The 1153433-nt window shown below is 37.4% G+C and overlaps 4 protein-coding genes and 1 pseudogene across 10 annotated transcripts; 2 read left to right on the top strand and 3 right to left on the bottom strand.

Moving 5' to 3' along the window:
* Positions 1–92611: 92611 nt before the first annotated feature.
* Positions 92612–608033, bottom strand: STPG2 (sperm tail PG-rich repeat containing 2; the record flags this gene model as incomplete). The annotated part of the gene is given in 13 exon segments (XM_081215966.1): positions 92612–92650; positions 347279–347394; positions 454898–455057; positions 503319–503411; positions 521115–521275; positions 527617–527776; positions 530921–531028; positions 585014–585019; positions 585021–585126; positions 588530–588648; positions 599345–599506; positions 604796–604899; positions 607731–608033. Coding segments are annotated over 13 exon segments (1443 nt in total). The 5' UTR covers positions 607840–608033.
* On the bottom strand, positions 248151–250927 carry LOC308617708 (RNA-binding protein 39-like). The gene is given in 3 exon segments (XM_081235006.1): positions 248151–249719; positions 249723–250511; positions 250515–250927. Coding segments are annotated over 3 exon segments (1569 nt in total). The 5' UTR covers positions 250635–250927; the 3' UTR covers positions 248151–249059.
* Positions 608034–733574: 125541 nt separating the features above from the next.
* On the top strand, positions 733575–883865 carry RAP1GDS1 (Rap1 GTPase-GDP dissociation stimulator 1). 5 transcript variants are annotated; one of them, XM_081219159.1, is made up of 15 exons: positions 733575–733776; positions 769005–769115; positions 788645–788767; positions 791489–791614; positions 830088–830234; positions 843208–843336; positions 850692–850817; positions 860758–860901; positions 861748–861879; positions 863079–863213; positions 864578–864703; positions 865472–865611; positions 869795–869921; positions 873502–873630; positions 883167–883865. In XM_081219159.1, exons 1-15 carry the CDS (start codon positions 733773–733775, stop codon positions 883292–883294), a joined length of 1827 nt encoding a protein of 608 aa, XP_081075285.1. In that variant the 5' UTR covers positions 733575–733772; the 3' UTR covers positions 883295–883865. The 5 variants fall into 5 exon arrangements, with proteins under 5 accessions (XP_081075285.1, XP_081075287.1, XP_081075286.1 ...); XM_081219161.1 differs by having other exon boundaries at positions 865475–865611; XM_081219160.1 differs by having other exon boundaries at positions 769008–769115.
* A 34314-nt stretch (positions 883866–918179) lies between these two features.
* On the bottom strand, positions 918180–1095958 carry TSPAN5 (tetraspanin 5). 2 transcript variants are annotated; one of them, XM_081219618.1, is made up of 8 exons: positions 1095585–1095958; positions 950555–950605; positions 931865–932011; positions 927581–927751; positions 925185–925310; positions 923133–923180; positions 922920–923036; positions 918180–920267 (listed from the first exon to the last, which is right to left on the bottom strand). In XM_081219618.1, the coding sequence occupies exons 1-8, from the start codon at positions 1095663–1095665 to the stop codon at positions 920202–920204; spliced, it is 807 nt and encodes a 268-aa protein (XP_081075744.1). In that variant the 5' UTR covers positions 1095666–1095958; the 3' UTR covers positions 918180–920201. The 2 variants fall into 2 exon arrangements, with proteins under 2 accessions (XP_081075744.1, XP_081075743.1); XM_081219617.1 differs by having other exon boundaries at positions 922920–923180.
* Positions 937140–937863, top strand: LOC308618166 (large ribosomal subunit protein uL22-like; annotated as a pseudogene). The gene has a single exon. The product of its transcript is annotated as a large ribosomal subunit protein uL22-like (transcript).
* Positions 1095959–1153433: the final 57475 nt, after the last annotated feature.

Below are 1153433 nucleotides of genomic sequence, written 5' to 3' on the forward strand. Positions count from 1 at the left end.
TGCTGCATTTGTCTCAGAGATCACTAGATATATTTCTAGCACTTCTTTGTCTCCTAAGAGTCTAGCATTTATAGAATCTATTCGACAAGAACTCAGAAGTGCAGCATTTCTTGGACTCTTGATAAGCTGTCTGAATCAGGTGCCATTGTGCCACGGATTTCCTCAAGCCCCTTCCTTTATTAAGGTGCACAAAGAGACTCTGAATTACAGATTTGCCTTTGTTAAGACTTTTCTGCCCAGTTTCTGCAGTGTCCTACTGGAGACAAGTTTTCTTAGAGCTAATAATGAGCTCTCTAATTTTGACACGTTTTGGGGGTCTCACATTCTTATATATATTTTTTCAGATTATTCAAAAGAGAACCAACACTGATGGAATACTCACTGTGTGCCACATTACCATTTTCTCACTTTAACCTCCCAGCTTTTGTGAGGATGAAGGGATAGTCTTAATGAGTTAGTCCCCTCCTGGTTTCGACTCCTAGTAGCCTAGACTTGATTTACTTAAACCGTTAAATCTCCCAACAACGACTTTAACACCCAGTGCAAATATTCTTCCAGCAAACTCACTAGGTAAAATCTAAACCTTAAAATAATGGAACCATCTGCTTTCTCCAATGCCTCACTCGATAGCTTATTCTAGCTGTGGTTCAAATGATGCCTCTAAAAACTTGCTTAAGACTTGCTTCTCTTCTCAACATGCAAGTGTTCTACAGCTGTGCCACATAAAATTGTTAAAAAAGAAGAAAACAGGCCCAAAACTGAGTCACTTATGCTGAGCCCAAGGTCACCAGAACTGAGACTTAATTACTGTTTTGGCTCTCCCAGAAACGAAATCTTAAACCAGTCAATCAGGAATCACCTGATCAGCACTAGTTAGGTAATCTGTCTGATTACCTGCCATCCCCTAAAGGAAAGTAAACTTGCAGTAACCAATCTGCTTTTTTGACTAGTATAACTTCCTTGTTCCTGCTCCCTTCTGCCTATAAAAGTCTTTCATTTTGTACAGCTTCTCAGAGCTCCTTTCTATCTGCTAGATTGGATGCTGCCATATTCAAATTGATTTTTGCTCAAATAAACTCTTAAAAATTTTAATATGCTTCAGTTTAACATAATAAATCTTCTTTGATTTAACATTCTCCTCCAGCCATCATCTGATCTCTCCTTCACCTAAAAGCCTGTACATCAGAAAGAGAGCTAAACCCACGCTGTCTCCAGTGCTTCACCTGCCATTTAATTTGCCCAGTGAAATCTGATTTCTGTACCTCACTATCACAGTGATTACACCTAACATCATCTATGACCTCCTAGTTGCTAAATCCAGTGGAGAGTTTTAATTTTTTACCTCAGTAAGTCTCTCTGCAACCTATAAATATCCCTTCTCCCTTGGGTTCTGAGATCCACTTTCTCCTTGTTTTACTAGCTTGCTGGAAGTTCCATCTTGGTCTCCTCTTCTAGAATGATGTTCTTCCTATATTAATAACTTGCATTCTGACATTTCCTAAAATCAATCCCTGACTCTTTTGTCTCCTTATTTTGACCTCATTCTGGGATCTTCTAAGTTCCCTAACGGCATCCGTATCTATGATTGAAGCCAGACCTCACCTGGGGTCTCTAGACACAGGTTTTAAACTTGAATTACAGACCCAGGAAATCTCTTCTTGGATTTCTTGTCTTTCCTACCCTCCTCCACCTCCCCCAAATATATTTCATCTTTATTACTCACAAACCTAATTAATGGCACAATCATCCACCCATGAGCTAGTCTGGTAATGGCTGAAAGCTTAGAGATGGTGATGACTTGGCTTGGCTTGCCCTTCTCTATGGTTTATTCATGAGGCCACAATACGAAATGCAAAGGATACAAGTGATAGGCATGGCTCCCAATTCATTCCTTGTTTTCATGAGAAGGAATGCTCAAAATTTGGTATTCTTTTTTTTTGGCCACACCACACAGCATGTGGGATCTTAGTTCCCTGACCAGGGATCTAACCCATGCCCCCTGCAGTGGAAACAAGGAGTCTTAACCACTGGATCGCCAGGGAAGCTCCAAAATTTGGTATTCTTGACCACCCACAGAGAAAGAGAGGCCTGCCAGGTCAGAGGAAATACAGAACTTTGGGCATACTTGCTTTTTATGTGTTGCTACATCAGCACTTTGAAGCAAATTATCATACAAGGCTCGGCCTTCAGGCCTTGGCATTCTTAATGTGCCTGCACTGTGCGCAATCTTCATTGATCTCTGCCTCTGCTCTCAGACCCTAGGAGTTTTCTGTTTATGTCCTTTTAGAAGGTATCTGTGGACAAGGCTGGTCATGGCCCATCACAACCCAGTTACCCAAGTCAGAAAATTTGGAGTTACCCTTGCTGTCTCCCTCTCCCTCACCTCCTGTATTCATTTTATTCATAAATGTCTTTTGTCTGTCTATTTCTCCTTATTTATTGTGCTATTGCCACCATCATCTCTTAAATGAGATACTGCAAAATCTCCAGCCTGGTCTCTACCCTCAATCCTTGCCCTCTCTCCATCCATTTTCCAATCTACTGTCAACATTAGCCTCCTACACTGTAAATATAAAACTGCCTCACTCCTTCTCAAAAAACCTTCAAGGATGCCTTTCCACATTCAGGATAAACTCCAACCTCCAGAACACAGCAGCAGATCCTATATAAGCTAGGTCCCCTTGAGCTTTGAAATCTCCCTTGTCATTTATTTTTCTTCTCCTCTTCCTCCAAGGGCTTTCCAACTCCTCAAGCATGTACTCTTTCCTTAAGCCTCCATGCCTTCTGATAGGTGTGGAGTGCTGTCCCTTCCACTCCCACCTTCACTACTCCCCTCTTCACCGTGATGTTTACTTGTCTGACAAAACTCATTTCAGGTCTACTCACATACCCCATCTGCAAATCTCGGATTCCATTTTCAGAACATAACAACTCCAACCACTTCTCATACTAGTTCAAGTCACCATGACCTTTCAAATAGATTCCTGCAGTCTCCATCTAACTAGTCTGTCAACTTCTACCATTGTTCACCCCATGCTGAATTCCTCTACACAGCCACCAGAGGGACACTTGAAATCCTATGTTAGATCATATTATTCCTTTGCTTACAACTAACCCATAAGCAGACTCACTCAGAGAAGGAAAAATTCTCAAATGGCCTTCATAGCCTACATGATCTGGTCTTCATTTACCTCTCTATCTCCTGTCACATGTTTCTCCCCTTCACAGGCAATAGTGGCTCCTTTGCTATTCCAACAATACTCTTCTACCTTAGGACATGTTTCCTTTGCCCTCTCGCTCTGTGTGTGTGTGTGTGTGTGTGTGTGTGTGTAAATATATATATATACACTATATATATATATACATACACATATCTGATGTGTATATATATATACACATATATATCTATATAGATCCATATACACACATACACATATCTGATGTGTATATATATATATATACACATATATATCTATGTAGATCCATATACACATACACACATATCTGATATATATATATATATACACATATATATCTATGTAGATCCATATACACATACACACATATCTGATATATATATACATACACATATATATCTATATAGATCCATATATGCACATACACATACACATATCTGATGTATATATGCATACACATGTATATCTATATAGATCCATATACACATACACATATCTGATGTATATATATATATACATATATATCTATATAGATCCATATACACACATATACATATCTGTTGTATATATATACACATATATCTATATAGATCCATATACACACATACACGTATCTGATGTGTATATATACACAGATATATCTATATAGATCCATAAACACACATACACACATCTGATGTATATATATACATATATATCTATATAGATCCATATATATGGCTCATTCCACCCGAATGCTATCTGATGAAAAACACTTCGTCTGACAACCCCAACTGAAAAAGTAACCTCCCTTCAATATTCCTCATCTTCTTATCTGACTTTTTTTTTCATAGTATCATCCAATGTATCCTATATTTTGTTTTTTCTGCTCTACCCCAATAAAATATAATCTCCAGGAGAAGCGACCTTCATTTTATTGCCCACTGCTGTATCCCCAAAACAGGGGATAATGAGTAGATGAATCTACTATCTTTCATTTTGTGTCCTCCTCTCATTATAGATTCTAAGTAAAAATTTATTATCACTTTTTTATGATTCTAAAGACAGTTTGCTCCCAATTTTGAGATATTTGGAAACAAAGGGCATCACTTTCCATACATTACTGTTACCCAGTAACTTATAAGTATATGTTCATTCAATTGTTTGTTCACTTCAAAGAGCTCACATTTCAGGCGGATGCCATGTTGGGAGACCATTAACACCTTACAGAGTAGAGGCAATCCTTAAGTATCACATATGCTTTTATTTTCTTGCCTACACCAGTTCCAATTTAAAGATAACCCCAGGTAACATAAATAAGACAGTTTAAACATACTAGGTGTTTTGGTTACCTAGCATTTCCCTAACAAAGCACCACAAACTGGGTGGCTTAAATTAACATAAATTTATTCTGTCTCAGTTCTGGACACTAAAAGTCTGAAATCAAGATGTTGACAGTATCATGCTTCCTCCAAAACCACTAGAGGAGAATCTTCCTTGTCTCTTCCAGCCTCTGGTAACCCCAGGTGTTCCTCAGGTTATAGCAGCATAACTCCAATCTTTAGCCCTGTCTTCATGGCCATCTTCCCTCTGTGTTTGTTTTTCCTCCTCTTATAAGGACACCAGTCATATTGTATTAAGGGCCCACCCTACTCCAGCATGATCTCTCTTTAACTAGTTACATCTGCAACAATCCTATTTCCGAATAAGATCACATTTTGAGGTACTGGGATTCAGGATATCAACATATTATTTGGGGGAATACAATTCCACCCAGGAAATAAAACCTCGTATATTTCCCACCATTGAGGCTGCTCCTTTATTAATTTCACACACATTTATTCAGCAGTTCTTTTTTGATAGACGCAATGCTAGATTCTGAGTGATAAAAATTAATTAGATCTAGTTCTTACCTGAAAGAACATATAGAAACAAACACTTAAAATACTGTATTTCGATGTGATACTTGTGGTATGACCAGAGTGCCCTGGGGGCGTAGATTAGTGTGTGATTAATTCAGCCTGTGAGACCAGGCTAGCCATTACAAAGAAGATTTTCTGGATTTAATATTAATTGAAGTATAAGAGCTAAGCAGGCAGGGCTTCCCTGGTGGCACGGTGGTTGAGAGTCCGCCTGCCAATGCAGGGGACACGGGTTTGTGCCCCGGTCCTGGAAGATCCCACATGCCGCGGAGCAGCTGGGCCCGTGAGCCATGGCCGCTGAGCCTGCGCCTCCGGAACCTGTGCTCCGCAAAGGGAGAGGCCACAACAGTGAGAGGCCAGTGTACCGCAAAAAAAAAAAAAAAAAAAAAAAAGAGCTAAGCAGGCAGAAAGATCAGAGGAGGCATTCCAAATATGAGTTTATTCAACACACATATATTGAGCACCCACTGTGTGCTAAACATAAGAGTTAGGTGCTGGCATACAGATATAATTTGTGTTAGTTTTTGGAGATAGAGACATTAAATGTTCCTGTTTTATGAGATATTAATTTAGTCGGGAATACAGAAAAGTCAACAAATAACCATAATAGAATGTGATAGGTACTATGACGGAGCTATAAAGGAATAGACGAAGACAAATAATTAGGCTTGAATACCATGTTAAATGCCTTGGCAATATCATGCAGACTACTTATACAGGGGAGTGATTAGACATTTTGCTAAAAAGAAAAAAAGACGCCTACAGAGCATTTTATTGCCAAATGAAGAATACTTCAGACAGTGCAGTATCTATCTTTTTTTCAAGCCCAGATTTTTATATATCTATATCCATATTCTCTTTGCTAGATGTTGCTTGGATGTTGTGTTTTTTATCCCTATCCATAAATTAGCCCCCAGGGTCTAAAACAAACAGATGATAAGAAAGGAATAAAAGGGGGGCCAAGTTTCTCTCTTTCTCTTCAGCATCAAGCTATTAAAAAGAAAAAAAAATTGAAAGGGAAAAATAAAAAATTCTTTGGTAATATAAACTTGAATTTAAAGTTTTTCTATGCATTATAAAAATGTAATCTTTTAAATCACTGGATTCTGTAGTAAGAAAGGATTTGGGAAAACTCATTTACCAGAGTTCAGTTTTTTCTAAAGACAACGTTTTCTCATGATTCCTTTTGTTTTAAGGGGATCTCAGAAATAATAGTTTTACATAAATGGCCATATGCGAAAATTATATGGAATAAATTTATGTATACATATGAGTATACATGTTATAACTTTATCTTTTTAAATACATACAAATGAAATTCTATAATACATTGATGTCTGGAAGCCACCCTAAACAAAAGGCAGAGAGAATTTTGCTAAAATTGTTAAGCATAAGCATAAAACCCTGTCTTTGAGGAAAACTTTTCTTCTACCCTCTTACGTTGAGTTTTGGGAGGCCTGCAAATTAAATTGACAGAAGACAGATTAGCAAGAAAAATGACAGATTTTAACCACCTATGTACATAAGAGAGTTCACCAAAAAATGTGACTCAAAGTGGTGGTTAGAATTTAGAACATATAGGTGAAGGGAATGGGGAGAAGAACACATGGGAAAACAAGTAAATTCTTAGAAGGGGAGGTGGGGCATAGAGAAAGGCACTTATGGGAAAACAAATGAGTTTTTGGTAAGATAAATGAGTCCTTTGGAGAACAGACAGGAGTTATGATTGCTTTTTGACAGTGTCTTTTAGGTGTGCTGCTGACTTATTGTCTCAGGTGATAAGAATCAACTGTCCCTTGTGGCTCCCTGGAGGGAATTTATAACAATTGAGTTCTTTTGGGAGGCTCTACTTTTAGGCAAATAAGGGATTTCAGGAACTCTAATGCCTTCAACTCACAATAATTATTATGCCACAGTAGCATATTCTTCAACCAGATAAGGGAAAGGCAGGTACAGGTTCTCAAGGAATAGTAGAGATAATAGGATTCTCTCTGTGCTGAGCACACTAAGGCTAAAAAGAATAATCTTTCTGTGTTCTCACTTTGTAACTGGGTGGCTACCACATCCAGTGGAGTGTTTAAGGATAGGTAGATTTCACCTCCAAGTTTTGTCTTTGCCCCTCTCCCTCTTTATTTCTCTTTGCTTTTTATGGGGAAGAATGATAAACAGCTTAAATTAGCCAAAATCCTCTTTGCTGAGTTATTTTCTAACTACCCTTGCAGTTAAAAAAAAAAATCTACTCCTGCCAGTTAAGGAATTTTAATCAGGACTCTGGAGTCCAAACACAATATAGCACTGTGTGTGATTAAAAACTGAGGAGACCCAGGAGCATCCAGGGTGTCCACAGTGAGCTGGTCTACGAGGTCAGGGAGAGTGACAGAATACCTGGAGAGAGCTGCCAGTGCTTCTGGGCAGGAGGGGGAGGAGGCTTCAGACACGGTGGTCCACAGCTTGGGGGAGTGGGGAGGGTGACGGTGCCAGCGCAATCCAATCATTATCTCTCCTCCTCACAGGCTGATTTTGATACCACTACCATCAAACATTCTTTTCAATTATCTGTGCTAAATATAGGCAATGCAAATCAACCTGAAGGGATTTTTCTATAAAAATATTAAAAATGCATTTCTCTTTCTTAAATGGACCAATGCCATCTTGCTCTCTGTATTCCTATCGTAAATTCTGTAATTGTAGCTTCTTTTCACTTCCCTTCTTTTCTATTTTTACTCACTTTTATGTACGGATGAGAGGTTTTAAAGGCATTCTCATTTGCTGAATATAAAAACTGAAGTGTAACTGAAATTCTTAGAAGAGCAACCTATGTCTCTCACTCAACCATTACCTTCTACATTGTTTGTGATTACTGGGCTTGAACTTAACAAAAGGCTTCGTTAGAAACCAAGGGCAAGATCCCACCTTTTTGAAGGAATCTATTAAACAAAACCAAACCCATGAGATTTGGGAGAAAAAAAAAATAACAAAGAAATATCTGACCCATTTTTAGCATGCTAAAATAAACCACCAGCACCATCTATCAGGAGATTTCAGACAATGACAATAGCACAAAGACTTCATTCATCCAAACGGAAAGGTGATTTGAGTAGAATTGTTGGTATGCCTCACAGTCTTTAATTTGTTCATTAATTTAATTAATTCATTAATTATTGTTCCGTTCAAACTCAAAACTCATTTCTTGTATACAAAACATTCAAAATACATGTGCATGTCTGAACCTATGTATATGAGTGTGTGAGTATACATCTACACACTGTAAAGTGCAGCAAACACAAACACACACATACACAATAAAGTCACGTTAAGGTGAGTCTAAAAACATATATTATAAAGACTTTTTCACATGTTAGATATGGGCTTTTAGATTTCTAATGGCAACAAAGAAGCTATGATCAGTTATAAGATTCACAGTGGCCAAAGATTTATGAACCTATTTCAATTAAAATATTATCTCTATTTTGAACAAATAACTTTATAGAGCCTATGACTAATAAGAGTTATACTCTGATTGTATTATCCAGAATATCCAGCAAGTTTTTGTGTACTGTCATTGAAATAGCAAAGCAGGGATAAAAGTTAACATAAGAATTACTGAGGGTAAACGTGGATATCCTGGCTGTTATCACAAATTCTAAAACTCTGATGATTGCAGTCTTCATATGAATTCTTTCCAGAAAATAAGTTTTTGCAAAGAGAGTGTATAACACACACATATAATTCTTTAATTTGTAATCTGGATTAAAAATAAAAAGAATGGGAGGTTTTTTGTTTCATTTTGTTTTTACAAGTAAAACTTTTTGGCATTATTGGTAATACACTTCTACCTTTCTCAGCAATTTCCTTTAAATGTTCAATTTACATTTATCCAATCAAAGAAGACACAGCATGAGTGACTTTATAAAAATGATCCTTCATCCAGTCCCTTATGTTATCCTGGCCCATGTCTGTTTTGAAGGTATGATTTTAGATAACAAGAAATAAGTGAAAACTCTGAAACGCAAGCAAAAACATTTTATTCACTTTGCATATGAGCTTCCTCTAGTCATAACTACTCCCAGCATTTGGAGAAGAGGTGCAAGTTAGGACTACAGTCCAAAGAGTTATACTCTTAGTATAAATACCCGTAGCTGCTGCAACATCTATTGTAGAGGCTGGTTAGAATCAGCGCTATTAGTTTTAAAGAAAGATCAAAACACCGTCTTTATTGTCTTGTTTTGGTTCTATATTAAAAGTGAGGTATTTTATTCGGCAATTTTCCATCTAGTTGTGACACAACAGGACTCATGATTGGTGATGGTGGATGATTGAGCTGTTTTTGAGATAAGGACTGCTTAGTGGAAGAGTTGTGAAGCAAAGCAGCCAGTAAAACTATCTACAAAGAATAATTGACAGTGATGACAGAGCTATAAGCACAGCAGGAAACGTTTTTAGCTCCCTTTCCTGTCATGGGAGTGCACTTTCCTCTGCATTAGCAAGGGTTGGGTCAACACCTGCAATACAGTGCATTTTAAATCTCAAATGGAAGCTCACCCTGCTCAAGAAAAAAGGTACTATCAGATTTGCCTTCAGCTTAGTGCAGCCCTTGTGATTGTGTGACCACTTAACAAAATATGGGGCTGGGCATCACAAGAAGAAAATAGCCAAATTATGACAAATTCATAGCATCTGGTAATCCCAACCTGTTTACATGTAGATATAAAATGATCTAATCCAAATGACAGAATCTTACTTCTCCCTCAACCACAAACATAGAAAAAGTGCTCAGTGGGCGGGCACATTTTATTCCTAAATCCTAATTTCAGTTTCGTATCCACCATCACATTTCCAAGTTATTATTGAAAAGAAGTGGAGAAGAGAATGGGAGTACAGGAGAAGTCCTGGCTTGAGCCTGGGCTACTGGTATTCTTGGGCAAAATTGGAAACTTGAAGAGAAGCCTAATTTTATGAGACTAAAATTTTCCAGGGAAATAACTCAGGCTGAGAGACACTAACAAATCCCTTTTCTTTGGAGGGCAAGAGGAAAGACAGTCAGTCATTAAGATGGCCCCCATGGATATGTAGCTAAGTGGAGTATCTCATAAATAAAAACCAAAACTTCTGCTTTGCTAAGAACTCAATTAGGCACAGACAGACCAGCATGGGACATAAGAATTCCCTGGAGTGATTTTATGTGTTACTACCTCAAACAGGTTTAAAACAGTTTTGCATTCAGTGTACAGTTAACAGGGGCAGAGAGAAATTGATTTGCTCTTTAATATTGTTTAAAAACCAGTTTCACTTATCATTTCATTTCCATGGTCTGGATCAGACCTGGCATTGTGGAAATAGTTTACAAACCACCTCCTTTTTCTTTTGCACTTGTTCTTCTTTAGCCTCTTGTGATTTTTCAAAGCTTCTTGGGAGGCACATTAACCCATTTATGACTTAGATAATAAAAGCAGGAAATTAGTCTCAGTAAACAGCACCAGGCCATGTATTCGTATTTTTAGGTTTTCAGTTAACTGTGACCACTGGCTTTCAACTAGCCAAGTATGTAACCTTGCAAAATGAATCAACAGAAATAGACCTGTGTTAGCAGGGAGTTGCTGCTGTTGTTGTACTGTGATGCCGTTTGGTATATTTTTGTCAAATTCCAGCCAATGGTCTAGTCCATTTCACAGGGAGTAAACATCATAACATAACAGTGATGTTTCCTCTCGATTACATATAGGTAGCAGAGCTACGCTCTGGCTGGCCTACTCTTTTCTCAGACTCTTCACCAGTACAAAAGTAATACCTTCTCTATACCCTCTATCTTAGAGCAACATTTCAAGATGAGAGACCAGTTAGTCCCCAACTTTGCCTAAGAACACTACACAGTGCTAGGGGATATCCTATTCCGTTTCCCCATGTTTATGTGAGTTTCTCCCTCCAGCTTCTCTCTCCTTCTCTTAGTTTCTCCTCTCCACAGAAAAAGGATTGACTGATTTGATTGGTGAGATGACGAGGCTCTGGTGCCCATTGTTCCACTGGTCCATGTTCCTCCATTGCTTAGTGGCCCAGGCCCAGGCCCTGGGCCTCACTCTCTGTCCCTGCTCTCAGGGGGCAGTGGGTATGAGACTGTGATTTCCCATTGCAGCTTATCTGTGTAAACAGCCTGCATACCCTGTATTCCTAAAAGGAGTCTTCTAAGATCAGAACTCAGGCAATAGCTATTAGGAAGTCTGTGCACAGTCACACACCCAAGCTGTGTTTTCTAACCCACCTCCACTGATGATTAAGCTGACATTTTAGTCTATATTTATCAAGCTCCTGTATCTGTTTTTCAATTGACTCTACACTTGAGGGGGAGGGGGACTGTGTACTACATTGGCCCTAGTTAAACTCCCAACTCACAGGTCTGCCACCTCCAAAGCTCCAGGGCAGTGTCCCTAGAGAAGGCAATGGACCCAGCGGGTTCCCAGGACCTCACACAGGGAGGCCATGGCAGGAGAAAAGGTAAGAAATTGTGGATGGCATTTGGCAGCTCATTGAAAATGTTTATGAGAACGTGAGAGACATTCCTTGGAGGCTCATAGAAAAACTCAGATAAAATTCAGGAGGAGGTGTGGTGAAATTGCAAGATGTGGGATGAAAACATTCAAGCCATCATTATATTTGGGATCTCAGACTAGTGAAACATGGGGAAATTTAGGTTACCTTTGCGTATATCAAATAAGTTGTTATAAGCAACTTATTTGTTCAAATGACTCTTTTGGTTTATGTCATTTAATTATAAGAATATGTCTGTGAGGTAGACAAGATAACCACAATTTCCCTATTTCACATGTACAAAACTGAGGCACAGTAGGTTATGAAATTAACCTATGTTGTATAGCTGGCAAGGAATGGGAAAGAATTTTAAAATATATATTTTCTCTAATTTCTAGACAGATTTAGTAATACATCACTTAGGATTTCTCAAGACTACAAATTCTCCACCACAGAAATATTTGTACAGAACTTTGCAGGAATACAAATTTACTTAGACATAACTGGATTCAAAAATAGAGAAATAGTTTAGGGCTTAGTAATTGGGATGGGAAGATTTTAAGATGGCCCCCAGTGATCCCTGCCTCCTGGTATTCACACCTTTGTATAATCATCTCCCTTATGAATGTGGATAGCACCTGTAACATGCCTTTAGCCAACAGAATATGGCAAAAGTGATAGATGTCACTACCATTATTATATTACATAGGGCTATAGTTTCCATCTTCTAGCAGACTCTCACTATTGGCTCTGTCTCTTGCTGGCTTTGATGAAACAAACTGCCTTGTGAAAAGGCCTACATAGCAAGGAACTGAGGGAAGCCTCCAGCCAACAGCCAGCAAAGAATTGAATCTTGTCAACAACTATGTGAACTTAGAAGTAGACCCTTCCTCAGTCCAGCCTCAGGTGAAACCCCATTCCTATTGGACACCTTGATTGCAGCTTTGAGAGACCCTAAAGCAGAGGCCTCAGCAAATCCATGCCCTGATTCCTGACTACAGAAACCATTAGGAAATAAATATGTGTTATTTTAAGCTGCTAACTTTGTGATAATTTATTATGCAGCACTAGTAACTAAAGTAGTAATTGATCCATTTTATTTTCAATAGAACAAGAATGCTACTGTAGGTAAAATGCTAACAACACACCTAACAATTATGTTTGCTGTCATCACCCTGTTTTATATGCTACCCTAACTTGTACCAGATAATAGAATATATACTTGTACCTGATGATCTTGTGCAGCAGACATAGTCATCTTATTGTGTTATCTCTTACCTCCCTGGCAGAGTTTAATGCTCAGTTGTCCACTACCAGGCACTGCAAGGCCAAAATCATTTATTATAGAATGCTTAAAAATGTTTCTGTATTAACAAGTCCTTGTGACATAAACATTAATGGAAAGCATAACTCAGTCTCAAAGTACCTTATGGAATATTTATCATGAATGGCTTTACCAAGGCCTGGAAACAGTTAATCAGAATTCCCCTCTGATGATGTATGCAGCTCAGAACTACTGTGACAGATGAAGGAAGGGAGGAAAGAAGAAAAAAGATATCAGCCCCCTTCTATTGTTCCCAGGCAGCCTTTCATTTAGGGCATCTATTTTATTAAGTGTCTTTTATTCCTTCTGTTTCCATGCAAGAAGTGGAAATGAGAAAGAATTGGTTTAATCATTTTTCTGAGAAATCAGCTAAATTCTAATGTTGTTTGATCACATCCAGTTGCAAAAATGTCAAGTGCATTTCCATTTAGAGTGCTTGCTTAAACAGCCGTGCAAAATGGGGAACACCCAAAAATCAGCATATATCATGGGAGTTTTGATTTTTTTTTCAGTACACACTTGCATTAATCCACTCTATTACTCTTGAAAATAATGCATTTTTCCAGCACATCATTCCTTAAATGAGAGTGATCCATCACCACTGGAGATTCACCAGTGAGGTACATTAATAAAAGCAGACAGCTTCAGTCGTGTTTTCTTTGGGAAGGTTTGCTTCTCCTGAGTACATTTGGTTGCTTATGCCAAAAATCCAACCCAGATGTTCCTACAACTTCTATTTTCCTTGCTAGGACATTTCCCCAGATAATAGTCTTTCACAACTCTCATTCTACTCTTCATTAAGGACCTGTTCATCTCAAAATATTCTATGTGACATAGTGGGATGGGATTTTTCTCCCCTCTTCTGAAAACTGAAGAATTAAAAGGTGTTATACTAGACATCCATTCTCTGATTAACTCAGAACTCTTATGTGATTAAAACACACACACATTCAGTCACTCATTTGAGTAATAATCAGTGAGGCTCAGATGTGGAGTTCAAACAAATTTCACATTTTTATCACATATTTTTCAAATCTTAAATGTTTCTGGATCATTTGCTTCTTGCAAATGGAAAATAATGTGTTAGATGGGAGCACTGAATCTTGAAATTTTGGTATTTAATTAGATTAAGAATTAGCTAAGTGATGTTCTATTGAATGAAATTATATGGTATTTTTTGTCCTAATCAAAACCCATTTTTTTAAAATTCCAAAATGTCTATAAGTACATTACATGTTTGGGTAGCACTACTGACTACGTGCAGTTTAATCTCTAAACCCCACTACTGTATTTTATAATCTAGACTTTCCATAGGGTAGGGTGAACTCTCCAGCATAGCTATATTTTAACTTTAATGAAAAGATTATTTCATCATCTCATATTCATCCTGACAATTCCATACTTCAGCTATATATAATGATTGAAACAAGTGTCTGTGCTTGTAGTGTTGCATCAAATATTTAATCACCTCAATAACACTGAAAATAAATATGTCGTAATCTATATATCATCAAATAATCAGCGCTCAACTATATGTTTATGACATTTAGAGAAATATAAAAATATAACAATAAGATACATAGAAACTCCCTAGAGCAGATCAGCTTTTCTTGTTATGCTCAGTAATAGATTCAAAGGAGCTCAATCAAGTAAAGCAAATTGATAAAATATGTGTTGATTAATCATAGCAATATAGTTATGTGTTAGATGCATGGGGCCATGCATCATTTGAAACATAATTTACAAAAATTCTCAGTAGAAATAGTGTTGAGTATCTAATTGCATGAAGTTGCCAAAAGATGCAAAGGGATTTATTTTTATTTTTTCTTCCAGTTTTATTGAGATGTAATTGTCATACAGCACTGTATAAGTTTAAGGTGCACAGCATAATGATTTGTTTTATGTACAGCATAAAATGATTGCCATAATAAGTTTAGTGAACATCCATCATCGCATATAGTTAAAAAATAAAAGAAAAAAAAATTTTCTTTGTGAAAATAACTCAGAATCTACTCTCTTAACAACTTTCATATGTAACATACAACTGTGTTAATTATATTTATTATATTGAACGTTACATCCCTAGTACTTATTTATCTTATAACTGGAAGTTTGTGCCTTTTGACTGCCTTCATTCAGTTCCCCCTCCACCTACCCCTTACCTCTGGTAACCACAAATCTGATCTCTTTTTCTATGAGTTTGTATATTTGCTTGTTTGTTTGTTTTTGAAGTATAATTGACCTATAACACCATGGTAGTTCCTGGTACACAACATAGTGATTTGATATTTCTATACATTACAAAATGATCACCACAATTAGTCTAGTTGCTATTTGTTTTATTATTTGTTAATAATATTACATTATTATTAGCTATATTCCCTTCACTGAACATTTCGTCCCTGTGACTCATTTATTTTGCATTTGGAAGTTTATTCCTTTTCATCTCCCTCAGCTATTTCACTCATCCTCTCCAAGAGACGGGAAGTGTTTTCAAAGAGAAGAGAATTACCATAATACTCAGATTTAAGTTCAGGAAGAGTCACATGTCCTTATATTGGGCTGGCCATGAAGTTCAGGTTTTTCTGTATGATGTTACAGAAAAATCCAAACAAACTTTTTGGCCAACCAATATGAAGAAAAACTGACCTAAAGAAAGAAAGAATACATTCAAATCAATTGAGGAAGTCAACACAAAAAAAGAATACTAAAGAAATGAATTGGAATGTTCAAAGGCAAACACCTAGTATGAAAAAAGAACAGGTTTGAAAAAAAGGAGGTGCTTGGGAACAAATAAATTTACTTGCTTGATTTTTTCCTTACAGTTTCCTGAGGTTGGATGTGAATTTCATTGTGCCCCAGGGCACCGGAGTTCAAATTAGTATTACTAATTTTTCATCACCAAGTGGAGTTAGTATCTAGAAAGTCACAACTGAGTGTCACTCCATCCAAACAACTAGAACAAGCTAGGTAAGCTACAAATGAAGGGTGTTAAAAAATCAGAGAATTGACTATGCAAAGAAACCAAAATGAACTAAAATCCTGAAAGTTATTAGCATTTGGACACCTGCTTTCACTGCTAACAAGGGGAGAAATGGAGAAATCTTCCAGAGATAAGGGTAAGACATGTAGAAATCTGAACAACCTTTAATGAACTTTCACAGCAGAATGTAGATCAGTATGATGGGTGAGAATCATAGGGCACCTCAGCCACAGAGTAAGCCTGTACCCACCTGCCCAGTCTTTCCCCAAGTATTCACATAATAAGGTACACTGCAGCCCAGAGACAGAGCAGCAAAGTTGAGAGAGATACCCCTCAAGGTACCTGGGCCTTCCGAAGGAAAAGCAGCTATATACTGAAAGCTGGGTCTAGGGAGGGAGTAATCAGAGAAATTCATAAAAATTTTCTGGGCTTTTGCCACTGTACTGCAGCAGCATGCCAAAGGCTGGGGCAGAGCAGGAGAACAGAGAGAAATCCCTGTGGGAAACTCTGGCGCTTCACCAAGTGTACTGCAGCAGTACAGAAGCCTATGGACTGGGCTGCAGGACAGAGAGAGACCTCCCAAGTAGCAGGACCGGAGAGCAAAGAGAATTCCCAAATGGCCCAGAAAGCTGGAAGCTGGATGTTAATGAAAAAGAGGTTAGCAGACTCTTGCCAGTGCCCAGGTCCCAAGCCTCGCTAAAGGGAAACATTTTAAGTCAGTTCTTCAAAGTATTTTAAATCAGTGATTAACTGAATTTAACTAAAGCTTCAAGAAAACTCAGACGGAGGTCAAATATATATTAGGCTGATTTAGTCCTCATCACTAATGGCTGATATAAGAAGGGCACACCTTTATGGAGATAAATATTATTTTCTTTGGTTGCTTATGTACAAATTCTGTCATAAAAAGCAATAATAATAATAAACAAAAAGAAATAAGGTATATGACCTTTGATGAAGAGAGGAAATAATGGAAACAGAACTAGAATTAGCCACAATGCTGGAATTATCTATCAGACAGTGACTTTTAAATAACTGGGAAAAATATGCCTAGTGAAAAAGGTAGACAACATGCATGTACAGATGATGGATTTTAGCAGAAAGGTAGACACTATAAAAATGAAGAAAATGAAAAATACAATATCAGAAATCTTTTTTCTATGGGATTAACAGAAGACAGGACACAACAGAAGGAAGAATCAATGAGTTTGAAGACCTGTCAACAGAAATTATACAAAGTGTAACCCAAAGAGGAAAAAAAAGGTGCAGAACACCTGAGGTCTGTGGAACAATATCAAATGGTAAGGCAATATATGTGTAATTGAGGTCCCAGAAAATGAGCACATAGAAAGTGGGCCAGAAGAACTATTTGAAGAGATAATTTGCTGGGATTTTTTCCAAATTGATAAACCATATTAACCTATAGACTGAGAAAGCTCAACAAACCTCATGCAGAGTAAATGCAAAGAAAACCATAACTGGTTTCATCATACACAAACTGATGAGAACCAAATATATAGAAACAGCTAAAGAAAAATGAATCATTACATAGAGATATATTGGTAGCTGACTTCCCATCAGAAACAGTGAGAACCAAATACAATTGAACAACATCTTTAAAGTGCTGAAAGAAAAACAAAAAAGAACCATCAAATGAAATTCCATATTGAGTGAAAATATGCTTCAAATATGAGGGCAAAAGAAAGACATTTTCAGACAAGCAGAAGCCAAGTGAATTGATTGCTAGCAGACCTGTACTGGGTGAAATGTTAAGAGATATTCTTCAGGAATTGATACCATAGAGAAGTCAGATATGCAGAAACCATTAAGGGGACCAGATAGGGTAAAAGTATGGGTAATTATAAAACATCTTTTTACTTTATTTACATACAAATTTATTTTTAAATGTTTTAAAAAGAATACTGACTTATTAAAGCAATATGTTTTTAGCATATACAGAAATAAAATATATTACAAAAGTGTGGAATTATACCATTGTACTTTTAAACATTGTAATGAAGTAGTATAGATAGGAACAAATATGAAGATGATAGACAAGCTCAACCACAATATACTAAATTAAAATGAGCTAATCACTCCACATAAAAGGCAGATATTGTTAAACTGGATTTTAAAAAATGGATTCGATTATATGCTGTTCCAAGAAACACAGTTTATATATTAATAAAGATATTGAGAATAAAACCATGAAAAGATACACCATGCAAATGCTAAGCACAAGGAAACTGCCGTGGCTATATTAACACGACGGTGATTTTCACTAGAACTAAAGACATAATGATAAAAGAGGAAATTCATTAAGAAGACCTAGCAAGTTTAACTTTATAACTACATAAAAACAAAACTTTCAAGTATATGAAGTACAACTTAAACACTAAAAGAAGAAATAGACAAAATTCACACACAGTTGGATATTTTAAGAACCTTATCTCAGTGGTTGAAAGGACAAGTAGACAAAAATATAGGTATCATGGTGGAAGACTTGAACAAGAGTATCAACTTAGTTGACCCAGTTGATATTTGTAGAACTCTATACCCAACAGCTATAGACACACACATTTTTGGTAAGCATACATAGAATATTCACCAAGAAAGACAATAAGCTGCGTGCAAAAAACAAGTCTCAATAAACTTCAAAAGATTGATATAACAATACAGAATAGTGTTTCTGACCCCGATAATGTTAACTAGAAATTAGTAACAATAACATAACAAAAACATCACAAAATATTTGGAAATAAAAACACAAATGGCCCATGATCAAGATACAGAACTGGATCAGTCTGGTAAACTTTCAGATGCCATCAGGAAACAAGAGTGTGGGTATATAGCTATAGAACTATAGCTTTAAAAGCACAAGGAAATGATTATTCCTTCTAATGTGAAACAGAAATCTTCTTATATGTTTCATGATCACTGACAGTTAATTCCTACTTTTTGGAGTCTTGATCAACTATGTCATTCATTTCTGTCTGAAATATATGGGATATTCTTTTTTACAATTTCTCCCCACTGCTCCCATTTTATTTTTCATCCCCAGAAAATAGTTTATAGCGATACCGGCAGCAGTAAACTATTTACCAGCAGCAGCTGGTAAATACATTTAGTTCCCCCAGGAGTCCACAGTGCTATAGTTATCATTTTAACAACAGAATGTTTGTAAGGGAAGGTTAGGTGTCAGTAATGAATGTTGTTAATTAATCAACTTATGATCACAGTTGTAATTTAAATAATACAATGTTGGTATAGTTAAAAAATAAGTTCTCTAGTATTAAAAATCTTATAATAAAGCAAGGCAAACAAATGTAAAGAATGAGATATTATGCAAAAATGGAACATAAAACCCATAATGATTGTTCAATAAGTGCAGCTGCATAAAACTAACGTGCATAAAACTATTTTACTTTGATCTTTCATAAGAAGACTTGATGGAAATTGGTAAAGTATACAAAAATCAAAAGATTTTACATCTGATTATAATACCTGCATCTATAGAATAATATCTGATCACAATTCTTTTCTGTTAAATTACTAGTAAGTATTGGGCCAATTTTGCATACGTAACTAAATTTTCTCCTTTATTTGGAAGTCGTTTTTGCTCTTCAGATTATTTCTATAATCAAAGTAACCTTGTTCTATTTTATAAAAGTAATGCATGGATATTATTAAATATATCATATATAGAAATGTCTAAACTGAAGAAATGTATAAAGGAGAAAATGAAGTTGCACCTTAAATCACCCTAGAGATCATCACTGTTCAATAGTCAGTAAATATCCATTCAGACTTGCTTATGTACATAAACAAAATTTGGAGATATGTATACATATATATATGTGTGTGTGTATAAAACATTCATTAAATGTGCATATAATTATAAATACATATATACACCTATTATCCTGTAATCTTATTTATTCACATAATTATGCAAAGCAGTTATATTTCAAAATGTACTATAGGTAATAAAAATCCAACATATATAATAGCTGTATGCCAGGTATTTTTCTCAGCATTTGACATAAATTAACTCATTTTATCTTCATAATAATCAGTGTGTTAGATACAATTATTATCATTTACAGCTGAGAAAAATGAAGTACAAAGAGGTCAGGTAAATTGTCCCTGGTTACATCACTAAGATGTGGAATAACAGAGGACTTCATCCTCTTTTATAGTTGCCTGACAGCCCAACATATAAATGCACCATGGTTTATTTAATTAATCCCATATGGATGAACATGTAAGCTACTTCTACTATTAAAACAGATGTCACAATAAGCAATCCTATACATATATATATGTATATTTGTCCAGTCATTTTCAAAGGATAATTTTGTAGGATAAATAGACTAGCTGGGTTCCAGGAGACTGGGGGTGGGGGTGGGGGGGAGATACACATATGTGTGTACATATATGCATGTACAGTTGCACCTTGATTACATGGTGGGGCTCACGGGCACCAACCCCAAGCAGGTGAATCCATGTATAACATTACAGTCTGACCTCCATATTCAAGGTTCCTCTGTATCCATGGTTCCACATCTGAGGATTCAACCAGCAGTGGATAGTGCAGTACTATAGTATTTATTAAAAAATATCCACGTATAAGTGGACCCATGTAGTTCAAACCTGTGTTGTTCAAAGGTCAACTGTACATAGTAAAACAAATAGAAGAAAAACAGTTTTTGTTTCTTGAAAGATTATTGATAAGGGTACAAATGGAGAAATATAAACTTTGATGATGAATTTTCTATATGCATATAGATATGTTATACATGTGCGTATATATAGTCTTACAAATAGGTTTTATACACACACATATATCATGTAAGTATTGTGTATGTATCATGTGCATATTGCATATATATTTATGTAGGTATATACAAACATGAAATTGTATATCAAAGTGTATTTTTATCCATACATACCTTTACCAATAATCTTTGCAAAAAACCCACAAAATTGTGTTTCTTTTACTATTAGTAATATTATGTATCTTTTCATAAAGTTTATTAGCTATTTATTCTTTCTTTCCCAAGAATATTTGATCCTGTGTTTACTTCTACTCTGGGAGACTATTGTTTCACATTTGTGGCTGCAGTCGGGTAACTGCTTCTAGGCTACACAGTGCTCTCAAAAGGAAAGCACATGTTCCTATAATTTATCTATAGTTAAAATAAAAGTGCCTGAGAGTTGGCCTCTGTGGGAAGAACACTTGCCTGGAATGCAGGAAAATAGATGCACAAGCCCCCATGTGTGATGCGCCTGCCTCTATTTGTAATGCAAAGTTTGTTAATAAGAGCCAGCTGTCTCTTATAGTGCCAGGGAGTTCCTACTCAGAACATGTTTACTAAAAGGCCCTCTCAAGCTGACAACCAACTGGGCAAGTATCCTCAAGCTGTTTTTAAATGAGAGAAAAGAAGGGAAAATGGGGTTAAAGATACATTTTATAGAACCCCTGCTGAACAACTTCAGGAAGCTTTCCAATAGATTTAAGGTGGTACTCAATAAATGAAAACAATTCTACTTAGAAATTGCCTTTAAGTCCCTTAATAGCCTTCATTTTCCCTGCATTTGGACCATTTCATCAAACCAACTTCTAATCTGGTCATGATGCAGATCTCTTTACTTGTTCAAAATATCTATCAATTATTTATTTTTCAGTCATATGCCAAAGTGTTTAAAGATCATTTTTCTTAGATCTGAAAATGAATGCCTTGAAATGAATTTTTCAAAATGAAATATTACTCTTATCTAATGTGTGTGTATGTGTGTGTGTGTGTATGTATGTGTGAAAGCACTTTAAACAAAGAATAACATACAGTTTATGTGGAAAGATTTAGGAAGCCAGTAAGGAACTCTATTATTCACAGAAGGAAAATTGTGGAAGAGAACTTAAGCAAGTTGTTTAATGTATGGATTATGATTTGGAATATCCTGAGAAACAGGACATAGTTGGAAGAAATCCTTTAGAGATTTCATGTGGTAAACCATGTGAGCTCAAGCAGTATATTATTTGAAAGTCACTAATTTTGAATAAACTACTGATTTCCAACCTATGGAAACTTTGCATAATTCTATGGATATACTGAGTTACTGCACAAAGTTAAATAAGATCCAAATGCAAATCAAAATGTAGTATAACAAAGATGTTGCTTTACATTTACAGGCTTCTTAAAAAATCAGTAACAAACAATGGTGGTCCAAAGGAAAATATTGTGAGTAAAAAAATACAAGTCGTGAATAGATTTTATAAAATACCAGTATCCAGGACATGAAATTTTGAAATGTTCCTTTTCAGTAGGAAATGTTAAATGATACATTGTTGACAGCAGTAGCTCATAAGTGAGAAGGACATGGGTTCCAGCTTTGTGACCTATGGTAAGATACTTACATGGTGTTCTGAGTCTCAGTGTATCTCAGTGTCTTTATTTATAAAAGAAAGACAGTTCTTACCTCATGGTCTTCTGTGAGAATTTTTGTTTTTTTAATGAATGCATCGGTAGCTAGTGAGAGATTTTTCATTCATTACTTAGTCAAAGAATTAAACGATGCTATTCTATGTTGGCATGATTTTGAGAAATGAACATAGCACATTATATGCAGAAGTTCAAACTGAATCATATTGCCACACTGGAAGGAGAGTCGGCAATCTGAATCAACACAGGGAGCAATTCCATTTGTAGAATCCATAATAAATAAATCGAAAAATAATAAAAAGTATATGTGCAAGGTTGTTTCCTAAAATTTTCCTTATAGTAGCAAAAAACAATTCTAACACAGTAACAACACCCTTTGCCATGTAAAGCAGGACATGGTACATAATAATACTTATTTACATGGCTGATATAATTCTCTTACATTAGCAGTCAAATTAAACCTATTGAACTGCTATTTCTTAAGTTCTCAAGTTCTATTTGCCTAGCCCTTAGTAGGGTGAGCTAATTACAAAGATGGAGGAAATTTTTTTAAAAAATCTGACTCCTCTCTTAGGTCTACCTATCCCCTTATGAAAAAAAATCTAAGCATTTCTCATATTTTAAAAATGTTGCAAAACACATTGGTCAGGTTGCAAAGAGTAGAAATTTATCTCTATAATTTTACTAAGGTTTCCTAACTCATTCTGTATTCAAAAGCATAGAAATTGATGCTAGGTCACTCTTGCATTTATTGACCCAATAAATGTTTATGGAGGGACTTCCCTGGTGGCCCAGTGGTAAAGAATCCGCCTTCCAATGCAGGGGACACGGGTTCAATCTGTGGTCAGGGAACTAAGATCCTACATGTCACGGGGCAACTAAGCCCGTGCGCCACAACTATGCGTGCTGCAATGCAGAGCCCACGCACTGCAACGAAAGATCCCGCGGGCCACAACTGAGACCAGACACAGACAATAAATAAATAAATAAATAATAAATCTAAAAAAATATATTTATGGAATACCTACTCTGTGCCCGGAGTCAAAGCCTGAGTGTAAACAATGGCTGGATGTATCCATTGATTCTAAAACAAGAGTTATACTAATGATTAAAAGAACCTGGTCATGAAAGAAATAAATAATTGCATTACTTTTTCCCCCACTCACTAATATAGAGGAAGTAACTCAAAAAATAAATAAAATTTGTATCCAATGATTGACATTTCTCTAAGCTTATTTAATGGTAATTTATTTTTCTTTTGCTATGTTGGCCTTTATTTGCAACTTACAAACTTTTGACTACTAGATCTGATTTGAATATTATGAAAAAGATTACAATAATAGCATTTCCATTACTCACATACAGAGTGGAGAGAAAGAAAATAGGAAAAGGATGAAACTATCATAGTATATGGTGAATCCTAGATGAAATACTTTACATATATTGGAATCCCTTTCTAAGGGACGTTATGTATAATTTCAACATACAAGAAAAGCCATCTTACCTAATTGTGACTGAGCTAGAATTTGTAAACGCAGAGACAATGACTTCTTAGTAAATTTGTCACTTTCTTCGTAAAATGCAGATTGTGAAGAGAAATGAACAATTACAGGAGACTCAGTTCAAGTTTGTTGAGTCTATTTAAATTCAGCAAATGTTTATTGAACACCCACTGAGTGTCAAATCTTGGTGCTGGAGTAATCGATTCATAATGGTTTGGATGGTTTTCAGTTAACAGAGTTTGCAGTATTTCTTTGCTGTATGTGTGGTTGGGTGGGGTTCTGAGATAATTAATGTATTAAAATCATATAAATTCCTGGAGGAATGATACAGAAAGATAAACAAATGTTATTCTCTCCACTCATAACTATCATTTCTTTTCAACAACCTATTTGTCAGAAAATTGTGCCTTAAAAACAAATATGGAAAACTCATAGTTGATAACAAATGTAAATGGAAATCAATCTGCAAATTATTTTGAAACTTTACAAAAATCTTGACAAATCAACATCTGCTCCTAGAAAGTTACTCAGACATGCTAATAAATAAAGAAAGATGAGGCTCATAAAACCATGAGGCTAAATGGGACTTCAGGATGTATCTTTATTTTTTGTCTTCCCAGGAGAACTATATCAAATCATTCACAGAAGATTTGGCTATTTTATTCATGCAAACCTCCAAAAAGGAGTTTTTCTTTTTTTTCAAAGCTGTGACAGGAGATTCATTTATTCTCTAAAGTGATATTTATCGAATTCTATGGCAAGCCACTTAATATCTCCTCATATGGTCAAAACTCACTAAGCTTACCATTTAGCTGCCAATTTTTATTTTTTTATAATTGAATTTCTTTAGCACTTCTCACAGATTATTCTAAAATATTTCACAGCCTGTGCCTCTCTTCAGTATCCTCTTAAATCTACTCTTTAAAATTCTCCTGTAGTTTTTTTTTTCTAATATGAACAAAGTCAAAGCATCTAGAATTTAACCAGTGTGTAGTCTTAGGAGATAAACTCTTATAGTAGCAGAAGCATGAAAAACAGAAATCCAGGATTTTTATCTTATGTCGTTTTGTCACACCAATGGTTTATCTGAATTCTAGGCACTGTTGAAGGAAACTACTGACATCAGATACTTGTATAGTTCAGATCTGGGACATAGGGTTGTACTTGTGTTAAAGGAGGTACCCATGGGTGGTGAAAAGCAAGAAAAGTAATTCCAATAGCAGGTTCTCAGAGACAGCCATTGACAGCCTTGCCTGCTCATTTACTTCCCATGAAGCCATTTGATTTAGATAACAGTTCTGCTTTCAGGGCTTGGCATATGGCAAATCCCAAATCCACACCAACAAAAGCTTTATATGGTTGGTTTCCACTAAGAAGTGCCTACGGTAATAGGGCACCCTTCTGCGACCTCCAATACTGAAACCCTGGTACTCAAACACCCCTTACCCTCCCACACCACACCCCTTGTCAAAGTCCTCAAAATAGGATTTTGACGGGCACAAATAGGCTGAGCTTGACGGCACCTCCAGAAGTGACCACATGATGTTACATTTACTCCAGAAGAAAGGGGTTTGTGCTTTTTAGTGGCACAATTAAATGTCAGGCATCTCTTTGCGTACATTTTAAAATATAGATGGGGAAACGCGGTAGGGACTAGATTCATTATCATGGGAATGTTTCTGCCTCCTTATCTAACTTAATCCCTTCCCTTTACCCAAGGGAATGATACAATTTATTGGATACTTTGTAAATGAATAAACAGGATAGTAGGAAACGGTGGAGGCAAGAGTGAAGGACTTGATTTCAGAGGCTAAATCTATCAATGCAATAAAAGCCTGGGAGTAGAGGGAGAAATTAGGTAAAAGAAAACTTGAAATGGAGAGAATGGTGGGTGTGAGGTGTGAGAGATTCCAAATGAGTTCTGAGTGAATGGGCTGTTTGAGATGTGTCACCCTGGGCTGTTCAGGAGACGAGAGTAAAGAATGAAGTTCTTTTTACTTACATGAGTTATTGTCCAGTGCTTCTCTAAGTATGTCTGTGCAGATGTGGAACCCCCTTCCCCCAGGTTTTGTGGGTCTTAATATAATATTCAGTTCATCTCTATTTCTCCCTCTCTAAATTTTAAACTTCTTAAAGGCAATTCTCTTTTATTCATATCTGATTTCTGGCCATGGCTGAACAGTTGTGTGATTACTTCAACATGTCCTGGGGATGCTACATTGACATTTCCAAATGCAAACCTTTTATTATTCAATACAATATTTTAATAACTTTCTCTTGAAAGATTTAATATATTTGTGTTACCTTAAATATGTATATATATATATATATAAATGTATAAATATATAGATAGAGGCATAGATATATTTAGCATATATCTTAAAGGTACATATATTGAAGGTATAGTCAGAATATTAGACTTTATTCTTAAGAAATATTACAAAAGTGTGATGATTTTGTGCTTGAGAAAACATATCTTCTACCTCTGAAGTTATACTGTTTGGCAGCTACTGTTTGAACAAAGATATAATGTACATATTCTAATGTTGAGGTTCTAAAACATTTAAAAATAACTAAGTTTTATTACTTTCTAAGTCTAGAATATCACCTAAGAAAATAATTTTTTTCTTTTTTTCTTCCACAGTCTCTCTCTCTTTTTAAAAAATTTTCATTTTATATTGGAGTATAGTTGACTAACAAGGGTGTATTAGTTTCAGGTGTACAGCAAAGTGATTCAGTTATACACATACATGTATCTATTCTTTTACAAGTTCTTTTCCCATTTAGGTTATTACAGAATATTGAGCAGGGTTCCCTGTGCTATACAGTAGGTCCTTGTTGGTTATCTGTTTTAAATATAGCAGTGTGTATATGTCAATGATTTTTAATTCAGTAAATAAATTTATGTACAAATACATTCATTGAGCATTGTTTTTTGATAATGAAAAATTGGAAATATCCAAAAATATCCTAAAAAGAGATTAACAGTTTAGTTAAATTAGTATAGTTTTAAAACAAAATAGCTAGAAAATATTTTGTTGTGATATTGCTGAGAAAGGTAAGATTAAACTAATATACATATATATGAAACAATCATAACTAACTTTAAAGTATAGATAGAAGATGATTAGAAAGTAATGCAGTTGAATGTTAACAGTGTTTTTTTAGTGTTCTTTAGATTATTTTTTCTTTCTTTTTACATTTCTGTATTAACTATATTTCTATAATTGCATAACTTTTAAAATTAAAAATAACTTTAAAAATCTTATTAAGGAATAATTAGATCACTATTTTTTTCAATTCTATTAATAAAATTTCTTTTTCAAATTTCTCATGTGCCAAATAAATTAGCATGCATAACTACTCATTCAATCAACGTATATTGAGCACATTCTATATATGAGACTGTGTTAGATGCTGGGGACACAAAGTGTCAGGCTTTGAATTAGTCATCTCTCCTATGTTACTTTTTGAAATAATGAAAACTATTATTAACAAGATAATCATATATATTATAGGAATTTTTACTATTGGAATTATTAAAATGTATTGTACTACCTTTTTGTATATGTTGGGTATTAAAAAATATATAAAAATCAATAAAATATATTAGCTACAATTAAGTTCCAAAAGATATTTTAGAAGTAAGCCAGCCTAAAAGTAAGTACAGTAAGTCCCCTACATACAAACCTTCAAGTTGTGAACTTTCAAAGATGCGAACATGCTCCTGTATGCCAGCTGTGGTACTGTACTACTGTACTTTTCAAGGTACTGTACTGTAAGATTAAAAATGTTTTCTTTGTTTTTTGTTTTTTATGTATTATTTGTGTGAAAAGTATTATAAACCTATTACAGTACAGTACTGTATAGCCGATTGTTTAGTTGAGTACTTAGGCTAACTTTGTTGGACTTAGGAACAAATTGGAGTTATGAATGCAGTCTTGGAACAAAACTCATTCATATGTAGGGGAGTTACTGTAATAAAAAGCATGCTTATACTACCCTTTCACCCCAAGAAAAGAATCACACTAAAAGACAAAAAGAATTTAAGAAACAGTAAGATAACAAACTAAAATCAACCTTGGAGTTTAATCCATCTATGAACTTCTTTTACTATCTATACTCACTCCTTAGGTGATTTCATCCAGTTCAGCAGATTAAATAGCATCTTTAGGTTTGTGTCTCCAAATCTTATATATCTGGTCTAGATCACACCCTTGAATTTCAGGCAGCTATCCAACTAGCTCTTCATTCTCTTCACTTGGATATCTAATCAACACCTCAGACCTAATGTTCAAAACTGGCCTCCTGAGAGTTTCCACTGTTCCTCTTACAGCCTTTAGTTCTATTTTCCCAGAGGCTTAGGCCAAAATCTTGATGGTCTCCCTTATCTTCTCTTTTTTTTTTTCTTTCACACTCACATATGATCTGTCAGCACATCCTGTTGGATGTACTTTCAAAATAGTTCCAGAATCTGGCCAATTCTCTCTACCTCCACTGCTGCCATCCATCTCTCACCAGAATCATGATCTCCCCATTTCTGTTCTTACTTTCTCCTCATTTTCTTCTCAAAAAAGACACCAGAGTGATCATGTCAAAATCTAAGTCAAATGCCTCATCACTGTTCACAACTCTCCACGGGGTTTCCCACTTACTCAGCGTACAAGCCAGAGTCCTCAAAAGGCCCTCCAAGGCTCACTGTGATTTGCTTCTCTCCCATGGCCTCTTTGACTTCACTTCCTGTTCACCTCATGCTAGTTGCCTCTGCTCTACCACACTATCATTGTGATTTCTTAAACAACACGTCCTCACTTGAGGGCATTTGTGCTGTGCCTGGGTTCTTTGCTTAACAGCCACAAGGCTCATGCCAACTCTTCCTTTTGATCTGCCTTCAAGTGCCCCCTTCTCAGTGAGACCTCCTCTGGCCAGCATTGCAAGCCCTGCCTCCCACACGGAAATTCCCTAACCCCCCTCCCTACTTTGTTTTTCTAACCAGCAGTTTAATTATTTTAATATCTTACACACTCCCCTCCCAATATAAGCTTCATAAGGGCAGATATTTTTGTCTATTTTGTTCAGTGCCACATCTCCAGTGCCTAATAAAGATGCTTGGCACATAGCTGATACACAACAAATATTTCTTAAATTAATGAATGAACGACCCATGGGATGATTGTGGTAACACAGGTAGAAAGCTGAGTAGAGGCGAAAGAGGGACTAAAGAAAGAAACATGCTTGTTTAAGAACTGGGGAATGTAGCTGAGTTATTTCTCCCATCAAAAAATTAATAGATGGTGAAAATAAATTAATATTGGCCAGTTTGTGTGGTTTCACATTCTCTACCAACCAGCCTCACTGAAAAACTGGCTCCTATCTTTAGAGACGGAATTGCTTTGGATTGGTCAGTTTCTGGCAGTCTTGCCACAGCTGAATTGCTCTCCCAGCTCCTGCTTCCAGCTGATGCATGAATGAGAGAGTGGGCTCTTCAGTATCTGGACATGGGGATACATTTTTCAATGTCTTTGAATTTACATAATAGAGAGTTAAACTGCTGAAGAAGATAAACACGATTATTGGAATCATCTACATTTGCAGGACTTTGAGCTGGAAATGATTTGAGAAAGATGTAGTATATTCAGTGTTGAGGGATCTAACTTTTTCAGTAATTGGCTAAAGATGGAAACAAATAATTAGAAAATTAGATATTAGAAGTTACAGTTTATATTTCAACAAGGACACTTGATAGGATTTTTTTACTGTGTTTTATAAAAATCAATTGTTAGATGCAGCAAGGTCAAGCAAACATAAATATGACCTCCTATTTATATCTCTGAGGCTCAAGTGACAATGATGCAGAAGTGCCATATTCAGAATATAATTCACAGATAATTATGTTCCATATTTGTAAGGAATCTAGTACATAAATCCTTAAATGGAGCAGTTTAACCAACTTTTAAAAGAATGAACAGCTGAATGGAATTGTAATGATATAATGTATAAACATAAAAATCGAAAGAGTATGGTCACCCTATAAATTTTCTCCATTTCATATTTATGCTCTCTCTCCTCGATTTATTGTATCATATATCAAATTATTCAGCTTCCTTGGAAACCCATTTTTATAAGAATAGCCCCAGTGATACAGCCATGGTAAGTCTGGAGTAGGAATTTAAGGATACATGACAACCTATATACTCCAGATGGCCTTGTATGATTTCTTCAATCGTTATAAAATGCAAAGAAGCTCTATGGACATCAGTCAAATGGTGACATTTAAATGTTCACTAACCTAAGATTTTCTTGTGTGAAGAAGGCGTATGGATAAATATGCACATTTGGAAAACAGTGGAGTCCCAGCCTCTGCCACACAGGCCTGTAAAATAGCCAGAATGGACCAGGAATGATCAGATGAACTCCCACACAAAAGCAAATCATGCTGTACCTTGAACCAATTCTTCATCTTGAGTGTCAAATTGGGCTTAGAAATAGCTTCATAGCTGTTGATAACACTGGATTATTTAAATTGCCACTGAATTGCCCCCTTCAATTACTTTGTCTTGATCAGTAAAAGGCTCACTACATTATGTAAGGTGGTGTCTAGACCTATTGTTCATGATGAGCTGTATGAAGCATTTAGTATTACCTTCTTAAAAGACACTTATTTCATACGGTTCTTATATATAATTTTTCAGATATTCTTCTGTCTGTTGCTAATAACTACTTTAAGTGTACTTTGAAGTAACCATTACAGAATATTTATATTCCTCACTCTATTACATGTTTTTGGCCTTCCTTAATCTCATTCAAGCATATTTTTTTATTAGAGAAATAAAAATTATTATTAGCTTATTTCACAGAGAAAGTTTTTTCCTTCTTTATCTACAAAAATAATTCAGATGTGTAAAATGTCTACAATATACAAAGCAGTTGTATTTACAAAGCAGCCATAAGCCAGAAAATTTTTAAAGCCAAAGTATATCTTTACATGGCACTAATTTTACTCAGAGGTGACTACAAAACAAAATTTTATTACAGTTAATGTAATATATTAAGGAATAGAATTTAAAAGTCATATACATTTTTTATTTAAAAAAAAAAAACTAGTAAATCAAAGAAATTTTGTGTTTGTACAGCTGGTTCAGACTTAGCCCCAGAGTCCCAGGGTTATACATCCATACCCCAGAATCTTAAGACTTACATAGATAAAAACGGTGAGACACAGCAAATATATAATTTATATGTTTTAATCATTGTGACAACTATGTGTGGTAGGTAGAGCAGAAGTTTAACAATCCCATGTTACAGAAAGGGAAGCTGAGGCTAAAAAGAATTCCATGATTTGCCAAAATGAATAATTATTGTTTTGAGACATGGTCCCAGGTCTTTAAACTACAAGTCTGCATCTTTTTCCTGAATGTCATGCTCATTTTAATAATAATGGTGAAGGACAAAAAAGTATAAAGAAAAAAGTAGTAAAAACATAGACAAGAGTAGACAAACCCATCAAATCAGAAATTAACTTTCTCCTTCGATTCTAATATATACTTTCTCTGATTTGTAAAAATTCTATTTAATAAATTTCTTAGTACAGCACTTTTACTATGGCTCATTTGCCAAAATAATCTCGTAAGAATCACCCACAAGAAGTACCTATCCATCTATCTATCTATCTATCTATCTATCATCTATCTTCTATCTACTTACCTACTTATCTAGTTATTTTTATGTCTACGATGAGTGAAGTACAAAAATCAAAAGCTAAAAGGAAATATTTCCTGACCACAATAATGATTACATAAAATTGTTCTCTGCAAGACAGCCATGGCCTGGTGTGATCTGTATTGGATGCTGTAATATGAACTAAATGCAGTATATTAGCCAAAGGATCTCAACAGCATATGCAGCTGTTAATTGACAAAAATAAATTCAGCTGGTACATGAACTCATACCATGAACCATGCTTTATATTCCAACAGTTTATGTGAAACTGAATGGGGCCCACATGGCATAACAATAAAACGGTTGTTAGAAAAATGGCCTCCTCTACCTCCACTTGATTTGTATATTTAAGTACTCCCATGGTTTCACACTTCATACAAAGTCATTACTTAAAGGGGGAATCACTGAAGAAACAAAAGAAAAAAATTGTTGAGGAGTTCAATTATTTTGTAATGTCTTCAAATAAATAAATAAGTCAACCAGTTCCATCCAATTTTAGAGAAGGAATTATTTAAAATGTGAGCTTTACGGTTGGTATTTCTTATAATAGAAATTTGTGAAACTGAAATTTCCAAAACTTGTGTTATGGATTACTAAAGAATGACTTAAAATGAAATGTGTATTCAGTAAAATCTCTTTACATGGCATATATTGCATCTGTTTGACAGATTGGTTTATGCTACAAATACCATGTGTAACAGATATTATTTTTGCCCAGATACTAACTTTGACTCTTGCCTGTGGATCAGGAGGATTTTTTTCAGTAAAAATGAAAAGTATATAAAATAAATAATCTGAATTGTCTCACTTTACTAAATATGCATTCTGTCATTTAATTCTCACAGAATAACTATTAGATAAGTAATTTTATCTGCATTTCCTATAAGAGTAAGTCAAGGTTTATAGCAATTAAGCAGCTAGCCCCAAATTGCACATTAAAACTGGTAGTTGATCCCAGGCCTATGTAAATACTCCAAAACCAATGCTTACCATATTTGCCTCTAAATGAGTACAGGAATTAAAAAAAAAATCAACCCAAGTCGGGTTATCTTTTCATTTTCTAAGCTTAGAAAAACAACATAAAATCATGAAATCTTTAACTGGGTGTGACAGACAGACCCTGAGGTGACCCCAGTGATCTCTGCTATCTGGCATTCATGCCCTTCAAGATCCCTACCCCTTGAGTGTGAGTGGGACCTGTGACTTGTTTGTAACTGCTAGAATATGAGAAAGGGATGAAACTTTCTGTGATTATATCCCACTGTATAAGTCTTGCTAGCCAAATTGCTTCACAGCTTCTCCTTGTTAGCTTGATGAAGTAAAAAGCCCACCTGCAAGGAATCTCTGCTGTTTTTTAGGACCTGAGGGGAGCCTCAGATGAGAGCTGACAGCCAGTAAAAAGTCAGGGCCCTCAGGCTTACAGCCACAAGGAAATAAATTCTGCCTGGATGTGCTTAAAAGAAGATACATTCCCAGCTAGGCCAGATGAAAACGCAGTTCAGACAACGCCTTTATTGCAGCCCTGCTTCATCTTGAGCAGAGAAACCAGTCCTGTGCCAGGATGCCTGACCTATAGAGAATAAGAGGTAATAAATATGTGTTGTGTTACCCACTAAGTTTATGGTAATTTTTTATGGAGAATATAAAACTAATACAGGATGAGAAGCAGGATTGGCAGGAATATTTCAGAAACTAAAATATCTCTATTTTAATTCACTTGCATCTGAACCATATCTGTGTGCACTCTCCATCCTTGAGATACCGACGCTAGACTTCTGCAGTTACCTCAGTGATCTCGACCTTGAGGCCTAGAGAAAATCCCAAAATGGATAGTGCTCAGAGTTACCTCATGTCAAGTGGAGAGAGGTTTTGCTTTCTCTCAAGTTAAAGTATTTTTATTCTGCAAGTGAGAAATCATCTCCTGAGTCATTATTATTCAATACCAAATATGTAATATTTGAGTTGAGATTTTGCTAACACACAAGGAAAAAAAATAACATTATTCTTTTATTTTTCTTGCTGCCCCTTGATTTTCTTGGGTGCCCTTTATAAAAAGTCAAAACATACCCAGGGAAAAATAACTGATTTTCAGAAACTTTGGAGTTATGTTGCTTAATTTCAATGACTATTAAATGTCAGGAAATCATCTGAAGGGAAAAATGATGTTGATGCTAAATTCTAAATAGTGTTTGGAAGAAATTTAGATGTATTTACAAAGTGCTTCCTGATTTATTGTTTGTATGGTTTCTATCACTACCATAAAGAATCACCACAGTCTTAGCCATTTAAACAACATAAATGTATTTTCTCATAGTTCTACGGGTCAGAAATCTAGTGGGTTTGGCTGGTTTCCTTACATAGGGTCCCACAAGGCCAAAACCATCAGGGCTCTGCTTTTTTCTGGAGGTTCTTGGGGAGAATCCATTTCCAAATCCTTTTCGAATCTACCCACTAACAGAATTCAATTCCATGGCTTTGTGCTACTGAGGTCCCCATTTCCTTGCTGGCTGTTGGCTCCAAGTGTAATAGGGAAGAAACTTTGTATTCTATTATAAGTTGATCACTAAAGGGATGTTGCCCATAAGCTTAAATTTTACATAATGATCTATCTCTGGGAACCTGGCCTCCCAGGTAATGAAGGTTAAGCTAAAATACCTTTGGTTAACTCAGGAGCATCTCAACCAGGCCCACCTGTGCATGGCTGGGGCAAAGAATCAATTAACATATCCCTTCGGAGTGCAGCCAGATGCAGGACTTTAACCCCTCCCCTTTTAGTATAAAAGAAGGCTGAATTCCGTCTCGGGGGAGACAGTTTTTTGAGCGCGGTAGTCTGCCATCTTCTCGATCTGCTGGCTCTCTGAATAAACTTGCTATTCCTTGCCCCAAAACCTTGCTTCTCGAGTGATTGGCCCGTTTTGTGGCGAGCAGTATAAGCTTGGACTCCGTAACACTGGAGGTGAGTTCATTTCTTGGCTTATGACCACTTTCCTTCCATCTTCAAAGGGGCTCAAGCTCTTCTCACACTTTAAATTTCTCGGCCTCACCTCTCGGCTGCCCTTCTCTTCTGTGGCATCTCTCTGACAACAGCCAGAGAAATTTCTCTGCTTTTAAGGGTTCATATGACTGGATTGAGCACATCCAGATAATCCAGGATGATCTCCCTACCTCAAGGACTGTAATCTTAATCATAGCTGCAAAGTCCCTTATGCTGTGTAACCATAACATATTCACAGGTTTTGGGGATCAGAGAGTGGGCACGTTGGGGGGGCTATTATTCTGCCTACCACAGTATTCTTCAATTAAGTTTAATTATAATTTAATAATAGACAGCTGCATAGGGCCTTAAACATCTTTAAATGGGGGGAAATGGTATCTCAAAAGGGTTTTCTGTTGTGTAATTTTTGTGAGCTTTGTTTGGAATTGATTCCATCACTTTCTTTTCCTGTCTGTATAGAAGCCCATTTGAAAGCCTCTCTGTAGTTATCAACTGTCATAACTTTTTGTTTTTAGTATCTAGCTATCTAATGATACATTCCTCTATTTTTTCTTTACTTCACTGACTTTTTAAAATTGATAAAATTTACATAACATAAAATATTAAATTAACTTTTTTTTTTTTTTTCCCCATACGCGGGCCTCTCACTGTTGTGGCCTCTCCCGTTGCGGAGCACAGGCTCCGGACACGCAGGCTCAGCAGCCATGGCTCACGGGCCCAGCTGCTCCACGGCATGTGGGATCTTCCCAGACAGGGGCATGAACCCGTATCCCCTGCATCGGCAGGCGGACTCTCAACCACTGCACCACCAGGGGAGCCCCTAAATTAACCATTTTTTAGTGTACAGTTCAGTGGTATAAAGTACATACACAATGTTTTGTATCCATCACTACTATCTATTTTCAGAAATTTATCATCATCTCAGATAGAAACTCTCTACCCATTAAGCAACAACTCCCTATTGCCCCCTCCTCCCAGCTCCTGGTAACAATTTCTCTCCCTAAGAATTTGCCTTATTCTATATACCTCATATAAGTGGAATCATACAATAGTTTTTCTTCTGTAACTGGCTTATTTCAGTTAGCATAACGTTTTCAAGGTCCATCCATGTTGTAGCATGCATCAAAACGTCATTCCCTTTGATTGCTGAATAACATTCCATTGTATGTATATATTACATTTTGTTTATCCAGTCATCTGTTGATGGATACTTGGGTTGCTTCTGTCTTTTGGGTTTTGTGAATAATGGTACTATGAACATGAATGTACAAATGTATCTTTGAGTCCCTACTTTTAATTCTTTCAGATATATAACTAGAAGTGTAATTGTCAGATTATTATTAAAACTCTATTTTTAATTTTTTGAGGACCCACCATACTATTTTCCATAGCAGATGCACCATTCTACATTCCTAGCAACAGTGCACAAGGATTCCAATTCTTCCCCATCCTTGCCAATACTTATTTTCTGGGTTTTTGTTGTTGTTGTTTTGTGTGTTTTTTCATACTAGCCATCCTACTGAGTGTGAGGTACTATCTTAATGTGGTTTTAATGTGTGTTTCTCTAATTATTAATGATGAGTATCTTTTCATTTGTTTATTATTGACCATTTGTATATCTTCTTTGGAGAAATGTCTATCCAAGTCCTTTGTCCATTTTATAATTGAGTTGTTTTCTTCTGTTGGTAAGATGTAGGTGTTCTTTAGTCTCAATATTAAATCCATATTAGATACATGATTTGCAGAATTTTTCTCCCATTCTTTGGGTTGTCTTTTCACTCCTTTTATAGTCTCCTTTAATCACGAAAGTTTTTAATTTTAATAAAGTCCAATTTATATATTTTTTCTTTTGTTGCCTGTGATTTTGGTGTCATATTTGAAAAATCATTGCCAAATTCAAGGTCATGAAGATTTTCCTTTTTTTTTTTTTCCAAAGAGTTTTATAGTATGAGCTCTTAAATTTAGGTCTTTGATCCATTTTAAATTCACTTACTTTTAAGCTTACCATTTACTCTTTCATTTTTCAAGATTTCAGTTCAGATAGCAAAAAGTGTTGTTCACGTTTTTTTCATGGCTTGGCAGCAAAAAATACTTCCCCTTCTGTTTCAAATGAAAATCTAGGATATGAACAGTATTTAATTGCTTGATATTGTGTTTTATACATTTTAATAAATGTAATATTGAATCAAGATATAGATACTTTATAAACTATGGCCACTGACCTTTTTCTCATTATGTTTAAAAATGCACGCATGAAGATCTAAGGAGACCAATTTTCTTCTGCTTTGTAAGAAAGTTGTTAAATTTGTGTACTTATTTTGTGTGATAAAGGATTTGGCTGGCTGTTACCCCAGTTCTGAGGAAATAACCTCCTAACCCTTCGAATTTCCCAAGTGATAAGACTGTCTTTGTTATCCAGGGTGGGCCCCTGGACCACATTTGATAGTTTATGCTAACAAGGTGAATCGTGGTGGGCCCCTATATAGTTTATGCTAATGAAATGACTCAAAATGGGGGCTGGCCATGCCAGAAAGACCAATCATGTAATTAGAGGGTTTGGGCTTTGACCCAGGTGATATCTATCCTACCTCTGAGGGTAAGGAGGATGGAGATTGAGTTCAATCACATAGCCAAATCTTTTAATCAGTCATGCCCACAGAATGAAGACTAAATGAAAACTTTGGACACTGCAGCTTAGCTGAAGTACCCTGGTTGGCAATACTTTTTGAGTATTATCACACTTTGGTTCTGAGAAGGTAACCACATCCCTGGAAAGTTTGCATTTGGAACTCTCCCCAACTTTGCCCTGTGTATCTCTCCTTTTGGCTCGTTCTAGTTTGTATACTGTTGTTATAATAAAACTAATGCTAAGACTGGGGCTTTTAGTAAGTTTGTTGAAAAAAAAAAAGACTCGATGATAAATCTGAAGGAAGGTTAATGGAAATAAAGGACAATTAATGGAAGAGAGGAGATGAAGTCAAGGGTTCAGTTTACATCAATTGTAATACATCATGTGCTGAATATGAGAAAGAAAGATTACTCTGGGCTTGAGGTATCTGAGAGAACTTCTTGGAGGTGTCAAGTCTTGTTCAGGACCTTGAAGTTAGAGCAAAGTGAATGAGAGAGAAGATGTGAGTTTTCCAGGCAGGGAAACAATGTGAGCACAGTCACACAAACTGCTCATCAATTTTAAGAGAAACTTCATGGTGTGAAGATCTAGAGGTACAAATTGAAACTGAGAAATGGTTTTACTTTTTTCCTAGAATTTATCTCCTAAATTAAGTGATAAAAGTCTGATAGCCAATAGAATGGCTAGGCATATGCTATATTTTTCTTATTTTAGTATATACAAGACTGAGCATTAAAAAGAGATCATATGCCACAAGTATGCCACTTAAGCTCACCACATGGAACTAGGATACTTAGGGGTTTTTTTTCTTTATTTTAAATTTTAAGCTAATTTTTTACTTATTATAAAAATGTACATGTATGGCATAAAAGCTAATTTTAATAAAGATAATATAAAGAAGCAAAATAAGATCATCTAGAGATAATAGTCATTATAGATAACTTTATATTTTTTACACAGATATCCTTTTGGTCTATGCATTTTTTTACATAATTGGGATATTATAGAGACAAAGAGAATTCTACTTTAATTGTATAAATTCATAAGCAGTTTTCCATGTCTTTATAAAAAAACATTTTGAAGGACTGAAAAGCATTCTAATATAGTTAGCCATTTGCCTTTTAAATATTTCATTTGTGTTCATTTTCACAATTCCAAATATTTATATACGTAAATCATTATATACATTGCAGATTATTACCTTAAATATCTAGGCATTATATTATGGATACAGTGGGTAGGACTGAGATACCTTATTTTGACAACCAACTTCTTTATCAAACTTGCAAAATATTTGTTTTATATAATTTAATGAATAACCAAGAATCAAACCAATACCCTCATATACACAAAGAGAAGACTACTTTCTCCTCTTGGGGTCTCTTTGACACTGTTATGGAAGAATAAGCTTGTGGGAAATTATTTTGTGAAAGCATTTTGTTTGTTCAGCTGAGCTAAAAGAAAAGAAATAGTTATACCACATACCTGGAACAGTGATGTACATCCACTATAACCATGTAACTAAAATAAAATATGATTTATAACGGCATTTAGAACAAGCACATTCTATCAAGGAGCATCCATGGAAGAATGCTTTCCAGGAATCTGAGTCTGCCTGTACCTCCCAAATCCACAGCTGAAACTAAGAAAGAGCTTCCTTTAATTCAATGTAAATCCTATGACAAAAGGTAGTATGCACTCCTAGATAGGTAGGAAATTACGTATACAATTTTCCCCCTTGACTAGACGAAGGTGCCCAGTTTTTTGGCAATATCAGTCTAGATACTGCTGTGAAGGTATTTTTTAGATGTGATTAATATTTAAATCAGTACACTTTGAGTAAAGCAGATTACCCTCCATAATGTGGATGGGTCTCATCCAGTCAGTTGAAGACTTTAAGAGAAAAGATTGGGATCCTTGAAAAGGAAGGCTTTCTCCCTCTAGATGATCTTCAGGCTCAAGTCTGCAACATCCAATCTTGCTGGGATATAGGGATATATCTATATCTCTATATAGTAGTCCTATGTGTTCTTTTCATTTTATATATATGTGTGTGTGTGTGTATGTATAGAGAGAGAGAGAGAGTGAAAGAACATAGGATAGGAGATAAATCTATGTTTATCCATTTGGTTCTTTTTCTCTGGGGAACCCTGACTAATTAGTTAAATAGGTGAATGGATATGGATGGAGAGAGGGAGAGATAGCCAGATAGCCAGGTAGATAGAGGTGTTGCTCCCAGGTGATATGACAGTGTGCATTGAAAGTGCATTGGAATAATAGTCAAAAGACTGGGGTTTGAGTTTTGGTTCTACCGTTTATAAGTTGTGTGACCATAGAAAAGTCATTTAACCCCTCTGAGTTAGTTTCCTTATCTATAAAATAATATCAATAGTCTCTTTGCCCATCTTGCCAGGCTGTTATAATGATTAATGATAAAAATAACATGGATAATGGCTGCTAATATTTACTGAGTCCTAACTATGAGCCATGCAGTGGTAGTCACTTTGCATACATTATCTCATTTAATCCTCAACAAAAAACTTCAACGTAGATACAATTGTTATCTTAACCTCATAGACAAAACCTCATCTCAAATGTTATTTCCTCAGAGACCTTCTTGATTATCCTACCTAAAGTAGCACCCCCTTTATGCAACTTTCATTCATCTCCCTGTTTAATATCTTAAGAGCACTAATCACAATCTAAGATTTTCTCGCTTAAATGACTTGTTTACTATTTTACTATTAACTTGGCAGAGAGTAGGCTTTCATTTAATATTTAAGATGAATGAGTGAATGAATGAAAATTTTGGGGGGAGATGTGAGCATATATTATAATTCAACATATGTAACCATTAAAAATTTAGAAGTAAAAGCTCTAGAGATGAACATTATTGCAGTTTACACTATTGCACAAGTGACAGGGCCTCAAAGACTCATCTCTACTCTTTCTGAAGAGTAGAAGAAGAAGCCTAAAATACAAAGCCTCTTCCTGGTTCTTATTTCCACTATCCTGTAGAAACTGAGGGTGGGGAAGCTCGTCTAAGAAGGGAGATGCACTCCAGAATGTACTTTTTCCTTGCAACACTTACTCTGGAGAAGATATTTAGTGCATGCTGCTGATTTTTGCCCTCCTCCATCATAACTGCCCTTGTACTGTAACCTAGTCCTTCAGTAATACAGTCCTTTAGCCCTGCTGTCTTGGTGTTATGGTCTTGGTTTTATTTGAAGGACCTAGATGACCAAGGAGGACAACCTCCACCTCTCCACTAACTCCCATGCTCAGCAGCCTGTACCCAAGAGAGGAGGAGTGCTAGAAGGTGGTCAGCGTTATTGTGAGTGGGGGATCCCAGAGATGCTGGGACATGTGCAAATCAAAAGGACCAGCATCTACATTTCCCCACCATAGTCTAGGCTGAGCCAACCTACAAACAAGACAAAGCAAGGGCTTGAGGAGGAGTGTGGGAAGAGGTATTTAAACTGCAGTGTTACTGATGAGGAAACTGTGACCAGACACGTCAGGAATTGTCCAGGTTTACATGTTAGTGATAGAGAAAGGTCTAAAACTCTGATTCTTTCCACTAAATGGTGCTTCACTTTTTTTCTTGACAATGAGTATTACAAAGCTTATTTTCAATGAATATATTTGAACAATAATGAGAAGAAATGATATTTCAGAATATGATAGATGAATACCTGTATTTGGCAAGGCAGTTTCTTCCCATAGGCCTAATTAGGTTATAATTTCAAAAGATTCATGTGACTCTCTGATGGTGCCTCTACTATATTTTCATGCTTCATTTCTTACCCCCCCCCACCGAAATGGTGTTGCAAATGGTCCAGCAGCTGTTATAACCAGGCATCGCATTTTCCTTCTATTTATAATTTTGTAGAAATTCTGATAGTCGCTCTTATCTTTAAATGTAAAGTCAAAGTAAAAATATTACTTTCCCATCTTCCACATTTAATGCTTTCAGAGCCAAGCTGTGGGTGAAGGGCACTTTCTGTTTGGCTAGTATTTGGTGTCTTCTGGGTTGAATTTTGAGATCTCATCAGCAAAATTAGCATTACCTGGTAGACTGGTGGTTCTCTTCATTGGGAAATTGTGCCTTAAAGTTGTGTGAAATATTAGTGAAATGGTTCAGACCTTCAGGCCACATGAGACAAACTGGGCTCAGATTGATGTGACACATGCTCACACTTCAGTGTTAGAGGGCAGCTGTGAGCAGTTGGGCTCAGGGAGCTCAGTTACTTATATTTTTTATGACAATTAATGATTGCTTTAGCTCTTCTTCCCTAAACACTTTCATAACCAGAATCCCCGAATCCTTCCTTTTTCTGTTATTTGTATTATATTTGCATTGGGTTTTTTTTTTGCCTTTTTTTTAAATCTCCTGAACCCTTGCTCTAAACTCATTCTTTTCATCATTTTTGAACAGATTATTCACATAAAGTGAACTTCGTTTTTATGCATAGTTGACTTGGCATACTGTATTTTTACAAGAGTGTAACAAATGTGGAAGCTGCCACAAAGTGCATGGTTTCCCATAGGGCTTAATTATATATTTCTTTTTATAAGACAAGGTAAGCCACTGAAGTAAAAAATTTCACAGCATAACAGTGAGAACAGTAGCCATCTAATTAAATCTTTCCCTAGGTGACAGATATCAGGTGAAAACATCAAGGTGGGCTCCAGATAACATCTAGTCCACTCTTCCTCTAATTTTCACTTATCTTACTTTAAACAAAGAAGGAAGAGGGAGCACTTATTTGTGGAAGTTTAAAGAAAGCTGTAAAAGTGGCCACCAGTGACAAGTGAAATATGCTCCGTAGAATGAAATAGAACATACAGAAACAGCAAGTGCCTGCTATTCCAATATTCCCTTCAACTATGTTCATAAATAGACTGAAACAAGGCAAAATAATATATACATACCCTCCTCTGTACTGAAGGAAAATGTTTATAAATCAGGATCATCCTGGGAGAATATGCTTATAAAAATGGACCATACCCACATTGTTTTCAGGAAATCAAGTCAGGATATATCTTCAGTCTCCCTTAAGATATATCCTGCCCGTGACCCATTATTACCCACTTCACTGCTACCACCTTAAATGGAAATGCTTTGAACTCACACCTCAGTTACATCAGTGGCCTAATTTCCTTGCTTCTACCCCTTACCCTTTATAGTGTTTCACCAAACCAGCACTTACAGTGACCCTTTTAAAAGAGAAGTCAAATCTTATCCACCTTCAAATTGGCAGTCCTGTCACTCAGAGTCTAAGCCTTATAATGGCCTAAAAAGCCATTACTAGACTAAAAAGCCTTACTGGACATAGAACTTGGTGTTCTGATGACCTATTGCTGTGTAATAAGTCACCCCACAGTGATCATTTTATGATTCTCTCTCATGGTTCTGGGGTTGATTGAGCTCAGCTAGGTGGTTCTTTCTCAGGTTCTTTCATGGTGGTGGGGACTGGAATCATCTGACAGTCTTTACCAGTTACAAGACTGACAACTAATACTGGCTGTAGGTGGTCGTGCCCTGTTAGCTGGGATCTACACGTAGCCCCTCCACGTGGCCTGCACATCTCGCAGTTCTAAGAGCAAGCAATCCAAGGAACAGTAAGCAGAAGTTACCAGTTTCATAAGGTCTGGACCTAGAAACTGGCACAGCATAACTTCAACCACATTGCCAGTCAGTCACCCACCTCCATTCAAGGGGGAGAGACCTATAAGCCCCACCTGTCAGTGAGGGAAGTGTCAAAGAGTCTGGGAATTAGGTTTCGAAACCACTATAGTTGGCTACCTCTCAGAGCTTATCCATGTACCTCTTCTCTTTGCTCACTCAATTCTAACCATACTCACTCCCTTCTGGTCCTTAAACACACCATCCAGGCCCCTTCCTTGAGGCCTTTGCACTACTGCACCCCCTTCCCCCCACCTCCTGCCATGACCACACACAGATTGTCTACACTCCATAGTGTTCCTGAAAGCTTTCTCTAAAATATCTCCCTTGAAACTATGCTATTTTTTATACTAGGGTATTTGTTTCTTAAAGAAGCTTCATCTTACTCTTCCTTTGGTATGCTTAATGAGCAAAGTCATTACTGAATATAGAATGGGTTGAAGGGTGATTAATAATTGATATTTATAAGAATGACTTAAAGAGAACAAAAATAACCTTGACTCATCAAAAAATTATGTTTGGTATGATGTAGATAGTAAAGCAAAGGATTAACAGTTTAATTTTAATAAGATTTTCAATTATGAATATTGAAATAAGGAGAAAATTCTGGTTAATTTAGGGTTAACCAGAAAATGATTTAAAATACTTCTTTTCTTAGATCTCTTTTAGTTCAAGTTTCCACTGAAATATGTAATGCTGTATCACAATAGATGAAAATTGTATCTTGTGTTTATATCTTATTTATACCTGAGTATTCAAGGTGTTTTTTGCTGGAAAGTGATGTGAGAGTTTGTTCAAAGATACATTTTATCTTTGCTACCTTAGGAACTGACAATAAAAAAACCATTACAAATGGATGAACATTTTCAGGCTTTTAACAAGTGAGAAATACATGCTTGGTGAAGAAGTATCAATATAAAACATAGAGTAAAACAGTGTTACAAAAACATCCTTTGATGAAGGAGGAAGGGCTAAAGCATAATTATCCTATGTCATTCCTCATGTCCAATTAACCACCAAGTGCTATCTGTTCAATCTCTCGAATCTGTCCTTTTCTCTCCACCAGGGCACCAGCACCTTGAATTACGGCATCATCATTTCGCAGTCCACTATGGTAACAATTTCCTAAATGGTTTCCATGACTCCTGTCTTGCCCCCTTAAGTTCACTTTTCACATTATCACCAGGGTAATATTTCTTAAACCTGAATTATGTAGTGACACAGTTTCTTTCTTAAAACCCTTCAATAGCTCTCTGTTGGCCTAAGGGAAAGGAAAGTTTAAACTCTTCAGTGTGACATGTAGGCCCTTTTATGGCTTTGCTTCTCCCACGGTAGCCACTCAAAATCTACTCCTTCTGAAGCACTATCAGTTCCCTGAAAGAGTCATGCTTTGCTTACCTTCAAGCCTTTGCATTTGTTATTCTTTCTGTCAAAACACATCTTCATTCTCCTTTCTTTCCTTTGGGAACATGTAAAAGTGTTAGCACCTGCCCATTATCTAGTCCTCTCTATACGCTTGAATTAGGAGTAGTGGATACAGAAAATTATAATTCAGATGCTTCCAGGCAAAGTAGGACCAAGACCAGGAAGGACTGATCAGCACAAGTGGGCACACACCGTACCCAGTTTAAAAGAAGGTCCAACAGTATATTGCAATGGACATGAGCCTTGGATAGGCTGAGGCTGGATACACACCCCTTGCTCTCAAGTGGGAACAAATGAATGTGTTGTCTCTGGCTTATTGCTAATAAAGAAGGCCAACTGTCCTTGGGGCCAATAGGAAATTCTTCTGGCTACATTGGATTTGGTGCTTGTGACTTGGGACCTTATAGCAAGAACTACTGGATCGCAGTCAAATCTGAGGATTAATATTTGCCTGCTCCTGGAAGACTTTCCTCACTTCCCCTGGCCTTTCCTTCCCAGGCTAGGTTAATGCCCTCCGATGTGCCTGTGACAGCCTGTGCTTATATCTGTAGAAGCACACTGTCATTTGTGCTTTGTAAAAAAACAAGGTTTTTTTTTTTTTTTACTTCCTCCACCTATCTGTATGTTCTTTAAAGAAAAGAAGTATAAATAATTCCCCATCACCTAGTAGACACCTGAGACATAGTAGACTCTGAATTAATAAAGTGAGTGATGTCCTGTGACTTTGAGGGACACCAAAGTCTGAGACTATCACTACTGTATACTTACCTTCAAATTCTAGGGTGGAAGAAAACAGGTAGAGGACACGACTTCCCTGGATAAGATGTCTTAGCTTACTTGGTGAGAACCTGTGGTTCTAAAATAAAACAGCATTATGTTCTAGCATAGTGGTCAGAGTCTACATTCTTGCATTCATCCCAGTCTCAAAGGAAAAATGATGAATATTTCATCACTAAGCATGACGTTGGCTGTAGGTTTTTCAGAGATGCCCTAAATCAGGCTGAGGAAGTTTCCTTTTATTTCTCACTTGCAGCAAGTTCTTATTAAAATGAGTGCTAAATTTTAATCAAATGCCCATACTGATTCTATTGAGGGTAATTTATGATACTTTCTTCATAATATGGTAATTAAATTGGTAAAAATGTTAGTGCTGAACAAACAGCATTTCTGAGAAACTTTCTTGATCATGATGGATTAGCCTTTTTATGTATTATATGATTTGATGCACTATATCCTGTTATGGATTTTTGTGTCTATGTTCATAAGTTTCAGATCTGATAAGTTTTATTGACATTGATTCGAGTTCACTAAATCTTTCTCCATCTGTGCCCGGACCACATTAGCTCATCAGATAAATTCTTTTTTTTTTCAGATAAATTCTTTATGATTCATATCATATATTTTTATCCATAGGAATCCCTTTTGGTTCTTTCTATAGTTTCCATCTCTCTCCCATTGTTCCGTTAAGTTGCTAATCTTTCCTCTGGAACACTTAACATTATATCTCATAGTTATTTTTAAGTCTCTGAAAACTCCAACATCTGGGCCATCTCTGAGTCTGATTTTATTGATGCTTTTCTCTTTTGACTATATATATATTTTTTTTTAACTTTATCTTATAATAAAAACACATGATGTGTTTTATCACATGACAGTAACTGTATAAAAAACAACAAAAAAAGTATGACATTAAATATTTTTTGCCACTTAGAAAAGTTTGTGTGTTGGGAAAGGCAGTCTCATGTTTACAGGCTTTTGACTCCCACTCGGCCTCATAAGAATGGGCCTTGGACCTGGAACATTTCCTTACCAAAAGAAAGGGAACCTCCTATACTGTTGGTGGGAATGTACTATGGAGAACAGTGTGGAGATTCTTCAAACTAAAAAAAGAACTACCATATGATCCAGCAATTCCACTCCTGGGTATATGTCTGAAAAAAAACACAAACACTAATTTGAAAAGATACATGCACCCCAGTTTTCATAGCAGCGTTATTTACAATAGCCAAGATTTGGAAGCAACCTAAGTGTCCATCAACAGACGAATGGATAAAGAAGATGTGGTATATATGCACAATGGTATGCTACTCAACCATAAAAGAACAAAATTTTGGCATTTGCAGCAAACATGGATGGACTTGGAGGGCATTATGCGAAGTGAAATAAGTCAGACAGAGAAAGACAAATACTGTATGTGATGACTTGTATTTTTTAGATTCCACATATAATAAACTAGTGAATAAAACAAAAAAGAAGCAGACTCACAGATATAGAGAACAAACTAGTGGTTACCAGTCGGGAGAGGGAAGGGAGAAGGGGCAATATAGGGGTAGAGGATTTTAAAAAAGGGTTATTATGGGAATTATATGAAATCATGTGTGTGAAACTTTTGAAAACAGTAAAGCACTATAGAACTTAAAGAATCTTCCATTCGATTTTTTTTAAAGTTTTAAAAAAAACTTTAAAAAAGCTCACACAGCCTGTGCCACGCTTATCACCTTGTGTGGAAATACCTTTCCCTGTTTCATGTTCAGTGGGTTCTCTGTGGTTCTCCTTACATGTGTGTGCTATAGAGCACTTGATCAACCCTACCACTATGTCTGTCCTTCACAGGGATGGCACGGGGTGTTCCCACTGCAGCACAGGAGGGCTGCACATAGGAGAACTGCCCTGCATTGGCTGCTGAGAGAGAGACCTGCAGGCCATGGGAACCGACACCCACTACAGAAGCTGATCTCACTCTGTCCCTTCTCTATGTAAGTAAAGCATTGTTTCATCCAGTGCTTGATGCATTGTTTTCCTTGGAAACTCCAGTACCAAGATTCAGTGGGCAGAGGTGTCTGGACTGCTATTTCTGGTGGTTGGCACAGTGATGATGTTTGCTACTCTCCGTGTAGTTGAGGAGTCTTCCCCTGGAAATGGGAACCAGTATACAGTGTTCTGGACGTCATGCCTCTTATTCTCTCAAGCTGTTGGTATAGGGGCCTGAGTTAATGTAATTTGTGTTTTATTTTGGCCTGAGTTTTGTTGTACTTCTAGTTAGATTCAGTTCACCACTGGTTTCAATTATTTGAGGGTGAGATCGTAATCTTCCCTTTAGAAGCTGAGAGGCTAGAAGTACATGGCACTGTTTCTGAAAACAGCATTGTGATTTGGGATCGTAAAATCTTTGGAGGATGCAATACATTTTTAATATCTTTACTGTAGAATAGATTTTTATTCTTTAAGTGGACTTTTTGTATTTTAAAATGAATTAAACATCTTTGAATCGATCTGGTTAAATAAAATTTGTGTGACCAAAGGGTAAAATATTATTATGGGTACAGTAAGATAGTGTGGCCACAAGGGGAAGATGCTGATTTCTTGGGGTGTCTTATGCTCTGTCCCAAAGCAAAGTTCATAGCAGATTTCAAGCAATGACAGTCTCTTTGGACTAGATGTACTACTCAAGGCACTGCTTTCAAAAGGGCAATGTGTCTGAGTCAGTAATTCTAACCTAGTGCTTCTCGGAAGGTAGTGTGCATACAGATCACCTGGAGATCTTATTAAAATATAGGTTCTAATTCACTAGATCTGACATAAAGCCTGAGATTCATCATTTCTACTCAGCTCCCAAGCGATGCCAACCCTTGGATCACACCTTGAGTGGCAAAGGTTGTGTCTCTGGTCCAGAAGTCAAAATGCCTGACTCCCCACTTATGGTAGCTAGCTTCCAACATGGCCTTCAGTGATCTATGCCTCCTGGTATTAAACACTGTTAAGTCCCCTCCTTTGTCTGTATGACCAATTAAATATGACAGAATAGATGTTATCTCACTTCTGAGATTAGGTTACCAAAGGCACTGTGGCTTCTGTCTTGGTTTCTCTTTTTCTATCTCATATCCCTCACTTTGGTGGATGCTGACTGTCATATCACAAACATCCCTCTGGGGAGGCTGACCTGGTGAGGAACTTAGGCCTAAAGCCAACTAACACTGCAGAACTAAGTGAGATTCCAAGTGGATCCTCCAACCCTATTTAAGCCATCAGATGACTATAACCTCAGACACCAGTTTGACTAAAACCTCATAAGAGACCCTGAGCTAGAACACCCCAACTAAACTTCTTCTTGATTCCTGACCCTCAGAAACTGTTAAATAATAAAGGCTTATTATCTTAATTGGAGTAATTTCTTATGGAGCAACAGAAAACCAATATAAGTTGCTTAACTTCTCTATTTTAAACACAGTGATGTCAGTAGATTTTAGAGACACTAGATCAGAACTTTTTACTTTGGGTGCTTTAGTGGATTAAATTGTGTCACCTCCCTGCCTACAACCATATATTTAATTCCTAACCCTGGGTACCTGTGAATGTTACCTTATTTGGAAATAGGATTTTTGCAGATGTAATCAAGTTAAGATGAGATCATTCTGGATAGGTTGGGCCCTAATTCCAGTGATTGGTATCCTTATAAGGAGAGATATAGAGACACAGACACAAAGGGAAGAAGACAACGCGACAACAGAATCAGAGAATGGAGCAATGCAGCTGCAAGCCAAGGGATGATAAAGACTGCCAGCAACCCCCAGAAGCTAGAAAGAGGCAAGGCAGGATTCTTCCTCTTCAGGGCTTTCAGAGAGAGTATGGCTCTGCTGACACCTTGATTTTAGACTTCCAGCCTCCTGAACTGTGATAGAATACATTTAAGTTGCATTAAGCAGCCCAGTTTATGATAATTTTTATGGCAACTCTAGGAAACTAATACAAGCGCCCATCAGAATGATCTGTTACACATCTAAAAATATACATGCCAGGTTCTCGTTCTTACTCATCCAGTGAATAAGCATCTCAAATTCTTATTCGTACATACCTGGAGCTCAAGTATATATGCTTTAGCACCAAAGCTTATTATAATGCATATTCAAGCTTGCAAATCACTGGACTAGATGATTTTAAAGTCCTAACTTAAAAATTCAGTGACTACAAGTCCTAGTGAACTATTTTAAAAGGAAAAAGGTAATGTATTAATGTATAACCTACTTTGATTATTCATGCAAACACATGAAAGCCATTTGCAATTGTTTGCAGGGATACACATATAAACCTAATTAACTCTTTTGTATGAAAGACATTCTAGGTATTGGGTTGTTGACGTTAAATTGTTTGGGAGTTAATACCAGTTTTAAAGATAACTACATTTAAATGTTTACAAATTTATAATTATCCCAAACAAGAACAGCATATGGTTTTGCTCCTGTAAGCACTCCACAAAGAATAACTGCCTGTATGTTGCTGCTTTTTTGAATTGTGTGATAAAGTGGAAAATTATCAGGATCTGGCTCTTCAGTTTTTGCTAAAATAATTAGTGAAAAAATTGAACAGACGCTGGATATAAATAAATTTCATAAACTCAGGTATTTAGAGACCTATGAATTCTGGGCACCACTTGTAGAGATATATTTATGATGGCCTCAATGAAACAGTTATTTTGTACTTTTCCAGGTCAGTGCAGTGAGGTGAATCTCTCTTCCAAAAAACACCACAGCAATGTGGAGCCAGAATGTCATAGTTTTTATCTGACAGTAGGAGGGTAAACAAGCTCTGATTCCTATATAGCCAAAGCCTCAGCGGTCATAAATTACTTCCAGCATAATACTGCTCTTCTTTTTCTGTTCTCCTACTGGCAGTACCAAAGCATAGGAAGCAAAATTTCCCTACTAAAAATAGAGATTCTAAAATTTGTTTCTGTGACTTATAAAAGAAGAGGTGACATAAATAGGACCACACAGATTTCAGTACACTTGGTGAGGGCTTGGTGAGAAAGGCTGCCACTTCCACTGCATCATCAAATTTACCAAGGAGGAGGATTAAACCAATGACAAGTACCATTCTTGGGAAATTGAATTTAGGACTGCTATCACTGCCACACTCAGAGTAATGATGGTACAATAAGATGAGTGCACACAGAAAAGCTGAAATGTATAAGAGTGTTTCTAACAACAGATACTTACCAGAGGGCAACTTTGGATTTATGATGATTTCTGCATATTCAGGCAGAAGGAGCCAGCATGAAGCAGAAGATGTGATTCACATGTGGGCTTCAATTAAGGCTATCAAAGAGCAGCAAGGGAACAAAATACAGAGGTAGGAAGGTAATTAGAACTTACTCTTAACATTCCTTAATTGCCAACCTTTATCAGCAGCAGATGGTGAGTGAGCAGGAATTTGGGGGAATAGCCACCTTTTTGACATTACTTCTAATTAAGAAGGCTTTCTCAGTTATCAGAACAAACTTTGAAATCATTGTATTTTTCCCAGGTCAATATTAACTCAGAAGGTATAATGAATTCTGTTCCCCTTCTGTCTATCATTTTCTCTAGCTGCTTCCATCTGTTCTAAGGTGAAAAGATGAACTTTCCAATGATTCTAGTCCAGGTTGCATGCTCAGGGCCCCCAATGACTCATGAGTGTTACTTCTCATTGGATAACTTTTAGGGGAGAGCCACCTTAATGGCACCATTGATACCTGGAAGAGTGTAAAATGGGCTCTAATAGACCACCATTATGTGACAGCATGGGAATTTGATACAAAACAACAGTGAAACAAAACATTGCTACCTAGCACCAAGCTTGAGTACAATACTGTTTTGGAAGAAGAAATCATCCCAGGCCAATACAAGACCAATGCATATCAGCTGAAGACATTTGTATACCTCTTCAAAAATTCTATTCTTGGCAGACTCCATGTTAAGACAATAATTCTGCCTAAAGGCCCTTTTCTTCAACGTCTCTGATAGGCATATCTGTTAAATGCCTCTGATAAAGGCATCTGATACAACATGACCACTTTGACAGCTTCTCTTTTTATAGAACATTTGTCAGGTACTCTATGGCAGTGATTCTCAAAGTGTGGTCCTCAAAGCAATAGCATCAGCATCACCTGGGAAGTTACTAATAATGCAGATGCTCAGGCCTCGTTCCAGATCCACTGAATTAGAAACTCTGGGGGTAAAGCTCAGATCTGTGTTAAAAAGCCTCCAGTGTGTCTGATGGAAACTAAAGTTTGAAGCTGTGATAGAAATAGACACCAGTTACTGGGTGATACCGGTATACCACACTAGATTCAGTGTTAATCATTTAATTGTAAGCATTTTGTCAGTCATCACGATAACCATGTGAATCAAGTTTTATCATTACTCACGTTGTATAGGTCAAGAAGCCAAGGCTTATCAATGTAAAGTAACTTGACCAAAGTTATGGAACTAACAAGTGGGAGATAGATTTCTAAGCACATTCTGACCAGTCTAAAGCTCATACTCCGAACCACTGAAGAATATCCAAGCAGAAATGGGAAAGACAGGGACTTCTCCAATGCTGTGCAAAGATACACTGTAGGCACAACAGAAAAGTCAACTGTAGGCCCCAAATAGAAAAGGCTACATAAAACTTTTCAGAAAAACAAGGCTCTGGGGATCAGTAATTGACCCAATGGTGAGAAAAAATGACCTCTCTTATGGACATAAAAACTCCTGTATTGTGGAATACAATCACTTTACCCCCATTTAATGCATGATTTAAGGTTATGTTAATACATATTTTCCAAAATTTCAATTGGGAAGCAACTAATCTGAAAGCTAAATAAGTTATAGTTTTGGAACTTATGACAGATACTCCATTTTCATTCCATCTAATAACCATAGGAAGGTTATATGTAGTTTAGCTTCATTCAGGACAATCTTTAACACATTGTAATTCTGTGTTAATCATTTAATTAAAAAAAGTTCATGAAAGTGTGTAAAAACCAATTCAGTATTTGTTTTTTTGGATTTGTGTCAAGGATATGTTGAGTATATTATTCAGTGCCCCTCTAAGGACCCACATTAAACAAGACTTTTATGACTTTTCCATAAAGATGATTCATGGTGAGTCATTAGTTCTGCAAGATTTTAGTGAGTCTTCCAGAAAACATTGTTGCGCTGTTGAGCAGGTCTACAAATGCTAGATTACACCTACTTATACGTAGGTCTTCGTTGTACATCCCAGAGCCTTCAGCATACTGACGTGCTTTGTGAATTTCCAAAGAAGTTATAACATGGGTAAAGTTCCCCAATTCATTAAGCCATGGAATCCTTTTTTGGATGATTATTCTGAGAGACTATAGTTCTCTGGAATAAGTGCAAAGATACCTTTTTATAATTAAATACCAAGAGGAATGTCTTCCCTAAGGTATCATTACGCTCCATTTTTGCCCTACATTCGGGAACTCAATCAAGTCAGATATTCAGTTGTGCAAAGTGATAGCATAATGTAGAGGAAAAAGCATTAACTCCAAAGCCTGTCTACCAGGATTCAAATTCCAGTTCTACCGCTCCTTGGTTATGTGACTCTAACAAGTACATAAACTTCCTGTGTCTCAGTTCCCTCAGCTGGAAAATCTTTTTTTTTTTTTTTAATAAGAGTAACCTCTTTGGCGTTTTTGTAAAGGTTAAAATTTGCAAAGGACTTAGAAGAGTAACTGGCATACGATTAAAACTACCTAAGCATTTGCTAACTAGCAACTAAACTAGCTTTCTCATGGTAATATTGTTGCTTTCTCTTTTGATCCAGGTCCTGCTTGTCAGCATCTATTTCTCTTTTATTAATTTTTTTTTTTTTTTTCTTTTTGCGGTACGCGGGCCTCTCACTGTCGCGGCCTCTCCCGTTGCGGAGCACAGGCTCCGGATGCGCAGGCCCAGCGGCCATGGCTCACGGGCCCAGCCGCTCCGCGGCATATGGGATCCTCCCAGACCGGGGCACGAACCCGTATCCCCTGCATCGGCAGGCGGACTCTCAACCACTGCGCCACCAGGGAGGCCCTCTTTTATTAATTTTAAGGTACCTAAGTCACTTGTGAGTGGCATACTTTTTGGAATTATATAAATCATATAATGGCATATTTCAAAATGAAGCATATGGAATTAAAAAAAAAAACAAGCTTTCAAAATAAACCTGATCAGCCAGTGTTTCTGAGAACAGTTCAGGGAAATTAATGCTGTGTCAGTTTATTGCAAATATAGTTAATGAGGCCTTTCCAGAGGATCTGATTGGTCATTGGTAGGGGCCAGCTTTGTGACACTGCTCCAAACTTAGTATCATCTAATTCCTTTTGCTCTGACCTTAGTGAATTTCCCAAGAAAACTTTCCTACTGGGATAAATAGCTATTGTGGAACTATTCTATTCCTCTTAAAATTATTTTAGTTTATCTTTTGTTCTTTTCTGATTTGGGGTGGTGTACTTTAATTTACCAGGGTTTGGACACCTTGAGCGAACTCATAGAAGTGTGTTTTTACACTGACAAAGGTAAGAAGTAGAAAAAGTTGCAGAGGAAGCTGAAACAGAAGCAGTGCCCGTGACTGAGACACATGGTCTTGCTTAGATTAGCAAGTCAGCTCTGCTTTCATTCCAAGGGCTACAGAGGGCTGTGCTGTCAGAGGGCCGTGCTCCACAAGTAGATCTGGTGATGAAGGCATGTTATTTGAAGAAATGGAGAAAAAGTGTTTGCAATCTGACAAGAGTACAGTTGTGAGACAATAATTAAATCAAGATGGAGACTAGGTTTGGAACCTGCCAGTGTTAATGAAGATTTATTCACTAGTGACATTTGACCAGATCTACTAGGTGGATTCTTAGATTTCATTAGTTAAAGACGTAAAGCGGTCTGTCTGATTAAAAAGGGGAAAAACAGTAGGGAGTACCCATAAATTATTATAGCTCAATTAGGTGCAGACAGTTTAGTGAGTGTTTATTACTAGTACGAAGGAAGATTTTCCAATTAGATTAAAAGGTTTTGAAAACAACAGTTATAGTTACAGTGATTTAGACCCGTTGCTAGAATAATGCATTGTGAGATGCTTTATTAAAAGTAAACTGATAACTTATTTGTAGTGTTCACTGTCTATCAGTAGAACCCCTGCTATGAGGTACAGTTTCACTCACAAGATCAATGAGAGGACTGGGCTAATTTCTTCTTGCTCTGAAAATTGATAAGAATATAAAGGTCACTGCTGAAAAGACCAGCATGATTTATTCAGGTTAATCATCAAGAAAGTGACATTGCATAAATCATTGGGAATTTACCTTGCCAGACTGGGCCCTTCAGGCAGGTTTCACTGTCAAAAGCTGGACCAAAGAAAGACAAAAAGAAGCCGAGGATTTGTTCAGACAAAGCCTTTGGCTCACTGAGCTGCCACCATAAGCTATTGTAAAACCTGGAAATGGCAAGAAATCAAAGGGAAGTTACAGAGACACCTCTGTAATAGTGACCACTAGAATTTATTACAGTACTTTGGTGGGATGAAGCTCTAAGATGCAGGTAGCTCATGTGTCTCTTTGTCTTGAAATATCCATGTGACTTCCAGGAGTGCTGGAAATGCCCTCCACTTTGCCACATGTCTTGGAATAGGCATTTCATTGGCCACAAAGTATCGATTTCTCACTACAGGTGATTAAATATGAAAAGAGGGAAACAAAAGCAAAGAAATGATAGCTGAGTTTCTGGATTCTGTGGATGCAAGCAATACTAATGGATGCTACACATAGATATCATGACATATATTACCAAAATTTTGCTTAAAGAATGAGATATTTTTTCCCTTAAAACTCTTGCTCTTTAAAAAGTAGCTTAGAAATAAACAGTATCCCTTTTTTTATTTCCTTATTGAAAAATATACTGAATTTGTCTTTCTGATAGATTTGTCCCCTTGTGGTTCTATTCTTTCTCATTCAGTTCTTCTAACTTTGACTTTCCTAACTGAAATTTTGAAGCCAGAAGCAGCAGAGGATAGAATAAGACAACAAACTAGAATTCCATCTGTTGTGAGATTTAGTATTAATTTTCCTAAGAAACTGCTTAGTGAATCAATTTCATATTAGCATTAAAAAATTAAAATCTTAGTTCACATGATAGCATACTCTTATATTTCCCTTGATTCTGGAATCCAGCTGCTTTTTTTGCATACCTGAACTGCTTTTCCTTGCTGCATGTATGTGCCATTGGACAAGTTTTATTTTAATTGAAGTACAGTTGGTTTGCTATATTGTGTTTCTGGTGTACAGCAAAGTGGTTGAGTTTATATAGATATATATATAAACTGAATATATATATATATTCTTATTCAGATTCTTTTCCATTATAGGTTATTACAAACACAGTAGGAACTTGTTGTTTATTTTATATATAGTACTTTGTATCTGCTAATCCCAAGCTCCTAATTTATAGCCCCCTTTCCCCTTTAGTAACCATAAGTTTGTTTTCTATGTCTGAGTCTGTTTCTGTTTTATAAATAAGGTCTTTTGTATCATTTTTTAGATTCCACATATAAGTGATAATATATGATATTTGTCTTTCTCTGACTTACTTCACTTAGTATGATAATCTCTAGGTCCATCCATGGTGCTGCAAGTGGCATTATTTTGTTCATTTTTATGGCTGAGTTATATTCCATTGTATGTATGTATGTGTGTGTGTGTGTGTGTGTGTATATATATATACCACATCTTCTTTATTCAGTCGTCTGTTGATGGACACTTAGCTTGCTTCCATGTCTTAGCTATTGTAAATAGTGCTGCTATGAATATTGGGGTGCATGTATCTTTTCAAATTATGGTTTTCTCTAGATATATGCCCAAGAGTGGGATTGCTGGAATCCATGGTAGCTCTCTTTTTACTTTGTAAAGGAACCTCCATACTGTTCTCCCTACTGGCTATACCAATTTACATTCCCACCAACAAGGTAGGAGGGTTCCCTTTTCTCCACACCCTCTCCAGCATTTATTTTTTGTAGACTTTTTGATGATGGCCATTCTGACCAGTGTGAGGTGATACCTCATTGTAATTTTAATTTGAATTTCTCTAATAATTAGTGATGTTGAACATCTTTTCATGTACCTGTGGGCTATCTGTAAGTCTTCTTTGGAGAAATGTCTGTTAAGCCTTTTTGCCCATTTTTTGATTGGATTGTTTCCTTTTGTGTTCAGTTGTACAAACTGTATGTATATTTTGGAAATTAAGCCCTTGTTGGTCACATCATTTGCAAGTATTTTCTCCCATTCTGTAGGTTGTCTTCTTGTTTTGTTTATAGTTTCCTTTGCTGTGCAAAAGCTTATAAGTTTGATTAGGTCCCATCTGTTTGTTTTTCCTTTTATTTCTTTTGCCTTAGGAGACTGACCTAAGAAAACATTGCTATGATTTGTCAGAGAACGTTTTGCCTATGTTTTCTTCTAGGAGTTTTATGGTGTCATGTCTTATATTTAAGTCTTTAAGCTATTTTGAGCATTTTTTTCTGTGTATGTTGTGAGGAAGTATTCTAACTTAACTGACTTACATGCAGCTGTCCAGCTTTCCCAACACCACTTGCTAAAGAGACTTCTCTTTTTTTTTTTTTACTAGAAGAAACATAAAATGTTGTGTATTATTAAGAAATAGCTGTACATTTTTTAACTTGCTTTTCTAACTCTAAACACAGATGGAGTTCAATTTATACACATACATTTCCTTCTAACTACCAGCCAGTTAATTATATGATTGATGTATGTAAGGGAAGAAAAGAAAGTATTGCTCTGTCACTTTTCATATATTAATACTGAATAGAACTTAAGGAAGACTTGTGACATCACTGCTTCTTCTTTCCTACCTCCACTAAGTCCACTTATCAAAATGTAAAAGTTTTGTTATTATTTTCTAAAAGAGAGTGGACATGATTAATGATTCTTATATTCTTTTGAAATCATATTACTCCTGTAATGACCTTATATTTTTCCACGTTACCCATTATTCAATTAAAAACAAAGAGGTTCAAAACGTTAGTATATTGTAAACCTTGGCTTTTTGTTCTTTTTTTTTTTTTTTTTAATGGTGAATGAAGCATTTGGCATGAGTAGCTCTTATAAGTGATGGCTAAATACAGGTCAGCTTTTTTTTCAAATTCAAAAAATGAACAGTGTATTTCACATCTAGATCAAGAAACAAAACATTGCCCGGAACACAAAAGTTCCTCTCATGTTTCTTTTCCAGGCACAACTCCCTCAAAGATACCCACTGTCCCTAATTTCTTTTTTTTTTTTATTCAGACAGGAAGTCACAAAACTTATAATCATCCTCATCAGTTCACTCAGTCCCATGTAATTAATTTCTTTTTCATCTTGATCTTTTGTTAGCACTATTATGAATTCATCAGTTTTCCATTAGAGTTCTGAAAATGCTTATTCATTCAGTTCAGCAGTATAGTCAGTTACCACAAACCTGTACTTGTCAGAGCCTTTTCCATGAATTTGTTGAAGACGAAACCCTTTTATAGGAACATTTTTGCAGATGCATCAGAGTTCACCCAGAACTGTCTGTAAATGACAAAAGACTTAAAAATGACCATGGTTAAAGATTTGATGAAAGTTCATAATAATGCAATTGACAAGGAAATTTAGTTATTTCTGAGATATACAATTTAATGTAATACTAGAATTATGACTTATAACATTACACCAGAACATGTAAGATTTCTAGGAATTTCATGTAATGTCTGAAACATTTATATTAACATATTTCCATACAAATAATCCAAAGAAAGTTTAGTATTAGTTGTTTTTTTGTTTGTTTTTTTATACAGCAGGCTCTTATTAGTCATAATTTTTATACACATCAGTGTATACATGTCAATCCCAATCGCCCAATTCAGCACACCACCATCCCCACCCCACTGTGGTTTCCCCCGCTTGGTGTCCATACGTTTGTTCTCTACATCTGTGTCTCAACTTCTGCCCTGCAAACCGATTCATCTGTACCATTTTTCTAGATTCCACATACATGCATTAACATACGATATTTGTTTTTCTCTTTCTGACTTACTTCACTCTGTATGACAGTCTCTATATCCATCCACGTCTCAACAAATGACTCAATTTCGTTCCTTTTTATGGCTGAGTAATATTCCATTGTATATATGTTCCACATTTTCTTTATCCATTTGTCTGTCGATGGGCATTTAGGTTGCCTCCATGACCTGGCTGCTGTAAATACTGCTGCAATGAACATTGGGGTGCATATGTCTTTTTGAATTATGGTTTTCTCTGGGTATATGCCCAGTAGTGGGCTTGCTGGATCATACGGTAATTGTGTTTTTAGTTTTTTAAGGAACCTCCATACTGTTCTCCATAGTTGTTGTATCAATTTACATTCCCACCAACAGTGCAAGAGGGTTCCCTTTTCTCCACACCCAATCCAGCATTTGTGTTTGTAGATTTTCTGATGAGGTCCATTCTAACTTGTGTGAGGTGATACCTCACTGAAGTTTTGATTTGCATTTCTCTAATAATTAATGATGTTGAGCAGCTTTTCATGTGCTTCTTGGCCATCTGTATGTCTTCTTTGGAGAAATGTCTGTTTAGGTCTTCTGCCCATTTTTGAATTCGGTTGTTTGTTTCTTTCATATTGAGCTGTGTGAGCTGTTTATATATTTTGGAGATTAATCCTTTGGCCGTTGATTCATTTGCAAATATTTTCTCCCATTCTGAGGGTTGTCTTTTCATCTTGTTTATGGTTTCCTTTGCTATGCAAAAGCTTTTAAGTTTCATTAGGTCCCATTTGTTTATTTTTGGTTTTATTTCCATTACTGTAGGAGGTGGATCAAAAAAATCTTGCTGTGATTTGTGTCAAACAGTGTTCTTCCTATGTTTTCCTGTAAGAGTTTTATGGTGTCTGGTCTTACATTTAGGTCTCAAATCCATTTTGAGTTTATTTTTGTGTATGGTGTTAGGCAGTGTTCTCATTTCATTCTTTTATATGTAGCTGTCCTGTTTTCCCAGCAGCACTTATTGAAGAGACTGTCTTTTCACCATTGTATATCTTTGCCTCCTTTGTCTTAGATTAGTTGACCATAGGTGCATGGGTTTATCTCTGGGCTTTCTATATTGTTCCATTGATCTATGTTTCTCTTTTTGTGCCAGTACCATATTGTCTTGATTACTGTAGCTTTGTAGTATAGTCTGAAGTAAAGGAGTCTGATTCCACCAGCTCCGTTTTTTTCCCTCAAGACTGCTTTGGCTATTCGGGGTCCATTGTGTTTCCATACAAATTTTAAGATGATTTGTTCTAGTTCCGTAAAAAATGCCATTGATAATTTCATAGGGATTGCATTGAATCTGTAGATTGCTTTGTGTAGTATAGTCATTTTCACAATAATGATTCTTCCAATCCAAGAACACGGTATATCTCTCCATCTGTGTGTATCATCTTTAATTTCTTTCATCAGTGTCTTAGAGTTTTCTGCATACAGGTCTTTTGTCTCCCTAGGTAGGTTTATTCCTAGTTATTTTATTCTTTTTGTTGCAATGGTAAATGGGAATGGTTCCATAATTTCTCTTTCAAATTTTTTGTCATTAGTGTATAAGAATGCAAGAGATTTCTGTGCATTCATTTTGTATCCTACAACTTTACCAAATTCATTGGTTAGCTCTAGTAGTTTTTCTGTTGGCAGTTTTAGTATTCTCTATGTATAGTATCATGTTATCTGCAAACAGTGACAGTTTTACTTCTTCTTTTCCAATTTGTATTCCTTTTATTTCTTTTTCTTCTCTGATTGCCGTGGTGAGGACTTCCAAAACTATGTTGAATAATAGTGGTGAGAGTGGACATCCTTGTCTCGTTCCTGATCTTAGAGGAAATGCTTTCAGTTTTTCACCATTGACAATGATGTTGGCTGTGGGTTTGTCGTATATGGCCTTTATTATGTTGAGGTAGGTTCCCTCTATGCATACTTTCTGGAGAGTTTTTATCATAAATGGATGTTGAGTTTTGTCAAAAGCTTTTTCTGCATCTATTGAGATGATCATATGGTTTTTATTCTTCAATTTGTTAATATGGTGTCTCACATTGATTGATTTGCATATATTGAAGAATCCTTGCATCCCTGGGATAAATTGCACTTGATCATGGTGTGTGATCCTTTTAATGTGTTGTTGGATTCTGTTTGCTAGTATTTTGTTGAGGATTTTTGCATCTATATTCATCAGTGATGTTGGTCTGTAATTTTCTTCTTTTGTAGTATCTTTGTCTGGTTTTGGTATAACGGTGATGGTGGCCTCATAGAATGAGTTTGGGAGTGTTCCTTCCTCTGCAATTTTTTGGAAGAGTTTGACAAGGATGGGTGTTAGCTCTTCTCAAATGTTCGATAGAATTCACCTGTGAAGCCATCTGGTCCTTGACTTTTGTTAGTTGGAAGATTTTTAATCACAGTTTCAATTTCATTACTTGTGATTGGTCTGTTCATATTTTCTATTTCTTCCTGGTTCAGTCTTGGAAGGTTATACCTTTCTAAGAATTTGTCCATTTCTTCCAGGTTGTCCATTTTATTGGCATAGAGTTGCTTGTAGTAATCTCTTAGGATGCTTTGTATTTCTGAGGTGTCTGTTGTAACTTCTCCTTTTTTCATTTCTAATTTTACTGATTTGAGTCCTCTCCCTCTTTTTCTTGATGAGTCTGGCTAATGGTTTATCAATTTTGTTTATCTTCTCAAAGAACCAGCTTTCAGTTTTATTGATCTTTGCTATTGTTTTCTTTGTTTCTATTTCATTTATTTCTGCTCTGATCTTTATGATTTCTTTCCTTCTGTTAACTTTGGGTTTTGTTTCTTCTTCTTTCTCTAGTTCCTTTAGGTGTAAGGTTAGATTGTTTATGTGAGATTTTTCTTGTCTCTTGAGGTAGGCTTGTATAGCTATAAACTTCCCACTTAGAACTGCTTTTGCTGTATCCCATAGGTTTTGGATCATCGTGTTTTCATTGTCATTTGTCTCTAGGCATTTTTTTATTTCCTCTTTGATTTCTTCAGTGATCTCTTGGTTATTTAGTAACGTATTGTTTAGCCTCCATATATTTGTGTTTATTACAGTTTTTCCCTGTAGTTCATTTATAATCTCACAGTGTTGTGGTCAGAAAAGATGCTTGATATGATTTCAATTTTCTTAAATTTACTGAGGCTTGATTTGTGACCCAAGATATCATCTATCCTGGAGAATGTTCCATGTGCACTTGAGAAGAAAGTGTAATGTGCTGTTTTTGGATGGAATGTCCTATAAATATCAATTAAATCTATCTGGTCTATTGTGTCATTTAAAACTTCTGTTTCCTTATTTATTTTCATTTTGGCTGATCTGTCCATTGGTGTAAGTGAGGTATTAAAGTCCCCCACTATGATTCTGTTACTGTTGGTTTTCTCTTTTATAGCTGTTAGCAGCTGCCTTATGTATTGAGGTGCTTCTATGTTGGGTGCATATATATTTATAATTGTTATATCTTCTCCTTGGATTGATCCCTTGATCATTATGTAGTGTCCTTCCTTGTCTCTTGCAACATTTTGTATTTTTAAGTTTATTTTATCTGATATGAGTATAGCTACTTCAGCTTTCTTTTGATTTCCATTTGCATGGAATATCTTTATCATCCCCTCACTTTCAGTCTGTATGTGTCCCTAGGTCTGAAGTGGGTCTCTTGGAGACAGCATATATATGGATCTTGTTTTTGTATCTATTCAGCAAGCCTTGTGTTTTTACTTGGAGCATTTAATCCACTCACGTTTAAGGTAATTGTCGATATGTATGTTCCTATGACCATTTTCTTAATTCTTTTGGGTTTGTTTTTGTAGGTCTTTTTCTTCTCTTGTGTTTCCCACTTAGAGAAGTTCCTTTAGCATTTGTTGTACAGCTGGTTTGGTGGTGCTGAATTCTTTTAGCTTTTGCCTGTCTGTAAAGCTTTTGATTTCTCCTTCGAATCTGAATGAGATCCTTGCCTGGTAGAGTAATCTTGGTTGTAGGTTCTTCCCTTTCATCACTTTATGTATATCATGCCACTCCCTTCTGGCTTGTAGAGTTTCTGCTGAGAAATCAGCTGTTAACCTTATGGGAATTCCCTTGTATGTTATTTTTCATTTTTCCCTTGTTGCTTTCAATAACTTTTCTTTGTCTTTAATTTTTGCCAATTTGATTACTATGTGTCTTGGCGTGTTTCTCCTTGAGTTTATCCTGTGGGACTCACTGTGTTTCCTGGACTTGGGTGGCTATTTCCTTTCCCATGTTAGGGAAGTTTTCAACTATAATCTCTTCAAATATTTTCTGTGGTCCTTACTCTCTCTCTTCTCCTCTGGGACCCCTATAATGCGAATGTTTTTGTGTTTAATGTTGTCCCAGAGGTCTCTTAGGCTGTCTTCATTTCTTTTCATTCTTTTTTGTTTATTGTCTTCCGCAGCAGTGAATTCCACCATTCTGTCTTCCAGGTCACTTATCCGTTTTTCTGCCTCAGTTATTCTGCTATTGCTTCCTCTTAGTGTAGTTTTCATTTCAGTTACTGTATTGTTCATCTCTGTTTGTTTGTTCTTTAATTCTTCTAGGTATTTGTTAAACATTTCTTGCATCTTCTCAATCTTTGCCTCCATTATTTTTCCGAGGTCCTGGATCATCTTCACTATCATTATTCTGAATTCTTTTTCTGGAAGGTTGCCTATCTCCACTTCATTTAGTTGTTTTTCTGGGGTTTTATCTTGTTCCTTCATCTGGTACATAGCCCTCTGCCTTTTCATCTTGTCTATCTTTCTGTGAATGTGGTTTTTGTTCCACAGGCTACAGGACTGTAGTTCTTCTTGCTTCTGCTGTCTGCCCTCTGGTGGATGTGGCTATCTAAGAGGCTTGATGGGAGAGACTGGTGGTGGGTAGAGTTGACTGTTGCTCTGGTGGGCAGAGCTCCATAAAACATTAATCTGCTTGATTGTTGATAGGTGGGGCTGAGTAACCTCCCTGTTGGTTGTTTGGCCTGAGGCAACCCAACACTGGAGGCTACCTGGGCTCTTTGGTGGGGCTAATGGCAGACTCTGGAAGGGCTCACGCCAAGGAGTACTTCCCAGAACTTCTGCTGCCAGTGTCCTTGTCCCCACGGTGAGCCACAGACCCCCCCACCCCCGCCTGTGCAAGAGACCCTCCAACACTAGCAGGTAGATCTGGTTCAGTCTCCCCTGGGGTCAGTGCTCCGCCCCCTGGGTCCCAATGCACACACTACTTTGTGTGTGCCCTCCAAGAGTGGAGTCTGTGTTTCCCCCAGTCCTGTCGAACTCCTGCAATTAATTCCCACTGAGCTTCAAAGTCTGATTCTCTAGGAATTCCTCCTTCTGTTGCCGGACCCCCAGGTTGGGGAGCCTGACATGGGGCTCAGAACCTTCACTCCAGTGGTGGACTTCTGTAGTATACATGTTCTCCAGTCTGTGAGTCACCCACCCAGCAGTTATGAGATTTTATTTTACTGTGGTTGCGCCCCTCCTACCATCTCATTGTGGCTTCCCCTTTGTCTTTGGATGTGGGGTATCTTTTTTGGTGAGTTCCAGTGTCTTTCTGTCAATGATTGTCCAGCAGCTAGTTGTGATTCTGGTGTTCTCGCAAGAGTGAGAGCATGTCCTTCTACTCCGCCATCTTGTTTCCTCCCCGAGACTTTTCTTCATTGTATGTTCTTGCTTCCTTTGTTGAATATTAATTGACCGTAGGTGTGTGGGTTTATTTCTGGGCTCTTTATTATTTTCCATTGATCCATATGTCTGTTTTTGTGCCAATACCATGCTGTTTTGATTACTGAGGTTTGTAGTATTGTCTGAAGTCTGGGAAGATTATGCCTCCAGGTTTATTCTATTCCTCAGGATTGCTTTGGCAATTCTGGGTCTTTTGTGGTTCCATATGACTGTTATGGTTACTTGTTCTAGTTTTGGGGAAAATGTCATGGGTAATTTGATAGGGATCACATTAAATCTGTAGATTGCTTTGGGTAGTATGGCCATTTTAACAATATTAATTCTTCCAATCCAACAGCATGGGATATCTTTCCATTTCTTGACTCATCTTCTGTTTCCTTTTTCAATGTTTTATAGTTCTTAGCATATAAGTCTTATACCTCCTTGGTTAGGTTTATTCCTAAGTATTTTATTGTTTTTTGATGTGATTTTAAAAGTGATTTTACTTTCTTTTTCTGATATTTCATTGTTAGTGTAAACAAATCCAACAGATTTCTGTATGTGAATCTTGTATCCTGCTACTTTGCTAAATTCATTTATCAGTTCTAGTAGATTTTCTGTGGAGTCTTTCAGGTTTAGTGAATGTTCCTGAGAGAAAAGATGCAACACTCTTCTAATCTGGCCCACATACTCAGAAGTTCAGAGGTTAGAGTAATTTCAAATAAGTCATGAATATACTGCCTGAGGAATCAGCAACCTTCAAGGGATCAATCTGGGTAACCAAATGCAGTAAGTGTCGCTTTGTATTAGCTAAACAGTGGCTTTAGGCAGACAGGAATCAGTGATCAGTAAACCATATCAGTTAAACTAAACAGCCTGCACTGTTTATATATGAATAAAAGAAAGAAGGGGAAGAGCCATGAACAGAAGCCAGCTGAAGATTGGGAGTCAAAGACCCTGACTAGAGATCAGGGGGAAAAGAAAACAAAGCAAACAAAAAAAACCCAGGCATTATTTTTTTTCAGAGTGGTGATTTTTATTTTTTTTTAGAAAATACTTTTTTTTTTTTTTTTGCGGTACACAGGCCTCTCACTGCTGTGGCCTCTCCCATTGCGGAGCATAGGGTCTGGACACGCAGGCTCAGCGGCCATGGCTCACGGGCCTAGCCACTCTGTGGCATGTGGGATCCTCCTGGACTGGGGCACAAACCCGTGTCCCCTGCATTGGCAAGTGGACTCTCAACCACTGCACCACCAGGGAAGCCCGAAAATACTTTTTTTAATTTTTAATTTTTAAATTTTTTTTAACTCTTTTTTTAAAAAATATTGGAGTATAGCCAATTAACAATGTTGTAGTAGTTTCAGGATCACAAGCAAAGAAACTCAGCCACACATATTCATGTACCCGTTCTCCCCCAAACTCTCTTCCTGTCCAGGCTGCCACATAACATTGAGCAGTGTTCCCTGTGCTGTACAGTAGGTCCTTGTTGGTTATCCATTTAAAATATAGCAGTGTGTACATGTCCATCCCAAACTCCTTAACTATTCCTTCCCCCCCATTCTTTCCACTTGATAACCATAAGTTTGTTCTCCAAGTCTGTGAGTCTGTTTCTGTTTTGTAAATAAGTTCACTTTTATCATTTCTTTTTAGATTCTGCATATGAGGGATATCATACGATATTTTTATTTCTCTGTCTGACTTACTTCATTCAGTATGACAATCTCTAGGTCCACGCATGTTGCTGCAAATGGCATTATTTCATTCTTTTTAGTGGCTAATATTCCACTGAATACATGTACCACATCTCCTTCATCCATTTCTCTGTCAATGGAGTTTTAGGTTGCCTCCATGTCTTGCTTATTGTAAACAGTGCTGCAATGAACACTGGGGTGCCTGTATCCTTTCAGACTATGTTTTTCTCCAGATATATGCCCAGGAGTGGGATTGCTGGATCATATGTTAGCTCTATTTATAGTTTTAATCTCCATACTGTTCTCCATAGTGCTTATAGCAATTTACATTCTCACCAACAGTGTAAGAAGTTTCCCTTTTCTCCACACCTTCTCCAGTATTTATTATTTATAGACATTTTGATGATGGCCATTCTGACTGGTGTGAAGTGAAACGTCATTGTAGTTTTGATTTGCATTTCTCTAATGATTAGTGATGTTGAGCATCCTTTCATGTGTTTCTTGGCCATCTGTATATCTTCTTTGGAGGAATGTCTATTTAGGTCTTCTGCCCATTTTTTGATTGGGTTGTTTGTTTTGATGATATTAAGCCTCATGAGCTGGTTGTAAATTTTGGAGACTCATCAGTTTTTGGTCACATCATTTGCAAATATTTTCTCCTAATCTGTGGGTTGTGTTTTTGTTTTGTTTATGGTTTACTTTGCTGTGCAAAAGCTTTTCAGTTTCATTACGTCCCATTTGTTTATTTTTGTTTTTATTTCCATTATTCTGGGAGACAGATTGAAAAAGATATTGCTGAGATTTTTGTCAGAGAGTGTTAAGCCTATATTTTCCTCTAGGACTTTTACAGTGTCCAGTCTCACCTTTAGGTCTTTAATCCATTTTGAACTTATTTTGTGTATGGTATTAAATAATGCTCTATTTTTGTTAACATGTAGCTGTCCAGTTTTCCCAGCACCATTTGTTGAAGTGACTGTCTTTCCACCATTGTGTAGTCTTGCCTCTTTTGTCCCAGATTAATTGACCATAGGTGCATGGGTTTATTTCTGCACTCTATCCTGTTCCATTGATCTATATTTCTATTTTTGTGCCAGTACCATACTGATTTGATAACTACAGCTTTGTAGTATAGACTGAAGCCTGGGAGCCTGATTCCCCCAGCTCCATTTTCCTTTCTCAAGATTGCTTTGGTTATTTGGGATCCATTGTGTCTCCATACATATTTTAAGATTTTTTGTTCTAGTTCTGTGAAAAATGTCATTGGTTATTTGATAGGGATTGCATTGAATCTGTAGATTGCCTTGGGTAGTATAGTCATTTTGACAATATTGATTCTTCCAGTTCAAAAACATGGTATATCTTTCCATCTCTTTATGTCATCTTCGATTTCTTTCATCAGTGTCTTATAGTTTTCTGAGTACAGGTCTTTTGCCTCTTTAGGTAGGTTTATTCCTAGGTATTTTTTTCTTTTTGATGCAGTGGTAAACAGGCTCTTTTCTTGAATTTCTCTTTCCGATCTTTCATTGTTAGTGTATAGAAATGAAACAGATTTCTGTGTATTAATTTTGTATCCTGCAACTTTACCAAATTCATTGAGCTCTAGTAGTTTTCTTTTTTTTTTTTTTTTTAAACTTATTTATTTATTTATTATTTTTATTTTTGGCTGTGTTGGGTCTTCGTTTCTGCCTGAGGGCTTTCTCTAGTTGTGGCAAGTGGGGGCCACTTTTCATCACGGTGTGTGGGCCTCTCACTATCGCGGCCTCTCTTGTTGCGGAGCACAGGCTCCAGACGTGCAGGCTCAGTAGTTGTGGCTCACGGGCCTAGTTGCTCCGCGGCATATGGGATCTTCCCAGACCAGGGCTTGAACCCGTGTCCCCTGCATTAGCAGGCAGACTCTCAACCACTGCACCACCAGGGAAGCCCCTCTAGTAGTTTTCTGATAGCATCTTTTAAGATTTTCTATGTATAGTATCATGCCATCTGCAAACAGTGACAGTTTAACTTCTCCTTTTCCAATTTGGATTCATTTTATTTCTTCTCAGGTGCCATAGCTAGGACTTCCAAAACTATGTTGAATCAAAGTGGCAAGAGTGGACATCCTTGTCTTGTTCCTGAACTTAGAGGAAATGCTTTCAGCTTTTTACCATTGAGTATGATGTTAGCTGTACGTTTGTCATATATGGCCTTTATTATGTTGAGGTATATTCCCTCTATGCCCACTTTCTGAACATTTTTTTTTAAATCATAAATCGATGTTAAATGTTGTCAGAACCTTTTCCTGCATCCATTGAGATGAGCATATGGTTTTTATTCTTCAATTTGTTGATGTGGTGTATCACACTGATTTGCAGATATTGAAAAATCCTTGCATCACTGGGATAAATCCTACTTGATCATGGTGTATGATCCTTTTAATGTATTGTTGGATTCAGATTGCTAGTGTTTTGTTGATGTTTGCATCTATGTTCATCAGTGATATTGGCCTGTAATTTTTTTTTCTTTTTTTTTTTTGTGGTATCTTTGTCTGGTTTTGGTATCAGGGTGATGGTGTCCTCATAGAATGAATTTGGGAGTTTTCCTTCCTCTGCAATTTTTTGGAACAGTTTCAGAAGGATAGGTGTTAGCTCTTCTCTAAATGTTTGATAGAATTCGCCTGAGAAGCCATCTGGTCCTGGACTTTTGTTTATTGGGAGTTTTTTTAAATCACAGTTTCGGGGCTTCCCTGGTGGTGCAGTGGTTGAGAGTCTGCCTGCCGATGCAGGGGACACAGGTTCGTGCCCCGGTCCGGGAAGATCCCACATGTCGCGGAGCAGCTGGGCCCGTGAGCCATGGCTGCTGAGCCTGCGCGTCTGGAGCCTGTGCTCCGCAATGGGAGAGGCCACAGCAGTGAGAGGCCCGCATACCACCAAAAAAAAAAAAAAAAAAAAAAAAAATCACAGTTTCAATTTCAGTACTTGTGATTGGTCTGTTTATATTTTCTATTTCTTCCTGGTTCAGTCTTAGGAGACTGTACCTTTCTAAGAATTTGTCCATTTCTTTCAGGTTGTCCAATTTATTGGCCTGTAGTTGCTTGTAGTAGTCTCTTATAGTCCTTTGTATTTCTGGGGTGTCAGTTGTAACTTCTTTTTCATTTCTAATTTTATTGATTTGAGTCCTCTCGTTTTTTTTCTTGATGAGTCTGGCTAAAGGTTTATCAATTTTGTTTTTCTTTTCAAAGAACCAGCTTTTAATTTCATTGGTATCTGTTGTTTTCTTTGTTTCTATTTCATTTATTTCTGCTCTGATCTTAATGATTTCTTTCCTTCTACTAACTTCAGGTTTTGTTTGTTCCTCTTTCTCTAGTTGCTTTAGGAGTAATGTTAAGTTGTTTATTTGAGATTTTTCTTGTTTCCTGAGGTAAGATTGTATGGCTATAAACTTCCCTCTTAGAACACTTTTTGCTGCATCCTATAGGTTTTCATCATTGTGCTTTCATTTTCATTTGTCTCTAGGTATCTTTTTGATTTCTTCAGTGATCCATTGGTTGTTTAGTAGCATACTGTTCAACCTCCACGTGTTTGTGTTTTTTATATATTTTTTTCTTGTAGTTCTAATCTCATAGCATTGTGATCGGAAAAGATGCTTGATATGATTTCAATTTTCTTAAGTATACTGAGCCTATCCTTGTGGCCCAGCATGTGGTCAGTTCTGGAGAATGTTCTGTGTGCACTTGAGAAGAATGTGTATTCTGGTTTTGGATGGACTACTCTATAAGTAGCAATTAAGTCCATCTGGTCTAATATGTCATTTAAGGCCTGTTTTTCCTTATTCATTTTCTGTCTGGATGATCTGTCCATTGATGAAAGTAGGGTGTTAAAATCTCCCACTATTATTGTGTTACTGTTGATTTCTCCCTTTATGGCTGCTAGTATTTGCCTTATATATTGAGGTGCTCCTATGTTGGGTGCATATGTATTTACAATTGTTATATCTTCTTCTTGGATTGACCCCTTGATCATTATATATTGTCTTTCTTTGTCTCTTATAAATCTTTAAAGTCTGTTTTGTCTGCTATGAATATTGCTACTCCAGCTTTCTTTTGATTTCCATTTGCATGGAATACCTTCTTCCATCCCCAACCCGGCCATTATTGATGTACTAAGTACATGAACAAGGTGCTGAGTCAATGATAATTGTTTCCCCCTTCTAGAACAACTGTGAAAAAACACTGAGAACTCTATTACTGACTTCCTGGAAGAGGGTATAACTAGTTAAGCTGGATGTCCTACTGAGTATTTGGAATCAACACATTCTTTGGTCTTTCTAGTAGTCATTTTTCAGAGAAATAAATGTCTTGCAGAAAATGGCCTAAGTTTCTCTCCATTTAATGACTTCTACCTTTAAATGAAGATATTTTGACTTGTGAAAGAAAAATTAATTTTATTTCTGGCTCCAGGTAAATACCTGTTTAATTTCTGAGACATTGCATAAGAGCCATCCAGAACATATTTATTGAAATTTACTCTTTCAGGGAGAATACTGAGTTGCCACAAACTCTTCAGATATCTACACTCACAATGTTTTGGTCTGAAAACAGAAGAAGGCCAAGCAACCAATTCTCCTATCTGAAACTTATTTGATTCCCTTTCTAATATGCATGTTGAAATTTTAAAAAGTAGCCTTATGCTGATAATCACTAGCAATCTGAACAATAAACTTAGAAACTAACTGTTACATTCTATCATCAAATCCTGTCCATAATGTCTTTGAAATAGCACATATATCCATTCTATTCATCATATTTACAATTTTCATTTTCATTCTGTGCCATTATTTCTTCTATTCTAAACTAAAGCAATTATCTCATAAATGACTCTATTGCTTCTGTTTTTATTCAAATATTTGATCCTAAAATCTTTTGTAAGCTACCATTTGCTGAGCACTTACTAAATGTAAGCCATCATGGTGAAGGCTTCACAAACAAACTCATCTAATCCTCACAGTCACCCTGAGAGTTAGGAGGTGATAATGTGCATTGGCTCCTTCAACATTTAATCTTAACTTTTTCCCAGTGTACCTTCCTGGCCTGGAAAGTGGGAAAGCTAAATGCCACATTCCCCAGACTCATTTCCAACCAAGTGCATCATTCATATGCATTCATGCAAAACTTGAATCAGAACTGAGGGAAGTCTAGAGAGATGCAGAACTGGAGGTGTATGTTTTCTATTACAAATTATAGCAAAGATGTCATGACTCTGGTCTTGAGAGATGTCATGGTGACTTCTTGATACAGCAGTGGCTTCCTGATTATGGCAGGAGCAGCAGTATATCCATGTTGGTCCAGTTCTTCATTGGCTTTGGGCATCATTTTTTAAAACTCAGCAAATGCTTCCAAAGGCCATTTGGTATTCTGTAGTAACTCTCTCCATGCTTAAACCAGGCAGAGTAGATTATAGTAACCACAAATAAGCACTAAACTCTGTAGGTAAATTATATTCCCACTGTCTATTTGAGAGAGAGTAGTTAAAAGTATTTTAAATTTATACAGATAGTAAATAATGATTTAGGATTTAAATCCAGACAACACTGAGACATTGTTTTAAACCACTATGGCATGATGTGTGTGCACTGTTTTAATTCTCTTTTTATAAATTCATCACCGCTGACAAGATGAAGTCCAAATACATTTGATTATCACCAAAAGCCATTTTTAGCTTATCCCAAGTCCCTTTCTTGTTTCTCCTTTTTTTTTCCCCCAAAGCATTCTATGCTCTAGTCATGCTGAAATTACTCCTGGCCTTGCCCTTCCATCTTGTTTTTCACCCTAATTCTTTTATCTGGAATTCTTTCCACTCACTTAACTTAGCCCAATTCTACCCATACTTTGGAGAATTTATTCCAATCTATTGCTCTGAGAAAATTGTCGTGCTTAATTGTCCTTTCTTTTAAATTTCATATCACTTATTATATATCATTGCTTTGATAATTAAACATAATGCCTTATATCTCACCATTATCTTATATAGTGACTCTTTAAATTCTTTATGGCTAAATCAGAAAGTTTTTGGTAAATGTGCATCCTCTTGTAGTTCACTGAATCCTCCTCAGCAGTATAGATATCCTGGTGACTTGCTTCTTTTATTTGTATAATAATTTTAAGATGATGATTTTCAAGCTATAGCTCTCACAAGGATTTCCTAGAGAGTTTCTTAAAACATGGATTCCTGAGCCCCATCCTCAAAAATTCTTATTCAGTAGAGCTGGGATCTGAGAATTTGAATTTTTAACAGGCTCCCAGGTGATGCAAATGCTGCTAGTCTTGGAACTGTATGTCAGCCTTGTGGTAAGAATAATGGTCATTTCTATAAAAATTTTTTAAAATTATTTTTAATTAATTTTTATTGGAGTATAGTTGCTTTACAACATTGTGTTAGTTTCTTCTGTACAGCAAACTGAATCAGCTATATGTATACATATATCCCCTCTTTAAAAAATTCTTTTCACAAGTACTATTTTATTTGATCCCCATAATAGCTCTCTTAGAATTCTAGTATTACACCATTTTAAAAATTAAGAAAGGATATTGTGAAGTTTAAATGACTCTCCCTAGTCACAATGGTAGTAAGTAGCAAAACAAGATTTCTAATTCAGGTCCATTAATTTTAAATTCTTTTCTTTCCCTTGACATCATAATGCCACTCCCTTCTCTTGAAACTTGAAAATAATTTATAGTAAATTATTTGTTACAGTAGTTTTCATTCCTTGCAATCTTGAAGCTCAGAAGTAAAATTTTCTTGTCATAGGGTATATTTATTTTATAATCCTTGGTCATACTAATTTGATGTCAAGTGAACAAATAAAACAGTTTTATACAACTCTGATCAAATGAAAACCTTTACTGAAGAAAAAGGAAAATGTAAGGGAAACAGAAAGAAAGCATATATTCATTTACATTTCAGAAGATTCTAGAAAATTGCATATGAGTCAAGACTATTTTAGTTGCAAATGACAGAAACCCAACTCAAACCACTTTAAGCAAAAAAAGGAAATGTACTGATTCACAAATCCAGGGAGTAAAGCTTCAGTTAAGGTTGTTATCTAGGTGTTTAAACAATACTACTAATATTTTCTTTTTCTCTTCAATTGTCAAATTCTTTTCTCTGGTCTGGATAATTCAGAGAAGCTATACTCTCATGATGGCCAGAGAGTTACCAGTAGTTCCAGGTATGGTTCCAGTTAGTACCTCATAAACCCCATACAAAAGATAGATGGTCTTTCCCCATAGTCTGGCTCACACCTATTGGCTCTGTTTAGCTCAGCCTGATTCATATATCCACTCAAGTGACACTTGTTAACAACCAAAATTCAACTGAGTAAATTTAAAGACCTAAGCTTGCAGAAGCTTTAAATGATTCATGAATCAGGCAGCATCTCATCTGGCAAGCAGAAAGATATTCTGAGGGGTTATACAAAATAGAAGGCTTTTAAAGAAAGTGGGATAAGGAAGTCATCAGCAAGAGAGAAATGAAAGTTCATTGAAGGAAAGTAAGAGCTCAGGTGATGATAGCTTCTCATTGACTGAGCTGTGGCAAATCCATTGACTGGGCTTGTTGCTGGGCAAGAAGATCTTCCTTCCCCCTGCTGGCTAGGAAAGTAGTTACACTTCCTGTTTGAGAGTACAATGTAGTCTCTTTCAATTGGGGTCTGCAGTTGACCAAGATCGGTACCATGTTTGAGTTCCCTCTACAGTCCTTCCTGACTCCAATTTTAGTTGAGGTTTTTCTTTTATTAGTTTTCACACACTTTAAAGCACAGAATATCCAACTGAGACAGGGGTTTGAAAATGGTTAAAGGGTAATTTTTTTAAAAAAATTGGAGTATTATTACCAGAAAAGGCTGGAACGTTATCTAAAGCAGGCAGAAACAAAAGATGTCTAACAGGCCACTAAATATTTGGGTATAAATTTTGGGAAAAGTAATATGAACCTGCATATAAGGAAACCTTATGTTGATTTGGGGAGTTTGAAGAGATTAATCATGCACATGGATAAAAGTAATCTGATTAAGTGTTTTTCAAAAGTCCTTTTATGAGAGTGATCAATATTAGTCATTTCAAGATTAGAATTATGTTCTTCCAGATGAGAAACAATAACAACAACAGAAAGAACAGAGGTGACCATAAAGGGGTACATCCATGAAGAGAAAAATACCAATATTGGTGTTTTATAGGTATCAGAACTATGATTAGTCTTTGTAATAGATTGTATTTTGTTCCAAATTATTTTCTTCCTCCTTCCTTGTTAGAATATTGCATTTCTACCTTTTATTATGTGACTTGCAGTGCCTTTCTATTGAAGAAGTATACTTCTCAACCTTGTGGCACCATGCTGGCCCAAATGATCTGCATTTGAGTAGAAGTGAGAATATGCCAGCTGTGAGCAAAGCTTTAAGAGCCATTGAGTACTTTGGTTTGGACTCCTTTCCTCTGTTACAAGAATAGCATGTTCTAGATAGGTACTTCAGGCTCTATTTTTAGCCTGCATTCTGGAATGAGGGAGAAATGTGGGGCAGGAGCAGAACTAGTGTGACAAGTAGATAAAACAAAACAGAAACAAGAAAAAAAGCAAAAACTAAACTACAAAAAAAGTTTGTTCTTATAAACTACTTGAGATCTGAGGGAGGGTCATTTGTTACAGCAAACTAACCTAGAAGAAAATTGACACAGTCTTGTGTAAATTTTGTTGAGTGACCTGGAGAAAGGCCTGCATTGTTTTCTCTTCAATTTGTAGATAACACTAAGCCATTTTGAATAATAAAATGAAAACAAGTAAATTTCCTGAACATTTGTTAAATCTCAAGCTTTATGCTAACAGCTTTACCAACTTTATTTTCAGTATCCAGTTCAGACTTCTCTGAATCCCTATTACAAATATCATGAATCCCTTTACCAGTAAGGAAACTCACTCATAGGTCATAGACTATGACTCGCCTAAGGTCATAGATCTACTACCAGGCAGACTCAAATTAAAATTCCAGCTTAGGTGCCAGGCTTTGAAGCATTTATGAATTTTGGAATGAACAAGTGATACATAACACATGTTTGCAGTGATAATCCAAACAATGGTAATGGAATTGCAGACCCTAAGAATGTAGAAATTACCCTAGAAAGAGTAAGAAAGAACACTGTAAGACACCTGCATGAAAGCAATTGGAACACCATAGACACTGAAAATAAAAGCTGGAAGAGTAGGTGACAAATCTAAAAGCCATGAAGAGTGTTAAAAATAAAAAAAATGAATATGGCTTCAAATATAAATTTTAGACTATAATGAGTTATTATTTCATGTTGCTTGAATAAATTTAACTTAGATTAAATAAAATTGTGTTATGGGTTGAATTATGTGCCCCTGACTGCCAAATTCGTATATTAAAGTTCTAATCTCTAGTATGTCAGAATGTGACCTTATTTGGAAATAGTTGTTGCAGAAGTAATTAGTTAAATTAAGATGAGGTCATACTGGAGTAAGATGGGCCCCTAATTCACTATGACAGGCATCTTTATGAAAAGGGGAAATTTGGACACAGACATGCACACAGAGACTGCCACATGAAGATGAAGGCAGAGATCAAGGTGATGCAGCAGAGGCTAATGAAGGATAAAGATTGCTACCAAACCACCAGAGGCTAGGAGAGAGGAATAAACAGATTTCTCTCTCCCAGCCCTCAGAAGGAACTGATCTGGCTGACAACTTGATCTCCATTTTCTAGCCTCCAGAACCAAGAGACAAAGCCACCCACTTTGAGGCACTTTATTGTTGTTTAAGCCACCCGGTTTGTGGTACTTTGTTACAGCAGCCCTAGAAAACTATTAGAAATTGATGATTACTAACTTAGAAAATAAGTTGTAAACGTAATACGCACCACTACAAAGTGATAATTAGCTTATCAATAGGATAAAACAAAGTTTGTATAAATTCATAAAGCTAAAAGCAGCTGTGAAGGACAACTGTGATATGTTCATGCTTCTAGTCTGAGGCTGACTTAGAGGGAGAACCTAACAGAAAGCTTGAAAAGTTGTTAGTTTATTCTATCAAAGGGATAAACATTCGAGGTTACTTCAATAATTGTGTATAAGACTGGGATGATTTTCCAGATTTAAGTTTTGGTATTTCCCAAGAGTGTCTAATATCTCCTTGTAAATTTTTAGTTGCTTTAAAAATGTAGGCATAGTGGAAAGGGCAGAAGTACTTTGGCTTCTCGTGGAAATAGTGTATTCTTTAATGCCCTGTAGCACTCAGCTGAAAATGGTGCCTTGATGGATGTGAGAGAGTTAATCCACATCCCAGATACCTAACTTACTCCCTGGGAGTAAATTACTCATGGCAGGGCAAGGTCATTCTTCATTTTAACCATCACCATAACATTTTATATTGTCAAGTGCTACGTGGTTTCTCAATCCTTAAAATCCCCTGGTGAAGTAAAGGGGATGACAAACAAATTATGTCTGATTTACAGACTAGGGAACTGGGACTCAGGCAAGAGACAAAGCCGTCATTGGTAAGGACCATCCCAGAAGGCAGGAACTGTGGCTTGGGTCTCTGTTTATCATGTAGAGTGCAGGAATAAACCTAAGGGATATTAGCTATGCATGCAACTCTTATATTTCCTGGAACTTTAGCTCCCCACCCAAGCTGATTCTTAGCAGCAGCCATCTGTCAAAGAAACAAAAGGTACAAAGAAAGTTAAGTACAAATTATGTACAGTGTGTTAGAATCTAAGCTGCAAAATCAAAATGAAACACACTGTAACTTAAAGTCAACTCTCCAAAACAGCATCCACGAAAATAAGGACACTCTACTATGTGCCACTAGTTTGACAGGTGAATCCAGTTAAAACTATCAGTGGAGGCATGGAAAGGGGGCCAGGAGAGAAAAAGCTTAGAAAAAAGTTCAAAGAACAAACATTCCATTACTTAGTATAATTTCATCTAAAAGTTTACATTAATTTGAACAAAATCACTGTTTCTACTTTGTCATTTTATTATGAGGTCAAGCCACGACTTGGCATTTATTCAAACAAGCATGTTTTACGGACTCTTGCAGCTATACACTTAGCATTTGTCAAATTATCGCCTGTAAAACAGTGCTGGGCTTTGTGTTGTGAGTCTTCTGGGAATGCTCAGATTCTACCAGCCTACCAACCTAGGATCCTAGTTCTTGAAAAGTGATAAAAATTTCAAAATGAGATATCATAAAGAGCCCTTAAGAGTAAGTCCACATTTGAGTCTCAACTGGAATGTTGGGCAATGGGATACAAAGTTGGGGTGGCTGGCTGATTTTCAAATTTCTGAAGTTGAATGTTGGACATTTCATGTCTGCTTCAAGCTGAATCCTAAAATGCAAGCAGCCAGAGCAGATGTGATTTCGTAAAATTTAATGTTTATTTTGCCTTTATTTTATAAAGTTTGAAATGTTCTAACCCATTTTCCTGCTGCCAATCAGAGATCCAGTGTTGCCCTGATGTCCCATTGATTCTAAAATCAATGGCTGTGCTACCAGTGCTTAGAGAGCATGATTGTTCTTTGAAAGCAAGCTGCTGGGTAAAGATGACCCTTCTAAGTTTGATCAGTTTTTACCACAATGAGGCAGAAGAGTTAAGAATCAGTGTGATGATCTATTTATATTGATGTCACTCAGGTCTACAGCTCTTCTGGCACAAAGACTTACAGATGGAAATTACAAATTGGGGGTGACACGCGTGGAAACAGCTGCCACAAATCTATGACACAGAGTATACTAAAACTTATTTCAGTGTTTTTACAATTCAGTAAAATGAACACATAATTAGACTTAATTTTATGATCCAAATCGCACTCTTTAATACAATTATAGAATTTCTTCTTTGGTGGTAAGGTCATAGTATCTACTGAGCTAAATTACTTTCTAACAGACCAAGCAAATTAATTACCATTATATGCTCTCACTCTTAATAAATAAGGGAAAGTTCTCAGATACTCTTTCACCTGGACTTCAAGGTAAAATTCCACCCATTACAAGTATTTGGAAAAAAGTTTATCCTTTAATGAGAAATTAAACTTCAAAAGAATGTACACGATCCATTGGTGGGGCATTTTTTTTATAAATTGTTTTTTTATTGTATTAAAATTCATATAGCATAAAATTCACCATTTTAACTCCTTTAAATTATACAGTTCAATGGCATTTATACTAATGAACATGTGCAACAAATGAATAAGTATACTATTCACAATATTGTGAAACCATCATCACTGTCTTATTCCAGAGCACTTTCATTACCCCAAACGGAAACTCCATATCCATTAATGAGTCACTACCCATTCCTCCCTGCCCACAATCCCTGGCAGACCACTAATCTGTTTTTTGTCTCTACCAATTTGTCTATTCTGAATATTTCATATAAACAGAATTATACTGTATATGGTCTTTTGTGTCTGGCTTAAACTTTCACTTAGCATAATGTTTCTAAGGATATCCATGTTATTGCATATATCAGTGTTTCATTCCTTTTTATGGCTGGGTAATATTCTGTTGTCTAGATATACTGCACTTTGTTTATCCATTCATCAGTTGATCAACTTCTGGGTTGTTTATTTCTTTTTGACTATTCTGAATAATACTGTTATGAATATTCATGTATAAGTTTTTGTTTGAACATTTGTTTTTAATTCTTTGGAGTGTTTACCTAGGAATGGAATAGTTAAGTCACATGTTAATTCTATGTTTAACTTACTGGAGGACTGCCAAACTGTTTTCCACAGTCACAGCACTATTTTACATACCCACCAGCAATATATGGGTATTCCAATTTCTCCATGTCCGTGCAATATTTGTTATTGACTACTTTTATTATTATAGTCATCTTACTGGATATTAAGTGGTATCTTATTGTGTTTCAATTTGCATCTCTCAAATGAACAATGATGTTGAGTATCTTTCATGTGCTTGTTGACCATTTGTGTATCTTCTTTGGACAAATCTCTATTTAAGTACTTCACCCAAATTTTAATTGGGTTGGCTTTTGTTGTTGACTAGTAAGGTTTCTTTATATATTCTGGATACTACACTCTCTCTATATATATGATTTACAAATATTTTCTCCTATTATGTGGGTTGCCTTTTCACTTTCTTCATAGTGCCCTTTGCACAAATGTTTTTAATTTTGATGAAGTCTAATTCATTTGTTTCTTGTGTTTTGGGTATAATATCTAAGAAACCATTGCCAAATCCAAGGTCATGAAGATTTACTTACGTTTTCTTCTAAGAGTTTTTAGTTTTAGCTCTGGCACTTAGTTCTTTGCTCCATTTTGACTTAATTTTTATATACTGTATGAGGTAAGGATCGAATTTTATTCTTTTGCATGTAGATATTCAGTTGTCCTAGCATCATTTATTAAAGACACTATTCTGTCCCACTGAATGGTTTTGGTACCTTCATCAAAATAAATTGGTCATAGATGTATTGGTTTATTTCTAGATTCTCAATTCTATTCCATTAATCTATATGTCTACCCTTATGTTAGCATCACATTTTTTTGATTATTGTAGCTTTGTAGTAAGTTTTGGAATTAAAGAAGTGTGAGTGTTCCAACTTTGTTCTTCTTTTCTAAGATTGATTTGGGTATTTGTGGTCTCTTGCAATTCTGTATGAATTTTAGGATCAGCTCTTCCACTTCTTAAAAATAAATGGTCATTTAGATTTTGATAGAGATTACATTAATCTAATGGGGAATAATTCCATTTTAACAATATTATGTCTTCTAACCCATGAATATGCAATGTCTTTCTATTTATTTAAGTCTTCTTTAATATATTTTAGCAATGTTTTATAGTTTTCAATGTACTAGTCTTGTACCTCCTTGGTGAAATTTACTCCTAAATATTTCATTCTTTTTTATGCTATTATAAATGGAATTGTTTTCTTAATTTCCTTTTGGGATTGTTCATTGCTAGTATATATAAATACAACTGATTTTTGCATATTGCAAAATATTGCAATCCTCCAACTTTGATGAATTCATTTCATAAAACTATGTTCTATGTTATAGTTACTAGTCAAAAACAGACTAGAGAGTGCCTGAATAACTTGGTACAATGAGTTACTTCAGAAAAACCATTACATTAAAAAAAAAAAGGATGGTTTTCTTATCACATTTCTATTTTAATTGATATTATGGCTATTATTACATACCTCTTCCACAAAATAATGGTGAATTTAAAATAAACCTTTCTGCATATGACCAGAACAATTGCAATGTACTCTTGCTTTCAGAAAGACTATTATTTTTGTTAACAAAACATTGTTTGTCTGGTGAGTAAATAATAAACCTGACAGCGCAAGACCTATGAACCACTGAAGAAAGCAAAGAAGAATTAGGAACTAAGCAAAATCGATTTTTAAAGAAATGGTCAGGAGATATAAAAATGTATTTTAACACTTTAGACTCAGATATATTTCTTGTGCAAGTTTATCTTAAATAGCACATAGGACCTGTCTATCTATTGGTAAAAACTTCACAGTATTTGCAGACAAGTTTAAACCAAAGCACCAGAAAGTCTGCCACTACAAAGAAAATGAACACACAAAACTTATGTCATAAAGTGTTATGAATTTAAAGCAGTCAGGATTCATAAAAAATTTAAAAGCTTAACAATGATTAGGGAGAAGAGACTAAGTGCCACCCAAAACATCTAGCTCAGAGATAATTACGTGATTAAAAGGGTGGGAATAAGAACATAATTCTCTAGCAATAAAGAAAAAGAGCTGAAGCAGAAATAGGTTGGCTCAGGAATGAGACTGATCACAAAGGAAAATTGAAGGACCTAGATGATACATGGCCAGGGGACAAAAACCTGGAGAAGAATCAGATTTCACATTAAGAGCTTAATGAACAAAGTAAGCAACGTGCAGAGAGCTTAAGCAGCAGAATTACCAACCCATAACATCCCTATCTGCAGTACTCATAGAACCCGAGCTCTCTAGGCAGAGGTGTGAAGTAACTGGCTGAAAATATTTTAAAACAAGTACAAAGGATAAATTTTATGGCATCAAGGACATGACATTTTAAATAATTTTGTTTTAAAGTCCCAGCTTAAATTCCCTTGAGTGGTAGCGGGAAGAGGTGATCAGTGACAAAAAAGGGAGTTGCTCTTTAGAGTTTGCTCTAAGTCTGCTTTATCATGCTGATCTAATAGTGTTTGAAAGTTCAGGTCAGCATCCATCAGTGTTGGAAATCATTTAGCATTCAAAATTTCACAGGGTGTCCACAGAGGTGAACCCTGCCTCCAGCAAGGTCACCATATGAATATATTGCTTATCTTAAAGCCAAAAATCTAAACTAGTGGATGATTTTTTCCTCTATGAATTAAAGCATCCTTCATTTACAGAAGTTTTAAATATGACATCTCTTGTCTCATAATTAAAATGGTTCCAGTTTTTAAAAAATCAAGCCCTGTATAGTATTAGGAGAGTATCTTTTACAAGGTAAACTTGTGGTGATATTCATTCTCCCATGTAATGGGCACTGTAACGCGGTACCCAGATTCAGTGAAGGACTTGCTGCCTCAGCTATGGGAAGCGCTGGTGACAGACAGCTTTGAACTGTCAGCACCTTCAAGGGATTCACTCAGCTGCAGAGAGCCACCTTGCACAAGGTCACACTCTTTGTGGGGTGGCCCACTCCAATGACTGACTGATCTATGCAGGAGTACAAAGGCCAGTTGTTTTAGCCCAAGTTAGAACAATTCTGAAAGCCCATTCTCCCTCCAGAGCACCCTGCTGGGTTGACTAGGGCTGCTGTTGAGCTAGGATTGCAGCTCAACTTCTCCCTCTGCTCAGTCCTGCTTCCACACCCTCCCTTCCATAAGTGTTGATCCCAAGGATCCTTAAAAGACATTCTGCATATTAAACTGCACACCAGAGACTGTTTTCCAAGGAGCCCCACTTCTAAGTATGTAAAGAAAACAGACCCAGATTGTAAAAAAGTACAGATTACAGAAAATATGTAAAGAAAAATTTATCCAGATTATTGAATTATATACATATTTTCAGAGATAATAGAGTATTGAAAGAAAATGATAAAAAATGGAAGGACTTAGATAATATCAAGTAGAGAATTAAGGTTCGAGCTAATACATACATAGTGGTCAAAGGGAGTGTGTGTGAGTATACTCTCAAGGATATGCCTTTACTTTTTTTTTTTCAAATGAATATTACCAGAATTAAAAAACAGGTGTTGTTCTTCTCCTCCCGTCCATAAGAAAATAGAATTCACCTACTCTTTACTGTTGGTGGACAAAATGAGGATTATTAATAAAATTGAAAAAGGGCAAAAAGAATAGAAAGTTGGAACAGGGAAAGGAAAATTTCTATAATAATTTTACAGTATTAGTTCATCTATGGTTCTATTTTCACTTCCAACACTGGTTTGTACAGACTTTTTTTTTTAATTTCCTTAAATCAAAATCTGATATTGTATATAGATTTCTGTTGACTTTGCATCACAAACATTTGTTTTTGCCTCCAAAAGCACATTTTAACTAGTAACAGAAAGGTTAAACACAAAGTTCATTCTTATATAACCTAAGTATTTAAATCTAAATTTTAAGTTGTTTGTGATTCATGCATATTCCGTTAGTTTGCTAGGGCAGTCAGAACAAAGAACCACAAACTAGGTGGCCTAAACTATAGAAATTTATTGTCTCGCAGTTCTGGCAACTGAAACTTTGAGATCAAGGTGTTGGCAGGGTTGGCTGTTTCTGTGGCTATGAGGGAGATTCTGTTCCATGCCTCTCTCATGGCTTCTGGTAGTTTTCTGGCGATCTTCAGCATTCCTTAGCTTCTGCTGCATCACCCTGATTTCTGTTTCATCTTCACATGGAGTTCTCTCTATGTGCATTCACAAAGAGAGAAAATTCTCCCTGTTATAAGGGCAGAGTCATATTGGATTAGGGTCTACCCTGATCTGTCTTAACATAAAGTTCTGCAAACATCCTATTTCCAAATAAGATCACATTTACAGGTACTGGGAATCAGGATATCAATATCTTTTTTGAGGACACAATTCAACCATATACATATGAAATTTTTTTCATGCGCACAAGTAAGTTACAACAAGTTCTAGTAAGATATGTACGTTGAAGGTGGCCTAATACTTTTGATAACATTTAGCCTGAGCAAAAGAAAAAGAAAAACCTTACTTTGTTTTGCTGTAACTCTTATTTTATCATAAATTCTGCTCATGCCAGATTGATCTCAGTAAATTAACATGTATTGACTGACTATTACATGCAAAACATTTTGCTATGCACTTTGGGTGATACGAAGATATACACAAGTTGAGGACTTTTTAAGAGTTTGTAATATTGTATTTATAAAAATATCAAGGGTACAAAGACATTTAGATCTACTCCCTGCAATTTAAGAAAAATGTTATAGAGTTCTTCAGTTTTGTATACATTTCTTCATTGCAGAATTTGGTTTATACTCTGAGAGCTGAAAGTTGTGAAAAGTCCTTGAATGGTGTAATTCTATAAATTCATACCACCAGTTACATTGAGAATGACTATAGTATAACAAGACCTTTTCAATTGATAAAGGAAATTTAAAGCATTTTTATTGCTGAATAAAACAATGATCTATTGCACAAAAGATCAATTGGTAGTTAACTTCTTGTTATAGGTTCAGCAGTTTACATTTATTTGACATTCATGAAAAATTATCCTTGGGTATTAATTGCATGACTTTAGTTGAGAGTGAACAGCTTTAGGCACAGGATCTGGGACAGTAACCCTTCTTTTGTTTAAAAATTTGCTCTGTGACCCCTTAGCAAACAGCATACAATATATTATTATCTTTACATAAAATTCTGATTAATGCTATATTCAATTTCCCTGTTTCACTATTGTTTAAAAAAGAACAAAAATTTAGGCAAGTAAGAACCACTCTCTAAGAATATGGGTTTAAGTGTCATGTTCCATATAATCCTATAGATTACATAGATCTCTATTCACCCTCAAAGCAGTTTACAAGATTAAATTCAAAATGAGATAATTTGTATTTTTGGAATAATGTCTCTTTTTACAAATCATTTTATAAGATTTAAGACATATTTAGCCATGGGAAGAAAAGATAATCTTCAGTAAAGAATTTATGCCTCCCCTATGATATCATCTGCTAAGAATAGTGTTAAATCCAACTTCAGATCTTTGATTGTAAAGATAATTATATGCATGGGCACCAAGGTAAACTGAAGACAATTCATCAATAAGATCTACCTCACATAAAGATAAAATCATAATGCACAGATGTATATCATTCTGGATATCTGAATTATCTTGATAGGTGAGCTATAACATTTTAAATACTATCAATTAAAAATTTTAATTATTTTTAATGGCTGCATTTCTTCAACCTACTCTGCACTTCACTGTCATGTTAAGTAGATGTGTTATGAAACTTTCTTGACACCTTAGCCATTATTATTTAATATTTGTTACTTAATATAGCAAAATATGATTTTAGACACAGATGTATAACTAAGAGATTTAGTCCTGAGGGGGCTCTGACCAAGACATGGGCCCTGAATTTTCTTTCTTGATGTCAGTTTGCTTTTTAATTATCTGTTGCATCTTTATGAGAAACTGCCTTGTGAAAAATTAATTGGTACCTCATGATTTGATGTTACCTTCTTTTATGTGGATTTCTTGTTGTTCAGAAAATTATATTCTTCATTATGTTAATCCCCATCACTCAAAAGTTTTGTCTCCAGCTGAATATCATTGGCTCAAAAACCGTCCCCAAAATCTTTGTATCCTTTCTTCTATAGTAAGTATCTTACTTTCAAAAGAGCATAAAGAAAACATACACCATATCTTTTTAAGAATTAGGTAAAAAATTTAGAGAGGTAGCTTACTATAAATTCAATAAATACATAGATAATTCTGTAGACAAGACTCTAAGATTTTCTTAGTGCTTGACATTTATTAGAATTCTAGGTATAAGTAATATTAAGAATACCACTTAACCTACATAAATAAATATACAGTATTTATGAGCACAAGATTACAAATCAAAGAACCTTTTTTATCTTGTGTTTTATGGGTAAAACTCAGCTTTTAAAAAATATATATATATATAGTGCTTTGAACGATGCAGGGGTTAGGGCCCTCAATGCGTGTGCACTGGAAAATCTGCATATAACTTTTCCGTAGGCCTTCCAAACCTGTGGTTCTGCATCTGTTGATTTAACCAACTGCAGATCTCCTTTAGTACCATAGTAATTATTGGGAATAATCGTTGGGGAGGTCTGATTTAAAATAATGGAAAACTTAAAATAAGGCACATAAAATACATTTTCAGCAACCTTGGAGGTAAAGAGGTAGATAATAATTTTCCAGAACTGCTAAAACTGAGGTACAATCCTAGTTTTTAAATAGCTACTGATTGGGAGAAATAAGCTATATTAATTAAAATGCCAGAGAGCAAGAAAACAAATGTCTTTAAAATTGGATGTAGAATTAGAAGCCACAAGGGAAGATCATTCAAGTCATAGCATAATTTAGCTGCTTCCCACATGGGGAACTTTAGGCAACATACCCTGGTGTGAGTAAGAGCAGGAATTTGTTTATGTTACCAAGGCTAATGACAACCCTGGGCAACATAGGAAAAAAGTGACAGTGCAAGAGTAACAGTATAAATTTTGAGAGCGTCCACATGATGGATTGTCCTGCTTGTGAAATCCCTTTTGTAATAGCGTTTAATATCTCGAACATTAACATATTAAGCAAAGATTAAATTGGTCAGTAACACTAAAGGACAGAAGATTAAAAAATATTCCTAAAAAAAACTGCCTCCTTGAAATGAGCTCTATAATCATCAAATAAGAATAAGTTTCCTCAAGAAAACCTAATGTTTTAAGTGATAGTGATAGTTCAGTTGAAAGAGATGAAAACTAACTAAAAGCAAATAAGAGACTTACTGGATGAAATTGCTGGAAAGGATTAGTTGGTGGGTAGGGAAGAAGCTTTTCCAACTTATGTTTTTCCAACTAATTCTGGTCTAGAAAATTTTTAAACAATTCAAGATTACAGATGTAAGAACTGTATTGTCTTAAGAGCTGTGACTGGCAACTGTCTCCCACATTCTAAATTTTCATTTTTCTTTCATGAACAGATTTTCATATCATGTAACATATTATAGAAGAATAGAATTAAGACAAAGACAATAAAAATTATTCTATAAAGTTTTATCATAAAAGAATACATGCAAGGGTGTTGCAACATATGTAATAAAATTCAAATGTTCCTGGTCATCTGAATTTTCTGTGACCAGAATTATATTTTACATGGTCACATGACATAAAAAAGTAACTGCTGAAAAAAATACCATATGGCTAATAGAAACCTTGGGGGCTATGTAGCTACAGTTTAACTTCATCACATTAACACCTAGAGGACAATACAGGTTCCAGGACTCCATCCAAGGATACAGACCACAGTAGTTGGGGAGTTGTTAGATGAGGAAGTTGTATTGTTTTATCAACTCATTTGGTAATTGTGAAGCAGTGTCTGTGTTTGAAAACTACTAACCTAGCACACCAACTGTTTATTTTAGAGCCATAGAACAAAGAACGAGGTGATTAAGTAATTCACTTAGTGTTTCCTAGCCAGGACATGAGCTCAAGGTTTCTATCAACCATCAGTTCTGTGCTGTTTTTCCAATTCAATTCAATTTAATTCATGAATCCAATGGAAGAGCAAGTATTCATTGACCATTTATTCTGGGTTTTATTGTTCCAATCTTAGATGAGTAATTCTAGGTACACTAGTGGAGATATTTTAGATAAAGTTTTCTTAAACCAGAATATATTGAAAGAGTTCAGGACTTGAATCCTTTGAAATTATGCTAAATTTTGGGTTCTAAAATTTAGAAAAAAATTAGGTTCTAAAATTTATGCCATTCTAAAAATAGCATAAGTCCATTTTTATTAATTAAATTTCTATAAGTTTTATCAAAATTTCAAAGGGGAAATAATTATGTTCCCCTCCCCCAAATTAAGACCCATTGATCCAAATCCTTATCCCTAACTGATTTCCTTTTCAAGACTATGTTAGAATTAGAACATTAACCCCAAGTCTTGGAATTTCATATTTATCTATCTTCCCCAAATATATTGGCTACTGGAATTAAATTGTGTTACCACAATTCAATCACTTTTTCCTTGCTCTCTTATTTGCACATAAAACTCACAAAAAGTAAAATATACTGAACATTCCTTTTATGATTTTTATTCTCCACTTTTATAATTTCAGAGAAATAAAGAGTAAGAAAATAAGTCAAGTGGATAACACATACACATAATAACATCATTTGCTTTGTTTCAGCATGCCTGGTATTTGGAAAGTAATTGCATTCTCTGGTCACAGAATGAGAGTCTAAAGTGAAAAAGACTTTTCATCAGATGTCTTTATTCAGCATTATATTTTGTATGAAAGCCCTAGTAATATATATTGAGAAAGAATGCAACAAATACACTTACTGTTTTTGTAATAGGAAAATTTTTGAGGAAAAAATAATTAAATGTCTTGCAAGAACAGATTTTTCTATCTCTTGAGGTTAGAAGAGCAATTATGTTTGAGCAGCTGATGGAGGACATCATCAAAATGGAATTACTTCTTTGTGAGAGAACTGTCAGCTTACCTTTATATTAATAGATAATAACTTTGGAATATATCTGTGGGGAAAGAAAGCCTGTTTCAGTAAGTGGTGTCTTTATTGTACTACTCAACCTAAGCCAAAATATTCTCTCAGATTGCTCCTCTAGTTACATTACCTCAAATTAAAAAATATACAAAAATTTCACAAAATACCTTTTTTCCCCTAACCAAATTGACTAAGTATCACTGATATCAAGTAGTTCATATTATGCCCAAATCCTAGCTTTTGGATTGTCCTAATGACTCTTCTAGAGATTCAGGGTACTTGAAAGTATATATTAAAATACATATTATAACTGCAATTGTTTGGATGTTACATCGTAATAATAGTGAATTTAATAAGATGAAATATCAACTGACAGAACAGAAGTCACAACTAAATAAACTGATAAAACTTTCAAAATATAATTTGATATACTGATTTATTCATTGATGAATATTTGGGGAATGAAGATCCTTTATAATATAATTGGTTTTAAAATGTACTTGTAGCACATAAAAGGCTGTACTAGATTTCATCTTAGGAGAAATCAATTTTTTCACGAAGTTTCATGTATGTGAGACTATACATGCCAAAAATATTTTATGTTTATTTCCATTATGACCAGGAACAGTTGAGCAAAATGTGGTTATTTGATCCTGGCTAAACCTGTGAAGTCCAGAGAATTTGTTTTGGTGACATCATCTTTGCTATTTAACATTCAATTGGTGATTCTTTCCCAGTTTTCAATCATCCAACACTCCTCTGTTATCTAGCTTGCTCCCCCTTCACCCAAACATGAGTGGAGCTGATAGCAGCCACTTGAACATGTTAACTCACTCACTTTTCTTTAGAGTTAATGTAGTAGCTCAGCCAAACATTAAACTCCTCTCTAACTGTGAAATAAAATTGTTTTTCCTGAAAATTAATTAAAAGAGGGAGCCTCTAAATTACACTATATTTACTGAAATGCAGAATAATTCTGAGTCCAAATCTGATGTCCTTTTTTTGAGGTTCTCTAGTGGTAATGATAGGAGAGTATATAAACAGAAAAGATGGAATCAGTCTTTTTGTTCATCTGTGATGGAAATGTTGAACAAGGAGCTAGTCTGCTTTGTCTTCTGAAGGTTTATTGCACAGAGGGTTTGGGATGTGGGTGGGCACATCTGGGACATGAAAACATTTTTGAAGGACTTATTTTGTGACACCATGTAAAAATAAATAATTAAACATATAATCTTAACATATTCTTTTTTTTTTTTTTTTTTTTTTTTTTTGCTGTATGTGGGCCTCTCACTGTTGTGGCCTCTCCCGTTGCGGAGCATAGGCTCTGGACACGCAGGCTCAGCGGCCATGGCTCATGGACCCAGCCGCTTTGCGGCATGTGGGATCTTCCCAGACCGGGGCACGAACCCATGTCCCCTTGATCGGCAGGCGGACTCTCAACCACTGCGCCACCGGGGAAGCCCCTTAACATATTCTTTTAGTTTATAATGTGACAATAATAATTCTCAGAGAAATAAATATGCAAGTAAGTTAATAAATATACTTTCTTGGGCCTCCCTGGTGGCGCAGTGGTTGAGAGTCCGCCTGCCGATGCAGGGGATACGGGTTCGTGCCCCGGTCTGGGAGGATCCCATATGCCGCGGAGCGGCTGGGCCCGTGAGCCATGGCCGCTGGGCCTGCGCATCCGGAGCCTGTGCTCCGCAACGGGAGAGGCCACAACAGTGAGAGGCCCGCATACCGCAAAAAGAAAAAAAAAAAAAATAAATAAATAAATATACTTTCTTAAAAATACTGTATACTTTTAGTTGGGTGATGAGCATATAGTTACATGTCTAGAAAATATTATATTTAGTTATAAATGTTCATCAAAGATGATTTGATGATATGATTTCAAGAATTGAGTGGTAAAAGGCAAAGAGCTTGGCAAACTATAGTAAAGGAAGAATTTCAGATATGGCAGAGTAACTTGTTGTAGACCAAGTCTCTGAGAAAAATTAGGGAATTTATTTCTGTTTATATCTAGTCAAGAGAATGGAGAGCTACACAGACAACCATGTCTTGTAAGGGCCAGGAACCTGGTGAGAAGGATGGGGAGGGCACAACTTTGAGTGTAACATTGCTTTGGAGGACTGCTGTAGTTCCTAAGGCTAAGAAGACAGCCACGAAGTAGATAGGAATCTAAGCTGAGATTCTGGCCTTCTTAGGGCCTATAGAAACAAACCTTAGAGTTCAGGTCCAAGATAGCAGGACTTGAGGGGACAAAAGTTCCAAAGAAACGAGAACACTGATGAAAGTCTAGTATTGTGTTGGGGTTTTTTTTGCCCCTCAAGCCATTGCTAAATTTTATTTGATGTTGGGTCAAGAGTCTAAGAAGTAGAGTCAGAAGTGGAAGGTAAAGATCTGGGCATCTGCACAGAGTGTTTGGCAGTTTCACAGGATGGAGGAAAAAATGTTAGGGGAGGAACTCTAGTGATTGCCACTGACTTCCTGTTAGGATCACAGAAATATACCCTAGGAACATGGATGATGAGAATCAGATCAGTTCTCACAAAAATGGGAAGCTCAGTCCTAAAAATGCAAAATCCCACACTGGAAAAATGGGTTTGCTCCATATCTAAGGTGCCTGAGAGAAAGCAGAAGAATATTCTGTCTGGAGGAAGATAGTATGAGACAAAACATCAAATTATCTCTATAATTTTTCATAAGCTAAAACCAACATTTAATCAAATTTATTAGGCATGCCAGAAGATAGAATTAAAAGACAGAAACTAAGAAAATAAACAATATGAGCAGATCCAAAGGTGAATCAGAGTTGGAGTTATGTATTATGGCCTTTAAAATAATGAAGAGTAAGATGCTTAACAAAATTGTTGATGAGATGGAGAATCTCACCATATAACTGGAATTTATAAACAATAAATGGAAATTATAGAATTAAAAATATAATAATTGACATTAAGAATGCAACAGATGTGTTTAACTTCAGATTAGACTACTGAAGAGAGGATTAGTGATCTAGAAGAGAGATTGTTTGCAAATATACAGACTGAAGTACAGAGATAAAAGAGAGTCTGTAATATAGAAAAGAAATCCAGGATATATGACATACAATAAAAAGATTTAATATCTGTAATTATATTTTCAAAATAAGAAGAGAGAGAATGTTATAAAATGTTATAAAAGCAATATTTTAATAGATAATGTGTGAAAATTTTCCACAATTGATAAAAGGACATCAATCCACACAATCCAGAACTTTAGCAAATACCAAGGAGGATTGTGGTGGAGAGAAAGAAAACCTAGGCATATTAGAGTAAAATTAATTTTTTAAATGCATAAAGAACATTTGAAAAAGCAGCCAGATAAGACACATTATATTCAAAGAAAAAACATTTCATAAAAGAAACATGCAGAAGATAATGAAGTGACATCTTTAAAATGCTGAAAGAAAATATGTGTGAACCAGGAATTCTTTATCCAGGAAAAATATTCCTCAGAAATGAAAATGAAATAAAAATGTTTCCAAACAAAAACTGAGAGGACTCCTTAACAGCAAATCTACATGAACCTACACATTAAAAGGAGTTCATTAGATAGAAGAATAATGATCCCAAATAGAAGCATAGAAATGAAAGACAGAATGAAGAGCAATGGAACAGATGAACACATGGGTGAATCTAAATGAATATAACAAGAAATGATAATAACCCCTTTGGGGTAAAAAATAGATATAGAATTGAAAATTATGACAATTATACCATAAATGGTAAGGCAGTGGTTTTAAATTAAATGAAATAGCTTTTAAATCTTTGTATTTTAAAGGAAATACTGCATATTAATAACTAATAATGATTATGAGTAAAGTTAATGGGCTATTGCTCCCTGTCATAACAAAACATATAACAGAAGCAAAAGTATAATGTGTGGGACTTCCCTGGTGGCGCAGTGGTTGAGAGCCCACCTGCCAATGCAGGGGGCGCGGGTTTGTGCCCCCGTCCGGGAAGATCCCATGTGCCGCGGAGCGGCTAGGCCCGTGAGCCATGGCTGCTGAGCCTGCGCGTCCAGAGCCTGTGCTCCACAATGGGAGAGGCCACAGCAGTGAGAGGCCCGCTGACCGCAAAAAGAAAAAAAAAAAGTATAATGTGTGAAATGAAATTGAAAATGAGACATTATTGTAGATATTCTTTTTCAGCATAATTTACTGATGAATTCACTATTCCTAAACATGGATGCTCTAGATCCTCACTGTTCAATAGAAATATAATATGAGTCTATGACCATATTAAACAAGTAAAAATAAACAGATGAAAATAAGCATAATGGTATATTTTAACACAATATATCTTAAATATCATCATTTCAACATATAATATAAAATATTATTAATCAGATATTTTATACTCTTTGTCAAATTAAGTTTGCAAAATCTGGTGTGCATTGCAGATTTACAGCTCATTTCAAACTGAAATAGCCACATTTCAGGTGCTCAATAGTCACATGTGGTTAGTGGCTACCATAATGGACAGCAGAGGTCTAGACTGTAAGCAGGAATAAACTCGGATGACATCTATATGAATTTGATCTACTGACCAGTAAGTAGTCTAATGATATATCAGATATTAAAGTTTATATTTTATTGTAATACTTTAATAAATAATTTTCTGTTTAGAGTCTAGTTCCCTAGCAATTAATATAATCTCAGTTAGTTCCTGAAATATAATGCCACTTGGTGGTATGGATACTGAAGTGAAAAGGAATTTTTGTCTGGAATACAATAACATCAAATTGTTTAAATCCAGCCCCTCCCCACTCCCCAAATCAAAGTCGAAACCACTGTCACAGTCATTATTATATAGTCAGTGTTTAACCCATAATTCAACAGCAGCTATTGATCTATCTTAGTGCAATCTTGCTTGATTGTACAATTTGGTCAAAAAAGCCTAAATATCAATGAAATGTAATCTCACAATAACTGATTTAAGCATTGCCTTAATTTTCAATTACTTTGTATTGAAAAACATGTTAATTAAAAGAAAGTCTGTTGCCTTTACCTCATTAAGGTAACTCTTCTATCTTGGCAACAAAGGTAAATGAAAAGCAGGCTTTATAAAAATGAAAATGTAATAGCTCTTCTTGACCAGATTAGTACTCATTTCTAGAAGCATGCAGATTGTCCTCTACTATAACCCCTTAATTACTCCTTGGGGCCATAAATATAACCAATCTTTAGAAGAGGGATGCAAATATACTGCCTTGAAAACAGAAAAAAATTATGTCACCCAGAGATTCTGAATGACAGTTAAATTATGGATTGTAAAAATGTAGCAGCCATGTGATTCAGTGAGGACAAGCAAGCACACTTACCATTTAGAAGATTCTACTTTGCTTCCCGGGTGTTTTTGTTTGTTCTTTTGTTCTATAATTGAAGCATTTTCTCTTTTAATTGGGAAAAGATTTGATAGAGTGACATTAAATGTTCCTTTCAGAACAGAATACCTTAAAAACGGACTGAGCTATGGATATTCAAACAAAAGAATAACATCTTAATTATATCATTCATAAACTTTGAAAAATTATTTTACATAAATCAATAATGGATTCATTAATGTAAATAACTTCTGTAACATACTAATGCTATTCATTAATATCTTACACATTTAGATTCTTAGGGTTAATATGTATAAATGTACTTTAAACTGTAAAAAAGTTACTAGTCATGAGGTTAACTAAAGTATGTTTAATAGTTTTCCCAAACATATTTGAGAGAGACCAAAATCTTTGGTGAAACCTTAACCATTTTTCAAAAAGAAACACAGTTTTTTGCATATATTAACATCAAATAATTTTATTCTCAAAACAAATTTTGCTTCTAATGAAAGTAGATATTTGATTCCCAAATGTGTCTTCTCTCAACATTTATCCTTTCAACAAATATTGATTAAATGCTTATCATCTGTCCAAAACTATCTTTAGTACTGTGAACATGCAGTAACAAAAGTTCATTTGTATTCCGCATTCACATACCAATGAAAATATTGAGAAGACAAAATTTGAAACTACTCTGAAAACTAGAAAACAAACAAAACCCCAGTGCCTAATTTTCAACTGCTGTGAGGAATGTCCACTGAATCTCTTGCTAAAAGGAGATGACTGATGGACAAAATTATGGAATTTCATTCAACCAATATGTATTGAGTGCCTCCTATATGACTGGTATCAGTCCTAACATAGCCCTATCAACACATATCCTTTTTTTTCATGCCCCCACCAAGAACACTGTGTAACAGGATATACAAAGAAGTTGGGTATTGAGATGCACAGCCGATAAGTACATATTTTTGAGAATACTGCATTCATAGATGTATATTGTTTCATTGTCTACATGTGATAGGATGAGAATTACAGATTTAGAACCAGTTTCATGAAAAAGGATACTTAATCTCAGTGAAATTTTAGACTCGTACACTTATAATATCTGTGATGTTTGGAAGGTTATCTCCTCTTTATGAACCTCAGTTCCCTAATTTTTCAAATAGAGACAATGTTATCCACCTATAAACTTTCTTGGCATTAATTGAATTAAATATAATTGAATTAAATATAGAAAGTAGTCTTTGTTCTTGAGAAGCAATATAGCTTAGTGATTAAAAGCATGGACTTTCTATGACCACACCCTTGCTATGTGCTTTCTTTGTGTCCTTAAGCAACTTACTTACTTACTCTCTGTGCTTTGTTTTTCACATTTGGAAAATGAGGATGATAAAATGATACCTATTTTGTAGTACTGTATTGGGGACCAAAGAAATTAATATGTTTAAAGCATATCAAGCCTGGCATATCAACACCATTATTTAAGTATCAAGTATTGTCACTATTATTATTATTACTTGTATAGTGTCCTCCCAAAAAGTAAATATTTGCATCAAGTTAGTTAAAAATAAATTTCTGATGCAAAGAGACAGAAAGATATCGTGTGTAAGTGGATTGGAAGAATTACTATTGTTAAAATGTCCATACAACCTAAAGCAATCTACATATTTAATGCAATCTCTATCAAAATACCCATGACATTTTTCACAGAACTAGAAAACATATCCAAAAATTGATATAGAACCACAAAAGACACTGAATAGCCAAAGCAATTTTGAGAAAAAAGAACAAAGCTGGAGTTACCACACTCCCTGACTTCAGACTATACTACAAAGCTACAGTAATCAAAACAGTATGGTACTGGCACAAAAAGAGACACATAGATCAATGGAACAGAATAGAGAGCCCCAAAAATAAACCCACACACTATGGTCAATCTATGACAAAGGAGGAAGGAATAGACAATGGGGAAAAGTCAGTCTCTTCAATAAGTGGTGCTGGGAAAACAGGACAGCTACATATAAAAGAATGAAATTAGAACACTCTCTAACAACACCATGTACAAAAATAAACTCAAAATGGATTAAAGGCCTAAATGTAAAATGGGATAGTATAAAACTACTAGAAGAAAACATAGGCAGAACACTGTGACATAAATCATAGCAATATTTTTTTTGGATCTGTCTCTTAAGGCAAAGGAAGCAAAAGAAAAAAGGAACAAATGGGACCTTAATGAACCTTAAAAGAAATGGGACAATCTGAAACTTAAAAGCTTTTTCACAACAAAGGAAACCATCAACAAAATGAAAAGACAACCTATGGAATGGGAGAAAATATTTGCAAATGATGGACCAACAAGGGGTTAATATCCCAAATATAAAAACAGCTCACACAACTCAATATCAAAAACAAAAACAAAAAACTCAATCAAAAAATGGACAGAAGACCTGAGCAAACATTCCTCCAAAGAAGATACACATATGGCTAACAGAAACATGAAAATGTGCTCAGTATTGCTAATTATTAGAGAAATGCAAATCAAAACAACAATGAAATATCACCTCATGCCTGTCAGAATGGTTATCATCAAAAAGTCTACAAATAACAAATGTTGGCCAGGATGTGGAGAAAGGGGAACCCTAGAAAACCATAGGTGGGAATGTAAATTGGAGCAGCCACTAAGGAAAACAGTATGAAGGTTCCTCAAAAAACTAAAATTAGAACTACTGTATGATCCAGCAATTCCACTCCTGGGTATATATCCAAAGAAAATGAAAACACTAATTTGAAAAGATGCATGCACCCCAGTGTTCATAGGAACATTATTTACAATATCCAAGATATGAAAGCGGCCTAAGTGTCCATCAACAGATGAATGGATAAAGAAGATGTGGTATATATATACAATGTAATACTACTCAGCCATAAAAAAAGAATGAAATAATGCCATTTGCAGCAACATGGATGGACCTAGAGATTATAATACTAAGTGGAATAAGTCACACAAAGACAAATATCATATGATATCACTTATATGTGGAATCTAAAAAAAAGACACAAATGAATTTATTTACAAAACAGAACAATGAACCAACGTTCATAGAATTACTCCCAAAAATATACTCATAATCCAAATTTTTCATGGTTTAAAAAAGGAAAACTGGGTAAATTCCATTTATTCCGCCTTCCTCTCATTTATCCCACAAGTGGATATCAAGTGCTTACAATATACCAGGCACTGTACTAGGGTCTAATGATAAAATTGTCAAGAAATAAGATAAAATTTCAGGCCTTGTGAAATCCACTACCAATAATCAGATAATCATAAAATAAATGTAAAATCAAACAGTGATAAGAACACTTAAGAAGAGGTACAAATTGGAAGATTTGACCAAGGAAGTGCAATCATTGGCTTCATTAAGGAAGTGATGTTTGAACTGAAGTCTGAAGGAAGGATAGAGCTTAGCTAGGCAATGGTGATGGGGGGATTGAGGGAGGTACTCCAGCCTCAGAGATCAATATAAGCAAAGACTCTGTAGCATGTTCTAGTAACTGAAAGAAGACCAGTGGGCCTGGAGTGGAATAAAGAAACAGAGGCATCACAAGGGATGATGCTTTGGAGGAAAGTAAGCCAAGTTAAGGAGTCTTTATGATGAACTTGACTAGAGACCATTGAGGTTTATTAAAAATAGGGTGAGAGATGATTTTCTGATTTACTTTTTAGAAAGATCATTCATTACTACATTTTGCATTAATGTTTTTATTATGAAAACATTAAATAGCATGTGTGTATTATCTAATTACTGAAATAATTGTGTATCATCAATTTCAATGGGAATTATTTATTTTTGTTTATTTTCTTAAATGAGAATTACTCAGCAAGAAGTTTTTCAGGTTACAGTTATCTTCTGGAAGCAGGGAAGACTATAGTCTGAAGCTCAGAGGAGAAGAATGGGTTAAAGATGAAAATTTGCAGATTGTCTGCAAATAGACTATGGAGAGATCACAGTACAAGAGAAGGACCCAGGGTCAAATTTATGAAACCAAATTCATGGCCATGTATGGGAAAGGAGGCTATAAAATACAAAAATGGAGCAGGTAGAGAGGCAGAAGGAATAGCAGAGAGTAGTATGTCAGTGAAGCCAAGAGAAGAGAGTGTACCAAGATTTCAGTACTGCTGAGAAGTCTAATAATAAGTGGACTGAAAAACATTCTTCATTTTGAAACAAAAGGAGTATACTAATTAACTTAGTTGAGGTAAGCTAAAGTGAATATAAGCCAGACTGGAGGAAATTGAGAAGAGGAGAAGAAAGTACAGCATTACTGAGAAACTTTTTCAAGAACTTAGGTTCAAAGATAGAAAAGAGGAAGAAATAACCAGAGGTAAATGAAGCATCTGGAAATACTGGTTTATAATTTTAGTTTTATTTTTTTAACAGAGGAGATTTAAACTATTTAAAGATGAGAAATTACCCTGTTGATGAGAATAAGAGGGCATAACTGATAGTAAAATGTCCCAGAAAATATAGAAAGAGGATAAAATCCATAGCATAAGATATTTGGAGTTACTAGTATTAGAGAAAATGAGTGAGTTTCTATTGTAGCAGTTGGAAGGATTATGAGATAAAGCCAGATGTATATAAATTTATGAATTAAATAAAATGTAAATGAGAGACTTTCCATCTGATGTCTTTTTGTTGGTTTGTTTTTCTCTATAGCTGGCATCAAGTGTTCCTCCTCAAATTCCCACAGATATGGCCAAGGAAACATATGATTAGGTAAAACTCTGTTAATGAAAAACAGGGATGGAACATCTATCTGCTGAAATTTTCAAACAATTACAGGTAGATATAATAGTGATGGGAATGGACTGAAGGAGATTTAGAGGGCTGATTCAGGCTTCCTATCCCCCATCCTCAACCTACTTCCAAGTAGAAATATTCACTTAAGGAAGCTGAAATTTTGTCATTCTCAATCTAGAGATAATTAAGTAGTGTAATATCATTGAGATTAAAATACTGGAGTCTACTGACTCCAGTATTCAAATTCAAATTTTTTTGAATTATTTATTTTTAATTTTTATTGAAATATAGTTGATTTACAATGTGTTTCAGATGTACAGCAAAGTGATTCATATATATATTCTTTTTTTATATTCTCTTCCATTATAGGTTATTATAAGATATTCAATATAATTAACTATTAAATATAGTTCCCTGTGCTATACAGTAGGTCCTTGTTGGTTATCTATATTATATAGAGTAGTGTGTATATTTTAATTCCAAACTCCTAATTTATCCCTCCCCCCTCCCCTTTGGTAACCATAAGTTTGTTTTTCACATCTGTGAGTCTATTTCTATTTTGTAAATAAGTTCATTTGTATCACTTTTTTTAGATTCCACATGTAAGTGATAGCATATGATATTTGTCTTTCTCTGTCTGGCTTACTTAGCTTAGTATGATAATCTCTAGGTCTATCCATGTTGCTGTAAATGGCATTATTTCATTTTTTTAAGGCTAATATTCCATTTTATATATAATAGTCATATATATGTGTGTGTGTGTGTGTGTATATATACACACACACATACCACATCTTCTTTATCCATTCATATGTTGATGGACATTTAGGTTGCTTCCATGTCTTGGCTACTGTAAATAGTGCTGCAATGAACACTGGGTGCATGTATCTTTTCAAATTACGGTTTTGTCTAGATCTATACCCAGGAGTGGGATTGCAGGATCATATGGAAGCTCTATTTTTAGTTTTTTAAGGAACCTTCATATTTTTCTTTATAGTGGCTGTACCAGTGTACATCCCCACCAACAGTTTCTTTTTCTCCACACCCTCTCCAGCATTTATTATTTGTAGATTTTTTGATGTTGGTCCTTCTGATCCCTGTGAGGTGATAACTCATTGTAATTTTGATTTGCATTTCTCTAATAAATAACAATGTTGAGCATCTTTTCATGTGCCTCTTGCCCATCTATATGTCTTCTTTGGAGAAATGACTTTTTAGATCTTCTGCCAGTTTTTGATTACGTTGTTTGCTTTTTTAATATTGAGCTATATGAGCTATTTGTATATTTTGGAGATTAATTCCTGGTCAGTTGCATCATTTGCAAATATTTTCTTCCATGATATATGTTGTCTTTTTTTCTGTTTATGGTTTCCTCTGCTGTGCAAAAGCTTTTAAGTTTAATTAGGTCCCATTTGTTTATTTTTGTTTTTATTTTTATTACTCTAGGAGGTAGATCCAAAAAGATATTGCTGCAATGAATGTCAAGGAGTGTTCAGCCTGTGTTTTCCTCTAGGAGTTTTATAGTATCTGGTCTTATACTTAGGTCTTCAATCCATTTTCAGTTTATTTTTGTGTATGGTATTAGAGAATGTTCTAATTCCATTCTTTTACATGTATCTGCCCAGTTGGCCCAGCAACATTTATGGAAGAGACTATCTTTTCTCCATTGTATGTTCTTGCCTCCTTTGTCACAGATTAATTGACCATATGTGCATGGGTTTAATTCTGGGCTTTCTATCCTGTTCCATGGATCAATATTTTTGTTTTTGTGCCAGCACCAAACTGTTTTGATTACTGAAGCTTTGTAGTATAGTCTGCAGTCAGGCAGCCTGATTCCTCCATCTTTATTTTTCTTAAGTTTGCTATTGCCTATTCAGGGTCTTTTGTGTTTCCATACAAATTAAAAAATTTTTTGTTCTAGATCTGTGAACAATGCCATTGGTAATTTGATAGGAATTGCACTGAATCTGTAGATTATCCTGGGTAGTATGGTCACTTTTAACAGTATTGAGTCTTCCAATCCAAGAACATGGTATATCTTTCCATTTGTTTGTGTCATCTTCAATTTCTTTCATCAGCATCTTACAGTTTTTGAAGTACAGGTCTTTTGCCTCCTTAAGTAGATATATTCCTAGGTATTTTATTATTTTCATGCAATGGTAAATGTGATTGTTTCCTTAATTTCTCTTTCTGATCTTCCATTGTTAATGTATAGAAATGCAACAGATTCTGTGTATTAATTTTGTATCCTGCAACTTTACTGAATTCATTGATGAGCTCTAGTAGTTTTCTGGTAGCATCTTTAGGATTTTCTGTGTATAATATCATGCCATCTACAAACAGTGACAGTTTTACTTCTTCTTTTCCAATTTGGATTCCTTTACTTTCTTTTTCTTCTCTGATTGCTGTGGCTAGGACTTGCAAATCTATGCTGAATAAAACTGGAGAGAGCATATAGCCTTGTCTTCTTCTTGATCTCAGAGGAAATGCCTTCAGCTTTTCATTGTTAAGTATGATGTTAGCTGCGTGTCTGTCAAAAATGGGCTTTATTATGTTGAGGTTAAGTTCCCTCTATGCCCACTTTCTGGAGAGTTTTTTATCATAAATTGATGTTGAATTTTATCCAAAGCTTTTTATGCATCCATTGAGATGATCATATGGTTTTTATTCTTCAATTTGTTAAGGTGGTGTATCATAATGATTGATTTGCAGACATTGAAAAATATTTGCAGCCCTAGCATAAATCTCACTTGATCATGGTGTATGATCCTTTGAATGTATTGTTGGATTTGGTTTGCTACTATTTCGTTGAAGATTTTTTCATCTATGTTCATCAGTGATATTGGCCTGTAATTTCCTTTTTTGTGGTATCTTTGGTTTTTGTATCACAGTGATGGTAGCCTCATAGAATGAGTTTGGAAGTGTTCCTTCCCTTGCAATGTTTTGGAATAGTTTCAGAAGTATAGATGTTAGCTCTTCTCTAAATGTTTGATAGAATGATAGAATTCACCTGTGAAGCCATCTGGTCCTGGACTTTTGTTTGTTGGAAGTTTTTTAATCATAGTTTCAATTTCAGTACTTGTGATTGGCCTGTTCATATTTTCCATTTCTTCTTGGTTCCATCTTGGAGATTGTATCTTTCTAAGAAATGGACAAATTCTTCTAGGTTGTCCATTTTATTTGTCATATAGTTGCTTGTAGTAGTCTTTTATGATCCTTTGTATTTCTGTGGTGTCCCTTATAACTTCTTTTTCATTTCTAATTGTATTGATTTGGACCCTCTCCCCTTTTTTCTTGATTAGTCTAGCTAAAGGTTTATCAATTTTGTTTATTTTTCAAAGAACCAGGTTTTAGTTTCATTGATTTTTTCTATTGTTTTTTAAGTCTCTATTTCATTTATTTCTGCTCTGATCTTTATGATTCCTTTCCTTCTAACTTTGGGTTTTGTTTGTTCTTCTTTCTCTAGTTGCTTTAGGTGTAAGGTTAGGTTGTTTATATGAGATGTTCCTTGTTTCTGGATATAAGTTTATATTGCTATAACCTTCCCTCTTAGAACTGCTTTTGTTCCATCCCATAGGTTTTGGATCATTGTGTCTTCATTTTCTTTGGTCTCTGGGTATTTTTTGATTTCCTCTTTGATTTCTTCAGTGATCCATTGGTTGTTTAGCAGCATATTATTTAGCCTCCACGTGTTTGTGCTTTTTGCAGTTTTTTGTTGTAGTTGATTTCTAATCTCATTGTGATCAGAAAAGATGCTCTATATGATTTCAATTTTCTTAGATTTACCGAGGCTTGCTTTGTGGCCCAGCATGTGATCTATCTTGGAGAATGTTCCATGGGCACCTGAAAAGAATGTGTATTCTGCTGCTTTCAGATGGAATGCTCTTTAAAAATCAATTAAATAGCAATTAAGTCTATCTGGTCTAATGTGTCATTTAAGGCCTGTGTTTCCTTCTGATTTTCTGTCTGGATGATCTGTCCATTGATGAAAGTGGGGTGTTAATGTCCCCCACTATTATTGGGTTACTGTCAACTTCTTCTTTTATGTCTCTTAACATTTACCTTGTATATCAAGGTGCTCCTATGTTGGGTGCATATATATTTATGATTGTTATATATTCTTGAGTTGATCCTTTTGTTATTATGTAGTATTCTTCTTTATCTCTTATAACAGTCTTTATTTTAAAGTCTATTTAAAGTCTGATTTTCCCATCCCCTCACTTTATGTCTGTATGTGTCTCTAGATCGGAAGTGGGTCTCTTGTAGAGAGCATATATATGAGTCTTGTTTTTGTATCCATTAAGCCAGTCTATGTCTTTTGGTTGGATCATTTAATCCATTTACATTTAAGGTAATTATCAGTATGTTCTTATTTCCATTTTGTTAATTGTTTTGGATATGTTTTTGTACGTCTTTTTTCCTACTTTCTCTTTTGTTCTCTTCTCTCATGATTTAATGACTTTCTTTAGTGTTGTGTTTGGATTTCATTTTTTTGTGTGTGTATATCTATTGTAGATTTCTGGTTTGTGGTTACCATGAGGTTTTGTTATAGCAGTCTATATATGTATGTGTGTGTGTGTGTGTATATATATATATATATATATATATATACACACACACACACACACATGATTGTTTTAAGTTGCTGATTGCTTTATTTCAAATGCATTTCAAGTATCCTCCATTTATACTCTTCTCCTCTCACAATTATTGGTTTAGATATCATATTTGTGTGTGGATGATTTCCTACCTTTACTGTATGTTTGCCTTTACTGACTGGTGAGCTTTCCCATTCACAATTTTCTTGTTTCTAATTGTGCCCTTTCCTTTTCTGCATAGAGAAGTTCCTTTAGCATTTGTTGTAAAGCTGATTTGGTGGTTCTAAATTCTCTGAGCTTCTGCTTATCTGTAAAGCTTTTGATTTCTCCATCAAATCTGAAGGAGAGCTTGCTGGGTAGAGTATTCTTGGTTGTACATTTTTCCCTTTCATCACTTTAAGTATATCCTGCAACTACCTTCTTACTGGCAGATCTTCTGCTGAAAAATCAGCTGATAACCTTATGGGGGTTCCTTTGTGTATTATTTGTTGCTATTCCCTCATTGCTTTTAATATTTTCTCTTTATCTATAATTTTTGTCAATCTGATTACTGTGTCTTGGTGGGTAATCTCTCTGCTTCCTGGACTTGGGTGACTGCTTCCTTTCCCATGTTAGGGAGGTTTTCAGCTATTATGTCTTCAAACATTTCCTCAGGATCTTTCTCTCTCTCTTGTCCTTCTGAGACCCCTATAATGTGAATGTTGGTACATTTGACATCGTCTGAGAGGTCTCTTAAACTGTCCTTGTTTATTTTCATTCTTTTTTCCTTTTTCTTTTTTTTTTTATTAACACCCTCAGGTCTTTCTTTGCATGAGCTGCTGTCAAATGGATCCCCCAGCTCTGTAACACTTAAATTGATTTTTTAAAAGCCCAAATGGAGATTACAAATGATTTTTTTCTGCTTTATAACAAATTTAATCAGTTATACATATGTTCCCATATCAACTCCCTTTGGCGTCTCCCTCCCACCCTCCCTATCCCACCCCTCCAGGCTGTCACAAAGCACTGAGCTGATCTCTCTGTGCTATGCGGCTGCTTCCCACTAGCTATCTACCTTACGTTTGTTAGTGTATATATGTCCATGCCTCTCTTTTGCTTTGTCACAGCTTACCCTTCCCCCTCCCCATATCCTCAAAGCCTTTCTCTAGTAGGTCTGTGTCTTTATTCCTGTCTTACCCCTATGTTCTTCATGACATTTTTTTTTTCTTAAATTCCATATATATGTGTCAGCATACAGTATTTGACTTTCTCTTTCTGACTTACTTCACTCTGTATGACAGACTGTAGGTCGATACACCTCGTTACAAATAGCTCAATTTCATTTATTTTTATGGCTGAGTAATATTCCATTGTATATGTGTGCCACATCTTCTTTATCCATTCATCCGATGATGGACACTTAGGTTGTTTCCATCTCCGGGCTATTGTAAATAGGGCTGATATGAACATTTTGGTACATGATTCTTTTTGAATTATGGTTTTCTCAGGGTATATGCCCAGAAGTGGGATTGCTGGGTCATATGGTAGTTCTATTTGTAGTTTTTAAAGGAACCTCCATACCGTTCTCCATAGCGGCTGTACCAATTCACATTCCCACCAGCAGTGCAAGAGTGTTCCCTTTTTCCACACCCTCTCCAGCATTTATTGTTTCTAGATTTTTTGATGATGGCCATTCTGACTGGTGTGAGATGATATCTCATTGTAGTTTTGATTTGCATTTCTCTAATGAGTAAAGATGTTGAGCATCCTTTCATGTGTTTGTTGGCAGTCTGTATATCTTTTGTGGAGAAATGTCTATTTAGGTCTTCTGCCCATTTTTGGATTGGGTTGTTTGTTTTTTTTGTTATTGAGCTAAATGAGCTGCTTATAAATTTTGGAGATTAATCCTTTGTCAGTTGCTTCATTTGCAAATATTTTCTCCCATTCTGAGGGTTGTCTTTTGGTCTTGTTTATGGTTTCCTTTGCTGTGCAAAAGCTTTGAAGTTTCATTAGGTCCCATTTGTTTATCTTTGTTTTTATTTCCATTTCTCTAGGAGGTGGGTCCAAAAGGATCTTGCTGTGATTTATGTTATACAGTGTTCTGCCTATGTTTTCCTCTAAGAGTTTGATGGTGTCTGGCCTTACATTTAGGTCTTTAATCCATTTTGAGCTTATTTTTGTGTATGGTATTAGGGAATGATCTAATCTCAAACTTTTACATGTCCCTGTCCAGTTTTCCCAGCACCAGTTATTGAAGAGGCTGTCCTTTCTCCACTGTACATTCCTGCCTCCTTTATCAAAGATAAGGTGACCATATGTGCGTGGGTTTATCTCTGGGCTTTCTATCCTGTTCCATTGATCTATCTTTCTGTTTTTGTGCCAGTACCATACTTTCTTGATTACTGTAGCTTTGTAGTATAGTCTGAAGTTAGGGAGCCTGATTCCTCCAGCTCCATTTTTCGTTCTCAAGATTGCTTTGGCTATTCGGGGTCTTTTGTGTTTCCATACAAATTGTGAAATTTTTTGTTCTAGTTCTGTGAAAAATGCCAGTGGTAGTTTGATAGGGATTGCATTGAATCTGTAGATTGCTTTGGGTAGTAGAGTCATTTTCACAATGTTGATTCTTCCAATCCAAGAACATGGTACATCTCTCCATCTATTTGTATCATCTTTAATTTCTTTCATCAGTGTCTTATAATTTTCTGCATACAGGTCTTTTGTCTCCTTAGGTAGGTTTATTCCTAGATATTTTATTCTTTTTGTTGCAATGGTAAATGGGAGTGTTACCTTGATTTCACTTTCAGATTTTTCATCATTAGTATATAGGAATGCCAGAGATTTCTGTGCATTAATTTTGTATCCTGCTACTTTGCCAAATTCATGGATTAGCTCTTGTAGTTTTCTGGTAGCATCTTTAGGATTCTCTATGTATAGTATCATGTCATCTGCAAAGAGTGACAGCTTTACTTCTTCTTTTCCAATTTGGATTCCTTTTATTTCCTTTTCTTCTCTGATTGCTGTGGCTAAAACTTCCAAAACTATGTTGAATAAGAGTGGTGAGAGTGGGCAGCCTTGTCTTGTTCCTGATCTTAGTGGAAATGGTTTCAGTTTTTCACCATTGAGGACGATGCTGGCTGTGGGTTTGTCATATATGGCCTTTATTATGTTGAGGAAAGTTCCCTCTATGCCTACTTTCTGCAGGGTTTTGATCATAAATGGGTGTTGAATTTTGTAAAAAGCTTTCTCTGCATCTGTTGAGATGATCATATGGTTTTTCTCCTTCAATTTGTTAATATGGTGTATCACGTTGATTGATTTGCGTATATTGAAGAATCCTTGCATTCCTGGAATAAACCCCACTTGATCATGGTGTATGATCCTTTTAATGTGCTGTTGGATTCTGTTTGCTAGTATTTTGTTGAGGATTTTTGCATCTATGTTCATCAGTGATATTGGCCTGTAGTTTTCTTTCTTTGTGACATCCTTGTCTGGTTTTGGTATCAAGGTGATGGTGGCCTTGTAGAATGAGTTTGGGACTGTTCCTCCCTCTGCTATATTTTGGAAGAGTTTGAGAAGGATAGGTGTTAGCTCTTCTCTAAATGCTTGATAGAATTCGCCTGTGAAGCCATCTGGTCCTGGGCTTTTGTTTGTTGGAAGATTTTTAATCACAGTTTCAATTTCAGTGCTTGTGATTGGTCTGTTCATATTTTCTATTTCTTCCTGATTCAGTCTTGGCAGGTTGTGCATTTCTAAGAATTTGTCCATTTCTTCCAGGTTGTCCATTTTATTGGCATAGAGTTGCTTGTAGTAATCTCTCAAGATCTTTTGTATTTCTGCAGTGTCAGTTGTTACTTCTCCTTTTTCATTTCTAATTCTATTGATTTGAGTCTTCTCCCTTTTTTTCTTGATGAGTCTGGCTAATGGTTTTTCAATTTTGTTTATCTTCTCAAAGAACCAGCTTTTAGTTTTATTGATCTTTGCTATCATTTCCTTCATTTCTTTTTCATTTATTTCTGATCTGATTTTTATGATTTCTTTCCTTCTGCTAACTTTGGGGTGTTTTTGTTCTTCTTTCTCTAATTGCTTTAGGTGCAAGGTTAGGTTGTTTATTCGAGATGTTTCCTGTTTCTTAAGGTAGGATTGTATTGCTATAAACTTCCCTCTTAGAACTGCTTTTGCTGCATCCCATAGGTTTTGGGTCGTCGGGTCCATTGTCATTTGTTTCTAGGTATTTTTTAATTTCTTTTTTCAATTTTTCAGTGATCACTTCGTTATTAAGTAGTGTATTCTTTAGCCTCCATGTGTTTGTATTTTTTACAGATCGTTTCCTGTAATTGATATCTAGTCTCATAGCATTGTGGTCAGAAAAGATACTTGATACAGTTTAAATTTTCTTAAATTTACCAAGGCTTGATTTGTGACCCAAGATATGATCTATCCTGGAGAATGTTCCATGAGCACTTGAGAAAAATGTGTATTCTGTAGTTTTTGGATGGAATGTCCTATAAATATCAATTAAGTCCATCTTGTTTAATGTATCTTTTAAAGCTTGTGTTTCCTTATTTATTTTCATTTTGGATGATCTCTCCATTGGTGAAAGTGGGGTGTTAAAGTCCCCTACTATGATTGTGTTACTGTCGATTTCTCCTTTTATGGCTGTTAGTATTTGCCTTATGTATTGAGGTGCTCGTATGTTAGGTGCATAAATATTTACAATTGTTATATCTTCTTCTTGGATCGATCCCTTGATCATTATGTAGTGTCCTTCTTTGTCTCTTCTAGTAGTCTTTATTTTAAAGTCTATTTTGTCTGATATGAGAATTGCTACTCCAGCTTTCTTTTGGTTTCCATTTGCATGGAATATCTTTTTCCATCCCCTTACTTTCAATCTGTATGTGGGTCTCTTGTAGACAGCATATATATGGGTCTTGTTTTTGTATCCATTCAGCCAATCTGTGTCTTTTGGTGGGAGCATTTAGTCCATTTACATTTAAGGTAATTATTGATATGTATGTTCCTATTCCCATTTTCTTAATTGTTTTGGGTTCGTTATTGTAGGTCTTTTCCTTCTGTTGTGTTTCTTGCCTAGAGAAGTTCCTTTAGCATTTGTTGTAAAGCTGGTTTGGTGGTGCTGAACTCTCTCAGCTTCTGCTTGACTGTAAACGTTTTAATTTCTCCATCAAATCTGAATGAGATCCTTGCTAGGTAGAGTAATCTTGGTTGCAGGTTTTACTCCTTCATCACTTTAATTATGTCCTGCCACTCCCTTCTGGCTTGTAGAGTTTTTGCTGAGAGATCAGCTGTTATCCTGATGGGGATTCCCTTGTGTGTTATTTGTTGTTTTTCCCTTGCTGCTTTTAATATGATTTGTGTTTAATTTTTGACAGTTTGATTAATATGTGTCTTGGTGTATTTCTCCTTGGATTTATTCTGTATGGGACTCTCTGTGCCTCCTGGACTTGATTAACTATTTCCTTTCCCATATTAGGGAAGTTTTCAACTATAATCTCTTCAAATATTTTCTCAGTCCCTTTCTTTTTCTCTTTTTCTTCTGGAACCCCTATAATTCGAATGTTGGTGCATTTAATGTTGTCCCAGAGGTCTCTGAGACTGTCCTCTATTCTTTTCATTCTTTTTTCTTTATTTTGCTCTGGATCAGTTATTACCACTATTTTATCTTCCACCTCACTTATCCGTTCTTCTGCCTCAGTTATTCTGCTATTGATCCCATCTAGAGTATTTTTCATTTCATTTATTGTGTTTTTAATCGATGCTTGATTCATCTTTAGTTCTTCTAGGTCCTTGTTAACTGTTTCTTGCATTTTGTCTATTCTATTTCCAAGATTTTGGATCTCGGAAATAGAATCGTGGATCATCTTTACTATCATTATTCTGAATTCTTTTTCAGGTAGACTGCCTATTACCTCTTCATTTGTTAGGTCTGGTGGGTTTTTATCTTGCTCCTTCTCCTGCTGTGTGTTTTTCTCTCTTCTCATTTTGCTTATCTTACTGTGTTTGGGGTCTCCTTTTTGCAGGCTGCAGGTTCGTAGTTCCCGTTGTTTTTGGTGTCTGTCCCCAGTGGCTAAGGTTGGTTTAGTGGGTTGTGTAGGCTTCCTGGTGGAGGGGACTAGTGCCTGTGTTCTGGTGGATGAGGCTGGATCTTATCATTCTGGTGGGCAGATCCACGTCTGGTGGTGTGTTTTCGGGTGTCTGTGGACTTTTTATGATTTTAGGCAGCCTCTCTGCTAATGAGTGGCATTGTGTTCCTGTCTTGCTAGTTGTTTGGCATAGGGTGTCCAGCACTGTAGCTTGCTGGTCGTTGAGTGAAGCTGGGTGCTGGTGTTGAGATGGAGATCTCTGGAAGATTTTCGCCGTTTGATATTATGTGGAGCTGGGAGGTCTCCTGTGGACCAGTGTCCTAAAGTCGGCTCTCCCACCTCAGAGGCACAGCACTGACTCCTGGCTCCTCAATTTGGAATGATTTGTTGTCTATTCATGTATTCCACAGATGCAGGGTACATCAAGTTGATTGTGGAGCTTTAATCCGCTGCTTCTGAGGCTGCTGGGAGAGGTTTCCCTTTCTTTGTTCTCACAGCTCCTGGGTCTCAGCTTTGGATTTGGCCCCGCCTCTGCGTGTATGTCGCCGGAGGGCGTCTGTTCTTTGCTCAGACAGGACAGGGTTAAAGGAGCAGCCGCTTCGGGGACTCTGGCTCACTCAGGCTGGGGGGAGGGAGGGGCACGGAGTGCGGGGCGAGCCTGCAGCGGCAGAGGCCGGCTCGACGTTGCACCAGCCTGAGGCGCGCCGTGCATTCTCCCAGGGAAGCCGTCCCTGGATCCCGGGACCCCTGCAGTGGCGGGCTGCACAGGCTCCCCGGAAAGGGGGCGTGGACAGTGACCTGCGCTCGCACACAGGCCTCTTGGCAGCGGCAGCAGCAGCCCCAGCGTCCCACACCCATCTCTGGGCTCCGCGCTTTCAGCCGCGGCTCGTGCCCTTCTGTGGAGCTCCTTTAAGCAGAGCTGTTAATCCCCTCTCCTCGTGCACCAGGAAACCAAGAGGGAAGAAAAAGTCTCTTGCCTCTTCGGCAGCTCCAGAGTTTTCCTGGACTCCCTCCCGGCTAGCTGTGGCGCACTAGCCCCCTTCAGGCTGAGTTCTCGCTGCTAGCCCCAGTCCTCTCCCTGTGCTCTGACCGAAGCCCGAGCCTCAGCTTCCAGCGCCGCCCACCCCGGCGGGTGAGCAGACAAGCCTCTCGGGCTGGTGAGTGCCGGTCAGCACCGATCCTCTGTGCGGGAATCTCTCCGCTTTGCCCTACCCAGGTACGTGGGGAGTGTCTTGCCTTTTGGGAGGTCTGAGGTCTTCTGCCAGCGTTCAGTAGGTGTTCTGCAGGAGTTGTTCCCATTCTGTTTTCTTTACTGTTCCATAGTGATTTCCACCACTCTGTCTTGCAGCTCACTTATTTGTTCTTCTGCCTCACTTATTCTGCTACTTATTCCTTCTACTGCATTTTTCATTTCAATTATTATGTTCTTCAAGTGTTTGGTTGTTCTTTATTTTTTCTAATTCTTTGTTAAAAACTTCTTGTAACCTCTCACTCTGTGCATCCATTCTTTTCCTGAGTTCTTGGATCATCTTTACAATCATTACTCTGAACTCTTTCTTGGGTAGATAGCCTATCTCTATGCCACTTAGTTATTCTTCTGGGGTTTTATCCTGTCTTTTCATCTGGAACATGTTCCTCTGCCATCTCATTTTGTCTAAACTTCTATTTGTATTTTTATGTATGTGGAAGGTTTAGTTATGTTTCTTTACCTTGGAGAAGTTGCCCTCTATAGGGGATGTCCTATGTGTCCCAGCGGTACACCACCCTCTTTTCATCCAGTGGCCAGGGAGCAGCTGGTCCAAGGGTAGGTTCTGTCCTATGTTTGTGGACTCAGTTCCACAGGATGTGGGACTTTATATTTCTTGCTTCTGGTCCCTGCCACTGATGGGTGGAGTTGAGTCTTGGCCCTAAGCTGGGCAGGGCCATGCAAAGGGGCAGTTCTAGAGGTTGCTGTGGGCTCCAGAAGTCTTTAGGCAGCCTCTCTGTCTGAGTGGGACTGTTTTCCTGCCCTGCTGGTTGTTTGGCCTGAGGCAACCCAGCACTGGAACCTAAGGCTGTTGGTTGGGCCAGGCCTTGGTGCTAATGTCCCAAGCAAGATGTCAGCCTTCAGATGAGTACTCCCCGATATATTTACCACCAGCTTTTATATCCCAAGAGAGGGTCATAGCTGCCCCCCACCTCAGCATGAGACCCTTCAAGACCAGCAGGTAGGTCTGGCCCAGCCTCCTGTAAAGTCACTGCTTTTGCCCTGGGTCCCAGTTCACATGGAGATCTTGTGTGTGTCCTCCAAGAGTGGTGTCTCTTTTCCCCCCCATCCTGTGGAGCTGCTGTGATCAGGACCCACTGGCCTTCAAAGCCAAATGCTCTTGGGGCTATCCTCCTGTTGCCAGACCCCCAGGCTGGAGAGCCTGATGTGGAGCTCAGAATCCTCACTCCTATGGGAGAACTTTTGCAATATAATTATTCTCCAGTTTCTGGGTTGCCCACCCAGTGATTATGGGATTTGATTATATCATGAGTATGCCCCTCCTACCATCTTGTTGTGATTTCTTCTTTGTCTTTGAATGTAGAATATCTTTTTTGGTAGGTTCCAGTCTTTTTTTATTGTTATTCAGCAGTTAGTTGTGATTTTGGTGTTCTCATGGGAGGAGGTGAGCTCAAGGTCTTCTACTCTGCCATCTGGTCTTCTCTCCTCTGGAGTCAGTATAGTTTTGTGAGGACCCTAGTTTCAGTCATGACACAGCACACGAAATGAACTTAGACATTATCACGGTCAACTTTGTTTCTGACAATAGGAGCCAGACAAAGCTGAGACACTAGCATGTATGAATTTGGGCAGTGGAGATATATAAGTGGAGTGGAGGTATGTCAGGCTTTATCTAGAGCAGAGGAAAGAAATGAAACTCTTCTAGTGGCTATTCATTGCACCAGTTCTCTCTCTATACCTTTCCCCAAAGTCTTCTGGAACTGAAAGGGTCTGAAATTGAAGGTCCATCTGAGAAAGATTTGAAGAGACGTGGGAGATAGTACCAGACATTATAAAATAATATAAATCTATAATACTTAAAACAGTATGGCTCAAGCCCCAAGACAGGTGGTAAATTCGGTGGAAAAGTAACCTGCTAGGCTTAAGATAAACATATTCATTTAGCAAATGGTAAAATTGGCATTTCAAGTCAACAGGAAAAGGATGTACTCAAAGGTCATGGGTACTGGAATAATGAGATTTGTAAATGACTATAAATAGTATCTTCACATTGTGGGCTCAGGCAAATATAAATATTTAAATTTTTTTTAAATGGAACATTAGAATAAATAGAAGAAAACACAAATGTATATCAGGTCTAGGATTTTATTTTAGGAAATCATCCTGATTCTTCACAAATTGGTTTATGAGATGATATTTATTGTATTGTTTTATATAATAAGTATGCTGATAGTCTTTTAAATGTTCTAGAAAGAACTTCTGATAATGTTTTATAAATTAGTCCCAATATAGCAAAAATAGAATGGTCATTTTATAAAATTAGTTATATGATTCTAAAAGGCTACTGTTCTTTATTTAAAAAACATCCAAATTCAAGAGTTACTATACCTTACATTTGACAAAGTAATCAAGATATTGTGGTACTGGTGAAAGAACAGACAAAAATAAATGGAACAGAATAAAAAGCCCAGAAAAAGATCCACACAACTATAGTCACTTGATCTTTTTTTTTTTTTTTTTGGGGTGTACGCGGGCCTCTCACTGTTGTGGCCTCTCCCGTTGTGGAGCACAGGTTCCGGACATGCAGACTCAGCAGCCATGGCTCACGGGCCCAGCCACTCCATGGTATGTGGGATCTTCCCGGACTGGGGCATGAACCCATGTCCCCTGCATCGGCAGGCGGACTCTCAACCAGTGCGCCACCAGGGAAACCCTAGTCAACTGATCTTTGACAGAGGAACAAAGCCAATACAACAGAGCAAAGACTGTCTTTTCAACAGTTTTGGAACAACTTGACATCCATATGCACACAAAAAGGATCTAAACACAGACCTTACACCCTTCAGAAAAATTATCCAAATTGACCTAAATGTAAAATGCAAAACTATAAAGCTCCTAGAGGATAACACAGTAGAAAAACGAGATGAACTTGTGTTTGGTGATGACTTTTTAGGTACACCATCAAAGGCATAACCCATAAAAGAAATAATTGATTAATTGGCCTTCATTAAAATTGAAAACTTCTGTTCTGCCAACAATACTGTCAAGAAAATGAAAAGGCAAACCACAGACTGGGAGAAAATATTTGCAAAAGACATATCTTATAAAGAACCATTATCTAAAACATACAAAGAACTCTTAAAACTGAACAATCTGATTTTAAAATGGGCAAAAGATCTAAACAGACATCTCAGCAAAGAAGATATACACATAGCAAATAAGCATATGAAAAGATGCTCAGCACCATATGTCACTAGAGAATTACAAATTAAACCAACAAGATACCACTACACATCTATTAGAATGGCCAAAATCCCAAACAGTGACAACACCAAATACTGGTGAGGATGTAGAACAAGAACTCATTCATTGCTGATCAGAATGTAATATGGTACGTCTACTTTAGAATAGTTTGGTGGCTTCTTACGAAACTAAACTTATTCTTACTATACAGTCCACATGAATTGTATTTACCCAAATGAGTTAAAAACTTCTGTCTACAAAACACCTCCACACAGATGTTTATAGCAGTTTTATTCATAACTGCCAAAACATGGAAGCAACAAATATAAGCTTCAGTAGATGAATGGATAAATACACTGTGGTACACCCAGACAACAAGATTTGATTCAGGTCTAAAAAAAAATGGGTTATCAAGCCATAAAACCTATTGAGGAAACTTAAATGCATATTACTAAGTGAAAGAAGACAAAAGACTTCATACTGTATGGTTCCAACTATGACATTCTGAAAAGGCAAAACTATGGAAACAGTCAAAAGATGAGAGGTTACCCAGTGTTATTGGTGTGGGAAGGATTAATAGTTGGAACACAAAGGATTTTTAGAATAGGAAAACTATTCTGTACGATACTAGAATGCTGGATACATGTTTCTTTTTAATTGAAGTAGAGTTGATATACAATGTTTTGTTAATTTCTGCTGTATAGCAAAGTGATTCACATATATATACATATATATGTATATATATATATACTTTACCATTATGGTTTATCACAGGATGTTGAATATACTTTGCTGTGCTATGCAGTAGGACCTTGTTGTTCATCCATTCTACATATAATAGTTTGCATCTGCTAACCCCAAACTGACTCCATCCCTCCCCTACCCCCACCTTGCAAACCACAAGTCTGTTCTCTATGTCTGTGAGTCTGTTTCTGTTTCATTTGTATCATATTTTAGATTCCACATATAAGTGATATCATATGGTATTTGTCTTTCTCTCTCTGGCTTACTTCACTTAGTATGATGAATTCCATCCATGTTGCTGCAAATGGCATTGTTTCATTCCTTTTTATGGCTGAATAGTATTCCATGTATATATGTAACATGGCTTCTTTATCCATTCCTCTGTCGATGGACTTTTATGTTGCTTCCATGTCTTGGCTATTGTGAATAGTGCTGCTATGAACATAGGGATGCATGTATCTTTTTGAATTATAGTTTTGTTGGGATATATGCTCAGGAGTGGGATTGCTGGACCATATGGTAACTCTGTTTTTAGTTTTGTGTGGAACCTCCATACTGTTTGCCATAGTGGCTGCACCAACTTACATCCCCACCAGCAATGTAGCAGGGTTCCCTTTTCTCCACATCCTGTCTAGCATTTGTTATTTTTAGACTTTTTAATAATGGCCATTCTGACCAGTTTGAGGTGGTAGCTCATTGTAGTTTGGATTTGCATTTCTCTAATAATTAGTGATGTTGAGTATCTTTTCATGTGCCTGTTGGCCATCTGCATGTCTTCTTTGGAGGTCTTCTGCCCAGTTTTTGAATGGGCTTTTTATTTTCTTGATGTTGAGTTGTATAAGCTGTTTATATATTTTGGAAATTAAGCCCTTGTCAGTCGCATCATTTGCAAATATTTTCTCCCATTCCATAGGCTGTCTTTTCACTTTGTTTATGGTTTCTTTTGCTGTACAAAACTTGTAAGTTTGATTAGGTTCCAATCATTTATTTTTGCTTTTATCTCTATTGCCTTGGGAGACTAAGAAAACACTGGTATGATTTATGTCAGAGAATGTTCTATGTTCTCTTCTAGGAGTTTTATGGTATCATATCTAATGTTTAAGTCTTTAAGCCATTTTGAGTTTATTTTTGTGTACAGTGTGAGGCTGTTTTCTAACTTCATTGATTTACATGCAGCTATCCAACTTTCCCAACACCCCTTGCTGAAGAGACTGTCTTTTTCCCACTGTATATTCTTGCCTCCTTTGTCAAAGAGTAATTGACTGTAGGGGTGTGGATTTATTTCTGGGCCCTCTATTCTGTTCCATTGTGTGAATACCATACCCTTTTGATGACTGTAGCTTTGTTGTATTGTCTGAAGTCTGGGAGGGTTATGTCTCCTGCTTTGTTCTTTTTCTTCAGGAGTGCTTTGACACTTCTGGGTCTTTTTATAGTTCCATATAAATTTTAAGATTATTTGTTCTAGTTGTGTGAAAATTGCCCTTGGTTATTTGACAGGGATTGCATTAAATCTGTAGATTGCTTTGGGTAGTATAGCCACTATAACAATATTAATTCTTCCCATCCAAGAGTATGGGATATCTATCCATTTCTTTGAATCACTGTCATTTTCCTTTATTAATGTTTTATAGTTTATAGCTCTCTCCATATAAGTGTTTCACCGCCTTGGTCAGGCTTATTCCTAAGTATTTTATTTTTTTGGCACAATTTTAAAAGTTTTTTTTTTTTAACATTCTCTTTCTGATACTTCATTGTTAGTGTAAAGAAATGCAACCAATTTCTGTATGTTAATCTTGTGTCCTGCTATCCTGCTGAATTCAGTTATCAGTCCTAGCAGGTTTTATGTGGAGTCTTTAGGGTTTTCTAAATATAGTATCATGTCATTTGCATATAGTGACAATTTTACCTCTCCCCTTCCAAACTGGATAACTTTTATTTCTTTTTCTTGCTGTGGCTAGGACTTCCAATACTATGTTGAATTGAAGTGGTGAGAGTGGGCATCCTTATTTTGTTCCATATTTTAGTGGGAAGGCTTTCAGCTTTTCACTGTTATTATATAGGGTGTGGGTTTGTCATAAATAGCTTTTATTATGTTGAGATATGTTCTGTCTATATCCACTTTAAGATTTTTTTTTATCATGAATGAATGTTGAAATTTGTCATATACTTTCTCTGAATCTCTGAATTGAGATGGTCATGTGATTTTTCTCCTTTTTTTTGTTGGTGTGTTGTACCACATTGATTTACGTATGTTGAACCATCCTTATGAATTGGGGATGAATTCAACTTGGTTGTGGTGTTTGACCTTTTTTATGTGCTGTTGGATTCAGTTTACTAATATTTTACTGAGAATTTTTGCATCTATAACCATCAAAGATATTGGCCTGTAATTTTCTTTTTGGTTGTATCTTTGTCTGATTTTGGTATCATACAGTGTCTTTGTGAGTGTTCCCTCCTCTTCAATCTTTTGGAAGAGTTTGAGAAGGATCAGTAGGAGTTTTGCTTTGTATGTTTAGTAGAATTCACCTGTGAAGCCCTCTGGTCCTAGACTTTTGTTTGTAGGGTTTTAGGGAGGCTTTTGTGTTTTTTCTTTATATATATATATATATATATTACAGATTCTATTTCACTTCTAGTGATTGGCCTTTTCAAATTATCTATTTCTTCTTGACTCAGTTTTGGTGGGCTGTATGTTTCTAGAAACTTGTCCTTTTCTTCTAGATTGTTGAATTTGTTGGCATAAAATTGTTCATAATTTTTTTTTGTATTTCTGCATTATTGGTTATTATTTCTCCTTTTCCCTTTCTTATTTTGTTTATTTGAGTTCTCTCTCTTTTCTTCTTGGTGAGCCTGGCCAGAGGCTTGTCAATTTTGTTTACCCTTTCAAAAAACCAGCTCTTGGTTTTATTGATTTTTTCTATTGTTTTTAAATCCCTATTTTATTTGTTTCCTCTTTGATCTTTATTATTTCCTTCTGCTGATTTAGATTTTGTTTGTTCTTCTTTTTCTAATTCTTTTAGGTTGTAGGTTAGGTTGTTTGAGACTTTTCTTGTTTTTTTTGAGGAAGGCCTGTATTGCCATGAACTTCCCTCTAAGAACTACTTTTTGCTATATATAACTCATAGATTTTGCATGGTTGTGTTTTCATTGTCATTTGTCTCAAGGCATTTTAAAATTTCCTCTTGGATTTCATCACTGACCCATTGGTTTTTCAGTAGCATGTTGTTCAGTCTCCATGTAATCATTATTTTTTTCATTTCTTTTTCTGTGGTCAATTTCTAGTTTCATGCCACTGTGGTCAGAAAAGATGCTTGAAATAATTTATATACTCATAAATTTGTTGAGGCTTGTTTTGTGCCCTAGTGTATGGTCAGTCCTAGAGAATGTTCCATGTGCACTTGAAAAGAATGTGTATTCAGTTTTTTGGGATGTAATGTCCTGAAAATATTCTATTGTATAATTTGGGATGTCTGTTTCCTTACTGATTTTCTGTCTAGAAGATCTGTCCATTGATGTGAGTGGGGTGTTAAAGTCTCCTACTATTATTGTATTCCTGTCAATTTCTCCCTTTATGTTTGTTAGTATTTTTTTATATATTTGGGTGCTCCTATATTAGGTGCATGTATGTTGATGAGAGTAATATCCTCTTCTTGTATTGATAGTTTTATCATTATATTGTGTCCTTCTTTATCTTTCTTTATAGACTTTGTTTTAAAGTCTATTTTGTCCAGTATGAGTACTGCAACCCCCCTCTTTCTTGTCATTTCCATTTGCATGAAATATCTTTTTCCATCCCCTTACTTTCTATGTGTGTCCTTTGTCGTAAGTGGTCTCTTAAAGGCAGCATATTGTAGGCTCTTGTTTTGTTTTTATCCAACTTGCCACTCTATATCTTTTGATTGGAGCATTTAGTCCATTGATATTTAATGTAATTATTGATAGATAAGTATTTATTGCCATTTTAAACCTTGTTTTGTAATTGAATTGATTCTTTGTTTCTTCTTTGTACCTTTCTTTTTGTTTTTCTTTTTGTGGTTTGATGATGTTTTATTTTATGCTTGTGTTCTCTTTTTGGTTTCTGTGAATCTACTATATGTTTTTCACTTGTGGTTACTCTGTTTTTCAAGTATGTAACCCTCTCCTATATCTACTTACTTTAGACTGATAGTCATATAGGCTCACACACATTCTAAAAAAAAGAACCTTCTCATTTTCTTACTCTCCTCCCCCTACGTTTTATGATTTTGATGTCCTTTTTTACATCTTCATGGTTATCCTTTTGCTGTTCATTCTGGGTATCATCACTTTCACAAAATTTTTTAATTAAAAAATATTTAATCTGTATACTGGTTTATTTAAGTGATTTACTTTCCAATTGTGATTTTCTCTTTCCTATAAGATTCTCACTTCTTTTCTATTTAGAGAAGACCTTTCAGCGTTTTAGGATAGGTTTAGTATTGCTGTATTCTTTTAGTTCTTGCTTGTCTAAGAAATCCTTTCTCTCTTCTATTCTAAATGATAATTTTGCAGGGTAGAGTATTCTAGGTTACAGATTTTTCTCTTTCATGACTTTGAATATATTTTGCCACTCCCTTCTGGTCTGCAGCATTTCTTTAGAGAAATCAGCTGATAGCCTTAGGGGGGTTCCATTGTAATTAACTCTTTGTTTTTCTCTTACTGCCTTTAAGATCCTCTCTTTAACATTTTCCATTTTAATTATGATATATCTTGGTGTAGGTATGTTTGGGTTCATTTTGTTTGGAACTCTCTGTGCTTCCTGTACCTGGACATCTGTTTCCTTCTTTAGGCTTGGGGAGTTTTTATCCGTAATTTCTTCAAATACATTTTTGATCTTCTTTTCTCTTTATTTTCCTTCTGGAACCCCTGTTATGCATAGATTGGCATGCTTTGTATTATCCCATAGGTCTCTTATAGTGCTTTTTTAAAAAAATTGGACTTTCTGTCTGCTGTTTTAATTGGGTGATTTCCATTATTCTATCTTCCAAATCACTTGTTCATTCTTCTGAATTATTCATTCTGCTATTCATTGCCTTTAGCTCAGCTTTCATCTCAGCAAATGAATTTTCTAATTTTTCTTGGCTCCTCCTTATAGTTTCTAGTTCCTTTTTACAGAAATATGCATTTCTATGGACAGGCTTTCTTAATTCCTTCAGTATTTTCATTTTCTCCTTTTTGAACTTAATATGTTAGACTGAAGAGGTCTGTTTCATTCTTCTTTCAGGGGAATTCTCTTGGTCTTTTAACTAGGAGTGTTTCCTCTGCTTCTTCATTTTACTTATATTTCTCTTAATCTGTGAGTTTAAGAGAAACAATTATCTATTGTGGTCTTGGAGGACTATTTTTATGTGAGAGTGTCCCTGTATAGCTTGTGTGGGTTTAACATTTTTCGTGTGAGAGTTGTTTTTAGTATGGATGCGTGCTGCCTCTTTCCTCAGCATGTGCTGGCTGTTATCCCCTAAATAGGGGGTGTGCAGATGCAGCGACCGGTGCCCACATCTATGGCAGTCCCAGGCTCCCTCCACATATACCCTCGGTTGCGCCTGCAACACACTCCAGCCCTTTCAAACTGTCTCTGCGCTGCCAACCCCAGACCTTTCCCTGGGCCTGATCTCCAAAGCCTGAGCTTTAGCACCCAGCCCCTGCCTGTACCAGTGGACACGTGTCTCAGTCTGGGGATTGCAGGATGGTGGCAGGGATTGTCTGTGCATGTCTCTATCCAGTCTGTAAACTGGCTGCTGCACTACCCTCCGAGGCTCTGAAGCTCCCCCTCCATCCTAGGTGATCTCTCTGCTGGTTGCAGGGCTCCGCAGGGCACAAAGCTCCTCTCCTCTTTCACATTTCCCTTGAAGGTGCACAGGTCCCATCCTGATTCTCTCTCTCTCTCTTTTGTTTTCTTTTATCCTACCCATTTATGTGGGGATTCTTCTTGCCCTTTCAGGTCTTCTGCCAGTGTTCAGTAGGTATTCCGTGAGAATTGTTCCACAGATGTATTTTTAGATATAGATGCATTTTTGATGTATTTGTGGGAGGAGGTGAGCGCTGCATCCTGCTACTCCACTATCTTGATCATTCCCCTCTGGATCCATGTTATTACACATCTGTCCAAACAAACAGAATGTATAACACCAAGAATGAACACTAATGTAAACCATGGACTTCAAGTGATAATGGTGTGTTGCTGTTGTTTCACCAATTGTAATAAATGTACCATTGTGGTGTGGGATGTTGATAGTGAGGGAGGCTGGGTGGGGAAAGGAGTATATGGGAACTTTCTGTATTTGTCACTCAATTTTACCATGAACATAAAATTGCCCTAAAAATAGTCTGTTAAAAACATGGAGTAATTCTGACATTCATCTGAAAGAATAGACAAGAAAGAATAGATTGGTAATTTTTCATAAAAAATACTAAGGAGAAAAAACTTGCCCTGTTATAAATTTTAGTATATGTGCTGCCAAAAGTGAGCATGCCCTGTTATAAATTAAATGATTTAAATAGTCATAATGATTAAAATAGAAATGTACTGGGTTGCTATTGACACATTTTTGTGTGGAAACAACTTTTATCAAACTCAAATGTTACCATGTCCTACATTTTCCATCCTAACCTCTTACTTGCCAGACAACATTAATTCATCCTCTTGGACTATTCTTAATGTAATTTCATATCATATTCTTTAATATAAGTTAAATAAGACATTCATAGTAAATTGTTCAAGAATACATCTATTTATTATCATTGAAAATACAAACTTAGAAGCTGAGGATGGTATGCAACATAAAATAAAGGGTTAAAAGTCATTAATACTGCAAATAAATTGCAGAACAACAGTAAACAAGTATACGGAGAGACAGCTTAGGTTTGGAAAAGACTAAATTACATGATGAGAGGTGACAATATCCAAAAAACTAAACTTTAACACTTATTATACTGTTAGGCAAAAAAATGAAGTTATATGTATGATAGCACATAATTATGAGTTTTTAACTATGCAAAAACATCATCTAATTAACAATTTGCTTTTTCTTCAGGCATATGCAAGTAGGAGAAGTAAAAAGACTGCTATCCTTGCTATATGGAGATAAAAACATTTATTTTGTATTCCAAGCGTTTTCCACCTGGAGTTAGAATGAATATGAGATGGCTTTTAAGTATATTTGATCTGCATTGAAACCATGTTCAGATTGTAGCTTTCAGAATACAAAAATATCTGAAACTATTTGTCTGCAGCAAAGAGTTGTCTAATGTCCACTTAGACTTTTTATATTCTGTGCTCTATGGTTTGCAAAACTGATTTAAGATTAATCTGAACTAAAGAACAATTTATATATGCCATTCCATTGAAATTATGATAAGTGCTTTGAAATTTGAATTACAATTGAAGTAAAATCAATAGTGTTCAAAGCTATATGTTTTCTTTCTCAAACTCATAATGAAATAAAAGCTAAAATGACTATATTCTAATTTGTCATGTTTATAGTTTTCACTGAAATTATAAATGATATGGTATCTATTTGTTATGTGAAATAAAGCACATTGCCTAAGATATTTTAGTCATAATGAATCATTAGGGTATTTTTGTTTGGTAGGATAACAACGATTATATTTTTCCTGGCATGATGAATGTCTTTTGATGTCACTGTGGGATATTAAAAAAAAATGCATTACATTGTTCCCTGTCAGAGAAGGATGAAAGGACAACTACCTGATAACTTTTGTACTACTGATTAGAAGTATGCATTTAGAAGAGACAATAAACAAATATTGAAACTAATTTTACTAAACAGCATCAGAAAGGTCTCATACTGCTACTCAGTCTCATACCATGCAGTTCAAAGGATGCCTCTTTTAAACAGTATCAGTTTTGATGTTAGACAGGCTCAGATTTTTCTGCTAGAAATTTTTAAAATCTGTATTATTGAGCTGGTTGGGTCCTCCTAATCATCAAGTCTATTTGCATGAACACCATCCAACATCCTTACAAGTACTAAAGAGAAGTGTGTTTTTCCTATTGTCTTTCTGTCATTCTTCTTAAATAGCATGATCCTTTGACCTTTTCCTCTTTCAGGTAGTTAGAGAATGATAGTGAAAGCAACATTATACTTCATTTACTAAGTGTATGGGGTAGAAGGGGCACAGAGAGGGAGAGGGAGATGCAAATGATACAGTACGTTAACGATTGACATATAAAATCATTCCACAGGGTCATTAGATAACACTGTGGAATATCCCTCACAATCAGGTAATAGGTAACTGAATTATGATTTCACTACAGAGAATTAGCTACAGTATTTGTAGAAGGATATCTTACTTCACCCTCTTCTATCAACCCCCACAACCACATCTCCCCACCTGCCTATATTTGTACACTTTATATCTCTCTACATTCAGTAAGGCTCTCCCTAGAAGCTCCACTTAAGATTTCCACATTGCTTCCCAAACCCAATATTTCATAGACTCTTTCTCTGCTTTATGTTTTCTACTTACTACTAAGTTACATATTATAGATTTTATTTTGCATCTTGCTTTATTTCTTATCTAGCTTACTAGAAGTAGTTTTTGTCTTTTGTTCTGTAACAGAGACCTGAGAGGTTTTATGTGTGTTTGTTTGTTTTAAAATTCTGAGGACTCAGGTCTTCATTCATTTCTGGAAAATTCTCAACTAAGAGTATGTATGTATCTCTTCTCCATTTTCTGTATTTCCTCTTTCTGGAACTGCTATTAGACACTGTTTAATCTTCTTAAATGTTCTCCATGTATTTATTTAAGTAAGTGTTTACTAAAGCATAACATACATAGAGAAAAATGTAGAAATAAGTATAATATAATGAATCTTCAAAAAGTGAACATGTTGTGTAAAAAGACCCAAGTCAAGAAATAAAATATTACCAGTCCTCCAGAAGGTTCCTATATGCCTCCAGGCAGTCACAACTCCTGAGATCCACTTCAGAGCCTGCAAAAGTCACAAGTATCCTGACTTCTAAGAACATTATTAGATCAGTTTTGCCTGAATTTGAATTTTACATAAATGGAATCACACAGGGAATCTACTTTTGTATCTGGCTTCATTCATTCAACAATATGCTTGTGATATGGATTCAAGTAGTTGTGTATAACATTCTCCATTCTTTTGCATTCTACCATATAAACAATGTATTTAATCCATTCTACTTCTAAAGACCATTTATAGGTTGTTTCCAGATTTTAGCTGCTAGCCATTATTATGCATGTCTTTTGGTGCACATATGTACACACTTCTGTTGGTTATATACCTAAAAGAGTAACTGTTGGGTCATAAAGCATCTGCACTTTCAGTTTTAGTAGTCATGTCTTTGTGTGACTTCATAGCTCATTCCTTTTTTTCACTAAATTTTATTTCACTGTATAGATGTATCACAGTTTGTTTTTCCATTCACCTATTGAATGACATCTTGGTTTCTCTTAGTCTTTGGAATTATGTATAAAGCTTCTATAAACATTTATGTCCAGGTTTTTGTGTGGCATTAGTTTCAAATCAGTTGGGTAAACACCTAGAAACATGATTGCTGGATCATATGGTAAGACTGTATAGCTTTGTAAGAAACTGTCAAATTATCTTCCAAAGTAGCAGTACTATTTTGCATTCCCGCCAAGAATGAATTTTGTTCCTGTCCCTATAGTTCCACATCCTCACCAGCAATTTGTATTGTCCATTGTTTGGATTTTAGTAGTTTTAATAGGTTTGTGGTAGGATCTTTGGCTCTTTTAGCTTGCATTTCCTAATGATAAATAATGTTGAACATATTTTTTATATGCTTATTTGCCCTGTCACTGTGCCTGGTATGTGTCACTATATAATAGTAATTAGTAAGTAACATTACTTACTAATGTTAATTACTTAATTACATATTTTTTATATGCTTATTTGCCCTGTCACTGTGCCTGGTATGTGTCACTATATAATAGTAATGATAAATAGTGGGTGAACTGAATTATTTCACAGAATATTTGCAAGGAATGTAAATGCATTATCATGTAGCCATATATCAATAGCCAAAAAGGTCACATTTATGTCCACTCCAATAATTATAGCCCTCTTAAAATATGCACTCTTTAAAAAAAGAAGTCACCTATTTTTTTTTGTGCCTCAGTTTTCTTCAGCTGGTATAAACTTTCAGAATTACATCAGGAAAAGTCCTTCCCCCTGGAGAGTAGACCTTTTATTTTGGAGAAGGCTCTGGGCTTGTTTCACAGTGGTTATGCTCCTTGCTGGGTTTATAAGGGGACCTTTGTAGTCCTCACCAGAAGAACCTAGTGGTGAAGTAATTGGAGAGGGGACCCCCTTAAGCTTGCAGACCCCATGATTTTCTCATTTTTAGACTAGTCCACACTCAGCCTCTAGCAGTTTGTCGAATTTTTCTTGTAAGTATCCCTACCAGTTTATGGCTCAAGCAGCTTCTGCTCCAGATCAGTAAATCTCAGTCTCTGTATCTCTCAGGATGTGCCTGTCTCTTCAGATTTCAGAGCAGTAGTTGTCCCAGCAACTTCAGTTTTCAGACGGGTCTAAGAAAAGTCATTGATTTTCACTTTTTCCAGCTTTTTCTTGTTGTCAAGACAAGAGTGATGATTTCCATGCTGTACATATGTTAGAGCTGAAATCAAAGTCTATGAGTATTTTAGAAATCTTTAAAATCTTTGTGTTTCTGTTTCCCAGATTTTTCATTCTGGTTTCTATTAAATCTTTTGTTTAATCATATGTATTTTATAGTCTCATCATATGTATTTTTAAAGTCTCATCACATTGTTTTGATATACTGTTTTTGAGTGTGCTAATTCTCCTTTTATATACATGTGCTTATTCTTCCTGATAGTGGTTTGTAATGTTTCATTGTTAGCTCATTTTTAGAAGTTAGGAAAGAAAAATCTGTTCAGTGCTGAAAATAATCCTACAAAGAAATGTTGTATTTGCTTTTACAAGATTCTGGAGTTTTAAAATAATTCTTTATATCTATTTACTATCATACCAACAGGTAATAAAAAGTAGACCCACACCTATGATTAATGGGAGGCCTATGACTTAGATTTCTCCTACTCAATATCCAGCCGCACCCAACATCCAGCACCAAGGTCGGAGAGCCTGTAAACTTTCAGGAGTTTATACGACCATTCTGAAACGTAATTGACAGAAGTTGGGGTTCATCTTCTACATCAGTTTAGTTTTAAAATATCTAGATGTTTCCTAATCATTGTTCTACGTATTCCTTTATGGGATTCATTATTGTTGCCCCTTGCTGCTTGCTTAACTTTGTGTTAAGTAGCAGTGGTTACACTATTTATACAATATCAGGATTTCCCCTAGGCTCTTCAAACTTTTCAAAAACATATTTTAGGGCTGCATAATATGCCACTGTGTTGTTATGTCATATTTTACTTCTACACTTACTTAATATATATAATTTGTACTGTTTTCAGTTTTTCACTTTTAAGATAAATGATTAGACATAGAATTATTAGCCAGAGGAAGTCATATTTTGAATTTCTTAAGAGGCCTGATTCATACTGTCATCTTTTTCATCAGATTTTTATTGTCATTGTGTATATTTTTGAAGAAAAAGTTTTTGATAACTTGAGTGATATGTAATGTCATCTAGTTCTTTTAATGATTTGTCTTTGGTTACTAGTACAGGGGAGTCTAAATTCTACCTTTACCTTTACCTTTAAGAACTAGAGTTCTTTTAAACTGGGCCTTAGAATTAAATTGGCTTAAGACAGATCAACAGGAAAGAATCATACAAATTTATTTAATACAAGTTTTACATGACATGGGAGCCTTCATAAGGAGTGAAAAAAGGAAATGACAACATCTACAGGCTTTTATATTAGGTTGAAAAAACAGAGGCAATTGTGGAAAAGTAACTAACCTATGTGGAGAGGCTAAAGGGAGATAAGAATTATTTTAACAAGGTCTACTTGTACAGAATTATCTTAGTCTCAGCTTCTCATCCTTAATGATAAGAATGTTACTTTTCTTCTGATATAGGGAGGACATCTTTCACATGGAAATTTCACCTCCTGCTTGGAAAGTTGGAGTGTTATTTATATATATTTTTTGTATTTGCCATTTTTCAAGTGCCTTTAACTCAGAATAGTCAGTACACCAGAGTGGCTTATTTTAGGGTGGCATGTTCTGAATTCCTTCACTCATAATGGAAATAATTTTATATATTTTTTAACTTTTAGTGGAGAGGTTGAGGGCATGTTCTCTCAAGCTATACTTTTCTAGATTTAGAACCAACCACTGCCTCTTAATAGTTTTGTGAGTGGGAATAGGTGATTGGTTTCATTTTCCACTGAGAGGAATGAGTCGTTCTTAGAAGTGGGCACATAGTAAATGATCCACATCTGTTAGCTATCTGTAGTATTTGATAATAATAATATTTTTTATTTCTTTCTGAAGATTTTAAATGTGTTTATTTTTCATACAAAAGTTTTTACTTTTTGATGGATAAGTCTATCACATTTGTCTTTTGTGGGGTTCTTCCATTTTATGGTTACATTATTCACACCCTCCTAGAGTTTAACAAAATCATCAAAAAAGTATATGAACAACATAGTAAAAATGTTAAGAGTAAAAAATGAGTTACTTTAAACAAATAAAAATGAATAAAAAAGGAAACCGGAGATGTTTTTCCATGTCCTTTCAGAAGACTAGATCATAGATTATTCAATGCCATAAATCATGCATTCATGCATTGAAGTGTGAAACAGCATTATCTATAAGTTGAGAAATACAGAGTTTGTTAAAGATATTTGCAATAGACTTTCACACCCATGTTCGTATAGTCAAAATCCACAAATGTGTGAAAAAAAAATAGTTAACATTTTAGTGACATTTTTTAAAAGTTCACAATATTCAAAAGAAATATTATAGCTGAGAAATGGAAAATGACTAAGTTATCTCCAGTATCTGAAAAAGGTCATGAGAATTGCATAGCCACTGAATTTAACCCCATCTTATGGGGGAGTTTTAACCAGACAGTGCTTTGACATTATTACAGATGGAAGTTAGAAGCCAGATTCCCTGAATATATTCAGAATCTTCCAAAATAACCATTTTTGGTTTTCATGGCACCCCTAAAAAGAATTTTTTTAATTAAAGTGTTAAAAAGTATAGGATTAAAAGAACACTAAATATTTTAAATTGGATAAAAGCAAATTCTTAATTATATATTACTATAATTAATCTACTTCTTTTATTTATACAGAAAGATTACAAAAGTATCATTGTTAATTTACTAATGACAAAAGTAGAACAGAATCACCAGATGATGATTCGCCAAAAGAAAATTTCAACTTTAAAATAAATTACATGTATAACACATTCAAGAATTCATTTTACAGTCATACAGTATCTAGGCAATATGAATCACAAAGCATCTTAATAATTTTTAAAACCTACTGAAAGGAGACTAGTCTGTTAACAAATTATATTAAAAATGGAGAGAAAAAAAGTGAAACCTGGTAAATAGGTTAAAAAATTTAGACCATTTTGGTGAGTGACTGGGTTCAGGAGATAAATGCAAACTCAGAGAAGACAAATGCAAAATAATTAGATTGTGATCAAGGAACACTGCCAGGAACTGGACACTAAATAAAAGTCATCCTATGATTTAAATAAGAATGTGGCTGATGGAGTTATTAAAACTGCTTTGCCATTTTTTTTTTAAAGATAGAACTCTGTATACTACAGTAAGAATGTATTCTTTACTTGGTAAGGCATCTATCTGGAAAACTATAGACTGTAGAGTATAAGCATTATATTACCTCTAAAAGAAGAAAGTAAGTTGATAGGAAAAAGACACACTAGCATATTTTATTTATTTATTTATTTATTTTTGGCAGTACGTGGGCCTCTCACTGTTGTGGCCTCTCCCGTTGCGGAGCACAGGCTCCGGATGCGTAGGCTCAGTGGCCATGGCTCATGGGCCCAGCCGCTCCACGGCATGTGGGATCTTCCCGGACCGGGGCACGAACCCGTGTCCCCTGCATCAGCAGGCAGACTCTCAACCACGGCACCACCAGGGAAGCCCACACTAGCATATTTAAATGATTTTACTATATATCCTCTTAAAGCTAAATCCTGTGATTAAGTTATACTTTAACAGCCTATCATCAATGTCTTGTATAAACAATGAAAGCTAAAAGAAATAAATGTTTATGATTCTAATAAATTAGTGCATAAAATATTTCTGTTGAACTTTTTTCCTCATTTAATGATTTCTTTAAAAATCTGTGATAGTGACAAACTTGTATATTCAGTTTGATTAATATTTGAAAGCAATAATAAAAAGTGATTTCTGGGCCTCCCTGGTGGCACAGTGGTTGAGAGTCCGCCTGCTGATGCAGGGGACACGGGTTCGTGCCCCGGTCCAGGAGGATCCCACATGCCGCGGAGCAGCTGGGCCCGTGAGCCATGGCCGCTGAGCCTGTGTGTCTGGAGCCTGTGCTCTGCAATGGGAGAGGCCACAGAAGTGAGAGGCCCGCATACCCCCCCCAAAAAAAATGATTTCTTTGGATTTTAAAATTCATATTGATGTCCAACTAAGTTTGTTTTGTTTTGTTTTAATTAATGAAGGGTGAGCACTATCTTTTCTTTTCTGAGGGACCATCAGGAAAAAAGGAAACCTCCAGTGACCTCTGTGCTCTCTGGAAATGAGAACTTAATTGGATAGGTTACTATCATTGATGTCATCTAGAATCAGAGTCCCTCATCAGTCTTCTCTCATTCCATACTTTACACCATTTTCTTTCTCAAATTCCTAAATATATAATGTGCACTTATATATAAAGTTCTGTCTGGAGGCTTTGAGCTTTTTAGAAAAAGAGATACTTAGAAGTGGTAATAAATTTAAAAAAATAGTTCAGTTTCTCTGGAGGTGGTCATTATAAACCTGATCTCTAAACTACTAAATTTCTTCCTCTGCCCTATAAACACTGTAGAGTAGCAAATCAACTCCCTCATGGTTCACTTGAATCCCATTTCCTTCCCCTTAGGCAGAGAAAGTTCTTTCATGTGTCAAATAGCCTTGTGGTAGTTTGGCCTATGCAGTGGAACTGGAAAATGAAGAAAAAGATATTTGAGAAATGTATTTTATTTAGTCAAGCTGCTTTCAGATTTCTCACATAACTAAAAAATTGTAAACTCCCTTCTCTATACCATCTAACTTCTCTTTCCACTCAAAAACAAAATCTACAGCAGAACTCAAACAAAAAAACACATACAACCAGTTTAGTACATTCAAAACTTTGTGGTATTTTGGTCAGACCATTAAACGAGCTGCCACTTTCTAGAAAACATGGGTCAGAAAAACAAAGATTGGAAATACTCCCACATGGCAAGAAGCATTTTTTAAAAATCAGGCAAAAATACCTAATCATGATATTCAGGTAGTACTATTAAAAATCCACCTGTTTATTGGCTTCACAGAGTGCTCAGTTTTCTATAATAACAACCCAATAATGTTTATAATTTTTTAAATGCATGTTAATATGTTATAGTAAAAACTGAGTTCATTCTGAATTTGGATTTGCAATTACTATGGTCATTTTTGTCTTCTTTTTGAATAAAAATGAAATAAAGTCTGAAATGATGTATTATTGAATCAAGCTATTCTATAATAACATCTAGAAGAGAAAGTTGGGGATTCATTGGAAACAGCGGATGGGTTGTCCAATTAGATACAGCAGTGATATAGAGGAAAATAACTGGTAGGATGTTGCTATAACTCACCATTAGAGACGGTACAGTGGGAGAGCAGAATCAGGCAGAAAGATATTAGGTTTAGTTCTGGACATCTGGAGTCTGATATGTCTGAGGGAGAGCTGAGACAATGAAGGTAGTAGGCAGCTGCACATTTGAGTCTAGCACTCACAGTGTGGGAGGGATAAAATTAGTTGTTTCTGACCCATGACCACGAGACAAAAAAAAAAAAAAAAAAAAAGAGAGACACAGGCAAAACCAAATAGAAAGACCAAGCTTAAAGAGTCAAAAAGGAAGGCTGAGGAAATGCCACATAAAGACACAGATACAGAAGTACACAAGCTAAAATACTGAATCAGAAATCTCTTTGTCAGGAAGTCAGGAAGGCAAAAAGGAGTGCAAGTGCCCAGAAAAGGTTTTGTTATTCCTTGCTTACTTTTTATGTGCTGGTCGGGGCATTGTGAGGGAATGATCAGAAAGAATTTAAAGGACCAGTAATCAAACCAACAGACAATTAATGAGGCATGCTCAAAATATTCTCCTTTCTATAAGCTATGAGTATATAAAGAAACAGAAATTAACATGTAGTAAAACCTACCCTACTATAATACTGGATTCTATTAGAACCACTATATTTAATAAGCTATGATTATGGGAGCTTTCAGCTTATAAAATATGTTTTCATTTTATAAAATGAAAGTAATTGAGACAATTATTTTGTGATTTGGATTCAAGTCTTCTCTCTCAGAAATAGATAATTAACAATAAAATAAAATATGAAGGCAATGAGATTAGGGAAATATTGTGGATGAACTCTCTTAATGGGAGCTATGTGATTCTAAAACAGCTGATTGAGATCTGAGGCACATTTGCTTTGCTGATATGTGCTTCTAGTTTTTCACTAAATATTCTGTGATCTATAATGTGGAAAAATTTCATTATTTTGCAAAGGAGAATTTGATATGTTTTATATATATATATGATAGTATTTTTCAGTGTAATTATGAAATGTAATTCTTAAAAGACATGATTTATGATACAAAATGCATCTTTATAGAATTTTAACACTATTGTATCATGCAGAATATATTGATTATCACATAGTTTAATCTTTAGTCTCCTTTATCTGAGTGTTTCCTGACCACAAGTGTCTCCTGACCACAGTCTCCAGTTGGAACAATAAAAGAAAACAGTAATATTCATATTATTAAAATAATATGCTATTCCTACTATTTCAATGTTTCTCAAATATTCTTCAGAATTATAGAAGTCATTTAAGTGATTCCTTCATATGGCATACATTTCATCCATAGTAAAATACTAAAATACTGCCCAGGAGACCCATAGAGATTTTGAGAAAGTGCCTCAGGGACTCTCTTGGATGTGGGCTTTAGGGAGAAAAGGAGTAGCAGGTCAGGGTAGCCACCCAACCATTCCCCATAACAACTGCAATTGTATCTGTTTATCCTATTTGGCTTCTTATTTAAAAAGCCATTTTAAGAGAGTGTTTCACTGTTGGGGAAAAAATGAAAACTAGTATTCCAAGAAGAGGTTCATAACAGTTAAGGTTTAATATTGTAAAGAGGATACCACTCAAATTTGAAGAAAACATTTTCTGAGTGTTTATTGATTTATCTAAGCACTATTAGTTCTTCAGTTTCACATATAATGCAAAACCAACGTTTATAAGGCAAGCATATCTAAATGGTAAATAAAAAGATTTCTTTCTTCCTTTGAGCTCTCAAATTAGATATGCATAAATATACATCATACAAAATTTCAAAATGGCATATTTGAGAATATTTATGTTTATATTGAGTGCATATAGTACTTTATAAAACTCAAGCTATTTGGAATACATATGAAGTCAAGTTACTAATTTGATAAATAGCACAACACAGGATAATGCATATTTAAGAACATTTAGAAAACCATGTAACTGAATTTTGAAGTGGTTAAATTTATGTTTAGTCTAAAAAGATCAGAAGGAAGAAATATCTGCTTATGGAATGATACACCCCAAGAGGTTGACATTGGTTCTCCTTTTGAGATAGAATTGAAGATTCTATTAACCCTCTTGAGGATATTTCCTTTTTTGTGAATATATATTTCTATTGTGATGAAAGTAGATTTAACTAAAGAAAAATGTTGTTCATAATCGTTACTAAATGCCACCCCCAGAATATGTATATACACACAAAAATACATATATATATATACATACACACACACACATATACACAAAAACCATTCAATATGTACATGCAAAAACACACACAGGCACACACACACACACACATTCTTTGTTAATAGCAAAGGATTAAGTAGAGAAAAGTTTTCTAAAATTGAGATATGATAGAAGCTACAGATTAGTAAATTAGTTACCCAGACTAACATTTCTTTTTCTATTGAGATATAACTGCCATGTAATATTATATTAATTTAGTTTCTTAACTAAAGGTGGAACATGGAAAGTGGTTGTTGGTGGTGGGGGTGATAGTGGACCCTCTGGCAGGGAGAGGCAATATCACTGATATTATTTAGAATTGCCAGCTCATAATGATAATAAAAATCGAACTGACTTTTAGTGGGTTTGCTTACTGTTTTAAAATTTTCTTCAATATACTTTCATATTGATTGCATGTAGGACAAACTTTTCCTACTACCCCACCCTTTGGTACACCAGAAACATGGAAGATGTTTAAAGAAGAGGAGAAAGCCTCACCAGTGGACCAGAAGACTTTCTGACTTTCAAAGAAAAGCCTCAATTAATATCATTATGTTCCTTTTTATTTTACTGAATTCTTTGAATAAGTTGTATTTTTTAAAGGTAATAAACAACTAACCCTCAACCAACAGGTAACAACCTTTTCATATGGATCCATCCATACTTTTCTCTTTGCTGAAACAAATTATGCATACATAGATTTATCTCATATAAATATATGGCATTATATAACAATTCTTTAATTGCTTATTTACTTAATAATGTATATGGATATCTCTACAAGTCAATTAATACAGCATTAATTCACTCTCAATCTATTTATTCATTTTCTCTTTTAGCATACTCGTAGTATAGATACACTACTATCATTTATTCAAATATTGCTGTAGATAGGCATGAGGATTGTTTTGAGTGTGCTGCCTACAAAAATATTGAATAACCATCTTTAGAAATAAATCCTTATATACAATATTTTTTTAGGATATTTTCTAAAACTAGATTTTGGTGGGGCAAATAAATACTGTTTTTCCAAAAATGTTGTAACACTAAATGTTTTTATTGTTTCTTATGCCAAATATTTTGTGAAAATACTAGCCCATTGTTTTGATTCATGTTTCTCTGTTAAAGAATTTGAATATCTTATTACGCTTATTGGTCATTTGCCCTTCCTCCACAGTGAATTTCATACTTATATATTTTTTCCTTTTATATTATGGTTTTTTATTGAAGTGTTGTTGATTTATAATGTTGCGTTAGTTTCACATATACAGCAAAGTGATTCAGATATTTAAATATATTCTTTTTCAGATTCTTTTCCATTATAGGTTATAACAAGATATTGAATATAGTTCCCTGTGCCATACAGGAGGCCCTTGTTTACCTCTTTTATATATAGAAGTGTGTATCTGTTAATCCCAACTCCTAATTTACCCCTCTTCTCCCTTCCCCCATTGGTAACCATAAGTTGATTTTCTATATTAGTGAGTCTATTTCTCTTTTTTTGTGTGGTACACGGGCCTCTCACTCTTGTGGCCTCTCCCGTTGCGGAGCACAGGCTCCGGACTTGCAGGCTCAGCGGCCATGGCTCATGGGCCCAGCCGCTCCACGGCATGTGGGATCCTCCCGGACTGGGGCATGAACCCGTGTCCCCTGCATCAGCAGGCAGACTCTCAACCACTGCGCCACCAGGGAAGCCCTATTTCTCTTTTTTAAGTAAGTTATTTTGTATCTTTTTTTTAGATTTCACATAGAAGCGATCTCATATGGTTTTGTCTTTCTCTGTCTGACTTACTTCACTTAGTATAATAATCTCTAGGTCCATCCATGTAGGTGCAAATGGCATTATTTCATTCTTTTTTATGGCTGAGTAACATTCCATTGTATATGTACCACTTATTCTTTATCCATTCATCTGTCAGTGGACACTTAGGTTGCTTCCATGTCTTGGCTATTGTAAATAGTGCTGCTATGAATACTGGGGTGCATGTATCTTTTCGAATTTGAGTTTTCATCTTTTCTGGATATGTGCCCAGGAGTGGGATTGCTGGATCACATGGTAACTCTATTTTTAGTTTTAAATTAACTTCCATACTGTTCTACATAATGGCTTCACCAATTTCTATTCCCACCAACACTGTAGAAGATTTCCCTTTTCTCTAAATCCTCTGCAGCATTTAGTATTTGTAGACTTTTTGATGATGGCCATTCGACCGGTGTGAGGTGCTACCTCATTGCAGTTTTAATTTACCATTCTCTAATAATTAGCAATGTGGAGCATCTTTTCATATGCCTTTTGGTCGTCTGTATGTCTTCTTTGGAGAAATGTCTATTTAGGTTTTCTGCCCATGTTTTGATTGGGTTGTTTTTTTGGTATTGAGCTATATGAGATGTTTGCATATTTTGGAAATTAAGCCCTTGTCAGTTGCATTGTTGGCAAATGTTTTCTACCATTCTGTACGTCGTCTTTTAATTTTGTTGATCATTTCCTTTGCTGTGCAAAAGGTTTTCAGTTTAATTAGGTCCTATTTGTTTATTTTTGCTTTTATTTCCATTACTTTAGGAGATGGATCCCCGCAAAATATTGCTGTGATTTATGTCAGACTGCAGAGTGTTCTGCCTACATTTTCGTTTAGGAGTTTTATAGTATCTGGTCTTACATTTAGGTCTTTAATCCATTTTGAATTTATTTTTGTATATGCTGTTAGAGAATGTTCTAATTTCATTCTTTTACATGTGGCTGTCCAGTTTTCCGAGCACTGTCCAGTCTTTTCCCCATTGTATATTCTTGCCTCTTTTGACAGATTAATTGACCATAAGTGTGTGGGTTTATTGCTGGGCTTTCTATCCTGTTCCATTGATCTATGTGTCTGTTTTTATGCCAGTACCATACCATTTGTATTAGTGTAGCTTTGTAGTGTAGTATAGAGTCAGGGAGCCTGACTCCTTCAGCTCTGTTCTTCTTTCACAAAATTGTTTTGGCTATTCAGAGTCTTTTGTGTTTTCACACAAATTAAAATTTTTTTTTGTTCTAGTTCTGTGAACAATGCCATTGGTAAGTTCATAGGAATTGTATTGAATCTATAGATTGCCTTGGGTAGTATGGTAATTTTGACAATATTGATTCTTCCAATCCAAGAACACAGTATATCTTTCCATCTGTTTGTGTCATCTTCACTTTCTTTCATCAGCATCTTACAGTTTTCAGAGTGAAGGACTTTTGCTTCCTTAGGTAGGTTTATTCCTAGGTATTTTATTCTTTTTGATTCAATGGTAAATGGGATTGTTTCCTTAATTTCTCTTTCTCATCATTTGTAGTTAGTGTATAGAAATGCAAGATATTTCTGTATATTAATTTAGTATCCTGCAACTTTACCAAATTTATTGATGAGCTTTAGTAGTTTTCTGGTAGCGTCTTTAGGATTTTCTATGTATAATACCATGTCACCTGAAAAATTGACAGTTTTACTACTTCTTTTCCAATTTGGATTCCTTTTATTTCTCTTTCCTCTCTTATTGCTGTGACTTGGACTTCCAAAAATATGTTGAATAAAAGTGGCAAGAGTAGGCAACCTTGTCTTGGTTCTTGATCTTAGAGGGAATGCTTTCAGCTTTTCACTGTTGAGTGTGATGTTAGCTGTGGGTTTGTCATATATATCCTTTATTTTATGTTGAGGTATGGTCCTTCTATGCCCACTTTCTGGAGAGTTTTTATCTGGAATGGATGTTGAATTTTATTTATCAAAAGGTTTTTCTGAATCTATTGAGATGAACATATATTTTTTATTCTTCAATTTGTTAATGTGGTGTATCACACTGATTTATTTGCAGATCTTAAAAAATCCTAGCATCCCTGAGATACATCCCACTTGATCATGATGTATGATACTTTTAATGTATTGTTGGATTTGGTTTGCTAGTATTTTGTTGAGGATTTTTATATCTATGTTCATCAGTGATACTGACCTGTAATATTCTTTGTTTTCGGTATCTTTGTCTGCTTTTGGTATCAGGGTGATGGTGGCCTCATAGAATGAGTTGGGAAGTGCTCCTTCCTGTGCAAATTTTTGGAATATTTTCAGGAATATAGGTGTTAACTCTTCACTAAAGGTTTGATAGTATTCACCTGTGAAGCCATCTGGTCCTGGACTTTTGTTTGTTGGGAGTTTTTTTAAATCACAGATTCAATTTCAGTACTTGTAATTTTTTTTTCATATTTTCTATATTTTCCTGGTTCAGTCTTGGGAGAATTTACCTTTCTAAGAATTTGTCCATTTCTTCCAGGTTGTCCATTTTATTGGCATATAGTTGCTTTTAGTAGTCTCTTATGATCCTTTGTATTTCTGTGGTGTCAGTTGTAAGTTCTTTTTCATTTCTGATTTTATTTGGACCCTCTCCTTTTTTTCTTGATCAGTCTGGCTAAAGGTTTATCAGTTTTATGGTTTCAAAGAACCAGCTTTTAGTTTCATTGATCATCTCTATTTTTTTAGTTTCTATTTTATTTATTTCTGCTCTGATCTTTTTAATTTCTTTTCTTCTACTAACTGTGGGTTTTGTTGGTTCTTTCTATCAATGTGTTAGGTGAAAGGTTAGGTTGTTTATTTGAGATTTTTCTTGTTTCCCGAGGTAAGCTTGTATTGCTATAAACTTCCCTCTTAGACCTGTTTTTTTTCTGTGTCCCATAGGTTTTGGATCATAATGTTTTCATTTTCATTTGTCTCTAGATATTTTTTGAATTCCTATTTGATTTCTTCAGTGGTCCATTGTTTGTTTAATAGAATATTACTTAGCCTACATGTATTTGTGTTTTTGCAGTTTTTTTTCCTTGTAGTTAACTTCTAGTCTCATAGCGTCATGGTCAGAAAAGGTGCTTGATATGATTTCAGTCTTCTACAGCAGGCTGAGGCTTGTTTTGTGGCCTAGCATGTAATCTATCCTGGAGAATGCTCCATGTGCACTTGAAAAGAAAGTGTTTTCTGTGTCTTTCAGATGGAATGCTTTATATATATCAATTAAGTCCATTTGGTCTAATGTGTTATTTAAGGCCTGTGTTTCCTCATTGATTTTCTGTCTGGATGATCTGTCCATTGATGTAAGTGGGGTGTTAAAATCCCCTACTATTACTGTGTTACTGTTGATTTCTCCTCTTATGTCTGCTAATATTTGCCTTATATATTGAGGTACTCCTTTGTTGGTTGAATATATATTTACAATTGTTATATCTTCTTCTTGGATTGATCCTTGACTATTATGTAGTGTCCTTCTTTGTTCCTTGCAACAGTTTTTATTTTAAAGTCTATTTTATCTGATACGAGTTTTGCTACTCTGGCTTTCTTTTGATTTCCATTTGCATGGAACACCTTGTTTTCTGTTCCCTCACTTTATGTCTGTATATGTCTCTAGATCTGAAGTGAGTTGCTTGTAGGCAGCATATATATGGGTCTTGTTTTTTTATCCATTCAGCCTCTGTTTCTTTTGCTTGGAGCATTTAGTCCATATACACTTAAGGTAATTATTGATATGTAGTTTCTTACTGCCATTTTGTTTATTGTTTTGGATAGTTTTGTAGGTCTTTTTTCCCCTTTGTTCTTTTGTTCTACTCTCTTGTGATTTGATGGCTGTTTTTAGTGTTGTTTGGATTTCTTTTTCTTTTTTGTGTGTATATCTATTACAGACTTTTGGTTTGTGGATACCATGACATTTTTGTATAGCATTCTCTATGTATATGTGATTGTTCTAAGTTGCTGATCTTTAATTTCAAATGTGTTTTAACTACCCTGCATTTGTGCTCTCCTCCCCTCAGGATTACTGTTTTTGATGTCATATTTTACATCTAACTGTTTTGTTTATCCCTTAACTCCTTGTGGATACAGATGACTTTTAATAATTTTGTCTTTTAACCTCCCTACAAGCTTTCTGTGTAGATGATTTCCTACCTTTACTATATGTTTGCCTTGACTGGTGAGCTTTTTCATTTCATAATTTTCTTATTTCTTATTGTGACCTTTTCTTGTTTACCTAGAGAAGTTCCTTTAACATTTGTTGTAAAGCTGGTTTGGTGGTGCTGAATTCTTTTAGCTTTTGCTTGTCTGTAAATCTTTTGATTTCTCCATCTAATCTGAATGAGAGCCTTGTTGGGTAGAGTATTCTTGGTTGTAGGTTTTTCCCTTTCATCAGTATAAATATATCATGCTACTCTATTCTTGCCTGCAGAGTTTCTGCTGACAAATACCAGTGGATAGCCTTATGGATGTTCCCTCGTATGTTATTTGTTGCTTTTCCCTTGCTGCTTTTAATATTCTCTCTTTATCTTTAATTTTTGTCATTTTGATCATGATGTATCTTGGTGTATTCCTATTTGGGTTAATCCTATTGGGATTCTCTGCACTTCCTGGACTTGGGTGACTGTTTCCTTTACCAAGTTAGGGAGTTTTTCAGCTATTATCTCTTCAAATATTTTCTGAGGCCCTTTCTTTCTCTCTTCTCTTTCTGGGACCTCTATAAGCAAATATTACTGTGCTTGTGGTTGTCCCAGAAGTCCCTTAAACTGTCCTCGTTTCTTTTCTTTTCTTTTTTTTCTTTTCAGGAACAGTGGTTTCCACTACTCTGCCTTCCAGCTCACTGATAGGTTCTAAAGTATCACTTAGTCTAATATTGATTCCTTCAATATTGATTTTTCACTTTCGTTATTGTATTCTTCATCTGTTAACTTGTTCTTTATGTTTTCTAACTCTTTGTTAAAAAAAATTCTAACTTCTTCCTCTGTGCATCCATTCTCCTCCCAAGTTCTTTGATCATCTTTATGATCACTACTCTGAATTCTTTATCAGATAGATTGCCTATCTCCACTTAATTTAGTTCTTCTTAAGGGGTTTTATGTTGTTCCTTCATCTGAAACATATTCCTCTGCCACCTCATTTTGTCTAAGTTGCTGTTGGTCTTTTTATGTATGTGATAGGTTATTTACATTTCTCAACCTTGGAGAAGTGGCCTTCTGTAGGAGATGTCCTATGCATCCCAGCAGTACACTCCCCTCTCATCATCCAAGCTATATGCTCTAGGGGTTCCCTCTAAGAAGGCTGTATGGGTCCTTCTGTTGTGGTGGGCTGACTACATAGGGTGGTCTGGTAGGCTTATTTGGCCCCTAGTCTGGTTGGTTTCCAGGACCTGCCTTGTGTGTATGTTCCTGACTACTGTTTAGCCTGGTCACCAGGTGGCTGGTTGCAGAACCCTAGGGAGACCCATGACTAGAGCTGGCTCACTGGTGGGTACAGTCAGGGTTCCAGAGGCTCTAGAGCTGTTGCCCACCCACTGGCAGATGAAACCAGATCCTGGGGTTATTGCCAGACCACTGGCAGGCAGAGCTGTTTCCTGGAGTTTGGCTGCAGGACCCAGGGATCCCAGAGCTAGTTTCAGATCCTTGGGAGGAGGCAGTTCCTGACAGTTGGGTATGGGGTCTGGGGTGTCCCAAAGGTTCTGTTGACCTGCTAGTGGGCATAGCCAGGGCCCAGCTCTTCCCTGAATAGGGTCTGGCCAGCTGTTGGCAGACTCTGTCTGCAGGCCATGGGATTGTAGTTTTCTTACTTCTGGTGTCTACCCCATCATAGGTGAGGCTGGTCTAGAGGCTAGTGCAGGCTTCCTGGCAGAAAGGGCCAGTGCCTGCCCACTGATTGGTAAAGCTGGATTTTCACCCTCTGGTGGGCAGGGCTGTGTCTAGAGACATGTATAGAGGTCACTGTGGGCTCAGGAAGTCTTTAGGCAGCCTGTCTGCTGATAGGTTGGGCTGTGTCCCTGCCCAGTTAGTTTTGGGGCCTGAGGCATTCCAGCACTGCTGTCTAGAGTCTGTAGGGTGGGGCCAGGTCTTGGCACTAATGGGCCAAGATGGCAGCCTTCAGCAGCAGAGCTCACATGGTTGCATGTTTGCAAATATGTCTGACACTATTGTCTGTGTCCCCAGGGTGAGCCACAGCCACCCCTCCCACCTCCCTAGGAGATACTCCAAGACCTGCAGGTAGGTCTGGCCCAGGCTGCTATTACATTACTGCTTTTTCCCTGGGTGCCAGTGTGCATGAGATTCTGTGTGCTCCCTTTAAGAGTGAAGTCTCTATTTCCTACAGTCCTGTGAGTCCCCTGCACTCAAGCCCTGCTGGCCTTCAAAGACAAATGCTCTGGATGTTTGTCTTCCTGGTGCCTGACTGCTGGGCTGGGGAGCCTGATGTGGGGCTCAGAACTCTCACTCATGTAATTATATTACATGCAATATAATTATTCTCCAGTTTGTGGGTCACCCACCTGAGGTATATGGGATTTGATTATATTGGGAGTATATCCCTCCTACCCATGTTGTTGTGGTTCATTCTTTATGTGTTTAGTTGTAGAAAATCTTTTCTGGTAGGTTCCAGTCTTTTTCATCAATGGTTGTTCTGCAGATAGTTGTGATTTTGGTCTGCTCATGAGAGGAGGTGAGTACAGGGTCTTTCTATTCCACCACCTTTGCTGCTCTGGTACATTATGTTTCTTAAGAACTTTTTTTTTTTGCCTACTAAGAGTATTCACCTTTTAAATACAATGTATTAAAAATACATTGAAATGCTTAAATATAATACAATGCAGATATAATATACATGGGTATGTGTGTATGGGTCCTACAGTAGTCTTTTCTTTTTTTAACTACTCATCCATATTCATCTTCTACCACATTACCCTTCTGCTCCAGACACTGTTAATTGTTTTGCTCTTCCCAAATATACCAAAATCACTCTGGCCTCAGGGCTTTTGCGCTTGTTGATGCCTCTAAGTAGAAGATGTTTCTCTCATATTGTTCCTGTAATGACCCCTCACTGTTCAGATGTCTCTCCTGAAATGTCCCCTTCACAGAGACTGTCCCTGATTGACCACCTATCTTTTAAAGACCAATGCCACCACCACCATCAGGCTCATGTCTATGCCCTTACTTTATTTTTGTTTGTACCATTTATAATTACCTTAAAAAATATTTATTTGTTTATATGTCTATTTGTCTGTACCATTTGAATGTAAGCTGTAGGAGGCTGAATCATAGCCATCTTGCTCATCCCTGTATTCCTAGTGTCAGGGTCATAGTGGGTATTAAATTCAATAAACATTTGTTGAATCAATGAATATATAAATAAATATATTGCATTAACTATATAATCTTTTAAATGTTTTCATTATGTTCAGTTTTCCTATACAGGTCTGTAGCATTTTTTCTCATATATGTGCAGGTTTTGGTTTGTATCATGCAGCAAAATTTTAGAGTTTTATTCCCTGATATACTTCTTTTTATTTCAGATATTATACTGTCTTTCTGTGTGTGTGTAATAAAAATTTCCCTATTTGTTATTTTAACCTTAAAGAATTTTTTCAATATATGCTTGTTCTAGCCACTTTGCAATAGTCTCCAAATAATTTTAATACTGTTTCTTGTTTTCATTTTGCCATACATTCATGTCATCTGCATCTCTTTTTAATATTTTATTTTATTTTTTTTATATTGCATTATTTAGAGCCTCTGGAACAAAGTTGAATGACGGTTGGTATCACTGTCTTCATCCCAGTCTTAATGGGAATAAGACTAATATTTTAATATATAATATTATGCTTACTATCAGGATTTTCTACATAGTTTTAAAATTATTTTAATGTAGTATCAAATCCTATTTTAATTCAGCTTTTTTATTGGAAAAGCTTCCTGAATTTTGAAAAAAAATTTGCAGCGTATTTTAAAATAGTTACATTGCTTTTATTCTTTAATTTGTTGATGCATTTAATTACATTAAAATATTTTCTAATGTTGAGCCATTCTTTCATTCCAGGAGTAAACTCTACTTGGTTGTAAGTATCATTCTTTTAATTTCTTGATTTGGTAAATATTTATTGGTCACCTAGTAGTCACCTGGCACTATTTCAAGTGACATCTCCAAATGGAGATATCAAATAGGCAGTTGGGTAAATATTGTGGAGTTTTGGGAAGAGAACTAGAGCCAGGTTAGAGATATAATTTGGGAAATATCAGCAGATAGGTGGTATAGATTTGTAGTGTAGTTTAGTGAGAAAAGGGAAAAGGTCCAGCAAATGTATCACTGGCACTCCAATATATGAAATCAGGTTGATGAGAGGAATTAGTATAAGAGATCTAAAAGAAGCAGCCAGTAAGACAGGAATAAACCAAAGAAAGTATGATATCCCAGTAGTCATGATCTAGTCTGTTAAATTTGACTAAAAAGTTAGGTAAAATGAAGGCTCAATACCACTATGACAGTTAACCAGTTTATTTTGTTTTATTTTCAGTATATGTCATAGTGATGTCTATGATTGACTGCTTTCTTAAATCAAAGCAGCACATAAGCCTATATCATCAGGAAACAATTTATAACAATTAAGATCCCTGTTCCTGGGCTATGAAGAGTAACTAGAGTCTTCCATAGTTGTTCATTGGCTGTATCTCTGAATGTGACAGTGAGTCTACATGTGTGTGTTCGCCCTCAATAATTATTAACTGTTGTTGTTTTTTTGTTATTATTTAATTTTTATATAAATTGTCTATTTTCCATTTACTTATATGAGTCATATTTGTTCTCTGACACATGGGTCATTTATACTGACAACTTATTTTGTATAACAGTTTCCCACATACAGCTCTGAATTACTAATTTCTTGGGTAGATACCATCAGTTCTAGGGATTTACCTACCATTATCTTCCTAGAAAAATCTGTAACAAAATTTTTGTAGTATTTTAATCTATTTTAATCTATCCTCAAACATCAAACGCTCTTTACAATTGTTTGTCTTCTCTTTTTTGTGTTCACACCTCCTCCTTAACTTATTGTCATTATTTATTATTCTTTCTCTGTATCCTTTTAACAAATCTGTAGTTTACATTAATCCAACAGAATGTAAATCATGTACTATATGATAGGTAAATAAAGGTGAGTAAATAAAGGTGAAGCAGACACAGGTATGGCTTATAAGAATAGACAGTCTATTAAAAGACATGGAGCTATCACATAACTAATAATATGAGATATAATTTGTTTATGTTATAGGGGGTAAAGATAAACACATTCAAAGGAAGAGGTCACTGTGCTTTGGAGTGACAGGTAAGTCAACATTTAATCTGGGCACTGAGACATAAATTAATTCTATAAATGTAGAGATGAATAAGTTATACTCAAAGAAGAGTAAACATAATAAGTAAATAAACACAGTGGGATATTGGATCAAGTAGTGTGGTGAATGTAGCAAGAGGTTTCCTTAAGCTAAAATTTATGAATATGAAATAAGATTTGAAAAGAAAGTGTATTAGGATCATGAAATGGAACTTTGGAGGTGAAAATTTTACTTTTTACAGTGATCTAGTTGAGTTTTGCTGCAGGTAGATTATACTAGAAGATTACTATAATTATCTCATGATAATCTCACTGACCGTCAATTAGCAACAGAGGATTTGTTTTTATCTTGCATCCCACTTTGGCCTGAGTCCTACTAAAGTATTTTAACATAGCCTCCAAATTAACAAACTAATGTTTGTAAAAAATGTCACTTTTCATTATTTTTGTACTTATTTTGTATAGTTTAATTTTAGTAAAATTTAATAACTTTAAGATTAGGTTTACTCTTCTAATAAGATATTCAATTTAAGTATGCTATTATTATTACCTAATAACTCAGATATGATAACAACCAAGATAACTGCAACAAAATGAGTAAGGTATAATTTGCCATACTAGATCTCTATACTAATTAAATTCACTAATTTATTGGATTGACTGACAAGGATACTAATGGTGAGAACAAAATGGAGCCCAGAAACCAAGTCAGAAATGTATGGAAACTTGGTATATGAAAGACAAGGCACTATAAACAAGTGGAGGATGAATAATAAAAAATTATTTATCTACATTAAAAGTATTTAAATTCCTACAACATAAAAATATGCTCACCAAATATTAGATTTCTTAAATAACTAAATATAAAAGCAAATACTTTGAAACTATTAATATGATATATATAGAAGAATGTGTTGTGTGGGGGTTAGAAAATGATTATTTAAACAAGAATCAAAAAGGAAGGGGAGCTTAAAGATGGCAGAAGAGTAAGACACGGAGATCACCTTCCTCCCCACAAATACATCAGAAATACATCTATATGTGGAACATCTCCTACAGAACACCTGCTGAATGCTGGCAGAAGACCTCAAACCTCCCAAAAGGCAAGAAACTCCCCACGTACCTGGGTAAGGTAAAAAGAAAAAAGAAAAAACAGAGACAAAAGAATAGGGATGGGAGCTGCACCTCTGGGAGGGAGCTGTGAAGGAGGAAAGGTTTCCACACACTAGGAAGCCCCTTCGCGGGCGAAGACCACTGGTGGCGGAGGGGGGAAGCTTTGAAGCCATGGAGGAGAGCTAAGCAACAGGGGTGCGGAGGGCAAAGCGGAGAGATTCCCCACAGAGGATCGGTGCCGACCAGCACTCACCAGCCCAAGAGGCTTCTCTGCTCACCTGCTGGGGCAGGTGGGGGCTTGGAGCTGAGGCTTGGGCTTCCCAGGTCAGATCCCAGGGAGAGGACTGGGGTTGGCTGTGTGAACACAGCCTGAAGGGGGCTAGTGTGCCACAGCTAGCTGGGAGGGAGTCCAGGAAAAGGTCTGGACATGCCTAAGAGACAAGAGACTTTTTCTTGCCTCTTTGTTTCCTGGTGTGCGAGGAGAGGGCATTAAGAGTGCCACTTAAAGGAGCTCCAGAGATGGGCATGAGCCACGGCTATCAGCACAGACCCCAGAGAGAGACGGGCATGAGACACTAAGGCTGCTGCTGCACCACCAAGAAGCTTGTGTACAATCACAGGCCACTATCCACACCTGCCTCCTGAGAGCCTGTGCAGCCCCCCACTGCCAGGGTCCCGTGATTCAGGGACAACTTCCCAGGGAGAACACACGGCGCACCTCAGGCTGGTGCAACATCATGTCAGCCTCTGCCGCCGCAGGCTCACCCTGCATCTGTAACCCTCCCACCCCCGGCCTGAGTGAGCCAGAGCCACCTACTCAGCTGCTCCTTTAACCCCGTCCTGTCTGAGCGAAGAACAGATGCCCTCGGGCAACCTACATGCAGAGGCGGCTCCAAATCCAAAGCTGAACCCCAGGAGCTGTGGGAAAAAGAAGACAAAGAGAAATTTCTCCGAGCAGCCTCAGGAGCAGCAGATTAAATCTCCACAATCAACTTGATGTACCCTGCATCTGGGGAATACCTGAATAGACAACAAATCATCCCAAATTGAGGAGGTGGATTTTGAGAACAATGATATATATATGTTTTTTTCCCTTTTTCTCTTTTTGTTAGTGTGTATGTGTATGCTTCTGTGTGTGATTTTTGTCTGTATAGCTTTGCTTTTACCATTTGTCCTAGGGTTCTGTCTGTCCGGTTTTTTTGTTTGTTTGTTTTTAATTACTTAAAATTTTTTTCTTAATCTTTATTTTTTATTTTAATAACTTTATTTTATTTTATCTTCTTCTTTCTTTCTTTCATTTTTCTCTCCATTTTATTCTGAACCATGTGGAGGACAGGCTCTTTGTGCTCCAGCCAGGTGTCAGGGCTGTACCACTGAGGTGGGAGAGCCAAGTTCAAGACACTGGTCCACAAGAGATCTCCCAGCTCCACGTAATATCAAATGGTGAAAATCTCCCAGAGATCTCCATCTCAACACCAAGACCCAGCTCCACTCAATGAGCAGCAAGCTACAGTGCTGGACACCCTATGCCAAACAACTAGCAAGACAGGAACACAACCCCATGCATTAGCACAGAGGCTGCCTAAAACCATAAGGTCACAGAAACCCCAAAATACACCACCAGACATGGACCTGCCCACCAGAAAGACAAGATGCAGCCTCATCCACCAGAACGCAGGCACTAATCCCCTCCACCAGGAAGCCTACACAACCCACGGAACCAACCTTAGCCACTGGGGACAGACACCAAAACAACGGGAACTACAAACCTGCAGCCTGCGAAAAGGAGACCCCAAACACAGTAAGTTAAGCAAATGAGAAGACAGAGAAGCACACAGCAGATGAAAGAGCAAGGCAAAAACCCAGCAGAACTAACAAATGAAGAAGAAATAGGCAGACTACCCAAAAAAGAATTCAGAATAATGATAGTAAAGATGATCCAAAATCTTGGAAATAGAATGGAGAATATATAAGAAACGTTTAACAAGGACCTAGAAGAACTAAAGAGCAAACAGAGATGAACAAAACAATAAATGAAATTAAAAATTCTTTAGAAGGGATCAGTAGCAGAATAACTGAGGCAGAAGAACGGATAAGTGACCTGGAAGATAGAATAGTGGATATAACTACTGCAGAGCAGAATAAAAGAATGAAAAGAATTGAAGACAGTCTCAGAGACATCTGGGACAACATTAAACGCACCAACATTTGAATGATAAGGGTCCCAGAAGAAGAAGAGAAAAAGAAAGGGACTGAGAAAATATTTGAAGAGATGATAGTTGAAAACTTCCCTAATATGGGAAAGGAAATAGTTAATCAAGTCCAGGAAGAACAGAGAGTCCGTACAGGATAAATCCAAGGAGAAACACACCAAGGCACATATTAATCAAACTATCAAAAATTAAATACAAAGAAAAAAATATTAAAAGCAGCAAGGGAAAAACAACAAATAACACACAAGGGAATCCCCATAAGGTTAAGAGCTGATCTTTCAGCAGAAACTCTGCAAGCCAGAAGGGAGTTGCAGGACATATTTAAAGTGATGAAGGAGAAAAACCTGCAACCAAGATTACTCTACCCAGCAAGGATCTCATTCAGATCTGATGGAGAAATTAAAACGTTTACAGACAAGCAAAAGCTGAGAGAGTTCAGCACCACCAAACCAGCTTTACAACAAATGCTAAATGAACTTCTCTAGACAGGAGACACAAGAGAAGGAAAAGACCTACAACAACAAACCCAAAACAGTTAAGAAAATGGTAATAGGAAGATACATATAGATAATTACCTTAAATGTAAATGGATTAAATGCTCCCACCAAAAGACACAGACTAGCTAAATGGATACAAAAACAAGACACATATATATGCTGTCTACAAGAGACCCACTTCAGAACTAGGGACACATACAGACTGAAAGTGAGGGGATGGAAAAAGATATTCCATGCAAATGGAAATCAAAAGAAAACTGGAGTAGCAATTCTCATATCAGAAAAAATACTTTAAAACAAAGACTATAACAGGACACAAAGAAGGACACTACATAATGATAAATGGATCAATCCAAGAAGAAGATATAACAATTGTAAATATTTATGCACCCAATATAGGAGGACCTCAGTACATAAGGCAAACACTAACAGCCATAAAAGGAGAAACTGAGAGTAACACAATCAGAGTATGGGACTTTAACACCCTATTTTCACCAATGTAGAGATCATCCAAAATGAAAATAAATAAGGAAATACAAGCTTTAAATGATACATTAAACAAGATGGACTTAATTGATATTTATAGGACATCCCATCCAAAAACAACAGAATACACATTCTTCTCAAGTGCTCATGGAACATTCTCTAGGATAGATCATATCTTGGGTCACAAATCAAGTCTTGGTAAATTTAAGAAAATGGAAATCATATCAAGTATCTTTTCTGACTACAACACTATGAGACTAGATATCAATTACAGGAAAAAATCTGTAAGCAATACAAACACATGGATGCTAAACAACAAACTACTTAATAACCAAGACATCACTGAAGAAATCAAAGAGGAAATCAAGAAATACCTAGAGGGCTTCCCTGGTGGCGCAGTGGTTGAGAGTCTGCCTGCCAATGCAGGGGACACAGGTTCGTGCCCCAGTCCGGGAAGATCCCACATGTCGAGGAGCGGCTGGGCCCGTGAGCCATGGCCACTGAGCCTGTGCGTTCGGAGCCTGTGCTCTGCAACAGGAGAGGCCACAACAGTGAGGTTCCAAAACAAACAAACAAACAAACAAAACAAAACAAAACCTAGAGACAATGACATTGAAAACACAACGACACAAAACCTATGGGATGCAGCAAAAGCAGTTCAAAGAGAAAGTTTATAGCTATACAAGCCTACCTTAAGAAACAAGAAACCTCTCAAACAAACTAACCTTACACCTAAAACAATTAGAGAAAGAACAAAAAGACTCCAAAGTTAGCAGAAGGAAAGAAATCATAAAGATCAGATCAGAAATAAATGAAAAGGAAATGAAGGAAACAATAGCAAAGATCAATAAAATTAAAAGCTAGTTCTTTGAGAAGATAAACAAAATTAATAATCCATTAGCCAGACTTATCAAGAAAAAAAGGGAGAAGACTCAAATCAATAGAATTAGAAATGAAAAAGGAGAAGTAACAACTGACACTGCAGAAATACAAAAGATCATGAGAGATTACTACAAGCAACTTATGCCAATAAAATGGACAACTTGGAAGAAATGGACAAATTCTTAGAAATGCACAACCTTCTGAGACTGAACCAGGAAGAAACAGAAAATACGAAGAGACCAATCAAAAGCACTGAAATTGAAACTGTGATTAAAAATCTTCCAACAAACAAAAGCCCAGGACCAGATTGCTTCACAGGCGAAGTCTATCAAACATTTAGAGAAGAGCTAACACCTATCCTTCTCAAACTCTTCCAAAATATAGCAGAGCTAGGAACATTCCCAAACTCATTCTACAAGGCCACCATCACTCTCATACTAAAACCAGACAAAGATGTCACAAAGAAAGAAAACTACAGGCCAATATCACTGATGAACATAGATGCAAAAATCCTCAACAAAATACTAGCAAACAGAATCCAACAGCACATTAAAAGGATCATACACCATGATCAAGTGGGGTTTATTCCAGGAATTCAAGGATTCTTCAGTATACACAAATCACTCAATGTGATACACCATATTAACAAATTGAAGGAGAAAAACCACATGATCATCTCAATAGATCCAGAGAAAGCTTTCAACAAAATTAAACACCCATTTATGATAAAAACCCTCCAGAAAGTGGGCCTAGAGGGAACTTTCCTCAACATAATAAAGGCCATACATGACAAACCCTCAGCCAACATCGTCCTCAATGGTGAAAAACCATTTCCAGGAAGATCAGGAACAATACAAGGTTGCCCACTCTCACCACTATTATTCAACATAGTTTTGGAAGTTTTAGCCCCAGAAATCAGAGAAGAAAAAGAAATAAAAGGAATCCAAATTGGAAAAGAAGTAAAGTTGTCACTGTTTGCAGATGACATGACACTATAGAAAGAGAATCCTAAAGATATTGCCAGAAAAGTACTAGAGCTAATCAGTGAATTTGGTAAAGTAGCAGTATACAAAGTTAATGCACAGAAATCTCTAGCATTCCTATACACTAATGATGAAAAATCTGAAAGTGAAATTAAGGAACCTCTCCCATTTACAATTGCAACAAAAAGAATAAAATATGTAGGAATAAACCTACCTAAGGAGACAAAACACCTGTATGCAGAAAATTATAAGACACTGATGAAAGAGAGATGATACAAATAGATGGAGAGATATACCATGTTCTTGGATTGGAAGAATCAACATTTTGAAAATGACTCTACTACCCAAAGCAATCTACAGATTCAATGCAATCCCTATCAAACTACCACTGGCATTTTTCACAGAACTAGAACAAAAAATTTCACAATTTGTATGGAAACACAAAAGACCTTGAATAGCCAAAGCAATCTTGAGAAAGAAAAATGGAGCTGGAGGAATCAGGCTCCCCAACTTCAGACTATACTACAAAGCTACAGTAATCGGGCTTCCCTGGTGGCGCAGTGGTTGAGAGTCTGCCTGCCGATGCAGGGGACGCAGGTTCGTGCTCCAGTCTGGGAGGATCCGGCATGCCGCAGAGCGGCTGGGCCCATGAGCCATGAGCCTGCGCGTCTGGAGCCTGTGCTCTGCAACAGGAGAGGCCACAATAGTGAGAGGCCTGCGTGCCACAAAAAAAACAAAGCCACAAAAATCAAGACAGTATGGTACTGGCACAAAAACAGAAATATAGATCAATGCAACAGGATAGAAAACCCAGAGATAAACCCACGCACATATGGTCACCTCATCTTTGACAAAGGAGACAAGAATATACAGTGGAGAAAAGACAGCCTCTTCAATAAGTGGTGCTAGGAAAACTGGACAGCTACATGTAAATGTAAGAAATTAGAACACTCCCTAACACCATACAAAAAAATAAACTCAAAATGGATTAAAGACCTAAATGTAAGGCCAGACACCATCAAACTCTTAGAGGAAAACATAGGCAGAACACTCTGTGACATAAATCACAGCCAGATCCTTTTGGACCCACCTCTTAGAGAAATATAAATAAAAACAAAAATAAACAAATTGGACCTTATGAATCTTAAAAGCTTTTGCACAGCAAAGGAAACCACAAACAAGATGAACAGACAGCCCTCAGAATGGGAGAAAATATTTGCAAATGAAGCAACTGATAAAGGATTAATCTCCAAAACATACAAGCAACTCATGCAGCTCAATATCAAAAAAACAAACAACCCAATCCAAAAATGGGCAGAAGACCTAAACAGACATTTCTCCAAATAAGATATCCCGATTGCCAACAAACACATGAAAGAATGCTCAACATCATTAATATTAGAGAAATGCAAATCAAAACTACAATGAGATATCATCTCACACTGCTCAGAATGGCCATCATCAAAAAATCTACAAACAGTAAATGCTGGAGAGGGTGTGGAGAAAAGGGAACCTCTTGCTCTGTTGGTGGGAATGTAAATTGGATACAGCCACTATGGAGAACAGTATGGAGGTTCCTTAAAAAACTAAAAGTAGAACTATCATGTGACTCAGCAATCCCACTACTGGGCATATACCCTGAGAAAACCATACTTCAAAAAGAGTCATGTACCAAAATGTTCATTGCAGGTCTATTTACAATATCCAGGATATGGAAGCAACCTAAGTGTCCATCAACAGATGAATGGATAAAGAAGATGTGGTACATATATACAATGGAATATTACTCAGCCATAAAAAGGAACGAAACTGATTTATTTGTAGTGAGGTGGATGGACCTAGAGACTGTCATACAGAGTGAAGTAAGTCAGAAAGAGAAAAACAAATACTGTATGCTATCACATATATATGGAATCTAAAAAAATAAAAAATTTTGTCAGAAGAACTTAGGGGCAAGATGGGAATAAAGATGTAGCTAGACCTACTAGAGAATGGACTAGAGGATATGGGGAGGGGGAAGGGTAAGCTGGGACAAAGTGAGAGTGGCATGGACATATATACACTACCAAACATAGAATAGATAGCTAGTGGGAAGCAGCTGCATAGCACAGAGAGATCAGCTCATCAGACAAATGAAAATGGAAACACAATGATCCAAATTTCATGGGTTGCAGAAAACTGAGTACTAAGAGGGAAGTTTATAGCAATATAGGCATACCTCAGGAAACAAGAAAAATCTCAAACAGTCTAACCTTGCACCTGAAGGAACTAGAAGACAAAGAACAAACAAAACCAAGTTAGTAGAAGGAAAGAAAGCATAAGGATCACAGCAGAAATAAATGAAATAGAGACTAAACAATCAATAGAAAATATCAGTGAAACTAAGAGCTGCTTCTTTGAAAAGATAAAAGTGATAAACTTCAATCCAATCTGATCAAAAATAAAATTAAGAAAAAATAATGTGAAAAATAAAAGAACAGCAATAGAAATCCTATAGCTAGTAAGTGAGTAATAAGGGAATGTTACAAATAGCTAATATATTTGACAATTTATATAATACAGATGAATTCCATGGAAGATACAAACCATTAAAACTTACACAAGATGACACAGACAATGCTAAGAACCTTATATCTATGAAAGAAATTAAATATCTGTTTATTCTTTCCCATAAAACTGTAGGTACAGATGGCTTCAGTGATGAACTATATCAGTCATGATATGAGAAATTAATGTAAATCCTACTCAATTTCTTCCAGAAAAATGAAAGAGATGGAACTCTTCTCAACTCATTTTTTAAAGCCAGCAGTACCTCAATACAAAAATCAGATAAAAATATTACAATAAGTGGAAACTACAGACCAATAACTTTTATTAACATAGATGCAAAACCCCATTCAAGAATTGTTTAATCAAGGGCCGTCTGAGCTGATTATCTGTGGGTGCAGCTCACGTGAGTTTATGCACCAGCAGTTCTGTGAGTGTGTACACATGCCTAAGGGACCTCCAAGCTGATTACTAGAGCCCACAAGGAGAGGCAACCACCAAGTGCAGTGCCAGCAACAGTGATCTTTGTGGGCACACACACCAGGTGGCAAGTGGAGTCACAGAATCGTATGTCCTAGAGGACAGCTCCTGGGAAGAACATGCAGCAGCTCCTTTCCCAGAGTGAGTGTTCCAGTCCCGCCTACTTCCCACTGCAGATTAGAACCTCTGGGGGCTTCAACTCCAACAACTGGGGAACAGACCCTGCTTGCAACAGGGCAACCACAGAGCAAACAGGAGGCCTTGTTCAACATCCAGTGTAGGCTCTGGTCACCACAATACCAAACACAACCCACTATGAAGTGATCAAGTGCCAGAACACCCTAAGGAAAGATGTGGTAAGCATTCAGAACAAAAACAGCCCTTGCACCAAAAATATTGGACTCAAGCAGGCTATACAGGTATACTCCCACATAAAAACAACCCTTCAAAATCAGTACATAACTGTTTCTCCTAACTTCATAGTCATAAATATAAGAAAAATGAAGAAGCAGAGGAATTACTCCAAACTGAAAGAACAAGAGAAATCTCCTGACAGAACAAACAAGGAAATAGACCTCTTCAGACTACTAGACCCTGAGTTAAAAAAGGAGGTAATAAAAACACTGAAAGAATTAAGAAAGGCTATCAATAGAAATGCAGATCACTGTAACAAGGAACTAGAAATTATAAAGAATAGCCAATCAAAATTAGACAACTCAATTGCTGAGATGAAAACCAAGCTAAAGGCAATAAATAGCAAACTAAATAATGTAGAAGAATGAATAAGTGATCTGGAAGATAGAATAATGGAAACCACCCAATCAGAACAACAGACAGAAGTACGAGTGAAAAAGAAAACCCGAAAGCAACATACTAGATCTATGGGATAATATAAAGTGTGCCAATCTACTCATAATAGAAACCCCAGGAAGAGAAAAGGGAATCAAAAATGTTTTTGAAGAAATTATAGCTAAAAAATTCCCAAACCTAAGGAAGGAAAAAGATATCCAGGTACAGGAATCACAAGGATCCCAAATGAGATGAACCCAAACAGACCTACTCCAAGACATATCATAATTAAAATGGCAAAAAAAAAAAAGAAGATAGAGGATTCTAAAGGCAGCAAGAGAAAAAAAGTCAGTTCCAAGGGAGTCCCCATGAAGCTATCAGCTGATTTCTCTACAGAAAATTGCAGGCCAGAAGGGAGTGGCAAAGTATATTCAAAGTCCTGAAAGGGAAAAACCTGTAACCTAGGATACTCTACCCAGCAATATTATCATTTAGAATAGAAGGAGAGTAAGAGAATTTGTCAGACAAGAAAAAAGAATACAGCAATACTAAACCTAACCTAAAAGATATATTCAAAGGTCTTCTCTAAATAGAAAAGAAGCAAAAATCTATAGGAAAGGTGAAATCAATAGGAAAAAAAATAAATACATAAAAGGGCTGAAGTTCATGTAAATAAGCCACCTCCTAGATTAAAAAATAATCCAAAAATTTCTGTGAAAGCAATTATAACTACAATGAACAGCAAAAGGATAAACATGAAGATGTAAAGTAGGCCATAAAAATCACAAAATGTGGGCGAGGAGAGTAAGAAAATGTAGATCTTTTAGAATGTGTTTGAGCTTATATGACTACCAGTCTAAAGCAAGAAGCTATAGTTACAGGTTAAAATACTTGAAAACCAGGGTAACCACAAATCAAAAACATATAACAGATTCACAAAAATCCAAAAGAAAGTAACTCAAGTATAATGTACAGGAAAACCATCAAACCACAAAAGGAAAAACAAAAAGAAGCAGAAAGGAACAAAGAATAAATACAAAGTCAACTGGAAAATAAGGTTTAAAATGGCAATAAATACATACTTAACAATAATTACTCTAAATGGCAATGGATTAAATGCTCCAGTTGAAAGACACTGAGTGGCAGATTGGATAATAAAACAAGCACCTACAGTATGCTGCCTATAGGAGACATACTGTAGGGGGACAGATAATTATAGATTGAAAGTGAGGGTATGAAAAAGATATTTCTTGAAACAGGAAATGACAAGAAAGCAGGGATAGCAATACTCATATCAGACAAAATACACTTTAAAACAAAGGCCATAAAGAAAGACAAAGAAGGACATTATAATCATTATGAAAGGGGGATCAGTACAAGAAGAGGATATCACACTTGTTAACATATCTGCACCTAAAATAAGAGCACCTAAATATATAAAGCAAATATTAATAGACATAAAGAGAAAAATTGATGGGAATACAATAACAGTAGGAGACATCAATGGATGGATATTGCAAACAGAAAATTAATAAGGCAAAAGAGATCATGAATCACACAATAGAATAATTAGAATAGTAAGTCATATCTACAGGACACAACATCCAAAAACGCCAGAATACATATTCTTTTCAAGTGCACATGGAACATTCTCCAGGCTAGGCCACATACTAGGACACAAAGCAAGCCTCAACAAATTTAATAGGATAGAAAATTATTTCAAGTATCTTTTCTGACCACCATGGCATGAAACTAGAAATCAATCACAGAAAGAGAAATGAGAAAAAATGATTACGTGAAAACTAAACAACATGCTATTAAAAAAAACCAGTGGGTCAATGATGAATTCAAAGAGGAAATAAAAACATACCTCAAGACAAATGACAATGAAAACAACCATATGAAATCTATGGGATGCAGCAAGGGCAGTTCTAAGAAGGAAGTTCATAGCGATACAGGCCTTCCTCAAAAAAAAAAAACCATGAAAAATCCCCAAAAGACAACCAAACCTACCACCCAAAAGAATTAGAAAACGAGCAAACAAAACTTAAATCAACAGAAGGAAGGAAATAATAAAGATCAGAGAGGATATAAATAAAATTGAAATGAAAAAACAACAGAAAACAATCATTAAGACTAAGAGCTGGTTTTTTGAAAGGATAAACAAAATCCACAAACCTCTGGCCAGGCACACCAAGAAGAAAAGAGAGGACCCAAATAAACAAAAAAAGAAAATGAAAGAGGAAAAATAACAACCGATACCACAGAAATTTAAAAGAAAACCCATAAGACAATTCTATGAACAGTTATATGCCAACAAATTAGACAACCTAGAAGAAATGGGCACGTCTCTAGAAACATACAGCGCACCAAATCTGGATCAAGAAGAAATAGATAATTTGAACAGACTGATTACTAGAAGTGAAATAGAATCTGTAATTCAAAACAAAAATCCAGGACCAGATGCCTTCACTAGGGACTCCTACCAAACATACAAAGAACGTATAACTGTCCTTCTCAAACTCTTCCACAAGACTGAAGAGGAGGGAACACTCCCAAAGTCATTCTATGAAGCCACCATCACCCTGATACCAAAACCAGACAAAGACACTACCTAAAACGAAAATTACAGACCAATATCTTTGAGAATATAGATGCAAAAATCCCCAACAAAATTTTACCAAATCCAAAACATATGAAAAGGATCATACATCATGATCAAATTATATTCATTCCAGGGTTACAGGCTGGTTCAACATACACAAATCAATCAATGTGATATACATCAGCAAAAGAAAAGACAAAAACCACATGGTCATCTCAATAGATATAGAAGAAGCTTTTGATAAAATTCAACATCGACTCATGATAAAAACTCTTGGGGCTTCCCTGGTGGCGCAGTGGTTGAGAGTCCGCCTGCCGATGCAGAGGACACGGGTTCGTGCCCCGGTCCGGGAAGATCCCACATGCCGCGGAGCGGCTGGGCCCGTGAGCCATGGCCGCTGAGCCTGCGCGTCCGGAGCCTGTGCTCCGCAACGGGAGAGGCCACAACGGTGAGAGGCCCGCGTACCGCAAAAAAAAAAAAAAAAAAAAAAAACTCTTGACAAAGTGGGTATAGAGGGAACATATCTCAAAATAATAAAAGCCATTTATGGCAAACCCACAGCCAACATAATACTAAATGATGAAAAGCTGAAGCCTTCCCGTGAAAACTTGGAACAAGGATGCCCACTCTCAGCACTTGTATTCAAAGTACTATGGGAAGTCCTCACCACAGCAATCAGACAAGAAAAAGACATAAAAGGTATCCAAATCAGAAGGGAAGAGGTAAAATTGTCACTATATGCAGAGGACATGCTACTATATATAGAAAATCCAAAAGACTCCACACAAAAACTACTAGAACTGATAAACAAATTCAGCAAGGTAGCAGAATACAAGATTAACATACAGAAATCTGTTGTATTTCTTTACACTAAGGAAATATCAGAAAGGGGAAGTAAAAAAAAATTCCATTTAAAATTGCATCAAAAAAATAAAATACTTAGGAATAAACCTAACCAAGGAGGTGAAAGAATTATATGCTGAGAACTAAAAACATTGATAAATGAAATGGATGATGATTCAAGGGAATGGAAAAATATCCCATGGTCTTGGAGACCAAGAATTAATATAGCTAAAATGGCCATACTACCCAAAGCAATCTACAGATTTAATGCAATTTCTATCAAATTACCAATGACAATTTTCACAGAACTAGAACAAATAATCCTAAAATTTGCATGGAATCACAAAAGATCCAGAATTGCTAAAGCAATCCTGAGGACAAGAAGCTAGAAGCATAACCCTTCTATATTTCAGGCAATACTACAAATCTACAGTAATAAAAACATTATGGTATTGGCAGAAAAACAGACATATAGATCAATAGAACAGAATAGAGTGCTCAGAAATAAGCCCACACACCTATGGTTAATTAATCCTTGACAAAGGAAGAAGAACACACAATGGAGAAACAACAGTCTCTTCAGCAGGTGGTGTGGGAAACCTGGAAAGCCACATGTAAATCAATGATGTTAGAACACACCCTTACACCATACACAAAAATAAACTCAAAATGGCTTAAAGACTTAAACATTAGACATGACACTATAAAACTTCTGGAAGAGAGCATAGGCAAAACATTCTATGACATAAATTGTACCAGTGTTTCTTAGGTCAGTGTCCCAATGCAATAGAAATAAAAACAAAATAAAGAAATGGGACATAATCAAAGTTACAAGCTTTTACACAGCAAAGGAAATAATTAAAAAAAAAAAGAAAAGACAACCTACAGAATGGGAGAAAATATTTGCAAATGGTGCTACCGACAAGGGCTTAATCTCCAAAATATACAAATAGCTCATACAACTCTACAACAAAAAACAAACCCAACTGAAAAATGGGCAGAAGACCTTAATAGACATTTCTCCAAAGAAGACATACAGATGGCCAGTAGGCATGTGAAAAGATGCTCAACATCACTAATTATTAGAGAAATGCAAATCAAAACTATAATGAGTTACCACCACACACCTGTCCGAATGGCCATCATTAAAAAGTCTACAAATAACAAATGCTGGCAAGAGTGTGGAGAAAAGGGAACCCTCCTTCACTGTTGGTCGGAATGTAAATTGGTGAAGCCATTATGGAAAACAGTATGGAACTTCTTCAGAAAACTAAAAATAGAATTACCATAGGATCCAGCAATTCCACTCCTGGGTATATACCTGGACAAAACTACAATTCAAAAGGATACATGCATCCCTATGTTCATAGCAGCACTATTCACAATAGCCAAAACATGGAAACAACCTAAATGCCCATCAACAGATGAATGGATAAAAATGATGTGGTACATATATATAGTGGAATACTACTCAGCCATAAAACAGAATAAAATAATGTCATTTGGGGCTTCCCTGGTGGCGCAGTGGTTGAGAGTCCGCCTGGCGATGCGGGGGATGCAGGTTCGTGCCCTGGTCCGGGAAGATTCCACATGCCGCAGAGCGGCTGGGCCCGTGAGCCATGGCCACTGAGCCTGCGTGTCCGGAGCCTGTGCTCCACAATGGGAGAGGCCACAACAGTGAGAGGCCTGTGTACTGCAAAATAAAAAATAAATAAATAAATAAAATAATGTAATTTGCAGCAACATAGATGCAACTAGAGATTATCATACTAAGTAGAGTAAGTCAGAAACAGAAAGACAAATGCCATATGATATCACTCATATGTGGAATCTAAAATATGGCATAAATGAATGTATCTACAAAACAAACAGACTCAGAGACACAGAGATCAGACTTGTGGTTGCCAATGGGGATGGGAGGAGGGAGAGGGATGGACTGGGACTTGGGGGTTGGTAGATGAAAACGATTACATTTAGAATGGATAAACAACAAGGACCCAGGGAACTATACCCAATCTCCTGGGATAAACCATAATGGAAAAGAATATTAAAAAAAGAATGTCTCTATGTGTATAACTGAGTCACTTTACAGCAGAGATTGGCACAACACTGTAAATCAACTAAACTTCAATAAAAAATAAAATAAAAATAAAGAATTACAATGATAAATAATGAAAGATTAAAAAAATGGGACCTAATCAAACTTATAAGCTTTTGCATAGCAAAGGAAACCATAAACAGAATGAAAAGACAACTTATGGAATGAGAGAAGATATTTGCAAATGATGCGACTGACAAGGGCTTAATCTCCAAAATATACAAACAGCTCATACCACTCACTAACAAAAAAACATAGAACCCAATCAAAAAACGGGCAGAACACCTAACTAGACATTTCTCCAAAGAAGACATCCAGATGGCCAAGAGGTACATGAAAAGATGCTCAACATCACTAATTATTAGAGAAATGCAAATCAAAACTACAGTGAGGTATCAGCTCACGCCAGTCAAATGGCCATCATCAAAATGTCTACAAGTAATGAATGCTGGAGAGGGTATGGAGAAAAGGGACCCTCCTACCCTGTTGGTGGGAATGTAAATTTGTGCAGCCCCTGTGGAGAACAGTATGGAGGTTCCTTAAAAAAACAAATAGAGTTACCATAGGATCCAGCAATCCTACTCCTGGGCATATATCCAGAAAAGATGAAAGTTCTAATTCGAAAAGATACATGCACCCCAATGTTCACTGTGGCACTATTTACAATAACCAAGTCATGGAAGCAACCTAAGTGTCCATCAACAGATAAATGGCTAAAGAAAATGTTGTGTATATCTACAATGGAATATTACTCAGCCATAAAAAAGAATGAAATAATGCCATTTGCAGCAATATGGATGGACCTAGAGATGATCATACTAAGTGAAGTAAGTCAGACAGAGAAAGACAGCTATTATATGATACTACTTATATGTGGAGTCTAAAAAATAGTATAAATTAACTTATTTACAAAACAGAAACAGACTTACAGACATAGAAAACAAACTTAAGGTCACCAAAGGGGCATGTGGGGGGAAGGATAATTTGGGAGTATGGAACTGACAGATGCATGCTACCATATATAAAATAGATAAACAACAAGATTTTACTGTGTAGCAGAGTGAACTATATTCAATAACTTGTAATAAACTATAATGGAAAAGAATTGAAGAAAAAGGTGTGTGTGTGTCTGTGTGTATATATATATATATATATATATATATACATATATATGTGTATTACTGAATCACTTTGCTGTACACCTGAAACTAACACAATATTGTAAATCAACTGTTGATTTACCACAACAGTCAATTGCCACAACTATTTTACATTCAATGCCAAAAAAATCTTTTTTCTCTTTGTCATGACATATCCAAAAATTAAACTCAAAATGGCTCTTACATATAAATGTAATTAATAAAGCTACAACAAATATTGGAATAAAAAACCTAGTAGAAAATAGTTGTATCCTTAAGTGAAGCAAAAATTTCTTAGCATGCAAAATTATGTACCATAAAATGAAAAGCTGATAATTTGGAATCCATCAATTTTTAAAAAATACGCTTTTCAAAATAAGTTACAAAGAAAATTAAGTCAAGTCACAGCCTGAGAAAAAATACTTGAAAAACATATATCTCATTAAGAGTTGTAAGCAGAATATGAAAAAATACCTACAGCTAAATAATGAGAAGACAAAAACCAATTAAAGTAGTGACAAAGTTTCTCTCCTTGACCAAACTCTATCCAGGCTGTTTGAACCCTTTCTCCACTAGGCCTCAACCTTGGCCTATAAAGAATTGAACAGGGACTTCCCTGGCAGTCCAGCAGTTAAGACTCCAGGCTTCTGCTGCATGGAGCGTGGTTTGATCCCTGATCAGGGAACTGAGATCCTACATGCCAGGTGGCGTGGCCAAAAAAAAAAAAAAAAAAAAAGACTTGAACAAAACACTAACATGGTTTCTAACAGCTCAAGGCCACATCCTTAACATGACCATAGACCCCCTTAAAGTGCCTGTTGAGAAAACTGATAAAAGTTTGCTGGTTTGAGGGCTAGGCTGCCAAAAGAATTTTCTGTTTGTTCCAGTCAACACCTGCATGGAGAGTCCCTGTCTCCCAGCCTCTGTGGGAGGGTAGAAGTCTAACTTCCATAAGTACCAGTTAACAAACCAATGTGGGTTTCACATGGACCAACCCCCTTCTGATTTTTGTAATTTTCACTTCCCTGGCTCTACTGAGCCCCTGCTCACTTCCTTCCCTATTCCCTCATGGTCCCTTCAGAACACCTAATTACCCCTGTACAAATAGAAGTTGAGTTCAGCTCAGACTGGACTCTTTCCTCTATTGTAATAGTATATTACTGATTAAAATCTGTCCTTACCACTTTGACTAGTGTCTGGCTTTGTTTATCTTTGACAGGAGCCAAAATATTTGAATAAGCATTTCACAGAAGATTATAAACAAATAAGCATATGGAAAGTTGCTCAATATTATTAGTCACAAGGGAAATGCGATTTAAATTACAAACCAAATACAATGTCTAAAATTAAACAATATCAAATGCTGATGATAACAAGTAGCAGTTGAGGTTGGAGACAAGACAGCAGAGTAGAAGGACTTGAGCTCACTTCCTCTCACGACAACATGAAAAACACAACTAACTGCTGAACAACCATGGACAAAAAAGACTGGAACCTACCAAAACAGATTCTTCTTCCAAAGACAAAGAAGCCAGAACGAGACAGTGGGAGGGGAGCATCTGTGATACAATCAAATTCCATACCCACTGGGTGAGTGACTCAGAAACTGGAAAATAATTATATCATAGAGGTTCTCCCATAAGGAGGGAGAGTTCTGAGCCCCATGTCAGGCTTCCCAGACTGGGAGACTGGTATGAGGAGGAGGATCCCCCAGAACATTTGACTTCGGAAGCCAGCAGGCTTGATTGCAGGAACTCTACTCTTGGAGGGTACACACAAAGTCTCATGTGCACCAGGACCCAGGGAAAAAGCAGTGACTTCATAGAGGCCTGTGCCAGACCTACCTACTGGTCTTGGAGGGTCTCCTGGGGAGGCAGGGTTGGGTATGGTTCACTGTGGGGATAGGGACACTGGTGGTGGAGGTACCAGGGAATAGTCATTGGTGTGAGCTCTCCCAGAGGCTGCCATTTTGACACAAAGACCTGCCCCCACCAAAGAGCCTGTAGGCTCCAGTACTGGGATGCCTCAGGCCAAACAACTAACAGGGCAGGAACACAGCTCCACCCATCAGCAGACAGGCTGCCAAAAGTCTTCCTGAGCCCATAACAGCCTCTAAATGCACCCATTGGTATGGTCCTTCTCACTAGAGGGCCAAAACCCACTCTACCCACAAGTAGGCAAAAACCAGCCCTTCCCACCAGGAAGCCTGCAGAAGGCTCTTAGACCAGCCTCACCCACCAGGGGGCAGAAACCAGAAGCAAGAGGAAGTACAATCCTGTAGCCTGCAAAAAAGAGATCGCAAACACAGAAAGTTAGACAAAATGAGACAGCTCCAACCAAAAGACACAGACTGGCTGAATGGATACAAAAACAAGACCCATATATATGCTGTCTATAAGAGACACGCTTCAGATATAGGGACACATACAGACTGAAAGTGAGGGGATGGAAAAAGATATTCCATGCAAATGGAAATCAAAAGAAAGCTGGAGTAGCAATACTCACATCAGACAAAATAGATTTTAAAATAAAGACTGCTTAAAGAGACAAAGAAGGACACTACATAATGATCAAGCGATCTATCCAAGAAGATATAACAATTGAAATATATATGCAACCAACATAGGAACACCTCAGTATATAATGCAAATGTTAACAGACATAGAAGGAGAAATTAACAGTAACACAATAATAGTGGGGGACTTTATTTAACACCCCACTTACATCAATGGAAAGATCACCCAGATAGAAAATCAAGGAGGAAACACAGGCCTTAAATGATGCATTAGACCAGATAGACTTAATTGGTATTTGTAGAGCATTCCATCCCAAAGCAGCAGAATACACATTCTTTTCAAGTGCACATGGAACATTCTCCAGGGTAGATCACATGCTAGGCCATAAACCAAGCCTTGGTAAGTTTAAGAAAATTGAAATAATATTGAGCATCTTTTCTGACCAAAAGGCTATGAGATTAGAAATTAACTACAAAAAAAAAGTAAAAAACACAAACATGTGGAGGCTAAACAATATGCTACTAAACAACAAATGGATCACTGAAGCAATCAAAGAGGAAATCAAAAAATACCTAGAGACAAATGAAAATGAAAACACGATGATACAAAACCTATGGGATGCAGCAAAAGCAGTTCTAAGATGGATGTTTATAGAAATACAATCTTACCACAGGAAACAAGAAAAATCTCAAACAAACTAAGCTTACACCTAAAGCAATGAGAGAAAGAACAAACAAAACCCATAGTTAGTAAAAGAAAAGAAATCATAAAGTTCAGAGCAGAAATAAATGAAATAGAGATGAAGAGAACAGTAGAAAAGATCAATGAAACTAAAAGCTTGTTCTTTGAAAAGATAAACAAAATTGATAAGCCTTTAGCCAGACTCATCAAGAAAAAAGAGGAGAGGGTGCAAATCAATAAAATTAGAAATAAAAAAGGTGAAGTTACAACAGACACCACAGAAATACAAGGGATCATGAGACTACTACAGACAACTATATGCCAATAAAATGGGTTACCTAGAAGAATTTGTCCATTTTGTAGAAAGGTACAATCTACAAGATGGAACCAGGAAGAAATAGAAAATATGAACAGGCCAGTCACAAGTACTGAAATTGAAACTGTGATTTAAAAACTTCCAACAAACAAAAGTCCAGGACCAGACGGCTTCACAGGCAAATTCTATCAAATATTTAGAGAAGAGTTAACACCTATCCTTCTGAAACTATTGCAAAAATTTGCAGAGGAAAGAACATTCCCCAACTCATTCTATGAGGCCACCACCACCCTGATACCAAAATCATACAAAGAGACCACAAACAAAGAAAATTATAGGTCAATATCATTGATGAACACAGATGCAAAAATCCTCAACAAAATACTAGGAAACAGAATCCAACAGCACATTAAGAGGATCATACACCATGATCACGTGAGATTTATCCCAGGAATGCAAGTATTGTTCACTATACGCAAATCAATCAGTGTGATACACCACATTAACAAACTTAAGAATGAAAACCATATGATCATCTCAATAGATGCAGAAAAAGATTTTGACAAAATTCAACACCCATTTATGATAAAAACTCTCCAGAAAGTGGGCATGGAGGGAACATACCTCAACATAATTAAGGCCAAATAAGAAAAACCCACGGCTAACATCATACTCAACAGTGAAAAGCTGAAAACATTTCCTTTAAGATCAGGAACAAGGCAAGGGTGTCCACTCTCACCACTTTTATTCAACAGTTTTGGAAGTCCTAGCCACAAGCAATAAGAGAAGAAGAAGAAATAAAAAGAATCCAAATTGGAAAAGAAGTAGTAAAACGGTCACTGTTTGCAGATGACATGATACTATACATAGAAAATCCTAAAGACACTACCAGAGAACTACTGGAGCTCATCAATGAATTCAGTAAAGCTGCAGGATACAAAATTAATACATAGAAATCTATTGCTTTTCTATACACTAAAAAGGAATGACCAGAAAGAGAAATTAAGGAAACAATCCAACTTACCATCACATCAAAAAGAATAAAATACCTACCTAGGAATAAATCTACATAAGGAGGCAAAAAGCCTGTACTCAGAAAATTATAAGACCCTGATGAAAGAAACTGAAGATGACACAAACTAATGGAAAGATATACCATGTTCTTGGAATGAAAGAATCAATATTGTCAAAATAACTATACTACCCAAGGCAATCTACAGATTCAGTGTAAACTCCACCAAATTACCAATGGCATTTTTTTGCAGATCTAGAACAAAAATCTTAAAATTTATATGGAAACAGAGAAGACAGCAAATAGACAAAGCAATCTTGAGAAAGAAAATTGGAGCTCGAGGAATCAGGCTCCCTGACTTCAGACTATAGTATATAGCTACAGTAATCAAAATAGTATGGTACTGGCACAAAGATAGACATATAGATGAATGGAACAGGATACAAAACCCAGAACTAAATCCACTCACATATGGTCAACTAATCTATGACAAAGGAGGCAAGAATATACAATGGAGAAAAGACAGTCTCTTCAATAAGTGGTGCTTGGAAAACTGGAGAGCCACATGTAAAAGAATGAAAGTAGTATATTCTCTAACACCGTACACAAAAATACACTCAAAATGGAATAAAGACCTAAATGTAAGACTGGATACTATAAAACTCTTTGAGGAAAACATATGCAGAACACTCTTTGACATAAATCACAGCGAGATCTTTTTCAATCCACCTCCTCGAGTAATGAAAATAAATACAAAAATAAACAAATGGGACCTAATTAAACATAAAGCTTTTGCACAGCAAAGGAAGACATAAACAAAATGAAAAGACAACCCACAGAATGGGAGAAAATGTTTGTAAACGATGCAACCAGCAAGGGATTAATCTCCAAAATATACAAACAGCTCACATGGCTCAATATCATAAAACTAAAATAATCCAATCAAAAAATGGGCAGAAGACCTAAATAGACATTTCTCTAAAGTAGACACACAGATGGCCAAAAAGCACATGAAAAGATGTTCAATACCGCTAATTATTAGAGAAATGCAAATCAAAATTACAATAAGGTATTACCTCACACCAGTTAGAATGGCCATCATCAAAAAGTCTACAAACAAAAAATGCTGCAGTGGGTGTGGAGAAAAGGGAACCCTCCTATACTATTGGTGGGAATGTAAATTGATACAGCTACTAAGGAGAACAGTATAGAGGTTCTTTAAACACTAAACACAGAGTTCCCATATGATCCAGCGATCACACTACTAGGCATATAACCAGAGAAAAACATGGTTGAAAAGGATACATGCACCCCAATGTTCACTGCCCCACTATTTACAATAGCCAAGACGGGGAAGCAAGCTAAATGTCCATCCTCAGATGAACAGATAAAGAAGATGTGGTATACACACACACACACACACACACACACACACACACACACACATACATATACAGCTGGAATATTACTCAGCCATAAAAGAATGAAATAATGCCATTTCGAGCAACATGGATGGACATAGTGATTATCATATAAGTGAAGTAAGTCAGAGAAAGACAAATATCTAAAAATATCTCTCATTTGTGGAATCTAAAAAAAAGTGATACCGATGAACTTATTTAAAAAACAGAAACAGACTCACAGACTTAGTAAACAAACTTATGGTTACCAAAGGGGAAAGGTGGTGGGAGGGATAAATTAGGAGTTTTAGATTAACATATACACACTACTATATATAAAATAGATAATCAACATGGACCTACTGTATAGCACAGAGAAATCTACTCAATTAAGTAATAACCTATATTGGAAAAGAATCTGAAAAAGAATAGATATACATGTATGTATAATTGAATCACTTTGTTGTATACCTGAAACTAACATAATTTTAAATCAACCATACTCCCATATAAAATTAAAAAAAATAGTGATGGAAACTCTTTAGCATTTTTTTACTATAGCATTTTTAAGAAGAATAATGCAAGTTATTTGAATAATCTTTCAATGCTGGGAATTTGGTACTACCAAATATTGGGTTGGCCAAAAATTTCATTTGGGTTTTCCATAACATTGTATGGAAAAAGACGAACGAAATTTTTTGCCAATCCAATAAATTAATTATAAAAAAAAAACCAAGTAGCAGTTGATACCCACATAAGTCTTAGTGGGATGTATGATTTTATTCAACTACTGTGGAAAATTCTTGGGCAGTCTTTTGTGAAATTAGATATACACTAACCAATCTCACTCCTACTTATTTACTCAAGAGAAATGAAAACATATGTTCATGTAATGAATTGTACAAATTTTCATAACTGCTTCAGTCACAATAGTCAAAAACTGAAAGCAACTATAATTCCTCATCAACTGTTAAACAGATAAACAAAATATTGTATAGGTTTATAATGAAACAACTGAACAGATAGAGAACAAACTGTTAATTCATTGAACAATGTAGATGGGTCCAAAAACTATTATAATAAGTGGAAGAAATCAGATACAAAAGACTACATATGGTATGATTCCAGTTATATGAATTTCTAAAAAAAAAAAATATAATCATAGAAAGCAGAAGAGTGAACAGGGTTACTACGTGTTTCAGGGCAATTGCATACCCTGAGGTATATTCAAAACTGCACTATTCCATTAATGGTACATAAAAATACCAATCTTATGTTTTTAACTCTTTAGACAAAAAGCTATATATAAGCAAAGTGCACTGATTAATAGGAAAGTTGATTATTTATCAGAGTATGTAACTATATATAGATATAAAATATCAGAAAACCTAATTTGTGTTTTAATTATATATTTCAAAATTAGAGAAAATAGAGTATAGTGTGTAATATAATAGAAACCTATATTTACCATCCATAACAGTCAAAATTGCATTTTAAAGAAAAAGCATATAATTCCATCCCTACTTTCTTTCCTTCTATTTCTAGAGAAATAACTATAATCCTGAAGTTGTTACATGTTCTTCACACCTATATTCTTACACTTTGTATTCATAGTAAGAAATAACCAAGTCATAGGTCTTAACACAAGAGACTACTATTAAACAGTCAAAATAAATTAACTAAATCTACATTTTGCAAGAGATCATCTTTAGAACTTAAATTAGAAGAAAAATCAAATAATGAATGTATAATAACAATTCCAATGTATTTTAGGCTTTTTCCTATCTACTAGGCACTGTTCTAAGCACTTTACGTATATTAACTCATTTAATCCCAAGAACAGCCTGGTTTACATATGAGGAAAGTGAGGCATAGAGAGATGAAGTGTTTTACTGAAGATCAAAGAGCTAGTGATTTAGTTATACACACTCTGTCTGTCCCCAAATTCTGAGCTCTTACCCACTCTATTATGTATAAATATAGTTTTGACCTAAACTGCTGTAACAAATAGGCAAATGGATACAATAGAAATTGTATCTTATTTGGATAAGAGTGAAGAACTAATGTTTCAGGTTAGCCTGGTGAATGAGGTGAGGGGAGTAGGTAGATATTCAGTGTTTCAGGAACTTAGACTTATGGCAAATCAGCCATCTTCAAAAACTGGCTTCCGAGATGGCTCTGACAATCACAGTTTAACAGAAAGAGAAAGAGCACAGAGGACAACACAGTGTATAAGAGCCAGGCCTAGGAATGACAGGCATCATTTCCACCCACATCCCAACGACTAGAGTTCAGTCATTTGGCCAAAGTACCTATATGAAAACTCCTTTGAAGAGCTCTGATTTTTAACTTCTCAGTTTTCTCTTTTCTGATGTTAACTATCCCATTTCCTGAACACTAGTCACTGGCAAAAAGCACACAAATAAATGCACTAAAAGGCAAGTAATATATTTAACTAAATCCCACTTAGAGAACAGAGAAATTAGCTTGGTAAATGCATTTTGGATTCTCTTTCTGATTCACTAACTTAAATTTTTTTGTATTTTCTTTTTCCTAATTGTGACAGTTGAAATTGTTGTCTTTGTTAACTCATTCTAAATCTATGGTGGGATGTTAACCTCATCTTGGCTGAGCCCTAAATCCACTATCTCAAGTTTTGGCAGAAAATGATCTTTCACAAATCACTCTAAATTTACTTCCTTCATATATCCTTCCTACAGAAAATCCTTCATATAAGCATTCTTGGGTTTTTGTCCCCACTCCACCCATTCCCATGAGAAAAAAAAAAATGTTCTCAGTCTTTTCATTTCTCTCTGTAAAAACTGAATGCTCTTAAATAAGTCCTTAAATAAATTTCCAGCTTCTTCTTACCTCAGTCTCTAACAGCATCAGAGAACCTAGCTCCAATAACTCATTTCTTAAATTATCAAACATTTATTTGGTAAAATCTGTGCACCAAAGGCTTTGTGCTTGGTGTCAGAGTTACAGAGGTGTTGAAGACATAGTAAAGAGCATAGAAGAGGGTCTCTGAATGGCAACTAGAGATGTAAAAGAGAATTCACTCTCTCTGTTTAACTGTCTTTTGAGCTGGAACATCAGTCTTCTGCTGCCTTCTATTCAGACTGGAACCTACAGCAGGCCTTTTTGGTTCTTAGGCCTTTGGACTTGGATTGGAACTATACCATTCACTCTCCTGGGGCTCCAGCTTGCCAACTGCCGATCGTGGGACTTGCCAGCCTGTGTATAACATGAGCCAACTCCTTATAATAACTCTCTTCATTATTGTGTGTATGTGTGTGTGTACATATGTATAGAATCCTATTGGTTCTCTGGAGAACCTTGACCAGTACAGTACAGTATCCAATAATGGTACAATTTACAATGCCATAGCAATCTTTTCTTTATTTATATTCATTGCATGCCTAGATGGTCATCTGGTAAGAATAATGTAGAATGTAGAGGTAAATAAAAAATTTTTTTAATTACAATAAAAAATTTCCCTGTTGCCAAAGGGAAATTTTTGAATGCTTTCTTTGTCTCCTTGTATCTGCCTAGCTCTATAAAAAGGTTACATTCTTTTTTCTTTGTATTTTCTTTAGGGATTGCCTGTGATGTGTGTCATACATTAAAGTTTATTCAATGATAAAACTGTCTTCTTCGTTTCCTATATTTTGTGGCGAGGAATCTTTGGTTTGGTAGATTTTATTATTTATTATATTCTCCCCAAAAGAAAAGAATCCTTCTTGTATAGAACAATATATTGGATAGCTTATGAGACACCATTCAGTTATAATATCTGATACCTCAAAGTTCAAAAGATCTATGCTAATGCATAATATTATACAACATATTTTTAAAGGTGTATTTCCAAGATGGCCATAATAAAATTTCCTATTCCTAATTTTTTCCTGCTAAGAAGATTTTCATACAAAATGTCAATTGTCTTATTTTAGCTGCCCATAACAAACTGCATGAAAAGCAAGATGCACTAAAGGAGGAACTGTTCCATTTTCAAGTAGAATTTAGTGAAAAACATAAAAGAGCCAGTGTTTTCTGGAAATAAACATGAAATTGTTCTCATCTGCAGTCTCCTCCAACAAGCAGCTATCAAAGTGAAAAAAGTTTCCAGTGCAAAGATTAAATCCATAGTGCTCCAAGGGTAATGATCAAACCAAAGGTCTGCAAAATCCTTTGTTAAAATGCCAAAAAGATTTAAGGAGGTGCCTTCTAGAACCCTTTTGCTAGGCAAATGGACTTCTAAGAGTCCTAGTGGAATATCTCAATTGCTCACCTAGGCAAAAACCTTTTAAGAACATTGTCCCACAACACCCTGAATCAAAGCAGAGAGATTATCTCAAAGAGGTTTGTAGGTATGGGTTTGCCAAATGGAGTGAATTTGTAATTTTATACATATGAAATCCATAAAGTTTTAAAAGAACTTATATATTTATGGGCTGAAAGATACAGGCATTTTGAAACACGTGAAAGCCTTTCTTACATAAACGGAAGTGGACAGAGTTAAAAGTAATAAAGAAGGATTCCTGGGGAATAGAACCCCCCTAATCAAGAAACCCACAATATTTGCCAAGCTGGATTTTAGAATTGCCATGGACCAATGATTTCTATGTGACTCTGTCTTTCTCTCTTCCCCTCATATGTGTTTTTTGAGGTCATCCTGTCTTGTTCTCCCCCATTATATGTTGGATGAAGGAAGGGCAAATTGTTTTTGTAGTCTGTAAGTTTTTGGATTAAGAGAAGCTACATCCAGGGAGCTACACCTTAGGTCCCAGCCCTGAGAAGCATCATCCACAAATTGACATGATGAGATGATAGAATTCAAGCCAATGCTGTGATGGGATGAGACTTTTGGGGGAAAAGTGAGAATTTTTCGCATGGGAAGGATTTAAATATTATGGCCAAGAGAGCAGGGAGTGCTAAACTACGATTTCAAAGATAGCTACAACAATATCTCTCATTCCACAAGGTTTTCTGCAATGTGATATTAACATTTTTCCATCATAATAATTAAATGTATAGATTGATGCAAAATTAAGAAAATATATATGCCACGTACTTACACTGGTATCCTAAATCCTAAATTAAACTATATCCATTGTTGATAATATAAATGAGAAAAAAAAGAAGATATCAAAACAAATGTTTTTGATACAGTTAATGATTGACAGTATTTCAGTTAATCTCTACAACATAAATATTTAGCACTCGTATTTTTCGTGTTTCTTTCTGAGAATAGTTGGATACCCATAGATATATAATAATGGATATATGATAAACATTTTAAAAGGCAAAGAAATTGTGACAAACTACATACCATTTCTAGTTGAGTACTTTTTATTTTGTACATAAGAATATTTCTTATTCTGGTTTTTTTTTTTTTTTTGCGGTATGTGGATCTCTCACTGTTGTGGCCTCTCTCACTGCGGAGCACAGGCTCCAGACGCGCAGGCCCAGCGGCCATGGCTCACGGGCCCAGCTGCTCCGTGGCATGTGGGATCTTCCCGGACCGGGTCACGAACCCGTGTCCCCTGCATCGGCAGGCGGACTCCCAACCACTGCGCCACCAGGGAAGCCCTCTTATTCTGTTTTAATTTCTCCTTTTTATTTCTTATTATTTCTAGTTGTTTATTCCTATTTCCTTCTAAAAATCACCAAATTTTATTTATGCATTTCTATTTTTCCTAGCTTCTTATCTCCATGTTTTCCACTATGCTTACTATGCTAAAATATGGCATAAAATCTGATACACAAACACAAAACATGAGTTTCTAATACTAACATTTCAAATTACATTTAAAAATCAGGAATGAAATATTATCCTTAAAACAATCCATAAATTTTTTTTTGTTAATTATTCTCTGATATCGGACAAGCTATGCTTTCTGGGGCTTCTTTCTAGTGTTGTAGCTCATGTTTAAATTCCATGAGGCAAAATCCTATCTCATCCTTTGGGAGTGACAGAAATGCAGTCAGTTTCAAGAAAATAATTTAGATTTTAAAAACTATAAATGCAGGAAAAACTATATTAATTTTTTATATTTACAATATTCAAAAGGAACTCAGCCTCTCAGTAGTAAAGCAACTTACTTTGCCAAATATTATACATTTAATGTTTGAGAAAAAGGTGTTTTGGACAAAAAAATAACCAAGGGAACCATATGGTAAGTAAAATTTCAAATTTCCATTGAATTCTACCTAAGGAGTTTGGTTGAAAAAACAGATGAAGTAATTTACTTTCTTTAGCTTATTAACATCTGTATATATCAACAAGTAGCTATTGTCCACATGAACCTAAATAGTTGCAGGCTCTCTTTTACTTAAGTTTCACCCTTATAAGAGGAGAGAAGTATTTTGTATGCTCTCTGTAGATTGCATGGACACGTTAAATAAATACTCGAAAATGATTTACATATACACATACACACATATATATGTTGAAAAATCAGAGAGAGACCAAATGTGTTTTATAAATTATACATGACTAATATTAGTAAAGGCAAATTTCTTCAGTACGGTCATTTTCTACTTTTATTACCCTAAACATGAAAACATCTTCAAAGAACCAATTTATACACCCAAAAAGGAAGAAAGTGTTTCAACCAGAATATATTGTAAAGGGAAAGCAAAAAATAATTTGCAATTTTTCACTTGATTTTAACAATTGTAAGTTCTTGCCTACACAAATATAGAGTTTTAACAGTTGAACAGAATGTCTTTTGTACCTCCAGGCAGACAAAATAAAACAGTCTCAGGAAAAAAAAAAAAATTAAACATGCCCCCCAAGACACATGCTGAACTCAGAATTACACAGCGTGCATCTAGTCTCAAAAGATTGTGATTTGCTTTTCAGTCAACTGTTTCCTGCTGCTAGAAAAAAAAAAATGTAAGCTTTGTTTCATAACGAAGCTTTAACTGGAGAATTACTGCACTGCCATGGTTACCCAGTAAAATATATTGCATAATCTAGAAGGGACCAAGAAAACATTAGGTTTGGAAAATAAAATGATCTTTCTGCTGAAAAGTCATACACATGCCCTCTATGCCTGTATAGATATCTATACAGTTTAACGCATTTCCTTAGAAACATCCTAACTCTGAAGAAAGTTCCCACAGAGCAGTATGTGTATCCCAGCAGTATGCAAATCATTTCTTTTATCTAATAATCTTTTACAAATGTACCTGGGTTGTTCTTTGACTTTCCTCAAAGGTGAGACTCACCATGGGGCATTCATTTTGTCTGCCAAATATTTTCTTAGAAGTTGTTTGTTTTTCTGCTGCTATACTTTAGCTAGGAGTTCATGACTCCATGAGAGCAAAGAAAGCAACATTTATATTAAAATACTAAGAAAACTAAATTTATCATGTTTAAGTCCATCTTTTTAAAAAAAGCTTGTGAGTGTTTTACATAGGATAAAGGAAGCATTATTTAGGATGAGTTATACAGGAAAAATAAGTATTATTTTTAAAAAAATGATTAAATAGTTTTGAAGTATTACTTATTTCAGGGGTCCCCAGCTCCCAGGCTGCGGACTAGTACCAGTCTGCAGCCTGTTAGAAACGGGGACGCACAGCAGGAGGTGAGCGGGGGCAAGCGAGCGAAGCTTCATCTGCCGCTCCCCACCGCTCGCACTACCCCCTGAACCATCACTCACATCACCGCCTGAACCATCCCCCACCTCCATCCGTGGAAAAACTGTCTTCCATGAAACTGGTCCCTGGTGCCAAAGAGGTTCAGGACCGCTGACTTATTTCCATTACTTCCCAAGACTTATGGGTAATACAAACAGAAAACAGCACATGCAGGCAGCGTATACGATTCTGACTACTTGCCAATTTGACCTAAATATAGAAACTAATTATACAGAATTGTGGATAAACACAGCCTTTAACTACACGTCCAATTACAATCATTTCACTGCAGTAACTAACTAGTAATTTAATAAATGTGAATTATTTAGCATTATTGATCAGGTTACATAAACAAAATATGTAACATTGATATAAATGCTCCAGTTAAGTACTAATATAACAGGAAAAAGCAATACTTTCCTACCCTACCGCATGTTTTCCAAATCATTTTTCAAATTTTGAGTAATCATTTAGCAAAAAAGTTATCTAATTAATAAAGGTATACTTCTATCTAGAGTCTTCAATTTAAACAAACATACATTTCTGCTAATCTCTTTGTTAGATAATTAAATTAATTTGAATTATGTTACACTCATTACTTAGAAACTATAATTAAAAATTGTCATGCTGAGTTAAAACTTTAAAAAATTTTAGCAGTATAAACAGTAATACTCCAAGAATCCATGGCACATTACTTTGTCTTCTTTTTGCAACACTCTTAGAGAGCTAATGTACAGTATGTCTGACAGGGAAGTGCATATGATTTCAAAATATTGATAAGGAAAACACAAATAAGCAAGCTATAACTATAAATTTTTCCATTCTTATCATATTCATGTACATATTTTTCTGATTCCTATATTTTTCATTATCCCTATGTTTTCTGTTATTTATTCCATTTCTCTTGTTGCCTCAGTGTAATTTATCGATGCTGAGGTTTAATAAATTTTAATGGTGAGCAGCCTGGGAACCAGTTCTCCTGACCATGTGCAGGAAGGGGAACAGGAAGAAGCAATTACAGACAGCGCTTACTAAATGGACCCTGGAGAAAAATCAGAATCCCACAGACCTTTTCTCTTTCCTGAAAACGTGGGTATAGAATTAGGGCATGTGTTTATTAAATAAAAGAATTTTAACAAAGAAACACTCAGTTTAGTCTTTGTGGGTCCTTCGTGGGTTAGGCACTCTCAAACGATGACTTCGTTTTCATTTCTGAAGCAAACCATGCTGTCCACCTTAACTGGTGGACTTTTTAATTTGCAGAGAATGTGTTCATGAGGAGTAATGTTGCTTAAGTGGGTGAAGTATTTTTGTAGGTATGCGTAATTTCCATGTAAGGTATTAAAAGGTTTTTAACAAAAAGTCCATTTGCAGGACTTCCCTGGTGGTCCAGTGGTTAAGACTCTGTGCTTCCACTGCAAGGGGCATGGATTCAATCCCTGGTTGGGGAACTAAGATCCCGCATGCCATGTGGCGTGGCCAAAAAAAAAAAAAAAAAAAAGTCCATTTGCTTCAATTTTTATGTTATGCAGCTTAAGATTAAGAAAAATCTCATAGAGATCTGATTTAGCATTTGAGAAGACTTTTTTGTTCCTGATTATAAGTAATACTGCTGAATGTTGCCGTTATTTAATTATAAAGACTTCTTATAAATCACAAACCAAGTGCTTTCATGTATAAAGAAAAATGCATAACCATATAGTTTAGGAAAATGTTACTTAGAAATTCTCACAGTAAAATCTACAGCTGGAAAAATAAAAAAGCAGGCTGAACAAAAATATAATGGTCTTGGAACTTACAACCAATAACTGCACATTTTAACTAAAATAAGAAACAATGAAACAAAAACATGCAAATAGCACAGATTGCTGATTTATTTTAAAATATTGCTTCATTTTTAAAGCTAAAACAAAATACACAGACTTCCTGTAAAGACAGACGATTGAAACAGTACTGAAAATAATCTCACTCCTTCGGTATTTAACAACATCAAGAAAAGTAGTAAAAAATTACAACAAAATTCACCAGCAAGACCTAAACTATGAAAGGGAAGAATGAGATGCCCAACCTAAAAAAGTAGTAGCCAACAAAAGAATACAGATGGTCTCAGTTAAAAAAAAAAAAAAAGTATCATTACTTGCCCCATCTCTCTCCAAGAAAGTAATACTTAGGAAACGAGGAATCAAGAAAATCCTGTGAATTTTCATTTATACTTTCTAATTTTGAGCAAAGCTGATTGGAGTGATTCATCAGTCCTGGGAAAATGAGAATAAACCCAAGAAAGTACAAATAACTGCTATGATGCAGGAAAACAGTAGCAGAGTAAGAAAGTATCAACAGGAATTTCCATATTCCAGGATATTATACTGAGTTAAGTAAAAGATCTAAAAACTATGGGAGTTCCACACCTTTAGCTGGGGTGAGTGGGCCCTGACATGGCAATTAATAAACAATAAGAAAAAGAACCCAGGTTACACAACATGAATTACTGTGAGCTGCAGCTAAGACCTAGCCCTTCCACAGTTCATTTGTTCATTCTTTTTTTTTTTTTTTTGCGGTATGTGTGCCTCTTACTGTTGTGGCCTCTCCCATTGCTGCGGAGCACAGGGTCCGGACGCTCAGGCTCAGTGGCCATGGCTCACGGGCCCAGCCGCTCCGCGGCATGTGGGATCTTCCTGGACCGGGGCACGAACCCGTGTTCCCCGCATCAGCAGGCAGACTCTCAACCACTGCGCCACCAGGGAATCCCTGTTCATTCTTTTATTCATTCATTTAACCACTCTTTATTGAGAATCTATTATGCATATGGCACTGTTCCAAGTACTGAAGAAATGGCAGTAAACGAATCAGGCAAAAATATCTAGTTTTATGAAGTTTACATTATAATATTTAGAAACAGTTATTAAAAACAAAACAAATACATCGATAACTTATTAAAATGTGATTAAACATTAAAGAAGAGAAGAGAGAGAAGTCCTTGGGGGAGAATGGTGCCAATTGTTAATAGAGTGGTCAGGGAAGTCCTCTGTGAGAAGGTGACAAGTGAGCAAAGACTGGAAGGAAGTGAGAGAGTGAACCATGTGGACAGGTGAAGGTGAGATCCTAGGCATCAGAAACAGCAGGTACAAAGGTAGGTGTGAGGGACAGCCAGCTAAACAGTGCCACTTACATGGAGTGAGCTGGGTGGAGGTTAGTAAGGGATGAAATAAAAGAGTAACTGGGTTGGAGCTTGAGGCAGGTGTATTGCATAGGGCCTTATACCATTCTAAACATTTTTGCTTTTACGTATAATGAGAAGTAAAGCCATGGAGTGTTTTGAACAGAGGAGAGATTTAATCTAATTTATATTTTAATTAGCACATTCTGCCTATGGTCTTGGTCTTGAGAATAGATGCTAAGAGGAGCAAGCATAAAAGGAAGGAGACCCATTAGGAAGTTACATCTATAATTCAGAGAAAAGTTGATGACAGTGGTAGCAGTAGAGGTTATAGAAACAGGTGGAAATTTGTATATATTTTGAAAGTAGGGCCAGTAGGATTTTCTGACCAATTGGATGAGGGTGTGAAAGAGATGAAGAGATGAATCAAGCCAGAAGTTTGGCTTTGGATATGTAAATTTTGAAATGCCCACTAGACATCCAAGTGGAGGTTTGACATTTGAAGTTTAGAGAAGAGATCCTGACTGGAGGTAAAACATGGGACCTCCACGGACAATGGACCTTTACCTCCATGAACCATGAAGATAGCATTTAAAGCTGTCACCAAGGTTGTGAGATAAAAAGGAAATTGAAAAGCATAGCCTAAGAGCAATCCAACTTAAAAAAAATTAGGGAGATCAAAAGGAACTGGAGAAGAAAATTGAAAATGGGTAGTCAGTGAGATAGGATGTTGTCCTGGATGTCAAGCATACAAGTTTCAAGGAGGAAGGAGTATTAAGTGCCATGTCATATGCTGCTAATAGGTAAGATGAAGACTGAGAATCCACACTGGATTTAACCACATGGCAGTTACTGCTGGACATAAGAGTGGTTTCTGTGCAATGTAGAGGGTGAAAACCTACTAGGTGCAAAGAAGAATAAAAGGAAAAGAGTTGGGGAAAGTGAGCCCAGAAAATATTTTAAGGAAGTTTACAGTAAATGGAAACAGAAACATGCAGCAATGACTGGAGGGGAAGAGGGATCAACCAAGCACTTAAAAAATGTGATATACAAGAATCTCTTTGTCTGATGTTGAGATGATCTAGAAGAGGAAAAACCTGATGATGAAGAGGGAGAGGAGAATTGCTGAAGAGATGTCTTTGAGTGAAGGAGAACCTGATCTAGTACCTGGTGGAGAGAGGAGGATTAAGGTGCAGGAAAGGTTCATAAATATCACCAAATATTCAAATAGAGACAGTGTGTAGATGAGAGTATTTAGCCTTTAGATAGTAAAATAGAGAAAATACCCTTTAAAATGTAGAAAAGTGTCAAGGATAATTCAATCACATGAAGACAAAGCAAATACAAGATCTGAACAATGCTGCCCATTTTAAGATTTCTAAAAAATGAAAGGAAGAGCATATGTAAACTGTACAAACATACTATAATAGGAAAAAAAGAAAAGAAAGAAAAGGTTAGAGATGGGAGAGAAACAAAATTTAAAAAAATGAAACATCACATGCAAAATAAAAACAAGTAATTTGAAACATAATCCAAGGACTAAAAGCATATTCTTAAGAACCATTTGAGATATAGAAGAATTTAATAGAAGAAATTAGGAGTCAATGAGGTGGATCACAGAGATAAGATGAAAGACAACAAAATGAGTTGAAACATAAGATTTTACAGCTAAGGGAATTAATTGAGAGCCAAAATAGTCAACTTGAATGTACAGATTAGAAACAGTAAGAATCAGAATAAATACAATAAAAGTCAAATCAATGACATAAGAGAATATTTGAGGCAGTTATAGAAAATCAAGAGAAAATAGAAACATATTAAAGATTCTCATTGAGAGATGTTGATAAGCAGACACACTAAGATGATCAAATATATGGGTAATTACTTATTAGAAATCTTGTAACTGGAATAAAAAAATTGAAGGCATGTGATGCAATAACATTTCTATGAAGAAATGAAGGAAGAACTGAATCTAAAGATGTTACAATATATACCAGAAAGAACTTTAACAGAACATTCAGAAATGTCACAAACTCTGGTTAAACTACTTTGTGCCCATGATAAAGAGTTCCTTAGGCAAACAGGCAGAAAGCACAAGTCAACTTCAAGGAAATAAATTCAAGCTGGCCTCAAATTTCATCACCACAACACTTAATTCCAGAATTCAGTCAAACATTATCTTCAAATTTCTGATGATGAAAAAAATGTATGAGTGAATATTATTATTCCCCAACGAGTTGCTTTTTGGACATAAAGGCAAATGGCAAACAGTCACATATGTGAGACAACACATAAAAGTATCCATGAGTTCATGGATATTTAAAAATTAACTATTCAGCATTGAAGTCCAGATAGCCAAAAGATGATTCAAAAATCAAGAATTTAAAAAAAAATTAAATGATATATCTATGGTTATTTAAGGATGAGAGTAAATGTTGAATTCACTTAGGGTACTCAGACATACCTTCTAGAAAAATTAAGGTTGTAGGGGAGTCTATAATATAAACCCTGACGAAGAAAAATAGTATCAGCAACATAATTAGAAAGTGGGAGGAATGGTAAAAAGTAGAACTTTAATTTGTACATCAGGGAGTCAGTACATGCAGATTAAGTTGAAACATGTAGTTAAAAACATTTCTTTAACTGTTGTTTTTCTCCTTCATTATACAGTCAGTAGCAGGGACCACACCTATTTCACTTTCCGTGTAGACTGTCTCTCTCTCACTCTCTCTCTCTCTCTCCCATTGATGCTGAAAGTCTACCATGAGTTCATTGAAGACAGAAAAATTGTGATAGTTAATTCTACTATTTTGTATTCATTTATAACTGAAATAATTATTTATGAAGAGATCCTACTTTATATTATTTGGTTACCAAGGGGATAATTCAATCATAAAGAATTGTAAATATTTGATTCTTTCCTTTTATGTACCTAGTTTTCAGGATGATTAACTAGATCCCTGAAATGCTAGGATGACTCATACCAGATCACAGAACAATTTCCAAATTTTCAGAATTTTTACACAGTAGTTTAAAATAGGTCATGGCGGAAAGAGTCAAATAGTATCAGGACTTACAGGTAATATATTTATTGATAATTTAGATTTGTTTCCAATGATAAGACACCATATTTTTCAATACCTTAAAAAATACTCATTTGGAAACAATTAGAACGGCAAGGAAAAAATATATTTCAAAATGTATCATTTATTCATAACTGCCACCAATAAACTTGTGCATTTCCTTATGTTTTCAGTATGTATGTTTTTAAAATTAAAATGCAGCTTATAATTTTGTTTTTCATACTTTTAAGTATCCAATAAGCAACATTTGAATAAACTAATATGCTAAATGGAAATAACATTGTGTGCAATTGTTCTGAATTTGTTGGGTATTTAAATATTTTAAAAATGTTTACAATTATACAAAATTATCTGAAGAATATTTTTGTGTACTTTTTTCCTCCTATTTTCTGGTTATTTCCATAAAATGTATCCTAGAATTGAATTATATAGGAAAAGGATATTATCTTCTTTAAGATTATTACATATAGCTAAAACTGGTCTATAGCTTATACTCAACAGATTCTGGTTTTGATATCAAAATTACACTTCCACGTTTAAATAAGCTTTATAGATCTTGTGGCGGGGCGAGTGGGGAAACAAAGAACATCATTGAAAAATGAGAAAAATTGAAAAAGTACCATGTGAAATAATGTGAGAAAATAATTATCTCTGAAAGTTTTAAAATTTTAAGCTATGTTCCACATAACCAATTATTATATTCAATAGAAAAAAATGAATTTTTTATTAAACTGTCTATTCTCTAGGATCTTAAAGTCTGAATGTTCTCTTTTATCAATCTATATTGTCGTTTGAAAAATAAGAAAACAACAGTCAAAATCAGATATAATGCAGCAGATTAGTAATGAAAGTTCTTATATGGAATTTCCTATGGGATTGTTAAAATGTATACAAAATAAAACAAACAAACAAAAATGTGCTTTTGGTTTTAGTTAAAGAGAAATCATTTTGCTTTCAACTAATAGCTGAATGCCAAAAGAAAAACCTGTTATGTCCCAGGAACTATTCAATAGTAATTGTAATGTAATATGTTTTTGCTTTTTACAATCCTGTAAGGAAGTTATTGTTGTTACCATGTTAAAGATAAAGCAAGGCCAACATTCATACGAATTAGGCTTGCTCAAATTAGCAAAGCCATAAAATGGAAGTCTGAAGCCCATACACAAAAGGACAGTCACAAATGGTGATATATTCCAGAGGTGTTTCTTCACTTAGATAATCTGAGTTGGATCTTTAGCCAACAAGCTGCTAATAAAAGTCTGCCCTCAAGTACTTATCCAACCAGAGGTCAAAGCATTTTCTCAGAATGAACCCAAAAGTATGCAAATGGCCCCCTCTCCCCAAGCAACATTCCTCCCATTTTCACAATGATTACCTTCCAGTGTTCTTTGCTCACTATTACCCCTACAATGAACAGCATCAGCAAATATGTAATGTTCAAGACACTTAACTTATCTAACCCAGAAGATGAAAATAGAAGTTGACAGTCCTTGACATACGAGTTCGGGGCATAATGGTTACTGAAAGGATAATAGTTGAAAAGAAAGGAAAACTACAACAAAAAAGCAAAGAGTGACTCAGGTGCAGAGGGGTTAGGGTGAGAAAGGCAGATTTAATTGGTTACATGCTGACAAATGCAAAAGTCCTGAGTTCTTGATGGCATTGTTTCAACCAGTGTGCACTGAAATTGTGCACTTATTTTGTTCTAATGATGAATTATCTATTGTGAATATGTAATTTCAGCACCTTGTCTATAATAGTTGCACATATTTTGAAGAATCCATTTTGCATTTCTTGTTCCACATCTCAAAATGCAAAAATCAGCTAACCATAGGTCAGTACTACTGTGTTGTGTACCTCCAGGTAGCACATTGCATTCTAACTAAAGGCGACCCTGGAGTTGTGCAATAAGCAAATCCTACCTTAGATATTCACGTTCATTTTGAGGAGGTTTTTATATAAAATTGACTAGCTACTATTTTTACAGATATTTTCTCCTTGTTATCATTGTTAGCAATTATGTATTTTTTAAAGGCAATGTGTTCAGTGCAGCAAATAAAATATTTCCTAGCATCTGGAATATATATGTTCTTCTGTATAGAGTGTTCATTCATTCAGCAGACTTTAAAAAAAAATCTCTAACATGTTCCACACAATGATACAAAAAATGAATAAGACACTCTCATGGTCCTCGAGAAGCATCTTAACTTGAGCATCAAACTTCAAATCACATAACTAATTTGCCTTTTTCTGATTAGGTACTCACCAAACTACCTTTCAATTAAAATAGTTGCTCACATGGCACCTAGGGAGAAAATGTGCTTGCTAGAAGACTGAAGTGTCTGGTTCCCTGGATAGTTGTATTTCTTGCCGTGAATTTATAGACTGGCACCTTGATTATAATTAGGCTTTTCAGGTAGCTTTCCTTATTTGGTACCTTTAGAAATTGCAGTTCTCATTGTAAGTTGATATTTGGGTTTTATGTGTCATTTTCCTAAGCATGGTTAACACAAGTTTGCCTATGAATTTAACGTGTTTTTGGTGTACTAGAAAATAAAATTTCTTAAAGAGAATAGCTGAGACTCAGGCCCTGGGTGATGGTAAATTTACTAGGGTAGTGCCACATTTAAAAACTTCATGGAAATTACCCACCTAAGCTTCCCTAATTAACCCACCTCTTCTTTTAGATTAGTTGAACCAATTACATATTTGATAGTAAACAAGTTAAAATATTACCTTAAATATTAAGGTTTCTGAACCAATTAACAAGTTATGCATATAAAATTATAGCTCTAAACAACTTGACTTTTTTCTCTTAAATATTTACATATTTCCTTTGAATAACTATCTACTAAGAGCATATTTAGCTGACTGTTTCTCCTTACCCTACTACCTGTAATCCAGAGAAGTAGAAACTATAAAAATAAGCAATGTATTTTCAAATAATTCATGGGTCAAAAAAAATCAGAAAGCAAATTAGATAACATTTTGAATTGGATGATAATGAAAATGCAATATATCAACAAAAAATCAACTCAGTATTATTGTGCTACTCAGAATAGTTTGCTGTTTTCCATTTCATTAACTAGGTTTTTCATCTGACGAGCATTTATATTCTATATATTTAGAAATTTAAAACCATATTTTATAGGCTATTAACAAATCATTTACTTCAAAGGAAGATAATATTGGAATAAAAAGAAAGTAGGAAACTTTATAGAAAGTCCTTCAAACCTGACTTCTGATATATTTGTATTATCACATTATCACTCACTCACTAATCCCTTATGATTTGTTTTCTTTCCTAAATAACTAGTGAGAAATGTTGCTATTTAAATTAACACAAGGGTTTTAGTAGAAAAAAGTTTAGTAAGTATAATTTGACTACATGAGGGATATGAAGCTAAAAAAGCATTCACCAAATAATTCAATTCATGAGAAAATTTTAAGAAGCCTCAGATGCAGAGTTACATAATACAGAAAAAGTTTCCATTTAAGTTTTTAAGATGAAACTTTATTCCTCCTTATGAGCTTAGACATCCAATTTATAAAATTAGAATTGATGCACTAAATTTTAATTAGGTTCAGAAAAGTCTTACAAGAAATTGTAATAGTGTTTTGTCTTAAAATAAACCATAAAGAACAGTGAAGTTTCATTAGCACATTGTTCAGGGAATCATAGAGAATTTCCAAATGAGAAAGAAAGTGTGAAAAAGAAAACTTAGTTAGGATTTACAATATGAAGTGTCATTACAATATGAAAAAAAGCTGAAAACAAAGCCTTATTTAGGTGTTAACATTAGAAAGTTACTCAGAGTATTTGATTTTAAATCAAGAAAAATCTGCACTTTTAGCATTATGTAATATAAAGGCAAAAAAATATATAAAACACTGCTGTCATTTTCTCCACTTTTGCCACATGGTAAAGAGATGAAAAAAGGCATCACTCTGAAGAGGGAAAACAGGAATTTGTGCTACAGAATTACAAATGACATCATAATAGTGTACTCCACTATAACATAATAATGTTATACAATTGGTCATTAGAATTAAGCCTTGAGAATTTAAGAACATTGAAACCTTAGCAATAGCTTTATATGTAAACATTAAGTGTCTACTAAGAGCAGAGAACTCTGCTGAACCCTGTGAAAGACATAAAGAAGAGGAAATGCTATAGTTAACCAGGGTAAACTGATAAACTCTTGTCAGGGTCAAAATTACATCTTTGGCACTAGATTATACATCAGTATGGAGATAGTGTGGACACTGGAAACATTTACAACAAGCTATTTTAAATATTTCAGGCAACAATAGATTCCAAACTTCTAATAATCTGTGTCCTAGGATGAGGATAACTGCCTATCATTGATTTGTTCCATGTGTATTCTTTACCTTCCATCCATCACAGACACAATGCTGGGGACAATGACTCTAGAAACCCTACAGTCTAGAGGCAGAGACAGATAAACACAACCAGCAAACACAACCAATATTCCCTATCCTCTGCATACACACATACATACAGACACAGAGAGGATCATTATTATCAAATGAGAAAAGTATTATGACAAAGATAAGCACAGAGCATTACAGTGTTATAAGAACCCTAGGAAAGAACAAACAGCTTCAGATAAGGGTAGGGAACCTCCATTTCTGCACAGGGTCTAATAAGTTGCAGTTACCAATGCTCATGCTACAACAACTAGTAAAATGAGTAAAACAGATAATTTGAAAAAGTCACATATTTTTTACAATATTAGAGTGCTGAGGAACCAATAAAGAGTAGATAAACTAAAATACCTAAGTGATGAGTCTTTTCTCAACAGATAATCACCATCTGTTTTCCTCTCTAGGGGCATCTGATTCTGGGTGTGGTCAGGGGATCCAAGTAGGATCACACAAAGTGACTTTACTGGAGTAAGGAGAAACCAGTAGATGATTCGATGGTCATGTGGAGTCAGTGTGATTGTTTAGAAACCAGAGAAGTCACAGGTAAGTGTCCAGTTTTCCACATCAGGGGTAAGTGGACAAGAATGGGGCTGGGCCTGAAGGGAAGAGTGAAATCTTTTCCATCTGGCTGTGTTTGTGAGGCAAATACTAAGAAGTGACAGTCCCATCACACATGCACATCTGACACATTTTGAAGCTTTTTGGGGCAAAATATGAAAGCTAACTCTCCCACAGTCTTTCACAGTTAAGGAAACAAAAACCTACCAGGCTTTCAGTCAAAAGTTCATCAGGGCCATGTTCAAGGAGCAGGGATGAACCAATGGTGAACTGAGTGTTAACTCAAATTACAACCCAAGCCAGATCCTGCTGTGTCCTGGATGGGATTGAGTGATTAATCTCATGGGTAAACCCTCCCTGTTGGCAAATAAATTATAGAGCTAAAGATTTTACAGTTGTTTTATATACAAGACCTGACATACAATAAAAAAATTACTTGTTGTGCAAAGACGCAGGAGATCGTGACCATCAGTCAGGACAAAAAGTAAACAATAGAAGTATATGAATACTTGATTCAGATACTGGAGTGATCAAAGAAGAATATTAAAATATCAGTATGTTATAAATCATTAAGGAAAAGATTGATGAAAAATTTCTCTAGGGAATTGCAATCTATAAAATAAGCATCGAGTAGGCATTTAAAAATTGTACAACCACAATATCTGAAATTTAAAGTTCACTGAATGAGGTTAATAGTAGATTGGAAGGAGAAGAAGACAGAATTAGTGAACTAAAAAACAGGTCAATAAAAAAAATTGTAAACTGTAACATAGAAGGAGAAAAGCACGGAAAGAACAAAATAGAGTGCAAGAGACATAAGAGACAACATACAAAGGTCTAACACACTTGTAATTAGGCTACCCACAGGAAATGACAGGGAAGTTGTGGCAAAAGCAATCTTTGAACAGATAATGACTAAGAATTTTCTAAAACTGATCAACGGTACCAACCCACATATTTAAGAAGATCATGGAACCATAAGCAGGGTAAATAGCATGAAGACCATAAGTAACCACATCAAGGTCAAGCTGATGAAATCCAAGGATTAGAATAAATTCTAAGAGGAGTAACAATAAGACCGACAGCCAACTTATCAATCAAAATATGGAAGTCAGTAGACAATGTGCTGAATTCTGAAAGACTGAAAAAAATTTCCAACCCAGATTTTAACCCAGTGAAAATACCCTTTAAAGATAAGGGTGCAATCAAAATATTTTCAGACAAAGAAAGGATAAGAGAATTAGTCACCAGCTGAGATAATCGGTTGCAATATAAAAATACACAGGAAGTTTCTCAGGCTGAAAGAAAAATGACCCCAGATGGAAAGATGAAACTGAAGGAAGGAATGAAGAGCCCTAGAAAAGGTGATTTTGCTGATGTATAGAAAAAAACTGACTTCTTAGAAGAACAATATTATTTGTGTCTTGTGGATGTACATCATAGAAAGAAAAATGTCTGACAACAATAGTACAAAAGGTAAGAAGCGACTAAATGAAGCTAAAATAAGGTGTGGTTTCAGCATTTTTAGGAAGTGCTAAATAGCACTAGCTTAGGGAGACTAATAAATCATGGATGTATATTAAAATCTAGAGCATAAGCACTAAAAATGAACACAAAAAGAACCAGAAGAAACAATCATAATTAGGTAATATAATTAAATACAATGGATATAAATATAATTAAAGTTTTTTATAAGAAAGAGGGAAGAGAAATAACAGCAAAAGTACATGAAAGAAATAGAAAATATATAGCAAGATGTTAGGTTTAAATGCAAATATATTAGTAACTGCATAAAATCTAAAAGTACTGAAACTACAATTAAAAGACAGAGATGTTCAGAACAGGTTTAAAAACTAAGATAAAACACATGCGGTTTACAACAAATATGTTTAAAATATGAGAACACAGAAAAATGCACCATAAAAGAATGGAAAAAATATGCCACAAAATACTTATTAAAAGAAATAGGTGTGGGCTTCCCTGGTGGCACAGTGGTTGAGAGTCTGCCTGCCGATGCAGGGGACACAGGTTCATGCCCCGGTCCGGGAAGATCCCACATGCCGTGGAGCGGCTGGGCCCGTGAGCCGTGGCCGCTGAGCCTGCGCATCCAAAGCCTGTGCTCCGCAGCAGGAGAGGCCACAGCAGTGAGAGGCCCACCTACTGCAAAAAAAAAAAGAAAAAAAAAAGAAATAGGTGTGGCTATATTAATATCTGACTAAGAAGACTTGAAGGTAAAAATAATCACTAGAGATTTAAAAAGGCATAATTCATAATGATAAAATAACTTCAACAAGAAAATAATACACTCCTTGGTTTCTGTTTAATGATAACGAGATACAAAGTATATGAAGAAAAATTTGAACAGAGGAATAAGAAGAAATACATATATCTACAATCATAGTAGGAGATTTTAACGCACCTCTCTCAATAACTAGTAGAATAAACAGACAAAAAAACCACAAATAAACCCAGTAAGACAACTGAAAATTTGAACTACAAGATTAATCAGTTTGACCTAATTGGCATATATAGAACATTATGCACAGTATCTGCAGAAGAGAAATTATTTTCAACTGCACATAGAACATTGACAAAAATGTGTCATTAAAGGATCATTTGCCATAAATAGAGTAATCGTCAAATTAGAAATACAAAGAAAACAAAGCAGTTATGCCATTAATGTCCATACCTTGTTAAGAAGTTTTTTAACCTGAGATTGTATAAGGAACAACTTCAAAATTAACAAGTCATATAAGAAAATCAGATTTGCACTTTGCAAGTTTTAAACTGGCAATGGTTTGAATATTGGATGAGAAATATGCAAGACCAAAGATAGTGAACCCATATAGCAGACCATTGTAGTAATCTAGATGGATAATAAGAAGATTATGAACTGGGAAAGGAAGAGCAGGCATGGAAAAGATGATACAGATATAGGAGATAGTGAAATTAAAGAACTTCCAGGACTAAGTGACTGGCATCAATAACTAAGACAGGAATGAAGCAGATGTAAGGTTAGTGGTGAGATAGGTTCACTTGAGCTTGGAACATGCTGTCTTTGAGGTGCCAAGGAAATCTCCAGCTGGAAATGTTTAGTGTGAAATTCAATATGAAGCTGAAGCACTTGAGAAAAATGTGAAATGGATAAGCAGACTGGGATTTATTGGTAGCAATAGCCATGGCAGTGATTGGAGCATCTGAGAGGACTAAAGAAAGAGACTCAGAGGAAGGGAGGAGGAAGGGAGGAGGATGGGAGGACAGAGGAAGAAAAAAGAGGAAAAGGAAGAGAGGGAAAGAAAAAGAGGAAGGATAGAGGAGTGGATATACAGGGGGAAGAGTAAGGGAGAGGGAGGAGTGTCCTCATGGTTTAAAAATATTGTTAATAGCTGTCACTTATTGAGGACTCAGCATGCACCAGACATCATGATAGGCTCTTTAATAATTTTAAAAATAAGTGATCCTTACAACCCTATGAGGTAGATATGATTACTATCTTTACTTCAAAGAAAACAAAATTGAGTTTAAAGAGATTAAGTAATGTGCCCAAAGTAATCCAGACATTAAATAGCAAAATAGGGACAATAGATCCAGATATTTCTGACAAGTTTCATGAAATCAAACACTATGCTACAGTGCCTACCCAGTCTATGTCACAAAGCTAAGTCAAAATAGAAAAAGTACCAACACAGAAGAAGTGGTCACAGTAGCCAATACTGCAAAAACAAAATCAATCAAACAAACAAATCTAAAGTGAGAAACTATACTTCAAAACATGTTCTTTGGATTCTGCATTCAACAGTTCACTGCTGCTCTTGACAAAAACATTTGCCACTGGGTGGTAGAAGATAGACTACAATAAGTGGAGCATCATAAAAGGTAAGCAGATGAAGGCAATACATTTGGACCCTTCTTTAGAGCCTGGCAAAGGGAGACTGAGAGTAGTTAATGTGTCATGGAAGGAGGTCTTGTTTTTGGTCCAAATATCCTAGAGTCATGAATATACTGGATGTTGAAGGGAGTGTAAGCAGCTGGAAAGGTTAAAGAAATAGGAGGAAGAAGACGACTGTATGAGGGACTGTTCTGAAGAAACAGGACAGAGGAGATTGATGTAAGTGCGAGAGCCATGGGAGACATGAAAGCTGTCCTCAAATTCAAGGAAAGATTTTCTTTTCACTGTGAAAGTGGATTCCCAAAGTGTCTATAAAAACGGGCATTGAAGAAATTCTTCCCGAGACTTCTATTTTCTTATGGAGGAGAAAAAAGTGAGTTGCATTTTATTGGCAATAAAAATATTTTTCATACAGTATGTGACTTATTATTACTTAAACTAATAGTAAACCAAACTGAATCACTTATATTTATCCTTATAATTTCTTAGCTTCAAGAATACAGGCTTTTATATACTTGAAGATACTATCTGTAGATATTTAAATAAAGGTTAAAGCTCCAGTTCTTCATTCCAGTTGGCTCAATTTTTTTCCCCAGCCCTCAATTACCTTGTACTTTTTAATCATCCTTATTGCTACCCAAAATTATATACACAGTCAAGTCTGCATTTCTTTGCAGAGAAGTTGTAGCTTCGCTCTCCCAAACATATTATCTTGCAAAGTCTTGTTTAAGAGATATTATGTACGTGTATACATATGTGTGTGTGTGTGTGTATGTATATTACACATATTCATCTTAATCAATGTGTTCTCTTTTATTAGGATGATTGAGGATGGAGCAAGGCTGGGGAAAACAGTCACTAACTGGAACGTCTTATCTGAAAGTTTATAAAATGTTATGAATAGGAACACTAAAACATTGTTTTTTAAAACATTCATGGATCTTTAAGTCCAAGGTCTCAGTGAAATCAACCTAAGTGCAAAATAATCAGACCTTTGGACAGAACCAAAAATGTATGTGGAACGTGATCTGCTTAAGGCGAGTGTGAGGCATGACTAATAAATGCTATGAAGATATACAGTCATAATTAAGTGAACTACAAATCTGTTTTCTTGTGCTATGGAACGCTTTCGGAGATGAAAACCTTACTTATGGGAATTTACATGACTGTAAATCATTACCTTAGTAAATCTATAAGTTTGCATTATTATAAGTAGTTATGGATATTACAAGCAAGCCATTTTCCCTTCTGGCTTTTCAGATTTAGGGTCTTGTATTCAGAAATGTATACCCATTTGGGACACAGCATTCTGGAACTTTTAACAAGATATAAAATTTCATTTTCACAGAAAGATGGCCTCATTGTAAAGGCCACATATCAAGTAAATGAGAAAAGACATGAACATGTGTTTGTGGGTGCTTAGAGGGGAAAAGCAGAAAAGGGAATTGAAAGAAGAAACAACTGGAAAATAATCACCCCATAAAAAGTCAACCACTGTCTCCAGAGTAGTAAATTATAAGTTGAGGGAGCAATTTGAAACAGGAAGTTAGGAAAGAATGCACAGTTTGTAAAGTTAAAATATTGTAAAGTTGGAGTAAGGAGTTTTAAAGTAATTTTAATATATGGAAAAGTTTGGGAATATGCGATATTGTTTTTCTTCACTTCTAAAAAAAGTACTGTAATACTGAATATAAAATTCCCTATGAATTCAGCCTGTAATTATATGTTAGAAAAATATTCTTATTTCCTTTATAAATGAAAACTTTATATATATATATACACATAATTTTTATTGAAATCTAACTTTAAAATTTTATGTTGAATATTTCTTATATTTTGTTCTGATATTGCGATACTGTATTTCCAGTCTGATTAAAGAAATTGTATCAAAAAGTCACTATATTTTCAACTACTTAATGCAAACCGGGAAAAAGCATGAAGTTGGAATGAAGAGTGGAGGAAAGAAATAAAAAATAAGTGAAGTCATCTCTTTTTCCCAAAACTGTTCTCAAACGCACCCTGGGAAATTTCAAAGCTTTTTAGAGTCTTCCTGAAATTCCTCCTTCCATGTCACTTGCAATGGAATAAAACCCATGAGCTTTGATGCTGCCTGTTACTTAGCTCAGCTCATTCTCCACTGAAAAAGTACTTCTAGATTCGTTCAAAATATCAATTTATTTGCAGTCACTTTTATACGGTTTAGCCATGAATCTCAATCAGAGTTACAAATTTTAGGGTTAAACAGAAACTTTCAAATATTCTAACGGAACTCATTTGTTTTATGTGCAAATCTGAATGTCAATTCCAGTGAAATGTACTATAGTACACTGGTTTTCCTTTCAACAGCTATCCATACGGAGCAAGTTTTGAGAAATCAGAGACATATGTTCATCTTACTTGAAGTAGCCTTTGTGCCATTCTTGTGACACTTATAAAAAAAACTGCCTTATATTAAAATGATATGGTTTGGCCCTTGAGGGAGCACACATTCTTTTATATAAAATTCTAACTGGGCTCCCAGTTTGTGCTATATATTGGGCGTAGTCCTGGAAGCCAGAATGATAAGCGTGATGGGGATGGGCCCTGTTCTAAGGGAGCCCCCTAAAAGAGAGACAGACTCAGCCCAAACAATATAGTGTTAAAAGGATCTCTGACTTATGTATAGAAAAACAATACAAGTACATTTTAATCTAAAATGCAACATAAAGTGTATTAAGTCATAAAGTACATTAGGCTTGGAACTCTGTATACTCTTAGTTTTAAAATATACTTTTTCAGTTTTAAAAACCAACATGTAACTATATTTATACTGATTACATTATTCCTCATAAATTTATATTTATGAAGTTTGTTTCACATTTCAAATACTTTTCTCTTCAATCTCTTCTAGGTGTCAAAAAGCTATTAGTTTGACAAACCACTTTACCACATCCATTTCTATTAACCACAAAACAATAACTTATGAGATTTGACCTGTGATTAAATTGCAGTTTAAATGTTAACAACTGAATTAATTTTAACACGCTGCTACCTTGTTAGTTTTGCTCTTTTAAGTTTTCTATTGCTACTTTAACATAAAGCACATCAACTATATTGTCTTTATAGATTGTTCTCTTATTCAAAGAGCTATTACTCATTTACTAAAAATAAGGTGAATAATAGAACAAGGCTTTCTGAACTATATATCAAGGAGAAAGTTTTATAGCCTTAGTATTGCTTACAAATCAATTCCTTAGAGTTGGCCTGCCATTAGCAGCTTTTAAGGCTGCCTAGAGCTGTGTCATTCACTGCTATTTTGACACATTAATGCACTAATGGTATGTGCAGGCTGACATAACTTCTCTCAAGTTCTATTACAATAATTATCAAGACCCTTCTATGAGACATGCAAAGTTAAGCAAGGTGACAAAGAGTATGTAAATACTCAAGTATTCCTGGAGCATTCATTTTAAAATGACAGTGAATAATTAAGAAACTATAAAAACACAGAGATAAGAACTGTCTGCTGAGAACCTTGTCAGAGACAGTCACTTAGAAATGATGGCAGGTACACTTAAGTATTCATTTTCATTTTATAAAATAAGGTTAAAAGTTATGACATGATAACACAAATCACATATTAAAACCCTATGAGTTATTGGTAGTTTAATTAAATGAATATACAATAAGGAGCACATAATATAGTAAAAATGGAGTTGTCAAAAATTATTTCACATTTCATGGGAAGGTGGACACCATTCTTCCATGAAAAAGCAAAAGCATTAATATAAACTAGTAAATATAACACACTCAGGAGGAAAAACATTGACTATAAAGTACTTAATAATCTGCCTCCTCTTGTCTCCCTCTTTCATTTTATCATATCACAGGCTAAAAGAACAAAATTCCTCCATATAACCTCCCTGTTAGTTACTTATGTCAAAAATATTAAACGCCTTCCTATTATTTATCTTATCACGTTAAAACAAAATTTTCATCATCCAGGCTCCCTACAAGCTCATTCTCATCAACCTTATTTTTTACCTCTGATGCCAATGTGAGGGAATGACATCAAAATCTTTTAATAGAATTGCTTTTCATCCTCCCCTTTTTCTTGTCCTGAATGGCCCAGCTATTTGTAGAAACTTGGTGCCCTAAGGGACAGTGGAACTAAAAATAGAGACATCAAATCCCTGATTTTCAAAACATTAAAAGCAGCAAACAAATAAAAATGGTGGGTTAGCCTTAAGACAGGAGAATTAAAAATAGTAAGAAATGGGGCTTCCCTGGTGGCGCAGTGGTTGAGAGTCCGCCTGCCGATGCAGGGGACGCGGGTTCGTGCCCCGGTCTGGGAGGATCCCACATGCCGCGGAGCGGCTGGGCCCGTGAGCCATGGCTGCTGAGCCTGCGCGTCCGGAGCCTGTGCTCCGCAAGGGGAGAGGCCACAACAGTGAGAGGCCCACCTACCGCAAAAAAAAAAAAAAAAAAATAGTAAGAACTGCAGAGTTATTGGTACAGAGATAAGAAATTAAAAGGTAAAAGAGATGGAGAAGTGAGAGGCTTAGAACCAGGACTAGAACAAAGGATGTAGTTGCTCTCTTCCCTTGCTTGCCCTGGGAGGTATCAAGGTCTGGAAAGTTCCCCAGAATTCCATGCCAAAAGAAAACAGAATTGAGGTAACTATGAAAGGAGATTGGTGTAGAAAAGCCCACTGACACTCTCAAAATGCCACCGAGGTATAGAAGGGTAGCCAAATTTCCCGTGTTGTGAAAGGATTAAAAAAAAAAAGAAAGAAAGAAACATAGAGCCAGCAGACACTGAGGAGCATTAGTTGTCATAACGCAGGATGTTGCAGAGAAAAGTGGGATCAAATGTAGATGCAGGCACCTCTGCAAATGCCAGCACAGAGGGAAGATCCCAGGCAGGAATGTACTAACTCAGGAAGGAGATTATCACTCAGAAAAGAAGATGACATTAAAGCAAATATCGCCTTGCATCTCTAGCCAGGACACTACACAGCTAGGAATTTATATTATTCCTGAAAGAATGAGAGAAGAGAAAAAGGGAGAAGGTGAGAGAAGGAAAGAGAAAAAGAAGTGGAGAAAGGATGAAAGATAAGAAAGGAGGAGGGATGGGTAGATCTCAAAATAAACTAGTTGAGAGACCAGATTTTTGAGTCAGAATGTCAGAGTTTAATTCCCACTTCTACCTTATTTGCTGTGTAACCTTGAGCAAGTCACCTCATCTTTCTGTGCCTCAGTGTCCTTATCTTCAAAACTCGGATATCAGTAGTACCTAACTCACAGAGATGCTATAAAATGAAATGAATCAATACATATGCAGAGCTTAAAAAGAATAAAAGTAAAGCTTTTAAACAAGTGGAGAGGATATTCTGATAAAAAGCAATAGAATAATTATGGCATGTCCAGGGAACAAGTAAAAGACAGTTGGCTAAAGTGGAATAACTGTACAGACAAAAAAGGAGCTGAGTATGGAGCGCTAGATATGAACTAAGTATAAAAAGGCAGGACAAGGACTTGGGCCTAGCTCTTGTGTTCTACACGCACAGGGTCTAGTATAAGTAGGTATGTGATTGATGCATGAAAAAATGGACAGTGGGGAGTCAATGAAGGCCTTTAAATTGGGGGATATATGTATAAAGGACTAGATTTTAGAAGAGCAATCTTGCAAAGTTAGAGAATAAGAGGTGAACTAGAAAGAAGTAAATATGACAGAAGATAAACATATTTTCATAATAATACGCTAAGAACATTGACATGGATAGTGACAGTGAAAATCAAGTGGAATTTATTATTAGAAATCTAAATAAAAAAATATATATAACAAAATGATAATGTTATGAAAATCATAATCCCCAAATACTGTGACTTCCATAGATTAAAAAGAAAAGAAAGGGGGGCTTCCCTGGTGGCGCAGTGGTTGAGAGTCCGCCTGCCGATGCAGGGGACACGGGTTCGTGCCCCGGTCTGGGAGGATCCCACATGCCGCGGAGCGGCTGGGCCCGTGAGCCATGGCTGCTGAGCCTGTGCGTCCGGAGCCTGTGCTTCGCAACGGGAGAGGCCACAACAATGAGAGGCCCACATACCGCAAAAAAAAAAAAAAAAAGAAAAGAAAGACATTAAAAATGCAAGCTGTCTTTTACTTGTTTCCTGGACATGCCATAATGCCAATGCTCCTCTGCTACACCACTCAGGATCATTATCCAGACTGACAAATCTGTAAGTCAGCATTCAGAAGTACATTTTGGACACCATGAAATAAACACGACAGTGAAACTGGAATTAACCACAAAATCAAAAACCCATTATTTTACATTATTTAGTTATCTTTGGAAGGGTTTTTGAAAAATTAAACTAGAAGTTCATCTTCAACACACATATGCTCTAATTTGTTCAGAAAAAAATTACAACAAAGATTATATTTAAAAATTGAACTAATATTAGCATGCATGCATAAGTGGGCTAGAATAGGATCCTGAAGTTAAACAGGATGAATTGAAATTAACTTTAAAGAAAAGTATTTTACATAGTCAAATTTAATTTGTCATTAAAAATGTCAAAAACAAACTATCTAGTCCAAGTATATTTTATTAAAAATATTTGTTGTAATGGAATATCCACCAGTACTAGTAAACACCAGAGTTAGTTACCTTTTCAATCTAAAGCCTGAACTTTGCTGTCTCCTATAGTCAGAGGATATAATTTTTTTTAAACCTACATCCATGAGAGGAAAAATAGTAAAACCTAATAATCACAGATATCTAATTAATTGAATAATGTTCACACAAATGTTTAGTTTGATACATTAGACTGCTTTTTAATAATCTGATGCTACAACTAAAATAGGAAAACAGTATTAGTATTAAAACACATACTTACAGAATTGCTAGTACTATATATTTTTCAAGTTTTTTCTATTGAGGAATAAAAATAAAAGCTGCTACTTTTGCATAAACTTTACTAGGCTTCTTATAGTATATAATTTAGGAAATTTTTAATAGGTTTTCAAGCTTTTATAATTTCAAGTAGTTAAACATTTCCCAACTTCCAGTTTTACAATGGAATCTGGTGGAAAATCAAACAATTGTATAGTAAAATTTGTTGGACTTAATTTTTCCACTCTGCAATTAATATTTAGTTATTTAAATTCAATATGTTACCATAAAAGCTATTAATATATACTTAATTTAGGGGTCACTAATGAGACTTAAATCATTTATAATGACACAAATTTTATTAGAGACACTTGACAAACATCCTGTAGGTGATGTTCAGGCTTTGTATAATCTTAAGTAATATTCTTAGAGAAAAGAGACGATTTAAACACACACACACACACACACACACACACACACAGATTCTAGTGAGTTGTCCTACAGATGGACAATGGAAAGCTTTAAATTAGACTGCCAGAACTTTTGGTTGGACAGTTGAAGAATAAATAAAATATAGGTGTGGCCTGAAGGGGTTTTAAGTTTCAAAACAATTGTTGACCATCTATACTGAATAATTTAAACAATCTTATGACTCAAGACAGATGTGTGGAATAATCATTTATAAGTCCTTTCAGCTATATATTACAATTTTAATTTCTTGAAATACCATATACTATTGTACCACCTAGATGTTTGTCACATGTGAATGGAAGAGTTTCCTCCACTACAGTGAAGTAGCTCCTTAAAGAAGCCAGCTAGTCAAACAATTTAAAATGTCACACTGCTTTAAAGTTACAAGTTTAATGTAATGCAAAGCATTTTTATCCACTGTATAAATAGCACATGGTATTTGACATTTTCCTACTATTTTATGGCTTCAGATATGTAACATGAAATTTTCAGAAAAAAATTTGGTTCACTATTCTTAGAACAGTGGAAAGAGTACACAGAAGTTTTGGTAAAAGGTAGATTTGGATTGTAATATAACCTCTGTTACATACCGGCTGGATACGGGCTTTAAACACTTAGTCTCATTTTCAACACCTATGAAAAGAGAGGCCATAACTACACTTCCTAGGGTAGTTATAAAGATTAAGTAAAATAATTAATATATAAAGGCCTAGAAAGCACATGATAGATGGTCAATAAATACGAGTTATGAGTTCTCTTAATACATACCTCCCAAATCACTTCAAGGTGGGGATATATAAGTTGTAATTTGTGTTTATAAGGAAATTCATAATAGTAAAGGGTGAATGGACAGTCAAAAATTGTTTGTTAGGATAGTTTCAAGATGGTGGAGGAGTTAGACATGGAGATCACCTTCCTCCCTTAAAACACATCAAAAAAACATCTACATGTGAAACAGCTCCTAGCGAACGCCTACTGAATGCTGGCAGAAGACCCCAGACCTCCCAAAAGGCAAGAAACACCCCACGTACCTGGGTAGGGCAAAAGAAAAAACACAGACAAAAGAATAGGGACAAACCTGCACCAGTGGAAGGGAGCCATGAAGGAGTAAAGTTTTCACACACTAGGAAGCCCCTTCTCTGGTGGAGATGGGGGCTGGGGGGGGAGCTTCGGAGCCATGGAGGAGAGCGCAGCAACAGGGGTGAAGAGGGCAAAGCAGAGAGATTCCCGCACAGAGGATCACTGCCGATCAGCACTCACCAGCCTGAGAGGCTTGTCTGCTCACCTGCCAGGGCAGGTGGGTGCTGGGAGCTGAGGCTCAGGCTTTGGAGGTCAGACCCCAGGGAGAGGACTGGGGTTGGCTGCGTGATCACAGCCTGAAGGGGGCTAGTGCGCCACAGGTAGCTGGTAGGGAGTCCAGGAAAAAATCTGGAACTGCCTAAGAGGCAAGAGACCATTGTTTCAGGGTGCACGAAGAGAGGGGATTCAGAGCACCACCTAAAGGAACTTCAGAGACAGGCACGAGCCGCAACTATCAGTGCGGACACCAGAGACAGGCATGAGACGATAAGGTTGCTACTGCAGCCACCAAGAAGCCTGTGTGAAAGCACAGGTCACTATCCACACCTCCCCTACCGGGAACCTGTGCAGCCCACCACTGTCAGGGTCCCGTGATCCAGGGACAACTTCCCCGGGAGAACACACGTCATGCCTCAGGCTGTTGCAACGTTACGCCAGCCTCTGCCACCGCAGGTTCACCCCGCATTCCGTACCCCTCCCTCCACCTGGCCTGAGTGAGCCAGAGCTCCCTAATCAGCTGCTACTTTACCCAGTCCTATCTGGGCAGAGAACAGATGCTCTCAGGCAATGTACACGCAGAGGTGGGGCCAGAACCAAAGCTGGACCCCAGGAACTGTGCGAACAAAGAAGAGAAAGGGAAATCTCTCCCAGCAGCCTCAGGAGCAGCACATTAAATCTCCACAATCAACTTGATGTACCCTGCATCTCTGGAATATTTGAATAGACAACGAATCACCCAAAACTGAGGTGGTGGACTTTGGGAGCAACTGTAGACTTAGGGTTTGCTGTATGCAACTGACTGGTTTCTGGTTTTAAGTTTATCTTAGTTTAGTATTTAGAGTTTATTATCATTGGTAGATTTGTTTACTGATTTGGTTGCTCTCTTCCTTTTTTTAATATATATATATTTTTTCCCTTTTTGTCTTTTTGTAAGTGTGTATGCGTATGTTTCTTTGTGAGATTTTGTCTGTATAGCTTGGCTTTTACCATCTGTCATAGGTTTCTGTCTGTCCGTTTTTTTCTTTTGTGTTGTTTTCTTTTCTTTTGTGTTTCTCTGTATACTTTTTAGTGCCTATTTTCACTGGTGGATTTGTTTTTTGGTCTGGTTACTCTCTTCTTTCTTTTTCTAAAATTTTTTATTACTTTTTAATTTTTTTATTTTTAATAATTAAAATTTTTTTCAATAACTTTATTTCTTTTTATTATATATTTTTTCTTCCTTCCTTTCTTATTTCTCCCTTTTCTTCTGAGCTGTGTGGCTGACAGGGTCTTGGTGCTCTGGCCAGGTATCAGGCCTCTGCCTCTGAGGTGGGAAAGCCAAGTCCAGGACACTGGTCCACCAGATACCTCCCAGATCCATGTAATATAAAATGGTGAAAGCTCTCCCAGAGATCTCCATCTCAATGTTAAGACCCAGCTCCACTCAACGAACAGCAAGCTACAGTGCTGGACACCCTATGCCAAACAACTAGCAAGACAGGAACACAAACCCACCCATTAGAATAAGGGCTACCTAAATCATAATAAGTTCACAGACATCCCAAAACACACCACCGAACGTGGTCCTGCCCACCAGAAAGACAAGATCCAGCCTCATCCACCAGAACACAGGCACAAATCCCCTCCACCAGGAAGCCTACACAACCCACTGAACCAACCTTAGCCACTGGAGGCAGACAGCAAAAACAATGGGAACTACAAACTTGCAGTCTGCCAAAAGGAGACCACAAACACAGTAAGTTAAGCAAAATGAGAAGTCAGAAAAACACACAGCAGATGAAGGAGCAAGGCAAAACCCCACCAGACCAAACAAATGAAGAGGAAATAGGGAGTCTAACTGAAAAAGAATTCAGAGTAATGATAGTAAAGATGATCCCAAATCTTGGAAATAGAATGGAGAAAATACACGAAACGTTTAACAAGGATTTAGAAGAACTAAAGTGCAAACAAACCATGATGAGAAACACAATAAATGTAATTAAAAAATCTCTAGAAGGAATCAATAGCAGAATAACTGAAGCAGAAGAACGGATAAGTGACCTGGAAGATAGAATGGTGGAAATAACTGTCACTGAGCAGAATAAAGAAAAAGGAATGAAAAGAACTGAGGACAGTCTCAGAGACCTCTGGGACAACATTAAATGCACCAACATTCGAATTATAGGGGTCCCAGAAGAAGAGAAAGAGAAAGGGTCTGAGAAAATATTTGAAGAGATTATAGTTGAAAACTTCCCCAATATGGGAAAGGAAATAGTCAATCAAGTCCAGGGGGGACAGAGAGTCCCATACAAGATAAATCCAAGGAGAAACACACCAAGACACACAGTAATCAAATTATCCAAAATTAAATACAAAGAAAAAATATCAAAAGCAGCAAGGGAAGAGCAACAAATAATATACAAGGGAATCCCCTTAAGGTTAACAACTGATCTTTCAGCAGACACTCTGCAAGCCAGAAGGGAGTGGCAGGGCATATATAAAGTGATGAAAGTGAAAAACTTACAACCAAGATTACTCTACCCAGCAAGGAGCTCATTCAGATATGATGGAGAAATTAAAATGTTTACAGACAAGCAAAAGTTAAGGAATTCAACACCACCATACCAGCTTTACAACAAATGCTAAAGGAACTTCTCTAGGCAGGAAACACAAGAGAAGAAAAAGACCTACAATAACAAACACAAAACAATTAAGAAAATGGTAATAGAAACATACATATCAATAATTACCTTAAATGTAAATGGATTAAATCCTCCCATCAAAAGACTTAGATTGGCTGAATTGATACAAAAACAAGACGAGTATATATGCTGTCTACAAGAGACCCACTTCAGACCTAGGGACACATACAATGAAAGTGAGGGGATGGAAAAAGATATTCCATGCAAATGGAAATCAAAGGAAACCTGGAGTAGTCATACTCATATCAGACAAAATAGACTTTAAAATGAAGACTATTACAAGAGACAAAGAAGGGCAGTATTTAATGACCAAGGGACCAATCCAAGAAGATATAAAAATTGTAAATATTTATGCACCCAACATAGGAGCACCTCAATACATAAGGCAACTGGCAACTGCCATAAAAGGGAAAATCGACAGTAACATAATCATAGTAAGGTATTTTCACAGCCCACTTTCATCAATGGACAGATCATCCAAAATGAAAATAAATAAGGGAACATAAGTTTTAAATGACACAATAGACCAGATAGATTTAATGGATATTGATAGGAAACAGAAACAGCAGATTACACTTTCTTCTCAAGTGCTCATGGAACATTCTCCAGGATAGATCATATCTTGGGTCACAAATCAGGCCTTGGTAAATGTAAGAAAATTGAAATCATATCAAGTAACTTTTCCAACAACAATGCTATGAACCTAGATATCAATTACAGAAAAAAAATCTGTAAAAAATACAAACACATGGAGGCTAAACAATACACTACTAACTAACCAAGGGATCACTTAGGAAAACAAACAGGAAATCAAAAAATACCTAGAAACAAATGGGAATGAAAACACATGGCCAAAAACCTATGGGGTGCAGCAAAAGCAGTTCTCAGAGGGAAATATATAGCAATACAAACCTACCTCAAGAAACAAGAAAAATCTCAAATAAACAACCTAAACTTACATCTAAAGCAATTACAGAAAGAAGAACAAAAACACCCCAAAGTTAGCAGAAGGAAAGAAATCATAAATATCAGAACAGAAATAAATGAAAAAGAAATGAAGGAAACAATAGCAAAGATCAATAAACCTAAAAGCTGGTTCTTTGAGAAGATAAACAAAATTGATAAACCACTAGCCAGACTCATCAGGAAGAAAAGGGAGAAGGCTCAAATCAATAGAATTAGAAATGAAAAAGAGGAAGTAACAACTGACACTGCAGAAATACAAAGGATCAAGAGAGACTACTACAAGCAAGTATATGCCAATAAAATGGACAACCTGGAAGAAATGGACAAATTCTTAGAGAAGCAAAACCTTCCGAGACTGAACCAGGAAGAAACAGAAAATATAAACAGACCAATGACAAGCACTGAAATTGAGACTGTGATTAAAAGTCTTCCAACAGGGCTTCCCTGGTGGCGCAGTGGTTGAGAGTCCGCCTGCCGATGCAGGGGACACGGGTTCATGCCCCGGTCTGGGAAGATCCCACATGCTGCGGAGCGGCTGGGCCTGTGAGCCATGGCTGCTGAGCCTGCGCGTCCGGAGCCTGTGCTCCGCAACGGGAGAGGCCACAACAGTGAGAGGCCCACATACCGCAAAAAAAAAAAAAAAAAAAAAAAAGTCTTCCAACAAACAAAATCCAGGACCAGACGGATTCACAGGCAAATTCTACCAAACATTTAGAGAAGAGCTAACACCTATGCTTCTCAAATTCTTCCATAATATAGCAGAGGGAGGAACACTCCGAAACTCATTCTACGAGGCCATCACCACCCTGATACCAAAGCCAGATAAAGATGTCACAAAAAAAGAAAACTACAGAGCAATATTACTGATGAACATAGATGCAAATATCCTCAATAAAATACTAGCAAACAGAATCCAACTGCACATTAAACGGATCATACACCACGATCAAGTGGGGTTTATCCCAGGGATGCAAGAATTCTTCAAAATACATAAATCAATCAATGTGATACACCATAGTAACAAACTGAAGGATAAAAATGATATGATCACCTCAGGAGTTGCAGAAAAAGCTTTTGACAAAATTCAACACCCATTTATGATAAAAACTCTCCAGAAAGTAGGCATAGAGGGAACTTACCTCAACATAATAAAGGCCATATATGACAAACCCACAGCCAACATTGTTCTCAATGGTAAAAAACTGAAACCCTTTCTACTAAGATCAAGAACAAGACAAGGTTGCCCACTCTCACCACTATTATTCAACATAGTTTTGGAAGTTTTTAGCCACAGCAATCAGAGAAGAAAAAGAAATGATAGGAATCCAAATTGGAAAAGAAGAAATAAAACTGTCACTGTTTGCAGATGACATGATAGTATACATAGAGAATCCCAAAGATGCTACCTGGAAAGTACTGGAGCTAATCAATGAATGTGGTAAAGTAGCAGGATATAAAATTAATGCACAGAAATCTCTTGCATTCCTAGACACTAATGATGAAAAACCTGAATGAAAGATTAAGGAAACACTCCCATTTACCACTGCAACAAAACGAATAAAATACCTAGGAATAAACCTACCTAAGGAGACAAACGACCTTTATGCATAAAACTATAAGACACTGATGAAAGAAATTAAGGATTATACAAACAGATGGAGAGATATACCATTTTCTTGGACTGGAAGATTCAACATTGTGAAAATGACTATACTACACAAAGCAATCTACAGATTGAATGTAATTCCTATAAAACTACCAATGGCATTTTCCACAGAACTAGAATAAAAAATTTCACAATTTGTATGGAAACACAAAAGACCCCAAATAGCCAAAGCAAACTTGAGAAGGAAAAACGGAGCTGGAGGAATCAGGCTCCTGGACTTCAGACTATACTACAAAGTTACAGTAATCAAGACAGTATGGTGCTGTCACAAAAACAGAAATATAGATCAATGGAACAGGATAGAAAGCCCAGAGGTAAACCCACACACATATGGTCACCTTGTCTTTATCTTTGATAAAGGAGGCAAGAATATACAATGGAGAAGAGACAGCCTCTCCAATAAGCCATAATTCAAAAAGAGTCATGGACCACAATGTTCATTGCACCTCTATTTACAATAGCCAGGACATGGAAGCACCTTAAGTGTCTACCGACAGATGAATGGATAAAGAAGATGTGGCACATGTATACAATGGAATATTACTCGTTATAAAAAGAAACGAAATTGAGTTATTTGTAGTGAGTTGGATGGACCTGGAGTCTGTCATACAGAGCGAACTAAGTCAGAAAGAGAAAAACAAATACTGTATGCTAACACATATATATGAAATCTAAAAAAAAAAAAAAAAAAAAAAAAAAGGTTCTGAAGAACCTAGGGGCAGGACAGGAATAAAGACACAGACATTGAGAATGGACTTGAGGACACGGGGAGGGGGAAGGATAAGCTGGGACAAAGTGAGAGAGTGGTATGCACATATATACACTACCAAATGTAAAACAGCTAGTGGGAAGGAGCCACATAGCACAGGGAGATCAGCTCGGTGCTTTGTGTCTATCTAGAAGGGTGGGATAGAGAGGATGGGAGGGAGATGCAAGAGGGAGGAGATGTGGGGATGTATGTTTATGTATAGCTGATACACTTTGTTATACAGCAGAAACTAACACACCATTGTAAAGCAATTATACTCCAATAAAGATGTTAAAAAATTTTTTATGAGTCTTGACAATCTTCAAAGGTATGATTATTTATCAGAAAAAATGTGTATTATTAGGTAACAATATAGTTACTATGTAATTATCTGACTTTCTACCAGATTCCATTGTAAAATTGGAGAGGTTGGGAAAATATTATCTAACATCACAGAAAAAAAATTATTGGTCAGTAAGTAAATCTTCTCTAGGCTGAGGTAATTCTCCTATATCACCCAACAGCAAGTTATGGTCATTCATTCAGCATCTAGTCACTGAACTAGATATTGGCAATTCAATTATAAACAGAGATACAGATCCAGAGAGCATAAGACTTACAGTAAAGTGAGGGAGACATATAAGATTAAGATAATCACAATACTGAGTACATAATTAAAACTTACATAAGACATCTTGGTCTCTAAAGGAGGAATCATACTTGGGTTTAGGGGACTGGGAAGACTTCCTGAAAGAAGAGGCCTTTGCTGATTAGGTACAGCAGTAATAATACAATAATACAGTAATACAGTTTTGGTGACAGGAGTAGACAATGCAGACTCCAGGTAAACAGCACAGCATGGTTCAACTATGATTTAATATGCCAATTACACCATTTAATATGCCAATTATACCATTATCTTTTCTCTAGTAAAAATCACTTCAACAAATCCCTAAATTTGCCACTACAATTGTGCCAGACAATTGTTTCTTTTTGGTTGGTGCTCTCAGCTTTATAGCACAGAGTAAACAAATTTACAGATATTGGTAGTGCTATTCTGATTTTCTTGAGTCAAAATTTCAAAGTTTCTTTGATGAGCAAGACCCATTTGGTGTTATATTCATATGATTCTTCTTCTCGACTTACAGGAAGCTCCCTGTTTTATCTTCTTTAATTTATTATTGCCTTCTGTTCATATTAATGATGCCTTGAGTCTCACTGTTTTGTTGAAACTCAAAAGATCAGCAATACTCTTTTCCTAAGCATCTTATTCTAATGGGATTCAAAGAAGCTAGTCCATTATTATTATTTTTTTTAATGGAAGGACTAACATGACTTTCATCCTACAGCAACTCTGTCTTTTGGAGCATTATCTTCTGAGATCTTTCTAGTAAGGATCATCTTGTTTCCATCTCTGAGTTTCAATCTGGACAAATTTTGTACAACTAATCACTGGATTTCTAAGCTGAAGCAGCTTTTTTTGGTCTTCTTCAATAAAGGCCTGTATTCACATTTTTCCTTTCCAAGAATTCAACTTCAGTAGGTCAAAAACTGAGCGAAGCAGCAAGTTGACTTTCAAATTAAAGACTTGTCTTTATATAGAATATATACATTATATAAAAATTATTTAACAATTAAGAACAAGCTATATTTCATCAGAGATCTTTCTATATTTAAACATATAGAATATCTTATATGTAAAATCCAAACTGATAGATGGAGAAAGTGAGCTCATTGAACTATATATTATAAATAATAATAATACATAATACATATATATGTTTAATATATAATACATATATATATATTATACACCTGTTCTCATAAATCTTAAGTACTAGTGGAGGGAAAAAGAAAAATTAAAAAATTAAAAAAAAAATTAATTATTACAGAGAGTAATCAATACCATGAATAAAGTATTATAGGGTGACACAATAGAAGCTACCTTAAATTGAATTCAAAGGAAAAGTTTCTCTGAGGAATTCATAGTTGAGCAGAGACACTAAAGACATGAAAGCAGGCCGTCTTTAAAGATGGTATGACAGGAGGCTCCTGAACTCCCCTCGTCCCATGGACACGCCAAATTAATAGCTACACATGGAGCAATTCCCTCTTAAAGAAATCCAGAAATTCGCTGAGCAACTCCTACACATTGGGAGAATTAGAAAATACCCAGAATGAAACGGGTAGGAAAGGCTGAGATGCTCTCTCATTATAAACCTTATCCCCAGCATAGCACCGTAAAATAAGGAGAAAAACTCCCAAGTCCCAGCTTCTTCCTGAAAAGTGAAGTTTGTACCCTATATATAGCAGCCCAACTTTAAAGACTCCCAACTGAGGGACAGGCCCCCAAAACATTTACCTGGGAAAGCCTATGGGGCTTGATCCCATGAGACCCACAAGACCATAGCAAATAAAGAAGTAATTAACAGGAGCAAGCATTCTCTGCAGCTATCACCCCAAGGCTCAGTGCAGAGAGAGTAGCAAAAATTGCCCATCTCCCAGTCTTTACCTGAATGGAGTCTATTTGTATACATTCAGGCTTCTAATTTAGCACATATTACTAGGCTGGCTGTGATCCTCACCTGAGAACAGGGAAGCCAGTGGACACCTCCCTCACCCTCTCTCTCCTGCATGCTCCAATTCACCAGCACCTCCCTTGGAAAGAGCTTGTACACAGTTCTGTACCCCAGCTTTAGCACCTGCTACCCAAGGGACAGGTTGCCAGATCATCTGACTCTAAATGGATTCCCACAGGACTGTAGCAAACAAAGAAGTCCTTAATGGGCTCAGGAGTACCCCCCCATCCCCGCCACACAATCATACACCTGGTCCCAGTACAGTGCGAGATGGCAAAAATACTCATCTTTTAGTTTACCCCAGGAGTGCTTTAACTATATACTTTCCTAGCTGTTGCCAGGGATCCAGCTTCTAATCAACCTGCATATAGGTGCAGACTGTGATCCACCCTTTCAGGACATTGATGGAGCTTGGCATACCCTCAAACTACTGGAAGCCACTAAGAACAAAGAAGGAGGTCTGGACAATCATAGAGGTTTGAGAGACAATCAGGAGCATGGGCTGGGCTAGTTGATGAGGTTCATCTTCTACATGAGATCACTCTGTCAGGACCGGGAGAGGTGGCTGTTTTACCTAACACACATAAACCAACACAGAGAGTCAAGGAAAATGAAGAAACAGAGGAATATGTTCCAAACAAAAGAACAAGATAAAACTACAGAAATAGAGTGAAATGAAATGGAGACTCATAGAAGAGTCAAAATAATGGTCATAAAGATGCTCACTGAGGTCAGAAGAACATGCATGAACGAAGGGAGAATTTTAACAAAGAGAAAATATTAAAAAGTACTAAACAGAAATCACAGTGCTGAAGAGTATAAAAACTGAATTTACAAATTCCATAGAGAGACTGAACAGCCGACTAGATGAAGCAGAAGAAAAGATCAGCAAACTCAAGGACAGAGAAGTGGAATTAATTCAATCAAAGGAATGAAAAAAAAGAATGAAAAATTTGATGATAGCTTAACAGGATTTATGGTTTTTTCCCAATCATAACATAATTTGATTTATCTAAAAGGAAACTCTGCAAAGAGGTCATGGAAAGTTTAACTTAAAATTAAATGTATTTATTAAATAGCTTCCTAACAAATTTAACTAAGCAAATATACTTTATCAAAAAATAAGTTAAAAAACAGAGCTCTATGCATACAAAATTATAAAGATACGATTCCAGTTAATTACATTATAAATCAGTATTTCAGAATGTGTGATCTCATAGTTCATGGAATCTACAGAGATATCCATAAAAGCATACAGTTCAGCTTTGAATAACAGTACCACTCAGTAGTAGAGCTTTTCAGATGAAATCTATAAACTACTGTGCTTTACTGTAAGGATTCACATGTTGAAAGTCAGCATAAATGGATTAAGTATTTTTAAAAAGAACAATGGGAATAGTAGAGCTGTCTTCAAATATTCAAATGACATTCAAAAAGGAAACATAGCAGCCACATAGCTGTTGTAGAGAACTAGAAAAAGTGAAGAAAGTTGTGAGAAGGGAATTGTGTAATAAATATAAACAGCCTGCAGCGGTTAGAGATGTTCAATGATATATCAGAAATTAAATGAAGGGTGGAGTACAAGCTGTCTGGAGAGGGGCTCCTGACCTTGGCAAGATGTTATACTTGATGACCCTCATTTTCCCTTTCAAATCTCTGATTTCACGATGATCTTCAGTGAACAAAATAAATGAATAGATATAGCAAAAATAGAGAAGTATACTTTGCAAAGTAGCAATACAAAAATAATAGGCACACCCTGAAAAGGAGAATTGAATTTTATAGCCATATTTTAAAAACCTGATATGAGCACAAACTCACATAAGCTTATGGAAGGAAGACTATCTAAGGAAGGCCTATATCCACACAAATACATTTCTTGAAACTGAACTCAATACTTCCTTATATCTCCAGAATACAAATCTCTACAAAGCATCAAGAGGCAGCAATTTAGTTTTCAATGACTATTTTGGTAAAGTTACAAGAGAAGGTATATCACCTAGTACAGAGCAAACAATTTAATGATAACTAATGATACTTCTATTTTATCAAAAAAAAAATTCCCTCTTTACTCCCAGCTTCCATGCCTCCTTCTTTCCACCCTTCCCAATAGCTTCTAAAAATTTCTCAGGCTTGAGTCTCTCCCTCCACCTACTTATACCTCTCTAAATTTTTTGCTTTCAGTGCTAAACTATTTAGGTAAATTCCAATTCCCTTGATGTTGCATCCTCCACATTATTGCTTAGAACCATTCTGATGTGTATGAAAGGCCATTGAATGCCTCTGTACTCTCAGAAATCCTCAGGGTGACTTGTAAATAACAAATACCTTCTTCTGCTTCACTTTATCCTTTTTATTTTATTTACAAGCATAATTATGGTATGTATTAAATGTAAGTTCACTTTTTAAAAATATTTAAGTGTTTTACAAATAACTCAATTTTCATATCAGTATAACTCTATTAAATGTATAGGCTTCCACTTAACCTTTTGGTTTTAAGTCAAGATCCAATATTCATTTGGATTGGTACTTTTGAGATAGACAATAAACTTTAAAATATAAGTGGGAACAGTTTACTACCTAAAATTTACTACCTAAAATGCTTAGTATATGATTAAAAACACATGCTTGCTTTACACAGGGGCAAAGTGTTACATATTGTGGAATCACAATCTCAACTTAAGAATTGTTAATTATAAAGATAATACTTTTTTATCTGAGTTGTTTTTTCTTTTATAATACAGGGTAAAACTCAGCTGTTCTAAAAAATATTTGTAAAAAAATAAAGACCAGGCAATTTCCAAGAAGCCAGAATATTATGAAAGTGGAAAATTAACATAGTTTTTTAAATTCCCCAACATACGGAAGACAATAAAACACATATGTAACACCTGAAAAGACTCTTTCCTTGACCAAACTTGAGTCAGCTCATCTGAATCCTCTTTTTGACAAGGTCCCAAACTTGGGCTCTGCTTTGGCCCACTTAGTTCAGTTTTAGCAAAAAGCCTACTGAATCAGTTTTCGTTAGATCTCTCACTCTAGATATATTTTCACATTGGATACCTCATCAAATTCCTCATCCACCACTCTCAATATCTCATCCCCCTAGCCTGCCTTCTGCAGGAATCCTGTTGAGTTGGTTTAGGAAAAATCCCCCTAGCCTTGATGTTTCCTTCTAGTAATTTTCCATCCACTGACCCCTATCCAGTTCCTTGGCTATAAATCTCCACATATCCTTGTTGTATTTGGAACTGAGCCCAATCTCTCTCCCCTACTGTAAAAACCCCACTGTATTCATCCCTCTTGAATAAGGTCTTCTTTCATCTCTAACAAGAGTAATGATCATTTTTTTCTTTAACACACCAGGATAAAGGAGACATAATGCCTAATCTATACTTACATCTTTCTAAAGATTATAATGGGAAGTTAAACATAATGTTCTAGACAGCAGGTTCTATCAGGCAAGAGTCATTTACGTACAGCATATAGTTTAGTACCCAGTAAAAACAGACAGACAAACCATAGTTATAGCAAGGCCTAGATCTAGGTAAACAGGTAAAAGCTAGTGGAGAGAAGGGGGTTAAGGAGGAAATGAAATCTAGAGCTGGTACTAAAAATGACATGTGATTGTTTTCTTACACTGCTTACGTGTTTCTCAAAGTATGGTCTACAGAGTGCTTCTCAAATTTTAATGGGCAAACAACATCTAAGAATACTGTTAAGAATTTAAATTCTGATTCAGTGCCTGGGAAGAGGTCTGAGATTCTGTATTTCTAATAATCTAATGATGCTGATTCTTCTAATCCTTGGACAAGACTTTGGGAAGAAAAGCATAGGCAACTTGTATTCATCTAGGTTGTTTCTTAAAAGGGTAAAATGAATCAACCAATCCATGCCAGATTCTGATTCAAAAGATCCAAGAGGAGACAAAGGAATCCACAATTTTAACATCCTTTCCCAGGTTATCCTCTATGAAATCTAAACTTTGACAAGCACTGACTCATAAAGAAAGCTGGAAGAGGATTTGCAAATGGGTTTGCTAACCTAAAAACAACAGTCTTTATACACAGCTCCCAGGGGCTTCACACTTTTAAGAATGTCCTTGATGTTAAGTTTCACAGGATTTCATATGAATAAAAATGTTAAGCAGTGAGACTGCAAAATGATCTGCTCAGGGCCCTCTACCCCACCCTGGGGATGGCCTTAAACCATTAAAAACAAGTTAAGCGGTAGAAATTGAGTGGAAATAAGTTCCAAATCCTCAGGAAGCAAAGAGGTTAATTAGCAGGGTTAGTCTAGGATCCATAATTGTGTCTCCTATTCAATACTTTTGCTAATGATCTGGAAAAGAAGGTGAAGTTTTAAAATTTGCAGAAAAAACTAATTTTAATTTTCTTGAGATTAGGGAAATTGGTTGAATTCCAAAAGACCTAACAATATAAGGTAATTAAGAAGCACAAAGGTTGATAAAATCCACTTAAAATATGTAAAGGCAAAGCACAGTTGAAAAATAAATTCAAATTACTCATACACATCGATGAGCTCTGAACTAAATGCAATTTTCTCAGGAATAAGATTTATGTATCTCTTTGTGCAATTCAACGAAGACATTTGTTCACTACCCAGAGGCAATAAAAATGGAATGAGGTATTAAACCATATTAAAAGAGTCCAGAAATAGGACACACATATTATAATACCTCAATTTACAAATCAATAATATCTCTTTATCTTAACTATAGTACCCTAGTAGTCATCTTAGTCATATCATCTTTAGGAGGTTATGTGAAAAAAACAGAGAACCAGAAAGCAATGAGGACTACTGCACTTACAAGGAAAATGAGGTACTCTTTATGATAAAAGACTAAAGGATACATTTAGTTGAGAGAGGGAAAATTAAAAGGATATGTAATAGTATACAAAATAATGAATACTAATGGCAAAACCAATTGGGCACTCTAGTTTACTTATATATCTAAAGACCACTTGCTAGTAATAGAAAAAATATAATCCAATTATATTAGGAGGTAGATGAATATTACAAATAAAGGGTATATTGGTTCTTAACAATGTCTTTCTATGAAAAATTCACTGTAAAGTGCATTGTATTATCTAGGTAAATAAAATGACAACAATATTAGCAGGCGTGGTTTAAAAATAATGGCTTGTAGTTTATCTGAAGATGATATGCAGTATATTAAATAATAAGATCAGTTAGAATTAGGAAATTTTTTCTTTGTTCCTATACTGTGCAGTATAGAGAAAGAAAAGAAAATGGAAAGAAAAAAAGGTTGCTATTTCACCCTGGCAAGCAAGGTAGGTCTAATCATTTCCATCTACTGTTTCTGAAAAACACAACTTTAAAAATTCATGTATCAATTCTTATAAAGAAATAGAAATAAAATTAAGTACATGCCATTAAAAAGCCTCAATCAGGAGATTATAATCACTCATTCATTAAATACCTAGTACGTGCCATTCATTGTGCTAGATGCTGGAAACAGACTGATGAACAGGAAAGACATTGTCCCTGACTTCATCAAGTCAACCCCACAGACAATGATACTCTAGTGTGAGAAATGCCAAGACACAGGAAGTACATGCGTATATGATAATATAGGAACATATAAAAGAGACATATAATCCAAATTTAGGATATCAGGTAAAGTTTTCTGGAATACCTGATTCCTAATATGGGGAACTAAAAAATATTCAAGTGAAAAGCATGGGCCTCCCTGGTGGCGCAGTGGTTGAGAGTCCCCCTGCCGATGCAGGGGATACGGGTTCGTGCCCCGGTCTGGGAGGATCCCATATGCCGCGGAGCGGCTGGGCCCGTGAGCCGTGGCCGCTGGGCCTGCGCGTCCGGAGCCTGTGCTCCGCAACGGGAGAGGCCACAACAGTGAGAGGCCCGCATACCACAAAAAGAAAAAAAAAAAAAAAAAAAAAAAAAAAAAAGAAAAGCAGCAGGGCCAGCTTGTTCAACAGAATCAATTACCTGGTATATTCTTGCAAATGAAAGTTCAGTATATTCAAACAAAAAATGAGAATCGAAAAGAGGCTAGGGAGGTAAACTAAGATTTGGTCATGCATGCCACGATAAGGGTTTGAATTTATCCTGAAAGATATGAGAAACTCTTGAGTGACAGAAATATATAATTAAATTTTCACTTTAGAAAGTGATCTGTCTGCACTGTGAAGCACAGACTGGGAGTGGAGGATGAGGAGAAAGACTGGGAGTTTTTGCAGTTTCTACGGAATAGATGATTATGGGGAAGGTACTGATACCGAGAATGAGTAGAAGCAGACAAATGAGAGAAATGTTTAATATGTAAAAATAACAACTTTCTAATGGACTAAATGGGGGTCCACAGTGGGGAAAACCAACAAACAACTCCCAGGTTCAAGTCTGGTACTATTTGCTCAAATAGGAAAGCCAACACAGAGGACAAATTTGGGGTAGGAGAAGGTACAGATATATATTAAGTTGGAGTCACCTACAAGTACTTCAAGTGGGATGTCAGTAGGCAGTTCAATACGTTGTATTAGGAGTCAAGGCAGAGAGCTCCTTGAATATGAATATTCAGCTGTCTAATGAAGGGTGGCAGCATACGCCACCTCAAATGTACCACTTTGGGGTTTCCCTGGTGGCGCAGTGGTTGGGAGTCCGCCTGCCGATGCAGGGGACACGGGTTCGTGCCCGGGTCCGGGAAGATCCCACATGCCACAGAGCGGCTGGGCCCATAAGCCATGGCCGCTGAGCCTGCGCGTCCGGAGCCTGTGCTCTGCAATGGGAGAGGCCACAACAGTGACAGGCCCGTGTACTGCAAAAAAAAGAAAAGAAAAGAAAAAAAAGTACCACTTTGGTATAAGGATTATTTTGAGCTGAAGGCAACTGAGAAGAAGCAGATACAAAAAAAGCTACCTGTCTTTTCCCTATTTACCTAAAAGCAGGACAAAAATTTCCAAAGGTGTCTCTCCTCCCCCTCTGTACCAGGAAGGACAAAATCAATCACCAGAGACAATTTTAGATCCCACCAACCTGAAGATAGCACCAGAGGAATTTACATGACAAATTTACTAACTAGCCTTTATCTACTACAGTAGATATTCGTTTCCTCCCATATATTTATTTTCCCACATCTCAGGCCTTTGGAAGCTTAAAACTGCTTTCCTTTGTTCTGCCATCTCTCCACAAATTTATCATTACTTGTTGAGGAAGCTACATCTCAGTTATTAAGCCACTGCTTTGAGTTACTCATTCTTCCCTGGTTATCTCCCATGTATACGTGAGGTACACATGTTAATAAACTTCTATTTGTTTTTCTCTTGTTAACTGGTCTTCTGTTATAGAAATTCCAGCTGAAAACTTAGAAGGGTAGAGAGAAAAATGCTTTTTCCTCCCCTATTAGTGAGTCTGAATAGACTACCCATGGGAAAATGTGTGGAAGGAGAAAAGAATGTAAAAAAAGAGCTCTGAGAAATATGTGGAGAAAAAGAAGACTGATAAAAAATAGGCAGATAGATAGAAGGAAAATCAGCAAAGCATAATGTTGATGTCATTCAGGCAGAGAAGAAAAAAGAGGGAGGAGGGAGCATCAACACTGCCAGAGTTACAGACAGATAATTTAAGTCTTTCGACTAGAATGCCAGCTCCATTGGGCAGTTATCTATTCTGTTTTGTCCATCATTATATCCCCAATGCCTAGAACTGAGACAAAGAGAATAAGCATTTACTTGTGATTAAAGAATAAACTCTTCATCATTGTTTAATGGTCTTTAACTCATTTGGAGTCCATAATTTATTTTACATTATTGATTTATGCCTTGAATCCTTACTATGATAGTAGTGAAATTTTTACAAAGAAAAATGGTGTATACGTTTGTATAGAATTTGAAGACACTTTTTGTTTCTAAAGAGAAAAATAAATCTTCAAAAATCTGATGATATTAAAAGAAAGATATGTTGGATATAATTTCATAAATGTTTAAAATTTATAATAGTTAAGATTGTCTTGTACTTCAGTGTTGACAATTTTATTGAGAAATAATCATATATTAAAAATTCCCTATAAGCAACTCTATTCCAATAAAATGGACAACCTGGAAGAAATGGACACATTCTTAGAACTGCACAACCTGCCAAGACTGACTCAGGAAGAAATAGAAAATATGAATAGACCAATCACAAGCACTGAAATTGAAACTGTGATTAAAAATCTTCCATCAAACAAAAGCCCAGGACCAGATGGCTTCACAGGTGAATTCTATCAAACATTTAGAGAAGAGCTAACACCTATCCTTCTCAAACTCTTCCAAAATATAGCAGAGGGAGGAACACTCCCAAACTCATTCTACGAGGCCGACATCACCTTGATACCAAAACCAGGCAAGGATGTCACAAAGAAAGAAAACTACAGGCCAATATCACTGATGAACATAGATGCAAAAATCCTCAACAAAATACTAGCAAACAGAATCCAACAGCACATTAAAAGGATCATACACCATGATCAAGTGGGGTTTATCCCAGGAATGCAAGGATTCTTCAATATACGCAAATCAATCAATGTAATACACCATATTAACAAGTTGAAGGAGAAAAACCATATGATCATCTCAATAGATGCAGAGAAAGCTTTCGACAAAATTCAACACCCATTTATGATAAAAACCCTGCAGAAAGTAGGTATAGAGGGATCTTTCCTCAACATAATAAAGGCCATATATGACAAACCCACAGCCAACATTGTCCTCAATGGTGAAAAACTGAAACCATTTCCACTAAGATCAGGAACAAGACAAGGCTGCCCACTCTCACCACTCTTATTCAACATAGTTTTGGAAGTTTTAGCCACAGCAATCAGAGAAGAAAAGGAAATAAAAGGAATCCAAATTGGAAAAGAAGAAGTAAAGCTCTCACTGTTTGCAGATGACATGATACTATACATAGAGAATCCTAAAGATGCTACCGAAAAACTACTAGAGCTAATCAATGAATTTGGTAAAGTAGCAGGATATAAAATTAATGTACAGAAATCTCTGGCATTCCTGTACACTAATGATGAAAAATCTGAAAATGAAATCAAGAAAACACTCCCATTTACCATCGCAACAAAAAGAATAAAATATCTAGGAATAAACCTACCTAAGGAGACAAAAGACCTGTATGCAGAAAACTATAAGACACTGATGAAAGAAATTAAAGATGATACAAATAGATGGAGAGATATACCATGCTCCTGGATTGGAAGAATCAATATTGTGAAAATGACTCTACTACCCAAAGCAATCTACAGATTCAATGCAATCCCTATCAAACTACCAATGGCATTTTTCACAGAACTAGAACAAAAAATTTCAAAATTTGTTTGGAAAAACAAAAGGCCCCGAATAGCTAAAGCAATCTTGAGAACGAAAAACGGAGCTGGAGGAATCAGGCTCCCTGACTTCAGACTATACTACAAAGCTACAGTAATTAAGACAGTCTGGTACTGGCATAAAAACAGAAAGATAGATCAGTGGATCAGGATAGAAAGCCCAGAGATAAACCCACGCACATATGGCCAACTTATCTTTGATAAAGGAGCCAGGAATGTACAGTGGAGAAAGGACAGCCTCTTCAATAAGTGGTGCTGGGAAAACTGGACGGGGACATGTAAAAGTTTGAGATTAGATCATTCCCTAGCACCATACACAAAAATAAGCTCAAAATGGATTAAAGACTTAAATGTAAGGCCAGAAACTATCAAACTCTTAGAGGAAAACATAGGTAGAACACTCTATGACATAAATCACAGCAAGATCCTTTTGGACCCACCTCCTAGAGAAATGGAAATAAAAACAAAGATAAACAAATGGGACCTAATGAAACTTCAAAGCTTTTGCACAGCAAAGGAAACCATAAAGAAGACCAAAAGACAACCCTCAGAATGGGAGAAAATATTTGCAAATGAAGCAACTGACAAAGGATTAATCTCCAAAATTTATAAACAGCTCATGCAGCTCAATAGCAAAAAAACAGACAACCCAATCCAAAAATGGGCAGAAGACTTAAATAGGCATTTCTCCAAAGAAGATATACAGACTGCCAACAAACACATGAAAGAATGCTCCACATCATTAATCATTAGAGAAATGCAAATCAAAACTACAATGAGATATCATCTCACACCAGTCAGAATGGCCATCATCAAGAAATCTAGAAACAATAAATGCTGGAGAGGGTGTGGAGAAAAGGGAACACTCTTGCACTGCTGGTGGGAATGTGAATTGGTACAGCCACTATGGAGAACGGTATGGAGGTTCCTTAAAAAACTACAAATAGAACTACCATATGACCCAGCAATCCCACTACTGGGCATATACCCTGAGAAAACCATAATTCAAAAAGAGACATGTACCAAAATGTTCATTGCAGCTCTATTCACAATAGCCCGGAGCTGGAAACAACCTAAGTGTCCATCATCGGATGAATGGATAAAGAAGATGTGGCACATATATACAATGGAATATTACTCAGCCATAAAAAGAAACGAAACTGAGCTATTTGTAATGAGGTGGATAGACCTAGAGTCTGTCATACAGAGTGAAGTTAGTCAGAAAGAGAAAGACAAATACCGTATGCTAACACATATATACGGAATTTAAAAAAAAAAAAAAAAAGTCATGAAGGACCTAGGGGCAAAACGGGAATAAAGACACAGACCTACTTGAGAATGGACTTGAGGATATGGGGAGGGGGAAGGGTAAGCTGTGACAAAGCGAAAGAGAGGCATGGACATATATACACTACCAAACGTAAGGTAGATAGATAGTGGGAAGCAGCCGCAGAGCACAGGGAGATCAGCTCGGTGCTTTGTGACCGCCTGGAGGGGTGGGATGGGGAGGGTGGGAGGGAGGGAGATGCATGAGGGAAGGGATGTGGGAACAGATATATATGTATGACTGATTCACTTTGTTATAAAGCAGAAACTAATTTAAAAAATAAATAAATAAACTTAAAAAAAAAAAAATTCCCTACTACTACTATACTCTGGAAGAGTATAAAAAGTATTTCAATTTAAAACTTGTTTCTTTGATTTTGAGATTTTATTATAGTTGTACTGTAACAACCGTTGCAATGTTGAATGAGGTACAAGTATGATACCCCACTTCTCTTATGCTTCTGAAAACTGCTTTTATTAGAAATAGCACACAAAAGAGAGTCAGTTTGATAAATAAGGATGTGAAAATGAAATAATTACAAAAATAATTAAAAGGGGGAAATGGTTATAGAGAAGAGAGGGGAGTGGCTTATACTATGGAGCAGCCTAGCTTAGGAGAAATTAGGCTAGTTCTATATTTATTTACCACCATGTATGGAATATTATAACACTAATAGTTATAATTACCCATGTTGCTAATGTTATCCATTACAACAAATATATAGAAGAATAATGTATCCCTTATGATTTCTAAAAGGTAAGTCAGTTCACTTTAGATTAATAAAACTGCAAATGTTCTATGATTACAGAATCAAAGTAGTAAATGAAGCTATTTTTAAACAGAATCACTTGTGCTAAGTTCTATCTTTGTGTAATAGAGCTTTTAATTTGCTTAGAATGTCCACACAACTAAATACAACACTACCATTTCTGAGAGTTTTTCACTTATAATTTTGTCTTAGAATGTGACTTTAAATCACTTTTGATCAACATCTGCTGTTGATTTTTTCAGTTTGCATTAGAACAAAACAAATTTTAATCTCTACTGAACAACTCCACAGGAGACCCGAGTTCTAGTCTCTGCTCTCTCATTAATAGCTGTGTGACTACAGTTATTGTTATGTAAATTATCATTTTAAAATAAGGAGCTCCTACTCGTGTTCCTGGACAAAATAACACTTATTATTACTACAAAAATTCTTTTTCGAGCTGTCTTTGACAGTTGCCAAGTATGCAGATAATAGATTCAGGGAAGTATTCTAGGCTTGGTGGGTTCCTTATATCATAGTTACTTGCTTATGGGCACTTTCACTACTAGGTAGAGACTGAGGTACCTCTTATTATGACTATTAAAGAGTAACTAAAATCTTAAAATCTAATCAATGTTGCATGATATTATCTAGATTCTTAATACTTAAGTAAACTAGAATACAAACAATGTGAAATTCAATGCAGATAACTAAAAAGATGTATTTTTAAAGAATACAAATAGAACATAATAAATATCTAGATTAGTTTGTGTCAAAAAGATTTGGGGATTGTCTACGAGCCCTACTAGTGCCAAGAATGTAACGGGGCTGGCAAGAAACGGAATCTAACCTTAGTCCACATAAATAGGAGAAATGTATTATATAGCCAGTATTCAAATCAAGACTGATATGTATTCCATTCTATTTGTATCACTCAGAACATATCAGGGTGAATTTGGGCAAGTACTTCACCTCTTTTGTTCTTAGTTAAATATGTAAAATAGGTATAATAAAAGCAGTTACCAATATAGTTGTTATGATAAGTAGACAAATATATGAGAGACACATAGAATAGTTCTTGTATAGAATAAGCACTAAAAAAGTATTTATAAGATAAAGAAATATAATAGCAATTAAAGTCATGATGGGTCTAGAAATTGATGGGATAGTGAGTAATTTTCCTAGCCAATCAGTACTCACTTCTGCCTCTGCCTTGTTACATTTTGGACAGCTCTGATTCTGATTTCCAAGTAATCCTGCCTTTCTGTGACTGGATACTATATTAAAGGAAAGATCAGTTTTAAAGTTTCAAAATATGATTTTTCTGCTACTGAGTTTTTTTTAGAAGGAATCCTATACAATGAACTTAATATATAGACTAGAAGAAACAAAATATGTCTGTAATATTTGGAATATTTTTAGAATTTAGATTTTTAAAATCCATGAAAAGAATACTATACTTTTGGAGACAAACTCTAACATAAAGAAGAAAAATGAAATATATTGAGTTTTCAGATACTAATACTAATACTGGAGCAAATATGAGAACATACTTTTTCAAGTTTTCAAAAGTATGCTAGCAGTTGCTTTTCATGATTTTATTCACTGCTACTAGTAGCTAGACCCTGAGTCTTGAGAAAGGTCAAGCTATCTATGAGTTATGTTTTAAAGCAAATCAAACCAGACTGATACTCTTAACTCTTAATCACTTCCATTACAATAATAACTTGCAATCATAAGGCTCTTTTCCATGGATCCTTTTTCTGAATAATCTACCTCCATTATAGAAGTAGATGGCAATGCTCCTTTTCACAGTTCTCAAGTACATCTCTAATCTTCTCCATTGTGGAAGCAGTTAATGGCTTATCTTCTCTTTCTTTATGACATGAATGTTAATAGCAAGGGTCTGCGAGATAAGTGACTAAATCCTAGATGAAAGGATTTGTTGGAAACATTTCAAATCATGGCAGAAAATAAAATTGTTTTTGTTTTTTCCTAATTTCTATCATATTGGTGTGCCATGGCCATTTCATTTTTGTTACAGAATAACATGCTGCCGCACATGCTTAGGAAAACATCCACTGGACTAAGGCAGATGTAGTGAGGACAAGCCATCTCTTTTTCATTATTTTCAAATATTGCTAAATTTCTTCATGTGACATTGAGATATAGGCTATATGGCTTTATGAATATAGGCACTAAACTATTCAAACTGTCAATATTCTAGGACCTCTTTAAGAATCATTACTAAGTGTCCTTTTCCATTAAAAATCTTCAGTATTTACTTACGTTTTTTGGAATAAAGGATTCTGAGTATATTTGAAAGAATGTTGGACTGGGTGTCAGATAATTGGTTTCAAATTTACTCTGCTACACAAGATTTATATGTCTGGAAAATCCCTCCATCTCTCTTAAATCTCTCAGTTCTATAGGACCATTTTGTCTCAGCCCCAAGTCTTCCTGCTCAGTAGTAGGCAGCTCTGATCAACTATGGGTATAGCCTCCTTCTCTTGGGTCTGGCCTATTTTATCTTTGGGATAGTCAATTCAACAGCATTTGTAAACCATACTTCATGAGAATGACAATAATACGCCGTTGTTATCAGTGCTGGCTCAATCTCATTATACCAACTTTAAGGCTTAGGTTATTGAAAACCTTGTAATAGAAGACAGTTCACACATACAAGTTCAGCCTCAACTCCCCACTTCCTAAAATTTCTAAGGTCTGTACTTAATTTCTTATCATTATTTTTTCTGTCTCCTAAAATGTCATTATAAATAACTTCTATGTTTCCAACTGCTTTAGTTTCATTTTTCTATCCCTAAATATAAACTTTTTCTGTCTTAATTTCTAATTATGTCTCGACAAAATGGAATGAGGACAGAAATTTTTGAGCTGAGGACAATATTCAGATGTAAACCTATGTGCCCTAGAATTTCAGGAATGGAAAACAGGAAGAGTTTTAGACTCCTGTGAAAACACTATCATAAGATATGCTTATATGATTATGCTAGATATGCTATCCCAACTTGAGCACTCAAAGGGCATCTATTTTTAAAGATGTATCAGTTTTCTTTAAACTGGCTTGGTTGCAAACTGTTTTTCATCTCATTTTGTCTCAATAGAAGACATTGGCTAGGTAATATGATGCAAAAGATAGAATCTCCCTGAACCTCAGTTTGCTTTATGGGGCTGAAATTCCTATAAGATTGATTACGCTGTTAGGTTTTCTTCCCTGAAAAAGTACTGTGGAAAAGAATGATGGTGAAAGGGAAATAGATAACATAGTATCTGCCATTAATACATTAGTGCTATTTTTTTAAACCTAAAAAGTAACTCAGAACAATTATTTATGGTTATGCATGCTATCGTAAGAGTAAGGAGAAATGAGAGCTCCAGAGATCAATTAATCTGTAAAATCAACATTTATTAATCTAATGTTCACTATATGCCAAGCACTTGATACATACCAGATTCTGAACAAGTAGAAGCCCCAAAGCAGGTGGTATAGGACAGATTGGGAGCAGCATGAAAAAACAGTCTGCTAGAAATAGGGGGTTATGATAAAAACCTAACATTAAAGATGGGAGACAACAAACTCTCGCTCTGGGTAAATCATTCTTACCTGCCTGTATCACTTCATCAGTTACGTCTATTTATCATTCCATAAAGGTCATTATCATTCCGTATATATTTCTTAACATAACACACATCCTTTTCCTGAGCATTATAAGGCATGAGAGAGTCTTATGTTGCTTCAGATTCCAGCATGATTTTTTAAACCTCTAAAATGAAAAGTCATTATTAGGTGTCTCAAAAATAGCTACTTTGAGTGATAAAAATATCTTTATGGAAACTGGTAACATCTTCTACGTGCATTTGCAGAAATAAAGAGATTTTATTGCAGAACTCTGGGACAAAGCACTCTTCATCTACTAAAGAAAGTGGTCATTAGAGTAAATGGTGAAGTTACTTAGGTTTACATCAGTAATGCATGGAATTAACCATATTTAATGTTATTAGAGAGGAATAAGCCATCTCCCTAATCATAATCATCTTGATCCAATTCCACCCTTCAGAAATTTTAATTTATCTAACTTATAAGAAAATACATTAAACAAAGGCACTTCACAATATTAGTGCAATTTGCATCAAATGCACTAGAGAAAATTACCTAATACAATTTTCTAAGCCATTTAGTATCATGAAATTGGCACTAAAAGGAGAAAATTGCATTTTATGATTTGTAGGCTGTTGAAAACATCACACACCTGAATTCACACAATCTACATATTTTTATGCAGTTTCCTCAACAAAAAAGCCAAATCTTTAATAAGCCAGAACACTAACCTGAAGATTTTACTGTATTAAACTAAAACAGAAAGATAAGACATCTAGCTCTATTTGAGAAACCAACAGTAACTATAAAAGCACTATAATCATTTCTCTCCCTCTTTTGGAATAAAATTACAAGTCTCTTCTTATCTCTATAGTTATTTTTTTGTAAGACAGAAGGAATAAAAAAATTAAAAGGGGTACTAAAAAATATGTGTATATACTTTATTAATGTTTATACTCTATTGAATAAAAGGTTACTGAATAAAAGGACCAAAGAGATAAGACATATATATTAATAGAGTACACTAATTTCCCTTTAAAAAATACTTATACTTTATTAGAAGCTTTGTGTCCATATAAAATTAATTATATAAACTAGATTGAGTTATTCATTTAGAATAACTTGTAAGGAAGGCCTTCTGATTTGAAATTCCCTAGTCAGCTATCAGAGAGAGAGGGAGTCAAAATAAATGAAGCACTTTATATTTGGAATTATGATAAACAATACAAGTTTTTCAGAATTTGTCAAATGAGTTCAACAGAGTAGCTATCATTTCTATCTTATCATCATAGTCATGTGGCACATAAAATAGTGACAATAAAATGCTGTAAAGAGAATTATTCCTGAGATTCTTCTGTAGTCCTGGTCCTGCAAACATGGCAGGGTCACATTTCAACTTAGACACCCAAAAACTGATTCATCTTGCCAAAAGCAATAGAATATAAAACATCACCTTAACCTCAGCATCAGAAAGAGAAATGAGATGGCAGAAAAGACACAAGAGCAGACACAGATTTCTCAGGCAAGAGAAGGAGCTGCAGGGCCAAGCAAATAGACAAAGTCATTCCTGAGGTTAACATCTAATACAGGCGACAGGCATTTTGCAGGACCTATTCAAGCAAAGGAAGCAAAGACTCTGTAGAAATCAATTTATAAAGACTGTACTTAAAGTGACCTTTGAGCAACTGCATTAGCAGGAACTGAGAATTTCTTGCAAATAGAATAAGGGTCCTAAAATAAGAGGTATCAACACCGGGGAAGAAAGGCACAGAAACAAGAGCAAAGTGACATACACAAAAGAGGAATCTAGATTAAAGGGGAATACAGACTACTTCCTAAGCTAAACTAAGCCTCTCTTACATTTCCTTAGCAATAAGTAATTGTCACTGTACATTAGAACGCTATAGCCTACTTTTGGAGTGGCTGCATGTATCTGTGCCAGAGGTAGCTATATGATAAAATCCATACAGTGTCATATATACTGTCATTCCCTGGTGTGGGTTCTATTTTTATATACACATTATATATATATATATATATATATATATATATATATATATATATATATATATATATGGTTTATTAATTAATGAAGTTGAGAACTAACATGCCAATCTGGAAAATGTAACTTACAGATTTGTAAGGTCATGTAAATCCTACCTAATAATTAGTCAAAATCCCAGAATGTGGTGACAGAACAGTAGGTGGCCTTCTAAAATGGCCCTAATGATCCCCACTTACCTGTATTCACAGTCTTTTGTGGTTCCCTTTACCTGAGTGTTGGCTGGACGTGGAAAAGGAATATCACTATTAAAGGTATGTTACAAGATTCTGTGACTTCCAGCTTGCTCATACTGTATTTCCGGCTCTTCATGCTCACTTCCCCTGAGGGAAGCCAGCTGCCTTTGTGTCTACTGCTCTATAGATAGACCCACTTGGCAAGGAACTGTGGCCATCCTCCAGCCAACAGCCAAGGAGAAACTGAGGCCTCAGTCCAACAGCCTCTGAGAAAGTGAATTGTACCAGCAGGATCTTTTCCCAGTCAAGATACCTGGATGAAGCCTTGCCAAAGACCCTGGGCCAGGGGACCCAGTCAAGCCTCACTCAGATGCCTGAACCAAAGAAACTGTGAGATGATAAATATTGCTCTAAGCCATTAAATGTTGGAGTAATCTGTTAAGAAACAATAGATAACAAATACAATATCACTCTTTAAAGAAATTTTTCTTAACAAGATTTATATCTTTGTGGTTTTGTCACATAGTTACTAAAGTTTACAGAAATGCCTGAACAAATAAAAAAATCTTTATTACATCTAAATTTGAAATAAACTATATTCAAGTTACTGAGCAATGAGCAACTAACCTCCATTAAAGGCTTTTTTTTTTGCTATAAATTTGTGTCACATTATCTGTAGTCATTTTACCAAATCTTTATTTTTTTCTCTCAAGATATCTACTTAATAAAAATGAGAAGAGAAAAAATTATCTACTTTAAAGAAAAAGTAATCTAGAAATAGAGATTAATACCTGACTATTATTTAAGCATTACCAAAGAATAACAATTCTTATAAAGTTAGAAGTTAAATATATAAAATGAAATAATATGTTTAAAACAATAAAGCCTGTTTCTTCAAAATTAAATGTTTGAGAATATAATAAATAATCAAAAATATATTTTACATCTAAATCCAGTACTTTAATTTTTACTTCAGGAGGAGTCTTGTACACTTATTTACTTGTAATAACTTATTGCATAGGCCCACACATGTAGCAGAAAGCATAAAATTCATGGAGGTCAGGCATTCCTACCCTAGTAGAATAAGGTTTATTTGGTGTTTCTATTCAGTGATGAAACTGTTTCAAGACCCCCTGCCCTTCTATCCTTGTTCTTTATTTGGCCTCTGAAATCTGCAAGAGCTATTCAGCTTCAAGGGACTTCTCTACTGGCTTTAGAGTTTGCCTACTCTCAAATGTGACCTCAATGACCTCTGTCCTAACTTTTGACTTCCAGAACTTTAGTCTTCCTGTGCTGATTACTGTAGAGTATTTAACCTGCAATGCTCTGTTTCTAGTCTGGAGTTTTGACTGATTCAGTTTAAGCTCCAGTCTGAGTTACCTTACTTGTTCATATCCTATGCCACCTGCAGTACCTATTGCTCTTTTGATAAAAAGAGCAAATATTTTAATTAGCATTTCATTGCTCAACAACAAACATTTAATAAGTATATAGTAAGGGCCTACCTTATGCAAAGGATTTTCAATTCCTATTCTAATTTCCTTGCCTCTTCCTTCTGCAATAACCTTTGATTGATCCAAGTGACCTGGATTTCTCAGTCCTTCCTACTCACCAGACAAATGTGAATGATAGGACGATAATATTTAAACAGTGTCAGCATCCATTGACTAGGCTTTAACGTCTGACATCCTCCCAGACTATAGAGTACAGTGCTGACCCTTAGGTAACATATTCTGCAAAGCAGTATAATACAGTGGAAATTGTTTGGTCTTAGAGGCAAAGGAGCCTAAGTTAAAACTCTAACTCCAACACTTGGAAATGTAAGATCTTGGGCAAGTTACTCAGTTTCCTAAATTATGACAGAAAACCTCTCTCTGCTGAGATATTACTAAGAAAAATGGGTCTAAATACAAAGTCTAATGTGCTGACTTATCAACCACACTGTAAAACTTTGTGTATAGTCAGAAAGACATCTCTCCTTTCCTTCCTGGAGTACAAAAGTGTTTAGACAAGAAAAGTAAATCTTTTGTGACAAAGGATATGATTTGTTGAGGAGTGAGACTCCATGCCCTTTGAGAGAGAGGGAAAGAATTAAGTACACTTTAGAGATGTAAGGGAATATTTAAGAGAAGAAGGTCTCAAAGACACTAGAGTCATGGAAAGTATGTCCCCCTTTAATGTAGCACTGGCTGAGTGTATATTGCTGGAGCCATAGCTCTAAATTCCCCTTCTGTCCATCTATAAGAGAAGAGGCCAACTGCCATAGGGCAAAAACAAAGTAAAACTAAACAAAATGAGAAATCATGAATCCAAAGAAATAACATCTGGTAGCCTGGAACATCCGTTTTAAACCAACCCCCATCAGAAAGGAAAGAAGATCAGAGACACTTATCCAAGACTGGGACTCATAGAAGATGACAATCTGAGTGAGTAAAATCAGTGAAATTATTTGCCTACAAAGGGTGGATGCTGCTAAATGGTGTGAAAAAGATTAGAGAGCAGTGGTAATTCTCTGGATATATATTGTTGCATAGTTTTAACTTTTAGAAGCATATTAATGTTCTTCATATCAAAAAATATTGTTTGCAAACAGAAACAAATGAACCTAACTCTAAAATGAATAACACAGCCACACTAAAAGAGGAAAACATAGCTAATCCACAGTGTTTAAACACAGTACAAAGAAAATTTAGTACAAAGAAGAAGAAAACTACAAACAAATCTTGAACCCTTTTTAGTCAGTTTGTTTAGTAGGTATGAGTATTGCAATTCTGAAACTCTTTATATGCATGGTACAATTGAGCAAGTGAGTAAACGTGCAGATGTTGCCTCTCAGAATGGAAGAAGTAAGTGATGAATGTGGAATGAAGAAAAGCAAGGAAAAATTCCGTGGCAGGTAATTGAAATTAGAGGCAAGTATGAACTTATACAACTAAATACCTCTCTGTCTCCATGTCTCTCTCTCTCTCTCTGTCTCTCTCTTGAAAGAGCAAGAAACAACCACACCCTAGTAGCAATGAGAACACCTAGTACCCAGATCTTGTTTTCTAAATACCATTCATTACCTAGTAAAGGAAACTGGCTCCTTGGAAAAATGGTTGAGTCCAGGACTTGATCTGGGAAGGTACTAGATGGTTCTGTAATATTTTCTTATTCCTGAAATGAAGTGCCCCCAAAGTGCTAAAATAAATGAAGGTGAGAGACACGTCAAAATGTCCTAGGAAGAGTTTGAAGGGGCTAGCACTGGCAAAATCTGTATAAGCATCAGAAATACTTTTTGCAGTAATGTGTTAGAATCAACTGAATATAACAGAGATCTATTAGTAATACTGATCATAAATATAGAGGTAGATATATTAACAAATAAAGGTGAATGGGGGGTTCTTCTTTACAATAAATAGCTAACTGATAAATCTAGACTGAGAGGCAGAGTTAGAAAAATCCCTGTACGGTCACCATTATATTTAGTAAAAATTGGTTTGGGCAAGAATCATCAAATAATGCTAAATAGAGGTAGAGAAAGGATGATGAGAAACAGTATTCACATAATCTCAAAGTATTTCCCTATAAATTACCTATTACTTACAAAAAAGAAATATAATATTTATATGGTAGGTAAAATAGACAAAATCTTAACCAAATGACCTTACTAATAAAGGACAAATAGTCACTCTGTGCCTCTAATGTGATACCCTGAAAAATAAACATATGACATATGTAGCATTTCAGCCATAAATACATATTCTGATCCTAATCATGAGGAAACACCAGAAAAGCCAAAATTGAGGAAAACTCCTCAATTTCTTAAAAAATCACCATCATGAAAGACAAAGCCTATGCCAGTTTAAAGAAGACTAAAGACACATGACAGCTAAATGCCAAACATGATCCTGGATTGGATTCTGTATCTCCCAAAAATGATATAAAGGACATTAGTGAGATAACTGACAAATATAAGATGTGCATTATTAAAGTTATTATATCAATGTTAAATTTTCTAAACTTGATAGCTGTACTGGGTTCTATAAATAATACCCTTATTCTTTGGAAATGCACATTAAAATTTTAAGGCCTAAATGGTGGCACAGTGTATGCACCTATTCTCAAATGGTTCAGAAAACTTTTACTATTGTTGCAATTTTAGTCTAAGAATAAACATATTTCAAAACAAGAGGTTAAAAAAATTCAATAAAACATTGAAGTTGAAGTTAAAGCTGAGGCCAGAATCACATATAAACAACATAAAATGAAGTTCTGGGATGACAGAATATGTTTGAAATGTAATTAAAATACTTTAATTTCTATAATTTTGTTACCAAAAATATTAGTACAATATATTGAAAGTTTGACATAATAGTGCAGGGGCCATAATTTCTTACTAATACTAGCTGTGAGTTAGTTTTGTTTCTGTACATATGTGAAATTTAATAAATGTTAGCTCTGAACTGAAGCTGCTGGAAGAGAAAGTATATTTTGGCTCCTTCTGCAAGTGTATGTATGATGCTGTCCCCAAGTTACTACTTGATTTTAACTGACCAATGTATACACCTATGTTCTTTTCCATTCCTGGACTTGACGATTTGCTCCACAATAGTGAAACAAATTAAGAGAAATAATGCCTCAAACTGAAGTCTGTGCATTGCTTGAATAAAATGCTTCCTAAACAATTTCAAGGCTATCGTCAGACTGTTGCCCTTAATTATATATTTTATTTCTAATCCTTTTTCATGTGCTTTATTTTTTACACAATCACTTGTCATCATTTTACTTTTCATTGAATACACATTTTCAGTACGGCCCTGGAGTCTAATGGCAGGAGGGTTTCTAGAGGGTTTATCATGTAACAAATACCTGCATTTCCAGGGCACAGCCATTTTGTTACTTCTTCCGTGGTTTCCATCAAACTATTTTCTCTGCTAGTAACCACTGCTTGTTACTCATTACTGTTATCCTGGATTTTATAAGATTTTTTTTTTCAAGCAATAGCTTGAAAATGTTATTTTTTTCTTACATGAAATAGCTGTTACTATATCTTGGTTGAACACCTCACATAAAAACAGTTTCCAAATCTTTTAAGTCATAACAGAATTTCAAAATATGAAGAATATTATAAATTAAATTTTATATGTTACCTGTATTTCAAAATGTATCTTGTATATTAACATAAAGGCAAATGTCATGCCTCGTTTGTGCTAGTAACAGTATGCCTTATAAAACTGCATGATCCTATGACTACTAGTCACTGGTAAGTTCAAGGATGTCAGAAATGATTTTGAAGTGAGCATTTATTAGCTCATTCTGTCTTCCAAAGTTTGAGACCTGAAGTTAAAGCTGAATTGCATATTTTGGCTAAATAATAAAACAGAATCCAAGCTTCCATTCATTTCTAGTTTATATGAATGTTTATACGAAAGCTTTGAGAAACACACTTTGAATAAATGTAGGAAATGAGAATACATGGTTAGTGTTAAAGATAGTAATTGTTTATAAATTTTAACTACTATTAATCAAATTCATATGTAAATAAATTTTAAATAAATTCAATGGGATTTTAACAAGTTTTATCCTTATTAGAGTTAGGTATTTGATCTTTAACATTATAAAAATCCTTAGGGTAATTTGTAGCTGTTAAGACAGAAGCCTAGTTTGTTATTTCCCCTCTGCAGTGATTTAATAAAAATGCCTCAGACACTTGCTAAGCCTAAATACAATGTGAAATAAATACAATGTGAAATCTGTCATGAATGTGGATAATTTAAAAAATTTTCTTCTTTGAGTTTCTGAATTCTTTATATTTCTATAATTCTTCCTAATTTCTATAGCAAATTGCTTTTATAATTGGAACAAATCTACACATATTATATAAAAATATTTTGATGAAATACAAAGTATTCTAAATATTTTGAAATAAAAACAGTAGCTAATATAATTTTTTAAAGATGCTCTAGAACTCAATAGTATATTCACTCACACAAATTCACCCAAGTAATCATCAGACCAATATCGGTAATTGCATCAGATACCTGACGCCAAATAAAACATGAAGTAGCTTTACATAAGGATACGGAGAATCTGAAGAGGAAAGGAGGAAAAGGTCAGAGTGCTGGTTGTGAAAACTACATGGAAGAAACCAGGCTTTACTATGTATTTATTAATACAATCATAATTATTTTTATATTATAATTTCAAGAAAAAGATTTAAAGATAAAACTAAAAGTTCTGAACTTTCAATTAATTGAAAATTTTCTATATTCTAATACAAGGAGAAAAAGGCAATTGAAACATTAATTCTCAGAACTTAGATAAATATATAAATACTTTCTTAAAAAGTGTCCTCAATATCTCCTGTGTCCATTCATATTCATTGTTTTCTTCATCTACCAGAAACACGGCTTAAGTAGAAATTGTATGGCATTATAAGCCAAGTCAACTATGTTTTAGTTTTAACACTAACAAGTGAAGGACTGCAGAATATACCACCCCAAAATATGCCACTTTGGCATAAGGATTAGTTTGGGCAAAAGTGACTTGGAAAACAACAGACGCAAGAAGGACACCCTGATCGCCTCTTTTCTTCCTAAAAGCAGAGATAAAACTCCCATGGTAAAGATGCCCTCCCTAAACCAGGAGGAAAAGAACAATCTTATCACCTTAGATGGGGAGTTAAGACCAAGAGGAAGATGTACAAACAAGTTTTGTTAAAATAACCCTTCTTTAGTCTTCCCTATATATTATAGTTACTTTTCCACAATTACGACTCTTTGTTCAACATAGTATATAAGCACTTAGGCCTAACTGTTCTGGAGTCTTCATTTTCCTGTGAGGATTACCATGTACATGTAAAAATATTAAGTAAAATTTGTATGCTTTCCACCTGTTAATCTGTCATATGTCAACTTAATTCTCAGGCATAGCCAGAGAAGTTAAGAGGATAAAGGGAAAGTTTTGCCTCCCTTACAAAAGTAAATTTTTTGAGCTTGTCAAACATCTTTAACATCACTAGGCCTCATTTTTCTTATCAATAAAAGAAGTTAGAATTAAACCAGCATTTCCCAAATTACTACAAATTTAGAGGCTGACAACACAATTTATCTCACAGTTCTATAGGTCCAAAGTTCAACATAGATCTCACTGGGCAAAATTCAAGGTGTCAGCAGACAGTGTCTTCTAGCTTCTGGAAGCTGCCTGTATCCCTTGGCTTATGGCCCCCTTCCTTCACCTTCAAAGCCATCAGTGGGAAAGGCTTTCTGCTTTTTTCAGTCATATGATCATTCTGTGTCCACCCAGATAATACAGAATAATCACTCCACCTCAAGCCCTTTAACCTTAATTATGTTGCCATATAAAGTAAAATACTTACAATTTCTGGGTATTAGGAAATGGACATTTATGAGGGGGCAACTGTTCAGCCCACCACATAGTATTTCATGTGACTGCAGTTTAGGACCATGATTATTGATTTCTGAGAACAAAAAATTATGTGGTCAAATAAGACTGTGAAATCCTCTATCAAAGTTGTTACTTTTGGAGAGTCAAAGTATATATTACTACTTTACGGACTCTAAAAGTCTAAAAAGTATTTAAAAACTTTTATTTAATAATTATTTTATATATTTTCACACCTATTACCTGGGAAGATTTTCTCTTAACACTAATTGTAAAGTACATAAATAAAATATCTTGTTTATTTTAGCAAAAATAGTCTATATATATTAACTTAATAATAATCATGAATATTCAAAATCACGATCTGAAGGATGTTAAAAGTCCTCAAAAACAAAATAAAGGGCATAACGTGTACAATGACAGGTATGTGTCCATTATGCAATAATTCATTAGAATTACAGATTGGCAAGAAAGACCATGGATTAACTAGATTAACCCCTCAAGTAGTTTGTCAAAAAAAGGGAATTTAAAGCAAGCAATGTAATCTGACTATATAGGGGAAGTAGATCCCATGTACCTTGGTAAAGCATTTCCTTAGTTTCTATTCTCTTAATAAGCTCAAAGTTGCTTAGTAAGTTTGTCCACCAAGATAGGAACCTGAAAGGCAAGAGACTAGACTAAATCCTACTCCCTCAAAAACCTTTTCTACAAGCAAAACCTCAAACTCGTCTGGGATGTGAATCAAATGCATCATCAGAAAAGCCATATCCTCCTCATCTGTGCACCCATATCTCAATCTTCAGTTTTCCTATAATCAAAGAAAGCCAATTTCTCTGCAATTTTCAACAAAGGTTAAAGCAAAAAACAGTTTCTGGTAAATATTTACTTAATCAGAAATTCTAATAATGAAAATAGCCCTTCTTCCTACAGCAATACAAAATTGAACATATCTATATTAAGCAGTAACTACTTAGGTACTTCTGTTCCTAACTATGGCATAGCCATAACCTTCACTGGCTAGAAACTAAAAACTAAACACCTGGGGAGACAGAAGTTGTTAAGATTTAGAATTTAGAAGTTTTCCTATTCATTTATCATCAAATAAACAGTATCTGTGTAATCAAAGAAATAAAACACCCATCTGTTTTAGCCAAGAGCTCAGGAGTAAGTGAGAAAGAGAATATTTACAATAAATAATCACTAAGTAATCATTAAACCACATCTGTCTTCTAGGGAAAAAAAAATAATTATCTACTTCTGCAAAGAACTTTCATGCATTTTTAATAAACTGATAGTAAAGATCATTACTTATGGCTATTAAATGATATTTGAACATGTCCAACATTGATTTCTTATTAATAGAGAAGAACATATCATATATACTCAAGAGTTTCATATTAACATAAACACACACATACATACATACACACTCGGAAAATACAAAACATTGCCTATGGGAGTTAAAATATTAATTATTTTTGCTAACTATCCTAATCAGGAAAACAGAATTAAAAAATCAACTAAATCAATTAATACATTTTTCCTTTTAGGTACTAATATATGGCTCTTGAAATTTCAAAGTAAAATGTTATAATAGGGGTAAAAAAAAGTTTAAGTCCTCACCCCTTAGAAAAGATTTTTTTCATTTATAACATCTTTATTGGTATAATTACTTTACAATGGTTTCTGAGTTTCTGCTGGGAAACTAAATTAAAAAGAGAATCAGCTATATGTATACACATATCCGCATATCCCCTCCCTCTTGCGTCTCCCTACCACCCTCCTTATCCAACCCCTCTAGGTGGTCACAAAGCACTGAACTGATCTCCCTGTGCAGTGCAGTTGCTTCCCACTAGCTATCTATTTTACATTTGGTAGTGTATATACGTCAGTGCTATGCTCTCACTTTGCCCAAGCTTATCCTTCGCCCTCCCAGTGTCCTCAAGGCCATTCACTATGTCTGCATCTTTATTCCTGTCCTGCCGCAAAGTTGGTCAGAATCATTTTTCTTTTCTTTTTTAGATTCCATATATATATGTGTTAGCATACGGCATTTGTTTTTCTCTTTCTGACGTACTTCACTCTGTATGACAGACTCTAGGTCCATCCACCTCACTACAAATAACTCAATTTTATTCCTTTTTACAGCTGAGTAATGTTCCATTGCATATATGTGCCACATCTTCTTTATCCATTTATCTGTCGATGGACACTTAGGTTGCTTCCATGTCCTGGCTATTGTAAATAGAGCTGCAATGAACATTTTCATACATGGCTGTTTTTGAATTATGGTTTTCTCTGGGTATATGCCCAGTAGTGGGATTGCTGGGTCATATGGTAATTCTATTTTTAGTTTTTTAAGGAACCTCCATACTGTTCTTCATAGTGGCTGTATCAATTTACATTCCCACCAACAGTGCAAGACGGTTCCCTTTTCTCCATACCTTCTCTAGCACTTGTTGTTTGTAGATATTTGATGATGGCTATTCTGACTGGTGTGAGTTGATACCTCATTGTAGATGTGATTTGCATTTCTCTAATTAGTGATGTTGAGCATCCTTTCATGTGTTTGTTGGCAATCTGTATATCTTTTTTGGAGAAATGTCTATTTAGGTCTTCTGTCCATTTTTGGATTGGGTTGTTTTTTTGAAATTGAGCTGCATGAGCTGCTTGTACGTTTTGGAGATTAATCCTTTGTCAGTTGCTTCCTTTGCAATCAGGCACTTTTTATATAAAGTCCATTATTATCAAGATCATAGTCATTAGAGATCAGCTGAAGCATTATGTCATCATCCAAGGATTGGTGACAAACTGCCAACAGGACAGGTCCAGATATCTTGGGAAATCTGTCTCATTAGATGTCATCTGCTTCAGTTCTGGGAAATCTTTACTTTCACATCACCAGATGATGGCCAGTTCCAGTCAGAGTTTGGTGCTTTCTATAGGTGGGTCATATAAATCCAAGAGTCTATTTCTTGAAGTTTGGCAGCCACAGGGATGGTTAGTGGTACCTGATAAGGACCTTTCCAATGAGGTTGAAAACAGTTCTGGAGGTGTCTTTTCCAATAGACAAAAATCTCCAGATTGTAATGTGTGATGCTTTGTCTCTCAAGGGTGCACTATGAAAAGATTGCTTTACCAAAGCATGGTTATTTTTAATAGAAGTCATTAGGCCTTTGCAATATTGGAATATCTCTCCTTTTTTTCAGTTGTAGGTCAGAAGAAGCAGAAGCTAAGTACATTGAACATCCTGTGACTATTTCAAAGAGTGAGAGTTTATGGATTCCAAAAAGGATTGGTCTGAGATTTCCTTTTCTGAGGTCAACTGTTGGGCTTCTCTAGTCAGCTTTTCTAAATTATCATTTGGGAGAAATATCCCTTCGTATCATGACAGAGGTTTGGTTGCTGTTGGTCCCTTTACAGCATTCTTTATTGAAATATCAGCAATATGATTTCCCCTAGCTTCCAGAGAGTCAAATTTAGAATGCCCCAGAATCTTAATAATAGCAAAAGATCAGGCAAAAAAGTACTGCATCCAATAATTCTTGCACATAGGGGTCATTTAAAATTTTTATTTCCACCGGATGTGAGGAAGCCATGTTGCTCCCACAACATTCCAAAATCATGAACCACTCTGAAATCATATCTACTGTCAGTATAAATAATGGCAGTTTTGTCCTTGGCTAAAGTACAGACCCACGTTAGAGAGTAAAATTCAGCCTGTTGGGCCGAAGTAGCCATAAGTAAAGATGCTGCCTCAGTGACATCAAAAGGAGTTATAATAGCATACCCAGCACAGTATTTGCCATTTTCCCCTTTTAAATAAGAACCATCAATGAACTATGAAAAGTTAATGTTAACCAGTGGAATCTCCTGTAAGTCATCATGAGGAGTCAGGAGGTGGTCTGTCAGTGTTAAGCAGTAGTGAGGGACTTCATTGATGATGGATGGGAGAAGAGTAGCTGGGTTAAGGCTATTATAATGTAAGAGTTATGTGAGGAGCAGTTAACAAAAGGACTTATAAGAGGTAAGGCAGCTGTCTGAGAAATGTTGATGTGATGAGAATTCAGGAGAGGTTCTACTCTATGAGGTACAAAAATTGTTAAAGGGCATCCCACAATGATTATTTTGGTGGCTTTAACTATAAGGGCAGTGGCCGTAATGGCTCTAAGGAAAGAGGTGTAGCCACCTACTGGACCCATGCCACAGTGTCCAGTTGCTGGTTACAATAGTCTATGGGTCGATGGTGGTCTCTTGTTTTTGAGTTAGTAGCCCAAGGGCATTCCCTTCCTTTTCATAAACAAAAAAGGAAAAGGGAATCTGATAATTGGGATGCCCAAGGGCAGGTGGGTTCATCAAACATTCCTTTAAGGCTTCAAAGGCTATGCTGTCTGGTTTTTCCCATACAATTAGGTTGGAGTTCTTATTTTTGAGTAAAACATATAGAGGTATGGTATAAGAGAGAAATTTGGAATCCACTTTTGGCAATAATCAACTAGCCTGAGAAAACCTTGCAAGTTGGTACTTAGCTTTGGGAAACTTGGGACACCATGAAGTCTATCTGAATCTAGGTGTAGCCTTTGTTCTGATATCAGATGCCCTAAATATCAAATCTGGGTTTGGGAAAACTGCAATTTTTCTTTGGCAACCTTATTCCTTTTGAAGCTAAAATCTTTAGCAAGTGGATGCTATCTTCCTGTGAGACTTGAGAAGGAAAGTAAAGAAGCAGCTCATCTACATATTGCAACAAAGTAGAACCTCTAGGGAACTTTATATCATCCAGATCAGCCTTCAGGATTTGTGAGAAATTAGAAAGACTCTCAGTAAAACCCTGAGGCATTACTGTCCAGGCGAATTGTTTTTCTTCCCAAGTGAAGGCAAAAAGGTATTGGCTGGTTTCATCAATTAGAATAATGAATTCACTGCATAAATTAATTACAGTAAAGAATTTACTTCCAGTGGTGAAACCAAGCAGGACCCTGTGGACCTTCTGGGCACAAAAGCCTTTCTGTCTCCTGTTTCTTGACTCCATGACCTTCCCTGAGTTTCAAAGGGCAGATTCCAACTGTTGCTATCAAGGAAGGGAAAGGATGCAAAGACAAGGGAGGGGCAGCCAGGGTCCTGGTTCCACCTGAAGGGACACCTTTAAGCTCTTTAAGATATAGGCATTCTTCATACCAGAGAAAGATCACCTGAGGCTACATTAAAGGACCCAGAGAAGCTCATCAAGACATTACCTGAGACTAGATTAGAGGAATGAAGGCCCTGCATACACCTTAATCTTATCAGCAACCCCACCGTTGAACCATTGTTATAAAACTCCTCATCAAATCCTTCTGGGTTGGGACACATAGTTTTCAAGGGTAGGATTCTTCTGTGTCCCCCTTTGCCTGGCAAGGCAATGAAGCTATTCTTTTCTACTTCACCCAAAACCCTGTCTCCGAGATTCGATTCGGCACCGGTGTACAGAGGCTGAGCTTTCGGCATCGGTGGGAGTGGATGTTAGTAACGTATGAGGGTTAGAAACAACACCAACACGGTGTTGAGGGATAACAATGTTGTTTATTGCTCAGAGGTCTTGCTCAAATCTCTATCCTTGGCCCTTGGGTTTTATCGCTGATAAAATAGGACTGTTACAGAGGCTAGTACAAGGGATGATGAGAGCTTGAGCCTTGTAATCTTCTATGATGGGCCTTATGTCTTGAAATAACTTCATTACTTATAGAGTATTGATTAACTGGGGGAGGAGGTTTTGAGGGATCTATTTGAATGCTGATGGTAGGTGTGCTGTGAATTTTGCTAACATCATTTGGAGATTTTGCCCATAAGGAAATGGTAGCTAATTCAATAGGAACAAATGATCAGTGTTTCCAGAATCTGCTCTAGTACCATCAGAGACCGAACAAATAACGGGTCATTTAATTCACCTAGTGTGTTACTTTGATGACTACTGTCAAATTCTAGAATTATTTCCCCCTTTTGGGAGAAAGAAATTCTAGCATACTTGTCTAAGAAGTCTCAGCATAATAAATGGGTAGGGATGGATGAACCAAAGAGAACAGAGTATCTCCCAAAAGGCCTAACAAAAGGGGACAGGTTCAGAGACAGGAACCTCTTGAGGTTCATTAGAGATCCCGCCCCCCCCCATTCTAGCTGTTTTAGTACTAAAAGGCAGTGGCTGTTTTATAGTAGTAAGGTTGTGCACTGAAAGTTTGGCTCAAGTGTCAACTAGAACTGGAAGAGATTCACCCCTAATCCGGAGAAAAGTTTTACCAAGCCGATTAAGAGGGAGGGTTGGGAAGAGTGCCTGTAGCTCCTCACAGACCCATCACTGAGAATTGGGAGGAAGGTGGAAAGGCTGGTTAGAGGTCTAAAGGCACCCAAAGTGCTTAAATTTGTAACAATCTCCTTTCCAACAAGCTCTTTTCAATAATAGCAGAAACTAGAAAGGTTTTGTTTTCGTTTTGGAACCTTCATTCATTGGAGGTGAAGATTAAGAATTTTGGTGCTCTTGCTTTTACAGTGCAAGAGAGCTGGTTTGCCAGATTAACAAAATCTGGAGTGGACATAGTTTCCCATTCCACCCTGGTTCTTTTCACTAGAAGGGAAAGGTCCTGATTCAGCCCATTAATAAACATAGGGTTAAAAGCTACCTGAGTGAAACAAATATCTGAAGGAAGACTAAAATTTTCTTTAAAAATAATCTGAGTTGATTATAATAATCAGGAACAGGTTCATCAGATTTTTGTGTGCAAGCCTGAATTTTGTTCTAATCAACGGCTTTGAAAGGCCTTAGGAATTGCTCAATGAAGTCTGCCTAATGATTGATCTAGCCTGATCATATAAGTTAGTGGGCTAGTCTCCTGGTTGTAATTCTAGAGACCTTTCAGGATTTTCCCAATTAGCAGTTTTCACCCACTGCTTGGCCTGATCTTTGCCAAAATGCATATGAATTAGCTGATATAAGTCTGTGAGATGAGGTTGGTAAGTTTAAATGACTATACTAAATTCCTTAGTAAATCTGTGAGGATCTTCAGTTACTTTGGGAAAATCTTTGACTATGGCTTGCAATTCAGCTTTAGTTCAGAGAGTATGAGAAATTAAGGGTTTAGCTCCTGGATCCTCAGAAAGCTTAATTTTAAAGGGATGGGTTCTGACTGACAAGTTGAGAGGAAAAGGAAGAGGGGAGAGTTTCAGAGAAAAGGGAAAGATTGGTGAGAGATTATTGTGGGGAAATTGAGGATATAGAGGAGGCATAAAGTGGCTTAGAAGAAAAGGAGGAAGATGGTGCTGGAGGTGGAGTCTGACCAAGGAAGAGAAGAAGGAGCCTGAGGCCTTCCATCTTATCTTTCTTTAATCCTTTGTTTGTCTCAGTTAATCTTAAAATCTTATTTTGCAGAGAGTCAATTTTAGACTCCTGATAACATTGGGTAACCTCAAAATACCTATCAAAATAAGCACTCCACTCAGTTCTGAAATTTCTGAGCTATTGTAGTCCAATTCTGTTTTAAGGAAATTAAGTTTGGGGAATTCAAAAGTTCCCCATAATGGCCACTGATGTTCTAAATTGCCTTTGGTCAGGTTAGTACATTTAGTTAGAAATGCACATGAGGAAGGACCATGTTTTTTAAACATAAAATCAGCTGAAATCCCTGTAAGGGGGAGGGAGGTAGCTTCAAAATACTTCAAAAACCAGGATCCCATTAGTCAGAGGTTTTTCCTCTAATGTAAACAATTCACAAATAGCTCAAACATTTTACAGCACAAAAGGCTCAATTCAAGCAACTTGCAAACTAACCCCAACAGTACTAAGGAGACAGCTTGGTCCCAGAGGAGCCAGGCTGAAGGCTTTTTTAGCCAGTCTCCAGAAGATGGGTCCTTCCAAAACAACAGGCCAAAATTAAACTGACCTCTAACAAAATTTAAATTTCTTATGATTTCTCAGAAAAGAATGTTTTTGATATATTACAGGGGAAAAAAGCCCAAATCAAAACATAGTATTTGTAGCTGAGTAAAAGATACAGTCTAGAATGATAAATTGATTGGTGGTACAATAATTCCTTTAATTGTTGTATTACTAAATGTATACAAATGCCAGTAATAATCCTAAAAGTTATATGACTATAAATTTTAGGTTACCTAGATCACTAGCAAGCTCTGTATTATTTAGACTGCAGCATATGGAGATAAATGAGGTCAGTGCTATGTGAACTGCTGTCATAAACTTAGAGAAAAGAAGATCCACGAAGTGACAAATATTATCAAGAATGTGGCAGTCTCCTGATGTTTTTGAGACACTATAGTATGCTTATCAATGAAACAGCCCTGGGCATATATTTTTGGCATAAATTTACAATTCTTGACAGTACTGATGAAAATTCCCTTACATTATTACTGTAATATTACTTTTTAAGTCTTCACCATTTGCCAACTTATAAACAAATATAGATTTGATGATCTAGGCTGTCATGGTTTCTTGCCAAGTCTACAAACAGACACATGGAATTTCTCCCACTAGAAGAAGAGATTCAACGTCCTGAATGCCAGTTTCACAGTGGCCAGCTACCAGCCCTATTACCCTATTATTAGCTACAAAAACTTTTAAAACAGCAATAGAAAGAGGTCTATCTAGGGTCACTCAGAGCAAGCTGAAGGAATAGTAACTGTGTACTACTGGTCACTTGGCAGGTCCTTTACAATGCTGAGTAAAGTGCAGAACTACTTTAGTCATAATGCAGGTATTAACAGAGATTAAGTTGCCAGAACCTCTTTTTAAAAACAACAACATTGAGAGACTTCCCCGGTGGTCCAGTGGCTAAGACTCCATGCTCCCAATGCAAGGGTCTTGGGTTTGATCCCTGGTCAGGGAACTAGATCCCACATGCATGCTGCAACTAAGAGTTCTCATGCCACAACTAAGAGTTCGCATGGGGCCTCCCTGGTGGCGCAGTGGTTGAGAGTCCGCCTGCCGATGCAGGGGATACGGGTTCGTGCCCCGGTCTGGGAGGATCCCATATGCCGCGGAGCGGCTGGGCCCGTGAGCCATGGCCGCTGGGCCTGCGCATCCGGAGCCTGTGCTCCGCAACGGGAGAGGCCACAACAGTGAGAGGCCCGCATACCGCAAAAAGAAAAAAAAAAAAAAAAAAAAGAGTTCGCATGCCGCAACTAAAGATACTGCATGCTGCCATGAAGATCTCACATGCCACAACTAAGACCCGGTGCAGCCAAAATAAATAAATAAATAAATATTAAAAAAATAAAAAAAATAACAACATTGAGCCTTCATTTTACAAATTTGTGGAATGTTTTACTTAAGCAAAACAAGCCAATTCAAAAAAATGGGCAAAATTTTTGCTTAAATATTTTTGCTTAACTAAGAGTTCCTGCTGTTTTCATGTGAACTAACTGATAGGGAACCATTCTAGGAGAATCACTGGCTCTTATAACCAACTTTAGAATGTGGGAAGAATTATCCCCAGTTAAAAAAACATTGTTATAAAGCATAAACTAACAACAACAACAAAAAAGAATTATCCCCAGTGCCATAAGCCATTTAGGACTATTTGGTTGGGGGAGAAGAAACAAAATGATGTATTCTAGCCAGAGGGATTAGAGAAAACCCAAAACACAGTCTCTTAATATCACGAAAAAAAAATCTGCTCTTGGGACTTCCCTGGTGGTCCAGTGGTTAAGAATCCGCCTTCCAATGCAGGGGACATGGGTTCGATCCCTGGTCAGGGAACTAAGATCCCACATGCCACAGGACAACTAAGCCAGTGCGCCGCAACTAGAGAGAAGCCTGCACACCACAATGAAAGACCCCACATGCCACAACAAAGATCCTGCATGCTGCAACTAAGATCTAATGCAGCCAAATAAATAAATATTTAAAAAGAAAAAAAAAAGGAGATCATGCTGAAAACCCTCCACTGGCTCCCCCCAACCCTCAGAATCAAACCCAAACTCCTTACCCAAGGTTTAAAAAAGAAAAATCTACTCTCACCTCTTCTACTTAACATTTTACTGGAAGTTCTACTTAGTGCAATAGGTCAGAGAAAGGAATAAACAGTCTCCATAATGGAAAGGAAGAAGTAAAACTTTCTTAATGCACAGAAGGAATTATCATGTATATAGAAAATCTGGTGATATTTATAAGAAAAGCTACTGGAACTAATAAGTGAGTTTTGTAGAATTGCGGGATACAAGATCAATATACGAAAAATCAATTGCCTTTCTAATTATGAGCAATAAACAATCAAAAATTAAAGTTTTAAAAACACCATTTACAATTGCATCAAAAATTTGAAATATAGGGAGACCTATGACAGAAGATGTGAAATACCTGTAGACATAAATGTGTTGTAAAACATTATTGAGAGAAATGAACAAAAACCTAAATAGTATGGAGGCATATCCTGTTCACTGATTGAAAGAGTCAATATTGTTAAGGTGGCAATTCTTCTCAAATAGAACTACAGATTCTACACAATCGCAATTTTTTAAAAAAGCAGGTTTTTCAAAATCAATTGAGAAACTGATTTTAAAATTTACATGGGATGCAAAGGATTTGATATAGCTAAAACAACTTTGTGAAAGAAAAAATTTGGAGGATGCCTAATTTCACAACTTACTATAAAGCTACGTTAATTAGAACAGTGTAGCACTGGTAACACGTAGTCAAATAGATCAAAAGAATGGAATGGAAAGAATAGCTACAGTGAGTGCAGAAATAGATTCACAACTGATTTTATCAAAGGTGAAAAGGCAGTTCAGTAGAGAAAGGACAGTCTTTCAACACATGATGCTGGAACAACTGGATATTCATATGCAATAAAATAAACTTCAGTACAAAGTGTCCAACAATAATAGCAAAGACAAAAACAAGAGCTAACACTTTCTACCCACTCTTCTTAGCACTTAATATGTATAATTTTACCTAAATCACACAAAATATTGGGATATTATGCCTATTTTAAAGATGGAAGACACAAGCACGAGGAGTTCTTGCCCAAGGTTCCATAGAAAGCAGCAGAAGTGGGATATAAATCTGTGCTGATTACAGACTTGCTGATCTTAAGGAATATCATACAGTTAAGAATAGAAGGTAGTTATAAATGTGTTAATATGAAAGAATCTCCAAGAGAAAAAATGTGTAAAATAGATGAAAGTGTGCTCTCATGTGTGTTAGTGTATGTGTGTGTAATCACTATGGATTTTATTTTCTGGAAAGAATCACAAAATAATTTAATAATTACCTCGTTAACTTTGGATATGTATGTGTATTGTTTTTATTTAAAAACATCAATAGCCATTATATAGGCAAGAAAATTATGACCTATTTTTATTAACCTCTGTAGTTTTTTATATTAAAAACACACAATGTCATATTTTAAAGTAATAAAAGCAATGTTAGTAATAATAATCCATGAATCAGTAACTTAACCTAACAATCATTAAATTCATCCATTCATATATTAATTTAATAATTCATTCATTCATTAAACAAATATTTATTAAGCACTTAACAACCATATAAACAATTTTCTAGGTCAGGAGTTGGCAAACATTTTCTGAAAAGGCTAGATAGAAAATGTGTTAGGCTTTGTGGATCATAAAGTCTTGGTCACAACTACTCCACTCTGCCTTTGTATTGCAAATGTACACTAGACAATATATATACAAAATGACAATGGTTGTATTTCAATAAAAGTTTATTTACAAAAATAGGAATCAGACCAGTTTGGCCCATAGACTATAGTTTGCCAACTTCTGTTCTAGGTGATTATTTTTAATCCATCTAGGTGTTTTTAGCCTACATATACATAAACATGTATAGTTATAATAAATACATATCCATATAATTTATATATGCCTATTGATACTGCATGTGCACGCAGACATACACAGTAAAAGAACCAACTAAGAGGTTACACCTGACAAGTATAAGATGCAGAGGTAATACCATGAAATTATGTAAAAATAATATACTTGATTATATACTCAACTGATAACAAGTAAGTTACTCAAAGTAAAGAATTTAGAGGAGAAAACATGATGCAGCATTATTCTCAGATTTTGCATGAAGAAAGCAGGGGATGAACTGAAGAGAAAATTAACTGTCAACTGGATGTGGATGTACATTAAAATGTGTCAAGAAAATAGGCCATTCCTATTTTGGGATAAGTAAAAGACATCACATATTTAAACTAGAAGGTGAAATCTTTCACTACACAATTATATTGAGTCTGCATCTGGAATACTCATTTTAGTTGCATATCTCAGTACCAGAAACATACAGAATAACCTGCAAGCTGTTCAAGAAACAGCATTAAAAATAGTTCAAAGACAGAAGAAAGTGATTTTAGTTGATGAAATGATAAATACGCAACTAAGGAATAATTATATGACAATAAAGAAACTTAAAAGTAGAGAGACAGCAGGTCCATTTATCAAAATATTTAAAAAGAATTTAAATGAAATTGTAACATTTATATGTTATAAATTAACTTCCACTAACAAACCCTGGAATTTGGAATTAGACCAGAAAAAAATAGTTGAATACATAAGAGAAGGGGTATAACTGTGGGCGCAAAAGATGAATTTTTGCTGCTCCATGTTCTCTAACATTAATCAGTTTATATAATAATGAAGACCTAGGTTACATAACACCATCCCTATGGGAGTCAGCCCATAACTTGACTTGCTCAATTTTTGAAACATAAGGTTACAAAGTTTTAGCAGCTGGGAAAATACTGTAGTTCTAAATAAATGGTACACTTCTGGATAACCCGATTCTTTCACAGATCATCACACTTGAAGATGAAAAATGATGTGAAATAGAGATAAGGGAGATAAAATTCTGAACAATGTACCTTTTATTTCTTTCAAGCACATGTTGTACCCTAGTCTGCCATGGTTCACTGCAACCAAATTGGTTTTCTCTTCTTGTATCAATATACAAATCATGGTTCTCTCAGAAGGCATAAACTAACTTTCCCATTATTCCTGTGAATGTCATCAGTCAGGATGTTGGTAGCTAATCCATGTTGCTTTCTTGTAGGATGTACCTTGAGATTTCCAAAATATTATTTGTTGCAAGTAATAAGAAAAGCTTTAAAACATGCTTTTAGCTAGGTGATATATACCTGTACTTTTTAATAATTCCCTAAGCATACTATTTTTTTGATGAAAAATATAGAGAAATACCTGAGTGTCTTTAAAACATTTTTTGTGATTAAATAAAATGTTTAAATTCAAATGTGAATTGTATAAAAAAGAAATATATTAAAATATATTCCTCTAATGAGTAAATTACATTGAATAAAACTTCAGAAGAAATAGTAATTAGAAAGAGCAGTAGAAAAGCAATAATCATTCTGATAAGTATAATTAACCTTTAAATGATAACATAAAAAATAATAAAATTTTTAAGTTACATATTGAGACTTGAGAACCCAAATTAGTGTCAGCAGTTCTTTTTATATTTATTAACTTAGAGAATATATTTATCTACTTTAAAAGTCTAAAAAATAAAAAACAAAATGTTAGAATGTTTATTTAGAGGGTTTGCTTCATTAGAGCTAATTACTTAGTAGGATTAAGAAATTATTATACACATATCTTTTTTATAGATAGGTCCATGCCAATATATTTTGAGGTTTTAATTCACCAAGCTCAAATAATTAATTCACACATAAAAAGTTTACTTTTACTGTGGACATAATTTGGAATTTTTAATCAAACCTTTTTCTCCTTTTAATATTAAAAGTATATGCTAACTGAACAAAGTTAAGAATTTAATTTAATACAGCAAATGTTTATCAAATGCACCCTATGTGCAAGGAACAGGCTAGCTGCTAGAATATAAACATGTGTAAAATAAAGCCCTTACTTCAAAGGGCTTAAAATCAAATACTGTAAGACCAGCAAACAAATAGTTATAAAGTAAAAAAAAAGGGCAAATATTTTTAAAGTGTTCAAGTAAATATGGGTCTCCAACGAGATAAATGCCTATTTCACATTTGTGGAGAGCTCAAAAAAGGACTCATAAAGGAGGAAACTTTGATTGGGTTATGAAGGCTAGATGGGATTTCTATGGAAGAAGGTGCACAGAGAGACACTCTATACGGATGGCACAGCATCCATAGAAACCTAGAAGTGATAATGAGGCAGTGACTAGAAGATAGAGTCACATGTACACCTCCCCCATAAAACAGTTAAAGCACAGGTATGCATATGCATTGTGGGAAAAATGCAAAAATTAGGCTTGGAGTATTTGTACACAAACCCTTAAAACCCAAGATAAGAAATTTGGACTTAATTTAAGAAGCAACAGAAAACAGCAAGTAATTTTGGGCACAGTTAGCATATAACTGATAGACTAGAATGCAGAGAGATTTTAGGCAAAGACTAATTTGGAGGTTATTGAAATAATCTAGAAAAGTGCAGGTAACGACCTAAACCACGTGGCAAAGAAAGGAATGGAAGGGAAGGAATAATGTGAGAAATATGGCACAAATAGAATCTAGAGCACTTAGCAGTTGAATTGATTAGGGATGGACATGGAATGGATGAGAGGAAGCCAAAATTGACCTTAAGATTCTTGTTAGTATAAATATTCCAGTTGTTCTGGGAACTTCAAAATAAGATGCCTCTATTTCTTTGTGCATTTGTTTTTACTTGCTTTTCCTTTCATTGTATCAGGACATTGGTAGCCCTTTTCCATCTTAAGATCATGTCTTTAAATACAAGGAGAAATTTTCATATTAATTTCTTGACAAATTTCTTACCTTAATTTGTTCTGTTTTCTCTTTCTGGAACTCCTGTTAGTTATTTTCTCCCAGATTTCCTTAGGTGCTTCTTGTGAATTATTTAAAAAGTTAAAACTCTTATATAAATAGTTTCTATATATTCCTCTAAAAGATTTAAATTATGCTTTTCAAAATAAATATTTAATCTACACAGAATTGAATTTTGCATATGGCATGTTGCAATGATCCAATTCCTTTTTTCCAATATGGATTATTAATTTTTTTATGCAACAGGTCTCAAAAAGTCCATCTTTCCCCCAGAGATCTTCAAGGCCACCTCTCACATATATCAAATTTTCTTATATACATAAGTTTATTTTGAGGTAATCTGTTCTGCTCTATTGCTGTTGATCCCTATACCAATATCACACTGATTTAATTACTATTGCAGCATGCAATCTTATATGGTATAGGAATTTCCCTGCAATGTTCTTCCTTAGGAGTGTTTTATATACTCTTTACTATTTCAAATGAACTTTAAATAATCTTGTCAAATTCCTTGAGAAATCTTTTTTATAAAGCCACTAAATTTACAGATCAAGCTGGGAAAATTCGAACTTTAGAAACTTTCTGTTCATGAATATGGTACATTTCTCCATTTATTTAGGTGATTTTAATGTCTTTCCATATAGTTTTATTTATACTTCTTTTGTTGGACTTTATTTCTCTTACCTCACATTTTATTGCTATTTACATATGAACTTTTATATAATTTTACATTTTCTAATCACTGCTGGTATATAGAAATGCAATCACTTTTTGTACAATCAGAGATTCTCAAAATCTCTTATGAATCTTATTATTTGTCTATAGATTCTTTTATTATTTCTGTTAATATAATCTTAAAGTAATGCCAGTTTTTGACACCTTCTCATTTTATTATCTATGTATCTATCACTAATGCTTCCCACATGCTCCATCAAATCCAAAGCCTACTGATTTAATTTTTCAAATTCTAAGATGCATCTGATAACCTTATCTGTCAAAGTTCTTGCTCTTTAAAACTCCATCCATTCTCCTCCTCCAATCTTTATGAATCCATTCCATGCCAATCTTTATCCACATTTTTTCCCTTTTCTTATTATTTAAGATACTTCCTCAAACTTAAAGAAAAAAAAAAGATAGTGCCTCCATTATTCTCTCAAATAGGAGTGGAAATCATAAGACATCCTTGTCCTTTTCTTGAATGTGAAAAAAATGTTTTTAGGTAAGTTGGGACGAAGTGAGAGAGTGGCATGGACATATATACACTACCAAATGTAAAACAGATAGCTAGTGGGAAGCAGCCGAATAGCACAGGGAGATCAGCTTGGTGTTTTGTGTCCACCTAGAGGGGTGGGATAGGGAGGGTGGGAGGGAGACGCAAGAGGGAGGAGATATGGGGATATATGTATATGTGTACTGATTCACTTTGTTATAAAGCAGAAACTAACTGCTTTAGTATAATTGTAAAGCAATTATACTCCAATAAATATGTTAAAAAAAGGAAAAAAATTATAACATTGAATACAATCTTTGTCCTATGTTTTGGGTAAATATTCAATTAGAATAAAGAAGTTTCCATCTATTATTAGTTTCCTAAGAGGATTTTTTTTTGAATAGGGGTAAGACTCTACACCCAGTTCTAACGTGTGGGTATTTTCTCCACATATTCAAGCAGTTTTCTGGCACCAGCTATGTATCCTACAATTCTACTCAATTCTGACACTGTCTACCTAGAAATAGCATCAGACCAAACAGGTTAAGTGTTCAGTCCTACAAGACTGCCTCCCCCACATACTTCAGATGCCAATTACAAGTCTAGGTTGTCACCTATGCTTCTGACTGACTGGCTACAGACTAGAAGTTCCAATGAACCCCACCTTGGGTTGAATAAGAATAGTGACTTATTTCATCCTAACCAACGATTAATGATGACTGATATGTTATTATATCACCACTAGATAGAATGGAATTACAATTTCACACTGGGTTATTTATAACCTATCAAACTTACCATCTTTTCAAAATGAGTCAACTTTTGACTCTGAAACGGCAAATATTTCTTCTGTTACATATAGTAACTAGAAGGAACTGGCTTCCGGGAATGCTTAACAAACTGCAAATATCTTAGCAATGACTTTGAAATTCCATAAATTATATGAACATAAGAATGAAATTAGTGTAAAATAACAGAAAATGATATTTGGTACATTTTCAATTATATGTTGGTCGATTACATTTTGGTCAGTGTCAAAAGAAAAAACAGAAAAAAAATTACAGATCACTTTCCTAAAAGTATTATGGCCAAAGAAAATCTGAAAACAAAGACAAAGTCAATTGTAGCACAGGCAATCGTTCCTGAGAGAAAAGCTTATGTTTGGGGTTGATAAAATAATCATGTTCAATCAATTCTTAAGAAAGGAGTTTTACTATGTTTCATTGATCAAAGCAAGACCACAGTTCCTCTACACCTGAAAAATATGAAACCAACTATTAAGTTTGCTCTAATCTTTAAAAAGACCTAAAGAGAAGGGATACCTCTTGACTATTTAAGACCAGATAAGTTCTAACTTAAGGACATTTGAGTGACTTGAATATCAAAACTTGAATACCAAAACAATCTTCTGTCTTCGATATGTGAAATATTAGAGCAGCTTCCCTATTATTAAAATGTGACCACAGTATTCATAAATCTCTTTATAGGAGTCCTAGTTATATGTACTACATAAAAATTTCTTGTGTAGAAGATAAATTGGATATCAAGACTTGATATTTTTGCTTTATAACAGACAATACTACGCATGAGGGACAAAGGAAAAAAACTGACGCATAAATTGACAAGCAAAGGGCAAATGGGAAAAAAAGCAAGAGGGCTTCAAGATAGTCATATCATTGTTTGTTTGTTTGTTTTTTGAATTTCCAAAAAAACTCTTGCTTCATGTTCACTGAGGTATATCAAAATAGAATTACATGTATTTATGTTTTTTACAGTTATTTTCCTATAATTGATTTCCAATCTCATAGCATTGTGGTCAGAAAAGATGCTCGATACAGTTTCAATTTTCTTAAATTTTCCAAGGCTTGATTTGTGACCCAAGATGTGATCTATCCTGGAGAATGTTCCATCTGCACTTGAGAAGAAAGGGTATTCTGCCACTTTTGGTGGAATGTTCTATAAACAGCAATTAAATCTAACTGGTCTATTGTGTCATTTAAAGCTTTTGTTTCCTTATTTATTTTCTGTTTGGATGATCTGTCCATTGCTGTAAGTGGGGTGTTAAAGTCCCCTACTATTATTGTGTTACTGTCGATTTCCCCTTTCATGGTTGTTAGCATTTGCCTTATGTATCGAGGTGTTCCTATGTTGGGTGCACAAACATTTATAATTGTTACATCTTCTTCTTGGATTGATCCCTTGATCATTATGTAGTGTCCTTCCTTATCTCTTGTAACAGTCTTTATTTTAAAGACTGTTTTATCTGACATGAGTATTGAGTATTGCTACTCCAGCTTTCTTTTAATTTCCATTTGCATGGAATATCTTTTTCCATCCCTTCACTTTCAGTCTGTATGTGTCCCTAGGTCTGAAGTGGGTCTCTTGTAGACAGCATATATATGGGTTTTGGTGTTTTTTTTTGTTTTTTTGTTTTTTTTCCTTTTTAAGAGAATTTTATTTGAGTGGTTCTTACAAAGATTGTTGCAATATGAAAGTCATTTGTTTGATAGAAATATCAAGCTGTCTTGTCAAACACACTGAAGTAACCCAAAAATATATTTCAGAGCTCACAGAGCTTAAAAAGAGCAAAGATTATATGCAACCAGACAAAACCTATTTCTGCATTTCCTATTTCTTGCTCAGACTGCTTTGCTTATCAGACTGTCACTAAACATCTTGAGGAAATGCAGGGATCATTTTGTTTGGAATCTTAGACACACCCGAACACATAATATTTACAAAGAAACTTTTACAGATACATTAATTGAAAAGATACCATCCAGAAATTTAATTTTGAAATCTCCTTTTCTTGCCAGTTGATCAGAAGGCAAGATGAGATGTTAATCAAACAGCCCTTTTAGCTGTCTTAAATTTCCATAAACTATGTATTCCAGAAACCTCTGCTAAACCATTAACCAAATATCAACATTAGTGAAATGTAACTGCTGTGTAAAAAGTTAGGCTTCTGAAACATTAAAAACATCATTACATTCCTGTCTGCCTTTTTATGTTAAGCACATTTGTTCCCCTAGAGCTATTCCTATAGATCCTTAATGTAATTTTCTACATGTACATTTAAAAGGAAGAACAAGAGAACAGCTTTGTATACAGTGGGATTTGCTAGTTAGGGAGAATGAGCACACTGCATTCCTGTTAACATTTTTATTTTTTCAAGGTAACAGGAACTGTATACAAATGACAGTAGACCCTTGCCTCTTTATTTTTATCTAAATAAAAGAAAACTCAAGATGAATTCTCAAGAAAGAAAAAAAGCTATGTACATAAGGGACTATGTTTTCCTTCATCGTCTACTTGGAACCAGTAGTTGTGTTGCTGTCATGGAATCAGGAAAGAGGTTGTGGTAAGTTGGAAGAGGTACATACGCTGCTGTTATCATTTTACCAGCAAACCACCTGCCATGCAATGCATTGACAGCAGCAATGGCTGCAGCAATTGATGGGCACTTCACATACACATTGCCCTGAGCTGAATTTTTGTCAACATAAATATGAATAACTCCTCCATGTTTATTACATTCTTCAATCACATCATCTTTAATCTCTGTATCCCATCCAACTTCTTCTTCTGTTTGAGGGTTAAACATGTTAGAGAGTTGGAAACACTGTGTTGCAAGAGGTTGAACAGGGGCAGCTGCAGCTAATGCTGAAGCTTCAGTCTGTTGGGAAAGTCTTGTTTGCAAATCTGCCACAGCACCAAATGCCAGAGAGCCACTCATTTGCAAAGCCTGCTGTGCTGCTGGTGGGATCTGCAAGCCCGTACCCTCTGCGAGTCTAGCCATTAACTGGAGACGACCAGCTGTTCCCAAGTCAATTCTAGTCCTTTCTAGTTCATCACTGTCCAAAAATGAGCTAGCACTGGAAGCATCAGTACGTTCAGTAACATGACCAACTTTCATTGGCCTTCCTGCTAGCTCAAATCCATTAAGTTGTTCCAAAGCTTTCTAGGCACATTCTGAATCAGAAAACGTAATAAATCCGCACCCCTTGGATCGACCTGTTTCACTATCCATCATAAGCTGGATGCTTTCAATCCTTCCAAAAGGCTCAAAGATCCCCCGAAGCATATCTTCAGTTATGTTAAAGTGTAACAAGCCCACATAGAGCCTCATAGGTCCAGCACTTCCCTTTTGTAGACTGTTTGCCATTGCTGCAGCTCTGTTTTTTTCTGCCTGTGATGCCTGTACTATGATTGGCACTCCTAAAACCCGCTGGCCAGTTAATCCTATTGCTAGAGGCACTGAGCTAACATCGACAAATTCCACATAAGCAATTCCTTTGGAACGTCTTGAATTTCTATCAGAAATCATCCTCACATCTCGAACCTTTCCTACTGTGGAGAAAAACTCTTCCAAATCCCTTGGCCGAATTCTTGCTGCCAGCTGCATGCAGAAAACGGTCCTTGCGTCTCTTTCCTCAGGAGTCAGATTATCAATAGGCTCCCTCACTGGGCTCTTGTCTTTTCTGAATGGACTTTTGCTTCGGGAGCGTCGTCTGCTTAATTTGATGCTATGAGGCAACCGAATCTTTCCTCGGATGGCACTGTTAAATTTTGGTCCAGAGTAAGGACTTCTGTAGCGGACTCTGAATCTGTGATCTCGACTTCTTGAAGGGCTCCGTCTCCTTTCTTTGCTTCTACTTCGCTTCCTTTCACGGCTTTTGCTCTTTTTCCTTTCTCTATCTCTACTTCGCTTCCGTTCCTTACTTTTGCTTCTTTTTCGTTCATGACTATAACTTCAGCTCTTGCTTTTTTCCCTCTTTTTGCTACGTTCTTCATGGCCGTTGGCACTGCTCAACTTGTTCTCATCCTTCTTGTAAGGAGCCTCAAGCATTGCTTCAATATCAATATCGTCTGCCATTTTCTCTGAACGCCTGTGCGGGCTTTTGGGGCCCCTGCGGTGCTCGTATTCGGGAAGAGGGGGGTTGCTACTGCCGCCGCTGTTGCTACTGTTAAGCCACTAGGCCCAGGCCGCAGTACCACCCAGCCCAAATTTCGGGCTCCTAGGGCGGATAGGCCCAAGAGAATCTAAAAGAAACAATGGGATTAGAGGAGCCCGCGCGGGAGTTCAGGACGGCGGCTTCGGCAGCGGAGGATCCACCCCTGCGACAGCGTCGGCAAGCTCTCTGAAATGGCCGGGTTTTGTTTTTATATCCATTCAGCCAGTCTGTGTCTTTTGGTTGGGGCATTTAATCCATTTACATTCAAGGTTATTATCACTCTGTATGTTCCTATTATCATTTTCTTAATTGTTTTAAGTTTGTTTTTGTGGGTCTTTTTCTTCCCTTGCATTTCCCACTTAGAGAAGTTTCTTTAGCATTGTTGTAAAGCTGGTTTGGTGATGCTGAATTCTCTTGGCTTTTGCTTATCTGAAAATCTTTTGATTTTTCTGTCGAATCTGAATGAGACCCTTGCTGGGTAGAGTAATCCTGGTTGTAGGTTTTTCCCTTTCATCACTTTAAGTATATCCTGCCACTCCCTTCCAGGCCTGCAGAGTTTCTACTGAAAAGTCAGCTGATAACCTTATGAGGTTTCACTTGTATGTCATGGAGGTTAAACAGTGTTCTACTAAATAACCAAGATCACTGAAGAAATCAAAGAAGAAATAAAAAAAATACATCGGAAAAAATGACAATGAAAACATGATGACCCAAAACCTATGGGACGCAGCAAAAGCAGTTTGAACAGGGAAGTTCATAGCAATTCAATCTCACCTCAAGTAACAAGAAAAATCTCAAATAAACAACCTAACCGTACACCTAAAGCAACTAGAGAAAGAAAAACAAAGAAAACCCAGTCAGTAGAAGGAAAGAAATCATAAAGATCAGAGCAGAAATAAATGAAATGGAAATGAAGAAAACAATAGTGAAGATCAGTAAAACTAAAAGCTGGTTCCTTGAGAAGATAAACAAAATTAATAAACCCTTAGCCAGACTCATCAAGAAAAAAAGGGAAAGGATGCAAATCAGTAAAATTAGAAATGAAAAAGGGAGAAATCACAACTGACACTGCAGAAATACAAACGATTATAAGAGACTACTACAAAAAACTATATGCCAATAAAGTGGACAACCACAAAGAAATGGACAAATTCTTGGAAAGGTACAATATTCCAAGATTAAACCAGGAAGAATTAGAAAATATAAACAGACCTATCACAAGTAAGGAAATTGAAACCATAATTAAAAATATTCCAACAAACAGAAGTCCAGGACCAGATGGCTTCAAAGGTGAATTCTATCAAACATTTAGAGAAGAGCTAACACTGATCCTTCTCAAACTCTTCCAAAAAACTGCAGAGGGAGAAACATTCCCAAATTCATTCTACAAAACCACCATCACCCTGATACCAAAACCAGAAAAAGATATCACAAAAAAAGAAAATTATAGACCAATATCACTGATGAACAAAGATGCAAAAATCCTGAACAAAATACTAGCAAACAGAATCCAACAACATATTAAAAGGATCAAACACCATGATCAAGTGGGATTTATACCAGGGATGCAATGATTCTTTAATATAGTGAAATCAATCAATGTGATACACCATTTTAACAAACTGAAGGAGAAAAACCATATGATCATCTCAATAAATGTAGAAAAAGCTTTCGACAAAATTCAACACCCATTTATGATAAAAACTCTCCAGAAAATGGGCATAGAGGGAAGCTACCTCAACAGAATAAAGGCCAAATCTGAAAAACCCACAGCAAACATCATACTCAATGGTGAAAAACTGAAAGCATTTCCATGCACCACAACAAAGAGTAGCCCCCGCTACCCACAACTAGAGAAAGCCCGTGTGCAGCAACGAAGACCCAACACAGCCAAAACAAAAACAAAAAACAAAGAACATTTGGATGTTCTTTGAACATCAGAACATCCGAAGTTTTTGTTATCTTTATTAATATCAAACATATGGAGACAATCTGAAAGATCCAAAATAAGGAAATGACTGAATGAATCTGTAATGTCTATTCTATGAATACATATATGTTACTAGTATACAATTATTTAAAAATAAGTTATTAATGTTATGGGAAAATGTTTATGATATATTGTTAAGTGAAAAAATGCAAGTGGTTTTGATATTTTAGAAAATGTAAACCATAGAAAAAGGAAAAAAAGAAAATAGAAATACATAGCCTCATCCAGACATAACCAATATTATATTTTGTTATATTTCTAGTCTTTCTGTCAAGTCCAAAAGTTTGCCTAAATCAATCTTAAAGGATGCATCAAAGTACACAATCAACAGAGTGAAAAAGCAACCTATGTGTAACAGAATAGACAGCCCAGAATTGGACCTCTGTATATATAGTCAATGGAACTTTGGCAAGCAAAGACAATATTATGGAGTAAAGACAGTCTCTTCAACAAATGGTGCTGTAACAACTGGATATCCACATGCAAAAAAAAATTAATTTAGACACAGACATTATATCCTTCACAAAAATTAATTTAAAATGGATCACAGATCTAAAGTAAAACTCAAAACTATAAAACTCCTAGAAGATAACATAGGAGAAAACCTTGATGACTTTTGATATGGTGAAGCCTTTTTAGATACGCCACCAAAGACAAATCCATGAAAGAAAGAATTGATTAGCTGGACTTCATTAAGATTAAAAACAACTGCTCTGTGAAAAACAACATCAAGAGAATTAGAAGACAAGCCATAGACTGGGAGGAAATAAAAGACTCCTATGATAAAGGACTCTTTTCCAAAATACTCAAGGAACTTATAATACTCGACAATAAGAAAATAAACAACTCAGTTAAAAAATGGGCCCAATATTTAACAGAGACATCACTGAAGAAGATATACAGATAGCAAATAATGATATGGAAAAGATGTTCCACATCACATATCATCAGGGAAGTTCAAATTAAAACAACAATGAGTTGCCACTACACAACCATTAGAATGGCCCAAAACTGACAACACCAAATACTGGCAAGGATGTAGAGCCACAAGAACATTTATTCATTCCTGGTGGGAATGTAAAATGGTACAGTTACATTGAAAGACAGTTTGGAAGTGTTCAATAATACACGTTCTTATCATATGATCTAGCAATCACACTCCTTGTTATTTACCCAAAGGAGTTGAAAACTTGTCCACACAAAAACCTGTTTTTTTTTTTTAAACCACACAGATGTTTATAGCAGTTTTCTTCATAATTGCCCAAATTGGAAGCAACCAAAATATCTGTGAGTAAATGAATGGATAAAAAAACAGTGGTAGGAAACTCCCTGGTGGCGCAGTGGATAAGAATCCGCCTGCCAGTGCAGGGGATATGGGCTCGATCCCTGGTCCAGGAAGGTCCCACATGCCATGGAGCAACTAAGCCTGTGCACCACAACTACTAAAGCCTGCGCACCTAGAGCCCATGCTCCGCAACAAGAGAAGCCACCCCAGTGAGAAGCCCCTGCACCGCAACAAAGAGTAGCCCCCGCTACCCACAACTAGAGAAAGCCCGTGTGCAGCAACGAAGACCCAACGCAGCCAAAACAAAAACAAAAAACAAAAAAAACCACACACAAATCAGTGGTACACAGACAATGGAAATTACACAGTATTAAAAAGAAATGAGCTATAAAGTCATGAAAATGCATGAGGAATCAGAAATTCATATTACTAAGTGAAAGAAGCCAATCTGAAAAGGCTATATACTGTGTGAAATTTTGGAAAATGCAAAACAATGAGACAATCAGTAATCACAACGGGTGATGGAAGAGGGAAGGATGAATAGGCAGAGCAGAGAGAATTCTTAGGGCACTGAAAATACTCTCTGTATGATATTAAAATGATAGATATATGCCAGTATTCATTTGTCCAAACCCATAGAATGTACAACACCAAGGGGGAACCCTAAGGTTAAGTATGGGCTTTGAGTGACTATGATCTTGATATGTCAAGGCTCATCCTTGGTAATAAACATACTGCTCTGGTCGGGATGCTGATAACGGGAGAGGCTATGCAAGGGTGGGGGCAGGGGATGTGTGGGAAATCTTTGTATCTTCTGCTCAATATTGCTGTGAACCTAAAAGTGATCTAAAAAATAAATTTTTCAAAATATAAGCCACTTATGGAATGGGAGAAAATATCTGCAAATCATATATCTGATAAGAGATGAGCATTCAGAATATATAAAGAACTCCTATAAGTCAACAACAAACAATCCTATTAAAACATAGGCAAAGAACTTGAATAGACATTTCTCCAAAGAAGATATTCAAATGACCATCAAGCGCATGAAATGATGTTCAACATCACTTATCACTGGGGAAATGCACATCAAAACCACAGTGAGATACTGTCTCACACCCAAGAGGATGGTTATTATCAAAAATCAAAAAATAACAAGTGTTGACAAAGATGTGGAGAAACTGGAATACCACTGTTGGTAGGAATATAGAATGGTATAATCACTATGGAAAACAGTATAGAGGTTCCTGAAAAAATTAACAATAGAATTACTACATGATCCAGCAATTCTACTACTGGGTATACACCCCAAAGCAGAGTCTTGAAGAAACTCATAGTCACAGCATTATTCACAACAGCCAAAAGGTGGAAGCAACCTAAGGGTCACTGATAGATAAATGGATAAACAAAATGTGTTCTACGTATACAATGGAATATTATTCAGCCTTAAAAAGGAAGGAAATTGTGACACATGCTACAATACGGATGAACCTTGAGAATACTATGTTAAGTGAATATGCCAGTCACAAAAAGACAGGTACTGTGCGATTCCACTTATACGAGGTACCATGAGTGGTCAAATTCATTGAGACAGAAAGTACAGTGGTGACTGACAGGCATTGCAGAGAGGTGAAATAGTGAGTTGTTGTTAAATGGGTATAGAATTTCAGTTTTGAAAGATGAAAAGAGTTTTGAATATTGCACAATGTGAATGTACTTAACACTATAAAGTTGTACACAAAAATAGTTAAGATGATAAATTTTATGTTATGTATATATCCACAATTTAAAAAATTTTTAAATTAATCTTAAAAGATACTAGCCATTTCTGAATACTTTACATGAGAAAATCTTTGTCATAGTGGAGAAAATTCAGTCCTAAAGTCGAGAATCCAAGTATGTTCTTATATTGATCTTTGGTCTCCATTTTACTTGAGGGTAGTTCCATTCTAAATGGTAATGTAATAATCCATATTCTGAAAGGATAGCCCCATATCCTGCAAGTCCTCTGAGTCTGTGGGAGAAATTTGGCCAGAAGAAAATGACATAAAAATCTTTTATAACATAGCCACAGTGGACTGAATTGAGGACTTAACACTTAAAACAGAACATATGTCTAAATAGACATTTAAATATGATATGAAAGGCAAAGAAGAAAGAAAGATATGGCAGCACTGAAAATTTAGTTTCCTAGTTTCCAACCCCTAGATCTAAGGCATAGCCTGAGCATCCTCTCTGAGGACGAGTGTATTGAATGATGTCCCTCTTGAAGCATGACTCAACTGAGAGCCAAAATATCACCTGAATGAGACTCCTCCTTCCCTTCTGCTATCCCAAGAAAAAAGCCCAATCTTCACCGGTTCTTTCCAAAGGTAGATGCTCATGCGTAGTTGGCCTAAGACCCATTCAAAAGAATAAGCCTTTAGCATTCTAAAGGAGACAAATTTATTAATACTTGAGAACTAAAATATTTTAACAGCCAGTTCTGGCTGCCAAGTAAAGATTACTTCTGATTTATATTATATTCTATACCCAAACATACTAAATATCTGAGCATAACCATATTTAATATGCCTTTCCCTTTTCCATTTCAAAGGCAAGATAATCAGTATAATATTCTTTAAGAACTACCCCAGGCAGCAAATATCCTGTCCTTTTCCCTTCTCTTCTTAAAGAAAGATAAACAAAATAGAACTTTAGAATATGTTGCCACTTTTCAAAAAATAAACCAAAGCTGCTCCAGTTGACCTAAGACCCTATATTAACATTTTAACTGCCTAGAGTTTTAACTGAAAATAACCTACTCTAGAGCTATATCTTCAGTATTCTCAACACTATGATGTATTCATTTGCAGTTTACTTAGTTCAACAATTACACCCATTTGCTTCCTCTCTTTCTTGATACACAAAGATATAAATTATCCAGCTCTGAACTGTAGTATTTCATTACCTTTTTAGGTTTTACTACTAATAGAGGCACAGGGATATGAACTTCTATATCAGATGAATTTTTTTCAAAATAAAGAATTTCCAAAAGCATAAAAAATTTCTAACCCAGTGAAAAATCTACATATGATACTTCGATACGCAAATATCTGGTAGTGCTAAAAGTGTTTAGATTGGAACTTAGAATATGCTTGCATGCATTTAATATATACACTACCTCATTCAATTTAAATGCCTCCATGAAATATTTTAAGAAGTATATATCTTAAAGAAGTACATGTCAGAGATCTAAAGAGCTTATGTTATGCTAGTTTGTTCAAGGTTGCAAAAATATTAATAGGTAGACCTAGACTAAGACTCAGTTCATGATTCCAAGACCTGCACCTTTTTGTTTGAATGAAATATGTTGCCACTTATTGTTAACACTTAAATTAATATTTTGGAAATGAGCAACGATTCAGACATGTTGTGTAGAAATATTTTTTCACAGTAAATTACTGATATTATGAAAATTAAATAAACACAATATGTGTAAATTTAATAGAATCATCATGATCCCTACACTGTAATCAGGTATTGTATTTATAAACTTAGAGAGCTTCAGTACCTATCAGCTATTTCAGACATTTATCAGAGGCAAATCAGGGACTTCAATTTTATTTGTATTATTACCAAAAAAGAAAAAAAAACTGAATTCTACATAAAAAGATAAGAAAGAAAGAAAGAAAGAAAGAAAGAAAGAAAGAAAGAAAGAAAGAAAGAAAGAAAGAAACCAGCACAAGTTCCTCAACCTCATCTTAAGACATTCCACAAAGAATCATTTGAAAAACTAATTCAAAACCATGGAAATTTCACTGTGGGAGTTTTACATGTGTCATAAAGCCTCCTGCTATGGAAGTTTTAGATTTAATTTTCATTCCTAGATAAGAACTGAAAGGCAAATTACTTTCAAGCAGCAGCTCAGCTCTGTTCACCTTGTTCAGAATTATTTGAAATGGTCTGGGACCTTCCAGAATACAGGATGTCTATTTTTAAATGTTTGTTCTTCTCATCATATGAGGCCTTATAGTATTCTGAGTTTGTGATTTTAGTGCATGACTTGTGACTGCACCATGGTATGTGTTCTTAAGAGTAGCAATGCTTTCAAGATGGACACTAGTCTCTAAAAGAAGACTGTTAAATCTCCTTCTTTCTGAGCAAGTTTTGTTTTTTTATTTTACTTCTTAACTGATATGCTTACTGAATATGAATATAACCACTGAGCACTTAGGAGCCTGGCTCTATAGGGCTTCACATTTTCTATAAATCTCATAAGTGGAACTCTCTGTCAGGGAGCTTTACTGTGCCCAAAATAGAGAGAGTATAAAAATATTTTACGTGGAGAAGGCAACAAAACATAACATATAGGTCAAGTTCAGAGATACATACAAACTCTATGGTTATTTTCTTTTATAGATGCACTTCAACAAGAAGACTGATTAAATATACTACATGTTTGACTCATCCACTGACTGATTTTATTTCTAGCATTGCAATTTTTGAAAAATTATTTTTTTAAATTACAATTTACTATTGTATTATTTATAATACAATACTGCATCCAAATGAATGATTAAATAAATATTGTGACAATTTATCTTTAAAAGTCTTTATATTTTATTATCTTTCACCTTTGAAAATGTTTCAAGTACTTGCATTCTAATAGATGTTTCGTCCTTTCTGTTATGCCTATAATTCCAGAAGCACAGTTTACAAAGATAGTTCTAAGAAAAATAAGAAACTGCTGTGCAACTTCTAAAACTAAATTTCAAGAATACTGTCATTTATGGGCTAAAATTAATATCACAAATAATGATACAGAACTACATTATCTCCCTTCTATAAGACAACAATAATAATAACAAAATAAAGCAGTTTTTAATAGCAAAAAAAAAAAGGTGATGGATATTTCTGGCTTTGTTTCCAACAGAAAGGAATCTCCACTGAATAACTTCATGGAGATTTTCAAGGTATTGATTTTGCCCACAATTTGATACACATATTGTGAAAATGTATATCAGTTACTGCAATAGTAGCAGCAGCAGTAACAGCAGCAAAGGTAAGATCTGCTGCTGCTACAGAATCCAGTACCTCAAAACATTTTATCATAGCATGTTCTCTCTCTCTCTCTCTCTCTCTCACTCTCTCTCAATATATATATATTATATTAAGAGACAGAGAGAGAGAGAGAGCAGCCCACAGGGGGCTCTTCCTGGCACTGTATTGTCGATATGAAGAATTTGCAAAAGCAATGATGAAGAACTTTTCCCATGACTTGGATTCAGCACAAGAATCTAAATCTTGTGCTGAATCTAAATCAAGGATACTAGAAGGCATCACAGAGGGGAGAAAGAAAATTAGTGGAAAGAGCTGTCACTATGCTGTGAATCCCCACCTGACTCATCTGTGGAGGATGAGGAGGGTGCACCCTTTTAACAGGTCTAGAAAGGGGGCATTAAAAAAAACCACTGAGAGATTTTTGAAATGCATTCACTGCATTAATTAGACTCCTGCCTAGGATAATGGGATTGACTTATACTGCCAGACTTTGAAGGGCCTAGAAATGCTGGAGCTCTTATCAAAATTGGGTGTGTGTTAGAAGAGAGAGAGAACTAGATTGCAGTTGTGTTGAGTCCTGTGTAACAGAGCCACCTAGAATGGCAAGAGGACATCGGGAAGAAAGTTTAGAGGTTACCCAGTGATGTCAGAAGGAGAATCAGTGGGCCACCCAAAATAGATAAGTGTCTGTCTGCCTGGATGAAGAAAATAGAGAGGTCCCAGAGAGAATTCCTGGATCCCACAAAAGTATACATGAGGTTCAGCTTTATACATCTGTCATCCCAGAGGGCTTGAAGTCAGCTTATTATCCAGTTCAGATAAGAACTGTTCAATTCAATGTGTTCTCCTTCTCCATATTCCCCATCCCTATGAAGTCCAAAACCACAGCTAAAACGTGGGGGCAGGAGAAGGAAAAAGAAGGCTTAAATCAAAGGAAAAAAGATGTTAACCAAGCTAGACCCTCATTTACACTGCAGGTTCAAGCTGGAGAAAGGAGGGAAAAACAATTGCAGCTGACTGAATTTCACAGCTTGGGGAAAATAAATGAGACTGGGATATTTTAATTCCTTATTTGAGACTTCTTTCAGGATAAAGTGTCTATAGTAGAGCATTGTGTCTATTTTTTAAAGGTAGGCAGAAAAATCATGAGCCTGCTTGAGTTTTTAAACCAGAGCCAAGGAAATGTTACCCCTGCTTAAAGTTTAAAGGAAGATCCTAAAAGATAAAAATCCATATAATGTGCTCAGTAAGCATATTAAGTTACATGTATATTATAAAGTTTACCTACTAGCCAGTGAAAATAGGCAATATTCCTTAATATCTTAGGAAATTCCCAGGGTAGTGTCTGATAGGCCCTTCTGAGTCATTTGGTCATCTTTGAATCAACAGCTCTGTGCAAGGGACAGTAGTTCTCTGACTAGGCATGCATCAGTTTCCCATTTATTCAGGAAAAGGGGCTCTGTTACCATGAGAAAGGTCAAAGAAGACAGACAAAAACAGCAAATACCCACTAGGATAAGTATCAATATCCTAAGTGTATTGGTAAGTAACTAAGTGAGCATGTGAAAGAAAGAACATTATTATACCCTGTTCCTATGGTCTTTCTTCTACATGGCAGCTATCTAGTGAAATGTTTGTGATGACTTAGACAAAGTGAATTTGATAGAATTACTTATAATTTCATTATTTTCCTAAATTAAAATTAAATTTTCTCTTCTATCAAGGGACCTCTACAAATTTAGGAGATCAGAAGTATATTTCAGATTATATCATGTTCAAATTTACATTTGAATTAACTTTATGTATATTTTGAATTCATTTCATAATCAATGTTTGTCCTGTGTGTCTAAGTGGATTTATACTAAAGATCATAAATAATTTTTCCCACTTGATTTATTATCACTAAAAATGTACATGTAAAACATATATGTTTATTATTGATGTCAAATAAGTATATACATATATAATAGGACTACTTACAGATCACCAAGAAAATCTACTGCAATTGAAACAAAATAATTTCCTGATGAGAGTTAGTTAAAATATTGGCAAACTAGGAAGTCCTAATTTTTCTTCTTCAATTTTTCCACAGAAAGATATTAAAAACTAAGAAAGAAAACAAAGCCACCAAAGCAATGAAAATCAGGATAAATGGTCAGGCATCTGCTTGACTCCAGAGGGGATTTCTAATAACTAAAGGTTAGATGAAGCCATTAAGCAGAATCATTTAGGAGAAGGTAATAAATTACGTCCATTAAAAGTTAATGCATATTCTTACCTTAGAGACATGGTACCATCACTGGAGGAAGCAAAATAAGTCATCGTTTTAAGGAGTAGGAACAGTTTTCTAAGTAACTCAAAGCCATTCTCTGTTGCCCTCCATTACTAGAGCTGGGACTACAAATCCAATAATCAACAAATTCCATGACAGAATTGGACTGAAATTAACAAATTACTCCCCAGAAAGAAGTTAGTAGCAAAGGGAGATGAAGGCAAGAATAACCATGAGAAAGTGTATACTCTCTGGGCTACAGTTTTCACAACTGTTTCAAATTATCCTAAGATTAATTCTTATCTACACACTGACATAGCTGAGTAGGCAGTGAAAGCAAAAGTGCCAGTCCATTAGATTAATGACTAAATAGCAAAGAACCTTTTAATTTCAGAGCTGGCAGAAAGACTCTAAGAGCACCCAGGTATTACTGAAGTAGAACAAGAAGAATCAATCAATGTATTTGTTGAGTGACAAGTATGACCTTTTCATTAAATTATGAACACAAAAACAATAACATGTCAATTATGGTACAAAAGAAGAGGACAATGAATCTGGGTGGTACAAACAAATATATTCTTCTTGAATAATATGAACTATAGTAAAAAAAAAAAAGTAAATTTTAGAAATCAAATAGGTGAAATATTTCTACATTTATAAGATAATACTATTTACAAATCTATACTAATACATTTAAAAACCTGAATTAAATAGAATATTTTCTGGGGAAAATAATCAAATTATTAGATAAAAATTAGAAACCCAGGAAGGAATTTTTAAAAATTGTCATAGAATTTCCACCTTTAAAGGACTCTGAGCTGAAGAATTTTAACCATGAATTTTAAAATCTTTTAAGTAACAGATAAACTACAAGCTCAGTAAATGTAAGCATCCAGTGATACCTATTCATGTGTTGATAGGCTGCTAAGCACGAGGAAAAAAATGGTGGGCAAGAAAATCATGGTCCTTGTCCCCATTGGAGCTTACAATCTAGTGTGCAGAGAGACCACAGATCCAGAGCACAGGAAAAAAAAAAATAGGGTATTTCAAATTTCTTCATTTGTATAACCATGATATACAAACCTGATGATACTAACGCGCACACACACACACATTAAAATAGATAAAACTCATCCATAAACAAAAGTGCTAAATTAAGAAAGAAATATTAATAAATAAATAGGCTTTCATAATAAAAAGACTATACTATGAGCAAGTTTGGTTTATCTCAATATAAAGTTTTGACATAATATTAGAAAATATATTAAATAATTAGGTAAAAATGGAAAACCATGTTCTCAGTTAAATAAATTGCAAAATGTAACACTTCAAAAAATTAAATACACAAAGACAATGACTAGAATGAAGTAGAATTTTCAGAAAATAAGATGTCAAAAAGTAATAATGTAAAAACTGAGATTTCAAAAAATAGAATAAATAGATTAACATAATATACACTAAAGTTGACATTTTAAATCAGAGGCAAGAATTAGTCAATAATTGGTTATGAGACTGTTATTTATTATCAAAAAGAAAGTTAAATCTTTACAATAGAAAACAGAGCAAATTTCAGATGGATTAAATGTAAAAAATGAATAATATTAAAAACAAAAGAATATGTATTGAATTTCAGGTTATATTCTTTGTAAGAAAGAACGCAGAGGAAGCACTTACAAAATAAGAGTGAATCTCTGAAATTATGTACATCACATACTACAAATCAATGTACTATGCAAATAACAAGTTATGATCAAACATTTTCAAAATATACGACAGGAAATGGTGTAGCATGCTTAATATATCTGAAGGTCTTTAAAATCAAGAAAAGAATAACCATAAGATACCAAATGAAAAATGGCATTAATGCATGACTAGACACTTCACACACAAAAAAGTAAACTGGTTAAGAACAGCATCATTATTTATCAAATTAGATAGACTAAAACAAGACACATTTTCTTTGCCTCTCAAAATGACAAAGAAAAACCAAAAAGGAAAACAGAATTTTCAGCAACAATGAAGATTTTGTGAAACAGAACAATTCATTTACTGCTGACCAGAGTTTAACTGACATAACCATTCTAGAAAATAATTTGTCAATAGGCACAAATTCCTTCATAAATACTCAGGCCACTGGCACTATAATTCTCAAATTAAGCTGTACTAAGGAAGCAAACAGTTCTGAATCTTTGGCGACCTCTCTCTTCAGACAGTTTACAGGGAGTGATGACCATGTGGGGAAGATTTTATGGTCTTGGTCCGAAAGTAGCATTCCATCACCTCCTACCACACTGCACTGGTCAGAAATCAGGAATGTGGCCACCACTAATTACAAGGGAGGCTGGGGAATATGACCCGGGTGTGCACAGAACAAAAATATTACAAATTTTAATTAATGCAAATGAAAATCTGCCACACCATCTTTCCCAAATAGGACTAGTCAAGAAGAGAGGCACATAGGTTTAAGGGAGTACATGGGCGAAACAGGTGAAAGGGATTAAGAGGTACAACACCCCCAGTTATATAAAAAAGTCATGGGGGACTCAATATACAGCATAAGGAATATGGTCAATAATACTTAATAACTTTGTATGGGGACAGAGGGTTACTAGACTTATTGTGGTGATCATTTCATAATGTATGCAAATGTCAAATCATTATGTAGTACACCTGAAACTAACAATATTGTACATCAACATATTTAAATTTAAAAAAGAATAGATGCATATAGATCCAAATAGACAAGGAAACAAAAAATAATGGGAGGAGGGAATAAAAACTCTGAATGTTCTTCTTATCACACCATATCAGAAAGCACATGATATTAATATGATATACCACTGGGGACACTAACTTGATCACTTGGTTAAGGTAGTATTTGCCAGATTTCTGCACTGTAAAGTTACTATTTCTTCCCTTTCTATACTTTATTCTATGGAAGTGAGTCTAAGTCCAGCCAACACAAATAAGTATTGGGGGTGGGGGAGAAAAGGATTAGATTACACTTCACCTCTTGGAGTGGGAAGTACCTACATAAATTATTTAAAATTTTTCTCTAAGGAAGATTTGTCCCTTCTTCCTCATTTATTTAATCACTAATTTGTGTCAGTCTGGACTCATGCATATTAATTTTATACTTTGGGTTATAATCCAATACTTATTTTATTTTATTGATCAAACTGCTCCAGCTTTGGCAATTAGGATACCTCTACCCTTTTGATTTCTTTTAGCGCTTTCTTACTTTTTACTTTCTGGCATTATAGGATGTTCTAGACTTATGTTGTATTTTCTTTGCCCCAGTATTAGAATCAATCATTTTTCCAAGGAGCTCTGGCTATTTTATTGAAAAATGGTATTTAGAAAACAAGATCTGGGTCCTGGCCTGGCTGCATTTACAGCTGCAATTAATAAATGCTTGTTGCTGATGATTATGGTGACATAAAATGAAACATCAAGGATAGTGAATCAGTGTGAAATGAATGTGTTGTGTGTATTTATATATAAATAACTGATCCTTATTTGACAGTATATTAGTAAATTATTTGGGTGTAAAAAATTGTCTCATTTACTACTCTTTCTTGTTCACTATTTTAATCATAATATCTTTAAAATCCCTAACCTTACCATGTACACCATGTGGTAAATAAAATATATTTTTTATAGATACCTCAATTGTTTATGGCTAGGTATTAAGGAAATGGAATAGCTAGTGAGTTATACAATAACATTCTGTGTATTATTAAGCTGGCAAGAAATAAGATATTTAACATCCTTCAATAGTAAGATAAAATCAACCTGTCTTATGTTCAGGTTTAACAGAGGAAAAAATAAAGATGAGAGCTTTTGGAAAATCCTAGAGAAATATGAAGGTGCCTTAAAGAGTCATGATGATTAAAATACCCATTCAATGGTTTGTTTCTGGTAGAACTGAATACTATTTCCTATATTCTTTTAGTGAGGTCAGAAAGAAAAAGAAATATTAAGTAATGTAACTTACTTATAGCAAGGAAAGGAATGAGGTTAATACTTCCCTAACTTTTTATTTTCTCTTTTACTAAGGTTCTGATTTTTGTAGCCCTATTTTCACAGGTAAAGTAGCACTAGAATACTAACTATCCCTAACAAATTTTGAGAAACTACATGATTTTCCACATATCTAGCCAAAAAAACGGCTTTAGAGCCATACTTTGAGGTTTCCTTTCCATTACTTGTAACATTCTATGGGAGACTAGGAAATCATTTTTATTTTATTATTGCTATTGTCTTTTTCTATTTGGCATTATTGATTTGTTTCTACTCCATTTATTCCTGAGCACAGACTGCACAAGGACTGATTAATTTGTTGTTTGTCAAAAACATCACTAGTCATGATACAAGCACAGCTTGGGGAATAGAATTTGCTAACCTAGGCTTAACTATGTGTTACAACTAAATTCTCTCTCTCTCTCTCTCTCTCTCAAAAAAAAAAAAAAAAGACTTTAAGTTTGTATAATAACAGAAGTTACTTTTTAGAGAATTATTTCTTAGCAAAAGCTTGACCTGCTTACGCCAATTCAAATGTGCATCCTCTGAAGACTTATTAAATTATAAAAAGAGCAAAAGGTAAGAGTGACCTTGCTTGCAGGAGAAGAAGGGGCATGCTACTTTAAATGTCTGAAGCTTGAAAACATTATAAATATAATTAATAAATTCTATCAAATTTCCTCAGATTAAAAAAATTTTAATACTATATTGCCTTAACATATTGGTTTATAGAGCTTACTAGACAAATTATCTCATGTTCACACTGCAACAGAAAGCGAAGGGAAGGACTATTTAGATAAAATGTACACACTATCAACTTAAATATTTATATTTAACTTAAATATGTATATAAACTTAAATATATATATTAACTTAAGTTTAATCCTTCTTTTAGAATGTAAGGCTCATGAAGGCAAGAATTTTTGTCTATTTTGTTCAAAGCTGTATCGTCAATACCTGGCATTAATTAGGTGCACAAATGAATAAGTAACATGCAGGAAAAAGTATCATTATCCCCATTTCAGGGATAAGAAAAACAAAGTACATATTTATTAATTGATTTATAATTCTGATTTAATTTTCTGACTTCTGATTTCATATGAAAAACCCTAGATCTCTGTCTGGCAATGATTTGTTCTTGTGGCCAATTTAAGTTTAGGAATTAGAATCAGTGATATTTCTATAATACATAACAGGGACTAGTATTTCTCAGGAATTGCAAGGGTACTTTTCTGGAAGATTCATTTGCATTGCAAACTTCTTGTTTTACTTAAATTATATGGCTTTAGTAGGCTTGATGGAGATTATTTAGGGGTAAAGCAGAGATAACTCCCCCCGCCCAAATCTCTTTTTCACTCATTCTCTTTTTCTGTCACTAACTGGAGAACTAGAGTAAGGATATGCCATATCAGTAGTAATAACAAGATACACATACTATTCCCTTCCATTATCTCAGCCATGTAAGTCCATTTAAGTGTTACAGAAAGTGATATACTAGCAAGTCAGCCTAGGAAAGGAGAAATGTGAGTTTGATACCAGCAGTGGCTATAGTCAAGGTAGTATTAAGAAAGAGTACCAGGGTGGTGCAGTGGTTAAGAATCCGCCTGCCAATGCAGGGGACACAGGTTCAAGCCCTGGTCTGGGAAGATCCCACATGCCGCGGAGCAACTAAGCCCGTGCACCAAAACTGCTCAGCCTGAGCTCTAGAGCCTGCGAGCCACAACTACTGAAGCCTGTGCGCCTAGAGCCCGTGCTCCTCAACAAGAGAAGCCACCGCAATGAGAAGCCCGTGCACTGCAAAGAAGAGTAGCCCCCGCTCACCGCAACTACAGAAAGCCCGCGTGCAGCAACAAAGACCCAACGCAGCCAAAAAAAAAAAAAGAGTACCAGGGTAATAGAGGGAGACGTGCAAGCTAGAAATTGTGGAAATCTACATTAAATTACGCTGATACTACAGCATAGTTTATAAGAATGGTGGTTAGGTAAGTCTCCATTATCATTCAGTTTTGTCTAATTAGTATTGCTAGCAAGTAATCTTTAGTATAAAAATCCAGACTTGCTTACTAAGGTAAGTAAGTAGCCCAAAGGAACTGTAGCAGAATATATTTTCCAAAGAACATCGAACTTGCTCTTCTGCAACGTGACCTTGCTGTGCCTCCATCAAGAGTTGGAGTCTATTTCCCCTGCTCTTGAACCTCGCTGCCTTTTGTGACTTGCCTTATAGATAGAATGTGGCAGAGGGATAATTTAGGACTTCCAAAGCTAGGTCATAAGTAGGCTGCAGCCCTCTGCCTGGGTCTCTTATAATGTTTCTTTTTGGGAAACTCCCTCTGGGAATTCAATTGCTATGCTGTGAGAAGCCAGCATCAGCTTCCAGTCATGAGAGTGATCCTTCCTGGACATCCAGCTCAGTCAAGCCTTTAGATGATGCCAGCTCCAGCTCACATCTTACTGCAGCAAATGGGAGACTCCAATGGAGAACTGCCCAGCTGAACCCAGTCAACCCACAGAATCATGAGAGACAAAAGAATTTTCTTTTAAGCCATTAAACATTTGGGTATTTTGCTACATAGTAAAGGGTAATACAAATAGGAACAAAGCTTTTTTAACTCATTAAGAATGTAAAATATTTCAGGGTAGGAGAAACCTTGGTTAAATGAGTTCTTTCAGGGTACCAGTTCATTCAGAGAACAGCTCAAGCATAAAATCCTAATATCATCCAAATGGGTGACCTGAGTACAAGCACATGATTACAGGATGCACTGTTTTTCAACAAAATGCTGCTTTCTTGTTAATCAAGTGGTTTGCATTCAAAATAAGGCCATTTCTTGCTAGAATCAATTTGAAGAGTCATGCTGTAGTGGCTGTTTTACTTATATTTTATATTCTCGTTGTTAGGTAAGTAGAATAGCGGCAGTGGTACTCATTACTAGTAAGCCTTTTATCATTATGAGTTGTTACTTCACATCCATCAGCAGAGTGGTGTTAGATATAAGTGGTGTCTAAATTCCTATCTTCATGCATACAAGAGGTATAGAACATAGCTTAACAATCCATTCCTAAGTTATTTACAATAATTAGTTCAAAAGTGACATTTACTTGACACAGGACCTAACTAAGGAGCCATCTGTTTTCATTTCCTTATTTCTTCCCCTGGTCACAGATGCTCCTTCTCACCTGCCCTAAAAGTGCACATATCTCTTCTATGAGGGATGAAAAAGTAAGTACTGAAGACTGGCTAAAAATCCATTTTTGCATAAAGAACAGCAACACCTCACTGCTGTATCTGTTCAAATAGTGGTCAGTGGATGGGAGAAGGAAAAAACTGAAAGTGTGTGTGTGTGTGTGTGTGTGTGTGTTTACAGGTGTGTTTGATATTTATAGCATCTGGGTATCTCAGAACTCAGATACAAAACCCTCTCATTTTGTTCATGAGGAAAATACAGAGAAGCAGACCCTGGACACCATGTTAAAATTCTATCTAGAGGCTTTAACATTATGATAACCTGCCAAACTTCATAAAGCTATCCAACCTTAAACACAAGAAGGCTTACTCATTTGCACATTCCAGTATACATAAAAGGATAACACAGGAAGATATTAGGTAATTAGGAACAGAAAAGTATGAAGGGGAAATTTGTTAGTTACTGTAGAGCACAGATCAAGACACTTTTGCTCCAGGCTTTAAAAAAGCTTCTTCTAAATAGCTTCAGATAAATATTTTCCCAAAGAATTTATTCTTTGTTTACCATTATCCCTAAAAATGTAATAGCTAAAAGCTATTAATCCCAAAGGCACTAATTACCTGAAAAGTTTTTGTTAAGTAGCATCTATGTATGACATTATAAAATATACTGTGAAATATTAAAAAAAAAAAGAAAGAAAGAAAAAGTAGGACATGTTCTCTGGCCTCACTAAGATTACAGAGCAAATCAAAAAGACAAAATTAGGTTGAACTAAACAATACTAAAGATACAAAAGTTACAGTGTCATATCCAAGTACAGTCTTTCAGATGGGAATTAAGGCTGGTTTAAGTTATAGGATTCAGAATGCTGAAGACAATCTGCCACTGGCCCTGAGGATCCCTGAACATTCTTTCTGTGTGGCAAAGAATGCAAGGTCCTCATCACTCTTTACCTGATCCATTCCATTTTCCAGGCTTGTTTTGTTGTTGTTGTTTTTTCTCCTGTGAGCAACATGGAGGGATGAAGTAACACTTCTTCCCAAAGAACAGCTTTATTTCCACTCACTACAAAAGCAGTGAATCTCCCAAGTGGTGGTTCTCTCTCCTCTAACCTGAAACAGCCCACAGGATGTGCAGGCACCCATCATGGGTCCTCTATAGCCCCCATGTATAGCTGTCAGGCAAATTACAGGATGTCTAGTTAACTCTGAATTTTGGATAAACATTGGACCTTTTTTGTTTGTGTCTCAAATATTGATGGTACATATGTAAAATGATAAAATACTTAATTAAAATTCAAATTTAACTACGTATTTTTTTGTCTGATAAATTCAACAAGCCTATCTCCATGGTACATGGTAAGCATGGGAACCAACAAAAGTAAACATGAAGCTCTGCCTACTGCTTTTGCTTTTGCTGTGAGTAATGAAGTCCTTTGTCGCTGACCCATGAGTCTCATGTCTTCCCAGCAGTCATGATACAATAACAGGCTAACATGTTACCCTGCAAGTATGGAAAAATCTCAGATTCTGCATAGCTCCTGATACAGAGAAGGGGAGTTTGTTTGGACCTGTCCCATTTTAGTAGTTTATAGCTAAGCAGAGGAAAGGCTGGGGGTTTTCTAGACGGGGAAACTGAGCCAAAACGGAACACTCTTTGGAGAATAAAAAGAAAGTAAAACTGCATGTTCAGAAAAAACAAAGTTACAGAGGGCCTTAAAATTGTTGAGAAACAATTGTCTATCGGTCCCTTGCATTTCTTATAAGCAGAAGCACTGATTGTTTTTGTTTTAACTAAATTTTCAAATATGTTTATACAGTGAACAGCCTTGAAAGACAGTATATCCTTCCAGAGCTAAGGGTAATTTTGTCTACTGTTCAGTGTAATAAAGATAATGTCTCCTTGTGCAAAGTTCAGGCAGGCTTACGACACCTTTTAAATATTCAAATGTCCTAACTTTGATATTCCTCTCATGTAACGCAGCACACTGTATGTTTAGGCATCACCTGGCCTTCATACTACCCTAAACAAATTGGGTCTTAGGGAAATGAGGCAAATGCTGATACTTTTGCTGCTGCTATTGCGTCAAGTAATTAAAGGTCTATGTCTCTGTTCCAGGTGTCTCATACCTTCTGCCAGCATCTATGAACTGTGGCAAGCTAACTTGTTAGCTTGCAGATAGAATAAAATACCAAACTTTACACAGTTCTTAAGACTATACAGGGTTTTGTAATTTTGAAGAATTTATACATGTGATAGTCACTAGAGGACTACTACATGTTTTGACTTGAAGGCTGACAGGAAGAAGATGAGATTTTGACATGATTCTCAGGCTCTTTCTCACCTCCAGGACCTTCCTATATACTGATTCACCAGCTGGAAGAATGTTATCCTGTCCTCTTCTTCTTAGTACACAAAATGCACCCCCCCACACATGCATACATAATTTCCAGGCTAAGTATTTCTGTATGAGCTGTCAACCATTCCAAGAAGATTCCCCTGGCCCCTTCCAGTTCCGCTCTTTTGTTTTTTCTAAGTACTCCTAAAATGTCTTGTACTTTTAAGAGTCTGCATCACATTATTGTAATTTCTGTTCATACACCATTTCACCCACTAGACTTTGAGATATGTAAAGACAAGTTTAAAGTCGTATTCTCAATGCTTAGGATGATAGTTGGCATATTAAAAAAGTCTTGATAAATAGTTGTTGAAAGAAGAGTTGTAGAAGTTGCAGGAAATTCCCTTCCTTGTGATATGTTTGGCTGAATTTTCTAAGAAATTATTTTTAAGCACTAATCTATGATTATGGAGTGCCATGAAAACTTAATGAGTGATGGGCTTCCCTGGTGGCGCAGTGGTTGAGAGTCCACCTGCCAATGCAGGGGACGCGGGTTCGTGCCCCGGTCTGGGAAGATCCCACATGCCGCGGAGCGGCTGGGCCCGTGAGCCATGGCTGCTGAGCCTGCGTGTCCAGAGCCTGTGCTCTGCAACGGGAGAGGCCGCAACAGTGAGAGGCCCACGTACCACAAAAAAAAAAAAAAAAAAACATAATGAGTGAGAAAAGACAAGGGCCCAATATTTTACTTTCTCATTCTATTTCCAGAAAGCTTTTCCCTATTTAGTTGGCTCCCTGCAAGGTTTGAAAGATGTCCTTTCTAGTCTCAAGAATCTCTTATACTGGCCATTTTTTTTTATAGTGGCTTATTTAAGGGCAGATTGTTTTCCCACTAAAGATGGAATTTAGGGACTTCCCTGGTGGTCCGGTGGTTAAGACTCTGAGCTTCCACAGCAGGGGGTGTGGGTTCGATCCCTGGTCGGGGAACTAGGATCCTGCACACCAGCATGGTGTGGTCAAGAAAAAAAAAAGATGTAACTTAAAATGTCGTTATTAGAGTAATTATGGGGAAAGAAGGGAAGAAGTCCATTCCAGATGGATAAAGACAATAAAATATAGGTTCTATGGACTGAATTGTGTCCTCCTCCAATTCATAATTTAAAACCCTAATCCCTAATATGATTATATTTCGAGATAGAGTCATTAGGAGTTAGTTAAGATTAAATGAAGTCATAAGGGTAGGCCCATAGATACCATAGGACTGGTATCTTTATAAGAAAAGGAAGAGAGAGAGAGAGGGAGAGAGGGAGGGAGAGAGAGAGAGAGAGAGAGAGGGAGGGAGGGAGGGAGAGAGAGAGAGAGAGAGAGAGAGAGGGAGGGAGGGAGGGAGGGAGAGAGAGAGAGAGAGAGATCACTCCCTTTATCTCCACATGCACACAGTATGTCAATATTGTAGGGGTTAAAGTTTTATCCCCTAGAGATTCATTGCACAGGCCTGTTCAATATGGAATTCTAAAAACATGGAAAGTATTTATTTTACTAAGGCATCTAGTGTACCAAAATTGTTATAAAAAATGAAATTAGAAGGTAATTTTTCTATGCTAACACATTTATTTAAACTAGGACGTTAACCTACTTTAGCTAAATTAGAAAGAAAAGTATTGACCTGAGGAGAGTTGTGCATTTTTGAAACTCTTATGTAGGACAGAGAATAGAACATAATATAAAGTATCTTGAAGGTTTTTCTTGCACATATATACTGACAGACATTCTCTAATTAGCCAAATATTTTAAAATATGGGTTTCCTCTCTTTTTTATGTTTCATAGTAAAATCTTTAAAGGACAGAATTATTTACACATACATCAATTTCGTTTTCTACACCATCTATAGTATATCCAGAGAAACACTATTCTTTGACTACTTGGTATTAAGAGATATTGCCCCTGACTTTAGCAGGATTATCAGTAAGATACTGAACCTGGTGAGGTTTAATAAGACATTTTAAAATCTACTTTTTAAGCTGGATGACAAATCGCATGCATGGGTTTATTTTCCACCAACCATTTTAGCTACTCAAAAATAAAGCTGTGCCAGAGTGAATAACTTAAACTACATAGTTCTTGTTGACAAGCCTAGATTTTCACACACATTCTTAGCAAATATTACCCAACTAAATTTGAAGTTTACAGTGAGGGAAATCAAATATACATCCAACTCATGTTTTTTATTTGTCAATAATAATACTCTAGTATTTTATTAAATGTTTGTGTCAGGCACTGTGCTTAGTACTTCATATGCATTATTATATTTTATCACTTCTAAGAAACTTATTTTTCACATTTTAATACCTCTGAAATATGGATTTATCTTAAAATAACTGTTAGATATCAGAATTCAGTTGTTACTGTGTGTACATATATGAACTTGGCTGTTATCCCTAGGATCATGACTAGATAACTGAAGTCCCTCAGTCAAAAAATCATTTATGGACCATAGTTAAGCTGGTAGTATATTTTTTTGTTAAATAACGGTGCATTTTACAATATTTTTACTCATGGTCAAATTGCCTCTAGATTAATTTTTTTTTTTTGCTGAAAAATAGACATTGTATAGCATTTTGATGGGCAACAACCCCAATTGTTCATCATTTCTTTTTTTCTTTTTTTTTTTTTTTTGCGGTACACGGGCCTCTCACTGTTGTTGCCTCTCCCTTGCGGAGCACAGGCTCCGGACGCGCAGGCTCAGCGGCCATGGCTCACGGACCCAGCTGCTCCGTGGCATGTGGGATCTTCCCAGACCGGGGCACGAACCCGTGTCCCCTGCATCGGCAGGTGGACTCTCAACCACTGCGCCACCAGGGAAGCCCTGTTCATCATTTCTTAAGGGAAAAGTCTCATACCAAGCTTTCCAAAGCAAAGACTAGAAATATTTTGTCTCTGACTAGACATTTATATCTTTAAATGTCCAATGTTATCTGACTTTGATCTCCCACATTTACATGTAAACTTTAATTCAGTACACTAACCATCTTAATATGTATAGGATAGGATGCAAAGGGATTAGAAAAATAAATTTAGAGTCAGAGGTCATAATGGTAATAATAATAATAATAATAATAATAATAATAATAATAATAAACTTGAAAAGCCATCAAAAACAGTGCTATTGAAAGAGCAAAATAATTATTTTAAACTGTAAATTTTATATAAGAAAGCAAACTACTTTATAAAGGTAGTGTTAGTAATAAGTCTGAGCAAATGGCCCATACAATCCATGACCCTCATTAATAATGCAAAAAAGAAATTTTTTTGTTTCTACCATTTTTGCTACTTGAACATATCACTGGTAAATGTTGAGATAAAAAACTAGATTAAAAAATGCTATAGAAAATTCAACAGAGCAGTGTGGAGTCCTTGGGAAGCAAAATAAGATAAAGATAACAGGAACCAATAGGCTTGGTTCCAATACTTATTTAGTTGTGCATACTGAACATACATTTCAAGAATGTCAATGAAAAAATTCAAAATTAAAAAGTGATTTAAACCAATACAGTGAATTCAAAAGCAGATTAATTTGCATGAAGTAGGTGTTCGGTGAATATAGGTTGAATGAATATCTGTAACAGTGGAAGGGTTACAAGGAACAGTAGTCTTGAAAAGAATATAAATACATTTGGCTACAAAATAATTTCACCTGTAAGATCTGAGAGTAGCAACAACATTTGAAATATGACAGGAGTAATGGAATTAAAGAAATTACGATAGCCAAATAAACAAGATGGGAATAATCATTAACATGACCAAAACAAAAGGATATTTTGTAAGTGAAATATAATTTGTGAAAGCACACAAACTTTGGAAAGCTCTATGTGAAGCTGATGTGCCTATTAATCTGTAGACAATATCAAATGGTTAATCAGACAATGAATCAATCTTCCCTGACATTAATTGAGTTGGTGAAATAAATTAATAATTATCTACATATTAAGCACCAGCTGTTGGTCTATAATCTACATAAATATGTGAACAGTTTGCAGACAAAACTAATTCAACTTATCAATGCAAAGTAATAACAGAAATCATTGGTTAATTCCAAAAGCACAACATGATGATGCAGTAGATATGCAAATTTTGCTGCAAAACTACAAAATAATGCCTAGATTCACCAAAAGTAGAAAAAGCCAAGGAGTCTATTTGAATTGACTTACTTATCTCTTAGTGTTACTATAAATCTTGAAATAAAATAATTGTGGTTGTTTTACTATACAGCAATCAAACTCAAGAGACTATCTGAAGCAAATTTAGCTACTGTCATACAATGTCCATTATACGCAAGTACTATTAGCTACAATTCAGTTAAGACAAAAGCAGTTCAATTTTTTTAACAACATAAATTACCACAAAATATGTTGAAAACTGACTATCTCTTGGTGTTATATTCTTCTGATTCTTCCTTGTTAGTTATAGGAAATAACTTATCTAGTATCTCTTATTTATGTATACATTTAAGTTACAACTACATCTTGCTCATGCATTTCATCAGAAATTAATCTGAAATTCAGATTAGATATAAATAAAACATTTGTTCTTCAGCAAAAATAAATATTAACTTTCTGTATAAAACTATTAGATTGAAAGCATAAATATCAAAATAAATAAGTATATTGTAAAATATTACAGTTATGAAAGAGTGCTCTATTAGAGGATGTCTTATTCAAACTCAAAGGTGGCTAATCATTTTTGTTTTATTAATCCTAAAAAATCTAACAAAATACAAGAAAAAGTAACATTATAAAATTGATTTAAAAAATTCAGTGTCTCCAGAGTTAACACACTACATGGCCAGTATGAAAAATTAAATATGAAATGTTCATAAAATTGACTATATAAAAATAAAGAATGCATAATATAGAATGTTTATGGTTTTATGATTACCAGGCAAGAGGCAAAGACTTTTTGGACTACATCCTTAATTGATTTTAAAAAATATAAGAACTACTCTGAAAAAATGACAGCAATACACACACACACATATTTATGTATATATTTTTCCTAAAACCAAAACATTGCTTGCCTTTTTTTAATTGATTTTCTACTACAGTGAGAAAATATATCTTATTAAATCTGAGCAATCAACAAATAGAGAAGGAAAGTATTACAGTCACTCTTTTAATATGATTATTTCCTAGACAGAGAAGGCAAGATATTATTCAATATCAAATTCAGAACAAAGAAATGGCTTTAGAAATATTCAGGTGTCATAACTTGTTTAAATTTCCATCAACACAGTGAGAAATATTCCTCAAAGATACTCAGACTCATTTACCAAGTGACCTGGGCAATGCTTCCGAGACCTCATATCAATCTTGATGTTAAATTTAGTTTTTCAGCATTAAAAAATAACTAAGTTTATGCAATCAAAAACTTAGGAAATTAAAAATATATTCTGTAAATTTTTACAGCTTTTGAATGATAAAAATGTTAAAGATCTCTATGGTTTTTAGATAACCTTCAGGTTAGTTGAAAGTAAAAGAGTACTCTGTATATTTATATTTGATAATAATTTTTTAATTCTGAAAAACTCTTGTCCTTGATTGAACACTGAAGAAACTTAAAGCACAAAGTTTCTGTACAAAGTTATTGCACACTAAATGCTCTCATAGCCACCATATTAAAGGAACAAAGGCCGAAAATGTCACCCGGTCTAGGAAGAATGTTTTTGCTAGATTGTGCTAGGTTGGTTGAGTTGTCAGAATAAGATAAATGGAGCTGAGAGGTACCATTAACCTGTGACATTTCTGACAGTGCAAGGCTATGGCTATGAGAAAAGTAGACTATTTTTTTTTCTTTGCTATTCCTCAATTTATAATAGGAATAAGAAAAGATAGATGAAATGTTTTAATGAAAGACAGAAACAGATCAGAAGTCTATCTTGAATAATAGATGCTTTCCATTATATGTAAAAGCATATTCCCAAATCAGAATATATTAATAAATATATCACATAATTTTTTCTATATTTAAAGGAGATAAATATTAAAATAGTCCTTACTTTTATCTAGCCATTTAAGAACAACAAAAGCTGCTTTTCCTTATTGACACCTTGCTTGTACTTCCATCAAAAAAAGATTAATTAAAACTAAATCACTTTTATGACAATAAATCTCATACCATTCTTAAAATCACTATTAAGTTTAAAATGCAGAAGCAGTAGTAGCACTTACTGTTTTTAGGTTTACTAAAATTACATAGAAACTTTAATATGCTTATAGTTTTTTAATTACTGAGTTTCCCACTGACATGAAAAAAGTAAAAGAGATAGATGATGGCAGTATTTTTGGAAAGATGAACTAATAAGATAACACGAAGACTAAATACCAGTTAATGTTCATAATAAGAGTAAAAAATCTCATAAAATCATGAATTAGTACTGATATTTACTTATGATTTGATGATAAAATCTAATTGCCTAATATGACTCTATGCCTTACTTATATGTGTCAACAAAATGACTTTTTATGATCCTGCGTCCTTGCAATGCATATACCAAAAATTCAGTTTTAAAGGACAAGAATGTTACACATTTACTGACTCGTAGGAACCAATATCTTTTATAAAATCATGTAACTAATACGGGCCAACAAAAAATCTGTACTGGTCACTGTGCTGAAGAAGGACAACAGGAAGATGCAGAGAGATATAGAGCTTGTACTCAATGTGCCCAAGACTAGAAAGGAATGCAGAAATAGATCAATGCCTATATCGATAATACAGTGCTAAAATGCAACAGTGCTCAGAACGAGTTATCAATTAATCATTCTACAACAATTTATTGGGTTATTACTATATGCCAGATACTATTCTAATTATATTTAAAAGGGAACGGAGAGACTTCTGGGGAAGATGGCGGAAGAGTAAGATGCGGAGATCACCTTCCTCCCCACAGATACACCAGAAATATAGATACACGTGGAACAACTCCTACAGAACACCTACTGAATGCTGGCAGAAGACTTCAGACCTCCCAAAAGGCAAGAAACTCCCCACGTACCTGGGAAGGGCAAAGCGGAGAGATTCCCGCACAGAGAATCGGTGCCGACTGGCACTCACCAGCCCAAGAGGCTTGTCTGCTCGCCCGCCAGGGCGGGCGGCGCTGGAAGCTGAGGCTTGGGCTTCGGTCAGAGCGCAGGGAGAGGACTGGGGCTGGTGGCGAGAACTCAGCCTGAAGGAGGCTAATGCGCCACAGCTAGCCGGGAGGTAGTCCGGGAAAACTCTGGAGCTGCCGAAGAGGCAAGAGACTATTCCTTCCCTCTTGGTTTCCTGGTGCGCGAGGAGAGGGGATTAAGAGCGCTGCTTAAAGGAGCCCCACAGACGGGCACAAGCCGCGGCTAAAACCGCGGAGCCCACAGACGGGCGTGGGACGCTGGGGCTGCCGCTGCCGCCGCCAAGAGGCCTGTGTGTGAGCGCAGGTCACTGTCCACACCGCCCTTCCGGGAGCCTGTACAGCCCGTCACTGCCGGGGTCCCGGGATCCAGGGGCGGCTTCCCCGGGAGAGCGCACGGCGCGCCTCAGGCTGGTGCAACGTCACGCCGGCCTCTGCCGCTGCAGGCTCGCCCCGCACTCCGTGCCCCTCCCTCCCCCCCGGCCTGAGTGAGCCAGAGTCCCCTAAGCGGCTGCTCCTTTAACCCTGTCCTGTCTGAGCGAAGAACAGACGCCCTCCGGAGACCTACACGCAGAGGCGGGGCCAAATCCAAAGCTGAGACCCGGGAGCTGTGAGAACAAAGAAGAGAAAGGGAAATCTCTTCCAGCAGCCTCAGAAGCAGCGGATTAAAGCTCCACAATCAACTTGATGTACCCTGCATCTGTGGAATACATGAATAGACAACAAATCATCCCAAATTGAGGAGCCAGGAGTCAGTGCTGTGCCTCTGAGGTGGGAGAGCCAACTTCAGGACACTGGTCCACAAGAGACCTCCCAGCTCCACATAATATCAAACGGCGAAAATCTTCTAGAGATCTCCATCTCAACAGCAGCACCCAGCTTCACTCAACGACCAGCAAGCTACAGTGCTGGACACCCTATGCCAAACAACTAGCAAGACAGGAACACAACGCCACCCACTAGCAGAGAGGCTGCCTAAAATCATAAAAAGTCCGCAGACACCCCAAAACACACCACCAGACGTGGACCTGCCCACCAGAAAGACAAGATCGAGCCTCATCCACCAGAACACAGGCACTAGTCCCCTCCAACAGGAAGCCTACACAACCCACTAAACCAACCTTAGCCACTGGGGACAGACACCAAAAACAACGGGAACTACGAACCTGCAGCCTGCAAAAAGGAGACCGCAAACACAGTAACATAAGCAAAATGAGAAGACAGAAAAACACACAGCAGGAGAAGGAGCAAGATAAAAACCCACCAGACCTAACAAATGAAGAGGTAATAGGCAGTCTACCTGAAAAAGAATTCAGAATAATGATAGTAAAGATGATCCAAGATTCTATTTCCAAGATCCAAAATCTTGGAAATAGAATAGACAAAATGCAAGAAACAGTTAACAAGGACCTAGAAGAACTAAAGATGAATCAAGCATCGATTAAAAACACAATAAATGAAATGAAAAATACTCTAGATGGGATCAATAGCAGAATAACTGAGGCAGAAGAACGGATAAGTGAGGTGGAAGATAAAATAGTGGAAATAACTGCTGCAGAGCAAAATAAAGAAAAAAGAATGAAAAGAACAGAGGACAGTCTCAGAGACCTCTGCGACAACATTAAACTATACACCAACATTCGAACTATAGGGGTTCCAGAAGAAGAAGAGAAAAAGAAAGGGACTGAGAAAATATTTGAATAGATTATAGTTGAAAACTTCCCTAATATGGGTAAGGAAATAGTTAATCAAGTCCAGTAGGCACAGAGAGTCCCATACAGAATAAATCCAAGGAGAAATACGCCAAGACACATATTAATCAAACTGTCAAAATTTAAACACAAAGAAATCATATTAAAAGCAGCAAGGGAAAAACAACAAATAACACACAAGGGAATCCCCATCAGGATAACAGCTGATCTCTCAGCAGAAACCCTACAAGCCAGAAGGGAGTGGCAGGACATAATTAAAGTGATGAAGGAGAAAAACCTGCAACCAAGACTACTCTACCCAGCAAGGATCTCATTCAGATTTGATGGAGAAATTAAAACCTTTACAGACAAGCAAAAGCTGAGAGAGTTCAGCACCACCAAACCAGCTTTACAACAAATGCTAAAGGAACTTCTCTAGGCAAGAAACACAATGAAGGAAAAGACCTACAATAACGAACCCAAAACAATTAACAAAATGGTAATAGGAACATACATATCGATAATTACCTTAAATATAAATGGACTAAATGCTCCCACCAAAAGACACAGATTGGCTGAATGGATACAAAAACAAGACCCATATATATGCTGTCTACAAGAGACCCACTTCAGACCTAGAGACACATACAGACTGAAAGTAAGGGGATGTAAAAAGATATTCCATGCAAATGGAAACCAAAAGAAAGCTGGAGTAGCAATTCTCATATCAGACAAAATAGACTTTAAAATAAAGACTATTAGAAGAGACAAAGAAGGACACTACATAATGATCAAGGGATCGATCCAAGAAGAAGATATAACAATTGTAAATATTTATGCACCTAACATAGGAGCACCTCAATACATAAGGCAAATACTAACAGCCATAAAAGGAGAAATCGAGAGTAACACGATCATAGTAGGGGACTTTAATACCCCACTTTCACCAATGGACAGATCATCCAAAATGAAAATAAATAAGGAAACACAAGCTTTAAATGATACATTAAACAAGATGGACTTAATTGATATTTATAGGACATTCCATCCAAAAACTACAGATTACACATTTTTCTCAAGTCTCATGGAACATTCTCCAGGATAGATCATATCTTGGGTCACAAATCAAGCCTTGGTAAATTTAAGAAAATTGAAATTGTATCAAGTATCTTTTCTGACCACAATGCTATGAGACTACATATCAATTACAGGAAAAGAGCTGTAAAAAATACAAATACATGGAGGCTAAACAATACACTACTTAATAATGAAGTGATCACTGAAGAAATCAGAAAGGAAATTAAAAAATACCTAGAAACAAATGACAATGGAGAAACGATGACCCAAAACCTATGGGATGCAGCAAATCAGTTCAAAGAGGGAAGTTTATAGCAATACAATCCTACCTTAAGAAACAGGAAACATCTCGAATAAACAACCTAACCTTGCACCTAAAGCAATTAGAGAAAGAAGAACAAAAACATCCCAAAGTTAGCAGAAGGAAAGAAATCATAAAAATCAGATCAGAAATAAATGAAAAAGAAATGAAGGAAACGATAGCAAAGATCAATAAAACTAAAAGCTGGTTCTTTGAGAAGATAAACAAAATTGATAAACCATTAGCCAGACTCATCAAGAAAAAAAGGGAGAAGACTCAAATCAATAGAATTAGAAATGAAAAAGGAGAAGAAACAACTGACACTGCAGAAATACAAAAGATCATGAGAGATTATTACAAGCAACTCTATGCCAATAAAATGGACAACCTGGAAGAAATGGACAAATTCTTAGAAATGCACAACCTGCCAAGACTGAATCAGGAAGAAATACAAAATATGAACAGACCAATCACAAGCACTGAAATTGAAACTGTGATAAAAAATCTTCCAACAAACAAAAGCCCAGGACCAGATGGCTTCACAGGCGAATTCTATCAAGCATTTAGAGAAGAGCTAACACCTATCCTTCTCAAACTCTTCCAAAATATAGCAGAGGGAGGAACACTCCCAAACTCATGCTACGAGGCCACCATCACCCTGATACCAAAACCAAAGATGTCACAAAAAAAGAAAACTACAGGCCAATATCACTGATGAACATAGATGCAAAAATCCTCAACAAAATACTAGCAAACAGAATCCAACAGCACATTAAAAGGATCATACACCATGATCAAGTGGGGTTTATCCCAGGAATGCAAGGATTCTTCAATATATGCAAATCAATCAACGTGATACACCATATTAACAAATTGAAGGAGAAAAACCATATGATAATCTCAGTAGATGCAGAGAAAGCTTTCGATAAAATTCAACACCCATTTATGATAAAAACCCTCCAGAAAGTAGGCATACAGGGAACTTTCCTCAACATAATAAAGGCCATATATGACAAACCCACAGCCAGCATCGTCCTCAATGGCGAAAAACTGAAACCATTTCCACTAAGATCAGGAACAAGACAAGGTTGCCCACTCTCACCACTCTTATTCAACACAGTTTTAGAAGTTTTAGCCACAGCAATCAGAGAAGAAAAGGAAATAAAAGGAATCCAAATTGGAAAAGAAGAAGTAAAGCTGTCACTGTTTGCAGATGACATGATACTATACATAGAGAATCCTAAAGATGCTACCAGAAAACTACTAGAGCTAATCAATGAATTTGGTAAAGTAGCAGGATACAAAATTAATGCACAGAAATCTCTGGCATTCCTATATACTAATGATGAAAAATCTGAAAGTGAAATCAAGGAAACACTCCCATTTACCATTGCAACAAAAAGAATAAAATATCTAGGAATAAACCTACCTAAGGAGACAAAAGACCTGTATGCAGAAAATTATAAGACACTGATGAAAGAAATTAAAGATGATACAAATAGATGGAGAGATGTACCATGTTCTTGGATTGGAAGAATCAACATTGTGAAAATGACTCTACTACCCAAAGCAAGCTACAGATTTAATGCAATCCCTATCAAACTACCACTGGCATTTTTCACAGAACTAGAACAAAAAATTTCAAAATTTGTTTGGAAAAACAAAAGACCCCGAATAGCCAAAGCAATCTTGAGAACGAAAAACGGAGCTGGAGGAATCAGGCTCCCTGACTTCAGACTATACTACAAAGCTACAGTAATCAAGACAGTGTGGTACTGGCACAAAAACAGAAAGATAGATCAATGGAACAGGATAGAAAGCCCAGAGATAAACCCACGCACATATGGTCACCTTATCTTTGATAAATGAGGCAGGGATGTACAGTGGAGAAAGGACAGTCTCTTCAATAAGTGGTGCTGGGAAAACTGGACAGGGACATGTAAAAGTATGAGATTAGATCACTCCCTAACACCATACATAAAAATAAGCTCAAAATGGATTAAAGACCTAAATGTAAGGCCAGACACTATCAAACTCTTAGAGGAAAACATAGGCAGAACACTCTATGACATGAATCACAGCAAGATCCTTTTTGACCCACCTCCTAGAGTAATGGAAATAAAGACAAAAATAAACACATGGGACCTAATGAAACTTCAAAGCTTTTGCACAGCAAAGGAAACCATAAACAAGACCAAAAGACAACCCTCAGAATGGGAGTAAATATTTGCAAATGAAGCAACTGACAAAGGATTAATCTCCAAAATTTATGAGCAGCTCATGCAGCTCAATAACAAAAAAACAAACAACCCAATCCAAAAATGGGCAGAAGACCTAAATAGACATTTCTCCACAGAAGATATACAGACTGCCAACAAACACATGAAAGGATGCTCAACATCTTTACTCATTAGAGAAATGCAAATCAAAACTACAATGAGATATCATCTCACACCAGTCAAAATGGCCATCATCAAAAAATCTACCAACAATAAATGCTGGAGAGGGTGTGGAAAAAAGGGAACACTCTTGCACTGCTGGTGGGAATGTGAATTGGTACAGCCGCTATGGAGAACGGTATGGAGGTTCCTTAAAAAACTACAAATAGAACTACCGTATGACCCAGCAATCCCACTACTGGGCATATACCCTGAGAAAATCATAATTCAAAAAGAGTCATGTACCAAAATGTTCATAGCAGCCCTATTTACAATAGCCCGGAGATGGAAACAACCTAAGTGTCCATCATCGGATGAATGGATAAAGAAGATGTGGCACATATATACAATGGAATATTACTCAGCCATAAAAAGAAATGAAATTGAGCTATTTGTAATGAGGTGGATGGATCTAGAGTCTGTCATACAGAGTGAAGTAAGTCAGAAAGAGAAAGACAAATACCGTATGCTGACACATATATATGGAATTTAAGAAAAAAAAATGTCATGAAGAACATAGGGGTAAGACAGGAATAAAGACACAGATCTACTAGAGAATGGACTTCGAGGATATGGGGAGGGGGAAGGGTAAGCTATGACAAAGCGAAAGTGTGGCATGGACATATATACACTACGAAACGTAAGGTAGATAGCTAGTGGGAAGCAACCGCATAGCACAGGGATATCAGCTCAGTGCTTTGTGACCGCCTGGAGGGGTGGGATAGGGAGGGCGGGAGGGAGACGCAAAAGGGAGGGGATATGGGAACATATGTATATGTATAACTGATTAAATTTGTTAAATAAAAAAATACAAAAATAAATAAATAAAAGGGTATGGAGAGATAGATAATTAAACAGGTAGGTAGGTAGATAGGCACACAGGTATATAGATATGGATATTTCTCCCAAATATTTAAGAAAATATTATTAATAATGTATTATATATATGTAATATATATACATATATATCACAACCTTCAAATCATGTTGTACACATATGGATTTGTCATGTGAAGTGATGATTTTTTTTAAATTAGTACAGATTTAATAGTACTCCTATCCAGCATTAAGTAATATCTGTGATCTCTCAATTCTTGATCAAATGTTACATTTTTTAACTGCAACTTTGAAATTTCATTTAGAATATGAAGTGGCAAATTCACCTCCTTAGTCTTCCTATCTTATGAACTATTCAATTATCTCAACCTTTTATACTTCAAGGTTGGTGCAACTATCACTTTTCAAGATTTACCTGGTCATCACATTGAGAATTTTAATTATGGAAAATCAATGCATAATTTTAAGAACAATCATCAGTATTAAAATATAGAGACTGCTTACACTCCAACACAGCTATCTATCTTTCTGTTTTATATCTCAGGAAAACAATGCTGCTTATTCCCTATAGGTCCCTAACAACACATAATGATGTTTATCTCTTAAAACTTTCTTTTCCATCCCCCAGCCCCAGCCCCATCCTCACACAGCTTTACTGAGGTATAGCTGACAAATAAAAACTGTACATATTTAAAGTGTGCAGGGAGTTCCCTGGTGGCCTAGTGGTTAGGATTCCAGGCGTTCACTGCTATGGCCCGGGTTCAGCTCCTGGTCAGAGAACTGACATCCCACAAGCCGAACAGTGCAGTCAAAAAAAAAAAAAAAAAAAAAAAAGAAGGGTGCAATGTGATGATTCGATACACCTGTACACTGTGAAATGATGACCAGATGACCACAATGTGTTAACACATCCATTACCTCACGTAGTTCAACTCTGTGTGTGTGGTGAGAACACAAAATCTACTCTCAGTAAATCTCAAGTACTCAAAACAGTATTATTAACTGTAGTCACCATGCTGTACATTAGATCCTCAGAACTTACTCATCTTACAAATGAAAGTTAGTACCCTGTGACCAACCTCTCCCTTTTTTCCCCACTTCCCACCCCTGGCAACCACCATTCTGCTCTCTTTTTCTGTGAACTTGACTTTTTTATATTCCACACATAAGTGAGATCATACAGTGTGTGTCATTTTGTGTCTGACTTATTTTGCGTAATGTCTTCCAGCCTCACCCATGTTGTCGCAAATAGCAGGATTTATTTTAAAGGCTGAAAATATTCTATTTTGTGTGTTTTTACATTTTCATATTTTCTTTATCCATTCTTTTGTTGACAGTTATTTAGATTGTTGTCATATATTGGATACTGTAAATGATGCTGCAGTGAACATGGGTGTGCAGATATCTTTTCAAGATCCTGATTTCATTTCCTTTGAATATACCCCCAAAGGTGGGATTGCTGGATCATATGGTAGTTCTATTTTATTATTACACAATGGCTATACCAATCTACATTCCCACCAACAGTGTACAAGAGTTTCCTTTTCTCCACATTCTCACCAGCACTTGTTATCTCTTGCCTTTCGATAAATGCCATTCTAACAGGGTGTGAGATGATATCTCATTATGGCTTTGATTTGCACTTCCCTGATGATTAGTGATGCTGAGCATCTTTTCATATATCTGCTGGCTATTTGTATGTCTTCTTTGGAAAAATGTCTAATCAGATCTTTTGCCCATTTTTAAATTGGGTGTTTGGTTTTTTGCTGTTTAATTGTAGGAGTTTCTTATATATTTTGCATATTAACCCCTTATTAGATATATGGTTTGCAAATATTTCTTCCATTCCATAAGTTGCATTTTCTTTTTGTTGATTATTTCCTTTGCTGTGCAGATACTTTTTAGTTTGATGTAGTCCCACTCATTTATTTTTTACTATTGTTGCCTGTGCTTTGGGTGTCACATCCAAAAATTCATTGCTAAGACCAATGTCAAGGAGATTTTCCCCTATGTTTTCTTCTAGGAGTTTTACAGTTTCAGGTCTTACATTTAAATCTTTAATCCATTTTGAGTTAATTATTATTTGTAGTGTAACGAGTCCAATTTCATTTTTTTGCATGTGAATTTTGAATTTTCCCAACATCATTTATTCAAGAGACTATCCTTTCCCTATTATGTATTCTTGGCCATCTAGTCAAAGATTAGCTGACCTATGCAGGGGTTTATTTCTGGGCTATAAATTCTGTTCCATTGGTTTATGTATCTGTTTTTATGCCAGTACCACATTGTTTTGATTACTATAGACTTATAGTATATTTTGAATTCAGGTAGTGTGATATCTGCAGATATTTTCCTCTTTCTCGAGATGGCTTTGGCTATTTGGGGTCTTTTGTGGCTCCAGAAGAATTCTAGGATTGTTTTCTCTATTTACATAAAAAAATGCCATTGGAATTTTGATAGGGGTTGCATTGAAACTGTAGATCACTTTGGGTACATTCTAACAAATATTAATTTTTCTGATACATAAACACAGGATATCTTTCCATTATTTGTGTCTTCTTCAGTTTCTTTCATCAATGTCTTATATTTTTATCCAAACAGATCTTTCACCTCCTTGGTTAAATTTATTCCAAAGTGTTTTATTTATTTATATATTTTTGCTGCTATTGTAAATGGCATCAGAGAGTTCATTGGTAGTGTATAGAAACACAACTGATTTTTGTATGTTGATTTTGTATCCTGAAACTTTACTGAATTCATTTATTAGTTCTAAGTTTTTTGTGTAGTCTTTCAGGTTATCTATCTATCTATCTATCTAAAAGCATGTTCTCTTCAAACAGAGACATAAAGAAAAAATATTTAATTTTTCATGATTGAGCAAGATGTTAGCTGTGGGCTTGTCATATGTGGCCTTTATTATGTCAAGGTATATTCCTTTTATATCTAATTTGTTGAGTTTTTATGATGAAAGTTTGTTGAATTTTGTCAAATGCTTTTTCTGCATCCTTTGAGATAATCATATGTAAATCAAATAACAGGGAGACTAAATAGTAGCAGTTGGGCAAAAATATAGTCAAAAAATAGTTTAAAAACAAAGTTAAGGGTAAATGTCAGACTAAGTAGCATGCAATCCAATAAGCATTATGAGGGATGAAGGAGCTCAGTTTTGTAAAAGAGGGAATCTTATAATGAATATGTGACATATATGTGGAACCTATATCTATGAAAACCAACATCATAAATAAAGTGAAATCCTGGCATCTTTCCCTCTAAAATTAGGGAAAAGTCAAGGATGTTAGCTCTCACCATTTCTGTTTAATATTGTACTGGAGGTGATAGCCAGTGCAATGAAGGAAGTAAAAGGAAACTAAATAATGTATTCAAAGCAAGAAGTAATCCTTCTTTTTAGCAAACAACATTACTACCAATGTATAAAAATCTAAGGATTATACAAGGCAATTGCTAGAACTAATAAGTTAACTTAATAAGATTTTAAGATTCAAAATAAACATATATTATCAGTACAGAATGAAAAATAAAATTATTCCACTTATGATTGATATTAATTATATGCATCAATCTTTCAGAAATCATGATGCATCACAGTACACAAGTGTTTGTATACACACACACATACACAGATATATATGCATATTCATGTGTGTTGATTATCTGTCAGTTCTATTTTAGTATTTCTGTTTTACATCTAGAACAGAACATTTTGGAAATAATGTAAAGGAAAGACATGGGGAAATAATTTCAGCTAATTTTCTAGTTCATTATAACTTTTACTATTATTCATTTCACCTTATCATAGACCATGACAGCAGAGTAATTATATGAAGATACTTTTTTAAAAAATCTAAAATTCACTCTTTTTACCTTTATATTCAAATGAGCAAAATGAAAAAATCTTTGAACACCATACAAATATTATAGAGTACTACAATAACAAAGAAAATTCATTCAAGTCTTCTATAATGCTTTATTTCTTATTTTTCTCTTAACTAAGCAATGTTTGTTAAAAGATGAAATGATTCCTGCTAAACATCTTTCCCTAAATTATAATTATAATTATAAATCTTTATTTATAATTCACTTTCATCAGTATGTAGGAGTTAATATAACATAGGAAAGTTATAGGCATAGTCATTTTGAACAAAGTGTGATTATGTTCATAAAATAACACCTATTCTTCTTTCTCCTTGATTTTATTTGGTGTTTAACTTACTTGTGCTCTAAACAATAAACCAAAACCCTATTTTCTCTCCAAATTATTTTATTGTCAACAATGACAAAGTGACTTGCCTATGACTTTTACTGCTCAACATAAATAGATCCACAGATATTTAATTGGTACCTACTTGTAGAGTATTTTTAGGGCAATATAAACTGCACTTCAGTATAAAATTAAGAATAGGATGCTGTAATGTAATAATAATTAATTCCTGATATTCATATATTTAATATCTGAGATATACCATTAAAAATGCTTATAAAAATGGAGTATATTAATATCTTTAATTTCACATGTGATACATATGTCTAATATTTAGGAAAATCATTAATAGCATTTATAAAAAATAGCATTTGGCAAAAATATAAAAATATACTTTTGATATTATTTTGATATTTTGATATACTTATGATACTTTGTATCTATAGATAGTACATATAACAAAATGCATAGAAATGTTAAATTATTATATCAATTTCTCAGAATCAAAGAAGTGAAAATATTTTATGCCCATTTTAATGCTAAAACTTTTTTTTAGAAAAATCAAAGCAATATATGACTGATTTTCATGGAAATCATTGTAAAAGTTAAAGTGGTCGGGCTTCCCTGGTGGCGCAGTGGTTGAGAGTCCGCCTGCCGATGCAGGGGACACGGGTTCGTGCCCCGGTTCGGGAAGGTCCCACATGCTGTGGAGCGGCTGGGCCCGTGAGCCATGGCCGCTGAGCCTGGCGTCCGGAGCCTGTGCTCCACAAGGGGAGAGGCCACAACAGTGAGAGGCCCACATACAGCCAAAAAAAAAAAAAAAAAAAAGTTAAAGTGGTCTACTCAATGTAACAAAATCATTTTACTTGGGGTCAGTTATTAACAAGGAGTTAGATATAATCTTAATTCTTTATTTCTCTACTGTCGACCTTGAAAATATCACACAATAATTAAAGTGTAAGAAAATTCATGTAATGTATGTATCTTTCTTCTTATGGTATATATTTATATCTTAGGTCACATTGGAATATACCAATTGATATTTTAGAAAATAACAAAATAATCAAAACAAGAGAAAATTAAACCTTAGAGAATAATTGTCGAATAAATTCAAAAGGGCTAAACAAAAGCAGAACTTTCCAGAATAAGGGCAATATTTATAATCACTTTGAAAAGTGCTTGGACCAGTTTAGTAATGATTATTTGATGAATGAATCAATCAAATGATGCAATCGCATCTTTTTCATTAGAACTGATAAAAACCACTCTTCATTCATTGTTCAACAGACACTTACTGAATGCCTGTTATGTACCAGAGATACTAGAATGCAATCTCATGGAACTTAGAGTCTAGTAAAAATTTTAATGACATAATTTTAAAAGAGGAAGTTGTTTGAGTTGAATACATAAGCTTTTAAAGACATTGCCAAAATTATTTCAATTCTCTACTTAGGCTATTTAAATTATTAATGGAGAATTTCTTTGGTTCTGCTCTCATGTCTCATGAAACAGTTTTGTTAAAACTCTTTACATGTATTTTAGACATTAAGAGCCTTCTCTATGTATAGCCACATATTTAGTCCCCTAAGAGTTTCCTGGTGCATATTATTCTCACTTCCATCTACATAATTTAAAATACAACAATTTTTGAGGCAAATTTTGATACTATCAAGCAAATTACATTCTAGGCCACATGTGCTTTATGTATATATCACAGTACCACAGTACTGCTTTTTCATTAATTCTGCACTTATATGTAAGTATGTAATCTCAACATCTAACCATTTAACTGTTTAGTTCTTTAAGTTACTTTAAATGGCTTCTTTGCAACAACATTAAACATACAGTTGTGAGGCCATACACACAGATAGATATATTTATTAAGTTAATGTGAAATTTCTTTGCCTCTTTCTTTATGGACTCACTTAGTTGACTTCTATAAGCATATCTATCTAGCAGTGATTAAAGTTGTATTAGATTAATGTGTCTTTTCCAAACGGGACATTGTTTCAAGAGGGTCTGATATAAGAGAATTTGAGATGACTCCCTCTATTCCAAAGATAATTTTGGTAAAATTCACATTATTTTCACCCGTATTAACTATTCTAACAAAACTTGTAGGCTGAAAACTGGTCCACACAAAATGGCATCACCAGAAAGTGAGATATATTGAAATTACCTCAAATGTTGTAGATGAATATCTTTTAAAAGTCTTTCAGTATTTCCAATCTCAAGGATTTTAAAATCTGAAAACCTAGACTTGAACTGATATACCAAAATTCATGTCCTTCTATACTGTGATTTAAGAGAATGAAATTTAAAGAGAATGTGATGTTTACTTGATGTGACCTTTGATCTAATTTTTCAGAAACCTCTGAAATACAACTTTAGTAAAATCTTTCATCTTAATATGGCATGCATATACATTATTTGAGAGAAGTACCTGCCTCACATATTTGTTTTGACAATAAAATTAGAAAAAATGTTTAAAGCATCTAGAACAAATAAGGCATCAGAATACATTAGTTCCTTTCCCTTTCAAAGAAAATAAAACACAGATTGTCACAAGAACTCATGAAGAAAAAAAGCATTCTGTCTTGTGTCACTGTTTTAGACAAAAGAATTATTTTTCACTAGTCCCCAGCCAATCAAATAAGCACCTTAAAAGGAACAAATAAACATTCCACAAATGAATTATCTTCTCTGACAAACTAGATGTTGTGTCGGAGAAATGTGTGTTATTTGACCCACAAATTGTTGCTATGTCCTATCTTTTAATACCAAATTGAAAGATTCAGAGGGAAGCAAACATCACATGGCTCTAATCACTCGTGAGACTGAGTTAAATTTGACACTTAAGAGGCTGGAAACCCTGCACATAATATAACCTATTTTTCAATTAAGCAGATCTCACTTGGGAGGAGGGCAATATTCAATACTCTCACGTGAAAGGCACAATGAACAAATCAGTAATTTATTTTTTTGTATTCTAGTCTTCTGAAGACCCTTTATTATGAAACTCTGGTCAAGATAGGTAAATTTACTTTGCTTCCCTCCCTTCAAGAGCAGGTTTAGATGTCTTAAAGCTTTTTGTCAGTGACAACACTAGATTTGGGATGAAATGCTGTCATCTTTTGTTCCCCACAATGTCATGTTCAAAACTGGGTAAAGTGTACAAGCAAATTGCATGGCATAGCAGGGTCAAGAAAGTTACAGGCAACTGCAGTGTACTTTCCTCATAGCCTATATATATAATTATGTAATTTCTCTGATAACCTTAAAAACTAGCCTTCATCAAATATTATTCAGAGTATAATGTGAGGGTTATAAATAAACTGTTGCCTCTTTAAGCAATCCAGAGGGACATAAAAGACAGATGGAGAACTGAATGTGGCGACTGTTTTATATAGCTATCATTTTTTTAAAAATCCCCATTCACAAGAAAAGCCTTTGCTACTTGGCAGCTGTTGAATAGAGTGGGCTGAAAGCATCTTGCTAGAAAAACAATGCAACCAGCAGCACAAGAACGTAGGCTCAGTACTACAGTTCTTTTTTTTTTAATAGATCTTTATTGGAGTAAAATTGCTCCACAATACTGTGTTAGTTTCTGTTGCACAACAAAGTGAATCAGCCATGTGCATACACATGTCCCCATATCCCCTCCTTCTTGAGCCTCCCTCCCACTCTCCCTATCCCACCCCCTAGGTCATTGCAAAGCAGCGAGCTGATCTCCCTGTGCTATGCTGCTGCTTCCCACCAGCCAACTATTTTACATTTGGTAGTGTATATATGTCGATGCTACTCTCCCTTCGCCCCAGCTTCGCCCTCCCACACCATGTCCTCAAGTCCATTCTCTATGTCTACCTCTTTATTCCTGCCCTGCAACTAGGTTCATCAGTACCTTTTTTTTTTTTTTTTTTTTAGATTCCATGTATATATGTTAGCATACGGGATTTGTTTTTCTCTTTCTGACTTACTTCACTGTGTATGACAGACTCTAGGTTCATCCACCTCACTACAAATAACTCAATTTTGTTTCCTTTATGGCTGAATAATATTCCATTGTATATATGTGCCACATCTTCTTTATTCTTCTTTATTGTAAATAGTGCTGCAATGAACATTGCAGTACATGTCTCTTTTGATTTATGGTTTTCTCAGGGTATATGCCCAGTAGTGGGATTTCTGGGTCATATGATAGTTCTATTTTTAGTTTTTTAGGGAACCTCCATACTGTTTTCCATACTGGTTGTATCAGTTTACATTCCCACCAACAGTGCAGAAGGGTTCCCTTTTCACCACACCCTTTCCAGTGCTTATTGTTTCTAGATTTTTGATAATGGCTATTCTGACCGGTGTGAGGTGATACCTCATTGATACTTTTGATTTGCATTTCTCTAATAATTAGTGATGCTGAGCATCTTTTCATGTGCCTCTTGGCCATCTGTATGTCTTCCTTGGTGAAATGTCTATTTAGATCGTCCATTCCATTTTTAAATGGATTGTTTGTTTTTTTGATATTCAGCTGCATAAGCTGCTTGTATATTTTGGAGATTAATCCTTTGTCTATTGTTACAGTGGCAAATATTTTCTCCCATTCTGAGGGTGTCTTTTTGTCTTGTTTATGGTTTCACTTGCTGTGCAAAACCGTTTAATTAACTCCCATTTGTTTATTTTTGTTTTACTTTCTGTCACTCTAGGAGGTGGGTCAAAAAAGATCTTTCAGTGGTTTATGTCAAAGAGTGGTGTTTTTCCTATGTTTCCCTTTAAGAGTTTTATAGTGTCTGGTCTTACATTTCAGTCTTTAATCCATTGGGTGTTTATTTTTGTGTATGGTGTTAGGAAGTGTTCTAATCTCATTCTTTTACATGTAGCTGTCCAGTTTTCCCAGCACCACGCATTGAAGAGGCTGTCTTTTCTCCATTGCATGTTCTTGCATCCTTTGTCATAAATAACGTGGCCATATGTTTGTGGGTTTATCTCTGGGCATTCTATCCTGTACCATTGATATATATTTCTGTTTTTGTGCCAGTACCACACTGCCTTGATTACTGTAGCTTTGTGGTATAGTCTGAAGTCAAGGAATCTCATTCCTCCAACTCTGTTTTTCTCTCTCAAGATTGATTTGTCTATTCAGGGTCTTTTGTGTTTCCATATGAAATGTAAAATTTTTTATTCTAATTCTGTGAAGAATGCCATTGGGAGTTTGATAGGGATTGCATTGAATATGTAGATTGCTTTGGGTAGTATAGTCATTTTCACAATATTGATTCTTCCAATCCAAGAACATGGTATTTTTCTCCATCTATTTATGTCATCTTTGATTTATTTCATCAGCGTTTTATAGTTTTCTGAGTACAAGTCTTTCACCTCCTTAGGCAAGTTTATTCATAGGTATTTTATTCTTTTGGTTACAATGGTAAATAAGAGTGTTTCCTTAATTTCACTTTCTGATTTTTCATTGTTGGTGTATAGGAATGCCAGAGATTTCTGTGCATTAATTTTGTATCCTGAAACCTTACCAAATTCATTGATAAGTTGTAGTATTTTTCTCTGGCATCTTTAGGATTTCCTGTGTATAGTGTCATGTTATCAGCAGTGACAGTTTTACTTCTTCTTTTCCAATTTGTATTCCTTTTATTTCTTTTTCTTCTCTGATTGCTGTGACCAGGACTTCCAAAAGTATGTTGGATAAGAGTGGCAAGAGTGGACATCCTTATTTTGTTCATGATCCTTGTGGAATTCTTTTAGTTTTTCACCATTGAGTACGATGCTTGCTGTGGGTTTGTCATATATGGTCTGTATTATGTTGAGGTAGGTTCCCTCTATGCCCATTTTCTGGAGAGTTTTTAACATAAGTGGGTGGTGAATTTTGTCAAAAGCCTTTTCTGTATCTATTGAGACAATCATACGGTCTTTACTCCTTAATTTGTTAATATGGTGTTATCACATTGATTGATTTGCATATATTGAAGAATCTTTGCATCCCTGGGATAAATCCCACTTGATCATGGTGTATGATCCTTTTAATGTGATGTGGGATTCTGCTTGCTAGTATTTTGTTCAGGATTTTTGCATCTATGTTCATCAGTGATATTGGTCTATAATTTTCTTTTTTTGTGATAGCATTTTCCGGTTTTGGTATCAGGGTGATGGTGCCTTCATAGAATGAATTTGGGAGTGTCTCTCCCTCTGCAATTTTTTGGAGGAGTTTGAGAAGGATAGGTGTTAGCTCTTCTCTAAATGTTTGATAGAATTCACCTGTGGAGCCATCTGGTTCTGGATTTTTGTTTGTTGGAAGATTTTTAATTAAGGTTTCAATTTCATTACTTGTGATAGGTCTGTTTATATTTTCTAATTCTTCCTGGTTCAGTCTTGGAAAATTGTACCTTTCTAAGAATTTGTCCATTTCTTCATGGTTGTCCATTTTATTGGCATATAGTTGTTTGTAGTAGTCTCTTATAATTGCTTGTATTTCTGCAGTGTCAGTTGTGATTTCTCCTTTTTTCATTTCTAATTTTACTGATTTGCGTCCTCTCCCTTTTTCCCTTGATGAGTCTGGCTAAGGGTTTATTAATTTTGTTTATCTCCTCAGAGAACCAGCTTTTAGTTTTATTGAACTTTGCTATTGTTTTCCTCATTCCTATTTCATTTATTTCTGCTCTGATCTTTATGATTTCTTTCCTTCTACTGACTTTGGGTTTTATTTGTTCTTCTTTCTCTAGTTGTTTTAATAGTAGGGTTAGATTGTGTATTTGAGATTTTTCTTGTTTCTTGAGGTGAGACTGAATTGCTATAACTTCCCTCTTAGAACTGCTTTTGCTGCATCCCATAGGTTTTGGGCTGTTGTGTTTTCATTGTCATTTGTTTCTATGTATTCTTTTATTTCTTCTTTGATTTCTTCAGTGATCTCTTGGTTATTTAGTAGCACAAGGTTTAGCCTCCATGTATTTGTGATTTTTACACTTTTTTTTCCTGTAATTGATTTCCAATCTCATAGTGTTGTGGTCAGAAAAGATGCTTGATATGATTTCAATTTTCTTAAATTTTCCAAGGCTTGATTTGTGACCCAAGATGTGATCTATCCTGGAGAATGTTCCATGCACACTTGAGAAAAAAGCATATTCTGCCACTTCTGGGTGGAATATTTTATAAATATCAATTAGATCTATCTGGTCTATTGTGTCATTTAAAGCTTGTGATTCCTTATTTATTTTCTGTTTCGATGATCTGTCCATTGCTGTAAGTGGGGTGTTAAAGTCCCGTACTATTATTGTGTTACTGTCAATTTCCCCTTTCATGGTTGTTAGCATGTGCCTTATGTATTGAGGTGCTCCTATGTTGGGTGCATAAACATTTATAACTTTTATATCTTCTTGGATTGATCCTTTGATCATTATGTAGTATCCCTCCTTATCTCTTGTAACAGTCTTTATTTTAAAGCCTATTTTATCTGATATGAGTGTTGCTACTCCAGCTTTATTTTGATTTCCATTTGCATGGAATATCTTTTTCCATCCCTTCATTTTCAGTCTGTATGTGTCCCTAGGTCTGAAGTGGATCTCTTGTAGACAACATATATATGGGTCTTTTTTCTGTTTCCATTCAGCCAGTCTGTGTCTTTTGGTTGGGCCATTTAATCCATTTACATTCAAGATAATTATCAATATGTATGCTGCTATTACCATTTTGTTAATTGTTTTCGGTTTGTTTTTGTAGGTCTTTTTCTTCTCTTGAGTTTCTGGCTTAGAGAAGTTTCTTTAGCATTTGTTGTAAAGCTGGTTTGGTGGTGCTGAATTCTCTTAGCTTTTGCTTGTCTGAAAAGCTTTTGACTTTTCCATCGAATCTGAATGAGATCCTTGCTGGGTAGAGTAATCTTGGTTGTAGGTTTTTCTCTTTCATCACTTTAAGTATACACTGCCTCTCCCTTCTGGCCTGCAGAGTTTCTGCTGAAAAATCAGCTGATAACCTTCCAGGGATTACTTTTTATTTTATTTTTTGTTTTTCCCTTGCTGCTTTTAATATTTTTTCTTTGAATTGAAGTTTAGTTAGTTTGATTAATATGTGCCTTGGTGTGTTTTTCCTAGGGTTCATCCTCTATCGGACTCTCTGTGCTTCCTGGACTTGGGTGACTATTTCCTTTCCCATGTTAGGGAAGTTTTCGACTATAATCTCTTCAAATACTTTCTCAGACCCTTTCTTTTTTTCTTCTTCTGGGACCCCTATAATTTGAATGTTGGTGCTTTACTGTTTCCCAGAGGTCTCTGAGATTGTCTTCAATTCTTTTCATTCTTTTTCCTTTATTCTGCTCCTCAGTGGTTATTTCCACCACTTTGTCTTCCAGCTCACTTATTCGTTCTTCTGCCTCAGTTATTCTGTTATTCATTCCTTCTAGTGTATTTTTCATTTTGGTTATTGTGTTGTTCATCTCTGTTTGTTTCTTCTTTATACTTTTTCTAGATCTTTGTTAAACATTTCTTGTATTTTCTCAATCTGTGCCTCCATTCTAATTTTGAGATTCTGGATCATCTTTACTATCATTACTCTGAATTCTTTTTCAGGTAGATTGCCTATTTCCTCTTCATTTATTTGGTCTTGTAGGTTTTTGCCTTGCTCCTTCATCTGTGACATATTTTTTTTCCATCTCTTTTTTTTTTTTTATGAGTGTTTTTGTGTTCCTGTCTTACTGGTTGCTTGGCCTGAGGTTTCCAATGCTGGAGTGTGTATGCTATTGGGTAAAGCTGGGTGTTGATGCTGAGATGAGGAACTCTGTTTGACCTCACTCTGATGAATATTCCCTGGAGTCTAAGGTTCTCTTTTCATCCAGTGGTTTAGACTTGGAGCTCCCACCTCAGGAGTTTCAGTCCAACCCAGGCTCATGAACCAAGATCCCACAAGCTGCATGGGGCAGCAAAAAAAAAAAAAAAAAAAAAAAAAAAGAGAGAGAGAGAATAACAAAGTAAAAAATAAAATTAGACTAGAAACTAACAGATATGTTAGAAAGAATATAAAAATAAAATTATAGATGAATCAACAACTGGAAGGTACATCAGTACCACAATAGTAAAAAAGAGGAGGAGGGAAAAGAAAAAAAAGAGGTGGGGAAGGCCTTGGCTGTGGAGGGTGGGTCCTTAGCAAGGGCGAGGTTTGGGTGGTGGGCAGGGCCTATGCTTAGGACCCACAGGGCTGGAAAAGGTCCTGGGGGATGTGGTGGGGTGGGGCTTAGGCTCAAGGAACAGAAGGGGCCCAGGTGTGCCCCCCACCCCTGGTCTCAGAGGGCAGGGGACCTCACCTGGGAGCCCAGCAGGCTTCCTGGGCTCGAGTGGGTGGGGCAAACCCTCTGGTTTCTCTTCAGATGTATAGTCTTCTTAAGATGAAGGACTTGAAACTTCGGTTTTAAAGATATAGTTCATAAAATAATATCAAGAAGCCTTTTTATTTTGCTATTCATTTCCAAGTAGGCTGCAGCTATCAGAGTTTCAAATACTCTAGCATCCTTAGGCTTCACTAGCTGCATTTTAACCTCTGCCATGTGGCTCGTTTAGTTTGTTTTATGACATAATTAATAGACATTGTCAGAGACTCATTTTTGATCAAGAGGGAGTTGGCAGCCCTTTGTTGCTTTCATTCTAGGCTTTGAGAAAGGTGCCAAATGGTATGTACTACTACAAACTGCAATGTGGAAGACATCCTTTTTAGGACACTTTCGAATCCTTTTTGGCCAACTTCATTGACTCCTGCAGAAGTTCAGTTAGTTACAGTTTTACTAAACTTGCTATAGGTACATAGATTGTTTCTGGACTCCGTCTAAAACTTTATTGATGTAAAAATAATTTGATATTTTTCTCATCTATTTGGCTTAGAGAGGAGGCAATGTGAGATACTGGAAAAAAGTGTTTCCACTATACATAAATTCCAGTCCAAGCCCTGCCAGAAACAGACTCTTTCCAGGTCTCAGTTGCTTCATCTTTGTAATGAGGCACTGGGCTAAATGATCTGATCTCTTCTCATTGGAAAAATCCATGGTCCTGTGGGTCTTCCTAAGTGTAATCAATCACAAACTTTATGCTGCTTGAAGTAGACCCTTGCTTGGCTTTCACAAATTAAAATGTGTGGTTTTGAAGACTTGTGAGAATCCTTGAAGTTCCATAACAGGTAGCAATTTCTAATTTTGCTGAGGAACAAATTTTATTTGCACACAGTGCAAGACTATATGCAGGAGTCATATTTATTATAACAAATTCCAGACCTCCACCCATTTGTATCTCAATGTTGAAGTCTTATGTTGTCTTCTTGTTATCAGTAGATTCCAAAGGGATTGCTTTTTCTTCTTTTTCTTTTCTTTCTTTCTTTTTTTTTTTTTTTGGTATGTCTTGTTTCATTTTATGGTGGAAGCTTATAATGTAATATATTCTATTACTTTAAAAATTAGTCTTTTATATAAAACTTGAATTATACATCAAAATTAACTAAACATAGCTGTAGAATGGAAACCAGAAGCATAAGGACCCATGGAAAACTCTCATATGCCTCCATACTTTCAGTTCATATCAGAATCATCTAACTTCTCCATCTTAAGCATTCAGATTCCAAAAGCTTTGATGCTTTATGTAAATCAATATATGTATATACTGTTTAAAAGACATTCATGTTTATTCTCTAAATTAGCAGAATTATATATGTATATATGATAAAACCTTAATAAGTGATATAAATTATGGTGCATATTACCCTAATAATTTCAAAATCAATTCTTGACTTTTAGAAATGCTTGGTGTAATCTTTTGTTCAGTATGCATATTACTAAGTATTGCCTCAGTTCAATCCGTGATTTGACACAGAAAACTACATCAAAGTTTTCTAAAAATTTCTCCCATTTAACTGATAGTAATTAAACGTCTCAATAAGCAGGGAATTTCTCTTTAGATCAAGATTGTTTATAGTCCTAACTTCTCCTTCAGCTTCTGTTAAATTAATAGCAAATGCATTTAAGTATTTTCTAGCCCATGTCTGAGATCCTTATAGATTCAAATTTTTTTTATAACTAACACATGACAATAAATCTGAATCTCATATTTAATAGAATTAAAGTAATCCTTCAGGTCATGTGAGAGGTGGCACAAAGTCATGGTTAAGAGCATGGGCATGTTGCCAGGCTGTCTGATTTAGAATCCTGGTTCTGCTGTTTAAGTTTGAAATAATCTATAAGTGCCTCAGTTTCCTTGTCTATTTAATGAGGAAGACTCAGATGTGTTGGAATGGTGTCTGGACCTTGATTTATTGTTAATATTGATGTCATTAATGCCTGTGACTAGCTGTCATGCAGTGAATTAAACAGAGGTAATATTTAACTGAGAAGCTTGAAAACAGGGATTTGCACTCCGGGCATCTCCTAGCCCCATATTATTTTCACAGGCTCCTTCCATCTTCTTCCCCCTTTGCAAAAATTCCCACTCTGCTAGAAGAATCAGCAATCCCTGGTCTTTGCCTGAGGTGTCCCAATTACCCTCTATCTACTAGCTGTCGCCATCTCTGTCTGCTTTCGTAAAGTCCTATGGAGGCTACAGTCTACCCGTGGACTATTTGACAGTAGCTGAGGTAGGACCATTGGTGGTGCTACAACCTTATGGAGGGAGATGAATAATAAGCATTTGTCTTCCAAGATGCTAACACTGCCTCTAGAGATGCCACGTTCCCATCTTTCCTTCTGGTACGTAGGCCTGGCTTTGGGCAGAGGGAAACAGGTGTGGATGGAGCAGTTCAAGAGCTGCAGTGAGTGCAGTGAGCCATCTGGCAGTTGAGCAGACTGGCTAGGGCCAGTGTGGCTCTAAATCATGACTACTCTGATGTCTCTGTAACATGAGACATAGGATGGACATGAGATAAGGGAAGACCCCCAGGCATTACCAGGTGAGGAGCCCATGTTGTTGCCTAGGCTGATCTGTTAGTTTGGTCAGTGATGGCACTACACAAGATAATAGCTGCCAACTTCAGAGAAGAAGCAGAATTCTAAAAGCCCTCATTAAAACAGACATTAATCCTTTAGGTGCTAGGGAGGTATAAAGTGGTCCCTGGAGAGGGTTGGGGCTATTTATCAACAGATATAGACATAGTTCAACAACAGGTAAAGCCATCCCAATGTGTGTTGACTAAATATCAGTTCTATCCATACTAACACTGGAATCTACATATTCTCCCATCCCTCAGGCATGGACTAGTATTCTGATGCAATATGGGAACATCAAAGGTATCTATCTGTCTTCAGGTAGGTGCACAGAAGGTACACAATAGGTATTTACTGAATGAGTGACTGGATGAATGAATGTACCAAAAGAAAGAATTTTTTCCTGTCTTATCTTGTCAAAAAGTTTGGACCACTTACTAGCACTGATTATTTGAACAGATCTTATGCTTGAGGTGTGCTGAAAACTCTCTTATCACCAGTGAAATAGAGGACTACTGAAATGAGCAGAGGCTTTGGAATCAGATACATCATAATTCAAGTCCCAGTTTTGTTCCTACCATCTTTAGTGATCACAAACAAATCATTTCTGCTCTCTGAGACTATGATACAATAATACTCATTTTCTCATTATTAAATATAAAAATGTTTTCTTTACAAACATGTTAGGAAAGTAAGGAAACATATATAAAGTGTATGTATGTAGTGCCTGGAAAAAATTAATAATAAGTAGTACCTGTTATTGTTGTATATTGGTATTGTTATCAACACACTGCATTAGACTATCAGCCTTCCCTTGACTGGGAAGGAAAGTCTTAATATTCAGGTCAATCTCCCACGACTTCAATTAGCTAAATTCTATCTTTTTTTCCATCTAACATACCCAGGTTATAAGTTTGCTGCATACTTAAAACCCAGGCCTCTTTGTCTAACAATAATTCAGAACACAGTCCTTGACATCCTTTTTCACTAAAATCTATATGTAATTAACAAATTCTTCACTAATCGTCAGAAAACGCTTTGAGGAGAGAATAGAAACACAGGAAAAATACACTTCCTGATGTATACCCTAACAATCTGCCAAGCATCCTGATTCTTATTACTACTGAGTATTAACACTTATTATCTTAATTACGTGTAACACTTCTCTAGAAGTCAGATAATTATTTCACTCTGTGGACTTGTGAACCCAGAACCCAAGTTAAAAGCTTCAGGTAAAGGTTATTTGGTTCCCATAATTGTATTAACACTTACTGGGAAAAACAGGTATTATAACCCTCTGCTTTGTAGAGCATTTCTCTATCTCTAGATTTTGAACTGGTTTTAATTTGAAACGGTCTTAACTATCACAGGCTACTTAATGTAAAATGTATGTAAAAAGGACAAATTATCAAAGTTGGAAGATTAGTCTCTAGCCAGTAGGAGCTGAAAGTAGCAGAGGGGGTCACAGCACTTTGCCTGCAGATGGATGGGCCACCAATGTGGGGTGAAAAATCTTAATGCGACTTTTCAGTACATAATTTGGAGCAGACATTCAGATCTTTATTATGAGATAGTAACTTAACCAAGATAACCATTTGAAATAAAAATGGTTTTAACATCTCAGGTCAGTTGTATTTCAGTGTCATTTGTTCCTACTAGAGAACCATGGTTTATAAAATAAACCCTGTGTGGTGTATATATGTAGAAGACACAAGAAAAGCACAAGATGCTCCCTCCCATCATTTCTTCCTAAAAATAAAAGTAATGTCACAGAACCCTTAAAACCATCCCAATTTTTAAATCCTGCATATGTCAATAACTTTCTTGTATACATGATTCCTGTTGGGTAAGTATAGTTTCCTAACACAGAGCAGAACTTATTGTTTATATCTCCTTATTTATAAAAGATTCCTAAATCTAAAAATATGAAGAGAACTCATCAATGAAAGAGAATGCGTTTTCATAAATGCTCAGCATCAGAGTATTAACAGGTTAAATCACTAGTATGAAAATCAATCTAAGGTACAAAATAGGTCCAAACAGTATCATGAGGAAAACCTTTCATAAATTATGTTGCTATAATTTATGCTTTTAGGCTAACTGGGACATTTAAAATTAAAATCATCAAGGTAGAATCTGAACTGAATATACATTCCTAAATGATGTAGATAAACATTTGAAAAAGAAAATTTAAATATCAGAATGATAATACACTTTGGTCAGATAAACTTATATTTTAGACTTTGTTGTAAGTTCTTTATTTTCTAACTAGCAAAATAAGCACCTTATTCTCTCTTTTATTATTTTATAGGTAATGCTTGAAAGCAAAGAAGATAGGTGATAGAACACTGAAAGATGATTGATAATTAGAGGAAAACTGATGAAGTCTGTATTAACTAGAAAACATAGTTTGAACCTGAAAAGTAAATAAAGAAGAAATGAAAAATGGGTCCACATGATTTAAAAGTATTTTCCACATTTTAAAAAAAACACTGAATATTACATAATGTGAAATACATTTGACATTTCTTTACTGACTCTTAGTAAATCGATAAGAAATTACTTTTGCTATATGAGAGGACTCACACTTTCTTATTATAGTTATGCTAAAAATATCTCAAGTGAAATTTTTGGAAATGCTTATTAATATGAATTGCATTGCCTGACATATAATAAAAACAAGTATACAATCTTGAACAGATAAATGGATACTCTGATGGTAATATTACTATCTCAAATTTGCACAAGCTCAAATGAGTTTTTATCTAAAGGCCTTGAGATATCATTTATTGTAAAAGTTTTATGGGGTTTATGACAAATATTTCCATTTACACATTGTAATGAAGAAAGTGAAGCATATAAAGAACTGTTAAATTGCTAGCATGTCTACTGTGTCCTACAAACACACTGATTTATCTGTCTTTTACTCATAGAATTACAATTAAATGGGAGAAAAAAAAGCACACCATGAAGTAGAGTTTTCTTATCATTCCATTTTATAACTATTCTCTAACTTGTAAGGAGAAAAATCAAAATTTGATGAAACTATAAACAAAACCAAGCACATCTTTTCCTGTATAGAGGGAACCTTTGGCATCAACCTTGTCTCTGACCCAGGATTAAAAAAATAAAGAGAAAAGTACTGTAAATTAATAGTCCATGTTCTTATAGGAAAAAAAATGCTACAATTTCACAGTTATCCATAAGTTAAATATATTAGAATGCATGTTATTTTGTTAGATGAAACATATGCTTTTAAATCTTTAAATTTATGTATTTTATCCAAAAATTATAATTTCCCTACCACATTCTCAGCTCTGTACGTTGGGGAGATAATCAGAAATAAAGTTAAACCTATGCCATAAAGGATATGCATGAAGAGATAATGCATATATGTATAAAACAATAAAATATAACAGTAGAAATTATCCAATCATTAAAACTTTAATGAATGATCTAGACAATAAATGAAGTTTCATAAGAGCATGCAAACCTTAAAAGCCAAGAAAATTATTAAAGATGAGATAAACTAAGTAGACTATTCAACAATTCATTTTACTGATGTTACTAAGGTTCTCTTTAAACCAAGATGTACTAAAATGATCATCATTTGCTATGATTTATTGGTGCTAAGAGAGGACTTTTTGTCCAAATGTAATGTTTTGTCCCTGGACTTTTTGTTCAATGATGCCTCACATGCCTTTAGTAGACAACCAAAACTTTTTCACAGTAGAGTTAAATTTAAATATGTAAAACAAAGGTGGTGACCTTGATAATATGGTAACTTAAATCCACAATGTGGTATATATATGTTTAGTACCAGATTCACTCCTCAATGCCCATTTTGACTCAGGTATTAGGGAATCACATAGCAGCACAGAATGGGGAAAGAAAGGAAAGTGATTTGTTGGTCTAATTTTGTTACTTAACAACAGGGCCAAAGGTAAGTTTTGATTTTAGATAACGATGTCTCAATGAACAGTACTGGGAAAAATATTTACTGATATGAAAAAAAAGGAATGTTGAATCTCCACCTTTCTCATCTTCCACCAAAATTTCAAATGAAAAGTAAAAAAGAAAAAAAAAAAAACCTGAGTACTAACAAAACATTGAGAGTTTTTTCTTTTTGTTTGTTTGTTTTTTAACATTTTACAGTGGGGTTAAAAAAAATGTAAATATGACTCTAAAGCCAGAAATTATAAAGGAAACAATTGGATACATTTCACCTAACAGAAATGCAAAATTTCTCTCTGAGAAAATACTATAAAAAACACAAATTAGAAAAATATATCTGTGAACTATGTAACTGACAAATGTTTCTGTTATTGATAATGTAAAAGCTTGTAGCAGTTAAGAAGTAGAACAACTCTTGTTGTGTGAAGTGTCCCCAAGCTGATCCCAAGAATTCACATGTGAATAATTTATGTGGGAGGTGCTAGAAGCAATGTCAGTAGAGGGGGAAAGCAAGACAAGAGAAGCAAAGACACCTAATAAAGGGAGCATTATTACAGCAGCTATCACTGTGGGTGACAATAGCTTAATCCTACAGGGAAACTTGAGGAAATGGTGTAGAACACAGGCCTCAAGACACATAAACACAGGGGTGAGGGAGGGGGTATTTATCACCAACTCCTGCTGGCCTTTGGTGCAAAGCTGCCCTAAAGAGTGTTAATTCTCTAGCACTGTGGTCTGCTCTGTTAGAGAACTCTCTTAAAGAAAACAGATGCAGATACTGGCAGCTGGAAGTTGGCTGGCACTCACTGGAATGGTTAATCTCAAGAGAAATGGCAGAGTTTCTATACACTGCTATAAGGAGCAAATGATAATAATTCTACTGGTAAAATGAACTGGTAGTTTACATTAAAAATACACAAATGTTCCACAGTCATGAAAAATAAACTTCATTAATAACCATGTGATGCAAAATTCAAATATTCAAATTTTGCATATTAAAATTGTTTATGTAAGTCAATTCATTATGCCATACATCTAAAACTTATACAGTGCTCTATGTCAATTATATCTTAATAAAACTAGAAAAGTATAATAAAATAATAAAATAATATTTTTTTAAATTTGATTTTTTTATAATGTGAGAAAAATATTCTCATACATTGGTAGGAATATACTGATAAAAGGTTTATGGAAAATAATAAGCCCAAATGTTTACAGTGTTTGATATACATTGACCCAACAGTTTTACTTTCAGACCATCCTATTTACAACTGCAACTCCATTTTTGACACTTCGATCACCCTTCCACACTTTATTTTTCTCCATAGTATATATCACCACCATAGTATATATCACCATTTATTTATTAAATATCATTATTTATTTCTATAGTTTGTTACCTTCACTAAACTATATGCCACAAGAGGTTAAGGATTTTTGTCTGCCTTATTCCTTGGCACCTAGACTTGAGAAGACTAGCTCACACATAATAGATAGTCAATAAAATTTGTTAAATGGATGATTTTTCCACGAATACATCATTAGACAACAATAGAAAAACTGATCACAAATATATTTAAAGTTTATCTTGATGTTGTTTATAATAGTAAAAATCAGAAAAAACATGACCAAAAAATGTGCTGTTTGCATAATATACACATATATTACACAGATTAAAAATGATAATCTGCATAATATGCTTTTGACATGGAAAACTGGGCATGATATATCATTAAGTCAACAATGCAGTTTACCAAACGGCACATCCAGTATGACTCAGTTTTGGATAAATATATATTTTTAGCATAAATCTAAATCTAGGACAGTATAAAGAGCAATATTAACTCTGGTTAATTCACTATTCACAGGTAATTTTAAATTTTTTCTACTCTAAATTTTATATAGTATGTGCCTTATAATGAATTATAAGTCTATTTTTATTGTGAAAACATGTTGAATCTAATATAGAAAGCCTATTATGGCTAAAAGGCTACATCTTTAATTTTTACAGTGTAGGGAAGTGACCAAACATCAAACAGATAAACAGTTGAAAATGACCAAAATATTTGTATTTATTATGATACTAACTTGTAAATTGTTTATGTAACCTAGACTTTACATTAGAGTTGAATTACTGATGGCATGAGGACTAAACTAGTTTTACTAAACAAAGCTCATTAATGGTATATATTTATGTGTATTTTGTAGGAAAAATACCACTAAAAGTTGTTCTTTTACCATTTCTGGGATCTGATAGTACTATTAAACCAAAGCATAACTTTTCACTTAGGTTAGTTCTTATTCAGACCAATATCAATTTCTTAGATTAATGCTGGAGGCAATAAAATCCCAAGAGAAGAAGACATTTCCATTTTTTTGCTTATCATGATCAAAAGTGTATAAAACTCACTATAACTATACTTTAATAATGCCTAGAGCACCAAATAAGAGACTTTAGGTATTCACTTGAAACAACTGGCAGAATTATTTGTTTTATTTCTTACTTCAGTTTTAACAGCATATCTATCACTGATGTTGCTACAATTTCGCATACTAGTTTTTATAAGAACAGAAATTATGCTATTCTTCATGTCAATATAGTCTCATAATCCCTTGTCATATTTTAATAGAATAAACCAAAAGAAATACACTTTAAGATCAAGTAGTTGATGCAAAGCTAGAATTATTTAGGGTACACATTTTTCTCTAGTTATTAAGTAACATTTGTCATTATTTCATATTTTTAAGATGACTCACTTAGAGGCAATTGCAAGAGCTATGTAGATGTATATCTTAAAATATAAGATCAGTTGTCTGTCAGTGGTAATTGCAGTAACCACATACTACAATCCTCAGGACTGCTCACAGAACCAGGAAGATGGGTCTCTGCCTGATGCCCTGTGCTTAGAGACCCTGCACATAAGAAACTCACAAAGATAAATGTGTTAAAGGATGCATGAAGGCCCTGGTCATTGGGATGCAGTGTACAGTACTGGCACAGCATAACCCATAACATTATAAATCCACTTCTATGACTAACACTGTTTACACCATGGGAACATTTCACATTTTTTCCCTATGTCCTCAAACATAAAAGGTGGTTCCATCCAGACGCCATGAACGTTTCTGGTATGTTTTCCTGTCAACACTGGACACAGACATATTTCAAAGAAAGGAGATGATTTGAGTAGTGGAAGTACTTAAGTAAGAGAGGAGACAAAGTAACTGTCAGATCCTTCCTCTCAGGACAAATGCAATAGCCTTTTTTTTTTTTCAGTTTTATTGAGGTATAATTGACAAATGCAATTTTTATATTTAGGATATAAAAGTGATGTTTATATATATATATATATATATATATATATATATATATATATACACACATTGTGAAATGAACACAACAAACTAATTAACATATCCATTATCTCACATGGTTAACACTTTCTGTGTGTGTGTGTGTGTGGTCAGAATGCTTAGGATTTACCCTCCTAGCAAATTTCAATTACAAAATACAGTATTCTTACTAACAGCCATGAAGCTGCGCATTAGATCTACAGAACATATACATCTTGCGTAACTGAAACTGTGTACACTTTACCAAGATTTCCCCATTTCCCCTACCTCCCAACCCATGACAGCTATTATTCTATTCTCTTCTTCTCTGAGTTTGACTATTTTAGATTCTACCCGTAAGTGAGATCATGCAGTATTTGTTTTTTTGTGCCAGGCTTATTTCACTTAGTATAATGTCCTTCAGGTTGATCCACGTTGTCATAAATGGCAGAATTTTTTTCTTCTTTAAGGCTGAATAATATTCCATTGTGTGTGTGTATCACATTTTCTTTATCCATTCATCTTTTTATGACCGTTTAGGTTGTTTCCATATCTTAGCTATTGTGAATATTGCTGCAGCGAACATGGGGGTCCAATATCTTTGAGATACTGACTTCATTTTTTTGGATATATATACCCAGAAGTTGGATTGCTGGATATTGTAATTCTATTTTTAATTTTTTGAGGAATTTCCATACTGCTTTCCACAATGGCTGTACCAATTTATATTCCCATAAACTATGTACAAGGGCTCCCTTTTCTCCACATCTTCGCCAGCATTTGTTATCTCTTGTCTTTTAAATAAGAGCCATTCTAACAGTTGTGAGGTGATAGCTCATTGCAGTTTTGATTTGCGTTCCCTTATGATTAGTGACATTGAGCACCTTTTCATGTACCTGTTGCCCATTTGTATGTCTTCTTTTGAGAATTGTCTATTCAGGTCTTTGTTCATTTTTTATTTAGGTTTTTTCATTTTTTGCTATTGAGTTGTAGGAATTGTTTACATATTTTGGATATTAACCTCATATATATATGGTTTGCAAATATTTTTTTTCCCATTCTGTAGGTTGTCTGTTCACTCTGTTAACTGTCCCTTTGTTGTGCAGAAGCTTTTAGTTTGATGTAGTCCCACTTGTTTATTTTTGTTGCCTATGCTTTTGGTGTCATATCCAAAAACTTATTGCCAAGACCAATATCAAGAAGCATTTCCTACATATTTTCTTTTATTAGTTTTATGTTTACATCTTTAATCCATTTTTAGTTGATTTTTGTATATGGTGAGAGATAAGAGTCCAATTTCATTCTTCAGCATGTGGCTGTCCAGTTTTCCCAACACTGTTTACTAAAGAGACTATCATTTCCTCATTGTCAAAGACACCGTAAGAAACTAAAACTACTGGCCAATATTCCTGATGAAAATAGATGCAAAAATAGTCAACAAAATACAAGTAAATTGAATTCAACAGCACATTAAAAGGATTATAGACCATGAGCAGGTGGGATTATTTACCCCTGGGATGCAAGGATGATTCAATATATCACATTAACAGAATGAAAGATAAAAACCACATGATCATCTCAATAACGTAGACAAAGACTTGGATAATTCAACATCCATTTACGATAAAAACTCTCAACAGTGTAGGTATAAAAGAAACTTCCTCAAAACAATAAAGGCCACATAAGAAAATTCCACAGTTAATATCATACTCAGTGAGGAAAAACTGAAAGCTTTTCATGAAGATTTGCTACAAGGCAAGGACACTCACTCTTAGCACTCTTTTCAACACAGTACTGGAAGTCCTAACTAGAGCATTTAGCCAAGAAAGAGAAATAAAAGCATCCAAATCAGAAAGAAAGAAGAAAAATTATCTGTTTGCAGATGACATGATCATATATATAGAAAAGCCTAAAGAAATAACAAAAAGCTGTTAGAACTAATAAAAGAACTCAGTAAAGTTGCAGGATACAAATCAACATACAAACATCAGTGGCATTTCTATATGCTAACAACAAACTATCTGGAAAGGAAACTGAGAAAACAATCCCATTCACAATAATGAATACAAATACTTAGGAATAAACTTAACCAAAGAGGTGAAATACTTATACACTGAAAAGTACAAAACATGGATGAAGGAAATTAAGAAAAACAGATAAATGGAAAGACATCCTATGTTCATGGGTTAGAAGAATTAATTGTTAAGATGTCCATACTACCCAGAGTGATCTACAGATGCAATGCAATCTCTATCAAAATCCCAAAGAAATTCCTCACAGAAATATAAAAAAAATCCTAAAATTCATATAAAACCACAACAGACTCTGAATAGCCAAAGCAATCTTGAGCAAGAGAAACGAAGCTGGAGGCATCACACTTCCTGGTTTCAAAACTATATTACAAAGCTACAGTAATCAAAACCATATGGTATTAGCATAAAAACAGACACATAGACCCATGGAACAGATTAGAGCTCAGAAATAAATCCACACATTTGTGGTCAACTGACCTTTCACAAGGGTGCCAAGAACAGGAATGTAATAGAGTTTTACAAAACAAGGCATCATTTTCAGTAGCACAGAGCATCCCTTTTTCTTTTTTCCCTTTATGTACCATAACTTGGCATTGTTTTTACAACAGTTTAAAGTTGCATGGTGGCACAGAACATTTTAGAGTATTAATAACTCATATTACTCTTAAGTATGTACATATGTATTACAACATGTATGCAGCATGAAACTATTTTTTTATACTGGCAACAAGATAAACACTGAATCCTACAATTGTGTACAGTTTCCTTTTTATAAAAATATTTAATAAGATTTAATTGAATTTTTATATTATTAAATAAAAATTACAGTTCTATATGTTAAATTTAAATTTTGATATTCACTAGTCATGATGTACTTGACATTTAATTTTAATAATTTAAAATTTTAGAAGAAATACAACTAATTAATTACTTATTAATTTTAATAATTTAAAATTTTTAGAAGAAAACATTTGAAAATACACAAGAAAAACAATCTTAATCATTTTACACTTATTTTAAAATTCTGAATATATAGCCATATTTCATATGCTTTTTAATGTAATTACCATGTACTTTATAATCCTAATTTAAATCATTACTGTCAAGAGAACAAAATTATTTGAAAGATCTTGATTATGACAACACAATTAGTGATTTTACTGAAATGAAAACAAGAAAAATAAATTTAATGGAATAAAGGTGTGATTATTTTGAATTATGTATGTTTTTATTTTATTACTCATGAAAACTCTGCTGGCCAATCATCAGTTCACTAAGGTAAGCACAGTAATTAAATTCAATCATCTTTGATATTGCCAATTCCAAAATATGAAAACTATAGCTTTATACCTACTTTTCTTAATTTTGAGTTATAAAGGTATATCTTTTAAGACAGGATGATAGAACATATTGAATTTAAAAGTTTATTAGCTTGATGTATAACTTTAAGATATTTGGACATAAGGAGTCTAGGCTTACATTTATAGTGTTACCCTAGACCAACCTTGAGGTGGGCCGGCAGATTCTGGTCCCAGGTGGTAAACTCCTTTCTGCTTCATCTTATTTTGTGGTTGCTCAAGAGTCAACCTACCCCTAATCCCTGACTAATAGATCACTACAGTGGTTTACCTGCAGATTTCAGCTTCACCATATTTTTTACGTGAACTTCAGCTAACCCAGTTTACAGTCACTTATTTTCATGGTATTCCATGAAAGCTGAATTGTACCTAAAATTTGTCAACTAGGTCACCTGTAAGGGTATTCTTATTTAAAGGAACAAATTCAAAAGCAAACTAACTAAAATAAAAACCCAACTATGAACATGCCTATGAACATCTATTACTTTTTGGTTTGTGTTTGCGTAGCAGAGCAAGGAGGCACCATGTAAACTGCTCCATATTGTGGGAGAAATGTGGTCAAAACTGCTTCTTCGAAAGATGTGACTTGCACAAAATGAGATTCTACAGGAAGAACATACATGGTCTGTTTATTATTTTTTCTTTCCAAGATGGATAGTTTCATGATGATGGATTATTCTAAAAATGTCCAGATTGTATCACATTTTATAGATAAGGTTTCCAATAATTAGAATGTCAATATTTTGAAATAATAACAGAAGATATCTGCTATAATGTGTTTTGATGGTTGGGTTAACACTAAATATGTTATATGACTGCAATATTTAATTTTGGAATTTTGTTTTTAAGGTACAATAAATTTCACCCATTGTCTTCAAGGATATGACTCATTAATAACTTTACAACACTATCTCCAAATATATTAAGTTGAATTGAAAACTACTGAGAGAAGCAAGATCAAGCAGAATCATCCATGCTTGTGCCAATATACAGAAAATATTATGTCATATGCTAGTGAAAAACAGCATGGCCTGGTAAACTGCAGGGAAATGAGGCATAGGTGGAAGTACAAGTACCAGGGAATAGACCCCTGAACCTTCTTCATGGCAGAGTAAGTTGTAGAGTAATTGTATCAGCTGTTTTACTGGAGAAAGTCTAGCCTTTTCATAGAATATGAAATAGTAAAGGGCATCTCAGCAGTACTTGTATTTCCTGGATGAGGAGGAAGATGCTACTGGGGACAGAGTACCAGGCTTAACTAAGAAAATATGGACATTAATGGGACACTTTGTATTGCAAGGAGTACTTGACCAGTAGACTGTGTAGAGAATTGCTTTTTCTAAGAAATTAAATTTTCTTTAAAAAAATCACTAGACCATTATTATTGCATACACATACATATGTATGTAAATATGTACTTACTAGATTTAAACTTTAAAATAGCAGAGACTGTTGTAGCCAGTGGGTGTATTAAGGAAATATACACAAACATTCTCAAATAAATACATATGCTTCAGAAATAATATTTAAAAAATATAAAGCCTAGAGTTTTTTCTCCCTATTATCCACACACTCTTCCCCTACTCATTTGACTAGGCATTCTATGAACCTTTGGGGAGGAATAACCCAGCAGAAAACAATGAATTAATAAATACTGAAAGAAATTATGTTTTAATTTCTGCATTAAATATTGACATAACCCATATAAAGAAAAGCTCTCTGAAATCCTCAATATTTTTTAAGACTGTAAAGTGTTTGGTGACCAAAATGTTTGGGAATCACAGCTAGGAACCAAGGTGGTTCCACATCCCTACTTATATGGAACTGAAGGGGACCTGTTAGAGAACTCTCATCAAAAAATACATTCATTCACCATTTATATACGTATAACAAACAACAAAATAACTTCAGTATTTGAGTGACATTTTAATTGTTACTTAGTTTAGATAGAACATATGCACGCTCTGGACTATACTACAAACCATTTGAAGACAGAATTATATAGTTTAATCCAAGGGTCTTCTTACTTCATTTACAAAAGTTGACTTTAGATCTCTACAGAACTGGAGAGGGATCTACTTCATAAAAAGAAGTAAACTTATCTTTTTAGGATGTCTCTCACATGGCACTGTGTTCTTATATACTCTCAGATTTCATGTCAGCTCATGAAGCTTGTTGGAAAGCCTCAGAATGCATTACCTTTTTACTTTTGAGGTAGCTAGTTCAGCTAAAGCTGTATTTACACAATAAGGAGAGAAAAGAAAAGTGTTTTGGCCCACTGCAAATATCCTATAAGTATCAAAGCCAGTTCAGTGATATAATAATGATTATTTTTGGCTTCTGAGCAGTTTACCTGCAGTATTGGACATGACCCCCTTTGTATTACATGATAAATAGTAAACAGGGGGGAAATGTTGCCCAGGCTTAACTGACCTAGTGGACACACATTTAAAAGAATTGGAAGAGTAAAGCTATGGCACACTAGTGCATGTTCTGTTAACTTGAGATAGAACACATCATATCCCAACAACAATTCATTGTAATATGGTTTCTTTCAGCATTTGACCAGTCATTTGGACATAGTCCTCCTAACGGAGCAGAGCAGTTATAGATGAGGCTTCACATTGTATTGATGGATCTGTTAAATTCGATTTTTCCTAGTAGCTATTGAGCAATTAACCTACTAAAATTCCACCTCCTCACCCCCCTTGACAAGAGCTTTTATGTACTTCATCACATATAATCACCAGAACTAGAATACTGCCTGCAACAATCCTATTGGAACTAAAGAGGAATGTGACACACATTAGGGACTTCTTAAACACCTCCCAGCATGGATGAAAAAGGGTGTCCTTTATTCATATTCTTTCATGAAATACAACTAATAAAAAATGGCAACATTCCCAGGTCAGGGCATATCACTATAATTGTTCAATCCACAGACAGGATAAGTAAGATCTGCTTAAAAGATTTATTGAGCACTTTCTGGGTCAGGCATGGTGCCAAGTATTTTATATCCATTTTCTCACGTGATCCCCAGAAAACCCTTATAAGGGGTTTCCTGCCATCATCCCAACTTTATAGGTGAGGAAATGGAGGTTCAAAAAGGTTAAATAAATTGCCCTAAATCACGAAGTTAGTAAATGGAAGAGGCTAGGATGATAATTTTTTGAATTACAACTATTTCATAGATTAACCAATGTACTTATTAATTCATTAGCTATATTCCGACAAGTGAGATTTGTTGTGAATTTGGGATTCACATTCCAGGTAAAAACCACAAAGCACACTTGGCCAAGCTACTTGAGATAACAAAATACACATTTGAATGGAAAGATTATTTTCTGAAACTGATTTCATGAATTTCTCTATGAAGCCAAAAATGACTTAAACCCCAATCTATTGTTAAAAAAATCCTAGATGTAATCTATTCATAACTAGCATAAATACAGCAATGATTCCTTGGTTAAACTGTCATTCTTGACAGTTTAGGGAAAAAATTAATAATAATATAGGGAGTTTAGTGTAGTGAAAGCAAAACAAAACAAACACAAATGTAGGCTTTAAACTAGATATACCTGGCTTTGCTGCTTATGAGCAGTAAATTTGGGCAAGTTATTTAACCCTTCTGAGCCAGTTTCCTCATCAATAAAATGAGGATCCCAGTTCCTGAATGGCATGTCTGTTGTTAGGATTAGTGGATTAGTGGTACTAAGGCCATTGTGACATGGTGTGTCTTCCACAATCCTTATCCATCATATCATTCTGTAAAGTGAATTATATCGAAATAATACCTTCTACTGTCTGAGGCTGAGATTTTGTATGCCAGGAAAAGAAAAAGGCAGAATTTCAATAAATTTGGGAAGGCTGGATTAGAAGACACAGGGTATCTGCTATCAAATGTTCTTTAAAATAAAGATGAAAAAGGTAAAGTCTAAGTTCTTTGTACTTCTTGCAATTTTAATACCTAAAAGAGGAATGCTATTCACAATATGTACTTTTAGTGAAAAGAAGTTATATTAATGGGGAAAAAAAGACCGTGAATAAGAAAGGAAAAAACCGAAGCTCTCAATTCTAGGCTACGCTGCAGACATTACTTTTCCCAATCCGCCGCTACTTTTTCTAGGTCTGATATACCAAGAAAGAGTTGTGGAAGCAGTGGCTCAGAGTACTGAACTAAGAAAGCTTGAATTCAAGGAGGTTTCGGCTCTGAGTAGCTCTGTAACCCTAGACAAGTCATGGATTCTGAGATGATTCCTCTGTAAACTGAATGTTTGGACTATTTGCACTCATCTCTACCAGCTATGAGATCCAATAACTATATACTTCTAATTTTAGTAACCGTCAGCAAACAGATTTCAGCAGGAGATAAGTGAAAGGTGGCTATTAAAACATTTGAAGGAGATTCCAAAATATGCCCCATAAACACGTACATTATTTGACATAGAAAAATCAAATTTGTACATAACAATTTTTAGGTAGTTTCAAAATAAAATACAATAAACTATACTAGATTAAAAATATAAGACAAAATGATGTATTGTTGGAGCACCTATGCAAGTATAAACCAATGAAATCGGAATTTGAATTTATGTTATAGTTTGTGGAATCAGCTTTGTCAGTTCATGTTCATATGCTTAATGTATTTTGGTACAGGAAAACTAGGTTTCATTAATTTATTTCAAAAATTCTATAAATATTTGCTGAGTACCTAAATATGCTGGGCCCTATGCTAGCTACAAGAATGATACCAGTGATGAAATATTGCACATTTTAATGGGGATAGATACTAATCACCTAAGCTATGATAAGTACTGCAAAGGAAGAATTAAAACTGCAATGTGAAAAATTAACATAGAGTATGATATAGATTGTGGATTTAGGAAGACGTTTTTGAGGAAAGGACTTCATATTTAGGTTGAGAACTATGAATGAGAAGTTGCAAAAAATAAAAGTAGAGGGAATCTGAAAAGGCTACATACTGTAGGATTCCAACTATTTGACATTCTGGAAAAGGCAAAATTCTAGAGACAGTAAGAAGATCAGTGTTGGACAGGAGTTAGGAGGGGAAGGATGAATAGGCAGAGAACAGAGGATTTTTAGGACAGTGAACCTACTCTGTATAAAACTATAATGATGGGTATATGTGATTATAAATTTGTCAAAACCCATATAGGTGTACAACACCAAGAGTAAACTCTATTATAGATTATGGACTCTGGGTGATAGTGATGTCAATGTAAGCACATCATTTACAAAAAATGTACCACTCTGCTGGGCGGATATTGATAATACGGGAGGCTGTGCATGTGTTGGGGCAAGAACTCTATGGAAAATACCTAAACTTTCTGCTCAAATTTTGCTGTGACCCTAAAAGTGCTGCAAAAAATAAAGTCTATTAAAAAGTACAGAGAAGAAGATTCAAGATGTGCAGGACTTGAAGCAGGAAAATTTTAAGGGTTTGAAAGAGAAGGTATGGGTTTCTTGTCATTCTAAGACAGTCTTATCCATCTAAGATATTTCTCAAGATAAATATGAGCTGTGAATGAATCTTAAATTAAAAATACATAAATAAAACCAAACTCTAAGGCCTTAAGTGCTCACGTAAAAGAATTATACTAAAATGCTCTCTAAACAACCATACAAATTTATTCCATAGTACCCATTACCTGATAGTTTTAAATTATATATATATATATATATGTTTTATATACACACACACGTGCATATATATATATATATATATATATATATATATATATATATAAAACAAGTAGTGTCTCTAAAACTTCCTATAACTTTAGCTCAAAAATTAGACACAATGTAAATTAACATCTTTTCCAGTTTCTAATACTAAATAACAAATTAACCCAAAACTTAGTGACTTAAAAACATTTATTAAAGCCCTGGGTTCTATGGATCTAAAGCATAGGCAGGAGGTGATATGTCCCTCTTATATCTCAAGTAGGAAAATTTGAAACTGGGGTTCATTTGTCAGCTGGGGGCTGGAATCATCCAAAGCCTACTTCACTCACATATCTGGTGTCTGGGAGGAAATAACTCAAAGACTAGGACTGCTGACCGGAGCTCCTGTATGTGACCCCTCCATGTGGCTTTGCTTCCTCCCAGAATGTTGACTTCAAGGTAGTCAGATTTCTTATATGGAATCTTTGGACTCCAAACACAAATATTCCAGAGAATAAAGTAAAAGCTACATCACCTTTGAGGACTTGACCTCTGAACTCATGCACTGATGTTTCTGCTATATTCTGTTGGCCGTAAAATTTGGAAGCCCACTTAAATTTGAAAGAGTATATAGATGCCACCTACAAACTGAAGGAAGTATGAAAGAATGTGTAGCAATTCTTCTTCATTTCTATAACATCTAAAGCACTACTATAATCATGAAAATAGTAGCCTCTACTTCCAGATGTGCTGGTTAAGTCTACTCCTTCTCAGGAAATGATTATTTCTCCTGAAGCATTCTCAACCCCATTTTTCTGTCATCTTTGTATATTCTCTATCTTGATTGGCCATAGTGCCTCTTGTAATTTCTACTACATTCTCACCTAGGGATCTAAATTGATTACTTTGATCACTATCCCATCATGTTAGAAATTACTTCTCAGCATTCCATTAATACATATTAATGTAATGATATTTAATTAATACCTTAGTTATAATTAATAAATAATATTTAAATAATGCTTTAATAATTCTATTAAATTCCTAAGTTTCCCAGCTGAACTTCTAATTTCCCCCATCTATATTCTAATGGACTTGATAAGACTTGCATGCTAAGGCTGAACTCTCAGCTCTCCTTTCCTTCTCTCATGTTCCCATTCATTCTCAGAGCACCAACTACTTCTTCCATGTCACAAGTCTCTCTACTTCTCATAAAATGCTTCATAGAAGTTAATGCTTTTATATATATATATATATATATATATATATATATATATATGTATGTATGTAATAAGAAAAGAGAATAAATCTTTTCCCCATCAAAATACTTGTATTTTAGCAGTATCCTAAATTTGCCCAGCAAAGCACTGCACTAATTCAAAATACCTCTTATATGTGGGAAAATATAAAACATCATTCCCAGTTTCATAAAGTTGAAAACTTGATTTCTCTTCTAGTATTCTGTTAATTACTGTAACAAGACAATGAAGCTGTGAGCTTGAGCCAAGAAGTCTATACCACTGTTTCTCAAATTTTCTGGGGTTGAAGAGCCACGTTTTAAAATTTACAGTTCATGCTGCAGACCAGAATTCTTATAAAATAACAGTAAAGTGAATTAACAGAAAAATAATCATGCCCTTGGATTTCAAAGTAATGTCAAATTGCTATTAAAGTTTCTAAATAATTGCTCTCAATTTCGTCCCCATCTAGTCATGGACTTGTAGTAAAGAGTTCACCTACCAGTGTGGATCCTCACATCACGCTCTGAAGAGCAGTGTTCTCCACAGTCCTGCTCTAAGGACTTCTCTAACTGTTGAGCATTCCTTAGCAAGTAGGTCTTAACACCTGGTTTCCAGACTTCCACAGCCTAGTTTTATTAGAAAGTAACCATTTTAAAAATGATGGATTTGCAGTCAATTAAGCCGACTGTGCTCTTTTCCCCATGGGGGCCCGGTACCCAATGGCTGCAAACAGAAGCCTCCTCAGTAGTGTATGCAGCCTGTTGCCTGTAATGGGTTGCCCTAAGGGACCTTGGAGACAGCCCTTTCCAGTGGACATTAATGACTGGCATGCTGTCCCCAATCTAGGCTCCAGACAAGTATGTGCGGTGCCTTTAGAAAGCCCCAGAGCAAAGTGGCCAGGGTCCACATTGGCCAAGTCATAATGTCCATCCGCACCAAGCTGCAGAACAAGGAGCATGTGACTGAGGCCCTCTGCAGGGCCAAGTTCAAGTTCCCTGGTCACCAGAAGATCCACATCTCCAAGAAGTGGGGATTTATTAAGTTTAATGCCCATGAATTTGAAAACATGGTGGCAGGAAAGCGGCTCATCCCAGATGTCTGTGGGATCAGACACATCCCTAGTCATGGCCCCTGGAAACATGGCAGGCCTTCACTCGTGAGAGCCTTGGTGCTGTCCCCTCCTTACTCATGCCCACCGATAAATCCTACTTTCTTGTCAAAAAAAAAAAATGAAGGAAATAATTCACCAAGAATAAAGAAATAGCTATCCCACATTCCAAGTTTTAAATATAAACTGAGAAGTCAATATATCAGAGGAGAAAGTAAATTAGATAATGAAGAATAATAGAAAAAACAGATTTTAAATTATCACAACATTGAAAGTGAATGAAAATTGACTTATAGGACAAGCAATAATAAGAACAAACTGACAAAATAATAATATTGAACATGATGGATTTTCTTCATTTTAATTTTATAAAATATCTACTCTGGGGAATATACTTTTACTGATTAATGTCATTTATCAATTTTGAGCTCATAGGTTTGTGTTTTAAAGCCTGATGAAAGCTAAATACAAATTCAAACATATAATATTTCACATTTAATTTCATGGACTTTTAAAAATTCAGAGATCACTGACTAAGAATCCCTGATGAAGTTACAAGTAAAATATTTTTATAAGTTCAAAAATGTTGTAACTTTCAAATTGTGAATTGTTATTTTGTTTTTAGTGGAATGGAATTGAGATTTTAAAATACTAGAAGAACTAATGTGCAAATCTTCGGGAAAGTGAACATATAATAGTTTACTAACTCTTCACATGGTCATTTTTTATATAAAGCTATTATATAATATATTCCCTGTGTTGTACAAGTATAAGATCCTTGTATCTTACCTATTTTATACATAGTGGTTGTACCACTTAATCCCCCTCAGCCATTTTGCCCCTTTTCCTCTTCCCTCTGACAACCAACCGTCTGTTCTCTGAATCTGTGAGTCTGTTTATGTTTTATTACATTTTTTCATTTGTTTTATTTTTTAGACTCCACACATAAGTGAAAACATACGGTATTCCCTCTGTGAGGTACTCTGGAGTTCTCAAGAGTATGCATGCGTTTCTGATGAGAAGCTTCCTAGTTTTTTACTTTAGTATCTCCTTTGAGAGAATGAGATATTCATAGAGTGGCAAAAAAAAAAAAAAAAGTGAAATTTAGTCTCCAGAGCATGCACTGTTAACATGAAACTCTTTTATTGATTCCCATTCAGGACAAAAATAGATACTTAGATAATACTTCCTTCAGAAGTGCCTTTTAAGTTTTCTGATGTTAAAGTATCATTAAGTAATATTTACAGAAATGAGGAAAACGGGATACCTGAATACTCTTTGGCTTTGATTTATGAAACTCAAGGATCTAGAGTTTTAAATATATTTCTGTTCTTCCATAGAAAATCCACCCACAAAATGTTGTTTACAAAATCAGAAAAGAAACAAAGCCACTTAAGGCATATATAATAGTTGGCATTTATTATGTATTTACTACAGGCAAGGTATTGTGCTAAACCTTATGAATTAGGGAAATCATTATCATTGTTTTATACATGAGGAACCTGAGGATTAGACAGGTTAACTAATCTGACCAAGATATTAAAGATAGTAAGTATTAGAGCTGGGATTCAAATTCAAGACAACGTGATTCCAAAGACCTGAATTATGCCAGCTCCATCTTATCACCACCACCACAACCACCACCTCTGACATCACTGCCACCATCACCACAGCCATCACCATGACCACCAGCACCCCAACTTTTGCCTCAACCGATGTTTCTGAAGAAGTCAGGTTCCAGAGAAAAATGAGGTGGTGGTAGTTGTGTGTGGTAAGGACATGAAGTTAATATTCAAAATATACACCTGACACAGAATCTTCCATAGTAGAAACCAAAAGTACATACTTTACCACACTCCCCAGGCAATTCTTACACAAAGTAAAATGAAAGGACCACTGTAATATTCAATAGTGCTTCAATTTATATGGAAGTATTTCAATTATTAAAATACTTCAAGAAACATTTTTAAGGCTACAAAAGTATAAATAGAAAGGTAAACGGGACAATATTTTAAAGTATAGATGCAGTTGCTTACTCTTGTGTTTTGTGGCATTTGAAACAATATGACCTAATGCAATTAGCAAGCAAGTATACAGTAAGAATTCAGTATAAAACACAATAGGTTTATTAGGAATAAATGACTCCTCAAGTACTAATCTGTTTCCAAAATTTAAGACAAAGAAAGCAATGCAATATAGATTAACTTTCAAAATTTTGTATTTGCACTTGCATTTAAGGCATGCTAATGAGAGAGCCTTACTAGGTAAAATGGTCTCACACTTTGCAACGGCACAGAAAACCTTAGATTAATAGATTTTTTTCAAACTTTCCATTCCTCACGTTTATTTGCATCGTATAACTACATGCCAAACCAAGCATAACATGGGAATTTTGACGCTATCATACTTTATACAAGGACATTTCAAGTAAAGAAAATTTGGAAAATGATGACAGGTGTCCACGTTTTACCATCCTCTCATTACTCTCCACAGGTCCCCAGATTAGCCATTTGAAACTAATTCATTAATTACTTAATGAATTGTGCACATATGTTCAAAGAGACCATGGCAAGATTGTTCTCTGTAGCATTTTTATGCAAAGCGGAAAAAAATGAACACAACCTATTTGTCCTCACTAAAAGAATGAAAAACAGTGAATTATTCATATAACAGAATATTATCAACTATAAATAATAAACAAAATCTACATGTTTTGACATGGATATATCTCAAAATATTAAGTCAAAAGATGCAGCTTCAAAAGTTTACATGTAATATGAGTCAATTTATGTAAAAAATTAAGAATAAGGAAAAGGGTATCAGGAGGAAAAAGTGGGTAAGGCATTCAAGGCAGCAGTCCTAATCAAAGTAAAGGAAGAAATACACAGAGGTATATGCCATATTCTGGGAATAGGCAGCAGTCCTCCATATGAAATTGTCAGGAAAAGATGCTAGAAAGATAGACAGTGGCCAGACTGTGAAACATTCTGATGGCTGTGCTAAGGAATTTGGACTTTACTATATTGGAAATGGAGAGCCAGAAAAATGATTTAATAGGAGGGTGAAATGAGCAGATCTATGCCTTAGGAAGATAACTGTGACTATCAGACGGAGAGGTCGGTAACAGAATTAGAAGCCTGTTAAAATAATCCAGGTAAAAGACAATAACTGACTCTGAGAACAGTTTGCATTATCAGCAGGTATTTCAGGAGCAGATCTCAGTAGAAGACTAGGAACGTATACCCAATCCGTATAAGAAAAGGGGGATTATAAAAAGTTAGATTAAGTGGTATAAAAATGAGAATAAAGTTATGATACCTGAGAAGAAAACAGGATAAGATAGAACTCTGGCAAACATCTGTAGACTGACATTAAGGCAGCAGGCAAAGAAGGAAACATCATGGAAGACAGAAAGCATGATGAAAGAGGTGAAAGAAAACAAGGAGGAAGTCTTGTTTCAGAAACAAAAGGAAGAAAATGTGTATTTAGCAAATAAAGAAGAGAGTAGATAAATGTATTTTAAGGATCTTTCCAGGCATTTTGATGGCTATCTAATGGATTTTTAGTTAAGAAAATACTTCACAAACTCTGACCTAACTAGTCAACAAAATTATATATATTCTTACGTACACTGGTTCATGAACACTTAAAAGTCACCAGGATGCATACTTTATGGTCTCATGTATACTGCATTCAAAGTTAGGTATCGGTCTGAAGGAGGTGACTAATAATGCTTCAATTAAAGACATAATCTTGTAAAATCAGATATGGAACTATAGTTTGAAGAACAGCAAGGAAATCAGAAATATACTGATAGAATGTAGTTTTGACTTGTATCATCACGGATGCTCTATTTAATTGTCATTGTAATTTTTCCTTTGGAAGCTTGTCATTATAATGCTAATGAGGTTATACATATTAAAAGTTACAGTAAAGCAACTCTACATGTGAGTAGCCAAATTTAATATACAAAAATTCAATTTAGGGCCTCCCTGGTGGCGCAGTGGTTGAGAGTCCGCCTGCCGATGCAGGGGATACGGGTTCGTGCCCCGGTCTGGGAGGATCCCATATGCCGCGGAGCGGCTGGGCCTGTGAGCCGTGGCCGCTGGGCCTGCGCGTCCGGAGCCTGTGCTCCGCAACGGGAGAGGCCACAACAGTGAGAGGCCCGCATACCACAAAAAGAAAAAAAAAAAAAAAAAAAATTCAATTTATTCCCAACTTGTGGAAGGCTTCTCATTATAGATAACTGCTATAAAAAAGTATACTTTTTATTACCACTATATTACTAAAAACTTAAAGGGAAAAAGATACCCTTTATAACATTAAAAAAAACAAACCCTATCCAAGAAAACAAACTTCATTAAATTGTTGATAACATTTTTGATGAGTAATAAAGTTCTGATCTTAAGAATTCATTTAAAAAAATTTAACATGTTTTTATTATAATGTTACATACGTTTCACCCCTGTGGTTTCTTACAGTAATCTTCTCAAAAAATTCCCATATGGACAATATTAATTAATGGATAAGTAGTTATAAAATAAGCCTAAATATAGAATTAAAGTAAAACAAATTTTCCAGCAGTTCCTGAAAGATTCAATAATTTTCAAACAATTATTAAAAAGGAATCAAAGTGTTTAGTCATGATTTGCTCATTCAGTTATTCTGCTCAAGTATTTAAATAATTGTTCAGATGACGCGGTCTAAAGGCGGGTTGGAAAAGAATTTCCAGACACAAGGCAGAATGTAAAGAAGATAGAATTTATTAGAGGGAAGGGTCGCTGCCAGAACAGCGCGCTGACTTCCTAGTAGTCTGGGAGAGTCGAGCAGGAACATGTGTTATTGATCAGTTTTTATAGCCAGAAAACAAAGGAATGGTCCGAGGTAAAAATTTCATTTACTGATTGGTTGAGGCACATGTACCTTCCTTCTTTAGGGTGGGAATGGGACAGGGCAGATGCCTTTCCTTATTTGGGACAGGTCTCCTCGCCCAGGTGGGCTCAGGAATTTTGTAACCATGGTAACATGGTGGTGAGTGCGATTAAGAGTCCAGGAGGGGGTGTAACGCTGAAAGTTTTTCAGGCAGGGTTGTCTTTTGTCCTTGAAGCACCATTGTCCTCCGAGCACCACACTGCTCTATATAATGTAGTATTTCTTGGAACAGAACTTTGAAACTCAATCTAAATAGTGCAACTAGAGAAAGCATATAAGTAAAACAATGAGCTGTAGACTACAAAGCATTCTTCTGCAGCAGATTGAGAGCTCACATTATGCTCTTTTCTCTTATTCTGATAAATTTATTCTTGAGCTTGCCTATTATTACATAAGAAACCACTGCTGAGAATTGCAGTCAATACAGCAATGAAACTTTAATATCATCTTCCCTTGTTACAAGTGGTGTGATTTTCTGTCATTACCAAGATAGCTTTGACTGAGATATGAAGGCAGATGCACTGACACATTAAATAACCATATACTGTTTAAGGGACACAGGAGTAGTTTCAAAGGAGGGGACAGAAGCCTCACAACAGGTCCCATATTATGTCATCAATTACAGACCTGTCACACTAATGACTAATGAAATGCAGGCTGCAGTGACAATGAGAACATTCATCTTGCTCTTCTCTGGAAAAGGTGCACCTGTATCCCACTGCACTCTGTCTTCTGCTACCTCCCACCTCCCTGATTTCTGTTCTCCATGACAGCGAATGCGATCCTGAGAATGCGATCTATCTATCATCCTTTCTTCCTGAAAGGCACCTTGACTGTGTTTAATGACGGTAATAAGACCAAACAATAGATAACATAGCCCGAGTTCTTATATTCAGCCTCTCTGAAAATGGGCTCAATGGAGACAAAGAAAGGATCGAAGGATTGCACTAGAAAGGCAAGTATTTTATAACATCTCACTTAATTTGCTCCTCTAGTTCGTATCACATTCAGATAGGAAGTGTAACCAAAAAGTAATGGGACTGAATTTCTTGTGTGGATCATATAAACAACAGCAATAGATGGTAAGTATACATTCTACATACTTATAAACTTAAGATACACAAGCCTTGTAGATATTTATCAATAACAATTTTATTCTGAACTGCATGTTACCAGCACACCCCAACATGAAAGCAAGAATGTTTTTAAACAAACAAAAAAAATGTGAGAGATATTTTTATAACGTTAAAAAAGATAAACTATCCAGCAGCTATTGCCCCTGCTGGTACTGCTACTGAAAGCAGCTCTTTGCAAAATACTACCCTCAGCAGGAGACCCCTTTTGTCTTGTCACTTTCCTAAAGCTATATTGTAACTAACTATTAAACCCGCCGCCCATATGCTCTACTCATCTCTGGCCCAAGAACATCTTTCAAATCTTTTGATCACACAGTGCCTTGCCTAACCTGTTGATTCTTTGCATAGATCAAAGAAGTAGAAATGAAGGATAAGTATTTAACGGAGACTAGATCTTTTCCCCAGCTTCCCTTTCAGTAATCTCGTGAACAGACTGTGTGAACAAGATAGCATCTAAAGAAGGATCACAGGGAGTCCACAAATCTGCACGCAATGGGACATCACGAGGAATCGGATTCCCTACCTCAGGGATTAATTGAGATTATTTCCCCTTTAGCCCTTGAAAAACTTTCATGGCCGAGAAAAATCTTTAGAGCTGGTTTTGGGACAAGAAGCCACCTGGTCCCCAGATTGCTGGCCTTCTGATTAAAGCAATTTCTCCATTCCTACTAGCACTTGCCTCTCAAGTATTGATTTTTGGGCAGTGAGCACCCAGACCTGAGTTGGGTAATGCCACTACTACTACTACTACTACTACTACTACTACCATCATTGTTACTCCTTCTGTTGCTGCTGTTGCTGCTGCTGTTGCTGCTATAGCTACATACCGGGCACTGTAAGGCACTTTCAAGATATACAGAGTCAAAGGAAAGGAATTTTAGGGGTGGATCTCAGGAGAACATAGCTGGGTTTATCTGAAAGAGGTCAGTATGCATTTGAACTGCCTGGAGCAAGAAGAGTTACCTTTTCTAGTTATAGGAAGGTATGTGATAATGGTGTGTGTAAGACACTAGAAGACTGTAAAATTCATGTTAAAATCCATTGGTGGGGGTGAGAGACGCATCTTGTTACTGGGTTCTCTATAACGGTGTTTAAATCCAGGAAATCAACATCTTTTTTAACTTTCCCAGTTACGTCTATATTTGCAGCAGTTTCTGAACCTGAAGCCAAGCAAAAATCTGTACTGGGTACAATACATCTTAATGTCTGAAAAAAACTTGTACATGTGATGCTTTTCAGAAATGAGTGAATTAGAGTCACTAGGTTTATTGTAAGCAAGCCTGTAGGGGAAAAAAACCCCTGATGCATTCTATCTAACAAGCAAACTGAAGCCACTTATATAGGAAAGTTATAGGAAACTATATCAGCTCTTTCATAGTTGATATTACAAGTATGGTAGGTAAAATCAGCTTCCAGTGAACAACTGAATTTACAATTTTAAATGAAACGGCAGGTATTTCACACAAACATTTTAACATGTAGCCTTCTATAATGAATATTTAATAATTTCACAGTCACAAGTCAACAGCCCTTGGGACTTTAAAAATAAATGATTCAATATTACAGGAAAGATCTTTGGCCTTTGTAGCCAATAGATTTAAAGAAAAATTCAAATTTATGATAATTAGATAAAAATAAACATATATTTAACTTAAATACTTTGGTAACTGATACATAAATATTCACTAATCTTTTTTTTTTTTTTTTCTGTCTAAACAGATGTAAAGACTTGCTCAGGGCTTGTCTTAAAGCACCTAGACTCTCCCATTCTTTCAAGAGTCTTCATTAAACTGTCAGCTGATGCTTGTAGGCTCTGGCTTCAGCTATATTTTCTACCAGGATTAAATTAAAGAATATGAAGCTTTATATTGTTTTTCTTTCCACGTTGGCAGGGTCCCATAACTAAGTATGAAAAGAATTAAAGTGCAGAAACAGACGTGATTTTTCTATCACATTCTATCTCTTTATTATAGTGTATAAAACATTTCTGGTATTTTGTAATATATATAAACACATATTTTAAGTGTATATTTTTGTAATCAGTTTATATCATCTGAATGAACTTTCTCATTTTGTGTTTTAAATTTAAATTTGCTTGAAAGGGTGATTTAGTTCATCATAAGTTAAGAATGTCAAGTAGTTGATCACAGATGTACTCAAAATGTCCTTCAGGATATCTAACACTGACCCAAAGGGTTTCCCACAATTTGTGCATATTATAATATACTCTGATTAAATCCTTCAAGTCTAGTGTCTAATAGATATTTATCTCTGAAGTTTCTATCAATAGACTTAAACACTCACTAGTGATCTCGCCCTTCTCTGATCTCCTCTAATGCTTATCATTCATACCAGTTTTTCAATGTTAACCAGTCTTTGCTAGGACAGGTTCTGTCCCTCTAACCAGACTGGAAGTTCTCTGAGGGCAAGAGTGCCTTACTTTTTCATATCCCCATTTGTAGATCGTAATAGGTCATTCGTGTAACAAAGGTTCATGATTTTTTTTTTTACAAATTGATGATAATGAAAAAAGAGAAGAGGAGAAACAGAAGAAAGGAAAGGGCAGAAGCATACATTTAGGAACTGTATAATTACAAGGACATTGAAAAGTACAAGTGCAATTCGTAGAATTCAGAACATAGCAAAATAAGACTCTAGTTGATTCTTTGGGGAAGCTGATAAAATATAGCAGCAAATTGGTCAAAATAGCTCAAACTGCTAAAGCAATAGTCATAGTTTACTTGCCTGTGTTTATTTCACATATAATTTTCTGGACCCCAGACTGAGTTTTTCACAATCAAAACAGAATAGCATAATGAAAGGGATGGTACTGAAGACTCTGCAATCAATCCTTTAAACAGGTCCTGAGCTGTAGAATGAGCGAACACTCAACTTTCCCTAACTTCAAACGGTCAATTCTGTCCTTTTAACACAGCCTGCCTTAAACAGCAAAGCACTGGATTACTATTGATGTCATTATTGTCAGTTTTAAAGAGATTAACCAAAGTAGTTATTTATTCATTCTCACATGTGAAACATTTGTTAACAATACATTTCCAATAATTTTTATCCAAACCCTGAAATTCAAATGTTGCATAAAACAAAATTCTCGATATAATAGTGATGATAATACATTCAGTTGAAACAGGGTACATTAGAGCAAAGAAATCTTTAGTTTTACCCTCAGTACTGCCACTAACTAACCACTATGACCTGATTTCCTTTTCACATATGAACCTGGTATGATACACAAATATTTTAATTCTAATATAATATAGGAAGCAGAGGAAGGAAGGAGGATAAAGGGAGGGAATGGGAGATAGAATGCACTAGATTAAAAGGCAGTAAAACCTTGGTCCTGGTTTCAGCATTGCCACTAACTCATTAATGTGACCTTGCCAAGTCACTTAAACTTTCCAGACCATAGTGCCTCAACATAAAATGATGGCATTGGAGGATGTATTCTCAAAGGTTTCCACAAATTTTAAAATTCTATGCTTTGCTAAATTAATCAAAGTTAAATCATTAGCTGTACTGCCACAAGATTCTTACAACCTAAAGCAAATGACTTGTTTCCCTTATAACCAGAACAGACAAAAACCTGCATTTTAAAATTTTCTCATATCTAAGTAGTTTCAGCAGAAGACAAGAATAAGCAGTGCTACTCTGAATAAAGAGAATTACTCATATGAACAACTTTCTGAATTAGATAGCTATTTTGATTTCAATCTTTAACAAATTTAGATTGGTAGTTTTCCATGATTTTTTTTTTTCAAAATTAAAAGTATGAGGTAAAAACTTTTTTTCTTGAAAGTCAATTACTGAAGCATTTTAATAAATACGAATATTGCCCTAAAGCAATACTCCTAATGGATAGTTACTATCAGTTCATAAACTATCAAAGGCTCTTTGCAACTGAAGATTGTTACCTACCTAGTAAAAATGCTTTAAAGGAACTCTAAAATAGTTTGATGTATTGAAAAGTTGAGTAGTAGGACATGGCATTTACCGTTTTTTAATAACTCTACCAGTTTCTTAGCGGATGATGCAGAACCAATCATAGCTATTATAACAATTTAATCATGAAAAAAAATGATGACTAAGTTGTAATATAGCCTGACCAATTGTCTACAGTTTACAAAGCCAGATTTAATAGTTTTTTTTTTTTAACACTTTTGAGGGCATACCTATATTCTTCTAAAGATAGTGTGGCGGAGACTGCTAATTGGCTTTTGGATTCTAATTTTTAGCTGAGCCCCTTATAGCTGAATATAGCCATGTATCTATAAGCACTGGCTTAATAAAGAGAATTGTTATCTGATTACAAAAGCAACTTTCTATAGCAAATTTGGGGGGTATATCCTTCAGAAGAAGAGGGGATACCCTTTCCTTTCCACCCTCACCCCTGCGATCTGGTACATGGAAATGTATGTGATGTCTGGAATAGCCCTCTTGAACTGGGGGGGGGGGTAAGGACCATGTGAAAAGGATTGCTAAATGCTAAGCTGCTTGAAGCCCATGTTCCTGGTGACTCCATGGGTCCTCTGTAAGAGCCCTAGACTGCCTATCTCTTTTACATGAGAGAGGAAGAAATTTCTGTATCTATTTTGAGTTTTCTTTTATAGGCAGCTGAGCCTACTCTCAATCAACAGAGGCATTTTTAAGATTAGGAGGTTGTTTTAGTTCTCATTAAAATTGTACATAAAAAATAATATCTTAAAGAATCATGAAAAATCAATATATACACCATTAGATAATGTTCTTAGGGAAAAAACTCACTTAAAAATTTTTTTGTAGATGTTATGATTTATGTGTGAATATACTGGGAGAAAAAATCTTAAGTGGAAGTGCTAGATATTGTAGGAAGTGTATGCCTCAATAAAAATATCCAAAGTTCATTTTAATCTTACATATTTAGCACATAATTTAGAAATAATACTTAGAGTGAATTTTTTTTTCAGTTTTCTAATTGGAACCACTATGAAAATACACCAGCAATGAACATATAGAATTAATAACTGTACACTAAATTAAAGATTATGTAATAGGACCCCCAAAACTAAAACTGTTTGATGAATGATTTTGTTTTTCCATCTTCTCCCTCCATTGCTGGGGACTGAAACTTAAATTCTTTGTTACTGTGCATTCTTTGTTACTGATTAATGTGTGCAGGCATTCTCACTGTTTCTGCTTGTTCCTCTTGTCTTAACCACAGAAACCCAAGGCCATGAAGTCAACAAAGCAAGAATTATCAAAAGAAGGAACACTGTGACTGGGACCAGAGGGCTGAAAAAACCAGAGGACCGAAACAGTCAGAGATAATGTCATGGAGAGAACTAGCCTCAACAAAACAATCGACTATATGTGACAATGGTCACACTGAAACCCCAAATCTTTTCTTTAAATACCCCTGCTTTCTCTTAGAAGGCAGGACGGTAGTGCTTAAGACGTTAGTCTGCTACCCTCCTCATTTTCTAACAAATCAATAATATTTCTCTTTCCTTTATTCTCAAACCCTTGCCCTTGTTATTCTCATTCAGCATCGAGGACACGGACCAAATTTTCAGTAACAATTTCTCTGCTAACATATAGAAAAGAAACTAAAGAAAGATCCACTTAAGAGGAGTAAAATCAACACACAAACATTTTGAAATAATTTATATGCAAATACAATAGAATTCAAATTAAGTATTTACTAATAGATTAGATTATACATATAAAAATTTCTTATTTTTAAAATGGTGTCTACTAATGATAAAAAATTAAAACCCAAGTACAATATAAATAATGTAATCAGCACTTACTATGGACCAGCCAGCATACCTACTTTTTTGGTAACACTTAAAATGTCCTATCAAATAGATCCTATTAACAGCCCCATTTTAAAATATGAGGAATCTGGGGCTCACTTCTCAAATTCTCTGGATACGAGTGAAGTGGGAGAGAGTGGAAAAGCTAGTGGAGTGCCTATGTCTGTCTTATCAAAAAAGGTTAACTCTTAATGATTAGACTATGCTACCTATAAGGGCCTCAATAATAACAAAACTCAATATATATAGTTTTCCCCACCTCCAAGATCATCTTGCACTTGGCTAATACATAGATAGTAACTATAATCACAACTATATAGAATTTAAATTGAATTGAATTTAAATTGAATTGAAACCACAAAAAGTTTCAGTTATTTTAAGAATTTCTAAAAATCTATGATTTCTGATTTTCCTCAAGCATATATTGCATTACCCATTGTTAAGACGTTGGTATCTGCATTTCAATTCAAACTGGTTATTTTCTATTTGCCTCTCATATGCAGTAACACAGTAACTATTACAACTCTATTTCCTGAACAAATATAAACCCAAAGAGAAACCCATTAGTGTAGATGGAAGTAAAAAGTGAAAGGTCTAAGAAAATGATCATTTTAACTAGAAAATATAAGTTTTAGATAATGTGTAGAATGTTGAATTGAGCAGAGGTTCTGACCTCTGATGTGAATAGGCTCATTTTATGTTCTACATAGAAACAAGAAAAGGAAATTTATTAAAATGTTTCAGGACATGTTCTAGCCAGTGCAAAAAAAAGAACATATATGGGAGAAATTAGATGTTATGGTAGGGATCAGTGAAGCTTGATTTTATACCATTTTAGGTGCCCAGAATATAGTAACTTCTGTTTTCTTAAACTTTAAGTGTGACTGATATTACTAGGTTCTTAAGATATTCATTAACTGGTATTCTAAGTTTAGGATTTAATTTTTAAAGTCACTATTTTTATGGAATATGATAGCACACATCTCTTAACTAAGTTTCTAGTGAATTGGAACTGACTGAGCAATTCAGCACTTTACAAAAGGCATGACTTAAAAAAAAAAATCAAACCAGAAGCCAGATCTTTACTAGTTATCATCTTCATATTAAAAACTCAATCTATGTGTTGAAACAGCCTTATATGAAAATTATTTAAAAGAGATTTCTAGGGCTTCCCTGGTGGCGCAGTGGCTGAGAGTCTGCCTGCCGATGCAGGGGACGCGGGTTCGTGCCCCGGTCCGGAGGATCCCACGTGCCGCGGAGCGGCTAGGAGCCATGGCCGCTGAGCCTGCGCGTCTGGACCCTGTGCTCCATAATGGGAAAGGCCACAACAGTGAGAGGCCCGCGTACCGCAAAAAAAAAAAAAAAAAAGAGATTTCTAGGTGTGACAAAGTTACTCTAATATTGTTTAATGTATTTGTTCTGTTTACACCCCTGTTTAATATCTTCTGTGATACAACAATAGAATCACATAGTGACCTGCAGCACCATTACCAATTTAGTATTTGTAGACAGTGTTGGTTGTACTGATAACATCAATGTTCTCACTTAAATTTAGCAAAAACTGAATTAAGAACCATTTAAGTAAAATGCTATTTTTCTAAATGACCACTAATAATAAAACACTTGTTTATAACAATATTACAGAAAACCTTCAGGATCAAATTCCCAATATCTTTATAATGTAGATATTTGTCTATTTTACCGATTTTCTCCTACTGGTTATTGTTAAATACAGAAAGTTCATTTTACCACATTTCACAAATTATATAGGTCATAGTAAGCTCTCTACCAGGCATTCAAAAGAGCTGTAACTTCAAAAACATCATTTTATAAAAGAATGTGGCCAAGAGAGTCAAGATTACAACCTCAAAAACTGGATGATTAATCTATATTTATCATCATCATAAACTGACAGATGGAAAATATCTTGAGCATCTTTTATTCATGAAGAAACATCAAATCATATTCAGCTTTTCTGTTTTTAAAATCTGAGTTGAATAAATTGAGCATTGGTACTATTCCTACTATCATTTAACTATTGATGTTCTGATAATATTGTAGGTACTCTTTTATACTGTGAAAGCTTAGAATGTTCTATAAGATGCTCCTCTATCATTGTTGAGATTATACCTAACTTTCTATTACTTTAAGTTTCTGCCGAAATTTAAATTTCTAATGCAAACTTGTATAAAACCTAAAAATAATTACAAAAATTATATCATAAAGATAACCATGTAATATTATGTTTCCAGCTTGCTCTAATTACTAAATATTACTAAATCAATACTCCAATACAAATACACTTTGCATAACCACACAGAAAAATTCACAAATAATATTCTCAATTTTTGACCTAAATTTTCCTCCTTTACTGTCTCACTTTTAATAGGACATCGTTTTTAATAGTTATAACTAACATTTACTAGCTGGTCAGCACAATTCTAAGTACTTTAAGCATATTACCTCAGTGAACTAAGTTAGCAGAGTTTAGTTAGTAACTAAGTCAGTGAATCTTCACAATAAACACAAAGAAAGTATTATTATTTCCTACATCAGCATTATCAGATGGGGAAACAGACACACAGAAAACTTAAATAGCTTGCCTAAAGGCATACAGGTTTACTTAGTGACATTTAAATTTGAATACGGGGATCACAGTTTGAGTCTTCTGTGCTAATCACTATTCTACAATGCCTCTGAATTTTACAATAAGAAACTAAAAACTCAGTTATAAAAAGAGGCAACTGACAGTGAGCCAGAGTAGTGGGGACCATGAAAACTGGAGAAAATATGATTCACTGAAAGCAGCAGCTGCTAAGTAGCTCCAGCCAACTGTAGCCAGTAGAAATGTATTGGGTTGGGATTTTATTTTACTCACTTACAAACTAATTAGTTAGCCAGTTACTATTTCATGATGCTGGCAAGAACAGTGAGATTCCTGGGTCAGAGACAAAGAACTTTGTAACTCAAGGCATGGCAAACAGCCCTATCATCAGCATATTTCTGTCAGTTCCTTTTCCCTGTCATGTGATGGGTCCTGGCCCAGACAAACACGTGCGGTTTCAAAATGATGCATGCATACAAAAGGAAGCTATTATATCATTAAAGAGCCCTATTCTATACTCCGATAATTACACAGATTGACATTTTCCAGAGTTGTGACTTATAAATCAATAAATTTCAGACTTATTTAGAATTAGCAGCCTTGACAGACCAGGTACATACTGCTATAAAAGCATTTCACAGGTAAGGACCCTGTCTGGTAAATACCACTAATGTGATTGCAAGGATGTCTGCTTTTAACATGTTTATAAGGAGATTTGACCAGAAGAAAAATCATATGATCACATTAACAGATGCAGAAAAAGCATCTGACAAAATGCAACACCTATTCATGATAAAAACTCACAGCAGACTAGGAATAAACAAGAAATTGCCGAACTTCATAAACATTTACAAAATCCCCTATAGCTAACATTGTACTTAATGGTGGGAAACTACATGCTTCTTTCTTGTGATCAGAAACAAGAGATGGATGTTCCTGCTCATCATTCATATTCAATAGTGTATTGGAAGTGCTAGTTAATGCAATAAAAGAGAAGAAAACTAAGTAGAGGTATACTGATTGAAAAAGAAGAAACAAAATGGCCTTTTTTGGAACATAACTGTCTATGTAGAAAATCCCAAAGAATCAACTAATAACAAGGCTACAAGATACAAAATTTATATACAAAAGTCAGTTGCTTACCTATATCCAAGGAATGAACTATTGGAATTAGAAATTAAAAACACAATGCTATTTGCATTAGCACTCAAAAATATGAAATACTTAGGTATAATTCTAACAAATATATGCAAGAGCTATACAAGGGCAACTACAAAATTCTGATGAAAGAAATTAAAGCTGATATAAATAAATGGAGAAATATTCCAAGTTAATTGATAATAAGACAATACTATTAAGATGTCAATTCTTCCAAAAAGGGCTATAGATTCAACGCATTCCCAATCAAAATCCTGGAAATCTATTTTGTGGATATAGAAAAACTGATCCTAAGGTTTATATGGAAAAAGCAAAAAGACCTATAATAACCTAGACAATACTGAAGAAGGACAAAGTTGGAGTACTAACACTACCAGACTTTAAGACTAACTATAATGCTAGTTATCAAGACAATGTGATATTGGCAAAAGAATAAATAGATCAATGGAACACAATAAATAGCCCAAAAATGCTCTGACGCAAATATAACCTAATGATCTTTGGCAAAGTAGCAAAGGTAATTCAGTGGAGAGAGGATGCTCCTTTCAACAAATGACTCTGGAACAAATAGACATCCATATTCAAAACAATGTAATCTAGACAGAGACTTTATACCTTTTACAAAAACTAATTAAAAATGGAACATAGACGTCAATGTAAAACATGAAACTATATAACCTCTAGAAGATAACATAGGAGAAAAATCTAGGCAAACTTGCATTTGGCAATGATTTTAGGTATAATACCAACAGCACAATCCATGAGAAAAAAATTGATAAGTTGGACTTCATTAGAAACTAAAAATGTCCACTCTGTGAAAGATACGGTTAGGAGGATGAAAAGAAGTGACAGACTCAGAGAAAATATTTGCAAAACACATATCTAATAAAGAAAGGACTTGTATCCAAAACATACAAAGAAACTCAACAATTTTAAAAACCTACAAAATGGGCAAAAGATCCGAATAGATACCTCACCAGAGAAGAGATACAGATGGAAAATAAGCATATCAAAAGATGCCCAAAATTATGTCATTAGGGAATTGCAAATTAAAACAACAATGGGATACCACTGCATACCTATTAGTATGGCTAAAATACAGAACACTGACAACACCAAATGCTGGTAAGAATGTGGAACAACAGACATTTATTCATTGCTGGTGGGAATAAAAAATGGTAAAGTCACTTTATAAGTCATCTTGACTTCTAAATATATTTACTACAAAGTAAATATATTCTTGTCTTATGATCCAGCAATCTCATGTCTATTTATCCAAATGAGCTGAAAACTTTCGTCCACACAAAGACCTATACACAAGTGTTTATAGCAACTTGATTCATATTTACCAAAAGAAGTCAAAACATGTAACTAAGATGTGTTTCAGTGAGTGAATGGATAAATTATGGAACATCCATACAATGGAGATGGAATATTATTCAGCAATAAAAAGAAATGTGCTATCAAGCTATGAAAAGAAATGGAGGAATCTCACATGAATCTTATACGGTGAAAGAAGTCAGTCTGAAAAGCTACACACTGTGTGACTCAAACTACATGTCATTCTTGAAAAGACAGAACTATAAAGACAGTAAAATGATCAATGATTGCCAGGGGCTCAAAGAGAGAAAGATGAATATGTGGAGCAGAGGGCTTTTTTAAGGCAGTGAAATTATTCTGTATGATACTGAATTTGTAAAAACCCACAGAACTGTACAACACAGAAAAATGAATACTGATGTAAACTGTGGACTTTAGTTAATGTATTAACATTGGTTCATCAGTTATAACAAATTCACACATATGTAAGATGTTAAGAATGGTTGAAGCTGTGTATGTGCAGGGGGAGAGTATATGGGAACTCTCTGTACTTTCAGCACAATTTTTCTGTAAACCTAAACCTGCTCTAAAAAATATAATCTGATTTTTTTAAAAAAAAAAAGGCAAGGAAAATAGTCTGGCTGATAGAGTGTATAACACACACAAGGAAGAATAGTACTAGGTCAAGCCATATGAAATTGCCAATATTTAACCTTTGTTAACCTATAAAATTTGTAATTTTATATGGTTCAGCCTGAATTGGAGATGAGGTCAGAGAGTGATGATTGTCTGGAAGAAAGAACAGAAGAAAAAGCATGTTATTTATTTTAGATGAGAGCACTCAGTCCTTATAAGCACTCCTTACAAAATAAAAGTCCACTAAGTGCTCTCATGTTTCAGATAGAGTGTGTTGTCTGAAAACCATTAATACTGGGGTATTTAAAGTTTTCTTCTCCTTGTAAGATTCTCTTTTCCGTTTTTTTTTCCTTCCCACCCCCCTTTATCTTATCAAAGACTTTGGACTCAAATATCATTGATTTTTGTTGTCCATTTATTTTGTTGCCCCACTCCTTAGGTCAATAAAGCTTGTTTAGAAGTTCTCTGGGCATAGTTCGGCCTTGCCAACCTAATCTTGTGTCCAGGATGATGTGGCTTAGCCATTTCACTAGCAAAACTTTGAAGTCAGTATCTTTAAGTTGCTTTTGTATTTGCTTTTTTGTTAGGATTGTTCTGTTCCTCAGAGAATACTCCTTTATTTTCCTGACTGGAAGTTAGTATCCTGGATGCCAACCTTCTAGAAATAAGCTGGGAGAAGAAGGCTGGTAGTCTCAAGGTTCAGTGAATATTTATTCACTTACTCCCCTCACCCTCTTTTCATGGTGCATGACTCCTCCCCTTTTAATTTTGATGTTAAATTCATTGGTTGGCAAATAATAGTTTTATTTCCTTGATGATTTTTACATAATAATTTTAAATTATTTTTTAGTTAGCTGAGGATTTTTTTTACCCAATTAGATGAAATAAACCAGAGTGGTAAATGCATTGCACTTAGGTTTATAAACTGATATTTACTTTTTCTCTAAAATTATTTTATATGCCTAATTTCCCAAGTGGAAATTTGCATTTTCTCTCAAATTACATATATAACATTTTAATATGGTTTCTGATTTAAGTCCAGAATAAAGGGAACAAGTGAAAATATATGCATGAAATCTTAAGATTCCTGGTCTTTCCTTCCACCAGACTGTGCAGAATGGGAGAGGGATGAGTCTACTTCTTAAAAAATTAGAAGTGACAAGGTGAGAGTTAAAAAGGGATCTTCTGATTATATTATAACATGTATATAACATGCAAAGAAAAAAATTGATGTATTTTCTGAAATTACTTTGTACTAAATCACTATCTTTTTAATAATACACTTGTCTTTTTGATCTCTCAATTAAATTGTGAACACCTTAGAGGCTAATCTACTCATGTATCCTTCACAATATGTAGCTTAATTCTTGGCATGCTATAGATGCTCAATGAAAGAATAAAATTAGAGAGCATATTAAAGAATTAAATTAGGTAATTTTCTAGTATCCTTCAAGTTCTAAATTTATAATCCAAAAGCAATCTTCATATGATATATACATAAACATTCAGTTGTTCAAGTTAGCAATCTAATACTTTTGGGTTTAATTTGTAACTTTTATGCAAATATTAGAGAATAATATGAGCAAATATTCATTTAAAATTCAAATGAAGAAAATATTAAATATTTTTCCAAAACTTAGTTTAGCCAAATCATGATCATTAAAAATTTTGAAAATCTGCTACTTGTACCAAGTTGTTAAGTAGATTATTATACAAAATATAATTGGAATTATAAATATGCATCAAAAATCTTAAATATAATTAAGTTCAATTAAGGCAAGTGGACTGAGAAAATAAATGTATAAATAGAAAAATGTTAGATTTCTAATAAAATAGACCAATTCACAGAGTTTTTGAAATGACAATGGTGCTCAGGTTTTTAATAAGATAATATAAGAACTTATTTATGTCTAATAGGTGTCAGATTATTTTAAAATACAGGAGATATATATGTGTATACACGCACACGCACACACAATGGAACACTACTAGCCATAAAAAAAGAAGGAAATTTTGCCACTTGCAACAACATGGATGGACGGGGAGGATATTATGCTAAGTGAAATAAGTCATACAGAAAAAGACAAATACTGTATGATACCACTTATATGTGAAATCTAAAAAAAATACAAAAACTATAGAACATAACAAAAAAGAAACAGATTCACAGATAAAAGAAACAAACTAGTGGTTGCCAGTGGGGAGAGGGAAGGAGGGAGGGGCAAAATAGGGGTCAGGGATTAGACGTACAAACTATTATGTATAAAATAAGCTACAAGGAGAGGAACCAAGATGGCGGAGTAGAAGGACGTGCTCTCACTCCCTCTTGCGAGAACACCAGAATCACAACTAGCTGCTGGACAATCATCGACAGGAAGACACTGGAACTCACCAAAAAAGATACCCCACATCCAAAGACAAAGAAGAAGCCACAATGAAATGGTACGAGGGGCGCAATCACAGTAAAATCAAATCCCATAAATGCTGAGTGGGTGACTCACAGACTGGAGAACACTTAGACCACAGAAGTCAACCCACTGGAGTGAAGGTTCTGAGCCCCATATCAGGCTTCCCAAGCTGGAGGTCCGGCAACGGGAGGAGGAATTCCTAGAGAATCAGACTTTGAAGCCTAGTGGGAATTGACTGCAGGACTTCAAAAGGACTGGGGGAAACAGAGACTCCACTCTTGGAGGGCACCCACAAAGCAGTGTGCACATCAGGACCCAGGGGAAGTAGCAGTGACCCCAGGGGAGACTGAACCAGACCTACATGCTAGTGTTGGAGGGTCTCCTGAAGAGGCGTGGGGGGGGGGGTTTGGCTCACCTGGGGACAAGGACACTGGCAGCAGAAGTTCTAGGAAGTACTCCTTGGCGTGAGCCCTCCCAGAGTATGTCATTAGCCCAACCAAAGAGCCCAGGTAGGCTCCAGTGTTGGGTTGCCTCAGGCCAAACAAACAACAGGGAGGGAACCCAGCCCCTCCCATCAACAGTCAAGTGGATTAAACTTTTACTGAGTTCTGTCCAAAAGAGAAACAGTCAGCTCTACCCACAACCAGTCCCTCCCATTAAGCCTCTTAGACAGCCTCATCCACCAGAGGGCAGACAGCAGAAGAAGAAATACAGTCCTGCAGCTTGTGGAACAAAAACCACATTCACAGAAAGACAGACAAGGTGAAAAGCCAGAGGGCTATGTACCAGATGAAGGAACAAGATAAAACCCCAGAGAAACAACTAAATGAAGTGGAGATAGGGAAACTTGCAGAAAAAGAATTCAGAATAATGGTAGTGAAAATGATCCAGGACCTCGGAAAAATAATGGGGGCAAAGATTGAGAAGATGTAAGAAATGTTTAACAAAGACCTAGAAGAATTAAAGAACAAACAGAGATGAACAAAACAATAACTGAAATAAAAACTACACTAGGAGGAATCAATAGCAGAATAACTGGGGCAGAAGAACGGATAAGTGACCTGGAAGACAATATGTGGGAATTCACTGCTGTGGAACAGAATAAAGAAAAAAGAATGAAAAGAAATGAAAACAGCCTAAGAGACCTCTGGGACAATATTAAACACAACAACATTCTCATTATAGGGGTCCCACAAGGAGAAGAGAGAGAGAAAGGACCCGAGAAAATATTTGAAGAGAATATAGTCAAAAACTTCTCTAACATGGGAAAGGAAATAGCCACCCAAGTACAGGAAGCACAGCGAGTCCCATACAGGATAAACACAAGGAGAAACACGCCAAGACACATAGTAATCAAATTCGCAAAAACTAAAGACAAAGAAAAATTATCCAAACCAGCAAGAGAAATATGAAAAATAACATACAAGGAACTCCTATAGGGTTAACAGCTGATTTCTCAGCAGAAACACTACAAGCCAGAAGGGAGTGCCATGATATACTTAAAGTGATGAAAGGGAAGAACCTACAACCAAGATTACTCTACCCGGCAAGGATCTCATTCAGATTTGAAGGAGAAATCAAAAGCTTTACAGACAAGCAAAACCTAAGAGAATTCAGCACCACCAAACCAGCTCTACAACAAATGCTAAAGGAACTTCTCTAAGTGGGAAATGCAAGAGAAGAAAAGGATCTACAAAAACAAACCGAAAACAATTAAGAATATGGTCATAGGAACATACATATCAATAATTACCTTAAACATGAATGGGTTAAGTGCTCCAACCAAAAGACACAGGCTTGTTGAAAGGATACAAAAACAAGATCCATATATATTCTGTCTACAAGAGACTCCCTTCAGACCTAGGGACACATAGAGACTGAAAGTGAGGGGATGGAAAAAGATATTCCATGCAAATGGAAATCAAAAGAAAGCTGGAGTAGCAATACTCATATCAGATAAAATAGATTTTAAAATAAAGAATGTTACAAGAGACAAGGAAGGACACTACATAATGATCAAGGGATCAACCCAAGAAGAAGATATAACAATTATAAATAGATGTGCACCCAACATAGGAGCACCTCAATACATAAGGCAACTGCTAACAGCTATAAAAGAGGAAATCGACAGTAACACAATAATACTTGGGGATTTTAACCCCTCACTTACACCAATGACAGATCATCCAAAATGAAAATAAATAAGGAAACAGAAGCTTTAAATGACACAATGGACCAGATAGACTTAATTGATATTTATAGGACATTCCATCCAAAAACAGCAGATTACACTTTCTTCTCAAGTGCACACGGAATATTCTCCAGGATAGATCACATCCTGAGTCACAAATCAAGCCTCAGTAAAGTTAAGAAAATTGAAATCATATCAAGCATCTTTTCTGACCACAATGCTATGAGATTAGAAATGAATTACAGAGAAAAAAACCTTAAAAATGCAAAGACATGGAGGCTAAACAATACATTACTAAATGACCAAGAGATCACCGAAGAAATCAAAGAGGAAATCAAAAAATACCTAGAGACAAATGACAATGAAAACATTACGATCCAAAACCTATGGGATGCAGCAAGAGCAGTTCTAAGAGGGAAGTTTATAGCTATACAAGCTTACCTCAAGAAGCAAGAAAAATCTCAAGTAAACAATCTAACTTTACACCTAAAGGAACTGGAGAAAGAAGAACAAAGAAAACCCAAAGTTAGCAGAGGAAACAGATCATAAAGATCAGAGCAGAAATAAATGCAATAGAAACAAAAAAAAACAATAGCAAAGATCAATAAAACTAAAAGCTGGTTCCTTGAGAAGATAAACAAAATTGATAAACCATTAGCCAGACTCATGAGGAAAAAGAGTGAGTGGATTCAAATCAATAAAATTAGAAATGAAAAAGGAGAAGTTACAACAGACACTGCAGAAATACAAAACATCCTAAGAGACTATTACAAGCAACTTTATGCTAATAAAATGGATAACCTGGAAGAAATGGACAAATTCTTAGAAAGGTATAACCTTCCAAGGCTGAACCAGGAAGAAACAGAAGATATGAACAGACAAATCACAAGTGATGAAATTGAAACTGTGATTAAAATCTTCCAACAGGGCTTCACTGGTGGTGCAGTGGTTGGGAGTCCGCCTGCTGATGCAGTGGACATGGGTTCGTGCCCCGGTCCAGGAGGATACCACGGGCCACGGAGCAGCTGGGTCCGTGAGCAATGGCTGCTGAGCCTGCACATCCGGAGCCTGTGCTCCACAGCGGGAGAGGCCACAACAGTGAGAGGCCTGGGTACCGAAAAAAAAAAAAGAAAAAAGAAAAATCATCCAACAAACAAAAGTCCAGAACCAGATGGCTTCACAGGTGAATTCTATCAAATATTTAGAGAAGAGCTAACATCCATCCTTCTCAAACTCTTCCAAAAAACTGCGGAGGAAGTAACAATCCCAAACTCATTCTATGAGGCCACCATCACCCTGATTCCAAAGCCAGACAAAGATACTACAAAAAAAGAAAATTAGAGACCAGTATTACTGATGAATATAGACGCAAAACTCCTCAACAAAACAGTAGCAAACAGAATCCAACTGGACATTAAAACGATCATACACCATGATCAAGTGGGATTTATCCCAGGAATGCAAGGATTCTTCAATATATGCAAATCAATTAATGTGATACACCATATTAACAAATTGAAGAAGAAAAACCGTATGATCATCTCAATAGATGCAGAAAAAGCTTTTGACAAAATTCAACACCCATTTATGATAAAAACTCTCCAGAAAGTGGGCATAGAGGGAACCTACCTCAACATAATAAAGGCCATATATGACAAACCCAGAGCAAACATCATTGTCAATGGTGAAAACCTGAAAGCATTTCCTCTAAGATCAGGAATGAGACAAGGATGTCCACTCTCACCACTATTATTCAACATAGTCTTGGAAGTCCTAGCCACAGCAATCAGAGAATAAAAAGAAATAAAAGGAATATAAATTGGAAAAGAAGAAGTAAAACTGTCACTGCTTGCAGATGACATGATACTATACATAGAGAATCTTAAAAATGCCACCAGAAAACTACTAGAGCTAATGAATGAATCTGGTAAAGTTGCAGGATACAAAATTAATGCACAGAAATCTCTTGCATTCCTATACACTAATGATGATAAATCTGAAAGAGAAATTAAGGAAACACTCCCATTTACCACTGCAACAAAAAGAATTAAATACCTAGGAATAAACCTAACTAGGGAAACAAAAGACCTGTATGCAGAAACTATAAGACACTGATGAAAGAAATTAAAGATGATACCAACAGATGGAGAGATATACCATGTTTTTGGATTGGAAGAATCAATACTGTGATAATGACTATACTACCCAAAGCAATCTACAGATTCAGTGCAATCCCTATCAAATTACCAATGGCATTTTTTACGGAACTAGAACAAATCATCTAAAAATTTGTATGGAGACACAAAAGACCCTGAATAGCCAAAGAAGACTTGAGGGAAAAAAACGGAGCTGGAGGAATCAGACTCCCTGACTTCAGACTATACTACAAAGCTACAGTAATGAAGACAATATGGTACTGGCACAAAAACAGAAGCATAGATCAATGGAACAAGATAGAAAGCCCAGAGATAAACCTACACCCTTGTGGTCTAGTAATCTATGACAAAGGAGGCAAGGATATACAATGGAGGAAAGACAGTCTCTTCAATAACTGGTGCTGGGAAAACTGGACAGCTTCATGTAAAAGAATGAAATTAGAACACTGCCTAACACCATACACAAAAATAAACTCAAAATGGATTAGAGACCTAAATGGAAGACTGGACACTATAAAACTCTTACAGGAAAACATAGGAAGAACACTCTTTGACATAAATCACAGCAAGATCTTTTTTGATCCACCTTCTAGAGTAATGGAAATAAAAACAAAAATAAACAAATGGGACCTAATGAAACTTTAAAGCTTTTGCACAGTAAAGAAAACCATAAACAAGATGAAAAGACAACCCTCACAATGGGAGAAAATATTTGCAAATGAATCAACGTACAAAGGATTAATCTCTAAAATATATAAATAGCTCATGCAACTCAATATTAAAGAAACAAACAACCCAATCCAAAAATGGGCAGGAGACCTAAATAGACATTTCTCCAAAGAAGATATATAGGTGGCCAAGAAGCACATGAAAAGCTGGTCAACATCACTAGAGAAATGCAAACTGAAACTATCGATACAATGAGGTACCACCTCACACCAGTCAGAATGGCCATCATCAAAAAATCTACAAACAATAAATGCTGGAGAGGGTGTAGAGAAAATTGAACCCTCTTGCACTGTCAGTGGGAATGTAAATTGGTACAGCCACTATGGAGAACAGTATAGAGGTTCCTTTAAAAACTAAAAATAGAACTACCATATAAGCCAGCAATCCCACTACTGGGCATATATCCTGAGAAAACCGTAATTTAAAACAGTCATGTACCACACTCTTCATGGTAGCTGTATTTACAATAGCCAGGACATGGAAGCAACCTAAGTGTCCATTGATAGATGAATGGATAAAGAAGATGTGGCACATATACACAATTGAGTATTACTCAGCCATAAAAAGAAATGGAATTGAATTATTTGTAGTGAGGTGGAAGGATCTGGAGACTGTCATACAGACTGAAGTAAGTCAGAAAGAGAAAAACAAATACCGTACGCTAACACATATATATGGAATCTAAAAACAAAAACCAAAAAACGGTTCTTAAGAACCAAGGGCAGGACAGGAATAAAGACACAGATGTAGAGAATGGACTTGAGGACACAGGGAGGGGCAAGGGTAAGCTGGGATGAAGTGAGAGAGTGGCATGGACACATATACACTACCAAATGTAAAATAGATAGCTAGTGGGAAGCAGCTGCATAGCACAGGGAGATCAGCTCGGTGCTCTGTGACCACCTAGAGGGGTGGGATAGGAAGGGTGGTAGGGTGACGGAAGAGGGAGGAGATATGGGGATATATGTATATGTATAGCTAAATCACTTTGTTGTAAAGCAGAAACAAACACACCATTGTAAAGCTATTATCCTCCAATAAAGATGTTAAAAAAAAGAAGTAACTTTTCCTTTCAAGAAGAAAAATTATGAAACAAAATTATTTGTTCAAAAAAATTAACAGAAACAAGTGGTTTGGAAAGACAAAAAATTACAGACAGTCCTCAACAGAAAATTAACCTTCTACTGCAGTATTATATCTAGTATATAATATATGGATATAATAGTTTGACATTTTAGGCATTACCTTAATTAAACCTCATTATTAAATCCACAAATGTTTTTTTCTGACACAGAAAATAATATTCCACAATAAATGACTGAGGAAGTATAAATATAAATCATAAAATCTTACTGAAAGAAAAAGCAATAGCATCTTTAAATACTAGGAATATTAGTGGGTACATCTTCTATGACAAATGTAGCACAAAATAAAAAAGTATAACATCAGATTTACTGGCATTTATCATTTGTGGACACCATTAAAACCAGTTTTAAAAAGGAGTGCGGGGGCTTCCCTAGTGGCGCACTGGTTGAGAATCTGCCTGCCAATGCAGGGGACACGGGTTCGAGCCCTGGTCTGGGAAGATCCCACATGCCGCGGAGCAACTAGGCCCATGAGCCACAACTACTGAGCCTGTGTGTCTGGAGCTTGTGCTCCACAACAAGAGAGGCCGCGATAGTGAGAGGCCCGTGCACTGCGATGAAGAGTGGCCCCCGCTCGCCGTAACTAGAGAAAGCCCTCGCACAGAAACGAAGACCCAACACAGCCAAAAATAAATCAATAAATAAATTTAAAAAAAAAAAGGAGTGCGGAAGCAATCAGTTAAAGATTTTCTATGATTTTAATATGATCAAATGAACATCTATAATATCTAACTTATTAAGACTAATAGTTTACTGATCAATACTTGCTTAAAGACCTTTCCTCACTGTACCCAACAATCAAGAGTAAATATGTCATAAACTTTGCCAAATCTCTATCAGTTCCCAATTTGCAAGACTTGCCTTACATTACAGAGCCAAGGCCCTAAAACACTGTATATATATATAATGTATCCTCCCTTGACTTTCACCTTCTGAACTACTATTAAGACTCTGTCTAGCAGATTTTTCCTTTGTGAAGTAAGTCTTATAAAATTAGATTTGCTTATCAGTAGAAAGTAACAGTGATATTTTGGGGGAATCAACAGCCAACAAGTAAAATAACAAGTCTTTCATTATTCATTTGATTTTTTTTTTCTTTTCTGATATTATATTATAAATGTGCTTCTGACAGAATGCCGAAAAATTCTTTGGATTATGACATTTTGAATAAGTAGAAAAACATACATTCAATAAAAATAAATTTGTCATTAACTAACCCAAATAAGAACGTTCATTATGGTTTGCACTCTTAATTGCTATCAGCCAATGGGAAAACCTTTTCACATCAAATGGGGAATAAAAGCCTAGAGTGAACACAAATTCTAAAAACCTGCAGTTTATTTAAAACTCCTCCTTACAATCAGAAGACCCACAGCATAATGAGACATTTATTTATTATGAATCTAAACCACCTCATTTATTAAAAGAAAATAAAAGATCAATACCTGGTTTTATTGGATCCACAGGGCTTTCTTCTTCTGAGCTCTATAATAAATTCTTGATTTCAATAAACACTTGGAAATTTCTATTTCAATTTTTGTATGTAAACAAGTAAATATTTAGAGTTGCAGGAATATAAAAATTATATATATTTGTGCTGTAGAGGCTATTTATAGATAAATTGTTAAATTATTCTTAAATTCTTAAATAATTCTTTCAGAAATGTCAGAATTTATCTTTAAAAAAGCCTTTCTTAGCCAAAAGATTTTGGTTAGTAATAAGAATAGAACATATGGAAAGGACTTTAATGAAGACATTTCCAGTACTTTCTGGAAATTTTTCCATTCTTGTATTATTATTAAAAGAGAAATATCATTGACAAACCTCATATGTCGCTGGACCAGGAGTAATCTCTTTGGAATCTTTAAAACGCTTTGATGCTTTAACAAATAAGGGTATGGAGGAAGATTTCTTTAAAACAGGATTGTATGTTGCAGGCCCTAAGAGAAAACAAATGTAAAAATAATAAAGCATGTTTTAAATTATTGATTTTGGTCACATGTATATTATTCTTAGATTTGTTATCTTAACATTTATATTTAGCATCACTCTTGAACCCATCCTTTTGAATGCTTAAAGTCATTCAGTTCAGGGATTTGAAATATGATAAGCATAAAACACAAGCATACCTCATTTTATTGCACTTCACTTTATTGCACTTTTCAGATACTGTGCTTTTTACAAATTCAAGGTTTGTAGCAACCCTGCTTCTAGCAAGCCTATCAGCACCAATTTTCTAATAGCATTTGTTCACGTAATTCTCACAATATTTCAAACTTTTTCATTATTAAAATTATATCTGTTATGGTAATATATAATCAGTGATCTTTGATATTACTATTGTAATTGTTTTGGGGTAGCACAAACCGTGCCCATGTAAGATAGCAAACTTAATTCATAAGTGTTGTGTGTGTTCTGATTGTTTCCCCATCCCTCTCTCTGTCCTTGGGTCTCTCTATTCCCTGAGACACAACAATATTGAAATTAGGCCAAGTAGTACCCCTACCATGGGGCACTAGAAATCAAATGCTAGAAATGATTAAACTTAGTGAGGAAGGCATGTCAAAACCTGAGATAGGTCAAAAGCTAGGCCTCTTGCACTAAATATTAGTCAGCCAAGTTGTAAATGCAAAGGAAAAGTTCTTGAAGGAAATTAAAAGTGCTCTTCCAGTGAACACATGAATAATAAGAAAGCAAAACAGCTTTAATTCTGATATGGAGAAAGTTTTAGTGGTCTGGGTAGAGATCAAACCAGGCACAACATTCCCTTAAGCCAAAGGCTAATACAGAGCAAGGCCCTAACTCTCTTCAATTTTGTGAAGGCTGAGAGAGGTGAGGAAGCTATAGATGAAAAGTTTGAAGCTAGCAGATGCTGGTTTAAGTAAAGACGCCATCTCCATAACATAAAAGTGCAAGGTGAAGGAACAAGTGCTGACATAGAAGCTGCAGCAAGTTATCCAGAAGATCTAGCTGTGATAATTAATGAAGGTGGCTACACTAAACAACAGATTTTCACTGTAGACAAAATAGCCCTCTTTTGGAAGAAGATACCATCGAGGACTTTCATGTTGGGATGGCCAAAAGTTTCGTTTGGTTTTTTTCCATAAGATGGCTCTAGTAGCACTTAGTTGTCTTTAACTTCATTCAAAACAATCTTGTTAGATTGTATGTGACAGCTGTCATATCAGCGTGCATTTAAAAAAGACATCCAGGGGCTTCCCTGGTGGCGCAGTGGTTGAGAGTCCGCCTGCCGATGCAGGGGACATGGGTTCGTGCCCCGGTCGGGGAAGATCCCATATGCCGCGGAGCGGCTGGACCTGTGAGCCATGGCCGCTGAGCCTGTGCGTCCGGAGCCTGTGCTCCGCAAAGGGAGAGGCCACAACAGTGAGAGGCCCGCGTACCGCAAAAAAAAAAAAAAAAAAAAAAAAAAAGACATCCAAATTGGTGAATTTTTCTGTAGCCATTTTAATATTGAAGATGGAAGGGAAAAAGCAACATTTTTGGCATATTATGCTTTATTATTTCAAGAAAGGTAAAAATGCAACTGAAACGCAAAAAAAATGATTTGTGCAGTGTATGAAAAAGGTGCTGTGACTGACTGAACTTGTCAAAAGTGGTTTGTGAAGCTTCAGGCTGGAGATTTCTCGCTGGATGATGCTCCAGTCGGGTAGACCAGTTGAAGCTGATAGCAATGAAATTGAGACATTAATTGAGAACAATCAATGTTATACCATGTGGAAGAGAGCCGACATACTCAAAATATCCAAATCAAGTGTTGAAAACCATTTGCACCAGCTTGGTTATATTAATCACTTATGATGTTTGGTTTCCACATAAGTTAAGTGAAAAAACCCTTCTTGACCATATTTCCACATGCGATTCTCTACTTAAACGTAATGAAAATGTTCCATTCTTAAAACAAATTGTGACAGGTGATGAAAAGTGGATGCTGTACATTAATGTGGAATGGAAGAGATTGTGGGGCAAGTGAAATGAACACCACCAACCACACCAAAGGCTGGTCTTCATCCAAAGAAGGTGATATTGTGTATATGGTGGGATTGGAAGGGAGTCCTCTATTAGGAGTGCCTTCCAGAAAATCCAATGATTAATTCCAACAAGTATGGCTCCCAGTTAGACCAACGGAAAGCAGCACTTGACAAAAAGTGTCCAGAATTAGTCAACAGAAAATGCATAATCTTCCATCAGGATCACACAAGACCACATGTTTCTTTGATGACCAGGCAAAAACTGTTACATCTTGGCTGGGAAGTTCTGATTCATCCACCATATTCACCAGACATTTCACCTTTGGATTTCCACTTATTTCGGTCTTTACAAACTTCTCTTAATGGAAAAAATTTCAATTCCCTGGAGGACTGTAAAAGGCACCTGGAACAGTTCTTTGCTCAAAAAGATAAAAAGTTTTGGAAAGATGGAATTATGAAGTTGCCTGAAAAATGGCAGAAGGTAGTGGAACAAAAGGGCAGATATGTTGGTCAATAAAGTTCTTGGTGAAAATGAAAAATGTGTCCTTTATTTTTACTTAAAAACTGAAGGCACTTTTTGGCCAACTCAATAGCTAGTGAGGAGAAGTCAATGCCTGGCTTCAAAGCTTCAAGGACAGGCTGACTCTCTTTGTAGGGGCTAATTACCTGGTGACTTTAAGTTGAACCCAATACTCATTTACCATTCCAAAAATCCTAGGGCCTTTAAGAATTATGCTATATCTATTCTGCCTGTGCTCTATAAATGGAATAACAAAGCCTGGATGATGGCCCATCTGTTAACAACATGGTTTGCTGAATATTTTAAGCCCACTGCTGAGACCCACTGTTCAGAAAAAAAGATTCCTTTCAAAATATTACTGCACATTGACAATGTACCTAGTCACCCAAGAGCTCTGATGGAGATGTGCAATGAGATTAATGATGTTTTTATGGCTGCTAACACAACATCCATTCTGCAGCCCACAGATCAAGGAGTCAGTTTGACTTTCAAGTCTTTCAAGTCTTATTTAATAAATATATTTTGGGAGTTTTCTGGCAGTCCAGTGGTTAGGACTCTATGCTTCCACTGCAGAGGGGCCCAAGTCTGACCCCTGGTCTCCTGGTTAGGGAACTAAGATCCTGCAAGACACATGGTGCAGTCAAAATATAAATATATACTTCAAAAGGATCTAGCTGCCACAGAGAGTGATTCATCTGACAGATGTGGGCAAGCTCAATTAAAAGCCTTCTGGAAAGTGTTCATCATTCTAGATGCCATTAAGAATATTTGTAAAAAAAAAAAAAAAAAGAATATTTGTAATTCATGGGAAGAGGTGAAAATATCAACCTTAACAGGAGTTTGGAAGAAGTTGAATGACTGAGGGATTCAAGACTCAGTGAAGGAAGAAACCACAGATGTGGAAATAGTAAGAGGACTAAAATTAGAAATGGAGTCTGAAGATGACTGAATTATTGCAGTCTCATGGTAAACCTTTAATGGATGAGGAGTTGCTTCTAATGGTTGAGCAAAGAAAGTGGTTTCTTGAGATGGAATCTACTCCTGGTGAAGATGTTATGAAGACTGTTGAAATTTTGATAAGAAAGGATTTAGAATATTACATAAAGTTAGTTGACAAAGCAGCAGCAGGGTTTGAGAGGAATGACTCCAATTTTGAAAGTTCTATGGTGGGTAAAATGCTACCAAACAGCACGCATGCTATAGGAAGAGTCAATTGATGCAACAAATTTCATTGTTGCCTTATTTGAAGAAATTGCCACGGCCACCTAGCTCTTCAGCAACCACCACCCTGATCAGTCAGTAGGCAACATCAAGGGAAGACACTATACCAACTACCAATGAAAAGAGTATGACTTGCTGAAGGCTCAAAAGATGTTTAGCATCTTTTAGCAATAAAGTATTTTTAAATTAAGGTATGTGCATTTTTTAGACATAACGTTATTGTACATTTAATAGACTACAGTACAGTGTAAACATAACTTTTATATGCACTGGGAAACCAAAAAATTTCTGTGACTCCCGTTATTGGGATATGTTCTTTATTGTGGTGGTCTGGAATCAAACCTGAAATATCCCCAAGATACACCTGCACGGACCTCTGTGTATGTAATAATTAAATTCAAATCAGAAGTAATTTCCAAAAAAAGAAAACAGTACCCCCTCAAAATATATCTACACAGTGAAAAAAGATACCCAACTCTTTTATTCCTACATATTCATTCACATGTTCAGTGACGAGGTGATGACTGAACTGCATTGGGGATATGAATAAGATTTAAAGAAGCAGAAAGGTGGTCTAACAGCATTCTGGGCACTAAACATGACAGATGTCAAGGCACAAATTTACATGGAAAAAGTTTTATGTAGCAAACAGATTGGTTAAATGGAACAGGGCTTAAATCCTAAATGAAGATTTTGTACTAGAGGCCATAGGTTTCAAATTGTATTCTAAAATGAACCAGAAATTCTAAAGAACTGCCCAGGGGACAATGTGTAGGTAAAGCCTAAATACAAGAGGCCTTAAATATTTTCAGCCAAAACAACTACAGATTTACTGTTTTATTTGTTTGGGTCCCATACAAGATTTTATTTAACTGAAGTTGTTTAGTAATTTTTTTTAAAGGCTTTTGAAAACCACTTCCATAGTCTAGCTCTTGAAGGTTTCTGACTAAAGGAAATTTATGAAGAAAGAGATAGTTTAAGAAATAAACTCTGGCAGTAGTTCACAAGATGAAATGACTGGAAGATGGGCTGTTTCAGGGTCCCTAACAAGGAGTTCACTAACATTGATAATGGAAAGGAAGAACAACTCAGAATATTTTCTAAGAAATGTAATAAATATTTAGTATGTACAGTGATTAGAAGAAGATAAAAATGAAAAGTGGCTACGAAAAAGGTAATACTATGATGGAAATAAAGAAACATAGAAAAAAAGGAGGAGAGGAATAGCTTGTGCTTGATTTTGAACCAATTATGTTTGAAAAGATGCAGAATATCCAAATAGAAGTGTCTAGAGGACAATCGTAGATATATAACTGAAGCTCATGAGGAAGCTTGCCTGGAGAAAAAGAATGGAGTTATTCATTCAGAGGCAATAGTTGAGGTTTCTCTAAAGGAAAGATCACAGAGAGAGAAAAACTAAATAACTAAGGACTGGACCTTGGGGGACTGCACATAGAGAGGGAGGAGAAGAGTCAAAGAACGAAACAGTCTAGTTAATAAATCTAGTTACTACAACATATAGACAGTAAATAGGGAGAGGTTATTTCTTTCCCCATTTGCATGTTAACCAATACTTATTTTGAGTGTCTATCACATGCCATGCCTCACATATGAACAGTGTTAGAGGTCTACTATATCAAATATTTCAAGTGGAGACTTATAGGGAGGTCACTGTAGAGTATATTGGATGTAACTTTAGAAGAGTGGTGATGAATGAAACTAAATTAGAGGGCATTTAAAAGACACTGTGGGAGAGGAAATAAAAACTAGGAGCATAGAATATTGACAATGAATATAAACAGTGAAATAGCAGAGTAGATATAAAGATATTAATAGGGAGGAGACCTTCAAGATGGTGGAAGAGTAAGACGCAGAGACCACTTTCCTCCCCACAAATACATCAGAAATACATCTATATGTGGAGCAACTCCTACAGAAAACCTACTGAATGCTGTCAGAAGACCTCAGACCTCCCAAAAGGTGAGGAACTCCCCACATAACTGGGTAGGGGAAAAGTAAGAAAACAGAGACAAAAGAATACGGATAGGGCCTGCACCTCTGGGAGGGAGCTTTGAAGATGGAAAGGTTTCCACACACTAGGAGCCCCTTCACTGATGAGGATGGGGGGTGGGGGGGGAAGCTTCAGAGCCATGGAGGAGAGCACAGCAACAGGGGTGTGGAGGGCAAAGTGGAGAGATTCCCGCACAGAGGGTCGGTGCAGACCGGCAATCACCAGCCCGAGAGGCTTGTCTGCTCACCCACCAGGGCAGACGGGGGCTGGGAGCTGAGGCTCGGGCTTCAGAGGTCGGATCCCAGGGAGAGGACTGGGGTTGGCTGCGTGAATACAGCCTGAAGGGGGCTAGTGCGCCACAGCTAGCCGGGAGAGAGTCTGGGGAAAAGTTTGGACTTGCCTAAGAATCAAGAGACCATTGTTTCGGGGTGCATGAAGAGAGGGGATTCAGAGCACCACCTAAACGAGCTCCAGAGATGGGCACGAGCCGCAGCTATCAGCACGGACCCCAGACACAGGCGTGAAACATTAAGGCTGCTGCTGCCACCACCAAGAAGCCTGTGTCCAAGCACAGGTCACTATCCACACATCCCCTGCCGGGAGCCTGTGTAGCCTGCCACTGCCAGGAACCCATGACCCAGGGACACTTCCCCAGGAGAACACAGTGCACCTCAGGCTGGTGCACTAGCCTCTGCTGCTGCAGGCTCGCCCTGCATTCCGTACCCCTCCCTCCCCCCAGCCTGAGTGAGCCAGAGCCCCCTGATCAGCTGCTACTTTAACCCTGTCCTGTTTGGGCAGGAACAGACGCTCTCAGGTGACCTACATGCAGAGGCGGGGCCAATCCAAAGCTGAACACCAGGAACTGTGCAAATAAAGAAAAGAAAGGGAAATTTCTCCCAGAAGCCTCAGGAGCAGCAGATTAAATCTCCACAATCAACTTGATGTACCATGCATCTCTGGAATACTTGAATAGACAACAAATCATCCCAAATTGAGAAGGTGGACTTTGGGAGCAATTTTATATATATATATATATATATATTTTTTTTTTCCCCCTTTCCCTTTTGATGAGTGTGCATGTGTATCTTTCTGTTTGTGATTTTGTCTGTATAGCTTTGCTTTTACCATTTGTCCTATGGTTCTGTCTGTCCGTTTTTTTGTTTGTTTGTTTGTTTTTTGTTCTTTTTTTAAATATAGTTTTTAGCACTTATTATCATTGGTGGATTTGTTTTTTCGTACCGTTGCTCTCTTCTTCATTTCTTACTTTCCTTGCTTTTATTACTTTTTAATTTTTTTCCATGTTAAATAATTATTTTTAAATTTTTATTTTCATAACATTATTTTATTTTATTTTTTTACTTTCTCTCTTTCTTTTTTTCTCCCTTTTATTCTTAGCCGTGTGGATAACAGGGTCTTGGTACTCCAGCCAGGTGTCAGGCTTGTTCCTTTAAGGTGGGAGAGCCGATTTCAGGACATTGGTCCACCAGAGACCTCCCAGCCGCACGTATTACCAAATGGCAAAAATCTCCCAGAGATCTCCATCTCAACACCAACACACAGCTCCACTCAACGACCAGCAAGCTACAGTGCTGGAGAGCCTCTGCCAAACAACTAGCAAGACAGGAACACAACCCACCCACTAGCACAAAGGCTGACTAAAATCATAATCAGATCACAGACACCGCAAAACACACCACCAGATGTGGTCCTGCCCACCAGAAAGACAGGATCCAGTGTGATCCACCAGAACACAGGCACCAGTACCCTCCATCAGGAAGACTAAACAACCCACTGAATCAACCTTAGCCACTGGGGCCAGACACCGAAAACAACGGGAAATACAAACATGCAGTCTGTGAAAAGGAGACCCCAAACACAGTAAATTAAGCAAAATGAGAAGACAGACAAACACACAGCAGACAAAGGAGCAAGGTAAAAACCTACCAGACCAAACAAATGAAGAGAAAATAGGCAGTCTACCTGGAAAAGGATTCAGAGCAATGATAGTAAAGATGATATAAAATCTTGGAAATAGAATGGAGAAAATACAAGAAACGTTTAAAAAGGACCTACAAAAACTAAAGAGCAAACAAACAATGATGAAAAACACAATAAATGAAATTAAAAACTCTCTAGAAGGAATCAATAGCAGAATAACTGAGGTAGAAAAACGGTTAACTAACCAGGAAAATAAAATAGTGGAAATAAATACTGCACAGCAGAAAAAAGAAAAAAGAATAAAAGAATTGAGGACAGTCTCAGAGACCTCAGGGATAACATTAGACGTACCAACATTCGAATTATAGGGGTCCCAGAGAAGACAAGAAAAAGAAAGGGACTGAGAAAATATATGAAGAGATTATATTGAAAGCTTCCTTAAAGTGGGAAAGGAAATAGTCAATCAAGTCCAGGAAGTGCAGAGAGTCCCATACAGGATAAATCCAAGGAGAAACATGCCAAGACACATATTAATCAAACTATCAAAAATTAAATACAAAGAAAAAATATTATAAGCAGCAAGCAAGGGAAAAACAACAAATAATGCACAAGGGAATCCCCATAAGGTTAACAGCTGATCTTTCAGCAGAAACTCAGCAAGCCAGAAGGGAGTGGCAGACACATTTAAAGTGATAAAAGGGAAAAACTTACAACCAAGATTACTCTACCCAGTAAGGATCTCATTCAAATTCTATGGAGAAATTAAAACCTTTACAGACAATCAAAAGTTAAGACATTTCAGCACCACCAAACAAGCTTGACAACAAACGCTAAAGGAACTTCTGTAAGCAGGAAACACAAGAGAAGGAAAAGACCTAAAATAAAAAAAACCCAAAACAATTAAGAAAATGGTAATAGGAACCTACATATCGATAATTACCTTAAATGTAAATGGATTAAATGATCCAAGCAAAAGACATAGACTGGCTGAATGGATACAAAATGGATACAAAAACAAGACCCACATATATTCTCTCTACAAAAGACCCATTTCAGACCTAGAGACACATACAGACTGAAAGTGAGGGGATGGAAAAAGATATACCACACAAATGGAAATCAAAAGAAAGCTGGAGTAGCAATTCTCATACCAGACAAAATAGACCTTAAAACAAAGACTATTACAAGAGAGAAAGAAGGACACCGCAAAATGATCAAGAGATAAATCCAAGAAAAAGATATGACAATTGTAAATATTAATGCACCAAACATAGGAACACCTCAATACATAAGGCAAATGCTAACAGCCATAAAAAGGGAAACTGACAGCAACACAATCATAGTAGGGGACTTTAACACCCGAATTTCACCAATGGACAGATCATCCAAAATGAAAATAAATAAGGAAACACAAGCTTTAAATGACGCATTAAACAAGATGGACTTAATTGATATTTATAGGACATTCCATCCAAAAACAAGTGAATACACTTTCTTCTCAAGTGCTCATGGAAGATTCTCCAGGATAGATCATATCTTGGGTCACAAATCAAGACTTGGTTAATTTAACAAAATAGAAATAATATCAAGTATCATTTCTGATCACAATGCTATGAGACTACATATAAATTACAGGAAAAAAACATGTAAAAAATAGAAAGACATGGTGGCTAAACAATATCTACTTAATAACCCAGAGATCACTGAAGAAATCAAAGAGGAAATCAAAAAATACCTAGAAACAAATGACAATGAAAACGCAATGACCCAAAATGTATGTGATGCAGCAAAAGCAGTTCTAAGAGGGAAGTTTATAGCAATACAATCTTACCTCAAGAAACAAGAGACATCTCAAATAAACAACCTAACCTTACATCTAAAGCAATTAGGGAAAGAAGAACAAAAAAAACCCCAAGTTAGCAGAAGGAAAGAAATCATAAAGACCAGACATTAATAAATGAAAAAGAAATGAAGGAAAAGATAGAAAAGATAAACAAAACTAAAAGCTGGTTCCTTGAAAAGATAAACAAAATTGATAAACCATTAGCCAGCCTCATCAAGAAAAAAAGGGAGAAGACTCAAATCAATAGAATTACAAATGAAAAAGGAGAAGTAAAAACTGACAATGCAGAAATACAAAGGATCATGAGAGATTACTACAAGCAACTGTATGCCAATAAAATCGACAAACTGGAAGAAATGGATAAATTCTTAAAAAGCACAACCTTCCAAGACTGAACCAGGAAAAAATAGAAAATATAAACAGACCAATCACAAGCACTGAAAATGAAACTGTGATTAAAAATCTTGCCTAGCACCAGATGGCTTCACAGGCGAATTCTGTCAAACATTTAGAGAAGAGCTAACACCTATCCTTCTCAAACTCTTCCAAAATATAGCAGAGGGAGGAACACTCCCAAACTCATTCTACGAGGCCACCATCACTCTGATACCAAAAGCAGACAAAGATGTCACACAAAAAAGAAAACTACAGGCCAATATCACTGAGAAAATGGATGCAAAAATCCTAAACAAAATACTAGCAAAAAGAATCCAACAGCACATTAAAAGGATCATACACAATGATCAAGTGGTGTTTATCCCAGGAATTAAAAGGATTCTTCAGTATACACAAATCAATCAATGTAATACACCATATTAACAAAATGAAGGAGAAAAACCATATGATCATCTCAATAGATGCAGAAAAAACTTTTGACAAAATTCAACACCGGTTTATGATAAAAACCCTCCAGAAAGTAGGCATAGAGGGAACTTACCTCAATATAATAAAGGCCGTATATGACAAACCCAAGCCAACATCCTTCTCAATGGTGAAAAACTGAAAGCATTTCCACTAAGATCAGGAACAAGACAAGGTTGCCCAATCTCTCCACTATTATTCAACATTGTTTTCAAAGTTTTAGACAGCAATCAGAGAAGAAAAAGAATAAAAAGAATCCAAATTGGAAGAGAAGTAAAGCTGTCACTGTTTGCAGATGATATGATACTATACATAGAGAATCCTTACATGCCAGTAGAAAACAACTAGATCTAATCAATGAATTTGTTAAAGTAGCAGGACACAAAATTAAGGCACAGAAATCTCTTGCATTCCTATACACTAATGATGAAAAATCTGAAAGAGAAATTAAGGAAACACTCCCATTTACCATTGCAACAAAGAGAATAAAACACCTAGGAATAAACCTACCTAAAGAGAAAAAGACCTGTATGCAGAAAACTATAAGACACTGATGAAAGAAATTAAAGATGATACAAACAGATGGAGAGATATACCATGTTCCTGGATTGGAAGAATCAACATTGTGAAAATGACTCTACTACCCAAAGCAATCTACAGATTCAATGTAATCCCTGTCAAATTACCAATGGCATTTTTCACAGAACTAGAACAAAAAATTTCACGATTTGTATGGAAACACAAAAGACCCTGAATAGCCAAAGCAATCTTGAGACAGAAAAACAGGAATACAATGGAGAAAGCAGGCTCCCTAACTTCAGACTATACTACAAAGCTACAGTAATCAAGACAGTATGGTACTGCCACAAAAACAGCAATAGAGATCAATGGAACAGGATAGAAACCCCAGAGATAAACTCACGCACATATGATCACCTTATCTTTGATAAAGGAGCCAAGAATATACAATGGAGAAAAGACAGCCACTTCAATAAGTGGTGCTGAGAAAACTGGACAGCTACATGTAAAAGAATGACATTAGAACACTCCCTAACACCATACACAAAAATAAACTCAAAATAGAGTAAAGACCTCAATGTAAAGCCAGACACTATAAAACTCATAGAGGAAAAACATAGGCAGAACACTCCATGACATAAATCACAGCAAGATCCTTTTTGACTCACCTCCTAGAGAAATGGAAATAAAAACAAAAATAAACAAATGGGACCTTATGAAACTTCAAAGCCTTTGCATAGCAAAGGAAACCATAAACAAGATGAAAAGACAACCCTCAGAATGGGAGAAAATACTTGCAAATGAAGCAACTCACAAAGGATTAATGTCCAAAATTTACAAGCAGCTCATGTAGCACAATATCAGAAAAACAAAAAACCCAGTCCAAAAAAGGGCAGAAGATCTAAATAGACATTTCTCCAAAAAAGATATACAGATGGTCAACAAACACATGAAAGGATGCTCAACATAACTAATCATTAGAGAAATGCAAATCAAAACTACAATGAGGTATCACCTCACACCAGTCAGAATGGCCATCATTTAAAAAATCTACTAACAATACATGCTGGGGAGGGTTTGGAGAAAAGGGAACACTCTTGCACTGTTGATGGGAATGTAAATTGATACAGCCACTATGGAGAACAATATGGAGGTTCCTTATAAAGCTAAAAATAGAACTATCATATGACGCAGCAATCCCACAACTGGGTATATACCCTGAGAAAACCATAATTCAAAAAGAGTCATGGACCACAATGTTCATTGCACCTCTATTTACAATAGCCAGGACATGGAAGCAACCTAAGTGTCCATCGACAGATGAATGGATAAAGAAGTTGTGGCACATATATGCAATGGAATATTACTCAGCCATATAAAGAAACGAAATTGCATTATTTCTAGTGAGGTGGATGGACCTAGAGTCTGTCCTACAGAGTGCAGTAAGTCAGAAAGAGAAAAACAAATTCCATGTGCTAACACATATATATGGAAGCTAAGAAAAAAATGGTCATGAGGAACCTAGGGGTAGGAAGGGAATAAAGACACAGACCTACTAGAGAATGGAATTGAGGACATGGGGAGGGGGAAGGGTAAGATGGGACAAAGTGAGGAAGTGGCATGGACATATATACACTACCAAGTGTAAAATCAATAGCTAGTGGGAATCAGCTGCATAGCACAGGGAGATCAACTCTGTGCTTTGTGACCACCTGAAGGGGTGGGATAGGGAGTGTGGGAGGGAGAGAGACACAAGAGGGAGGAGATATAGGGATATATGTATATGTATAGCTGATTCACTTTGTTATAAAGCAGAAACTAACACACCACTGAAAAGCAATTATACTGCAATAAAGGTGTTTTAAAAAGATATTAATAGGATACAAAATTAAAAGCCTTTGTCTCACTAGTAGACAGGCAATTCAAAACCACTTACTTTGAAGAATAGATTCTTGTTGATATTTTAAAATATCAACAAGATATTTTGAATTCTATCAATTCTAAAATATTTTAGAATGGATGGGTTCATATGAAACACTGTTAATGCTTTAGCTTTATCTACATAGGACATTTCAAAATTTAAAATAAAACGTAACTTTTGGCTCTAGGTCAATCATTCTAATATCAAGTCAATTAATAGGATAGATGTCCAAATTTATAAAACCTTTTTGGAACGCTGCTATGGACTGAATGTTTGTGTCCCTCCACAATTCATATGCTGAAACCCTAATCCCCAGTGTGATGGTATGTGGAGATGGGGCCTTTGAGAGGCAGTTGGGTCATAAGGGTGGAGCCCTCACGATGGGTTTAGTGTCCTTAGGAGGAGTGTATTCTCTCTCTCTCCCTCTCTCCCTCCTGTGTGAAAACACAGCAAGATGTCTATCTGCAAACCAGGAACAGGGCCTTCACTAGGAATAGAATTGGCCAGCACCTTGGGCACCTTGATCTTGAAATTCTCAGATTCCAAAACCATGAGAGATAAATTTCTATTGTTTAACCACACAGTTTATTGTACTTTTGTTATAGTAGCCCACATTGACTAAGACAGAGCGAATGTGTTTTGCTTTACCAAGTGACAAGTGAAGTGTTGTAGCAAATGCCATCTTACTATAAAAACAGCATGCATGACTTTGAAATAATAATAATTTATATTTATAGTACAGAGAAATAATGTACATATATAAACATAGTATCTTAACAGAGAGTCTTATATACACAAAGTGTACCATGCATGGGAGAATGTACCAGTTGCTGTAGCTTCCAGAAAAAACCTCACAAAATACCATCAGGAAATGGGTATGTAATTCCACAGTCAATTAATTGAAAATTGCAACTTTAGCCAAAAAGATTTATAAAGGTTAATGCAATAGGTAAGGTTATTATCCAAACACTACTGTAACTGTTTCATTTTCAGTTATAAAGTATAGTCTATCCCTTACTTTTACCAAAATGCTAAAGCATCTGATAAATATTTGCATTCATGTTTATAACTCATTAAAAGAAAAGAAAATATTGAAAAGTAGTTGTAGTAGATTTCCTTTTATTGGAATTCCTTTGAGGAGTATTAAGTGAAGTGAAACTTTTCTTAATACACATCTTGCTGCATTTTAGCACTTAGTCTGCTTTAAGCTACAGAGCATTAAAAAAATAAGTTTACTGTACTTAATCTTAAAATATATTTACAATTACATATGCTACTGCTTATATGATACAGGTCAAAGATTTACATTGCTTCACCAGCTCTGATTCACAACTGGATTATGCAGAAACTATATTCTATTTGTTTACCAAAATGCCACATTTTAATCACAGGTCATGGAAGAAGAAAACTTCTCATTCCAAATCAAACACCTATGAAAAGTCTGTCTGAATCATGACTACTATATAATGGGAAATTCAAGAGCAGATGATTCTTATAATTACATATTTTCCAGCCCTATGCCAACTCATTCTCTCTGAAATGTCAACCAATGCTACAGGGCAAAAATGGGGTAGAAGAGGAAAAATGAGTAATTTAAAATAAAAATCATTTTGGTGCATTAGAGCCAACTCAGAAATAACTACTTCTATGAATAAAGCTGCAAAACCTCATATTAAAAAAATGGCTGTCTTCGTAATGAACCAAAATTTATAAATCATGTAGTCAATTTTGTTTATGAATACTGAGTCCTTTTTTCATCTGAAGGTGACAGAAAGCTACTGGAAAATAAATATCCCATATGTGAGCATATCTTTAGAAATTAAAAAAGAATCTAGAAAATTGTTCATTAAAATAGACTGCCTGGCTTTAAAATGTCATTTAGAGAGTTTAGATTTTTATGGAACACATTGTCTCACGGATTTTATTCTTCAGCTTTACAAATGAAATAATAGGAAAGACAAAAGATTAGTACACAAGGAAGTATTATTATCAATGTCAAAACCACATTTAGGTTTAATGCTCCTCTCCTGCTTCTAACACTCAATTTGATTAAATGGCACTTCAGATTATGACCACAGAACTGCAAAGTCTATTAAATTCAGCTTATAGGTGATGAGAAAAAACGATAGAGTCCCGATAATGCGTAAACTTTTAACCAAAATTCCCATGTATGTTTTACCATATCGTTGACTTCTCTTACTAAGAACAAAATAGGTATTACATATTTTAAGAAATAAAATCTTAAATACTTAAAGATGATACCTTAAAGTTACTATAGAGTATCTAGGAATTATTGCCAACACAGTCCCTACGGAATGGACTATTACAATGCACTTCAACCTAAGTAGACTGAGAACTGCATTTACTGGAGTCTACCTAAATTATCCACCTGTTAAAATGTGTGTTCCTAGCATTCATTAAGCAGTAGGACTGCACTCTTATGACATATAAACACAAAATCACATAGATTTGACTTGAACAAAATATATCTTCAAACGGCAGTGTTCTGTTTATCTGTGTACCACCAAGTACATACTTATCAAAATGTGTATCCAAAACCCTATCAGATGAAGTCTTTGAACTGCTGACAATTTTGCTCTCTGATAAGTACATTGTACAAATTTGAATGACTTTCACCAGTCTTGCAAATGTAGGTATAACATACTTTCTGTATGAATTATAGGAACCAACTGGAAGGAAGGATGATCACTTCCACATAACACCATTTTGAGTAGGTAGTGTATATATATATATATATGTAACACATGATTTTTAGTGATGAATGAACAAACTTATCAAGTAATCAATAAAATATGATATTATCTTTAAGGTAAATAAAATACCTCACGACTGGCCTGACATATTAGTAGCAATTTTCCTTTTATAACTGAATTTGGGCTTTATATTCTACTGTTCTTTTTTTTTTTTTGTGTGGTTTGCGGGCCTCTCACTGCTGTGGCCTCTCCCATTGCGGAGCACAGGCTCCGGACGCACAGGCTCAGCGGCCATGGCTCACGGGCCCAGCCGCTCCGCGGCATGTGGGATCTTCCCGGACCGGGGCACGAACCCATGTCCCCTGCATCGGCAGGCGGACTATCAACCACTGCGCCACCAGGGAAGCCCTCTACTGTTCACTTTTAAAGGTTTGGATTCAGAATGTCAAGAACATTATCTAAGCAAAAAATTGAAAAGTCTCAGCATATATTCTAAGTCCTCTTACTAAGTCCTCTTAGATCATCATCATTATGTTAACACTCAGGGCTGAAATCGTAAGGTATTCCCTCTTAAAACTGGAACTTATCTCTGTGAATACTGTATGTAAAGATCAGGATAATGCTATGTGTCTTTGTAAAACATGTCATGTCATAGATCAAGTTATAAAGTGTTCTTTAAATATAAATACCAACCTTATTTTTAAAATAATTAAAACATTTGATTAGTACTAACCAAACTGAATTATCTAAGAAAGCTATAGTAAATGAACTATGATTTAAAGCAAAACTTTTAAGTGGCTAGTTTTTACCATTTTAATTGTGACTATTGCCATTTTTTTTAACTTGCTAAAAATTGTTAAGCCCCTAGGTGCATTTGGATTTGAATTTTTCTTTGAATATGTCTGCTACAATTTATTCAATACTACAATAAAGCTAGACTGAGTTCAGAATTTTCTGAAAGAGCCTACATCATTTATTTAATGACAGGTCAATTAAAAATGAGTAACATTTTTATTTGCAACTTAATTGAACACATTCTGCATCTTAAAAAATATATTTTCTAGATTAAATGAATGAAAGAATGGGGTTTTCATGCTTTCATACACAAATGTTTTGTTTATATTCATTAGAGATCAAACAAAAACTGTTAGGTTAACCACTGAATATCTCAGAAAGCTTCTTGCTCATTTTCAGTAAATTTAAATCTATACATAGATATAAATCTAAATAAGGTTTTTTTCTTCACCTTAACAGTGTTCTCTGTTCATTCTGTTCTTGTGGTCATATAATGTAAGTATTTTCCAACCTTGTTGCCATATCTTCATGAAATAAGAGCAGGATTCTTCCCTTGCAAGCCTTCTCATCAACTACCACTAATTAATTTAACCATGACAAATAACAGTGGGATTTGTTCATATTAATAATGTTTATTTCCAAATAGTTGATGGTTTCCTCATCTGTCTTCAATACCCATGACCCACAGGGCCTATTCACAAGCCCTCCCATAGCTTTGGACATGTTTCTCCACTGGCCTCTGGCTGAATCTGTTCTATGGCTTGAAATATCAAGACTAAAAAACAAACAGGATCATATTTAGCACCACACATTTTAAACTAATCTTTCTCAAAGTGTAGTTCATGGACCACAGGCATCAGAATCACCCAGATTAGTGTTAGAATGCAGATTCCTTGGATTCATGAAAAAATAATAAATCATATTCTCTGAAAGTGGAATGAAGAAAACAAATTTAACAAAACCCACTGTTTAGAACTCTAAACTACAACTTAATATGTAGCTGTTCTCAAATATATTTAAACACTGAATCGCTTTTCCCAAAATCTCAAGAACTATTGATCAAAGAATAAATCTTAAGAAATTATGGATGAGACTATCATTGCTTCTAGAATATACTTGAATGTCTTATGTCCCTTTGCCTGCCTATGGTAGAGCCACAATCAGTACTTGTTGAGCTGAATTGAGCCAAACCAAGGAAGGAAGAGCCGATTTATGAGTCCACTAGAGTCTACTCCCATGACTTTTAAGCATTTTAACCATTCTTTTTTCATTTTACTTTCTCAGTAATTGTCTATGGAAAAATGGATACCTTGAATTCATATTTCTACTTATAATGTGAAAATGTTATTTAGATGATATATCACATAAATATTTGCAAACAAGTTTAACAATTGCTGCCTGAGAGGATAGAGATTTATAGGAGGCTGGCATCATTAAGAAGGTAAAGAGACGTACTTTTCAGTGTATATCCTTCAGCACTTTATGAATTCTGTCATAGGCATATCACGTTATTTCAATATGGAGCCAAATGTGTAAAACTTATTTCATGATCATGGAAGATACAGTTCTTTGAAATGTAAGTATATTTTCATCTCGATTTTATTTTAGTCTATCATTTTCCACAATAAATCTTAAACCTAAAAAATTCAACCTTTCTGTATACTAGCCATATACACTTCATAAATCCTGTAGATCTTATAAAGTTTTAGTTTCTTTATAAAAGGGGGATAAAATGGTGTAGAAAAGTTAAGCAGCTTCTACAAAGTCACAAAAGGAGTAAGAACCAAATCATTCAACCACTTTTAATCCTTAGAACATCCCTGAGAGGAAAGAAAGGAAAATAAAATTATTTAAATTTTATAGGAAATTCAGTTAATAGCTGAGTTGTGACTTGCTCTATGTTTTTAACAACTCTTTTCAATATTTCACACTGCCTTCTTAATCTTCTTTTGCTGTCTCTAGCACCTTCCAAAACATCAAATTTGCCAAAAAAGATAATGTTAATTAAATGAGAATATTATGCTTTTATCTCAATATTACATTTCCCTAACAGGTGAATTGGGTCTAAGAGATGGAATAAATTAAGGTCTATATGATAAATTCAGGAAACTTGTTCCTGGATTATTAATCCATACCATTCCAAAGTAGATATAATTTTGGTTTTATGTCTATACTTTTCAATTTATAATAAATGCATACACATTTAAGGAAAACAAAAATGTCACAATTCTGAAAACCAAGTTGTCTTCCAGTCTCCATATTGTCACACTCCCAGTTGTCTAGGCTGCCACACACTGCTACTTTCTAAACCTGTTATAAACATTTTTTTTAAATCTAGAGTTAAATATTATTTTCCCCAAACCAAATAACCCTAAGTCCCATCTTTTGGTGAAGGCTGCCTCTCTGTGGCAGAATGCAATGTGTCATGTTTTTGGAGGGACAGTTTTCTTTCTCACTTTTTTTTAACTGGTAGAAAAGATCCATATGACGTTTTAAAACACATAGATTTAAACACAGTGTTTTCATCACTCTTTCAGGATATTTTTGGCCCCATGTTTGGAAAGGGCTTTGGACCCCTACAAGAGATGAAAACAGTATTTATGCAAGTAACAAAAATCAAGTAAAATAGAATTGCTCAAATAGAATGGTCACGTTTCCTGTCTTTTTTGAAAGCTGAAGTCATTTTTCACTCTCCTCTGAGTGACTCTGCTGGTCAGAGAGAGTCATTATTAGACAATTATTAGTCAATTAATAGACATTGTACCTACCAAAAAGCAGCTGTTGTCTTTATTTCCTGAAGAAATTACTTTAAAATAAATACTAAGTGTGCCACAAGATAATGCCTCCTATTCACTTAAAGAGAGATGATAGAGGAATATATCCTATTCAAATACTGAAAGCAAACATCAAATGGATATGTTTAAAAAAATATATTGAGTTAATCTTTCTTTCTCTACTAGTGACCTTTGTTAGTGGAAATGAAGTAGGCTCAGAAGACCTTATTATAAAACATATTTAGGAAGGCAGACATATTTAGGAAGGACATATGTTCTAATAATAACATTTTTTAGGATTTGATACTTTTGACCACATGATAACTGAAAGATTAACATTTGCACATTTTAACTAAAAAGAACAAAATCTCTATCATAAGCATGTGACTTGTTATATCTCAAAAGTAAATGATTTATTTAATTAAGCAATATAGTCACAAAAATGACATTTACCTTCTCTAAAACAGAACATGCTAACTAATCAGTTAAAACGGTAAAAACTAATTAGGAGAAGATACCCAGAGGATCATAGTAAACATTTCAGTAACAATATCAAGCTGCTTTGTTGTTTTTGTTTGAAGCATAAGTATATCAAAAAACATCACTCAGAAAACTGTGCAGATTCTTTTTTAAAAAATGATTTTAATACAGGTCAAAACCTTTGACATGAAGTAAATGAATAAAAACACCAAAGAAAGTTACCTGCAAAAATTTCTGATCAAGAAAATTATTACAAATACTGATTGCTAATGCTAATTATTGCAATATTGCATTCCCCTCTTTTTTTTGTTTAACAATGTCTGGGGGCTAGGGGAGAAACATGTTTTGTCTCTGCTTCAGCAAATACTGAAATCTATTTATATGCAAATAAGCTATCCATTATTAGTATGAGAAGAGACTTGTGCATAAAGGGAGAAATAAATTATCACTAGAAGCCATTAATGAAATCTATTTCAAAACATAACATTTTACAAGAGCTCTCACTCATGTAATATTTGTTTAAGGCTTGAGGGGAAATGGTGAGTTCTACACTTAGATGAAACCCAATACTACATTATTTCTCATGCCAATTTGTTTTGTAAAATGCATTTATCCTCTCCTTAGAAATGACTTGATAATTGTAACTCCAATGAGTTTCTTTAGAGAACGTTATCATTGAAGTCAGGGTCCTATGTGTTTGTCACATAATTGTCAGACTTTTTAGGGTAGTCTATTTTTGTTGTTACAATAACTGTTATTCCCTGAGATTTAAAAACATTAACATTCATTTTTATACTCTAATAGTAGTAACGTAAAAATAAATGAGCTTTAAGAAGAAGGAATATGAGTCTTTCTGGAATCAGTTGAACTTCTATGGAGAAGACTAAAATAAAAAATAATCAATAGAGACTATAAAACAATTTCATATGCTTTGCCGGTTTTCTCTTTGGGTTTCTTGTTTTGTTCTTCTTGAGCTCATAAATTCCTTGTTTAGTCCATATTTGAATCTGTCAGTTTTAAACATTGCAGATACATTCTTCCAGCTGTCATCTACTTAACTTTGCCAAGGGTGCCCAATGTTGAACTGAAATACTTAGTTTTTGATATATTCATGCTTATACCATTCTTTGCCTTATGGTTCTACTTTTGAAGTTTTTAAGAAGTCTTTCTCCACTTTTTAGGTTGCAATGGTATTCCCAGTATTTTCTTCTACTAACTTTGTAGTTTTACCTTTATTTGTCTTTAATTCATCTGGATTCCATCACTGTATGTGATATTTTGTAAAGATCTAATCTTATTTTTCTTTAGTTATTGTGTCCGTTTCCCCAGGGGGCCCTACTAAATTTTTCCTTTATCCATTGATTTGTGGTGCCAACTTTATAAGAAATTGTCTTCATATATGCATAGATCTATCTCTGAGCTTTTTTCTTTGTTTCCTTATTCATTTATCTTATTTTTTGCCAAAACCACATTTTTATTAATATAGTTTCTGCAATGCATCTTAATAAATAATATGGAAATTTCTCCCCTTGCTTTACTCTTCTTTTTTAAAATTATTCATGTACCTTTATTTTTTACATACATTTTAGTGTGTTTATCAATTTCTTCAAAAAGTTCAACTGGACTTTACATTTATAAATTAAAGTGGGGTTACATTTACAAATTAAAACAGGGGAAATTAATATATCCATTATATAAAGTCATCCTATTCAAGAGCCTAGAATTAGCTCTTCATTTATTCAGACCATTATCTCTGTCCATTATTAGAATTTTCAAATTCTATTTATGGAAAACTTTGGCCTTAGTTAATTCCTAGGAAATTTATTCCTTTTAGGAGTTATATTTACCCTTTCATACATGATCACTGCTGGTATAGAGAAATGTTATTCATTGTTAGGTCACTCTAATATCTAGCAAGTGTGCTTAATTTTATAAGTTCTAGCAGTTTTGGGATTTTTAGAAATTGTTTTGCAATGATGCTATAATCTGAAAATAAAGATAGTTTTATCTCTTTTCTTTCAATCCTTCCATTTCTTCTCTGTTCTTAGGTATTCTCTCCTTAGGTAATAGTGTGAACTACCTACTTTGTTAAGAAGGTATGGTAATAGTGGATATCCCTGTCTTCCTGCCTTTATGAATAATATTTAGTGTAAGTTTTAGATTTATAACCTTTATCATGTTAAGGAACTTACTTGTATTGACAGTTTTCTGAGATTTTGTTTTTTTAAACACAAATAGGTAAATTTAATTAAGATCTTGTTTCTGCAGCTCTTTATTAAAGTACTTTTTAAACAGTATGGTAAAGAAAACTGAAAACACCTTGGAATGCACTGCTACCAAAACTCCTCTTATCTCTGTTCCTGTTGATTTAGCTTTGCTCTTAGATACTAAGAAGTTTAACATGCAATATTCTTCTGCCCATCACCCTCTACAATCCTTCATGCTGGTATTTCATAGAAAAGAGCATATGAAAGTGGGATGAGGTAGTAGAGTAGAAAGGAAGTTGGCTGGTCCACTTGTTTAATCTAAAGCAAAGCTCGCTACTCAACATATCCCCTGCCTCTGCCAAACAAGACAGAGTTGTGAATCAGAACTGTAAAAAGAGAGAAAAAGAGAATAATACCTCTTATACTGGTGTACCCAAAGAGCACCGAAATAGAGAGATAATCTGTTTTTAAGTATATGAACAGACACCAAAGATCACTTGGCATATGTGAAGAGCTAGCAGCATGAAAGACAAAGACCAAAATAAATAAAAATCTGATCCTAGAGGAAAACTAGATTGTTTAGGAAAAATAGAACTTTAAAAAGTTAAATAAATAATATGCTAAAATACATTTACAATAATATTGCATCTATAAAACAAAGAACAATCAGAGAGTAAGAATGTACTCTAAGAGCACAGAACTGTTGGTATAGAAAATTCAATGAGACAAAAATAGCTAAAGAAAAAAATTCTTGCTTAATATAGAGCAAAAGGACAAAAAAAGAGAAAGAGAATATGATAGATAAAGACATATTTTTTGAAAAACCATCCTGTAGGTCTAAAATCCAGAGTTTCCAGAAGGAGAAAATTTTTAAAATGCTGAGAGGAAATTATGGAATAAATTCTTTTTAACTGTATTTTTTTTAATTGGAGTACAGTTGATTTACAATGTTGTGTTAGTTTCAGGTGTACAGCAAAGTGAATCAGTTATACATATATATATATATATCCACTCTTTTTTTTTTTTTTTTGGTTATTTTCCCATAGAGGTCATTAGAGAGTGTTGAGTAGAGTTCCCTGTGCTATACAACAGGTTATTATTAGTTATCTATTTTATACATAGTAGTGTGTATATGTCAATCCCAATCTCCCAATTTATCCCTCCCCCCCTTATCCCCTGGTAACCATAAGTGTATTTTCTACATCCATGACTCCACTTCTGTTTTGTAAATAAGTTCATTTGTACCCCCCTTTTTTTAGATTCCACATATAAGTGACATCATATATTTGTCTTTCTGCACCTGACTTACTTCACTCAGTGTGACAATCTCTAGATCCATCCATGTTGCTGCAAATGACATTATTTTGTTCTTTTTTATGGCTGAGTAATATTCCACTGTATACATGTAACACATCTTCTTTATCCATTCCTTTGTTGATGGACATTTAGGTTGCTTCCATGTCCTGGCTATCGTAAATAGTGCTTCAATGAACATTGGGGTGCACGTATATTTTCAAATTATAGTTTTCTTTGGATATATGCCCAAGAGTAGGACTGCTGGATCATATGGTAGCTCTATTTTTATTTTTTTAAGGAACCTCCATACTGTTCTCCGTAGTGGCTGTACCAATTTACATTCTCACCAACAGTATAGGAGGGTTCCCTTTTTTCCACACCCTCTCAAGCATTTATTGTTTGTAGATTTTTCGATGTATGGAATAAATTCTAAATTTCTGGAAAAGGACAGAATTCTTCAAATGTAAAAGGATTCTAAAAAACATAAAGGGCCTGAGTAAAAATTGATAAAGATACTCAACCATAGATACATCATTGTGAAATTGTAGAATATTGAGGATAAAAAGAAAATCCTAAATGTTTCCACAGCAAGGAAGATAAGTCACCTACAAAGGAAAAAACATTCAGAATGCCACATGACTGTATTTGCATCAGTAAAACTGGATATTAGAAGATGATGGAGCAAAAAAAGATAATGTAAGAGAAAAATAAAGACACTTCGAAATATAAAGTCCTGCCACCACTTCCATAAAATAATAGCCCAGGGCTAATATACATCAGTCCTAGAGGAAAACCAATGCAAAAAAAAAAAAAAAGAGGTTATCAACAGAGCTCCCAGAAAGAGGTCTCCAGGTTAAAAAAAGAAAAAAAGTGTGATGGACACTTTGGATAAAATAATAGCCAACTCAAGAAAAAAGAGAGATAATTTGTTTGATTTCACTTATATAAGGTACCTAGAGTAGACAAATTAATAGAGACAGAAAGTAGAACTGTGGTTGCCAGGGGCTAGGGGAGATAGTATTTAATGGGTAGAGTTTCAAGTTTTGCAAGATGAAAGGAATTCTATGGATGGATGGTGGTGATGATAGCACAATAATGTAAATGTACTTAATACCACTGAACTGCACACTTAAAATGCTTAAAATGGTAAATTTTTGGTTATATGTATTTTACCACAATTTTTTAAAAAGATAACTTAAAGTTCCAGATATCTATAAAGACAGTTATGGTCTAAATATGAAACTAATCAAAATGTGGCAAAATTTAAGCAACTAATGGAATGTAGAAGAGAAAATCTTATGTCATTTTTATAACAAGAATATTCTACTTTGAGAAGCCTAAAGATCATGGCATTGGACCCACAGAAAGAAGCCATCTTTACATTCTACTTGCTTCAACACTGAGTAATTTTAAAAAGTTTGCCCCTGGTAACATGAAAGAATGAGGAGGCAAAATTCTATTGCTTTTCTCTAGGCTCTTCTATACAATTTGGTTTGTTATCATGTACATGTATTACACACATATACACACACCTCTGTGGCTTCTGTTTCTAAAATTATATGTTCTGCAGAGATAGAAACAGAATTTTGAAAAGAAAGGAATTGTGCTTCAGGTTGAAATATCTGAGTCTTTAAATGTATGTGAAATTGACAAAGTCATCAGAAGAAATAGGTAAAAATTATCTACATCTACCTTTGGTTTCTACAGTAAAATATCATTAAAAAGGTAAAATTTTGTAAATAAATCTATTAGGCATTTACTGTGTAGTATATATATATTTATATATTAATGATATATTCATCTCATGGTTCCAAATTAGTTTTACATTTACCTTTATAAATATTCATGTTCTTTAACAAATCATTTTGAAATTTAAACAAAATGTCTTTTATATGAGTGTGACTGTCTATAATAAATTTTCCAGCATGGGTTTTGTTGTGTTTTGGTGAAAAGGTGATGTTTCTAAATGAATAGCCTAAAGTTGGGCAAAGATGACAATGTCTACTTTGTCTTTTATCAGACATTCCAAAAACTGAAACTTGCTGTTCTAAAGCATTGAAGCAATATTCCCTCAGGTTTCTTTTTTCTGCAGAATTCAAATTTTCACAGAATGTTAGTTGATGTGACACATATAAAGTGTTCTCCAGTCAAATAAATTTGAGGAAAGTTGGATTAAACAAGGTTCAAACAGGTTTCTTTACTGCAGATCATGGCAGGGTCTGTGATATTCTAATCCACACGTAACAAAGGACCAATACAATGTGTGCATTTCCCATCACATGTTTCATCACAGACTCCCTATTGTCCCATAGTCTTCTCATAGAGTTAATGTTTATGGAACATATTTTGGAAAATTTTAATTTCCAGGATAGGCAACTTAGTTTCCGGATTTCTAGTGTCGTTTTCAATGTACTAATTCTGAAGTTATAATTTAAATCTTAGCTACGGTGCTGGTTAAAAAGCATAAATGATAGCAGAGACAAAATTACAATAAATACATTTTTCCACTGACTTTAAAAATTTCAAAGTAAATTACAGTCAAATAGTTCACTTTAAAAAGCCCTTTACATCATCTTTGGTTTGGGATGTTATGGAACTGTCCTAATTTTGCATAATCAGTCATCTTTAGCAATGCATGTTATTATCTAATAGACAATAGCTTTGTCAGCTTCAGCATGTAGTATCTTGAGATAACCATAAAGCATGAACCAAAGAATTACATCAACAGTGAATGGTATTCTCTATAATTGGCCACAGCTGCAAGAAACTTATTCATTTATATTCTGTTCAACCTCTCTATCCTCCAATTAAAAAAAAAAATCTTAGAAGCATAGTGGTTATAGTCTGTCTGAAACTTGTACAACAGAATTATTACACAGCACAGTAAAAGCAAACATGGGTAATCAGAGAAATGAGATACTTTAAGGCCAAGAAGTTTATTTATTTATATAAAAATATTGGTTTAAAAAGAGCCTTCCATTCCATTGATGACATTTTTACTTTTATTAGTATTTGTAAAAGTTCATAGGAGGTAAAATAAGTCACCCAACTAGGTGGAAATTGTTTGGTTTTAGGCTAAAGAAATTTATACATAGAAGTATTTTCCAAGTTGTTATTATCCTGACAAAGTATTTACTTCCTCTCCTATATGGCCAGTAATTTATTCATGATACAGAGCAAATTTCTGGATCTAATCTTGGTGAAAGGCTTAACTCACCCAGGAAACAGAGTCACTTTAAAATCTGAGCACACCTGTTAAAACAGCTGCCCAGAGCTGAGAAAAAAAGTTGATGAAGTAAAAGCTCAGTTGAAATCATGCAAACTGTTTGACCAAACTGAACAAACCACTCAGCAGACCCTCTGGAAAGGCTCAGCAGTGTTAGACTTCAGAAAATATCATTCAAAATACAAACAAGCAAAGAAAAAATACTTCATCCCTAGAAATATCTTCTGGAGAACTTTTTATCAAGAAATCTGTATGTGTGTGTCTGTGCTTGTGTGTGTGTGTGTGTGTGACAGTGAAAGAGAGACAGAGACAGAGACAGAGAAAGAATTTGGGGAGTAATGAAAAAAAGAGAAAATAGTGCATAACTTTAGATCCTAAAATCCTCATCTCATTTCTGGGACTTGTGACATTAACTAATTTCTGGAAAGAAAGCACCTGTTATCAAGACTCAGAGGAAACTTTGATGGACACTGGTAGACTATGGGGAAGAATATATGGCTTTCGCTATCTTTCAGAATTGGAGAATAGAATGTAACTTGTGTCACCATAGTTCCTTTTATTTTGACGAAGCTACCTGGATGGGTGATCTAGTTGGAACTTGAGAATTAGATTAATTTTGTCAGTCATTATTGAAATAGAAATGTGAATTATTTAAATTATAAATCAATTATTGATTGAATTCATTACTGAATTAGAAACATATTAGATATTTTCTGTGTGAGAATGCTGTGCCTCTGCAGACTGGCTTTTTGGGGAGGAGTTCTTTCTTCTCCTATACAATCAGGGGTCTGAAACACTGAACAAGGTGGATGAGGTGGACTAGAACTAGCCCACAGATGGAAGACTCAAAACCAGGATGCCTCCAACATCTTAAACCCTTCTAAGAAGCAGCAGAGAGAAGGAATTTAGGTAAAAGGTCACAAGAAAAATAACTAAAGAAACCAGACAACACTGATAAAATTTATCACAAGCATCTAGAAACGCAGTTCATAAAGCCAAGTCATTTTAAAGTAGCTTTTGTTTCAGGCATGGATTGAAAGAGAGGTAGTAAGGAAAGCTACCCTATTTAAAAAAAAGAAATTGTTGTGCTGTGTTTCTTTTTAAGGTATGCATTCCAGAGTAGCAAGAGCTAAGAACTACATTTTGGCTGCACTAGAACAATAGTCATTTTTTTAGATTGATGTTGCCCAAAAAGTTGGTTTATTATCCTCCACAACAAGTATCATGCATTTGTACAGAGTGGTTGCTTTTAAATACTATCAGAGCAAACAAAGGGATGAGATCAGATTAAGTACACTCAGTTCCAAGCTTTGGAGAAGTGTTTACATCTTGACCATTGTCTCACTTGCATTGACTTCCTCTTATTTACACAACCAAAGAAATCTAAATTTTAAATCATTATTCTGGAAGACTATGATAAACCAAAGGTGATCATTCGTTTCCAAATTACTCAGAGCTTAAATAACCTATTAATAGTTGACCTCTCATTTTAAATTCCGGAGGGCTAATCTGTAGAAACTCAAGTTAAGGAAGATTCTCAGATCTTATATCTTCTGCTCAATAAGGTGTCAATTCATTTAGCATTTTGGTGCACAGGGGATATAGAGAAGAAAAATAATCAAGTTCTACCTCAAGGAAATTCCAGTACAGTGCAAAGGGAAATAGGACAAATGCACAAATGTCTATATTGCAAGGAAGAATGAGATTCGTATCATTAATTCTATGAGGCTCTAAAAGAGTGAGATTTCATCTGGTTGGCAGGGTCAGAAAAGGCTTCACAAAAGGAAACACTTGAGATAGGTCTAGAAAATGAGCAGGATTTTGTTAAACAGGTATGAACTATTCCTAGGTGAAAGAAACAGCATAAACAAAATCTTTACACAGCAAAGCATAAGGCATGATTTGGGAATTGAATAGTGTAATTTTATTAGATGATACAGTAGAGAACAGAATAAAGGGAGGGATGAAGGATAGAGAAGATATGATTAGAATTGAAAGTTTGGGTCATGATACATAAGTTGAAACTTTTGCACTTATATAATAGTCAATAGTAAGGCATGAAATGTTGGTGAGCTTGGGAATGATATGACCAGAACTGTGTTCTAGGAGACCCTTGAATTTCTCATCTTTCCACATATATTGAAAGAATAAAAATGGCTTCTGAGATGATGGTATTTTTTTCCCTCGTTCTGTCACATTACTTCCTATAGAGTAAATCTGACAATTTACCCATACTACTAAGAATATGTAATACATACTATTCCGAGAAATGCAGAATACATGGTGACAAGAATAAGTCCCTAGATAAATTATTGTATGACCTTATCTTAACATCAAATGACTCTTTAATTTTTGGAGGTGAGGGATAGAAAAGAGAAGAGGAATAATAGTATCCCCTTATTTGTGTATATTAAATTTCAAAAATATTGTTCTAATTTTATTTAAGTTTACCAAAGTCATTCATTTTTTGTATTAACAGTGGTTTTGTGGGTTTGAGATGATTATTACTATATTCAGAAAATTAAATTAAATTGAATAAGGCTCAAATAGAAGACTCCAGTAAATTACTTTTTCTTTTTTACCATCTGTTCTTCACATAAAAGAGCAATTCAATGCTTTTAAAAGTGTGACTCCAATTACCAGTGAGATTTCTATTCTTTTTAGTTATGCTGAGTTGGTACTTCCAGAAATAGTTCCTTATAAAATTGCCTATTCAGTCAATCTAAAAACAAGCTACCAATGGTTTAAGAAGACATTAAAGAAACGTGCCTGCAATATGGTATAATTTATGAACTAGTATTGGCACTTTGAAACTGGGGCCTAAGCCAGAACTGCTTTCGGTCAAATTTAAGTCATCCATACCTTCTCTGTGAGAGCTCACTGCACACACAAAAAAATAAAATTGTACAGAAAAGTGTCCTTAATTGGTCCAATAAATCAAATTCACATCAGTAAAAAGCAATTATGGCATATTTAATTTTATTCCTTTTTAAATCAAGGGATAAAATTATGTGTTAATCTCTGTACAAAAGATATTTTTTTTTAAGTAAAGGTATTTTGGGCTTCCCTGGTGGCTCAATGGTTGAGAGTCCGCCTGCCGATGCAGGGGACACGGGTTCGTGCCTCGGTCCGGGAATATCCCACATGCCACGGAGCGGCTAGGCCCTTGAGCCATGGCCTCTGAGCCTGCGCGTCCAGAGCCTTTGCTCCGCAACGGGAGAGGCCACAACAGTGAGAGACCCACGTACCGCAAAAAAAAAAAAAAAAAAAAAAGACTAAAGTAAAGGTATTTTTTTCTTCTTCATTCTTCCCCTTAGTCTATTGATTTCATGAAATCATCTCAAATATTCACAAGGTCATTAAAGTATGCTACAATTATAAAATATCATAGCTTGATAGATCTCATTAAACATTTTTACCATGAAAGATCTTTAGTAAAATTAATACTGTCATAAATAAAATGTAAAAAAAAAAGCTGTTATCTTAATATCTATGGGAAAACACAATGTGTTCTATTAGAATTCAGGAAAACCTTGAATGAGTAAAAGAGCCTTATATTGATTTATATGGGACTACAAATTGTTCAATGAACCTAGATTAAAATCAGTTAAGAAAATTCGAGGAAAGCTCATATCATATGTGCATATGATTTTATCTTTACAAAATACTTCTTGGAGTCAATTAAACAGCAGTTAAGAGTAACAAAATGAAGCTTCTCAAAATTACGCTGCAATTCAATACTTGTTTGAAAAATAAAGAGTTAATCTTAACATCTGGATTTCTAATCTTCTATATAAGACGTAGTATGAGAAGATGAGAGTCATTTGAACTAATTTATCTTTTGGGCTTAAGTACCTCATCTTTTTTCTCTAAAAGTTCTTGGGTGTTCCAATTGCCCGTTTCTATGTAATGTTATAACCTTTACATCAGGTTTACTTTTCTTTATACAGATGGTCATTTGATACTGATGGATAAAATGTGGCTGAATGAAAGTTATGAAACGGACATACACATGAGAATTACGGACAGTATCATTACTTTATAGTTAAACCTTCAACATATTTTGGTACAGTGTACACACATAAAACCATAACAATTTGTATCTCTAGCTTACTAAATTAAAGGAATCCATTTTAAAAAGTTTAAAAATAAAGCAATATACAATAACTTGGCTGAAATGATATTCATACTTAAGTCCACAGATTTAAAAGTTAAAAGTACTAAAAAATTATTTGTTCAGGCTTTACCCAATGGGATTCCCTCTCAATATACTTGCAATGATTATCTAATTTAACAGTTGAACTTCTCCAATAAGTTCTATTATTGGCAGAAAAGGAAGGAACAAAACTTCATCCACAAAGAAAAATACTGAGAAGTAGCTGTATTTCAGCCACATCACACATACAAAAGACCAAAGTCCTGGGTCATGGTTATGCCAGGATTTAATAGATAGTGGATGATATTGTGAGATAAGATCATATCCAAAATCTAGTCAGCTAAATCATAAAGCCATCAATTACTAGTAGTAGGATTTTTTAAAAGGGGTTGTAAAGGGCTTAAACAAATTATACTGACATCATTGTTGCCATTTTTTAAACTTTTTTTTACCTAGTATGGCAAAGGGCATAGCAGGTTCAACTCTCTGTGTATCTCTTAACATATCACAAATTATCACAGTAATGGAAAACTCATAAGCCCCTAAAATACCCTATTTCTATTTCTACACTATTTCCTAAATCTTCTGATTACTGTCTATTGTAACTCTTACTGTTGTTATGTTTAAAGGCCTGTTACCCTCAACTATACTGGACTGCCTGATCTTGAAACGCACATATAACTATTTACCAACATGCTTTGAGCAACTGCATATACCAGCCACCAAACTAAGCACTTTAGTCAGGCATAATTTTGTCAACAATAACAGAAAACCCACCTACTGGCTTAAACAAATGGGTAATTATTTCTCTCACACAGCAAGAAGTCTTGAGTTTGGTGGCTTCTAGGTATGGGTCAGCTGCCTAACAATGCCAGAGTAGGTGTGTATGTGATTCCATCCACTGTTCCCTTATGTTGGCAAGATAGCTGCCACAGCTTAGTCCTCACATCTGTCTCTGATTTCATCCCTCTCTTCTCTTCCCCTCACTCATTTCAGTCCTACTGACCTCTGTTCCATTGCCAAAACAGAACTACATAATCAACCCTAGATGGAAGAAAGGATGTAAAAGAGAGCATTTAGCTTTTCCAGACTCTATTAGTGGACAGAGAAAGGGATAAGGGGATGGTGCGGGGAATAGGTGGGATGTTAGCTAACTAAGAGAAATCTCCCATGCATTGTAATATACCATTTCGGCTAAGCTTTAAAACCTCATAGTAGTTACTTTTATTATATTCTTTGATTGAATGAGTAAACCAAAAGTTAAGATTATCAAGCAACTTGCTCAAGGCCCAACAACTGTTAAGAGTGGCAATGCTAGAGTTTTAATCTGTGCTGTCATATTATTTCCTGACCATATAGATCAAGGGTCAAAAGGGCTAGATAATAAATATGTGGTCTCTGCTGCAACTATTCAACTCAGCCATTGTAGCACGAAAGCAGCGTAGACAATCTGTAAACAAATGAGCATGACTGTATTCCAATAAGATTTTATTTACAGACACTGAGACCGAGTTTCATATCTTTGGCACAAAACAGTGTTCTTATTTTGATTTGTTTTTCAAACATCTAAAAATGCAAAATGATTTTAAGCTCATGGCCCATACAAAACGAGATAGATTTAAGTTTGTAGGCCATAGTTTGCCAAACCCTGGAGTAAGAAAAAGAATTCTAGTAGTCCAATTTGTTTCTAACTACTTACTTACTACCACAGAAAGAAGTTTAATTCCATATATCCCCAAGGCTTTAGGAAAGTCTGTTTTGGGTATCTACTCTCTTCTCAGGGAAGGCTCTTATATAAAGAAGCAGTTCGCAATCAGCTGCCAGACAATTCATTACAAGGGACTTCAAATCAATGTGTGCATCAAACAATGTCTATGAACAGCATAAGTAAAATGATTCACAAAATCATTGAATGATAAATGAAACAAAAAGTCAAGGGTCTTCCATACTTCTTACTACTAATAATTTTTATTTATTTATTTATTTATCTATCTATCTATCTATTTATTTTTTTATACGCGGGCCTCTCACTGTTGTGGCCTCTCCCACTGTGGAACACAGGCTCCAGACGCACAGGCCCAGCGGCCATGGCTCACAGGCCCAGCCGCTCCGTGGCATGTGGGATCTTCCCGGACCTGGGCACGAACCCGTGTCCTCTGCATCGGCAGGCGGACTCTCAACCACTGCGCCACCAGGGAAGCCCAACCATACAACTACTTTATATGTCATTTTCCCAGGTTGAAGTCTTCCAAAATCATGAAAATCATAATGCAAACATGAAACTTGAGTGAATACAGACTTATGACTATGAATTCTCAGAGAATTTTTTTTATTCAGGCCAAAACAAAATGCTTTCTTATAGCTTTTCTTTGATGGTATATTAGATATTTTTTCCCAGCCCATCCTTTAACTGACAATGTAGTCCTTAGAAAATCCTAGTTTTGTGTATAAGTATCAGTTTCTGCTTACTTTATGTGGTTATCAAGATGCCAACCCCCCTACGTTCCACAAGGCAGTCAAAGCATTAAGAAGTGCTTATTACTAAGAGATGGTACCGCTTGAAAGCTAAGCTCTGAATTTCAAAGGATGTTGTCTTATTTTATCCAGTGTTTCTTCATAGTGTAAGGATTTTCAAAATAGCTAATCTTCCATATTTCCAAAAGACCAAGTGGAATGGAGAGTGGAGAAAGAAAGAGTAAAACTAACAAACGATAGGTTGAAGAGGTAGGAAGAAAACCTGAAGAGTGGACAAAATTGATGTTAAGTGGAGAAAGATTTTCAAGAAAGACCTGGTCAAAAAATTGATACAGCAACAACCAGAAAGATGAAATGTGAGAAGAACTTTATTTAGCTTTATATAAAAGACTGCTAGGAACTTAAGAAAGTCACTTCAGAACTATATTTCAGGTGGTAACACCTAAAAAATATAAACTCCATTTATCTGAAGAAACTAGCTGAAAATAGACACAGAGTAGTCTCTTAAGATAGAGGACACTTTATTAATAACATTATTATTGCACAGGGCTTCCCTGGTGGCGCAGTGGTTGAGAATCTGCCTACCGATGCAGGGGACACGGGTTCGAGCCCTGGTCTGGGAAGATCCCATATGTCACGGAGCACCTGGGCCTGTGAGTCACAACTACTGAGCCTGTGTGTCTGGAGCCTGTGCTCCGCAACGAGAGGCTGCGGCACCGCGATGAAGAGTGGCCCCCGCTTGCCGCAACTGGAGAAAGCCCTCACACAGAAACGAAGACCCAACACAGCCAAAAATAAATAAATAAATAAGATTATTGCACAGACTACATAAAATAATTCATGTAAATCTTAAGCACAGTGCTCTGTAGACACAATATTCATAGTTACTTTGTCTAGACCCTTCCTTTCTTCCGTGAAATAATAATACATATATTGTACGATGCTGTAAGGCAAGAACTTCAGAAAATAGAATTCTCAGATATAAACTACTATGCAGGCAAGGGTCAGCAGGCCTGGGTTGCTTAAACCCTACACATTTCAAAGAAGGTCTGTCTTATGTGACTGACCCCAAATAAAAACTCTCGACACCAGGCTCAAGTAAGCCTCCTTTTTGACAATATTTTTCACATGTTGTCACACATGATTGCTAGAAAATTAGGTGCATCCTTATGTGACACCACTGGGTTAGGACACCTGGGACTTTGTGCCTAGTTTCTCCTGGACTCCATCTCATGTACCTTTTCCCTTCGTTGATTTTAGTCTGTATCACTTCATTGTAATAAATAGTAATTGTGAGTATAACAGTTTTTCTGATTCCTGGGAGTTGTTCTAGTGAGTCCTCAACTCTGGGAGTGGTCTTGGGGACCCCCAACACAACTACAAAATAGTTTCACATGTTTCCTAAAGTTATGATGACCATGCAACTTATTTTCCAAATGGATATGCTTTTTAGAGGAAAATAAGACACTATGAATAGTTACCCACAACACGAGATGAAGGATAAGGGTCAAATTGAGGGCATTTCTATTAAGAAATTTCTATCATAAGTGAAAGCAAAAAAAAAAAAGAAGAATTCGATAGGGAATTAGATATTTTAAGGGAAGAGCCAAAAATTAGGAACAGATAACGTGAGAAGTATTCACTGAGTCAAACAGATAAATATAACTGAATTGCCAAATAGCAGTTAAGGTTTAATTGTATTTATGAGCATTGATTTGGAGTGGGTCAGGGTATGTCTAATAAACGGAAATTTATTTGTGGTCCTCTCCAGTAAAGAAACTGAAAGAAAATAAAGTAGATCATGAGAATGACTTCAGATTCTCGCCCAATTACTAAACCCTGCCAATTGTCTTCAGATTTTCTCTCAGATCTGTTTCTATGCATACATATTGGCTATCTTTCCATTTTAGGCCCCTAACACCTTACCAACACTACAGTATTCTAGAACCCTAAGTTCTAATCTAGAACCAAAAACTCTTATTTGTTTTTAATTGAAGTAGTACATGCTCATTATATTTACAAAGTATAAAAATATTAAAAATATGAATAAATCACTTCTAATACAAAACCCCTTATGATTTTGCTGCATTTACTTCCATTTCTTTTAAAGTGAATAATATTCATTATTAACACACATAATTTTGTTTTAATTTTTTAATGGAATCATATTCTATAGAAATTTTTATATACTTTATCTTCAAATAATATTTTACTAAAGCATCTTTTTTTTTTTTGCTTTATAACAAATTTAATCAGTTATACATATACATATGTTCCCATATCCCCTCCCTTTTGCGTCTCCCTCCCACCCTCCCTATCCCACCCCTCCAGGCGGTCACAAAGCACCGAGCTGATCTCCCTGTGCTATGCGGCTGCTTCCCACTAGCTATCTACCTTACGTTTGTTAGTGTATATATGTCCATGCCACTCTTTCACTTTGTCACAGCTTACCCTTCCCCCTCCCCATATCCTCAAGTCCATTCTCTAGTAGGTCTGTGTCTTTATTCCTGTCTTACCCCTATGTTCTTCATGACATTTTTTTTCTTATTAGCAGATCATAGGTGTGCTTTAGAACTATGTCCTTTATATGACTTTCTTATATTCCATCATAATGAAAAATTCAATCCCTTCATTTTACAGATAAGAAATCTGAAGCTTAGAGAAGCTAAGTGAGTTCCCCAAAGTCACAGAGCTGGTCACATTACATTTAGGAAGACAAAAATAATTTTTCTAGATTTCTTGTTTAATATTTTCGAATGTCACTTTAATCCACCCAACATAGTGTTGCTCATTTAATATTCCTAAAATGTTGATTTTATCATATCACCTCTCTGCTGTACAACACTGGCTCCCAGTTCCATAGGAAAAAAAATCCAAATTCTTCACCCTAGGTTTAAAGACCATTTAAAGTTTAGTTTTACACTACTTTCCATGTCTTTATCCCATACATGTCCCAAGTGTCTATTCCACATCTTTACATTAATCATCTGCTCAAACTTAGCCTGTATCATTACCCTAGAATATACCATGCTAATTATAGAATCCAAGACTAATGTACCTTTTTTTCCTTACCAAGATTTAATTTCCTCTTCTTTCATAAGTCCAAATACTAAAGTCCTTCAGGGCTCTATTCAAATCCTGTATCCTTCACAAAGCCTTTTTCAACCAGTCTAATTTATTCTAATTTCTTAGTTCTCTGAATTCCTAAAGCTTCTTTTTATATGAATAGTAGAATGTCTTCCTATAAGATGTAAATTTTCTCAATTATTCATTGGCATGTCAATCACTCCTGCAATGCTAAAGAAAAATACTCAACCATACTGACCAGACTCACTCTAAACCCATGAATGCAAACTTCAGATGGGTTCCTTCTTAAAAAAAATTTATTACGGTAAAATATACACAGCACAATATTAATAACTTTAGCAATTTAAAAGAGCACAATTTGATATCATTAAATACATTCACAATGTTGTGTAACCATCACCACTATCTATCCCCAAAATGTTTTCATCATCCTCAACAAAATTCTGTACCCATTAAATAATAATTGCCCCTTCCGCCCTCTCCTCAATACCTGGTAATCTCTATTCTACTTTCTGACTATGTATTTGCCTATTCTAGGTACCTCATATAAGTGGAATTATACAATATTTGTCCTTCTGTGTCTGGCTTATTTCACAAAGCATGATCATCTCCAAGTCCATATATCAAAATTTCATTCCCTTTTATGGCTGAATAATATTCCATTGTATGTGTATAACGCATTTTGTTTATCTATTCATTGTTATAGACACTTGGGTTGTTTCCACCTTTTTGGCTATGAACATGGCTGTACAAATATCTGTCAAGTCTCTGCATTCAATTCTTTTGGATATATACCTAAGCAGTGGAATTGCTGGGTCATATGGTCGTCCTGTGTTTAACCACTGCAAAACCACTAAATTGTTTTTCACAGCAGATGTGCCATTTTATATTCCCATCATCAATGCACATGGTTCCAATTTCTCCACGTCCTTGCCAACACTTGTTATTTGCTAGGTTTTTGTGATCCTAGCCATCCTAGTAGTTATGAAGTGGTATTTTATTTTGCTTTTGCTTTTCATTTTCCTAATGAATACTGATATTGAACACCTTTTCATGTGCTTTTCGGCTATTTGTATATTCTACACTGGACAAATGTCATTTTAAGAACTTTGCCTATTTTTTAAATTGGCTTGTTTGTTTTGTTGTTATTGAGTTGTAGGATAGATAGATATAGATATAGACATAGATATAGATATACATATAACTTCATTCTTTTGCATGTGGATATCCAGTTTTCCCAGCACTATGTGTTGAAAAAACTATCTTTGCCCCATTGGATGGTCTTGGCACTCCTGTGGAAAATTAATTGATCATATATGTAAGGGTTTATTTCTAGGCTCTCTATTTCACTGGTCTAAATGTCCACATGCAAGTACCATACTATTTTAATTACTATAGCTTTGTTTTAAGTTTTGAAGTCAAGAAATGTGAGTCCTCCAACTTTATTCTTCTTTTTCAAGGTTGTTTTGGCTGTCTAAGTTCCCTTGAAATTCCTTATGAATTTGAGGATTGGCTTTTTGCTTTTCAGAGAAAATGGCTGTTAGAATTTTGATACAGATTGTGTTGAGTCTGTAGATCACTTTGAATGGTGCTGAAATCTTAACAAGGTTAAGCCTTCCTATTCATGAACAAGGCCTCAGGTCTTTTCTAAGCCTCAGTCTTTCCCTGGCTTGCCCAGTTGCCTTACAAATTCCCTGTGTGCATGGCTGTTTTTGAATATCAAAAAAAAATACCCAGGTTCTGTCTTTTTAAGTCTCCTGGAAGCTGCTTTAGCCCGTAGGGATTAAAACAATGGTGACTTGCCTTTATGCACTAAATCAGAACACATAGGCCCAATAATTGAAATACAAGTTCCTTATTGCCCATCCTGGCTCCAGCAACCCAATCTAGAAAAACGGGCTGCCATCTCCACAGCTGCCTGCCATGGGGCAGAGTGAGGGCTGGTTAGTCTCTGCTGCACTGAAAGCTGAAATGGACAGATATTAACAGCAATTTACCAGCCAAGCTCTCCTCTGGATGTTGCAGTGTTCAAAGAGACTCCAGAGTTCCAAAATAGACCCTTCAGTTTCTGCCAGTACAATTGTTTTCTAGTGAAGAGACAGATTCCTGGTGCTTCCTGCTCCATCACCTTCCCTGACTTCACACCTCAGCAGATGGGTTCTTAATTCCCAAATATATACATCTAGCCCAGACTTCTCTTCCCATCCCCAAACTCAGATATCTAACTCCCACCTCTAAGGACTCTTAACAACGCCATTCAGTCATACTATTTCTGTCTGGTCTATGTAGTCTCCCACTCCTAAATGACTATTTCACACCTTCTCTCTTCTCAATCACCCAATAAATTTTCACTCTCAACCAATAACAGTACTTTCTACCTCACTGAGAAAATTAATCAGAGGAGACTTCCACAGACTCCCGTTACCACCTGCCTGACTATCAGCATCTGCACCTGCATCCTTTTCTCCCTTGTCTGTTGTCATAGATCCAAACTCAAGGCCACAAATGCCAGGAAGTGAGAATCACTGAGGCCACCCTAGAAATCCGCTCACCACATTCATGACACAGGAATATCCTGTGGCTGGTTTTGCTTACCATATTTTTGGAAACACTACTCTGGGTGACTGAGGTTAGTGAGGTCAAATTAAACAAACGACCAAAAGGGTTAACTCAAGGTTTCTGCTTACCTTCAAACTTCAAAAAAAATTTTTTTTTGTGGCAAGTTTTTGGAGAAATGGGTATACTTTTTCACTCATTATTTTCATTTATCTAATAAATACCTAATAAAAATGAGTCTTTACCTATAGCTTCTCAAGCATAAAATATTTTTTAAATCTTGCACAGAATGGTACACCATGTCTATTAGTGATTAAAGCATGTCCTCTAACAATATACTTATAACTGCAATCAGAGTGTAATGTATAAAACCCTGGAAAACATTCTACTTAATTACTGGTTCATGGAAAGCAACATAATAGTTCAAAGGGCTCACACTGCATGCTCTAGTATTTTTTTCTATTGTAAGGATTTATCAATATCTGTTCTACAACTGTTATCTTTATTTACTCTGACATAAGCCTACTTTCCACAGACATACTGCATTTTCTTTCCCCTAGTAGTATGAATTGTCCATTTCCTTAAGAAAAAAATAAACTTTATATTCCCTTTATTTCTCTTCATCTTTGTATGATATGTTTATAAAGCATTTGGCTCTCAAGAATAGACTGGCACTGTATGTATATCTAAATTTGACCAATACTTTCTTAAACAAAGAAATAGTCTAAACCTTTATATTAATCTATATTTACTGGGCTCCCTGAATATGCTGCAGACTAGTGAAAAGCTCTAAGTTTGAATTCTTACAAAATGATCCTCTGTGAAAGATGTATTAAATCCATCCTATTTTTATGTATTCCTATCTTTATTCCATGCTATGTTCTTTGGTTTTAAATGTAAAAAGTCCTTGGATGAGAGTCTTAGGAAGCACAGTCTGGTGAGAGATGCTCTAAAGACGTAAAGTAAATACTCATGACTCCTGGCAGAAGATTCGCATCAACAGTGAAAAACTTTGACCATGACATGGATTAGCCCTTCAACTTCATGACTTCTATTGGGCCAACCAACATTGCCTGAGTACGTTTCTGATTTGTTTCTTATCAGAATTTTTTCTCTCTCCTCTGCATTCTCTTTTCTCTGTCTCCATTTATAAATTTTTTTCTTTCTCTCCTTCCTCTCTCCCCACAAGAGTTACTACAAATCCTCCCACCTTTTGAAAAATCATAGATATTTTCTCTGTTTACACTGACTACATATTACATGCAGCATCCACGAAGACGAAAACTTGGTACAGGACTGTTAATTGATAATTCATGCCCATCTCTTCATTATCTTGTCCTTTCGTCTTTTCTTCATGACAAAACCCTTTGAAAACTTCTCCCTGACCACCCCCCCAATAAAGTTAATTATGTCACAAGCAGATCTTCTCCTAATTAAGCTCGTTCCAACCACAGATGCCTTTTCTTATTTTATTATCACTCACACTAGGCGGCAATTAGGTGCATGCTCTGCTCTGTGAGACTGACCCTCAAGCGCCGTATGGGATTAACTCAGGTTTGTGGTTATAAGAAAGTAGACATTTTGCAAAGTAAGTCCTTCTTGAGATATTCTTTATGACACTCAACACCTTCCAGAATTCAATGAGTTTTAACGTTTTCTATTTTTACTTCTAAACAAACACACATATATATATGCATATATGCATATATATATCCCTAACACAAAACAATAGATCTCCTTCTGATTAATATATACAACATTTTATGTACAATGGGACCAAAACCTCCGCTCACTCAAACACATCAAGCTTCCAAACACATGTATCCATGCATGATTAGTGGTCAGGGACTTCAGAGTGTTTCTGTGTAATGTGTGTTTTCCTTGTCATTTTTTTATACATATTTAATAGAGGTGCAGATAGGTTGACTAGGTTGAGAGTTTAGCACCTGTGACTATATCATTGGTCTTATATTAGCCCCAATTTACTATATAAAATTAAGAGCAAGACACTGAACTTCTCTGACACTAAGTCACCTTCAATGAAGAAAAGAAAATCTGCATTACAAAGTTGTTAGTAAACACTGCTAAATGAAATATATTGTAAAAAATTAATTCTAATTAAAACTATTATAGTTATTATTTTTATACATTATTTGAAGTTGTCAGTCTAGGCTTTAGGGGTTCTGAATTATTGGGCTTTAGTCTTTTAAATGAGATATAAAATGGTAATATTAAGAAGTGGTTTTCAGGAAAGAATGACCTTAGTTTTTCAAAGCATTTTAGAAGGCTATTTGTGTGAGAATAGAGAGGCCCTACAGGGTGAACTGCAAAGAAAGTGTAAAAAAATAAAATTAAATTAAAAAAATAATAAAAGATGGTTACAAAGTGAAAGATAGTTGATTTTATTTTGCTCTGGCATTCTAGACAGGACAGGGATGAAGAACCCAATAAATTAAAGAGACAAGAAATTTTAGATGGAAAAACAGAAAAAGGCTTTAACAGCATGGCAGAAAGCTGGGGATAACATACCTGCTAGGGAGGGGCAGTGCAAAAGACTTAGGAAAAATGGATACATAATACTTACATTTAAATTGTTAGCTCATGAGAAAGACACAATACATTGAACAATTAAGGACACAGTTATTCAGGCTATTGCAAAGAAGATGTCATTAATGAGAAACTTCTCAAAGAAAGGGAAGGGGTCTTCAAGTTTTAGACAGAAAGGTAAATGGGAGCCACCTATGAGTCTTTTGGGTGTCATGAGAAAGAATGGCTGTTGGTCATATATCAGAGGATGTCAGGGCAGGATGGTCCTTTGCCATTAGGCTTTACACAGAACACAAAAAGGTAGGGGATTTCTTAATCTTCACTGCTTTCCCAGAGTACAGGGCTCAGAAAAAAGGTCAGCATTGTCACTATTCTCTGAAATAATCCCTCTTTCTTACTACCTACCTTTAGCAAAGTCTGCAGTGTATGGTACTTTGGGGGAAGGAACAAAGAGTTGAATTCTGTGTTTCAGATTCATGGAGTGGAGGGAGGAAAAAAGAATACAGGTAGTGAGACATAAAGTAGCGATCAAGGACTGAGTGGAAAGAGGAAATTAAAAGGTAGTCAGAAGAAATGTAAATCATCAAGAATCTTCAGCAATATTACATGGTCAGGGAGTAAAGAGCTGAATTTTTCAATGTATGTGGAAAGGAAGGTTGGAGGATTTAGTGATTCCCAGGTAGTTAACATTTGTGCAATTCAGATAAAACAAGAAGAATCAGGTGTCCATATGGAAATATAAAAATATTTAAGGGACCAGCAAAATATTTGCTTGCTGAAGTTTCAGGAACTTGTTTCCTGGAGTTTCAGATGGAGTTTAAAGATGAACCACAAGAAAGGATACTATATATATTTATCTAGGTAATAAATCAGAGAGTTTTGGAGATGCCAGAGATTCTAAGAAATATAGAGACCTGAACTATTGCAAGAGCCTCCTAACTAGTCAATCTGCTCCTCTTCCCAGTCCATTCTCAACATTAGCACAAGTTTTCTCAAGTATGAATCTGATGTGTCACTCCTTTACTTAATAGCTTCTGATGGCACACCAAGGTTGTTTATGATTTATCTCATCATGCTTCTGCCACTGTCACCACCACATTCACATTATATAAACTGCTGTCCCTCAAACATGCCAATTATTTCATACTTTCATGTTCATCTATTGGTCTTCATACATCTAAACAGAATTGATTATTCCTATGTCTTTGTTCCCAGTGTATGGTATTAGAGAACTCATTGCAATAAGGTCCTTGCTACTGAAGTTCAAATTCCCCCACCAAATTAAGAGATCAAGGACAGGAACTAAGGTTTCGGTTTTATGTACCCATCTCATACAATATACCCTGCCAAGAACCTAGCTCTAGATGTGTGGTCAGTATATGAATTTAAATGAATGAACCAAGATGCTATAAGTATCTCTTCCCTAGTAAGTAATTGAGCCAAAGCAAGACCCTATCTGAATACGTGTATTCCTCAGGAGGTGGTAAACCTCATTTTACATGGTACACATGTCAAAATATGATAACGTCTCAAGAATGATGTAGAGAGGCCATAAGCTTGAAACAGTGGGTTGAACCATAGGGTCTTCAAAGTTTCTTCCAAACTTATGAGTCAACAATTCTATGGTTAATATGTTAAGAATGGAAACAAAAGAGGATCTGAAAGAAAATATAATGCTAAGCATCTAAAGATAGTCATATTGAAAGAGAAGTTACTCAAACCCAAGTCTTTACTGTCTCTGTATATACCTCATTAGCTAGGGTCAGTGTTTTTGTTTCCTATTGATGCTATAACAAACTACTATAAACATAGTGGCTTAAAATAATGCAAATTTACCACCTTATAGTTCTGGAGGTAAGAAATTTTAAAATTGGTCTCACTGCAGGGCTGCATTCCTTTCTGAAAGCTCTAGGAGAAAGTCCATTTTCTTACTTTTTTCTAGCTTCCAAAGGTTACCCACATTCCTTGGCTTATGATTCCTTCAATCTTCAAAGCCAGAATGGCAGGTTCAGTCTCTCTCACAGTGTTTCCTGTTTCCCTCTTTCACTTGTAAGGACCCTTGTGATTACACTGGACCCCCTTGAAAAATCCAGGATAATCTCCCCATCTCAAAATCAGCTGATTAGCAACCTGTAGCCTTAATTATTCCTGCCATGTATTATGGGTTGAATTGTGTCACCCAAAACATATGTTGAAGTTCTAACTCTCAGTACCTCAGAATGTGAACTTATTTGGAAATAGGATTGTTGTAGATTGGTTAAAATGAGCTCATATTGGAGTAGTGTGGGCTCTTAATCCAAAATGACTTGTGCTCTTATAATAAGAGGAGACAGACACAACACACAGGGAAAGATGGCCATGTGACCATGTAGGCAGAGACTGGAGAGGTGCATCTACCAGCCAAGGAACATCAAGGACTTCCAGCAAACACCAAAGCGGGAAGAGGCAATAATGGATTCCCCTCTACAGGTTTCAAAGGGAGCATGCACCCTGCTGACACCTTTATGGGAACTTCTTGCCTCCAGAGCAATGAGACAAGAAATTTCTGTTGTTTTAACAGTTTGTGGTATTTTGCTATGGCAGCTTTAGCAAAAGAATACACCACGTAACAAAATATATTCACAGGTTCTTAAGATTACAATACAGACATCTTTGGAGAGGCCGTTATTCTGCTACCACATTCAGTGGGGAAATGACAAAAATAGAAGACATTTGCCCTCTAATTAAGAAGAACAAGATAAATCTTTTTGAAGAAATGGAAATGATGCTCTTTTTTTCCTTCTAATTTACATAGCATCCTGAGGCTTTTATCTTCCTGGAACGTCTAGTAAGCATTCTGGATCACTTAGCAACAATTTTTAACCACTGCTTTTTTTGCTGATTTTACCATTAAGTGAATTAAATGCTTAACTAATATATGTGGCTACAATTTAGGAAAACATAAGTGAAATTTTAAAAATGCATAGCTGAAGTATAGATTAGTAGACTGGGGAAAAAAATCCGCTCCAGCTTAGTGTCCTTGAGTTTTAAAAAATGGGGAAAAAAAGTTACCACTTTCAATTTTTCAAGGTTATTTCAAAAATTTTATCTTACTGTGGTAAGAACACAACATAAGATCTACTCTCTTAATTATTTTTTGAGTGTACATTATTGTCTACTATAGGTACAATGTTGTATAGCAGATCTCTAGAGCTTATTCATCTTGCTTAACTGAAACTTTATGCCATTGATTAGTAACTCCCCATTTCCCCTCCTCCTAGTCCCTGGGAACCATGATTGCACTCTGATTTTATGAATTTGACTATTTTAGATACCTCATATAAGTGAGAACATACGGTATTTGTCATTCTGTGACTGACTTATTTCACTTTGTATAATGCCCTCAGGGTTCATCCACATTGTCCCGCATTGCAGAATTTCCTTCTTCTTTAAGGCTAAATAGTACTCCAGTGTATGTATACACCACATTTTTTTTTATCCATCCATCCGTCAATAGACATTTAGGTTGTTTCCACACTTTGGTTATTGTTAATAGTTCTGTGTGCCCATGGGAGTACTAAAATCTATTCAGGATTCTTATTTTAATTTGCGGGGATTAGAAAAAGTGAAGTAGGATTGCTGGGTCATATGGTAGTTCTATTTTTAATTTTTTGAGGAACCTCCATATTGTTTTCCAGGGCAGCTGCACCGTTTTGCATTCCTACCAACAGTTTGCAAGTGTTCTCCACATCAATGCCAACGTTTGTTGTCTTTTGCTTTTTTTGATAAAAGCCATCCTGATGGGTGTGAGATGATATCTCATTGTGGTTTTGATTTGCATTTCCTTGATGATTAGTAACAGAGAGCATTTTTTCATATACCTATTGGTCATTTGTATTTCTACTTTGGAGCAACATTGTCTATTCAAGTCCGCAGCCCATTTTTAATAGGGTTATTACTTTTTTGTGCTATTGAGTTGTAAGAGTTCCTTACATATTTTGGAGATTAATCACTTATCAGATACATGGTTTGCAAATATTTTCTCCCATTCCTTAGGTTATCTTTTCACTTTGATTCCTTTGCTATAAAGAAGCTCTAGGGTTTTTAAGGACATATTTAAATCTGTATTCAGTGCAGCTAGTGTCTAACAACACTTCTAGATGTGGCAGGATTTCTTTCCTTTTTCTTATTTTGAAAGAAAAATATAATTCTGAAGATCTTTTAACCCTACATAAACAAAATGGCTCATTTAGCATTTTTTCATTCTGTCAGATTTATCTTTCTCTTTCTTAATAGAGTAGGATTAACACATTTGTCTTCTGAGATAAAGCACATTCTGTGCTGTCCCCTGGTGACCAATCTTTATAGGAACATTAGGAACATTAGGTTCAGACCTGTTTTGCCCATACAACTAGTAGCTGATAACAGAAGGGACAGGAGAATGTGAATAGGGACAGCTAAAAAAAAAATGAGAGCTTTTGGCCTAATAGGAAGCTTTCTCCCTATGAAAAGGATCTCATTTGCCATATAGATGTGCACATCATTAACAAATATGCACACTTACTTCAGTTATGAAGGGCATGTAGCTAAAATGCCTCAGGAAAAAAGAAGTATAGAAAGAAAATCATATTTTACAACAGCAATGGAAAAGAAAATCAAAGCTATTGTCTTGCTCCTATTTGAAAAATATTTTACATTAAATCCAAACTAAATATGGACTTAAAGTATCCCAAACTGAAAACAAAAAAAATTTCTCAAGACGAAAAGAAAACAGAATAAGCCATTCAAAACCCCTCAATTTTTTGTTAAATATTTTCATTTCCTTAGCTATCATTATCAGATTATGAAAAGATATTATTCTTAAAATCATATGGCTAAAAAAGAACAATGCATTATAGTTCTGCATAAATGTTAATATATCTCCTTTCTCTCATATTCAAAGCATCTTGATGAAATCTTGCTAATATTTTCTCGATCTTGACTCTCAGAAGACCTAACTGTAAATATAATAATCTATGCTATATTTTCAAAAAGAAAAATTGGACACAAATATTAATACTAGAAAATGATCAGAGCCTTCTACCTCAAGAATGAAATAAAGACCAACATATAGTTTCCTATATAGTGTTAGTTACTTGTATAGCATATAGGTGATAAGTGTTAAATTTAAACATGCTGCCCTAACTCCTGGTCCTTGGATTTTAGAAAACAAGAGAGTAATCATTTCACAAACAAAGACAGGCTAAAATTCTAGAAAAGCAAGAGATAATTTAAATCAATGGCAAGGATTTTAAAATAAAGCTTTTGTATATATTTAAACGGCAATTAATGCTACACATTTCTATTACATAGTTTACTGAATTTCAGGCCAAAGTTTCATGAGATGAATGTAACTACGGACAAATATAGGACCTATAAGTAGGGTACCCAAATGTCCCAGTTTGACTAGGACAGTCTTATTTTATGCCTTTTGTCTGAACATTATTATAGAGCCCCTTTCACTCTCAAAGGCCTCTTAGACAACAAATATTATATGGTCACCCTATACAAAAGAACTAAATCAGGAAGGCTAACCCCCCCAAATGAGTTGTACCTTCTAAAAATGTTTCAAGTTATGTCTGTAATTTAAGAAATAAAAAATATATAGGCATAAGACAGACATTATTTACATCTAGTGATTTATTCAGAGGCCTCTGCTCTAAGTTGGTTCCAACTCTAAGTTGATTTTCTTATCTCAACTCAGTATATTTTAGGTAATTAAAATGGGCAGGAAAAGGTTGATAATGAGGGGAATAGAAATCCAAATGGGGAATGAACCTATCTGCTCAGAAATCCAAATTTAAGAAATTCAAGTCTACCACTTTGGTTGTATTATAGCCCAGGAAAGTGAAGCAAAATGAAATTTAGATTATGGGAGCATTACAGTTATCTAGGAAGAAGTATAAAGAATGCAAGAGGTGTGCGGAAGCAGAAATGGATTAAAGTAATTCCAACAGTTTTTTTTCTAATTGGGACAGAGTAGATTCTACAAATAGATCAATGCTCCTCAGTTTGCTAGTCTGTGGAATACAGTCTATCCAGATTTTATTAAGGCATTTAATAATGTCTTTCACTATATCAATGCACAAAAGGTATATAATTTTTATCTGCATATGTACTTCACATTTGGCTACTCCATATAACATATTGTAATTCTCATAAGATCAACCCAGACAAACGAACATCTATTTTAGACAATTACTTAGGCAAAGCTGAGTTACACTCAACATTCAGCTTTCACTCTTTGACCTCAGTTGTTATTTTTTTAATACCTATAAGAATTAATATTTCTTTAGCCTCATTTGATCTTTGCTTTTACAGTTTATTAAACTCAGCTTCAAAATTCATTTCAGGGTCTTGTTCCCCTAGCAGTCATCTGTGGCATTCTAGAGAGAGGCACTAACCTCTTCTAACTCCAGTCCTATGGAGTGAACCTGATAGGGCCAGGAAAGGGAATTCAGTCTGTACGGTATTATGGAAATTGCTGGTTAATTATCAGCATTAGTCAGTATGGATATTTCTTTTGATTTTCTTGACATCATTGTGTTCAATGTTTTTTATCTTTAACTTAAATGATGATTCTGAAGTCACATTTTTCAATGCATAAAGATTAAGGTTAAACATGCTCTTGCACAACAAAGGAAACCATAGAGAAAACCAAAAGACAACCCTCAGAATGGGAGAAAATATTTGCAAACTAAGCAACTGACAAGGGATTAATCTCCAAAATACACAAATGGCTCATGCAGCTCAATATCAAAATAATAACACAATCAAAAAATGGGCGGAAGACCTAAATAGACATTTCACTAAAGACAAACAGATGGCCAACAAACGCATGAAAAGACGCTCAACATCACTAATTATTAGAGGAATGCAAATCAAAACTACAGTGAGGTATCACTTAACACCAGTCAGAATGGCCATCAACAAAAAATCTACAAACAATAAATGCTGGAGAGGGTGTGGAGAAAAGGGAACCCTCCTACATTATTGGTGAGAATGTAAATTGGTACAGCCACTATGGATAACAGTATGGAGCGTCCTTAAAAACTAAAAATAGACCTACCATATGACACAGCAATCCCACTCCTGGGCATATACCTGGAGAAAACCATAATTTGAAAGGATGTATGCACCCGCTGTTCATTGCAGCACTATTTACAATAGCCAGGACATGGAAGCAACCTAAATGTCCATTGACAGAGGAACGGATAAAAAAAGATGTGGTATACATATAAACAATGGAATATTACTCAGGCATAAAGAGGAATGAAATAGTGCCATTTGCAGAGATGTGGATAGACCTAGAGACTGTCATATGCAGTGAAGTAAGTCAGAAAGAGAAAAACAAATATCATATAATATCACATATATGGAATCTAGAAAACTGGTACAGATGAACTTAATGGCAAAGCAGAAATAGAGTCACAGATGTAGAGAACAAACTTATGGTTACCAAGTGGGGAAGGAAGTGGTGGGATGAATTGGGAGATTGGGATTGACACATACACACCACTATGTATAAAATAGATAACTAATGAGAACCTACTGTTTAGCACAGGGAACTCTACTCAGTGATCTGTGATGACCTATATGGGAAGGAAATCTAAAAAAGAGTGGGTATATGTATACATATAACTGATTCACTTTACTATACAGCAGAAACTAACACAACATTGTAAAGCAACTCTACTCCAATAAAAAATGTTTCTAAAATTCCAAAAAGAAACCCCCTAAATCAAAACAAAACGAAAGTAAGGTTAAACATTTTTAACATGGCCTGCAAGGCCTACATGATTTGGCCCGAGCCCACTTCTTCACCCTTGTCTTGTACCACCCTTCCCTACTCTCCATTTTAGTCACACTTCCTTTTCACTACTTCAAATGTACTGTGCTCAGAGTTATAAGACATAGTGGTGCTTCTGCCGGGATCACTCTTCAGACCCAACCTCCACAGCACACATACACACAGAGTGAACTTTTATGGACCTCAGATCAGCTGAATATTAGAGAGAATCTTCTAACTTGCAGAGGTGGTAAAAAATGAAATTGGCAGTTTTAGTATGCGTGCAAAGTTTCTAAATATTGGGAGGGTCACATAGCTCAATACATTTAGTTGGGGATATTTTAAAAGGATTTAAATATTGGTTGGGCTGAAGGATTACATGGCCTCTTTTTAAAAACAAAATGCAAAATGCAAAAAAATTTTGGCTAACTCCCAGCCAAAATCCAGATGACTCAAATCCACCTTTCACAAAGACTCGCTGCCCATTGTATGTTGGTTTTCTTCTCATTCTGTTCTTATTCAGTTATTATGAGCAGTTATTGGTAAAGAGAGGAAAGATTTATTTTAAATAAATCATATGCTTCCAAAACTAACAATCTAAGACTGGGTGTAGAAGTCAAATACAAGAAAATAACACCATTCACAAAGATTTAGATTAAAATATTTAAAACAAAGTAATTGAATTTTAAATTAAAACAGGGAATTAAAAATACAAAATTGCTTCTATTCCTAAATATTCAAAAATAAAACACTCTTACTAATGAGTACACAGATTTATAAAATGAACCTTTATTGTATGCAGAGTATGATTTCTACTTCATTTATGAGTGTATAGTGTATGTATAGGTGTTAACATGACAACTAATAGGATATTCAATGATTTTAATTTTCTAACCAATATAGAATTTGTTAAGGAATTTTAATATCAAAATGAACCAACTTTTCAATTAAAAATTAATGAGTTATGTCTTCAGAAGAATGTTAATTCTTACTTTTATAAGAAAAATAACTATCAAATAAGTTTTCTTTTGGTACTTGTTTTTGTCAAACAGAAATTCAATGTATATATAAAATGTTAAATAATTAACATGTTAATTGTGGCTGCCACTATCTGTTTCTTCTATCTCTTCTAATTAATTTTTTATATTTAATTTTAACCATAATATGTTCAATTTTATCATACACTGTATCTTTTTTTCAAGTCGGTAGTTCACCTAATAAGTAAATATTTATTAAATTTCAATAATAAGCACAAAATAAATATAAGTATTTTTAAAGTGTGAGAAATACCTCACTATCATATCTGAAATCTCAAAATATTCAGCACGAGGAACTATAATACATTTTTGGACACTCATAAGAAAATTTTCTTTCAGCCTCCAATTTAGAAGCTCAGTGATTTTATGACCTAAAAAGCAAATGAAACGCAACTGTTGATAATTTGAGAAAGAGGCTTTGTAGTGTTTATTCCATTACTAATTATGTTTCTCTTTTTCCTCTATTAAAATGTTGACTAAATACCAAGTACAATGCATTCTTTTAATCAGTTTTTCCATTTTATACCTATAACAAACCCACAAAGGAGTGCAGTAAATGAACCAGGGAAAGTTTTATTTTCCTTTATTCTAGTTTAAATTTTTTTAAGGTTTTATCATTTATCCTCAATAACTCCCATTTCATTTGGAAATGGAAAAAAATTTAGAAGATCCTGAGTATCTCTGACAATTAAACATGGCAGCATGGTTTAATAATAAACTATAGTTGATACTAGAATTTAAATTTTATACTATTTGCTATGCTTAATTACAAAAGGAAGTAAGGAAATAAATCCTCCATAATTTATGTTTCCATGTAGTTTGTTATTCATGTTTAACATTTATAAAATTGCAATTTTGTGAGCAAATTTTCCTAAATTTAGTTATCTTTTTGTCTTCAAAATTAGGAGATAGCTTTACATAATGAGCATCTGGATAATGTGTTAATCAGTTTTTCCATGTTATAACAGGTCCACAAAAGAGTTAATTTGATTTGGTCTTCACCTAGAAATTTGGCATTTTAGAGGGAAAAAAAAAGTGATTGAAACTCAAAGGTTAAGAAAGTATCAAGTGATGGAAAGAGAAAATCAGAAATACTGTAATGAAGGTAAAACATAGAGGAAACCCTTTGATTCCAGGCTCATACAAATGACTTGCTATGCCAATGAAAATTTTAAAAGACAATGCAAACAGAAGCTTGAAATGGGTGGGTGTGCACAGTGAGGCTTGCTCTTTTTCAACCTTGCCAATAACAGAATATGCCTGGATTAATCTGTTGGTGAATGAGAGCCACATGGAGCACATCTAAACTGCTCCAGTTGCCCCAACAATGGTTAGTTTAGATCAGCCAATAGTCAGCTAACTCCCAGCCAAGATCAGTTGAGCCTCCTTCACAACCTCTAGCTGTTGCTAGAGTGATAAACAGTGCTATCCAATTTTAGGATAGTTTATACATGGTAAAAGTAAAAAAAAATAATACCAGATGGTTTGTAATTATTAGGTGCAAATTTTGGATATTCTAAGTACAACTGGTACTCTAACTAGAATAAAATACACCTAATATAACACTTAAACATGAAAGGGACCTACCCTTACAAAATAAGTGGCAAAGAAAATATTCTTAGTTTCAAATATACTTTAAAATATATATATTCTTATATTGTCATACATTTGATTATATTTATTTATATATGTGTTAGAAATTCTGAGACTTCTCAGAATTTATCATATTCATTATATGATAAATACAAACTTAAATATAAGAGAATACAACAAGTTATCTGAACCTGAATGCAGAGAATAAATACTTTATTAACTGATTACAGTTGAAAGTCACAAGCAAAATAGGGATATATTAAGGCAAGGCCATACAGATATAGATACACACACACACACACACACACACACATATATGTAGATATATATATATAGAGAGAGAGACAAATCCAAAGACTGTTACCTCATTACATTTTAACAGCCTCTGATTTTTCTTTTACACATTTAGGCAGTGTGCTTTCTTTTCTTCTCATTTAAAGAAACAAATCTTGACCAATATTTCTAAATCATATTTTGATGACAACTTACAGGATCATGGATTGAGACAATGACTAGTGTATCAAATGCAATCTGATAGTTTTCTCAGCATATTCCATGTGTGGTGGTATATTTACATTGGTGTGGAAAATCTGACAACTGATCATCTTCTCTTTTCCAGCAAAACTAACACGTAATTTTTTTAATGATTTTTTTAATAGTCAGCTAAAATAAGCTTCGACTTCCAAGTCAGTCGAATGCCCAAAGCATATTATTTTCTGCCCTTCTCAAACCCTCCTATATGTTTTAAGTAGTCTTTAGAATATGATTGCATGGCTGTATTTCAGATCTATAAATTTGAGTTTTTCAAAATCCAAAATTACTTCCTTATGCAAAGTGGCAATGCAAATAGCAATCCTACATAGTGTAGAATAATTTTTCTTCTGTATAGTGCCCTTTTATAAAAATGGGTAACCAGGGCTTCCCTGGTGGCGCAGTGGTTGAGAGTCCACCTGCCGATGCAGGGGACACGGGTTCGTGCCCCGGTCCGGGAAGATCCCACATGCCGTGGAGCGGCTGGGCCCGTGAGCCATGGCCACTGAGCCTTCGCGTCTGGAGCCTGTGCTCCGCAACGGGAGAGGCCACAACAGTGAGAGGCCCGCGTACCGCAAAAAAAAAAAAAAAAGGGTAACCAATTACACAAAAAAGACATGAATTTAGTCCATCTGAAAAAGCACTCCAGCTCCCTAATTCCACTTTTGAAGGAGAAGGCAGAGGCAAGTTTACATTATCTCAGAAAACTGAGATTTAGTTGAAGGTCATGCACAGGCTTTGGTTACAGATAGGCTTGAATTCAAATCCTGTCTCTGCCATTTATTACTATTGTTTATTATTAATAGCTGTTTATTTATTATTGCCATGGAAAAATAATGAAAACTTTCTGTGCTCCAGTTTCCTCTCTGTAAATTGGCATTTGATATTATTCCATAAGATCAATACTTGAATAAAATATTATAGGCAACCAATTTATTCATTAATTAATTCATTCAACAAATATTTATTGAGCATTTACCACATGCCAGGCACCATTTTAGATGCTGAGGATATGGCAGTGAACTAACTAGACAAGGTGTTGCCCTTATGAGGTTGACATTCCAGGAATAGCAGACAGATCGTAAAAAAAAATGAACATGTAAATATTAAATAAGCAACATGAAAAAATACCACATATAAAATAAAATGGGGTAAAGGGGACTATGAATCTTGAAGCAGGTGAAGAAGTGGGCCATGTGGATGTTTGGAGGAAGAAGCTCACAGGAAGGAGCTCACTTGGCAAGTTCAAGGAACTGTCTGCCTAGAGCACAGTAAGCAAGGGAGAGAGAAGGAGGTAAGTTCAGAGAGGCAGAGGAGGGCCAGATCTACCAGGTCCTTGTAGGTCATGAAAAGGTCTTTGCTTTTTACTCTAACACTGGAAGCTATTAGAGGTTTTAAACAGAGGAGTAACGTGAGAGTCGACTATAGGCAAGAGAAGAAGCAAGAAGATTGGTTAGGAAATGCTTTCAAATATGCAGCTAAGACAGTAGCTTGGACCAAAGTGTTCGCATTAGAGATGAAAAGTTGTTGAAAACTGGATATATTCTGAAGATAGAGCCTACAGGGTTAGCTCATGCACTGGATCTGGGATTGAGAGTACCAGAAGAATCAAGGATGAAGGTTCTAGTCTAAGAAACATGAAAAATGAAACTGCTATTATTGAGATGGAGAGGACAGTTAAAGGCCAAGTTGTAGGACAGGATAGGGTAGGATAGATTAGGAATTTGGTTTGGGTCAAGTTTTTTTTTTTTTTTTTTCGTTTTGCTTGTTTTGTTTTTGAGGGGGTCTGACAACCATCCAAGCACTTGGATATACAAGTTGGAGTTCAGGAGAGAAATGGAGGCTGATGTGTACTTTTGAAAGTTGCACACCAATAGTAGGAGTAGCCTAAAGTTCAGCTTTAGGTTTGGTTTTGAGGTAAATACTGTTGTTCACTTTTGGAAAAGTGAACATACTGAATGTTGACATTATTTCTGGTATGTGTGATCATGGATGTTACCATCAGATCCTGTCAGCACCACAACTATTGTAAAAATAAAGCATGCTGTATGAAGGTCAGGCCCATCAGGAGTGGTTGAAAGCACACAGTGGTTTAAACAGGGAAAGTTTAATATAAATAATTATTAACTATGATAAAAGAGTGACTCTAGGATATAAGAAAACTCTGTATCTTGCCTAGGGCTAAGAGAGAGTACCCAAGGAAGGACAAACATGGAAAGGTGGCCCTCCTTCCAAAGGTTGGGTTTCAAACCTTTTGGGGGAAGGTGTAATCCATTTTACTGGATGACAAGGCAGTTTGGTGATTTTCCCAGTCCAGAGCTGGTCTGGAGTTGGTGGGCAAGAAGGAAGCATCCCACTGGAGTGCAGTAAGGGGCCAGGGGAGGTACAGGTGGGACACAGGTGAGCATAGTCAGGTATGTGAGCATGTAGAGGGAATGGGGGTTCCGATGCAGCAGAGGGCTTGGAGCACAGTGTCTGTGAGGTGAACCACTGCCAACAGCCAGCATGCAGGTTTGCGGAGGGAGTGGAGGCAGGGGTGCAGACTCACCGCAGCCAGGGGACTGGGCACATAGATATGCAGAGGGAACAGGAGCCCTGGTGTGGTCAGGAGGGCCATGGCATAAGGACCATAGGAGACAAACCTGGTGTAGCTTACACGCAAAGAGGAACAGGGGTGCCAATATGGACAGGAGGGCTTGGGAGTGTGGTATCCATGTTGAGAGGGTCATGGAAAGTGATCACCAGGACAGACAAGGGCTGCAAGGTTGCATTCTGGGTGGATGGCCACTGCAGCGTACCACCAGATGGCTTTCCACCCACACTGCTGACCCACCACAGCCAGAAACAGCAGGAAGCCCCTTCCTCCTGCAATGTCCCTTTAGTGCCCTCTACTGAGAAAGCTCAACATCACACTCATTGTAAAGGAGAGAGGCTTAGAGGAATGCCATTCCATCCATTTGCCCAGAACGTGTTAAAGGGTAAATCTGGAGCTGAGAGATAATAAACTGATAACTGGCATACACGTCATTAAGATTTATTATTAATATCTGAATAGTCATTCTCAAATATAGGTAAGCATTCTAGGAATAACTTTAAGTAAAACTCCCTGTGTGAATTATATGCTGAAATACTATCTTTCAAAGTGTAATTGCATCTTTATTGTTGCAAGAGGAAATAGGGATGATTGTGGAATTTGTAATGTTATACACAGAACAACTATTAAAACTCTCAATTATTTAAATAGTGAAGAGACTGACAGTCAGTATCCCTCTTACCAGAGAGTTTGCCAGCTAGATAACTTTAGGGAATATATGTCCCCTTTTAAGAGTAAAGGCCTATAGAAATTTAAATAACAAATCAAAAAGAAGTATTTGAATATTAGCTTACACCATAATTACATTTTTTGTAAAATGTTTGGTATATTAGCTCCAAACATTAAATACAATTACCCTTTCAGCATATATTTATTTTGTAGTCATTCAATTTTTTTAGGCCATCAGTCTATTTTAAGAATTCTTCTCAAAATTGTAAGCATGAAATAAAAACAGAATATCAACTTTGCTATTTCACAATTTAACCAACAAGAAAACCTCCAAAAATAAATAGAGCATCCATTTTGAACTGTCTTCTACTATACATAAAAAGGAACATAAAAATATCATGACAATTTAAAAATGTTAGAGATACAAGTGAAAATTCAGGGATAATTTGTTTTGAAAATCTATTACTCTGCTCCACTGCTGCATTTTTAGGTCCAAGAGTTAATAGATTAAAGACAATGTTTCCCTGAGTTATTATGTGAAGTATCAGATATATGCACTAAGAGGAACAATTTTAAGTTGGCTCTGAGAAATGTTCAGAAAGATCTGTTTTGTACGTTAATGAAGCTGTATCATCATCACTGCTTTTATAAAGTCAACAAACATATTCCTTTCATATGCCTTTTTTTATTATTTCTTAGTTTCAATCTCACTTTTAATTTCTTTTCAGAAGCAACCCTTTTCACTTTCCTTTTTACAAAACAGTACAAAAATCCATGATTGAAGGAAGTAAGACTATACTTTTGATCATACATTTATATGATTCAACAGTAAGATTGTAGTTGATGTTATTTCTAACACTGACATTGAAATAACTATCATTTTTAAGCATACATTGTAGCATTTAAAGTCAATTTCATAAAGAAAAATGTTCACATACTTTAGGAATGTAGAACTTGAAAGATATATCATTCAGTGATAAGCATAGTTTTTAGTATTCATGCCATTCCATTCACATTGATCAAAAAGCAGCAAAGTGAATTTCATTACTTTACCACTTAACATTGTTTAATTCAGAAAGTAAAATATCCTTTATAGGTATGTCATTCCAATTGCAACACTCAAAAAAGTTTTTAAGGTATATACTTTAATAGCAGAATTGTTAAATTTATGACTTTTGTAACATCTATAAATGTTAAATGTGAAAAATTCATATTTCATGGGATAATTACTTTTAAAGTATTATCTTCCTTTAAGGAAATTAAAAGTATGTTAGCAAAAACAGTCACATTGAACTATAAAATTAATATATTCATACTGTTCTTTGAAAAGTTCAATGAAAGAACAAAAAAATAATTAAATTTTATAAACATGTGTTAAATACTAACCACTGCAAGTTGATGCAGGAAATGCAAGAAAGAATAATACAGCACAATAACCCACCCTCAAATTTCTCACAACCAGTCAGGGAAAGAAAGGCACAAACAATACTAAAAATAATGCCAGAAAGACTACAATAAATGCCACAATGGAACTTCAGTGATCATATCCCTCCTCTTTTAAGCAATTTAGTCTTTTATTTATACAATTTTCTATCAAAATGTGCTTTTACTTTTGCAGCACTTTTCGGCAGTCCTCAAAGATTTTTTGCTTCATTACAAATGAAACAGTAATTGTGACCTACTCTTGGAGTAATTTCTGTTATCTTTATATCATCTTGTGGTCTTCCTACCCTTTTGAATTTTAAAGTAAATTTACGATAAAACCACACTTTACAACCTTTGGGGTATATAGGACCTTCTACCATCTCTGTAAATTCTAAGACTTATTTCCTTACGACTCTCTCTTTCTGTTTTTATGGTCCAGTGAACCACTTAATTTTCCTCACACTCACCATTCCTCTTCAAACCAAACCAACAAATACACATTTTCAATACAACTCAATTCTACCATTTGCTTGCTGTCTTCCAAAAGAAACTCACTCACACCACTCACATCATGGTTGTATTTTTGCTGAAAATGATTAGGTTCACAGTGAGAGGAGAATCTAAATCAGGGTTTCTACTGTTGTCCATTATCTTACTGGTCCCCTCAACTTACTCTTGGGGTTACTTTGCTCACTCTAACAGTTAGAATTAAATTCAAATGCACATAACCGAAAACCCAAAAGAGAAGTGATTTTTACCTCTTTTTCACATACAAAAAATAGAAATCAGCAGTCTCTAATGAGAGTGTTGGCTTAGTGCTAGTGAGGAAATGAGTTCCCTTCCAAATTCCTCTCCTAGCATACATGGAACATACCTTTTAACCTCAAAGTCACATGGAGCTCCAAGGAGAAAAATGGCTGCTAGGGCTCCAGAGAGCTGGAGGGTGGGGCGGGGGGTAGGAGGAAGGAGATGAAGTGGAAGGACAAAGAGCATCTTTTGCCTGTCTCCCCTTTAAGCAGTCTTCTCACATGTCCCACACACTGATGTCCAAACTTAGACAATGGTTACACATCAGCTGGAAAGGACTACTAGGCTTGCAGTCTTTTATCTGGAGAAAAGATACTGCTCTAAATAAAATTAGATTCTAAGGAATATTGAAATGTAACTAGTCCATTCTATCTATCATCTTCTTATAATAGAAAGGGTTAGTAAATAGAAAAGGATAGAAAGCATAAGACAGAGATAGAATTGAAGATTTTTTGTGACCAACAGAAAAAGATGAAGTAAAGTAAATATGATCCTTGGAGAAGAGCACTTCGGTGTAAAAAGAACTGAACAAGGGACAAAGACAAAGAGAGCAGGATAAAAACAAAAGGCAATCATTTATTTGCCTACTATACATCAAAAACCACGCTAGGTTACAGAGTATATAATGGTCAACAAGAGAGATACAACTCCTGCCTTCATGGAATTCATATTCTAGTGGATACTCTGAGAACACTACAATCACAATGACTCTAAATAGTTGACTGGAGGACCAAACATAGAATAAAATGGCCCTTGATACATGTATTATCTAAAACAAAGCAAAATGAATTCTCAGTCTCACTAAAACTTTAGGGAAGGAAAAGTCACTCTTTTTTTTTTTGAATTTTTGAATTTTATTTTATTTATTTTTTACACAGCAGGTTCTTATTAGCTATCTATTTTATACACATCAGTGAATACATGTCAATCCCAATCACCCAATTCATCACACCACCATCCCCATTGCCCTGTGGCTCTCCCCTCTTGGTGTCCATATGTTTGTTCTCTACATCTGTGTCTCAACTTCTGCCCTGCAAACCGGTTCATCTGTACCATTTTTCTAGGTTCCACATACATGCATTAATTTATGATATTTGTTTTCCTCTTTCTGACTTACTTTACTCTGTATGACAGTCTCTAGATCCATCCACGTCTCAACAAATGACCAAATTTCTTTCCTTTTTATGGCTGAGTAATATTGCATTGTATATATGTACCATATCTTCTTTATCCATTTGTCTCTCAATGGGCATTTAGGTTGCTTCCATGACCTGACTATTGTAAATAGTGCTGCGATGAACATTGGGGTGCATGTGTCTTTTTGAATTATGGTTTTTCATAGGGTATATGCCCAGTAGTGGGATTGCTGGGTCACATGGTAATTCTATTTTTAGTTTTTTAAGGAACCTCCATACTGTTCTCCATAGTGGCTGTATCAACTTACATTCCCACCAACAGTGCAAGAGGTTTCCCTTTTCTCCACACCCTCTCCAGCATTTGTTGTTTGAAGATTTTCTGATGAGGGCCATTCTAACTGCTGTGAGGTGATACCTCACTGTAGTTTTGATTTGCATTTCTCTAATAATTAGTGATGCTGAACAGCTTTTCATGTGCTTTCTGGCGATCTGTATGTCTTCTTTGGAGAAATACCTATTTAGGTCTTCTGCCCATTTTTGGATTTTGCTTGTTTCTTTAATATTGAGCTGCATGAGCTGCTTTTATATTTTAGAGATTAATCCTTTGTCTGTTGATTTGCTGGCAAATATTTTCTCCCATTGTGAGGGTTGTCTTTTCATCTTCTTTATGGTTTCCTTTGCTGTGCAAAAGCTTTGAAGTTCCATTAGGTCCCATTTGTTTATTTTTCTTTTTATTTCCATTACTCTAGGAGGTGGATCAAAAAAGACCTTGTTGTGACTTATGTCAAAGAGTGTTCTTCCTATGTTTTCCTCTAAGAGTTTTATGGTGTCTGGTCATACATTTAGGTCTCAAATCCATTTTGAGTTTATTTTTGTGTATGGTGTTAGGCAGTGTTCTAATGTCATTCTTTTACATGTAGTTGTCCAGTTGTCCCAGCACCACGTATTGAAGGGACTGCTTTTTCTCCATTGTATATCTTTGCCTCTTTTGTCATAGATTAGTTGACCATAGGTGAGTGGGCTCATCTCTGGGCTTTCTATCTTGTTCCACTGATCTATGTTTCTGTTTTTGTGCCAGTACTAAGTTATTGTCTTGATTACTGTAGCTTTGTAGTATAGTCTGAAGTCAGGGAGCCTGATTCCTCCAGCTCTGTTTTTTTCCCTCAAGACTGCTTTGGCTATTCGGGGTCTTTTGTGTCTCCATACAAATTTTAAGATTTTTTGCTCTAGTTCCATAAAAAATGACATTGGTAATTTGATAGGGATTGCATTGAATCTGTAGATTGCTTTGGGTAGTATAGTCATTTTCACAATATCGATTCTTCCAATCCAAGAACATGGTATATCTCTCCATCTGTTTGTATCATCTTTAATTTCTTTCGTCAGTGTCTTATAGTTTTCTGCATACAGGTTTTTGGTCTCCCTAGGTAGGTTTCTTCCTAGATATTTTATTATTTTTGTTGCAATGGTAAATGGGAGTGTTTCCTTAATTTCTCTTTCAGATTTTTCATCATTATTGTACAGAAATGCAAGAGATTTCTCTGCATTAATTTTGTATCCTGCAACTTTAACAAATTCATTCATTAGCTCTAGTAGTTTTCTGGTGGCATTTTTAGGATTCTCTATGTATTGTATCATGTCATCTTCAAACAGTGACAGTTTTACTTCTTCTTTTCCAATTTATATTCCTTTTATTATTTTTTCTTCTCTGATTGTCAGGGCTAGGACTTCCAAAACTATGTTGAATAATAGTGGTGGAGTGGACATCCTTGTCTTGTTCCAGATCTTAGAGGAAATGCTTTCAGTTTTTCACCATTGAGAATGATGTTTGCTGTGAGTTTGTCGTATATGGCCTTTACTATGTTGAGGTAGGCTCCCTCCCTGCCCACTTTCTGGAGAGTTTTTATCATAAATAGGTGTTGAATATTGTCAAAAGCTTTTTCAGCATCTATTGAGATGATCATATGTTTTTTCTTCTTCAATTTGTTAATATGGTGTATCACATTGATTGATTTGCATACACTGAAAAATCCTTGCATCCCTGGGATAAATCCGACTTGATCATGGTGTATGATCCTCTTAATGTTTGCTGGATTCTCTTTGCTAGTATTTTGTTGAGGATTTTTGCATCTATATTCATCAGTGATATTGGTCTCTAATTTTCTTTTTTTGTAGTATCTTTGTCTGGTTTTGGTATCAGGGTGATGGTGGCCTCATAGAATGAGTTTGGGATTGTTCCTTCCTCTGCAATTTTTTGGAAGAGTTTGAGAAGGATGGGTGTTAGCTGTTCTCTAAACGTTTGCTAGAATTCACCTGGGAAGCCATCTGGTCCTGGGCTTTTGTTGGTTGGAAGATTTTAAATCACAGTTTCAATTTGATTACTTGTGATTGGTCTGTTCATATTTTCTGTTTCTTCCTGGTTCAGTCTTGAAAGGTTATACCTTTCTAAGAGTTTGTCCATTTCTTCCAGGTTGTCCATTTTACTGGCATAGAGTTGCTTGTAGTAGTCTCTTAGAATGCTTTGTATTTCTGCGGTGTCTGTTGTAACTTCTCCATTTTCATTTCTAATTTTATTGATTTGAGTCTTCTCCCTCTTTTTCTTGATGAGTCTGGCTAATGGTTTATCAACTTTGTCTTCTCAAAGTACCAGCTTTTAGTTCCATTGATCTTTGCTATTGTTTTCTTTGTTCCTATTTATTTCTGCTCTGATTTTCATGATTTCCTTCCTTCTGCTAACTTTGGATTTTGTTTGTTCTTCTTTCTCTACTTTCTTTAGGTGTAAGGTTGGATTGTTTGAGCTTTTTCTTATTTCTTGAGGTAGGCTTGTATAGCTATAAACGTCCCTCTTAGAACAGCTTTTGCTGCATCCCATAGGTTTTGGATTGTCGTGTTTTCATTTTCATTTGTCTCTAGGTATTTTTTGATTTCCTCTTTGATTTCTTCAGTGATCTCTTGGTTATTTAGTAATGTATTGTTTAGCCTCCATGTGTTTTTTTTTTTTTACGGTTTTTTCCCTGTAAATCATTTCTCATAGCATTGTGGTCAGAAAGGATGCTTGATACGATTTCAATTTTCTTAAATTTACTGAGGTTTGATTTGTGACCCAAGATGTGATATATCCTGGCGAATGCTCCTTGCGCACTTGAGAAGAGAGTGTAATCTGCTGTTTTTGGATGGAATGTCCTATAAATATCAATTAAATCTATCTGGTCTATTGTTTCATTTAAAGCTTCTGTTTTCTTATTTATTTTCATTTTGGATGATCTGTCCATTGGTGTAAGTGAGGGGTTAAAGTCCCCAACTGTTACTGTGTTACTGTTGATTTCCTCTTTTATAGCTGTTAGCAATTGCCTTATGTACTGAGGTGCTCCTATGTTGGGCGCATATATATTTATAATAGTTATATCTTCTTCTTGGGTTGATCCCTTGATCATTATGTAGTGTCCTTCCTTGTCTCTTGTAACATTCTTTATTTTAAAGTCTATTTTATCTGATATGACTATTGCTACTTCAGCTTTCTTTTGATTTACATTTGCATGGAATATCTTTTTCCATCCCCTCACTTTCAGTCTTTATGTGTCCCTAGGTTTGAAGTGGGTCTCTTGTAGATAGCATATATATGAGTCTTGTTTTGGTATCCATTCAGGAAGCCTGTGTCTTTTGGTTAGAGAACTTAATGCATTCACATTTAAGGTAATTATCGATATGTATGTTCCTATGACCATTTTCTTAATTGTTTTGAGTTTGTTTTTGTACGTCCTTTCCTTCTCCTGTGTTTCCCACTTAGAGAAGTTCCTTTAGCATTTGTTGTAGAGCTGGTTTGGTGGTGCTGAATTCTCTTAGCCTTTGCTTGTCTGTAAAGCTTTTGATTTCTCCATTGAATCTGAATGAGATCCTTGCTGGGTACATTAATCTTGGGTGTAGGCTCTTCTCTTTCATCACTTTAAGTATATCATGCCACTCCTTCTGGCTTGTAGAGTTTCTGCTGAGAAATCAGCTGTTAACCTTATTGTAGTTCCCTTGTATATTATTTGTCGTTTTTCCCTTGTTGCTTTCAATAATTTTTCTTTGTCTTTAATTTTTGCCAATTTGATTACTATGTGTCTCAGCGTGTTTCTCCTTGGGTTTATCCTGTATGGGACTCGCTGTGCTTCCTGGAGTTGGGTGGCTATTTCCTTTCTCATGTTAGGGAAGTTTTTGACTATAATCTCTTCAAATATTTTCTCTGGTCCTTTCTCTCTTCTCCTGCTGGGACCCCTATAATGCGAATGTTGTTGCGTTTAATGTTGTCCCAGAGGTCTCTTAGGCTGTCTTCATTTCTTTTCATTCTTTTTTCTTTATTCTGTTCTGCAGCAGTGAATTCCACCATTCTGTCTTCCAGGTCACTTATCTGTTCTTCTGCCTCAGTTATTCTGCTATTGATTCCTCCTAGTGTAGTTTTCGTTTCAGTTACTGTATTGTTCATCCCTGCTTGTTTCTTCTTTAATTCTTCTAGGTCTTTGTTAAACATTTCTTGCATCAACTCGATCTTTGCCTCCATTCTTTTTCTGAGTTCCTGGATCATCTTCACTATCATTGTTCTGAATTCTTTTTCTGGAAGGTTGCCTATCTCCACTTCTTGTAGTTGTTTTTTGGGGGTTTTATCTTGTTCCTTCATCTGGTACATAGCCCTCTGCCTTTTCATCTTGTCTATCTTTCTGTGAATGTGGTTTTTTTTCACAGGCTGCAGCACTGTCAAGTAGAAGTCTTTAAAACTGTTAGCACAGTTTAGTAATCAGTATTAATCATCAGTATTGTAAGATATGCAAAATTTCACTTCTTTCTACTCCTACTTAATTTTGTTACCATTAAATTTTCTTTAACCCCAGAAATTATAAAGGGGCTGATGACTAAACAAAATATTATAGGGAGATGAATGGATTAGAGAGAGGAGTAAGGAGAAAAAAGTTGATATCTGCCAAGGGTGTGGAGGAAGTGGTACTTAATACATTACTGGAATGATGGGTGGAATTTCAATAGAAATGTGGACAGAAGAACATTCCTTATAGGGAAGAAGGGCATTTTTTTTTTTTTTTTTTTTTTTTGCGTTACGCAGGCTTCTCACTGCTGTGGCCTCTCCCGTTGCGGAGCACAGGCTCCGGATGCGCAGGCTCAGCGGCCATGGTGCACGGACCCAGCCGCTCCGCGGCATGTGGGATCTTCCCAGACGGGGGCACGAACCCACGCCCCCTGCATCGGCAGGCGGACTCTCAACCACTGCACCACCAGGGAAGCCCTGGGCATTTTTAAGAGCATTAAAGCCATTAATATCTACTGTTCTAATAAAATTTAAGTAGATCCAACAAACATAGAAAGATTATCTCTTAAATATCTCCAAAAGCAAAAGAGAAGTTCTTCATTATTTTTGTGATTTTTCAGTGTAGAGGGTTTAGAGAAGCAACACTGTGAGACTAAAAGAGCACTCATGTACATGCAAAAATGCCTAGAACTTTGTGCTGGTTTTTCCACTGATTAAGTTTAGGAATAGTAGAATAATAATGACAATCTATACTGCCTACATCACAAGTTTATATTAAAAAGGTTTTTTTTCAGCACTTTGAAAACTATTAAATACTACAGAAAAATAAGGTTAAGTCATTATGCTTAATCACCATCACTATACATGAGCTCAGGAAATGAAGGTTAGAGGATGATCACAATGCACTTTACACTGGAAAAATGATCCAGGAATAACTCCACAAAAATGCAGAAATAGATATTCCCATTTAGTCACAGGGGAAATACTGTTGACCCTGTTGATTTTATAGTTTATAGTTAAGTTGTAACAACAGCTACCTTTATAGGTTTGTCAGTTTTTGTCAATTTTTAGCCAAAATTATACCACAACATAGTCCCTACTTTTAGATCAAACTGAAAGGTCCTATTCAGATATTACTTAAAAACAGGGCCAAGGGGCAATTTAATCATGTCTCCCGGGCAGGAAAAACTGAGTCAAAAAAAACTCCAGTTCCTATCAGGGATCTCCGTTATGGACTCTATTCTGTGAATAAAAGTAGTTTCCTGGTCCCACACAAGAGTTTTCCAGCTACATTGCTAAACCAGGTGCTATTAGCTCTAGGGAACCAGAAAGAAGTTGCAAAATCAGTGATAAGTTTTCAGTTTCTTACTTTCTTTCTGCCGTAGAGCTAGTCATTGGTTGGTTTTAGAGTCAAATGTAAAAAGTATTGTAAACCCCTATCTTTCTGTTGATTAAAAAAATGTAATCAGTTAACTTCTCTACCTTTCATTGTTTTAGATTAAATACTATTTGCCCTAATACCTGCTTTAACTAGGATAGAAATTATTTTTCTTCAGTCGTTATTCACAGTGAATTAACCATTCTCCTTTATTTCTCACATTATATCTCTGGTAAATTATCATCCTAAGATATCAAATTACTATATACTAATTTTCTGCTTTTAGAATCTATCAAGCAAAGATGAGGATTATATGCTCTATCTATGGCTTATTCCTTTTTTTTTTTTTTTTTTTCTTTTTGCGGTATGCGGGCCTCTCACTCTTGTGGCCTCTCCCGTTGCGGAGCACAGGCTCCGGATGCGCAGGCCCAGCGGCCATGGCTCACGGGCCCAGCCGCTCCGCGGCATATGGGATCCTCCCAGACCGGGGCACGAACCCGTATCCCCTGCATCGGCAGGCGGACTCTCAACCACTGCGCCACCAGGGAGGCCCGGCTTATTCCTTTTTTGTAAAATTAAAATTTAACTGTATAAAATTAGAAGTAACATGATACAATAGCCCCATAATTTGGGTAATTTTCTATGTGTCAGAAATTCTATTTCTGCTAAAGGACTGTCTGCTACTTTTTTTGAACCAAATTTTCTTGATTCACTTTTAAATTGCCTCTGTCAATTATGTATGATAGTAACATTTCATTTTTAATGATTTAAGCATGATATTCATTTTGCTATCGTTATATTGTGATATTGAATATAGGGGGGAATCACTAGAGAAATTAAGACACTGAGCTACATTGCCAATATAATTTTCATTTATCATCTCTGAGTATCAATCATCTCTGAAACAAAAAAAACAACTATAGATGGTTTAAGTGTAGTTCTATATTGAATCAGTAGAAACAGCAGAATCTTGACTCTGGAATTTCTTCTTGCTTTATTATTCAATGATTCATGTTGTTTAATATTATTATATTATAAAGAAAAACACTAAAAAATAACATATGAAGTATTTTTTCTAGTTCAAGTAATTTGGACTTATATAATCAATTAGCAATGATCAAAGAGAACTATACAATGAGTTAACAAAAAAATCTATGAATGAATCCTTGTTATTTGCTTTATGGATATACTTAACTATATTTCCTTAAAGTAAAAAATCAAATGATTATATATCTTGTTATACTGTTTATATCTATATTTATATCTGTATCTATAATGTAGCTGCTGAGAAAGAGGAGGGAATCCATCTACACATCTATCTATCTATCTAGATAAAAAATTTTCACCTGTAAAGTCTATAGCCAGGGATAAAGGCCATGAGACTAAACATAGGAAAATGGAGATTTTAGTCGTGACTCTTTTTTCTCACATACTGTGTATGATCTGAACATCCCTTAACACTTGGACTCTCACATTCCTGATTTGTAAGCAGAGATTGGATCAAATGATATATACAATCCTGCCTATCTTTGGGATTCTACAGTTCCATGACATATAATTTCAAGATGTGCTCAAAGCCTTTATCGTGCACAGATAAAATTCACCAGAGTCATCTCTCTTTTTCTTTCACTTTGATCAAAGATGACTAAAACTGATAAAAGCAACTTGTTAAATTCTTCATGATGACAAGGCATTCCATAAGTTCTGACCTAAGTGTCTATCAAATACAACTTCTGATTTAACAGTTTGCCAGTTACATTCTTAACTACCATAAAGTGCTCATGAATGAATGAAAATTTTCTAATAGTTCACTCCACCCCATCCCTGTTTGTAACTTTAATCCCAATAATATATATGGGCCTTAGCAAGACTGTCCCATAACATGAACTAATTTTACAAATATTTTGAATAATGCATTTTAAGGAATGCACACAGTCAACTTTTCATTAGTTCAGTAGAAGACTATTTTCCAAATATGAATGAATAACTTTCTTCCCCTAGATACTTATAGTTGAACTTTACTCTGAATCACAGAAAACAGTTGAGAGCTCAATGATTATATTTACTATATTAATCTTAATAGATAGCAGAGAGAGATACACAAGATAGGAAAATTGCACTGTTTATTATGTCATTTCATGCAATCAGAAAAACTACTAAAACGTAAGATAACATTATGAGAGAGAATATGTTATTTTTCAAAACCATAAATAGCATTGCTAAACAACAAAGGAGAAATGGATGAAGTCTTATGTGAATTACATCTATAAATCCTGACAAAGTTTATTCTAATTTAATCTGTCTGTAATGCTTCAAAAGGACAATCATCTATAAAAATGTTTTTTAATGAACTCTGTCTGAAATGCCTTTCTGACTAAAGATAAAAGAAAGTATTTTGCATGTGAAAAACTAGAGACACAACAAAGTTCTTATTTGCGAAAACCTGCCAAGAGAACAAAAATATATTTTTAAAAGTACAGGCAGCATAATTTTACTAATATTTAAAGATTATAATTATTGTGCTAAATCATGTAATATTTTTCTGATGTTTTTTAATTAATGGAAATTAGTTGAAAACAAAGCTTGGCATACATTTAAAATTATTCATCTAGAAATACATAGTACCCTAAACATAAAGTATTGTGAAAGGAAACTCGAAGCCACTTGCTTGTTATAATATAAAAATACATCAGAGCATCATGTGATAAACAGTCTATTTCTATGAGAGAGTTTCTCCTTAAAATGTACTACCACAGATTGCTCTTACTACTATGAAAAGAATGATTCTAAGTCACTGTTTAAGTTTTTCCAAGCATTTTCCATTTCAAGTTATACTGTAATTTGTGATAAATATAATTTTATATAGATTTGTGTTCATACAAATGAAGAAGTTGATAACTAGAGAGAATGGATCTCTTTTCTAAAAGTGTGTTCAGATATTATGGTGGTTATTACAGAAAGATAAATGTGAAGGAGAAAATGGTAGAAAAATTAAAGCAAAATAAGTGTATCAGGGTTAAAAACACACACATGCACACAAAAACAAAAACAACAAAAAATCTTTTCCCCATCTGGCACCAGAATTCTCTTAGGAAGACAACTGCTATTGATTAGAAAAATACCTTATTAGTGGCTTAGAGTTGGGAAGAGAAAATTCAACGGGCATAATCATTATAAACACAGTAAAACAAACACACAGCAAAATTCAATTTGATAATATTTTGTTAAGGAATTTTGTGTCTTTGTTCTTGAGGGAACCAATTTGTAGTTTTCTTATAATGGGATATAACTGCATGGCTTTGTTATCCAGGATATGCTGGATATCATTAAAAATAAATAATATTCCCATCTTCTCCATTTTCTAGAAAAGTTTCTATAGGATCACTATTTTTTATTCCTTAAATGTTTATGACTGATATTTTTTCTCAGAAGATGTTTTCTTTTTCAATTTCTTTAGTAAATATACAACTGAACTAATCAGATTATCTGTTTCTTCTCAAGACAGTTTTGTTAGTGTATGTTTTTCAAAAATTTGTCCATTTTATCTAAGCTGTCAACTTCTTTCACATAAAGTTTTTCCCAATAATTATATTACTATCCTTTTAATGTGTGGAGAATATGGAAGGTGTGAACTTTTAAATTTCTGATATTACATAGTATTTTTGTTAATTCAGATTAAAAAATTTTTATTGCCACTATATAAATATATGGTTAGGTTTTGTTATGCACATCCTTTGTATCATTTCAATGTGTGTTGTCTCTTTATCTTGATGACTCAACCTAAAGGTTTATCAGTCTGATTAATTTTTTAAAATAATTAGTTTTTAGTTTCATTATTCACTGTATGTGTTTTGCTCCATTGAGTTTAAACCTTTTTTCCTTTCAAATGTAAACATTAAAAACGGCTGACTAAGTCTCCTGGACTTCAGACTATACTACAAAGCTACACTAATAAAGACAGTACAAGACTGGCACAAAAACAGAAATATACATCAATGGAACAGGATAGAAAGCCCAGAGATAAACCCACGCACATATGGTCTCCTTATTTTTGATAAAGGAGGCAAGAATATACAATGGGTAAAAGACAGCCTCTTCAATAAGTGGTGCTGGGAAAACTGGACAGCTACATGTAAAAGAATGAAATTAGAACACTCCCTAACACCATACACAAAAATAAACTCCAAATGGATTAAAGACCTAATGTAAGGCCAGACACTATAAAAGTCTTAGAGGAAAACATAGGCAGAACACCCCATGACATAAATCACAGCAAGATCCTTTTTGACCCACCTCCGAGAGAAATGAAAATAAAAATAAACAAATGGGACCTAATGAACTTAAAACCTTTTGCACAGCAAAGGAAACCATAAACAAGATGAAAAGACGGCCCTCAGAATGGGAGGAAATATTTTCAAATGAAGCAACAGACAAAGGATTAATCTGCAAAATTTATAAGCAGCTCATGCAGCTCAATATCAAAAAAAACAAAAAACCCAATCCAAAAATGGGCAGAAGACCTAAATAAACATCTTTCCAAAGAAGATATACAGATTGCCAACAAACACATGAAAGGATGCTCAACATCATTAATCATTAGAGAAATGCAAATCAAAACTACAATGAGATATCACCTCACACCAGTCAGAATGGCCATGATCAAAAAATGTACAAACAATAAATGCTGGAGAGGGTGTGGAGAAAAGGGAATCCTCTTGCACTGTTGGTGGGAGTGTAAATTGATAAAGCCATTATGGAGAACAGTATGGAGGTTTCTTAAAAAACTAAAAATAGAAATATCATATGACCCAGCAATCCCACTACTGGGCATGTACCCTGAGAAAACCATAATTCAAAAACAGCCATGTACCACAATGGTCACTGCAGCTCTATTTACAATAGCCAGGACATGGAAGCAACCTAAGTGTCCATCGACAGATAAATGGATAAAGAAGATGTGGTACATATACACAATGGAATATTACTCAGCCAAAAAAAAGAAATGAAATTGAGTTATTTGTAGTGAGGTGGATGGACCTCGAGTCTGTCATATAGAGTAAAGTAAGTCAGAAAGAGAAAAGCAAATACCGTATGCTAACACATATATATGGAATCAAAAAAAAAAAAAAAAAGGTTCTGAAGAACCTAGGGGCAGGCCAGGAATAAAGTCGCAGACGTTGAGAATGGACCTGAAGACACGAGGAGGGGGAAGGGTAAACTGGGACGAGTGAGAGAGTGGCATTGACTTATATACGCTACTAAATGTAAAATAGATAGCTAGTGGGAAGCAGCTGCATAGCACAGGGAGATCAGCTCGGTGCTCTGTGACCACCTAGAGGGCTGGGAGGGAGAGGCAAGAGGGAGAAGATATGGGGATATATGTATATGTATAGCTGATTCACTTTGTTATAAAGCAGATACTAACACACCATTGTAAAGCAATTATACTCTAATAAAGATGTTTAAAAAAACAGCTGATTAAAGTATGGTATATAGGGAAAAAAAATCACTGATTTTGTAATCAAGATAGATCTTAGGTAACCATAAACAAAACAAAAAGACAACCCACAGAATTTGAGAAAATATTTGCAAATGATGCTACTGACAAGGGCTTAATTTCCAAAATATACAAACAGCTCATACAACTCAATGTTAAAAAAACAAACAACCCAATCAAAACATGGGCAGAAGACCTAAATAGACATTTCTCCAAAGAAGACATACAGATGGCCAACAGGTACATGAAAACATGCTCAACATTGCTAATTATTAGAGAAATGCAAATCAAAACTACAATGAGGTAACACGTCACACCAGTCAGAATGGCCATCATCAAAAAGTCTACAAGTAATAAATGCTGTAGAGGGTATAGAGAAAAAGGAACCCCCCAACAGTGCTGGTGGGAATGTAATCTGGTGCAGCCACTATGGAGAACACTATGGAGCTTCCTTCAAAAACTAAAAATAGAGCCACCATATGAGCCAGCAATCCCACTCCTGGGCATATATCTGGAGAAAACCATAATTGGAAAAGATACATGCACCTCAATGTTCATAGCAGCGATATTTACAATAGCCAAAACATGGAAGCAACCTAACTGTCCACTGACAGAGGAATGGATAAAGAAGATGTGGTACATAAAAACAATGGAATATTACTCAGCCATAAAAAGAACGAAATCTTGCCATTTACAGCAACATGGATGGACCTAGTGATTATAAGTTAAGTAAGTCAGACAGAGAAAGACAAAAATCATATGATATTGTTTATACATGGAATCTAAAAAAATTCTACAAATGAAATATTATAAAACAGAAATACACTCACAGACAAAGGAAACAAATTTTTGGTTACCAAAGGGGAAAGGGGGTAGGAGGCATAAGTTAGGTGTCTGGAATTAACATATACACACTATAATATATAGAATAGATAACCAACAAGAACCTACTGTATAGCACAGGGAAGTATAATCAATATCTTATAATAACCTTTAATGAAAAATAATCTGAAAAAGAATAGATATATATACTTCTCTGACTGAAACACTTTGTTGTATACCTGAAACTAACACAACATGGTAAACCAATTATACTTCAGTAAAAAAATAAATAAAATAAAAACCTGAAAAAATAAAATGTGTCACATCTAGAAGTAAAACATTCATATATCAATTATCTTAATTCCTATGCTAATTAAAATATAATGAAAAAGATATAACTCACTCATCATTCACAATATACAGTTGTTTCATCAACTAAAACATACAAATTTCTAAAGCCGAACAACAAAAAATTATCTCAAGACTATTTGGTTTCCATTAACTAGGGAAAATCAGTTTATAATTGTTATACTCTTTTATTTAATCCACATTCTGCACCATCACTACATCTGTCAGTGATCAACTGTTAGCACCATATATTCACTATATTCAAATTTTATTAATTTTCAAATTCTCAAAATATGGATGATTATATAAAACCAAAATGAAGTCTCACTATTTTCTGGTAAATGGATGGAAATTTTTACAGTTTTTTAAAGGATTTTTAACTGTCATAATTCTTTAACGGGGTTTTCTTTTAAACCCCTATGAATAAAGATTAATGTGTAAAATGTTAGCCAATCCATGACTCCCTGTACAAAACAAGCTAGGTTTCTGCCCATTACACTAAGATATTAGATTGCAAGGACAGCAGCTTATTTTTTTTTCTAACTCCTTTCAAAATTTCCCTTCTTGTTAGTCTTCTCTTACGTCTAAATATGTAAAAACTTAACGTCACTAGAGAAATGATTGCCCATTTGGTTTCTATAACTCACACTAGAGTGTCAACCCCATGTACACAGGGGTCTTGTCTACTTTTGCTCATCATTATCGTCCAGCGTCTAACAGGGCACATCAGGAATAAACTGTTCAATGCATTTGTGGGATAAATAAATGAATTAATTGATTAACTAACTAAAATTAATGAGTCAGTCTCTCTCTCTCTCCCCCCCCCTTTCTCTCTTTCTGTCTTTCTCCCACATAAAAGCAGTTACTGAGGAAAAAAGTAAAATTCCCCTTTAAATTCCCTTTTCTCTTGGAAAACTGAAAATTCTCTCCAAAAAAATACCAAAAATAAAACAAAACAAAATAAAAATTTATCATCCAGGTGGTTTGGTTAAATAAGCTATTCTGCAGACTTTGAGAAAATATCTAGTTTATACAATATTCTTAAGATGCAAGCCAAAGAATGAAGAAATCCATTTTTGTTTTCTCATCTCTAACTCCTACAGTTTTCTGACTAAGTGTGTAAAATGTTCCACAGAAATGGGTTTGGGACAGATAATTACAGAAATACACAAAGAGGAGTGATTACTGGAGGTCCTCAGAGATGCAGCTCTCACTTGGACGCAGGCTGATTTTAAATAGCTTTTAGATTAAATAAACTTCTTCCTCTGAAATTCCTGACAGATAGTAGGAAGTGACTGGGATTACAGAGGATGTTTTCAACCTAAACTTTGGAGAATATGACTGCAATTTTTATCTCTACAGCATGGAAATTAAAGTGACAATGTAAACCAAGACATTAGGAACTGAGATTCTTCTAAGTTTGCTTTTTGTTTTAACATATACTTCTAAATACATTCTATACTGCTATGTGTTGCTCTACATTGCTTGACCCTATTATGTTTCACTTGGATACAAATATCACTAACTCATCCACAGTATGATTTATTTTTTGCTGGATTTCAAAAAGTGATGATTTATATGGTATTCCCCAGACTCCAGCCCTGTCTCCCTTGTGACTCAATTGTTTGCACCTGGAGAAAGCTTAGTGAAAGCAAAAAGTAAGATCTATTGTGTTCAAGGACCTGAATTTTCATCTGCATAAAGGAGCTGAACTTCAAAGGAATTTAGCTGGTGATTTGGGGCTTATTAACACCAGACTTTTAAAATGCGCTAGATTTCCTAAGCAGCTAGATTTCCCTAGGCCCACTGCTGCAGAAATTGTATTATCTAATTTTTTTTGCTTCACTGAAATATAATTAACAAATTAAAATTATATATATATTTAAGGTGTACATGATAGTTTGATATATGTATACATTGTGAAATGATTACCACAATCAAGCTTATTAGTACATTCACAGTTACTTTTTTTGTGAGAACATTTAAGATTTACTCTCAGCAAATTTCAAGTATATAATACAGATTATTAAATATAGTCACCATGCTGTCAACACATTAGATCCTCTGAACTTATTCACCTTATAACAGAATGTTTCTATCCTTTGACCATCCTCTCCCCTTTTTGCTCAACCCCATCCTCTGACAACCAACGTTCTGCAGTTTGGTTCTATGAGTTCAACTTTTTTAGATTCCACATATAAGTGACATCATACAGTACTTGCCCGTCACTGTCTGGTTTATTTGACTTAGCATAACTCCTCAAGTTCCATCCATGTTGCGCAAATGTCAGAATTTCCTTCTTTTTTATAGCTGAATAATATTCTATTGTGTATATGTATACAACAGTTTCTTTATCCATTCATCTGTCAATGGACACAGGTTGTTTCAACATCTGGCTACTGAGAACAATGCTGCAATGAACATGGAAGTATAGATATCTCTTTGAGACACTGATTTCATTTCCTTTGGATATGTACCCTGTAGTGGGATTACTGGATAGTATTTTAGTTCTATTTTTAGGTTTTTGAGAAACCTTCATAATGCCTATACCAATTTACATTCCCACCAACAGTGCACAAAGGTTCCCATTTTTCCACACCATACCCAACATTTGTTATCACTTGTCCTTTTGACAATGGCCATTCTAATAGGCATGAGGTGATATCTCACTGTGGCTTTGATTTGCATTTCCCTGATGATTAGTGATATTCAACATCTTTTCATGTACGCTTTGGCCATTTCTGTATCTTCTTTTGAGAAATGTCTATCCAGGTCCTTCTCCCATTTTTTTTTTTTTTTTTGTGGTACATGGGCCTCTCACTGTTGTGGCCTCTCCCTTTGCAGAGCACAGGCTCCAGACGTGCAGGCCCAGTGGCCATGGCTCATGGGCCCAGCCGCTCCACGGCATGTGGGATCTTCCTGGACCAGGGCACGAACCCGTGTCCCCTGTATCGGCAGGTGGACTCTCAACCACTGCGCCACCAGGGAAGCCCCCTTCTCCCACTTTTAAATTGGGTTGTTAGGGTTTTTTTTTTTTTTGCTATTGAGCTATAGGAACTCCTTACACATTTTGGATACTAACCCCTTAACAGATATATGGTTTGCAAATATTTTCTCCCATTCCATAGGTTGTCTTTTCATTTTGTTGACTGTTTCTTCTGCTGTGCAGGGCATTTTAGTTTTATATAATCCCACTTATTTATTTTTCCTTTTATTGCCTGTGCTTTTGGTGTCATATTCAAAATGTCATTGCCAAGACCAATGTAATAAAACTTTTTCTCCATGTTTTCCTCTAGGATTTTAGGGTTTCAGGTATTTTTTTGAAGTCTTTAATCCATTTTTAATTTTGTGTGTGGTGTGAGATATTGGTCCAGTTTCATTCTTTTGCATGTGAATATCCAGTTTGCTAATACCATTTATTGAAAAGAAGATCCTTTCCCCATTGTTTATTGTTGGCACCCTTATCACAGATTATTTATCAAGATATGTGTGGGTTTATTTCTGGGCTCTCTATTCTGTTCCATTGGTCTATGCATCTGTTTTTATTCCAGTACCATACTATTTTTTTTATTACTATAGCTTTGTAATGTAGTTTAAAACCAGGAAGTATGATGCCTACAGTTTTGTTCTTCTTTCTCAAGATTGCTTTGGCTGTTCAGGGTTGCCAGGGGCTGCATACAAACCTTAGAATTGTTTTCTCTATTTCCCTAAAAATGACATTGAAATGTTGATAGGGATTGCACTGATAGAATGTTTTAGGTAGTATGGACATTTTCATAATATTAACTCTTCTGATCCAAAAACACATGATATCTTTGCACATATCTGTGTCTTCTTCAACTTCTGTCATCAATGTCTTATAGTCTTCAGTGTACAGTTTTTTCACCTCAATGGTTAAATTAATTCTTAAGTATTCTATTATTTTTAATGTTATTGTAAATGAGATTTTTCTCTTAATTTCTTTTTAAAATAGTTATTTGTTTAATTTTTTAAGTAATTTTTCAGGGCTTACAGGTTCACCACACATCCTAGACTGTGTACTTTCTTCCACCATACTCACTGTTTTAAGAAAGAAAGGAAAAGTTACAAATATAATGAATGTAAAGAGATAGAAATGGATGCAGGGATAAAATTCAGAAAGAACAAGTAAGGTATTTCTCCCTGTCTTTTTGGTTTATTTTATATGATGAGATTTCTGCCCTTTTCAGAGGTCTCATTTCAGAATAAAAAAATACTGCCAATTGTATTAGTTTTCTGTTGCTGAAGTAACAAATTACCACAAATTTGGTGGCTTAAAATAACACAAACTTATTATCCCAAAGTTCTTTAGGTTAGAAGTCTGGTGGGGTTGGCTTCTTTCTCTGCCTCTGTCTCACAAGGCCAAAATAAAAGTGTCTGCAGGGCTGTGGCCCTTTCTGAAGGCTCTAGGGGAGAATATGTTTTAAGAAACATTCAGATTTCTGCCAAAATTCAGTTGTATACAGATGTAGGAGTCTCCATTTCTTTGCTGGCTCATGCCTAGGGGTCATTCTCAACTCCTTGAGGCTGCCTGATTTGTTCAAGGCCCCTCTCCTCCATCTTCAGTGTCAGAAAGGGACAGTGGGATTCATCTCAGATTTTAACTCTCTCCTCTTCCTATTATACCTCTCACTGATTCTTCTGCCTTCCTCTTCTAATTTTAAGGGCCCATGTAATTACTGAACTCACTTGAATAATATAAGATAATCTCACTAATTTAAAGTCACCTGATTAGCAACCTTTAATTACCTCTGTAAAATTTCTTTCCCATGTAAAATTAACATATAGTCACAGGCACTAACCAAATAATACCCTGAGACAAATGAAAACAAAAATACAACAATCCAGAATCTATGGGATGCAACAAAAGCAGTTCTAACAGGGAAGGTTATAATGATACAAACTTACCTCAGGAAACCAAAAACAATCTCGAATAAACAACCTAACCCTACACCTAAAGGAGCAAGAAAAAGAAGAACAAACAAAACCCAAAGTTAGTAGAAGGAAAAAAATCATAAAGGTCAGAACAGAAATAAACAAAATAGAACCTAAAAATCAATAGAAAAGATCAATAAAACTAAAACCTGGTTCTTTGAAAAAACAATATTAATAAAACTTTAGCCAGACTCATCAAGAAAAAAACGATAGGCCCAAATCAATAAAATCAGAAATGAAAAAGGAGAATTTACAACAGCACCGTGGGAAAACAAGGGATCATAAGATACTACTACAATCAACTATGTGCCAATAAAATGGACAACCTAGAAGAAATGGACAAACTCCCAGAAATGTACAATCTTCCAAGACTAAACCAGGAAGAAATAGAAAATATGAACAGACCAATTACCAGCAGTGAAACTGAATCAGTAATAAAAATAAATTCCCAGAAAACAAAAGTCCAGGACCAGATGGCCTCATGGGTAAATTCTACCATTTAGAGAAGAGTTCTTCTCAAACTATTCCAAAAAAAATTGCAGAGGAAGGAAGACTTCCAAATTTATTCCATGAGGCCAGCACCACCCTGACACCAACACCAAAGAAATCACAAAAGAAAATTATAGGACAATATCACTGATGAATGTAGAGGTAAAAATCCTCAACAAAATACTAGCAAACTGAATCCAACAATACATTAAAAAGATCAAACACCATGATCAAGTGGGATTTATCAGAGGGATGCAAGGATTTCTCACTTTCTGCAAATCAATCAATCTACATTAGGATAAATCTACACCACAATCTACACCACATTAGGATAAAAACTCTCCAGAAAGTGGGCACAGAAAGTGGGCACAGGGGGAACATACCTCAACCTAATAAAGGCCATATATGACAAGCCACAGTTAACATCATACTCAACAGTGAAAAGCTGAAAGCATTTCCTCTAGGATCAGGAACAAGATAAGCATGCCCACCTTTGACACTTATTCAACATGGTATTAGAAGTCCTAGTCACAGTAATCAGACAAGAAAAAGAAATAAAAAGAATCCAAATTGAAAAGGAAGAAATAAAGCTATTACTGTCTGTAGATGACATGATACTCTACAAAGAAAATCCTAAAGACGCCACCAAACAACTACTAGAGCTCATCAATAAATTCAGTAAAGTTACAGGATGCAAGATTAATATACAGAAATCTGTTGCATTTCTATACAGAAAAACCAAACTGTCAGGAAGAGAAATTAAGGAAACGATCCCATTTACAATCACATGAAAAAGAATAAGGTAACTAGGAATAACCTTACCTAAGGAGGTAAAAGACCTGTACACAGAAAACAATTAAACACTGATGAAAGAAATTGAAGATGATACAGATGGAAAGATATATCGTGTTCATGGATTGAAAGAATTAATACTATTAAAGTGACCATACTACCCAATGCAATCTACAGATTCAGTGCAATCCCTATCAAAATACCAATAGCATTTTTCACAGAACTAGAAAAAATAATTTTAAAATTTGAATGGAGGGGACTTCCCTGGTGTTCCAGTGGTTAAGACTCTGTGCTTCCACTTCAGGAAGCAGAGGTTCCATCCCTGATCAGGGAACTAGGATCCCGCATGCCACACAGTGCAGCCAAAAAATTTAAAAAATTTGTATAGACACACAAAAGATCCTGAATGCTCAAAACATTCTTGAGAAAGAAGAACAAAGCTGGAGGAATCATGCTCCCTGATGTCAGACTACACTACAAAGCTATCATAATCAAAGCAGTATGGCACCGGCACCAAAGAAGACACATACGTCAATGGAAGAGAATAGAGAGCCTAGAAATAAACCCATGCACTTACGATCAATTAATCTACAACAAAGGAGGCAAGAATATACAATGGAGAAAAGACAGTCTCTTCAACAAGTGGTGCTGGGAAACCTGGACAGCTACATGTAAAATGAAACTAGAACACTTTCTAACACCATACACAAAATAAACTCAAAATAGATTAAAGACCTAAATGTAAGACCTGAAATCATAAAACTCCTAGAAGAAAACATAGGCAGAACACTCTTTGACATAAATCACAGCAATATTTCTTTGGATCTGTCTCCTAAAACAAAGGGAACAAAAGCAAAAATAAACAAATGGGACCTAATTACACTTAAAAGCTTTTGCACAGCAAAGGAAACCATCAACAAAACAAAAAGACAACCTACTGAATAGGGGAAAATATCTGTAAATGATATGATTGATAAGGGGTTAATATCCAAAATATATAAACAGCACATATAACTCAACATCAAAAAATAAAACAAGCTGATTAAAAAATGTGCAAAAGAACTGAATAGACATTTCTCCAAAGAAGACATACAGATGGCCAATAGGCACATGAAAAGATACTAAACATCATTAATCATCAGAGAAATGCAAATGAAAACAACGAGATATTACCTCACACCTGTCAGAACAACTATCCTCAAAAGTCCACAAATAAGTGTTGGCGAGGATGTAGCAAAAAGGAAACCCTTGTGCACTGTTGGTGGGGATGACAGTTCATGCAGTCACTATGGAGAACAGTATGGAGGGTCCTCACAAAACTAAAAATAGAACTTCTATATGATCCAGCAAACCCATTCCTGGGGATACTTCCAAAGAAAACAAAACATTAGAAAAGATACATGCACCTCAATGTTCACAGCAGCATTATTTATAATAGCCAAGATATAGAAGCAACCTAAATGTCCATTAACAGAGGAATGGATAAGATGTGGTATACAAACACACATGTGCACAATGGAATACTACTCAGCCATAAGAAAGAAAGAAATTTTGCCATTTGCAACAACATAGATGGATTTGGAGGGTATTATGCTAAGTGAAATAAGTCATGGAATCTAAAAAATAAAACAAACTAGTGAACATAACAAAAAAGAAACAGACTCACAGATACAGAGAACAAACTAGTGGTTACCAGTGGGGAGGAAAAACGGGGGAGGGGTGAGACAGGGGGAGGGGATTAAGACATACAAACTGCTATGTATAAAATAAATAATCTACATGGGTATATAGTACAGCACAGGAAATATAGCCAATATTTTGTAATAACTATAAATGGAGAATAACCTTTAAAAATTGTGAATCACTATGTTGTACACCTGAAACTTATATAATAAAGTAAATCGAATATAGCACAATAAAAAAAAAGAAAAGTAAAAGACGATTTGATAAAAAAAAATTCACAGGCTCTTAGGTTAAGGGATAGGTATCTTGGAGGGGTGAGGCTGAGAGATAGGAAGGCATTATTCTATCTACAAAACCTAAGATTTATATTATTAGTTATTCAGCATTCATAATATTCAAAACATAGCAGCTACTCAAAATATACCAAACTTTGCACACTCTCTAAGTAATTTTGAATTACAGTTTATGCTCCTACTATAAAAAAAAAAAAAGCAGTTCTCTGAAGGTTTGTTTTCATTATTTCTTACTGACATAAGTTAACTTCAATTTGTATTTAATAAAACCTTGTGGTTGAGGTATGAGAACTGTTCTGAAAAGGTGCACTGAGGTGGAAAAATGCCTTTCTGAACTTTTTCCTACACTAAAAGAAATTCACGGTATAGTTCCAACAGATAGGAATTGTTACAATCTCTGGAAGCATGTACCCTGCAACGAATTTAATGTAATCTTTACAAAATAACTTGACTGGAAAACACAGTTCAGTAGGCCATGCTGAACAATGAATTTCATTTATAGAGAAATAAAATGGTTAACAGTAAAACTATGATCTCTACTTCATACACTACACTGATGTTATGATTTTACAAAACACCATTTTTCTGCCTAGTACTGAATGCAATTTTAAAGTTGTCAAAGTCAAAAATACTTTAGAATACAAATAATTTCTATGAAATATAGTTTACATCACACTGAAGCCTCAAGGAGATAGTTTTCCTTTCAATTTTTTTACTAATATAGTTATCTTTTTTAGCTTATTATATTCAAATAAAAAAGATCAGGCACACAATACCTTTATTATTATCACATAAATAGAACAATTGTGAAATTATCAAGATAGTAATCATATAAAAAACTATTCTTGCAAGGTGACCTCAATATACAGGAGCCTGTTTTTTCCTGCAAATATACATATTATGATGTACTTTATAAATAATTGTGTGAATTGCATTTTTTGAAAATAAATAGACCATTATATCAAATCTACAACTCTGTTTACCAATACTAACCTTTAAAAGTAAAACTATATTCATATTGCACATCACATTTCTAGAAAGATTACTTCGCTAACTGTGTGAAATGTACATATCATAAAATTTGACTAGTCTAGATACATTATAGTAGTAATTAATAGCTTGCAATACTACTATAATGATATCAACTCTAAAACTGAAAGTTACTAAACAGCTGGAAATATCTCCTAAACAACAGTACCAATGAATTTACTACCTGTCAGGTTTAAGATGCAAACTCTAGAAATGAAAAGCATATATATATCATATTTTTTTAATGGATATGAAAAATTCCTGAGAGACTGAAAGTAGATAAGGTTGAAGAAAACCTCAGTCTAGAGTATGCACTGGAGGAGCAAGAAACATGCAGGACAGAACTTAGGGAGAACTAGCAAGGTTGTTATCTGAGCAAGAACAATTAGACGCTACCACTTCTCTCTCCCAAGAAGCCACAAGTCTCTGCCCTGTGTTGGGCCAGAGGTGGTGGTAGGGAGGTGACAAGAACAGAGAGAACGAGTGGAAAACCTTGGACAAAGACACAGGGGAGTGTTTCAGACGGCTAGTGAAACACAGTATATGAAGACCAAATGTCAAAGTATCCCATTTATTGGCACATATTAACTATCTTTCCTTCTTAGTGGAAACAGTTCAGAGAGCAAGGCCTAACAGCAGCAGCTCCTTCCCCTGGCCCAGGTGGGCTATACCAGCACATACACTCCAAAATCTAACAACTATGTGACCATGTGTCCTGGTTTTGCCAGCATTTCGATCTGTATCTGTAGTTCTGGTGTCCCATCCAATTTAGCATTTATTTTGAAAATAGCAGCCAAGTTTGAAAGATATATCATATAAATGTTCTATCTAGCAAGAAATCCCAATTACAAAAATGAGCACAAAATCAAGTACTGACAAACATTTGAAGACAATTCAATTAAAAGGATACTTTAAAAAAAATGCATAACCAAAGAAATAAAGTAAAAACATCATTCAGAATCATAGTTTAAAATGAGGATATTTAATGTCCTAAGAGAGATAAGCTAACACCTATAAAATACTAGAAAATGTAGGATAAATAAAAACAGACATTTATGAAAAATATGAATAGAGGTAGAAATAACTTCTCAGACTGTAGAACAAAAATATAAATACATGGTTTGAATAGCAGAATGAACGTTTTTGCATGACTAGGCTGGAAAAGGGCCAAATTATGGTCAAAGAACTTACAACAAAGACATAAAGAGTTAGAAGATACTAAAAGAAAAAGTGATCTAGAGGATTGACATTCCAACATTAGCTAGCAAAAAATAAAATAAAATAAAATAAGAAGGCTGGGGAGGCAATATGAGAAGAAATAACTGCTGGGAATTTCTGAGAATGAGAGAAAAGCATATGAACTCAAACTGAGAGGGCTCAGCTAGATCCAAACAGAATAAAACAAAACCTTCATATCTATTCAAATTAATGGAAATTGAGGACAGAGAAAAATTCCTGAATGATTACCACAAAAGGAAAAAATTACATTAACAGAGAAATTCTGAATACTGGCATGAGAAGACCACCAAGCAAAGTGAAAGATAAAAGAGATCTCAAAAATAGGTAGAGAAGACAGATTACCTATAAAATGATGACAATTAATTTGAAGACTGAATTGTAAGCAGTGGCAATGGAAGTTTGAAGTTAGTAGAAGGACAGCTTAAAGTGCTAAGAGAAATTAAATATCAAATGAAGTGATACAGCCAGCAAAACTGTATTGCCACTATAAGGATGGAATTAAGATTTTTTTATATGTTTTTTAAAGTTAATTTGTTCAAAATTAAGCTCCTAATAATCTTTCCGAAATCATCATCTCTTACATTTGTTTTCATCTCAGTTAACAGTAAATCTCCCCTGACAGTTGTTTGGACCTAAAATCTCTGTCATCCTTAGCTTCTCCCTTGTCTCCCATCCTACATCGGAACCAATGGCATATCCTATCAGCTAGCTTTACCTTCAAAAAACGCCTAGACTGTGACACTTCTCAGCACCCTCTCTGCCAATACTCTGCTCCAAGCTACCATCATCTTTCACTGATATGGCAATAACCTATTAATTTTTTCTACTTTTGCTCCTCTCCAGTCTATAATGTACAAAGTGAACCTGCTAAAACAGATCATATCAATTGTCATTTCAAAACCCTCTAATAGCCTTCCATCTCACTGTGAAGCATGACCTACTGAGCCATGTGTCACCAAGATGTACATTAATCTCTGGGCACATGTACTAATCTCCAAATCATTCTTTCTGCTATAGCCTTACTGGTTTCCTTGTTGTATCTTGAACTTGCCAGGCCCTCTTGTAGAATCCATTCCTTTTGTCTGCAATGTTTTTTCATTACATACCTTCATATTCCCTCAGTTCTTTTGGTCTTGATACAAAAGTCACCTTCCCAGTAAGGCGTTCCTTGACCCCCTCCCTAAATAAAATTCCATATCTCATTTTTCTGCTTTATTTTTTCTACTACACAGTGTAAAATACTACATACAGGTGTATTTTATGTTTTATCTTGCTTATTGCCTGTCTCCCTTCCTAGAGTTTTAGCTCCATGAGAGCAGAGACTTTTGCATATATTATTTTATGCCCAGCACATAATATGTACCCGTTTGAATGAACAAATGAGTGTTTATCACTAAGAGTCTATAACTAAAGGGATTTCTAAAAGATATACTTCAAGAAAAAGGAAAAGGACCCTAGAAGTAATGTCTGAGATGGAAAAAAAACTAAAGAAAATAATAAATATTGGTGAATCTAAACAGCAACTTATTGCATAAGATGATGTGTAAGGTTAAAGCAAAGTAAACAAAGCTGAAGCATTGTTTGGGAGAGCAAAGATCTTGATGAAATATAAACTTTATTAAGTAAATGTGCATGTAGCAACACTGAGGGTATTTTCTAAAAACGCAAGAATAGAGTACATAGGATCCAAACCAGTATAGCAAACAGATGAACTAGGGGTGGGGGTAGAAGAGAGTATGAAGACCCTGAATCAAGCAAGAAAGAAAACAAAGGGATACAGAAAAGTGGAAAACAACATAAAATAGCAATTTTACAACCTGGTTATCAAAATAAAATCCACCTAGTTCCTGAATATGTTAGTAACAAAAGGGAACCACTAAAAACACATGGTCAGAGAATAGCTGAAGGTAAAAGAATTAAGAATGATATACCAGACAAATCCTAATAACAACAACAAGAAAATAAAACAGTTTGGTATAGCTAAAATGCATGAGTAGAGATCAAGAGGTTCATTATAACATGATAAAAGGTTCAGTTTAACAGAAAGCTATAATTTGTAGTCACCTAATAGTACTGATTCAAAAATTATTATGTAAAATTTAAACAGACCATGAGTAGTAATTGTAAAATATATCCCTACAGTGGGAATTTTTGGCACACCACTCAAAGTAATTAATAGATTAATCAAGATATAAAAGATATGAAAAATTTCATTAATAAGCTTGATCTAGCTGATATTGGTAGAGCATTATATCCAACTACTGGCAAATGCATATTATTTTTAAATGCATATGGAATTTTTACAAAAATAGTAAGTATTCAGCTATAAATCAAGCCTTAAGAGATTTCAAAAAATGAGCAGCAGATAGATCAAATTTCTTTTTTTTTAAATCTTTATTGGAGTATAATTGCTTTACAATGGTGTGTTAGTTTCTGCTATCTAGCAAAGTGAATCAGCTATACATATACATATATCCCCATATCTCCTTGCTCTTGTGTCTCCCAGATCGAATTTCTTGACTACAAAATTTAAAATTCAGTTAATAATCAATTACCAAAAAACTGTATGATTAATTAATAAGGCTACAAACATTTGGAAAATTTAAACACAATCTTAAAAAACTTATAGGGCAAAGAAGATATCACAATGTAAATTAGGATATATTTAGAACTGAATGATACTGAAAACACTATAAACAAAGAAGCATAAATAAGTAAATAAATAAATACTATGTTTAAGCCACTGAGATTTTGAAACTGTTTGTTTAACATACAGCAATAACTGGTTACAAACTTCCCAAATCTTTTTTCTTGAAGCTAGAAAGGAACAAACAAATGTTAACAAAGACTGATATGAAAAATTCAAGACAATTACAGGGTAACCTCACTCATAAATATATGTGCAACATCCACTAAGATAAGATCATAGATCTAATTGTGAAAAGCCAAACAATAGAACTTCTATAAAAATTATTTAAGAACTATGATAAGGAAAGAATTCTTAAACAGGATGCTAAAAGCAATAACTGTAAGGAAAGGATGAATAAATTTGATGTTAAAATTAAGAAGTTATGTTCATCAATAGAAATCAGTAAGAAAGCAGAAGTCCAATCACAGAGGAGACATTTTACAGTATGTATAACTATAAAACATATCGATAATATATCAAGAACTACTAAAAATCAATAATAAAATAATCTAAAAGATAAATAGGCAAGAGACATTAAAAGGCAGTTTACAACAGGCTATCCAGATAGCCAAAAAATATATGCAAAAGTATTAAACTTCATTAGCCATCAGGAAAATGCATATTAAAGACTCAGTGAAATACTCCTAAAGCAGAATGTCTAAAATGAAAAAAAAAAATGACAATACCATGTGTTGATGAGATTGTAGAGCAATTGCAACCCTAGGTATATAATTTAGAGAAATGTATATTTATGTGCACTAAAAAGTATCTACAAGAATGTCTACTGTAACAGTATTCTTAAAGCACTAAGCTGGAAACAACCCAAATTTCCATCAGTAGTAAAATGGATAAAGAAATTGTGATATGTTTTATACTGCGAATGAACTAATTATTGCTACCTGCAGCAACATGCATCACAGCCTACAAATTACAAGGTTGAATGAAAGAAGCCAGACACAAAACAGTACCCACCGTATTCAATTTATACATAAATTGAAACACAGTGAAAATAAACCAATGGTGTCAAAAGCCAGAATAGTGGTTACTTTGGGGCAGTGGTAGTGATTAAGAGAGAGTAAGTGGAGGAGTTAAGGATGCCTGTAATGTTCTATTTCTTCATTTGATAATGGTTACATGGGTATTTCACTTTATAAAGACACAGTGAGATGGGAATTAATAATTTTGTACTTTTATATAATATTTTTAATGTAATAAATGTTTTTATTATAAACAGTGCATGGTGTGGAGGTTATTGATTATAATTAGTAGGTAAAGGCTTCATTGCCTCCTGAAATTACAAATTTAGTATTTCTGTTATTGCTCTGTAATATATTTATAATAAAAATTACATCCACGATTCCCAAAATGCTAAGAGACAGATACATTGAACCTATGTTAGCATAATTTAGCTTTACATGTAAAAAGAAGGCTTTTAAAATATGTTTTCAATATCCTAACATTTCTTAGAATTCCACATTTCATTACATTTCCTCAAAATGCAAATAACTCTGTAGTGAAGAATAACATGCACATATAATCTCAAGTTCAGACAATGAAACCTTCCAACAACATCAAATAATATTTTAAGAGAACTGTAATGTATTCAGGTAACTAATGCTGACTCTACAAAGTACACTACAAAAAATCAATTTTCATCACTTGAAATCCATTGCAATTAGAGAGCAATGCCAAGTCACGGACACACTAATGGGTTTCAAAATATTTCAGAAAGAACAAGGAAATTGCTAAGTGTCTTAATTGAAATGCAGTTCCAATAATTATAACAAATTGGATAATATGAGCTTTCTGTAAAGCTACCGTATAAAACTATCATACCATACAGTATTGAGTTTTAATAAATTTGCAGAATCATCTAGATGCACTTTATATAACAATTACCCTACATTGAACTATTTAAGATCTTTTATTATATCTTCTAATATAAAATGAGTTTATTTCTGTGTTTCAACTGTTTGAATTTTAATTTAACTTTAGAACAATAGTGCGGCATTTCCAAAGAGGATCTGCTCCACAAAATTCAACATGGCTTGCTTGAAAAGAGTATTATATCTGACTAAAACATATTTTTCATGTATCCAACTGCAACACTATCCTACATGGAAATGTTTAAACTCAAATTAGTAAGAGTTTTCTAATTCCTGGAGTGTTAAATTAACATTTGTAAAATCATAATTTCTGACCAAAAAGTTGTAATAATTAGACATAAAAAGTAGAACCACTTCAAGAATATTGTAATCTTCAGTTTTCATATCTCCCCTTATTCCCTTAACTTTGTTTTCTCGTTAGTCAATGGTCTTTCATCCTTTGATCCTTCTAATTTCTATGATTATATCACCTGGTCTTAGAAGGAACATTCCATCCCACTCCCCCACAAACACATACATTTCTACACTTTGCTATCACTCAACCAGGTCAAGAAAATCTATCTCCCTCCTTCCCTTCCCACCTTTCCTTCCTTCCTTCCTTCCTACACCTCTCCCCCAACCCTAATGCTTATATCACATTATTCTCAACAAATCCCTTTCAGTTTGGAATGGTCTTTCAAGGACTAGTACAACTTGTGCCTGGTGCATTCAGATTTCTTGCAACCAGCAAGACAGAAGCTATGATGAATATGTAAGCCAGACAGGAATCTAGGATAGTAGTTTGGGCAGTGATACAGCTGGGTACTATTCAGAATTAAAATTACAACAGATGGAGCTCATATTAATCTCCCCCCAAGTTTATTTTTTCTTTCTCCTTTAAGATTCACTTCATAGTATATGCTAGGGAAGGCATCCACTTCCCCTCCATCCACTCTCAGGTTTGTACAGGCTGAGGGATGGGGCAATGGGAGTAATTTAATGAGTACAGAGCTTCAGTTTTACAAGATGAACAGAGTTCTGAAGATGGATGGTGGTAATGGTTGAGGAACATTATGAATGCATTTAATACCACTAAACTATACACTTAAAAATGGTTAAGATGATCAATTTTACATCATATGTATATTACCACAATGAAAAAAAAGAAAACCAAACCAAAGAACTTAGTAACCAGTGCACTAATGGATACTGTTCCAACCCATTAAAAACAGTACAGTTAAATTTCCACTTGGCATCAGTATCATCCCATCCTCTGCAGCCTTTAACTCTAGAGATTATGCTTCTTTCTTTCTCAAAGACCAAGTCCTTGAGGACATTTACTCCTAATAAAAACCAGTTCCATCAGTAATTTAAAAAGTGGTAAAGACTTCATGAATCAAGGTTTGCTTGTTTACGGGGGTGGTTTGGCTTTTTAGTACAAAGAGAAATGTCTTTGCAACATCTTTATCTGTTCCCTTAGCTTCCTTAAAATCTTACCATGGTGAAAAGTGTAACAGGGTAATGACCACAAGCACCAAGAAGGCACAACTGTGCAATCTTCATATTGCTAAGTCTTCATCATTAGTCATAAGAAAGGTTGTTAATGGTTGCCTCAAAACATATATGCATATGAACCAAGGCAACTTCTGAGTTTTACTGACTTCTTTGCCCTATTCTTTAATAGCATATGAGTTAATTCACTTTAAAGAAACATGCACTGCAGCAGAATAAACTGTATGATCTTTCATCCTCAAATAATGTTCCACTGACTTGATTCTCTGTATTACGTCAAATATTCTATTATCTTCGAATAGTTCCCAATGTCTTTCTATGATATAGATAATACTGTACTTAACTTTTATTTTCTTCTATTGATTTAATTTAAGAAAAATAATGTAATTTGGATTTTCATCTTCTATTGATTTAATTTAAGAAAAATAATGTAATTTGGATTTTCATCTGACACTGGATTTCATTCTCAAATAACATTGATTTGTTTAATACACCAATATTTATCAGCTCATTTAAAAATAAAATGTAAATTTGTTTACACATTTTTAATATTTCTTTCTGCCTAACTATTTTCCATTTCTGCCTTTAAACTCCTGGGAGCAAAAAATATGTACGTTTGTTTTACTTCCTTTATATACCACAACTCTATCTGAAAAATAATTCTTAAATCCTTCAGCCATGATAATCATTATGAGTAGTCATAGACTCCCAATTAAATGGACTGCCTCAAAATGTTATCATTTAGAGATATACTGCAAATTGCAGAAATAAAAATACAATAATGAAAATTAATAATTTATTAAATTGTCCAAACAGCAAATTATACACAAAAGAAAGAATTAGTGAACTGGAAGAGAAGGTTAAGTAAAATACCTGCTTGATACATGGGGAAACAAAAGGATAAAAAAATGAAGAGATTGTAGAAGAAAACAAAAAAGGATACATTTAATTGGAGTTGAAAAAGAAGGAGTAGGAGAAGGAGGAGTACAAGTAAAAGGAGAAGAAGGAAAGAAAGAAGAGTGAAAAAGATGCAGTATTTGAAGATATAATGACAGAACTTCCCAAAACTGGAAGAAAAAAAGACATCAAGGCATAAACACAAGAAATAGTATATAAACATATCAGGATATACAGAAAAGCATACCTAGGTGCATCATACTAAAATTGTTGAAAATCAAAGACAAAGAAAACATATTAAAAGTATCTTTTTTTGCAGACAAATACTGTTTGATTCCACTTATACGAGGTACCTAGAATAATCAAATTCATAGAGTCAGGAAGTACATTGGTAGATGCCATGGGCTGGGGGTTTTTGGCAGGTGGGAAGGGGGAACGGGGAGTTGGGGGAATGGGGAGTTAGTGTTTAATGGGGACAGAATTTCAGTTTAGGAAGGTGAAAAATTCTGGAGATAGATGATGGTGAGGGTTGCACAACAATGTGAATGTACTTAGTGCCACTAAACTGTACAGTTAAATATGGTTAAAATAATATGTTTTATATTATGTGACTTTTGCCACAATAAAAAACATTTTTAAAAAGCATCATTTTTTAACTTTTTATTTTATATTGAAGTATAGCTGATTAACAATGCTGTGACAGTTTCAGGTGCACAGCAAAGTGACTCAGCCATACATATATATGTATCCATTCTCCCCCAAACTCCCCTCCCATCTAGGCTGCCACATAGCATTGAGCAGAGTTCCCTGTGCTGTACAGTAGGTCCTTGTTGGTTGTCCATTTTAAATATGGCAGTGTGTCATGTCAATCTCAAACTCCCTAACTATCCCTTCCCCCCACCCTTCCCCCCTGGTAACCATAAGTTCTTTCTCTAAGTCTGTGAATCTGTTTCTGTTTTGTAGATAGGTTCATCTGTATCATTTCTTGTTAGATTTTGCATATAAGTGATTTCATACTATATTTCTCTTTCTCTGTCTCACTTTCTTCACTCGGTATGACAATCTCTAGGTCCATCCATGTTGCTGCAAATGGCATTATTTCATCCTTTTTAATGGATGAGTAATATTCCATTGTATATATGTACCACATCTTCTTTATCCGTTTGTCTGTTGATGGACATTTAGGTTGCTTCCATGTCTTGGCTATTGTAAACAGTGCTGCAATGAAAATTGGAGTGCATGTATCCTTTCAGACCATGTTTTTCTCTGGATATATGCCCAGGAGTGGGTTTGCTGGGTCATATGGTAGCTCTATATTTAGTTTTTTAAGGAACCTCCATACTGTTCTTCATGGTTGCTGCACCAATTTACATACCCACCAACAGTGCAGGAGGGTTCCCTTCTCTCCACACCCTCTCCAGCATTTACTGTTTGTGGATTTTCTCATGATAGCCATTTTGACTGGTTTCAGGTGATATCTCATTGTAGTTTTGATTTGCATTTCTCTAATAATTAGCAGTGTGGAACATCTTTGCATGTGTTTATTGGCCATCTGTATGTCTTCTTTGGAGAAATGTCTATTTAGGTCTTCTGCCCATTTTTTGATTGGGTTGTTTTGATGATATTAAGTCACATGAGCTGCTTGTAAATTCTGGAGGCTAATCCCTGTCAGACACATCATTTGCAAATATTACCTCCCAAGACTGTGGGTTGCCTTTTCATTTTTTTAATGGTTTCCTTTGTTGTGCAAAAGCTTTTGAGTTTAATTAGGTCCTATTTGTTTATTTTTATTTCCCTTACTCTGGGAGACAGATTGAAAAAGATATTGCTGCAATTTATGTCAGAGAGTGTTCTACCTGTTTTCCTCTAGTTTTATAGTGTCCGGTCTCATGGTTAGGTCTTTAATCCATTTTGAGTTTATTTTTGTGTATGATGTTAAAGAATGATCTAATTTCATTTTGTTACATGTAGCTGTCCAGTTTTCCCAGCACCATGTGTTGAAGAGACTGTCTTTCCACCACTGAATAGTCTTGCCTCCTTTGTGGTAGATTAATTGACCATAGGTGCATGGGTTCATTTCTGGGCTTTCTATCGTGTTCCATTGATCTATATTTCTATTTTTGTGCCAGTACCATACTGCTTTGATGACTGTAGCTTTGTTTTATAGTCTGAAGCCAGGAAGCCTGATTCCTCCAGCTCCATTTTTCTTTCTCAAGATTGCTTTGCTATTTGGAGTACTTTTTGTCTCCATACAAATTTTAAGACTTTTTGTTCTAGTTCTATGGAAGATGTCATTGGTAATTTGATAGGGATTTAATTGAATCTGTAGATTGCCTTGGATAGTATAGTCATTTTGACAATATTTATTCTTCCAATTCAAGAACATGGTATATCTTTCCATCTGTTTGTGTCATCTTCGATTTCTTTCATCAGGGTCTAATAGTTTTCAGAGTATGTTCAGAGTATGTTCAGAGTATGTCCAGAGTGTTTTCAGAGTATGTTTTCAGAGTATGTTGTCTCCTTAGATAGGTTTATTCCTAGGTATTTTATTCTTTTTGATGTGATGGTAAATGGGACTATTTCTTGAATTCCTCTTTCTGATCTTTTGTTGTTAGTGTATAGAAATGCAACAGATTCCTGTGCATTAATTTTGTATCCTTCAACTTTACCAGGTCCATTGATGAACTGTAGTAGTTTTCTGGTAACATCTTTAGGATTTTCAATGTATAGTATCATGTAATCTGCAAAGAGTGACAGTTTAACTTCTTCTTTTCCAATTTGGATTCCTTTATTTCTTTGTCTTCTCTGATTGCCATAGCCAGGGCTTCCAAAACTATGTTGAATAAAAGTGGTGAGAGTGGACATCTCTGTCTTGTTCCTGATCTTAGAGGAAATGCGTTCAGGTTTTCACTGTTGAGTATGATGTTAGCTGTAGGTTTGTTGTATATGGCCTTTATTAGGTTGAGGTATGTTCTCTCTATGCCCACTTTCTGGAGAGTTTTATCATAAATGGGTGTTGAATTTTGTTGAAATCTTTTTCTGCATCTATTGAGAAGATCATATGGTTTTTATTCTTCAATTTGTTGATGTAGTGTATCATGCTGATTGATTTGAAGATACTGAAAAATCCTTGCATCCCTGGGATAAATCCCACTTGATCATGGTGTATGATCTTGAGAACAAATATATATTATCTTCAAAGAATCAATATTTAGATAGACAATATTTAGATGTTTCTGAATTCTACACTGAAATAATGGAAGCCAAAATATAATTAAATGATAATTATAAAGTGTTGAACAGTGACTGTCAGCATAAAAAAAAATTTTTTAAACATCTTTGTTGGAGTACAATTGCATTACAATGGTATGTTAGTTTCTTCTTTATAACAAAGTGGATCAGCTATACATATACATATATCCCCATATCTCCTCCCTCCTCAACATAAAATTTTAATCCAAATATATATTTTAAAATATTTTCAACATATAAAAAAAGAACATAGATAATTATCCACTAGTGGATCCACTCTAAAAGAATTACTTCAGACAGAAGGGTACATTTCAGACAGAAGGTAACTGATCATAGATGGCAGAGTGAATGAAAGGAAAATGGAGTAGTGAAATCACAGATGTGTAAATGGATAAATCTGTAAGACAACTGACCACCTGTATAAAACAATAATGATCTCTTTGAGTTTAAGATATTAATGAATCAAAATACATGAAAATAATAGCAGAAAATGAGGAAAAGGGTAACTGGAATTGAAATGGTCTAGTGTTCTTTCATTGTCTAGGAATAAGGTAAAAATATCAATTGTACTTAACTTTGATAAATCAAGGATGATTTATCAAGAATTTTACTCAATTATATCAGTAAAATTCTTAAATGTAAATTTAATTAAAAGTTCTAATAATAGATAAAATTTTTAAATTGGATTTAAGAAGACAAAAATTATTTACACAGAAAAAACAAAAACATAAGGATGCATAAAGGTTGAAATTAAAAGGATAAAAAGATGATATATCTTAAAAGCACTAAACCAAAGAAAGTTTATATAGTTTCATTAATATCAAAATGTACACATGCACATACACATACTGTCAAGCAAAAAAAAAAAAAAAAAAAAAAGCAAACACTACATATAGAGATACTTAAAACTTCCTTTCCCAGGAAGTTAAAACATTTAAAAACATAGCCTCAAAATATATAAAGCAAAAACTGACTGAACTACTAGAAAATCCAATCTCCTAATGGCAGATTTTAAAATACTTTCTCAGTAACAGAGAAAACAACAGAACAAATGCTTTTAAATGGTAGATTAGACAGCATAATTGGAAAATTAAAAGTATCTAAAACTGACCATTTAAAATTTAAAACCCAAGTGAAATATGGAAGAAAAGAAACACAAAAATTAATGTCTTAACCAGCAATGAGATGGAGATATCTCAAGTCCTATATACATAGAAACTAAAGATATAATGAGATTGAAAGAAGGAAAAATTATAGGTATGTGTTCACTGTAATTGAGTAAACTAATTGTGATAAGCAGAATTTTAAAGACACCATTCCAAGATTCCCATCCCCTGGTTACCCAAACAACCACTAATCTATCTACTACTATGAAGGGACTTTTGTCAATGTTATTGAAGTACCAGTCAGCTGATCTTAAAATATGGAGATTATCTGGATGAAGCTGACCCAATCAGGTGAATCCTTTAAAAGCAGAGTTTTCTCTGGCTAGTGGCAGATGAGGAAGTCAGAGACTTGAAGCATAAGATTTTGATGTGCCTCTACTAGTTTGAGGATAGAGAAAACCATGAGCCAAGGAATGCAGACAGCCTTTCAGAGCTCCATGTCCCACTGGCTGACTGCCAGCAAAGAAACAGGTACCCCAATCCTAAAACCACAAAGAACTTAATTCCGCCAATGACCTGAATGAATATGGGAACAGATTTTTCCCTGGAACCCCCAGATAAGAGTTCAGTTTCACCAACACTTTGATTTCAACCTTTTGAGAAGCTAAACATATAACCTCACAAAGCTGTCCAGACTTCTGACCTACAGAACTGTGAGCTAATAAATGAGTGTTGGTTTAAGCCACTGAGTTTGTGGCTTAAAAAAACCTATGAATCACCAGCAAATTTTTAAAACTTTATTAAAGGCTGGTGTAAAACCCTTATTTTTTCCTAAGAACAAGAATTATGATGGCAAATATCAGTTTATATATTCATTTGTTCTCTTCTTAAAATAACATAACTTTTTTAGGGATAAGAAGTATAAATATAAATTAATAAACTGGAAAATTAATCAAAGGTTGAAAAATTACAATGCCAAGAAATATCACATTCCTAAATAGTTAAATGCAGGGTCAAATATAAATACTAATTAACCTTTCTAACCATAAGAAGTGGCAATTATTAAGAATGCAAAGATGAATCAAATTTTATATATATTTATATCTTACTTCCTCATGTTTTACCAGCTCTTTACTTATAATGGCCTAAAATTCAAAGAAGCACTTGTAGCCTGTTATATTCTGATATCTGATTTTCAAGTCTTTTATTCCTACTTGAATATTTTATACTAGTTTATAGATAGACTTCAAACTATTCTCTAAATATTTCCTTCAAATTTATAGAAATGTTTTTGATAAGTTAAATCATATTTATAGTCTGTTCTACATTTATTTCTAAAATTGGAAATTATAAAAGTAATTTTAATCCAGTGTGTATAAATGGTTGCTCATAATTATTTTGTACAATGGTTTGGAATAAATAATTTGAACATTGGATTAGGTTATATGGGTTTTCCAGTTCACTAAAATATTCATTGATCTGATTCTAATAGTTTTAAAAACTATTTTAAAACTTTAAAAAAACTGTACAACAAAATATACATCTAGTTTTTATTTGTTCTTCCTCCTCATATTAACCTCTGAAAGTTGTAATGCTGAGAGCTCAGATCTATGCCCTCTTTTCCTCCTGATTTCCCTAGAAGATCTCATGGACTTAATGTCATCTATACTTGATGATTCCCTATTTTTTCATTGTCAGTCCCGATCTTATCCCTGAAGTTTATAATTCATATACCCAAATTGCAATTTAAAATTCAAGTAGACTCTTAAATGTAACATGTCCAAAACAGAGCATATTTCCCACTCCACATTACCCCTAAAAAATCCTCCCTACCAGTTATCCCAGCAAAACCAGTTGATCAAGTCAAAAACTGTGTAGTCATCTTTCCTTCATCTCCATATATAATGTTAACAAATTCTGTTTTACATATATACATATATATGTGTATATATATATGTATATATATACATATGTGTGTATATATATACATATATATATATATATATATATCTTAACCCTGTCACCACTACCATCTTTTTCCAAGCTACTGTACTATCTTTGTTGCACTACCCTGCTCTTTGTCTTCCTGCTTCTTCTTAAGCCCCCTGAATCTTATTACCAGCATCTTTTCTTAAATAACATTCTATAATGATGCAGGATCAAACTAAAAACAGTACAGAAGGGTTGAAGAGAAATAAATTGACATTACTGAGCACTTACTATGTTATAAGTACTATGTTAGGAGCTTTAACTCCATTTTTTTTCTTTACTGAAGTATATTTGATTTACAGTGTTATTTAAGTTTCAGGTGTACAACATAGTGATCCACAATTTTTAAAGATTATACTCAATTTACAGTTATTATAAAATATTGGGTATATTACCTATGCTGTACATTACACCCTTGTATCTTATTTATTTTATACCAAGTAGTTCTTACCTTTTAATCTTCTTCCCCTATCTTGCCCATCCCCCTTTCCCTCTCCACACTAGTTTGTTCTCTATATCCATGAGTCTGTTTCTTTTTTTTATATTCACTAGTTTATTTTTTAGATTGCACATATAAGCGAATTTAAGCTTTACAACAACTTTATGAAATAGATATCAATTGTTTCCTTTTATGGGTTGAGAAACTATGGCTCTGAAAAGTGAATTACTTGCTTAGAGTCATTCAGCTCATAAATAAGCCCCAATTAGAATGCATTATGTTAGAATCTAGAGTCCATTTTTATCCCAGTACATCAAGTTGTTTTCAATAGAATGCGCTTAAGAAAGAACAATATATACTCACACCATTAAATTATTACAACATACAAATACTAGCTCACAAAGAATAAAAATAGTAACAGGATATAGTAGCCTCTCTGGACACACAAAACATTGATATTTAGAACCAATATATTTTGTTTTTTATGGTGAGTACAACTGTGTGTTTATATTAAACATTAAAATACTGTCAGAAAATATTTTTACTTGTGTTCTAATGAATAGAAAAAAAAGTATGCCAAGTATTGAAAAACTGATGATAAACAGAATTTAAAATTATAAAACTATAAAATATAGACAAATTATAATTGCATGTTACCCTTAAAAGGCTTGTATTTTAAACTCCATTAATGCAGGAAATATCTTATTTTCTAATTACTTTCAGAAATTTAGGTACTGCCTGGTACAAATTAGCTGCTCATTACAGTTACTGAAAGAATGAATACACTAATTAAAGAATGAAAGAATCACATCAAATAACTGACACCATAAAAGGCAAGTCTGTCCGGTTATAATTCCTCACTTTTGTTGAGATATAATTTATTTGTTTTACCCTACTAACTTACATTATTATGATAAAATGAAATAACAAAAAATACTTTGAGTATATTTATCTTAAATGTCAAACAATGGATTATTCTAGCAGTCATCATGCTTAGATTATTAATTTTGGACTTTCCAAGGTACATTTTGTTAAATTCCTTTCAAGGCCCAGTCCTTGGGGAAAAAAACCCTTAAAAAGAGAAATTGTTGATTAACTCATCTTACAAATATTTGATTAAACTGAATTTCCTTTTGCATTTCCAAAAACATTGTATCCAACACAGTGAAAGGCCAGAGTACGACCTTACAATATTTGTTGACTATTAAATTTCAGGTAAGTTGATAATGTCAGTGCTCCATCCAGATTTCTCAGATTCCTTTCAGTACATTTTACACACCTCCAGCTATTGTATGCTTTTCCTTCCAGCAGCCAGCACCTATGGCTCTTTTTCAGAGGAATGCTGTCAGGAGCCCAGTTTGTCCATAAGCATAGAGATCCAGACCTGCATGGGAATTTATGTGCCCCCAGGGCAGCCCTTTATCAATGATTGATTGATATAGGAGTATGAAAGCTTCAGCGCTTTTGTTTCTGGGTAGGACAACTTTCAGGTATAGCTTACACTGCAAGTATCCCCTTTGAGATCAAGCTAAAGCCAGATTACCCTCTGCAGAACTTTGCCTCAGACTGCATGCTTGCTGGGCTTCCAACCCTTCCAATTTTTGTTTCTCCCAATCCTTTACCAGTTGCCAAGGGAGGCAGGGATTGGGGGAGGAAAGGACTGGGAGTTTGGGATTAGCAGATGCAAACTATTACATACAGGATGGATAAAGAACAAGGTACTTTATATACTTAAAGTACCGTGTATATCACAGGGAACTATATTCAATATCCTGTGATAAACCATAATGGAAAAGAATATGAGAAAGAATATATAACTGAATCACTTTGCTGTACAGTAGAAATTAACATTGTAAATCAACTGTACTTCAAGAAAGTTTTTTTAAAAAGAACCTATACTGCAGTCTTCTTTTGCCCGCCAGTCCAATTATTCCATATTTTTACTTTCAACTATGTCTGCTTTCACTTGTCTTTTTTCTCTGTTTAGAATTTGTTCTGGTTATCTATTGCTGCATAAAGAACTAGTCTCCAAAACTAATGGCTTAAAATGACAATAGTCATTTATTTTGTTCATAAATTTGCACTTTGGACATGCCTCAGAGAGAAAGCCTCATCTTGGCCATACAGGTTGTCATCTGGGGCACTTGACTGTAGGCTGGAGGCTCCACTCCCATTGCTGCTCACTTCCATGGCTGGCAAGTCTGTGCTGGGTGCTGGCTGCTGGCTGCTGGCTGGGGGTCTCCGAGGAAGAGGACTGGGGCTCTCTCTTCCTCTTCATGGGCCTCTCCCTGGCTGATTGGCTTTTGCACAGCATGGTGGCTACATTCAAGAGGGGACATTCCAAGAGGACCATCAAGAAGTGCAAGAGATTTTTATGATTTAGCCCCAGAAGTCACATAGCAACTGTTCTGCCATACTCTATTGGTTAAGGTAGTAGCAAAAGTCCACTAGGAAACCAGAAATAAACTCCAATACCCAATGAGAGCAGTGTCAACACCGCGCTCTGTGAAGAACACATAGGATGGAATATCCAGTGGCAAATATCTTTGGAAAACACATTCTGCTACAGTCCACTCTCCAGCCACAAGATTTCACGTCTCCCACATGCAAAACTCAAGCAACCCTGCTCTGAAGACTCCCAGATTTCATCCCATTATGGCATTAACTCAAAGTCCAGGGTCTTGTCATCTAATTCTGGTTCAGAGGTGAATGAGACTCCCCTGTTGTAGTTCTTCTGGTGCAGCCTTTTGAATACTGTTTCTTTCAATCTAAAGACTTTCAACTAAAGAGACAAATTATCAGGCTAATGGTATAACAGTCGAAAAATGAATGCTAAAACACATCTGTCCAAAGGGGGAAAAACAGGAGAGAAGCATAGCACTTACAGTTGCATAGCATTTCAAATCCAGCTGGGCACAAGTTGCCAGTTCATAGATGAGGGTTCAGTCCTACTTCCAAGGAGTTGTTCAGTATAGTATGTTCAACAACTCCATTCTGTGTGTTCTTGGTTCTGTCCTCTAAGTTATCCTTCCTTTTCCATAAAAAGTAACCTATGTTTGCAACTAGGTAGTTTTTTCAGCCAACTTCCTACCTATAGAAACTCAAGAGTCCAAGTCTTTTTATTTTATATATTGTGTCCATTCCTCTTAGTTCAAGTTGACATAATAATGTTTAAAACCATGTGGACTTTTTGTTTTATCAATTTATAATTCATTCCATTATACAATGCCAAACTTACAAGATGTTTGAGATAAGCTCTCCTCTATATACAAGCATACCTCAGAGATATTGTGGGTTTAGCTCCAGACCACTGCAATAAAGAGAATATCTTGATAAAGTGAGTCACACAAATTTTTTGGTTTCCCAGTGCATATAAAGTTATGCTTACGTTACACTACAGTCTGTTAAGTGTGCAGCAGCATTATGTCTAAAAGAATGCATATATCTTAACTAAAAAATTCTTTATCACTAAAAACCTTTAAACCATCATCTGAGCCTTCAGCAAGTTGTAATCTTTCTGCTGGTAGAGGGTCTTGCCTCAATGTTGATGCTGCTGACTGAACAGGGTGGTGGGTGCTAAAGACTGGGGTGGCTGCAGCAATTTCTTAACATAAGACAACAATGAAGTCTGGCATATAGGTTGATTCTACCTTTCATGAATGATTTCTCTACACCATGCAAGGCTGTTTGATAGCATTTTACCCACAGGAGAACCTCTTTCAAAATTGGAGTCAGTCCTCTCAAACCTTGCTGCTACTTTATCACATAAGTTTATGTAATATTCAAAATCCTTTCAATAATTTTCACAGCATCTTCACCAGGAGTAGATTCCATCTTTTTAAAAAAACACGTTCTGTGTTCATCCATATGAAGCAACTCCTCATCTGTTAAGATTTATCATGAGATTGCAGCAATTCAGTCACATCTTCAGGCTCCATTTCTAATTCTAGTTCTTTTACTATTGCTACCATGACTGCAGTTCCTTCCTCCACTGAAGTCTTGAAGCCCTCAAGGTCATCCTGAGGGTTGAAATCAAGGTCTTACAAACTCCTGTTAAGGTTGATGTTTTCACCTCTTCCCATGAATCACAAATGTTCTTACTGGTATTTAGGATGATGAATCCTTTCCAGAAGGTTTTTAATTGACTTTGTTCAGATCCATCAGAAGAGCCACTACCTATGGCAGCTAGGTCCTTATGAAATGTATTTCTTAAATAATAAGACTTGAAACTCAAAATTACTCCTTGATCCATGGGCTGTAGAATTAATGTTGCATTAGCAAGCTTAAAAACATCATTAATCTCATTGAACATCTCCATCAGAGCTCTTGGGTGACCAGGTACATTGTCAATGAGCAGAAATATTTTGAAAGGAATCTTTTCTTTCTGAGCAACAGGTCTCAGCAGTGGGCTTCAAATATTCAGCAAGCCACGTTGTTAACAGATGTATAGTCATCTAGGCTTTGTTATTCCATTTACAGAGCACAGGCAGAATAGATACAGCATAATTCCTAAGGGCCCTAGGGTTTTTGGAAAGGTAAATGAGTATTGGGTACAACTTACTCACCAGCTGCATTAGCCCCTAACAAGAGAGTCAGCCTGCTCTTTGAAGTTTTGGAGCCAGGCACTGACTTCTCCTCTCTAACTATGAAAGTCCTAGATGGCATCTTCTTTCAACAGAGCGCTGTTTTGTCTACATTGAAAACCTGTTGTTCTGTGTAGGCACCTTCACTAATTACCTTAGCTAGATTTTCTGGATAACTTGCTGAAACTTCTACTTGTTGCTTCACCTTGAACTTTTACGTTATAGAGATGTCTTCTTTCCTTAAACCACATCGACAAACCTCTGCTAGCTTCAAACTTTTCTTCTGCAGCTTCCTTACCTCTCTCAGCCTTCAGAGGATTAAAGAGAGTAAGGGCCTTGTACTGGATTAGGTTTAGGCTTAATGCAATTTCGTAGCTGATTTGATTTTCTATCTAGACCACCAAAACTTTCTCCATATCAGCAGTAAGGATGTTTAGCCTTCTTAACATTGGTGTGTTCACTGGAGTAGCACTTTTAATCTCTTTCAAGAACCTTTTCTTTGCATTCACAACTTGGCTAACTTGTAGAAGAGGCCTAGCTTTCAGCCTATCTCAGCTTTCAAACATGCCTTTCTCACTAAACTTGATCATTTCTAGCTTTTGATTTAAAGTGAGAGATGCAGTATTTCCTTTTACTTGAACACTTATAGGCCACTGTAGGATTATTGATTGGCCTCGTTTCAATATTGTTGTGTATCAGGGAATAGGGAGGAAAGAGGGAGAGAGACAGGGAACCGCAAGTCAGTGGAGCAGTCAGAACACATAATTTACTAGTTAAGTTTGCCATCTTATATGGGCGCAGTTGATGGTGCCCCCGAACAATTACAATAATAACATCAAAGATCACTGACTACAAATCACCATAACAAATATAATAATAATGAAAAATCTTGAAATATTGCAAGAATTACCAAAATGTGACACAGAGACAGGAAGTGAGCAAATGCTGTTGGAAAAAATGGTATGGATAGTCTTCCTCGACGCAGGGTTACCACAAAACTTCAATTTGTGAAAAACGCAGTTTCTGCCAAGTGCAATAATGCAAAGTACAGAAAAAAGAAGTATACCTGTATTATCTCTCTATATAAAATCTATATATTTTCAGTTATTCTTTACAACTTACCTCCCCCCTCAATTAACAAAGTCCATTTTCTGTTTTAAGGCTACCACTCTACTTCAGACTTTGATTCTGTTATCCTTTATATTCTAAAATATTTTGCGTCAGCTCTTTCCTGCCCCCCACCCCACCCAACATAGTCGATCTCTCCTCAGATTAAGATTTTCCCACAGTCTTCAAAGATTCTTTACTACACAAAGTGAATAACTCAGATAACTAGTATTCTGTATATTACATTTAGGGTAATTTTACCTATGACATACTTATTAATAAATTGATCTTTCTCAAATTATGTATAAATAAGAAGAATTTACTTTAAATATATATGAAGTGCCCAAAGAAACAAAAATAACTTGAGATTGAAAACTAATAGCTCATTTTCAATAATAAAATTTCCACCATTTTTAATAATGATATAAAATCAACCAGTCTCCAAAACTGACCTGATCAATTTTTGCCTATACTCAGAATTATCTTGCATTTTAACAGCCTAAAAGCATTTCTGGAAGCTAAAGAAAAACAACCAAAAAATTACATATTTATTGCAATAGGTTAACAGCACTCGACAAGTGGGATGAACTGCATTTTCATAAATTCCATAGTATTTCTGAATCGATAATATTACAAGCCACTGAGAAAATAGAATAAATAATTAGTTCTCACACTCCACTGATTTTTATGTCAAAGGTATTGCTTATGTTTATTGAAAAAGTGAACAGAAATATCTTCATGGGATATGTTCAATTAACTTCTAAGATGAATTATATTTGTTTCCTAAAATAATTTCCTGTGGGAATGTGATGCAGAAATCACAATGTTATTTTCATTAGAAATGATCTATACTTTCTACATAAAATAAGTCTCAGTACCTGTTATGTTCAGCCTACAAATGTTGTATTATATGCTATGGATTGCTTAATCATTCACTTAAATATTTGATTTTAATTAAAATTATGCTTTAAACTTCAACTCCTTTCTATTTAAAAATATTAAAATCATTTTTACTTACTATAAAGCATTGTATGTTCATATAGAGAAAACAATTAAAAATTAAAAAGCAAAACACAATCTTTTACCACCCTAAGGCTGTTCAATCACAGATCATTTTCTAAGTGAGGTCTTCACCAATAACATTTTTGAAATTGATGCAGAACCCACAATGAACTCCCAATCCTCCTTTTCTTTTTCTCCATAGCATTTATAGCCACCTAGTATTCATTCTTTTTCTTTCTCTTCCTTCCCTCATCTATCAATCTATTGATCTATTTCTTCATTCATTTATTAAATGTCTCCATCCTAAAACTTTGCTCTATGAAAAAACAGTTATATTTTGTTCACTGCTCTATCACAAGTCCCTAGAACACTGCTAATACATAAAAAGCTCTCAGTGCATATTTGTTAAATGATTGGTTAAATGATTGGTCAAATGAATCCTATCTTGTTATCAGGTTTAAGCAATATATACCATTTTAAAATTTTTCACGGGACTCTTCAGTTTTTACCTCAGAGTTAACTTAACCCTGTTTTTCTTTCATTTAGGACATTAAAACCTTCATTATTAGTATTTTTGGATGAATATACTTGATGCTTAAAACTTTGGACATACTATTAATTATTTTTTAGGGTAATCCCAGAAGGAGAATTTTAGGTTAAATGGCATGATTATTTGAAACATTCTGCCAGCCTGCCCTTGACAATCACTGATATCAACTTATACTTCCACCACGATGTGGGAAAGTGCCCAATTTTCCACACTCTCAAAGTTTTCTTCATTTTCTTTTTAAATTTGCTGAGTATTTTTCACCTCTAAATGTCCAAAAACAGATCACTATGAGAGATAATGTTTAATTCTTTTCCACTTAACAATTTTACTTTACCTGAGCTAGATCAATCACAAAGTCATTTACATGTCCATGAATTAAAACTTGGTACATACAATGTTCACTGCAGCTCTATTACAATAGCCAGGACATGGAAGCAACCTAAGTGTCCATCAACAGATGAATGGATAAAGAAGATGTGGCACATATATACAATGGGATATTACTCAGCCATAAAAAGAAATGAAATCGAGTTATTCGTAGTGAGGTGGATGGACCTAGAGTCTGTCAAACAGAGTGAAGTAAGTCAGAAAGAGAAAAACAAATACCGTATGCTAACACATATATATGGAATCTAAAACAAAATTAAAAATGGTTATGAAGAACCTAGGGGTAAGATGGGAATAAAGATGCAGACCTACTAGAGAACGGACTTGAGGACATGGGGAGGGGGAAGGGTAAGCTGGGAAAAAGTGAGAGAGTGGCATGGACATATATACACTACCAAATGTAAAATAGATAGCTAGTGGGAAGCAGCCGCATAGCACAGGGAGATCAGCTCCGTGCTTTGTGACCACCTAGAGGGGTGGGCTAGGGAGGGTGGGAGGGAGGGAGACACAAGTGGGAAGAGATATGGGGATATACATATATGTATAACTGATACACTTTGTTATAAAGCAGAAACTAACACACCATTGTAAAGCAATTATACTCCAATAAAGATGTTAAAAAAAAAAACTTGGTGCATAAGAGTAGATTGCTTAAAATGTGACAGACCTCATTTAATAATTCCTTCATTAAATGATTCAAATGTGTTTTTATTGGTTACACAACATTTAATGGTATATGGTATACTGATTGCAAATATACTACTTCCCTCTTTAATTTAGACTAATGAGATGAGTTTTATACTTCTTAAATGTCTGCAAAGACTTCATTTGAATAAAATAAAATCACCTCAATACTGTTAATAAAAGTTCTCAGACAATTTGAAATAAATACACAGCTATAAAATGTTGAGTGATTGAATGTCCTATTAAGTATATGAGTCTCATGAGAAGAGTACTATTCGTATATCAACCAAACTCATAACTTAGGTCATTTATCAACCTCAGTTCTTGACACTGTTACCTACAAATATATGACAGTCAGTAATCAATTTTAACTTGCCTATTATTCTATTCTAGGTAGAAAGATAACAATATACATGTTCTTTAAGTTCTGTAAGGCAAAGCACTCAATTCTTAGTTATGTCATGACTCAAGGAACAAATAAGCATATCAAGCTCTACAAATTAATTCAAACAATCTTATAGCTTCGTATATATACATGCACACACACATAATAACAGAAAATAATTTTATCTGGCTTGTAAATAATTTGATATAACACCCAAAAAGGCTCTTCTCACTGGAATTAAGGTATAACAAAATTACCAATATTTAAATGACAAATAATAGAGTTAAAAAAATACTTTTTTCTTATTTTATTTCTAAGAAGATATGATAATAAAGGAGATCATTCATAGGATAAACATTGACACAAAGCGTATAACCAATAGAACTATTATCACTGTACCTTTTGATTCTATAACAATGATTTTTAAAAAAATCCAAAGACTTAACATACTAGTTGTACCCAGCAAAAGTTAAATGGTATTAAGAACTGTAAATATAAATGGGCTATTCTCATTTTAATTAATTAATTTATTTATTTATCTATCTGTCTTTCTATTTATTTATTTATTTATTTATTTATTTATGGCTGCATTGGGTCTTCATTGCTGCGCACAGGCTTCCTCTAGTTGTAGTGAGTGGGGGCTACTCTTCGTTGCGGTGCACGGCTTCTCATTGTGGTGGCTTGTCTTGTTGTGGAGCATGGGCTCTAGATGCGTGGGCTTCAGTAGTTATGCCACGTGGGCTCAGTAGTTGTGGCTCACGGGCTCTAGAGCACAAGCTCAGTAGTTGTAGCACACCGGCTTAGTTGCTCAGCGGCAAGTGGGATCTTCCCAGACCAGGGCTCAAGCCCATGTTCCCTGGATTGGCAGGTGGATTCTTAACCACTGTGCCACCAGGGAAGCCCTATTCTCATTTTAGAATCAAGAATTGTTTGTCATATTGATCAATAAAAAACCTAACCTAAATGAAAATTAACAAAAAAAGAGGAATCTATTTAGAGAGTTGATAATATCACACCTGACTTCTTTGCCTTGATTGGATCAATGTAACAGGACAAATAGAACTTAATCTTCAATTACCAAAACAAAGCATGGATATTAAATTGGCCCTGGTCACCTATTAAATCTATGTTAGACATATTTTGGACTGTATACCTTAAGATAGCAGATTAAGTTCAAAATAATGAATCCCATAATTATCACAGTATCCACATATGTCAGAGGAAATCAGATTTCATAATCATTGCATCAGGTAATAGCTTCAGAAATCCATATGTTTTTCTCTAATGTGTTGATTATAGAGGCATGTGGGATTTCTGCTATGATTTATCTGAATTATAGGCTACATTAAGATGCAGGATGGCAAACTTAATGAAGTATTGGCTCATTGTGATAAACTCTTTTCATTTAGCAAGCTGGCTAATTTACAGTTGTATAGTGACTTTGACAGTCCATATGTCTTTGACTTCCAAATAATAACTGTCTTCATAATGAAGATATTTCCCTGTCCCAAATTCTTTCAGAAGCTAGTGTTGGCTTGGCATTAAGAAGAAACATGTTTCATATTATAATAAGATTTTATACTTCTAAGGAGCTTCAGCGGTTCTGAAAATGACTTTGAAATATAGTCTTATTAATCTTTAGTATTCTCATGAGAGCCAAGTAGGTGGCAAATATTATCTCACTTTTGTAAAATAGAAACTAATGAAACAATTAGTGAATTTACTTGCCCTAGGCTAAATACTGAAGCAATGAAAAGTCAGAGTGCCAATCCTGGAACTTAACTGAAGCTCTTACTACGCATTGCATCTATAATAATTTTTATGGAGACAAGAGTAAAGGCAAAGAGAAAAAAAAATCTTCAGAAAATATGAAGATCAATCTAATCTACTTTAAGAGACTCTGGAATAGATATTTGTTACTTGATTGATTGTGCTTGGTCACGGTGACAGTGATAGTACCTAAACTTCAAAGAACTAATTTCCCTGCACCATTTCTGGGTGACCACATAACGAGTGTGGTCAGAGACATAGTAAAGGAATTTGAATTCTACTTCAAAACAAAGCTAAAACCTGACAAAATCAACAATGGTACAATAACTCAAGAGAAGAAAAAGAAAATAAGAAAGGCTAAATTTGGACTTAAAATGGACCTTTAAGTTGGTAATATACTTGATTCCTGAAAGACAGTGAAAAATAAAGCAAGTCTCTATGGATCTCAAGGTCTCCCAAGCATTCTTATTTGCTTGACCCATCGTATTCTCCCGCTTTGATTTTTCATTAAAAACTCCATTCTGTTTCATTTTTTCTCTTCATAGTCTCATAAAGATTCATTACAACAGTTTGGTTACTTAATGGCAATACATTTGTAAATTGCTGTTGAAAACTCTTGTTCTCATTATCTAATTCTCTTGTGTGAAATAATCTACTTACCGGTTCATTTTCATTATCAGGGAAAGTTATTTCATTCTATTTAATATAAAAATGCCATTACTAGTAGATGAACTAATCCCAATTTTAAAAATCATTTTTGGAATTTCAACCCCTCAAATAAATTTTTACCTTTTATATAGCTGCTTTCTTAATACTTGAGGAAAATTAAAATAATTCCATGAGACTGGCATGATATATATCCTGTATACAACTGATCTTCCATATCAGTAGTTATTTCTCCTCTAATAACTATAGCATATTTTCTCTAACAGGATATGACTTATTAGCTTTAGTAAAATTAGTAAAATTGTCTTTGGTAAAATTAAAAGACATAAAACTCCAAACAAATCTTCTTACAGTTGAAAAAACATCTAAAATCTAGCGGTTATTTTTTTGTCCTGCACACTTAAAAGAGACATGATAAATGTAAATGTATGTTTACAATTGTCTATTTTAATAAGGAAACTTTAGATTTTGTTTCCATTTCTTTAAAAAGACAGTCTATACTTACCTGGCCCATCATTCATTTTGTCCAGGAACCGAGGAGTTGTGCTAAGAAACGAGGCATGTTTTATTCTAGTCACCACACTATGAGGTGGCATGTATTTATGCTGAACTTGAGACATCTCATATGGTTTTTGAACATCATAGGTGCCTGGTGCTGGAACATCCTGAAACAAATTTCAATGGACTAGCATAAACATATAGAAAATTTCCAAAAAGATATAGCATATGTCACATTAAGCAATGATAATAGAAAATATGAAAATTTTCTTTAATTAACCATTAAAAGTGGAAATTTAAAAGAGTATCCCTAAATCTATGCCCTCCTTAAATTCACTTGTAAAAATTTAAGATAAAATTAACAGAATTATGAAGTATAGGTTCACATTCTTAAAAAAAAGCCTTCATAATATAGATCAAACTCTAATTTTCAAATTTCATAATGAAAATCAAATTTCATACAGAAGTGAGAGCAGTGATTATTTGTTTTCTTAAGCAGCAAAACTATTCCTGCTTAACTGTCCTATGTGAGCACACCTTACTTATTCTACAAATGAGACTGTTTATTTCATTTTAATAGATTTCAATTAAGTTAAAAGGCTTCCCCTTTCATCACTTATGGCTCTTTACGTGCTCCACAGTTATATTAACATTTTTAATCAACATAAACCACACGGATATTAATAAACACAATAATAATTCTAAACTAAATTAAATCAAAAATATCATGTATTTGTTGCACAATTAATGCCTGGAAACCATTAGCTAATTACCTCAATGGAAACTTATAAAACTCATTTTCTTCAAATTATTTTAACACATAACATATTATATATATAACAAATCTGTTCATCTGTATTATGTATAAACACCAAACTTTTAAAGTTTTAATGATTTTCTGGCAGGCAGGAGACTTGTATTGTGGATAAGGGTAGAGACTCTAGCACTAGACTTCTTTGGTTCCACATATCTGCTCCTTACTTGCTGTGGGACCCTAAGAGAGCTACTTAACCTCTGTGATCCTCAGTGTCCTCATCTGTAAGTGGGGAAACTATAAAATTTATATCATATGTCACTGGGTTGCTGTGAGGATTAAATGAGTTAAAACAAGTAAAATACTTAGATTAGTTCCCGATTCAACGTAAAAATTTCAACGTAAAAAAACAAGACTGAACAAACAGGGTCTAGACCAACAGAGAAGAATTTTAATGTTTCAAATAATTCAAACAAATTTGGATACTGAGAAAGCAAACTTTTGAAGTCCATCTAGGAGCCATACTTTATAAAACATACTTTCTCTTGTTCCTTATATCCCTATTATCACCCTCAAGCACAAGCGAACAACATTATCTCCCACTTCCAAAGAATCACTAAATATGGTAAAAGTACTGATCATGACTAGTGGAGGAGATTCTTACATGAAGCCCCATATTTCTGGTTTAAGTACTGTGTCAAACACAAATGCCACAATCTATAAGTCAACTAAGAAATGTCAACAGCTGTTTGCTTCTTGTCTGCATTAGGAGTACATTTATTAAAGGTAGGCGGAGGATAAGCAATAGAAGCAATAGCTCCAAAGATGACTTTTGGATCTTTCGGGGCTGCTTCTGTGGTATGTGAAAGGAAAGTAGAAGAGAGCACAAAAGCACAAAGAAATCATGAGTACAATGTACTCAGAGTATTTAGGAAAGCTTTACAAAGATCTTGATTATCACTACTATGCATTTTCATTTTCTTATCAGAAGCTGTTACTGTTCTTGCTTCCCTTAGCACCCTGCCTGGAGTCACCATCTAGCCCCTCTTCCAGGGCCTAGCCTAGATATGACTTATGGATTTGGCTGCTGACACATAGGAACCTTTTTTGTTTTTTTTCTTTTTTAATGCCTCGAAGAAAAAGTAAGTAACTGCACAAGTGATCAGTTTTCTTCAACAATAGTGTGTTCCCCTCTAGAAAACTTTGTCAAACTAGCTACCCTAAATTTCATTAGATTCACTGGCTCCTCTACCAAGTGAAAATGTACTACCCTCATCATGACCACATCTTTTTATAGCATTTTTATGCTTCTCTGAAAACTTATTCCCTACCTGTGTCCTTTACTGATGTGTCTAGGCTCATCTTACTCATCCTCAACTCTCATTTTATCTAACCAAGAGATTAATATGTCAAATAAATTTTCTAGGCATTAATTAATTCCTAGGATTAGTAAGACAAATCTGAAACCCTGTTTAAAAGCAATAACTTAAACAATACCTATACATAGTACTTTACACACCATTTCAGGGAAAAATAGTATGTATAGATAAGATCATCCAATTTCTGTTGGTGATCCTTTGTACATCACAGAAAACAGAGAAGGCACATGATGAGTGGATATAATAGACATTTCTCATACCTTTTTTTTTTTTTAACCCAGTACTTGAATCCTATTCCTGTGTTTGGGAAATTCCACATGCTTTGCAGCAGACTCTGAGTCCCAGCATAAAAGCCAAAATTACCTGAGTCTCATCTTCCTGGTCTAATTTTAAAAACCTAGGACATGAATCTAGGTCACAGGCTCAAACGCCAGCCTTTCAACTGGCAGCCAGTTATTCAAAAAGACACAGAACATTAAAAATTCCATTTTAGATTTATTTTATTTATTTTTTAGTTTAAAGAAGCTGAATTAAAAAAAAAAATTCTATTCTAGTGATGGCACTGATAGAGCTAGCAGTTATGTTCCCAGAGGCAACAGTGGGAGGACAAACTGAAAGAGCAATTAGAGGCTGAGGGAAAATGCCATAAAATGATGAAATAAAAGCTATGTCTCAATGCAAATTAAAGCTAAGTCTAAGGTGTCTTGACCTCTTCATCTGGAAAACCAAGGCCCTACCTAAAAAATGACATAAATAATCATAGAATTAAAATAATTGATGTATGTGAAATTCTTAGAATGGTATCTATAAAAAAATTAATAGACAAAAACCTCAATTAAATATAGTCAGAAGATCAGGAGGGAGAGCTCTCAAACCATGGGACAACAGCAGAGCCCAACAGGAAGAAGAAAGACCCTCTTCTTTCCTGGCAAGGACTCAGCTAATGAAACGCCACGGACTCTGTTTTCTATAGCCCTCCTAACTTCCCTTTTCCTTTCTGTAAAAGTGTTCTCCTTCCCTTGCCCTGCAGGGAGATGCACATGGCTCACCATGGTTGCAGACACCAAACTGCAATTCTCTGCTGATCTCAGATAAACTCATCTTAGCTGGAGAAGTATCTGGCAGTCTATTTGTTTAGATCAACATACCTGATACATGCACTAGTATTTGCTTTCATTGCCATTATCATCATTATTAGAATTATTATTTCTATTAGTTGTGGGACTACATGAAACCCTCAGTGATATCTCCCTTTCCTGCAGAAAGATACCAACAGGATATGTGAAAGGAAAGCTCCTAGTATTTTAAGCCCCAAACAAACAAACAAACAACAACAAAATCCAAAGTAGTTTAAGTTGCTGGGAATCACATGAAGACAGTGAATCAGGCAGTAAAAAAAAAAAAAGTCACTGGTGGCAACCAACTTCAAAGGAAGGCAGGTCACCCTGTTTGTATTTTGGAAAAACCTTTTCCCATACTTTGTGGTTTTATTTAACCATGTTAAGTTGAGTTGAAGCCCATTCACAATTCCCCATGCAGAACCCTTATATTAACCACTTAAAATCCAAGCTTAACTGACCTGGAGCTCCAAAGACCAGCTCCTCATTTCAAAAATTTCAGTATTTTTCCCATCCCTGTTCCCTGCCATTTTGACATGTGAAATTTCATATACTCTCTAACCTTGGACATATTAAACTGCATGCATGCTCTTATCTTCCAAAACTCTAATTACCAAACATCAACAATTAAACCTCCCAGGTCCAGCAAGAAATGGAGCATTTGATCACGGAGTTGTCTCCCAAGATGTATGCACAATGCAAATAAAGACTGAACTCAAGTTTTAGCCTCAAAATAAATTTTCCTTTTACCATGCTATGGTAAAGGACTTGGGGATGTCTTTATTTTACATTTCATTTTTTAATGATGCTTCCACTGGCTACAGAATTCTTGGTTGACTTGTTTTTCTCTCAGCATTATGAATATGTCATTTCATTGATTTTTGGCCTCCATTACCTTCTTTCTTTTTTTTTTAAGAGTGTTTTTTTTTTTTTTTTGGTTGCGTCAGGTCTTAGCTGCGGCACGCGGGATCTTCATTGAGGCAAGCGGGCTCTTTGCTGCAGTGTGCGGGCTTCTCTCTAGTTGTGGCGTGCAGGTTTTCTCTCTTCTCTAGTTGTGGCATGCGGGCTGCAGGGTGCCTGGGCTCTGTAGTTGTGGTGCGCAGGTTCCAGAGTGCGCAGGCTCTATAGTTTGTGGCACACAGGCTCTGAAGTTGAGGCACGTGAGCTCAGTAGTTGTGGCATGCAGGCTTAGTTGCCCTGTGGCATGTGGGATCTTAGTTCCCCAGCCGGGGTTCAAACTCATGTCCCCCACATTGTAAGAAAGATTCTTTATTACTGGACCACCGGGGAAGTCCCAGCCTCCATTTTTCTGATGACAAGTTCATGATCATATTATTTCCACTGTATGTAATAAACTGTTTTTCACTTTCAAGATGTTCTCTTTGTTTTGGTTTTCAACAGTTCGACTATGATATGTCTAAGAGTGTTAGACATCTTTATGTTATTACTTAGCAGTTCACTGAACTTCCTGGATTTGTATATTCATGTTTTTCATTAATTTTGGAAAGTTTTCAGCTATCTTTTCTTCAAATGTTTTTTCTGCCCCTTTCTTTCTCACCTCCCTTTCTGAGACTATCATTACATATATATTGGAATATGTGACATTCACCCAAAGGTCTCTGAAACTATTCATTTTGTCAATCTTTTTTTCTTTTTTCTTCAGATTTAATGGCTTCTATCAAGCTATTATTTAGTTCACTGATTCTGTCTTCTGTCATCTCATATCTGCTATTGAGTCCAGCTGGTGAATTTTTCATTTGCATTATTGTACTTTATAATTTTAGAATTCTTTTTTTGGTGCTTTTGCTTGCTTGCCTGCTTGTTTCTATTTCTTTATTGAGATTCCCTATTGTCTAACTCAGTATATTTTACTTCAGTTATTTAAACATAAGTTCCCTTGATTCTTTGAATATATTTATGATGACTGCTTTGAAATCTTCATCTGTTTGATACAATGTCTAATCTTACCAGAGTAGGTTTCTCATACTCCCCCTAAGTATGAAATATACTTACCTGATATTTGCATATCTAATAAGTTTTGGTTGAAAAATAGACATTTTAGATAATATATTAACTCTGGATTATATTTTTCTTTAGTAAGGACTGTTGTCCATGTTGTCTTGAGTTTTCAAATTTATTAAGAAAAAATATTGTCTGTTTATTGCTTCAAGAATCTGCAGAAATGGCCTTCTTTACATTTTTGATATTTGTTATTTTTGCCATTTCTCATTTTTTTCTTGATCAGTAACATCACAAGGTGGTCAACTCTATTCTGTCTTTTAAAGATAGATCTATACAGATAAATAAAATAGGATAGATTTTTATTTTTGGATTTGTCTGTTTCTCCCTGTAGTTTTGTCAATATTTGCTGTATATATTTGTGGAGCTGTGCATAAAAATTTTTAATTATCATATTATTATGGTAAATTTAATTTTTAAAAATATTAAGTGAGAGTGACTGTTTATTTCTAAATCGCATTTTGTCTTAACATGTTTTATTTGTAATTAAAGTAGCTATTCCAGCGTTTCCACCAATGAGTAGGTTTTGATAAATCATTTTTACTTTTCAAAAATGGTAAAATATTAAAATCATAATTTTAAATATATAAGAGATCTGTGAAAGCAAAGAGGATTTTATGTACTAAATTCAAAAATGGGGAAAGCCCTTCTAATATGAGTTTACACTGCAAGCTGATTTCTTCTATATGTGCATTTAGCAAGTCAGGGCAAGAGCAAAAGATTAGGTTTTTCATAGGCAGACAGATTATTCTAAGGAAAAGAAGAACTAGTGGAGCTTTCAAAGGTCACACAGTCTATCATAAAGGACTGAAGACTAGGGGAGACCAAATTCATTACTGGTTCTTTATGATGGACTATTTGCTGTGTGCTAGAACAGGCAAAAGAACAGAAGTCTGGGTTGAAGAGACAATAAAATTTTCAGTCTTCTGATGATTAGGAGCCAAAGTCGCACTAGAACAAGGGCTGGCAACAGAGTACAAGCCTCTTTCTCAGGATATTTGCCAAGTTTTGAACCCGAATGGCATAGGAAGCTAAAGAGTAAGCTGAAAATTTGTAAAGGGTAGGACTTCCAGGGAGAAAAAAAGAGACCCTCAGGCACTCAATCAAAAACTCAGAAGGGCAACATGAAGAAGTTGCAGAGCCACAAAGGCAGAGTGGAATCTCAGTCTTCCTGTGCTTAGGAGACAAACTCTCACCAGTAGGACGAGTCCACAGAGATACACAGCAGGTTTAACAATAATAGCTATGTGAGAGAAATTCATATACTTTACGAGAGTTAATATCCTAGGCAATTAAACCAGAACTACTTCTTACAAGAAATAACTGTTCTTCCATTTCTGTTTCCAGTAAGGTACATATGTATACACACATAACACACACACACACACACACACACACACACACACTGCTAGGTAGCATGATTTAGTAAATCATTAACTATGATTTGGGCTAAAATTTATTTATTCAGGGGTACACTTGTTCTAGCTGTTATTTCATAGCTAAGTATATTCTGGTCTAAAATTTTAGTTTAAAATCCCAAATACATAATTATTAAAAAGTCACTTAGAGCTTCTTTTATGATGAAGTTTGTCACATTAGTGAAGTGACTTAAGAAGACTTGAAGGATATTTTCAATCAAAGCTTCAAATCAAAATCTTTAATCAAATATATATGGTGAAAAAAATTATAGGCCATAAATGTAGTAAAGTTTGCCTAAATATGCAGAAAACTTTGATTAAAGCAATTTACCAATATGTTTATCCAAGTTGTTTAATTTTGGGTTTATAGAAAAGAAAGGCATTTCAGATGATAATCAAATTATCTTTGTTCTGCATATTGCAAATTATAATTACAAACATGTTACCCTTGCCATTTTTCAGCATTCTTAATATTCATCATTCTAAACATACACCTCTTTAAATATATGACTTAGAAAAGAATGTTACTTTAGAAAGAAAAATATTTTAATATAGATGTGACATAATGTTAATTGTAAGTGAGAGTCAAAAACAGGAAGTGTTGATTTCATTTTCTGTATTCTCCCAGCACAGTGAAAAAGACCCTTTATCCTAATGCTGATTTACGAAAGAAACTACAATTGTCAGCTATACCATGATACTTCAAGGCCCAGTAAAGAATAACAAAACCAGCTGATGGACAAAATCATGTAGTCAATAAAACCATTAATTTCACCTAATTTCTCCAACATAACATTATACAATTCACATTTAAGTCACAAATTTCTAGTTGTTTGCTGTACATTTCCACATCATTATTCTCACGTAGTCTTAAGATAAAACTCATTAACTTCCCTTCCCCAACTACCTAACCATCTATCATTTCCCACCTGCCTACAATAATTCCTTGTCTAGCCAGGCCTGAAAATAGAAAGCTGGCTATCACATTTCTTCACCCTTCTCCCCCATATCTAAAAATCAATGCTCTCTTTCCTTTACTACCAAAAAGATCCTGGTAAGTCCTCTAAAACACTACTTGACAACTGTATTAACTGCCTCTTTAACCTTTAGGTCTTTCAGTCTCACATCATTGGCATCCCAGTAGCAAATAAGTTATTGTACTGAAACATGACAGACATCTGCTGGAAGCATTCATTGGCTCCTGAGTGTCTATGGGAAAAAATTCAGGAGATTCTCCTTTGTATGCAAAGCCTTTTTAAATTGTGAAGGCAGTTTTACAATTTTAAAGCTCAGTTAAAATGGAACATCGTCCATGAAGCATTCTTGATCACTCTAACTAGAATTGATATCCTCTATTTTTTAATTCTTCTATTACTTATAGTTTATATAGACACATAAACATATAAAAAGCACATTAAACAAATATACCATATCTACTTGAATATTTCTTTCTTTGTCAGTATAAGAGCAGAAGAGAATAAAGCCATCTGATGAGAAGGCAAGGTTCCCACAGATAGGATTCTATGTACCCTACGTATTTGCAGATTAATTTTTCTTTTATTCTCTCAAATTAAAGAAAACTGACAGTAGGAATACAGGAGCCTAGAGGATCCCCAATAACACTGGGGGTCTAGACCATTTCATGCTTTCTGTTTTACCATACTTAGATTGTGACCCTCATCCTAATGTTCTCAAGATTTTAGCCATAGCATTCTCATTTCAGAAATGAAGAGGAAGGACAAAGGCAAAAACTGTGTTTAACAGCTGAAACACTTTCCAAGAGGAACTTTCCTAGAAGCCAAACCAGTAACTTTTGCTTTCTTCCCATTGGTTAAAACTGTGTCAAATAACCATTCTATAGCTATAAGGAAACTTTAAAAAAGTAGTTGTTTTAACCTGGGAATGTTGTTCTTCTAAATAAAATTGGGTCCTGTTAGAAAGGAAGAAAAAGAATAAAGACGGGGTAGGTAGCTAGTGATCTCAGGCATAATAGCTGCCTTTGAGGGCACTAGAACCATAAAAAATTAATTCATTTCTAGAATACTATCAGGATATTAGACTATATAAAAAGCTATTCTGACCCATGGCTTATTAACTTTGTTGTCTAATTCTTGCTCATCCTCTGGGTCTCAAATCTTCCCTGAATCCATTTGCTCTTGCAATAGGTTTTCAGAACACACAGCTCTTAACTTTGTAGCCATTGTTACATTTGCAGTTAAACAAGTCTTTAATTATTTTTTTAATATCATTCATTCCCATAGAAAGGTAAGTTTCTTGAAGGTTCAGGAAGCATCTGTTTTGTTCATCACATCATTGTATCCTTGATGATGGCAAGTGCCTGGCACACAGTAAGTGATCAATGAACATTTTTTAATCAATGAGTAGATATATGGGCTAATGAATGAGTGAATGAATCTATGAGTATCTGTCTACCTCGAAGCTTTCCCTCTCAGGTGTGGCCTTGTTACTAAGTTCCCCCATAAAAGTAGGGCTGACACTATGCCACGAAAGTATTTTCAACCCCTACAGTGCTTAAATTTGCCTCACATATAAGCAGTTCTTTATAAAATGTTTGTTGTGTAAAACTGTTCAAGTATACTGCTTTCCCTAAAGATGCTCCAGTTTCTGGCAAAGACAAATGTAATTTATAATCTCAGCAATGATGTAGAAGTATGGATATTTCCATTCAAACTGATCAAGGACTAACTTTCACAAAATCATTACAGTGTGTCTCCAGGTAGTTAAATTTGATTAATATTTTATGTGAGATGTATTTCTTTCTCTTTGCTATCAAAAAAGTAGACTTTTACTTTTGATGCTTGAGCTTTTCATGATTACCTTTGACACTGGTTTTATAGAAAAAATGTATATCTCATCAGATTAAAGTAAAACGTGAATAGAAATGGCCTTTCTCTTCCTGTAAATGCTAATGTTACTGAGTTATGGAAAAAGCATAGATTATTACTAGTTATACTAGCTCTGATTGACAAGATACCATTTCTTCAATTTTATCAATTCAACAAAAATCCAGAAGTAAATTATTTTATAAGTCGAATGTGAAAGGGAAGAAAGTTAATGTAAATGATTCTTTAAAAAGAACATAACTGCTCCCAGAGCCAGTTGAACACATTTGGATGAGACACTAAAAATCATCTTGCTAAACTTAGAAAACTTACAGGAGGTAAAATCTGAATGTGACTTGTGAAGGAAGTGTAATTTGAATAATAGAGTTGTGAAAATTATTCATTAATCCTAGAGAAGTATCTAAATGAAAGAGTCCAGAGACTTCCCTGGCGGTCCCGTGGTTAAGACTCCACGCTCCCAATGCAGGGGGCATGGGTTTGATCCCTGGTGGGGGAACTAAGATCCCACATGCCGCAGGGCATGGCCAAAAAAAGAAAGAAAGAATCCAATCGATTTGTTATGTTTAAACTTTGTGAAATCATATAACCCTTATTATCATCTACTTATGCTCAGTATGGCAAGAATTACTCATTGTATAAAAAGAGGAATCATTTCAAGGTAGTGCTACTGAAATACCTTAGAACTTGAAGTCAGAATTGCTAGGTTGTATTCATAACCTTATTATTAGCTTCAAGAAGGCCCTCAAAGATCTCACCTACTCATCCAAACCCCTCCCACCATAATGCATGCTGAAGGTCATGTTCAGAAATATTTAGCGGGTCACTGTGCAGGAAACATGTCTTTTTCTCTTCTCTTCTTATGAGATTGATAGTAGATGAGTGATAGAACTATTCATGTTTGGAAGTTGCCTCTACCATCCATAGTAAGCTAAGAGTGGGCAGAATGATCCAGGCTGGCTTCCAGTAAGCTATAAATATCTTAGCAGCCCATTACCTACTCCAAAAATAACTATGGTCATATCTAGACACAGAGGAGTAAAGATGATGAGAGAGGGGAATAAACTATGAAAAAGATGAAAAGAGAGAAGAGAAAGCAAGGTGACTAAGAAAAAGAAGGTACAGAACAGGAAATAAACATTGTCTAGACAGAGAGAGAGAGAGGGTGAGATAAGGAGCTCTGGTAATGTTAACCATACACAAAAATAACATTTTATGACACACCAGCTGTAGATCTCAATGTCAAAAGACAAACTATACATCTGAAATTCTGGAAACCCAATTATTCTCCCCTAATGTTCCAATAAATACCTTTCCTGGTTAATGAAATAGATTTGAAATATCCTGTCTTCTTCCAGATCTATGGTGCTTATATGACACTAAACAGTTGTTCAGGTTATCTTATATTTGGTGACAAATTTAGTAGCACATTTCTTAGTAACACTAAATGTTTGTTGATTGAGTAGATAAAGAAACAAAACAAGCAAAATTAAAATTAGATGAAAGGCCTATTAAAGATCAAGGGTGCTATTGCTATTTTCCAGAGTCGTGCATATAAAGATTAAAGCCATATAAATACATCCAAAATATTATTTAATTTCATGAGGAGTCAAGAAAATGATCATCTAAAATAAAAATGTTAATATCCTTACTTCTTCCTTTCCCTTCTTTTAAAGAATGTGATACACTGTTTCCTCTATAGAAAATGCTACTTAAGTGATACTGTTTTTAAATGCTACCCTAACACACAATTGTAAAGTAATTATACTCCAATAAAGATGTTAAATCAATCAATCAATAAATGCTACCCTATCTTACAGCCTACAAACAAAAATTTACTGAGTCTTTACTAAGCACTGGCCTTAGTGTACACCAGTAGTAAAGATTATGGACTCTGAAGCTGTGTTGTCTGAGGTCAAGCCCTGGCTTGTATTTTTGCTAACCATATGACTATGGGTAAATCTTGTGTCAAAATTTCCTCATCCATAAAATAGGTATAAGAACGACTGTTCCCACCTGTTAGTGTTCTTATAAGGATAAATGAGTTAATATACGTGCAATACAGAGTGCCAGGCACATAGGTGAGCACTACTTGAACAACTTTTAGTAATTATTATATTTCATTATAAATTTTAAGTTCCTAATATCTCACGTATTTAGGTAGCATTTGATTTTTCCCCAAATAACTACTACAAATACTACTTGAAAGTAATATATTTTTCAATGTCATAAATAAATTTAATTTTAGAACATGCAGTTTAAAAAAATCAGTGTATCTATTTCACATGACAAAATGTACAAACACTGACATGGAATTGTAACTTGCTTATGGGTCAAATTTAACAAGTATCTACATTAGACATAAAAAAATAAAACTCAGCGCAAAAGCCTCTATTATTTATTAACATTATTGGGAAATGTCATGCTAAAATAATATTGTTTTAAGCTTTTCCCATGCATTTTAGGGTGTCACTTATTGAACAATTTTAAGTGCCTTTGTACTAGTTATTGGGAATCTACATTTTAATATATTAAAGGAAATGTAAATTTTCTAGTCCCAGGTTCTAGTTTTGTGAAACACAAATATTTTCAATACCTTAAAGATATGACTACCTTGAGAAGACTAAATTTCTCATTTATAAAATCCATAGTCCAAGTTAATACCTGTACAATAAAAGAGTAGGTCAACTAAGCACATACAAAAGCATGTGAAAAAGAAGACAAGTGTAAGAGAAATAAAAGTTTGTGATTTCAGTTTGGAAAAGCATCTGATTATCATCTCTCATAAAGTCACTCCAAATTTTCCAGGGAACTTATGGCATATATAGAAAAGAAAGAAAAATATAATAAAATAAAAGCAAAATGAAATGAATAAAAAAGTCAATAAACCAGAAGATGAATATCTGATAACTTAAATCATATGGTCCTGAATAGCAAACAAAAATTGGTAGACAATACTTACTTTGTTTACTTGAAATAAATAATACCAATTCTCAGAAACAGAGAAGAGATACTGTATCCTGCCTCCACTGTCTGTTCCTGGCTCAGATACCTAAAACCTATATAACACAAACTGTTTGATAATGTATGGCTCATCCTTGATGCAATCTTTGATACAATCAGGTATTGTTTTATTTTCCCTTCCCAATCACTACATTCCTGCATTTTAAATAACGTTCTCACTGTAAAAGTTTGAAATATAAAGTAAAAAAGAAAGCCCCTCACCCACTAACCTGCACAGTCCCACTTGCCAAAGATTATTCCCATATTATTCAACTGTAGTATGTTAGCCAGCATTTACTGATGACCACTTAACTCATGTCCACTTTTGCACTGTTACAGACAGTGACATAATAAATGAAAACACGTATATTTTATGTACTTCTATGCAAATGGCTGTAAGATAAATTCCTGAAAAACTGAACTGTTAAGCCAAGGGATATGTGTAATTTAACTTTTGGTTGAAATTATCAAGTAACTTCAGAAAGGTTTTATCAATTTAAGCTCTACCAATAGTGTATGTGTTTCCCCTACCCTTGACAACACTATTATCTTTTGAAAAATCTCCCAAATGAGAAAATATATGTCCTTTTTAAAAAATTATATTTCATAATTTCAAGTGAATTTGAGCATCTTTTCAAGGATCTATTAGATATTTATACCTCATTTTGTAATTGAGTTCTTTATCCTTTTGCTTTCTTGTTTTATAAACTCTTGCATATTAAAAAAAAAGACCCTTTGTCTTCCGTAAGTGTTTAAAATATTATTTCTAGCTTATAATCTGTCCTTTGTATTTATTTATAGCATCTGTTTTATGGTTTGGAAATTTTCAGAGCTTTCTTTATTTTCAATAAGTTATTTTGGAGTACTTTTTATTTAGTTTTGCTATAATAAAGTGTTCAACTTCTTGAAGTTGCATTTACCTGATGTTTCTATTTTATAGTTCCTATTTCATGCTTTGTTCAAAAAGCCCTTCGGAATCAAGGATTATTTTTTAATCTAAATTTTTCTTCAATTTAACATTTAAATCTTTAACAAAAATTTTGCTTTATAGGAAAAGTAACCAACTTATGTTCCTATAACTATTTGAAACTTGTCCCTCTCAAGTTATACAAGTAACCAATAGACAATAGGGAAACCAGCCACTCAACATGGCATTTGTAGGAACAACCATCATAAGAGCAAAACATTATAGTCGGGGATAGAGAGAAAATATTGTTAGTAGTGCTTAGCACTGTAGTTTTCCAGGAACTGCAGACGTTCAAAGTACTTTAAAAAAAAATAGGCTGGGGAGGTGAAGGGATGGTAGGAATTTAATTTGATAGAGTTGCTCTAGATAAATGCCTACTAGTCATTGAAAATTGATAAATAAATATATAAATCAACTTGAATGACAGCGGTAGCTTAGACGATCAACCATAACTCAATTCCATAGTAATAAGCAGGGTTAAAAGAAAGTCACAAACCCTAAATGTTGATGTATAGTGGGTTTAGATTGTTTTTTCCTTGTTTGAGATGTTTAAAATGTATGGCAGCATGTGAGATTGATAGGACAGGATGGTAAGTGTGAAAGTCTTATTCTGTTATTCTCTGTTCTTTTCCATAGGTTAGAAATATTTCCTAAACCAAAGATTTAAAATGGTGTGTGGAGAGAGACCTTCAAGATGGCGGAGGATTAAGACGTGGAGATCACCTTCTTCCCCACAAATACATCAAAACTACATCTACATGTGGAACAACTCCTACAGAACGCCTACTGAACTCTGGCAGAAGACCTCAGAATTCCCAAAAGGCAAGAAACTCCCCAGGTACCTGGGTAGGGCAAAAGAAAAAAGGAAAAATACAGACAAAAGAATAGGGATGGGACCTGCACCTCGGGGAGGGAGCAGTGAACGAGGAAAAGTTTCCACACACTAGGAAACTCCTTCACTGGCGGAGACGGGGGTGGTGGTGGGGAAGCTTCGGAGACACAGAGGAGAGCGCAGCAACAGGGGTGCAGAGGGCAAAGCGGAGAGATTCCTGCACAGAGGAGCAGTGCTGACCAGCACTCACCAGCCTGAGAGGTTTGTCTGCTCACCCACTGGGGAGGGCGGGGTCTGGGAGGTGAGGCTCGTGGCTTCAGAGTTCAGATCCCAGGGAGAGGACTGGGGTTGGCTGCGTGAACACAGCCTGAAGGGGGCTAGTGTGCCACAGCTAGCCAGGAGGGAGCCTGGGAAAAAGTCTGGACCTGCCTAAGAGGCAAGAGACCATTGTTTCAGGGTGTGCGAGGAGAAGGGATTCAGAGAACTGCCTAAATGAGCTCCAGAAATGGGTGCGAGTCACAGATATCCGCACAGACCCCAGATACGTGCATGAAATGCTAACGCTGCTGCTGCAGCCACCAAGAAGCCTGTGTGCAAGCACAGGTCACTATCCACACCTCCCCTCCCAGAAGCCTGTGCAGCCTGCCACTGCCAGGATCTGGTGATGCAGGGACAACTTCCCTGGGAGAACACACAGCATGCCTCAGGCTGGTGCAACATCACGCCAGCCTCTGCCACCACAGGCTCGCCCTGCATTCCATACCCCTCCCTCGCCCCGGCCTGAGTGAGCCAGAGCCCCCTAATCAGCTGCTCCTTTAACCCCGTCCTGTCGGACTGGGGAACAGATGCCCTCAGGCAACCTACACCCAGAGGTGGGGCCGAATCCAAAGCTGAACACCAGGAGCTGTGCGAATAAAAAAGAGAAAGGGAAATCTCTCCCAGCAGCCTCAGGAGCAGCAGATTAAATCTCCACAATCAACTTGATGTAGCCTGTATCTCTGGAATACCTGAATAGACAATGAATCACCCCAAAATGGAGGTGGTGGACATTGGGAGCAACTGTAGACACGGGGGTTACTTTCTGCATCTAATTTGTTTCTGGTTTTATGTTTATCTTAGTTTTTAGAGTTTATTAGTATTTAGTATTTATCTTAGTATTTAGAGTTTATTATTATTGGCAGATATGGTTATTGATTTGGTTACTCTCTTCCTTTTTTTAATATATAGATATATATTTTTTCCTTTTTCTCTTTTTGTGAGTGTGTATGTGTATGCTTCTTTGTGTGATTTAGTCTGTATAGCTTTGCTTTTACCATTGGTCCTAGGGTGCTGTCTGTATTTTTAATTTTTTTTTTAGTAGAGTTTTTAGCGCCTGTTACCATTGGTGGATGTGTTTTTTGGTTTGGGTGCTCACTTCTTTCATTCTTTCTTCTTTTTTTATTATTTTTAAAATTTTTATATTTTTAATAATTTCTTTAAATTTTTTATTTTAATAACTTTTAATTTTTCTTTCTTTCTTTCTTTCTTTTTTTCCCCCTTTTCTTATGAACCATGTGGCTGACATGGCCTTGGTGCTATAGCCGGGTCTCAGGCCTGAGCATCTGAGGTAGGAGAGCAAAGTTCAGGACACTGGTCCACCAGAGACCTCCAGGCTCCACATAATATCAAATGGCGAAAGCTCTCCCAGAGCTCTCCATCTCAACACTAATACCCAGCTCCACTCAATGACCAGCAAGCTACAATGCTGGACACCCTATGCCAAACAAATAGCAAAACAGTAACACAACCCCACCCATTAGCACAGAGGGTGCCTAAAATCATACTAAGTTCACAGACACCCCAAAACACACCACCAGACATGGTCCTGCCCACCAGAAGACAAGATCCAGCCTCATCCACCAGAACACAGGCACCAGTCCCCTCCACAACCCACTGAATCAACCTTACCCACGGGTCGCAGACACCAAAAACAACTGGAACTACGAACCTGCAGCCTGCGAAAAGGAGGCCCAAACACAGTAAGTGAAGCAAAATGAGAAGCACGCAGTAGATGAAGGAGCAAGGTAAAAACCCACCAAACCAAACAAATGAAGAGGAAATAGGCAGTCTACCTGAAAAAGAATTCAGAGTAATTATAGTAAAAATAATCCAAAATCTTGGAAATAGAGTGGAGAAAATAAAAGAAACGTTTAACAAGGACCTAGAAGAACTAAAGAGCAAACAATGATGAACAACACAATAAATGAAATTTAAAATTCTCTAGAAGGAATCAATAGCAGAATACCTGTGGCAGAAGAATGGATAAATGACCTGGAAGATAAAATAGTTCAAATAACTACCACAGAGCAGAATAAAGAAAAAAGAATGTAAAGAATTGAAGACAGTCTCAGAGAACACTAGGAGAATATTAAATGCACGAACATTCGAAGTATACGGGTCCCAGAAAAAGAAGAGAAAAAGAAAGGGGCTGAGATAACATTTGAAGAGATTATACTTGAAAACTTCCCTAATATGTGAAAGGAGTCAATCAACTCCAGGAAGTGCAGAGAGTCCCATACAGGATAAATCCAAGGAGAAACACAGCAAGACACATATTAATCAAACTGCCAAAAATTAAGTACAAACAAAAAATATTAAAAGCAGCAAGGGAAAAGCAAAAAATAATATACAAGGGAATCCCCAAAAGGTAAACAGCTGATCTTTCAACAGACACTCTGCAAGCCAGAAGGTAGTGGCAGGACATATTTAGAATGATGAAAGGGAAAAACCTACAACCAAGATTACTCTAACCAGCAAGGATCTCATTCAGATTCGACAGAGAAATTAAAACCTTTACAGACCAGCAAAAGCTAAGACATTTCAGCACCACCAAACCAGTTTTACAACAAATGCTAAAGGACCTTCTCTAGGCAGGAAACACAAGAGAAGGAAGAGACTTACAACAACAAACCCAAAATAATTGAGAAAATGGTAATATGAACATACATATCCATAACTACCATAAATGTAAATGGATTAAATGCTCCAACCAAAAGACACAGACTGGCTGAATGGATATAAAAAAAAAATCTGTATATATGCTGCCTACAAGAGACCAGGGGATGGAAAAAGATATTCTATGCAAATGGAAATCAAAAGAAATCTGGAGTAGAAATTCTCATATCAGACAAAATAGACTTAAAAATAAACACTATTACAAGAGACAAAGAAGAACACTACAGAGTGATCAAGGGATCAATCCAAAAAGAAGATATAACAGTTGTAAATATTTATGCACACAATATAGGAGCGCCTCAATACATAAGACAAATGCTAAAAGCCATAAAAGGGGAAATCGACAGTACCACAATCATAGTAGAGACTTTAACACCCCACTTTCAATTATGGACAGATCATCCAAAATGAAAACAAATAAGGAAACACAAGCTTTAAATGATACATTAAACAGGTTGGACTTAATTGATATTTATAGGACATTCCATCCCAAAAAAGCAGAATATACTTTCATCTCAAGTGCTCATGGAAGGTTCTCCAGGACAGATCATATCGTGGGTCCAAATCAAGCCTTGGTAAATTAAAAAAAAAATGAAATAATATCACATATCTTTTCCTACCACCACACTATGAGACTAGATATCAATTACAGGAAAAAACCTGGAAAAAATACAAACACATGGAGGCTAAGCAATACACTACTTACTAACCAAGAGATCACTGAAGAAATCAAAGAGGAAAGCAAAAAATACCTAGAAACAAATGACAATGAAAACACGATGACCCAAAACCTATGGGATGCAGCAAAAGCAGTTCTAAGAGGGAAGTTAATAGCAATAAATCTTACCTCAAGAAACAAGAAACATCTCAAATACACAACCTAACCTTACACTTAAAGCAACTGGAGAAAGAAGACCAAAAATAACTGCAAGTTAGCGGAAGGAAAGAAATCATAAAGATCAGATCAGAAATAAATGAAAAAGAAATGAAGGAAACAGTAACAGAGATCAATAAAACTAAAAGCTGGTTCTTTGAGAAGATAAACAAAATTGATAAACCATTAGCCAGACTCATCAAGAAAAAAAGGGAGAAGACTCAAATCAATAGAATTACAAATGAAAAAGTAGAAGTAACAACTGACAATGCAAAAATACAAAGGATCATGAGAGACTATGACAAGCAACTATATGCCAGTAAAACGGGCAACCAAGAAAAATGGACAAATTCTTACAAAAGCACAACCTTCCAAGACTGAACCAGGAAGAAATAGAAAAAAAAACAGACCAATCACAAGCACTGAAATTGAAACTGTGATTAAAAATCTTACAACAAACAAAAGCCCAGGACCAGATGGCTTCACAGGTGAATTCTATCAAACATCTACAGAAGAGCTAACACCTATCCTTCTCAAACTCTTCCAAAATACAAGAGGAAGGAACACTCCCAAACTCAGTCTACGAGGCCACCTTCACCCTGATACTAAAACCAAACAAAGATGTCACAAAGAAATAAAACTACAGGCCAATATCACTGATGAACATAGATGCAAAAATCCTCAACAAAATACTAGTAAATAGAATCCAACAGCACATTAAAATGATCATACACCAAGAACAAATGGGGCTTATCCCACTTGATAAGGTGCAAGGATTCTTCAATGTACACAAATAAATCAATGTGATAAACCATATTAACAACTTGCAGAAGAAAAACGATGTGATCATCTCATTAGATGCAGAAAAAGCTTTTGACAAAATTCAACACCCATGTATGATAAAAACCCTCCAGAAGGTAGGCATAGAGGGAACTTACCTCAACATAATTAAGGCCATATATGACAATTCCACAGACAACATTGTTCTCAACGGTGAAAAACTGAAACCATTTCCCTTAAAATCAGAAACAATACAAGGTTGTCCATTCTCACCGTTATTATTTAACATAGTTTTGAAAGCTTTAGCCACAGCAATCAGAGAGGAAAAAGAAATAAAAGGAATAAAAGGAATCCAAATCAGAAAAGAAGAAGTATAGCTGTCACTGTTTGCAGATGACATGATACTATGCATAGAGAATCCTAAAGATGCTAACAGAAAACTACTAGAGCTAATCAATGAATTGGTAAAGTAGCAGATTACAAAATTAATCCACAGAAATCTCTTGCATTTCTATATATTACTGATGAAAAATCTGAAAGAGAAATTAAGGAAACACTCCCATTTACCATTGCAACAAAAAGAATAAAATTACTAGGAATAAACCTACCTAAGGAGATAAAAAACCTGTATGCAGAAAACTATAAGACACTGCTGAAAGAAATTAAAGATGATATAAACAGATGGAGAGGTGTACCATGCTCTTGGATTGGAAGAAACAACATTGTGAAAATGGCTATACTACCCAAAAGCAATCTACAGATTCAATGCAATCCCTATCAAACTACCAATGGCATTTTTCACAGAACTAGAACAAAAATTTCACAATTTGTATGAAAACACAAAAGATCCCGAATAGCCAAAGCAATCTGGAGAAAGAAAAACGGAGCTGGAGGAATCAGGCTCCCTGACTTCAAACTATACTACAAAGCTACAGTAATCAAGACAGTATGGTACTGGCACAAAAACAGAAAGATAGATCAATGGAACAGGATAGAAAGCCCAGAGATAAACCCACGGACATATAGCCACTTTATACATGATAAAGGAGGCAAGGATATACAATGGACAAAAGACAGCCTCTTCAATAAGTGGTGCTGGGAAAACTGGACAGCTACATGTAAAAGAATGAAATTAGAACCTAACACCATACACAAAAAGAAACTCAAACTGGATTAAAGACCTAAATGTAAGACCAGACAATATAAAACTCTTAGAGGAAAACAGAGGCAGAATGTTCTGTGACATAAATCATAGCAAGATCCTTTTTGCCCCACCTCCAAGTGAAATGGAAATAAAAACAAAAATTAAAAAATGGACCTAATGAAACTTAAAACCTTTTGCACAGCAAAGGAAAACATAAACAAGATGAAAGGGCATTCTCAGAATGGGAGAAAATATTTGCAAATGAAGCAACTGATAAAGGATTAGTCTCCAAAATTTACAAGCAGCTCATGCAGCTCAATAAGAAATAAACAAACAACCCAATCCAAAAATGAGCAGAAGGCCTAAATAGACATTTCTCCACAGAAGATATACAGACTGCCAACAAACACATGAAAGGATGCTCAACATCACTAATCATTAGAGAAATGCAAATCAAAACTACATTGAGGTATCACCTCACACCAATCAGAATGGCCATCATAAAAAATCTACAAACAATAAATCTTGGAGAGGGTCTGGAGAAAAGGGAACCCTCTTTGCACTGTTGGTGGGAATGTAAATTGATACAGCCACTATGGAGAACAGTATGGAGGTTCCTTAAAAAACTAAAAATAGAACTACCATACGACACAGCATTTCCACTATTGGACATATACCCTGGAAAAACCATAATTCAAATAGAGTCATGTACCACATTGCTCACTGCAGCTCTATTTACAATAGCCAGGAGATAGAAGCAACCTAAGTGTCCACTGACAGATGAATGGATAAAAAAAGATGTGGCACATGTATACAATGGAATATTACTCAATCATAAAAAGAAACGAAATTGAGTTATTTGTAGTGAGGTGGATGGACCTAGAGTCTGTCATACAGAGTGAAGTAAGTCAGAAAGAGAAAAAGAAGTACCATATGCTAACACATATTTATGGAATCTAAAAAAAAAAAAAAAGGTTCTGAAGAACCTAGGGGCAGGAGAGGAATAAAGATGCAAACGTAGAGAATGGACTTGAGGACACGGGGAGGGGGAAGGGTAATCTGGGACGAAGTGACAGAGAGGCATGGACTTATATATACTACCAAATGTAAAATAGCTAGCTAGTGGGAAGCAGCCGCATAGCACAGGGAGATCAGCTCAGTGCTTTTTGACCACCTATAGTGGTGGGATAGGGAGGGTGGAAGGGAGACGTAAGAGGGTGGAGATATGGGGATATATGTATATGTATAGTGGATTCTCTTTGTTATAAAGCAGAAACTAACACACCATTGTAAAACAATTATAGTCCAATTAACATGTTAAAATTAATTAATTAGTTAATTCAATAAATAAAATGTGTGGAAAAAAATATAACAGGAACTAATATAAATGTTTTTCAAGAACAGCATCCTATAATTGAAAAAAAAACCTAACAGTATAAACTCAAATTAAAAGATGTATAAATGATAAATCATAAATATATAAATAAAAATGTAAGACTTTTACTTGCAAAGATTATTGCAAAAATATTTAAAGATAAACAACAAATTCCAACTAGCAATTAACTACTAGCAGTGGTATAGTTGTTGTTGTTTATGGGTTCTTATCTGGTATACATAAATACCTCTTAGAAAGTAGTAAGAAAATACATTCTACAATAGAAAATGGGAAAGAATATGATTGGCTGACTTTCATACAAACAAATAACATTAGCCATAAACAAAAATCAATGATTAATTAATAATTAAAATGATGAAAATTGAATATCTACTTGGAATCAATCCTGAGCTCCCCTTCTCCCAAGGACATACCGAATGTACAGCTCCACATTGAACAATTCCCTCTGATCCCTCAGCTAGATTTAGAAACTAGCCAAGTGACCCTTACAGATCAGACAAATGAGAAAATACTCATATTGAAATGGTTAAGAAAGACTGAGACAGACTCTCACCATAAACCCCACTCCCACCACAGCACCAAACAATCTGGAAAGAACCCCCAATGCCTAGCTTCTCCCCAAAAGTGAAGCGTTTAGACTCCACACCCAGCACACCAAATTTTAAGACTCTCACCAAAGGGAAGGGCTCCAAACACCTAGCTCTGAAAGCCAACGGGCTTATGTCCACAAGACCCACAAGACTAAAACAAAGAAGCAATTCTTCACCCACACATGAGAACTTGCCACAGCTACCACTCCAGGGCTCAGCCTGGAAGAAGTAGGCAAATTCTCTCATCTCCCAGTTTTTCCATGAAACAGGGTCATCTGCATACTTTTTAAGCTGTTGCCTTGAGGGCCAGGCTTCTAATTCAGCAGACACTAGGGGCTGGCTGTGATTTTCCCAGAAACTGAGGAAGACAAAGAATACTACTCCCACCTTCCCCCTCCAGCTTCCTCCAAGTCACCAGTATAAATTTATTCCTATTGACATGAAGATACAAAGCATTACACTGCATTCTTTACTTCATTACATAACACTAAAAATTGAGGTGAATTCCTTTTATAAATTATTGTTAATATCACTCCAAAATGCAAATTACATATTCTAAAACTCTTGATCATTCTATTACCAGATTTCATTACTTAAAAAATATATATAAACTTTAAAAATATTTAAGTATAAGTCTAATTCCAACCAGAGTGTGATTAAAACTAATATATTTATAAACAATACATTGGATTTTGAGATTAGGTTTTCAAAACATTTCTAAAGTCTTCATTTTGGCAAACCAATGTGATTTTTTTTTTCAAAATGAAAGGAAGGTGCTCAATTTTGGTATGTCCATCATATCTTCATTCCTCCCTACTTCCTTCCAAAGGTTAGTAAAAACAAGCGGCTTTGCCTTTGCCTTTCTCTTTTTCCAAGGAAAACATTCCATCTAATACTATAAAATATATTGCACTCTGAAAGGCTTTTAGGCCAAACAGTGTAATATTATCTAAGATCTATGGAATTTTGATTATTTGAAGGCAAATTAAGTAATGTTTTCATACTATTAATTTTTAATAAATACCATTAAAGCTTAGCAATACAAATTAAAGTTGATGTATGGTGCCACTTGAAAATGCAGGAAATCACTAATCCAACAATAGCACAATATGACTTTCTTAAATATTACAAATATTTTCTACAATGTTGCTGAAAACACTATTAATATGCTATATTTTCTACTCTTAATTTTATGAAGATGCTTTATTCTCCATTTTATTAAGCATAAAAATTTGTCCCTGCTTTGATTTGTTTAACCAATAAAGTTAATAAAGACATTTACTTCTCAGTATCTGTATTTCATCATCATTTCTGCATTTTCAGAGCTTATCTAATCCACATGGTGTTGTCACATTAATCAGTGATTACATCATCATGTAATGATGTTCCTAAGTATCAAAAAATACTCAAAATATAATTATACAGTGTCTTTTTACATATACAAAATACAGAAGAAAATCAAATTACATTTTAGATGAGCAGGAAAATGTAAATATGAATCAAAATATTTGTTCCTTATTCTATCTTTGAAATTTATTTCACTTATTCATTTAAATAGATTAAGTCAAATTATTTCTTAGGGATGTTAAACAAATTTAGTAAGAAAAAAATTAGGGTGTCACTTTATAGACTAATGTATTAGTTTTCTAATGCTGAGTAACAAATTGTCACAAACCTAGTGGTTTAAAACAATGCCTGTTTAATAGCTCACAGTTCTATAGATTAGAAGTCATGGCTGGGTTCTATTCTCAGGCTATCACAAGCCCCAAATGAAGGTGTCAGCCTGGCTGAGTTCTTAAACTGAAATCTCAGGGGAAGAATCCAACACCAAACTATGCAGGTTGTTCACAAACTCCAGTTTCTTGCAGCTGGAGGTCTGAAGTCCCTATTTCCCTGCTGGCTAGCAGCTGGGGGTCTTTCTTTACTCCTACAGACTCTGCATATTCTTTTTCAGATGACTGTCTCCATTTTCAAATTAGAAATGATCTATTCTGTCCTTCTCATGATTCTAATTTCCCTGATTTCTCCTTCTGTCCCCAGGTAGAGAAAGTTCCTGGGTATTGATGCTATTATAAAGCTGTTGCATCAGTCCTGGGCCGCCAACTTTCAGATATCATGTTATGTGATAAAAATATATATATATATTTTTTTTTAGGCTGTACCACATGGCTTGTGGGATCTCAGTTCCCTGACCAGGAATTGAACCCAGGCCACGACAGTGGAAATGCTGAATCACAACCACTAGACGACCAGAGAACTCCCCAATAATTTTTATTTAGTCAACACTGTAGTAGGGTTTCTGTTACATGTAGCAGAATAATAAGTAGAAATAATAAAATAAATAGCTTAGAAGAGATTTAGCTACTGTAAGTGATATCTGAAGAAATTGACCAAAATGCTTAAAAGATAATTAGTTGAAAATATGATAGGGAGATTAGGAAAGAAAGAATGAGAATTCCCAGAATGGATCTAATAGGAATTCCACAAAGAGTTAATTGAGATAATCTGGAAGAGAAAATATCTGAAGAGGTCATGGCTGATATTTTTCCAATACAAATGAAATGTGAATTCTCAGATTCAGGGAGCTGAATCAAGTTCTAATGAAGAAAAGTAAAAAATAAATACACACCTATACACATCAGTGAAACAGTAGAATACCAAAAAAGAGATTATCTAATAGCTGTTGATGCTTCCCTATAATAAGAGAGTTTCAAGTTATCTATTTAGATTAGGGTTTAAACACAGTACATGAGATGAATGGAAGAGGTAACCCTCAATTAACAAGATTCAACCTTTCTTTTCCACCCAGAATGTCTTCTCTGTGGCCCTAAACTTTCAAAACTTCACTCAAATTCCCATAGTTAACCAGTTCCTGACACTTTAGAAAGCAATTTTGTCATCATCTGTTATTAGAAGTATAACCCTTAGAAGTACTGACTTGTCTTCCAACACCAAAAAGCTAATCAATCAGCACTCAGTAATTTTCTGAGGATTTCAGATAAATATAATTTTTAAATTCTTTACACATCTAGTAATAGTTTAAGACCCTCCAATATTTATCTCCAAGTTGTAGCACATCTTGCCCATAACTAATATGACTTTGTTTCATATTACTGCTTATCAGTGTCAGAGTCAGGACAAGAACCTAGATCTTCCACTTACAGTTCAGTTCTCTATAAACTACTATCTTCCTCAATAATTTAAAAGTCTGCTCAGGCATTTCTTTCTATGGGCATACAATAATTTCTCCTCATTGTGCTAACTTGCATCATCACAGTAATCTGATTTATTAACATCAAATATAAGATCTTCAGCCACATGATCTCTTAAGGTCATATCCTAGAGGAAAACTGGCAACTATGTATGTTCTTGATTAAATGTTAACAGCTGAATAGTAACAGAACACTAGCTAATGAATGCCCTTCACACACACACACACACACACACACACACACACACACACACACACACCAGAAGAAAACTCTAACACAAAACTCCAAACTGAATTAAGTTTCCTCAATGACGCTTTTTGTGATTACCAAAACATGATTAAATACAATTTAAAAATTAAGAACAGAAATGAACAAAAGAAAAAAAAGAAAGAACTAAAAGTTGATGTGACTTAAGAAAAACAGTGGAGAAAAAAAAAACGTAACCATTTAAGAAATATAGAGTAATTTACTAGGTAAACATGGAAGAAAAAGTTCACATAAAAAATTTCAAAAGAACTGTTGACTAAAATCAGGAAATGAACCAAGAGTTAGAATATTAGATAAAGGAAGAAGTGAAGAGTCAGAGAAAAAGTGATTTGAAATGGAAGACAGGTAAAGAAGATCTAATGTATGTATAAGTGGAGTGCCTGAAGATTATTTTTTTAAAAATGGAACTGCCAAAAACCCAGAAATAGCAAAATTAAAACCACCAAATCAATAAATAGTATTTAGTAAGAGTTTATTGTGCATAATTAGAACAGTTTGCAAACTGGGTGCCTCCAAAACTAAAAACTGTTACAAAGCTCAGGGGTTTGATATGATGGCTTATAAAGTGAAAATGAGGAAGCTGTTAACCTTTAGAGTCACTGGTTATTAGAATGGGGGTTTCCAGATGGCACAGTATTGGTTAAAAGTGATTATCTCATAATATTTTTAGGAATATGACATAATTTTTTAATGACTGTCAGAGGATTTATAATAACCTAGGTTGGTTATATACATGAAATAAGATAGATTTAGTTTTCCTTATGTGACAAATGGTTTTTTCTGCTCAGGAAATTCTCAAGTTTTCTGGTCAAGAGACCAGAAGAAACCATCTGGTCTCCATTTTATATGTAATTTTAACAGAGTAAATTAATATGCAAAGTAATAATGAAGAAAAAATATGGAAGTTAAAAATATATTTAAATATATATATTGAAAGGGACTATTTTATACGTAGGAAAACTGAAACTGAAATGTTCAGTCCTAGAAATATGCCAGTAAGTCTACTGGACTTTAAATATTAAACAAAAACAAAAATTCTCAGGACCTCCAAGCAAAAACCAAGAAAAAAAAAGGCAATAAAATTAGGTGGGCTACAGACTTCTCAAGATAGCATACCAAGCTAAGTAACAATAACTATTATTTTTAATAAACAGAAAAAAATATATCAACCTAGAACAATATATCCAGCCAAGCTGCCCTTAAAGTATCAATACCAAGACTATAGGAAAACAATCCTGAACACACAAGAACTCAGGTAATACAGGCTTTATGAAAAATGTACAGAAAGATGAGTTTCACTCAACCAAGATATAACAGATAAAACTTTAGCAAAATTACTTACAAACAGAATTACTATATGCAATAGTAGATCTAAGACTAAAACAAAGTACAAATAATGCAATTGAATAATGGCAGGAGGAGGGAAAGGGACAAGAAAAAATAGAAAAGCCCATTGATTGCTACATAGGTCCCAGATGGTAGTCAGTGAAAACCCTTAAAAAGTGACAAACCAGATAGTAAAAAGATAGATAAGAGAATGGGACTAAGAAAATTTTCAAAAATCTAAGTACAAAAGTAACACATGCAACAAAAATACAAATATTCCTAAATAAATAAATTGACATTATGAAAGACCAAAGGGAAAAACAATGTTGAGAAAGAAATGCAGTAAACTTAACATACTATACAGTAATTATTACAAAATATTATAATAGAGACTACAGGCATACCTCATTTTATTGCATTTTGTCTTATTGTGCTTCACATTTTTCACAAATTTAAGGTTTGTGTCATCCTGAGTCAAGCAAGTTTATCAATTCCATTTTTCCAACAGAATTAGCTCACTTCATGTATCTCTGTCCTCACAATATTTCAAACTTTTTCATTATTATTATATTCGTTATAATGATCTGTGAGGAGTGATGTTTGATGTAATTGTTTAGAGGCACCACAAATTGCACCCATTTAAGACAGCAAACTAAATCGATAAATGTTGTGTGTGTTCTGACTGCTCCACAGACTAGCTGTTCCCCCATCTCTCACTCTCCTTGGGCCTCCTTACTCCGAGACCAACAATATTGAAATTAGATCAATTAATAACTCTACACTGACCTTTAAGTGTTCAAGTAAAAGGAAGAGTCAACTAATGCAGCAAATTTTATTGTTGTCCTATTTTAAGAAGTTGTCACAGCCAGCTAGCCCTTCAGCAAACAACACCCGGATCAGTCAGCAGCCATCAACATGGAGACAAGATCCTCTACCAGCAAAAAGTTGACAACTTGCGGATGGCTCAGATGATAGTTAGCAGTTTTTACCATGAAGCATTTTTATTTATGTACATTGTTTTTACAATAGTTTTACATGCTATTATACTCTTAATAGACTACAATATAGTTAAAACATAATTTTATATGCTCTGGGAAACCAAAAAATTTGTATGACTCATTTTATCGCAATATGTGCCTTACTGTGGTGGTCTGGAACCAAACCCACAATATATACAAGGTTTGCATGTACTCATAGTAATAAATGTGAACAGACAATTCACTTACTGAAGTAAAATGATTTTCAAACTGGGTAACAAAAGAGCAACCAACAAACAACTATATGCTTTGCACAAGAGACAAACATAAAAGTAATTTTGAAAGTCTAAAAAAAAAATAATGAGATGGGTAAAGATAAAGGTGTTTCAGGCAAATGCAAATAAGAAAAAGGTTTATGATCATAATATCAGATAAGTTAGAATTCAAGCCAAAAGTATTACTTGTAATGAAGAAGAACACTTTCAATGCTAAAAGACACATTCAATTTGAAGACAGAAAAATTCATGACTGTCCATGCACCAAATAAAACAGCAACAACAATTATAAAATAAAATTACAAAAAATACAACTTTAAAACAATTATAAAACTACAGGAGATGTGAGAATAGATGGGAGCACATTAATAACAAGAAACATTAAAATACCATGGTCAGCTCAAAACAGTTCAGACATGCTGACTAATGGATTCCTGTTTTATTCTACAGATTATAATTCATTATCATCATTATTTTGATGTTCAAATTATCCCTGATTTGGCCTGTGGGAGCACCTTCAAGCTGGCTCCTATGTCCTTCTAACATGTTCCAATCATTTATTTATTTTAGTGTGCACTGATTTTTAACAAAGCAAGATATTCTTGCTCCTGCCCTGAAATCAGCCATTTCTCTAAGGATCTCTGGAAGCTTTAAGTGAGGAATGATTTTTTACAAACCAAGATCTGAGAATAAAGTGTGTTCCTTGCTACAATGGCCCTTTTAGCAGACAGAGCAAGGGGGGAAAAAAGATAAAAAGAATGTACACATACATACACATATACCTCTATGTTTATATCTATATCCATATGTCTCTTATCTATATACTCTAGGCTTTCTCCTTTCCATATTTATAACTCCTTTCTCTAACAGTGAAAAACACAATTCTCCTTATTCTCAATATATTTACCCGTTCGCTTACCCTTAGGTCACAAGGAAAGTTGTTTTAAAATTGCTAACCTACACCACTGTGAAAATCAGACCTCCTAAATACAGTTCATAATTTGTTTACAGTTCTTTTTGCCCTTAGTCTGAAAGTATTGTGTTCAAAATTTACTTGCATTACTAATAATAATATTTTTTAAATAGCACAGAAACTACAACAATAAAATGCACTAGTGAACATGAAAAAATTCTCTCATACGCCTTCTCTTTTTAAGGTGTAATGTTATACAATACTACAAAAATATCATACCATGTAGAGGAACAGTATGTTATGCCTTTCTTTTTCATTTCAAACTGCAGAAAATACCCTACTACCAAAATTCTTATAACCTTATGTCCAATTTATTTTCCCAGAGACAACATTCCACTCAAACACTCTTACATGTTTGAATTAGAAATGTTTTCATCTCTTGCAAAATTAAAATTCCAGTTAGTAACTAACAGATTAATTCTATTACAAGCATTGAACCTTTGAATCTAGAAATAGCCCTGGACTCTATTAAGTTCCCAGTGTCTTTGAAAGTTTCTATTACTGGAGCATGCCAAGAAAAGAGTATAAAAAAAAAAAGTAAAAGTATTTTTCCTACATTATATTTCTCTAACTATAAAATTGAAGTAAAACAATGGATAATCAGAATTGTAGATAATAAGAGAAGCTTAAACATTAAAATAGTCAACCTTTGTACATTACTTTGGGTACTAGGGTCATTTTCACAATGTTGATTCTTCCAATCCAAGAACATGGCATATCTCTCCATCTATTTCTATCATCTTTAATTTGTTTCATCAGTGTCTTATAATTTTCTGCATACAGGTCTTTTGTCTCCTTAGGTAGGATTATTTCTAGATATTTTATTCTTTTTGTTGCAATGGTAAATGGGAGTGTTTCCTTAATTTCACTTTCAGATTTTCAATCATTAGTGTATAGGAATGCTACAGATTTCTGTGCATTTTGTACCCTGCTACTTAACCAAATTCATTGATTAGCTCTAGTAGTTTTCTGGTAGCATCTTTAGGATTCTCTATATATAGTATCATGTCATCTGCAAACAGTGACAGCTTTACTTCTTCTTTTCCAATTTGGATTCCTTTTATTTCTTTTTTCTTCTCTGATTGCTGTGGCTAAAACTTCCAAAACTATGTTGGATAACAGTGGTGAGAGTGGGCAACCTTGTCTTGTTCCTGATCTTAGTGGAAATGGTTTTAGTTTTTCACCATTGAGGAGAATGTTGGCTGTGGGTTTGTCATATACGGCCTTTATTATGTTGAGAAAAGTTCTCTCTATGCCTACTTTGTGGAGGGTTTTTATCATAAATTGGTGTTGAATTTTGTCGAACGCTTTTTCTGCATCTATTGAGATGATCATATGGTTTTTCCCCGACAGATTCAATGCAATCCCTATCAAACTACCACTGGCATTTTTCACAGAACTAGAACAAAAAATTTTACAATTTGTATGGAAACACAAAAGACCCCGAATAGCCAAAGCAATCTGGAGAAAGAAAAACGGAGCTGGAGGAAACAGGCTCCCTGATTTCAGACTATACTACAAAGCTACAGTAATCAAGACAGTATGGTACTGGCACAAAAACACAAATATAGATCAATGGAACAGGATAGAAAGCCCAGAGATAAACCCACGCACATATGGTCACCTTATCTTTGATAAAGGAGGCAAGAATATACAATGGACAAAAGACAGCCTCTTCAATAAGTGGTGCTGGGAAAATTGGACAGCTACATGTAAAAGAATGAAATTAGAACACTCCCTAACACCATACACAAAAATAAACTCAAAATGGATTAAAGACCTAAATGTAAGGCCAGACGCTATAAAACTCTTAGAGGAAAACATAGGCAGAACACTCTATAACATAAATCACAGCAAGATCCTTTTTCACCCACCTCCTAGAGGAATGGAAATAAAAACAAAAATAAACAAATGGGACCTAATGAAACTTAAAAGCTTTTGCACAGCAAAAGAAGCCATAAACAAGATGAAAAGACAACCCTCAGAAGGGGAGAAAATATTTGCAAATGAAGCAACTGACAAAGGATTAATCTCCAAAATTTACAAGCAACTCAATATCAAAAAAAGAAACAATCCAATCCAAAAATGGGCAGAAGGCCTAAGTAGACATTTCTCCAAAGAAGATATACAGATTGCCAACAAACACATGAATGGATGCTCAACATCATTAATCCTTAGAGAAATGCAAATGAAAACTACAATGAGGTATCATCTCACACTGGTCAGAATGGCCATCAAAAGATCTACAAACGATAAATGCTGGAGAGGGTGTGGAGAAAAGGGAACCCTCTTGCACTGTTGGTGGGAATGTAAATTGATACAGCCACTATGGAGAACAGTATGGAGGTTCCTTAAAAAACTAAAAATAGAGCTACCATACGACCCAGCAATCCCACTACTGGGTATATACCCTGAGAAAACCATAATTCAAAAAGAGGCATGTACCAAAATGTTCATTGCAGCTCTATTTACAATGGCCAGGACACGGAGGCAGCCTAAGTGTCCATCAATGGATGGATGGATAAAGAAGATGTGGCACATATATACAATGGAATATTACTCAGCCATAAAAAGAAACAAAATTGAGTTATTTGTAGTGAGGTGGATGGACCTAGAGTCTGTCATACAGAGTGAAGTAAGTCAGAAAGAGAAAGACAAATACCGTATGCTAACACATATATATGGAATCTAAGAAAAAAAAAGGTCACGAAGAACCTAGCGGCAAGATGGGATTAAGACACAGACCTACTAGAGAATGGACTTGAGGATATGGGAGGGGGAAGGGTAAGCTGTGACAAAGTGAGAGAGTGGCATGGACATATATACACTACCAAACATAAAATAGATAGTTAGTGGGAAGCAGCCGCATAGCACAGGGAGATCAGCTCGGTGCTTTGTGACCACCTAGAGCGGTGGGATAGGGAGGGTGGGAGAGAGGGAGACGCAAGAGGGAAGAGATATGGGAACATAGGTATATGTATAACTGATTCACTTTGTTATAAAGCAGAAACTGACACACCATTGTAAAGCAATTATACTCCAATAAAGATGTTTAAAAAAAATAGTCAACCTCTTTTGCAATGAAGAAATTTATTTCATAAAGTAAAAGCAAATATCAAAAGTAAACTCTATCTTCTCATCAGTCAAAATAAAGGAGTCATTTTAAAACTGTGAACATATGAAATGAAAATTAGTTATTTAAAACTCCACTGGAAACACTTTATGAAACCCGTTAGTCTCTGGGGTTACCAATTCATGCAATGATCATCTTAATGACTTATTTTTGTTTGTCATTAATGTGTTTTTCTCTTTATTTTTTATTTATTTATTTATTTTTTCTTTTTGCGGTATGCGGGCCTCTCACTCTTGTGGCCTCTCCCGTTGCGGAGCACAGGCTCCGGATGCGCAGGCCCAGCGGCCATGGCTCACGGGCCCAGCCGCTCCGTGGCATATGGGATCCTCCCAGACCGGGGCACGAACCCGTATCCCCTGCATCGGCAGGCGGACTCTCAACCACTGCGCCACCAGGGAGGCCCTCTCTTTATTTTTATAACATAGATCAATTTGTCTTATTTCCTTAAGTAATTTTTTGTAACTTTGTTCCTGTATACTTGACATACAGTAAACTTCACATATTTAAACTGTACAATTTGACAAGTTTTGGCATGTCATCTGCATGAAATAATCACAACAATCATGATAATAAACATTTTTTCCATCCCCCCAAATTTTCTTGTGTTTCTTTGTTACCCTACCTTCTATCCACCCTACCTTCTACCCACATTCACATGTAAACACTGATATACTCTCTGTGACTATATGTTACTTTCCACTTCTAGAATTTTATATAAATAGAATCATATATTGTATAATGTTTTGTTTCTAGCTTCCTTCACACAGTATGAGTTTAAGAATCATCATGCTCTTGTGTATATCTGTATTTCATTCATTTAAATTTCTGAGTAGTATTACATTTTATGGCTATCTAAGTCTGCTTATTATTCACTCGCTGATGAACATTTGGGCTGTTTCCAGTTTGGGGTTAATAATACTGGTTTTGGTTAATAACACTGCCATAAACATTCACATACATACCTCCCATTTCTCTTGAATAAATACCTAGGAGAAGAATGTCTGGGTCAATGGAAAGTGAATTTTAAACTTTTGGACTTTTGAAGGAAATGCCAAACTGCTTTCCAAAGTGGCTGTACATGATTATCTCCTTACAAACTTACTTATATTGCAACTGCATCAATCTTGGTATATATTTTTCTCTGAAGGTCAGAAACTTCTAAAATGCTTAGCTAAGAAAAAAAGATCAAAACCTAATGACTTTTAAGGAAAAAATGAAAAAAAATTGGGAATTCATCATGACATTAAAGTATAGGTAGAATATACATATAAATGGAAAAAGGTATTGTCCCAGATAATATAAAAAATACAAATTATATTCCTCAGAATTTCTTTTTAATGGCATTAATTCTACTTTTGGATGAAGTTCTTCCAGAGGAAAGATCATAGTTATCTTTATATCCCAAATACTATCACAGTGCTTGGAACACATCAAGGTCATAATAGTGTTAATCATGAACTTAGATGAGCTAATAAAGGAGTCAAATGGACAGAAATTATAATATGTGTAAAATACTAAGAACTTATAAGATAAAATGTTTTATACCACAATTGAGCTCTAATATATCATTTGTCTTACTTCTGTTTCCTAGCATTAAGTGTTCAGATCAAAACTGCTTTGTCTTTCTTTAATTTCAGTCTTGTAAGTATACAAAAAAATTTTATTAAAGTATTTGAGATGTGACATATTAGAAAGAGAATGACAACTGAAAAAAAAAATAAAAGACACTTTGAGAAACAACCTTATATAGAAGATAAAGAAATTACATAAGAATGAAAGTAAAAAAGTTAACTTCATTAAAAATTTAGCTGATACACAGTTCATCTATTTCACTGTGGTAAGCCATCAAAATAATTATGATTCCGTGAATGCAATCTAATCTCAGGCAAATGGGAAAAAGTCTGTCTTCCAATTAGCACGTTAGTGGGACTTACCTAATTAAATCAGTTGAATACAAGTAGAAGAAAAGCCCCCTAAGTGTGCACTATGAGACTCATATGAAGAAACAGATTGTAATCATGAATTTACAATGCACATTAGGAAATTGTTGGCAAGTGTTTAATATGTGATCTTTTTTTCTTTGTATAGAGCAAATCAAAGGTATAGGAAAGGTCTTAAACCCTAGGGAAATGCTAAAATATGCAAATTCAGATCTTAAAAATCTACTCTGTTAAAGCTTCTTTTATAATTAAGCAATGATGTCTTAAAAGCCTACTTCTAGAATTGGATGTGGGACCATAAAAAATGGGTAAATTAATTTTCTAAATATAAACACCATATTAGAAGGTAATTAGAAAGTCCTCAGAGATATTTATCATTAAGTTACATGCTGCTTCCTTTGTTTTCCACAGTGTAGGGAACTGCTTTACTTTTCTTTGACTATCTTTTCCACACTAGTCATTACATACATTTAAAAGTTAAGGATATCTTACTGTATGGAAGTTTTAAAGTATTTCTTTAAAAAAAGTCTTGTAAGTTTTTTAAGAGAAGATAAAGCAATTAGTAGAATGCATAAAATCTCATTTTTCTTTCAATTATTATATTTAATATTTTTTAAAAGTTTGCATTTTATATAGATGAGAATTAGGGATGTACTTACTTTCTTCAGAGACTCCTGTATTCTCTTAATATGGTAAAAACTAAGAAAACAGAAAAATTTTGGACTGGGACACAGCGACATTTGAATAAAACGATTTCATAAAAGATCTTTTGCATTTTATATCAATGGCATCAGATTCATCAAGAGCTTCTATTTCTACAGGTACACTTAAAAAGAGAAGAGAAAAAAAAAAAGCAGAGATGGCAAAAGAACTGGTAAAGATACTGAAAGTATGTCCAAACAAATAGGAAATAGCACAGATGTAAGAAGATTATCATCATACATCAGCAAAAATAACAAGATCTATTTCACTAGGAAGCAGCAATAAAAACCTGAGAAGAGAATCAGGATTCCTATTTCTAGTTCAGGGTCTGTTACAATGTAACTGGAACACTAGGGGAGCCCCAGAGTCAAATACTCCTACAGCAAAAATGACCTTGGTGGCTAAGAAGGTATGTCTCTTAAGAACTGATCATATATGAGGGAGGTAAGAAGTTGACATTACTAGCTATAGAGTTTAAAAGAAATGCAAATTAGCCACTTGAGCTAAAGTACAATACTGTTCTTTTCTCGATGTTCTGGCACTTTTTGCACGCTGGGAAGAGGAAGTCTTAAGGGAGAAGGGAATATGCTCAAGTTAAGAAGCAGGGATGAATCTACAACACACTTAAGAACAAATGTGGAATAAGTCCACTAACACTTCTGTTACCGGTTCAGAAGGACGCCAGTGATTTTTGTTAACATAATTTTAATATTTAACAGCTTAAAATGTCCTTTTTTATTGCTGTCTTCAATCTGTCATCCTATAAGGGTTATACTTAAAAGGAAATGGTCTATTTACTAATTTGGAAGAAAAAAAGAAAAGCAAAACAGAAGAGTACACCTAGACTCAGCCACAAAGAAGACCCAGGAAATAAGGAAAGGGTATAAATAAGTTAAAAAATAATCTGAGGTCCAGTGCTCTGAGTCTGCTAAAAACCAGAAAAGAGAGGAAAACAGGTAGAGCAAGTTTAAGAAGAGGCCTTTAGTCTTCAAAATTAAAAGACAAACACAAAGCTTTTCCTCTGATAGATGTCATCTAAGACAAGTCTCTACTTTTTTCAAGAAAACTCTTTGCAATATTTTCTGTCACTTAACATTTTGCTTTTTAATTTTCTCATCTCTTAAATGTAAAAATGTTACTTTAAAAGTTTCCTGAAGTCCCTTCCATCTCTAAAATGCTATTATTTAAGTAGTGATTCTTCCGTCAAATTCTCATTAAAAGGACTTTGTGAATGCATTTTCTATACTTTTGTATAATATTCTTGAAATATGTAACCATACTCATAAATGAACAAGCAAGAAAATACCCTAGAGCTTCAAATATTCCAATAGTTATAAATAAAGTGATTTAACAGAGTCTTTGAAAAATGACATAAAGGGAAAAAATATTCTGGCTCATTTAGTATGAGAAAATGACATTCAAAAATAAATGTTATGGTTTAAAAGAGTGACTTTACCAGAGAGGCTTCAGACAAAAATATTTCCTCAAGTACACCTCATAATTCTACATCCTGAAAACCTTTGACTTTTATACTTCTCCCAGTACTGGCTTCAGATATCACTATCTAACACACAGATTACCAAAATAGTATCCTAGTAGTACTCCATCATAGTCTCCAAATCTATTCTCCTTTAGTTAGTCAGACAATGTTTTTAATGTCAAAACTGACTTTCAGCATCTATTTAGGATGTAGAAAGCTGGAATGAGTGTCATTTCCACCCTAACAATAACAAAAAGCCAATTTATATGACTATAACGTTTCTTAAACCCATTAAAGAGACAAAGTTACATGGTATAAAAAAGTTAACCAAAAATTTAAGAAAGACAGCTGTCCCCAAGAAAAAAACATGTTACAGCACTGATTTATCTGGGGTGAATCATGGAGGGAAGATGGGAAATACAAGATGGTATGAAAAAAATTTTAATGAATTGCTTAAGGCTAAGTGTAGGCTGGCATGAGAGTATCGAATACAGGGACTTACAGACACAAGGGGAGTTAGCACGCACTTGTGGGCTCTACACTATGGACCATGGGCTCACAAGAAATACTGGGGACAGGGAGGGAAACTAAAGAAAGCATCTCTCATGGTACAGACCTGGGGGAAGAAAGTATCAATAGTAGTAGTTGTCATTGTAGAACAGGCCAAAGCTCTACCCAAAACGTTCTTTCATATGAGACAAAAGCCTTAAGCTGCTAGAAGAAGGGCAGGTAAACCCTGCTCCTCTAGGGCACAGGTGAAGAACTATTATGGCTGGAGGAATGGAACAGGAAAAAAAAATTCCTCTCCTCTGGGATAGGCAGGGGCAGAAAACCATAGGATTGCTGCAGAAACTCAAAATGACAGAGATCCACCCAGATACTGGTACATGGGTCTGTCTAAGGCTGAGGCTGATTCAGGACACTACAAAACACCCATCCCATGCCCCCCAACACCACTAGCAAGACCTCAGTAACAGCAACATGAGGCATAGACTACAAGGAGGGTAGAACAGAAATAATGAAGAAAAATCTTCTGGAAGCCAATATTCACCCTAAACAAAGGTAACAATGGAGTAACATGAAGCTAGCAATGCATTAAGGTAAATCCTAGCAACACAAAACCTCAAACCAACACAATTCCTGACAAGACTAGCACAACCCTCTGCACTAAGGCCTATAAGAAGAAAAGGTATGGCAATCTACGGAAAGTTTACTTTATTCTCTCCTCTTCTACATCATGTCCAGCCTTGAACCAAAATTTATGAAACACAAATGGAAAAAAAACCCCACAACACTGTCAAAACACATAGACACACACACACAAAACTGTCAAGAGAGAAAGCGAGAAAGCAATCAACAGAACCAGACACCGATATGATTCAGATGTTAGAACTTTCAGAAAGGGAATATAAAATAACTATGATTAATGATAAAGGCTTTAGTGGAAAAGGGGATAACAGAATAACATGCACAGACTCATGGGCAATATCAGCAGAGAGATGAAAGTTATAAGAAAAAATCAAATAGAAGTGTTAGAAATGAAAAACACAGAAACAGATGAAGAATGCTTTCTATTAATTCATCAGTAGATTTGACACAGGCATGGAAAGAATTAATGCATTGAAAATAGGCCAATAGAAATTATTCCAAGTGAATTACAAGAAGAAAACAAAAAGTTGAAAAAGAAAACAGAATCCAAGAGCTGTACAATATCAAATGGTCTAATATATATGTAACTGAAATCTTAGAAGGAGGAGAGAGAGAAGAACAAGGGGCAGAAGAAATATTGAAGAGACAATGACAAAGAATCTTTAAAAAGATAATGATCAAAGAACCTCAGAGAACACCAGGCAGGATAAATAAGGAGAGAGAAGGATGGAGGTGGGGAGGGGGGGAGAAAGGGGAAAGGGAGGTTCTTTGCCTACTCACATGTATTTCAAGGAGTCCACAATAAGTGCTTGAAGAGACTGAACCAGTTTGGGACCAATAAACTCTACTAACCAGGCTATCATGGTCAGAATTGTGTTCCCCCAAAATTCATATGTTGAAGCCCTAATTGTAGTACCCTAGAATGTGGCTTTATTTAGAAATAGGGCCTTTAAGGAGGTAATTAAGTTATAAATGGGATCAATAGGGTAGGCCCTAATCTAAAATGACTGATGTCCTTGTAAGAGAAAATTAGGACACAGACTACAACATAACAGGTATCATGCGAAGAAACCACAAGATCATCTACAAGTCAAAGAGAGAGGTCTTAGAAGAAACCAACCATGTCAACACCTTGATCTCAGACTTCTAGCCTCCAGAATTGTGAGAAAATTAATTTCTGTTGCTAAGGCACCCAGTCTGTAGTATTTGTTACAATAGCCCTAGGAAACTAATACACATTCAAAGCTTCCTTTTGGGACTCAGTTCTACACTGAGTAGGGAAAGAACAATAGAAGGAAAGAAAAGAGAAGGTACCAAAAAAAAAAAAAAAAGAGGAGGGGGTTCAGAAAAAGAAAAAGGAGGGTTAAGAGAGCCAAGAGATCATAGAAAAGACAAAGCCATAGTTCTGAATGTTTCACAAAAACAACTAAAGAGGAAGCTTTAGTTATAAATTAGCTCTCCTGACCCTCCTCTCCCTTTTATAAGTTCAAGAAAATAACCTGATTGTGATAGAAACTAACACAAAGATATTATAAAAGAAAACAAGATGCAGAAAATCATCCCTACAGACAGACAGCACACTCAGAAAGACGTGTACAAAACAATTTAAAAACCTAACCAAGTATATCTTTCTGGGTTTGGTCAAGAAAATAAGAGCTACAAAAATTACTACAGAAATGCAAAGTTTAATAAGGGAATTAGGGCTTACATCAACGTGGGGGAGTGTAGAGACTTCCCCACAAGACCTCAAGTCTCTAGTCAGAGAACTGAAAAAACAGTCACCAACAATTTTAGCCTGGAACACTAGAGTTGGTGAAGCCAGAACCCACAGAAAAATCTGAGAAATTTTGAACTTTGTGATCCTGCTTAACTTATTTAGCCTTCTGTCTTATGATCTTTTCATGTTCTAATCATGACCAGCAAAATAGGTGTGTTTTTGCTAGTTGAGTTTTGTCACTAAAGCAAAATTATAAGCATGCCACAAAAGGAACACACTATATACAATCTGAATTTTTTGAAATGAGAAATTTGGAGACTGAATTTTTTTTCACTTTTATCTGATGTTCTGCCATGTTATTTAAATAGGATACTATACCAATAATAGTAATCACAATAATAATAATAATATTGTGAAATTCAGAAAATTCATGCTAAGATATGTGAAAAGTAATGAAGCATTTAAAAAAAGTGCTGTGCTGTTACTGTTGTTATTTCTGTTATTATTACTATTATTACCAGCAACTTGTATTGAATGAACCTTCTTGAGTTAATGTATTGTTTTCAATAGCACATGATCACGGCTGCTACCACTCCTTTCATTGGCTGCCTCCAGGGGCCTTAGGTCTTTTGAAGTGTGTTGATTACATCAGTTAGATGTATGCAGTATTAAACAGGTGGAAGACTGTTGGTTTTAAATATTGTCTCCAAAAGTGACCACCACTATCCTCACCTGGCATTACAGTTTGATTTGCCTTTGTTTAAACTAAGCTTCCGAGTCTGTTTCATGTACTACAGCATTCTGAGTAGATGCCAACCTCTCTCAAGGTAATGCCACAAAGGTTGCAAGGAATCCTCAGTGTAGTTCTGATTCCCAAGAGGAACACCTGACCTCCTCCCGGCTGTAGTTCTAGAAATAGGATATCTTTAGAGGTCAAAAAAACTGACTTTGTACGGGAAAGGGTATCTTTCCTCATAATGCTAGGGACTGGTTTGACAATATAGGGCAAGTCTATGTTGAAACCAAAACCAATTGAGATAACTTTGAATGTCACTGATGTACCTGGGAGACCACTCATATATAAACCATAAACATCTATTATCTCCTCTTCAGAGAAAATACAGCCTAAGAATTCCAAACAGAATCTCAAAATACCTTTACCATCTTTGACTTGGACCCTGGGGCAGCATATTATGAATTTACCCATGAAACCTCTTAGGCTAGAAGGCCAGGAAAGATGCTGTCATATGTACTTGATGTGAATTAAAATGTTTTCCAGGCCAAGTGGCATCATCATATACTTAAATTGGCCAAGACTTTATTTACATGACTGTCTTCTATTCATTACCTTCCTGGTAGAGGCTAACATTGCAAGTACTACAGGTATAATTTTTTCAAGTGTCAACTAAATAATTTAGATTATAAAATACAGTTTTCTCCTTTTGAGCTTGTGTTATCCACGTTATGTGTCAATTTTTTCTTTTATCAGACCCACTGTGGATATCAGGGGACTTATCTCCACATTCATTCAGAAAACCTGTTAGGGTTATTCATAAAAAACTGAAGTATCTCACAGTTTGAAAGATGGATAATAGTTTTAACAGATGTCAACTCGTATCTGCATTAAGTTTAAAAGCATTAATACAGTATTTGGGGCTTCCCTGGTGGCGCAGTGGTTGAGAGTCCGCCTGCCAATGCAAGGGACACGGGTTCGTGCCCCGGTCCAGGAAGATCCCACATGCCATGGAGCAGCGGGCCCATGAGCCATGGCCGTTGAGCCTGCACGTACGGAGTCTGTGCTCCGCAACAGGAGAGGCCACAACAGTGAGAGGCCTGCGTATTGCAAAAAAAAAAAAAAAATATATATATATATATATATATATGTATATATTTGTTCAAGTAGTTTTTAAGTTTTACTGTCTTACTTTAGTCTCCTGAGTCCTCTCAACCAATTCAACATCTGTAAACTTAACACAGTGCTCTTTATAAATTAAAAAGTGATGGGAATTTGGAAAGATTTGGGGATCTATTGTATAATACAGATTAAGAAATTTGACTTCTATACACTATTATTATTTTTGAGTTGTCAAATAATATGCTCTTTTGTTTATGTGATTAATGTACTTTAAAATTGTGTATATTTATGAAACTATAATTTTCTATTTTATGTAATACATTAATCAAAAGTTCAAGGTTTTTTATTAAAGGGTCTTTCTCCCAAGGCATGAACATTTGAAAAGAAGTATTTTGTAGGTGACCAATTATCTAGACTCCAGCAAGTGCCAGTATTAAAAAATTAAAATAAAACATAATGGCTATAAATAGAAGAAGCTTTTTAGCCATATGGTCTGAAAGTAGTTTAATATTTCCATGCTGGGCACCCTTTTGCCAAATTTAATGAAAATCAGCATGATGTTGTAGCAGTTAGTGTTTGAATTCTGCTGTTATCTTCATGAGTACCGAAATGAGAGAGATTCAATTAGCAACTAATAAGCTAGTATTATTTTTATCACATTCCCCTATGAATCAGAAACTGGCATGGGCCTTCAGTAAGTTCTTTCTCTTTTGATGGTACCCTTGTTTTCTCTGAGAGTGCACTGCATCAGAATTGCTAACTAACAGTTTAGAAGCTTTATTCCCAATTCAGTGAATATTCAATTCAATGAATATTAGTGTCTAGTTGCTCTGAGAGATTAAAAGCAGAACTCAGTGATTTGACTTGCAGCCTTCTGTGATGAATCCATGAAAAAGACATCCTTATGTCAATGTTTTTATTCCTTTGTCTCCATTACTGCAATGAAGACAGAGTAATATTATTTTTTTAAGGATAGATTTTTTAATGTTGGACAACAGTCGTTTTCATTGAGAATAATTGAACTCACAAAAGATCCAAAATTCCTGGATGAGGTTTCTAATTGACCTACCTTTCAGTACTTTCACCCTTGGGGCTGTCAACTGTGACCAGAGGTGGAGTGAGGTTGTATTAACAAAATAGCTTCTACTGGATGAACAGGGGAATATGGATAACTCTTGGAGCCAGGATGCTGATAGACAGTTCCTTAAGCATCCACTATAGATGCTCCTGCCATCCTTGGTTGGCATCAAATTCAGAGATTGCTCCTGTTGACCTTGGAACCTTTATGGAGTCATGACTCTGCATCGACCACACACTGGTTAAACACAGAAGTGGGTGCCTTCTGAATGTTTATGAGACACCACTCTTACCAGGGAAGGATAGATGCAGGGTCATACACAGCCAGGAGTCCACACATCACCTCCTAACTGACCCAACCCTGGCATACCCACACTCTTCCAGGAGTCAGTGGAATACCATACAGGAACACTTGGACACATTGTCCTCTGTGTAGGTATAGAATTCCTTTAGCTGAGGAGAAATGTTCCCCCCCAGTCCTCAAAACACACACACACACACACACACACACACAGTACCATTACCACACATGTGAAGGGCCTGCCTTCCTGAGACTGTAGCTTATGGTTGGCTAATGGCTCAACTGCTCAGCCCTCAGCCAGCAGGCCCTGTCAGCCTACCAAACCTGGAGCTGCCTAGCTAGGTCCAACTAACATTGCATATTCTACCATCCAGGCAGTTAGGTAATATATCATCTCCATATAAAAGGCTCTTATGTCAACAGAGTGTTATTAAATTAAAATTCCCTTCATTCTCAACTCTAAGTATTATAAAACTATATATCAAGTGATAAAATTTGTAGTGCAACTGTTCAGCAAATAATTCTAATATATTTCAAGTCATTTGTTAATTTTTTTTGTTTGTTTTGTTTTGTTTTTTGTGGTACGCGGGCCTCTCACTGTTGTGGCCTCTCCCATTGCAGAGCACAGGCTCTGGATGCGCAGGCTCGGCGGCCATGGCTCACGGGCTCAGCCGCTCCACGGCATGTGGGATCTTCCCAGACCAGGGCACGAACCCATGTCCCCTGCATCGGCAGGTGGACTCTCAACCACTGCGCCACCAGGGAAGCCCTCATTTGTTAATTTTTATAAAATATTAGTATAATTTTTTGTTATATTTTTTGAGACCAATTGTCACTAATCAAATGAGGCCCCTTTCTGAACCATGCCTCAATATAAGAAAGTACATCAAATTCTTCCAGTGATTTTTCCACTAAATAGTCATTAGTTAATTTTTTGGTCTGAATAACTAGAGGAAAGTTATTAACTTCACCACTGTTTCATGATGCTGAATCCTCATCAGTTTCTGCTAAACAGAAACTGCATTTCAAAAAAAAAGTTCTATCCCTTATAATAATGTCTGAGATCTTTACAGTCATATCTCTTTTGTTTTAAATCACAAAACTCATTTACTATATTGTCATATTTATTTTATTGTCATATTTATTTTAGTTGAGCCTAATTCTTCAACCCAAGGGGAGTAACACAGAAAGACCCTTAAAAGAGTGGATTCTATTGATGGACTGCCTCGGTGTGATTTCTGACTGCCATTTAAAGACTTTAAACTCAGTTTCCGCATTTGTAAAGATGGCCATTATTATAGTACTCAGATGAGTTAATATACATGTGAAATGGTCCCTGGCATAGAACAAGCAAATTATAAGCATTAGCTCTTATTTTTATTAATAAAATTAATTTCTTTAATATCTGTAACCATTAAATGAAGGTGAAATGTAACAGGATCTCAGGGGTGATTCCCCTAACACACATTCAACACCAAAAAGTTCAACACTAACAATCTTCCTTAAAGTCCTTTGGTGTGTAAGAAGGGGAGATTTATTTGCATTTCACTCCTAACCTGCCTAGGTTGCCCTCTGGAGTCTTAACTGTATTAAGAATCTTTTTTGAGACTAATCACTGGGAGAGAGTCTTAGGCTCTCTTTCATTCTCTGGAGGTCTCTGAGGCTATACAAATTAAAACTCAAGGTCACCTAGTTTGGCAAATGTCCTCAGGGTGAGAGTTGGCTTCAGTGCTCTATTTGCCACTGTGGGCCCCTCCTTAACTTAGCCTGTGTACTCCTCTCTTTCTAAATCTTGGAAGCATTTGTGAATATGTTTTGTTTCTATTTTATCAAGAATTTTGGTTGTTTGCAGAGAATGAGTCAGTACAGACACCAGTATGTCATAATGCCATTCCAAATGTGTGCTCCTCATAAACTCAGGAGTATTATTTTTACTTTTATTTTAAAACAATATCTTCACATCATGAATAAAAATCAAATCATATACAAGTGTCTAAAATAAATGGTAAAATTGTCCTCCTTGACCTCTCCCTGGTTCCAGTCCCAGAAATAATTCATTTTAATAGTAATTGGGGTTTTTTCAGTTTGAGGTGCATGGGGTTTTTTTTTGTATTTACCATTACAAATTTAATATAAGGACTTATACTGTAATTTGTCAATTTTTGACAATATCTGTTAACTCCACACTATGAAATAAGAGATCTGCCATATTTCACTGCCTCCTACCTTTCACCTCTTGATTTTATTAATGATATTAAGATATCTAATATTTATATTGTTGTACGATAATTAAATCTTCTGCAATGTGTATAGATTGATTTCAAATCAACAATATTAAAACAGCATTTAGAATATCATGATTATTCCCCACTGAACCAACTAGTGCAGCCAAAGACACAGAGAAGTAAATAAAATTCTGTAGTCACAAAACCCCTGACTCTTGAAGAATGTCCCAAGCATGAACTAAAAATGCCTTCTTTATTAATTTGTTCCCACTTTTCTCTACTTCATCCAGAAATGCTGAGTTTCTATTCTTCTCTATGTTTATATGTTTATGTCACCTTTTTCTTATTTCCTTTTTTTTTTCTTTTTTTTTTTTTTGCTAGAGCGTCTTTACATATGGGGTTGTGAAGGTACTAAACTTTCCAAGCTCTTGCATGTCAGAAAATTATTTTCTTGATTCATTTAATTGAAATTTTGGGTAGAGGCAGAATTCTTTATCCGAAATTATTTCCTCTTAGAAATTTTAGGAAAAATTATCCTACTATTTCCTAGTTCTGAAATGTCTCTAATGCTGCTGAGAAAGTGTTGATATCAGTATGTTTCTCATCCCATTGTAGGTGACCCAGTTACTTTTCACTATGGAAGCTTCAAGGGTATTTCCTTTATTTCTAGTCTTCTGAAAACACAAAAGAATGTGAGAAGAATACATGTATTTGAAAATTTGTCCTCTATGGTATTTTGTTGAGCTCTTCTAATTGAAGACATGTGTTTTTTCCGTTCAAGATAACTTACTGTTTTTTACATCAAATACTCCCAACTACCATCCTAGCATTCTGCTCCTGGAATGCCTACTAATCAGATGTTTGGCTTGTATCTAGACTCCATTAATATTTTCAATCTTTTTATCTTTTTATATTCAACTAATGCTTATATCATAGTTTTAAAAAAAGTTATTTCATCGGGACCTTGTAAAAAGAAGGGAGATGTATATATATGCTCTGTCTTTCACATGAAACCAGAAGTCTGGATTTTTAAATATTTTTATGTAAAACTTTTATGTAACATGTTGAAAATTAAACTGTATGCCCCCCTTCAAGACTGCAGCATATCCACATATATAAAATGTAAATATATAGGAGGTAAATTTTCTAATATTTTTATTTGATGTGAAAATTATAAAATTAATTCCATTATTTTAAAAGTTTGAGATCAATAATTTGAATTTTTCACTAGATACATATCATACTCCCACATGTTTGAAGGGTATTCTCATTTATGGAAGGGATTCAAAAACCAAAGAATTCTATGTGACTAAACTATTTCGCTTCTTGGGTAAGCTGAGTCCCAACTAATCCTTTTAAATGCAAGTGTTTCTTGAGGGGAAAAAAAGACAATGCTATCAAAAAATCTACAAACAATAAATGCTGGAGAAGGTGTGGAGAAAAGGGAACGCTCCTACACTTTTGGTGGGAATGTAAACTGGTACAGCCACTATGGAGAACAGTATGGAGGTTCCTTAAACAACATAGAGCTACCATATGATCCAGGTATCCCACTACTGGGCATACATCCAGAGAAAACCATAATCCAAAAAGATACATGCATCCCAATGTTTACTGCAGCTCTATTCACAATAGCCAAGACATGGAAGCAACCTAAATGTCCATCGACAGAGGAATGGGTAAAGAAGATGTGGTACATATATACAACGGAATATTACTCAGCCAATAAAAGAGTGAAATAATGCCATTTGCAGAAACATGGATGGACCTAGAGATTATCATACTAAGTGAAGTCAGACAGAGAAAGGCAAATATCATATGACATTGCTTATATGTGGAATCTAAAAAAAGGCTACAAATGAACTTATCTACAAAGTAGAAATAGAGTTACAGATGTAAAAAATAAACTTATGGTTACCAGAGCGTATGCGGGGATGGGGAGGGACAAATTGGACGACTGGGATTGACACATATACACTACTATATACAAAATAGATAACTAATAAGAATCTACTGTATAGCACAGGGAACTCTACTCAATACTCTGTAATGGCCTATATGGAAAAATAATCTAAAAAAGAGTGGATATACCTATATGTATAACAGACTCACTTTGCTGTACACCTGAAACTAACACAACATTGTAAATCAACTACCCCAATAAATACCCCAATAAAAATACCCCAATCAAATACCCCAATAAAAATTATAATAAATAAATAAGTAAATAAATAATAAAAAAGAATTTCCAGATGCAGTGAGAGACAAAGATAAAAGAGGAAAATGTAAGTTAGGTAAAAACAACTGGTAGGCAACTCATCTTCCTTTAGAACAGATCTCTATCATCTTTTTTCACTACAAGCATAAAGTGTAACTTATACATGTGCATTCCTATGGGTACCTTCAGAAATTTGCATTGTTCCTAGTAGCTACTATATTACAAGAGAAATAACTACAAATCCATTCTAAATATTCCTAAGCTAAAAAGCGTTATATTAGTAATAAATTACTTATGACATACTTCACCATGGATCCAAAGGTGTGTATAACAATGATTCACTTGAGAAACACAACACAACCTTAAAATTCCTAAAGATTAATAAATAATCTACTAAAACAACACATTTATTTAACAATTATGAGAATCTCTTAAATGTCAAGACACTGCTAGATGATTCTAAACTGTCTTTTGAACTTATAGCTACAAAAAGTCTCACAGAACCTGATGCTAATTTTGACTCCATCTCTCAGATTCAATTAATGCCTCAGAAAAAAAATAAGTCCCTTCCTTAATGACTCTCATCAAATTAATCTAATTTCTGATTTCCTAGACATTCACAGCTGTATTAACTTAACTAGCACTGTATTTGTACTTCATTTACATGAGTTCTTCCTAATCTTGTACCATTTACTTCACCATTGAAAACACTGTAAATGAACTCTTGGCCTTGTGTACCTAGTAAAATTTTAGTTCAGCAATTCTGCTTCTTGGTTGACTGGCTACATTTTATGACCTGCTTAATGATCCTGTTTTGGTCATTTGTTACTAATAATATCTTATAATAACAGGCCAATTTCTATAAAAATTTATTTTAACAATACCTGTACACATAAGTCTAACCTTTTATCTTTAAATTTCACTTTCATCTTTTAATAAGTTTAAACTGAATGAAATAGTTAAGCATACAGTTTTAAATTTCACGTGATTTATTTATTTCAATTTATTCAATATTAGTTATTTAGAAAAAATGGAAATTGAGGTAGCAAAATTCTTATCAACACAATTTAAAATACAGATTAACAGGGATAAAAGTCTGAAGTCTCAAGATAGATTCAAACTGAAAAGGGAAAATATTTGCACTTATGAGGAAACTGAGTTGAACCTAAAGTAAACAAACCTTCCACTTCATATACAACACAAGTTGAGTTTGTCTATATGGCCTAATGAATGCTCTCTGACCCTTAAGGAGATGTTCCACATAATATTTTTCTCACAGAGAAATGCTAGACTACTGCTTAGCTTCAAGAATTTCATTGAACTTTAAAAATATGGAAGTAGCATACTAGCTGAAGATATTACAGCAGGCTACCAGGTACCTCTCTCAGGTCCTAATATAATGTTTATGTTATTCAGTCTCCTCCATGATTCCTAGATTACAAATACATTTGGTCATAGAAAAGCCTTCTTACCATATCTGATACTTTAGTAGTTCTTTCTGTTCTTGACGAGAAAGCAGCATGTCGGTTAGTCAAGTTAGGTAGTTTATCAGAAATTCCACGGACCTGTGAATTCAAAAAAAAAATTTTGAAAGAAGTATATCACTTATTTTATTTTTATCAATACAAAGGTCATGATTAATAAATTTGCAATAAGCTCACTAATATGGCTCTGTCACTAAATAGAGATATACATATATTTATTTTAAAAAATTTTTAAATGGAATATAGTAAAAGACGTTAAATCAATGAGATATTAAAATGGGAAAAGGGTTGATTACATGAACCTCTATGAAAGTATGATGGATCTGCATACATTATTTAAACATATTGGGGCAAGTTATTAGCTATACTCTAATGTCAAATTCAGAACCAATTCTTGTCCTGATTCATAACTAGCAGGTTGTAATATCAAAAATATATAAGATATTTGGTCAATTATACAGTATTATTTGTTAATAACTAATTATTAATATGTGAAATAGAAATATATTAACAATAACTACTTAAATTGATTATGTGGCAATCCTGGATTAATAAATTTTCTAAGCAAAATGATCCACACTCTCTTAAACATCATAATTCCTTATATGCAGTGAAGATGCAAATTAATAGGCTAGAGGAAGCTGATAATCTAAAAATTTAATTAGCAATTAGTTAATCCTTGTGATATTATACTCCTGATTTATTATACAATTTAGCCATTTGTATTCATTTAATAATTTAAACCATATAACCAGCAGTAACATTCTTTGTATATACAAGAAGGATGAGGATTTATTTTCCCATTTTTATACACTTCACTGTTTTTATTTCAGAATTTGATATTCATATTTAATACTTCAGGATTTAACACCTAGAAAAATAGCTAGGTATTTCTTTCTTTGTTCTTTTTTTTCAGGAACATTGATCTACTAAAAAATTCATCTCTCACATACTGTATCTTTGAAACTACATGCTTCACTACCCTAAATGCTGAAGTTGGTGCTTCTCCTCTTTTCTTCATGTTTTATTGCTACATAGCCACTCAAAAGAAAATAGGTAGATTCTATCACTTTCACAAACAGAAAAATCACGGTTTCACATCATGTAGAAATGTGAAATCCTTCAAATATAGAGCATCTGAGCCATCATTATTATTTCATGTGATTTTTAAATTTATTGAAGCTGAAAAATAATTTACTTTCATAATAATTTTATTATTATCATGTATGTGGTATTAGAAATTATGAAATAAGTTCAAAAGCATTTTGCAATTTTTACTGTTTAGGAGTAGAAATTAACAAGCTCAAGAAATGACTTTGGCTTTAGAGGGAATGAGCAGTTTGCATAAGACCACATTTTAACCAAATAAATCCATAAAAAATATAACAAAATAAAATCCAGATTTTTTCTTTGTTATAAGTATGACTTATTTGTTATAAATCCAGATAAAATACAACAAAATTCCTTTTTTTTTTTTCGGTACACAGGCCTCTCACCGTTGTGGCCTCTCCCGTTGTAGAGCACAGGCTCCGGACGCACAGGCTCAGCAGCCATGGCTCACGGGCCCAGCCGCTCCATGGCATGTGGGATTTTCTTGGACCGGGGCATGAACCCGTGTCCCCTGCATCGGCAGGCGGACTCCCAACCACTGCGCCACCAAAATTCTATTTTTAAAGTCTCCATAGGGCTATGAATGCTTCCAACTCTATGAACTGCCAGTACAGACAAGGGGGGGCTAAGATTCTGAAGAGGATAGAACCTCTGAAAGTTTAGCAATCAATCTGCAGATGCTTTTTTCCTGGGACATTCGCTGATAAACAGGCAACAGAGAAAGAATCTGGGTTTAGACCTGGCAGAAGGTTGTCATTAAGGAGCTGGAAAATAAGCTTGTTGTGGTCTTGTTGGGCCACATAACAAAATTGCAGATTTGAGGAGCTTCAAAATACATGGTCTGTTTCCCTATCAAGATGTTTGCAAAGGGGTGAGGATCAAGGTGACGCTAAAACTCTAAGTTAAAACTCTGAAACACAGAGTCATTAAAGATTACAGTTCAGAACACGGGGGTGGGGATGGTTAAACATGTCAGGCTCACAGAGAACAATACTTTATAAAAATGAACAAAAAGGAGGTAAACTAAGCCCTAGAAAACTGTAATAGCCACAGCCATGATTAAATTAAGGTGATCTCCTTTGACTTCTACCTGCTTTGCAGAAAAAAGTATGAAATCTCTCTAGCAGAAGATAATGCCATTAAAGTCTCTGTATTATATACAATATCTAGTACTCTATTAAAAATTATGGGACATGCCAAAAGACAGACATGCATGATCAAATATCAAGAGAAAAAAAATCACAGAAAATAACAACAGACCCATAGGTGATCCAGATATTGGAGTTAGCAGACAGAACTTTAAAATAACTATGATTAATTTTTTCAAGAAAACATAGGGTGAGCAGGCTGCTCAGATCTACAATGCTGTGAAAGAAACTAGGTTTATTCTATCTTGTTTCTTTCCTACTCCCTCTCCCTACCCTTGGTATTGTCCTCATCAACATGGTCAGCTTTGACACTATGGCCATATCAATCATTGCTCTAGCCTGTAAGAAGGGCAAAAGAAAAAGTGAAGGGAAATAAACTTTATTTTTAAAATATTGTGAGCAGAATGTTGCACACATCACTTCTACTCATCTTTGAATAGACAAAAGTTAGTCAAATTGCCACATGCAGCTTCAAAGACTTTTGGGAAAGGTAACCTCTGGCTGGGAGTTTATGCCCACTAAAACTGTGAGTGGATTGTTGGTTTTATATTACTCAAAAAATATAAATGAGAAGAAAAATTAACATTTTTTCCTATATTTGTTGCAACTGAAATAGTTTTCAAGAAAGAATTGATCAGGACAGTTATATGACTCTGAGATTTTTAACAAGATAAGCAAAAGTATTTTGACTGTGAAATTCATAACAAAATATGGGAATGTAAATTTACGACAACTATTTTAAAAGGCAGGATGAATAAGCATGTCCCAACATTGGGAGGAAGAACCAAATATTAATATAATAAATTTTTTTGTCATATGTGTTCTTGCAATAAATACAAACTGATAGTGATTGTTCCCTTTCTACATACCACTGATTAATGTTGGCAATATTTTATTTAGGATTTTGTATCTATGTTTGTAAAAGAGACAGAACAGGATTTTTTTCCATTTATTCAAATATATTTGTCAGATTTGGGAATTCGAATTTTGCTAGCATCAACAACTGAGTTGGGAAATATTCCTGCTCAAATATTCAAAGGAAATATTCAAACAATTCCTTTAAGATTCAAAAATTCTTCCTTAATTGGTTGGTAGAATTCTTAAAGCAAGTCATCTAATCCTAGATTTTCTATGTGAGAAGGCTAATTATAGATATTGTACAATTAGTTTCTTCTATTTTTCTGTTCTATTACATCAAATGTTCAAAATAAATGTCATACATTTATATTATTTTGTGTTGATAATATCTGTATGACATGTAATGTCGATCCTTTTTTTATTCTTGATATTAGAAGTCTGTGCCTTCTTTCATTGTTTCTTGATCAGTTATGCCAAGGAGTTATAAAATGTAGTAGAAATTTCCAAGAACCACCTTTTAGCTTTGTTGATTTTCTATATTTTATATTGTTTTCTCTTACTAATTTTTGCTCATGTATAACTTATGTCCTACTGTCTCTGCAGAGAAATATATAGACAATCAATTTTTAACTTTAAAAAAAAGAGAAAACATAGGGGGAAAATTTTTGAAAAAAAATGCTTTAAATCATGGAGACTTCCTCCTGAGAAGTGAAATCATAAGAAATAATGAAATAGCCACTCTAGAACTGAAAAACAGAATATCTCAAATTAAGAACTCAACAGAATGATTTAATAGCATTTGAAACAGTTGAAAAAAAATTTTGTGAATTGCAAGATAGCTCTGTAGAAAATACCTAACTGAAGCACAAAGAGAAAAAGAAGGCATAATACAGAGGGCTTATAAGACATGCTGGGGGTATGGGGCATAGGTGTAACATACTTATTTATTAGCATCCCAGAAAGACAAGCAGGAAAGAATGTAACAGAAGAAATATATGAACATATAATAGTCAAGAATTGTTTAAAATTGATGAAAGACATCAATCCAGAGACTCAAAGACTCTGCAAACCTCAAGCAAGTAAACATACCATATCACCCAGCAATCCTACTCCTGGGCATATACCCAGAGAAAACCATAATTTGAAAATATACATGCACCCCAATGCCCATTGCAGCACTATTTACAATAGCCAGGACATGGAAGCAACCTAAATGTCCATCAACAGAGGAATGGATAAAGAAGGTGTGGTACATAGATACAATGGAATATTACTCAGCCATAAAGAGGAATAAAATTGTGCCATTTGCAGGGACATGGATGCACCTAGAGACTGTCATACGAAGTGAAGTAAGTCAGAAAGACAAAAATAAATATTGTATAATATCACTTACATGTGGAATCTAGAAAAATGGTACACATGAACTTATTTGCAAAGCAGAAATAGAGACATAGACGTAGAGAACAAACATATGGACACCAAGTGGGGAAAGGGGGGTGGGGTGAATTAGAAGATTGGGATTGACATATATACACTACTATGTATAAAATAGATAACTGAGAACATACTGTATAGCACAGGGAACTCTACTCAATGCTCTATGATGACCTAAATGGGAAGGAAATCGAAAAAAGAGGGTATATATGTATACGTATAGCTGATTCACTTTGCTGTAAAGCAGAAACTAATACAATATTGTAAAGCAATGTTGAATGAATAAAAATTAATAAAAAAAAGAAAACCACACTCTTGACACATAAAATACAAAGACCAAATAATAATAATAATAATTGCTTTCAAAAGAGAAACAATAAGTATGACAACTTACTTCTCAATAGAAATCACATAATGCTTAAAACAATGGAATAACATGTTTAAAGTGCTGAAAGAAAATAACTACCAACACAGAATCTTTATCCCCAAAATAAAAAATGACATAAAATTAACGAAATGAAAAAAATTAACGTCCAAAAATATAAAAATTAATCCCATAAATACAAAGTTGACATATAATAAAACATAAAAGAGTAATGTGTCAGTAATTCAGGAAATCAAATGTCAAATTAGTTACATAACAATTCCTACCTTAAAATTGTTAATCATACTTTTTTCTAGTTTCTTTTGTTTTCATTGTTGTTGCCATTTGTTCTCATCTTAAAATTGTACTGTGTACCTTAAAACAATACTAAACCAAAATATAGTAATTAATTCCACTAAACTGAAATCTGAGGATATGCAAAATACAGTGACATCAAAGAGGCAGGGACAGTGGGGTGGAAGCAGGAAGAAAATGTGATCAATGAAAGATTTCCAAGGAGGGTGACATATGAACAATATATGGAGAATGAATAGGGCCTCTAATCTAACAAAAAAGATACCCTACATCCAAAGACAAAGAAGAAGCCACAACGAGATGGTAGGAGGGATGCAATCATGATAAAATCAAATCCCATACTCGCTGGGTTGACAACTCACAAAACGGAAAACAATTATACCACAGAAGTTCTCCCACGGGAGTGAAAGTCCTGAGCCCCATGTCAGGCTTCCCAGCCTGGGGGTCCAGCAATGGGAAGAGCAGTCCCCAGAGAATCTGGCTTGGAAGGCAAACGGGATTTCACTGTGGGACTTCCACAGGACTGGGGGAAACAGAAACTCCACACTTGGAGAGTGCACAAAAAGTCCTGTGTTCACCAGGACCCAGGGAAAAAAAGCAGTGACGCCATGAGACTGGGCCAGACCTACCTACTAGTATTGGAGGGTCTCCTGCAGAGGTGGGCGGGGGGGTGCTGTGGCTCACTGTGGGGACAAAGACACTGGCAGCAGCAGTTCTGGGAAGTACTCTGGTGTGAGCATTCCCAGAGGACACAATCAGCCCCACCAAACAGTCTTTAGGCTCAAGTGCTGAGTTGCCTTGGGCCAAACAACCAAAAGAGAGGGAACACAGCCCCACCCATCAGACAAGAAGATTAACTTTTTATTGAGCATGGCCCTGCCCACCAGAGGGACAAGATCCAGATCTACCCACCACCAGTCCCTCCCATCAGGAAGCTTGCACAAGTCTCTTAGATAGTCTCATCCACCAGAGGGCAGACAGCAGAAGCAAGAAGACTACAATCATGCAGCCTACGGAATGGAAACCACAATGACAGAAAGTTAGACAAAATGAAATGGCAGAGGACTATGTCCCAGATGAAATAACAAGACAAAACCCAAGAAAAACAAGTAAGTTAATTAAAGATAGGCAATCTTCCAGAAAAAAGAATTCAGACTAATGATAGTGAAGATGATCCAGGATCTTGGAAAAAGAATGGAGGCAAGGATCATGAAGATGCAAGAAATGTTTAACAAAGACCTAGAAGAACTAAAGAACAAACAAATAGAGATGAATAATACAATAACTGAAATGAAAAATACATTACAAGGAATAAATAGCAGAATAACTGAGGCAGAAGAGTGGACAACTGACCTGGAAGATAAAGTGGTGGAAATCACCGTCACAGAACAGAATAAAGAAAAAAGTACGAAAAGATATGAAAACAGTCTAAGAGACCTCTGGGACAACATTAAATGCACCAACATTAGCATTATAAGGGTCCCAGAAGGAGAAGAGAGAAAGGACCTGAGAAAATATTTGAAGAGATAATAGCTGAAAAACTTCCCTAACATGGGAAAGGAAACAGTCACCCAAGTACAGGAAATGCAGAGAGTCCCAGGCAGGATAAACCCAAGGAGGAACATGCTGAGACACATAGTAATCAAATTAACAAAAGTTAAAGACAAAGAGAAAATATTAAAAGCAACAAGGGAAAAATGACAAATAACATACAAGGGAACTCCCATAAGATTTCAGCTAATTTCTCATCAGAAACTCTGCAGGTCAGAAGGGAGTGGCATGATATATTTAAAGTGATGAAAGGGAAAAACCTACAACAAAGAATACTCTACCAAGCAAAGCTCTCATTCAGCTTTGATGGCGAAATCAAGAGCTTTACAGACAAGCAAAAGTTAAGAGAATTCAGAACCACCAGACCAGCTTTGCACCAAATACTAAAGGAACTCCTCTAGGTGGGAAAGAGACAAACAACTTAAAACAAACTTGTACATATACAGACTGCTATACCAAAACCACATGGGAACAGCAAACCCAAAAACTATAATAGACACACACACACGAAAAGAAAAAGGAACCCTAACACAGCACTAAAGATGGCCATCAAACCACAAGAAAAGAGAACAAAAGAAGAAGGGAAGAAAAAAGACCTATAAAAACAAACCCAAAATAATTAAGGAAATTGCAATAGGAACATACATATCAATAATTACCTTAAATGTAAATGGATTAAATGCCTCAACTAAAAGACAAAGATGGGTTGAATGGATACAAAAACAAAAAGAAGACCAATATATATGCTGTCTACAAGAGACCCAGGTCAGACCTAGGGACACATACATACTGAAAGTGAGGGGATGGAAGAAGATATTCTGGTATTCTATACAAATGGAAATCAAAAGAAAGCTGAAGTAGCAATACTCATATCAGACAAAATAGACTTTAAAATAAAGACTGTTATAAGAGACAAAGAAGGATATTACATAATGATCAAGGGATCAATCCAAGAAGATATAAAAACTGTAAATATATATGCACCCAAAATAGGAGCATCTCAATATACAAGGCAAATACTAACAGCCATAAAAGGAGAAATCAACAGTAACACAATAACAGTGAGGGATCTTAACACCCCACTTTCATCAATGGACAGATCATACAGACAGAAAATCAATAAGGAAACATATGCCTTAAATAACACATTAGACCAGATGGACTTAATTGATATTTATAGAGCACTGCTTCCAAAAACAGCAGAATACACATGCTTCTCATGTGAACATGGAACATTCTCCAGGACTGACCACATGCTGGGCCACAAAGGCAGCCTCAGTAAATTTAAGAAAATTGAAATCATATCAAGCATCTTTTCTGTCCACAACACTATGAGATTAGAATTAAGTACGAGAAAAAAACTGTAAGTAAAATGAACATGTGGAGGTTAAACAGTATGATACTAAATAACAAAAGGATCACTGAAGAAATCAGAGAAAATTAAAACTACCTAGAGACAAATGAAAATGAAAACACAATGATCCAAAACCTATGGGATGCAACAAAAGCAGTTTTAAGAGGGGAGTTTATAGCAATACAATCTTACCTCAGGAAATAAGAAAAATCTCAAATAACCTAACCTTATACCTAAAGCAGCTAGAGAAATAAGAAGAAACAAAACCTAAAGTTAGGAGAACAAAAGAAATCATAAAGATGAGAGAAGAAATGAATGAAATAGAGACAAAGAAAGCAATAACAAATATCAATGAAACTAAAACCTGGTTCTTTGAAAAGACAAAAACAAATGATAAACCATTAGCCAGACTCAACAAGAAAAAAGGGAGAAGACTCAAATCAACAAAATTAGAAAAGAAAAGGGAGAAGTAACAATGACACCAAAGAAATACAAAGGCTCATAAGAGACTAGGACAAGTAACCATATGCCAATAAAATGGACAACCTGGAAGAAATGGACAAATTCTTAGGAAGGTACAATCCCCCAAGGCTGAACCAGGAGGAAACAGAAAATATGAACAGACCAACCACAGGCACTGGAATTGAAACTGTGATTTAAAAACTCCAAACCAACAGAAGTCTAGGACCAGATGGCTTCACAGGTGAATTCTATCAAACATTTAGAGAAGAGCTAACACGTATCTTTCTCAAACTCTTCCAAAATATAGCAGAGGGAGGAACATTCCCAAACTCATTCTATGAGGCCGCCATCACTGTGATATGAAAACCAAAGATACCACAGAAAAAGAAAATTATAGGCCAATATCACTGATGAACATAGATGCAAAAATTCTCAACACAATACTAGCAATCCAAATCCAACAATACATTAAAAGGGTCATACACTATGATCAAGTGGCATTTATTCCACGGGTGCAAGGATTTTTCAATATCCTCAAATCAATCAGTGTGATACAGCACATCAACAAATTGAAGAATAAAAGCCATGGCAATCAGAGAAGAAAAAGAAATAAAAGTTAGAAAAGAAGAAGTCACTGTTAGTGTCCTAAAGTGTCCTAAAGACACTATCAGAAAACTAACAGAGCTCATCAGTGAATTTGGTAAAGTTGTGGGTTACAAAAGTAATACACAGAAATCTGTTGTAGTTCTATACACTAACAACAAAAGATCAGAAAGTGAAATTCAAAAAACAATCCCATTTGCCACCGCATCAAAAGGAATAAAATACCTAGGAAAAAACCTACCTAAGGAGGCGAAAGACCTGTCCTCCAAAACCTATAAGGTGCTGATGACAGAAATTGAAAACGACACAAACTGATACAATGATATACCATGTTCTTGGACTGGAAGAATCAATATTGTCAAAATGACTATACAACCCAAGGCAATCTACACATTCAATGCAATCCCTATCAAATTACCAATGTCATTCTTCACAGAACTAGAACAAAAAAATCTTAAAGTTTGTATGGAGACACAAAAGACCCCAAATAGCCAAAGCAATCTTGAGAAAGAAAAATGGAGCTGGAAGAATCAGGCTCCCTGATTTTATCTTTTTACTACAAAGATATAGTCATCAAAACAGTACGATACTGACAGAAAAATAGAAATATAGATCAATGGAACAGGATAGAAAGCCCAGAAATAAACCCACGCACCTATGGTCAATTAATCTATGACAAAGGAGGCAAGACTATACAATGGTGGACAGTCTCTTCAATAAATGGTGCTGGGAAAACTGGACAGCTACATGTAAAAAAATGAAATTAGAACATTCTTTAACACCATACACAAAAATAAGCTCAAAATGGAGTAAAGACCTAAATGTGAGACCGGACACTATAAAACTCTTAGAGGAAAACACAGGCAAAACTCTCTCTGACATAAATTGCAGCAATATCTTTTTCAATCCATCTCCCAGAGTAATGGAAATAAAAACAAAAATTAAAAAATGGGACCTAATAAAATTCAAAAGCTTTTGCACAGCAAAGGAAACCATAAACAAAATGAAAAGACAACCCACAGAATGGGAGAAAATATTTGCCAGTGATGTGACTGACAAGGGATTAGTCTCCAAAATTTACAAACAGCTCATGAGGCTTAACATCCTGAGAACAAATGACCCAATCAAAAAATGGGCAGAAGACCTAAATAGACATTTTTCCAAAGAAGATGGCCAAGAGGCACATGAAATGATGTTCAACATCATTAATTATTAGAGAAATGCAAATCAAAACTACAATGAGATATCACCTCACACCAGTCAGAAGGGCTATCATCGAAAAATCCACAAACAATAAATGCTGGAGAGGGTGTGGAGAGAAGGGAACCCCCCTACACTGTTGATGGGAATGTAAATTGGTACAGCCACTATGGAGAACAGTATGGAGGTTCCTTAAACAACTAAACATAGAACTACCATATGATCCTGCAATCCCACTCCTGGGGAAGCAATGTACACACTGCTTTATTTTAAATGGATAACCAGCCAGGTCCTACTGTACAGCACAGGGAACTCTACTCAATACTGTGTAACAACCAAAGTGGAAAAAGAATTTGAAAAAGAATAGATATATGTATATGTATAACTGAATCACTTTGATGTACACCTGAAACTAACACAATATTGTTAAGCAACTATATTCCAATATAAAATTTAAAAAAAATTTTTAAAGAATGAATAGGAAATTTCTAGGAGAACTAGACATATATTCTGCCCCATATCATGAGAGAGATTTTAGCAAATCTTTGAGGGTGACAATTTGTTAATGGAGGCTGAAAGGGCAGTGAAGAAATTTTTGGAGACTGAAAAAGGGGGCTCCATATTAATTAATAATGTAATGTTTTAAAAAATGTTACACACAGTGCTTAATTTGACTCAGCACAGGAGACCTGATTTGGCCCTGGCATGGACAAGATTGACAGACTGATAGTCGTTCCTCAATTCTATGGGGGGTGGTCATAGCCATTCTTAGTTGGTAAAGCAATTTGTCTGGTTAATTCTAATAACACACAAGACTGTGGCATGCTACTTAGTTATGCAACCCCCAAGAAGTGGGCATCTTCCAACTTCTTAGAGGGACAGGTGGTGTTCAGCCACCCAAGATTTAAGCAAATAACAGGTCTCTGATGCCCTTAAATATCCTGGTTTGCATGCATACTACACTAACTGCCTCAGCATAGGCCTACCCTGAAACTGCATGTACAGGTAACCCTTTGAACCTCATTCATGACGGGAATCTGAGGGACTGAAATTATTCCTGAAGAACAAGGAATTCCCAGTAAGGGCCAAAAGCTTGCATTGATTGGTTTAATGAGGCCCTCAAATCAGACCCTGGGTTAGTCTATACCTTGGCGAGAGCTGAGAAGGGAGTCCAACTAGGCTCTTTAGAGGAAGTAAAAGCTGTAACAAGGTTTCTATAGATGAACCTGCAGAAGCATCATTAATGAACCTTATCACCTAAAGGGACAAAGGAATGCTGAGTCTTCTGTCCTCCCAATGCATGAAAATACTTGTACAATGATATGATGTATCATGTTGTATTTAAGGAACTTTAAGTGAAGGTAAAGGTAAGGGAGTGAGAAGCAAAAACTAAGGGAAATTATGGCAGCAGTGAGAAATGAGGCTAGAGAGCTAGACAGACACCATAAAGGGTATTGTATTTATTTTAAAAATAATTGTTGTCAGTCAAGTTTTTATTAACAAAGCAGTTAGCATGTGTTCATTAATTTTGTGTTATCTTAAAGGCATTTTTGAGCTTGGAGTGAAGGGAAATTATGGCAATAGTAAGATAGGAGTTTAGAAAACTAGGTAGACAACAGATTATGAAAAGGACATTGTTCTTAGACTTAAATTTCTTCCTATACCTGATAGAAGGCACAGAATTTTAGGCAAAAGGAGCTTATTAAAAGGCAGTACCATGACATGACGTGTTTTAGAGAGATATTACTTCCAATCATATAGCTAAATTTGCATTATTTTTCTCAGCTTGATGATAGTTTTAACTCATGTGTGTAATGAAAACATTTAAGATATACTCTCTTAGCAAATTTCAAGTATACAATGCAGTATTATTAACTATAGTCACCACGCTATACATTAGATCTCCAGAACTTACTCATCCTGCATTGAAATTTTGTATCCTTTGTCCAACATCTCCCCTTTTCCATCACCCCTCAGCCCTTGACAAACATCTTTCTACTCTGCTTCTATGAGTTCTATTTTTTTAGATTCCATATATAAATGAAATCATGCAGTATTTGTTTTTCTGCATTCAGCTTATTTCATTATTTGATTTAGCATAATGTTCTTCAGGAGTTCTTCATCCCTGTTGTTGCAAATGGCAGGATTTCCTTCTTTGTTAAGGCTGAATAGTATTCCCCTGTATGTGGCATTTGTGTGTGTGTACACACAGACACACACACACACACATCTTCTTTATCCATTCATCTTTCTATAGACACATACATTGATTCACATCTCAGCCACTGTGAATAATGCTGCAATGAACATGGAACAGCAGATATCTCTTCAATCTGACTTCATTTCCTTTAGATATATAATCACAAGTCAGATTGCTGGATCATACGGTAGTTCATTTTTAATTTTTTGAGGAATCTCCATACTGTTTTCCACAATGGCTGTACCAATTTACATTCCCACCAACAGTGCACAAGGGTTTCCTTTTCTCCATATCCTCACCAACACTTCTCTTGCCTGAGAATGCCCATTCTAACAGATGTGAGATGATATGGCATTGTGATTTTTATTTGCATTTCCCTGTTGATTAGTGATGTTGAGCATTTTCTCATATACCTGTTGGCCATTTGTATGTCTTCTTGTAAGAAATGTCCATTCACATCCTTTGTCCATTTTTAAATCAAACTATTAGTTTTCTTGCTATTGAGTTGTTTGAGTTTCTTATATATTTTGGATAGTAACGCCTTATCAGATGCATGGTTTGTAAATATTCTTTTCCCATTCACTCTGTTGATTGTTTCCTTTACTGTACAGAAGCTTTTTATTATAGTTTGATGCAATCCAATTTGTTTATTTTTGCTTTCATTGGTTGTGCTTTTGGGGTCATATGTAAAGAAATTATTGTCTAGATAAGTGTCAAAAAGCTTTTTCCCTGTGTTTTCTTCTAATCGTTTTACAGTTTCAGGTCTTACATTTAAGTCTCTAATTAATCTTGGTTTGATTTTTTTATATGGTGTGTGATAAAAGTCCAGTTTCATTCTTCTGCATGTGGATATCCAGTTTTCCCAGCACAGTTTATTGAAGAGACTGCCTTTTCTTCATCAAGTGTTCGTGGAAGAAAATATATGGATGTATTTCTGAGGCTCTCTATTCTGTTCCAATGGTCTATATGTCTGTTTTTATGCCAGTACAAAACTGTTTTTATTACTATAGCTTTGTAGTGTATTTTAAAATGAGGTAGTGTGAGGCCTCCTGTTCTTTTTGCTCAAGATTGCTTTGGCTATTTGAGATCTTTTATGGTTCCATATAAATTTTAGAATTTTTTTCTATTTCTGTGAAAAATGCCATTGGAATTTTGATAGAGATTGCACTGAATCTGTATATCATTTGGGTTGTATGGACATTTTCACAATATTAATTTTTCCAATCCATGAACATGGGCTATCTTGCCATTTATTTGTGTCTTCTTCAATTTTTTTTTTAATCAATGTTTTATAGTTGTCAAGTGTACCTTTCTCTTCCTTGGTTAAATTTATTGCTAAGTATTTTTCATTCTATTGTAAATGGGATTGTTTCCTTAATTTCTTTTTTGGACAGTTGTTGTTAGTGTGTAAAAATGCCACTGACTTTTGAATGTTAATTATATCCTGTAACTTTACTAACAACAATTTAAAATTTTGCAAGAATTTATGAAAATCTCACTTTGTGAAATTTTAATAATTTTTGTTTAAATAAGAAAAACTTTTATTCGTTTCCATTTTTCTGATATGCCTATAAATCTGCAGTATTACTAAAAGATTACTAATAATGATTTCACAGCTGTTCTTTCATTACAATGAGATGTATTTCAGCTACAGCTAAAGTTTTTAACTAATTTAAAGCACTAGGGTGCTTACTTTAATAGCAAATATACTAAAGTTGGAACAATACAGATATTATCATCCTGTGCAAGGATGACATGCAAATTTGTGTAGCTTTTTTTTTTTTTTTTCAATACGCGGGCCTCTCACCGTTGTGGCCTCTCCCGTTGCGGAGCTCAGGCTCCGGACGCGCAGGCTCAGCGGCCATGGCTCACAGGCTCAGCCGCTCCACGGCATGTGGGATCTTCCCGGACCGGGGCACGAACCCGTGTCCCCTGCATCGGCAGGCGGACTCTCAACCACTGTGCCACCAGGGAAGCCCTGTGTAGCTTTTCATTAAAAAAATTTTTTTAAGTACTAGGGTACTCTTAACCTATACCACCATAGGTATATTAGTGTTCAATTTCCTATAAAGCATGTGTGTTCCACACTTTCTGGGTTGAAAATCATTTTCTCTGATAGGAGAGTCCAATCCAATTTAGTACTTAAGTGGCTCTGCTATCCCTATATCATCTTCCCCACCCCTACAGGATTCTTGTATCTTCTTAGCAATTCTTTTGCCAAACCAAACTTATAAAAAGTCATTTTAATTTTCTTTAGCATTTTTTACAATAAATTGTTCTTCTCTTTAAACTTCCTAGATTATACTTCTATGCCTCTCTCTTCTATTCATTCATTCATTATTTCCCAAGTGTGTACTATAGTATGGACACATTTCCAATGTTTTGTACATGCCCTTTAATGATCTGACAGCTATGTTCAAACTTCCCCAGTGTTTAACATCTGTTTATATTCTCTCTACAGATTATCTACTTATCTATTCTTTCTATATTTTCCACCCGAATTGTTAGCTACTTAAACTTTTCTATATACGCATTCTCTTAAGCTTTCTCAAATTCCTCAGAAATGAGAAAGAATAATTATATACACAAACATTAAGATGTCCTTTTAAAATCTGAACTCTAAAAGGTTTCATGTGCAGCCAACTGCACTGTCAGAATTTTACTCATGAGAGTGGCTTCCTGTCAACCTATTAGGCTATAATAATTATATGAGTAAACTTCTTACTCATATAATCTCTGATCTCAGGACTATTTCTTGTTTTCTGCTGATCATTGTAAAATAGGGATTTTCTACATTTCTTGTATGTGTCCAGAATCTCTTCTTTGACAATTCTAAACTTTAAAATAACAGAATAGGAATTCCTCTCTTGGCTTCCACTACTTTCTGTAAAGGTAAATTGTCAGCAAATCAAACACATGTAAAATGTTTGGCTTTCCATGAAATGAGAAATCAAACAAACCCTTTTATATTTACCCACATGGTCATCTTTGATACTCTGCATTACTTTATACAGATCCAGATTCCATCTGGTAACATTTTTCTCTGCCTGGAGGACTTCCCTTAACTTTACTTACACTGTAGGTCTTTTGCAGATAAATATTTCAGCTTTTATATATATGAAAAGTTCTTCTTTTTTATGGAGGTAGAATTGACATACAACATTATATTAGTTTCAGGTATACAACATAATGATTTGATACTTAAACATATCACAAAATGATTACCACAATGTCAGGTTAACACCCATCACCACAAAGATTTTTTTCTTGAGATGAGAACTTTTTAGATTTACTATCTTAGCACCTTTCAAATATTCAATACAGTATTATTAACTATAGTCACCATGCTGTACATTACATCCCCATGACTTATTCACTTTATAAATGGAAGTTTTTAGAAAAGCTTTTCAGTTTGTTTTCATTTTTGAATGATTTTTGAGCCTGCAGTAGAATTACAGGTTGACAATTGTTTTCTTTCAATACTTTAAAGATGTTGCACTGCTGTCTTCTGACTTGCATCACTTCCAACATGAAATGTACTGTCATTTTTAACTTCATCCCTCTTAATGTCATGTATACTTTTCCTCTGGCTGCTTTTACGAGTTTTTTTCTTTTTTACCAATTTATTCAATTTGATTATAATTTGCCTTGGCATAGTTTCCTTGATGGCTTTTGTGCTATGGGTTTGTTGAGCTTCATGGATATGTGGTTCTAGTTCTCATCGAAGTTTGGAAATTTTCAGCCTTATTTCTTAAAATTATTTTTTGTGTCCCCTCACTCTATCTTTCCTTTCAAGGATTCCAGTTACACATTTAAGCCACCTCAAACTGTCCCATAGTTCACTTATACTTTATTCTTCTTTTGTGTTTTTTTCTCACTGTACTTCATTTGAGATATTAACATTTCCTATTACCGTCTTGAGGTTATCTAATTTTTTAGTCTGAACTAATCTGCTGCTAACTAGTGTACATTTTTTCATACATTATATCAATACTTGCCATCTCTAGAACTTTAATTTGTGCCTCTCTATTTGTGTTATTGCTCTACTTAATATGCTCAATGTTTCTTCTATCTTCTTGAACATATAGAATATAGTTATAATAACTGTTTAATGTACTTTCCACTAATTTTGTCATCTGTATAACTTCTGGGCCTCTTTCTATTGATACTTTCCTGCTCCTTTGCATACCTAGTAATTTTTTTTTTTATTCAGTGCTACACTCTGTGAATTTTACCTTGTTGGGTTCTGGATATTTTTAATTCATATGAACATTCTTGAGCCTTGTTCTGGGAGGCACAAATTCAGTCAGCCAAAAAATATATATATAAAAGATGAAACTAACTGAGAAAAAAAGAAACTGCCGGGCTTCCCTGGTGGTGCAGTGGTTGAGAGTCCACCTGCCGATGCAGGGGACAGAGGTTCGTGCCCCGGTCCGGGAAGATCCCACATGCCGCGGAGCAGCTGGGCCTGTGAGCCATGGCCGCTGAGCCTGCGCGTCCGGAGCCTGTGCTCTGCCACGGGAGAGGCCACAACAGTGAGAGGCCCACATACCGCAAAAAAAAAAAAAGAAAGAAACTGCCATCCACAGATGGCATAAAAGCACTTGAGGAAATTTTTTTTAAACTAATAATAAATTAGTAGGATTAATGATTTAATTTAGCAAGAAGTATGAATCATTGGTAAAGCAAATCTTTAATAAAGACTATTATATTTCTTTACACCAATAAAAGAAAGCTAAACAATGAAAATATTTAAAAGATAACATTTTGATAGCATTAAAAAACATCAAATACTGAGGAATAAATCTAATAAAGATGTGTAAGATGTCAGCATAAAAATTATAAAACTGCAGAGAGCATTTAAAGAAGCCCTAATTTAAAGGAAGCCTAAATTTACTTTCAGAATATAGTGGCCCAATCATAAAATGAAGATAAATATTTAAAGAACTACATATAAGATCTCCAAAGAGATAAAGAATAAGATCTACTTTTTCAAAAGAAATTACAAACATAGCAGTGAACCATATTAATTTTTGTTCTTATGCCATAAATGACCATATGTAAATAATTTCAATAATAATAGTATGGCTTATAATAATGAGGTATATATATCACATGTAACCCTGTAAACCCTAAATTCTTGGTAATAGATATAAATAATATAATTTTGGTATCCACATATTACCTTATAGCCAGCAGGCCCAGGAGTAGGAAAAACTTCTTTCTGAACCAGGAAGAGAGTCCGAGGAACAGAAGAACCAAATGCACTTTTCTTTTGTTTCTTCAAGCAGGTATTGCTAAAGTTGTCAATTAAAGTATTGTTTTGGATATTATAAAACCCAGGACCTAGAATTATGAAGAATATCATATGTAAGAATAAGCACACTTTTAATTCTTTTAAACTGAGTAACTTTATTATTTACTTTATTTATTGAATGAAAGATTCTTTAACTTCTATAGTGCTTTACAATTTTCAAAAGTTTCACACACATCATTTCATATAATCCCAAAATAACCCTTTTACTTTTACCCCGCCCTTGTATTGCTCCTCCCCCTTTCCCTCTCCTCATTGGTAACCACTAGTTTGTTCTCTATATCTGTGAGTCTGCTTCTTTTTTGTTTTTCACTAGTTTGTTGTATTTTGTAGATTCCATATATAAGTGATATCATACAATTTGTCTTTCTCTCTTTGACTTATTTCACTTAGCAAAATACCTTCAAAGTCCATCCATATTGCTGCAAATGGCAAAATTTCATTGTTTTTTATGGTTGAGTAGTATTCCATTGTATATATACACCATATCTTATTTATAAACTGAGTAACCATAAATGAAGTAATTTTTTAGAAAGAATTCTCATATATTGCTGGCAGGAATGCAAAGTGCTTTGCCATTCTGAAAAACAATTTGTCAAATTCTTATAAAGTTAAACATATACTTACCATATGACCCAGAAATCCTACTCCTAGTTATTTCTGCAAGAGAAATAAAAACCCAAATGTCCATTAGCTGGTGAACAGATAAACAAAATGTGCTACACCCAAACAGTGGAATAATACTCAATAATAAAAAGAAAAAATAAATGCAACAACATGAGAATGAACCTCAAAAACATCATGCTAAGTGAAAGATGACAAATACAAAATATAATGTGTAATTCCATTTATATAAAATTCCAGAAAATGCAAAATCATAGAAACACTGACAGTTACTTAGGGCCAAGAGTGGGGGTAGAGATTAACTGCAAAAGGACATGAGGAACTTTTTTTTTTTTGAAACCTAGATGACCTTGGGTATGGTGATGACATTTCATTTTATTTTATTTTTTAATAAATTTATTATTTTTTTTAATTTTTATTTTTGGCTGTGTTGAGTCTTCGCTGCCGCTTGTGGGCTTTCTCTAGTTGTGGCGAGCGGGAGCTAGTCTTCATTGCGGTGCACGGGCTTCTCATTGCGGTGGCTTCTCTTGCTGCAGAGCACAGGCTCTAGGCACAGGGGCTTCAGTAGTTGCGGCATGCAGGCTCAGTAGTTGTGGCTCATGGGCTCTAGAGCGCAGGCTCAGTAGTTGTGGCGCAACGGCTTAGCTGCTCCGCGGCATGTGGGATCTTCCCGGACCAGGGCTTGAACCCGTGTCCCCTGCGCTGGCAGGTGGATTCTTTACCACTGCACCACCAGAGAAGTCCTGAGAGAACGTTTTAAGAATGATGGAAGTGTTCTAAAACTTGATTAAATAGTGGTGATTATCTGACTATGTACATTTACCAAAACTTGATTAAATAGTGGTGATTATCTATGTACATTTACCAACACTCATCAAAATGTACACTTAAAATGAACTATTTTTATTGTGTAAATTATACTCAGTAAAGAAGGAAGGAAGGAAGGGAAGGAGGAGGGCAGGAGGGAAATTCTTGATGCCAAAAAGTATTGAAATCTTGATGTAACAACATTAAAAACCAGTTTGGAACAGAAAAGAATCACCTATCACCCAATCTTCCTATCATAGTATTTAGTTATTTTAATTTTTGCCTTTTACCCTTTGGTGTACATTTATAACCAGGAATATTTTCTACAGTGACAATCTGAGTGAATAACATTTCTTTTTTTTCATTCAAAATAATACAAACAACTTTCTTTGCCATTGATAAAAGGTTTTATCAAGACATTCAAATATTTGAAACAAATATTTGTATATGTTTTATAATTCAGTCTTTTCAAAAAATCAGTACCAGTGAGCAGCAATATTCATAAAATCAATATCAAATACTTGAAAGAACACCTGATTTGGTTGTACTCATGTTATCTGGAATCTACTAAATTAGATCTGCAACTAAATAGGTATGAACCATCACTTAAATCTCATTTGTTTTTCTGGGCTTCAAGTTCCTGTCTGAAGATAATAGGAATTGACTAGATCAGTGCTACTCAAAATGTGATCTGTGAACTGCTGCCCATCCAAGAACAATCTACAATAAAAGGAGCTTACAACTAAATGTAAACTGACTCACTAAACGTTTTATAACTAGTCTTTCTACATGAAGGAAGCATTGTGTGGATTTACATTCTGGTGAAATCTCCTTTCTCATTGTAGGCAGGAAACAAACAAATGGGCATGAGGCTAGATGATACTTTAGGTTCCTTCTGGTTTAAAAGTGATCAAGTCATTCTATGCAGTCAAATCCTCTGTACTCCTGATACATGTAAGGTTTTTCTCAAAGAAGCTGCCCATAAATTCTTCCCAGTTTTTCAAATATTCTAGTTCTAAAGTCTATTCCCCAAAAGTCTGTCATGCCAACTCTCAGAAAACCTAAATGCCAATACATCTTATTTCTGACGTCTTCCAACATTCCTCCACTGATAATGCTTGGGAAAAATATAAATAGAGAGCATAATGAAAACTATTTGGGCCACCATTTAAAGGACTTAAAATACAAATATCTTAGATTTGCCTCTCTTCTGGCATGAGAGGACAACATAACATTGTGACAAGTGAACTTAAGTACTTAAATATAGGGACCTCAAGGTGTGTGCATTTCAGGTACTACCTTGTTAAGGTTCTGATTTGAAAAGCCACCCTGATCATTATAATTCACTTACATTAGAGGATTTTTATGTTCATTTTCCAGTTATTAAGTGAAGAAATGCCCAAGAACCCCAGAGTTAGACAGTTTAGGATGCCTTCGAACAGTAACCTGCCACAGCTCTGAGCTATATATTAGGTGGTTGAATCTGTTCTGATTTGTGAGTCTAAGTCATTACTGTACACTAATATCTCCATGGGAAGAAGAAAACACATGAAGGCCATTCTCACTAATTCTTAAAATATGTAAGATCAGGATTAGATTTTAGAGGTCATCATAATTAAACTTTATCCTTTAAAAAATAAAATAACCTTTGGGGAATTTATAAAACTTTATTTGTAATACCATCAAATTGAAAACAAGGCCCAAACTTAAGGCAGTTGGGTCGCTCAATAAATTGATATTTTGAAATAATTTGTATTTCAGATACATGATAAACTCTACTGAGCTAGGTTCATCTGGGGTAGTGCCTAGCACCTATATAAGACCTCTCCAGAATGGCAGTCTTAGACTAGTCAGATTTCTATCTAGAAGCTCAGGTCTCCAAAATCAATTGTTTCTATAGGCCCAGGTATATGCTGTTAAGCTTATGACTTTGCCTGAGAAGTGCTAGAATATCACTTCCACTGCATGCTACTGGAGAAGAAAGCCACCAGACTAGCCAAGATTGAAGATGTAGAAGAATAATACTCAACCTCTCAATGGCATAAATAGTAAATAATTTTATACCATGAGTACAGCATTACTATAAGGAAAAATTACCGTGTCAAAACTTGGAGCAATGGTTTGGGATCAGGCAATGGGCCAGAAGCTGAAACAACTCAAGACTTAGAGAAATGGCCTTGAGGAGACAGCTGGTAATGGCTTAAAGAGAGTGGTAAAAATGTTATGGAGGTTGGAGAAAAGATAATTTGAATTCTATAATGGCAGAAATTTTGGCAAAACTAATACTTGGGATAGTGAAGAAAACATCTAATAAAATAGTGGATTCTAGCTAAGGAAATTTCTAGGCTAAATATCAGAAGTGCCAACTAGTTGCTTTTAGCTGTGTGTGAGAAGGTATAGTTAGAAAGAGATAAGCTAAAGCTGCTCAGTTTTCAAGCAGAATTTATATATAAATAAATAAAATGGAACCAAACGAACAGAAACCAAACCAAACGGAAATAAAACGAAACCAATATTTTCTGAGTTTGAAAGACAAATTGTTTTTCATCCCCAGTCTCTCCACACAGCAAAAAGCTCTCAAAGCAAGAAACACCCTGAGACCAAATCCAGGGTTTAGCTGTAAGACCTTTGTTAAGACCTCAAAAAGATTTAAGATGGTATCTCATATAATCTCTCAGTTAAAGAAAAGAACATCTAGGAATTTTAAGGCCATATGTCATAGACCCTCTAAGCTAAAACAATAGTGCTCCTAAGAATCTAAGAGTACGGAAACACAGCAACACTAAAGGTGACCCAAAGTAGACAAAGGTTTTTCTAAGAAGTACATGTGAGCTTGGCTTTTGTCCAGTGTATATGATTATAAATACAATAATGAACCTACAAAGTTTTAATAAGGAATGAACCAACCTGGAATGAAACAAACAACAACAGTACAAAATGAAAAGTGGCTCATAGACCCTGGATCTCCCTGGGCAGGAAGCAGGCTGAGAAAGCTGAAAACACAGCCTATTTCTTATAGAAGACGAAGGATGTTTCAAAGGATGAAACCAAGAGCCTAAAAGGTAAAACAAAGCACCACAGGAAATCTTACTCCCAGGGAGCCCAGCTGAGCCCTAAGAAAATGGCAACATGTGCCTGCTTGGACTTCAGAATTGCTATAGGCCTGTGACTTCTATTATCACTGAGCAGAACCCCATGGGGCCTTCTCAGGACAGATACCCTCACCCAATGCCCTCTGCCTGTCTCTTATCTGTAGAAAACTAGCCTCCTAGGCCTTCCCCAAGTTCCAAAGAATAAATTTCATCAGAGAAGGGAGAAAATGCAGAAAGAAAGGAAAACAGTCAAGCTAGACAAAATAATAATACTTTAGCCATTAAACAAAGTCAAGCACTTTTAGTTCCTCCTCAAAGGCTATAGATAACATTCTGAGCCATGTCCTTTGAGCTGTTTTGCAGATACTGAAACCTCCACCAGGTGGCAGAAGTTAACTGTATGCTGCCCACAAACAGGTAGACCCCAGATTGGTTGGAAACAGAAGGTTGATGATGTTGACTCCCGATTACCTCCCAACTAACCCATCAGAAGATTGTCCACGAGCTGCTCATGCACCCCACAATTCCCCTCCCTCACCCTGTCTTTAAAATCCTTTTCCTGAAAGCCATTGGGGAGTTTGGGCCTTTTGAGCACTAACTACCTGGACTCCTTGCTTGGTGCCCTGCAGTAAATGCTGCACTTTTCTTCACCACAACCCCGTGTCAGTAGATTGGCTTTACTGCACATGAGCAAATGGACCCAAGTTTAATTTGGTAATACTGTGGGCCTCCAGTTTTCTCTCTTTTTTTGAATAGGAGTTTCTAGTATTATTATCCTATCTCTCTCCCACCACTATGTGTTGAATATATGGGGGAGATAACTTGTATCTGTAGTTCACAGCTCTTCTGATAGAGAAGAGAGATATACAAGATGATCTGAAGGACCACACCCAAGAATCCCCACCTGCACCTACACCTCACTTAGATAACAAGATCCTGGTCTTTAAGATTACACCACACTTGCCTGAGACTTTGGAGGCCTTGAGAAGGCATGTAGGAAAAATGAAAATATTTTGTAGCCAGAGGGTAATCTATAGCAGATTAAAGATGGCCACAAATTCCTTGCTACCCCTGTCATTGAAAGATGAAGTTTCATATCCTTCTTTTCAATATAGGCTATGCTGTGCCACTTGATTGACTAACAGAAAGTGATGTCCTGGAATTTCTGAGGGTAGGTCATAAGAAGCCTTGCAGCTTCCTGCCAGGTCTCATGGAGCCCTGAGCTACCAAGTGAAAAGACCAACTACCCTGGGGGCAGCAATGCTTGAGCTATGCATGCACTCTGAATAACAGTCCCATCTGAACTCTGCCTTTTAGCAGTCCCACAGATTAATGGGATATGATGGAAAAAGTCTGTTTTTTTAAGCCACTGAGTTTGTTATACATCAGCAAACAACCTATGTGTTAGTCATTATATGTTATTTTTGTGTTATAGCTTTAGATTACCCACTGTATACTAGAATACCCACTGAGAATACTAGAACATGTGGTTGGACATCCCCAAAACAAAATTTTAACAAAACCAAATATCGTAAATTATATTACTGGCAGTGACCACATAATTAACATATATGTTCACCCACCAAGGGAAAATTAGGAAATTTATTGAAAAAAGGAAAACAATAGAAAATTACAACTAAGAGATGTGACAAGTTAAATTAAAATCTTATGAAAACTGTACATTATTTTTATCTATCTGTGTTTAGTGTAGAGTCAATGCTTTAAAAAATGTTGACTTAAAATGACAACACCACCCATAGAACAGAAAATTGTACTTTCTGGTGCATGCATTTTAAGAATATTAAGTTGCATAAAGCTAAAGAGTAGATACACATGAATTCATTGCTAACCTGGCATTTTCTCTGTCCTAGAGTCTTGTGTGAATCGAGCAGCACTTTGACCAAATGAGGTATTTTTCAGTCCTGGTGTTTTCTTCAAGAGCTTGAAAGCAGTTCGAGATTCATTATATGCACCAGGAGCTGGGGTGATTGATTTCATAGGGACAAACCTCTAGTGAAGAAGAAGAAAATATGCCAGTGAGAAACTATGGTACGTTTTGATATTTTGTGAGTTAAAAGCTGCTTTCTTAGTAATATAACATCTGGAGTTTATTTCTTAATGGAGTGAAGAAAATGTAGATGAGTTAAGATCTTATATCTATCAAAACATAAAATATATACTTTTAGAAAAATCATCTATATATTAATACAGTAATGCATTATGTACTTCACTAAGCCAGAAAGACTTTTCAAAGGAAATCATCTCAATATGAGATTCAGATGATAGTGTGTGGACAATTTTCACATTTAAAATATTCTGCAAGTTAAGATAATAAAGAAAAACTACATGATCTAACATGGTTTCTTCTACGTAATAAAATTACACAAATTGACAAAGTTCCTCAACATATATATTCAATTAACTCAACAATACCATTAGCTACCTTAAGAAAAAAATCTTAGATTCAAGTGGTATATAAATCCACTTTAACTTATAATATTAAAGTTATGATTTTATAAACTTATAATAAGCTTACTTATTATAAATGTATAATATTTAACTGATATTAAATATACATGTATCTATATGTAAATTATGAAATCTTATTAAATATAGCATTGAATAATCTATAATTATTTAGAATTAATTTAAAATTTGGAACATTCAAATTTATGAATAAAAATAATGCAGAAAATACCTGTGCAATGATTACCCAGATGCACCTGTTAACATGTTATACCATTCACTTTTTTCATTTGCCCACTCTATTTCTTTCTGTTTGTATGTCCATTCCTCCTTCTGTCTCTCTACAAACATACACACACACACACACACACAGAGGGACGCATATATATAGAACCATTTAATGGAAAGTTACATGTGTTGTGGCCCTTTACCCCTAAATACTTTAGTGTGTATTTATTAAAAATAGGGAGATTTTCTTACATGTATTTTCTTAAATGTATCAATGATATGACTTTTATCTAATGTACCATTCATATTCCAAATCTGTCAGTTGATCTAATTATACCTCTACTGCATTTTTCCCCTCTAATACAAAACCTAGTCTAGGCTCAGATATAGCTTTTAGCCTCCTTTCATGTAGGAACATTTCCAAAGCCTTCTTAAATACTATCTTATTATTTAAATGCTGAGTCAATGTTTTTAAATGGTAATACTCAACCCTGGCTGCATATAGACTTGAGGAGTTAAAAAAAAGTATTGGTGCCTGGGTCCTATTCTGGACCAGTTGAATCAATCTCTGGGAGAGAGGAAAGAAAGCAACTGGGTATCAGAATGTATTAAAATTTCCCAAAATATTCTAATATGCAGCAAGAGTTGAGAACCATTATTATAAAGTAAATCTTATGTTTTAAAAATTAGTAGTTGAAGACATAAGAAAATTTCATGCATTTAAATAAAATACCAGACAACTCCTTAAGTCAAGACTAAAATAGGGCTCCCCTGGTGGTGCAGTGGTTGAGAGTCCGCCTGCCGATGCAGGGGACACGGGTTCGTGCCCCTGTCTGGATCCCACATGCCGCGGAGCGGCTGGGCCCGTGAGCCATGGCTGCTGGGCCTGCGCGTCCGGAGTATCCTAATAACATAAGTATCCTAATAACATATAAGTATCCTAATAACATAACATGTCTTTAATCCTATAAACCAAAAATTGTGTTCTAAGTCCACCTTGTTAATTTCATTATTGCTTTTTCAATCATAATCATTAATAAATCTATTCATATTCAGCTAAACACTAACACTACCCCTAGCAGGCAGTCCTGTTGGTTTTTTGGGGGGCGGGGTTTGGTTTTTTTTTTTTTTTTTTTTTTTTGCGGTGCACGGGCCTCTCACTGTTGAGGCCTCTCCAGTTGTGGAGCACAGGCTCCGGGCGCGCAGGCTCAGCGGCCATGGCTCACGGGCCCAGCCGCTCCGCGGCATGTGGGATCTTCCCGGACCGAGGCACGAACCCGTGTCCCCTGCATCAGCAGGCGGACTCTCAACCACTGCGCCACCAGGGAAGCCCCCTGTTGGTTTTAACTCCTCCATATCTTTCACCCCAGAACCATGATTCTTTTCCTCATGGTCTTCTTAAGCAAAACTGGTATCATATTCTTTTTCATTTCTGAAAATATATTTAAAATATTATAATTGGCACCAAGTAATGTCACATAAGGACTATATAACAGATGAACAGGAATAGCATAAAAACTGAGAGTTCTAGTTGTAAAAATGGTATTTTTAAAAATCAAGGGCACACACACAATATCCCATTCCCTCACATCCATTCTGTGTAGTACCTTAAGTACTATCAAGTTGCTCAAGGCAGAAACCTACTGTTCATTCTTGATTCTTCCTAGTCCCTCACCACCACATCTAACCCCTTAAAAAGTCATGTTAACTGTGTCTACAAAACATACCTGCAATCTATGTATCTGTCTCCAAGGAGTTGCCTCTTAAGTACAATGAAACTAAAGTAGCAGGCTGTAGTCATCTGAAGGTTAATAACCTTCCCAAGTTAAATAAGATAATCAGAGTTTTACATAGTACAATTGGTTAAATATCACAACGACTTGATCTGGCCACTGCGACATTATAAAGGTTTGCCAGTATTATAATGTTCTTGCCTTAGGAATATCTTAGATACCTTCAAGTCCCCTCAATATAGACTTTGGAGAACAGGATTACTGTGAAATAGACTCTCACATCACTAATAAAGGCTCCAGTGGCAGTTTTAGATATAATTTACAGCTAGGCTCCAGAGAGCCTTCAGAACCTTCTCCAAAAGATATGCATGTCCTCATAGATTACATGTCAACACTTCATGTGTTCATTAGTATATTTTAAAACCCAGACTAAAATCTCTTATAAGCTAAACTGAACTTCCACATAAGCAAATTTGCTTAATAGACAATGTTCAATAAATACTTTCTATTTGAATATTCATCTCTGCATATTATTGTTAATATTGTAATCTTAAGTCATTTCCTTTTACCCACATTTCTGGCAAAATGATTTGCCCAGGCTGCAACTGTTCCTAATTTGCTTAAATACCACTTTTCTTTTTATAATCTCCCTAACACCACTGGATTTGTTGCTGGCATTGCATTATACCTACTATACACTAAATATGAAATAACTGTAGAACACTACCCAGGATTGAAAAAGAAAAGCAGGTGATGCATCATTTACATTTGATGACATACTTTCAATCTTCTGAAATTGACTTTTAATGTCATATTTTCCTGGCCCTGGTACTCCCTAAATTACAGAAAGAAAAAAATACATACTCTCATTAAGAAAGCATCTATAGCGCCTAAGGGAACAGTTGGCTAAATATCTGAACAAAAGCTACAGGGCTTTTAAGTGATATTACCAAAGCACTTCATTAAAAAGCAAGCCAGAACAAACTTCTTAAGAGCAACAGCAACAACAACAACAAAAAGGAAATTTTCCTTAGCAAAGCTTCCCAGGAACCTGAAAACACACTACTTGAAACTTTGCTGCCCCCTACTGATAGAGCTCAGAAAAAAATTGTCTAGTTCTTCACGTGATTTAGACACTACAATGAATAAAAGTAGTTTCTATATTTCTTCCATTTAACTTTATACAACCAGCTCATCTCTAAAAAATATTTTACTGTCTTTTCAAATTACTGTTAATCAGTAGACTGCTTTGTTTCCAACAAATAAGCTTTAGGATATATTTTATTTTAACTACAAATGTTAGATGTACAACATTAAGCTTTTAACTAGATATTTTACAATAGATAAAAATTAATTCAGTAAACATTGGGATTGAGTTTTAATTATCTTGCTAATAAAATGTAAATATATATATAGAAGTACTATTTAGTCATCATCAAATATTTTAACTACCTTGATAAAGTACCTTTCATAGTATAAAAAAGATAGATTTAAATCTTCTGCTTCATATAATATCTCCCCTACTTTTCTATAGTTGAAAGAATTATTCCTTAATTTATGAATTAAATACTTGGCTTATAACTTGGATGTATAATGAAATTCTATCAGCAAATCCTATTATCTATATCATAACAATATAGGCAAATCCAACCATGTCACTCCACCTCCACAAATAGTCTGATCCAAGCCACAATCTCTTACCCGGATTATTGTGAAATCTTCCTAACTGCCTCCCTTGCTTCCACCATTGACCATCTTCAGTCTGTTTCCAACACAGAAACTAGTGGTGGATCCAGTTAAAACCCTTGGTCAGATTGCACCACTCCCCTTCTCGAACCCATCCAATGGCTTCCAATCTCACTTCTGGCAAAAAACCAAGGTCCTTAATATGAAATGAATTTCACCCCCAGACACACTATTACCACTCTAACCACCTATCCTACTACTCTCTCCACTCATTCACTGTTTCCCAAAAAGATCAGTCATATATCCACCTCAAAACCTTTGCACTTACCATTCTCTTTGCTTGGAATGTTCTCCTAGATAGCTTCAGGGCTCACTCTTTCAATTCAGTCAGTTCACTACTCGGGTTACCTTCTCAATGAGTCATTTCCAGGCCACCCAACATAAAATTTCATTGCCTCCCCCAAACAATTCCTGTCCCCTCTCCTACCTATTTTTCAACTTTATTGGTTTTTTACTATCCAAAATATGATTTCCTGCAATGTTATAAGCTCCAAGAGGGCAGTTGTGTTTTTGTTTTGTTTTGTTTTGATGGCTACTGTATCTTTAGAGTATAGAAGAGTAGCTGGGGCATAGTAGGCAATCAGTAAATACTTGTCAGAAGAATGGATGAATGCATGCATTGCATTTTCACTGACCATATAACGATTTTAGAGATACGTTCCTCTGGAAACTAATGTGCCCCCAAATAAGAGCATTATCCATTTCTAATTAAAGTAAAATACCTATAATTATAATAAAAAATAATAATAATTTGAACAATTCTTTAGGAGAAATTCTTATACAGAAATACCTCTTCTTATAAATAAATTATATTCTAAAAATTTATGCAAAGTCCATGCTATGTTGTCTCAAATGAACAAATTTACACAATTATTTGATAGCTGATAGAAAAGATTCACTTTGGTCATGCATGTAAGATTGTTTTTTACCTATGAACTTGTAGATAGTTACATTTAGAAGAAAAGAAACTTCTGCATAATTCTGTGTTTATATAAACCTATGAAATATGTATCAAATACAGAAATATGGATATTCAAATACATGATGGTAATCTGTTTTCTTGAACTTTTCAGATATGCTATATCTATCTTCTCTCTGTATAGGAAGGCATGATAAAGTTTATTAGCTACTGACAAACAGGGACTACTTTCCTACTGTTTTCAACAGTTGTCTAAGTGGTCATTACTATGGAGCATAGGGAAAAGACTAAGTGTGAATAATGAAATAAGTGAATATACTTAGTGTTGAGAACTATTTTGCATAAAAGACGAAATGAAATCTTGACCCCTTCAGTGAACACTTCCTATTCCTTTTCTTCTGTTTTTCCATAAAGTTCCTAATATTATTGAACTTTGCTTCACTAAATAAGATAGAGCAGTAAAATCAGGTCCTTACTTCTAAAAAGTTAAGACTTAGGATTTAATAAGCCAATTAAAAATAAGCTCCAAAATAGGATTGTGAGACACTGACCACTGAAAGGCAGGTCTCTGTTTATGACAATATAAAGAAGATAAAAAGACTTTACAAAGACCAAACCCTAGGCACAGGCTGAAAATACTGTAATATTTATTCTGCTTTTCCACATTGTGATCAACAAAACACCTGCATTGACACCAACCTATTAAGTACCTGGCCTCCCAGTGTCTCATCTGAGATCTGGTGAATTAGAATCTTGTTGGGCCCAGGAATCTGCACATTGACCAAGCCTCATAGAAGATTCTCATGCACAATAAAGAAACACAGCTCAGCCAAAAAGGGGTCACTACTACAGCTTTTTTTGCTAAGCACATCCATCTTAAGGCAGAAGGCCCAGATCTTGAAAGTATCCTACCTTGGGAACAGAAGTTGAAGATTATTGAGGCATGTTGTTTATGGCAGTTTTTAATGTGCAAGCTAATAAAAATGGGCCTGTCTTTAAAAACTAGGGTATAATCATTCATTTGATCAGATGGTGTGCAGGATTAAAAGCTTCCTGGCTAATGCTAATGTGCAGTCAGGACTGAGGCCCTAAAACAGTTTAAAACTCACACTGCTGGGACTCATCCAGGTACAGTCACTTTCCACTGGTTCCGTAACTGCCATTTTTCCCTAGAGTTTCAGAGTCCCCTTCAAGTCAGTAAGGACAATAGTGACACCAGACTGCCAGGTATTTCTTTCAGCTCACATTCTATCATTTAAATTCTGTAATCACATTTTTAATTTTCAAATTATCTTTCTTATTCTCTAAATCTTCTTTATTCACACGTGCATTATCCTCCATGTTTCTGTGGATATTAATTATAATTTTAATTATTTATAATTTTGTTCTATTATCTGTTTCCTTCGAGTTTCATTGATGTTGGCTTTTTGTTTGTTTTTGTGTTTCACATTGGAGGGTTTCCTCAAATGTCTGTCTGGTGATCCCTTGCTCTTCATTCAGATGTTAGAGTGAGTCCCTAAAAAAATCTGATTGAAAATTTCACGTAAGAATAGATGTGACCTGAGGGACTTCCCTGGTGGTCCAGTGGTTAAGACTTTGCCTTCCACTGCAGGGGGTCCATGTTCGATCTCTGATCAGGGAGCTAAGATCCCATATGCCTTGCAGACAAAACACCAAAACATAAAAACAGAAGCAATATTGTAAGAAATTCAGTAAAGACTTTTAAAATGGTCCATATCAGGGGGCTTCCCTGGTGGCGCAGTGGTTGAGAGTCCCCTGCCAATGTAGGGGACACAGGTTCGTACCCCAGTCCGGGAAGATCCCACATGCCACAGAGTGGCTGGGCCCATGAGCCATGGCCGCTGAGCCTGCGCATCAGGAGCCTGTGCTCCACAACGGGAGAGGCCACAACAGTGAGAGGCCTGGAAATAAATAAATAAATAAATAAAATAATTAAAATGGTGGGCAAAAATAGATTAAAGGTCTGTTGTTGGTAAAATTTAGTGGCCTTCTGGGGAAAAAGACTGAAAATTTCCTGAAAATGAATCAAAATATATTTTTAATAAAGTCATAAAAGTACTAGAGGAAACCATGTGAAAAGTATTTTAGAACTAGAGAGTAAGAAAGACATTTTAAATTATGATGTAAAACTCAAAAACCATAAACGAGAACAGTGAAATCTGACCAGGAAAATATCAAAAAACATCTGTACTACAAAAATTAACATAAGCCAATTGAAATGACAAACTGGGAGGTAATATTTGCAACTCAATCACTAAAAGGTAAACTCCAGTATGTACAAACTTCTTATAAAACTATAAAAAAAAGAAAACCTAATTTTAAATAGACAAAAACCAAAAGATGTATACAAATGGTAGTTAGCCACATGAAAAGCTACATAATTTCTCATAATAAGAGAAATGAACTGAGACCCCATTTTCACCTATAAAATTAACAAAGATCCAAAATTTGGATACATACCACTTTGCTGACCATGGGGGAAATAGGAGTACTCATATATTTCTGGTGAGAGGGTAAATTAATACAATCTCTGTGAAAGGCAATTTGGAAATATCTACCATAATTACAAAGGCATATATCCATTCAAAAACCAATTCTAAATTTTGGAATTATCCTACAGATAGAATTATACATCTATGAAGAAGCAAATACAGGGTTATTAATTTCAGCATTGTTTGAAGTAGCAAAAGACTGAAAACAACATGATTTTGCATCAGTATGGAACCGGCAAAGTTAATCATAAAATATAAGTATGATGCAATGCTACATAGCTCTTTTTTTAAAAGGATACTCCTTGTGAACTGATATGAAAATATCTACATTTATTGTTAAACTTTCTAGAAAAGTTTCATAAGAGCATCTAGAATCTGTTACCATTTTCGGTAAAAACAAACACAAAAAAGTAAAAAGTGTGTATTTTTATTATGTATGTGCATAACATTTTTCAAGAAGTGAATGCTAGAAACTAATGTAAGTGGTTTACTTATTGGGGTGGGTTTTGAGATATGCGCAGATAGGGAAAAGTGGTAGGAAGTAGACCTTTCACTAGGTGCATTTTAAAATATGTATTGATTTTGAACCATATGAAATGTATTGTCTATTCAACTTCCTTTTAATTTAAACTATTTTTACAAAGAAGTTAGAAGGAAAATTAACAACATAATGAACCCCAATTTTTTTAAAAAAAGGAAATTGATGTAAGAGAAAATATTTGAGATAATCGAAGATCCAAAAGCTGGTGCTTTGGAAAGATTAATGAAACACATTTTTAATAACTTTTTAAGAAATTCTGAGATTTAAAATGTTAATGAAGCACAGATTAACCCTGAGCTTAAAGGTGAATGGATATGTGATACATATATATGGCTGAAAGTTTTCCCTGATGAGGAGAAAACTCTCACAGAGACTAGAGTCCCTGCAACACTGCTACTCAATTAAATGTAATATCAGAATCATTAGAATGACTCTCCAAGAATATACAAGTGAGGCCCCTACCAACCCTACTGACTCAGAAGCTAAGTATAAAGATTTCTTTTTTTTTTCTTTTAATGCATGATTCTACTGAACTTCCTACGTTAAGACCCACTTCCCTGGGTCCCTGGGGAATATACAGAGCAAGAGGGCGGAAGGAGTAATCCTCAAGGTTGGAAAGGATGAAGCAATATATTATAGTCTGGCCTGGTTTCTCATGGCTTTCTCTTTTAACTCACAGATAAAAGAAGATAAAATAAGTACAAGAATGTACAGAGGAACTCTAGATTCTTGAGAATAATGAGACTCTGTCCTGGATAAAAGTTCATATATTTGAGATAGCAGTGAAGCAATTAATCCTAGCTGAAGAACAAAGTTTCTCTTAAACTTGAAATGGAAAGACCAAGTAAAGTTATATGTAGGCTTTTTGATATATTAAAGCAAGAGAAAGCACACATAAGTTTTGAGTTCTTTTTTCCCTTAAAGCAGAATTTGTGGAAACTTAAACAAATGCTAAATAAGAATTGAGTTCATGGAGTACTCTCCATGTCTTCAATGGCTACTGGACTTGGAAGTTTTAGAATAAAATGGATCTGGGGGGCTTCCCTGGTGGCGCAGTGGTTGGGAGTCCGCCTGCCTATGCGGGGGACGTGGGTTCGTGCCCCGGTCCGGGAGGATCCCACATGCCACGGAGCAGCTGGGCCCGTGAGCCGTGGCCCCTGGGCCTGTGCGTCCGGAGCCTGTGCTCCACAGTGGGAGAGGCCACAGCAGTGAGAGGCCTGCGTACCGCAAAAAAAAAAAAAAAAGGATCTGGGTCAGAATATCAGGCCCCTCACTTTCCTCCACTTTAAAATAAGGACAATACTAAAAGGAACCAAGACTCTGTCAAGAAATGGCAGATTACATGTCTTATAGGGATGAGCTTGGAACATTTTATTATACCAGAAAGAAAGAAAGGGATCAAAGCTAGCTTTAAATAAAAAGTCAAATTAGGCTCCCAACTGCCACGGATGGAAGATGTTGGCAGCAATAAGAATACTGATTAAACACATGTAATACATTTAACTCCATGAATTCATAATGATATTTTTTAAAAAATAAAAATTGGTCACCATTGGAGGATGCTAAGCAACAACACATTATTTGGAAAATGGTAAATAAAAGGAATAAATTAAGCATTTATCTTGACTTTTCTATATGAACTGTAACAAAGCATAACCAAACAGTTGTGTGTATTTCAACTAATAAACAAGGTGGAAAATTATAGACCATCACAATTTTGCAACCCCCAATAACTAGATCTAGATTATGATCATCAATGGCCACCAATATCACAAAAGAGAGAGAGTAGATACTATGTACCCCCTGATGGAAGTATACAACACCACCTATGAAGTAGACTTGCTGAAAGGATTGAACATTAATCTGATCAAGCCTCTAGGTCTACTTTGTAGAAAGTAGGAGACAAAGGAACATTAAAGGACATCATCAGGAAATACTCAGCAAAGCCAGACTATGGGAATTTAAGAGAAAAATAACCCTTTTCTCCAATAAATATATATAAAGAGAAGAGAAAGATTATACATTAAAAGAAAGTTAAGAGCTATATCAACCAATTACAGTGTATGAATCTTATTCAGATTCTCACTGAAACAATTTTTTTAAATGTGAGAGAGTTGAGAAAATTTGAACATCAAATGGCCAGTTGAGGCTATTAAATTATTTTCATTTTGTAGGTATAATAATGGGGTTGTAATTATTTTTAAGTATACATATTGAAATTTACATATTAGAATATATAATATTTGGGGTTTGCATCAAAATATTTCAGGAGGGGAAATAAAGAGATAAATGTGATTGATCATGAGCTGAAAATTATTGAAGCAGGGTGATGGTAACTCATTTTAACAGTCTCGCCACTTCTGTATATGTTTTAAACTGTTCATATTAACTTTTTTTAATAAAAACAATTTATACCCCTCTCCCTCCCTGGCAAGCCTTGCTCAACCTGGCCAGACTGCTTGCCAGTCTGGAACACCCCTCACCAGAGCTCCCTGCAGCCTCTGGCACCCACAGAGAAGTCAAATGAGATCTGGGTTCCTGCAGAAGCTCATCTGTAAGGTTTCAATCATGGGGCAGATCTGCTAAAAAAAACAATCATCAAAAAAAGTGATGCTAATGAAACAGAAAAATCCATACCAACATTTGAAAAAAGGGGGTGGGTAGATACTTTAAGCCTTGAGGACTAGTATTATACTATGCAAAAACTACAAGGCAATCATTTTTGATAAGGTAGATCTGACAGATGCTAACGTGGTTGAGTCCAAAACCAAGTTTTGTGGTCAACACTCCACGTATACAGCTCATCTTACGTACTGATAACAAAAAAGACATGGAAGATTGGATTGAAAGACTGAAAAATGTTCAGAATGGGGAACATTTTGAGTGTGCTCAGTACCACGTGTACCATTTCTCAGGGACGTATAATTGGTATTCCCATTCACATGCTAGGCCAATGTACTGTAATTTTTAATTAAGAGGTTTAATCCAGGATCATATCACATAGATCAGGAGTTGGCAAAATTTTTCAGTAAAGGGCCGAATAGTTATTATTTTAGGCTTTTTAGATCATATATGGTCTCTGTTGCATATTCTTTTTTATTTTATTTTATATAAAATATAAAAAATGTAAAATCCATTTTTAGTTTAAGGGTCTATACAAACGAAGCACAGGTCTATAGGCTATGGTTTGGTCCATGAACCACAGTTTGCCAAACCCTAAGGATTGTCTTGTGAAGTGTGCAAGTTTAAAGTCCACAAATGTGCTATGCAGGCAACCAATAACTGTAAATGGACCACATAGTCATTGATTGGGAAGCACTGCATCAAGGATGAAGATGGGATAGCCATGCTGGAAGGAAACTTCCTTATGAGTGCCAAGTGTACAGTGAGCTACACTGTAACATCATGTAAACAGTCATTACTGACCAAGTGTCTCCTTGACCTGTATAAAGTGTTGGCCTCACACCCTTCACCCCATCACAGGTCTTTGTTAATTCAAAGAGAGGAACAATAAAGGTATGAAGTTCTTAGAAGATTCAAATAACTGATGAATCCTGTGTGGGTCTTTGCCCTAATTAACAGAGGACCATACCTTAGACAGCTCAGGCATGGCTAGACGTGTGGAGGAAGTTCCCTCTAGCCTGCCAAAGTTAAAGTTGATTCTATCAAAACTGGAGCACCTAACTGATTTATGTTGATGCTGCTTTATCATTCTTTGGAAAAAAATTTTTCTGGCACAGAAGAAAAAGAACCGCTAGATAAAGGTTTTGGAGGTTATGCAGATTCTCAAGGAGAGGAAGAAAGATGGGACAAGAGGCTTGATATCAGCATAGAGGTACAGAAGCTCAGGCTGTTATGTATAAATGGGAAACAAATTCACATTTAACAAGTAAAATGATCTATAAAATGCATTCTCTTCCAAAAATTCCTGAAGTGAAAGAGGAGGATCTGATAGAGATCAAGCTCCTTCATCCCCCAGCACCTCTTCTTTTTGGACAGGTGTGTAATTTACTGTTTGATGCATTTTTTGGAGAGTACTTCCTTATTGCCCCTATTTCTTTATCTCTCGATGAGAAAGAAATTTAAATGTCCTTGAACTTGTCAAGTCAAAGATAGGGTTCACTGGCCTTAGTCTTTTGTACTAAAATTAAAATAGCTTGTTTTTTTTATTTTAAAAATACTCGTGAATTCTCACACCTCCTTCCTCCTAGCCCCAAGAGATTACTAACCACCGTTAACATTTTGATAAACATCCTTTAAGACCTTTAAGCATATACATATGTATAATGTAGTTTTAAATCAGTTTTGCTGTCTTGTTAATGGCTTTTTAAAACTCAGTAATATGCTCTTGACATCTAGAATTCCACTTTAATAAATATAGATCTATATAAATAGTGAAAAAAATAAGAAAGGCCAACAATATAGACCTAATACAGGAGAATTAATAGAGACAAATATGTGGTAACTAGAAAGGATTAAATAAGATCATATATTTAAAATACCTAACACAGTGGCTATCACTTAGCAGACACTGAACTGATGGATCAATTCTGGAGAAGAATCTTTATTCATTGATATGTACATAAATAGGCATCACCTATTAAGAGACAGCTAGTAAATTCAGTGACCAAGTCCATTCTTTCCTCCCTAACCTCACTGAGGGAGGGTAACATTGTCTTATTCTCAGAAAGAGTACTCTAAGTATGTTTTACTTTTCAAGGTTTAGGCAGTACACAAGGACTGATGAAACATCAGCAAATAGTAGATCTCAAAGGCTGGTTGGTTGGTGAGTTTCTCTGACAGTCTCTTAAGCTAGACAAAAGACCTGAGGCCCACTTACACCAAACATTACCCATTTCTTATAACAAAATGATAACAAGGAATTGGGAAAAAATAAAGTGGTATAAATATTCAGGTACATTAGTAAAATTTTAAAAACTTACTCTCTTTTAACCTGCAAAATATCATCAGAATAGCTGCCAAAAACGTCATTGATTTTGGCAAATGAGAACATGCTATTGGAGATCAGCTGTAAACACTTTATGAGAACCCACCTGCTGGTAATCACACTTTGAGAATCCTTTGCTTAGAATATAGGTACACAGCATCCCATATCCTTTAATATTCTGGTTTCTATATATATATCTAGCAGGGACTTGACTCTACAAAAGCCATTAACCATACCTACATAACAACTTTAAGAATCAATCCCTAAGATACTTACAAAAGCGAGTAATACAAAATCTAAATTGGAGTAAAATTAACACAGGTTCCTTTTACTTTGGGCTTTTATTAGCTACCTGTGTCATAATGTATTTCCTCATCCCACTTCCTTCTATACAGAAGGAAAGTTTAGACAACCAATAATTTTATCTTTGTCCATCACACGAGTTTTATGAATTGTCTTGAGACATAATCATGGAAGCATTGATTGATTTCCTTTGGCAATATTTTGTGATAAATACACTGTTCATTCCCCTGAAAGCTAAGGATATATAAATCTCTTGCATATATCTTATTTTTAAAAGTAAGCAAAGATAGTTATATATCTGATTTTTCAGGTTCTTTCATCTGAAATTTCGTTTGTTTAATGATATGGATGTACTACGGAAGACTTTAATCAAACTTGAATTTTGTAGCAGTTCCGTTTTTAAGCTCTGATCATGATTGTGCACATTCCTTTTTGTGAATTATAATTTCTCTAAATTATTTAGATAGCTAATTTCAGATAAAATGTATTATACACTCCTTTAGTTTATCCTGAAGCCTCTAACTTGTAGCTAAATCCTTTCTCTGATCTCTCTGAGATATCCCTTATAAAAAAATAAATTTTTATGATAAAGAGGGACAATATCTCAGTTCCAGAATCTGAATTTTTAAGATAAAAATAGCTTAGGTTATGCTCCTATTTTTATTTTTCACCATTCCTCATGATCATCATGTTTCCGTAAATTTCACGTATAACAGCAGATATTTAGCAGGAAATCAAATCAAAATGCATAACCTCATTCAACAGGATACCAAAAGCACAGGTGTTACTCACATAGTTTAACTTAGCACTTTACATTTTTATACAATTTACTCCAAAGAACCAAAATATAAATGAGGAAAGTTGTTCTTCAAAAGGGACAACACCCCTAAGCAATTATGAATATAAATAAAAATTACCGTTGCATTACTGTAAATTTGAACTATAATTGTAAGCAAAATTAATCTGTATAAGGGTTTATTTTGTTAAATATTTAGTAAATGTGATTTCTCTAGATATTTAGAGCTCAGAATTCTTTGGTAAGTTATCTTTACTCTATCTACTAAAAGAAAAGTTTTGAGTCAATAGTTTTAGTAAAAATTTTCACTAATCTTAATAAATTTTACATTTACCATAGAATGAAATTCTTGTAACTGAGATCCATTTTGGAGCCTATCCAGAAGTTGTTAATTATTGAAAATATTACCAAATCATTAACTCCAAAAATAATGAAGAGAGTGATATTTTGGTGCATGCTATTCTGTGATTTTATTGCAATTTTCTTTTGGTGGAGTTCTTTTCACAATGTTTTAGTGAGTTATAAATTTATTCATAAAATAAGGAATTAGCAATTCTAGTAACTAGCACATAGTGTTTAATAAATGTTTTAATAATTATGCACAAAATGTCTTATAGTAAAAAATTTCTTGAGCCTAGGGCTAGGACAAGGCTAACTGCAGTGCTGTTCCTGGGACCTATGTTGGGTAGAGAAAGTTGGGACTAAGCTGGATCATAAACGGCCTGGGAGAAGACTGGATCATGGAAACCTGAAACAGCCAATGGGAGAATCCTGAAGCCAAGATGGCAGCCTGAAAACAGTGCCAAATAAGGGGCACAAATGAGACTACTTATATAATTTTGAGGCACGGTGCAAAAGGAAAATGTCATATTGCTTGTTCAAATATTATTAAGAATTTCAAGATAACAATAGTCAAGCATTAAATCAAGCATGGAGTCCTTCTGAATGTGATGCCCTGTGCAACTGTATTGGTTGCATACCCATGAAACTTGCCTTAAGTGCAAATACATATGGTAAGTGTATAAACAGGAGAACAAACAGGGAGGTCAGAAATTAGAAAGACCAAGATCAGCCCAGAGTTCATCATGTACAACAGGTCAGATTAAGTACTTCAGCACTAAGTCTGTGAAGGACAAGAGAGTACTGGGGAGGACAAGTGACAGCTTAAGGCCTGCTTTTATACGATACTAGTTATGCAGCAAAGGATCTTCTGCTGTGGCTTTACTTCATAGAATATCTGATACAATCAAAGCATGTTTGCTCTGGGGGGTAAATTTACATGAATGCCCTTACTAACCATACTCCTCTCACCAGATTACCCAGTAAAATTGGTTTCTGTGGCATAAGGAGTCCAGGGCATCTTGTGTTATACCTCAACTCTCTATCCTTGATTATTATTTGATTCTTTTAACAAATATTTACTTAGCACATTTTCCTAAGTGCTGCAGATAAAGTTAATAAAATAAAATGTCTGCCCTCATGTAGCTTACATTTTAAACAAATATATAAATATACAATACATAATATTATACATAATGTTGACAAATGAAAAATGCTACATGGGGGTAGGTGATTAGATTGGCTAGTCAGAGAAGACCTCTCTGAAGAGGTAATATTAGAGCAGAAATTTGAATGAAATGAGGGTAAAGCCTTTCAACAGTAAAGGTATTCCAAGCAGAAGTAATAATAAATGCAAAATAGTTGAAAACAGCTTGGGTTTTTCAAAGAAACCAAAAAAGGACACCAGAATACTTAAGAGTAAGTCGGGAAAAAAGTGACAGAAAATAAAATTAAAGAGGTAGTCTGGGTCTATATCACTAAAGACCTTGTAGATTATGATTAAATGTATGAATTTCATTCTTAAGATGGTGGAAATCAGTAGAGGGTTTTGAACAAGAGAAGTATATATGATCTGATTTTATTTTAGAAAGACATCTCTGAATGATAGTATAGAATAGATTATATAGAGAGATCAATAAAAACTCCTAAGTTTTTTAGAAAAAGAAACTGGTACTATTTAATGACTGGCTTGTTGGATTGAATGGGAAAGACAAGTAGGAGAAATCAAAAGTTCTGTTTTGGACATGGGTGATTTGAGAAGCCTATCAGATATTTGAGTAGAGATGTTAAATACACAGTTTTTAAAAACATCTAAACTGTGAAGTCTGGTTGGGGAGCTAAGGTGGGCACGCAAGCCTCAGAACCCATATTTGTAACTACTCTTATGAAGAAGGGGTGGAATCATACTTACTCAAGAAATGCCTCTGTGTGTGTGTCAGCTAGCAAAGCCAGGGAGGAGAACAGGATGGCCTTACTTGATCTATATCTTCTGCTGCCTTGCTAAGATTACCAACAAAAATAAAGAAACTTCATAAAGTAACTTCTACAATGACTGCGTGTTTTTAAAAGCTCAAGCCAAAAGGATAAAGTAAAATCTTGACTATAATTTCAGACTGCCTAGATCCCCTGGTTTACTGATGGTGTATTTTTGAAATAGAAAAAGAATATAAAAAAATCACTGTACCATGTTTGGCTTACTAAACACTGTCATGTATTTTTCCCTGTTATAAATTTACCTGAGATCTACAGAATTAAGCTATGGTGGGCCCTAGAAAACTAACTGGCCAAAAGACTATTCCAGTTAATTATAGTAGAGAGTGAACATTAATGACCCATTGAATAATGCAAATACTGGTGGTCAAAAATGTGCTGATTGTCCTTGTCTATGTGAATGTGTTAGCCAAAGCACAGGGAGCAGACCATAGGCAAAGGATTAATAAAACCCTTTCTACTTTGCTAGCTCTGTTCCCCTCATAACCTGAAAAGAGAGTATGTCCACTGGGTTGCTAGACAACATTATTTAAAGTAAAATGCTCCCTGATTGGTAAAATGTAACTGTACTCGGAGAACTATAAATCCCTAATGGGGCACCATGGCTTTATCATTTGTACCTGGCATGTCCCTTGTGGGGATCCTGGAAGCTATTCCTATGAAGTAGTTAAGAGAGACAGTAGTTCGTGTGGGGCATGAGACTTTTTAACCAGGGAGAATAGCACACCCTCCTGATACGTATCAAATCTCCTTGCACCTGAGCTATAATTCTGTGTGATTGCTAGAAGGACTCCTAGAGAAGAATTCCTGACACTTTCAGCAGACAAGCTGTAGTTCCTATCCTTTATCCTTCTGAACAGATTGTGCCAAGTACGGCCTAGGATAGTTTTGCGAGTCTGAATGTTTAGGTGAACCTAAGAAGAGGGTATTCAAAGTCCAAGATACTACCCTGACTGGCCATCAATCTTTAAGAGCTATATAAAGCACGGTTAGATTTCTACACGAGAGAATGCTCCAAGACTAGGATACAACATAAGGCCCTTGATCTGATACAATATGTTTGGAGAGGCTGCGGAAGGAAATGATAGGGTAGTAACAGCTAAGGCTAGAGTTGGTTGAGAGAGAGAAGCAAATAAATAATCTTTGTTAGGCCACAGACTAAAGAACAAGATCATAACCCTGATGGGGAAGTCCAAGAAAATCCTAAGGTCATAACTTCTAAGTCTGCTTTATTCCTAACACATCCCATATATTTCTGTATGTTTCAAGGCATGGCCTAGATAAGAGTTACCAAATGTCTCAGTTGTCACAATAAGTATTTAAAGGGAAACAGATGGTCCATTATGGCAATGCCGTGGTATCGGTGAACAGACACTGGCTCTGATTTCAACTGCTGAGGATTACAAGTGGCTATGTTAAACAGTAAATACCACCATCACCAGTCTCACCTTACCTGCACCCCTTTGCTTGCTAAAAAAATATGGTGAACTGTGGGGCCACAAAGTCCTCCATAAACAAAACCCAAATGGAAATGGCTTTGGAGGACATACAATAAAGATCCTTAGCCTACTAGATGTGGATAACTGATGTGTATACAAAATTCAAATGATGGAGAAACCAAGTCATTTCATATAATACAGGCTTGCTTTCTGTCACAACTGCTCCAAAGTATATTCTTCACAGTTGCCTCCAGACTTCAAGCAATGCTTATTCACAACACATAACCTGAATCTCATATGGGATATTTCATTTAGTAGGGAACAGTACATGTGAAAATTATATATATGAGAAGCTATCAGTCAGGAATCTTCCTATGAAGAACTCTCTCCCAATAAAAAAAAGTTAAATGTACTTGTTTCTCTTCTGAATGAATTCTAAAAAAAAAACTAAAGAGCAGAGGTGACAGTATCTGTTTCCATACTGAGTAACCAGAATTAAAGTAAAACTTTGCTCCTTCCATTAAATACTGAGTTAGTCATTATAAAAGTATACACAACCATTTAATTTTGACAATCTAAGCAGACAATTCATAGGGAAAGAAATTGCACATACCTACTAGTCCTAATAAAGTTACCAACAATTTCCCAATAATAGACTACTCAAGGCAGATTTTTTTAAAGGAAAAATAAGATCATCATTGAGAAGTAGGATTCAGAGAAAATATATAATCAGAATCTAATAGGAATTTCCACGTTTCATGGCACAGACATAGAGCAAACCTGAAATAAATAAAAGGGTGACTTCAATACTTCCCTATTATGCTCCCCTGCTAAAACTCATGAACTAAAAATGTGGGTAACAATCCTTCTACTGGGTCTATGCTATTTTTTGAGGCACCCAGAGCACTACTCCACCCCACCTGTCTCCACTCAACTACACATCTCTTTCCCTGTCCACTGAGTGACACATCTCAAAAAATGTAAGTAACAGAGATAGGGAATGTTATATCCTAGGATGTAATGGTCCCTAAAGTAAAGATGTTTTAAAAGCCCTATTAAACAAAGGGGCTGGAAATTGCCATTTTACATGTACTCCAACCATTTAAACTGTCAATAAAATTCTCTTAAATTTTCTGCACTCATGGGTAGAATAAAAAGATATCATTTTGTACATAAAGTTGATAATATGAGAAATAATGACTTAAAAATTTGCAAAACCCTGAAATAAATTATGAATAGGATTAAAACCAACAAATGTATATATTTGTCTAAAGAAAATGCTGATTCTTTCTCTTCACCTATAGTATGTGCCTAACTGAATCCTTTAAAATTTCCAGCAAATTAACTGATTATGAGCCAAATACTAAAGGGAGATGTGCTTCAATGTGGAAAAAAAAATCCTGCTATTCATAAAGAGGTAGTTCTACTTCCCCTGCAAATATAATCTCAAATCTTTGTTGCAGGTGACACTTCCTACTGCTGATTCAGCCACCAAGAGAAAGCTGTCTTTGCTTCAAGATCACCTTGAATGTTTTTGCCTTGAATTTTATTTTTTAGGAAATGAATTGGGTCACTCACGTTTTATTTTCTGTTTCTATTTGCCTGATATATCCTTGTCCATCTTTTCATTTATAACCATTGTACATCTTTGTGTGTGTGTGCCTGTTATAAGCAGGATTTTAATTTTTTAAAAGACTTTTAAAAAAGTCTTTGCCTTTCATATAAGAGTTTAAACCATTTACATTTATTGCCATAATAGAATGAATTAATTCTGATTTCCATTTCCCATTTGCAATCAATTCAAGTTTGCACCATAGCAAATAATGGCCATATCTTCACCTTGAATGTGGTTGAAGTTTCCAACCAATCATGGGCTTCGAATTTTCATTCTCCCCAGAAATTTTAAAAATTAAATTCCCCATATGTTGGAAACATTCTATCAGGAACAAAGATCCATAATCCATCTAGCATGTAGAAATGTAGCTACTCTCAATTCCTGCTCCCGCTATGTTCCAGATCAGTCACATCATAAAGAGCCACAAGGTGACTATGGCTTCTGTAGGGAACCAACCAAAATCAACTGCTTCACTCCTCAATTGTAAAACTGTTACAAACTAATATTCTATCATTTATTATTATATTCCTTTGTGTAAACTCCACTAAGAATTTGACTCTATTTTTTGATGTTTGACTGCTGACAGCTTTTAAAGCCTCACCTCTTCTTCTTCCCCTTCTGCCTACATCTGGGCAAGCTGATAAGAAAGCCTGGATGATCCCTCCTTCAGTCTTAGGATGAGTTTCAAACCCTACCAGCATGTCAGAAGCCCCAGCCTGGCCCCACCTGCTAACCAGAACAAAAACCCTAAGCCAACTGATTCAAATTTAGTAGAAAAATCTTATTAAACAAAAAAATAATTTATAAAAGTTGAATTATAAAATTTAACTAATAACTCAGAAATGATCCAGGCAAGGAAAATTTGCCACCAAGTTCTTTAAAATGTAAAGATTAAATTATGAAATGTCAAGATTAAATTTATTTTATGAAAGAAATAATTCTGATATCATAATCTGATATATTTGTTATCACTACTATAGACTGATCTCGCAGGTACAAAAATCCAAATTAAACACAGGTATCGGATGTATATGTATGACTGATTCACTTTGTTATAAAGCAGAAACTAATAAAAAAAATTATTAAAAAAAAAAATTAAAAAAAAAAAAAACCACAGGTATCAACTGCATAACATCATTCCTTCCTAAAAATTAGATGTTCTGTGCTAAAACAACAATTATAATGCATTATACATCAACCTAAAACCTCTAACATTTTTTCTGTAGTAACTAAAACCCTATAAAATGCCTATATATTTACCAAACTATCTTTAAGATATAAAATGTTAAAACATAGCTTCCTGACAAACAATTCACATAGTTATTAACAAACAGTGGCTTTGCATGTTTTAATATTCTCTTATCCTCTTATCCTGGCAACACTGAAACCTTTGCTAATAACTTTTGTAGATTCACAAAACATCTACAGGTAAATTTTATATTCTACCAAAGTTGTATTTAGGATATGCCTAGAGACTTTCCTTGCACATCATTTGTTAAAATTTTTGTATTGGGTATACAGGATGCACATTCTATGACATTTCTGTATTCATAAATAAGAGACAGTCCCTACTGGGAAAACATTAACCCAGGAGATGTTCTGTGAGACAGCTGCATACTTGTAAAATTGATTCAACGGTATTTTACGAGAATTAACTAATATCACTCAAAAATTAAAGATGGCTTAATGTAAGAAAATCTCTCAGTAGGTTTAGTAAGATCCTCCACATGGTGACCTCATTAGATAATCAAAAATAGGCACTTAACACACTTTCCAAATTGAACAATATTGGAAAGCAGGAATAAAGGATGCTTTAAATGATAAAGAATATTCATTTTGACCTAGAAGCCAATGTCATGCTGAAAGGGGAAAACTAAAGTTGTTCCCATTAAAAACAGAATAGTCACATAAATATGGAATCTGAAAAAAAAACCAATTGTTCTGATGAACCTAGGGGCAGGACAGGAATAAAGACACAGACATAGAGAATGGACTTGAGGACATGGGGAGGGGGAAGGGTAAGCTGGGACAAAGTGAGAGAGTGGCATGGACATATATACACTACCAAATATAAAACAGATAGCTAGTGGGAAGCAGCTGCATAGCACAGGGAGATCAACTCCGTGCTTTGTGACCACCTAGAGGGCTGGGATAGGGAGGGTGGGAGGGAAACACAAGAGGGAGGGGATATGGGGATATATGTATACATGTAGCTGATTCACTTTGTTGTACAGTGGTAACTAGCACAACACTGTAAAGCAATTATACTCCAATAAAGATGTTAAAAAAAATAAAAACAGAATAGTACAGGGAGATCAACTCGATGCTTTGTGACAACTTAGAGGGGTGGGGTAGGGAGAGTGGGACGGAAACACAAGAGCGAGGGGATATGGGGATATATGTATACATATAGCTGATACACTTTGTGGTACAGCAGAAACTAACACATTGTAAAGCAATTATACTCCAATAAAGATGTTAAAAAAAAAAAACAGGGGCCTCCCTGGTGGCGCAGTGGTTGAGAGTCCGCCTGCCGATGCAGGGGATACGGGTTCGTGCCCCGGTCTGGGAGGATCCCATATGCCGCGCTGCGGCTGGGCCCGTGAGCCATGGCCTCTGGGCCTGCGCGTCCGGAGCCTGTGCTCCGCAACGGGAGAGGCCACAACAGTGAGAGGCCCGCATACCGCAAAAAGAAAAAAAAAAAAAAAAAAAAAAAAACAGAATAGGATGCCAGATACCACCATTATCATTTAATACTGCCCTGTAATTTCTGTTCAAGGCAGTAAAATAGCAAACCAAAGATAATGCTAAAAAAGCCAGGAGCCAAATTACCATTTTGATGATAAGATTATACATATAGAAGAGCTATGAAAATTATTTGAAAATCTCTTAAAATTAAGAAAAAGAGTTCTGTAAGGAAACCAGTTATTAGACAACTATTTTAAATAAAATCTTTTTTCTATGCCACTTATAGTTAGTTAGAAGTGTTCTTTTCACTTAAAAACGTTTCATTTGGGGCTTCCCTGGTGGCGCAGTGGTTGGGAGTCCGCCTGCCGATGCAGGGGACACGGGTTCGTGCCCCGGTCTGGGAGGATCCCACATGCCGCGGAGCGGCTGGGCCCGTGGGCCATGGCTGCTGGGCCTGCGCGTCCGGAGCCTGTGCTCTGCAGGGGGAGAGGCCACGGCAGTGAGAGGCCCGCCTACCGCAAAAAAAAAAAAAAAAAAAAAAAACGTTTCATTTGTGCCAAGAAGTTACAACTCTTGTAAACAGCAGTGTTACAAGTGTTTATAAACAATTCTCTGATAATATTACAAAAGAGCTATCACATCCATTCTCCAAAATAACACTCATTTCAAAGTTACAAGCTCTAATAAGATAATAAAAAAAAAGATTTCTTCCACAACATCCCTGTCCTATATTAGCTGTGAGAACAATCTAAGCAGCCCAGAAACTGATCTTACTGAATATAAGAATTTAATACATGATAAATAAACATCACAAACCAAAAGATTATTCCAAATGGACTTTTGTTTGATTTATCCAGGAGCAGAGAGACTCTTTTTTCACTATATTTGAACAAGGGACTGTGAGGCTCTTCAGTGCAATAGCCTCCTTGCCATTATTAGGAAAAATCCCATCTATGAAAAAAACAAGTACAGAAGAAGAGGTTCTCAGAAGTAAATGAGACAAAACAGGTCCTGGTGACATCACTGGAGCCTTAAACAGTGCCTGAGTCAGACCTACTCTAAAATGTACTGATAAATTCCTGTTCTATTTAAAACAGATTGAGTTCTCTTTACTGTCACCTGATATACCTACCAAGAAAAGTATATACCTTTAAGGAGTATGCAAAGTAAACAAACGCATACTTCAATAACTCCAACAATACAGATAAGTCAGAGACTCGCTCACAACCAATCTTTCATTTAAACAACACAGAGCTACTTTGCGTAAATAACTGCCCCAATATCTAGGCTACTTCTGCTACTTAATCACAAGGCAATAGAGTTTAAATACAGATGCACTAAGAAGACCACTATATTAGTTATGACACTGACATATCCTATTACACTGTATATTTAAGCTTTACGTTTTTATAACTGCAACTTTATCAGAATGAGTAAATTTGCAAATATATGTACCCATGTTTTAGTTTGGATATCTATCTGCAGTTCAGTAAAGTACTGTATTATAGTGTGTTTCATAAGTAAAGAGAGGTTGGTATATCTTTCATTTTATTTAATGTTTTCTACTGGATTATGCTATGACTTAAATGTAACTCAATGATTTGATGCCTCAGAGTCTTTAGCTACTGGGAAGCAAAACCATATGTATTTGAGTGTGTGTGTGTATATATATATATATATATATATATATATATATATATATATATATATATATAGTATTTCATACATATATCAAAGCTGAAGGAAGTTTGTTTCATATACCAAAAATATATCATTAATAATATAATCAAATATATTACCTATCTTTATATTTAAATGAATTTAGTGACTAACAATTTTTTTAATTACACATTTAGTGAAAAATGTGATCCAACCTGATTATCACAAAAAGCAAATTGTGTATGGATATACAGTATGCTTTAATACAGAAGTTATTTGTCAAAATTTAAAGAAAAAGCCACACTTTAATATTTGTTCCATTTGGAAAAGTGCTTTTGTCACATTCATTTACCCAAATCTAACAAGAAAATATATCTTCATCTGTAGGAATATTGATAAAAGACATCAGAAATGGCAGCAAATATATCCCCTTTCTACTAGACCAATTATTAATGTTACCATTCATGGGTCAGGAAGATGTTAACCATAAATCACCTTCACTACTAAGTGAGTAACACGTACTCAAATTGCCTAATTCAGTCTCTCCACCTGTAACTGTATAAGTGACTGCTTTATTTATTTACAAGCTTATTTTTTCTGACAATGTCAGTTATGGCCCTTTTTATTAAATGTATAATATGTATTCAGAAACATGAAGAAATTTCATTCTTTTTTTGAGTTTAGCATTTATGGATGTCAAAAGGCTCAAAATTCAAACATGGACCCATAAATTACACCAAAACATTGAGGAAATGTTTCCTTCTCTCCTCTCTCCTTTTTAGGAATCTCAACAATCAATCTAGTTCACTGAGCCAAACATTCTCCTCATATAAAAACACTTATAAAATAGAAAATTAAAATTGCTTATTTGGTTATCACATAGAGAAAGGTGAGCTTTCTCAGAAGGCAATCTCGAACTGTGTCTCAGACAAGTGCTTTCTGATTCCATAATAAAAACACTAAAAAAAGAAATCACTGTGACCTGAAATAAACTTTCCAATTTATAGTACTGACATAACTCTCATAATATTCAGTTACAAAGAAAATTTCAATCCAATGAGCCAACATAGTAATTTAGCTGTTAAAAAATAATTAAATGATTTAACCTTTTGAATTGTACTGCTTATTATACACCTGGAAACCAGAGAGCCTGTAAGTCAATATTTTCATTGTCTTTCAGCCAAAAATATCAAAAAGATTCTGCTGCTTCAGGAAGTTTTTAGAGCAGGAAAGGAGAGCAACAGAAAGTTATAAAATACATTCAACATATTATTTTATCACTTCAAAGTACCCATATCCATATAATCTCTATCTGTACTATATTACTTAGGTATAAAGTTAAAAGAAATGAGGGATAGGGCTGATATATTTTTGAAAGCTTTTCAACAACAGGCTCTGAAACAAAAGGGGTTTCCTGATAAACCTATACCTTTCAACTTAGTTTTTGGGGTTGAAGCCTTGCTAAATATTATGCTTTATTGGGTATTATGAAAAAGAATCTTTCTGTTCCTAAGCCTATATTTTTTCTATCAACATCCAAAATTCTATGTGCCATTTATTATTCAAGTTAGAAGAAAACAAAAACAGTTTTTAAATTTTTCACTTCTCTGATAAAGATTTTCCTGATGTATTCTGTAAAAAACCTAGGTCATCTCAACTTAATCTTAATTCCACAATAAGGTGCTCATTTTACAAAGTATCAATAATTCGTAATCTTTTGTATATTTCCTTATGCGTATGTTTAAGGAATATCCAGGCTGTGCTCCTTTAACATCCTCTGCCCCTTGCCACCACAGGGCCTTTGATATTCTCTCTGCCTAGAACGTATGTCCCTTACCTCTTCCTCTAACTTATGTCCTCCTTCAGATTTCACCTCAAACCTCACTTCTAAAGGTAAGCCTTCCTTTCCCGATCTCCATGACTAGGTCACATTCCTCTATTTAAACTCTCCAAATCCTGATTGTCTCTCCTCCCTATGATGCTTTTTTTTTTTTTGGCTAAGCTGACTATAAAATCCCTGAGGAGAGACACTGTACATACTTTTGTTCACCGTGGTATCTCCAGAGGTTAGTAGAGTACCTAGCATATACCTAGCATACAGCAGAAGCTTATTAAATATATGTTGAATAAATTATTAAATGAAGCCCAAGTATTTGAAAATGGTCATCAATCTGAATGGCTCTTGATTTCATGGTAACATTGAAGTGATCTAAAGTCAAGAGAAGAATGTTATACATTTCTTCCCTTAAACATGTGTAAGGGTTTTTCTGGATCCAGACTCAAATAATGAGTTCCCAAAGTTGTGTGTGGGAGTATAAGAACAGTGACATACTCAAAACCACACACCTCTGCCCATTGTGCAGATTGCTGGATCACTCCTTCAACATTTAGCTGACCTGCATTGAGTTCAGGGCTCAGCCCATGGTCAAAGCTTAGAGACTCCTCTGGTGTTTTCAGAACATGCATCTTATCTTGAGTATGCATGTGGCTTTCTTAATTTCTCTGGACACATGTGTACTTCTTGTAGGTTCTAATTTCCCAAAGAATCTCCCCCAACTTTGGCTCCTGCATCTTCTGTGGTCTATTGTATTTCAATGCACAATCTTCTGCCCCAGCCATCTGTGCTTTGTTAGTTCACCTTGCACTTTTTTTGAGCAATGACCGCTGCTTTTCCAGACTGTGTTCCAAGTTAGCTAAGACAGAGATAAGCATCTTGTGTCAGTCCTTCAGGTAGCTCCCAGACAGGTTAGAACAGATACACATGATAATCTGACAGTACGGTCTCTTCTGCTCCCTCCTGAAGCAGGATTGAGGGTCCCATACTAGGAATGGTCTGCTGCTACTTTAAGACTATCACTGCATTAAGACTCCACCACTTTAAGACCATCACTACACTAACAGTGGATGGGGCAAGGGCAAGTAAAAATGCCACAAAGCTTTCCTGCCATTTTCAAATTGCCTCTTCCCTGGTTCAGTATGTGTTTGGTTGTTATAAATCTTTGGCTGATTTCAGGACTAAGAGAAACTCAAAGAACCCCACAGCAAAAAACAGTATAATCAAACTCTCAGAAGCCAAAGGACACAGAAAGAATCTTTTCTCCTGAAGGAGAAAGAAAAAAGAAATTTGTTACAAAGCAGGGATCCTCAAAAAGATTAGAGCTAATTTCCTATATGAAACCACGGAAGCAAGAGGCCAGACATATTTAAAGTGCTGAAAGAAAAAAAATTGTCCACCAAGAATTCTATATTTGGCCAAACTGGTTTCAAAACTTAGGGAGAAATTAACGCATTCCCAGATGAACAAAGGCTGAGGGCGTTTATTTTACAACTTCCTACCACTGCCCTATGAGAAATGCTAAATTGAACCTTCAGGTTGAAATGAAAGGACACTAGACAGCAACTCGAAGCTGTAGAAAGAAATAGAAATCTCCAGTAAAGATAAATACATGGGCAAATACTAAAGCCAGTATTGTGTTATTGGCTTGTAACTCTACTTTTTATTTCTTACATGATTGAAAAAATAAATGCATAAAATAATCATAAATCCATGTTATTGGGCTCACAAAGTATAAAGGTGTAACTTGTGACAACAATAATGTAAAGAGGAGGAATGGAACTGTAGAGGAACAGAGTTTCTGTGTGCTACTGAAGTTGGTTTCAATTGAAATTATATTGTTTTAACTTTAAAAAAAAAAAAAAAAAGAACAGTGACAACCTCTACATGCTATTGCATTTCTGAATGAGTAGAAACCAATCATTTTTAAAATATTAAAAATATATGTGCAAAGATATGAATGTTTGTTCATTCTACTGCAATTGGTCATCTATGTAAGTATATCAATCACCATTATTTTTGAAACACTTGCACTGAAATACTTTATTTGTCATCCAAGGAGAATTTAGTGCTCTACATAGATAAATTTGCAGATAATTGAAAAGTATTTTTAAATAACTGAACGCTTAAAATTTGAGTATTTTTAGCTATTGAGTAGTAAGTGTCTCAGAAGTAACTGATATGTAACTCTTCTGACACAGTAAATAGCTCTAGGGAGGTATTACAATTTTTCTGTATGTTGTTTATAAAGTTTTGCCTTCTTCCTATATGTCATGATGACTTGCTGTAGTCACTGTGCTCCTAATCAGTTCTTTTGATTTGCTGTGGGATAGGATATCAAAGCAAAAAGGTCATAGACAAACGCCAAAAGTAAGAGCAATAAGTTCTAAGGGTCTCTCATAATGAGAAACAAAAAAACATGAAATTTAGTAGCTAAAAATTATTTGCTGCTTATCAGAAAAGAGATGAAGTTCTAGCTGTTGGGAGACAATTCTCCATGAATCTATCTCATTTCCACACAACTAGACAATTAACAGTCAATTTGTTCCAGGACTATCTTTTCAAGAAGACTGGTGTAAGCAGATGGCCCTGGAAAGATGAAAACAGTGACTTCTTGAGCAAATTTATTTATTTTCCCAGACAGCAAACATAGAGATCTCTCCCTCCCCTACAAGCATTCAAGAGTAATAAAGAAAAAAAATTCCCATTTCCTCCTTTCTGCAGTAAAATTGCTACACTCCATGTTAATGAAGATAATCTCTCCTTCTCTGAAGGTAAAGATGGGAAGGTTTGCCAACAGGCCTCATATAAGATCAGAGTCTACATGTCAGGGTTTCTGTCCTGACATCTGGGGGATAATGCACCCCCACTGTGTGTACAGGCAAGATCTGGCCTCATTCAAGTTGCTCTCTGAGGATAGGTGATCAGGGATGAGAGCTAAGATGTTAATATTGCTGTAAGTATTAACTGCCTAAATCCATTTATTTACTGTCTCCTTTAGAGTCTGAATCTATGGAAGAGTAGCAAGTCAACCTAACAACTGTCACCACACTACTACTTAGAAACTTCTTGATCAACTTGACACTAGTTCCGCCACTTACTAGTCCTATGATGTTGGACAAGCTATTTAATCTCTTTATCTCAAGTGATCTCATTTGCAAAATTTCTATAACAATAATTCCCTCAAAAGACTGTTGTAGGAACTTAGCTAAATGGCAGAGTAGAAAGACCCTGAGCACACGTACTCTCAGGGGCACACCAAAATTACAACTATTTATAGAACAATTATCAATGAAAAAGACCAGACCAGTAGGAGGGGTGGAGTCTTGATATAGTCAAGTCTCATGCCTCTGGTCGTGGACCCATAAACTGGAGAATAATTACAATGAAAGAGGTTCTCCCCAAGAAGTTAAGGATCTGAGCCCCACATTAGGCTCCACAGCCTGGAATTCCTGCACTGGGAAGATGAGCCTCCAGAACATTTGGCTTTGAAGGCCAGTGGATGGCTGGGGGAAACAGAGACTCCACTCTTAAAGGGCACACACAAAATCTCACATGCTCCAGGACCCATGGAAAAAGCACTAATTTTTTTTTTTTTTTTTTTTTTTGCAGTATGTGGGCCTCTCACTGTTGTGGCCTCCCCCGTCGCGGAGCACAGGCTCCGGACGCGCAGGCCCAGCGGCCATGGCCCACGGGCCCAGCAGCTCCGCGGCACGTGGGATCCTCCCAGACCGGGGCACGAACCCACGTCCCCTGCATCGGCAGGCGGACTCCCAACCACTGCGCCACCAGGGAAGCCCAAAAGCACTAATTTGAAAGGAGCCTGGGTTAGACCTACCAGCTAATCTTGGAGAGTCTCATAGAGAGGCTGGAGGCAACTGCAGCTCACCTTGGGGACACAGACACTGGTGGTAGCCATTGTGGGTAGCTCATTCTACCATGTGGACACTGGTATTGGCAAACACCACTGTATAATCCTCCCTCTAGCTTATTAGCCTCAGGACACAACCCCATTCCCGCCCAACAGTCTGTAAGCACCAGTACTGGGATGCCTCAGGCCAAGCAACTAACTGGGCAGGGACAGCCCCACCAACCAGCAGACACGCAGCCAGCCTTAAGACTCACTGAGCCCACAGCCACCCCTGGTCACAGCCCTGCCCACGAGAAGGCCCAGGACCTGGCACCACTCATCAGCGTACAAGCACTAGACCAAGGACCCCCAGGACCCCACAGGTAGAGACCCCAGGAACAAGTAACACCAATCAGTGGGCAAGCACCAGCCCCAGAATCCCTGGAACCACCCACCACTAAGCCTGCGCTAGCCTCAGGACCAGCCTTACCCACGAGTTGGAGGACACCAGCCCCAGGACAACCACAGCCCTGCTGCCTGCAGACCCAGCCCACCCACCAGCAGGCCAGATCCTGACCTGGGACTAGTTGGACCCAGCCCCACCCACCAGTGAGCCTGCTCTAGCTCTGAGGCCACCTGGGGCCCCACAGCCAGCTGCCTCATGACCCAGCTCTGCCAACCAGCAGTTGGTAGGCTCTGCACAAGCACAGCCTGGCAACCAACTGGACCAAGGGCCAGCCATGCATATCAAATCACCCACAGCAGTCAGCTCACTACAACAGAAGGACCCACACAGGCCAAATAGGGGGCACCCATAGAGCACATAGCTCTGGTGACCAGAGGGGAGTATGTTGCTGGGACACACAGGACATCCCCTACAAAAGGTCACTTTTCCAAAGTCAGGAAATATAACCAACCTACCAGATATGCAGAAGTAAAAAACAGCATGTTAGGCAAAACGAGGTGCAGAGGAACATGTTCCAAACAAAGAGAGGAGATAAAACCCCAGAAGAAGAACTAAGTGAAGTGAAAATAGCAAACCTAACCAAGAAAGAGCTCAGGGTAGCCATCATAAAGATGGTCAAAGAACCTGGAAGAAGAATGGATGCACAGTGCAAGAAGTTAGAAGTTTTTAACAAAAAGTCAGAAAATATAAAGAACAACCAAACAGAGATGAAGAATACAGTAACTGAAATGAAAAATACAAGAAGGCATCAACAGTAGACTAAATGATACAGAGGGACATACCAGCGAGCTAGAAGACAGAGTGGTGGAAATCACTGATGTTAAAGCAGAAAAAAGAAAAAAGAATGAAAAGAAATGAGGGCAGTTTAAGAGACCTCTGGGACAACATCAAGTATACTAATATTCTCATATAGGGGTCCCAGAGGGAGAAGAGGGAGAAAAGGGGGCAGAGAACATATTGGAAGACATAATAGCTGAAACCTTCCCTAATGTGGGAAAGGAAATGGGCATCTAAGTCCAGGAAGCACAGAGTCTCAAACAGGATCAACGTGAAGAAGACCACACCAAGACGCACTGTAATTAAAATGGCAAACATTAAAGATAAAGAGAGAATATTAAAAGTAGCCATGGTGGGATAGGGAGGGTGGGAGGGAGATGCAAGAGGGAGGGGATATGGGAACATATGTATAACTGATTAATTTTGTTATAAAGCAGAAACTAACACACCATTGTTAAGCAATTATACTCCAATAAAGATGTAAAAAAAAAAAAAAAGTAGCCATGGAAAAGCAACAAGTTACATACAAGGGAACTCCCATAAGGCTATAAGCTGACTTTTCAGCAGAAATTCTGCAGGCCAGAAGGGAGTGGCATCATATATTTAAAGTGATAAACGGGAAAATTCTACAAACAAAAATACTCTACCCAGTAAGGCTCTCATTCACATTTATTGGAGAGATCAAAAGTTTCACAGACAAGCAAAAGCTAAAAGAGTTCAGCACCACCAAACCAGCTTTACAAGAAATGCTAAAAAAGGGCACAACTAGAAGCATGAAAACTACAAAATGAAAAAGCTCATCAGTAAAGGCAAATATACAGTAAAGGTACTAAATCAACCACGTTCAAAGCAAGTTGGAAGTTTAAAAGACAAAAGTAGTAAAACCATCTATATCCACAACAAGCAGATATAGGATACACAAAAAATATATATGTATAATATGATTCAGAAACAGTGATCATGAGGGGAGGAGAGTACAAATAATGGAGTGTTACAGTGTGTTTGAAGTTAATAGATCAGCAACTTAAAACAATCAGATAGATAGATAGATAGATAGATAGGTAGATAGATAGATTCCTATATATAAACCTCTTGGTAGCCACAAACCAAAAATCTATAATAGATACACACACAAAAAAGAGAAAAGAATCCAAATATAACACTAAAGATGGTCATCATATCACAAGAGAGCAAAAGAAAGGAACAAAAAAAACTATAAAAACAATCCAAAAACAACGAACAAAATGATAATAATAACATACACATCAATAATTTTTAAATGTAAACGGACTAAATGCTCCAACCAAAAGACATAGAGTAGCTGGATGAATACAAAAACAAGACCCGTATATATCCTGCTCACAAGAGACACACTTCAGATCTAAAGATACATGCAGACTGAAAGGCAGCAAATAGAAAAAGGTATTCCATGCAAATGGAAATCAAAAGAAAGCCAGGAGAGCAATACTTTTATTACACAAAATAGACTTTAAAACAAAGACTGTTACAAGAGACAAAGAAGAACACTACATAATGATCAAGGGATCAATCCAAGAAGAATATATAACAATTGTAAATATATATGCACCAAATATAGGAGTAGCTAAATACATAAAGCAAATATCAACAGACATAAAGGGAGAAATTGACAGTAACACAGTAATAGCAGGGGACTTTAACACCCCACTTACATCAACAGACAGATCATTCAGACAGAAAATCAATAAGGAAACATTGGCCTTAAATGGCACATTAGACCAAATGGATTTAATTGACATTTATAGAGTGTTCCATTCGAAAGCTGCAGAATACACATTTTTTCAAGTGCACATGTAACATTTTCCAGGATAGATCACATGCTAGGCTAGTAAAACAAGTCTCTGTAAATTTAAGAAAATTGAAATCATATCAAGCATCTTTTCCAACCACAACCCTATAAGACTAGAAATCAACTACAAGAAAAAACTGCAAAAAACACAAACACGTGGAGGCTAAACAATATGCTACTAAACAATAACTGGATCATTGAAGAAATCAAAGAGGAAATAAAAAATACCTGGAGACAAATGAAAACAAAAACCCAATAATCCAAAATCCATGGGATGCAGCAAAAGCAGTTCTAAGAAGGAAGTTTATAGTGACACAAGCTTACCTAGGAAACAAGAAAAATCACAAATAAATAACTTAAACTTACACCTAAAATAACTAGAAAAAGAACAGAAAACAAAACCCAAAGTTAGTAGAAAGAAAAAAATCATAAAGATCAGAGCAGAAATAAATGAAACAGAGACTTAAAAATACAATAGAAAAGATCAACGAAACTAAGAGCCGGCTCTTTGAAAAGTTAAAATTGACAAAACTTTGGCCAGACTCATCAAGAAAAAAAGAGAACCCAAATCAATAAAACCAGAAATGAAAAAGGAGAAGTTACAACTGACATCACAGAAATACAAAGGATCATAAGAGGTTACTAAGAGCAACTATATGCCAATAAAATGGACAACAATTTATCTTTAATTTTTGCCATTTTAATTACAGTGTGTCTTGGTTTGGTCTTCTTCGGGTTAATTCTGTATGGGACCTTATGTGGACTGTGTGGATCCTTCTGTTGTGGCAGACTGACTACTGGGTGATCTGGTACGCATGGCTGACCCCCAGAACAGTTGGGTTGTCAGGCCATGCCTTGTGCAGAGGCTGCCAGCCACTGGTTGGCAGGGCCAGGTTATGAGGCAGCTGGCTGTGGAACCCCAGGTGGCCCCGGGGCTAGTGCTGGCTCATTGGTGGGCAGGGTCCAGGAGATCCCAAGACTGGTGCCCACCCACTGGTGGGAGAAACTCAGTCCTGGGCTAGTTCCAGCCCAATGGCAGATAGAGCTGGGCCATGGGATCTGGCTGCAGGGTCCAGGGGTCTCAGAGCTGGTGTCAGAACTGCTGGTGGGTGGGGTTGATTCCTGACACAGCTGGCTACAGGGTCTGGGGATGTCCTAAAGGTTGTGTTGGCCTTCTGGTGGGTGGGGCCAGGAACCAGCTATTCCCAGTACTGGTATCGGCCTACTGGGGCATGGGCTGGGCACTGCCACAGCAAACTGTGTGACTGTGGTTGTCCTGGGGCCAGTGCCCACCCACTTATGGTAAGGCTGGTACCAAGGCTAGAGCAGGTCACTGATGAGTGAGGTCTGATCCTGGGCCATCTCGTGGGCAGGGCTGTGTCCAGGGGTGGCTGTAGGCTTAATGCATCTCAAGGCAGCCTGTCTGCTGGTTGGTGGGGCTGTGTTCCTGTCCAGTTAGGTGCTTGGCCTGAAGCATCCCAGCACGGTGCCTACAGGCTGTTAGGCAGGAGTGGGGCTGGGTCCTGAGGCTAATAAGCTAGAGGGAGGATTATACAACGGTGATTGCCAGCACCAGTGTCGACGCAGTAGAATGAGCTCCCCAAAATGGCTGCTGCCAGTGTCTATGTCTCCAAGGTGAGCTGCAGTTGCCTCCGACCAAATGCCATCACATTGGGGATTAGGTTTCAACATACGAATTTTGGGGAGACATGTTCAGTCTCTAGAAAATACTAAGATTTTATTTGCCTATTTGTCTACTTGACTCTTGATTTCTCATAAGCACATATATTCTTGTATTTTAAATGTTTCTCAGTTTCAATTTCTAATACAAGTGTCAGTAGATACAACCCACATAAATAAAAGTTCTTTAGGGTCCTCTATCATTTTAAGAGTGTAAAGAGGTCCTGAGGCCAAAAAGTTTGAGAACCAGTGACCTACAACCTAAATGATAAATTAAGAGAGAAAATGATCAAACAAAAAGTGTTGCTACATCTATAGAACTACTTTTTAAAATATCACGTAAGTGAAAATACAGTTGACCCTTGAACACCACAGGTTTGAACTGCAAGGGTCCACTTATACACAGATTTTTTTCAATAGTAAATACTACAGTATTAAATGATCCGAGGTTGGCTGAATCCACAAATTCCAACTGTGGATACAGAGGAACTATGTATACAGAGACCCAAGTAGAAGTTATACACAGATTTTCAACTGTAGGGACCGCTGGGTTGTTGAAGGGTCAAGTGTAGTAAAAAATTAATTTTACAAGTTGTATTGATAAATCCTAAATGTCTAAGTGTACCAATAAAATACAATAAAAATAAAACACAAAGCAAAATTCACTAATATTAAATATTCCCACTCTCCCAGGATGATACGGACTGAATTGTGCACCCCCCAAATTCATACGTTGAAGCCCTAACCCCCTCCCCTAGTGTGATTATATTTACATAGGGCCTTTAAAGAGGCAACTAAGGTTAAATGAGGTCATTAAGGGTAAGGGTGGGGCCCTGATCCAATAGGAATTGTGTCCTTATAAGAAGAAGAGATACCAGGGATGCAGATGCATAAAGAAAGGCCGTATAAAGAAAGAGCAAGAAGGTAAGCCAGGAATAGAGTTCTCAGAAGAAACTATACATGCCAACACGTTAATCTTGGACTTCAGCCTCCAGAATTGTGAGAAAACAAGTTTCTGCTGTTTAAGCCACCAAGCCTATAGTATTTTGTTATAGCAGCCCTAGCAAACTAATACACAGGACTAAATTTTTTCATCTTATTCTAATGACCTTCTGTAACTTTTAGCTATTTTAGTGAGAATCACAATGGCAGAAAAAAGACATTGTGCAAGTCCCCACAACATAGTCCTAATTCTTTTATTCTCTTTGCTCCTTTGAAAATTTAAAACTTAATATAAGGGTAGTTTTCCTGAAATAAAATAAACTTTATCTCAGACACAGAGCTTGAATGTCATCTCAAATGTGATCCTGAAAAATCTATGCTTTTCCTCTCCCTAACTGTAAAGCAAGTTGATCACTGCAAAAATGAACAAACTATCAAACATGAAGAAAACATTTACTTTTTAACAAAAAGTGGAGCATTGTGTTTGTAGTATACCCTTATTTGGCTTCTTAGGCAAAGAATATCTTCTAAGAATATTATAAAGGGAAAGCTAGCCCACAATTACTACTATTATTATCATCATAATTATCATCATTTAGGAGCCCTCATAATATTTTTCTCTTAAAAACTTATATGAAGGAAACCAAATTCATCACTAGCCAGCCTATCAGATTTAAGGAAAAAAATAATTCCTAGAATTGCTAAGCCTTCTAATTCCCCAGGACCCCAGCCTCCAGATTCCTCAATTCAGAGCACTAGATTTAAACTATTACTTTACAGTGTTATGGGAAAAGTAACCATTTCATAAAATAGTTTTCCTAATTCAGTGTTTTAAGTTTATACTCATAGCCTGCATTTGTGGTGACCCTGAACATTAATGAACAAAGGCATCTCAGTAAATTTAAAAAAGCAGAAGTGCAAAGATAAATGTGCACAGTCAATATCTTCCCTTCATTTACACCCAGGATATTACAACTAATGTAATTAATCTACACTTACAAAAGTTTTTGCTGCCACTGAAAAAAATAGACAGTCTCAGATATAATTCAATACTAAATTTGCATACTTCAAGACTACAGACATGATTTTCCTTTTATTTAAACCAGTTAGATGGATCAAATATATGTCTCTAAGATTTTACTATCTTAAATTTGGAATTTAGTATCATGTTATAAGGTATAATATTATTTGAACTCTACTATATAAATGGAAGGAAATCTTGAAATACATTGTATTTATGATGTAAAAGCATAATCAATAATAACCATGTCTATTACATACTATGTTTCTACTAAAGTCTTTCAGTATACTATTAAATTCAAATAATCTGAATAAAAATTTATCATCAACTTATGTCTAAGTTACAATTCAATTGTATCCTAGCTTTCACAGAGGTTCAGAATAGTTGTATTTTAAATATACATTTAAGGAATTTCCCTCTCCTCCAAAATAATATTTTTGCATAAACTGTTCACAAATATGAATCCACATGGTCAGGCTTTTGGCTAAAAGTATCTTAATATATCATCATTACTCAAAATATTTTGCTCACATCCTAGTAGGTAAATACAGATGTGTCCTATATAGGATGACTTTGCATGTCCTCCAGGTAGGCCCAGAGGGCAATGTTGGCAATAATGACCCATCTGTTCACTACTGGCAACCAGAAAACTTCTAATGAAGACAGATGTGGGTCACCCTGTACAAGCAGGCTGCAGGGTGTTAATGAATCCACCTAATGGTCACTACCTGCCACTCTTAACTGATTGATGACCTAAAATGTTTATTTTGAAAAGCAGAGATGAGTATTTCACGTACTCATCAGTCTTACCGGGACACTGCTCTCACTTTCTCTTACAAACTCATTCTTTACTACTTGTCTTTATCAATTCTTAGAAAATATTACAATTATTTATTAGACTCAGTCTTTTAAAATAACCTTGCTGCTAGCACTTTTGAGAAATTAATTCCTCCTAAATTTCTCTACTGACTCACAGGTATCAGCTCTATATGGTGATACAGCAACACTATATATATGAAACACAAAAGGTGATATTTTCTTTTATCATAAAATTCTTTAGGTACATTTATATATGTTATCATTGATATCAATCTGTCTAAAATGTTACTTTTTAAGATATATTTTCAATACCTGCTTTGAAATAAAATTATGATTTCACTCCAGATTCCAAAAAGAATGTTCACTTATAGAGACAAATTCACGGAATATTTATATGCTCATAAAAAATGTATACAGATGGTCATTTTACTTTCTGAAAGATGCTATGGGTAAGACTCAAGAAACATAATTTATGTAGTTGTTTTTCAGAATAAATCTGTATTACATTGTACCTAAAATCTTAAAGAAAATCTAATGCAGCCATAAATTGGTTCTTAGAAAAACTGGTACATATAAAAAAAGGTGGATATATACAATCAAAAAGTGAAAACACACAACTTTTAAAAATACACACTTTATGTATAAATAGAACTATAAGAAATATTATTTAATGTAAAGTAATTGTTTAAATTAAGTTTGAAGGAGTATCTATAGTTTACAAACTATATTGCTATAAATTTCATTTTCTGTATAGAGATTTAAAACAACCTGCTGTTGCTTCAGTCACAAATGGACAACTTATTCTTATAGCAAATCTGTTTACTTGATTGGGAACTATGATTGACCTTCACTGAGATTACCTGTTACTCCTTAACAGTTAAAATTCATATGTGAACACATGCATACAACATATATAAACACACACACCACCTCAGTAAGTTACTAGAGAGAAAAGGTGTTCGTTTTAGGCTAATAAATCTAAAATATCCAATCAAAAAATCAATGTAAATTTTTAAAAAACAGGATAGGACCAGTGAAATAATTTAAAGTGAGGCAAATTCAAAGTACAATTCTAAACACAGCAACAGCATAATCACATTATGAAATACAGCAAAGATTAGTTTTACTCATATGAAGGCAGTGATGTAGTTATCACAATTTCTTTCTTCAAAAACAGTATACAAAGATGAATTACACATGGCTGCTTCTGTCCCTCAATTTTAGGGTATTACGTTAGAAATTAGGGACTTTTTTTCAAACAGCAGCAATCAATATATGTAATAGCTTAAATGCAATAAGTGCTTTCACACACATGGTCTCATTTCTTATACAATCCTGTGAAGTAGGAATTATCATAACTAATTTTATAAATTAAAAAAACCTGAGAAATTAAGTTACTTTTCAACATCCACACTTAATAATAAGAGATGGATCAAAATTTCACATCCATATTTTCTAACTGCTAATCTCCAGTCTTTTTTCTTCTATACTTCAAAGTTGAAAACGCGATCTACTTGATTTACACCATAACCACACCTTGTTTTATAGCAACATTTCACTTACCTAGGGGCCATTTATTCAGCTAGCATGGATATATGAAACAGAGTCTAAACACCAGACAAAAGCAAAAGATTACCTATGAGTAAGTATAAAAAAGTTCCCATAGCAAAAAGTTAAGATTATTGGGTATTTTTCATAGTCGAGTAGCTGGAATCTTCATTCAACTCCTGTTTGCTTATACTGTATTTCCTAACCTAACAATGTTTTAGTGGTCTAAGCTGCATATAATCCTTCAAAAAAATAACAAAAAAACAAAAACCAAGGAGACTACAGGGTCTCTACTAAAACTCACAAATTTAATGGCAGGTTCAGTGTGTGATTTAATTGACGGGGTTGAGAGTGGGGTAGGTACAGAAAGTGTAGAGAGGGTATGGTATCCAGAAACAGACAGTCAAGGCAATGGAAGATCAGAACAAAAGAAGAGATCCGAAAAACAAAAAAAGAAGAAGAAGAGATCTGAGAGCAATCTAATCCTGCCAAAGTCTCTTCAAAGTCGCTCTGAATGGCCCACTTAAGCTTGCCGCCGCACTTGCTCTGCAATATCTTCAAGATGTCTCCTGATATCTGATACCACAGCCCCCTGTACCATGCTCATGAAGACATGAGCTTCAGGGGCTGTAGTGACAGAATATTCCCACAACATCAAGAGTTCACCAGGAATGAAGATCCATTCTGATGTATGTGGAATGCCAGTTTAATTATAATCAGATATTCTGGTTTATTTATGCTATAATTGACTTAGGGTAATAGATTACTTGATGGATTTACAGACCAGAAGAGTATACTCTCTTGGAGCTGACAGTAGAAAGCCATTAATGACAGAGAAGAGTTGCAGAAATTTTCATGTAGCTTCTATAGCGTGAGGACAGAATTGAAACCTTTTGCTTTCCTAGGACAATGCTCTAATGATGCACAGAAATCCCAAGTCATTGCAAACTACATTTTTTCCAAGACAAATTCCTGAATCTGTAAATTTAGAACTATCCCAAGAGACCCAGGAAATCTTAAATATCTTTTAATTTCTCACTGAAGGGGGTGGAATGTATCAAGGCTCAGAGATTTTGCACACAGAGGTGTGTACAGATATAAGTGCATGTGTAGCAGTCTATCAACAAAGGAGGCCCACTACAAATGAAATGATAAACAGAGTTGGAAACATTGGAAAAACAGATTGGTGAGTTTGTCCTTTTGAAAAAAGAAGGTGAAGTGCAAGTTCAGTGGAGTGATATGTAATCTAGTCTTTAAGACATTATATTCATCTTTCAAACATACAGCCCACAGTGCATAAAAATGGGCCTCAACATGTTCACACTATTTGTGTCCTCTGTTCTCTTTGCCTAAACCACCTCTTATTTTTACCTACCTAATATTGATCTTCCCAGATTCTGAACTGTTTCCTCACTTTCCTACCTATAATCTAACCCCATTCTTCAGACCTTATAATCAGCTACCTTTGAATTTTCCCTGCCTTTCTTATCTACATTTTAGATGCTGCCTTGGCCACTTTTATGTCTTTGTCCTGGCTCTCAATGCTGTTGCCCTCTACCAGTCCCCTCAGCAGGACTAAATACATGGTTGCAAAGTTCTCCTATCCGAGAATGTAAATCTTCTGTGGATTTTAATCCTGGTGAAAAGAATTTACTTTTAGATGAGTATTTAGGAATACCATAATTATTGTTTTCCAAATCATTGATATAAATATCATATTGCTATAAATTTCTCTTTACTGTGAACAGGTCAAACAGATCTTTAGTGGAGTTTAATCCTTTTATTCATAGAAATTCTTGGAAAATATGAACTAATACACTATTATAATATGAAAAATATCCAAGACTAACAAGTGGAAACAGATTGTAGGAAAAAATACAGAAAAGGAAATGTTCATAGCTTATTGAATTCAAATGTCAATCAGATTTATCAATTCGTTCACCAAATACACAATGTGGTAAGTACCGAAGAACTGTTCTAGGAAGTGGGAATACCTCTGTGAACCCAAAAAAAAAAAAAAATCTATGCCTTCTTACAGCTTACAGTCTAGGAAGTTATATAAATCATACAATTTACATACACTGTAATGTAATTTACAAATATAATACACCCATTTTAAAGGTACGCTCCAGTGAGTTCCAAAACTTCTGTAACCATTGCCATAATCAAGATATAGAATATTTCTATCATCCCAAAAAGTTTCCTTATACCACTTCCCAGACAATCCTTCTACTCCAGGCCACAGGCAACAGCTAATTTGTTTTCTGTTACAGATTGAATCTGCCTTTTCTAGAGTTTATATAAATGGAATCATATAGCACTTTTTATGTAAGCTTTCCTTTGCTCAGGGGAGTATTTCTGAGATTCACCATGAAGTTTTGTGAATGAGTCATTCTATGGGTAGTTCTTTCTATTGCTGAATAGTATTACATTGTATAAATATTCACTATTTATTTTTCCATTCACCTACTGATCAACAATGGGTTGTTTCCAGTTTGGAGAACATTCATAATAATGAATAAAGCTGCTACGAAAATATGTATATAAATATTTGGTGAACAGATGTTTTCATTTCTCTTATGTAAATAACCTAGGAGTTGAGCTGTATCATGAGTATGTATATTTGAACTTTAAAGAAATTGTCAAAAATTTTCTAAAGTGGGTTATTATTTTACATTCCCACAATGTATGAAGAGTTCCAGTCGCTGTACACTGTCACCAGCACTTGATATTATCAGTCTTTTCAATTCTAGCCACTCAAATGAGGTTACATTGTGGTTTTAATTTGAATTTCCCTCATGTCCAATGATTTTAAGCAAATTTCTTGTGCTTATTTGCCATTCTTATACCCTCTTTTGCAAAGTGCCAGTTTAAATCTTTTGCTCATTTTTTGTGAGTATTTAGTCATATTATTATTCAGTTATAAGAGTTCTTCATATATTCTAGACACAATTATTTTGTCAGACAGGTGTATTGCAAATATTTTCTCCCAGTCTGGGCTTCCCTTTTCATTTTCTTGACAGTGACTCAATGAACAGAAGTATTTAATTTTGATGAAATACAACTTATCATTTTTTTTTCTTTTGTGGTTTATGCTTTTGGTGTCCTGTCTAAAAAATATTTTCTTATCCCAAAGCTGTAGAGATTTTCTCCCATATTTTTTCTTCCATAAGTTTTATAGTTTAGCTTTTACATTTAAGTCTATGATCCACTTTGAGTTAATTTTTATGTATGGCATAGGTATGACACAAAGTTCATTTTTTTTTTAACATGGACATCTTGTTGTTCTGGCACCATTCACTGAAAAGACTCTCTAATCCCCTTGAATTATTTTGGCACCTGTGTCAAAAATCACTTGACCATGTATGTATGGATCTGTTTCTGGCTCTCTAATCTGTTGATCTGTATGTCTATCCTAATGCTAATACCGTATTATTTTTTTTTAAGATTTTTTTTGTTTTTATTTTTTGGCTGCACTGTGCAGCATGTGGAATCTTAGTTCCCCGACCAGGGATCGAACCCAAGCCCCCTGCATTGGAAGCGCATAGTCTTAACCACTGGACTACCAGGGAAGTCCCCAATACTATCTTGATCACTACAACTTCATTCTGTCTTGAAATCAGGTAGTGTAAATCTACCAACTTTGCATTTTTTTAATACTGCTTTGGCTATTCTAGGTCCTTTCCATTTCCATAGAAATTTTAGAATCAGCTTATTTGTTTTTCCAAAAATACCTGCTAGGATTTTGATCAGGTTGATAGTAATACATTCAATGTGTAGATCAATCTGAGGAGAACTGACATTATGAATAATATTTAAACTTTCAATCTATAAACATAGTACACTTAACATTTTTTAAGGTCTTTTTAAAATCCTCTCAGCAATGTTTCATAGTTTTAATGTATAGGTCATGCTCATATTTTGATAAATTTATTTCTAAGTACTTTATATTTGGGGTTGCTACTTTAAATAATGTTTTTATTTCAATTTTTAATTTTTCATTGCTAGAATATTGAAATGCAATTAATTTTTGTATACTAAACTTCTATTATGTGACATCTACACTCACTTATTAGTTCTATTAACTTTTTCTAATTACTCATAATACTTTATTTCATCAGGTTAAAGAAAAAAGGAATATAAGGAAATGATTCTGTACTTAGGTTCTTCAAGAGTATTAAAATTATCAAATCAACACAAATTCATCAATCATAATCAATGGTTATCACAGTCCTCATGTTCCTTTTATAAATACTTTGTTCTAGTATAAAAACAAAATAATTTGGGGGCCGGGATAGGCAATGGCTCAGATGAACACAGAAAAAATCGTTAAAACTGTAAAAATCCAATATATCACTTTGACTCAGTTAAGTTAAATGAAGGTATATCTGTAGGGTACAATCCAAAAGAAAAGTTTTACATACTTTGACTTTAAATGTGCTATATTTTTAGTATTATAAAAAATAATAAATATTATAAAAATAATAAATAAATATATAATAAATAAAATAAATAAATAATAAGTACTCTAGCAAGCACATCTCCTTCATTGTTTAAACTAATTCTCACAACAAACTATGAGATACCCCTCACTTTATAGGAGAGCCTGATAACAGTTGAATAATTTGCCCAATGGCCCATTGCTAGCAAACATTAAAGTAGAACTCAAACAAGTCTGACTTCCATAAAGTCCATGCTGTAGTTTGTTAGTGTTTGTGACTTCACCCCAAGAAGCATCAGAAATGGCGTTTTTTAAAAAATATACAATGCAAGAAAAAACTCTCTGCCTTTTTGTATATTAAGAATAACAAGGGCTTCCCTGGTGGCGCAGTGGTTGAGAGTCCGCCTGCCGATGCAGGGGACACAGATTTGTGCCCTGGTCCAGGAAGATCCCACATGCCGCGGAGCGGCTGGGCCCATGAGCCATAGCCACTGAGCCTGCGCGTCCGGAGCCTGTGCTCCGCAACGGGAGAGGCCACAACAGTGAGAGGCCCACATACCACAAAAAAAAAAAAAAAAGAAAAAAAGAATAACAAGATTTAGCAAATAAAAAAACCTCTAAGTTCACAACAAAAATAATGTATTTCACTTCATTTTTAAAAGAACCTAATTAAATATAGGTCTATATCACTATCCAAACTATCACTACCTGAATGCAAATATTTAAACAATGACTTGCCAAGCATCTTACCCAAAATTCAATACTTAAATAGAAACTTGTTATAATGAATCTGAAGATGCAAGCTGGCAAAAAATGTGCCCTGCACAAATCCGGGCAGAAGGTACAGAGTGGTCTGCAGTCTTGTCTCAGCTGTTATCCTGATGAGATCACTACTGTTTGTTTTTTTTTTTAGAGTACTGTGTATTACTGCACTCATCATCTTCCCAATCCCCTCCACCCTTCCCCTGCTCCCCAGGCTTAGCACTTCACTGGTCCCAGATTTTGCTTCTGCCAGGTGGCTAAGGATACAATCAAACCAGACAATTTAGAGACTTTTAGTATCTATAACAACTATTTCACTGTTTATTTACATTACAGAATATGGTTTTTGCAAATTAAAAAGTTATATCTGACACAGAACAGTATTATTGTCTATTACATAAGAACATACTAATGAGCTCAATAAATGTTTTTTTCTTCATTAGGTAACTGACGTTTTAAATACCCTGCTGAAATCCTTGTGTGATTGTTATACAGCTGTTTAAGAGTGTTTTGGGAAATTGATGTAGGATTTTGCATGGGCTGGTTGTATTATTTTTTGTCACTTGAAATAACAGAACACAGCTTTCTGCTACCCAAATATTTGCTATCCAACATGTTTTCAGGAATGGATTAGACTTGAACAAGGGAGTTCTGTAAAATAAACAACTATTAGAATAAACAACCTGAAAAACTTTTCCACATCATCATGTTTAAGAATGACTATTACAGTTTATGTGGAATCTGGATATTTCCAGCTTGCATTAAAAGTCCTCCATTATTTCCATCTTCAGCATCTCTCAGTACTCACTAAAACAACCTCACTTAGCGTAGTCACAGTAGTCTGCCAGCTACATACACGTTATGTCTTCTACTCAAAATGTCCTCATTCACTACTCTCCATCAATCTGTTCTCCAATATTTCCTTTAAAAGCTAGCTTAATATAATTTTATTCCTTCATTCAATAATTCTTTTAATCTACCATGTGTTAGGGATTTAAATTCAGTAACACATAATCCCTCAAGAACGGCATGGTTTGGCACACAATTATAGTATGATAAATGCCATGATTGAGGCATGCATAAATAACTAAGAGTTGAATACAACTAAAGTCCAGGATGCATATAGAAAAATTATGATGTGTGCAGTTGGGGAAGTTAAGGGTCAGATTATAACAGCTTTGTACGTCATGATAAGAAATATTAAGACCCATATCACTCAGTATATCCCTGTATTTCACATACACTCTATTTTTAACCTTCACAGATTTATATCATTCATTCATTCAGCAAATGTTAGAGTGAATACCATGTATTTTCTCTAATTGTTTCCTCTATGTGATTTGTGTCTCCAATTAGAGAGCAAATAAAACCCAGGCTCTTTTTTTTTTCAACTTCTGAAGTCCTAAGGCAACTAGTGTAATGCTAAGCACACAATACTCACTTCAATAAATGCTTCTTGAATTAAAATATTAATAACCTAATTATCATCAGGTTATTTAAAATCGTTAACCTAGCTTTTATCTTGGCAATAATCCTAAATTAACAAAAGGTAAATAACACATGCAGATAATTACAATGTCTCTCCTTTAAGAAAAATAAATTCAGTAAAAGCTCAGCTCTCTGCCTTTCATTTTAGGCACACTCCCTGAAAGAGCAAACAGTCTATATTCACAGGATCCTGTTCTTTACCATCCATCCATTCTTCAATCCACCACCACCTTGCTATTTTCAACCAGTCCAGTCCACCAGAAGCGCTTTGCAAAAGTAACCACTGATCTCAAAATTCTGCAAAGTTCAGTGGACCATTTTCAGTTCTTATCATTATTAACCTACCCAAAATATATAACACAGGTGGCAACTATTTTCTTAAAATACAATCAACCTCTGGCTCCTGTGAGATCACTCTTCCCTATTCTGTTCCTACCATTTTTAATCCTCCTTGTTCCTTTCTTAGATTCCCCCTTCCTCCATTTATCCATTAAATGCTGTCAATCTCCCTGGTTCAATCCTCACCCTGTGTGGGTTATATAACTAACCCAATGACTAATTCCTAAATCTCCAGTCCAGATTTTTCTCAACTTTCTGACTACCTTCAAAACATTTCTACCTATATAACAAATAAATGTGTAAAATAATGTGATTCTCACACTCGTGTGTGCACACGTGCACACACACACACATATACACAACAAACACACACAGAGTGTGGTATGCTTTCTGTATTTTCTCTAACTCTCTACAACACTATTCACACAGTATTCTAAGTAAGAAATCTAGAAGTCATCCTCAACTTCCTTGCCACTCATCCTCCCATATCAAATTAATCACTAGATAAAATCAATGCTAACATCCAGGTATATATTACCCCCTCATTTCACTATCTTAATACAGCCATTCACTATATGAATCACTATGTATCACCTCATGACTTCTCCCTCCCTCCCCTTCCCCATATCCCATCCATTTGACTCACAGCTTACTGTCCTATTTTTCTGAAATTACAAAACTGTTCATGAATCATCTGTTTAAAATATTTACTATCTCATCATCACCTATAGATAAAAATAAAAACTGCTTTTCTCAAAACTTCAAGGCTTTGCACATCCTCTTTGCCTATAATTTCTACTCCATTTGACAAATACCTATTCATCCCTCAAAACACAACTCAAACATATTTTGGGATTCTTTTCTGACTTGTGTCATCCCCCAAGCAGAATCAATGGCTTTCTCTTCTGAAGTCTCACTGTACCTTATTTGGATATCACTGTATAATTCTTTACATATTTGTATCTTCCATCAATGTATGAATTCCTTGATTCAGAAAAGTTTGTACTATTCCTCATCTTTCTATCTACAGCATGGAGTAGGTGTTCAATCAATATTCATTAAATAAGTAATAGGGGACTTCCCTGGTGGCACAGTGGTTAAGAATCCACCTGCCAATGCAGGGGACACGGGATCGAACCCTGGTCCAGGAAGATCCCACATGCCACAGAGCAGCTAAGCCTGTGCGCCACAACTACTAAAGCCTGCCTGCCCTAGAGCCCGCACATTGCAACTACAGAAGCCTGCACACTCTAGGGCCCACGTGCTGCAACTACTGAAGCCCACACACCTAGAGCCCATGCTCCACAACAAGAGAAGCCACCGCAAATGAGAAGCCTGTGCACTGCAACGAAGAGTAGCCCCTGCTCGCCACAACTACAGAAAGCTCGTGCAGAGCAACGAAGACCCAACGCAGCCAAAAAAATAAAATTTTTTTAAAAACTAATAGTAATAACTATAACTTACTGAGAGTTAACAAATGTCAAACACTGTGTTAAGCAGTGTCTGTGTGTGTGTGTATAATCACATTTCATTGAATTCTACAATGACATTTTGTTATATTTTTATACATATTATTATTCATATTTTAGAGATTTAGAAGGAAAAATACATAGGCTTAGAATGGCAAAGTAACTTGCCCAAGGTCACACAACTAGTATGTAATGGAGCAAAAAAATTGCAGTGTGGTTCCAAAGCGTGAACTCTTTACCACTGAACTATGAATAAATCTAAGAATGCTTTGTTTATTTTATAAAGTTCTTAAAATTTTACCATGAATGAGTGTGACTTCAGTATATATAAAACTCATTAATAATAGTACAAACTATTATACAATTAGACTTGAAGATATCAGATGCTCTTCCAAAGGACACTGAATCACTGTTTAAGCAATAAATAAATGTTTCCAACTTCAACCTCACAGCTTTTTTCACACAGTTTTGTCCATTTATATTTTAATGATTCAATCTTTTCCTCCAATCTTTCTTGACATCTATTTTTTTATTTTTGAAACCCATAATTTAAAAATTGGAAAAGTTAGGCTTCCCTGGTGGCGCAGTGGTTGAGAGTCCACCTGCCGATGCAGGGGACACGGGTTCGTGCCCCGGTCCAGGAAGATCCCACATGCCGCAGAGCGGCTAGGCCCGTGAACCATGGCCGCTGAGCCTGCGTGTCCGGAGCCTGTGCTCCGCAACAGAAGAGGCCACAACAGTGAGAGGCCTGCATACCGCAAAAAAAAAAAAAAAAAAAAAAAAAAATTTGGAAAAGTTTTTCTAGAAAATAAGAAAAGCGATCACTCAGATTTCAGGATACAGTAACTATAATTCAAACAATTAATTTGTGTTTGGGGGAGAAAAACACACTTAATTGTGCACAAGTCTTCCTAAATCTTTGTTTATCCTCAAAATTCAGCTCTTTCAAGGTCACCACTACATATTTCTAGCTGCAATAAATTCCAAGTGTCTGTTATAATGCCCGCAAATCAGGTAGTTTAATAAATGTTAAAGACTACCAATGAAAAGAGAAAAGGTGAAATTTTCACATCAGAAATACTGGAACAATCCACCCATAAGAAAAAATCATTAATAATAACGTAATGGCAGGCTTCAAAAAATAATCACAAAAGGCTATATATTAGTTCTGCCTCTTATGTCCTTCTTATTAATCTTTGTAGCATGTTTTTGAAACTACAACTTTCTACTAGAGATCTACTTAATATCTACTTAAGAAGAGTACATTATTTTTTGGTATATTCTAATCTAGAGAAAAACCAAGTTTATAAATTACAACTTTAAAATATAACTTCTGAAATTCTAAAAATTTTCATAAATTTATATAGACAAATGAAGAGAAATGACAGCTCTATAACTTAGTTTGCAACCAGAATTTAAATAACATTTTGAAATATATAGTTCCAAGTTATTTCAAGGTGGCAGACCTATCAAAGAACTAAAACTTCCAATTTAGGTTTGCTCAGGATAACTACAAGGCAAATTTTCATACCACATGATTTTTAACCATTTGTTTTAATGAATATGGGAAATGAATGAATAAAGATTTTCTGTCAATAAAGAACCAAAGTACTGGCGCCACCTAGTGAAATTTTACTCAGTTTTTCTGACTGATCAGAAGCTACTACAGCAACTTCCTCAGTTTTTTATTACCAAATCAAAGAACTTCAATAGAAATAAGTTAAATGTTTTTGTATATTAAAGACATCATTAATGTTAAGGAGGATACTAACAAGAATTTTCATTGCCAAAGGCAAGACATATTCCTGTGGAAAATATTCACTTTGAATAAAAGTTAATAGTTGTGTTTCTTAACAGAAGTTATCAGTAGAGTAAAATGCCAAAATGCATTCAAAAGATATACTGAAACAATACTGTGTGTAAAACAGAATTAAATAGATTTCAAGGATACGATAAGTAAAAAACAAAATCATTCATATTATATTCATACTATTATATATCATATTTTGTTGTACCAGCAGAAAATGCTTACATCCAAAGACAGTAGAGCACTTACTTGCCTAATTATTTTCTTGCTTTAAAACTTATCCTTCGAAGGCAGTATTGTGAAAGGGAAAACCTAAGCATTCTTTCTCTAAATTAAAATTTTAAAATAAAACTGCTCATTTTTCAGATCTGTAATCATTCATTCAAAAAAGATTATTAAACATTATGTATCTCACTCAACTAACTACAGGAATACAAAAGTAAAAAGAAAAGTAGAATTAAACATTCTTGTCCTCTAAGAATAATGGTTTAATTGGGGACATAAGATTAAAATATTTTTTTTAAAAAAAAGATTCCATATACAAGAAATAATGTTATTCAGCCCTGAACCAAGATGGCGGAGTAGAAGGACGTGTTCTCACTCCCTCTTGTGAGAACACCAGAATCACAACTAGCTCTTGGACAGTCATCAACAGGAAGACACTGGAACTCACCAAAAACATACCCCACGTCCAAAGACAAAGGAGAAGCCACAATGAGACGGTAGGAGAGATGCAATCACAGTAAAATCAAATCCCATAAATGCTGGGTGGGTGACTCACAGACTGGAGAACACTTAGACCACAGAAGTCCACCCATTGGAGTGAAGGGCCCAACATCAGGCTTCCCAACCTGGGGGTCCGGCAACAGGAGGAGGAATTCCTAGAGAATCAGACTTTGAAGTCTAGTAGGATTTGATTGCAGGACTTCGAGAGGAATGGAGGAAACAGAGACTCCACACTTGGAGGGCACAGACAAAGTAGTGTGCTCATCGGGACACAGGGGAAAGAGCAGTGACCCTAGAGGAGACTGAACCAGACCTACCTGCTAGTGTTGGAGGGTCTCCTGCAGAGGCAGGGGGGTGGGGTGGGGGGGCTGTGGCTCACTGTGGGGACAAGGACACTGGCAGCAGAAGTTCTGGGAAGTACTCCTTGCTGTGAGCCCAGAGTCTGCCATTAGCCCCACCAAAGAGCCCAGGTAGGCTCCAGTGTTGGGTGGCCTCAGGCCAAACAACCAACATGGAGGGTACCCAGCCCCACCCATCAGCAGTCAAATGGATTAAAGTTTTACTGAGCTCTGCCCAGCAGAGAAACAGTCAGCTCTACCCACCACCAGTCCCTCCCATCAAGAAACTTGCACAAGCCTCTTAGATAGCCTCATCCACCAGAGGGCAGACAGCAGAAGCAAGAAGAACAGTCCTGCAGCCCGTGGAACAAAAACCACATTCACAGAAAGACAGACAAGATGAAAAGGCAGAGGGCTATGTACCAGATGAAGGAACAAGATAAAACCCAAGAAAAACAACTAAATATAGTGGAGATAGGCAACCTTCCAGAAAAAGGATTCAGAATAATGAGAGTGAAGATGATCCAGGACTTCGGAAAAAGAATGGAGGCAAAGATCGGGAAGATGCAAGAAATGTTTAACAAAGACCTAGAAGAATTAAAGAACAAACAGAGATGAACAATACAATAACTGAAATGAAAAATACACTAGAAGCAATCAATAGCAGAATAACTAAGACAGAAGAAGACCTGGAAGACAGAATGGTGGAATTCACTGCTGCCGAACAGAATAAAGAAAAAAGAATGAAAAGAAATGAAGACAGCCTAAGAGACCTCTGGGACAACATTAAACGCAACAACATTTGCATTAAAGGGGTCCCAGAAGGAGGAGAGAAAGAGAAAGGACCCAAGAAAATATTTGAAGAGATTATAGTCAAACAATTCTCTAACATGGGAAAGGAAATAGCCACCCAAGTCCAGGAAGCTCAGAGAGTCCCATACAAGATATACCCAATGAGAAACACGCTGAGACACATAGTAATCAAACTGACAAAAATTAAAGACAAAGAAAAAATATTGAAAGCAAAAAGGGAAAAATGACAAATAACATACAAGGTTATCAGGTTAACAGCTGATTTCTCAGCAGAAACTCTACAAGCCAGAAGGGAGTGGCAGGACATATTTAAAGTGATGAAAGGGAAGAACCTACACCCAAGATTACTCTACCCAGCAAGGATCTCATTCAGATTTGATGGAGAAGTCAAAAGCTTTACGCACAAGCAAAAGCTAAGAGAATTCAGCACCACCAAACCAGCTCTACAACAAATGCTAAAGGAACTTCTCTAAGTGGGAAACACAAGAGAAGAAAAGGACCTACAAACACAAACTCAAAACAATTAAGAAAATGGTAATAGGAACATACATATCGATAACTACCTTAAACATGAATGGATTAAATGCTCCAACCAAAAAACACAGGCTCACTGAATGGATACAAAAACAAGACCCATATATATGCTGTCTACAAGAGACCCACTTCAGACCTAAGGACACATACAGACTGAAAGTGAGGGGATGGAAAAAGATATTCCATGCAAATGGAACTCAAAAGAAAGCTGGAGTAGCAAGACTCATATCAGATAAAATAGACTTTAAAATAAAGAATGTTACAAGACACAAGGAACGACACTATATAACGATCAAGGGATCAATCCAAGAAGATATAACAATTAGAAATATATATGCAACCAACATATGAGCACCTCAGTATATAAGGCAACTGCTAACAGTTATAAAAAAGGAAATTGACAGTAATTCTATAATAGTGGGGGACATTAAAACCTCACTTACAACAATGGACAGATCATCCGAACAGAAAATTAATAAGGAAACACATGCTTTAAATGAAACAATAGACCAGATAGATTTAATTGATATTTATAGGACATTCCATCCAAAAACAGCAAATTCCACTTTCTTCTCAAGTGTGCATGAAACATTCTCCAAGATAGATCACATCTTGGGTCACAAATCAAGCCTCAGGAAATTTAAGAAAATTGAAATCATATCAAGTATCTTTTCTGACCACAACGCTATGAGATTAGAAATCAATCACAGGGGAAAAAACATAAAAAACACAAACACATGGAAGCTAAACAATACGTTACTAAATAACCAAGAGATCACTGAAGAAATCAAAGAGGAGAGCAAAAAAATACCTAGAGACAAATGACAATGAAAACATGACAATCCAAAACCTATGGGATGCAGCAAAAGCAGTTTCTAAGAGGGAAGTTTAGAGCAATACAAGCCTACTTCAAGAAAGAAGAAAAATCTCAAATAAACAATCTAATCTTACACCTAAAGGAACTAGAGAACGAAGAACAAACAAAACACAAAGTTAGCAGAAGGGAAGAAATCATAAAGATCAGAGCAGAAATATATGAAATAGAAACAAAGAAAATAGCAAAGATAAATAAAACTAAAAGCTGGTTCTTTGAGAAGATAAACAAAATTGATAAACCATTTGCCAGACTCATCAAGAAAACGAGGGAGAGGACTCAAATCAATAAAATCAGAAATGGGGCTTCCCTGGTGGCGCAGTGGTTGAGAGTCCGCCTGCCAATGCAGGGGACATGGGTTCGTGCCCCAGTCCGGGAAGATCCCACATGCCGCAGAGCGGCTGGGCCCGTGAGCCATGGCCACTGAGTCTGCACGTCCGGAGCCTTTGCTCCACAACGGAAGAGGCCACAACAGTGAGAGGCCCACGTACCGCAAAAAAAAATAAATAAATAAAATAATAAAATCAGAAATGAAAAAGGAGAAGTTACAACAGACACCACAGAAATACAAAGCATGCTAAGAGACTACTACAAGCAACTCTATGCCAATAAAATGGACAACCTGGAAGAAATGGACAAATTCTTAGAAAGGTATAACCTTCCAAGACTGAACAAGAAACAGAAAATATGAACAGACCAATCACAAGTAATCAAATTGAAACTGTGATTAAAAATCTTCCAACAAACAAAAGTCCAGGACCAGATGCTTTCACAGGTGAATTCTATCAAACATTTAGAGAAGAGCTAACACCCATCCTTCTCAAATTCTTCCAAAAAACTTCAGAGGAAGGAACACTCTCAAACTCATTCTATGAGGCCACTGTCACTCTGATACCAAAACCAGACAAAGATACTACAGAAAAAGAAAATTACAGACCAATATCACTGATGAATATAGATGAAAAAACCCTCAACAAAATACTACCCAATACAATCCAGCAACACATTAAAAGGATCATACACCATGATCAAGTGGGATTATCCCAGGGATGCAAGGACTCTTCAATATACGCAAATTAATCAATGTGATACACCACGTTAACAAATTGAAGAATAAAAACCATATGATCATCTCAATAGATGCAGAAAAAGCTTTTGACAAAATTCAACACCCATTTATGATAAAATCTCTACAGAAAGTGGGCACAGAGGGAACCTACCCCAACATAATAAAGGCCATATATGACAAACCCACAGCAACCATCACTCAAAATGGTGAAAAACTGAAAGCATTTCCTCTAAGATCTCGAACAAGACAAGGATGTCCACTCTCACCACTATTATTCAACATAGTTTTGGAAGTAGCCAGAGCAATCAGAGAAGAAAAAGATAAAAAGAATACAAATTGGAAAAGAAGATGTAAAACTGTCACTGTCTGCAGAAGACATGATACCATACATAGAGAATCCTAAAGATGCCACCAGAAAACTACTAGAGCTAATAAATGGATTTTGTAAAGTTGCAGGATACCAAATTAATGCACAGAAATCTCTTGCATTCCTATACACTAATGATGATAAATCCGAATGAGAAATTAAGGAAACACTCCCATTTGCCATTGCAACAAAAAGAATAAAATACCTAGGGATAAACCTACCTAAGGAGACAAAAGACCTGTATGCAGAAAACTATAAGACACTGATAAAAGAAATTAAAGATGATACCAACAGATGGAGAGATATACCATGTTCTTGGATTGGAAGAATCAATATTGTGAAAATGACTATACTACCCAAAGCAATCTACAGATTCAATGCAATCCCTATCAAATTACCAATGGCATTTTTTACGGAACTAGAACAAAAAATCTTAAAATTTGTATGGAGACACAAAAGACCCCGAATAGCCAAAGCAGTCTTGAGGGAAAAAAATGGAGTGGGAGGAATCAGACTCCCTGACTTCAGACTATACTACAAAGCTACAGTAATCAAGACAATGTGGTACTGGCACAAAAACAGAAATACAGATCAATGGAACAGGATAGAAAGCTCGGAGATAAACCCACACACCTATGGTCAACTAATCTATGACAAAGGAGGCAAGGATATACAATGGAGAAAAGACATCTCTCCAATAAGTGGTGCTGGGAAAACTAGACAGGTACATGTAAAAGAATGAAATTAGAACACTCCCTAACACCATAAACAAAAATAAACTCAAAATGGATTAGAGATCTAAATGTAAGACCAGACATTATAAAATTCTTAGAGGAAAACATAGGCAAAACACACTTTGACATAAATCACAGCAAGATATTTTTTGATCCACCTCCTAGAGTAATGGAAATAAAAACAAAACTAAACAAATGGGACCTAATGAAACTCAAAAGCATTTGCAAAGCAATGGAAACTACAAATAAGACGAAAAGACAACCCTCAGAATGGGAGAAAATATTTGCAAGCAAATCAACAAAGGATTAATCTCCAAAATATATATGCAGCTCAAAGTTAAAAACATAAACAACCCAGTGCAAAAATGGGCAGAAGACTTAAATAGACATTTCTCCATAGAAGACATAGAGATGGCCAAGAAGCATATGAAAAGCTTCTCAACATCATTAATTATTATAGAAATGAAAATCAAAATTACAATGAGGTATAACCTCACACCACTTAAAATGGGCATCATCAAAAAGTCTACAAACAACAAGTGCTGGAGAGAGTGTGTAGAAAAGGGAACCCTCTTGCACTGTTGATGGGAATGTAAATTGATACAGCCACTATGGAGAACAGTATGGAAGTTACTTAAGAAACTGAAAATAGAATTACCATATGACCCAGCAATCCCACTACTGGACATATACCCAGAGAAAACAGTAATTCAAGAGGACACATGCACCCCAATGTTCATTGCAGCATTGTTTACAATAGCCAGATCATGGATGCAACCTAAATGCCCATCAACAGACGAATGGATAAAGAAGATGTGGCACCTATTTACAATGGAATATTACTCAGCCATAAAAAGGAACAAAACTGGTTCATTTGTAGAAATGTGGGTGAATCTAGAGACTGTCATACAGAGTGAAGTAAGTCAGAAAGAGAAAAACAAATATCGTATATTAATGCATATATGTGGAACCTAGAAAAATGGTACAGATGAACTGGTTTGCAGGGCAGAAATTGAGACACATATGTAGACAACAAACATATGGACACCAAGGGGGGAAAGCGGCGGGGGGTGGGGGGGGATTAACTGGGAGATTGGGATTGACATGTATACACAAATATGTGTAAAATGGATAACTTATAAGAACATGCTGTATAAAAATATAAATAAAATTCAAAAATTCAAAAAAAAATTATAAACCTCTAGCCAGGCAAACTAAGAAAGGAGAGGATACAAATTACTGGTATCAGAAATGAAGGAGGGGGGCGCAGTGGTTGAGAGTCCGCCTGCCAATGCAGGGGACACGGGTCTGTGCCCCAGTCCGGGAAGATCCCACACGCCGCGGAGTGGCTAGGCCCGTGAGCCGTGGCCACTGAGCTTGCATGTCTGGAGCCTGTGCTCTGCAATGGGAGAGGCCACAACAGTGAGAGGCCCACGTACCGCAAAAAAAATAATTTAAAAAATGAAGGAGGGGACATCACTACAGTTCCCATATGCATTAAAAGAATAAAGGAATACTATGAACAATTCTATGCCCCTAAATTTGATAACCTAGATGAAAAGGACCAATTCCTTAAAAGACTCAATCTCCCAAATTCTCATGAGAAGAAATAGATGATCTGAATAGGCCTATGCCTATTAAAGATATCAAGTCAATAATTCATAACCTTCCAAAACAAAAAGCACCAGACCCAGATGGATTCACTGGTGAATTCTACCACACATTTAAGGGAAAAAATTATACCAATCTCTACAATCTCTTTCAGAAGATATAAGCAGAGGGAATACTTCCTAACTCATTTTATGAGGCCAGCATTACCTTAATACTAAAACCAGACAAACACATTACAAGAAAACCATAAACCACTATCTCTCATGATTCTAAATTAACACTTTTTATCTTGTTTGAGATATATAATTGTTATTCTAGGAAAACAATGCATTATATTACTCTGTTATGGTATATTTTTCTAATAGTTCTATAAGCACTATTTTTCCTTGCTGATTAATATTCAGGGAAAGACTGAGAAAATTCTTATTGAAATACTCACTGATTTCTCAACTGAGAGTCATTTATCCTTACTCTAAATGATCCATTTTGAAATGTTTATCCTATAATCTTTAAGTTTTTAAGTTTAAATATACTAGAGGAAAAAAGTCCAAGGTTTTTGTGCCTACAAGTTCCAAATAATTAAACTGAAACATAGCTACAAAAAATATTTAATGGCATTTCGATTTTTATATTAATAAATATACACTACCTAGAACAATAAAGATAAAAATCTTACCATGTACTAACCAGACTTCACCAAGAATATTATTCTTAGTTCTCAAAATCATATTTTAAGGAGAGACAGATTCAAAAACTAATGAAGATCCCTAGATAACATCAAAGGAAAATAAGTTATCCTGAAGCTAAATACTGAGAATAGTCAAAGATATTTAGAACATTTATCCTTACTAGAAAAGATTTAAAGGGAGATTTAAAAGAAGTCATAGGAAAAGGGAGAATAAATAGACAACAAGCAGCTAAATTTAGGTCAGTTTAAGAAGGAAATTGTAAGAAACATCTACTGAAACAAGAAACCTCAGGGGTATTGAGTTCTTTATCACAAGAGGTGTTCAAGCAGAGATAGCGATCAACTTGAAGGAAATTTTAAACACAGTTCCTTAGTTCCTTCCACAAAATTCAGTGACAACTACCTACGAGGAACAGTAGAAGAGTACTCTGTGTGATAATAAGATTCAATGACCTTAAAATCTAGGAAGTCGATGAAATAGTTACTTTTCAACTTACTTTTTTTTTCCTCCTGCAATATTATTACTTCATAAAGTCGTGGGAGATTTGAGCAATGATTTTGCTGTTGATCTTTCTTGATGTTAATATTTTCATAATGTAGTGCCTTTTTCCTTTAGAAAATTCAGGAAAAATTATTCTCAATTTCAAATATATAAATGTCTATATAAGTTAAGAGAATATTTTTACACCATTTCCTGCTTAAAAGGTATTCAATAAGATATCTGGGTGTGTTAGGCCAATATATCCTAAACTCTGTCAGATCTACTCATTTATGTTGGTTAGATCCGCATTTTCCAATTTAGAGCATTAAAATATACCTATTCTAATAATGATTCCAAAAAGAAAACAAAATGTGGGATTTCTGTCATGAATTTAAATAAAAAGCTACCAAAATAAGTTTCCCGTGTAGTTTATTCACCATAAAAGGTCTTTAAAATTTCAAATCACTTGGTATTTCAACTATTAACTAAAATAAGGGGAAAATAGTCAATGCTATTTATATCATAAAACAATCAGGAAAAGGGCATAAAGAACGATCTTTGAAAATGAAAGGGAAGCTTATTTTCATTGAAATTTACACACGTAAGAATAATAAACCAAGTAAGCAGTGAATAACAGCCCAAGCTCTGGAGTCAAACAGCCTGATATGAATCCTAACATTGCTACCTACTAGCTATGTGACCTTACACAAATCACTCACCCTCTCTAAACTTCAGATGTGATTCTTCATCTGTGATTGGAAATTGGAAATTCTCAAGGTTGTAATGATTAAAGTGGATGATATATGTGAAGTATTTACTGCCATACAAAACCCATAGTAAGTATACAATAACTGTTAGCTATTATTAGGAATTATATTTAAATAGGTTATTTTTTTCTAATTCTTAAAAAGAATTAGGAAAAAAAGTCATATTAAACACTTCCAGTGAACTATACTGAACATAAGATTTAAAAAAAGATAATATAGGGCTTCCCTGGTGGCGCAGTGGTTGGGAGTCTGCCTGCCGATGCGGGGGACACGGGTTCAAGCCCTGGTCTGGGAGGATCCCACATGCTGCAGAGCGACTGGACCCATGAGTCACAGTTGCTGAGCCTGCGCATCTGGAGCCTGTGCTCCGCAACAAGAAAGGCCGCGATGGTGAGAGGTCCGCGCACCGCGGTGAAGAGTGGCCCCCGCTTGCCGCAACTGGAGAAAGCCCGCGCGCAGAGATGAAGACCCAACACAGCCATAAATAAATAAATAAATAATTTTTTAAAAAAAAAGATAATATAAAAACAAATGTTTAAGTTACATAATTGCCATTTTTTTTGTTTGTTTAGACATTACTATGATTTAAACATGCATATAACATCTTAGTTCACTGTCAAATGCTGACTTCATTGATTTTTTTGCACAAAATTCAACAAATCAACTTATTTTCAAAACCTCAAATAGTATTATGGATAAAAAATTTATATTTGGGATATCAAAAGGGTCACATATCGTTTAGGTCTGTGTTTTCCCAAAAAGAAACCTATGAGCTCAACTTTCCATTTGAAATACCCAAGTATTTCCATTTTTATACCATATCAAATCCACAATAATTATGACTCAATCAATAAACAAAAAGTAGAAAAAAAAAAGGTAGAAAATATCAACTACCAGAAGGAACCAAGACAAGTCCAAATAAAAGATAGTGAAGGCAGCAAAAACAAAGAGCAAATTACGGAAATGATGAAATATCTGATGCAGTTAGGAATGCAATCTATATGCATACATTCCTACCAGCAAAAGTGAAAATACAAACAGAAGAAAAGAAGAAACAATGGAAATAGCAAAGATCAAAGAGAAAGTAACATTTTAAAAACGGGAGGAGAGGGAATTCCCTGGCGGGTCCAGTGGTTAGGATTCCATGCTTTCACTGGCGTGGGTCTGGGTTCAATCCCTGGTGGGGGAACTAAGATCCTGCAAGCTGTGCGATGTGACCAAAAAAATAAAAAATAAAAAATAAAGTCAGGCAGACACTTATTAAAAAAAAAAATAGGAGGAGAATGGGAGTGGGACAGGGCTGGAGAAGTAAAAAGGACTGTGAGGAAAAAACTATCAAGCAAAATCAGAGCAATAGAATTAGACAGAGTGCTGGTCATGCCTGAGGTACTTAGTTAGATGTGTAGTGGAATGGATGGAAAACAATCATACCCTACTTACTTCTCCACATACCCTAAAAAGGGTTAATTTTGCTTAATGTTAATTAAACCTCAATAATACTGACAGGCAAGCAGGCAGACAGATAGGAAAGCAAACCAGCCAAACTGGAAGAAAAAGATAAGAGTAAAATACTAACAAAAGCATTATGTCAAGGGGATGAGTAGAGTTAGAGCATTTGACAGACTTTGTTTTATTTGGAATGAAAAAGATTAAATTTTGATCCCATTAAGCTGTATATACATGTTAAACTTCTAGTGTAACTACTAAAAAAATTAAAATACATGGCATATCACCCAAATTTGGAGAGTGAAAAAATGAAAAGGACAATAGAATAGGGTATAAATTCCCCAAAACAAGGGCCATGTTTTATTCTTTTTATTCTTAGTTACTAAGTTTAGTACTAAGACATAGCAAGAATTCAAACAATGTTTGTTCAATGAGTGAATAGCAGTAGGGGAGTTTAAGTAAGAGCCTAAGCTACGTCCACTGCTGGTATACAGATGTGTCTGAATCTGTCCAGCAAATTAATTGGATAGGTAATCACTGTGAGACTTCCTGCTAGAAAACTCATCCTATAAGAAAGGATCAGGCAGATAAACTGGAACCTGTTAAAAATTAAATCATGAAAAGCGGCAATAGATTCTGAGAACAACATGATATCTGTTACTCAGTTTTGCCTTCCATGGACTCATGTCTAAGACCTTACTGTAAGAGTAGGAGAAAATAAAGACAGAAAGAATTATTTTACAAGAAATGTATTTCCTAGTTAGACTTCATAAATATTACCTTCAACCTAATGTTATGGCTCTGACTTATACTGAGAATGCCTTCTTAATCCATCATGTAGTCAAAAGAATGGACACCAGAGCCAGGAACGAGAGGCAGAGTCCTGGGTCACCTTCTTTTATATTTTCTCTGATCTTTTCTCTATCTTGTAATTAAAGACAGTATATTTTAGTACTTAGACACATGGGCTGTATAACCGAAAAGGCCTCGGTCAATGTCAAGCTCTGCCACTTAATAGCTGCATAATATTAAACACATTATTTATTCTCTGACCCTTTCATTTTTCACTGATAAAACAGGCATAACACTAGTAACTACACAGAGACTTGTGAAGATAAATGAATTAATACATGTAAAACAGGTAGCACAGGATCTGGCAGATAGACAAGCAATGGTTTTCATATAGGTTACTCTAAAATATCATATTTCTTGAAATTTTTCATACTGATTTTTCCTTTCATAACAGCATAACCTAGTCTAAATTATTAGAATATTTATAGTCCAAAACTACAGGAAAGATATACTACTTTTTTACTTACTGGGTTATATCATACTGTCCAGGACCAGGACCAGGCCCTGACTTTATAGGTAACTCTAGTCTTCCCAAAGAGTTGCCAAAATGTATCCCCTGGTATTTCAAAGTTACATTGGAAAAATCCTCACACACACACACACAAAAAAGTGAAGATGAGAGACAATTTAAATAAATCATGAAACAATGTTTAACTTTACTTAAGTCTAAAGGGAGGGTAGCCTTAGTCAAGGAGTTTCCACTGGTAAATGCTAGACTCTTCCTTGATACATCTCAAGAGTATCACTGTGTGCCCCATCCCACTCCTGAGTCAACCAGGATTCCCACAGAAGGGCCTCTAGTTTAGCATATCCTCAACCAATATGAACAACTTGCTCTAGGCAGTACACTCAACAATCTAAAATCTTAAGGGCAATGACAATTAGCTCCTCATCATTTAAAAAGGGGAGGAAGGGCAGACTTGCTTGATTTAGGGAATAGGAAAGCCTAACAAAAATGACTTAATTAAATAGAAATTAATTTTAAGAAATTAAAATTCAAACACTACCAACAGATACTAGATAACTTCTAATTACCTGGTAAGTGCAGAAGACATTCTTGTAAAGTTTTCATAGAGTAACAAATATATAACAAAAATTAAACACTACCCCCAAATCATTTCATAGTTAATGTTTGAGGTCAGGATCAGTACTTTAATGCCAAAGAAGTCATCTGTGACAAGAGAAATCATCAATCATCTTCCTTCACAGTCATACAATAAGCATGACTCACTAAAGAGTTCACTTTAGCGAAGTTAAAACACCTGCTTTCATTAGAAACTAATAAAAGAATAAAGTATGGGTCTTCCCTGGTGGCGCAGTGGTTGAGAATCTGCCTGCTAATGCAGGGGACACGGGTTCGAGCCCTGGTCTGGGAGGATCCCACATGCCGCGGAGCAACTAGGCCCGTGAGCCACAACTACTGAGCCTGCGCGTCTGGAGCCTGTGCTCTGCAACAAGAGAGGCCGCGATAGTGAGAGGCCCATGCACCGCGATAAAGAGTGGCCCCCGCTTGCCACAACTAGAGAAAGCCTTCGCACATTAACGAAGACCCAACACAGACCCCCAACATCTTCTTTAAAAAAAGAAGAAAAAAAAAAGAATAAAGTATGAAACACGAACAGTAGCATCTCATAGGAATTCTTGTGTTGACCTAATACATTCTAAATTGAGCAATCATTTAAGAAATTTATAAAATCTTACTTTTTTAACTGATAGTAAAAGGTAACTAGTCTATTTCACTTACTTTTAATTCATATTTGTAAAAATATAGCTTTCAAATAGGCATGGATTATTAAACCAATTAATATATATATATTGAATAAAATCCCAGTAACATAAACTGATAGTTTAACTGCATAAAACAGTATGTCAGTTGTTCTAGGTGACCATTACTATTCTTGAATAGTGGAAGCAATCTCTCTCAATTACCATTATAAACAATATGAATGAAATAAATAGCAATTGAATGATTAGAAAGCGTAATTCCAGTTCAGATTGGTGAATCAAACCCACATCTGCCCCCCTCCCATCAGAATCTCAGAAGAAGCGTATAAAATAGATGTAAATTATTAGTACTAGATACTAAGAGAAGGTATCATTCACATTCCACTTCAAGGAATTTCTGGAAAATATAGCACAGCAGAGAATAGCACTGGAAAAAGATCTCACTGCACGTGAAAAGAACCTCAGCTACTCTATTAACATCCCCAGAAAGACAGAAACTAGAGGTAAGGATGGACTCATGGGTAAGTGAGTAGGGAGCAATTCTCAAAACTACTAATAACCTTACAGATTTATTACACGAAGTGATGAAAGAATGCTAAAGCTCACTCCATTCTTGCCATGGATGGTTGGAAATAAGTTGGAAGCACTGCCACTGTCTCCTAACAAGGACAGACTTCTTAGTTAGAGAGGCACCACTCTAGAAAGCTTTGGGATGGCACAACAAAATCCAAAAATAAGCTGGTACAGCACTAAAATTCCCTACTATGTGGAAACATCTTTTACTTCCTAGAACTTAACACTAACAACTAGCCCTCAAATATTATAAAATACAAACACAATAAAACTAAACTTTCCCTTTTACACCACCTGACCTTAAAGAATTAAACAGGGGCCAACACAATCTCTGACAAAACTTTGACATTTGCGTGAAGTGAAATGGGACTTTTGTTGATTCTTTTATCATAGATGGCAATCTCAAAGAGAAACTGAATTACAGTTTTTCTAAAGGTTTCTCCTGCTTCAATTTTAGTAAATCTCCTTGTTTGTTCATTGCTTGGGTGATGGAGGATGTTGGAGCTGAGGGTACAGAAACAGGGAGTTACTAGCTATGTCCAAATAAGATTCAGACATATTTTGGAACGTCTAGTGAATAGAGCAAATTAACCAGAAGGTGAACGCAAAAACTATTCCTATGGGAAGCAGCTAATCATGGTAACCCACACCCAGTTAGAAAATCTTACTGTCAAAAGAGTGGCAATGCTAACTACTGAGTATTTTCTGTTGACTGAATTTGCCTTCTAACAGATAATCCCCCACTGGATTTATATCTGTATTCTGTAGAGTGCAAAAGGGCTATGATAAAAATCTAAAAGACATTTCATTAAAACACTGGTAAAAATCAATGCTACTTTTAGAGCATTCTATCTAATAGAGTATAAAACAAAGAGAGAATAGCATTATCCACCCCCCAGCTTCACCTCAGCTTATCATGCAGCTTTCGCTCTGATGGAGTATATGGGTGGAAATGCCCAGCAGAGAGCACCATCTGGCAAGAGACTGAACTGCCTGGGGGAACAGAAGCTGTCTCAGTGGAAACAGACTTATTCAGAAGCATAGTTGAGACAGCCCTTCTAGAAGCCCCTATGAAGGGGAACTTTGCAGAAGGCTGTAGGTCTACCACATCAACAGGAGGAGACAACATACATATATTTGAGTTACTAACATAATTGTGACTCTCTGTAGTACCCACAATCCAATAAAGCCTGGGAAAACTTGTTACATAAATAAAAAGCATTAATCCTTATTCCCACCAGGAATATTTCCAGCACTGTAAGTGGTCTTAATGTGCTTAGCTTATTGATATGCAGATTCCTTCTAATGAACTACAACACAAAGAGCAGAGAGGTATTTCCCCTCTTCACTAATCAGCTTTAACACACTATGAAGCTGTAACACTATAAAGCACCAAATCAAAGTAAGACACTGATATTATTATTATTGTTGTTACTGTTATAAATAGGCTGTCTAGCTGATATATGATCCCCAAGCCCAGACCCCTGTCAGTCCTAGGAGGAACAGAGCTATGAATAAAAATTGAAAGGGCTATCCTACCAATCTCTCTAATGCATAGGGTATACACTGCTTTAGCACTTCCGAGTGTAACACAAAAGGAAATAAGGCAGTCAGATCATCCAAAGGCTTTGGGTCTGGGGGTGCAGAGACAAACACCATAACAACTAGCAGAACAGCACAGAAAAATAGCACAGACTGACATGTCCAGCAGAGCAGCAGATGGTAGTAGAGGAGTCCTGGAAGAAACCATGGCATCCACTAGAGTAGTTGAAAAGCAGCCCATTCCTTTGGGTCAATGGCAACTCTGAAGACTGCTGCACCCCACAGAGCTTCAGAAAAGGAAAGAATGATCAGCCATGCAACACTGTTTTGCTAAGAGAAGTGTTCTAGACCATCTTTCAAATGAAATTACTTAATAGAGGCATGGATTTTAAAAGTACATACACAGTTTTGATGGCAGAAAGAGAAAACTTTTTCACTCGTACTTTATTTTTACTTAGAAATGAAACAAAGTTTCATAATCGTGAAGATTTTAGGCTTAGTAAGTAGTGAAATAAATGTAGAACTCTCTTCTTATATAATAAATATAGCCACGTTAGATATGCCAGATATTTTCTATATTTCAGGCAGGAGCATATCTAATATATTGATTAACTATAGCCTATAGATTTGCAAAAGTAAAATCAGTATTTTAAGACAGAGCATTCTGACAAATCATCTTTAACATTATATTTTTATACCCTACAAAGTATAAGTTACAATTTTATAGTAATTCTTCTACACAGCATTTCAGGAGAAATTATGTCCAAGTAGACTTATGTCTAAGAAGCTTTCCTCAGGTTAATTATTGTGATTTTGAAGGTCAACTGTTTAACAGTTCTTAAGGTAATCCAGCAGAAGGAAAGACTATGCACACACACCTACATAAACACACACCATTCAAGACACCAGCAAAATCCTTTTCCTGTGTATACGCTGAAATTCATTTCATTTAAACCATGTGAACTACTTAACTCACTAACCTATACAGTTCTCAGGTAAATGTTCAACTGGAAATTTAATTTAAAAGCCTTTTAAAAATACAGATAGAAAATAAGGAACAAATTGATGTACTCAACTCTAAATCACACTCTCCTTATGTCAAGAAGTATTGACAACAGATGTGGAGAACAAATGTATAGACACCAAGGGGGGAAAGCGGGGGCAGCCGGGGTGGTGGTGGTGGGATGAATTGGGAGATTGGGATTGACATATATACACCAATACGTATAAAACAGATAACTAATAAGAACCTGCTGTGTAAAATTCAAAAAATAAAAATAAATTAAAAGGATGTGATATTAAAAACAAACAAACAAGAAGTGTTGACAATACCATCTTCAAGGTCATCGTCAAGCTTGGAAAATCTTTAGCAAATAAAATATGACTTAATTGAAGCAAACTTAACAAGGAGGTGCATTATTTTAAGTGAATAATGTAATATAACTTGAAGAATTGCTAACTGCTACTTTCACTGACAGTGAAATCAATGAAGAAGGGGCTATGCAACTTTCTTCTCATGTCTTTTCCATAATTAAGTGTGGAAACAGAATTTGTGAAGAATTAAAAGTCCCAAAGTGTGGCAGTTCAAAGCACTAATGGACTGCATTCCAGTGTGGCAGTACACAGGTAGTTCCCAGCATGTTATCATTAGCAAATATGTCAGTGTCATAATTCCAACCACAAACTGTGCTTGTGAAATCCACCTCTGAAAAGCAGACTTCTAATGGTTACCTGAGCTCTTCTTTTGAAAAAGATAGAGAAGCTAAATTTTCTAATTCAAAATGTTATACAAAATAATTTATACAGGGGCTTCCCTGGTGGCGCAGTGGTTGAGAATCCGCCTGCCGATGCAGGGGACACGGGTTTGTGCCCCAGTCTGGGAAGTTCCCACATGCCGCAGAGCGGTTGGACCCGTGAGCCATGGCCGCTGAGCCTGCACGTCCGGAGCCCGTGCTCCACAACGGGAGAGGCCACAACAGTGAGAAGCCCATGTACCAAAAAAATAAAAAAATAAAAAAATAAAAAAAAAAATAATTTATACAGAGGATTGCTCTTTACAGATTAAATATAGCTAAAAATTACCATTTGTTGGCTAGAGTCTTATACAACTTGTAATTTCAGACTTGCTTCTATATTTAAGCTACATAAGATACCTTCAGCAGATGTTATTTCAACAGTTCAGGGAATAATCACAATAATTACCTATCTGTTGGATTATTTTCTCAATTTTCTATTAATGTTCACATCTGGAAACTGAGCCCACATATAGTATTATCTCAAAAAGCAGCTAAAGAGATACATAGAATTACCAGAAATTTGGATAATACTTGAATTAACATTACTACAGTATCAATTTCATAATAGTCTGTGAGGCACCTGTGGTGTTTTTTTTTCCCCTGCAGGAAAAAACAAGAAAATTAAGCCTTCAGCTACTGACCTTTGCTACCCTACCACTAGTTTTTCTCTCAAATTCAAGATGGAGATTTCAGAAAATATCACAATTCAATTCAAATTAAGCTTTGTTGAATCTTCTTGAATATTAACCATTATGTCTTTAAGTTATACGTAAATCTATGTTTTTACAAACATGTTTTCTTAAATTTGATCTAGATTTTAATTCTAATAAATACAAGTTGGATCAAATCAGTAATTACTAAATTACGTCATCAAATTGGACCTATTAAAATTGTAGAATAAATTTTCTTATTGTTATTTTTCTCTTCTATAAATAATAATGTAGCCAGAAATAAATCAAATTTTATATGTTAAAGTAATGTTTATTCATACATGAGAAAAGTTTTGCACATCTAGGGAAGCTTGGAGGCATTATTCTGGCCTTTTAATGGATGATACATTATTCTGAAACAAAGAAATAGCATATACAAAAAATATAATTTTAAAGCAAGAATAACATTTTGGGATTTAAGTTAAGAGTAACAGAGAACTGTTTAAGCTGAGACCAAGGATCAGTGACTACTGTGAAAAAGAAATACTAGTTCCAATATATTAAACCAAAGTTTTTCCCAGGATATTTTAGATAAGAAAACTTAGCACAAAGAGCTTAAGTAACTTGGCCAAAGACAACTATTAAGTAGTGAAGCCAAGAAATAAACACAAGCAGTCCAGTTCCATTACACTACCTTTCATAATTGTCCTTTACCTTGGACAGAATATACTGATATTAAACCATAGGACTTCCATTAATTTCAATGTAATTTTTACAGAGTTATCTCCATTGTTCTTCTGAGCATATCTTACTCAAACACCTAAGATACTGGCACTGTCTGTGGATGAAAACTAATTATTTTTATATTATTAACAGGATGATAGGATAGTCAAGGCCTGGAAAACCAGGCATGGCATCGACAGGGAGAGCAAAATACTCCTGGGATAAAAGACCCTATAGCCAGAAAGAAGTGGGAATTCTAAGGGTGTGAACAGGAGACATATCTATAACTTACAATATCTTTACTCTCCATTTTATCAGAGGTAAGTTGGTTATTCATAAGTTTTATAGTATGGAACAGTCTATCAGGTCTTAAAATACCTGTATTTGAAGATAAAATGTATTATCTCTAGTGTGTTCTATAATCAATAGAAATTTAAAAAGAGGAGTTACAAACTAAAAGTAAAATACCAGCCTGTCTATTTACCTTTACCTTTGTACTTTAATTCTTTAAACAGAATGTGAGTTATTGTCTAATGAACTTTCATTTCATCCTGAGGAACTCTAGTATTTCTTTTAGAGGGTGTACTACAGACAAAATCTATCAGTTTCTGTTTATCTGGGAATGTCTTAATTTTGTCTTCATTTTCAAAGAATAGTTTTGCTGATTATAGAATTCTCGATTAGCAATCTTTTTTATTTCAGTACTTTGAATATATCACCTTACTGCCTTCCAGCCTCCATGGTTTCTGATAAGTCAGCTGTTAATCTTCTTGGGGATTTCTTGTCACTTTTCTTGCCACTTTCAAGATTTCTCAATGTCTTTGGCTTCAACAGTTTGATTGTGATATATGTAGGTGTGCATTTTTTTGAATTTATGCTATTTGCAATTCAATGAGCTTCTTGTATGTGTAGATTGTTTTTCATCAAATTTGGGATGTTTTCAAGTTATTATTTCTTCAACTATTCTCTCTGCCCCCTTTTTCTTCTCTCCTTCTTTGACCCTCATTATGCATACGTTGGTACGCTTGATGGTGTCCCCCAAGTCTCGGATGTTATGTTTATTTTTCTTCATACTTTTTTCTTCCTGTTCATCAGGTTGCATATCAATTGACTCCTCTTCAAGTTTGCTAATTCTTTCTTTTGCCAGTTCAAATCCACTAGTGAATCCCTGTAGCGAATTTTTCATTTCCATGATTGTACTTCTCAACTCCAGAATTTCTACGTGGCTGTTTTTTATAATTTCTATCTTTATTGATACTGTCTGTTTGGTGAGACATTGTTTTTATATTTCCCTTTAATTATTTAGACATACCTTCCTTTCTTTACTTGAATATATTTAAAATAGTTGATCTAAAGACTTTGTCTAATAAGTCCAACATCCTGGCTTCCTCAAGAACAGTTTCTAATGATTGCTTCTTTTCCTATGTATGGGCCATATTTCTGTTGTTGTTGTTGCTTTTGCATGTCTCATAATTTTTTGTTGAAAACCAGACATCTTAGATAATATAATATGGCTACTCTGAAAATCAGAATCTCCCTCCTGACCCAAAGGTTGTGGGGTTTTTTTGTTTAGTGACTTCTGGACTAATTCTCTAAATTCTGTATTCTCTGTCATGTGTGTCCACTAAAGTCTTGGTCTGGCTAGCTGACTGGTCAGATAATCGTTGGACAGAGGTTTTCTTAATGCTTTGAACGAGTAGGTCTCCAACCTTTGCAGCGGTGCACTGTGCATGTGTTGAGACACACCTTCAACACTCAAGTAGGCAGTTTACAAGTCTGTCTTAGCTTTCACTTCCCGAAGGTCACATAGAGGTAAGAGCTTTGTACCTTCTCAAGTCTGGTTTTTGAAGTGATGGGATAGCAATTCTGAAACTACATTCAGTGTTTTACAAGATTAAGCAAATAAGTAAATATACTGAGGATAGTGGGAACCAGGTTTCTCACTGTGGGAGAAGGGAGATCAAACACAGAAAACAAAATACAAGAATAAACATGTGGCACTGAACTGGAATTAGAGATATCAATATAAGCTTAAAGATTTTAATAGACAGATAAGAAAAAGTATAGATTTCTAACTTTGTCCATTGAGATGGCCTAGAAGGAATGATACCCCAAATGTACCTAGTGTACTGATCTTGTTTTGAAATATCATTCTCCACTAAATGAAAGTAGAGCTCCTGAGGAAATGACTGATTCCAACGGCTGTGGCAACGGAAAAAATAAGATGAACCTGCAACATTTTATTGTGCCATAAAATAAAGAAATGCTCAAAGAATGATGGAGATATGTCAAAAAGACACAACAAGCAGACTGAAAGGGCTCCCAAGGGTCAAATATTAGATCATTTTAACCTCAAAATAGTGAGAGTAGTGAATTACAACCTTTTCAGTAAAACAGGAATTCATGAACCCATACTGATATAAATACATAAATGGAAAAGAATATAAAGCTGTTCTTTATAGTAAGTAAAGTGCCAACAAAAAAAAATGTTAAAGAAAATATGACATTAGAAAACCACCATGTGATAAAATCACAGTAAAATTGATTCAGGCATCATCAATGGATGTTAAACTAATAGGTGAGAGTTTGATAAGGAATAGGATATCTACTCATTCTTAAAGTAACCTCTCCAAAATATTTATAAATTTTTAAAAATAGTAACTTTACAGTAGATAAAACCAAAAGACACTCCCTCAAGTTAACATCACCAACTACAGGATAAGTAAACATCCTGCGCCTTTTTATGTGATACATTGAGAAGGATGCTTCACTTATGTAGCATTCCTGTTAAAATATAAAAACTCACCCTAATCATGATAAAATATACACGAATCCAAAACTGAGACATATTCTACCAAATAAACAGCCTGTACTCTTCAAAAAGTCAAGGTTACAAAAGACAAAGAAAGACTGAAGAACTGCTCCCAATGAAAGGACTCTAAAGAGACACGACAACTAAATGCAGCTTGTAATACCAGATGGGACTCTTGACCAAAACTCATTTTTTAAAGAATATCACTGAGATAATTAGTAATATTTTTTAAATATCTACAGATTAGATAATGGGATTATATGAATGAATTTTTTCTGATTTTGATAATTACATTGTGGTTATAAAAAAGAATTCTTGTTCTTAGAAAGTTTACATTAAAAGTATTTAGGAGTAAAGGGGCATCATGTCTTAAATGTACTCTGAAATTGCTTAATTAAAATAAGAATATAAATATAGAGGGGAAATGATAAAGCAAATGTGATAAAGTGTTAACTGCAGGATCTAAGTGAACGGTATATGGGAATTATTTGTATTATTCTTGTAACTTTTCTATCAATCTGAAATTATTTCAAAATTTAAAATTATTTTTTAAAAAAGAAACTCACTAATTGGAAACTGAATGCATTAGATCTAGTATATTGATATAGCTAAATCTAGAAAATATAACATTAAGTGAAACAGCAAGCAACCTGCATGCCAGATGATAACATTTACTTAAATGTTTTAAATCATACAACAATACATATTGTTATTTATATGTAGTAAAGATTTACTGTTTACTTTGGCAAAGGGAAAAGAATGGAGGGAGGGAAATTGGGTAGGGTAATAATTGTAATAATATATTTATTTTAAAATATAGCTAATTCGAGTGTAAAAAAATTTTAATATGTGTTATGAGATGGTGGGTACATGGTTATCTGTTTTTATGTTTGTTCAAGTCTATGTGCAATTATATAAATTATAATAAAAATATTTTAGGAATAAAAACTTAACAATTCAAAGTATCTAAGACACCAAAATACCCCAGTATACCTACTGCCGAAAACCAAATGGTTTCATAAGGTGCTTAAGCCTAAGCTTAAACTATTAAACTATTTCCTCTTTTTCCTGGATACAGTTAGGCTGTATTTCCCAGGCTCCTTGGCAGTTAAGTGTGTGCATGTGCCTGAAATTTAACTCCCAGGCCTAGCCTACAAAAAACCCCCACTACCAGTTCTCTGTCCTCTTTCCCCTTCTGCCAGCTGGATACAGATGACACCAAGGCCTTTGGAGATGACAGTAACATGAATGGAATAAGCCTGTGTCCCTGAATCTCTACATGGAGGAACATCTCTTATCAACAAGAAATGTCCATATGAATGAGGAAAAAAAGAATTTCCGTTGCATTAAGCCACTGAGATTTGGGGGTCTATCTGTTACTGCAGTTAGTATTACATTAACTAGAACATGCATAATCATAAACAGTCTTCCAACTGTCAATGTGAAATGTATCATACTTACAAATTGAGGTTTATAGTATGCTGGACCTAGTGTACTGTCAATAGCAGGTGGAAAATGTTTTGTGATACTGCCATCCTCATTAATATAACCATATGACCGTCCACAAGAAGGAATTGAAGGAACATCAACACTTCTGGAAACTGTAAGTGCACTGGACATTTTCTGTAAAAAAAAAAAAAAAAAAATTATATTATTTACTCAAAGGCAAGAAAAGGAATGAATAAACAAATATTAAAATTTACTAAAAGACAACTATTCAATATTGACTTTATGAGTTTTATAATATAAACCAAAAATGTTTGTCTGTAAAAGTAATTTAAAAGAGTGAATTCAAGTCTTACCTCATAATATAAACCAAAATTTAACCAAACTACTATTAAATAGTAACATAAACCATAATATAAACTAAACTACTGTTAAAGCCACTTTTAGAGATAAGGAATCTCTCACCTGGCTCAGTTATTTATCTTGCTTAGTATAGCAAGCATTAGTGATTCCAAAAACAGGCATTCATTCCTACAGTCACATCAACAATCAGCAGTTCAAAGTGGTTACTTGTGCTATGCTATCATAGTATCTGTCAGGTAAAAACAAACCTTATATTTTCTGTAACATTTTCTGGCTTCATTCCTTTCCAGCTCCTGACTTACCTTCATCTTACCCGTGCCCTGTATAAATATCCTAATTTTGCAGACCATGTAGCAAGGAAAATGTCTGATAAGATGCTAAATGGAAATTTAAAATGTAAAATATAAAATTGAATTTATTACTATAGCTATGTAAGTTATGTAAAAGTATATGTAAGTGTATAAAATCATATACATATATGATTTGATACTGAAAAGAGCTATGCAAAAATCAACAGAATTATCAATGTTAGAGTCAGAAGTTTTAAGGTGCTTATCTTTTTTCAAAATTTCCTTTAATGGAAAACATTTTATAATTTAAGTAAAAACAGAAAGGAGTAACATACATTAGAAATACCAGTATAAAATACATCAAATAAAATACTGGCATTTAAATAATTTAGTAATATGAAAAATTACTTATTAAGAATATATTTATAATAGATATATTTAAAATAGATAACCAACAAGGAAAAAATGAAGGGAAGCTCATATATTCATGAAAAAATAAAAATAAATAGAGTCTGCAACTTCTATCAAAAAAAAAGAATATATTGATCCTCTGTAGGTTTTAAATAAATAAATGCTAGAGTTGACTGCACACATGCCCAATACATAATTGTGTCATACACATACTATCACTGGCAGAATTTCACTTTTTTTATCATTACAGACAACTATTAAGTAGTTTCAGTGATACTTATGAGACTGGTTACCAAATTAAAACAGGAAAGTATTGAATGGCCTCCCCTCCATTCACTACTTTCAAAAATTATTTACATGATGTCAAGACTTTCCAAAATGTAGCCCCAACCTTAGTGAATGCTTCTCCAACATCCAGTTTGTGATATCCCTAATTCCCTGCAAAAACTATCTACACCAGAAAAAAATATCTAAAGAAAATAAAACAAGTCTTTTTTCTTCTAAGCATATTTGGTTGAGATGAAAATGGAAGTTCTATTTAACTGATAAAATATTTTCATCCTCAGAAGATCACAGTTTTATATATTGGAAAAACATATTAATTATAGAGAATAGCATATATGAATTTGTAGGTAGAGCCTAGATAGAAATAATTTAAAGTGAGCTTATGGCAAGTAATTAATATGTTTCCTCACTTTGGTACCTAGCTGGCACTCGGTAAATATTTCTTGATTGCCTGACCCCAAACAAAGGTTTATAAATCCAAGATACAAGCAGAGACATAATCAGTAAGTAAACTTAGTAGACAGATTTAGTCTGCTGAAAGACTGATAAAAATTTTCAAGAAATATAGCAAGAAAATGAGCATAGTTTAATCAACATAAATACTAAAGAAAAAATGAGAGAAAATAGAGCAGCTATATTCTATAGGTAATAAAAGAATGAAACTGAGGACTCAAAACTTGTGAGAATCTTGTACAACTAAGGACAATGTACACTATGAAGATTTATGGTGATAATTAGTACAGTTTAAAAGCTTGCTAATCTGGACTAATATTTTTAAAACCAGAAATAATGTTTCTTTTGAGGCCTTCATGTATTAAAATGCAACTGAAATCAAAAGTTATTTATTTGTGTTGGGTATTAAAGCACAAAAGAGGTGAGTCAAATGCAGACCTTACCCTTAAAAAGCAACAACCTACTGAAGCATTAAGCAAAGTACTGAAATAATTTTAAACATGGAAAAATATCTGAAGTGCTAAAAAATGCCCAGAGGGTCAAAAAGAGGAGAAGTTCTCAACGACACTGAGGTGACTAGAAAAAGCTTCATGAATGATGTTAAAACTCTGGGTGTTAATTTAGTGACCGATGGTTTGAATTTGCTATCCCAAAGCAAAACCAAACAAACAAAACAACACAAGGACCATAACAGAAGTCCTTAAAAGGAAGCCAAGTTTCAAGAAACCCAGGACAGCAGTTGAAATGTTCCAAATCGGGGTAAACAACCAAAGAACAAGATACAGATTTCAATCAAAACACACATATAAGTACACAGAAACCAAGCTACAGATTATATAAAGTGAATAGTGAAAACAACCAGAGAGTGTTCTACCAAGCAGCAGGAAAATGTCCTATAAACTGGAGAAAAGTCAATGAAAAGAAACACATTTAGGAATGAGAAGATGGAATTAGCCCAAAAAACATTAAAGTATCTATTATAAATATTCTTCATATGTTCAATAAGGTAGAAGAAAGATGAACATGATGAGGAGATAAAGATATAAAAAAGACCCAAATCAAACTTCTGAAATGAAAAGTATACTGAATGGGATTAACAACTAATTTTATGTGGGTTAATAAAAGACATTTTTTCTCAATTCTTAATCACTTTAAAAAAATTGACTGTTTTAAGCAAAAATAATTTCAATTTATTGTGGCATTACAGCATATGTAGAAATAAAATATATGGCCACAATAGCACAAAGAATGAGATGGGGAAAACAGAAGCACACTGTTGTATGGCTCATATACTATACATGAAGTGGTACAATATTATTTGAAGGTAGATTGTGATAAGTTAGAGATGTATATTGTAAACCCTAGAGCAACCACTAAGTAATAAAAGAAAGAGGTACAGCTAGTAAACCAATAGTGGAGATAAAAACAGAACCATTTTTTTAAAAACTCAAATCTTTCAACTGTGTTAGCAAAAAAAGAAGAGAAACAAAGAACAGATGAGATAAATACATAACAAATAGCAAGAGAGTAAATTTAAACACAACAATATTGATAGTGAAATTAAATGGAAAAGTTCTAAATACCCCAACTAAAAGAGATTGTCAGATTAGATAAAAAAGCAAGACCCAACTTTATGGTGTCTATAGGAAACCCTCTTAAAACATAAAGACACAGAGGTTAAAAATAAAGGGATGAAAGAAGATATACCACGCATCCATGTATCAAAAAAAAAGCTGGAGTGACTGAATTAAAATCAGACAAAGCAGATTTTGGAACAAAGAATACCAGGAATAAGAGAGACATTTCATTATGTTAAAGGGGTCATTTCATCAATATGATTTAATAATCCATAAAGAAAAGCAAGGAATTAATTGCCATAAAAATTAGAATAGTGCTTACCTGTAGGGGAGAGGGAAAGGGTTATGATTGGAAAATAAAATTTTGCAATGTTATATTTCTTTACTTGAGTATTCACTTTTTAAGTTATTTAAATTTTATGCAATTTTCTGCGTATTTCATCTCACAATTAAAGGTATATTTTTTAAAATTTATGTTCATTTAGGTAATGTGGGATAGATATGAAAACTAAGAAAGCTAAGCTCAGGCTAGTTCTGAGGCAGCTGTCATCAGAACATGGCAGAGATTCTAACTGAATCTATTTAAAGAAACAAAATGAATTGCAAAATACTGAAATTCATATAAAAATGGGGGGAAAAAACCCTACACAATAGCCCCATGTTTTCAAGAAAGCCAGTACTCATAAAATCTTCATTGAAGTTTCCCAATATTAATCACAAAAGAATCTTTCATCAATAGATTAAAAGTTTGTATGAAATATTGAGCTCAAGTAAAACCGCAAGGAAATTTAAATGTTTATACTAATAAGCTCCATAAGAGAAGGGACTTTTCTGTTGTATTCATAACTATATGCCTACTGTGTACAGTTAGGGTGACAAACTGTCTTAGTTTGCCCAGGACACAGGACTTGTAGTGCTAAAATCAGGACATTCCCAGATAAACCAGGATGGTTGGTCTCCCTGTCATGCTGTCGTGCATATTAAACAATAAATATAGAATTAATAGGTGATATTCTAAACTACACCTTTAGTCATTCATTCAGCAATACTGAATGCTTTATTACGTGTCAGAGAGAGGCAGTTAGGGTACAATAATGAATAAGCTAAAACCCTCACCTCAAATAGTGGGGAAGCCAAACAAATAAACAAACAATTACATTACAAACAGTGCTGCTAATAATTAAGATACAAAATATAGGAGAAGACGATTCTGGCACATTAGGGTTGGTGGAGTGAAAAATTAAAAGTTTGATTTGGGACATATGACTATACTGACATGTTAAGTTCCAACAATAAATGATAAATCAAACTGTCAGGTAGAAAGAAGAAATGAAGAATATAGGAGAAGATAAGATTCGAGAAGAACGAAGTAAGTTCAATTTGAGATATATTAAGTTTGTGGCACCAACAGCAGAAGATAAATCAGACTGGCATGGAGCAATAAAAGTCAGTCTATTTTTTGAGAAAGAAGGTGGGCGGCATGGGATAAAGGACAAGTTCTGCAGCCACAACTACAGTACAAAGCAAGAAGGGCGCTCTTCACATAAAAGCAATAGCTAGATCTTTGAAACCTATACTCATCTTCAGGGACATCAACATTTATATAGCAATCACATACATATTTGTATTTAAACTTAAATAAAGATAGAATTCCCTGAAATGGTCTCCCTAAATTCTGAATGGCTAATAAGATAAAACCATTATTGCCGGCATAAGCACATAGGCAGGAGTACAAGACCATGGACAGCTCATGCTTCTGTGGCAGATAAAACTGCTTTCCCATCAAAGAAGAAATTTAGCAAAGAATATATTAAGAACCACTGTCACCCAGCCTAGATAACTAATATAGAACCAGTACAGATAACTAATATATGCTAATATGGGGTACCATTTGTTATGTAAATCAAGCTCAAAAAGCAATGGAATACTCCTTAGCACAATAATGCCAGGAGCAGTCACATTATTAAAAGGACTATGTTTTTATCTTATTTTACTAGGCTGGTCGTTTATGGGAAAGATTTGCTTTAATGAGATAAGATTTGCTTGCTTCTCAGATAATTTGCAAGAAAATCAGGAGCAGCTCTCACTAATCTGGAACCAGAATATCCATTATCTCTCCCACTCATGAAATCAGAGCAGCTGAGTCCTATTCCTTCCGGGCTGCAAATCCTGGGTAGAAATCCCTGATCAACTGGACAAAAGTCAAGGAATGAAGTTTGAAAATTAATGTGGAAAGAATTTTCTGAGGAAAATATGAAGACAATACACTGGAGGACTGACCAAGCAGCCTATAGTAAGAGGAAAATGATAATTAGAAGAGAAAGGTTGAGAATAAAGATATCTGCACCTTTCTTTTGAAGTTCTAAGACTAAGATCTTCTCCTCTTGTGTAATTCAAGGTAACAAGTAAATTACATAAAGTCCCAACATCGCTTTTCCTACATCATACTCCACAAAATTTCCCTGACCCTTAAATAGGTGTGTATACTTCTGTATAGTCCAGTGTTACTGATCTCAAAGAGGTGTAGAGCATAATGTACCTAGGAAAGAGGTAACAGCTACTTTTAAATTATCTTGCCAGGGAATCCTGTAGACAAATGACTAAAGAAACACCTGTAACCTCTATTGATTATTATTATTAGCAGGTCAGTGCTGAGTATTACTAAAACAGGGTTCTATAGGATGCAGCTGCTCAAAGTTCCCAACTATGGAATTTCCTAGTTTCCTTCATAGGTCAACAAGGCACAATTCTATAAAACAGTAAAAGAAGGTCCTTGCAAACCCCAGTTACTGATCTCTAAGCAAACTTCACACAAGTCAGATTATGAGTTTTTAATTCTGCTATGTGTAACTCATTAGATTTTTTTAAACTTTCTTTCAAGAATTACTGTTTATTTATTTTACATACGTGTTAAGGTATTGAGCTAAAAACTGAGACTAACACAGTCGAGATCTTGGTTACTGCCCTCAATAATCTCACATTTTAATGTGGCAGCCAGATAAGTTAACAGATAATTACAATATAGTATCAAAGTGCTTTGAGTCATTAGGAGTCAAAGAAGAAAAACCTGAGACAGAGTGGAGTCAAAGAACAACTTCACTTTACCCGAGGCTCAAAGGAGTTCAGATTTTAACCTTAGTGTTAAAAGGAATTTTTTAAACAAATAACATAATTATATCTTAGGAAGATTACATTAGCCGTAAGACAGAAGTTGTTAGAGACTGAAACAGAGAAACCAGTAATATTTTATTGGTTTATTTCAGAATAAAAATAACAAATCCCAAGCTAAGTCAAGGGCAGTTAAATGAAGAAAGGAAACCAGTCTGAGAGAGAATGAGAAGAGAAAATCAATAGGTTCTAATGATCAATGGGAGTGATCAGTCAGAGGAAAAAAAGAGTTTAAAATAATTCCAAAGCTAAAAGTTTAAAAGCAATTGACAGGGCATTTTTTTTCAAATGGGTCTGTGATGGTTGGGAACATGATAGGTTCAGACACCTGGAATTTCAGATGCCAGAGACCACCCAGGTAGAGATGTTTGTCCAAAAAAAGTAATTGGCAATGCAAAGGCCTGATGATCAGGAGAAAGCTCATTTAGAGATATGAATCACCTGTATCTCTAAAGACTGTTAAGGAGTCATCAGAATCAGAATATAGATAGCAGTTGAAGCTATGGATTTGAATGAAAAAGTAAACATGAGAAAAGCAACAAGCAAAGCATGGGAAGTACAGTATATAAACGTTTAAAAGGTATTTAGAAAAATAAAAACCTTTAAAGAAGACTATGGAGGGTTGGTTGAAGAGGGGAAAAATGATACCTGATTCAGCAGTTAACAAATGTTTACTAGGTCCCAACCATGTATCAGGCACTGTTCCAAGACAATAGTTGGAAAAAGAACCAGGAAAAAATGATGTTACAGACACCAAGGGAAGAAATATCTCTAAAAAGACAATGGTCAGTTGTGTCAAAATAAAATAAGGATTGAAAAGTATCCTAAATGTAAGCATTTTCAGTGGTCGGTGGTGGCTAATAAATTGGTAGGGAGTTAATGCTTATAAGGCCTCAGCTGCATTAAATAAAGACACATAATAAGCTCCAAGAACACTGATATCAATAGCAGAAGCTGAAAAGCAGTAAAATTCAAGATTAAAACAATGACAAATGACAAATTTGTACTCCAAAGAAACTTAAATCAACCTAATACCCTAATCTCATCAAACATGTTAACAGAATAGTGGCTCTTGGCATTTGTTTAAAAATACAGGAGTAGTGTGACAATAGGGGAAATGCAGGCTAACAAGGGAAAAGGTGTAATTTGGATGGTATTAAGCCCCACAAAAATCAGATTAGAAAAAGCAGAAAGCAAATTAGAAGTATTTATTAAAAGTCACCCCCTAGCCACTAATTGCTAACAAATGAGAGCAAATAATTATTTAAATTATCCATTCCCACCCCACCTCTCAAAGAGTACAGCTTTTCTTTACAGAATGTGGGATAAACAGGCTCTCTCGTTAAGTATATTGAAAAAGATCGGTATGGTAAGATAGGAAGCATCTACCTGAAAAAATACATGGGACTATCTTTAAAAGGTATTCCAAAACAGAAATATAAAAGTTATATCTCAGTAAATTAATGTTTCTCTGGTTAGTTAGGAAAGGTGTGTGAGGCAGGAAGGATTACAAAGAAAAGAGACAGAAAGCGGTAAGAAGTACACAGGAGATTTGGAGACTCACATAGTCAACGGGGCCAGAAAATAAAAATCCTAGATCTAATCTGCACCATTTAAAATATGATGTGGACAACTACTATAAAATCAAAAGTCTTCGCCATACGCTTACTGGCCTCGTGAAATGCGACAAATTATTTTACCAATTATCTGTAAAATAAGGATAGTATTTTCCCTGCCTACTTCATGTTTATACTTATGAAGTGGTACTATAGTGTTTAACTCAGTCACACAGAAGCGGAGCAGGCTGAAAGTGAGGAGCCTGTTACAGAAGGCTTGCCTTTCTCTACACCTTACCTGTTGCCTGCTGCTTCAGGAAAGGTACCTGGTAGGATCCAGGACCCACAGGATCCTCAGTGTTGCCACCTTCAGCCAATCTAAGCACACGGGGAGCCCGAGCATACATAATGGCGTGGGGGGAAGGGTGGGCGGCTGCAAAGGGATTAAAAACAGGGAGGCTAGAAGAGATGTGGAGCAAAAAGAAGCCGTCAACAATTTCAGGAGGCCAGGGAAGAACTTCTGTAAATGAAGGTGCTAGCGCAGGGGCTATCGCCCCACCTGCTCACTGGGGGTCACAATACTCCCAGGTCGATTTCTAGCCGCGTGGAAAACTGAAAAGGAGTATGAGCACAGAAAAGACATCCCACAAGTTCATCCGTTCACCAGCCGAGAGCGGAAGTGCTCCTCCAAGGAAGGAGATTAAATAGTAGGCGCCCGCCCCTCTGCTTCCGGAGCTGGCTCCGCCCTTTTCTTTCCACCTGTAAGTCTCTGGGCGAGAGGTGCAAGCGCTTTTCCCTGGCCGAGCCCTGGGAGCATGCGCACCGAGCCGCAAGCCTTCCCCACTCGCTCCGCCCGGCGCTCTTGGCGTCCTCCCGCAGAGGGCGGGGCCGAGGCCCGCTGCTCGCTTTATTGCATTGCATCGCGATTCAGAAAAGCTCTAGAAAACGCATTGCAAGGCGTTAGGGGTAATTTGACCGTGGTCCATTTCCCCTTTAAGTCAGTTAGGGCGGCTGGGAAGAGACTAGCAACTACTGTGAAAGAAAAGCCTTAGTGCAAAGGGAAACGCTTCCGCGACCTCATCCCCAACTCCTACCACAACTATACTCGCACCTCAGGGGGAAAGCACTCTGCCTTTATCCCATAGATAGTCCAAAGGGTGCTAAGAGAAATCCAGAAGGTGGTGGTGACAAGAAACAGAGAACCGGGGGAAGGAGACGAAAAACTCACCAACCGAAGCAATGCAAATTCAGGTAACTGAAAGCTGCTCCTGTTGTCAGATACCAGGCAGCGGCAGCATTGATTTATTACATTGTGTATAAGTAGAGCAAAGACCTTGAGAAAGCCCAGTCCACCCCACTAAACCAAGGAGTCTCTTAACCTTAGGCGAAAGAAACCAGGCTTCTGCAAAGGCCTTAAGGAGTCTATGTCAGAATCCACTTAAAAGTTGTCTCAGGATTTTTTTGTTTTTTCCCAGCAAGGATTCCATCCAGATTCTAACCATTCTAAAGGCTTCAACAAATCCTATCCTATCTTGACCATGCCTTACCCCCAAATGAGCTACAGTACTTTAATGTGTTCCTACTATAAATTTGTACTTATTTATACTCTGGAGGACATGGTTCAGTACTCAATTCTGTGGGTCATTTATTGTGCCTTAATTGTTCCATATATGTTAGAATGCTCTCCATACAAGCCTTATCTGCCTCTCAAGAATGTATCTGTAGTACCTTTTTTTCCTACTCAGTAGCTTCCTGAATACTCATTTAGTCACTTAAAAAACGCTTACTGGCATATGCCGTAGGTTCAGTATCCTGCTGAGTTATGGGGATACAAAGATATAAGAAAGTCTTCATCCTCAAGGGTTCTATATCTAATGGAAAAAGAGACGTGTGTAATCCATAACAAGAGATGACAAGAGAGATGAATAAAATGATAAGAAAAATATTACAGTACTTTGGATACCTCCTCTTCCTACTAAGAAACTAGATACTCAACTATATGGGGACCCCAAAAAGCAAATTCAGAGGCCAGCCATTTTGCTGTAGGCACTGGTGAAGACTCTCACATCCTCCTTCTGGCTTTTCACATCTGCAACAGTCTAGATTACTCTTTCCTGGGGTAGAGTTGGCTTTGAGCCTGGAAATGGAAGTGGTAAAGCAGGCTTTATATGCTTTCTGTCTGATCTGATTTTTGTCCACTGGACCTAACCTAACTTAGACAAAAGGAGCTCTTCATGGGTGTATCCTAGTTTGTTTACAGATCTCTAAAGGGGAGTTTGTAGCCTTAAGACCTAGGTACCACCTAGAAATGTAGAATTTCTTTATGTTGCCTGCCTCCTCAGTCCGTGTTCTTTCCTCAACGAGCTCACAGAGAGGGGTAGCTGATCAATGGCAGGACTCTAGCATTTCTGGGCCTTGTGGCCAGATCCCATCTAAATATCACACCACTGAGGTACAACCTCTACATTCTTTGATTTTGTAACACTTCGTCTCTAAGAATTCTGTGTTCCTTGCAAAAGACTTTTCTTTGAAAAGTTTTTGGTGTGAAAATCCTTCCTCTATTTCCTTGAATTACTGTGGCTGTTCTTCTGTCTACCTTTCCCAGCTATTATTTCCCTCCTACGGTTCAGTAACCAGAATGGTACACAGTATTTAAGAATGGGAAAATACTTTTAAATGAGAACAGCAACCTTTTTAATTATCTCTCAGTGTGGTAAATATTTCTTAAATAGTTTAGAATGAGTGTACTGCTAAAAAAATTAAAATGTTAACACAGAATTATAATTATTTATGAATACAAAATAAAGAATTTGGTTCAGCATTTCTCAGTTCCTGCAAAATAGTTTTAATGCTAATCAACCACACTATACAACCATTTCTATAGTATTAGTAAGAGATGGAAACTGTTTGAACTCAGGTTTATTTGACTGCAAAATTTGGGTTCTTTCCATTTCTCTATGCTGGCTCCCACAAGAATAAACTTTAAAAATAAAGCTTGGGGGTGCGAATTTGCTTTAAGTAGCATTAAATACCTTATAAATATTATAAAACTGAATTGTTTTTGAAACTAATTTCTTCAACCCATTATGACTTATTGGTTTTCCATTGTTTTGCTTTTTGTAAAAAAAAAATCAAGCAATGGTAATAAATCATTTGGCATGTATCAAAATCAAATGAATATACTTTGTCAGTGTTATTAGAGGTCACGTTGTAAAGTGATATGCACTCAAGTTAAAATGGTAAAAATTTTCATTTGTATGATTTGAAGCTTACAAAGTATATTTTATGTTCAGTACTTTGTTTAATATAAATTTATGTTTCTTTAAACTGCAGATTTGATATTCTGAAATCATGAAATTTCATGAAATGTGTTTTTTAATTTATTTTTTATTGAAGTATACTTGATTTACAATGTTGTGTTAATTTCTGCTCTACAGCAAAGTGACTCAGTTTTACACATATATACATTCTTTTTTATATTTTTTTCCATTATGATTCATCTCAGGATATACAATAGAACCTTGTTGTTTATCCATTCTATATGTAATAGTTTGCATCTACTAGCCCCAAACTCCCAGTCCATCCCTCCCCTAATCCCCTGCTCTTGGCAACCACAGGTCTGTTCTCTATGTCTCTGAGTCTGCTCCTGTTTCAGAGATAGGTTCCTTTGTGCTGTATTTTAGATTCCACATATAAGTGACATCATATGTCTTTCTCTTTCTGACTTACTTCACTTAGTATGGTAAGCTCTAGTTGCATCCATGTTGCTGCAAATGGCATTATTTTGTTATTTTTATGGCTGAGTAGTAGTCCATTGTATATATGTACCACATCTTCTTTATCCATTCATCTCAATGGACATTTAGGTTGTTTCCATGTCTTGGCTACTGTGAATAGTGCTGCTGTGAACATTGGGGTGCATGTGTCTTTTTGAATTATAGTTTTGTCTATATATATGCTCAGGAGTGAGATTGCTGCATCATATGATAATTCTATTTTTAGTTTTCTGAGGAACCTCCATACTGTTTTCCATAGTGGCTGCACCAACTTACATTCCCACCAACAGTGTAGGAAGGTTCCTTTTTCTCCATACCTTCTCCAGCATTTGTTATTTGTAGACATTTTAATGATAGCCATTCTGACTGGTGTGAGGTGGTACCTCATTGTAGTTTTGATTTTCATTTCATGAAATGTATTTTAAAATTATACCATATTACCCAATGACCACCTGAGGTTTTTTCACTGACATTCGTTGAGCACGTACTATGTGCTAGCACTGTGTGAAGCACTTTCCATCGATAATCTAAATCATTTCTCACGTAACCCATGAAGTAGGCTCTATTAATATGTCTACTCTATTAATATGATGAGGCTTAGAGCCGTTAAATTTCTTACTCAATGTCACATAGTTAATGAATGATGGAGCTGAATTTAATGCTAGTCAGTTTGACCCTAGAACCTGTTTTCATAGCCATTGTTTGGAAAATGCCCCCAACTGGACTCTACTCCCACACCAAATAATCAATTATTTTTTTTATCAATTCTTATTTGAGTGTGGCTGTATGTTTATTTATTTCTAAAAAGGAAAATCTAGAAGTAATCTTTCAGAGGTGACGTGGTGGCTCCTTGATGGCCGGAAACTAGGATGCTGTATTGTGCTGCTCCATATCTTGATGTGCAGTTCCCATTCTTGAGATCTCTTCATGATCCAAAAATTATCTGCTGGAGCTCCAGCCATTATTAGGAGCAGGAAGGGAAAATAAAATTATGCCCCCCCTCCTTTTCAAGGAGACTTCCTGGATGTAACACAGAAAATGTATGATTGCATTTCATTGGCCCAAACTATGTAAATAGGCACTTCTAGCTATAAAGGAGACTAGGCAATATAGCCCCTTTCTAGGTACCAGTTTCTGTTACTGAAGAGAAGGGAATCATTGTAAAGAAAAACACCTCTCAGTTTCATCCACAATCATCCCGTTGAAAAACTTTCCCCTCCCTTGGTGTCCAAGGTACCCTACCCTCCAGATTCTCATTATACTTTCTTTTGACAGTATCTACTGTCTTCTCTATTTTTGTCTCACATTTTTCTTTTTTCTCCCATCCTCTTCTCCGTTTCTCCCTTGGTAATTTTTTTCATTCTCATAAATCCTATATCCTCTTTGAGCTTCATGCATTTCCAAGTGTCTGCTTCACACTTAAATATAAGTGAACCACCAACATTTCAAATTAAATATTCCCAAACCTTAATTCATTTTCTCTGGAAAGCCTGATCATCCTCCTAATCTCCTGTTTCTGTTCAGAAGAGCAACATCCTCTCGTACATTAGGCTTGAAACATCTTAGACTACTACTTCTTGTGCTCCCACATCCAAGTTCTGTTGTTTCCACCTCTGTGATCTTTCTGCAATCCACCCTCTCACCCCATCTCACCCCTGTAATTTTGTTGATTTGGTCTATTGTAATATCTCAACTGGAATTCCTTTTCCAGTCTCTCTATTAACAGTTTATCCCACATAGTGCAGTTGGGTTAATCTTCTAAGTATGATTTTGAGAATGCCACTCTCCTGCTCAGGAGTCTCCTATTGCCTACTGAATAAGTTTGGCATTGGGTGTTTCAAACAACCCAATATACCTTTCAATTCTTATATCTTCCACTACTACCCATTCACACAAGTTACATATTGGTCACCTTGCCCTTTCCATCTCTGTGCTTTTGTTCAAGAATTTATCTCTGCCTGGAAATGCCCTCTTTTCAGTTGTTATCTATGAATGCTAAGCTCTTGAGAGCTTAATTCGTCACAGCATTTAGCATAGCACACTTTAAAGAGTACATTTTAAATGTTTGCTGAATTAATGTTTAAAAGGATAGTAAGATATAAAATGAAACACCAGCCAAACACTATTGCTTCTGATATCAGCTGAGTACTTTAAATTTGATGAAAAGTAACCAATTCTTGAAAATGTTATAGAACAACAAAGAGTAGTAGCTACTCTTTCAGAAAAAGAATGAACCATGCTTACAGTAATTAATTCATCTTCCAAATGTTTTCATAATTGTCCACATTTGCTGATAGTTTTCTGTTAGCTTTTTTTAAAAAGTATTGTTCTGTCAGATAGACAAAGACAAAGAGATCAAAAGGAAAAGTTTCGGGATTAAGGGAGCCAGCTTTTTAGCGGTAATAACAAGCATCACGGAATTTCCTACTTGTTGGAAACTGTTAAGTATGTCTATGCTAATAAGCACATCTATACTAGTTAAGTACATTATTAATGTGAAGATATATATGAAGTCATATGTCTAGGTAAAAACATATTGGATCAAGAGAATTAGAAGATAAGCCACAAACTAGGAGAAAATATTTGCAAATGACATATCTGATAAAGAACTGTTATCCAAAATATACAAAGAACTCTTAAAATGCAACAATAAAAAAACAAACAACCCAATTTAAAAATGGGCAAAAGACCTGAACACCTCACCAAGGAAGATATACAGATGTTAAATAAGCATATGAAAAGGTGTTCCACGTCATATGTCATCTGGGAAATGCAAATTAAAACAACAAGATACCACTTGTATTAGTCAGGGTTCTTTACAGAAATTGAACCAGTAGGACAAATAGAGATATATACGAGGAGATTTATTACGGGAATTGGCTCACATGGTAATCGAGGCTGAGAAGTTCCACAATCTACTGTCCGTAAGCTGGAGAACCAGGAAATCTGGTGATATAGTTCAGTCTCAGTCCAAAAGCCTGAGAACCAGGGGTGTCAGTGGTATAACTCCCAGTCCAAGGTCAAAAGCCTGAGAATCTGAGGGCACTGGTAAAAGTCCTAGAGTTCGAAGGCCCAAGAACCAGGAGCTCTGATGTCCAAAGGAAGGAAAAGATGGACATCCCAGCTCAAGAAAAGAGAGATAATTTACCCTCCCTTTGCTTTTGTGTTCCATTTCGGCCCCCAGGGGATTGGATTGGTGAGGGCAGATCTTGTTTACTGAGTCAAATGCTAATCTCTTCTAGAAACACATCCACAGACACACCCAGAAATACTGTTTTACCAGCTATCTGGGCATCCCTTAGGCCAGTCAAGTTGACACATAAAATTTATCATCACACACTACACACCAATTAGAATGGATATGGGAAAAACAAACATGCAAAAAATATTGGATAAAGAAACAGTTAATCATATCCATTTACCCTATCATACTATCATGATTCTTACAAGTGTAAGAGGATACAATAAATGTTTATTAAATTAAATATCCAGGAAGTCCAGTGAAATAATGTTGTTTTAAAAAATTAATTGAAAGAATGAGTCCAACACCGGGAATCTGGGGATATAGTAATATAAATGTGGCTTCTCTCTCCTCCACTAACAACTTTAATATATTTATGCCCTCCTAGTAAAACAGTTCCTGAGGCTTCTGGACAGCCAGGTACATGTGAAGGTTTTGGCTCTATGAATACTGCAGTAGGGAAAATGGGAGGAGAGATTTTTTTTCTTTCTTTACTTTTTTAAAAAATTTATTGAGATATATATAGTTACATATGTACAATATTATAACAGTTACAGGTTTACAATATAGTGATTCACAATTTTTAAAAATTATACTCCATTTATAGTTATTATAAAATATTGACTATATTCCCTGTGTTATATAGTATATCTTTGAAGCATATTTATTTTATACATAATACCTCTTAATCCTCTTAATCCCCTACCCCTATCTTGTCCCTTCCCGCTTCCCTTTCTCCACTGGTAACCACTAATTTGTTCTCTATGTTGGTAAGTCTGTTTGTTTTTTCTTAGATACACTAGTTGTATTTTTTAGATTCCACATATAAGTGATATCACACAGTATTTGTCTTTCTCTTCTCTGTCTGACTTATTTCACTTAGCAAAATAACCTCCAGGTCCATCCATGTGGCTGCAAATGGCAAATTTTCATTATATATACATACAAAATAAATAAATATATATATATGTATATGCCACCTCTTCTTTATCTATTCATCTGTTGAAGGACACTTAGGTTGCTTCCATATCTTGACAATTTTAAATAATGCTGCTATGAACATTGGGGTACATATATCTTTTCAAATTAGCATTTTCCTTTCTTTCAGATGTACACCCAGGAGTGGGATTGCTGGGTCATATGGTACTTCTATTTTTAGTTGTTTGAGAAATTTCCATACTGTTCTCCATAGTGGCTGTATCAATTCACATTCCCACCAACAGTGTACGAGGGTTCCCTTTTCTCCACATCCTCACCAGTGTTTTGTTATTTGTAGACTTTTTGATGATGGCCATTCAGACAGGTGTGAGGTGATATCTTACTGTGGTTTTCATTTGCATTTTTCTAATGATTAATGATGTTGAGCATCTTTTATGTGCCTGTTGGCCATCTGCATGTTCTCGTTGGAAAAATGTCTGTTCAGGTCTTCTGTCCATTTTTTAATAAGGTTGTTTGTTTTTTCTGACGTTGAGTTGTATGAGCTATTTATATATTTTGGATGTTAGCCCCTTATCGGTCATATAATTTGCAAATATTTTCTCCCATTTAGTACATTGTTTTTTCGTTTTGTTGATGGTTTCCTTTGCTGTACAAAAGCTTTTAAGCCTAATTAGGACCCATTTGTTTATTTTTGCATTTATTTCCTTTGCTTTAGGAGACAGATCTAAAAAAAATATTGCTATGATTTATGTCAAAAAGTGTTCTGGGGCTTCCCTGGTGGCGCAGTGGTTGAGAGTCCGCCTGCCGATGCAGGGGACGCAGGTTCGTGCCCCGGTCCTAGAAGATCCCACATGCCGCGGAGCGGCTAGGCCCGTGAGCCATGGCCGCTGAGCCTGCGTGTCCGGAGCCTGTGCTCCGCAACGGGAGAGGCCACAACGGTGAGAGGCCCGCGTACTGCAAAAAAAAAAAAAAAAAAAGTGTTCTGCCTATGTTTTCCTCTAGGAGTTTTATGGTTTCCAGTCTAACATTTAGGTCTTTCATCCATTTTGAGTTTATTTTTGTATATGGTATTAGAAAATGTTCTAATTTCACTCTTTAACATGTAGCTGTCCAGTTTTCCCAGCACCATTGAAGAGAATATCTTTTCTCCATTATATATTCTTGCTTCCTTTGTTGTAGACTAATTGACCATAAGTGTGTGGATTTATTTCTGAGCTCTCTATTCTGTTCCACTGATCTATGTGTCTGTTTTTGTGCCAGTACCATGTTGTTTTGATGACCGTAGCTTTGTAGTACAGTCTGAAATCAGGGAATGTGGATTCCTCCAGCTCTTTTCTTCTTTCTCAAGATTGCTTTGGCTATTCAAGGTCTTTTGTGTTTACATGCAAATTTTAAAATTATTTGTTCTAGTTGTGTGAAAAATGCCATTGGTATTTTGATAGGGATTACATTGAATCTGTAGATTGCTTTAGGTAGTATGGTCATTTTAACAATATTAATACTTCCAATTCATGAAGATAATATTTTTCCATCTGTTTGTATCATCTGCAATTTCTTTCATCACTGTGTTATATTTTTCAGAGTACAGATCTTTTGCCTCCTTAGGTAGGTTTATTCCTAGGTATTTTATTCTTTTTGCTGCAATGGTAAATGGGATTGTTTCCATAATTTCTCTTTCTGATAGTTTGTTGTTAGTGTATAGAAATGCAACAGATTTCTTTGTATTAGTTTTGTTATCCATGAATTTTACCAACTTCACTGATGAGCTCTAGCAGTTTCCTGGTGTCATCTTTAGGATATTCTATGTATAGTATCATGTCATCTGCAAACAGTGACAGTTTTACTTCTTCTTTTGCAATTTGGATTCCTTTCATTTCTCTTTCTTCTCTGATTGCTGTGGCTAAGACTTCCAGTACTGTGTTGAATGAAAGTGGCAAGATTGGGCATCCTTGTCTCTTTTTTTTTTTTTCTTTTGGTTTTCAGCACAATTTTATATCTTGTCAGAACAAAGAACATACATCAAATATGACAGGGGTACATTCCTTTAAGGTTTCAACAGAGATGTAGTTACAGTTTAGCAGGTACACAGTGATCCAGCATGACCCTGTCATCTGGGAAGGGAACTTTATCTTTGAAAAAATACTAGCATTGGCATGATAGAAAAGGAGGCATTACTCCTCTTCAAAGTGGACATTCCTTAATGGTTAAAGCTGACAAATATTGTCTGTTTGGCAGCCCATAAAGTTCAGGACAAAGAATGTATAAGCCAGAATGGCTTCCCCATACCTGAATATGAAAAAATGTTTTTTCCATTAATGTTAAAAAAGTTCCTTTTCAATTCCTATTTTATTGAGTCATCATCAAAACGTACTGGATTTTGTCAAGAGGTTATTCTGTATTAATTGAGATGATCATGTGGTTGTTCACTTTCACTCTGTTTATGTGTATATTATACTGATTAATTTCCTTATGTTGACCCACCATTGCATTCCTGGAATTAATCTGACTTGTTCCTGCTAATATGCTTTCAGGTTAGGTTTCCCAGTATTTTATTGAGAAGTTTTATGGTTATAGTCAAATAAGATTTTTTTTTTAATTTATTTTGTGTGCCCTGGGTCTTAGTTGTGGCACCCAGGATCCTCATTGCAACATGCAGGATCTTTAGTTGTGGCATGTGGGATCTTTTAGTTGTGGCATGCAGGCTCATAGTTGCAGCATGCAGGATTCTTAGTTGGGGCATGTGGACTTCTTAGTTGCGGCATGCAGACTCTTAGTTGCAGCATGCGAACTCTTATTTGCAGCATGCATTTGGGATCTAGTTCCCTGACCAGGGATCACACCTGGGCCCCCTGCATTGGGAGCATGGAGTCTTATCCACTGGACCACCAGGAAAGTCCCTCAGATGAGATACTGATTTGCAGTTTCCATGTGGTATTTTTACCTGGCTTTGGTATCAGGATAATGCAGGTCACAAAGAATGACAAAGGATGCTGTTAATTTTATATGTCAACATGGCTAAGCCATAGCACCTAGACATTTGGGCAAACACTAATCTAAATATGAAGTGAAGGTATATTTTAGATTAGCATTTAATTAATTAAAGTACAGATTACTATCCATAATGTAAGTGGGTTTCATCCAGTCAGTTGACACCTTAACAAAAAACAGACAGAGGACTCCCCAAGGAAGAGAAGCTCTACCTCCACACTGCCTTACAACTCTAGTTGCAACATGAACTTTTTCATGGATTTCCATCATGGGCATCCTTGTCTTCTTACTGACCTTAGAGGAAATACTTTCACCTTTTCACCATTGAGTATGTTGTTAGCTGTGGGTTTGTCATATAATATCTTTACCATGTTGGGGTATGTTCCCCCTATGCCCACTTTCTGGAAAGTTTTTATTATAAACAGATGTTGGATCTTGTTGAAAGCTTTTCTGCATCTATTGAGACGATCATATATTTTATTCTTCAATTTCTTAATGTGGTATATCACATTGATTGATTGACTTGTGAATTTTGAAAAATCCGAGCATCCCTGGGATAAATCCCACTTGATCATGGTGTGTGATCCTTATAATGTTTTGTTGGATTCAGTTCGCTAATATTTTGTTGAGGATTTTTGCATCTATGTTCATCAGTGATATTGGCCTGTAATTTTTTTTTGTGATTGTCTGGTTTTGGTACCTAGGTGTTGCTGGCCTCATAGAATGAGTTTGGAAGTGTTCCTTCCTCTGCAATTTTTTGGAATAGTTTCAGAAGGATAGGTGTTAACTCTTCTCTAAATGTTTGATAAAATTCACTTGTGAGGTCATCTGGTTCTGGAGTTTTGTTTGTTATGAGTTTTTACATCACAGATTCAATTTCAGTACTTGTAATTGGTCTATTCATATTTTCTATTTCTTCCTAGTTCAACCTTGGGAGATGGCACATTTCTAAGAATTTTTCCATTTCTTCTAGTTTGTCCATTTTATTGGTATATAGTTGTTCATGGTAGTCTCTTATGATCCTTTGTATTTCTGTAATTTCTTTTTCATTTCTGATTTTATTGATTTGGGCCCTATCTCTTTTGTTCTTGATAAGTCTGGCTAAAGGTTTATCAATTTTGTTTATCTTTTCAAAGAACCAACTCTTAGTTTCATTGATCTTTTCTATTGCTTTTCTGTTTCTATTTTATTTGTTTCTGCTCTGATCTTTATTTTTTTATTTCCTTGTACTAACTTTGGGTTTTGTTTGTTCTTCTTTCTCTAGTTACTTTAAGATTAAGGTTAGGTTATTTATTTGTGATTTTTCTTGTTTCCTAGGGAAGCTTGTGTCACTATAAACTTCCCTCTTATAAATGCTTTTGCTGCATCCCATAGATTTTGGGTTGTTGTGTTTTCATTTTCATTTGTTTCTAGGTCTTTTTTTATTTCCTCTTTAATTTCTTCAGTGATCCATTGGTTGTTTTTTTAGCAGCATATCATTTAGCCACCACGGGTTTGTGGTTTTTTGCAGTTTTTTCTTGTAGTTGATTTCTAGTCTCATAGTGTTGTGGTCAGAAAAGATGCTTGATATGATTTCAGTTTTCTTAAATTCAGAGACTTATTTTATGGCCTAACGTGATCTATCCTGGAAAAGGTTACATGTGCACTTGAAAAAAGGTGTATTCTGCTGCTTTCGGATGGAATGATCTGTAAATATCAATTAAGTCCATTTGGTCTAATATGTCATTTAAGACCAGTGTTTCCTTATTGGTTTTCTGTCTGGATGATCTGTCTGTTGATATAAGTGGGGTGTTAAAGTCCCCTGCTATTATTGTGTTACTGTCAATTTCTCCCTTTATGTCTGTTAATATTTGCTTTATGTATTAGGTGCTCCTATATTGGGTACATATATATTTACAATTGTAATATTTTCTTCCTGGATTGATCCCTTGATTCTTAGGTAATGTTCTTCTTTATCTCTTGTAACAGTCTTTGTTTCAAAGTCTATTTTGTCTGATAAAAGTATTGCTACCCTGGCTTTATTTTCATTTCCATTTGTGTGGAATACCTTTTTCTATTCCCTGCTTTTCAGTCTGTGTGTGTCTTTAGACCTGAAGTGAGTCTCTTGAAGGCAGCATATATAAGGGTCTTGTTTTTGCATCCATTCACCCACTCTCTATCTTTTGACTGAAGCATTTAGTCAATTTACATTTATGATTATTATTGATATGTATGTTCTTATTGGTATTTTGTTCTTTGGGGGTTGTTTTGTTAGTTTTTCGTTGTTGTTGTTCCTTTCTTCTTTTGTCCTCTTGTGATTTGATGACTGTCATTAGTGTTACGTTTGGATTCCTTTTTCTTTTTTGTGTGTGTTTCTACTTTAGATTTTTGGTTTGTAGTTACCATCAGATTTTTATATAGCAATCTGTATGTATACGTGATTGTTTTAAGTTGCTGATCTCTTATTTTCAAACGCATTTTAACAACACTGCATTTGTACTTTCCTCCCCTCATGATTACTGTTTTTGATATCACATTTTACATCTCATTGTTTTTTGTATCCCTTAACTGATCATTCTGAATATACATGATTTTACTGCTTTGGTCTGTTAACCTTCCTACTCGCTTTGTGTATTGATAATTTCCTACCTTCACTGTATGTTTGTCTTTATTGAGGAGCTTTTTTCATTTCATAATTTTCATGTTTCTAGTTGTGGCCTTTTCTTTTTCACCTAGAGAATTTCCTTTAACATTTCTTCTAAAGCTGATTTGATGGTGCTGAACTCTTTTAGCTTTTGCTTGTCTGTAAAGCTTTTGGTCTCTCCATCAAATCTGAATGAGAACCTTACTGGGTAGAGTATTCTTGGTTGTAGGTTTTTCCCTTTCATCACTTGAAATATGTCATGCCGCTCCCTTCTGGTCTGCAGAGTTTCTGCAGAAAAGTCAGCTAATAACCTTATGGGAGTTCCCTTTTATGTTATTTGTTGCTTTTCCCTTGCTGCTTTTACTACTTTCTCTTTCTCTTTAATTTTTCCATTTTAATTACAGTGTGTCTTGCTGTGCTCCTCTTTGGATTAATACCATATGGGACTCTCTATGCTTCCTGGACTTGGATGTTTGTTTCCTTTCCCAGGTTAGGGAAGTTTTCAGCTGTTGTGTCTTCAAATATATTCTCAGGCCCTTTCTCTCTCACTTCTCCTTCTGAGAACCCTATGTTGTGAACATTAGTACACTTGATATCATCCCAAAAGTCTCTTAAACTGTCCTCATTTCTTTTCATTCTTTTTTGTTTGTTTGTTTTTTCTGTTCAGTGGAAGTGATTTCCACTACTCTCTCTTCCAACTCGCTGATTTGTTCCTCTGTATCATTTAGCCTACTGTGATTCCTTCTAGTGTAGTTTTCATTTCAGTTATTGTATGCTTCATCTCTGTTTGGCTGTTCTTTATATTTTCTAACTCTTTGTTTAAAACCTATAACTTCTCGCTCTGTGTATCCATTCTTCTCCCAAGTTCTTTGGTCATCTTTATGATCAGTACCCTGAACTCCTACTTGGGTAGATTGCCTATCTGTACTTCACTTAGTTCTTCTTCTGGGGTTTTATCTTGTTCCTTTGTCTGGAATATATTCCTCTGTCACCTCATTTTGCCTAAGTTACTATTTTTATTTTTATATATCTCGTAGGCTGCTTATATTTCCCAACCTTGGAGAAGTGGCCTTTTGTAGGAGATGAGCTATGTATCCAGCAGCACACTGCCTTCCCATCACCCAAATTATATGTTCTAGGGGTTCCACTTATGAGGGCTGCCTGGGTCCTTATTTTATGGCAAGTTGACTGTGTAGATGATCTGGTAGGCTTGGTTGGCCCCCATGTCTGGTTCATCAGGCCATGCCTTGTGTGGAGGCTGCCAGCTGCTGGTTGGTAGAACCAGGTCATGAGGCAGCTGACTGTGCCACCCCAGGGGTCCTGGGATTTATGCTGGTTCACTGATGGGTGGAGTTAGAGTCCAGAAGACTCCAGGGCCATTTCCTGCCCACTGGTGGATAGAGCTAGTTCCTGTGGTTAGTACCAGCCTACTGGCAGGCAGAGCTGGGTACTAGAGTCTACTTGCAGGAGCCAGGGGTCCCAGAGCTGGTGTTGGATTGCTGGTGAGGTGGCGGGCCTGGTTCCTGACACAGTTAGGTACAGGGTCCAGGGTATCCCAAGGCTTTTGTTGGCCTGCTAAAAGACAGGGCCAAGGTCCAGCTGGTCCCAGGACAGGGTCTGGGCTGCTTTTGGCAGACTGGATTCACAGGCTGTGGTATTGTGATTTTCTTGCATTTGGTGTCTGCCTGCTATCTGGTGAGGCTGGTCCAGAGACTAGTGGTTGCTTCGTGGAGTTCAAGGATTCAGGGACTCATGCCTGCCCACTGGTGGGTGGCACTGGGTCCTAGGCTCTCTGGTGGGCAGGGCCATGGCCAGAGGTAGCTGTGGGCTCAGGGATCTTAAGGCACCCTGTCTCCTTTTTTTTTTTTTTCAAACATCTTTATTGGAGTATAATTGCTTTACAATGTTGTGTTAGTTTCTTCTGTATAACAAAGTGAATCAGCTATATGCATACATATATCCCCATATCCCCTCCCTCTTGCGTCTCTCTCCCACCATCCCTATCCCACCCCTCTAGGTGGTCACAAAGCACTGAGCTGATCTCCCCATGCATTGCAGCTGCTTCCCACTAGCTATCTGTTTTACATTTAGTAGTGTATATATGTCCATGCCACTCTCTTACTTCTTCCCAGCTCACCCTTCCCCCCTCCCCATGTCCTCAAGTCCATTCTCTACATCTGCATCTCTATTGCTGTCCTGCCCCTAGGTTCATCAGAACCATTTTTTCTTTTTTTTTTTAGATTCCATATATATGTGTTAGCATACGATATTTGTTTTTCTCTGTCTGACTTACTTCACTCTGTATGAGAGACTCTAGGTCCATTCACCTCACTACAAATAACTCAATTTTGTTTCTTTATATGGCTGAGTAGTATTCCATTGTATGTATGTGCCACATCTTCTTTATCGATTCATCTGTCAGTGGACACTTAGGTTGCTTCCATGTCCTGGCTATTGCAAATAGTGCTGCAATGAACATTGTGGTACATGATTCTTTTTGAATTATGGTTTTCTCAGGGTATATGCCCAGCAGTGGAATTGCTGGGTCACATGGTAGTTCTATTTTTAGTTTTTTAAGGAACCTCCATACTGTTCTCCATAGTGCTGTATCAATTTACATTTCCACCAACAGTACAAGAGGGTTCCCTTTTCTCCATACACTCTCCAGCATTTATTGTTTGTAGATTTTTTGGTGATGGCCATTCTGACCAGTGTGAGGTAATACCTCATTGTAGTTTTGATTTGCATTTCTCTAATGATTAGTGATGTTGAGCATCCTTTCATGTGTTTGTTGGCAGTCTGTATATCTTCTTTGGAGAAATGTCTATTTAGGTCTTCCACCCATTTTTGGATTGGGTTGGGTTTTTTTTTTGATATTCAGCTTCATGAGCTGCTTGTATATTTTGGAGATTAATCCTTTGTCAGTTGCTTCATTTGCAAATATTTTCTCCCATTCTGAGGGTTGTCTTTCCGTCTTGTTTATGGTTTCCTTTGTTGTGCAAAAGCTTTTAAGTTTCATTAGGTCCCATTTGTTTAGTTTTGTTTTTATTTCCATTTCTCTAGGAGATGGGTCAAAAAAGGATCTTGCTACGATTTATGTCATAGAGTGTTCTTCCTGTGTTTTCTCTAAGAGTTTTATAGTATCTGGACTTACATTTAGGTCTTTAATACATTTTAAGTTTATTTTTGTGTATGGTATTAGGAAGTGTTCTTATTTCATTCTTTTACATGGAGCTGTCCAGTTTTCCCTGCACCACTTATTGAAGAGGCTGTCTTTTTGCCATTGTATATTCTTGCCTCCTTTATCAAAGATAAGGTGACTGTATGTGCGTGGGTTTATCTCTGGGCTTTCTATCCTGTTCCATTGATCTATACTTCTGTTTTTGTTAAGGCACCCTGTCTTCTGATGGGTGGGGCTTTATCCCTGCCCAGTTAGTTGCTTGGCCTGAGGTGTCCCAATGCTGTTGCCTACAGGCTGTTTGTTGGGGCCAGGTCTTGGCACTAGTGAGCTAGAGGGAGGATTCCACAATGGCACTGGCAAACACCAGTGTCCAAGTAGAGACAGAAAAGTTACATATACAGAGAAAGAATCAAAATTAAATCAGCGTGTTCATCTTTAACACTGTAAGGTAGCAGGCAAAGGAAAAACACATGCAGATTACCTTTTTAGAAAAAGTGCAAGGACACCAAAGAAGCCTATATCCAGTAATAATTTTCTCATCTGTCAGAGGACATAAGGAAGACATGTATGGCTATATGAGAATTTAGAAAGTACTATTTTATTATTCACATATACCAACTGAAGAGACTCATGAAATAGCTCTAACCAAAAAAGAAATGATATATGTGCATAGCCTCAAGGTAGAACACAATAAAAAAGAGAGGAAATAGGGTTGGTCAATGAATGTTTTTTGTAAATATACCACTGATTGTGTTTGAATGTTAATATACAGTAACAGACTGAGCATATTTGTATAAAATATGTTCTAAGGAAGGACTCTAACAACTAAGAAGACATAGTAGATAAGAAACTAATAATAATCTGACAAATTATATAGAAGAAACTAGGAATTGGGGAAGGTAAAGTCTCAAAAATCATGGCTGATGGGGAAGAGAAGAAAAGATGAGAATAGAGAAAATGAAAATATTCTAAAGACTTCATCTTACCTTGGAGAGTGACTAAGAGGGAAATAGGATGTCTTAATAAGAAAAAATTATCTTATGTTCAAGAAATAGTAAAGAAATATGTGTCTGATTTGGAGCACAGGAAAGGAAATGTAGCCAATAGTAAAATGAAACTCTTATAGTAAGTCTTCCACATTAACACAAGGAAACAAAATGGAATCATTAATTACTAGATCAAACATAAATGAGGAAAAGAAAAATAAAGAACAGTGTAATATAAATAATAAATATTAAGTTAAATTTAAAAGATAAAATCAAGCATATGAATCACTGCACTAAGTGTAAAGCATTAAATTCTCCCATTAAAGACGGAGATTGTCAGATGAGTTATTTTTAAATCTCAAATAGATGGTGTTTACAAAAATCACTAAAACGTGTTGAGAATAAAGGAATAGGACAAATGTTACCAGGCAAATTCAAACAGTATTGAAGAAAGGTGACAGATTATGGAGAATTTAAGGTTAAAATCCCACACAAGACTAAGAGATATCAGGTAGTTATAAAAACCAAGTTTATTTATGCTGTACACCTTAAACTTATACAGTGCTGTATGTCAATTATTTCTCAAACTGGAAAAGAAACCAAGTTTATGAAGATTATACATGTATGTATCAGACATAACAGCTGTTACACAAAGCAAAAGTTATTAGAAATGCAAGGAGAACTTGATCAAAATGCAATTATAGTGGATAATTTAATGCAGCTCTTTCAGAATTGGATAGATCATACAGGTGAAAAATAAGCCATAAATTATAAAGTCATTAGACTTGATATACAGAATCTTCCATTTGACTACAAAGAAACCTTAACAAATTTTAAAATATAAAATTATCACAAAATACCAAGTATTTTATGTAGAAACTCCCTCCCTAAAGGAGGAGCATAATTCCTTAAATACTGAGCTGCAGGAAGTGGCTTCCTCTCAAAGAGGAAGAAGTGTTGAAACAAGGAACAAAGAGTAATGGTAGGAAAACCTGACAAGTACTACCATAGCCAGGTGATCAAAATTAACACCAAAAGTCATAAGCTGTGTTGATAGTGTGTACCTTTGATGTGATGTGATGAAAATCGTGCTTTATCCCTATTTTCTTCCTCTGGAAAACTCATAGCCACAGTCTAATCATGAGAAAATCATTAGATAAATGCCAGTGGAAGGGAATTCTACAAGATACCTAACGATTACTCCTCAAAACTGTCATTGTTATCAAGATCAAGGAGTCTGAGAAACTGTCACAGCCAAAAGGAGCCTAAGGAGACTTAACAACTAAATGCAATGTATTCAGTAGTATCCTAGATGGGATCCTGGAATAGAAAAGGGATACTAAGTAAAAACTAAAGAAAATCAGGTAACGTATGGATTAACATATGGTAATGTATCAATATTGACTCATTAATTATATCAAATATGTCACGCTAATGTAAGATGTTAATAAGGGAAACGGTTGCAGGGTATAGATGGGGTATTTCTGTACTTTGCAGTTTTTCTGGAAATCTAAAACTGTTCTAAGATAAAGAGGTTATTTAAAAAACAGGAATGAATACTGGATAAAAATCACAGATGTCTTATGTAACCTAAAAAAAGTTAATCCCAATATTATTTAAAATATTCTAAATCATAAAAATAGAATCCTCTCATCTTACTTCATGAAACCAGTATGACTTTAATACCAAAAGATGATCAAGATTCTCCCAAAAAAGAATAATACAGTTGATCTCTATAATAAATATATATGTAAAAATTCTAAAATTCTAATGAAGTAATAGCAAAAAAAATTTTTTGGGCCACACCAGGCAGCATGCAGGATCTTAGTTCCCCAACCAGGGATTGAACCCGTGCCTGCTGCATTGGGAGAGGAGTCTTAACCACTGGACCACCAAGGAAGTCCCTAACAATGCTTTTAAAGGATAATATATTAAGACAAAAAAATGTAAATTCTATGACTGCAAGGGTGATTTCATTTCAAAAACATAATGCTTTACATTGACAAATTATCACAGAAAGTAATATATATTCATATCAACAGATGCAGAACAAACATTTGATAAAATTAAAGAGCAATTTCTAACAAAAATTCTATATTTAATGGAAATTGAAGGATACTATTTGAATATAATCAAAAATACTTACAAAATTTAGAGACAGAAAAAATACCACCCTAAACAGCAGAAGACTAGAACTACTTCAACTGAAATAAAAAATGGATGCTACTATAATAATTATTAATAATTATCATTTAATAATAATAAATTATATTAATTATATTGGATGCAGTATATATTGTATATATTGGGTACAGTAAAACAAATAGTATCAAATTGAAAAACAAGTCATAAAAATATCTTTTTGCCTATAATGTAATGGGATATTAAAATATCACAGGGACATGACACTATACATAGAGAATCCTAAAGATGCTACCAGAAAACTACTAGAGCTAATCAATGAATTTGGTAAAGTTGCCGGATACAAAATTAATGCACAGAAATCTCTGGCATTCCTATATACTAATGATGAAAAATCTGAAAGTGAAATCAAGGAAACACTCCCATTTACCATTGCAACAAAAAGAATAAAATATCTAGGAATAAACCTACCTAAGGAGACAAAAGACCTGTATGCAGAAAATTATAAAACACTGATGAAAGAAATTAAAGATGATACAAATAGGTGGAGAGACGTACCATGTTCTTGGATTGGAAGAATCAACATTGTGAAAATGACTCTACTACCCAAAGCAATCTACAGATTCAATGCAATCCCTATCAAACTACCACTGGCATTTTTCACAGAACTAGAACAAAAAATTTCACAATTTGTATGGAAACACAAAAGACCCCGAATAGCCAAAGCAATCTTGAGAACGAAAAATGGAGCTGGAGGAATCAGGCTCCCTGACTTCAGACTATAATACAAAGCTACAGTAATCAAGACAGTGTGGTACTGGCACAAAAACAGAAAGATAGATCAATGGAACAGGATAGAAAGCCCAGAGATAAACCCATGCACATATGGTCACCTTATCTTTGATAAAGGAGGCAGGACTGTACAGTGGAGAAAGGACAGTCTCTTCAATAAGTGGTGCTGGGAAAACTGGGCAGGGACATGTAAAAGTATGAGATTAGATCACTCCCTAACACCATACACAAAAATAAGCTCAAAATGGATTAAAGACCTAAATGTAAGGCCAGACACTATCAAACTCTTAGAGGAAAACATAGGCAGAACACTCTATGACATAAATCACAGCAAGATCCTTTTGGACCCACCTCCTAGAGAAATGGAAATAAAGACAAAAATAAACACATGGGACCTAATGAAACTTCAAAGCTTTTGCACAGCAAAGGAAACCATAAACAAGACCAAAAGACAACCCTCAGAATGGGAGTAAATATTTGCAAATGAAGCAACTGACAAAGGATTAATCTCCAAAATTTATAAGCAGCTCATGCAGCTCAAATAACAAAAAAACAAACAACCCAATCCAAAAATGGGCAGAAGACCTAAATAGACATTTCTCCACAGAAGATATACAGACTGCCAACAAAGGATGAAAAGATGCTCAACATCTTTACTCATTAGAGAAATGCAAATCAAAACTACAATGAGATATCATCTCACACCAGTCAGAATGGCCATCATCAAAAAATCTAGAAACAATAAATGCTGGAGAGGGTGTGGAAAAAAGGGAACACTCTTGCACTGCTGGTGGGAATGTGAATTGGTATAGCCACTATGGAGAACAGTATGGAGGTTCCTTAAAAAACTACAAATAGAACTACCATATGACCCAGCAATCCCACTACTAGGCATATACCCTGAGAAAACCATAATTCAAAAAGACTCATGTACCAAAATGTTCATTGCAGCCCTATTTACAATAGCCCGGAGATGGAAACAACCTAAGTGTCCATCATCAGATGAATGGGTAAAGAAGATGTGGTACATATATGCAATGGAATATTACTCAGCCATAAAAAGAAACGAAATTGAGCTATTTGTAGTGAGGTGGATGGACCTAGAGTCTGTCATACAGAGTGAAGTAAGTCAGAAAGAGAAAGACAAATACTGTATGCTGACACATATATATGGAATTTAAGAAAAAAAAATGTCATGAAGAACCTAGGGGTAAGACAGGAGTAAAGACACAGATCTACTAGAGAATGGACTTGAGGATATGGGGAGGGGGAAGGGTAAGCTGTGACAAAGCAAAAGAGCGGCATGGATATATATACACTACCAAACGTAAGGTAGATAGCTAGTGGGAAGCAGCCACATAGCACAGGGAGATCAGCTCGGTGCTTTGTGACCGCCTGGAGAGGTGGGATAGGGAGGGCGGGAGGGAGACGCAAATGGGAGGGGGTATGGGAACATATGTATATGTATAACTGATTAAATTTGTTAAATAAAAAAAAATATCACAGGAAAATGTGTTAAATTACCCTATGATTAATAAGAGGAATAAGTGAAGTGACCAGGTTCAAGTTAAATACATAAAAACTAATAGTTTTTATCTATCCTAACAAGTTTCTATCTACCCTAAAAAGTAAATTGGTGAAAAATTCCATTAACAATAATGGAATATATACATAAGAATATTTAAAAATTCTATTTGTCATAGAATATGACAAAAATCATGGAATATATACATAGAATTATGCAATAGGAAAGACTTAAAACCTAAATAAAGAAGATATGAGTAAATGAAAAGACACCAAAGTTACATGGGAAGCCAATATCATAAAATATAAATTCTCTTAAAATTAGTATATCTTATACAGTTCCAGTTAGAATTTCAGTTGATATTTTTATATAATAAATGTGGTTGAATAGACAATTAGGAAAAAGAAGAATGGTGAGGAATAACTCCCATTATCATTATCTGAAGATATAGGGGCTATAAGCAACTACAATCAAATCGATGTGGTGTTGGCCTAGAAGCAGATAGATCAGGAGAACTAAATAAAGAATCCAGAAATGTTTCCAGTGTGTGTAAACATTTAATCTAAGACAAATATACCTTAAGTGAGAAAAGCTTTAACTGTTTAATAAATCCTGCTGACACAACTGACTACCCAATATATAAGAAAATAGAATTTCCTCCTATATCGCACATTTAGAAATATAATTTCCAGATGTTTCAAGATATAAATGTAAAAAAAATGAAACAATAAAGTTCATGTGTAAAAATGTAGACAATTATGTGTATGGGCAAGGAGAGTTTTAACTCCTTTCTTGACTCTGGAGACAGAATCTTTAACAGAAAAGATAGTCACTACATGACAATATCAAAATTTTAAACTTTTATGTAACATAAGATGTCATAAATAAATTCAGTAGATAAGCAACAACTCTTGGAAAGTTGTTTGCAATAAAGAACACAGAAAGAGTCTTAACATCTCTGCTATTCAATATATCATAAAGTCTTAAAAAGTGATCGGGAAGGGAAAGAAAACCCAGTAGAAAAATGGAAAAAAAACGTAAAAAGCAAATTCACAGAGGAACCGATTCAAATAACCAAAATAAATATTCAAGCCCACTAGTAGGGAGGAAATGTATATCACGGACACACTGAAATATCACTTTTTTACCCACCAGGATGGCAAAGATTTAAAAGACCATTTTCTGGGAGGATATGAGAAAATGTAATTTCATAATAGATGGTGGAAATGTAAATTATCAATTACCTGTGAATACCCCATAGATATCTTGTAAAAATAAATACCCCATCATAAAATGATATACAGTCATCCCTTGGTATCACAGGAGATTGGTTCCAGGACTCCCACTGATATCAAAATCCAAGATGGTCAAGTCCCTTATGTAAAATGACATAGTATTTACATATAACCTATGCACATCCTCCTGTATACTTTAAATCATCTCTAGATCACTTATAATACCTAATACAATGTAAGTGCTGTGTAAATAGTTGTAAATGCAGTGTAAAAGCTGTGTAAATATAAATAGTTGCCAGGGAGCAGCAAATTCAAACTTTTTTGGAACTTTCTGGAATTTTTTCCAACTATTTTTGGTCTGAAGTTAGTTGAGTTCAAGTTTGTGAAACCCACAGATACGGAGGACCGGCAGTACATGGATATTTACTTACATCCATATATTTAAACACAAATTTGTTTCTTCATTGTGCAAAATGTCAAAAAATAGAAAAAAATTAAGTACCTAATAATAAGGGGAATGACTGAGTAAATCATGTCACCGTGGAATACTATGAAGATATTTTAAACACTGAAGTAAAGTCATTTCATTTACTTGGCATGATTTCCATGAGGTATTACTGAGAAGAGCAAGATTCAGAAAATATATATCATACATTTTTCTAAAACCAAGGAATTACCCCCCAAATTTTATTAATGTTAAGTGTACATGTGAGTATATACTATGTATATGATTACATAAACATGAAGAATATATAGAAGGTGTGCTAGACCACCTAAAGCTAGGCGTGCTAGATTACCTAAAATGGGGAGAAAATATGATGGGAGAGGAGAAGAGTGAAGAAGGAATAAAGAATGATCACATTTATTAATTGTTTATAAAATGGGGAAGATGTTTCAGGATTATTTAATAAAATTTAATATGTAAAACGTTGGTTAAAAGAGACGAAACAAGGAAAGGAAGCAAGCAGAGCTGTGAAATGTTTGTATTGTTTTAATGCCATGAATAAGGTAAAACAAAAACATGGTGAGGGCCTCCCTGGTGGCGCAGTGGTTGAGAGTCCGCCTGCCGATGCAGGGGATACGGGTTCGTGCCCCGGTCTGGGAGGATCCCATATGCCGCGGAGCGGCTGGGCCCGTGAGCCATGGCCGCTGGGCCTGCGCATCCGGAGCCTGTGCTCCGCAACGGGAGAGGCCACAACAGTGAGAGGCCCGCATACCGCAAAAAGAAAAAAAAAAAAAAAAAAAAAAAACATGGTGAGATGTAGATCAGAGTTTGCAGTAAAGGTTGCAACATGCATCCATACACCACTTGGGCTCCTTTGGAAAATATGCCTCACCCCACCTGCTTCAAAGAATACCGTGATGAGAGAAATCCAATGCCAAACGAGGTAAACAGTAATTAGAGGCAGAGACACATGTGCTCTAGTGAGGTCAATTATGGGGGAAGATAGGGAGATGTGGTTGAGAGAGGTTTTCCCACAAAATGTAGAGTCATGAAGGGAATAAGTTACATAAAGATGGATTAAATGAAGTTTGCACTTAAGAGTTTTTCAGGAAGGGTCAGATAAAATGTTTCTATTCTTAACTTTGACCAAAATCAGTGCACATAATAAATCATCTGCCTAGAAGCAGTAGCAACTGCTCATTCTTCTGATGCCCTGTGGAAATGGGGTTTGAGATCAAGGCACACACAGAAACCTGATCCTTAGATTGCTCTCCCGGTCTTTATCCTGGGCTACTCTGGGTAGGGTCCTCCTAGAGTGGATAGTTCCAGGTAACAGTTTACTGTTAATATGCTGTTAATGGTGTGAAAGTAAGGAAAACAATACCAAATGCAGTACTTTTGTTTTAAAAAGTATGAATGAAATGCTAAGGCATTTTACTTTTTCTTTTTAGAGGGTAAAATGAAGACCAAATAAGTCTTTTTTAATGTGGTGTGTGCTTTTAAAAGATTGGAAATCAGTAAATTTGACACTTCTCATCATTTAAATTCAGTATTTTAAAAATGGAAAGTATAGTACTGAGATACAGATCTCATGTGGCTCAACTTATAAATTGTTGATAAAAAATTTAAGAACATATTTACATGGCATTTTTAAAAACCTATTATCTTGCATAATGGTCTCAAAGGAGCTTATTAAAGTTTTAGAAGATTCTCAATCATTAGAATTCTGTCTCAGCATTGTACAGTGTTTTACTAAATATATGTAACTATATTCTGTTATATATGCAGACCATGTTAAATTGATTAGCAATTCTCATTAAGTTTTCTGACTACACTCTAAGTACTTTAAAAACAATTACCTTGGGGCTTCCCTGGTGGCGCAGTGGTTGAGAGTCCACCTGCCGATGCAGGGGACACGGGTTCGTGCCCCAGTCCGGGAAGATCCCACATGCCACGGAGCGGCTAGGCCCGTGAGCCATGGCCGCTGAGCCTGCACGTCCGGAGCCTGTGCTCTGCAACGGGAGAGGCCACAACAGTGAGAGGCCCGCGTACCGCAAAAAAAAAAAAAAAAAACAATTACCTTGAATTAATAATTCAATAATAATATTCAGCCTTAAAAAGGAAGGAAATACTGTCAAATGCTACAACATGGATGAACCTTGAGGGCATTATGCTAAGTGAAATAAGTCAGTCACAAAAAGACAAATACTGTATGATAACTACTTAACTGAGGTATCCAAAGTAGTCAGATTCATAGAAACAGAAAGAAGGATGGTGGTTGCCAGGGGCTGGGGGAGGGGGGAATGGGGAGTTGCTTAATGGCTATAGAGTTTCAGCTCAGCAAGATAAAAAGTTCTGGAAATCCATTGCACAACAGCATGAATATACTTAACACTACTGAACTGCACACTTAAAAGTGGTTAAGATGGTGTATTTTGTGTTATATGTTTTTTTACCACAATTTAAATTAAACATAAAATAATTACCTTAAGTTACATAAGTGCTTATGAAATCTCAAATGTGTTTAATGAAATATACTTTCTTTTCATGGTTGCCAAATAAAGGCTTTGTTGACAACGTGTCTCTACCTGGGTAAAGGAAAATTCTACTGAAGCCCAGTGTATAATGTAACAAGGATTTATTAATTGCCCACTATGAACAAAACATTGAGAGGTATGTAAATGTTTTTGTAGATATATAGATATCTATAGATATAGGTATAGTTGCTGACACAAGTCTGAAAAACATGATAGCAATTCAAGATAGAAAAAATGTCAAGAAAATAACCGAAGTCATGAGATGGTACATGATTGATAGATAAGAGAAGGTCACTAGATAAAAAAACGAATCCTTAGCTTCATTGAACAGGCATAATAACTAACACAAGCGATGTCTATGTGTCTCACATATATAAGTAAGTAAAGAAGTTTTTGTTAACACATTTGTGGTTGAAAGGGATTGATATTCATTACGTGATTATTTCTGCACAACCGTTATATAAGGTACCTGAATTTACTTTTCTTTCCATCTACCCCCACCTTTTTTTTCAGCCATATGAAAATTAAGTCTCCAAAAGTAATCAGATAATTCCAAATTCACACAAACCCAAACCTGGATAACTGTGACTCTGGAGCTTTCTGTCAATTAATTTCAGCTCCCAGTACCCTAAAATAGAATTTTAAAACTTATCTCTTCCTTCTCCATCACATTTCCCCATGTATTCTAATACGACTCATGACTCCTCTTTTCCCCTCTTGTCAAAACATGTACACACGCACAACTCTGCTTCCTCCAGTTCTGAGTACAGGGCAATGTAGCCATGTAGCAGGGGAAAGGCAAGGAAGGAGAGAAGAATCTTCAAGCCCCAGTCTTCCAGATCTTTCACCACCAACTGCCAAGAATCTTATTATGTAGTGGTCTGCAGTCTCCCCACTACTACACATACTGCACAGAGAATGTTATACTAGATGTAGTAAACAAGTGTTAGGAACTGCTTGGAATGACCACACCAATTCCTAAGGATTGGCTAGAATATTTTCCTGTATGTGGAACACTCTCTTCCAGAAACATATGTCCTAACTGTATTTTCATTTGTACTCATATTTCTTATCTGTAATATTTAAGGTTGAAAAAATAGATTTCTAGACTTATTTTTAATCTGTAATGTGTAAGATTCTGGGGACTGAAAAATAAATTTTAAAAAATACTTTTTTCAGTGAAGGGCACTAGATGGCACAATTTCATCAATTTATGCTAATAAATTCATTTGTCTTATTAATTCACAAATAAAATAATTTAGCTTTATGAAGACTTATACGTAAATAATTTAACAGGAAATCTATATAATTATAAAGAGGAAAGTTCTTGAGAATATAATGTTTCCAATATACCATGTTTTATGTCCTTGTTTATAAACACGGTAACCAGAATTCCGGCGCTGGATAAATAATTTAAGTTACCTAAAGAAAATAGCAGTCTGTCTATAGTAAAATACATCAAGACCTTATAGATGTTAAACATTTATTTCTGGCAAACGTACATTTTTATAATAATACTAACATATAACAAAGCTATGCAAAACAATAAAGTGGACTGGTGATTCCATTGACCATGAATGCTTAAAATCAGGTACTATACAGACTGAGTTTAAAGGTCTGAATTTTTCTTACTTCAATGTTTGCCTTAAGCTAATTATACCCAATTAGGACTTTCATTTCTTCATGCTTAAAAATGAAAAAATTGATCTAAAAACAATAGAAAATGATTAAGGTCCACCAGATTTAGTATCCAGTTGACCTTTTTATTTGCTAAAAGTACCATATTTATAGCAAAACCCCCAAACCTATCCAGTGTTTTCACACTTTATTTCCTGGAACTATTTATCATTCAGAAACTTTATCAGATCTTGAGCTACATCCTGACATACAAGACAGCACATCAGCCAAACAAGCAGAATGTACAGCTCACCTGGAACATCTCTGAACCCTGGCTCAGGCTCTTGGAGAAGTCTTGCCTAATTGTACAGTGAATACTCCTGCCAGGTGGTGGAGTTAACTGTGGTAAATCTTCACTTAAGAGATTCTAATATGGAAATAACCCTACTTAGATACTCTTGCCTAATCAAGAGTTCTCCTCTTTAGAGGAAAGTCATAGTCTTGAGCAAAGGGAACAGCTTCTGGAGGGTCACATGTGAAGAGGGGAGTAGAAAAAATGACATCTACCTTGTTAGCTAGACTGTCCCAAGGTACACTAGATATTAACAGAGTGACATGCTGTACAGCCAAATTGCCCTTACATTCCAACAAACTAGGCAGAGCAGGGTGGCAGATGGGCTGAGTGAGGGAACAAGAAATTAGACAATTTCTAGAAAGGTACTCAAAGTAATACTGGAGGTCCTGGAAAGTTGATGCTGAGTAGACAGTGGCTTCTTATAGAAAGTTGTTCCCAGCCACCTAAAGTGACTTACCTATAACAGCTGAATCAATATCAGTCTACATCTGCCGAATTCTACATATTTCACATAAAGACCTGTAAGAATCTCCAAAGCTGTAACCATAATGCTGCTGCCATCCATGAGTTTAACAAGTAATCAGCTATCTCTTTTTACAGATAGTTTACTGTGATAGAATAGGAAAAACGGACTTCTGTTGCTCAAATGCTAGGCTTCACTTCTAAAAGTCTCTTTTTTCCCCTCCCCTAAAATGTTTAACTGATATGCTAACCAACATGTATCATACCATTATGATCAATAAGGAAGAAAATAGAGTATGAACAAGATAATAGTATTCTTTGTAAGAAAATATATATATTATAAACAGAATATATGAACCCATTTGGCACCTGTCAAGGGAAGCATTATTATGTGAGTACATAATGTACATTGTAGTTTATCTCCCAACACATCCGCTCCATCCAGAAAACTATCTGAGCAAATTATGGTAATTCATTGCCTGGACAATGATTAGTTCAGGAAAGAGCATGCGACCCAACTGTGACTGTTGTAGGCATGATTCTAAAATGGCCCCTCAAAGATGTCCCACCCTAATCCCTAAAACCTATGAATATGCTGAGATATCAGTCTCCTGATTATGTTCTGTAATTTGACACAGCTGGTCTCAGGAAAGGGAAATTATCTGTGTGGCCTAATCTAATCACACCAGCCCTAAAAAAAAGCAGAGAGGTTTCTTCAGCTGATGGTGGAAAGAGATTCAAAGCAGAAGGATTCAAGGGAACCGCTTGGTAAGGAATGCGGGCAGCCCCAAGGAGCTGAGATCAACCCCCAGCTGTTAGCCAACAAGGAAACAGGGACCTCAGACTTACAGCCACAGAGAATTGGAGTTTGTGAATAATCTGAGTGAACTTGGAAGTGGATTCTTTCTCAGACCCTTCGACTAGAAGCCCAGTCCAGCCTACACCTTGACGTTCACCTGTGAAGCCCTAATCAGAGAACCCAGTAGAGCCTTCCCGGACTTGTCCTACAGAACTGTGAGATAATACATGAGTGTTGTAGTAAGCTACTAAGTTTGTAATGGTTTGTTATGACAGCAATAGAAAACCAATACAGTGGACAAAGAGTTGTAAAATATAGTCTGCTAATGTCTCTGAGGAAATTTTACTTCTCCGAAAGAGCCACTGGACAAAATCCTGTCTCCTCTTTCTTTTAATGTTGCTGTGTCTGGACCTAATGCTTAGAGCTGACATGTGGGTGTAAAGGATTATGTTGATGGACTTCTTGAAACTAAATCACCCTTAAAATTACAGAATAAGTTTACTTGATAATAATGTATAGGACATAAGCATATTGAAAAATGGAGCAAAATTAGGTCCTCTTGCTACTGAAGAAACTAGCCCTGGAGCCCACTCTACCTCCAGAATGACTGATATGTGAGATAACAAATGTATTTATTGTTTAAACCAGTTTGAAAGGATTCTTTTACAAACAAAATACTTTTTTTTCTACATCTTTATTGGAGTATAATTGCTTTACAGTGGTGTGTTAGTTTCTGCTGTATAACAAAGTGAATCAGCTATACATATACATATATCCCCATATCCCCTCCCTCTTGCGTCTCCTCCCTCCCTCCCTATCCCACCCCTCTAGGTGGTCACAAAGCACCGAACTGATCTCCCTGTGCTATGCGGCTGCTTCCCACTAGCTATCTGCTTTATGAGCAAACAAAATACTTTGATTTATTGGTATAAAACTAGTAGAGTTACAGCTAGAAGCATAGCGTTAGATAAAGAACACTAGACACTGCAACGAGAGATATCATATATCCAGCTGCAGTATAATTTTTTCTTTCACATTTAAGAATTTTCTCCCCTTTTTCATCCACAAATCTAGTGAAATATAAAAATTTCAGAAAATAATATGGAATATACCTCTGTGATGACATGAAAGATTTCTACCTAATACCAGTATCTATGGTTGAGGAATTTAAAGTTTGGTCAACAAAAGTGGTGCTTTATTTTCATAGTATGAAATACCAAAGCATGACCAATACTCAGGAATTTGTAACTTGTTAGTTATATAAGTTTAAATAACAAGAGATCAGGGTTGAGAGATTCAAAAGTCAGCATATAAGAGGTAATTAAAGCCATGTTAATTGTCACTCAACATGAGAAGGCAAAGAGAGAAGAGCAGTGCCTGAAGACAGAAAGAACCCTCAGAAACAACCAAGGTTAAAGATCTGTGGGCAAAAGAGGAGGAGCCTGTGAAGGAAAGTAATAAAATTGGTTAGGCATATTTGATTAGAGTCAGAATAAATGATGTCAGGGAAGCCAAGAGCATAGAAGATAGTTTAGAGAAGTGCTTGCCCAGCAATCAGAAGTAGAGAAGAGATTCAATAAGATAAATATTGAAAGGAATCCACTGAATTTGGCAATTTTAATGCATTATTTTCTTTCAGTAAAGATAATTTTCGTTGCGAGGGAAGGAGGTGGGGGGTAAGCAGAAGCCAGATTGTTGTGGGTAGAGCAGTAGGAGGGACACTTCATCTTCTGAGACAGGAAGGAAGGAAATAAGCATGAGTGCAGATGTTTACCACAATGGAAATATGCAAATGTGGGCACATGGAAATAATACAACAGCAGGGTACCTAAGCTCAAGTGAAATAATTGCAAGGAGGAACAATACTTAAGAGATTTCTTAAAACACCATCTCACACCATCAGAATAGCTATTGATGTCCAGGATATAGCACCAACCTCAAATGCGGCTATAAGTAAAACATTAATTTACTTTCTACAGTTGTCAGTACAGAGTGCTACTCTGTGCTACAGCTATAGTGCTACAGTTGGGTGGTCACACAAGAATGTGGATATTGAATAAAAAAGATTGCCCTCAAAGAGTTAAACTATATACTTAACATATGATCGATTTATAGGCAAAGTCACCTGAAAGACAATTCCTGCCAAGTCAAGTCTGCAAGATTTGAAGTACTTTATTGAATATATTAACATAGCTAGTGAAAGAATGTATTAACAAAAAAGGGAAAGGGGTGTTGATTGGCTATGGAAGTGGAGTAACTGGGCAAACCCAGACAAACCCACCCAAAATACAGGGATGAGTGTGTTTGTCTTGCTGACAGGGCTATTCCTGATGGGAAAACCAACAGAGAAAATATATGCAGAGAAATTATTATAATTCGACTTGTAGATAGAGTACCATGGGAATTAAGAGGAAAAAGAGATGACTTCTAATTGATCAATGACATATGAGCCTTGACACAGGGAGAAAAAAAAAAAACTTGTCAGGTTTATGGAAGAATTTGCTGCTGTTCTATAAATGTTTCATTTCTGTCTATGTTTTGTTTTCCCAACCAGCTTACCAAACTTTTGTCAGAGACTCACAGCAAGATTGTGATGAAAAAGAAACTCTCAACATCACTTGCTGTAGGGCAGGATTACAACTAAACTCCAACAAATTCACCAGCTTATAAGCAGAATATGCTCTTTCCCATGACCTCATAGGAATTTCTGTCAACTTGGTCCTTCACATGGAGTAATATCAAATCTCTTACTTATGATTTTCACAGCAGGCTTACAAGTAGGAATAACTGATGTCATTGTTACTATTGAAGGGTAAGATCTGGAGGCAATGGAAAGAAGTAGCAAGTGATTTGATCAAGGTTATACTACGTATGAGAATCAAAGAACCAGGACCAAAGTAGAGAAGGGGCACATCCATGGTTTGTGCTCAGAGAGAAAAGGAAGATGTTGTAGGAAAATCTCTTCCTCTACCCATCTTAGTGTTACCAGTAGGGGTCCTGCAAATTAGACTGGCCAAAGACAGATTAACAAGAGAAAAACAAGCAGGTTATTAACATGTGCATTGCACATAAACACATGGGAGCACTCAGTGATAAGTAACACAGATGGATGGTTAGAACGTGAGTTTAAAGCCCAACAAAGGAAAAGGGGTTTGGGGGCTTTTGGGCAGGGCAGTTATATAAAAGTGACCAGGATTGCCATCGACAGAAGAATGGATAAAGAAGATGTGGCACATATATACAATGGAATATCACTCAGCCATAAAAAGAAATGAAACTGAGTTCTTTGTAGTGAGGTGGATGGACCTAGAGTCTGTCATACAGAGTGAAGTCAGAAAGAGAAAAACAAATACCGTATGCTAACACATATATATGGAATCTAAAAAAAAAAAAAAGGTTCTGATGAACCTAGGGGCTGGACAGGAATAAAGACGCAGACGTAGAGAAAGGACTTAAGGACACAGGGAGGGGTTATGGGTAAGCTGGGACGAATTGAGAGAGCATTGACATATATACACTACCAAATGTAAAATAAGTAGCTAGTGGGAAGCAGCAACATAGCACAGGGAGACCAGCTTGGTGCTTTGTGACCACCTGGAGGGGTGGGATAGGGAGGGCGGAGGGAGACGCAAGAGGGAGGGGATTTGTGGATATATGTGTACATGTAGCTGATTCACTTTGTTATACAGCAGAAACTAACACACCATTGTAAAGCAGTTATACTCCAATAAAGATGTTAAAAAAAAAGTGACCAGGGAAAAGTGTGGTAAACAGGGTTGTTTGATAAGGTTATGCAAATTTGAGTTGGTGCTTTTTTCATTGCTAAGAGTGTTAAGAGTCCTCCTCTTCTGGTAGGAGAGAGGGAGACATTTCTACAAATGAAAATTTCCTTTATAAATGTAATTTCCTTTACAAAAAGAAAACTTGTGTCTTGTTTGTAGGGCTTTTCCTGCATCTTTTGGTTCTCAGTGGCCTTTAGCTCAAAATAATCCATATGCCAAACAGGTATATTTTGGGGTGGTATATTCTGATACCCCTCAATATCTACAAGGGGCTAGAAATTCTACTGTTTTTTGCAGTAGTGGGAACCAGAATCCATCTCAAGTTGCCAGAATCTAGTTTTGCAAATAGTGTTGGATGGTCTTTACTCTTTCCCTCCATGAGATGAGCAACAAAGAGCATATGCCTACAGGGCTTCTTCAGGTCGTACCCAGCATGTTAGGCAAGGCATGGTGTGAGAAAACAACAAAGAATTGACACAAACGAGAAGACTTCAAGAAATTTTAGGGATAATTATTACTCATATTTTTTTTCATTCTTATTATGGTAAAATACCATTGTAACCATTTTTAAGTGTATAGTTAAGTGGTATGAAGTATCTTGATAACATTGTACAACTATCACCACCATCTCCATACTCTTATCATCTTGTAAAATGAAACTGTGTATCCATTAAACAATAACGCCTCATTCACTGCTTCCCCCCAGCCCCTGGTAACCACAATGCTACTTTCTGTCTCTGTGATTTTGACTATTCTAAGTACCTCATATAAATGGAATCATAAGTATTGTCTTTTGTGACTGGCTTATTTTACTTAGAATAATGTCTTGAAGGTTCATCCATGTTGTAGCATATATCAGAATTTTCTTTTTAAGTCTGAATAATACTTTATTGTATGTGTATACATTTTGCTTATCCCTTTATCAGTTTGTGAACACTTGGGCTGCTGCCACGTTTTAGCTATTGTGAGTACTGCTGCTCCGAACATGGGAATACAAATATCTCTTCAAAATTCTGCTTTAAATTCTTTTGGTTATATACCTAGAAGTGGAATTGCTAGGTCACATGGTAATTCTATTTTTAATTATTTGAGGAACCATCATACTGTTTCCATAGTGGCTACAGGATTTTACCTTCCCACCAATAGTGCAGAAGGATTCTAGTATCTCCACATCTTAATAGCTATCATAATATGAGATGGCCTCTCATTGTACTTTTTTTTTTTTTTTTTTGCGGTAGGCGGGCCTCTCACTGTTGTGGCCTCTCCCCTTGCAGAGCACAGGCTCCGGACGCGCAGGCTCAGCAGCCATGGCTCACGGGCCCAGCCGCTCCGCGGCATGTGGGATCTTCCCAGACCGGGGCACGAACCCGTGTCCCCTGCATCGGCAGGCGGACTCTCAACCACTGCGCCACCAGGGAAGCCCTCATTGTACTTTTTATTTGCATTTTCCTAATGATTGGTGATACTGAGCATCTTTTCATATGCTTGTTGGCCATTTGTATATCTTCCTTGGAGAAATGTCTATTCAAATCCTTTGCTCATATTTTAATTGCATTTCTTATTTTTCTATTATTGAGTTTTAGGAGTCCTCTGTATGTTCTAGATATTAGTCCCTTATCAGATATATGATTTCCAAATATTTTCTCCCATTCTCTGGGTTGCCTTTTTTACTCTGTTTTTTTTGTTGTTGTTTTGTTTTGTTTTTGTTTTTGTTTTTTTTGCGGTACGCGGGCCTCTCACTGTTGTGGCCTCTCCCGCCGCAGAGCACAGGCTCCAGACGCGCAGGCTCAGCAGCCATGGCTCACGGGCCCAGCCACTCCGCGGCATGTGGGATCCTCCCGGACCGGGGCATGAACCCGTGTCCTGTGCATCAGCAGGCGGACTCTCAACCACTGCGCCACCAGGGAAGCCCTTTCTCTGTTGATATTGTCTTTTCATGCACACAGTTTTTTAATTTTCATGAAGTTCAGTTTGTCTATTTTTGTTTTGTTTGTTTTCTGTGCATTTGGTGTCATAGCCAAGAAATCATTGCTGAATCCAATGTTATGAAGCTTTTGCCCTATGTTTTCTTCCAAGAGTTTTTTAGTTTTAGGCCTTACATTTAGATCTTTGATCCATTTTCGGTTAACTTTTGTGTATGATGTTAGGTAGGGGTTCAACTTCATTCTTTTGTATTTGGATATCCAGTTTTACCAGCACGTTTTTTGGAAAGACTGTCCTTCCCCACTGAATGGTCTCGGCACCCTGGTCAAAAATCAGCTGGCCATATATGAGAGAATTTATTTCTGGGCTCTCTATTATGTTCTGCTGATCATAGGTCTGTCTTTATGCCAGTACCACACTGTTTTGATTACTGTTTCTTTATAGTAAGTTTTGAAATTAGGAAATGTAGGTCCTCCAGCTTTGCTCTCCTTTTTCAAAATTCTTTTGGTTATTTAGGATCCTTTGAGATTCTATATGAATTTTAGCATAGATTTTTCTATTTCTGCAAAAAACATTGCTGGGATTTTGATAGGGATGCATTGAATCTGTAGATTGCTTTTGGTAGTACTGACATCTTAACGGTATAAGTCTTCCAATCCATGAACATGGAATATGTTTCCATTTATTTTCATTTTTTTTAATTTCTTTCAATATTTTATAGTTTTCATTATACAAATCTTTCACCCTCTTGGTTAATTCCTAAGTATTTTATTCTTTTTAATGCTATTGTAAATGGAATTGTTTACGTAGTTTTCAGATTGCTCAGTGTAAGTGTATAGAAATGCAGCTTATTTTTGTGTGTTAACATTGTACCCTGCTACTTTGCTGAATTCATTTATTAGTTCTAACAGGGTTTTTTTTGTGTGGAATCTTTAGAGTTTCTGTATATAAGATTATATCATCTGAGAACAGAAATAGTTTTACTTCTTCCTTTCCAACTTGGATGCCTTTTGTTTCTTTTTCTTACCTAAGTGCTCTGGCTAGAATTTTAAGTACAGTTATTCATAGCTTTAAAGAAATTTTGTAACTTCATAAATTCTCCATTGCTTGTTGTCGATGAAAAATTAATCAGTAGATCTAAGAAAGAAATGGAAATTTTTATTCAAGCCAAATTTGAGGATTATAACCCTGGAAGAGCACCTCAGAAATCTCTGAGAACTGTTCTACCCATTAGAAGTCAAGGCACAGTTATATAAGTTTTTTGAGACAGAGGGCTGTGCATTATATGATGTATTATTGACAGTTTATGCAACACAGGTGTAAGCGTCATCTTGGCCCCTTACAGGATCAAGAAGGAATATTATCTTTTAAGGAGTTGTCTTGTTGATGCTAGGAGAATGTTGCTCTTTTCAGCTGAGACACATTTCTGCCGATGGGAGAGGTTTGGTTGATGCATAATATAGATACACAATGCACAATAATGGGGAGAGGAGGCCAAAGAGCAGAGAAAGTTTTTCACGTTTAAATTTTTCTTGTCATAAAATATGAATTTTATTTTACATTGTTATTGCTTACACTTTTGTTTTTCAGTCTTTGAAGTTAATCAAGCAGTCTTCAGAGTTGGAGGCAGTGCTGGATGAAAAAAAGGCAAATGTACTTCAGGTATTGATTATAGCCATCCATCAAAAAACCCTCACATATTCTCAGGAAAGCTCAAGTAAGCATAGATTTTTCTGTGTTGATATTTTGACCACACCCATTAGGTCACTTCATAATTCAGTATAAAGGAGCATTTTTTTTTTGGAGTATAGTTGATTAGCAATGTTGTGTTAGTTTCAGGTGTACAGCAAAGTGATCCAGTTATACATATACATGTATCTATACTTTTTCAAATTCTTTTCCCATTTAGGTTATTGCAGAATATTGAGCAGAGTTCCCTGTGCTACGCAATAGGTCTTTGTTGGTTATCTATTTTAAATATAGTAGTGTGTATATGTCAATCCAAAACTCCTAATTTATTCCCGCCCCCCACCTTCCCCCTTTGATAACCATAACCTTGTTCACTGAGTGCACAGTCTATGATTTGGCACTATCCAATCCTTAGAAGAATCATGTACAGTTTTTATTTACAGAAGAGAAAACTAATGTTCAAAAAGATTTGTGATAAATGTGTGACTTATAAGTTACAGGGCTAAGATAAAAGCCCAGTTCTGATTCCAGGATCCTTTTCACAATACTACAGTGCTTTCATATTACTTTCATACTAGCAAGTGTTTGTTTGAGAACAACGGAAAAAAAAAGAAATGACTAAAGTCAAAATGATTGGTAAAGTGATTTTAAGATGCTATTTGCACATCTTACAAATTTGAGTTTGAGTTGTAAGAATTTTTGGCCCACGGAAGGAAATTGTTCAGCAGTCACTGCAATAGTATCTAATACTGTTAGATACTGCTAATAGTTATGTCTAGCTATTATTGCTGTAGAAAACCCAGTAGCTTTGCCATTTAAAAGGGAAGATATTCTTTTGAGTGAATTCCCAAACAAGATAGAGGTATCAAAGTCACACTACTACATAGATACAAAAACTAAAGAATAAAAAAATTAGGGCTTCCCTGGTGGCGCAGTGGTTGAGAGTCCACCTGCCGGTGCAGGGGACACAGGTTCGTGCCCCGGTCTGGGAAGATCCCACATGCCGCGGAGCGGCTAGGCCCGTGAGCCATGGCCGCTGAGCCTGCGCGTCCGGAGGCTGTGCTCCACAACGGGAGAGGCCACAACAGTGAGAGGCCCGCGCACCACGACAACAACAACAAGAAATTAAAATAAGACGTGTTTTGGTGATGGGATTGTGGATGATTTCACTTTCTTTTAACAACAACAACAAAAAGTCCTTTGTTGCTATCATCTTTGCTTATTCTAAAATAAATAAACATCAGGAAGAAAAATATTATAAATGAGTTTGCTTGTGAATTGCTCTTCTAACGTTACTTAAAAAATTATTTTCCTGAGCCTTGGGACTGCTTGAATTCTGGATAAACTTACTCAGTTCCTTAGAATTAATTTTTTGGACTCCTTTTCCAGTACAAATCCTTTGGTCTATGCTAAGACAGTAAATTCTGTCTCCCAGGCAACTTTGTGTAAATCAAAGCTGAAGATCAGACCAAAGTTAATGCATTACATTAAAGTAAAATAGGATTGCTTTGCATTTCAATTGGTGTTACTCGATTTTGTGTGATTAAATGTCCCTATTACCATCGTTGGTTAATTCTAGGTAATTTGAATCTCTTGTACATTTAAGGTCTGAAGCATTTTATAAAAGAAAAATGAAATTTTAAAAATTAAACAGTAGTCAAACAAAAGAATTAATCAAGTGATAAATTTTTATCTTCATTATTAATAAAAGACATTGAAATCCACGCATCAATGAGGTAACATTAATCACCTATAAAATAAGCAGATTTAGAAAATAATAACCAGCACTATTAAGGGTGCAGAGAACTGTTTCCTGTATTGGCTCCATATTCAGGTCCTCATTATCTCCTACCTGGACAATCTCAAAAACTCCCTTCTAACTAGTCAGCCTGATCCCAGTCTTATAGTTCTTAAATCTAGTCTTCACACTGCAGCCTGAAAAGTCTATCTAAAATATAATTCGAACCATAATACTGCTTGTGTTTCTCAGCCTCTTAGTTTCCAAGGAAGAATAGTCCGTTAATGATGTATCTGTAAAGAAATAGCTAAATGTATGGTTACAGTTCAATTCTGCCACGGTTAATACTAAATCCAAGAGTTGTTCCTCTGACAGCCACAGGAAGCCAAATTGAATTACAGTGTTGTTTAGGAAGCATGGGATTAGAATAGGGACATCAATTATATTGGTTAAGGGAATCAGGTTAAAGAAGCTTGGAGCTGTCTGTCACCTCCTCAGCCATTTTCATCAGTCTGAACATTCTCTGCCTGGACAGTGCTTGGATGGACGTTAGCAACTTTGTATTTGGGGGTTTCATATTCTCTACCCCAAACAGAATTTACCTTTTTGTTTATGTAAGGGAGGCAAAACGTTTCCTCTGTCCTCTTAGGGTCTCTGACTGAACCTGAGAATTAAATTGATATAGACAGATTAACAGGAGAAAAGCATACAAATTTTATTTCCACATGTACATGGATGTCTTCACAAGAAAATGAAGACCCAAAAAGTGGTTAGACCTGTGTGCTTATATACTAGATTGAACAAACTATAGTAATTACGGAAAAGTACCTAAAATACATGGGGAGACTAAAGGAAGATAAGGGTTATTTTAACAAGGTTTGTTTGTGCAGTTTCTTCACAACCTTGACTCCCTGTCTGTGGTGATAAGAATGTTCTCTTTCTCCAGGTGCAGGAGGACATCTTTTGCAAGGGAGTTTTCTCTCCTGTTTTCAGGAAGAAAAAGGGAGGTAAGCGTGCCTTTCTTGCATTTGTTGTTTTTCTAGTGTCTGTAGCTCAAAACAGTTAATATGCCAAATTAGTATTTTTTGGGGTGGTGTGTTTTGAACCCCTACAGTTATATCATTTTTCTAAATGAGATATACCACTACTTAGGGTTTTACTTATTTAGCTTTAATCACATTCCAGACTTGCCTCTCAAGATTGCACCTAGGTTGTTTTGATTAGAGTTTGAGGCATTCCCAAAATCTTTAATCCTGTAGTTCTACACAGTCTCCAAGTTTACTCCTACAAAGTCACTAATTTAAGCAAATATTTGAGACCTACTCTATGCAAAGCACTATTTGATGTTCTGGGGATAACCTATGACCTAGACAGACCTGTTCTTATTTTTTATAAAAGCCATAAGAGTAGCTTTCCCAGAGAGCAATCTTATTTTTCTTATTATTATGTTCTTGGGTGGCCTTTCACTGCTGATACTATTTCCAAAAATAAATCATTGGGAAGTTTGTTAAAAACTTTAAGCCATCATTTTGTGTCATAGGTAACCACCTTCCAGTTGTCTATCACATGTTGGCTTTTCTTAAGATGTAGCACCGAGGATGATCCTGTTTTCCATTCTCCTTAAATTTAACAGTAGATAATTTTAGATAACATGTAGAATAACAGGCCTTGCATTTAATTAAGGTTAAAGGGTTTGAATTAGGGGTGTAGAGTTTGAAAATTATCATTAAATTGTTTGATACATTCAGATACTTCTCTCATTCTTCATTCACCTGAGTGTTGAACTTTTGTTTGAACCCTGTGTTTCGAGCAGCAGTGGTTGAGAAATCCATGTACCCTTTCCTGTTCTGGGAAATAGCTAACTACAAAGCACGACTCTAGCCTCACATGTTCCGAGATGTCTCTGTCATTCCCCGTCACCCCACATGGCAGGTGACACCCTTGTTTATCTGCCCCTATGAAACCCCAGGCCTCTTCCTTTTCTTTGAGACATTCCTCATTAAATAGTCTCTTTACTGCAGTCAGACAAATAAAATAATTTCCTTAACTGTCTAGTGCATTTTGTCTTTCACACACCAAATCATAATGCTCAGTGCTGCCTTAACACAAAGTTGGTTGGGTTTTTATGAGAATTAAATGGGTTAATATTTGTATAGCCCTTTGAATGGTATCAGACATCTAGTATGTGTTCAACAGTATATTGTCTGCAATACCTATATTATCTACAAGAATAACCATTATTATTTCATTGTTGTTAACTCCTAATCAACATTAGAGAAAAAATATTATTCAAATTGTTAAAGAAAATATTATCCATGACCCTTGTTGAAGGTGGTAAGTAAGGCAGATGTTATTCAAGGGGGACCGTCGCAATGGATCTAGGGACAAACTGCAGTGAGATCTTGAAGTGGGAGAGAGAGATTGGACCCAACTCCCAATACAGCAGATGCAAGTGGGAAGTTTTAGCCACGGAGCAGAGCTGGGAGTCGGGGGTGGTCATTGCTAAGAGGAAATATCAAGGGTAAGGGGGGAGTCTGGCGAAACTGACCTAACAGGATTCTTGCTGAAGGCAGGCCAGGGTCATCAGACACCACCTGGGGGATGGTGGCAGGTAAGCAAGCAAATTACATATTGAGGGTTAAAGTGGCTTATCAGGATTCTTGATAAAATTGGAAAATGCTGAAAGGAACACCTAGTCAGGCCTAGTTGAAAAAGAGTTCTACGGAAACTGAGTAGGGTTCGGTCAAGGAGAGAATCTTTGTCATCAGGCAAGGAAGTTTGGAAAAATATACTCATCTATATATTTCATTTTCAGTGCTGCAGTCTGACCTAAGTTGGCCAGAAGAGAAGGAGCAGGAAAAGGTCAAAGGGGAGGTGTGGGAATGGCAAGGTTGAGAGAAGGAGAAATACATGGTCCTTTCCTCAGAATTGATATTCTCCGAGATTCCCAGTGCTACTTCAAGACAATAGAGTGAGCACCTTCCCTTCCAATCTCATCATGTGAAATGGAAATCCGCAGTCAAACTCCCCTTCCCCAGTTCACAGCATCACAGTTCTCCTCTAGCAGAGACCTCTTCCTTCTCCTTGGATACCTTCAGGCTACAACAGTACCTTCTTCCAGTATCCTCTATACCCTAAGGTAATTTAACAGCTCCAGTTCCCTGAGTCTTTTCTTTCCTCCCTTGATTCTGTAGACCTCCATCTCCATTCCATCAGCGAGGCAGAGCCTTTACTTTGATCTCATCACAATGAGCAACCCTCTGATTCTTTAAATCAGAAATCCCTCCTTTTCAACAGAATTTCTTTTTTACGTGCCACACTTTCCCTTTTACCTTACAGAGGCTAACTTGCTTTTTACCTTCATTATGAATTTCACTTAGCTAAGTCATTCACTTTTCCTCAGGTTAAAAGTTACTTTCTTACCTCCCAAGATTCTCTTCAGAATCCAGTGCATCGAAGGTATGTTCAGCTTCAGAGAAAAGAAACCCTGCCTACAAGTGGCTTATATCAGAATTCTCTGAGAGCTGCAAATGGTTAAAAGTAAGCTGAGACAGTGATCATTTCGTCTTTAGAGTGGCCATGTAAGGTATGAGAGGTTGTCTACAGTCCTAAGCAGTTTTGTCTATCTACCTACATGTGGAACATGAATATTATCATTTCCCTGTGTGCTAAGATATGGAAAAGGATGCGAAGCACTAGCTTAAAGGAATAGAAGTTCACTGTCTCACTGACACAAGTCCTGGGATAGGCAGTTCCAGGCTAATGTTATGGCTCAACAATGCCATGGGACACCCAGACTTTCTAACTTTTTAGTCTGTCATCCTTATCATGCTCTCATTTGTCCTCTTTCTTGTTGCCTCATGGCACCAAATGGCATCAGTGCCTCCAGTCCTCCAAAACCAAAAACCTAGCAAAAAGAAGAGAGAGAAAATAGTGGTGCTAAATCACATCTGCTTATACCTCATGGACCAGAACCACGTCACATAGCACTTCAGTTTCAAGAAAGGCTGGGAAATTGGGTTTTTAGGTTACAGCTGCTGTAATAGAGTCAGATAAGAAAAAGTCAGGGAAGTGGGTGGTGTGCGTATTATGTAAGCCAATCTATCATATCTGAAACACCAGGATTCCAAGATGTTAATATTTAATACAACCATTTCTAGCAGAAGTTCAGTACCCTAGACTTTCCTAACCTGCAGTGGACCTGTGTTATCTCACCAAACCCTGAATCCTCCTCAGTGTCTGCTTCTAGTCTCTTACTAAACAGCAGGATGGTGATGGAGGAAAATGAGGCCAATCTAGGTATTAGTTCTCATTCTCCAGTTGAAATCTCATCCTTGTTGCAGCTCAGCTTTTCTACCATAGTCTACTTGTAATTATGGGTCTTTCTTTAAAATACCCATCCCTTTTCTTCATAGGGACAAAAATAATACCCAGACTGTCTTGTGTCATATCTCATGTCTCACAGAAGGTCAAAATCCCCTTTATGTTGTTAATACGAGTAACAAAAGCAGAAAGGGGAGTGGGACCAGGTCAGGAACCCAGTCAAGGAGCAAAAGCATCAAGACTGAAGAGAGAGCTATTGTGAATACTTAGAATGAGAGAGACTGATCAGGATTGCTGCTGTTATCACATTGGCAATGATGTCTTCCGAAAAGGCAGGGCAAGAAATTAGGAGGGCTTGCACTACACCCAGATAGAGCTATGAGGGCTGCATTGTGTTCTAACCTGCTTTTTTTTTTTTTTTTTTTTTTTTTTTTGCACCTCTTGGCGTGTGGGAACTGGCGTATGGGGTTTTAGTTCCCCGACTGGGGATCGAACCTGTGCCCCCTGCAGTAGAAGCTCAGAGTCTTAAACACTGGACTTTCAGGGAAGTCCAAAACCTGGTCTCTTTTGAAGGCTTCTAGTCCTGCCCCGAAGAATGTGCCACAGGTGTCCTTAAAGTCACAGTGCTCTGAACCCATCACATGACAGATTACTCCAACTAATTACCTCCACAGTAGTTTCTCCTAAGTTTCTTTTTCTTTCCTTGGCATTTCACTTTGTTTTAGTCCTACATTTCTAACTACTCACAGAACAACCCCACTCAGATGCTTATGATCTGCACTGGAATTTGAGTGACATCTGGAACAAAATGGAAAAGTCACCTGCCCTACCATCCAAAGGACTGAATCTTGACATCTTGTTTCGGAAGAGTAAGGGAGCTGAAAAAAATTTCCATTTCAAAGCTGCCAATAGTTTTTTTTGTTTGTTTCACAAAAACATGGAACCACATTTGGGACAAACAGCCCCTTTGTTCTGATTAAACCTCTTGAATTTTTTGTTATGTAAATATACAGCAAAGAGTACAATTTTTAAAAGAAGGGTTTGTTTAATTATATAAAAGATTGTTCACTGGGTAGACAAGAGTTGAATTTCAACAGATTTGGTTCCCTTGAGTGAATGTCTCCCTTGAGACTGACTCCTTTATACGTGAAAAAAGTTGCTTCTCTTGGGACATGTGAGTTGAGGACATTGCTGGTAGAAGATAAGGACCTGGAGGTCAGAGGTTGAAGGAACTGTGTATATAAGACATATTCTAAGCCGTGGGCATGAACAGTGCTGCTTTCAGCTCCAGATGGTGAAGTGTGATACAGAGCTGAGGACACAGCCTCCTCTGCCCAGAAATTTTCCTTGACTAACAAACACCCTGAGGAATGTCAGCTTTCAGAGCCTCAGACCTGGAAACACCGCTCAGTGTCTCCTAGTCTCTCTCTGTCTGCCTCTCTCTCGTATCTCACTACATCTGTAACTCTCCTGTCTGTCTCTCTGTGGTTTCATTATCTGCACAGGATGAGCAATAAGACCACTGGCATCTATTTTCACAAACTTCTAACTCTAGTATTCAAAAGTAAGGCCTTCCTTGCTATCTCCATCTAGAACAATCCTGGTGAAATACTGTGGCTTGGATCAGATGACTTACCTCACCAGAGGAAGAAGTATTCTGACTGACCTGGTCTGAGTCACATGCCCAGGAAAATGAGCTTTGCCACTAGAAGGTATGATTGGAGTTGGCCTGTAATCTGACTAGTGTACTTGGCAGCTAAAAACAATAGCTAGCACTTGCATTATGTGGAAAGGTGAGTAAGATTTATTTCCCAACTTTGAGCATCTATCCATTGCTTGAGAGCCCCATCTGTGCTGCCTTATACTCTCAGGGAAGCCCTTAAGGAAAGAGAACAGACATGTTGCTCAGATGCTTTAAGACGGGCATCCAGATATTTGTGAAAGAAGGAATGAATGAAAACCCTGAAACCATTATTTCCTGGGCCTTGCCCATCATTCACTTAATTCAACCTGCTCCTTTTCATCATGTAATGAAGTTGTCTATGGCAGGGGGTACAGGTAAGAGGAATGGTCTTGTCTGCCCTGAGCCTTGACTGGATAATAGGGGAAGAGGTTTGAGGAATACAGTTCATCTTCAACAACATAAACTTGAACAACATTTAATCCCCATAAGTCTGTGAAGTAGGAATTCAAACTCTAAGATTTTTAAATGTGTAAATCAATCAGCATGAGTGTGATCGAGTTAAACTGCCTATAGAATCAGAATAGACTTTTAATATTTACCATTTTTATTGAAAAAAATCAAGAAAATTAATTTCTTAAAAGAGGGGGGGGCTTCCCTGGTGGCGCAGTGGTTAAGAATCCGCCTGCCAATGCAGGGGACATGGGTTCGAGCCCTGGTCCGGGAAGATCTCACATGCAGCGGAGCAGCTAAGCCCGCGAGCCACAACTACTGAGCCCGCGTGCCTAGAGCCCGTGCTCCGCAACAAGAGAAGCCACCACAATGAGAAGCCCGCACACCGCAATGAAGAGTAGCCCCTGCTCACTGCAGCTAGAGAAAAGCCTGCTCATAGCAACAAAGACCCAACTCAGCCAAAAATAAATAAAAATAAAATAATAAAATAAATTAAAAATAATAATAATAAAAAAAGAGGAGAAAAAGAGTTTGACTCTACTGTAACAGTAATATAATTGCAACCATTAAAAGAATTGTTCACCACAGATTCCTAATTATCACTCAGGACAATAACAAGTATGCATTATTATTAAGTAAGTGTCAAATTTACTTTGCAAATTCTTTTTTTTTTCCATTTTTAGTGAGGTCTAACTGCCATATAACATTGTATTAATTTAAGATGTACAACATAATCATTTGATATATGTATATATAGTGAAATGATTACCACAATAGTTAACATCCATCACCTCACATAGTTACAGTTTTTTTTTCTTGTGATAAGAACTTTTAAGATCCACTCTCTCAGCAACTTTCAAATAAACAACACAGTAGTGTTAACTGTAGTCACCATGCCGTACATTACTTCCCCAGAATTTATTTATCTTAAAACTGGAAGTCTGTATGTTTTGGCTACCTTCACCCACTTCCCCCAACCATCATGGGTGTCCTCATCTGGTTTTGGTATCAGGGTAATGTTGGCCTTGGAAAATGAGTTTGGAATTGTTCTCTCCTCTTTTATTTGTTGAAGGAGTTTGACAAGGATTGGTACTAATTCTTTAAATGTTTGGTAGAATTCACCAGTGCAGCCATCTGGTCCTGGACTCTTCTTTGCTTGGAAATTTTTGATTACTGAGTCAATCTCCTTACCAGTAATTGGTCCATTCTGATTTTCTGTTTCTTCATTATTCAGTCTTTTTTTCTTTCTTTTTTTTAACATCTTTATTGGAGTATAATTGCTTTACAATAACAAAGTGAATCAGCTATACATGTACATATATCCCTATATCCCCTCCCTCTTAAGTCTCCCTCCCACCCTCCCTATCCCACCCCTCTAGGTTATCACAAAGCACCAAGCTGATCTCTCCCTGTGCTATGCGGCTGCTTCCCACTAGCTATCTATTTTACATTTGGTAGTGTATATATGACCATGCCACCCTCTCACTTCATCCCAGCTTACCCTTCCTCCTCCCCATGTCCTCAAGTCCCTTCTCCACATCTGCATCTTTATTCCTGTCCTGCCCGTAGGTTCTTCAAAACGTTTTCTTTTTTTTTTTTAGATTCCATATATATGTGTTCCATATATATTCCATATATACGGTATTTGTTTTTCTCTTTCTGACTTACTTTACTCTGTATGACAGACTCTAGGTCCATCCACCTCACTACAAATAACTCAATTTCATTTTTTTATGCCTGAGTAATATTCCATTGTATATATGTGCCACATCTTGTTTATCCATTCATCTGTCACTGGACACTTAGGTTGCTTCCATGTCCTGGCTATTGTAAATAGAGCTGCATTGAACATTGTGGTGCATGACTTTTTCTATTATGGTTTTCTCAGGGTATATGCCCAGTAGTGGGATTGCTGGGTCATATGGTAGTTCTGTTTTTAGTTTTTTAAGGAACCTCCATACTGTTCTCCATAGTGGCTGTATCAATTTACATTCCCACCAACAGTGCAAGAGGGTTCCCTTTTCACCACACCCTCTCCAGCATTTATTGTTTGTAGATTTTTTGATGATGGCCATTGACTGGTGTGAGGTGATACCTCATTGTAGTTTTGATTTGCATTTCTCTAATGATTAGTGATGTTGAGCTTTCTTTCATGTGTTTGTTGGCTATCTGTATATCTTCTTGGGAGGAATGTCTGTTTAGGTCTTCTGCGCATTTTTGGATTGGGTTTGTTTTTTTGATATTGAGCTGCATGAGCTGCTTGTAAGTTTTGGAGATTAATCCTTTGTCAGTTGCTTCATTTGCAAATATTTTATCCCATTCTGAGGGTTGTCTTTTCATCTTGTTTATGGTTTCCTTTGTTGTGCAAAACATTTTAAGTTTTGTTAGGTCCCATTTTTTAATTTTTGTTTTTCTTTCCATTTCTCTAGGAGGTGGGTCAAAAAGGATCCTACTGTGATTTATGTCATAGAGCGTTCTGCCTATGTTTTCCTCTAAGAGCTTTATAGTGTCTGGCCTTATATTTAGGTCTTTAATCCATTTTGAGTTTATATTTGTGCATGGTGTTAGGGAGTGCTCTAATTTCATTCTTTTACATGTAGCTCTCCAGTTTTCCCAGCACCACTCATTGAAGAGAATGTCTTTTCTCCATTGTATGTTCTTGCCTCCTTTATCAAAAATAAGTTGACCATATGTGCGTGGGTTTATCTGTGGGCTTTCTATCCTGTTCCATTGATCTATATTTCTGTTTCTGTGCCAGTACCATACTGTCCTGATTACTGTAGCTTTGTAGTATAGTCTGAAGTCAGGGAGCCTGATTCCTCCAGCTCCGTTTTTCTTTCTCAAGATTGCTTAGACTATTCAGCGTCTTTTGTGTTTCCATACAAATTGTGGAATTTTTGTTCTAGTTCTGTGAAAAATGCCATTGGTAGTTTGATAGGGATTGCACTGAATCTGTAGATTGCTTTGAGTAGTATAGTCATTTTCAGAATGTTGATTCTTCTCACCCAAGAACATGGTATATCTCTCCATTTGTTTGTATCATCTTTAGTTTCTTTCATCAGTGTCTTATAGTTTTCTGCATACTGGTCTTTTGTCTCCTTAGGTAGGTTTATTCCTAGGTATTTTATTCATTTCATTGTAGTGGTAAATGGGAGTGTTTCCTTGATTTCTCTTTCAGATTTTTCATTATTAGTGTATAAGAATGGAAGATATTTCTGTGTATTAATTTTGTATCCTGCTACTTTACCAGATTCATTGATTAGCTCTAGAAGTTTTCTGGTAGCGTCTCTAGGATTCTCTATGCATAATATCATGTCATCTGCAAACAGTGACAGCTTTACTTCTTCTTTTCAGACTTGGATTCGTTTTATTTCTTTTTCTTCTCTCATTGCTGTTGCTAAAACTTCCAAAACAATGTTGAATAAAATAGTGGTGAGAGATGGCAGCCTTGTCTTGTTCCTGATCTTAGTGATAATGGTTTCAGTTTTTCACCACTGAGAATGATATTGGCTGTGGGTTTGTCATATATGGCCTTTATTATGGTGAGGTAAGTTCCCTCTATGCCTACTTTCTGGAGGTTTTTTATCATAAATGGGTGTTGAATTTTCTTGAAAGCTTTTTCTGCATCTATTGAGATGATCATATGTTTTTTCTCCTTCTATTTGTTAATATGGTATATCACACTGATTGATTTGCATATATTGAAGAATCCTTGCATTCCTGGGATGTTTATCCCCACTTGATCATGCTGTATGATCCTTTTAATGTCCTGTTGGATTCTGTTTGCTAGTATTTTGTTGAGGATTTTTGCATCTATGTTCATCAGTGATATTGGCCTGTAGTTTTCTTTCATTGGGACATCGTTGTCTGGTTTTGGTATCAGGGTGATGCTGGCCTCATAGAATAAGTTTGGGAGTGTTCCTCCCTCTTCTATATTTTGAAAGAGTTTGAGAAGCATAGGTGTTAACTCTTCTCTAAATGTTTGATAGAATTCACCTGTGAAGCCATCTGGTCCTGGACTTTTCTTTTGTTGGAAGACTTTTAATCATGGTCTCAATTTCACTGCTTATCTTTGGTCTGTTTATATTTTCTATTTCTTCCTGGTTCAGTCTTGGAACGTTGTGCTTTTCTAAGAGTTTGTCTATTTCTTCTAGGTTATCCATTTTATTGGCATAGAGTTGCTTGTAGTACTCTCTCATGATCCTTTGTATTTCTGCAGTGTCAGTTGTTACTTCTCCTTATTCATTTCTAATTCTACTAATCTGGGTCTTCTCCCTTTTTTTCTGGATGTGTCTGGCTAATGGTTTATCAATTTTGTTTATCTTCTCAAAGAACCAGCTTTTAGTTTTATTGATCTTTGCTATTGTTTCCTTCATCTCTTTTTCATTTATTTCTGATCTGATTTTTTTTTTTTTTTTTGCGGTACATGGGCCTCTCACTGTTGTGGCCTCTCCTGTTGCGAAGCACAGGCTCCGGACGCACAGGCTCAGCGGCCATGGCTCACGGGCCCAGCCACTCCACAGCATGTGGGATCTTCCCAGACCAGGGCACAAACCCGTGTCCCCTGCATCGGCAGGCAGACTCTCAACCACTGCACCACCAGGGAAGCCCTGATCTAATCTTTATGATTTCTTTCCTTCTGCTAATTTTGGAGTTTTTTTGTTCTTCTTTCTCTAATTGCTTTAGGTGTAAGGTTAGGTTGTTTATTTGATATGTTTCTTGTTTCTTGATATAGGATTGTATTTATAAACTTCCCTCTTAGAATTGCTTTTGCTGCATCCCATAGGTTTTGGGTCATCGTGTTTACATTGGCATTTGTTTCGAGGTATTTTTTTATTTCCTCTTTGATTTCTTCAGTGATCTCTTCGTTATTAAGTGGTGTATTGTTTAGCCACCATGTGTTTGTATTTCATGCAGATTTTTTTCTTGTGACTGATATCTAGTCTCATAGCATTGTGGTCAGAAAAGATACATGATACGATTTCAATTTTCTTAAATTTACCAAGGTTTGATTTGTGACCCAAGATATGATCTATCCTGGAGAATGTTCCATGAGCACTTGAGAAGAAAGTGTATTCTGTTGTTTTTGGATGGAATGTCCAATAAGTATCAATTAAGTCCATCTTGTTTAATGTATCATTTAAAACTGTTTCCTTATTTATTTTCATTTAGGATGATCTGTCCATTGGTGAAAGTGGGGTGTTAAAGTCCCCTACTATGATTGTGTTACTGTCGATTTGCCCTTTTATGGCTGTTAGCATTTGCCTTATGTATTGAAGTCCTCCTATGTTGGGTGCATAAATATTTACAATTGTTATAACTTCTTCTTGGATGGATCCCTTGATCATTATGTAGTGTCCTTCTTTGTCTCTTGTAATAGTCTTTATTTTAAAGTCTATTTTGTCTGATATGAGAATTGCTACTCCACCTTTTTTTTTTTTTTTTTTTTTTGTGGTACGCGGGCCTCCCACTGCCGTGGCTGCTCCCATTGTGGAGCACAGGTCCGGATGCACAGGCTCAGCGGCCATGGCCCACGGGCCCAACTGCTCCGTGGCATGTGGGATCCTCCCAGACCGGGGTACGAACCCGTGTCCCCTACATCAGCAGGCAGACTCTCAACCACTGCGCCACCAGGGAAGCCCTCCACCTTTCTTTTGATTTCCATTTGCATGAAATATCTTTTTCCATCCCCTCACTTTCAGTCTGTATGTGTCCCTAGGTCTGAAGTTGGTCTCTTGTAGACAGCATATATACTGGTCTTATTTTCATAGCCATTCAGCCAGTCCATGTGTTTTGGTGTGAGCATTTAATCCATTTCCATTTAAGGTAATTTTCGATATGTATGTTCCTATTACCATTTTCTTAATTGTTTTGGGTTTGTTTTTGTAGGTCTTTCCTTCTGTTGTGTTTCCTGCCTAGAGAAGTTCCTTTAGCATTTGTTGTAAAGGTGGTTTGGTGGTGCTGAATTCTCTTAGCTCTTGCTTGCCTGTAAACGTTTTAATTTCTCCATCAAATCTAAATGAGGTCCTTGCTGGGTAGAGTAATCTTGATTGTACGTTTTTCCCTTTAATCACTTTAAATATGTCCTGCCACTCCCTTCTGGCTTGCAGAGTTTCTGCTGAAAGATCAGCTGTTAACCTTATGGGGGTTCCCTTGTATGTTATTTTTTGTTTTTCTCTTGCTGCTTTTAATATTTTTTCTTTGTATTTAATTTTTGATAGTTTGATTAGTATGTGTCTTGGCACGTTTCTCATTGGATTTATCCTGTAATGGACTCCCTGTGCTTCCTGGACTCGATTGACTATTTCCTTTCCTATATTAGGGAAGTTTTCAACTATAAGCTCTTCAAATATTTTCTCAGTCCCTTTCTTTTTCTCTTCCTCTTCTGGGACCCTATAATTCAAATGTTGGTGCATTTAATGTTGTCCCAGCGCCTCTGAGACTGTCTTCAGTTCTTTTCATTCTTTTTTCTTTATTCTGCTCTGCAGTAGTTATTTCCACTATTTTATCTTCCTCGTCACTTATCCATTCTTCTGCCTCAGTTATTCTGCTGTTGATTCCTTCTAGAGAATTTTTCATTTCGTTTATCATTTTGTTCATCATTGTTTGTTTGCTCTTTAGTTCTTCTAGTTCCTTGTTAAACGTTTCTTGTATTTTCTCCATTCTATTTCCAAGATTTTGGATCATCTTTACTATCATTACTCTGAATTCTTTTTCAGGTAGACTGCCTATTTCCTCTTCATTTGTTTGGTCTGGTGGGTTTTTACATTACTCCTTCACCTGCTGTGTGTTCATCTGTCTTCTCATTTTGCTTAACTTACTGTGTTTGGGGTCTTCTTTTCACAGCCTGCAGGTTCATATTTCCTGTTGTTTTTGGTGTCTGCTCCCAGTGGCTAAGGTTGGTTCAGTGGGTTGTGTAGGCTTCCTGGTGGAGGGGACTAGTGCCTGTGTTCTGGTGGATGAGGCTTGATCTTTTCTTTCTGGTGGGCAGGATCACGTCTGGTGGTGTGTTTTGGGTTTTCTGTGACCTTATTATGATTTTAGACAACCTCTCTGCTAATGGGTGGGGTTGTGTTCCTGTCTTGCTAGTTGTTTGGCATAGGGTGTCCAGCACTGTAGCTTGCTGGTCATTGAGTGGAGCTGGGTCTTAGCCTTGAGATGGAGATCTCTGGGAGAGCTTTTGCCGTTTGATATTACGTGGAACCAGGAGGTCTCTGGTGGGCCAGTGTCCTAAACCTGGCTCTCTCACCTCAGAGATACAGGTTTGACTCCCGGCCAGAGCACCAAGACCCTGTCAGCCACACGGAAAAAAGAGAAAAAGGAAAAAAATACATATATCGTTGTTCCCAAAGTCCACCGCCTCAATTTTGGGATGATTCGTTGTCTATTCAGGTATTCCACAGATACAGGGTACCTCAAATTGATTTTGGAGATGTAATCCACTCCTCCTGAGGCTGCTGGGAGAGATTTCCCTTTCTCTTCTTTGTTTGCACAGCTCCCGGGGTTCAGCTTTGGATTTGGCCCCGCCTCTGCATGTAGGTCCCCTGAGGGCGTCTGTTCTTTGCTCAGACACGGTGGGGTTAAAGGAGCAGCTGATTAGGGGGCTCTGGCTCACTCAGACCAGGGGGAGGGAGGGGCACGGAGTGCAGGGCGAGCCTGCAGAGGCCGGTGTGACGTTGCACCAGCCTGAGGCACACCCGTGTGTTCTCCCGGGGAAGTTGGCCCTGGATCACGGGACCCTGGCAGTGGCGGGCTGCACAGTCTCCCGGGAGGGGAGGTGTGGATAGTGACATGTGACACCCAGTGACACCCAGGCTTCTTGGTGGCTGCAGCAGCAGTCTTACTGTCCCATGACCGTCTCTGGTGTCTGCGCTGATAGCCGAGGCTCGCGCCTTTCTCTGGAGCTAGTTTAGGCGGTGCTCTGAATCCCCTCTCCTCGCAGACCCTGAAACAATGGTCTCTTGCCTCTTAGGCAGGTCCAGACTTTTTCCCAGACTCCCTCCCGGCTAGCTGTGGCGCACTAGCCCACTTCAGGCTGTGTTCACACAGCCAACCCCAGTCCTCTCCCTGGGATCCAACAGAAGCCCGAGCCTCAGCTCCCATCCCCCGCCCGCCCCGGCGGGAGAGCAGACAAGCTTCTCTGGCTTGTGAGTGCTGGTCTGCACTGATGCTCTGTGTGGGAATCTCTCTGCTTTGCCCTCCGCACCCCTGTTGCTGCGCTCTCCTCCGTGGCTCCGAAGCTTCCCCTCCGCTACCCCCCGTCTCCGCCAGTGAAGGGGCTTCCTTATGTTTGGAAACTTTTCCTCCTTCATAGCTCCCTGCCAGTGGTGCAGGTTCCATCCCTATTCCTTTGTCTCTGTTTTTTCTTGTTTCTTTTGCCCTACCCAGGTACGAGGGGAGTTTCTTGCCTTTTGGAAAGTCTGAGGTCTTCTGCCAGCGTTCAGTAGGTGTTCTGTAGGAGCTGTTCCACATGTAGATATATTTCTGATGTATTTGTGGGGAGGAAGGTGATCTCCACGTCTCACTGTGCCATCTTGAATCATGACCCTCCATGATTCAGTCTTGATTGGTTGTGTTTCTAGAAATTTATCCATTTCTTCTAGGTTATCCAATTTGGGGACATTTTGTTTATAGTAGTCTCTCATGTCCATTTTATTAAGGGCTATTTCCAGAGTTTTATCTTCTTTAAAATTTGGAGCACACTCCTCTGTTTCTTTATTCTCCTTGACTCTCTGTGTTGGTTTCTGTACATCACATAAAATAGCCCCCTCTCCCAGTCTTGACAGAGTGCTCTCATGTAGGAGATGGACTTATTCATTCGGCCTGGCCTGAGCTCTTGGTTGTCTCTCAACTGGAAGTTTTAAGAGTTGGGGCACCTCAGGTATCCAAACCCTTCACTTCTTAGGGGGAAGCTGGAAGCTGTGAGTTTCCTCCCAATTTTCTGTTGCTGTGCCAGGGTAGGGTTTATGGCAAGAGTGTGTTTCAGCATCTCCTATACATTTTAATATGGGTGGTTTCTTGTTTGCACAATGTGTAGGAGTCACTCAGCCAATTTCTGGATTTCTTTCTGAGAGAACTGCTGTGTGTGTAGCTGTATATTTTGTGTGTCCATGGGAGGAGGTGAGTTCAGAAGTCTTCTTTGAAGTTTTCTTCTGGCACCAGAAAACTTTTATAAATTCTATGTGCTTGTGATGCTTAGTTCTGAAATCTTGGTTGTCAACATTTGTTGTTCATGTTACATGGTCATCTGCCCAGAACACTGTATTCCATATTTGTTAGTTGCTAAGAGAATAGATCTTAAAAGTTCTCATCATAAGAAAAAAATTTTTGTAACTATGTATTGCAATGGATGTTAACAATTGTGGTGATCATTTCATAATATATACGAATATCAAATCACTACGTTGTACACCTGATACTAATATGTCATATGTCAATTATACCACAATAAAAATAAATAAATAAAAAGTTTTCTTTAAAAAATAACAAACAAAAACAGAGAACACATTGGTTAGTATCTTATCATGAGCACTTGGGTGTTCTCTAATGTTTCATATATTTGTTTTGCAATCTTCCCAAATAGATTACAGATTTCTTAAGCTGTCTTACACTTATATAAGGCAATCCTAGGTTGAGAATAGATACTAAGACCTTTTAGAACTCTCGGAGACAAGAAAAACAGTCCTTGAAACCAGTGGTTCTTGCCTGTCAGATTCAGTACCCTCTCTAGAACAAATATTTTGAAATGACCACTTTACCATGTAAAATGTAATTCATTGGTGGCATAACCAACCAACAAAGAATTTTCCCCAAAAAAAGGCAAGATGGTGCCCTAACTATAATAAAGAGGAGAAAAAAATTAATTTAAAATAAAACACTTATTTTATTGTTATATATGTATAAGCACAGTGAAATAAAAAGACATATGAAGTTTTCCATAACCTTTATCACTTTCTAATATAAAATATAACTTACTTTCCCTATAGTTTATTTACTTAATATGACTCTCCCTTTAAAAGTAAAGTCAATGAGGGCAAAAGAATTTGTTCTGTTTACTGTCATATTCCCAACATAAAAATAGTGCCTGGGGCTTCCCTGGTGGTGCAGTGGTTGAGAGTCCACCTGACAATGCAGGGGGCACGGGTTCGTGCCCCGGTCTGGGAAGATCCCACATGCCATGGAGCGGCTGGGCCCGTGAGCCATGGCCGCTGAGCCTGCGCGTCCAGAGCCTGTGCTCCACAACGGGAGAGACCACAACAGTGAGAGGGCCGTGTACCACAAAAAAAAATAATAAATAAATAGTGCCTGATACATGGAAGGTGCACAATAAATGTGTGTTGAATAAATGTGACATTAGGAATGCTTTTGCCTGCAAATTAAAAAACAACTAACTGTAGCTTAAAGCATAAACACATTTTTTTATGTTATAAGAAAACCTGGTTAGTGTCACAGATTCTCTGCACTCTGTCATCATGAGTGTCAGTGGCATCTCCTCTTATTTTTACAAGATGGCTGCTGTAGCTGCAGACATTATATCTTCATACAGTAGAATCTCAAGGAGAAGAAACTGGCAGAAGAAAACAATTCCTTCTTATATTCTCTTTTCAGGATGGTAAATCTTTCCCAAATCTACAGTAGATTTCCCCTGAGGTGTCATTGGCCAGAATGGCTTCACACTGTCATTTTTACACAAATTACTGACAAAAGGAAATGAATAGCTATAATGAACATATATACCAAGTGAAGTTCATGCCAGAGGCTGAACTTAATGCCGTCTAAACAAAATTGGAATTGTTTTAACAAAGAATTAGGAAAAATGGTTATTGGGTAAGGAGCCAATGGTGTCTCCGTGAATGACATACAGTTAAATAAATATTAAATAAATACAGTTAAATAAATATTGTTTATGAAAAATTTATAATTAATATTGTTACCTTTTATAATTATAATAAAAGTACCTTTCTATAATAAACACTATAGTAAAGTTATAATAAGTATGAGGTTACCTTTTAAAATTTAATATGATTGAATAGGAAAAAAATTTCAGAGTGGCAGTGTATTAGTGAAGGTTGCATTTAGCTGCGTATAACAGAAACAAGATTCAATGGATTAATCAAAAAGTGGTTTCTTTTTTTTTTACCTATAACAAGAATTCCCAAAATAGGCAGTCCAAGACTGGTAAAATGGCTCCATGATGCCGTCAGGGATTCAAGCTTTATTATGCCTGACTGCATGAGATTTTCTTCCTTTAGGCCACAAAATGGTGGCTGCTCTTCTAACATGTTTGAACTCTATGCAGGTAAAGGAAAAGAAAGGGGAAAAGAAAAGGTGATTTTCTTTTCCAAATCAAAAACCTTTCTAACAGTGCCTACCCAGTGATTTCTGCCTGCATCTCCTTGGCGGGAACTGGTTCACAGGTCCACTGCTTATCTGGGTGGTGAATATTTTAGCTTGACCAAACAAAAATTTGTATTTGTTATTAAGAAATAAGGGAAGAATGGATATTTGATGGGCAACTAGTAGTGTCTGCTGTTTTTGTTCACCAAATATATTGAGTGGCCACCTTTGAATGAAGAAGTAATAGGTGAGTCTTTTTATTTTTTAATCAAATTCATATTTTATTCAACTAAAAGTTCACATTTAAAGAATGACCATATTTTTGCTGTGAGCATATACTTATATAGCCAGTTTCTGCTTTCCATACAAAGTCATTTAATGCCTTAAGGATTTAATCATATCAGGAAAACTATAATCCTTTGAGAAAGAGTCTTATACCTTTTTGTATTGCCCAAATTGTTTTCAATAGGTGGTGTTATTTTAATTGGAAAAGAGCACAGTAAAGCTATTTTCATTTTGTAGTGGAAAATAGAAAGTTTAAAGATTTGTTTTTATAGGCTGCACCAAAATATCCCTGACATTAGAATGTCTGCTTCAAATGATCATGTCAGAATATTCTTACTGAATATATAACTTTGAGCTTATACTCTCTGAGCCTCAGTTAACATATCAGTAAAATAAGGACATTACAGTCAACTCTCAAAGTTATTGTAAAATTTAAATGAGATAATGTGTATACAATACGTAGCACAGTGATCGCTAAATGATAGCTTTTGTTAGTAGTACTTAGATACATGGTAGATGATGTAAAATAGCTCTTTTGATTAACTATATGATTTGTTGATTTTACTTAGCTATATCTTTTGTGTTAGCTCATTTCTTTCTGTTGGATATTTACTGTATAAGGGGAACCATACTAAATGTCTTATCTATACTAAGTCATTTAAACCTCAAAATAATCTGTGAAGTAGGTAGTATTTTTATCTGTGTTTTACAGACGAAAAACTGCAGCTTAGGGAAATTAAGGCATTGACCAAGATTATATAGCTAGGATGTGACAAAGCTTGAATTTAGATCCTGGAAGTTTGACCCAAAGTTTTCATCCTTAATTAGTCTACTACAACACAAATCTGAAATTCCTCCATTTTAAAATTATGAAAACATTATTACTCTGGTTATAAATCAATTCATCTAAGAAATTACTTTGGCTATTTTAATTTCTGAGTCTAGGAAAAAGAACTGTAGAATCAGCTGAAAACATTTTGAATAACATGCAAATGTTAAAACCCTTGTTGTTGCAATGTTTCCTAATGATATAACCCTGTTTGATAGTGCTGCATTGAATAATTTCTGAAAATTCTACTATAAATTCTCAGCAAAGTATGGATTCATACTTTTTATAAATACATAAAATGCAAGTTTTTCAAGTTAATTCATGTACTGATTACAGTTTGACTAGGTCAGTCTAGAAAACTATTGAAAAAGAATCAAGCTATGAAAAAGAATCAAGCAATCTGTAAAAGAACAGTGACATAAATAGATGCTCTTTCTCAGATACTGTACTAGCACAATTAATTGTATTAACTTCTCACATGACTCCCTTTATAAGTATAAAATTAATAAAATGAGAAGAGAATAATGAGATTTTAGTTTAAAAGATACTAATTAAAATCATTTTATAAACAATTTACAAGTTTATATTTGAGCTGAATCTAAAAGGACTGTAATAATTGGAAAAATACCTTGGTAAAAATTTTAGACAATTTTATAGTAAGTATCTCTCCAAGGCTATTGCACTTACCAACACAAATAAATCAAGTTCAGTAAAAATTAATGAGTGTCTGACATGGAATTAGACTCCAAAAGCCTGAGTTATTAAAAAGGCTATATCTCAGGTTTAAACATCAGAATTAAAAAGTCAAATAGGTACCTTAAAAAGGCATCTTGACTCACATAGTCACTAAATTTTTGCTTTAGTAAATAAACTTCTGTAACTTCTAAAAAAAAAATTACTGAGTGCCTAATATCTTCCTGCTGGCTACCAGAAACAGCAGAATTGTACAAGAAATTATTTTTTAAGTGTCCATGAGGTACAGAGGTACACAGAAGAGGGAAGAATTATATGTGGAGGTCAGTCAGAAAAGATTTAGCTAGGATATAACAGAATACAGCTTTGAAAGATAAATAGAACTTTTCCAGATGATTTCCATGAAGAAAAGCATTACAGGGAGTGGGACTAATACGAGCAAAAACACAGAGAGCATAAAATGATAGGATAATTTTGAGTAACTGCATGCTCTTCAACACTGCTGAACACAAATTTTGTGGGAAGAAATGTCATGAGATGTTAGTGGTAAAGCAGGTGATTAATGGAGGATCTTATCTACTATAATTGTAGTTTGAGCTTTATTCAAGGTCAATGGGGAGACATTGAAAGATTTATATCAGTGAAGTAATGTGGTCATCTGGAATTTTAAATCAGTCACTTCCATCACTTTGATGGAAGACCTTTGTATCATTATGAAATATCTTTCTTTGCTTCTAGTAATACGTCTTGCATTAAAGCCTATTTTGATCCTAGCATAGCTATACCAGTTTTATTTTGGTTGGAGTTTACAAGGTATAGCCTTTGTAACCATTTTACCTTCAGCTTTTATGCACACTAATATGTAAAAAAAAATTTGCAACATATAGGTAGGGACTTTTCTCCCCATCCAACAATCTTAATCTTTAATTAGAATATTAATCCATGTATTTATTTAGCATAAATTAACTAATATAACTACTTGTTTTCTATTTGTCCCATCTGTTCTATATTCCTTTTTTCTCTCCATTCTTTTACTCTCTTGAATTAGTCAAGTAATTTTTACTGTTCATTCTCCTCCTTCCCACCATTAGGTTATTAGTTATATAATTTTTAACTTTTATTTTACCGGTTACTCTAGAGCAGGGTTTCTCAACCATGTTATGATTGATATCTTGGACTGAAGAATTCTTTATGGGCTGGGAGGAGGCTGTTCTGTGTATATTATAGGATGTTTAGCAGCATCCATGGTTTCCACCCACTAGATACCAATAGTACCACCCATGCTGCTACAATCATGACAATCAAAAATGTCTTCGGACATTGTCACATATCCGCTGTGGGTCACAATCCCTCTTCTTGAGAATCACTGCTCTAGAGCTGGGCTGTCCAATATGTTAGCTAGTAGCCACATGTGAGGACTTGAAATGTGGGTAGTCCACATTGAGATGTGCTATAAAAGTAAGACAACAGATTTTGAAGACTTATTATTTTAAAGACCCTCATTAATAATTTTATATTGATTTATATCTTAGATATATTAGGTTAGAAAAATATTATTAAAATTAATTTCACCTGGTTTTTTTCCTACTAGTTTTAAATATAACTGCTAGAAATTGAAGATCTACTTATGTGATTCTCATTTGTGGATTGCATTACTTCCCTAGAGATTATGACATACATCCTTCACTTACTCAAGTCTATTATAAACTAGTACTTTTACAAGTACCAGACAATGCAAGGATTTTGGAACACTTCCACTCTGTTAACTGCTCCTTGCCTCCTTTTGTGCTATTGCTGTCAGGTGTTTTAGTTCTAGATATTACAAATGTCATTTGGCATTACTATTATTGTTTTATACAGTTAATGTTAACCCACATTTGACCCTTTCTATTGCTATTTACTGCTGCCTGCATTTCCATGCTTTCATCAAGGATCATTTCTTTCTAATTGAAGCACTGCCTTTTTTATTTCTTTTAATGCACACCTACTGTTAAGTCTCTCAATTTTTTTCTTCTTCTGAAAATGTCTTTCATTACAGGTAAATGAATTTTTACATATGTAAACACTTATGTTACCATGACCTCGCTCAAGCACTCTAGAAGAATTTCCAGCAGGCTAGAAAGCTCTGTTATATCCTCCGAATCAAGATTTTCCCAGAGCTAACACTATCCCAACCTTTATAACCACAAATTAGTTTTGCCTGCTTTTAACCTTCATATAAATGGACTTATACAGTATATACTGTTTTGTGCCTGCTTTCTTTTGCACAACATTGTATCTATGAGATTCATTCATTCTGTGGCATGTAGCAGTTTTCTGAATAATATTCCATTGTATGAATTACCACAGTTGGTTTATCCCATATCATATTGATACATATTCAGGTTGTTTTTAGATGACTGAGATTATGAATAAAGCTCTATGATCATTCTTGTACATTTACATGGTGAACATAAGCACTCATTATACTAGGAATGAAATTGCTGATCATTTTAGACCATTTAATAGATACCACCAAACAAATTTCCAAACTGGCTGTACCAATTAACACTCCCATTAGCAAACTATGTTCATTTCTCCACATCCTCACTAACCCTGTGGTATAGTCAGCCTTTCTGTTGGATAACAGTCTTTGGGTGGATATGCCTTATGATTGTAGTCTTCTGATCTTTGGCTTCCCTTTTCACTTCTTAACGTTGTCTTTTCATGTATGTAAGTTCTTAATTTCAGTGAAGTCCAATTTTCCAGTGTTCTTTATTGTGGTTAGTATGTTTTTTTTAGGAAATAATTGCTTACTCCAATGCCAGGAAGATAGTTTCTTATTATTTAGTCCGGAAGTTTTATCATTTACCTTTTACACTTAGTTCTATGATCCATCTTAAATTATTTTAATTTTTAAAGGATATTTTTGCCTGTTTGGAACTCTAAGGTATTTGTTTTCACTTGATTACAGAAACATCTTTTTTTTTGTTTGTTATTTTCATCATTTCTGTTGAGGCGTCTTACTGTTTTTCTTCTGGCTACTTCCAAGATTTTCTTTTTATATTTCACTTTCAGCAGTTTGACTAATGTGTTTATTATTAGTCTAGATGGTGTTTACTTTTAATTATCCTGCTTGAAGTTCATAAACCTTCTAGATTCTATTATTTTGTCTTTCATAAGTTTTTAAAAATTTATGTCATTATGTTTCAAATATTGCTTCTGCTCATTCTCTGTCCTCTCCTTTCTAGGACTCAGATTACGTGTACATCAGAAAATGTCATCATGCCCCAGAATTCTTAAGCTCTTTTCTGCATTTCCTGTCTCTTTTTCTCACCATAACTCGGTCTGGATAATGTTTTCTGATCTTTCTTATATTTCATCAACCCTCTCTTCAGCCATGTCTAATATCTATTGCGCTCATTAGCTAAGTTCTCGAGTTACTATAATTTTTAGTTCTAGAATTTTCAAAGATAATTTGATAATTCCAGTTTTCTGTTGAAATCCCTTATCTTTTCATCTTTTACTTAAATGTATTAATTAATGGTTATTTTAAAGTTCATACGTAATAAGTACAATATATGGATCTCTTTGTGTTTGTTTCTTTTATCTTTTTTTTTCTCTCTCTCTTGGGTTGTGGTCATGTCCAGGCATACCTATAATTTTCCACAAAGTACTGGGTGTTGTGTGTGAAAATTTGTAGTAATAACTTGAAGCTCTGGATCATGCTTTCTTTCTCCAAAAAAGGATTTAGTTTTTTTTTTTTTCCCCTGTAGGTAGTTAGAATAGGGATATATCACCTTGAATATACTCTTGGGTTGTACCAATTCACAGTTGAATTTCAGTTTTGTGATAGCTCCATATTTTCAGTTTGTACTCTTTCTAGGATGTTTCCCTTCATGGGTCTCAACTGAAAGTCTGGAGGGTTTACCATAGCCTCTTTTCTTTAGGTCCTTAAACTCCAAATTTGGTCTCCCCACCATTGTAAGACTGATGAAATTCCTGCTCAACCTCTTGGCCAATGATTTCTGTTTGATTTGTAATCCCCTCATTCTACACTATGCACAATAAGCACATGCCTGGAGAGGATAAGCAGCACAGCGTGTTGGGATCATCAGGTACCAATTTATGTACCTTCTCTCCAAGATCTTGGTTCATGGGTTACTAGTTCCTAGACATCTAACTCTTTGATACTTCAAAACCAAGAAAGGAATCAATGATGCTCAGATGATGGATAGTGGTGCCACTAACTGAACAGGGCATACAAGATAAAAAATGATTAAGGGGGTCATAACGGAAAGGGATGTGGTCAAGAGGAAGAGACAATAAACCCTGCTTTGATAATGTTTAAGGTGTTTGTGGCTCTTCTAAACAAAGATAACCACTAAGCAACTGGATTTAGGGAAAGAGGTTTGGGCTATCAATACAAATGTGTAAGTTATCTGAATATAAGTGATGCTTAAAATTATGAGATCAGATGCAATCATAAAGGTAGAGTTCTATATATAGAGTAAGTGAACCAGGCTTAAGATATAACTCTGGAAAACTCAGATATTTAAGATGAGATAATAAATATCTGTTTAGAATCAGTCTCAATTAATTAACTACAAAAGTAGTTCAGTAGTCCAAGAAAAGAACTGTCAATCTGTCTTTTTAATTATTCCATGAAAAATTATTTCTTCCAAATGTTAGTTTATAATCTTTCCTCGTATAGTTTTAAATTAACAAAACTAGCATGTTAGTAGATCCATAGGGAAGCTGTTAGTCATGTATTTCCATAAAGATTTATGTTTCTAGAACATAGCATAAACACCAGAAGAATATAATGAAACAAAGGTAGCATATATAAGTTCAAGCTGGAATTGATCTGTTATTATTGGTTTAGAAAGTAGGCTCTGAAGTATCTGAATCTAACTGTCAAATGTGTATCCTGTCTTTTCCACTTATTAGTTTTAATATCAGGAAAGATGCTTAATCTCTCTAACCCTCAGTTTTCTTATTGATAAAATGAAAATAAAAGCAGTACCTATTCCATTGGGTTGCTATGACAATGAAATGAAATGATGTGGGTAAAGTGTTTAGCACAATGTCAGGCATATAATAAACTATACATAAATGTGAAAAGGTGTATAACTTCAGACCAATTACATGAAGGTAAAATTGGTAGATCATTCAAACCACTGTTGGATTCAAGCTTAGAACACCTTTTACCTATGTCTAAACGCCAGCAGAAATCCAGTTGTAATATTTTTCGCCCCTTTAATTACCAAAATTGATTTAACTTTGAATGTTTCCTTTTTCCATATGTCTCTCCCAAAATAAAAATAAAGATGCATTTCCCACATAGATTGACCATCTTTTTGTCAAAGTATATGAGTGACTATGATCCTTGTTTGAACTGCCTTTGCATATGTAACCAATGTGTGCCTTCCAAACTAGAGGAAAGTTATATTATCTAAAATGACTAATGGAAAAGTGTACACTAGATTTATCAGGTGTTGAGCTACAGTTAATCATACTCCCAAAAGATCTAGGTACTGCTTCTTTTTAAATTCTGCATGACCAGACTATTTCAGGGGAATTAACTCTCCTAAGCCAAGAACAAAATTTGTATGACAACTTCACTCTTGAAACCAGTGAACTTTAATGATTCAGAAGCTAAATGCTTGCTATTTTAACCCAAAATAATAAGTAAGGTGTTTTTCTAAATTTTATTTTATTTATTTTTTTATACAGCCGGTTCTTATTAGTCATCCACTTTATACACATCAGTGTATACATGTCAATCCCAATCTCCCAATTCATCACACCACCACCCAATAAATAAGTTTATATTCAACAGTGAGTAATGGAAGCATTGACTTTCTTTTGTCTTCAGAGATTTTTTGAACATTTTTTACCTGTAATACTGTCTCCATCTGAGTGTGCTTGGTTAATGTGCACAGAATTCAGAAAGCATTCTTCTTTCTTTAAGAAATACACTTTACCTGTGTGCATGGCAAAGAAGAAACTTGCTTGTTCTATACTTTCATTTTCCTTACACTTTACAAGTTGGAAATTTTGAAAATGAGATTGCTACCTTGTAATTTTAAGACTTTCAGTTGTAGGTGGTAGAAATACATACAAATTATTTGGTGTTCAAAACAAATGTGTCTGCCCAGTAACTGCAGTTTTCAGGGATGGTACTGGCTTAGACACAAATAAATGAAGGGTTTCAAACTGCATCATTGCAATCATCATCATCATCTTCACTGATCTCTCTGTGTCTCTCCCTATTTCTCTCTTCTCTCTTATCTCTCTGGTAAAAAGGGTGTATTGAGTTTTCTGTCCCTGCTTTAATAAATTACCACAATCTTAATAGCTGAAAACAACACAGATTTATTCTCATAAAGCTCTGGAAGTCAGAAGTCCAAAATAAGTCTTGCAGGGCTAAAATCAAGGTGTGGGCACTATGCTGCTTCTTTCGATGGTAGCAGCACCAGTGTATGCAGTTTCTCTGTGGTTTCAGGGTCCAGTTCCCTGCACAGAGTGGCCTAGAGGGGAGTTGAGAGGTGGCAGCACCTTCCCTAATGCTCTGTAGGACAACAACAGAAGCAGCAGTTTCCTCTTTGGGCCAACTGAGCTGTGTGATGTTCAGAATCGTTCCCAGGCAGTTAACTTCAAGTTTAGCTCTCTGGGCCTCCCAGCAGTTCCCTGAGCCAGCCAGTATCCTTCTAATAAACTCCATTTTCTGCTTAATCAGCTAAAGAGAGTAAACTTCAGGTGCTTGAAATTAAGGGTGATGATTGATTTATCTACCTCAGAGAGTTGATGTTGTAATTAAACAGAATAAAATCGATAGATTGTCACACAAGTTGCCTTCCTCAGTTTGCCTGCAGATTATTCCCCAAACACACCCTCTGCACCCAAGCTCTTGTTTCAGGGTTGGCTTTTAAGGGAACACAATGAAGACAGATTCATACCAATGGAAGGAAAATATTATGTTTGACTTTGAACATACCAGATAAAAAGAGGCATTCAAAACTAAAATTCCACCGTGATGCCTCCACTTTCATTTTCTTCAAATCAAACTGCGAAAGTACTGAATTTCATTTTTTTAAATTTGGTATCATTCCCATGACTTTCTATGCTTTTAACGATTCTGGCATACATTATTTATTTTGCTAAAAATGCTGGCAAAATTCCCTAAAAGGAATAGTCTTTTTAATGCATCATCCTTTTGTTTATCCCAGAGGTAAAAGTTTAACATGTGTTTACACTGAAAATAGTGCTGAAATTTGAGAATTCATTTAAAAGAAGATTAATAGTTTATAATATTCTACTGGTTGAAATGTAGTTTACAAGAAAAACTAATTACTTTTACAGAGTAGTTGAAAACCTTAGACCTAGAATATGTGAATGATCTTCATTTGAACAAATTAAGGGAATTGATTCATCTTTGTTGCAAAGCAATCCAGTTACATTTAGTCAGGGAACACTCACAGTGTTTGGGTTCAATGTTTATGGAAACCTAAGAAAACAAAACAAAACTAGAGCACATTTTCCCTGCAGGCTCTAACTTGAAAATTCAATTAAGATTTATTGATAAAAGACTGCACCAGCTAAAATATATTATCCTAATTTAGGAATCAATAAGCATTTCTGTGATTTTTATGCACTATAAATTATATACTTTATGCCTATCTGATGTCCAAATGTGTTGGTAAGTGAGATGCCTAAAGCAACATGTAGGGATAGAATATAATTCTGTTAATGTTGAAAAGAGGTGGCATTTGTATGCTAATCATAACAGAGCTTTTGTGGACTGTTTTAACAACTTCCATACTAGACTCATTATATTTATATAGCGTCCCTTCTGTCTCCAGTCTTTTACACCTGGCGAATTCACCCACACATCCTAAAGACAAACTGAAAGCACCAAGGAAAGTTTTAGGCAATTGCCTCCCCCATTTCTCTTTCCCAAAACTCATACCTCCTCCAGACCTGCTTTGTTTTTTTTTGATAGCCCACATGTGTAACAGAGTTTCAGGTGAGCTGAATTTAGAACCTTGAATGACAAGCTGGCAGCATTTCTTGGTTTAGGTACCTGTAGCCAGTCCCTTTGGAGATCTTTGTTTTGCTTTTAGTTATGTAAGATGTTCAGGCACCTGTTCTCTTAGGGGTAAGTCTCATAACCTGATGTTTTTCCTCAAGACTTCATGGTGTACAGAGCCTGCCTCCAGGGTAAGGCATGGGAAATTTTGCATACTGGTGAAGGAGCCACTTGGGGAAAAAATATGAACTAGAATTTGAACAACTTCCTTTTTGAGGTTTAACATTGTTAGAAGTTTTCTGACAGATTGAGGTGGTTCAGTCCAAGATTTTTCATTGGAAAAAAGCACCAAGGGCTTTGAAGTAGAACTCTCCTTCAGTGATTTGTGCTTAAGACCCAGCCAACCCAAGAACCTCAATATCCAAAGTAAGCAGTTTTGGTCGAGGCACACATGAGAAATACGAAATTACATCAGGAGCTTCCAGTGACGCCCTAGCATGTTATCACCTTTGGGGATCAATGGCTGGATATGTGTAAGTATAAACCTGAAGTCTAACTATGGTATGACTGTACAGGGCTGAAGAGGTCTGGGCAAGAAAAGATATCACTGTGGCAATAGATAGGTACTCCTCAGATTGTGCAGAACAGATACTCAGTAGAGACAGCATGTGCGATAGCAAAACACTTCTGGTGCTAAAGGCATCAACAGACTTTTTGGTTCTCTCTCCTCACATCTTTTTGGAAGCTGAACTGACCATTGTGGGCAGTTGCTTGTGGGGAGGCCACAGGAGGTAGACATCAGTGTTTCTGCAAATATAAGAATGAGGTATGCCAAACTGATGAATTAAGTCGTGGTTTCCAGCTCTGTTGACTCCTAGAGTTTTGGCAGCCTCCCTCTACTCCTGTCTCTGAGTATAAGCTACTTTTATTGTGAAACTTACTTTTTCTTTTTCCCTATGGAAAAAAACAATTGAGCAAAAAAATATATAATTGATAAATTTATTTTTTAAATATCCACATAACTCAAAATGTTAGGAATAATTTTAAAACAAAGAAAACAATATATAGATGTATAATAGCATGTATTACAACTCTGAACATGCTTGGATGAACAATAGGGAGTTGGCTAACTGAGAAAGATGCTGAGATACAAGACATTGAATAATAAAAGGGCCATTCTCAGTTTTAGAATGGATAGGGGGCAAGTAGGAGAAGACCTACATAAAAACAAGACCAAATATAGCACAGAACTTGAAGTTGTTTGTCTTAACTCTGCTCAAACCAGATTCACACATCCACTCCTGATGTGGCTGGCACCCAATGAGAAAACAAACCTTTGGACAAAAATAGGTTAGAAAACAAAATGAAAGAAAGCATCCCATTTTACAAAATCAGATTTTTAAAACAAAATACTTAGTGGTAAAATTAAAAAGAAAAATACAAGATCTACTTGGGAAAAATTATGGAATATAAAAAATTAAATATATAGAGATATATAGTTGACTCTCGAACAACAAGGGTTCAAACTGCACAAGTCCACTTACATGCTGATTTTTTTTCAGTAATCCTACAGTACTACACACTCTGCAGTTGTTTGAATCTGAGTATGTGGAACCACGAATGCAGAGGACGGACTCTAATTTAGAGATGGATTTTCCAGTGCTCAGAGAGTCAGCACCCCAACCCCTACATTGTTCAAAGGCCAAGTGTACTTTGATCCAGTGTAGAAAGACTCAATAATACAAACATCAAGGTCATACAATATAGCACAGGGAACTCTACTCAGTATTCTATAATAACCTATATGGGAAGAAAATCTGAACAAGAATGGATATATATGTATGTTAACTGCACCACTTTGCTGTACACCTGAAACTAACACAACATTGTAAATCAACTATACCCCAATATTACATAAAAATTAAATTAAAAAAATAATTATACAAACATGAAAATCTCCCAAAGTTTAATAGGTTAATTCATTATCATCCCAAATAGAATTCCAGAGGTTTCTTCTTCTCTTTTTAACTTGCAAAAATAATAGTAGAGTTCACCTATAAAAATAAACGTCTGGGGACTTCTGGGGAAGATGGCAGAAGAGTAAGATGCGGAGATCACCTTCCTCCCCACAGATACACCAGAAATACAGCTACATGTGGAACAACTCCTACAGAACACCTACTGAACGCTGGCAGAAGACCCCAGACCTCCCAAAAGGCAAGAAACTCCCCACGTACCTGGGTAGGGCAAAGCGGAGAGATTCCCGCACAGAGAATCGGTGCCGAGCGGCACTCACCAGCCCGAGAGGCTTGTCTGCTCGCCCGCCAGGGCGGGCGGCACTGGAAGCTGAGGCTCGGGCTTTGGTCAGAGCGCAGGGAGAGGACTGGGGCTGTCGGCGAGAACTCAGCCTGAAGGGGGCTAATGTGCCACAGCTAGCCGGGAAGGAGTCCGGGAAAACTCCGGAGCTGCCGAAGAGGCAAGAGACTTTTTCTTGCCTCTTGGTTTCCTGGTGCGCAAGGAGAGGGGATTAAGAGCACTGTTTAAAGGAGCTCCACAGACGGGCACGAGTCGTGGCTGAAAACGCAGAGCCCAGAGACGGGCGTGGGACGCTGGGGCTGCTGCTGCCGCCGCCAAGAAGCCTGTGTGCGAGCACAGGTCACTGTCCACACCGCCCTTCCGGGAGCCTGTGCAGCCCGCCACTGCCGGGGTCCCGGGATCCAGGGGCGGCTTCCCTGGGAGAACGCACGGCACGCTTCGGGCTGGTGCAACGTCACACCGGCCTCTGCCACTGCAGGCTCGCCCCGCACTCCGTGCCCCTCCCTCCCGCCCGGCCTGAGTGAGCCAGAGTCCCCGAAGAGGCTGCTCCTTTAACCCTGTCCTGTCTGAGCGAAGAACAGACGCCCTCCGGAGACCTACACGCAGAGGCGGGGCCAAATACAAAGCTGAGACCCAGGAGCTGTGAGAACAAAGAAGAGAAAGGGAAACCTCTCCCAGCAGCCTCAGAAGCAGCGGATTAAAGCTCCACAATCAACTTGATGTACCCTGCATCTGTGGAATACATGAATAGACAACAAATCATCCCAAATTGAGGAGCCAGGAGTCAGTGCTGTGCCTCTGAGGTGGGAGAGCCAACTTCAGGACACTGGTCCACAAGAGACCTCCCAGCTCCACATAATATCAAACGGCGAAAATCTTCCAGAGATCTCCATCTCAACACCAGCACCCAACTTCACTCAACGACCAGCAAGCTACAGTGCTAGACACCCTATACCAAACAACTAGCAAGACAGGAACACAACCCCACCCATTAGCAGAGAGGCTGCCTAAAATCATAAAAAGTCCGTAGACACCCCAAAACACACCACCAGACGTGGACCTGCCCACCAGAAAGACAAGATCCAGCCTCATCCACCAGAACACAGGCACTAGTCCCCTCCACCAGGAAGCCTACACAACCCACTAAACCAACCTTAGCCACTGGGGACAGACACCAAAAACAACGGGAACTACGAACCTGCAGCCTGCAAAAAGGAGACCCCAAACACAGTAACATAAGCAAAATGAGAAGACAGAAAAACACACAGCAGGAGAAGGAGCAAGATAAAAACCCACCAGACCTAACAAATGAAGAGATAATAGGCAGTCTACCTGAAAAAGAATTCAGAATAATGATTGTAAAGATGATCGAAGATTCTATTTCCAAGATCCAAAATCTTGGAAATAGAATAGACAAAATGCAAGAAACAGTTAACAAGGACCTAGAAGAACTAAAGATGAATCAAGCATCGATTAAAAACACAATACATGAAATAAAAAATACTCTAGATGGGATCAATAGCAGAATAACTGAGGCAGAAGAACGGATAAGTGAGGTGGAAGATAAAATAGTGGAAATAACTGCTGCAGAGCAAAATAAAGAAAAAAGAATGAAAAGAACAGAGGACAGTCTCAGAGACCTCTGGGACAACATTAAATGCACCAACATTTGAATTATAGGGGTTCCAGAAGAAGAAAAAGAAAGGGACTGAGAAAATATTTGAATAGATTATAGTTGAAAACTTCCCTAATATGGGAAAGGAAATAGTTAATCAAGTCCAGGAGGCACAGAGAGTCCCATACAGAATAAATCCAAGGAGAAATACACCAAGACACATATTAATCAAACTGTCAAAAATTAAACACAAAGATATCATATTAAAAGCAGCAAGGCAAAAACAACAAATAACACACAAGGGAATCCCCATCAGGATAATAGCTGATCTCTCAGCAGAAACCCTACAAGCCAGAAGGGAGTGGCAGGACATAATTAAAGTGATGAAGGAGAAAAACCTGCAACCAAGATGACTCTACCCAGCAAGGATCTCATTCAGATTTGATGGAGAAATTAAAACGTTTACAGACAAGCAAAAGCTGAGAGAGTTCAGCACCACCAAACCAGCTTTACAACAAATGCTAAAGGAACTTCTCTAGGCAAGAAACACAACAGAAGGAAAAGACCTACAATAACGAACCCAAAACAATTAAGAAAATGGGAATAGGAACATGCATATCGATAATTACCTTAAATGTAAATGGACTAAATGCTCCCACCAAAAGACACAGATTGGCTGAATGGATACAAAAACAAGACCCATATATATGCTGTCTACAAGAGACCCACTTCAGACCTAGAGACACATACAGACTGAAAGTAAGGGGATGGAAAAAGATATTCCATGCAAATGGAAACCAAAAGAAAGCTGGAGTAGCAATTCTCATATCAGACAAAATAGACTTTAAAATAAAGACTACTTGAAGAGACAAAGAAGGACACTACATAATGATCAAGGGATCAATCCAAGAAGAAGATATAGCAATTTTAAATATTTATACACCAAACATAGGAGCACCTCAATACATAAGGCAAATACTAACAGCCATAAAAGGAGAAATCAACAGTAACACAATCATAGTAGGGGACTTTAACACCCCACTTTCACCAATGGACAGATCATCCAAAATGAAAATAAATAAGGAAACACAAGCTTTAAATGATACATTAAACAAGATGGACTTAATTGATATTTATAGGACATTCCATCCAAAAACAACATAATACACATTTTTCTCAAGTGCTCATGGAACATTCTCCAGGATAGATCATATCTTGGGTCACAAATCAAGCCTTGGTAAATTTAAGAAAATTGAAATTGTATCAAGTATCTTTTCTGACCACAATGCTATGAGACTAGATATCAATTACAGGGAAAAAAAACTTTAAAAAATACGAACACATGGAGACTAAACAGTACGCTACTAAATAACCAAGAGATCACTGAAGAAATCAAAGAGGAAATAAAAAATATCTAGAAACAAATGACAATGAAGACACGATGATCCAAAACCTATGGGATGCAACAAAAGCAGTTCTAAGAGGTAAGTTTATAACAATACAATCCTACTTCAAGATACAAGAAAAATCTCAAATAAACAACCTAACCTTACACCTAAAGCAATTAGAGAAGGAAGAACAAAAGAAACCCAAAGTTAGCAGAAGGAAAGAAACCATAAAGATCAGATCAGAAATAAATGAAAAAGAAATGAAGGACACGATAGCAAAGATCAATGAAACTAAAAGCTGGTTCTTTGAGAAGATAAACAAAATTGATAAACCATTAACAAGACTCAAGAAAAAAAGGGAGAAGACTCAAATCAACAGAATTGGAAATGAAAGAGAAGAAGTAACAACTGACACTGCAAAAGTACAAAGGATCATGGAAGATTATGACAAACAACTGTATGCCAATAAAATGGACAACCTGGAAGAAATGGACAAATTCTTTGAAAAGCACAACCTTCCAAGACTGAACCAGGAAGAGATAGAAAATATAAATAGACCAATCACAAGCACTGAAATTGAAACTGTGATTAAAAATCTTCCAAAAAACAAAAGCCTAGCACCAGATGGCTTCACAGGCGAATTCTGTCAAACATTTAGGGAGGAGCTACCACCTACCCTTCTCAAACTTTTCCAAAATATAGCAGAGGGAGGAACACTCCCAAACTCATTCTACGAGGCCACCATCACTCTGATACCAAAAGCAGACAAAGATGTCACAAAGAAAGAAAACTACAGGCTAATATCACTGTTTAACAGATGCAAAACTCCTCAACAAAATACTAGCAAACAGAATCCAACAGCACATTAAAAGGATTATACACCATGATCAAGTGGGGATAAACATCCCAGGCATGCAAGGATTCTTCAATATATGCAAATCAATCGGTGTGACATACCATATTAATAAATTGAAGGACAAAAACCATATGATCATCTCAATAGATGCAGAAAAAGCTTTCAACAAAATTCAACACCCATTTATGATAAAAAGCCTCCCGAAAGTAGGCATAAGAGGGAATTTACCTCAACATAATAAAGGCCATATATGACAAGCCCACAACCAACATCGTTCTCAATGGGGAAAAGCTAAAACCATTTCCTCTAAGATCCAGAACAAGACAAGGTTGCCCACTCTCACCACTATTATTCAACATTGGTTTGGAAGTTTTAGCTACAGCAGTCAGAGAAGAAAAAGAAAGAAAAGGAATCCAAATTGGAAAAGAAGGAGTAAAACTTTCACTGTTTGCAGATAACATGATACTATACATAGAGAATCCTAAAGATGTTACCAGAAAACTACTAGAACTAAATGAATTTGGCAAAGTAGCAAGATACAAAATTAATACACAGAAATCTCTTGCATTCCTATACACTAACGACAAAAAATCTAAAAGAGAAATTAAGGAAACACATTTACCATTGCAACAAAAAGAATAAAATACCTAGGAATAAACTTACCTAAGGACACGAAAGACCTGTATGCAGAAAACTATAAGACATTGATGAAAGAAATTAAAGACGATACAAACAGATGAAGAGATATGCCATGTTCTTGGAATGGAAGAATCAACATTGTGAAAATGACTCTACTACCCAAAGCAATCTACAGATTCAGTGCAATCCCTGTCAAAGTACCAACAGCATTTTTCACAGAACTAGAAAAAAAAAGATTTCAGTTTTTATGGAAACACAAAAGATCCCGAATAGCCAAAGCAATCTTGAGAAAGAAAAATGGAGCTGGAGGAATCAGGCTCCCTGACTTCGGACTATACTACAAAGCAACAGTAATTAAGACAGTATGGTACTGGCACACAAACAGAAATATAGGTCAATGGAACAGGATAGAAAGCCCAGAGATAAACCCACACACATATGGTCACCTTATCTTTGATAAAGGAGGCAAGAATATACAATGGATAAAAGACAGCCTCTTCAGTAAGTGCTGGGAAAACTGGATAGCTAGAGGTAAAAGAATGAAATTAGGACACTCCCTAACACCATACACAAGTATAAACTCAAAATGGATTAAAGACCTAAATGTAAGGCCAGACACTATCAAACTCTTAGAGGAAAACATAGGCAGAACACATTTATGACATAAATCACAGCAAGATCCTTTTTGACCCAGCTCCTAGAGAAATGGAAATAAAAAGAAAAATAAACAAATGTGACCTAATGAAAATTAAAAGCTTTTGCACAGCAAGGGAAACCATAAACAAGACAGAAAGGCAACCCTTAAAATGGGGGAAAATATTTGCAAATGAAGCAACTGACAATGATTACCTCCAAAATATACAAGCAGCTCATGCAGCTCAATATCAAAAAAACAAACAACGCAATCCAAAAATGGGCACAAGACCTAAACAGACATTTCTCCCAAGAAGATATACATATTGCCAACAAACTCATGAAAGGATGCTCAACATCACTAATCATTAGAGAAATGTAAATCAAAACTACAATGATGTATCACCTCACACCCGTCAGAATGGCCATCATCAAAAAATCTACAAACAATAAATGCTGGAGAGGATGTGGAGAAAAGGGAACCCTCCTGCACTGTTGGTTGGAATGTAAATTGATACAGCCACTATGGAGAACAGTATAGAGGTTCTTTAACAAACTAAAAACAGAACTACCATATGACCCATTAATCCCACTACTAGGCATAAGCCCTTAGAAAATCATAATTCAAAAAGAATCATGGGGCTTCCTTGGTGGCGCAGTGGTTGAGAGTCCGCCTGCCAATGCAGGGGACACGGGTTCGTGCCCTGGTCCGGGAATATCCCACATGCCGCAGAGCGGCTAGGCCCGTGAGCCATGGCTGCTACGCCTGCGTGTCCGGAGCCTGTGCTCCGTAACGGGAGAGGCCACAACAGTGAAAGGCCCATGTACCGCAAAAAATAAAAATAAAAACAAAAAGAATCACACAGTGATTCTGTATGAATACTGTACCACAGTGTTCATTGCAGCACTATTTACCCTAACCACGACATGGAAGCAATCTAAGTGTTCATCAACAGATGAATGGATAAAGAAGATGTGGCACGTGTGTACAATGGACTATTACTCCACCATGAAAAGAAACAAAATTGAGTTCTTTTTAGTGAGGTGAATGGACCTAGAGTTTGTCAAACAGAGTGAAGTAAGTCAGAAAGAGAAATGCAAATACTATATGCTAACATATATATATGGAATATTAAAAAAAATGGTTCTGAAGAACCTAGGGGCAGAACAGGAATAAAGACACAGACGTACGAATGAACTTGAGGACACGGGGAGGGGGATGGGTAAGCTGGGACGAAATGAGAGAGTGGCATGGACATAGATACACTACCAAATGTAAAATAGATAGCTAGTGGGAAGCAGCCACATAGCACAGGTAGATCAGCTCGGTGCTTTGTGACCACCTAGAGAGGTGGGTTAGGGAGGGTGGGAGGGAGACACAAGAGGGAGGGGATATGGGGATATATTTTTACATATAGCTGATTCACTTTGTTGTACAGCAGAAACTAGCACAACATTGTAAAGCAATTATACTCCAATAAAGATGCTAAAAAATAATAATACTTTTAGAGTAGGAGGCTTTTTATGGGAAGATTGAAAATCTAGAAGTCATTAAGGAATAGATTAATATGTTTGACTACATAAAAACTAAGGGCTCATGCAAGACAAAACAAATACTACAAATAAAGATAAAATACAACCAACTCGAGAAAAAATTATTTGTAATACATATCAGTAAAATTCTAATTTCTTTCATATACAAAAGCACTTACTATTCAATAAGAAGGAAAGCAACCACAAAGACAAAAATTGATGTATAGACTTACAAATCTATTTAAAATATTTTATTTAACAAAGAAATGATACAGGCACAAAACAAAGTCTCCTTAATGAGTCTTAATTCTAGCAGGCAGGCCTGATTCTCAGCTGGTAAACCCTTGTAGGGCTATGTTAGTTGCTTACAACTTGTGCCCAATCTGATTGGTGAGAACTCATTCCCTTTCCAGTTAAAGTTAAAAACAAAAGCACCTAATAGTATAATTCCTTGTTATTTAAAAGAATTAAAAAGGCATATGTGTGTTTGCTTTTAAGGATATTCATTTTCTATGTATCTGGTTCCAATTAATAGCTTTGTTCCCTATACTTTTCACTGAACATAATACAAGATGATTACTAATGAATGATTCCTTTTACTTGCATGCTTGATTTTTAGAACTTTATTTTGTAGATATACATTGGGAGAGCTCTGCTTTTTTAAGGTATTACATTCCTTGCATTCATATTTTAATATAATTTAATAATAATGTACTAGTATATGGATAGAAAATTCTGGAGGGATACATAAGAAACTGTTAACAACGGTTATCTCTGGACAGTGGAAGTGGAAGTGAGTGGGGTAGGAGATTTTATATTTCATTTCATACTTCTGCGTATTCATTTAAGTTTTTTTTATCATGTGCCTATTTTCTATAATGTTCATAATAATTTAAAATAAAACAAAGAATACAATCTTCTAGAATACCAGCTTTGAACTCCTATCTTCCAGGCCTGTCTCCCTACATTCCTAGTGCAGGAAATAACAAATTTGGTTTTCCTGGTTTTATTCTCAGTTCTCTGACTCCATTCGCATTTGGTCTGGCTCCTGTTTCTCCTAGCTCTCCAGGTAACCACCTCACGTGGTTTAACATGTGGTTCATCTACTTGCTTAACTGGCACCCAAACCTGAAAGAAGGTCAGACCGAAGTTTCATAAAGTTCAATAACAAGTAACATTATCACTTAGGAAAAGCTATTGTAAAAACAAAAAGGAACATTTAATAAAATTGACTTCATTAAGATGCTCAATATCTAATTTAGGGTTGAAGATAAAAACTGGTTGCTGTTGTTTTCATGCTTTTATTATGAAATTGTAAGATTACTCTGGATCTTATGTGGTTTAGGGCTGCATGAACAGATGCATACCTTGCTCAGATACACTAGCACCACGTGGAACAACCATACCAGTTACAAAATAGCAGAGGAAATTGGTAATTGTTTCCATTCTGGCCTTCAGTGGGCCCACTTTTGTTGCCACACAGTCTAGAGAATATATGGGAATATTGTTTCAGATTGACTCGGGCCATGGGTATTGATAGTTGGCAAGGGAGAATTTTTTATCGGTCTATTCCCGACCCCTCAACCCCATGGTTGGTTTCCTCTCGCCATTTTTAAACAGCACTTTCTTGGCCAGTTACTCCCACCTGCCAGGTCTGGGCTGAATACTTTTCATCTGTTACTGTGATCGTTTACCCTGAGTTGTTAACACATAGCCAATAATAAATGATGGCATTCCTGACATTTTCACAAGGAATAAAACAGTGTATGTAGGTGTACATGTCAATTTTTTGATGTCCAAACTCATTTCCTGCTTTTTCTAACCTTTATATTTTGCCTTTATAGCTCACCTCTATTTCTGAGCAGATTTTGCTAGGTAAAAACTTCTTCTGGCTGAATAACTGTCAGATTCCCATTTGGCCTTTATACTTTCTTCAGCTCCAAGTGGATAAACACTAAAGGGGAAAAAAAACCCGATATTCAGAACTAGCCTAAATAGCAATTTTTTCCTGCTCTGCCAAAGTCAGTAGTGGTATTGCAGTTCCAATTAATAAAAGTGGTTTGGTGCAGCCAAAACACACTTATTATTTTTTTCAGTAATTATATTAAGACAGTATTAAAATGATTATTCAGGTACCCTACTCCTTAAGGACAAATGAGATTCTATAAAACTGTCTGGAAAGCTACTTGAAATCCTACTTGATATTTTAATTACAGAACTGGAGATATTACCATGGAAAGCAAATTCTTCAGTGACCTGAGTCAAAAGCTTTCTGGAAAGAAGAGATTGCTATGGTGATCATTACCGTGGTTTGCTGGGCCCTGTCAGATAATGACATTCCAGCTCATCACTGCACCTAGTGATCGACTCTTTGCCTTCAGGTTTTGACAATTTGGATAGATTTTAGCAGTGCCTTCTCTACTTCATGATCTACCCTTTCATTATTTCCTTCCACACAATGTTAAGAATTTCTCTTTTGCCAGAGTATGTCCAGGTTCTACGTAGAACTCTCCTACATCCTATGCTTTTAAAATGTGCTTATGGACCTGCCCAGATATGTGACTAACACATGACATATTCCTCAGGATTTTTATTTCTATTCCTTCAAATAATGTGTTAGTTCCCTATTTTACCAATTTTTTAAGTTTGAAGTTTCATATATTGAATAATAATGATGTCTACTATCTACTATAAATAATAATATTTCATACATAATAAACCTCACTATTAATGTATAAAGTATGAGATATTAGCAACAGAACTTTATTAATATTCAACCAGCCTTAGAAGGACTGCTCCCATTTTTATGTGAAAATCTACATTATCTACGATGTAAAAGGAAAAGACTGAATTTTACTTGCTAGCATAATAATTGTTGGAAAGTGATAATAATGCTATGTAAGTTTTGCAAAAATATTATTACATAAGAAATTTAAATGTTTTTAACATTTAAAAAAATAGGTTCTTAAATTTAAGGTACACGCATTTGCAATATGGATGGAAAGTTTCTTGAGATCTAATTTTAACTACCTGCCTTGTAACCTGTATATTTTGTGATGAAATGTAATTATTGATGATTACTAATAAATAGGTGACTCACCAATTTTTTGCTTATTTATTAGTTATATCATTAGCTCCATCAAAGAATAATTATTTATAATTATTACATTACATTTAGTTTTTTACTTCCAAATACCTTTATAATACAGGGTCTCTAAAGCTAAAAATAAAAGCAAAAACATAATTGTGAGCACATCTTTTTCCTTTATATGCCTTTATATGTTCTCCTTCTGAAACTTCCTTTGAAGCTGTGACAGTCCAAAAGATGGAAGAGGAAAGCAATAGAAAGAAATCAAAATTCCACTGCAGCTGTTTAATATTATTGTAAAGTCAATTCACCAACTTTAAAAAAATATTGATAGGAAGTAGTGAGAAAAGAGATCAGATACAATAAGTTAACAGCGGTTTGAATGAAAGGCTAAGAAACTTGGATTTAATTCTACAAGTGAAAGGAAGTCAGTGAAATTTCCTGATCAGGGAATTGACATAGTAAAAAATTATCCTTTCAAAGATTAATGTGCAATTCTGTCACAAATTAATAGGAGTGAAAAGAGATGGAAAACAAAAGGATATAAGAATCTGGTTACAGTCGTCCTAGCCAGGGGACCTGACTGCCTGAAGTAAAGTAGTTATTATGTAGAGGCAGATAGCATTTAACAAATATTATAAAGAAGAAATGGGCAGAGCTTTAGGAATGATTGTTATGGGTGACAAATAAGAAGGAAAGATAAAAGAGACTCTCAGGCAATGGGCTTATGTATTAGGGCAGCAAAGCTAACAAATATATATGTATATTTTTATGTAAGGACATCTTATTAAGAAAGTCATAGCCACCTACAGGACAGTAGTTGTAACTTAAAAATCCAATGATGGGGAAAAATACATAGTAACAAACAACTGCCATTAACTCAATAATGCTTTAGATGAAATTGTATTTTATGAATCACAACAGCCATTATGTCTGTTTACATTGTACACAATTTGACCCTTCTGCATATTGACATTGATATGAATGCTACCCTCGGAGTTGTGCAGTGCACAGTCTACCCTACTGTACGCAGTGTCCATGATGACAGCATCTACACATCTTTGGAAACAGTTGAGCAAAACTGGAGGAAACCCATTTATTCAGTTCTCAGTTACTATCTAATTCAAAATGGCTTCAGGGATGCTTTGCAAGGACTCACTTCCCCAGGGGACAGTCTTCCATAGATTGGCTACCATTAGGAGAAAGAGAAACAGGAGGATTATATTGTTGCAAACAGTGATGGGAAAGTTCATAGAAGGAAGGACTCCTGTCCCCACCAAATCCCTAGACTCTCTGCTTTCTAAGATAAAGTATGAGCTAAGAATTACCTCCTATATATTAGTTTCCTAGGGCTGCTGTGAAATAATTATCACAAACTTGATGTCTTAAAACAGACATTTTTTCTCCCACAGTTTTAGAGGCCAGAAGCCCCAAAATCAACGTGTCCCTAGGGTCCTGCTCCCTCTGAAGGCTCTAGGGAAAAATCCTTTCTTGCCTCTTCCAGCTTCTGGTAATTCCCAGCAATCCTTGGCACTCCTTGGCTTTTATCCACATAGTTCTAATCTCTGCCTCTGTCTTCACACAGCCTTCTCTGTGTATCTCTGTGCCTGTTCACTTCTTCTAAGGACACCTAACATTGGGTTTAGGGCCCACTCTAACCCAATATGACCTTATCTCAAGATCCTTAACTGATTACATCTGCAATGACCCTATTTCCAAATAAAGTTACATTATGAGGCTCTGGGTGGACTTGAATTTGAGGAGTACACTATTGAACCCATCACATATCTATAACTAAAAACCTAAATATTTCACAGGCACGCTTTCAACTCTTTTAAAGAAAATGTTACCTTTTTACAGTTGCTGAGTTTTGCAAAGGTAAAGAAGCAATATGTTCCGATTCTGAAGCTCAAATAGGAAAATAATAGCCGCAAGGCTACACTGGGAGTGGGTTAAAGCAAACATGTTTTGATCGAACAAAACCACTCAGAGCACTAAAGAAAAGGCAAGGAGTCCAGGCTCCTGCTTTAGCCTCTTGAGAACAAAGCCTTCCCCTGCATGGTGACTTTTACTTTCATACCTTTCCCTACTTGTGATAGACAAGTCCTGCTTTTAATTCACCATGAAAGAAGGATATAAAGGAAAGAAGATAGGACATAATTCCACAAGCTTGTTATCTGACTTTCTTTTCATAAAACAAAAACCTTTTATTTTGTTGTTAATTGATGTTTAAATTGTACAGTTAGTTGCTATCTTGATCTTTCTTTCTCTCGTTCAGCATATTCATTCACTGAAGTCTGATTGGAATATTTTATCTAAAACACTCTGATTCTTTATTAATGTAGAATAGAATGTGTGGGATTTTAAAAATATTAGTTTATAATTCTTTTTGAAATTTGTATAAAGTTTTGGACTTTAAAAAATCCACCACAGTTTTTTTCCTAATATGAATTATTTGTCCTGTGCATAAAAAAGTAGAAAAGGGTTTAAGTAAGAAAGAATTTTAGATTTATAAAACTATCTTTGTTCTTACTCTTTGTTGCTTTCACATTTTCATGTAGCAAATTAAAGGAAAAACTACATTAGTGTAGGAATTCAATATACTTTTCTTATGTAATACTAAATTTGTTCTCCTGTCTAAAGTAAATAAGAACGGAAGAAATATGTTTATCCAGAATAATAGGGTCTGTTGGTAAAGAGATGTGTAAAACTCTGCCCCTGCCATTGAAGTGCTGAAAAAACTAGTGGTAAAAATAGTAATTATAATGTAATGTGATGCATGCTACAGTAGTGATGTTTACATATTGCTACGACATTATGAAAGACAAGTTGGTTGAAGATTTGAGCTAAATCTGGAAGGATAAAAAAGACTTTGCCAGGCAGAGTACATTGGAGAAGAATGTTCTAGGCAAAGTAAACAGCTGTGCCAATTCATGGAGTAGGTTGTGTTCAGAAAATGTTAAGAAATTTATGGTGTCTAAAGAATCGGGTTTGTGTAGCAGATGGAAAATAGCAGGAAATGAGGTTAAGGTGATAAAGCAGATTTGGATCATGTTCTGTGTAGTAGGGATAATATTTTAGAAATACTAAATCAGTGCATTGTAATATCCCCATGAACGCATGTTCCTTTGCATTCTTGCACTTCCAGTGTCAAGCCATGAAGTATATCATGCCATGGTAGGGGAAATACTGTAAAATAAAAGAGTCTTTGGTTTGCTTTAGGTATCAAAGCAGACTTTCTTGACTTTTTTAGGAAGATAGTAATTGAGAGAGCCAGGTTTTATAAGAGAGAGAAAAGGACTTACTAAATTCCTCAATCTCTCCCTTAATATTTCAAAAGCCAGCCTATACAGTTTGTGTAAGGAGAGCCAATACAGGCAGGAAGGTTAAATTGGAAGCATCTGCCCCTTTCAGTCTTGCACATTATACAGAAAGACAAGAAATAGGAAGAGTGACACCTGAAGGATGTCTCTGTCCTCTTTCCTCCTGGTTTCTGCTTTGAGACAGCAGAGGGACTGCAGGTAAAAGGTGGGGCATGAGACAGAAGGGCATTTATTTGTTTGTTTATAACTATTTTCTTTTTTTAATTTTTATCTTATAGTGAAGTATAGTTGATTGACAATGTTGTATTAGTTTCAGGTGTACAGCAAAGTGATTCAGTTATACATATACATATATCCATTCTTTTTTTTTTTTTTTTTTTTTTTTTTTTTTTGCGGTACGTGGGCCTCTCACTGCTGTGGCCTCTCCCGTTGCGGAGCACAGGCTCCGGACACGCAGGCTCAGCAGCCATGGCTCACAGGCCCAGCCGCTCTGCGGCATGTGGGATCTTTCCAGACCGGGGCACGAACCCGTGTCCCCTGCATCGGCAGGCGGACTCCCAACCACTGCGCCACCAGGGAAGCCCAATATATCCATTCTTTTTCAGATTCTTTTCCCATATAGATTATTACAGAATACTGAGTAGAGTTCCCTGTGCTATACAGTAGGTCCTTGTTGATTATCTATTTTATATATAGTAGTGTATATATGTTAATCCCACACTCCTAATTTACACCACCTTTCCCCTTTGGTAACCATAAATTTGTCGAAGTCTGTGAGTCTGTTTCTGTTTTGTAAATAAGTTTATTTGTATCGTTTTTATAGATTCCACATATAAGTAATAGCATATGATATTTGTCTTTCTCTGTCTGACTTACTTCACTTAGTATGATAATCTCCAGATCCATCCATGTTGCTGCAGATAGCATTATTTCATGCTTTTTAATGGCTGAGTAATATTCCATTGTATATCTGTACCACATCTTCTTTATTCATTCATCTTTGGATGGACATTTAGGTTGCTTCCATGTCTTGGCTATTGTAAATAGTGCTGCAATGCACATTGGGATGCATGTATCCTTTCAAACCATGTTTTTCTCCAGATATATGCCCAGGAGTAGGAGCTGGATCATATGGTAGCTCTATCTTTAGTTTTTTAAGGAATCTTCATACTGTTCTCCAATTTACATTCCCACCAACAGTGTAGGAGGGTTCCCTTTTCTCCACATCCTGTCCAGCATTTATTATTTATAGACATTTTGTTGATAGCCATTCTGACTTGTGCGAGGCAATACCTCACTGTGGTTTTGATTTGCATTTCTCTAATAATTAGCGATGTTGAGCATCTTTTCATGGCCTTCTGTATGTGAGGGAAGGGCATTTAGAAACATCGAAACAGCAATTATAAAGACCAAGGACATTGGACCTAGGGACTCTTTAGTAGCAGCGTTGGGAGGCTACTGGCCTGGGAGAACCCCACCCTACACAATGTCCAACATGGCATGGGAACCGTGGTGTGGAGGTAGGGATATATCATGGCCACATAAATAAATCTGAGGCACATCTCCTGGCTGCTCATGGCCTATACGTGTCCTCCAGTGACCCCAGAAATTCCTGAATGCTTTAGAGAGGGAACCTGAAAGTGCTGAGAGAGCCAGTAGACCAGCATAGCCTGGAATCACAGAAAGAACACTGTGAGAAAACTTAAAGGCCCAGGGCAAATGACCAGTCTTCAGTAGTTCATGCCACCATATCACCCCCCAAAGTTGCACCTCAATGCTCACTAGTCCAAGGAGAATACTCATCTAGATTTTCACAACAAAAATTCACCAATTATCCAACTAACAAGTATTTTTTGAGTAGCTAGATGTTTTAATGTGAGGATACAGAGATGAACAAGACAGGCAGAACTTTCTGATGAAATGATTTTTGACTTGAGCCTTGAATGGTGAGAAGGAGGCAGTGCATGCAGATCTTGGGGAAGGTCTGAAGTGGGCTAGAGCACTGTGAATGAGAAAGACAATGGTAAGAGATGAAGTCAGAGAGGGAGGCAGAAAGGGAAGACATAGGCAGGGCCTTGTAGGCCTTGGTAGAGAGCTTGGATTTTATCCTGAAGGCATTCATGAAGGGGAGTGACATGATCTGATTCACCCATTGGAAAGACAATTCTGGGGCTTCCCTGGTGGCGCAGTGGTTGAGGGTCCACCTGCCGATGCAGGGGACATGGGTTCGTGCCCCAGTCCAGGAAGATCCCACGTGCCGTGGAGCGGCTGGGCCCGTGAGCCATGGCCACTGAGCCTGCGCGTCCGGAGCCTGTGCTCCGCAACGGGAGAGGCCACAACAGTAAGAGGCCCGCGCACCTCAAAAAAAAAAAAAAGAAAGAAAGACAATTCTGGATGCTGTGTGAAGGGTTGACTGTAAGAGACAAAAGTGAAAACAGGGAGGCTAGTCAGGAAGCAACTTTAGTGGTTGAAATGAGAGATGACAGAAGCTTAGTTATAACAGCAGCAATAGTGAATTTCTGCTGTCTGATTTGTCACATATTTGGAAGTACAGCCAATAGGTCTTGCTCATGGATCGGATTGAGATGTGAGGCAAAGAGAGGAATGGGGACTGTTGGTTTGAGTAACTGGTGTACAGCGGCCATTACTGACACGGGGAAGGTTTGGTAGGAGATGAGTGGATTGGGGGAGAGGTGGAATCAAGAGTCTTGTCTTGGCAATGTTAAGTTTGAGATGCCAATTAGACATCCAAATGGAGATATCAAGTTGGGAGATGGATATATGAGTCCACAGCAGGACAATTCAGGATTGGAGATGAAAGATCAGTCTACAGTTTATCTACAGCATATAGATGGTATTTAAGCCAAGGGGCAGGATGAGGTCATCTAGATAGAGAGAAAAGACTCCTCTCCTCACCACCACAAGATCCTGTACCACCCTCTCTTCCCAGCCCAGAGAGTCTTAGTAATAGTGGAGGGAGAAGAAATCTGAGACACTGAGCATCCTGTAAAAAAACTACACATTTATCCAAGTGGATGTTTAAAGTTATTTTACTGGATTACATTTACAGGTTTAGGTTAAAATTTCGATTTTCTTTTACCTACAACACAGTAAGTGAGGGCTTAACAGATCAGCCCTAGAGAAAAATAAATTTCATTTTCTTTGATCACCTGAGTATAGTATGAATAAACCTGAGATATATAATCTTCATATATAATTTTAAGCACAGCAGTTCTTATGATAAACAAATACTTGTTCTTATTACTCTTCTAAAATGAAATTCATGGATGATAAAACTGACCTACACATGGTTTCAAAAAATCAAGATAATATTTAATGTCATATATAAGAGAAATGAAAGTAACTTATAATAACATGTATTTCAATATATCAATGCTTGGGCACAACTACACTAGAAAACATGAAGTAGTCAGATGCTTACATCTATACAGAGACTCACCATAAATGTGATAGCCACAAATGAAGATGTGTTTTTGGCAACTCAGATACCCCAAGCAGCATCCACCATCAGTGTTAGGATTCTCAAAAATGGCAAACAACTTTTGTAAAGTTCTGAACAAAACTAAGTACATACTTCCCTGAATTTACACAATGCTTCCATTCCTGTAAAATGTCTGCTTAAATGCTTATACAAGTTTCCCACTTACATGAATTTCTTGGGGGACATTTAAAAGATGTGCCAAAGGCTTCCCTGGTGGCGCAGTGGTTGAGAGTCCACCTGCCGATGCAGGGGACGCGGGTTCGTGCCCCGGTCCGGGAAGATCCCGCATGCCGTGGAGCGGCTGGGCCCATGAGCCATGGCCGCTGAGCCTGCGCGTCCGGAGCCTGTGCTCCGCAACGGGAGAGGCCACAACAGTGAGAGGCCCGCATACCGCAAAAAAAAAAAAAATGATGTGCCAACCATGAAACAAACTTTTATTAAGCAAGACTGTCCATGCGTTGTAGAACGTCTAGCCTCCCTGGCCCTGCCCAGTGATGTCCAGTAGTACTCCTAATCCTTGTGACAATCAAAAATATACTCACAAATTTGCAAATATCCCTAGGGAGCAGTATTACTCCCCTTGAGGACCACTTTTTAAGTGATATAAGACTATTTTTTAGTTAATGGAGAGCCAATGAAAAATTGTAAATAGCAAGGTGTTCACACACCAGTGTTTTGGAAGACAGCCGCCGATGGCATTGTACAGATTGAAATAGGTAGAAGTTAGTGGTTAAGAGTTCCTTTAGGTAGCTGTTGCAATATTTTGGATAATAGATGATAAAAGCCTAGATTAAGATCGTAGCATTATGAAGGTAGAAGAAGAATCATAATCTGGAGACAGTCCAAAGCAAAATGAAAAAATTTGAAGGTCAATTATACATAGATTGGGGAAGAGAGAGAAATACAGAATGGCTCTGAGCTTTCTAATTTGGGAGATCAGGTAAGTGATAATGCCATTAGCCATGTTAATGAATACAGGAAGAGAAGCAGATTGGAAGCACAAAGGGTAGAAGCTAAATTAAATCTCATTTCATGAATATACAGCTTGAAGAAGCTGCAAGACATTTTTTGCTTTCACCCAATTTACTACCATTAGTTCATTCAACAAATATGTATTGACTACCAACTATGTGCCTGTCGCTGGATTTGTAGCAGTAAGAGAGTCATGCTCTCTGCCCTCAAGAAATTTACTATCTAATGAGAGAAAAAGACATTTCAACTAATAATTACACACATAATCATCTAATGATAATTATAGTTAGTGCAGTTGTGATAAATATACCAAAGAGTTTGGCATCCAGTGAAAAGTTGACCTAATTAGTCTGGGCAATAAGGAGATGCTCGCCATCCCTGCCAGAGAGGCTCTAGCAATCTTTATGCCCTCCAGCTTCTTAACCATGCTTCTTTACATCACTCTGCATTGCCAGAATGTGACACTGGTTGAGAATTATTGAGATGACCTATTGTACAATTTCCTTAGCTGCTGTCTTGTGGTCTCTGAGCCAGCCTTTCAACCTTTATTACCCATCATGGCTTTCATGTGAGAATACCCACAACTAAACTCATTGGAGAAAAATAAAATAAATCATTTTTCCTGATCCAAATCTGACTTTTTCTTACCAAACACCTCTTGTCTTTGGGTTGGAGCTGTGAGAGCAACTTTTTGAAGTCTCATAGTCATATATGGAGCTGGCTTCTCACACCTTTGTCCCTCTGGCAGATAACTGTCAGGTACACTTGGGGATGTCTACCTGCCTCTCAAAATCACCTCTCCCACCATCCCCAGAAAACTCCACCTCCATTTTCCCGGTTCATATGGTCAGCCCACAAGGAAGCTGGTTCAGGAAAATCAAACAGGTCCTCAGCCAGAATCCTTGTGAGTGTTTGTGGCAGCACACAGGAACAGTGAGAAGATCACCTGACACTCCCTAGACCCCCAAAGGGAATCAATCCCAAGGGAATCCTCACACCTGTGAAGAAAGGCTGTTGCAGCAGTCTCTCAAGTGAGACAAAGTTTCTGTTATAATCAGAATAAAAAGGGGAGGTGTAACATAAACTTTGATGAGTTATAAGACTCTGTGGATGAAATAAGTTTCTACTTAAAATCTGGCCATCTGATGTTCATAACATTTATCTTCAGTCAGTATTGACTTGGCCAGAAGTCATGGCATCAACACAGGGAAAATGAAAGATTTTCCATGTTTTACAATTTTCTCTGCAAAACTATGTTTTAAATGTAATTTTATTGTAAGTCACTACTACTTTCTAACTCACAATTTGAAAAATCGCACATCCTACTTTCTTTTTTTTTTTTTTTTGCGGTACGCGGGCCTCTCACTGTTGTGGCCTCTCCCGTTGCGGAGCACAGGCTCCGGACGTACAGGCTCAGCGACCATGGCTCACGGGTCCAGCCGCTCCCCAGCATGCGGGATCCTCCCAGACCGGGGCACGAACCCATGTCCCCTGCATTGGCAGGCGGACTCTCAACCACTGCACCACCAGGGAAGCCCCCTACTTTCTTTTACTAGAACAAATCTAGAATATTATAATAAAGTGCAACTAAAAATTTTAACATCTATCTATCTTTTAAAGACATCTTCTCAGTTCTAAAAGATCATAATTCATAAAGCCCCAATCATTCTCCAAACACATGGTAGCTCTGTTAAGAAAACCTAGGTAATTAGAAAGTATATGAAATCTTAATTAATTAAACAGAGGTGCTTCCAGAGATGAAGAGGGCAGTTTTGCCTCTGTAATATACCATGTTACTGTCATCATTGACAATTTGAACACTGTAGACACAGGCATCTCTACATAGAAGATAATGTCTATGGGGGCTTCCCTGGTGGTCCAGTGGTTAAGACTCCATGCTTCTACTGCAGGGGGCAGGGTTTGATCCCTGGTCAAGGAACTAAGATCCCACATGCTGCGTGGCACAAACTAAGACAGAAAAAAACAGAAGATAGTGTCTACGGAATATCTATAGGAGAGTAATTCATTTGTGCTGATGTCTAACTACAACATTGTAAAAAATTAAGTACCAAAATACACCAACTATTTTAAACAAATAGAAATAATATAATGTATATGCACACATTATTATTATGTTTTAATTACAGTTCCAATGAAGATTAAATCAGTTGCATTTCTGATGTTAGGTGTGCCTTTTAAAAAAATATTATTTCTCTTTCAGTTACAATGATGACTGTGGAAATATTGAACTATCTTAATAATTGGGGTCAGAAAAGAGCTGATGATAGATTTAAATCCTTGAGTATATATTCAAACAAAATATATATAAGTAATGTCTCACTTAGCTATAGTCTCTTTGGGAGCCTCTTTTGAAATTCAGAAATGAGAACCTGGAAAACACAAGCTGATGCAATATTCTGAAAAATCCTCCAGGGAAAAGAACATCTACAAAACAAGCATAGCAAATGAACTGTGTTCAAGACTTTAAACCAAAATGTTAATGTTAAAAGAGCAATATAGGATCATGAAAGTAAAATTATTTCACATTATCACTTTAAACCATTCTCTCTAGGGACTTCAGTAATTACTTTCAAGAATATATTCATTACAGGAAAATTGAAAGCTATAGTTATTTTGTCTTGGTTTTTAATAAAAGTATTGCTTTTATAATAGCATTGGACTTAATAAAAGAAATGAAACTAACTCCCCCCCCAAAACCAAAAGCATAGTATTATTTTAAAAGCTCCCTCTTTGGTTACACTGACCTGGAAAATAATAAGGCAAGCTTAATGTTCATGATAAATCCCATGGGATTGAGAATATTTTTATGAATATGAATATGAAAGTTCCTATGAGAAACATTTGCATTTTGCCACTGCATAAAAAACAAAGCAAGTTGCAAATAAGGTAGAGAGAACTTAATTAAAATCATTTTACCAAATTTTAATTCTTGAGTACCTACCAAACCATTGTGATAATATTCTTATTGACTAGTTAACATGGAAAAAAACTTTTTAATTTTAAGTAGATTTTTGAAAGTATAAATGATCCTCACCCTAATCTCAGTTTATAGTTTAAAATGATAATATATGATAATTAGAAGATATTCTGAATTACTTGTAGAAAGTAATCACTGTGATTTTTTTTTTATATTTTTATGTATCCAATGGAAAAAATAGTTCTGTGAATTTAGCAAGACATAAAAACTTGTTCCATAGGTAAAATTCTTATGCATGGACTTCCCTGGTGGTACAGTGGTTAAGAATCTGCCTGCCAATGCAGGACACGGGTTTGATCCCTGGTCTGGGAAGATCCCACATGTTGCGGAGCAACTTAACCCTTATGCCACAACTACTGAGCCTGCACTCTAGAGCTCATGAGCCACAACTGCTGAGCCCACATGTCACAACCACTGAAGCCTGCGCACCTAGAGTCTGTGCTTTGCAACAAGAGAAGCCACCGCAGTGAGAAGCCTGCGCACAGCAACGAAGAGTAGCCCCCGCTCGCCGCAACTAGAGAAAGCCTGCATGCAGCAACAAAGACCCAATGCAGCCAAAAAAAAAAAAAAAGAAGAATAAAAAAAATATTCTTATGCATTATTCAGTACTTATATACTATTTTTTGCACTAATATGTCTCACAGAGTATTTACAAAATTTAGAATCCTTGATAGAACAGGAAGGACTCTTATATGTTACCTAATATTAAGATAGACAAAATAACGATCCCCCAAAGCTGTCTATGTCCTAATTCCCAAAACCTGTGAATAAAGTAGGTTACATGGCAAAAGGGAATTAAGGAATAAGCTTGCAGATAGAATTAAGGTTGCTAATCAGATGGATTTGTAGTGTGGAGGTTATCCTGCATTATCTAGGTGGGCCCAGTGTAATCACAAGGTACTTAGGAGTAGAAGAGGGAAGCAGAACAGTTAGAATCAGAGAGAGATTTGAAGATGCTATGCTGCTGGCTTTGAAGATGAAGGAAAAGGCCACAAACAGTGCAGGCAGCTTCCAGAAGAAGGAAAAGGCAAGGAAATGGATTCTCCCCTAGAGCCTCCAGAAGGAATGCAGTCTTGCTAGCAGCTTGACTTTAGCCCAGTGAGACCCATTTTGGACTTCAGACCTCCAGTACTGTAAGAAAATAACTTTGGGGTCTTCACTGGTGGCGCAGTGGTTGAGACTCCGCCTGCTGATTCAGGGGATGCGGGTTCATGCCCCGGTCCGGGAGGATCCCACGTGCTGCGGAGCAGCTGGGCCCGTGAGCCATGGCCGCTGAGCCTGCATGTCCGGAGCCTGTGCTCTGCAGTGGGAGAGGCCACAACAGTGAGAGGCCCACATACCGCAAAAAAAAAAAAGAAAAAAGAAAATAACTTTGTGTTGTTGTAAACCAATATGTTTGTGGTAATTTGTTATAGCAGCAATAAAAAAATAATTAATATGTCTGATTTTACAAACAAGGAAATAAAGAGTTAAAGTGACACTGATTTTCTAATTAATGGAAAATCTTGGTTAATATAAAGTGTTTCTTATTTTTAGGCCTAAGGGCTAAGCCACTTATATTTACAAATAATGAAAATTAATACAGGACTAAGGAAAAATTAAAACAAAAATATAGCACAAACAATTGAAGGGTTGTACTACTATAAATAAAATGAATAAAAGATAGTAGGTAACTATCACGCAGTCCAACAGTACTGTGGAGAGCTATGGCAGATTACCCTAAGAACTGGATAATCAGTTCTTTTAACTTCAGAGTATAATTTTTTATGTATGTCCCTGACATTTTTGGAATTTCTAGAGCCGCACAAATGAGTGACCACAATAATGATACCATAAAATAAAGCTTTGACTTACGAGAAGCTATGAAACTTATGAGAAGATTATGCAACCCAGTGTATAATTTCCTTTCCACACAAAGGTTGGACAGAACAACTTCTCATATCAGTGAAAAGCAGGGTTTAATCAGAGAATCTAATGTGTTGTTTTTCTCATCATATCTTTTTCTGGTATAGAGCGGGTATGAAGTATTAAGCTTTAAAAGAGTGTTGAGAGATTTACAGTCAAGATGACACTGTAAGTTCAGGTTTTCATGTGCCCACCCAGCACACACAAAAAAATCAGTAACATATATTGTATAACATTAAGATAGAAAGCCAAAAAAGACCTGTCAGACTCAAACATAAGATCAATCTCCATGGATAAGACACAGAAGAGAAACGTCACAAGCTCTGCTGGGCTCTAAATCCAAAAATAAAAATTGGTGGCTGGAATTTGCTTTCTGAAGGCTAACAGGGACAAAAAATATGCCATGCAAGGTGGAGGACTGCAACCACATCCACTGATCCAAGCTAGACTTGGGATGGAGCTCACCTCCAAAAAGGCAAATGGAAAACCACTGTTGTATCCGCTGCTTTTATACGGAGGTTCAGGCCTAGGCAAAGAAAACAGTAGGCACAGCTCCTCGAATGTGAAGAAAAGCAAGTCATTAGCTGGCCTGATGAACAAATCCACAATATTGCCAAATCAACAGGTAGCGAGGACTCCAAACTAATATTATAAAACCTGATTTTGGCCTAAGGATCTGGGCAGAGGCAACAATACAACCACCAGAGAAGCAGGGGTGAGCACAGAGGTAGAGAAAGTAAGAGAGAAATTCAGAGTAAAAGTTCAAAATATATATATTTCCAAGAACAACAGCAATAAAATCAACAGAGGAATCCATCCCAGATGAAATTAGAGAATAGTCTAACAAAGATATTAAAATAAATATTTAGCAAGTTCATTGATATAAATGAAGACATAATTTGCTTTTAAAAACTAAAAAGAAATTTGAAATAAGAGAGAAAAATAAAAGAAGAAAAAAGATAAATATGAGAATTGTGGAATTTATAGAAATTAAAAATAAAGCTATTGAGATTTTAAAAACTCAATAAATGGGGGCTTCCCTGGTGGCGCAGTGGTTGAGAGTCCACCTGCCGATGCAGGGGACATGGGTTCGTGCCCCGGTCTGGGAAGATCCCACATGCCGCGGAGCCACTAGGCCCATGAGCCATAACCACTGAGCCTGCACGTCCGGAGCCTGTGCTCGGCAACGGGAGAGGTCACAACAGTGAGAGGCCTGCGTACCGCAAAAAAAACAAAACAAAACAAAACAAAAAAACCACTCAATAAATGGAATAAAACTCTAGATAGTATTAATGGATACAAAGAGAGAATTAGCAAACTTAAAGATAATATTGAGATATTCACCCCCAAAATAGAACTTTGGGACAAAGAGATTTATTTAAAAGAAAGAGATACAAATTAAAATAATTTTTTTAAAAAAAGGGGACTTCCCTGGTGGTCCAGTGCTTAAGACTCTATGCTTCTACTGCAGGGGTGTGGGTTTGATCCCTGGTCTGGGAACTAAGATCCCACATGCTGCACGGAGTGGCCAATAAACAAATAAAGATAAATAAAAATAAAAATATAATTAGGTGCAAAAAGCAACTGAAAAAAAGAAGCAAATAGAACTCTCCTACATTGTTAGTAGGAATGTAAAATTGGACAACCACTTTGGAAAATACCTTTGCAATTTTTTATAAAGTAAAACAAACACTTCTTGTATGAACCAGCAATCACATTCCTAAATATTGACCTAAGAGAAATAAAAGCATATGTTGATACAAATTTTTTACAGGAGAATGTTTATAGAAGATCTATTTATAATAGCCCCCAAACTGGAAACAACTCAAATATTCACCAACTGGTGAATGGTGAATGAATAAACAAATTGCAAAACATCCATACAGTGGAATACAACTCAGCAATAAAAAGACACAAAGTACTAATACATGAAATAATATAAATGAACTTCCAAAACCCATCATACTAAGTGATAGAAATCAAATAAAAATTCTGTAGAATTCCATTTATGTAACATTCTGAAAGGCAGATTCATAGAGACAGTAATCAGATCATTGTCAGAGACTGGAGATGGGAGAGGGGTTGCATAACAAGGGGCATGAAAGAACTTTTGGGTTTAATGAAGATGTTCTATATTACTGAGCTGTACACATAAAAAGATTGAATTTCATTGTGTGTAAAATATACCTCAATGAACCTGAATTTTTAAAAAAGAATAAAGAAAAAATATTAAAAGCTACCAGAGAGAGAAGAGGAACACATTTTAACCTATAGCAGGCCTCTCATCAATAATAATAGGCAACAGAGGCAATGAAATGACAGCTTGAAAGCACTGAGGAAAAGAATAATTGTTAACCTAAAATTTTTTTATTTTTATTTTTATTTTTTTTTTTTGGTGGTATGCGGGCCTCTCACTGTTGTGGCCTCTCCCGTTGCGGAGCACAGGCTCCGGACGCGCAGGCCCAGCGGCCACGGCTCACGGGCCCAGCCACTCCGCGGCATGTGGGATCCTCCCAGAATGGGGCACGAACCCGTGTCCCCTGCATCGGCAGGTGGACTCTCAACCACTGCGCCACCAGGGAAGCCCAACCTAAAATTTTATATACAGTCAAACTATCATTCAGGAATAAAACAAAATAATTACATTTTCAGATACACAAAGACTGAGAGAGAATACTACTTATGGACTGTCAGTGAAAGAAATAGTGAAGGATGTCTTTCAGCAATAAGTAAAATAAACCAGAAGATGCATGAGACTTTTTAAAATGGTGTATTAGAAATTAACAAACTGATGGTTGCCAAAGGGGAAAGGGGGATAGGAAGGGATAAGTTAGGAATATGGAATGAACAGATACACACTACTATAAATAAAATAGGTAAGCAACAAGGATTTAATATATAACACAGGGAACAATATTCAATATCTTGTAATAACCCATAATGAAAAATAATCTGAAATAGATATATATATAAAAGTGAATCACTTTGCTGTGTACCTGAAACTAATACAATATTGTAAATCAACTACAATTAAAAATATTAATGAAGTGCTCACTTCAGCAACACATATACTAAAATTGGAACAATACAGAGAAGATTAGCATGGCTCCTGAACAAGGATGACACACAAATTCCTGAAGCATTCCAAATTTTTTTTTAAATTAGTGAAACTAAAGTTAGTACTGACTATTAAAAAAAAACTACTTTTGTATTAAAAAAAGTCAAACAATCATGAGATTGGAGAGTACAATAATGGATAACTGCAGCATACTAAGATCATTTTGTGTTTGAAAAATAAAAACACCAAATAACTTAAAACCTGTAAGAAATATTTATAGCTAAATATTATGCTGAAAAAATAAGGATTATAACTAATAGACAAAATATATAATCAGTAATAAATGACTCAGCAGACAAAAAGTGGAGAATAGAAAACTTTTGGACCAAGAAAAGGCAGAAAAAAGAAATTAAGCAATAGAAAAAGAATGGTAGGCATAAAATATAAAATAAGACTGTTAAAGTCATTGAAGATATACCAGAAATAGTAATAGTAATAGTGAGATTATTAGGTTGGATAAAGCAACAAATCTTGCTCTATGTTGCTAGCAATGCACTAAACTAAAAGACCTCACACAAAAGCTGAAAATAAAAGATAAAGATATCTTATGTAAATACTAGCCAAAGAAAGTTACTTTAGTGATATAAGATTTGGAAAAAGTCACATTTCAAAACACACAAAAAAATAACAATTCAAGAGAATGAGAAGAAAAAAACACAGGCTTGGAGAAAATATTTGCAAAAGACACATCTGATAACAAACTATTATCCAAAATACACAAAGGACTCTTAAAACTTAGTAATAACCTGATTAAAACATGGGCCAAAGATCTGAACAGACACTAATCAAAGAAGATATATAGATGACAACTTCCTATGAAAGGATGCTCCACATCATATGCCACTAGAGAATTGCAAGTTAAAACAATAATGAGATACCATTATACACCTATTAGAATGGCCAAAACCCGAAACACTGATGATACCAAATGCTGGAAGTGATGTGGAGCAACAGGAACTCTCATATATCACTGCTGGGAATGCAAAATGTGACAGCCATTTTGGAAGACTTTTGGAATTTTGGCAATTTCTTACAAAGCTACACATATTCTTACCAATAATCCAGTCATTGTGATCCTTGGTTTTCATCCAAAGGAGTTGAAAACTTATATACACACAAAAACCTACACATAGGTATTTATAGCAGCTTTATTCATAGTTACCAAATCTTGGAAGCAACAAAGATGTATTTCATTAGGCAAATGAACAAACTATGGTACATCCAGACAATGGAATATTATTCAACACTAAAAAGAAATGAGCTATTAAGCTATGAAAAGACACATAGGGACATTAAATGCATATTACTCAGTGAAAGAAAACAATCTGAAAAAGATACATACTGTATAGTTCCAATTATATGACTTTTTTGAAAAGGCAGAAATATGGAGACAATAAAAAGTTCAGGGATTGCCAGAAGTCAGAGAGGGCAGAGATGAATATGCAAAGCACAGAGGATTTTTAGAGTAATGAAAATACTGTGTATGATTTTATAATGATGACTATTTGTCATTATACATTATACATACATTGTACATTTGTCCAAACCCATAGAATGTACAACCCCAAGCATGAACCTTAAGTTGCACTGTGGAGTTCCGGGTAAGATGGCGGAAGAGTAAGACGCGGAGATCACCTTCCTCCCCACGGATACACCAGAAATACAGCTACACGTGGAACAACTCCTACAGAACACCTACTGAACGCTGGCAGAAGACCTCAGACCTCCCAAAAGGCAAGAAACTCCCCACATACCTGGGTAGGGCAAAGCGGAGAGATTCCCGCACAGAGGATCGGTGCCGAGCGGCACTCACCAGCCCGAGAGGCTTGTCTGCTCGCCCGCCGGGGCAGGCGGCGCTGGAAGCTGAGGCTCGGGCTTCGGTCAGAGCGCAGGGAGAGGACTGGGGCTGGCGGTGAGAACTCAGCCTGAAGGGGGCTAATGTGCCACAGCTAGCCAGGAGGGAGTCCAGGAAAACTCTGGAGCTGCCGAAGAGGCAAGAGACTTTTTCTTCCCTCTTGGATTCCTGGTGCGCGAGGAGAGGGGATTAAGAGCGCTGCTTAAAGGGGCTCCACAGACGGGCGCGAGTCGCGACTGAAAGCGCGGAGCCCAGTGACGGGCGTGGGACGCTGGGGCTGCTGCTGCCGCCGCCAAGAAGCCTGTGTGCGAGCGCAGGTCACTGCCCACACCGCCCTTCCGGGAGCCTGTGCAGCCCGCCACTGCCAGGGTCCCGGGATCCAGGGGCGGCTTCCCTGGGAGAACGCACGGCGCGCCTCGGGCTGGTGCAACGTCACGCCGACCTCTGCCGCTGCAGGCTCGCCCCGCACTCCGTGCCCCTCCCTCCCGCCCGGCCTGAGTGAGCCAGAGTCCCCGAAGAGGCTGCTCCTTTAACGCTGTCCTGTCTGAGCGAAGAACAGACGCCCTCCGGCGACCTAAACGCAGAGGCGGGGCCAAATCCAAAGCTGAGACCCAGGAGCTGTGAGAACAAAGAAGAGAAAGGGAAACCTCTCCCAGCAGCCTCAGAAGCAGTGGATTAAAGCTCCACAATCAACTTGATGTACCCTGCATCTGTGGAATACATGAATAAACAACACATCATCCCAAATTGAGGAGCCCGGAGTCAGTGCTGTGCCTCTGAGGTGGGAGAGCCAACTTCAGGACACTGATCCACAAGAGACCTCCCAGCTCCACATAATATCAAACGGCAAAAATCTTCCAGAGATCTCCATCTCAACACCAGCACCCAGCTTCACTCAACGACCAGCAAGCTACAGTGCTGGACACCCTATGCCAAACAACTAGCAAGACAGGAACACAACGCCACCCATTAGCAGAGAGGTGGCCTAAAATCATAAAAAGTCTGCAGACACCCCAAAACACACCACCAGACGTGGACCTGCCCACCAGAAAGACAAGATCCAGCCTCATCCACCAGAACACAGGCACTAGTCCCCTCCACCAGGAAGCCTACACAACCCTCTAAACCAACCTTAGCCACTGGGGACAGACACCAAAAACAACGGGAACTACGAACCTGCAGCCTGCAAAAAGGAGACCCCAAACACAGTAACATAAGCAAAATGAGAAGACAGAAAAACACACAGCAGGAGAAGGAGCAAGATAAAAACCCACCAGACCTAACAAATGAAGAGGTAATAGGCAGTCTACCTGAAAAAGAATTCAGAATAATGATGGTAAAGATGATCCAAGATTCTATTTCCCAGATCCAAAATCTTGGAAATAGAATAGACAAAATGCAAGAAACAGTTAACAAGGACCTAGAAGAACTAAAGATGAATCAAGCATCGATTAAAAACACAATACATGAAATAAAAAATACTCTAGATGGGATCAATAGCAGAATAACTGAGGCAGAAGAACGGATAAGTGAGGTGGAAGATAAAATAGTGGAAATAACTGCTGCAGAGCAAAATAAAGAAAAAAGAATGAACAGAACAGAGGTCAGTCTCAGAGACCTCTGGGACAACATTAAACGCACCAACATTCGAATTATAGGGGTTCCAGAAGAAGAAGAGAAAAAGAAAGGGACTGAGAAAATATTTGAATAGATTATAGTTGAAAACTTCCCTAATATGGGAAAGGAAATAGTTAATCAAGTCCAGGAGGCACAGAGAGTCCCATACAGAATAAATCCAAGGAGAAATACACCAAGACACATATTAATCAAACTGTCAAAAATTAAACACAAAGATATCATATTAAAAGCAGCAAGGCAAAAACAACAAATAACACACAAGGGAATCCCCATCAGGATAATAGCTGATCTCTCAGCAGAAACTCTACAAGCCAGAAGGGAGTGGCAGGACATAATTAAAGTGATGAAGGAGAAAAACCTGCAACCAAGATGACTCTACCCAGCAAGGATCTCATTCAGATTTGATGGAGAAATTAAAACGTTTACAGACAAGCAAAAGCTGAGAGAGTTCAGCACCACCAAACCAGCTTTACAACAAATGCTAAAGGAACTTCTCTAAGCAAGAAACACAACAGAAGGAAAAGACCTACAATAACGAACCCAAAACAATTAAGAAAATGGGAATAGGAACATACATATCGATAATTACCTTAAATGTAAATGGACTAAATGCTCCCACCAAAAGATACAGATTGGCTGAATGGACACAAAAACAAGACCCATATATATGCTGTCTACAAGAGACCCACTTCAGACCTAGAGACACATACAGACTGAAAGTAAGGGGATGGAAAAAGATATTCCATGCAAATGGAAACCAAAAGAAAGCTGGAGTAGCAATTCTTATATCAGTCAAAATAGACTTTAAAATAAAGACTACTAGAAGAGACAAAGAAGGACACTACATAATAATCAAGGGATCGATCCAAGGAGAAGATATAACAATTTTAAATATTTATGCACCAAACATAGGAGCACCTCAATACATAAGGCAAATACTAACAGCCATAAAAGGAGAAATCGACAGTAACACACTCATAGTAGGGGACTTTAACACCCCACTTTCACCAATGGACAGATCATCCAAAATGAAAATAAATAAGGAAACACAAGCTTTAAATGATACATTAAACAAGATGGACTTAATTGATATTTATAGGACATTCCATCCAAAAACAACAGAATACACATTTTTCTCAAGTGCTCATGGAACATTCTCCAGGATAGATCATATCTTGGGCCACAAATCAAGCCTTGGTAAATTTAAGAAAATTGAAATTGTATCAAGTATCTTTTCCGACCACAATGCTATGAGACTAGATATCAATTACAGGAAAAAAGCTGTAAAAAATACAAACACATGGAGGCTAAACAATACACTACTTAATAGCGAAGTGATCACTGAAGAAATCAAAGAGGAAATTAAAAAATACCTAGAAACAAATGACAATGGAGACACGACGACCCAAAACCTATGGGATGCAGCAAAAGCAGTTCTAAGAGGGAAGTTTATAGCAATACAATCCCACCTTAAGAAACAGGAAACATCTCGAATAAACAACCTAACCTTGCACCTAAAGCAATTAGAGAAAGAAGAACAAAAACATCCCAAAGTTAGCAGAAGGAAAGAAATCATAAAAATCGGATCAGATAAATGAAAAAGAAATGAAGGAAACAATAGCAAAGATCAATAAAACTAAAAGTTGGTTCTTTGAGAAGATAAACAAAATTGATAAACCATTAGCCAGACTCATCAAGAAAAAAAGGGAGAAGACTGAAATCAATAGAATTAGAAATGAAAAAGGAGAAGTAACAACTGACACTGCAGAAATACAAAAGATCATGAGAGATTACTATAAGCAACTCTATGCCAATAAAATGGACAACCTGGAAGAAATGGACAAATTCTTAGAAATGCACAACCTGCCAAGACTGAATCAGGAAGAAATAGAAAATATGAACAGACCAATCACAAGCACTGAAATTGAAACTGTGATAAAAAATCTTCCAACAAACAAAAGCCCAGGACCAGATGGCTTCACAGGCGAATTCTATCAAGTATTTAGAGAAGAGCTAACACCTATCCTTCTCAAACTCTTCCAAAATATAGCAGAGGGAGGATCACTCCCAAACTCATTCTACGAGGCCACCATCACCTTGATACCAAAACCAGACAAGGATGTCACAAAGAAAGAAAACTACAGGCCAATATCACTGATGAACATAGATGCAAAAATCCTCAACAAAATACTAGCAAACAGAATCCAACAGCACATTAAAAGGATCATACACCATGATCAAGTGGGCTTTATTCCAGGAATGCAAGGATTCTTCAATATACGCAAATCAATCAACGTGATACACCATATTAACAAACTGAAGGAGAAAAACCATATGATCATCTCAACAGATGCAGAGAAAGCTTTCGACAAAATTCAACACCCATTTATGATAAAAACCCTGCAGAAAGTAGGCATAGAGGGAACTTTCCTCAACATAATAAAGGCCATATATGACAAACCTACAGCCAGCATCGTCCTCAATGGTGAAAAACTGAAACCATTTCCACTAAGATCAGGAACAAGACAAGGTTGCCCACTCTCACCACTCTTATTCAACCTAGTTTTGGAAGTTTTAGCCACAGCAATCAGAGAAGAAAAGGAAATAAAAGGAATCCAAATTGGAAAAGAAGAAGTAAAGCTCTCACTGTTTGCAGATGACATGATACTATACATAGAGAATCCTAAAGATGCTACCAGAAAACTACTAGAGTTAATCAATGAATTTGGTAAAGTAGCAGGATACAAAATTAATGCACAGAAATCTCTGGCATTCCTATATACTAATGATGAAAAATCTGAAAGTGAAATCAAGGAAACACTCCCATTTACCATTGCAACAAAAAGAATAAAATATCTAGGAATAAACCTACCTAAGGAGACAAAAGACCTGTATGCAGAAAATTATAAGACACTGATGAAAGAAATTAAAGATGATACAAATAGATGGAGAGATGTACCATGTTCTTGGATTGGAAGAATCAACATTGTGAAAATGACTCTACTACCCAAAGCAATCTACAGATTCAATGCAATCCCTATCAAACTACCAATGGCATTTTTCACAGAACTAGAACAAAAAATTTCACAATTTGTATGGAAACCCAAAAGACCCTGAATAGCCAAAGCAATCTTCAGAACGAAAAATGGAGCTGGAGGAATCAGGCTCCCTAACTTCAGACTATACTACAAAGCTACAGTAATCAAGACAGTATGGTACTGGCACAAAAACAGAAAGATAGATCAATGGAACAGGATAGAAAGCCCAGAGTTAAACCCACGGACATATGGTCACCTTATCTTTGATAAAGGAGGCAGGAATGTACAGTGGAGAAAGGACAGTCTCTTCAATAAGTGGTGCTGGGAAAACTGGATAGGGACATGTAAAAGTATGAGATTAGATCACTCCCTAACACCATACACAAAAATAAGCTCAAAATGGATTAAAGACCTAAATGTAAGGCCAGACACTATCAAACTCTTAGAGGAAAACATAGGCAGAACACTCTATGACATAAATCACAGCAAGATCCTTTTGGACCCACCTCCTAGAGAAATGGAAATAAAGACAAAAATAAACACATGGGACCTAATGAAACTTCAAAGCTTTTGCACAGCAAAGGAAACCATAAACAAGACCAAAAGACAACCCTCAGAATGGGAGAAAATATTTGCAAATGAAGCAACTGACAAAGGATTAATCTCCAAAATTTATAAGCAGCTCATGCAGCTCAATAACAAAAAAACAAACAACCCAATCCAAAAATGGGCAGAAGACCTAAATAGACATTTCTCCACAGAAGATATACAGACTGCCAACAAACACATGAAAGGATGCTCAACATCTTTACTCATTAGAGAAATGCAAATCAAAACTACAATGAGATATCATCTCACACCAGTCAGAATGGCCATCATCAAAAAATCTAGAAACAATAAATGCTGGAGAGGGTGTGGAAAAAAGGGAACACTCTTGCACTGCTGGTGAGAATGTGAATTGGTACAGCCGCTATGGAGAACGGTATGGAGGTTCCTTAAAAAACTACAAATAGAACTACCATATGACCCAGCAATCCCACTACTGGGCATATACCCTGAGAAAACCATAATTCAAAAAGAGACATGTACCAAAATGTTCATAGCAGCCCTATTTACAATAGCCCGGAGATGGAAACAACCTAAGTGTCCATCATCGGATGAATGGATAAAGAAGATGTGGCACATATATACAATGGAATATTACTCAGCCATAAAAAGAAATGAAATTGAGCTATTTGTAATGAGGTGGATAGACCTAGAGTCTGTCATACAGAGTGAAGTAAGTCAGAAAGAGAAAGACAAATACTGTATGCTAACACATATATATGGAATTTAAGGAAAAAAAATGTCATGAAGAACATAGGGGTAAGACAGGAATAAAGACACAGACCTACTAGAGAATGGACTTCAGGATATGGGGAGGGGCAAGGGTAAGCTGTGACAAATTGAAAGAGCGGCATGGACATATATACACTACCAAACGTAAGGTAGATAGCTAGTGGGAAGCAGCCGCATAGCACAGGGAGATAAGCTCCGTGCTTTGTGACCGCCTGGAGGGGTGGGATAGGGAGGGTGGGAGGGAGACGCAAAAGGGAGGGGATATGGAAACATATGTATATGTATAACTGATTAAATTTGTTATAAAGCAAAAGAAAAAAAAGTTACACTGTGGACTTTGGGTGATTATGATGGGACAATGTAGATTCATCCTTGGTAAAAAAAAATAAAATAAAAATGATCCATTCTGGTGAGTGATGTTGATAATGGGGGAGGCTATGCATGTGTGGGGGAAAAGGTATGTAAGAAATCTCTGTATCTTCTCTCAATTTTGTTGTAAGCCTAAAACTCCTCTAAAAAATAGTCTTAAAAAATGCAGTGTCTAGGCAATGTGTCTTTACAAGACTCCCCGACTTAGTTCCTATTTGTGTAGCTTCCATGATTGATTCTCCTTTCTTTCCAGAAATTTTGAGAGGTATCCAATATCCTTTACTAAAATCCTTTTCTGCTAATGCCTAGCAGAGCTGGTATCCTAACTAATATAGCTCTGAGGTACAATCCACCTGGAAATCAGAGTTTATCATATAGCCTCTGTGAAGGAACAAAGACTGTGCCCTTGGGCTGTATTGTTAGGAATCTGAGCATTGTAGCATAGGAAGAGTTTAAAGGATCCAAGGGTATGTGCACTTAAACTGACACTATAGAAATGGCTCTCTCTGTGTTTTTTTACTGCTAAATACAGTGGCCTCTGTTCTCTTCTCATGATTGACCTTTGTGCCATATTTGGTACTGTTGACCACTCCCTCCCACTGGAAGCTCTATTATGCCTTGACAGAGAGCATTTCAAGGGCAAAGATTAAACAGGATTATCTTTGTATTTACAGCACATTGCATTGTGCTTCACACATGGCACTCAATGAGATTTCAATGAATGAATGAATGAACACATATTGTATTTTAACTATGACTAAAGGAGAGCGCCTAATTGAATAAAGCACACAGGAAAATGTTGATTAAATAGCGAAAAAGTAATAGTAACTCATCTTGAGTGTTTTCAGCCCATTTTAATTGTAGTGATTAATAATGGCATGTAAGCAAATTGTGGATTAATACAAACAAATAAGACAGGTAATTTTCTTCTAACTAAAACATATCATGGTATTGGTCTATTTGTTAACATATATTGATCAATTAAATTGGAGAGTAAAAAGATAATGAAGGAGGTGCAAAAACTGCATGCAGTTGTCAAGATTCCAAGGAACATCAAAAGTCCTGTGGGTATTCAGTTAATCATTCAGGTCTCTACCTCAGCAAAACCAAAAGTGCCCTTGCTGGTTTCACAATACCCCCTCATTTTTTGGATCTTCAGAGATCACCAGATTGATGTTTACCACACCTAGATCAAGATATGAAGATAAATGTGATTTTCACCTGGACAAAACTGGACTAGCTCTGTGGGAGATTTATAGTTCATACTTACACCAAGATCAAACATGCCCACCCTAACCAGGTATCAATCTCACTTGAATGACTGATCAGAAACTGGGGTAAAAGAACTTTAGCCTATGGACCAAATCCAACCCCTCAGTTTCATAAATAAAATTTTATTGGATCACACTCATGCCCATTTTTTTCATGTATTGTCTATGGCTGCTTTTATTCTACAATGGCAAAGTTGAGCAGTTGGGACAGAAATAGTGTGGCCCACAGAGAGCTTAAAATATTTACAATCTGGCCCTTTACAGAGAAAGTTTGCTAACCCCTGATCAGGAATATAAGCTTTTTAACCAAATTACCATTGTCAACTTCCCCCTCCATAATTAAATAAATAAATTTTAATTTTCAGTTCCAAAAAAAGGGAACATACCTAATCATAATAAAGGCCACATATGACAAACCCACAGCTAACATCATACTCAATGGTGAAAAACTGAAAGCATTTCCTCTAAGATCAGGAACAAGACAAGGATGTCCACTCTCACCAGTTTTATTCAACATAGTCTTGGAAGTCCTAGCCATGGCAATCAGAGAAGAAAAAGAAATAAAAGGGATCCAAATTGGAAAAGAAGTAAACCTGTCATGGTTTACAGATGATGTGATGCTATACATAGAAAATCCTAAAGATGCTATCAGAAAAAACTACTAGAAAACTACTCGAGCTCATCAATGAATTTGGTAAAGTTACAGGATACAAAAGTAATACACAGAAATCGTTGCATTTCTATACACTAACAATGAAAGATCAGAAAGGGAAATTAAGAAAATAATCCCATTTACCACTGCATCAAAGAGAATAAAATACCTAGGAATAAACCTACCTAAGGAGATAAAAGATTCTGTACTACAAAAACTATAAGATGCTGATGAAAGAAATCGAAGAAGACACAAACAGATGGAAATATAGATCATGTCCTTGGATTGGAAGAATCAATATTGTCAAAATGATGATACTACCCAAGGCAGTCTAAAAATTCAATGCAATCCCTATCAAATTACCAATGACATTTTTCACAGAACTAGAACAAAAAAATATTTTAATTTGCATGGAAACACAAAAGACCCTGAATAGCCAAAACAATCTTGTAAAAGAAAAATGGAGCTGGAGGAATCAGACTCCCTGACTTCAGACTATACTACAAAGCTACAGTAATCAAGACAATCTGGTACTGGCACAAAAACAGAAATGTAGATCAGTGGAACAGGATAGAAAGCCCAGAGATAAACCCAGGCACCTATGGTCAACTAATCTATGACAAAGGAGGCAAGGATATACAATGGAGAAAAGACAGTCTCTTTAATAAGTGGTGCTGAGAAAACCGGACAGCTACATGTAAAACAATGAAATTAGAACACTCCCTAACACCATACACAAAAATAAACTCAAAATGGATTAAAAACCTAAATGTAAGACTGGAAACCATAAAACTCCTAAAGGAAAACATAGGCAGAAGCCTTTTTGAAATAAATCATAGCAATATTTCTTTGGGTCTGTCTCCTAAAGCAAAAGAAATAAATGCAAAAATAAACAAATGGACCCAATTAGGCTTAAAAGCTTTTGCACAGCAAAGGAAGCCATCAACAAAATGAAAAGACAACCTACAGAATGGGAGAAAATGTTGGCAAATGATGCTACCGGCAAGGGATTAATTTCCAAAATATACAAACAGCTCATATAGCTCAAAATATCAAAAAACCAAACACAACCCAATCAAAAAATGGGCAAAAGACCTAAATAGACATTTCTTCAAAGAAGACATACAGATGGCCAACAGGCACATGAAAAGATGCTCTACATCACTCATTATTAGGGAAATGCAAATCAAAACTACAATGAGGTATCACCTTACACTGGTCAGAATGGCCATCATCAAAAAGTCTACAAATAATAAATGCTGCAGAGGGTGTAGAGAAAAGGGAACCCTCCTACACTGTTGATGGGAATGTAAATTGGTGCAGCCACTAGGGAGAACAGTATGGATGTTCCTTAAAAAACTAAAAATAGAGCTACCATATGATCCTGCAATCTCACTTCTAGGCATATATCTGAAGAAAACCATAATTCAAAAATATACATGTAGGAACTTACCTGGTGGCACAGTGGTTAAGAATCCGCTTGCCAATGTAGGGGACATGGGTTCGAGCCCTGGTCTGGGATCCCATGTGCCCTGTAGCAATTAAGCCCATGCACCACAACTACTGAGACTGCACTCTAGAGCCCGCAAGCCACATCTGCTGAGCCCGCGCACCACAACTACTGAAGCCTGCGCCCCTAGAGCCCGTGCTCTGCAACAAGAGAAGCCACCGCAATGAGAAGCCCGTGCGCCGCAACGAAGAGTAGCCCCCACTTGCCACAACTAGAGAAAGCCTGCACACAGCAACAAAGACCCAACACAGCCATAAATAAATAAGTAAATAAATTTGTTTTAAAAACATGCACCCCAGTGTTCATTGTAGCACTATTTACAATAGCCAAAACATAGAAGCAACCTAAATAATGTCCATTGACAGATGAATGGATAAGGAAGATGTTTTATACACACACACACACACACACACACACACACACACACATATATGTATAAATAACCAATAGGGGAAAGGAATCTGAAAAAGAATATGTATGTGTACTGTATACCTGAAACTTACACAATATTGTAAATCAACTATACTTTAATACAAATTAAAAATATATATATATGGAGAGAGCAGAGAGGTCTAATTTAGTTTTCTAGACTTGTACAAGAAGGCCCTGAAAATGGGAATTCTTTCTATTTCAACATCATGGCTGAAGCTTCTCCCTCATCCCCCTTTATCACCCCTGCCCCTACTTCTTGATAATCAGGCTTATAACTGTGAACAGTTTATCATGTTTTAACAGTTTAAAAACTTTGTGATTCAAAACCTATGGTAGGACTTCCCTGGTGGCACAGTGGTTAAGAATCCGCCTGCCAATTGAGGGAACACGGGTTCGAGCCCTGGTCTGGGAAGATTCCACATGGCGCGGAGCAACTAAGCCCGTGCACCACAACTACTGAGCCTGCGCTCTAGAGCCCGTGCACCACAACTGCTGAGCCCGCGTGCCACAACTACTGAAGTCCGCATGCCTAGAGCCTGTGCTCCACAACAAGAGAAGCCACCGCAATGAGAAGCCCGCACACCACAACAAAAAGTAGCCCCCACTTGCCACAACTAGAGAAAGCCTGCACGCAGCAACGAAGGCCCAACGCAGCCAAAAATAAATAAATACATTTACTTTTTTAAAATAAAGGTATGAAAAAGTATTTTTTTAAACCTATGCTATATCAGAATTCCACAACTACTTGTACATCATATATCCTAATCCTTTATCCTAAGTTCTCACTTTTTAAAAAATAATGGTCTTCTTTTTATCAACAGTCCTTCTCCTTCTGACAACTCGTGGTCAATCTGTTTATCTGTTCCTATTTTCCCACAAATATCTTAAATGTAATACTTCCTTATGTACATGTTCTTAGCACTATTTTCTCCCAGCTTCACACTTGCTCATGCATCATTTAATCTGCTTCCGTAGCTTTCATCATCATTCTGTACAGCTAATTTCCTCTCACTTTGACCTTTCCTTTAAACCTCACACATGCATTTCTAAATGCTGTACATCTTCATGTGGGTGTGTTGCTTTCCTACTCATACTTGTCTGGTTTGACATCTAAATCATTATCTCTGCCCACAAAAACAAATCATAAAATACACACAAAGACAGAGCAGCTATTCATTGTCTATACTCCCTAACTCAGTTAATTGCATCATTCGCCTACTGGTTGCCAAAGCTAGAAACAAGAGAAACCTCTCCACCTTCTACATCTAATCAAACTTAAAATTCTGGAGATTCTTGAATTTTAAATGTATTTAGAAATCATCTTCTCCATGTCATTTCCATTACTCTGTTTTATAACTTCGTCACTGAATAACTTAAAAATAGTTGCAAATTATTCCTGTCTTTGGTGGACTATTTTTCTAATTCATCCCTCATATTATTCCCAGGCTTATCTTATTATAATACAAATCTGATGATGAAACATCTCTGTTCAGAAATCTTCAAAATTCCCTATTGACCTCCAAAATAAAAATGTTTGGGGTGACATTCAAGGCTAATCATGCCCTGAGCTACCTTTTCAAATTTATTTCCAACTAAACCCCATTGTGAAACTTAAACTCTAATAATATTGAATTATTTTCCATTTTCCAGATATATCTGTGGCATAAGAGTTGAGTCATTTTCCCCACCCACACCCCTATGCCGACCATCCTAAATTCGTTTGAGAAACAATAGGTGGTCATAGTTTGGCTGACAATTAGATTTTGGTTTGCTGAGGATACGATGCAAGCTGGCTAGAGAAGGGGGAAGGGGAAAAAGAGGACTAAGTGATTAGAAAGGCTGCTGAGGAGATTCTGAGGAAGGAATAAGGCAGTTATAAGAAAGAGAAAGAGCAGAGTTTTATGCTATTTTGCTATATGACTCCTTCTGTTTTCTCATTAAATCTTTAGTAAGGCTATATTTCTACACAATTCTCTCACAGTTGGATTTATTTAAAAGCTAAAACTGAGTGGCCTGGTTTGAAGGTGTGCCTGAGGCTAGTCCAAGCTGAATTTTGGATTCCATTTAACTATGTATATATTCACTTCCACTTTTATATTGTAAATTTCCTTGAAGGCCTGAATCATGTTTTATAGTAACTGATCTCTGTTTGTGCAATTGATTTGGATTCTATCCATCTGTAACTTGTATTTCTCCTGTGATTTCTATTTTAATATTATCTCTGTGTTCTATTCTCCCAACCGCTCATAGTACAATCAGCTGGACAAATGAGTTGGCTCTTTTCCACAGTCTTATCTCCTGTATAATCCTATCACTGTCATCAGCGTAGCACATGCTCAGAAGAGCTCCTTGAGTCTATTCATTCATCTCCCTGAATCAGAAGTCTAAAGCTATTAAGATTCTTTTGAAAACAGCTGTTCCATTAGACATCCTTCCCGCTACCAAACAACTGTTGCTGGATATGACCCATCTCCCATTAAACAGCATTAGATATGAGACACTTTTAATCAGGCTTGTGATATTCTATCTTTAAAGCTCTCTTCCAGGGCACTAAATTAGAGCATGCAATTGATGTTTAAAAGAAAATCATTCTAGACATTGTTCTAACAGTGCCAGTTTACAAGAAAGATAAAAATCCTTATTATTACTATTGTTATATTCTAATACAGGAAGAAAACAAACAAATAAAACAAGAAAATATCAGATAACAATAAGGCTATAAAGAAAATAAAACAGAGTGATGTGATGGAGTAACTGATTACTTTAGATCTGTCGGTTTGCGTACATTATAGAGGTGAGGCAACTGAGTTCCTCTATAATAATTGAGCTGTGACCTGAATGACAAGAAGGAAGCAGTTACGGAGAGAGCATTCCTGGCTGGGGGAATATCTGGTTCAATGGCTCTGAGGCAGGAATGAACTTGGCATTTTTAGGAAACAGAAAGAAAGGCAGTGTAAGGGGGAAAAGAGTTTAAAATGATGACAAAGATGCAAGCAGGATAGATTACATGAGACCTTGTAAGCCAGGGTAAGGAGTTTGGGCTTTCTTCTAAGCGAGGTAGGAAGTTTGGGGGGGTGTTTAGCAGGGGAGTGATGGATCTGATTTACATTTTATATAATGACGACTCCAGCTGCTGTGTAGAAATTAGATTGTAAGCGGGCAAGAGAAAAAGTCAGAGACCCTGAGAGAAATCTAGGCATGAGAAGATGGTGGTTTGGACCAGGGTTGTGTAACAGAGATAGAAGTGGACAGATGTGAAATATATGTTTTGAAAGAAGGAGAATCAGATGGATTGGGGTGTGGAGGTAGGGGTAGGTCGTAAGGAACACAGAGTGAAAGGGAAAAGTAAATGATGAGTTCTAGGTTTTTGGTTTAAACAAAATGAGATGGTAAAGATTAGGAAAGAAGCAGATTGGAGATGAAAGGATGATTGAAATTTCTTTTTTGGCTATATCAAATTTGAAATGTTTATAAGACAAGCAAGAAGAAGTACAGTAGGTAGCTGGATATACAGATCTGGAACTCAGTGTCAAGCAGGGATAGTGTGTAAAGGAGAGAAGGGAAGATAAAGAAGGGAAGAGAAGAGGCCCCACCTCACGCTGAGAGGTGGGCAGAGGAGAAGGAGGTCCGAGCTAAGAGGAAGAGCAGAGCATGACCTCTTCTTCTCCACTGTGTTCCAGACTCCTACATCCAATGTCTGCTTTATAATCATTCCCAAACAACCAATAAGATATCCTTTTCCTATGTTGCTATTTGAAGAAATTCTAGGATTTGCCTGTGAGCCACTAACCCAGTATGCTTATTTGTTCTAAGAAGACAAGTGTTTCCAATGACTTCCTTCCTTTGACTGATTCCTCTGCTGCTGCAAACCACCTGCCCCCCCCCCCGACCCCAAGTCATTTCTGAACTCAGCATACTATGCTACCCAACTCTAGCATCTGAATGTTCGTGCTTTTCCCTGAGAGTACAAGTCCTGTTGTGCTTTTTGTTTTGGGGGGACTTTTGTATTTTGTTTTTGTTTTTAGCATTTTATGCCTGATTAAATTCCATCTTAGTAACTGAAGAGCTTCTTAAAGGAAGTATTTTAGATAGAAAATACCTTAAGCATATAGCTTAATCTTCACCACCCACAGTAAGTGTAATCTTTGGTAAATCCTTGAAACTCATATCAATATTACCTCACTTCTAAAATATGTGCCAAAAGTTATGGAAAATATATTAAGTGAATGAGTGAATTTATAAATGTATATAATACGTACCTGAAGACGAAAAGTTGGATCACCTGTCTTCCAATGTAAAAGTCATTGTTATAACCCTTGTCTGCATATAGTTGGTGCTTAATAATTGTACTGCAATGGGATGTTTTAGCATGAAGTCTCTACTATACTGAGTGTTGTCAGAAGGAGCAGTCACCCCAATGTCACGGTTTTACTGTTTTGCTTAGGACCATGCTGCCAAACCAAATGTCCCTTCTCTTCATCCTACTCAAAGAGTATGGTTTCCAAAATGGAATGTGCAAAACAAAACAATGGGGAGCAAGAGTAAAATATGAGACTTGACACATTTATTTTGTATCTAAAAAATATGAAGGGACTTATGCTTTTCTAATACTCAATGTACTGACTGACACTCCTGTCCTCACTTGCTCCACAAGTCAAATACATAGCATCAAGATGCTATGAATCGATTTCCTTTCTATGTATGATACTGTACCATGGTTTGTGTGCTACACAGAATGTTGTCAATGTGATTAACTTTTTAATAAAATAAGATCTTTAAAATAATAGTGGAGCCTTGTAATAAGCAAGGGCTGACCATGAAAATCTTTTTACCACACAGTAACCAGTATACTGGTTTTCTTAGAGAAAGGACTGTCCAACTAAAAGCTGAATAACATCTTGTCAAGTAAACTTGACAAAGTGTGCCCAATTTGCTAACTTTTTCTATGAACGCAAGTGACAGATATTTTTGAAAAAATAATACTCTTAATCAGTTTCTTCAAGGTAAAGGTGACATTTTTAATAATGAAGGAGAAAGTAACTGCTGCTCAAAAGACATTTGGGCTAAGGAGAGAGCATTTTTAAAATAGATACTTGGAAATGTTCCATTGTTATGTAATTTTGTTGTTGAAAACAATTTAAATGTAAAACTCTTAATATCTGCACACAAAAACTTGGAAATTGAGTTTTTAAGACTTTTTAACAAATCTTCCTTAAAGATCTTCCTTTAATCTCACTTTAAAAAATGAGTAGTTTCAGTGGGTTTTGAACCCATTTCTTAAAAATATAAAAATGCAATAACTTCTGATTAGTTTGTAAGAATGACTGACTGATACTGGGGATGATATATGTTGGCTGGCTGAATTTCAACAAAACCCTTTGCATAATTGGGGATGGGTTTGAAAAATGAGTATCATGGTTTAGCAGGCACAGCTAACGGTGCACTTCTTCCATCTGGCTGTATTTATTTTTGTGAGAAAGCTCTTTCAGCTAAAATAGCCATTAAAACCAACATGGGAATAAACTGAACTTAGAACCAGACTACTGAGCCACTATATCACAAGGTATTAAAACAAAATTGTTTTAATTGATGAGGAATTGTCAACCAAATTGCTCTCACCAGAAAGGGCAAGGAGGCTGTTGAACCATTGATAAATAGAATAAAATAATATGAAAAATATTATTTAATCTTTTTTATCGAATCATTCTTAATTTCTATTTTAAGTTGTTCTACAAAGTACACATTACAGTAGAACATTATTAAATATATATAGTTAATAATTATGTAATTATAATGTATTAAGTTGTTCAAAAATTTTTACTTAGGGGTGTATAATCAAAAAGAAATTTGGAGATCACTGCTTTAGTAGAACTAGTCGCATCATGCCTCAAATTCCTCTTTATTTCAGTCATCTTGGGAAGTACAAGTCCCTTCATCACCCATTATAACCTGCTCTTCCATTCCCGTACTGCTCTGTCATCTCCTAATCTGACTGAATCTCATTGCAGCCTTTCCTCTCTGCCTTCTAAAAAGTTTGAGTCTGAATCAACAAATTTCTTATGGTAAGCTAATCACCACAGATGGCTACCAATGGATCACAATTCCTGGTATTGACATTATTGTGAGACCCCTCCCTTGAATCTGGACTGGTCCCATGACTCACTTTAATTAATAGAATGTGATGATGATGTGCCAGCTCTGGGTATAAGCCTCAAGGTCTGGCAGATTCCACTTTTGTGCTTTTGGGAAGCCTAAGCTGCCATGTTAGAAGTCGTGTGGAGAAGGAAAAACCCTGAGATGAGAGAGACAGAGAGAGAGAGAGAGAGGGAGAGAGATGCACTGGTATCCCAAGTGAGCCCAGCTTTCCAGTCATCTCCACTAAGACACCAGATATGTGAATGAGCTAATTGGATTTTCCAGCCCAATCAAAGCTCCCAATGGCTTCAGCCCCATATGACATCATGTGAATCAGAAGAATCACCCAGCTGAGCACAGTCAATCTGAAGTATTTTGAGAGATAATAAAATTGCTATTTTAAGCCACTGAGTTTGGTGTGGTTTAGTAAGCAGCAACCGATAACAAAACCATCTGTTACATTCTCAATCTTCTGGAAATTTTCCCTTCCATCTTTTGACTTTCCAGTTGAGGACACTTTACCCTACCGGCCTCTCGAGTGACATCTGCTTTTCCCCCTCACACTCCACCTACTACAGAGCCAATAGATAGAGTAGGTGTTGTCCTCTCTCCCCACTGTCCTCCTGCAGAGACCTCTGCTCTCTTGAAGCTCATGCCATCTGGCTATATCCCTCTCTAAATCACGTTGCTGCCATCTGCTGATCTCTTGGCCATTCCTCTTTACTCATAGATAACCTAGCCCCTGGCTCACACTCCACTCCTATTTTTGTCAGCATGCTCTGTGATTTCACTGTGCATGTGGATGACCTAGCCTATAACTTTCCTCTTAGTTCCTTGACTTCTTAACTTTTCCTCTTCTCCTCTTCAGCCACCTGTTCCCATGGTCATGCCTAGAATAAACTGAACTACCCCTGAAATACAAATTTCAAGTATCTTTTTAGCTCACATGCACTATTAACTGCACTACAACCATTCTTTGACCATATTAGAATCTAATAAACAATGAAACTTTGAAGAAAATAACCAAACTGATATATTATACTTTTCATTGATAATTACAAACCTCACATGGGCATTAAACACTGCCCAGTAGTAGTACTTAATTTCTGCATTAGCTTTGAATTCATAATTTTGGACACAACTGCTTCGTGTTGTCTCTTCTCTCCTCAAATCACTTATCTCCTGTTACCCTCCATTAATGATGTCCCCTCACGCTTCATAAATAAAATAGAAGTTATTCAGTGGGGGCTCTCCATCTTCCTGCCATCAAATCTACCAGGCCACCTGTATCTGTATCTTCACTCCTGTTACAGAGATTCAATTCAGGTGTCCGTCTCTTGGGCCCATTACCCAGTTAGAGCTCTGGGTCCCATTCCCCCTTGCCTTTCTAAAGGTTTTGTACCTCCAATTATTCTACTTTGCATCACTCCATTCACTTCAGTGTAAAAACAAAAAAATCTTCAAACATCCCTTATCTCCCTTATTATGCCATTTCTCTGCTCACCTCCATAGTAAAATTTCTTTTAAAAATGTACACAGGCAAAAAAAAAAAAAAGTACACAGGCAATCACCTATCTATCAGTCCTTCAAATTCTAAATCTGGTTTCACTTCCTGGTGTGCACAAAAATTACTCTTGCAGAATCACCAACAATCTTTTCTTTGCCAAATCCAAGGAATATAATTCTGTTGCCGTCTTATTTCTTTCTCAGTTTTCCCAATTGAATACATGGCTCCACCATCCACCCAGTCATTTAAACCAGAAATGTCAGCCTTAATTAGCCTTAATTACTTAGCCTTAATTCCTCCTTGACTGTCTGCCCTAAATCTAACTCATCAGCAAGTACAGCCTTTCTACCTCTAGACCTCTAATCCTCTTACTTTCCTCCTCCACTGCCCTGATGTAAGCCATACCATCTCTCAAATCATCTAGGAGGCAGTAACTCTTCCTGCTAGATGCTCTTCTTATTTCGACTTGTCTCCACAGCAGCCAAGGTGATCTTTCCAAATTGTATATCAGTCTATGTAACTCCACTACTGAAAACCCTTCACTGCTTGTTGTTTGTACTTAGAGTGAAATTCAAACTCTGTATCATGGCCTGTAAGACCCATCTAATGGAACTGTAAGGGTAATATTTATTTTTCCCCTACCCTCCACACATTCCATAGAAAGGAGAGAACTTTCTCTCAGCAGGGAAAAAATCATGGAAATAGTCCCATTCTCTCTCAGCAACTGCCCCCTCCACTCTCATCCCTTAGTACTCCTTCCCCGGAGTAGGAAGAGGGAATTATCTCACTGGTGAGATGGCAACGGGAATTGAGAATGCGTGGCTCAGAGACTTCTTGGGTTCTTTTTTTCAGAATGGCTTATTTCTCCTCTGCCCTTCCTTCAGTAACTAGCTTGCCCCTAGAGGGAAAGCCTGCAGTTCAGCTCTGCTGGGGAACACGGGAGGTGATAGCAGTGGGAGGAGTATTAGGAAGCCCATTTGGCTGAATTCTCCAATCAGCAGAATCAGTAACACAGATGCTATTTTGACCTCTATTTAATCTGACTCCTGAGTCCTATATCCCACTTGTTTTAAAATTCTGGAATACCACAGAGGGCTTTTTTTTTTTTCTTGCATCCATTAAAGCCCCAAATTCAGCATTAATGGACTTTTCACTACCTCTGCAACTTCATTTTTTGCCACTCTCCTCTACCTACTAGGCTTCAATACTCTGGCCTTCTTTCATTTCCTAAAACGTAGCCACAATTTTCCTGCCTCTGGTTCTTTGCACTTGCAGCTCCCTCTGTCTGAAGAGTTCTCCCAGTGGCTTTTTGTGTGATCAGCTTCTTATCTTCAGGTCTCAGATTAGTTATCATGTTCTAAGAGTGGCCTTCCCACACAATGTAATGTTGTAAATTACTTCCCCACTGTCATTTTTGTCTGTCCCAGCTCCTTATCTGCTTCCCTTAGAGTACTTATCCCATCTTTATGTTTTGTTTATTTGCTTGTTTGTCCTCCTCATTCAAATCTCCTCAATAAAGGAATAAGTCTTGGGCTTCCCTGGTGGCGCAGTGGTTGAGAGTCCGCCTGCCAATGCAGGGGACACGGGTTCGTGCCCCGGTCCGGGAAGTTCCCACATGTCGCGGAGTGGCTGGGCCCATGAGCTGTGGCCGCTGAGCCTGCGCGTCTGGAGCCTGTGCTCCGCAAAGGGAGAGGCCACAACAGTGAGAGGCCCGCGTAACGCCAAAAAAAATAATAATAAAAAAAATAAAAGAACAAGTCTTTATTGTTCACTGTTGTATCCTCACGTCTTAGCTCACAGTAGGCTAGTATTAAATATTTGTTGAATAAATGAATGATTACATGGAAATAGCAATGCAGAATTAACAGCCTGACTTGCTGACTTGATAATTACAAAGTGTAAATTCTAACTAATTTCCATATGAATTTTTCATATTCCTTTCATTGTTTTGCTCCCAGAAAACCATGAATTGGTTTATTTACCATAAAAACCTGGTTCAAGTCTGATTACTTCAGGAATGTGAGTCAACTTAATCAATGATGTTTGTTGAAAATGTACATTTTGTGTTAGCCAAAAAGTTCATTCGGTTTTTTTCCATAAGATGGCTCTAGTAGTTGTCTTTAACTTCATTAGAAACAATTTTGTTAGATTGTATGTGACAGCTGTCATAGAGTGCATTTAAAAAAACCTTATCAAAATTGGTGAAATTTTGTGTAGCCATTTTAAGATTGAAGATGGAAGGAAAAAAGCAACATTTTCGGCATATCATGCTTTATTATTTTGAGAAAGGTAAAAACGCAACTGAAACGCGAAAAAAGATTTGTGCAGTGTATGGAGAAGGTTCTGTGACTGATCGAACATGTCAAAAGTGGTTTGAGAAGTTTCATGCTGGAGATTTCTTGCTGGACGATGCTCCACAGTCGGGTAGACCAGTTGAAGTTGATAGCGATCAAATCGAGATATTAATTGAGAACAATCAACGTTATACCACGCAGGAGATAGCCGACATACTCAAAATATCCAAATCAAGAGTTGAAAACCATTTGCACCAGCTTGGTTATGTACATCTCTTAGATGTTTGGGTTCCACATAAGTGACAAAAACCTTCTTGACCGTATTTCCGCGTGTGATTCTTAAACATTAACGAAAACATTCTGTTTTTAAAACAAATAGTGATGGGCGATGAAAAGTGGATTCTGTACAATAATGTGGAATGGGAGAGGTCATGGGGCAAGTGAAGTGAACCACCACCAGCCACACCAAAGGTCGGTCTTCATCCAAAGAAGGGGATGTGTGTATATGGTGGGGTTGGAAGGGAAGTCATCTATTATGAGCTCCTTCTGGAAAACCAAACGATTAATTCCAAGTGCTGCTCCCAGTTAGACCAAATGAAAGCAGCACTTGACGAAAAGTGTCCGGAGCTAGTCAACAGAAAACGCATGATCTTCCATCAGGCTAACGCAAGACCGCATGTTTCTTTGATGACCAGGCAAAAACTGTTACAGCGTGGCCGGGAAGTTCTGATTCATCCGCCATATTCACCAGGCATTGCACCTATGGATTTCCATTTATTTCCATCTTTACAAAATTCTCCTAATGGAAAAAATTTCAATTCCCTGGAAGACTGTAAAAGGCACCTGGAACAGTTCTTTGCTCAAAAAGATAAAAAGGTTTTGGGAAGATGGAATTATGAAGTTGCCTGAAAAATGGCAGAAGGTAGTGGATCAAAACGGTGAATACGTTGTTCAATAAAGTTCTTGGTGAAAATGAAAAATGTGTCTTTTATTTTTTGTTAAAAACTGAAGAAATTTTTTGGCCAAGCCAATAGAACTATTACTAGATTCTAGGAAGGAAAAAAGGACATAAAAAAGTGGATCTGGATAGTGGATCTAGAAAGACAAATATATGTATATCCATGAAATGATTAAAACACATATATAAAATAAAAATTAAAAGTCTATTTTCCAGCATGATTAAGGAACTAGTTAACAAATTTATCATGTACACTCACATATACATATCACATATGTATCATCTATGCATATAGGTTTTTGCTAATTGTCATACATTTAATGGAACAAAATAAATTTAATATTAACTACCAAGGTAGGTAGAATAATGCTTCTCCACCCGCAAGATATCCACGTTCAAGTTCCTGGAACCTGTCAATATGTTACCTTTGTATGTAGAGATTATCATACTAAGTGACGTAAGTCAGACAGAGAAAGACAAATAACATGATATCACTTCTATGTGGAATATTAAAAAAAAATGATACAAGTGAACTTAGTTACAAAACAGAAACAGATTCAAAGACAGAAAATACACTTATTGTTACCAAAGGGGAAAGGAGATGAGGGATAAATTAGGAGTTTGGGATGAACAGATATACACTACTATATGTAAAAGAGACAAACAACAAGGACATACTGTATAGCACAGGGAACTATATTCAATATCTTGTAATAACTTATAATGGAAAAGAACCTGAAAAAGAATAGATATACATATAGAAAGAATTGAATCACTTTGCTATACACCTGAAACTAACAACATTGTAAATCCACTGTACTTCAATAAAAAGAAAAAGAAAAAAATAAAAAATATATTACCTTACATGGCAGAAGGGACTTTGCTGGTGTGATTAAATTGAGGATCATGAGATGGGAAGATGATCCTGGATTATTTTACTGGGCCCAATATAATCATGAGGGCCCTTAAAAGGGAAAGAAACGGGCAGGAGAGTGAGAGGAAGGGATGTGATTGCAGGCTGGAAGGAGCACACAAGCTAAGGAATGTGGGCAGCCTCGAGAAGCTAGAAAAGGCAAGGAAACAGATGCTCCTTGAGAGCCTCCAAAGAGGGATAAAGCCCTTCTAACACCCTGATTTTAGCGCAGTGAACTCCATTTTGGACTTCTGACCTCCAGAACTGTAAGCTAATAAATCTATGATGTTTTAAGCCAATAATTTTGTGGTAATTTGTTACAGCAGCCATGGGAAACAAATACAAGTACATTAAGCAAACTTTATTCAGTCTTTAATACTTTAGAATCTTCAGGATCATCATTATGAGAATCAATTATCCATGAACTGTAGGTAAAGTGACATGCTGGTTAATGAGGCTTTTCTGTTCAGAAGTCTGAATAAGCCAGTTTTTGTTATAGGAGCTTTATAAGCACTAAGAACTTCTTAATCAGGGTTGGATGAGATTAAGTTAGAATATGTCTCCTTAAGGAAGTCTTTCGGTGAATTTTAAAGTAGATAAAAGAGGACCCCTGAAAAGGAAATGGTGGAGACTTCAAAAGTATCTGGAAAAATCCTAAGTAGGGAAAATGGGCAATTGCTGGTGATTTGCGCTACACAAAAGTATATGAAGAAAATAAAAAAGTATATGAAGGAAGCAAGATAATCTAATCAGAACTCCTCTTTTGAATTATTTTATTTTTATCTAAAACACCACTCTTAAAATGCTTACATATGTTTCACAAGAGGAATGGATGGTTATAAGCCTATTGGCATGGATTACTAGATTAGCTCCTGTTAACTCTGAAAAGAAAATAATTCATGAACCAGATAGTTAACCTTGCCAGAGTGGAGAAGTAGGTAAGATAAAATATAGGTGTTTCTTTTCCATGAAGTGTTACAGTGGAGGTGAGGTTAGGGGTGAGGATACAAGTTTACATGAGGCAATGTGATGAAATGGAAGGAGCGTGGACTTTGAAATCAAACAGACTTGGTTCAAATTCCAGCTCTACCTTTTATTGGTCATGTGACACTAGGCAAATTAATTAAAATATCTTGTTTCTCCATTTCGTTACCTGTGAAATATCTAACTCATGTGGTTAGTATTAGATGTTAGTGTTATTGATACATGAGAGTTTTTGACACATAAATAACCCCAAGAGCATCTCACTAATTTCAGTTACTTCCCAGTTTTGCCTTAGGCCAGTCCAGGGTAGGAGGAATGAAATGTTTTAAGACTTGGAGGATTTCTCTAGCAAGTTTGTGAGGATATGTACACGTGGGTGGGTGGGCTGGAACGTGGAGATAATTTTAGGTAGTAGAACTGAATGCCTCTATCAGAACCGTGCACCATGAGGAAAATATCCCTTAAATGTGCAAGACAGTTCATGTTTTCTCCCCTTGACAGACGTATTATAATTTACAGTATTTACAAAGACGAAATGTGAGACTCAGAGACACAGTGAACTATCCCAAAAGACAAAATTAACTGCCACAGAGGTGGTTAGAGGTAGAATAGGACTCAACATTCTTGTGTCTTGAACTCCCTTTGCCTCCATGGTAATGTACTCAGCCATCAGGTCTCAGTGTTCTCAGGCCACCTATTCATTTTACTTTGGCACGATTTTCTCATTATTATGAAACATGAAAGGAAAAATGAGGTGACAAAACTCAGTAAGGAGTCTGTAGACTGAGATGCCACTTTCTGAGCTGATATCTCACTAACAACCTTTTAAAGACTGAGTTAAATTTGAAGTTTACAGGAAGAAAAGGAAACAAAGTTGATCCGTGCTTATCAAATGGTCTAAAAACATACAAATGTAATGAATCCCTGCATGTCATGATTTAGAATCCTAGATGCATAGCAAACTTCTAACCCCCGTTTTAATGCAACAGAATGGCAAAGCCAACTGAAATTAAAATAGGCCAAATATTATTTCAAGAATAACTGAGCCTATCTTAATCAAAAGTAGTTTTATTCAATATTCACAAATAGTATAGTAACACAGAGATTCTGTCTTTTAAACTTGTAAAGTTCAGAGAAGAAGGAGCACACAAAAAGTATTTTAAAGACAATGAAACTCACTTCAAATAAAAATATTTTACAACATAGTATTTTTAATCTGTTGAGGTCACACAAAATATAAGGTATTTTCCCTCAACACATTTATCTAACACATTATTGCAGTGAGGATTTGAGTCAGAGAGGCTTAGATTTGACTTCTGCTTCCTTTATGTATTAGTTGTAGATCCTAAGTTAAATTATTTAACCTCTCAACATGTTTCATCATTTGTAAAGCTGAGATAATAATACCTAACCCTTAGTGCCGCTATATATTTAAAATAAACAATCCTAAACAACATCTGAGCAATCACCAAGCCGGTACCACTCCCTTAGTATTTCTCAGGACTGTCCATTACTCTCTATCCCTACTGCTTCTATTTCAGTTCAGCTCACATTTGGAATATTGCAACAGTCTCCCAGGTTCTAGTCTAGACCTCATTCTTAGGCACTTTCCACTTTGCAACTACTCAAATATAAATTGAACTGTGTCATTTTCAAACTTTAAACCCTCCAGTAGCTTCTTTCTGCCCTCAGGATACTGTCCAATATCTTACCTGAGCCATCAAGGCCCTACAAGATTTGATCCCTCTTACTTGTCCACTTTGTTCCATGACCTTGTCCCTTTCCCCACATCTGTGCACATCTCACTGTAGCCACCAACTGCTTGCAGGTTCCTCAGAGATTCAAACTCTTGTCTCCAGGCCCATGTACATAAAGCCTTTTGATTGGTTGACTTCTATTCCTCCTTCAGGCCTCTGCTGGATGGCATCTTCTCCAGGAGGCTCTCCATGACAGGGTTAAATGTCCTACCTATATTCTTCCGCACTACTCCGTCCTATTACTTACAGCATGTACTCTGTTCACGTGTCTGTCTCTACCACTGTACTCCTCGAGGGCCAAAACCCTCTTATTCACCCTTGTGTACCTAACTCCTAGACAGAATGTCACATGCTCTCAGTAAGTAGTGCTTTTTAAAATCTACTACTCCTTCTCCTGCCCCCTATATTGTTTTCACCACATTCCATTTCTCAGAAACTTTCAATGGTTCCCTATTTCCTACCTTATCACGTTCAAATTCCTTTGCTTGGCTATTTTAGGCCATCACAGTCTGTCCCTCTTACTACAGTTTTCAATCTTATTTCCCAATATGCCTCAACGTGTACCTTTCTATGGTCTTATGAATATGACATCTCTGTGCCTTAGCTCATACTCTTTCTCGGAATAGATTCCTTTCTTCTCATAATATCTTCAAAAAAATTCTATCCATACACATCTTATGAAGCCATCTTTGACTTTTTTGACTAGTGTTCTTTATATGTTAGTATTCACAGATGTAGGCGATTTTCTAATAGGAAGAAACTTTAAAAATAGACTGTTCCTACTCTCGTTTTGCATGATGCATACCTATACCTATCTCTTAGAGCACCTAGCACAGTGCTGAGCTCAGAAGAGATGCTCAGCAACTACTTGACTGATTGCAAAGTGCTTCGTCCCATCTGAAAAATGTATATAGGACTTCCCTGGTGGTCCAGTGGTTAAGACTCTGCGCTTCCAATGCAGGGGGCACAGGATCCATCCCTGGTCGGGGAACTGCGATCCCACATGCCCTGTGTTGTGGACAAAACAAAGCAAACAAATAAAAAATGTATATAATCTAGGCCTATAATTGTTTGCAATATGTAGACATTGGTAATTTGAGGTGACAAACTATGAAAAAAGAAAATTTAGATTTCATAAGATGTAGAAAATGGTTAATATAGGAAGTAAATGAGAGGAGGGGGTGGGATAGGATTACAGTGAGCTAGGGTTTAAGACATTTCAGTTGTTCAACCTGGACTGGCCTAACCTCATTGAGGCCTTCTCATTGAGGCCTTTTAAAACTATAGAGTTTAGGCAGAAGACTGTTCACTGACAAATCATTTTTTATCACTGCAAAGTCTAGTTAACTACTCCAGTGAGATTCCCTTAAATGCTATTCAGAACATCATGGGGAAGAAGAGGCAGTCATTTCCCTATTTTTCTTTTAAAGAACATTCTTTCTCTTTTCTTTCTACTTCCTCTTGCTCTGCCCCTCCCAGTGCATTTCCTTTACAGAATTTAAAGCACCTTCTAACCTTTTGAAGTTTACATGCAAAAATGAGGTAAGTTTTGTTATAAACCTTGTCAAAATATAGTGCTTATGACCCTTTCTACTAAACATTTTCCTTGATACTTCTCTTCACCTGCCCCCTACCACAATAATTTGTTACACAAATAAGTTACACCTGGTGGTGCAGTGGTTGGGAGTCTGCCTGACGATGCAGGGGACACGGGTTCGTGCCCTGGTCCGGGAGGATCCCACATGCCGCGGAGCGTCTGGGCCCGTGAGCCATGGCCGCTGAGCCTGCGCGTCCGGAGCCTGTGCTCCGCAACGGGAGAGGCCACAGCAGTGAGGGGCCCGTGTAACGCAAAAAAAAAAAAAAAAAAAAAAAAGTCTGTGATACTTCATGAATATATAGGCATTTCTGGATAGAATTTCCTCCTTCACTTTGTAGCAGGCCTAATCAAATCCTGAGCATTGCTTAACCTGGAGCATAAGTACTAGTATATTTATTGTGGAAAACTCTTTTGACATCAGGAGTATATTTTCTAGCTATTTATGTGATCAATGACTGGAAGTTTCATCAAAGCAATTTTTCTAATATATAAGTTTTTTGAGAGCAGGGACCATAGTTTATTCTTTATCCCTAATGCCTACTATAGTGCCTGATACATAGTAGGCCCTCAATAAATCTCTATTAACTGAATGAGTGAATAGATTAGTACAAAAACTAGTCCCTACCCTTTAGAAGATTCATAGTTTAAGACAGGAACAACACAGATAGCAGCTGTCATCATCATCATCATCAGTATTTATTGCATAACTAATTTTACTTGGTACGGTGCCTGAGTTTATAAAAAGAATATTAACACCATTCTTGCTTTTTAAAGACAAAAACTCTGAAGGAAAGAATGAAAAGACTTTCATTCATACAACAGATTTTTACTGAGTATTTGCTCTGTGAGCATTTGTTCTGGCACTGAAGACATAATGGCAAATAAGGCGGGCAAAACTTCCTGCCGTTGGAGAGCTTAAATTTAAGTGGGGTGATAGCCAATAAGCAAAATATATATTATTTTAGTGATAAGTGGTAAGGAAAAAATAAAGTATGGAAGTGGGGCTAGTGTTGAAATTTTAGATAAAATGGCTAGGGAAGGCCTCACATAGATAAGATTTGAATAAAAAGATATTCCTGTGACATTCCTATGACAGGAGAAGACAAGGAAGGGGAGGGGAACTAGTGTGAAAGGGGTGGGCATTACACCGGCCCACATTTGCATGTTGCAGTCAGTATTGGGTCTCACTATGGTTACACAGCAGTGCATTGGGATTCGCTATGCAGTTTGCTTGGACAGCCCTGTGGTTTTAACTGGTAGGGGTGCTGAGGGGATGGCTTGTGGATGCGAGCAGAACAAAGAAGGCACCTAAACTAGTGTCAGGTGGGAGGTCAGAAAACCTCTTCAGCTGCTTTTGCTAGTTTCAGTTTATGCATCCAAACAAAAGATAAAAGATGCTCTTAGAAATTATTGTAATATATAACTACAAAAGGACGGTAGCAGGAAAGACGAAGCAAATGAACTTGAGAATCTGGAAGAGATTAATGGAAGGTTAAAGAAAGAGAGAGGGACAAAAAATGAGGAGCAGCAATACAAAGGCCCAAGGCTGGTCTAGTCTTCTGGCGAGGTCCAAAATGAAAGTGGAGCATGGTAGGGGTGTGTGCGGGGGTGTGTGCACGTGTGTAGCTTGCATCGGTATGTGTTATGGATTGACTCACGTTCCCTATAAAATTTATATGTTGAAGTCCTAACCTCCAGTACCTCAGAATGTGACCTTATTTGGAAATAGGGTCACTGCGGATATAATTAAAGATGAGGTCATACTAGAGTAGTTGGGCCCCTACTCGAAAATGACTGGTGTGCTCATAAAAAAGAAAAATTTCAACAGACATGCCATGTGAAGTCTGCCGTTATGCTACCACAGGCCAAGGACCTACCAGAAGCTAGGGGAGGCCCGGAAGAAATCTTTCCTTAGTGCCTTCAGGGTGAGCATGGGCCTGCCCACGCTTCGATTTCAGACTTCTGGCCTCTAGAACTGTAAGAAAATACATTTCTGTTGTCCTAAGCCACCCAGTTTGTGGTACTTAGCAGCCCTAGGAAACTAATTCTGTTCTGTAAGACTATTTTGAGGCAAAAAGCAAGAGCATTCTTATATCACAGAAAGGAAAGCAGCGTAGTAGGAGTGAAGAGCCTGATTGTCTTGGGCATCACAAAAGTCTAATAGTTTTCACTTCTGTAGTTCTATTGTATTTTCTTATTTTATCAAACCTTTTTATTATCATGTTTCCTTTTTGTTTTAGAAATCGGCTGTCCGCTTAACGCATTACAAGGCCTATTCTGACTTGTGTGCTTGTGATATGACTGTTAAAAGGGGCCACGGATGAAGGGCGGGGGGCACCTTTTTCTCAACACTTGAGTCGAAAGAGCAAAAGTTGAAAAGGGAAAGGAATTTCCGTTGAGCTATTCAGCATCTCCCTCTCACAGGTTGTGCTGCTGACGGCCCCCCTTCCCCTGCAGGACTGCAGTTGCTGCTGCCTCGGGAGAGCGACCTGATCCCTCACCCCAGCCACCAGAGAGGGTTCAGGCCACGACCAGGCTGCGGAGAAATGGGAAGTCTTCCCTAGCCTCCTCCCCCAGGGTAGAGGACCCAAGACCAGCCTTCGCCCCGCGCGCATGCCCAGTTGGGAGGGCGCCCTCAAAAGGGAGCGCGCGGCTCAGGTTTTCCCCGCAGTTAGTGGGGTGTCGGGAGCGGGCGGCGGCCCCGCGGACCGAGGAAACTCCGGCCGGCAGACCCTGCGGGGCCGCAGCCGACTCAGCGGACTTTTATTTTCCCACCGTGGCAACCTTGTTCCGGCCGCGTTCCAAGGGAGCCAGGCACAGCTGGGCACATTCCGGGAGGGTGGAGCCCGACGGCCAGGGCACCCTCGTTACATGGCTTTTCAGGTGTCCTCCGGGGAAAGGAAGGCCGCACTCCTCTAGGAAGGAGAACGACACACTCTCCGAGGACGTCCCGGGGCGATCACTCCTCTCGCTGCCCGGACTTCTCTTTTTAAACTGGTCTTAACCGTCCCGCTAATATTGAGCGCCTTCCCAGCGGCCGCCCAACGAGCCCACAGGCTGCTCTGAAAACGGGCGTCCCCAGGTATCTTATCTCCAGAGGCGCTGGCCTCATCGCCAGTAGGTCTATTCCAGCTTCGTTTCAGGACGTCCGCTTTGCTTTCCGACCACCCTCCCAGGTCTGAGGAGGCCCAGCGTTTCCTCCTTCGGGAAATTCCCGCCTGTGCACCCGGGCTGCCCCCTAATTACCACCGGCCCGTTCTCCGGGTGTGGGTTGGTGGGGTCGGGGTAGCGAGCCGGAGGGTAATAGTTCGGGCTCAGCGTCCCGGCGCCCAGCCTTCCCGAGGCTCACCCTCTGCCTCTCAAGCTGCCGCCATCAAGCTCCTCCGCGGCGGCGGCAGCCGGCCCGCAAACACACGCCCACCAGCACGTTCAGATTCTCTTGCCCCGGTTGGGGGGGAATGGGAAGCACTGAGCATGCTCGGTGGGGAGGGCGGGGCGCTCCCGGACCGCGCGTCGAGGCGGACGCCGCTCCAGCAGGCTCGGCGCCTCCGCCTCCAGCCCGCGGAGCCGCGCCCGCCGCAGGCTGCGCCCGCCCGCCCCGCCCTACCCCGCCCCGCCCCCCGCCGTTCGTCCCCGCCGCGGCCGCGCCGCCTGCAGCAGCAGCAGCGGCAGCAGTAGCTGCTCCTCCCCGGCGGCCACCCCCCGCGGGTCCCTCCCTGGCTGCAGGAGAGGCGGAGGTAGAGTGAGGACACAGCGCCGCGCCGCCCGCACCGGAGACCTTCGCCTCGCCCTGCCGGCTCCTCACCCTCTGGGAGGACCATGGGTAAGTCATCCTTCCTCCCCCGTCATCGCCTGACATATTTCTCTTTCTCGGCGTGTTGCAGGGTGGGAAGCATTTCTCGCGCAAAGTTGCCGGATTTCTCAAATCCACTGGTGTGAGGCTGTGGCTCTTCCTCCGGGGAGAGTCGGCGCACGCGGAACGCACGCCGAGTCCGCGGGCTGGGAGGGTCCCGAGGGCGGGGTGGGGTCGGGCCGCGGGGCCGGACCGCCCGCCAGGCTCTCGGGCACCTCGCTGCCTCGCCTCCCCTCCTCCATTCTTCCTGCCCGAGCCGGTGCTCGGGCACCACAGAGCCTGCCTCGCGGGCTCGCATCCGCTGCCCCATCCCGGTTTCTTCGGAGGCCGCCCGCTTCCTTTCTCCCGCGGCTGCTGGGCTGGAGGCTCGGGGCGGACCGCGAGAAAGACCACTTCACGTAACTTCCCTGCCAGGGCGACCTTTCCCCATCTTGGGGACTGCCCATCCCAAGGCGAGGAGGTGTGAGCAAGTAGTTTGTGCGGGAGATTTTACAACCTGCACGGAAATTATTTTCGGTGGGGGAGAGCGGACAGTCTCATAGGTTGAAAGGATGACTTGTCAGAGGCCACGAGGAACGTGAGGAAGGATGGATAGAGCCCGCTAGCTGTTGAATTAGTGTTGGGTGACTACGGTGTGCAATATTCCTGTGCTCAACCCATTTTCTTGGTTCCTTCGCCTGTCTACTGTAGCAGGGAAACTGCAACCTGCCTGTAACATGTTACCGAACTTACATGTTAGTTATTCTTTCCCAGCTTCACTTGTCGAAATCTCCATAATCCGATTTTAGTTCTTTCGCGTTAATATCAAGAGTTTTGGATGAGATATTTAAAAGCAAATATGTTTTATAAAACTGCATGTAATTTAAACCTACAAATTTTTTTCATAATATGTTGCTTAATTGTTAAGTTCAGTAATTGCAGAAACGTCTCTTGGATGCTGTAATGTAATTAAAAGACGAAAGTTAAAAAAAAATAGCAATTTGGAATGCCATACTTCTGCAAGTTCCCCAGTTTGCTTCCATTCCTGTCTATCATAGTTTCCTCTTTTTAAAATTTGCTACATTGGCATCTGTCAACTCGGACTTTTCCCACCCCTTCCCTGCAAGTTATTTTAAGCTTGAGATGAGTGTGGTCCTTTCACCTGTCAATACATTGCCCAACACGTACAGAGTTAGGTCATGGCAACTCTGAATCTTCAAAGAAGTATCTGGTGTCGATGGAGCCTACTCGAAAAGCAAATGCTCCAAGCTCTGATTCAGACCTTTGGCCGTATATGAGGAAGAGGTCATTGTTACAAGACGAGGTGGTATGAATGAAAAATGAATCTAGGTCCCAGAATTTTATTTTCATTTGTTCAGATTTTTCCTTTTTAATGTACTATTGGTATGGTGACAGATTTCTGACGGCCCATTTATATGTGTCTAGTCTTTCTCTGGGAGTAGAATTTTAAATAAATATTAGTTCGGATTATTGGACACATTGCGTCTTTCCCTTGAACATAACAAAAATTTTCCTCTTAATTATAGGCACAAGTTTGGCCTATAAAATATATTTCCCCATGTTTCAAGGTGAGCTAAAAAAAAGTCTGTTTAACTAAAATTTTAACTTACATGTTAAATCAGTACCTTTTCAGTAGAAAAAATTCCATTCTGTCGCAATATCAGTGAAAAAATACTTAAATAATTTACTTAAAAATAATTAATCTTGAAAATCTTGAATTCTTTACTTGATTTCAAAGAAAGTCCAAATAGAAATCCATCTCTCATTTGAAGCTTGTCGTATATACTTTGATTAAGCACTCTCTCTCCTTTTACCATTCTGTTTGTACCTTGCTGGAAGCTTTATAGCCCTTACGTAATCTGCTTTATAATGGAGTTGTTAAGGTGTGTGTGTTGTGCATTTAATCATGTGTTCCAGAAGATGAAATTTGTGTCTTATGAATTTTTGGGTCCTCTACAGTGCTTACCACATAGTATGTATTCAGTAAATCTTTGGTGAATTTAATTGTTGAACTGGAAACCTGTCTATTATTTTCAACTTGTGAACCTGAAAGTATGGGCTCTGAACAAACATTTGGGTTGGTAGGTATTATGGAGGTGACGGAGATGTGAAGGAAGTGGGAACAGAGAAGTATAATTACACTATGACTGCTCTTCTCTCTCAAAAAAAAAAAATAAGTTGGGTTGTCTAAGAGGTACGGGTTTTGGAGCAGCCATCAGGCAAGCTATTTCCTTCTACACTGCTGTTTTCAGTGGTTTAGTCTGTGATCAGTAGGTACATACCATAATGTAAAATTGAAACCTTGGGAAGCAATGTTATATTCGAAGCCAAGGAAGTTATTATAACAGTTCATATATACATAAGGGGTATACTGATTAATGGTAGGGGGAAAAATCACTTTTTAATGTCTTTTCAAGAAATAAATAAGGTGATTTTTTAAAAAGATATTCTCGTGGCAGTGATTTTTCTCCATAAGAGAGTGAAGGAAACTTCCTGTGTAGTCTTATGGACCATGGCTATTATTATTATTATGTATAAGTTTTATTATAAATTCAGCGTAATTTGTTGAATATCAACCATATGTAATGTACTGTGGGAGGATAAAAATTAATAAAACATTTTTCAAGTTTCTTATAATCTTAACAGGAATAATGTTCTACATACACAGGTAACTAAATAAAGTATGAGTGATACAAAAGACCTTAACATATTTTATAGTTTCAGAGGATGGAGAGGAGTTTTCAGAAAAATGATGTTATTTGATCTAATGGTTGGTTAAGCTTCTGAAAGGTAGAAATGAACGGAGACTGTTAATCAGGATGGGAGTAGAGGGAGAGAAATGACATAAAGGAAGATACAGAGATAGAAACATTCAAACAGTTTCAGGATATGATTAAATAACCATGTTTGGCTGGAGCAAAAGGTAAGGAAATAGTGGGTGACAGTGATGGAAAGTTGTAATAGGTAAAGAACAGATAATGGAGGACCTTGAATGCCAAGCTGAAGAAGTTTTTAGACTTGACTTGTCTATTGAGGGACTGTTGAACTTTTTTATATAGGTAAGTGATGGGGCACATCTGTGGTTCAGGAAAATTAATCTGTCAGTTGAGTGCAGGATCGATTGGATGAGAAACTGGAGAATAATTCAGAAGGTGGTTGTTGCAGTTTGGGTGAAAATATATACTGTCCTGAACCAGCCTGTGGCAATGGGAATAGAAAATTGCAATAAGGAATATGGAATTAAGAAAGGAGTCATACATTGTTGCCTGGGCAATAATGAGATTGTGGGATCTTTTAAATATCTCTTTAATCCCCTGGAAGAGGAAACGTGAATGAATAGTCAGTTTTGGACCTGATGTGTTGGACTGTTTAGTTTGCCTTTTAGCTTCTCTGCTTCTTCATGACAGGGACTCTCATATTAGGTTTTGAATACATTTCCTAACACTAGTGTCTTGCATGTAGGAGCTATGCAGTAAAAATCAGTTGACTAACCAAAACTAGGTAAAAAATATTTAACAGTTATTTTAACTCTCAAGAGAGGATTTGAGCTAGAGATCTGGATGTTATCCACAATTTTCCTGAGATAATATTTGAAGTTAGGTAGGAGGATGAGAGTCAACAAAGAAAAAGAAGAAAATTTGTCCAAGGTAAGAATCTTGAAGAATGCCCCATTGTTAAGGAAAAAGAATGAAACGATTTGATACCAAAAAAGACAGTAGTAGGTAGGAGTGGAAGACTAGAATAGGCATATGGTTGATTTCAAGAGTGAATGGTCAATAATGGCTGTTGCTTCAGAACAGTAAGAGTAATAGGACTGAGAAAAGGCTCCAAGCTGATGTGGTTTGGTTAGGATATTGCCTAGGGTATTTTCTAAAAAGCAGCTTTACGAGGTATGATAGCTATGGAGGTCAGTTGTAAAGGCTAAGTGGCTAATGAGTAAGTGGAGACAGAGTTCCCTATGTATAGTAGTACAATATTCCTTGCCCCGTTTAAAGATCTGTACGTAAGCATAGTTTTCTTTAAACATTTTTTAAATGTCTCACTTTACGTGGAATGACATGTGCTATTTTTTTGCCGAACAATTTGTAATCTCACCATAGCGCCTCACATTTCTTTGACATTCCATTTTTTATGTCTTTGTGACTTAGTATAGTATACTTTCTGTTTTTGCAGTATCTGTCATGCAGAGTGAGTTTAGAAATGGTTTTACAATTTTACATGACAGTCTGCATAAAGGATACTCTACTAATGAATGGTTTTATCACTTTTTATTTATTATTCATCTTTGTGAATTTGGGATTTCTCTAGTTATATATTCACCTCTAATTATACTCTTAATTCATGGAGTTTTCTTTTTCTCTGTAAGTATGTATAAGCCTTATGCATAAGTCCTTTTTTTTTTTTTTTTGGCTTGCATTTCTAAGTCCTGGAATAGTTTCGTAGATAAATAGTTAAAATTGGTACTTTTACTTATTCTTTATAAGTCAAGGTAGAGCAATACAATATTTTTATAAGTTGGTAATCACTAAAATTTATTATTTTAAAAGAGCATAGATTATGTATTGACTAGTTCAATAATTTTTCTTATTGGCTTTATACCTATTTTGTATATGCCCACTTTTTTTTTTTTTTCACTATCCTTGGCAGAGTCATATTTTCTGAAGTCTCTAGTACTACTATTTGGAAAGTTATAATAGCCTTAATTCATTTTGAGAACCATAGAGTTTTAATTTTCACAGTGGAATGTTGGAGCTTCTAGGTGCCTTTAGGGAAATAGTGTGATTGCTCTCTCCAGAGATTCCAGATCAGCTGAACTGAACTTGGCGATTCTGGAGTATCAGAGGCACCAGCAACAGCCATAAAGAATTATGTAAATTTTTAATATCCCCTCATGAACATCAAGAGGGATGGAGAAGGAAGATCATCTCATTTGGGAACTCCATGTTAATTTTAGATAATCAGATGTTCAGATAACTGATAAGGAAAAAATTTAATTTAAAATGCTTTCCTAGACATTTAACTTGACAAACAGCTCTTTCTTATGGAGAGAAGAGCCAAAAAAAATTAAGGTATCAGAATAGGTTATAAAGTCTATTTTGGTTCTAAAATTCTGTAATTCTTTGAAACTAAAGTTTGAAATATACTCAATATCATTGATGTCTTAAGTGTGTTATAATCATCCCTATATAACTTGTTTTTCTTTATTGTTCGAAGGGCAATGTCTCCTTGAGGTAGAAACTTCTGAGTATGAACCAATTTGTTAGACTTGTCTGAATAGATGGCCTAAAATACCATTACCCATGCTGGCTAAGATATGGATGCTGAATTCAAATTGCAGAGTAATGTAATTCTCTCGGTACATCTATTTATACAACTTTTGTTGGTAGAAGCATTCCAGGAGTTAAAACCAGGAATTAGGATGGTGATAAATGGAAGTAATTAAATTGAGCTGCTAGCCATAATTGGCTGTACTTATAAACTCTAAAGTCCTTCTGACTTTTGGTTCACAAAAATAACTTTTTCCATATGGGTTCTATATCTGACCCCTTCTCTAAAGGCTGTTTTGCTCAATTTTGTCCATGTTTATGGCTTCAACTACTGTCTATATGCTACTGATGCCTAAAAATATATATCTGGGCTCTATCTTTTTATCTAGTAGATGGTTAGACATCCCTACATGCATAGTCAGTTCAAACTCATTGAGTTCAAAACTGAATTCATTGTGTAATTTTTAATAATGATAACCAGAGGTATGTTGATTAACGTTTTGCCAGAAGCCTTTCTCCAAAAAAGCTCTGATTTGTGGTGGTTGATTTCCTGTGAATGCATAGTTGGGAAGAAATGAGATGCAGCACACCAGTATATAATATATCCACCATACAGACATAATAGCCTCATGAGCACAGATAATAATAAAATGTAGTAAAGTAAGTAGTGATGAGTTTTGACTATTAATAACTTTGTTTTAATATAACTTATTTAATTTTAAGTTTATAAAATTTTTGATAATGGCTATTTTAATAACTGCTTCACAAAATTCTGAAAAATTTAATTATCATTATCTCATGGGCTGGTGCAAGGAGGCCCCAGTACACCTTCGAAGTAATAATTATCATTTATTACCATTTATTAAGAATTATTGATGTCAGTAATCATGTTAAACTACATTTTTAAAATATTTTTTTAAATAGTTTTAATCTCTTCAACAGTTCTGTGAAGTGGGGGACACTATCCCCATTTTATTTACTCAAAGAATTAAATAATTTATCCAAGGGGACAGAACTAAGTCTCTAAAATCCTGTTTGAGAGCATTGATTCTCACACTTCAGCTTGCATAAGAATCACCTATAAGCTTGTTAAAAAAAATAAATTACTGGGCTCACCCTCAGAAATTCTGATTCAGTGGGTGTGAGATGGGCCAAGAATTTGCCTTGTCAAGACATTTCCCAGACGATGCCGCACTTTGAATAGCATCACCATAAAGCAGAGGTCTGCAAACTTTTTACATAAGGGGCCAGATGGTAAGTATTTTAGGCCCTGTAGGCCGAGAGGCAAAATCAAGGATATTACATAGATGTGAAACTATATATGAGAAAAAGCAAATATCCACAAAATTTTTATTGACTAAATTCAAAATGTAACATGAATTGAACATGATTTATTGTAAAATTCAGGTCTCCGAATGAAAAGATTGTAATTCCTTTTTTGAGAGAGCAGTTTCCTTTAATTGGGATTTCCAGTTACCCTATCATCAAAATTGATTGCAGTTGTTCATTTGTTAATGCAGATCTGTAAAGGCATTTAATTGATTTTGTCTTTGAAACATGTTTTCACACAGACAGGTACTACCAAATGCTGCTATCAATCATGGGCATGTGATCTTAATAATCACATTAATTGTATGGAAGGTATTTATAGAATTCTTTTAGATTCTCTTGGTAGTTTCCATTTAGTATGCTGTTTACATTGCAGATTAACCAATTGAAAGTTAGGTGGAAGCTCCTCAATTGCATAGCGAAATGGATTTTGATATATGGAAGTTTCTTTTGCACTTGCAGTGAGGTCTGAAAAACACTGCTGGAACTGTAGTTTGAGCTTGCATAATATATCTGTTGCACATTTGTATATGCACAGAGATCTTCCTGTTTTTAACTTTTGACAGCGCAAGAAATGTATAAAGCAGATTGATGGTTACTTGTGATTTGCACAATGTTGTCAAAATGACTTAACACAGTATGTTTCACATATAAGCACTGTTTTGCCTTGACTTTCAGGTCAGATTCAAGGAGACATTATCAAATCTGCAGCAAAATATCATTTCCAAAGGTATTCATTGTTTGATAATAATGGTTGAAGGCACTTCTTTTTGTTCAGAATTTCAGTCTCACCATTGAGCTAAAAAAAAAAAATCACCGTAAAACCGTACAACTGCTAAGCCCTTAAGCTGTTGTGTGGTAAGGCAAGTTAGGATATGCAGCTTCTATTTCTTATCAAAGTACAAACAACCGACAGTGGTTAAATCTGTGAGTGTGAATGAAGTTGATACTATTGGTTCAATCATACATGTTAGTTTAAAATATTTTTCCTATAAAATACCTGCTGATTAATAATATAATGAAGAAACGTAGACTTTAAACACCTTATTTTCACAGACTTTATAAATTTATTCAACTAAGCCTTTTTCTGTTCCTCACATGTTTTTACCACCATCAGGTGTAACACATCTTAATAGATTCCACTTCAGGTTGTACTGAATTAATGTTTTCTCAACTTTAAAAATATTTTTGTCTCTTCTATGCAGTCTTTATAGAGGCTCTTCTTCAGTCACTTCACGTTCAGCCTTGACTTCTTGAAAATAAGAACACTATGCAGTGTCACAAATATCTATCTGTTAATTTATCAAGAACCAAGGAAAACCTTTTTTAAATTATTTGCCTTGTCTTTTAATTGAATATTGATATTGCTCCCCGTGCCCTTACCTCTTCAGGTAGCTATTCTCACTGAAAGACTTTTCTTAAACAAGTTTTTTCCCCCTCTGGAAATGTTTCTTTGGTTGCTATAGTCAAAATAGAGTTTAATTAACTCACCATGAGTAAACAGCTTTCCTTGCTTGACTAATAAGTGAGCCCCTCAGGAACTTAGTTTGTTTGCAACTTCATTTTCACTTTTTCTTTTTGTGAAGAAATTCTGCTATGATGAGGTACTTTGTTTTATTTATTTTTAAAAATTTTTATTGGAGTATAGTTGCTTTACAATGTTGTGTTAGTGTATACTGTACAGCAAAGTGAATCAGCTATACGCATACATATATCCCCTCTTTTTTTGGATTTCCTTCCCATTTAGGTCACAGAGCATTGAGTAGAGTTCCCTGTGCTATACAATAGGTTCTCATTAGTTATCCATTTTATACATAGTATCAGTAGTGTATATATGTCAGTCCCAGCCTCCCAGAGGTACTTTGTTTTGTATTTTCTAATTCCTCTGACAATTACTTTCCTATTGTGAATATGTTGAATACTTAGTTTGGTAATATAGATATATGTTGAATTTTTCTAGCGTAGCTATAGTGTCATTGTGTGATACAGTGGTTTGCCATTTCATTCAGTAACAAAATAATCCATATGCCACTTTAAATATTAGAAGTGTGATATTTGAAGTATACTTTTCTCTCTTTGTTTTGATGTGATGGTCAAAGTGAAATGTTGTGGTGTGGCAATACACATGGTACTCGAAACACTGAACAATCATAACTGTGTCACTGCAATTTGTAGTACATCAAGCAGCAGTTTAAAGTGATGAGAGTACCACATATGGTTGCTGTCTCAACGACTCACCTGTCATAGTGAAGTGAACACAGGTGTAGACAATCAATAAAGGAATGAATTATGTCCCAATAAAACTCTATTTGTGGACACTGAAATTTGAATTTCATATAATTTACACATTATGAAATATATTCTTCTTTTGACTTTTTTCAACCATGTACAAATGTGAAACCATTTGACTTGTGGGTTGTATAAAAACAGGCGGTGGGCTGTAGTTAGGCAACTCCTGCTTTAGAGTAATGCTATACTACCTCACCTTTCCCCAAGACTTTTTCTCCCTTATGCATTCTGTAACTCCCTGGGTGGTATCACCATTTATCCAGTCAACCATTCCTAAAATCTAGAATCATTCTACTTCCAACACCCTTTGGGTTCCCTAAATTCTAATAGTTTTACCTGCTTGAATCAGTCCTCTCCTCCTCTCTCCACTGTAAACATGTCAGGTCACCTCTTGAAACCACTTTACTAGTCTAACAGATGTTCTTTCTCTCAGCATTCCCTCTCTTAAGTTCTTGCATGCTTCTAGAGTACTCTTTCTAAAATGTGAATCTAATCATTTCACTCCTTAGATATTTTTTTCAATAGGTTTCCAACATGTATAACAGGGTTTCCAAACTCAAATGAAACTATATGATTAAAGAGGGTTAAATGGTGATCTTTTCACACATATGCACTTTTTCTTTTGCATATTAAATCTAAAGGAATATTTTATTTCCATAAAAATGTATGCTTTCTTTCATTTTTCTTGACAAAATGTCTTTTTGTCTTTCATTTTCTCACCTTTGATAAAAGACAAAGTTTAGAAAAATGTTTCTCTACCATAATAAAAAACAGCAATGAAAGCATGATGAATTGTAACTAACTCTGGGCCTCACTGAAGGGCTACAACAGGAAATGGTGGGACTATGGCCAACTAAGAGAGTATGTGCCCAACCTAAAAGAGGAATGCCCTACTCAGCTCCAGCCAGTTTTGCCATGTACAGATGAGGGCCCAAGGAAGCCAGATTTTCAGACTTTTCACAAGAAACCAGAGATTACATTTTTATCTGAATACTTCAGATTGTTAGTTTTCGGAATTGTAAGACCCAGGGCCTCAAACAATGACATCTATCTGGCGCTGTCTCTTTCTGTCCAGATTATGGAGCTGAGGCTCAGTGAGATTAAGAGACATGCCCAATTTCACACATTTAGTTAGGGTCAGTGTCAGATCTGGAATCTTTATTTCCTAACTCCTTAACTAGTGTTCTGTTCATTATACTAGACCAGCTCCAATCTGTTAATGAAAAAAAGTGCACACACACACACAGGGGCGCGTGCACACACACACACACACACACAAACAAGCTAATAACAAGGATTCATTCAGGTAAATAGGATAGTGGAAAACTCTTTACCCATTTCTATTGCTAGAGTCCAGGCCTTTACCTCAGCTACTACTGAGACCATTTCTTAGTTGGCCTCTTGATACTAGACTGAGCTCTCCAGTCTTTTCTACGTGCTATGACCATCTTTTTTTAAGACACCACATTGATCATGTCACTTCCCTACTCAAGATCTAATATTGCTTCAACTGTCGACCGCATCAAGTCTAAACTCTGCTTAGCTTTCAAGGTCCATAGAAATCTGCTACGTCTCGTATTTCTCACTGCTCTCTGAAATACATCTTCCTTTGTCCTAAATATTCTTCGTCAGTGATACCACCAAGACACCACTGTTCATGTTACCCCTTCTTCTAGAATAACTTTTCATATTCATTCTCCTTAGTCCAGCTCATAAAAACTACTTCTGACCTCTCATACTGACCTCTTGTTGTTCTCTGGACACCTCTTACTTCTTGGACTTCTATAACACATTCAATAATTCAATAATTATAGTTGCTCAGTGTTTCATATTTCTTATTGGCATTCAGTAAATACTTGTTTGTTCAGTCATAGAGTCACTACAGATTCAGGTCAGTCTTCTCCTAATTTAACAGCATTACCCTATAGTGATGATAGACAAGTCTGTAACAGAGCTTGCAAACCAGCAGTCCATGGGCCACATATACTCTGCAGAAGGATTTTTTTAGCGAAGTTTTAGAAATTGGAATTAGTTGTCAACATTTAAATAATCAGGAAATTTCTGATAAAAATCTGCTTCACCAACTTTTCTTGAAAAATTAAACATTTAGGATCTCTGAACCTGTATTTCTATTGGTGACAATCAACGATAGTTGTCCTTTAGGCAGGGTATAAGGTCCCCAGTTCATTACTTCTTATTATTATCTTTTATTTTAAAGACACTTCTTTTACCACTTTATTTTTATTGTTTGTTTGTTTGTTTGTTTTGGCCTCACCGCCCGGCATGTTGGATCTTAGTTCCCCTACCAGGGATCAAACCCGTGCTCCCTGCATTGCAAGCTCAGATTCTTAACCACTGGACCACCAGGGAAGTCCCTCTTACTATTATTTTAAATCCTACAAATCTCATTCGGTACTCTCTCACTCTTGAAAGTATTTAAATTTGCAATGTCTGAAATTTCTGTTATAGCTTTTGAACTACTGAAGAGTTAATTGTATTCAAACTTCTGATAAAATTGAACTTATATTACTTTGAAAATTAATACATTTATTTTAAAATAAAGAAATTGTTGTGAAAATTAAATCGTACAACTAGTCAAGAGCAAAGTTAACTATCTGTGATATATATGGTAATCAGTGATGATTAAACTGAATTTTCAATTGACCAAATGATACAAGAAATCAAAGAGATAGAGGATGGAATCTCTGCTTTTCCGTAAATTAATTAATTGTTTAGTATAGCCCTTTGGCAAGTTAGTTAAGGTCTTTAAATCCCCATTTCATATATATCCTTAAAATATTACATTATTATTGAATAGGAACCAAATAATAGATTTCAATTAAAAATGGAAGGGGGATGCCCATTTCATACTAATATAAATTATCATATGGAAAACTTCAAGCTCAGTTACTAGCCCCCAAACCAAGATCTGTTGTATTTTTCCTTTCTTTTTTGGCTCTCAAGCATAAAATACATTTTCTAGGGCAAATGATGGCATGGCATTTAAAAAAGCAATCAAAGTGCAATAAGACTGCTAAACTGTTTCTAGAGAATATTATTTTCTTATGTATTAGAAAGTATTTTCTAAAATATAAGAATTATATAAACTTAAAATAATTATATAAAAAGAATTACATAAAATCATAATTTAAAATTTTTTAATTTTAAATTATTTTTTAAAACTATATAAAAATAGTTGTATAAAATAATTTCAAATAACTAGTAAGTTCCCTGAATTTATGGGTGGAGTTTTGTTTTTTATAGTCAGGAAAAAAATATAACCAGCAATCAGCATACTTCAACAAAAAATTTGTTTTCAAAACTGTGAGAAGCTCACATCATCTAAGATTCTTTTTAACAACAGATTTGTTAGGTTGTAAAAATTACTTCCTTTAACTCTTCTGAAAAATATTCCCCTTCTAAGATTCCTCAAGTAACTCCATTATGAAAGATGAAACTGATCATTATAAGAACGTAAAACTTACATTGATGTATTTATGCTTCACAGAAATATAAATGTTGGTTTATCTTTAAGATTATAAGATATAGTTGGCCTCAGAAACAAAATCAATTAGAACAAAGACAAAATTTATATGAGCTGATTAACTTAATTTCCTTTTAGTTGCAAGAACACATTTTTGGGGAGGGTGGTGGTAAGCTCCCAGAAAAAATAACTGTCAACTGTGTCACATTTCTGGCTTTTATATAGTTTGTATAAAGTACCATAGTCAGATCAGAAACACAAGATTACCATATTAGGCATTACAGAAAGTGACAAAATAAGTAGTGCAAGTAGTCACATTTTTTTGCTTTTGAAAAGCTTAACCTCTAACTGGTAGATAAAGAACAATATAAAAGAATGAGTAATAGAAACAGATACAGCCATAATTTGGATTCTTTTTTTACATTAATTAATTAATTGTGTTTAAATTTTATTATTTGAGTCAGGTCTTCGTTGCAGCATGCAGGATCTTTAGTCACAGAGCCCATTCTCTTTGTTGTGGCGCGCAGGCTTCTCTAGTTGCGGTGCACAGGTTCCAGAGCACATGGGCTCAGTAGTTGTGGCACGTGGACTGAGTTGCCCCACGCCATGTGGAATCTTAGTTCCCCGACCAGGGATCGAACTCACGTCCCCAGCCCTGGGGTGTGGATTCTTAACCACTGGACCACCAGAGAAGTCCCCATAATTTGGATTCTAGAAAAAGAGAAAACACCTCCCCCCTCTAAGAATTTAAATGAGAGGATAGATCAAATTTATCTTTTCAGCACCTAGTACAGATTCTTTGGAATATACAAGTGCTCATTACTTACAGTGATCTGGAAAATTTTTCCTAGAATTTACTTATTCAATTAAACACTTACTTGTACTAAACAGCATGGTACTACCCTTGAGATGCTATGGCAGAGACTGCTCCCTGATACATTTCATCGTGATTTTCTTTCTTGTTTTTTGTTTTGTTTTGTGACATGTTAAGATACATGGACAGTCATTAGCTAGTACAACTATCTAACATGGTTGGGTTATAAATTCATTATTGAAGAGCTTTCATCTATACAAAGAAAGATACAGGTAGTCCTGCTTCGTACAGCTCTGGTATGCATGTGATCTGCATGAGGTTCACTTAATTGCAGTACGGTGCAGATTGCTTGGTCAGTGAGAAGTGCTTGGACTGTGAAGACACACATGTCTGGATTTATCCCAACCTTGACACTTAAGTTTCTGGGCAAGTTCTTCAGCTGCCGAATTCAACTTTCTCAGCTGTTAAAATATAGGTAATAATAACACCTATTTCACAAGGTAGTTGTAAATATTATGTAAAATAACAATCATATAAATTTTAATTTCTATTTCCAAAGCTGAAAATACAGTCATTTTTGGGAAACTTTATCTTATATTCAGAGTTAAAACCAATCAAAGGGTATAATGCTCTTTGTTGTATTATTTTAACCAAATTATGTAGTGAATATTATTAAGTTACTGTAGCAGATTATATTTTCCAAAGGTGGCCACAACAATCTCTCTTGGCCCCAGGTATTCTTCTAAATCTTGCCACTCTCCATTGAGAGGTGGGGAATTCTCTTCCTGTTGAATCTGAGCATGCATGTGACTCACTTGTAACCAATAGAAGACAGTGGAAGTGATGCTGTGATTTCCTAGTCTCAGTAGTGAAAGGCATTGTTGCTTCTACCTTATTTGTCGAGACACTGTCCTTCTTGGAGCCCTGAGAAGTCTGAGACCCTGCAGATGCCATGCTATAAGGAAGCCAGGCCACATAAGGAGGCCTCAGGTGTCAGGTGTCAGGTCAGCAATCCTAACATTCACATCCTTCCAGGACAATCACCAGACATATGTGTGAATGAACTATCAGATGATTCAGATGATACCAGCCTCAGCCACTGAGTCACTCCCAGAGACGTTCCTGGCCTTTGAGACAGCATTGAGGCCCCAGACCTTGTGGAGAAAACACAAGCCATTCTCAGTGTGTCCTTTGTGAATTCCTGGTTCATGGAATCTGTGAGCGCAATAAATTGGCCTTTGTTTTATGCCAGTAAGTTCGGGGTGGTTTGTTATGTAACAGTAATTATTGGAACAGTTATAAAATGTGAAAGATACATTGTTTCAGTAAGAAACAGATTGCTGTTAAAACTCATTAAAGTGGGAACCACCTGCTGAATAAATGTTTACTGATTTTTTTCTTTCATTTCAAATGAAGATAGCCTAACAGAATTTTTTCTAAGTAGCATTTCCTTATGGGTTATTTAATTGTTCTTTATGTGACATTAATTCCCTTGAAAAAATGTTTGTTGACTGTCTTGGCTACCAGAAAAGAGATATGCATGTTTAAACAGTATTATAGGTTTCACTGTAACTTTTTCGTAAATGTTACCTGTTTGGCTAATGAAAAATGTCAATCAGTACTTTTAAGTTAATAAGGATAGTTACCTCTAAAAATTACATATTTTTTTCAAAACCTAATAGCCTAATAAAATCTCATAGGAACAAAGGAATATCTGTACTCCTCTCTCCAAATGAAAATTTAATTATTATACCTGATATTAATTTTTTTTTTTTTTTTTTTTTTTTGCTGTACGTGGGCCTCTCACTGTTGTGGCCTCTCCCGTTGCGGAGCACAGGCTCCGGACGCACAGGCTCAACGGCCATGGCTCACGGGCCCAACCGCTCCGCGGCATGTGGGATCTTCCCAGACCGGGGCACGAACCCGTGTCCCCTGCATCGGCAGGCGGACTCTCAACCACTGCGCCACCAGGGAAGCCCCCGATATTAATTTTAATGTTAATCTTATATTCGTATATTTGTTAAGCTCATATTATATATTTGACAAAATTATTTTGAATCTGTTTCTTTCCTGTCACTTTTGGAAGACAGTGGGTTTTCTAGGTTTATTACCATTAAATGAAATAATACTTTCTCATATAATTACCAAAGAGTTTCAGATACATAGTAGTTATTAGATTTTCTAAAATAATACTATAATGATTCTAATAATAATGGGTACTTTATTAAGATCATTACCATGAGAAAGGTAGTTAGTACTATGGTAACATTTGGGTTGATTATGCTTTAAAGTTTGTGTGTGTGTGTATGTGTTTTTTAAATATAAATAATTGCATAAATAGAGTGCTTCTGGAAGGATGCACAAGAAAATGTTAACATTGATTGCTTGTGGGAGTAAATTGAGACATGTGAAGGTAATTCCCACCAAAATAAAATTAAAACTAAAAAAAAAAGTTTTCTACACTATGCGAACTGTGTTGTATACATCTTTGTATCTTTAGCACTTAGGGCAGTGTTTGATGCTTGGTAGATGCTTAGTTCATATTGTTGGATGAATAGAAGTTTGAGGTTATCTTCTTAACCTTTATTCACCTGGTACATAGCATTCATGATCTGATAGACTATGATATTGTTCACTGAAAGAGCTAATATTCTTACTTGTTTGCCACATAACTCCTCATTTTTCTTAGCCGACTATGTATATATCTGTATCAGTCTAGGTCCAATCAGAAGGCAAACCATATAATGTTACATTTATATGTATGTATAGATATTCTGACAGGAAACATGAGGTCTGTAGATCTTAGAACAGGGTTTATTACTCATAGAACATTTTAGTACTGGTGATTGGTGCACAAGTAGCAGAGAGGAATTTTAAGAGAGGAATCCTAAAATTACGACACTGAGAGCTTATATTGGGTTACTGGCACATCTGCCATTCAAGGAACACATGCACACATACCCCTTATCTTTGCTCTTGAATTAAACAAAGTCTCTCTTGGGAGGGGGATGGCATCTCTAGGTTTGTTACCCTAAAAGCTAAAAGCAAATATCTGGGAAGAAGAGGGCAATTTTTTACAATCCTAGAATGTGTCCATTCTAAGGGTGGGAGACTTATCTTTATTATAGGTTATCAACTTCCTTTGCTCAGAATGCCCCAACAGTGCAGGAACACCATGAAATCCAGGGAGAATTGTCTTTCAATACACAGTAATTTAAACAGGGGACATTTGACGTAAAAACTATTAAACAGGGCTTCCCTGGTGGCGCAGTGGTTGAGAGTCCGCCTGCCGATGTAGGGGACACGGGTTCGTGCCCCGGTCCAGGAAGATCCCACATGCTGAGGAGCAGCTGGGCCCGTGAGCCATGGCCGCTGAGCCTGCGCGTCCGGAGCCTGTGCTCCGCAACGGGAGAGGCCACAACAGTGAGAGGCCTGCGTACCACAAAAACAACAACAACAACAACAACAACAACAACAAACCTATTAAACAGTAATTGGAGAGTAACTTTAAAGGTAGATAGCAAACTGTATAAAGTGTTTGGTGCAAGAGTGTATCCAAGGAAGCACACACTTCTTTGGAAGGGTGAATTCTCATTAAACGATATAGTTTCAGGCCTCCTGATTGCATAGAAGTTCACTGGGTTGCCCAGGCCAGAGCTGGTCCATACCCATCAGACCTGCAGGAGACTCCTGGGAGAACAAGGAAGCTGGGGTTGATGGGTGGCACACGGATAGTTGGGCATGCAGAGGAAGTTGAAGCACCACTGCAGGTACTACTGGAACCTGGAGCTGGGGAAGCCCTCTTCTGCAGGAACCCTTCTGTGTACAATTTGGGCTGGAGTAGCTCTGGATAGCCAGCTCCACAGGGCTTCTGGCACACACACTTCCAGGGCTGAGAGATGGTGTGGGAAGCAGTAACCGGGGCTGGGATGCAGCCTTGAGTTGTGTGGGGCTGTTGTACACAGCGCTGCTGCCTGAGCTGAGAGCTGGAGAAAATGTATGGTGAATGCTGTGACTCGCAGACACTTGACACTGGAGAAAATTATGCAGGCTGAGCAGGAAGGAGAGCACCTTCCTCTTCAGTGCTATCCATTGTCATCTACAGACAAGGCTTGTATCATGCCATCTGACAAAGGAAAAATATGTAAAGGGCCCAGATTCTTTTCTTTTTTTGCGGTACGCGGGCCTCTCTCTGTCGTGGCCTCTCCCATTGCGGAGCACAGGCTCCGGACGCGCAGGCTCAGCGGCCATGGCTCACGGGCCCAGCCGCTCCGCGGCATGTGGGATCTTCCCAGACCGGGGCACGAACCCGTGTCCCCTGCATCGGCAGGCGGACTCTCAACCACTGCGCCACCAAGGAAGCCCCCAGATTCATTTTTATAGATCAGGCAATAAGAGTGAATTTGGAGCTGAGAGACAAATAGGTTGATAACTGACTTAAATGTCTCTTCATCCTATTGCTTGAATTTTATTCCTTTTAAATTCATGGTACATCATAGCTTTAAGTACATCATGTTTTCTGTCTTATATATTTAATTTTTATCTAAATTCTCTTTTGTTTTACCTTGACCCTCACATTTCTTTTTGCTTTCTGTAGCAGTATCCTGGGAAAATATTCCTTTGTGGGCTCATCAGTTACCGTTCAGACATTATCATTTTTATTAGATTTTTAAAATTCTTAATATATTCCTTAATATATGCCTATGTTAAATTCATCTGTCACATTTATGACTACTTGTTTATATATCCTTTTTCTCTGGTTGGCATTTTATTACCCAGAAAAGTTGGTGTTGCCTAAAAGTTTATGAATTTCAGTGTATATTATCTCTTTCTTGTATTTATCTGGTTATGAAGTGAGACTATTTGCTTTTCACCAGTCTTAATGAAGTACTTCTTTATATATTTCTCTAGCTAAAGAAAGTTCCATTTACGTAGGTCTTTTATGTCAATATTTAATCTAGTTCTCTATTACAAAGCATTATAAAGCAGGGTCTTTACTTCTTTGTCCATCTTTATAATTGATTAGTCACAGTTCTAAGAATACTCTAGTGAAGAATTTGCTCGGGACTGTTTGCAAGTGTAAGTAGATAGCCCCCAAACACTTCTGTTTATCTACCTTATATAGCTTTTAAAAATTCCCATATATTTAGGCAGGATTTCCTCTTATTGAAATTATATTATCTGTCTCTTGTCTGGTCTTCCTCACCTTCCCCGGTCAGGCATATCCTAGAGTCCAGGGCAGAGCTTGGAGGCAGGATATCTTTTACTCTTGAATCTAAATGCCAGGAGCTGAAGCATTATAGGCAGACACTTTAGTATCCTGGAGGAGTAAAAGGTCACAGCTAAGATATTAAGTCCAAGCTCAATGTACTATTCTGAGGGACTAAATAAAATATGAAAGCCTGAAGATAAATGGGGCCTGAGAAACTGGGAAATGCAGGATAATAAAGTAAACTGATAAAACGTTGTTCCGAAGAATCTGGTGGTAGAATGCTGATACTGAGGACTCAGTTGATCTGCAGGCACGTACCAGGTACAGGGAGCTGGAACAGGGTAAATACGTTTCAAGTAGCTGTTTTTATGTTTAGAGAGTTTCTCTTTTGTTACAGACTCAGTTAGCTTACTTGTACAGAAGTGAAGTTTGAAAGTATATAGTTTCCACTTTGCAGCATTTTCTGGAACTCTTGTGTACAGAGATCATTCCGACAGTTCTTCTACACGGAAGCTGTTTGTAATATGACAGATTACACGGTTTCACCGACATTGTTCTAGTATAATTCTTGGGTGTCTTTAAAATTCTTTGACAAATGCCGTTGTGCTTTGTAGATTTATCTACATTGATTTTCTAAGTTGGCTTACAATATCCTGGGTGTTGACAACTATTTGGTATGGTTGTATTTTAAATCTTTCTGTTAGGGGATTGTTGAGGAGAAGAAATCACCCTGGTATTTTTCTTGGTCAGTTCTGGGTCAAAGAATTAATTAAGCTTGAATCTCAGCATAAATCATTCTCTTAAAAAAAAACTGATGTATTAACTTATTAGCAGTTTGTGTCATACTATCTGCTAAAGCTATATTTGACAGCTATAAAACAGTGAGATCATTCTTGAACTCTAAGTGAAAAGGTCTTTGGCATTGTGTGAAAGAAAATTTTACAAACTGTATCTTATCCAAATGCTGTTATCCATTATGGTTTAATATTGTAGTTGTGAAGATCATCAATCATACTCTTGACCCTCTAGTCAAAACATGACATCTTACTAAGACGATAGTGTTATTGGTTCAAACTAAAATAGACTTTAACTCCATTTAAGAATGCATGAAAAGTGATTGCTCAAAAAGTTTTTATCCAATTTCTGAAATAATTAGAGAAGAAAACTTAAAGTGAAGCATAGTCATTGTTTTTAGTGTAACATCTTTTAGTGTAACATAAAAACATTTCTTAATCATGGCAATTTATGCCATAATCTGTAATAAGAAATGCAAGTACAAATAACTCAGTAAAGTAGGTTTTCAGGATTTTTCCAGTTTCTACTATAGGAGAGCAATGTGAGTATCCTAGAAGAATCTCCTGTTGTACAGTAATGTCCCATCAAATAGTAGAAATAAACTAAAAGTTCTATGAATGTAGGACTATAAAACTAGCAAAATGAAAAATACAGAAGAAATAGAACTGTACAATAGTATACAAAAATGATTTCTTAGTTAAATAGATTTGTGAACTTGATTATGAAGTTAAATTTTGGAATTCATCTACTTATCATATAGTTCAAACTGTTGACATATAGAAGAGATTGATTAAATTCATCTAAGGCCTTATATTTTTATGAACTCTTAAGTTAGTAATCTTGTCTCAAGTGAGGGAGGAAGTAATGTGAGATGTGCAATTAGAATCATCTTGTGGAGTGAAAGAAGCATATTCAGTAGATAGATGTGTGGATAACTGGCAAATGGGCACAGAGTTATGATGTCATTGCAACCTGGAGAAGTGTATTGGGAGAGAACCCACATGTACGAAGAGGTATGACTACATGTTAAAGTAATGAATGAGTTAAGGTAGAAATTAGGAGTTTAATATTTATGAAATTTATTTTGGAGTCCTTTCATTAAGTAAAACAGTTTCTATGTCTTCATTGTTTCTCTCTAAATATTACAAATATTTCTAATTCTCCAAGTATTGCCTGAATTGCTGTTGAAAATAAATATTGCACACATGCATTTTGAACTGTTACATTTTTGCTCTGGTATCTATTTTCCAAGTCAAGTTTAGTGTTCTCTAAACATTTAGTATTTAGGTAGATTCCTCTTAGAATGCTTCTGTGGAACTTAATCTTGGAAACGAATTTAAAGAAAATGCCTATTTACATTAGCTTTATATTCACTTTAAGTTTCAAATTCTTTATTCTGTGACTGAACAATAATTATGAAGATAATAGTAAATGATTAAATTTAAATCTTTTCCTAAGTTCTCAGGTGTTCCCCCACCCCCTGCTGCCTCAGTTGATATTTTGACCCCAGAAATCTATAGTAGCAGCAGTAGTGACTGAATCATGAACTTTTCTACTTCACCTCTTTTTGCTTGCCAAGAAATAAGTCCCTGTTTTGTTAGGTGTGTATGTGTGTTTATATGAGTATATCTACCCACCTTCAGAGAGTCATGGAGGATGCAACGGTATTAAGAGCAGAAGAGAAGGTTTTCTATGTTGAATTTTAACCTAAAATGATTAACTTACGTGGCCATGAATTAATCGAGTTTAGAACTATTTTCTCGTTTGATCCTGTCTTTCTTGGAAATGGGTAAAAACATTAGAAAAGAAGGGATAACACGATCTGTTTTTTACTAATCATATAATTTTCTATACAGAAAACTCAGGAAACTAAAAAGTCCCACTTTTTAATAACCTCCTATTAATAAGAGAATTTGGCTGATTATGAAATAATTATACAAAGTAGCTCTTTTCTACTCTAGGCATAAACACCTACACATGATAATGGGAAAAATTATTCAGTTCTCACTAATGACAGAAATTTTAAATATGTTGAAACAAATTTAATAATAAATTACAGGATCTATATAAAAATAGAACATTTTACTGAGAGACCCAAAACAAGATCAGAATGAAATGAAATACATACATTTAGTGGAAGGGAAGACTTCATAGTGTAAGAATGCAAATTATCCCACAATTAAAATATAAATTTAATATAATTCCAGTTATAATCTCAGGAGGGTTTTTATTCGTTCATTCATTCATTCGCTGTGGCATGATTAGATGAAATGATGTTAAAGCTCTTATGGAAGAAGAAAATCTGAGTAGTCAAGATAGCTGAGGTCTTCCCTGGTGGCGCAGTGGTTGAGAGTCCGCCTGCCGATGCAGGGGACACGGGTTCGTGCCCCGGTCCGGGAAGATCCCACATGCCGCGGAGTGGCTGGGCCCGTGAGCCACGGCTGCTGAGCCTGGGCGTCCGGAGCCTGAGCTCCGCAATGGGAGAGGCCACAGCAGTGAGAGGCCCATGTACTGCAAAAAAAAAAAAAAAAAGTAGACACAGCTGGTGAGTGCCATTAAATTCTGTTCAGCAGTTGTTCACTGAATGCTTACTGTGTTCGAGACAGTATGGTGGGTGTAATGAGCAGTACAACTATGACAGTTATTAATAATTATTATATCAGCAGTCACCAACAGTGCTTGATTGCTTAATGAGTGCTGTATAGTCTGTTCTAAGAGCATTATGTATAACCTCATTTGATCCTTACAGCAACCTGATGAGGTCCTTATTATTGTTATCCACATTTTATATATGAGAAGACAAAGAAAATAAGCTTGTGTAGTTTATGCAGTGTAAGTGGTGGAACCAAGATTTGAACCCAGATGGACTGACTCCAGAGGCTATTAATCATTAAAATATGGTGCCTTTTTTGTCCATGAGTTGCTTATTATGGTGAAACAGTGGCAATATAGAAAACAGTGAAATCCGTGCCATCATTGAGGTTAAGAACAAGATATGGGAGCCTAGAAAAGAAAGGAGTTGGTCTGACTGCAAGAATACAGAAGATTTCACATCAGAATCGAATATTCGTTGACTTTGCAGAGTAAGTAGTTATTCTGTAGATAGAGAATGCACAGAAAGGCATTTTAGACAGGAAGAATTTAATAAGCACAGTTGTAAAAATGGGCATATGCCTGGAAAAAAGCCAGTAATCTAGTGGGACTGACACATATGTTGTGTGAGAAAGTAATGAGATGGGGGCATCATATTAGTTGGTTTTGACGTAAGGTATTCTGGACTTTAGGCAATTATTCATCGCTGAATACTTTTGAAAGAACAGTGATATGCTCTGGGAAGAACATGTTTCTGAGGTTTCTAGCCTGGGTGAATAGAAGTTGCTAAGTTGGACCCAGGTTCCATAAGACTCAGAAACAATCTTCATTTACTCATTTTAGTGTTAATAAGAAAACTGGAGAATCTAAGATTTATTTGTAAAGAGGGAGGGATAATAATCAGAGGGGACTTAAATCCTGTGTTGGTCTTTGAGTTCTCAACTAGCAGAAATGGATTAAAAGAAAGAATGAAACAAATATATTTTTAAAGTTTTTTCCCCTCACATGTAGCATGATTTAATGGAAGACTCAATAGACTATGTTTTTAAATAAATCTATTTATTTTATTTTATTATTTTTTTTGGCTGCTTTGGGTCTTTGTTGCTGCACGCGGGCTTTCTCTAGCTGCGGTGAGCGGGGGCTACTCTTTGTTGCAGTGCACAGGCTTCTCATTGCGGTGCCTTCTCTTGTTGCGGAGCACAGGCTCTATCTAGGCACACAGGCTTCAGTAGTTGTGGCACGTGGGCTCAGTAGTCATGGCTCGCGGGCTCTAGAGTGCAGGCTAAGTAGTTGTGGCTTACGGGCTTAGCTGCTCTGTGGCATGTGGGATCTTCCGGGACCAGGGCTTGAACCCGTGTCCCCTGCATTGGCAGGTGTATTCTTAACCACTGAACCACCAGGGAAGTCTGCAATAGACTAATTTTTTAAAGTGTTCTGGGTTTTAGGCCTGGCTCTGGACTAACTCTGTAAAGTTATATTAAGCAAAAAAATTAGATAGAAACTGGGTTACAATATACCAAAGCTGAAAATACTATAATTTTTAAATACAGTACTTTCCATCGTCATACTAGTAAAAAACAATCATTTCTTCTTTCTTTAGCAGGCAAACTTTTAAAATAGTTTCATTTTGTCAAATCCTAAACCCTTCTGATAAGTGAAATATAATATTCAGGAGAGACTGTTATTATTTCCAGCTCCCTAAGCCAGGTGCCCCAAACTGACTTAATGCCATTCATTTGGAGATGAATTTGAAATTCTTCCAGTCATGCATTGACTACATTCTAGGTGCTTGACAAGCATGTTAGTATAAAAATAATTTTTATTTTCATTTGGTGTGTGTAATAATGATGATAGTAAAGCTTTGCTACTATATATGTACATGAAGATTAATTCTCTTCAATTGCAAGAAATCCTTAATCTCTTTTTTAAGAGTGTTGCTATTACTAAGACGCTGTATATTTAGAAAATATTGAGTGGCATTTGAAGGGGGATAACTTTGTCTCCTAATGGGTATTATCAATAGTGATGTAGTTGTCCAGAGAGATAAACACCTCTCTATCTGTCAGTCGGTCAGTCTGTCCATCCATCCATCCATCCACTTACTATATAGTAAGATGATAGAATGAACATTTGAAAGTATACACTATATTTTTAGATCCAGTAACCTTGAAACTAAAGGTACTATTTCTAGATAATATCTGTGAAGAAGATAAACTCTTAAAATTATGCTACCATGAATAGCATAAAGAACTTCAGATTTATATGTGGAATCTAAAAAATGATACAAAGGAACTTATTTACAAACAGAAATAGACTCACAGACGTAGAAAATCTTACAGTTACTAAGGGGAAAAAGGGGAGAGGGATAAATTAGGGATTTGGGATTAACAGATACATACTACTATATAGAAAATAAACAATTAGACCTACTTATAGCACAGGGAACTATATTCAATATCTTGTAATAACCTATAATGGAAAAGAATCTGAAAAACAATACTATCTATATATATCTGAATCACTTTACTGTACACCTGAAACATTGTAAATCAACTATACTTCAATTAAAAAAAAACACTTCAAGTTTCAGCTAATGAGATTCAGAAGGAAAAAGGATGAAGAAAAATAAGACTAAAAACTGAATAATTCTGGGACCTGAAGTAATTTCCTTTTTGATCTACTTTGTGACTGAATATCGATATCCTTACATATAAAATAATGCTATCAGCATTCAGGTATCTAATTAGGGAATACTATTTGGAAAATACAAATTTGTTAAAAATGAATGGTATGTCTTCCCTACCATTAACCATTCTGACCATCAACCCCACCCCTTAGGCTAACTATAAAGCAAAAGTTGCACAATACACACTGTGCTTGACTTTATATAATCATATTAAAAATAAACAGTGGTTGTTTTTCTCTTTTAAAAAAAGAAAAGAATGTCAGGACTTACTAGCTTAATATGATACTCTCTCATTTTGAGACTGGCTCTTTGGGACAGTATATTCTTTGATGATGGTGATTATCTTAGGCACTTCTATAGTTAAGTTATTTAAATGTAAAAATAACCCCACTTTTCTTGTCAGTTTTTCTTAGATTGATATTAAGAAAAGAGAGGAACTGATAGCTGTAAAATTTTAGGTCTTATTGAAACTCTTCTATTGCAGTACACACTTAAAGACCAGCAAATTGAGTTTCTGGCTAATAGAATAGAGAAATTGGAGCATAAAGAGCCTCTGGTGCCTAACGGTATACAGGATTGGAAGAGAAAAGTCTGGACAAGGTTGTTTCAAAGTTCTAGCAGGGGCTTCCCTGGTGGCGCAGTGGTTGGGAGTCCGCCTGCTGATGCGGGGGGGCGCGGGTTCGTGCCCTGGTCCGGGGGGGTCCCATGTGCCGTGGAGCGGCTGGGCCCGTGGGCCGTGGCCGCTGGGCCTGTGCGTCCAGAGCCTGTGCTCCGCGGCAGGAGAGGCCACGGTGGTGAGAGACCCACATACAGCAAACAAACAAACAAACAACAAAAAAAACAAAGTTCTAGCAGGAAAGTATAGCTGTCTTCATATCTTTATGTCTTAATGTCTTTAACAAGGGCTTCTAAGAGGAGACACTTGGAATGAGAGCTAGCTTGCTGATCAGGGTTATCAGAAGTTGCAGTCATATTTTATCCAAATGTAACAAGGCCTAGAAAGTGGCAGTTCTTTACATTGATAGGTAGATAGCTGGATAAAGGAAGTTATCTGTCCAGCTGGATAAAGGAAGGAAGGACAGAAGGAGAGGCAGCATAACATTCTACGTATTTATTTTATTTTTTAAATTAATTAATATTTTTTATTGAGGTATAGTTGACTTACAATACTGTGTTAGTTTCAGGTGTGCAACAAAATGATTAAGCTATACATATATATATCTATATTCTCTTTATTCCTTCCCATTATATTTTATTACAAGATATTGAATATAGTTTCCTGTGCTGTACAGTAAATCCTTATTGTTTATCTATTTTATATATGGTAGTGTGCATCTGTTAATTAATTCCATACTCCCAATGTATCCCTGTCCCCCGCTTGCCCTTTGGTATCCATGTTTGTTTTCTCTGTCTGTGAGTTTGTTACTGTTTTATAAATAAGTTCATTTGTACTGTTGTTTTAGATTCCACATATAAGTGGTATCATATAATATTAGTCTTTCTCTGTCTGACTTTACTTAGTATGATAATCTCTAGGTTCATCCATGTTGCTGCAAATGGCATTAGTTAATTCTTTTTTATGGCTGAGTAATATTAAATTGTATATATATATGCCTCATCTTCTTTATCTATTCATCTGTTGATGAATATTGAGGTTGCTTCCATGTCTTGGCTATTGTAAATAGTGCTGCTATGAACATTGAGGTGCATGTATCTTTTTTTTTTTTTTTTTTTTTTTGCTGTACACGGGCCTCTCACTGTTGTGGCCTCTCCCGTTGCGGAGCACAGGCTCTGGATGCGCAGGCTCAGCGGCCATGGCTCACGGGCCCAGCTGCTCCGCGGCATGTGGGATCTTCCAGGACCGGGGCACAAACCCGTGTCCCCTGCATCGGCAGGCGGACTCTCAACCACTGTGCCACCAGGGAAGCCCCATGTATCTTTTTTTAAATTAATTTTTATTGGAGTATAGTTGATTTACAATGTTGTGTTAGTTTCTGCTGTACGGCAAAGTGAATCAGTTATATATAAAAATATATCCACTCTTTTTTAGGTTCCATTCCCATATAGGTCATTACCGCATGATCCAGCAATCCCACTCCTGGGCATATATCTGGAAAAGATGAAAGCTCTAATTCAAAAAGATACATGCGCTGGATCATGTGGTAACTCTTAGATTTTTAAGGAACCTCCATACTGTTCTCCATAGTGCCTACACTAATTTACATTCCCACCAACAGTGTAGGAGGGTTCCCTTTCCTCCACACCCTTTCCAGCATTTATTATTTGTAGACTTTTTTTTTCACATTTTCATTTTAATTAGCTCTTTAAAATGCTAGGGTTTTTTGGCCACGTGGGACTTACGTACATTTTCAGTCACATAGGACTCAATATTTTAAATCATTAAATTCTCATTACACATTCTGCAGTTCATAAGCTACCCTATCTATACGTACTATCATGTGTTTAAGTATTAACTTGCCTCTGATCATTTAAGTAGTAAAAGAGTGAAAATGAGACCTGCGACAGCAATTCTGCATACTTGCTGAGTGACCTTAGAATATAAATCTCTGTAGGTCCCTATAAAAGGAGAAAGTTGATCCAGAAGATCACAGATATCTTCTATTCCTAATAGTCAATGAATACCCTATTCTTTTTTTTAAATCGAAATATAGTTGATTTACAATGTTGTGTTCGTGTCTGCTGTACAGCGGAGTGATTCAGTTATACATATATATACATTCTCTTTTATATTCTTTTCCATTATGGTTTATCACAGGATATTGAATATAGTTCCCTGTACTGTACAGTAGGACCTTGTTGTTTATTTGTAGGCTTTTTGATGATGGCCATTCTGACCAGTGTGAGGTGATACCTTATTGTATTTTGATTTCCATTTCTCTAATAATTAGCATCGTTAAGCATCTTTTCATGTGCCTGTTGGCTATCTGTATGTCTTCTTTGGAGAAATGTCCATTTAGGTCTTCTGCCTGTTTTTTGATTGGGTTATTTGGTTTTTTTGTTGATGATTAGCATACCATTCTAATTCTCTGGTGAACATATATATATTATCCAGAGAGAGAAGAGGACTCTGGGCAAAACCACGGTCATGCTAACATTAAAGGGACAGATAGAGAAGAAGACCAAGAACAAATATTTAGAGACACTGGTGTTTTGAAGTAAGATGTCAAATAATAGAATTGAGAAAAGTCCATTGTGTTTGTCGAGATATTTAAGACTTTTGCCAGACTAATTTTGATAGAGTTTTAGACAATTTGGTTAGATTGTGGTTTTAAGAGTGATTAAGTGGTTAAGAAGTAGGAGACAGAGAATTAAGGACCGAAGTCAAATTTGCTTTAACTCCTTCTTTTAAATTAATTAATTAATTATAATTTATTTATTTTATTTTTGGCTGTGTTGGGTCTTTGTTGGTGCGCGCGGGCTTTCTCTAGTTGCGGCGAACGGGGGCTACTCTTTGTTGTGGTGCGCGGGCTGCTCATTGCAGTGGCTTCTCTTTTGCGGAGCACAGGCTCTAGGCAAGTGGGCTCATTAGTTGTGGCATGCAGGCTCAGTAGTTGTGGCTCCTGGGCTCTAGAGGTACAGGCCCAGTAGTTGTGGCACCATGAGCTTAGTTGCTCCACGGCATGTGGGATCTTCTTGGACCAGGGATCGAACCTGTGTCCCCTGCATTGCCAGGCAGGTCCTCAACCACTGCACCACCAGGGAAGTCCCTGCTTTAACTCTTTGAAGATGTCATATTTTCTTTCACAAGACAAGCTAGACCATATGCTGTAATATAAGGAAGAGATTATTATTTTAAGGAAAAAATTTTTATTTTAGTTGTTAATACTTCTTAGTACTAGAACTTCCCATGAAAATTATCATTCTCTACTTACTGCCCCTACCCTGCCCACCAGCCAGAAGCTGAGAAATTTTCTATTAGAATAATTACAGTGTCTTAAATCATAAGTAAATATAAAGTATGGAAATCTGGATTTACACACACAAAAAATTTGGATGGTAAGGATTTGCTACTGAGATGTACTGTCATGCTTTGAAGGAGTCCAAAAATAATACCCCCGTTCCCTACCCAAGTTCAGAATCACTGGCGATATAAGCAGATGAGTTCTCTGTTGGAATTCAGAATAACTGCTTTAAAATAGATAAAGTCTAGAATGAAGGACAGAGCTTATTTGTATAGTCACAAAGGAATGGCTAATACTTCAGGGCTGAATTAAATATATTTACTAATAATCTTGTCAGCTGGACAGCCAAAGATGGGGAGGAACAGAGAATTCTTGCCCCTTCTACTAAAAAATCAGGAGCCCAGAAGGGGCTGAGCCATGCATATCCAGTTCTTCTCTCTCAACTTGTTAATCAGATAAATCATTCCTCTCCTGGAGAATGGAGGTGGCAGTTGCCAAGTGAGGAGCCAGAAGAAGTGTCACTGTAGTAAAAATTCCCTGTAAGGAAGCTTGAGACCAGTGGGAAAGGGGTTACTGCCCCAGTTATTTTATTTTCCAGTATGCTCTTTTAAGGAGGTATAATTCACACAGACTAAAATACACAGATTTTAAATGTACAGTTTGATGAGCTTTGACAAATGTACATACTTATGTAATCACTATTCCAATCAAGATATCAACATTCTGACACTATAAACAGATTCACAGCAAGAGTTTTTTACGTACTAACTTGTTCGTTCATTTTAAATGCTTAAAAATACATTAAATTTGTAATAATTCTGTTGACAGCGTTGGTTGTCTCTGGATGAAGAATTTAATGAACTTTTTCTAAAAAGATCCCACATCATTAGTAGGCATATAATTATTTCTATGGAGAGACTGATTTTTTTTTACTGAGTAGAAGTCTTTTAAAAATGGAATGGTCTGTGTATTTTTTAGTTATATATTTTATATTCTTAAGTACTTAAATTGTCTTCACTGATATCTTCCTATATTAAAATGTAAGATCCTGTATTTCTGTTTCTGATAACACGGAGTGCATAGTGTAGGTGCATAGCAGGTAACATTTACCTTCCCTTCCCTATTGGTATACTTTGGCTCATAAGTGTGTGATAAAAGGATGGTAACTAGAGAACTTTCTGCAAGTAAGGAATTCATTCCCTTATTCACTTAGTTAATTTAACAAATATTTGCTGGCTACCTTTTTGTGCCAAGTAATAGGTATAGTGACTATAGTTAACAATGTGCCCCGTACAATATAGAGGGGGAGTATATATTACCAATTAAACAAAAGAATATATAACTGCACACTGTGAATAGGGCTGTGAAGGATGGATGCAGTGATAGAGAATAACCCTGGAGGGTTGGGGAAGAGAAGACTTAGAAGAACAACGATGGTCTCTGGGGTTGTGACAGTTAGGCTGAAACTTGATAAGAAAGGGATGTCAAACAAGGAGCACTGGGGATAGAATGAAGGAAAGGAAACAAGTAAAACAGATCCAGATGCCAATATAGGTAGTACTAAGTACGTCTTAACTACTTTTATTACTTGTTGACTCATAGTTTTGATGTATTATTATCATTTGACTAACATTATGTCTTTTTTCCTCAGTGTTGTGGTAATTACTTTTTATTACTTTCAGTAGTATGAACTTAGATATGATATATTATTCATACTTTATTTCAGAAATATCAACCTAATAACCATGTAATAAGATTGAACAAGTATATCTGAGATATGATGCCCTACAACTTCTTTTTAGTTAATAGAAGACATGCATATGAATATAGTTTTCTTTTCCTTTAGGGAAATAAAATCAATTTCTCAAAACTATTTAAGCCCTCTTAAGAAAATAAATATTAACCTTCGTTGTGAATGATAACCTGGGATTTTTTTATAAAGTAGGTTTAGGATTACTCGGTTAATCACAGTTGTACGAGACATCACTAGAGCATATTAGTATTATTTAATGTAAATTTTTAAGTCTAGTTTTTCCTGGGTTGACCTGGAAAATAAATTATCACTCATTTTATAATAGGGAATTCCACTTTATTTTTAGAATTGTCATGAGCTGGCAATGTACAAAAGTCTATTAAAAGTAAGAAAATGCCTGAAATTCTAATACTAGAACAGCAATCCCAGGAGTCCTTGGTATCCTATTAGGGTGCCCGTGAGGTCAAAACTATTTGTGTGGTAACATCAAAAGACATTTTTTGTCTTTTTTCTCTGTATTGACATTTGCATTGACAGTGGTGCAAAAGCAACTGTGGGTAAAAAATTGCTGGTGCTTCAGTATGTGTGAATCAGGCTAGCAGTAGCACCAAACTACAATAACTAGTAATTATTGTATTCTTTACCATCGTATACTTGAGGTTAAAAAAAAAATAACCAGTTTCACTTAAGAATGTCCATGGGGGCTTCCCTGCTGGTGCAGTGGTTGAGAATCTGCCTGCTAATGCAGGGGACACAGGTTCGAGCCCTGGTCTGGGAGGATCCCACATGCCGCGTAGCGACTGGGCCCGTGAGCCACAACTACTGAGCCTGCGCGTCTGGAGCCTGTGCTCCGCAACGAGAGAGGCCGCGATGGTGAGAGGCCCGTGCACCGCGATGAAGAGTGGCCCCCGCTTGCCACAACTAGAGAAAGCCCTTGCACAGAAATGAAGACCCAACACAGCAAAAATAAATAAGTAAATTAAAATAGGTTTAATTAAAAAAAAAAGAATGTCCATGATGAAGCAGGAAAAACAATGTTTTTAAAACTCTCAACTTTTTTATACACATTTTAAAAATATACTATTTGATAAAATAGGAAGTACACAGAAAACACTTGCATTGCATTGTAACGTCTGATGGTTGTTTTTAAGAAAAGCAATTGTGCAATCTTTTGAGTAGTGAGCTGACTGAGATACTTTTTTTCATGGAATAACATTTTTTTTTTTAATTTGAAAGAACAGAGAGACGAACTGGCTTTTCATATTTGGCAGATATTTTCTCACGAATGAGAATAATTTGTCATTTAAGGAAAACAGCTCACAGTATCTGTTGCTGGTGATAAAATTAGAGGTTTTAAGAGAAAATTAGAATTTTGGAAAACTTGTATCACCTTAAGCTTGACAGCTTCCCAGTACTTAGTCTTTAAAAAAGATTAGTGAAGATATTAACAAATGTGATATTTTGAAATAGTACAGTGAAACGTGTCAGTGTTTGGAAGATACACATAACTCCATGACCTAATTTTTTAAATGACCAATGCATTGATGATAAACATGTTGCATGCAAGAAAGATTCAAAATGCAAAAGAACAATGGATTTTCATGTAACAGTTGGTAGAGCTCAGTGATATTGTTTCAGATTTCACATGGTAACTAACCTTTAAAAAACTACCACTACTCAAGTTTTGGTGTAGTATCAAAGAATATCCACTGTTATCTGAAAGGGCTGTTAAAATACTCTCTTGTTTTCCAACTATGTATATGTGTGAGGCTGAATTTTTTTCATCTACTTAACCAAAACAATGAATTATAAAGATTGAGTACAGAAGCAGATATGAGAATCCAGTTTTCTTCTGTTAAGGCAGACATTACAGAGATTTGTGAAAATGTAGAAAAATGCCACTCTTCTCAGTAAGTTGGTTTTGAAATATAATTATTTTTCATTAAAAGTATAATTATGTTAACAGATAATAGTTTTATATTTGTTAGGTCTAAATGAATTACTAAAATAAGTCTTTAAAAGTCTCATTTTTAATTTTTAGTATGTTAAATATCAATATAAATAATTGAAAAAAGAGCTCTTTTGTACATGATACTATACGTAGAAAATCCTAAACACATCATCAGAAAACTACTAGAGCTCATCAATGAATTCGGTAAAGTTGAAGGATACAAAATTAACATACAGAAATTTGTTTGCATTTCTATACACTAACAATCAGAAAGAGAAATTATGGAAACAATCCCATTTACCATCGCATCAAAAAGAATAAAATACTGAGGAATAAACCTACCTAAGGTGGTAAAAAAAACCTGTACTCGGAAAACTATGAGACGCTGATGAAAGACATTGAGGATTACACAAACAGGTGGAAGATATACTGTGTTCTTGGATTGAAAGAATTATTATTGTTAAAATGACCATACTACTCAAGGCAGTCTGCTGATTCAATTCAATCCCTGTCAAAATACCAGTGACATTTTTCACAGAACTAGACCAAATAATTAAAATTTTGGATGGAAACACAGAAGACCCTGAATAGCCAAAACAATCCTGAGAAAGAAGAACAAAGCTGAAGGAATCACGCTCCCTGACTTCAGACTATATTACAAAGCTACAGTCATCAAAACAGTATGGTACTGGCACAAAAACAGACACATAGACTAATGGAACAGAATAAAAAGCCCAGAAATAAACCCACACACTTATGGTCAGTTAATCTACAGCAAAGGAGGCAAGACCATGCAATGGAGAAAAGACAGTCTCTTCAATAAGTGGTGCTGGGAAAACTGGATAGCTACATGGAAAAGAATGAAATTAGAACATTCTCTAACACCATATAAAAAACTAGACTCAAAATGGATTAGAGACCTAAATGTAAGACCAGAAATTATAAATTTCCTAGAGGAAAACATAGGCAGAAAACTCTTTGACATAAATTGCAGCGTTACTTTTTTGGATCCATCTCCTAAAGTAAAGAAAATAAAAGTAAAATAAACAAATGGGACCTAATTAAACTTAAAAGCTTTTACGCAGAAAAGGAAACCATCAACAAAATGAAAACACACCCTACTAAGTAGGAAAAAATATTTGCAAATTATATGACCAATAAGGGACTAATATCCATAACATATAAACAGCTTATACAACTCAACATCAAAAAGCAAACAACTTGATTAAAAAATAGGCAGAAGACCTGAACAGACATTTTTCCAAAGAGGACATGCAGGTGGCCAACAGGCAGGCACATGAAAAGATGCTCAATGTCACTAATCATTAGGGAAAATGCAAATTATAGCCACAGTGAGATATTATCTCACAAGTGACAGAATGGCTGTCATCAAAAAGAACACAAATAACAAATGTTGGTGAGGATGTGGAGAAAAGGGAACCCTTGTATACTTTTGGTGGGAATGTAAATTGTTGCTACACTGTGGAAAACAGTATGGAGGTTTCTCAAAAAAATAAAACTAGAACTACCACTCCTGGGTATATATACCAAAACACTAATTTGAAAAGATACATGCACCCCAATGTTCATAGCAGCATTATTTGCAGTAGCTAAGATATGGAAGCAACCTAAGTGTCCATCAACAGATGAATGGATAAAGAAAATGTTGGGGGGAGGTGTCTGTGCATATATATACACACACACAATGGAATACTACTCAGCTATAAAATAAGAATGAAATTCTGCCATTTGCAACAATGTGGACAGACTTAAAGAGTACTATGCTAAGTGAAATGAGTCAGAGAAAGACAAATACTGTATGATATCATTTATATATGAAATCTAGAAACAACAAACTATTAAATATAGCAAAAAAGAAACAGACTCACAGATATAGAGAACAAACTAGTGGTTATCAGTGGGGAGAGGGAAGTGGGGAGGGGAAGTAAAGGGGTAGGGGATTAAGAAGTACAAACTATTATGTATAAAATAAGCTACAGGATACATTGTACAACACCGAGAATATAGCCAGTATTTTATAACTATAAATGGAGCATAACCTTTAAAGACTGTGAATCACTATATTGTACATCTGTAATTTATATAACATTATACATCAACTAAACTTGAATAAAAAATTTTAAAAAGACCTCTTTGGGGTCCTAAATAATTTTTAATAGTGTAAAAAGATTTTTAACCATCTATGGTCTAGAGGAATCTGTGTATAATTTAGGAGGAGAGCATTGCTTTAAAATCCAAAATGTACATGTTTTGGCTTAAAGAAGTACTTTGAAGCGTTTTTTAAGTGGCATTGTTAAAACAGGTTTTATAGTCATCAGACTTTATTATTATTATTATTATTTTTTTTTTTAAATTTATTAATTTACTTATTTATTTTGGCTGTGTTGGGTCTTCATTTCTGTGAGAGGGTTTTCTCTAGTTGTGGTGAGCAGGGGCCACTCTTCATCGCGGTGCGCGGGCCTCTCACTATCGCGGCCTCTCTTGTTGCGGAGCACAGGCTCCAGACACGCAGGCTCAGTAGATGTGGCTCACGGTTCCAGTTGCTCCGTGGCTTGTGGGATCTTCCCAGACCAGGGCTCGAACCCGTGTCCCCTGCATTAGCAGGCAGATTCTCAACCACTGCGCCACCAGGGAAGCCCCAGACTTTATTATTTTAAGTCATATCATTTTGAAACTTTTCTAAACCTTCATATTCATTTTATGTATTTAAAATACAACAGAGGAAGCCAAAAATGTAATTAAGTATTATTTGCAAAGCTATGTAATTTTTTGTAGACTTTTTTTTTTTTCAGTTAACCATGGCTTGTTCCTGAACAAGCTAAATAAGGTACAAGAATGCTGAAAAGGTGTTCTCTGACTATCTGTGGAATATTCTTGGTATCTTACAGATACAGAATGAATATTTTATGAGTTAAATGGATCAAATTTTATTTAAAAAATATGTAATCGTATAGTCCATTGCCATTTTGGAATGTATGTGGAAATTAATTCACCATAATGGGAGCCTTATGCCTGTTAGTGGTACTGTTTATCATGTAACATGATGGTTAGAGAGATTTCTGATTGCTCTTTTTTCTCTAAGCAGATAATCTCAGTGATACCTTGAAGAAGCTGAAGATAACAGCTGTTGACAGAACTGATGATAGTTTAGAAGGATGCTTGGATTGTCTACTTCAAGCCTTGGCTCAAAATAGTAAGTTTTAAGGAACCTCCATACTGTGAGGATATAGGGAGGGGGAAGGGTAAGCTGTGACAAAGTGAGAGAGTGGCATAGACATATATACACTACCAAACGTAAAATAGATAGCTAGTGGGAAGCAGCTGCATAGCACAGGAAGATCAGCTCGGTGCTTTGTGACCACCTAGAGGGGTGGGATAGGGAGGGTGGGAGGGAGGGAGATGCAAGAGGGAAGAGATATGGGGACATATGTATATGTATAACTGATTCACTTTGTTATAAAGCAGAAACTAACACACCATTGTAAAGCAATTATACTCCAATAAAAGATGTAAAAAAAAATAGTAAGTTTTATTATGTTTACTCAAATGCCAAACAAAAAATCAAATCAGCAGTCATTCAGAAATTGGTATGTAGTTTAGCACATAACTTACATTCACATAACTTGAATTCTTTTGAATCCTATCCCTGAATACTGAGATTGTTTTACTTGTTCACCCTCCTACTTACCTCGCCTCCCCCAGGATACTGAAAGCCAAGTTGATAGGCAGAAGAAAGGTGGAATTGATTGGTGGTGATGACATTAATACTAGTCCCAGAGAGAGGCAGTTCTTAACAGATAAGCACCAAAGTTGTTTTTCTTCTTAACACCTACATTTATGCTTTAAAAAAAGACTGTGTTTACATGTGGGGAGGAGAAACAGAGAGGAAGCTTTGAAAAAAAGAAAGAAAGAAAGAAAGAAAGAAAGAAAGAGAGAGGAAGCTTAAAACATTTGAAATTTTTTTTCTGAGATCTTTTAAATCATTTTACTTTAAAATAATGTGTATGCTTAGGTTTAATTGGAAAGAGCCATCAGCAGTCATCCAAAAATCCTGTAAAACTGAGGTAACACTTGATCTTTGGTGGAGTGGTAAATAATACTAGAGATAAAAATTATACAACTCTTCATTGACTAATACATTGTATTGTTACATTTGATCCATCATATTTCTATTCACTAATTTCTCTATTATCACAATGAATAGACAGATACAGAATAATTTTCATTTGTTTCCTTAATTCTCCTTGGTTGTGCTGTGGTTTATGCTGTACTTGTTTTGAATTATGCCATTATTTTATCCTGGGACTAATTATGTAGCTGACAAATAATTCAGGAGGAAGTATAGACTGTATTGTTAGAGTTCAGTTTCAAGCACTCTGATATGTATGCATTGTTTTTTCTTTTTTAGTAAACTGTGATTAGAAAATTTAAAATAATTGATTGCAGTACTCTTCATCAAAAAGCACATTTAAGGTAGCTTTTAAAATTCTGTTTTAGTAATTTTTTGCTTTTGAGATTATAATTATGTCAAGCTATTTAATCTTAGAGATATCAGAGAAGGGATTTAAAATAAGGAGTTCAGTAAAAACATCTGGATAAGGGTCACAGTGGTAAAGAAAAAGAATAAGAGAGAACGTGTAAGGCTGTACTCTCCATTATAATAGATGCAGGTGGCTATTTAAATTTTAACAATTAAATTTAATTAAAAATTAAGTTCTTGGGCTTCCCTGGTGGCGCAGTGGTTGAGAGTCCGCCTGCCGATGCAGGGGACACGGGTTTGTGCCCCGGACCGGGAAGATCCCACATGCCGCGGAGCGGCTGGGCCCGTGAGCCATGGCCGCTGAGCCTGCGCGTCCGGAGCCTGTGCTCTGCAACGGGAGAAGCCACAACAGTGAGAGGCCCGCGTACCACCAAAAAAAAAAAAAAAATTAAGTTCTTTAGTCTAACTTTTCAATAGGCATGTTTGATTGGTGACTGCCTTATTGGGGATCACAGGTATAAACTATTTCCATGATCACAGAATATTCTTTTGGATAGAACCACATAATGACCTGATTTTTACACATGCCTGTATAGGCAGATTTACGTAATCTTGTAATTAGTCTGTATAAATTGAGTATCTCAAGTTCATTTTTTTTCAAGCATTGTTTTATTATAACTTATTTTGTTTTAAATGGCCCAGTTTTTTCTCTGTGTGAAAAACAAGTAGTATTTTCTAAATAGACCATTTGTTCAGGACCTGAGGGACATGGAGGTGATCTCCTTGGTTATACGTGGAGTCTTGCTCAGCCCTCTCCTGGAAAGACTGGTACACAGATAGATGAAATTGTTGAAGAGAAATAAAAAAAGGAAGCAATATTTTATAGCTTTTTAAAGAACAGATTCAGGAAATATTGACAAGTGTATATAGTGGCAATTCCTATTTCATACAAGTGTCACGTAATTGTTCATTATCTATAGAAAACCCTATGAAAGAACATCAGTTTACTTGTTTTTAAAGAAGAAAGTATTTAGTATCTAGTTCTATATTCCTAACTTTGTAATACTCATCTACCTCTTGAATCCTTAGGTTATTTCTTAACGCTTGTTCTTTATTCAGTATGTTGATTTTTGGCTCCCTACTAGGCTATAATCCTAAACATATCAAATTATGTACAGAAGCTACTAATGTAGATTATAAATCTTCTCTAACAGTAAGAATTGTCTGTTGTTGTTTGCTTTTAGTCTGCTTTATGCCTTTAATATTTCTGAACAGACTTGCTGTCATGTATCAAAATTATTTCCTAAGTAAGGGACTTTGAAATTTATTACCAACTGTTTTTCAATAACCTTGTTAAATCTTCATTTACTGAGCATGAAAGATTGCTGCTGTTTTAGTAGAAATGAAAATTTATTTCACTTAATTATTTCACAGTAATATCTAGATTTGTTTTTTACCCTAAGTTATCAAATGTATCACAGAGTGATACATTTGCAGTTTTCTTTGCAAGCTAAATTCATTATGGTGTTCACCTCCTTTATATACTTTTGTATTATGTGGCTCTTTTAGTTATTGTGTCCATCATTAATGAGGGCTTATGACTGGTGTTAATCATAAATTACCAAAGATTCAGTTTTTACTAAATATAGTATTTTAAGAATAGAGGAGACTAGACTAAACTAGAGAACATGGTCAACTAAAAAGACACTGACAATTCTTGATGAATTAAGACCCCTGAATTGCCATAGAGTAGTGGTGGCCACCTAAGTTTGAATTTTTCTACACAGTCTAAAAAGCCATACAAATCAACAAAAAATCAGATAAAATCAAATATCTATAACCTATGCCCTGGAGACACACTAAGAACTTCAGATTATTAGGAGAGAGAAATTAATATCCAAATCTAGCCTACTCAGCTTCAGAGCCCATTTTTAGAGGGAGTTCATGAAGACTGCAGAGACTACATGGAAAAGACGAGAGGGGTTGAATCAGGAGCCTAGGGGTGATAGTTTACAGTTAAAATTGCCTTTAGAGAGAAAAAGTCTTAACTTGGTGGGAAAATTCTAAGACCTGGCCTTAGATTCAATTTGGAGCATTGGCTATTGGGAATCAAAAGGAGGAGACTTAAAAGTACACAGGACCCTAGGCAACAGATCAGGAGAGTGCCGCTTTGGGGGATGAAATTGTTCTCCCTTGTAGGCTTGGTGTTGAAGGGAAAGAAGGATGCAAGATGGAGAAAGTAAGTGCTCTGTAGAAATAAGAAAATCATACTGTTAGAAGACACACTAATAACCCCCTTTGGTTTAAGTTCAGAAGAGGGAGCTTTTGAACTAAAAAACCTGAGAATTCATCCTTACTCTTACTGCATACAACTTTTACTGCTAGTTAAAGAAAAGAAAAACTATACACTGAATAGGAAATTGCAGGCTATATACATACATAGGTGCTATAAGGAACAAAGCAGAAAATAAGAATCAAAACATTTTAGTTATTGAATATTTTTCTCCTAAACCACCCACGAAGTGGTTATCAGTAACAGAACACCATGACCTCTATTAAACATCCTTAAGCCTTTGCAGATATGAAAAGGAAAAAGAATACCTGGGTAAGAAATTCAGGAACTTGGAACCAAAGTGGATAATAACTAGGAAGATGTAAAGTAAGAGTTGACTAGAAGATAATGAAGAAAAAGAATCATTTTAAAAAGTAAGACTAAATTACAAGGTACCAAGGAAGAATAGAGGTGACTGAAAATTTAATAAGGAGCATTGAGGAAAGCGGGCAAAATGAAGACAGAATAAAGGATCAAAGAGAAAATGATTAATATAGAAGATAGGCAAAAAGATCCAGCATACATGCAACTGGAATCCTCAAGGAGAAAAACAAAACATTGAAACAGAGCTAATATTTAAAAGTATGAACTTTTCTGAAGTATAAAAAGACCAGAATCTATACGTTGAAAGGGCCTAGAATGTACTTGTGAAAATTGACCTCGAAGAAGTCTAGCAAAACTTTTAGACTTTAAAGGTAAAAATAAATACAAAGGAGAAATCCTCCAGGCTTCCATGTTAAAAGATCAAGTTATTTAAAAAGAAAAGAAAATTAGATTGGCATCAGACTTTTCAACAACAGTATGCAAAACAATTCAATATTAGAGCAGTATTTTCAGAAAACTAAAGGAATAAGAATTTTATATTGAGCCAAGGTGCTCAGTAAGTATCAAGGCTATAGAAAAATTCTGTTAAACATGGAAAAACGTAGGGAATACTATGCTCACTAGCCTTCCAGAGGAATCTTCTAAACTTGTGCTGTCCAATACAGTATCCATTCTTTGACATGGCTATTGAGCATTTGAAATGAGGCTAGTCTGAATTGAGGTATGCCATAAGTGTAAAACACATACTATACTTTAAAGACTTAGTACTTCCCTGAAAGTAAAATATCTCATTAAACCTTTTAAAATTATTGATTACATATTGAATCTTATTTTTAAAATTTTATAAAATATTTATAAATATTTCTATTGGAGTTTTATAGGCTATCATTTCTTGAATTATGGGTGGTTTAAGAATTGGACCAGCCAGTATGCTATGATGGAAATGCAGCTTAGAAACAAAATCATCATTATTGTCATCAATAAAATATAGTTGGGTTATTCAGTGGAGGAGTGGACATTTTTAAAAGAGCCCATTTAAAATAATGAACCTTAAGTTCATTATCCTAGGGTTAGATTCTAAGGAAGTAGTAGCATATAGGTCCAAGATATATGTTAGTCAGAAGCAGAAAGAAGAGACAGTATATATTCAAATATATTTATATCCAGGAATTCGTAGAAGAGGGGTCACAGAAAGGCTTGAATCTGATTGAAATAATGAGAAAGACCATCTTGAAATCTTTCACAGGTCACAAGATTAGTAACAGAAGATAATAACATGGTACTGGGTGCTGTTTGCCTTCTAATATGCTTTTAAGCACTGTACTTCATAAAGGGCAAAGAAAGCTCTCATTATGTACAGTCTCCAGAAGGAGATAAGCCTCCATTGGTATTTGTAGTTTGTGATTGAAGCATTGACAGAGAATCTGGATTTTCATACACTAGCTAATTAATAAATGATACCATTTTTGCTTCTTAAGTTTGCTAAATTTGAAAAACTTCTTATGTTCCTGACAGTAAAATATGTAAGAGAAATGTGATTTGAAATGATACTATATGCCAAATATATACTGAAAAAGATCTACCATCCTCAGTAAAACACTAATACTGACTTACTGTCACTAAGTTGTTGGGGGAGAAGCTGATGGGTTTGTGCTGCTGTGTCTTCCTAACATTTGTTTCTGACAGGGTCCCATTTAACTGTGTAACTGCAGCTACCTGTAGGTCTTCTGTGGCCATATGCTTAATAGATGTTAACTGGCTTCTCAAATTAAACACTAACCCAATATGTCCTGAACATGTCAAAAAATATGAGGCATGCAGATTGGACTTTTAATTACTATAATGAATTGGAAATGAATTAATAAGAATTATATATTCTCTCATGGAGCTGATTTTCAGATAGCTGGGGGCTTTGAATGACACTCCAGGAGGCATGCCATCAACCACCACACAGCCAGGGTTGTGATTTTCCTGTAGGGAACTTTCACAGGGAAACCCATACCAGTGGCTTCACCAGATTTTCGACTAAAGAGGTCATTAACTTGTTCTCTTAGCTGTCTAGCTTTTTCAACTTTTGACAGTCTTTCATTATCATAGTCTGGAATTGTCACCTGAATGATGTTAAGATCTTCAGCATCTGATGCAGTAGTATTAACATTGGGCGATGAATTTATTTTTCTTGGAGGGCTCTTAGAGGAGGAGGTGCTCTCCTTAATTGCTGTCTCAAACATTTCAGGCTTTTTAATGATGAACTTAATTTTGGCTTTGTTTCTGAGTATCTTCTCCAGCCTTGGAATGCCAAAAGTAGATGGTCATCAGAATGGCACACCCTCGGGCGAGCCTTCCACGTGCTGAGTTCATTAAATTCACAGTCATTAGACCATTTCCAGGACTTGTGATTAATAACCAGTTGGTTGATCAGAGTGAGTCAGAAGGCCCGTAATCCAAAAATCAGCTGAGCCAAGCCAGTTGGAGGTTCCTGCAACAGAAGAAATAGAGACTGATAGAAGCTCTCAAATCAAGCAAGAACCAGACCCTACGTGATAGACCTCTTCCCTCCTAGGCTTAAAGTATCAGTGGGTGAGAAGAGCTTTTCGGACCTGTTACTGCCCCAAGCTGTGTAATATACTTGTATAACAGAAATACCTTCTATACAAACCTTTTTTTCTACTTTTAAATAGAAATGTCTACTTTTTCAGCAGTTCTGTGAATTGAGTTAAAGAGCAGAGTGACTGTAAAAAAAAAAAAGAATTATATATTCTCAACAGAAAAATGTAGTTTGATGTTTAAAGGAAAATGCTTTAAAGTAAGAAATAGATTGATTAAATTAACCTATTTTCAGTGTCTTTGCTGTGATTATGGATGTTTGAACCTGATATTAAAGGTATGGGCAGTAGCATACTGCTTTTTAGCTCCTGTAGTACTTGGTAGTCATGATGGTTGTTTCCTCTAGAAAGCTTTCTTACATAGTCTAAATGCTTTCACTTTTACCTCTTGTAATTCAGATTTCCTGAGTACCCACTTGGCGTTGTAAAACAAAGGTTAAAGTTTCACCATTAGGTAGACTTTGGGATTTATAAATGTGACATTTTGAGAAATTAATGAATCATTATTTTTACTAAAGGAAGCCTCTATATAAAATAGATGTATTCTTGCTATTTTAATTATTTAATTTTATTATATTCAATTATTTATTTTTATATATGGTATAGGTGAGGATTTAATTTTATTGTTTTCTAAACAATCAATTTTCCCAACACCATGTGTCATTTAATCTATTCCTTATTGGTTGAGGACGTTCCTTTTATCATATAACAACTACTTAATTTAATATAATTGGGCCAGTCTTGGGTTTTATTTTATTCCATTAATTTGTTTGTCCATTATTGTGTTGTAACCGTGCTATTTTAATTATAGTAGCTTTATTGAGAAAGTTCCTCTTTATAAATCTGTTTCAAAGTTTTTTATTTTCATGGGTTTGTTATATCAGAGAAGTTGTGTAAATACTTTGTTGCATTCCTGGAGAATGCTGTTGAAATTGGGATAAGCTATAAATTAATTTGGAAAGAATTGAAAACTTCTTAATAGTTTGTTATTCTGAAAACATAAATTATATCTTTTTTTATTCAAGTTTTCTTTATGTCTCATTAAGATTATGTAATTGGTTTCACATGCTTTCCATATATATCTTATTTAAAGCATTTTTCCTATGTATTCTACATTATTTTGGTTGTTTTTGCAAATGGACTTTTTCCTATTATAACTTCCAGGCCGTTTTGTTAGAGATCAGTTTGAAAGCTGTATTGATTTTTATATCTTTTATTTGTATTCAGCTACCTTTGGAGCTCACTTATTAGTTAAAATAATTTTTTAGCGAGTTCTCTTGGGTTTTGCAGTCAGAACATACAGAAGGTGTTATTTTTGTTTCCTCTTTCCCTTGTAACTATAGCTGACTTATTGAGTTGGCTTGAACTGCCAGCAAAATAGTAAATAACAATGGTATGAGTAGTATCTTATTTTAGTTTCTGATATTAGTGGCAGCCCTTCTGATGCTTCACCATTCAATATAGTACCTCTGGACTTAATATAAAAGTCCTTTTTCATGTTAAGAAGATAGTCTTAATTAAAGAATGATTTTCTTAAAAAAATCAAGAGCAGGTACCTCTAAACCATAAGTCTTTAGCCTACTCAATATAAGAATAGTAAACATTGTTCTTTTTTATTATTTTAAAGTTTATTTATAATGAAATTATTTGCTGAGAGCATTAATTCTAGAGGAAGATTTTCTTAAGAATGGAAAGTACAGTGTAGTTTTACAATCTCAGATTCAATGTCATTTAGTAGGATAGTGAGGTTCAGTATAATTTATATCTTCCTTCGTGTATTCAGGGACAAATGTTTACCTATTGAGAATTAGTACCTAAAGAATAATTAAAATTAATAATGTTAATTATTTATTTTAGAATGAATGATTATTAAATGGTCTGATAAACATTTTAGGAAATTTCTTAATTTCATAATTTACAGCCCCCAGAGGTTCAAAACTACAGTCACTGGAGCATTAATTTTGCCACCAGATAATTGGTTACAATTACAAGGTCATATTATATCAGCCTTTGAATTATGTTTATAGCTATAAATTGAGATATTCATTTTTTTGTTAGTTTGTATTACTCAACCCTGACAGTGTGAACTTGATTGCTTATTATTTTTCTTACTTCATTTTAATATAGTTTTACATAGATATAAATTTAGTTCTACATGTAGTTTTATACAGTGTAGTTTTATATAGATTTCTCTTAGGCATTTGTAATGTTATATGAATTTTGGTATGTCAAGATTTAATGAAATATGAATATAAATTATTTTATAAATTTAAAAAATATTTTAATTACTTGGCATTAATAATCATTTTTAAAATTTCTAACATTTGGCTTAGAGGAAGAAAAAGAAACACTAGCCAGAAAAATAGGTAATTGAAATAAATTTTTCTCCTTTTGGAGGTTTGATTTTATATGAATCTTAATCAATGTAAACCTATAGTTTATCTATTATGTTAAAACTGGAAGAGATGCCATACCATGGGAATATGTTTTATACCAAGTAAATAAACAAAAGCAAAGTTATTTCACTTTTCACTGTTACTCATTTATTATCTACTGCAATTTCCAGTTTTTGAGTTATGAATGTATGTGAATATTAATGACCAACTGCAAATATTGTTGAAATAGGAAAAATAGTAGTAACATTAAAGGCAAAATAGAGAGTAAAAGGTTAACTCTTTGCTTGAAATATTCAGAGTAAGGGAAGAATAGCCAGAAAGTGGAAAAGGTCCCAAATTAAGAAACACTTTTTAGAAGCACATTAAAAAAGAGTTGAAGAAATAAATGTATGCTAAGTCAGCTATACATCTCTTTAACTGGATATAAGATACTATATTATTTTTATTTGCTGTACAATAAGATCTTGATGAAGAATACTAAGGCCAAAATATTATATACCATATTCTTAACTGTGTGTGGTTCATGGTCATTTTACTGTCTTATAACAAATCACAACATAAATCTTAGCAGTATTTTTTTGGATCTGTATCCTAAGGCAAAAGAAATAAAAATCAACAAATGGGACCTAATTTACCTTAAAAGCTTTTACACAGCAAAGGAAGCCATCAACAAAACGAAAAGACAATCTACTGAATGGGAGAAAATATTTGCAAAGATACGACTGATAAGGGGTTAATATCCAAAATATATAAACAACCCATACAACTCAATACCAAAAAAACCAAGAACCCAATGTAAAAACGAGCAGAAGACCTGAATAGACATTTTTCCAAAGAAGATATACAGATAGCCAAAACGTATGTGAAAAAATGCTTAGCATCACTAATCAGATAACTAAAATCAAAACCACAATGAGATATCACCTCACACCTGTCACAATGGCTATCATCAAAAAGTCTACAAATAGCAAATGTTAGCTAGGATGTGGAGAAAAGGAAAACCTAGTGCACTGTTGGTGGAATTGTAAATTCGTGTAGCTACTATGGAAAACAGTATGGAGGTTCCTCAAAGAGCTAAAAATAGAACTACCATATTATCCAGCAATTCCACTGCTGGGTATATATCTGAAGAAAACACTGGATCATTGGGATACATGCACCCCAATGTTCATAGCAGCATTATCTACAGTAGCCAAGATATGGAAGCAGTCTAAGTACCCATCATCAGATGAATGGATAAAGAAGATGTGGTGTATGTGTACACACACTAGAGTATTCTCAGCTATAAAAAAGAATGAAATCCTGCCATTGCACCGACGTGGATGGACCTGGAGAGCATTATGCTTAGTGAAATAAGTCAGACACAGAAAGACAAATACTCTGTTATCACTTATATGTGGAATCTAAGAAATAAAACGAATGAATATAACAAAACAGAAACAGACTCACAGATACAGAGAACAAACTAGTGATTACTTGTGGGGAGAGGGAAACGCGGGGGATGACAGGAGTACGGGATTAAGAGACACAAATTACTATTTATAAAATAAGCGACAAGAATACATTGTATAGCATAGGGAAATATAGCCATTGTTTTGTACTAACTTTAAATGGAGTATAATCTATAAAAATATTGAATAATTATGTTGTCACCTAAAACCAATATAATATTGTAAATCAACTATTTCAAAAATAAAAAAATTAACAAATAAGTGAAAATAAACACAACCTCTTTCCTCAGAAATCATCAGTAACTGAGAAAATGTGAACGTTTCATGTGCTTAGTAAGATAGAATTTAGGTATAATATTCTAGGTAGTATTCATACAATGGACTGTATAATGTAGAGAATCTATACTCTCATTTTTTTTACTAGAATTTAGTAGCATTCAGTGCCTTCTGTTGTCAGATACCTTCACTTGGAAATTTTGGCTGTTTTATCACCAGTTAAAAAACAAACAGTGCATTGTGTAATTTCTTGAGATTTCAGAAAGCCAACACATTTAGATAGAGTCAAAGTCATTTTTCTTTTCTGACTCTAGTTATTCAGAGTTGGAGCAGTAGTACAGAATACTATGTGAAATTTCATGACCCTGCACGTGAATTACTCTGCTGGCAGCACTCCTCTTGCTCCAGGGCATGTAGGGGAAAGAGGTCAGGGTGGTCAGTCTTTTGTTCTATTCAGACATTCAGCTGATAGAATGAGGTCTACCCACATTGTAGGAGGCAATCTGCTTTGCTTAAAGTGTACAGATTTAAATGTTAATCTTAGCCAAAAACTCCCTTACAAAAACATCCAGAATAATGTTTGGCCAAATTCCTGGGTACCATGGCTCAATCAAGTTGTCATGTAAAAGTAACCATCACAAGTGGACTCTATATCCTACTGACATATCAAAATGAATTGTGTGGCATAATAGTTATGTGTTGGGATAACTGCTAGTGAGGAATGATGCCCTTAACAGAACTTTCCACAAGCAAATCTATAGTTGATTTTACTAAGGTTGATTTTATGACCTGCTTTTTAGTATTTGTTGTGATAAACCCCAAAATGAGACTCCAAAAGGCGGAGTAGTGGGTTTTTTTTTTAAGAGACATCTGGATGTAAATTCTGGGTTTTAGCGCACAGTGTTCTCTGAGGTGAGTTCACTTAGATGCTGGTAATTTTCTCTGCCCATATTGAAGTGTTACACATCTTTTCTCCTCCTTGTACTAAAGGAGCAAACAGAATGTTTTCATTTTGCTCATAATAACTTACTTATGGATTGATCACCTTTTCTTTCTGATGTGTGCATGTGGGAGGGATAAGATAAAAACAAAGTAGTTTCTAAAATGATGTCTGAAGTTTAAAGAACATTTTTGCATATGTTTGCTTTTGAAAAAATGTAATCTGAGACCTGATTAGCTTAATGCAAAGTGAAAAGTTTAGTCTCTGCATGAGCTAGTGATTGGTAATGCTACCAAAAAAACTTCCATTCTTGATGAGAAAATTCTGAAAATATAAGACCGTCTCCTTATAAGCTCAATCCTCTTTTCTGTTAAAAGTAATTACAACTTCTATAACATTAATAAATGTAACTCAGTTGCTCCATCTTTAGCATTCTGTAGGACAGCTTATGCATCCCTCTAGTTGAACTTATTTCGGTGTATATTAATTATGTGTGTATGCCTTTTTTTATTCAGTTATAAACTCCTTAAGCACAGGGCAGTTCTATTCAACTAGCATTAATTGGGTACCACCATGCATTAGTTGGTACCTTGCCCTGGAGCGATTGGATAGACAAGTAACAGATAAGTTTTAATACAGTATAACACATTATAGAGCTGATTACAAAGTGTTCAGAGAACTGGGTTCAATTCATAGTTGTAAGAGTCTTTCAAAGTGTCACAGAGGGACTGACATTTCGCCTAGATTCTGATGGATAAATGGGTGTTTCATAGGTGTATTCTCTTATCCTTCTCCTTTTACCTACCTTTTCTTCAAACCTTAGATAATATCAGCCATCTACCTTTTCCACTTCTCAATTCTGGCAGCCTCCAGCTGCTGGAAAAAAAAATCACCCAGTGGTACAGAATGTTGCTATTACAAATTTAGGGTCTCTAGCTTCAGATAGTAGTGCTTTTTATGTGTTCCTTCTTTGTGGAATAAATTTTTCTCCTTTTTCTGCTTAGAACATGCTTTATTGGGCTTCAAAACTCAGTTTAAATGTTACCTTGTTTATGCGATCTTCATGGAACTGTGATTGCTTCCCATTATACATTGTATGTAAGCTCCATGGTGTTATCAGTCACACTGGATTGTGGTAATTTATTTATCTCTCTCTTTCTCTTACTAAGCAGCTCACTGAGGATATGGTTTGTATCCTTTAGCTTATATTCCCGATATAGTAGGGACTCAGTAAAAAGACATCTTCTGTGGATAATCTCATCTACTCCAAGTCTTCAGCTACCAAATGGGTTCTAACAGCTTGGAAACAATTACAACATTGTGTGTGAATATTGGGGAAGAGGGGTGAATTTGATAAGCAGGATCAGGGAATGCTGGATTTTGAAAACACAGTGTACTTTACCCAGGTAATGTGAGGGCACAAGGATTATGGGAAGAACATCCCAAGCAATGGAAGCAACATATACAATGTCACAGTGGTGGGGAAGAAACCTAGTTCAGTCAGAAACTGAAACTGGAAAGGGAGTAGGGGTCAAGTTATGAAGGGACTTTTATGCCATACGTCTTAGTCCACTTGAGCTGCTGTAACAAAATAGCCTGGACTAGGTGGTATTCCTCACACTTCTGGTGGCTGGGAAGTCCAAGACCAAGGCACCAGCAGATTCTGGTGAGGGCCTGCTCCCTGATTCATAGACCACTGTCTTTTCAGTGGAACCTCACATGGTGGAAGAAGCATGGCATCTCTCTGGGGTCTATTTTTGTAAGGTCATTAATCCCAACATGAAGACTCTGCCCTGTGACCTACAGATGCCCATCTCTTTAGCTTTGTTTACTTCATATTTTTCCCCAAGGTGTTTCACAGGAGGATGGAGATGGATCTTTTACTAAAAATATTCCTTCACTGTGTTTTACTATGTCCTCATTCTCTTAGTAGGAAGTGAGGAAATCCACGTTTACCGTAGGGACCATGTTTTCAGTAATTACTGTGAACTTAGAGTTGAACGATTCTAGTTATATACTCTGCTTTTACCACAGTCATTAGCACAGTTCCTCTGGGTATTTCTGAGCAAATATCTTTCTTTTATTGTTTAACCAACTCAATTTTTAGCAACTGCTTTTGACCTAGTTAGTGGTAAGTTTAAGGAAAATAGCCAGACTAGCAGATCTCCCCGCTTATTCTAGTGATGATTTCCAAATACATAACTTCCCCAGCTCCCACAGCTTACGTTATCCCTGGAATTGAAATGACTGCACAACTGTCAAAATCATTTATTATAATTTTATAAATGACTCTCACAACTTAATCTTTTAGTGAGACCTCTTTCTGGTGGTGAGTCATTGTGCAAATGGGTCTTTGTTCTGCCCTGTTTCTTTTCATGACTATATCCATCCTTTTCTTTCCTGTGCTTCATGTTCCTTTTATTTGCTTAAAATCTTTATTGCGGGAAAAAGATTCTCATCAGTGAAAGAAAAAGCATTTTCTAGCAACCCCCCATATACTTCCATTTTCTTTTAGAAACATTAATTTCTCATTTAGCAGGCCCTTTATACCCAGTATAGTCCTCTTATGTGTTTTATATATATTTATATCTATATATAAGTCCTCTTATGTGTTTATATAATCTTATACCCAGTATAGTCCTCTTATGTGTTTTAAATATACTTTAAACCTGTTTCACTTTCTCTATACACAGTTCCCTTTCTCTCCTTCAATCACTGAGTCAATTTATCTATCTCGAAATACTGTGCATCCCTTTCTTACCCAGTTGTCTTAGTTCTTACTTCTGAAAAATATGTTAAGTAAAAATATTTGTCACGTAATAACTTGGTGAATCTGGTCAAGGTATTGTTAGCACTATATATCTTCTAAATTAACAGTTGTGTTAGGAAGAGCACTGGACTAGGAATCAGAAAAATTGGTTTCTTATTGCTTTTCCAATATAATCATATAGCTTTATTTGTAGTATGAAGAAAACATAACCTATCATGCCTGTGTCACATGTCTGTTTTAAAAAATGAGTTTTTATGGTAGTCAAGTATTTTTAAAAGATTGAATGGCTCTCAGTCAGGTGCCTTTAAATGAGGACACTATGCCTCTGTGTAGGAATTAGCTATAGTGGTGGGGTGGGTGTGGCATTTCAGAGAGGGAAAAAGTGCAGTAAGAAGGTATGAGATAAAATGATTAATTTAGCTTTCTATAAGCACTTTAGTGTGGCTAGAATGTAAGATATCAATGGAGGAGTATCAGGAGATATGGTTGGGAAATATAAATATCATGGATGTGCTTGAATGTTTAATTAAAACTTATAGAGGATCATTTAAAGATTTAAAGTAGGGGAGTGACATAAAATTTGTATTTCCAGAAGCTTATTCTGCTGTCAGTGTAGATGACAGTTGCAGGGGGGGCTGGAGTTAGGGAGACTCTTGAGGAGGCTGTTGCATTTAATAAAGGTCAGAATTGAGAACTGGAAGTAGCATGAATGTAACAAGGAAAGGATAGATGCACAAGATGCTAGTCAGATGGAATCTACAGAACTTACAGTACTTTCTGATTAACATGGGTGGTAGCAAGGCATTTACTAAAAGAAAAATTTATAATCATTCTAGGGCTTCTGGCTTAGATGGGTTCCCTGCCATTAACTGCAATAGAGACTAAAATGAAAGGAAAGGAAGAGAGTAAATTTAATTTTGGAAATGATAAATTTGAGGTATTTATTGTATATCTAAGCGCACATGGCTTTGTTTTCCTTTGGATAAAGGGAGAGAGGATTTGGGTCTCATCTGTGTGGTAGGAAATGAAACCTTGGATCTGGATCAGATCTCCCAGGCACAGGGCCAGATCTCTTGTTACACCCTATTCTAAAAATCTACCCCTTGAGAAATATATATTTCCCCAGAGACAACGATACACATGGCCCTTGAGTCATATTCCTTGTCCTTGCAGTCAGTCCCAAATCTGAGTCTTCTCTTCACAATCAGTCACGAGGATCCTTGGACATAGAATATAAATAAAAATAGCACTTCTTTATTGTTCTCATAACTAGAAGTAAATAATCCAAGTACATTTTTAATCTAATAGAGTCATAGTAATAGCAGTCATTATTTTTGTTTTTCTCATTTGGAGTTTACTGTAAACTGGCTATCACATGCTTTTCATTAATTTCTCCTGATAAAGCCTATATGCTAACATAACATCATAAATTGAGCTTATAGTAGCATACCTGAAAACCTGCTCTTGATATTTAACTGTAAAGCCAAGTATTTTAGTGTATTTACTTGGCAGCTTTGTTGGGAACTTTAGCATTTTTCAAGCCATATCTTAAATTCCCATTCCCATTCCACCCATTCTCTGTCTTCTACTGGGTTATTGGTCTTGAGAAATTCTGTGAGTTGTGCTTTAACTTCTCCTCTCCCTATAGCATTGTAGCACAGCTTCTTGATTTACTCTTCTTTCAAGTTTCTCTGACCCGATTGCCCAGTTTTCTTTTTCTTTCTGTCACTGGCAGTTTCATAACGCAGCTGCTCCTTGCCACCAGGAGGTCAGGTGGGGTGTGGACATAGGACTGTAGAGAAAGAATGAGTGCTTGCAGAACTGCAAGGGCTACTCTAATGGATATGACGACTCCTGCCGTAGCTCCACAGATATTATTTTAGAGTAGCAACTGCCCGTCATGTATGGGTCCTTCAAAATTCAAGGACTGCCAGCTGCCTATAATTTATAGGCATACTCAAACGCTTTTATGACTGCACCTAAATGTGAAGGGGGAGAAAGAAGTGGAATTGATTCCTGCAAATATTTAAAATGGGTATAGTTCCAATGTCAGTAGTAGTGTGGCTAAAGATAATGAAAAGTCTGCCTTTTTTTTTTTTTTAGGACTCCTAATCACAACACATGATTTCTTTTTACAAGCAGTCATTCATTTAGACCCGCAAACACCACCACTGACGCCTTCTTAATGCTCTCTTAAAATCATTTCAACGGTGCTCACCGATATCTGAGAACATGTTTAGTTCACAGGTACACATTGTGAGTCGCAGTAGAATGCCAGTGTAGAAAGCATATAAGAAGTGAGGCTGAAACTTTGTAATTGTTTATTGGGTAGTGGCATTTTAATGATAAGCAGTATTTGGCTCGTTATATTTTTATGACAAACGAAAGAAGATAATTCCCAGCTGTTTTTAATTTAAGTTCTAAACCTATATATAAATCCACATGCTAGCAAGTAAATAGAATTCCTTTTCTATTTTTCTAAGTTGTATGTCAGATTTATATGAAAAACCAGATTATATTTTCCCTTTTATTTCTCTGACAATACTATTTAAAAATACTATTCCCAAATCTTGATTCATCTTATTATAACTGTTTTCCCAGTTCCTTGGATTATAATCCATGGAAACTCATCAGAGTGCAAGAGTTTTGTATTGTTTTGTTTTCTTTTCTTCCCTGTGCCCCTGACATTCAGCTCTGATGTTAAGCCATTTTTTTAGTTATAGTTAAAATGAGACGTGCATGGGTGATTTGCAGTTAACTGCTCGCCTCCACACACACAAATGCCTCAGCTTCACATCTAATCATGATTCATGCCTTATGCCAGATTCTTGCTGTCATCCTAGCACCAGCAGGTGGTGGGACAAGACCCCTGGGGCAGTCAACCCCAGTGTTCTACCGTTGTAGCAGTGGTCAGAAAAGGAAGAATTTTAACATGGCAAACTGAGTTCAGTTCTTTTGGCTTCTTGCTAGAAAGAATAATAATAATAATTAATAGAAACTTGGTGTCAGATTTTCAGGTGGTACCTTAAAAACTTATTTTTTAATCCAAGAAACAAAATAAAAGTGAAAAGCCACGTTGTATTTTATAAATGCGCTTGCTGAAAGGACAGCTCCTGTGTTTATGTTCTATCATGTGTACTTTACATTTGTAATAATCTGAATTGTGAGAAACCAGTGAGTAGCAGCGTACAAAAAGACAAATTTCATCTACTTATGCTTAAGTAAGTTTTCTGTTCTAAAAAATAACACCAGTGGTTGCCAGGTGATACACATGTTGAATTGTTAGTGTAGTAGAATCTGAATTTGCTGTTCATGCTCTATGATTATTGGTGACTTTAGACAAGTTTACTTTATCTTTCTGGGCTTCTGTTTCTTCACCTAATAAAAAGCACTGTTTTAAAGTATCTCCAAAGTATCCTTTTTTATTACAGTACATAAAATGTACCAAAATAGTATTAGCTGTATTAAAGTGTACTAGGCTTATGGAAAAGGAAATGCATGGATGGAGTTTCAACACTGACTAATTTTGATTACTTGATCTTTTGTACTAGTATCATATATAAACATGCACATACACCCAAGTAACTACAGTAATTGCAAAGAAATGTTTTTTAAGATAACAAATCCATGGAACTTTTACAATTTTCCATTTTTACAAATTTATAAATAATTTTCCATATAATTTTCTATTGCTTCAGCCATTCAGCAATTCTAGCTTCTCCTGATGATGTTAAGAGTGTTATACCTCTTTAACCCAGAATCCTGGCTAGTCTTGGGTTACACAGAACATTGCTTTTTAACTTTTTGACCAGAATCTATGATTAGTGGTACATTTTACATTCAGTAAGCATACACATACAGTTACATGTGCATGTGTTTCACTCAGTGTTTTACCTTACTGTCCGCAAAAAAATTTTTTTCTATTCTTTTGTTGTTGTTGTGGATATTGTTGATTCTATTTCTCTTTTTAAGAAATTACTGGTCCTTGTTCACCAGATTGATTTCAGGGTTCTTAATGGATTGGGACCCACAGTTTGAAAAACACTGAGCTAAACAATCAGCACTTACTATAAAGAAATAGATAATTTTTTGTAGACTTTCTCAAATTATTAAAAATGATTTCCTACTCTCTGTTGATCAGAGCAGCTGCTATTTACTTAACAAGAAATCTTTAGAGTTCTCTTGTTTGTTTGTATAACCAAAGGATGTAAAGGATATAGAGGAGCTACACATAGAAATAAATTTAAATAAAATGTTTTAATGAGCCTTATAGCTCCCTGTTTTTAAACAATGCCATTCCTCTTCATTGTTAAGAGCCAAATAGTAATTTTAAATTTTGTTTCCTTGAGCTTGTCTTTATTTCCATCATCATTCCAGGTGTTCCTGTTTTTTATTTTAATAGGTCATGCTTTTTACATGAAGCGGCTTGATTTCATACAAAGGCTCTTTATTTGTATTTTAACAAAGATGGACAGAAAAGGAAATAAGTAGGTCTTCTTGAATTTCTATATCACCAGATAGAGTTCTGAATACCATGGCCTTATTGCTGTTTACTATTTCCCTTTTTCATTAGCGGTGGTTTGAATAAGTTGTGTGAGAAACATAGTAATCATATGGAACTGAATAGTCTCTTCTGTCACTCCATATAAAATGATATGAGGTGAGTTTTTTGCACATTTAGTTGCCACTTATTTTTTTAAATTGCTGTAGCATTATAGGTAATCATAGAATTCACATGTATTAATAACACACTGTTAGAGAATTCAGAAGGGAAGTAGAAAGTAAAGCATTCCTACTCTGAGTAGACAGTGTTGGAAATAACATTGAGAAGTAAGTTTGGTATGCAAATGGTATATTCAGAAAGGATTCCTTTATAATCTGTAGATTTAGAAAAGATTGTATTAGAAAGTTTTGCATAGATAAAAACTGAACATAAAAGCAGCTTGTGGAACTGAAGGTAATTTTATATAAATATACACATTTTAATATATAATGAACTGTTTCTATTATGGATGGTGAAAATTCTTTTTTTTTATTAGTTTCTGCTTTATAACGAAAATTCTTAAAGAAAGAATTTATTGTAGATGAAGTTGTCAGTGCTAGTGTTGAAGATGTTCACTGAAGCTCTTTGTATGTATTTCTTTCAGATATGGAAACAAGTGAAAAAATCCAAGGAAGTGGAATACTTCAACTGTTTGCAAGTCTGTTGGTTCCACAGTCTTCCTGCACAGCCAAAGTAGCTAACATCATAGCAGAAATAGCCAAAAATGGTGAGGTTTTCCTCAAGAACTTTTCTGCTGGGAACATCTTCAGTTTTACACCCTACCTGTCAGTATGTTTTATTAATTTATGTTTTAATTTTGTAGATTAGACCTTTTTACTTTCTATTTTTCTTTTCTTTGACTTTTTTCATGTAATGAGATGTTGTTTAAAATGACTATCATTATAGTCATTCTATTTGTACATTTCCCATTTGCTATTCCATTCCTTCAGAGTAGAATTAAAGAATAGCACTGCTGGTCCCTCCTGTACCTGTATCATTTATAGCTTTGGTTACAGGATTCTTGAGCTGCCACTGAGTCATTCGTCTTCATTGTCACAGGAGAGCTTACACTTTTTCAATGTATACGTTGGTTTGTGTTATATCCAGATAAACTCACTGTTTTGTTGTTTTTTTTAGTCTGACCTACTGACGTTGGCACTTGACTGCAACAGTGTAGTCGGAATACATATTCTGTTTTCTGAATTCATCTTCATGAGAAACATTTATTCCTTAGGTTTCCATGTAATGACAGCAAAGCATAGATTATAAAATAGCCATCCCATTATATATGGCTTATATCCAGTGAGAGGGGATTCTTTGGAAGAATAATTTTGTAGCAGAAATATTTGTGTATGATTTCAGTTTAGTCAGTTTGAGAAAAACACTGACTTCTTAAAGCAGTTTTTCAGCAAAAGGGGAGGCCATGCGAAATGTAATATACCATTAGTATGCCTCAGTTTGTCAAAGTTTGATATTATTTTAGTTCTTTTATTTTAGTAAGTTGCATATATTATACTTTAAAAAAAGAAACTTTAAAATTCTGGCTTCAGTTTTACACAATTAATTTTATACATTGTGTAATCACTGTGGCAGGTGACATTGTAAAGTATGTTTTTAGCCCAGTAAAACAACTTGTTCATATGTGTGTTACCGAAAAGAATTGCCATGAAATTTTTTCATTTGTTTAGAGGTGCTCAAAATACCTTTCAAGTTCCAATGAGGTTCTATATTGGTAAATCATTTTTTGGTTGTTAATGAAAACTGACCATCTATTGTTTGTATGTACATCTAAGCTATTGTAATTATAATCATTATGCTGTGCTTTGGAGTTGAGCTGGTCATAAATGTTCAGAGATTCTTAGTGGTCTGGAGTATTTAGTGTACTTGAAGCAGATTTGAACTGCTCTGAATAGATAGGGATCACCTTGGGACAACAAAGAACTCCTGAAGCAGATCTAGTTTGAAAATGAAACCCCTTCAGATATTGTTTGTTAACTTAGAGCAACCACTATCTAAATCTTCTTAGATGCAAAGCAGCTTGATTTTTAAGATCAAGTAATTTATTTTTAACTTCATTAGAAATACAGTATAGTTTCCAGAAATCAATTTTTATCTTAAAACTTTTTTTCTTAAGAATGAGCACACACACACACATAACATGGATTGAGAAATTTTGAGTAGATTTTTTTTGAAATGGATTGCCATTCCTATATGATCTTATTACTTAATAGTATCAGTCCTCATAATACTTGGTCACAGTTGCATGATAACTCTGCTGCTAGAGGTTGCTTCTAGTTACACTCTAGTAGATGACAACTATGTTTTAAAGACATAATTTATAGCATTTATACTTTTAATCAGAGGCTTGTTAAGGGCATGCCACTAATCCCTACTGGTTAAAATAAATGGGATCCATTTAAATGGTTGTTTACTGCTTAATCGCCACATTGTTTTTTTTTAAGTGACTGGCTGAGAAAGTGGATTAGAGTCTTTCTTTTTAAATAAATATCTTCAGAAATGCAACATGACCCAACAGAGATATTAACTGGCCTTATATTTCTTCTGGTTAGAAACTTGACAATGAAAGAAGATTGTGTGAACCAGAGAAAAAAAGAAATTGGAAGTTGATCTGTTCATCGTCACTCTGCTGTGCACATTATATAGTAATAGAAGAGAACTATTAGCATATACTTGTTAGATTTGGATTAATTATAAAATATAATTATGGTTAAATTTGTATATACAAAAGGAACTCTCTAAAAATTAGCGTACCTGACTATGGGTTGATGTTCAAAATCCAGAGTATTAGTATGAAGTTCCAGGGGCAAGTTTAACGTGGGAGCCTAGCTATGACCATAAATAGCAGTAAAAGATCTTGATATCTTTTAAAAAAGTATTCCCCTATATAACAGATTTAAGATGGATTTGAGGCAAAGGAAAAATAAGGAAAAGAGGAAGTATCTGTGAATATTTCTTCCTTTTTAGAATTGTACTCTCAGTGTCTAATAATAATAACAACAACAACAACAAATTTCTGAAACTAGGTACTATTATGTGTCTACAGTGCTGATAACTGAAGTTGAAAATGTGTAAAAGCAAACAAACCTTTACATCTTATTCCCCTCCTCCAACTCCTCCCCCCCTCCTCCTCTTATAACATCCAGGTATAAGAAGATAGTGATAAATTAGGTATAATGAAAGTTAATGAAAAATTCTTTTGGTTTATGGTAGAGACTATCAGCAAAGAAAAATATGACCCCACTCATTTTTGTGTACTTATTTCATGAAGTATTTAGTAAGGTTGTAATGATACTTTTAGACAGAAATGTACTCCTCAGATAGTAAGCCATCTTAAACATTTTAATATTAGATATTTATTTTATTAGGGGAGGTTTTTTATGTAATTGAGAATCTTTATATTTTTAATTAAATATGTTCTTCTTTTCAGAATTTATGCGAATTCCATGTGTGGATGCAGGATTGATTTCACCACTGGTGCAGCTGCTAAATAGCAAAGACCAGGAAGTGCTGCTTCAAACTGGCAGGGCTCTAGGAAACATATGTTACGATAGCCGTAAGTGTTGAAATAGCAATGGTACACTTATAAACTTTCGTTTAAGAATTATGATTTTCATAATAATTCTGCTTTTAGTGTTAGCACTGTCTTTTCTAGGCTAAGACATTAATGTGAGCCAGTATGACTTAGCTCTGCTTATGTAGCTGAATCGATGGAAATTCGGGCCATAGTATTCTTTTAACTAAGACTTATCTGAAATGAATTCTTTTTCTCTGATATCACAAATGATATTTTCAGGGGAAAATAAGTTATTTTCTAAGAATTGGAGCTTTTAATTTTAGGAAAAAATATATCTTTTCAATTGGGTTTTATTGAAGTACCATCTCTGCATGAGAATACTTCTGAACACATTTTTTAGTTTCTAAGTCTGTCCAAATACATTTTTAATTATGTGCAATTCAGTAAAGCCATTCATAAAAACCATTATCTTCTCAAGAGCTAGATTGGCCTATTGCATCTTGCATTGATTCCATTCCTATTTGTCATAATGTCATTGTCATCCTCACCACTTTATATAATATACTGTTCTACTAGGCAAAGAGAAAGCAAGAACTTGAGTATGGGTATAGATATTGCAAAATTTTTACATTTTCTACTTTTCCTTCCCACATATATGCAAACAAAATACAGAAAAAAATCTTGAGTATATTCAGTTTAATTAGGCTTATCCTGATTTTCCTTAGATTTCTGAGACAAAAACACATTTTTTAACACTCACCTTTAAAGTCTCCTAGGAATTGAGTTCTATTTATACAACTAGGATAACTTTTATTGTTTATTTTCCCCATTGAGTTTATGTACCAAAATCATAGATAGCTCTTTTATAATACACAGTGTTTCAAAAAGTGATTTGTGCATATAAGCCAGACAGAAAATAGAGGACACGGGATGTCTTTTAATGTGAATTTTAATTGGAGAATTTCAGTCCCTAATGCTGCTTATAAATTTACCTATCTGTGCCTTCATTCCAATTCTTACTATCCTAGGGTATTAGCTTTGTTTATAAAATCCTGGTGCTCTATGTTTATAACTTGCATTTTCATATTTAGGATTTTTATTAAACACTATAGCTTCTAACGTTAGCTTTCAAGAATGAATGTGTATTTTATATGATTAATTTTAACAATATATATTTAATAGACCTTTGCAGAGTAATAGGCAAAGATTGATGGCAAGTATTTGGAGAGTATAATCATTACTCTTTTAATTTTTATCTTCTGTGTTTATTACTAGAATTTAAGGCTATCAAAAGTATTCTTTAATCTTTGTTCAGTTTAGATATTCTTGAATTATGCATTGTTTGAACATCATAGGAATTATCTGTTTTGAGTACTTTTGTCCTAGAGTTTCACTTAATATTGACACAATGGAAGAAATACCCGTAGTGATCTATTGTCTCATCTTGCTATGATTTTTATGGGCACAGAGTCATTTTATTTCCTGTATATGCTAAAGAACCTTGAAGTTAGGGTAATAAATGTCTAGTTAATAAGATTACCGTTTTGAAGAAACTGAAGTCCATTATTATGCTGTTTATCATATCCATTTACTCTGTTCTTATGAGGTATACAGTATAAAGTCTGTGGATATGCTTTAGGCTATGAAGTTAATTTTTTGTTTCATTTATTTGTGAATATTTATAACCACTTTATTCTCATTCAATTCAATGAAAATTATAGTTAAATAGAAAATTAAGCATAGTGAATACAGACTTTTTATACTTTTAAACCTTGTTTAAGGAAAATGAAGTTAGTAATCTTAAAAATGAATAAATATAAGCAGTGATTTATTACTGTAAATCGTGGTAAAAATGTTTTCATTGTGCCATGCTGTCTTAAGCATATAATTTCCATAATACTGTATGCTTTCTTATCCTTTTATTTGAAATTAAATTTATGTCAATTTATCAGTGATTTCTCCAGAATAGTTGTAGGAAGAGTACAGCACCTTTATTTTAATTGCAAGAATGATATCAAAGTCTATAAATGTGATGCTGTGTGGTTGATTTTTTAATTTACTTGAAATGCAGTGACATTTTATGACAAGCAGGAGTTTGAAAGAACCCAGAAATTAGATTTCTCTCTTTAAAAAGTATTGAATAACTTCAATTTTAATTAATTACTTAACCTTCTTCCCTCTTAAGAATGTAATGCTTCATTCCTAAACGGAAAATAGAAAACTATAAATTACAGCCTTGTAAATACAAGCAATCTTCTTCTTACAGATAACATGTGTTTTAAAATTCACGTTTGTATTTTATCAAACTTACCCATAGGACTAATCAGTTTATTCTTGTTTTATGAATGTATTCCAAATGAATAATTTTTTAGTGTGGGTTTATTCAGAATTTTATTGGGCTTACAACAGATAGTAAAGTCAATGTATACATAAAGTAGCATGGGAATTCAGTATTACAGATAAAAATGTGAGAAATTTGTGCATATTTTATAGATTTTTATTTTGATACTTAAAATGTAAGGCAATTTGCCAGCATATTTCAGTTAACAGTTCTTTTTGAAAGGAGAGCTCTAACTGTAAAAAGAATTACACTTACCACAAAATTCATGGACATCTTTTGAAAAAAGTAGGTCAGATTTCAGATTTCCCAGCTTTGACAGTGCCCATTTTAGGGAACTCTTCCTAGTGGAAGGAAACTGTCTTATATATCCTAACATCAGGTAATAGACTGATATAACTGCTAAATGGGACAGGATGAGGCTTTGTTGCTGATGAACTTTTTGAATCCCACCCAGTCTCTCTCTTGCATATAGAGATGAAAGCATCAGCGAGTGGGAACAGTTTCATTTAAAATGCCTGGTCTTTTTTCTGTGCTTCCAGAGAGCTGCCAAGGCATTTATGGATTTCTCTTTCGAAGTATCCAGACTTCTGATATAAGCAACGTTTTAACTCTTTGCCCTTTAACTTCTCCAAAATAATTCATTTTATAAGGAGTTTGACTTCTTTTAGATCAAAGAAGAGAGAAAAACTATATTTCAATTTGGAAAGAAGTCAGCAAAGCTGTGATGGAATGTGCTAGGGGATATGATTTTAGATAAAGTGGTATTACATCTCAGCAGTGCATACATTTGGCCTGTTTAATTACACATTTCTCTCAAAGGTGATATGGAAAAAAATGAGCCCCTTTTTCTCCTTACCTGGCCATTTTTGTGGTATTCTCTTCTTTTAATGATTAGTTTTGTTTATATAACTGTGCACATTTAAAATTACTTATATAATTAAATGGTCTTATAGTATTGAAGAGCTTCATGTTAAATTCCCACCCCATGTTTATTATTAGTAGGGCTAAATTGGTGACTGGAGAGTGAGCTTTCTCTGTTTGTAGATGGTACTGCTTGAGGTCAGGAAATAATTGATATCGGAAATACTGGTTAAAAGTCATTTAGTAGAGGCTAAAAGAAAATGATTGCATGAAATTAAATATTTGTGCCTTTTTGTATACCAGAGAAAGAATAATATAGAATTCAAATTAATACATATTAAAATTAAACAAATATACCTCTTTACAGAAATGAAATTAGTGCTTTTGATTATATAATTAGTCCTATTATTAGAAAGATGCGCACTTAAGAAGCTTGTATGACATGCTGTCTTACATGATATAAAGAAAATTGAATTCTTGCTCACTGATGAAGAAATAAATCTACCAAAATGAGGTGATAATCAGGCTGGCCAAAGCCATTGTTTATGAGATAAACTAAATATTGTTTATTTCAATGACTTCAAGAAGTGTAAAAATGAAAGGATGCCCAAGTACATGCATGGACCTATTTATATATTAGTGATTCTAACTGTGCTACACTATTTTTAATGTAAAGGATGAAGAAAAAATTTATTATTCTGACTGCAAATGCTGAAAAAGAATTAGCAATAATTCTATAATATTTCATAATGTAAGTTTGTTAGATAAGAATAATACAGACATGCTTTGAAATTGCCTGAGTAGTCAGAATATGTTTGCAGCAGTTATATTAAACACAGAACTATTTATATCTTACATTTAAAATATTTGTTTCAGTGATATAAATTAGGTTAAGTGTTTGATTATGTTATTAAAGAGTTTGCAGGTCTATAGATTTGTCCTACTTTTTTTAGTATTCAGTTTTAGAGTAGAATAGAATTATCAACCAATAAGTACAAAAAAAAGATTCTTCAGCTTTTACTAATCAATCTGTTGTATTTTTTTATAAATTTATTATCAGAGTACATCATGTATATAAGAATAAACAACTGTATGCAACTGCTTTAAGAGACAGTAAATATGGCTATTATCACATGAAAATCCTCTCTTGTAAAGATTTCCTACATATATAGTAGCTGGAAATAGATGTTGTTTTGTAACACTATCATAAGCTCTATAAAAGGTTCATGCCATTAAAGAGCTTTTAATATAGTGGAGAAAATAAAATGCACAAAGGAACACAACTTAGGGACAATTACAGAGTACACACTAAATATGTGGTTTTTGATCAGAATGAAAATAAATGGGTGATGGGAGTAGTATTTGGAGCCATTTTTTTAGAAATTAAGCAAATGATGCCTTGCTTATAAAATATAGTTTATTTTTAAATTAATAAATTATAAATAAGTGAAATTTTGGTATGCTCTCTGGAAGGCAAATATTACAGATTGATAAGATTTCCAGACCTACCATTTACTAAGTTATCATTTAATCTTTCTGAATTTTATTTTCCTCATTGGAAAAGTGGACTGTTGTATGGATTAAATAAGGTTTATATATAGATGTACAATATAAATTATGAACTGCTAGGCAAAGGAAATACGTAGCATTTATGTATGATCATTTGTCTTAGTTTGGGCTGCTATATTAAAATACCATAGACTGAGTGGCTTAAACAACCAACATTTATTTCTCACAGTTTTGGAGGCTGGGAAATCCACCCCAGATCAAAGCAGTAGTAGATTCAGTATCTGGTGAGGACACTCCTTGTTTGCCCACAGCCTTCTTATTGTATCTTCACAGAGAGAGGAGAGCTAGAGGAAGCAAGCTCTCCTGTCTCTTCATTGAGGGTTCTACCTGCATGACCTAATTACCGTCTAATGTCATAACATCAGGGGTTAGAATATCAACATATGAATTTTAGGGAGACACAAACATTCATTCTATAACATTATTGTTTCTAAAAAGTATGCTGTGACATAATGCAATGCATACACTAATGTACTCAGGATATATATTTTTTAAGTATAAAGGACAGAATCCATATAAGGAGAGGCAAAGATAAATCTCGTAAGAGTCAGGGATAATATACTTACCATAATGAGCACTAATTTAATTTGAGCATCTCAGTTGCCAAGGTGAAAAACTTGATATGCTATGTAATTTTTATTTTATGCTAAGGAGAAATTTTCTAGCTCTTCAGTTAAACAAAAAACTTGAGACAAATTCTAGAAGAGATTTATCATCAGGATATCATTAGCTTCTTAGATGATTCTGTATACATTCCTCTTAAAATATGCAAAAGATATTGGTTTGCATTAGACAGTATCTTCAATAATGGTTCTAAAAAATTGCTCAAATAGTCTCCATATGATTGTTTCTTATACCACATCTTTAACAGAATCCAAGAAATAATACAGAGTACTTTAGCAAACATATTTCTATTTGGACAATATAGCCCAAATGTGTTGTTTTTTGGTAGTTGAACTTAATTCAAGCATACAACTTAAAATTTTCAAGAAGTTTTGACTTGAATATATTTCCTAGTTTATTTTAAATCAAAATACAGTTCTACTTTGCATTCATTATACCTGCTCAATTTCTGTGTTGTGTAATGTATCCAAGTTCTATTTTCTGAGGCCAAAAAATATAATTATCTTTGATTTTTAAGCCTGCTATCGATTTGATAAAATTTGATTTACACGATAGTGAATATTTAAAACTACCACAGTTACATGAATCTATACACATGATAAAATTGCTTTGAACTATACATGCCCACACACATACACAAATGCATATAAAAACTGATGAAATCTAAACAAGGTCCGAAGATTGTCACTTTCCTGGTTGGTATATTGTATTAGAGTTATGTAAATGTTACCCTTGGAGCAAGCTGGTTGGAGGGTACATAGGACCTGTCTGTACTAATTTTTTTTTTTTTTGCAACTTTCTGTGAGTCTCTAATTATTTCAAAATTAAAACTTTAAAAAACTCCACATTTCTAAGAGGCATACATATAATCTCTGGCAAATGACCTTGTTTCTATCAGCCCTACTTGAGGGAGTGGGAAGAAAAAATGTATATAACATAATTACAAACTTATATACATATACACGTACATATATACATTTAAAGTATGACCTACAACAATAATTTTCTTTTTATTGGATTTGTATAATTAAAGTGGAGGACAAAATTGCCTCTAATTTTTTCTCCCTCCAAATTTGACTTTAAGGGAAAAAAAACAGCAAAAAAATTGACAGCCCTAAAATAAAATTTAGGGAGAGACAATTCATACTTTTGGGACCTTGATCAGAACAGGTAATCAGTAGGTTCTGCCTTCTCTGCATCCTGTAGGGATAGATTAGGCATTAGCACTCCTAGTCTCGGGAGGATTTCTGTGTTGGGCCACAAGCCTCTACTTCAGGTGAGATTTCTGGTGAGTCAGGATCAGCCTGTAAGTATTTTATAATTTACCTTTGTTCTGGAAAAACCAACGAAAATAATGTGAGGGGGGAAATGGTTTTGCTGGTCATCACTTCTGTTTAATTGTTCAAGTGTGTCTCCTATGCTTAAAGGGTTTATAGTGCATTCAAGGTAATGAAGCATGTATATCAATGAGTAAAATAGGACACAGTGATGGTGCTGTAAGAGGATCCACAGTAGAGATCTAGGAGGGAGCTCATTTGTGTTTGAGCCCTTCCAGTGGTGTTAATAGGGGAGGAAGCAGTCAATCTGCATAGTATCTGGACATGTGGAGAAAGGATTAGGAGATTATTCAGGAGCACAGAAAAGCATTTTAAAAGGTATACAATATAGTAGGGAGATATGTCTGGAACCCATATTGGAGAAGGGCTAGTACAATGGGGAGTCATTGGAGGTATCTGAGCAAGAGTTAAATGTGCAAATCGATCCCATAGAAAAAGTGGATTTGAAAGAGATGTACATTATGATAGGCAGTTGCCCTTAACAAGAAGTATGTATCTGAAACACGTAGCAGACTTTTTCAAAATACATTTTCTTGGCCACACCCTAGAACCAGTAAATCAGAATCTCTGAGACTGGAATCTAACGTATCATCTATATTCTGCAAACCTCCCTAGGTGATTCTAATGCACATTCATACTTAAAAACCATTGGACAGTGGACTAGATGAAAAATAACCAGTTAGAAGGTTATTGTTTCTTTTCAAGCTTGAAGAATAAAAGAGAGAATAGAAAGGAAGAGAGGGTGTGTGTGTGTGTGTGTGTGTGTGTGTGTGTGTGTGTGTGTGTGTGTAAGAATCCAAGAAAGTATCAGGTAAGAGAAAGGAGTCCATGAGTCCAAAATTCAAATCTGGATAATATCAACAATAGAAATAGATCTCAACCAGGTGGATATGTTTGGAGGCATGTTGAATTTGAGGTGCTGTTGTCACATTCAGGTGACAGAGCTTTGAGATTCATGCACTTAAAAGTGATGGTTCACCCATGGGAATAGAAGAAATGTTTAAAGGAAAGCGTGAGGAAAACAGCCACATTTTGAGTGTAGAAGAAAGGAAGGAGCTTATGAAGAAGCACTGAAAGATTCGAGGAAAACAATTTTCTTGTCATGGATTCCAAAGAGTTGGGTGATAAACACTGTCAAGTACTGTCAAGTCCTGCCAAGAAAAATACTGAATTTTGTCATTTGATTAACAGACATTCATGTTTTAAAAAAGTCTCTTAAGTCGAGTCTTGTGGAGAAAGAAATAGAATTTCCAGGGCTATGGTGAGTAATGAAGAAATGAAAAGAGGGTATTAACTTTCTAGAAATTGAATGAGAAAAGAAGAGACAGAAGCGGTTTGTGGGAAGGGCAACATTGTGAGAGTAATTAGAGTAGTGGAGACAGGAACTTGTTTGTTGGGCTAGGACCCTATGGACAAGGACAGAGTAAATTTCCTGGAGTAAATGATTGACGGACAAAGATCATAGATGAAAACAAGAAGAAATGAAATCTTTGGTGTTAGAATGGGAAGGGACATTCTTAGAGAAAAATAACAAGCTAGGTGAAACTATAAAAAAACAATTTACAGTAGTACAGAGAGCAGTCAGAAGGGTGCTTCTGGCGTGGCCTCCATCTTCCCAGTAAAGTAGAAGTCAGGCTCATTATTAAATAGAAGTCAGGTGCAAAGTGACGGTAAGAAGCTTTGGTGTGGGGAAGGGATCAGAGTTGGGGCTGTGAGGCATATTATAAGCAGTCATAAGGATATGATTTTCAGGTAACCAAATGGTAGTGAAGGTTTACTGTAGGTAGAGATCTTGATCTTGCATTCATTTATCGATTTGTGTTGTGCACTTACAATGTATGTAGGCTAAGGAGTTGTTTTTGTGCTGGAATGTGTGGACAGGAAAGAGCCACTGGAAGAAAACTTGAAATTGGTATTTGCAGTTCCATAGAAGGATTCAATTTGTATTGGAAGGAGAGGAGAAGTGAGGCAGAGATATCAAAAAGCCATTATTAGACCCAGGTATGATATGGTAAATACTGACTGGGGCGGAGAGAATGAAATTGAATTTTGAAGTGAGATTGGATTGATTGTCATTAATTTGGTTGGTTCTTGCAAAGTACTGTACCAGGTTTAAGCAATGTTAAATATTTAGTAACGCTTCAGATAGTTTATACTTTGAGGAACTATGATTTTTCCATTTTTGTGCTTCATATTACATTCAAATACCTTTTGTTTATTAAAATGGTATTTAAAAATCTAACAGTCTATAAATTTTTACTTTCATAAAACTTGTACGGCAAAGAACACATTATATATTTAGCTGCTTTTTTCCACTGCTTGATTAGTTCCCATGTACCATGTTATAAAAAAGCTAATACCTTGTTAAAGAGATGGACTAATAGTTTACAGGTAGTTGTGATCAATTTTAATAGATAGCAAAGTAGAGGCAACATGTGAGGGAGCATTGTACATGGCAAAAGTATTAGATGATTTTGTTTTTGAACTCAATAAGAAGTCATATAATGTTGCCAAATTAAATTTTGTGTGTGTGTCCCTTGGATACCAGATTCTCTCCTCTCCTCTGAGTCAAAGCCTAAATGGCATTTGGAATTTCCCTTTCCTGATTAACAAGTCTTAAAAAGGGTAGGGAAAGTCTAATTATGAAGCTCTGCAAAAGTAAGATTTTTTTGTTTGCTTTTGCTGTTGAAATCTGTTGTTTTCCCAGACCTTTACTATCCTAATTTCACCTGTTAAAGATAAAGTCTATGTATAGACACATTAAACATAAAATTTCTAGTCTGCTTATTGAAACCCTGTCAATACATAGTATCCTCTGCTCTTAATTGTGTTCTGTTTTAATTTTTCTTCTTTGTAACCAAGCTAAAGTACTGAAAACTTTCTCTATTTTTAATCAAAGTTATCCCTACTGCGTGTCGGAGTCTTTCCCTTGGTTGGGAAGGAATATAAAAGATAAATACTATTTAAAGGTGAATAATTCACCTTCTTGCTGAGTGGAATAATGAAACTTTTGAGAAACTGTGCTGTTATCAGTTTAAGTTAAATTCTAAATCATTACTACATATACATGTGAGCACACATGCAAATACGTATACATCGTCTAGGGTAGTTTTTTTAAAGTATGAAATAGTTTGATACAAAAGCATCTCATTTAAAATAGTTGGAATAAAATTTAATTTTGATCTTGAGCAATTAGGCTAATAAATTGGAGCAGTAAATTATTCACATTGTTACCTGAATGCTGTTTGGAAGTCATTTAAGGTAATTTTATGAAATAACTGAGTTTAATTAATAATTTGTTTATAAAATACAGATATTCAGTCTTTTGCTGATACAGTAAGTCCCCTACATATGAACCTTCAAGCTGTAAGCTTTCAAAGATGCAAACTTGCATTTCATCAACATCAGGTGTGAGTGAAACTGCAGCTTGCTTTCCGTCTCCTATTGCTGACGATCCTTCAGCTCTACCATCTCCCACCTCCCTCCCTCCTCCAGTCAGCAACTCTTCCTGCCTGTTCACTTGATGCCAGCCCCTCTATGCCAGCTGTTATACTGTATTACTGTACTTTTCAAGGTACTGTACTGTAAGATTAAAAATGTTTTCTTTATTTTTTGTGTGTTTGTTTTCTGTGTATTATTTGTGTGAAAAGTATTATAAACCTATTACAGTACAGTACTGTATATTCTATTGTGTTAGTTGGGTACCTAGACTAACTTTCTTGGACTTACAAACAAATTGGACCTATGAACGCACTCTCAGAACAGAACTCGTTCATATATAGGGGACTTACTGTAATGTAGAAATATAAAAACCTGGTAAATAGAGTAACTTCAGTGATTTCTTTAGCAAATGCAGTGTGACTTACGGATGCTCTATTATTATATAAAGGCTTTTTAAAAAAATTAGCGTTGTCAACAATTTTGACTGATGTGAGAAATCTATTGGTCTATATAAATTAATACTGATATCAGTAGGCACGCCAAAGCTGTCCATCAGATGCCGTGCTGTGATCTAATTTTAAACTGCATCTGTGGAACTAATGCTTTCCTCTCCTGATCCTGCATTATAAGTGTAAATCTATAAATATTTGAAATTATCCTACATTAAATAAAAGCAAATTTTAAACCTGAATATAATACTGTGCCACCAAATTGCAAGCTTTATGTTTCCTTTTGATATATGGGTATTTAACAGTCATGATTTTTTTTTCTTCATGACTCATTTTTGTAATTTCACTGGTATAATATTTATAGCTTTTGCTTTTATATCTAGTCTTTCATGCATTTTACCTGCACCTGGATCATGAATAAGTTGTTTTTTTTTGAATTTCAGAAAAGATGTTGATGGGTTTAAATTTTTCATTTGAATGCTTAAAACATATTTGAATATGTCTAAGGTACATAGTAGAAATTATCTATTTTGACAAAATTATAGGGGAAAATGTAAGCATTAGGAGTTAATTTTCTTCCCTAGTAGATTTCATAAGTATGTTTTGACTTTATCTTGAAAAGCAAGGCAGGTATGTCTATTTACCAGTAACCTGCTCCTAAAAAATAAAGTAGCGCTAGGCAAAATTAAGAGACAATATATTTAAGAAGAGTACAAAAATCCTTTATAATCTTATATATCAGAATAGACAGTATGTCTGACTTACAAAAATATGATACTACTCCTAATGATTTACATCATGTACCAACTTATTTTTTCTTTTTCATGCACCCATAACAAATAAAATTATAGTTTTTGTAGGCTACCAACTTTTTTGGGTATGAAGACCTTCTTTTCAGCACCAAAAATAATTGTCCTCCCCCCACCTTTGAGGATATTGCTCACATACAGTAATGATTTATTTATTATGAAAGTTCATTTATACCATGTAGATTCAAAGGCTAGAAGTTTTACATTGGGGGATAATTCTTTGTCATTTACAAAATGTTTATTTTGAATCTAGTCGTATGATGCTGAAGATTGCAAATCAAAAGAGACATGCCATCATAGTAAAATAACTAACAGAGATTTAACCTGTAAACTCTTCTTTTTTAATCAGCCTTCTATATGACATAGGGGAAAAAAACTCTCTCCTAAGTGAGATTAGAAGTAGAAACATGACTTTATTTCATTGAAGGTATGTATTTATGTTCCTCCTAATAGAAAGTCTCAGTACATACACCATGGGTCATATGATTTGAGTGTTTTTTTCCAGTAATGATGATGAGTAAATCCCAGGAAATTCTCATTCTGTGCCTTTGTATTATTTCATGTATATATATGCACCAAATACTTTAATCAACAAATATTGACTGAGCCCGCTGTGTTCAGGGCATTGTGCCAGGTGTTGGGAATCATAGAAAATAAGAGCGAGAAGCCCCTTTGTGGGTATTGTACAGGAGGAGATAGATAATAAACAAGTAAACACTACAAAAAAGATATTTACAGATTGTGATCATTGGTATCAAGGAAATAAACCAGATGATATAATGGAGAGTATCTGAAGGTGAAGAAAGTTCTGTTTTTATCTGAGCTGAAGTCTGAAAAAATGAGAATAAAGTAGCTATTTAAAGAGAAGGGGAAGAATATTCCTTAGAGAAGTATAGCAATTGCAAAGCGCCAATTGAGGACAGAACTTAGTTTCGTCAAAGCACAGGAAAGAGACCAAGGTATATGAGATGCAGTAGACAGGGAGAGTGTTGGATAATAAAGTGGAAGAAATAAATAAGACCTAGATCATAGCCTTGTGGGCCATCCCAGAGTAATGAGAAGCTGTCAAAGGGGATCTGGCATAGATTTTTAAAACATCGCTCTTGGAGCTGCATGAAAAGTGGGTTGAGAAGAATGGAAGGGTATGGAAAGGAAGTGTGGAGACCAATTATAAGATTTGTAGTAGTCCAGGCAAGAGATAATGGTGACTTGGCTTAGGTTTGTGGTAGTGAAAATGAGGGCCATCAGAAGAATTTGCGAAATACTTAGAGTGGTGGATGAATCAGGAATAAGGGTAAAGGAGAAGTCAAGAGTGATTCTTAGATCTGGGGCTTGAGCAGCTGACCAGAGGATGGGGTAGTTTACTGATAAAGGAAAGAACAGAGGTTATTTTGTTATGTTTTTCTGAGTTTTGTTGTTATTGCTGCTTGTTTTTGTTTTGTTTTATTTCGTTGGTGGCAGTAATAAATCTGAGATTCTTAATAGAGAGATACAAGAGGAAATAGCAAGTGGGCAATTTCTATATCTTTATATTTGTATACACTTTGGGGATAAACATTCAAAAAGTTTAAATCTCTCTTGTTTAGCAAAATATTCAGATGTTACTTGGATAGAATATGTGGATTCAAGGAACAAGCTTAAGGGAATAAAGCCACATAGAATTCATGAAATTTTTTAAAAGAAGGGACTTTCAGAAGTCATCTAATCCAACCCTGCCATATTTTACAGATAAGGAAACTGAGGCCTGAGAGTTCACATGACTTTTCAGGATGAACAGCTAAACTGGTCATAGTGTTGAACTAAAATTCATGTCTCTTGTTCATTTTTCTCAAAGTACTATAATTGAAGAAATTATCACTTTCATAAATACTTAAATATGTCATCAAATACCTTTATGTTTCAGTACTAATAGTTCAGCTCTTAGAATTGCAGATATAGGAATATGTTGTAAGAATTTTGCTAGAAGCTAATCTTAAACCAATATTTTGTTTAATCTGTTTTAAGTCAAAAAAGTAAACTTAACCTAATTTGAAAGAAGATAGAGCAGAACCAAGTGTTGAAGGAGAAGCGTTTCACATTTCTCCAAATTTTAAAAGTTTATGTAAAAAAGTATATAAACATGCACATGTTTGATCCTTTATTCTTCTCATTTTCTCTAAATGTAGAAGAATGTATGAAATACTGACTTTCCTTTTTATTCATTGGGAAATGATGGACATTTAGATTTGATCAGGATTCTTAGTAAAAACTAAGCAAAAGTAAAAACTAAGGAAATCCAGTTAATAATCTGAGGGTTTTACGATTCTCAATAAACCAACTAGACAAACATTGGTAAACCCTTCAGGTTTTCAGACAAATACTGATTGCTTTGTACTGTTTCCTCTGTACACAAGGTATATAGATAATAAAAATTAAAATTATACTGTCCTTACTAAATATCCTGAATAATTCTTCCTTTCCTGGGATGAAAAATGATAGAAAGGAATTTATACACATCTTACTTTTTTTCTTCTTTTTTGCGATACGCGGGCCTCTCACCATTGTGGCCTCTCCCGTTGCGGAGCACAGGGTCCGGATGCGCAGGCCCAGCGGCCATGGCTCACGGGCCCAGCCGCTCCGTGGCATGTGGGATCTTCCAGGACCGGGGCACGAACCCGTGTCCCCTGCATCGGCAGGCGGACTCTCAACCACTGCGCCACCAGGGAAGCCCCACATCTTACATATTTTTAATAAATATTTAAAATTCAGTTTTATTCTGTTTTACTGATTGATACACCCTTTTAAGTTTCTCTAATTTATTGGCTTAGCAAAGTGAGCTTTTCTATTTAGTAGTTCTCTAACCTAAAATTTCTCCTCATACTGTGCTCTAAATGAAATAAATTGGGATTTAAAGTAGAAAAACCATAATAATAACAAATAAGCAGCAAAAAAATTTCCTGAGTGACCTGAAAATCCTTAAAATAAGCAGTGATAAGACACAAGAACAGAAACAGGGGACTTCCCTCGTGGCACAGTGGTTAAGAATCCGCCTGCCTATGCAGAGGACACGGGTTCGAGCCCTGGTCTGGATAGATCCCACATGCCACAGAGCAACTAAGCCCGTGCACCACAACTACTGAGCCTGCGCGCCTAGAGCCCGTGCTCCGCAACAAGAGAAGACACCACAATGAGAAGCCTGCACACCGCAACGAAGAGTAGCCCCCGCTCACTGCAACTAGAGAAAGCTGGCGTGCAACGACGAAGACCTAACACAGCCAAAAATAAATAAATAAATTTATCTTAAAAAGAACAGAAACAGGTTCTTTCCTTTGGACAGCTTGTCATTTGAGTGAACACCAGGTGATGCTAGTTGTTTTCCTCTCTCTTCCACATAATGTAGTATGGGTGAGTTAAGTATTTAATATATGTTGCTTGTATTAGCTAATCTTTATTAGACCAGATCAATATTATGTAGTGTCCCATGATAAAGAAAAGAACGAAAAGAAGATATACCAAATTATTTTTCAGATTGATGTATATTTCATGATGCCGTAAGTGAATGAAAATCAGGCAAAATTAAAAAAAATAATTAGATGTTAAAATTGACTAACAACAAAGCCAGCAGGTGAAATATTTAATGATTTCTGAGCATGGAATCAATTGCATCATTCTTAAGTGAAGGTCTAGTTGCCTTTTTCCTCTTCACAATTCTGAATCGTTATGACAGTTTCTTAGCACTCATTTCTAGAATTTTATTTTTTAATCAACCTTTCTTTTAGCCCTGAATTTTGTTCTCATTTTGTAACTTAGATGATTATTTATTGTAAAATTAATTAGAAAAGTTACACATTAAAGTTAAAATCAGTTTCGTAGAATGAGTCTGATGCTTTTCTCTAGTGGCCAAATTGATTTTGGAGCAGAAGCCCTATGCTTGCCTAGATATGAAGCTAAGGTTTCACTTCAATTTGATATGCATTTATTTAAGTACCTCTTATGCTCAAGAATACATGCATTGTCCTTTATTTTAAGAATTTTCCATTTTTACTGTATTTGAGAACTTTTTAAATACAATTTTTCAGTGGCACACCACATTCTTTTAACTGTAATAGTGCTCAATAACCATATACTCATAAATGTACTCCTACCATAAGATCCAGCTATTTCATTTCTAGGTATTTAACCAAAAACTTGTACATCAGCATTCACTGCAGCTGTATTCACAATAGCCCCAAACTAGAAACATCCCAAATGTCTTATACATTTAGGTGAACAGATTAAAAAAAAAACTTTGTGACATACAATGGAATACTACTCAGCAATAAAGAAGAATAAACCACTTACATACCTGACACTATGTATAAATCTCAAAATCATTAGGCTGAGTTAAAGAAGCTAGACATAAAAGAATACATATTATATGAATGTATTTATTCAAACTAATCTAGAATGACAGAAAACAGCGGTTGTCTGGGGACAGAAGTGGGGGGAAAGATGGCCTGCAAGGGGACATGAGGAATCTTTTGATTGTGATAAAATGTTGTGTATTTTGATTGTGTTGGTAGTTTCTAGGATGTGCAAAACTGTCAGAACTCATCAATTATATGTTTTAAATCTATGTGTTCAATAGTTAATTTTACATAAACTTTTCCTTGATAGAGTTAATAAAGTAGCGAATCCAATCAGAATCTAAGCAAAAAAGTACACAGTTGGTTTTTTTTTTCTTTTTATGCACCTAATAAATGCCATTAAGGACTTGAAAAACATTCTGAGAAACATGACAATGAATCTTTTTCTAACCCTTCTAGGTAAAACTTCTTTATTTGTGCTTGCACTGTACTCTGAAAACTTAACTGTTTACTGCATAATTATTTCCCTTCATACTTTTCTCTCCTTAACTATGAATTAGTTATCTTTGTATTCCCCAAACCTAGCTCAGTATGTGAAACACCATAGGTACGCCCAAAACATTTTGATAAGTAAATTCAGGGAATTAATACTAATTTGGCCCCAGGTCTTAAAATACCTTGATTAAACTGAGTATGTAATTTATGCCATTAATCAGTAGTTTAAGGAACTATTACTCCTTTTAAATAGTGATTAACTTAGATTACAGGTGAGCTAGAAAAAACTGTAATTTTACTGTATAAATATACCTCTTATTATGGATTCATAATTTATAGGTCTTAGGTGACTACACTTATGTTTATCATGAACATTTAATTTCTGTGAAGTTTTATATAAACCTCCTCCTTTTTCCTCCATCTGTTCCTCCCGAAGATGTATATATTCTCTTACCTGTGCTTCCATAACATGCTGTAAAAAACTGTATTGAAGCTTTTATTGTTTGCTATTCTTTCTCACTGAAATAGAAACTCTATAAAGGAAGAGGCTTCTTATATTGCTGTTTATATCCACACTGTCTGACATAAAGGCTAAGTTAATATTAATAAGTACCTATTCTATAATTGAATGTCAGTTTCCTTGGATAAATTGGGCAATACTAATTTCTGTCATTTGTCTTCATGACTGACTTCTTATACCTCTTTTTAATTCTTTAGTGGTTGCCCATACATACATCTTTAACTTATCACAATTTACCATCAAATACTATATTATGTCACATGTAGTTTAATAACCTTACAACTATATAATTCCAATTCCTTCCTCCCATTCTTTGTGCTATTGTCATATATATATATATATATATATTTTTTTTTCGATATGTGGGCCTCTCACTGTTGTGGCCTCTCCCGTTGTGGAGCACAGGCTCCGGACGCGCAGGCTCAGCGGCCATGGCTCACGGGCCCAGCCACTCTGCAGCACGTGGGATCTTCCCGAACCGGGGCACGAACCTGTGTCCCCTGCATCGGCAGGCGGACTCTCAACCACTGCGCCACCAGGGAAGCCCATATGTTGTTTTTACATGTGTTAGAAATCCCACAATATATTGTTGTTAATTATATTGATACTTTACACAGTTTTCTTTTTCCTTTTGTGAAAGAATTTATTACATTGAACAAAAAATTCATGTTAAAAGCAGAAGGAACCATATGACATACTGAGTCTGGATCCTTTGCGTTTTTTTTTTTTTAGCAGTTCATTGTAGATTTATTTATTTATATTTTTATACAGCAGGTTCGTGTTATCTGTTTTATACATATTAGTGTATATATGTTAATCCCAGTCTCCCAATTCATCACCTCCCCCTCAGCTTTCCCCCTTGGTGTCCATACGTTTGTTCTCTACATCTGTATCTCTATTTCTGCCTTGCAGACTGATTCATCTGTATCATTTTTATAGATTCCACATATATGCGTTAATATACAATATTTGTTTTTCTCTTTCTGACTTGCTTCACTCTGTATGACAGTCTCTAGATCCATCCACGTCTCTGTAAATGACCCAATTTCGTTCCTTTTTATGGCTGAGTAATATTCCATTGTATATATGTACCACATCTTCTTTATCCATTCGTCTGTCGATGGGCATTTAGGTTGCTTCCATAACCTAGATATTGTAAACAGTGCTGCAGTGAACATTGCAGTGCATGTGTCTTTTTGAATTATGGTTTTCTCTGGGTATATGCCCAGTAGTGGGATTACTGGGACATATGATAATATTATATTTAGTTTTTTAAGGAACCTCCACACTGTTCTCCATAGTGACTGTATCAATTTACATTCCCCCCAACAGTGCAACAGGGTTCCCTTTTCTCCACTCCCTCTCCAGCATTTGTTGTTTGTACATTTTCTGATGATGCCCATTTTAAATGGTTTGAGGTGATACCTCATTGTAGTTTTGATTTGCATTTCTCTAATAATTAGTGATGTTGAGCAGCTTTTTATGTGCCTCTTGGCCATCTTTATGTCTTCTTTGGAGAAATGTCTATTTAGGTCTTCTTCCCATTTGTTGATTGGGTTGTTTGTTATTTCAATATTAAGCTGCATGATCTGTTTGTATATTTCGGAGATTAATCCTTTGTCCGTTGATTTGTTTGCAAATATTTTCTCTCATTCTGATGGTTGTCTTTTCATCTTGTTTATGGTTTCCTTTGCTGTGCAAAAGCTTTTAAGTTTCATTAGGTCCCATTTGTTTATTTTTGGTTTTATTTCCATTACTCTCAGAGGTGGGTCAAAAAGATCTTGCTGTGATTTATGTCAAAGAGTGTTCTTCCTATGTTCTTCTCTAAGAGGTTTATACTGTCCAGTCTTACATTTAGGTCTTTAATCCATTTTAAGTTTATTTTTGTGTATAGTGTTAGGCAATGTTCTAATTTCATTGTTTTACATGTAACTGTCCAGTTTTCTCAGCACCACTTATTGAAGAGACTGTCTTTTCTCCATTGTATATCCTTGCCTCCTTTGTTGTAGATGGTTTGACCATAGGTGCGTGGATTTATCTCTGGACTTTCTATCCTGTTCCATTGATCTATATTTCTGTTTTTGTGGCAGTACTAGATTTTCTTGATTACTGTAGCTTTGTAGTATAGTCTGAAGTCAGAGAGTCTGATTCCTCCAGATCCATTTTTTCCACTCAAGATTGCTTTGGCTATCTGGGGTCTTTTGTGTGTCCATACAAAGTTTAGGATTTTTTTATTCTACTTCAGTAAGAAATGTCATTGGTAATTTGATAGGGATTGCATTGAATCTGTAGATTGCTTTGGGTAGTATAGTCATTTGCACAGTATTGATTCTTCCAATCCAAGAGCATGGTATATCTGTTTGTGTCATCTTTGATTTCTTTCATCAGTGTCTTATAGTTTTCTGAGTACAGGTCTTTTACCACCTTAGGTAGGTTTATTTCCAGGTATTTTATTCTTTTTGTTACAGTGGTGAATGGCATTGTTTCCTTAACTTCTCTTTCTGATCTCTTGTTGTTAGTGTATAGGAATGCAAGAGATCTCTGTGCCTTAATTTTGTATCCTGCAACTTTACGAGATTCATTGATTAGCTCTAGTAGTTTTCTGGTGGCATCTTTAGGATTCTCTCTATATAGTATTATGTTACCTGCAAACAGTGACAGTTTTACTTCTTCTTTTCCAATTTGTATTCCTTTTATATATTTATTTTCTCTGGCATGCCTAGAACTTCCAAACTATGTTGAATAATAGTGGCAAAAGTGGACATCCTTGTCTTCTTCCTGATCTTAAAGGAAATGCTTTCAGTTTTCACCATTGAGAATGATGTTTGCTGTGGGCCTTTGGCCTTTATTATGTTGAGGTAGGTTCCCTCTATGCCCACTCTCTGGAGAGTTTTTATGATAAATGGGTAATGAATCTTGTCAACAGGTTTTTCTGCATCTATTGAGATGATCATATGGTTTTTATTCTTCAGTTGGTTAATATGGTGTATCACATTCATTCATTTGCGTATATTGAAGAATCCTTGCATCCCTGGGATAAATTCCACTTGATCATGGTGTATGATCCTTTTAATGTGTTGTTGGATTCTGTTTGCTAATAATTTGTTGAGGATTTTTGCATCTATGTTCATCAGTGATATTGGCCTGTGATTTTCTTTCTTTGTGACATCTTTGTCTGGTTTTGGTACCAGGGTGATGTTAGCCTCATAGAAGGAGTTTGGGAGTGTTCCTTCCTCTGCAGTTTTTTGGAAGAGTTTGAAAAGGATGGGTGTTAGCTTTTCTCTAAATGTTTGATAGAATTCACCTGTGAAGCTATCTGGTCCTGGACTTTTGTTTGTTGGAAGATTTTGTTGTTGTTGTTTTGCGGTATGCAGGCCTCTCACTGTTGTGGCCTCTCCTGTTGTGGAGCACAGGCTCCAGATGCGCAGGCTCAGCGTCCATGGCCATGGGCCCAACCACTCCGTGGTATATGGGATCTTCCCGGACCAGGGCACGAACCCATGTCCCCTGCATCGGCTGGCAGACTCTCAACCACTGCGCCACCAGGGAAGCCCTGTTGGAAGATTTCTAATCACAGTTTCAGTTTCATTACTTGTGATTGGCCTGTTCATATTTTCTATCTCTTCCTGGTTCAGTCTTGGAAGGCTATACCTTTCTAACAATTTGTCCCGTTCTTGCAGGTTGTTCATTTTATTGGCATAAAGTTGCTTGTAGTAGTCTCTTATGATGCTTTATACTTCTGCGGTGTCTGTTGTAACTTCTCATTTTACATTTGTAATTTTATTGATTTGAACCCTCTCCCTCTCTTTTCTTGATGAGTCTGGCTAAAGGTTTATCAATTTTGTTTATCTTCTCAAAGAACCAGCTTTTAGTTTTATTGATCTTTGCTATTGTTTTCTTTGTTTCTATTTCATTTATTTCTGCTCTGATCTTTATGATTTCTTTCCTTCTACCGACTTTGGGTTCTGTTTGTCCTTCTTTCTAGAGTTCCTTTGGGTGTAAGGTTAGATTGTTTATTTGAGATTGTTCTTATTTCCTGAGGTAGGATTGTATTGCTATAAATTTCCCTCTTAGAACTGATTTTGCTGCATCCCATAGGTTTTGGATCATTGTGTTTCTGTTGTCATTTATCTTGTTATTTTTTGATTTCCTGTTTGATTTTTTCAGTGCTCTCTTGGTTATTAAGTAACATATTGGGTAGCCTCCATATGTTTGGGTTTTTTCCCTGTTATTGATTTCTAATCTCATAGCGTTGTGGTTAGAAAAGATGCTTGATATGATTTCAGTTGTCTTAAATTTACCAAGGCTTGATTTGTGAACCAAGATATGATCTATGCTGGGGAGTGTTCCATGTGCACTTGAGAAGAATGTGTAATCTGCTGTTTTCGGATGGAATGTCCTATAAATATCAATTAAATCTAGTCTGTTGTGTCATTTAAAGCTTCTGTTTCCTTATTTATTTTCATTTTGGATGTTCTGTCCATTGGTGTAAGTGAGGTGTTAAAGTTCCTGACTATTATTGTGTTACAGTCAATTTCCTCTTTTATAGCTGTTAGCATTTGCATTATGTATTGAGGTGCTCCTGTGTTGGGTGCATATAGATTTGTAATTGTTATCTTTTCTTCTTTGATTGATCCCTTGATCATTATTTAGTGTCCTTCCATGTCTCTTGTAACATTCTCTATTTTAAAGTCTATTTTATCCGATATGAGTATTGCTACTCCAGCTTTCTTTTGATTTCCATTTGCATGGAATATCTTTTTCCATCCCCTCACTTTCAGTCTCTGTGTGTCCCTCGGTCCGAAGTGGGTCTCTTGTAGGCAGGATATATGTGGGTCTTGTTTTTGTATCCATTCAGCAAGCCTGTGTCTTTTGGTTGGAACATTTCATCTATTCACATTTAAGGTAATTATCGATATATATGTTCCTCTTACCATTTTCTTAATTGTTTAGGGTTTGTTTTTGTAGGTCCATTTCTTGTGTTTCCTACTTAGAGAAGTTCCTTTAGCATTTGTTTTAGAGCTGGTTAGGTGGTTCTGAATTCTCTTAGCTTTTGCTTGTCTGTAAAGCTTTTGATTTCTCAATCAAATGTGAATCAGATCCTTGCTGGGTACCGTAATCTTGGTTGCAGGTTCTTCCCTTTCATCACTTTAAATATATCATGCCAGAAGAGTAAGACATGGAGATCACCTTGCTCCCTACAAATACATCAGAAATACATCTACATGTGGAACATGTACAGAACACCTACTGAAAGCTGGCAGAAGAACTCAGACCTCCCAAAACACAAGAATTTGCCCACATACCTGGGTAGGGCAAAAGAAAAAACGGACACAAAAGCATAGGGACGGGACCTGCACCAGTGGGAGGGAACTGTGAAGGAGGAAAGGTTTCCACACACTAGGAAGCCCCTTTGCAGGCAGAGACTGTGGGTGGCAAAGGGGATAAGCTTCAGAGCCATGGAGGAGAGCGCAGCAACAGGGATGCAGAAGGCAAAGCAGAGAGATTCCCCCATGGAGGATCGGTGCCGGCCAGCACTCAGCAGCCTGAGAGGCTTGTCTGCTCACCCGCTGGGGCAGGTGGGAGCTAGGAGCTGAGGATTGGGCTTTGGAGGTCAGATCCCAGGGAGAGGACTGGGGTTGACTGCATGAACACAGGCTGAAGTGGGCTAGCGCACCACAGCTAGCCAGGAGGGAGTCCAGGAAAAAGTCTGGAGCTGCCGAAGAGGCAACTTCTTGCCTCTTTGTTTCATGGTGTGCGAGGAGAGGGGATTAAGAGCGCCGCCTAAACGAGCTCCAGAGATGGGCGCGGCCTGCGGCTATCAGTGCAGATCTGAAAGACAGGCATGAAACACTAAGGCTGCTGCTGCAGCCATCAAGAAGCCTGTGTGCAAGTTCAGGTCACTGTCCACACCTCCCCTCCCGGAAGCCTGTGCAGCCCGCCACTGCCAGGGTCTCGTGACCCAGGAACAACTTCTCCGGGAGAACACACGGTGTGCTTCACGTTGGTGCAATGTCACGCTGGCCTATGCAGCCACAGGCACCCCACATTCCTTACCCCTCCCTCCTCCCAGCCTGAGTGAGCCAGAGTCACTTAATCAGTTGCTACTTTAGCCCCGTCGTGTCTGAGCGAAGAACAGACACACTCAGGTGACTTACACATAGAGGCAGGGCCAAATCCAAAGTTGAACCCCACGAGCTGTGGAAACAAATAAGAGAAAGGGAAATCTCTCCCAGCAGCCTCAGAAGCAGCGGATTAAATCTCCACAATCAACTGAATGTACCTTGCATCGGTGGAATACCTGAATAGACAACGAATCGTCCCAAATTGAGGCAGTGGACTTTGGGAGCAATGATATATATATTTTTTCCTTTTTCTCTTTTTCTGAGTGTGTTTGTGTATGCTTCTGTGTGTGATTTTTTCTGTATAGCTTTGTTTTTACCATTTGGCCTAGGGTTCTGTCTGTCCACTTTATTTTTTTAGTATGGTTTTTAGCACTTGTTATCATTGGTGCATTGTTTTTTGGTTTAGTTGCTTTCTTCTTTCTTTTTTTTATTACTTTAAAATTTTTTTAATTTTTAGTAATTTTTATTTTAATAACTTTATTTTATTTTATTTTTTCTTTCTTTCTTTTTTTCTCCCTTTTATTCTGAGCTGTGTGGATGACAGGGTCTTGGTGCTCCGGCCGGGCTTCAGGCCTGTGCCTCTGAGGTGGGAGAGCTGACATGGCTCCACCACAGGACATTGGTCCACATCACTGCATTGGTGCACCAGAGACTTCCGAGGTCCACGTAATATCAAACGGTGAAAATCTTGCAGAGATCTCCATCTTAACGCCAGGACCCAGCTCCACTCAACAACCAGCAAGCTACAGTGCTGGACACCCTATGTCAAACAACTAGCAAGGCAGGAACTCAACCGCACCCATTAGCACATAGGCTGCCTAAAATCATGGTAAGGTCACAGACACACCAGAACACACCACCAAATGTGGACCTGCCCACCAGAAAGACAAGTGCAGCCTCATCCACCAGAACACAGGCACTAGTCCCCTCCACCGGGAAGCCTACACAACCCACTGAACCAACCTTAGCCCTGGGGGCAGATAGCAAAAACAACGGGAACTACAAACCTGCAGCCTGCCAAAAGGAGACCTCAAACACCGTAAGTTAAGCAAAATGAAAAGACAAAGAAACACACAGCAGATAGGTAAAAACCTGCCTGACCAAACAAATGAGGAGGAAATAGGTAGTCTACCTGAAAAACATTTCAGAATAATGATAGTAAACATAATCCAACATCTTGGAAATAGAATGGAGAAAATACAAGAAACATTTAACGAGGACCTAGAAGAACTAAAGAGCAAACAGTGATGAATAACAAAATAAATGAAATTAAAAACTGCCTAGAAGGAATGAATGGCAGAACAGGTAAGTGATGAGGAAGATAAAATAGTGGAAATAACTAATGCAGAGCAGAATAATGAAAAAAGAATGAAAAGAAATGAGGACACTGTCAGAGACTTCTGGGATAACATTAACTGTACCAACATTCGAATTATAGGGGTCTCAGAAGAAGAAGAGAAAAAGAAAGGGACTGAGAAAATATTTGAGGAGATTACAGTTGAAAACTTCCCTAGTATGGGAAAGGAAAAGGTTCAAGTCCAGGAAGCGCAAAGAGATCCATACAGGATAAATCCAAGGAGAAACACACCAAGACACATATTAAACTGTCAAACATTAAATATAAAGAAAAAATATTAAAAGCAGCAAGGGAAAAACAACATATAACACACAAGGGAATCCCCACAAGGTTAACAGCTGATCTTTCAGCAGAAACTCTGCAAGCCAGAAACTCTGTAAGTGATGTAAGGGAAAAACCTAGAATGAAGATTACTCTACCCAGCAAGGATCTCATTCAGATTCGACAGAGAAATTAAAATCTTTACAGAAAAGCAAAAGCTAAGACAATTCAGCACCACCAAACCAGCTTTACAACAAATGCTAAAGGAACTTCTCTAGGCAGGAAACACAAGAGAAGGAAAAGACCTGCAATAACAAATCCAAAACAAGAGAATGGTAATAGAAGCATACATATCGAAAATTACCTTAAATGTAAATGGATTAAATGCTCCAAGCAAAAGACATAGACTGGCTGAATGGATGCACAATCAAGACCCATATATATGCTATCTGTAAGAGACCCACTTCAGACTTAGGGACCAATACAGACTCAAAGTGAGGGGATGGAAAAGATATTCCATGCAAATGGAAATGAAAAGAAAGCTGGAGTAGCAATTCACGTATCAGACAAAAGAGACTTTTAAATAAAGAGTATTACAAGAGACAAAGAAGGACACCACATAATGATCAAGGGATCAATCCAAGAAGAAAATACAAAAGTTGTAAATCAGAGAAGAAAAAGAAATAAAAGGAATACAAATTGGAAAAGCAGTAAAGCTGTCACTGTTTGCAGGTGACATGATACTATATGTAGAGAATCCTAAAGATGCTACCAGAAAACTACTAGAGCTAATCAATGAATTTGTTAAAGTAGCAGGATACAAAATTAATGCACAGAAATGTCTTGCATTCCTATACACTAGTGATAAAAATCTGAAAGTGAAATTAAGTCAACACTCCCGTTTACCATTGCAACAAAAAGAATAAAATACCTAGGAATAAACCTACCTAAGGAGACAAAAGACCTACATGCAGAAAACTATAAGACACTAATGAAGAAAATTAAAGATGATACAAATAGATGGAGAGACATATCACGTTCTTGGATCGGAAGAATCAACATTGTGAAAATGACTATGCTACCCAAAGCAATCTACAGATTCATTTCAATCCCTCTCAAACTACCACTGGCATTTTTCACAGAACTAGAACAAAAAATTTCACAATTTGTATGGAAACACAAAAGATCCCGAGTAGCCAATGCAATCTGTGAAAGAAAAATGAAGCTGGAGGAATCAGGCTCCCAGACTTCAGACTGTACTACAAAGCTGCATTAATCAAGACAGTGTGGTACTGGCACAAAAGTAGAAATGTAGATCAATGGAACAGGATAGAAAGCCCAGAGATAAACCTATACACATATGGTCAACTTATTTTTGATAAAGGAGGCAAGACTGTACAATGGAGAAAAGACAGTCTCTTCAATAAGTGTTGCTGGGAAAACTGGACAGCTACATGTAAAAGAATGAAATTAGCATACCCCCTAATGCCATACACAAAAATAAACTCAAAATGGATTAAAGACTTAAACGTAAGGTCAGACACTATAAAACTCTTAGAGGAAGACATAGGCAGAGCCCTCTATGACATAAATCACAGCAATATCCTTTTTGACCCACCTCCTAGAGAAATGGAAATAAAAACAAAGATAAACAAATGGGACCTCATGAAACTTAAAAGCTTGCCCAGCAAAGGAAACCATAAACAAGAGGAAAAGACAACCCTCAGAATGGGAGAAAATATTTGCAAATGAAGCAACTGACAAAGGATTAATCTCGAAAATTCACAAGCAGCTCATGCAGCTCAATATGAAAAAAACAACCTCATTCAAAAATGGGCAGAAGACCTGAATAGACATTTCTCCAAAGAAGATATACAGATGGCCAACAAACACATGAAAAAATGCTCAACATCATTAATCATTAGAGAAATGCAAATCAAAACTACAATGAGATATTATCTCACCAGTCAAAATGGGCATCATCAAAAAAAATCTACAAACAATAAATGCTGGAGGAGGTGTGGAGAAAAGGGAACCCTCTTGCACTGTTGTTGGGAATGTAAATTGATACAGCCATTATGGAGAACAGTATGGAGGTTCTTTAAAAAACTAAAAATAGAACTACCATATGACCCAGTAATGCCACTACTGGCCATATACCCTGAGAAAACCATACGTCATGTACCACAATGTTCATTGCAGCTCTATTTACAATAGCCAGGACATGGAAGCAACTGAAGCGTCCATTGACAGATGAATGGATAAAGAAGATGTGGCACATATATACAGTGGAATATTAGTCATAAAAAGAAATGAAATTGAGTTATTTGTAGTGAGGTGGATGGACCTGTGTTCTGTCATACAGAGTGAACTAAGTCAGAAGGAGAAAAACAGTACCATATGCTAACACTTTTATATGAAATCTGAAAAAAAATATGGTTATGAAGAACCTTGGGGCAGGGCGGGGATAAAGTTGCAGACGTAGAGTGTGGCCTTGAGGAGACTGGGAGGGGGGAGTGTAAGCTGGGACAAAGTGAGAGATTGGCATGGACATATATGCACTACGAAATGTAAAACCAATAGCTAGTAGGAAGCAGCCGCATAGCACGGGGAGATCACCTCGGTGCTTTGTGGACCATGTAGAGCAGTGGGATATGGAGGGTGGGAGGGAGGGAGATTCAAGGGTAAGAGACATGGGGATATATGTATAGCTGATGTGCAGAAACTAACACCATTGTAAAGCAATTATATTCCAAAAAAGATGTTACCAATAAATAAATATATTGTGCCCCTCCCTTCTGGCTTGTAGAGTTTCTGCTGAGAAATCAGCTGTTAACCTTATTGTAGTTCCCTTGTATGTTATGTGTCCTTTCTCTCTTGTGGCTTTTAATAATTTTTCTTTGACTTTAATTTTTGTCAGTTTGATTACTCTATGTCTTAGCGTGTTTCTCCTAGGGTTTATCCTGCCTGGGACTCTCTGTGCTTCCTGGACTTGGGTGGCTATTTCCTTTCCCATGTTAGGAAGTTTTTGACTATAATCTCTTCAGATATTTTCTCGGGTCCTTTCTCTCTCTCTTTTGGGAACCCTATTATGCGACTGTTGTTGCATTTAATGTTGTCCTAGAGGTCTCTTAGGCTGTCTTCATTTCTTTTCATTCTTTTTTCTTTATTCTGTTCTACTGCAGTGAATTCCACCATTCTGTCTTCCAGGTCACTTATCCGTTCTTCTGCCTCAGTTATTCTGCTATTGATTCCTTCTAGTGTATTTTTCATTTCAGTTATTGTATTGTTCATCTCTGTTTGTTTGTTCTTTAATTCTTCTAGGTCTTTGTTAAACATTTCTTGCATCTTCTCGATCTTTGCCTCCTTTCTTTTTCCAAGATCCTGGATCATCTTCACTATCATTATTCTGAATTCTTTTTCTGAAATGTTGCCTATCTCCACTTTATTTACTTGTTTTCGGGGGTTTTATCTTGTTCCCTCATCTGGTACATAGTCCTCTGCCTTTTCATTTTGTCTGTCTCTCTGTGAATCTGGTTTTTGTTCCACAGAGTGCAGGATTATAGTTCTATGTGCATCTGCTGTCTGCCCTCTGGTGGATGATGCTATCTAAGAGTCTTTTGAAAGCTTCCTGATTGGGGGGACTGCTGGTGGGTAGAATTGTGTGTTGTTCTGGTGGGCAGAGCTCAGTTAAACATTAATCTGCTTGTCTCCTAATGGGTGGGGTTGAGTTTCCTTCCTGTTATTTGTTTGGCCTGAAGCGACCCAGCACTGGAGCCTACAGGCTCTTTGGTGGGGTAATGGCAGACCCCTGGAGGGTTGACACCAAGGAGTACTTCCCAGAACTTCTGCTGCCAGTGTCCTTGTCCCTGCAGTGAGCCACAGCCACCCGTCACGTATGCAGGAGAGCCTCCAACACAGGTACGTCTGGTTCAATCTCCTGTGGGGTCACTGCTCCTTCCCCCTGGGCCCTGATGCGCACACTACTTTGTGTGTGCCCCCCAAGAGTAGAGTCTCTGTTTCCCCTAGTCCTGTTGAAGTCCTGCAATCAAATCCTGCTAGCCTTCAAAGTCTGATTCTCTGGGAATTTCTCCTCCCATTCCCAGACCCCCTGGTTGGTAAGCCTGATGTGGGGTTCAGAACTATCACTGCTGTGGGTGGACTTCTGTTGTGTAGTTGTTCTCCAGTTTGAGAGTCACTCACCCGGTGGTTATTGGATTTGATTTTATTGTGATTGAGCCCTTCTCACTGTGTTGTTGCAGCTTCTCCTTTGTCTTTGGGTGTGGGGTATCTTTTTTGGTGAGTTCCAGTGTCTTCCTGTCGATGATTGTTCAGCAGTTAGTTGTGATTCCAGTGCTCTCGCAAGAGGGAGTGCGCGCACATCCTTCTAGTCCACCATCTTGAACCAATCTCTCTTGACTTCTATTTTTAAAAACAGGAGAAATTTTTATATTTACTTTGATTTTTGTGATTGTTAGCGTTTCTTGTTTCTTTGGATATATTCAAATTTTTGTCTAGTGTTTTACACCTTCTGCCTGAAAATCTGTTTTGTTAACAGGGTTTTTTTTCTTTCAGTATGTCAAAGATGTTATTCCATTGTTTTTTAGCTTGCATAGTTTTGGATAAGAAGTCTGCTGTATTCTTATTTTTGCTATTCCAAATATAAATATTTCTATTTTTTCCCTCTTGCTGCCTTCAGAGATTCTCTTTTTCTTTGATTTTTCAGCAGCTTAGCTATTTGGTGTGTATTTTTGTTTTGTTTTCTTTGCTGGGGAGGGGGAGAGTCCCTAAAGTTCACAGATTTGTGGCGTGATGTCTTTCATTATTTTTGGAAATTTTTCAGCTGTTAACTGTTTAAATGTTTCTTCTACCATGTTCTCAATCTTTTCTCCTTCTGGGATTCCAGTTATACTTATGTTAGACCCTTTGCTATTTTCTTTCAGCTTGTACGTGCTTTGGAGGTTCCTCCACTCTTTTTTGTCTCTTTGTTTTTTAATTTTTATTTTTGTTGATCTACAAGTTCACTGAGTCTTTCCTTCATTTTGTTGAGTCTACTGCTCAACCTTTTGAAATAGTTCTTTATCTTTGATAATATTTTTCATTCTAACATCTGCATTTAACTCTTATAATTTCTGTTTCTCTACAAAATTCCACATGAGTTCATGGATATTCACCTTTTCTACTAAATTCTTTAATATATTAATCATGATTATTTTAAAGTCCCTATCTGATAGTTCTAACATCTTGGTCACCTATGAGTCTCATTCTGATGATTGATTTATCTCTTGACAGTGAATTATTTTTTCCTTCCTTTTTAAAATGTATCTCTTAATTTTGTATTGAATGATGGACATTGTGTGTAGAAAACCACTAGACACTGAAATTAACAATAGTCAGAAGTTGAGCTGGGTTCATGTTTTGCTGTTGCTAACTTTACTTCAGTGCAGTAGTCTTCAGAACTTTAGTAGCTGGCTGTTCCTACCTTGTGCTTAGAGTAGGCATACTAGAGGACTTTTTTTAGTGTTCCTGCTCTCTCTTCAGACTTTAGCCATTCATGCCTGCCTGTTCCACAGAGAGATTCTCTCCGTACACTTGTTCTTCTCCCAACAGTAGGCTATTATTGATAAGCACCATGCTGAGCATCCATCAGTGTTACCATTTATCTATGAAGCAAAACCCATTTCTAAACATTTTGGTTCTAAGTAGAAAGAAACTCAAAGTAAATTAAGCAGTGAGGAAAGAAGCTGTAATTTTCCATTGGTTGTACCCATATCACTGTTGCTACAAGTGATTAAGTAATTAAATAGGTAAGTAAATAATTCAAGCCCTATATTAATTGAATAATATAATGTCCTGTATTATTGATTAAATAAAGTCTTGTATTAATTATACTTGAGAAACATTATTGTTAGTAATCTGAAAACTAGTTTCTGTGAGATGTATAAAATCTGAATACAGTAAAGGCTTACTTAATGTCAAATATTCTTTTTTTAATATGAAGCTTGAATATTTCACATTGTTTATGTAGAGAAGTGTATTAGTTTCCTGGGGATGCTGTAATGAAGTTCCACAAACTGGTGGCTTAAAACAACAGAAATTTATTATTTTACAGTTGTGGAGGCTGTAACTTCAAAATTAGCGTGTCAAGCAGGACCATGCTCCCTTTAAACCTGTAGGCAAGGAGGACTTTTTTTTTTTTTTTTTGCTTCTTCTTAGCTTCTGTTGGCATCTGGAGTTCCTTGGCTTGTGGCAGCAAACTCCAGTCTCTGCTGTTGTCTTCACATGGCTGTCTTCTCCATTTGTGTTTTCATGTCTTCACATGGCATTCTCCTCTCTGCATCTCTCTCTTCTTATAAGAATACCAGTCATATTGGATTGGAGACTCACCCTACTACAGTATGACCTCATCTTAACTAATCTTTCTTCAATGATCCTGTTTCCAAATAAAGTCTGAGGTACTGGGAGTTAGGACTTGAACATATATTTTTGGGAGATACAGTTCAACCCATAATAAGCAGGAATAATGTCAGTGTCTCAAAAGCAGACTCCTTTATCAGTAGCGTTATCTCAGATAAAGATATTAAACTACTGAACCTAAATGGCAGGCTAAGCATATGCTCATGAGTAAATCTGTGTGTCATAAATTTGTGTTTTAAGTTTATAAGAAGAAATTTGATATTTGATTCCTTTTCAGTTCAGGTAAATTTAAAGATAGCAACTAACATTTTTTAAATCACATTTTAATGAAAATATTTACAAACTTTATCCTATTTACCCCTTATTTGGATCATTATTCATACAGAATTCTTGCAAACTTTAGAAATTCAATCATTTTCTTAACTGAGTAATGTGATAGTTTGGGGATTTTCGGTAATATTTTTCATTTAGTTATCTAAGGCATCTGAGTTTCATAACACATGTGGCTGGCATTCACTGAAAATGAAAGGGCTCTTAATGGGCTGTTTGAAGTTTAAAATCTAGGATTCTAATCTCACTTATAGTTTAGTATTGACTAAAAAGTCTCAGAATAGTATTTGTGTCCCTGCATTTAATATGAGTCTAATTTGTGTTGCCTGTTGTATTAAGATCCTTGTTTAGTATATATTATACATTTTCAAATTCTGTTATAACAAAGTACTTGTTCTTAGAGGTTTAAAAGTGGCATAGTAGTAGAGTCTGAAGGAAAGACGTGAGGAATGTGATTAAAATAAATGTTATTAAAATAAATGGCATCTTTATAATGTTATCACTTTTTCCAAACCAATACTAGTAAGGTCTTACGTTACAATTGTTTTGACTTTAAGCACCTATTCTGAATCACTTTTTTGTTCACTAAGAAAAAGCACATCAAAAATTATTATTGTTCTTTCTAGACAGTATAATTTTTCAGAGCTCAACTTTCTAGCTTAGCTTGTAAAAAGAATTTCTGATTTATTTGCCATGGTCTTTATAGTGTCTAGTAATATTTACTTGGGAAAAATTTAAATAAGTACATGAATTATAATGATTAATGATTGGAAAGCTAAAATAGCAAAATTTAACACATTAAAAAACCTTACACAGCTTATGTTAAGTATTTCCTGTGTGCACACAGGAAGAAATAGAAGAAATAGCATAGCAGAAATAGAAGTAGAAATTGAAATGAATAAGTGGATGTCAAAGCTAAAAAGAAGTCTGACCATCTTCTACTCTTGCTTTCCCCCCTTTTCCAGATTAGGAAACTGATATCAACAGAGGTTTAGAGGCTTTCTTATGGTCAATCTTAATAAAACCCCAAATTTAAAGACCTTATTATAGTTATTTTATGTCATTACCTCAGTGATAATCACTCAGTGAGTGATTACCTCAGTTTTTTTAAATATTAAAAACTTCTACTTTGCCTTATTGAAATTCTTCATTTTAACATTCCAAATTTTAGGTAACAAAAAAATTCTAATTTCTACTCCAACAACCAGGACTAGTCCAAGGACTTCATCATTAAATGTTCTTTCCATTCAGGTCCTCAGTTTATGACATGTCTACAACTTTATTTACTTAAAAAGGGAAGTCTTACTTCCTGTTGAAAATAAATCTTCTTTACCCTTAAATAGCTATAACTGAACTTTAATTACAGTATGAGATACTGAAAGTGATTGGGAAAAGTTGCATATCATCCTAGATCTAATAGTGGAGAGGGTGAAAAACTGGGAAAGATTGTATCTGATGTCTTCTCTTTTCTGTCTGTGAAAGTAGGAAACATGGTTTCTGTTAAGAATGCAGAAGTTGGGAAAGGGAGGGACTTGTAAAAGTTGTGACTATTTGGATGGCTCATCATGGGTAATGTGACAGGGATGTGTGAAAAGATGTGCAGCATAGTTTAAGGGTTTGTCCTTGTTTATAAGGCATATAAGTTTTACAGAGTTAAAGAAAAGATTGTAATTTGTTCATTCTTTGCGTGATTCTAATATCATTAGTTAAAGCACATTTTCTCAGAGATATGGAAATTTCTCACTCTCAACGTGGATCTCAATGAATGGATGTGTGACTCTCCATGAGTTTTGATACAGATATGAAAATTGTGTTATTGTACTATGCCTCTTTAATCTCTTAACCAATTATATGTGAAATAGATTTTGCCTATCATCTTCTCTCTGTTTTAGCCTGCATTTTGGACAGCTGTTGTTTAATGTAGATTGGTCTTAATATTTGTTAAGTTCATGGATACCCTAAAAAGATTTTGGGGGTAAAGATACCCAAGAACTTGTCAGAAATGAATCTTTAAAAAAGATTCACAATTGACACCAAGACAATGCTACTGTCTTGCTGAACTAAATGGTAAAAGTATTTCAATATACCTTTTTTAGTGTTTAATGAGGGAACGTTGAATTGGAATTCAGATTTCCCAAGTTTTAGTTCAGAAGGCTGATATTTAATCATCACAATTTCTTTAAGCAAAGTCTGAGTTGAAATATAAGACAAATGAAATATGGTTTATAATTTATCTTCTTAATTCACTTATAATAGTATTATCTCTAAAGTACATGTACAAGAAAAGTCATTTTTATCTCTGTGTTCAGAGCCTTAGCTTTTATTTTGGCCATCAGTAACCCTAGAGAGCCTTTGTTAGCTTTATGCTCCATATCATCTTTAATTATGCCAAATCTCTAGCACTTACTATAATGTGTGTGTGCAGCCGGTGCACAGCCAGCATTGTTAATTAACACAGAGCACTTGTGCAGGATGCTTTTCTAGAAAACAGAGTGAGTGAGGCAGTGCACACATCCATGACAGTGTAACATGTTAAAAGTGAACTCTTTAATTGCTAAAACTTCTTTGAAAACACAAAAGATAATTTATTCAGTAGTATCTCCACAACACATACTTTTCTCGTGTTTTTCAATATTAATTTTTGACAAAATTTAGATGAAAGCTTATTAGTATGATCAGCTCCTGTAGTTTATTTCTCTCGTGTAGTCATAATTTTCTGAGGTGCTGCATCATAATCATCACCACAGCAACGACTCCTGTTGTCACAGAGGATTATTACTTCTGGTGGGAAATAAGTAGTTTGAGCAGATGGATGCATAAGGAATGAAGATCTTGTTATTATACAAATACGTAGAGGGTGGGAGGAAAACATAACATATGTATATAGGCATAATTCTTTTAAAATAGAATTATGATACTGAGAATTTCTGAGAAGAAATATGAAAAAAGGTGATGTTTAAACCACAAAAGTAGAAGGTAGCATGGAAAACATAGACTTTTAGATTATAAAAATAAATTATTTTTAAAAATTAATTTTAGATAAAATTTGCTATTGCAAATTATGGGCCACTTTGACATTCAACACCGTGCTGCTTCCCCAGTCTTCCTCCTTAGTCTTTTCAAAGGTTTAAGCCTTCTAAATTCTCCTTTCAGAAAGCTGGTGATTATTGAAATGATAAAAAAAAAACAGTGTATTTGCTGATATTATTATAAGGCTTTTCTATAAGCAAGAGTATAAAAAATTTCCAGAATTGTGCTTATCCAGTCATATTTTTACACAGGCTTGATAGTCAGCTTCTAGTAGCTACTTGGCTCTCTTTCCATTTTTTTCTTTAAAATTCTAACATGTATGCATCCATTTATCTCTCTTTCTCCCTCCCTCAACATGAGCTGTTTTGTTCCCCATGTACATGCTACATACTCTTGAACTAAATTAACTGTCTTATTGAATGTACAGAAAAGGAAACTGTCAGCAAAGACCTGCTCCTGTATATTCTGCAGTAGGTTCAACCTCACCCATCAGATTTAAAAATCAAATAGAATGCCAGTGGTAGTGAGGGAGTGAAGCAGCAGGAGCTCACACATTGCTGGAGGGAACGTACACTGGCTTTGGAAGCCTGCTGGTCATTATCTAAAAAAGTGGAAGATGTGCAGATTATATGAACCAACAATACCACCTGGGTGTTATAAATAATAGCCCAAATCTAAAAACAACCCAGGTAATAATCAGCAAAAGAATAGACAAATAATTACTATGTGTTCCTACAATGAATATTGTACAGCAAAGAAGCATATAGCAGAGTGGATGAATTTCATAAACATACTGTTGAGTGTAAGAAGGCACAAAAAGAATGAATATAGCATGGGTTCATTCAAATAAAGTTCAAAAAAAGCAAAGCCAAACCATATTGTGGTGGTTTAAACATTAAAAAAGAAGTAAATGATTTTCATTCTCACCTCTCTCTCTCTCTCTCTCTCTCTCTGGTGAATCATACTTTACCAAAATCTACCCTAAGTCCCCATCCATTCCATAAATATTGAGTGCCTGCTGTGTACTAAGCATTTGGGGAAAGATACAAGCAAATCTGAACGTAGGATATACTATAACCCATCAGATAGTTGTATTCGGAGGTTGTTTTTAGGTCCTTTCCTCAGCCTTAGCGTATAACTTGCACTTGGTAATGGAATACCAACTTGTTCACATTTTTTTCTCATTTGTGAGGCATACTAAACATGACATACAAATGTTATTGCTTCATGCTTTTGGCTACTGAATATCTTTTTGACTACTGAAGAGTAATACTACCTGTTAGATTTAAAGTGCAGTATCTCATTAGATTTAAAGCCCTGCTCTTACCTAGTGTGAAGAAAGATCATATTTGTGCTGGAAGCTACTTTGTGTGACAGGTCATCATTAAAGAATGTAGCAGGGCTTAAAGAATTGGTGGGCTGCACTTTCTCCAGTGGTTGGATACCTCATAATTATGGAAAATAAAAATGTAAATTATATTTCTAGAAGTGAGAGCTCAGGATGCTTCACAAATTAGAAGTCACTTATTATCAGAAGAGTTAAAAGTGAGCCTACATTCGGGGACATGAACGTTTAGGATAAGGAACCTTTTGGAAATTATTTTTAAGTGAACAATAATAATACTCATTTTAATATCATAACATAAAGCTATAGGGCTACCTTTACTGCGGAAACACAATTTATATGAACTTGTGTAATGACAGATGTTCTAATATGTATTTTAAATAATTTGTAAGATGCCTTTAAAAACTTACTCACTGGAACACAGCATTATAGCACAGCATTATAGCACAGGGAACTCTACTCAGTGCTCTGTGGTGACCTAAATGAGAAGGAATCCAAAAAAGATGGGATATATGTATACATATAGCTGATTCACTTTGCTGTACAGTATAAAGTAACACAACACTGTAAAGCAACTATACTCCAGTAAAAAAAAAAAGCATTATTATTTCTTTGCATCTTCAGATTCTTTAAAATATTTTAATAAAATTCTCTTTGACTCAGATATCTTGTATTATATGTGCTTTGCTTTTCTTCTCAAATTTGGTAATAATGTATCAATAATTTCTGAGGTAGAAATTGGGCTTATGCTCTCAGCCAGCTCTTGATAACACATAGCTATCTTGTAGTCCAAACAGGGCAGGGAGGGAGGAAGGGAATGAAGAAGGAAGCAAAGGAAGGGAAGCGAAATACTGTGGTTGTGAAACACAAGTAGGTAATTTGTCTTTTAATTTGTAGCTTCGTTCTAATTTATTGCATTATTAAATTTGATGAACAAATTTGTTGAATAAATTTGTATTAAAATGTATTGAATTATTTAATGTTTTGAATATTGAATACCTGAGTGTTGATAGGAAGCCAGCTTAGCTTTCTAAGCATACACGATTTATATTTTGAAAGCCCATATTTACTCAACAGTTAGAATCAAAAACGATTTGAGCTTTGCAGTTTAGGGATGGGATATATATTGTATATGCATAGTATTGAAGGTCTGAACCTTTAGATTTGTCATCCTAATATTTAGTTTTTTCTGACATGATCCACCTACAAATTGCCCAACAATTTAGATAATTTACATTTATGTTATTGGAAAAGAAAACTTTAGAAATTAGATTTCTAAATGAGATATGACCAGTGTACTTGGCTGGCTTATGTGACTAGCTACCTTGGCATTTAAGAATTTTCTGTGATCTTATTAGCTAATTAGCATAGGGTCCTTTTCTGCATCTGTATAATCATAAAATAAAGCCAAGTGGATGTGACACAAAACTTAAGTGAACAAAACTGTTTTGTTTCATTTTAGTATGGATTTCCTTAAATTTTGCAAAATTATGAAGCCCTGCTATATAAGTTGTGTGTGTGTATTTCTACCACAGGAAATGATATGTATTGTCTCATTTTCTAATATGGTTCAGCAACAGTTATAAAGATATGACCTTAGTTTCAGTTCTTTTATTAGGAAAATGAAAATCTTTCATTTACTCACTAATTTCATAGCTCACATAAGTCCTTTGTGAGGCATTTCTTTTACTGATCCTTTTGTTGTGCTTCTATAGCTGCAAGATCCAGTATAGCAGCCACTAGGCATTTTGACTCTTGAGCAATTGAAATGTGGCTAGTCTGAATTGACATGGAGCTGTAAGTGTAAAATATAAAATACACTTGGATTTCAAAGATTTATTACAAAGCAGAGATGTAAAATATTTCATTAATAATTTGTATATTGATTGTGTATTGGAGTGATCAGTATTTTAGATTATTGGATTGAGTAAAATATATTACTAAAACTAATTTTTCACTTTTTATGTTTTTAATGTGGCTACTAGTAAATTTAAGTTATGTAGGTATCTCACATTTGTGGCTCTCATATTTTTATTGGATAGCACTGTTCTACAGTCTATCATATTTTATATAAGGAAGTCAGATTTAGAAAGACATAGTCTTTCTTTCATCTCTTTCCAATTCTATGTTCAAGGGTTAGAAAGTATTTTAAAGCAGTTTATATGTTCCAACAATTAAATGACATCTGTTCTATGTAATGTAGGTGTACACATAATAGAAGGTATGTCTGACCATTTGACCACTGGTTGTAATGTTGAAGTGTATTGGTGTGCTCTTGAATGGAGAGAATAAGGAAAAATGAAACACAAACTACTAAGAACTGAAAAAAGGGAACATGCTTATGTGCTATTGAAAATGCCAGTAAAAGACCCTAGTACTAATCTTTAGGAATTACATATTGTAATCTAAAATTATACTGTGTTGCAGATGGTTATCTTTGGTAATAACTGACTTTGAAACCACTGATAGAAAGATACGTTCAGTGGTTTCCAAGCTGAGAAAAAAGAATATTCCAATGGAATATTAGTTCCTATTTTTTTCTCTTACACAGAGTTTTCATCTGTGAAAGAGGAGGCAGAATATTTCACATGTCATAGTCATAAAATCTTAGGACCCACAGAAGTTCTTTAAGTTCCTATATGATACCAATGAGAATAATCATTTTTCTCCTAAAAAGTGATTGTCTCTTTTCCCCCCATCCCACCCCCATTTCCATGTTTATTTGTTTTGTTTTCCAAAAAGTCATATTTAATGCCCGACTTAGGTTTATTTTCCACTTACTCACTAAATAAGGAATAACTGTTATGTTTTGTATTTGAAATTGTAAGGTACATTTCTTTTTTCTTTTCTTTTTAATTTGACTCTTTGTTTTACAGATGAGGGCAGAAGTGCAGTTGACCAAGCAGGTGGTGCACAGATTGTAGTTGACCATTTAAGGTCACTGTGCAGTAAAACAGATCCCGCCAATGAGAAGCTCTTGACTGTCTTTTGTGGCATGCTGATGAACTATAGCAATGAGAATGGTAAACAAAATTGAAAACTTGCTTTATCTGTGGGGGAAAAATTAAAAATCATTACTGTAGTATAAACCAAAACTATTTAGAAAAATTATGAACAAAGCATTGATAAGTAGCATATAAAATTAGTAATTAGTCAACATTAAATAACAGTGTTTAAAAATGGTCAAATTTACTAAATGGGACTAATTGTTGAAGGGTTGTCCATGTTAATACCAAAAATAAGAAACAACATAATGGTATGGTTTAAGATTTTTTGCTATAAACATTTAAAAAATATACAATGTTAAAATACCTTCATGTTTATTACTTTATATTAATACCAGGAGCAGCTTTAAAACATAAACACTGTCTATATAAATAGAATTATTTTCTCTAGATACTGGATTTACTTATAACAATAAAAAAATCTTTTAATGAAATCTGGCCTTAGAAAAATAAAGTTCAGATATTTGATTTTAGGAATTTAATAAATACTTGTAAACAAAAGTTTCTTTTCACTGTAAAACATTCTTAGAACCCAGCAACAAATAACATGTCAATTTGCAGATAGCCTATATGGTTGTTAATTAAATGAGCATAAGAACAGTGAAACAAAGGCTTCATTGTACTTTTAAATGTCACAAAAAATTCATCTATCTATTCTATGAATTACTGTATGGTAAAACACTCAAATTCTGGTAGGTTCCTAGAATTAATACAAATAAGGTCTTTCTGTGGCTTATTTCATCATGGCATTTTAAGTTGTAGTCTCTGGCAGAGACCAATTTTACTTGTATATTGAAAATGTAATAGTATTCTTTCATGTGTCCTAGAAACACATGGCCCTTTAGGTATATTTTTTATTTCTTCATGAGTCCAAAGAAATATTCTCAGTAATTAAAAAAAAATTAAAAAGGGTAAACATCGATGACAAATGGCTACTGACATTTGACCTTGGTGTTAGTGACAGCAGCAAATGGTGGGGACTGAGCCCTGTCCCACTGAAAGGGGGGAGCTACTACTCTCCCCTAGCCAGTTGTTGCTGTGTGGCAGTTTGGCCACATACTGCCAAATCTTTTCATCTGGTGGGAAGAGGAAGCTAGAAATTTAACTTTTCATGTGACATCTGTTTTTTAAATGGTGGATTACATTTGCTTCTTTAGCACTGTACAAGCTAAACAGAATGTGTCCTCAGGTCACATCCTTTCCAAGGAACACCAGTTTTAAACTTATAAATTAAAGTTATCCATTATAATAATAAAAAATAGTTCTTATTCATCAAATGGCTTGCCTGTTAAACTTGAGCTAGTAACAAATGTAGTCTTTATAGGTTCAGTTACCTCTATTTTTCTTACCCTCTGTTGGAATCATTTTTGAAGAGAAAATGTCCTGAATATGAACAGGAGAATTCATCTATCTGGGTAATCTACAAAATGAATAGTCAGTTCCTAAATAATTGAAATTTGACCATAGGACACAGGTATCTGAATTGCATTAAGAAATCATTGGCCAGTTGTTCATGTCACTTCCTTTTTCTTCAGCTTCATTTAGGCTTGGACACCTGAGAAAGTGGGACAAAGCTAAGTGAGAGAATGGTTTATAAAGACAAGTGAAAGAAACTAGTTGTGAAGTTATTATGGCAGCTTTGGATATAAAAGAATTAGGCTTGTTATGCATCTAAACTAGTTGTTTCTCCTTTGAGGAAGTTCTTCAAAACTCTGTACAAAAGCTTATCAAATGGCAAAATGATCTTCAAAAACATCACTAATTCTAATCCAAAGGAGACTGTGACTGAGTCTCTATAATAGGGTGTCACACTGTGTAGGGAGGTGTACTGAGAAGGTAATGTTAACAGTACGCAGAGTGCACGGTCTAAATGTGTGATATATTTCTTTGTAAGGGTAGGTTTTTTCCCCCTGGTGTGCAAGTATTCCCAAGAAATAGCTTAGATACTTTAGAAAGCGTTATTAACTTTTCTCAGAAAATTATTCGAGCAGTGGTGTTTTTGTTCCATTATACTAAAAGCTGCAATTTGAATGCAGCTTTCAAAACTTATTAGATAAAATAGAAGTAAACTTATCTTTAGTATCTTTAGTATTTAAAGGGACAAATGCCAGACTTGTGACGATCTTCTTTCCTCTGCTTCCTTTACTTTTGTCTGTCATGGGGATCACAGTTTGTGAAGTGGTTCTTTTTCTCCATAATGCTCTTTAACTTAAATTATATCCTTTTTTGTTTTGCATAATTATTAAGCATCTTTGTTGTTGTATCAATTATTTACTTACTCTTTTCTTTAAAATATGTGTTGAAAGACTTTCCAACTTAATGTTAGGTCTTCTTGGTTAACTTAAGATCATTTGGTATTGATCCTGTCCACCTGTATGAGTCACCGAGCCAAAAAGCAGTAGAGCTTTTTGAAACTCAGGAGGCACTTTTTATTAACGCTGATAAATGAAATTCCTCTTTATGTGTATTTACTATTGAATTCCAGTACACAAGCCTGTGCTACTTTCTGAGTAGAATAGTTGAGTGATAAATACCTCCTTATTACTCTAACGGAAAAATTAACTCTACCCTTGGGCCCAATAACTTAAGCCTCATTTGTAGTTAGGGAGTTATTCTTTAGCTTCATAGATAAAATTTTTTTAAACAGAGAGAGATAAAAAACTACTGAAATGGGGCTTCCCTGGTGGCGCAGTGGTTGGGAGTCCGCCTGCCGATGCAGGGGACACGGGTTCGTGCCGCGGTCCGGGAAGATCCCACTTGCCACGCGGAGCAGCTGGGCCCATGAGCAATGGTCGCTGAGCCTGCGTGTCCGGAGCCTGTGCTCCGCAGCACGAGAGGCCACAACAGTGAGAGGCCCGCGTACTGCAAAAAAAAAAAAAAAAAAAAGTACTGAAATGGTAACAAAGACCCACCAACATAGTTTCTCTCATAAGAACATTTTCAAATTGTTTTATTAGTCCTAAAAGTGGCTTGACACCAGGCTGAGACTTAGGATATCTTGATTCCTGTCCATATAGTGGACAACTCTGGGCATATCAAATCTTTGAATACATTAAATAGGAAATCAAGTTTCTTAAACACATGCAAGAAAGATATCTATAATGAAAACACTCAGTAAAGGCATTTTTATACCCTTTGATAAAACTGTATAAAAGGTTCACGAGTTTTAAAACTTTTGAACCAGCTCAAGACTTAAAGCTATGAGCTAGATATATTCTTTTGTTTCCCCACTGGTGAAGCAATTAAAACTTTCTATATTCAGACAAGTAATTTTGGAATATCTGAATAGAAAAAGTTATAATTGCTTAGCTAGAAAAGTTGTGTCATTAATATTGCTAAATAAAATCATGTTTAACTAGAATAACAAACAAAACTTTGTTTAGTAAAAATCATTTCAAATTTTTCCTTTGGGGAAAAATCATACCTGTTTTTCACATGGCGAAAAAACATTCTTCAGTTCTGTGGCCCTCCAAAATATTCTGAGTATTTGACAGTGGTGGTTAGAGACAAGCGTATTGACAGTTTGACGTTCAATGTGAGGAAATATGAACTTCCTGTATTTTCTTTATGTAGTTACAGCAGGGTCCCCAACCCCGGTACCGGTCTGCGACGGCCTGTTAGGAACCGGGCCTCACAGCAGGAGGTGAGCAGTGGGCAAGCGAGCCCTTCTAAAGTGACTAACATAATATACACAGTCTATGATGGGCTTCTTCATGTGACCTGTATCATATATATGATATATGTATGTGTATGTGTATATATAGATATATGTATATACCTATGATTTTTACAAATAGAGCTGATTTTTCTGTGGTATCTTAATAACTCCTTATTATCAAAAGAGTAATTTCTCTTTTTTCATGGTTCCTGAAATCTCTCTGCGATACTCTCATGATAATTCTCACATTTATTTGCCGCATGGACTTAAGGTAACTGAACTATGGTTGAAGGGAGGCCATCTGTGTGATTTAAGAAATGCAGCTCATGGAGTATCAGAGCATTTTAATGATTGAATTTAAGTATTCAGCCCAGTACTTAAATTCAGTTGTTTAGAATAGGCCTGTAAAGTATCTTCTCTCCTCTAATTTAAAGATCACTTAATATGTAATTAGTTTTAGGTCCTTTCATTTCAGCCAGCAGTTTCCCAATTCTAATAATACTCTTCCTAGTGAACTCAGCCAATAACTTGGCTTACTTGATTTTTCTTCATATTTAAAATAGGAAGAATAGAAATTAATAAGTAATAATCCTGATTAAAAATGCACTTTGGACTGAGCTACTTGTTTATGTTTTGGTATTACTTTATTATAGGTAAGAAAGAATACTTCCTAGATGTTAGATGTTTAGAAAATGTTTTGCTTTACATGAGTGAGGAACTTGTTCCAAAGTTTACTTACTGTGGGTATAAGCTAGTTAATAATTCATAAATTTCCTAAACACTGAAGACTTTTTGCCTAGCTTTAAGGGGGAAAGACAAAACAAAGTGTGTTTTTGCAATTTATTGTCTTTTTTTCTTAATTAGAATTTTCCTATACACTATTTTCATGTATTTTCTGTTCATAAAGGCATGGGAGATGTACCTTTAAGTTACATCTTTTGAAGCCCAGTTTGTCAAATTAAAGTACTCTAGTATGTTAAGGTGTGTTAAAGACTTATTGTACCCCTGAAAAGTTTTTAGGTTTTAAAAAATAATAATATTAGAATTCTTTATTTACTAACTGCTGTTCTCTCTAAAAAATTTCTGAATTTTTACTGTTTGTCCAACAGAGCTTTCTAATCAATCTGAAGTAGGTTGCATTCATGAAGTTCTGCTACAAATGTCATTTTAAACAAATTGTTTTATTGACATACAGAGCAGTTAGTTGTTCTTGTGCCTCCTGCTAATTCTGCCTATTAAATTTGACCAATTAGACTAGATTAGCTCTTCATCATAATCCTCCTAAACAATTACTATAATAATGCTGTTACTTAATGGACAGGCTAAGAACTTGGTTTTTAGTAGAGGTGTACCAAATGCATATTTTGGTTTAATTCCACATAGACAAGTATTAGCGTTAGTATTCAGCTTTGGCCATTATAGAATGAACTTCTGAATGCAAGAATTAGAAATTTTATCACAAAAAAAATGAAATGATTGTTATAGTTTTGTTGTTAATGATTTAAAGTTTGGCATTATATTATAGAAATAATACTTTTTGCAGCATTTTCAGCTTCTGGATTATTTTTTTAATCATGACAGTGCATTTAGCATTGTGATACTAAATAATCAATTTTAACTGGGGACAGTGGAGTAACAAAATATGTTTGGGGTTCTTTATTCTCTAACATGTTTTTCTTCATTTGCTTTATGTCTTGATTGAAGATGACTAATCATGGATGTTATTGAATATTACTTTCAAGAATTTTCTCATAGTGAAAATTTAAAGAGGCAGAGTTGGCTTTCTGATTTTAACTCATCCTCATAAGATGTAAAGACTTCTCAAATTGGACTTTTTCCTGAAAGATTCATGGCCTGAATGGAATTAAGTAACTAAAAATCAAAAACAACTCCTAACATTTATTTTATTTTTTGTTGTAAATTATAAAGAGAGTAGATAATATAATCTCTATTATTCTGCCTTGACTTAATTTTTACATTTGTATAGCTTTCACCCTCATTAGTTATTGCCACATTTTAATATTGCAGTATAAATACACATTTACATTTCAACTAATAGAATTTCAACACGTGAAACACATTGGGAGATTTTTCTCTGTACATGAAATGCTTACCTACATTTAAAAATGAATATTTAGATAGTAAAGATAAAACTGAAAGAACAGGCCTTTTTTTAATTTTTGATGTTACACTGGTTGAAATATGATGGTATCAAGCACATGATCATTGACTATGCACAAATTTGTCGGTGCTAGAAATGACATTGAAGTAAGCGTTCAGGTGTTTGACCTTCAAGAGCTGAGGCAAAAGCCAGAGATGAATAATGGATTTTGGCCATATATCAGTGCATCTTTAATTCAGACCATTTAAAATATTCATTCAGTGAGAAGCTCAGGGCAGAAAAGTATCATATGTAAACTAACTTGTGTAAAAATTAGTAACCCTGTTTTCTGACTACAAATAAGTCCAGTTAACAGCAAACTGCCTATATTTTATTTACTGAAAAATATTTTTTTTTTTTTTTTTTTTTTTTTTTGCGGTAGGCGGGCCTCTCACTGTTGTGGCCTCTCCCCTTGCAGAGCACAGGCTCCGGATGCGCAGGCTCAGCAGCCATGGCTCACGGGCCTAGCCGCTCTGCGGCATGTGGGATCTTCCCAGACCGGGGCACGAACCCGTGTCCCCTGCATCGGCAGGCGGACTCTCAACCACTGCGCCACCAGGGAAGCCCTGAAAAATATTTTTAATTAAATATTTGAAAAATGTTTCTTGGAAAGAAATTAGAAATCTTTGGGTTATATAGATATTTCTTGTTAAATTAGAAATCTTTGGGTTATATAGATATTTCTTGTTACTGAAAAAAAAAATTTTAATTAAATATTTGAAAAATGTTTCTTGGAAAGAAATTAGAAATCTTTAGGTTATATAGATATTTCTTGTTAACACAGTTTGTGTGTTGCAAATAACTTCTATGAATTTTTAAAGTGTAAAAAATTTAATCATAGTAATGCTCCAGGGTAACTAGTATTATTTGGTTTTTGTTAAAACCAGTAAATCCTTTTGTAAAACAGAATTTTCATGTTTTTTAAACGCATATGATTATAAGATATACATGTTGTCTGTAAATTAACCTGGCAATTAGCTCAATTTGCTATACAAAAATTTAGGCTTAAATTTATACTTACTATAGATGTGGCCTTTCAGCAATGCCCTATGAGAGCTGAGACTGGATTTATTTCTCCCAATAAGAGCTATGTAAGCAACAGCTGGCAGTAGTCCTCTTCTAAAAAAACAAATAACAATTTTAAGTTTTAAAAGACCAGTTTGTTTCTGAGATGAAAGCACAACATTTTCTTAAATCAGAGTAGATGTATATGTAGAAATCTTTGTAGCAGTATTCATTATAACACGAGTTGATCTGTAGTAAATAATTTAACCTGAAGTGAGTCTAGGGAAAAAGTTATCTGCTGGACTAAGACATAATCATTCTAGATGTCATTGGATTGAGAACAGCAATGGGTAGGCCTCTTAAGAATAATAAAACATTTTTCCTTTCTCTTGTGATTTGCTTTGAGGTTTTTCATTGTTGCTGTGTTTTACATCATACTCACTCATGTACTTTGTCAGTTATCTCTAGAACTTTTACGAAAGGGAAATTTTGCTCTGTAGAGACTTTTATTTTCAGAACCCAGAAAAAAACTTTCTCATTTTTTATTGTTAACTTTTAGAAAGCAAGAAATGTGTAAATGTATTGTTTTTAAACCTCTCATATTCTGAATACTAATGAATCTAGATTCTCTTTTTTTTTTTTTTCTTTGAAATGGCTGTTTGTCATGGAAATGTTTAACCTGGGGCTTAAATTGTAGAGGTAATCTGTAATTATCTGCAAAACATATAATGCAGGTTTTGTGTAAAGAGGCCTTTCAAAATCATTGATTTGAAGTTAATTTTAAACAGTTTAAATATTTTTGGTTTTATATCTCAGCACTAGGTTTAGAATAAAAATTCTTCACTTTCCTGATCAATCAACAAAAAGTAAGTCATAAGTAACTGAAAAGGAAGTCTTTACTTGTACCTGCACATGTGTATGTATAAAGTTTTTAACCACAAACCATCCTCTTGGTTGCTGTATTTAAGTCAGTTTACTTTTCAACATTATAATAGATAGAGCTGCAACTTGCTTCAACTTGCAAGTTCTACTTCACTGTTACCTCATTTCTAATTTTTGCTTTTTTTTTTTTTTTTTTTGCGGTAGGCGGGCCTCTCACTGTTGTGGCCTCTCCCCTTGCAGAGCACAGGCTCCGGATGCGCAGGCTCAGCAGCCATGGCTCACGGGCCTAGCCACTCTGCGGCATGTGGGATCTTCCCAGACCGGGGCACGAACCCGTGTCCCCTGCATCGGCAGGCGGACTCTCAACCACTGCGCCACCAGGGAAGCCCTAATTTTTGCTTTTTATATATATTTTTGGAAATATACATGTGCCATTAGTAAAGGGCAATTTTCTTCCATCTGTATTATGCCCAAATGATTTTTATCCAAATTGTGTTAGAACTTCTCATCAGGATTTACATTTGCTTGTTTTTGTTGTTTCAACTGTATATAATTAATTTGACTGTAGATGAGGTTTTTATGCAATCCTGTAAATAGGAAATGTTGTACTCTTTATACTATAAATAATATACATACCAAATATACATACTAATGTAGAGACTGTATATTTTGAATTGTGTGTGTGTTATTTTGACACAGTTTCATCATTAAGTCCTATTTATCAATAAGCTTATTGTCTATAAGGGCCATTTCTTAGGAATAAGATAAATGTGTTATAATCTTCTTAAGAAACCTATTCTTTTTAGTAATTGATCAACATAACTTCAGTTGAATTACTGCAATTCTTGGCATACATTTCTGGACCTATAATCTATACCAACGTTTTAAACATTAAACTTAAAACTCAGGGGGAAAAAGGTTCTTCAACTTGAGATCTTCTCTCCAGATCTCCATTCTTTGGAGTTTCCATGTGTGTGTGACCTGAAGAACTTGGAACCATTGAAATTCAAATGTAGGTAGGTAAGTGTTCACACCAGCGCATGCGTTGATTGCCTTATATTTCTTTGTATATGCATCTGTATTGCACCCCCTCAGTGCCTTTCTTCCTCTTCCCCCCCATAGATCATGCAGGGCCTGTGTCATCTTGATATTATGTAACTTTGTAATTCTGTTTTGGTCAGTATTTGTCTGTGTTGTGTGTCAGGAGCAATTTTTAAAAGTCTTCAGACATTTATGACATTGTGCTGTCTAAAGACTGTCTTTCACACATAAGTGTTTGCTGTGTATGGGCCTTGGTTGCATTTTTGTGAACTGTGTTTGTTGAGCTCTGACAACATTCCCTTGGAGTTGCTGGTACTCTTTGAAAGATGCAAAAAGTCTCAGTCTTGAATTATGTTACTTATTTTCTCAAATCTAGAGAATGTGAACTATTTCTGGTTCTAAGGATTTCTTCCAGTTAGTCTTTAATTTAAAAGTCATATTCCTGATACCATTTACAATAGCATGAGTGTCAGCTACTATCCTTTGAAGTCTATTCAAAGCTTTCTTTGGGCAATAAGAAAAAGTGATTCAACTTAATCATTTGCTTCTAGCAATAAATACTAATACTAATTTATTCCACACAAACAGGACCTCTACTTAACCCTCAAAAAAACTATTTATTGATAACATAGTAAGTTGTAACTGAAATAGGCAAACAGATCTAATCATGAAATATTTTCTTGGCTTAAGTAGGAAAAGCTCACATAAGCAAAATGAGATGTTCAGGTGCTTAATTAATGTTATTTCGCTCAAAATATCTGAGCATCACAATCTAGGATTCCTACCGTGCTTTTAATTTTACATTTTTTCTATTGTCACATCTGCCAAGCATATCATTGAATTTCAGAATCTCTTTTTCCATATTGTTTTTTCCAATTCCTATAAAAATCAGGTAATCTGTTGGCAGTGGTTCTTAAACTTTTGATCTCAGAACTCTTTTAGACACTTAAAAATTACTGAAGATCTCAAAGAATTTTTGTTTATACATATGGGTTATATCTATCAATATTTACTATATTGGAAATAAAAGTGAAGACAGTTTTTTAAATTATTTAGTATTGCATTTTACCATCTTAACCTACCATTATACGTTAAGATAAATAGCATGTTTTAATGAAAAATAATTTAAAAAAATTTTTTTTAATTGCTGAGAACATTTATTTTACTGTGAATGTGTGATGGTAAAGAATACAATGACTACTAATACAATTTGGTGCCACTGACTGCGTTCATTCTAATGCCCCAGCAGTTTTGCCCACTAATGTTTTTGTACCATCAGTGCAAATGTCAATACAGTGAAATAGGCAAATCAAATCTTGGTATTTTTATGAAAGTAGTTTTGACCTGGTGATCTTCTGAAAGGGTTTTGGGGACTCCACTTTGAGAACCATGTTCTAGGATGCTTGCTTATCTCGAAATGAAAATTTGTACCAACCTGTTTGAGTAAAGTCTTTTCCCTCTTTTGGGCCTCCGTTATCAAAGGAGAATGACTTGCCTGTAATTGGCATGAACAGATTTTAGAGTTACTTGAGCATAATTTTTATTTTAGTTACCATCATAGAAATGGATATAAAAGAAAGCACCCAAGTGGTCCAAAATGAGGTCTGTCCATTGGATGACTATATATTTTTCTCTTTACTCGTGTGTGGTATGTGTGTTGTATGTGAGTATACAATCAGTTTGACTCCTGGGTAGCTTGAAAACACATTTTCATGTAGCAGTGTGATTTTCATGAATTATGGCAATTCACACCATATGCCATTGAGCTATGCTACTTTTTCTGCTGATCTACCCCAATTTCAAATATTACTGCTTTAATTTGTATGCCACAGATTGTATGAAACTCTGTAATATTTCTTAACCTTTTGTCCCTCTTATCCCTGGAACCAAAATTCATAATATTGTAAAATCAGAGAGCATTAGAGATGCTAAGTTAAGAGAACATGAAGAACATCTAAGTGGCATTCTCCTGTTATCTCCTTCACAAATTTTGTTATTCCTCTAATGTCCCTGGACTGTTGGATTTTTATAGTTTGGACCAATAGTACTGAGGGGGTGTGTGATGCTTACATATATGCAAACATATAGTGGAGTTTGACTCACTCAATGCATGCGCTAGTGCTCACGCTTACGTACCTAAAAATTAATGATTCAGTAGCTCTGCAGTATTTGAAGAGGTAGTCAAAATGAATAAATAAATAAAGTTAAAAATACTGCTAAAGAACAAGAATCTGCAGAGGTGGTCCAATAGTAAGGAACTCTATCTACTGGTAAGTAACCAAAATAATTTCTAATTTGGAAAGCTTCTTGGTACATGATCTTTAAAAATACTATAACCACAATACAATATTCTGCCACTATAACACATAGGTATAATACTATAATAGATATAATACTATAGGTATAACAAGTAATTTGCCTGTAAGATAATATAAGTATTGTGAGTCATTCATTAATTACTAAATTGTAAAGTTAGAAAAAAATATTTAGCATCAAAAGCAAAAAAACAAATCATTTAGTTGAATGTTCTTTTATATCTATCTCCTTTTAGAACAGACTTCATAATTCCATTGCAAATTTTGAAATTGTTTTAGACTATTTGAACTCTAAATGTAAACTTAACTTTGTCTCAGGCCTTGTTTCCTATTTTTGTTTTGGTAATAGGCCCCTTTCTAGTATAGATGGTCCCCACAGCCAAATCAGATAATATCCATAATTACTGTCAGTTTTCAGGGCTGATAAGCCTCTGTTGGCTGTCCCTTCATACTTCACTCTAAAAGCAGTAAAAATTACGTACAGAGGGCTTCTCTGGTGGCGCAGTGGTTGAGAGTCCGCCTGCCGATGCAGGGGACACGGGTTCGTGCCCCGGTTCGGGAAGATCCCACATGCCACGGAGCGGCTGGGCCCATGAGCCATGGCCGCTGAGCCTGCGTGTCCGGAGCCTGTGCTCCACAATGGGAGAGGCCACAGCAGTGAGAGGCCCGTGTACCACAAAAAAAAAAAAAAAAAGTACAGAAACCTCCGGGCAAGTAATCAATTGGCATGTGAGACAGCTCAACCTTGCCTTTATGTTCTTTCCTGACGGTTAAGAACTATGAAGAGTGACAAAGAGATTAGTACGCAAACTCCGTCAAGGGATGCATGCTGTGAGGAAAGTGTGTTCTGTAAGAAACAGATTTTTAATCTTTAGGTTCCAAGTAGGTAACTTAAAAGAATTTAGAGAAAATTATTAACTTGAAAATGGCATATAATTTTTAAAAGGAAAAGAAAAAAATTTTGAAGGCATACCTTTATCTTTAGATGAACCAGTTATTAACAGTAATAGTGTTTTGCATAGGCATGTGAGTGTTTATGTCTTTCTTCTTAGCTTATTCTAAGAGGCACTACTTCTGGTTTTCATTTTGATTTATTTACCTTCAACTCTACTGCTATAGGTATTCTGTTATCATTGTTCATGAAGAGCCATTGTGGAAATCCAAGGCATATTAAGTCCTTTAAAACCGATTAGTTCCTTAGAAAATGAAGGCAAGCAATGATGACAAAGCCATATTGACCTCATTCTCTTTACCTCTCAAGCCAAATTTTTTCTTTACTAAGATGATTGTCACCGTTATTAAATAAAACTTTGAAAAGACAAATATTTTAAGTAACCAGATTTTTTTTCCTTGTTAAAACTACTTTCCTTCCTAACAGTCATCAAAGAACACTCTGCTGCAAATAAGCAATAACCTGTGTGTGTTATATACTTTTCATTCTTTATTATGAAGCAACTATTTTTAAGGGATTCTAAGATTTTTATTGTCTTAGTCTTTATTAAAATTGCTTTTTTTCTTACACTTTTCATATACTCTGTGACTTGCTGTAATGCAAATGTTACTTTGTCTAACCTTTTAACTTAAAAACCAGTGGTGGTGTTTAATTACTTATACATTTTAAAACCTGCTCTGTAAAGATATAGGACCATGTTCTTTTTAAAAATTAGTGATTTGACATCTTATTTGAATTATTTTCATTTCTAAATTTCTTTTAATCTTTGAAAAGTTTTAAAATTCAACTCTTCTGAACTAATGTCTTAAACATTTTCAAGGCAGTTATATGAGTGGACTTAATCTTGCTTTACTCTAATTGAAGTAGTGTTGAGTTTGCAATAGGGAGAATAAGAGGTGTTTTCTTCTTACTAATGTCCATTTAATACATAAACATTTTTTGTGTGTTTTGTTTTGTTGTTTTTTTTTTTTTTACAGATTCCCTTCAAGCTCAGCTTATCAACATGGGTGTTATTCCTACCTTAGTTAAATTACTGGGCATCCACTGCCAAAATGCAGCTCTTACAGAAATGTGTCTTGTTGCATTTGGCAATTTAGCAGAACTTGGTAAGTCCTAGCCATGAGTCAAAAATGTAATTAAGTTATTAATGTACTTATAATAAATTTTCCTTTAGAGGTTAACCTGGGAATCTGTTTAGATTATATTAGTTTATTTTTTTTTTGAAGCATTGTAGATACGTTATTTCAATGTTAAAAAGTGTAGATCCATCTTAGGGTTGTATTGTTTATAATTGGAGCTAGTTTGCTTTCCTAATTGTTTTATGTATTAAGGCTTAAAGTTTATACTTGTATACTATTTAATGGAATTGAATATTTAAAATGATCTCCACTTGACTTTAGTATTCTTAACGTGAGGGATGGTCTTAAAATCAAGTATTGTATTTCCAGGGCAAAAATAAGGACCTCATAATTTATTACATTTTGTATAAACTATTTGCTTATCAGGTGAAAAAAAATCTAGCAGACTAAGGTTCTTCCCTCTCTTTTTACAAAAGCCAAAAAAATAATAGAGAACTTTTTCATAAGAGTATGTTTGTAACAGGATTTGAAAAAAATATGAGAAATCCTTGAAAATCAGAAGGCAGGCAGAAACAGACCAGTGCTAGCAACACAGCCCAACCCTAACAGAGGGAGGACTGATGACCCCAGCACGCCCATCTCTTTTCCCTGTTTTATTTTTCTCTATATCATGTATATTATTACCCTTTCTTCTTTTCTCTCCTCCCTCCCCATAATTCTTGATAGAAAGTTACAACTCCTGGTCTAAATCTACCCCACAACCATGTTCATAATAAATTGTTCATCATGGGGACAGTGAAACCAAATGATGTCTCATCATAGCTAAAGTAATGGCTACATCAAACGAGTAAATCTGTTCTATTAATATCCCCATTTTATAAATAAATAAAAAGAAGCACCAGGACTCTAACCTTGGTTTTTCTAACTGAAAGCTCATCTCCTTGCACACTCACATTAAGATCTTGATTTCAGTACTTTACTTTTGCTTTGACTTCAAGTTAAGGGAATAGGGATTATTTATCAGAGTTAATTTTTAGAAGTCATTTTTATTCAGTGGGTCATCTCCTGGCATTTGTGAATGTTTCTTGTCTTCTCTTCTGCTTTTTTCTTTTTCATACTGTCTCATTATTTCCATCATTCAAGTAAGCCCAAGAATGAGAGAACATTCATTTACTGTTTTACAAGTTAGTTTCCATTATTAAAATAGAATGTAGGAGTTTGTGTTTAGTATAGTTTGTAGAATTAAAACAGAAATTATGTTACAATCCCTGATAATGTCATAACCTGTGTAACAGAGACAGACACCACTTAATATGAGTTAACTGTGTTAAGGTGTCAGGATTTGTTTGGGAAATTGTATAGACCACCTCGATTCAGCATACAGGGAGACCTGGGTCTGTATTAAAAGATGGATATGCACCTAATTTAGTTTGGCCCAATTCCATACTCTGGTCCCAGCTGTTACTGCCCTTACCCCGTATGGAGAAAGAAAGTATAAAAGAGAAATACTTCTTCATTTACTAAGACTTCTAGAGTATATATCATGAGTCTGTTATGCCCATGTAATAGCTAAGTTGTACATCAACACTGAAATAAAACATGTATGCCCCAGGATACATGTTTTCTCTTTTCAGTGTGGGCTTTATTGCCCATGAGTTAGCGAATCACCTAGTATTATTTTATTGACACAGGTAAAGATCAAGATCATATCACATTTATATCACACACTTCTGAATATGGCATATCATTAAATGCTAGAGTTACTTTTTGTCAAAATTTCTTAATAAAAATGTTAAATAGCAGAAATTTGTATGGTTTTGCTCACTAAAGATATAATATAAAGACAAAATATAAAATAATTAAACAACTGCAAACTATTTCATAATTGGGGGCCGAAAAGGAATGTGCATCTCTATCTTTTTATTCTCTTTCAGTCCTAGTTTATGTGCACACATAATTTTTCTATATTCACAATTATAGCATGAATCCAATTTTAAAGTTTGCAGATTTATTTAACATTATAGATTAAGCAGAATGGGATTTTTTCCCCTTTTTATTTGGCTCCACAATCTTTTATAAATAAAATTGTCTGCTTAAAATATTAGTATTTTGGGGGTTAGAGATGTTAGAATGAAAATCTGCACTTACTTTCACTCCCTTCTGGAAACCAACTAAAACTACAATAGATTCTTTTTTAAATGGAAAACCATCAAGGAAAAGGAAGCGGGGTTGTCGGGGTGGGGGGGCAAGTAAAGAGGATAACACAGAAACTTTTTAGAGCCTGGAAAGAAAAGCAAGCAGTAACTCACTTAGCAAAACTTTGAAATCTAAATCCTGAATTGGAAAACCAAGAACTAACCAGTTTGCTCTTTGGAATCTTCAAAAAGTTTAGGATTTGGTGGCATCAAGATTTCTAAACCTTCTTTCCCTTCCCACACTGTGGTAACTAGCCCTTCCCATCTAAGCAGAAGACTGTGTTTACTCTCTGGAGAGACTAAAAATAGAGGGTTTGTACACTGGGGACATCAGACTAAATGAAGTAAGAGTTACCAGAGTACCATTCTGAACACAGATTAAGTGAAGGTAGGTATGCTTAATGGTCCCATTTGTTCTCTAGAACATGGACTTAAAGATACTTATGTTGGACTTTCTCTACAAAAGAGCCATCTGACCTACAGGGAATCTTCAGACAACAAGGCCACTCATAGATTGGCATTGACATATATACACTAATATGTATAAAATAGGTAACTAATAAGAACCTGCTGTGTAATAAATTAAATAAATAAATAAATAAAACAAGGCCACTCCTTCTCATAGATCCTAATCAGTTTTTAGATCCCAGTTAATCAGTGGCAGACAAGTAGAGAGGTGAGGACAGCCTCTAAATGGAAGATAAATAAACAAAAAAAGGTAACTCAGAGGAGATAGAAACTATGCAGGATGGGGGTGGGGGAAACTCAAACATGCTCAGATAAATGAGAAAAATGCTGTAATCAAGAAACAGGATGCCATTTTTAAAGAAAAGGAACAAATGAAAAAGCTAGAACATTAAAAACACAATAGCTAAAATGAAAGACAATAAAATGTATGGAGGAATATTTATAGATATAAAGCAAAAAACAAGGATATGGAAAGTAGAAGCGAAAATATAGAGGATCAGACGAAGAGTTCTAGAAAGAGGTAAATAGGAGGAAATGGCCAAATAACTCAAGTACCACAAAACTAAAGTATATATTTCTCCAGATTGGAAGAATCTGTCAAATGCCTAGCCTAGCAGATGAAAATTAGGCCCCCAGACCATGGCACATCAATGTGAAGTTTTAGAATAATAGGGACAAAGAGAATATTTTACAGACTTCCAGAGAGAGGGGAAAAAGTTACATTAAAAAAATGGTGAATCAGTAGGCATCAGATGTATCAAAACAACACTGGTAACCAGAAGAAAATGGAATATTGTCTTCAAAAATTTGAGGAAAAATTATTTCCAATATAGAATTCTATATGCAAACCATCAGTCAAGTCTGAGGTTACAATAAGGACATTGTCAAACATGAATGTCTCAAAATTGGTGTCCTACATCTTTCCTGGAAGCCACTGGAAGATGTGTCCCACCAAAACAAGGGATATAAATAATAAGACTACATAGGAATCAGGAAACGAGATCCAACAGGAAAATAGGAGTTCCTAGTATTATGGTGACATGAGAGCCCCAAATGGCCTATTTTCAAAGAGCAACCAGTCCAGATTGGGGAAATTCTTTACAAGATGAAATTGATTGAGCACCTAAAGTGAACGAGCTTATTAAGAGAAAACTGGACAACTGACGGAGAGTGTGGAGTTGAACTAATGTAAGTACATTGAAAGCTAAATAAGTGAGAAAAAAAAATTTCCTGGAAATAAAAGGAATTCCAGGACAAATGAAATAGTGCATCATTGAAACACTAATTATTGAAATAACCAAAATTACAGGAAAATTACATTGAGAAGATGGAGGGTATTGTGGAGACAAGAAGAAAAGAAAGCTAGTGCTTCATCTTTCATAGTGGGAAGTCGATCAAAACTTAATATAAATACATTATTTAAAGATTTGGAGGTAAATACCAGTGAATTAGCTAAAAGAGCTTTATGTGCTTATTTTTGAAGAAGAAATGGGCAAGGGGGACTCGATTCTGCCAGTAGTGTAAGTATTAGGACTAACTCTTTAAACTCATATATAATTTTGATTAAAAAAAAAACCCTTAGGAAATAAGCCTTCTTGCTAAAAGTCTGTTAAGGATCCATGGCATTTAATTCAAATATAATGTCCAAATCATAATTCACGCTATCTTTTCTTTTCAGGTGTCCACCTGCAGGATAAGTACAGGTTTTTGTTAATTCCTATGTTAATCATAGTGCCTTGTTTCCTTGTGCTGGCAAATGACCTGAATTACTTAGCAGCAGTGATTTGGTTTCAGTTTAATAAGTAGAAGAATAAAATATGGATTGGAAGAAAGTGCTAGAACTATTATTTTTTGAACAGAATAATAGCACATAACTAGATAAATGATGTCTATCTACTTCACCTGTAATTTTATGTTTCATTTTATTTGAAGAATTGTCTGAAACAGAGGAGTAACCACCAGCGTTAAGGAGTTAAATCATTCCTATTTAAATCAAACTAACCTCCTTTTAGGGTAAGATGGGCTGACGTTTGTAAACTATGATTTCTGAGGGTTTAAGTAGCTTATTAGAAAAGACGCTTCACCCATACTCCTTTTTTTGTGGCACTAAGGAATCCTCCTTACAAGTCTTGGAGTGGATTCTCATCATTTTGGCATAAATCTGGTACATGTGCCAAAAGCAGTGTAACAGTAGAGTGAATCAAAACTGTATTAAGCCATATAAAAATTTATGTTTCTCCATTTTCTTTTAAAGTTGAATTTGTAATTTTTTTTTTTTTTTTTTTTTTTTTTTGCGGTACGCGGGCCTCTCACTGTTGTGGCCTCTCCCGTTGCGGAGCACAGGCTCCGGACGCGCAGGCTCAGCAGCCATGGCTCACGGGCCCAGCCGCTCCGTGGCATGTGGGATCTTCCCGGACCGGGGCACGAACCCGTGTCCCCTGCATCGGCAGGCGGACTCTTAATCACTGCGCCACCAGGGAAGCCCTGTAATATTTTTTATTTGATATTGGCAGAGATTTACCAGAGACCAGAGAGCAGAATATCGCTCTTACATTCATTTACTTGTTCTTTCAGTCACACATTCATGCAATCAATAAATTTCTTTTGAACACCTGCTCTTTACTGGGCACTATACTGTACACTGTATTTACGGTAGTTAAAATACTATACACTGTCCGTGCCCTCGAGGAGCTTATAGTTTAGTGGGTGCGTTGGAAATTTATTTTTTAAATGAATTTACAAATAAATAAGCATATAATTTTAAATTATGATAATTGCTAGTATGAGAAAGTAATTGAACGGGGTAAGGAACTAATTTAAATGACAGGCATAGACTCTAGGTGGGAAAGAACATTTTCAGACAGTCAAAATTTCAAAATATTTATCTCCTATACACAGTACATAGTAGCTTTCTCAGGAAGCTGCTGGAGGATGCCTCCACCAAAACTAAAAATGTGAAGGTGAAAGGACATAGATAATAGAGTATCTGATACAGGAGGGAGAAGAAAGCATCCATCAAGGTAATGAAAAAGAAATTCCAGGATGTCAGCTGTGCCCCACAAACATGGAGAGCAACCAATCTAGGTTGGATTTGGTCAGAATTCTCTGAAAGAAACTTCTAGATAAATTGATAGGATATCTGATGCAGCAAAAGAAACTGAGAAGAGACTTGGAGAGGAATGGATTCTGGTTGTATTTTGGAGGTAGACTGATAGACCTTGGTTATTCTTTGGATATACAGTTGAGTGAGAACAAGTGAGCAGTGACCCCCAGGTTTCTGCCTGCATGGCAGATGGGTAGGTGACATGTTCCTTCACTAAATTATGGAAGTCTGGAGGAAGAACAGATTTCAGGGGAGCATCAGAAGTCCACTTTAGACATGGAGTTTGGATGCTAGAGAAATATTCAAATGGAGACGTCAAATGGCCAGTTAACTAAATAGCCTGGAGTCCAGAAGAGGGCTAGAGATATGATTGTATAAGCATCAACATATAGGTGCTATTTTATGCTATGTAAGAGGTTAGATTGCTTAGGGTGAGAGTAAGGCTCAAAAAGGTGAGAAGGCAAAAGATCAAGATCCAAGGAACCATAATAGAATGTATAGAGGTCTGGTGCAGGAGGAGGAGCAAGCAAGGGAGATCGCAGAATGGAGAGGTGGGCCAAACTAGTTTGAGCTGGGTTTAGGAATGCATGTGAGTTGAGAAAGTAAAGACAGTGTATGTAGACAATGCTGTCAAGAAACTTGTTTGTGAAAGGGAACAGATTGGATGGTAGTGAATAAAAGTGGTGTAAAGGGAAGGTGTTTGTTTTTAATATTGCTATTTTTCTGTGAGAAATATTAAAGCACATTTAAATGGTGAGGATGAGGCTCTAGAATGAGAGGCTGGAGACGGTGAAGAGGCAAGAGGGAATGAGGAGTTGGCCTTTGATAGAAAGACTTGTCAGGGGCTTCCCTGGTGGTGTAGTGGTTAAGAATCCAACTGCCAATGCAGGGGACACGGGTTCAAGCCCTGGTCCGGGAAGATCCCACATGCCACAGAGCAACTAAGCCTGGGCGCCACAACTACTGAGCCTGTGCTCTGGAGCCCACAAGCCACAACTGTTGAGCCCACATGCCACAGCTACTGAAGCCTGCACGCCTAGAGCCCCTGCTCTGCAACAAGAGAAGACACTGCAGTGAGAAGCCCGCGCACCGTAACAAAGAGTAGCCCCCGCTCGCCGCAACTAGAGAAAGCCGCACGCAGCAAGGAAGAACCACCAACGCAGCCAAAAATAAAATAAATTTTAAAAATAAATAAATTAGAAAGGCATGTCGAGAAGAATGCAAAAGTATACCACTGTATTGGTGTAAAGACAAGTCACCTTTAATTCAGCCATGTAAAATGCAGTCTGTTATGAGTAATTTTTCTTCTTTGAAAGCCTTGAAACTATGAATTTATAACAGTAATTTTACTGTTGCTATGATTACCTATATGTTATGCTAGTGAACATTTATTTTATAGCCTTGAATAAAATTGGGCGAGAACATTTTATTTAAAGACTTAGATGTTTTTCCTCTTCAGGGGCATTTTAAAAAATGGTTTTGATTGTTCCTGTATTTGAAGAGTGTTTGTACTTATCAGTAATGGTAAAAAATGACCAAATATTGAAGGTAATAGAAAACAATTTCTGGGCTTAATTTTGTTTGCTTACTCTAAATTTTCCTCTTTTTTTTTGCAGAGTCAAGTAAAGAACAGTTTGCCAGTACAAACATTGCTGAAGAGCTGGTAAAACTCTTCAAGAAACAAATAGACCATGATAAGAGGGAAATGGTGTTTGAGGTTCTTGCTCCACTGGCAGAAAACGGTGAGAAAATAAATGTATCTCTTGATTTTTGATCATGTAGGCTTTTTCCATTTTTTTCTAATATTATTTAATTGCCAGCTATTTAACTCAAAATTATTTTTTTAACTAATGATTTATTAATGATAAGTTTTATTTTGGGTATCTCTAACTTCAGCTACATTATCTACTGCATAACTATATCTACATTGGCCAAAGCTACTTTCCAGGTTTCTTTGATTTTATAATCTTGGCAAAGATGGTTCTGTAGCTTATACATGCTTATGCCAATCTGGAAAAGGCAGCCAATAGGCTGAACTCCACTTATGTACCCTTGCAGGGCAAAAAGGTCATAAAACTTGGAGTACCAGGCCCACCAACAGTGTGAACACTGGTAAACTATTCCTGTCTTTGAGCAAAAAATCTTAAAGGATACACTCTAGGAATAAGAGGGAACCAGAGTAAGCAAACCATCCCATATAAATAATTCTTCAAATACAGTGTCTAGCACACAATCAAAGAGGACCAGACACATGAGGAGACAAGACATTGTAAGCAAGAATCAGCACAAAGAACAGGCAACAGCAGCAAATCTCCAGATACTGGAATTATTAGACATTGACTCAAAACAGGTATGCTTATTATGTTCAGAGTTAAAAACAAGCTTAAAATTTTTAGGAGGAAACTAGAAACTATAAAAAGTGGAATGAATAGCAGATTTGAAAAAGAAACAATTGGAAATTCCTGAATTGAAAAATACAACCAAAATTAAGAACCTAATAGGGCTTCCGTGGTGGTGCAGTGGTTGAGAGTCCGCCTGCCGATGCAGGGGACACGGGTTCGTGCCCCAGTCCAGGAAGATCCCACATGCCGCGGAGCGGCTAGGCCCGTGAGCCATGGCCGCTAAGCCTGCGCGTCCGGAGCCTGTGCTCCGCAATGGGAGAGGCCACAACAGTGAGAGGCCCGTGTACCGCAAAAAAAAAAAAAAAAAAAAAAATTAAGAACCTAATAGATGAGTTTAACAGCAGATTAAATATAGTTGAATTAGAGAACCAGTGAACTGGAAGATAGATTGGAAGAAAATCCAGAATGAAATATAGAGAAATAAAAGAACCAGTATACATAAGAGAGAATAAGAGGTACAGAGTATAAAGTGAGAGGGTCTCATATACATTTTTTGGAGTCCCAGAAGGAGGGCAGATGGGAGGGCAGAAGTTTGAAGAAATTTTGTCAGAACCCTTACCAGAAATTATGAAAGATATCAAAGATTCAAGAAGCCCAGTGAATTTAAAACATGATAAAAAGAAATACACATTTCGATACATCATATTGAAATTGCAAAAAAAAAAAATGACAGACGTTTTAAAAGTAGCCAGGAAAAAAAATAGATTACCTTAAAAGAGGCAAAAGTTTGACAGCTAACTTCTCGACAGTAGCAATGAAAGCCAGATAACAAACATCTTCTGTGTGCCAAAAGAAAATAAATTCAATCTAAAATTCTAAACCCAATGAAAATACCCATCAAAACTGAAAGCAAAATGAAGATATTTTCAGGTTAGAAACTGTGAAAGTTCACCACCAATATACCCTTACTAAAGGAAATTATAAAGGATGTTTGTTAGAAAAAAGGAAAATGATTCCAAAAACAAAAGGAAACAGACTCCAGAAGGAAGGTTATAGGTACAAGGGAGGAGAAGGAAGCAAAAAAAAATCCAGTAAATATGTGTGTAAACTCATGAACATTGAATATATAAAATAATAAAAATAATTCACTGTGAAGTTTAAAATGTATATATGTATAATCTAAAATACACCACAGAATGAGTGTATATAATCTGGAGGGAGGTAAAAGTAGTTAAAGAGTCCCAGGACCCTTGTACTACGTGGAGGAAAGTACTATTAGATTCTGGTGAATAAATGATTTCAAATTTTAAGGTGAACTAAAATAATTTTTAAAACCAATGTGTAACTACCAAACTAATGGAAGGATTTATGGAAAGATTTTTTTTGTTTTAATACCCCATCAATCCTAATTAACAGAAGAGCAGAGAGAAAAGGGAACATGGAACAGGGGGTAAAAATAGGGCAGAAAAAATATGCTAGATTTATGACACAGTATTTCATTAATTACATTAAATGTATGTGGCCTGGGCCTCCCTGGTGGCGCAGTGGTTGAGAGTCCGCCTGCCGATGCAGGGGATACGGGTTCGTGCCCCGGTCTGGGAGGATCCCATATGCCGCGGAGCGGCTGGGCCCGTGAGCCATGGCCGCTGGGCCTGCGCATCCGGAGCCTGTGCTCCGCAACGGGAGAGGCCACAACAGTGAGAGGCCCGCATACCACACACCAAAAATAAAAAATAAAAAAAAATAAAAAAAAAAAAAAAAAAATGTATGTGGCCTGAATGCTTTAGTTAAAAGACTAATCGTTAACTGAATTTTAAAAAACCAGCTTTTTTTTTAAACAAGCAGTGCTTCTTAAGTTTGAGGAGATTTAAAGGTTGAGATTTAAAAAATTGGAAAAAATTTACCATTCAAACCTAAAAAAGGCTGAGGTAGTCATATTAATATCAGATAAAATAGACTTTAATATTAAAAGACTTGGTAGAGATAAAGAAGGTGACTTTATCATGATAAAAGGTCCAATTCTTGGAAGCTATAAAAATGTACATTATGTCAAAAGATATGAAGCAAAAATATTCAGAACTATGAGGCACCCTAAATATCCACAAAAATCATTATAGAACAAACAGATTAAAAAATAGGAATATAGAAAACGTGGGCAACATGATTAAGAAAATTGAATTAATGGACATATTTTGGAACACTGCACCCTGCTTCAGAGCCCTTTCTTTTCAAGTACATATGAAACATTTAAAACATGTATACTTATGGAAAAAATATCAAAGGATTGCAATCTTAGAGTATGTTCTCTGATCTAAGTGAATTACAATAGTAACTAATAATAAAAAGATAACTAGGAAATCCCCATTTATTTAGATATTAAGAAATACACTTCAGATACCTCGGAGGTCAAAGAAGAATCAGGAAGAAAATTAGAACATTTTTCTAATAATGAAAATGAGAACACTATCTCAAATCTTGTGTGTTGCAGGTAAAGCCATACTTAGGGGTTTTTTTTTTTTTCACTTTAAATGAATATAATAGAAAAGGAAAAAGCTAACATCAGTGAGCTCAGTATTAATCTCAGGAATTGAGAGAGGGAAAACATAAATGAAACCCAAAGAAATTACAGTAGAAGGAAGGAAATACAGGAACTTGCCTATGTTGAGTCTGAAAAGACATCATAAAACTGGTAAATCCCTAGTAGGATTAATCAGGAAAAAAAGAGAGAGAAAGCACAAATAACCAAAATCAAGAAAACAGAGATCTCACTACAGATCTTACAGATATTCAGAGAATGTTATGAAAATTTGATGCCAATACATTTTCAAGTATGGGTGATATAGAACAGAAAAGCTGAGTAATCTTATCTTAAATTTTTTCCAGAATAGGAAAAGCAGATATACTCACCAATATATTTTGTGATGCTAATAAAAGCTAATAAAATACCAACAAAGACAAAACAAGAATAAAAATTAAAGGCCAGTCTCACCATGAACATAGATCCAAAATTCCCATAAACTTTTAGCAAACAAAATCCAATAATATATTTAAAAATTAATCATCATACCAAATTGGATTTATTCTGGAAATATAAAGTAGTTTAGTATTCCAAATGCAATCAATATAATTCATCACATTAAAACTTAATAAAGGGGAAAAATCATATGATCTTGTCATTCAGAAAAAACATTTTATAAGATTAACCATCCTTCCATGATTTTTAAAAACTCTTTGCAAACCATCACTAGAAGAGAATGAAAAGAATATATAACCAGAAGCCTATAGAAAGCATCATACTGAGTGGTATAACAAAAATCATTTCCTTCTAAGATTGGGAATAAGAAAGGTCATCTCCATTTTTATTTCTTATTGTATTGTAGGAACTATCCAGTGCTGTAGGGTAAAAAAGAAAGAAAGAAAAGATACAGGAAAGAAATAAATAAAACTATCATTATTCATAGATATGATTATGTATATCAAAAATACAAAAGAATAATAGATTTTTAAAATTAGAATTTGGTTGGGTTGCCAGGCAAGACAAAGAAAAATATCTAAAAACCCAAAGCATTGTATTTTTACATACCAGCAAAAACAGAAAATACATTTTAAAAAATACACTGTTTACTATAGTATAAAAAATGAAATATTTAAGGGAATTGCCTGGTGGTCCAGTGGTTAGAACTCCGTGCTTCCACTGCCAGAGACCTGGGTTTGACCCTTAGTCACGGAACTAAGATCCTGCAAGCAGTGTGGCGTGGCAAAAAAAAAAAAAAAGAAATACTTAAGAATGGACTAATAAAAGATGTGTAATCTAAACAAGGTCTCTCTCCTTGTAGCCTTCTTCCTTAGACCTTCCCCACCACTGTCTTCCTCAGGCACACCATTTACCAGAGGATTCGACTTTAATGCATGCAATAGATGTGTTTGTGTATGCTTATATGAAATTGTATGATATCGTTTCATGAATGTATCTGTTTATAATTTACACAAGTGACATTTTTCTATGTTTCCTTGTATTCTTAACTTTTGTTGCTCAACAATGTGTTTTAAGAGTTATGCATAACATTCTGTTATATAAGCCTACTTCACTTTAATTATTTATTCTACTTATTCTTAGTTGTCAACGACCCTCGTATCCAGCAAATACTGGATTTCATTGTTCATTTCTTCTTTGCTAGTTGTTCGAAAAGCAAGTGTTTCATTTGATTGAACTTACAAATGGAGAGATGACCCATAGTCATTATCCCAGACAGCATTCCAATTCTGCAGAAACCAATACTGACCCAGACAAAGAAACTATTGAAGCCATTGGGTAAAACACATAGATCTGTGTGCCATTTCTTTATGAAGATACCACATTTTGGATTTCTCTTTTTGTGAAATCTAGAGGTGGTGTTGCAATTTCAAGAAGAGGGTGGGACTGTATGAGACAATGACAGTCTTTTAACGGACACAATTTTGGTGTTATTCTTTTTAAAAACCTTTTCCTGTTTAAGCAATAAATAGTTAGAATTGTTACTTTTTAATGTCATCTTGGAAATACCATCAAATGAAATTTGAAAAAAAAATAAAAGATGTGTAAGAAAACTGTAGAAAGTCATCAAGAGAAATTAAAATCTAAATAAGTGCAAAGCTATATCACTTTCATAGATTGGAAACCTCGATTTTGTAATGATCTTATATCTCACCATACTGATCTGAAGACTTATGGCAGTTCTCATCAAAATCCCAAAGACTAAGAATAGCCAAGATACTGTGAAAGAGACTAAGGTAGAAGAACTGATTTTATTGCATAACAATAATAAGACTTCATTCTGATAAAACTGTAGTATTTAAAAGACGATGTGGTATTGGTTCAAAGAGGGACAAGAAGACCAGTGGAACAGGATAGCCCAGAAACAAATGGATGCATTAGTAGATGTTTATTTTACTAAGAAAAAAAGGTGTCACTGCAAAACTATATGGAAAGGACAATCTTTTTAATAAACAGTGCTGGGAATGGAAAAAAATACCGTTGGAGACACTCATACAATCCCACTTAATACTATTATTATTTTTTAAATTTTTTAAAATTTTTATTTATTTTTGGCTGTGTTGGGTCTTCATTGCTGTGCGTGGGTTTTCTCTAGTTGTAACTAGTGGGGGCTACTCTTCATTGTGGTGTGCGGGCTTCTCATTGCGGTGGCTTCTCTTGTTGTGGAGCATGGACTCTAGGTGCACAGGCTCAGTAGTTTTGGCTCATGGGCTCTAGAGCGCAGGCTCAGTAGTTGTGGCGCACGGGCTTAGTTGCTCAGTGGCATGTGGGATCCTCCTGGACCAGGGATTGAACCCGTGTCCCCTGCATTGGCATGTGGCTTCTGAACCACTGCACCACCAGGGAAGTCCCAATACTATTTTTTAAATTTCATTTCAGATAGATTATTGACCTGAATGTAAAAGTTGAAACAAGAAACTTTATCTTAAAATATGAGATAGGATAATACCATCACAGCCTTGGAGTACAGAAAGTTTTCTTAAGTCACAAAAAGCTGTAACTATAAAGGAAACTTTGATAAATTTTGTTATTTTAAAAGTAAAAACTTTTATTCCTCAAAGGACACCATTAAGAGTGAAAAGCATGACAGTAGATGAGAATTTATTTACAACATATGTAACCAACAGAGGGCTGATGTGTACAATATATAGAAAAACTCCCTCAAATCATTAAGAAAAATGTAGAAAACCTAGTGGGAAAGTGTGCAAACAATTTAAGAAGGCAAAAGATAAAATCCAAGTGGCTGATAAACACATGAAAATATGCTCAACTCATTAAAAATCAGGGACTGCAAAATAAAACCACAATAAAATACCACTGTGTACTCACCGGAAAGTGATAATACCAAGTGTCGATGAAGGTGTGGAACAGTGGAAACTCATTAAGTGCTGATGGGAGTGTAAATTGGTACAATTTGGAGAACAGTATCTACTGAGTTGGAGATATGCCTTCCCTGTGAGCCAACAATTCTGCTGTTAGGTGTATACCCAGAAATGGGTACATGTGCACCAGGAGCCATTACAAGAATGTTCATAACAGCATTATTTATAATAATGAATAAATGGAAACAACTCATATCCATTAACAGTAGAATAAATAAATTATGGTATATCCATATTATGGAAAAATACACAGTTATGAAAGAATGAAGACAGCTATAACCAATAGTGTAGATGAATCTTACAAACATATTAAAAGGAAAAATCCAACACTGAAAAATACGTATTTTACGATTCCATTTATATGAAGTTACAAAAAAGCTAAAATGAACTATAGTTTTTAGGAATGATTATTTGGTGAAACTATAAAAGTATGGATGTGATTACCTTAAAAAGGGTGGTGATTTGAAAGGGAGGGATATGTGATAGAAAAAAGTAAAGCACAGAGGGGCTTCCAGGGTTGTTGGCAATGAATTTCTTTTTTGTTTGTTTGGTTTTTTTGCGGTATGCGGGCCTCTCACTGTTGTGGCCTCTCCCATTGCGGAGCACAGGCTCCGGACGTGCAGGCTCGGCGGCCATGGCTCACGGGCCCAGCCGCTCCACGGCATGTGGGATCCTCCCGGACCGGGGCACGAACCCGTGTCCCCCGCACTGGCAGGCAGACCCTCAACCACTGCGCCACCAGGGAAGCCCAGCAATGAATTTCTTGATCTAGTTACACAGTTATATACTTAGTAATAATAATAATTGATTAAGAGTAACATATATTTTATGCACTCTGCAGCATTTGTGGGCTTTTTTTCACCACTTAGAAAAGATTTTCAAATATTCATTTATACAGATATACCTGTACATATATATGATATGTACGTATATATGCAAACAGTGGTGCTAAAGATAGATGTCCTTGGGCAGAATGGTATTTGATCAGTGTGTGCTGGGCTGTTTGCTTTGGCAGAATGCCTCATTAATCCTTTTTAATAAGGCAATTTAAGCCTTCCACATATACATTTGGTGGTTTGGCCAAATAGGAAGTTTTCATTGTGACCTTCAGTCAACTTTATGCCAGAGAATGACCTGTACCCTTCCTTGCAATATTTCAAAATAACAGTGTTTTTATCTCTTATTTGTTTTGTCCTCCACTGTCTTCACTTGTGTTTTATAACTGTGCTGTGGGTTGAATGCTACTTTTGAAAACTTGTTTCTGGACTAGCCTTAGCATATCATCCTTGGTTTTCCTTGTATGCAAAGGAGAGTGATTCCAACATTTAAACTGGGATTTGTATAATTCAAGGTTTTTTGTATTTTTAAGGCTTTTTCATTGTGGCTTTCAATTCTAGTCGCCACACATTTCTACTTCTGTCATTCTGTAACCAAGGAAACGCCCTACTTTCAGCATGGCACAGTGCAAGTATACCTTTTAAAAAACTATTACAGGTTGAATATTCTGTGTATTCTGAAATAATATGCTAAAGAATATCAGCGATCCTAGTGATAGAAAAAAGCCAATTTTTTACACATTAAAATTGTCTGAAAGAACAAGTCTTAAGTATGAAAACAGTCTTTCCAAATAAAAAACAGTTTCTTCCAAATAAAAAACTTGAACTGCCATTGCTGTAGATATGTGCATATACAGCTTAGGGAAACTGAAGACTAAAATAAAATCCAACTAGAAAATAAAATTTAAATTAAAAAATTTATGTGTAGCAAATGTATTTCTGAGGTCAGTTGATCAGCATTTATCTTAAGCAGTATCAAATATACCCAAAATATTTAAGAAGGCCAATTTAGGTTAAAACACAAAGATGAATGAGGTATATTGGGGGAGACAGATATGGATGCAAATATAAAATCTTCAACGAAGTAAGTTCTATAATGAAAGAATATTTAAGATATTAGTGGTGTAAACAATATCGATTTGATAGGCTCACAGAGTTTGCTATGAAGATAATTTTTAAAAATATAATTAGTGGTGCAAACAATATCGATTTGATAGGCTCACAGAGTTTGCTATGAAGATAATTTTTAAAAATATAATTGGTACGTAAATTCTGTCTCTAAAATTCCTTAGTTTGTTAGTTATCTATCAGAAAACTTGAAAGTTATTTGTTTCTTTCAACTTTTATTGTGAAAACTTAAAAATCTATTCAGGGGCTTCCCTGGTGGTGCAGTGGTTAGGGATCCGCCTGCCAATGCAAGGGACACGGGTTCGACCCCTGGTCCGGGAAGATCCCACATGCTGCGGAGCAACTAAGCCCGTGTGCCACAACTACTGAGCCGGCGCTCTAGAGCCCACGACCCACAACTACTGAGCCTACGTGCCACAACTACTGAAGCCCGCATGCCTAGAACCCGTGCTCCGCAGCAAGAGAAGCTACCGCAATGAGAAGCCCGCGCACCACAACGAAGAGTGGGTCCTGCTCACCACAACTAGAGAAAGCCTGCTCACAGCAAGGAAGACCCAACGCAGCCAAAAATAAATAAATAAATAAATTTATTTAAAAAAAAAAAAAACGGGCTTCCCTGGTGGCGCAGTGGTTGAGAGTCCGCCTGCTGATGCAGGGGACACGGGTTCGTGCCCCAGTCTGGGAAGATCCCACATGCCGCGGAGCGGCTGGGCCCATGAGCCATGGCCACTGAGCTTGCGCATCCGGAGCCTGCACTCCACAAGGGGAGAGGCCACAACAGTGAGAGGCCCGTGTACTGCAAAAAAAAAAAAAAAAAAAAAAAAAAACAACCTATTCAGATGTAGAGAGATTGTAGTACAATGAACCACCATGTACCCATCACCCAAGAAAGCTTCAAATTAATGAAAACCTGAAACGCTTTTTAAAAACATGACTTTCAAGTTCAGAAAGTTACAGATTAATTAACTGCCCTAGAAAAATAACATCTATACAAATATGAATCCAAATGTACATACTTGTGATATACTTTAAAATTTACTAATACCTGTTTTTAATATCTTTGTATTCAAACTCCATTAGTGAATGTGTTTTAACTTTTAACAGTTATGTGTGTTTTATTTTAAACAGTGTGCAATATTTTATAGTATTGCCTTTTAAATGTGAGCATAATATCTAGAATAACAGTAGAATGATATTACTTACCTTCAGAGCTGAGAATCAATGTTTAGTTGCTGCCAGACATTGTGAAAAGTGATATCATATCAAATAGAAATTAAATAAAGCTTTTGTGTATTTAAGCTGCACTGTCAGATACTCCCTTTTGAAACTCAAATCTTCAGAGGTGTGTTATCTAAATCATGCACTTTTTTGGTTTTTTATAATTCTTTACATTAAATTGCTTATACCAGAATTCCTATTTCATCTCAAATTTTGCTTATTTTGTTCACATTATTCTTTAGATGCTATTAAGCTACAGCTGGTTGAAGCAGGCCTGGTAGAATGTCTACTAGAGATTGTTCAGCAGAAAGTGGATAGTGACAAAGAGGAGGATATTGCTGAGCTCAAAACCGCTTCAGATCTAATGGTTTTATTACTTCTTGGAGGTGAGTTGTAATTTATACCAACGAAAGAACATGACTGTCAGATATTTAAAAATTTATCATCTCTTTTATAAATACTATATTAGGCATTTTCTCATTTTCCTGTCACATTTAATCCTGTTGATGTGATGATTTTGAAACCTTAAATATATCATGAAGAGAACTAGAGATAATGAACCTGGAAAAGAGGAGCCTTTACTATCTTCCAGTATTTAAAGAGCTGCCATATAGAAGAGACAGCTGTGGCACCAAAGGACTAAAAGCGAGATGGCTACTTGGGACTTAGACTAGAAAAATTCTAAGCCCTTTTGTCCAGTCTCTGCTAAAGGGTTATTAGAAAAAGAGTCATTACTGGGACTTCCCTGGTGGTGCACTGGTTAAGAATCTGCCTGCCAATGCAGGAGACACGGGTTCGAGCCCTGGTCCGGGAAGATCCCACATGCCGCGGAGCAACTAAGCCCGTGAGCCACAACTACTGAGCCTGCACTCTGCAGCCTGTGAGCCACAACTACCGAGCCCACATGCCACAACTACTGAAGCCTGTGCGCCTAGAGCCCGTGCTCCGCAACAAGAAGGCACCGCAATGAGAAGCCTGCGCACTGCAACAAAGAGTAGTCCCCACTCACCACAACTAGAGAAAGCCCGCGCAGCAACGAAGACCCAACGCAGCCAAAAATAAATAAATAAATAAATTTATAAATTTATTTAAGAAATAGAGTCATTACTTTTCCCTTTGTGAATTATAGATTGTGAAGTATCAATACGTGATTTCCCAATTGGGTATTCAGTCAAGAATAGGGATCTGTTACTTCTAAGTATTTTCCTCTTACCTGTTGCATTTACCTCTAGATGAATCCATGCAGAAATTATTTGAAGGAGGAAAAGGTAATGTGTTTCAAAGGGTACTGTCTTGGATTCCATCAAATAACCACCAACTACAGCTTGCTGGAGCATTGGCAATTGCAAATTTTGCCAGAAATGGTAAGCATATGAGTTCATCCTTATTAAATCAGACCTTCTGTATTTTTAAATTTTGCTTTGCCATAACGTATACTAAACCTAAAACAGTTCAGAAGCATGTGCAGTATCTGTGTGTAATACTACCTTAGTTTTTCAGAAATCTGAAATACTAATATTGACTTTCCCAACAAATTACATATTTTATGCCATTTAACTAAGTTCTAATAGTTTAAAGGTCATGAACAGTGATTATGCCGTCTTTCTTTTGAGTACTGTGTACTTCAGAGATGAATAAACTTGAGTCCCATTCTAATAAACTTCTGATCTGGGAGGATATACTCTTTTGCCTGGTGATTTTATTTTGGATTTAATAATCTGAGTATTCATTATTGTGCCTCATTTATAGTGTTATGCCTATAAAATCTAAGCATGGGTAATCCTCTGGTTTAGGATAGAATATTTACTTAAATAATATTTCAGAGGCACCAGACCTCCATGTATATTTCTGAAGCCTGACACTTCTGCTATTCCCTCTAGAAACTTATACTGTGTCTAGGAAATATGAGTTATTTTTGTTTTTAATTTGATTTTAATTGAGTATTAACTGTTGTTATAGCATGTTATAATAGATGACTTATTCCACTTTTCCTTCCTTCTTTTTTGGGGACCATCATTAACTCCTTAATGATGAAATTAAGACTGGCAAAATATTGATAATTATTGAAGCTAAATGGGGGGTAAATAGTAGTTCACTATAATATTCTCTCTGCTTTATAAATGTTTCAGAAATTCTGTCTTTAAAGTATAATTTAAATATCAGCCATGATGACAAAATGTAGAGTACTGTCACTGTAATGTTCGCAGAACGCTGGCATACTTCACTATAAATGGAAACTGTTGGAGGACATTTTAAGCATGTGGTTTCTACTTACTCATCTTCTGATATATTATCAGGAATTCAGCTAGAGACTTTTTTGGCCAGTTTTTTTAAATTTTGGCCAGTTTTTAAATTTTTATCTATTTTAAGAATCTTATAATCAGACTTCTCAGTCATTAAACAAACAAAAAAATCTGTAAATCTGATGTAAGAAGGAGATGGAATTCATTTTATTTTCCTATAGATCCATTTTCCCTAATGTAGATAATGGGCAGGCATCAGTTTTACAAAACATTTATAGATATTTGTAAAGAGGGAAAAAAATGTTTTTGTTGTTATTTAGATGGAAATTGTATCCATATGGTGGACAATGGAATTGTAGAAAAACTTATGGATTTACTGGACAGACATGTAGAAGATGGAAACGTAACTGTGCAGCACGCGGCACTAAGTGCCCTCAGAAACCTAGCCATTCCAGGTAAGACTTAAGAATGGGAGCCAATGAGATTTATTCTAAAAGTCATCTTTGAGATGGGGTGCTTTGAGACAGTTGTATCAGTAGCCTTTTTATTAGCTCAAATGCTTTTATCTCGTTCTCAGTGCAGTCCAATATTTTAATCTATTATTTAAATGAAATTCGTGGTTTGTCATAGAAACTGCTCTGAAACAACATCAAAGCCAAGGTCAATAGCTCAAAAAGCAATAGTGCCTACTGTACAGCACAGGGAACTCTACTCAATATTCTGTACTGACCTATATGGGAAAAGAATCTAAAAGAGAGTAGATATATGTATATGTACAACTGATTCACTTTTCTGTAAGCAGAAACTAACACAACATTGTAAATCAACTATACTCCAATCAAAATTAATTAAAAAAAAAAAGAATGGGAGCCAACTGTGTAAGAGATAAAGATCTGTCGTTTGGGGAAGATATTTATGATTTGTGGACCTGCCCTGACCAAGAAAAGAAAAATAGTCTTCAGATTGCTTACATTTTTCTTACTAATAAATGGAGATAATATGTTAAAGAAGTTTTCTGAGACTATACAAGCATAATCTTCCTTTTTCAGATTATTCAAATATTCTATTACTTTTTGTGAACTCCTAGATTTTCATCATATTGTATAGTTAAGAATTTTTAAGCATCTTCAGCTGAGGTAAGATAATGGTATCAATTAACAGAATCCCTTAAAGAATGACTTTTAAGAATTTTTTTTCCCTACGAGCAGACGCACAATTTTTTAAAATAGCCTTAATGGGCCTTTTTGGATTACAAGGCTTTTGAAATCACATTATCATGGGAACTAATACAGGATATAGTTGAAACTATCCTTTTATTTTACTTTCTAAAGGTAAATTTCTGATTAGCTAAAATAGTATAACTATATGAAAATGCAATCTATATAAAATCAATTTGGCTCATGTAGCAGATTAATATTGTTTATTAATGTCTATAATATCTATATTAACAGTTGGGTCAAGGACAGAGGTAAAAAGAAACATTTATTAAAGTTGAGCAATTGTGCTTTTCATAAATAAGAAGTCAACATTGTCAGATTTCCTTTACAAATTATTAGTTTATGATTAGATTTTAAAAGCAAGTAAGTGTGATTTTGTATGTTGTGTTCCTATAGACAAATAGGATACTTATCCCCTAGCCCTCCCATTCCCAGTCCCATTCTTAAAATTAACATAAAAGTAACAATGTTGTTTTTAAGTAGAAAAATATAACATGGGACCTTAAGATAATAAGACACTCAAAAAATATATATTGAATTGAATGATTATCATCAAAAATGCTAACATCATTTTAACCAGTCTTTTTTTTTCCTCTCTCTAGTTATAAATAAAGCAAAGATGTTATCAGCTGGCGTCACAGAGGCAGTTTTGAAATTTCTTAAATCTGAAATGCCCCCAGTTCAGTTCAAACTCCTGGGAACATTAAGAATGTTAATAGATGCACAAGGTAAGAGAAATGCTTTCTCAAGGTGCATTTTTGGTATAATAGTCTTAATGTGCCCCTAGTGGAAAAAGGACCTGTTTTTAGCTTTCAGAATTATGTAATCATAAAGATAAATAGCAAATAAAAGGCAAAAAGCGATTGGTTTTGGAACCCCATTCATTTATTTCCATCCTTTTATAATTGACTTTAAATGGAAATTATATTGCATTTCTCTTTAGTAGTACATATAATCTGATTTTAGGTTGATTTATTAGTGGTTCTTGAGGGGTTTTTATGTTTTGGCATTTTCTATACCCTTTCTTACCTTGTAAAATTATCAAGTTTCAATACAGTGACAATCAAAATTTTTTTAAATTTGTTTTGCAAACAGGGAGATCATTTTTCTGTTTACAGAAACAATAATGAAAACCAATCCTTGGAATGAGTTATATTTATTTACTTATTTCTAAATTCTAAACCTTCTCTATATTGATTCCTTAGAGTACTGCTAAAAATTCTTCGGCGCAGTTTTCCAGAGTACTAACAGACTGCCAGACTGAACCAAAAGAGTATAAAGTTGTTTATTTTGTTTTTCTATAAAAGTCCACAACTGAATAGAAAATCTCAATAGTCCATCAGATACGGAATATTTGCAGTTCTTGCTTTAATAAAATTGTTGTGTTCTGTTTTTAGACCTGTAATTTTCCTTCACACTCTTACATCTTTACCAATTATTTCAGTTGATTGCCTATCAGGGATTCATTCCTTTGTGGTTTGCCTTCTTTCCTATAGCAGAAGCTGCTGAACAACTGGGAAAGAATGTTAAATTAGTGGAGCGTTTGGTGGAATGGTGTGAAGCCAAAGATCACGCTGGTGTGATGGGGGAGTCAAACAGACTGCTCTCTGCCCTTATACGACACAGTAAATCAAAAGTAAGTCCCGGAGGAAACCGTTCGTTTATTTATGAAACAGATTAAAAGAAGATGGCAAGGGCCTCCCTGGTGGCGCAGTGGTTGAGAGTCCGCCTGCCGATGCAGGGGATACGGGTTCGTGCCCCGGTCTGGGAGGATCCCATATGCCGCGGAGCGGCTGGGCCCGTGAGCCATGGCCGCTGAGCCTGCGCATCCGGAGCCTGTGCCCCGCAACGGGAGAGGCCACAACAGTGAGAGGCCCGCGTACCGCAAAAAAAAAAAAAAAAAAAAAGAAGATGGCAAGAGAAAAAGCTTAAAAGTAAAGGTATTCCTTGACTTGTGTAAATCTCCTTCATATAAATAACTGACTTCACCGTAGTAACTATTCCAGCTGGTTGGCCACAGGAATGTTCCTCCCCATCAGATGCTACCTCTTGGCATCTTTCCCTGCAGCAAAAGCAGCTGTTAACTTGGACCTTCCTACTACCTGTCTCACCTGTAGCAGCCTAAAATCCCATCCATTTTCACTGACACCAGTACAGGTCTTTTTTGCAAGAGGCATCTATTAACATTCCACTGGACATACTTTGGATAATGCTGCTCTGGAGTAAGTTTTTAAAATAATTAAACACTAGGTACCAATTTGTTACATTCCTGTATATCCTTAACCAACTGTTGTGAATCACAGCTGTGTCCTTACGTTATTCTTAAACTTTGAATATTCAACTCCTTTTAAAGTACTTTGAATATTCTACTCCTTTTAAAGTCACCCTGAATTCTGCCTTAGAGTCCAGTCCTCCAAAAGTTGGCACTGATTCATGGGGTTTCATGCTGGCTTAGGCCTTTCAGCCATATATGGTGTATCCTTGTGCTTATGCCAATAGGTAAAATTACATCTTCCCTCTAAAGAGTGCCCTAGGCTAGGACTGCTAACCAACTAGCTGGACCTTCTGACTGCAAAAATCAAAAACAGAGAAAGAAAAATAGTTTGCCTCTACAATAGGAATATAAAAATTCCCTCTTATCAAAGTAGGCACTTTTCTTTAACCTGTAAAACATTCTTCATCAGTATCAAGCTAAAAACTTGTTTAAACAAATGTACTTAGTCATTTGCTTATTCATTCAACATTTACTTAAACCTATACTGAGAGCTTTGATGATACAATATTAAAAACGAAAATTTTTGGTAGGTGATTCAGTAGCTACACCAGCCTACAATCTTATAAATTGATTATCTCAAATTCAAGCCTATCTCAAACCATTCCATTGTAACAACATTGTTATACAATTTTCAACAGAGTCTTTAACTGGATTTATCTCAACAGTTAAGAGCAAACTGACCATAAATGCTAAATATGTGAGACTGTTAACATAGATAATTTGCCTTAGTTATATATGTACCAAAACTTAGCACTCCATAAGAAAACTCCTTGAAAAATAGGATTATGAAATAAAATATTGTTTCAAACTTCGTAAAGCATTACAAAATATTTCCAAAATTCTTAAAGACTCTCCAGAGACATCTAAGTTTTAGAAGGATTACCCAGAGAAAACGTCTCATTATGTATATCTGCAGTTTACTTATAAATGAAATGGTTTCAGAGAAGTTAAAATAATCTCTGGATTAATTTTAGAAGTGTATTGGTTAAAATTATTTTTAATTCTCCAGATGAACCTTCTTGCTCTATGGAGTGGTGCTAATATTCTTTTTTTTTTTTAATCTTGAAGTTAAAAATATAACTTTAAAATACATTCATAGAGCCCCTTCAAATCACATTAAATGATTGCCTCTGCTTGGCATTATGATGAATTCAGTGTGTATGCTTTTCCATAGACCACAAATGGTTAAAAACAAGACCTAGTAGTCAAACTGCCTGGATTGAACCTTGCCTTTTTACCATTTAATCACTGTCTGATTTGGGGCAAATTCCATAACTTAATCTAAGCTTCAATTTCTTCATCTATAAACTGGAGATAGTATCTAGCTAGTGGGATTTTCTGGGAGGATAAAAATGAGCTACTATCTGTAAGTTACCCAGTGTATAAGTGTTGTCCAGTGTATAGGTGTTTCTCCATACAGGGTAGCTGTCAATAGTAATAATCCTTTTGTCATATGACACAAGTACAATGCTTCATTTATCTTTTATCCCCCATTCTATCGGGCAAAGTGATTCTGTAGAGTAGCTACTCAGTAAGCATTTATTGAAGTAGGAGGAGAGAGGGCAGGCACTTTAAAGGACAGTACTCAGATATTTGTTCCAGAAAAGTGAGATGGAAAAGAAGCTACGCTTTGATTTAAGGGGTCAGGGTGGGGGGTGGTAAATTTTGGTATTTCTGATGTGCAAATTTTCTTCATTCATTCATTCCTTTCCCTTCTTTCTACTACAGTGGGCTTTTGAGGGTGAATCACAAAAGAGAGGATGAAATGACAGTCCAGAACCTTCCTAGGTGACTGCATATGTATCTTGTGAATCTCTTTTGATCTTTTTTACTCAACAAGCTCCTTTGTGATATTTATAAAATTCTTTACTAATTTTAAGAGTTCTATATCAGTTTCAAATAAACTGCCTCTGAGTAAGCAGTATAAAGCAGTATATAGTCATCCTCATCCCTTGATATCTGAGGGAAATTGGGCACCCTCTCAGATATCAAAATCTGTGAATGCTCAAGTCCCTTATATAAAAATGGCATAGTATTTCCATCTAACCTACACACATCCCCCTTATACTTTAAATCATCTCTAAATAACTTATAATACCTAATACAGTGTAAATGCTAGTAGATAGTTGTAAATACAGTGTAAATACTAAATAGTTGCCAGCGCACAGCAAATTCAAGTTCTGCTTTTTGAAACTTTATGAAATTTTTTTCCCCAAATATTTTCAATACATGGTTGGTTGAATCCATGGATGCAGAACCTGAAGATACGGAGGGCTGACTGTATTGGGAGGCTTTCTTTTCATTAGAAAAGGCTTTAAAAGATAGTTTCTCACTTTCTAAAAAAGTTGATGTGAAAAGATATTAAATGCTAGAACACAACTGCTGTAAAAACTCAGAACTTAGACTCTATTGATTTAGAATGTTTGCTCACTAAACAAGTTTGGACTCAAATCAAAGATACTGTCTATAAATAGTTTTCTTAAAAATTTACATAAGGTAGAAGCATAAAGGAAACCCTTTTTCCAATATTTTAGCAAATTAACTTGAAAATATTTCTAATTACAGTTTTGTACCATTGAAGCAAACTTGGACAGGCTACTTAAAATATTCAGTGCTTACTTCAACTTACTAAAAATAGTGAAAAGTAGTAAAATTACTTTTTAAATACTTTATAATTGAGGCTTTCTACTAAATCATATTTAATCCAACAAAACCCTAAGTGAGATGAAGACAAAAATGAGTACTAGAAATAAATGTACCCATTTCTTTCTATCTAGCCTTTGCTGTATACTTTTATGTGTGCTCTTCATGTAATAACTTTATAACAAAAACCTATGAGATATACACTTACATTGTCTCAGTGTTATAGGTGAAGTCTCTGAGATGCAGAGAGAGTCAGTAGTTTGCTCCAAGTCAGTGGGATTTATTGGGTCTGGAGCCCACTGCCCCTCTGCCGCTGGAAAAGACAGAGCTGTAGGCACCATGAGAAATGAGGGAGACAGAGTTTTGATTTAAGTTCTGCTCAAGTCCTTTTGTATGTGATCTAGTTTTGTTAGATCCAACAAAGGTTTTAAAAGGCTGCATACATACATGTATACATGCACACATACATATGTAAAAAGCTTCACCTGATGCATCTGAGAAAACTACCTGGTGTTATAATAAAAATTGGAAAGGAAGAACTTTTTACATTATTATTATTCCAAGATTTATTCTCTTTTGTTGATCTCATGGTAAGTCTTCATTTGGGGCAATGGCACTTTTATTTCTTTGACTTTGTTAGCTTCTGGGACTCTCTGTTCCTTGATATGAACTGTAGTGGTCTTTTTCGCTTAGGTAATTTAAGTTGTCATCTTTTGATGAATTTATTTAAAGCTAAAAGCTTTTTCCTTCTCTTCTGTGAAGAAAAAGAAATTATGGTTAAATGTAATGATTCATAGGGACACTGTCAGAAAACCACTCAACAGTGAATTGACTGATGGTAACGCAGTTTTTTTATGTTTAAAAGTAAAGTTTATAATTCTGTGATATTAATTTATTGTAGGATGTAATTAAAACCATTGTACAAAGTGGTGGCATCAAACATCTAGTTACCATGGCAACTAGTGAACATGTAATAATGCAGAATGAAGCCCTTGTTGCTTTGGCACTAATAGCAGCTTTAGAATTGGGTAAGTACCCCAGTGACAAACTTATTTTCTCCTATTTTTATCTTGGATGAAAGGAAGCACAGGAGTGGAATAGAAGTCAGACAGAACCTTGACTAGCATTTTGCCAGTGTGTTTCTGTACCCGTCCAGATCTGAGTATAGGGAAAATCATATTCTATAGATTGTCACCATAGCTGTCCTTTTTGGTTGTTCTTTTGGTAACATTTTTAGGGTAATGCTTTAAGGTTAGTTTGACTCTTAAATGATACCTCAAAGTCTAGGCACTTAGGGAATACAGAAAACATTTTCAGCAGACCTCATGGAGAAGTGAAACAATACTTAAAATACAACAACAAGCTTAGGGTTTGCTACTCTTCCAGACATCCAGACCTTCTCTTCCATCTCTACTACTGATTCTCTCTTACTAACCTCCTCCTTTCTATCACCGTGGTTTCTGTTGCTTTACAGCATTGTATTCATTCTAAATTCTCACCTTTTATGTCACTCTTCTGTGTATTTACATTCAGAATTCCCCCAAAGCAGAGTCTAAATGATTCAGGTAGTTTCTCTCTAGCAGTAGCATTCCAGTTACTCAGAATTCTTCAGGAGAAGCTAGCTCATAGGCATCTAGTTTATGGGTAGCAACTTTGTCTACGGAACCAAACTTTGATACATAGCTGGGGACAATCAAAGTCACATGGCCTGTGGTAAGGCCTGAGGTTGCCTTACATAAAGGAGGACTATAGACTTAGTAGGCATGTCCTGTTTGGTTCAAAGCCAGTCGGGTAAATACTGTTAACTGATCACCTCAGTTCCCAGTGATGATTTTTGCCCATAATTCTCACATTGGGGCAAGTGGACCCACCAACCCTTAACCCAGGAAGGAGAAGCCAAAAGGTAAACATGGTATATCTCCTTCAGTGTCAGATTTACTCAGATTTCAGGTATGAGAGATTTGAATTTTTGTCCTCTTAAGGGGACAATTAAAACAATTTATAATTTTTTAAAAAATCAGGTTTAAGTAGGACGTAAAATTTTCTTGAATTCTAAAGATAGAAAACATCCAGAAAATATATGTGGCTTTGGTCACTAACTTAGGTTAAAGATGCTGTGATTTCCTCCATGGTTTGGGTAGATTATGTGAGTCTGTCCAGAGGTCCAGACACCTTTAAGAGGGGAAGCTATGAAGAAGAGGTAAGAGTTGGTGAGGACATTGAATACCAAACGGGGTTCATGGCTTGATTTTTAAAAATGGCTTAAAGTGATAGAGCAATTTCAGAATATCCTTGACTTCCTATTCTGGGGTGAATCTGGTCTTGTGCCCTTCATAACTAGTATCTTCTAAATAGGCTTTAATTTTGTCTGCTTCCTGATAGCTGAGCATTTGCCTGAGTCTTTTTACCTTACCACAGAACTATATAAAATGACAAAACATAATCATATTTGTTGTTGGTTGTTGTCACCTAGTGTTTCCTAGGCTCCTTGAGCCTAAGATTTAAAAATGAGGTCATACTACCTTTTTAATATAAAATACACTTTGAAAACCGTATGTTTCCAAACTTGTATCCTTACAGGCTTTTAGATATTATTAAGGAATTACTATAAACTTTTTGTATGATAATAGTATTAAAGCAACATTGTAAGAGTCCTTATCCTTTTTTTTTTTTTTTTGATAATTGTAGATTCACAAGCAGGCGTAGGAAATAATACAGAAAGATCCCTCGTACACTTTGCCCAGTTTTGCCCAGTGGTGACATTTTGCAAAACGAGTGTAACATCTCAACCACTGATACAATGTACCTATCTTATTCATACTTCCCCAGTTTTACTTGTACTTACTTGTGTGTATGTTATATTCCGTTTATCACCTGTGTAGGTGTATCTGAGCAGTTCTAATACCACAAGGATTCTCCATGTATAACCACATTCACCTACTTCCTACACTGCTCCTAATCCCTGGAAACCACTAATCTTCCCTTCATTTCTAAATTTTTTTTCATTTCAAAAATATATAAATGGAATCATATAGTATGTGACCTTATGGAATCGGCTTCTTTTGCTCAGCAGAAATTCCTAAAGAGTCATTGATTTGTGTGTCAATAGTTCATTCCTTCTCATTCCTGAATAGTATTTTGTGATGTGTATGTACCACAGCTTGTTTAACCATTCACGTATTGAAGGACATCTGGGCTCATTCCACTTTGGGATTTTTAAAAATAAAGCTACAATGAACATTCATGTATAGGATTTTATGTAAACATAAATTTTCACTTTTCTAGATAAATGCCTACGAGTTACTAGATAACTCCTGGGTTGTATGGTAACTTCATGATTGATATTTAGAGAAACTGACAGGCTGTTTTTCAGAGTGGCTATACCATTTTACATTCCCGCCAGCACTGCATAAGTGATCTAATTCGCTTTGTACCCTCACCAATGTTTAGTAGTGTCCCTGTTTTTTTCTTTTATTTTAGTTAATCTGATAGATATATAGTGATATCTCATGTAGTTTTAATTTCCATTTTTCTAATAACTACTGATGATGAACATCTTTATGTGCTTATTTGCCATCTGTATTTATTCCTTGGTGAAATGCCTATTTAGATCTTTGCCCATTTTCTAAATTGTTTTTAACTATTGAGTTTTGAGGATTATTTATATTCTGAAAGTCCTGTAGTTTTACATTTAACTCTGTGATTCTTTTTGTATTAATATCTGTATAAGATGTGAGGTTTAGGTCAGGGTTTCTTTTTTTTTTTTTTTTTTGCCTATGGATGTAATTGCTCCAGCACCATTTATTGAAAAGGCTGTCTTTCCTCAACTGAATTGATTTTGTACCTTTGTCAAAAATCAGTTGCGCTTATGTGTGTGGGTCTACTTCTAGGGTCTTCTTTCAGTTCCTCTGACCTATGTGTCTGTCTCTCCACCAACACCACAGTGTCTTGATAACTGTAGCTATACAGTGACCTTCATATCAGGTAGAGGAATTCCTCCCACTTTATTCTTCTTTATCAAGATTGTTTACCTCTTCTAGGGCCTGTGGCTTTCCATATAAATTTTAGTATAAGCTTATCTATTTCCTATGGAGAATCCTCTTGGGATTTTGATAGGAATTGCAGAGTCCGATTCTCTTAAAGATACGTGCTGAAATACCTGTGGAGGAAATTATGTGATTATAGGATTTGCTCCAAAATAATTTGGGATGGGTTAGAATAAGTGGATAAGACTAGAGAGAGAGGATACACAGTTGGCCATGATCATTTTTGAAGATGGTGATAGTACATAGTGTATCATACTATCTTTTCTGCTTTTGTATATGTTTAACAGTTTTCATAATAAAGGATTTTAATTGCCTCATATTTAAAGGAATGTTTTAATATTGAATTTTAAGCCTAAACTCCTGAAATATCTACTGAAGTTTAGATCTAAATACCCTTTTAACAAGGTCTAAATTTAATATTGTATATCTATGTCATTATTATTTATGAGTCCCTTTTGAAAGGTTTTGCATTATCAGTTTCTAGAAAGGGAAGTAGTATTTAGCCAGATTGTACCAGGTTCATACCCAGTGAATATAACTGATACTTCGTTTCATGTTCCAGGCCCTGCTGAGAAAGATCTAGAAAGTGCTAAACTTGTACAGATTTTACACACACTGCTAGCAGATGAGAGAAGTGCTCCTGAAATCAAATATAATTCCATGGTCCTGATCTGTGCTCTCATGGGATCTGGTATGTATTTCCTCTGTCATTTGATATTCATCAACATATGGTTGATATTAAATATAAAATAATAGTAAATGGTGGCTTTGGGTTTTAAAAGCATTAGAAATTAGTTTATGGAAGATACAGGATTACTTTTACACTGCAAATACTCCCAAAAGATTCTTAATAATGAAAAGTGTTATATAGCAAATATAGGCAAAAGTCAATGTTAAAAAATTAATACCTTTAAGTTTCATTAACCCTAAAGTATTTTATATAAAGAACAAATTCTGATTTTGTATACCATGATATTAGCTAAGGAGTTTGTTCAAGAAATCATTGGCATATCTTGTTATACATTTCATGGACCACTTGAAAAGAACATGTATCCTGCTGTTATCGAGTGGTGAGTTTTATAAATGTCAATTAGATCCTTTTGTTTGGTAATGGTGTTTCTGTATTCTTGCTGATTTTCTACTCGGTCTGTCAATTATTGAGAGAGGGGTGTTGAAGTCTCCAGCTATTATTGTTGATTTGTCTGTATCTCCCTTCAGTTCTATCAGGTTTTGCTTCATATATTTTGCAGCTCAGTTGGCAGGTGCATACACCCTTCCTAGTGGATTTACCTTTCTATCGTTATGTAATGTTCCTCTCTGTCTCTGGTAGTTTTCTTTGCTCTGAAGTCTACTTTATCTGATATTAATATAGCTACTCCTACTTCCTTTTGAATAACATTCACGTGATCTTTTTCTACCCTTTCAGATTCAATCTGCGGGATCTTGTATTTGAAGTGTAGGCAGCATATTGTTGGGTCATGTTTTTTAATCCACTCTGTCATCCCCCCACCTTTTTTTAATGCTTAAAGATTACATAATTTCATCCGCAAAGTTGGTTATCATTATTATTACTACCATTTGTTAGACGAGGAAGCCAAGACTGTGAAGGAAGTAAGCAGGGACATTGCAGTGGTGCTGGGTGAGGAGTGGTGAACATAAATTGTCCTGTCTGGTTAGTGACAGGCACTTTGAGGGTGATGGTAACAACCAAAATGATGGGCAGTAGAGGGGGTGGGTGTCGGGAAAGCACCTCTGATAGTGAGCCTTGATGGGCAGAGTTGGGTTTCTAGGTGGACTTTTTTGTGCACACACCAAGGGTGGATATGTCTCCTGAGGCAGGCTCACCTTATCCAAGTACAAAACCAGAATGGTAGTTTACTTATATATAATGAGAAGTATGCCTGCCACTGATCTCAGAACACCCCAAGTGCACATGTCTGGCTCATTGACTCCTTCAGGGCAGGCAGGCATCAAGAGTTGCTTGATGAGCTTTGATCAGAACAAGGAGAATTAAATGAATGGACTGTGTAATGGCATCAGGTCAAAGTGGTTTGATGCATCTGTCTCTGCAGTTGCATCAGCTTTGCTAAAGGAACTGGAAGCATGGAATCCCTTGGCTTGAGGCTCCATCTTTTTGGATGTTGCTGGTATGGCTCTGTCTGCATTACCCACAGTAGTGTTTTCTGTTCTATGCTGCTGTACTGACGAATGCCCCAGTAACCTCTGCTTTGCTTGCATTCTTTGAGGTAATTGTTGATACTTTCCACAAGTCCTGCTTGGGCAACCCCTCAAATGTTAAAATTCTCCTTTATAAAGAGTGCATCCATTCTCAGTTTGACCAATAAATAAATGGTCAAAACACTCTTGTGTTAAGTCTTTAGTTAAGGAAGTATTTCCTTTGGTTATTTTCTGAATTTTTTCAAGGCCAGTATTTTTAGTGATGCACTGTTAGAGAAAAATAGAAATATTTGGGTAACTGGTAAGATTTTTTTTTTTTTTTTTTTACTGTAATATGATACCCAAGTTGGAGAGCAGTGGGAAACAAAAAAAGTTTGTGTGTTGTTTAATCAGTAAGCAAAAATCATTTACTATTTCTTTGGGTTTTTTATTATTATTGCAGTTTTTAATATTTATTCCATTTACTTAAATTAATTTTAAAAAGTTCACCCATTTCTCCCAACCCCAATCCCTGCCCCCTGCAACCACCAATCTATTCTCTGTATCTATGAACTTGGTTTTTAGATTCCACACATAAGAGAGATCATATGGTATTTGTCTTTCTCTGTGTTATTTCACTTAGAATAATGCCCTCAAGGTCCAGTCGTATTGTCACAAATGACAAGGTTTCATTCTTTTTATGGCTGAATAATATTCCATTATATACACACACCATAATTTCTTTACTCATTCACGTATCCATAGACATGTAAGTTGCTGCCGTATCTTGGCTTTTCTAAGTAATGCTGCAATGAACATGGGGTGCATATGTCTTTTCAAATTAGTGGTATTTCCTCTGTATACATTTAGAAACACATTAGTGTTATAATTTTTGTTTTCAACCATCAAACATAATCCAGAAAACTCTTGAGAAAAGGAAAGCCTATTGTACTTATCTGTATGTATTTGCTATATCTGTTCTTCCTGATGTTCCAAAATTCCTTTTTTTCCCTTTCTGTTTAGAGAACTTCCTTTAGCCATTCTTTTAGGTTAGGTCTGTTTGTGACAAATTCTCATTTCCTTTATTATTCCTTATTTATTCATTTTCATTGAGAATATCTTGATTTCTTCTTCATTTCTGAAAAATATTTTCTCTGTGCATAGAATTCTGGGTTGACAGTTCTTTTCTTTCAAAACATGAAAAATGTTGTGCCACTTTCTTCTGGCCTCCATAGTTTCTTATGAGAAATCCACTACCGCACTGTTTGTTTTTTCCCTTGTAGGTAAGGTGTCATTTCTGTCTCAAGACTTTTTTCTCTTAGTTTTCAGAAGTTTGAATATGATGTGTCTTGGCAAAGATTTCTTTAGGATTATCTTGTTTAGGGCTTGCTCAGCTTCTTGAATCTGTAGGCTTATAGTCTTTTGCTAAATTTGGGAAGTTTTTAACCATGTTCCTTCAGGTACTTTTTCAGTCCCACCTTATTTCTCTTCTCCTTCAAGGCTTCTAATGACATAAATGTGAGCTCTTTAGTTATATCCCCACAGGTCCCTGAGGTTTTGTTCTTTTTTTTTTCCAGTTTATTATCTCTCTGTTGTTCAGATGGGGTAATTTGTATTGCTTTAAGTTCACTGATTATTTCTTCTGTCTTCTCCATTCTATTGTTGAGCCTATCAAGCTTTTTGTTGCAGGCACTATAGTTTTGAGTTCTAAAATTCCTATTCTCTTCTTTATATCTTTCTGTTTCCTTGCTGTGATCTCATTTGTTTCAAGCATGTTCATAATTGTTCAGGCATTTTCTTAATGTAAAATGTACATATAATTTGCCATTTGAACCATTTTTAAGTGTACAGTTCAGTGGATTAAGTACATTCATATCACTGTGCAACCATCCCCACCATTCATCTCCAGACCTTTTTCTTCTTTCCAAACTGAAACTCTATACTCTTTAAACAGTAACTCCCTAATCACCCATCTCCCCAGCTTTTGGCAACCATCTTTTTATTTTCTCTCTTTATGAAATTGACTACTCTTGGTACCCCATGTAAGTGGAATCATACAATATTTTTCCTTTTGTGTCTGGCTTATTTCCCTTAACATAATGTCTTCAAGGCTCATCTATGTTGTAGCATGTGTCAGAATTCCATTCCTTCTTAAGGCTGAATAATGTTCCATTGTTTGTATATATTACATTTTGTTTATCCATTCATCCATCATCAGTGGACATTTGGGTTATTTTCACCTTTTGGCTATTGTGAATGATGCCACTATGACCATGAATGCACAAATATCTGTTTGAGTTCCTGCTTTCAGTTATTTTGCTTATATACACAGAAGTGGAATTGCTAGATAATACAGTAATTCTATGTTTAATTTTTTGAGGAACCACTGTACTGTTTTCCACAGTGTCTGCACCATTTTACATTTCCACCAGAGGTGAACATGGGTTCCAGTTTCTACATCCTCGCTAATATTTGTTATTTGTTTTGATAATAGCCATCCTAATGGTTGTCAGGTGGTATCTTATGGTAGTTTTGATTTGCATTCCCCTGATGATTAGTGATGTTGGGGATCTTTTCATTTGCTTATTGGCCATTTGTATATCTTATCTTCTTTGGTGATATGTTTATTCAAGTCCTTTGCCCATTTTTTATTTGGGTTGTTTTTTGTTGTTGACTAGGAAAAGTTCTCTATATGTTCTGTGTATTAAATGCTTATTGGATATATGATTTGCATGTATTTTCTCCTATCCCAAGAGTTGCCTTTTCACTGTTGTGTCCTTAGATACACAGAAGTTTTTAATTTTGATAAAGTCCAGTTTATCTGTTTCTCCTTTTGTTGCCTGTGCTTTTCATGCATATCCAAAAGATCATTACTAAACTCAATGTCATGAAGTCTTCCCCCTATGTTTTCTTTCAGAATCTTACAGTTTTAGCTCTTATGTTCAGGTCTTTTGATCTATTTTGAGTTAACTTTTGTATGTGATGTAAGGTAAGGGCCCAAACTTATTTTACTCCTGTGGATATTACCAGCACCATTTGTTGAAAAGACTGTCCTTTTGTCGTTGAATGGGCTTGACACCCATGTCGAAAATTATTTGACCATATATGTGAGGGCTTATTTCTATTCTATTCTGTTAATCTCTCTGTCTTTATATCAGCACCAGACTGTTTTGATTATTGTAGCTTTGTAGTAAGTTTTGAAATTAGGAAGTGTAAGACCTCCAACTTTATTCTTTTTCAAGATTGTTTTAGATATCTGGAGTCCCTTGAGATTCCATCTGAATTTTAAAATGGATTTTTCTATTTCTGCTAAAAACGTTGGTTCTGGTTTCAATTTTTTATTTTTTTAGCCTTTCCACTATGTTTATTTTTATTTTATTACATTGTAATGAAACTGATTATTTTTATTATTAGTTTTACCATTATATTCTATTACTGAATGTTTTATTTATTTAAAAAAAATTTATGGGGCTTCCCTGGTGGCGCAGTGGTTGAGAGTCCGCCTGCTGATGCAGGGGACACGGGTTCGTGCCCCGGTCCGGGAGGATCCCACATGCCGTGGAGTGGCTAGGCCCGTGAGCCATGGCCGCTGAGCCTGTGCGTCCGGAGCCTGTGCTCCGCAACGGAAGAGGCCACGACAGTGAGAGGCTCACATACTAAAAAAAAAAAAAAAAAAAAAAAATTATTTTATATGGGAGTATAGTTGATTAACAATGTTGTGTTAGTTTCAGGTGTACAGCAGTGTGATTCAGTTATACATGTACATGTATCTATTCTTTTTCAAATTTTTTTCCCATTTAGGTTATTACAGGGTATTGAGCAGAGTTCCCTGTGCTGCACACTAGGTCCTTGTTGGTTATCTATTTTATATATAGTTGTGTGTATATGTCGATCCCAAACTCCCAATCTGTCCCACCCCCCCTCCACCCCTGGTAACCAAAAGTTAATTCTCTAAGTCTGTGAGTCTGTTTCCGTTTTATAAATAAGTTCATTTGTATCTTTTCTTTAGATTCTGCATATAAGCGATATCATATGATATTTGTCTTTCTCTGTCTTATTTCACTTAGTATGATCATCTCCAGTCCATCCATATTGCTGCAAATGACATTATTTCATTCTTCTTATAAGAATGGCTGACTAATATTCCACCATATATATGTACCACATCTTCTTTATCCATTCATCTGTCAGTGGACATTTAGGTTGTGCTACGTCTTGGCTATTGTAAACAGCACTGTGGTGGACATCGGGGTGTGTGTATCCTTTTGGACCATGTTTTTCTCCAGATATATGCCCAGGACTGGGATTACTGGATCATATGGTAGCTCTATGTTTAGTTTAAGGAACCTCCATACTGTTCTCCATGCTGGCTATACAAATTTACATTCCCACCAACAGTGTAGGAGGGTTCCCTTGTTCCACACCCTCTCCAGCATTTATTGTTTGTAGACTTTTTGATGATGGCCATTCTGACTGGTGTGACGTGCAATCTCATTGCAGTTTTGATTTGCATTTCTCTAATAATTAGCAATGTTGAGCATCTTTTCATGTGCCACTTGGTCATCTGTATATCTTCTTTGGAGAAGTGTCTATTTAGGTCTTCTGCCCATTTTTTGATTGGGTTGGTTTTTTTTTTTGATATTGAACCACATGAGCTCTTCGTAAATTTTGGAGACCAATCCTTTGTCAGTCACATCGTTTGCAAATATTTTCTCCCATTCTGTGGGTTGTCTTTTTGCTTTGTTTATGGCTTCCTTTGCTGTGCAAAAGCTTTTGAGTTTAATTAGGTCCAATTTGTTTATTTTTGTTTTTATTTCCATTACTCTAGGATATGGGTTGAAAAAGATATTGCTGTGATTTATGTCAAAGAGTGTTCTGCCTATGTTTTCCTCTAAGAGTTTTATAGTATCCAGGCTTACATTTAGGTCTTTAATCCATTTTGAATTTATTTTTGTGTATGGTGTTAAAGGATGTTCTAATTTCATTTTTTTACATGTAGCTGTCCAGTTTTCTCAGCACCATTTATTGAAGAGACTGTCTTTTCTCCATTGTATAGTGTTGCCTCCTTTGTCATAGATTAATTGACCATACATGTGTGGGTTTATTTCTGGGCTTTCTATCCTGTTCCATTGATCTATATTTCTGTTTTTGTGCCAGTACCATACTGTTTTTATGACTGTAGCTTTGTGGTATAGTCTGAAGTCAGGGAGCCTGATTCCTCCAGCTCCATTTTTACTTCTCAAGATTGCTTTGGCTATTTGGGGTTTTTTTTGTGTCTCCATACAGATTTTTAGATTTTTTGTTCTAGTTCTGTGAAAAATGCCATTGGTAATTTGATAGGGATTGCACTGAATTTGTAGACCGCCTTGGGTAGTATCAGCATTTTGACAATATTGATTCTTCCAATCCAAGAACACTGTACAGTATATCTGTCCATCTGTTTGTGTCATCTTCGATTTATTTCATCAGCATCTTATAGTTTTCAGAGTACAGGTCTTTTGCCTTCTTAGGTAAGTTTATTCCTATTATTTTATTTTTGATGAGATGGTAAATGGGACTGTTTCTTCCATTTCTCTTTCTGATCTTTTGTTGTTAATGTATAGAAATGCAACAGATTTCTGTGTATTAATTTTGTATCCTGCAGCTTTACTGAATTCACTGATGAGCTCCTTGTCTTGTTCCTGATCTTAGAGGAAATGCTTTCAGCTTTTCACCATTAAGTATGATATTAGCTGTAGGTTTGTCATATATGGCCTTTATTATGCCCACTTTGTAGAGAGTTTTTATCATAAAAGGGTGTTGAATTTTGTCAGAAGCTTTTTCTGCATCTATTGAGATGATCATATGGTTTTTATTCTTCTACTTTTTGATATGGTGTATCACAGTGAGTGATTTGCATATATTGAAGAATCCTTGCATCCCTGGGATAAATCCCACTTGATCATGGTGTGTGATCCTTTTCATGTATCGTTGGATTTGGTTTGCTAGTGTTTTGTTGACGATTTTTGCATCTCTGTTCATCAATGATGTTGCCCTATAACTTTCTTTTTTTGTGGTATCTTTGTTTGGTTTTGGTATCAGGGTGATAGTGGCCTCTAGAATGAGTTTGGGATTGTTCCTTCCTCTGTGATTTTATTGGAATAGTTTCAGAAGGATAAGTGTTAAATCTTCTCTAAACGTTTGATAGAATTTGCCTGTGAAGCCATGTGGTCCGGGACTTTTGTTTTTTGGGAGTTTTTTAATCATAGCTTCCATTTCAGTACTTGTAATTGGTCTGTTCATATTTTCTGTTTATTCCTGGTTCAGTCTTGGGAGATTGCACCTTTCTAAGAATTTGTCCATTTCTTTTGGGTTGTCCATTTTATTGGCATACAGTTGCTTGTAGTAGTCTCTTATGACCCTTTGATTTTCTGTGGTGTACATTGTAACTTCTCCTTTTTCATTTCTACTTTTATTGATTTCAGCCCACTCCCCTGTTTTTTCTTGATGAGTCTGGTTAAAGGTTTATCAATTTTATCTTTTCAAAGAACCAGCTTTTCGTTTCCTTGATCTTTTTTTATCATTTTCTTTGTCTCTATTACATTTGTTTCTGCTCTGTTCTTTATGATTTCTTTACTTCTACTAACTTTGGGTTTTGTCACTTCTTCTTTCTCTAGTTGCTTTAAGTGTAAGGTTAGGTTGTTTGTTTGAGATTTTTCTTATTTCCTGAGGTAAGATTGTATTGCTGTAAACTTCCTTCTTAGGACTGCTTTTGCTGTGTCCCATAGGTTTTGGACTGTTGTCCAAAACTGTTTGGACTGTTGGACTGTTGTGTTTTCGTTGTCATTTGCGTCTAGGTATTTTATGATTTCCTCTTTGATTTCTTCAGTGATTCATTGGTTGTTTAGTGGCATATTGTTTAGCCTACACATGTTGTGTTTTTTACAGTTTTTTTCTTGTAGTTAATTTCAAATATCATAGCGTTTTGGTTAGAAAATTTGCTTGATAAGATTTCAATTTTCTTAAATTTACCGAGGCTTGCTTTGTGGCCCAACATGTGATAAGTCCTGGAGAATGTTCCATGTGCACTTGAGAAGACTGTGTATTCTGCTGCTTTTGGACGGAATGCTCTATAAATATCAGTTAAGTCCATCTGGTCTGATGTGTCATTTAAGGCACAGGCCTTAAATGATTTCCTTATTGATTTTTCTGTCTGGATGCTCTGTCCGTTGATGAAAGTGGGGTGTTACGGTCCCCCACTATTATTGTGTTACTGTCAGTTTCTCCTTTTATGGCTGTTAGTATTTGCCTTTAAGGTGCTTCTGTGTTGGGTGCATATATATTTACAATTGTTATATCTCCTTCTTGGATTGATCCCTTGATCATTAATTACATAGTGTCCTTCTTTGTCTCTTGTAACAGTCTTTATTTTAAAGTCTATTTTGTCTGATATGAGTATTGCTACTCCAGCTGGTTCTGGTTTTATACCTCAGTTTTATCAAAATAAACACATCAGTTTGAGGGATGCTAATTACATTAAACTTACTGGACTTAAGAGGAATCCTGTATTTTACTGTAACTGAAGTTAAATAGAGCAAGAAAACCAGAAAGAGGAAGATAGTAGCCTCCTTTTTAGATTTCCTATCACAGAAATTTGTTGAAAGGATGTGAGGTAATAACCTTTTTATTTGCCACAAAATTAATTTGAAACAGATCTAAGATTTTTCTGTAAGTATTGGACTTCATATTTGAACCAATGATAGGGTTAAGTTAGGAGTGTATAACTGAACCTTGAGATCATACAATGAGCTGTGTTTTAATTATAACTCATTACTTTAATCAACCTTTGACTGTAGAACTTGACATCTGATTTATTTTTAGAAAGGGTCTCTGATTTTTTTATCCTAACATCCCTAAAAAAGACATTTCTAGGCTACTGCTGTGTCTTTTTCCAGAATTGTTCCTAGTTTTATAACTAACTCGGTATCATTTAAATAAGCATTTGGGTATGTGTTTTAGGTCGAGTGTGTAGTAAGAAAGATTAGAACAACCTAATAGAAGCATATCTGTTGCCTTGTTTTTGTCTTCCAGAATCTCTACACAAGGAAGTACAGGATTTGGCCTTTCTAGATGTTGTATCCAAACTTCGCAGTCATGAGAACAAAAGTGTTGCTCAACAGGCCTCTCTCACAGAGCAGAGACTTGCTGTGGAAAGCTGAGAACTACCCCTCCCTGATACACCTCTCATTTCCCCTTTGTCCTCCATCCAGCTGCCTCTTCTGCTTCATTCTCTTCCATATCACTTGTGCATGCGTGTAATGTTCCAATGCCAATTGAAGAACTGCTGTAGGTACCTGCCCAATAAGATTTCTAAACCCATAGTTAGTTAGTTAGTTAGTTAGTTAGTGTGAACATGGATTTGTCAAAAACAAGTCTCCACCCCATACCTGTTTCCTTGTATTCCTGTTGCTTGAGCTACATTAAGTAGAATGTGCATGTTGTAGTCCTATGATGATGACGTAAACTTGGTACTACACAATGACTTGCTCCTCATCCTTGGTAGACTACATAATAATGTACTGGTAAATTAATTAGAAACAAATGAGAATGCAGCAGGATCTGACTAGCTTATGAAAGATGGAATTGAATAGTAAAAATAGCTCCATTTATTGGTGCTTGGAAAGCACAGTGACCAAAAAACCTGTATGGCTGCTTATTCATTAGTCTTACCTACTAATGTCAAACCCATGGTACCTAGAGTTAAATAAAGTCCAATGCTCTCGCTCTTTACCCTCTGGTTTCTTCTTCTTCCTTTGTAGACTCTTGAAACTGCCGCAAACTTGGCAAGACTTCCTAAGGTTTTTTATGTCATATTTAATTGGCCATCATCAGTAGCCTGATGTTGAAAACGTTTGTAGTTTTCAGCATGAAACTAAGGGGTTGAAGAATATTACACTAGTACATCTTGTTTTTTGCCTGTATTTTAGATTCTGATATATGTACAGTTTCACCTCAGAATTTCTTCCGTCAGTTAATCAACATTGTTCAACACAAGTCTTTAAAAGTCACTTGTCATTTGTCTTCAACTGAGAAAGTTGAGTACGGCTCTTTAGAAAATGGATTTTTTTGTTTGTTTTTCACCATTCAGCTTGAAAGCAAGAAGTTTCCTTGGTCTTTTAACCCTTTTAAATTTTATATGAGAACTAGCAGGGCATATGAAAAAGATTAAGAAATGTTTGTCTAGACTAAAGAAAGGAAGCAGGTCATAAAAGCCATAGTAGCCAGTCCAGTTCATTCTGCACATGGCCTCATCCCAGTAGCTGTTAGAGTTTCCCACCTCCACTTTCCACAGAGAACTGCAGTGGACCTTAAAGCCTATCGGAAAGTGACAGTGCCAAGTGCCAAGACTCAAGAGGTCAGAAGCCCCCTTGGCAGAATGTAGTACACTCTTCACTGCTACCACCACACCAAACGGGTCTTAGAGCTTTGAAACACATGAACATCCCTGTGACATACCTGCCTTCTCCGAATGCCCGTGTGTGACAAATACTGGCTGAAAGGTAAGGTGGGCTCCTTGCTCTCCAAAATTGATGCTGCGCATCTCTATGGGTTGATTGAAGTTGGACTTTTGACCCTGAAATAGGTGTAATTCGAGAAAGTTAAAACCCCAGTAGAGGTAAAGAACTTTTTGAGTGACTGTTCCCTTTGATGTCCAAGCAAAGAACGATTATTGTGAGTGCTTATGCCACATGTACTGTAAGAATGATCTTGTTCATTGTCTTCTCCTGGGCTGGATAGTGGACTATATTTTATTTTAGATTTTGAAAGACATCTGTAATGTTGCATAATAGGCTGTCCATATTAATAACTAAATAAACAGTATATAAACTGTAATGACATCATTTGGTTTATTTGTATATTTTACTTCTATTTCCAGCTCCTAGAACAGTGCCTGCTCATTGTTGGTGCTCAGTAAGTATTTGTTGAATGAATCCCTACTTTCATGAAATTTCCAGAGTGCCTGAACTATTTCTAGATAGATTGATAGAGAAATTGAGATGTAGGTATTTATCTGACTTCAAAGAATTTTTCTTTTTTGATAGTAGGATCTGTCTGTATTGAAAAGCATTATATAGAAAAGCTTGGAACAGAAGCATCCAAAAAGCACAGACTTGAGAAGAAATACTGTCTGGGCCCGCTGCCTGCAACCAATTTGCTGATATGCTAGGAACTCTCATCTTCAGCAAAACAAAATGCAATTCAAATCACCAGTTGTTCTGCGGCGTGACCAGACCAGAGGCTGTGCCCTTATGATGACAGGGCTCCACCAAACTCGGTGATGTGCTGCTGTGCCATGGCAGTGGGTGGGAGGCCACAGACAATACCATCCCTCTCCTACTACTTGGTCCTAGTTTTAGAGACCACCTTTACGTTAGTTTGCTACTCACTAAGAGTGCATTCTAAGGGAAAGATGGGAGGAGCCGCACAACAAAGCTTTCATTACCACTTTGTGCCAGGACTAGAGCATAGATGAAAAGCAAAAAGGCCAGAACTTAGAGGGAATAAGATGTCTGAGTGAAATGCACTGGCATGTCCTCCTTCCCTCCCTCTCAGTCCCATTAGCTCCTTGGAGTCTCGCTAACCACCCACCCACAGTGTAACTTCACTGTGCTCAAAGCAAAATTGATTAAATACTGGCCCATAGTCCTGTGTCTTCCTTGATAAAACATGCTTTGAGCATACTATCTGATAACAGTGGAGATGTGGAACAAAATTTTTCAGTTCTAATACAGTTTCCTCTTGGGTGGAACAGAATGCTGTCAGATATAAGCATTAGTGTGAAGTGTTCTGAGAAACCCCTGCATGTGAAGATTTCAAAAAGAAATACTCCTTGGTATCATTAGAAGGCTTATTATCTAATTCTGTTGAACATAAGGGGTGAAGATGTCTATTACTCAGGTGAGCATTATCCTTTGTATCCAGCTGTTACTAGAATCAGTAAGCTTAAAAGACACTTCTTAACTCTAGGAAGCCATACATTTGAATCATACAAGTGTCTATTAAAAAGCACTTAATGAGGGGCTTCCCTGGTGGCGCAGTGGTTGAGAGTCCGCCTGCCGATGCAGGGCACGCGGGTTTGTGCCCCGGTCCGGGAAGATCCCACATGCCGCGGAGCGGCTGGACCTGTGAGCCGTGGCCGCTGAGCTTGCGCGTCCGGAGCCTGTGCTCCGCAACAGGAGAGGCCACAACAGTGAGGCCCGCGTACCGCAAAAAGAAAGCACTTAATGATATCTGGGGTGAATCTTCATGGCTGTAACCAGGAAAATTGAGGGGTTTTTTCCACAGATGTGATCTCTTAGTTTACATACAAAGATACATCATTATATGCCATGTGGCGTCACAGATATGTTTTAGAGGTCTGTCTTACTAAAATGTTGTGGAAACTATTTGAAAAGTGTGATAAGTGGAAAGAGTAAGGTCTCCAGATACTGCCTCTTCCGTAGTCACATCCTGGTTCTATTACTTACTACCTATGTGACCATTGCCAATTACTTCAACTCTCTGGGCCTGTTTTCTCAATGAGTTTAATAATTCCTCCTTCCCAGGGTTTTTGTGACAATTCAAACTTTCAGGGGTTGACGGTAAAGCTGGAGGGAACTGCAACATCTTATGGCCTAAACTATATTCCTCACCTTCCCCCTACAGGATTCCTGGCTAAAGGAATTCAAAGAACAAAAGCCAAATAGGAGAATTAGTTTTAGAGACTAATAGAGAAATTGAGATTTAGATATTTGTCTGACTTCAGAGAATTTCTTTTGATAGTAGGCTCTGTCTCTATTAATAGTGTATTAATAATGTATTAATAGTGTCTATTAATAGTTTGAGGAGCACCCAGTTATCCTCCATACAGAGTGCATAACCTCTTACCTCCTTCCCCCTGAAACTATGATGGCCAGGTGGGCAGAGAAGGCCTTTCAGTGTAGCTCCCACTGTAGTACTTTCTCTTCCTGTCTCAGACCTCTTCATCTGTAAAGTGGGAATAACAGTACTAGCTCAGTGATATTAGCTTTTATTAGTATTATTACTAAGTCAATACAGATATAGCTGTAGTACTGAGTTTTTCCTCAGTATAGAAACAAAACAATCCCCCCTTCCCGTTTTCAGTGCTACCAACTTTTTATCAGTATATATAAATTACAGCTTTTTAATATACATACTTCTCATTATATGTCTTTTGTCTTTTTCTTATATATAAATGCTGTGTGTTTTGCATAAAGATTTATGGTAACTGTGCTCTGAATCCTGTAATAGAATCCACCCATTTATCATTATGCTTCTTGACTAGACAGGCAGAGTCCCTTGTTGGAGGTTTCCAGGGGTAAGCTGTTACTAGTTCCTTGTATGCCGTGAATGGTAAGCTACAGTATTTGAAGGAAAAGGTGAGCTTTGCATGGAATTTATGCTCCTAAGTTCAATTTATGTATTCTTTCCTTCTCAGTTGACTTTTTGAAGTTCATTATTTCCTTATCCTTACTTTTGTTTCTTCCCAGAAAAACAAACAAACCCTTTTACCAAATTGAGCTTTTCAGTCATGGCCACAGAGATTGTAATCTGTCATCATTTCAGAAGTGGACAATATGCATCTGTCTGCTATTTATTAATAACACTAGATAGACATTTAATATGGCAACAATTCATTTATATACTGGAACCAATTATAATTAGATCAAACTTAAGCCAGGTAGGAACTGATGCCTGAGTTCTCCTGACATTCATTTCCTCAGTCCCTGGCTTTTCTACTGCCTGATGTCACATTTGTCCAAAGAGAAATGTAGAGCTTCCCACTTCCTAAGCAAACTGGAGGATCAGGGTGATGTCTTCTCCCAAGTGGTTTTAATGTTTCTCTGATCCCCAACATTATGAATGCAGCTTTTAAGGAGTCAAAATGGAGCCAGGAGAAGCAGAAAGACTACTTAGGAGGTGGCTGCAATAGTCCAGGTAAGAAATGAAAGTGCTTTGGATAAGGAACCTAGGAGAGAAGGTAGAATCAATAGACTTAATGGAGTAGAGTAATGGGACAAGGGTAAGGGAGAAACCAAGAATAACTCTCAGGTTTTGGGGGGAAATCAAGAGTTTTATTGTTAAATTGCAGATGCCTGGTAGATAATCAAATGGAAATGTTCGATGCTAAATTGAGAGTCAACAAGATTTTGGTGATTTAAAGCCGTGGGACTAGACTAGATCACTTAGGGGAAAAGAAGAGGATGCAGGACTAAGCACTGAATAGAGGATTGGAGTCAGCAAGGGAGACTGAAGAAGAGACAGAAAGATAGGAGGAAAACCAGAAAAACTTGGTGTCATAAATATCAAGGAGTGAGTGGTTACCTGAGACCAGTCTTCGGAGACATAAAAAAGGTGAGGACAGGGCTTCCCTGGTGGCGCAGTGGTTGAGAGTCCGCCTGCCGATGCAGGGGACACGGGTTCGTGCCCCGGTCTGGGAGGATCCCACATGCCGCGGAGCGGCTGGGCCCGTGAGCCATGGCTGTTGAGCCTGTGCGTCCGGAGCCTGTGCTCCGCAACGGGAGAGGCCACAACAGTGAGAGGCCCATGTAACGCAAAAAAAAAAAAAAAAGGTGAGGACAGTGAAAAATCCATCAGACTATTCCCCAGGTTCAATGAGTTTGGAAGCCAAATTAGAGAGGGTTACAAGAGATAAGACAAAATGGATATAACAAACAGTGTGTAACATTTTTTAAGAAGTTTTGCTTGAAAGGGTCAGAGAATGGGATTGTAGCTAGAAGAGATTGTAAGCTTGGGGGAATGAGAGATTCTAGAGCATACTTATAACCTGATGAGAATTATCCTAAAGAAGGAGAAATAGGTAATGCAGAAGAGAAAGGGCAAGAGTTGCAGAAGTGAAGTCTTTAGGAGATCTAGAACACAAGCAGAGAAGATTGTGATAGGAGCAGAGGTACTTCTTTCACTGTAACAGCTTTTTTGTTAATTTATTTATTTTTGGCTGCATTGGGTCTTCACTACTGCACGTGGGCTTTCTCTAGTTGCGGCGAGCAGGGGCTACTCTTTGTTGCGGTGCACGGGCTTCTCAATTGCGGTGGCTTCTCGTTGCTGAGCACAGGCTCTAGGCGCACGGGCTTCAGTAGTTGTGGCATATGGGCTCAGTAGTTGTAACTGATGGGCTCTAGAGCATAGGCTCGGTAGTTGTGGCGCACAGGCTTAGTTGTTCCGCAGCATGTGGGATCTTCCTGGACCAGGGTTCAAACCCACGTCCCCTGCATTGGCAGGCGGATGCTTAACCACTGGGCCACCAGGGAAGTCCCCACTGTAACAGCTTTGATGTTGAGAACATGGGAGCCATCTTGTTTGATTACTTCTGTTTTCTCAGTAAAATATGATGTCAAGTTATCAGGTAAAGTACAGGATAAAAAGAGAAAACATTGTGAAATTGTTATCTTGTAGGCTTGTAATCAGATTTACTAGGGAAGTGTAGTAGGACTTCTAGGCATGACTGAGTGCCCACTGGAGTTCTGTGGTCATTAATTTAAAATACAGCCCATGAACCTAGTTGTGTGGTTTTCTCTAGCAACTTTTAGCTGCACTAGATTAAATGAGGAGAAGGCTGATAGCTGGGTCCAACCAGGATTTTAGGAAACAAAAAAAGAAGGAGGGTATTGGATAGTGAAAAAAATATTGTTGAATGAATTGGAGGTATTGATGAGGTCAAAGAAATATTACAGTAGAGGCATTAGCATAAGTGAATTAAAAGTTGAGGGGGTGGTTATTAGAGAAAGAGGTCTTCAAGATTTCATATTGTGGATACTTGTAATGCAAAAGTTTATGTTATAATCATGGATGTTGGTGGCTGTGAGGGATGAAAGAACGAATCAGTGTGGGTGAGGAGACCAGGATGTGAGATGAGTAATCCACATTGGTGTTAAAGTCACTGAAAATCTTGAAAGGAGCAGGAATGAAAAGGAGGACAGTAAAACAAAGCTGAAGTCTTCAGGGAATAAGAAAGTGACCAGGAAAGGAGGTCAGGAGAAAACAGTACAACTATATCATAAGCTTCTAAGATAGTGGAAATTTTGAAGAAGGCAGAGAAATGGTTATGAAACCATAGTAGGGGGCACAGAGGATACCTATGCCACCTCCTGGCCCTGTTTAACAGAAAGAAGACCACAGAGGACTTGAAAAGACCTACTAAACAATTCACTTCTTAGTTTGCCATGTAGATATACGGGCACAAGTACACAAAGACATGTACACAAGGATATTTACCAAAACATTATTTGTAATGGTAAAAAAACAGAAAAAAAATGGAGCCAGTAGGATGGTTAAGTCATGGACACAGGGGCTCAGGGGAGAAGTGACTTGATTCAAATACCATCTACAATCTAAAAAAAAAAAACTTCATTTTCACATTCACCCCCAACCTCAGAGTACATTCTTAGAACTTTTCCATGACTCAGAGATCTGTGGTTTTGCTGGTAGGCATGTGTGCAATCTTATATTCATCTGCTTAACCATACAAAGGTAAAACCACATTCAGTGGTGTGTGGAACTTTATAGTGTTTAGTTGGTGTTGGTCACATATATAGAGAATTTTCTGTTTCAGGATTAGGTTTTAAGAAAATTAACTAGCGAGGTTTTTTAGGCTTCATCAAGGAAGTTTAAAGCCTAATCCTGTCATACTTTGAAGCCTCTTAGTCTCAAGTTTGGGATTTTTTTAAATTAAATAATTCAAAAGATCTTTATTAGATTTCTGTTATCTCAGGATAAAAAAGTTTAAAGCTTTAACCCAGATTTCCAGCATATAAACTTTATATATATTTTTTGAAGATCTATGGTTGGATTTAGTGTTCCTTGAAAAATTAAAAATAAAACTACAGTACGATCCAGCAACTTCCCTTCTGTGTATTTACCCAAAGAAAACAAAAACACTAGTTTGAAAAGATATATGCTCCCCTATGTTCAAGATATGGAAGCAACCTAAGTGTCCATCAATAGATGAATGTATAAAGAATATACAGTGGTGTATGCAGTCATACCTTGATATCCACTGGGGATTGGTTCCAGGACCTGCCTCAGATACCAAAACTCCATGGATGCTCAAGTACCATAGTTGGCCCTCTGTATCCATGGTCCTGCATCTGTGAAATCAATCAACCACAGATTGTGTAGTACTGTAGTTTTCATTGAAAAAAATCCACGTATAAGTGGACCCGTGCAGTTGAAACCTGTGTTGTTTAAGGGTTAACTGTATTTACAATGAAATATTACTCAGTCATAAAAAAAAAGAGTGAACTCTAAGCATGTGCAACACCGTGGCTGGATCTAGAGGATATTATGCCGAGTGAAGTAAGACAGAAAGACAAACACCATATGATTCACTTATACTTGGAATCTAAAAACAACAAAAACAAAACCGAAGCAGACTCACAGATACAGAGAACAAACTGGTGGTTGCCAGAGGGGAGAGGGGTGTATAGCTGGATGAAACAGATGCAGGGGATTAAGAGGTACAAATTTCTAATTATAAAGTCACGGGGATGTGATACACAGCATAGGGAATATAGTCAATAATACTGTAATAAGTTGTATGGTTACTAGACATGGTGATTATTTCATAATGTATTTAAATGTCAAATCACTATGTTGTACACTTGAAACATTATATTGTACATCAACTGTACTTAAGTTTTTTAAAAATCTGATTTTCAAGTATACTTGACAGATATTACTATTGCAGTAGTTATTTTGTCATTTATTGATTCCCAGGAATTCTGAAGGAAAGAAACTCAAACTATACTGTCAGATTACTGTCAAAAATAAATTCCTATATGAATTCTCACTTTGAATTTTATAACCATATCTACTTTAAAATAGGCCTCCCTTCTAGCCAAATGGTGTTTTTGTGGTTTCTTTGGCTCATTTTTAATGAACTGTCATACAAAGAACAGAGCTAAGCCTGCTGGGAGGCTGGCTACACCCCTGCCCTTAGGGTGTCCGTGCCCTCAGATGAAAAACCCCTGCTCCTTTGAGGACATTTCACAGTGCTCTCCTGCGGTCACCATCACCCCACCACCAGGACCAGAGAAGGTCAGCTGCCTTTGATCTTGAGCACTCTTCAGGGATATCTGCTCTGTTTCTTGGTGCTCCCTTCTTCCCCATGTCTAACATAAGCACATGAGATGAATACCTGTGATTACCTAGAACTTATGAAGGAGGTAAAGGTAAAGTATGTCTCTTTGGACATACTCTTAAGATTGCAACCCAACAGTAGAAGATAAAGTGCTGCCCTAATCAGAGTGACCCATGGGGAGGAAATATTAACCAGAGCGGCTTTGATTTTAGGCCCATCTCTGCAGGACCCAAAATAGTCCCTAACTTCAATTGGTGCCAACTATCCGTACACAGTTCCTTCACCCTCACCCTCCGTTTTTTTGTGGTTCTAGAATGTATCCCACTCTCCACCATGCCCCTCCTATAATGAGTTCCCTTTTCGTGCAGGTAAGTATGGAAGGAGTTATTAATGACTCATATTCCACTCTTTTCACCCACACCCCTCACCCCCTGGTGCCCAGTAGAAGTTAGGGGAAGTGACACAGCAAAGTGACCATTGAGCTTCATAATAGCACAATCTACACAATCTGTTAAATCCTCTGCTTCCCCCTCTCCTACCCCTTGCCCTCTTGTTCCCCTTGCCAGGATCACTGTGAGACGCAGGGCCTTCCCCCGCACTGACCAAAGAAAAGCAAGAGATGGAAAGCAGAGATTACCTGTACATCTGGATGTTTATAACCTGATTTGGTAGTCCCTTACTCTGTGACATGCAGGCTTCATCTGATGCAGTTTCGGAAGGATGTTCTGGCGTGCTCTCCACAGCAGTTGCCCTGTGTGTGTGCATATTTTACATAGTTGAAGTGTTATGCCACATGTAGCTACATCCTTTTTTTCCACTTACACAATAAGCACTTTTCCACATTACTAAGAACTCTGTTTCATAACCTCATTTTTAATGGCTGCATATTCTCCAATTATATGGATGCACCATAATTTACTTAGCCATTTCCCCACATCTGGACATTAAAGACATATTCCAGGTTTTGAAAAACAAACCTCAAATGCTAAGTCGTGAGCATTTGCAGATGCTCAACTAAAAACATCTGACCCGTAAGTCCCCTCTGCTTTCTGCCTCTAATCCTAAATTAAAACCTCCACTCCTTTCTTCTTCAAGAGCCCTTAGCAATTTCTCAATTCGGCCTCTTTGCACCCTTCCTGATCCACTTGTACGTTTGTCACCTCCTGGACGCTCTGCTCCTGCAAAGTTCTTGCTAGTCTTCTAAGGGGACCCACCACAAGGAGTAGTGGCGTCGCAAGGGTGGGGTGGCCGCACCTCCCTCCTGGCATCCGGGCCTTAGATCAGCTACACCCACACACCCTTCACCAGCGCCGCTTACCAGATGTATCAGAGAGGGCCTCTAAAAAGAGGTGGCACAGAGCACACCACCAAGTACCCACTGGAGCTGGTGTTCAGCTAATTGGAGTCTAGTGCCTCTTAGCACTGTCATCCACCGCTCCCAACACTTTTGCACCTGTCGCCAAGCCTTTGTGGTTCCAAGTGATAAACACACTCCAGGCACCACTCACATGGAGAGAGGAGAGGGGTGGAGGGCCTCTTCTTCCACAAGAACCCTCATTTCACACTCCTGAGGCCTCTGTGACCTGGCTAATCCATTTCTTCCTCTAGAGACCAGGGCAGACTGGGGGCCTTCATATATCTTTGTTTGTTCCACATGGTATTTTGGGGGAGAAAAAAAAAAAACGAACAGCTGTAAACACTGAAATTTTGGATGATTTTGCATAAAAATCTAGTTATTTGACTTTTCTTTTAAAAGGGGGAGAGCTGGCAACCAGGCATTCTGCATCCCAGGAGGGCAGTGTGTGGCTCTGACCCTGTGCCTTTGGACAGGGCATGCGTCTCCAGCCTGTTAGAGGCCCCACCTTCCCCCCACCGACTCCGTTCCCCTCAACTCCACAGCCCCCGGGAGCCTGCGTGGCTTGACCCTGTGGAGACCTCATGTGTAGTCTGTCTGCTTCCAGAGCAGAAGGGGTGGGGATTTTTAGGGGAAGAGAAGCAGCGCCATGGGAAGGGCCTTGTCAAACAGAGGTCCAAGTACTTGACCCCAGGGCATTTTTATGACCTGTGCAAACTTGGATTGTTTTTATCCCCTCAGAGAAAAGACTCGACATTCTGAAGGCCAGTGACAGCTGCAGTCTGACTGTCAAGTGTCAGGAATATTGGAAACCCAAACAGCTGTAAGCCGTGCCCACGCCCGTACCCACGCCATCCTGCTGATAGAAGTGGGCTGGTACTGACCTTCCTGTCCCCTCACACGGCTGGCAGCAGCCTGAAGGGACTGTAGGAATTTAGGACATCCTTTCTTGGCTGGATAGGAATGCAGCCCTTCTCCTGAGGCCAAAAGTATCCTCCCCACCCCCTTTATCCCATGATTCAGGAGCTCTTATGGAATACGGGGCCCTGCTAACCCAAGCAATTACACTCTGGTCTTCGAGAAGCAGAGAATTCTAACACCTGCCAAACTCCCGGGATAACGTGATCAACCACGATTTCCTCTCTGTAGCCAACCCTTCAGATATGAGTCTCCTCACTTAGGAAGGCTCATACAATTAAAAGTTTCAACGCACTCTCAGCCGAAACACCCCTGAAGAGAAAGAGCCTACTCCTAAATGTTTCATTGACATAACGCACCAAAGGAGAGTATGTTCCTCATATCCCCCAGTGTGAGGAGGACCAGGTAAGTCTCCATGCCTCAGACCGCCAGGGAACGCACAGACCAGGAGCTAAAGTGTGGCTATAGCACAGGAGTGGTTGTCAGACCTTGTTTTCTCTAGAGGTGACTAACCCAGGACCAAAAAATGCCGGAACTCCCCACCTCCCTGCCATGGTTGAAGAGGAATATAATATCAATTAGAGACCCAAACAAACAAACAAAAATGCCTTCAGTTTCTGAGAAGACAAGGCAGAGCATGAAAGAGAAAGAGGAAGGAAAAATCATTCAGGGCTCAGGACATGAATGTCCACAAAGTCATCGGACACAGGAACAGTGGGCCTGGGCAAAAGCTCACGTTGGTAGGACCAATAAATAAAGAAGCTACAGATTAGCAGATGCAAAGTATTATGTATATGTATAACTGAATCACTTTGCTGTACACCTGAAACTAACACAACATTGTAAATCAATCTGTACTTCAATGAAATAAAATTTTTAAAAAAGAACAATACAAAGACAAAAAAGAAAAGGGACATCTGTCTTTGGGGCAGATATTGCAAGTTATTTACCCAATATCCAGCTACCCCTTCTGCCCTATTTACAGAACCCCAATTTTGTTCAGGAGGACAATGTACCAAGCTTAAAATACTCCAATTCCCCGGCTTTCCAAGTTGGTGTTACCACTCTATAGAAGTTCATGGGAGGGGCATCCCTCAGTAAACAAAAAGGCAGAGACCTGCTAGAAGGCCTTTGGCCCTTCACCTTTTCATGTTCTTCCTTTCCCTACCTCAAATGTTGACATGGGCCCCAGAAGTGCAGGAGCCCTCTTGCAACCAGGAAGTATGAACCTGAGAATGAAAGCCTCCACATTAAGCACAGTGGAGCAGAAAGGTGGAAAGAACCTGGATCCCGCAATGAACCAAAGGATCAGCCCTGTACTGAGGAACCTTAGATAATGCAGGAGACACACACCTACCTGTTTAAACCCCTAGAGCAAGGTATTCTGTTATTTGGATCGGAATGAAATCTTGATTCACGTGGCTAGTCACTAAAGCATCAAGACCTCCCTAGAACAACTTTTTGTGCTTACAGGTTATGGCCACAGAACTCAGGAAAACAAAGCCCAGAGGACTGAAACAACTGGGGCTACAAGCTTTAACCCTCAAAGTTCAGAAGAACCCCAAACAGCCTGACTTGCTGACCTAGCAGCCTTCCTCACTACACAAAGATCTACTGAGCACGTACTGTGTACATCAGGCACCATGTTGGACTATGGATAGAACAACGGAGCCCCTCAGCCCACAGCGCTCCCTTCAGTGCTTCCTAACTCACATGGCACTGTGTCACATCAGAGTTCCCAAGAAACACCAACAGACCCCTCTAAGAAAAGAAAAAGGGGTGATTTACCCAAAACTTACAGAATGAAATCTTTGGAGCTGGAGCCTGGGCATCTGAATTTCTTAAAGCTCCAAAGGTGATTTCCGATCTGCAGCCAGAATGGAAAAGCATTGTTCTATTAGAATGAAGGGCAAGCAAACTTTCCTTAAAGTCCTCAGAGAAAGGCTGACCTAGCCAACAAAAGGGTCATCATCCTATTTGGGCAAGCAGGTGGCCATTTACTGCATCAGTAACCCAGGATTACTATTCAACTTCCATCCTTTTTGAGGCCCCTCACTTCTGACCCAGGGACCCGTTATCACTTGCCAAGTAAACTGCTGCACTTAGAGCAAGCCAACTTCCTGAGCTGTTCAACTCCAGATGTGGTCTATGGTAGACATCTCCCAGAATGGTACCCTGAACTACCTGGAATCTATGCTGCCTGACACATCCTCTGGAGAAATCATCTGGATACCCTCACACTTGCTTAGTCTTACTGGGCACAGCCCAGAAACAACCATCCACCATGGCAGCCTGTCCTCCATCACCCTGATAGAAGGCCCAGGCATCAGGAGCCTCTTGCTGATAGTCTGGGGCCCTGAGCATCCAGAGAAGACAAAGGGAGTTGCTGCATTCCTGAGGGGCACAGAGCCTTCCTCATAAGCTTTCCATGTGTCCAAGTGAGCCTGACAGCCTTACAGTCATGGCTGACTCATGACTTCCACTTGTCTTGGAAAGCTTGGTCTCCCTTTCCCCTGCAGGACATGAAGGGTAGCCATCTGCTCCAGCACATACACCCCTTTTTAAAAAAATTTATTTATTCTTGGCTGCGTTGGGTCTTCATTGCTGTGCACGGGCTTTCTCTAGTTGCAGCGAGTGGGGGGCTACTCTTCGTTGTGGTGCGTGGGCTTCAGTAGTTGTGGCTTACAGGCTCTAGAGTGCAGGCTCGGTAGTTGTGGCTCATGGGCTTAGTTGCTCCATGGCATGTGGGATCTTCCTGGACCAGGGACTGAACCTGTGTCCCGTGCACTGGCAGGCGGATTCTTAACCCCTGCACCACCAGGGAAGTTCTCCAGCACATGCACTGTTACTACTGTTTGAACCTAAAAGCATGAGATTCAAGAGGGTCTCAATTCAATCTGGCAATCCTGCACGAGTTTTTCTCAGCTTAACTGTGATCCCACCTCCTGGCAACATAGCCCTTTCAAAAAATGTTGAGTTCAGAAATCCTGAAAGCCTGGAAAAAACTCGAGAGTTCATTAGCAAAATAATTTCTTCCAAGGCTTAATCCTCACCCACCTTTGCCTTTCTTGTTTGATGCTTAAACAGGATTGGTGGGCGGGGGAGATGGAGGTGCCCTGGAAGGATTAGGCACTTACTGTACTCAGTGCACAGGCCTGAGCCCATCCAGGGTCAGTTCCTCTTTGAAAAAGCCATATTACAGGAAAATAGAAATAGTTTTCTTTTTCAGAATAAAAGTCCATCCGTTAGGTGAGGACATACTCTCTATGCAGAAACAAAGGTATGCTCATCCCCTTTGACTTGCTCAAAGCAGTAGCCTGGTCTGGGTGCTAGAGACATAGCGGTTTCTGATTCCACGGAAAAGAGATGCCAATCAAGTAAGTTCTTCCAGAGAGGATGCTGCAGGAGCACATCTTGGTGTGGAGAGGAGGGGGCTAACGGAGCTCCCTGAGAAAGCTGATTTAGGTGAGACCTGAAGCATGAATGGGGTTTGGGAAAGAAGAGCAGTTCGACACTTTTCATCTTTGCAACATCCCTGTGGTATAGGCATGACTATCTCCATCTCATGAGGGAGGCTCTGAGGATAGGAGAAAGTCACGTGTCTAAGGTCACACCCACACTATAACCAGCGGCCAAGCTCTGAGTCCAACCAGCACACACACTGTCTGTGACTTTCTTACTTTGCCACGCATGGGTTTCCTTCGCTAAAGCAACCTGAGGAGCTTTTTCACTGAGTACAGATTGTACGATATTCTTCAGGCTTAGTGACTGACAAGCCTCCTAGGGTCTCCCCAGAGACCGAATCATTAAGGCATGTGTTCCAATGGCCAGCTTGACTCCAGGTCTTTCCATGACAGAGTCAATAAAGGAATTAAATCTCCTCCAGCCTTTGCTCTGCACTGCAGTGAAAGGAGTAAGCCCTGCCTTACTCTTTGTTCTGGTTTTAGTACCTCCCACTCTTCCCTCTCTCGCTCTAGAACTTAGTAGAATATTTGATATATGTTAGGCTCAAAAAATGTGCACTAAGCTTGAGAAACAGCAGACACAGGAAGGGCTCTGTGACTCCCCCTTTCTACCTAAAAGCAGGACATGAAATTTCCCCTGAGAAAGGTGCCCTCCCTGTACCAGGAAGAACATTCATATCACCAGAGACTGGGAGTCAATGCCGAAATGGACCTGTACAAACACACCTACTAAAGTGACCCTCCGTTAGTTTCCCACATTTAGTTGCTAGTCACTGTCCCACAATATACTGCTCGTAGCACCAGCCCCTCTGTCTTCTCACATCCCCACAATTTATTGTTCTCTGTGTAACAAGGTATTTAAGCTTTTGGTCCTAATGACTTCTGGTCTTCATTTTCCTTTTGAAGACTCCCATGTACAGGCAAAAAAAAATTAAATTTGTATGCTTTTTTTCTTGTTAAAAAAATTGTGCTAAGAGTCCTCATTACCAATTAACATCAGTAGAAATTAAATTAGAACATGAAGCCAGAGTCCTGAGATGATCTTTCCTAAAATGGCCTGACAGAACCTTGAGAGCCATTTTCTCATTTAAGTTCTCACACTCCAAGCAAAAGACAGGGGTAGGGCATGCAGCTCTGCACTCCAGACACCACAATGGTAATTAAATACCTCCACTGCAACAGGTCTGGGTTTGTGGTGTAACTGGAATTCTATTTTTGTTAGGTAAACAAAAATGCTAATCTGGAGACATTAATCTTTCCTCTTTTGATTTGGGTGCAAATCCTGACTTAAACCATTTTCACTTTAAAGTTTAAATGTCTATGGTAAGGTATTCATTTGGTGCCACAAATGAGATGTTTTTAATCCTTTGATCCAGTCATTCCACTATGAGGGCTCTATCAATGTGCAAAGTATAAAAAATATATAAGAATGTTCACTGCGGAGATTGATTCAAGATGGTGGAGTAAAAGGAAGTGCACTCACTCCCTCTTGAGAGAGCACCGGAATCACAACTAACTGCTGAACAATCATCAAAAGGAAGACACTGGAACTCACCAAAAAAATACCCCACATCCAAAGACAAAGGAGAAACCATAATGAGATGGTAGGAGGGGCGCAATCACAATAAAATCAAATCCCATAACTGCTGGGTGGGTGTCTCACAAACTGGAGAACAATTATACCACAGAAGCCACCAACAGGAGAGAAGGTTCTGAGCCCTGCATCAGGCTTACCCACCTGGGGGTCTAGCAATGGGAGGGGGAATTCCCAGAGAATGAGACTTTGAAGGCTAGCAGGATTTGATTGCAGGACTTTGACAGGTCTGGGGAAAACAGAGACTCCACTCTTGGAGGGCACACACAAAGTAGTGTGCACATCAGGACCCGGGGGAAGGAGCAGTGACCCCATAGGAGACTGAACCAGACCTACCTGTTACTGTTGGAGGGTCTCCTGCAGAAACAGGGGATGGCTGTGGCTCACCACGGGGACAAGGACACTGGCAGCAGAAGTTCTGGGAAGTACTCCTTGGTGTGACCCCATTAGCCCCACCACAGTGTCTGTGAGCTCCAGTGCTGGGTCACCCAGGCCAAACAACCAACAGGGAAGGAACTCAGCCCCACCCATCAGCAGATAAGCGGATTAGAGTTTTACTGAACTCTGCCTACCAGAACAACAAACAGCTCTACCCACCACCAGTCCCTCCTATCAGTAAGCCTGCACAAGCCTCTTAGATAGCCTCATCCACCAGAGGGCAGACAGCAGAAGCAAGAAGAACTACAATCCTGCAGCCTATGGAACAAAAACCACATTCACAGAAAGATAGACAAAATGAAAAGGCAGAGGACTATGTACCAGATGAAGGAACAAGATAAAACCCCAGAAAAACAAATAAATGAAGTAACCTTCCAGAAAAAGAATTCAGAATAATGACAGTGAAGATGATCCAGGACCTCAGAAAAAGAATGGAGGCAAAGATCGAGAAGATGCAAGAAATGTTTTTAAAAGACCTAGAAGAATTAAAGAAAAAACAGAGATGAACAATACAATAACTGAAATGAAAACTACACTAGAAGGAATCAATAGCAGAAGAACTGAGGCAGAAGAACAGATAAATGCTCTGTAAAACAAAAGGGTGGAACTCACTGCCACAGAAGAGAATGAAGAAAAAAGAATGAAAACAAATGAAGACAGCCTAACAGACCTCTGGGACTACTTTAAATGCACCAAAATTTGCATTATAGGGGTCCCACAAGAAGAAGAGAGAGAGAAAGGAGCCGAGAAAATATTTGAAGAGATTATAGTTGAAAACTTCCCTAACGTGGGAAAGGAAACAGCCACCCAGGTCCAGGAAGCACAGAGTCCCAGGCAGGATACCCAAGGAGAAACACACTAAGACACATAGTAATCAAACTGAAAAAAATTAAACAAAAAGAAAAATTATTAAAAGCAACAAGGGAAAAATGACAAATAACATACAAGGGAACTCCCATAAGGTTAACAGCTGAATTCTCAGCAGAAACTCTACAAGCCAGAAGGGAGTGGCGTGATATATTTAAAGTGATGAAAGGGAAGAACCTACAACCAAGATTACTCTACCCAGCAAGGATCTTATTCAGATTCGACAGAGAAATCAAAAGCTTTTCAGAAAGCAAAAGTGAACAGAATTCAGCACCACCAAACCAGCTCTACAACAAATGCTTAAGGAACTTCTCTATGATGGAAACACAAGAGAAGAAAAGGACCTACAAAAACAAACCCCAAACAATTAAGAAAATGGTAATAGGAATATACATATTGATAATTCAAAAATTACTTAAATGTGAATGGATTAAATACTCTAACCAAAAGACACAGGCTCACCGAATGGATACAAAAACAAGACCCATATATATGCTGTCTACAGGAGACCCACTTCAGACCTAAGGACACATACAGACTGAAAGTGAGGGGATGGAAAAAGATATTCCATGCAAATGGAAATCAAAACAAAGCTAGAGTAGCAATGCTTATATCAGACAAAATGGACTTTAAAATAAAGAATGTTACCAGAAACAAGGAAGGACACTACATAATGATCAATGGATCAATCCAAGAAGAACATATAACAATTATAAATATATATGCACCCAACATAGGAGCACCTCAATACATAAGGCAACTGCTAACAGCTATAAAAGAGGAAATCGACAGTAACACAACAATAGTGGGGGACTTAACACCTCCTTACACCAATGGACAGATCATCCAGACAGAAAATTAATAAGGAAACACAAGCTTTAAATGACACAATAGACCAGATTTAATTGATATTTATAGGACAGTCCATCCGAAAACAGCAGATTACACTTTCTGCTCAAGTGCACATGGAACATTCTCCAGGATAGATCACATCTTGGGTCACAAATCAAGCCTTGGTAAATTTAAGAAAACTGAAATTATATCAAGCATTTTTTATGACCACAACACTATGAGATTAGAAATAAATTAGAGGGAAAAAAACATAAAAAAAAAACAAACACGTGGAGGCTAAACAATACGTTACTCAGTAACCAAGAGATGACTGAAAAATCAAAGAGGAAATCAAAAAATACATAGAGACAAATGACAATGAAAATACAATGATCCAAAACCTATGGGATGCAGCAAAATCTGTTCAAAGAGGGAAGTTTATAGCAATACAATCCTACCTCAAGAAACAAGAAAAATCTGAAATACAAAATCTAAGCTTACACCTAAAGGAACTAAAGAAATAAGAACAAACAAAGCCCAAAGTTAGTAGAAGGAAAGACATCGTGAAGATCAGAGCAGAAATAAATGAAACAGAAACAAAGAAAACAATAGCAAAAATCAATAAAACTAAAAGCTGGTTCTTTGAGAAGATAAACAAAATTGATAAACCTTTAGCCAGACTCATCAAGAAAAAGAGGGAGAGGACTCAAATCAATAAAATTAGAAATGAAAAAGGAGAAGTTACAACAGACACCGCAGAAATACAAAGCATCATAAAAGACTACTACAAGCAACTCTATGTCAATAAAATGGACAACCTGGAAGGAATGGACAAATTGTTAGAAAGGTATAGCCTTTTAAGACTGAACCAGGAAGAAACAGAAAATATGAGCAGACCAATCACAAGTAATAAAATTGAAACTGCGATTCAAAATCTTCCAACAGGGCTTCCCTAGTGGTGCAGTGGTTAAGAATCCACCTGCCAATGCAGGGGACACGGGTTTGAGCCCTGGTCCGGGAAGATCCCACATGCTGCGGAGCAACTTAGCCCATGCGTGACAACTACTGAGCCTCATGCCTACAGCCCGTGCTCTACAACAAGAGAAGTCACGACAATCAGAAGACTGCACACCACAATGAAGAGTAGCCCCCACTCACCAGAACTAGAGAAAGCCCACGCACAGCAATGAGAAACCAATACAGACAAAAATAATAGATAAATAAATTTATTTTTTTAAAATCTTCCAACAAACAAAAGTCCAGGAACACATGGCTTCACAGGTGAATTCTATCAAATATTTAGAGAAGAGCTAACACCCATCCTTCTCAAACTCTTCCAAAAAATTGCAGAGGAAGAAACACACCCACACTCATTCTACAAGGCCACCATTACCCTGATACCACAACCACAGAAACTACAAAAAAAAGGAAATTACTGACCAATATCACTGATGAATATAGATGCAAAAATTCTCAAAAAAATGCTAGCCAACAGAATCCAACAACATATTAAAAGGATCATACACCATGATAAAGTGGGATGCAGGGATCCCTCAATATACACAAATCAATCAATGTGATACACCATATTAACAAATTGAAAAATAAAAACCATATGATAATCTCAATAGATGCAGAAAAACATTTGATGAAATTCAAAACCCATTTATGATAAAAACTCTCCAGAAAGTGGGCATAGCAGAACCTACGTCAACATAATAAAGGCCATATATGACAAAGCCACAGCAAACATCATTCTCAATCCTGAAACACTGAAAGCATTTCCTCTACAATCAGGAATACGACAAGGATGCCCACTCTTGCCACTATTATTCAACATAGTTTTGGAAGTCCTAGCCATGCCAATCAGAGAAGAAAAAGAAATAAAAGGAATACAAATTGGAAAAGAAGAAGTAAAACTGTCACTGTTTGCAGATGACATGATACTATACATAGAGAATCCTAAAGATGCTACCAGAAAACTATTAGAGCTAATCAATGAATTTGGTAAATTTGTAGGATACAAAATTAATGCAAAGAAATCTGTTGCATTCCTGTACACTAAAAACCAAAGATCAGAAAGAGAAATTAAGGAAACAATCCCATTCACCGTTGCAACAAAAAGAATAAAATACCTAGGAATAACCCTATCTGAGGAGTTAAAAGACCTGTATGCAGAAAACTATAAGACGCTGATCAAAGAAATCAAAGATGACACAGATGGAGAGATATACCATGTTCTTGGATTGGAAGAATCAATATTGTGAAAATGATTATACTTACTGACCAAAGCAATCTACAGATTCAATGCAATCCCTATCAAATTACCAATGACATTTTTTACAGAACTAGAACAAAAATTCTTAAAATTTGTATGGAGACACAAAAGACCCCGAATAGCCAAAGCCATCTTGAGGGAAAAAACTGAGCTGGAGGAATGAGACTCCCTGGTTCAGACAATACAAAGCTACAGTAATCAAGACAGTATAGTACTGGCACAAAAACAGAAATATAGATCAATGGAACAGGATAGAAAGCCCAGAGATAAACCCACACACCTATGGTCAACTGATCTATGACAAAGGAGGCAAGAATATACAATGGAGAAAAGACAGTGTCTTCAATAAGTAGTTGTCGGAAAACTGGACAGCTACATGTAAAAATATGAAATTAGAATACTTCTTAACACCATACACAAAAAGAAAATGGATTAAAGACCTAAATGTAAGACCACACGCTATAAAACTCTTAGAGGAAAACATAGGAAGAACACTCTTTGACATAAATCACAGCAAGATCTTTTTTGACCCACTTCCTAAAGTAATGGAAATAAAAACAAAAATAAACAAATGGGACCTAATGAAACTTAACAGCTTTTGCACAGCAAAGGAAACTATACACAAGATGAAAAGACAACCCTCAGAATGGGAGAAAATATTTGGAAGCAAATCAACGGACCAATGATTAATCTCCAAAAAATATATGCAGCTCAATGTTAAAGAAACAAACAAGCCAGTCCAAAAATGGGCAGAAGACCTAAATAGACATTTCTCCAAAGAAGACATACAGATGGCCAAGGAGCAGATGAAAGCTGCTCAACATCACTAATTATTAGAGAAATGCAAATCAAAACTACAATGAGGTATCACCTCACACCAGTTAGAATGGTCATCATCAGAAAATCTACAAACAACAAATGCTGGAGACGGTGTGGCAAAAAGGGAACCCTCTTGCACTGTTGGTGGGAATGTAAATTGATACAGCCAGTATGGAGAACAGTATGGAGGTTCCTTAAAAAATAAAAATAGAATTACCATATGATCCAGCAATCCCACTACTGGGCATATACCCAGAGTAAACCATAATTCAAAAGGACACATGCACCCCAATGTTCATTGCAGCACTATTTACAATAGCCAGGTCCCCAAAGCAACCTAAATGCCCATCGACAGACGAATGGATAAAGAAGATGTGGTACATATATACAATGGAATATTACTCAGCTATAAAAAGGAACAAAATTGGATCATTTATAGAGACGTGGATGGACCTAGAGACTGTCATACAGAGTGAAATAAGTCAGAAAGAGAAAAACAGATATTGTATATTAACGCATATATATGGAATCTAGAAAAATGGTACAAATGAACTGGTTTGCAAGGCAGAAATAGAGACATAGATGTAGAGAACAAACGTATGGACACCAAGGGGGGAAAGCAGGTGGGTGGCTGGTGGTGGGATGAATTGGGAGATTGAGATTGACATATTATACACTAATATTTATAAAATAGATAACTAATAAGAACCTGCTGTATAAAAAATAACAAAATTCAAAAAAAAGTTATTTAATGGGGAAGAGTCTAAATTTCTAATAGTGATGGGTTGGTTAATTAAATTATAGTTTATCTACACCAGGAGTTCCCAAACTTTTAGGCCTCAGGACCCCTTTACCCTTTGAACAATGACTGAAGCCCCTAAACAACTTTGGTGTATGTGGGTTATTTGTATGAGTATTTCCTATATCAGAAATTAAAAGGGAGAAATACTTAAACACAGAAATGTTCAATACATACACATTCCATTAGCTGTCAGAGTGATGATATCACATGATCATGTAGTCTCTGAAAAACACCACTGTACACTCAGAAAGAATGGTATCAAAATAGGGAAATAATATAACATTATGAAATAATTTTGAGCTTATGGACTATCTGAGAGGGTCTTGGAAAGCCCCAAAATTCCCTTGTCCACATTTCCACATTTTGAGGACCCCTGATCTATACAATAGAATACTATGTGACCACAAATTTTTATTATGTAGAATATTCACTGACATTGAACACGTTCTGTTTTGAAAAAGAAACAAAAAAGAGCAGACTACATAACATTATAAACAGTATTATACAATTTAAAACAAACAAAAAAGTAATGGAAAGACACACACTAACATACCTCTAGATGACGTATACCAGCATTAGGCCTCTAGATGGTGAAAATACATGTTATTTCTTTTTCTGTTTTCCTGTGTTTTCTGCATTAAGCACATTTTTCTTTTGTAAGCAAAATAAAATGTATTTAACAAACATATACACATTGCCTATTTATAATCACCCTGTATTTTCTTACCCAGACCTGAAAATTTCAGCTTAGTAGTTTTAGGAAAGATATCACCCAGAAATGTCAATAAGGTATTAATTTTGCACGGTTCTAAATAAGGCCTACTTGTAGATTGTCCTTGCCTCTCAAACTGTGTTCTGCAGATGACATCAGTGTCACCTGGGAGCCTGCTGGAGCCTCAGACTCTCTAGCTCCGCTTAACACTGGCTAAATCAGACCCAGAAAATTTAAAGTGAAATATGACCCAGGTGAATTAAGACCCAGGTGATATATGTATATTGAAGTTTGAGAAACCGTGGTGGCACATTAGAATTACCTGGAAGCTTTAAAAGGGGGTGGGGGGTGGGGAAGGGCTGCACAGTGGTTTGTTTGTGTAACGCTCCCGGGTGATGCTCATGGGCATCTAGAGCTGAGAACCACTGTCAAACGCAAGGACCTGGTCACCTCCAACCTCCACCTGCTTCAGGGGAATGTCCCCTGCTGCAACATGGTGAGCTCCGTGCCAGCCCCCAGATCATAGAAATTTCAGAGGCACACAGGAACTGGATGGAGGAAAAAAGTGGATTCCAGAACAAGGATAAAACACGGCATTTCCTGTGGCCTGTAAAGTTACAGTGACTTCTTTAGAAGGCCTGGGGCGTTGCAACTGGCACTTCGCCTTCCACAGAATGCTTTGATAGACAATTCTGGCAGACTTTTTGGAATGATTTTTTAAATATTCCCAGATGGTAGGGGGTTTGCACCTGCAGACACTGACCAGCTTTACCCTAAATTCTACTTTGCGTAAGTCACCTCTTCATTCATACCCATCACCTCAATTATCTCAACTCGTCATTCAGCAAGTTATTGAGTGCTTGGCATGGGCCAGAAACTGGCCACAACTCCAGCACTCTCTACGTGAACTTCTCATGGCTTACCTGCACTTCTCCACACTCCTGCAGTGTGGAAGTTCTGGGGCCTCCCCATCTCCCCAGTGGCACTCACCTCCTCATTCCTGCCCTGGAGTGTCTTCCTCCACTCTCCCTGAGGGCCCAGGTCAGGCCTCTCTTCTTCCATTACCCATGATCCTCCCATCTCAGCCAGCACCACCTTGGAGGACATATGCTCTTGGCAAAGTTTATAGTTTCCACGAGTGTGGGTTTTTTCTCTCCTGCAGTTTACATTTCCTCAAAAATGTATGCAGAGTGCTTATAGCACAGTGCCTGGAACACAGTAAACTTTCAGTGAATGTTACCTGTTATTTCAAGAGATGGATGATGCATTCACCTATGGTAGCTGGCTCGCAGCAGGGGTTGGTGAAGTAGTGGGCTGATTCGGTCACAAAGTAACAAGACTAAAGAAAGCAGAGTCACGGAAATTAGCTGTTTTATTTATAAGACTTTAATCACTCACACAAGTTGCATTTAAGATGGTTTACTTCAAAGAAATACATACTGCAGTGTGACCATTTTTTTTAAAGTTTTTTATATTTTATTTGTTCAGTGCCAAGTGGTTTCTTTTAAGCACCTTTATTGCAGTATAATTGATTTACAGTGTTGTGTTAGTTTCTGCTGTATAACAAAGTGAATCCGCTATATGCATACATATATCCCCATAACCCCTTCTTCTTGTGTCTCCCTCCCACCCTCCCTATCCCACCCCTCTAGGTGGACACAAAGCACCGAGCTGATCTCCCTGTGCTATGCGGCTGCTTCCCACTAGCTATCTACCTTACGTTTGGTAGTGTATATATGTCAGTGCTACTCTCTCACTTCATCTCAGTTTACCCTTCCACCCCCGGGTCCTCAAGTCCATTCTCTACGTCTGTGTCTTTATTCCTGTCCTGCCCCTAGGTTCATCAGAACCTTTTATTTTTTAGATTCCATATATATGTGTTAGCATACGGTATTTGTTTTTCTTTCTGACTTCCTTCACTCTGTATGACACCTCACTACACCATCCACCTCACTACAAATAACTCAGTTCCGTTTCTTTTTATCGCTGAGTAATATTCCACTGTATATACATGCCATATCTTCTTTATCCATTCATCTGTTGATGGACATTTAGGTTGCTTCCATGTCCTAGCTAGTGTAAATAGTGCTGCAATGAACACTGTGGTACATGACTCTCTTTGAATTATGGTTTTCTCAGGGTATATGCCCAGTAGTGGGATTGCTGGGTCATATCGTAGTTCTATTTTTAGTTTTCTAAGGAAACTCCACACTGTTCTCCAGAGTGGGTGTATCAATTTACAATCACACTGACGGTGCAAGAGGGTTCCCTTTTCTCTACACCGTCTCCAGCATTTATTGTTGGTAGATTTTTTGATGATGGCCATTCTGACTGGTGTGAGTTGGTATTTCATTGTAGTTTTCATTTGAATTTCTCTAATGATTAGTGATGTTGAGCATCTTTTCATGTGTTTGTTGGCAATCTGTATATCTCCTTTGGAGAAATGTCTATTTAGGTCTTCTGCCCATTTTTGGATTGGGTTGTTTGTTTGATATTGAGCTACATGAGCTGCTTGTAAATTTTGGAGATTAATCCTTTGTCAGTTGCTTCATTTGCAAATATTTCTTCCAATTCTGAGGGTTGTCTTTTCGTCTTGTTTATGGTTTCCTTTGCTGTACAAAAGCTTTTAAGTTTCATTAGGTCCCATTTGTTTAGTTTTGTTTTTATTTCCATTACTCCAGGAGGAGGGATCTTGCTGTGAGTTATGTCATAGAGTGTTCTGCCTATGTTTTCCTCTAAGAGTTTTATAGTGTCTGGCCTTACATTTAGGTCTTTAATCCATTTTGAGTTTGTTTTTGTGTGTGGTATTAGGAAGTGTTCTAATTTCATTCTTTTACGTGTAGCTGTCCAGTTTTCCCAGCACCACTTATTGAAGAGACTGTCTTTTCCCCGTTGTACACTCTTACCTCCTTTATCAAAGATAAGGTGACCATATGTGTGTGGGTTTCTCTCTGGGCTTTCTATCCTGTTCCATTAATCTATATTTCTGTTTTTCTGCCAGTACTATACTGTCTTGATTACTGTAGCTTTGTCGTACAGTCTGAAGTCCAGGAGCCTGATTCCTCCATCTCCATTTTCCTTTCCCAAGATTGCTTTGGCTATTTGAGGTCTTTTGTGTTTCCATACAAATTGTAAAATTTTTTGCTCTAGTCCTGTGAAAAATGCCACTGGTAGTTTGATAGGGCTTGCACTGAATCTGTAGATTGCTTTGCATTGTACAGTCATTTTCACAATGTTGATTCTTCCAATGCAAGAACATAATATATCTATCTGTTTGTATCATCTTTAATTTCTTTCATCAGTGTCTTATAATTTTCTGCATACAGGTCTTTTGTCTCCTTAGGTAGGTTTATTCCTAGGTATTTTATTCTTTTTGTTGCAGTGGTAAATGGGAGTGTTTCCTTAATTTCTCTTTCAGATTTTTCATCATTAGTGTATAGGAATGCAAGAGATTTCTGTGCATTAATTTTGTGTCTTGCTACTCTACCAAATTCATTGGTTAGCTCTAGTAGTTTTCTGGTGGTATCTTTAGGATTCTCTATGTATAGTATCATGTCATCTGCAAACATTGACAGTTTTACTTCTTCTTTTCTGATTTGGATTCCTTTTATTTCTTTTTCCTCTCTGATTGGCGTGGCTAAAAGTTCCAAAGCTATATTGAATAGTAGTGGTAAGAGTGGGCAACCTTTTCTTGTTCCTGATCTTAGAGGAAATGCTTTCAGTTTTTCAACATTGAGAATGATGTTGTCTGTGGGTTTGTCATATATGGCCTTTATTTTGTTGAGGTAGGTTCCCTCTATGCCTATTATCTTAAATTGGTGTTGAATTTTGTCAAAAGCTTTTTCTGCATCTATTGAGATGATCATACGGCTTTTATTCCTCAATTTGTTAATATGGTGTATCACATTGATTGATTTGCGTATATTGAAGAATGCTTGCATTCCTGGGATAACCCCACCTGATCATGGTGTATGATCCTTTTAATGTGCTATTGGATTCTGTTTGCTAGTATTTTGTTGAGGAATTTTGCATCTATGTTCATCAGTGATATTGGCCTGTAGTTTTCTTTTTTTGTGACATCTTTGTCTGGTTTTGGTATCAGGGTGATGGTGGCCTCGCAGCATGAGTTTGGGAGTGTTCCTCCCTCTGCTATATTTTGGAAGAATTTGAGAAGTATGGGTGTTAGCTCTTCTCTAAATGTTTGATAGAATTCACCTGTGAAGCCATCTGGTCCTGGGCTTTTGTTCTTTGGAGGATTTTTAATCACAGTTTCAATTTCAGTGCTTGTGATTGGTCTGTTCATATTTTCTATTTCTTCCTGGTTCAGTCTCGGAAGGTTGTGCATTGCTAAGAATTTGTGCATTTCTTCCAGGTTGTCCATTTTATTGGCATAGAGTTGCTTGTACTCTCTCATGGTCCTTTGTATTTCTGCAGTGTCAGTTGTTACTTCTACTTTTTCATTTCTAATTCTGTTGATTTGAGTCTTCTTTTTTTGCTTAATGAGTCTGGCTAATGGTTTATCAATATTGCTCATCTTCTCAAAGAACCAGCTTTTAGTACTATTGATCTTTGCTACTGTTTCCCTCATTTCTTTTTCATTTATTTCTGATCTGATCTTTATGATTTCTTTCCTTCTGCTAACTTTGGGGTTTTTATTTTTTGTTGTTCTTGTTTCTCTAGTTGCTTTAGGTGGAAGGTTAGGTTGCTTATTTGAGATGTTTCTTGTTTCTTGAGGTAGGATTGTATTGCTATAAACTTCCCTCTTAGAACTCCTTTTGCTGCATCCCACAGGTTGTGGGTCATCATGTTTTCATTGTCATTTGTTTCTAGGTATTTTTTAATTTCCTCTTTGAGTTCTTCAGTGATCTCTTGGTTATTTAAAACCATATTGTTTATCCTCCATCTGTTTGTATATTTTTACAGATTTTTTTTCCTGTAATTGATATCTAGTCTCATAGCATTGTGGTCAGAAAAGATACTTGATACAATTTCAATTTTCTTAAATCTATGAAGGCTTGATCTGTGACCCAAATATGATCTATCCTGGAGACTGTTCCATGAGCACTTGAGAAGAAAGTGTATTCTGTTGTTTTTGGATGGAATGTCCTAGAAATATCAATTAAGTCTATCTTGTTTAATGTATCATTTAAAGCTTCTGTTTCCTTATTTATTTTCATTTTGGATGATCTGTCCATTGGTGAAAGTGGGGTGTAAATTCCCCTATTATGATTGTGTCACTGTCTATTTCCCCTTTTACAGCTGTTAGCATATGCCTTATGTATTGAGGAGCTCCTATGTTGGGGGCATAAATATTTACAATTGTTGTATCTTCTTCTTGGATTGATCCCTTGATCATTATGTAGTGTCCTTCTTTGTCTCTTATAATGGTCTTTAAAGTCTATTTTGTCTGATATGAGAATTGCTACTCCAGCTTACTTCTGAATTCCATTTTCATGGAATATCTTTTTCCATCCACTCACTTTCAGTCTGTGTGTGTCCTTAGGTCTGAAGTGGGTCTCTTGTAGACAGCATATATATGGGTCTGGATTTTGTATCCATTCAGCCAGTCTATGCCTTTTGGTTGGAGCATTTAATCCATTTACATTTAAGGTAATTTTCGATAGGTATGTTCCTATTACCATTTTCTCAATTGTTTTTGGTTTGTTTTTGTAAGTCTTTTCCTTTTCTTGTGTTTCCTACCTAGAGAAGTTCTTTTAGCATTTCTTGTAAAGCTGGTTGAGTGGTGCTGAATTCTCTTAGCTTTTGCTTATCTGTAAAGGTTTTAATTTCTCCATCAAATCTGAATGAGATCCTTGCTGGGTAGAGTAATCTTTGTTGTAGTTTTTTTCCCTTTCATCACTTTAAATATGTCCTGCCACTCCCTTCTGGCTTGCAGAGTTTCTACTGAAAAATCAGCTGTTATCCTTATTGGGATTCCCTTGTATGTTATTTGTTGTTTTTCCCTTGCTTTTCATATTTTTTCTTTGTATTTAAATTTTTGATAGTTTAATATGTGTCTTGGCATGTTTCTCTTTGGGTTTATCCTGTACGGGACACTCTGTGCTTCCTGGACTTGACTATTTCCTTTCCCATCCATGTTAGGGAAGTTTTCGACTATAATCTTTTCAAATATTTTCTCAGTCCCTTTTTCTCTTCTTCTTCTGGGACCCCTATAATTCGAATGTTGGTGTGTTTAATGTTGTGCCAGAGTTCTCTGAGACTGTCCTCAATTCTTTTCCTTCTTTTTTCTTTATTCTGCTCCCTCTCAGTTATTTCCAGCATTTTATCTTCCAGCTCACTTACCCGTCTTTTGCCTCAGTTATTCTGTTATTGGTTCCTTCTAGACTATTTTTATTTTCAGTAATTGTGTTGTTCATCACTGTTTTCTCTTTTGTTCTTCTAGTTTTTTGTTAAATGTTTCTTGTATTTTCTCCATTCTGTTTCCGAGATTTTGGATCTTTACTATCATTACTCTGAATTCTTTTTCAGGTAGGCTGCCTATTTCCTCTTCATTTATTTGGTCTTGTAGGTTTTTGCCTTGCTCCTTCATCTGTAACATATTTTTTTTGTTGTTTCAATTTTTTTTTTTTTTTGATGAGTGGTGCTGTATTCCTGTCTTACTGGTTGTTTGGCCTGAGACATCCAGCACTGGAGTTTGCAGGCAGTTGGATAGAGCCAGGTCTTGGTGCTGAGACGAGGACCTCCGGGAGGCCTCACTCGATTGATATTCCCTGGGGTCTGAGGTTCTCTGTTAGTCCAGCAGTTTGGACTTGGACGTCTCCCCACAGGAGCTTGGGCCCGACATCAGGCCTGGGAACCAAGATCCCGCAAGCTTTGTGGTGCAGTAAATTTCAAAAAAAAAAAAAAAAAAAGGAAGAAAGAAAGAGAAAAGGGAGCAGTACAATATCAAAGAATAAAAATCAAAATACAAGTAGAAAATTTTTAAATATATTAGGTACAATAAAACTATAATTGAAACAACTGCAACAAGGTAAAATAAAACCACAACAGAGAAAAGAAACAAAAAAGGGTGGGGGGACAAGCCAAAAGGAGAGAACAACAACAAATTATAAAGAATAAAATAAAATTAGAAAAATAAAAGACTTGTTAGGAAAAATAAAAATTTTAAAAGAATCAACAACAATGAATCAACAAGGTAAAACAGAACCCTAATCTAAAAGAGGAAGAAAAAAAAAAAGCCTTGGCTATAGGGGCGAAGTTTAGGCGGGGGGTGGAACTTAGGCAGGGGCAGGGTTTGGGGTGGGGCGGGGCCTCTGCTTAGGACCTCCAGAAGGGGAGAGGCAGCACCTGGAAAGGAGGGCCTCTGGAGTGTGGAGTTCCAGACTTTGGAGGTAGGCCCTGAGTGAGGGTGTGTGGGTGGGGTTTAGGCCCAGCACCTTGGAGGGGTTCTCCAAGGGGGTCTCCGAGTGTAGAGGTGGGGCCCTGGGTGGGGGTGTAGGGGTGGAGCTTGGGTTCTGCGTGGCAGGAGGGACACTCCAAGGGCAGAGGATTAGGCCCAGGAGCCAAACAGGCTCCCCCATGCCTAAGTGGACAGGGAAAGTGCTGGCCACGTTCCCTTCTGTTCCTTCACATCCCTCCCCCACTGTCTCCCACAGGGTCTCCCCGTCCCCACTGGACCCCTAACCGTGGATGGGTCCCGCTGGGTGTAGGAACTCCTCCCCTCCCCCAGCCGCCCCTCAGGGACGCCACTCCCATCCCTCCTCCACTTCTCCTCCCCCTTCACTCCCCCCACACCCCACATCCTACCCGGCAGCTGGGGGTTCCTCCTGTCCCCTTAGGTGTCCGTGGTCCCCCACTGGTGCCTGATAGGTGCCCTCGTTGTGAGGAGACACGAATTCTGCATCCTCCTAGTACACCGTCTTGACGCCACCCCAATGTGACCATTTTTAATCATCATGTAATAAAGCATCCCTTGTTTTAAATGCCCCACAAAACGTATCAAGGCTGTTTTCAAAGAGCTGAAAGCAGATACAGAGAGTAAGTCCTTAGCCATGTTCGGGTGCATCCATTCAAATAATAAGAGCCACATACACATTCTACCAGCTAAAAGCAGCACATGGTCCTACCATTTCCAGCCTGAAAGCCAGCAATAGGTGCTCAAACTCTATTAGGTTCCTAGCGCTATTAAAACAAAATGCCACAATGTAGATGGCTTAAGGCACAGAAATTTCTTTCATAATTCTGGAGGCTAAAAGTCCAAAATCAAGTTGTTGGCAGGGTTGGCTCCTTCTGGAGGCTCTGGGGGAGGGTCGATTCCACGCCTCTCTCCTGGCTTCTGGTGACTCGTTCCCAGTCTTTGGCATTCCTTGTCTTACAGATACATCGCCTGATCTCTGCCTTCATGTTCACATGGCTTTCTCCATGTGTGCATGTCTGTGTCCAAGTTTCCCCTTTTTATAAGGACAATCATCTACCGGAGTAGGAACCCACTCAGTATGACCTCATAATAATTACATCTGCAACAAGGCTATTTCCAAATATGGTCACATTCTGAGGTCCTGGAGGTTAGGACTTCACATGAATTTTTGGAAGACGCAGTTTAACCTATAACAAACTCCTAAAACACAAGTTACAGTCAGAACACTCTACCAGTCTTCACAGGCTTTAAAATCAAGGTTGCAAATTCTCAGATCAAAGCAAACTCCCCAGGGGTGCTTTTAGAGGGAATACAAGGAATGTCTAAACTTTGTTTCAGGAGACTTGCTTGTCTTGAAGAGGAATACAGATGCAGATCAGGACACTGGGGCCTTGGGTCACAGGAGCCTCCAGAGCGCCAGTGGAGAGTAGGGGTGAGCTGGGAGGGAAAGTGTAAAAGCTCAGTGCACCTCCCCTCCTCGTTGGGCATTTTGACGGAGGCAGTGCCTCTTGCCTGGCAGATAAACAGTTTCAGACTGTCTCCACCCCTTCTAGAAACTTTGTCTGAGCCTAGGCAGGAGGGCAGGGCCCAGCTTCAACCTGTACACATTGCTACAGTGCCCTGGGAAGTCCCAGCCATAAGACTGGGACTTAGATGGTGAAGGGAGCTTAACACCTGCTCCCTAACTTTCCAAAACAAACTGTCATTTTTCAGGAGTGTCAAAGGAATAAAACACCTACCCACCTTAAGCAAGCAACATACAGCTGTACACCCTCAAGTTTCTCCAAAGAGCAAGGGCCTCTGAATAGACTGCAGTGACTCTTCCAACTCAAGTCAGGAGTGGTTCTACAAGGTCGCCACTAGAGGGCAGGCTGTTAAAACGTTCCTTTCAAACCAGTCGTTCTGCAAAAGCAAAAGCTAATACAAGCTGACAAGCTCCAGGTTTAAAAGGCGGCTTTCTAGCTGGCCCTCTCCTACATGTACTGCAACTACACATTCAATGAAGGCCAACAGCATGCGAAGCGCTACCTTGCTTGCAAGCTACCATTTTCTTTTCAGAGTAAATTTACAGTGTAGAGCCCAGGAACTAACCTGCTCTTCCTTCAGCTTTCCTTCTGTTGGGGGTTCCTGGAAGTGAAGGAATTACTGGCCAGGGCAGGTCCTGAGGAGTTTGGTTTAGGTTAAAGGATACCAGGATGAACTCACTCAGGCACCCATCCTCCCCTTGGTGCCAAGCTTACAAGAGTACTACTCAGCATGAACACCCCCCAAAGGAAACTGTATTTAATTCCTCAAATAAGTCTTAAAAACCATAATTTTATAAACTCTTCTGTCGCAAACTCTTCCAAAAAAAGAAACGCTCAAGTCTACAGATGGCTTCGGTCCCGTGCAGAATCTGGCTTCCCTTCTCTGTCCCCTACCCGCACCTAGATACATCTGTCTTGTCTATTGTCATGTATAGACTTTATCGTGTCACCATGATAAGGCCAAAACTAAAGTATTTCCCAAACAGTGCATTTTCCTTCTCATTCAAAGACTAGGCCTCCTACTCCTGAAAGGGCATCACTTAGAAACAGCCCCCCGGCCTCCCTGGAGAGAGCTGGCCACCAACCTCATTGGCCAGTGTTTATGGAGAGCTTCCCAGTTCTTCCTTGGAGGTCTCAACAGGATTTCCCTAGAGGAGGAGGGCTTCGTGGAATAAATGACAAAGAGCTGGGGAAGGCCTGCCAGGTCACTGGGCTCAGGCTTCTCATTGTTCAGCCCACCGGCTTCCCAGGGCTCTGGTCCAAGCCCGCAGAACCAGGAAACTGCAGAATGAGTGCATCCACCCACCCCCTACACACACACACACACACACACACACACACACACACACACACACACACACACACACACACACACACACACACACACACACACACACACACACACACACACACACACACACACACACACACACACACACACACGGCACGGAGGAGGAAACAGTCTGCATGATAAGAACAAGCCAAGAGACACTTTTCAGCATCCCCTTGAGAGCAGGATGACTGGGACCTGGGGCAGGAAGAAAGCTGCAAGAGAAGTAGAGGTTTATCCTTTGCAAGAAGAAAAAGGAGTAACAACAGGGAAAGGCACTTCTTTTTCAAGTGCTTCATGACACGAAATTCTGCTTTTGAATTCCTGCATTCATTTCAAAAAAAAAAAACTATCAGATATTTTTAAATCACAGAAACAAATGATGTTTGTGGGAGCTGGTCAAACAACAGAGATAGAGAAATTTAATAATCATCCTCCAAAGTCTACCTTCTAAATATGGAAGAAACTTCCTGTAAGTTCTGAGTTTTGTAGACAAAGCACCTTTTTACCTCTGAGCTGTAACATTTCTCCTTTGTTGGCCCAGAGTTTGCTCTGAACAAGGAGGGCCAATTACCTCACGTGCACAGATAATCTCTATAGCACAGCTAAGAAAACTCAAGAAATAGGGATTAGTTATCTCCAGTTACCCCTGATAAATTTCCTTATAGTCAAAGTAAAATTTTTGTCTTAAATATCCAGGGAAGTGAGGCACATTGTTTCTCAAACAAGTGTTGAGACATAGTGTCAGGGTCTGAGAATACTATGTGAACCATAAAATTTTGTTTTCTTTTGATCTTTGAAAATAGTCTTTAATAGTTTGAAAAAGCCTTCTGCAGTGATAGTTCACAATGAAAGGACATTTACATTGGCATTTTAATCTTAAAAACTTAGATTTTTAAGAAATTTATAAAAACAAAACAAAACAACAACAAAAAAACCTTAGATTTTTAAGATTCCTGCTCTGAGACTGCTAGAAATTATTTTCTCATAAAAGGCCTGTGAATATCATTAAGATTTACCTAAGTCCATGGGTCCTAAATCTCACTGTGTATTAAATTTTCATGGGAGCTTCTTAAAAATACAGGCTCTGGCTCTCCCACTCCAGAATTGCTTGGGGCAGGGCCTGATCTGCATTCTACGTGGTGCCCAGGTGATTGTGACCAGCAAACAATGATTTCAGAGACAGAGATCTTCCTCCATCCCCAGCTCTGCCCATCTCTCATCAGTCCGTGTCCAGCAGCACAAAGGGACCCTCCCCTCCCCAGCCACAAAATGTCCCCTCTCCTTTTCCCCTCTAAGAGAACCTGATGAGAATGGTGCCTTTCCAAGTGTCCTTCCCAGACAAGGAGCAACAGCATCACCTGGAAACGTGTCAGAAATGCACATTCTCAAGCTCCACCCAAGACCTACTAAATTAGAAATCCTGGGGATGGGCAAACCCAGTAACCTGTGTTTTAACAAGCTTTCCAGGTGATTCCAATGCACACTTAAGTTTGATCACCACTGGATTGGAGAATTTCACAACTGCAAGAGAGAATGAAGACAGACATAACTCCACGTAAGGTAGAACCAAGTTTATTAATGACAACCTTTATTACAACCACTCTCAAGTGTAAAAAATAAAGGGTGATTAATTAAAATTTAGAACTCACTTGGACTTGCTGTTTGGCCTTTCACTGGATGTGCCAAAGGGTGGGAAGCTCGCCTGATTCTGAATCAACTGGTCAGGTGGAGTTCACTAGAGAATGAGGTAACAAACAAGACAAGAGTGCCAACTGGAGAGCTCAAGTCTTCTCCACGTTGGAATGACAATATGGAAGGACAACAGTGGTGGGGGCAGAGATGAAACAAAATCATCTTACAGCCAGAATATGGAACGAACATCTCTAACTACACAGAGACACAGAAACACACACATGCAGAGTCATACACACCTTAACTCTGGAGACTAGATTTTCAAAGAATATTTGTCCTTTGAGCAGATGGACACATTCATCAGCCACAGCGATGCAACATGGGGCTGAAATGGAAAACCTTGCTAAGTTTCCACCAACTATGCTAGCTGGCTGCCCAGTTCTGTGTTGCTTAAGTGTGTCATCACCGTAAAATACACCTGTGGTCTTTCCAGTGTTCCACAGACTAACATCTCCTCCCCAGGGGGTGCGACATCCTGGTGGACCTGGAAGATTAAAATCTGGGGGCAAAACTCATCCCTCCCACCTGGAATGGGGGCAGGTGGTAGTATCTGGAAGTGTTTCCCACCTTGTGTCACAGAACACTCGCCCCATCAACGCTCTCCCCTCCAAAGAGTTTGTGCTTTGTTACCATCCTGATGGTGAGTCTGTACTAAGAAAAGAAGGAGCTCTGGCCATGCACTCTGGGGTTTTTTGTTTTTGTTTTTAATAAAAACGAACTAAAACCAGAAGAAAGAAACCATCAGAAGCTTTGATTGTGTCCACATCATTTCAGAATTGGGTTTAATTCCCTTCAAAGAGAAAGACGGGGAGGCTGCAGAAGAGGCCACGATGATCAACCTACACGGTTCAGAGAGTGTTGAGTCCACAGAAGCATTTGCGATGGCCCAGACGGTCCCTTCGCAGACAGGGAGGACACATCTCTTAAGGCTGTGAACCCACGAAATAAATGCTGACCGAATAACGTTTTTAAAGGTTTGTAGAAAAGATGGCAGGAAAAGGAGCTGGTGGATTGATTCACAGGTCATGCAGGGAGATTATATAAAAAATTAATATTCGAGCTGAGTAAAAAAAATCTTTAAAATTTAAGAAACTGTATCATAGCTTTCACTTTTGGAAGAAGAAAAAAACAAAAACAAAAAAACACCCACAACAAAACGAAACCCATAGTATTCCAGAGTTTCCAAAGAATCCGGCGACTAATTTGGTTCGCTGCAGCAGTTACTACCTCCTCATTAACCTCATTTTCTCCTTGGATTTCACGGATAAATCAAGCTCAGGCCTACTTAGAAAAGAGATCTGTCCTGCTAAAATTCAGCATCATGAAGTGTTCCAAAGCCCCTGCTCAGCACACAAGGAATCTACAACTTCTCTTATGAGGAGAAACTTCAGGAGAGACCAGACGTGCCCACCCAAGTTCCTTGTTGAATGCGGTCACAAAATCCGAACCCAAAGGCAAGCTGTTTTCTTCTTGGGACCATGGTTGTAGCAGTTCCTTGAAATGTACAGTGAAGGGATGCCGAGAAACCACAGCCCTCCCAGGTAAGGGGTTGAGTTTTAGAAAAGACGCACTTCCTCAGGCCATGGCACAGAAGGCAGCCCTCCAACTACCGAAGCAGAGAACAAACCTTTTCCACAAATTCAGTACATCTGGGTCCCCCACCCTCCCTTTTTTTCTCATTTGGTAAGTATCCAACCACCCAGAAATTCATGGCTACAATAGAGATTCACGGCGCAACGGCTTTCATACTGGTTAATTTTTTTTTTTTTTAATTCTGTCAGTGAGCAGCATTTCCCAGTTCTACCCCCCAAAAACTAAGTTCTGATGGCAGCTCCATCAGGTGGGATCGCAGGATGCCTCTGTGATTAGGGTCCGTGCAGCATGGGTATCAGTTGGGCGCACTGGAAGGTCAGGAAGGCGGGGTCTGTCCAGTGTCTGGAGGCAGCTGTTGCAGGTACTCTACCAGCTAGCCCTGACAGCTTCAATGTCACTCACCAGGTTCTGGGCCAGGCAGATCCCAAAAATCTGAGCAAGGAAGGAAAAGACAGTCAAACAGTAGAACTTTTGACTTTAGATTAGGCTTTTCTTTGGCTACTGAATTCCATTTTTTTTTTTTTGCGGTACGCGGGCCTCTCACTGATGTGGCCTCTCCCGTTGCAGAGCACAGGCTCTGGACGCACAGGCTTAGCGGCCATGGCTCATGGGCCCAGCCTCTCCGCGGCATGTGGGATCTTCCCGGACAGGGGCACGAACCTGTGTCCCCTGCATCGGCAGGCAGACTCAACCACTGCGCCACCAGGGAAGCCCTGAATTCCATTTTTAAAAAATCTTTGATTTTTTAAAATTGAGATAGAATTCACATCCCACAAAATTCATCCTTTTAAAGTGTATAATTTATAGTGATTTTCGGTATATTCGTGAGGATGTGCAACTATCACTGCTATCTAAATCCAGAACATTTTCGTTACCCCAAAAAGAAACTCTGTACCCATGAGCAGTCAGCCAGACCCCACCCCCATCCCGACAGGCCTGGCAACCACTAAGCCACATTCTATCGCTATGGATTGGCCTATTCTGGACATTTAATATAAATAGAATCATATATGGCCTTTTGTGTTGGTCTGCTTTCATGTAGCAAAATGTTTTCAAGGTTTGTCCATTTTGCAACAGTAGTTCAATCTTTTAGATGGCTGAATAATATTCCATTATATGGATACACCACATTTTGTTTATCCATTCCTCAGATGATAGACATTTAGATGGTTTTCACTTTTTGGCTATTGCAAATAATGCTGCTCTGAACATCTGTGTACAACTTCTTGGGTGAACAAGTTTTCAGTACTTTTGGGCACATACCTAGGAGTAGAATTGCTGGGTCATATGGTAACTCTGTTTAATTTTCTCATGAACTGACAAATTGTTTTCCAAAGAGACTGCATCATTTCCATTCCCTTCAGCAATGTATGAGGGTTCCAATTTCTCCACATCCTAACCAGCTCTTGTTATTGGTTTGTCTTTTTTATTATAGCCATCTTGATATGTTTGAAGTGGTATGTCATTGTGCTTTTGATTTGAATTTCCCTCACAATTAACGATGTCATTACAAACAGCTAATGTGTATTTCCTTTGGAGAAATGTCTATTCAAATCCTTTGTCCACCTTTAAATTGGGTTTGTCTTCTTTTACTGTTGAGTTGTTCTTCATATGTTCTATATACAGGATCCTTAACAGATGTACTGATGTGCAAATATTTTCTCCCATTTTGTGGGTTCTCTTTTCACTTTCTTGATAGTATCATTTTCAGCACAGAAGTTTTTAATTTTGAAGAAGCCCAATTTATCCACTCTTCCTTTGGTTGCTTGTGCTTTTGGTATCATATCTAAGTAAACACTGCCTAATTCAAGGTCACAAAGATTTACACCTATACTTTCTTCTAAAACTTTTATAGCTTTACCTTTTACATTTAGGTCTTTGATCTGTTTTGAGTTAATTTTAATTTTTATTTTTTGGCCAAACCATGCGGCTAGCAGGATCTTAGCCGCCCCCCCACCCCGACCCCCACAACCAGGGATCGAACCCAGGGCTCCTGCAGTGGAAGCTCAGAGTCCTAATCACTGGACCACCAGGGAATTTTGAGTTAATTTTTATATGTGATGTGAGTTAGGGGTCCAAATACAATCTTCTGCCTATAGATATCCAGTTGGTCCAGCACCGTTTGATGAAAAGACTATTGTTTCTCCATTGAATGGTCTTGGTTTCCTGGTCAAAATATCATCTGACCATAGATATAAAGGCTTTTTTTGAACTTTCAATTCCATTCCACTAATCTGTAGGTCCAACCTTATGCCAGTACACTCTATCTTGATCACGGTAGCTTTGCAGTAAGTTTTGAATTGGGAAGTGTGGAGTCTCCAACTTTGTGCTTTTTAAAGTCTGTTTTGCTATTCTGGGTCCCTTGAATTTCCATATGAGTTGTAGGATCAGCTTGTCCATTTCTGCAAAAAAGGCAGTTGTAATTTTGGTAGGGGTTGCACTGAATCTGTAGATCAACTTCAGGAGTACTGTCACCTTAACAATATTAAGTCTTCCAATCTGTGAATGCGAATGGCTTTCCATTTATTCAGGTCTTCTTTAATTTCTTTCAACCATGGCGCCTCATTTGTGACCCTCTAAGTTAAAGGTATCACATCACCATACGATGCAAAGCCTAGCTCTTGGGACTTCCCAGGAGGAAAAGTAGGTGCTCCCTTCCCTCACAAGCACTTTGGCAAGGTGGCCCAGAGAGAGGAAGGAGCAGAGTGTATCTGTGAAACTCCAAAAAGCCTGAGCCTTGCCACTGGGCAAGGCTCTACATCTGACCATTCCTGTCTGACCAGTTGTCACAACGCCGCATTACTGAGCCCATGGCAATGTTGGAATGCCAGCGGGCAGATACTGACCCAGTCAATTTCTCTTTCTTGAAAAGGAAAAAAAAAAAAAAAAAAGGTTTCCTAAAGTCTTTCAGGACAGTAGCATCTAAAATCAGAGCTTTAATAAAATACACACCAAATATAGTTGAGGTCTGTTCCCCAGCCCTCCAATGGGTCTGAAAAACTGTGAAATGATGGTGAATAAGCAAAGCTCCTGTCCTGGTGAGCGCTCTCCCAGGGCATCATTTCCCTGCGACATCCATCTTACCTGTAGCAATGCAATGCCTATGAAAATACCAGCCACAATGGTTAAGTTGTCCTGCAACCACTTCTCAAACTGGGGCACACAGCCTTTCGTGTAGATTACAATCTGCTGATCGACTTCCTTCAGAAGGGAAGAGGAGAGCACAGCGTCACTAAGCAAGTTCAAAAGCTCCTCCAACACCCTTCGTGCTAAGCGACAAGATGAGTTTCCACTTACTGGTTTTTGCCTGGCATCATAGCCACACTGAGTGTTGATGACATCTTCCTGGTGGAGAAAAGAAACAGAAGAGTGAAATTCACTGTCGTCAGAGAGAAAGCCCCCCTAGGGGTCAGCAGAAGACCCCTGTTAAGTGCTGGTCAGAAAATGTCTATTTGGGCACACAGACGTCCCAGGCACCATGTTAAACACCTTTACACACAATTCCATGAAATTATTATAACCATCCTCAGAAGTAGGTATTAAATATCCCTTCCTTTCCAAATGAGGAAAACTGAGACTCAGGAAATATCAGAAAGACTAGTAATTCCATTATGTGGGAGGCTCTAGATTCAAAGTTGATCATCTCAAGAAGCTTATGGGTCTAGGAAACTGGAGACATAAAAACCACAGTTAAAGGTTTCTTATAATTACTTTCATAATGACTATCGTCACTTATGATCTTCTGGGGGGAATTCTACTTTTGAATCTATATACTTGTATGTGATTTAAATGATTTTTCAATGAGAATGAATTATTTTGGTAATTAAAAATGATACCCTGACCACACAGCACATGGACAGATGCCCTGAAATCTTATAGGCCTGATCAGAAACGTGGGTTCCGCTGCTTTAGGTTTGTTTATGTTTCCCCTCTGGAGGGTATGGGGTGGATTTTATTAGCTCAGCATTTATGGAATGAGATATCTCTACCCAGAGGATCTGTCGTTGAAAGGGGGGCACAACACCTGAGAATCTTCAGAATTCTTCTGATGGAACGGTAACTCAGGGCAGGGGCTGGAGACGGAGAGGGCAGGGCTTGCGTCTACTGCCTGGGTGGGCGCCCTGGGCTCTGTGCTGGGCGCTCTCTTGCCTCCCAGCCTCCTCAGAGGAAAGGAGAAGTGAGCTAGTGGGAAAGGCTGGCGTTGCCGCTGAGGGCTCGGAGCGGGGCAGCACAGTCCTCACCGCCTCTGTCTCCTTCAGACCCCCTCTGGTGGGCAGCCTACGAGAGGCTGTGCTTTGCTACCTCAGACCACTGTCCCCTCTTCTCTCTTTTTTTTTTCATTTTTTTAAATCGAAGTGTAGTAGATTTGCAATATTGTATTAGCTTCAGGGGTACAGCATAACGATTCAGTATCCTTACAGACGAGCCACGCCCCCTTTTAAAGAGCCCCGCACCCCGCCTCCCTTGCAGGGGAAAATCGGCCATGAACTCATCAGCCCCCACTCTGCTCTGTTCCTTGTGGAGAAGGGCGGGTCTGGGAGAGGACACCTGGGGACTGACCAGCCAGAGAGAGGCTGAAGAGGGCCGGGGGCACCTTCTCTCTCACATGTATTGTTCTAACCCTCAATTCTGCCTTTTAACTTATAGCAGGGGTGCTGCAGTTTAAGCTGTTCTATATACCAGGCACATGATTTGACTCAAAATACAATCAAACCTGTGGTAAAGAGGGTGGCTTGTGAACAGGTTTTATGTTTTTGTTTTTTTTAAAAAAAGAATGACTGTAGTCATTCCGGCCCAGGGTCTGGGCAGCTGCAGTCTTCCTGCAAGTGGTCTCGTCCTATCTTGTCTCAAACGCTTCTGCTACTCCTAGTATTCCTTCGGAGCTAAGTCAGCAAGAAAAGGGTTACTAACCCCAAGCAATGCAGAGAGCTTCCACACAAGCCCATCCTTCTTGCAAAGAAGGAATCACAGGCAATACAGGCAGCTGCCTGAGCCTAAGCTCAGTTCCATCACTTGCCAGCAATGTGAGCTTGGGAAAGTTACTTAAACTCCACGGGCCTTGATTTCACCTGAAAAGGGAAGATAATGGTGGTATCTGCCAGTAGGGATGTTCCAAACTTAAGCCAACACACAAAAAGGCTTAGAATAGGAACCAGCACGTACCGCTAAATTAATGTCAGGGATGATTACTCCTACGGGGAAGATCTGAGCACTAACCCCCCTACAGGAGCTACAGTTAGGAATGAGAGGCTAAGAAGAGGTTTCCAGAAAAAAACCACTCTGCTCATCCCACACACGCTCTCGGTGTGATGCGTGGAGCAGGCCAACGGGTTGCTGGCAGCCACTTACTGCGGGGTCTTTAGTACAGCAGGAGAAGGGCACGCCGCATCGCTCTCGACTTGCATTGGAATCTGTGCAATTGAAGTAAATATTTAGGTTCCAATCATCAGCTCCAAAAGCCCCACAGCACTGCCACTAGAGCAAACAGGAGAGAATTAGAACATCTCGACTTGGAGGCGACCAGGTGCCTACACTTGCACCCGCCAGGACGACCCACACCCAGCCTCTGCCAGCTCTAACCTTCTCTGTATCTCAGAATTTATTTTTAAACCAACTGAACCTAAAGGGCCCCTGTAAAAGCTTCCAAGGTAAGGCTGAAGGTTTGTAAGGATGTGTTGGCGTGAGACTTAGAAAACAATTGATGAGACCCGTGGCGTTAGGTGGAAGACGGGCAGAGCAGGAGTTGTACAGCAGGGCCCAGTTAGAGATAAGCAAGACAGAAAACAGTGGTAGTGTCTGAAGGAGGCAGCTGGGGTTGTGGGTAGGAGATCTAGAGGCTTACTTTTTTTTTTTAAATTTCCATCTCTACACCTGAGCGGTTTTTTTAAAAATCCATTTTATTGAGGTGTAATTGACATACAATAAACTGCACATATTTAAAGTATACAATTTTATAAGTTTTGACGCACTTATACATCGTAAAACCATCACCACAAGCAAGATAGTGAATGTACTCGTTACCGTCCCCCAAGTTTTAGAGGCTTACTTTTCATTCTCTATCTGTTTCTACTCTGAATTTTTATAAACAAGAGCATGTATTTACATTTTCAACCTGAAACAAATTCAATCATCTAATTAAAATATAATCAAACAAGCTGTTAAATTCAGTGGGTCTTAAACGAGGCCTGATTCAAGGGCTGCTTCCATCATAAGCCCCTTTGACACTCCCCATGCTGGACTAGCCCTGCTTCTCCAAGTTAAATAAACATCAAGCCTTGACCATTTTAAGGGTTTCAAGACCAATAGCTACTTCAAAGTATTAAAGGCCATGAGAGAAAAGTGAAATCACATGAAATAACAGAATCTCCATATAAAGCAGACAGCATCTCAAGACAACGTGTATCCGCATGTTCTTCCAACTCATCGAGTCTTCCGAGGGTTTGGGCTGTGCATCTCCAGTTTGCCTACAATGCTCCATCAGATTTGTCACGCAAACTAGTCAGCAATAATACTTGGCAAGGTGTGAGCTTGCATCCATTATGACCCAACAAAACAGTGAAGCCTGCTGAGGAGATGAAACAGGGCTTAATTTCACACCTGAGGGACAGCAGGCTCCAGGACAGTCGTTGCTGTCACCGAACAAAGGCAACACAATTCAGCTCCCTTCCGAGCACCTAAGGAGGGCAGGGGGCCTCCCTCACGGCGAGCGCCGATGCAGCCCTCTCCTCCCTTTATCAAAGGGACCCCAGCTCACTCTGGAAAACTGTCCAACCAAGAGCCAGCCACTGGTCCGCTGAGTTTCTGTCTGCCCTCCAGTTCTGCCATATACGTGAATGTCACGGACACGGCTCTCCAGGTCTGCTCACCTTATCCAGTTTCTCAGCGCACGCAAATAAAGGCCTGTCAGTTTGTAGGACAATAACACCTGAAGCCTCATATAAAACCATGTACGTCTTATGAGAGTGTCATGCTATCCCCATGAGTTCAGTAGTTGCTACTATTATTCCCATTTTACTCTTGGGGAAATAGCTCAAGGTCCTATCAGCCCAAGGTCACTTAGCTAATCAGATTCTGGCACTAGCTGTGTCTTCCGAACTCTTGTTTATACCATTCTGCGTTGTGAGTGGAACAGGGCATCCGCTACTTCGTTCGCATCGCAGAGGCTGTCACGTCGTAACGTTGAGACACCTGAGTGGGATGGTTCTACTCCACAGGCTCTTCACTTGTGAGAAGCCACCGAGGCTTGACTTTCAGTTTAGCTGCAGGTGCTATAATAATATTTGGATAGGCACAATCCTAGGAACTTTGTGGATAAACATTCTATTGACTAAGTATATTATTATGAGCTATGAAGTGTGGAGAATGATCCAAAAGGGGGCCAAGAAGAGGAAAGAACCCACATGTAACACCAAAGAACAGGGTTAAACCTACAGCAAAACAATAGTCTTCAAATGTCGATAGGAATGGGCACCTTTGACTCTAACCTTTTTGCCTAAGAGGTTTCTTCCTTGTTCTTAGTAGAAATTGAGGTAAGTGAAAATAAGACATTTCCCATTAGGGTACATATCGTGTATGCCCTAGAACAGGTCAGAAAATAATAAATACACAAGCAAACAGACAAAAACCCATGCAGAAAAGTCAGAGGTAGGTTCCAGCTGGCAGATGCAGAAGCCAGGAGGAGTTTTCATTGGGGTCACCCTTCCGAGAAGGCTTTCAACTTGAAAATATACCAAATTTAAACTTACATATTCCTGGGTGAAGTCTATGAGGTTTTGCAAATCAATGTCATCCCTGTACGCTCTGATGTTGTTGTTTATAAAGAAATACAGCTGGTCTTTGATCCAGTCTTTGAAAACAAATGCCAGAACCCCGGCCGTGAGCTCCAGGAAGAAAATAATTCCCAGGAATACAGAAAACTAAAACAAAAGGCACATACACAGAGAACAGTTATAAGGGCTATTTTGATCCTATACAGTCAAATGTTTCCTTCTAAAAAGGTTTATAATACCGTTGGGTTGTTACCCATGTCAGTTTCTTAAGATTCATTAATAGAATAGTACACTCCAAGAAAGGGTTTTAAAAAATCACTTCAGAATCACATTTTAGGGGCTCTGGTGTTCCATTTGGTAATTAACCAACAAAGCCCATAAGCAGACGTGGATAATAGGAATTCCTCATTAGACCCACATTAAGGCCTAATGAATTTCTCCTGATTAATGCATTCGTCAGACGCTTGAACAACAACCTGCTCCTACCTCTAGTAAGCTTTTGTAACGCTGAAAGATAAATCAGCCCAGTATTTTAAGATCGCCTGTCATTTGTTACTGTGGCCTTGATTCTGTATGCAATCTAGTCCTTTTCCAGATTCAGATACTGTGTTAATTCCCCTTTGCACCTGCTACACGGGGTGAAACAGCAGATGGGTTCATTTTAGGTGAAAAGGTCAAAGAGGAACTGGGTGGGGGCAGCTGTGACATGAAAATAACTTCCCATGATGAAAACAAAATGAAACCACTGGGTTGAGGGCTTTCTTGGGACAGCAAGCTGTGCCAGCTTTCCTTTGTGAAGCACCAGGCTCAGAATATTTTAAAGAGCATCAACACGCAGCCAGAGGAAGACTTCCGGTTGACGCAGACAGCGAGAATTTAAAAGGAAGGCTGGAGACCATGGGTTGCAAGGTAATTGCCCATAAATCTGGAGAAACTTCCCTTTCATCTAGAAGACCCAGAAATGTCTCATCTTAGTCACATCAACGTCCCGCTCACGCCCACGGTTCCTTCCACTTCCTCCCACCCCCATGTTCTCACCCTTTTCAAGCTATTTTGCTCAAGCCATTTACGAGAAATGAGGCCGTGAAGGACCAGAGGGTAAACGGCAGGCAAACTTCCGTGGACAAGGGCAGAAAGGGTGGCACTGGGGCCACCTGCTGAGCCGAGCTCCTGAGGGCTCCTGCCACACAGGAGAGGCTGGGGAGGTAGAGAGGCTACGGTCTGCTGTGCCTGCATTCAACGAGCAGACGGCAAGCAGCCGACCAAGAGGAAAATATGTTGGCGACGGCTGCAAAGGAAGCTACAGCTACTTACGAAAATAAAAGACAAAAAACATTTATTCAGTCAGCAAACACATACTGAATGGCCCACAAGACATCAGGCTCGGGCCTAGGTGGGCTTTGCAGAGGCAAGGATAAGTAGGACTACAGCTCTGACTCCAAAGAGCCCCCAGTCTTATGTGAGGGTGGGAAAGGGCCGTGGGGTCAGGTCTTCCCACATTAGATGTCAGCATATCTGGCAGTGTTTATCCAGGGTGCCAAGTGCCATTCTGGGAGGATGGGCATGAGGGGAGGGGTGGAAGGAAGGAAGAAGTGCCTGCCCAAGTCTAGGACCCCAAGGTCTAGGTCCCAACGCTAGACGCTCCAGCTCAGCCCCTCAGGTTCCATAGAGCTCCTGGTCATCTGTCCTTGATGAATTCACTTTAGAAACAGAATCTAAACAGTTCTTAACCATCATCAGTAGTACGCCTAATTTCAAAGTGAGCTTTCCTCAATCTAGAAAAAAGGAAAGAAAAAAAATCCTATCACTTTCACACAATGCCTACCCCACCACATAAAATGACTCCCTCCTTTAGCGGGTACTACTCTACACAGGTAAATACGACAGTTATCACACTATAGAAATGAGAGAATCATAGCTAGTTCACAGGCGCGCGCACGCAAAATAGCAGAACAGAGGTCATGCAAAGGTTTTCATTAGATTTTTGTTCTCCCCTCTATCAAGGTGAGGTCCAGTCACCCTGGTAAGTTTTTTCATAATGTTACATAATATATGTATCAGAAATTGAGTCCAAATTAAATTCTTATCAAATATTTGGCAGAAATCAGCATCCTTCGGGTCCTATGAGCTAATTTCCCCCATTTCTGAAGGTGCAGAGACTGACTCACAGGCTTCATCCAGGGGCCTCAGTCAGTCAGGAAGCTCCATTTTCTCAGCTCCCGGATTTTTTCCCCCCAGCAGTTCTCTTAGCTTTATGACATCAGATGTTTGAAGCTGTTTGGAGCCATGTTGACATTACTTCCTACTTCCTTCATATCTCCTGCTCAAAGCATATTCTAGGCCCGTTTTGATTGTTTGTACTAAATGGAGAGAGAGGGCATTTAAACTATTCTCCAAGACTTAAAAAAGCCAAGAAACAACACAGTTCTCTTCATTTCCAATGTGGGACTTTATAAATTAAGATGCCAGTCTAGAGAAATGTATGTCTTTCTGCCTGTTCAGCTAACTCTGGTATCTTCAACTACAAAAATCATCAACTATATTAAACAGGCTACCCTTATAAACTAAACTCTATGCAAGTAAGTCACATTAAAGGGGAGACTAACGCTGATAAAATAGTGGCCAGTAGTAAGTATGATCTGTGGCCCAGTGAGGCTACAGAAAAGCTGAGTGAGGGGAGCTCAAGCATTTACAAGTATCGCACACCAAGAAGACGGGCAGGCCTGGTCACAATCAGGGACAAAGCTCTCCTGAGGGCTCCAGAGGTCAAGACTCGGTGAGGAATGAAGTGTGTGTGTGTGTGTGTGTGTGTGTGTGTGTGTGTGTGTGTGTGTGTGTGTGTGTGTGTGTGTGTGTGTGTGTGTGTGTGTGTGTGTGTGTGTGTGTGTGTGTGTGTGTGTGTGTGTGTGTGTGTGTGTGTGTGTGTGTGTGTGTGTGTGACAAAGGGAGTCTTGGAAAACTCTTCCCAACACAGACCTATGTATAAAGAACACAGAACCAACTGCTCATCACACTGTACACAGGACCAAGCATCCCTTGGTTTTCCCTGTTAGCATGAGTCATATGAACTTTCAGAACAGCCTCCAGAACCTTGTCTGAAGCAGAGCCGCCCAAATGCAAAATGAGCTAGCCCAGGGGGACAGTGAGGGGACAGCGAGTCTGCTCTTCTTAGGGCAATTCAAGAAAAGATGCCAGAGGAGATGGGGCAGAAGTGCGGGGGAAGGGAATCACACAGGGCATGGCCGTTGGGGCTAGTTCTGGGCAATGCTCTTGTTTTAAATGAAAATGACGTTAGATGATGATGTGTCAGCCGAGGTGGAGAATGACCCTAGGAACAGGGGATATAACGCTAAGGCTGTTCTTCCAAAGTCCCACCATCTTCCCTCACCACAGGATGGTGGGGTTCTGAAAAATCATTTTTCTGTTCTTGGGGAGGGGAGTGGATGCTGTCGTACGTTGGGCTGTGAGACAGACGCTCACCAGAATGCCAAGCTCGAGACAGACAGACACACTTAGCTGAAGCTGACCACTGGCGACGCCTACCAAACGGATTTCAAAAACACAAGTTAACACATGCCATTTTGATCTCCTGAGGAAGGAATCTCCAAAGGAAAAGCCTTTTACTTTTCATTCTCGACTTTTAATACTTATCTACCCCCTGGTTAAACTCCTCCTCCAAAAAGATTCAGGCTAACAATGATCACACCAAATACCCCGCAAGGGATCTAAAAATTATGCTGGTCACACAAAGGAGGCCTTTGCGCTGGCAGAGAACACAGGAGGTATGCATTTACTGTTTCTGTTCACCAGAACCTACTGCTTAACAGATTTAATCTGGACATGTCACAGACACTGTGCTTAGGTCTGGTTTCTCTAAACCAACTACCTAAACAGCTTTCTACTGACTATGTGCTTAAAAGAGGGGGCAAAAAATCATTCAAAAGAAGAAAACTAGGTACCTAGATAGACCTACCTTAGTCCTAAAGCGATTTTAGGGATTGGAATGCAAACTCACGACATCCATGTACCAAACCTCCGTGGATGGCATGGGGAGGGGCTGGTGCTGATATTATTAAGAAGCCAGGGGCAGAGGAGGGTGGAGGGTGGGTATCTAGGGAGCCCTCCTACAGGAGAAGCATTACCCAGGCCACATGCCTGCCAGTGCCTTCGGTACGGCTCACTCTTGCTGGCAGACAGGGTGTCCTTTTGATGTGAGATGAGAGTTTGGCTCTCAACCTGAGAGCGGAGTGCGGTACTTACAAACTTGAGAAGGAAAGTGTTTTCCCGTAGAGCTCCAATGCACCCAGCAAATCCCAGAATGAACATCACTCCTCCTACCACGAGGAAGAGCCAAACTGGGTCAAAGCCGCCAAGATCGGTGATGGAAGAGATGTTGGACAGAACTCCCTGGAAGCGGAAAAGAACACACAACAGGGTGCCAGGAGGCGGGGTCAGTTTTCTATCATGAAAAGATGACTGCCTCTGCCTTTCCCCACCCCACCCCACCCCACCCCACCCCACCCCACCCCACCCCACCCCACGAAAAACTTGAGAGGTATCTGACTGTCACGTCACATCAAGAAACACCGCAAGACAGACAGACAGACAGAAAGAAAAGAAAGAAAGAAAAGAAAAGAAAGAAAAGGAAAGAAGAAAGAAAGAAAGAAAGAAAGAAAGAAAGAAAGAAAGAAGGAAGGAAGGAAGGAAGGAAGGAAGGAAGGAAGGAGAAAGGAAGAAAGAAAGAAAGAAAGAAAGAAAGAAAGAAAGAAAGAAAGAAAGAAAGAAAGAAAGAGAAAGAAAGAAAAGGAAAGAAGAAAGAAAGAAAGAAAGAAAGAAAGAAAGAAAGAAAGAAAGAAAGAAAGAAAAGGAAAGAAGAAAGAAAGAAAGAAAGAAAGAAAGAAAGAAAGAAAAAGAAAGAAAGAAAAGGAAAGAAGAAAGAAAGAAAGAAAGAAAGAAAGAAAGAAAGAAAGAAAGAAAGAAAGAAAGAAAGAAAGAAAGAAAGAAAGAAAGAAAGAAGGAAGGAAGGAAGGAAGGAAGGAAGGAAGATAGGTAGGTAGATAAAACAAAAGAAAAGAAAAACTACTTTCCAAGGTCTAGATGGGTTCATATTTTTGGTAAAACTACATAAAGCAAAGACGTGACCCCTAGAAACCGTCACCAGACCCTGTATGGAGAAGACGTGGATGCTACTTTGCTTTCTGTGTCTCCAAATATAAGTGGTCTGAGTGAAAAACAGATGTGTAAGAAAGACACCTCTCAACACCCGAGAGGTGTCATCCTTACATCCCCAGGGCATGCAGATGCCAGACAAGGGCCACCTTCAAACCACTGGCACTTCTCAGGAAATAGGGTAGAGCTGGAATCTTAAAGCTAATAGGGCAGCCAGTCCCAGCCACAAGCCCCTAAAAGTTTTCCAGGGAAAAGCTCACCTCAGGTCCACCCTTCAGCTCCCTGGGAGACCCTATCAGGCTCAGATCCCCAAAGCCCACCTGGGTGGTTTGTGCTGATGGCTTTTCCACATTGAGTTATTAGGGTATTTCCTTACCCTCGTTTAAATGACTTAAAAATCAAAGGTTACTCCCCGGCTTGCAACCCGTTTGTTCTCCTGCCAAAAGAACCCAGAGTAATTTCATTTCTCCACAAACAATGCCACTTCTTTACTGAAATTCTTTCTCCCTTAAGTGTGATACCACATCAAATACCACCCAGAACCTAAGTTAGAAATTTTATGAGATTTTTTTCCTCTACAATGGAAGGTATATATTTACTATTCATTCTTACAGAGGCCAGCTACTGCTATTTTGAAACTGTGGAGGTATGTGAGTCTTAAATACCCGATATCATCAGTATCTTATTTTCTTATCATTAAATTTGTTTTGAGCTCTCAAAATACCCCCAGAGTACCACGGTATAGTTTGCTGTAAAGCCTTAATATTAAACAATTTGTTTTCAAAGCATTCCCAACAACCTGGAAAAACAGGAATACTCATCTCATTTCATCCTCGAGGAAAATAGAACCCAGAGAGGTTTGGTGATTTGCTGAAGGTCACACAGCTATTGATTTTTTAGAATCAGAACAGAGCGTCTACTTCAATCATCTTTCTCTACCAAGTGGAAGCTATGTATTTGCTTCCCGGCACTCTTCAGTCAGCAGTAATCAACACCTGAGTTTAGGGTTTCTATGTTTTAACCCATTTTAAGGTTGTAGGAACACTGAACAAGAGAATTCTGTTTATAAGGTTTCTGTTTCTTGCAGGGGCGGGTGCAGGGTGGGCAGGAATCACTTTAAGGACAATAATAGGATACTAATAATAGAACACGTATGAGACACAAAGGACTCCTAAAGTGCACAACTTAAACCTTATGAAAAAGGCCAGAGTTATAAAGTCAGAGATGAAGGGCTGAGAGATTATTAAACACTCAGGAATGTAGGGTGTATTCACTAATGTCTGGGGTGACATCATACGAGGCAACCACACCCTTCGTGAAACTGCATAGATCAATGGTTTGATCCAACCTTGTGTTTCTTAGATTTCCAAGCTCTGAACTATGCATACTCCAGGGGGGGGGGAAAAGGAAAACCCAGAAATACTGTAACCAATTCTCCACCTACCCAAATGATGCTGAGAAAAAAAAAAAAAAATTGCCAGAAGTCAAACAAAATCTAAGCGACAGTGGTGAGGGTCCAGAATTGGAAGGAAATCAACTTCTCCCCTCAGAATGCCTTTAAACATAGGTGGTAATATTTAAGGTCTTAATGTTTTGGACCTGCTCAGCCAGGGGAGGATAGGACTTTGAGGGTATGTGATAACATTCTTACACTTTAAAAAGTCAACATAATTATGGAAGAAGAAGTAGATTCAGTTTACTTGGCACCAAACAGAGGCAGCACAGCTGGAAGGCACAGGAGGAGACGTCCGTTCCGGGATAAAGAGGCCTTTCGAATACCAGCGGGTCTCCAGCAAAGGGGCAGCGAACGCGGCCTGAGAAACATGGGCTTCCCCGGGCGGGGGCCGAAGCTGTGAGCCTCCCTCAGCAGCGCGCCAGGGGGGATTCTCAAAGAGGAGGGGAATTTGGCACTTACTGTCCTTTAGGTTCCTTCCAGTTTTAAGACCATTCTATGATTTCATCCATCTTTAATGGGCTTTTTATTTGTGACTCACACCAAAGTCTGAGCAAAAATCAGATTGTTCCCAAACACTCTTCCATGATCCGTGGCTGCACACAAAGAGCTCCATGGATAACAGGACAAGTTATCTGAGGAATTTAGCAAAACAAGCAAACCAACACACACCTGTGCCTGAAATACCGAGACCCTCTCTCCCCAAAAGGCAAAAAAAAGTATGGTCCCAACTGTCAGTAGATTCCTGGAGCACTGTCCTCTCTGGGTTTAATTTGGAGGGTGAGAATTTGGCTTCTCAAACTCATTTTCATACTTTTACCCTCCCCAGCCTGCAGGGGCAGTTTTAATTGAGAGGCCTTCCACTGTTTCCATGGAAACAACAATCATTTGAGGGCTGAGCTGGGCTGAAGATTCTACTCATTTAATCCCACATTCTGGCAAAAGACAGGCCTGGAGACAGATACGGAGAGGTTGTAGGAAATAACATTCTGCAGAGGACAGAAAAGACAACCAAAAACTTTATTTTTAATGGATTCCAGGTAGTTATCAGTCGGAAACTAACTCGAATCTTAAAACACAAAGTACGGCAGTCAAGGCCCAGTTTTCTTTTCCTGAGGATTAGGGTGGCTAACTGGATGGGGATGGAAAAAAGACATACTGTTTCACCTGTGCAACGTCTCCAAATACTCACTGAAGAGCAGTCTTACTGTTTCTAACTACACGGAGAAACCAAAGAGGAGCTGAACATAATCCTGGCAACAATGACTGGGGGCTACAAAAATGACAGGCAGTTGACAGTTCAGCCTTCTGTTGTCTCAAAGATGGGGTCTTTCACGGGACTTTTTAACTGTGTTAAGCTCAATTTGACAGCTGAGTAAGAAGCGCTAGGACACGCCAGCTGAAGAATGATTATAATTAAAGCTTGTAGTTGACAGGAAGCCGGCAGAAAAAAAAAAAACCCAAGATTACAGTTAAATCTGCCAAGTGATTTAAAACAGACATTGAGAGATTCGTGGTAAATCCTCAGGAATGTGCAAGCACACCAGCAGCAGACACCTTGTCTTCCGGGCACCTGTGGGCACCACCCTCTCCTTCAGGGAACAGCGCCTCCCTCTTCTTGTAAGGATTCCTCCTCCCCAAACCCACTCCACGACCTCCTCAGAGCTGCCAGTTCTCACGTGACCCCACCGCCCCGGGAGGAGTCGGAAAGCCTGAAATCCCCTGCCTCCGACACCGGGATCTGGAATAGGCATCTGTCTCTAGTGGCTGAAGCTGTAAAAGGCCCAACTCTGGAGCCACGTGCAGTGTGTTTTTCACCTTGTGGAGAAAGTCAGTCTGTAGCGAAAAACAAAGAGCAAGGGTAGGGAAAGAAAATCCTGATGGTATTATAATCCCTGGCCTGACCGTGAGTTCTGTGAGTCACTCAGGAGCCTTAGACCCCTTGATCACATAGAGTGGTTGCATCTGGATCTGAATTTGCACCTGAGGAGTCCCACACAACACGACAGCTTCGAATAAACTGTGCTTTAGTGTTGCACGTATGTGCGTGCGAGCACACACACGACCAAAACTAAAGCTCACAATCTACACTGGAAAAAAGTATTGGGTCGGGGGTGGGAAGCAGACGGGGCGGGGTGGGGAGTATAGAGGGAAGTGTTGGATTTAATGATACCTTTACTCAGATGGCTGATATTTCCAGTCAACACAGCAACTGAGCCAGTGTAAATAATCTCCTTCACGTTGACTCACTATCAATTCAGCATCATTAATGAAACAATCAGTTCCGGAAGGAACCTTTAGGTTTTGCCTATGTCACCAACAATACGTACATGATTTCAGCTCCCGTTCTCCACGTTGACTTGAATGGTCAGTCCTTGGGTTTAAATAACAACTTTTTAGAACTCAAACTTATTGAAAAAATAAACCAATACAAAACGTTATCTGGCTACTCTCCTTTGTACACAGAGCTGCTGCTGACGTGAGAAGAGCACACACAGAGCCTGAATTTGCACCCCAGGAATAAGTCCTCCTCCTCCTCCCTGGATCCTGCAGCAAAGCCCTGAGAGTTAAAGACGTCAAGGGTACTGGCCTTGTGCGTAAGGTCAGAAAATAGCATCCTATGAAGCTGAATCTAACCGGAATAAGGATAAATGGATGAGGAGCAGAACAGTTGTCCACGTGTACTTAATCCTTTAGCCATTTGTTATGGTTGCCGTGAAGGTGGAATTCTGAACAGGAGCAACAAAGACAGGAAAGGAATGAGTCAGAAAAAGAGAGAGAGCCAGAGACCAAGACTGCAGGTCACAAGAAGAATATATTTGAATACTATAGAGTCAAGAATAAAAGGAGGATTTCTCATACACATATCCTTTGTTAATACATTAAGATTACATTAAGCTTTTCCGGTCAGCGGCCTGAGGTGACCTCTAAAAATGGTTCGCTGTTCACTTGACCCAGAAAATCCCACAAAATCATGCAAGTCGAGAGGTTCAAATCTTCGTGTTCACTTTAAGAACACTCGTGAAACAGCCTAGGCCGTTAAGGGTATGCATATCCGAAAAGCCACCAAGTATCTGAAGGATGTCCCTTTAAAGAAGCAGTGTGTGCCATTCCGTCGTTACAATGGTGGAGTTGGTAGGTGTGCCCAGGCCAAACAGTGGGGCTGGACGCAGGGTCGGCGGCCCAAAAAGAGTGCTGAATTTTTACTGCACACGCTCAAAAATGCAGAGGGTAATGCTGAACTTAAAGGGCTTAGATGTAGATTCTCTGGTCATTGAGCATATCCAGGCGAACAAAGCCCCCAAGATGCGGCGCAGGACTTATAGAGCTCATGGTTGGATCAACCCCTACATGAGCTCTCCGCGCCACATTGAGATGATCCTTACTGAAAAAGAACAGATTGTTCCTAAACCAGAAGAGGAGGTTGCCCAGAAGACAAAGATATCCCAGAAGAAACTGAAGAAACAAAAACTTATGGCCCGGGAATAAATGCTGCAAAAAATAAATGCAAATAAAAGTAAAAAAAAAAAAAAAAAGAAAAGATTACATTAAGAAAAACTAGTATAAATGAACATCCATAAGAGTTCTTCATATTCATACTGTATACACCTGTACCTATATTCTTGTGACCCTCACTCATCTCCTCCAAGTCTACAGCTGTTGGTGCAGCAGAGGCAAAAACAAATTGACCGTAACCAAGTGCTGCTATGAAGACAAAATGAAGAGCAGTCAAGTTAAAAAGTTAAAACAAATATTTTCAGCAAATTCGCCATTCCACAAATTGGCTGTTAGACAACTAGCTTTTGGCATATCAATCTGGAGCCTTTAAGAGATGACTGCCAAGGAAAATAGGAGATTTCCATTAACCCCTAGGTACTAGACAGTATCTCTCAGAACTTAGCAAGGAGACCAAGATGTGTCTAAGAAGAAATAAGACACGTTAATGGAACATGGCTGAGGCAATACCATTGTAACAGAAGTTTAGAAAGCCAACAAACAAAAAATGTACTGATGTGTATCTGTCACCATACAAGGGAGACTCTGAAATTCCAGCTACTTAGACAAGTCTGCTCTAGGGTGTGGCAGAGAGCAGTCCAGAGTCAGCCTCATCCTGGCACAAGCCATCCTGTACTCAAGCCACATGGCTCACCTGCAATTTCCCCTGGAATCCAGGAAAAGGGCAGCCTGGACAAGGGCTAGATGTAGAGCAGACAGACAGACGGGGCATTGCAATACGGACTACCTTGTCTTGAATCTCAGTTCCACTACCTATTACCTGTGTGATCTTGGTTAAGCTACCAAACCTGCCTAAGCCTCAATTTCCACATCTATGAAATGGTACCCTACATCATAAGGCTATCATGAGGATGTAGGAAATAATCTTCTAACCCAAAGGCTTCGGAGAGGAATCTATTCTGCTTTGGCACTTGCCCTGCCTGACCCCCTTCTAAGAACCTCCGTGGCCACACTGGATGATCATGTCTAAAGGAGGTGGCAGGAACCGACGTGCCAATCAATCTTCTTTCTTGAGAAACTGGAAGTCACGTAAAAGGCATTCAGAGTAAAGGCAGACGGGAGAGGCCATGAGTAAGCAAAAGCCAGCAGTAGGCAGAGGCCATGAGGGGGTGGAAGCTGAGAGGATACAGAAGCGGGGCAGGGAGAAAAGAGCAGTGAGAAGTCAGCCAGCAGTGGAGAGCATGCCCAGCAGCCGGCAGCCACGTGGCCGGGATGCTGCACACTGAACCAGGCCAGGGATACCACTGCTGCCAAGAAGCTGAATGGCACGCCAGTTGCTGAAGATTCACAGCTCCTGAACGACTTTCCAGTTACTAAACCATGTCCCGTTCCCTTCAAGATCTCGTCCTTCAATGGTCTGATGAACATGGAAAGTCTCAGTGAGGACATGACTCCACCCTCCATCTCCTCACCAGCACCTCGTTCATTCAACCATCTCTGGAATTTAAGCAGCCCCTCCCCAGGGTTTGGCGATAAAGCACTATATTCTGAGTGTCACTATTTCTTCTTGGAAGAGGTTTAAACACACACGCAGAAATGAAAACGCAAGCAAAACTCCAGAAAGGTTTCAAACCAATAAACCTCAGGAGTGTCTGTGGTTTTCCCCACCAGCACAGAGCAGCCTCTGTGTGCCACCTGGCAAGCTTCAGTCTCTTCTCTCTCAACTCAGCAAAGAAATGCAAAAATAGCATTAATAAGCCCCTAAGGTCTGGGACTCTTCTGCTTTGGCATATACAGGCGCATTCCTTCCAACTGCTGGATGAGAAACAGAGAGACAGGCAAATGGAATGTGCACCCAAAGCCAGGCCAGATGGACCCCTTGGAGATTTATGATCCTGAGCCCTGATTCACCCACCCGCCCTAAACTACTACTGGGTGAAACTGGCAACACTTTTCCTAGAGTAAGAGGGGGAGAAGCATTTCCCTACCTGAGAAAGAATGACAAGGTAGGACATTTTCAAGAAAATGAGCTACTCAGAGAGGGTGGCCCTGGAGAGCTGGCGATGGGTTTTGAAACAACGTCCACAGGAGTCCAAGCTGGGGCACAGGGGCGCAGGGAAACGTGCCCCGTAACAACTCATCGGAGATCCTCAAGGAATGTTACCGGGCAAAGCCACACTGCAAACTCCAAAACACCCATGTATCTAAGGAATTCCTGCAGGATCCAGAGAGAGGACACAGAGGAACGGGAGCTCGCTGGGACCTGAGGTCAGGGAGAGGTGGGGGCGTAGGGGCAGCGTAACCCGTGGCCTGGCGAAGAGATGTAAGGTTAAAGGAAGACCCGACGCTTTCAAGATGTGTGGTTTTCCATTTTTTTTCTTGTCAGAAAAGGTCATCGGTGAGATTCAAGTAATCCCTTCTCGCAGATAAAAAACGGCCACGGGGCTTCCCTGGTGGCGCAGTGGTTGAGAATCTGCCTACTAATGCAGGGGACACAGGTTCGAGCCCTGGTCTGGGAAGATCCCACATGCTGCGGAGCAACTAGGCCCGTGAGCCACAACTACTGCGCCTGCGCGTCTGGAGCCTGTGCTCCGCAACAAGAGAGGCCGCGATAGTGAGAGACCCGCGCACCGCGATGAAGAGTGGCCCCAGCTTCCTGCAACTGGAGAAAGCCCTCACACAGAAACGAAGACTCAACACAGCAAAAATAAATAAATAAATTACTAAAACTCCTACCCCAACATCTTCAAAAAAAATATTCCCTGACATAAACAGAAAGGGGGAAAAATTAGTCTCTTATATGGAAAGTTACTTTCCATAACCCTAGAAATATTAAACAAACAAACAAAAAACGGCCACGACCTGCTTTTGTGGTGAGAAAGAAAAGGAGGGGTAGTCATATCTCAGGGCTCCATAAACTCCTGCAATCAAGCAGCCACTGGGGAGGACAGCTGCACCAAGTCCCCTTGCTGGTACCACTCTCAGGCCGGGAAACTACCATCACCACCTTGGTGGGAGCGGCTGCCTCTCTGAACAAGGAAACAGCCACTTGCAAAAGTGTCGCTTTTCAGAAATCCAGCATGTTCCCAGCCACTCTCCAGATATTTCATTTGCACGTTCAGAAGATGAGAGACATACCCAGGAATATTCCTGAGTAAAAAGTTTAAACTGAAATATGTAATAGAGGCTCTGATCACGGTGGCCCTGGAACTAAAGCGAAAAAAAAAAAAATCAACGTCTAGCCTAGTGGCAGGTGATCACTGTATTCTAGTGCTTCAGAGATACACAACTCATTCAGTTCCTGAGCAAACAGGAGTCAGCTGAGAGGTGCCGGGTGCTGTGCTAGTCATGCGTATTCAGAGTAAACGTAGGGTGACACCGTCAGGAGTTAGTCTAGAGGGAAGACAAGTTAGTAGGAGCGCGCTGGGCAGAGGTATTAGCAGTGTGTGTTATGGGGGTGTAGACAGGAGGTCATGTCAGCAAGTACAGAGACAAAGCGGCAGGACCAGGCCCGCCGAGAGGTCTACCTGTGAGCATGACAAGTGGTGAGAGGAGACAGAGGTTGGTGAGCGGGGCAGGGTTTGAATCTGAAGGCCTTCTGAGCAGAGGAGGGTCATTTGTGCATTTAGAAAGCTTACTCCTTGGGCAGCAGGTAGGTGCTGAGGAAACTTACACCTGCCACAGCTGCTAGCGGCTAAGGAGCTGCTAGGTTCCATGGTGATGCAGGCGAGAGATGCTGAACGCTGGGACAAAAGCCACGTAAGAGCTCCCCTACTGAGCACGGACGCTGCCAGGCACAGGGCTACCCGGATTATTACCCCCTCACAGTAAACCTTCCAGGTACGGCTACTATCCACGGCAGGACACAGACCCAGAGACGGAGTAACTTGCCAGGTGACCCAGGTGAGAAAGTGGCAGATCAGGGGCTTTGTGCCCCGCCACCCGACCCCAGAGCAGTGTTTTAACCACGATGCTCTACTGTCTGAAGAGAGAGAGCAGCAGGCAAGCAGGTTCTTGTTTCCAATGTAACATCATATACTTGTTTCTAAAATGTTAAGAAAAATATGAAACGTGGTGTTAGAATGATAGTCAAACCTCAGACCTTACTGATAACAATCTGAAAACCAAAGGGAGTAGGAAACGACCTCCCCCTACACACACACACACACACACACACACACACACACACACACACACACACACACACAGACTTCCTTCTCTTGCACATCTCAGTGAAACCAAGTGGATAAAAAGTGGGTGAGGGAATTGAGATTTCTCCGGAGAAAGCAGGTGCTGTGCTGTGTGACCCTCCTTCCTGGGTAGGGGAGCAGGTTTCTTTTGATCCAAAACCTAGTAAGGAAGTTTCAAGGGGACCCCTGAGGAAGCTCTGAGACACCACGATGAGGGCCTGAGTCTGCCCAGGAAGGAGGCTGTGGCTTGAGGTCTGACCCCTGCCCCGGAAATCTGGGGGTGACGAGGGCTCCAGGGCAGACAAGGGCTGTCCCGGGGGGACTGGCCTCACCCCCGGACGAGCGTGCCCAGGAGAAGAGATGAGGGCAGCACAGGACAGGCAGCTTGGGGTGAGAAGAGACCTCAGAAGGCAGATTTGAGAGGAGCAGGTGGACGGCACGTCTGGGCAGGGGTGCAAGGCGGCCACGGGGAACAGGATGTCCACCAAGCTGAAGGGAACCGCCAGGCAGAGGGACTCGCGGGGAAGCTTCCAAAAGACCAAGGCAGCATCCCCTTTACCAGCTGTCAGGTCCAGAGGGTAAAGTCCCATCCCTACTTGTGCCCTAACAGGAAGTGGGTAGAGGAGCCTCAGGGGGACCGGGGGAGGGGTGACAGGAGGAAGCAGGGGGCGGGTGAAGGCCTCAGCCCCTCCCCTCTTCAGGGGCGCGAGGCTAACGGTGCCGGGCAAGGGAGGACATTTTAATGCAATGTTAGATTTGGGGTTTCGATTTATTATCCAGCCCTGTCTAATAACTGGGCCTGGACTTGGGCCTAAAATGACTGCAGGACTCTGGTATCTGAGGGTAAACAACAAAGACACTCAATTTTTGACCCACCTGAATTTTCATTCCTGAGAAATCCCTCTGCAAAGTTTACCGGGACATACGAAAAGTGAAAAAATAAGTTTTTTTCCAACATATTTCATGTGTCTGCTGACCATACTGGTTACAGCACCTCAGATCATAGGCTGACTTTCCAGGTACTGAACGATAGCTGTGGTTTTCAGATTTTTTTTTTTTTTTTTTTTTTTTTATGCGATACACGGGCCTCTCACAGTTGTGGCCTCTCCCGTTGCGGAGCACAGGCTCCGGACGCGCAGGCTCAGCGGCCATGGCTCACAGGCCCAGCCGCTCCGCGGCATGTGGGATCCTCCTGGACCGGGGCACGAACCCCTGTCCCCTGCATCGGCAGGTGGACTCTCAACCACTGCACCATCAGGGAAGCCCCTGGTTTTCAGATTTTTAGCTGCAACAGAGAACTTGAGGGGATTACATGGACAATTGAGAAAGAGATGCAAACTTCCTACATTTCAGGTAATAAACTGAAATCTTCAAAAGTATATTTAGCATCTCAGAAATGTCTCCTTGAAGTAGTATCTCAGGCGAGGCCCTGGTAGCCACTTCCACCTACCACCTTCCCTCTGGCTACCTTGACCGCTACTGCTAAGAACTGCCTGAATCACGGCATCTCCTTGTCTAACTTCTCCTTCCTGGGAAAACAGGGAAAGTATTTCCAAGGCAAGTCTACTGTACGATCGTGACAGCAAGCAACTGGAGGGCTCTGAAGTGAGACTGACAATTACAGGCAGTGGTCAGGGCGAAAAGCCTCCGGGACGAAGCCTTATCCTCGTCCCCAGGACAGCCAGGGAGAAAAGCGATAGAAGCTAGAGCTCTTCTAATCGCCATTCTGCCTGCTGGGGCAGGACTGCGCACCAACCCTCTCCTTCCAGCCGCTGCCGACAGAGGCCGGCCAGGCGAGGACGATGGAGGAACAGAGAGGGAGAGCCCGTGGGGGGCGTCCACATGTACACAGCGCTCCGGCATATTCTCACTCACTTAGTCACAAGCATCAGGGCATCCGCAGTACAGGAGGCACGGTGCTAGACCTGAGCATAAAGCGGTGAAGGAGACGGGCTCCTGCCCTCAGGGAGTCTTCAGGTCAGACAAGCCAGGCCGGGCACCCCCTCTGCCCAGGGGGCTGGTGCTGTGGAAGCAGTGGCAGGACGCCCAACGGGAACCAGGAGCTCACAGTGAGGACCAGGGAAGCGCGCTCTTCCCACTCGGAAAAGCCGAGTCTCCCCACTAGCCCTCAACAGCTCTGCTGGCAGCAGCCTCACTGGCAACTGTCAGTGATCTGTCACTCGGCCTCTGGCCCCGACCTAAGAATTAAGTAAAAAGCATAAACACGGGAATTCCCTGGTGGTCCGGTGGTTAGGGCTCCAAGCTCTCCCTGCCAAGGGTCCGGGTTCCATCTCTGGTCAGGGAACTAAGATCCCACAGGCCACGCGAAGGTGGGTGGGGGAAGGCATAAACGTTGGGCAAAACGGAAGAGGAAAGGTACCCCTAATTTTTCCACGCATCAAGATAATCATATATAGAGTCCCACTTTATGCCAGAAATAAATAAAAATTTCCCCTGATATCCAGAATTAATGAATGTAAGAAATTTGCTATTTCTACCACTGAACCCCTATCATATCAGACATCAGAAACCACATGTAATTTTACTTCCTTTTAGGTTGTAAGAACTGATAATATGCTTACTAGAGATCTGAGGTGACTACTGACTTCTATACTGCGTGATAGAGCCCGGGTTTAAAAGAATGCTTTCATCTTCCCTTTTTGCTCATTCATTCACGTAAGGTCTATTATGTGCCAGCTAATGTTCTACGTACTAGACTGTAGCAGTAAACAAAAGTCCCTCTTTAGGGGGGAAGAAAATCCTTGTTAGCACAGAAGTGATAAGTCCTATGAAAACACAGAGGGGGAAAAACACAGGGAAGAGGGGAAAAGGGCTGGGATCGGGGTGAGAGTGGCTGCTTCAAACAGGCCAGGGAGGCCTACAGACAAAGGTGACATTTGAGCAGAGACCAGGAAGTAAAGGAAAACACCCATGTGGACGTCTGGGGGAGGGCACACCAGGTAGGGGAAGAGCAGTGCAAAGGCCCTGGGGTGGTGGGTCCATTTGAGATGTCAGGGGAACAGCAAGATGATGAATGGGGGCTAGAGTGCATCAGGGGAGGGCACAGCGTGGGAAATAAGGTCTCAGAAGTAAGGGGGCACCACACATAGCTTTGAGGGAGACAGTAAGTGCACTGGAGGGTTTGGAGTAGAGAAATGACAGCATCTGTCTTATATTTAAAAGAACCACTCCGGCCTGGGGGGGGAGTAGGGGCACAAGGGCAGAGGCAGGGAAACAACAGAGGCTTCTGCAGTAACACAGGCAAAAAGTGGCAGCTTAGACCAAGGTAGAGCAGTGCAGGTGGTGCAAAGACATCAGATTCTCAATGTAGTTTCAACGTAGAGCGGATGGTGTTTGCTGATAGACTGAACACAGTATGAGAAGAAATGATAAAAGGGTGTCACGAACACCCAAGGGGGTGAAAGGACAAAGCTGCCATTTCCTACAATTGGGAAGAGCAGGTCTGAGGGGAGAAATCAGGAGCATTGCTTTGGATTACTACGCTTCAGAAGCCCGGTGGGCATTTAAGCAGAGATGCTGGGTAGGCTTGCGGATATGACGAGTCTGGGATTCAGATGAGGCCAGGACCAAATATCTAAATTTGCAAGTCATCAGGGACAGATGGTACCTAATGCTCCAAGCCTGGATGAGAGCTCCCAGAGCATGAGTGAAGAGAGAGAGAGGGGTTTCTCCAAAATTCAGAGGTCCGAGAGGCGAGCTGGACCTTGCAAAGGAGTGTGAGACGGCAGTGCTTACGAGGTAGGAGACCCAGAAGTGTGTGATCTCTTGGAAGCCAAGTGAGGAAAGTGTTCCTAGAAGGAAGGAATGATAAAACATGCCTTAGTCCTTGCTTTGCTGCTAAGAGTTTCAGGGTACGTGGGTGAGAAAATGATGTGCTTCAGGGCCCATATGGTTTCAATAAGAAAGTGCCAGGTTCAAATAAGTCCCAGGCTGGTTATTCAGAGAAAAAGACAAGATGCAGAAAGACAGTCTGATGTAACGACAAGTAGATGGATTAGAAATTCCTTGACTAATGACACCCAAGGGCACACATAAGTGAATGAGTGTCAACCCCAAAGGAAAGTTCTAGTGACATGTCATTGGGTTCTGCCCTTGGCCTGCTCAACATATCAGTGGCTTCTATCAGTGACAACTACACTTGACTGCAATCAGAACAATATAAGAGGCTTGCTAAAATAGAGCCTCCCAGTGTCTACCCCAGACCTACTGAATTTGAATTTGCCAGGTGGCACTGGGACAAAGAGCTAAAGGAAGGCCTGAGTTAAAAGAAGGAATTGAGGGAGGAGGCTGATTAAAAGTACAGCTAAAACCAAGCTAAATGGAATGCGGAATGTGCTGGATGACAGCTTTGGGCTCCAAAGCAATCTTAGCAGGTAGACACACAGGTAGAATATAACTGGGTCAATTTGGCATCTTGCATTTGCCTCTGAAAATCAGCCAGATGTGGGATGGATGGAGGAAACCTAGCTGGATCTGAGACCAATTTGGGACTCTCGGTGATTAACTGTGTGATCTCAAGCTGCACTGACAGCAGACAGGAGAGAAGGGACATGATCCAGCCATACCCTCTTTGGCCCCTAAAGCACCCTCTCCCTGGTGCAGAGGACGCCCCAGAGGGAGGTCAGAGGAGCAAGACTAAGATCATGAAAGGGCTCCACCCAGAGAGAAGCAAATGTTCAGCCTGGAAACTCAGAAGGAACCAAGGACTAATATGGAGACGGTCTTACTATGGGACCCAACAGGGTAGACCCACATTCAATGAAGGAAAACCAGTAGGCTAGTAGGACATGATTCTAATGGGGTGAGAGGAAGGTCTTTCTAACAGTAAGAGAAACCCAGAGAGAGAGAAGTTCTGAGCACTTTGCCAAAGGAATTGTTAAACTTCTATACACTCCAAATTAGCATTATTGCAATGTATTGTTTTATTTCTACACGTATGTTTTATGTATATATGCATGCCTTTCCTAGACCATAAATTCCCTGAGGAATTACTTGCCCAGAGTTCAGCGCAAGCCCTGTCCCATGCCATGTGCTCGGCCAATGTTCTTTGAATGAATGAGTTGATTGTGGCTGGACGTTGCCAAGCCTGTTGTAGAGGTGATTCATGCTACGTGATTGTTAATGTTCCTTCTAAAACAGCAGATCCTATGATTTCTGAAAAACTGCACACAAACCAGTTCCCTCTGGAGACACACTCATTCTTTGCATCTTGACAGTCTATTTGGAATTTAGATCATATAAATTATTCAATTATTATGTCTAATATTCAACTGTAATATTAGCCCTAGGTTTAAAGCTCAGCCTGGTATTAAGTGAGTAGGAGGGGTAATAACTTTTGCCTCCAATGTTTCTGTACTCCACACAAAAAAGTGCAAAACCTGGGCTTCCCTGGTGGCGCAGTGGTTGAGAGTCCACCTGCCGATGCAGGGGACACGGGTTCGCGCCCCAGTCCGGGAAGATCCCACGTGCCGCGGAGCGGCTGGGCCCATGAGCCATGGCTGCTGAGCCTGCGCATCCGGATCCTATGCTCCGCAACGGGAGAGGCCACAGCAGTGAGAGGCCTGCGTACCGCAAAAAAAAAAAAAAAAAAAAAAAAGTGCAAAACCCCATCTGTTAAGGAAATCTGATCCTTCCAGCTGTGACCCAGTTTGGGGATTTACCCTCTAGGCCTCTTTTCAAGTAAATGTCACCACATCTCCACTGGGCGGATTTACGGATTCATGGGCTGATGTGATCTGCCCTGCAGGTGCATGCAGCCGCCACCCTTGGCCGGTTGTGGTTCACCTCAGAATGTCATCCCATCAGAGGCCTGGTCTAGCTTAGAAGTTAGCCCAAAGGGCTTCAATAGAGTAGCCTCTGCAGTTACCAAGTCAATCAATGCACATCACAGCCCCCTTAAGAGACCCCAAAACAAAGCCAATTCTTGGGTCCATGGATCAGAGCCTGGAACGCTCCTAAAATTTGAGGCCGCTTTCAAAGCCCCCGTTCTGCTCTTTTCCCCACGTAGGAGTGGACATACCATAGTAATACATCTAGGGGAGGGAACCGTGTCTCCAGAGAGCATTTACCTCATACCGGGCACTGTGCTGGGAGCCATCCCATTTCATCCTCACAGCAATCCTATGAGGTGACATTAGTGGCCCTCGCATAAACAGGGCAAGGGTATCTCAGAGAAGTTAGTGCAGTTGCCCAAAGTCACATCGACCGAAATGGAGGGGTCAGTATCTGAACTCTGGTCTGTTCAGCCTAGAGCTGTGCTTCTTTTTTCCTCACGGCAACCAGAGCGATCTTAAAACAAAAGCCAGATTAGGACACTCCCTTACCAAAATGCCCCGGTGACTGCCTCTCATCCAACTTCTGCAGGACGCTGCCTGCTCCGGGCTCTGCCTGCCTCTCTTTCCACATCCTCTGCTTCTTCTTGCTCTGGCTCTCTCCCTTCCAGTCCTACCGGCCTTCTCCCTGTTCCTTGGAATCGCTGAGTCCCTGAGACTCAGGGCCACCATATTTGCTATTCCCTCTGCCTGGAATGCTGTTCCCCTAGTGCTATGCAGATCCCTCTTACTTCATCCGGGTCTCTGCTCCAGTGCCCCCTCCTCAGGGAGGCTGTTCCCAACTACTCTACCTAAAAGAGACCCCTTTCCCCACCACTCTCTAACTAACCCTGGTGCTACACCTGGTGTTTCTCAGCAGCACTCACCATACCTGCGCGCGTATTCCTGGCAAGTTGACCGCTTACTGCCGAGGCCCCCACTAGAATGCAAGCCCCACGGGGCAGGGACTCTGCATCCTTCACTGTGGCATCCTCACCCCCAGGCTCAGGGCCCAGACGCGTAGCCAGCGCACACCAAATTGGGCTGTTGCGCATCTTTTACCCTCTGCTACCTCCGCTTGGTCCCAGCTCACAGAGCCCTGCTACACAGTAGCTGGGTGAGCTTGGCCAAGTAACCTCAGCTCTCCAGAGAAACCTTCCATTTGTTGACACCACTGGCCCTGACAAAAGAGGGAACTGCTGTTTCATCCCTCCCTAGAGACCGCATCATTCCCTTGCTCTGATACTTGTATGACACTGCCAGTTTTAGAATTTTGTGATTTTATCAGAGAAGAGACATCTGGGGCAACTGATGAAACAAAAGGATAATTATATTTCACAAAGAGAAAAAACAAACCTTCAAAACAATGAATTTTCTATGTATTGCTAGAATAGACAATTAGTTCATATAATGCCTTCCAGCATCATTTCAAAGCTGATAGAAATGGATTGATTAAAGGAGAGTTATAAAGAGCTATATGATCTGTCACTGAACCAAACAGAGGGCTTCTAAAAGTGGAATTTCTGAGATTCCACCAATACAAATCTCCAAGCTTACAAGGGGATTGAGGCAGAAGCTGATCATAATCCAGAAGAAGGCCAGTATTCAACAGAACAGTTTCTAGAGATAAAATTACCTCTGTTTTGGGAACGTAATTTGTCTCCCTTGATGTATAATCCCCACCCTTCCTCATAAGGTGGCCGGAAGGTGGTTCACTTTCCAGAAAACATTTTACACTCTGTAGAAGTATTACGTAAATAAACAGAGGGTGGTTCAATTTCAAAACTCTGGATTTATTTTGAATTTATTGGATGCAGTCCATGTAAACATTGTTTTACTTGTGGAAATCCCTTCCTACGTCTGAAGGGCTTTTGTTTGCTGCACTTTCGTAGTTTTTCTCTTCTTTCTTAGTACATGTAATACTTCAGAGGAACTCCTGACTTTGGGCCTTGGTCAAGCTCAGAGAGTGAAATACCAAAGTGATAAGAGAATGGTCTTCTGGGGGAATTTCAGCCAATGTCTTAGTTTACAACTTTTAACCAATCCATCCACTCACTCGCTCTCACAGGTGGGAGATAACAAAGCTTTACTGTGTAGCCAAATACCAGAACAGATAAAATGCTGCCAGTGATCTCACATCCAAAGAAGGAAGCAAAAAGGAGTTTGTGTTTATATTTGAATTCCACTGCTTGGCTTCAGTAGAAGTTGCAGAGAAAAAAATGGAAAGGTATGGATGGGAAGTGAAGTGGAGGAACGGACACAGGGCAGTGGTGTCGTGAGTGTGTTGTTTACAGAATAAACCACCCAGAACATTGTATCTTCATGCAGCCTTCTCCTGCCAGATTTATCCCTTTCTGTGCTGTATTTGATTACAAAGTTTGAATATTCCTTAACACTTTCAATCAGCAGACAAGTGTTCACATTTTTTAGCAACAGTGATAAGTTTATCTGATGTTCAAACATGAATTATATCTAGCTTCCTTCATACATACCTCATGCTAACGGCTCAGCACGTAATAAACGCTAAAATATACCATTTTTATCACGCTAAAATATACCATTTTTATGGATTGAATAATCTTCCAAAGGGTTTTTTAAAAAGTAAAAGAGAAAAAAGGCTACAGGTGCTTTAGGATTATTTATGAGCATTACTGAAATTCTTGTAGAGTGACCAATTTAGGCTCCATTCTTAAAGGGTCTTTGAACTGTGACGTTATCTTCCAAGAGTACTTTTTCATTAAAGAGCCATGTTTCCATACACTTGGCAGTTGTCAAAGAGGAAAAAGAGATAGCATATAACGTGCAGCTTCTTACAACCAAAATGTGTGCATTTTGATGATGTTTAACTTACTTTTTCATTCCACGCCCACAGTCCAATTCCAAGAAATGCTATTCCCAAAAACTGAAAGAAAGGGAGAAAGTGGTGTAAGTATGAAGGTAAACGCCATGTTTTTACTAGTACAAAGTTTTCAATCAATTTTTTGGTTACTTTACCTGCTGAGAAATAGTTTTCTCTAAAACCTGACTAACAGTCTTTAACAGGAAAAGAAATACCATGATTCCACCTTGATTAAAGTTACTACAGTATGAGGAAGGGCACCTGCTTACTGTCAATGTTCAGCTTAAGGCTTAACAGATCATGAAGAATAATAATTAGGTAGAATCTTGAGTAAAATTAAAGTCATCAATAATGTTTAACGCTGCCTTTTGGATAGGAGAGGAAACAGTGAGTAAAGCTGAGCATGATGTTCACTAGAAAATGGATAAGTAGGGCCATGAATTTAGAAGAGCTGGAGATTCCTCGCCATCATGCCACCATGAATGGGCGGGGCCAGGGAGGGCACGCCGAAGCCCCCAGTGTCCCTCAGCAAGCTCTTTATCACTCCTTCAAAAGGGAACGTGAGGGACCTCTCTGGTGGCGCAGTGGATAAGACTCTGCGCTCCCGATGCTGGGGGGCCCGGGTTCGATCCCTGGTCAGGGAACTAGATCCCACACGCATGCCACAACTAAAGAGCCCACCTGCCACAACTAAGACCCGGTGCAACTAAATAACTAAATACATAAAAGGGAACGTGAAGCTTATCAAGCCCAGGGTGACCCAAAGAAAACACCTGGATTCTTCTGCTTGTCGGAAACTCAAAATACTTATATTGCAGTTGAGAGGGCTTCCATGACTCGGCCTGGTCTCAACTCAGTGCTATAACTTCATGCATAACACAGAGTATGCAAATAACACCTGAGATTGAGTTGAAAAACACAGAGACTCCCTCAGCCTTCCATCAGCTGCACCGAGTATGGGGCTGGGGAGCAGAGCAGTCAGAAACCAGGGGGACGGTCCATTTTAATTAGTTCTCACTGTATCCCACCTCCTTTAAGATACACATTTTCCCACCACATTTTAATATCTCTGAAATTGGGATGTGTCTTAAAATCGTTGATGTCTCATAGTTTGCTTTTTTTCCCTTGATTGTACCTAAAATAATGGTGTGTCTTATAATCAGAGTTTCACAGGTTTGGTGACACATGGCACAGGGTTGTCCACCCACTAAGAGCTCAGTGATCAGGACTGGGTGTAACTGGCCACGAAGAAAAAGACACATCTTAGTCCTCAACTTTATTATCAACAGCAGCTCTGAGTTTCCTCTCCAAACAGTGAAGTGAAAAGAGGGTGGGCAGGTTGACAAGCAGTTTCAGTCTCACAGCAGCTGTTTATTTTACTAACATCTTGATCAAGTTAAATGTCAGGGAAGCTGTCCACTGAGAGGGGGGCGTGGAGAAAACAAGAGCGAGGGCGGTTACTCTCTCCAGTTTCAGGGAAATCTGAGAAGGGTCCACCTGGCGAGGCCTTAGCCATTCGCAGCGGGGGAGTTACTGACACTTTGTAGGCAACGGCTAATAAATCCGAAAGGGCTGGGAAAACAGCAGGAGCAGAGGGAAAAGAGGGGACTGCAAAAAACACCAAGGAATGACTGCTCTGAAAAGGTGGTGGTGTTTTTAAAAGCAGAACTTTCCAAATCCCCGGACAATTATCTGACACTGTAGTGAGATAGCATTCAATGCCTTTGAGTCCCTACACAGAAAAGCTCAGCAATGTGTCCTTGATTTAGCAAAAACCAAGGACCCCTTTTTTCCTACCCTTGCTCATAGAGGTTTGAAAAGTGTTCAGAAAAATTTATCTTCAACATCCCAGCAAAAAAACCCCACTACGCTCAGCCCCTCTACTGCCCAGACCAGAATGCTATTTTGCTTTACAGTTCTGATCTGAAGCCACAAATGCACCAGTCCTCCAAATGACTCAAAAGGTTTTGGGGACTCTGCAGTACACAAATAAAGCAATTCAGCACGTCACTCTCATATTCATAGGTCCTAGGCACAGTAGGGTAATAAGGGACAAGTGCATACACAGGAGCCCTTCAGACCTTAGAAGACACGGAGCGCTTGACTTCATCCACATTGACATCAAAACTCAGTCCAGTGAAATGCAAGACTTTCTGATGCTAAAGCTCTTTGTGGACAAAGGTTCGGTCGCTTCCCTGATGCAGTATTTAATCACAGTGTCGCTTCAAGCAATGGGTGAGACGTTGTGGCAGAGGACGTAGTGGTCCCCTGTCCCTCTTGCTGTCGAAGAGGGTGGACGTATCATTGCTGAGGGCCCCTGCCTCATGGCTAACATTAAGCTTCTCTTTATTACTTTCCAGGCACTCTGCTTAGTGCTTTGTATGCTGTGTCTCTCTTAAGCGTCACAATAATTTTGTTCTGAAATAGGCACTATTATGAACCCCATTTTAAGAATGAGAAACATGAGGCTGAGAGAGTTTAATCCGCTCAAAGGCACACAGCTTCCGAGTGGGAAAGCAGAGATTTGAACCAAGATGAGTCTAAACATCAACGTACGTGTTCTTACCAGTTTTGACACATCCCCCCTTTCCCCTATGGGACAGAAAGTGGAGGCATTCAAGTTCGAATTATATGGGATGTGACATGGGCATCATCTACTCCCTCCCCAGGAAGCAAAGGGAAGTTGAGGAGGTAAAAAGAGATGAAAACCTTGCCTTCACATTAAGAACTGGTTGGAGAACAGACGTTCCCCGTACTGGTATCATCAATGGAGTAAAGCGGAAAACAGAAAACTTCAGTGGTGGGTCAACTTCCTCCTCTTTGTGTGGAGTTCTCCTCTCTCTTCCTGGCACTTTGGAAAACGTTTTTCTTTCCCAAATCATATATAAACAGATTGGAAACAAGTTTTCATCAAAGAAGAGAAAAAAAATCAGGACCTAAAGAAGACTCACAATTTCCTTTACAATCTTGCTCCAATATTTCCTGCCTTAATTGTGACTTTCCAAACAAGGTTTGAGAACTTGAAGAAAGAACACTGAATCTGAAGCCCAGGAAAGCCGTCAATAGCTAAGTGAGTGCTGCAGGACCAGGGCCTAAACCCGTACATACCTTTGCTGCTCCATCACCAGTAAACGTCCTCCCAATTACTCTCGGCCCATATGTTTTGCTTTAAAATCAAGTTGTTCCAGCTCCAAATAATTAAACAGAGAAGAGCCAAAAAAACAGAGACAGGCACGCAGCACTTGAAGCACACTGAGTTTCCCCTTTCCCACCTCCCAAAGAAAAGGCAACCATAAACCCCCAAACTGACCTCATTCTGAAACCCAGAGGCCACCTTACAGGGAACAACCAAGAACATTAAAGTCAGCTCTTTACTCCTTTGAAACAGAAATAACCAGATCTGAGGCATCTTCCCATGTGGGAATATATGCAAACACACAGTCAAATGTTAGTCTACCCAATTTTTGATGATTTTAAATGAATATTAATTTCGCTAACATTTGTCGAATGCTAAGTATGAACTAAACATCGTGCTAAGTATTGTGTTTTATAAGAATGAGCTAAAAGAGCACTGCCTAATACAGTAGGCCCCAGCTACTGGGCATCTGAAAGGTGGTTAGCTCAAACCAAGATGTGCTACTAGGTGTAAAATATACACTGGATTTAAAACACTAAATATGAATAAAAAGAATGTAAAAGATCTCATTAACAATTGTTTATTTTTAACTGAAGTGTAGTTGATTTACAATCTTGTGTTAGTTTCAAGTGGACAGCAAAGTGAAGCAGTTATACATATACACATATCCACTCTTTTTCAGATTCTTTTCCCATATAGGTCATTACAGAGTACTGAGTAGAATTCCCTGAGCTATACAGTAGGTCCTTGTTGTTTATTTTATATACAGTGGTGTACATCTGTTAATCCCAAACTCCTAATTTATCCTCCCCACCCTTTCCTTTTTGGTAACTATAAGTTTGTTTTCTACTTCTGTGAGTCTATCTCTGTTTTGCAAATAAGTTCATTTGTATCACTTGTTTAGATTCCACATATAAAGTATATGAGTGATATCATATGATATTTGTCTTTCTCTGACTTATTTCACTTAGGATGAAAATCTCTAGGTCCATCCATGTTGCTGCAAATGGCATTATTTCATTCTTTTTTTATGGCTGAGTAATATTACAGTTGTTTTATTTTTGATTACAAGTCGAAATGATAATATTTTGGATATACTGGGTTAGTAAATATATTAAAATTAATTTCACTTATTTCATTTTACTTTTTTAATTGAAGTATAGTTGACTTAAAATATCGTATTAGTTTCAGGTGTACAACATAGTGGTTCAATATTTTTATAGATTACAGTCCATTTAAAGTTACAAAATAATGGCCGTATTTCCCTGTGCTGTGTAATATACCCCTGAAGCATATTTATTTTATACATAATTTTTAAACTACAGCCACTGGAACATTTAAATTATATATGTGGCCTGCACTATATTATTATTGGAAAACACTGTTCTAAAGTGTCCCACAATAACCCCATGCAGTAGTAGCAGTATTATCCCCATTCTATAGAAAAGAAAAGTCAGACTTAGAAACATTGAGTAAGTTTCCCAAGATTACACAGCCACCTGAGCTGGGTTGCTCAGGAAACGTGACTTCTCAGTCCAAACTCAAAACCATTATAGTCCTTTGCTAATGTGCATAAAATCTTTGTCCAGCCAAATAAGGGATGGAGAATTATACTGAAACTCATGTCCTAAGACTCAAATCGCTTCTTTAATTTCTAGGTGTTCAAGGCAAAGGTATGTTTTCCTGACTGGGAGCAAGGACGGCACTGGGTAGAAACAGAGAGTGACATGCTGATGGAAGCCTGCCAGGCTTGGCAGGACAAGAGCCAGCAGAGCTGATCCTTAGGAAAAGCTGGAGAGGAAAATGGCCCTAGGATGTGACTAGGGTGCCAGGGCTTCTCTGCCAGGAGGGTCACATCTGCCCCCTTTTCTCTGAGGCCCACAAACGGAAAATCTCTTCCTCAATCTGTTGTTTTCACCTTTGCTGAGCCTCCAACTTATTAGAAATGGACCAGTGCTCCATTCTAACTGGTACAAAAATGGGTACTTCAAGAAGCCATTTATCCATCTATCTACAACCTTCAACAAGTATTCTCGAGTTCCTACTTTGTGCTAGGCACTGCTTTTGTCTTGGGATAAATGGAGGTAAGAAAACAGATTTCTGGGGGGAAGCAAGGGGGGGTGTTACTAGTTGCCTCCAGCAAAGAGAACTGACGCAGGGGGCGGGGATGGGAGAAGAGGAAGGCTCTTCCTAAGAACCCTTTTGGGTCTTCTGAATTTTGAACCATTTTAATGTATTGCCTATTCAAAATACAATACTTGAATGTTTACCAAAAAAAAGATAGATTTTTATCAAATAAAGTGTAAAAGGCGAAACCACCCTTGATGGTGCTCTAAAGGAGAAAAAAATAAGGCCAATACAAACGATAAGAGGGACATTTGACCTAGAGAGAGGTCCAGGAAGGCTTCCCTAAGTAAAGGATGTAGGAACTGGGGTCTGCAAGATGAGATGATATTAACTGGCAAAGAAAGGAAGGAAGAAAGTTTCAGGCAGAGAGAAGAGAATGTACAAAGGCCCTGTGGTGGGAGAAGCACAGCAAGTAAAGGGGGTCTAAAAGGTGACCGGTATGGCTGGTGCACAGAGAATGGGGGAAGGGGGGAAGGTCTGGCAGGTTTGCAATGAGAGATGCAAGCAGGACCAGCCCATGCAGGGCCTCCTGAGCCGCACTAAGGAACTCAGTCATGACCCTAAGAGTGACAGGAAGGCATTCAGGGCCATACGTATGTAGTCGGCTGAGGTGGGGTGAGAAGGCAGGTCTTTATCAGATTTGAGCTTTGGAAAAATGATCTGAGTTGCAGAAAAGATTGGAAGAGAGTTCAGAGTAGATGCACAGCAGCTAGAAGGAGGGCACTTTGGTCATGCAGACAAGACCTGATTGTGTCCTGGACTGAAATATGCTGGAGAAGCACATGGAATTGAGAGTATTTAGAAGTAAAACTGACGTTTTCAGTGATGCCTGGATATGGCGAAGGGGTGGGGGTACGGGTGAAGGAGAGGGAGATATAAGGATAATGCCCGTGTTTCTGGCATCTTCTACATGGAGACTCTGGCTCTTCTAAATCCATCTTATGTCCTCTGACAGAAATAACTCTCGGGTGTCAATTTCATAACTAGCTTGAGATCTAGCAGCATTTCTGAAGGACAGTTTTCTTTCATGGGTATTTCGGCTGCTATGTGAATTCTCTTGGAAACAAGTTTCAGCTTGTATACCTTTTAAAAATAAATTATTTAAAATCCATATACATGTCTACGACCTCCTACTACTTTTATTCATAAAGGGAAGCAGTTACGTGTAGATGTATGTTAAAGTTCACAGGCAATTCTTAAACAGACATTTTCAATCCTTTTTGCTTAAAAATAATTACGTCAATGGCATCTGCCCAGCACCCTGTGAACAGACTCAAAATAACAATGCAGCAAGGTAAACACAATAGAGGAAAATAAAAATCAGGTCAATCTTCTCACCTAACTGGAATCTTGAAAATATTATCCTAAATAACAATGGAAAGAACTGTTATTCTTTAATCATCCTGATGACATTGTTTTAAAAATTTTTAAGCTCTGCCTGAATAAACAGGAGAGATGCATTTAAAACATTTGACCCAGAGGAGAGGAAAGAGAAAGAATGCCATTAGGAAAGATGTATTTTCCTGAGCCTGCAACACATGTACGTTTCATTAAGATGTTTTTCTGACACTTGAGTATGAGCAACACTCCAGGTCTCGAGGGGTAGGTGGGGTGGAGCAGTCCGCACAAGTGTGCTAAATGCCTCTGTTTACAAAATCCATGTTCTCTCTACCAAGCAGGGGCCGACTGCAGGAACAAAATGTCTCTGGCATAATTCTTGCCATGTCTGAGGAGTAAATATGGGCTGGTGGAAAATTCAATGCACAGAAAGGCAATCCCAATTTTGCCACTGGGTCCCCGCATCCCAGTTTGTACATTCAAACTCTCTGGAATCCTCATGATAAGATGGCGTGGCAGACAAAGTTCAAACTTGTAAACAGGACATTCCCCATCTGAGCCAGGGTCAACCTCTCACTTCACGTAACCCGTGCGGCCTCCTCCAAGCTGCCTGAACACACACAGCTTGCAGAAGCCCAGCTCTGGAACTCTGTGGTTCTGTAATCTCAGGAAAGGTTCTTCATTCATTCAACACATATTTATTGAGCGTCTACCATGAGCCAGGCAGCCCTCTAGGGGCCCTGGATAAATTGGGAAGCAAAACAGACAAATGTGCCTCCTCTTGGGGCTGACATTCTAGTTGGGGCAAGGGGGGAGGGAAAGTCAATAAAGAGAAACATACATGAGTTAGATAACATACAATTTTAGCAGCACTGCAGGAAAAGAGAAGGCATAAGGGGAATGAAATATGGTCCAGGGTGGAGGGAGGTGTGACACTGAAACACAGAGTACAGAGCAAGTCTCCACTAACAAAGCTACAGAAGGAAAAACATGACAGACATGAAGGAGTTGACTGGTGGATGTCGGGACTGTGTTCCAGGCAAAACAGCAGCCTGGCTAAGGTGCTGCGGCTGAGGTGTACAGGCTCATTGGAGGAACAGACACCCAAGGGCTGATGCAAAGGACAGAGAGTAACAGGAACCACGCTGGTTGGGCTTTGAAGGCTATGGTGGGTGGTGACTGTGATTTCTCCCAGAGAGAGAAGGAACCACTGGAGGGTTTCCTGACTTCCTAGAGCCCCCTGGTCCTCATCTGTCAAATGGAGATACTAAGGGCACCTGCGGAAATGCACAAAACAGCTACAGGGGTCAATGTGACAACGAGCAACTGGGTGAGATTCAAAAATCGAATCATATGCCCAGAATAGCTGGTACTTCCTACGTCTTAGTTCCCTCCCCGTCCTCAGGCCTTTCTCAGCCTCCTCCTCCCCTCTCCCTGGACCTACCACGGGTCAGCGTGGCACCCTGCTTCCAGTCCTGCCCACTCCGAGGATGAGAAAGCATCCTCATTCACGGTGACCAGAGAATGGTGACCAGAAGAGAAGGGCCCTCTCTTCTCAACTTGCGCACCTCTCGCTGCATGTACCCTTAATTTGACATTTACACACACGGGATCGGATAGGAGTGATGTGGCCTGAGGTCAGACTCCAGGAGCGCTGGGGGCTGTGTTAACCAGAGAACATGTGCCTGTTTAACACCTGCCCTCCAATTCATCATCTTCCCCTGACGCAGGCTGGAGGCTCCTTCCAGGAACAGTGGATACGATATCCCTGTGCATTTAGAAGAAACAGACTCTAGCCAGAATACCAAGATCAGGTTTAACCGCAAATCTTTTCTCTTTCTTATCCTAGCAATCTGGTTCATGAATTCTGGGTGTAATTGGCCCCAGAACTTGAAAACCTACTAATTCTGAAATCCCACATTACAATAAGTTTCTCCCCATCAGGGCTTCTTTTTTTTTTTTTTTTTTTTGCAGTACGCGGGCCTCTCACTGCTGTGGCCTCTCCCGCTGTGGAGCACAGGCTCCGGACGCGCAGGCTCAGCAGCCATGGCTCACGGGCCCAGCCGCTCCACGACATGTGGGATCTTCCCGGACCGGGGCACGAACCCGTGTCCTCTGCATCGGCAGGCGGACTCTCAACCACTGCGCCACCAGGGAAGCCCCAATCAGAGCTTCTTGTTGCATCGTCCCTCTCCCTAATCTTATCACTCCTCGTTTTTATTTTATATCCTCTGTGATGTGTTTTGGTTCCATTATATCCATTTTTTAAAACAGAATCTTTTTGGAAGAATGTGGGATAGAAATTATCAACAATATTGATGGGGACCACTTCTCCATCTACACGCCCCTTTTTCTGAAAACTGTCTCCTACCCTCAAGGGTGAGACCCTGCAGCCACGTCTGCCAAGGAGGGCCCATTCCCTCCCAACCCTCTCTCTAGACTGAGGAGCAGACTAGGGTGGGCTGTGTCTCAGGAAAAGTCATTTATTAAATATGAAGCTGAGCCAGAGTCTCTCTTCCCCAGAAATCGGGTGTTGGACACAGTGATTTCTGTCAGCTTCAGTCTCCCTTATGCTAGAACAGACTGGGGTGCTGTGGATAGAGCAGCACACGTAGAAGCAGAAAAGAGACCAAGGAAAACGTCTGTTCCTGTCTGCCCTCTGCCCCTTATCCCCAGGACCCCTGGCCGCACTTCCTGATCCTGGGGTCCACGTAATGCCCCTGGGTCCCCATTGTACGTCTCCCCCTCCCATCTTGGCTCAAGCTACTTTGGGGGCTTCCTGTTACTTCCAACCAACAGGGTCCTAAGACGCAAATAAGAAACCGGATTAAGTTCCCTCCTATTTAGTCCTGTGACAAGCTCACTGTAAACAATTAAATGTGTGGAACAGGCATGAGCGTGATGGGGCTCGAGAGACTAATGATCTGGTGGAAAGTGCTGTCCCTTTCCAAACAGCTGAGTCGAGACTCCAGTGGTTCTGAACTACCGGGTTAGCTGTTGTGACTTGGTGTGAGAAGTGACACATGATTCAGCCACACTCTACCTGACAGAAAGGGCTGCCCTCTGCTTGCTTGTTGAATTTTGGAAGCAGCGAGAACCCAGGAAATGGTTCCCAAAGCAGGGCAGTGGTTCCCAAGCGTCATGGACCCGTGTTTCCTCTTCCTGTTTTCCCAGAGAGGATGGAAAGGCTCTCTCTGCCTTTGAGCTTTCTCTGCACCAGCAGGTCAGAGCACCTCTTGAAGAAATGTCTACAATCCAGGGACAATCTTGTTCAGAAATTCCTGTGTTAGAATTTGGAGCTTAACATTTTGGCAAGAACTAGTCATCTGAGATGGAAGGGAAAAGAAAGGGGGAGGGCTATACAGGCAATAAAACCTATATTCCTCTTGGGAATTACTCAGGCAACGCAGGCACACAGAAAGGAACGTGGGGGATTACGTAATTTGGGATGGAAACATGGAGGCTGCACGTTTACAGCCCACTGATCTTTGTCTCAGTAAAAGCCAGGCTTACACCACCTGCGTTATTGCATCTGTAATTCTCTGATTCGATTAAACCAAGGCTAAGAAGAGACCAGAGAGAGGCTCTGAAGGCTGAGGGGGACTGAGGGATAACTCAAGTATTTCAAACCACAGGTACGACAAGTAAGTTGTCTGTAGACAAACATCAGCCTTTGTGGGAATAAGCTCCTGCTGTTTGCATGAAACAACCAAGAAGTGCAGCAGCTTTGAAAGTTTAAGACCTTCAGATGTATACTGCTTTTGTGTTGAAACACCTTAAAGTTTTAAAGAAACATCTTAGGCAAGACTTAAAGGTTAATACAAAGAAAACTTAAAATAGGATTACTTTTTTTTTTTTTTTTTTTTTGAGGTACACGGGCCTCTCACTGCTGTGGCCTCTCCCGTTGCGGAGCACAGGCTCCGGACGCGCAGGCTCAGCGGCCATGGCTCACGGGCCCAGCCGCTCCGCGGCATGTGGGATCTTCCCGGACTGGGGCACAAACCCGCGTCCCCTGCATCGGCAGGCGGACTCTCAACCACTGCGCCACCAGGGAAGCCCCAGGATTACTCTTTTTTAAAGCACAAGTAGGATTATACATTTCAACTCATTTAGTAAGTACATACCTTCAGTATATACTGGGCACTATGCTAGGTGCCAGGGACAGAAAGGTGAAAAACATAACAGATGATCTCTTTTCTTAAAGAGCTAACTGTCGAGGGTCAGTGAGTGGGAACAGATAAGTAAAACCAAGGCTCAAGCACAGGGGATGGAATGACGCCTTCCCAGAGACACGGTGCCATAGAAACACAGAGGCGAGGCTCTGGGATCGCTGTGCGGAGTCAGAGGAAGCTTCCTAGGAAGTGACACTTGAACTGAGATTTAAAGGGAAGGAGAGAGGAAGACCATCTCCTGCAGAGGAAGCAGCTTGTGCAAAAGGATCAAAGGCTGCAACAGCATGTCCCTCAGGAATCCGTAAATGCTCCCAGGGCTAGAGCAGAGACATCAGGCCAGGCCCCTGCCAAGCAGTGCTTCTCACAGCGTGGGTCCTGCTCCAGGGACTTGTTAGAAATGCAAATTCTCAGGCGGCCCCAGATCTCCCTCCTCAGCAACTCTGGGGATGGGGCCCAGCAAGCCCTGTCTTAGGAAGCCCTCCAGTTGACTGTGATACACAGTGAAGGCTGAGAACCATTGGGCTAGAGGTTGCTAAGCAGGGACCTTATCACGGCAGGCTGTCTGTGTCCTGGGGACCAAGGTACCACCAAGTTACTTGAAGCCAACCAAGGATTTTTAGCAAAACAGTGACAGGATCAGACTGCATTTTAGAAAAATCATTCCAGTACAGCATAGAGAATAAATTGAAGGGACGTGAGACTGCAGGCCTTGAGACAAGTTGGGAGACTCCTGCAGTCATCCTGGTGACACTGACACCAGCCCAGAGAGGCAGAGGCAGAGGCACTGGCAGTAGGATGAAGACAGACAAGAAGATTAAGGAGGAGACTCTACAGGACTTGGTGACAGGAAGCACAGGGTATAAGGTCAAAACCATGGTTTTCTAAACCACAATGCCTGGGTTTGAATCCTAAATATGTGACCTTAGGCAAGTCACTTCATCTCCCTATGCCTCAGTTTCCAAATCCATAAAATGGGGATATTAATTTCTATGAAAACAAGCTCCATGGGAGCAGAGATTCTGGTCTGTTCAGTTCATTCTGTACCCACCAAACTTAGAACAATGTGTGCTTCACAGGTCTTAAATAAATTTCTGTTGAATAAATTAGTGAATTCGTTGTGGGAGATGAGGAAGAGAGAAGAATCTAAGAAAATTCCCAGGATTTTAACTTGATAGGCTATGGTGTCCTTTTCAAAGTTAGGGATACGGGTCGGTGAGAAGATTTTAGGAGAAAGATCAATTTTCGAATTCAGTTTTAGACACATTACAAACTCAGATGAATGTCAGACATGCACGTAAAAGTGTCCTGGCACAATTATATGAGGGCCAGGAGGCCAGACAGCAGACTCGGGGTTAGAAATCCAGCTCTATCCCTTATTAACTGTGTGACCTCAGACAGTTTACTCTCTCAGTTCTCTATTTCTCCCCCTATAAAACATGGAGATAGCAGTATCCATCTCATAGGGTCACTGGGGTAGACTGAATGAGATGATGCATATAATGTGCTTTGCAAAGGGCCTGGCACACAGGATACGCTCAATCAATAACTGTTCCTGTGGTTATCGTTAAGGCCACATAAAGAGTTTGTAGAGAACAAGACGAAGCCATCATCCCAGAGGACAGTAAGATTCATGGTGAAGTGCACAGAGGGGACTTGAGGGGAGGCTGCAAAGAAGCAGACACGGGCAGCAGGAAACCAAGACAGACAGGTGCCCCCAAAAGCACAGATGGAGAGTCTGACACCTGTAATTATACATTAAGTCCAGGAGAGCCAAGGGACTGCTCTACTAAGCAAAGGGGCTGAAACAGTGGAGACTGCTTGTGTTCAATTAAACTGAAAATACAGTGTAGAGCAATGAGGAAACAGTCAACACAATCGCTCCCCTGATTTCAAACTCCTTCCTGACCCCGGACACCACTGGCACCACCACCAGACAGTCCCCCCAGGATGTCTGGGCAACACCCAAGGTTAATGGAGAGGGATGGCAACTACCAAGAAGGAACCTGGGACTGGCCTTGGGTCACCTCTATAATGGCTGGTAATGTCCTTTGTCTTGTGTAAGAGACAAAAGGGGAACAGAGTTAGGCAACATGTTTCAAAGACTAACAGACTGGGTATCAGGAAACCCCAGGTTTAGTGCCAACCAGGACATTAACTAGTGTGTGAATTTGGTCAAGTCACTCTGGACAACAGTCTCCTCAAGTGTAAACGGAGAATAACAACTCCTGCCCCAGCTACGCAGGACCGTGGTGACCAACACAAGGGAAGGGAAGACATTTTGAAAAGGATGTGTGATACAGATACTGAATGTAATTAAAGTATCACATTTTATCTAACTGATAAAATAACAGTGAGATACATGCTGTCGCTACTGGCTATATCATCGGAACATATGCAGCCCTAAAACTCAGTGCACAGTAGCTGTTCATGGAATCTGTGCTTATTTGGGTCTGTTTCCAGAGTATTTTATGTTAGAAGATAATTTTCTCGAGTTTCTGCACTTCCTATGAATCGCTTGGAATTACAAATGAGTCGTTTGTGACAGAATATCTTTTCAGGGAGATGTGTATAGCAGACAGCCTTGGAAGACAGAGATAGTGTTTGCAGAGATCCTACAAAGGATCCAGCAGCCTTGCTGCCCATTATAAAAGTTTGGGTTCCCTAAACGCAGGGTTCCCCTCCTATAACACAACTCAATACGTATACAGGTGTTAACTGGCCCTCTCTGCATCACCCTACGGAAATTGGGGCTCAGGAAAAGAGTGAAAAATATTGATACACTGGCTACTAGTATTGCTGTGACTAATAAAGTCCTGTATCTCTGACCCAGGAGTCTGGCATCTCTGCCAGCATCCACAACACTGTGGTAGGGTAACTTGTTAGCTGGCAGGTAGGGCAAAATCTCAGATCCCTCACAGCTCTTGACATTTAGTGTTATTGTTTTACAGAAGAAGGGTGGGTGTTTCCCTCTCACCCAATAGATTGTTCTCTGGCACCCACAGCTTGCCCTGGTCTGCCCTGTTGGAAGTCAGCTCAGTCAGAGCGAGGGGGCGGAGGAGCTGTTAAGTCACAGCTAGTTCTAGTTCTCTATTTTTTTTTTAACCTAATGCAAATACCCTCTGTGCCCACGTATCTGTGTGTTTTAAAATTTTGTTATGCCATTTCTTCCTTCCTTCCTTCCTTCCTTCCTTTCTTTCACTACGCAGGTCTCTCACTGTTGTGGCCTCTCCCGTTGTGGAGCACAGGCTCCGGACGCGCAGGCTCAGCGGCCATGGCTCATGGGCCCAGCCGCTCCACGGAATGTGGGATCTTCCCGGACCGGGGCACGAACCCACGTCCCCTGCATCAGCAGGCGGACTCTCCACCACTGCGCCACCAGGGAAGCCCTTGTTATGCCTTTAAAAAAATTTGGTTTCTTTATCCAAATATATATATATATATATATATATATATCCTTTCTTTTCGAAGAAATATAGTGACATTTACACATTTTCTGGGGGAAAAGGTGACTCTCTTACTAAACAAATGTCTTTGCTATAGTCAATGTATAATGTTTTCATTTAAAAATGTTCTCATTTAACTGTAAATATTAAAAATTCTTCTAAGAAATAACTGCATGTTTCAGGTGAATTTTAGTAATCACGTGCCTTACTTAGAAGTAATTGTTAAAGAATGCCAGGGGGACGTAACTCCAATTTTTCAGGCATTATATAGAGTGAGTGGAATGGTGGTGCCTACCCTCTCCACCCGCATCGCCCACTCATCACCCACCTGCATACCCTCCTCCCACCCCACTTAAGCAAAACCACTACAGGAAACTACATTCAGAGTACACTGACTTCTTGTTAGAATTCAGAATGTGTAAAACGAAATCTTATTGATAACATTAGTAACAAAGGCATCCAAGAAATCATCTTTGAGAACCACATGTTCATATTAAAACAGGAACTGAATTTTCTCCCAGTGGGCCTTTTGAAATGCTAAGTTCTAAAAGAAACATGCTACACCCTAGTAATGCCATACAGCCTTCTTAATAGCTATCACAGACATTGTAATTCTAATCCAATTAACCATGCACAAAAAGACTAGTAGTAGGTACCTTCATTTCAAGCTCATTTTCTACATTTCCACACTCATGTTTAAAATCCCCTTAATGTTTTTACTGGACTGACATCATCTTTCTGATGCTTTATATTCAATCACAACCTAAAACATCTTGAGAGATGAATGCAGGATACATGGAGCACACCCAAGAGGTCCAAATCCATCGGTTATCACCTGAAAGGAGGCCTAGAGGCAATTGGCCCTTTGCTGTGGATGACAACTAAAGCTCCACATAAAATGTTCTATACACTGAGGCGTCTTTGATAGGTCTTACTGGCTCAGTGACTCACAAAGGATGGGGAGAGAGAACGTCTGAAAACAAAAGGGCCGACTGCCGGCACCATTTAGTTATTTATTCTGTACGTTCAGCTCAGTTTTTCCTCTTTCCAACTTTTCATGACCCTATGAAAAGAAATGGAATGGATTCTTTTCAATCAAGAACATCAGCACTGCATACTAAGGAGGAAAGTGTTGGCTTAAGACAGGACCCACATAAACCAATGAATATCAACCTGTTGTCTCTAGTGAGGTATTTTTAACAGGGGAACTGGGTTGTGACAAAACACTCTTTTTTATGTCCTTTCATAGAAGCGTTTATTACACACGCTCTTGGAAATTAATTTACATATAGGACAAGCTGTAGACAAACCATTCACAGCTTCAGGATGGAAGGCTGCATTCTCAATAGGCACTGCCTTGGAAACCGTCCGTGTACGTGCACTCTGGAATTTCCCTTTTCTATTGGAATTGTTTGGAAGCGTCTCAAGATGGACAGCAGCGTGAGTGACGTGTGAATAAGCTGTACCTGTTTCCTCTGGTTTAAAGATGCCCACAACTTTTTGCTCTCTGAACAAAAGCTGCATGACATTAAAGGGATTTAAAGACATAAAACAATGTGCTAGAGATCAACATGCTTCTAAAATGATTTACTAATCCAGATGAATGTAAAAAATGAATATGGAAACGGGAATATTTTTAAAGACTAAGACCATTCATATTTTCCTGAAATTAAAAGGAATGATACAAAGGGACCAGATGAGTCATGAATAGTAACACAATCAAACGAGCATGGTCTTTGGTGACATACCATGGTTCAAATCTGGGCCCCAGCATTTACTAGATGTGACCCTGGACAAGTTGACAGACTCACAATTTTCTCACCCATAAATGGTGGCAGTAATAGCATCCTCATAGGACTGATGTGAGAATATACGAGTTAAGATATGTGTTTGTGTACAGCATGCCTTTAATGAACAGATTATTATTGCAGTTAAAAAATATCATGAAAAAGTCTCTTCCTTAAGCATTATATAGGCTCACTTTTCAGATAACAAAAGGCAATCATCATGTCATCTGTGCGTTAGATTTTTTACTGGAGCCAAAATAGTATACACCGTGGGAAAAAAGATTACGAAGAGGATTTTAAATCTTCCTCCCCGCCCCCTTTTGCAAGAAACTTTTCACTCTCAATATAAGATTTCATTTAAAGCTGTTTAACCAGAGAGGGTCGCCAAGGGAAAGTAAACTGCTGACCGTATATATTAGGCTCACATTAATTTATAGAGGTAGCATAATGCCTATGAAAAACCAGCTGGCTGGATGCCTATGGTTTGCCCTTGAGTCTCAGCCAGGAGGGAAGTTTCATGCAATGTGATTAGTGAATGAGACCCTGGGTAATTAATTAGTGCTCCATGGCAATCCTATCGATGGGTTTCAGCCAGTAATGAAAACTAAGCCACCTGATTTTAACTTCCTCATCTCCATACTGACTTCCGTATGAACGTGACTTTGTCAAGCAGTTTAAATATTGAAGGAAGATTTTCTCCAAATCTCTTTTAAGACAAATCTCGCTTCCTTTGACACACATTTTAACCCTGGTAAATGGCAGACGGGATGGGGAAGAATCAAAATAAGGAAGTTTGGGTGCAAATTCTCTGAGTGCCAAATTTAACTAAATTCACTTCATAAGTCCCTACAAGTGCATGATGCTCAAAAGAGAAAAATGTGCCTATGGATGAACAGATTTACTATAAAAACCTAAGGGTCCATCAGCCTCTTAAAAAAGAAAGTCATTATAAAAACTGTGCATCAGTAACTTCTACTAGATACTATTATGCAGTTATCAGTGGGTTGTTTATCTTTTTGTTTGCTTCATTAGCTGTTAATTTGTTTTTAATCCACAATTCCCTAGATATTTCTGCTATGTATTTTGTCCCTGTAGGTCACTGTGGAGAGATGTCACTATGTCCAGATCTGCTGGTTTACACTGCTGCACAGGCAGTTCTCTGCTATCTATTACTATTTCAGTCAAGCTTCTTAAATTAGATTTAAAAGAGAAAAATAACTTTCCTAAATTAAATCAGTGCCTTTAAATGAGGTTGACCTTTGGGTAGATAATTTGAGTAAACATAAAATGGGTCCTGCCCTCCCCTAAATCTCATCCTTAGTCAGGATCTCAAAACTGGGCTCCCAACATGAGGTAAGTGTACGGAGTTAAGATATAAATATTCTATTCTGGTTTATATAATATTTTTTCATTGTAGATGAAAGGCTCTACATCATTAATACTGTGTATAAATACCCTCACATATAGGATCGAGAGAACAGTATATCCACACATGGAAACATATCTAAAAACGTCTTATGTTACAAAATGCGAGTCTCATAGGCTAAAATCATTATCTGTTCCATGCTGCAAAGGCCTGAGGTTTAAAAATACCAGGCTGTGCTTAATCAGAGAGGAGGCTGTTACTGATCTTTGCTCACACACTGCTGGAGCTGAAAGGAGCCTCAGGTCTAGCAAAGTCATGTCAGAAAACCGGAAATTGAGAATCTCCATTTAGAAGCTGGAACCCCAATGCCAACCCATAGCATTCTTTTCCAGATACACAGGAAGCCAACGCAGCCCGACAGATGAAGACCTCTGATCTAGGCAGTAGTCACGGCGAGAAGCTGCTGTCCCCAAGAGTCCACATGCAAACCTGATTTTATGGCTTTCAAATGTCAGCACAAAGGCAGCGAAGCAGTCAAGACACCATGCAATTTAACAAACACCTCGGAGTCTGGACCTCAGAGCAATGGGCAGGACTCCTGCTACACGCACAGGTTGATAAATGACCACAGGGACCAAGCCCTGACCGCACCTGCCATCTAGTCACAGAGATGGTATAAGTCAACAATGAACATAAAAGCCAACTTGCAGCGAATTCCATAAATGAGATTGAGAAAAAATGGTAAGTTCAGAGAAGGCCACCAGCTGCCAAGATGAGGGAAGATTTCATGATGGGGGCATGGGTCTCAAGGGAGGGTGTGAATTTCAAGAAATGGAGATGAAGAGTCTTCTAGATCAGTGGGTTTTCAACCAGCAAGTTTGAAAACCTGCTATCAGTTTAATGGTCAGACCAGCATTTTCTATGTAGAACAGAATGTATTTCATGTGGCAAGGTGAGAGGTACTGCTTCGTGAAACTTTTGTTGCATGTGTAAAATGTGTTTCTTATTGAGGGTCTTGGTCAAAAAGTTTGAAAGTTTTCTGGAAAATGAAGAGTGAAAGTTGTCTATCTGGCTGGAAAACAACAACTTGGCTATGAGGTCACTGTAGGCCAGACTATGCAGGGGTCTAGAATGTGGCATCAAAGAATCTGGATTTTATATTGTAAAGACAGAGAAGTCCTTATAGGTTTTTAGCTTTCCACCTTTTTTACTTTTAAGTTTTATTGACACCTACACTGTGCTTAATATCTCACACACACGATCTCACTTAATTGCCATAACCGTCCTTTGAAGTAGGTATTATTATCTCCATTTTAGAGAAAGAAAGTGAGAATCAGAGAGATTATATAACCAGCCCATAAAATGAAGCCAGGTCTTTTGACTTCAAAGCTCATAATGTTTAAAAAGAAACAAAACAAAATTATGAAATGATCAGAGCTAGGCTTTAGGCATGTTAATCTTGCACCCTCCAACAGCTAAACTGAATAGATTTTAGACAACTGTATTATTAAAGGGGTTTCTTTTGATCATTTAGCTTCAGAATTTAAGATCAATTTAAATACACTCCAAATCCTAGGGGCGAAAAAAAAAAATCAAACCAAAATCAACAGTTAAAACTGTGCTTTCTTAATGACCCTAAAAAGATTTGAGTGAAGGTTCGTATTTCTCAATAGCTACATTAGTATCCCTTTTATTTCATTCTGTAGCAATGAAGTTAATGACTGTTATCACTTGAAAAGCTCTTTGTAGAAAATACGAAAATAGGTGCAAATGCAGAAGTCTGCCGAAAGCCGAAACGCTGACATAAAAAAAGTAAGCCGGGGCTTCCCTGGTGGCGCAGTGTTTGAGAGTCCGCCTGCCGATGCAGGGGACGCGGGTTCGTGCCCCGGTCCGGGAAGATCCCACATGCCGTGGAGCGGCTGAGCCCGTGAGCCATGGCCGCTGAGCCTGCGCGTCCGGAGCCTGTGCTCCGCAACGGGAGAGGCCACAACAGTGAGAGGCCCGCGTACCGCAAAAAAAAAAAAAAAAAAAAAAATTCCTTAAATGTGCAGAAACAGAAAACTGGTATAAAATCCCCAGTAAATTTAGAAATCAACTCCAAACACTACCAAACCAACAGAACTCAAACTAGACACAATAATTAAATGTAACAGATGATGTTTTTTTGCTGCCACTAAAACACTGACGTAGCATCCAGCCTGGTTCTAGCTTTCATCTGTTTTGGTATTTTGACTTTCACAGATGTTTACCTAGAGAACACTTGTTTATGAAAGTATGTTGAATAAAACAGCAAAAAACCTAGAGGCCAGATTGGGATGATCAGACCTCATACTTAACCCAAAGTCAGCCAATTATTATAATGAGGAGTCATGAAAACTCTGCAAAGCTCTCTTATTCACTTCAGAGGTAGCACTGCAGCATTATTGAAATTTGCATTTTTCCAGCTTTACTGAGGTATAACTGTACACTTTAAATAGAATTTTTACTTGTCAACGTGATGTTTTTTTAAAATTATTTTATTTATTTATTTATTTATTTTTGGCTGCGTTGGGTCTTTGTTGCTGCATGCGGGCTTTCTCTAGTTGCAGTGAGCAGGGGCTGCTCTTCGTTGCGGTGCGCGGGTTTCTCATTGCGGTGGCTTCTCTTGTTACGGAGCATGGGCTCTAGGCATGCGGGCTTCCGTAGTTGTGGCACACAGCCTCCACAGTTGTAGCTCTCGGGCTCTAGAGCGCAGGCTCAGTAGTTGTGGCACATGGGCTTAGTTGCCCCATGGCATGTGGGATCTTCCTGGACCAGGGCTTGAACCCGTGTCCCCTGCACTGGCAGGCGGATCCTTAACCACTGTGCCACCAGGGAAGTCCCCAACGTGATGTTTTGATATACACTGTGAAACAATTACTGCAATCAAGCTCATTAACACAGCCATGGCTTCAAAGGGTTACCTTTGTGTGTGTGTGTGTTGAGAATACTTAAGATCTACTCTTTTAGCAAATTTCATCCATACTGTAGAGTATCATTAACTACAGTCACATTGCTGTACATTAGATCTCCAGGACTTATTCATCCTGCATAACTGAAACGTTGTACCCTTTACCAACATCCCATTTCCTCCACTCCCTTAGCCCCTGCTGACCACCATTCTACTCTCTGCTTTCAAGTTTGACTTTTTCAGATTCCACGTGTAAGTGAGATCATGCATTAAACGGATATCTAATCCAATCACTGCTAAAGTGAGAAACAGATTGTTTTTTCATTGAGTATCTACCAGCGACGCTACCAATGAACTACAGTGCAAGGTGCACATACGAGGGCTGGTCCTGCCCATTCTCCTGCAGGGAATAGGAGTATGGTCTGACTGCCCCCAGTTCAGTATCACCTTAGTGCAAACTGCTTCTCATTGATCTTATTCAGTCTTTGCACTTACCCTAGGGGAAAATGCACTTTATCCACATTTAACAGATGAGGAAACAGCTGAATTAAGTGACTCACCCATGGTCACCATGGTCAGATTGACGGTGGGGAAGCCAGGATGTAAAACCAGGAAGGCTTACTCCAGACCCCAAGCTCTAAACCACAAATGCTTCTTGACCACTGCAATTGCCACCTGGTCCACATCCACACACTGAGAACACACACACAGAGGCCAGCCCTTACATCCAAGCATTATCTTATAATGTGGTTGAGCACATGATCCAGAAGATGCTAATATCTTTATCTGCCCACTAGATATCTCCATCTGGTTGTTCTGCATTCAACCAAGACAGATGCCCTCAAAGATCAGAGACTTTTCCTGCAAACTGCTAGGGTCTAATTCAGGACTCGAAAATCATTACTTCTAAAGAATAAAAAACTGTCAGATGCAGGCAACAGGTTTAAAAATGATATGCCCATTATAAATAAAATCAAGAGCTAACGTTTATTTGAGTCCTTGAAATGGACCTGGTACGGATAAGCACTTTATCTGTATTATCCTACTGACGTTTTGCAACAACCTTCTGAGGTGAACGCCATTACCACCTTCACTCTGCAAGGGTAGAAGATATAAGTGACGTGGACTACAGCAGGCAGCCAGGCATCTGACGCCAGAACCTGAACCCCCTCTACGTTACAGCTGGAGAAGAACCTGGGACTTCTGCAACCAGCTTCACCTGTAAACTGCCTGCCCTATTTGGTTGGTCAAGAGACATTGTTTTGTCAGAAGAGCACAGATCTGTGATAATTCTGAACCTTTTGGCTCTGAGACCAAAAATTAGTGTGACCCTAAGAAGAACTGCAATTAAAGATGAAGAGTTTGAGGGAATTCCCTGGCGGTCCAGTGGTTAGGACTCCGCACTCTCAATGCCAAGGGTCCAGGTTCGATCCCTGGATGGGGATCTAAGATCCCGCAAGCCATACGGTGTGACCAAACCAAAACAAACAAAAAAAAAGATGAAGAGTCTGAGAATGTTCAAGTAAAGAGATCCACAATGCCCTGGAAGCACAAACCTCAGCTTTGGTCAGAAAGCTAGACCACCGTGAGTTGCTCCACGTGGCATCATCTCTTGCACGTATTACCTGGCAGGAAAAGGACTGCTGAAGACTCCCGTGAGCCTCAGGCATGGCCCACTCTGCCCTGCTTCACCCAGACATCTCCTCACTCTTTAGGCAGACATGACGGATGTGTCCTGCCAGAGGCTGACGAGGACACTGGGACCAGGGCAGAGGAAAGTCCCGAGGCAGACAGGGCTCACGAGCACACCCTGTGAAATGGCCCGAGATTCCCAGGGATGAAAGGCCCCTTGACTGAGACACAGCTACCTCGCACTGGTCATCAGTGTGTGCCAGGAAATGCCAGGAACTACAGGTGCCTTCTGTATAGTAAGAATTCTCATCTCCCCACCAAGTAGACAATGCTATTCCCCCCGACCCCCGCCTCACACAAATGAGGAGACTGAGGCTCAGAAGCAAGACAGCTCTAGGAAGCAGCTTGAGGGCAGAGCCCCCTAAACTCCCAGCAGTTTCCACTTTCCCAGCTGCATGTTCCTCTCCACCCGAGTTCCTGCTACCGCTCCAAGCAAGGCGATTCGGTGGCGGCTGGAACTGGGGAGAAAGAAACGGGAGCTAAGCTGAGGAAGAGCTATTTAGACCCAACAAAGAGTCTAGTCTTTCCATTTATAGTAAACTAGAGAGGTTATTAGATTGACACAGAATTACACAGCTTTTTTTTTTAAACTAGGATTATTAAACCCTTACTATGTACCAGAAACGATCCTAGAGGCTTTAAATACATTATCTAATTCAATCCTCACCACGACCCCATCGGGCAGGTGCCCCATTTTACAGATGAGGAAGCTAAGGTGTAAAGGAGGTTACGTAATTGATTTTAGACCTTTCTGCTGCCAAATCCTGTGCTCCCCACAAAGCCCTCATCCCCCTCCCAGCACGCTAATCAACGAGCCAACGTTCAGGTCTCCAATGCTGCCTCTCCCTGCCAGGAGGTGGTGAGGACTCCACATGCGACAAGCCCAGCTGTGGCTTCCATCCGCAGACACATCCCTCTGCATCCAGTCACCGGGCTTTGCTCCGTTTTCTCAGTGGCACTTTTTTTTTTTTTTTGCGGTACGCGGGCCTCTCACTGTTGTGGCCTCTCCCGTTGCGGAGCACAGGCTCCGGACGCGCAGGCTCAGTGGCCATGGCTCACGGGCCCAGCCGCTCCGCGGCATGTGGGATCTTCCCGGATCGGAGCACGAACCTGTGTCCCCTGCATCGGCAGGCGGACTCTCAACCACTGCGCCACCAGGGAAGCCCTTGGTGGCACTTTTATGCGCAGCACTGCTCCCCACGGAGAGGTGTCAGGGTTTACCTTCTCCCGTGCCCTGGGCTGGTTTGGCTCGATTCCGGCTGACTGCAGGACAAAGGGAACTGCATAGCCACCTGTAAGGGGTTCAGCTTGATGCCTGCCAGAGAATTTTCTAAAGTATGAGCAGTAACAGGGGGAAACCCATTCACGTGAAGGCTCGGGTTCCTCACACTCTCACAGGGGGACCACATCTGGATCCAACATAGGACACAGACTGTTCCAAGGCCACAGAGCTCAAGGCCTGAAACAGAGGACGTGTAAAGGGCTTCAGAGCCAACTGCTGGTTAGGAAGTTGCTCCATTTTCAAAATGACGACCCTGAGCACCTCACCTCTCTCAGGGTCCAGCCAAAGAGCAGGAGTAGCTACTTTGTGGCTGTCCTGCCCGCTACCCACTTGGGGCCGCCAATAGGTCTGGCCTGGGATGGAGAAACCCATGGGTTGCCTCTGGCTGAGGGAGGCCGGGCAGGGAGGCCACACCAATTTGCTGTGTTCGCTCCCTGTCTGCCGGAGGGTCCCCAGATGGGCGGAGCGGGGGCCATGGAGGCTTCCCCCGCCCCCGACATCTAGGATCCACAGTGCTATGATGATTGCAAACTGCAGCTCAAAGCAGCAGACACACAGTCACAAACCCTAGACTTAAGCCACCCTGGGAAAATAGATTCAGTTTCCCCTCTGTTGCTTTGTATGCACACACTACCATTCCGTGAAATGTTAGCTTCTGTTGAAAGGATGACATAGGGATTCCTTCAAAATTAATATTTTGTTATAGCTTGTATCAGTTTATGTTGGAATATTTATCAACATGTCCTGTGACTGCCTATGCAGGCATTTATTCAAATTTATTCCATTGTGTTGTTTGTTTTGTGCCAATTTTTGCTGATAAATTTCCTCTGACTAAAAGAATTCATTCAAATTTACTTGATATTAGCGTTTGCTTCTGCATTACCATTAGTCACCAAAATACTATACAGGTATTGCCATTTTTTTAAAAGCTCTGCATGTGTGCTTTTAAAATGTCACATATCTATAAGTGTGCATTACCTACTGTGTACCCATGCGTTTCCTATATTATCTGTATGACTTAATAGTTGGGGGAAGGGATTATAGAACATTATTGTTTATCCAGATGTTATGATTTCCTATTAGATCTTGGTATACTGTTTTTGCATAAACAAAATTCTTTCCGCCACAAAACACTTTTAAGTCACCATCTATATACATTTATGATTTAAGTACTTACACCTTTTTTTCAAATAATTATTTGTAAAAATTGGAATATTTCTTATAAACCTCTGCTTCTTAGACTGCATCCAAAACAGCAGAGTGAAGGGGTCCAGGAGCCAAGAGCCTCTCCATGTTTCAGCCTGGACAGAATCCTACATTCCTTATCCCATCCCAGAGGCAGGAGGACCTCTGGTTCCCCAAAACACAAACGACCTCAGGATCACGGCACACCCAGACCCTTCCATTCACGCTACTTCCATTACTCCCCTCCACCCCAAACCACACACACATCTCAATATGGCCCACTTGGAATGAAATCAGCAAGTGTCTCCAGGATGGGAGAGCAATAAACAGTTTATTGGTGCATTCATCCCTCAACATTGTGTTCTCTTCAGATTTTTTTTTCCTGATGATGTTTTGTATTTTGTAATACTCTTGGGGGAATAAAAACAGTGAGTAAAAACTTATGTAAGTTAGGGCTTCCCAGGTGGCGCAGTGGTTGAGAGTCCGCCTGCCAATGCAGGGGACACGGGTTTGTGTCTGGGTCTGGGAAGATCCCACATGCCGCGGAGTGGCTGGGCCCATGAGCCACGGCCGCTGAGCCTGCGCGTCCGGAGCCTGTGCTCCGCAACGGGAGAGGCCACAACAGTGAGAGGCCTGCGTACTGCAATAAAAAAAAAAAAAAAAAAAGACAACAAATAACAAGTATTGACAAGGGTGTGGAGAAAAGGGAATCCTCATGCACTGTTGGTGGGAATGTACGTTGGTGCAGTCACTGTGGAGAACAGTATGGAGGTTCCTCAAAAAACTAAAAATGGAACTACCATATGATCCAGCAGTTCCACTTTTGGGTATTTTTCTGAACAAAAACACTTATTCAAAAAGATATATGCACTCCTATGTTCACTGCAGCATTATTTTCAACAGCCAAGATATGGAAGCAACCTAAGTGCCCATCAATAGATGTAGTTAAAGAATATGTGGTATATACATATATAATGTATTATTACTCAGCCATAATAAAGAAGGAAATCTTGCCATTTGTGACAACATTGATGGACCTCAAGGGTATTACGCTAAGTGAAATAAGTCAAGCAGAAAGACAAATACCATATGATTTCACTTATATGTGGAATCTAAAAACAAAACAAACGAACAAACATAACAAAACAGAAACAGAGTCATACATACAGAGAAAAAACAGGTGGCTGCCATAGGGAAGGGGGTGGGGGATGAGTGAAATAGGTGAGGGAGATTAAGAGGTACGAACTTCCAGTTACAAATAAATGAGTCACGGGGATGAAATGTACAGCAGGGGGAATAAGTCAGCAATATTGTAATAACTTTGTACGGTGACAGATGATAACTCGACTTATGGTGGTGATCATTTTGTAACGTACAGAAATACGAATCACTATGATGTGCACCAGGAACTAAGTGTTGAAAGTCAATTATATTTCAATTTTTAAAAGTTCAATAACAGAAAAAAAAAGCCTTAAAAACAACCTTTCAGGGCTTCCCTGGTGGCACAGTGGTTGAGAATCTGCCTGCCAATGCAGGGGACACGGGTTCGAGCCCTGGTCTGGGAAGATCCCACATGCTGCGGAGCAACTAGGCCCGTGAGCCACAACTACTGAGCCTGAGCGTCTGGAGCCTGTGCTCCGCAACGAGAGGCCGCGAGGCCGCGATAGTGAGAGGCCCGCGCACGGTGATGAAGAGTGGCCCCCACTTGCCACAACTAGAGAAAGCCCTCGCACAGAAACAAAGACCCAACACAGCCAAAAATAAATTAATTAATTAATAAACTCCTACCCCCAACATCTTCTTTAAAAAACAAAAACAAAAACAAAAAACAACCTTTCACAATGTATGCAGATATTGAATCATCACATTGTACAACTTAAGTGTACACAATTGTTATTTGTCAATTATATCCCAATTAAAATATATGTATATATAAAGATTATTACCCAAAAGACTATGACCAATTGCTTTCATTGCTGACTGAGGGCTGCAGAAGGATACAGATTTAAATTAAAGAGATATTTAGGATTAGCTTTTGGAAGAACTTCTTGCCAAGAAAACCTGTTGTCACACAACCGTACCAGCTGAACAATTGCCCTGCCCTCTGGGTGGCATCCCGAGGCAGCACAAAGACCATGGGCCTCGGCTTCAGCAAGAGGAGATTCACATCCAGCTTCCACTTCCTCCTGGCTGTGTGATTCTGGATAATCACGTCACCTCTCTGAGTCTCAGCTTCCTCACCTCCAAAGCAGTGAGAGCATCGTCTGCCTTGGAGGGGCTCAGCCGGGCTCATTCCTTCCTTTTCTAGACAGGACAGATAAAACCACATCACTAGACCCTGTCCAGCCCTAAGAATCTCTGGTACAAGCTTTACACTGGCTTGAGATAGACAGATGTGGATTCGATGAACACTAAGGTGTTCATGTCTACCAACCTTCCTTCTCTCTTGGCAGACTCTGACTCATTTCCTGAATGCTTCTCTCAGGAAGGCACGCATCCCTTTCTCCTGGAAGAAAATGTGGATTAAGCCAGGAAGCTTAGTCTCACGGAGAACCTGCCCCTAACTAGTTGGGTCCCTGTAAAGCAAATCATTTCACCCCTTTGGGCCTTGGTTATCCTGTCAGGATATGTGGGAGATAGGATAGGTGATTATGTAGGTCATTTCTACCTCTAAAAGCCTAGATTCTAATTCACTATAGAGAATGTTTCAGAAGGCTTTCTGTGCTATGAAGGGGGGTTTTGTTTAAGGGATAAGTATCTCTACACAGTTTCGCTCTCACTTGCTCTCCCTGACCTTAATTTACCTGCATGTAAAATGCTCTCATTCCCTTTGCAAGACAGAATGACTAAGGCAGGGTGAACGCTGACAGCTAGCAGGCTACTCTTAGGCAAATCTCTCAACCTCCCCGGGCATCATTCTCCTCATCTGGGAAAAAGAAATAACAGTGCCTTATCCGATGGGGGTACGGGGAAGATTAAATGAGTCAACCTATGCTACGAGCTTAGAACACACAGTGACTCCCAGTCAGTCGCCTACGAGTGTCCGTCACCAGTGGTCAAAGCGCCAACACATTTGCTCGCATTTCCTCCCACCAATAGAGCTGCATGTTCGTGCCAGGTGGGCTGGGTTTCCTTTCTGTGCCAATTGTATTTGCTTTGCATTTATACTCTCCAAGCACCATGTAAATAAAAGCAATTAACTATGAATGTCAGAAAGGAGTCATTTCTCTAAAAACTGAGTTAAATACCTTGTAATGGCCCAGTGAAGGCAAATCATGAAAAAGTCTGCTGGTGAATTAGGTGTGCGAGAGACAGCTCTAAAAGACTGGAAAAAGTCTGGAAGGATCCTGAACGTAGATGAACTTTGCAAGGATTGCTAGATTCTAGGTCTGCCTTAAAGGAATATAAATGGAAGTTGTAGGCGATAGATTATGGCTGAGTTTATATAAGAGAGACACTGCAGTCAGAGGAGCCTTCCTCAAGGAAAAGGCTTTGGGCCGACATCAGAACGTTTCTGGTACTCCAAATTTTACAGCAAGTGACAGAGTACTAGCAGGAAAAAAATATCAGGGTCTCCATGTGTACACTACTAGCCGGGAAAAATCAAAATGCTCATCAACATGCGGCTTAGAAATTATGCTTTCATTTAAAATAAAATGTTTAAAGTATGTGTCAATTTTCATGTGTCCTCATCATTTTAATGGACTCTCCAGCTTAACCAGTGACCAGTCCTAGTGAGTTTGACAATGGGGCTGCAACTCTGTGTGTGAATGTGTTTTCACACAAGTGGACATGCTTGGAGTTACAAAGCTCCCAGTAGATAACATATGCAAATCACATGTTTCTTGCCTGGTATTTAATATGCACACACACACGTATAAATTTACACATAAAAACTTTGTGACTTTAAAAAGAGTTTTTAAATGTCTTTGGGGAATGTCCTAATTTTGCCCCCAAAGTAATACTTTGGGAATAATTGAATTCGTATCTTTGTGTATATGTGGACTCCACAACATTTGGTATCTATTCTACACAGTCATAAAGTATTACAGCACAATATTGGGCTTTAAAAATAAAGGAGTGCAAATAATTGCAAAAGGACTTGAATACACATTTCTCCAAAGAAGAGGTACAGATGGCCAATAAGCACATGGAAAGATGCTCAACATCACTCATCATTAGGGAAATGTAAATCAAAACTACAATGAGGTATCACCTCACACCCAATGGGGTGGCTACCATCCAAACACCAGAAAACAGCAGGTGTTGACAAGGATGTGGAGAAATTGGAACCCTTTTGCGTAGTTGGTAGGAATGCAAAATGGTACAGCTGCTGAAGAAAACAGGATGGAGGTTCCTCAAAAAATTAAACATAGAATTACCATATGACCCAGCAATTCCATTTCCGGATATATACCCCAAAGGACTGAAATATCGAAGAGATATTTGTACAGTCATAATCATTGCAACATTATTCACAACAGCTAAAACACAGAAACAACCCAAGTGTCCATCAGTGGATGAATGGATAAGCAGAAAGTTAGTATATGCATACAATGAGCACTATGCAGCCTGAAAAAGGAAGGAAACTCTGTAATATGCTGTGACATGGATGGACATTAGACTAAGTGAAGCAAGCCAGTCAAAAAAGACAAATACTGCATGATTCCACTTACATGAGGTACTTAGAAAAGTCAAAATGATCAAGACACAAAGTACAATGGTGGTTCCCAGGGGCTGGAGAAAGGGGAGAATGGAAAGTTACTGTTTAACAGGCACATAGCTTCAGTTTTACAAGATGCAAAGCATGAAGGGAATGGATAGTGGTGATGGCTCCACAACAACGTAAATGTATTCAATACCACCGAACTGTGCACTTAAACAGTTAAGATGGTAAATTTTATGTGTATTTTAACACAATAAAAAATAAAGGAGTGCTTATCTTATTTCTAATTTCATTAGTGGGTTAAACATATCTTGCTCACAGCAGATGAAAGGCTCTGGGGGTGTGTCCTCAACTTTGCTGGCCCCAGAGGCACAGTTCTGTTAAACAACCTGGCAGACACAATTCACCATCTGGCGTCCCCACTGAAACCACAGTGCCCAATGTCTCTGGCCCCATCTGTGCCTGTGTGCATGAATGAGTGTGTGTGTGTGTGTGTGTGTGTGTGTTGTGTTGTGCATGCAGGCACAGGGAGAGTCAGGGGCTGTCCAACCACTCGGAGACCCAGCCTCACAGATTCTGGCAAACAGGTGATCCTCATTCACAGCCAACGGATGAAAAGGGTGCTGCAGACACAGTCTGACCCTCAGACCGGCCAGACCACAAAATGAAAGGGAGTGACCACTGAGGAAGTGAGGTGTCACATTTCTGTATTTGGTTGTTTATAAGGACAGTAACAAGTGCTAAAAGCTTGGGAAAGCAGATTAGAGAGGGAGGCATAAAACAAGACAGGGGGAAATGATAACAAAAAGATGGGGTGGCTGGAAAAGAACTTTTTTTTTTTTTTTTTAAGCAGTGATCAGAAAAGAAACGATGGCACATCTTCCAGCACGGCTGTACTATACGAGTGGAAATGAAATGTAGTTTGGAATGAGAAGTACCTAAGTGGTAACACTACCCTCAGCTGGATTATTCAAAGACAGTACCTTATGCAGAAAGTCCTACATTCCAAGAAGGAATGGTGGAGGCGCAGCGTGGACACCTGTTGTGATTTCCCCATGCAGCAGCCCTGCCCTGTTATTCCTGTGTGGTTTGAGTGGGGCAGGCAGGTATAGGGCCCAGGGTAGGTACCACTGGTCCCCTTGACTCAGTGACTGAGGTGGCAGAGGTCAGGAGGGGTGACCTGAGTCCATCGGAGTCAATGCCCATCAGATGTAGCCCTAAATTGAAACCACTAAAAAAAGAGGCTCTCTCTTTCCGCTAGTGGGATATAAAACTAGAGCAGCTGGTGGCTGTTTCTGCCACTGCTTGGGGCAAGCTTGCCTGAAAATGAAGCCAACAGGGAAAGGCAGAGCAAGAAAGGAAGAGAAAGACATTTCTGACATTGTCAGAGCAGCTGGATATGGCCAATGCCGAGAGCAATACCCCTAGACTTTTCCGTTATGTGAATCGATAATTTCCTGTTCTCACTTAAGCCAGTTTGATTGGGGTTTCTGTTACTTGTAATTGAAATCAGCCCTGACTAATTCAAGGTGTAAATGGCTTCAATATATTGTTTCCATTTGACCACACTGCTTACAATCTACGCTTTGGAACATAGGGTTTAGTGCTACACTTAAGCCACACACTCTAAATGGGCTCAATATAAATTATTCCAAAGGGCAGAAGGAAAATGTAATCCAGTTGGGGACCCATGTAAATATTAAGCTGTACTGACAACATTCATAGCAAACATTTGCTAAACGTTACTATGTGCTTATGCTAAATGCTTTCTATAACTCAACTCCTACAATGTTTTAAAGGAAGTATTCTTATCATCTCTATTTTAAATATGCAGAAACTAACTCAGGTTAAGAAACTTGCCCAGCACCAGAGACAAAGGGTGATGTCACAAAGCCAGCACTCTGACTAGAACATTTACGCTTAACCACTATGTGGTACAGCCTCCAGATGATCACAAGTGTTACTGACAACACACAACTCGGTTCTGCCACATAAAGAGACTCAGCCGCTCTGTGTGACCTGAGCCCCCTTCACCAGGTGATACAAAAGTCAGTATGCCATAGCAACTCCCTGGGAGAAGTGGCTTTCCAACTACAGGTAGCAAACCATTAGCGGATCATGAAACTGATTTAATGAGTAGAGACCAGCAGTATTTCCCCCATGGAATAGAAAATATAGCATCAGAACACAGTGTATAAGAGTAAATATTGTTTTTAGTTATATCTACATATACATTTATACAGGTATATACTGAGTCATGATGTAAAATATATCTTATTATACTACAGTTCATTGTCAAAAGAGTTTGAAGCCATTAGTCAGCAAGCGGCTCTGTGCAGGCTGGGTGTGAAATAACCTACACCAGGACCCACAGGGTCGGGGTGGGGAGAGAGGGAGACATTAAAATCAAATGGCCTCAAGAGTTGAGGAAAGTTTAAGCTGACTAACACGGCACTACATCTTCACGGGGAAACCCACGAATCCATTGGACTCCCTGGAAGAACTTTTTTTCCTTCACTAAATATGAGAGACTACATGAATCCTTTCACAGAACCCTCAGTATCTGACGTTTATGTAGTAATTCAAAACTGAAAAGACGGATGCCAGTGATATTAACACAGAATGCCCTGTGCATAAACCAGGGAGGCTCACACCGCGGGCAGTGATGTGGCCCGGCTCCAGGCAGCCCTGCAGGCGTTGAGGCGGAAGCTTAGACTCACTGGGCCAACTTGAGTTTGCGGGGGGGGGCGGTAAAAATCAAAACGGACAAGCATACCAGCAGCCCCGACTGGGTGAAAAGCAACATCAGGCTCACTCCCCCTCCCTCTTTCCCACAAAGAGATGCAGGGGATGGGGGGCAAGGGCGGGGGAAGTTCACATCTGACACTAAACTCCCAGCCAGGCTTCCCAGCGCCCCTCCTCACTCCGGGAAAGGATACTTCTTACACTTTTATTAAATGGTTGTCATAAATTGCTTATGAGAGCACAGTAATGTGTTTTATCACTTTCCCTTTACTGCCAAACGGCGAGAGGTGAGCCTGTGCCTGCGTCAGAGCCTGAGCCAAAATCAGCTGGCAGCACAGCTACAATCATTAACCATCGAACTGGCAGCGCTGAGGAAGCCCATTTTATTACAGGCTCTCCCAGAATATATTTCGTTTGAACCTTGTACAGACTGAATTTGTTAACATAAGTTAACAGTGCATCCTGAAGCCTCAACTCCCTTGTGTCTCGCCGAAGTTGCTTTACTCCTTTAACTACTCCCCCCAACTCACACTAAATTGTTTAACCTCATAAAGTCAGGAACTATTGGTCAGTGTGAGATAGTTTCATTCCGTGGCTCTGAACCTTTTATGGGTTAGGGGTCCCCCTTTGAGGAGCTAATGAAAGCTATGGACCCTCATCAAGAAAACTGCACACAGGTGTAGAGATGTGCACACGCGTACAAATTTGCTAGGATTTTAGGGGGTTCACCGACACCCAGAAAGCTCTCCACCGTCTCTCAGAAAGCATATGAACCCCAGGTTAATATTCGCAGTCCTCATCTGTCACCTTTACAATATTAAATATATTGGTAGCAAAAAATCTTCCCACAGCCGTGTAGCAAAAAAAAATTTGCCCGCTGTGGAGTTAAGCGGTGTCTGTCAAACACATACCGAAAAACAAGACAAACTAAACAATGATCTCAACATTTCCTACTTAACTCTATTATACTTAAGGAACTGATAATCAGTTAAGTAGTTAGGGTCAGTTATTCAGGACCATTCTTAGTGCTGAAAGGGTAAAACAGTAGAAGTTTCCGTCCTTCATCTTAACAAAACCAATGAGATGAAGCAATGGTGGAAAAAGAAGTCCCCACACAGTTATATGCTAAATCATACGGCACCAGCGAAAGGTTTAATGGGAATTAGACTTCACTATTGATCATTATAGCAGACAGCCAGGGGCTTTTCTGCCTGCTTAGAGTCTCTTTCTTCTCTTCTAGTTATATCATCCTGATCTTTGTTGGGGCAACACCCTGGTGCCCTAGGGTGAGATGGGAGGTATGTGACCCAACACTGCTAATCATAGCATTCCACCTACCTTACCACAATGATTGCTTTAAAAATAGCAAGTGATCAAAGCTAGTTTAATGAGACTCAGTATTGGGACTTCTACTTAAGTATTTGGCAAGAGAAACTCTCATTTGCTAGGGTTTTTTAACTGGCAGGAAAGATGCCAGGAGCTGCTGGTAGCCATCTTGAAACCATATGGGGATACCCTGACCGAGAATGAAGTCAACCCAGGAGAAAGGAGAGCCAAGAAATGGATGGATCCCTTATGACATACTTTGACTATTGGATACAGCTGTGGCTGAAGCTCTTTTCAAGTGTATAAGCTAATAAACTCCAACCTCATGGAGTGCATTGATCTCCGAAGTAAGTTCAGGTTCTGTACTTCTCCATCCTTTCCCTATAATTAGTTCACCTCTCAAGGACTACCTGGAATTTACTGTTTGTCATGTAACATGAAAGATTTAAAATAATGAATGGCCCATTTATTGTTACTTTACTTGATGCCACTACTAGGCTAGTCAACAACACAATGGTCTTTAATTACAGGCATGTATTTTCAACACTTTATTTAATATGTATTTATATTTTAAACTTTTTTGTGAGCTAACGTCTTAAAATGTAACAGTAAGCAAAATACATTGCTAGATAACACTATTAGTATAAAATTATCTGATTTGTGGTCCAAAAGTAATAGAGTGAATTAAATAAAAGCTGAAACAGTATGATAGTATTTCAGGACCAACCAAAATCTCCAAGAGGAAAAAAAAATTAAAGTCCAAGGTTAAAACGTTAAAATGCATCTCAAAGGAAGTGAAAACAACACACTACGTACTAGGCAGTTTGAAAACTGTTATCCGTAGGTGGTGGTATTACAGGAAAGTAGAACAAAAAGAATCTTGTGTCTCTCCCAAATTGTCCATCCAAATCATATTGTCTTGATAAGGGGTAAAAAATTGAGCTTTTAAAAATAAAAGACAAGATAATGATACACAGTGAAAATACTAATATGCTGCTTCTTCAAAATGTCATAAGAATGGATTCACTTCATAAAAATATTATTCATATGCTTTTACTGAAAGAACCTTTAAATGGTGAAATAGGCATTTGCGCATTTTCAAGTATGTCTCCAGAAAGCTTCCCAGGATCACCAGATCAGGGGGTCAAAATGACTAACCACCAGTTTGGACAAGACCACACCAAACCAAATTTCAGACTTCAGTTAGTTCTTCTCCAAAAGTCTCCCAAAGAAAATGCCAGAAGTATTTTCAGTGATGTGTTAAATAACAGGGTCTTGCAATCAACAAGTTTTTCTCAAAGTGTAATAACTTCAATTCCATTTTATGCTTGATCCCTTCAAAAGTAAAATCTTCTTTGCATTATAAAAAGAAACATCTTGTCCCAAATCCCCAAAAGGATATAAAATATCTGGTTATGTAACTGCCTTTTAACTTTTTAGCTGTGTTTTTAAAAATTTGAAACTCATCTCGATTTGAAACATGAGCCTACTGATTCCAAAAACCCAGTGTCTCATACTTTGTGTGTTCACAGCATGAACCATTACAGAGAAAGCTTATTAAGAGTTCTCATTCCACTTTACAAATCCATAATCTAACACACTAATTATATTCATTTGGTGACTGAATATCCATAACTGCCATTGTATACAATAGTCATTAAAATTCACATTGGAATCACCACTTTAAAATCTTCATCTTGAACATAAAACTATTTGAAATTACTATGTTATCCTTAATTTACTTCTAGCTTAAATTTGGTCTGATGCCCCTGTGGGCTTTTTATATAAAATTATAAATATAATGAGGCAATAAACCCTAAAATATTCCATTACCACAGAAAATATAAACTCTGTTAACATATACATAAATTCCAAATGAAAAGTTTTGGCTTGGACCTAAAGGACAAATCCACAAATACTTTGAGAACGAATCCTCTGAAAGAACAATTCTTGCTTTCTAAAGAAAAGACTTCGGGAAAACATATGCGTATCCTAGTTACCAAATAATTCCATGTCCATGTTCATGGTGAAGGCTGGGGGGGAAGATGTGGCATTATGATGAAATCCCATAAAAAAACACCCTGTGTGCTGCTAGAAGCACTTAGGCATTGGGTAGTTATAAAAGAAACAGCCTGAGAAAACTACAAGTTTCCTCAAACCAAGCACCTGACACCTGATTGGATCACACACACAAGTAACAACAGGGGGTGAGCTCTAACCGCAAACAATGCTTCCCAATGGTTAGTTTTTCCATCTGAGTGCTGGTTACACAGTTATGTTCAATTTGTGAAAACCCATCACTGTGAGCACTTTTCTGACGGCACATCATACTTCATGACCCACGAAGGTCTCCATGTCCTACTTCCTCCTACCTCTCCAACTTCACTTCTCGCCATTCAATCCAGTACTACAGGTCTACTTTCAACTCCTTGACCACACACCACAAAATTTCCCATCTCAACCCTAGTGCTAAATAAATCTCTTCCTTCTCGTTCTATAAAGATGTGTTATTCCATCCCCCCGAGGCTCATTTCGGATGACACCTCCTCAGAGAAGTCTTTTTTTGCCCACCCTTGCTAGTCTTGACTACATCACCCGTTTATTGCCCCCTTCACCTCCCTTACCACATCCTGAAATTATCTCTTTTAATTGTTTTTTGTAGCTGTTTTTCAGCTGCTTCCCCTACTAGAATGTATGCTTCATGAGGATGGAGACCATACATATCATTTCCACTTGTGTTTCCCCACACAGTGCCTTGCACATAGGTATTCAAAATCGAGTTGGCTGAATGAATAAATGGTACCTCACATCAAAAATTTTCCAGTTATTATGCTAAAAGGTAGATTAAAAAAATAAATAATTAAAAATTAAGAATTAGTTTGTAATGAGATAGAATAAAAACTATGTAAAGGCTGCTTCCACGTACCTTGCTTTACTCACCACCACCGTCAGCATCATCATAATGCTAATGACAAAACAATAAGCTAACAACTTCTCAGTAGTTTAACCTAGCCTTTTAAATTAAAAAGACCTACCACACTGTTAGGATGTTATTAGGGGGGCAAAAAAAAGCAATCCTATAAATTCATTATTTTCCTTCCTATAAAAAGACTGGAGAAACACTTCAGGCATTTGTGCGCGCACACACACGCGTGCACACGCACACACACACACACCTCTGTCAGGAATGGCTCCCCAGCACTGGACTGCTGTCTCCACCTACAACCCTATCCACTGGAGACTTCGTAATCCTTACACACGGCCTTGGCCTGAGATACAGAAATTTTATGCCAAATCTGTGGGTGGGAAAGCCAATTCTCTCCTTCCTGCAGAAGGATATACAGGCAATTATTACACAACTTTGGGATGACTCGTGCCTTCCTGTCTCAGGAAGCTCCCAGAGGCTCCCTAATTACCTCTTATTCATCAGTGCAGTGGGCCCCGAACTTCTCAGATGATGGAGCACCTGGCAGGAATGCTGCCCATTGAGGAAAAGCATGCAATACTGAAATACTTTGTTCCTTCTTATGAACAAGGAACAATTTTTCTGGCAGAAGAGGCAGCATATGAATGCCATGTAACCACAGTCTAGGGCTTCCCTGGCGGCGCAGTGGTTGAGAGTCCGCCTGCCGATGCAGAGAACGCGGGTTCGTGCCCCGGTCTGGGAAGATCCCACATGCCGCGGAGCGGCTGGGCCCGTGAGCCATGGCCGCTGAGCCTGTGCTCTGCAACGGGAGAGGCCACAACAGTGAGAGGCCTGCGTACGGCAAAAAACAACAACAACAAAAAAAAACAAACCACAGCCTAAACCCATGGGTTCTCAACAAAATTAATAGATTTATTGAACTCATTGGCTGTCTGAGTTTTTCTGTTAATATTCTTTTGCAGCTTATTTATTCATGTCCACTAATATTCAATAGGTATGTGGTAGCTGATACCAAAGGCTTAAGCTGACAAGAGAAAAACTTGAAACTGAAAAAATTATTTTTATTAACCCATTTTTTTTCTTCTGTGGATAGGGATATGTCATTAGTCATTTTTAGCAATAAAATTGCTGGGTTGGAGGAATATCCATGAATCACTGCCTTAAGAGACAGCTTCTCTTAAAGTCCAATTATCATCATTTTTTGCTAAAGAAAATATATATATTCATCTTTATACATAATACATGTATATTCATATTAATATTTTAAAATCTTATCTTTTTAATCTTTAATATCTACATAAAGAGAATAAGTATACATAGAAGAAAAAATACATATCCACTTTTTTGGGGGGCCACACCACACGGCATGCAGGATCTTAGTTTCCCGACCAGGAATCAAACCCACGCCCCCTGCAGTGGAAGTGCAGAGTCTTAAACACTGGATCACCAGGAAAGTCCCTATATACACTTCCATGTTGGGAAGAAATTTCCAATTCTCACCAAGTTTATACTTATCAAAAAGTGAAATGGCTATTCTAAAATAAATTTGTTAAAAATGATACCAATATTTTGATAGACATTTCTCCAAAGAAGATATACAGACTGCCAACAAACACATGAAAGAATGCTCAACATCATTAATCATTAGAGAAATGCAAATCAAAACTACAATGAGATATCATCTCACAGCAGTCAGAATGGCCATCATCAAAAAATCTACCAACAATAAATGCTGCAGAGGGTGTGGAGAAAAGGGAACCCTCGTGCACTGTTGGTGGGAATGTAAATTGATACAGCCACTGTGGAGAACAGTATGGAGGTTCCTTCAAAAACTAAAAACAGAACTACCATATGACTCAGAAATCTCACTACTGGGCATATACCCTGAGAAAACCATAATTCAAAAAGAGTCATGTACCACAATGTTCACTGCAGCACTATTTACAACAGCCAGGATATGGAAGCAACCTAAGTGTCCATCGACAGATGAATGGATAAAGAAGATGTGGCACGTATATACAATGGAATATTACTCAGCCATAAAAAGAAACGAAATTGAGTTATCTGTAGTGAGGCAGATGGACCTAGAGTCTGTCATACAGTGAAGTCAGAAAGAGAAAAACAAATACTGTATGCTAACACATATACAGAGAATCTAAAAAAAAAAGGTCATGAAGAACCTAGGGGCAGGATGGGAATAAAGACGCAGACCTACTAGAGAATGGACTTGAGGACACAGGAAGGGGGAAGGGTAACCTGGGACAAAGTGAGAGAGCAGCACTGACATATATACGCTACCAAACGTAAGGTAGATGGCTAGTGGGAAGCGGCCGCATAGCACAGGGAGATCAGCTCGGTGCTTTGTGACCGCCTGGAGGGGTGGGATAGGGAGGGTGGGAAGGAGGGAGACGCAAGAGGGAAGGGATATGGGAACAGATGTATATGTATAACTGATTCACTTTGTTATAAAGCAGAAACTAATAAATAAATAAATAAATAAAAATAAAAATGTTTGATAAAATTTTTAAAAAATGACACCAATATTTTGAAAGAACCAAGAAGCAAAACGATCCCTACAACTACATTGTATTAAAATGTGCACAAATATTAAATATGAAGTAATTTGAAAGTTGATTACACAGAAAATCTCTAATTATATACTCTTACTAGGGGTGACTAAAGCCAAAGCAATGAATAGACATGAAAAAATATCTTTGATGGGAATGCCCTTAAAATATATAAAGATGTTAAAATAGTAAGTCTTGTCCTAATAGCTCTTTTCTAAACAAGGTCCACACTGTACAGTAACATACAGCACAAACAGGTCTGTGGGCTCCAAAAATGGCACCAACACAACTGAAGCAGAAGAAAATGCACAAACAGGATTAAATCTTGACACAGAAAAATAGAGAGGGCAGCATCTGGAACTTCTGGCATGCTACTAAGAACAAACACTGGCAGGGACACAAATTCTACACTCTCTGATCAAGGCTGGGGGGCTTCAATTTGGGAAGGCTATTTTTCTCTCTTAGTTAGAATAAAGTGTTTATCAGAACAAGTTTGTAGGTAACTATAATGAATTCAACAGTAACTGTTCTACCATCCAAGTAGTTTTTAAAGTCACACACTTAGAAATAGATTTAACAATTCCAAGTAATATATGTAGATACTCTCTCCCCAGTGCGAGGGGAGCCGTAACTCCCTATTCCTTAAGTAGGGGTTTTGTATAGTGACTTCCAGTGAGAAGAGTGGGGATGCTGGGGGTGAGAAGTAACTTTACAGTGGAGACACACGGCAGAGCCTCCATCAGCGAGGTCCCGAGGCCAACGTGAACAGGGATAAGTCACGCTGACGCTAGTGGGTACCCGTGGTACGACAACAGCACTTTACCGCTGTAGTCTCCTCCCAAAACCGTAACTCCAGTCAACTCATGAGAAAAACATCAGACAAATTCTACAAGACACCCGAACAGTTTTGAGACTTTCCTCAAGACTGTCAAGGTCATCAAAAACAAAGTCTAAGAAACTGTCACAGACAAGAGGAGCTGAAGAAATCAGGACGATTACATGTCATGTGGTTTCCTTGATGAGATCCTGGCATAGCAAAGGACATTAGGCAAAAACTAAGGAACTCTGAATAAAGTGTGGACTTTAGTTAATGATAATGTATCAATATTGGTTCATGAATTGTAACCAATATACCATATTTGCACGCAAAATGTTAATAATGGGAAACTGGGTGTGGGGTAAAAGGGAACTCTGTACTATCTCTGTAACTCTTTTTATAAATCTAAAACTCTTCCAAAAAATAAAGTTTATTTTAAAAACTATGAGTTTGATGTTTCAGTTTCCTTATACCCACAGACAAGATAGAAGTATGATGATGAAAGTTCTTTAAACCTTTAAAATGTTTCTATGGTTATTCAGAAGGTGGTTGTTCTAGTGAATGAGAACAGAAGAGGTTCTAATAAAATCATCCAAAAAAGGAAGACTAAGATGAGCTCGTTCTTACTACTCCCCTCTCAGGGAGCAGTGGTGTCTCTTACACTATTAAATTTGACAGGCATCTCCCTAGTTCCTGTCCAAAGTAGACGCAGGACTGCCAGGTCCACAGAGCCATTATGGAGAAGAGTCAAATGTGGGTGTGTGTTGCACAAGTTCTCACCACGATCTCTTGGCAAGCTTAGTAACGTCAAGGTAAAATAAGTTCCTTTGTGGGTGAACATCTTAGGGTTTCTAATTCCAACGTGCAGAGTGAAAAAGATGATATTTCGCATCATTTTCCAAACTTCTTCAACCAGAAAACTTTTACGGACTGAGGCAGGGGGGGCATCCCCAGAGACTAGGTGTCATGGTACAATTCTGGAAAACATAATTCTTAATGCAGTGTTACCACAGCTCCTGTAACAGCCTGGCAAGCCGCCCTGCCCCACGGCACCCAGGACTCGAAGGGGCCTTAGCTTCCTGACACTGTGAATCTACCCACCCCACAGTGTTCACCACTAGGTGTTATTTTTAGTTATTGAAGCAGATGGATTTCTATCTTATTTTTCCACCTTTCTATCTAAGCTTACAATTTAAAAGTTGGGGGTGGCAGGGTATAACATGTGCTTTCATATGGAGAAAGAGAAGCTTACAAGTGTATTTTCTCACTGCTGCGCACCCCACAGATATGATTACTGACTTTATTTTGGAAAGAAGAGCTATAGTACTCTGGGAAAATTTCTTCATAAATTGTGGATCAGTCGCTGCAGATAAGAACAGGAACTTTCTCAGCCTGGAATCAGGGCCTGCAGTTCCCTTCTAAGCTGACGTTCTAAGGAGTTAAGAACAGCTGAAGAGGTGTGACCTCTTCATGGTGAAAAACTAACATTTTTCTACTCAAATCTAGTCATTCTTCTTTACTTAATTTCTTCACTAAACAGAATGATTTTATTTTTTTAAAAATCAAGTAAGTTTATAGATAGAAGGTTTGCATGGCACTCCAAAATATTAACTAGATTTAATTTAATGAATGTTGAAAGGAATCATCTCCCTTCCTAGCAGTTCTAGCCGTAGTTATAACATAACTTACATAGTTAAACTGTAATATGTCTGTCATCAAACGTGGCTGATGAAGGGTTTTATTTACCCAAACTTTTCAGCTGGCTAAGACCCTGAGTAGGACACAGGAACCTGCCTTAGAATCCTCTTTGGGGTTGAGCTATTTTACTGATCACTCAAATACCAGTTTTAAAACATAGCCATTTGAAAACAGAAAGACTAACAAAAATAAAAGGTATGTTTTTCTCAGAGAGCTGAGAACAATAAACTTAAAAGGAAAAATAGTTTTCTCGGAAATTTCAGATACTAGAATACTACAATATTTTAAAAGTCCTTTCAACATTAAAAGCATTTCAAAGTTTCCTGGAGTGTCAGACTAGAAAACTAAAAAGCTCAAAAAAAAAAAAAAAGGCTTGAAAAAGTCATTTTTAATAAAACTAACAATTAAACTCTATGTTTTGCACTGCCCTGGGACCTCAATCTCCTAGCTGACAAAGTCAGTCCAGACAATGCAGAACTGAGATTATTAAGCAGAAAGTTTTAAAAGTTGCAGAGAAAGGGCTTGTGCAGTGCTGCCAGCTAACATGCACAGTCCCCATGGGGGATTTTAATGGGGGTCGACTTGAGAGATCTCTGCCAGATCAGCTTTGAGGCTCCTGATTAGCATATGTAGAGTATTTCAAAGTGCCTTTCAAGCCCCTGCAACAACCCTGCCATCATCTGAACATTCCAGAAGGCAGTGTTTGAATTCTGCAATTTAGTTTCAGCTTTTTCTAGCTTCTACCTTAGCCTTCGCCTTCCATGTTTATGATCACCGGTCCACAGGCACTCAGCCACGTGGGCAAGCTGATCTGACTGGAATGGGCCAAAGTCTAACTGAGAGACCGCAAGATTTGTCAGACCGTCATTTAGACAACAAATTGAAAAAAGTTTCATTCCTTTTCTTTAGCAGCAGGACATAAGCAGGGACAAGAGTTCCTGCCTACCCTGTGCTGGGCCTCGGTATGTTTTCTTGTTCAATCTCCCAGGACCCTATGGAGTAGGTCCTGTAAATATCCCCACCTTAGTGACAATGACACAGAATCAGCAGTGAAAAGAAACTCCCTCTAGGAATGGCAGAGCAGAATTCTAACCCATGCTTCTTTGCCCCAAACCCATATTCTTGCTGGCTCACATGTTCCCTTCTTTGAATATAATGCAGCAGCACACAGATGGAAACAGCCCTTCAAGAACTGGAACAGCATCAGTAAAGACAGGAAGACAGTGTGTCTCCTACGCTCTCTATAGCAAAAGGGCATCACTGTTTGGTAAAATGTCTAACAGCCTCCCTTCCAAGTCTCTCAAATTTGGGAATCATCAAGAATAATTTTAAATATAATACAAATGGCTAAACATGACCGGATATTAAAATGTGTTGCTGGCACTAACAGTCTAATGTGATGCTACAATGAAAGGGGGGGTGGAATTTATATCTATCCTTATTTATGCCTGTCCTTATCCAGAAAGGAAGGAGAATTTATAAATATGAATTAAAATAGGATAATATAGAAATTGATGATTAGGAGTTCACAAGAGACTTTAAGGCTTCATATATATGCTAAGTTATACACACACTATTTTCTTGAACACTTTTAAAGCAGCTTTTTACTATCATTAGATACTGATTTTGCTTGAATTACTTTCATAACGACTAGTTGGAAATACTTCAAAACATGATAAGTAGGCTCCAAAAGCTTTTCTACATTTGCTGAAATCTAACCACACACAGGCCATAGCTATATCCCTTAGCCCCTGTATCTTCGTACAGAACCTGAACATTCAGGCACTCTTCAAATTAAGGCTGAATTTTCACAATTGGTAGGAAGTAAAAATTTGAGTCGACCAACCGTTAGAGCTTACAGAAAACCAACAAGCACTTTCAGTTAATTTTTCTTCAAAGTAAAATGAACTGACTGACTGTATTGAGCTGTTTCTGTGCTTCCCCCTCCTGAGATGTCACTTCCCTGAAGAATTTCCATCAACATACAACCATCCTTTCAAAGACAGGCATTCCCTTAAAAATTAATTTTAATCTTTTTCTAATCCAAAACATTTTGAGGTGGAAAAAAGCAATTTTTCTAAGCAGAAGCATATTTCTGTTTGTCCCCAGGTAGATTCTAAATTCTAATCAGATTCAGTCCAAATGCCACTTAATGACTACGTGTTCCACCCAGATAACAAGACATGCTGCTAACTTACCACTTGGTGAAAAATGCCTCTTTATTCAAGTGTCCCCCCACTGGTGGTATTATTAGCAATGAAGAGAGTGACCTAGAGGCAGATTTTTTCAAAGGCTAGAGCACAGCACAGTAGATTTTCACCCAAGTTTTATTCTCGTGACCTGCACAGTAGTTCACTTAGATTATCATGATTTCCTAAAACTAAATAAGGTATTTACTACAGGGAGATTTTTTTTCTAAGTATGCTGTTAATGAGTTTTTTCACTCCACAAACATATTTAAACACTTCTAAATGCTCAGAGAGAAAGAGAAAGGTGAAAAAGATATGGAATAAACTATACGCTCTAGGAGGACAGGGGCTTAAATACCTTGTTCAGCATGTGTCTCCAAGATCTGCCCAGAACAAGGCAGTATCACCAAATATTTGCTGAAATGTAAATGTCTTCAAGGAGTTCATAATCCCTGAAGTGCCAGGCACTGTTCTAGGCTCCGCAGATACAGCAGGGAGCCGAAGAAACCCTGTGTCCTCAAAGCCCTTATATTTTAGTGAGGGGTGGGGTGAAAGGTGAGATATTAAAACTATATATAATAATAATAAATTATATAGACATGTAAACTAAAAATTATAATAGATTATATATAATAAAAATATACATAATATATATAATCTAGTGTGAGTGACAGAGGCTCTAAAGAGGAAAAAGAATCAGTGTAAGAGGCTGGGGAGCTTTTCTAGACTGGTGGCCTTATCCTTGGAAGATCTTTCAGATGAGATTGAGATTTAAATGAAGTGAGGGAGCAAGTCTTGCAAATTTGGGGGTTAAAGTGTTCTAGACACAGAGAACTAACTCATATGCAGGCAACTCATGATAACACAATTTGCAACCAGCATCATGAGGGGTGTGACTGGGTTTGCTACTTGTCTACCAAAACCCCATCTCTTCTTCCAGGGCACCCAGTGAGACCACAGGTCTCAGCTGCCCTTGCCGTTTGGGGCAACCCTGTAACTTGTCTTTGCCAACGGAACGTGAGAGAAGCGGTGTGTGTCACTTCGAGGCAAGGCTTTCAGAGGCAGGCATGTCTACTCCGTGCTCGCTTTTCCATTCCATGAAGTACAGCATGGTGAGGTCAGCAGAGCCACATGGAAGGGCCGGGGCTCCTGCATCACTGCATCCACTAACCAAGCCTGCAGCAAGGTATGAACACAATGCTGTCTCCTATTACACCATGAGTTCCCTGAGGACCGGGATCAGGTCTTTTACATCCTCATAGCCCTAAAACCCTGTACAACTCCTAGTGAATGGCAGGTTCCCAGCACTCATGGAATAAAAGCTACGGAAAGAGTGAAAGAAAGCAATTAGTTCTGTGGGAAGGTAACTGAGGGAAGAAATTGGCAAGGGGTCACAATAAGGACATTTTAAAGGACAGAGTGAGTGGCTTTATAAGGGACGGGTGGGGTACAGGAGTAGATATTCCTAGCAGAGAAAAGAGCATGAGCAAAGAGAGGAAGAAAATACAGGAAACATTTGAGGAACATGACCCCAAAAGGTGTCCACAGTTGTGTACCTCTCAGTAAACAATTTTTAAGCAACTACTACGCGCCAGGCACTATAGAAGACACTAGAGGCACAAAGCCTGGTAAGGCTAGGCCCTGCTCGAGGGGAATCTTGCAGTATGGGGTGCAAAGAAGACATAAAAAGGAGTAGGACGCTGTAGTGAGGACTGTGATACCGTAGTTGATCCTGAAATTGCAGCGGATACTCTCTGGGCAGATTAGTTGTGGGAGGCACTCCAGCAGAGGAGCAGAGGTTTATGCAGCCAGAGAGAGTTCTTGGAACTGCAAACAGCCCAGCCCCCGAGAAAGTAAGCTCCAGGCGGGCAAGGACTTTGGTTTCTTTCACTGCTGAATCCCCAGTGCCTAGAACGGGACCTGCACTTAGCAGATGGGGAATGCCGTAAGATTTGGGGAAAGAGGGTAAGTTTAGAAACAAGGCTGGAGAGGAGGTGGGGACTGGATAAAAGAAGGAATCAGAGAGCCCCGATGGGGACAAGATCAGATTTGCATTTTACAAAAACACTCTGGTTGCAAAGGTGGGTGAAGGGGTGTGACACCAGAGGACCTCCTCAGGAGATGACTGCAATGGCCTGGGCCCCAGGCGAGAGGAGATAAAAACTGAAATAAGGGGGCTGCTGGTGGTGGTGGTGGGGGGGTTGTAGAATGAAAATCACAGGATTCAGGAACTATTTGGGTTGGCCCAAAAGTTCGTTCGGGTGTGACCATAAGATGTTATGGGAAACACCCGAGCGAACTTTTTGGCCAACCCAATACATGGAGGGAGAGGGACTCAGAGGGCTTGTGATGGTTTTATATATAAAGGAAGAAGGGGAGTCTAAGGTGACTCTTATATTTAAGGAAAAGCGAGCTGGGAGAAAAAACAGTAATCCAATTTTGCATATATTACATTTGGGATGCTTGAGGGTCTTCCGAGAGGAAATGTCCAAAAGGCAGCTGGGCATGCAGCTGTGATGCTCCAGGAAGAGGTCTGGTCTGGGCTCAGAAATGGAAGAACAGCACCCAGGGGACAGCTAATGTCATGGGAAGGAAAGAAACTGCCCAAACGTGGCCAGCATGTACTGCTGCTCAAGTTGCACACTGCCCAACTCCTGAGGTGCCAGTTACCCTGGGTCACTGCAGTTTTGTACCCTTATCATGGCACTTTTCTGGTAGATAAGTGTCATACGTTATCTCAAGAAAAGGGCATTGTTCTCTAATTCATCAGAGTTACTGCGTGGATGAGCAAAAGGTTTGCCAAAACAGAGCTTCTCCTGAACAAGCGGAGGGGGGAGGAAGGAAAGAGAACAAAAAGGAAGGCAGGTGGGGTGAGAAAAGGGATAAAGCAAATCCATTTTGTTTCGGCTCCATTTCAAAACAGATCTCTAAAAATCTCCTGTATCCTCTACATGGAAGATTGTAGAGGTTAATTTTATTAACCTCTAAACTTTCATGGTCTCACTGGGTTCTGTTACTATAGGGAATACCAGGAGTTTACTAAAAACAATCATGGCCCTGCTTGCTCATGAGATCTCATTTGGGTCTTCCTTCAGCTCACGGGTTCCAGGGGCTGCATTTTCTTTGTAAAATGATGATGATGATAAAGAAAACACCCCTACACATATACAGTCGCCTACACACGATTAACAATTCTTCTCTGGCCTAGAATAAAAAATCACTTCAGGGTATTTCCAAATGGCTTTTCCAAAATTAGAAAAAAACGTAAGTAACTGAAAACTTCTAATGGCATGGAATGTTGCTGAGTTTCTATAGCAAGATGCACCGAGTCAAACCAGTGGTTCTGCAGTGCGGGTGATTTTGCTTCTCCCCCAAGGGACATTGAACCATAATGAGACATTTTTGGTTGTCACAACAGGGAAACGGCGTGGGGGGAGTTCTACTGGCCCCTGGTGGGTAGAGGCCAGGGATGCTGCTAAACATCCTACGATGCACAGCTCAGCTCCCACCACAAAGAATTAGCTGACCCAAGATGTCAGTGGTGTCAAGGTTGAGAAAAATTCTGTTAAACTATAAGCTTCTTGAGGCCTAGGACCAATAAGTACTTCTGATGCCCAAAAGTGTTTGATAAGACAAAATTAAATGGAAGACAGTTATTACACTATATTGCAGAAAGGGGCAACAAATTCATTTATTTTTCTCTCCTGCTATTACTGTCTTCTGTTTAGGCTCCCAATTCAGATTATAGAAAAAGCCAATAAGAAGTGTTAGAAAGCTAAATGATATACACAGTTTAAGTGATTTCTGATAAAGCAAAGTCTATAATTTCTGTCAAATTCTTATAGAATATATTAAATTTCTGCCCCAAATAAAATCATTAAGAGTAAATAGAATCCACCTGCCAATGCAGGGGACACGGGTTCGAGCCCTGGTCCGGGAAGATCCCACATGCCGCAGAGCAACTAAGCCCGTGTGCCACAACTACTGAGCCTGAGCTCTAGAGCCTGCCAGCCACAACTACTGAGCCCGTGTGCCACAAGTACTGAAGCCCACACGCCTAGAGCCTGTGCTCCGCAACTAAAGAAGCCACCACAATGAGAAGCCCGTGCACCGCAACGAAGAGCAGCCCCTGCTCGTTGCAACTAGAGAAAGCTCGCGTGCAGCAACGAAGACCCAAAACACCCATAAATAAATAAATAAATTTATAAAACAAGAGTAAATAAATCTTCCTATGTAAAATTCCATTATTATTCTTCAAAGAGTCACATAAGAATAATAATGGTCTATTATAAAATACAAACAAACACCTCTTCATCATTGTTCTACATATTGCGAAATGCAATTCTGGCAGTTAATTTAGATTGATTAAAAAACCAGGGCTTCCCTGGTAGCGCAGTGGTTGAGAGTCCACCTGCCGATGCAGGGGACATGGGTTCGTGCCCCCGTCCGGGAAGATCCCACATGCCACGGAGCGGCTGGGCCCGTGAGCCATGGCCGCTGAGCCTGTGCGTCCGGAGCCCGTGCTCCGCAAGGGGAGAGGCCACAACAGTGAGAGGCCTGCGTACCGCAAAACAAACAAACAAACAAACAAACAAAAAACCCAAAGAGTGAAATAAAAGTGGAAGCTAAACATAGATGATCTAAGTTAATCCATTCGGAGTCCTTTTATCCCATTACTAATTACTGCTTCCCACGCCTAACCTCAATAGCCATTCATTTGTTTTCCCAAAATTTAAATGAAAGTAAACAACATTCACACATTTTGTAATGAGGCAGCTGATTTAACTTCCACCATTTGCTTGGGTCCTGACACTAAAACTGACTGTGTTCCTAATTTCTAAGGTTCTATTTTAATTTCCACTGTAACTAAATGAGAACGAACAAAAGCTTTTTTCTTTTAAAAACCCTAGACAATCATGCTCCTGCCCTTATGGAAAAGGAGACAGGATATCACTACCCCAAACCAGCACCCTTTGGTAACTGAAGGCTTTTTGTCCCTCCAATGTCAAGACAATGGCTCCCTTAAGCATCAGATGCCCTGAGCGTGTTACAACTGCTGAATGGATTTTCATGGAACATAAATCACTTTCCCACTACCTGCCACTTACAAACTTGCTTCTCATGAACCTTGGACCCTGCACAATATGGCTCATCATGTCCTTTGTGACAGCTAGGAACAAGGGAACTGTTTGCATGAGTAGATAAAGGGCATTTCTTCCTTTTGACACTTAGTTTTTTTTTTCCCCTTGTGCAGTGAAATTTTTTAAATTAAAATCACAGGAACATCTAATCCCCCCATGCCAATTAAATTTTAAAATATCTAAGTACTTGCATGGTTCATATAACTGTTGAGCATTTTAATAGGATTTTAGAAACATATTTATCTGATCATTTCCTAATATATCTCCATGTGGATCAGATCTCCTGCTCTTGTGAGTTTGCGTGAGAACTTTTGAGCAACTTTTCATCCCATGTTGGGGGTCTTTAAGGATTGAGGAGGCTACAGACACACAGTAGACCGCACATTTACTGGCTGAGAAATTTTTCCCCATATGAATTTCCGAAATTCACTTAATCCTCTTGAAAGAGAATTGTTGAGAATAACGATTAAAGATACCATCGTTGATGTGGCATCATTCGTATACATCTAATTCCATTGCTCTGCATGAAATTCAGCCTGCTTTAAAGTAGGAAAGTTATGTACTTCCCACAGGGATTGAAGTTGCCTGCTTTTTTGTAGCCCTTATCGCAAGCAGCTGAGGACCCCAGGGGCTGTTTGAAAGTCACCTAAGCAACATCGCTGCTGAGTAAGTCACAGCTGCCAACAGTCAGCTTGGACGCCTGGGCTCTCTCCTTTTCCACTCGCCCGGAGCACACACACCTCACCTGCATGCCCGACTCAGACATAAGCAGATGCCTCTGCAGTGAAGTGGTCCAAAAGCAAAAAAAAAAAAACAACACTTCTCTGAGCCAGGTTATAGCAAAGGCTCTCCGGGCACGACATCACGAAGCAATTTAATACAAGCTTGGATACAAAGCTAAGTGAGCAATTTAGAAGCCGAAAGGAAACACGGGGGAAAGTTCTTTGACTTTAGTGAGAAGAGAAGGAAAGAGGCAGAGAGCATCTTGGATCCATTTGGATGGGAAATGAGAGGAGACGGGGGGCAACAGCTGTCTGCTCGGTCTGCTCGGGGCAAATGGCTCTAAACAGTTTTCCTCACTCTGGCTCCTGAGACTCTGAGTGCTTCGGACCCTAAGCCTGTAATTCTAAGCTCTTTCTAGGGTCAGAAGCAAGTGCCATTTAATGGAACTGAAGAAGAACAAGAGTTACGTATGTTGGTTGTGCTAAAACCAAAGGGAAGCCAAAGCGGTTTTCTGAAGGTGGCTGGAAACCAGTCTCTGACTTGGCATGGAAAATCCTTGGGGGGCTAGGGCAGGGGTGGGGGAACCTCAGCCTCAACAGGTCTCGAAGGGAAAAGCGTCTGTCAATGAAAATACCTTTGCATCAGAGAAAGATGGCTGTAGGGATGTATGCCGACAACTCTGAGAACAATACCAGCGGCTGGAGCCAGAACATGTGATTCCGATGTCAGGCCAGAGCCCAGCTGGAGCAGCCATGGGAAAGAAAGATTCCATACAGAGGAGAAGCCGGGGGCCAGCGCCGAGTGAAGTGGGTGACAGATTGGTGCAGGGGCACCACAAGCAGCAGCCTTGTTTTCTCCGGCCCGGGGATGTAAGCTGTGAGAGGCTTTCATCCTGGAAGCTGGGGAGACCAGCAGGCGGCACAGACACAGCTGAGCCTCGCTGAGGCTGAGGGAGGCTGTCCCCGCCAGCACAGCAGGGAAGACACGATGCAAACAGAGATGCTAGCCTCGGAGATGGGTGGGTGTGGGACCCTGAGCAGAGGCCGAGCCTGCAGGGCAGGAGATCCGAAAGCCAGCACAGCACATCCCTCCAGGGCAACGAACGTACCTGGGCCGGGATAGGAGGAATCAAACACTATAGTCGGTTGTCGCAGAAACAGCTGTGCTGCGGCCTACGCGGCCAAGTGGGGGGACGCCGGCATGATGTCTTCAAGAGGGTGCAGGCTCCTGAGTGGAGCAGAAACAAAGCTGCCCCCAGCATCTTGTTGGCTGAGTCTTGCAAAGGGGCGCTCAATAAATGATCGTGGGCTTCCCTGGTGGCGCAGTGGTTGAGAGTCCGCCTGCCCATGCAGGGGACACGGGTACGTGCCCCGGTCTGGGAAGATCCCACATGCCGCTGAGCAGCTGGGCCCGTGAGCCATGGCCGCTGGGCCTGCGCGTCCGGAGCCTGTGCTCCGCAACGGGAGAGGCCACAACAGTGAGAGGCCCGCGTACCGCAAAAAATATATATATAATAATAAAAAAAAATGACCATATGATTGGTTCAAGTCTCCTCCTCCCGCCCCCTCAGATGAAAACCCATCAACCAGACCTGGCTGAGGTTCTCATAACCTGTTAGGCCTGTGAGAATACAGATTGATGAAATACTCTCTCTGCCCTCAAAGGGCTTATTGTCATCTGGGCCAGATGGTTTTTTCCAAACTGTGGGTGGCCTTCCATAGTGGGCAGTCAAAGTCAATTAAATGGGTCAAAATCAGCATTGTTTTTCACATACAAGAATGAAAGAGAAAACTCTTGGGGAACTTTTGATTCAAATGTGTGTATTCACCACCACCAAGTCCTAGTGTTAAAATATACTCCTTCCTGGAGGTCAAATAAAAATACGTTTGAGAGTAGCTGATCTAGTGAGGAAGACGGGAACAGCTAGCCATTTACAAAGAGCTCTCACACCTACTCTTATGAAATCATCCAGAAACACCATAAGGAAACTGCCCATTTTTTCAGTGACTCAGAGATGTTAACCAACTTGTTCAAAGCGGCACAGCAGAGCCTAGATGTAATCCCAGATGGTCTGACTCTAGTACATCCTCAAGTACCACCGGAGTTCAGGGGTAATGGTGAGCAAAGAGGGCTGGAGAGGAAAGGAAGGGAGTGAGAGAGGTACAACCTGAAAGAGACTTGGAAAAGTGACTAGGTCTTGGCTGGGATGGAAAGGCAGAGATGCAGAAGTAGGCTGGGTGAGTGGAGAGTCCGGCATGATGTAGCAGACAACACGGGAAGTTCAGAGTGGATTAAAGGAGTTGGACAGATTCTGGCGGCCCCGTCAGTCCTGAGACGTTGAGCTTTACCTTCCTCATCTGTAAAATGGGGATTATAACAGTACCTACTAAGTGAAACTATGTATATAAAGTGCTTGTGCTCAACATATGATAGCTTAAAACAAAGAAGTCACCTCACCCATGCAGAATCCTGCACCGATAAGTCAATGATCAGACGTTACTTTATTCGGCCATGACAGCACTTCTGTGAAACAGACAAGACACTTTTAGAGCTCAAGAAACTTCAGCAGAGACACAGAAGGATGTGCACTGGGGCTTCTGCTCTGGGCCCTTATTCAACAGGGAGAAGAACAAGATAATGGTGCAACAGAGGCTGAAGGACTTTGAAGGCGAAGCACAGAAATTCAGAGAGGGAGGCTCACGAGGGAGCCAATATGGGGACATATGTATGCATATAGCTGATTCACTTTGCTGTACAGCAGAAACAATCACAACATTGTAAAGCAAGTATACACCAATAAAGATATATTTAAAAAAGAGAAATTCGGACTTCCACCAACAAGAGGCAGGGAGCTTACAAGGTTTCTGAGGAAAAGAGCTATGGGGTGGGGGTGGGGGGGGGTTAGATAAAAGTAAGGCTCTGAAATCAGGGAAACAGTGCTGCTCTCAGAACTAAACTTTGAAAGTCAAGATCCACAAAGACATCCTAGAGAAACAGCTCCAAAGCCAACAAACTTGAAAGTATTAAATCCAGGGGCAAGAAGGTCAGTCAGATGGGGCCTGGTCAGACCTGAAAGGGGAGATTTTATTAAAGAGACTCACAATGGCCTTGCCACTCCAAGCAATAGACAGAGAGAGCCACAGGCAACCTCTTTAGTCCTTGGAGGGTTCAGGACCTACTGGCAAAGTCAGCCTCACTGCGGAGCAGGACGCAGGCAGCTGAAGCCAGCTCCTTCTGGGTATTCCCGCTGGCAAGGCTTCTGACCGTGAAATGGACGCCTCGGACTTAACCTGATGCCATTTGACACTTAACTTCTCTTTGTTTTTATTCCATACTGGCCAACGAAGCATCTGATTCTGATTTGGCTTCCCACACAGGCCTGGCCACAGGAAGAGAATATGTACCAGTTGTTCCCACACTGGAATCCCAGGCCATGAAATGGAAATAGCAACAGTTCTCTTCTCATTTTAAGCCAGTAGAGCTGGCAACCTGGTTTCATATATCCACTTCCTGAACCGGGTTGACAAGATGCAGAGATGAACCCTTGTTATGCTCCTCAAATCCGTTTCTGAGCCTTCAGAGCTGAGGGTCATCAAGGGAACAAAGATGCCTATTGGAAGAGGCTGCTTTGCACAACTTCCTGGGAAAACCCACTTTGACCATCTCCAGGGGCGACGTCAGAGAGGGATATCAGAGGCAGCCAGTCTGCCTGTGGTGGGGTGAGCAAGGGAGACTTCTGTCAGCAAAGCTAGCCTGCAAGCCACAGAAGTTAGGTGACCGAAAGTGTAAACTAGAGTAGAGGCAATAGGAATGGGATGGGGGGCGGGGAAGGAAAATACAAGAGAGAATTAAGGGGACGGAAGAAATGCAAAGATGACTCTAAGATTTTCAACTCAGAGGAACTCAGAGTAGGGCCCCCGCTTCTAAAACACAGGGCGAAGGTTTACTGAACTGGATTTGGCTTGAGATGTTCCTTTGAGATGACATCATAGTAGCTATGTCCAATCCGATGACTGGCTGGGACCATAAAGGTATTTATTACGTTGCTGGTCACTCTTCATTCCACAGAGGTTTACTGACTATCGACAATATGCCAGCCAGGTATTACTTCATCAGTCACCAGGGATTCCTGCCTTCAAAGAGCTTACAGTCTAGTGGTGTTGACAGGTTAATTTACTATTTTAGTAAATATAAGTGCTATGATGGGGGTACACACAGATTATGATGGGAACGTCTAAAATAATGAACACCATGGGGGAGGAACACCAAACTTTTTCAGCCAAAAGAGATAAATCATCTTTCAAAGAAAAGAATCAATGTTGTTTTTTCACCTTCTTGTATTTCTGAATCCCCTAAAAGGTTGAATTTTAAATCAGACATCAAATCACATCTAATTTTACTTCCTTTCATCTTATAAGTGGTGAAAAAGAAATAGTAAGAGGATTGGAAAATATGACCTTAGCTGAGAGATTGCAGCAACATATGTAGAAAACTCCCAATAACAAAATAAAGGTAGATGCCAGATCTATGACAGCCCACGAAAAGGCAAACATCCAACATTCAGGCCAAAAACCAAACCTGTAAGACACTGCCTACGTAAAGACCACACACCCATCCAGTTTCATCATCTGGTACAAAATTCCCAAATGCAATTCATATTAACAATTTAATTTTCCAGGATATTATTATCTTGCAACCCAATGGACTTTTCTAAAAAAGTAACGATGTCCAGTGTATAAACCAAAGAAAATATTCCAGGGTCACCAAAAACCGGAAGTTTTGGAAAGACATAGGATCTTCCTCAATCACCATGACAGAGTTGACAGAGGTACATAGGAAAATACATAGCTAAGAGCACTAAATGACAGACATAAAAAAATGCGGAGACAGATGTCAAAAAGCAGAAATAACGACAGTCTTGGTTAGAGCTCATATCTCCTGCCTACATTTTCTCCCCTATCCCCACACTCCACCAGTCTTAGTATAAAGTATAAATATATACTTATATTAGTATAAAGTACTAATTACTGTGTATAATGTACTCTTTGCAGAAGGATGAAACTGGAAGATCTGGGAACAAACATTTCCATTACACATTCTATAGAATACACCTTCCAAACTACTTTGTCCCTGGTGGACTGCTCTTATTGAGATGCATATTTTTGGTTGTCCCAGTGGCCAACACTGAGGGATATTATAGGAGGCCGCTCTAAAAATTCCTTATTGTGTGTACTGCAGGGATTTTGCTAAAGCTGTTTTCCACTTTATCACAAAGTATCCATTCTACCAGGCCCTGTGACTTCTCTAAGCAGTATCACATATTTTGTAACAAGAGGCTGACATGTTTCCCTTTTTGCATTGGCTAATAGGAAGCTCAGAAAACATTTGCAGCACACTTGCAGCAAGTTCAACCACCTGCCAGTGTAAAAGTTTTACTTTTATCCCTGATTTTCCCTTCACACATATTCTAATTAAAAACAATAAACAAAAGCAAAAAAAGTGTAAGAGTCAATAGCAAATATTTATGGAGTGCTTATTATTAGACATTCTAATATCCATACATCCCTTATGTTATGACACCTTAAACCATGTAAGTATTTTTAATAGATATTAAGTTTCATATATTTAAATATATTAAGTTTTGTTTCTGGAAAAGTCAAGGTACGAAGAGACGGCAGATGGATGAATGAACTGCAAGGTGGAGAAACAGATCAGTATTTCACATCTGTGGTGGCTTTTCAACCAAATCATGGAGAAAGGGCACTAACGAAGGCAAATGGCTCGATACACCAGGCAGGACTTGGTACATCCTGGGCTGCAGAGTGGAGACTCGCACATTAATGGCAGTTTTAGCTTTGGTCTGTGAGGAAGAACAAAGCAAAACAAAAACCACCACTCCCCTGTAGTAGAAAGGCTACAGTCCACGGCAGCATCTTATTTGTACCCCTAATTTGCCTTGTTTATAGGGCATATATAAATCCTGACTGCAAATTTCAGCCCTCTGCAAGGTGAGAGGAAAAAAGCGTGTATCTGAAAAGCCACAAGACAGCAGCTGCACTGCTCAGAGCCAGGGTAGCTCAGGCAGAGGGAGAGGGGTTTGAGGAGGCACTGACATGAAGGCGACTTGCCCGGGGCCGGGCTCTATCATCTCACCACTCCTTTCTCCCTCTCTACTCTTTCTACCCATCTCGCTTAGGTGCACAGACCACTTCCCACAGAACTGAGCAGACCTGGCTGGTGTGCAGTGAGTGCCCGGGCGACCCCTGGCAGCAGGGACCCTGAAAGGGTGCAAGATCCGGGCCTCTCAGGGCTGAGGCCAGACTCGACATAACAAATCCCATGTCGCACGGGTCCCTGCAGCTCCCTCAGAGCCCACCTGTCTGTTTTCCTCATTCTTACAAGTTCCAGCAGGCTTGATTACCTGCCTTTCAAACCAGAGGCTGATGACAGAGCAGCAAATTAGGAGAAAAGGGGCCGGTCAAGAGCTATACTGACAAAAGGAAGCCCGACAGTCAGGGAGACACCACATCCTGAAAGGCGGTGCACAGACTAAGCTGGCCCAGAAGTCTGTGGCCGCTCATGGAGGGGAGGTCGCACAGGGGGTGCAGAGGTGGCTGAGAGGTGGGCCCAGGGCTGCCAGGCAGACACAGAGTTACTGCAAGAAGCTGGCAGACTCCAGGGAGCACCAAGCATCGTCACATATGAGAAGGCTTCCCACAGAGTAGGCTGTCTGCTTTCCAAGTTTATGTTAGTATAACTAATAAAACTATTAAGTGAAAGCACTACTGATCTCATAGCATTGCTATATTTTTTACTTATCTGATCAAAAAACTGTATCTACTATAATGATGGATACATGTCATTATATGTTTGTTCAAACCCACAGAATGTGCAACACCAAGAGTGAACCTGAAGGTAAACCACGGACTTTGGGTGCTATGGTAGCGTAAGTTCATCCTTGGTTAAAAATGTACCACTCTGAAAAAGAAAAAAAAGAAAAAGAAAAATGAAAAAAAGACCCATAACGAAGAGATTTAACACACACACACACACACACACACACACAAATGTACCACTCTGGTGAGTGATGCTGATAATAGCGGAGGTTATCAAAAGGCATGCTGGGGAACAGGAGGTATATGGGGAATCTCTGTCTCATCCTCTCAATTTTATTATTAATCTAAAACTGCCCTAAGAGAATAAAAGTATTTTAAAATAATAATAAATAAATAAAAATAAAAACAGAGTACATCTGCCATCATGTATGAGGTTTCTGAAATTTGACAATGAAAAGAGAGTCCTTGTGCTTGAAAAGGCTGGGAATTACCAACATATTCAAAGATGGGCCCTGAAGTCAGACAAATCTGGATTCAAATCATGGCTGCTTCTCTCAGTTGAGCATCTGTGAAATGGGCATGAAACCACCTACCGCATAGGGTTTTGTGAAGGTAAGAGCCCAGGGTAGTGACTATTTCCCTTGGTGAATAAGTTTATTCATACAGTCAATAAACAAGTACCATTACCCCTGGGCATTGTGAACACAATGGTGAACCTCTACAATTTCCACTGTCAAGTCCAATGAGGGAGACAGACCAGAAAAGGCATTAACAATATAGTGAGCCAAACACGAGGACCATAAGCAGAGAAGCACTGCATGAGAGGGTCATCTGACCAGCGCACAGACCAGAGAGAACAAGGCCTACTGTGCGGCACCGTGGTAAGATTGACAGAATTGTAATCAATCGATTAATTTTTTCAGCAAAGATGTAAAAGCTGCTATGTGCCAGCACCGTTCCAGGGCTCGAGGTCACAGCAGAGAGCAGTCCAAGACCCCTGTCCTCATGAAGCTTACATTTGGGGAAAGAGCTGTAAAATTCACACATGTTTAAGTAAAATATATATATATATATATATATATATAATCTGTCAGATGACTGAAAAGTGTGGTGAAGGAAACTGAAGTCAGGGAGAGGGAGAGCCTGGAAGTGGGTGCAATCTTAGAGCGGGGATGGGCCCCAGGGAACCGTGAGCCTCGGGAACAGCACTCACTCCAGGGGGCGGGGTGCTCAGAACTTACTTCTGCTCCCAATGGTATGCTTTCAGAGCTCAACAAAGCCTTCAAAAAGGGCTCCATTCAAAGAGATTAATATTGATGTTTAACAAGGAAAGCCCTCAGCTCTCCAGAGGCAGCTGTCCAAAACAGTGCAATAGTAGCATGAGCTGAGGTTTTGTTTTAACTGCTTCTCTTAACCTCTTCTTTTTTCCCTTTAGCCACTAAAATGAATATGAAGATGAAAAGAAGTTGCAAATATACTCCCCTCTTGTAGCACCTTTTCCCCATTCACCTGGAACATGTTTACCTAGTGTGACAATAAACAGTCCAGATTGTCTAACTCCTAAGAGCCATGTCACAATCACGGTGATTTGTTTAAAGAATCTTGCCCACTGCATAATTAGCCCATAGGTCACCATCTGTCTCTAAGTCCTCATAAAACTAACCATATGTTGTTTTCATCGACGGCTGAACCAAGGCAACATACACCCCTCCCCAAGAAAAATGCTACAGACTCATTTTTCCTCTGGTGCAGGGGGTTTTGCGGGGACACTTACTCCACCTTTACCACGTTTTTTTAATTTAAAAAATGGTTATTTTGTTCTGTTTATGTTTCGTCCATGGCTACCAACCCAAACAACCCCAACGATTTCTAGGAATTTCTGTAAAGGCTCTTCCAGGAGACACGGGGTGAACAGGCTTAGAGCCCCAGAATTTTGGTTCTCTTCTGTGGTTTGACCTGGTCATGTGAAGAGAAACACACACAGGCAGATGCATCTTACAAACAATCCTTCATATCTATTGTCTGCTGCATGGTAGAACTCCAAGTCACCAAATATCAACTTTTCCATCAGAGTAACTCCACTCTAAAGTAGGTAGCGACTATAAATGATTTTAAATCATCATCTGAAGCAGTACAAAATCTGTCATCCAATAGTCTTGATTATGAGAGAATTCTCAAACTGTTGAATACTGTTCTCTTCATATCCCCCACCAGTGACTAAACAATCTTAATAAGAAGCAGCCGTACAAAATGTTCTGGATTTTAGTTTGGTTTAGTTTATTTTTTAAGCAAAATATGAATAAGATTTATCCCCAAAATGTGCCTATGATTTAAAATCATATGGCAGGGAACACTAAAGCATTTTGATAACTGAAGAACATAAGAATCTCATGGTAGAAACGGTTCATTAACACTGCGGGTAAGATGCAGAGAAACCAGTTCTCCATCAACCAGCTTCCACTAGGGCATCACAAAATACACCTGATCCATGGTCTACAGAGCCAAGCATAAATTATATTTACAAAACTGGCCACAATTTCATCATTTAAAAAAAGGGCAAGACCTTCCTACCAGGCTAATGATTCCATTTGGCCTAGGAAAGTATTTGTTGAACTGAACTGAATGGTGCAAAGATATTTTCACTTTGTAGCTCTCTTGACTCATTAATCCTTAAGTTAACCCTTGTCACCAAAACAATCAACCTATTCAACCTTTAAAGGTTAGTACATCACATTTCATGGACTTACTGAACTGAAGGTGCATTCGTTATTTTTTATTTATTTATTTTTTTGCGGTATGCGGGCCTCTCACTGTTGTGGCCTCTCCCGTTGCGGAGCACAGGCTCCGGACACGCAGGCTCAGCGGCCATGGCCCACGGGCCCAGCCGCTCCACGGCATATGGGATCCTCCCGGACCGGGGCACGAACCCGTATCCCCTGCATCGGCAGGCAGACTCTCAACCACTGCGCCACCAGGGAGGCCCCGTTATTTTTTTTTAAATGTACCAACTGCTAACGACGGGTAGGGTTTCTCCTCAGAGAGCAGAGATTTTGTTAAAGGCTATTTTCCCTACTGCGCCAAGATCATTTACCTTACACACAAGAAGCATAAGACTAATTCTTAGATTTTTAACAGGTATCCCTCAGAGATCTTCAACATTCCCCCAGAGACCTCCTTAACTTAAGGTATTTCAGGACTAGATCTTTTAACAAACACCATTTCCACTCCAACAGAGCCTTGTTAATGGTTAGCACAGCTGTGGTGGTTCATCAAGTGCCCTATCAAGATTTCTCCCCCTCTGCTGAGGGCCATGTCCCAGTGAGTCACAATTAAAGGAAATAGGATCAAACAACAAAGAGACAGAGGTGGCTTCCAGTCCTGGCTCGGCCTCATACCTTACTTTCAGCCTTGGTTTCATCTTTTCTAAAATGAGAAGGCCACCTCCCAGCCAGGGTAACTATGAACATAATGTGAAAGCATGAAGGGTGCTTAACAAGGGGGCTGACCACCCCCCAAAGGGACACACAATACATGATAACATTATTGAAGAGGTTAGAGACTGTCCAAACCAAAGAAGCCTACTTTATGTCATCCAGTGAAAATGGGCTTTGCCCACTTTCCCAACGCATTAATATCCATCTAAATTAAAAAAAAACAACAACAACAACATGAAGATTAAAAGCAGACAATGCGAGGAACCAAGATGGCAGAGTAGAAGGATGTGCTCTCATTCCCTCTTGCGAGAACACCAGAATCAAAACTAGCTGCTGGACAATCACTGACAGGAAGACACTGGAACTCACCAAAAAAGACCCCACATCCAAAGACAAAGGAGAAGCCACAATGAGACGGTAGGAAGGGCCCAATCACAGTAAAATCAAATCCCATAACTGGTGGGTGGGTGACTCACAAACTGGAGAACACTTATACCACAGAAGTCCACCCACTGGAGTGAAGGTTCTGAGCCCCACGCCAGGCTTCCCAACCTGGGGGTCCAGAACCGGGAGGAGGAATTCCTAGAGAATCAGATTTTGAAACCTACTGGGAATTGATTGCAGGACTTCGACAGGACTGGGGGAAACAGAAACTCCACTCTTGGAGGGCACACACAAAGTAATGTGCATCAGGACCCAGGGGAAGGACCAGTGACCCAAGGGGAGACTGAACCAGACCTACCTGCTAGAATTGGAGAGTCTCCTGCAGAGAGAGGGGGTGGCTGTGGCTCACTGTGGGGACAAGGACACTGGCAGCAGAAGTTCTGGGAAATACTCCTTGGTGTGAGCCCTCCCAGAGTCTGTCATTAGCCCCACCAAAGAGCCCTGGTAGGCTCCAGTGTTGGGTTGCCTCAGGCCAAACAACCAACAGGGAGAGAACCCAGCCCCACCCATCAAAAGTCAAGTGGATTAAAGTTTTTCTGAGCTCTGCCCACCAAAGAAACAGTCAGCTCTACCCACCACCAGTACCTCCCATCAAGCCTCTTAGGTAGCCTCATCCACCAGAGGTCAGACAGCAGAAGCAAGAAGAACTACAATCCTGCAGCCTGTGGAACAAAAACCACATTCACAGAAAGATAGACAAAATGAAAAGGCAGAGGGCTATGTACCAGATGGAGGAACAACATAAAACCCCAGAAAAACAACTAAATGAAGTGGAAATAGGCAACCATACAGAAAAAGAATTCAGAAAAATGATAGTGAAGATGATACAGGACCTCGGAAAAACAATGAAGGCAAAGATCGAGAAGATGCAAGAAATGTTTAACAAACACCTAGAAGAATTAAAGAACAAAGAAACAGAGATGAACAATACAAAAACTGAAATGAAAACTACACTAGAGGAATCAATAGCAGAATAACTGAGGCAGAAGAACAGATAAGTGACCTGGAAGACAGAACGGTGGAATTCACTGCTGCAGAACAGACTAAAGAAAAAAGAATGAAAAGAAATGAAACAGCCTAAGAGACTTCTGGGACAACACTAAACACAACAACATTCACATTACAGGGGTCCCAGAAGGAGAAGAGAGAGAGAAAGGACCTGAGAAAATATTTGAAGAGATTATAGTCAAAAACTTCCCTAACATGGGAAAGGAAATAGCCACCCAAGTCCAGTAAGCGCAGTGAGTCCCATACAGGATAAACCCAAGGAGAAACATGCCAAGACACATAGTAATCAAACTGTCAAAAATTAAAGACAAAGAAAAATTATTGAAAGCAGCAAGAGAAAAAGGAAAAATAACACACAAGGGAACTCCCATAAGGTTAACAGCTAATTTCTCAGCAGAAACTCTACAAGCCAGAAGGGAGTGGCATGATATACTTAAAATGATGAAAGGGAAGAACTTACAACCAAGATTACTCTACCCAGCAAGGATTTCATTCAGATTCGATGGAGAAAGCAAAACCTTTACAGAAAAGCAAAAGCTAAGAGAATTCAGCACCATCAAACCAGCTCTAAAACAAATGCTAAAGGAACTTCTCTAAGTGGGATACACAAGAGAAGAAAAGGACCTACAAGAACAAACCCAAAACAATTAAGAAAATGGTCATAGGAACATACGTATCAATAATTACCTTAAAGTGAATGGATTAAATACTCCAACCAAAAGACACAGGCTTGCTGAATGGATACAAAAACAAGACCCATATATATGCTGTCTACAAGAGACCCACTACAGACCTAGGGAAACATTCAGACTGAAAGTGAGGGGATGGTAAAAGATATTCCATGCAAATGGAAATCAAAAGAAAGCTGGAGTAGAAATACTCATATCAGATAAAATAGACTTTAAAATAAAGAATGTTTCGGGCTTCCCTGGTGGTGCAGAGGTTGAGAGTCTGCCTGCCGATGCAGGGGACGCGGGTTCGTGCCCCGGTCCGGGAAGATCCCACATGCTGCGGAGCGGCTAGGCCCATGAGCCATGGCCGCTGAGCCTGCGTGTCCAGAGCCTGTGCTCCGCAACGGGAGAGGCCACAACAGTGAGAAGCCCGTGTACGGCAAAAAAAAATAAAAAAATAAAAAATAAATAAAGAATGTTTCAAGAGACAAGGAAGGACACTACATAATGATGAAGGGATCAATCCAAGAAGAAGATATAACAATTATAAATATATATGCACCCAACAAAGGAGCACCTCAATACATAAGGCAACTGCTAACAGCTATAAAAGAGGAAAACGACAGTAACACAATAATACTGGGGGACATTAACACCTCACTTACACCAATGGACAGATCATACAAAATGAAAATAAATAAGGAAACAGAAGCTTTAAATGACACAATAAACCAGGCAGATTTAACTGATATTTATAGGAAATTCCATCCAAAAGCAAAAGATTACACTGTCTTCTCAACTGCACATGGAACATTCTCCGGGATAGATCACATCTTGGGTCACAAATCAAGCCTCAGTAAATTTAAGAAAATTGAAATCATATCAAGCATCTTTTCTGACCAAAACGCTATGAGATTAGAAATCAATTACAGGGGAAAAAAACCGTAAAAAAACACAAACACATGGAGGCTAAACAATACACTACTAAATAACCAAGAGATCACTGCAGAAATCAAAGGGGAGATCAAAAAATACCTAGAGACAAATGACAATGAAAACACGAGGATCCAAAACCTATGGGATGCAGCAAAAGCAGTTATAACAGGGAAGTTTCTAGCTATACAAGTCTACCTCAAGAACCAAGAAAAATCTCAAGTAAACAATCTAACCTTACACCTAAAGGAACTAGAGAAAGAAGAACAAACAAAACCCAAAGTTAGTAGAAGGAAAGAAATCATAAAGATCAGAGCAGAAATAAATGAAATAGAAACAAAGAAAACAATAGCAAAGATCAATAAAACTAAAAGCTGGTTCTTTGAGAGGATAAACAAAATTGATAAACCATTAGCCATACTCATCAAGAAAAAGAGGGAGAGGACTCAAATCAATAAAATTAGAAATGAAAAAGGAGAAGTTACAACAGACACCGCAGAAATACAAAGCATGCTAAGGGACTACTACAAGCAACTCTATGTCAACAAAATGGACAACCTGGAAGAAATGCACAAATTCTTAGAAAGGTAAAACCTTCCAAGAAGAAATAGAAAATATGAACAGACCAATCACAAGTAATCAAATTGAAACTGTGATTAAAAATCTTCCAACAAACAAAAGTCCAGGACCAGATGGCTTCACAGGTGAATTCTATCAAACATTTAGAGAAGAGCTAACACTGATCCTTCTCAAACTCTTCCAAAATACTGCAGAGGAAGGAACACTACCAAACTCATTCTATGAGGCCACCATCACCCTGATACCAAAACCAGAAAAAGATAAAAAGAAAAAAGAAAATTACAGACCAATATCACTGATGAATATAGATGCAAAAATCCTCAACAAAATACTAGCAAACAGAATCCAACAAGACTTTAAAAGGATCATACACCATGATCAAGTGGCATTTATCCCAGGGATGCAAGGATTCTTCAATATACACAAATGAATCAATATGGTACACCATATTAACAAATTGAAGAATAAAAACCATATGATCATCTCAATAGATGTAGAAAAAGCTTTTGACAAAATTCAACACCGATTTATGATAAAAACTCTCCATAAAGTGGGCACAGAGGGAAACTACCACAACATAATACAGGCCATATAGGACAAACCCACAGCAAACATCATTCTCAATGGTGAAAAACTGAAAGCATTTCCTCTAAGATCAGGAACAAGACAAGGATGTCCACTCTCACCACTATTATTCAACATAGTTTTGGAAATCCTAGTCATGGCAATCAGAGAAGAAAAAGAAATAAAAGGAATACAAATTGGAAAACAAGTAAAACTGTCACTGTTTGTAGATGACATGATACTATACATAGAGAATCCTAAAAGTGCCACCAGAAAACTGCTAGAGCTAATCAATGAATTTGGTAAAGCTGCAGGACACAAAATTAATACACAGAAATCTCTTGCATTCCTATACACTAATGATGAAAAATCGGAAAGGGAAATTAAGAAACACTCCCATTTACCATTGCAACACAAAGAATAAAATACCTAGGAATAAACCTACCTAGGGAAACAAAAGACCTGTATGCAGAAAACTATAAGACACTGATGAAAGAAATTAAAGGTGATACCAACAGATGGAGAGATATACTATGTTCTTGGAATGGAAGAATCAATATTGTGAAAATGACTGTACTACCCAAAGCAATCTACAGATTCAATGCAGTCCTTATCAAATTACCAATGGCATCTTTTATGGAACTAGAACAAATCACCTTAAAATGTGTATGGAGACACAAAAGACCCCAAATAGCCAAAGCAGTCTTGAGGGGAAAAAATACGGAGCTGGAGGAATCAGACTCCCTGACTTCAGACTATACTACAAAGCTACAGTAATCAAGACAATATGGTACTGGCACAAAAACAGAAACATAGATCCATGGAAAAACATAGAAAGCCCAGAGCCCACGCACCTATGGTCAACTAATCTATGACAAAGGAGGCAAAGATATACAATGGAGAAAGGACAGTCCCTTCAATAAGTGGTGCTGGGAAAACTGGACAGCTACATGTAAAGGAATTAAATTAGAACACTCCCTTACACCATACTCAAAAATAAACTCAAAATGCGTTCGAGACCTAAATGTAAGACCGGACACTATAAAACTATTAGAGTAAAACATAGGAAGAATACTCTTTGACATAAATCACAGCAAGATCTTCTTTGATCCACCTCCTAGAGTAATGGAAATAAAAACAAAAATAAACAAATGGGACCTAATGACTCTTCAAAGCTTTTGCACAGCAAAGGAAACCATAAACAAGACAAAAAGACAACCCGCAGAATGAGAAAAACTATTCGCAAACGAATCAACGGACAAAGGATTAATCTCCAAAATATAGAAACAGCTCATGCAGCTCAATATTAAAGAAACAAACAACCCAATCAAAAAATGGGCAGAAGACTTAAGTAGACATTTCTCCAAAGAAGACATATAGATGGCCAAGAAGCACATGAAAAACTGCTCAACATCACTAATTATTAGAGAAGTGCAAATCAAAACTACAATGAGGTATCACCTCACAGCAGTTACAATGGACATCACCAGAAAATCTACAAACAACAAATGCTGGAGAGGCTGTGGAGAAAAGGGAACCCTCTTTCACTGTTGGTGGGAACATAAATTGATACAGCCACTGTGGAGAACAGTATGGAGGTTCCTTAAAAAACTAAAAAGAGGGCTTCCCTGGTGGCGCAGTGGTTGAGAGTCCGCCTGCCAATGCAGGGGACAAGGGTTCGTGCCCCGGTCTGGGAAGATCCCACATGCCGCGGAGCGGCTGGGCCCGTGAGCCACAACTGCTGAGCCTGTGCGTCTGGAGCCTTGCTCTGCAACAAGAGAGGCCGCGATAGTGAGAGGCCCGCACACCGCGATGAAGAGTGGCCCCCGCTTGCCACAACTAGAGAAAGCCCTCGCGCAGAAACGAAGACCCAACACAGGCAAAAATAAATAAATAAATAAATAAATTTAAAAAAAAAAACTAAAAAGAGAATTACCATATGACCCAGCAATCCCACTACTGGGCACATACCCAGAGAAAACCATAATGCATAAAGACACATGCACCCCAACGTTCACTGCAACACTATTTACAATAGCCAGGTCATGGAAGCAACCTAAATGCCCACTGACAGACAAATGGATAAAGAAGTTGTGGTACATATATACAATGGAATATTACTCAGCCATAAAAAGGAACGAAATTGGGTCATTTGTTGAGATGTGGATGGATCCAGAGACTGTCATACAGAGTGAAGTAAGTCAGAAAGAGAAAAACAAATATTGTATATTAACGCATGTATGTGGAACCTAGAAAAATGGTACAGATGAACCGGTTTGCAGGGCAGAAGTTAAGACACAGATGTAGAGAAGAAATGTATGGACACCAAGGGGGGAAAACCGCAGTGGGGTGGGGATGGTGGTGTGATGAACTGGGTGATTGGGATTGACATGTATACACTGATGTGTATAAAACTGATGACTAATAAGAACCTGCTGTATAAAAAAACAAACAAAAAAACAACCGATACTAAACTTTCTTTGGGTTATTTGTATGGAAATATGTGAATATAAATGTTTCAGACATTAAAAAAAAAAAGCAGAGAATGCAGGAGCTGAGAGCAGAGTAGACGCTGGAGCACTGAGTGCCGACTGCTGATGGACAAATCAGGGCTCACCAAACTCACACAACTGTAAAGCTTACAAATCGCTTCTTCAAAGAATACCTAGTGACACAGGGGAAAAGCTCACTACATACTGGTACAGTGAAAAAAACAAAGCACAAACTAAATATAAAAATAAATATAATTTTATATTTTATAAATTTATTTAAAAATATAATTTTATATTTAAAATATATAAAATATATTATATATTTATATATAATTATAATATATTATATTATATATAATTATAATTATATATTTATATATAATATAATATATTTATTATATATAAAATATAATATATATTATATATATATAATATATATAATTTTATATTTAAAATAAATATAATTTTATATAAATATAAAAAGGTGTGGATATATGTATACAAATATTTGAAAAACAAAAAATATGGAAAAGTACTTAAAAATATAGATCAGCAGGGATAACCACTACAAACACACACACAGACACACACACACACACACCCTCTCTCTCCCTCTCTCCGTCTCTCTCTCTATTTATATACAAGTTCGAAGTTTTCCGGAATGATGTGAACACAGAGTATTATCTATAATGGGGGTGGGGGGTGAGTTTGTTTTGAAAGAAGAAAGAGCCCACGCTGTCATTCCCCTTCCCAATGAGACAAGAGAAATGCTAATCTTTGAGATCTAAACTCTTCAATACACGTATGACCTGAGAGTCTGCGAGCCCTCAGAGCATGTTGTTCCCTAGCTCCTTCTCCTTATTTCTTCTCTTCCTACTTACAAAGCTGTCTGTGATTACTTACTGAGTGATTTGGCCAGTCAGAGCCACTGGGGTTTATCCCTGGGTTTCTTCAGATTGCAAAGGAGGGTCAGGAATAATATCTAAACTCTTTTACATAACTTAACTAATGAAAAAAAAATCTCCTTAGCATTTAAATTTTTTCCGAAATAATCAGCACTTAAAACAATATTTACACAATATTCTGGGAACTTCTCTTTCATTCAAAGCTACAATATCCTGAATATTGTATCCAATGCCATCCCCTTGAAAGAAAAAAAAATGTCACTTTGTTTCTGAAGGTGATCAGAAGGTGATCTTCTCACCTTCTGGATATTCCCATTATTTACAAGAGGATTGTTCTCAAAACCAAACAGTATTATTTTTTTCTTTTCCCCTAAATTTATGTGCACATGTCCACTTTCCCAATGTTATTAAAACTTCAAACTGTTCAATTAACTCAAAATCAACCTGTAATGCTAGAAAAGCTATTTAACGTTGTACTGCCGGGACTTCCCTGGTGGAACAGTGGTTAAGAATCCACCTGCCAATGTAGGGGACACGGGTTCAAGCCCTGGTCCCGGAAGATCCCACATGCCCCAGAGCAACTAAGCCTGTGAGCCACAACTACTGAGCCTGAGCTCTAGAGGCCCCAAGCAACAACTACTGAAGCCCGAGTGCCTAGAGCCTGTGCTCCGCAACAAGAGAAGCCACCGCAAGGAGAAGCCTGCGCACGGCAACGAAAAGTAGCCCCCGCTCACCACAACTAGAGAAAGCCCGCATGCAGCAACAAAGACCCAATGCAGACAAAAATTTTAAAAAAAATAAATAAAATAATAAAATAAAGTTGTACTACCAAGTCTATAACATGCACAAAATTTGCCTTTTATAAAAAAAGGAAAATAAGCTGTACATCAAATTAGATTATCTGAATATATTGATTATCTTTGATTATCTAGACACTTTGATCCAAAAAATGTCAGGACTAATGATTTTTTTTCTAGCATAAACTTAGCTATTGCTTTTTATTAAGTCTTTTATCCTGGTACTCAATTGTTTTATATTCTGCTTTACCAAAATCTAAAACTCAATTTAAAAAAAATTCATCTTCTGTCATTTTCATATTTCTGTTAACACAGAAGAGAGAATTGGTGTCATCCCCACTTACCAACCACAATGCTCACACATTAAACTTAAGTGTTGTGAAGTACCTGGAACACCTCATTCAAAAGTTACTGATGTACTGAATGTAAAATGTTTACTACTCTTAAATTTTCCAAGAGACTTGCCAACCAGAATCCTTAATCTTTTCCCCCTTGAAACCCTAAGTCCCCTCATCATGTGGCTTCTCTCAGCCCAAAGGTCTCTGCAGGTGTGAATCACACACCTTTTCCTCATAGTATTGCTCCAAAACTGGCCTCCAGCGCACTACGTGATCATGACCTACCTTTATACAAGTGATGTGATCTGCCAAAATCTTTCTTAAACTGTGTTATGGCCTCGGGGGTCTGTTAATTTAGGACCTGTGCCATACCCACTTAAATGCTATTTATCACATCTGACAAGGGTATCAGAATGACAGACAGAAGCTATGAGGAAGCTCTAAGGAAAACAGAAATGCCCAAGAGAAAGAAGCTATGTTGCCTGGCCTTTAGGAGCCCGACGGTTTCAACTCAAATCCAGTTCTACTATTTACTGGCTGTGTCAACTTGGAGTGACTTCGTCATTTTAAGAGTCTGTTCTCACAGCTAGAAATGGAGGTACTCATGGTGCTAATTCTTAGAGTGTCTGAGATGATTTTTAAAAAAGATAATCAAAGGAGGTAATTAGGTGAAGCCCTCAGAACAATGCCTGGCCCATGGTAAACAATAAATACTAGCTTTTTCAGAGACCTGTTTACCAACTCAGGAACTAAGAATGCCCCGAGATTCAAGATCATTAATTACACTTTTTTTTTTTTTTCCTCCGCGGCACGCGGGCCTCTCACTGCTGTGGCCTCTCCTGTTGCGGAGCACAGGCTCCGGACGCGCAGGCTCAGCGGCCATGGCTCACGGGCCCAGCCGCTCCGCGGCATGTGGGATCCTCCCGGACCGGGGCACGAACCCGTGTCCTCTGCATCGGCAGGTGGACTCCCAACCACTGCGCCAACAGGGAAGCCCCATTAATTACACCTTTTCGAGGAGCTGGGTGTATCACATCAGATCACAAGATTCAACACACACCCTGGTTTTGGGCACTTATTAACTCCAGATAGTCCATTAGAAAATGATATTTATTTTAGGAAAGAAATGCAAACAGCTCTGCAGTGTTAATCAATTATGCAAAGCTGTGTGGTCAGAGGAGGCAGCCCTAAGTCTCACCGAACCTCCCCCTGAGACATGAACTTGGAACATGAGCTGAAAACCCCACCCCCTTTATCCCTGCGGAGCCAACCCACCTGCAAAGGAAGTTCATCACAGTCCCCCCAAACACTTAAAGAGAAAATAATCCTGAAATTATATTCAGTTTATCTACTCAAAACTGAATTCCTCCCTTAGCTCTTTCCCAAATTATAACCCTTAGACTTTTTTCCTTCTTTGCACCAGTATTTATTAGCACTCATTATATGTCAAACCCTGTGTGGGGCTTTGGGGATAGGATGCAAACAAAACAGCCACAGTCCCTTTCCTTTTTTGAAAGCTGAGAAGAATTTTCCCCTTTAGAAAATCCATACCCACTAGATGTAAGTTTTTAAAAATTCACTTCAGGGTAATGTGAAGTTATGTGGAATAGATAGGACTGCTGGGCTACTGGGTGAAACAAGCATTGACGAAAGGGTCCTCATGGCATACAAAACTATACATCCCAAACTATACGTCCACACATACCTGAACATTCGTTCCCCATCTTCCCTTTGAGGAAGGGAATGTTCCCTTTGTTAGGGACCCACCCGACCGTGGAAGATATTTGTTTCTACCATTTTCTCAGGTGGACAGTGCCACCTCTTTCCTTCCAGATCTGTTGCAAGCTCTCACCTCCTCCCCCAGTCCGCCTCAGGAATCCTTTCCTCTCATCCAAATATAGCACTTCCTTAAGGAACACCTCCCCCGACACACACCAGCTGAAAGCTTCCAAAGGGTAAGGATGTCTATTTTTTCACTGCTGTATGCCCCATAACACAGACCACATTGTCCTGTGTTCTTTCATACATAAATATATATCCCCGATATGGTATGAATGTCAAGACAATGAGGGGATGTGCTGAGGTGGGGGGCAGCTTTCCTTCTCATAAGGTGGCTGAAGCAGAACAGCTGCCTCCCCAGGTCCCCAGAAAGGGCACCATCAACTGCCACAGGACATCTACAATGGTACTGCTTTCCCAGGGAGCCGAAGCTGGCTCTGGTGCCTCCATGCTCCTGGCTTCACCTTGACATTCTCCAGCATCCTCTTTCCATGTCAGAACCGCCATAAACCCAACTGGAAGGTGGGTAGGGGGAGGGATAAACTGGGAGATTGGGATTGACATATACACACTACTATATATAAACTAGATAACTAATAAGGACCTACTGTATAGCCCAGGGGACTCTTCTCAATACTCTGTAATGACCTATATGGGAAAAGAATCTAAAAAAGAGTGGATATATGTATAACTGATTCACTTTGCTGTACAGCAGAAACTAACTCAACATTTTAAATCAACTATACTCCAATAAAAATTAAAAAAAAAACAATTGGAGGAAGAAAATAAATTCTCAACCCGACAAAACTATACCAAGTGCAGCATTTCACACATGAACCAGGAGCCAGTTAAATCTCTGGAGTCCCAAACCAAAGAGCAACCTGAGAAAGAGTTAACACCAATCTATGCAACTGTGCACAAAAAGGATCCATGGTTCTGTTTTTTAAAGAGAGGGAGAGAGAGAGAGAAGTAAATGAATGTTTAACCAAAAGCTAGAGCTCCATTTTCTGTTAAATTTGATGTTTTTTGTTTGTTTGTTTGTTTGTTTTTGCAGTACGCGGGCCTCTCACTGCTGCGGCCTCTCCCGTTGCGGAGCACAGGCTCCGGACACGCAGGCTCAGCAGCCACGGCTCACGGGCCCAGCCGCTCCGCGGCATGTGGGATCCTCCCGGACCGGGGCACGAACCCGTATCCCCTGCCTCGGCAGGCGGACTCTCAACCACTGCGCCACCAGGGAAGCCCCAATTTGATTATTTTTTAACCACATCTTTGAAATAACATTATTGTTAGTTTTCCCACTAAAATTGTAAGATAACAAGGAGAACGAGAAAAATGCATTACAGGAACATACTTCAACATTAAGGCTTTCACACACAGCTATCGCTCCCCATTACCAATCTTGCTTTTCAAGAGTTCTTCTAATCCTAGCTATTTTATGCAGCATCAGGATAGCATTTTGGCTTATCTATATAAAGCAAAAGCTCCCAAGGTTGTGTTTATTCAAGTCAGATCTGCATAAACAATGTGAAAGGCAAGATGTTTAAAAAAAAAAAAAGCAAATAATTCAGTTGCAATTATTATGTGAAATTTTATGTGAGAATTTATGTAAAATTGTTCATACACTTGTATTTAGGTGCCAGGTAAAGTTATTTTTTAAAACACCATAGGGCCTCCCTGGTGGCGCAGTGGTTGAGAGTCCGCCTGCCGATGCAGGGGATACGGGTTCGTGCCCCGGTCCGGGAGGATCCCATATGCCGCGGAGCAGCTGGGCCCGTGAGCCATGGCCGCTGAGCCTGCGCATCCGGAGCCTGTGCTCCGCAACGGGAGAGGCCACAACAGTGAGAGGCCCACGTACCGCAAAAAAAAAAAATAAATAAAAAAAAAATAAAAAAAAATAAAACACCATAAATCCAAAGGGATGATTAAATCATCCTTTAAAAGAATTTATATGTATATATGATAACTGGCTAGGATATCTGCTTTGTGACATTTTTTTTTTTTTTTTTTTGCGGTATGCGGGCCTCTCACTGTTGTGGCCCCTCCCGTTGCGGAGCACAGGCTCCGGACGCGCAGGCTCAGCGGCCATGGCTCACGGGCCCAGCCGCTCCGCGGCATATGGGATCCTCCCAGACCGGGGCACGAACCCGTATCCCCTGCATCGGCAGGCGGACTCTCAACCACTGCGCCACCAGGGAGGCCCTTTGGGACATTTTAACAGTACACAACAGCATTTTTTTTCCATTAGTGATTCCCTCCAGGTTTTTGTCTAGGAAAAAAAGAAATCACACCTATTTTCCCAGAGGAAAATAGGAAACAACTGGAAAAAAAACTGGAAACAGATTTTCATTATCCTTTTTAAGAAAAATAAGCTCTTGCCCATCACAATTGTAAACATACATGTCTAGATGTAGGTTTTACATGCAGAAGTCTCTGAGAAATATTATAGGTAGTGACCGCCCACTATGACCAGGCTAGTGCAGATGGGGGCTGAGGAGGCTGACCAGACAGACAAGCCCATCTGACCCAACAAAACAGTCCATGGAAGCATCACCTGGCTGAGCTGCTTGGGTCCAGTGAGGTTGAGCTGTCCAGCTGACCTCCTTGACTCTGATGCCAACTGTGGAAAGATTTTTGAGGGTAAAATTACTCTGGGCTCAGACTTCCAGGGTAGATGGGAAGCCCCACCTGTACCTGCTCCAACCTTCCTGCACGGACCAGGGGGGGACAGCGCAACAGCCAATGGGGAGAAGGCTGCTTACAGCAGTGCCAAGGAGAGGAGGAGTGCAGACACCTGAACATCAAGATGATAGCCAAAAAGGCCGAGATGAACAACACGGCGGGGAAGAAGGGTAAAAAATTAAAAGAAAGCTAAAACTAATGTCTAATTCATCTGTGAACAAGTTATTTGATTTTAAAGCCAAACCACAGAATTTTTAATAATTGAATATGAAAGCCTATTTTTCAATTCAAAAATGAGAATCCTGCCACTAAAGAATATTTACCATGCTTTGCTGTATACCTGAAACTAATGCAACATGGTAAATCAATTATACTTCAATTAAAAAAATAATAATCTATTTAAAAAAACCCACTCTTTTACTCAACATTGCTAATTATTAGAGAAATGTAGATCAAAACTACAATGCAGTATCACCTCACATGAATCAGAATAGCCATCTTCAAAAAGTCTACAAATAATATGGGACGTCCCTGGCGGTCCAGTGGCTAAGACTCCAAGCTTCCACTGTAGGGGACATGGGTTCAATCCCTGGTTGGGGAACTAAGATCCCTCATGCCGTGCAGCGTGGCCAAAAAAAAAAAAAAAGTCCACAAATAATAAATTCGGGAGAGGGTGCGGAGAAAAAGAAACTCTCCTACACTGTTGGTGGGAATGCAAACTGGTACAGCCATCACAGAGAACAGTATGAAGGTTCCTTAGAAAACTAAAAACAGTTACCACATGATCCTGCAATCCCACTCCTGGGCATAGATCTGGAGAAAACTATAATTTGAAAATATACATACACCTCAATGTACATTGCAGCACTATTTACAATAGCCAAGACATGGAAGCAACCCAAGTGTCCACGGACAGATGAATGGATAAAGAAGACATGAGATATATAAAGAAATATATAGATACACACATACATATATACATACACATACAATGGAATATTACTCAGCCATAAAAAGTGAAATAATGCCATTTTTCAGCAACATGGCTGGACCTAGAGATTATTATACTAAGTGAAGTAAGTCAGACAAAGACAGATATATGATATTGCTTATCTGCGGAATCTAAAAAAAATGATACAAATGAACTTATGTACAGAACAGAAACAGACCCACAGACACAGAAAACAAACTTACAGTTACCAAAGGGGAAAGGAGGGGGCAGGGAGGGATAGATTAGGAGTTTGGGATTAACATATACACACTCCCATATAAAACAGTTAACCAACAAGGACCTACTGTATAACACAGGGAACTATACTCAATATTTTGTAATAATCTATAAGGAAAAAGAATATACACACATATATATATACACACACATACATCTATGTGTGTATAACTGAATAACTCTGCTGTACACCTGAAACTAACACAACATTGTAAATCAACTAGACTTCAATTTTAAAAAATATTTTTAAAAAATATTTACCATGTCAGCCAGGTGGAGACAGGTATAGAAAGAACTGCTGCTGCCTGCACAGGGGCTGTGACGGAAGGGCAAGGCTCACCTAATCTGGTTCCAACTGCACTTATTTCTGTGGAAAACTAGAAATTCCAGCTAGATCTCCACTTTCTCCTCTCTACTGCTGCTTCTTCTTCTCAAATACCTTTCGTTTGGGTCCAAGTTAATGATCTCAATGTGAAGCACAGGCTGACCACGAGAAACTCCAGAGCCAATAAAAGGGGCAAGAAAAATTAACTGGAACAGTTTGCTGGCCCTGAGAGGCCCACCATGCTCTGATAGAAAACCGAGGAACCAAGAACTCGTTTAGGGGAACTCCTCCTGATTTTCTAAGATTTGTGTAGATGAGATAATGACCCAAAAGATATTTTAATAACAAAAACATGTAAATTACAGAGATGAGAAAACCTCTGAGAAAACAGCAAAGGCCCAGTTGAGGGCCGGTGGCCTGGCTGGATCATTCTTGCTGATCCATCCCAGGACTCCATCATTTCTAATACGTTTTACCTGTCTAACCCAGCTGATTATCACTAGCAGGCAGAAAAATGTATACAGTAATTAGAGTCAGGAAAGCCTAAAATCACCCTCAGGAAATTCCATGTCTCAGCACTTTCTAAACTCCCCTGTCTTCTAGACAGCTCAGTCCTTCTTTTCCCCTTGTTCTTTTATCTCAATCTTTACCGCTAATCCCCCTGTAGGGTACTAATTACTCTGTCACAATTACATTACTCCACAAACAAGGACAACACAAGAAAGTCCAAAATGGATTAACTTTGTATTTATTGTATTAACTTAATACACTGTAATTGTATCATTAGTGCATATTTTGTTGGACATTGAAAAGAAAAATATAATTCTTTCCCTTTGCCTTCAGCTCCACTGGCTTTCTGATTTTTTTTAAAGCACTAAAAATATTTCAAAGTAACCTGCACAGCCAGTAAATTTGCCTATAAATGTGATTTTTGCCTAAGAGACCTGCTGTGTGAAACCAAATTATACTATTTTTCACAAGACTGGTTACCAGTTGAGGTCACTTAGGGGCCCAGGAGAGAAAAACTCAAAGGCTGACCAGGATGATTCAGATGCCTTGAATGATTACCACTAAAATCTGGTTCAAACTGTGATGCTGTCTAGGACCAAATTCAGGCAAACCAGCAAGGAAAATAAATGCACACTACACATGCACTAACAAAGGAAATGAGATGGAAAAGGATGCGCAAGAGACTGGTTTGCAGTTCTGATAGTAAGTGCAGGAAGGCATCCACCACACAGATCTGAAGAGAAGCCTCACTGACAAAGAAATCTCACCATGATCAACACTAAATCACAACTGAAAATCACAAGTCTTAGGGCAAACGATTCTGCAGAACAAATTTTTAGGAGTTCCTCAAGCTCCTTGTAAAATAAAGTCCAAAATACCTTTCCACTAGCTTGTTTTCCACATCACTTAAGTTTAAATATGAATTCACACTATGTTTATTGGTGCCTCCCCAGCACTAATCCCACTACGTTGTAATCACACATCCCCTACAAACTCTCTAAAGACAGGGATTATGTTGGCTTTATTGCATCAAAGCATGAGTCCCTAGAATGAAGAAAAGTGTGCGTGGTAGCATGGTACCCACTGAAGAGGTAAAAATAACCACCATTAATTATGAACTCTCTACGTGAGAAGAAAGCAAAACACACTCCTTGGGACCATACACAAAGAGGGGGCCGACCTACTTCCATCTAGAACACAGAAAGTTGTATTTATCCAGAACTCACCAGCTCCCTGTTGACTGAAATAACTTCAGGCAAAGTGGATGGGGAGTCAAAGCTATGGATGGGATTCCTTTCATGCCTATTTCATTTTACCAGTTGGGTCTTAGATTTTCGCTTCTATTCTTGACACTGCAGTGTCATTTTCCTTCAGTCTGTTTCCCCTTTAGGGTCCACAGAGATCCCATTTTAATGATTAAAAGGAGGGAAAAAGTTAGCCCCATGGTCCTGACCAACTTCCAACTTATTAAGAGAGTTGGGAGTGTTTGTTGTACGAAGGCCAGAGCTGGCGGGCTCGGACAGCAGAGAGCCCCGGATTAAACACCTGCTCCACCACGTAGCCACAGGACCCTGTCCATGTTGCTGATGCTCACAGCATCAGGGTCCTCCCCAGCAATACAGGAATATGCGACCAGTTCACCCTCACAGGGTTGTTAAGAGAAATAAGTGGGAGAATATATATATAAAGTGCCTAGTACGGAGCCTGGATCATGGCAGGTGTCAGAGTAAACGGCACTGAACGTTGCCTCTGTTCATTGGTTCCCCGTCCCTGTTCCCATCTCCGTGGTATTTACACCCATACGTCCTCGGGAACTCTGCCATACTTGGCCCTGGTTCCTCCTGCCCCTACCTTCCAATCTCAAATAACCCCCTCAGCCAGAGGCCATGGGACCCCATATACCCTGTGGCACCCAGATCTGGTTTTGAGGAAAATGAGTGGTGAGACCCTACAAAGAAAGACCTCTGAATAATTCTCAGTATCATAAAGATGCCTGAACCACCGCCATCTTTTAAAAAGTTACTCAGTCCTTCACATTAAATGTGAGCAGTCAAAACAAAACGCTCATCTCTTTTTAAAATTGTCCAGTTACTGAACAAGCATATGCCTCCGTATTACTGAAGCCAGAGACTATGTATAATACTCAACTCTGCTTCCCAAGCACCTTCATGGTACGTAGCACTTCGCATCAATACAAGCTGAATACCTGTTGAATGAATAAATAACCAGCAGGTAAGAAAACATTTATAAATGAGGAACGAATATACGAAAGATATTATACATGGCTCCTACTCTTACCTGCAGACTTGTCAGTTCACAAAGACCAGAATCCTGTGTCCTACCGAAAAAAAACATTCCCTAGCTAAAAGTTTCTTTTTAAAGATTCTGTGATTGCCTCGGGCTAACTTGTCCATATTCAAGTTTTCAAGAGAAAAAGCCTAAGGGACATCTTGTCTCCCCAAACTACGGCCATGGCAAAGCGTGGTCAACGGGACTTCAGGGAAGACAGAGTTACCAAGAGAACCAAATGTGCCTTGAATGGCAAGGCACGCTTTTGACAATTCATCCTCAGAGCACCCGTGGTTCCAGACTCGATCTAATTCCGTCTATTAACAACAAATACCAACAGGAAGAGATTTAAAATTTGAGGACACAGTCCCTCCTCCTTCCCAAGTTTCCCAAGTTGACTGGTGGCTGGCTTCGTTCAAGACAAGAGCATTCTTCTCACACTTCCTTCACACAACTTCACCTCGGACAGAACTCAGAGCAAGTGATTTAATAGGTCAGGACTGACGTTGAAAGAGCCCACCACGTGGAGTCAGGAAGTCTGACGTATAATCCAGACTCTGCCCCAACCAGAGGCGTGCCATGGGTGATCTCCTCACCTGGGTGCTGAGACCGCAGAAGATTGTGAAGGCTCCCTGCTGCACCATGACATGCAGCCTACATATTCAGCTGGGAATATGGGCCAATTTTGCTCTCTGGCTGCTGACTGAATCCTATTTTTAAATCTTGCTTCTCAGTCTCCTGAAAAAGTTGGCCTGAGAAAATAAGATGCCATGAGACAATATGGAAGAACAGTGCTATTAAACAAAGCAGTGAGAGGCGAGACTCCCTAATGGTAGGTTTGGAATGCAGTGTCAATTGGTAGCTGATCTTCCTATGCCAGTGCTGCCAAAGGCACTGGAAGGTTCTTCTTAAAAGCAGTCTCACGTGATCAGAGGCCACAGTCTGACTTTCTTTTGAAATCTAGGTAAACTGCCTGCAATTAATTTAAAAGTAGTCTGGAAATATTACCAGAAGAATAAACCTCTCTCATTTTTTCTCCTTCCTCTCCCTTCTCTATTAACCACTGAAGACACTCTGGAAAAATCCAACCTTTCCCCATTAACTGCCTTCTCAGAGCGCAGAAGCCATACGGAAGGTCTGCAGCATGCCTCGCACAATTCCTGAGCCAGGGCATTATCTCCAAGGTAACAAGTAAGGGAAAAAAAACAGAGACAGGTCTAGCACATTTAACATGCAGATGAACTAGGTCCCTCAGTAGTATTTCACTAACAGGCAAGACGATAGATTAAAGCCTTCTATTCTGTCTTCTCCATTTATAGGAGGAAGAATTTATTTGAGGCATTTACCACAGACACAGTGATTCTTTCTCTGGCAACATTGTTTCCAAAACACAGAACTCCAAAGAGAGTTTGTTATAGTTAATCAAGTGAAAAGGAGCTTCTGTTGAGAAAGTCTAAATGGAAAAAGGAAAGGGGGTCCCGGAGCAATGCATCTAATTCTAGACACTTGTTTCTGCAGTTTGCTTACAGATAACAAACAACGGCACAGCACATGCATCCTCGCTGACTGCATCTGGCCACACAACAGGCAGCCAGAATCCTGATCTTCCCACCAAGCCAGTGGCATTCACAAGAGACTCACAGCTCCCGAGCTGGAGCAGTGACTTTGGCTTCCAAATGGGAAAGGGAAGCCAAGGAGGTGGCGCTGTGTCCTGCGCCTGGACAAAGGCAGGGAGCTGAATGCGCTGGCAGTTGGGAGGCAGAGGGGGGGCCCAAAGCCAAGGGTGAGGGGCCGAGGGGGAGCAGCTTTTCCTTTGATGGATATCCTCCGATGGCCAGCCTGCAGCGCTGCCACCACACACGCCAACGGCTGCTTCCCAGCCCTCCTTCAAGAAGAATGAAAGAAGCCACAGAAGGGGGGGATTGGGCGCGATGGGTCAATTCACAATCCTGCAGTAACAAAAACAAATAGATGCTCTGGAGAGACGGGGCCAGAGATGATGAAGAAACATGTGTGTGTACCAATTAGAGGGCCCTGCTTCGCACAGGCAGGGCCGGGCTCCCCACAGCGACAGGACCCTGAAGCACTGGGACACCATGATTTCTAGTGTTCTTAGTTGAAAACAAAGACCCATTGTGTTTTCCCGGGCAGCCATGCTGCCAATTTGTCTCACACCTTCCAAAGAGGCCTAATTATTAGTCTCTTCCTCGGCTGTCTGCCTTTTTCTCAGCTTCGTGAAGAGTAAGCATATTTCACTACTCTAAAGGTGGTGGGCAGGGGTTGGGGAGACACGGTCAAGCCAGGAAGAGGAACGCTTTCCGTCCAGACCTCAGTGAAGCAAGGCGCTCACGCCACCTCCAGAGAGACCAGGGCGCCTGGACACTGGTCCCCGAGGCCCAGCCATTTCCAACTTTTCTAATAATAATCAGTCCCGTTGGCATTTCCCTGAAGGCATTCCCTACACTTTCCACCCTGTCCTTTTACTTGGAGTTCTTAAGTGAAACCCATGGCCGGCCTCCGGCCGAGCGCAGCCCTGTACTGTCTATTCTGCAAACTGGATATTCGGTGTCTCACTTTTGAAAGTCCTTTCATTTTCCTGTTTTGTAAAAAAGTGGTCGAAAGTTGAAAAGGAATTAGCTTCACCACATCCTGCAGGACGAAAACACAAAATAGAGAGTCATTAGGCTTCCAAGACATCACTGAGTCTTTTAAATGAGCCAACTGTGCCAGGAGTCACATGAATGCGGTGACCGGTAATGGAGCCCGCAGAGGATCACAAAATTTGTTTCTACCATATGTTTCACTAAGTAAAGAAAGGGCAGTGCTGGGTGTTGACTTAAAAAAAAATTTTTTTTTAATCAACTCTGTTCCTGAGTCTGTCACTTCTGAAAAAATAAACTTTTAAATTACCATTGCCCATTTTTAAAAAATCTCTTTTCTCTTCCCAGAGGTCTTTCAACTTATTCTTCACTATGTGTAAAAATCTTCCAGTTTTCCCATTATTCCCAATGCTTGGAAATAAAGGGCAGAGATAATAGGATTAAACAACAGAAAAAGAAAGCCAAACAAAATTCAGTTATGATGTCCATAGAGATGAGTTTGCCCTACAGCATATCGATCTGTCCTAAATGAGCCTCACCAAGGGGAAATTCAAGCTTCACAATTATTTGTGCGCTCTCAGAAGTCTACAACTATTGTTTCTCCAACGTGAGCATTGAAATGATATCATTGAATTTACAGTTATTAACATCTTACATTTGTAGAGTGCTTTGATTTTTAAGGTGTCCTCATTTATCATGTATCATTATAAATGTCAGATTTATTTTTTGATAAAAACCCTAGGAGGTTGGCAGGAAAGTAAGCTACTACTATCACCTTCTACAGATGACAAAAGTGAGCCCCAGAACAGGTAAGAGGCTTAGAAAATGATACACAGCTAGAAGGTGACTCAACTTCACACCCTTGACCCCTAATCCAGAGCTCGTTCTGTAACAACTCCTCCATCACCACCAGCAATGCTCTCTAGGTGGGGAGAAATCACCCTGGACTGGTCCATTCTGGAAACAAGACGCACCTTACCTTTAACACTGGCCAGTTGCAGGCCACCACATTGTGAATTCCTGCACACAGATCAGAAAATTAGGGTGGGCATATATTTGCATTATAATATTTCTTAAGGGTCAACTAATCCCCTAGAACTAAAACCAATCCTGGCCTGGAAGCACCACAGAAGCCCTCGGGCCCCATCCCCATCCAAGTGCGTGTTTCACAGCCTGATCGCTGGCCCGACTTAGAGAAAAGGCCGGAAATACTCCCAGGGCTTTCGCTTGAGGCCTCTGATGATGGCGCTAACAGACAAAGGAAGAGAGCAGGCGATTATCAAAGAATTTAATTCTCTAGAAACACGAATTTTGAGTAATTGATGAGAGGGTGAGGGGCGCCTTTCTTTCGAAACTCCGTAGCAGGATTTCTTTATATTAGCTGGATAATCGCTTCCATTCTCCAATTGCCTAGACCCACAACTAGGGACTGGCACACCATCCACATGCGGACTACCAGAATTAGACTCAGAATGGAAACACCCATGATGGATTTAATAATTAAGTTTTTTACAAATACTTTGCCCTGGCACAAAAATATTCATTACCTTGTGTTAAGTGTGTTTTCTCTGACCAAACTGTAAAATGTTGGAGCAAAATACACTGAATCTCTATCTGGCATTGCAGTGTCAGTAGAAGCATATCAAGAAAATGTTGCCATGGAAGGCGAGGTTTTCCTCCCTCTTTTTCTTTTAAGAATCTGAGTTATTTCATTAGCACACCAAGCTCCATTTACACAGTCCGCACCTCCTCTCTCCCGCACTGAAGTCACAAGTAACGAGCCTCCGATGATCAGATTTATTCTCCGCATCCCAGCCTGCTGTCCGCAATTCCAGTCACATCGCTGCATATCGTGAAGGCAAAGTACACAACACAGGCCAGGAAATGAAGGTGCACCACCTCCATTTCCAAAGGTACTACGTATTAACAAACATTTAGCACGTGGTCTAAAACTCTTCTCACTTCATTCTCATCATTCAAGCATTTTATAAAATGAATACGGTGCTACTGGACATATAGTTGTATGTATGTAACAGGGACCAGAGTCAGAAAGAGCTACTCAACAAAGGAAGGAAACAGACTCAGGTTTACAAACTGCCTACTGTGTGCCAGGCACAACACCAAGCACTGTCTCTTCTTGCATCTCATTTTCCAGAAAACTCTGTGAAGTTGATATCCCCGTTTTACAGATGAGGACACTGAGGCTCAAAAGATGAACTAATTTGTCCAAAGTTACAGTGCTGGCCAGTGTCATGATTTGAACATGGGTCAAACTCCAGGTCTAGTGCAGTTTCTACTCACTTCCTAAACCAGGGTGAAGTGGTTTAACCTAGCAACCAGCATGAAGAAAGACTGCAGTTGATCTTGAAGAAGCTGAGAACTGCCTGTGATCCAATCTGCTTCTATGAGGGTAGGATAACTCTGGGCCATAAACAGTCTGGCAATACAGTTGGACTTGGTCTTGGAGGCCAAAGTATTATCTAAATGAACAGACCTCATCCCCTTGAAAATTCAACAACCTGTCCTAACCACCTCAACTCATGTTTTCCACGCCAAACATACAAGATACTGACTTCTTCCAACATTTGCCTTTGATGTGGGGTTCATCAAATTTAGGTTTACCTTGACAAGATAACAGCTAGGAAATGTTGAGGTCTTAAAATAACTGACTCTCCAAATAACCAGCCATCAGTGCAGGAAACGGAGAAGGCAAGAAGGAACACACATTTTGGGAAATTCAGTAAAAACCTCGAATATCTGTGTGCGGATCAGGTAGGAAATCAACTTCCCTTGTTTTTTGCCGTCAGTGATAGCTCATTAGAAACCAGTATCTCTGCCCTGCCAAGCTTCTCCTGTATTTTGTGTTTTCTCTTAATTTCAGGTGTATGAGAGATGGTCTGTTTTTCTGAGTTCAAAGGCAGGAGCAACAGGAACTGAAGAGTTACTTAACATAAAAGAATCAGGACAAGAGGCAGATGTGTCAGCAAATGATTCTGTCCTGTTGTTACTTATACTCCTTAAACAATAGAAGTGTAAAAGTTGCCAAAGACCTACAGGAAAATCCTGTTAAAACATACACTTTAAAAAGTCTCCAAAAGCTTTCTGAAAATAGCACATAATCCAGAAGTCTATTTAGAAAGAATCAAAATGGACCAACAATATAAAGTGCAGATAATCCCCAACTTCATACAGATTATAATCTAAAAAGTCACTTTTAAATTGACTTTTTGACTTGGAAAGTAATATGTCTATAGAGCAAGGTAATAAGGAGTAGTAATATTTACCAAAAAAACCCCACAAATGTCTTCACTTTTTTTTTTTTTTTTTTTTTTTTTTTTTTTTTTTTTTTTGCGGTATGCGGGCCTCTCACTGTTGTGGCCTCTCCCGTTGCGGAGCACAGGCTCCGGACGCGCAGGCCCAGCGGCCATGGCTCACGGGCCCAGCCGCTCCGCGGCATATGGGATCCTCCCAGACCGGGGCACGAACCCGTATCCCCTGCATCGGCAGGCGGACTCTCAACCACTGCGCCACCAGGGAGGCCCGATGTCTTCACTTTTTAACAGAAACTTTTAAAAAAGCAACTCTGAGGTATATTTATTTAGAATACACTCATTCAGGATGCACAGTAAAGGGTGTTTTGACAATTATATACACCATGTAGTCATTCCACATCAAGATATAGAACATTTCTACCACCCAAAAAAATTCCTTTGTTAATTCTGCCATGCCAAGCCCCAGGCAACAATTGATCTGCTTTCTATAAATACAGACTGCTTTTGCCTCTTCCAGAACTTCATATAAACGGATTCATGTAGTATGTATTCCTTTGTGCCTCACTGCTTTGACTAGGCACACAACATTTCTTGAGACTCAGGCATGTCACTGTCTATACCCATAGTTCAGTCCTTTTTTTTTTTTTTCTTTTTTTTTGCTGAGCAGGATTATATTGTACGGATATACCACAATTTGTTTCACTGGGTGATGACACTTGGGTTGTTTCCAGTTTTGAGCTATTATGAATAATGCTGCTGTGAATATTCACACACAAGTCTTTTTGTGGACACATGTTTTAATTACTTTGGAAACTCTAAATAGTTTTCCAACATGACTGTACCATTTTACATTGCAATTAATGGTAAAGTTTAAAAGCTGACCCACAAATGTCTTTTCAATCTGCTCTGTGCCTGATACTATCCTAGTTAAAAAAAAAAAAAAAAGGCCTGCAGTATAAGAGAGTTGTTGAGAAGAAATTCCTTCTTATTTTTCTATTGGCAAAAGTAGAAGCATTTTGCCCATTTCAAAAAAAAATTTTTTTTGACAAAGTGCTATTTAAGCACTTCTCCCTCACTCCTCCTTCCCCATAGATGCCTTAGTGCTCACAGCCCTTATACTAACCTTACTCTAAACCCCCGATGAAGCTACAGAACTGGCCCAGCTCACTTCCAAAGTGTTCCATTTTACAAAGCTACATTGCTCCCCTTGCCTTCCTCTCCCATTACAAATCAAAACTTCTGTTCCTCTGTTTAACTGCTCGCGTTTAGGAATTAGGAAGGCAATCTCATTAAGCGGATCTTTGCATGAAGGACTGGTTAAATGAAGATGTTCAAAAAAAGATTAGAGATGGCTGTCTATAATTCTACAATATTGCTCTTATTCCGAATGAGTCCCTAACAGCAGTGCAATAAAGTAGAGTGAAATAATGAAAGGTGGGTGTACAAGTTAAGGCAGGAGAAGATATATTTTATCATTTTAGGATAGAAAGTTCACTGTCTTTATAAACTAGACCTGCCTAGTGATATTCTGTCCCCCAAAATTATTTCTGGTTTTCACCATTTCTTTCCTCCCCCTGTACCTCTGAATTCACAAATTCTCAAAAAGTCTCAGATTCTTTTTACGCTAAACCCGTAGTAACAGCAAGCATGATGGTGGCAAGGGGATGTCACTTGTAAGCTGGATGCTGCCATCTAGACTAGAATAAGATCTTGAACAATCATTTTACCTACTAGTTCCTTTAGCCTTCATCCTACCAGGCACTTTGCTATATGGCATTCTTGCAACAAATACACACATACCTTGTTGAAGAATCCCCCAGCCACATCATTAACATCACGTGTTTTCATGACGTTCTGAAAGGGCACTTGCCATGGGCCTATTGTAAAGGATCAGATTTCAGAAACTCAAGCCTGAAAGCAATTTTACTATCAAAACAAGTCTGTTATCAATAGAGGGCAAGCCTGAAACCATTCTTAGGTAGCCAGCGCGGCACTAGGGCATGGAAGAAAAACCCAGTGCCTTTGATACACCCAAGCCACTGTGGATTTTTTGTCTTCTCCTATCTCAACTCCCATGAATAAAGTTACCCACAGAGCTCAGATGGACAGCCAGGAAATGGATAAACCACTTCTGGCTTACACAACCGTCTTAGAGTCCGAGTGGAGCAAACACTTTCAAGTGGATGAGAACTCTTTCAATAAAATAGCATAAAGTGAATGTACCACGCAAGAGTCCAGTTTAAGGTGGCAGGCTGATTCTGTGGCAGGTTCCAGACACAGCTCTCCTTCACGATGGCAAAGAGAATCGGTGCCGCACTGGCTCCTCAGCATTTCTTATCTCCCTCCCCTACTACTTACTCTGGAGTCTGAAGCCAGCTCCAGCCAGCAGAGAACAGAAAAGCCACAAAACCCCTCCAACCACTTCCAAGTTGTGCAGACTCTAAGGCAGCCCAATCCTTATAGGCACTTGAGAAACAATTACTTTCTTGAATTTGGGGAATTATTTGGCCGTTTTCAACTACCACTCAGCTCGCCTGCTATTTCCTCTTCCCTGTCTGACGCCTTAGCCTTTGGAGCTGTACGAAAATAGCGTGAGCCAGGATGAAAAGAGAGGGGATATTAGCACCCTCAATCATCCAGCATCGCGCGAGCTCTGGGTGCTCTGTGATTTCGGGGGTGCTGCAGCACCAGGTCAACTCGTTACCATCGCTCCAGGAAACGAGGCCAAAACAGTTCACATAATCACTCTCCCTATCACCAACCGCCCGAACTTCAAATAGGTTCTCTTCTTAAATCTAAACCAGAACAGTTATTTTAGTCAATTCCTGGGCTTTGTGAAGATTCCTTTCCACAAAAATGAGTGTTTTGTAATACTAAGCAGATTCTCACACTGGAAAATCATTCTAACATCTCCTCATCAAAATGACAGAGTCACTGCATCCTTGACACTATGCCGTCCTGGAACTGAAGAGACGAGATGAATCAGCAATGAATCAACTTATAAAACAGCTAACATGACATCAGACGTATTAGTAGGAAGAAGGCATGTAAGGACTAGGAAGCAATCGCCCTACCATACCACATGCCGTCTGAGGTTCCAACTTTCAAGATACTGGGACAAGCCCAGGAGGCTTATTGCATTTAGAGAAAGATGTGTTCCCAAATGTGTAAAAAAGTTTACAACGGGGCTTCCCTGGTGGCGCAGTGGTTGAGAGTCCGCCTGCCGATGCAGGGGACACGGGTTCGTGCCCCGGTCCGGGAAGATCCCACATGCCGCGGAGCGACTAGGCCCGTGAGCCATGGCCGCTGAGCCTGCGCGTCCAGAGCCTGTGCTCTGCAACGGGAGAGGCCACAACAGTGAGAGGCCCGCGTACCGCAAAAAAAAAAAAAAAAAAAAAGTTTACAACGATCCTCAAAACCCAGAAAGAAGGGAAATGGAAAAGAGCATATTTCTTGAGCACACACTATGTGCTTAGTACTCTTTACATGACTCTGTTTAATCTCTAATACAATCCTAAAAAGCAGTCTTCATGCTTTTTGTACAAACTGTGGAAACCAGGGCTCAAAGATATGAAGCAGCTTGCTCAGAGACATCCAACTAGGACCCCTCATCCCTCTCTCCCACTCAGACTCACTCTTACAACATCCAGCTACTCTCAGGCAGTGCAAATTCAGCAGGTCCAAAACGGAATTCACATCCCATTTGCTCCACATTTTAATTAGGATGTATACTAAATATTTTAAATAAATATTTCCATGCATGAAAGAAGACAGTTCACGATGGTTTAACAATCAATAATAGTAGGTTACTGCTTAATGTGTCTTCACATCTGGGTTTTTAAAATTTTTTTTTGGTGATTTTTTTGGGGGGGAGTGGTTTAAAACAAAGAACTATTTCACAAAGTCTAGTGATCTACTGACATCATCATAAACCCTAAGGCTTGAAAGAGCCAAACAGACATTTTAACAGAACCTTGAAGCAATAACTGGATTATCAGCATGTCAGGGGAAAAAATATGCCAATTATCAAGCAACAACTTGGTTAAAGTTCAACTGTGGGGACGCTAATTAATTCACCCCAAAAAAGTTGCATCACCCTTCCAAAGCTGGTACCAGGACCGACCTGTGGACAATGCCCCTGACATACAACTACAGCAGCTGAGAAAAGCAAAGTCCCCTTTGTCCTCTTAACCTCTTCCCATGGCAGCTGCTCTCACCTGCTCCCCTGTAGGACACTCGGAGCCTTTAACACAAAGAACACCCAGAAGACAACAAGCATACAATTTTTTTTTTTTTTTTTTTTTTTTTTTTTTGTGGTACGCGGGCCTCTTACTGTTGTGGCCTCTCCCATTGCGGAGCACAGGCTCCGGACGCACAGGCTCAGCGGCCATGGCTCACGGGCCCAGCCGCTCCGCGGCATGTGGGATCTTCCCGGACCGGGGCACGAACCCGTGTCCCCTGCATAGGCAGGCGGACTCTCAAACACTGCGCCACCAGGGAAGCCCAAGCAAACAATTTTTAAGCAAAGTATTCTACAGGACACCGCACTTCATTTATAAATGAACTAATTTAAAATGCCTCCTGTTTGGGGACTTCCCTGGCGGTCCAGTGGTTAAGACACCGCGCTTCCAATGCAGGGGGCGTGGGTTCCATCCCTGGTTGGGGAACTAAGATCCCACATGCTGCGTGGGGTGGCAAAACAAACAAACAACCAGGACAAACACAAAATACTCGCACAACAAAACCTTCCAACGCAATATTAGGTTCTCCTCATGAGCTACTCCAGGAAGATAAGGAAACATCTGTCTGCACCACATACTATTTCTGGATAAAATCATAATGGAGGCAGATAATTCTTAAAAACTATGTAAGTATTTAAATATTTTCCACTCCCTACCTCATTCTCTACCCCTCACCCCAGATCAGACACTATTATCAAGGAAATACATTTTGAAGTATTTATGTATTAGGAAATTTTTTGTTTTCAAAAAAAACATAAAAGCTATTATTAGTAATGGCTTAAGTGCCAAAGTTTATCCAACTATTCAACACATACGGAAGGAAATGAGGAATTGAATAAAACATCTTTTGTATTCCTGAATTTTTATGACTTTTGTAAGGAGGAAAAGCAGCAGAGAAAGAAAGCCTTGAAGTTCGGTAATTCGATTTTAAAGAGGTTTTATTGTGATTCGCATTCCAAATTTTAAAATATATTTTCACCTTCATGAGGCGTTTATGAACAGTCATGAAGTGAATGTCCTTTGCAAGAAGGTGAGAGAAACAGTACTTCGTAAGGGGCAAGGGGCAGACTGGCCATAACAAAGGGCCTTCCCGCAGCTCAGCTCCCTGATATTCTGGTCAAGATCCTGAATTCCCATAGCAGAAAATCATCACTGATGCTGGTAGGTCCTGAAGCAAAGCACACTATCACGCCCTGGGCAGTTCCAGAGTATAATCTTGCATTGTCAGCTATTACAATCGCTGGCAGCTAAGACAACTAAGTCCTCAGGAAGATGAGAGAGAAAACTCAGAGAGTCACATGCTAGGATCCCATTAGCTAGGTATCCCACACAAAGACTTTCCCTATAAAACGTTTGTTGAAGTGGAAAGAGAAGCATTTCCATATGTTTGGTAAAAGTGCAGAGGATGACACATACATGGAAACATGCTATAAAATCTTAGACATTAACCACAGACAGTATCTCACCTACTGAAATAATTTGCTTTCTTTAAATAAGAAAATTCTTATACCCACCATGTTTCTCTTTTTACCTTGGTTTCCAGGAAGCTCAGATTTAAATGTAATGCTCATTTGCAGTAACTTCACTAGCCTAAGTTATTTGGTACAATTATTTCCCCCTTCCTCTATGTGGTTTTTATCATTTATTTGTATTTTATCAGTCCTTTTGTCTACAGTTACATTGTTATAATCTTCCTTAAATATTTTTTGCCTACAATTAGAGTACAGTTTGAAAAACTTTTGTAACGTCTGAAATAAAATTTATATACACTGTAACTATTAATAAAATGGCATTGTATCTTCTGAGAAAGTGTCAGAAAGAGTTTAACTTTGGAACCTTATCCATTATAGAGTAACATGCTAGACATAAGCTGCCAGTGTGTGACTGAGGAAAAAAAAAAACCCTGTTTGAATTCACGGGATTCTCTACTACATTATACAGACATCCCCTTCTCCCCACACAGACAAACACACCTATGATAGGAATCCTTCTCTTAAAAGTCAGTTGAACCCCTTTAGGATTCTGATTTTTAAAAGCCATGGGACTTCTTCCCCAGAAAAACATGAGCCCTCGAATCCACACACACAACGTTTAACACATAATTTAAGGTGTTCACAGACCCCTCACCCCATCTGGGTTCCTTCTTGCCAGAGAAATGACAGGGAAGATGGTCGGTTTCTACTGCAGGAAGCCACATGGAGTCCTTCCTGTACCCACCATGCCCAGCAGTGCAGCTCCACATGGAGCTAACCCCCTGTCCCTGTCCCAGTGAATCCCCACCAAGAGGACCAGTCTTCTGTGAGAGACCAGAGTCCCAACACTGGTGGGTGACAGTGGCAGAATGAAGCCCTGGTCTCCTGACCCCACCAGGAGCTCTAATGATTTTCACCATCTTTACCATTAAGTGATATAGATGTTCTTTTCCTGAAGAGACGCATTCTAACACTTTACCGCTGCTGTGGAAGAAACAGATTAGATATATGCAGCGTCTTATTTTTAACCACAAAAAAATTCAAACAGTGCTTCCCTCAGTCTCTCCCCTGAGTATTTCTCCCTGATTTGAATCATTTATTTTCCAGTTTTGAGAAATAATGGACTTACATCACTGTATAAGTTTAAGACCTACAGTATGATGGTTTGATTTACATATGTCAATGATTACCACAATAGGTTCAACTAACATCCAACTTCTCATACATAGAAACAATAAAAAGAAAAAAAAAGGAAAAAAATTTCTCCTTGTGATGAGAACTCATAGCATTTACACTCTCAACAACTTTCCTATATATATTCAGCAGTGTTAGCTCTGGTCATCATGTTGTACGTTACATCCCTAGTACCTAACTGTCTTATACCTGGAAATTTGTGCCTTTTGACCACCCTCCTCCAGTTTCCCTCCCAGCCACTGGTAACCACAAGTCTGATCCTTTTTCTCTAAGTCTGGGTTTTTGTTTTTTTTTTTAAGATTCCACATATAATGAGATCACATAGTATTTGTCTTTCTCTGTATGATTTATTTCACTTTGCTTAATACCTTCAAGGTCCATCCATGTTGTTGCAAAAGGAAGGGTTCCCTCATTTTTTATAGCCGAATAATATTCCACTGTATATTCATAAAAATATATTGGCCTATAGTTTTCCTTTCTGGTAGTGTCCTTTTGTGGTGTTGGTATCAGGATAACAGTGGCCTCATAAAATGAGTTTAGAACTTTTTGGAAGAGCTTAAGAAGGACTGGGGTTAATTCTTCTTTAAATGTTTGATAAAATTCACCCATGATTTGAATTTTTTGAGGACTTTTTCCACTACGTCCAAAACCTTAGTACTTGCCCTCAAAGACAGCTGTTTGTTTCTTCTTTCCCCCATCACTGCCTTAAAATCTTTCCTGTTGTTCCCTCAGATACAACTGCAGTTATCAATAAATGGTACTTATTTCTTTTTATTGAGCAAGGTATCTCTTACCGTAATTCAAAGCTTACATCACTCCCTTGTGTAAGACTTAAATTTAGAGGGTTTTATATAGCATGTTACGGTAGACTAGTAAATCACAATGGTCTTGAGGGTAGTAAAACAAATGGATGCAAAAAGAAAGGGAGGGAGGGAGACAAAGAAAGGAAAAAAAACACCAACACTAAACAGTCCACCTAGACCAGAATTTTCAATCCCAATCATAATATTAAATCCAACTAAAAAGAACTTTTTTTTTTTTTTTTTTTAAGAAATACTGTTTCCCAAGCCTCATCTGTAACTAATTTACTCAGAATTGCCAGAGGTGGGAGCTGGACATTGGATATTTTTAAGCTCCTACGTTACTCCACTGTGGAGGCCAGAGTAGAAAAACACCCAACCCAGCCCTTTTGCTAAGGAAAGTGGGGGGCAGGAAAGAGCGTCAGGGCAAAAGCAGAAGTGGTGCCTGGAAGGCTAGAGGGAAAAATCAGACTGTCCCTGTGTGTCCCTTTTTGCTGGTCCTCCCAGTAACAATCACCAACTTGACACAACGCCAGGTGTTTGCAGGGCATCTGTTCTCTGAGCAATCGTGAGGACAGACAGCAGCCCATGTAGCACAGGGGACAAGAACATGGCCCCCAACCTAGTCTCCACCCTCTGGGGTTCTGGGTGCATATGTTCCTTTCACTCATGGGTGTGTTAAAGGACAACACTTCCAGCAGCTGTTCACCATCACTACCACCTCTCAGTTCAGAGCATTCCTGATGCCCCAAACTCCCTCTCCCTGAAGGTCAAGGTGGAATTTGTCCCCTACCTTAACGAGGCAGGAAGCCCCCCTGCCCCCCAAAACACAGGCCTGGGACAGACCAGGGGAGACAGAGCCAAGACTGAAGGAAAGTGAGCATGACAGCCAGCTCTAGCTCACGGGTTCTGAGCAGAAAAAGAGCATGCAGTAAGTCAGAGGCTAACGATCTGATCTCTGTGGCTCTGTGAGCACCCTGCCCTCATGGAACAAGCAGGAGGGCCCCTCATTCAACACAAACAAGCTAAAAGAATTTGCAGTCATTAGCCCAGCTGTGGTACAGGAAACGCCCCAGGCCCACACAGCCCTCCCTCCTTCGCAAGCTCCACTCAGTTGCTATCAGTAGCAAAAATCTTTCGTTTAAAACTTGATGACAGGTAAGCCAACCTCCTTCTTTCCTGTCTAAGGTTCAAAATTAGCTGCCAAAGCAGGACCTTTGTCGTGAGTTGTGAGCAGGGCTGTTTCAGGCTATCTTACAGGTACCATCAATCACTGGACTTTTCAGGAAGAGTCAATACTCAACATGTACTTGTTGAGTGAATGAACTGGACCCCAAGAAACATATTCAAGTATATGTATAAAAAGCAGTCTGCTAAACTTTCAGCTACAGTACAACCATCATAAAATGTTCTGTTGAAGCCTTTCATTATATATCTTTATTAGCGAACCACTCACCTAGTGTCTGTCACTCACCCTCACATTACATCAAGAAGGGATGAGGACTCGAATAGAAATTTTTCCAAAGAAGACATACAGATGACTAACGTGCACATGAAAAGATGCTCAAAACTATAAGAAACTGATGAAAGAAATTAAAGATGATACAAATAGATGGAGAGATATACCATGTTCCTGGATTGGCAGAATCAATATTGTGAAAATGACTCTACTACCCAAAGCAATCTACAGATTCAATGCAATCCCTATCAAACCACCACTGGCGTTTTTTACAGAACTAGAACAAAAAATTTCACAATTTGTATGAAACACAAAAGACCCCGCATAACCAAAGCAATCTTAAGAAAAACGGAGCTGGAGGAATCAGGCTCCCTGACTTCAGACTATACGACAAAGCTACAGTAATCAAGACAGTATGGTACTGGCACAGAAACAGAAATACAGATCAATGGAACAGGATAGAAAGCCCAGAGATAAACCCATGCACATATGGTCACCTTATTTTTGATAAAGGAGGCAAGAATATACAATGGAGAAAAGAAAGCCTCTTCAATAAGTGGTGCTGGCGAAACTGAACAGCTACATGCAAAAGAATGAAATTAGAACACTCCCTAACACCATACACAAAAATAGACTCAAAATGGATTAAAGACCTAAATGTAAGGCCAGACACTATAAAACTCTTAGAGGAAAACATAGGCAGAACACTCTATGACATAAATCACAGCAAGATCCTTTTTGACCCACCTCCTAAAGAAATGGAAATAAAAACAAACAAATGGAGCCTAGTGAAACTTAAAAGCTTTTGCACAGCAAAGGAAACCATAAACAAGACCAAAAGACAACCCTCAGAATGGGAGAAAATATTTGCAAGTGAAGCAACTGACAAAGGATTACTCTCCAAAAGTTACAAGCAGCTCATGCAGCTCATTATCAAAAACACAAACAACCCAATCCAAAAATGGGCAGAAGACCTAAATAGACATTTCTCCAAAGAAGATATACAGATTGCCAACAAACACAAAAGAATGCGCATTATCATTAATCATTAGAGAAATGCAAATCAAAACTATAATGAGATATCATCTCACAGCAGCCAGAATGGCCATCATCAAAAAATCTACCAACAATAAATGCTGCAGAGGGTGTGGAGAAAAGGGAACCCTCTTGCACTGTTGGTGGGAATGTAAATTGATACAGCCACTATGGAGAACAGTATGGAGGTTCCTTCAAACACTAAAAATAGAACTACCATATGACCCAGCAATCCCACTACTGGGCATATACCCTGAGAAAACCATACTTCAAAAAGAGTCACGTACCACAATGTTCACTGCAGCACTATTTACAATAGCCAGGATATGGAAGCAACCTAAGTGTCCATCAACAGATGAATGCATAAAGAAGATGTGGCACATATATACAATGGAATATTACTCAGCCATAAAAAGAAACGAAATTGAGTTATCTGTAGTGAGGTGGATGGACCTAGAGTCTGTCATACAGTGAAGTAAGTCAGAAAGAGAAAAACAAATACTGTATGCTAACACATATATACAGAATCTAAAAAAAAAAAAAGGTCATGAAGAACCTAGGGGCAGGATGGGAATAAAGACGCAGACCTACTAGAGAATGGACTTGAGGACACAGGAAGGGGGAAGGGTAAGCTGGGACAAAGTGAGAGAGCAGCACTGACATATATACACTACCAAATGTAAGGTAGATAGCTAGTGGGAAGCAGCTGCATGGCACAGGGAGATCAGCTCGGTGCTTTGTGTCCACCTAGAGCAGTGGGATAGGGAGTGTGGGAGGGAGGGAGATGCAAGAAGGAGGGGATATGGGGATATATGTATATGTATAGTTGTTTCACTTTGTTATACTGCAGAAACTAACACACCATTGTAAAGCAATTATACTCCAATAAAGATGTTAAAAAAAAAAGATGCTCAACATCGCTAATTATTAGAGAAATGCAAATCAGAACCACAATCAGGTATCACCTCACATCTGTCAGAATGGCCATCATCCATAAGTTTACAAGTGGGGGACTTCCCTGGTGGTCCAGTGGTTAAAACTTCATCTTCCAGTGCAGGGGGTGTGGGTTTGATCCCTGCTCGGGAAGCTAAGATCCATATGCCTCGCGGCCAATAAATCAAAACATAAAAAAACAGAAGCAATATTGTAACAAATTCAATAGGACTTTAAAAATGGTCCACATCCAAAAAAAGCTTTGGAAAAAAAAAAAGACTACAAGTAACAAATGCTGGAGAGGGTGTGGAGAAAAAGGAACCCTCCTACACTGTTGGTGGGAATGTAAATTGATACAGCCACTATGAGAACAGTATGGAGGGGTTCCCTAAAAAACTAAAAAGAGAGCTACCATATGACCTAGCAATTCTACTCCTGGGCATATATCCAGAAAAAAAAGAAAACACGTACATACATATATGTGTGTGTGTCTGTGTGTGTGTGTATCCATATACGTACATACATATATACATACACATATGCACACAATGGAATATTACTCAGCCATAAGAACGACTGAAATAATGCCATTTGCAGCAATGTGGATGGACCCAGAGAGAATATTATGCTTAGTGAAATAAGTCAGACAGAGACAAACACTATATATCATATGTGGAATCCAAAAAATAATACAAATGAATGTATATGCAAAAAAGAAACAGGCTCACAGACACAGAAAACAAACTTGTGGTTACCAAAGAGGAGAGGGGAAGGGGGAGGGACAAACTAGGGGCATGGGATTAACAGATACAAACTACTGTATATAAAATAGGTAAGTAACAAGGATACACTGTATAGCACAGGGAACTATACACATTATCTTGTAATAACTTCTAATGGAATATAATCTACAAAAATAGTGAATCACTATGCTGTACACCTGTAACTAACACAGTATTATAAATCAACTATACTTCAATTTAAAAAAAGGGGTGAGGGAATGACATATACACACTACTATATGTAAAATAGATAACTAATAAGAACCTACTGTATAGCACAGGGAACTCTACCAGTATTCTGTAATGACCTATTTGGGAATAGAATCTAAGAAAGAGTGGATTTATGTATGTGTATAACCAATTCACTTTGCTGTACAGAAACTAACACAACATTGTAAATCAACTGTACTCCAATAAAAATTAATTTTAAAAAATAAGAATAGGGCTTCCCTGGTGGCGCAGTGGTTGAGAGTCCGCCTGCCGATGCAGGGGACACGGGTTCGTGCCCCTATCCTGGAAGATCCCACATGCCGCGCAGCGGCTGGGCCCGCGAGCCATGGCCGCGGAGCCTGTGTGTCCGGAGCCTGTGCTCCGCAACGGGAGAGGCCACAGCAGTGAGAGGCCCGCGTACAGCAAAAAAAAAAAAAAAAAAAAAAAAAAAAAAAATAAGAATAAAAAAAGGGGATGAGGGGGCTTCCCTGGTGGCGCAGTCGTTGACAGTCCGCCTGCCGATGCAGGGGACACGGGTTTGTGCCCCGGTCCGGGAGGATCCCGCATGCCGCGGAGCGGCTGGGCCCATGAGCCATGGCCATGGTGCTCCGCAATGGGAGAGGCCACAATGGTGAGAGGCCTGCGTACCACAAAAAAAAGGGGGGGGGATGAGGGCTAATGTGGGAGACGGTCTCCCAGCATCCTCCTCTTGCTCCTTTTGGTAATAAGCCCCCCTACTGTTAACCAGGCTCGTGGCCCCCCTGGTAAAGACTACATTTCCCTGGCTCCCTTGAAGCTGGGTAGCTCCTATGACTAAGTGATATGATATGATTTAAAGTGATATGTCATCTTCGGGGTAACTTTCTTAAAGACACAGCCACTTGCACCACTGGCTGAGACATGGTAGCAAGTGGAGCTGTCTGTGCCAGGAGTGGAAGAAGGCAGAGCCAGCCCTCCAGCCCTTACTACTCACCTCTGGACTATGATCTGAGGACCACTGGACTTGGAGGTACCCTTGTCACGAAAAGATATTAAACCACATCATGACTAATTCCAGAAGAAAGCAGAGAACCCATCTTCTAGCCCTAACTCCAACCTTTAATTTGTTTGGGGCAAGCCTCTTAAACCTCCCCCCTTCCACAGTTTCCTCCTTTATAAAGAAGGGGACAGGGCTTCCCTGGTGGCGCAGTGGTTGAGAGTCCGCCTGCCAATGCAGGGGACACAGGTTTGTGCCCCGGTCCGGGAAGCTCCCACATGCCGCGGAGCGGCTGGGCCCGTGAGCCATGGCCGCTGAGCCTGCGCGTCCGGAGCCTGTGCTCCACAACGGGAGAGGCCACAACAGTGAGAGGCCCGCGTACCAAAAAAAAAAGAAAAAAAAAAGAAGGGGACAAAACTACCTGCTCAATCTTACTAATAAGAAGAATCAAATGCAATACTAAAGTATAAATGCTTTGGAAAGTTATATGAGGTGGCCTCTGAACGAAGATGATATAACTGTAATCCAGGCACGACACACTTGGGGAAAGTACTGCCCCAAAGGAAATTAGATTTGAGTCATACCACACTAGTACAATTTTGGACCAGCTAAAATGGGAGTTCAGCATAGTGATGAAAATATTTTAAAATATACTGAATACTTACAGATACGATTTGTATGCACTGACTGCACAATTATGTCCATTAAAACTAGTGACACACCAGGAGAGAAAAGTGAGGTGGCCCTGTGTAGTGTAACGAGGACTAAACATGGTTCTAGGCCCCTCCCACCAGGGCAGGGCAGGGCATTCCTGGGAAGGAAGGCAGGGTCCTGAGGTTTCTCCCAGTCAGGGCCACTGCCAGCCCTTATGGCCCCTCTGGGGCATTTTAGAAATAGACTTGGCTTGCTCGGTTGCTTTCATGACAAACAGAAAAAGGCAACCCCTTCCTCCAGGCTGACCCATCTCCACGGCCTTGGGTTGGAGAGTGGGCTACGTTTCAGTGGGTTCAGCCATGGGGCCCTTTTGCCAAGAAACACCCTACAACTGTACACAGGGCCCTGTCGCAAATTTAAAGTGCATATGGCATCGTTATTAATAAAGGTAGTTGTACCTAATGTTTCCTGGGGATCCCCATTCTGGAGGGAATCCACTACCTGTCACTAAATCTGCCAGAATTCCTTCATTGGAAACTGAGGTATACTCCATTTCAAAGAAGAATAGCTTCTTTGAAATGGAATAAAGTGAACACTTTTCCCCATCTCCCTTCCGTGTGCTAGGGGGAAAGAAAGGAAAGCTGCAAGCATTACAGAAAGACAGGCTGGAGGTGAAGGCTTACCATCCAGTACTCCAGCAGAGTGAACACTGAATGAAAAGGCTAGAAGACGATGGCCAAGCATCAAAGTCTTTGCAAGAACAATGATGCGTCCTTCAATTAAATTCTTTTGCTTAAACTAAGCTTTCAGTTCTTGTAATGTTCTCAACTCCCATTTACAACTCCCAAAACAAAGCCAAGAGACACCTAGAATTTTGCTTAACGGACCTAAACGGTGAATGCAGAATAGGCACAGCGCAGCCATCTCTCCCAGAAACACAGTCCTCTCTCACTGCCCCCTCTCCCTCCACAAGGCCCCCATCTCAGCCCTCCTAACTCCCTGAGCCTCCTCCCACTTCAGGGCCTTCCAGCACGGTGCCCCTCCCCTCAAAGGGCTAATCCTCTGGATCCCCGGATCAGCTGCCAGTATCACTTCCTCAGAGAGGCCTTCCCTGCCGCCTAAACTGCTCTTCCTGTCCTTCTCTTTCATGGCCCCCGTGCTTTGTTTCTCTCTCCACTGCAATGTATACATTTGTTTCCTGCAGTATTTAGTATTTATTCCCTGCTCCCTTAGAGACATAAACACAATAAGCCAAGAATCCTTTTGGTTTTGTTTATCGTTTTATACCCAGCTCAGTGACAGTCACCAAGTATGTATTCACTGAAGGAACGGTGGCTGCAAGAGACCTGAGAATGGAAAGGACAGGGATGGGCCCAGCCCTAGAGATTTAAGTCAAACAGCTCGGGGCTGAGCCCCTTTTTAAGCTCCACAGGTGACTGAGATGCACAATGCCCTACGGAGAGGAGTACTAACATGACATTTTCCTGGCAAAATAGTGTCCTGAAATACCAAGTCAATTGCTCTATTTGAAAGAAGTCTGAAGAGAAATTTACGGTAATGCAACAATTTCTGATAAGCACAATGTGTCCAGAAAGCAGCAGGCTTACACAAGCGGTGCCTATGCTCTACCCTCTTATACTATTTCCAGACATGTTGACTACACCACAAATGACTGTAATAAAACCTACCCAGGATATTATAGTTTCCACAAGCACACCAAAAACCTATTTTGTGAATGAACAAGGATCCACATCTACTGGCTAATTTAGTTCTTACAACCATTTTGCCCATAAATCATCCTGCGCTCCCTAATCATGCAAATGGATCTCTGCAAAACACTAAGGTCCAAAATCCCTTCCTTCGTAATGCAGCAAGGTCCCAGACTGCTTACCTCAACGTCTGTTAACATGCCAATTTTTCCCCATAAAATTTTCTAGTTCTAGTCCCTACTACAGACATCAAAACTTTGGTGTAACAACAACAAAAATGGTGACTGATGCAATCCAGCCCTGCCCACGGTATCTCGTGGTGATCGTTATGACATAAATCATTACAGGTTGATAAAGAGAAATGGGGGTGGGGAGGCAGACTTAGGAATTTAAAATGCACAGTCACTATTACTACTAAATACCAGGTTGTCATTTCAGAGTTCCCTCCAACAATGACTCAAGCTGCATTTTTACATTGCTTTCCAATTTTTTTTTAATATAAATTTATTTATTTATTTTTGGCTGTGCTGGGTCTTTGTTGCTGCGTGCGGGCTTTCTCTAGTTGCGTTGAGCGGGGGCTATTTGCTGCAGTGCGCAGGTCTCTCTTCGTCGCAGAGCATGGGCTCTAGGTGCACGGGCCTCAGCAGTTGTGGCTCACGGGCTCACTAGTTGTGGCTTGAGGGCTCTAGAGCACAGGCTCAGTGGTTGTGGCACATGGGCTTAGTTGCTTCGCAGCATGTGGGATCTTCCCAGACCAGGGATCGAACTGGTGTCCCCTTCATTGGCAGGCAGATTCTTAACCCCTGCGCCACCAGGGAAGTCCCTGCTTTCCAATTTTATCCCTCCCTGAGCACAACAAATTATCACTTCCAGCCTTCATCTAGCTGACTAAATGGCCCCTTGCATCTCTTTATCCCCTTTTTATTTCTGGAACTGTTTTTCTCATAGAGCCTTTCACTCTGAAATATACCAAAACAACTGCCAACTGCCTGAACAATTACTCCATTTTTAAGAAAGTATTTTAGCAGTGGCTTGATATCTCAAAGCACAAATGAGTTTTACAGTGTTCAGTTTCCAGAAGTCATTTGGTGTCATTCATCTGTAGTTTATAAGAGGAGATGCAGAGAAATGAGCTGAACTGCCTAAAACTTTAGGAATCTCCGGCCTCAACCAGAGTTCTGCTGAGGGCCTTCCTCTTCAGTCTTATCAGTCAGACCCCCAGGTTCCTCAGCTTTAGTTCAGCCATGAGCCTGCCATACCCACAGCACTTTCTGAGGCAAAAGGTGCCAGGCTGGTCCATGTACCCAGGAGGCAAAGTTTTCTGTGTCAGGTGAAGGCCCTGCTCCCAGCTGATTGGACCAGAAGTGAGCGTGTGACCCAGGACAGCCAATGTGAAGACAGTTCAGCAGGGCCTTGCGGAGTCAAGAGGATGGAGCGAGGCTCCACTGTTGACGCTCCCAGTTACTTTAAAAATAAAGAGATGACAAGACATTTTAATGCCTACATTGAATAAATTAACATTTCTAACACCCAAACACTTCTGACTAATTATGCTCTTCATAAGACAGTTAGGGGATTTATAAAACACATTAATTCATAAGGCACTACAGGCAAAATGACTATGAATGAGAAACAAATTTAAATGTGGATGATGAATGCCATCTTCTTTCCATCTTGCCGGTTTGTCTCTGTGACTGAATGTGTAAGTTCCTGCGGAGGTAACACTAAAGGGATGAATTTGAGGCCCTTCACGAATGTGAAGCCCCAGCTGAATGGTCTTGCAGCCAACCACCACTACCATCCACCCTGACCACACACACACACACACACACACACACACACACACACACACACACACACACACACACACACACACACACACACACACACACACACACACACACACACACACACACACACACACACACACACACACACACACACACACACACACACACACACACACACACACACACACACACACACGCTGAGGCCCCCATGGCCAGCAGCGGAGGACAATGCATTTAAGTCAAAGTTCTCCTTACACGGAGAGGCTGGTAATGAGCGAGACGCACCCTAAGTCATCCCAGCAGGTTTCAAGGAGGAAACGTTCGTCACAAACCCCTGCTGATGACACCCCCAATGCTGCCTTGGGTCTAAAACAACCTGTCAGCCCAGTACTGTAACACCGTTTATACCCTTAGACAGTCCTGGGAGTCCCACCTCCCTTGCCACATGTAACCTGTATGAGAACCCAAGTGCCTTGGGACCAAGAGAGCCTAATGCCACAGCTTTTCTGAAAACCCTTGAGAGGCTGCCCCTTTGCAAAATTTACACAAGCCGGAAAACCTCAGGGGGCAAACCGAACACGGTGCTTGTCCATCTCACTTAGCACATCATCCCCACCTTCATGGTTTCCTTGCCCTTTCTTTCTAATCATTTTGCTCTCAATCCCCCAGCTTCTCTCTTCACTAAGAAAGTCCAGTGTGTAACTCTTGCTATTTCTGGATGCTCAGATGCAGAGATTTCCTAACAGTGTTTCTAGGGAAAAGAAAAACACTACGTTAAATATACACATTGGGCTTCCCTGGTGGCGCAGTGGTTGAGAGTCCGCCTGCCGATGCAGGGGACACGGGTTCGTGCCCCGGTCCGGGAAGATCCCACATGCCGCGGAGCAACTAGGCCCGTGAGCCATGGCTGCTGAGCCTGCGCGTCCGGAGCCTGAGCTCCGCAATGGGAGAGGCCACAACAGTGAGAGGCCCACATACAGCAAAAAAAAAAAAAAAAAATACACATTGATTCTTAGACTCACCAGAATTTCAGGCATTTTTTTTTTTTTTACAGTTAATGTCTTAGAATGAAGAAAATAAGGTAAGTGTGTCTATTTCAGTTAGGGAGAAGGGGATTAAATTAAATTAAAGCAGGAATGACCAAATCTGGCTGGCAGCAGAGTCCTAGGAAATGTCACACGGGGCATTTGACGGCTGCAGCAAGGTAAGAAGTAAAACAATGAGAATCAAAAGGAAGCGAGACAAAGACCTTGGAACTCTAGACAATGCGCATGCAACCTCTAGAGAATGTTTCCAATTTCCCAGAGCCCTGCACAAGAACCTGATCCAAACACTAGGTAGATTTGCAAGGCCTTTCTGGTTGCACTTTTCCCTCACAATGGTTTCTTAGTTCCATATTAACCCAACCCACTTAGCTCTTGCTTCTCCTGCATTCCATAGAATCTGCATCACTCCTCAGAACTGTACCTCTGCTTTCCTCTTACAAATTAAAACCCCAGAGAAAAAAAGGAATTGTGGAGGAGGAAGAGGTAAGAAGTGACCTCTCATGAACAGCACTTCCAGGGCCTGAGCCCAGCTCCTGAGAAGCAGCCCATGTTTACATAGACCATACGGAAGAGGAAACCCAAGGCTCCTGGAATTGGCTCTACCTTGAGATAATTCTTTGAAACATGGGTGATTTGACATTTCAGAACCTAATGGGTCAGGGAAGAATTTATTGTGAAGCATCTTTACCTAAGGTCACTCTGACAAGCACTGATAAAGAAATTAGCTGGATGGGATGCCCAAGAGACACTGGGGATGTCAAGATGAACCAAGTACAGCCTCGGTCCTCATGGGGTCCAGATGCACAGTCTCAGACAGGTGGTGAAAACTTTCAGGGCCTCAGTCCTCTCTCAGCATGATAGGGTTGATCAGATGGCCTCTACTGCCATTGACATAAGACACCTCTATAATTCTATACCATGCTTTCTATACTTTACCTCCCCAATGGCAATTTTGATCAGTATTGTCCCAACAACAAATGGGAAGAGATCATTTCCAGGCTGCAGAAAGAGAGAAAATCTGGGTCCCTCTTTCCACGAGATAATGATACAGACTCTAATTTCCAAACTCCTGAATACTAGATATGGGGAAGGACCACCTGAATCTTTAAGGAAGAATTAAAGAGCAAAAGAGAAGGTGTATGTTTCACTTTGTACCAAACTAAATTTGTGGAGCCCACTATTCAAAGAAGCAAATTCCAAAATATATGAGTAGATACAAAAAATGATTTAATCAGAGTTGGGCATTAAAGGTCATCTCATACCTATGACTTCATCTAGCCTGGCCTCTTCATTTTACAGATAAAAGTTAAGCACAGAAAGATTAAGTAATTTTCCCAAGGCCACCCAGCCAGTGAAAGGCAGGCCAAATACTAGAACCCAGCCAAGAATGATCTAATCATTCCAGAAAGGTATCAGAGGATGCTAGCAGAGTCTGGGATAAGCTCCTAGTCTCTGGAGGCTAATGTCAAAGAGGACAGCCAAGCCCTCCCACAAAGCACCGCTTACTGTTCCGCAAAAGCCAGAACACTGGGCTGATTGGTGCAGGACACATATATCTTTGGCTCCCATATTCACACATTTCCATCTGTGCCAAAGGCGGCCCAAGTCCCCTAAGGCCCAGTAGCTGACACTCCTTCCAAAACAGGCCAACAGCTCCCAAGTGGTTATGACCTTCTCAGGTTCCAGGCTGTGTTTCCCACCTCATCTCTGTTATCACACCACATACAATGACCTCACCAAACCTCAGGAAGCCAGTGCTGCCGTGCCAGCCCACCAGCTTAGCGGCAGCAGCTGCCCAAAGACATCACCCTAGGCCCTCACTTGCTGTTCTGGCAATCGGGACTGTATCTGTGCTTGCTCGGGGTCTAGCCCATCGTTTTCAAAGCTTAGAGCTGGATAGGCCCCAGATATCCAAGAAACCATCTGTTACAAAACCCTCCCTCCTCCAACTTCACTTCAAAACATACCACAGCATCTCCCACCATCCCTGGTTACGCAAGTGGGAATTAGCGAGAGCCTTTTGAACCGAGGATGTGGAGCTCTCACGGGCGACCTTGGAGAGGACACCACCCACGCTGACCTCGTCCAGAAACAAGGGAGCCACCAGTTTTACATCAGACATCCTGAAACAAACACCTTCATGTACTCTGTCTGGCGGTATTAACCACAGTAGATGCGAGAAAAACACATTCAATTTGCTAAGTCCTAGAATTTGAAACATGTCTCCATTTCAATTTACATTTATTTTTCTTTAATAGTCACTTTTCAAAGCAAAAGTCACAAGTATTAAAGACAAGGTAGGAAGGATCACACTAATAATACACTAATATCCCAGACCTAAAACAGCAAAAACTTAACTTTCCAATGAAGAGCAAAACCAGAATGAGATTGAGCATTCTTTGAAAGCCACTCCAATCGTATTACATTTAAATTCCAAGTAAATCCCAAGCAGTTACATTTGTATAATAATAGTCATAATAACTAACATTGAGCATTCACTACGTGCCAGACTGCACTAGGATCTTTTTATGTATGATCTCACTGAATTTTTCTAACAGCTCTATTATCATCTCCCCCATTTTCTTAAGTGAAGGAGGCATATGGAGGGTAACTAACTTGCCAAAGGTCACAGCAATAAAAAGCAGCAGGGTCAAGGTTCAAACCTAGGTCCCTGTGACTCCAAAGCTGGTCTTCTTAACTTTACTCCACTCGGGCTTGGGGTCTTTGGTGTGCAGGAGCAAAAACTAAAACTGCATCTTAATTTATTCAAACACATCCCTCCTTTTAAGAGGTTCTGTGTAAATGACTGCCCTGAAAATTTTTATAGGCAAGGAAGGGAAATTGGCACTCTTCTACCAAGTCTGTAGCACAGATGCCAAGCAGCTGTGCAGGAGTTGGAGGGACGAGTGAACTGTGTGCCTGGCAAAGTTATATGGGCATCTGTCTCAGGCTTGAAATTTTTAAAAGAAATGAGAAGCCAAGGAGATGGGAGGGAGATTCTCAATCTAAATTCTGCAGAGAATGTTAAATAAACATGATCGGTCCCATACGGCTCTGATAGGCAGTCAGTTAAAAATAAAAAATCAGAAACAGTGTCCCTTACTAACCTTCCCTTCTTCCCCTAAGGAGCACAGAAATCTATGAACACACACACACAAACCCTATTAATATTAGCCTATTTAAACCTTACATTTTAAATTCTGTTTATTCTCTTTGGGGGGATTCATTCGACAAACATTTGGCTTCACTTATACTTCTGTTGCTATGTTTTACTGCAGGCATCAATATGACTTTCTCCTGGGTAGCAGCTCTCAAGACAATATCGATGGTCACAAGGCAGCCACAGATTTACTGCTGAACAACTCAGATCAGAAGGATGGAACAATAAAGCTACAGGCCATTGGGCACACTTACTGGTGATCTTGCTCAGATCAGCCTCACGTGCTTGTGATGTTTACTATCTAAGCCAATGTCTTTCCTTGCTCTCTACCTGTTCTAATTCTTCACAGTTGACTTTCATTTCATAGAGTCTTACCAAGCACCTATTCTGTGCTGTCTGCAGTGTTAGAGGCTGGGAATATTATGGTGAGTGAAATGAGCTTATTGCCTAGTTGGAAAGACAGAAATTAACCAAATAAGAACTCAAAGGAGTAAGTGATTTACAAAGGAGCACTGCAAAGGGTGAGTACCGTGGCAGCCTTTACACACGGCTGCAGATTCTGATACTCCTCCCACTGAGAGGGGAGGTCTGTGTCCCCTCCTCGTGAAGCTGGGTAGGCTCTGACAACTTCAATCATTAGAGTAGGGTGGAAACGATGCTAGATAACTTCCAAAGCAAGGTCACAAAAGTCATGTTGCTTCTTGCTCCTTTTTATTTAATGCTCAGTCTTGGAGCCCTGAACTGCCCTGTAAGCAGTCTGACTATCCTGAGGACACCCTGCCGTGAGGAGGTCTAAGCCACATGAAGGAACCCTGGGTAGGAGCTCTGGTTAACAGTCCCAGCCGAGCCTGGTCTTTGAGTCGCCCCAGTCCAGGCCCCAGACACACGAGTGGAGATACGCCCAGCTTACTGCAGCCCCCAGCTGTTCAAATCTTCCCAGCTGAGGCATGTCTTCCCAGAGGAGAAACAAGCCCTCTTCAGTGTGTCCGAGTTCCTGGCCCACAGAATCCAAGAGCATAAGAGAATGGTTGTTTAACACCAGGAAGTTTTTGAGTGCTTTGCTACCCAGCGGTAGACAACCCAATCAAAGGTAGTGTCTGTAATAAAAGAGCCTGCCTTATCCTGGCAAGTCATACAAGCACTCTGGATGAAAGTAACACTGGAGCTGAGAGCTGAAGGGTGAAAAGGCTTCCAACAAACAGAAGGGGAGGGGATGGTCCAAAAGGAATAAAAGTAGGTTGTAGCACAGGCCCTGCGGTCAGAGGAAACATGGCTGGCACAGGAAAAAAGCCAGCTGGCCAGAGCACAGAGGGAGAAGAGAGCAAAAGGCTAGCGAGCTAGGCAGGGGCCAGACGGTGTTCAGGGCTCTGGTCTCTTACTCGTCAGCAGTTGCAAGTTCCTGAAGGGTTGGTTTTTGGTTTTGACAATTGAGGCAAAATTCACATAACATAAAAGTCACTTTTATGGTTGAATTATGTCTCCCCAAAATGCATACGAAGTCAAAACCAGTACTTCAAAATGTGACCTTATTTGGAAATAGGGTCACAGTAGACATAAGTAGTTAAGATGAGGTACTTAAGGTAAGTCCTAATCCAATAGGACTGTGTCCTTATAAAAAGGGAACATTTGGACCCAGCCAAGCACACATGGAGAATGTCACGTGAAGATGAAGGCAGAGATCGGCGTGATGGGTCTACAAGCCAAGGAATGCCAAGGACTGCCAGCAAACACCAGAAGACAGGGGAGAGGCATGGGACAGATTAACCCTCACAGCCCTCAGAGGAAACTGCCAACCTGGATCTCAGACGTGTGGCCTCCAGAACTGTGAGACAATAGATGCCTGCTTTTTACATCACCCAGGTTGTGGTACTTTGTTACAGCAGCCCTGGGGAACTAATATAATCACCATTTTAAACCACTTTAAAGTGTGTGATTCAGTGATTTTTAGCATCTTCAAAATATAGTGCAACAACTACTGCTATCCAATTCCAGAACATTTTCATATTGGAAAAGGAAATCCTGTTCCCTTCTCTCCCCTGCCATGGCAACCATTAAACTCCTTTCTGTCGCTGTGGATTTGCCTCTTCTGGACATTTCATATAAATGGCATCATACAGGGGCTTCCCTGGTGGCACAGTGGTTGAGAATCTGCCTGCCAATGCAGGGGACACGGGTTCGAGCCCTGGTCTGGGAGGATCCCACATGCCGCGGAGCAACTAGGCCCGTGAGCCACAACAACTGAGCCTGCGCGTCTGGAGCCTGTGCTCCGCAACAAGAGAGGCTGCGATAGTGAAAGGCCCGCACGCCGTGATGAAGAGTGGCCCCCGCTTACCACAACTAGAGAAAGCCCTCGCACAGAAACGAAGACCCAACACAGCAAAAATAAATAAATTAATTAATAAACTCCTACCCCCAACATCTTCTTTAAAAAAAAAAAAAATGGCATCATACAACATGTGGTCTTTTGTGTCTTGCTTCTTTCACAAGAAACATGTTTTCAAGGTTCATCCATGTTGTAGCATGCATCAGTACTTCATTTCTCTATATAGCAGATTAATATTCCATTGTGTGTATTTTATCCATTCATTAGTTGATGGACATTTGAATTGTTTCCATTTTTTGGCTATTATGTATAACAGTGCTATTGAACATTCCTAGACACATTTTATACGAAGACCAGTTTTCAGTTCTCTGGGGCATATACCTAGGAGTGGAATTGCTGAGTCATATGGCAACTCTATGTTTAACTTTTTGAGGAACCACTAAAGTGTCCTCCACAGTGGCTACACCATTTTCATTGCCACCAGCAATGTCTTAGGGTTCCCTGGAAAGTTTTAAGCAAAAGGGGTAAACATCAGAACTGTGCTTTGAAAAAATAGGAATCAGCTTTTCTGAAAGAATGTGAGTTGATTTGGTACTGCTGGGTCTGACATGCCTTTTAAAACATTCAAGTGGAAACGTCAGGTAGGAGAGGCTTAAACAAGAGGTCAGTCAGCTCTGAGTTAAAATTCGAGACTCAGCAGCCTAGAGCATGGACAAGATTCCTCAAGAGAAAATACAGAACGTAGAAAAAGAGAAGCTTGGTCTGATCTTTGAGGACCTCCAAATGAATGGTGGGAGAGAGGAAAATTGAGTCTGAAAAAGGAGCATGATAAATCCGATGGAACAAAACTGTAAAACTGGTAGATTAAGAAAGAGGAAGGAGACAAAACAAACAAACCACAAAAAAAAAAAGAAAAGAAAGCAAAAAAAGAGACAAAATTGTAATAAGAAACAGAAGATCTGAAGAGACTAAATCCTGATACTTTAAGAATCAGATAAATACCATTTTACATTTTACTTCTTCCTACATTTTTCCTTTTTTTTCCCTCTTTTTTGGAAAGGGGAGCGTGGTGGAGAGGAAGCAGTTTAGTTCCCTCAGTCTTAATGTTGTGAGAGGTTAAACTACTTGCCCTTTTATCAGAACTGGTGAATAAATGCTTTTCAGTCTGGACATCAAACCTAATTTAAAATAGGCCTCCTGTAAGGGAGCTGCGTGGAAAGAATCTGGTTACATACTTAACAAGTTCCTATTTCATCAAAGCATCTGCAAGCCAGGGAAGACAGTCACACACCACTTCAAAGTAAGAAATCCACAGAGGTTATTAAAGTGGGAGAAAAATCATTCCCCTACACACTCTCCCTGCCGACAAGTACGTATTTAATGACAGAGGCAAATCAAAAGATGAGAATCCTAAGAATAAACCTATAATAACATCTTCTGTCCCATTTCAAAATTATAGTTTAGATTATTTTGTTCCTCAAAAGCCATATCCAGAGATTATAAAGCTCCCTTGCAGCTAATCCTTTCAGGCCTACATTGCAAGGAATTGAATTTTAACTTTGTAACTAGGTGAACAAAGGACTTTTGGGGTTAAATAAACATTGCCTTTAGAGGAGCAAAGGAATGAGTCTCTGCTGAGTCCATGGCCCTCTTTGGATACATGCGAATACAGGCCTGTGCCCTAGGTTAGCTACACCTTTTGGTGACCTGCAACATTAATACAAAATCGGGGAATGTAAAATTGCATTACACTGAATTACTTCACTTGAATAAAACACACAATTCCCATGGTCACTCTATATTCACATCCTTTGAAAGATTTAATGTTATCTACTGATAGAAGAGGTGTCCTCCCAGGTAAGTTTGGAAACTAGCTATTTTAAGATAAGTCCATGTCAGGCAGAAATCCAACTGACATTAGGACCTAGAAGATATCTTCTTTTGCTTTATATGAAAACTATGAAATTGGTTCCAGTTACATTAGAAAAATGAATCACATTGGAAAAAGTAATAAAATCACTGCAAGTATTAGCCACAGTCAGCCACGTACGCTGGTATTAGAGCCTGGTACTTGACATGTGTTATTCCAAAGGTATCATTATCCCTGTTTTACAGACAAAGGTCCGGAAGTGCAGAAACTCCAAATCTGGCCTCTGGTAACACAGAATTGAAATACAAACTTTTTTTTTTTTTTTTAAACCCGAATACAACTGCCCCTACCACACTAGGCCTTCAAAGACCTGTTGTGGGAATTTTCAGAATGTTATTGCTAAGTACAAATAGAACTGCTGCATGACAATGAGAAAATAAAGTCAAAAATGAAAGATGGTGATCTTCCAGAGGAAAAAATAATGACTTAATACTTATTTAATGAAGTAATTATTTTTATAATTTTATTTATTTCATTACTAAGAGTTTTATTTTATTATTTTATTTTATTACTAAGCGTTCTACAAGAAGTTGTTACATGGTTTAAGTTTTGTTGTTGCTGTTGGGAGGTATAAACATTTTAGATATGCGGAGTAATTTTCATGTTGTTTTAGATGTGGGAAGTAATGAAACAGCCAACGTGTTATAAAACACCATGTCCCACAGTACATAAGGAAAAGGCCTCTCGATGCCCCTAGTTCAGAGAATCAGTTTGAAGTTGGTACTTAGACTATAAAAGAGCAGTAACTAATGCTAATTAGTACTTAATGGGGTAGAGCCACAAATATTAACTCATTCATTAATTCTCACCACATGTCCCTGAAGCAAGTATGAGCATCCCTCTTTCAGAGAGGGGAAAAAAACAACGTTACAAAAACGACGGCAACCTACATCCAGAAAAGTGTCGTCCCAAATACAAAGGACAAACACTACACTGAAGACTTTAAATTCTTCATATATACAGAGGCATGGATGAGCATCTTTTCAGACACAATAACTACACTCATCCCCAAACAACAGTGACTGAAAATCTGTGGTATTCCAGAAGGCAACATATGATTTCAAAGCACTGAAATATAATAATAATAGTAGAGGGTGGAGGAAAAATGTTAATAATTGTTGAATGTGTACAATCTGCCTGACACCGTTTCACTCTACGTACCTTGTGAGGACTAACAGTTAATGTCCATTATGAGCTTGTGAGGCAGGTACTATTACTTCCCTCCTGGATCTGGCAGCTGCCCAGAGTCACACTGAGAGTTCAGAGCAGGATTCAGAGCTAGTCCGGCTCCAAAGTCCATGCTCTTGACCACGACATGCTACAGTTAAACAAGGCACAATTTGTTTTCACGTTCAACCTGGGATTAACCACACAAGATTGAACTTATTTCACCAAGGAGAGGAAACAAAAATCCCTTAATGCTTTGCACTCAACCATTTCCAGGGCTCCTTCTGACACACGTCCCGTGGATCTCTGGTACGATAAAATGCCAAGCCAGATCTGGTCCACTCCAGCTCTAAAATACTCATTTGTATCAAAAATACTCATTCACACTTTAATGGCTTCATCCAACCTACTACTCCCTGAATGCAATCTCCTCTTGAATACATTTAATAGCTTCTTTGTGAATGAATCCTATTAGCACAATTTATTCATTCCTTCTGAAACCCTGTGTTTGGAGGCAGAAAAATAGCTTGTTGGAATATTATGTTTATTTCCTACAATACACATCTTCTCTTAAAAGAAAAAAATAGCCTTGCCTAGTTAGATCTTTACATACCAGATAAGTCATAAGAGGAGACTTATACTACCACATATAATTTTTTGGAGTAATATGTTTATAAGAAATAAATCAATAAGAGTGGAAACACTTCATATCTAAGTGTCTCTAAAGGATATTCATAAACCAATTATTCACTCAATCCAAAATCACTTGTTACTCTGTTTATCAGCCTGTGGTTCAAGGAGCACCCACATGACAATCACCTGGAGGCTGCTGTTAACACAGGTGAGGCCTAATGAGTTCTATTCCCAGTGAAGAACTCTGTGCCGCCCACAAACAGCGCACACAAGTCTTAGGTACCCTAAAGTTTGAGAACCAAGGCCCTCTATGGCACATCGACAAGATTCAAACAACTATGCACAGAGCTTATCTCAGCCCCTTAATTGCTCTCCCTGGTTCTACCTTTCTCCCTATCCCCACACACCTGCTATTCTCTATAAACAGAGGGCTCCTTTTAGTTTAGTTTAGTTTAGTTTTTTTGCGGTACGCGGGCCTCTCACTGCTGTGGCCTCTCCTGTTGCGGAGCACAGGCTCCGGACGCGCAGGCTCAGCGGCCATGGCTCACGGGCCCAGCCGCTCCGCGGCAGGTGGGATCTTCCCGGACTGGGGCACGAACCCGTGTCCCCTGCATCGGCAGGCGGACTCTCAACCACTGCGCCACCAGGGAAGCCCGAGGGCTCCTTTTAAAGGTCAGGTCATGTCGCTTCTCTGCTCAAAACTCCCCAAGTGTTTCTCATCCCCTTCACGGCCACAGCTCTGAATGACCTCCCGCTTTGTCCTTCTGACCCCTTTCCTACCACGCTCCCCTCCCCTCGGCCAGTCACCGACCTGCTTCCTCTCACACCTGGCCACCTGAGGCGGAGCCTTTGTGCCCTGCAGGTTCCCTCTGCCCAGACTGCTCTCCTGCAGGTACCTGCACGGCCTATCACCTCACTTCCTGGGGAGTCTTGCTCCAGCATCACCTGGCCACCCTATCAAGGACCACTCCCCCCAGGCCCACACGTACCCTTTTCTGATTGCATCCTCTTTAGCACTTACCAGTAACTGAAATACTTACCAATTTACAATACTTCTGTATCTTTATTAGTTGTCTGTTACCCTCACTAAAATGTAAGCTTCAAAAGAAGCAGGGATTTTTTTTTCCATCTCTTTTGTTCTTAAATGTAACCCATTTGGCAGAAGTCAAAAAGTACTCATTGAAAGAATGAATGAATATCATAAATGCTCGAATAAATGTATCACTGGAGTGTTGTAGGAATCTAGAGGAGAGACAACCAGTTCCTCATGGCAACAGCCCACCTCCTCTCACAGAAGGTAACACAAGCTGGGTTTTGAAGGAAGAACGGAGAACACGCTCTAAGAAAAAGAAGGATATCCTACATGGCAACTGGCCTGCAGTCTTCAAAAACGTCCATGTCAGGCTTCCCTACTGGCGCAGTGGTTAAGAATCCATCTGCCAATTCAGGGGACATGGGTTCGAGCCCCGGTCCGGAAAGACCCCACATGCCATGGAGCAACTAAGCCCGTGGGCCACAACTACTGAGCCCACGTGCCACAACTACTGAAGCCCACGTGCCTAGAGCCCATGCTCCGCAACAAGAGAAGTCACCACAGTAAGAAGCCCGCACACCGCAACAAAGAACAGCCCCAGCTCACTGTAACTAGAGCAAAGTCCGTGCACAGCAACGAAGACCCAACGCATCCAAAAATAAATACAATAAGTAAATTAAAAATTTAAAAAGAAAAAAACGTCAATGTCATGAAAGACAAGGAAAGAACAAGGAACTCTTCGAGACTGAAGGAGACTAGAAAGACGAGACAGCTGGGTGTGGTGCTCGATTCTGAACTGGATCCTTTCGCTCTAAGGACATTATTAGGAAAACCAGAGAAACCTGGAGTCCACCATTAAAGGTATACATAGCAGTTCTTTTTTTAGTATTCTTGCAACTTTCCTATAAGTTTGAAATTGTTTCAAAAGAAGAAAAATGGTGGGAGGGGGAGGCTAGGAAAACACAAAAGGAACCAGAATTATATGAGTAAGTGTAATGCATTAAATAATCTGTGAATTAAATGCCCAAAGAATACAATACGAGGAAAAAGGACTACTTCTTCCAAATGTTTCTATTCCCCTTGCTCCCCCATTCCTCCAAGAAAAACTTTGGGCCTATATCATCTTGGCTTAGAGTCAGGCCAAATATGGTCATTTTTCTTTAAGTGTAACACAGATAAACCCCCTGGATTACAGTGGAAACACAGCATGCAGCAGGACATCTGTCTGTATAAACTCTGTAGTAAATGACATCTCTCTTCTCCCTACAGAGCAGAGGCTTGATCCCCATGAATTGCTGTAACTCAAAACATACTTTTTACATAAAAATAATGATGGGGTTGGAAATAGAAAAAGTAAATCTTTGGACTGGATTGCTGTTGTGAGCCAAAGAGAATGATTAAATATAAAACGGCGGGGGGGGGGGTCGGGAATAGTACTGGGATATAAAGAAACAGATTGACATAGATTTTTTTTTTTTTGAAACTGGAAGTTACAGGCAACATGCCTAGAATTTAGACACCAGTATTAAGGACCGAGCGCTCTTCCAAGCGGCTACAGCTCCCGTGACAGGTCAAATATCATTACAGCAAACACCACAGCCACAAGAATTTCTGAGTAACCCAAAGCATACCTAACTAATGACTTCCTTAACTCAAGCAGTGTATGATAGCTAACAGCGTTCCCCATTTTAAACACATTAGTACAAACATACAAAAGAAATACACTGACTATACAAAGGACTCACCAGAAGTTCCCTGATCTTCCATAATAAGGTACAAGTCTATTTTAAAATACAGCAAAGAAATGAAATTAGTTTACATACAATTTCTCAGGGATGCAGCTATGCACTGTACAACCAAAACACCAACAGGCAAGTGAAAGCAGAAGTTCAGTGCCACAGCAAGGGTCTATGGAGACATGCAGAGCCCCTTCCAAGTTCCCTACTCTCCTCTGTATGTGGAATCCACCATGCTCTCTGGGATTGGTTGGTTTTGATTTAAATTTTCTTCCAAAGCAGTAACGTTGAGAAATTGCTTATTTAAAAAACATGAAGTTTCAACTGGTCCTGGGAAATGGTGAGATCTGGCAACACCGGCTCATATTCTCTAGTCAACCAACAGCTGGAGGAAAGCAGCTCCACCCACACTGGGCAGAAGCATGGTTGACCCTTTATCACACTCCCACCTCTGACCCTCAGTGGCTTGCCTTTTGCCTGGTCCCTCAAAGCAGAGGAATCTGCAACCCCAGCTTTGAAAAAATTCAGAACAACAGTGATGACAAAACACCCAACTTCAGAGGATACCAAAACTGAACTGTATCTTACACATTCTGCTCTAATAAGACCAGAGAGAAAGCATACATTAATAACATTATGTATAATAAATTACACTCACATTCTTCCAAAGTCATTCTCACAAGCATCACTGGCAGAGGCAAAGTTTATCATTTGAAACCACTTTGCTGTGGAAGCAGGAATGTTTTGAAAGTCTCTTAGCTTATCAAAACGTGAAGTTGTTTGTTTTAGAAGCCCTCTACATGAGTTCAAAACTAACCATCATAGTTATGCATATCTTACCACAATTTAGAAAAGAAAAAATAATAACCATCATAAACACATACATACTATAATGGAAACAATTGAACAAACATAACTGTCCGAAACTGTCAAAAGAATGACGATTTATTTACTATAAATTTATTTATTTATTTATTTTTGGCTGCGTTGGGTCTTTGTTGCTGCGCGTGGGCTTTTCTCTAGTTGCAGTGAGCGGGGGCTACTCTTCATTGCAGTGCATGGGCTTCTCACTACGGTGGCTTCTCTTGTTGCAGAGCACGGGCTCTAGGCACTCGAGCTTCAGTAGTTGTGGTGCATGGGCTTAGTTGCTCCATGGCATGAGGGATCCTCCCGGACCAGGGCTTGAACCCATGTCCCTAGCACTGGCAGGAGGATTCTTAACCACTGCGCCACCAAGGACGTCCTAAGAATGACTATATTAATTTCTTTCTGAATATTTCCCAACTTTCCAGTTGCAGACTATATAAAATCAGAACATCTTTAGTCCCAGAGGGATTGTCTGTGGGCACACAACCATGCCCACGGACAAGTCACACACTTTCTGTGCCCCAGTGCCCTCATCAGTACAATGTGAAGAACGGCACAGACACCTCATGGGGTCACTGGGAAGATTAAATGAGTTAATAAACAAGCAGCACTTCAGAACAGTGCCTACCACGTCATAAGCGCCATGTAAGAATTAAAAAGAAACAATCACTATTGCCCAGCCTTGTATTACTTGACACAATGACCTAAATTACTGATAAAGTTATGTTCTCTTGTCGGAAGCATCCTCATCTCTGCCCTGGTTTGCAGAGTGAAACACTGTCTGTCTGATAACAGTTTTCTACCCAAAGCACATTCCATTTTTATCAATTTAAGTTGCTGCCAAATCTCAAAAGTCATTAATAAAAGCACTGATATCTCAAATGGTTTATGGTAAACCATTCTCAAAAGTACTTAATAGAAAAGAATTAGGTCTAAGCCAGTAGCCAAGAGATAGAGATTTATTGAAACAATTATCAAGTTTGAAGAATAAAATCCCCAATGCAGTAAAAACGTAGCATTCAAAAAAAAAAAAAGCCTCAATGCAGGAAAAGACAAGTATTATTCGAAGGTAGAGCCTGTAAGTGAATGAATGAATTAAAAAATAAATGAATGGGGCTTCCCTGGTGGCACAGTGGTTGAGAGTCCGCCTGCCGATGCAGGGGACACGGGTTTGTGCCCCGGTCCGGGAAGATCCCACATGCCGCGGAGCGGCTGGGCCCGTGAGCCACGGCCACTGAGCCTGCGCGTCCGGAGCCTGTGCTCCGCAACGGGAGAGGCCACAACAGTGAGAGGCCCGCGTACCGCAAAAAATAAATAAATAAATAAATAAATGACCATGAATGAACATCAAACTGGTGACACGCTGCTGATCACAAACTTGTGCTATCCTTAAAAACAACAACAACAACAACAACGAAAAAATACTGCTTATACTTAAGAGTCAATGCCGAACTGTTCCGTCATACTTACAGAGCCAGGTAATAATGATGTATGAAAAATACTCAACTAGCATTCCCTCAATGCTTCCCGTATGCACTGATGCATTTGTGCTTAATGTTGATGGCGTGGTCCCCGCTCTGAATCTAAAATCTAGTTGGGGAACAAAACTAACAGAGACCAAGTTGTAACCTCTGAGTATCCGCTGTAAGAGTTCTCAGAGAGATGCACCCCGCGGATGCTGCAAGTGTCCTCAAAGTGAATGGGAACAGGATCCACACAGAGGAGGAGGCTCCCAGAGCAACAGCACTGCAGCCGTCCCCGTCCACCAGGCTACACACAGCAAAGCGTAACACGCGTAACTCATGCTGCCTCCTAGCAAGCTGGGGCGGCTCGGTGGGGGTCTGAGGGGGGTGGTGTTTGCTATTTTTGGAAACACATACAGCAAGCGTTGTTCTGCTCAGCAATTTCCTAACCCTTCTCAAAACACACAGCAACACCACCTCCTCCGAGCACTCCCTGACCACTCCTTCCTGGGGCTTACACGCCGCTTCCCTGGATGTGTATTTATTTACACGTCTTTCCTCCACTGGACCGAGAGCTCCAAGAGTGACGTGAAACCACCTGGTACGGCAGCCCCAGGTCTGCAGGCTCAGCGAACATCCCTGGAGTGAGAGAGTGACGGGGAGGACGCCTCAGCCGGGGAAGGGTCCTACACACACGGGGAGGCACTGAGGTAGAACCCACAGGTTCCAGCGCCAAGCTCCCCTGCACGTTGGCGCTGCACAGCAGAAGGGAGAGCCTCTGTCCTCAAGGATCTTAGAGTCCACTCAGCCTCCAAAAAGCTGTCTGAGAAAGCACCGTAAGCGCGCTCTCGAGACAGCCATTCATTACCAGTAACGTGAAGAACGTGACCCCTCCCCTTAAAATGAGGGGTAGTGGTCTTCCAAGACGCTGCAGGGCTGAGGACTTCAGGACACCATACAGACAGCGAGTGAGAGTTCACCGGGTCACACCGAGAAAGGGAATCAACTTACTCACAAATCTCCAATGCTCCACTCCCCCTCTTGCTTACTGGCTGAGCAGCTGCCATCTGGAAGGCTTAGCACATGAGAGGCATTATCACGGTTCTGCTGGAATATTTCTGGTAGGCAGAGAACACAAGATGCCAGAACTTTAAAAAAAGAGAAATAAATCCTATAATTCCGATTACCTTATTTCACCTTTCTTTCCAGCCAATCCAAATTCCGCCTGTTGTAGATAGGTTTGTAGATAGGTAACTATTAGGGAAACCTTGCAAGTGCTTTGCCGAATCATTCAACTGGCAAAATCTCCACAAGGCCTCACATCTCCCACATTCTGATGGTCAGGCCTAAGCTGACTGGGCAAGCAAAGACAGACCCCTTTCACACAACCTTCCAACTGAAAGACAGCAGAAAAGCAAGGCAGGCTGTGTTCAATTTCACAGAGCCCATGGCGGACTCTGGTTAGGTCCACGTGAACACCCCAGAAGCCTGGGACCCTAATGCGCATTTCCCACCCCTGGCTCTGGCTGGATGTGCTTACATCCCTTAATGACCCCACCTGCGCTCTCATCTGTGGTTCCGTTGTCTGTCTTGTACTCTGGCACCTCTGCCTGCCTGGGCCTCTGAGGGTCTTCAGGGGCTGCCCAGCCCTGCGGGGCCAGCATGAAGGAAGCCACCGCTTCAAGGTTCAGCCTGGTTACTGTGCAGAAGCCAGGCCTGAGAGGGGCCCCTGGCTGTTTTGTTTTGAGACCTCAGGCTATGGAATCTGATAAAAATTGTCTTCAGTCTAGTGTCACAAAAATCCCTTTTCCCCTAAAGGGACCCAGCAATCTGAAAGTGTCTTGCAAAGCATGTTCTTGCTCTGGTCTTCAGAGCCTTCCCTGAGGCAGGCACGTGGCAGCTCCAAGTCAGACAGAAGGATACTGAGTCTCCAGGGGCCTGGCCCATAACAGACCGTACAACAAACCAGGGCCTCCCTCATGCTGCCTTTTAGGGTTTTGTTTTTTTAATTCAACAAGCTCGCTCGGCACTGTCGGCGTCACCTTCTGAGTCTACAGATGGGGAGGGAAATTGGAGCACAGACGATCTCTGTGCTTCCCACCAGGTCCCCCCAGACACACTGCCCACTAAGACCAGCTCACGCTAACCTGAGGGCAGCAGGGACTTCGCTTGCTGGCCAAACAAAAGGTAAAAGCATCCTCAAGCCCTTCCGATCAAAAGTTTGTCAGCCTCTGATGGAGGAAGCACCGACCTGTCGCTACCCTGTGTTTATTTTCCATTTCTTTAACAGCCCTGATGCCTCTGCTATCATATTCTAAAATCCCAGGTGCACAGGGAATGTTCTCACTTCTTCAAAATGTTAAAAAAAAAAAAAAAAAAAAAACACACACAACAAACGTGCATATCTGTATATGCTGCCTGGGTTTCAAAAACATAAATTATCTTCAGCCAGAATCAGAACTCAGCAACAGCTCCCTCCTGCCCACACCCTGCGCGAGGGTCTCCTGCTCTAGGAGCCTGACAGTGGAACCCTTTACTGGAGTGACTTAACACCCTTGAGCTTCCAGTAGGATCACTATGTATGCTGTCATCCAAAATGAATAATTTTCCAAGTCAAAGGGGACACTGTTAATCGCTACATGGGGACTACAGGTATAAACCAAAACTGTTGCAGAAAACCAAGACCCAGTAAGCACTTTAAAGATGCAACCCTGGGTGCTGAGGTTACCATCAAAGTCGCATTAAATGGGTAGCCCTCACCCTCTCAAAGCTGACTGACCAGTGCAGTATACAAACAAATAATCACCCAAATAAGTAATGGTGATCTAACCTAATTATGATGGGTGCTGGGAAGGAAAAGTCTTGGGTGTTATGACAGAATATTTCAAGGCTTAACCCGATTTGGGGGGGCGGGGCAGAATCCCACGTGCTCTGGGAAGAGCATATGCAAAGGCTCTGAAGTAGGAAGGAATACCAGGGAGAAAAGAAAGGCCAGAGGGCTGGAGTGGGAGAGGAGGAAGGAGGGGATAAGGCCGCAAGGTGGGCACCGGAGAAGGAAAAGATGACAGGGAGGATTTTAGGTGAGACTAAGAGCAGTGGGAAGCCGGGGAGATCACTTCAGTCTGGAGTGTCATGATCAGACCTGGGACTGGACCACTCTGGCTCAGGGCAAAGTGGACCACAGGCAGGTAAGAGACCGCAGGAGGCCAGGGCAGTCGGGAGGATGAAAGCTCAGACCAGGACAATGGTTATACAGATGGATTAATGAGGGCAGATGTGAAAAAAATTGAGATGTAACGTCCAACGATGCTGGTGATAGGGGAGAAGGTTGCCAAGATTCTGGCTCAGCCAGAAAAAAATGTGCCTGAACGTAAGACAGCAAAGCCAGTTCCTTACACAACCCTAAATCGCCTAGGCTTGCCTTGTAACCTTGTTCACACAGCCTCAAAAACCCTGAGCAACATAATGTTAAAATGAAATGCAAATGCTAAAGCTACCCTACCACAGCTTTCTCTCTCCCACAAATCAATGAATCTTTCAACAAATCTAAACAAGACAGATCTCAACAACTCAATATTCTCAGTTTGTCGTGACCTCTTCAGTTATGTCACCCAATAATACAATTGAAAATGAAGTTATTAAGAGTTCTGAGTGACACGGGAAGTTTGCCTTTCATCTTGAGAGATGGTGTTCAAATTGCAGATCCTTTCTAGGACTGAAAATCTGTAAAATCACATCTGGTCCCCATTTATTTCGATGTTCATCACTTCGATGAACAGAATTAAAAATGACTGGTAGTCACCCTTTGAGAGGATATGATAAATAAATGGAAAGGAATCATTTTGGTTACAGTGGTTATACCACCCTGTATCACTACCCCTAAAGATTAGCTTTTCATAAAATATATCACAAATAGAAAATAGAACAGTGCCTAGCCTCTCCTGTATGTCAAGAATTCCCATGCACATAACTAAAAATGATCACAGTAAAAATTACTTACAACTTACATTCATGTCATACCCTCTAGTTTGCAAAGCTCTAACTTTTTTCAGTTACCTTGAAAGCACAAGCAGGCAAATATGCACTTGACTATCAAGATTTTTCACAAGGGCCCTACATGAGCCAACAAAGGAAAACTGTCTGGGACCAAAGTCTGGATTACAGTACATAAAGTTTCCCTATCTGAGAGTGCTGTGACCCAGATTTCAAATAGTCAAATACTGTCAACTGACACATACATATGAGCACTTTTTTTTTCCTTTTTTGAGTAACTGTATTCTTTGCAATAATACCAATTCATTAAATGAGGTTTAATCTGTTTGTGATTATAACGTGTTTGTTATAAAAGCAGTCCACAAACAGGTGGGGAAAAAATCTGTGTGGATGCCTTGTCCCAATTTGAATTTTTAAAAATATATAGTCACCACTCTCTTATCTTACTAGACATACCCTAACTCACTGCGAAACAGAAAGGCCCTAGAACACAAAGGAGGGCTCTGTGGTTCTGGAAGGGACACGCAAAACAGCATCAGAGCCTCTGCAGGTGGAGGTCAGAACAGAGGTGGAGAGAAGTAAGGGACTAAAGGGGTTATAAACCCAACTGCGAGGAGTGGGAGAAGAGACAAAAGATGCCCAGTCTCTGGAAAGTCCTGCAGGTCTGAGCTAGAACGGATCACAGAAGTCAGGACGACAGCACTGAGGCCTTCCTCCAAAGCCAGGCTTGCTGAGCTTTCAGGGAGAGGGGTAAGAGGAGGACGGGAGCACAGCAGAGAGAAAGCCAAGTAAAATCAGGCATTTCCCATCACACCCAATCCCCGCTGTCAGGCCCCACTCCAGAAGCAGCACATCTTTCCACATCAGGGAAGTGGGAACAAATTAGTTCGCGTTGGGCTAATGGTTTACAGCTAGCTAAGCAACTCTCACATTTTCTTATTTAGTCATTCATGCATTCAAAACAATTTCTGGAATGCCTTCTAAGAGCCAGGCCCTGCCAAGACCTGGAACGAAACCCCATTCAGGTGCTGCCCCACAAGGACCTCAAAGACCAGTGGAAACGGGCCCCCTAACCAAATTGGCACCAAAGACAACCACTGTGGCAAGCACCCCATGGAGGTGCAATTCCACCAGCCTAATCCCTACACAAGGGAGGCATTTACTGCCAGATGTCTTCATCTTTTCACCATTGTTTAAAATGGTTCCAAGGGTGGACCTAGCTAGACAGAACACAATCCATATGATTTGATAGCTTGTAAAACTCACAATAGCCAGCTTGGATTTTAACCATTTAAACCCACCTTTGATGTATCCTTTTAAAAACAAACAATTTGCTGTGAATCAAAGACAATGAGGTAAAAAACAGCGTGTTGAAAGGGAAAAAAAAAGAGACTACAAAACAAAACAGACTGCCCAGAACCACTCAAACTGAGAAAGGCAGAGTGCCAGGCTGGAACTCTGTAGCTAAGAGCATCCCACAGCCCTGCTCTATATATGCCATCCAACTGGCCAGAAGCAAGATATATAAGCTCCTTCTTTTCACTATTATAGTAGATTTTGGTATATGTTTAATGGTTTTGAAAATGTTTCTGAAAAAGACCTATAAGGAATTTATGCTGAAGACAAAACAGCTAAATGGAATATAGCTAAACGATGGAGTGGGGTGGGGGTAGAGGAAGTTTAGCAAAGAGTTCTCGAAGGTTGTAATTCTAGAACCAGCTCTTGTAAGAACAATTACAGCAGCACTAGCAGCAGCTACCCAGGTCCCGAGATAAGTGCTTCGCACTCATGGCCTCTTTGCTTTTTACAACTTTTAATGGTAGATACCACACCTTCGTTAGAAGGTAGACAGAAATGGTGGACATATCATTGAAAGCAGAGGTGAGTGCAAAGTTACAGTCAGAAAACATAAATAAGCTCACAATCTGGGGCCAGTTCCCAAGCCCCTATTCCCACAGGGTGACGGAGAGAGAACCCAGTGACACCTGCATACACCACAGACTGCCTCACAGCACAGGACCCCTGAACTTAGGGAACCCGACTTTTATAACGGACATCATATATGCCTATCCCTTTGCTCCATACAAGTATGGCTGGGGAACAGACTGTGGATGAGAGGTGAGAAATAGACTCCTATAATGGAGTTTAGCTTTAATCCTGTCCAAATTAAGAGCCATTTAAGAATTTAAAGTAGGCAATGGGACACAATCAGATTTACCACTGGAGAACTCTCCCTGCAGGAGAATGGAGCGCTGGGGAAGGAAGGGAGTGCTACAATCCCGCAAGTGAAAAATGCTGATGGCCTCAACCAAGGCAGGGAAAGGTGGTGGACAGGAGGAGGAGAGAACACACTGAGTTCAGACTGAGCAGGTGTTACTGCTGACAGTACTGTTCAGGGTCCGAGATTTCAACCTGCTAGTAAGCTAACAAGTCAGCCTACCACCATTTCACAGACGCTGGCAGGACTCGTGCAACTCCTGGGTCAAAGGCAAAGACTGGTTTATTACTCACAGCAATACAGTAGCCATAGTATCAGCATCTGCACCAGTTCCCCAAGCAACAATTCCCACAGAACCATGCAGAGGGGTCGCACCGTGAACTGCACTGCAAGAGAGGACCCTTGAACATAGGGAGCCCAAATATTTTTTTTCACATGTGTCTACCTTCCAAGGCTTTTCACTCTACAAATATCCTTGAAAAGGTGGTCCAGAACAAAGGCAGTCAGTACCTCCGCTTGCAAGATATACAGAAACATGAGAAATGTATGGAGAACTGTTTTCCGACATACTCACTTTGCCTGTGAGGATTAACTGAGACTCAAAAAGCTTAAGAGGAGTCAGGGTAACATAGCTAGAAGGTAACAGAAGTGAGATTCAAACCCAGACCTCATGATGCCAAGTCCCACTACCCTTCATTATTCAAAATCCTATTACGGAAAACATACGGGTTTCTGCTAGGGGAAGCGGGTATGGGGGTGATAAATAGGTCCTCCAGGTTTTCCTGGAGGTTGTTAGCTCACATGGGAAGGGAAAAGGGACATACTAGGGGCTGGTAATTCTGCCTAGCCATAAGGATATAGGTTCTCCCTGGGTCATAGGGCTCAAAACTCGAATGACACAACAGAGCTAGGCTGCTATAGAAGACAGCAGTGATGCAGCTCTATGCGGTGGTAAAGTTCTACTCCCGAGTCTTTCGTTAGCCCCTTCCTAAATCCACCCGGCAAAATTTTAAATTTTAGGTGAGAATGCATTCAGAATGGTGAAGAAACGTTTATATGTGAATACTTGGCCTTTATTTCCTAAAACTACTTACAGAGGTATGCAATAAAATAACATTCCGTATAAAAATGATCTCTCTTCATCTGTGCATTTAAACTAGCTAACACTTCACATACATAATTAAAAGAAAGTAAAGTAACTGTATAAGAAACTGAAAAGAATTTGGTTGGCAGCCTTTTCATTTTGATAACATACCAGATTCAAGAATCAAAGGTAGGGGCTTCCCTGGCGGTGCAGTGGTTAAGAATCCGCCTGGGGCTTCCCTGGTGGCGCAGTGGTTGAGAGTCTGCCTACCGATGCAGGGGGCGCGGGTTCGTGCCCCAGTCCGGGAGGATCCACGTGCCGCGGAGCAGCTGGGCCCGTGGGCCATGGCTGCTGGGCCCGCACGTCCGGAGCCTGTGCTCTGCAACAGAAGAGGCCACGGCGGTGAGAGGCCCGCGTACCGCAAAAAAAAAAAAAAAAAAAAAAAGAATCGGCTTGCCAATTCAGTAGACATGGGTTCGAGCCCTGGTCCCGGAAGATCCCACATGCCACGGAGCAACTAAACCCGTGCGCCACAACTACTGAGCCTGCACCCTAGAGCCCGTGAGACACAACTACTGAAGCCTGCATGCCTAGAGCCCGCACTCCGCAACAAGAGAAACCACCGCAATAAGAAGCCCACGCACCGCAACTAAAGAAGCCCGTGCGCAGCAACGAAGACCCAACGCAGCCAAAAATAAATAAACGTTTTAAAAAAAGAATCAAACGTTAACTGCAGGCAATTACTTTTTAAATGGGGTCCATTATTTTGAACATGAGTGATAGAGTTCATTTATTAACATAAAAGTGAACAAATGACTTGCTTGGCTTCAAGGGGACAGTAACAGAGGTTCAGCACCTGCAAGTCTTTTGGTCTCCCTGGGCTCAGTGGGGACCAGCTGGACTGCGGACGCTAGTCTGAGGTTTCTTAACGCAGTCTGCAAGGTCCCAAGGTCTCTGAGCAGTCCTTGCCAGCCGGGGGGGGACCCTCTCGCTTGGCAGGGAGCTCCCAGCTCCACATGAGAAGCCTCCACCCTCACCACCATCACCACCAGGTTCCTCCACCAGGAGTGAAAGGCACAGGTGATACTTATCACACTAACAGAAATGTCTGAATCCACTCAGCTTAAGGATCATCCACTTTATAGGCCACTTATTTTTTTTTAACATCTTTATTGGAGTATAATTGCTTTACAATGGTGTGTTAGTTTCTGCTGTATAACAAAGTGAATCAGCTATACGTATACATGTATCCCCATATCTCCTCCCTCTTGCGTCTCCCTCCCACCCTCCCATCCCACCCCTCTAGGTGGACACAAAGCACCGAGCTGATCTCCCTGTGCCATGCGGCTGCTTCCCACTAGCTATCTGTCTTACATTTGGTAGTGTATATAAGTCCATGCCACTCTCACTTCGTCCCAGCTTACCCTTCCCCCTCCCCATGTCCTCACCTCCATTCTCTACGTCTGCATCTTTATTCCTGTCCTGCCCCTAGGTTCATCAGAACCATTATTTTTTTTTTTAGATTCCATATATATGTGTTAGCATATGGTATTTGTTTTTCTCTTTCTGACTTACTTCACTCTGTAGGACAGACTCCAGGTCCATGCACCTCACTAAATAACTCAATTCCATTTCTTTTTATGGCTGAGTAATATTCCATTGTATATATGTGCCATATCTTCTTTGTCCATTCATCTGTTGATGGACACTTAGGTTGCTTCCATGTCCTGGCTATTGTAAACAGAGCTGCAATGAAAATTGTGGTACATGACTCTTTTTGAATGATGGCTTTCTCAGGGTATATGCCCAGAGGTGGGATTGCTGGGTCATATGGTAGTTCTATTTGTAGTGTTTTAAGGAACCTCCATACTGTTCTCCATAGTGGTTGTATCAATTTACATTCCCACCAACAGTGCAAGAGGGTTCCCTTTTCTCCACACCCTCTCCAGCATTTACTGTTCGTAGATTTTTTGATGATGGCCATTCTGACTGGTGTGAGGTGATACCTCATTGTCGTTTTTTGTTTGTTTGTTTTTTGCAGTACGTGGGCCTCTCACTGTTGTGGCCTCTCCCGTTGCGGAGCACAGGTTCCAGACGCGCAGGCTCAGCAGCCATGGCTCACGGGCCCAGCCACTCTGTGGCACGTGGGATCTTTCCAGACCAGGGCACGAACCCTTGTCCCCTGCATCAGCAGGCGGACTCTCAACCACTGCACCACCAGCGTAGTTTTGATTTTCATTTCTCTAATGATTAGTGATGTTGAGCATCCTTTCATGTGTTTGTTGGCAATCTGTGTATCTTCTTTGGAGAAATGTCTGTTTAGGTCTTCTGCCCATTTTTGGATTGGGTTGTTTGGTTTTTTGATATTGAGCTGCATGAGCTGCTTATATATTTTGGAGATTAATCCTTTGTCACTTGCTTTGTTTGCAAATATTTTCTCCCATTCTGAGGGTTGTCTTTTGCTCTTGTTTATGGTTTCCTTTGCTGTGCAAAAGCTTTTAAGTTTCATTAGGTCCCATTTGTTTATTTTTGTTTTTATTTCCATTTCTCTAAGAGGTGGGTCCAAAAGGATCTTGCTGTGATTTATATCAAAGAGTGTTCTTCCTATGTTTTCCTCTAAGAGTTGTATAGTGTCTGGCCTTACATTTAGGTCTTTAATCCATGTTGAGTTTATTTTTGTGTATGGTGTTAGGGAGTGTTCTAATTTCCTCCTTTTACATGCAGCTGTCCAGTTTTCCCAGCACCACTTATTGAAGAGGCTGTCTTTTCTCCATTGTGTATTCTTGCCTCCTTTATCAAAAATAAGGTGACCATATGTGCGTGGGTTTATCTCTGGGCTTTCTATCCTGTAGGCCACTTGTTTAAACCTTTGGATGGCTGCCCAATGCACACAAGCTGCCACACTGCACAATCCAGGGAGCAAGCCGTATGCACGTCCTGGGGAGTTATACAGTTCACAACCTGTGTAGCTATGTGTGGCAGCGACCGATATTCCCCCTCAAAATCCACTCCCTGACCCATGAATTTTTTTACCTAATCCGTGAATCCCCAGATTTCAGCAGTCATCATGGATCTCAACTGATGGCTGCAGGAAGTTAATCATTTTCACATATCATTAAGTGAATGAAAAATATTATCTAGAATTTGGGTCTAACTGCCAGTAAGATTCACACTGGAAACACCAGGCGTGGGGCTTCAACATCTCATGTATTTGAGCCCTGAGAGCCCTCTCTCCATCAAGAATCTTAATGTCAGGCCTAATTACCAGACAGACATATTAGTCTTTTGATGGGGGAAGAACTAAACACCTACTGCAGACAACCGGTAAATACACTTTTACAGATACATTTTAAAAAACACATACACACAAAAATTATTGCTCTGAACAAATGTCCTTACTTGGCTCTCATCAGCTGCACGACCGTTCATTACAAACCCTTCTCTAAATTGCCTATACCAGCTTGGAGGTGATCTCAGTGTCATTCTCCAAGAGGCTGGTTAACTGACTGCTTGAAAACAATTCATTCCACAAGTATCAAAAAGCACACAGAGGGCTACCCTGGTGGCGCAGTGGTTGAGGGTCTGCCTGCCGATGCAGGGGACACGGGTTCGTGCCCCGGTCCGGGAAGATCCCACGTGCCGCGGAGCGGCTGGGCCCGTGAGCCATGGCCGCTGAGCCTGCGCGTCCGGAGCCTGTGCTCCGCAACGGGAGAGGCCACAACAGTGAGAGGCCCGCGTACCGCAAAAAAAAAAAAAAAAAAGCACACAGAACGTCTCCTCCCCAGCCCAATTCAACAGAGCCAGGCTGCTTCTGAGATGAGCTGTTCCCCCTCCTCCTCAGCTGCAGCCCACTGCCTTGGCCTGGACTTTCCCATCTCTCTCCTTTCAGGGCCAGACTTCTGAAAATCTCTGCATCTTGCCCTGCCTGTGCCCTCTGGGGCTGCCCAGGCTCCCAGTATTCTGTGCTCCCCTCCACTGCCACCAAGAATTCTGGATCCTGTTGCTCGACACTCTCAAAATCAGCCACTCACGTGTGTCAGCTCTGCGGCTTACCTCAATCAGGATGCACCAATATTCTCGGTGACCATGTGTTGGTCTCCTTGGTTCCCTGGAGTTGCACCGATCAGTGGCGCAGCTGTGAAGTGCCTGAGAAGCCCTCATCGGGTCTTAGAAATCTGAGAAGGAAGCTCTGAGGAGCCACCCACTGTCGCCTGCCTAAACACATTCTTTGTAGGTGAGGCCCAGGTGATTGTGCTCTAAACAGGACACATCTGAACACATTTAACAGGCTATGTATTCAACTTATATACAGTACACCTGTGTCTGGTCTTGATTTGCTTTTACCCTACTTCCAGGGTAATACCTTAGCCTCAGTACTGTTTCATGGAAGCTGGCAGAAGACACAAGACTCCTGGGTCAGAGACAAAGGACCGTATTATCAGCAGCGCAGCAGGCAGCATGGGCGCCATGTGTGTCAGTTCTCCTCACCCCCAAGTCCAACGGCCGTAGCACTGAGGGGCCCAGATGGAAGCTGCATGTGCTGCTTTATGTTTGCGGCACAGCTGTGGAACCTATGCTTTGGGGACCTGCTGCTTCATAACAAGTGTGGGTGAGGTTGCTCTTTGCCCGGCAAGAGACATCACCTCATGCTTCAAGGCTCACCACAAACACAGCCCTAAGAAATGGCCCAAGTGAAGAGCATTTTCCACCCACCCAGCAAGACATGGTGAACGAAGCACAAGAGACCCAATGAGGAGTGTCTCTGAGCAACCTGTGTACATTCCTCAATTTACACGACTGTCCTTATGGGGTTCCGGGTCCCAAAAACTCCTCCACATGAGCCCCGCTACACTCTTCATGTCATGGGTTACAAAAGCAGCAGCATTATGCCCCTCATTGCAAAGGTACTTTGAAACACTCCAGAGTTTAACTGTTCAACAGCACAGTCTGGGATACCCCAAGGCATATCCTTCCCTCAATACAGTGGCCCAATACCACCTCTGCTTCTCCTCTCCCTTTCTGTTTCACCTCCCCCACTTTTTGAAACATTTCTATATTTAGAAATGCACAAGAAATCAAAAAATAAACTATATATATACATATACATAAATACACATACATTTACATATATATACATATATATATATATATACACACACACACTCACATATATATAGTGTACAAGATAGAAGCTAGTCTCAATCTGGGCAAAACTTTAGTTCCAGAAATCTTCATCTATATAGCTGAAGGAAGAGAAACCACTTACAATAGTTCAGAAAATGAAAAACGAGACAAAAATCCACTTGACAAATACACTCTGAAAAGAACTGACTTCGGGGAGGGAAGCTGCTTTCTTTTACTATAATGTCAATGATTTTTCAGACTTACATTTTTTAATTTCCCAAACAGTGAAAAGCAATTTAAAATGCCAGATTCCTTAAAGTTCAGCAGCCAATAAAACACCATTTGTAACAAAAACTTGTAAGCATCTAAATATAAATTCAGTTAGAAAATTTGTAATTACAATCAGAATAAATTATATATTAATAAATTAAACTTTATAAGCATACCTACTTGTGTATAACAATTTTTGCAGAGGGGCCCAGATGAATGCTAATCTTGTTCCTAAATGGAGAAAATTAATATAGATGGCCAAGAGGCACATGAAAATATGTTCGATATCACTAATTAGAGAAATGCAAATCAAAACTACAATGAGGTATCACCTCACACCAGTCAGAATGGCCATCATCAAAAAGTCTGCAAATAATAAATGCTGGAGAGGGTGTGGAGAAAAGGGAACCCTCCTATACTGTTGGTGGGAATGTAAATTGGTACAGCTACTATGGAGAATAGTACGGAGGTTCCTTAGAAAACTAAAAATAGAATTACCATATGATCCTGCAATCCTTCTCCTGGGCATATATCCAGAGAAAACTCTTAATTCAGAAAGATACATGCACGCCAATGTTCATAGCAGCATCATTTACAATAGCCAACACTTGGAAGAAAACTAAGTGTCCATCAACAGATGAATGGATAAAGAAAACGTGGTATTTATACACAATGGAATATTACTTAGCAACAAAAGAGAATGCCATTTGCAGCAACATGGATGGACCTAGAGATTATCACACTAAGTGAAGTAAGTCAAAGATAAATATCATATGCTAACACTTATATGTGGAATCTAAAAAAATGATGTAAATGAACTTATTTACAAAACAGAAATAGACTCACAGACATAGAAAACAAATCATGGTTACCAAAGGGAATGGGGGGGAGGGGGGAGGATAAATTAGGATTCTGGGATTAACAGATACTGACTACTATATATAAAACAGATAACAAGGACCTACTGTACAGCACAGGGAATTATATTCAATATCTTGTCATAACCTATAATGGAAAAAAATCTGAAAAAGGATAGATATATATCAAGATATGTATAACTGAATCACTTTGTTGTACACCTGAAACTAACACCGTAAATTAATTATACTTCAATTAGAAAATGGTTATTAAAAAAATTACTTTAGATTCAACTAACTTATTTCAATTAATAATTACTGGGTACCTGCTATATTTTAGGTATTTTTCCAGGCATATTTCTATTATTAGAATTATTATTTTATTGGAACTGTAATATTCTGCATATACTACCATTAAAAAAAAAAAACAGGTAGGTTCGTGGCCTCAAAATGACCCTCTAGGCAAGACACGAGAAATGCTGGCATTTGTGATAAAGAAACAGAGGGCTGATCAGGTCATGCCAGCAATGGACATGGTGAACAGCTGCAGCTAAACGTGAGAAGAAATCAGGGCCCAGGAGGCAGGGGAATGGAGCAGCTGCCCCAGCTAGAAAACTAAACTCTCAGATAGATCTAGTTGCCGAAGGAAAGTGTGGAGACGCAGTCTCCTCCAGTAGGTGAAGCACCAAAGGAAACAAAGTTTGACGTGAGAGAAAAGTGCTATTATACAGACAGCGCTTCCCTAATAAGGAAAGTTGAGGTTCCTGGACTCCGACAACACCTTTCCTGGCTGATACTGAATCAAAAGCCTACACCTGTCCCAAGTAGTCACCTATTCCACACCTGATTCCAAGGTCAGCAGTCACGGAGCGCTCACCCCGCTCAGGCTTGGCACATGCATCATCGCATTGCATCTTTACAGTTATCCCAGAGGTAGGGTTACTGTTACCCACTCTTTGCCCAAAAGAAACAGTCCAGAATGATGACATAACTGTCCATGGTCACACAGCTTAGAAGTGCCAAGGCCAATATTTGAACCCAAGTAGTCTCACTCTTAACCACTGTCTTAAACACTGCAATATTCTCTACCCAGCTTGGCTGGGGTGGAGGTGTGGGGATAAAGAGCAAATGTACCAGATTTTTTTTCTTTTTAAATGTCACCTCATACTATCTGGAGTACATCAGTGCAAACCAAGTAACGAATACCATGGGTATCTGCTTTCAGTAATAAAAAACCCAAATAGGACACGTGAATTCATAAGTTAAGTTCATCACCACAGAATCTTCCAACACCTAATAGTTTGTTTAAATGAAATATGAACAATATTAGAAATGACAAAGAATTTCAGATAATACCTATGCCATCAAGATTAATCTATTCAATATGCAACTTCACGTGCAATATAATTGGAAGCCTTTGCGTCTCTGCTGACTTAAAAGCCACATATGGAATCCATATGAAGCAGGAGTTTTCGAGTCTGCTCATTCCAAAGGCAAGAGTAATGCATAATAAATAACCTGAATACTTACTTAACATAAGCAAGTTGATGTTAATCAAAATGACTGCGCCAAAGCTGTTTAGTAGAACCAAATGCGGTCAAAGCACTGGGACTTGGAAACTTGGGCAATTCAGCCAGCACACAGCCTACTAGGCCAAATGCCGACTTCATCCTCGTTCAACGCGTAAATGGTACACAGAAACCTTCTCCGCCGTCCTCAGCACGACATCAAGTCCTCCAGGACACCCGCCGCCGTCCCCTCTGCACGCTCTTCCCACGCAGCGAGGCTGGGAACCGCGGAGCCCACGGAGACGCGCGGAGCCCACGGAGACGCGCGGAGCCCAAAGAGACGTGCGGAGCCCAGAGCACCAGCTGTGGCTGCTTTATAAATTGGGTGTTTTGAGGAAAAGTTTGGATGGAAAACAGGTGAGGAAAGGGGGTAAAAACTAGAAGCCTAACTGACTTTTGAGGTCCGTTTCAACATATGTTTTGAGATTATATAATCAAGAATGCAAAAGACCAATTAAAGGATAGTTCCAATACTTCAGCACGAAAAGACTTGCCAAAGAACACTCAGTTAAATATTTGCAAAGCCATTCCTGTTCAAAATAATTCCAACCTTCTGTGCTTTCATCAGCAGGTTAACGTTTTCAAAGAGTAAGAAAGAGATTTAGTTACCCCCAAAGCAAAAAGCCCTATCTTCTCCGTTCTGGAATTAAATTCCCAGAAAATGGGGGGCGGGGGGAAGGATGGGATTCAACAGCAAGGATATTTGAAATTAAAAAACTGCATTCTGAAGGTTCTTAGCAATAATTAATGATCTGTTGGTGCCTCCAGCTAGGCTGTAGTAATTTCATAATTCAAAAGAGTTTATTTTCTAGTCTTCATCTAAGAACCAAAAAAGCAAGAATAGTGTTTTTTCCTGCTTATGTCTTAGGTACTAAGACTGATCTCTGGTTTTTATTTTTAACTTACAAAAAGTTTCATTTAGTTTGCATATTTATAGGATACTGTAATAAGGAAATTTTAATCTTTTATCATGAATAAAATTGTTTGGAGGTCATATGGTCATTTAGGTAGTTTTTCTTTCTTTATCCAAAGAAAGCATATATCTACTCATAAAAAAAAATCCAAGGATATAAATCAATATTTGATATGCATGAAGGATATACACTGATAATATATATTTTAAATATCCAAGGATATATGTCAATTTTAAATGGAATGTATGTATTTCACAAAATATAAAAGATATTTCAGTCCTCTTTTTAGTGAAACCAATCCTTTTATTTCTAAAATATTGACTCTATATCTTAAAAAAAAGATGAATGAGTAAAACATTATTTTCAAACTTTTATGCAATTGTTTCAGACCCTCACTGGAGAGCAACTTTGAAACTCTCAAAGCATACAGTGAGAATATTAGGGATTATTAAATCTTTGCAGACTTGCAAAAACCTTAAATGCCACATATTATCTAGCCACCTCTTCATTCAATTTATTCTTTCAAAAACCCCAACAAAGCTAAAAAGAACTGGTACCAAAAAAAACCACTACTTTCCATAGGATTCCAGTTATGAGATTAGAAAAAAAATACTGAGTAGAATTTCTCACATGAGTTGCCATGTGGGCAGTTGCTGTCCATCCTTGAATAAGCAGGCAGGTGTTCAGAAAGTTTGAACTACATTTTTCTAAGTAAAGGTCATGTTGAAAAACATTTAAAGCTAAGAGCCTGGGTTTTGGGGGGGTTTGTTTTTCAGTTACTTAACACTATAACTCCTTCCTTTAAAAGTACAGGGTTTTTCAAATGCCTAAAGCAAATTTATTGATTCTTTTTTTCGTTGTGTGAAATTGATGTTTATTCACAAGGTATTTGTTCTGTATGTTGAAACACTTATTCTAAATGTTGTCCTGAGGGGGGAAATACTGGTAAAGTCAGAAGAAATGCTTAAAAGCTAGTGATGGAAAAGCACATTTTTCCTTTACAAAGTTAAGTAACTGCGGTTTGCTAAATTTGAATCCTTGTAAGTGACTACCACTGAAACTCTAAAATGGGCTGTTTGTTTGTTTGTTTGTTCACTGCTCTCAGAGCACTTGACTGAGTCTCTACTTTTAATATAACTGAACTGAAAGTTATTGGAATGTGGTGAATTTCTTTTCCTTAAAAAAAAGGTATATTACTGTTGCTGTATTGTTTTTACAATAAAAAAAGTATAAAGAAAGTACCCTATTCTAAAAAATGCATCAAATAAATGGATTCATTCCAAATTGAACATAATCAATAGTAACTTGAAGGAAGAGGAGACGGAGGAGTAAAGAAACCCACTGAGACAGATTTCCTAAGTATTTCAGGTTGACTTTCTGTTCTCCTGAAATCCAATTTTCCAAAGCATTTTCCCTTTTATACCTAAGATGTAATTACTCACTGGGCCTGGGGGTAGCAATTTTTCAGAAATTGGGGGTACCCCTCTTTTTTTCCCAACAGGAAACAGAACCTGGAGTAGGCAGGAATTTGAACACATCCCCCCAATCATTTTACCTCTAGAGAGTCACCCATCTTGCTAATAGGTTTCAGCTTATAAATGCATGTCTTCCTGCAAATTACTTAAAAACAGTGTTCCCCAAAGTGAGATTCCCTGGTGACCTGGGGTGCCAGAGGAGACAATTTTAGAATACAGCATTAAATAACCTTAAATAAGAAAGTCACTTCCTTTTCAACTCTCTTTTAATCCTCTGGTCTAGGCAAGGAGAAAGTCTCCATTTGATCCCAGGATGCGGAATACTTTTACACCTGTTAACTTCCACTGTAACAAAGGAAAATAAGCCTTCGAGTCAGGCCTGCCAGCAGGCACCAAGACCTACCTAGAAGTTAACAAGCCATATTACTGTCATTGTATGTATTTGAATAGTGATATTTTTCAAGTTTCCTTTTTAAATAACTGTATTTAAGGTTTGAACACGGAGTCGATTTAAAGGGAAAGAATACGTTTGAAATGGTCTAGATCCTTGAAACTGAAAATGAGATCAGTGGGCCAGAAGCACCAGCCTCACCTGGGAGCGTGTTAAGGTACTGGATCTTCGGCCCCTCTCACACCTACTGAATCAGAATCTGCATTTTAAACGAGATCCCCACGTGACTTAAATTTTACAAAACTCTGGGGTGGCCCAAAAGTTTGTCCAAAACCATGCAGGCAGTTTGCCAATGACTGAGCTTTGAGATTCGCCGCTTTGGCTAATCAGGTGGCCATCCTTCAGACACTCAGCGAAACCAACTAGCGGAGGGCTGCGGACCAGGAGGAAACTCAGTGCTTTCCCCACGGGGAGTCACAAACCATCAGTGGACTGTGAGGTCAGTGAGTGGGTCTAAAGTGGCAGCGTTGGGGATGCTACAGGAAGCTAAAATGACTTTAAATACGCTCCTATAATGTCCTATCATGCCACATAAATCATCTTTGTTACTAATGAATACTACAGTAAAAATTCTACCTAACCCTCCCCTTCAGCCCTCCTCTCCCCCCTCAAGGGCTGGGGCTTTCTGCACATCTTCAGCATGGGAATGAGTGCCAAGGCTCCTTGGACCTACTGAATCAGGAAGTCCTGGCCTTTTCTCCCAGAGTTGAGCCCCGTTAGAGAATTATGCTTTGGAAATAGGGCAGCCCAGGTCTTCTGCGTCAGGTGACAGGACTGGAAGCAAGGGAGCACAGCTCTCAGGACATCCCAGTAACGCTTCAAAGGAGAAGCCAGGCAGTCACTCATTCCCAAGATGGGTGGCCCAATTAGCCAATGATCCAGGTAGTTCAGGCCAAAATCCTACTCCTCCATCAGCTGGAGAGACATCCAAGGGGAAAGCCTGAATTACCTGTGTTGCTGACTCAGCGTTCACCTTCACAGCCTAAAGAATGTGTCGGAAATACAGAGGAAAACAATGACCAAAATATACAGGACTTACGACACCATAAAAGCTAAATATATATACTTATAGCCATCTAGGTATTTCCAAGATATCCAGATTTAACAGATTTTAATAAAAATGTTTCTATTTCTCCCAGGTGTTAGGCCTAACACCAGAGTCCAACATCAGAAACTCAACTTCCCAGTACAAAACACCAATATGAGACAGTTTCATTTTGCAAAGAAAATGAAGAAGAGTGAAGCTAAGGGGTAAAGAAAAATGGGAAAATTAACAACAAACAATAGACATGAATTCATGGTCTGGTATCCATGATAAGAATTACATGCTATTCATTACAATGAAAAGAACATTGTGAACATTTGTTAGATCTTTTTTTTTTTCCTTTAGTTATTTTGGGAATGTACTTATGTAGGCAGAACATTACAGAGAACAAAAAATACATGTTACAATGTAAGATTACTGTAATGGTTCTGAAAGAAGTCAAGAAAAAAACCACCAAATGAAATCATGGGTGTTGAGGAGAATAGAGTAATAATTGCTAATACCTATGGATTATTCCAAGCAGTTTATACATATCAATTCCTCTCATCCTCATGACTCTGAGGTAGATGTTGGGTCTTAATATTACTCATAACAACATTAATACTACTGCTAAGAAAGCCATTTTGCAGATGGGGAGACATAACCTTAAGGTGAGTAAGTAGCCTGTCTAAGATCACAAGCCTGCGAATGGAGCTGCGTAAAAATCCAGACATCCTCAAAATCCAAACTTCTTAACACCAGACTTCTGCCTGCCTACCCCCAGAGCACCAGAATGCCCAACTCAACATAAAACTGTCACTCTCTAATACTAGACCCTATAAAGAATTTTCCTTAAAGGTCAGTGACTGTGGAATCTTCACAAGTTAAGGGACTGAGCTATATTGATAGAACTGTACCTTAAAACAGGAAAACTGAGTTTGGGCATTAAATGCTTCAGGAGTGATTAGAACTACTCACTTGGCAGAATTAAGTTTTAAGGCTGCTTTGGGGGAAATATTAACAGTTGGGGGAAATTTTTGTTGGAAGCAAAACATTATACTTTGAGAAATGCTCAAGTCAAGTATTCCTCTTTTATTAGGATGACTTAAGTACAAAGCATTAAAATAGCTGGCCTGAATATTTATCAGAGCAACAGCTGTTCCCTCCAGATTTTTAGAAATTCAGGACTAAGCGCCAACTATAATTTAGAAAGAAATTTTTCAACAAGTAAAAAGAGCCCTATGTCTTGCAATACTTATCCAAATAATAAATAGTAGCTGGAAGAGGTATAGAACATCACTATGCCTTTTCAATGAGAAGAGCCAAAATGTTTGGCCAAACACTTCCAAATGCTATTGATATTTTGTTATTGAGGTTGGTGATTACATTACTTAAAAATTATACCTTACATTTCATAATTAACAATCCTTTACGTACAGAGAGATAATACCATAGCCCTAAACACAGGGTGTGTACGCCATTCTGGGTATGTTTGTTTAGGAGTGCTGATAAGTACGCCCCAGTAAAACACCTCAGAGAAATCATTTAGATTTTTATTCAAAATTTTATTTCTTTCAAAAGATTTCCACTTTAGGTGCCTAGCCATAATTGAATACCTCATTTTTTTTTTTTCTAAAAGGGGTAGATGGGGGCTTCCCTGGTGGCGCAGTTGTTGAGAGTCCGCCTGCCGATGCAGGGGACACGGGTTCGTGCCCCGGTCCGGGAGGATCCCACGTGCCGCGGAGTGGCTGGGCCCGTGAGCCATGGCCGCTGAGCCTGCGTGTCCGGAGCCTGTGCTCCACAACGGGAGAGGCCACAACGGTGAGAGGCCCACATACAGCAAAAAAATAAAAAATAAAAAAATAAAAGGGGTAGATGAAAAGGAAGACATCGGGGGAAAAAATGAAAGACTTCACTGTGCACACTCTGAATGTTCTACATTGAAACTTTTCTTTGTAAGGAAAACTGACAAATATCAGGTTTGGGTCTCCTGTGTTTGCTTCACTGTCAGCTCTCCGTGACAGTGCTGCAAACTTGGATACGAAAGAAGAAATGTCCCTGCTTGGCATGACAGCAGAGGGAAGTCAACGGAACTGCCACAGAGGTGCAGAAAGCAACTCCACCCCCAGATCAAGATACTCAGGGCTGGGGGCATGGAAGGAAGCCTCTGGAAACAGCCTGAAAGGAAGGGCACCTTGGACAGGGAGGCTGGTTTGTGGAGGGGAGGACCGTTCGCTGTCTTGCATCTGTGGTTAGACCCAGTCCACTGTGCTGAAGTGTGCAGGACAGCAAGGGCAAAGGAACAAATGTCTATTTCCTCAATGTTCCTGTCGAATAAATAACTAGCTCCTATCCCAATATGATGCTAATTTTTAGCCTACTAATTGCAGCACAAGAGGTTCTCTTTAGCAGAGATTTTCTCATTTTGTTTTTGGGGCTTTTGGGTTTAAAAATAAACTGGCATTTTTGGATTAATAAAAACAATTCCATGAGGGATAAAATAGGTCACATTATTTTTTTCTCATAAGCAAAGAACACTAGCTGCATGTGCTGGTGAAATCAGTCACCATTTGGTCATAGCCCTATACCACCCACGCCCAGCTCCCCCTCCAGAGAGTAATGGCAAGAGATGCCACATCTTGCCAAGAAAAACAAGCTAGAGCTTCTCCACCTCCGCTGGGCATCAAAATCACCTGCAGGGGGGAGAGGGGGAAGGTGGCGGAAGAGTAAGACGTGGAGCTCACCTTCCTCCCCACAGATACATCAGAAATACATCTACACGGGGAACAACTCCTACAGAACACCCACTGAACGCTGGCAGAAGACCTCAGACCTCCCAAAAGGCAAAAATCACCTGCAGGGATTAAAAACAAAAAAAACAAAAAAATCCCCACTAAGTCCAAGGCCCCATCCCGGACCTACAGAATCAAGATTCCCTGGACCTACAGAATCAGATTCCCTGGTGGACCTACAGAATCAGTCCAGGGCCGCATCCCGGACCTACAGAATCAGAATCAGCCTGAAATTTCCTAACAATTCACTGATTATGCTGCTGTGTCTATAAAGGCACCTGAAATATCAACTAATCCTACAGAAGTCACCCCTGATCAGGGAGAGGGACGTCCTATACATGAAGAAAAACCCATAGGAGAAAAACCCATATGAGGAATAATTTTTTCTAAACATGCCTTGACCTTCAAGATTTAAAATTATCTGAAGGCTAGAATGGTGGTTTTCAATTGTTTGTTTAAGCAGTACACCCCTTTTTGCGAGCAAAACCCTTCACGATATCTCAAAATATCAAACCTACTGGCTGAGCTTCTCCAGGGGAAAGAGAGGGCAGAAACCCACTCAGGCCCCGGTACACCTCAAGGAAGCCTAGTGCTGCTGGTAGCATGGTTTGAAAACCACCGGGTCAGAATAAGACATTTAGATGGAATAAATATGTAGTACAAAATCTAAATTCAAATAATTAACTGGAGGGTTAGGGCTTCTGATTAGCACTTAGTCTAGGGAGATGGGTTTAACAGAAGTTCACTTGAAAAAGAGATTAAGGTTTCATTTCACTAGAATCACAACTTGAGCCAACTATGTTCTCTGGCTACCAGGAAAAGCATGTGCAGTTTAGCCTGGGTTAATAACTACTATTTGTACTGAGAGATGTACCTTGTAGAAAGCACCTTCATATGCATGATCTCATTTAATACTGGATAACTCTGCAAGCTATTGGAATTATTTTCGCCATATTTTAGATGAGCAACTGAGAAAATAATGTGTGAGAGTAACTTACTCAAAGATGAATCCAGGCTTCTGCCTCCTGGGCTACAGACTTAAGGGGGAGTTTGAGAATAACAACCCACCGCTCTCTGGATGGTAGGAATGGTGTGTGAAAAACGTGTTTCATTCTGGTCGCTACATTAATGGAGGTGTGTCCAAATGGGACCATAGGCAGAGTACCTTCATCAGGGCAAAGAACAATCCAATCTGGAAATAGTGTATGAAGAAGACATGGAAAAACCAAGAGCCTTTAAAGATGGAAAGCAGAGGGTTTAGGAATGACATCATGGCTGTTTTTAAATAACAAAGGTCTATGCACAGGGAGATAAGTCTTATGTTGTATCGCATAAGAGTAACCTAGGTCCTTCCCCTCCTCTTTCCTGAAAAATTCAGTCCTAAAGTGGGGACAAGGGAAGGTAAGCCTTTGTCCAGGAACAGGCATGGGGAGGGATGTGGAAGCCCAGAGCAGGGTATCAGAGAAAGGTGTTCACGGTGGGAAGTAGGTTGTGGCACGGCATGCTGGAGCAAAAGCAGTTAAGGAGGGCAACCATGTGCGGGGCAGGGGCAGCAGTGGAAGACTGCCTACATAAGGGGAGATTTAATCAAATAAGTCAATCGTTAAGAACAATGGGAGCTAGGATTCTCACTGTCAAAGAAGGTAGTTATACATATGGAAAAGGAAAAACCTAAAATAAACCCTGTCGTGTCACATAGGGATTTGAGATACCAGTGTGAACTCGTGGTTTTCAAAATATATAGCTGGGTATAGAAATGCAGATGTAAACGTGTGTGTGTGTACCTATGTGTATATACATACACATATTCCATAGTCCTGTCCACTGAGAGGCCCCAGGGGTGCTGATAGCCTCAAAGCAATGAGCACACTTAGCAACCAGATCTTGGCTTCTAAATATCATTCTCTATGCAAAGGAACCAGGGCTCCTTGGAGAAATGGCTGATACAAAAGATGAGCTTGGAACATGTTGTTCTGCCAGAAAGCACAGAAGGGCTCAAAGAGTGATGGGAGTTAAAGGGCATGAAAAGACTGCCAAACCTGGAACTAATGGGAACATCAAAGTAAGTAATGAGAGTAACCGCTTCATTAAAACACACTGGAACAAAAGAGATCAAAAGTTCTTACCGATATTAATTAATTAATCAATAAAAATTCTGATGAGGAATGGGCTTTTTAATACATAATTTCACAATAACTTGCCACAAAATATGTATAAATTACAAAAGGGAAAAGAGTCACTTTATGGTGGAGAAATTTGGCAGACAACACTTTAATCAAGTGACCATCATCAGTAATGGAACAAACACAAACAGAAATCAGTGCCACTTAATGGATGCCATGAGAGGAACACAGCACCATTTCTGTAATTCTCCTGCCAAAGATGCACAGCCTGAATCTAAGAATGAAAAAATGGCAGACCAACCCAAATTGAGGGACATTCTACAAAATAACTAGTGTTAAATCTTCAAAAGCGTCAAGAACCTGACAGTGAAAGACTGAAAGAGACTAAAAAGATCCAACTAAATACAATGTGTCCTCTGAACTGAATTCTTTGCTTTAGAAGACATGATTGGAACAACCAGGAAACTTGAATGAGATCTAAGATTTAGATGGTGGTAAGGTATCAGTGGTAATTTCCTGGCTTTGATGGCTATACTGTGGTTATCTAGGAGAACATCCTAGAACATATACACTGAAGGACTGGTGTTATAGCCATCATGCTGGCAACTTTTTCTCAGACGATTCAGGATAAAAACCAATTGTACTACTTGCAATTTCTCTGCAGGTATGAGACAGTTTCAAAATAAAATTAAAAATCAACAACAGTATATTAGGAAGATGGAAGTCCCAAAGGAAAACTACACCTAGTCTGCAGGAAAGATGAAACGCTCAAATGATTAAAGTGGTCCCCAAACAGATCCATCCTAAGGAGGGTTGGCAGGATGTAAGAGAGAAAATGCCTCACTGAATAGTAAGGTAGAGGAGATGATGCCTATGTACTCTCCAATGATTTCATCATTCATTCATTCAACAAACATTTATTAAACACCTACTGTTTCAGACAATATGCTAGACACTGAGCTTATGAAAATAACTGAGAGACAATCCCTGCAGTTGGAGACCTTATATTCTAGTGAAGGATGGTGATTCAGAAGCCTGCAGTTAGAATTTTAAGACAGGCATCAGTGTTACATATAGAAAGAAGCCTGTGACTCAAGAACACTTTAATACTTTAATAACACTTTAATAACAGTCTTTAATACTCCATTTTTCATTTATGAATATGAATTTATGAATATTTAAATTTATGAATATTTAAATGTTTCATATTTATGAAGATGAAACTACACAATGGTTTATTATTCTATCATACTCTTTAACATTTTCATCCTAACTTTTGTGTGCTTGCGGGTGGTGTTGAGACATGTGCAAAAACTTTATCACTTTTCAATCATGAACAGATGTAAATGACTTACTTGATGTTTTATGTTAGAATAACAAGCACCTTCTAAAATAAGATTCAAATGAGAAGCTAGGGCTATAGTTATTGAAAGAGACTTAACACTCCAAAAGTGAACCCTGATATGTTCTTCAAAAGTCACCCCACATCTCTGTTCTCCAATTTCTACATCTGTCACAAAGATGTCATAATATGCTTGGAAGATGCTTTGAGATGCTTAGAAGAAAGATGTCGCAATTATAAAGCTCTGTTAAGATACAGGTTACTTTCACCTTTTGCCAGGGACTAACGATTACTGTGGACATATTAAGTAAGACAGAGGGATCCATCTAAATGAGCTCACCTGGGCAATTTTATGGTGGGTGAAACACTATTTGGTTTTCCAACTTTTCCCCTTGGCTTTATTTCAGTCTTCCAGGCGTATCCTCAAGTGAGAATGCTTCAGTGCTTTCTCACTGACCCAGGAGTGAGAGGCCAGAGCAAGCAAGTCAGTATTCAATTACTTTCCCCACTTAGGTCTATACACCTTTCTTACACTTTTCCCATTTGACACTTTCATAACCATATTTAGCTTTCTTCATACCATCTCCTTGTGATTCAAAAGGCAGTTGAGACTCCCATATGGTTGCCATCGAAGCTAACAGATGTCTAGCAAATTAAAACAAAAATTATGACTTATAAACTGCTGATGTATCAGCATTCCAGAACATCTTACAATTTATAGTGAATCATAAGATAAGACTTCATACTTATGCCCCCGGCAAGGTTCCCTAAATCTCTCTCCTCTCTGAATTTAAGCCCTGTGGAAACAAATGAGATGTTACATTCTGCCATCAAACTTGGATAAACCTCCACTTAAAGATACCATGTAATATTTGCAAGCACATCAAAGAGAAATTTGGCCTCAAGGATCCAAGGCTTTCTAATCTTTGTACAGCAAAGAGAAGCGAAAAATGACTTGGTTCTCCCAAGTCATTCAAGGCGTCCACTGATCCATAGTGCTTTTTTCAAATACGTGATGATCCAATGTATGGAATCCATTCGCCTCATCTCCTTGGCAGATATTAAGAGAAGCATCATTACCTGGTAGTAGTGATGCCAAAGTACCAGGCTAAGGTATTCTAGAAGTGTTATAGCCAGGATGGAACTAGTAAAAATCTGGAGACAATGACACAGACCATATTCACCATTTGTTAAATACTGAGACACTGTGCTGGGTAATATCTTATCTGATTGCATCCTTGAATCTACAACTCTACTGGATAATGTTATCTTTCCTTTATAAATGAAATTAAGGCTCAGTGCAGAAGACTGTATTTTCCAAAGATGGCCACAACCCACACGACCCTGACACTTGTCTGACAAAAGAGGGAATTTCCTTCTTCAGCACTTTGAAGTTGAGCAGGCTCCACTCGTGCTTAAACCAGTGGAATAGATGAAACTGACACTGGGCCAGTTCCGGGAGTAGACTTCACTGGCTGGAAGTTTCTTCTGGCAGTCTCAGACAGGAAAAAGCCACGTTTAGGTGCTCTAGCCAACAAATCTGGCTCAACTCTCAGCAAGCATCAACTGCCAGTCACGTGAGGGTACCACCTTGGGTATCCCACTCCAGTGAGCCTTCAGTTAACTCCAGCCCAGCCACATCTCACTGCAACTGCATGGGCCGTTCCAAGTGCAAATCACCCACATGAGCCTGGTCAAATCACAGAACTGTCAGATATAATAAAGTTTTATTTTAAACCACTAAGCTTGGGGGTTGTTTGTTACGTAGCAAAAACAAATTTACAGAATTTGTAATAGCAATAACAAATTTACAGAAGCAGGCTGCCCATTCCTGACCCCAGTTCTTCAGCCAATAACATCTTAGTCTGAGTTACTGTGATCAAGTATCATGACTACCTTCCTGCTGATCATCACTCTAGAGACCAGGGTACTAAAAACTCAGAGATTCCAATATGGGGTAATTTTGAAGCAGACAGCAGGATAGGAAAGCTATGAGGGCATATATGAGTGGAAGGCTTTAGGCACAGAAAGGAGGGACAAGGTGTGTAGAAAGCAGAGTAAGAGAAGAGCCCTTGTAACAAAGGCATCTACTTAACAATTCTGCCTGGGGTAGCTGGTTTAGTTCCACAGCCTACATCTCTTTTCAGGCTTCCCATAAAACTTCCCCCAAGAGATGAAGACCTTCAAAATGAGACAAGACGCGACTCTCTTCTGCAACTCTCTATGCAAGCACTCTGCAATTCTTTGAAGCTCTCCACAGTTCCAGAGGTTTTGCTACAACCTAATCCACAGAAAATACTCAATGTGTCTCTGTACACTACATAATTACACCAAACTGTCAGGGAAACAGGCCCAAATCCCTTTATTTCTTTCCCACCTCCTGCTACGAAACTGCAGAGAAAGCCCCTGGGTACTTTTTGTTGCCTAGTAGCTGAAATGTGCAACTTTTGGAAGTGTTCAAGTAGAGTCAAGAGGCTTGGACTCACTATGCCAACAAGATCCAGTCCCAATTCGGTAGTCCTTGACTCTCAAAGTTATGAAAGTTTCAAGTTCAGATAAAATCAAAATGCCTCACCCAGAAATGTGACTTTTAAACATTTCCAACAAGGGTTGAAAAAAGGAAGCAAGGAAAGAAAATAATTTCTTCTTCCTGTATTTGTAGTAGTGTTTGACTGCAGGGAGGGGGGTGACTGCTAACAGGAATCATGTCCAATCCCTGGCAAAAATGGCCTGTGAAAGACTAGATCTGATATTTATTCATGTGTCCCCCTCCATCATCAGTCCTGAGGTCAGATGACATGCTGACACAGAAAGTGATCTCCAATCCCTTCCATTTCCTTTTGCAAAACATTCATGAGCAGTGCAAGGTACTCCTATAGAAAACAGAAAATAAAAATAAAGTAGCCTAGTAAATGTGTGGCAGAAAAAAAGAATATAAAGAGCTGTATTGACAACTATTCTCATCGATGTATATGTTTACAGCGTATGGCCAAAATTAAAGGAGAATCAAAATAAGTACACCCTGTGTTAAGACTGTTGTGGATTATTATTCATCTCACCACTGGATTATTGTTTATCTCACACTGAACCTACACTGAACAGCAACTTGGAGAACCGCCCCCCCCACCCCGAGACAGCCACCATCTTTACTTTCCATGGGGGGAAGAGTGGGGGGCAGGAGGAGTGCCCAGTAAGGAAGAGGATGGGATGGGATGGGATGGAAAGGAAAAATAACACGGTCTTTGAACGAACGTTTTCCTCTTGTCCTAGTGAACTCTTTGTCTGGTTGCTGAACATGTTTGTGAGATCAAGGAAAAGAATTCAAACAAAACAAAAGAGTAGGCATCCCAGCCTAATTACAATAGGTGCCCAGCACATTGTAGTGCCAGCAGAGCATGGTCTGAATCTTTCCTTCAAGCATTTGCTCTCCCGGTAGCCCCACAAAACATGCCTCGTACACCTTGTCCTCTGCATTTCTCCAAGGTTTCCACAAAACGGCCCGCTCTATGTCACTCCTCAAAAAGGAGGACGTGAGGCACGAACACACTGAAACATATGTTGATGGTGACTTCTTATTATCCTGAGAATAATACAGAGAGAGAAATAAATCCCTCCACCCCACTCGCCCACTGGTCAGTCCATTACGCAAAAGGAGCGCTTTCCAGATGAAGGGGGAGAGCGCGCAGGAAGCGTTATTTACGTGCACATTACAGAACCGTATACCATCGCATCTGCATCCTACACAAAGCCCGAGATGGTGCAAGAAGATACACGCTGAACATGGCACAGACCAGCCGCGGCAACACGGAGCCAAGCCCTCGTCCAATCAGATCCTTGTTAGAAGGTGGACCTCAGGGTCGGGTCTGCCCGATTAGCCTTCCCTATTATGACACCACGCTCAGCCCAACATCCATATCCCACCCGGAGTAAATCTCATTCGAGTGGTTGCTCATCTCTCAAACTGCCGAGCCCTTTCTTTCATCTGCATCCACGCTATTCCTCCCTTAAAAAGCCACCCCAAGGCCTGGGTGCCCCCTTTCCGGCTCGGTTTTCCTTTTTACCTCTTCGCGTTCCTAGAAAGGATTAAATGTTTATCTCTCCAACGCGCAGGCTGAAAAGGCGGAAGGCAAATGCCTCTCCGTGCTACCGCAAGCGCCAGAGGGGCTGCGGAAAGTAAACGCAGAGAGCAACGTGGGGGAAATCGTCGCGAATCGATCGGCCACGGTAGTCGAAATCCCAGAAGCTCTCCAACTTACCCAAAATATGACATTGAAGCCAAATATGAAATATTTGATGCAACAACTGACTTCAGGACCCTTGTAATGCTTCCCGGACATCCTCTGGGTTCATGAAGACACTTGCCCCGGCAGCCCGAGTTTGGAGCCCGTGAGCACCGTTGCTCGGAGCAGCACGGCGGGGTGCTGGGGCTCAGGGACGCCGCTCGGGGGCCGCAGCGCAGCGGTCGGGGCTGAACAGCGCAAGGACCGACCTGCGGAGAGCGGCTCCCGCACGTCCAGCCCCTCGCGCGCCGAGGCCGCCGGAGCCGGGGTGGCCGCGAGCGGGCGGGGAAGCGCGTGCTGCAAGCCGCGAGCTTCGCTGGAGCTGGCCCCGAGCACAAGGCGAGCTCCCAAGCCCGTCCGCCAGACGATCCGTCCGTCGGTCAGTCTCCGGGCAAACGCGGCCGCGGCAGATGCTGGAGGAGACGCTCCTCGCCCGCCTGCCGGCTCGCGAGCTCCCTCCCACCCCTCGCTCCGCCCGCCGATCGCTCCGCCCGCGCCGCCCGCAGCTCCGCCCGCCTCCCGCCGCCTGAGCCTCGGTGAGGTGCGCGCGCGCACGGGCTCGGGCTCTCCCGGATGGCGGTGGGACGAAGTATGCGCGCCGCCCCCCCCCACCCCTTCCAGCGCTCTCCGCTCCTGCTGCTCCCTCCATCCTCGCCCCTCCTCAGGCCAGCCCGGAGCGCCGCCGACCCGCGAGCACTGCAGCGGGGTAGGTGGGGAGGATGGCCGGGCGGAGGGAGAAGTATGGGTGCCCGGGGAGCATGCCCATTGGGGGCAGCCTGGAGGAGTGACGGGGGTTGAGGAGCAGCGGGTCCCCCTCTGCCACCGGCAGCAGCAGGCAGCTTCTGGAGGGACGCGGGGGAAAGAGTCGCTTTGGGGCGACAGTAGGGATCCTGAGTGAGAATCCTCCCCGCGACCCCCGGACGAGCCTCCGTTCTGGGTGTAGCCACACTCACGCCCCCTGCTCCACCACCCGGTTTTGTGGCAAGAGAAGACGCCGGGCCACTGAGCCGGAGAGGAAAGGGGTCGTAGACTTTGCTGGGAGCAAAGGGGAAGGATAAGGTGTTAGGGAAGGGGGAGAAAAGAGAGATGGGAAATGGGGGGAGCGAATCGGGGGGGTTGCATAGGAAAGGCCCCCGAATCCCAGTGCGGCTCCAACCCAACCTCCCCACCTGCGGGAGAAATAGGCTTATCCTAGAAATGGGGACGAGGAAGGAGAGATGGCCCAAAGGAATCCTGACCCGGGCTACAATCCTTGCCCTAGGGCCAGTTGCCAACAACAGAAACCAGGATTGCAAGTGCTCCCACGAGACGGAATAGTGCCGAAGGAACTTGACTGGTCTTAACTCTAAGAAGGAATCCAGCAAGGCGTTCCAGGACGGTCTTCCGGGGAATCCGCATTGAGTTTATAGATCATGAACGGTTACGCTTTTGACCTCTGAGGAAGGATGGAACGTGCCTGGAAATTATATTGGAGCCCTACCTGAGAAGGTGTGCCCGTTAGCTGTGTATCTACCTCCCGCCTGGAGCACTTTCATAGGTGCTGACAAGCGGGTACCAGTATTTCATAGAAATAGAATGAAGAACCGCTCAGAACTGTGTGTAAACATCTGTGGGAATTTTTTTAAGGCTTCAGAAAGCTTCAGAAACAAAGCTTCAGAAACAAAGAGATGAGATCAGGAAGTTTTTCCAGTACCACCCCGTGTAACCTGGTACTGGGCACAGAAATCTGCATGTTTCCTAAGCTCTCACGTGATACTTAAGTATGCTTGAGAACCTTTGTCGTAGGGCTTCCCTGGTTAACTACTTCTCACTTTTCTTAAAAACGAGCTAGCTAGTTGACAACCTGTTACGTGGAAGAGCAAGAAGTTACTTTTTCTTGCAATAAAAATCGCACTTAAGTAGACTTGGCCTTGAGAGGGATTGGGGCTATATTGAGGCCACAGGTAGGAGCCAGGGTCCCCATAAAGGTGGAAGAACCAGGAGATTCTAGAATTATGACACTGGTTAACAGTGACTTGAGCCGTTTGGATGAAATAACCCTCTTTACCTCCAAAGTGTCCTCCACCCACCCAAAACGCACAGCATAGCACTACCACCAACCACCAATCTGGTGGGCTTCAAAGGTAAAGTCTGCTCTTAGCAGCAGATTCCCTATTGACAGGAAGGCACTGACAAGCTTTACCTAAGCCTACTGGTGCGATATTGTAATCCTTTCTGTACATAAATAAAACAGTTCCTGCAGATTCCTGGATAAATCAAAGGAAAGGTCTATCTTAAGCTGATATGACACAACTCAGAAAAGGACTAGAAATTAGATCCAGTTGATGACTGAGTTGATCCCTAAGCAGAATTTACCTTTGAAATAAAACTCAACAGAGAAGGGGAAGTTCAGATAACTCACTGGTAATTTGGGGCAGGGGGGCTGGTTGAATTCTCATTTCCTATGTCAAAAGCAAGTTCAAGGCGGATTTATGAGTTAAATGTATTTTTTAAAGCAAACCAGAAAATACTATTTGTTAAACCTCTGGCTAGAAGTATTCCTCAACTTAGAAGCAACAGAAGGAAAGGATCAATGGATATGACTGGGTAATACCTAAAACTTCTATGTGTCAAACATTATTTTAGACAGAAACCTAAACCGAAAAAAAGTGGCAGCAAATATAAAAAAAAGTATGAATATCTATAAGTAGGGCTCATACAGCTAAAGTAAAATATAGAATCTCAGTTATTGAGTATAAACAGAAAACAAACAAATCACATACAAAGACATCAAATAGTAATAAATATATGGTGAAAATTAACCTTATAGTAATTAAAGAAATAGATGTTAAAACAAACCAGTGATAAAGATATAGAGATAATAAGCAATGGTTTGCTCATACATTGCGGGTGTCATTATAAAATGATACTGTCCATTTGGAAAGCATTTTGACTATATGTCATAGGTCAGGGTGCTCCTACATTTTGATTCAGAGGTCCCACTTCCGGGAATCTAGCCAGAGACATACTCCAAAGTATGGGGAAAGTTATATGCTGCAAGTTGTATATCACAGCATTATTTATATTGAAGACTAGGCCACAACTTAAAGATGCTAGAGGTAGGGACTATACCCAACTCCCTGTAGCCACCTGGACCACGATGCTACTTCATGTTTCTCTGCTTTGCACATATTCCTGGTCTCTACCTCAAGGACACTCCTTGCCGTGTGTCTGTGAGCTGAGCTTTCTTCTCTCACTTATCCTCAACACTTTTGATCAGCATTTTCCAGGCTCCCTCTTTCATCCCCACAAGGCCTCCTACACTCTTCCCTTTTGGCCCTTGGAGACTACCTATAATTACTCATTTCCCTCCCTGTCTCTTCCACTCTGCTACGTCTCCTTCAAGGGTGTGCACCATTTCCTTTTAATCTTAGAATTACTAGCATCCTGCTAATGTTTCAGGTGCTTGATAAATATTTATTTAAAAATGGATGAATCAGGGACTTCCCTGGTGGCCCAGTGGTTAAGACTGTGGGCTCCCAATGCAGGAGGCATGGGTTCGAGCCCCGGTCGGGGAACTAGGATCCAGCATGCCGCATGGCACAGCCAAAAAAAAAAAAAAAGGATAAATCATTTACTCAAAACTTTTACAGACATTAAGGATGTTGATTCTAATTGCTTATATGTGGAATATAGAAAAATGGTACAGATGAACTTATTTGCAAAGCAGAAACAGAGACACAGATGTAGAGACCAAACTTAAGGATACCAAGGGGGGAAGGGGGAGTGGGATGAACTGGGAGATTGGGATTGACATACATACACTATTGATACTATGTATAAAATAGATAACTAATGAGAACTACTGTATAGCACGGGGAACTCTACTCAGTGCTCTGTGGTGACCTAAATCAGAAGGAAATCCAAAAAAAGAGGGGATATATGTATACATATAACTGATTCACTTTGCTGTACAGTAGAAACTAACACATCGTAAAGCAACTATATGCCAATAAAAATTAATTTTAAAAAAGGATGATTATAAAGAGTATGTGGCCATGTGTGAATACACTATAATGTTCAATTTTAATTTTGTGGAAATATCTCCAAGTAATATAAAGTTAGATGAAAAAAGCAAGGTGCAAAATAGTATACAGAGTAGGCTACCATTTTGTAAAAAAAAATATAATAAAGCAGGTTGGCAAAGGAGAGTGGAAAATTTATATATGCACGTATTTCCTTGTTAATGGGTAGGCTATGTATAGAAGAAAATAAACTTGTAGTAGTGGTTTGAGGGGCAGGGGGCAGACTAGAGGCCTAAAGATATGATGGGAGGGAGGCCTGCTTTATTTTTCAATATATAAAAAATATATATATATTTTGTTTGTTTTCAAAATTTGTACCATGTATACGATATACCTGTTTTGAAAAACAAATCAATCTACAAAATTGTATGCAATTCTATGAAAAAAGTTAGGCGTGAATTCTTGACAAATAATGGTTGTTCAACTGTGGGATTGTGGGTGATTTTGTTTTCACGTTTCTGGTTTCTTTTTTATTTAATGTGGTTATACTGCTTTTACAATGACAAAGATAAAATTATAAATAAAGACATAAACAAATAACTAAGTAATCATTATATTTCTTTCGGCACCACCTTTCATGACTCAATAAATTCTGGCCTATTTTAAGCAGGAAAAAAAAGGAGAGTAGTTTTCTCCCTGGAGACAGCTACAGCCATCTCCTTTATAATTCTGACGTTGAAAAAATGGTTAATAAGTTTAATTACTGAAAAGTTAATCAGCCTTTCAAATGGCAGTGAGAACAAGTAAAGCACGTTCTCCTAACAGTTGCCTAAAAAGCAGGATATGACAAGAGGGTTTTAACCTACGACACCAAATTTAGTGAGCTTGACTCTGTATTTCACTCTCCCCACCGACTTTCTGCCTCCCTCCTCTCTCTCTTTCACTGTCTGTCTCTCTGCTCCTCCAGTCCTGTATTTTTCTTTTCCTTCTCTGTGGCCAGCACGGGTGGTTGTCTACCCACCTAATGTTCCAATGTTCCCCCTCTCTTCACAGCCATAGGCCTGGGAAGGTCAGCTCCAATGGGTGAGCCGAACCTGGCTCTTGCCAGTGTTCAGTTCAGAAATGGGCATGAGACACAAGTCTGACCAATGAGGAGAATCTTCTGGGAGCTTCCTCACATCTAAGAGATGTTTTCCTTTTGGCCTTGGGTGTAATTATGTTTGGATGTGACACCTGAGTCCTCTACAGCCTGACAATAAGAAAGACCATACCAAGCATGGCAGTGAGAAAGTGCAAAGAGCCTAGGCTTCATGCCATCACTGCCTGGCTGACTTCAGCCTGTTCAGGACTTCCTGTCACAGGAGAGAACTTGTTCGTTAAGGCACTGTGAGAGAGGTTTTCAGTTTCATGCAGCTCAAAGTATTCTGTTTTAAACACTCTCCTTCTGGCGTTCTCTCCTGGCCCTTTGATTTTCTCTTCTTGAATCACCACCAGTGTTTCCATGTTTCTCTCAGTACCACCCTTTTTCTCCTTTTCCCTCCCCTCTCCTCTCTTCCCCAACTGTTCCTGTCCGTCTTCAACAATACAGGGGGAACGTTTAGCACAGTCTGACCAGCTTACACCCACCCCTTTCTCTCACTTTCTCAACCACAAAATGCTTCCCCACCTCCGACCACACTCATACTTCACAGCTGACAGGCCTGGGTGGATCCACGCCAGGCCAGCCCCAGAGTCTGTCTCTCTCCATGTTGGCGTTCCTTAAACAAAGGAATCCCTGCATGTGGCTGAAATGGAGGTGATGTTTTTTTAGGAGAGCTGAGGGGCCTGTATTTCCAGGAGGAAGACTCTCACACTCTCTCTGCAGAAAGAGGAAGGAAGCACAAACACCAAGAGAAACAGGGGCAGAGTCTCTGACAACGTGGGCCACGCAAACCGTTGTACATTTTGTGCTCTGAAAAGCTTCCGGCCCTGCTAAAGGCTTTCTATTTCTGGATTTCTACAAGAGGACCCTATCCTTGAGGTTTAAGAAGTTTTTAGATAGAATTCTTCCATTGCACCCCATTTTGGCTTTAGCTACTTTGGAGTGGGCATCTCATATCTGCAAATCAAAGAACCTTGATTAAAACAAGTCATCCCACCTCAAATCCATTATCTAATGAGGTCAACTGAAAACATTTTTAATTGGCCATAATATAAATATTTGTTGTAGTTAATGAATCAAATACTGTGCCTACTGTTCTTGCATCAAAAAGTGAGTAAATTAGGGCTTCCCTGGTGGCGCAGTGGTTGAGAGTCCGCCTGCCGATGCAGGGGACACGGGTTCGTGCCCCTATCCCGGAAGATCCCACATGCCGCGCAGCGGCTGGGCCCGCGAGCCATGGCCGCGGAGCCTGTGTGTCCGGAGCCTGTGCTCTGCAACGGGAGAGGCCACAGCAGTGAGAGGCCCGCGTACAGCAAAAAAAAAAAAAAAAAAAAAAAAGTGAGTAAATTAAAATATTATATTTCTCTACAAAACAAAGGATCCCCCAGAATCAGTATCACCCCGTGCCCCTCTCACCCCACGCCCACACATACCCATTAAAGAAGTCTAGTTTTCAGGGCCCCAGGAAGAACATAAAAAGAAAGCATATCTGTCTCATAAATATGATTAAACAAGCATATGCAGAACACAGTTGTTTCACTTTTAAAAATCAATTATAATTGCTTGTGTAACAAAATGAATTCTACCTTTTACAAAACATGACAGCACAGGCGTTGATTTTGTTGACGTTGCTGTTCCACCTTCTTTTGGAAATACCACCTCAATTTCCTACTGCTTTGGAAATAGTCAGCGAGGCCTCCCTCTGAATCAAGGTGCCAGGCCCTACCCTCACCTTACCAGGGGCAGATGCGTGACACACATTTGGCCAGTCAGAAGCTCCCTTCATGCTACTACACAGAGGGAGGAAAAGACCAAAAACTACCTGGAGTTCATTCGCTGCAGCCCCTGGACAAGTCTGAGGCTGCCCTTGGGACCCTGGGGGTCCTCCTGGTTCTTCTGCCCTCCCTCTAGCTCCGTAAATTAGCTTATTTCCTCGAGTAAATTTCCCTTCTGATTAAATCAGCCTGCTTCAATGGCTTAGACCAAAAAATTCCTAATCAACACTTGGTGAACTTTTTTTTTAAATAACTTATTTATTTTATTCATTTTATTTTTGGCTGCGTTGGGTCTTCGTTGCTGTGTGTGGGCTTTCTCTAGTTGCGGCGAGCGGGGGCTAGTCTTTGTTGTGGTGCACGGGCTTCTCATTGCAGTGGCTTCTCCTGTTGCAGAGCACGGGCTCTAGGCACATGGGCTTCAGTAGTTGTGACATGTGGGCTCAGTAGTTGTGGCACTCAGGCTTAGTTGCTCCGTGGCATGTGGGATCTTCCCGGACCAGGTCTCGAACCTGTGTCCCCTGCATTGGCAGGAGGATTCTCAACCACTGCGCCACAAGGGAAGTCCTAGGTGAACTTCTGAAACTGCACTTTCAGAGAAAAATGTTAACTTTTTCTCTGATTTCCAAAGTAGGATAGCCTTATTATACAATATTTAGAAAATTCAGAAAAAAATTTTAAAGACTCCCACATGACATTTCCAAAGAAAACTACTGTCAATATTTTGATATATTTTCTTCATGAACAAATATTTGTGTATGACTGATCTCATTCTGTAGAGAAAAAAATTTAAACCTACTGCATTTTCCATTTGCCAGTGCCCCCAAAGAGTGCGGAGAAATCCCCCATCAGAATAGAACCAAGTCCATCTCATTTTCCAGGCTGTGGTTATCAGTCAAGATTCTAACCTTGTTGCCCTGTATCTCTAACCCTTGAGTGTTTTCCTTTTCCACCACGTATCGGTCTTTGTTTCCTTTCTCCTAAGCAAACAGTCTTGCATGCTCCCTTACATTCCTAACTCACTCGTACCTCCAAACAGTCTCAAAATTCCATTCCCACCCCACGAACTCCACCCTTCTTTTCATCCATCACCAAATCAAATTATATTGCAGTTAAGCATTTCAACTCCTTATAAAAATCTGCCCGCATTTAACACTAGGCATGCTAATCATATCTAGTAATTTCCTCTTTCACCATTCGGTTTCTTTCACCATATAAAAACTTTGCTTCTGGGGCTTCCCTGGTGGCGCAGTGGTTGAGAGTCTGCCTGCTGATGCAGGGGACACGGGTTCGAGCCCTGGTCTGGGAAGATCCCACATGCTGCAGAGCAACTAGGCCCGTGAGCCACAACTACTGAGCCTGCGCGTCTGGAGCCTGTGCTCCGCAACAAGAGAGGCCGCAATAGTGAGAGGCCCACGCACCGCAATGAAGAGAGGCCCCCGCTTGCCACAACTAGAGAAAGCCCTCGCACAGAAACGAAGACCCAACACAGCAAAAATTAATTAATTAATTAATAAACTCCTACCCCCAACATCTTAAAAAAAAAAAAATTTCCCTGCTGGAAAATCTATAAAAACAAACAAACAAACAAAAACTTTGCTTCTGTGATATATCTCTTTCCAATGGAACTATAATTGGTGGAACATTGAACTTAATGTCCAGAAGCAGGGAACAGATATTAGCAGATTCATCAGATATCCATTTAGGTTTTATTAGGCAGAATCAATCGATTCAACAACAAATATTTACTGAGCACATCTCCCATTAAGGCACCTGTAGTCATAATTTCTGCCCTAAGAGTGAACTGGAAGAAATAGACAGAGATAAGGATACAGGTCAGAATGGACTAAGTGCTACAATTCCAACGAAGTAGAGTGTGATACAGAGTCATAAAAAAACTTCTTCCAGGGCTTCCCAGGTGGCGCAGTGGTTGAGAGTCCGCCTGCCGATGCAGGGGACACGGGTTTGTGCCCCGGTCCAGGAAGATCCCACATCCCGCGGAGCGGCTGGGCCCTTGAGTCATGGCCACTGAGCCTGCGCGTCCAGAGCCTGTGCTCCGCAACGGGAGAGGCCACAACAGTGAGAGGCCCGCGTACCGCAAAAACTTCTTCCAGTTCTATCTTTCCTTTTCTTTTTTTTTTTTTTTCTTTTCTGTAGTAGTAGCATTAAGGTGCAACTACTAGGGACAAAAACTAGTTCCATTTATGAAGACTGAATGTCTTATATCTGAATCATTTATTTGAATGAGTTCAGGACTCTGAAAGAATAAGTTTTAAAATTTATAATTAACCACAATGGTATAACCATTGTGAAAAACAGTTTGGCAGCTCCTCAAAGAGTTAAACAGAATTAACATATAATTCAGCAATTCCATTCCCAGACATATACCCAAAAGAAATGAAAGCAGGGAACCAAAGAGATACTTGTTTACCAATGCTCATAGAAGCAGGAGAGCCAAAATGTGGAAACAGCCCAGTGTCCCTCAATAGATGAATGGATAAACAAAATACAGTATATATACAATGGAATATTACTCAGCCTTAAAAAGGAAGGACATTTTGATACATGCTACAGCATGGCTGAATCTTGAAAACGTGCTAAGTGAAATAAGATGGACACATATTGTATGATTCTACTTATAAGAAGTACCTAAAAAAGGCAAATTCATAGAGACACAAAGTAGAATAGAGATTACTAGGGATTGAGGGGAAAGAGAATGAAGAGTTATTATTTAATAGATACAGAATTTCTGTTTGAGATGATGAAAAATTCTGGAAATGAATAGTGGTGATGGTTGCAGAACACTGAATACTTAATGCCACTGAACTATATGCTCAGAAATGGTTAAAATGGTAAATGTTATGTTCTATATATTTTAGCACAATAAAAAAGTCTACACTTATAACAAATAACAAACTGAAGAATAGTTCAAAATATAGAAATACGTTACTCAAGTCTAAATATGATCAAAATTAAATGTCCAATATATGCATTCTAAGGCTATGAGTTGTGTGTGTCCTCACTTTAGGAAATCTAATAGAAGTGTGAAAATAAACGCAGAGATGATTGCATATAAAAGGATCTGTTTTACAGAGGGATTTATCCAAGCATTCTTTTAAACAAGGAGCTTCCCCTGTAAACTTAATTGTTTGCTAATTGATCAGGAGCAACACAGCAAAGGCTGCTGAGAGCAGAACATTCTCTGGAAAGAGGTATCAGGAAGCTGGGGCCGCTCTCTAGTGCACAGTCTCACACAGGAGACCAGCCACCTGTGTTTCTCTCTTCCCAGAGGAGCTCTGGGCCCTCTCAAGCCTTCTAGGAGAATCCAACATAGCTGCTGTGAGTTGAGGATACAGTGGTGAGAGGATTAGCTACCTTCTAAGCTGATGATCTGAGGTTTTATATCAATCGCTCAGCAACATTTTCTATTAGACCACAAACTCCTTGAGGGCAGGGATCAAATTTCTGTGTAGTGTGTTGCCTTGCCAGTATGCCACACGTGCTGGGTGTATAATATTATTTACTGAATAAATGAGTGAATGAATGAATAACTTTAGTTCAAAATGGCAAAGGAAGGTCAAACAAAAATAGTTATAAAGCAGCTCTGAAATTCTAATATACAAGAAATGCACTTGAGTCATAAAAGTTCAAACGACACATACAATCTTAGAGAAACACTCCTCAAAGCATAAAGTGAGCAAAATCTCTGTCCACGCTTATCCTATCTTCTTCTGCAAAAGGGACCTATTTTCTACTGTGCTTGTAACTCTGTCTTATACCCAAATGCACCCCGTTCACTGGGTTCACCATAAATACTGTCAACAGAATGAGTGACAAGGCAAAAAATAGCTTGCAGTACTTTTCACTTTTTACAAGTGTGGAAAGCATATTAAACCATCCGCTGATTAAAAATATGCATGTTTTGACTTGCATATGAATCAAATTAACATACATAAATCCAGCACCTCCACATCACTAGATTCACAGCCACAGCCAATAAATTTCCGTGTTTCTTCAGATTCATCAATCCCAGAGTGACATGATTGTTATTAGAAATAAAATACACAGTAATGGTTTATAACTAAAAGCTAACTTTTGTTTTATTTCACTTCAATGGTCATTTATCCTCTAAAAATGAAAAAGGCATAAGATCATTGGGAATCTAAAATTCTATGCTCAAATTTGCTCTATAAATACCTAAGGTCACCATGGGAAGCTAAAATTTGAGGTATAGAACAGGAACCATCCTCCTTCGATACGATGAATGAGGATCAACCAAAGTACAGCATGTTGAACCCTAGCACCGTGCTGCCTTATATAACCCCAGGAATGTGAAAGGTCTCAAGTTGCAGCTTCTAGAACTTCAGCTTCTACCTGCCCCTCTGCTCCCGCGGGTCCGTCACCACCACATTCTCTCCAAGACTAAAATTTATTCAGAAGCTTGAAGGATTCTTCCCAAACAATTGCATCAAGGAGATTTAACTGTCATGCTATTTATTTGTACTATGTGCTTTTGTTGAGTTGAGTTGCTAATATTTAGTCGTATAATCATGGCTTTAGATGAGATCATGAAAAGCTAGTCCATTTCTTCCCTGGAGCAGGGAAGATTCTCTGGGAAGCAGAAGAATAGCTCCGTATACTGTTATACTAATGGACCTGTCAACCCTCCTGGGAGGAAGAACACCTCCAAACGACAAACCTAGGTTGGGCCCAAGACAATTAAGAGGGGGTCAAGGGAATTCCCTAGCGCTCCAGTGGTTGGGACTCTGGGCTTCCACTGCCAGGGGCCGCGTTCGATTAGCTGGTCAGGGAACTAAGATCCTGCAAGCCACCTGGCACAGCCAAAAAAAAACGGGGGTCAATCATTGTTACTGAGAGACACCCTGCCCCTTCCTCTTTACTCCTCAGTCCCTCAGGATTTGCCATCATCTGGAGTACTGCTCTAGGACCAAGGATGTAGCCTGGGTAGAATCTCCGGCACCCGGCCTCTCTTTGCACAACAGGTATGGCTATTGACATACCTCTGGCAACATATAAATGCCCAGCACTTTGGTCATTGGGTCCTCCCAGGACTGCCGGCACTGAGCCATGGAGGACAATGGAAATCTTTCCAGAGCAGTGTTTTCTAGCCTTGCCTGGTGATGAGGATCATCTAGGGCTATTGTCATAAACACAGATTCCCAGGCCCTTTCCCTAGATGTGCATTTTTAGTAGGTCTATACGGGGTCCAGGAATCTGATTATTTAACAAGGGCTCAGGTAATGCTCTTCACCAGGGAATTTGGGGAAATACTAAGTTCAGAACATTCTTCAAAGTGTTCCTTGAGTCTCCTGGTAGGAGGGAGTTGCCCTGTGTGGATTCAAGCCTGGTCATCTCTGGGGATAATGAAGGTGAGTGTACTTTGTATACTGGGAATTCTCTGTAAATCCAAGCTGTGCTATCATTATCATAATTATATACCTCTAGCCACAGCCCCCAGACAACATGGATAGCTGGGGTACACGTCTCGTCAGTGTGCAGGGCTAAAGCACCAGCCCCAGTCTCTGCGGATAAGGAGTGGCCAAAAGCAGAGGAGAAAGGGAGGAGGAGAAGCAAAAGCTGGAATGTGGAAATTAATACATATGTATTTCAATCCACAGCTGCTCTGGCTGCTGATATAAATTAAAGGAAGAAGGAGGGAGAGTCAGGGAGAAAATGTTAACAGCATGAATTTTCCAGATATTAAGGACTGGATGTGTTAGCTGAATTATTCATTTATTAAACTTTTAATTTTATTTTTTAGTACTACTACATGAATAAATGTGAGTTGGACTCAGAGACACAACTCAATACTAAGATAAGCACCTGCATGATGGGTCACCACGCAAAGTAGCCTGTGAGGTTTAGTCATCTACATGAGGTTGCCACAGCTGGGGAAAAGCCTCTAGGCTGGCAGTTTTGCTGCTGACTTACCATAAATTAAAGATGGATCTGTAGTTAGAGCACTGCCTCCCCCATGGACACAAAGACCAGGGCCTTCCTTACAATATTGATGAAGAAAATTTGCAATGATGCCAGAAATGAAAGAAGTGCATATTCTTACAGGATGCTGGGAGATAATTTAGAAATAACAACCACTCTTTTCTGAGACTTGAACAAGAAGTTGTGAGTTCAATAGCAGCCTATAGAATCACCTGGCACTAAGAAAAGGAACATCATGCTCCAAGTCTCCTTAAAAAGATGAATGCAGGGCTTCCCTGGTGGCGCAGTGGTTGAGAGTCCGCCTGCCGATGCAGGGGGCGCGGGTTCGTGCCCCAGTCCGGGGGGATCCCACGTGCCGCGGAGCGGCTGGGCCCGTGAGCCACGGCCGCTGTGCCTGCGCGTCCGGAGCCTGTGCTCCACGACGGGAGAGGCCACAACAGTGAGGGCCCCGCGTACCGCAAAAAAAAAAAAAAAAAAAAAAAGATGAATGCAGTCTTCAGTGATTGAATATGTTCCTGCATAGTAACAGAGAAATGGACTAGCTTTTCATGATCTCATCTAAAGCCATGATTATACAACTAAATATTAGCAACTCAACTCAACAAAGGCACATAGTACAAATAAATAACATGACAGTTACATCTCCTCAATGCAACTGTTTGGGAAGAATCCTTCAAGTCTCTGAATAAATTTTAGAAGATACAGGACTTCACAGTTAACGCTCCTCAAAACCAGAAAGGTACCTCAGCCTCTTTAGACTTTTTGGTTCCTCCTGTTGTGACAAACATTCCCAAGGAGTCGAGTTGCAGCCAGGAGATGGCTTTGGGATAATTAGGAAATACGTTAGATGCCAAAAGTATATTAAATGACCAATACGCCTCAGAGCAGCCTCTTTTGAGAGTCACATAAAATATGCAAGAGACACTTAACCATTCTCATCTTCAATTTTACTTCCTTAGGTCTCATCACTTTTTTCCTCAGATATGTATAAAAAAAGGTTTTTCATGCCCACCCTGCTGACAAAATTTCAACCTCTGAAACTTTCCCTTTAAAACTAACAAGGCTTTTTATCTCCCTGAGTTGGCCAGATAACGAGTTTACAGGCCACTCAGAATCACCAGAGAGAGCAGAAACTGGAGCAGTACAGACAGATGAGATCCTCGCAGATAAAGCACATCATTCAGGGCAGTCAGGAGCTGCGGCCTCTTCCCTCACTTAACCTTGTACCAAAGCTGCTGTGGGTAATTTGATTCCCTGCACACCTTTCTCTGTTGAAATGGAACATGGATTTTTAGGGTGATGTTAGAGGGGGAGACCCTGTGAAGGAAGGAAAACTGTATAAGGACTTAGGAAATCTACCCTAACTCATTTGCCACGTGAGATCAGTTACGTCACTACTCAAAAACCTGTCTCCTTACCTGAAACGGGGGAGGTTAGGTCAAACCGGTGGGATAAAGATCTTGATCTGGAAGAATTCTCTAAAGTCCCTGCTTGGGGCGAGTGGGAAAAGTAAGTGGGTTCTAGGCTGTGGTTCTCTCAGAACACTTCTACTTTTCTCTGTTTCCAAGTTGGTGTTTCATATAAGATTTCTGAAAGGTATCCCATGCTAAAGAAAGTTTGCAAACCCCTGGACTAAAACAAATGCTTCCTTCCAGCTCTCACACCCTCTGATTCTTTAACATTCAATGACAAGAGGGATGCATGCCTGCTAAAGCAACCAGAAGGTTCTCAGTTAGAGTATTACCTAGATATTGATCGAATCTGCAAATTGAAGAGATGCTTGAAGGATGTGAAAGAGGAAATTTAGAGAAACCCAGATGGCGCATCTCGTTTCCAGGTTAGGAAGGAGACCTGTATCACTCTTTCTTCCTTCCCTACTTACAGCCAATATCTACCCCTTACTCAGTGGTTCTCAATTCTGACTGTCTAACAGATTAGCCTATTAAATTATTCAGGGATCTGGGCTCCTGAGATTCTGAGTCAACAGACGTAGAGACAGAGTTTTTTCAGCTACTTCATTTTAGTTTGCTTTTGTTTTAAGATCCATAGGTCACTCTGGTGTGCAACTAGGACTGAGAATCTCTGCTTGGCTTCAGCTCTCCAACCATCACTAAGACCATTCCCTTAAAAGACATTAATGACCTCCCACAATGTCAGTTATCATTTTTAGGCAGATGACCCTAAATTGAACTCGAAAGAGACATCCATCTTCCATCTCGGTGTTTCAGAAGCTCTTCACCCACCAACCAGCCTTGTCTCCAATACCTATCATTCTGCTAGTGGCCCAGCCCTTCTTCCAGTGTCTAATGTTCCAGTGACCTGAAGGCATCTTTGATTCCGCCACTCCTGTGCTCCCAGCCTGCTATCTGCACAAACTTCACAAACCTACCCTGTATCTGACCCTAAGTCAGATCCCAGCCTCCTATTCCTACTGCCACTCTTCAACCACGTTCCCTTTATGTCTTGTCTATATTGTTTTAGCCACTTACAGAACTCTCATTTTCCCATCTTTACCCTCTTTGATCCATATTAATCTGACTTTGTTAGCCCCTTGTTTAACTAATTACAATGGTTCCCTATGGCCTACCCTTAAAAAAATAAACCCCTTCATCTTCCAGGTTCCACAGTAGGAACCCAATCTAAGTTTCCAGCCTCATCTTCAATTACATAGCAGCATGAACACAATACACCAACCAAAGAGCATGGCTCTCTCTGAAGAATCTGAAGCACAATGGAAAACATTGTGCTTGGCCCTCTTCCATGGCAGTCATTATATCCTGTCTTGTAGTGTAGTTATCTATGGCCATATCTTATCCCCTTTACTGAGCCATTGCTTCTTCAGAGAATGTCCTGTGAGCCTTGTAGCTATATAGAAAGAGAGTGGACTTTGGAGCCAGACAGCCCTGTGTTGCAATTCCAGCTCTGCCACCCAACAGCTGTTTGAACTGGTTCATATTATTTACCCCTTCCCTGCTTTAGTTTCCCCATCTGTAAAATGGGAATATTAATATGCAGTTCCTAGGATTAGTGTGAAGTTTTAATAATATGGTACATGTAAGTGCCTGATACAAGAAAGACCCTCAAAAAATTGTGGTTCCCATTAGCAAATGTCAAATGGAGGCTGGACAGGCCTTCATCTATAATGGAAGGTGATGTCCTGCTAACCCAGCTTTATGGGAATCTTCCTCTATAGATATTCACCACCTGGTACTTTTTACTCATTAAGATCATAAAGGCTATTTAAAATTTTGAGACAAGATTCTGATGCAAAATATTGGTTTCTTCCCTTTTATCTATTGGCCAATAATAATAAGGGTTGGTAGAAATAGTGAAATGGTTGGTAGACAGGAAAGGGAAGAAAGAGCAGCAAGAAAACACTGGATTAAGATATCCAGCAATACATACTGAGACACATAAAATGGCCACAATTTTGCCAAGCAAATACTATCAACTTACATTATGCAGTATGTAAAGGAATAAGCCACTGTAGTCAGGGGGGTAGAAGTCATTAAATAAAAGGACAGTTATTAACATAATACATCAAATCATTACATCAAATACAAAAAAAATTACTTCTATAGATGCTTAAAGTGTATTTGATAAGATTCAACACCAATCCCTAGTAACATTATTTTAAGAGTAGAAATAGGAAAAATATGTCTTTAATATAAGAAAAAGTAAGGGCAGACAGCAGAAGCAAGAAGAACTACAATCCTGAAGCCTGTGCAACAAAAACTACATTCACAGAAAGATAGACAAGATGAAAAGCCAGAGGGCTATGCACCACATGAAGGAACAAGATAAAATCCCAGAAAAACAACTAAATGAAGTGGAGATAGGCAACCACCCAGAAAAAGAATTTAGAATGGTGATAGTGAAGATGATCCAGGACCGCAGAAAAAGAATGGAGACAAAGATAGAGAAGATGCAAGATATGTTTAACAAACACCTAGAAGAATTACAGAACAAACAAACAGATGAACAATACAATAACTGAAATGAAAACCACACTAGAAGGAATCAATAGCAGAATAACTGAGGCAGAAGAACGGATAACTGACCTGGAAAACAGAATGGTGGAATTCACTGCTGCAGAAAAGAATAAAGAAAAAAGAATGAAAAGAAATGAAGACAGCCTAAGACACCTCTGGGACAACATTAAACACAACAACATTCGCATTATAGGGGTCCCAGAAGGAGGAGAGAGAGAGAAAGGACCCGAGAAAATATTTGAAGAGATTATAGTCAAACAATTCCCTAACATGGGAAAGGAAATAGCCACCCAAGTCCAGGAAGTGTAGTGAGTCCCATACCAGATAAACCCAAGAAGAAACACACCGAGACACATAGTAATCAAACTGGCAAAAATTAAAGACAAAGAAAAATTATTGAAAGCAGCAAGGGAAAATCAACAAATAGCATACAAGGGAACTCCCATAAGGTTAACAGGTGATTTCTCAGCAGAAACTCTACAAGCCAGAAGGGAGTGGCATGACATATTTAAACTGATGAAAGAGAAGAACCTATAGCCAAGATTACTCTACCCAGAAGGATCTCATTCAGATTCGATGGAGAAATCAAAAGCTTCACAGACAAGCAAAAGCTAAAAGAATTCAGCACCATCAAACCAGCTCTACAACAAATGCTAAAGGAACTTCTCTAAGTGGGAAACACAAGAGAAGAAAAGGACCTACAAAAACAAACCCAAAACAATTAAGAAAATGGTAACAGGAACACACATATTGATAATTACCTTAAACGTGAATGGATTAAATGCTCCAACCAAAAGACACAGGCTTGCTGAATGGATACAAAAACAAGACCCATATATACCTTGTCTACGAGAGACCCACTTCAGACCTAGGGACACTTACAGACTGAAAGTGAGGGGATGGAAAAAGATATTCCATGCAAATGGGAATCAAAAGAAAGCTGGAGTAGCAATACTCATATCAGATAAAATAGACTTTAAAATAAAGAATGTTACAAGAGACAAGGAAGGACACTACATAATGATCAAGAGATCAATCCAAGAAGAAGATATAACAATTGTAAATATTTATGCCCCCAACATAGGAGCACCTCAGTACATAAGGCAACTGCTAACAGCTATAAAAGAGGAAATCGACAGTAACACAATAATAGTGGGGGATTTTAACACCTCACTTACACCAATGGGCAGATCATCCAGACAGAAAATGAATAAGGAAGGACAAGTTTTAAATGACACAATAAACCAGATAGATTTAATCGATATTTATAGGACATTCCATCCAAAACAGCAGATTACACTTTCTTCTCAAGTGCGCATGGAACATTCTCCAAGATAGATCACATCTCGGGTCACACATGAAGCCTCAGTAAATTTAAGAAAATTGAAATCATATCAAGCATCTTTTCTGACCACAGCGCTATGAGATTAGAAATGAATGACAGAGAAAAGAACATAAAAAACACAAACACATGGAGGCTAAACACTATGTTACTAAATAACCAAGAGATCACTGAAGAAATCAAAGAGGAAATAAAAAAATACCTAGAGACAAATGACATGAAAACATGATGATCCAAAGCCTATTGGATGCAGCAAAAGCAGTTCTAAGAGGGAAGTTTATAGCAATACAATCCTACCTCAAGAAACAACAAACACCTCAAATAAACAATCTAACCTTACACTTAAAGGAATTAGAGAAAGAAGAACAAACAGAACCCAAAGTTAGTAGACGGAAGGAAATCATAAAGAATAGAGCAGAAATAAATGAAATAGAAAACAATAGCAAAGATCAATAAAACTAAAAGCTGGTTCTTTGAGAAGGTAAACAAAATTGATAAACCATTAGCCAGACTCATTAAGAAAAAGAGGGAGAGGACTCAAACCAAAAAAATTAGAAATGAAAAAGGAGAAGTTACAACAACACCACAGAAATACAAAGCATCCTAAGAAACTACTACAAGCAACTCTATGCCAATAAAATGGACAACCTGGAAGAAATGGACAAATTCTTAGAAAGGTATAACCTTCCAAGACTGAACCAGGAAGAAACAGAAAATATGAACAGACCAATCACAAGTAATGAAATTGAAACTGTGATTAAAAATCTTCCAACAAACAAAAGTCCAGGACCAGATGCCTTCACAGGTGAATTCTATCAAACATTTAGAGAAGCGCTAACACTCTATATGTATTCTCTATACATAGAGAATCCTGAGGATGCCACCAGAAAACTACTAGAGCTAATCAATGAATTTGGTAAAGTTGCAGGATACAAAATGAATGCACAGAAATCTCTTGCATTCCTATACACTAATGATGAAAAATTTGAAAGAGAAATTAAGGAAACACTCCCATTTACCACTGCAACAAAAAGAATAAAATACCTAGGAATAAACCTACCTAGGGAGACAAAAGACCTGTATGCAGATAACTATAAGACACTGATGAGAGAAATTAAAGATGATACCAACAGATGGAGAGATATACCATGTTCCTGGATTGGAAGAATCAATATTGTGAAAATGACTATACTACCCAAAGTAATCTACAGATTCAATACAATCCCTATCAAATTACCAATGGCATTTTTACGGAACTAGAACAAAAAAACTTAAAATTTGTATGGAGACAGAAAAGACTCTGAATAGCCAAAGCAGTCTTGTAGGAAAAAAAACGGAGCTGGAGGAATCAGACTCTCTGACTTCAGACTATACTACAAAGCTACAGTAATCAAGACAATATGGTACCGGAACAAAAAACAGAAATATAGATCAATGGAACAGGATAGATAGACCAGAGATAATGCCAAGCAACTATGGTCAACTAATCTATGACAAGGGAGGCAAGGATATACAATGCAGAGAAGACAGTCTCTTCAATAAGTGATGCTGGGAAAACTGCACAGCTACATGTAAAAGAATGAAATTAAAAACACTCCCTAACACCATACACAAAAACAATCTGAAAATGGATTCGAGACCTAAATGGAAGACTGGACACTATAAAACGCTTAGAGGAAAACATAGGAAGAACACTCTTTGATATAAATCACAGCAAGATCTTTTTTGACCCACCTCCTAGAGTAATGGAAATAAAAACAAAAGTAAACAAATGGGACCTAATGAAACTTCAAAGCTTTTGAACAGCAAAGGAAACTACAAACAAGACGAAAAGACAACCCTCAGAATGGGAGAAAATATTTGCAAATGAATCAATGGACAAAGGATTAATCTCCAAAATATATAAACAGCTCTTGCAGCTCTATATTAAAAAACCAAACAACCCAATGCAAAAATGGGCAGAAGACCTAAGTAGACAATTCTCCAAAGAAGACATACAGATGGCCAAGAGGCAGATGAAAAGCTGCTCAACATCACTAATTATTAGAGAAATGCAAATCAAAACTACAATGAGGTATCACCTCACACCAGTTAGAATGGACATCATCAGAGAATCTACAAACAACATATGCTGGAGACGGTGTGAAGAAAAGGGAACCCTCTTGCACTGTTGGTGGGAATGTAAATTGATACAGCCATTATGGAAAACAGTATGGAGGTTCCTTGAAAAACTACAAATAGAATCACCATATGACCCAGCAATCCCACTACTGGGGATATACCCAGAGAAAACCATAACTCACAGACACATATGCCCCGCAATGTTCATTGCAGCACTATTTACAATAGCCAGGACATGGAAGCAAACTAAATGCCCACCGATAGACGAATGGATAAAGAAGATGTGGTACATATATACAATGGAATATTACTCAGCCTTAAAAGGGAACAAAACTATGTCATTTGTAGAGACATGGATGGATCTAGAGACTGTCATACAGAGTGAAGTAAGTCAGAAAGAGAAAAACAAAGATCGTATATTAATGTATATATGTTGAACCTAGAAAAATGATAGAGATAAACTGGTTTGCAGGGCAGAAATTGAGACACAGATGTAGAGAACCAACTTATGGACACCAAGGGGGGAAAGTGGTGGGCAGGGGGTGTGGTGGTGGGATGAATTGGGAGATTGGGATTGACATATATACACTAATTTGTATAAAATGGATAACTAATAAGAACCTTCTGTATAAGAAAATAAATAAAATAAAAATAAAAAATTCAAAAAAAGAAGTAAGTCTGATATTCCTCTAACACATGTAATAGTAGAAAATCTGACTATTAATGTTCAGCTTTTTGTAGAAAAACTCCATTAAAACAGAAATGTGTACAAATGATAAATGTATAGCTCAATAAATTTTTCAAAAATTAAATGTGAATGCAGAATAAAAGACAAATAATGCTCTATACTTAAGGTGCTGCCCTCATGTTTCCATTCCATTCTCTAGCTGCATCTGTGCAAAGAAGTGACTTCTGTTAACATTAAATAAATGTACCTCTTTTTGAGGTATACAGATGTAATCATGTTATCTGAATTACTTTGTTCAACATTATGTTTTTGACATTTTTTCATGTTTTGTGTCTAACTATGACTAGTAAATTCTATTGATGGATAGTGTTCTAAAAAAAAAAGAAAGAAAAAGTATAAGATTAAGACTAACAGCTAGCATTATATGTAATAGTAAAACATTAGTGATATCACCATTAAAAATATGTACAAAAGGGGCTTCCTGGTGGTGCAGTGGTTAAGAAACTGCCTGCCAATGCAGGGGACACGGGTTTGAGTCCCGGTCTGGGAAGATCCCACATGCTGCAGAGCAACTAAGCCCATGCGCCACAACTACTGAGCCCATGCGCCTAGAGTCCGTACTCCGCAGCAAGAGAAGCCACTGCATGAGAAGCCTGCGCACTGCAACAAAGAGTAGCCCCCGCTCACCACAACTAAAAGAAAGCCCACGTGCAGCAACGAGGACCCAACGCAGCCAAAAACAAACAAATTAATTAATTAATTTTAAAAAATATGTACAAAAGAAGGAATATTACTTAATATTGTTCTGAAAGTTATAGCCAATACAATATGACATAATACAAAATTAAAAGTATATTATTAATAACGAAGAGATAAAAAGACATTTATTTGGGGATGAAGTCATTATATAGGTCCAAAGAAATAATTTAAAAATTGATTAAACACAAGGGGATGAATGTAAGATAAACATGCAGAAATCAAAAGCATTCCATACAGTTGAAGTTATAAGCTAGAAACTTTAAAAATATATATTTATATGTAATTCTAAAACAGATTTGAAATGGTTGTGAGAAAAAATGAATACAGAGAGCCCATGCACAGTAACAACAAAAATATAAAACATCTTACAAATAGACTTAATGCATAATTTCTTTCATCTATGCAAAGAACAGAGCAAATTCTTATTGAGATATATTTAGTGAAGCTTGAGAAAATGGAAAAATATGCTGTGTTTCTGAGCAGGAGGACATTGTTACAAATATTTACATATTTTCAAAATAATATAGGTTTAATCACGAGTGTAATCAGTCCACCTATACTATATGCCTAACAAACTTCTACGTACTGAGGATAACCATGCAAGCAGTAAGTAACACAAAGACTCTGTCCACACGGTGTTTAGATATTTATGGAGTTGACACACCAAACATATAAAGTCTTACTCTTATACAACGTTAGGAAATGATACATGCATTGAATAAATATAAAACAGGGTCAAGTGAGAATGAAGGACAGGGATGATGTTTAGAATAGAGGGGTCATGAAAAGCCTCTGAAGAAGTCACATTTAAACAGATATTTGAATACAGTGCAGTGGAGAGCCATGTGGCTGTCCGGAGGAATAGTGTTTCTTGCAGAGGGAACAGCAAATGCAAAGACCCAGACATGGAACCATGTTTGACGTCTTCCAGGAATAAAAAGTAATCCAGGGTTGCTGAAGCAGAGCAAGTGAGGTGGTCATTGGTAGGGGATGAGGACAGAGGTAATGAGGGGCAGATCATATGTGGGCCTTGTAGACCACATAGGGACTTTGTCCTAAGTCTGATGGTAGGCGTTGGTAGATTTTGATCAGGTGAGAATGTGATCTAATTACATTTTTTAAAAAGATTTGTCTGTCCTCAGTGCTGAGAAGAGTTAAGGTAGAGGTGAGGGGGGAATAGTGAGATCAATGAGGAGGGTATTTCAATGATTCAGGCTGGAAACAATAGGCCTGCATTGGGTAGTGGGGTAGAGTAATCCAAAGTGGAATCCAGATATAGGTTGGAGGTAGTCATAAAAGATTTGCTGACGGGTTGAGTTAGAGGGGTAAGAGAAAGAGAAGAATCAAGGTTGGCCACTAGGTTTTTGTCTTGAAGCAACTGGCTGGATCATAGTGTTACTTAATGAGGTGAGGTGAAGACTGGAAAAGGAGCAGGAGTTGGGGGACTGAAATCAAGAGCTGTGTTTTTTGTTTTTTGTTTTTTTGCGGTACGCAGGCCTCTCACTGTCATGGCCTCTCCCGTTGCGGAGCACAGACTCCGGACGCGCAGGCTCAGCGGCCGTGGCTCACGGGCCCAGCCACTCCGCAGCATGTGGGATCTTCCCAGACCGGGGCACGAACCTGTATCCCCTGCATCGGCAGGCGGACTCTCAACCACTGCGCCACCAGGGAAGCCCAAGAGCTGTGTTTTGAAGATGTCAAATTTGAAACTTCTATCAGACTCCAAATGGAGATGTTGAGCAGGCAGTTTCCATGAATCTGAAACTCAGGGGAACTTCTCAGGCCATCAGCATGTAGCTGGAATGTAAAGGCAGAAGACTGGATGAGGTCATCTATGGAGAGAATGCACAGAGAGACCCAGGGCCCACCAGTGTTCAGAGTTTGAGACAAGGAAGAAGATCCTTTAGAGAAGACTGAAAGGAAGCAGCTAATAAAATAGGACAGAACCTGGGAGAGTTTGGAGTCTCAGAAGCCAAATAAGTAGTTTAATATAATTCCCATCAAAAATATCAATGGGGCTTCCCTGGTGGCGCAGTGGTTGAGAGTCTGCCTGCCAATGCAGGGGACACGGGTTCGTGCCCCGGTCCGGGAGGATCCCACATGCCGTGGAGCGGCTGGGCCCGTGAGCCATGGCCGCTGAGCCTGCGCGTCCGGAGCCTGTGCTCCGCAACGGGAGAGGCCACAACCCTGAGAGGCCCGTGTACCGCAAAAAAAAAAAATATCAATGATTTATTTTTATTAACTGACAGCATCATTCTAAAACATACCAGCAAAGCTTAATGCACACCTGGGATAATGGACCATCCTGCCACATATTTCTTTTTTAACAACTGATATGGACATGATGTTTTTATGACCTTGTAAAATGAAAAGGAAATCTTTCTTACTTAAAAATAATCTATTTGCCTATGTAAGCACTCTGTCTTCCACTATACAACCCCTCCATTTTATACAGGCACACTTGTTTCAGTCACCTTGCTGGTGTCCTTGCAGCAAGTTAATAAAATGTAGCAGGAGTTTGAGAAAAAGTTGTCTAAAAAATTTTGCTTTTGATACGTGGAAATTGATCCTATCTATATAAGAAACTATTATGCCATTAGAAAGCATATTAAACCATTGGGCAGGCATAAATTATTCAATAAATAGTGTTGGGACAAGTGTTGAGAAATATGAAAACTAAATTGTTTTCTCACTTCATTCTACACACCAAAGTAAATTCTAGATTGATTAAAAGTTAAATCTTTAGGGAGTTGCCTGGTTGGCCTAGTGGTTAGGATTCTGAGTTTTTCACTGCCATGGCCCAGGTTCAATACATATAAATGAATCACTGTGCTGTACACCTGAAACTAACATGATACTGTAAATCAACTATACTGCAATTTAAAAATAAGTAAAAAAAAAAAGAGAGAGAGAGAAAATTTTTAAAAAGAAAATACAACATCTATTTATAAAACTTCGACAAGGGGGAAGATTTCCTAAGCTTGGAAATAACAGAAGACATTATAAAGCAAAAGACCAACAGATTTGAATATATAAAAATAAAAAATGCTATGCACGAAAAACCATACAGTAAATGTTAAAATGGGAAAATATTTTCAATACAATGTCAAAGTTGATATATTTTCTACATAAAGAGTTTATGCAAACTGATAAGAAAAGCAATAGGATATAAAAATAGATAAGTAATAGGGACCTACTGTATAGCACAGGGAACTCTACTCAGTACTCTGCAATGACCTGTATGGGAAAAGAATCTAAAAAAGAGTGGATATATGTGTATGTGTAACTGAATCACTTTGCTGTACACCTGAAACTAACACAACATTGTAAATCAACTCTACTCCAATACCTCTGCTTTGCCCCTCCCCCCCCAACTGGTAACCACTAGTTTGTTCTCTATTATCTGTGCCTGTTTCTTTTTTGTATATTTACTAGTTTGTTTTATTTTTTAGATTCCACATATAAGTGATATCATACAATATGTCTTTAAGAGAGCTCTCTTTTGTTCCGATGGTATACACTTAGACAAGCAACTTGAATTTGTATCAAGATCCTTAAAAAAGGTGCATACTCAATGGATGGCCCAGCATTTCTACCTGTAGACTATCTTAAAGAAATAATTCTTATATGGAGAAAGCATTTTACCAAAAAATAAAAATAAAAAATAAGTAGGATTATTTATAATAGCTTCAAAATGGAAATAGAAAAGTTTTGCAGATACAGTGGACATGAAATGGTTAAATTAGAAAAACAGCTTTCCCTGTTACAGCCAGAAGTAATTCTTAATGCTACAAAGGAAGTTTCACTGTGTGCATATTTCTGCCCAGTGGGGATCTCTTTGTAGCTCTGACCCTAATCAGTAAGTCAGTCCACCAAAAGAAGACTTTAACTTCCATCCACACAATGTGGGCGGACCAGGGAACACAGAGAACCCAGATTAAAGGACTAGAAAGCTCCAGGGTCTTACAGTTGAAAGGGAGGCTCCTCTGATAACAAATAAGTAGCAGGAGACATTTTGCAAAGTTTATTGAGGGAAAACAAAGTTTCCTTTGTGATAAAATTGATAAAGACTATTATTTTGAGCAAACTCAAAGCAAAGACAGACTTTCTGCAGAGAAATAAGGGCTACAGTAAAAGAAAATGACATTCTTGCAAAACTAGCACAGGAAAGAAGGTGAAGATCAGTAGCAGAACTCAGGTGAAGTTCAAAGTACAGGAATCTGGACCAGACTGGAGACTGCTTACTTAGTCACACTTCCATGCATATTCCTTTATTCACTCATTCACTCTTTCATTAATTTATTAGTTGATTCATCAACTATTTATTGAGCAGCAAATATATGCCAGGCACTAAGCAAGTATTGGAGGTTACCTTAGTGAAAAAGACAAAGATCTTTCATAGGACACATAATAGTTGCAAAGCTAATCTGACTCAGAAGATCAGAGACTCCTTCTTTGGGTTTCTATGAGATTTGAAATTTTAAGTAAAGTTTGAAAAGTGAAAAAGATTTAGCTAGGGTAAGGATTTTTACCAATTCCTTAGTGGGGAAGGAATTGGAAATCTTATTTGTGGTTTACTGAATATATGGTGCACATATGTTTTCTATACAGTGAAATTAAGTGTAATTATAGCTTTTGTTCCATTGTATGAATTCCATCATATTCAACAAATTCTATTATTTTTATAAAGACCTAAATTATTCATCTGGATAGATTTTTAGGCTGTGTGACCATTTCCATCTATTTAGTCAAGATTCTGGTATTTAGCAACACTTCTTTCTGGGTTTCTAACCATTACCAAACCTTAACCATTTAGTATAGGCTTATTAAGATCATACTTTCATTTAAAACAAATATGTGTTGAACACCTGTTGTGTGCTAAGCTCTATTTTTGCAGCTGAAGTTACAGTGGAAAAGAAGACAGAAAAGGCCTCTGACTTTATGGAGTTCACATTCTAGTATGACCTTAAATTCTATGCTTCTAATCTTCTAATTAACATTCCCAGTAGCAATACATAGGGATGACCACTTCATTGTATTGCATTGGGCATTATTGTTCTTGCTTTTATAATGAAGAAAAGTACAAAAAAAAATTAGGTCATTGTTACAGGTTGAACTATGTCCCTGCAAAAAGATATGTCAAAGTCCTAACCCCCATTACCTCAGAATGTGACCTTACTTGGAAGTAGGGTTTTTGTAGATGTCATTAGTTACCATGAAGTCATCAGGGTGGTCCCTTATCCAGTATGACTGGTGTCCTTATGAAAAGGGGAAATTTGGACACAGAGACCTATACACAGGGAGAATGCCATGGGAAGATGAAGATAGAGATCGGGGCTATGCAACTACAAGCCAGGGGATGACAATGACCACAGCAAACCACCAGAAGATAGGAGAGGTGTGTAGAGCAGATTTTCCCTCACAACACTCAGAAGAAATCAGCTCTGCCAACCCATCAATCTCAGACTTCTAGCCTCCAGACAATACCTTTCTGTTGTTTAAGCCACCCAGTCTGTGGTACTTTGTTATGGCAGCCCTAGCAAACAGATACAGGCATATTTCTTACTTTGGGCTCCCCTAAAAGCAAAGATTGAGAAAAGGACTTGGGTGTATCAATGTTGTTTGACAACTGTGCACAGGATATAAACCTTGCTCTCAGAAGTACTGCAATGTTTTGTTAGTTTGTTTTCTCTTATTTTCCCAGGGGGTTTAGACCTAAAGGATAACCAAGCAAACCAAAGGTCTTCAATGAACAATAAAGGTCTCCACCACAGACTGCCAAATTTGGGTACTCAATGATTAGAATGGGATGCAGGAGTGGATCTAGGTTTTGTGGGGATTGAAGTTAACCTTCTCCAAAGGCATCAAATGATAAACTAAAAATTAGGTACAAAAGTCAATATTTATTTAGAATAAAAGGGAATTAAAACAAATTACAAATATTAGAAAGATGATAAACACTACAAATACCCCTAAATCTTCAAATATATAACATTCTTATTTCTTAATTATCTCACACCCTTTCACAATGCTTTTTTCCTACATATTTTGACTGCATGTTTTTTGATCACCTCTTCATATGGCACCAAGTTTGTTACACGATTTTCAATAGAGAGAAAAGAAAATTCTCTTCCTTTAGCATTTGTGTTTCATTATTGACAATGCGATGCATAAAACATGCAACTTCACACACAGATGTACTCACTGCTACAGGATTTTGAGCCAGAAAGAGAGGAATTCTAATAACTCTATTTTAGATTATTTCCAGAAAAAATGTATTTGGAGTTTATATATAATGTATTATCAAGTATATATATTCCTGACAGGAGAGAATTTCTGCCTTGATGAGGCATTGATGATAACTGAATCCTCCGCTTGTAATTTTACACATCTGATGCTTGGAGGAATTTTCCACAGAATTGCTTCTGGCTCTGATCATTGCAAGCCTTGCTCTCTCTATTCCCCACATACTTCCAGTTTTAGGTGCTGCAGGACACATCCTTATCCTGACATGACTTCTGACCCTGGTCCTTCAAGTCACAATGCCTGGTAAGTTGGCTCAAGGGCATGAAGAGTATCCAGAAGCCATTTCTATACCAGGTCACCCAAGAACAGCTTAACTATATAAAGGAGTGACTGGGACCTCATAAATATATCCCACTGAGCCAAAACTTACTGTGCTCCCAACTCAACTTGCCCCGTAACCAGATCCCCAAAATGCTTGTGTCCTTGACTTGACTGCAGTGTGATACATAAAAATATTTTACTTTTTTACAAAGTTCACAAAAATCTATAACTGTGTGAATGTGTCAGGATCTTTCCCAGGACCTTAGAAGGAGCCCATACATGAAAGGACCCCTTCATGAGAGGGACCAGGAAGCTTAAATTTCATTTGCTTCCTGGTAAACCTACCTTTCACGATGCTAAAATGAATGATCAAAAGCTTCATCACAGGTATGTTTTTTACATAGTTAATTTTTGATCATTTGTCCTTTGGCAGCAGGGAATAAAGTTTAGACCACCCCTCAGGGGCAGTGGTTGGCTGCGATGCAGTAGAAGGAGAGTGGGTAAATGAGAGAGGAATCGTTAGAAGAATTGGAAAATGGTACTGGTAGTGATAGAATAGGAGAATTAAATAGTTTAGAAACCCCACTAGGGGATTAAAGACAGAAAGGGAATTTTAACAGAGTTTGGGAGACTGTTGTAAGCTAATGACCAATCCAGAAAAGATCTAGTAACCTAGCAATAAACTACTCTACCTTGAATGAAGACCAGGCACATTCAAGTACCAGGCACACACTCAAGCCACAAATCCTGATAGTTAAAACACAAGACAGTACATATAGGGTCTATGTCTTGTTACATGAAGTCAGGGAGTTAATGGTCCTTGAAGAATAGCATTTCTGCATGTAGCCAAGACAGAAATATAGGTGAAAGGGGAAAGAAACTAGGTGAAAGGGGACATTATACCTAAACCTGAGATGAATGACCACACTTTAGTATATGTTACCACCCTTCTGCTAATATACATATGATTTAAATAATGCCATGACAGTCCAGTTAGACCATATAGGGGCAAAGGAGAAACTAATGATCTAAGCCTTGACATCTACCCAAAATGAGGAAGATGGTCTTCTCCCCTCCCCACTTTTTCTTTGATTATAAAAACGTAGCCCCCTTTGTTCTTGGGGCTGTGCTCCCTTGTCTGCCCACTTGTGTCTCTCACAAGCATCCTATGCTAATAAACTCACTCTTTGCCTATCACTTTGCCTCACGTTGAATTCTTTCTCTGCGGAGACAAAAGAAGCTGAGCTTCAGCAAATCCTGACACCAGGTGAGCAGTTTCAATTAAAAGACAGTGGGTTGGGGCTTCCTTGGTGGTGCAGTGGTTGAGAATCCGCCTGCCAATGCAGGGTACTCGGGTTTGAGCCCTGGTCCAGGAGGATTCCAGGAGCAACTGGGCCCGTGCGCCACAGCTACTGAGCCTGTGCTCTGGAGCCCGCAAGCCACAACTACTGAAGCCCGGGCGCCTAGAGCCCGTGCTCCACAGCAAGAGAAGCCACTACAATGAGAAGCCTGTGCACCGCAGCGAAGAGTAGTCCCTGCTAGCCGCAACTAAAGAAAGCCCGTGCGCAGCAACGAAGACCCAACACAGCCAAAAATAAAAAAATAATTTAAAAAAAAAAAGGACAGTGGGTCTGAGTCCCCTCCTAAGTTAGGGATCACGGCTTCAAGTCCCAATCTGAGGTGTGGCTGGGTGCGAGTCCCATCCGGGGAGTGCAGTTTCAGTAGTGTGGATGGAAATAATAAGCTACGAGTCCAAAATATAAGCATTTTCCCTGTCCTTTACGTCTAACATAAAGGCTAGAAGATGATCCGCAAAGACGAGATGTCTACCTGATTTTTTTAACCAAGGGAGTCAGAGAACTTCGTTTTGTTCAATCTAGAAAGGTCTGTGATATAAGAACCTATCCACTGAAATTAATATGAGTTATTACTCTGTATCTTATTTTCATGTGGGCTTCAGACCAAATGATTTTCCTAACATGTTTATAAATGGAAAGTACACAAGGTTTGTTTTTAGCATTGGTGATAATAAATTGGAAAAGGTCTAAGTCTGTATTTGTCACAGTGACAATAACGATAATGCTTGTAGGCCCACTAAATTCTGTTTGGTTTTGTATTCTTTGGTTCAACTGAAGGCATCGGCATTAAGGTAAGAAGAGACCTTAGCTATTGGGTAGATTTCTTTATAATAACAGAGTACTCTTCTGGTTAATAATTAAATTACACTATTAAATCTTCAGATAGAGGGAAGGCAAATAAATAAATTTCAAAGGCATTAACATGTAATCTGTTTTTAGTGAGTATAAAAACAAAGACTCTAGTAGATCAATAAAAGTAACCACGACTTTAATAGTTTTTGACTTTGGTCTAAGCAGCTAGAGATTATGGGGTGTTCTTCCCCACCAAGAAGTATCCCGCTGATGGGGCTGTAAGGCTGAGGAATATGCTGATAAAGGGGTCCAATTCTCTAACTGCCTTGATTTGTTCTCTCCTGTATTTATTTTCGCATGCTTTTGGAACAAATTACCTCTGTACTATCTTACAGTTCTGCAGATTAGAAGTCCAACATGGGCTCATGAGTTAAAATCAAGGTGTCAGCAGACCTATGTTCCTTTCAGGAGGCTCTAGGAAATAATTCATTTTCTTGGTTTTTCCAGATTCTAGGGGCTGCTCATACTCCTTGGCTTGTGGCCACTTTTCTCTATCTTCAAGGTCAGCAATGTAGCATTTCTTCCATCAGCACATCTCTTTCTGACCACAGATGGGAAAGTTTCTTCACTTTTCAGGGCTTATGTGATTAAGTCTGGCCCACCTGAATAACCCAGGATAATCTCCAATTTTGAGGTCCTTAAATTAGTCACATCTGCAAAGTCCCTTATGCCACATAAGGTAACCTATTCACAAGTTCTGGGGATTAAAATCGGGATGTCTTTACGAGGGAGTCTTTATTCTGTCTACCACTGTTCCCTAGCCTAGAACGTGGAGTGGGGTGAGAGGTCAGCAGCCTTCCCACTTCTCTGCAAGGAATATTTCATGGAATATCTCCATTGTTAATCCGTCAAAGGGAAAGGTTTTCCAAAGTGGCAGTGCAAGACTGAGATAGATAGGTATGGCTTTTCTCTTTTAAAATTAATAATAATAATAATACAGGAATACCTCAGAAATACTGAGGGTTCAGTTGCAGACCACCACAATAAACCAAATACTAATAAAGCAAATCACACAAGCTTTTTGGTTTCCCAATGCACATAAAATTATGTTTATGCCACACTGTAGTTTATTAAGTATGCAACAGCATTATGGCTAAAAAATGTACATACCTTAATTTAAAAATACTTTGTTGCAAGATTGGTTCAAGATGGCGGAGTAGAAGGACGTGCTCTCATTCCATCTTGCAAGAACAACAGAGTCACAACTAACTGTTGAACAATCATTGACAGGAAGACACTGGAACTCACCAAAAAAGATACCCCACATCCAAAGACAAAGGAGAACCCACAATGAGACGGTAGGAGGGGCGCGATCACCATAAAATCAAATCCCATAACTGCTGGTTGGGTGACTTACAAACTGGAGAACACTTATACCACAGAAGTCCACCCACTGGAGTGAAGGTTCTGAGCCCCATGACAGACTTCCCAGTCTGGGGGGTCTGGCAATGGGAGGAGGAATTCCTAGAGAATCAGACTTTGAAGGCTAGCAGGATTTGATTGCAGGACTTCGAGAGGACTGGGGGAAACAGAGACTCCACTCTTGGACGGCACACACAAAGTAGTGTGCTCAATGGGACCCAGGGGAAGGAGCAGTGACCCCACAGGAGACCGAACCACACCCACCTGCTAGTGTTCGAGGGTCTCCTGCAGAGGCGGGGGGTGAGGACAAGGACACTGGCAGCAGAAGTCCTAGGAAGTACTCCTTGGCATGAGCCCACCCAGAGTCTGCCACTACCCCCACCAAAGAGCCCAGGTAGGCTCCAGTATTAGGTCGCTTCAGGCCAAACAACCAACAGGGAGGGAACCCAACCCCACCCATCAGCAGACAAGCAGATTAAAGTTTTACTGAGCTCTGCCCACCAAAGCAACAGCCAGCTCTAGCCACCACCAGTCCCTCCCATCAGGAAACTTACACAAGCCTCTTAGATAGCTTCATCCACAAGAGGGCAGACAGCAAAAGCAAGAAGAACTACAATCCTGCAGCCTATGGAACAAAAACCACATTCACAGAAAGATAGACAAGATGAAAAGGCAGAGGGCTATGTACCAGATGAAGGAACAAGATAAACCCCAGAAAAACAACTAAATGAAGTGGAGATAGGCAACCTTCCAGAAAAAGAATTCAGAATAATGATAGTGAAGATGATCCAGAACCTCGGAAAAAGAATGGAGGCAAAGATCGAGAAGATGCAAGAAATCTTTAACAAAGACCTAGAAGAATTAAAGAACAAACAAACAGAGATGAGCAACACAATAACTGAAATGAAAACTACACTAGAAGGAATAAATAGAAGAATAACTGAGGCAGAAGAACGGATAAGTGACCTGGAAGACAGAATGGTGGAATTCACTGCTGTGGAAAAGAATAAACAAAAAAGAATGAAAAGAAATGAAGACAGCCTAACAGACCTCTGGGACAACATTAAACACAACAACATTCACATTATAGGGGTCCCACAAGGAGAAGAGAGAGAGAAAGGACCAGAGAAAATATGTGAAGAGATTATAGTCGAAAACTATATGGGAACTAACTAACATGGGAAAGGAAACAGCCACCCAAGTCCAGGAAGTGCAGAGAGTCCCATACTGGATAAACCAAAGGAGAAACATGCCGAGACACATAATAATCAAATTGGCAAAAATTAAAGACAAAAAAAATTACTGAAAGCAACAAGGGAAAAATGACAAATAGCATATAAGGGAACTCCCATAAAGTTAATAGCTGATTTCTCAGCAGAAACTCTACAAGCCAGAAGGGAGTGGCATGATATACTTAAAGTGATGAAAGGGAAGAACCTACAACCAAGATTACACTACCTGGCAAGGATCTCACTCAGATTCCACAGAAAATCAAAAGCTTTACAGACAATCAAAAGCTAAGAGAATTCAGCACCACCAAACCAGCTCTACAACAAATGCTAAAGGAACTTCTCTAAGTGGGAAACATAAGAGAAGAAAAGGACCTACAAAAACAAACCCAAACCAATTAAGAAAATGATGATAGGAACATACATATCGATAATGACTTTAAATGTGAATGGATTAAATGCTCCAACCAAAAGACAAAGGCTTCCTGAACGGATACAAAAACAAGACCCATATAAATGCTGTCTACAAGAGATCCACTTCAGACCTAGGGACACATTCAGACTGAAAGTGAGGGGATAGAAAAAGATATTCTATGCAAATGGAAATCAAAACAAAGCTGGAGTAGCAATACTCATATCAGATAAAATAGACTTTAAAATAAAGAATGTTAGAAGAGACAAGGAAGGACACCACATAATGATCAAGGGATCAATCCAAGAAGAATATATAACAATTATAAATCTATATGCACCCAACATAGGAGCACCTCAATACATAAGGCAACAGCTAACAGCTATAAAAGAGGAAATCGACAGTAACACAATAATAGCGGGGGGACATTAACACCTCACTTACACCAATGGACAGATCATCCAAACAGAAAGTTAACAAAGAAACACAAGCTTTAAATGACACAATAGACCGGATAGATTTAGTTGATACTTATAGGACATTCCAGCCAAAAACAGCAGATTACAGTTTCTTCTCAAGTGTGCATGGAATATTCTCCAGGATAGATCACATCTTGGATCACAAATCAAACCTCAGTAAATTTAAGAAAACTGAAATCATATCAAGCATCTTTTCTGACCACAATGTTATGAGATTAGAAATTACAGGGGAAAAAAATGTAAAAACCACAAACACATGGAGGCTAAACAATACGCTACTAAATAACCAAGAGATCACTGAAGAAATCAAAGAGGAAATCAAAAAATACCTAGAGACAAATGACATTGAAAACACGACAATCCAAAACCTATGGGATGCAGCTAAAGCAGTTCTAAGAGGAAAGTTTATAGCTATACAAGCCTACCTTAAGAAACAAGAAACATCTCAAATAAACAATCTAACCTTACACCTAGAGGAACTAGAGAAAGAAGAACAAACAAAACCCAAAGTTAGCAGAAGGAAAGAAAGCATAAAGATCAGAGCAGAAATAAGAGAAATAGAAATAGAGAAAACAATAGCAAAGATCAATAAAATGAACAGCTGGTTCTTTGAGAAGATAAACAAAATTGATGAACCATTAGCCAGACTCATCAAGAAAAAGAGGGAGAGGACTGAAATCAATAAAATGAAAAATGAAAAAGGAGAAGTTATAACAGACACCGCAGAAATACAAAGCATGCTAAGAGACTACTACAAGCAACTCTATGCCAATAAAATGGACAACCTGGAAGAAATGGACAAATTCTTAGAAACGTATAACCTTCCAAGTCTGAACCAGGAAGAAACAGAAAATATGAACAGACCAATCACAAGTAATGAAATTGAAACTGTGATTAAAAATCTTCCAACCAACAAAAGTCAAGGACCAGATGGCTTCACAGGTGAATTCTATCAAACATTTAGAGAAGAGCTAGCACCCATCCTTCTCAAACTCTTCCAAAAAATTGCAGAGGAAGGAACACTCCCAAACTCATTCTATGAGGTCACCATCACCCTGATATCAAAATCAGACAAAGATAAAAAGAAAAAAGAAAGACCAAGAAAAAAGAAAATTACAGGCCAATATCACTGATAAATAGAGATGCAAAAATCCTCAACAAAATACTACCAAACAGAATCCAACACCACATTAAAAGGATGATACACCATGATCAAGTGGGATTCATCCCAGGGATGCAAGGATTCTTCAATATATGCAAAGTAATCAATGTGATGCACCATATTAACAAACTGAAGAAGAACCATATGATCATCTCAATAGATGCAGAAAAATCTTTTGACAAAATTCAACATCCACTTATGATAAAATCTCGCCAGAAAGTGGGCATAGAGGGAAGCTACCTCAACATAATACAGGCCATATACAACAAACCCACAGCAAACATCATTCTCAATGGTGAAAAACTGAAAGCATTTCCTCTAAGATGAGGAGTAAGACAAGGAGGTCCACTTTCGCCACTATCATTCAAAAAAATTTTGGAAGTACTAGCCATGGCAATCAGAGAAGAAAAAGAAATAAAAGGAATACAAATTGGAAAAGAAGAAGTAAAACTGTCACTGTTTGCAGATGACATATTACTATACATAGAGAATCCTAAAGATGCCACCAGAAAAGTACTAGAGCTAATCCATGAATTTGGTAAAGTTGCAGGATACAAAATGAATGCACAGAAATCTCTTGCATTCCTCTACATTAATGATGAAAAATTTGAAAGAGAAATTAAGGAAACACTCCCATTTACCATTGCAACAAAAAGAATAAAATACCTAGGAATAAACCTACCTAGGGAGACAAAAGACCTGAATGCAGAAAATTGTAAGACACTGATGAAAGAAATTAAAGATGATACCAACAGATGGAGAGATATACCATGTTCTTGGATTGGAAGAATCAATATTGTGAAAATGGCTATACTGCCCAAAGCAATCTACAGATTCAGTGCAATCCCTATCAAATTACCAATGGCATTTTTTAAAGAACTAGAGCAAAAAATCTTAAAATTTGTATGAAGACAGAAAAGACCCCGAATAGCCAAAGCAGTCTTGTGGGAAAAAAACGGAACTGGAGGAATCAGACTCCCTGACTTCAGACTATACTACAAAGTTACTGTAATCAAGACAATCTGGTACTGGCACAAAAACAGAAATATAGATCAATGGAACAGGATAGATAGCCCAGAGGTAAAGCCAAGCATCTATGGTCAACTAATCTATGACAAAGGAGGCAAGGATATACAATGGAGAAAAGACAGTGTCTTCAATAATTGATGCTGGGAAACTGGACAGCTACATTTAAAAGAATGAAATTAGAACACTCTCTAACACCATACACAAAAATAAACACAAAATGGATTAGAGATCTAAATGGAAGACTGGACACTATAAAACTCTTAGAGGAAAACAGAGGAAGAACACTCTTTGACATAAATCACAGCAAGATCTTTTTGACCGACCTCCTAGAGTAATGGAAATAAAAACAAAAATAAAAAAATGGGACCTAATGAAACTTAAAAGCTTTTGCAAAGCAAAGGAAACTACAAACAAGACGAAAAGACAACCCTCAGAATTGGAAAAAATTTTTTCAAATGAATCAACGGACAAAGGATTAATCTCCAAACTATATAAACAGCTCATGCAGCTCAATATTAAATAAACAAACAACCCAATGCAAAAATGGGCAGAAGAACTAAATAGGCATTTCTCCAAAGAAGACATACAGATGGCCAAGAAGCAGATGAAAAGCTGCTCAACATCACTAATTATTAGAGAAATGCAAATCAAAACTACAATGAGGTATCACCTCATACCAGTTAGAAGGGGCATCATCAGAAAATCTACAAACAACAAATGCTGGAGAGGGTGTGGAGAAAAGGAACCCTCTTGCACTGTTGGTGGGAATGTAAATTGATACAGCCACTATGGAGAACAGTATGGAGGTTCCTTATAAAACTAAAAATAGAATTACCATATGATCCAGCAATCCCACTACTGGGCATATACCTAGAGAAAACCATAATTCAAAAAGACACATGCACCCCAATGTTCATTGCTGCGCTATTTACAATAGCCAGGTCATGGAAGCAACCTAAATGCCCATCGACAGATGAATGGATAAAGAAGATGTGGTACATATATACAGTGGAATATTACTCAGCCATAAAAAGGAACGAAATTGGGTCATTTGTAGAGACATGGCTGAAATAGAGACTGTCATACAGAGTGAAGTAAGTCAAAAAGAGAAGAACAAACATCGTATATTAACGCATTTATGTGGAACCTAGAAAAATGGTACAGATTAACCGGTTTGCAGGGCAGAAATAGAGACACAGATGTAGAGAACAAATGTATGGACACCAAGTGGGGAGAGCAGCGGGGTGGGGTGGGGTGGTGGTGTGATGAATTGGGCGATTGGGATTGACATGTATACACTGATGTGCATAAAATGGATGACTAGTAAGAACCTGCTGTATAAAAAATAAAATAACATTCAAAAAAAATACTTTGTTGCTAAAAATGGCATCAGCTGAGCCTTCAGTGAATCATAGTAGTAACATCAAAGATCATTGGTCACAGATCATCATAACAAATAATAATAATAATGATATTAACAATAATAATAAAGTTTGAAATGTTGTAAGAATTACCAAAATGTGACAGAGTCACGAAGTGAGCAAATGCTGTTGGAAAAAAGGTGCCAATAGTCTTGTTTGACACAGGGTTACCACAAACCTTCAGTCCGTAAAAAACACAGTAACTGTGAGGCGCAATAAAGTGAATTGCAATACAACAAAGTATGCCTGTCGTGATAATAATAACGATAATAAAAAGTTCATTGGTGAGATCTGTCCTCTTAAGAAGAACTCTGAGAGCTGTACTTTGTATGAGTTGAGTGGCTATCTAGCTTGCACATGAGACTGAGAGATAAAATAATACTACTTTGGTTATTATTTGTCTTGGCTGATTATACAATAAAACCAAAGGGCATCAAAGTCCATATCCAGACTCCTGGGCGGTCCATTTCCCTTCACTGCTACTTCAGTCATTTTGTACTTTCCTGATTTTACCCAAATATTTGCAGTTTGGGTGGAGCCACAGCTTACCAGTCAACCGAGAGTTCTTTTCACCTGTATGCTATTATTTAACTTGTAAGTAAACTCCAGTCTAACAAAGTTCCTTTGAACTTTACATATCAAAGAAAAATCACTTTTTTAGACTAACATCTAAAGCAGCTCAGCACACATGGAGAGAGAGATGTCACAGCTGCGACTCAGAGACCCAAATGGGATGTTCTGGCAGGCTGTCACCTACTGACTAGAAATCTTTGATTTTAGAAAATGATTGCTTCTTATAGAGACGTTGGCCTCTGCTAAGTAATCCTTTCCTTTTAGGCCTTGCCGTTTGAACTGTTTACAATCAAGATGCTAACCTTTTACTTGTTCTTCCTTTGAATTGTTTTGTTAATTGTTACCCACAGATACTAGCCCACAATCAAGGCAGTTCTTTGTACACTACAATCAGGACTGAACAGATGAATGAATGGACAAAGGAGACGATGTTGTGCTGTAGATAAACCCAGGTCTATCAAGTCTTGGCTCCATTGATAACATCTCTATGGCCTTGGGCAGGTTAGCTTCTGTGGGCCCCAGTTTCTCCGTCTAGAAAATGTGTGTAATCACACCCACCTTGTATGTTTACTGTAAGAATTTGAGATAATATATGTAAAATCCCTGAAATACAGAAACTGGCAGAAAATCTCTCTCAATAGGAATCATTACCCAGTGTTTTGCTCTTTGGGGATTACACAGCTAACACTCAATAATCTACATGTGGGTTATTCTCTTTGCAAATTAGCTCCAGCAAAATTTTGAAAGTAAGTAGATTTTCCCATGAACTCCTCATTTACTCTTGGCTGACTTCCCACCATCAATCTCGTGTGTTTATAAAATGAACTCAATTTAAGAATAAGATACATATACATGAGTAGAAAGGTAAATCTGTGGCCACAAATGGGATATATTATAAAACCAAACATTTGTGACATTTGGATTCTCTAGCTTGCAATTACTTGCCAAGATTGCTGAACAAGCCAGATGTAAAATTTTGAATTTCATTGTATTAAATGGGGGGATAGGATGGCCAAATAATTGTGTGGTTTTGTAAATTCTTAATTTTTTTTTTTACTTAACACTCTTAGATCATGTCTATTGTATAAACACCAACATCAATTTTCAGCAAATATCTTTTGTGACATCTAAAATGTTTGCTGTCACTGGCTCCATTGAGATCATCAGATCAGTCACACCTGACCTCAGTCCCCTCTCTGGGCCCCCAGAGAAGAGGACTAATCATTGTGGCTGGCTGATGAGTTACCAGCCATTCCATGGAGCTGAATCGCATAGATAAATAGAGAAGGAGCAAGGTTCAAGCCACTGGAAAAAGGCTGAAATATAAATACGTGGGGATGGTTAATAAAAGCAGTGAAAGTTGAAATTGAGGGTCTTAGGTTATAGTCCAGAAGGGAAGGCATCACAATTCCAAACCAAATTAAAGATACCACACTTCAAATACATGGATAAAGATTTCAAAATAAGGGAAAGAATGACACAAGTGTTATTTCTGGTGTTTATGGATGAAGAAGAAAAAAATGAACAGAAGGAAAAGAAGGCAAAGGCCAAGGACCTTCACAGGGAAGAGCAGGGCTGGGGTTGGCTGACTCCAACACCAGGCGAGGAAGAATGGGGTGCCTGTCGTGTGCTCTGCTTTTTGTTTCTTTTTCAACAGCTTTATTGAGATAAAGTTCACATACCATAAAAGCCACCGACCTAAACTATACAATTCAAAGGTTTTTTAGTATATTCACAGATATGTGCAACCATCACCACAGTCAATTTTAGAACATTTTCATCACTCCAAAAAGAAACTTTGTGCCCTTTAGCTATGACCTCCCATCCTCCCTTCCCTAACCCTAAGCAACCACTAATCTATTTTCCATCTCTATAGATTTGCCTGTTCTAGACATTTCATATAAATAGAATTATATAATATGTTGTTTTGTGTCTGGCTTATTTCACTTAGCGTAGTGTTTTCAAGGTTCATCCATGCTGTAGCATGTATCCGGACTTCATTCCTTTTTATGGCCAAGTAATATTCCACTGTAAGGATATACCACATGAGTTAATCCATTTGTCAATTGATGGACATTTTGGTTGTTTCTACCTTTTGGCTATTATGATTATTATGAATAAACATTCATACATAAGTTTTTGCGTGGACTTATGTTTTCATTTTTCTGGTCATACACCTAGGAGTGGAATTGCTGGGTCATATGTTAACTCGATGTGTAGCCATTTGAGGAATGGTCAGGTTGTTTTCCAAAGTGGCTACACCATTTACAAATTTACCAGCAGTCATAGGATATTGCTCCACAGCCTCACCTGCCATTTACTCTCATCGTTTGGCTTTAAATAGCCTCTTCTAGTAAGTCAGATAGAGAAAGACAAATATCATACGATATTGTTATTATATGCAGAATCTAAAAAAAATGATACAAATGAATTTATTTACAACACAGATACAGACTCACAGACTTAGAGGACAAGCTTATGATTACTGGGGGGAAGGGTGGGAGGGAGGGATAGATTGGGAGTTTGGGATTGACATGTACATACAACTATATTTAAAATAAATAACCAACAAGGACCTACTGTATAGCACAGGGAACTCTGCTCAATACTCTGTAATAACCTAAATGGGAAAAGAACTTGAAAAAGAATAGATTCATGTATATGTATAACTAAATCACTTTGCTGTACACCTGAAATGAACACATTGTTCATCAACTACACTCCAATAAAAAATAAATTTTTAAAAAATAAATAGCTTCTTCTATGTGATAAAAGAAGTGAGATGAAAACACAGGATTTGCTTTTGGGCAAAAGAGCCCAGTATTATTAGTGTTCAAAGAAATGCTGATGTTCTACTTTTTTAAAAAAATTATTTTATTGAAGTATAGTTGACTTACAACGTGTTAATTTCTACTGTACAGCAAAGTGATTCAGTTACACATATATATACTTCTTTTTCATATTCTTTTCCATTAGGGTTTATCACAGGATATTGAATATAGTTCCCTGTGCTATACAGTAGGATCTTGTTGTTTGATTTTCTACTTTACGGCTGTGAGCTGTTTTTCAGCATGTGCTATAATAATTTGGATAGCGAAAGAAAAACCCAGAGCTGGATTGGAACTATGTAAAAATTAATTCCTATATTATCACTTACATAATAAACAGCCCAAAGTCTGCTCCCACCCCACCACCTTGAACTGGTGACCTGTTACTTCTTTTTGGTCCTGTGGGTGCCTTCCCCAAGTCACCGGCTTGAATTAATTAGGTCACCTGGGGCGAAGCTCCCATTGGGCCTCTACTTCCTCCGATGCAACATGCAACAGAGTACACACATTAAAATATTTCTAATTGTATAATATCTTCATTATTAGATTAGTGTCCGTTCTTTCCTCTAGTTTGTAGAGCATTGGGGCAAAGTGACCTTGGCTATCTTTCCCGACACCCCCAGCGTCCAGCACTTGTGTGCGCTCTGTAGGTATTTGTTGAATGAAGGAGAAGGGTTTTACACTAAAGTTTTCCTGCTTAACGAAAATTTTCAGCAAGTGTGTACAAATTAAGCTTTACCAAGGTGTTTGCTTTGTTTAAATACAAAAAGCCCAAGCTGCATCTTAGCTTTTTGACATACTCCAAGAGCAGGCTTATTTTACCAGCAAATGACTCCCTGAGTCAGCTAATGCTAAGGTATGTTCAATACTTGTCTAAAAACGATCCTAATCTTCCCTAACAGAGGCCAGAGTAAAGCTGAAACAGCTCTTCTGACATTTGGGAAGCTCTGATTCTGTCAGTCATTTTCTGTTCTTTATTGTGTTTGTTTGTTTGTTTCTTCCAAGGGAAAAAGCTGTTTTCCTGTGTGTGAGAACATTCTCTCCTACCTAATAATGCTCAGCTGTCTTTCTGTTCCATCAGAGTGCAGGAAACCACGTGTCCAATTGAGATCAGAGCTGGGCGTGTCAAAGTGTCTCATTTTCTATAGATGTGCAGCTGTCAGATCAGGGATCAAAGCCTTGTTTTTAATGAAAACAAGTCATTTTTTACCAAGATGACTGTAGAATTTATATGAATACAGCTATCTGGATCAAACGATTGGCATTTGTACTTCTCAGGCTCCAATCATTTTAACAATGACTTGGTTTTCGAAATAAAAGGACAAGGGAAACCTCTGCTCCCTCCCTTCCAGTCCCGCTCCTTCTGTTGTGGTCTCTAAATGGTGGGTTGTCTCATGGGTCTTGCTTGAGAGATCTGTTTTATTTAACCAATAGCATTAAAAATTTTTCTTTTTGGATTAAAGGCCGGTATTTAAAATTGGGAAGATGTCACATAAAATTTTGACTTTTCAACTTTTCTTGAAAAATCAAGCACTAGCAATACGGGGTGATGTTCCCACAAGGCAAATAATGTAGCCTCTAAGATGGTCCCCTATGATCCCGCTTCCTGGTATGCATGCCCCTGTGAAATCTCTTCCCCTTGAGTGTGGGCTGAACCTGGTTTTTGTCTCTCTTGAGGTTAAGTTACAAAAGACTAATTTCCATCTTGTTTTCTCTCTTTCTTCTTTGCTTGCCCTGGAGGGAAGCTGGCTGGCATGTTGGGAGCTACCCTAAGGGGAGACCCTCGTGACAAGGAACTGATGCCTCCAGCCAACAGCCAACAAGGACCCGAGACCTGCCAACAGCCAGGCCATCAGTTTGGATGTGTGTCCTCTCCCAGCTGAGCTTTAAGATGAAATCACGGACACAGCTGACACGTTAATTATTGTCTGATGAGTGAACCTGGACCAGCGGACCCAGCTAAATGATGTTTGGATTCCTGGCCCACAATATCCGTGTATAAATCAAGAAAATATATATTTGTTTTAAGAGAGTAAGTTTTGGGGTAATTTGTTACATAGAAATAATAGGTAACTAATTCAGTGAACACAGCTATGCCCTTTGGAAGGCATACATTCTCCCTGGTTTGTGCCTGTCCAGCCCTCCCCAGGGTGACTGAGACCCAGCCCCGCACTGTGCAGTAGGCCACCATTCACTGAGTCACCCCATCAGGACCTAGAGTCACCGCTCAGTCACCCAGTCGCCAAACCCTCTAGGATTGACCCCTGGTTTTCACTCCCCTTTCTTCACTCTCCCTCTCTTCCCAGGGTTCAGCCCCTCACAATGTCCTGCCTGGGCTATGGCAACAGTCTCCTAATCCTCCTCTCTGCTCCCTGTCCCCCCACCATCAACTCATCTCGCCACACTGCTGACAGAGTGCTCTTTCTAAACTCTCTCCAGGATAAAATCCAAGCATCTGGGCTTGGCTTCCAAGGCCCTCTCTAACCAAGCCTGCCCCACACTCCAGCTGCACCCCTCCCACTCCCCTCCTCCCTCCAGTCACCTGAAACTCCTTGCTAATCCTTAAATGTGCCACAGTAAGCAAACGTCCCTTTGCCCACACTGATCCCTTGGCTCGCAAGGAAACATCTCCTCCCTACTTGGTGACCACACCTCCTCCATCGCCATCACCTCCTCTGTGAAGCCATTATTAAATCATACCCCAAGTGATTAACTGCTTCTTCCTTGTTGTCCCGACAGCCTTCAGTTCATGCACCTGCCTCCTTACCTCTCATTCTTCTCTTCCTGGTGAGTTAGCTCCTTGAGGAGGGGATGCTGGGATAGCCATCCTGCGTTTCCAACACAGTGACCGGCACAAGGGAGGTACTCAATTCACAACATTGTTTCTACAAAAACAGCAACAACCAAAATGATTCTATTGTGTCCCCTTAATGTCACCCCTTTGACAGTCTTGCTCTCTAGAAGAGAAGTCACCCAACTTTCCCTCTTGTACTCGTCCTTCAGGTCGCAGCTTGAATGGCACTCCCTAACCCTTAGACCACACTGACATCCCTCTCAGTAAGACTCAACACCGATGTAATCACTTACGCAGCGTTTGTGCATTCCAGACACCATTCTAAGTGATTTGTATATATATTAGTTCGTTGAATCCTCACAACAATCAATCTGGGTCACCCTGATTGAAATGGAGGCATTTCAACCCAAGCAGTCTGACTTGGGGTCCGTGTACCTAACAGCTTCTTTAATGCCTGTTTATCAGCACCTCCCTTCCCCCACCACTCACAGAAGCAAACCATTAGATAGTAGGAGGACATGGTCACGCCTACCTTGTCAGTGCTTCCCCAACCCCAACCCTGGGCTCCTGAGAACAGATGGACAAAGGAACTTTTGGAACCCAGTAATTTGTACCTGATCCCCTGGGTCAAGGGACGCACCTCTGAGTGGCCCACCTCAGAGCCAACAGGAGTTTGCCACGTTTCATGACAAGGCCAGGTTTCTAAAGCTTGATAACGCAGAGATTTGCAGCAGGTTGCAACCTTCTCAGAAAGCAGGAGACATCCAAGCTCCATATCTGGGCATGAACGCCTGAGGCCTGCTCTGCTACTGGCCACTGAGCGAGATCCAGGAACGACCCTTGTATCAACTCCTCACAATGAAAGAGCTGATGTCTAGTAAGCCCATCTACAGCGTTCCAGAAACTCCCCGCTCTGACCTCAAACCCTCACAGCGCTTCAAGGAAACTATCCTGTCAGAGCCTGAGATCACAAGGACACACTTTCTGACGGCAGTGCTTCATCCCCAGCACCTAGAACAACCCAGAGTGGCCCAGAGTGGGTGCCAGATAAATACTGTCTGGTGAACTTTATAGATGAGGCTCAGCAAGTTCCAGTGACAAACCCATCGCAATATATAGCTGGCAAGTTGTACAGTCGGGATTTCAAAGTAAGTCTCTCTGAAGCTAAATCATGCTTTTCCCACTATTTCACACTGAATTTCCCATCCCCAGTCATTTCCCATTCCCAAGAAACTTCTCAGTACTGTTAGGGTCTTGATGGTTGAGAGGTGAGGGCCATGACACCCAGGGACCAAAATATGGCTCTTAAAAGTTGTACTTATTTATTTAGGGGTTTTTTTTTTGTTTTTTTGGTCGTGCCACACAATATGCAGGATCTTGGTTCCCGGACCAGGGACACAACCCATGCCCCCTGCAGTGGAAGTGCGGAGTCCTAACCACTGGACTGCCAGGGAAGTCCCCTTAAAAGTTATACTTATGTGGCTTAGCCTGGCTGTGGATGTCACAGCACCTCAGAAGTTCTGTCTTAAAGCCGACTGGGGCCATAGAAGTGTGGAAACCACACTCCCATCCCTCATTATCCCTCAGGCCTGTCTTTTCCCTTTATTGTCACTGTCGGCAAAAAAAAAAAAAAAAAGAGTCAGAAAGCCTCTTTTTGCATTCTCTTTTTCCTAATCATTCATGTCAGCAGGTTTCTCCTTTTCCTGAACGTTCGTGAGTCACTGATGTCCCCTGTTAAATGCATTGCTTTCAGGGCTGACTTTCAGGCTGGATTAAAAGATAGGCAGTCCTGTACAAGCGTTAACTCACGGTCGTGCGCTGCATTTTTAATGGCCCAGGAGCTGCTGAAGTATGAAATGACATACCTTTTAAAAACGACTGACCTCATTTCACTCCATAAAAATGCTGGGCTCGTTATTTATGCAGATAACCTATCTCCTCACTATAAATATTGGAAGGAAATTTCCATCTTCACCCTTTAATGTTACATATTTCTGAGATTTTATTTCTGTTACTTTCAAAAAAAATTAACAACAGGAGAAAGTGTTATGGATACCTTGGAAAAAGGTGAGCTATTCTAACTAGCTATGGAACCGGTGCTATCAGATAGGAATTGATCATCTTCCTCGCCTACTATGCCCTTTCTTGTTTGGTGTGTGTGTGTATGCGTGTGTCTATCTGTGAGGCTAGGAATGGGTAGAAAAGCCCTGCAGGGCTTCCCTGGTGGTGCAGTGGTTGAGAGTCCGCCTGCCGATGCAGGGGACACGGGTTCGTGCCCCGGTCCGGGAAGATCCCACATGCCACGGAGCGGCTGGGCCCGTGAGCCATGGCCGCTGGGCCTGCACGTCCGGAGCCTGTGCTCCGCAACAGGAGAGGCCACAACAGTGAGAGGCCGGCGTATCGCAAAAAAAAAAAAAACAAGAAAAGCCCTGCAAACATCTGAGCTGGTTGACCACAGCTCTCAATTTACAAATTCAAAAACTGTCACTAAGTTCAGAAAACATGTGCCTCTGTAAGAAACTGATCATGCTGGCCTTGTATGCTGGTGGATGAAGCAGTTGTATACTATATGGCACAGTTTGAGGTTCATCCTGAAAACCAAGTACCTGAGTTTTAATACTGTTAGGGTCAGATTTGCTACCCTGGCTCCCATGCTATTAATCTGGGAGTTAAGAGGTAGCGTATAGTCAAATATGAGCAGACTAGACTGAAGACACAGTATCCTGAAATGGAAGCCGCATAGGATTTAGAATCTCAGCTCTGCCACTACTCACTGTGTGTCCTTTGCCAAATCACTCACCCTCTCGGAATCTCATTTGCCCCACCTCTAAAATAAGTTTAATGATATTTACTTCACAGGGTTGTAACAAGGGTGAAATGAGAGAATATTCGTGAAAGCCCTGGGGCCTCCCACCTACTCCCTTAAACTGGGGCTGCAAGCTTAGCTTAGCTCTCCTGAGGCTTAACTGATGATGACATAGTGCCCACAACAGTTCTGTCCCATGCTTAGTTAGCTTTCCTTGCCTTTCTCTCAGCCTAGGGCCTCTTGTGGTTTGTAGTTTCCTCTCATTCTCAATATTCTTGAGTGATCATGTGTTTGCAGGTCAGAGGATGGGTAGAAAATGAATAAACACTACTGAAAGGTGGAAGCGTGGGGACAGAAAGCAAAATACCATTCATAAGGTTTTTGCCAATCCTCACACTATACACATGTTGGTATCTTAAGGCAACCTCCAGCCTGCTGTGCGGTTTTGGGAACCCTGAATCTTTACCTCCTCGGCACCCTGTAATGAGCTCTCAACAAAAAGCCACAGCCTCAGCCCCCCAAGCTAGAGTGTGTGGAATCACAGGAACATGGGATGGAATGGCATAGAGGTTAAGTGCTCTGGAGCCAGACTGCCCACTCGCGAATCCTGCCCTACACTTGTCAGCCAGTGGACCACTGGCCTTGCCAAACGTCCTTATGTCTCAGCTGTCTCATGTATGAGACAGGAATATGACTAATACTCCCTTGTTAAGTTATTCACGTTAATATTTGTTATGGACTAGATGTTTGTGTTCCCCCCAAATTCAAATGCTGAAATCCTAACCCTGAATGTGATGGTGTTAGGAGGTGGGGCATTTGAGAAGCAATTAGGTCATGGGGGTGCAACCCTCAGGAATGGGATTAGTGCCCTAATAAAAGAGACTCCAGAGAGCTCTCTCACCCCTTCCACCATGTGAGGACACAGCGAGAAGACAGCTGTCTATGAACCAGGAAACAGGTCCTCACCAGACACCAAATTTGCTAGCACCCTAGTCTTGGACTTCCCAGCCTCCAGAACTGTAAGAAACATATGTTTGTTGTTTAAGTCACCCAGTCTATGGTATTTTTGTTACAGCAGCCCTAAGAGACTAAGACAGTATTAATATCAGCATTGGTGTTATTTTAGCTTTTTGGTCTTGGGAAATGAACTTGTTTAGTTCCACTGGTTACGAAGAACAGAAGCTCCTTAAACAAAGGCAAGTAAAAAGGATCATGAAGAGATATGATAGAATCTCAGGGAGATGTAATGCAGGAAGTGTAGCCAAACCTCATGGGAACTGGAAACCCATCTGTCTTTCTATCTCTCTCCCTACACATACACACACATACATAGAAAGAGAGCTTTTCATCATTGTTTCTCTCTTTGCACTTGCCCTTCACCACGTGGCAGCTCAGCATCCCCTCTTTCTCATGGTTTCTGCCCTCCACACAACTTCAGCTTGTATGTGGCATTAGCTCACCATAGGCCAACTCCCATCCTGACACCACTGGGCCTCAAATGTCTAATTTCCATGGCCCTGTCACTGCATACATGGCACTGTATTTCCCAGTCAAATTCTAGAGAGAAGATGACTGGATTTTGACTAGATTATGGATTGGTTCTTTGAGGGTCAGATATGGTAACCCCTGGTTTAATCGGCTGTGATTGGCAAATGTTGGTCACATAATACAAGAATCACTCTGTTCAAGGGATGTAGGTAGGGCTCATTAAGCCAGAAGGAGGAGTTCTACCATAAGTAAAAATTTCAGAACACAAATTTTACTTTAACCATGAAAACTGTCCAATTTTTTTTGTGTGTGATACAAGGGCCTCTCACTGTTGTGGCCTCTCCCGCTGCGGACCACAGGCTCCGGACGCACAGGCTCAGCGGCCATGGCTCACGGGCCCAGCCGCTCTGCGGCATGTGGGATCTTCCTGGACCGGGGCACGAACCCATGTTCCCTGCATCGGCAGGCAGACTCTCAACCACTGCGCCACCAGGGAGGCCCCAATTTTAATTTTTGTAGAAAAATGTTTTCATAATACATTACTCATGTTCCCATGTTTATAAAACAGGTTTTTTTGTTTAAAATTGATATATGACTCTTAGAAACTCTTATAACTCTTAGAGAATATACAAAAAGAATATTAAAGATAAAAATCAACTTCAATCTTCCTATTTAGAAATTAATCTGCTTAACATGTTTATATATTTCTTCTTCTTTTCCCTTGTTATTTTGTTTTTCACAGTTATGATATATTATTATTTTGTAACACTGTTTATTTTGGGGTTTTTTTGGTTCATTTGTTGGTTTTGGTTTTGGTTTTGGTTTTGGCTTTGGTTTTGGTTTGAGTTCCCCAGAAACAAATTCTGAAATAAAGATTCAAGAGCACATACAGGGGACTTCCCTGGTGGCACAGTGGTTAAGAATTCGCCTGCCAATGCAGGGGATATGGGTTTGATCCCTGGTCTGGGAAGATCCCACATGCCGCAGAACAACTAAGCCCGCTCGCCACAACTACTGAAGCCTGCGTGCTTAGAGCCCATGTTCCACAACAAGAGAAGCCACCACAATAAGAAGCCTGTGCACCACAATGAAGAGTAGCCCCCGCTCACCACAACTAGAGAAAGCCAGCGTACAGCAACGAAGACCCAATGCAACCAAAAATAAACAAAGAAACAAGTAAATAAATAAATTTTATAAAAAGAAAAGATAAAAAGAGCATATACTGTATTTTGAAGGCAACCCCAGGAAACACCAGAAGGAAAATGGGGAAGAGATACAGGGAAGGGGAACGTCCAGTCACTACTGCTATGTAATAAGTTATTCCTTAATGGTATAAAACAACGGAACCATTTTATTTTGCATTCAACTTTGTGCATCAGGAATTTAGGAAGGACTCAGTGGAGAGATATCCACTGGGGCTGCAGGCATCTGAAGGCTCTGCTGGGCTGGGTGGTCCAGATGGTCTACTCACATAGCCTGAGCCTGATGGTTGACCTCAAGCTCAGTTAGGGTTGTCGACCAGAGTATCTGCATGTGGGCTTTCCAGCAGAGCAGCCTCAATGGAGTCAGACTTCTTACCTGGTGACTGGTTTCCCAAAAGTGAGTGCCCAAGAGAACCTGATGGCCTTTTATGGTCTAGCCTTAGAAATGATATAGCATCAATTCTGCCATACTCTTTTAGTCAAAGCTGTCACAAGCCCACAGGGGAAGGGGACATAGACCCTACCACTTAATGGGAGTAATGCCGAAGAAGTTGGGAACTTTAAAAATAATCACCACAGGAGGGAAGCCAATAAGTTGTGTGTAATTAATCCAGTTGTCACTGTGTTGCAACTGGAGTTGAGTTCTTCTGGAGGACACTTAGAAACAGAGTACAAAACATCTCAAAATTGTCCCCAAGGAAGGCAGAGGAAGCTAAAGTATTTAACCTCCAACTTCCTATTAGTAATTTTTTAGGGCTGGGAAGTTTGGGGAGGGAACAATAATTCCCCTAGGAATCGATGGGCATTCCCCTAGTATTGACTTCTAAGCATGCTCCTTGGCCAGAGGAAAGCTTCAGGCAGAGAGCTTCATGTGATCACAGCAAGCAGCCTTTCAGAAGCAGAGGTCTGAACAGAGATGAATGCCAGGGGGTTCTCAGGAAGCTGCCAACACTATCCCCTACAGTGTATCTTAAGCATTTTTCCTTGCCATTAAATATTCTTTGTGATGACTTTTAATGGTTACATAGATGTCTTGTTGTTTAAGTAACACCTCTGTGCATAAAGCTGAGGGCTGAAGGGAAAAATCACACCACACACCACTGTATCCATTAATGCCTGCCCATGTTCTCTAGCTTTAGACAACTGTGAAAATTAATAGAGGAAACCACAACTAAAATTGGAGTTGGGAAGGACTGTAGAGGAGATCTCATGCCCTACCACTTGTCATCAATTCCCCCAGATGGGAAAGAAGTACCTTGCATCTCCAACAGGAATATGTCTCTACTTTACCACCTTAGGAGGAAGGAATATTTTCTTCTTGCCCAGCAACAAGCCCAGCCAATGGAAAACACCGCAGCTCAGCCAATAAGAAGCCATCATCACCCTGAACTCTTAGTTTCCTCCAATGAACTTTCACTTTTCTTTTGCTAATGACTTCCTTGTCCCACCCTTCTTTCTATAAAAGCCTTCCATTTTGTATAACTCCTTGGAGTATCTCCAATTGCTAAATGGATACATGAATTGTTTAATAAGGCCAATTAGATCTTCAAATTCACTCAGTTGAATTTTGGGTTTTTTAACACCACCAATTACTCATCTTTCTGATTCTCCTTGGTTACTCCCTCTCTTTACACCAAACTATCACCTCTCCCCAAGATCTGTTTTCAGCTTGTATCCCCTTTACTTTCAGTAGATGGTTCAATCTGTTTCAATGAGAAATGGAAGTCATCAGAGATGACCAACCATGTTATCCCTTTCTACCTACCCATTTTTCTTTATCTAATCCCTTTCTCATTCTTTATCTTCCCATCTCAGAATGTGAGTGGTCCCTCCTTCAGTTCTAGACCAACCCTCACACTCCCTTCCTCCACGTGAATCCCGGCCCCAACCCCACCTGAGTTCTCCCTGCCTCCTCTTACATCTTGTCCCTTTGGTTCTCCTCTCCCTCCTTTACCTTCCACCTCTCACTCACTCTTTGCTCCTCTCCACCTCCCTATAAATATGCCCAAGGTTTTCTTCAGGCTAAAATAACATGCCCTTAGCCATCTAGCAATTGTATGCTCTCTCTCCTCACCTTCCATTCATTCCACAATCTACTGCATTTGAGCCTCTGCTTGCACCATTCTTCTGAAGCTGCACTCACTATCAATCAACCACCAGTTGCCAGCTCTGGAGGATAAGTCTTAACTTCCTGGCTCTTAGACAGCTCTCCTCTTTCTTAAAGCTCTCTGTTCTCTTGGCCTCCGGGACTCCTCACTCTCCTGACTAATCATACCTTAGGAACATTTCTTCTCGCTCTCTTTTGTTGGCCACACTTCCTTTGGCTAATCCAAAATGCTGCTGTTTCCTGTCTAGTGCTTGCTTTTTTATTTATACTTTCCCCCTAGGTGATCTTATCCTCTTTCATGTTCCCAATTATAAGTCTACAGTGCTTCGTCTGAAACTCTCAGGACCAGGTGGCTTAAGAATCCAGAATTTTTCAGGTTTTGGAAAGGTTATAAGGAACATATACTGAAAATTATATACTGGGCCCAGTAGAGCCTGGGATAGCACCTTCTAATCAAACACAAGCATATTTCTGTAGCAAAACACAGAAATCGTCACACTAAGTAGGTTTTTTAAAGGGGCTAGAAATAGTTTTTGATTTTTAAAAAAGTATTTATTTATTTGGCTGCGCTGGGTCTTAGCTGTGGCACACAGGATCTTCGTTGCCACATGCAGGATCTTTTAGTGGCAGCCTGCAGGATCTAGTTCCCTGACCAGGGATCAAATTCAGGCCCCCTGCATTGGGAGCGTGGAGTCTTAACTGCTGGACCACCAGAGAACTCCCAGGGCTAGAAATAGTTTTCATGTACATTTAGGTTATGCTTTAGTGTCAAAAGTGCCAGCAAATGATTTTTTTTAAAAGACTTTTGGTTTTTAGACTTTTTTTTTTTTGGATTTGGAAATTGCAAGTAAGGGATTGCAGACCAGCACCACCAGTGTGCTGATATAACTCTCAAATCTTTATTTCAAATCTTCCCTGGTGGCACAGTGGTTGAGAGTCCGCCTGCCGATGCAGGGGACACGGGTTCGTGCCCTGGTCCGGGAAGATCCCACATGCCGTGGAGCGGCTGGTCCATGAGCCATGGCCGCTGAGCTTGCACGTCCGGAGCCTGTGCTCCACAACAGGCTGCAGCATTATATGGAGGTTTAGGCTTAGCTGTCTGAAACCTGTTAAATATCTCTACCTGAATGTCTTATAGACATATCAAGCTCAACTCATTCAAAACTGAGTATCATCCCCTCTGTTTCAGGTCCAGTCCCCTGAGAAACAGAATCTGAGACAGGTATCTGTGAGCAGATTTACTGAGGAGTGCTTTAGGGTGTAGCACCTGGAGGCCAGTGAGGGAAGCAGGATTAGGCACAGGGAGAAGCTGACGTGTGCTGCAGACACAACATGAGCCTCAGCTGATCTTCAAGGGAGTTCTGGGGCTGGAATGGCCCTTCAGAGTTTTCCCGAACTGAGAAAAGGAGACCCAGTCTTTGTGTCCCTACATCAACCAGTCATTGAATATGGGCTTCACCTGGCAACGGGGCATACCCTTGAGCAAAGGAGCTCCCTTAGGCCAGAGGGGACTCCATGAGCCATCAGCAGCCATTATTCCTGAAGGCTGAGGAAATGATGGCCTCCCTCTTGAACACGGTGCACCATCTTGCAGTATCCACTGAAAGCTCTCCCCCTGCTCTCTGTGTCTGCCATCCACTCAGACACCCCAGTTTATAGCTTCTAGTTGTTCTGGACTCCTCTATACCCCGCACCACTTCCACATCTGGTAACTCATCACATCCCGCCAATTTAATCTTTTAGATAAACTTTTAACATCTGCCTCATCTTCTCCATCCTTATGTCCCATGACCTTACTCCGCCTCACACTGTCTCCTTCTTGCCTGGTTTACTGCAATTGCCTCCTACTTGTTCTCCTTTCTTTCGTTCTTTTCCCAATTACATCCATTTTCTGCACATGCCAAGAATGAACTATCTAAAACTCAAATCTGTACAGGGCTAGAAATGCTCCAATAGTTCACCATTGCCTACAGGGTAAACTCCAAGTTCCTCAGCCTATTATACAGGGATCTCTATGATCTCACCCCTGTCTGGCTCTCCTGGGCCACCTATCCCAATACTTAATATCCTGGCAGCCCCTGAACTGCAGCATGTTCCCCTCTTGCACGCTATGCTGCTTCTTGTCTCCCTCCTTTCACTCATGTGGTCCTCTCTGCCTAGATTCCCTTCACCCCCCCTCAACTCATCCTCTAAGACATGGCTCAGTTACCACTTGCTCTAGGGGGACTCTTCTATGTCCCCATCCCCAGTCTAGGTTGAATGCACTTTCTCTGTGCATTTATAATGACCCATCCATACGTCTCCCATTGCACTCAGCATCCTGTGTTATAATTAGATGTGTTGCTGCTTCTTGAAAACCAGGACAATGGTCTCATCTTTTTAACCCTCTCACATAGCTCAGAGCCAGGGACACAATATGCTCTCAATAAAAGCTTGTTGAATGAGTGAATGAAAGATTATAATAATCATAACAGCTAATGTTTATTAGAGTTTAATGTGTGCCAGGCACTGTGTTAAGGGATTCACATATATTTTTTCATCTTATCCTTAAACAATTTTATGAAGAAAGTACCATTTTTTCCCATTTTCCTGATGAAGAAACTGAGGCTCTGAGGGCTTAAATCAGGGGTCCCCAACCCCCTGGTTCCCCTAGGAACCAGGCTGCACAGCAGGAGGTGAGCGGTGGGCAAGTGAGCGAAGCTTCACCTGCCGCTCCCCAGCAATCCCATTACCGCCTGAACCGCCACCACCCCTGCCCCCGCCCCATCCGTGGATAAAGTGTCTTCCAGGAAACCAGTCCCTGGTGCCAGAAAGGTTGGGGGCTGCTAGCTTAAGTAACCTGTTTAAAGTCACACTGCAAGTAGGTGGTAGAAGGGGGATTTGAATCCAAGTATACCTGACCCCAGAGCATGAGTCCTTAACCCTGCACAATGCGGCTTCCAGGAGCCAGTGACCCACAGCCCCGAAGCTGCAAGGGCTCCTGGGAAGACACCTAGTGAGCGGAGGCCTAGGTCAGTATTTAGTCCAAAGCTCAGAGCATGCAATTCTCCCATGGAAAACTCCAATGGCCTCCTACTGAACACTGAATAAAATCCCAGATCTGAAAAGTGGCTTTATAAGGACCTGAACAACAAGGTGCCTACCTTGTCCTCTCCGTGTCTGTGCCTTCCTGCTCCACCATCCAGTCACACTGCTGTTCCCTCCACAACTTGAACACCCCAAGCTCTTTCCAGACTCCAGCCCTTTGCACTTTTGTCACCCCTGCCTGGCTTGCTCTTTTCTATAATCTTTCTTTCCTCTTAGCCAGCTCTTTCATATCTCTATTTAAATGTCACTTCTTCGTAAAAGGTTTTTTCCCCCACAAGTAGGTCTCCATCATTATCTGCCTCATCCCTGTGTTTCCTTCATAGCATTTCTCAAGATCTGTAATTATTTTATTTCATTTGTTTGTTTTTGTCTGTTCTTCCCTCTAGAATTATAAACTCCATTAGAGCAGAGTCTGTTTGTCGTATTTCCAGTACCTAACACAATGAATGGATGAACAGGTGCTAAATAAATATTGATTCAAAGCTGTATACCTGTAGGATGGTTACTATTTAAAAAACAAAAACAAGAAATAGAAAATCACAAGCATTTGTGAGGATGTGGAGACATCAGAACCCTTTTATATTGCAGATAGGTGAAGCCACTATGGAAAACAGGATGGTGGTTCCTTAAAAAATTAAAAGTAGAATTACCATATGATCCAGCAATTGCACTTCTGATTATATATCCAAAAGTATTGGAAGCAGGGACTTGAATATGACATTTGGATACCTATGGTCATAGCATTATTATTTGAGGTAACCAAAAAGTGGAAGTAATCCAAGTGTGCATAGACAGATGAATGGATACAAAAAAAATGTGGTGTATACAAAAAATGGAATATTATTCAGCCTTTAAAAGGAAAGAAATTCTGAAACATGCTCAACATGGATGAACTCTGAGGACATTATGCTAAGTGAAATAAATCAGTCACAAAAAGACAAATATGTATGATTCCACTCATATGAGGTACCTAGAGTCAAAAAATTCAAAGAGACAAAAAGTAGAACGGTTGTTCCCAGGAGCTCAGGGGAGGGAAAATAGTGATTGTTTAATGGCCACAGAGTTTCTGTTTTGCAACACGAAAAGAGTTCTGTGGACAGATGGTAGTGATGGTAGCACAGCAATGTGAATATACTTAATGCCACTGAACTGTTCACTTAAAAATAGTTAAGACGGGGCTTCCCTGGTGGCGCAGTGGTTGAGAGTCCGCCTGCCGATGCAGGGGACGAGGGTCATGCCCCGGTCCGGGAGGATCCCACATGCTGCAGAGCAGCTGGGCCCGTGAGCCATGGCCACTGAACCTGTGCGTCCGGAACCTGTGCTCCGCAGCAGGAGAGGCCACAACAGTGAGAGGCCCAAGTACAGCAAAAAAAAAAGTTAAGATGGTAATTTTTGTTATGTGTATTTTACTACAATTTTTCACAAAGAAAAAGAAAGTTGTATCCTATTTAGTAGCACTGCTCATCTCCTGACTCACAGTCTAATATCCTCTCATTTACATATGCTGGCTCCTATCAGAATACATTCTATCAACTAGGCATGAAAACCATCTCCTTTCTCAAAAGAAAAGATCTTTCTAGGACATATCAAAAAGGGATTCTACTTAGTTTAGGAGTAGAAGAAACGTTAGAATTTACCTAAACCCTTACCTTCTGTATCAGAGTGCCGGGTGAGGATAGGGTTAACATAGGCAGGAAGCCATTGCTGACCTGGCTGAGGAAGGGTGAAGGGAGGGAGAGGTTCCTGGAACTTAAGAGCTGAAGCTGTAGGGGAGGCGATGACCTTTGGGAGAGGAATGTGGCTGTTGCCATGCACTGTGCACAAGAAGGGAGCTGGTCAAATAAATATGCCTTCCTCTCTCCTCTGATCTTCTGCTGGTACCTCCCGGTGGTTGAACCCAACAGGAAGTCAGCAGGCAAGAGAACCACTGATGTGGTCCATAAAGACCCCAGGACACAGAGTAGAGGGGGAAAGGCAGAGAATGGATCTAGAGGTGCCTTCATTATACCACACTTCATTCTAAAAGTAAAAGCACTCAGACTCAAAAGAATTAAATGACTTACTTAAGGTCTCCCAGTGATAGATATGGGACTGTCATGGTTTGTATGACTTAAGAAAGCTTCTACCCACAGTCAGTGAGGAATGAGAACATTAGTCTAAATTTGGAAAATCTGCCACAAATAGAACAAACATCTAGAGGAAGTTTTGTTTTCAAAAAGGGGGTGGTATGCACCCCTTCCACAGAATTAGCATTATCAGGAGCTTTTGTGCTGTGGACTTTGCAAGTCTGATTCATCACATGTTACAAAGAAAACAATTTTAAAATCCTGAGTTTTCTTCCTGTTTCTGTCCTAACAATCATCACAGTTTATGGAACGTTTAGAAGAAGCTGAAGCAGAGTATTAAATTATACATTTTGAGTTGAATAAAGTAAGATCGCTAAGGCAAAAAAAATGGTTGAAAAGATTCACAGAAGTGCATCCTCAAACAAGGATTTTTTTCATAATTAAAGAACTTTGAGACAACTTTTCAGACTCCTCGAAGTTCACATTACTTAAAAAAATAATTGATGTGACAAGACCTTTGAACACAAAAAACTGAAACTTCAAGGGAATAAGACAAGAATGGTGCCCCTAATTTCCCCTCAAGGAAGTAATGCAGCATAGCATAGTAATTAAGAGTCTAAGTTGCAGAATCAAAATTCTTGGGTTCAAACCTGCTCCATCACTTACTAGCTGCACAACCTTGGGCAACTGACCTTGCATTTCTTCCTAAGCCATAGTTCTCCCATTTGTGACATAGGAATAATTGTAGCTAATTGATCAGGTGATGTGAGGCCTGGATAAAACCAATAAATATAGATACTTAGCACATTGCCTCTCTGGCACCTACTAGGGTCTCAAAACATCCTAACTAGTAGTATTATGCCACAATTTATTCTTTTTGCCACCAGAGGTGTCTATACAACTTCATTTAATGACTAATTTCTCACAGTTGCTTTGACTACCATTGATCTGTTGATCTGTTAAGACCACCCTAAAGTCCAATTGAATTATGACAGTCTACAGTTATGAAGATGCATCTTAAGTGAAAAACAGTGAATGGTAACGCTGAATTTGATGAGTGTGCAAGAAGAGGAGGGAAAGGAGGAAGAAAAAGAAGAGTAGGGGTGGAAGGAGAAGAAAGAGCCCAAAAGATGGATCTTTCCAAGGATGAAGAAGAGAGGATGTCAGTCTGCCACCATGGTGGTCCCAGGATCCACAGCTAGCTACATGTTGGACCAAGGCTG

This window comes from Mesoplodon bidens (genome assembly GCF_964165515.1).
Source record: "Mesoplodon bidens genome assembly, chromosome: 1".
In the NCBI taxonomy this organism is placed as follows: domain Eukaryota; kingdom Metazoa; phylum Chordata; class Mammalia; order Artiodactyla; family Ziphiidae; genus Mesoplodon; species Mesoplodon bidens.

Excerpts from the sequence above, each read along its gene's own strand:
- TSPAN5 (XM_081219617.1), bottom strand. The coding sequence starts at position 1,095,665 with ATGTCCGGGAAGCATTACAAGGGTCCTGAAGTCAGTTGTTGCATCAAA. Across the intron at positions 950,606-1,095,584 it reads GCTTCAATGTCATATTTTGG|TTTTTGGGAATAGCATTTCT; the intron begins GTAAGTTGGAGA and ends CCTTTCTTTCAG. Across the intron at positions 923,181-925,184 it reads GCTGTACTAAAGACCCCGCA|GAAGATGTCATCAACACTCA; the intron begins GTAAGTGGCTGC and ends TTTCTCCACCAG.
- RAP1GDS1 (XM_081219159.1), top strand. Across the intron at positions 788,768-791,488 it reads AGCAGAAATAGCCAAAAATG|AATTTATGCGAATTCCATGT; the intron begins GTGAGGTTTTCC and ends TCTTCTTTTCAG. Across the intron at positions 873,631-883,166 it reads CTGTGCTCTCATGGGATCTG|AATCTCTACACAAGGAAGTA; the intron begins GTATGTATTTCC and ends TTTGTCTTCCAG.